Source organism: Elephas maximus, chromosome 13 (genome assembly GCF_024166365.1).
Source record: "Elephas maximus indicus isolate mEleMax1 chromosome 13, mEleMax1 primary haplotype, whole genome shotgun sequence".
In the NCBI taxonomy this organism is placed as follows: Eukaryota; Metazoa; Chordata; class Mammalia; order Proboscidea; family Elephantidae; genus Elephas; species Elephas maximus.
Window position 1 is genome coordinate 66,418,290 of NC_064831.1, and position 883,681 is coordinate 67,301,970.

An 883,681-nucleotide genomic window follows, 5' to 3' on the forward strand; every position below is an offset into this window, starting at 1 on the left:
ATAGTCCTTCCTAGTTGTGAGCACAACGCTTTTCCTTCTGAGAGAAAGGAACCAGACAGAAGTAGGCAGTCGGGGCTGGGAGGTCACAGAGGTGGAGTACATGGGGCTAGGTCACTGTCAAAACCTCTGCTGGCATGAATGGCCAACCTAGGGCCCTGAAAGATTATGGGCCAGTGGATGGTGAGACCAGTTCAGGGTTGCCCTAGCCAGACTCCTGGTGATATGAAGCAAGGCCAGAGAAAGCTTGAGTTTCTGTTCTGCCAGTGGGGTAACTCTGTCCTTTGGTATAACTGGAGAGAAACCAAAAACTAAACTTCTCCGTCAAGTCAGTTCTGACTCATAGCGACCCTATAGGACAGAGTAGAATTGCCCCATAGGGTTTCCAAGGAGGGGCTGGTGGATTCAAACTGGTTAGCAGCCATAACACACGCTATGCCAGCAAGACTCCAACTGGGGAGAAATCACCCTTATTTCCCCTCCAGCCTCTCCTCCAGCTCAGCATGGGGCCCATTTCTGGGAATTCCGTTAGTGAGTCCCAGTGAGACCACCCTTCTCTGTGACTCTGGGTTGTCCATTTGGATGGGCCCTTGGCATCTACATGCCTGCAGACTGACTTCCTTCAGTCCAAGCCACAGATCATCGATTTCTTTCCTATCTGGAATGAACTGGTTCTGGGAGCTCTTGGAGTACCTGGACTGTCAGTGTGTGCCTTGCCCACTCACCAAGGCCCAGTAAATTATGCTGCCTTCTAAGTGAGCTGGCAGGGCTCCCTGCGTGCACAGTGCTCTGCAAGGGAAGGAACTTCATTAGGGCCTCAAGAGCCAAGAACCGCAGTTGGCGAATACAAGTTGTCATTAAGCGGCTCACGGCAATTACAGTTGAATCTTAAAAATTGGATTTCACACTGGGTGGGAGGTGGGAAGAGACTGGTTGCCAAGATCCAATTCTCAAATTTGCAAACCTCTGAGAGGAAACACATTGCCCAAACTTCCTGGAGATCCTAGACAAGCCTCTACACCAGCACACACGTCTCCCCACTATCCATCCCTTGCCTTCTGGATCCCAGATGGTGTATGGAAGAAACCAGAAAGCAGAGCAGTGCTGGGGGCCATCTCGGCTTGAGAACCTGAGGGGCTAGAGGGCTGCTGGGGAATCTACACCAGGGGACCAGATGCTCTGGGGAGAGTGAGCCACCCATGTCCCTCTCAGCACCTGCCTTTATTTTCCACCCTGGGTAGCCATAACCATTCCTGCTTCCAGGGAGCCAGAAGCCTGTTTTAGGGAGATATTGAGCAAAGTTCTTAACCTTTTTGAACTCAACTCACCTCATTATAGAATGGGGCCCTGCCTACTATCCCTGCTCTGCAGGTGGCAGGGAGGTAACATTGGTGCAAATGCTCTGGCCTGAGCTGTTATTTTGAGCAGAGCACACCTGAGGCATTCAGAAGGTGGCTGGGGAGGGAGAAAGGCCTTTTGCCAGGATGTTCTCGGAGGGGTCAAGTGGCCCCATCTCCAGCATGTGCAGACCACTTTCTTGATCTCCAACAAACTCAGGCCAATTCAGCCTACCCTGCCAAGTGGGCGAGGGCCCCACCTGAGCACCTGGAAAGGGTCCCCTCCTTAGAAGGCCTGTGTGCTCTGTGGGCAGGCGCACCAGGGGCCTCTTGGATGAGGCATCAAGGAAGCTGGGGGGTGGACAGTGCTTTAGGTAAGAGAGTGTAGAAGAACAGTCACCTGGCTTCCCCAGGAAGGGAGCAGTGTTGAGCGACCTTGGAGAACTGAGCCACTGGCCCTTTTCTGGGGTACAATAGTCTGACTTCTCCAGAAACCCAGCCTGGGGGTTCTTCCCACAATCTTTTTTTTTTTTTTTTCTTTTTTTTTTGTGCTTTAAGTGAAAGTTTACAAATCAAGTCAGCCTCTCACACAAAAACTTACACCTTGCTACATACTCCCAATTGCTCTCCCCCAATGAGACAGCCAGCTCCCTTCCTCCACTCTCTCTTTTCATGTCCATTTCACCAGCTTCTAACCCCATTTACCCTCTCATCTCCCCTCCAGGGAGGAGATGCCAAAATAGTCTCAAGTGTCAACCTGATCCAAGAAGCTCACTCCTCACCAGCATCCCTCTCCAACCCATTGTCCAGTCCAATCCCTGTCTGAAGAGTTGGCTTTGGGCATGGTTCCTGTCCTGGGCCAACAGAAGGTCTGGAGGCCATGACCACTGGGGTCCATCTAGTCTCAGTCAGACCATTAAGTCTGGTCTTTTTACGAGAATTTGGGGTCTGCATCCCACTGTTCTCCTGCTCCCTCAAGGGTTCTGTGTTGTGTTCCCTGTCAGGGTAGTCATCGGTTGTAGCTGGGCACCATCTAGTTCTTCTGGTCTCAGGCTGGTGTAGTCTCTGGTTTATGTGGCCCTTCCAGTCTCTTGGGCTCATAATTACCTTGTGTCCTTGGTGTTCTTTATTCTCCTTTGGTCCAGGTGGGTTGAGACCAATTGATCCATCTTAGATGGCCACGTGCTAGCATTTAAGACCCCAGACGCCACTCTTCAAAGTGGGATGCAGAATGTTTTCTTAATAGATTTTATTATGCCAATTGACTTAGATGTCCCCTGAAACTATGGTCCCCAAACTCCCGCCCCTCCTACGCTCGTCTTCAAAGCATTCAGTTTATTCCGGAAACTGCTTTTGGTTTAGTCCAGTTGTGCTGAGCTCGCCTGTATTGTGTGTTATCTTTCCCATCACCTAAAGTAGTTCTTATCTACTATCTAATTACTGAATACCCCTCTCCCACCCTCCCTCCTTCCCTCTGGCCGTCCTCTGCCCTCTCGTAACCATCAAAGAATATTTTCTTCTGTGTTTAAACTATTTCTTGAGTTCTTATAATAGTGGTCTTATACAATATTTGTCCTTTTGCAACTAATTTCACTCAGCATAATGCCTTCCAGATTCCTCCATGTTATGAAATGTTTCACAGATTCCTCACTGTTCTTTGTTGATGCGTAGTATTCCATTGTGTGAATATACCATAATTTATTTATCCATTCATCCGTCGATGGGCACCTTGGTTGCTTCCATCTTTTTGCTATTATAAACAGTGCTGCAGTGAACATGGGTGTGCATATATCCCACAGACTATCTTAATTTTATCTTCACAGCAATCCTGTGAGGTAGGTTCTAGAATTATTTCCATTTCACCAATGAGAAAACAAGCCAAAGAAGTGTTGTTTGTCCAAGTGCTTAGTAAGTACCTAACTAGAGTTTGTCCCCAGGCAGGCTGACTACACCTCCCAGCTCCCCAGAAGGTTCATAGTGTCTGCCCTCACTCTCCTGCTGTGCACCTAGGAGCCATCAGTGGCTTCCTGGTTCCCAGAGAAGAAAAGCAATTGCAGAGTCTGTGTCCCTCCTAAACCCCTGGTGGTGCAGTGGTTAAGAGCTTTGCTGCTAACCAAAACGTTGGCAGTTCAAATCCACCAGGCACTCCTTGGAAACCCTATGGGGTAGTTCTACTCTGTCCTATACAGTCACTATGAGTTGGAATCCACTCGACGGCAACGAGTTTGGTTTAGTTTTTTTTTTTTTTGGTGTCCTTCCTTTTCATGTTTATTGCTGATCAAACCCCCCCCCCGACCCACGAGCCTCTACCCTGCCAAACTGGCCTCCTCAGTGGCCCATCATACTCGCCTCGAGATTTTATGCACCCACACTGCTCCTGCTTTGCTCCTCCCCATTCTTTAGGGGCCTCTTCAAACCTCATGCCACCAAGCTTTTGGGGTGACTCCAGCTGGAAATTCTCCCTTAACCCCCTGAAATCACCAACTTGCTCCCCAGATTCTGTTCTTGGTCTGGAGTCTGCAAGGGCAGACCTTTGCTTGGTTGCTCTGCCTGTCTCTCCCCACCTGTCTCTTCCTCAAAGGACTCAAACCAGCAGGAAGAGAAAGGCCTGCTCCTGGCTGCTCCTATGTGTCAGGCCCTGGGCCTCCACTTTCCCATATATTACCTCATTTGATCCTCACTACAGCCTATGAGGGAGCCCTGGTGGTAGAATGGTTAAGCATCTGGCTGCTAACCGAAAGGTTGGCGTTTTGAACCCACCCAGTGGCTCCACCAGGAGAAGACCTGACGATCTGCTTCTGTAAAGATTACAGCATAGGAAGCCCTACGGGGCAGTTTTGCTCTGACCTATAGGACCACTATGAGTCGGTATCAACTCCAGGGCACACACCAATAACAGCCCAATGACCCCCATTCTACAGATGAGGAAATAGAAACTCAGAGTAGTTAAGTAACTTGCTGAAGATTGCACAGCTGATACATGGTAGGGCTGAGATTCAAACCCAGACCAAGCTGACTCAGAAGCCAATTCTCTCCCCACCGCTTCACAGGTCTTCATCTATTGGCCTGTCTTTTGTGCCAATGGATAGGCCTGGGTTTCACTGGCATTCACTCCAACTGTGACAGTGTGACAGACTGGGTAGCCCAGGAAGGCTCCTGACATGGAGAGAGAGTGCAGAGGGAAGGAGGGGAGATCAGAGGGGCCTGCCAGGCCAAGCAGTCAGGTCCTGTAGAGCTTCTCCCTTTCAAGTCAGAACTTCACTGAGCTCCCATGGACAGCCGGGCCTGCACAGGGCATCAGTGGAGGGGAGGTAGGCTTTCTGCGGGCCTCTTTCCCCTCTAGAGACCGCTGAGCAGACTTGCCCCCACCCAGCTCTCCACAGGTGGGGAAGGGCTAAATTTGCAAAGGAAGGAACCCCAGCCACATCCACTCAGCGGGTGACTGCTTATTTTACACCTTCCCTACCAAGGGGACCAACCAGGATGGATTCTGGAGCAAAGAAAAGCAACTGAGTGGCTACCAGCTTCAACAGAGGCAACGGACAGTTTTTCTCTGCCCTCCATTCCCACCCTGCCATGGTAACCAAGGTTGCAAAGCCCACAACACCTCTCTCCATGCTCCTGCACATATACACAAAACACACACATACGCTTGCAGGTTTCCACTGTTTCACGTAAGTGTGGTATTACTAGGCACAAAAATCTGCAAATTGCTTTTCTCAGCCGACAGCACTTCTTAAAAGGTAGCTTCTCTCACTAAAGATGATAAAGATAAAATGCACATATATAAATTTATTCTTATTATTTCTACCTCTCTGGGCATCTAGTCCCATATTCCTGTTGTTAGATGCTGTTGAGTTGGTACCAACTCACAGACCCTATGAACAACAGAACTAAACACTGCTCGGTCCTGCGCCATCCTCACATCACTGCTATGTTTGAGCCCATTGTTGCAGCCACTGTGTCAGTCCATTTCATGGAGGGTCTTCTTTTTCACTAACCCTCTACGTTACCGAGCATGATGTCCTTCTCCAGAGACTGGTCCCTCCTGATAACATGTCCAAAGTATGTGAGACGAAGTCTCGTCATCCTCGCTTCTAAGGCTTCTGGCTGTACTTCCTCCAAGACAGATTTGTTCATTCTTCTGGCGATCCATGGTATATTCAATATTCTTCACCAATACCATAATTCAAGTGCATTAGTTCTTCTTTGGTCCTTCTTATTGTCCAGCTTTCACATGCATATGAGGTGATTGAAAATACCAATATTCCTAGGATGGCTCAATATGAAATATAAGAAACTATAAAACATTCCTGAGAACTATAAAAGAAGATGCATAGGTGGAGAGATGAACCATCACGTTGAGCAGGAAGACCATGTTGTCTTCTCAAATATTTTAATGACATTTGAATCAAAATCTCAGTGGGTTGTTTTTGGGTGATTTTTGAAGATTCTCAAAGTCACTTGGAAGAACGAATATGTGAAAGAAACTCAAATTATTAAAATTGAGAGGCTATTTAAGCATATGATAAAGGTATGACTAATTAAACTGATATGGGTGCAAGAAAAAACAGGACAATGTATCATTATAAGTAGCTTAAAAACAAAACTTAGTATCTATAAAAAATGTAGTACATGATAAATAAGGCATCGCCATGTACAGGGTTGCTCTGAGTCAGAATCAACTCTACGGCAATGGGTATATAACAAGGAAAGGAAGTCTTATTCATAAACTCTGTGGGACAATTGTTTAGCTATTTGGAAAATGATCTACACACTGTAAACAAAATAAATCCAAACAGATCAAGCAAAAAGTTACATTGGTGGCACAAAGGAAAGAAAAGAAAAGGAGCCCTAAGACCTAGAAAGAATGCTAAGTCAATATCTTTTATCTCTTGTTGAAAAGGGCTTTCTAAGCTAAAAAGCAATAGGAGACATCTGAAAGGGAAAGATCAATAGATCTGACTGCACAGAGACGATAAACCTTTGTCCACTGAAAACATTAGAAACAAAATTGAAAAGTAAATAACCAGCCAGGAAAAATATTTTAACAAGTATGACAGACATAGGGTTAACATCCTTCGTTATAAAGACCTTTTACAAATCATTCAGAACATAAAACCCCAGATGTTTTATTCACAGAAGAACTCAAATGTTCAACCTTTCTGGAAATAAGAGGAATGAAAAACTAAGATGGCATGTCTGAGAAGCATTACAGAAACGCTTTCTGATGATAAAAGCAAAGTATGTTTATGGTAGAAAATTTGGAAAATAAAATCAACCCATTAGGTTACCATCCAGAAATCACCACCATTTGTGTTCACCGTAGAGTTGTTTACTCTGCCTTTTTCTGTTTTAATTAGGATCATACTGTTGGAATCCCATTTTCTGCCTATCAAATTAACAAAGCTCTTTTTAAAGGCTTATCAATACTCAGTGCTGGTGACAGTCTACACAGTTCAGTCAACGCTGGTGCAATTGAATTGGATGGAAACGGGCTCGATTCACCCTGCCTGTTTTCTGGAGCCACAGCTGAGCTGCAGGCTTTCGGCCTGGAGTGTCAGGCAAGGGCTGCTCCCAGTAGATGCAGTGGGGTGTGGGGACTTCAGATCCTCAAGGCCAGAGCAGCAGAATAAGTATTTCAGAATCTGTCTAGGGCTCCACCCAAGTTCAGTGACCCAAAAGCCCCCTGTTTCGAGCTTCCTAGAGCTTCTCTGCCCTGAGTTTGGCTGCCAGGGTTTGGATCCAGAACCGCCTCTAGCTAACCACATGCCCTGAGGTGCTCTCTGACCCTTGGTTTCCTGATGGGGAAAGTGGGGACTCCCACCTCACACTGTGAGGATTAAAGGACACAGCCCATCAAACGTGTTTAGCCCACTGCTTGGCAATAGTAAGTGCTCAAATACGTCAGCTCCAAAGAACAAGCCCAAGTGGGTATTTGCTTCCTGTTTTTATAATCAAGAGATTTTTTTGCCGAACAAAGCCACAGTCTCTGCCTTGTGAGAGTCAGAAAACTGCTTGTGGGTTTCCAAATGTCTCCTGGCTGTGCTTCAGAAAGCTCGGGTAACAGTCCTTCCTCTGAACACCCCCTACCTGCCCAAGGTGACACAGCACATCAGAGGCAGCAATGGATCCAGGTCCCCTGAATCCAAGCCTGTCCCTTTCTTCTTGACACAGCTTGATCCTTCAATATGGAGAGCCACGCACAATGATGCGCTGACAGGCGGGGGGCTGCAGCAGGACGTGAAGGTGAGGACGAAGGCACTGCCGGCGCCCTCTAACTCGGTGAGCTTGCTCATTAGAGGGTCCGTGTGGCCAGAAACACACCCACCCTTCCTCAGCGAAGGGCTCCGCCCAGACCCGTACCCTTCCACAAATCTCACTGCCCACGTCAGGGACGTCATTTCTGTCTTCCTCACGACACTGCGCCTCGGCATAATAAATGCTCTGGTTGAATGTACCTTACTTTGGGGAAAGTCATTAAACTTCTCTGGTGGAAACATTTTAATTGAATTAGATTGTTTTGTGATTGTACTAAATGTGAATTAATCGAGTGGGCTGGGTGTCCTTGGATCTAGCTGGCTTCTCTTGGTTTAATTAGGAGGAGAGTGCGGACTTACTCCTTTTTGCCAAGAGTCTGTGGTTTAAATTCATCTTTTGTGTTAATAAAGTGATCAGGCAAGTGCAGGGAACAGATTATTTCTCATATCTGAAATTTAACAGCAGGCTTTGCTCACAGAGCCAAGTGGCAGCTCCACTTGGCATCACCTGGGTGTGACCCACTTCTCCTGGCTTGGCTTAATGAGGCTTCTCCATTTCTCTCGGGAAAAGAAAGAAGTTTCATGTTCTGCAAACATCTCTTAGTCTCCCAAGAATACTAGTCACCTTGAGGGGATGAAGCTGCTGGTTCCCAGGGGCAGGCGGCAGCTCTGAGCCTGGCTAATCTGAGAGGCAGGTGGTCTGTGGGCCAGCCGGGACTCCCAAGCTTCTTGTCCACCCTGGAGCAGGCAGGCAGGCCGTGGACAGTTACTGAAACTCAGAATGGCTGAGAGACACTGGCAGACTCCTCCTTGAAGAGATGTGGGAAGTGCAGCCCAGAGAGAGAAGGGGCATGCCCAAGGCCACACAGCGTGCCCATGGTGCAGTAACACATACAGCCCATGGTACCTTTGACTACAGCACCTTCCGCTAATAACAAATTCAGTCAACACTGACATGAGCCAGGCCCTGGGCTGGGTGTGAGCAGAGATAGGTCCAAGGCAGTTCCTGCCCTCAAGAAGGCTGCACAATAAAAAAAAAAAAAAAAAATAGTGACAGTGAAAGTTGTATAAACAGGGTAACAAATGGAGGGACCCACACAACAGAGGAAGGTAGTGGGAGGGGCCAGGCATTTTTACCTCTGGCTTGTAGGGAAGAAGGGCATTCTGGGGAGCTTCCACAAGGAGGTGTGTCTGCACTGGGCTTTGAAGGATAAATAGGCATTCACCCAGTGGACAGTGTGGAGAGGGCCATTCCAGAGGCAACAGCATATGCAAAGCCAAGTTCACACGGGCATGTTCTGGGAGATACATGAGAGGCAAAAGGCAGGGCTAGAGATGAGGCCCAGGAGGAAGGTAGCACCCAGGTCACTCAAAGTGTGTGTGTCAGCTGGGGAAGTTTGGTTTGTGATTAATAGGAGCCACAGAAGGGTCTCAGCAGAGGCAGGACACGCTCAGATTTCCACTGCTGGAAAAACTCCTCTGGCTGCTGTGATGGAGGAGGGCCCAGGTGGGAACCTAGGGGCAAAGAGAGCCAGGTGAGAGAGCAGAGCACATCTGTCAGGTCAGCTCACCTCATTGCATAGAGATGAGGGCAGAGCCAGATCCTAGAAATACTTTGAGGGAAGAATCAACAGTTCCTGGCTTGGGTGGCTGCCCAGGAGGTCGGAACCTCCAGCGGAGGCTCCTGGGAGCGAGCAGGTGACGCCTCCCCCTTTGGACAAGCTCCTTGGCAACTGAATGGCTTGCTCTTCCTCCAGATAGCACTAGGGTGATAAGACTTGCAACTGCAGCAAAGGCTCATGCCCAGCAGCCTGCTGGGACCAGACTTGGTTCCATGTGCTTTGCCTGTGTTGCTCATTTGATCCTCGTGACAACCCTGTGAGGTGGGTCCCTTTCTGACTCCATTTCACTGACGGGGAAACCCTGGTAGCGTAGTATGTGTGCCTTAAGCCAACCACTTTTTGAGATATAAAAGAGCAGATCAAGCACAGAAGCAAGCAAGCACAGATGGGGAAAGATAGATGCCACATGAAGATCACCAAGGAACCCAGGAACAAAAGCTGAAAAGAGCCAGGCAGGCAAGCCCTGAGCAGTTACTGAAACTCAGAATGACCCTTACCCCAGAATCAACAGAGAGAGCCTCCCCTAGAGCCAGTGCCTTGGATTCGAACCTTTGAGCCTCTTAACTGTGAGAAAATAAAGTTGTTTGTTAGTATAGACAATAGAGCACACCAGGGGCACAGTGAGGGAGACCTCTTAAATAACCAAACAGCTCGCAGGATGAAGTTCCTAGGTTTGAAGGCAGATGACTCGGGGAACATCTATGTCAGCTGGCACAATATAGTTCATAAGGACAATTTTCTGCATCCCACTTTGGTTAGTAGCTTCTGGGGTCTTAAGAGCTTGCAAGTGGCCATCTAAGATACAACTATTGGTCTCTTCCTATCTGGAGCAAAGGAGAGTGAAGAAAACCAAAGACTCAAGGGAGCAATTAGTCCAGAGGACTAATGGCCCACATGAACCACACCCTACACAACAATCGGACCAGAAGAACTAGATGGTGCCTTGCTACCACTATCGACCACTTTGACTGGGATAAAAACAGAGGGTCCTGGACAGAGCCAGAGAAAAATGTAGAAAAAAAAATCAAATTCACAAAAAAGACCAGACTTACTGATCTGACAGAGACCGGAGGAACACCTGAGACTATGGCCCTAAGATGCCCTTCTGACCTGGAACTGAAGCCATTCCTGGAGACCACCTTCCAGCCAAATCATAGACAGGCCCATAAAATAAATGATACTCAGGAAAAACATGCTCCTTAGAACAATCAATTATATGAGATCAAAAGGGCAGTATTTGCCCCAAAGCAAAAAAAAAGTCAGGAAGGGTAGAAAATCAGGATGAAAGGACAGGGAACCCAGGGCAGAAATGGGGAGAGTGCCGACACATTGTGGGGAATGAAACCAAGGCCATGAAACACTTTATGTACAAACTATCGAATGGGAATCTGATTTGCTCTATAACTTTCACCTAATGCACAATAAAAAAAAAAATCAACGTTGGGCCAAAAAAAAATTTTGTTGTTGTTTGTTTGTTAAAGCCACCCACTTGTGGTACTTCTGTTACAGCAGCAGTAGAGAACTTAGACAGCTGAGGTCACTAATCTGGAAGTTCTCCCAGGCTAAACCAGGTCCCCTCTGACCTACCCCAGATAAATGTGTGCTGCACATTTGAATAGGGCCGAATTGACTCTTTACCTAAAATAATCCAGTGTAACAAGCAAAAAGACTCTAGGTTTTCCTTTGAGAAATCGGAAGACCTTCCCGGCACCAAGTATCTTCCCCAGGAGCACCAGGGCACCTGACCTGAGCCTCTACTGTCTGTCTCCTCCCCATCCATGCCCAGGTCCCTCCTGTCCGGTGGGAGGAGATGAGGAGTCCCAGGCTCGGCTTTCTCCTTGAACACCCCACAACATAGCAAGAAGGGCCTCGGCTCAAACTCTTCTGTTCCCTGTATGGCCCTGGGCAAGTCTCTTCCCCTCTCCAAGCCTCCATTACCTTGTCGGCCTCATGGAGAAAATAGTCCCCTGCCAGGGCTGCTGTGGGGGTCCCAGGGAGCACCCTGCGTGCAGGACCCTGGCCCAGGAGATAAGGGGTGTTGTTATTATGTCTGTCCCAGCCTTGGTCCTGGCTCTCTCCAGCCCTAAGGGGTCTGAGGACACAGGGCCACTTCAGCCAAGTGTCCTCCCAGGAGCAGCTACTAACTCCAGAAATAGACTTCCAGGGCTGACACCCAGGAATCAGGCTGTTTTGGGAGACTCTTCCTTTAGTAGGGGAGACCCTGGTTAAGCAAAGGGTACAAATGATTAAGCAGTCAACTACTAACCAAAAGGTTGGTGGTTTTAACCCACCCAGAGGTACCTCAGAAGAAAGGCCTGGAGATCTGCTTCAGAAAGGTCACAGCCATTGAAAACCCTATGAAGTACAGTTCTACTCTGCAACAGGTGGGGTCACCATGAGTGGGAACTGGTCAGCATCAACTCGAAAGCAACTGGTCTGATTTGTTTTTTTAGTAGGTCCCTCCCGGTAGCAAGCCCTGGGTAGCTTCTTTGCTGGAAACCCAGCTGCACATCCCTTCCCCATCCACATGCCTCCCTATCTCCAACTATAGCATTCTGTTCACCCTTTAAGGCCACAGTCTAACCTGCCTCCTCCCCTGTTCCCTGGCACCTTCCCTGCCTGCTCTTCCAGTGCTCCATGAGGGTCCCTGCCTACATCCCCCTACCCACCCTGCCACTGGGCACCTGTGTGATGCTAGAAAGCTGCCAGGGCAGGCCCACCCTCTGAGTCATCCCCAGGGCCCGCCTGGGACCCTTCCCTTGGTGGGCTCCAGCTGAGGATGGTAGACAGATGGTGATGGGATGAAATTCTCCAGGTGCTACTTCTCCTACCTTCCTGTCTCTCCCCCATCCCACACTCATACTCACCCTCTGGTCTCCCATCCCGCTCTGTGGCCAGGGCTGGCCTCTCGGCTCTGCCCCATCTGGCTCTGGGACCACTCTCCGCTCCACCCTGCTCCTCACTGGGCTGTCCTGGTTGCTTGCCTGGCCCCTGGGTCATTCCCATCCTGCCTCTCTCAATGAGACATACTCTGACTTTGGGGCAGGTGCTGGCACTGGGCAAGGTGCCACTATACACCACAGTGGCCCTGTCCCTGGGGAAATAAGAGGAGCATGTCTTGGGAGCTGGGAGTCTACAGGCTCTGGGGGGCTCACACAAAATCCAGGGAGGAAGCAAACCTCAAATCTTCCCAAGGAGGCCAGGAAAGCAGGCCCTGCAAAACAGGATTAAACAGCTTTTTCTTCTCTCTCCCCACTTACTAGAGAGCAAAGCAACATGGTCAACTGGTTCCCAATTGATGGGTTTCCCATCACGTCACCCCACCCGGCTTCTCCTGCAGGACAGACCAGCTGTTGCTGCCAGATTAATGGCCACAATTAAAAGCAAAATGCCCTTGCCGTGGCCCACTGTCCTCCCACACCTGTGAGCCTGGAAGCTGAGCTCTAAGCCCTAGGAACAGGAGATTTGTAATGAAATCAGACAGGCCTCTTAACTGCTGATGGTATCAAGGCCCAGGGGAGATGCAGACTTATTTCCTAATCTCCTGTGGAGCATCTGTCAACCCTGCCACACAGCAATGTCACTCCTGAGTGCAGCAAGGACTTTTCATGGGGAGGACTGTCAACTGCCTGCCTGGCTGCCTGCCACCTCCTCAGCCCCTTCTCAGCCCCTCCCCCCTTCCTGGGCTCATCCTGCACAGGTGTTGGCAAATACTCACACACCTATATCACATTCACACACTCTCATATGTACACACTCACCCTGACTCATCATAAATTGTCTGCTCTGTCCTACTGCAATCTCACTGCACTGACAGACCAAGCCAAAAGCCACTGCTGTTGATTCTGACTCATAGCAACCCTACAGGACAGGGTAGAACTTTCCAATGGAGTTTCCAAGGCTACAAATCTTTACAGAAGCAGACTGCCACATCATAACGTAGAGTGGCTGGTGGGTTTGAACTGCTGACCTTTTGGTTATCAGCTAAGCGCTTAACCACTGTACCACCAGGACTCCTCCTCGCTGACAGAAGAGAAAAATAAAAGCATCTCTTTAGCAGTGTTGGAAAACAGGGCCTCAAGGGTACCGCTGACAGAGCAGTCATTCTGAGGAATTTCCAGAAGCTTAGAAGTAGAAGAAACCAAAAACCCAAACTCGTTGCCATCCAGTCAATCACGACTCATAGCAACCCTGTAGGAGAGAGTAGACCTGCCCCTTAGGGTTTCCAAAGAATGGCTGGTAGATTTGAACTGCTGAACTTTTGGTAAGCAGCTGAGCTCTTAACCACTGTGCCACCAGAGCTCCAGAAGCAGATGGAAACAGGCCAAATGAGAAGCCCACTGGTGCTGCCAAGCCCTTGACAGCTCTGGTGATCAGCTTTTCCCAAAGAACCCAAGGCACTCTCTAACTCTGGGCAGCCTTTGTTCCCAGGCCTCACTGGGCTTGGACTTCATGCTGAGGCAGTGACGGATTTTTGAAGCCTGTACAGCGTGAGGGGATAAGACCCCACAATCACCACAGACAGAAAGCTTGGGAGGGTCTTGGCCCAGCAGTGGCCTCTCCTACCATGCCAGAAACTTCTCCCCTACTACTATTGGTAGTTACATCCCAGCCCCCACATGGACACCCTGAGGCCCTGCAAAAACAGTGTGGTGGCAGTGTTTGACCTCCTCTAACCCCACAAGGGGGAAGGAGAACCCAGACCAAAAGTGCAAGGCTGACTCCCATGAGGTGGAAGCCAGAAAAGTCTCCTCTCTGCTGCATCTCTACCAATTCTGACACCAACTGTCCCTTCCATAGCGCCCTCTACTGGGTTCGATAATTCATTTCAATGGCCACACAGAACTCACAGACCATACTCACAGTTATGGGGTTTATTAGGGAAGTAACAGTTACAATTCAAGTTCAAGAACACTCAGGATACAATTCTTCCATTAGGATAGCCTCTCCCTAGCTGTGCTCGCAGGCACGCCTCTCCCTGGCCCTCAGTCTCTGCCCAAAGGCACTCAGCTTTCTCTCTCCATGGGCCCGGAAGCCCACCATGTCACCTCCTGCTGCCAGGTCTCTCCTGCCACTGCTTCTCGCCGTCTTCTGGGTTACAGCTCGCTCTCTGTCTCCTGGTCCCAGGAGCCTCCCAGGGCTGGCTCCCGGCTGTTCTTTCTAGGTGGTAGTGGGATCCTTCTCTGCTCTGGAATTGGCTCTCTTTTAAGGCAAAACTAACCAATCCCCTTGAGGCCACAATTACCCTACCACACAATCACCTGGGTGGGAGTTACAAGACCACAGCTAGAAAGGCCACACACAAAAGTGATTAATCCGTCACAGCCCCAAGAGCAGAAGCTGAAGGAGTGGGCAGGTGTGGAGCCCATGGCATGGCCTGGACTCTGCTGGAGCAACGCACAGAGATTCACCCCTTCCTAGCTTCAGCCCAGCCTCCAGGGTATGTGGTGGCTGGGAATGGAGGCCCCTTTCATGCCTACTTCCTCCCAGCTCATGCATTTGAATGCGGGCAGTTCCTGCCCACACCCCTTCCAACAAGGGTCAAATAAATTGAGAAAACTCTATGTACTATAACTCTCTCTTAACATTCATAATATGTCTTAGCTTGTTAAAGGCTCTCAGAAGTCCTGCATTAACTTTTTATTGAAGTACAATTTACATTCAGTACACTGTATGGATCTTAAGTTTGCAGTTCAATGAATTTTAACAAATGATTACACCCATATAACCCTCACCTCTGTCAAGATATAGAACATTTTCATCACCCCAGAAAGTTCCTTCACTTTATCACTTCTGTAACAGTAGATTAGTTTTGCCTGTTGTAGAACTTCATATAAATGGACACTCATACAATACGGGCTCTTTTTTGTCTGGCTTCTTCACTCAGTGTAATGTCTATAAAACTCATCCATGTTGTTACATGTGTCAGTAGTTCCTTATTTTTTATTTTATAGGAGTATTCCTTTGGAAAAATATGTTACAGTTTGTTTTTCTGTTTTCCTGCTAATAAATATTTAGGCTTTCCCAATTTTTGCTATGACCAAAGCTGCTATGAATATTTTGGGCACTAGTCTTTTTGTGAACATATGTCTTCATTTTAGGCGGTGAGGGAGTGGAGTTGTCGGCCATAGGTAGGTGTAAGTTCAGCTTTATAAGGAACTGCCAAGCTTTTCCAAAGTACCATTTTACCCTCTCCCCAGTGATATATGCTCCACACCCTCGCCACTATTTGGTGGTGTTTCCAACAGTAAAGTAACTTTTAACTCAGCATTGCCCACATTTATTGAGCTTTTAAAATAATCCTTTTTAACATCCCATGGAACCAGGGTTTCATAGAATTCATTTTGGAAGATGAGGGTCTAGACTTTCATTTAGAAAGATGAGAAATCAAAACAACAGCAACAGATCATCAGACATACTAGGAGAAGGAGAAGCTCAAAAGAGGGGACCAAGCCAAGTAATCAGAAGAAATGACCTCCAATGGAAAGGAGTGAGTACAGTAAATAGGAGGTAAGTTTTTTACACATTCTGATTTGCATTTCTAAGAGATTCAAGAGAATGCTGCATAGATAACACTAGAGCAGGATGCTATGAAAAAGAAAATTTCAAAATGGAAATTACAGAACTACTGCTAAGATGAAAAACTTGAAATTAATAAATCACAGAATTAACTCCTCTCCAAACTAGTGAGACTTCCGGTTAAAGACGGTGGCGCAAAGGTGACTCTGCCCCGTCTCCTCTCTGAAACCAATCAAAAACATGAAGAAGAATGGGAAACAGGGAGAAAAACACTCTCTTCAGTGAAACTAGGGCACTCTTATAAGACCAACACATCATATATAAACCAAACCCAGTGCCGTCGGGTCAATTCCGACTCATAGAGACCCTATAGGACAGAGTAGAACTGCCCCATAGAGCTTCCAAGGAGCACCTGGCGGATTCGAACTTCCAACCCTTTGGTTAGCAGCCGTAGCACTTAACCACTACGCCACCAGGGACATCATATATGAAGTAAGAAATGTCTGCTATAAAAATTGGAGCCAGACAGGGGAGGGCTCTGAGAGACCATGTGCCCTAGACACCAGGAGGGATGAAAACAAAAGACTTCCTCTTGGAACAGTAAGGTCAGAGCCCTTTGGATGGGCTTCAGAAGCTTCCGGACCTCTGCTTGACACTGGCCTGGGGCGGGCGTGGGGGGGGGGGAAGGCGGGGAGGAGTAAGTGGATGTGGAACACTGGACCGCACAGATCGGCCATCTTTGCAGGAAGCCAGATGCTGGTCTGGGGCGACGCTGTGCCCCTGCGGCTGGTGACTTTGCTGATGAAGGAAGGCTGAACCATCACACTCAAGCCTGGACATGACAGGGGCTTGAATGTGGGCGTTCTACTGGTCTGGGGAGAAGTTGCACCTCCAGGGAAGAGTGTGGATTAGAAAGTGTATGACTGCTGTAACAAATTACCACAAACTTGGTGGTTTAAAACAACAGAAATTAGTTCTCTCACAGTTCTGGGGGCCAGAAGTTTGAAATAAGTATCACTGGGCAAAAACGAAGGTGTCAGACTGCAGCACTCCCCTTCAGAGGCTCGGGGGCGGGTGGGGGGGAACCCATTCCTTGCTACTTCAAGGAAAATTCTGGTGGTTGCCAGCATTCCTTCTCTTAAGGCTGTATCACTTAATCTCTGCCTTTGTGTTCACACTGCCCTCTCATCTTCCGTGTGTGTGTCAAAAGTCCCTCTGCCTCTCTTAGAAGGGCATTTGTGATGGCATTTAAGGCCCACTGGATACTCCAAGATAATCTCTTCATCCTCCCAAATCTTTAATTACACCTGGAAAGTCCTTGCCGTGTAAGGTAACATTTACAGGTTCCATGGATTAGGACCTGATCTCTAGAGGCCATTATTTAGCCTACTACAGAAAGTCTTACAAGACACAGACCAAAATGTAAGCTGCCTGCTGCCACCGATCACTTCCTGGCTTCTCCCCCATACCATCCTTCTATAAAAACCTAGTCCACAAAGACTAGGAAAAGCTAGTCAAAGGTGAATGATAACCAAGCAAATAAAAGACCAAATTGGACCTATTCAAAGAATGTTTAAAAGGTGGGGAGGTGGAGAGAGACAATAATAAATAAAAGGAACACAAAGAGCACACAACTCCTCTGAGAACTAGGACTTGAATAGGTAGGAAGGCTGGTTTTGCTGTAAACTTTTTTGCCCTCTTGAATGATTTTTGTATTAAGTAAGTGAATTAGTTTTTAAATAACAAAAGTTAAAATTTTTAAAGCCTAAATTCAAGAATTAGAATCCTCCCAGATTGCAGAGCAAGAAGATACTATGAGAAGAAAACAAGAAAAAATCTGGAACACAGGTCCAAGAAAACTAACAGCTCTATAATAGGAGAAATAAGGAGAAATCACAGTGGATGGAGGAGTGATTTTTAAAATAGTAGAAGAAAACCTCCTTAAGCAAAAAATGATTTTAGCTTTTGAACTAAGAGGACTGATTGAGTGACAATCAGGAATACTGAAAATAGAAAAAAAATTAAGGTCTGGCAATAGTCTGAATTTCAAAGAAAATAGAGAAAACCCTATAAATTTCCAGTCACTAAAAATGTTTTTCCTCCAAAGGAGAGAAGCACACTAACATCAGTCTTCTCATTTGTATTATGAAATGTTAAAAGACAAAGGAGCAATGTTTACAGAATTCTGAGGGAAAAGATCTGTGACACTGGAATTCTATACCCAGCTAAATTCTCACCAGTGTGAGAGGATAAAATGCATTGTCTGATGTGAACACTGCAGAAATTATATTGTCATCATAGCCTTTCTGAAAAATGTTTCAAATAACACTCAAGAAGAAGGAAAATATGGTATTTGGGAAACAGTAGCTAGCAAATGAAACCAATAAAAACAATACCAAAAAACCAAACCAAACCCACTGCTGCCAAGTCGGTTTTGACTCATAGCGACCCTTTTGGATGGAGTAGAACTGCCCTGCAGAGTTTCTGAGGAGTGCCTGGTGGATTCGAACTGCCAACATTTTGGTTAGCAGCTGTAGCTCTTAACCACTATGCCACCAGGGTTTCCAATAAAAGCAATAAGTAAGTATAAATAATTCTTGATAATATGTTTTTGACATTTATTGTTAAAATGAAATTTACAAAATTGATTAGTAGTCAAAGTTTAGGTAATTTCAAAAAAACTTTGGAAGTAGATAACATAAGGAGTAGGGTTGACAGGTAAAGTATGAAAAAGGAGTTTTTTTTTTATTGTACTTTAGATAAAGGTCTACAGAAACTAGTTTCTCATTAAACAGTTAGTACACATATTTTATGACATTGGTTAACAACCCCACAACATGTCAACACTCTCTTCTCAACCTTAGGTTCCCTATTACCAGCTTTCCTGTCCCCTCCTGCCTTCTAGTCCTTGCTTCAGGGCTGGTGTGCCCCTTTAGTCTCATTTTGTTTTATGGGCCTGCCCAATCTTTGGCTGAAGGGTGAACCTCAGGAGTGACTTCATTACTAAGTTGATAGGGTGCCCAGGGGACATATTCTCAGGGTTTCTCCAGTCTCTGTCAGGCCAGCAAGTCTGGTCTTTCTTTTTCAGTTAGAATTTTGTTCTACATTTTTCTCCAGCTCTATCTGGGACCCTCTATTGTGATCCCTGGCAGAGCAGTCAGTGGTGGTAGCCAGGCACCATCTAGTTGTATTGGACTCAGTCTGGTGGAGGTCATGGTAGATGTGGTCCATTAGTCCTTTAGACTAATATTTCCAAACAAGAAGATATTTAGGCAGGCATATGTTGTTTTTCTAACTTCCCTTCCTTTAGTGTACCATCCATGCCCCACTCCAGAGGTCCTACAGGGGCTTTCCCTGTCCCATCACCATAGGTGTAAAAAACCAGGCCAGTCAATCAGAACACCCCATGCCCTGACACAGTGATTGGTGTGGAGGTGGGTTCATGTCCCAAGGTGCTATGGATTGAATTGTGTCCCCCTAAAATGTGTATCAACTTGGCTAGGCCATGATTCCCAGTATTGTGTGATTGTCCTCCATTTTGTGATTATCCTATGTGTTGGAAATCCTAATCTCTGCCTGTGGTTAATAAGGCAATATTAGATTATGTTAAAGAGGATTAGGGTGGGATGTAACACCCTTACTCAGGTCACAGACCTGATCCAATGTAAGGGGAGTTTCCCTGGGGTATGGCCTGCATCACCTTTAACTTACAAGAGATAAAAGGAGAGAGAAGCAAGCAGAGAGAGGGGGACCTCATAACACCAAGAAAGAAGAGCTGAGAGCAGAGCACCTCCTTGGACCTGGGGCCCTTGCACTGAGAAGCTCCTAGACCTAGAAGACTGATGACAAGGATCTTCCCCCAGAGCCAACAGAGAGAGAAAGACTTCCCCTGGAGCTGGTACCCTGAATTCAGACTTCTAGCCTCCTAAACTGTGAGAGAATAAATTTCTCTTCATTAAATACCAAAATACAAGTGGTATTTCTGTTATAGCAGCACTAGGTAACTAAGACACAAGGCAAGCCAATCAAAGTTCTCCTGGAACTTTGCGACTTGCCTGCTATCAGGAAAGAAAGTCTTTCTCTTAAGCTGATGGAATGACAGTCTGGGGCTGCCAAAGGCCATGTTGCTCATCACATGGAGAGTCTGTCCAAGAGATGGAGTGAAAGGCAGTAGTACCCTGGTGACAAGACCTGAAGTTAGCTGGACCTCTGGACTCCTCTGTTATTACGTAAATCACTTTCTTAAGCCAGTTGGAGTTGAATGAATGTCTCTCTCTTAAAACTGAAAATAGTCCGGACTTGTCTTATTCAATGGATAAACTGTATTTAATTCTTAATGTAAATAGGAAATTACATGCTTAAATACATGTGCTAATAATTTAAACACAATCACTGGTAATATGCATATGGGATATGGAACTTAAAAACTGTGAGAGGAAAAACAAACAACACTTTCCTAATTCTACAAAATTCAGGAAAGGGAAAAAAGAAATATTTAGAAATAATAATAATAATAAAGGTGAAATAAAATGGCAGGAAGAAGGCCAAACATTTCATTGTTACAAAGTAACTGTGACTTAGTTAAATTCTTCTATTAAAGATAAAAAGCAAAAAAATCAAGCCCGTTGCAGTCAAGTCAATTCTGACTCATGGTGACCCCATGTGCTATAGAGTAGAACTGCTCTATAGAGTCTTCTGGGCTGTAATCTTTCTCCCACAAAGCCGCTGAGTAGGTTTGAACCACCAACCTTTAGGTTAGTAGTTGAGTGCAAACTGTTTTGCGCTACCCAGGGACCTTCTATTAAAGATAAAGACTCTAATATTGGGCATACACACATACATACTCACACACACACACAAATCCAGCTAAATGCCAGTTACAAAATACTCACTTAAAATGACAAAGATTAATATTAAAGGCTTGGGCAAAGATATTCCAGGCAAATGCTGACAAAAAGAAAGCAGAGTAGGATATACTCATTTCAGACAAAGTAGAATTCAAGGCAAGAAGCATTAAATTAGAGAAAGAACATAATTTTATTCAAATGAAAGATGCTGCCTGCCAAGAAGAAGTGAAATGAAAGGAGGCTTTAAACCAAGCCATAATCATAGTGGGAGGGTTTATCATAACTGTCTCAGAACCAAAGATTGAGTAAAGAGAAGGTTTAAATACCAAATTTTAAAACCTTCATCTATAGCCCAAAAATGTACTGTTTTCTTTTCAAATCCTCATGGAACAATAACAAAAACTGACCACATACCAGGCCACAAAACAAATCTCAATAATCAAAAAGTAGAAATCATACAAGCCACGGTTCCAAGCTGCAGTGTAATAAATCTAGAAATTAAGAACAAAAAGATAATGCCCTCACCCCAAATCTAATCATTTAGAAATTTCCAAACATTCCTCTAAACAGATTGAATCAAATTTAAAAAAATGAAAGTTAGGATTACAAACTGTTCAAAATTAGTAGTAACAATGAAAATACTTCCTTCCCACACCTTGCCAATCTGACTGCAGCCTTCCTCAGAGCAGTGCTGATAGTCTTCAGCTCTGATGGGTGGAGTCAGTCACTGATCCCTTCATTCCACAAATGCTTTCTGAGTGCCTGGTATGGGCCAGCACTGCTCTGGGTGTTGGGGACAGAGTGGTGACCAAAAGAGAAAAGGTTCCTTTTGTGGAACGCACATTCAAATGGATAACTGTAAGAATTATTGAAAAAAAATGTACTGAATATTCAGTTAAGCTGGAAAGATACAATAAAATACCCCGAGAAAAGTAAGAGAGAGGAATAAAGAAAATGCATAAATTAATGCCACCACCTGCCTGTCAATTTGTCATATTGTGGTGGCTTGTGTGTTGCTGTGATGCTGGGAGCTAGGCCACTGGTATTTCCAATACCAGCAGGGTCACCCATGGTAGACAGTTTTCAGTGGAGCTTCTAAGCCAAGACAGAGTAGGAAGAAAAGCCTGGCAATCTACCTCCAAAAATTAGCCAATGGGAAAACCCTATGGATCACAACAGAATACAGTTCAATATAGTGCTGGAAGATGAGCCTCCTGGGTTGGAAGGTATTCGGAATACACAGTGGTCTCAACAACGGACTTGAGCATATCAACAATTGTGAAGATGGCCCAGAACCAGGCAACATTTCTTTCTGGTATACATAAGGTCAAAATAAAAGAGTAGAATTGAGAAAATTAAGATCTGATCAGACTCAATGGAGTCTGACCGAAAACAGAGTAATCATAATTACGTGTTATTAGAAATGGCAAAGGGCATAGAACTGCAGATACCGTACACAGGAGATTGTGTAGATTTTAAGCAAATAATATATATAACACAATGTCAGAAAATTTGAAAAACTAGATAAGATGGAAATATTTATAGAAATGTATAAATACATAAATTACCGAAATTGGCTCAATACGAGGTAGAAAATCTGAATAGTTCAATAATTTCAAGAGAAATTGAAAAGATTGTTCAGGATCTACCCAGCAAAACATAAATATCTGGATGATTTAAAAGTAAATCCTGGCAAGCTTTCCAGACACTGATAATCTTATTTAAACTGTGTAGAAGATAAATAAAAATGGAAGGAGACTCTTTTGCAAGGCTTGCATAACCCGATACCAAAATCTGATCCTCAGAACAAATACTGGAATTATAATTACCAGCATAGATGCAGAAGAGCAGGAGGGCTTGGACATCAACTGTACTGAGGGGAAGTTGCAGCAATTGGAGACATTGGTGTGTTCACGTGGGCACATGGGTAGCCCCAGGCACAGCTATAGAGGCATCTCATATACCGTGGTCCTGCCCTGGAGAAAAGACTGCTGCGGTGTTACTGTCCCACTCAGGGGTAGCCCCCAAAGATGGTTGTTGTTGTTGTTAGTTGACATCAAATTGATTGCAACTGATGACAGCCCCTTTGTGTCAGAGTAGGACTGCTCCATACGGTTTTCAGGGCTATGACCTTTCAGAAACAGATTGCCAGGCCCATCTTCTGAGGCACCTCTGGGTGGGCTCGAACTGCCAATGGCTAGTAATCGAGCCCTTAACCATTTGTACCACCCAGGGGCATTAAAAAGATGATGGGCACAGGGAATCTCCCCAGGGGCAGAATTTAGAGCATTATATCTTGTGGAACACTTTCCCCAAAGGCAGATGGCCTGAGATATAGATCTATGTTAGCTCCTGAGTAGTGGCTAACGGTTTAGCTGGATAATCAGGGGCTTAAAAGAAACAAAATCGGAGCTTAGTAACAAGCTGGTCTGGGGAAGAGGGTGTGAGTAAGCTTCTCAGAGCTGCTGCAGAGGCAGAAACTCTCTGTGTCCTGTGTGGATGCTCTGCAAAATAGCCCCACTGTGGAGGAAGCTCTCAGTAAGCAAGTGGACAAGATGACTCACCTCGTGAGTGAGTGGAAGCCTGTCAACTTCTTTGCCCAGGCACCCCTGGGCTCAGCCAGGAATAAAATGGTTTTAGAGGCAGGGATAGAGGCCACCTCTCCAGGTAAGGATTTAACAGCCACCCCAAAGCAGAATCAGCCACTGCCACTGATGAGAACCTGCCTTCGAGCAGCAGAGACCGGTTCTGCAAATCGACCATATCATTTCCAACTTCTAGCCTCCAAAACTGTAAGACGACGAATTTCTGTTGTTTTAGCCACCCAATTTGTGGTCCTTCATTTCAGCAGCCTCAGGGAACAAGCACAGCTACCACGTTAGGCAGAGCAGGCATGGAACAGTTCTATGATTGCAGAAAGTTTTACTGGACATTCTGATACTATCAAAGGGTGATGGGGAGGTGGCTATAATGGGGACATGAAGAAATGAGGTTGGCATGCAGGGACCCTCTGCTCTGCTCTGCCTGCTAGTATTGCTATGCACAATGGTCAACATGGAAGAAGACTGTAACAAAGTTATTTAGGCAAGACCACCAGGGCTCAGAGCCTAGGAATGACAGTCTAAGCCACCCACCAGGTAGAGAACGCTAGCAGCTGAGGTCTTGGCTGAAGGCGATATAAAGGTGGAGTGGAAGGTGGAGGGGGGAGACAATGCACATCAGCCAAGGCAGGTGCAGAATAGAGTCCTACGTTCTCTGAAAACCAAGAAACCAAACCCATTGTCATCAAGTTGATTCTGACTCACAGCGAAGCTCTACGACAGAGTAGAATTGCCCCATAGTGTTTCCAAGCCCATAATCAAGGTCAGCAGTTCAAATCCATCTTTCTCTTTTGGAGGGGCTGGTGGGTTCAAACTGCGAACCTTTCAGTTAGCAGCCGAGCGCTTAAATCACTGCACCACCAGAGTTCCTTTATGTATTCTACTTACATTTTTTTTCTTGCTGAGCCACCTATGTTGTTGTTAGGTACCACTGAGTGATTCCAACACATAGCCACCCTATAGGTCTGAGAGCAGCTGCCCCATAGAGTTTTCTAGGCTGTAATCTTTAGGGGAGCAGATTGCCAGGTCTTTCTTCCGAGGAGCCCCCAGGCTGGGTCCGAGCCACCAACCTTTAGGTTAGCAGCTGAGCACTTAACCTTTGCGCCACCAGGTCTCGTTGCACCATGTGTATATTTATATATTTCAATGAATTTCTTTTTTCTTGTTTTTCTCTGTAATTAATTATTGCGCACATTGTTTGCAGAGTATTTGAAACAGGATTGGGACAGAAACAGAGCAGGAATGGCCCTCACCCAGAAATCCTGCACCTGGAGTTGTAAAGAGTAGCTGAGAAAAGAGGTGAGGGTGTTTTCAGTTATGTGGAGCTGGAACTTTTTTTTTCTTTTTTGGCACTGTAAGCATGAAAAGGAGGGTAAACTCTAGCAGAAATGTGTTGGTTATGTTGGCTGCCTATATTTGATTCTACCCCTTCTGATGTTAGCTTAAGTAGAGTTAGTTCCTTATTTGCAAACAGAAGCTCTGACTGGTACAGAAGTATAAATGTTGGAGAGGAATAGACCACATTGTTGTTTGCACAACGACATGCTTGTCTTCCTAGAAGTTCCTATAGAATCAACAGAAAAACAAAATTAAAGCATTTACTATGGTGGCCAGATACAAAATTGCTTTTCTAATTACCAGCTTTATTCTGCAAGGAAATTTAACTTAAAAAAAAGTACCATTTTCAATGTAAAATAAAACCAGGCTCAGAAGGGCCTGGAACGCTAGACAATTTTTGCCTTGTAGGTCCCGAGGAGCCAGAGGAACCCTGACGGTAGGAGTGTGTTGGAGGTGGGTGCTCCTGGGGCCGGGCTCCTTCCTCCTGGGCGGTGTCTGCTGTGGTTGCCTGCTGTTCCCAGGGCCAGGACTGGGTGTGGCCTGGAGCTAGACCAGGGCCAGCTGCTGTGCACTCCCGTGGGGGTGCAGGATCTCACTCAAAGGAGGCCGAAGTGGCTGGACAGAGCAAGAGGAATTGGGGTACCAGAGGGGTCTCTTGTGGGGTATAAGTCAGTGCAGCCCCTCAGACAGCAGTGGACCCAAGCTTTGTGGGGCCTTAAGCTTGCACAGGAGTCCCTGGGTGGTACAAATGGTCAAGTGCTCGGCTACTAACCAAAAGGTTGGCAGTTTGAATCCATCCAAAGGTGCCTTGAAAGAAAACCTTGGTCATCCACTTCTGAACAGCCACAGCCACTGAAAACCCCATGGAGCGCAGTTCTGCTATGACATACATGGGGTCTCCATGGTTGGAATCCACTCGATGGCAACTGGTTAAGCTTGTACAATTTGGAAGCCTTTTAAAGGAAAATAATAAAAATTATGAATGCAAAATCAGGTGCAAACATGAATATTTAGAATGAGAAAAGAAAGAAAAACAACTTACAAATAAGAAAAGCTAACAGATACCACAAATATCCTAACTCCCCCCCCACCCCACCCCCGTCAATAGCATATTTTTATAAGTACCTAACATGTTTATAGGGCCATTTTTTTTCCTTCATTTTTGGCTGTATACCCTTTGATTGCCTCTTTATATGACAATGTTTTGGGGATGCTATTCCTTATAGAGAGAATAGAAAGTAATTCAGTGTTCCCTCTGGTGTGGTTAACCAATTTATTTTATAATTGACAGTTTAGAAAAGTTATGTGTTGGTAAAGTATTGTAAATTTTTAGGATTGTTGTCAAACTGGGAGAAACTCCTATCAAATTTCTTTTTATAAATGAGCTGTAAGATTTCAGGGTGTTTAAAGATTTTTTTGTGCAGAGGCCAGTCTTAAATACTCTTTGGGTTAACTAGAGCCACTGAGATGCATTTTTAAATTGCTATTACATTGCTTTGAGCTACATAGTTGTGTAATCAAATTACTCTTATGCTACGTACATTGTATTTATTGATGAGTGTGTGTAGGAATTTTGTCACCGGAGCACTTGTTTCGTCAGGCTGTCTTGCTGTGTTGGGGGTAATGTCGTGTGCCACTTCATCAGGAACTGCCAGGCCTCCTCAGGACCAGATGCACCAGTTACATCAAGAGGTGATTTCATATACCGCGATGCACAAAACGTACAACTGCACACACAGAGGTACTCGCTATAGTACTCAAGCCTGATAAAGTACTCAAGCCTGATAAAACTGCAATTCTGAAATTGTTTATTGTGCATGATTTCCATTCAAAAATGGAACAAGATGTGTGGTGTGTTTATAATTATATATGTGGCATTTCTGAATGTGCCCTTGATAGGAGGGAGCTTCCATCTTGACTGGGCATCGATGAGAAATGAGTCCGATGTCCGGACAGTAGAATTTCCCAAGGATTAGCTTTTGACGGACACTCTGCATTTCAAGCCGTGTTTCTCCTTCACAAACCACCAGCGTTGGGCACGATAGGTCACATTCATATTTCAACAGGGCCTCTGGCCCCACATCTGCATGTAACAATGATGAGTGAGTTGGCACAGTAGGTTCTTATTAAATGCTGTCGAGTGGAGTTTCGACTCATAGCTACCCCATGTGACAAAGCAGAGCTGCCCCACTGATTTTCTAGGCTGTAATATTTAATATTTATGGAAGCAGGTCTCCAGATCTTTCTCCCATTGAGCCGCTGGTTGGGTTTTGAACCACTAACCTTTCAGCTAGCAGATAAGGGCTTAACCATTTGCACCATCAGGGCTCCTTGGCATGGTGGGTGGTAGGACTACCCTCAGAATCCCCCACTTTACTGTGGAAGACAAGTTGTAAGCAAAGATAATCTGAGACCAAGGATTCCATTTTTGGTGAAACTTGATCCCTTTTGGTAATAACTAAGCCGTTTTTGAGCACCTATTCTATGCCAGGCATGGTGCTGGTGCTTCACTTAAAATGTTGGTTTATTTCATCCATGCCATCACCTTAAAAGTTATGTACTGTTAGCCCCACTTTACAGATGAGAAAACTGAGGCCCAGAGAGGTTGAGTAACTTGCACAAGGTCATATAGCAGGTGAAGAGCTAGGATTTGATTCCAGGATGGTCTGACTCCTGAGGCCAGGCTCCTTCCACTGGTAAGTACAGCCTTCTCTTGCTCTGATAGTGAGCAGCTTTCACACTGGTTCCTCACCTACCTCTCTTCTACCCCCAGTGCAGGTTGGGTGTGGTGGACTGAGTTGGGCCCAGAGGAGGGGAGAGAGCTGCACGGGGTGAGGGGTAGGGAGCAATGCCTGACATTCCAGGAGCTACTTGTCTACACATGTGCACAAGGGCATAGCTTGCAGGGGTCAGTGGGTCTTAGAGGAGTAAATGGGGCTGTCTTGCCTTTTCAATGTTCCAGCATGTTCATACGTGTGGAGGCCCTCATGCCATGAGAAGCACATCCAATAGGAGCTCCGAGCCCAGAAAAAGCCACACTGCTCAATCAACAAGCCATACTGAGGCCCTCCCATGAGCTGGGTGTGGGAAGGAGAAATGCGTGAGAAACAGTCCTTTCTCTGAAGGAACTCACAGTTCATCAGAAGCCAGTAGGGTAGGTGCTTTGATTGAAGAACGCATGGGAGGCTGTGGGAGCAGGATTTAACGCAGCTTGAGGGGAGAGATCAGGAGGGCTTCCTGGAGGCAATGTCCAAGGTGAATCTTGAAGGATGAGCAGTCCTCCCAGGTAAAGGGGGCTGAGATAGGGTATTCCAGGCCAACTGGCCAAGGGTGCAACACGTTCAAAGGCACAGCAGTTTTGGGGAACTGTGAGTCATTTTGTATGGCCAGAGACACAGTCAGGAACTTTGTTAAAAAGGGTCTTTCCAGCCAAGCTGGGAGATGGTCTCTATTCAGTAGACAACAAGAATTATTAAAGTCCTTTAAGTGGGGGTATAGCATGGTCAGAGTTGCATTTTAGAAAGGCCATTCTGGGAGATGTGTTATTCTAAATGGTGTCTGGAGAGCAGCCCCTATTACAGCCTTCTGCGCCTCTCACACGGAAAATGCAAAAATTCAATGACAATTCTGAAAATCAAAACTGACAGACAATCAATTACCAGAATCTAAAAAGCAAAATATTCGTTTGCCCATGCTTCAGCTAGGAAAGGGAGCAATCCACTCACCTAAATAAAGATAGAAATACATTCAATTCTCCTGCTGTCCAGGGACCCAAACATCTTCAACAGCTAGAAAATTACACAGCTGCCTGTTTATGGTGTGTGTGCTGCTTTTTGAGGTAGCCAGAGCACCCTTCCCAGATTCACCTCTCTACAACTAAATAAGATTGCAACTCTAAGAAAATGAAAGGAGAGAAAAAAATAGAGGAGCATGGCATTTAGCATTCTGGAAGGTTAAGGACTTCACAGTAAAGCGCTGAAGGTGGTAGGGGAGATGGGAAGAGGAGAACTGGCAATGATGCGGGATGGCAGGCCATAGTTCTTCCCCTACTCCATTGATCCATGACGGCAGAGACCAGGCAATGGGAACAGACGAGAACTCCCACCTCTCTATAAAGCAAGATGGTAAAAAAAAGAACAGCGAATTAAGCCCAAGTGAAGTAGAAGGAAGGAAATCATAAAGACCAGAAATAACGTGTGCAACAATCACCACCATTGCCAAAAGGTTTTCATCATTCTGAACAGAAACTCAGCACTCCTCCAGCTATAAGTCCCCGTTCCTCTTTCCCCCAGCTCTTGGAAACAACCACTAAATTTTTGTCTCTGCATTTGCCTATTTTAGATATTTCCTGTAAGTGGGCCCACGTGGTGTTTGTCCTTCTGTGATTGACTTACTTCACTCAGCACGAGGTTTTTAAGTTCGGCCATGTTGCAGCCCGTGTCAGAACTTCATTTCTCTGTATGGCTGGATAGTATTCCAGTGTGTGTACACATCACACTTTGTTTATCCATTCAGCTGTTAACAGACAGTTGGACTTTTTCCATCTTTTGGCTATTGTGAATAGGGCTGCAGTGAACGTTGGTGTACGAGTTTGGGTCCCTGCTTTCCAATCTTTTGGGTATATGCCTAGGAGTGGAATCATCTGATAATTCTATGTTTAACTTTTTGAGGAACCACCAAACTGTTTTCCACAGTACCTGCACCATTTTACATGCCCATCAGCAATGCTCAGGGGTTCCAATTTCTCCACATCATTGCCAACACTTGTTTTCAGTTTTTCTGGTAACGGTCATCCTAGTGGGTACGTAGTGGTATCTTACTGTGGTTTTGATTTGCATTTTCCTAATGACTAATTATCTGGGGCCCTGGTGGCGCAGTAGTTAAGAGTTTGGCTGCTAACCAAAAGGTCTGCAGTTCAAATCTACCAGGCGTTCCTTAGAAACCCTATGGGGAATTTCTACTCTGTTCTATAGGGTTGCTAGGACTCAGAATCAACTCGATGGCCATGGGTTTTTTTTTTTTTTTTAAATAACTAATGACATTGAGCATCTTTTCATGTGCTTGTTGTCCATTTGTATATCTTCTTTGGAGAAATATCTAGTCAAGTCCTTTGCCCATTTTTTAATTGGATTGTTTGTCTTTTTTATTGTTGAGTTGTAGGAGTTCTATATATATTCTAGATACTAAGCTTTTATTAGGTATATGGTTCCCAAATGTTTTCTCCTATTCTGTAGGTTGTCTCTTCATTGTCTTGATAAAATCCTTCGATGCACAAAAGTTTTTAATTTTAATGAAATTCAATTTATATTTTGTTGTTGTTACTCGAGTTTTTGGTATCATAACTAAGAATCCAGTTTCAAAATTAAGGTCTTGAAACTTTACCCCAATGTTTTCTTCCAAGAGTTTGTTACATTTAGGCTATTGATCCATTTTGAGTTAATTTTTGCATATGGTGTGAGTATGAGTTCAGCTTCATTCTTTTGCAAGTGGAAGTCCAGTTGTCCCAGCACCATTTGTTGAAAAGACTGTTCTTTCCCCCATTGAATGGACTTAGCACCTTTGTTGAAAACCAACTGACCATAAAAGTAATGGTTTTATTTCAGGAGTCTCAATTCTATCACATTGGTTTATATGTATATCCTTATACCAGTGCCACACTGTTTTGATTACTGTAGATTTACAGTAAGTTCTGAAACTGGGACTTGAGTCCTCCTATTTTGTTCATCTTTTTCAAGATTGTTTTGGCTATTCAGGGCCACTTGTAATTCTATATGAGTTTTAGGATTGGCTTTTCCATTTCTGCAAAGAAAGTTGTTAAAATTTTGACAGGAATTGTGTTGAACATATGGACAGATTTGGGTAGTACTGACATCTTAACAATATTAAATCTTCTAATCAAAAACACAAATGCCTTTTCAATTATTTATATCTTCTTTAATTTCTCTCAGCAATATTTTATAGTTTTCACTGTACAAGTCTTCCACCTCCCTGGTTAAATTTATTCCTAGGTTACTGCATTCAGAACAGTGTTACTCTTGGTGGAGGTAATGACTGAGAAAGGCTGTGAGAGAAGATTTCAGAGGTGCTGGTCATGCTCTATTTCTTGACCTGGATGATGGTTTCACAGGTGTGTTTCCTTTGTAACAATCAAGCTGTGCATTTATGATGTGGGAACCTTTTTGAATATTATGTTTTAATTCAATGAATTTTTGAAAGGAACAATTTCGGAATGGAAAGTTGTGATATAAAGGACTTAAAAGGCTTCTCAGACTCAGTGATCCATTTCAATTCTATGTCACGTGTGGATCCTGTGGCTCAGGAGTAGAGCTGGCGTACTTTATGTTTATTTACTTATTTAATTCTAGAGGATTAACTTATTATTATTTACTTATTTAACCCTCTAGGATTAAATGGTACTCTGTGAAACTGATATTATTCTTATCATCACCACCCTTTTCAACATAGATGCAAAAGTTTAAAAGAAAATATTAGTGAACTATTGCTCATTTTACAGGTGAGGAAACTGAGGCCCAGAGAATTTAAAGTAACTTGTCCAAGGTCACAGAACAACTGAAAGGTAAGAGCCCAGAGTGAAACCTCAGCAGTTTGTTGGCAGGACTCACTTCCTTAGCCACTTCACTGAATCACCTCAGCAGCTGTCTCCCTTCTGTTCCACTACTTGCCCAGTTCTTGGAAAAATGTTTCTCAAGCTACAGAACTCTTTCCATAATTCCTGTGGAATCTCTGCATGTTTTATGACACTAAAAACAATAGTGACTCCTGTTGTGTTTCAGCACTTGACAATAATGGACAAACTTTAAGAGCTTGGAACACAGTGCCAGGAAAACAACTGAACAAAAAGCCTTCTGTATTTTTGTCAGTAGAAGAAGAGTTGTGAAGGGAAGGATAATATGCATCTTCATTGCCAAGAAACTTGCAAAATGATCTTTCTTCATCTTCAAAACCCTGAATCTATTAAGGCTTTTTAATTGGTGAAGAGTAATACACCAAGCAAGTGGCAGATAATGTCCATCCCCTTGTATCTCTCCGTATCATCTTTTATTAAGGAGCTGTTGAAGTTTCTCAGTTAACTATGAATAAATATTTGGAATAATCAGTATATTCTCAGCTACGTAGGACTGTGGAAAAACAAAGCAAAGACAATAAGGCAGGCAGGGACAAGAAAATTAGATGAATGGAAACAGAGAACCTGGGGTGGAGAAGGGGAGAGTGTTGACACATGGTTGGATTGGCAACCAATGTCACAAAACAATTTGTGTATTAATTGTTTAATGAGAAACGAATTTGCTCTCTACACTTTCACCTAAATCACAATAAAAAAAAAAAAAAAGAAAGAAAGAAAGAAATATCCATGTTGTTGTTTTTGTTAGGTGCCGTCGAGTCAGTTTCGACTCATAGCGACCCTATGCACAACAGAATGAAACACTGCCTGGTCCTGAGCCATCCTCACAATCATTGTTATGCTTGAGTTCATTGTTGCAGCCACTGTGTCAATCCACCTCGTTGAGGGTCTCCCCCTTTTCCACTGACCGTCTACTCTGCCAAACATGATGTCCTTCTACAGGGACTGATCCCTCCTGACAACATGTCCAAAGTATGTAAGACGCAGTCTTGCCATCCTTGCTTCTAAGGAGCATTCTGGTTGTACTTCTTCTAAGGAAGATTTGTTCGTTCTTTTGGCAGTCCATGGTATATTCAATATTCTTCACCAACACCACAATTCAAAGGCATCAATTCTTCTTCGGTCTTCGTTATTCATTGCCCAGCTTTCACATGCATATGATGTGATTGAAAATACCACGGCTTGGGTCAGGTGCACCTTAGTCTTCAAGGTGACATCTTTGCTCTTCAACACTTTGAAGAGGTTCTTTGCAGCAGACTTATCCAATGCAAGGCGTCTTTTGATTTCTTGACTGCTGCTTCCATGGCTGTTGATTGTGGATCTAAGTAAAATGAAATCCTTGACAACTTCAATCTTTTCTCCATTTATCATGATGTCACTCATTGGTCCAGTTGTGAGGATTTCTGTTTTCTTTATGTTGAGGTGTAATCCATACTGAAGGCTGTGGTCTTTGATCTTCATTAGTAAGTGCTTCAAGTCCTCTTCACTTTCAGCAAGCAAGGTTGTGTTATCTGCATAATGCAGGTTGTTAATGAATCTTCCTCCAATCCTGATGCCCTGTTCTTTTTCATATAGTCCAGCTTCTCGGATTATTTGCTCAGCATACAGACTGAACAGGTATGGTGAAAGAACACAACCCTGATGCACACCTTTCCTGACTTTAAACCAATCAGTATCCCCTTGTTCTGTCCGAACAACTGCCTCTTGATCTATGTAAATGTTCCTCATGAGCACAATTAAGTGTTCTGGAATTCCCATTCTTCACAATGTTGTCCATAATTTGTTATGATCCACACAGTTGAATGCCTTTGCATAGTCAATAAAACACAGGTAAACATCCCTCTGGTATTCTCTGCTTTCAGCCAGGATCCATCTGACACCAGCAATGATATCCCTGGTTCCACGTCCTTGTCTGAAACCGGCCTGAATTTCTGGCAGTTCCCTGTCAATATACTGCTGCAGCCATTTTTGAATGATCTTTAGCAAAATTTTGCTTGCATGTCTGTCAGTTTGTCATACTGTGGGGGCTTGCATGTTGTTGTGATGCTGGAAGCTAGGCCACCAGAATTCAGATACCAGCAGGGTCACCCATGGACGGCAGGTTTCAGCTGAGCTTCCAGACTAAGACAGACTAGGAAGAAGGTCCTGGCAGTCTACTTCTGAAAAGCATTACCCAGTGAAAGAAATATCCAAAGATATGTGAAAAAACAGAATTGAGAACCCAGAGATAAATCCATCCACCTATGGGCAGCTGATCTTCAACAAAAGGCCAAAATCCATTAAATGGGGAATAGACAGTCTCTTTAACAAGTGGTGCTGGCACAACTGGATATCCATTCACAGAAAAATGAAACAGGATTCATACCTCACACCATATGCAAAAACTAACTCAAGATGGATCAAAGATCTAAATGTTAAACCTAAAACTATAAAAATCCTGGAAGAAAAAATAGGGGCAAACCTAGAGGTCCTAATTCATGGCATAAATAGACTATCAAACATATCTAAAAATGCACAAACAGCAGTGAATAAACTAGACAACTGGGACCTCCTAAAAATGAAACAGTTACGTGCATCAAAAGACTTCTCCAAAAAAGAACCTATAGACTGGGGAAAATTTTGGCAATGATATAACTGACAAGAGACTGATATCTAAAATTTATAGAAAACTTCAACGTCTCAACAACAATAAGACAAATAATCCAATTAAAAAATGGGCAAAGGACATGAACAAACACTTCACCAAAGAAGACATTCAGGTGCACAACAAATACATAAAGCGATCATTAGCCATTAAAAAAAAAAAAAAAAAGAGAGAGGTGCAAATCAAAACAATGAGATATCGTCTCACCCCAGCAAAAATGGCAATGATCAGAAAACAGAAAACAATGAATGTTGGTGAGGGTATGGGGAGATTAGAACTCTCATATCCTGCTGGTAGAAATGTAAAATGGTACAACTACTGTGGAAAATGGTATCACGCTTCATTAAAAAAGTTAGAAATAGAGATACCTTATGATCTAACAATCCCACTAGTGGGTATATATCCTAGAGAAATAAGAGCTGTGACATGAATAGATATATGCACATCCATGTTCATCACAGGATTATTCACAATAGCAAAAACATGGAAACAAATACATGGCCATCCATGGATGAATGAATAAACTGTGGTACATATACACAATGGAATACTATGCAATCTTAAAGACTAATGATGAATCCATGAAACACCTCATAACATGGATGAACCTGGAGGACATTATGCTGCATGAAATAAGTCAACCACAAAAGGACAAATATAGTATGAGACCACTATTATAAAAAGTCAAGAAAAGGTTTACACACAGACATTCTTCGATGGTTACCAGGGATGGGAGGCAGGAGGAGGGAAAATCACTAACTAGATAGTTGTCTTAGTTATCTAGTGCTGCTATAACAGAAATACCACAAGTGGACAGCTTCAACAAACAGAAGTTTATTCTCTCACAGTCTAATAGGCTAGAAGTCCAAATTCAGGGCATCAGCTCTAGGGAAAAACTTTCTCTGTCAGCTCTAGAGAAAGGTCCTTGTCATCAATCTTCCCCTGGACTAGGAGCTTCTCCGCGCAGGAACCCTCAGTCCAAAGGACGTGCTCTGCTCCCGGTGCTTCTTCCTTGGTGGTATGAGGTCCTTATGTCTCTCTGCTCGCTTCTCTCTTTTATATCTCAAACGAGACTGGTTTAAGACACTATCTAATCTTATAGATCTCATCAATGTAACTGCCACGAATCCATCTCATTACATCTAGTGATAGGATTTACAATGCATGGGGAAATCATATCAGATGACAAAATGGTAGAAAATCATACAATACTGGGAATCATGACCTAGCCAAGTTGACAGATATTTTGGGGGGACACAATTCAATCCATGACAACAGTAGACATGTACTAACTTGGGTAAAAAGAAAAGGCAATACACAAAGGGATTGTCAGCACAACACGACCAAGGCAAAGGAAGACACTGAGAGGAACACAAGAGTAAAAGGATACGAAGGTAAATACTATTACATAACATAATCCTGCAATAGCAATAATGACAAGCAATAATTTGCAAGTGGATGCATAGGTAGATATGTAAGCTGAACAGGTGTGGGATGGTGTATGGAAGTATACCCATGAGCATATATAGGCTTGGCAGAGGATATTTCTACATACATATTTGTATGTGCTGCAAATATGTCCATATATATAGTAAAGCACACAGGGGACAAAGTTATGGAAACTTCTTAGCCATAACCAAACATCTTGAGGGACTGGGTCACTGGGCTGGAGGGCCTAAGACCATAGTCTCAGGGGACATCTAGGTCAATTGGCATAACATAGTCCATAAAGACAATGTTCTACATCCTGCTTTGGTACATAACGTCTTAAAAGCTTGTGAGTGGACATCTCAGATATAACTATTGGTCTCATCCTGGCCAGAGCAAAGAGTGAAGAAAATCAAAGACTCAAGCAAAAAATTAGTCCAAAGGCCTAATGGACTACAGGAGCCACAGCCTCCTCTAGCCTGAGACCAGAAGAACTAGATGGTACTCAGATACCACTACCAACCACTCCCTTTGGGATCATAACAGAAGGTCCTGGACAGAGTGGAAGAAAAACGTAGGACAAAATTCAAATTCATAAAAAAGACCAGACTTTCACACGACAACTAAGAGCCCAAGAGACAGAAAGGGCCACATGAACCAGAGACCTACATTATCCTGAGACCAGAAGAACTAGTTGGTGCCCGGCCACAATCGATGACTGCCCTCACAGGCAGCACAATAGAGAACCCCTGAGGGAGCAGGAGATCAGTGGGATGCAGACCCCAAATTCTCATAAAAAGACCATACTTTTTTTTAATGGTCTGGATGTGACTAGAGGAATCCCGGCGGTCATGGTCCCCAAACCTTCTGTTGGCACAGGACGGGAACCATCCCCGAAGACAATTCATCAGACATGAAAGGGACTGGACAGTGGGTGGGAGAGAGATGCTGATGAAGAGTGAGCTAATTCTATCAGGTGGACACTTGAGACTGTGTTGGTATCTACTGTCTGGAGGGGGGATGGGAGGATAGAGAGAGTTGGAGGCTGCCAAAGTTTTCACGAAAGGAGAGACTGGAAGGGCTGACTCATTAGGGGGAGAGCAAGTGGGAGTAAGGAGTAAGATGTATATTAACTTATATGTGACAGACTGACTTGATTTGTAAACGTTAACTTGAAGATCAATAAAAGTTAATAAAAAAAAAGACCAGACTTACTGGTCTGATGGAGACTGGCGGAACCGCCAAGATTATGGCCCTTAGACACCCCTCAAACTTGGAACAGAAGCCACTCCCTGAGATGACCTTTCAGCCAAAGAATAGACAAGCCTATAAAGTGAACAATAAAACTTGTGAGGAATGTGCTTCTCAGAACAATCAACCACATGAGAACAAAAAGGCGGCATTTGCCCAAAAACAAAGTTCAGAAGACAGGAAGGGGTAGGAAAGATGGGCGAATGGAAATGGGGAACTCAGAGAGGAAGTGGGTAGAGTGTTGTCACATTGAGGTTATGGCAATTAATGTCACAAAGTAAAATGTGTATAAATCATTGAATAAGAAATGAATTTGCACTGTAAACTTTCACTTAAACCACAATAAAATGTTAAAAAAAAAAAAAAAGAAATGTAGAGAAAAGTTTTTAGAATATATACCAAATTATTAACATTAATTTTCTCTGGGTCATGGCTCCTTTTTTTTTTTTTTTTTGGTGTTTCAATTTTTCTACAATGGATGTATGTAGAAATTTTTAAGCATACAACAATTTTAAAATTAGTTTAGAGTATGTAAATTTTTATATAATCATGTAATTGAAGTTACATCAAAAATATGTGTATAGTAAAAGACTGGAGAAATTGTTCATAGGTTTTTTCTGGATGTAGAACAATGAGTCTTTTTCTTCTACTTTTTGGAATTGTCCAATTTTTCTATAATAAGCATTGTATCAGTCAAGATTTTTGATTATAAACAACAGCAATTGATTCCAGCTACCATGTACAGAAAGGATTTACTGGAAGAACGTTAGGTAGTTCCCAGAATTTTCAGGCAGCCAGGAAGGCTCAGCAGGAGAAGATAGTCAAGGTCAAAGCACAGGAATAGTTTGGTCAGGAGACCGCCACTGGCACTGTCACCTGGGCACTCACTCATGACCTCACTGCTGCCATCACCAACCCTCTCGCTAACTATCCCTGTGTCTTTGTGTCACTTTCTCAAAGTTCAGATTTCTGGGCAGGATCATCTGATTCACCAACATCATGTGTTCACTTTCTATCAGCCAGAGGGCAGGGAGAAGGACTGTTTGGTTCTTGGCTGGGCTTCCCCATAGACTCACATGATGGGGATTCTCCCCCAAAAGTAGGGTATTCAAATGTGGGGCAGCTTGAAAAAGACATATGCCCATTGCAAGCAGGCATTATTATTATAATTATAATTATTATTATTTGCTGTGTCCCAAATCAATCTGTAGAGCTGGTCTAATAAAGACACTAATCAACACAAGCAGGCCTTGCTTTTACAGTGGATAAAAGCCAGAAACAACAAATCTAACTTCCCTCCTTCCTTCCTTTCCTCTCTTCCCCCTCCATTATCTCTGTCTTTATTTGTCACACAATGTGGATCAGAGTGAGCTTTACAGCTTCACAGTATAGGTTAAGAAACAGGGTTTACTAGGGGAAGTTATAAACCAAGAGTCAGTAAGAGAAGGCACAGGTGCCCCATTCTCCCATCAACCCCCAGACAAGTGTGCCAAGGTCAGGTATAGAGAGACATATAGTAGGCCTGCTTTTCTGGAGGGGGACCTTGCCCCACTTTTGCTCTCTTTCTTACAGGACAAGCATAAGAATAACTTTGCCAGTGGGGATAAAATCGACTTCTTGAGCACTAAACCAAAACCAAACCCACTGCCGTCAAGTCGATTCCGACTCATAGCGACTCTGTAGGACGGAGTAGAACTGCCTCATAGAGTTTCCAAGGAGCACATGGCGGATTGAAACTGTCAGCCTCTTGGTTAGCAGCTGTAGCACTTAACCACTATACCACCAGGGTTTCCTAGGTGATAGGAATTTGGGATGCCAGAAGTTATCTGACAAGGCTAAGGGAAGAGAGAGTTTAGCATGGAGAAGTCAATGGAGTCAAATGCAGCCAAGAGGTATCATAGAATGACAAATACCAAAACTTGCAAAGCACTCATGTGCCAGACACTTCTGACGGGTCTAAGTGTACTGCTGTGCTGTTAGCTGCAATTGAGCAGGCCCCCAACTCATGGAGACCCTATGCACAACAAGTTCAGACAGTTGGGATTCATACGGCTTTCATTGTCCAATTTTTGGAAGTAGATCATCAGGGCTTTCTTTTTAATCTTAGTCTGGAAGGTCCACTGAAATAGCAACATGCAAGCCTTCATTGACAGATGGATGGTGGCTGCACCTGAGGTGCATTGGCCAGGAATCGAACCAGGGTCTCCTGCATGGAAGGCGAAAATTCTACCACTGAACCACCAATGTTCCTTAAATGTATTAACTCTCCTAATTCCCACAGCAGTCATGTTAGGCAGGTGTCATGACCATCATCCCCTCTCTAAAATGAGGATACTGATGCACAGAGAGGTTATCCAGTTAGTAACCGGTAGGGCTACATTTTAAAAGCAGGCTGTCAGACTCCAGAGTCTGTGCTCTTAACCATCATATATGCTGCCTCAGAGAAGGGGTAACAGATAGGTCACTGGCAAACTTGGTGAGAGCAATTTTACTGAAACAGTGGGGTGAATCCACAGTGCAGTGAATTAGAACTGAGAAAGTAAGACCAAACATCCAGCCCCTCACTACTTAAAAAGTGGTCCAGCTGCATCAGCATCACCTGGGAGCTAGTTAGAAATGCAGAACCTCCGCTCCAGCCTGACCTTCTGAATCAGACTCTGCATTTTAACAAGATCCCTAGTTGATTCATGTGCACAGCACTGCTTCAAAACAGTTTCAATCGGTTCTGTTACGGCCAGTGAACTGAAATCGGAAGAGTCCTGAATTTTTACAATTTGGGTGATTTGCCACTGTACCTGGAATAGGAAACTCAGTAGAGGCGTAGTGAGCCTTTCCAGGAGCCTGATGCATGAGACTGGATTATTGGCAGAACTGCCAGAATAGCCACACACATTCAAAGCACAGGGGTAAGCCACCATCTTTGAGCAGTTTTTCTGACTGCTCAAAATCAGAAGGGCAAGAGATGTAGTTGCTATGCAATATGTATGCTGTCCTTGATTTCTAAAAGGGGGATTAAGTTTCTAGCAGGGCTTTGACTCGTAATTTTTCCATTCTGGTCATTGTTCAGGTTCACCCCAATTCTTAAAATTCGGGTCTGTCCCAGTGACGCTTCCTTGGCCGTGACTGAACCGGGAAGAATCAGTTCAAAGCCCTGGCGCATAGTGAAATCTGTGAAGCACTAGACAAGATGGCTCTTTCAAGCTTTGGCTGAGAGACAAAGGAGAGAGAGAGAAGCAGTGTTAAGTCAGAGGTTTTTCTGTTTAGGATGCGAGAGACTTGTGCATATGTATGAGCATCCAGTAAATGGTTCAACCCCCTGGCAGCACATTAGAATCACCTGAGATGCTTTGAAAAAACAGCCAATTCCCTGAGGCCCAACCCTAGAGAATATGATGGAATTTGTCTGTGTGGCCTAGGTAATTCTAGTGTACAAGAACTTAAGACCCACCCACTAGTAAGGAGGAACTGATGGAGGTGCAGGCACCAGGGAATGGTAAATGGATGGAGGCCTCCTCAGGGAAATGGGAAGGGATGGAATGAGGAGGAAAAAAAATGGAAAAGAGATGTTTTAGGGAAGTAGGCAAAGCAGTAAGAGTAAAGCAGAGAGAAAAAAATTTGTAGAGGGCGGGGGTCAGCAAGGAGATATAGACACTTGGAGCAAATCGTATCCCATAACCATATTTTCTGTTTCTTAAAAAGTTCAGCTAGTTGCAACAAAAAGAAGCCCTGACCCAGATGGCTTCACGGGAGAATTCTACAAAACTTTCGGAGAAGAGTTAACACCACTACTACTAAAGGTATTTCAGAGCACAGAAAAGGAAGGAATACTTCTAAACTCATTCTATGAAGCCAGTATAACCCTGATACCAAAGCCAGGTAAAGACATTGCAAAAAAAGAAAATTACAAACAAATATCCCTCATGAACATAGACACCAAAATCCTCAACAAAATTCTAGCCAATAGAATTTAGCATCATATCAAAAAAAAATACACCACAACCAAGTGGGATTCATACCAGGTATGCAAGGATGGTTCAATGTTAGGAAATCAATCAACATAATCCACCACATAAATAAAATAATCACATGATCATCTCAATCAACACAGAAAAGGCATTTGACAAAGCCCAATACCAATTCCTGATAAAAACTCTCAATAAAATAGGTATAGAAGGGAAATTCCTCAACATAATAAGGGTCATCTATACAAAACCAATAGCTAACAGCATTCATAATGGAGAGAGACTGAAAACATTCCCCCTGAGAACAGGAACAAGACAGGGATGGCCTTTATCACCACGCCCATTTAACATCATGCTGGAAGTACTAGCTAGAGCAATAAGGCAAGAAACAGAAATAAAGGGCATTCAAATTGGTAAGGAAGAAGTAAAACTATCCCTATCTGCAGATGATATGATGCTATACGTAGAAAACTCAAACACTCCATGAGAAAACTACTGGAAGTAATAGAATGATTCAACAGAGTAACAGCATACAAGATGAACATACAAAAATCAGATGGATTCCTAAACACCAATAAAGAGAACTATGAAAAGGAAATCAGGAAAACAATACCATTTATAATACCCCTAAAAAAATAAAATACTTACAAATAAATCTAACCAGGGATGTAAAAGACCTATACAAAGAAAACTACAAAACACTACTGCAAGAAACCAAAAGAGACCTACATAAATGGAAAAAACTACCAGGCTCATGGACAGGTATATTTAACATTGTAAAAATGACAATTCTACCCAAAGCAATCTACAAATACAATGCAATCCCGATCCAAATACCAACAGCATTTTTTAAAGAGATGGAAAAACTAGTCGTTAACTTTATGTGGAAAGGGAAGAGGCCCTGGATAAGTAAAACACTACTAAAGAAGAATAAAGTAGGAGGACTCACACTACCTGACCCCAGAACCTACTATACAGCTACGGTAGTCAAAACAGTCTGCTACTGGTATGACGACAGACGTGTTGACCAATGGAAAAGATTTGAGAAACCAGAAGTAAATCTATCCATCCTATGGTAACCTGATCTTCGACAAAGGCCCAAAGTCCATCAAATGGGGGAATGACAGGCTTTTTTAAAAAAATCGTATTGACAAAACTTGATGTCCACCTGCAAAAAAGAAAGAAAGAAACAGGACCCATACCTCACATCATATACAGAAACTAATTCAAAATGCATCAAACAGCAGCGAGGCCAAGATAGCGGAGTAGTCAGACACTTCCAGTGAACCCTCTTATAACAAAGACCCGAAAAAATAAGTGAAAAGATGACATTTATGACAAGCTAGAAGCCCTGAACATCAAAGGCAAAGTTAGAAAACAGACTGAGCGGCAGGGGAGGGAGAGACGGTACAGAAGCGGAGAGGAGTTGCCGGACCCGAATCGCCAGGAACCCTCAGGCACCATTCTCGGGAGCAGCTGCGGCAGGCTGGTGGTAGTGTTTGGCCGCAGTTTCCTCAGGGAGAAACATCCAGCCACACAGCCTACTCACACCTCTGGAACCAGAGAAGAACAGTGCTCTCGGCAAAAGGTAAGTACTTGTGTATATTTTACCACACCCCCCACCCTGAAGCCAGCTTCGGTGGCTGTCAATTTCCCTGGGGTTGTGTGTCCTGAGCCATTCTCCCAGCCTTGGAAAAGAAACAAATTCACAATTGGGGAAAAGATAATCTGCCAGCTCCAGTAACCTGGGGAGCTCAGGACAGAGGCGGCTCCTGTCCAGGCATAAATGGTCCACGGACATTGAGTATCTTTCCCCCCTGCATGGACCTGTGTGGGCCTATTTCAGGAGAACAGGCCCTTGCTGTCAGACTACAACTGTTTCAGCTGTGTGGTGGAGAGGTGGGTGTTTGATGTTTGACACCACTTTGCCTATTGAACAGGGCCCTCACCTACCCACATCAGGGGCCTAAGGACTAGTGGCTCCACTCAGGTCACCCAGCCACCTGTGACTGGGTCCAAGGATAAGTGGTACCTCCCAGTCCTTACAACCAAAAGCATTGGGTGCCCAGGGTCCAACTGCAGAACCCACCCACCTGTGAGCTCTACAGAAGAGGGACACGCTTTCCTCACACACTCAGGGGGTGGTTGTCAGCCCCCTGCTTTGTTTAGAGCATTACCCCCTGCTGCAACCAGATACCAGCACCTACGTCAATCACCCCTGCCCCCCTAAGACTGTAGGACAGAGCCTGTACCACACACTTGATGACCAACTACCTGGACACCTAAGGTGAATCCATACAAGAACAGTGAATGGGCTCCTAGGCTTATATACCTGATAATAGCTCTAGCAATCTGGTGACAGGACGTTACAGCTTCAAAGGCAAAAATAATCAAGGTAGCTCACTCAAGTAACCTATCTGGGCATATCAAAACAAAAAAAGCAAGAAGTAACGATACAGTAAGCAAACATAAACTAATACAATAACTTACAGACGGATCAGAGACAATAGTCAATATCAAATCACATAAAAAAGCAGACCATGATCACTTCAATGCGCTCTTCAAAACAAAGAATGAAGGGATCTTCTGGATGAAGGTGCACCCCTGGAATGACCGGATGCAGAATACACAAGATTAATATACAGAACGCTTCAAGACATCCGGAAGGAGATCAGGCAATATGCAGAACAAGCCAAGGAACACACAGATAAAGCAGTTGAAGAAATTAAAAAGGTTATTCAAGTACATAATGCAAATTTCATAAGCTGCAAGAATCCACAGAGAGACATCAATCAGAAATTCAGAAGATTAACAATAAAATTACAGAATCAGACAAGTCAGTAGAAAGTCAGAAGAGCAGAATGGAGGAAGCGGAAGGCAGAATTTGTGAGATTGAAGATAAAGCACTTGCCACCAATATACTTGAAGAAAAATCACATAAAAGAATTTTAAAAAATGAAGAAACCCTAAGAATCATGTGGGACTCTATCAAGAGAAATAACTTAGGAGTGATTGCAGTACCAGAACAGGGAGGGATAACAGAAAATAAAGAAAGAATTATTGAAGACTTGTTGGCAGAAAACTTCCCTGATATTGTGAAAGATGAGAAGATATCTGTCCAAGATGCTCATCGAACTCCACATAAGGCAGACATTAAAAGAAAGTCACCAAGACATATTATAATCAAACTTGCCAAAACCAAAGGTAAAGAGAGAATTTTAAGAGCAGCTAGGGATAAAAAAAAGTCACCTACAAAGGAAAGTCAATAAGAATAAGCTCAGACTACTCAGCAGAAACCGTGCAGGGAAGAAGGTGGTGGGATGATTTATATAAAGTATTGCAGGAAAATAATTACCAGCCAAGAATCATATATCCAGCAAAACTGTCTCTCAAATATGAAGGTGAATTTAGGACATTTTCAGATAAATAGAAGTTTAGGGAATTCGTAAAAACCAAACCGAAACTATAAGGAATACTAAAGGGAGTTCTCTGGTTAGACAATCAATAAAATCAGGTATCAAGCCAAGACTAGAACACTGGACAGGGCAATCAGATGTCAACTCAGACAGGGAAATCACAAAAATAAATCAAGGTAACAAAAATGCTCAAAACAGGAAAAGAGCAATGTTGTTAAGTAAAAGAAGACAACATTAAAACAATAAAGAAGGAATAAGAAATGTAGTCATAGATTTTTCACACAGAGAGGAAGACAAGGCAATATGAAGAAATAAAAGTCAGGTTTAAACTTAGAAAATTAGGGGTAAATATTAAGGTAACCACAAAGGAAACAAACTATCCTACATAGCAAAATAAAATACAAGAAAAAAATCGAGACTCAGCAGAAACAAAATCAACAACGAATAAGAGGAAAAGACAATATCTGAAGATAAACTACTCAGCACAAAAAATTAAGTAGAAAAAAGAAACTGTCAACAACATACAAAAAAAGACATCAAAATGATACCACTAAATTCATACCTATCCATAATTACGCTGAATGTAAATGGACTAAATGCACCAATAAAGAGACAGAGTGGCAGAATGGATTAAAAAAAAAAAAAAGATCCGTCTATATGCTGCCTACAAGAGACACACCTTAGAGACACAAACAAATTAAAACTCAAAGGATGGGAAAAAAATATTTCATGCAAACAACAATCAAAACAGAGCAGGAGTGGCAATATTAATTTCTGACAAAATAGACTTTAAAGTTAAATCCACCACAAAGGAAAAAGAAGGACACTATATAATGATTAAAGGGACAATATACCAGGAGGATAGAGCCATATTAAATATTTATGCACCCAATGACAGGGCTGTGAGATACATGAAACAAAGTCTAACAGCATTGAAAAGTGAGATAGACAGCTCCACAATTACAGTAGGAAACTTCAACACACTACTTTGATTGAAGGACTGAACATCCAGAAAGAAGCTCAATAAAGCCACAGAAGATCTAAATGCCACAATAAACCAACCTGACCTCATAGACGTATACAGAAAAATGCACTCAACAGCAACCAAGTGTACTTTCTTTTCTAGTGCACATGGAACATTTCCTAGAAGAGACCACATATTAGGTCATAATGCAAGCCTTCACAGAATCCAAAATATTACAAAGCATCCTCTCTGACCATTAAGCCATAAAAGTAGAAATCAATAACAGAAAAAGAAGGGAAAAGAAATCAAACACTTGAAAACTGAACAATACCCTGCTCAAAAACTAAGACATCAAGGATGGAATAAAGAAATTCATAGAATCCAGTGAGAATGAAAACACTTCCTATCAGAGCCTTTGGGACACAGCAAAAGCGGTGCTCAGAGGTCAATTTCTATCAATAAACGCACACATACAAAAACAAGAAAGGGCCAAAATCAAAGAATTAACCCTACAATTTGAACAAACAGAAAGAGTGCAACAAAAGAAACCCTCAGGCACCAGAAGAAAGCAAATAATAAAAATTGGAGAATTCAATGAAATAGAGAACAGAAAAACAATTGAAAGAGTTAACAAGACCAAAAGCTGGTTCCCTGAAAAAAATTAACAAAATTGAAAAACCACTGGCCAAACTGACAAAAGAAAAACAGGAGAGGAAGCAAATAACCCAAATAAGAAATGAGAGGGGCGATATTACAACAAACCCAACTGAAATTAAAAGATTCATATCAGATTACTACGAAAAACTATACTCAAATTTGAAAACCTAGAAGAAATGGATGAATTCCTAGAAACACACTACCTACCTAAACTAACACAAACAGAGGTAGAACAACTAAATAGACCCTTAACAAAAGAAGACATTGAAAAGGTAATCAAAACACTCCCAACAAAAAAAAAAGCCCTGGTCCAGACGGCTTCACTGCAGAGTTCTACCAAACTTTCAGAGAAGAGTTAACACCACTACTACTAAACGTATTTCAGAGCATAGAAAAGGACGGAATACTACCAAACTCATTCTATGAAGCCACCATATCCCTGATACCAAAATCAGATAAAGACACCACAAGAAAAGAAAATTATAGACGTATATCCCTCATGAATGTAGATGTAAAAATCCTCAACAAAATTCTAGCCAAGAGAATTCAACAACATATCAGAAAAATAATTCACCATGACCAAGTGCCATTCATACCAGGTATGCAGGGATGGTTTAACATTAGAAAAACAATTAATGTAATTCACCACATAAATAAAACAAAAGACAAGAATCACACTATTTTATCAATTGATGCAGAAAAGGCATTTGACAAAGTTCAACACTCATTCATGTTAAAAACTCTCAGCAAAATAGGAATAAAAGGAAAATTCCTCAACATAATAAAGGGCATTTACACAAAGCCAACAGCCAACATCACCCTAAATGGAGAGAGCCTGAGAGCATTCCACTGAGATCGGGAACCAGGCAAGGATGCCCTTTATCACCACTCTTATTCAACATTGTGCTGGAAGTCCTAGCAAAGCAATTAGGCTAGATAAAGAAATAAAGGGCATCCAGACTGGCAAGGAAGAAGTCAAAGTATCTCTATTTGCAGATGACATGATCTTATATGCAGAAAACCCTAAGGAATCCTCCAGAAAACTACGGAAACTAATAGAAGAGTTCAGCAGAGTATCGGGATACAAGATAAACATACAAAAATCAGTTGGATTCCTCTACACCAACAAAAAGAACATCAAAGAGGAAATCACCAAATCAATGCCTTTTAAAGTAGCCCCCAAGAAGATAAAATACTTAGGAATAAATCTTACCAGAGATGTAAAAGACTTATAAAAAGAAAACTACAGGACACTTCTGCAAGAAACCAAAAGAGAGTTACATAAGTGGAAGAACATACTTGCTCGCGCATAGGAAGACTTAACATTGTGAAAATGTCTATTCTACCAAATCTATACATTTAATGAAATTCTGATCCAAATCCCAACAACATTCTTTAATGAGATGGAGAAACAAATCACCAACTTCATATGGAAGGGAAAGAGGCCCCGGATAAATAAGGCATTACTGAAAAAGAAGAACAAAGTGGGAGGCCTTACTTTACCTGATTTTAGATTATACTACCACAGTAGTCAAAACAGTGTGGTACTGGTGCAACAACAGATACATGGACCAATGCAACAGAATTGAGAAACTAGACATAAATCCATCCACATATGAGCAGTTGCTATTTAACAAAGGCCCCAAAAGAGTTAAATGGGGAAAAGACAATCTTTTTAACAAATGGTGCTGACATAACTGGATATCCATCTGCAAAAAATGAAATAAGACCCAACCTCTCTCCAAGCATGAAAACTAACTCAAAATGGATCAAAGACCTAAATATAAAATCTAAAATAATAAAGATCATGGAAGAAAAAATAGGGACAACTTTAGGAACCCTAATACATGGCAAAAACAGTATACAAAACATTATAAAGAATGCAGAAGAAAAACTAGATAACTGGGGGCTCCCAAAAATCATACACCTACGCTCATCCAAAGACTTCACCAAAAGGGTAAAAAGACTACCTACAGACTGGGGAAAAGTTTTAGCTATGACATTTCTGATCAGCACCTGATCTCTAAAATCTACATGATACTGCGAAAACTCAACTGCAAAAAGACAAATAACCCAATTAAAAAATGGGCAAAAGGTATGAATAGACACTTCACTAAAGAAGACATTCAGGTAGCTAACAGGTATGTGAGGAAATGCTCAGGATCATTAGCCATTAGAGAAACACGGATCAAAACTATAATGAGATTTCATCTCGCTCCAACAAGGCTGGCATTAATCCAAAAAACACAAAATGATAAATGTTGGAGAGGCTGTGGAGAGATTGGAACACTTGTACACTGGTGGTGGGAATCTCAAATGGTACAACCGCTTTGGAAATCGATTTGGCTCTTCCTTAAAAAGCTAGAAATAGAACTACCATACGATCCAGCAATCCCACTCCTTGGAATATATCCTAGAGAAATAAGAGCCTTTACACGAACAGATATATGCACATCCATGTTTATTGCAGCACTGTTTACAATATCAAGAAGATGGAAGCAACCAAGGTGCCCATCAATGGATGAATGGATAAATAAATTATGGTATATTCACACAATGGAATACTACACTTCGATAAAGAACAGTGAGGAATCTGTGAAACATTTCACAACATGGAGGAACCTGGAAGGCATTATGCTGAGTGAAATTGGTCAGTTGCAAAAGGACAAATATTGTATGAGACTACTGTTATAAGAACTTGAGAAATAGTTTAAACTGAGAAGAAAACATTCTTTTGTGGTTACGAGATGCGGGAGAGAGGGACGGTGGGAGAGGGGCATTCACTAATTAGATAGTAGATAAAAACTACTTCAGGTGAAGGGAAACAGCACACAATACAGGGGACCTCAGCACAATTGGACTAAACCAAAAGCAAAGCAGTTTCCTGAATAAACTGAATGCTTCAAAGTCCAGTGTAGCAGGGGCAGGGGTCTGGGGACCATGGTTTCAGGGGACATCTAAGTCAATTGGCATAATAAAATCTATTAAGAAAACATTCTGCATCCCACTTTGAAGAGTGGCATCTGGGGTCTTAAACGCTAGCAAGCAGCCATCTAAGGTGCATCAATTGGCCTGAACCCACCTGGATCAAAGGAGAATGAAGAACACCAAGGACACAAGGCGATTACGAGCCCAAGAGACAGAAGGGCCACATGAACCAGCGACTACATCATCCTGAGACCAGAAGAACTAGATGGTGCCTGGCTACAACCGATGACTGCCCTGACAGGGAACACAACAGAGAACCCTTGAGGGAGCGGGAGGGCAGTGGGATGCAGACCTCAAATTCTCATAAGGCCAGACTTAACGGTCTGACTGAGACTGGAAGGGCCCCAGTGGTCACGGCCCCCAGACCTTCTGTTGGCCCAGGACAGGAACCATTCCCGAAGCCAACTCTTCAGACATGAATTGGACTGGACAATGGGTTGGAGAGGGATCCTGGTGAGGAGTGAGCTTCTTGGATCAGATGGACACTTGAGACTATGTTGGCATCTCCTGCCTGGAGGGGAGATGAGAGGGTGGAGCGGGTTTGAAGCTGGCGAAATGGACATGAAAAGAGAGTGTGATGGGAGAAAGTGGGCTGTCTCATTAGGGGGAGAGTAATTGGGAGTGTGTACCAAGGTGTATCGACTTGACAGCACTGGGTGATAGGGGTGCCAAGGTGTGTATGGGTTTTTGTGTGGGAAACTGACTTGATTTGTAAACTTTCACTTAAAACACAATAAAAATTATTAAAAAAAGAACTATTTTAGGTGAAGGGAAAGACAAGACATAGTACAGGAGAGGTCATCACAGCTGGAATAAATCAAAAGCAAAGAAGTTTCCTGAATAAACTGAATACTTCCAAGGCCAGCATAGCAGGGGCAGGGGTTTGGGGACCATGGTTTCAGGGGACATCTACGTTAATCGGCGTAATAAAATCTATTAAGAAAACATTCTGCAACCCAGTTTGGAGAGTGGCATCTGGGGTTTTAAACACTAGCAAGCAGCCATCTAAGATGAATCAGTTGCTCTCGAATCAGTTGCTCTCAACCCACCTGGAGCAAAGAAGAATGAAGAACACAAGAGACACAAGGTACGTATGAGCCCAAGAGACAGAAAGGGACACATAAACCAGGGACAACATCAGCCTGAGACCAGAAGAACTAGATGGTGCCTGGCTATACCCGATGACTGCCCTGACAGGGAACACAACAGAGAGCCCCTGAGGGAGCAGGAGAGTAGTGGGATGCAGGCCTCAAATTCTTACAAAAAGAACAGACTTAATGGTCTGACTGAGACTAGAAGGACCCCAGAGGTCATGGTCCCCAGACCTTCTGTTAGTCCAAGACAGGAACCATTCCCAAAGCCAACTTTTCAGACAGGGTTTGGACTGGACTATGGGATAGAAAATGATACCGGTAAAGAGTGAGCTCCTTGGATCAAGTAGACACATGAGACTCTGTGGGCAGCTCCTGACTGGAGAAAAGATGAGAGGGCAGAGGAGGGTAGAAGCTGGCTGAATGGACACGAAAATGGAGAGTGGAGGGAAGGAGTGTGCTGTCTCGTTAGAGGGAGAGCAACTAGGAGCATATAAAACCCAGTGCCGTCAAGTCGATTCCGACTCACAGTGACCCTATAGGACAGAGTAAAACTGCCCCATAGAGTTTCCAGGGAGCGCCTGGCAGATTTGGACTGCCAGTCCTTTGGTTAGCAGCCATAGCACTTAACTGCCACACCACCTTGCATATAGCAAGGTGTATACAAGTTTTTGTATGAGAGACTGACTTTTTCTGTAAACTTTCACTTAAAGCACAATAAAAATTAAAAAAAAAAAAAGGATCAAACACCAAAATATAAAACTAAAAACTATAAAGATCATAGGGGAAAAAATAGGGTCAACCCTGGAGGACCTAATTCAAGGCATTAACAGGATACAAACTATAACTAACAACACAGAAACTCCAGAAGATAAGCTAGATAGTTGAGATCTTCTAAAAATTAAACACTTAGGCTCATCAAAAGACTTTACCAAAAGAGTAAAAAGAGAACCTACAGACTGGGGAAAAAAAAATTGGCTACGAAAAAAGGTCTAATCTCTAAAATCTACAGGAAAATCCAATGCCTCTACAATAGAAAGACAAATAATCTAACTAAAAAATGGGTAAAGGATATGAACAGGGACTTCACCGAAAAGACATTCAAGTAGCTAACATATACATGAGGAAATGCTCACAATCACTAGCCATTAGGGGAATGCGAATCAAAACCACAATGAGATACCATCTCACCCCAACATTACTGGCACGAAACAAAAAATAACAAATGTTGGAGAGGCTGAGGTGAGGTTGGCACTCTTATGCGCTGGTGGTGGGGAATCCAAAATGGTACAACCATTTTGGAAAATGATATGGCTCTTCCTTAAAAAGCTAGAAACAGAAATACCATATGATCCAGCAATCCCACTACCAGGAATATATCCTAGAGAAATAAAAGCCATCACACGAATAGACATATGTGTATCCGTATTCACCGTAGCATTGTTCACAATAGCAGAAGGATGGAAACAACCTAGGTGCCCATCAGCAGATGAATGGATAAACAAACTGTGGTACGTACACACAATGGAATACTATGAAACAATAAAGAACAATGACAGATTTGTGAAGCATCTCACAACATGGATGAATCTGGAGGGCATTATGCTGAGTAAAATAAGTCAACCACAAAATGACAAATATTGTATGAGACCACTACTGTAAAAACTTATGATAAGGTTTACACACAAAAAGAAACAATCTTTAATGGTTTGAGAGAGAGGAGAAGTGGGAGGGAAAAACACTAAATAGGCAATAGATAAATGGTTAACTCTGGTGAAGGATAAGACAGTACACAATACTGGGCAAGCCAGTACAACTTGTCCAAGGCAAAGGCATGGAAGCTCCATAGACACATTCAAACTCCCTGAGCAAAAGAATTACTGGGCTGAGGGCCGTGGGAACCGTGATCTCAGGGAATATCTAACTGAATTGGCATAACATAGTTTACAAAGAAAATATTCTACATTTGACTTTGGTGAGTAGCGTCTGGGATCTTAAAAGCTTGTGAGTGGCCATCTAAGATATTCCACTGGTCTCGCCTCGTCTGGAGCAAGGAAGAATGAAGAAAACCAAAGACACAAGGGAAAGATTAGTCCAAAGGACTAATGGACCACAACTACCACAGCCTCCATCAGACTGAGTCCAGCACGACTAGATGGTGCCCTGGCTACCACCACCGACTGTCTGACAGGGATCACAATAGAGGGTCCCACATAGAGCTGGAGATAAATATAGAACAAAATTCTAACTCACACACACACACAAAAAGACCAGACTTACTGGTCTGACAGAGACTGGATAAACCCCAAGAGTATGGCCCCCAACACCCTTTTAACTCAGTGCTGAAGTCACTCCTGAGGTTCACCCTTCACCCAAAGATCAGACAGGCCCATAAAACAAAACAAGACTAAATGGACACACCAGCCCAGGGGCAAGGATGAGAAGGCAGGAGAGGACAGGAAAGCAGGTAATGGGGAACCCAAGGTCGAGAAGGCGGGAGTGTTGACATGTTGTGGGGTTGGCAACCACTGTCACAAAACAAAATAGGCTTTAACTGTTTAAAGAGAAACTCGTTTGCTCTGTAAACCTCCATCTAAAGTACAAAAAAAAAAAAAATTTAACCGGAACATACCTGGTATGGTAAAAACGGTACTTTAAATAAAAATGGTATAGTCACTGTAGAAAACAGTTTGGCAGTTCCTCAAAAAGTTAAACATAGAATTACCATAAGATCCAGCAATTTCACACCTAGGTATATATGCAAAAGACTTGAAACCACAGACTCAAGCAAATATTTGTACACCAGTGTTCACTGCGGCACTGTTTACAATAGTCAGAAAATGGAAATAGTCTAAATGTCCATCAACAAATGAATGGGTAAACAAAAATGTGAGATATACATTCAAAGGAACATTACTCAGCAACAAAGAGAAATGAAATCCTGATACATCCTACAACATGGATGAAACTTGAAAATATTATCCTGAGTGAAGTAACTGGGACAAATATTATATGATTGAACTTACATGAAATATCCAGAATAGGGAAGTATAAACCCATAACCTAAAAAAACAAACCTGTTGCTCCTGAGTCGATTTCGGCTCATAGCGACCCTATAGGACAGAGTAGAACTGCCTCGTAGAGTTTCCAAGGAGCTCCTGGTGGATTCAAACTGCAGACCTTTTGGTTAGCAGCCATAGCACTTAACCACTATGCCACCAGGGTTTCCAGGCAAGTATATGTTGTTGTTGTTAGGTGCCGTCAAGTCAGTTCTGACTCATAATGCACAACAGAACGAAACAACGCCCGGTTCGGCGCCATCCTTACTGTAGCTGTTATGCTTGAGCTCATTGTTGCGGCCACTGTGTCAATCCACCTCGTTGAGGGTCTTCCTCTTTTCCACTGACCCTGTACTCTGCCAAGCATGATGTCCTTCTCCAGGGACTCATCCCTCCTGACAACATGTCCAAAGTATGTAAGACGCAGTCTTGCCATCCTTGCTTCTAAGGAGCGTTCTGGTTGTACTTCTTCTCAGACAGATTTGTTTGTTCTTTGGGCAAAAAAAAAAAAAAAAAAAAATTTGTTCATTCTTTGGGCAGCCCATGCTATATTCAATATTCTTCGCCAACTCCACAATTCAAAGGCGTCAACTCTTCTTCGGTCTTCCTTATTCATTGTCTAGCTTCCACATGCATATGATGTGATTGAAAATACCATGGCTTGGGTCAGGCGCACCTTAGTCTTCAAGGTGACATCTTTGCTCTTCAACACTTTGAAGAGTTCCTTTGCAGCAGATTTGCCCAATGCAATGCGTCTTTTGATTTCTTGAGTGCTGTTTCCGTGGCTGTTGATTGTGGATCCAAGTAAAATGAAATCCTTGACAACTTCAGTCTTTTCTCTGTTTATCATGATGTTGCTCATTGGTCCAGTTGTGAGGATTTTTGTTTCTTTATGTTGAGGTGTAATCCATACTGAAGGCTGTGGTCTTTGATCTTCATTAGTAAGTGCTTCAAGTCCTCTTCACTTTCAGCAAGTAAGGTTGTGTCATCTGCGTAACACAGGTTGTTAATGAGTCTTCCTCCAACCTTGATGCCCCGTTCTTCTTCATATAGAAGATTTTTATCAGCTGCTGCAGTCTGAAATTGATCGAACATGCAATCAGGATGCACTGATTGGAATGCGAAAGTTGGAAACAAAGAAGAAGGATCAGTAGTTGGAAAATATGGCCTTGGTGATAGAAACAATGCCGGAGATCAAATGATAGAATTTCGCAAGACCAACGACTTCTTCACTGCAAATACCTTCTTTCGCCAACATAAACAGCGACTATACACATGGACCTCGCCAGATGGAACACACAGAAATCAAATTGACTACATCTGTGGAAAGAGATGATGGAAAAGCTCAATATCATCAGTCAGAACAAGGCCAGGGGCCGACTGTGGAAAAGACCATCAATTGCTCATAACACAAGTTCAAGCTGAAATTGAAGAAAATCAGAGCAAGTCCACAAGAGCCAAAATATGACCTTGAGTATATCCCACCTGAATTTAGAGACCATCTCAAGAATAGATTTGACGCATTGAACACTAGTGACCGAAGACCAGATGAGTTGTGGAATGACATCAAGGACATCATCCATGAAGAAAGCAAGAGGTCACTGAAAAGGCAGGAAAGAAAGAAAGGTCCAAGGTGGATGTCAGAGGAGACTCTGAAACTTGCTGTTGAGTGTTGAGCAGCTAAAGCAAAAGGAAGAATTGATGAAGTAAAAGAACTGAACAGAAGATTTCAAAGGGCCTCTCGAGAAGACAAAATAAAGTATTATAATGACATGTGCAAAGAGCTGGAGATGGAAAACCAAAAGGGAAGAACACACTCGGCGTTTCTCAAGCTGAAAGAACTGAAGAAAAAATAGTGAAGGATTCTATGGGGAAAATATTAAATGATGCAGGAAGCATCAAAAGAAGATGGAAAGAATGCACAGAGTCATTATACCAAAAAGAATTAGTTGATATTCAACCATTTCAAGAGGTGGCATATGATCAGGAGCCGATGGTACTGAAGGAAGAAGTCCAAGCTGCTCTGAAGGCATTGGCAAAAAACAAGGCTCCAGGAATTGATGGGATATCAATTGAGATGTTTCAACAAACAGATGCAGCACTGGAGGTGCTCACTCGTCTATGCCAAGAAATATGGAAGACAGCTTCCTGGCCAACTGACTGGAAGAGATCGATATTTATGCCTATTCCCAAGAAAGGTGATCCAACCAAATGTGGAAATTATAAAACAATATCATTAATATCACATGCAAGCAAAATTCTGCTGAAGATCATTCAAAAACGGCTGCAGCAGTATATCGACAGGGAACTGCCAGAAATTCAGGCTGGTTTCAGAAGAGGAGGTGGAACCAGGGATATCATTGCTGATGTCAGATGGATCTTGGCTGAAAGCAGAAAATACCAGAAGGATGTTTACCTGTGTTTTATTGACTATGCAAAGGCATTTGACTGTGTGGATCATAACAAACTATGGATAACACTGCGAAGAATGGGAATTCCAGAACATTTAATTGTGCTCCTGAGGAACCTTTACATAGATCAAGAGGCAGTTGTTTGGACAGAACAAGGGGATACTGATGGGTTTAAAGTCAGGAAAGGTGTGCGTCAGGGTTGTATTCTTTCACCTATTTAATGAAGGCAAGTATATACAGATCAAAATTTTGTGGTTATCAGGGACTGGAAAGTCGGAGGAAGAAAGGAGGACTCAATGCTCAGGGGACTCAATTCTTTTATTAAGGGTTATGATGTGATTTGGGAATGGGCAAGGGTGGTGGAAAAAGCCTGAGTGATGCAAACAGTTTTTTAATGGCTGCTAACCTAAAGGTTGGAGGTTTGAACCCACTCAGCAGCTCCACAGAAGAAAGGCCTGGAGAATTGCTTCCATAAATATTATAGCCAAGAAAACCTTATGGAGCAGTTCTACTCTGTAACACATGGGGTTATCATGAGTCAGGGGTTGAGTCAACAGCAGCTAATAACAACAACAAAGGGTGGTGGTTGAAAACATGATGAACATAATTAAAGTTACTAAACTATACATGTAAAGATTATTGAAATATCAAGTGTTTTGTTACAAATATATTTACCACACACACACAAAAATGTTACTTTAAAAATTTAAGTCAGATTGTGTTAGCAGCCTACTCAAAGCCTTGCCAAGTCTTGCCATCACGCTCGGCTTACTCGGCCCTTGGTGATCTGGCCCTACTGACTTCACTCTCTGCCGTCTACTGACCTCCAGTACACCAGGCTCTTTGGTGTTCCTTTTCCTCCAGAACACTGTGCATGTTGCTGCCTCAGGGCCTTCATACTTGCTGCTTCTGCTCCAAATGCTCACAAGGCTTGCTCCCTCACTTCATTCAGGTCCCCTCCAAGGTCCTCCCCTCAGAGAGGCCTTCCCTCATCAATCTATCCCCTTCCTTTGAATTGTGGCCTATCCCAACCCAACATCATGTCATATACCTTCCTACCTATTTGTTTATGATCTGCCTCCTCTACCAGAATGTAAACCCCATGAGGGCAAAAATTTGTCTGGCTCACTGCGGAAACCTAGAAAAGTGAAGCGCAGAGGAGGTGCTTGTTGAAAATTTGATAAATGAGTAAATGGCTACTGTGGTTTGGTGCAAGGAGCCCTGGTGGTGCAGTGGTCAAAGCACTTGGCTACTAACTTAAGGGTGGGCGACTGGAACCCACCATTGGCTCTTTGGGAGAAAGACGTGGCAGTCTCCTTCCGTAAAGATCTACAGCCCTGGAAACCTTATGCAGCACTTCTCCTCTGTCCTGTAGGGTCACTATGAGTCAGAATTGACTCAATGGCAGTGGGTTTGGTTTTGGGGTTTTTTTCGGGTGGCTTGAATAGAATGCGAAGGTCTTGCTGAGAGGCCTCTGGAAGGTGATTAGCTAGGGAGGCTGCAGGAAGTGGCAAAGGTGGGACAGTGAGCTGATTAAGGGGTAATAAGTGGGTCTCTTTAAGAGCCCAGTGGAGGTGGGAATGCAGGATCTGTAATGGCAGGAAAGACAGTGAGCAGTGGCAGTTTAGTATGTTGGTAAGAATGTGGTTTCTGCGGTAGACCACCTCCTCCCTCAGTGAGGCTGATAACCATAGTACCTTCCACCTAAGGTTGTAAAAACAAAACCCAGTACTGTCGAGTCGAATCCGACTCATAGCAACCCCACAGGACAGAGTAGAACTGCCCCCATAGAGTTTCCAAGGAGCTCCTGGCGGGATAAGAGACGGAATGGATGTAAAGAGTTTGGCAAATGATAAGCACTCAGTAAGTGTTTATTATTAAACTGTTGCAAGATAGGGGAAGATTGTGAAATGCTGCAATGTAAAGGGGCGTGTCTGTAATGGGTGTAAATCTTGGTCCAAAATGTACTATCCTGGCGTAGACTTGATGTTCTACATTGCCTCAAACCACACACGCACTCAAACATGTCTCTGCCTTGCTCACCCCATTACCAGTTTTTCCTCCTTTCTGACAAGACTTCTGAGAGGTAGCGTAGTGTCGGGCACAATAAGTTTCCAATAAATACTTGTTGAAGTTCACTGTACTTCTCCCAAACATTGCTGCCTGGGGACGTACCTGGTCAGGAGAGTCTTGACGTGGGGGTGGGAGAGATTACTGTCTCAGACATTCCTAGGGGAGAACGAACCAGGTAGAAAGACAACTCTGTGGGATCTGAATCATCTAAAAGGCTGGTATAGTTAACGTAGCTCAACGGGAGTGGGCCTGGTCCACCTGAACCTCCCCAAGAGACCCTCCCCAACCAAGGGCGGTCAGAGGCCAAGAAAAAGCTCTGACTCTTCGGCCCCTTTAAGGGGCGAGGCCTCGTTGCAGCCACCGCGGGAGCGATTGGCTGAAGCCTCCGGCCGGCCGCGGTGGGCGGGACTCCGTTGCCAGGGGCCGCGCGGGGGCCTTGGGGGAGCTGCTGCGGCTGCGCGGAGGGGGCGGGCGCTGCTGGGCCGGGGGAGCGCGACGGCGCCGGGGGCTGCGGGAGTGCCGCGCAGGCCGTGCAGTTCGCAGCCGGGAGACGCCGTCGCCATTGCCGCCTCGCTCGGTGAGCGCAGCCCCGCTCGCCGAGCAGGGCCTCAGCGGGCCGCCAGCGCCATGGGCCAGTGCGGCATCACCTCCTCCAAGACCGTGCTGGTCTTTCTCAACCTCATCTTCTGGGTGAGCGGGCGCGGCGGGCGCGGGAGGACGGGGCCGGCGGCGCGGCCGGGGAGGCCTTGGCCCAGGCGCCCGGGCGGGCCCGGCGCGGCGGGGGCTGAGGCGCGGGGAGGCGCGTGTAGGCCGGGACGGAGGCCCGGGCGTGGGGGCGGAGGGACGCCGTCGGGGCTGCGTGCGGCCCCACCGTGGAGGCCTCGGCGCTGGGGCCGGTGCCCGGGCCGCTGGCTCCCTGCCCGGGGCTCTGCCAGGCGGCGCTGGGCCGAGGCCCCTGTCTCCCCTCTGGAGCAGCTTGCTGGGAGAGGAGAGAGCTCTCGTTACAGATTCTTTCAGGACAGCGGGCTCGAAACAGGATATTCCCCAAAGGGTCAGGCTCCGCTTTGTGTGTCAAGGCCCGGAGCCCCGCAGGTCCCGTAGCAGCCCCGAGGCCTGTGAGCAAACGCGGCAGATTTGCGGGGACGCTACTGAGTCGGGGGTGAGGGATTTTGACTTAGAGATCTTTGTGCGTAGAGAGCTGGTTGGTCATCAGCCCAGAACACTGAAGGGTTTCGACTTTAGAAGCCCCATCAGTCTGTTTGTTTTGATCATGGGCATGGATAGCCTGAGGTTATAAACGTTGGTTAAATATGATTCTAATGTAACAAGGTTTTGAAAGTGATGAGTTAACTTTCAATAAGAAGTGCCTTATAAATTTTCTTTGGACACGCCCCCAAAGAAAGGGATGTGTGTCACCTTTTCATCTTAGTTCAAGTCCTTATCTAACCAGGTCTTTTGTAATAACCTGTGTTGCTCCTATCTATCAGTCTCTCCACCCTCCAGTCCATCTGGACCTTGAGCCCAGATAAAACTTATGAAGCATTTCCTCCATCACATCACTTTATTAAAAACAAACAAAACCCCCAAAAAACTTAGACAGTAGAATAAGTTTCAACCTCCTGCACCAGGTATTGGAACATAAGTCTTCAGTCTGGTTCCAAATCACCTTTCCTTCCTTGCTATACATCATCTGTTTATACACTATGGACTTCTCTGTCCATAGCCACCAGAACATTCCTTGAGCATTCTCGCACAAAAAAGACCAGACTTACTGGCCTGACAGAGACTGGAGAAACCCCTGAGAGTGTGGCCCTTGGACACCGTTTTAACTCAGTACTGAAGTAACTCTTGAGGTTCCCCCTTCAGCCAAAGATGAGGCCCATAAAACAAAACAAGACTAAAGGGGCACAACAGTCCAGGGGCAAGGACTGGAAGGCAAGAGGGGACAGGAAAGCTGGTAACAGGGTAAAAGGTTGAGAAGAGAGTGTTGATATGTGAGGTTGTTAACCAGCATCATAAAACAATATGTGTACTATTTAATGAGAAACTAGTTTGTTTTGTAAACCTTCATCTAAAGTACAATTAAAACAAAACAAAACTGAGGTCCTTAAGGGGCAGACACTTAGCTTTGTACCTGTACAGTTCCTTGTGATTTTATGGGTATAACTGTGAAGAATAATACAGGTACTGTCAGATGGGTTCTGGGTTTTTCAAGCTGAAGGACTAGAATTATTGTTAATGTAACAAAATACTAGAAATACAGGAATCATTTTCTTTAAATAATTAAATTTTCATTTATTCTAAAATATCAGTTAATTCTGATTACTCTTGAACCTATGGAAGTTGTATAAGAAAATGTATGTACTGGTAGTATTTAACTTCAGCGAAGGTTATGTTGAACTTCAGCTGTGCTTTTCATGGTGAGTTATCAAGACTACAGTCATACTGTGTTGTAAAAACACCTTTTTTCTTGGTTAGTAGATACTAAATCTTTTGTGAGGGATAATAAGGAAGTTAAACAGCTATGGGGGGGATTGTAACATAGAGCAGCATTAGTGAATACAATGTAACTAATGAGGAAACAGTTTTAGATGTGTCTCCTGCCAATGATTAGTTTAGGGACAAACTATTGAAATCTGATGATGATGGTAATGATAGCTAACATTCCAGTGCTTACTACATGCCACACACTACACGCTAAGCACTTTACATGGAGTATCCTGACAGCAGCCTCATCTGGCAGGGAATATTATGCTTATTTTACAGATGAGGGCATTATGGTTTACTGAGTTAAAGTAGCACACTCAAGGTGTGGCAGAGCCAGCGTTCAAACCCAGATTGTCCCATACGCTAGTTTGTGGGGTTAGAACAAGGCATGATTGTAAAAGATTTGGAAAGGGAAGGAACTTGGTAGCTAGGTTAGAGTCACTTTCTCTGGAACACACTGATTTTACCCATGGTTAAAACTTGTACCAGCATTTCAACTACACTATTTAACTTGTCTGTTTAAAAAAATTAGGTCATAATGAGGAAGTACGTAAAACAAATGTTAACCGGTTCTCCCTGAAAATTTGTAATGCTTTGTTCAGTTCTAATAAGTGTATTCTCATATAATGCCCCCCTTGTTAATGCCTTGGGATCTATAAGTGGAAGAAGAAACATTCCCGAGATAGAGCATATCAGAACTTCATCCAGGTTTCCTTGGGCAACTTTAGTAAAGACTTTTTGGCTCTGTTATACAGGCTCTTAACTATCGATGGTAGTGACTGATTTCAGGTAAGTGTTAAAGCTAATTGCTTTGGAAAGATCTTTACACGTTTTTATGTCTTCATCTTCATATTCTGGTTCAGTTGGCATTCTGTGAGCTGCAATGTGGAAATAAGCATATACCTGAAACACCCTGGCTCAGCATTAAATGACCTAATAACAGCCAAAATTGTTAAAGTTGATTGGTCTAGACTGTTTTGACAGTGCAGTCTAAGAAAGCAACTGTGGAAAGGCAAAAACTAAACAAGGAAACAATCGTTTATAAAATCTGAAAGAGGAAACAATCATTTATAAAATCCTGAAGATTGTCATAATGGGAATAGAGAGGTCCTCACCAAATTCCAGAATATTAGGGCTTGTAGCTTAAAAATAATTTTGGACAAATGAAAGAAAGGATATACAATTTGGATCTCTTTACTTTTATGGAGTAGTGTAGCTTTTAAATGTAATTAGCGCTAGACCCATGATGATTTTTTAAAGAAGGTTAGGAGTGTTTGAAGATACATGGCTAAATTTTAAAGACTATTGGAATAAACAGCCACTAGCCCCTTCTATCTATAGGAGTCCCTGGGTGACGCAAATGGTCAAGCACTCAACTGCTAAACCAAACCCATTGCCACTGAGTCAGTTCGGACTCATAGCAAGCCTATAGGACAGAGTAGAACTGCCCCATAGGGTTTCCAAGGAGCAGCTGGTAGATTCAAACTGCTTACCTTTTGGTTGGCAGCCTGAGCTCTTAATCACTGTGCCACCAGGGTTCCTCTGAACTACTGGCACTTATGTATTGTATTTCCATCATTATGAATGATGTTTTGACAAATAATGAGTCATTGGAACATACCTTAAGCTAACAGATTTTTTTTCATAGTTTTTTTTTTTTAGTTCACTAAGAAAAAAGCTAACTTTGTCAATAAGCAAGTTATATTATGGTTGGCGGTTCAGACCCACCCAGAGGTGCCTCAAAGGTAGAGCTGGCAATCTACTTCCAAAAAGTCACAGCCTAGAAAACCCCATGGAGTAGTTCTACTCTGCACACATGGGGCCACCATGAGTCGCAATGGACTTGACAGCAACTAACAACAAGAAGCCTCTTTGTAAACTGTGCCTTTGTACCAAGGCCAGACAGGATTCCAAATTTGATGGGTCATTGATCTGACCCAAGGTCTTGTCTAAAACAAGTTTAAATCAGTACTTTCTAATAATCAGGTTTTTATTCTGGTTAGTTAATTGAGTAATTATACTGTGTTATACAAATTACTTTTTCTACTCCATGAGAAAAACCCGTTGGCTACTACGTGTGTTAAGCTCATCTTTGTTCTGCTCACTGTTTGACTCTTAATGTGTTTTAAGCATAATAAGGACTGGAAGAGAAACAGAAGCTTTGTCCATGCCCTTAGAGTGTACAGTCTGACACATGTATTTAGGCTCTTGCTTTTCATCTGTGTAAGAGGTGATAGTAACACTAGAACACCTGTGGAGTGGGGTGTGCCACAGGAAAGCCAGGCACCCTTTTAACGCCTTTAAAAGCAGCTTCAGAATGTGGCACCTTCACTAATGATCTTTTACTCATATGTGAAAAACCTATACATACAAATCGTGTTTGAAAGCAAAATATAACCTTTAAAATTTATTTCTCCTTAAAAAAAAGAATCATATCGCACTCCCCTCTGTTGAATGCATATAATTAAGGAAAATTGCTTTGTTAAACAAATGTAATGCAAATATGAAACAAATATAATACATCTCCTTTGTGCTTATATTATTGATAAAACGGTGAAAAAAACAGTGAAGATTGAAGATCGCTGTTCTAAGGGAATTTTATGGTGGAGGAAGACAGACAAAAGTAAAGAAAAATACTAGATAGTGACGTGTTAGGTAGAGAATTCAAATAGGGTGATGTGATAGAGTAACTGGGTGGCTGCTTTAGATTGGCAAAGAAGGCTTCTCCAAGGAGGTCAGCTTTTGTTTATTTTTTTAAGAAGGTCAAAATGTAATCTGGAGTATAAGCCCATCTAGGGGTGATTTGGGGGGCATTGGGGAGCATTTTCAAGGCTGAGGGAACATTGCCTCTTCTTGGCATGTTCAAATTACTAAAAGAAGGTTTAACTATGCCTTCACGTTCTTGTTTAAAAAATAAAAGTTTATAACGAAGTATTTCAAGTGTTTTCCTCTTGTTGCGTATTTTGTGTTTTCCAGCACATCCAACACATTTGAGGATACTTTTAAACCCTAATGTTCATGTGACATCCTGGAATTTGTTTTTCTGCCTCCTGTATTTCTACATGATGAATGACTGTTTTGACAAAGAATGTGTCATTGGAACACACCTTAAGCTAACAAGTTTTTTTCCATAGTTGTTTTTCAGTTCACTAGAAAAAAAGCTAACTTTGTCAGTAAACAAGTTATGGTACATACCAGGAAAGGCATCAAGTTTCTATAAGAGACTTGATCTGTAACTTAGCTTTTAATTTGTCTTCAACAAGAAAACGGATGTTTCCAGTCTTATATGTTCTCAGTCATCTCTCCACTGACCAAGTGCCTTGTGGCTCTGAGTAATCATTGACTGAAAGAGCTCATAACATCGGGAACTTGGAATCAGCAGGGTGGCCATTTGCAGGAACACTCTCTTTAGTTGCAGTTTAAGGAATGGGTTATTTCCTGAGCTTTCTAGGGTATTTACCATACTTTGAAATATTTTAATGAATTTTATTTCATAAGACCCAATTCAATTTAGATTTCTTTGCAGAAAATTTATTCTATAAAATTTATGCGTACATCAAACAAGTGTATCGTAAGAATTATTCTTTCATTACGTGCTTGTTGAATATCTACTCTTTACTTGTTTCTGGAAAATATAAAGAATAAAAACATAGTCTCTGCTGTCGGACCCTTAATGGGGGAGGGGGATGGAGAGAGCAGAGACAGTCAAAATCATCCAGTTCTTCATTGAATTTAATTTCTAGGCACATCTTCCCCCCAAAAATCACACTCATGGGCAGCCTCAATTCTTCCTTTAAAAATATTATCCTCATCTCCTCCTCCTCTCTCTCCCCCTTCCCATTTAATAATTTGACAGAATCAATAGTTGAAGAAAAAAGTTGTTTGTGTTTATGTATTTGTTTTTGATCTACTAAAAGGGGGTTAATTGTAGTTGTTGACATATTATATTTTACATTGTTGCTGCTACTGGTTTAAACACATAACCCACACATGGACAGACTCTAACATTATAAAGCTTAATGACCCCAGGCTCCTACAATAATAACTTATTCTTTTTACAGGTAGAATAAGGTCTGAGTAGTAGAAGGTTTAAGTCCACCCAGAGGTGCCTTGGAAGGAAGGCCTGGCGATCTACTTCTGAAAAAATCAGCCATTCAAAACCCTGTGGAGCACAGTTGTACTCTGACACACGCAGTCACCATGAGTCAGAGTTGGCTCACCATCAGCTGTTATATATACTGGTATAGAAGATTGTGGAAACAGAGGGTCTCAAAGAAAATGCATGTCTAAATTCTAGGCTTCTCAGATGATCCCTGAAGCCCTGCTGTCTGAAAATAGCCAGTTTCCATGCTGTTAAAATAATTTGGCTGTAGCTTTGGTTGATCTCCATTTATTGCAACTTGAACTTTTGGGTCTTTCAAATGGTAGGTACAAATTGGATTAAATAGAGGAGCTTTGTTAGGCTGGATAAGCAATGAATATAAAAAGACAAATATAGAACAAGTGAAAATAGGGCAGGATTGAGGAGCATGACTTGGAATATCATCAGAGTAATAGCAATTTAAAAGGATTGAAATATTTCTCCTTTAAGAATAATGGCAGTGATGTTGATGATGGTGGCAGAAGTGGCTTATTATAAAAACTTTACACCCCCAAGAAGGATTTTTTTCTTACTTTGTTGTCTTCTTGAAAGGTGATATTTATGAAAATGATAATGTGCACTGGAAGAATCAGAATTGCTTTAGAAGAGATAATCAGAAAACACCTGGAGAATGAGTCAAAGCCAGAAAGACCCAGGAAAGAGTGATGAATGTGGGAGATTGGCAGAGGTGCCTAAGCCATTCAGGGTTAAAGAGAGGCCTACTTTATGTTGATTTAAGGACAGAGCTGGAGTTAATTCATTTGGAAGAGAGCATCAGAAAGTCTCAGCTTCAGATATAATTTTAAATATTATTTTTCCGATTATGTAACTGTGTGAAACCTGTGAGAGCCAGAACTTGACCAGACTGCCTTGTTTTTCTAGGTCTCGCAAGTTTTCCACTTTTGACAGGGTGCAGTCTTAGCATTTTTCTATTGCTTTTTAATGGAAAATATTTGAGTTTTCCTTCTGACAGGTTTCTGCCTTACACGGGTTCTGGCTTTTGCAGATTTTGCTGTAGTATATTTGCTTTTTTAAAGAAGCCACTAAAAAGTTTTTAAAAACAAAACTGTAACTGATATCACCCATAAACTCACCACCCAGTGGCAACCAATATTAACAGCTTGATATATTTTTAAAATGTCTTATCCCCCTGACTCACCGTGAACATATTTTTAAATTATGCTTTAACAAAATATTTCAGGGCTAAAATACAACCATATGTCTGGATATCAGTGTTTTGTTTTTCTTTTTGCTATTATAATTTTCTTACAGTATTATAACACTATGATGAATATACCTTCTACACACTTTTGTTCCCATCTGACTTTTCTTAAGGATAGGTTTCTAGAAGTAGAATTAGCAGTACAAAAGCGTAAATGGTCAGACTAATACATGTTACTTGATTACTTCCCAGAAAAAGTATTCTGTATTAATTCATACTTCTTACACATGAGGACCCTTTTCTTTGTAGTATCCTCACACATCTTTGAACAATATTGGTTGGTTTTATTATTGACCAATTTGGTAAAAAATGGTATTTTAATAGCTTCAAAAAATCATGGTAGGAATAGGTTTAATTTCTGAAAGAAGGTTTGAATTCTTTGGAATAGTCTTTTATTTTTTTAATTTTTTTCTTTTTGGAAAGTTGATGGTGAATAGACAGTGGACTTGATATAGTCCCTGCAGGCTGCTAACTGAAAGGTTGGAGGTTTGAGTCCACCCAGAAGTGCCTCGGAAGAAAGGCCTGCTGATCTATTTTTGAAAAATTAGCAATCGAAAACGCTGTGGAGCACAATTCTACTTTGACACACATGAGGTCACCATGAGTCAGAGTCAGCTATGTCAGTTGGTGTTTGGACTTGGTAAAGGAATAATCATGTTTAATGAAATGAACCATTTTAGTAGACTAAGTCAGAATTGAAACGGAGCATGGTTGGACTAGAGAATATTATGTTAAGTACAATGCTAAAAGATTATTGTCAGGATGATTTTGAGACCCTCTTTATGACATGAGCTCCTTGGAAACTCTATGGGGTAGTTCTGCTCTGTCCTGTAGGGTCACTTTGAGTCAGAATTGACTCGATGGCAAAGGGTTTTATGGGAATGACATGAGGGTGGAGTTTTGGGAAGCTTTCGGAATTGTATCATGTAGCACTACCAGTGATTCCTAAATCGCAGGAGACAAGTGAGAGACATAAAAACTAATATGATTGTGTAGGGAACCCTTTGAAATAAGTGATAAAAGATGTGTACATAAAATGGATTTCTGCTGCTGTGTTTTTTTTCCTCTCTGCTTTCTAACTTGAAAATTTGCTTTCTTGAAGTCTACCAGAGTACACAATGGTTTTGCCCAGTCTTTTTCTTCTTGACTATTTTTCCTCCCAACATTCCAGTCGCTTCCACTTTACCAATTGTACCAGAGGAGCAGTTCACAAGGCAACAAGAATTTGTCAGGTCCTGTGCCTTTAGCTGAGTGGTGTTCAGATGGACCCTCAGCTCTACACTGTCCTGACTCTTGCCAGTTTTGTCATATGAATCACCCACGTCTATTACATACGACTGCAAGAAAATCACTTCTGGTTTCCGTTATCTTCACCCAAATGTTCTGTGGGATGCTTTCACCTTCACATTTCTAAATTTCCATATAGATACACTTTTGACAATGGAGCTGTTTTGTCTCCCCAGCTGGTAACAAGTGTGTTTCATTTCTAATATTCTAATATTGCCATATGCCAGTGGCAAGTTTCACTGTGGTTGCTGTACCTCCTTTCATTCCATATTCCTTCTTCCTAAGAAAATGAAGGAATTTAGTAGTTTTGAAGATTTTAGTATTTCATCAGCTCATCTGTTTCTTTCATAGAGGATTTGAAAATTACCGCCCCCCCCCCAATTAGTTCAAAACTGTAGAAAAAGCAATCTGATGAAAGAATGAAATTCCTTACTTTAAAAGAGATTTCACATTGTGTGTATGTAGAGGAAGGGTAAAGGGATGAAATGAAGTCTACTTCTGGAAAACATACACTTAAAATTTTACGACAGGATAGCCTTATTTTCTTTTTTGTCATGACAGCTTGGTGTATGACAAAGCACTGGCTCTCCTAGTTTTAAAATTCCATGACTTAATTTGGAACAGGGACTTATTAAAAGATAAAAATCATGGTTTTAAAAAAATTATTTCTATAGTTTCATATCTCAGTCTTTTCCTTAAATTTCCCTTTTCTTTGTAAAAAGAGTGAATATTTTTAGTATACCGTCCTGGCACAAATCATCCTTACTGGCTCAGCTTTTCTCGGTGGTGACTGAAGCAGTTCAGCTGCTTCCAGGTTCTACATTTCATCTCCTGTTCTACCTCCTCCCCCTTCTCCTCCTCCTGCAGCTGCTTTGTTGGCAAAGCCCTGATCTTTTGATAGATCTCAGTTCCATCCTGGCCCTTCAAAAGAGAGATTTAAGCACGCTCAGCTTTTAGCCTTTCTGATAGCCATGACTCCTGTATTAAAAATCTGAGTGACTACAAAGTCCCTATGCCTGCTAGCTGGGAGGTACTTATAAGCTGCCCTCCATTTACCAAACACACTTTACCGTTGTCCATGTTCTTTTGGATGCTCTCCATACTAATTGTTGGATGTCATGAAGGCAGTTGCTTATAGCTGTTTTTAGGTCTTCAGCTGTTGCTAGGGCACATACTTTGTATTTTGAAAGTAACTGGTGTCATTCTATGAATTGTTTATTATGCAATTTAATATATAAGCACCATAGATATAATTCAAAGAAGAAAAATTTGAAGTCTCAATTTAGGACACAGCCACTACTTACAAGTAATTTGGTTTCTGTAGTCTCATACCAGCAATCAGGCAGTTGTTTCTGCTTTGCTGTGTGCTCGAGGCTTGCAACTAATAAGTTACTTCCCACTGTATGTGGCCAAAATAGAGTTCTGTTGGAATCTCAACTCTGCTGTGTGAGCTGAATGTTGACTGGTTTGCAGCCTGGGAAAAGAAATTGCTCTGGAGTCTGTTAGAAAAGAGTAGGCATCAATTAGTAAAAAAAAAAAAATGTCTTGAACATTGTGCTTCTTTAAAGAATTATTTTTATGGGATCAAACTGACAACAGTAACTCTAAAGCATAGATGAGAAGTTTTAGGGGGGCTCTGAGCCTGAGATGATGATGATAAAATAACTTGGGTAGAGATAGCAAGAATGATGACACAATGTGAAGAATGTAACCAGTGTCACTGAATTGTATGTGTGAAAATTGTCAAATGGGTGTGTTTTGCTGTGTATACATTTTCATCAAAAATAAAATAAATATTAAAAAAATAGAATAGGCTGCTTTATAAATGGCATCTCCTCCTTGCTTTGCATCGCATTTGTTACACGTCTGGTGATACCTTCTGTTGGTTTTGTTTTCTCACGGTCTCCATGTCAGATGAGTGCCTTGGTCTGGGTGGAGGGTGACAGCACTAGAAGGCTGTCACGTGGCCCATTCGCAAGGAGCACTAGGTGTGATTCTCGTGGGAATCTCTTTAGGTTGAAAACTAAAATGCAGTAGTTCTTCAGCGTGCTATGCTTCAGATTAGTTATTGAGTACATACTGTATATCTTACAGTTCTATCTTGTTTTCATTCAAATTTGTGTAGGCTAAAACTTCACTTACTAGAAGCACAAAAATGGAATTCGTCTTAATTCATGCCTTTTGGAGTAAAAAAAGCTAAGACTTTAAAGGATGGGAAGATGATTAGTGAAGACAAACTGGGAGAAATTGAATTTACATTTAAGATTTCTGCTAATTCACCTTAAGTGCTGAAATTGTTTACTTTTACAAAATATGTGAGTGTGTATATACAGTAAAACCTGCAAAAGCCAGAACCTTTGTAAGGTAGAAACCTGTCACAGAAGGAAAGCTCAAATACTTTCAACTAATAGAGAGCTATAGAAAAGTAGTAAGACTGCACCCTGTCAAAGGTGGAAAATTTATGAGACCTGCAAAAATAAGGCAGTTCCATTGAGTTGGTTTCACTGTATGTATAAGTATATATGTGTATGTGTGATCGTGTGTATTACATCACATATATACTCAAGGATAAGTAGTATGTGGTAAGAGTACTAAGTAGTCCATGTGTTTCTGTAATAAGAGCACCCAAAGCAGTAAGCTGTTTCTCCTCCTCTTCTCCCTCTCCTGTGCCTCCTTTCATCCCGCAGTAGCGTGCCCATAAAGCATGTCCGTGAACTCTGAGGACCTTTGAACAGACATGGTTGCTGTAATTGTGGCATTTGTAATAATGATAGAGTATTGTTTACAAACTAATGTATTCCAGATGTAATGGCCATCAGGAATTCAGTAAGCTGAATTAAGTTGCCAAATCATGTTTGAATAGTGAACTAAAGGCTATACACTCTGGACTGAGAGAAACAGCAAATAACAAAATCTTTTGATAGAAGGGGGAGGATGATTTCAAGGGAAGGGATAAGATTATGTTGTCTTAGGCTAGGTTCTCTAGAGAAGCAAAACCAGTGATGTGTGTGTGTGTGTTTGTGGAGAGAGAAGGAGACAGATTTATCTCGAGAATGGCTTAATGTGGTTGTAGAGGCTGGCAAGTCCCAAGTCCATGGATCAGATGTCAGGCTGGAGGCTTCTCCTGACTCACGTAGCTGCAGGGGCTGACGAACTCAAGATCAGCAGGTCAGACGCAGGTCGCTGGCTTACAGGCTGTGGAGGCTGATGAATCCCAAGATCAGCAAACAGTATGGCAGGCAGCTGGCTCAGGTCCCGAGAACAGAGGTCAAATGATGACAATCTGGATGCAGGACCTAGAGCAAACAAGCAAGCTTTGCCAGAACATCCATATACATCTATATGATGCAGGTCACACCCCTGAAGAAACTCCCCTTACAACTGATTGGCTGATCACATCAGATCACATCATGGAGGGTGACTGCGTTACTACATAACTGCCAGATTACATCATTACATAACTGCCAAACTACCCATAAAAATCTGTTGCTGTGGAGTCAATTCTAACTCACAATGACCCTATAGGTCACAGTAGAACTGCCCCATAGGGTTTCCAAGGAGCGGCTAGTGGATTAGAACTGGCAACCTTTTGGTTAGCAGCTGAGCTCTTAACCATTGCACCACCAGGGCTATAAGCCCATTGCCATCAAGGTGATTCTGACTCATAGCAACGCTATAGGACAGAGTAGAACTGCCCCGTAGGGTTTCCAGGGAGCGGCTGGTAGATTCGAACTGCTGACATTTTGGTTAGCAGCTGAGTTCTTAACCACTGCACCACCAGCCAAACTATATCATTACATAACTGCCAAACTACTGAGAATCATGGCCCAGCCAAGTTGACACAGAACCTTAACCATCACAGATGTGTACTCAATAAATTTTGATTGATATATAGGGTCACTATGAGTCAGAATCAACTCAATGGCAACAGGTTTTTTTTTTTTTTTTTTGGATACTGCTGTTTGCCAAGCACGGTTTTAAGTGTGGGATGGGGATACAGAGCTGAAAGACAGATGGGCACAGTTTATGCCCTCAAGGCATGTTGAGACATATATAGCTGTAATTGCAGCAGATGTAATAAATGCTCTGTTGGAGCCATGCGAGGTGACATATGAGTGGATGGGGGGCACCTGATCCAGCCTGAAACCGTCAAGAATGAGTTCTAAAAGAGATGACGTATAAACTGCATATTGGCGGGTATCAAGGAGTTCTCAGGCAGATAAAGAAAAGAAAGGGTATTCCAGAGAGAACAGCAGAGGTGGGGAAATTAGAGGGTATGTGGGGAATTTGGGTATAACAGTAGTATGTTGCCCAGGGTGTATGAGGGGTTTTGAAGTCTGAGGTGGAAAACAAGGAGGAACAGCTTCAAGGGCCTTACTTACCCCATCCTGAGGGTGACAGGGAGCTAGAAAGAGTTTTGCCTTGATCTGGTTTGCGTTTTTAACAAAAATAACCCTGGTAGCAATATAAAGAACATATTATTAGGGGATGAGGAGGGGCAGAAGTAAGATTTAGAGTGAACAATGATAAAGCCCAAATTAAGATGTAAACACTGCAGTGGGGTTTAAGAGAAGCTGAGGTATGCAAATAATGTTTTGGAAATAGAGGAAAACTCAAACAGTGATCGATTACATATAGAAATGGGTCAAGGAAGGAGTATAGGGTAACTCTCGTACTGGGTTTTTCTCAAGTGTTTAACTAGAGAAATTAGGTATCTGGTGCCTTTGGCTGAGATAGGAATGTAAAAGGAAGACTAGATGAAGTGGCGACAAAGTCACAGAAGGTTTGAGGCAGGTTGTGGATGGGCTGTTTGTGGAAATTCCAGATGGGGGTGTATGGGTCTTGAGGTAATAGTTTTAGTAGAGAGTGAAGCCACGGCTGATCTAACCCAAAGAGATACTAGCAAATGAGAAAAAAGAACAGGGCCTAAGACAGACCCTGGAGACTACTACCATTTCAGTCTGGTAAAGAAGAGTCCATGAAGAGAGCGAGAAGGTGAGCAGCTGGAGAAGTAGGAAGAAAATCAGTGGGACCTCTTGAAAGCCAAAGGAAAAAGTTTTTCTTTTTTTTCCTGTTTTTATTTTGTTATTTTATTCATCATAGGTTTTTTTGCATAATTTTTTTTTATTGCACTTTAGATGAAGGTTTACAGAACAGACTAGTTTCTCATCAGACAGTACACACATTGTCGTATGATATTGGTTAACAACCCCACAACATGTCAACATTCTCCCTTGCCAACACTGGGTTCCCTATTACCAGCTTTCCTGTTCCCTCCTGGGCTGGTATGCCCTTTTAGTCTTGTTTTGTTCCATGGGCCTGTTCAATCTTTGGCTGAATGGTGAACCTCTGGAGTGGCCTCATTACTGAGCTGAAAGGGTGTCCGGGGTCCATACTCTCAGGGTTTCTCCAGTTTCTGTCAGGCCAGCAAGTCTGGTCTTTCTTTTTGATTTAGAAATTTTGTTCTACATTTTTTTCTCCAGCTCCGTTCGGGACCCTCTATTGTGAGCCCTGTCAGAACAGTCAGTGGTGGTAGCCAGGCACCATCTTGTTGTACTGGACTCAGTCTGGTGGAGGCCATGGTAGTTGTGGTCTTTTAGTCCTTTGGGTTAATCTTTCCCTTATATCTTTAATTTTCTTCATTTTTCCTTGCTCCCGAAGGGGTGAGACCACTGGTGTGTCCTAGATGACCGCTCACAGGCTTTTAAGACCCCAGATGCTACTCACCAAAGTAGAATGTAGAACAACATTTTCTTTATAAACTCCGTTATGCCAATTAAGCTAGATGTTCCCTGAGACCACGATCCCCACAGCCCTCAGCCCAGCAATTTGGTCCCCAAAGCAGGAGAGTTTTAAAAGAATATGTATTTTTTAATTGCCTCCATTATTCTAGCCTTCTCATTTTTTAAAGTCATGTTATAAAAGAAAAGTCAAGTTACTTTCTCAACTTCGCATATAGGGAATCTTTTTCTTGAAGATCTGATAGTGATTGTTATGTCCTAGTGTAAGAAAAAAACTGATGATGCCCAAGCTTCGTTGGTCCCATTGACTTAAGAAATGAACTGAGTTTTCAAGTTCAGAGGAGTAGATGACATTTCCAGTATTGTTGTAGAGGCTGTTTTCCAGTTTGAGGATTAATGATTTGCACGTTAAATTTTAAGGGTGGTGAAGTAGCTCTTTTTCTGTGAAAGTCTCAAAGTGCTCTACAAGTAGCTCATTAAACCAAATGATGTAATACTTAGCCTGACACTGCATTCGCTTATTCGCATGTAAGCAAGTGGCACTGGGTTGTTCGCACAGAGCTGGTACAGTAGGATAGCAAAATGGACCATGATAGAGGAGAATGTGTGATGTGTGTACAGGTCTGCAGCTGGAGAAGGTGCCTGGAGCGGCAGCTGAAATAAGGCGTATCTGTTACATGACTTTTTACGTTCAGTATCCCCTTAGCCTTGTTATTCAAAGTGTGGCCAAGAACCAGCACCATCAGCATCACCTGGAAATTTGTTAGAACTACGGACTCTCAGGCCCCACCCTAAACCTATTCAGTCAGAATCTATAGTTTAATAAGATCGTCAGGTGATTCCTACTTATATTAAAGTTTGAGAAGCATCGTTAGATCTAAGGGTTTGTGATGTTCTGTGGTGACTGAGCCTTCCTGCTTTGCCATTTCAAAGTCTTGAAGAGTAAGACAGCAAGTGGTTCCTACTTAATACTGTATTTTCTTTCCCCCAAGGGAGTAGATACTCAAGAGGTTAAAAATGCAGATTCTGGAGTCAGATTGCCTGGGTTCAAATCTTGGCCCAGCCACTTATACCTAATTCCCCAATCGTTGAGGGCAACTATGATGAGCAAAGGTTGAGCTACAGATAAGCCTTTGTTATGTGTGTGTGTGTTTTTTTTTTTTTTTTTCATTTTTGTCGTCAGTATTGCTTATTGGATTCATGGGTTTTGGTCCTAGCTAAACCATCAATTACTGAGAAGTTGGTGGAGTTTGGGAAGCTTTTCAACTTTATCTGGTAAAGAAATGTTCTTAGTAATGAATCATAGGAGACTTTTCAGCTTACTGGGGAAAAAAAAAGTCTACAAATAGGTTTAAAAGTGATGGGAAATCTCATTAAATTAGAACCTATGAAGAAATAGTAGGAACATTTTACTGGGCAAGGCTTACAGACATTTGCCAATGCTCCGGTCTTGTTTTTTACAGGGAGCAGCAGGCATTTTATGTTACGTGGGAGCCTATGTCTTCATCACTTACGACGACTATGACCACTTCTTTGAAGATGTGTACACTCTCATCCCTGCTGTGGTGATCATAGCTGTAGGAGCCCTGCTCTTCATTATTGGGCTAATTGGCTGCTGCGCCACAATCCGAGAAAGCCACTGTGGACTGGCCACAGTAAGTTAGCATCTGAGTGTGTGAAACGCAGGAGTGTTCAATTTGTATTACACTCTTCTTGAATTGAGCATGAAACTCCATAGACTCCTTGGCTGTTGTAAGAATTGACAGAATTAGCACTTGTCTCAAACTTCTAACAGTCATCTCTCCTAATCGTTTTTTTTTTTTTTTTTTAACTAAGAGAGCATTTAGAGCTATTTTTTCATTTGTATTTAATTTTTGTCAATATTTCTTTACAGTTTGTCATCATCCTACTCTTGGTTTTTGTCACAGAAGTTGTTGTAGTGGTTTTGGGATACGTTTACAGAGCAAAGGTATGTTGCCTGCTGAATTAACAATGCTTTACAAGGTGGTTTAAGTTTTTCAAGTAAAATAGAACAAATATGTTTTATCAAAGTAAACTTTTTTTGGCCTTATTTCAGTTTAGATACTGCTTTAAATATCTAAAGGAGCCCTGATGGTGTAGTGGTTAAGCACTCAGCAGCTAACCAGAAAGTTCAGTGGTTTGAACCCACCAGCCGCTCTGTGGGAGAAAGATATGGCAGTCTGCTTCTCTTAAGACTGTAGCCTTGGAAACCTGATGGGGCAGTTCTGCTCTGTCCTGTAGGGTTGCTGTGAGTTGGAATCAACTTGGCAGGTGGTGGGTTTTTGGTTTTTAAATATCTAACATTAATTAGAAATTTTGTTAAGACTTCTAGTCTCGTTAATGTCCAAACCCGGTTGCTGTTGAGTCGATTCCGACTCATAGCCGCCCTATAGGACAGAGTAGAACTGCCCCATACGGTTTCCAAGGAGCACCTGGTGGATTTGAACTGCTGACCTTTTGGTTAGCAGCCGTAGCTCTTAACCATTACGCCGCCAGGGTTTTGCTCATTAATGTACCAGAGTGTTAATTCTACTGCTGTTGACTATTTAAGTATTTAATGTTCTTTAAAGTATCTCAGAATAAGCTACGAATGAATACTTGCTCAGTTGGGAGGTTTACTCAAATTTCCTCAGCCCATAAACTTCCTACCTGAGAAGGAAGAAATATCAGTTTTCTGATTTAGAAGAATTAAATTGAGTGGTTCATTTTTTGATTGTCTCTTTTAAAAATGCCTTGGCCCTAGACAAAAAAAAAAAAAAAAGATGAATTTGAGTTGTGATCCTACTTTCACCTTAAGGAACACGAGGCCAGCCACTCCCTTCTTCCTCCTCTTTCTTGATTATTCCCTCTTCTTTTCTTTCCCTTTTCCTTTCTGTTTTGCCTGCTTTTACTTTCCACCTCCTAAACCATTTAAAGCTAAACAGGCTGCTTTAAATTGACTATCTTAATTATCTTGTTAATTAATTGCCTAGAACCATGATAAAGGTTTAATAGACTCATTCTTGTTTAACTTACTACTTTAAGTCAAAGGTCTGATGTACCACTTAATATTAAAGCCATTGATACATAAGGTACTATGCAGCTGTGCCAAAAAATGCAATGGTATGTGTCCCTACCTATGATCTGGTTGGAAACCCTGGTGGCGTAGTGGTTAAGTGCTACGGCTGCTAACCAAAAGTCGGCAGTTCGAATCCGCCAGGTGCTCCTTGGAAACTATGGGACAGTTCTACTCTGTCCTATAGGGTCGCTGTGAGTCGGAATCAACTTGACAGCAGTGGGTTTTAGTGGGTATGATCTGGTTATCAATTTTATATTTGTATCAGTTTTATAATTGTATCATATCACTGATACACTTACCAAATAGGTCTAGACATCTTAGAAGGTTAAGGAGAATCGGGGACAAGCAAACATTATGAAATGACCCCTGCTTGCCTCTTTACTCATTGGCAGCAAGAAGTTATAAAAAGTTTATTTTCTGTCTCCTCTTGATATTGAGCTGCAGCTTTCTCATAAAGGGCCACTTCTAAGGACTGATTTTTTTGACCTGCTTTTGCAGGTTTTGCATATTTGGCCAAATCCAAACATCCTGTATGTAAAAGGGACATAATGTTGGCATTTGTCCTAAAAGTATTTTATGGGGCTTTAAGGTTGTTTTATTCTTACCTCCTTTAGGAAAGGAAAAAGAATAGATCTTCTAAGAATATACAGAGAACTTATTGAAAAAGAAAGGTGGTCCATTTGTAATTTAGAACATTAATCCCACGACTCAACTGCTTTCTCCCTCTTGAATACATTGTTAGCCTGCCATCTTGCATACAGCCTTCCCTTTGAATGCTTTAAATCCATGTGGTATAATATGCCCGAATTTTACCTGTCGGTCTGAATCTTAGGGAGGCAGGAAGGAAGAAAATGTTTTTCTTACAAGAAATTCAGGGAGACTGGCACCTTGCAAATAGCCATTTAAGCATTTTAGCTAGAGCCTTGACTGATGTTACTTTTTACCAGTATTTTTGAAGAAATAAATCCTTTGATTTGATTCAGGTGGAAAATGAAGTTGATCGCAGCATTCAGAAAGTGTATAAGACCTACAACGGAACCAACCCTGATGCTGCTAGTCGGGCTATTGATTATGTACAGAGACAGGTGAGCTCTCTTGAGGTGAATTTGTTGTTGAGGGCCAATCATTGTTGTGTCCACATTAAACTAACTCTGTTATTACTGTGTAACTTAGCCATGTACCTTCCCAGCTGTGGTTAGCCTCCTGCTGTGTCTTAATATTTTTCCCCAGCCTTCACCCTTCAAAGGTTTTTTCCATCACCTAGTCAAAGCCAGAGAAGAAGCATCAAACTATTTTTAATCATCTGACATTTTATCCCCTGAAAAATAATAATTAGCCAGAGAGGTGATAGTGGAAAAAGAGGTGTGTATCACAAGAAAGGTGGGAGTCTGGATGGACTCTAGGGCACGTAGAAGGTCTATATCTACCTTCAGAAAGCAAGACCAAAAAAGGTGGCAGACAAAACTGTTTAAAAAAAAAAAATTAAGGACACAAAGGAAGAGAGAATAATATGTAATAGATCTATGTACTGATAACCCAGCTTCCAAAATTATCAACCTTTGTGAATCTTATTTCATCTATTAACCCTTCTCTTTTTTTTTTTTTTGCTAGCTTATCTTAAAGCAAGTCCCAGACATCTCAGATAAAATATTTTAAACATTTTGTCACTGGAAATAATTTTTAACTCAGAACCAATTATTTAACATGTAATATACAAAGATTTTTCTTAGCTAGAAACTACCCCGTACAGGCAGTGTGGTTTTCATGTGGAGGTTCTAGAGCTACACTGCCGAATATAGTAGCCAATCATGGATATTTAAATTAAAATTAAAAATTCAGTTCCTTGGTCGTACTAACCATATTTTAAGTGCTCAATAGTGTCCTATGGCTAGTGGCCTCCGTATTGAATCACACAAATATAGAACATTTCCATCATTGCAGAAAGTTCTATTGAACAGCACTGTTCTAGAGTAGCTTTTTTTTTTTATTGTGTTCTAAGTGAAAGTTTACAATTCAAGTCAGTCTTTCATACGAAAACTTGTACACGTCTTGTACACATCTCCCTAATGTGACAACACACTCCACCTCTCCACCCTGTATTCCCCATGTCCATTCAACCAGCTCCTGACCCCCTCTGCCTTCTCGTCTCACCTCCAGGCAGAAGCTGCCCACATAGTCTTATGTGTCTACTTGAGCCAAGAAGCTCACTCCTCACCTAGAGTAGCTTTTTTTTTTTTTTTATAGTGCGTGGAACTCTAAAGTTCCACCTAGGTGTGTGTTTTGTGAGGAGTAACATCTCCATTCTCTTTCTGTCTCCTTTAGCTGCACTGTTGTGGAATTCACAACTACTCAGACTGGGAAAATACAGACTGGTTCAAAGAAACCAAAAACCAGAGCGTCCCTCTCAGCTGCTGCAGAGAGACCGCCAGCAGCTGTAATGGCAGTTTGGCCCACCCCTCTGACCTCTATGCCGAGGTGAGTTGGTCCCTTGGCCAAGGCTTGAGTCTGGCCTGATAAGCTGCTTTTTTCTGCGTCTTCTCTCTACCCGGCACTTCTTTTCTGCCCTTTAATGCCATTTTATTTTACTGTAAATCATTTCTAGATGCATTATCTTTTGCTTTAATTACACATCTAACTTTTGAAGTAATTTACAAGTCTGCAGCTTTCGCTTTTGAGAAAGACTTGTAATGTGGATGACTTTATGTGTTTCAGGGTTGTGAGGCTCTAGTTGTGAAGAAGTTACAAGAAATTATGATGCATGTTATCTGGGCAGCACTGGCATTTGCAGCTATCCAGGTAGGCACGGCTAGCCAAGGAGTGGTTATCACAGCACACTGGTTCTCGGTGTCAGCCTCAAAGGATTTTAATCACTAAGTGCAGTGAGTCTTTGTCTATATAGATAACTTGGAAATGATTGAGGTACTACCCACCAGTTTCCAGCATCTTCCATTTCATGTCTCTAGACCTAGACTCAGAGTGGTCTAAAGAAATCAGAAATCTGGAAGGGGAGGGGACTCTTCGCCTTATTTTCCTGCCATGCTTAGTGAGTAGCCCTGTTCAAAATACAAACAAACTGTTGTTATAATGGATACTTGGGAAGTATTTTAAAAGAACTTAACAGAATTCTAAAAAATTCAGCTCGGAAATGCAAAAATTTTATTTAAATCTTTCATGTGCTATTTCTACTTCCAGTTCTTGTTTTTCTGTTCTTAAGGGTTTGGTATATGTCATATACAGAAATCAAGTACTGGTACTATAACAATATTAGTCTCTTAGACTTTCGGTAAAAGCTAAGATTCTAGCCTCTTCTCTATTTGTGGGCTTAATTTGTTTTAGACTATCAGCCATCAAGAAACCCATGACATACATCACTTGGTTCCTCTGAAAGTGTGCCACGCCACTTTTTGTAGTTATGGGGAAGTGGTTTCCCAACTCCTACCAGTGAAAACAGTTGTTTTTTCCCCCTAATAATAGCTTATGCAAAGTGGCTGATAATTGCCTAATCGCTTCTCACTTTATCAGCTCCCAGCCTCCCTACCTCCAGAACTCGCTTATCCGCATCCCCACCTAGAAACAATTGAAGGAAAATTGCCATTTTCCCATCCAATACAGCTACCCACATTCCCAGTTTCTCAGATACATACAGTGTATTGTATGGATTCTGTTAGAGAAGTCTTATAACTGAGAATAGCCAAATATTCTAAAATGATTGAAAAGCCTTCTCATCAGATCTGATTCTCAGAGTGTTCTATTAGTTGTGCTTGAAATAGGCTTCAGATCTATTTTGAAGAACGTATAGATACCTTTTAATTGTTAGATAAAGCAAATATAATTGCTAGTTTAAATGTAAATTGCTTGGATTGCCTGGTCTTTGTGTATTTGAACAGAAGGTAGTGTATGTCATGGGAAGTAAAGGGTGATTGTTTACTTTGCTGTTATTCAAACAGCCCTGAAGTGATTCATTAAAAAGTCTAGCTCTTTATTTGCTATGGTCTCTGCCCTTCTAAGCATTTACTTTGTGGCTCAGCATAGCAGTAATCTGGTGATCAGCAGGGATGTATTTCATATTTTGATAGTCTATGCAAATACATTCATTTAGCTAAAAATAATGAAACACGAGGGAGGTCTCTTTTCCCCAGTAAAATCCTGCCTGTGCATTCTTAATGATTTTACTTGTGGTACTCACGCTGCAAGTATTAACATGCAGGAAAAGAGCTTTGTAACTACTACTGTATGGTGCTTATGATCATAAATACACAACATGTACATAGAAGACTGATGGAAATTGTCACTTCAGCTATGCCCCTCATCTAGTTAAGCTTAATAACCACCAGGTATTTATTTACTATTAAATCTTTTTCAGTGGGGTTTAATACTTTATCTAGTCTCTTCAAGTATGCTGGCCATATGTGTTTTATATTTAAGTGGCCCTGGCTTAAGTAATAGCTGGGAAAGGTTTGATATTTCTAGTTCAGCAAGGCCAAGTCAGGGATGTAGAACTTTCAGAGATTCAAAACGTGGTGGTTTTGAAAATAAGAAAATTTTAAGGGAAAAAAAATCCATTTGAAATAATAAAAGAATTTTTTCCTGTTTTCTTTTTTTAAGAATACCTCTAAATGTTCTAAATTTTGATATTCAAAATCTGATGTAGATTGGTGACCTAGGTGTGAAAAGTCTGAAGAAAGGCAGAACTAACTCAGAGCTCAGTGAGCTTTTGTACTTGTACACCAATGCCGAGATGGAAATTGAGAGCTTGAAGGATTCTTGCAGATTCTCCAGTCCTTGTCCCCTTTGTTTTAAATGTCACAAAAATGATTAAGAGTGAGGTAATGTGACTTACGACTGGTACACAAATAGTGGCAAACCCAAAGCTTGGACTCCAGCTCCTTGTGTAATCTTCCTCCAATCACAAAACTGAGTTGAGACTCTCAGAAGATTAATGCCTATATTCTGTTATGAAACCTGGCAGGCAGTTCATGCTTCAGTAGGATAAATGTCACAATGTGATAGCGTCAAAATATATATCATTAAGACTTTCTTTCAGGTTCTAAACCTTGGAAACTCTGAAAGTTATAATAGGAAACAGTTTTAAATATTGTCTAAGATCGAAAGACAATTTCTGGTAGTATTGCGAGTATCAAAACAGTTTTAAGCGTAGTCTCCCTTGGTTTTAAGTTTGATTTGTGGTACTTAATATTAAGCCATAAAGGCGAATTTAATAAGGAATTTTCTCTTAAGCTTAATTTAGCTATAAAAGGCTTTAGTTTGGATATGGACAAACTGTGGGCCTCGTGGGCCAAATCTGACCTGTGTTTGTATGAGCCAAACAAAACTTACTTGTTCGTGTATTATCTGGCCACTTGTGGTGTGCCACCGTGGCAGAGTTACGTAGTTACAACAGAGACCACATTTGTCTCTTGGCTTCTAGAGCCTAGAATATATACTATATGGCCCTTTAAGAAAATATTTGCTCTGGTCTAGTTAAATAATCTGGATTTGGGAAGGACCAAATGACCAAGAAAGAAAAAGCTGAAAAATGTTAGTCAATTACTATTGTAGAATTTTTAGATATAGGAGAATGAGGTCTTTAAAATTTTATTATACCTCTCACCTTAGCTTGTTAAGGTATTTCACTGTCTTTGAGAGTAGCCAGTCTCTTAAATTTACAAATGATCAGTTAAGAATCTTAGATTTAAAGGGTCTGGTCATAATAGACAAAAATCTAGGTTTTGATTTAGCAAGCTCTTAAGTACCTCTTGGGGGCAGGACTCTGCAAAAGCAATATGGGAAAAATAGAAATTGTCAGTTTCTAATTTGGAGTCCCATGAAGTTGGCGTGTCCTCAAGATGGAGTGATCAAAAGCAAGCTTTATAGAGAACTGTTTCCCAAGACCGTGTTGCCTTTTTCTGGTCTATATACCAAATGTGAAAGTGAGATTGCTGTGTCTTTTCTCCTTCTTGGCTATCAGTTATTTATTAAAATGAGTTAAAATACATAAATGAATAGGCACTTCAAATTGGACCCTAAGGTAGGAGTTAAGATCCAGTGGCTTGATTCTGACACTTTTTTTTTTTTTTTTTTTAAAGCCTGAGTAATTCTTCCTTAAAAATGTCAATCAAAGGGTGGAAAACTAATTCTTGATTGGCCCAGATTTTATTAATTTATTTTCGGGGAAGTGGGGGGTTGGGATCCATCTTAATTGTTAAGTTTTTTTTTTTTTAATTGAAAATACCCATTTGATAATAATTTTTCCAAATGACAGAAGAGGGTATTTAGTAAAAGGTAAGTCCCCTTCTCAGTCTTTTTTTTTTTTTTTTCCTTAATCTGCTTTGAAAATATCTTCCTTTTACTTTTTATTGTGCTAAAATAGATATGACAAAACATTTGCCATTTCAAGCATTTTTACATGTACGATTCAGTGGCATTAATTGTGCTCACCAAGTTGTGCAAACACCCATTTCCAATTTTTTTTCATCGCCCTAAACAGAAACTCAGTGCCCCTTAAGCAATACCTACCTCCCACTTGCCCCTAGTATCCACTAATAAACTTTGGTTTATGCATTTGCCTATTTTAGATATTTCATATAAGTAGGATAATGACCTTTTGTATCTGACTTTTTTCACTCAGCATGTCTTCAAGGTTCGTTCATGTCATAGCATGTATCAAAATTTCATTTCTCTTTATATTTCTCTGAATAATATTGTATGCATGTACCACATTTTGTCCGTTCATCCATTGATGGACTTTTGGGTTGTTTCCATCTTTTGACTGTTTGTTGCAGTGAACGCTGAGGTACAAGTATCCTTCTCAGTGCCTGTTTTCACATCTTTTGGGTATGTTCTAGGAGTAGGATTGCTGGGTTATATGGTAATTCTATGTTTAACCTTTTGAGGAACTACCAACCTATTTTCCACAGCAGCTGTACCATTTTACAGTCCCATCAGCAATGAGGTGAGGTTTCCACTTTCCCTGCCTCCTCTCCAACTCGTATTTTCTGGTAATAGCCATCCTAGTGGGGGTGAAGTTTCTCCCAGTCTTGACCCCCGATTCTTGAGTCCCTCCCTGCAGAGGCAACCGCTGTTAGGAGTTTCCATATATCCTTCCCAAAATAGTTTGTGTTTATGAAAGCACGTATTTTTTATGCAAATAGAAACTTACAGGATGCAGTTTTGTGCTTTACTTTGGTTTTTTTATTTTTTGAGATAATTGTATATTCACCTGGAATTGTAAGAAATAATACAGAGATCCCTTGTACACTTAGTCCAGTTTCCCCTGTGTGACATTTTATAAAACTGTAATATAATATCACAGCTAGGATATTGACAGTGATACAATCCACAGATCTCCTTCAGATTTCTCATTTGTGTCTACGTGTATTAAATTCTATTCAGTTTTATCACGTGTAGCTTCCTGTATCCACCACTACAGTCAAGATACTGAACAGTTAAGCCCCACAAGAATCCTGCTTGTTACCCTTTGATAACCACACCTTCCTCCCGCCCATCTTCCCTCCTCTTATTCCTTGTGGTGGTGGTGGTGGTTGTTAGGTGCTGTCGAGTTGGTTCCGATTCATAGTGACACTGTGTACAAAAGAAGGAAACACTGCCCAGTCCTGCGCCATCCTCACAGTCATCGCTAGGTTTGAGCCCATTGTTGTAGCCACTTTGTCAGTCCATCTCGTTGGGGATCTTCTTCTTTTTTGCTGACCCTCTACTTTACCAGGCTTATACCCTGACAATCACTAATCTATCTTCCATTTCTAAAATTTTGTCATTTCAAAATGTTATATAAACGGAATCATAAAGCTTGCACTTTGCTTTTTAAAAACAAGTTAATATCTTTTGGATTTACCTTGATTATTTCATGACTGCGTAGTAGTCCATCTTATGGGCATACTTTATCTAACCTTCACTAATGAGCACTTATTACAAAGATGCAAGCAGTGAATATCCTCTGTATACATGTGCAAAATCTAGTTATAGCAAAAATGTATGGCCGTGAAATTGAGGGTCAGAGTATGTGAATGAATTTTGATAGAATTTCCAAATTTTTCTCAGAAAAGGGTGTTTCTAGTATACAATTCCAATTGCCATATATAAGAATACCTATTTCCACACACCGTCATCTACACAGTGTGTTATAAAACCCTAATCCTTGGTAGTCAGGCTGTTTTAATCACCACTTGTCCCTGTTTTTAGTGATCAGTTTTGCAGTGGCTGAGTGCTGTGTTTGGGCTCAGCAAATATTAGTTCTCATGACTTGAATATTGCGGGAGAAAATGCCATTGCAACAGGTAACATTGGAACTAAAATATTTGTGTAATATCTCCAGGTCTACTGTTAGAACATTTCAATAATCAATGAAATTTCACTTTTGGCAAAGCTTTGGAAATGGGCTTGTAAAATACTTACTAATGAGGGTTGGACTAAGTTATTGTGTGGAACCTAATGTTTTAAACAGACTCATTCCCAAGCATGAGTAGGGTTTTATCAAGCTTATTTAATTGTTTTTTAAATCAATACAAGTTGGCTTAATTGAAATTGAAAAAAAATCAGAAAAGAAATGATACTTCAGACCCCATTTAGAGAATGCTGACTCCTTTAGTAGAAGCTAACCAACTGAAAGGAATGTCGGAAGTGGGGATGGAAGGAGGTATTTTTTCCCCCAACAAATCAGTAATTTCTCAGCTTAGCGTTTTTATTGCTCAATTTAACGTTGCCTGAGAACATAATTGTGTTTGATTTTATAGCTGCTCTAAGAATGTTTTGATATACAAGGAAAAGGAGTGTATTTCTCCAGGAGTTAGATACTAAACACGTCTAGAATTAACAAGATACTTAGTAAACTTTCAACAATATCCACTTTTAAAATGCTTCCAAGGTGCTTTGCAATAGTTAGCACTCAGCACATACTGATATAATGAAGCTGAAGAATTTACGCAGCAACTATAAATCTGGAATGGGTAGAAGATAGGCTGCTGTGAGGGCAGAAATTGAAGCGTGCAACTTTATACCAGCAAAAATTCCGGTCGAGGGCATCCCTATTCTCTGGATGTGTATCTCAGTACTAGTTACCTTCCACTGCAGACTCTCAGTACTAGTTGTCTTCCACTGCAGACTCTCAGCACTAGTTACCTTCCACTGCAGACTCTCAGCACTAGTTACCTTCCACTGCAGACTCTCAGCACTAGTTACCTTCCACTGCAGACTCTCAGCACTAGTTACCTTCCACTGCAGACTCTCAGCACTAGTTACCTTCCACTGCAGACTCTCAGCACTAGTTACCTTCCACTGCAGACTCTCAACACTAGTTACCTTCCACTGCAGACTCTCAGCACTAGTTACCTTCCACTGCAGACTCTCAGCACTAGTTACCTTCCACTGCAGACTCTCAGCACTAGTTACCTTCCACTGCAGACTCTCAGTACTAGTTACCTTCCACTGCAGACTTTGAGAGTCTGTTCATGGCTTGGGTACATTTTGCTGAAATTAGATTGACCCCAGTTGAACTGAGAGCCCTGCCTTTTAAAATCAAGTAACTGAGGCCTTTTGTCTTCAATGAAAAGTTAGAACAAATTACTTACTCTTACTGAGCCCTTTGGTTACTGTTTATATTTTATGAGAGGCCACATCAGGAATTCTAGAACCATTTTCTCTTTAATCCAACTTAATCCTCTTGCTTATCAAAAATAACATGACATGACTTTATTACTATTCCCGTATTCCACCACAGGGAGATTATGACTTATTAAAATAAAATGGTAAAGGAAGAATGACCTTTAAAAAGTAATATGCATACGTAATACCACAGAACCAAACCTAGATTTCAAAAACAGTATTGTAAAGGAACAAAAATAGTAATTCTGAAGAAACAGAAACCTCCAGGCTCACCATTTTTGGGTGTCAGGATTGGTTTTCCACCCTAGGGCTGTTGGTCACTGACAAACTGAATCTCCCCAGAATCCAGATGCCTGAAAAGAGTGCCCTTCCTAAGGAACCCTTCAAGTTCCTCAACACACAGAATCCTGATCATTCCGCTCCCTGGACCTTCTCTGCCTAGTATGGAAGCTCTTTGCCACATTTGTCTGAATTTAAATAAAAAATGCAACTAGGTCGTCTCACTGGTTACATTTCAGGTGGTCAGTAGTCACATGTGGCTAGTCGCCACTGTATTGGACATTGCAGATGTAAAGCAAGGAAGCTGAAACTTGATATTTAGATAATTCCTAAAAAATAACATATCCATAAAAAGTTCCTCCTGTTAGGTCGCTACTGCTGTTTTGATGACCTGAGGTCAGTGAACTTTGAAACCGCTCCAGTACCGACTCGGAAGTACACACTTGCCGTGAGAGGGTTCTCAGCCTTTTTTCCCGTGTCTTTGTCCCCATAGCTGCTGGGTATGCTGTGTGCGTGCATCGTGCTGTGCAGGAGGAGCAGAGACCCTGCTTACGAGCTCCTCATCACCGGTGGGACCTACGCGTAGCAGCAGCAGATTCACACCTGAGCTTTCTAGCCTGGTTCTGATTTTGGAAGGTGAATTGAGCAGGTCTGCTGCTGTTGGCTTCCTGAGTTATTTTAGTTAAAGCACACGCATCCTGGTGTTGGACAGAGCAGCTTGGCTCTTCATTTACCTACCTACCTACCCTCCCACCTATGACTTTCTTTTCCCTTGTTCTAGCTGATTCTCCACATCCCTGAGTTTTTAAGTTCGGTGGTAAATGTTCTAATATCAGAACTATTTGCAAGTTGTATAGTGTGGTAGAATTAAAGGAGGTTGTGGGCCTGCTTTTGTTACCTCCAAGCATAAATGGGACTGATTCTGAAGTATCACCGGACCCTTTCAGTCTTCACAGTCTTGGCCAAAGGTTTTGGGAGGGAGGGGGAGGAAGTCAGCTGTCTGGTTAAAGTTAACACCAGGTGGTGCCCCTCATCAGTGTCCTTTTAAAAAACATATACTGTAGTCCAATAAGATAGCAGTTGTACAAAATGGCTAAAATAGATTTTAGAGTCATAAGGTATATATCTTGGTTCATCTTCAAAATCAGAGACTGATCTTTGAAACTAGTGGTTTTTAATCAAAGCTGACTTTATAGGAGGAGTATAATGTATACACTACTGTTTTAAAACCATTAGTGTGTGTGTTTTTTTTATGATTGAGCCCATTCATCATGTCTTAAACTCATTTGGAAATAATGTACCCACGTAGACTAGCAAAATAGTATGTAGATGTGATCTCAGTTGTAAATAGAGAAATCTAATTCAATAAACTCTGTGTCATCCCCCAACACGTAGTTTTTAATTATTTTGGGACACTTGAATTCCAGAGCAGCAGCGTAATGTTTTAAATGTTGGTGCTGTCTGTAGTCCATTGTGATTTGCATGTGTTTTAATTATATCTGATGCCAAGTTCTAAAGACCTTGGTATTCAAGAAACCATGAATGCTTTTCAGTCATATCCTACAAATATGAGCACCTGCTGTGTTCAAGGCTCTGTGGATACTGTGGTGGTGCTATGCTGTTCTTTGTCTCCAAGGAATTGGAGTCCCAGTATAGGAGATATATACAGAAACAGATAATTTCCATACAGTGCTGTGATTTGTAGTGAGCAAAGAATGGGAGATAGTAAGAGCTGCGCTTAACCACAGCTTCCTGTAAGAGATGCCTGAGCCTGGAGGCTGAATAGGCTTGCGGGAGAGGTTACAAAGGAGTGTAAAATGGGATAAAGCCGGTAGGGAGCTACAAATAGTTCCTTTTGCCTGCGGCTTAAAATACAAAGCTGAGAAAAGAAGGTGAGGAAGTGGCAAAACCAGGTCCCCTGGGGTCCTACATGGCACCCTGAGGAGCTCAGAGTGCACATGGTGGTAATGAGACCTTTTGACAGGTCCCTGTGGCTGCAGTACAGAGGCTGGATTGGAGTGAGTGTGACTAGGCATTGGTTCAGTTGTTACACTCAAGAGAGAGTTTAAGGGCAAGAAGTAGGGCACTGTTGGTAGAGGTGGTGAGGTAGGTAGACTCAGGGACAGTTTAGATTGGGAAAAAATGGCAACATTTGATCATTGATTGGATGTGGGGCAGGGAGAAGAAGGAAGGAATCTAAGATGAGTCCCAGGATCTGGCTTGGTTAACTGTGGACACTGAGTTAGTTGGGACCAGCTACTAACATTAGGAGCAAGTGACAACCAGATCTAGGGTGAGTTCACATTCAGCTTTGGACTATTGATTTTGAGATGTCCGAGTATCATGCAAGTCTGTCCTGCCGGACAATGGAGAAGACACGGGAAAGGCGAGGAGGAAAAACTCCTGTTCAGAAAGTGGAAGTTAACAAAACATTCATGATTTCAGAGAGCTCCAAGGGATTTGATAATGTTACCACTCACCCATCCCACCTCTCGTCCCCCCTACCTGTTGCACAGTTGGCAAGAGTGTTTTGCTTGTCCTGCTGACCTTTCATTACCATCATCATCCCCCTTCCCTAACCCTGCCCCCCTCCCAATTCTATGGCTACCCCATCATGGGTTAGAGCTGAGGTAAACTATGATGTTGGTTACTGTCTTAGTCATCTAGTGCTGCTGTAACAGAAATACCACGGGTGGATGCTTTTAACAAAGAGAAATTTATTTCCTCATGATAAAGTAGGCTAAAAGTCCAAATTCAGGGCATCAGCTCTGGGGGAAGGCTTTTTCTCTCTGTCGGCCTCCTCATCGATCTTCCCCCTCCCCCGGACTAGGAGCGTCTCTCTGCAGGGATCCCAGGTCCAGAGAACACACTGTGCTCCCAGCACTGTTTTCTTGGTGATATGAGGTGTCCCCCTCTGCTGGATTCCTTTTCCTTTATCTCTTGAGAGATAAAATGTGGTGCAGGCGACACCCCAGGGAAACTCCCTTTACGTTGGATCAGGGATGTGACCTGGATAAGGGTATTAGAATCCCACCCTAACCCTCTTTAACATAAAATTACAATCACAAAATGGAGGACAACCACACAATATACAGGGAATCATGGCCTAACCAAGTTGACACATATTTTGGTTGGGGGGCACATAATTCAATTCATGGCAGGTAGCTCTTTCAGCACAACAGAACTGGGCCCCTACAGTAGGAAATTGCTTGAGGGAAGTACACCAATTGGTAGCCCACTTCTTGAACTTACCCAAGAAACTAATTCCACATACTCCTCCCTCATACATTTCCATCTGCTTGCCCTGTGCTCTCTCAGCTGGACCAGATCTGCCATGTTAACAGTGAAGCCAGAAACGCAGGATGACAGCTCCAGGGCCAGGTTAGCCATTCTAGCTCCTGCCAGCTTCAAATTGTGTGTAGTTCCTAGTACAGTACTGGAAATGCCCTTTTTCCTAGCCTGGGAACCCCTAGAAAGGGAAACTGTCCATGTCGGCTAAGGCCATATAAATTCAGCTTCTACCTGCTTACCATCCCCAGGTCTCTGCCACACCGCATGGAGCTGAGACCAAGAGTTTGTGTTATCCTGAGACCCTATTCTTCAGAGGGCAAAAGAGCCACTCCACCTGTCTGTAATGAATGTGCTCTCCCCCTTTCCCAGGGTTTCCCCGACCTTGTCTGCACATTGGAATCACCTGGGGAACTTTGACAACTACAGCTGCCTGGGATCCCAGAGTTTGTGTAGTCTGGGGTGCCAGTGTGCAGCCAAGGCTGAGAACCACTATGATATCCTGTTGCCATTATTGTTTCCTGTTGCCTTTTTTAAAAAACAAACTTTATGTGGAAATAATTTCAAACTTAAAATTGCAGGAATAAAAGTCAAACTTATAAGGCCTGAATATCCTTTGCTTAGATTCACCTACTAACGTTTTAACCATTTGATTTATCATTTGTGTTCTGGCATGTGCCCTGTCTCTCTGCCTCTACACATACGCCCAATACTTCAGTGGGTATTTTCTAAGAGTAAACGCATTCTTGGACATAGCCATAGAATAATAAAATTCAGTAAATTTAACATTAATGATACTTTAATCTACCACTTGTATTCTGCTTGACCTCATAATGTCCTTTATAATGTTTTTTCCTGGTTAGTTCTAGATCCATTCTAGGTTCAAGTATTAACGTTTAGGTGTCATGTCTCTTTGGTCTCTAGAAGTCTTCCATAGTTTTGTCAGTTTTGACATGGACATTTTGGAAGAATAACCCAGTTGCCATCGAGTTGATTCTGACTCATGGCAACCCCACGGGTGTCAGAGTAGACCTGTGCTCCATAGGGTTTTCGATGGCTTATTTTTTGGAAGTAGATTGCCAGGCTTTTCTTGCCAGGTACCTCTGGGTGGGTTCAAACCAACAACCTTTTGGTTAGTAGTCTAACCGTTTGCACCACCCAGGGACTCCAGTCCCTTTATGTAAATGTTGCTGCTCATTTTGGGTTTATCTGCTGTTTCCTCTTTCTTAGATTCAGGGTTTGCATTCCAGGTAGCCAAGATTCTACCTGGTCATGTTGTGTCCTCTCAGAGCAGTGCATCTGGAGGGACACAATGTCCATCTGTCCTGCCTTGATGATCACCTGGTGTATCATTCAGGGTCTGGTGAAGAGAACATTTGAACAGAGCTTGTTTCAGCTTGTCTAAAGTGAGGCTAAAACATCAGCGTCTTAAAATTCTCAGGTGATTGCGTTGAGCAATCAGGGTTAAGAACCACCCCTAGTCCCATACATAAACTATACAAGTAGAACTTGAAATGGAGGGGGTGCCTTGTCTCCTCCCTTTGACCTCTAATGGGCTCTGCTGGGCACAGTTTGAAAGCACATCCCTGTGGTCCTCATGTTTCTGTCAGGATGCCCAGGGCAGTGAGCCCACTTGCTAATGGCCACATTGTTCTGGGCTTGTGCTGCTGTTTCACGTGCCAGGATGGGGAAATAGGCAGACGTCTCCAGTTGCAACCAGGTCTAGCCAAATAGATAAACACCTATGTTGAGGTTGCTTGGCCTAGGAATAGCTATAGAAGGATGGTCAGAATTAGGTGTTGGATACCAGCGGCGCTTGAGTCCAAATGGTGGCTTGCTTCTCCTTGTCACTGTTGGGAAGGACTTGCTGACATAACCACAGCTGTCCCGAGGGCGTGTTAAGTGATGAGGGTTTTGCTCAGCCCAAAGTTTTGCTGTTGATTATAGCCAAGATTCGGAGGTGGTGGGCCTTTTTACTCAAAGCTACCCCTTGCTTTTTATCAGTATGTACCATTATCTAATTTGAATCTTACCAGGGATAGTAACTTGCCCAGAGGCTTATTGTGCCTGTCTTACGGATGATGAAACTGAGGCCCAGAGAAATTGTAATTTGTCAAAGATCATACAATTAAGTATGGGCCTGGATTCAGACTCTGATGTTCTGGCTTCAGGGCCACTGCTCTGTGCTGTCTTTGAGCCACCCTGTGTCAGGAAGAGGGCTGCGGGTATTTATCCACCCCGTTACACACACGCCAACTCCCTCTACCTGGCACCATCTCCTCTGCTGGGAAGGCCGCCTGTCCACGCAGTTGGTTCCCAGCAGCTGAGGTTGTGTGCAGGAGAGCAGAGAAGGCTGCAGAAGGCAGTGGATCTGACTTAGATCCATTGTGTTGGGTTTTTTTTAATGCTGGTATAAACTGCGACCCGAGAGTTGCTTTCAGTTCTCTTTTCTGGCTGCCTGAATGACTGGAGCACAGGCTTTGTTATCCAACACTCCTTGCCCATCATCCTCTGGGGCCAAAGAAACTGCAGCACCTGTCAGAGATGATGATAAATATCTAGGCCAAAGGCTTAAAAAAAAAATCTTTGCAGTAGAATGGAATGCTCAGTAAAGATGACAAGGTATTTTCAGAGAATAAATAAAGCATCGATACAGAGCTTTCTGCTCTTTTCTCTCCTCTTTGCTGCCCACACAGAACCTGAGCCAGTGGGCATCTCCTTGATGTCCTGCCTCTTCTGGTCTCTGTCCCCCTCAGCTGTGTCTTGTAGGCTCCTGCCCCAAGGCTGTCTCAGCTCTGGGTCTTTGCTCAGGCTTTATCTCTGCTGATTCCCATCTTCTCCCCACTTCTCCACCTGGGGAAGGCCTGTCCATCTTTCAAGGCTCAGCTCAGAGTCACTCCTCACCTCCTCCCTTTCCTCTCTTCCCCATCCCTGTCTCATGTCCCATAAGTTACCATGTCCTGTCCTTCTGCTTCCTACATTCCCCCAGAATTGCTTGACTCTCCATCCCAATTGTCACTTCCCAGACAAGCCACTGTCATCAGTGTGTTAGACAGCCTGCATCTGGCCTCACTGCCCCACTCCTGCCCTGCTCACTGTCTGCTCTGTATCATAGGGGTTATAGAGGTGGTACAATGGGTAAAGCCCTTGGCCGTTCATAGAAAAGTCGACAGTTTGAACCACCAGCTGCTCCACAGGAGAAAAGACCTGGCAACTTGCTACCGTAAGAATTTCAGCCTAGGAAACCCTATAGGGCAGTTCTACTCTATCCCGTAGGGTTGCTATGAGTCAGAATCGACTCAACGGCACCTAACAACAACATAGAGTGTCTGCCTACCCCTTTTGGGGTAAGGGAGCTCTTTAAGGGCACCCCTTTATCTTAGCACCACCCCTTATCAAATACAGTGCCAGTCACACAGAAGTCATCAAAATATCGGATGAGTTACTTCTGGGGTTGCCTGACAGTCTGGTACCTGGCTGGGCCTGGTCGGGCTTGACATGCATGTCCCAGACAGTATCTTTGGTCCCAGGTAAGCTTTTTTACAGTCAAGTCTTTATTTATGGACAGCTTTCTCTCTTCTAGGGAGGTGTAAGTCCAACCACTGGGTTATATTTTCCTCTGCAAACAGCTTTGTTTATAGACTCCAGGTGGGTCTGGGACAGGTGTGGGCATTTGGTAAGCTTCTCTCTGAACGTGCTTTAAGAGGGTAAGTGACATTTCAGGAAGGATTTAAGCCTCAGTTTTTGATGATTTTTCCCCCCAAAGGTCCAAAGCCTTTTCCATGCCTGTGGCCCCACAGCCGCCTGGTGGGAAGGGGTGACAGGTGACCCAGGAAGCAGCTATCCTCACCCTCAGCTCTGGAGCCTTGCTTCCTATACCCATCCAGCAGGGCCTGCCTCAGGCCTTAGCACCTCTTCCTGGCACCAGCATGAATAACACTTTGGCATAAACCAACCCTTTCACTGCGTTAGCTTGAGGGACTCACACACCTGAGACTGGGGTGAGAGGCCACAAACCAGAGGCAGTTTCTCCCCCCAAATGTTTGCTGAACCAAACCCATGTTTTTGCTCAAGTGATAAAGGTGAGTGTCTGCACTGAACACTGGAACAGCCCCCTTTGACTGGAGAGACCATTCTCCCGGCCCCTTCCTTGCCTTCTCCCTAGGGCAGAGCTTGGTCAAAGGTCTTGTTTTTGCCACCTGTGGCATCTGATATTTGCCTGGAGGCACATGGAGTAGTCCTTCACATGCCAACTGTCAGTTGTGTGACTGGCCAGGTAGGGCCAGGACCAGTGGGGGAAGCCACAAGCCCACAGTGGGGCTCCATGGGGTATGATGCTCCCTGTCATCAGAGATGTCGAAGCATACTGGGGTGCCCAAGGCTCAGTTCCCCAGGAGTGCCAAGGAGGGTATCACGCAGGAGATTTGATTAGATTCTCTGAGTATCTTCTAAATTCTGGGGAATCCCAGTGATGACCCTCGTTCAACTTCTCTCTGACATATGCCCATTGTGGAGCTGCCAGAGGCAGGAAGGAGCAGCAGGGGATCTCCCTTTCCCAGTCCTGGCACAGCTTCCTCCTGGTCAGGGCCACCTGTTCCCAGAATCCTCTGTGCCTGCTCTGCAGTTGGGACATTTTCTGTACTGTCATTTAACTTCCTGGGCCGTTTGGTGTCCTCAGCCAGGTCAAGAGCTCTTTGAATAGTGTAAGGGACTGAGGCTTTACTCACCTGGTCCTCACTGGGGCCTAGCACAGAGCTGTGACTAAAGGAGGATGGTCCAGAGGTTCAAAGTGAATTAACCAAATAAAGAAGGTCTACAGGGGACGATTAAGACCCTTCAACAAGTGGTTTCGTCACTTAGGACATGGCCAGTGGAGGAGAACAATGTGTCCTTCCAACCGCACCCCCTAGCCCTGCAGCTGCCCTGCAGTCCCCAGGCAGGAGGGGGAGGTCAGCCAGGATGGACTGCTGGCCTATTGTGCTGGCAATGTCAGGGCCCTCTTGTCTTCTCTCCCAGACGTCTCCCCTCACTCCCTTCACCCTCTAATCTGAGCTCTTGGACACTGGGGCAAGAGAAAGAGAAAAGGGCCAAGGAGAAAAAGAAGGCACTTCTTTATTCCCTGTGGGAGAGGCTCCATAGGGAGCAGCCAGCATCCATCCCCAGGGTGAGTAGGCTCGGTTCTGGGGCCGCAGCAAAGCCTGGGCAGTGGTGGGGGCACTGCTGGCTCCACAGGCAAGGGAGGTCCAGGTGGGGGCTCCTGCCCTTCCTCAGAGCTTCTCCAGGTAGGAACCAGGGACAAAGCCACGCTGCCCATTCCGCTCCACTGTCCACCAGCCGTCCTCCCCTTCCAGGATGACCTGCAGGATGTCCCCTGTGGAGATGTCCAGCTCATCGGAATTCTGTGTAAGAGATTCAGAACACACCAGGCTGGAGGGCGTGGCTGGGAGGACTCTGGGCTGTGCTGGGGCCATCCCTTGGAGACATAGGATGTGGGGCACCCCATGGAACTTAGCCTTCACTGCCCCCGCAGTTTGTCACCGTAGGCCCCCACAACCTGGGCTTCTTCCCCTGCTGCTCCCTTCTCTCACAGCTCCAGGCACACAGTGACCACACCCAGTCCACCATGCCCCAAGTCCAAGGGCACACTCCTGCCCCAGGGCTCGCCACATACAGCCCCTTGCTGGTGTCCCCTATCCCCCTGCGAAGGCTTCCTCAGACCTTCCCCGCCCCGGCTAACCCATCATACAAGCCCACCATCATTTGTTCCTGGCCTGTCTCCCCAGCTGGGGACTGGGGTTTGCTGATGTGCACCCCAGAGTCATAGCCTCTGCCAGTGCTGCCCCCACCCAGCCCACCTCGCCCTGTGGGGCTGCTTGGCCTCAAGCCAGATGGGTGCACCCCTCCCCTCCCCTCCCCGCAGGGAGCATGTGGGACTCTGGGGCTCTCTGCCCTGTGACGGCCTTGAATCATCGTCTCCCCATGGACTTCAGAAGATCCACTCCAGCACAGCTGAAGGACTCATGCTGGCCGTGGCCACAGAGAACAAGGTCTTGACCCTGAGCCTGACCCTTAGGTGGCCCGAGCCTCTGCCAGTCTCCCTGCGCGAGTACACGTTTGCACATATGCACGCACACACGGGCACACAATGCCACATCTGCATGGACAGCACACAGTCACACGTGCCCCACGAGTGTGCATGGGTACAAATGCAAGCAGACACAGGCACTTTATTCATCAGCATTTGTCTAGCAGATGCTCACTGAGTCCCTGTAGGTGCTGGCTGTGTTCTGAGTGCACACATCCCAAGCAGACTCCCAGGTGCACATGTCTGTGTACACAGACCCAGGCGCACATGTGCAGTGTTATTCTCATGGATACGCACCCATCTCTGGATAAATGTCGGCCCCCGCTCCTACGATGACCTGTCCCTCCCTGGTCCCTGTGTATGTCCTGGTCCAGGAGGCCCCACTGGGGCCAGGAGGTGGCTCCCCGGTGGGCGAGGGGCTTACCTGCGCTGTGTAGTCATAGAGTGCCTTGTAGCCCTGGGCTGGCAGGCTGGGGGTTCCCGACGTATCATGCACTGCGATGGCAGCGTAGACACTGTTATTCTTCTCGGAGGTGAGGCTCAGGCTCTCTGTGGAGGCTGAGAGCAGAATGAGGTCTAGACCTTGCCCCTTTCCAAGGCCTTTGCCCCCTGGAGTCCCCTCTTCACTGGAGTTTCCCAAGGCCTGGCTCGCTCTCTCCCCTTCCCTTCTCTACTTGCTGTTGGAGGACACACCCTTACCCCTTTGGGGTCTCTGGCCCTATCTGTGCCATGTAGGAATCGTCTCTTCCCGCCCGGGGTCACAGTGTGTTGGCCCCACATCACCCCCAGTTACCGGCAGGAGCTGCAGTCGATGGCATCTTGGGACTTCCATGCAGCAGCTCAGAGAACCTGGCCAGAGGGAGGAAAGAGGGTGGGTCCCGGAAGGGACCGGGCTAGGCAGGGAGCCCGGTCAGAGCCCCTAGGGCTCTCTCCCAGGGCTCAGACATGCAGAGGCTCCCCAAAGGGTGGTCCCAGTACGCTTTGCCTTCCCCACCAGCCCCTTCCCATCCCTTCACTCAATATGCCTGTTCTCAGCACCTGCTCCCTGCGGGGCCCCAGGGTTTGCTCTGGGGGTTCTAAGATCTCCATGCTGCAGCCTTGGGATGATGCCCAGGTCTCCACGCCCACCAGGCCCTATCCAGCGTCCTAACAGTCTGCTCTTCACCGGCCTGGGCCGAGCCAGTTCTCCTCAAAGCCCCACTGCCACCTCCTGACCATGCCAAAGGCAGCCCTCGGTATGTACGTGAGTTCCTGGAGGCAGCGCAGAGCGGATTCACCCCTGTCCTTGCAGCCGGCCTGGCTTGAGCCGGGTCACGAAGGTTTATTGGATAAAACTAGAGATCATGAGGCAGACGCTGGGGCCACCTCATGGGGAGGCAGACATGGGCGCCCCATGAAACAGACTGCAATGAGGGCTATATAAGTAGAGGCTGATGCTACTTCCCTGCCTCAGGGAAGACTTCCTGGAGGAGGTGGGGTTGAGCTAAGTCTTCAAAGATGAGTGAAGCGTTGACAGCCTAGGTGCTGGTGTTGCCGGTGAATGGGAGAGGGGGCCCAAAGGTGCAGAGAGAGACTGCACTGGTGGAGTTTGGGGAGTGGAGCAGGGCAGCTTGGGGTGTGTGGGAGACGCGCCTGGAAGGGATCTAGGTCAGGGGCCCTGAGTGCCCAGGTGAGGGGCTGGGCTCTGGCCCGGGCCTGTGGGAGGCTGCCCTGTAATGGTCCCAGAGTGAGGTGAGGGACGTGAAAAGCCTTTTGCCATGGCCCCTGATCTGAAGGCTAGGGTTCCTAGTCAGAAAAACCCAGGAGATCTGGGGTCCCCAACGGGGGAGCAGCCAGAGTGAGCACCCTCAGCCCAGCCCCCATCCCACCTCCTCTTCGGGATCCTCGTCTACCTGCCCTTCAGTTCTTGTCTTCAGAGGGTTTGAAGGCAGTTAGGGGCAGGGCAGGGCTAGGGAAAGGGAGAGGGATGCCCAGGCTGCCAGGAAGGCCAGGGGCTCAGGCCCCAGAGAGGTGCAGTCAGCTCCTGTAAATGCTATAGGTCATCTACCGAGGTGCCCAGGCCTCGACCAGTCCAGGGGGGTAACCCAGAGAGGACATCTGCCTGCCCACAGGCAGGAGAATCCAGCCCCTGCCGCTGAAGTGGGCTTGTGAGTGGACACACGTGCCCAGGAGGGAAGCTTATGGGCACCGAGCATGGGGCTGCGCCCACATGAGAAGGGTTGACGCTAACACAGGCATGTGAAGATGCAGATACTGGCCCTCCTGGACAGCCAGGGCCGTGGTAAAGCCAGAGGGGCTCTGGATGGGAGGAGCGGTGCAGCCAGTGTGGGGCAGGGTTGGGGCCACAGTCTCTGCTTGCTGAGGCGGTAGTGCTGCCTCCCCCACGGTCCAGGCCCCCACATTCCTCCCCACCTGCCCTGTTTTCCTGGAGTGGTCTCCATTACTGACACCAGCACCTCCCCTCTCCTGACTTGTCAGCTGCTGACCACTCCCTGCAGCTCCTCCAACCCCGCCTTGTTCTGGCTGCCCCATCCAATAGCCTTGACTGTCCCCTGTAGTGGCCGTGCTCAAATACAGCCATGCTCTCTTTTATCCTCATGAGGCACCCCTTTCTGTCTTCTTGGTGCTGCCTCAGGTGAGCTCTTTCATCCAGTTGCTTAAATGACCACCTCTGCTGAGATCCAGGTCCTCACCTGGGGTGCAGGGAGACCTGAGTCCCCAGGTTTTTATAACATTGCAAGGCTGTGAATGTGCCTCCTGGAGTCATCGCTTTCTCAAGATCCTCAAGGGGGTGTTCTGTGTACCCCTGATTCCCATGAGCCTCTGCTTCCCACCAGGCGTCCTTCAGGATGGCTCCAGAGGCTCCTGAGGCCTTGGGAATGAGCCACCCTCAGAGAGCTCCATAAGCCACCTCCCACCATGCCTTACCTCCCAAGGGCAAGGCCTGTCCCAAGGCCCTGGCTCTTCTTTGCTGAGGTTGGTTGGAAAGAGGATGTCATGGAGGCCTTGAGGGTGGGGGCACCGGCACCACATGAAACCCACATCTGTTCATAGATGCCCACAGACAGGGCACATAGCCCCCTCAGAGACCTGGCTGCTGAGGGGCTCCATGAGCAGGCTGTGGAGCAGTCGCCATTGTCACCCAAGGCCTGAACCATGAGAGTTGTTAGGTTCTGAACTAGGCCCGCCACTCATGGGCCCCAGGACAGAGAGAGGATGTGCAAAACCCCTGGCAACAGATGGCGCCATGGCACTAGGACCCTGCCACCTGAGCACAACCAGGCCAGGGCAGGGGCCCTGGAAAAGCCTGGCGAGTTCTCTGCCCCTATGCCCCAGATCCTGTGCCAGCTGCAAAGCATAGCCACCACAACCAGACAGACCAGGGCACCGAGGGTAGGAGCAGGGCCCAAAGGACAAGGAAGTGTCCCCAGAGCTCTGAGCACAGTCGCCAGTGAGTAACTGGGGTGTGGTTATTTGTTTGATGCCTGGGTCCTTAGCCTGAGGGCTCCACGAGACTGGTTTGAGCCTGTCTTGTCCCCACAGAGTGCCCAGGCACACAGTAGGTGCTCAGTAAATATGTGGGATGAGCCAGTTGCAGGTGGAGAGGCGGGACCCACTTCCCAGTCTGCCCTCTGCGGCCCAGCCTCTGCATGTGGCCAGTGGACATCCAATCCGTTGGGTGCTCACCTCTTTATCATGCGGAAGGACGCCTGTGTGTTAGGGCTGCCAGATAGGGTGACTTCTCGATCGTAGTAGTTCATGTAGGGCACTGGGGCTGCGGGCAGCAAGCTGGTGAGGCCCGGGCAGTGGAGGGCAGGGCAGGCAGTATCTCATGCCACCCAGCACCCCAGCCTGTTCCCACCCAGAGACCTAGGCTGGGCCCCCAGTTTCCCGTTCTGGCCCTGGCCCATCCTGGCACCTGGATTTGGGAGAGGCTTACCCACTCCCATGAGAGACCCCACTGTGGTTACCCACCAAGACCAAATTTTCTGGACTTGGGAGTTAGTGGGGCCCACTAATGGGGGTTGACCTGCAAAATGTAGGCTAGGGTGGGGTCTCGGAGGAGGCTCCTCACCCCTAATCTTCATCCTCACCACCCCTGCCCCCGCCGCCCCAAGCCTTAGAGTACTCTGGTTCTGCTTGTCCACTGCCTCTGGGAGGTAGCAGGCAGGGGACCCCAGCCACAGGACTGCCCTGTCCCCTACCCCCACCCCTGGAATGGCCAAGGCTCTTGCACCCAAAGGGAGCTGTGAGCCACCCCAGCTGTGTCCTATACTTGAGGCTCAGAGAACCCAGGGCCAGTCTTCTGGAGATGGTGGGCCTCACCTGGGGGCTCGGTGCCCGTGCTCTTTGCCTGGATGAAGCCATCGATGTCGGCATCCACACTGCAGCCTTCCAGTGTCAGCCGTACCTCCTCGTAGAGCTGGGCAGGAAGGAGGGAGGCTGTGGGCCGGGCCTCACCTCGATGCCCCCCTCAGCCAAAGCCCTGCCTCCATGGGTCTGAACTCCACCCAGGGGCTCCCCACCCCACCTGTCTCCTCCAGGCCTGGAGTACAGCTCAGCACCTGTATCCAGGGACCTCGGCACGTAAGCACCCCAGATCTACCTGAAGGGCCAGAGCCCTGGCTGATAGCTCAGCCTCTCCTGCTTCCTGAACACGTACTGTGCGCAGGACCCTATGCAAGAGACTTAACTAGCCTGTTCTCTGAGGTAGAGACTGTTTTCCCCATTTTACAGGTGAGGAGACTCAGAGAAGGAAAGTGAGTTGCCCAAGGTCACAGAGCAAAAATGGTGAGCAGCAAGTGTTGGATATCAGTAGGAGGGGCTCCAGAGCCTACACTCCCCCTGTGCTGCATGGAGGCCACCAGGGAAGCTCAAGTCATTCGGGAAGAAACCCATGGCCCATGGGCAGGAACGGCAGACAAGAAAGAGCAGCAGGCATCAGGGAGCCAGACCTGCCCTGAGAGAGAGCTCGTGGCTCCGGGGCTGCGTTACCAGAGGCCCCACCCCTAGGTGGGGGTGGCAGCCACTCTGCTGGGGAGGACATGTTGGGCCCAGTCAGGGGAACCAGGACACCCTGGACATGTTTGAGGACAGAGCAGGGACTGGACCTCAGCTCCTATAAGCACCAGGGCTGGAGCAGAGCAGCCAGGGTCCTCCAGCCCATCTGCAAACCTCTGGAGGGGCTGGTGACACATACCCCCCTGCCCCCTCTTGCTCTGTGGCTCCGAGGACAGAGCCAGGTACCTTGGGGTGGGGGACAAAGAATAACAGTCTTCCAGGCACAGAAGCTGGTGGCCCTGTGCGGTGCTGAGCTCCCGCTCATGGAGCAGTGGAAGCAGAGGCTGAGCGGCTGTGGTCCGAGACGAGGGCCCAGAGCCCAGCCACAGAGGACGAGGGGTTTGCTGACTGACTCAGATGGGCCTGACGCCTGACGGCGCTGTGGCCCTCTCTCCACACGCCTCAGCCCCCCACCTCGTCGTCCTTGACGCACTGCATGGACAGCTGGTTGCTGTGCACCCACAGTGCGTTGCGCAGGATGGTCAGCCGGTCGGACTCCTGCAGTTGGAAGGCCTGAGGGGAGTGGCAAAGTGAGACAGGAGGAAAGCTGGGCCCTGCCCACAGCTCATGTAGGGCTGCACAGTCCCTTCCACTGAAAGCCAAGTCTAGAGAAAGACTCTCCCTATCGGCCCCCAGCCCCAGCTCGATGCCAACCCCTGAGGTTTCTGGGAAGGGAGATTGAGCTGCCTGTGGGATTCCTGCCCTCTCCCTCCAGACCCACCACACCCTGGAAAAGGCCCTGGGGGGCAGTGAGAGGAGGACCAGACCCAGGGTCCTGAGGCCTCTCTCCCAGGCGGAGCCCATCAGGAAGCTATGGGTCTTGTCTGAGCCTCCATTTCAGCAAAAAGGGGGTGAAGACTCCCAAGCCCATCTGTGACAAAAGGTCCCAGGGCACAAAGCAGGCAGTAAGCACCACAAGGGCAGGGACCCAGCATGGGGCCTGGTGAGGAGTAGGTGCACCATGAACTGGCTAGTGAGTGGACGAGTGACTGAACGAGGGAGTGAATGAATGATGCCCTCCCCCACCACTGCCTTGTGTGGGAAGCACTAGAGCAGAGTAGACTTTCCCTGTTCTACAGCTGGGAAAGAGGCTCCACACTGGGCTCACTCACCTCACAGGTGGTCCGGTGTTCCTGCTCCCACTCGCCCCGCACCTTCTCCAGCAGCTCAATGTTCTGCCTGTACACCCGATCTGGAAGCACAGGCAGCCCTCAGGGAGGCCATGCCCCAAACATGGGCTCCTTGACACCTCTGAACTCCTCCCAAATCCTTGGAGCCCCACCTCCCTGAGAGACCTTCCCCAGCCCTGGGAGTGCTTCATCTGAATGATGGTGGGCTGCCCCCCGTTCCTGCTCTTTCCAGGGTGACCCAGCTCTTCCACCCGACTCTGAGCTGCTGGGGGCTGCGGTGGAGACGCACCGGACACACGTTCAGGGTCCAGGCCTCTCCATCACCGGCCTACCCCTTACTTTCCGGATGGGAAACTGAGGTTCAGAGAGGGCAGCAGTGCACTGGAAGGGGGGCAATGGGAGCATCAGGACACAGGGCTGGGAGGCAAGCAGGCTTGGGTCATTACCCCCATCCCCAGATCTCTGGGGGTCACCTGCTCGCCACCAGGGGAGTAGTCGCATCCTGGGAGGGGCAGAGTATATACGAAGGAGAGCCTTCCTGGGGGAAGGGAGGAGGGGTGAAATCTCTGTCCCAGGAGGTATGCCAGCAGGGCCAACGGGCACTGGAGGGGGCTCTGACATCAGGTGAAGGGTAGAGGAGACAGAGGCCAGAGAAGGCTGTGCATGTTCAGTTTGAGTTTGTGTGCAAGTTTGTGAGAGTGTGTGCATGTGTGCGTGAGAGAGATATGAGTGGGTCTGCCTCCCATGGATGGCATGAATGTCTCCCAAGTCCTGGGCTCTGGAGCCAGACGGCCTGCGTTCAACTGCAGTCACCACCACTTATTGGCTGTGTGAGCTTGGACAAGTTACTTAACCTCTCTGTTCCTCAATTTCCTCATCTATTAAAAAAAAAGGGGGGGTGATGATAATAGCACCTACCTTACAGAATCATTGTGAGGATTAGTTGAGACATATAACACACCAAGAACAGTCTTGGCAAATGAGAGAACACGTTTTAATTGCAGAAATATGGAAATGAGTATGACATGTGTGTAACTCTGTGTAGTTGGGTGTGTGAATGTAAGTGTCCCCAGGACTAAGAAGTGTGTGGTAGGGAGGACTGTCCAGGCCACAACACCGGGTCTGAGAAGGCAGGCAGGGCCCACGTACCAGCCTCTGTGGCCAAGTCCTTGCACTGCTTGGCTTTGTTCTGGCTCTGAGGAGAGAGAGAAGCAGCTCTGAGCCCCTTACACCCCTCGAGGAACCAGGGCCCACCCACCCCACTCCAAAGTGACTCTGTTACTCTCTCCCCAGCCTCCCAGGGGGACAGACACTCAGGAGCCAACTGCAGACAGATTCCATCATTTACTGCCAGCCTCACTCCACAAAAGACGCGAGGCTAGTTCCAGTAAAAAGGAATAAGAACAGAAACCTCCAACCCATGAAGATCCAGCCTAAAAACTAGATGTCAAGACCTAGAGGGAGAAATGTAGACCAGGGGCCAGGCCTAGTGGCCCCACGTGGCCAGTGCTGAATCCACTGGTCAGGACTTGGGCTCTGAGCCCTGCCTTGAGTACCCCAGCTCACCCTCAGGCCCCTGCCCTCTTTGGGCCTCAGCTTATGGGTCTGTGCAATGGGTGAAATGTGTTCTTGGGACCTGGTGGCTCTGACACCCCTGCCCAGCCTGGGCCAAGGGAGGCTGTCCCTGGCATGCCCTGGAGGTCAGAGCAGTCAAGAGCTCGGGCTCTGAATGGGCCTGAGTTTGGATCCTCTCTCTGCTGCATCCTGGCTCCAAGACCTTGGGCAAGGTGCTCCTGTTTCTGGGCCTCAGAGTCCTCTCTGTGACACGGGCCTACAGAGCCCTCCTCCAAGGCTTGTGTGAGGTTCAGTGAGGTAGCTGGTGGGATTAGGGGAGTGGGATGGGTGGCTCTAGCTTCTGCTTTCTGCCCCGTGAGCTCTGGCCTAGGCCACAGTGGGCCTGCTTTGAGGATTAAGGGCTAGGGTGCAGCCTGAAAGGGGGATGAGGTGACCCCATCTGTCCATGCCTTTAGATTCTAGGCACCCCATTCCACAGATGGGGAGATGGAGGCCCAGAGAGGGTACAGGGTGGTGATCCAAGTGAGAAGCCAGCAGGCCCCAGAAGCAGTCCTCTCCTGGGGTATCTGTAGCACCCTCTCCCAGCCTCCTTGCCCTGCCCCTGCCATAGATGACACCACATGGTCCCAGTGGCCCCACACACCTTCTCCACCTGCTTCTGGTTGCCGCTGGCACTGATGCGCTCAAAGGCCTGCTCGGCATCGTCCGCGTCACGGCACTTCTGCTCATATGTCCTCTTGGACTGGGGGTATGGAGGGAGACACTTAGGGGGCTGCATGGCCCTACCCTTTCCTTCAGAAGAAGGCTGCCTGAGATCAACCTCTTTTCTCCCTCTTGGGGTGCTGTGGGCGGAGTGGTGGCATCCTTGCCAGGGACAGGGATCTGGGGGTCAGGAATGGAGATGGAGAAGGTGTGGGGGCTGCTGGCAAAGTCTCATCCCCAGACCCTTCCCACTGCGGACAGGGCAGCTCTGCCCACGGCCCTGGCCTCTTTGGGGGTGTGGCCATAACAAACCACTGCAGGACCCTGAAAATGGCCTACATCCCCCTGTTGCTGAACCTCTGCCCAGGCCGGTCCCTCTCACAGAGCACTGCTTTCCCTTCTTGACCAGCGTTCTATGGGGCACCGCTCAGGGGGCCTTCCTCCCTCCATCCCAGAGTCCCCAGGTGACAATGAGGATCACCCGTGGACCACTATCTGGGACAGTCTGCCCATCAGTCCCCCAAGGGTAGGGCCTGGCTGATCCACTTGGGGCACTGGTGCTTGGTGCAGCCCCAGCCACCCAGTAGGCCGCAGTGTTGGCTGGACAGAGTGCTGAGGCAAGCCACATCCTGGATCCCAGCCCACCCTGGGGACCACTGCCTGAGCGCTGCCACCCTGGACCAAGGAGGAGCCCACGACCTTCACACTCACGTCCATTGTCTTCTTGTAGAGTGACAGCTTGCTCTTCTGGACACGGTCCATGACGGCCTCGTACTGCAGGGGACACGAGGCTCTGAGCAGGGGACCACGGCCTCAGGACGCTCCCCTAGGCCAAGAGGACGAGTGTCCCTGGGATGAGGCGCAGCACCCCCCTGGATCTGAGGGTCTGGATGCCTTCCCTCTCCCGAGAACTGTTCAGAACAGAGAGCTAAGGAGAAGCCCAGTGATGCCCGCCATGTCCTCTGTGCTGCAGACCCCTAGCAGGACTTGGTCTCTAGCCAGGAAGCATCCAGCCTACACACACGCACACATACACACGCAGTCCTTCCTCACTAGTGCCTGTATACACAAATGCACACGCACAATGATCCACATGTGCACATGAAGTCCCCGTGACACACATGGAAGTGCACACTAACAGGCCCGCACACTTCCAGCTGCTCACACGCACACAGGCCTTCATGCACGCCCGCTTACAGATACGCCCACATGTACACACAAGTCCACTCTCCCATGCTAACACGTGTACAACCAAAAGCTGCTCACAGATGACACACATGCACCAAACATGCTCATGGGCACATGTGGGCACACCAGGCCTTCTGGAGTTATTCCCAGAGGGATGAAACTCAGCCTGGAGAGAGCAGGTGATAAGGTACGAGGAGAACTGGAAATAAAAGAAAAAAAACACCCCTCAAATTGGGGCTGGAGCCAGTTTGTGCCGGGGTCCCAGTGGGGGCCCTGTGCTAGCTGGGGGATCTTGGCAAGCCACCCTGTCACAGACGCAGACACAAAGCCAGACAAGGACACGTGCTCACGGTGTGCCCGTGCTGTCTGCACACACGTATATACATACACACACCAGCCACGCAGGCTCACCACACACCACATCACGGCTCTCGGCTTGCAGGGCCCTGGCTGCTCAGCAGCTCAACAGACATCACAGTTCTCGCCACTGGAGAGCTCAGAATAGCAGGCCCATCACAGCAGGTGCTCTGTGGGCAAGTCCCACCTCAGAGGGTGCTGGCTTCGGGGACCCACTGTCTGCTGTGGGATCCAAATTTAGACTCCTAAAAGCCTGAGGCCCCGGCTGGCCTCATGGACTTTCCATAACCAGAGTCAAAGAATTTCTGTGACCAGAGCCACTAATCGGAGCTGGTGCCCTGCCTGTGCACACTCAAGGATCCTGGCTCTGGCCTGGGCCCCCAAAGCTTGGGACATGAGCATATGAGTCCCATCTTGCAAAAGGGAAACTGAGGCACAGAGGGGATGGGTTTGGCCAGGACACCCAGGCTTAGACTATCTGCCCCACGTAGGGTCTGTCAGGAGGGCCTATCACTTCTTCAGGCTGAGAAGGGCGCCCTCACACTTGGGGCCCTGTGATGGCGAGCTGCTCTCCTTCCCCAGCAGCATCTCACCTTCTTCCTCTGTTCCTTCTGCCTCTCACGGAACTCCTCAAGCCTCCGCAGCTCCTCACGCAGGGCCAGGGCCAGCTGGATGTGCGAGCTGCCCACATTCTCCATTTCTGCAGCAGAATACGGAGACATCAGAACTGAGGGGCTTCAGCCGCCTACACACTCGCCCCTGCCTGGACCCACCCAGCCCCCGCACCTCATCTTCTGTTCATCCTCCCAAATTCTGGTGCAAAGCCGGGCCGCAGCCTGAGCTCACCCCTCACCATGTCTCTCTATGGGGGGGCTGGGGTCCTGGGGGAGGGCTGTCCCCTGCAGCCTGGGGTGGGGACAGTCGGGACTTAGGGACTTACGCTGTTTCAGGGAGTCAAAGGAGGCCCTCAGGGAGCTGCAAAACAGAAAGACTGGGTCAGAGGAGGAGAGCGAAGCGCAGACCTGATGTCCGCTGGCCTCGGGGACTGATTTTGCGGGGAGGGCCCTTGGCACCTCACACGTGCTGTTACAGACCAAAGCGTGCCCTGGCCAGACAGTGACCATCCACATGCTCCAAATGGGGTTTCTGGAAGGCAGACCCCTCCCTCTGGGAATTATAAAGCAACCACAGTTCTCCCTGTGAGAGAAGAGGGAGTCTTCAAAGCCCCCACCTAGGTCTGCTCCCAGCTGCATTCTTAGAGAAGGTGAGACTGTCTTCTGGACCCACCCTCCTTCCTGAGACCCCCTCTCACCCACACACAGACAGCCTCTCCCTGCCTCTTCAGGTTCCCAGGACCCTCAAGACCAGTTTGGAGTAGGGGAGGGCAGTGTTCATAGCTGGCTTTCCACAGGTGGTGTGGAGGCCATTTTGGAGGTGAGCTGAGAGGAAGTGGGATGGGTAGGGTCACAAGGAGAGGAGAGATGTGAGGGGCTTTAGCGGGGTGGCTAATAGGACGGGACAGACAGGATGCACAGGTGAGGGCGGCCAGAGGCGCCTCCCCATCTCTGTTTTGGCAGGTTGAGTGGGGCATAGGAGGGAAATGGGTTTAAGGGACAGGAGGGAAGTGAGGGAGTTTACTTTAGAGCGCACTGAGCTTGGGGTCAGGAGGCAGCAGGGCAAGCCAGTCAGGAGCAGAGATGTGGGCACTGTCAGCTCCAGAGAGGGTTTCAGGAGGGCACCAGTAAGAGCCAGAGGGGAAGAGGCTGCACCAGGCCTGGTGGAGGAGGAAGAGTGTATGCCCTCATAACATTTGGGACATACCCTAAAAAAGTACTTGTTTTTTTCTGAAACTCAGATTTAACTGAGCATTCTGTATTTTATCTGGCAACCCTGCTGAGAGGCCTCTCCCACAGTGCCATGGCTGAGCTGAAGCTTGAGCAAAGGTGCAGGCTGATGAATATGGGGCACCACAGGGCAGGGGAGTCCCAGGGACAGAAACAGGACCAGTGGTGGAGAGTGCCTCTGCCCAGCCTGTTGGCTTTCAGGGGCAGGGGCCTCTCAGAGGGCGGAGCTCCCCATCTCAGGGAGGGAAGGAGGTGTAGAAGCCCAGCCTAGGAAATGAGCAGGACCTCGGCAGGGGCTTCTTTCTGCTCTAGACCCCCTCATGCATTAGAAGCAGACCTGGAGCCAGACAGCATGGGCTTGAATCTCACTCATCGTGTGACCTTGGGTAAGTTACCGAACCTCTCTGTGTCTCAGTTTCCCCTTCTGTAAACCAGGGATAATACTAGTGTGAACAGGGTGGATGTGAGGAGTAAATGAGTTTACACGTATAAAGAACCTCCATCCAAAAAAAAAAAAAAAGAAAACCAGTTGTCTTAGAGTCAATTCCAACTCATAGCAACCCTACAGGACAGGGTAGAACTGCCCCATACTGTTTCCAAGGAGCGCCTGGTGGATTCCAACTGCTAGCCTTTTGGTTAGCAGCCATAGCTCTTAACCACTACGCCACCAGGGTTTCTGAACCTCCATCAGGACCTGTTAAAAAACTAGGTGCTTTACAAGGGTTGTCACTATTATAGAACCATCCTCTGAGCCCACTTCTGCACACCCTGACAGGTCATGGGGGTCCCACAGACCCCTGCAACCTGACCTGATCTGACCTGTCCCCCCAACATGTCCCTTATGGGGAGCCCCCAATAGGACCCAACCTCAGGTGGGGGTCCCCTGCCGGGCAGGTTGGTCTTCCTTCCCACCCCTCAGCGCAGCCTGGGGGCATAAGGAGCAGACTCCTGTTCAGCAGCATGTGTGTGACCGATGCTCACACCTGCCACGTCCAGTCTCCAAGTGCACGAAGAAATGGCGTGTGGCCGATGCAGATTGGGCCCAATGGCGGGGTAAAATTCTCCGCCTGCGTTTGTATTCCCTTAACCTGCGAGGTAGAATACGCTATGGCTTCCTCCCGACCAGGACGCGTGAGGTGCCGCAGTCAATCAAGGAGGATAGGAGAACTGAGGCCAGAGCATGGCCAGGCTTGCTGGGGTCACACAGAGCTGCAGCGAGGTCTCAGGTTGCCGCGCCGAATCCTGCGTCTGCCCCCCAGGCTGCGGGTCTGGGCCAGGGTACGCTTTCTTCTGTGGAGCAGCTCGCCTGCCCCCTAGAGTCCACATGGCCACATGACACAAGGCCGTCTCCACATGGACAACTAGGGAAACTGAGACCATAGGAGGAGCAGCAACCTGGAAGGACTAGCGGCAATACAGGCCTGGGGGAGAACTGTGGGGACCTACTTAATTCCAGGTATCTTACCCTAAACCAGTGGGTCTTGGGAGCTTTTTGGAAATGTAGATTCTCAGGTCCCATGGAGCCGGGCTCTGGGGCCAGCATTCTGATTTAACGCACCTCCAGGTCCTGCTGATGCCACTGGTCTAAATTATTTAATCCTCACAACTCTGCAAGGGGAAGGATGTACCTTAATTATCCCCATTTTACAGATGAGATACACTAGGGTCGGGGAGGTGAAGAAACTGTCCCATGGCCACATGGCTGGTAAGAGATGGAGGAGGGTGAGACCCAGGTGAGGCCAGCCCTCTGCTTCCTACCAGAGGAGTGAGAGGGGTGACTGCCCTGATGACCCCCACCTTCCCTTGGGTGGACTCTTCTCTGACAGAATTTTCTTCTCGCCAGCAAGTACCTCAATCTCTGTCCTTCCCAACACATGCACCTCTTGGTTCAGTCCCACCACTCATGGTTAGAGCCCCTCCAGGCTCTGTGAAGCCCTTCCTCACCCCACCCTGCCCTCATCCACACCATAGCTCCCATACCACCCACTGGCCCCCAACTCATTCATGGCCACACCCTGCCTGAACCCCTCCTGGAGCTCAGGACCCACACATCCACTGCCTGGACTTCACCTCCTTTTGGATCTCACATCTCACAGGTACCTCAGAGTGTCCCAAACGGGCCTCAGTGCCTGCCCCACAAACCTGCTCCTCCTGTAGGGCTCCCTGCTCAGTGAAGGCCCCACTGTTTCCCTACCTGCATTCACCAGAAACCCAGGAGTCGTCCTTTGCTTCGTCCTCTCCCCTCCACCACTTTCTATCTCCTAAATCTCATACCTGTCCACCTGTCACTGCCGTCACCCTAGTCCCTGCCCCCCTTACCTGTACCCCTCCAGCTTTACTTCCCATCCATTAACAACCTTCTCTGCCTTCCAGTCACCTGGCTCCTATCATGCTCCTTCTCACCTCAGGGCCTTTGCATGTGCTAACTCCCCCTTGCCTGGCATCCTTTTCTTTCTCTTCCAGCACTTGTCCCTGTTGTCACCTTGCATTCAATGTCACCCCACTAGACTGTGAGCCTTTGAAGCAGCCCCGATGCCTGGTTCTTCTTCCCTTTGTTCCCAGGCTCATAGCCCAGAGCTACAAACTCAACACTCAGTAAATACTGAGGCCTCATTATTCCTGGTGGTGCAGTGGTTAAGAGCTACAGCTGCTAACCAAAGATTGTCAGTTCAAATCCACCAGCCGCTCCTTGGAAACCCTATAAGGCAGTTCTACTCTGTCCTATACAGTCGCTGTGAGTCAGAATCAACTCGATGGCAACAGGTTGCCTGAGTCAGCTATAAAATCCTTCCTCCTGCCTCCACTGGATGCCAGGAGACCCTCCTGTTGGGGCAGCATGGCCATGTAGATGTTCAGCTTCTGCCCCCTCCCCTGAGAGACTCCAGGTGGTGGAAAATTTCACGCTCACTTCTAGCTCCCATTTGCCCACACGAGCCTGGCTAGGCCCTGAGGGCTGTGCCCACTCACTTTGCCTGGGACAGTTGGGAAGAGATCTCAGGCTCTGACCACTCTAGGTCCCCATCTGCTCCTCTGGGGCTGCAGACTTTCCTGTCCTAGCTCACCTGTTCCCAGCACTGACACCTGCAGGCTAGTGCAGCTTGGCTTGTACAGCAGGTCCCAGGACACTCCCCCGTCTCCTTCTAGACCTCGGGCTTCCAAGAAGGCAACGTCAGCTCTGTGGGCAGGAGCAGGACCCCTGCTTTGCCCAGGACCAGAGGCAGCCCACCATGGGTGGGCAGACTCTCCCCAAGTGAATGATATTAAGGTCTGATCTCATGGAGAGTTTGGAGCCCATCTGAAGTCTCTCTCTGCCCCATGAGATCAGGAAATGATGGTTTCTCTTAGCTTTCTGTCACTCCTGGGTTCCTCCAACTTGCCCCACAGGGAAACTTACCAAGAGCTCCCCAAGCTCTCCTCTATTCTGTCTCCATTGCATGCCTAGGACAGGGACCCCTGTGCAGTCCTCTGTCTTCTGTTACCAGTCACCAGTGCCCTCCTGGGTACCTCATCCCATTGCCCTTTTTGACTTGGCTGTCAGGAAGCTCAGCCTGAAATTCTGTGCTCAAATGCAGTCTAGAATTCCAGTATAAGTATTTCCCCCTTACTCTTTCCACCACATGGCATGTGCTCTTTCCAATCCTGCTTTGGCATCACTATCCCCTGCCCACCTGCCAGCCAGAATGTGCCCACTTCCCAGGTGACAGGTGAGCTGGTGCCAGAGGACACCTGACAGGAATGAAGCCTGCCCATCTCTCCCTCCAGCATCCTCAGTGATGTTTTCTCTGTGTCTGAGCTCAAAAGAAGGGAGACCATGAAAAGATAATCCCTCCCAACAGGAAAACCACAGCACTTCAGGCCTGTAACCAGTGGAGATGGGCACGATGAGGGGATTCAAACCTGCGCCTCTTGGGCTGTTGTCCTTGCTCCTTGGAAACTGCAGAGGGGTTCACAGCAAGCTGGCCCCAGCCCTGCTCACCTTGATTCCCCTGTTTCCTCACCTCCTGCCCTGTGCAGCCGGGGAGCATGCAGGTACCCTTAGCACCCAACTGGGGGCTGAATGAAGAAGAGGGGGACTGGGAGAGGGAGGCGGAGCACATCTGGCTGGGGGAGGGAGAAGAGGTGGCATTTCAGCCGGACCTCCAAGGACAGGCAGGATCGAGCAAGGGAGAAACAAGCAGGAGCCGTCCTAGAGGCAACAGCAGGAGCAAAGGCCAAGAGGCAGGAGACGAGTCAGGTGAACTTTCTGCAGTGCTAGGTGTGTGATTTAAGCCATGGCGATAAGGCCCCCCCGCACATACCTCCTGCTGTCTGTAATATGCATTGAAAGCTCTCGTGGGCATCCCTGGAGTTTGGGGACAAGGTCTTATTTGTGCACCCTACTTACTCACTGCCCAACAGATGTTTGCTGAGTGAATGTGTGAAGGAGGCGAATGCCAAAAATCATTTGAAGGTGGGAATCACCTCCTTTTATTTTATGTGGCCTGAGTGAGGCTCCTGCGTGGTTTGAAGTCCAGGGATGACACAGAAATGCTGCATCTTTCAGGCACTCGCTGGGCTATTTCTAGGGTCATTTAACCTCCTCTGGCTTTTTTCCTGCTCATCTCCCCTCCACCCCCGTGCCCCCCCAGCCTCAACCTTTCCACCTCCCAACTCAGGCCCACCCTTCAGGGGCTGAGAATGAGCATCCCACAAGACCTAGGGGATCAGCTGCAGGCCAAGGGGAGGCTGGGTATGTCGCTCCACCCTAAGATGGGCCCTCCAGGCCACATTTCCTGGGGTGGGCCAACCCCAAGACACACACCCATGAGTCTCAGCCATGAGGAAGTAACCCAAGATGTCATGGCCGTCACTCACACCTCCCTCAAAGAGCCCTCCAAGTTGGCATGGGGATGGGGGGACCTGGTCTAAGAGAGGGTGAAGGAAGACTGGGGTTGTCCCAGAAGGCTTCCTGGGGAAGGTGGGGCATAAGAGCACCCTGAAGGGAGGTTCCGATGCACAGAACTGGGGAGGAGAATGAAGTTTTATTTTCTTTAAATTCTTGGCTCACCCTCACTCAGCCTAGGGCATGGCACACAAATACTTGGCGACTAAATGGGTGGATGACAGACACTCGGCATGCAGAGAATGCAAATGGAATGAGCCAATGACTGAATGGCCTCACCAGGCCCTAGTGTATGCCACTTGGGTCAACAGGAACACTGTGTGTTACTGTGTACAGTGACCTAAGCTGGGAGCTGCAGGGAGCATGGCCCTATGGGAGGCAGCAGGTGAACTGAGATGGGTTCAGCTCCTACTCTTGCTGTTCACTGGCTCTGGATGTACACTGCACTTTCCCACCTCTGAGCTTTTGTCCATGCAGGTGGCCCTGCACCTTCCTCTCCACCTGCCCTCCCTCCCTCCCTTGAAGGAGATGCTCTCCCCAGCCCCCAGCTCTGCCCTGCTCCTCTGGTTACCCCAACCTGATGGTGAGCCCTGGGGAGTGCTGGCTTCTCATGCACCACTCCCCACCTGATCTGGGAATGCTTGTGGCTGGGCTGCAGGGGCAACAGGAGCCGTGGACTTGGGACCCACCGTGGGGTTTGTTCTGCCTTTCCTGCTTCAGGTTTGGCTGAGTGGTGGGACCCAGCATTCCCAGCCCAGGCTGTAGTTCCTCCTCAGTAGGCAGAAAGGCAGAGCCCGGCTCTGCTCCCTACCCCAGCCTGGGCCTCTGCCACTAGAACACCCACTCGGGATTAAAGCCTCCCTTTCCAGGGACTTCCAGCTTCCAGCTTCGCCTGCAGTTTGTCCTGAGGGCCCTTGGCTCTGGGCCAGGAAGGGTTTGGTTCCAAAAAGAAATGGCCAAGGCTGCCCAGTCAGGTTTCTCAGGTCTAAGCCAGGGTGACCCCAATTTACCTGACTAACAAGGGGTGGGGTCTGGAGGTCTGTGAGACTATAAAGACCCTTGTGTTTATTGAGCATTCCCGGTGCATTTGGCACTCTCTGCTCATCATTTCGACTGCCCCCTTTCACAGCTGAGGACCGAGGGCTCAGAGAGGAGGAGTGATCGCCCCAAGGTCACACAGTATATAATTCAGGGCAGACCCTTCCCCACTCAGCCTCCCATGATCATGCAGGGAATCAGGGCTGCCCAGAGCCTCGCCCTGGCCACTTCATATCTCTTCACCTGGGGCAAGATACTGCATCCTCCTCCCCTCACACTGCCCACTGGCTCCCCCGTCTCAGTTTGTTCTCTCTGTTGGTGGTTTCTCCTTCCTTGTTTTAGTTCCCTGTGACTCACAGCCCCCTGAGAATGCCTCAGAGTCCCGCCTGCAACACCCGCTTCCACCCTCCCAGCGTCTGAATCCTCCCCCCTCCTCCCGCCCCATAAGGTCCTCTGTCTTCCTGGGAATGGTCTCATTTCCTGGCTGGCCTGGGAGTCTGGGAGGTCGGCAGGTACTCCTCCTCAGTCATGCTCCCCACCCCACACAGCCAGCACCTTCCCCTGCCTCCACGTCTCCAGTTAGTTCCAGCAGAGAGCGCTAGGCACCAGTTCCCTGGGGAAGACAAAGGCGGTTCCCAGCAGACTTCCACTCATTCCTTAAACATGTCCTGAGCCCTCCTCTGCCCAGCCCGAATCCAGCCCTCCATGCTGCCCTCTTGTTTATCTGCACAACAACTCACCAAGTGGGCAAATGAGAAACAGACACGAAAAGGTTAAGGGACTTGCCCACAGTCACACAGCTCACAAAGTCAGAACAGGGATTCGAGCTCAGGCCTCTCCCTCCTAGGGCTATGTGCATAATCTGGGCCAACATTCAGACCCTTTGGGCATTGGGCTTTAATCTCTCCTGGCTCACACCACTGCCTCCAGTCCTCCTCCTATTTTCTCTGGCTCCCCATGAGAAACAGGATCCAGACAGGATCTTTGGAAAGGCCAAAGAGAGTGTCGTATGTTCCCCGAATGAGGCACCTGGTTCAGGCTTCAGAACTGACAGCTTGGGGCCATCTCCCTTGGGCAAAGTGAGACTTGTCCTCCAGGGGCATAGGTGCTACAGCAGCTACACACTGGGCTTGGCCTAGGGTCCCCAGGAAGGATGCGAATGCTCATCAGAGCTCTTTGGGGACTTGGGGTCCAGCACCCTGTCTGATCCTCTGCCTGGCTCAATCCTCACCCAGAGGGGAGAGCCCATACCCTCCAAGGCAGCTCGTCCACTCCATGTTAGAAAGTTCTTCCTTCAGCTGCCCTGAAACCCATTACCCTATCCCCATCCCCACCCCAGCCCCTGCACACATAGACCCAGACCTCCACGGGTAGAGAACCCCAGCTATTCCATAATAACAACTATGCAGAGCCAGGCTGACCCAAGTCTGGATTTAGCTAATCCTTTGAGGATCAATTCCTCTCACTGACAAGGAAGTGGAAGCACAGACAGTTTTAGTGACCAGCCCAAGTTCATACAGCAGGTGGGTAAGGAGCTGGGACTTGGACCCAGATGTGTCCCCTCCCAGCCCCCATCTCCGACCACATTGCCTCTCCTTGAAGCTCAGGCTGAGTCAACACTGCAGGGGGCTCTGGGTGCCCGATGCTGTCGCCCGCCCCTCAGGACTCTCAGAGATGCACCTGAGGCCCCCCAGGATGCTGAGCGGCAAGCTCCTGTGGCCTGATGGCCTCCTGCCCACGCACCCCCAGCCCATTTCAGGCACTCAGACCCCTGAATTTTCTCCCACACGCAGAGCCTGGTCTCCCAGAGACCCTCACTCAGAATGCTCAATACCCAAGAGAATTGTCCTCCAGGTACCAAAGAGGGTCCTGATGCCCTAGCCCTGTTAGCATAAGTGAGCCCCGCCTGTTGGCTGGGCAGGGGACACAGTGCCTGGCATTGGTGCTCACAGACCCTCCCTGCTCCCCCCATCCCAGCCTACCCCATGCTATGAAGCCTTAAACCCTCCAAAGGGCCCAGAAGCTGCCTGACAAAGGAAAGGGCTGAGCCCCAGGGCTGGGGGACCTCTTACTTGATCTCCGTCTGGCCCCCTGCCTTCCGGGCGATCTGCACCAGCTCCTTCCCGTACCGCTCCTCCGCTTGGGCCCTGCAAGAACCAAGTGTAGACGCTAACTCTCCCAGTTCTGCTGGCTGCGGGGCCCTAAAACCTCTGCAGCAGAACCTGAGCTTCCAACCATTCGGCCTTCCGGAGCAGGCATCACCCTGCAGGCTGAACCTTGCAAAAGGTAAGCCCCTAGCCACATCTCTAAATAAATGTTGGCCAAATACAGGGACATTTGAAGGAACATCAAATTATTTGCCCACTTAGGGCCCCCCCAAACTTGGGGAAGTCTAGGTCTGGAAAAAAAAAGGAGAGTGGGACCCCTGAATTTTTGGAGCCAGGGTGCTTTGACAGCAGCTTGGCTGAGTGAGTAAGGGAGCTTGTCTACTTCCTGAGGTGCTGGTGGGTTCATTTAACAAAACCCAACACCCTTTCATGATAAAGGAGTCCCTGAGTGGTGCAAAAGGTTAACTGAAAAGCTGCAGGTTCAAGTCCACCCAGAAACACCTCAGAAGAAAGGCCTGATGATTTACTTTCTGAAAACCCAGCCACGGAAAACACTGTGGAGGACAGTCCTACTCGGATACACATGGGGTCACCAGGAGTCAGAGCCACGGAAAACACTGTGGAGGACAGTTCTACTCGGATGCACATGGGGTCACCAGGAGTCAGAGCCACGGAAAACACTGTGGAGGACAGTTCTACTCGGATACACATGGGGTCACCAGGAGTCAGAGTCAATGGCAACTGTTTTTTTTTTTTTCCGTGATAAAAAAAAACACTCAGAAAACTAAGAATAGAAGGCCCACTCATCAACATGCTAAAGGGGTTTCATAAAAAATCCACAGCTAACATCATACTCAGTGGAGAAAGACAGAGCGTTCCCCCTAAGACCAGAAATAATACAAGGGTGCCTGCTCTCACCACTGCTGTTTAGCATTGTACTGGAAGTTATAGCCACAGCAGTTAGGCAAGAAAAAGAAATAAATGACATCTAAAACACAAAGGAAGAAGTAAAACTCTCTCTCTTTGCAGGCGACATGATCCTTTATATGGAAAACCACAAAGAATCCACAAGAAAGCCACTGGAGCTAATAAGTGAATTCAGCAAAGGTGCAAGAATGAGGTCATCACACAGAAACCAGTCGGGTTTCTACATACCAGCAGTGAGGCCTCCCTCCTGCCGGAGCAGCCCGAGCTCGAGGCTCACCTCTGCCGTAGAAGGTCCTCCACGTCCTTGCACATCTTCCTGCCGTCCAGCAGCCTCTGCAGCAGCACCTCGTAGCCCACGTGGGCCACAAAGTCCCTGCACTGCAACACAAGGCAGAGGGACAGGTGAGTGCCACGGGCCAGCCAGTGCAGGGCAGGGTGGGCCACAAAGTCCCTGCACTGCAACACAAGGCAGAGGGACAGGTGAGTGCCACGGGCCAGCCAGTGCAGGGCAGGGTGGGCCACAAAGTCCCTGCACTGCAACACAAGGCAGAGGGACAGGTGAGTGCCACGGGCCAGCCAGTGCAGGGCAGGGTGGGCCACAAAGTCCCTGCACTGCAACACAAGGCAGAGGGACAGGTGAGTGCCACGGGCCGGCCAGTGCAGGGCAGGGTGGGCCACAAAGTCCCTGCACTGCAACACAAGGCAGAGGGACAGGTGAGTGCCACGGGCCGGCCAGTGCAGGGCAGGGTGGGCCACAAAGTCCCTGCACTGCAACACAAGGCAGAGGGACAGGTGAGTGCCACGGGCCGGCCAGTGCAGGGCAGGGTGGGCCACAAAGTCCCTGCACTGCAACGTAAGGCAGAGGGACAGGTGAGTGCCACGGGCCAGCCAGTGCAGGGCAGGGTGGGCCACAAAGTCCCTGCACTGCAACACAAGGCAGAGGGACAGGTGAGTGCCACGGGCCGGCCAGTGCAGGGCAGGGTGGGCCACGAAGTCCCTGCACTGCAACACAAGGCAGAGGGACAGGTGAGTGCCACGGGCCGGCCAGTGCAGGGCAGGGTGGGCCACAAAGTCCCTGCACTGCAACGTAAGGCAGAGGGACAGGTGAGTGCCACGGGCCAGCCAGTGCAGGGCAGGGTGGGCCACAAAGTCCCTGCACTGCAACACAAGGCAGAGGGACAAGTGAGTGCCACGGGCCGGCCAGTGCAGGGCAGGGTGGGCCACAAAGTCCCTGCACTGCAACGTAAGGCAGAGGGACAGGTGAGTGCCACGGGCCAGCCAGTGCAGGGCAGGGTGGGCCACAAAGTCCCTGCACTGCAACGTAAGGCAGAGGGACAGGTGAGTGCCACGGGCCAGCCAGTGCAGGGCAGGGTGGGCCACAAAGTCCCTGCACTGCAACACAAGGCAGAGGGACAGGTGAGTGCCACGGGCCAGCCAGTGCAGGGCAGGGTGGGCCACAAAGTCCCTGCACTGCAACGTAAGGCAGAGGGACAGGTGAGTGCCACGGGCCGGCCAGTGCAGGGCAGGGTGGGCCACAAAGTCCCTGCACTGCAACACAAGGCAGAGGGACAGGTGAGTGCCACGGGCCAGCCAGTGCAGGGCAGGGTGGGCCACAAAGTCCCTGCACTGCAACACAAGGCAGAGGGACAGGTGAGTGCCACGGGCCGGCCAGTGCAGGGCAGGGTGGCAGGACCGAGCACAGCCCAGTAAGGACTCCTCTGAGTCTCTCTCCTGTCCCTGGGGCCCAGCCTCCCCGTCTGCCTCCATCTCCCCCGTTCAAGGTCAAGCCCTCGGGTCTCAGGACCTGGGTTCACACAGGCGGGCAGTTTGTGTGTTTGTGCACGAAACATGCGTAAGTGAGCCCTGACTACTGGCTGGGCAGGGGGACAGCGCCCGGCATTGGAGCTCACAGCCCAGCACACTTCAACTCAAACACAGACGGCCAAGAGAAGGAAGGGCTCACCACCAAAGATCTGTGATAACAGCCAGCACCAAAGTATACTTGTCTGGCACTGCTCCCATCACCCTCCCAAACACCCTATCATCTCAACTAAGTGAAGAAACTGAGGCATGGGAGGTGAAGTGTGACCTTGCCCGGGGTCACACTGCTTAAAAATGGCAGGCCTGGCATTGAAACAGGCAATCTGGCCCCAGTCCATGGTCTTCACTGTGACACTATACAGCCTCTGTAATGACAATAGAATGTAGCAGAGCCTGAGGTGGTCTTCTCACACCAACCCTGAGAGGTGGACATTGAGGGTGGCTTCAGTCAGGACCTGGGCACACCCTGGGCCGCCTAGTTAAGAGGCAGACTGAGAAGGGGGGTCTGAGAGGGGTGCTCTGCCAGGCAAAGGAAACCCGGAGCCTGCCCTGAGACTTGGCATCTACTCTCTGTCTTTAGTTCCCCACAGACCCTAAAGAGCCACAGAGACTAGGGATGGAAACCCTGACAGCATGCACCACAGCCCCACTCACAGAGCTCAGAGAATCAGTGGGGCTCCCCAAGGTCACACACACTTGGGGGAGACAGCTTTGAACCTGTCTCAAAGGCAAAAGCTGCTACCCCTGCCCCTGCCCCAGGCCCTTCCTGCCCGCAGGTGCAGTGCTATGTGGGTCTGGGGGTTGGTGTGGGGAATCAAAATCAAGGAAATCTTCCTGCAGGAAGAGGCATTTGAGCCAGGTCCTGGGAAGAGAAGGTATTGTTCTTCAAGGTCTAAGGAGACTCAAACAGGGTAGGGAAGGACAGACACAGCACAAATGGCCCCAAGTGGCCCCATGCTCAGCAAACTCCAAATAGTAGAATCCCCAGGCTGACAGGATGCTTAAGACTCCAAGCTCATACCCTCCTTGATAAGTATCCCTAGAAATTCCTGAGGAGGGCTTGGCCCAGGCTCTGCTGCCTGCAGAGTGACAAGCAGGGTGTCTGGGTCCTAGCTGGCCATCCAGGGCTCCAACAGGCCCATCCTGGGGCAAGCATCGGCCCCAATGTTCAGGACTGGTGCTGCTGGGCCAGGCTTCCCTTTCTGTGGTTCTTGTGTGCAGCCACTTGCCCGCTAACCAGCAGCAGACCCCAGCTTCCTGCCGCCTCGGCCTTTGCCCTCCCCACCCCCAGGTCAGAAGCTGTGAGGCAGCATCTTGTCCAGTGCCCCAGTCCTAGGAGGAAATTGCAGCACAGAGAGGGGAAGGCCTGCCTCAGGCACACGGGGCAGAGTCAGGACAGGAATCTGGACGCACAGGGGACCTGTTATCCATGATGCCTTTGGGGAAGATGGGAGAGCTTGGAGCAGGGAACAGGCTGGAGGGCAGCCTGAAGCAGGATGCTCCACATTCCCGCCCGGCCCCACGCCCAGCCCCAGACCCGTAGGGAGAGAACGAAAGCAAAACCAAACCTACACTGGCCATTCTTGAGGAGGCCTGGTCCTCAGGAGCTCGCGTCCCCAGAGCGCTGGAGGCTGAGTCCTGCCCAGCCCCTGCTTAGACCTAAGCAGTGCTGGGAGGGGCTGCAGCTGAGTGAGCCACAGTCACAAGTGACCTGGCTGTTCCGAGGAAGTGCCTGACTTCCTAGGGGCTGCTCACAAAGCCTCCCTGCACCCCCTCCCCCAGCCTGCATCCTCCCCTTTCCCCTACCAGGTCACCTCCTTAAGGGCATGGGTTCTGACTCATTGCTCAGAGCTGGGCAAAGTCAAGGGGCTCGATATGCTGTTGAGGAAATGAGGGAGGGAGGGAAGGAAGGGATGAACCAACCACTCAATCAATTAATCAGTCCCACAGGTCCACCACTTAAGGCCCAGCACCAGAGTTGCTCCCTCCAGGGGACTGTCTTAGCCTTCCCATCCAGCACCCACCAGCTCCATCTAGGTTCCCAGGTTCCCCTGTTGGTCCTCCTCTTTGGGGGGCTCTGACTGACATTTCCATGGCTGGGCCCCTCACCTCCTCCTGTCTACTTTCAGCCTCTGTCACCTGAAACTCATGTGTGGCCCTGCCCTTTGTGAAACCACCATTTATGGAGTCCACCAGCTACCCTGCACCAGAGCATCACAGTCGTCACCTCACTGAGTCTTCACAGGGAAGAAAAGGTTGGTGATGAGGAGGCACAAAGAGGGGAAGTGAGCGCCCAAGGTCACACAACTGGTAAGGGGCAGAATTTGGATTTGAACCCAGGTTGACCTGTCCCCAAAACCACAGGTCTAAATGCCTTTTCAACATGCTTCACAAGTACAATTCAATGGTATTGTGTTCATCATGTTGTACAACCATCACCATTATCTGTTTCCAGATTTTTCTATCACCTTTAACAGAAGTTCAATGTCCCCTAAGCAATGAATCTCCCACCTGTCCGCCACCCCCCTCCCCAGCCCACTCCTGGTAACCACTAATAAGCTTCGGTCTGTGTACAGTCATCTATTCCAGATATTTCATTAAGTGGGATCATACAATTCTGTCCTTTTGTGACTGATTTATTTTACTCAGCATGATGTTTTCAAGGTTCATCTATGTTGTAGCATGTATCCAGAGCTCATTCCTTTTCATGTCTAAATAATATTTCATTGTATGGATATACCACATTTTGTTTATCCATTTGTCTATTGATGAACATTTAGGTCGTTCTCACCTTTTGGCTATTGTGGATAATACTACAGTGAACGCTGACGTACAAATGTCTGTTTGCATTCTTGATTTCAATTCTTTTGGGCACATACCTAGGAGTGGAATTGCTGGATCAAATAGTAACTCTACATTTTTAACTTTTTGAGGAGTTACCAGACTGTTTTCCACAGTAGCTGTATCATTTTACAATCCCACCAGCAATGGATGAAGGTTCAAATAATGGTTTTTAAAAAGTAATTTTTGAAGATGATTAAAATTCTCTCCACCTCAAATCAGAACTATATTTCGGGTGATACTTGAGTTACCGTGGATTCAGATGCCAGCTCTGGGTCAGACTTACTGCTTCCCTAGAGCAGGGTCATTCTGGACCCTGCACACAGCCAGAAGGCACACCCAGCCATGGGACATGCACCCTGGAGTGGGAGTTCCAGGCAGCGAGCAGATGTAGCCCCTTCCTCTGGGAGGCCCACTCAAGCCAGATGTGGGACCACAGGCCCAAGCCTGGGCCCCAAGTCCTGCCCTTGATATGCTGTGCAGCAACCCTGGGCCTCCCCTTTCCCACTGCGGGGCTGGATCCAGGCCTCTGGCTGCCCCCCAGGGGCCCATGAGGAGGTGCTCAGGAGAGAGCTGGGCAGGAGGAAATACATTCCTATTTCAGCCTCAGAGCAGCACAGAGAAGGGGGCCCTGCTTTACCTGGGACAGCCTGCCCGCTTCCTTCCGTAGGTGTGAGACATTGCCCAGGCCTACGAGGTGGCCTGGCCCACCATGGCCCTACTACTTGGGTACAGAAGCAGCCTTTGTACCCACTGCCACTTCCTCCTTTTTCTGCTCGTATCACTCTCAGTGGCTGCGAGGCTAGGCCACAGAGACCAGGCCCCAAGCAAGCCACTTCCCTTCCTGGGACCTGGTTTCCTCACCAGGGAAGCGGGGGCAGGAGCCTGACCTCTCTCCTGGCCCTGACAGCCCATCTCCTCCAGGGCCAGCCCCATCAGGGCCTGCCCAGTCAGAGGGCTCCCAGGCCCTGTTTGAGAAACTTGAAAGAGTTTGGCCTGGACAGGTCATATAGCTGTTCTGAGTCTCCACTTCACTCCCTGTAAAAATGGGCCTAATAGCTCCCACCACGTAGGGCTGATCTGAGAAGAAATGAAAAAGTGTGCACAGGAGAGAATAGCTAACGGGAGGTCAGTGCTTACCCTGAGGCAGGTACTGGGCTAAGAATTACTGCCTCCATTTTATAGATGGAGAAATGGAGCTCAGAGAGGTTATCTAACCTATCCAGGGACCCATAGGGCAACGCTGGGATTTGAACCTCAGTCTCCCAGGCCAACATCTTGGTTCTTAGCCCCCCATTACCATCTCTTTGTAAAGCACCAAATTCAGGGCCAAGCACCCACTGGGTGTTCAGTAAGTGGTAGCTTTCCATGCCCTACTCCCCTCCCTACCTGGCCCCCCCCCCCCCACCTGACAGACTCTTCCTTCAGCTGTGGTCAGACTGGAAAAAACCACTCCCTGTCCCCCAAATGTCACTGGAGGCCCAGAGTGTATACATAGCATATCAAGGGCTGGGACTTGGGCATACGGTCTCACATTTAAAGGCAGCAGAATCAGTTTTCTAATGCTCCCTTATGTGGAATTCCAGAATATAAAGCACTACATCAGGGGATTTCTGAGAAACTTGGGACAGAGAGAGGTTTTATCGTAGATCCCATCTGCCAGGAATCAGCTGGGCAGCCTTGGTAAAATCTCTTGTCCTCTCTGGGCCTTCCAGACTGTGAAATGGGCACAGGAGAGCAAGTGACCTGCCATTGCCCTGCCAGCAGCGAGGCCCTCTATACCTCAGGAATTCAGCCTGGGAGGTGAGAGGGAAGCACACGGGGGCTGCAGCCACAGCCTCAGAGGGCTGAGTGTGACTCTCAAGGTGGTGTCTGTGGTGTGATGGATTGCTTTTATATGCCCTTTCTCGCCATGGTTTTCTAACTGCCACCAAGTGACTGGGTGAGACTATGCAACTGTGGTGCTTGTGGCCCACCAATGGGATTGGATTGCTCACTAAGAATGCAAATAAGGTGCATGGCACCTTTGTGGGGGTGGGGGTCGTGCAAATAAGGTATATGGAACTCTAACCAGGGGATTCGTCAGTTTTGCCACTCACTATCCTTAAAGGGAGACATGGGAAGAGGGAGAGAGAGAGAGGAGCTGTAACTCAAAAGACAATGACAGACAGCAGCACCACATGGCTGCAGTGGGGCTTGCCAACCCACAGAGCTAAGAGGTATAACACTTGCCCAAGAAGGCCCCAAGCAGGGCCCAAATGCAGGGGCCTCCAGCAGGGCCTGGTGGCAAGGGTGAGAAGAGGCTGTCCCGATCAAGGAACTGCACCCTGAGTTGCTCCTGTTACTTCCAAGTTGATCCCCATCCCAAGTTGTACCCTGTTACTTGCCTGATAAACCACTTAATCTAAATATGGTTCACGAGTCCTGTGAGACGCTGCAGCGAATTACTGAACCCAAAGACGGGAGGGAGAGTACTGAGGGGTGGGGGAGTAGTTGGTGTTAGAGATGATAGAGTGGCTCGGCGGTCTGGGAAAGTTGGACGTTTGGGACATCTTTAACCTCTGCTCCATAGAAACCAGCTTCGTGCTGATTCTGATAAAAGAAAGTATTAATTTATTGTCCTTCCTCCTTGGCCCAGGTCTGCCAGCTCCAGATAGCCCACCTCAAACAAGGTGTGTCTGAGCAGCCTGGATGAGCTAAGGAACAACATCATTCCTTTCCACATCCGCACACTGTGTGCACGTGTGTGGTGTTTACACTTGTCTGTTACCCACAGGCAAATCCGAGCAGAAGGGAGCCACCAGGAACCCACCAAGATGTGACAAGCAGAGCTTATGGGGAAGGCACATTCTGCTCCCTCCACCTGCCACAGCCTGGAGATTTCTAGTTTGTTTCTGGAAAAAAGCATAAGTAGGATGTGACTCCTTTGAGGATCTACCAGTCTTCAATGCCACCAGCCACTAAGCTAACTCATGTTCTTGGGGTAAGTTTCAGATTAGTCCTGCCATTGACCAAAGCTTACTTTTCCCTCTAAGACCAACCCCTCCTGCAAGGTGAAAGAGATGAGAAAAATGCCATTTTCGCCCGAGAGCCCATAGGAAAAAGTTGGGAAGACACTCTTGGCTCTTGTGGGCTGGTAAATTGTTATACTTATTTGCAAGTCTTGTTTAAATGCAACCTGATAGGAGATGGAAGAGATTCTGAAGAGGTAGCCTGAGGCCAGAAACCCAAACGTTGTGGGGAGACAGGTGTGCCCAGATACTGCTAGTAGGAGTAAACACTGAATACAGTCCTTTTGAAGGGCAGTCCAGAAATCTGTCTGCACACTGAAAATATATTCACCTGATGACGCAGCAATCCTACCTACAGGATTCTCTCCTACAAGTGTGCTCTCACAAGTGCACAAAAATAATGACGCAAACTAACCTAAAGGTTGGTGGTTCAAACCCACCTAGTGGCACCGCAAAAGAAAGACAAGAATGAAAACTCCTTGTAATCATGGAAAACAGGAAAGAACCCAAATATTTATCGGTAAGGAAATTGTCAAATAAGTTATCATATTTCCGTACCACAGGACATTTTGCAGACAATTAAAGGGATGATGTCCAGGATATATTGTTGAACAAAAAAAGCAATTTTGGGGACAATATGTATAGAATGATCTTGTTTTTATAAAGTATTACAAAGCAAACAATGTAGAGCATATACCATAGCATGGAAAAAGGGCTGGAAGGTCATACCCCAAGCTGTCACCAGCATGTGCCTCTCACCAAGGCCTGGAGCTAGGTGACAATTTTTATGTCATGTACTTCTTGTCTGTCTAGCTAAAGTTCTGTTAGTTCTGGTGATCCTTTCAAAGAATCAGCTTTTGGTCTCAGTGATTTTCTCTATTGTTTTTCAGTTTTTTATTTTACTTCTTTCTGCTCACATCTTAATTATTTTCTTCCTTCTGCTAGTTATGGGTTTAGTCTGCTTTTCTTTTTCTAGTCTTCTAAAGTGGATGGTAAGCTTTAATTTGAGATCTTTTTAAATGCTGGCATTTATACCTATAAATTTCCCTCTGAGCACTGCTTTTGCTGCATCCCATAATTTTGATATGTTGTGTTTTCCTTTTCATTCATCTCAAAGTATTTTTTAATTTCCCTTGTGATTTTTTTCTTTGACCTATTGGTTATTCAGGAGTATGCTGCTTGATTTCTACATATTTTTGAATTTTCCAAATTTCCTGCCGTTTTGATTTTTAATTTCATTCCATTGTGGTCAGAAAACATACTTTGTGTTATTTCAGTTCTTTTAAATTTATTGAGACTTGTTTCGTGGTCTGCCATATGGTCTATCCTGAAGAATGTTCTATGTGCACTTGATAAGAATGTGTATTCTGCTGTTGTTGGGTGGAGTGTCCTGTAGATGTCTGTTAGGTCTAGTTGGTTTATAGTGTCAGTCAAGTCTTGTATTTCCTTGCTGGTCTTCTCTGCCGAGTTGTTTTATTCATTATTGAAAATGGGGTATTGAAATCTCCAACTATTATTGTTGAATTGTCTATTTCTTCCTTCAATTCTGTCAGTTTTTGCTTCAGGTATTTGGTGCTGTGTTGTTAGGTACCTATATGTTTATAATTGTTATATCTTCTTCACGTATTGACCCTTTAATCATCATAAAATGTCCTTCTTTGTCTTTAGTAACATTTTGTCTTAAAGTCCATTTTGTCTGATATTAGTATAACTACTCCAGCTCTCTTTTGGTTACTTTGGTTACTATATCTTTTTATATCCTTTTATTTTCAACCTATTTGTGTCTTGGGTTTTAAAGCAAGTCTCTTGTAGACAACATATAGTTAGATCATTTGCTTTCATATATATATATAAAACTATATGTTGTCTGGTAGGGTTGCTATGAGTCAGAATTGACTCAACAGCAGTGGGTTTGGTTTTTTGGCTTTCTGTGGATATATATACACATATGGAAACCCTGGTGGCATAGTAGTTAAGAGCTACAACTGCTAACCAAAAGGTCAGCAGTTTGAATCCACCAGGCACTCCTTGGAAACACTGTGGGACAATTCTACTCTGTCCTATAGGGTCATTATGAATCGGAATCAGCTCGATGGCAAAGGGTTTGGTGTTTTTTTGTTAGTTTGTTTTATATATATATATGTATATATATACATCCTGCCAATATTTGCCTTTTAACTGGAGAGTTTAATCTGTTTACATTAACATAATTACTGATAAAGATTTATGTCTTCCATTTGTTTTCTATATGTCTTATGTCTTTTTTTGTTCCTTAATTCCTCCAGTACTGCCTTCTTTTGTGTTAAATAGATGTTTTCTAGCATGTCATTTTAATTCTCTCATCATTTCTCTTACTATATATTTTCGAGTTATTTTCTTAGTGCTTTCCCTGGGAATTACCATTAACATATTAATTTATACAAACCAGTCTGATTAATACCAACTTAATACCAATATTACATGAAAACTTTGTTCCTACAAAGCTCCCTTCCCCTTTCTCCTTTATGCTGTTATTGTCACAAATTACATCTTTATGCGTTGTGTGCCCATCAACATATATTTATAATTATTGCTTTATACAGATGTCTTTTAATGTCATACACTTCTGTGTTGTTTTGAGTTTGTCATCACCATCATGTATGACAGGTTCATGATTTAATGCCTATGGAGCTAGATATGTTTCTGGATTTTTCAGATTTTAGAATGTTTGTACAGAACCGTTGCTGTGTTTTATGGAACACCCACATCGGGGTCTGGAGAAGCCCTGATAATCAAATATAGTCATATTTCTGCAGTAAAACCTATGGATAGTCACCACAAGTAGAGTAAATAAAGGCTGGAACTAGATTCATGTTAGTTCAGGTCAAGTTTTACTGCCAAGAAAGTATTAGTGGCAAACTTACCTAAAAAACTTCCTGGTTTTTTTGGATTTTAAAATTGTTGAACTGAGAAACATTTAAAGTAAAAATAATATATAAAGGAAGTGTGATTAAACTTTTAAAAAATCTTCTGTATGTTGTTTCTCCTTTCTCCAACACCTCACCAAGTTCTCCCATCATAATGAGGCTCATCTCCACCTTACTGGTTAGCAAATTGAGGAAGGTACAGAGCAAACACTCAGGTACGACTTGGCTGGATGAATGAGTGAATGAATGAATGAACGACCGGAGACTTCGGTAAGCAAGTCAGTTGCTTGTCTGGAGCATCCTGGGAAGAGAGGTGGGTATGGAGAGCGTCCCAAGCCAAGACGCTTGAAGAACCTTTCAGGAATATTCTCTCACCTGCAGATCTCTGTGGGGTTGTGGGGAGCAGAGGGAGTGTTTGTAGTCAGCATTCCTAGAGTCCCAAGCCAGGACTCACAGGGACAAAGACAGGGATGCCAACTTCAGCTTAATACCAGGAAGGGCTTCCCAAGAACCAGAGTGGTACCAAACATGGGATGCAGGGTAAACTGCCTCTATAGGTGGATAGCGCCCCATCACTAGCAGTCTGTAAGCAGGACCCAAGCCTCAGATGATACGTTGAACTAGGTCTTTGTGTCTAGAACCCCCCTGACCCAAGGATCCGAGGGGTCCATGTGTAAGCAGATAAATGTGGGGTGATTTACAGCTGTTCTGAGATGGCCCAAGATAGGTGTCAGAGGAAAGACCCAAGAAGGTAAAGATAGATATATTTTTTAAAGAACAAAAGCACATAGAGTGTGGTTAGATGAGATACTCTAACCACACTCTGACAGGAGCTTGATTAGAAATGTTTCCAGAGTGCCCCATCTCTCCATCAAGCCCCAGTCTGACAGCTTCAAGGACTCCCAGTGCTGTCCCTTCTTCCTCCTTCCCCAGGTCTCACAGGGCCCCTCACCCAGGCAGCCTAGCAGCTGAGCAGCTGGGGCCTGAGATGTCTGGGCCCCTGGGCCTGGGTCCTGTGGCTGATGTCTCACCCTGCTGCCTCCCAGGGGCCCATTAGAGTGCTGGGAGTGGCAGGTGCTCCCAGGATCCCACTAAGAGGAGGCAGCATCATAAGCGTTTGAAGAAGATCTGCTATGCCTGCCTGGTGCTGTGCCCTGAGCTTAGCTGTCTTATCTCCAGTTATACTGACCCCAAGGTGGCTATAGTTTGCTCTCAGGAGGATGAGCAACGCGAGGATAACAGAGGTTATGCAACTTGTCCAAGCTCAAACAGCAACTGCACAGCTGACCCAGGCTTTTGACCAAGGTCTGTCTGAAAGCTTTGTTCATCTCAATTATCTGGAAGGAAAAGTCCCCATTACTAGGCCTCCACTCCCCACATGAAGTCTGACCCACTTCTCCTCTGGCTCTCTCAAGTCTTAAAGGCCCAACTCAGTTCCCCACGTCTTCTTCCTTCTTTGTTATGAAACCAAAACGTGTAGAAATGTTAGAGAGGAGGCCCAGGAGTGTGGACGGAGCCCAGGGCCGGGCAGAGGCTGGGAGATGGGAATGAGCCCCTCAGGTTTAGGAGATTGGGAAGTCTGGTGCTGGGGCTGGGGCTGGAAGTTACTATACGGATTTGCAGCCCAATTTAAAGGCAGCAGGGAAAGAGGTGAGTGGAGATGGAGGAGATTCTGAAGAAGTAGCCTGAGACTAGAAGGAACAGAGCCTTGAGGCAGCCCAGTGCAAGAGGCGGGACCAGGGGCAGATTAACCAGTAAGCAAGGCACTCATGGGCTTACATGCGTTTACTTACTAATCTGTAGTGCACAATGTCACATGAGTTTCACTACATTTTTGATGTGGCGAAAAACAGGGGGAATTGTGCACTGCAGATTTGTAAGTAAGCACAAGTAAGCCTGTTCATGCCTTGCTTATTGAGTTATCTGTCCCTTGGGGAGAACTTCCTTCCCCAGGAGGTAATGGGGAACCAGAGCCAGGTTCCAAGTGCAGGGGAGGTTCCAAGTGGGGGTGCCTGGTGAAGTGCAGACAGGCACGAGACCAGCAGTTATACATTATCACCTCTAAGCCTCCTGGGAATCCCGTAAAGTCAGTACTATTACTGGCCCATGTTACAGATGAGGAACTGAGGCTCAACAAGGTTGGTGACTTTCCTTGTCACACAGCTCCTCTGTACGGCCCATCAAGCTGATTTGGCGGTCAGGGGCTCACTGGGATCTAGCAGTGGGTGGGGTAGGAGGCAGATGCCAGGGGCTGAGGATGAGGGCAGGTGGGGAAGGGGGCTAATGGGACGCAGGGAAGGGTCGAGGAAGGGAACTGAGGCGCCCTGGACTCTGAACCCTGGAGGAGACACTGACCCCTTCATCAGGCCAGGAGGGCCCCGTTCCCAGCCAGCCTCACAGGAAGGGCAGGTCCTGTTCTATCCATCCTCTGCCCACGACCAGCCCTGCACAGGGCCCCCAGCCTGTGAGTGACCAGCCAGGGCCGGGGGCAGAAGCCTGGGGACTCAGGGCCAGGCACCAATGGCCCAGACACTGGCCGAGCCACCTCCTCTAAGCAAGTCTAATCATCCCTGAGGCATCCTGAGGACCCTGCAATCCCCTCCCCTTATATCACTCCTCTCATAGCAAGGAATGCCTACACCTGCCAGGGTGTATGCTGCAGGGAACACTCGCCAGAGGAGGGGGTCTAGGCAGGGAGCACGGGAAGAGCTCAGGCATTGGGTTCTGGTTCTGGCCAGTTGCTCCCACCGCACACCGACTGTGTGATCTTGGGCAGGTTAGCCTCCTGACTACCAATACCTTCATCTGTAAAATGGAGATGAACATAGTACCCCTCTCCCAGGGGGCTCTGAGGACTGAATAAAATAGTATACGTAAGAGACTAGCAAAGGACATCTGGACACTTAATAAGTTCCCAGAAAATGGTGGCCATGGGGACTATTTCATAGTAACTGAAAGTAAACCAAGAAAGGAAATAAAACAGGAGAGCTGGGTTTGAATCCTAGCTGTGACCCTTATCTCAATCTTTGGGTCTCAGTGTTTTCACCTTTGAAGTGGGATGAACACTCGGACCCTACACCTTCACAGGCTGACTTGGGGTGTCCTGCCTTGAGGCTGTGAATTGCTTCAGGTGTGAAGACTGGCAGCCTCCCCAAGCTTGGAACTTGCTCAGGAGACAAAACTCAGCCCTGGAGCTGCCGGAGAGTTCCTGTGCCCATTGCCACACCCTTCTCCAAAGCCAGGGACAACCTCCTCCCACCCCGGCAGCCTCTGAAGAAGTCCCCTTGGCCTCCTCTGCCTTCCTCAGCACGCTCTGGGCCTCGGAACTGACCCTGGGCCCTGGGTAAGATGCCCTCCCACCCTGGGTGGTAGCTGGGCTCCTGAGGGCTCTAGGAGGAGAGGGACTGCATCTTTGAGGAGGTGCTCTCATATGGGGCCCCTTGCTCTTGCTGGGCAGTGAACATACACACATCTCCACGTCTCAGTTCTCCAAACCCAGAAGCAGATTTAATATTCCAAAGTTGTTATGGGTTGAATTGTGTCCCCTAGAAAGACAGGTTGAAATCCTAACCCCTGGTAACTGTGAATGTGACCGTATTTGGGAAATAGGGCCTTTTAAGATGTTATCGGAAACCCTGGCGGCATAGTGGTTAACTTCTACAGCTGCTAACCAAAGGGTCAGCAGTTCAAATCTGCCAGGCGCTCCTTGGAAACTTTATGGGGCAGTTCTACTCTGTCCTATAGGGTCCCTGTGAGTCAGAGTCGACTCAACGGCACTAGGTTTGGTTTTTTTTTTTTTTTTGGTTTAAGATGTTATCAGTTAAGATGAGGTCATACCAGAGTAGAGTGAGTCCTAATCTAATCATAATGGTGTCCTTGCAAAAGAGAAGAGGCACAGAAAAACAGCCCTGTGACAATGGAGTTACGATGCAGCTGCAAGCCAAGGAATGCCTGAGGCTACCAGAAGCTGAGGGAGACAAGAACGGATCTTCCCCTAGAGACTTTGGAGAGAACATGACCCTGAATTTGGACTCCTAACCTCCAGAACTGTGAGACAATACATTTCTGTTCTTATAAGCCATTCAATCTGTGGTACTTGGTTATGGCAGCCCTAAAGCTAATACAGATGCTTACAGACAAGAAAACGGAGCTCAGAATTAGGGCCTTGCCGGGCCACACCATGAGTGCAGTGGAATTGAAGCTGGAAGGTGGGTGGCTTCTCAAATCAGCATGTAAGACAAAGATGGTACCCTCCAAACAAAGTGTTCTATGAAGGAGCCTGGGAGACTGCTCTTCGAGCCCAGCACGGCCAGCTTTGCACCTTGCACAGGGCCATGCTGCGTGAAAACACACGCCTATAAATTGAGCAAGATGCCAGCCCCCTGGGCCCCAGGATGCTGGCGCTGCCTAAGGAAAGCTTGTCTAACTTTCTCTCCCAGCCTCTCACACCCACCCACGTGTTGGTAGGACTCAAACCAAGACTGTTGAACCCTGGGTGAAAGCTCCTTTCCTCTAGGATTGAGGGTTATCTGAGGATTCAGATGAGATCTGGCAGCCTCATGGTGGCTCCTATCCTGACCTGAGCCCTAGCCTCAGCCACTGGTCTTACCCTGACCCTGCCATCAGCCACAGCTGTTGCTTTAGTTCCAGGGTTAATTTCCAGCCTATTGTCCAGAGACAACTGCTCCAGACTCCTGTGCCAACCCCCTTGCCCACCACCCCGAGCCCTGCCTGCCTGAACTGTCTCCAGCTGACCTCCTGGGCCTTCCTGCCACCCACAGTCTGGGATCCCCATGCCTGGGAGAATAGGCCTAGAGCAGGTCCAGACAGAAGGGATGATGCCCAAGAGGGCCCCTTCTGCTTCAGCAGCTGTGGGCCAGGAGGTGGGGGCTGAAGTTCTCGTTTCAAGGGCTTCTCCAGTCCAAGCAGGTAGAGGCTACAGCAAGTGACAGTTCCCAGTGGGGCCTTCCCATGCTCCACTGAGGAAGTCCATGACCTGGGGCCTCCCCTCCTGTCCTTCTCAAAGAAGAGAGAGAGAGAGTTGGTGGGGCCTCAAGGAGACTCAGAAGTCAGGGGCCTGCCCAGGGGGCTAGAAGCTAGGCAGTCAGAGGAAGGAGCCCACCGCTCTTGCCAAGGCAGGGTATCTCTCTAACCGTGCCCAGGCTGGGGGAGTTGTGGAGGACACGATCATGAACTGGTGGCCAGTCCAGCCTGGGCAGCCTCAGAAAGGCCCAAACCTCAGTCCCTTACCTATAAAATGAGAACAATAAAAACGCAGCTACTTCCAGGTGAGAGTCAAATGAGGTCACGTAGATCGTAGAAGCCAAATGGTTGCTCATCATCACAACGGCAATTAATTCAGAAACAGCACGTTAGCCTGTACCAGTGATTCTCAACCCTGGCTACGTGTAGGAAACAAGGGGGAACATTATGAAAATACAGAAGATGTCCAGGGCCCACCTCAGAAATTTCGGGGGTAATTTATTTGGGGTGTGGCCTGGTCATTGGATTTTTTAGAACTTGAATCCTGCAAGCTCTGGCTCCCTGCTATGTTTTTGACATTGTTGCCAAACACTCTCCCCTTGGCTCACTCTGCCCCAGCCACACAGGCCTCCTTGTTCCTTGAACACGGAAAGCAGGCTCCTGCCTCAGCCCAGTGTACCTCCCCAACGTGAATCAGCTTTGCGTTTCCCTGTTTCTGCAGCCAGCCAGGAAGCTCTGAGTTTCATATGGTAACCCCATCCCCATCTGGGCTGCTAGTCTCTGGCGCTCCGGCTGGCACTTCCTGTTGCCCAATAGTGGGTGGCTTGTCAACACCAGCGGAAGAGATTGTCACCCACTTGCCTGCTCCGTCACCCACTTGCTCAAGGTGCCAGGCGTCAGGGAACTGCCACATCCTCCTGCTAACATCAAAGAACTCTCTGGCCCAGGCCTGGGAAGGCCCAGGGCAGCCCCAAAGTCCATCTGTGTGGATCCCCAGGCTCACTTGCCCTCTGTGTGCTTCTGTTTTCTCTCTGGGAAACAGGAATAAGAATACCAACCTCACAGGACTTTGTTGGAATTAAATGAGATAACTTGGTGCATTTTATTACTTGAAATCAAAGAAATGATCTCTAGTGGTGGAATTTATGTGCGATGGTGAGCAGAGTTGGGGAGTCATTCTGGGAAGAGGAGGATCCCCATATAAGATTCACCCTGTAGGGGACTCAGCACAAATTCAGCTACAATCCTGGGCCCCTCAGGACCCATTCCTGGTCTGCGAAACGCCCTGTGGTGAGCAGCAGGAGCTGGGTCCCTTAGCACCTCCCTTCTTCAAAGCCTTTATCTGAGAGGAGCCTGGTTTGGGGTGTTATGGACTGAGTTGTGTCCCTCAAACGTATCTGGCAACTTGGCTAGGCCACGATTCCCAGTATTGTGTGACTGTCCACTGTTTTGTCATCTGATGTGATTTTCCTGTGTGTTGTAAATCCTACCTCTATGATGTTGTTGAGGTGGAATTAGTGGCAGTTATGGTAATGAGGCCGGACTCAATCTACAAGAATGGGTTGCATCTTAAGCCAATCTCTTTGAGATATAAAAGAGAGTTGAGCAGGGAGACATGGGAATCTCATACCACCAAGAAAGCAGTCCCAGGAGCAGAGCGCATGCTTTGAACCTGAGGTTCCTGCGCAGAGAAGCTCCTAGACCATGGGAAGATTGATGAAAAAAAGGGACCTTCCTCCAGAGCCGACGGGGAGAGAAAGACTTGCCCTGGAGCTGGTGCCCTGAATTTGGACTTGTAGCCTACTAGACTGAGAGAGAATAAGTTTCTCTTTGTTAAAGCGATCCGTTTGTGCTGTTTCTGTTATTGCAGCACTAGGTAACTAAGACAGGGGGCATCACCCCTGACATCCTACACATGAGGAAACTGAGGTTCAGGAAGGGGAAATGACTCCCCAAGTCCACCCAGCAAGTGAGGGAGGGTGCATGTAAGGCTTCAAATAAGCCTATTTCCTTCTGAGCCTGGAGGACTGAGAGTGACTGGCTTGTGTGGAAGAGGCTTTCCAGGGCCAGCCCCTGGGGGAGCCCTGTGTGGGAGGCCCCAGGGCACAGGGCACCACTCTCACTTGAAGCAGAAGCAGTTTCGGTTTCCACATCAAGTTCCCTCTAGCGTGTGGTTTGCAGCGTCAGCCAGGCCATGGGTGAGGAAGGAGGGCATCCCACCCACAGCCTGCAGCCTCCAGGTCCTTTTGCACAAGAGGAAACAGCTTGGGCCTTCCCTTGCGACCGGTCATGCTCCTTGTTGCCAGTCACCCTGCATAATCTCTGGGCCAGAAAACTGTCTTCCAGCCCTACTGTGTCCACCCCCTCACACACCTTCACCTATGCCATTCCTTCCGCCTGAAGTGCCATTTTCCCTCCTGCCATCTCCCAAATTCTCACCCACCATTCAAGGCCCAAGTGAGGCCCTCCTTCTCCATTCCAGGGGGTATCTCTGGGATGTGTAGGTGCCAGAAGCAGTCAGGAAAAGCACACAAGCTCCTGGGAACTCGAGTGCAAACAGGTCATCAAAAAGGAGATCTGGCTTTTTGCCAAGAGTAAAATCAAAGGTTGGGGGTTGCATTCAGGGCCTAGGACATTGCAGCTAGGAGATCTTAGAGGTGACCACCCACAGGTATGGCAGCAGCAGAGAGAGCATGGCCACAAACCTCTGCAATCTTCTAACACCATCGGGTGCTGGCCACGTCCTGTGTACGGGCCCAGAGGATCCTCACTCTCAGAAGCCCGGGGGCCGGGCACCACGAAGCGAGCGCCGAGTCTATGGAGGGCAATGCTGTCAAACCACAGATTCTAGCCTGAGGACACCATCTTGGCTGTGAAGACAGAAATTGCTTCATTTTGTTTTTAAACACTTTCCTTTTAATGACATATGTCACCTGTGTTCACTTGGAGAAAATTAAGGGGGGAAAAGGGAAAGAAAAACCATCCTGCTTCCAAATCCAAAGAAACCAATGTTAACACTGTGGGCGCCACCATTTCCTTCTATCTGCACTTCAAAAACACAAATTATAATTGAACCAAGAACAAACTGGCTGATCTCCTTAGAATTTAGGAGCAGCACGTGCTGGAGTTTGACAGACCAGGTGGGAGGCCCTGCTCTGCCATGTTCTGTGTGAACTTGGGGTAGGTCCTTGGCCTTCAGTGCCTCAGTTTCCACCACAGATACAGGGGACATTGAAAGCCCTTCCCTGCATGGTGGTTTGGGGACACATGTGGAGTGGCTGGCACAGTGCCTGGCACACAGTAGGCATTCAGCCAATGGGCACTGCTACCACTTCTCTGCATTTGATTTAAGTTGCTGGGACTCAGAGAAAGAAATCTTCATGAAACTTGAAATAAATTTTAAAGTTTTAGAGTAAGTAATACACTTACATGGTTCAAAAAACCCGTAAAAAAAGATCAAACAGTATTTTAAAAAAGTATATGATGAAAATGCTCACTGCTCCCACTCCTCAGCCCCCATTAATCTCTTTTCTCTCACTTCCCCAACAGGTAACACTTTAATTCATTTCCTGTGTTTCCTCCCAGAGAGCCTTTCTGGTAGTACAAGCCTATGCCAACATAAATGCTTATTTTTCTCACTTTTCACAACAGGCTGCATACCAGACACACTGTTCGGCTCCATGGTTTTCACACTTAACACCACGTCTTGAAGAGCTTGCCCAGTTCAGACAGAGTGTTCTCATTTTTTCGGACAGCCGTGGCCAGGGAGGCATCAGAAAGGCAGGTAGGACAGCCAGCACCTTCTCTTACCTCCTGCACCATCAACAAACCCATGTTTTTCCAGAGAGCTAACTCCTCAGCCCCCTCTCAGACACTCTGGCCACTCCTTCCTACATAAACATGTTCCTTCCCAACCAGAGTGCTACGAGGGATCCCAAGGTGGCTGCAAGTGCCAAGAGCTACACAATTCCCCCTCTTCTGGGAATGTACCCAAGGAAATAATCCTCAAGTAAGAAACCTTTATACTCAAAGATCTACCCATTACATCCCTATCCAGAATAGTAAATAATTGGTAGTAACCTTCATGTCCAACCATAGGGGATTGGATAAATAAATCATAGCATGTTCACCAAATTCACAAACTCTGGAACTATCTAACCATTAACAATGGCGATGTTGAAGATGAGGAAATCATACCCACCCCCACAAACCTTCCCAATGAAGTTACATTTAAAAAAAAAAAAAAAATACAAAATGGTATTCACAATATGCCCACACCCATGTAAAACAAACTTCTGGAAACACACCAAAATATTACCAGTTGTCTCTGTGTGATGAGACTAAGGATACTTTTTTCCTATTTTTCTGTGTTTTCCCACTTTCCTTTTAGGATCTTATGTTAACTCATTTTATTTCTTTAGAAGGCATGTGCATAGTTTTAAGCATCCGGGACAGAACAGAAGCTCGGTGAATGTCAGCCGCTCCTGCTTCCTCATGATGCCCCTGGGGCAGGGGACAGGCAGTTTTAGGACAAGCCAATGTGGGACCCCTTAGCCTACTTCTCTGTAGCCTCCTAAACAGGGAACCTCCAAATCTCAGAAGTGGGAAAGGGAATAGCAGCAAAGTAGGAGAGGGGCAGGTCTAGCCCAGCCTCAGTCCCCGGCCCTTGGTGAGTCACTCCCCCCACCCAGCTGTGGAATCTTCACCTGACAAATGATGAGGTTTGGCATAGAGGCTTCCAGACGAAGATTAAGAGATAGGACCCCATGTCACAGGGGCAAATTCAAGCCTGTTCTCCCCGCACCCCCTCAGTGAAACTGGGGAGTAAAGGGGTCACTGCGTGTGTATGTGGTCCAACCTCCTTGGGCCCTTACTTTTCTTTCTAACTGCCCCCAAAAGTGGTCCTGGTGGTGCAGTAGTTAAAGTGCTCCGTTGCTAACCGAAAGGTCAGTGATTCAAACCCACCAGCTGCTCTGCGGGAGAAAGAGGTGACAGTCTGCTTCCATGAAGATTTACGGACAGTTCTACTCTGTCATACAGGGTCGCTAGGAATCAGAATTGACTTGAAGGCAACAGGTTACTCCTAGATTTCTACTCTTAAAACAATATACAATGATGTCTTTCCAAAGGCCATTGGATATACAGGTCTGGAGGGAGTTGGAGTGGGGGGCAGGCACAGCTCAGAGCACTGATTTGGGTAGGACTTGAAAACCACAGGTTGATTGGATATGGGGGTGAACTCAAGGGTGACCTGGTAAAGCAGGTAGATCCCACTCAAAAAATGTCCATAGAATATAACTCAAGTGAAACCAAGGAGGAAATGGGTTCATAGAAAGGCTGGGTGGACCATATGAACATTCACTAGTCATTCACTTCTACAGGCATTTACTTAGCATGTACCCCACTTGCCAACCCTGTATTGAGGATACAGACAAACGTTGGGTTCTCAGCACAGCTTGGTGCCCTCTGGGAGCACAGGTATGGGCAAGCGTGTGTGTGGGCAGGGGGTCTGCCTTCTCTGGGCATTCGTGCGCCTTTGACTCAGTGCTGGGTTAACATATGTGAGATCTAAGGCCCTCTCAGCTCAGATGCCTGGGATTCTCAGGCTCAGCCTTGTCTCACTAGCTGCCTTGCTCTGAGCTCAGCCACAAACTTCCTGCAAAACGGTGATGCTCTTTATCACCATGTGTGTACAACAGAAATCAAATTATTCCTTCCCTCCCCCTGCTGCTAGCTCACCCCTGCCTCACTCCCACACTGGCCCACATCTGAATACTCTGCTGCAGATAAAAGCAGGCTATAAATAAAGGTTGTGTGGTCACACAAACAAGATAGCAAATGCAGGCCTACCGAGGGCCCGGCCTGTGGCTGCTACCACACTGAAAGGCCCTACCACTTCTGAGCCGTTACATCTGCTTTTCGTAAGTTTTCCATCCCTTTCCTATCAAGCTACTAGCCATCTGAGTTCAGACCCACCAACATTTACCCTGACTAATTGCTGCATCTATAGGTTAAACCACCACCCATCAGCTTGTCCTACTGTGGTTTTCAATGGCTGTTTTTTTGGAAGAAGATCACCAGGCCTTTCTTCCAAGGCACCTCTGGGTGGAATTGAAACTCCAGCCTTTTGGTTAGCAGCTGAGCATGTTAACCATTTATACCACCCCACCACTACCCACTGCCATCGAGTCGATTCCGACTCACAGCGACCCTCTAAGACAGAGTAGAACTGCCCCATAGAGTTTCTAAGGAGCCCCTGGCAGAATCGAACTGCCAACCCAGGGATCACCTAAATACTAGCAGCCACTTAGTGAGTCCACCATTCATCTGTCAGTTTGTCGTACTGTGGTGGTTTGCAAGTTACTACGATGCTGGAAGCTATGCCACTGGTATTTCAAATACCAGCAGGGTCACCCATGGTGGACAGGTTTCAGCAGAGCTTCCAGATTAAGACAGACTAGGAGGAAAGCCCTGGCAATCTACTTTCGAAAATTAGCTGACGAGAACCTTATGGATCTCAACAGAATATTGTCCGCCTTGCTTGCTTTGGACACGTCATCAGAATGGATCAGTCACTGGAGGAGGACATCGTGTTCGGTGAAGCAGAGGACCAGCGAGCGTGAGGACAGCCTTGGCGAGACAGATTGGCATAAAAGCCACAACAATAGACTCGAACATGCTGCTGATGGTGAGGATGACACAGAACCAGAAAATGTTTTGTTCTGTTATACATGAGTTGGAGGTGACCTGACAGCAGCTGTCTATCCATAGGTTAAAAGACCATCTATCTGACTAAGCTGGTTAAAATTGTGGGCAAAATCAGAGTTCATAGGCCCTGACTGAAAGCTACAGCACTTCTCCCATGAGTAAAGTACATGAGCTTTAATGCCAGCTATTAGTCACATCACCTCAGGCTCCTCAGAAGCCACTTTTGCATCCCTCCCTGCCCAGGGTATACTGCGAGCTAGTGCCAGAGTAGGGCTTGTTCTCACTTGTGTTCTGGATGGGTGAGGTGGCTAGGTAACTGAAGACTGTAGTATTAGACAAGATCCTTCCAGTTTAGGGGTTTCCTTCCACTTTTGAAAGACTGGAGCCCTGGTGGCGCAGTGGTTAAGAGCTACCAAAAGGTCAGCACTTCAAATCTACCAGCTGCTCCTTGGAAACCCTATGGGGCAGTTCTATTCGGTCATGTAGGGTTGTTATGAGACCAACTCCTGGGCAATGGGTTTACTTAAAGACTAGTGGTTTTCAGACAGTGCGCTGCTGCCAGGCTGGGTGTAGTGGGAAAGTGGGGGTGGGGGTGGGGACAAACAGACCAGGTCTGTCCCTAAAATGCCCACTTCAGTCAGAGCTGTGTGTTTTTGTCTGTTTTGCAGATTCGTCTATAAATTGACCCTCTTACCCCTCTGGGAAGTAGAAAGAACAGAATTTTCCCCATCATTTCACGAATGTAGACTCAGAGGCCCAAAGATCCAGTGATCAGCTGAATGAATAAAGAAAAAATGTAGCACAACCAGCCTGTTGCCTTAACCCCAGCTATGTGACCTTGGGCAAGTTGCTTAAATTCACTGTGTCTCTATTTCTTCATCTGAACAACAGGGATGACAATAGCATCTACTTCCTGGGTTGCTGTGAGGATTGTTTTTAGCTCCCATAGAGTCAGCCCTTGACTCATGGCAACCCAATGCACTATGGAACGAAACACTGTCCAGTCCTTCAACAGCCCCATAATTACCAAGGGACAGATTACCCAACAAACAAGGTATGCACGGGCTTGCTTGTGCTTACTCGCCAATCTGTAGTGCACAATTTCACCTCTTTTTCACCAGATCTTTGCTGTGGTGAAGCCTATGTGAAATTGTGCACTGGAGATTAGTAAGTAAACACAAGTAAGCCTGTGTGTACCTTGCTTATTGGGTAATCTATCCCCTGGTTTCAGACCAGATAGTTGTGATCAATAGGGCTTTCATTGGCTTATTTTTGGAAGTAGCTTGCCAGGCCTTTCTTCCTAGTTCATCTTAGTTTGGACTTAGTTTGGAAGCTCCTCTGAAACCTGTTCAGCATCATAGCAGCACACAAGGCTCCACTGACAGACGGTTCATTGTACTTGAGGTTCATTGGCCAGGATTTGAACCCCGGTCTCCCAATGGAAGGTGAGAATCCTACTGCTAAAGCACCACTGCCTGGCCGTGCAGGTTAGATGAATTAATACATACACAGGCCTGAGAACAGCGCCTGACACATCGTTGGTGCTCAGTGAATGTTAGTTGTCGTCATGGCTGGGCTGGGCTGAACATCACCAGGGCTGTTAGAATTCAGAGCTCTTGGGGCAAGTGATACTGACAGTGACTTTGGGGCGTCTGCCCAGGCTGAATCTGAGAGGCTCTTGCTGGCCTCTTCTCTCCCCTTCTCCGTCTGGCCTTCCCTGGGAAAGCTTCAGCCTCACCCAGCCCAGGGAGCAGCCATGGAGGAGAGAGGTACCTGGAGGCCACGAGGTACACAGCCACTCGGACATGGGGTAAGCACTCAGCATGGATGGGATGCCACTGCTCAGGAGGAACCCACCGCTGATGGGCTGGGTTCTCGCCACTGCTGCTGCTTTTGCTTCTGCTGCTGCCACACCCTGTTTCTTTAAGTCCCCTCCCCCTCCTTCCTCCCACCCAGATCCTGTCATGGGGGCTGCTCCTTGCCTCAGTTCTATCCCAGGGAAGATGAGCCCAGGGTCTCTGGGCAGGGACAGAACAGTGAGGGTCTCCTAGCCTGGCCTGGGCTGGCGGCCTGCATTTCCAGGCTCTACCCCTTCCCCTAACTTTAGACTCCAAGTCAGGGCAATGACGTGGTGACTCTCTGCCCCCACCCCCAGCCCCCAACTTGGGGCTCCAGCTGCCAGTCCAGCAGAGAACACCCTGGTGTTCAAAATGAGCCCAACCAGCTCCTCTGGGCTGGTCCCAGCCCCTCTTTGTGAAGAAGGGGCAACAGAGGCCCCGAGAGGGGCAGAGTGCCCTCCTCAGCCTAAGCTTTTGCCCACTGTGCAGTTAACGAAGGTGGGATCAGGCCACTTACACAATGGCCACCGGCCCTGAGCAGAGTGTGGTCCAAAAGAGAAGGAAGGCAGGCCTGGCTCATTATTAGCTCTCATCTCTCTGGCTCCTGGCCCCAAGAAAGGACCTGGGGAGGGCCAGGCTGTTGGCTGGGGCTGAGCCTGCTGAACACAACAAGACCAGAGAGCCCTCTGCAGGGTTGGAAGGAGCACCCTGGGGACAGCCAGGCTTAAGGAGCAGAGGGGATGGTTAAAGGACAGCTGGAAAAAAGCTGAGGGGATCTGTGATCCAAACTGGGCTTACTAGCCCTGTGACCTGGGCCAAGCCATTTTACCTCCATGAGCCAGCCAGCTATTTCCCAGGGAGGGAAGGAGGACTCTTCAGGCCTGTGCTGGATTTAATACTGCGAGCAAGGAATTGCCCAGCCCATCCTGCTACCTTGAAAGACCCCCAAGGTCTCCAAACGAAAAGGTGTTGGGTGAGGGAAGGAGAATTACCATTTGGTGTGCCAGCAACATTCTGGGGGCATTATTACATTAGTTCACCTTGTTTAATCCTCCCGTTCATTTGATATATTTATTATTATTATCTATCTTCACTAAAAAAAAAAAAAAAAATTTTTTTTTTTCAATCTTCACTGTATAGATGGGGAAGGTGGGGCTCAGACACCTACAATTGCAGAGCCAAGGTATGAACCAAGTTTTTCTGGTGCCCGAACCTGACACCCTCTCCTCCACCCCACATGGCCTCCTCAAGCCCCCACCTGCATGCTAAAAAAAAAAAAAACGCATGCTAGACTCTCCTAAAAAGGTCCTGCTGTGGGGGAGGGGTCTCTCAGAGGAAAAACCAGTCCTGGAAGTGCAGAGGACATCCCTTGCCCATGGTGGTGAAGTTGCAGGGAAGTCAGTACCCCCTTCGCCTTCCAGCTCAGAAGGGAAAGTAGCCTAGACCACCTCCATGACAAAGTTGTATATCAATCACTACTTTTATGAGACAGCCTGCATCTGGGAGCTATATCCCCCTCCAACTTCCATGGAAAATTTCAGCTTCCCCAGAGCCTATTCCACTCTCTCAATGCCCTCCCCCGCGCCCCCAGCCTTCACTCACCCAAAAGGCATCTCTGAAGTGCAGCTGGGGCATCATCCTTGGGCTCTACTGTGGCAAATCAAGCTCTCCTGCCCCAGGCAGGGCCGTCTGAGGGCCAAGAGCAAGGAGCACTGTCCAGTGCCCAGTGTCGGCAGGGCTGGCCCAAGCCCCTCTCCCCGGCTGTCACCGTCTGCAGCAGCTCAGAAGGCAGCTGCAAGCCAGAACTGCTGAAGGGAGGGAAAGGGCTCAACCTGTTTTGTTTGGGGCTAGAATCCGCAGCAAAATGAGGAAGGAGCAATGCCCAGTGATGAGAGGGCGGGCCCCGGTGTCCGGCCCAGCCCCTCTCCAGCCCAGCGGGTGATAGAGAACACAGCCCAGTTCCAGGGCAGGGAGAGGAGATGCCAGCCCCAGGCAGGAGGCAGCGGCTCTTGAGAGAGGCAGGCTGGGACTCAGGCCAGGGAGGCAGGCAGCCTGAGGCCTGCACAGGAAGGTTTGTGCAACCTCCCCTGGGGCAGGCACTAGGGCCTTCATTCACAGGAAGTGGAGCCGCTGTGCTCTTCTATGCAGCCCTGCCTGCCACCTGCCACTCTCCCTGCTTGCCTCTGCTTGCCCTTTAGTGGCGGCCCCCTGCTGGGGTGTCTCAACCTGAGAAGGGGCAGGGACATTCTCAGAAGCCATACATTTAGGGAGCTTGTTGTTGTTGTTAGGTGCCATTGAATCAATTTTTAACTCATAGTAAACCCAAGTGACAGAGTAGAGCTGCCCCAGAGGGTTTTCTAATCTTTACAGGGGCAGATTGCCAGGTCTTTCTCCCGAGGAGCCTCTGGGTGAATTCAAACTGCGAATCTTTTGGTTAGCAGCTGAGTGCTTAACCATTGCTCCACCAGGACTCCTTTTAGAGCTTGGGGCCCACTAAAGGCGTGGGCAAGAAGAGCCCAGGAACTTCAGGTTCTGTCTCCCACCAGTCCAGCCAGATCCACTCCCTGCCAGGCCAGCACAAAAATGCTAGACTCTTTACTCCTCAGCAGGAATCTATTCAGGAGGGTGTCATCTAGGCCTGGACATCTATCCTTCATCAAACTTTGCTCTGTGCCCCAGACCAGGTCCTGCCCTCAAGGAGCTCACATTCTCAGGGCAGACACAGCTGTACTCTGGGGGGCTGTAGGAACATAGAGGTGGGGATGAGTGGGCATCTAGCCAAGGAAGAACAGCCTGCGACCTCACAGGCACTGCCCCCAAGTCTCCAGATTAGACACTGTGGGCCAGGGAGGCCCACTCTGGAGGTGGAGCCTTAAGGCTTCGTGAACATGGTTGAACTGAGAGAGAGACGGAGGCGGGAGTTTGAAAACTGAGGTTGAGGCTCCGGGTTTTGTTTGGCTTGGGCACTACACACTTCAGTGGCTGAGGGACTTCAATAAACCCTCCAACTCTCTGAGTCTCAGTTTCCCCATCTGCCACCCCCAGCCTTTGGAAAGGGGATGGCATTGAGAACACTTGTGGAATTTCTGGTTCGGTTGGGCAGGTGTTGGAGGCACTGTCTGGTACCACCTTGGAAAGAGCCCTGGGCTAGAGCCCTGAGGAGCCAGGTGCCCACTCAGCAGAAGATGCCAGCAGGGCAGCCTGGCAAAAAGGGATGAGTCAGGGACCATCCACAAATCACTACCTTGCTGGTATCTCCCTTACAATTGGCGGGAATGATAAGATAGATGAGAGCTGAAGCAGAAGCAGGCTCGCCAAGCTCCCAAGTGCCAGTTATGCGTGCCTGGGGTTTAGGGAGATGGGCCCACCCAGGCTTCTGAAACAGCCACCGGGGAGAGAACACATGATTCCTCAAGTGTTTTTCTGAACATAAGTAATTTTAATTCAAAGAGAGAGAGAGAAGACGTGGGGGAGAATTGCAGAGCAGGGGGGCTGGCGCTGCTGCACTGCTCCTAGAAGCCCCCCGCCGCCCCACCTCCAGACTCCTTCTGGTTTGAGCTAATGAAAGAAAGTCTTTAGCGGTGAAGGCTCCTCAAGTCAGGTTTTCTGTTGCTTTCAGCTGAAGACAGCTAATGGGGCAAAATATCACCTTAAACCCCCAAGGCTATATACTATGGCTGTATTTCTCAATCCAGTGGTTTCACCACCTCTAACATCACTGACTCAGCCCAGTGGCAACATTAGGGGGGCCCAGGTGGCATGGACCACACCCAGTGACACTGTCAGAGGAGGTGACACCAAAATAACTGTTTATAAAATTTTTGTGCTGCGTCTCAACAGAAATTTGTTATTTTTTATAACAATATCCCTGTAGTTAGCTATAACAGCAAAAACATTTTTTGTAAGCCCAGCTTACATGTATCAATATACCTACAAGGCTAAAGCTCTATGCTAATTATTCACTTTTTGAACCTTCTAATGTCTTTTGGTCAGAGCGGTCATTATTACCCAATTACAATGATCCTTCGAGTCACATGGTTTCATCTGCACATGCTACAAGCACGTGCTGGTTTTTTCATTGCTGCTGGTATTTTTCTAGTTGCTGATTTGGCCAAATTTCCTGGTGTTTTAGCTACAACATTGTTGTAATTAGCATCTGTAAACCTGTATCGTAACTTTTTTTGAAAATGAAGTAGTAATTAAAGGAAAAGGAGTGATATACAAGAATTATGATTTACTAGGAGCATTAGTACAAAAAACGTTACTAGGGATTTTGTATGGTCTGGCACAGGAAGAAATCCATGGCGGTGGGGGTGGGTATTACACCATGAGTTACTGCACTGGGTGACACTAACTCTGTGAAGCCACTGACTCAGCATCCCTGGGCTCAGTGTTTCCATCTGTCAAATGGGGTGATGTCTCTAGTTCTGGAAGCAGACTAGAGCCCTTTTGTACCCTCTTATTGGCAGAAAACTTGACTACCAGGCTCCCTTCCATGACTCTCCAGGTGTTGCTCCCTTAACCTTTTATGACAAATTTCTACTCCAAACAGGCTTCCTCCCTCTCACCAAAACCCCCTTCCCACTCCTACCTCCAAAATGTTGCTGCATTTTTTGTGCCTCCCTTCTGGCATGCCTTCCTTGAACTTCTTTACCTGGACAAGTTCTCCCCTCTCTCAAGCCCAGCTCAAGTCTACCACACAGGAGGTCTTCCTTTCCCAATTGCTCTGGTCCACCCAGGGCAGCCCTGGGCAGATGGCCATGCTGGCTGTGGGCTGGAGAAATTGGGGAAGGAAGTGATGGGAGGAACTCCAAAGTTCTCTGCTAAAAGGAAGTCTTCCTCCTTCCCTCCCCCCACACCCTTCTGCTGGTCCCAAGGCTTTGTGACTAGAACAGCTAATTCCAGCTTTGGAGTGCATCATTAAGCTTTTCACACACCCTCACCCGCTTCTATGGGATACATACTATTATTATTCTCATTTTACAGGTGAGAAAACTAGTCATTAAAGAGTCTATGTGGAACTCTTATGCACTGCTAGTGGGAATGTAAAATGATATAACCACTATGGAAAACAATATGGTGCCTCCTTAAAAAGTTAGAAATAGAAATACCGTATGATCCAGCAATCCCATTACTAGGAATATATCCTAAAGAAATAAGAGCCATCACACAATTAGACATATGCACACCCCCATGTTCATTGCAACATTATTCACAATAGCAAAAAAATGGAAACAACCTAAGTGTCCTTCAACAGTTGAATGGATAAACAAACTATGGTGCATATACAATAGAATACTATGCAACGATAAAGAACAGTGATGAATCTGCAAAACATTTCATAACGTGGATGAATCTGGAGGGCATTATGTTGAGTGAAATAAGTAAATCACAAAAGGACAAATAGTGTATGAGACCACTATTATAAAACTCAAAGAAAGGTTTACACGCAGAAAAAAACAAACTTTGATGGTTACGAGGGAGAGAAAGGGTAGGGAGGGGAAATTGCTAACTAGATAGTAGACAAGAGTCAACTTTGATAAAGGGAAAGACAATACACAATATAGGGAAAGTCAATACAGCTTGACTAAGGCAAAGTCCTAGAAGCTCCCTAGACACATCCAAACACATTGAGAGACTGAGTTACTGGGGCTGAGGGCCGGGGGCCACGGTCTCAGGGGATATCTGGATCAATTGACATAACATAGTTCATAAAGAAAATGCTCTACATCCTACTTTGGTGAGTAGCATCTGGGGTCTTAAAAACTTGTGAGCGACCATCTAAGATACATCCATTGATCCCATCCCATTTGGAGCAAAGGAGAATGAAGAAAACCAAAGACGCAAGTGTTACGGATTGAATTGTGTCCCCCCAAAATTGTGTCAGCTTGACTAGGCCATGATTCCCAGTATTGTGTGATTGTCCACTGTTTTGTCATCTGATGTGATTTTCCTGTGTGTTGTAAATCCCACCTCTACGATGTTAATGAGGCAGTACTCAATCTACAAGATTACGTTGTATCTTAAGCCAATCTCTTTTGAGGTATAAAAGAGAGAAGCGAGGAGAGAGACATGGGGACCTGATACCACCAAGAAAGTAGTGCCAGGAGCAAAGTGCGTATTTTGGACCCAGGGTTCCTGCACTGAGAAGCTCCTTGACCAGAGAAGATGGATGACAAGGACCTTCCCCCACAGAAAGAGAAGGCCATTCCCTGGAGCTGGCACCCTGAACTCGAATTTTTAGCCTCCTAGACTGTGAGAGAATAAATTTGTCTTTGTTAAAGACACCCACTTGTGGTATTTCTGTTATAACAGCACTAGATAGTGTTTTTTTAGACTGTGAGAGAATAAATTTGTCTTTGTTAAAGCCACCCACTTGTGGTATTTCTGTTATAACAGCACTAGATAGTGTTTCTTAGTTCAATTTAGTGTGTGAGACCAAATGGGGAATGCCTGCCCAAAAGTGAAGGCAAGAAAGCAGGAAGGGGCTTGAAAACTGGACAAATGGGCATGGGGAACCCGGGTATAAAGGGAAAGGGGGAGAATGCTGACACATTGCAACCAATGTCACAAAACAATTTGTGTATAAATGTTTGAATGAGAAACTAATTTGCACTGTAAACTTTCACTTAAAGCACAATACAATTAAAAAAAAAGGGTCTATGCAACTCATTCAAGGCCTCATGGACAGTAAGCAGGAGAGCTGGGTTTTGGACCCAAGTCTGCCTGACACCAAATCACATGATCTTAACCAGCACAGTTATCTTTTTACCCTCTTGCAAAGGATTTACCCTTACCCCTGTTGCAAAGGGTTTCATTCTTCCTTTCTCTAGTTCTACCTGTGGAACCTCTCACCCCAGGTATATGGGAAAACTGAGCCCAGGGAGGCTGTTGAGATTGGTGGTGCTATTGGGATGACAGTCCAACCTTGGCACAAGCGCTTCTGAGTTCACTGTGAAATTTGCATCAGTTGAGGATGCCTTTGACTATAAGAAACATAAAACCAGAAGGTCTGAGGCTGAGGGTCTGACACTGAGGAAGGGTATGATCTCTCACATGAGGGGTCTGGAGGCAGGATGACCTCCAGATGTGGTGAGTTAGGGCTTTAGCTCAGTTTCCCTGCAGTTCCCCTCCATTTGCTATCTCCCTCCCTGGCTGTACCCAAGGAGCTGCAGCAGCTCCAATTCCAGGCACAGTCAGATCTATAGGAAGAAAAGGTGGATCTACCCTTGGGTCTCATTTTCTCCAGAGCCCCTGGGAAACTCCCCGGAGACCTCCCCTCATGTCTCATTGGCCATAAGTGAGTCACATACTTCTCCCTCATTGGCTGTGGTAATGAGATCCCCTGATGGAAGTGTTGTAAATGTTGAGAGTCAACCACTGTGACCACCACATCCTTTTCTTCAACTCAAGTCCATGAACACTGCTGGGCACCAACTCATGCCAAGTCCTGCTGGGCCTGGGGCCCAGAAAGGGGCTGACATGGTCTCTGCCCTGAGGGGTCCACAGACTGACAGATTCTAGAAAGATCTCTCCAAGTGTGGAATGGCTTAAAGAAGGGAGAGCAAAGGAAGGTGTTGTGATAACTCTGAGAGAGGCTTCCATGGGACAATTGGTCGGGGGCGGCAGTGTATGGATAAGTGGGATGTCAGTGAGGTGAAGGCGCAGGAACAAGATGTCTGAGTGCCTCCTCAGAAAAGGCAACTGTTCTCAAGCCTCCTTTCCTCCCTCGCCAGCTGCCCACCCTCCACCCTAGGCTGCCTAAGCCTCTAAAAAAAAAAAAAAAAAACCGGTCCTGAAAATCACTGCTTTTTAGTGATTGTTCCAGATGCTTCAAAACACAATTTGCCTTGAAGTCTGGGCAGCTGTGCCACAGGCCAGGCTGTGGCTCTGATTTGTAAATGGGGGGGGGGGCAGTTCCCCAAGCAGACAGGGGCCCATCCTGTTTTGCATGGCATTTGAACATATCTGCTTGAATAATTCAAGAAGCAGTAGGTCCAAGGATTCAGAATCAAATGCAAAACCAGTTGTTACAACATCCAACGCCATAGCCAGCTGCCTGGCAGGGATTAGCCAGCTGCCTAGAGCTATTCCACCCATCCTTTCCAGCCACATCCACAACAACAAGAATAATACCAAACCAATTGCCATGGAGTCAACCCCGACTCATGGGGACCCCATGTGTGTCAAATTAGAGCTGTGTTCCACAGTTTTCAATGGCTGATTTTGTTTGGAAGAAGATAACCAGGCCTTTCTTCCAAGGCAACTCTGAGTGGAATTGAAACTCTAACCTTTCTGTTAGCAGCTGAGCATATTAACTGTTTGCGCCACCTGGGATCCCTAAATACTAGCTACCATTCATCTGTCAGTTCGTCATACTGTGGTGGCTTGCGTGTTTCTGTGATGCTAGAAGCTATGCCACCAGTATTTTAAATACCAGCAGGGTGACAAACGGTGGACAGGTTTCAGTGGAGCTCCCAGACTAAGACACACTGGCAGCCTACTTCTTAAAAAATTAGCCAGTGAAAACCTTATGAATAGCAGCAGAACATTGTCTGATGTAGTGCTGGAAGATGAGGCCCTCAGGTTGGAAGGTACTCAAAATACAACCGAGGAACAGCTGCCTCCTCAAAGTAGAGTTGGTCTTAATGACGTGGATGGAGTCAAACTTTCAGGACCTTCATTTGCTGATGTGGCACAACTCAAAACGGGAAGAAATAGTTGCAAACATCCATTAATAATCAGAACCTGGAATGTACGAAGTATGGATCTAGGAAAATTAGAAGTTGTTAAAAATTAAATGGAATGCATAAAGATAGATATCCTAGTCATTAGCAAGCTGGAATGGACTGGCATTGGCCATTCTGAATCAGGCAATCATAGGGTCTACTATGTGGGGAATGACAAATTGAAGTGGAGTATTCATCGTCAAAAAGAACATTTCAAGATCTATCTTGAAGTACAACACTGTCAGTGATAGGATAATATCCATAAGCCTGCAAGGAAGATCAGTTAATACGACCGTTATTCAAATTTACTCAGCAACTGCTAAGGCCAAAGATGAAAAAATTGAAGATTTTTACCAACTTCTGCAGTCTGAAATTGATCAAACATGCAATCAAGATGCATTGATAATTACTGGTGATTGGAATGCAAAAGCTGGAAACAAAGAAGAATCAATAGTTGGAAAATATGGCCTTGGTGATAGAAAAGGTGCCTGAGATGGTATGATAGAATTTTGCAAGACCAATGAATCCTTCACTGGAAAAACCTTTTTTCAACAACATAAATGGTGACTATACAATGGGCCTCACCAGATGGAGTACACAGGAATCAAATTGACTACATCTGTGGAAAGAGAAGATGGAGAAGCTAAATATCATCAGTCAGAACAAGGCCAGGAGCCGACTGCAGAACAGGCCATCAATTGCTCATACACAAGTTAAAGCTGAAGCTGAAGAAAATTAAAACAAGTCCGCTAGAGCCAAAGTACAACCTTAAGTATATCTCAAGAATAGATTTGACACATTGAACACTAATGACAGAAGATCAGATGAGCTGTGGAATGACATCTAGGGCATAATACATGAAGAAAGCAAAAGGTCATCAAAAAGATAGGGGAAAAAAGAAAAGAAAAGAAAAGACCAAAATGGATATCAGAAGAGACTCTGAAACTTGCTCTTGAATGTTGAGTAGCAACAGCAAACAAAGAAATGATGAAGTAAAATAGCTGAACAGAAGATTTCAAAGGCAGCTGAAGCAGACAAAGTATTATAATGAAATGTGCAAAGACCTGGAGTTAAAAAATCAAAAGGGAAAAACACACTCAGCATTTCTCAAGCTGAAAGAATTAAAGAAAAAATTCAAGCCTGGAGTTGCAATACTGAAGGATTCTATGCGGAAAATATTAAATGACACAGGACACATCAAAGAAGATGGAAGGAATACACAGAGTCGTTGTAACAAAAAGAATTGATCAACATTTAACCATTTCAGGAGATAGCATGTGATCAAGAACTAATGGTACTGAAGGAAGAAGTCCAAGCTATACTGAAGGCATTGGCAAAAAACAAGACTCCAGGAATTGATGGAATACCAATTAAGATGTTTCAACAAACAGATGCAATGATAAAGGCGCTCACTTGACTATGCCAAGAAATTTGGAAGACAGCTATCTGGCCAACTGACTGGAAGAGATCCATGTTTGTGCCCATTCCAAAGAAAGGTGATCCAAAGGAATGCAGAAATTAATGAATAATACCATTAATATCACACACAAGTAAAATTTTGCTACAGGTAATTCAAAAGTGGCTGCAGCAGTACATCGACAGGGTACTTCCAGAAATTCAAGCTGGATTCAGAAGAGAATGTGGAACAAAGGATATTATTGCTGATGTCAGATGGATCCTGGCTGAAAGCAGAGAATACCAGAAAGATATTTGCCTGTGTTTTATTGACTATGCAAAGTCATTCGACTGTGTGGATCATAGCAAATTATGGATAACATTGCAAAGAATGGGAATTCTGGAACACTTAATTGTGCTCATTTGGAACCTGTACATAGACCAAGAGGCAGTCGTTCAAACAGAAGAAGGGGTGCTGTGTTGTGTAAAGTCAGGAAAGGTGAGCGTCAGAGTTGTATCCTTTCACCATAGTTCTTCAATCTGTATGCTCAGCAAATAATCCAAGAAGCTGGACTATATGAAGAACAGGACATTAGGATTGGAGAAAGACTCGTTAACAACCTGAGTTATGCAGATAACACCGACCTTGCTTGCTGAAACTGAAGAGAACTTGAAGCACTTACTGATGAAGATCAAAGACTACAGCTTTCAGCATGGATTGCACCTCAACATAAAGAAAACAAATATCCTCACAACTGGACCAATAAGCAACGTCAAGATAAATGGAGAAAAGATTGAAAATGTCAAGGATTTCATTTTACTTGGATCCACAATCAACATCTATGGAAGCAGCAGTGAAGAAATCAAACAACACGTTGCATTGGGCAAATCTGCTGTAAAGGACCTCTTTAAAATGTTGAAAAACAAAGATGTCACCTTGAAGACTAAGGTGCATCTGACCCAAGCCACAGTATTTTCAATTACCTAATATGCATGGAAAAGCTGGACAATGAATAAGGAAGACTGAGGAAGAATTGATGTTTTTGAATTTTGGTATTGTCTAAAAATATTGAATATACCATGGACTGCCAGAAAAATGAATAAATCTGTCTTGGAAGTAGTACAGCCAGAATGGTCCTTAGAGGCAAGGATGGTGAGACTTCGTCCCAGGTACTTTGGACATGTTATCAGTCCCTGGAGAAGGACATCATGCTTGGTAGAGGGTCAGTGAAAGACAGGAGGACCCTCTATGAGATGGATTGACACAGTGGCTGCAACAATGGGCTCAAGCATAACAACAATTGTAAGGATGGAGCAGAACTAGGCAGTGTTTCATTCTGTTTTACATAGTGTCGCTATGAGTCAGAGCCAACTCAACAGCACCTAACAACAACTTTGTGAGTATCAGTATCTGCTGGGCCTGGAGGTATTCTACGTGCTTGATCTCATTGATTGCTTACTACCAGGACCAGCTGATATTTTCCAGGAGCTCAGTGCAAAGCGAAAATGTGGAGCCTCGTATTCAAAAAGCAGGGAGAAAATTGTCATTAAAGGTGTTAAATAAAAAAACGTTTTCCTTTTTTCCATGGTCCTCTTGACCTGTCATGGTGTTTTTTTTTGTTGTTTTGTTTTTTGCTATTTAAAGTCGTGCTTCCTTGGGCGTGGGAATAGTTGGGCACCCACCTCTCGCCGCCCCCAACCCCTGAGACTAGGGGCATGCACAACCCACCAGCTGCTGGCTCACCTCCTACCAGCCACCAGGGGAAGGCATTTCCCCATTCCATGGGCCTGTCTGCCCATGGATGGCGGTCCCCAAGGGTATGGTAACCTCCACACCAGGAGTGCTAGGTACCTGGGTTGGGAGTGGGAAAGAGGCTCCCTCTACAGGTCACCTGCTGCATGTACCATGGCACTGGCAGCCTGGAGCACAGACAGCTACCACCATGTCCAGACCTGAGATGCTGAAGAGCACTTGTAGCTAACCCTGACCTTTCCCTCAGCCGCCTCCATGTCAATGCTGGGGGCAGAAGTGGCAGTAGTTGAATGGCAGGGGCAGGGAGGGGAAGACTGGGTGGGGCCAGGAGTGGGTGCTGAGAACCTGCCTGAGGAAGCAGTGGGAGGAGGAACCGAACATGAGCCGAGGCTCCAAGCCTCTGATGTAGTCTCCATTGTCCCATTGGACTTCACTTACAAAATCCAAAGATAAAATTATGACATATTTCAAGACATGACCTCAGAGTATTAACCCAATTATGGGGCCCTTCTGAGCAACTGCATTCATTGCACATGCGTGAAGCCAGCACCTTGCTATGACTTCCCATTGTTTTCAGGACAATGGTCATTGTCCTTACACAGCCTATAGACCTGCATGATTTGGTCCCAGCCTACTCTTCAACTTCAACTCAGACTACTGCCCTCTCAGTTTCTGGCACTGCTTCTGAGTCTTCCTTCAATTCCTCCATCTTGCCTCAGTCTGTTCTACCTCAGGGCCTTGGCATGTGCTCTTCCCACTGCCTGGAAGGTATTTCCTACCCCCACCCCTACCCCCAACCCAACCAGCCCCTGTGTTGGTCTCCTAACTTCCCGTCATCACTCAGTTCTCTTACCAAATGTCACCTTTTCAGGAAAGCCTTCCCTGATCTCTCAGACTAGACCAAGGGCCCTGCCACACACACTTAGCATTGTTTTTTCCCATGATGGCACCTATTACTCTTTGTAAGTACATGTTTCAGTTTTTATTGGTCAAGGTCTGCCCTCTATTATACTTTAAGATCCACAAGAGCAAAGACTGAGTTTGCTTTTGCTAAATCTAAGTATACCCCCAGCTTCCAGCACAGTTCTTGACATATAGTTAGTGTTCAAGTGAGGTAACTGGCTCCATTTTACAGAAGAGGAATCTGAGGCTCAGAGACAGCATCACCCAGCTAGCTAGGGCTCTGACCTACAGGGCCACATGCCCCTCCATCTCCCTTTCTGTGCCTTGTCTCCACTACATGCCCCTGCTATCCCATTCAAGACATTCTCCTTCCTCAGTCCTACTCTCTAACCTTAACATTTGAGGCCAGACTGTAGCCATGTGTCTTGCTTAATCCTCACAACAGCCATGTGAGACGTTATGATCTCCATTTAACAAAAAAGGAAACTGAGACTCAGAAAGGTCAGTTAACCTGTCAGAGCTAAGCGGGATCTTTCCTTCCCAGAGTGTGGGGCTGGAGGTGAGGTGGCCAGGCAGGGCCTGGGGCAGATGCAGAGATGGAAAAGGAAGGAAGGGAAACCCCACGCTGAGGAGAAAATGCAGAGACCAGGGGCCATGCGGGTGTAGGGCACTATCAGAATGAGACTCCTCTCCTACGTCTGCAACCAGGAAACATCCTTGCCCAGAGTCCTCTGTGGGGACCAAGGGCAACACCCTAAACCCCTCAGGAAGTGATTTAGACTCTGTTTTTCAGTTTGCCCCAGGAAAAAAAAAAAGCAGTAGCAAAAAATAAGGCTTCTTCCCACTCACACAGAACTTCTGAGTTGACAAGGAGCTTTCGGATTTACTCGTTTGCAGCCTCAAGTGTGCCACTCTGAATTTCCAAGCACTTTTGGTCTTTAGAAGCTGGGGTGCTGGCCAGTGCAACACAGGAACCAAGGAAGGCCAAACAATGAGATGGGTGGGGCTCCCCACCACCCCCGGCAGTTCGCCAGTCAGTTTTCAAATGGGCAGAAGGTGTTCATCAGAATCTCTAGTGGAACTTTGTTTAAAAAAAAAACAGAGCTACTGGCCTGGTGGCCCAGTAGTTAAGCGTTTGGCTGCTAACCAAAAGGTTGGCAGTTCGAATTCACCAGCCACTCCTTGGAAACCCTATGGGGCAGTTCTACTCAACTCGATGACAACAGGTTTTTTGGTTACCGACTTAGAAAGTTGGGTCAGGACCAGATTCCCTGGCCCAACCCCTTTTTTAAGTTTCATCAGTGAGTCAGATATGCACACCTGGATCAGAACTTTTATTATCTTAAACCAAAAACAAAAAAACAAAAACAAAAAAACCCAAACCCGCTGCTGTTGAATCATTTTTGACTCATAGTGACCCGATAGGAGAGAGTAGAACTGCCCCATAGGGCTTCCAAGGCTGTGATCTCCACAGAAGTAGACTGCCACATCTTTCTCCCTCGAAGCTGCTGGTGGGCTTGAACCGCCAACCTTTCAGTTAGCAACCTAGTGCTTAACCACTGTGCCACCAGGGCTCCTTTATAAGCCATTATTATTATTCATTTATTTTGTTGCTCATATCTTCCCAGATGTGGCCAGTATGAGCCCTTCCAAGGGGGCTTCTGCTTCCTTTTGACCTGGCCCCGTTATTTTTTGAACACTTCCTTAATTTCTAGCTCGAGAGGTTTCAGGCTCATCTTGTACTTTTCCTGCCCCTGCTCTGAAATCAACATTTCTCCAAGGATCCCTGGGTGCTCTCAGTGGTGACTCCAGAGCTTTTGCTCTGAACTCATTCCTTCTCATCTCCCAGAAATTGTTGAAGTAGACTGAGGGGAGAGCCAAGGTTTTGTATGAGCAGGTAAATGAAGAAAGCTAAGGTTATTGCTGATATTGAGCCCCTGTGAGTACCCATGCTTTGATGGAAACTAGAGAAACACAAATCCTATACTGTTATAATAAGTATTTTCATTCATTCATCAGACATTCGCTAAGTCCCCATTCTGATTCCAGGCTGAGAGGAAGCAGGGCCAGCTCAGGGAAGCATTGCATCTCAGGCTAAGGGTTTGGACTTCAACGGCACTAGGGAGCCATTGAAGTCTTGGGAGCCAGAGGGTCTCATCTGCTCCCTTCCCTCGAAGACTCAGGTCATGTCACTTTCTCGGGTTGCCTTCTCACTTCCTGACTTCAAGGCCTTCTGGCCAAATCACACAGAAGTGGGAAAAGAAGGGAAACGATGTTCTTTCTCTTAGACTCAACTCAAGAATGATCTGACACTCTCACCCAGCAGAAAGCATATTACCAGGCCCAAGAACTAGTGCAGGGGGAGAGGAAGGAAGTGGTGGGATGTGACGAGGCGAACATTTCCAAACTGTCAGGCCAGAAAATCAGGAACCAGCAGGCTCAAAGGATCCAACTCTCCTGATGAGGGCTCCCTTGGTATAAACATAATTACCTGTTATTCGATTTTTTTTTTTCTCCCTATCCACATTTTCCAAACCATCTGGACAAGGCATACATTTATGTCCTCTAGAGTTTCTCTCCTGCACGGCTGTCATGTACAGTTGAACACGTGACTCATTGCCCAAGGTGTGGCAGACACAGATGCATTGCCCAGACCACCCTTCTTGGGAGGCCCGCCTCCCAGGTGCAGGGAGTGTGGTCAGCAGACTGCCTCCAGCTGCTAATTCCTTCAGGTTCTGCCTCAGCTGCCGTTTCAGGGTCAGCCCACAGCTGGTGACTGAGCAAGGTAGGGGGACAAAGGCCTAGCTGTTTAGGCCTGATGCTGGACAACTCTGATGGGCACTTCTTACTCCAGAGTGGCCTGCTGGATTAGTCAAGACTTCTGGGCCTGCAGCACAGATTGGGTTTCCCTCTGCCCAATTCTGCCCTCCCTTCCTTTCACAGATGTCAATCCCTAATAAACCTCTTGCACCCCAAACTCTGTCTCAGTGTCTGCTTCTACAGGACCCAACTTACAAAACAATGATATCTTGCTGAGTAGGTTAACAGAGGCTGGAAACCAGACCTCACTTCTCTAGCCAAGTATGATCCAGGACCTTCATCCGCCAAGTGGGCACCATTTTCTAATCTTTGCTAAATCACAGTGTGGGCCAGCAACAGCCCCACGGCTCTCCTCAGACAGTCTCAGGCTGCCCACCTCCAAACTCCAATCCCCTTTGTTCCCCCACCTCCCCAGCCCACTCTGCTCTGGCTGTGGTCACTCCCTCTCTCTAAGCAAGCCCCTTCCCTCTGACTTTTGCTCTTCCCCTTTCCAATAATCTTCCAGAGAAGTTTTCCCACTACTCCAAGAGCAGTTCTTGTCTCCCGTCTCCAGCAGAGAAACTACTTGGTGGGTATTTAAACTTACTCAGAGGGACTGATGGGGGGTCATTCACGTTTTTGGTGCCCCAGAATTTCTTCAGGGCATTGCCAGGTCAGAGGGTGTCTGACAAAGAAAAGATACTCAGAGGCTTCTGCAGATGGGTAAACCAGTGCCCAGCAAGGGCAAAGCTCTTGTCCAAGGTCACTTTCTAAGCTAGTCACAGAACCGAGTGCTGGGTGACCCATTGGAGATCCCTGGTGCCCACTCCTGTCCTCCAGCACCTAGATTCACCCTCCATTCTGGTACTGGACTAGCCCCTCCACTTGGATCTTGTACCCCTGGTCTTGACCTTTCCTGTGGACCTCTCGATCCCCTTCCTCTACTCTTCCCTCTTCTTCCCAGCACCCTTTCTTTCTTCCTCTCCCAGGCAGCCTGATGATCTCTCCCCTTGTTCTGCCCCCAGAGGCCTTTGTTCACTTTCTCTGGCCCCTGTTCAGAGGTCCTGGGAGCTCTAGCATGGTTGGAGTAGCAGCACACACTCCTGGCTCTGTAGGAGCTGGGGCCGAGACATCGCCCTGCAGCATCAGGTTGAATTTACACCAGTCTCAACTGGGGAGTTGTCATACTGTAGCAGTAAACAATTATTGTGCTCCTATTCTGTGCAAAAAAAAAAAAAAATTTTTTTTTTTTTTTATTGTGTGCCAGGCACCGAGCTTTGTGCTTTATATTCACTGTCTCTAGTCATCGCAAAACTGCTCAAGGATAGAATTATCACCCCCATCATGCAGATGAGGAAATGAGTCTCAGGAGGGAGAACTGACGAGCTGGGGCTGGAAGGCAAGTCTGTGTGATTCAAACTGCCCATCTGCACCCTTTGTTTCTAATAATAACCCCACCTCTATATAGTCTTAAGGACTGGCCATAACTATACAGGGTGTACCAGGAAAATCATTTCAGAAAGTTACTTGGCAGTAAGTGTTGAGACATTATTGAGGGATTTAAAAATATTGTTATACTTTACCCAGGAATTCCATGACTAGAAATCTAGCCCGAGGAAATAGTAAGAAACTTGGGAAGTGATTTATGTACAAAGATGTTCATAACGGTATTATTTATTTAAAAAAAAAAACCCAAACACGTTGCAGTCGAGTCAGTTCTGACTCACAATGGCCCTATAGTACAGAGTAGAGCTGCTTCATAGGGTTTCCAAGGAGCAGCTGGTGGATTCAAACTGCTGACCTTTTGGTTAGCAGCCAAGCTCTTAACCACTGTGCCACCAGTGCTCCTTATTTATAATAGGAAAAAAAAAAAAAGAAAACAACCTAAATGCCCAAGCCTAATTAAATCATAGCATTGATCTCCTGAAAATACATTGCAGCTATTGAAATTATTTACAAAGAGTTTAGAAATAACACGGGGGAATTACGACATAATGCCAAATAAAAATAGCAAGTCATAAAACTGTGCTACAGCTTGATCTCAATCATAACAACGTACTCTGCAATTAAGACAAACAAAAAGGAAGCCTTTTCAAAGAAGAAGCGAGTCTTCAGCAGCTCCGCTTCCTCAGTGCTCCTCTGCTTTGCGCACATAACTCCATCAGCGTGGTCCATGCTAACGCGTCCCTCTGCTCTGTCTCCCCGTTGGACTGTAGGCATTTTGGGCAGGGAGGAGCTGGTCTTAGTCTTCTCTGATTGAGCAGCATCTGGACAGAATCTGGCCCTGAGTAGGTGCTCATTACACACCTGTGGAATAAATAAGCAAATGAACGAAAGGAAGGGGCCAGAAGGCTGGGCCCAAGCTACAAGCCATTCACTTCCTTAGAGTGAGGGCCTGCTGACTGGCAGGATCTTTGAGCTTCCCACCTCCTGCCCTAGGACCAAAACTGACCCGATTCTTCCCCTTTCCCCCCACGATTCTCTCCCAAAGCCTCTGGCAGATCTCTCACCTGAGGCACAGGCTGGCCTGTCCCCTGTGCAGTTTAGGATGTCTCTAAGGTGGTGGAGGAAACCCTGGTTGCATAGTGGTTAAGTGTTACGGCTGCTAACCAAGACATCGGCAGTTTGAATCCACCAGGCGCTCCTTGGAAACTCTATGGGGCAGTTCTACTCTGTCCTATAGGGTTGCTATGAGTTAGAATCGGCTCAACGGCAGTGGGTTTGTTTTTTTTTTTTTTTTTGGTAAGGTGGCGGATTATCCCCATCGGTCTGTGGCCAGAGCATGGAGCGGGATACCTGAGCAGCCACTCGGAGACAGGCACTTACTACACACCGCTCTAAAATATTATATTGTAACCCTCCGTTAATGCTTGCAGTTAGAGGGTGTAATTTGCCTACACTCTTATATCTAGCAAGTGGCAGACCTGGGACTCAAACCTCTGCTTCCAAAACCCACACTCTTGTCTCTGCTGAACTGTGTAAGTGCCCTTGGACAAATCTTGTCCCCTTGTGTAAGTTTTGGTTTTCCTATCTGGACAATGAGCTGCTGGACTCAGACAGTTCAGCTGCCCCTTTCAGGCCCCGGCTCAAACAGCTTCCTCCCTTTCCTGAGTCCCTGGAGGCAGCCTGAAGCCTTGGGAATGTAGGCCTGCAAGCTGGACGAGTAAGACCACATCCACCCAAGCCCTCACAGGCAGCCATGGGCTGGAAAAGAGCCCCCTGGCCCTCCTCGACACTGGGAGAAAGCCCAACGGCATGTGGGCACCTCACCCATTCTCAGAGACGGTCTGTGCACCATTTCTCCCCGTCTCAGCTCCCCTGAGCTGGCGTCTGAGGTTCCAGGGAGGGACTTCATGCTGGCTGTAGAGGGAAGGGAGGATGCTGAACAAGAAGAAGGAGGGGGATGCTGGTCAGGGGAAAACCAACCACAATTCATTGTGTGGGCCTCAGCAGAAATATCTTCTCACTGCTTCCTTTCCCGGTAGCCTTCTCTAAAGTAGCTCCTACCCCCATTATTCTCTGTCTCAGCACCCTCCTTGTTTCCCTCAGCATTCTCATTGCAATTTGAAGGCATGCATTTGAAGTTCCTGGATGGTGTAAATGGTTGAGTACTCGACTACCAACCAAAACCGTCAGCAGTTCCAACCCCCCCCCCACAAAGAACCCTCAGAGAAAGGCCTGGTGATCTCCTTCTGAAAGGTCACAGCCTTGAAAACTCTTTGGAGTGCAGTTCTACTCTGCACATTTGCTTGCTTGCTGTTTGTTTGCCTCCTCTCCTTCCATGACAATGGGAACTGCAGTTCATTTGTTCATGATTGTATCCTACACCTAGCCCAGAGTCTGACACAGATGCTCAAAGGATAGCTATTGAATGAATGAGTGTTACCCTTATACTGGATACCCTTTCCCCATGGAGGGGCCATGCTTATTTCTTAAGGGTTTGCCAGCCACCCCCATTTTAGGCTGCCCCAGAGGTTCTGACATCTCCATGGGCTCCTACTTACCTCCCTACATCCCCATGCCCCCATTCTCACTGGCCTTTCCCAGGGTTGTCACTTAAATGTCAGTCATCCCCATGGGACAAGGGCCAGAAGACAAAGAAAATCTTTCCCCAACCTCACTCATCCACTATGTTACCACATGGTCATGGTTGCATCTATGATTACACAGAAGTTGTGGTTGCATCCTCCTGAGATAGGGCCATCTTGGGGTCTACTAGGGAAGGCCCCGATCCCTGGTGGGAAGAAGAGGCAGGAAACGGGAACTGAAGGGTCAGGCAGGGTGAGAGGAGAAGTCAGCCTCTTTTGGTTTACATTTGGAAGAGTCTGGATGAATAGGAGGGTCTCCTAGAGCAAGGGGAGAAAGATGGTATTACTGGAACAAGGCAGGAGAAAACAAAGCTATAGCCCAAAGAAGGCTGTCCAGATTTAGATTCTCCCTAGGCCAGTTTCCCTTCATCTTCCCAAAGCATTTATCTCTGCTAGTCCCCAAGGAGCTGTCACCTGGAGCTGCCCTTGCTTCTGGCTCAGACTTTCCGATGTTGGAGAAGCATTGCCCCCTGGAGGCCAGCATAAATCAGCATGAGCCCTCTACATGCCCTCTTTGGACTTGAGGAGACTCATGGCAGAGCCAATCTGGACATTTCTGGATTTTATTTAATGCAAGAAGCCTGTGCTTCCTATGGCGGCAGCTTTAGTTCCACAGTTAGTGATACTGTTCCCCACAGGCCAGCCCTGGGTGCTGGGGCAGGTGCAGGGACACGGGAGGAGCTACCTGACCCCAGGTGTCCCAGCTCAGGGCTTCTGCGAGCCCTGCCCTGCCCCCAAGGTCTCCTCCCCTTTGGGGTGAGAAGTGGCTGCCCCTCTACCTTGAGCTATGTGCTGAAGGGACAGGCTCAGTTTCTCGCACTTTCCAGCAAAGTACATTCCAAACATGTTGGGCTTCTTAACTGGACCCCAGGATGTCTTCTCTGGGGGAAGAGGAAGGGGACTTGCTGATCCTCAAGCCCAATCTTCCTACTCCAAATCCTATAGTTTGTGGGGTTAAGCCTGGTGCTACAGGGAGGATGGGAGGCATTGTGGCTCTTCAGCCTTCCAGAACGACTCTTCCAGGCACCAAACCAAACCAAAACCCACTGCCATTGTGTCGATTCTGACTCATAGCAACCCCATAGGAAAGAGTAGAACTGCCCCATTGGATTTCCAAGGAGGGACTGTGTATTCAAACTGCCGACCTTTTGGTTAGCAGCTGAGCTCTTAACCACTGTGCCCCCAGGGCTCCCCTTCCAGGCACAGGAGAGGGGTTTTAGTATTTGGTGTGCTTTGGAAACCTTGGTGGCATAGTGGTTAAATGCTATGGCTACCAGTCAAAAGGTTGGCAGCTCAAATCCAGCAGGCACTCCTTGCAAATTCTGTGGGGCAGTTCTACTCTGTCCTTTAGGATCTCTAGGATCAACTCAATGGCAGTGGGTTTGTTTGTTTGGTGCTAGCAGGTTTCCAGACGAAATCCTGCACGTCAGTCCAAAGACCTGGAGATTCTGTTCCTGTGCCTGAGAGTCCACCAGCAGGAGAGTGGATGAGCAAAATGTGGCAGACGTACACTGCAGAACACGTACATACAGCAACGTGAGTGCATCTGAAAATCAAACTTCTTAGTGGAAAAAGTAGAAAACCAAGATTTTATAGCACAATATCATTTATATACTTCAAAAGTACATGCATAAACCAATGTCACTGAATTGCACATATAGAAACGGTTGAATGAGTGTATGTTTTGCTGCGTATGTTCTCAACAACAAAAAAATAAAAATTTTTTAAAAACACATGCATAGATGCAGGCTTACTTTCAGCATTGGGTTATTGCCTCTGGTGTTAACAAATGAACACATGACTATCTGGTCTCTGTTGCCATGGAGTCAATTCTAACTCATGCTGACCCAATGTATGTCAGAGGAGAACTGTGTTCCATAGGGGTTTTAATGGCTGATTTCTTAGGTTGTCAGGCTTTTCTTCTCAGATGCCTCTGGGTGGACTCACACCTCCAAACTTTTGGTTAGTAGTAAACTACGTTAACTGATTATACCACTCAAGGACTCCAAGAGGAAAATAAACTTCCCTAAAATATCTCATCCAATCCAACTTCCACACAGCTGTCACAGAGATCCTCCCTTTCTTCCTCTTTTTAAAACTTCTTCCTGTTCATATTTTTAAAGACTTTATTGTGGAAAATCTCAAACACATCCGAAAGTAGAATAGGAAGTAAAATAGTATAATGTACTTCCACACCCCCATTACCCAGCTTCAGTGTTTAACAACTGAAAGCCAAACTTGTTTCCTCTCTACCCCACCCACTTCCTCCTCCTTGTCTATTACTTTGAAGCAACCTTAAGACATTATTTCATTTTACCTGTAAATACTTCCGTATACACTTCTAAATGATTAGGACTCTTGGAAAAACCATAACCACAACATCACACCTAAAAACACTTAGCAATTTTCAATGTCATTGAATATACAGCCGGAGTTCACATTTCAAATTTTACGTTAGCACCTGCTAAAGATCAGTGCCAATAATTATGAATTAAAAAAAAAAAACAAAAACCCACTGCCATTCAGTCAGTTCAGACTCACAGTGACCCTCTAAGACAGGGTAGAACTGCCCCATAGGGTTTCCAAGGCTGTAAACTTTTATGAAAGCAGACTGCCACATCTTTCTCCTGTGGAGCGGCGAGCGGGTTCAAGCTGCCAAGGTTTCGGTTAGCAGCCAAGCGCTTTAACCACTGCATCAATGATGATATTCCAGTTCTATCATTCCTTCTTCGTTTGTTAGCTGAATCACTTATATAAAGAGAAACTTCCTCTCATCTGCTGTTTGGTTACCCGGTAGTACAGTTTGTATAGGGAAGGTAGGGTAAATGCTCCACTATTTCTCTTTGCCAGTTTTCAAAATAATGAATTTGTTTGCTAGCGTCCTCCAGAGGTGACCAATTAGATTTGTTTTAGTATCATTATGAACTCATAGAGTTAAACATACATTGCATGTACTTCAATCCACTGCAGTTTTACCTTTATTGATGCTAAAATTGTCTCATCTTTGGCCAGAGTGAGCCTCTTTAAGTTGACTCATGAGCCCTTTTGACACTATCCTCAGAGCCTTAGAGGACTTCCTTGCCATCTGGCGAAACCCTGGTGGCACAGTGATTAAGAGCTTGGGCTGCTAACCAAAAGGTCAGCAGTTTGAATCCACCAAGTGCTCCTTGAAAACTTTATGGGGCAGTTGTACTCTGTCCTACAGAGTCACTATGAGTCAGAATCAACTCAACGGCAATGGGTTTGGTTTTTGGGAGGTTTTGCCAACTGGTATGACGGATGTTCCGGGCTCATCTTGTCCATTTCCTGCCCCAGACCTGGAATCAACCATTTTTTTGTTTGTTTTGTTTTGTTTCCCCTGGAGCCCTAGTTCTTTTACGGGGAAATGGCATTTCAAGATCACAGTCTGGGCACTGGGGTTGTTCACTGCTACTGGAGTGGTTACTGTTCCTACATCTTTTCAGAGGTCAGAGCTAGGAAATGTGCTTTTTGTTTGTTTTAAAGATAAGATACATCCTAAGTCCGTCAGTTTGTTTTACTTCAGGGGCTTGCGTGTTGCTGTGATGCTGGAAACTATGCCACTGGTATTCAAATACCAGCCGGGTCACCCACGGAGGACAGGTTTCAGCTAGGCTTCCCGACTAAGACAGGCTAGGAAGAAGGACCCAGCAGTCTACTTCTGAAAAGAATTAGCCAGTGAAAACTTTATGAATAACATCAAAATATTGTCCGATATAATGCAGGAAGATGAGCCCATCAGGTTGGAAGACACTCAAAATAGGACTTGGGAAGGGACATCATGCTTGGTAAAGTGGAGGGCCAGCAAAAAAGAGGAAGACCCTCAACAAGATGGATTGACACTGTGGCTGCAACAATGGACTCAAGCATAACAACAATTATGAGGATGACGCAAGACCAGGCAGTGTTTCACTCTGTGGTAGATAGGGTCACTATGAGTCGGAACCAACTAGACGGCACCTAACAACAACAAGTTTGTATTGATATTTTCAATTAAAAGTCACGGCTACACGGTTTTTGCATCACCTCTTTGTTCTTCTACCTACTTGTACATCTCCATTCTCCCGTGCCAAGAATCTCATTTCTCAAAGACACTAGGAACTATAGAATTAGAACTTCACATAATTTCTCATTTGCTTCATCCCACGTTCCACACACAATAGTCTCAGAATACTAATACCAATGCCCTGACCAGCAAAACGATTGCTGAAATCTGTTTGCTCCAAGTTCATTTTGTCCTTAGCTTATATCCCACTTGGGATGTACAGTCAAATTACTGTGTTTGGACAGTTTCTCTCTGTTCACTTACGCCACCACCTAATACACATTTATGTTCATTTGTTTAATTTTATTGTCATATTTTCAGGGATTTATTTTTAAGTTAATTTTGTTTTTTAATTATATGAAATATTTATTTGGTTCCAAAGTCAAATATACAAAACATCCAAAAACCTGTTGAGCTGATTCTGACTCATGTCGGCCCCATGTAGAATTGTGCTCCAGAGGGTTTCCTTGGCTGTAATCTTTATGGAAGCAGATCACCCGGCCTATCTTCCATGGTGCCTCTGGGTGGGCTTGAACTGCCAAGCTTTCAGCTAGTAGACAAGTACAAAACGTTTATGCCACCCCAAGGACCTTATACAAAACAAGATATATTCAAATAAGCCCAGCCTCTATCCCCATTTCCTACACCCTATTTTGCAGGAATTCCCTCATCTAATAAAAAAAAAAAAAAAACATTGCTGTCAAGTTGATTCCAACTCATAGTGACTACATAGGGCAGAGTAGAACTGTACCATAGGGTTTCCAAGGCTGTAATCTTTACAGAAGCAGACTGCCACATCTTTCCCCCACGGTGCTGCTGGGTATTTTCCAACCACCAAGATTTTGCTTAGCAGCCAAGTGCTTAAACGTTTCGTCACCCGGGCTCTTTCCTTGCCTTATAAACCAAAAAAAAAATCCATTGCCGTGAAGTCGATTCCGACTAATAGTGACCCTATAAGACAGAGTAGAACTGCCCCATAGGGTTTCCAAGGAGCACCTGGTGGATTTGAACTGCCAACCTTTTGGTTAGCAACCGTAGCTCTTAACCACTACACCACCGGGATTTCCTTTTTAAAAGACCATTTTTCGTTGGTTTGTCCAACCATTGCTTGTCTGTTTTTGATAAAAGCAGATGAGTTTATAAATTTATGTATTTATATCCTGCCTTTCTTAGATAAACATTATATACACATTCCTTTTTCCACTTAATAATATATTGTATTTGGAGATATTCCTTATTCATTTTTACAGCTGCCTGGTACTTCTTTAGGAGCCCTGGTGACTCAACAGTTAAGCGCTCGGCTGCTACCCAGAATGGCGGTTGGAACCTACCCCACGGCTCCGTGGGAGAAAGACCTGGCAGTCTGCTCCCATAAAGATTACGGCCTATGAAACCCAATGGGGCAGTTCTACTCCGTCACATGGGGTCGCGATGAGTGGATTTTGACTCAATGACACCCCACAACAACAGTACTTGTCTGCATGAATGTACCATCGTTCATTCAACCAGCCTATGGATAGACATTTGGGTTGTTTCCTATTACGAATAGTTCCACAATTACTAGCTTTTTGTATTTTACCTGAGTTTATTTGGATGGAAATCCCAGACATAGTATCATTTCACAGAGGATTCTTTCTAAAGTATAGGTGTGGTCATAACTCTCCCCTGCTTAAAACCCATCAGTCATAAGAAAAAGTCCAAACTCCTTAGCTCAGCACACAGGGCCTTACCAGATGCTGCCCACCTAGCTTCCCAGCGCACTTCTGCCGCTCTGTCCCCAGCACCTCTCATGCCCTACTCCAACCAGGAGGACTGGTCCACACTTCCCAGACTTCATGCTACTTGTGCATGTGCTAATCTCTTTTTAGAAGGCTTTTTGTCCTTTACCTCATCTGGCTAACTTCTTTGCCAGTTGGCCTGGGCCCCTCCTCTGTCTGGTGGTGGCTGCCTGTATAACCAATCACTGTCCACACATGGATGCCTGGACTGTGATGGTCAGTGCCCCTGTCTGTCTTCCCCTAAACTGACGGCTCCTTAGGAGCTGGCTGACACTATATCCCCAGCGCCCAGCAGAAGCCCAGCACCTCCAGATGCTCGGTAAATGTTTGTTGAATGAACAAATAAGTGTCTTTCCTTTTAAATAAATAAAAACAGCTCCAGGTCGCAGCTATTCCCGTTACCAACCAGAGAAATCAGCTACACTATAGTGAAGTCTCTTTGGTGTTATGTTTTTTGTTACTCTTTTGATGGGAAAAAATTTTTCCTCCTGTTAGATGTTTATGAGAGAGATTAGAGCTATCATCACTATGGAAAAAAAGATTATAATCCAGACGCTCAAGTAGTCCAAGAATTTTCTGACAGAAATTCTGGTTCTGTTGGGAAAAAAATACAGCCAGCAAGTGTTGGGGCAGATAAGGGAGGGTCCTGACTGCTGGCCATCCGCAGTAGGCCCGTGGGCCATCTCTCCTCCTAGTGGGAGAAGCCCCTCTTATTCACTTCTGAGATCCCTTCAGAGCTGGCCTTGATAGCCTTCTGGGCTTCCTTGAAGGTGGGCTTGCTGGAGCCATGAAAAAACCAACTCTACCCACGCCCCACGTGTTGGCTCAGGCTTAGGGGCCTGCCTACCTTTTGTCCCATCTGTACCAAAGGTGGCTAAGACTGGCACATCCTTCTCAGCTGAGCTCAAATCACAGCCCCTTCCCTCTCCTTCTACCACAACTCTGGGACTTAGCATGAAAAGCCCTCACCCTGCACCAGCCCCTGGAGAGGGCCATGAGGGGTGTACGGCTGTAGCGGAACACTCCTTGGTTTTTCCCGTCTTCCTAATCATTGCTATCTTGGTGACACCAGGTCCACGGGATCTCGGGGGCAGCTCTGGGGGAAGCCTGGGAAGGAAGGAAAGCAGAAGTTCCTGTTTGTGAGTCTGTAAAAGATCCAGAGTCAAAGAAGCGCTTGTTGGAAGGGACCTTGGTATCATGTAGGATTTCCAAAGAGGTGTCATAGGGATAGGGAGAGCCCACATGGGTGGGCTCCAGGCTCCCTACCCCGGGGGATCACCAAAGAGGTGCCTCTTTTATCTGTTTTATACATCAAGAAAGGAGCCCTGGTGGCACAAAACAGTTAAGCTCTCAGCTGCTAACCAAAAAGTTGGTAGTTAGAATCCACCCAGCAGCTCTGAGGGAGAAAGACCTGGCCATCTGCTCTCACAAAGATTGTAGCCTAGAAAACCCCATGGGGCAGTTCTACTCTGTCACATGGGATGGCCATGAGTTGACTGAGGGCACCTAACAACAACATAAACTGAGGTGCCATGGTATACATATATTATCTTGCTTAAAGAAAAAATTCTGCTTTATAAAAAAAGTCTGTAAAACATTGACCCTAGTGCAGTTTCTTGCCTGATACAGGAATTCCTTTTACTGTGGCATCCCTGTCACATGGCCATCGGGCTTACATACTCACAGCGGAAGAGGCTTCCTATTGCTCCTAAGAGGCCATCCCATTGTTGGGTGGCTTTAAATATCAAAAGGGGCCCCCAACAATCAGCGTGATTCGCTGCCTTGGTCCCATTCCTGTTCCTCTTCCCCATGACAGGGCTGTGGCCAAGAGAAGCTCTGAGGCGCTCACGGCAGCCTCCCCTCTTCCCGCCTCACCTCTTCTCCGTATTAAATGTCCTGCCCGAGAGGGATTCTCTTGCCAGAAGTAAAAATGTTTTGGCTATCACCTCAATTTGCTGTGCTACTGATTCAAAATAGCAATTGTTTTTCTCTTTAACTTTATTTTTCCATGTTGTCAGTTCTCGACCTTCTTAAAGGTGTGAAGATTCAAGACAGGTCCCAGCAGGTTTAAGGTTTCCTCCCTGAGGCTCTGTACAGCCCTATCTCCTCCATCCTCCCCTCCTGTCATGACAACAAATGACCCAGGTTGTTGTTGACATGGTAACGGCAGCCTTACAACCAGGCAATTGTAGGTGTGCAGAATTAGGAAGCAAAGACTTTCCACACTGCAAGAAAAGCTATGTGATAAACCACACCAAGAGAAACAGACATGCAAATAGATGCTTCTCACATCAGAGCATGCATTAGAATCCCCCAGAGGGTTTGTTAAAACACAGATTACCGGGCTGATCCCCGAGTTTCTGTTTCAGGAAATCTGGGGTTGGATTTGGGAATTTTCATCTCTAACCAATTCCTGGTGATGCTGATGCTGCTGGTCTCAGGACCATTCTTTGAGATCCCTGGTGGTGTAGTGGTTAAGTGCTACGGCTGCTAACCAAAAGGTCGGCAGGTCGAATCCGCCAGGCGCTCCTTGGAAACTCTATGGGGCAGTTCTACTCCATCCTATAGGGTCGCTATGAGTCAGAATCGACTCGCAGGCACTGGTTCTGGTATTAAACAACCATGGAGAAATGCCCCCAAAGAAAGCAAGGTTTCAAAGAATAGAAGTGTTTCTACGTGCCCAGCAGGAAAGCGTGTGGTTGGACCTGCGCCCTCTGTAGCACCTCTGGAGGTGGTGGCCTCACCTGTGCTTCTTCTTGAGGCACCTCCTTCCCTCACCTGGATGCCCCACCCCTGGGTCAAAGGCTCCCACCCTGACTGCTCAGCTGTATTCACTCCAAGCGTGGTATCGCCCCTAAATGGCATCTCACAGGGCTGGAAGCAAAGTCTCTGACACATTCTAGCCTTGCCTTGCTGACTCTTTCATCTTAGAGAGCAAAGGAAACTGCTTCTCTGGACCGAGTTTTGGCCGCTAAGAAAGAACTGGCAAGAAAAGCAACCATTTTGTCTTGAGGCTGGCAATAATCAGAGAAAGGCCGTCAGCAGTCATGATCTGGACAAGCACCTAAACAACACCTCTGTGTGCCGAAGTGTCCTTCAAGACATGTCCCCAGACCTCAAAAGGGCAGATTTCAAATTCTGAGAAATACACTTCTCAGACGTGGCTCCTAAGAGGTGAGAAACACTTTCAAATAACAATAACAACAACCTGACTTTGCAATCCTAGAGGGTACTAATAAGGAAGACAAGCCAAGAAGGAAACCAGAACATGGAGCTGTTCGAGTTTGGGGTTTTTGTTGGTTTTTAAGATAACTTAACACCACCTGAGCATCAAAGATGACAGACCATGAAAACTCCTAAGAAGGGCAATTAGGCTTAATGGGGGGGAGCTGTCACTTGGTGGCCAACATATGTAGAAAAGGTGCCTTCATTTCAGGCATCTTAGCTGCCTAATTCATCTCACCTCACAGCCTTATCAAAGGTTTGCCCTTTTGTTGCTTAGCAAGTCATTTTAGTGAGATCTTGAAATGCCAAAGTTTTCAAGCCATCGTAAGCTCCTATCAAAACATACATGGATTTTAATTAGAACACGTGTATTCCTGTTTTAACCTTTAAGAGAAAACTGCTGCAGTACCCACTGAGGTTTGACAAAACCCGTTTTATGACAGCAAGTTCCAGAGCTTTTCTTCACATTGTATTTTGACCATGTTTGCTTCATCTCTTTATTATTACCTAGCAAGGAAAGAATTTCCTTTTTTTTTTTTTCCTAGTCTAACCATTCTCCCACAAGAAAAACAGTCTGCTTTTCTATTGAATAATAGGCAAAAGAGCATGTTTGTAAAAGTCCACTCGGAAATTAATGGTAGGTAAGGTTTTTAAGAATCTGTATAATTCATGTTAATCGTATTTTTGCTGCCTGACACAGCATAAAATGAAGATTGGTTTCCTGGACTTGCTTTGAAGGAACTGATACAGAGTTTGCTTTTTTAATGATACATGTCAGACCAGTTCTGTTGATTCTACCCCAAAATGTCTCTACCATCTGTTCCAACAGTTGCCCTAGCCAAACGCTCATTATTCCTTTCCTGATGAGTCCACAGCCTCCACTCTTTTTCTCTTCTGATCTTGCTTAATAATCCAAAACACAGATCCAATCATTCGATTCATCTATAGCCCACAGGATCAAGTCCAAACTTCTTCTCAGGGGGGCGCCACAGAGCCTCCGTCCTGGCAGCTTGACCTGCCTTCAGGCTTCATCTCATCTAGTCTCACAGTTCAACATGCCAGACTGTGCTGTTCCCCAACTACACTCAGTGCCTTAGAGCCATTGTGTTGTTAGTCATGAAGGCAGGAGTTCATTCATTCATTCAATCATTCACTCAACACTCCCTAAACCAAGTAATAACAATAACAATAGCTAATATCTGTACCGTGATGGCTTGTGTGTTGCTATAATGCTGAAAGCTATGTGTGGCGTGATGGATCACTTTTGTGTGGACTTCTATGAGTCGGAATCAACTTGACGGCACTGGGTTTTTCTGGGTTTTCCTTGCCATGGTCTTGTAATTCCTACCAAATGCCTGGGTGGGGCATGCTAATAAGGTATATGGAACCCTAACAAGTAGATTGGTCAGCTTTGCCATCTTGCTAGGCTTAAAATGAACCATCCCAGAAGTGAGAGGAAGAGGATCTCACCACCACCAAGAAAGAAAAGCCAAGAATGGAGCGCATCTTTTGGGCCCGGGATCCCTATTCTGAGAAGCTTCTGGAGCCAGAAGACTGAAAGAGAGAGAGCTATAATACTGAAGACAGCGAGAAGTGGAGGAAGAGAAACAGTGGCAGGAGAGACAGGCAAGGAGAGACCGGCAAGAGATGGTGCAGTGGGTTTCCCAGCCCACAGAGCGAGAAAACTGAATGCCTTTGGGCCGAGGCTTATTGGTGGAGTGGGGTGCCTCTGGGTGTTTACTGGCAGAGTTAAAAGACCCTTGTGACACTTGCCTGAGCATGGCAGAGGCCGAGAGGTGTGCCTGTTGCACAGCTGGCAAGAGGCTGTCCTGATGGAAGAACTGTATCCTGAGTGTTCCTGAACTTGAACTGTAACCTGTTACTTCCCTAATAAACCCCATAATTTTGAATATTGTCTGTGAGTTCTGTGTGGCCATTGCAATGAATTATTGAACTCAGCAAAGAAGTAGGGAGTGCTGTGGGAGGGATGGTTGGTGTCAGAATTGGTAAAGACGGTAGGAAGAGGAGGTATGTCTGATCTCTGCCTCAAAGGAATCACCCTTGAGCAGTTGATATTGATTTTCCTTATCCCTGGTGAGGTTAGAGGAGGTCAGATACCACCCTCACACCATTTTTACAGTTGGCGTCAGAAAAGGGATTCGTTGCAATGGTTCCAAACTCATAGATGCATGGGACTTTTGTAAGAGAAAGAATGAAGGGGCTTGGGAAGGGAAACTTTGGATTCTTAGATGGTTACTTTGGTTGTTCTTACCTGTAATGGCTGAAAGTAAGAAATGTTATGTTGCAGTTGATGGGGGAAAAGCCTCATCTGGAGTGGCTTGGGGCAAGGGCCAGGCGAGTTAAATGGGAAGATTGATAGGAGGCCAGCATCTTCTGGTTCCACTAGCCAGAGGTCCAAGGCCATATGCATATGAATGGGAAGACAGTCAAGGAGTGGAATGGAAAAGGTGAAACTGGAATGTTTTTAAAAGGGTTACGTGTTTAAGATTACGTGTTTAATTGAATGTAGTATAAGGTCACTATGAGTTGGAATCGACTCAAGGGCAATGGGTTTGGTTTTTGTTTTTCACGAGGGATATTGAATATTTCTCCTATGGAGTGTTGTGAAGCAGACCTAAATGTATGATAGAAATGAATATTGGGCATTATAGATTACAGAGAGTATATAACTCTGCCTTCAGCCAATACTTGATTGGATATGATAAAAGGGGAACTAGAATCTGGCTGAAAGAAACACAGGCTGGTTTGAATGCAGTAGCCCTGTGCATACCTGAGCCCCACTGCAACCCTTTGAGAGACAGGAGATTTGCATTTGAAGGAAGGATCTACAGAAAAAAAAGTGACTTTTGTTTTTCTGAATTTCAAGCAAGCAAATGGTTTGCTATGGGATGCATCAAGGCAGGAAAAGTCAGTGCCCATCAGAAACCTCTTCTAGGACTGCAAGTTAAAGGGAGCTGATAAGTAGACAGTTTGGTATACTCACTTGTGGTGACCACCTGGGTCCATTCATTAGTGGAAGTGAGGGAAGTGCAGCAATGAAGAGAGAGGCTGAGTTTGGACATGTTCCATTGGCACCCATTGACCTAACCCACAGGGGCTAGGGAGGGGCTGGCTGGTATGAGGTGCCAGGAGGTGCGTTGTGTGTAAGCTCCCCTACAAGCCAGTGTGGCCTAGCTTGGATGGCTAGGGGTGAGCTGACCAGAACCTGGCCAAATGAAGCTAGAGATATTTGACACTGTGAGCTGGTGTAGGTTGCTGCAACTTGATGGCTTGTTCTGGACTGGACTTTGCTTATGGATGCAGATGCTCAAAGTTCCAACGAGAACAGAAGAGTCTTCAGATCAAGGAACATGCTTGTCTCCTCAGAGTACTGGTTTCATAGGGACAGGCAACACTGGTATTTCAAAAACCAGCAGCGTCGCCCATGGTGGACAGGTTTTAGTGAAGCTTTCAGGCTAAGACAGACTAGGATGAAAGGTCTGGTGATCTTCTGCTAAAAAATTAACCAAAGAAAACCATATGACTCACAATAGAGTATTGTCCAATATAGTGCTGGAAGATGAGTCCCCTAGGTTGGAAGACACTCAAAATACACAATGGCTGCACCAATGAACTCAAGCATACCAACGATCGTGAAGATGGCACAGGACCAGACAATATTTTGTTCTGTTGTATACGGAGTCACCATGAGTTGGAGCTAACTCTGTGGCAACTACAACAACAACCATGTTTACTGAGGACTTTCTATGTGTCAGGCACTGGGCCAAGTCCCTTTAGGTAATAACTCTTTTAATCCACACAATGACCCTGTTAGATAAATATAGCTAACTCATCAACCCCGTTTAACTGTAATGAGACTCTGAGAAGCTAATCAGCTAGCCCAAAGTCAGGTCAGGCTTCACAGTTTAGAAGTAAACCAGATGATCAAGTGATTAAGGGCCATGGTACAGGTACAAAAGTATGGTGGGAGGCCAGAGGCTGCAGCAACCATTCATTCATTCATTGTGTTCCAGGCATTGTTCTAGGTACTTGGAAAACATGAGAGAAGAAAACAAAGAATCTTGCCCTCATGGAGCTTACATTCTAGGGGAAAAAAAATGGACAAAAAAGAACAGACATTATAAGCAAATTAGTATGTTCAAAGGTGATGAATACTATGGGAAGAAAAGAAGAGCAGGATTCAGGGGGCTGGGGAGTCAGTGTGTGGGTGGCAGGTTGTGATATTAAGTAGGGTGGTCACGGCAGCTGCATTAAGGAGATGACATTTTACATGGACCCAAAGGCTATAAAGGAATTGTCTTTTGGCTGCCTGGGGAAGAGCATCCTTGGCAGAGGGAACAGCTAGTACAAAAGCCCTGAGACAGGAACACATCTGATGTGTTTGAGAACTATAATGGTGTCTAGTGTAGAAGAGGAACGAATAGGGGAAAATAGTAGGAGATTGGACCCCTGCTGGTGCAGTGGTTAAGAGCTCAGCAGCTAACCAAAATGTCAGCAGTTCGAATCTACCAGCCGCTCCTTGGAAACCCTATGGGGCAGTTCTACTTTGCCTATAGGGTCCTTATGAGTCAGAACCAACTCGATGGCAATGCTTTTTTTTTTTTTTAAATATATATAAAGACTTTGGTTGTCACTCTGAGTGAAATGGGGCTGGGGGCATTCTATGCTGTGGTGCCTCATGTGGTGAATAGATTATGGAGGTGAGGAAGGGCAGGGGAAGGGGGGACAAAGAAGGAGGAAAGGAATTAAGAGGCGATTGCATTAATCCAGGCAGGAGATGACCGAGGCAGTAGAAGTGGTGAGAAGTGGATTGAAGTGTTGTAAGAGAAAGAGGAGTCAGTGACTCCAAGGTTTTTGATTTGGGAGAGTGGGGAAGGTTTCACGGAGCTTGACTTAGAGGCCTAAGTGCGTTGTCCCTAGCCCTACCTCCTTCTGACTCTATTCTGCCTCCATTACAGGTCTGTTCTTCTGCTTTGTTAGCTCTTAAAGGGCAAGGCACCAGTCTTAGCCATTTTTGTATCTCCAGTGCCTAGCAGGGCCGCCATTTGCATAGTCCCAGCATAATCCATTCATATTGTAATCTATGGGCAGTGCAGTGGCCTATCATAATGTTTCACACAACGAAGAGCTCAATAAGTGATTGTTGGAGTGAAGGACAGAAGGAAGGGAGGGAGAGAGGAAGGAAGGGAGGAAGAAAGGAAAGAAGCCATCTTTTTGGATTATCACAGGTTTATTTGAAATCACATGTCCCAAACTGAAGCTACCAAAACCAAACCACACCCATTGGCATCCAACAAGTCAATTATGACTCATAGCAGCCCTATAGGCCACAGGAGAACTGCCCCACAGGGTTTCCAAAGAGCAGCTGGTGGATTTGGACTGTTGGCCTTTTGGTTAGCAGCCGAACACTGAACCACTTCACCACCAGGGCAGTTCATTTAATATTAGCATGACACTTTTAAAATATAACAACTACATTTTGAAATTCCTACATTTTTAAATAATTTATTTTCATTGTTGAGAATATACCCAGCAGAACATACACCAATTCAAGTTCCTACATGTACAATTCAGTGACATTGATTACATTCTTCACATCGTACAACCATTCTCATCCTCCTTTTCTAAGTTGTTCCTCCCCCATTAATATAAACTCACTGCCTCCTAAGTTTCCTATCTAATCTTTTAAGTTGTTATTGTCAGTTTGATCCCAAATGGATAGATCTTAAAAGAGCACAATGCTCAAGGCAGGCGTTCTTTACTAGTTAAGCAAAACTGTTGTTTGGTTTTAAGAAGATTTCAGGGGTATTTTTGGTTTAAGGTTTAAAAATTATCTCAGGGCAATAGTTTCTGGGGTTTATCCAGCTCCCGTGGCTCCAGAAAGTCTAGAGTCCATGAGAATTTTAAATTCTGTTCTGCATTTTCCTCCTTTTGATCAGCGTTCTTCTATAAAATCTTTGATCAAAATGTTCAATAATGGTAGCTGGGCACCATCCAGTTCTTCTGGTCTCGTGGAAACTCCTACATATTTGTCTTTGAAAGTTAAATTGTTAAATCCATCGTCTTCACTTTTAAATTCCTCTCATAAAAAGGCAGTGTTTCTTCTTGTCTGTTTAAATCATATTCCGTACTAAAATGGGTTATGTAACTTAGGAATGCCTCTAGTTTGTCCCAGGGGAGGTGGGGGCTGGAGAGAGGGTACAGGAAATTTATTTATTAAGGTGGGGGTGGGAAATCAATAGTCACAATCATAAAACAATTTCATTAACTTCTTAGTTAAATGTGAACTAGAAAATTCTGCTCAATAAACGTATCAAATATAAAACGCACTCCAATTCCTACTGGTTGCCAGGTAAAGGCGGCAAAGAAAAAATATTAGAGCTGGAAGGAAATTTAAAGCTCCACTAGTTTGATCTCTTTTAAGCCCTTTGAGGAGGAAAACAGAGTCAGGGAAAGTAAAAGAGCTGCTGGGATCACTCCACCATTGAACGGCAGGAGCCAGCCGTCTGTGGAGCCTTCTGACACCAGCCTAGTGCTTTTCCCAGACACTCTTCTGCAGTTTCCTGTCAGAACATGCACAGAAAACAAAACTATGGGCTTCCAAAACCAGGCTCTCAAAGCAATACTCAGAGCAACTAGACCAGTAGTTTTCAACTGGGGGTAGTTTTGCCTCCCAGGAGACATTGGTCAATGCCTGGAGACATTTTTGGTTGTCACAGCTGCTACTGGCATCTCATTGGTAGAGGCCAGGGATGCTATTCAACATGCTACAAGGCATAGGACAGCACCCCACAACTGAGAATTATACGCCCAAAATGTCAACAATGCCAAGGTTGAGCAGCCCTGTACTAGACCTAGCTCCATATTAGAATCACCTGGGCCACCTCAGACCAATTGAATTAGAATCTCTAGGGGTGAGGGGTGGAGCATCAGTGTTTCTAAAAAGCTCTTCTGCTGATTTTAATGTGCAGCAAGGTTGAGAATCACTGGTTCAATCCCCACAAGTCGGAAGATGAAACAATCAGCTGAAGACGTTGGCACAGTGGTTAAGCGTTAGGCTGCTAACTAAACCGTCAGCAGTTTGAATCCACCGGTTGCTCCTTGGAAACTCTATGGGGCAGCTCTACTCTGTCCTATAGGATTGCTATGAGTTAACTGGGTTTTCTGGTTTTTGTTTGTTTGTTTGTTTTTTTGGAGGGAGGGGGCAACAGTCAAACACTCAGCTGCTAACCAAAAGGTTGGAAGTTCAAGTCCACCCAGAGGTGCCTTGTAAGAGAAGCCTGGTGATCTACTTCTAAAATATCAGCCATTAAAAATGCTATGGATAGAAAATGATACTGGTGAACAGTGAGCTCCTTGGATCAAGTAGACACGTTAGGCTATGTGGGCAGCTCCTGTCTGGAGAAGAGATGAGAGGGCAGAGGAGGGCAGAAGCTGGCCGAATGGACACGAAAATAGAGAGTGGAGGGAAGGAGTGTGCTGTCTCATTAGAGGGAGAGCAACTAGGAGTATATAGGAAGATGTATATAAGTTTTTGTATGAAAGACTGACTTAGTTTGTAAACTTTCACTTAAAGCACAATAAAAATTATTAAAAAAAAAAAAAAAACGCTATGGATCACAGTTCTACTCTGACATGCACTGGGTCTCCGTGAGTTGGAATCGACTCATGGCAACTGGTTTAGATTTTTGGTTTATGTGTCTGCCAGAAAGTAAATATAAAGATGTTAACAACACAGTCCTTGCCTCAGGGAGCTTACAATATGGATGAGAACTAAGCCAAGAAAAACTGTCATTCACTGTGGGTTAGTCAGGTAACAAATGAATGCGAGGGTAGGAAGTGCTGTAGGAAAGAAGGGGCAGCAAATGAGAGCAGTGAGCAATAAGAAGAGGACTCCTGGGGTCTTGGCCAAGGCTGAGCTTATTGGTGGAGACTACTTCATTCATCTTTGTATTTTTTTATAAGGTTACTTCTATGATCCAGAAAAAAGCATTCATTTTTCAGTCTGCTAGAATTCAGTTAGCCTCTTAAGAAATGTTATCACTCCCTTCAAGCTATAACTATACATGATTTAATAATATTAAATATAATGTATGCATACTGCTAAGTCCAGAGAGACTTTTTTTTTTTTTTTTTTTTATCATATGAGCAATTATATGTAGCTGATACATTGAGAAAATAATTGCCCCAACAGTGATTTTGTCAAACACATCTTTCCCACTGGGAAGTGGGTCTTTTAAGGATATCTCAGTCAGATTCCTTAACTTGCCTGTCGTTTTTGTGGTTGCAAATCCCTCATTTCATTATCTAGGGCACGGTATTTAAGACTTGGTCTTTTTCACTTTAAACTAGCCTCTATCCAAAGCCTATTTCCCTTCCTCCCTGGAAGCACTGGTGGGTAAACAGACTCAATGCTCCCTCGCTGTGACAGTCACGCTGTAACACCTCCTTTGCTATCTTGAAATAAAATTCATAGATAGTATAACTTCTCAACTGCTAACTGGAAGATTGGCGGTTAGAACCCGCCAGCCACTCTGTGGGAGAACAGACTTGGCTATCTGCTCCCGTAGAGATTTACAGCCTAGGAAATCCTATGGAGCAGTTCTACTCTGTCCTATAGGGTCGCTAGGACCTGGAATTGACTCAACAGCACACAACAAAACTTCCCAACATATAGAAATTTTAAAAAAATCAGCATGAACTGATCCTCTCCCCTCCCCCATCATTCTCCATTCTTCTATGGGCTGCTCTGTGTCCAGGAGGCTAACCTCTATAGACTGCACCATTCAGGCTCCTGAGCTCTGGCTTCCAATGAGAAGCACGGCCAGGAGATGGCAACAGCAGGAGGATTGAGGTCAGGGTATTTACTTTTTTTCTCACCAAGGTACTGACTGTAGGGGCATATCTCCACAGTTCGTGTGTGTGTGTGTGTGTGTGTGTGTGTGTGTGAGAGAGAGAGAGAGAGAGAAACTGGGTGTCACTAACACCTCAATTTTCCCTGACCTCTTCCTGCTGTTGCTTGCCCTGGGGTGCCTGTTATGGGTTGAACTGAGTCTCCCCAAAATATATGTTGAAGTCCTAAACCCTATACTTGTGAATGTGATCCTGTTTGGAAACAGGGTTGTTCTTTTGTTATGTTAATGGGGTCCTTAGTAACTAATCCGTTCAGAGTAGTGTCTTATAAAGGGGAGTACAGACAGACACACACACACAAGGGAAGACGCCATGTGACGACGGAGGCAGATGTATCTGTAAGCAGCAAAGGAACGCCAAGGATTGCTGGCAGTCACCAATAACTAGGAGAGAGTCCCACAGGAGGAATCAACACGGCTGAGACTGGTTTGGACTTCTAGCCTCCAGAAATGTGAGAAAATAAATTCCTGTTCTTTAAAGTCACCCACTTTGTGGTATTTTGTTATGGCAGCCATGGTAGACTAAGATACTCACCCAACCTGTGATGGTTAAGATTGTGTGTTAACTCGCTTGGCTGGGCCATGACTGTCAAATACGTGACCACTCCCATGATGGGATCTGCTGTGAGTAGCCCATCAGTTGGAGGGGCATTCCCTTGGGGGCGTGGCCTGCATTCGAGTACAAGCAGATGTTCTGGCTTTTTGCTCACTCTGGATCCTGGGACTGCCTCCTGTTCATCTGACCTCCAGTTCTTGGGACCTCAGCTATCAGCTCATCTGTCGATCTTGGGATCTGTCGATCTTCACAGCCTGTGAGTGGGAACCCTGCCCTCCCACCCACCAATCTTGGATTCACCAGCCCCTGCAGCTACGTGAATTGAGAGAAGCCTCTATCCTGATCCACAGACTTCAGACCTTCCAGTATCTACAACTGCATGAGCCATTTCCTTGATATAAATTTCTCTCTATATATATTTATACGCTTTACTGGTTTTGCTTTTCTAGAGAACCCGGTCTAAGATACAGCTCCTGTTGGTTTCCTAAAACCTGCCCTCCCCTCTGCAAATCGTAAGCCACCTGTTTCCTGGTGGGCCCTGACTCTGTAATGGCCTCTCCTGAAATAGGTAGGAGAAACAAAAAGAAATTTATATTAAAAGGGTATGTCATTCAGTATGTAAATACTCAGGCATGACTACACCAGAAGACATACTGAAGTACTATAGTCAGATGTTTGCACCGTGAATGGGCCAGGTACAAATTCAGACAGGTACAGATGTTTTCATTGGGGAAACAAATACCACTACTGGTGATGCCATCTGTGGCCATGTTTTCTGAAATAGTAAACAACTCCTAGAAAAGTTCTGAGGAAAACAAAGCACAATCTTTCTTTGACTCGCACAATACTTGAATTCCTGGAAATGCAGTATACACTAAAACTGTGTAAAAAACTTTGTTTACAATGGCATTTGATTCTGGGTTCAGATGATCATATGTAGGCTTTTCACCTACATGAATGTCCCCTGGGACATTCTAAAACTCTGCAGAAGTGTGCTTCCATTGAGCACGAAGTTCCAGGCGACTGCAGTGGGGGTGAGGTAGTATAGTCTGCTGGTCTCGCTTCCCCCTCCTTCTGCCCTGGGCTCCTTCCTGATGTTGGGGTCTGGGAAAGGGGGATGGGATAAGAGGGAGGAGGAGGGGATGAAGTTTGCCATCTTGGGTGAGGATGCGGTTCTCTCTCAGGTGGTTGTCTGTACTTCTGTGGTTCACAGACTGATTATTGAAGCCTTCTGTGCACCAGCTCTCTGGTGGGCAACACAAGTTCTTTTTTTCTTTTTAAAATGGGCTTATTGGGATAAAATTCAGATGCCATAAAATTCACCCATTCAAAGTGTACAATTGAAAACCTCCTAGTACATTCACAGGATTGTGCAACTATTGTGAGTCTGATTTTAGTACACTTTCATCACCCTGAAAAGAAAGCAGGTACTCATTACCAGTCACTCATACTCGCCTCCAGCCCCTGGCAACCACTAATCAATCTACTCTGTCTTTATGGAATTGCCTATTCTGTACAGTTCGTAAAAATGAATATGTGTGGCCTTTTTTCACTTAGTATGTTTTCAAGGTTCATCCATGTTGTAGCATGTATCGGAACTTCATTCCTTTTTATAGCTGAATAATATTCTATTGTATGAAGACACAATTTGTTCATCCATTCATCAGTTGATGGACATTTGGGTTGTTTTCACTTTTTGGCTATTATGAATAACATCAACACTCATTTGCAAGTTTTTGTGTAGACATGTTTTCATTTCTCCTGGGTACATACCTATGAGTGGAATTGGTATATAAGTCCACATATAACATTTTGGGGAATGCCAGGCTGTTTTCCACAGTGACTACACCATTTTACATTCCTACCACAAAGGGATGAGGGTCCAGTTTCTCCACATCCTCACCAAAACTTGCTATTTTTTTTTTTTTTGATAACAGCTACCCTAGTGGGTATGAAATGGTATCTCATTCTGGGCTTGATTTCCATTTTGCTGATAATAATGTTCTTCATCTTTTCATGTGTTTGTTGGTCATTTGTATTTCTCCTTTGCAAAAAGGTCTATTCGGATCTATTGCCCATTTTTTATTTAGGTGATTTTTTTTTTTAAGAGTTCTTTATTTGTGCTAGATACAAGTCCCTTATCAAGTATATGATTTGCAAATATTTTCTCCTGTTCTGGGGCTTATGTAGATGGCCTCAGAGAACAGAGGATTATTTTCAAGCCTTCAGAAAACAAAAACAGCTAATTGTAAATTGTCCTGCTGGATTTTGGACTTGCTTGGTGCCCATTATCCCTTCTTTCCCTGCAATTTCTCCCATTGGTAATGGAAATGTCCACCTTGTACCTGTTCCGCCATTGTACTTTGGACACAGATAACTTGTAGTCAAATTTCACAGGTTCACAGATGAAGAGGAATTTTGCCTCAGGGTGGAATATGTTTGAAGTCTCACCCATATTTGATTTAGAAGATGAGATTTTGGAGTTTCAGTCAATTTAAGACTTTTGAGATGATATGATGAGGTGAATGTGTTTTACATGTGGCAAGGACATGAATTTTTGGGACCCAAAGGGCAGAACGTCATGGATTGAATTGTGTCTCCCCAACATATGTGTCAACTTGGCTAGGTCATGATTTCCAGTGTTGCATAATTGTCTTCCATTTTGTGATCTAATGTAATTATCCTGCATTTTGTGGTATTGTTTAATTATGTGTTGTAAATTCTAACAGGATTAGCGTGGGGAGTATCTTGAGCCATGCCCTTAAAAGTCACAGCCTTACTCAAGTCATGCGCTTGCTTGAGTCATACCTTTTATCTTACAAAAGATAAAAGGAAAAGTGAGCAGAGGGGAGAGGAAACTCACTACCACCAAGAAAGAAGAGCCGAGAGCGAAGCACATCCTTTGGACACCGGGTCCCTGTGCTGAGAACCTCCTAGACCCAGGGGATGATTGATGCCAAGGCACATTAAGATCTCCAAGGAATGCTGGGTCCACAGATGTTGAAAGGAGACAAGGAGTTTCCCCAAGGCCAAAAGAGAAAGTCATCCCCCCTGGAGCCGGTGCCCTGAATTCAGACTTCTAGCCTCCTAAATTGTGAAAGAATAAAATTGTTTGTTAAAGCCATCCACTTTTGGTATTTTTTTTATAGCAGCACTAGATAACTAAGACACATGGCATCATGAAAACCAAAAGAAAGCATTTTCAGAAGGCTGCAGTCAGAAGCCATTCTTTCCACAAACATCATGTAAACTCCACACTTGAGCTTGTTTGATTGTGTTCCCAAGGGAAAGCTAGCCCAGGTAAGCAAGTAGGCAAGGGGGTACTAGCTCCCAGAACCCCAGTACCATAGTTATAGCAAGTTCTGATACATATAGGGGACCAGTTTCTCTGGTAGGAGTCAGCAATGGCTTAGATTCAAGGCTTCTGTCATCAAGGTTAGATGTTTCTTCTTCAGAGGTCCTGATTGCCTGGGTGGATCCTAGAATGGTAAGCTCATACTATCCCATTCTTATTATTGGTGAGCTCTATTTTCTCTTGGGAGTTTTGAATAAGGTACCAAAAGTATACCAAATTATCTCTGGCCACTTCCTCTTCTGTCAAACGTTGTAGTTATAATATAAATTTAATATGATACAAATATAAATGAAAGAAAAGTGTGTTTCTGTTTTAAAAGGTCTCAAGAGGATGAAGACAGAGTCAGAACTAGGGTGATATTGATGGATGTGGGAATTTATGAGGCAAGGTCAATGGTGGGAAATAAGGGGTTAAGGGCATCAGAGGTCATCAGAATACTGGGTATCTGGAGGAGGGTAGAACAGGGGACTGGAGTTCAGAAAGGCGGATACACACTCTTGTGTTTCTACATTTTTGCTACACTTGCCTATTCCAGATTATTTTATTCCTAGAACCAGAAATAATTTTACCAAAGTCAACCTAATAATCTCATCAAGTCAAATTCACTTGGTGGAGTTTTCTAATAAACTCTGAAATCCTTTACCTTAAATCCATCAGCAGAATCAACAACTTTAATCAAGGCTCTAAGATCAATCCTGTCAAAATGAAATTCTTGACAACTTCAATATTTTCACCATTTGTCATGATGTTGCTTATTGGTCCAGCTGTCAGGATTTTTGTTTTCTCTATGTCGAGGTATAATCCATGCTGAAGGCAGTGATCTTTGATCTTCACTAGTAAGTGCTTCAAGTCCTCTTCACTTTTACCAAGCACAGGTTGAGTCATCTGCATATCACAGGTCGTCAGTGAGTATTCTACCAATCCTGATGTCACGTTCTTCATACAGTCCAGCTTTTCAGATTAGTTGCTCAGCATACAGATTGAATTAGTATGGTGAAATGATATAACCCTGACCCACACCTTTCCTGATTTTAAACCATGCAATATCTCCTTGTTCTGTTTGAATGACAACTTCTCTGTCTACATACATGTTCCTCAAGAGCACAATTTAAGTGTTCTGAAATTCCCGTTCTTAGCAATGTTATTCATGATTTGCTATGACCACATAGCTGAATGCCTTTGCATAGTCAATAAAACACAGGTAAACATCTTTCTGGTATTCTCTGCTTTCACCCAAGATCCATCTGACATCAGCAGTGATATCCCTCATTCCACGTCCTCTTCTGAACCCAGCTTGAATTTCTGGCAGTTCCCTATTGATGTGCAGCTACAACCACTTTTGAATGGTCTTCAGCAAAATTTTACTTATGTGTGATATTAATGATATTGTTTGATAATTTCTGCATTCTTTTGAATTACCTTTCTTTGGAATGGGCACAAATATGGATCTCTTACAGTCTGTTGGCCAGGTAGCTGTTTTCCAAATTTCTTGGTTTAGACGAGCGAGCACTTATAGCACTGCATCCATTTGTTGAAACACCTCAATTGGTATTCCATCAATTCCTAGAGCCTTGTTTTCTCAATGCCGTCAGTGCAGCTTGGACTTCTTCCTTCAGTACCATTTGTTCTTGATCATATGCTACCTCCTGAAATGATTGAACATTGACCAATTCTTTTGTTAGCTTTGATCATTGGTTAAGGTAGTGTACACTAGGTTTCTTAGCTGTAAAGTTATTATTTTTCTCTTTGTAGTGAATAAGTAATTTGTGGGAAGATGCTTTGAAACTATAAGTATCATGTTCCCCATCAAACTTTCACTTCCCAGTTTTAGCATCCATTGATTTTCTAATTCCATTGTACTTTCTACACTTATTAGCCGGCATTCTGTTGTATGGAAGAGTGTTCCCTACTCCTTACTTATTTTTTAATTCATTTATTTATATCAGTATGTACTCATGGACTCTTATTTTATTCAATAGATTTATATAATATGTTATCAGCATAGTTTACTTTGATGTTCAAATTAAACCCGATTTGGCCTGTGAGAACCCCTTTTAAGCTGACTCCTGTGTCCTTTTTACATGTCTTCATCATTCTCTGAGTACTTCTTTTGAGGAATCTTAAGAATTCCAGTTTAGTTATATAGTTTACTCAACTGGCCCCTGGTTTGTTCTGACCTCATAGTTAAGTCTAAGTAATAAAATCCAAATAGGTCTGTAACTAGCAGTGGGACTTTTCTCCATCTACACACTGCATTTTTATTTTAAAAATATGTAAGATCACATTATGTAGTTTGTATATTTTTATATTATTAGATGCTACTATCTTGTGGTTACAAAAAACCTCCAACTCTTTTTCAAGTAAATTGACACTGAGACTTTTACTCATCATGGTTGATTGAGATTCTGCCATCAACACATGGAAATGCTGGACCAAACAAACATTTCATAACACAGAGCAGAGTGCAAGAGCGAGAAAGAGAAATTCCCAGGTGGTAGAAATAAAGAAGGAAGGGACAGGCACAATGGCTCACAAAGGAATCAGATAAGGCCCCTGGATATGGCCCTTACCCACTGGGACTGGGGTCTTAATGCCAAAGAAAGTAAAGGGAGATGATGCCTTAGGCCTGTGCATACAGGGAGATGGCTAGGACAATAAAGGAAGATCTCTTTGAAATGGACACTAGAAAAAATTCCACACATTGGTCTCAGAGAAGGAGCAAGGAAGTATACTATCTGCTGGAGTCATGGGTGGGTAAAATCATCTGAGAAATTAGAACCCAAAACCGTGCCAATGCAGATATTTGGGAGGCTCCAACTAATACTACTATGAAGTATGGAAACTTCCGGTTAAGAAATTTAAAATAAAAACTTATCCATAGAGCTTAATAGGGCAAACTGGAAATCACACTCTGTAAGGACTCAACAACCTTGGACTTACCAGACTCCTATGGAAAACAACTCTCACTAAAGATAGATTCACAGTCAAAATTGCAAACCACAAATATCAGTCCAAAGGACTAATGAACCATAGCCTCCATCAGCCTGAGCCCAGAACTAGATGGACACTGGTTACCACCACTAACCACTCTGACAGGGATCACATTAGAGGGCCTGGATTGAATGGGAGAAAAATGTAGAACAAAACTTAAATTCACAAAAAACAACCAGACCTACTGTCTAACAAAGACTGGAGGAACCCCCAAAACTACGGTCCCCTGACACCTGAACACACGGCTAATTCAGAACTGAAGGCACTCCCAAGGTCCACCTTTCAGCCAAAGATCAGACAGGCCTATAAACCAATAACACATGTGAAGAACATGCTTCTTAGTTCAATCAAGTATATGAGACCAAATGGGCAACATCTGCCCAAAAGCAAGGATGAGAAGGCAGGCATGGACAGGAAAACTGGACGAATGGACACAGGAAACCCAGGGTGGAAACGGAAAGGGGGAGAATGCTGACATATTGCAGAGATTGCAATCAATGTCACAAAACAATTTGTGTATAAATTTTTGAATGAGAAACTAATTTGCACTGTAAACTTTCACCTAAGGCACAATAAATTATAAAATGGAAAAAAAATGCAAACCACCATGAGGGAGAGTCAGAATAACAAATGGGATTAGAACTAGAACTGACAGAATAATCACAAAGATACTTTGAAATAAACAAGTTTAAATATCCAGAGATAAAGAGACCACAAAGCAAGAACAAGCCATGAGACATAAAAATTAAGTACAGTCACTGAAATAAACTGTTATGCCAGGTCTCTCTCATCTGTACCATCTCATTAGTATATCGATTCAATATCTACTATGCACTGATCACATACTGGGCATGCTGGAGATACAATGGCAAAGACATAGTTGCAGCCCTCAAAGAGCTTACACTCTGTTTTTTAAATTTAATGTAGGATAATACAACTCTAATTGCTTTCCAGATGAGCTTTTATACTTCTTTTTGCCACATATCGAATTTTATAAATTAGATAGTCGTCATGTCTTTAAATGTAGCAGGAGTGTGGTATTTAATACAAACCTTCTTTTCCTTCTCCAGGCTCCCATTTGGAAACCCTGGTGGCACAGCGGTTAAGTGCTAGGGCTGCTACCCAAGAGGTCGGCAGTTTGAATCTGCTAGGCGCTCCTTGGAAACTTTGGGGCAGTTCTACTCTGTCCTATAGGGTCGCTATGAGTCGGAATTGACTCAGTGGCAGTGGGTTTGGGTTTTTTTTGGTTTAGGCTCCCATTAATAGTTGTTTTGCTTTGGTGGGTTGTTTGGGAGTGTAAGTGAATTTTACTTAGGTGTTTGAAATATCTGAAGTGGAAGGGCTGAAGGAGCTGAGACTGAAAACTAATTGGTATTATGACAATAACTATCAGCAGCTTACAGTCATAGCTCAAACTAAGCTTAGCCTACCTTCCCCTTCCTTACCACCATGAAGGCAGCCCATAATTAACCTTAATCAAGTTTTTAATTATAGAGTGCTGTTACAAAATAAATCCCTTGTATGAAGTCATTTGTTGCAGATGGGATAACAAAGCATCAATTCAGACAGGCCGGCACCTGGCACAGGAAAAGACCTTTGTTTATGCTTTGATCGCTGTTAATAGGACAGTCTCTTTACCTGTTACCAACCACTGCTAAAGATGCAACAAGAGCAAAATAGTGATGCCTTCTGCTCACTGGAAGGACCGGAAAATACCTTCTGTAGGACAAAACACAAAACTAGTTTTTTTTTTTTTTTTTTAAAGGTGTTTTTGAGTAATCTCGAGTAAAATCAAGATTAAAAGTTGCATGATTTAAAAAATTCCTTCAACCACTTTACAATAGTTTTGTAAACTCAAATGGTTGGTTTTCTTTCTACAGTTCATGAACTATCTTCTGTTAACTTCACAGTACTTGATTTTCTTTATACTTAGTCTTTTTTTCCAAATAAAACTAAGACATTTTAGTAGCTGTTCTGCAGGTCCTTAGGTAGTTGAGCTACTCACCACCATGAGTTGTCAAAGATTTTATAGCAACCAGGAAATTTGGCCAAATATTTATTCAACAAAAACTTAAATGTGGTAATTAAGCAAATTAGAATTACACTTGTTTCAAAATTTGACTGACTTTCCTAAACCATTTTCCAAATTGTAAATGGTTTCGTATAATCTTGCATAGAAATTTCTCACTTAAAAGGAAATATTGTAACAAAAACCCTACAGCTGTAATAAAACAATTGCATAAATAAATGTTTCTTCACTTTTAAAACTGCAAAGGAAGAACTAAGTAAGGCAAACGTGACATGCTGGCTTTTACTGAGAATCTCCTGGCTTCCTTGAATTTTATATCACGGAGTAGTCATTTTCTGTCCTATAATTTGCCCAATCAGAACCACATATAACTGATTTGTGCAAATCCTGCCAGCTTTTCCATTTTGAAGCAGTACCTGAGGTCAAATAATGCAAGCGATGAACTCCTTCAGCCAGAGGCAGCCGGTAATTCAGAGAGCTGCATTCTGTTCTTACTGACGATACAAGGATAAGTTCAAATTACCTGTTAAAAGCAAAATACTTCAAAAGATCTACGTAAAATTAAAATACCAAATAAAAACCTTTCAAAAGGAGGTTTTCTATTTTGATTTTGCAGAAGACACAGAAACTCTGCTCAAAGAGATGATTCTTTTTCTCCACATGCTTAGAAAAGACAATTGTTCTAATGCTAAATCCTCATTAAAGATAAATACTAGTGGTTTTAGAACAGTGGCTTAACATAATAAAATTTTATCTTTGGATTATGCAAAGTCACTCTGGGCCCAGCTGAGCTCTATGTGGTCACTCAGCAATTTAAGGCCACTTTGATCTTGTGGCTCCACCATTTCAACTGGAGGCCTCTTCCACGATGCCAAGGCAGAGGAGTTTGTCACTGGTCTGATCTGGAAGCGGCACACACTATTTCCACTCACGTCTATGTGGTCAGAAGTAGCCCTGCCTACTTGCAAGGGTACTTGTGCCACAAAAGAAAGGACAGATATTGGTTAAGCACTCATAACGTCTACCACAATTCTTGTATTTACATGATATCAAGGCTGATTGTGGAATGCTCTCAACTCAGAGCAATTCTGCTAAGGATCTCTGAGGACTGAAATAAAATCCCTATCTGATGGACTAACAATTCTGCCATAGATTTTGGAGAATCTGGTAAGAAAAACAAATAGTTAACACATTAACCAACCTAGTTATTTCAAATATCCCAACTTCAGTAGGCTGATAAGTGACAGAGGAACGATAATGGCGTGTGTCTTTAATTCTCTAACAGCCACAGCTGAACAGTTGTTGTAGGTTAGAATGCAAACCATGTACTTCAGATGCCAGGGTGAGCAAGCTATCTTTGTGGTGTGAGAGTTTACTATGTGCATCACACCTCTCATCAGCAAAGATGGGGGCGGCAGCAATTCTCCCAGAAAAGAGCTCCAGGTCTTATCAAATACTCCTAAGTACTTGTTGAGATTCTACAGCTGAGCCGTACGAGAAAATTTTAGCCTGGAAAAACAACAGCATGAGTAGCTGACTTCTTCACTCACAAATAAAAATAATCTTTAAAAAAGAAAACCTGTCTTACATCAGAGATACATAAAAATGACTTCCTTACCCCCTCATTTATTCCTAACCAAACAGCTGCAGTCAAGTGGATTCCAACTCATGGTGAATCCATGTGTGTCATAGTAGAACTGCGCTCCATGAGGTTTTCAATGGCTATAACGTTATGCAGGAGCCATGGTAGTGCAGTGGTTAAGCGTTTGGCTGCTAACTAAAAAGTCAGTAGTTCGAATACACCAGCCACTTCTTGGGAACCCTGTGGGGCAGTTCTACTCCATCCTATAGGATCACTATGAGTCAGAATCAACGTGACGGCAGAGGGTTTGGTTTTTTGGTCTTTATTTTATGGAAGTAGATCACCAGGCCTTTCTTCCATGGCGCCATGGGTGGATTCAAACGGACACCCATTCGGTTAGTAGCTGAGCACTATTTGCACCACCCAGGGACCTCATTTTTCCTTTAAAACAAAACAAAAAAAGTCACTGCCATCGAATCGATTCTGACTTATGGCAACCCCATGTGTTAACACAGTAGGACTACTCCACAGGGTTTTCTTGGCTATAATTTTTATGGAAGTAGAATGCCAGGCTTTTCTTCTGCAATGCAGCTGGCTGGGTTCAAACCATCAATCTTTAGGTTAGTGGTCAAGTGCAAACCAGTTGTGCCTCCCAGGGACCTTTCACTTTTTCCACACTTAAAAGGTGAATAAGTTGATCTCCTGAATGAGATTAAAATTGACCATTTGGGTGTGGACAAATGCTTCTCAAGTATGATTTTAATTTCAGTTATAACTGATATTGAGCTCTACTGGTGATAACTAATCAGATCACTGGTAGTATCTAATATGTCTATTCTTAAGATTATTTCTAGCCCCAAACAGCAAAACCAGATCACATTTGCTACAAAAGCAATTAAAATGTGTCAAGTATACATTCAATCTTGATTTTTTTATCAGAAAAAAAAAAAAGGGCAAAATAAGGATATGCAGCAAGAATAATTTAAACAGTTTTGAAAACATTTACTACAGAAAAGAATTAGGCAAGATAATATACAAAATGACCAAGCCTGTGCTAAACTCAAGGTTTATCTGGAAGGCTAGGAAAACAAATATATAAAAAGACAGGACATTTCATTTTTAATCAGTCAAAAATGAAAACAGTTCTGGACAATGTCAAATTCCACACACCATAATGCTATTGTTATACATTAAATAGTTACTATCTATACGTATGCAAAAATATAAAGTTCTATTCATACCATAAAATCCTTTATAGAAACCATTTTAAAACTAAGCAGAACTTCTCAACATTCACATGGGAGGTATAAGTCCTTCTAAAGGTTCCTTTAAAGGTTTTAAAACAAGATGCTAAATTTAAAAACACTGTCCTTTCTGTCCGTTCCCAAATTAAATCTACTTACAACAAAACAAAACTTGATAGCTCAGTCACGTACTACTTAAATAATATTGTTGAGGCATCTCTAAAAGTCTCCATTTTTTTCAAGTATGGAAATACCACTCGAATATTCCACAACACAGTCCTAAACAGATGGAGTATTTAGGAAAGAATTTATTGTCATATGGCACAACATTCATGTTTATCTCTTCAAAGACGTTTTGAAATAAGTATCAGGTTTTTGTTTTTCTTCTAAAAGGCCAAAATTATAATTTACAGTAAGACAATTTCAACTGTGGTAAGACTTAGTGTGTAAAATATAACGTCAATATTTTATCACAAAGGTAAAGCTGGTAACAAATGATAAAAGGAGTCAGTACTCTGCTCAAACACACTCAGGGATTACAGCTCATCATGATAGAAATATTCATCATGGAGCTGTCTGCCATAATCTGTGGCTTCACTGCTAAGAAACAAGTCCCGATTTTCTAGGATCTCTTCTTCAGAGAGCTTTCTGTCACCATTCAAATCCATTTCGTCAATTAGATGAAGAGCCTTTAAAACAAAACAAAGCAAAAAGGTGTCAAATGTAATAAGTATTGTCAGCAAGATGTTCACATGTTAATGTTCACATGATTTGTCAAAACCATTCAGGTGTGACAAGTACTCATTATTGTCTAAGTATCTCAAAATCTTACACATTGTAACTGGGTCTGTCCTACTGCTTCCCTCATTACCTCCTGCTTTAATTTCTGCTGGGTTCTGCTTCCTAACCACTCAAATCCAATCCAGGCTATCGCAAGGATAAGCAAAATTAATACAATCCACTTTAAGCCTCTTAGAAGACACGGTAGATAAATTCAACCTTCCATTATTCTACTCACTGTACTATCAAATTAATACATGACAGTCTTAATTTCCTTGTTTCCCTGACGGTCTAAAACAATTCAGAGATTTAAATCAAAATGGAGGAAGCCATCAACCTTAAATAAATAACTCCATTACTTCCTTACTTTGGTTTAAGATTCTTTTTGGTTTAACTTCCTTTCCTATCCATAGAAACCAAAATGAAAACAAACAAAAAAGGACAGTTATTCTGTCACTCTTACCTCCTCTTGCGCAATGCCCTGATTATTGGGCACTACCCAAGATAACAGCTCTAGGGGATCAAGCCTACCATCGCTATCTTTGTCATAATCATTCACGAATCTGTCTTTCTCAACAAGTATCCATTCTGGATCTTCAGTTGCAGCTTAATATAAAGAAAAAACAAATATACGTATATAAGAACATCACATGTATCCAACAAGAAGTTTGGTATATTCCTAAAATTAAGTTAAATTTAAAGCTTACTATAAAAAGGACGCCTAATGAAAAAGAACTACTTAATTGAAAAGTCCTGAAATAAGCACAAATAAATAGGAATTTTTTTAAAGTGACACATGCTGAACAACTCATAGTTTTCAAACGGTCGTATATTGTCACCAACTAGTAATCTTGTTAACTGCTGCTACTTGTCCAGATATCTAGTTTTTCCAAATTTGAGTTGAATAATGTATACCATGTGACTATATAGTTTCCAACATCTTCTTATAAACTAATGCCATGTATAATTTTAAATGACATTCACATTAAGTAAAACTGGTGACCAATTTTAAAATGGCATCGTTTGATGGTTTTAAGCAACACTTTTGAAAAAAAAAATAGCTACTGATAAAAAGGCTGCATGCACAAACTCCTCTAATTTCAAACACTCACTCACTTTCTACATTCTACACGAGTGTTCTTAGTATTTTATGTTTCCTTCTCTTTTAAGACTGGATTTTGTTTACAAACAATCTTTACTTCCTTCCTCATTTGAACTGATAATTACATTTGTCTGAAAAGAAAAAAAAAGTTTGAATCTAGATATAGAACTAAAAGCATTCTCAGATAAGCTTTAAATTCCTTTGTGTCACTTATATTACAGTTCACTTGGCAGAACAAGTAGAAATCGGGCACAATTCCTCTTGTTCATTTTTCTCTGTCAAACACAGCACTCAACATGCAAGGCTGTCTTCAATTTCTTTCTTCTTTAATTCCACCTTTTTTTTCTCCTTCCACATTCTCCGGGGCAACTTACTTGGATCCCGCCTGTAATCACCAAGAAATTCTTCCAAACTAACAAATCCATCACCATTTTTGTCATGTTCTTCTAAAGCCTCTTGAATGACAAATTCCTATGACATGTTCATAACAAAAATAAATCCATCAGTCACAAAACTTTCAATTCCAGCACTATCTGAATCAATCCTATCATGGAACTTCTTTAGGAATAATCATTTCGGTTGTTGATACTTGCAGGACAATCTTTCCTAAACGTTGGAATTCAGAGGCAAGAATAAAACTCCTACTACTAAGTAGCATTAAGTCCAACGCCCTAAGCTCGTGAAAAACTCCGCTTTCATCCTCCTGAACAACCTCGGCCCTAAACTCATGTTATTTTCTGCACATCGTTCTCCCTCTCAAGAATGACATTTGTTACTGACTGACCTTGTAGTCTTTACCTCCAATCCATCAACGACCCAGAAAGAACCTTTATCTTAGGCCTCTTTGCATAAAACTGTTTTAGCTACAAATCTGAAATTTGTAATCCTTCAGAAAACCTCAATCTCCTTGCTTTTTCTCTTTCACCAAATGTACCTCCAACCATCCCAAACTTCTCCCAAACCTGTTCCTCATTCGTATCAAGGCTTATCAACCAATCCTTCTCCCTGACTCAAGGATTAGACTCTTTCTAGTAACCCTTGACCTGGTTTCCTGCTTCAGTAACCCCCTTCATTACCTTCCTATCCTGGACCCTTTTGTTATGCTAATTCCTACCCTGCCGGCACAGCAAACCCATTTCACTTTTCCCTTTTCCATTTCAGAGCCATAAAGTCTGGAAAAAGAGGTAAGACTATAAACCTAATCCCTACAAATTAATTTTTGCAGTGTCAGCGGGCCCTCACTGCAACTTAAAAGTTTGTCTCTGCCTCAGTTTCCTTAGCATACTCTCTACAGCTGTTTTTTTGAAACCTCCACTTTCTTTGAGCCTTGCTGCAACATTCCCCGACACTCTCTTGGCAAAGATCCTATTTTTTCAAATATGACAGAAGTCTCCTGAAATGCTTTCTTGTGTACCAGCTCTTAACTCCTGGCTCTCCCAAGCCTTCAATCTCTTCTATGTTGGCTCCTTCTTCTGTGCCTTTAAACACACTCAGTCCCCGAGTTTTTGTTTAACTAGCATCCTGGCTTTTCTTCCCTGCTTAGCTTTTCATAGGCTATATCTACTATTCTCATTTCCTCATTACCCACTGCCTTGCTAACACCCTTCAATCTGGATTCCAGCATCACAACTCTAGTGAAAAGAGACCTTCAAAAGTCTCCATTGCCTTCATTCTTGCCAAATCCAGGCGTTTTATCTACATCTATATAAAATATCCCTAATTTTTTTCTTTTAAATCAAATATTGCAGATTTTATATATAGAAACCCAGCCCAAGCTCATTGCCGTCAAGTCGATTGCGACTCATAGCGACCCTATAGGAGAGAGTAGAAATGGTTTCTAAGGAGCAGGGGTGGATTAGAACTGCCCATCTTTTGGTTAGCAGCCGAGCTCTTAACTACTTTGCCACCAGAGCTCTACAGAAATCAGGAGATCTTAATATAGAAATCACAAGGTTACTTTTAGATGGGGGAAATCTGAGAATCTCCTGAAATTATAACCCAGTATTTTGTGGTAGGAGCATTATGTGATTTTTCTGAGACACAGTTGATAGTGTGCATTAGATTCTTAAGGGCGTCTGTGATTGGAAAAAAGTTAACCAGTGATCAAAATGATTATTCCTCCACTCAAAATAATCCTCTTGAGGGACAACAGACATATTTCAATAGTGCTACCATGGTTACAAGAATTTTTGGAAGTATATCAATGACTAACTTTTAAGGTTAAATTCTGACTTGTAATCCAAAGTAGAATCACTTAGCTTGTTCTTATACCCTTGATCTTTTCCTATATGAAAACAGGCCCTTAAAGGGCAAAAGAAACACACAAAAACAATTACGGTTAATTAACAAAGCTGCTCTGAAACCAGACACCACTTATATGCTGCCGTCATAATGAAGATCAAAGATAAGTGATTATCTTCCACCCATCCTGTCAACGGTACTACCTGTATCACTGTCATACAAGCTCAAAGCCTCACCAGGTCATCTCTCTTTCCTTTCCATCACAGTTACTTAGTCATGTTTATGCTTTCTTCAAGATGTTGCTCAAGTCTATGTCATTACATTGCCAAATCGTATGCCAGGGCTCTAGCACATAATGTCTACATTATTTCATTGTTTCCAATGGTCATTCCCTTCTCAAAGTCTTCAATTGTTCCTTATTCCCCAGAGTATAAAGGCCCAGCATCCTCTGACTGCCATTCTTAGGCTCAATAATCTTGCCCCAAATTAATTTTGGTACTTAAACAATTTGTGCCCTACGCTGTTCTTAAAGTAGGTCATGTATTTTGTGCCAAGTGAGAAATCAGAAGGCTCACAATGGCAAGAGAAGTGGTACTGACGGCGGTGTCTTGCCACTGAGCTATAGGGAAAAACGTATCTGCAGCCCAGGTACTCAAGGCAGGAACTTTTGACTGTGCCCCTTCAACAAAGAGGCTGCATCTTCCTTCCCTGAAATATCCAGGGAACCAAGCCACACAGCTGAAGCTGATACCATGAAAAAGACTCAATATAAATGGTTACCCTACCTTTTAAACACTATTTCTTACATTAGGAGCCCTGGTGGCACAGTGGTTAAGTGCTCAGCTGCTAACTGAAAGGACAGCGGTTTGAACACACCAGTCACTTGGCAGGAGAGAGATATGGCAGTCTGCTTCTGTAAAGATTAAGCCCTTGAAAACACTATGGGGCAGTTCTACTCTGACCTATAGAGGGTTGGAATCAACTCAATGGCAACAGGTCTGGTTTTGGTTTATTTGTTAATTATTCTTTATTCCTAATATGATGGTTTCTGCCTGCAAGAAGCTTAGCAAGTCACAGTAGTGACTCAGTATTTGTTGAGTTAACAAAAATTTTGAAGAACTGGTACTTCTTTTAAGGGCTAACAGATGTGAGGACTCGTTATGCCCAAAGTTGCAAAAACATTAATAGTCATTAGCAGCTGCACCCCCGCCACCAGCCTATAAAAAGTGATCCAATCATGATACAGTTTTTTCCAGAGCAAAAGATTTCATAAGTGATGTTGTAAGTGTGATAAAACTAAATAGAAAGTTCTGTTTTTAAATATTAAAATTCTATTATTGAAAAAAGATCAGAGAAGTCTGAAAACTACAAAAGAACAAGGCACTGAAGGTAATACAGTTGTGAGAGAAAACAGAAGACTGATGCTCATATACAGGAAAGAGATAACAAAAAAACCAAAAACCTCAGTCCTTTACTTTCTCCCTCAAAAGTATTCCCTACTGCCACCCGTGGTGGCACAGTGGTTAAGTGCTGGATGCTAACCAAAAGGTTGGTAGTTGGAACCCACCAGCAGTTCAGTAGGAAAAAGACCTGGTGATCTGCTCCCATAATGATTACAGCCTTGGAAACCCTATGGCAAAGTTTTACTCTGTCCTATAGGGCCACTATGAGTCAGAATTGACTGGACGGCAACAGGTTTTTGGTTTTTCACTGCCACCTCAACCGTCCTTCCCACATGTAATCTTAGATGGGGAGAATTTTGGACCTTCCTGTCTCTTAAAATTCTAGTAGCTATATAATTCATTTTAATGACGTAGTAAACACAGGTCTTTGTTGGTCACTCAACAATTCTCTGAAAATTTTTCTTCCTTACCGTCATATAATCTACTTCTTCAGGATGCTCAAAAGCAATAAATTCTTCAAGACTCAAACCAGGGCCTGAATCCTGGTTAGCTTTTTCAAATCGCATCTTGTCCTTTAAATGAAGCTTTGAAAATTAAAAAAATGTATTTTTAAATAGGTTTAAAGGTCTCGTCAGTAGCATAACATCATTAAAAGTACTTTGAAAAATACAAACCACATAAAATCTGAAGTACATTCTACCTTTCCATCATCCCTTTGAAGGCAGGTTGAGCGAATAACAGCAAACGTTTATTAGAGGCAAGTAAACCCAGGTCTGAACCTAGGAATGCCATTTACTAGCTGTGTTCATCGGGACAAACTGCTTAACCTCTCTGGTTTCCTTATCTATAAAATTGAGATGAAAATCCCTATTAAGCAACTGGGATGAGGATCCCTATCAAGCAACTACCAAACCCTAAATATTAAGTATTTAACGTATGTTAGCTATTACTATTATTGATTAAAAAATTATAATTACTGATCAACCACTGATCAATAATCAATCTAATCACTGAGATTAAGTGACTTGATCAAGGTCATAAATATAGCTAAAATATACAGAACTTGGATCCTCCCCGTACTTTCTACTGTACTGTACTATTTCATTTTAACAATCTCCATACTTTTTTGGATGTCCAAAAAGCAATAAATTTAAATCATGTACTAAATCTTGGCAGGGTCTTTTCAAATTGTTTCTGGAATTCTGAATGACTTTTAAAAAACGTGGTTAACAGGTTTCAAAAAAAATAGTTCTCTTATCTTGAGGATCTCATACTATTAGTAAATGTACATAATATTTGGAAGTCTATTCTTAGTAGTTATTATCAGGAGGGATCAGTCCCTGGAGAAGGACATCATGCTTGGTAAAATACATGGTCAGTGAAAAAGTGGAAGACCCTCAACAAGATGAAATGACACAGTGGATGCAACAATGGGCTCAAGTGTAACAACAACTGTGAACCTGGCACAGGACCGGACAGTGTTTCATTCTGTAGTACACAGGGTCACTGTGAGTTGGCGCTGACTCGATGGCACCTAATAACAATTCTTAGTAGGCTCTTTATAGTGCTAATTCTCTATCTTCAGAAACAAATATATCAAAAGTCTAAATGGGTCTATTTTGAGGTTAAATAAACACACATTCTTTTCTATTTTCTCTCCGATCTTCGTTTTTTGCTCAAGCAGTAAAATGATTCAGCAGCTATTAGGGACAAAGCTTCATTTGATAATTTTTCAAAGTTACTTCTGTAACTAAGAGCCTTGGAAACCAATGATGCCATATTGCTAATCCTACATAATTTCAATTTTCCGAATTCTAGGAACACCTTTCCTTGTTATAAACTGATGTGTTTTATTTTAGCAGCTTTTATGTGTTTCATTGCTGAAAAGAAATGTTCCTTTCAATTTCCTAGAATAATTGAGAAAAATAGGTAGTTATTTACCTAAATACTAGTTCTTTTACAATGACTGATTTAGAGAGGCTCATCTTTTTGCCGAAAGAATTTAGTCTTTTAAACATTTAGACTCCACGAGCCAGTTACACTCACCCAATAATGACAGAAATTTAAATTAAAAAAAAAAAAAAAAACCAATGTATCTTCAAGTAACTGCCTTTACCTTGAACATTTCACAAAGTTAAATAACTAGACCAAATAATTTGCATTTTACATTAGAGTTTAACATGGGGAAAAACAGAGAAACAAGAACTTGGGGTACTTTCAGTCAATCAAGCTCTTTTTTTAATAAGCCACTATTCAAAACACCAAGTGCTTGGATTCCTCGTGAAAGAACTCTTCCATTTGGAGCAAAAAAGTCCATGTTTCAGCAGAGGGAGCTGAATTTGGCCATATTTGCCTATGGAAAGAAAGGATCTCTTTCAACAGGCTGAGATTTCTTTAAAAAAAAAAAAAAGAAAAGTAGTTTTTTGGTTCACATTTCTCAAATTTTAAAAATAAAATGAAGTAATGTGTTTTAAATGCTTTTATTCATGATCATTTGAAGAACACAATTGTAGACTAGCTCATTATTAAAGAAGCCAGTAAACAGAGGCTTTTTCTTTAAAAATGGCAAATTTTTAAAAGGTAACAAGGGATGGACAGTTTCATAAAACCTCATTTTTTCCCTTCTGGATAAAAACCCTATATTCTCATTAAGGGTAGAAAGTGCTAGGTACAGCAGTAAAAAGAGACTACCATAATTTCTATTTTTATAGCGTAACAAAAACTTGTGAGGAACAAAACTGCCATCTTTTGGTAGACTAATGATTTTGCATGAGGAAATACATAAACTGTGATACTAAAAGTCTTGGTCTTAAAAATTCTGATTAGTCACATGTAAGGTTATAGCTTACATAAGTAAATATTGCTTGTACAGGCATATCTGAAAGCTGACTTTAAAAGTTAGTGCAATTGAGCTTTTGCCAGGTAAATCCCCAAATTTTAATTAACCTGCTTAAAAGTGCTGACTGTAATGGTTCGCAATACCATAAAGACATGCTCTTTTAGGCATTTCACAGCCTGAAAAAGTCATTACTCCAGGTTCTCTATATGGAAACTTATTAAAAATAAAATTCAGGTACCAAATTGATTTTTGTTTCTTAGTAAGTTTCCATATAGGAAAATTGTATTTTATTCAGATACCCAATTACTTTTTATGATTTTATTTATGGCATAAGTTTATTCTGTAACTTTGATTGAGACTGATTCGTTCTTCATCCTTTATTTTTTCATTTTGAAGAATACACACATGCTTCTGGTTCATCTTTACATCCCGTATCGATATTTAGGAGGTTATTTACATCAAATCCTAAACAAGTGTGATTAGAACTTCTTGAAGAAGATAGAGACAGATTCTTGGGAATGTCAGAATATAATAAATATGACTCCCATTGGAGAAGTGTTCCCTTTAGGGATCCGCATCAATTCATTCAAGCTATTATGGTCCATCTAGCTGATTAACTCTTAAAACAGTAGAGTCTTATCATCAGTATCTTCTAAGTTCCCCAGTGAGGAACACGGCATTAAAACAAAACACGATTTAAAAGAAAAACCATACATAACCAGTTATAGTAATAAGTCAAGTATCTCTTTAGAGCGATGATTTTCTTCTCAATAGCATTATTACGTCACCACCACGCCCAAGAATGTAGATTTACAAAAAAAACCTAAAACCACATTTATTTTTTTTTGATGAGGTACTATTTTCAGTGCCCGCCCCCCCCCCCCCGCAAAAAAAGACAATTAGAATCTGACTTTGGTAAGATTTTAAAATACGGTAGTTAACTTCTCTGTTATTCCCTAGCAGGGAAGTTATGATATCATGCCGTGGTTTGGTTTTAGAAAAGTCCCAAAACTCTAAAGATGCTTCTGAGATATGTTAATTTCAGTAATAAAGGAGGACGCCTAGTAGATGACAATCCCAAATCTCATTATCACCATTCATTTCCCTTTTTTCACTAACGACTGATTTATACACTCTTTAGTCTGCTCTAAGATGAAGACCCAAATAGGGAGAAAAAGATGAACAAAAAGTACATTTTCCCCAACAAATTCCTAAGCAATTTTGAAAATGATTAAAGATAAACTTACGAACGATTGTCTATGCTTTCTTCAATAATATTCTTTTTCATCAAAATGGAACTGCTCACCAGTTCAACTGCTACTGTGTAGGAATGTTTCTCCCTATTACTATTCCCATTTTTAGAGATGGGAACTCTGAGGCACAGAGAGGTTAATAACTTACCCACGGCTACATAGCTGCTAAGTGACAGAACTGGATGCGAAGTCAGGCAGACTGGGTGGAAAACAGGACCCTTAACCTCTACACTGGTGTCATACGCATAATATACAAGCAATCATTAGCAGCAAAACAACCAACTTTAAGTCAGTGGCAGCCTAAAGAGCCCTTCTGAGTGATTAATACTAAAGTAAACAGCACGTGCATACAATGATTAAAAACGGGCACAATAAATATTAAAAGTACATACCAATAATGGGATGTGTTAATATGGAGGTACCAATGTTTTCCATGCACCCTTGACAGTTTGCGACAAAGTGTTTGATTTTATTTTTTCTGCATATAAAAAGCTACCTATTAAAAAAAATGCTTTAAAATTATCTTTAAGATACAGAAGTATTTGAAATGGCAAATTTTTGGAACTTATAGTAATCTGAGTTGATGTACTTTTTAACGGACTTCTTAAAAGTCTTAAAAAGTTCCTACTAATTCCTAACTAAAAAATCTTGAAACATTTTTACTAACTCCTAAATAAAAATTGTCTTCCTCAGTTCTGCTTGGTTAAGAAACATATATTTTTACAAATTAAACTAAGGGAAACAATAGAACTCAGTTACACTGAGTTTTCAAAAATGAGCTATTTTATATAAAACTATCCACTTAAAAATGTGAATGGGCCGCTATAGCCTTCTTAGTAAACGTGATATGAAACTGTTTAATAATGACGTTAAAAATAAAACACTACAATGCATATCTAGAATACATAAAGAAGCTACTCTGGCAATGAGGGCCAACGATGCAGCTGAGACAAAGAGATGCATGGATATTTAAGTAGCACAGCGTAAGAGTTCTAAATCTGGCTAGAAAGGAAGGAAACCATCAAAATGACCACTGAAATGGAACAGGTGATGGCCCAGAGAACAAGGCAATCCAGTCTATGATCTCAGGCCCTCTTATGCTCATTCATGTGGGAAGGGAAAGTGAACCGGTATGATCAAAAAGAATAGCCTGTGCACCTGTACTCACCTGCCTAAAAGACTCCTCTTCTGCATCATCTAGAGCAGTGTTCTCATCAAAATCGATCACACGATCATACATTTGAATGTTGTATTCATCCCAAGTCACAACGCCATCACTGTTTTTATCGTATTCGACAAACTGCTGTTTTGCTTCTTGCATAGCATAATGTTTAAAAGACATCTGAATCCAAGAACTGAGTTCACCTATGAGAATAACAAGATACTATGAATGTAACAGCAATTCTGATACTGAGGGGATTTCTAAATCTTCTTTAAAAGATAATTGCAAATACTGAGTGAGCAGTTAGCCTAGCTGTATGGATACAAATAGGGTCAATGGGTAGGGAGAGCTGTTTGCAGTCTAAGAATATTACGTTATCACCAGAATGCAAGCTCCATGAGTGCAGAGTTTGGGTCTGTTTGTTCAGTGACATATACCAAGTGCCTAGGAAGTGCCTGGCTCAATAAATATTTGTTGAATCAATTACCAACTGGTCAAAAGACCACTTCACTTTTTTTAATATTATCCAACAACTTGCAGGTAACTTTTGCAAACTACCAAAAATCTCTCAGGAAGCACTACTGTTTTCTACTTCAGTAACTTATTTTAATATGTATTAGAAAATACAGTGCTTTTCATTTATGAAAGTGATGTAAAGTTTTCTTTTAAAGTAAATTTTACTTAAATTATTTGAATCAAAACTATATTAAGGAAATAATAGATGGTGTGTAGATTTGGTCTAAATTGTGAGAAGTTATTCAAGTGACTAAGTCTGGGAAACAGTTTCAGTACATTCCCTTTTAACCATGTCATAAACCATCTGGGAGGAAATTGTAACAAAATTATGAGTAGCAATTATAACTTATGCCCTCTTGCAGCAGTTGTCTTGACTTTGTACTTAAAGACATGGGAAAGTTTCTAAATCTCAAATATTCACTTTGAGATATCTGCTATATTGCATTTAAAAAAGGAGGGGAGGGAGAAAACATGAATATTTGCAAGGACATTTGTAGGAGTATACCATTTGGTTAAAGGTAATGGACCATTTGAATTAAAGAATGGTACCCCTCAACTGTTTGGAGGAGATCTGGTGAATAGCAGAGCCACTGTATCTTTCCTGAAGCTCAGCTAAGAATAATAATTATTATGGAAAGCAGGTATCGAACAATTACTATGTATCAATTCCTATATATACATTGTCTCTAGCCTTCCAAACAGGTAATTCTTATCATCACTGTAAAACTGACATTCAGAAGTCTCAAGACCAGATTCAAATCTGTTTGGCTTCAAAGCCCAAATCCTCCCACTGACTTTTGAATCTTCTCAGGAATCTCTGATCTAGACCTGGAGAGCAAAGTACAAGTTAGCAAAATTATATGAAGGGGCCACAAGTAGAATGAGGGCTTAAGTGTCAAGAGTCTTCTAGCTTATTTAAAGAGGGATAAAGTGGCATCAAAAATACGGGCTCTAGCTTCAGCTCTGCCACATGGGGGAAGTTTACCCTCTCAGAGCCTGTTTTCTCGTCTGTAAAATGAAGATCTGGACAAGGTTCCTTTCCGATTTAAAATTTTTTAATGTTTCTGATTAAATATTTAAACATTATCTAGGCCCGGACAGGTACGTACCACATCGTCTTCCAAATCAATTTATTCTGTGTGCATTCTAACATAAACAAATATGGACTTTTTCTTATTGGATAGTTAAGAGTCCCAAAGATTTTTTGTTTGTTATCAAGTAGAATGAACCAAAACCTTAATATTCTTGAGGGCATCAGTGTGAATACTTCATTGGCAGCATGTTTTAAATTTACCAATCAGTTTGCAATTCAATCTCCAGCAACTTCATCATTGGGTGCTGTGCAAAATTTAAATGAGTGTTATAGCAAAATAACTCACTTACGGTCACAGTAATTACCTTCTGAATCTTTTTTGAGAATCAACTTGGAAAGCTGAAAGGGTTCATCACTTGAATTAAGCAATGGGGAGAGACAGTTGTACAGGCATTTATTTAGAGCATTCTTTTAATAATCTGTGCATTTTATTTGACTAGAGAACCTACCTAAGAGCACTCAGATTTTTTTTAAGTGAAGGATATTAAAAACTGAATTAGGAGTATGAGCCCTGGATTCCAGTCCTGGGTTTGTCAATTATTTGAAAAAGTTACTTATCCCTCTAGGTTTCAGTTTCTTCACCTCTGTAATCAGAGAGATGGACAAGATGATTCTCAAGCCCTTACCGGCTCTCACATTTTGTGAAAAACATAATTCACATGCAACAGGTCTTTTTCTACTTGCTTTTAAAACGAAGTTAAGGATTAAAATTCTAATGAAGCATATATAAAAAAACAACAAATCACTTAATGCCTTCAGAAGATTTTTTGCATATTTCTCTAAAATGAGTCATACTATTGACACTGATTTAAGAAAAAAGGCATCTGAAGAATAAGATCCCTTCAAGACATGAATTCACAAACCGTGCAGGGTTTGTACCTTACTGGGGAAAGCACAGAGTTGTGCTTGGTACCCTATGTCTAAAGATTTCCAGGTATGAAGGTATTCTCATGCTTTTTTCCCTCTCACAGAACCTTCAATCTGTTACACCACCAGCGATCTACGTTCAACAAATACCCGTGTTTAAAGTGTTTGCGTTTCTGTCTCCCACAAAAGGAATTCTCCATTGTTAGTTGTGTAGGGCTGTTCTTACTTTCGGTGAGAAAGCCATCTGAGTCCAAGTCAATTTTCTTTATGATTGACTTCAGTCTTTGCTGCTGTTCTTCGGGGTTGAGTTTAACATATTCATCGACTTCATCCTTTGGGGGGAAGCGATACACAGGGGGCAAGTATTACTATCAATGGAGCAAAACGGTGGGGGGAAATGGTTACCAGAAGCCTTTCTCTGCCGAGGAGTTTCGGGGTGAACCCACTTGTTCTCCGAGGCCCCCGCCCCCTACGCCCACCCTCCGTGATCCTGCCCCAAGCCCGGAGGGTAGGAGGGGGTCTCTTAGGCGGACCCGGCCCCCCGGCCGCGCCATTTCCTCAGGCTGCGAGAGGCCCAGCGCTTCCCTGGAGCGCGAGCAGCGAGAACCGAGGACATCGCTGCGCCCCGCCGGGCCCCCATTGTCAGGCCGCCCCGCCAGGCCTCGGCCGGCCGTCCCCCTTTGTCCCGGGGAAAAGTCCGCAGCGGCAGCGGTGTCGGTGCGAGGCCCGGCCCCCCAGCCCCGGCCTGGCCGCCTCACCTGGCCGCCCAGCAGCACCTCGCGGTCGTAGTCGGTGCGGTGCTCGCCCTGCGGGTAGTGCAGCTCCTCGGCGTGGCCGGCGCCGGCCGCCGCGACGCACACAAGCAGCAGCCCCAGCGCCGCGGGCCTCGGGCCCAGCCTCATCGCGCCGGCCCGTCGCGGACACAAAAAGAAGCGAGGGAGAGGCGGGCGGGGGCCCGGTCCGCCGGCGGCGCTCCGCGGGCGGCGTAGGCGGAGGGCACGGAACGCGGGGGCGGGGGCGGCGGCCGTTGCTCGCCCAGGCCTCACTCGCTCAGGCCCAGGCTACACCGGCGCCGCGGTGTGCCGAGGCCGAGGCCGAGGCCTATATGGCCGCCACGAGGGGGCGGGGCTCCAGGTTGCGACGCCGATTGGACCGCGCGGCTCTGGGGGCGGGCCTCGGCGATGTGGCGGGCTGCGGCCGGCCCACGAGCGCTCGCTCGGAGGCTGACCCGGCGCAGGCTGGGGCACCTGGGCGGCGCCTTCCTCCTCCTGCCCTGCCCTGCCTCCCTGCTCTCCGCCTCCTTCCTGCCAGAAACCCCCTGTCCACTGGGTGTAGAAAGGAGATGTGGCTGAAAACAGCAGTACGGAGAAAACCTTCGGCCTGAGGAACCTACCAGCAGTGTTCATTCCCCAGCCTTCAGTGATCTCCACTGGTTTATTGGCCCCTGAAAACCTGTTTGCTCATTTGTAAATGGTCACAGTAATGAGACCACCTCAGAGTTGTTGTGCAGATTAAATTCAGCAATGTAATGCGTTTAGAACAGTAGCTGGCACGTAGAGTAAAATGCTCATGAGAGCGTCTATTATCACATATATTGACTTTTATACATTTATACGTTAGTTGCCATTGAGTAAGCCCCGACTCATGGTGACCCCGTGTATAACAGAATGAAATCTTGCTGCATCCCGCGCCGTCTTCATAATCATTTGTGGTTTGAGTCTGTTGCTGCAGACATCGTGTCAGTTCATCTCATGGAGGATTTTCCTTCGCCTTTGCTAGCCCTCCACCTTACTAAACATCACGACCTTCTCCAGCGATCAGACCCTCCTGATGACACGTCCAAAATAAGCTAGTCAAAATCTCGGAATGGGGTTTTCTTTGGCAATTTGTCGTACTGTGGGGACTTGCGTTTTACTGTGATGCTGGAAGCTATGCCACCAGATACCAGCAGGGTCACCTATGGAGCACAGGTTTCAGCTGAGCTTCCAGACTAAGACAGACTAGGAAGAAGGACCCGGAGGTCTGCTTCTGAGAAGAATTAGCCAGTGAAAACCTTGTGCATAGCAGCGGAACATTGTTTGATGTTGTCAGGAGGGATCAGTCCCTGGAAGAGGACATCCTGCTTGGTAAAGTACAGGTTCAGTGGAAAAGAGGAAGACCCTAGACAAGATGGATTGACACAGTGGCTGCAACAATGGGCTCAAGCATAACAACGATCGTAAGAATAGCGCAGGACCGGGCAGTGTTCTGTGGTACATAGGGTCGCTACGAGTCGTAACCGACTCGATGGCACCTAACAACAACAATTCTCAGCAGTAGATTGCCAGACCTTTCATCTTAGTCTGGAAGGTCCACCATGGGTGACCCTGCTGGTATTTGAGATACCAGTGGCATAGTTTCTAGCATCGAAACAACACCCCAGCCACCACAAAAGGACAAACTGAGAAACAGGTGGTGGACATTTTTACATGTACTTGACTTTTATCCATGCAGGTAGAAAAGTAAAAAAGATGACTGCACAGAAGGAATAGCTTAGCAAATACCTAACAAAACTTTTACAGACAGAATGCATGTACACATGGCTTCTGTTCCATATCCATCTACTGCTCCATGTCATCTCTCCACCTCATCCCAAGGCACGCTGTTGTTGTTGTTAGTGGCTGTTGAGAGGCCCAGAGAAATTTGGAGGCTGCAGCTTGAGCCTTTCCTTTATTGATTTGCTCCACTTACCATCAGGCCTTTTCACACAGAAGAAAAGGTTTTCTGGATCCTCTTTCATTTCTTACTGCCTCTATTTGAATTGGGAGCAAGAATCCTGTTCCAAACTGAAAAACTGAGTAGGCATAAATCACACGATTTCCTGGGTCAGGCTGAAATTTCATTGTTTTTGGTCAGAGACCATTGAGAGGTTTATAGAGCAAAAAGTATGTTCAATGTGATCTTTCCAGTGTTATAAAACTCAATACAGAACAGAATTGTAAGTTACAGAGTGTAAATATTGGCAATATTTTAGAGCTGATATCCTTAAAACAACCTTCCCTCCCCCCCCAATTTTTTTTTATTAGCAGGTCATTTTAATTTTACTTACGTTCTGAATTTTGAGGCAGTCTTCAGAGATGAATGTCCTCATTTAATATAAAGGAATCAGCCAATGAGTACAAGGTAAACCCTGAGCAGCTTCTGATGTGATCACAGATATAAAGAGTAGAATAAAAGGTATTATGAGAAGTTATTCTAAGCTCAAGGGCTCCACGGATGTATGTTCTGGGGCAAAGGGAATCTAACGGTATCTAAGGAGGCAGTGGGGTAAAAAAAAAAATAGACAGCATAAATACTGAGGCATCAGAAGGCTTGGGATCTTCCTTTTTGGACTCCTAAATTGGTTACTTTCCCTCCTTGGGACCTTAAATGGAGCCTATTTCTTCATCTATAGGAAAAGGATTGAGTCAGTTCAGGGGTCTTAATTTGAGATCTTTGGGCTCCTAAGTGAGACCCTGGATGGGTTTCAATGTATGTTAATCGCCAATTCTTATGCAAAATTTTGTACTTATGTATATTTCTTGGGAGGAAGCCTATAGCTCTGCTTTCATCAGAGTCTCAAAAGAATCCATGTGGCAGAAACGGTTAGGAGACCCTAAATAAGTTTCTAAGCAACTCTTCACCTCTTAGAATCCATGATATTATGATTGTGGCAGGTAGAATTGTTTGGAAGCAGATACAGTAAAGACCTACCCTGAAAAGAAGCAAGACTGATCAATTGTCATCACTTGTAATTAATTCATTCTAGTCTATGAGTCGGAATCAACTTGACGGCAACGGGTTTGGTTTTTTTTTGTTTTTTTTTTAGTCAAGGAAAAATAAGGAGCCTATCAATAAAAGCATTTTGAGAATCCAGAGATCAATTTTCTGGACCTGTAAAAATCCATAGCACACAGCAAACTTGTTCTTATTTACATTTTTATTGAGGTATAATTTATATACAGTAAAATACACAAATCTTAAGTATAAAAAAAATTTTTTTAGATATATGCACCTGTATAATCTGCCCAACACCTCAAAATCTCCCTCCTGCTCCCCAGCCATCACCCCTGCCAGAGGTAAACTAGTCCGACCTCTCTCACCATTGATACATTTTGCCTTTTCTTTGACCCAAATGACATCATACAGCATTTAAACCTATGGGTCACACCAAGAAGCCCTGGCAGCATGGTGGTTAAGCCATTGAGTGCTAACTGAAAGGTTGGCGGTTTGAAACCACCAGTGGCTCCCTCCATGGGAGAAAGATGTTACCGCAGGGGTCGGGTGGCAGTGGTCATACTGGGAAGCTGTACGGTATCGTGGAAAGAACACAGACAATTTGGGAATCCAACACACCTGGGTTTGCATCCCGTCTCTATAGCTCATCTACTATGGAACCTGAACAAATGACTTAGGATTTTTTTTCTTTTTTACTTTGTAAAAAAATGGAAGGATACAAATCTAAGTTTGGTGTGAAGAATCTGTTAAATACTGTCTGCAAACTACCTGACTCATAGAAGGGGTTCGATCTTTTTTTTTTTCTTTCTTTTCTACTAGCAAATGTCTATTCAACCTTCCCGATCCAGCGCAAGTGTTTCCTAAGGGAGGTCTCCCTCACTCCCTGTTAACCAAAATTGTGGATCTTTTATATCTCTTTGTTCCTTCATTGCAGTTTGTATGTACCTCTGTTACAAAAGCTGACACTGTCTACTGTGATTACCTGTTGCCATTCCTACAAGGCTGTGGGAGCCTGGAGATCGGGAGCTATGTGATTTCACTAATGCCCCTACTAATAAGAGAAACTCAATACGTTTTCGTGGAATGAATTAACTTTTAGAAGTGTGTACAGTAGGCCATAGAGGTAGGTTTGAAGCTATTTAAAGAGGAAATTTGTAGATTTCTTTGTCTTTGTTTTGAATTTGGTAAAATGTGTGTTAAAATGAACAGTGGCTTAAGAAACAGAGCAATTCTAACTTATATAGTGTAGACGCTTGTGTTACAAGTAGATTTCCACTGAATGAATGGGATTTGGCGCAATAAACAACTTAAGTGGAAAAGCCAACAGGCTCAATGAGTTTGCAGCTTTTACACAGATGGAAAACACAAGACAAAGGAACAGACTATAGGGCAGTGAATGGGGAAACAACTGAGACTGAATGATCACACAATTAGAGGGATTTTGTTGGTTGTTTTATCTTTTGGCAGTCTTTTGAGGAGAGAAGGAGATGGGAGAATTCCAGGGTTATGGTGGAGTTGACAGAAAATACGTAGGTGAGTGGGGATATTGTAATACCTAGAAATAGTCTCATTTTTAAAGACTATCTAAAAGTGTGTAAGTAGTCACAAAATCTTAATAACCTGTTAGAAGAACTTTCAAGAAATTTAGTTTAACTTTCTCACTAAAATGAGACATTCCTAAATTAAACATGGATTTGTCCCAATGATCAAATGTAACGATAGCTCCGTCCTCAAATAGAAGCCATCCTCTACTTCCGGCAATTCACATTTATGGCCCTTGGCCAGCTACACCCACCTCTCACCCTAAAGGCAACCCAAGTGAACAGATATTAGTCTGAGTGCCTTCTCTGACTTGTTCCCTAAACCCACATCCTGGTTGACCTGACATAGTTATTAATTGTGTCCCATTTTCACAGAATGGGGTGATAAATTATATGGTCACCTACATTTGGGCCTCACACTCAAACTGTCTAATACCCTCCTGTCCCCCTCCTCAGTTCCCAGGAGTTACTAAGCGTCAGAACTCTTTCCCACACCCCTTTCCCCAGGTGCTCAACAATAGGTCTTTGAAGTCTTAGTCAAACACATTAGCAGTAAAAATGAAGAATAGAAAGAAGGAGGGGATGAAACTTAAAGAAGGCAACCAGAGAAGGAGAAGGGAGAGGAGTAAGACAGTGAAAGAAGATAGAGTTTCTTATGAATTATAGAACAATGAAATTAACTGTCTTTGACGTTATTAACCAACTCTGAAGACAATTTCATAACACAGGATACTCTCCCTATCTGTCTTTACAATACTCTATTCCTGATTGTTTACATGTCTGCCTTTTCTACCTGAATAAAGCCACTTAAGGGCAGATATCTCTTTTTCACTATTCTTCCTTCACTGATTAGCACAGTGCCTGACATATAGTAGATACTGTCATAGATTGAATTGTGTCCCCCTAAACTATCTGCCAACTTGGCTAGGCCATGATTCTCAGTATTGTGTGAATGTCCACCATTTTGTCATCTGATGTGATTTTCATATGTGTTGTAAATCCTATCTCTTTGATGTTTACTGAGATGGGATTAGTGGCAGTTATGTTAATGAGACAGGACTCAGTCTACAAGATTAGGTTGTGTCTTAAGCCAATCTCTTTTGAGACAAAAAAGAGAAAAGCAAGCGGACAGACACGGGGACCTCACACGACCAAGAAAGCATTACTAGAAGCAGAGCACGTCCTTTGGACCCAAAGTTCCTATGGAGAGGAACTCCTAGACCAAGGGAAGATTGATGACAAGGACCCTCCTCCAGAGTCGACGGAGAGAGAAGGCCTTTCTCTGAAGTTGGCACCCTGAATTTGTACTTCTAACCTACTAGACTGTGAGAGAATAAACTTCGGTTTGTTGAAGTCATCCACTTGTGGTATTTCTGTTGTAGCAGCGCTGGATAACCAAGACACTCACCACGTATTTGTTGAATAATTGCATCTGCACACTTAAGTGGCAATTTAAATGAAACGAGTTCTAAGTTGAACTATTCCCTGTTTCAGTTGAAGGCTATTTCAGTCCAGGCTCAATGCCGAAAATAGAAACCATTAGGTATTTTTATACAGGGAGGGATTTGTTGCAGGAAACTAATGGTTATAGAAGTCCATGGGTGGTGCAAATGGTTAAACCACTCAGCTGCTAACCAAAAGGCTGGAAGTTTGAGCACACCCAAAGGCACCTTGGAGGAAAGGTCTGGCGCTCCACTTCTAAAAAATCAGCCATTGAAAATCCTGTGGAGCACAGTTCTACTCTGACACACATGGGGTCGCCATAAGTCAGAGTCAACTCAGTGGTAACTGGTAATGCTTATAAGGGCTATAAGAGTGAGATCTAGGCTGGGTCACTAGAAATTACTCCCCCCAAAACACAGAACTGGACCAACAGAGACACTCCTACCTCCCAGGTTATCATTGGAACTATTCAAGACATACCTACGTAGCTTTGATCCAGGGGTCTGGGGATGTAATGAAGAAGCCACTGCCACCATGTATGACCGATATGTCTCTTGACACTTAGAAAGCTGGAAAATGACAGCTGGAATCCCATTGCAGAAAAAAGTTCACATTTCCACAACTTTTCTTGACTGTATAAAACACAAAAATGTGGCTTTTGCTTTCACTTCCCTTCTGCCTGTCATATTTCATGAGTTCATCCCATTATTAAAAACTAATGAGCTTTCAGAAACTTAGTTGCAAAGGAACCTGGAAAACATGGTTTTCAGCTCTCCAGCCTTTCCTTCCAGTCCAGGAAGACACCTGTGGATTGGAGGTTAAATCGAGTTATTCTACGGTTCCTGGGTGGTACAAACAGTTAATGTGCTCTGCTGCTAACTGATAGGTTGGCTGTTTGAACCTACCCAGAGGCACCTCAGAAGAAAGACCTGGCAATCTACTTCCAAAAAAATGATCCATTGAAAACCCTGTGGAGCACAGTTCTACTCTGACACATATAGGGTCTCCATGAGTCGGAATAGACTTGATGGCAACTCTTATGCGCCATAGTGGCATTCTCATTCAGGTAGTTGCTGAAGCTCAGCAACAACAACAACAACAAAATCTATTGCCATTGAGTCAATTCTTACTCAAGGTGATCCCATGTGTTACAGGGTAGAGCTGCTCCATAGGGATTTCTTGGCTGTAATCTTTACGGAAGCAGATCACCAGGTGCGTTCAGATAGCCAATCTTTAGGTTAGCAGCCACTTGCTCCCCCCAGGAACCTGAAGCTTGACCCCTGTTTCTAATTCTTGACTCCTCCTTGACACCAAGAGGTTCCTCAAGAACGGATGTGGTAGCATCTCTTTTCCACCAGATTAAATTTAGAGAATACTTATAGCTAGTTAGTGCTCCCAGGAGGTGGGGTGAAGTCCACCTTGATCTACTACTCCAGAATCATGGATTCCCTGAGCAATTTTCTACATGAGAAAATGTCAGTTACATAGCCAACTTGGACCTTGCCTCCCTCGGAAGTGGCAGTAGCATACTGACTCATTTTCCCAGGTACCTTTTTGCCCTCCAGAACCAGCACAGTGGAAGGAAAGTGGTGAAATCAAAGACCAGAGAGATGAGGAGAGTCATGTGGCATAATGAAAACAGTATGGGCTTTGTAGTCAGATGGTTCCAGATTTGAATCCAGGCCCCGCTTATAAGCTAAGAGTGTCACCTGGTTTCCTTAGTTTCTCTATGTCTTGGTTTTCTCATCTCTAAAATACTCACCTCATAGGATTATTATGAGGATAAAATTAGATAGCACATGTGTGATGGTTAAGGTTGTGTGTCAACTTGGCTGGGCCATGATTCTCAGTGGTTTGACAGTTATGTAATGATACAGTTTGACAGTTATGTAATGATGTAGTTATCCTCCATCTTGTGATATAATGTAATCAACTTTGTAATGTGATCTAATGTGATCAGCCAGTCAGTTGTAAGGAAGGAGAGTTTTTTCAGGGGTATGGCCTGCATGTAGTATATATGGACTGTCATGGATTGAATTACGTCCTCCCAAAACTGTGTGTATCTATTTGGCTAGGTCATGATTCCTGGTATTGTATGATTTTCGTATATGTTATAAATCCTGCCACTATGATGTTAACGAGGGGGGATGGGTGGCAGTTGTGTTAGTGAGGCAGGACTCAATCTACAAGATTGGATTGTGTCTTGAGGCAATCTCTTGAGATATAAAAGAAAGAAGTGAGCAGAGAGATGGGGTACTTCATACTACCAAGAAAGCAGCACTGGGAGCAGAGCATATCCTTTGGACCTGAGGTTCCTGCACTGAGATGCTCCCAGACCAAGGGAAGACTGATGATAAGGACCTTCCTCCAAAGCCAACTGAGACAGAAAGTGTTCCCCTAGAGCTGAGGACCTGAATTTGGACTTGTAACCTACTAGACAGTGAAAGAATAAGTTTCTTTTTGTTAAAGCCATTCAGTTGTGTTATTTCTGTTATGGCAGCACTAGAAGACTAAGACAGACTTTGGTACCAGGAGTGGGGTGCTGCTCTAACAGATACCTAAAATGTGGAAGTGGTTTTGAAACTGTGAGTGGATAGAGAAGTGGCATCAGCAGAGAACCATCAGTCGCAGAACCAGGAGACCAGTATGAGATGGCACTGGAGTCAACCCATGAAGTGAGAGAGCTGAGTACCTGTGTGCAGGAGGCTTCCTGGTGGAGTAGAGTGCCTCTAGGCCCTTATTGGTGGAGTTACAGAGCTTTGGAATACATGCCCCAGCAGGGCAGATGCGGGCCTGAGACCAGAGGAGCCAAGAGGCCAAGAAACCAGGAAACAGGAGCCGAAGAGATAAGGAACACAAGAAGCTAGAGCTGCCTCAGTCTCAAAAGGTATGGCCATGGCCTCAAGGGTTTCAAAGGTTAGAGCCATGGCTTCTGGTGTTTCTAAGGGTGGAGTCGCCACTCAGATGGACTAGAAGAATGGTGCACCTAAAGCCAAGGAAGCAGAGTTGCTGTCCTAGTAGGCCTGGAAGGTGGAGCTGAAGCTCAGGGCTTAGAGGCCTCCTCTCAGAATCCAGAGAGTGTAGCCAATACCTAGAGTTTGGAGGGCAGGGCCATTGTGCAAATTGTCTCAGAGAACAGATTATTTTCAAAGCCTTGAGAGCTAAGGTAATGTGTTCTGCTGACTTACTTGGTGCCTGTTATCCCTTCTTTTCCTCTAGTTTCTTCCATGTGTAGTGGAAATGTGTAGCTTGTGCCTGTTCTGCCATTGTACCTTTGGGAGCAGATAAATTTCATTTTAGATTTCACAGATGAAGAGAAATTTTTGGATTTTGGACTTGGAGTTAAGACTTTTGGTACAATATGATGGAATGAATGTTTTGCATGTTGTAGGAATGTGATTTCTTGGGGGCCAAAGGGTGGAAGGTCATGGATTGAATTATATCTCCCCAAAAATGTGAGTATTAATTTGGTTAGGCCATGATGTCAAGTATCCTGTGGTTGTCCTCCATTTTGTGATTGTAATTTTATGTTAAAGAGGATTAAGGTGGGATTGTAACACCACCCTTACCCAGGTCACATCCCTGATCCAATGTAAAGGGAGTTTCCCTGGGGTGTGGCCTGCACCACTTTTATCTCTCAAGAGATAAAGAGGAAAGGGAAGCAAGCAGAGAGGGGAACCTCATACCACCAAGAAAGAAGCACCCTTTGGACCCAAGGTTCCTGTGCAGAGAAGCTTGTAGTCCAGGGGAAGATTGACAAGAAAGACCTTCCTCCAGAGCCAACAGAGAAAGAAAACCTTCCCCTGGAGCTGATTCCCTGAATTTGGAATTCTAGCCTACTAAACTGTGAGAAAGTAAATTTCTCTTTGTTAAAGCCATGTACTTGTGGTATTTCTGTTATAGCAGCACTAGATGACTAAGAGATGGACGTTCTGGCAGAGCTCTCTGGCTTTGCTTGCTCTGTAACCTTCAACTCGCTCATCATCATCTGGCCTCCAGTTCTTGGGACTTGAGCCAGTGACCTGCCATATTGCCTACCAATTTCAGGATTTGTCAGTCTCCATAGCCTGTGAGCCAGCAGCCTGTCATCCTACCTGCTAGCTTTGGTTTGTTCCGCCTCTGCAGCCCATGAGCCAGCAGCCTTCTGTCTGACCCGCCAATCCTGGGTTTGTCAGCCCCTGCAGCTATGTGAGTCTGGAGAAGCATCCATCCTAAAGCCTAACCCACAGACTTGGAACTTGCTAGCCTCTACAACCTTGTCAGTCATTTCCTTGAGATAAATCTCTCTCTTTCTATGTATATACATATATATATGCACATATATGTGTGTGTGTGCCTGTATGTCTATATATACATAAAAAAAACACTGACCCCATTGCTGTTAAGTTGATTCCAACTCCTAGTGACCCTGTAGGACAGAGTAGACCTGCCCCATAGGGTTTCCAAGGAGCGGCTGGTGGGTTCGAACCACCAACCTTTTGGTTAGCAGCCATAGCTCTTAACCACTGCACCACCAGGGCTCTCTCTCTCTCTCTCTCTCTCTCTCTCTCTCTCTATATATATATATATACACACACATATATATCCCATATATACACACACACTTCAATGATTTTGCTTCCCTAGAGAACCCAGCCTAAGACAGCATGTAAAGTGCCAGTACATAAAAGTGCACAAAGAAATATTGGTTCCTGTATTAGTTTCCTATGCCTGCTGTAAAAAACCACCACGGGCTTGGTGACTTAAAATAATACATTTCTTCTCCTACAGTTCTGGAGCTCAGAAGTCCAAAATCAGTTTCACTGGGTTGAAATCAAGGCTAAAACCTCTAGGGGAGAATCCATCTCCTTGCCTTTTCCAGCTTCCCCTTGGCATTCCTTGCCTAATGGCCCTTTCCTACATCTTCAGAAACAGCAGTGTAGTCTTTGCTTCAGTGGTCACATTGCCTTCTTCTTCTGTGTCAAATCTCCCTCTGCCTCTCTCTCATAAGGATACTTGTGATTGCATTTAGGGCCCATCCAGATAATCCAGGATAATCTTCCCATCTCAAAAGCCTTAATTTAAACACATTTGCCAAGTCCTTTTTTGCGTATAAGGTAATAGTCACGGGTTCCAGGAATTAAAACAAAAATCCATGGCTGTCAAGTTGATTCCAACACATAGTGACCCTCTAGGACAGAGTAGAACTGCCCCATAGAGTTTCCAAGGCTGTGATCTTTACAGAAGCAGGCTGCCACTTCTTTCTGCCATGGAGAGGCTGGCGGGTTCAAACTGCGGACCTTCTAGTTAGCGGCTGCCACCGCACCAACAGAGCCTGGATATTTTAGGGAGCCATTATTCAGCCTACCACATTTCCTTTCATCATCAACCTTTATTACTTTTTCAGGTCATCTGGTCTCTAGTGTAGTGCTGCCTAATAGAAATATATTGTGAGCTACATATGTAGTTTTAATGTAGTCACATTAAAAAAAAACTAAAAACAGGTAAAATTAATTTTAATGGTATATTTCATTTAAACCAACATATTCAAAATACTATAATTTTAACATGTATTCGGTGTGGGCAGAATTTTAAACTCTCATTCTGGAGCCATTGAGGTTAAAATGATTCACCTGAAATCATTACTCAGAAATAACCTTCAAACCCTAAACTTTACGCCTTAAACCAAAACTCTTCCTTGAAAGTCATCTTTAAATGAAACAATAAAAACCAAGACCGAACCTATTGCTGTCAAACTGATTGTGACTCATAGCGACCCTACGGGGCAGAGTAGTATAGCCCCACAGGGAAGCAGGCTGCCACGTCTTTGTCCCGTGGAGCGTGGAGCGGCTAGTGGGTTCAAACCACCAGCCTTGCAGTTAGCACCTGAGTGCTTAACAATTGTTGAGTTTAATTAATGAAGACCATTTGCCCTGGGCATTGTGCTCTTTTAAAGAATTATCTATGTGCACTCAGTTTGACAATAGCAGTTCCACAGGTTAGACTAGAAGCTATGTTTTAAGGTCAGTCAGCGATTATGTGAATTATTCTAAGAAAATGTTGTATAGAGTCCTGTATATCCACAAGTTATTTTGTACTTCCTATTCTGGCCTGGTTTCCATGGAAATGTATGATTTCTGGTGATAAACTGGGGTATAAAGCCTGGGAAGGATTTTTCTTCTCTGGAACATTTTTGATTCTTTACCAAAAAATGCTCTCCTGATTTGGAAATCGTATATTAAATAAACTTTAATCAATTTCTATGACTGGCTGAATATTGATTTTATCTTACTATCAGTATACAACTAATGCAATACCTTACATTCTTTTTTTCATACTGTTTGAAATCTGGTATGTAATTTACGCTTACTGCACATCTCAATTTGGACATATTTCAGCTGCTCAATGATCACATGTAGCTAATGACTACTGTATTGTATAGTGCACATCTAGAAGTTTATGAAATTAGAAGAGCCAAGGTAGGTTGGACCATGCATTCCTCACATCAAACTCATATTTTAGCAGCTATAGCTTTCACCTCTGATACTTTATTCTGCCTACATTCATTACTGAGATGGTGACTACCGGCTCAAAACCTTTGTCAGTATGTCAAGGCTGACACCATTGGGTTATAAACTCCGCACGGAACCAAGCTGGGCATAGGATTAACATCAGGTTATATAGGTCCCAATCAAGAAAACATAAAACACTTTAAGTCTTAAAACCAGAGGGATTTTAATTCAGGAAATTGCTTATAGCAGTTGATGGAAGAGCTGAGAAGGCAAATAGATAGTGTCGTGGATTGAATTGTGTCCCCCAAAATATGGGTCAACTTGGTTAGGCCAAATTGTGTGGTTGTCCTGCATTTTGTGATTGTAGTTTTATATTAAAGAGGATTATGGTGGGATTGTAACACCCTTACTAAGGTCACATCCCTGATCCAATGTAAAGGGAGTTTCCTGGGGGTGTGGCCTGCACCACCTTTTATCTTACAAGAGATAAAAGGAAAGGGAAGCAAGCAGAGACTTGGGGACCTCATATCACCAAGAAAGAAGCACCGGGAGCAGAGCATGTCCTTTAGATACAGGGTTCCCTTGCCGAGAAGCTCCTAGTCTAGGGGAGGATTGATGAGAAAGACCTTCCCCCAGAGCCGAAAGAGAGAGAAAGCCTTTCCCTGGAGCTGATGCCCTGAATTTGGACTTTTAGGCAATGTTACTGTGAGAAAATAAACTTCTCCTTGTTAAAGCCATCCACTTGTGGTATTCCTGTTACAGCAGCACTAGATGACCAAGACAGATGGCAGGACAAACCACAGATTAGTAACATCGGACAGCTACTACCACTTCTAACGTTGGAGGGATAAGGGAGGAGTAGTGTTGCCAGAGCCTGAGTTGGCACTGTCTGAGAACTAGAACCATAGTAGGGAGCTTGGCTCATGAAGGAAGGGACTGTTTGGTGAGAGCTGGAGACATGGAGGAAACATGACCACTATTGGAGAAGAAGAAAGAGTAAGAGAAATACCCTGATTGTCCCCTTCTTCATCTTCTAGTATTCTATCAGGGCCTCCCATTGGCCAAACCTACCTGGAAGCCATTTGTCAAGGAATCCTGGGAAATGTAGTTCTCTGAGATTCAAAGGTGAGCAGGGAATGGATCCAAGAGTAAACAGGCAAATAAGTGGCATAAATATTCAGAACATTTACCTCCTATACTACAATAATTTCATGCTTCTGCCTAACAGAATGCAACTATCCTTCACACAAATGAAGGTGGCTTTATCATCTTCTCAGCTAGGATGAGATCAGTCATCATTGCCATCTTAAAGTCCATGATCTCTAGGAAATTTGCAGTCTTTCCCCACCAGGCCATGGATCCTCTTGGTCTGGTGACATATAAATTAAATGGTAAACCTATATACCAGTGATCTTCTTCATAAAAAATAGTAGGGGAAAGGGACTATGGTTGATATTAATATACATTTACATAAAACAAAAATATGCATAGCTATTATAGTCACTTCTGTAACTGGTCATAAGGCCACAGTTGATATTTATCACGTTCTTCTTTCCTGCTCATTCCATGTTCCTCTCGTCCTTGCTCAACACTTCGGCTGGTTGTGGTCCTTTACCTTGGCAGTGACCCAAACCTTCATTCCTGAAGGATTTGAGTCCTTAGTGGTCTTATTGGGGATGGAGAAGCTCTACTGGTACAGTGGTTAATAGCTCGGCTGCTAACCAAAACGTTGGCAGTTTGAATCCACCAGCTGCTCCTTAGAAACCCTATGGGGCAGTTCTACTCTGTCTTGTAGGGATGCTATGAGTTGAAATTGACTCAATGGCAACAGGTTTGATTTCAGTCTTTTTTTTTTGGTATTGGAGATGGACGAACAAAGTGAGATCCCAATGATTCCTCTGAGTTTCAGATATGGCCCTCCCTGCCTTCATTGTGCAGCACAACCCAAATTCCCCTTGTTATTGTATTGTAACTCCTTCTCTGGGTGTTGGTTCACTGTCAAGAGGACCCCAAAATAGCCAGGTAGCAGTTTTAATTTCTTATTCATTGGAACCATCATTGTGTGCCCAGATGAAAGCGTATCTCTCTTGGGAACTATGGTAGATGTGGTTGGTGCCTTGTTCTGTATGCCTTCAGCCCACCTGAGTTCACCTACAGCTACACTAGAGAGTTTCTTGCACCATGAAAGTTTTCTCCCTTCTCTCTTCTCTTCCTGTGAGCTTTCTCTGGCACTACAAAAGCTAGCTTTGCCAAAGACAAGTGAGAAATATGACAGAGTTAATGCCCTTTGGGATTGGAGTTGGTAGATACGTGCCTAGCCTTTCTGTCCTCCAAGAGGACTATTCTGAGGCTTGTTCCATATTGTTTCTCAGGGATTCTTGGTGAGACTGAGCTTCAGTTTCCCACTGTGGTCACTTGCTTATCAACACATAATTTATTGGCTTTTCTTCCTTCTCTGATTCACTTTTCTCACTTTTCCGCTTTTGCTTCCTGGAATCACCTCCTAGATACACTACGTGCACCCAAGACCTTGTCTTAGATAAGAATCCAAACTGAGACAGGAACCAAGACCTTTAAACCAGAGAGCCTAAGATTATGGAGAAGGGAAACTGAATTTTGTAGGTGGGTCATTAGGTGACCAGGGCTAATACCTCTTGTTTCAGGAACATGGGAGTTTTGGCTATAAGAGAAACAGCACCATCTGTTGGTCATAGCTTCAAAGAATATTCTTCATTTGTAGGACAGCACTTAATCTCATGTTGTCTCACAGATGGTGCTGTAATTATGACTTCAGTAGAAAATTCCACCAATATTCCAGGGCAGTTGCTCCTTGAAGATGGCATGTGATAAGACCAGTGAATTCCAAGTACATCAGCTCATGTCTCTTGTTGTAAAATGAGATCCTTGGTGAGAACCAACCATGTGTAGGATACCATGATGATGAATCTTGTAATCCTGACATTCCATAAATTCACAGATGGTGATTTGGATAGGAAAAGTAAAAAAAAAGTGTCTTCTCCAGGGAAGACAAATATCTGCCCCTCCATGGAAGAGGTCAAACGTAATTAATATGCTCCCAGTGTCCCCAAGGAATGGTGCCATATCAGGGGCTCAATGTTGACCTGCTGTTGGCCAGCTGAGCTTTCTGCCTGGGAGAGAGAAGTCCGTGTAGTCCAGCCTTCATCCCTGCTTCCATGACAACTAGTACATGGGCCCACTAAAAAAAGGATTGGGGTAGTTGAATAAAGAAGTTGACCAACGTCAATAGAATGAGTCATCTTGTTCATCTGATTATTCAGAGTTTCTTATTTAGTGGATGTCCTTTGACATTCACCTGGGACATAAAAATGCTCATATGTAGATTTTGAGATGTCTATCCATATACTTCTTCCCCAGATTTCTTTACCAATATTCCAGTATTATGCTTCTCAAGTCTTTGATCAACAGGCAAAAGCAGTAGCCACTACCCCTGAGTCAGAGTTGATTTGTACCTCAGACCATCTCTCCTTCAAGGTAAAGTGGACAGCCAGATGTACTGCTCAAAACTCTCCCCACTGGGTGGATTGCCTTTCGTCATTTTCTTTCAGGGTCACTGCTGAATGGAATGATAATATCACAGCAAACTGTTTCAGCTGGTGCCAAATATTGTACAGACCCATCACTAAATCAGGCCTATGTTTTTTTTCTTCTCCCACCAAATGGTATGAGATGATACCTCATGAGGCTCTAGAGTCTGAGCCACCTACCCATCAACTTACTTTTGTCCTCCTGACTTGCTCAAGCCTAATCTTTTATATGCCACTTTCGATGATGGATTGTTGCTATGCTTGCCCAATCTTGTAGCATGTGGTTAGTTCATGATGGTCAGCTCAGATCACATAGTCCTTCTGATGTTTTCAAGATCCAGTCTCTACCAGAATCCAATACAAGCCAGGTGTTCTTTCAGCAGAAGAGGGCATGGCTCACCTAAATCACAATTAAAAAAAAAAAAAAAAAAACAGAAGAAGGCATAGCTTTGTGTAAAAACCCCTGGGGTTCTGTGTTTTGAATCTCCCATTGAGGCCTGCTAGGGGCTTCATCACACCCTTCCTTGCCACAGATACTTCTGGATTATTAAGCTTGAGTAGCAAGGTAGCTTCCATGGCAGTCTAGACCTGCTGTAGAGCCTTTTCTTTTTCTGGGCACACTCAAATATTGTACTTTTACAGATTTCTCAGTAAATGGGTCAGAGAAGTACATGCAAACATGGTATATGTTTCCTTGAAAACCCAAAGGAACTATTAAAATGGCATGGTGGGGGGCGTCTGACTGCCTCTAATTCACAAGAAGGAAGGAGAATCAAGATCAGCAGCCCAAGGCTGATTCCTGTCAGGCAGAGGTCAGTCATGCCTCCGCCCTCCAACCTTTTTATCAGTTCTGACACTAACCATCCCTCCCATGTACTCTGTACTTCTCTGTTGAGTTCAATAATTCATTGCAATGGCCACACAGAACTCACAGACAATACCCATGATTATGGTGTTTATTAGGGAAGTAGCAGGTTACAATTCAGGTTCAGAAACACTCAGGATACAGTTTTTTGATCAGGACAGCCTCTTAGCTGTGCCTGCAGGTACAACTCTTTCTGGTCCCTTGGCCTCTGCCCTGCTCAGGCAAGTGTGTCAAAGCTCTTTGAGCTCTGGCACCCCACTCCACCAGGAAGCCTTCTGTCCAAAGGAGCTCAGCTCTAGCTCCATAGGTCAGCAAACCCAGTTCCATCAAGTGCCTGGAGGCACTGTACTCCTCCAGCAAGCCTCCTGTCCGAAGAAACTCAGCTTTCTCATTCCATAGGCTGGGAAGTCCACTGTGCTGTCTCCTGCCGGTCTCCTACCGGTCTCCTGCCTCTGCTGCTGTGGTTTTTCTGTCTCTGCTTCTCACCATCTTCAGTGTTATAGCTCTCCCTCCATCTCCCGATTCCAGGCGCTTCTCAGTGCAGGGATTCTGGGTCCATAGGATGTGCTGCACTCCTGACTTTTCTTTCTTGGTGGTAGTGAGGCCCTCTCTTCCCCTCTCTGGAATGGCTCATTTTAAGCCTAGTGGGATGGCAAAACTGACCGCTACCCTTACTAGGGTTCCATACACCTTATTTGCATGGTCTCACTGCCACAAGCGTGCCATGCACCTTAGTTACATTATTAGCAAGCTATGCAATCCCCTTGGTGGATCACAAGCACCTCATCTGCATAGTCCCATCCAGTCATTTGGAGGGAGTTACAAAGACTATGGCTAGAATGGCCATATTAAGTAACTCACTGCACCACAGGGACCTACTAAGATTGTGCCTTTCTGAGTGTTAGTATACTCAAGTGCAGAACCTTGTCTTTCACTACGAGGCAGGGCTTCTCAACCTCGGCACTACTGATATTTTGGGCCGGATAATTCTTGGTTGTGGAGAACTGGCGTGTGTATTTCAAGATATTTAACAGCATCCTTGACCTCTACCCACTAGAGGTCAGTAGCAACCAACTTCGCCACTCCAAGTTGTGATAACCACAAATATCTCCAGACATTGTTAGATGTCCCCAAGGGAGCAAAATAGCCTCTGGTTGGGAATCACTGCTATATGGGGATATGTCAGCTTCCCTTTCACTGAATTTTTTGTGAGACTCTGGCATAAAAAAAAATACATGCGTCTTACTAATGCATCTAGAATATTTTCTACCACCTATTCACCAAACAAATCAGCATGATGTTAGTGATGTAGTGGATCAGAGTGATATTCCATGGGATGTACAGTTGATCAAGGTCCCTGTGGACTACACTGTGACACAGAATTTCAGAGGTGACATGGCCCTGAAGTAAGACTGTAAAGGTATATTTCTGTTTCTGACAGGTGGAAATTTCCTGTTTCCAATTTTCCTTGCTAACTGATATGTGGGAAAAATGATCTGTCAGGTCAATAGCTGCATGCTAGATGCCAGGATTGTGTTGATTTGTTCCAGCAAAGATGTTATGTCTGGATCAGAAGCTGCAAGTGGAGCAGTTTGGCCATTAGTCAAACACAGGAATTAAACATGGACTTGCTGAGAATCATCACTCCTGCCTCTATCAGATCTTTGTTGGTGGCACTAATCTCTGTCCCCCATACATATGTCAGTTTGTTGTACCTTGAGTATATCCCACCTGAATTTAGAGACCATCTCAAGAATAGATTTGACGCATTGAACGCTAATGACTGATGATCAGACAAATTGTGAAATGACATCAAGGACATCATGCATGACTAAAGCAAGAGGTCATCAAAAAGACAGGAGATAAAGGAAAGACCTAAACTGATGTCAGAAGAGACTCAAACTTGTTCTTGAATGTTGAGCAGCTAAAGCAAAAGGAAAAAAATGAAGTAAAAGAGCTGAACAGAAGATTTCAAAGGGCAGCTCGAGGAGACAAAGTATTATGATGACGTGTGCAAAGGGCTGGAGATAGAAAACCAAAAGGGAAGAAGAACACGCTCAGCATTTCTCAAGCTGAAAGAATCGAAGTGAAAATTCAAGCCTCGCATTGCGATACTGAAGGATTCTATGGGGCAAATATTAAATGACGCAGGAAGTATCAAAAGAAGATGGAAGGAATACACAAAGTCACTGTACCAAAAAGAATTGGTCAACATTCAACCATTTCAGGAGGTAGCATATGATCAGGAACTGATGGCACTGAAGGAAGAAATCCAAGCTACACTGAAGACATTGGCGAAAAACAAGGCTCCAGGAATTGACAGAATACCAGTTGAGATGTTTCAACAAACAGATGCAGCGCTATAAATGCTCACTTGTCTATGCCAAAAAATTTGGAAGACAGCTACCTTGCCAACTGACTGAAAGAGATCCATATTTATGCCTATTCCCAAGAAAGGTGATCCAACCGAATGTGGAAATTATTGAACAAGATCATTAATATCACACTCAACCAAAATTTTGCTGAAGACCGTTCAAAAGTGGCAGCAGCAGCATATTGACAGGGAACTACCAGAAATTCAAGCCAGATTTAGAAGAGGATGTGGAACCAGCGATATCATTGCTGATGTCAAATGGATCCTGGCTGAAAGCAGAGAATACTAGAAAGATGTTTACCTGTGTTTTATTGACTATGCTAAGGCATTCGACTGTGTGGATCATAACAAATTATGGATAACGTTGCGAAGAAGGGGAATTCCAGAACACTTAATTGTGCTCATGAGGAACCTTTACATAGATCAACAGACAGCTGTTCGGACAGAACAAGGGCATACTGCATGGTTTAAAGTCAGGAAAGGTGTGTATCAGGGTTATATCCTTTCACCATACCTATTCAAACTGTATGCTGAGCAAATAATATTAGAAGCTGGACAATATGAGAAAAAATGGGGCATCAGGATTGAAGGAAGACTTATTAACAATCTGTGTTATGCAGATGACACAATCTTGCTTGCTGAAAGTGAAGAGGACTTGAAGCACCTACTGACGAAAATCAAAGACCACAGCCTTCAGTATGGATTACACCTCAACATAAAGAAGACAAAAATCCTGACAACTGGATCAATAAGCAACATTATGATAAACAGAGAAAAGGTTGAGGTTGCCAAGGATTTCGTTTTACTTGGATCCACAATCAACACCCACGGAAACAGCAGTCAAGAAATCAAAAGATGCATTGAGTTGGGGAAGTCTGCTGCAAAAGACCTCTTTAAAGTGTTGAAAAGCAAAGATGCCATCTTGAAGACTAAGGTGCACCTGACCTAAGGCATGGTGTTTTCAATTGCCTCATATGCGTGGAAAAGCTGGGTAATGAATCAGGAAGATGGAAGAAGGATTGATGCCTTTTAATTGTGGTGTTGGCGAAGAATATCGAATATACCATGGACTGCCAAAAGAACAAACAAATCTGTCTTTGAAGAAGTACAACCAGGATGTTCCTTAGAAGCAAGGATGGGAAGACTACATCTCACACACTTTGGACATGTTATCAGGAGGGATCAGTCCCTGGAGAAGGACATCATATTTGGTAAAATAGATGGTCAGCGAAAAAGAGGAAGACCCTCAATGAAATGGATTGACACAGTGGCTGCAACAATGGACTTAAGCATAGCAACAATTGTCAGGATTAAGCAGGACTGGGCAGTGTTTTGTTCTATTGTGGCTAGGGTTACTATGAGTTGGAACTGACTTGATTGCACCTAACAAAAACAACAACAATCTCTGTAGGTCCCACATGGATGTGGTATTTCTTCTGGTTTACTATTTTTTTAGGAGGGGCAGTTCCAGGGGCTTCCACTTGGCTCTTCCTATCATAATAGCCCTCATTTGATGGGTCAAGGAACTGGTGTAGGGATTCTGTTTGTTGCCAGGTATGTATGGGTAAATAACCTCAAGGTGGGTTACAGAATCTGTTGAGCCCTCTGTGTGATGAAGTTAAGTACAAATTTCATTTGTCTCATGACCATCTAAAGACCTGTCTATTTAGGGATTCTCAAGGATTAGCATAAACTCAGAGCCATGTCTAATAATCTCCCAAAAGTTGGCGTATATCCCTTTCCTCAGTGCCTACTCACCCTGTTAATAGCCACAAATTATTTTGGGAAAGACTTGGAAAAATATTTTGTAGTATATAGTTGTAACAGTGTTGCATTGTCCTTCTTCAAGAGGACCCAGCCCCTGTTTCAATCACTGGGCCCTGGGTATGTGAAGTAATTTAGGTCTGGGAACTAGGTGAGTGGCTATGACTTTCTTTTGTGGTAATTCAAGTATCTGTTCATTAGACCTATAGTTTTCCCAGTTGCATGTATCAAGTAACACTTTAGCAGGCTGTCCATCTATTTCATTCCTAGGCACTCTGTCATCAGTGAGCACCCCCATGGATCCCTGAAGGTTAAAGTAGTCTTCTTGCCATTCTACCCCTGCTGCCTATTGTGGTAATTGTACTCCCTTGACTCTAATGGTTAAGTATTGACACCTGGCCTCTGCCATTCCAGTATCCCGGCCAAACCAAAAACCAAAGAAGTTGCTGTCAAGTTGATTCCGACTCATGGTGACCCCTATGAGGGTCACCCCGCACTGTAGGGTTTTCAATTTTTGTGATCTTTCAAAGAAGTAGATCACAGGGTCTTCTGAGATGCTTCTGGGTGGATTCAAATTGCCAACCTTTCAGTTAGTAGCCTAACTGCTACCACCTGGGGACTCCTCTAGGCTCCCAACATTCTCACTGATTTATCAGAAAACCCATTTCAATCAGCCTAGAAAGGATAGCTATCACAGAGCTTTCAAGGATTTTATGCTTCTCTCACTCATGTTTTCTCCATGGCTTAGGGCCCTCTGGGGCCCTTTCAGGAAACATAGTCAGGAGAAGGGTGAGCAGGTTACACATACTAAATCCACTCCAACATTCTCAGTGCCTTGATCCTTTTGTATATGACTCTTTGGATTAACCCTTTGGTATAAGAATCTTTGGATCCCTTCTTCCACATTATGAAAGAGAAATTCTGGCATCTCAGCTTCTTTGAACGTAGATAACTATTGAATCCTAGTTTCTGTCAACCAACCAATCATAAGAGTTCTGCTTAGCTGCTCGATTTAGCAGATGAAAATCAGAATCTCCAGTAAGAACACCTGTATTGTAAATTTAGCCTGATCCATCATTACGGTTTATCTTTCCTGATCTCACACCCTTAGAATCTACTCCCAGATGTGTTTCCCAGGATACTGCTGATGTAAATGAACAAGATATTGCAATTGTTTTGGCATATAATTTTTTTTTTTTTTTTTTCCTGGAATAGGCCTTGTGATTCTTTCCTGGTCTACTGGATTTGACTTTAGAAATAGGCCTGGAGATAATGAGGAATGGTTTTGGGGAAAATAGACATCCCTTTGCAAAGCAACTGCTGCATACAGGATCATTACATAATTTTTTTTTTTTAATAACTTTTATTAAGCTTCAAGTGAACGTTTACAAATCCAATCAGTCTGTCACATATAAGTTTACATACATCTCACTCCCTACTCCCACTTGCTCTCCCCCTCTTGAGTCAGCCCTTTCAGTCTCTCCTTTCTTGACAATTTTGCCGGCTTCCCTCTCTCTCTATCCTCCCATCCCCCCTCCAGACAAGAGTTGCCAACACAATCTCAAGTGTCCACCTGATATAATTAGCTCACTCTTCATCAGCGTCTCTCTCCCACCCGCTGACCAGTCCCTTTCATTTCTGATGAGTTGTCTTCGGGGATGGTTCCTGTCCTGTGTCAACTGAAGGTCTGGGGAGCATGGCCGCCGGGATTCCTCCAGTCTCAGTCAGACCATTAAGTTTGGTCTTTTTATGAGAATTTGGGGTCTGCATCCCACTGATCTCCTGCTCCCCCAGGGGTCCTCTGCTGTGCTCCCTGTCAGGGCAGTCATCGATTGTGGCCGGGCACCAACTAGTTCTTCTGGTCTCAGGATGATGTAGGTCTCTGGTTCATGTGGCCCTTTCTGTCTCTTGGGCTCTTAGTTGTCGTGTGGCCTTGGTGTTCTTCATTTTCCTTTGCTCCAGGTGGGTTGAGACCAATTGCTGCATCTTAGATGGCCGCTTGTTAGCATTTAAGACCCCAGACGCCACATTTCAAAGTGGGATGCAGAATGTTTTCATGATAGAATTATTTTGCCAATTGACTTAGAAGTCCCCGCAAACCATGTTCCCCAGACCCCCGCCCTTGCTCCGCTGACCTTTGAAGCATTCATTTTATCCCGGAAACTTCTTTGCTTTTGGTCCAGTCCAATTGAGCTGACCTTCCATGTATTGAGTGTTGTCTTTCCCTTCACCTAAAGCAGTTCTTATCTACTGATTAATCAATAAAAAACCCTCTCCCACCCTCCCTCCCTCCCCGCCTCGTAACCACAAAAGTATGTATTCTTCTCAGGTTTACTATTTCTCAAGATCTTATAATAGTGGTCTTATACAATATTTGTCCTTTTGCCTCTGACTCATTTCGCTCAGCATAATGCCTTCCAGGTTCCTCCATGTTATGAAATGTTTCAGAGATTCGTCACTGTTCTTTATCGATGCGTAGTATTCCATTGTGTGAATATACCACAATTTATTTACCCATTCATCCGTTGATGGACACCTTGGTTGCTTCCAACTTTTTGCTATTGTAAACAGAGCTGCAATAAACATGGGTGTGCATATATCTGTTTGTATGAAGGCTCTTGTATCTCTAGGGTATATTCCCAGGAGTGGGATTTCTGGGTTGTATGGTAGTTCTATTTCTAACTGTTTAAGATAACGCCAGATAGATTTCCAAAGTGGTTGTACCATTTTACATTCCCACCAGCAGTGTATGAGAGTTCCAATCTCTCCGCAGCCTCTCCAACATTTATTATTTTGTGTTTTTTGGATTAATGCCAGCCTTGCTGGTGTGAGATGGAATCTCATCGTAGTTTTAATTTGCATTTCTCTAATGGCTAATGATCGAGAGCATTTTCTCATGTATCTGTTGGCTGCCTGAATATCTTCTTTAGTGAAATGTGTGTTCATATCCTTTGCCCACTTCTTGATTGGGTTGTTTGTCTTTTTGTGGTTGAGTTTTGACAGAATCATGTAGATTTTAGAGATCAGGCACTGGTCGGAGATGTCATAGCTGAAAATTCTTTCCCAGTCTGTAGGTGGTCTTTTTACTCTTTTGCAGAAGTCTTTAGATGAGCATAGGTGTTTGATTTTTAGGACCTCCCAGTTATCGGGTTTCTCTTCATCATTTTTGGTAATGTTTTGTATTCTGTTTATACCTTGTATTAGGGTTCCTAGGGTTGTCCCAATTTTTTCTTCCATGATCTTTATCGTTTTAGTCTTTATGTTTAGGTCTTTGGTTCACTTGGAGTTAGTTTTTGTGCATGGTATGAGGTATGGGTCCTGTTTCATTTTTTTGCAAAGGGATATCCAGTTATGCCAGCACCATTTGTTAAAAAGGCTATCTTTTCCCCAGTTAATTGACACTGGTCCTTTGTCAAATATCAGCTGCTCATACGTGGATGGATCTATCATTACATAATTTTTAAGCAAGGGAAGGTTAACCTCGGTACAAGAGGAGGCATTGGCAAGGGAGTTTCAGGGATATTTAGAGTCTTGTCTGAAGTCACCTTGAACGTCTCCACCCTAAGTCTCAGGGCCCTACTGCTTTCCAACTGGTGTCCTAACCTTAAACACAAGTGATTTGGAGAGGCTACGAATTCCATTTGCGTTATAATCCTGCAATTTGCGCAAGTAAATTTAGTTCTAATCCTCAATCATAGTCTGTCCTTCCAAAACCAAATCTGTTGTTGTACAGGCAATTCCAACTCATAGCGACACTATAGGACAGAGTAGAACTGCCCCATAGGGTATCTAAGGAGCAGCTGGTGGATATGAACTGCCGACCTTTTGGCTAGCATCCAAACTCTTAACTACTCTGCCACAAGGGCTAAGAAATAAGAGATTAGAGATACCTTGGGCTACTGTAGAAACTTTACGGTTCTCTGACCATGTTTTCAGATGAGAGTTTAAAGATCTGAGCTTAAACGTTTTTTTCCTCTAAACCCTCTAATGCTTCTGAAGCTGTCAGAATTATCATTACTACTACATTGTAGAGTACAGCAGCTCTGAAATTTCCAATTTACTTGCCTTCGACTGGTACTTCATTTCAAGTAAACACAGTTACTACTTTTAGGAATTATAGCACCATTGCCTGCCATGAACTACTAGCATTCCATTTTCCTGCCACCTGCCAGGAGGTCATCACTACATTCAAGCTAAACAAGTGAGCAAATTAATCCTCAGGTACAAGGGAAAGAGATGTTGTTACCAGAATGCCAAAGCCAAGGCTGTCAGGCAGAATCTAGAACCATGGCAGGAGCTGCACCGTGGGAACTGGAGCCATGGAGGAGATACAGCAGCTACTGGATACGGCAAGAGAAGAAAAATCACTAGCATCTTTCATTGGCTGAATCTACACAGAAACCATGTGACAAAGGGATGTAATTCCCTGAAATTCAGAGCGGAAAAGAACAAGGAATGGACATGAGAGCTGACAGGCAAATGACCAGCACAGGTTAATCTTCCAACACCTCCATTTCATGCAAATGTCAGGTATTACTGCATTTTCTCAGAACTGACTCAACAGCAATGGGATTGGTTTTTGGTTTTTGGAATCACATCTTTTGGGGCCCTGATGGGAGAGTGGTTAAGAGTTTGACTGTTAACCAAAAGGTCAGCAGTTTGAATCCACCAGCTGCTCCTTGGAAAACCTATGGGGCAGTTCTATCCTGTCCTATAGGGTCTCTATGAGTCGGAATTGACTCAAAGGCAATGGGTTTATTTTTTTTTGGTTTTAATCACATCTTTTATTCTCCACCTCTGAGCCTTTGTTAAACTACTGCTCCTCCTAGACAGCCCTTCGCTTTGTTCTTTGTATATCTGAAACTGGTATTTATCAATGCATCTTGACTGCACTTATGATCAATTTCACACTGCAGCAGTTTATAAAAATCCTTAATTTCTTCATCTTTGGTATTAGTGGTTGGTGTGTAAATTTGAATAACAGTTGTCTTAACTGGTCTTCCTTGTAGACGTATGAATATTATCCTATCACTTACAGTGTTAGAAACAGAGAAGAAGGATGTTGTTGGAAAATATAGCATTGGTGATAAAAACAATCCCAGAGACTGCATGATAGAATTTGTCAAGACTAATGATTTATTTACTAACATACCTTGTTTTCAACAACACAAATGACGACTATACACATGGACCTCATCAGATGGAATACAAAGGAATCAAGTTGGCTACATCTTTGTATAGAGATGGTGGAGAAGCTCAGTATCAGTCAGGACCGACTGTGGAACAGACCATCAATTGCTCATATGCAAGTTCAAGTTGAAGCTGAAGACAATTAAAACAAGTCCATGAGAGCCGAAGTATGAACTTGAATATATCCTACCTGAATTTAAAGACCACCTCAGGAACAAATTTGATGCACTGAACACTGATGACTGAGGACCAGACGAGTTGTGGGATGACAATAAGGACATCATACATGAAGAAGCAAAAGTTCGTTGAAAAGACGGAAAGAAAGAAACTACCAAAATGATCAGAAGAGGTTCCGAAACTTGCTCTTGAGCACAGAGTAGCTAAAGTAAATGGAAGAAATGATGAAGTAAAAGAGCTGAACAAAACTTTTCAAAGTGTGGCTCAAGAAGACAAAGTAAAGTATTATAATGAAATGTGCAAAGACCTGGAGTTAGAAAACCAAAAAGGAAGACTACATTCAGCATTTCTCAAGCTGAAAGAGCTGAAGAAAAAATTCAAGCCTTGAGTTGCAATACTGAAAGATTCTATAGGCAAAAAATTGAATGGTTCAGGAAGTATCAGAAGAAAATGGGAGGAATACACAGAGTCACTGTACCAAAAATAATTCATCAGTTTTAACCACTTCAGGAGGGAGCATATGATCAAGAACCGACGGTACTGAAGGAAGACGTCAAAGCTGCGCTGAAGGCACTGGCAATAAATAAGGCTTCAGGAATTGATGGAACACCAGTTGAGATGCTTCAATGAACGAATGTAATGCTGAAAGCATTCACTGATCAGTGCCAAGACATTTGGCAGAGAGCTATCTGGCCAACTGACTGGAGGAGATTCATATTCAAGGCCATTTCAAAGAAAGATGATCTAGCAGAGTGTGGAAATTATCTAACAATATTAATATCACATACAAGCAAAATTTTGTTGAATTAAAAAATGACTACAGCCATGCATCGACAGGGAACTGCCAGAAATTTAAGCCAGATTCAGAAGAGGATACAAAATGAGGGTTATCATGGCTGTAGTCATGGACCTTGGTTAAATGCAGAGAATATCAGAAAGACGTTTACCTGTGTTTTATTGACTATGCAAAGGCATTCAACTGTGTGGATTCTAACAAATTATGGACAACATTGCGAAGAATGGGAATTCCAGAACACTTAATTGTGCTCATATGGAACTTGTACATAGATCAAGAAGCAGTCATTCAAACAGAAAAGGGGGACACTGTGTAGTTTAAAAGGAGCCCTTGTGGTGCAGTGGTTAAAGTGCTCAGCTACTAACCGAAATGTTGGTGATTTGAACCTACCAGCCACTGCTCAGGAGAAAGATGTGGCACGCTGCTTCTTTACAGATTTACAGCCTTGAAAACCTTATGGGGGCAGTTCTACACTGTCTTATAGGGTTGCTATGAGTCAGAATCAACTGCAATGGGTTCGGGATTCTGGCGTGTAGTTTAAAATTGGAAAATGTGTGAGGCAGGGTTATATCTTTTCACCATACTTATTCAATCTGTTTGCTGAACAAATAATCTGAGAAGCTGGAATATGTGAAGAAGACCATTGCGTCAGGATTAGAGGAAGACTCATTAACAGCCTCCGACATGCAGATGACAAACCTTGCTTGCCCAAATTGAAGATGATTGGAAGCACTTACCGATGAAGACAAAAAAACGCAGCTTTCAGTATGGATTACACCTAAACATAAAGAAAACAAAAATCCTCACAACTGGACCAAAAAGCAACATCATGATAAAGGGAGAAAATACTGATGTTGTCAAGGACTTTATTTTACTTGGATCCACAATCAATGCCCAGTCAAGCAGCATTCAGGAAATCAAACAACGTAGTGCATTGAGCAAATCTGCTGCAAAAGACCTCCTTAAAATCTTAAAAAGCAAAGATGTCACTTTGATGACTAAGGTGCGCTTGACCCAAGCCACGGTATTTTCAATCACTTTATATGCATATGAAACGGATACCATAAAAAAGGGAGACCGAAGAAGAATTGATGCATTTGAATTGTGGTGTTGGCAAAGAATATCAAATATATCATGGACTGCTAGAAGACCAAACAAATCTGTCTTGGAAGAAGTACAGACAGAATGCTCCTTCGAAACAAGGATGGCAAGACTTCATCTCACATGCTTTGGACACGTTATCTGGAGGGACCAGTCCTTGGAGAAGGACATCATGCTTGGTAAAGTAGAGGGTCAGCAAAAAAGAGGAAGACCTTCGAGGAGATGGATTGACACAGTGGCTGCATCAATGGGCTCAAATATTGCAATGATTGTAAGGATGGCGCAGGACCAGTCAACATTTCCTCCTGTTATACATAGGGTCACTCTGAGTCTGAGATGACTTAACAGTGCCTAACAACAACAACAACATATCTAAAACCAGTCTTTATTTATGTATTTAAAATTTTTTTATTTTTATTTTTTGTGGTTAGGGATATACAGAGCAAAACACACACCAATTCAATAGTTTCTACACGTACAATTCAGTGACACTGATTACATTCTTCAAGTTGTGTAACCATTCTCACATTCGTTTTCTGAGCTTTCCTCCCCAATTAACATAAATTCATTGACCCCTAAGGCTCCTATCTAATCTTTAGAGTTGCTGTTGTCAATTTGATCCTATATAGATCCTAAAAGAGCCTAACGCCCAAGGCAGACATTTTTAACAAGTTAAGCTAAACTATTGTTTGGTTTTAAGAAGACTTCAGGGGATATTTTTGGTTTAAGGCTCAAATCTTATTTCAGGGCAGTAGTTTTGGGGGTACATCCAGGAATTCTGGAGTCTATGAGTATCTGAAGTTCTGTTCTGCATTTCCCCCCTGCATTTCTCCCCTTTTGATCAGAATTCTTCTATAGAATCTTTGATCAAAATGTTCAGTAATGGTAGCTAGGTACCGTCCAGTTTTTCTGGTCACATGGCAAAGGAGGCAGTTGTTCATGTAGACAATTAGCCACACATTCCTTTTCCTCCTCTTATTCCTGACTCTTCTTCCTCTGTTGTTCCATGCAGATAGAGACCAATTGTGGTGCCTTGGATAGCTGCTTGCAAACTTTTAAGGCCCCAGAATTATGCAATGTACTAGGTAAAACAGAAGCAGTAAACACATTATTAGGCCAATTAGCTGGGACATCCCATGAAACCATGACCCTTATAGTCTTTATTTTTTAAATTCTGATAAAATTCCATATGTGCTATTGTCTTTCCTAAATCTGGGAGTTGGATCAACTCGACGGCAACTGGTTTAATTTTTGTTTTGTTTCCTAAATCTATCCAAACTAAAGTCCTCTCTAACCTCTAAACTTCTAAAGTGTTAATTTACACGATAAACCCTTTTTGGGGTCCCTAACTTTTACTATGTGGCAGGTACTGTGTTAAGCATTGAGGATAGGCACTAGACATTCTTTGCCCTCAGAACTAATAATGGGAGTGGGTGGTGATGATGGAAGGACCTGCGTTCATAAATAATTACAATACAGCATGATTCTACTGAGCAGGCCAAGGTTCAGCATTTCTGTCACCCATACCTTCCATGGGACATGTTTCCACGCATAGGCAGCCTTATTTTTGTATCATGTGAACAATATCCCCATGTCATCCAGCTGCTGAACACTGTTACCACAGCTGACTGGGCTAGGGCTGGGCATCTGAATCAAGGGCAGCCAATCCATGGAATGTCTGATAACTTACCACAGTGTTTGATTGAATCAAGCTCCCTTTCTTGGAAATATGACATAGGTATCTCTCGAATGGTACTGTTTGATAGAACCTTCTGTGATAATGTTGTTAGGTGCTGTTGAGTTGATTTTCAACTTATAGTGATCCCATGTGACAGAATAGAACTGCCCCCATGGAGGTTTCTTGGCTATAATCTTTATGGGCACAGGCTGCCAGGTCTTTCTCCAGTGGAGCTGCTGGATGGGTTTGAACCACCAACCTTTTAGTTAGCCGAGCGCTTAACTATAGCGCCACTAGGGCTCCTTCTGTGATGATAAAGCCAAAAATAAAACCAAACTTGTTGCCACCAGGTCGAGTCCAACTCAGAGACCTTATAGGACATAGTAGAACTGCCTCATAAAGTTTCCAAGGAGTAGATGGTGGATTCTAACGCTGACCTTTTGGTTACCAGCCGAACTCTTAACCACTGCACCACCTGGGTTCCTCTGTGATGATAGAACTGTTATAAATCTGTGCTGCCTGCTATAGCGGTCACTAGCCACATGTGGCTGCTGAGTACTTGTAATTTGGCTAGTACAACTGAGGAACTAAATTTAAACTGTAATTTTAATTAATTTAAATTTTAAATAGCCACACATGGCCAATGGTTTCCTTATTGGCCAGTGCAGTTGTCCAGAAAGGGTCAGAACTGAAAAGCATTTATGGGAAAGGCAATCTGGGTGGCCATGGTGGGCTGTATGCAAAGTGAAACTGTGAGAGGGCTGACTCTGTGAAAGCGCAGAGGAAGCTGATGGCTGGGAGAGGAGAATGGAGCTGAAAGGAGAGAAGGGCAGAGAGGCCAGGGGATCTACCTGAGAGGGGCAAGAGCAGCTTATCCAAAAAGCATCTCCATTTTGGTTTCAGCCTTAAAGTAAATTCCACTTTTTACTTGAGTGAGCTCTTGTTTCTTGCTTTTAAAGGGGTCTTTTTAATTGTCAGAGTTTGTATGAAGTGTTTTGAAAGCCCACAGGCAGGAGCAACCAGACGTCCTGTGGAATTGCAGGAAGGACTATTTGAGGCAGGTCCTGAAGGCCAGTAGGCGTTTGCTAGATGGAAAAGGGGAGCAGAGGCATTCTGGATGGACTAGTGTGTTGGAAATCAAGAGGAGGGAAAGGACAGGACAGCCGAAGGAAACGGGGCAGTTATCTATTAGTACCTACCTCATATGCTTTTTTGTAAGATTAGATGACAAAATAAACATAGCTGGTACAGTTTGAGCTCTTACTATGTGCTAAGCTGCTCTGTTTTCTAAAAATTAACTCATTTAATACTCACAAAAATTTGATGAAGTACATCTTATTGCTCCATTTTAGAGATGAGAAAAATAGAGCTTAGAGGGATTTCATAATTTGCTCAAGATCACACGGTTACCTGACTCCAAAGTCAGAGTCTTAACTGCTGTAGGATACTGCTTTTCTATACTTCTATTGCATATAATTCCTTTATATGGATTAAATATAACCCAAGTAATGTGCTTTAGCACAATGGCTGCCACATAGTAAATGCTCAATAAAAGTTAACTGCTGTTAGCTGTTATTATAACATAATGATTCAAAGAAGCACTTTGGAGTCAAATGGACCTGCGTTCAAATCCTGCCTCTAACCCTTCCTAGCTCCTAGCTCCAGGACAAGTAAATCCAGGATCTTTGTTAATTTATAAAATGTGGATGCATTATCAAGTTTTCAGGATTGTTGTCAGACAAAATGAGATCATATCTATATAAATTGTCTTGAACACAGGAAATAGGCAAAAAGAGCCATTATTATTTTCCCAGTAATAAGCAACCACTTGGGCAAAGGCCTACTGCTAACCAAAGGTTGGTGGTTCAAAACCACCAGCAGCTCTGTGGGAGGAAGATGTGGCAGTCTGCTTCTGTAGAGATTTATAGCCTCGGAAACCCCAATAGGTCACTGTGAGTCAGAATCAACTCGACAGCAGTGATTTTATTTTTGCAACCATTAGGAGCCCTGGTGGAGCAGTGGTTAAGAGGCTCAGCTGCTAACCAAAAGGTTGGCAGTTCGAATCCATCAGCTGTACCTTGGAAATCCTATGGGACAGTTCTACTCTGTCCTATAGGGTTGGTATGAGTTAGAATTGACTTAACTGCAATGATTTTTGTTTTTTTTTGGGCAAAGGCCTAGAGTAGGGAGAAAGAGACAGAGCGAGAGAAGTAAATTCCAGGCCCCGAAAATATTTTGATTTGATTGGAGCAGAGGGTGGTTGAGGAAATGGCCTAGAAATGAGGCTGGAGGCGTCAACATGCCTGATCTCAAAACCCTGTTGGCCATCTCAAGAAGACTGGAGGGCTAGTAGAGCCAGTCACACAGCACATAGGACAAACATATCCTTTAGGACAGTCTAGGTTATACTGCAGCAACATGTTCCCAAGCTTCTCAGTGGCTTACAAAAACCCATGCTATGTATCTGTTGGGGACCAGATGTGGTTCTGCTCCATGCCATCTTCACTCTTTTTTGACATGTCGTTTTTCAGAGGTTCAAGTATGGTTGTTGTTGTGTGCCACTGAGTCGATTAATAGTGACCCTATATGACAGAGTAGAAGCACCCCTTAGGGCTTCCTAGGCTGTAATGTTTAGGGGAGCATATTTCCAGGTCTTTTCTCCCCAGGAGCGGCTGGTGGGTTTGAACTACCAACCTTTGAATTAGCAGCTGAGTGATTAACCATTGCGCCATCAGGGCTCCTTAGATGATGTCTAGTAAGCAGTTAGTTATATAAACCTGGAGCTCAGGAGAAGGAATCTAGGCTGGAGATATACATTGGCAAATCAAGAACACAGATGCTAACTAAAGTTATGTAAAGGGAAGCGATCACTCAGAGGCAGTGTGTCCAGTAGGATAAGAAAGGGCTTGCACCCATCCTTGAGGGACACCAACATTTAAGGAATGGGAACAGTAAGAGGAACCTTTAAAAGAAATGGAGAGGGATTGGCTAGAGACAGAAGAGGAAGATCAGGTAAGTGGGGAAAAAGAATGCTTCCAGAAAGGACTGTCAACTCAGGCAGAGAAATTAAGTTAGGTCATGATGATAAGTGTCCTCTGGATCTGCAGTAGAGAGATTCCTAGTAACTGTGGAAAGAAGGAATGGTTTCCATGGAGTGGTGAAGACAGAAACCAGAGTAGTTGAGGAAGTGGAGATAATTGGAGAAATGTAGCTGCAAAGGGCAGAAAGAAAAAGAGAGCAGAGGTAGAAATGAGTTCTGGGGAGTTAGGTGAGAGATTTTAAGACAGAAAAGACTTGAGGTTGTTTAAATGCTTATGGAAATGAGACAGATATAGGAGAGGGGATAGTTGATAAGAGCAATAAAGTCCTGACTAACTTTTATGAAATTATAATATGTTCTCTACTTCACCCCCCTTATCCTACTCCTTTTGTTTTCTGTACGTATCATATAACTGATATATGTTTACTACTTTTTATGTCTCCACTCTGCTCTCAGAATGCAGGGACTTTTGTCTATTTTCTCCATTTATTGATTCCAAGCATCTAGAATAGCATCTGACACATGGTAGGTGCTCAGTAAACATTTATTGAATAAATGAACAAAAGAGAAAAACTTTTAAGAAGGCAGGAAGGAAGAAGATCCAGAACACAGCCAACAATATGGTCCTTGCCCTCTAAGCGCTTATATTCATTCTGATTGTGAGGTAAACTTCTTTGGATTCTAGGAATTTCTGCCTATTACGGGTAACGAGGAAGAGAAAGGTAAAGCGTCTGAATTTTCCACCTGATGTTCAATATAAATTGATGGAAAATACTTGGAGTCTCTGCCACTCCTTTGGTAATTACGGTCTGCGTTCAGTCTCTTCTATTTTGCTCACAATAAATAAACTGTTTATTTCATCATGTGTTTACCTTTGAAGTAGTTTAAAAATATTTTTAGGTCTTTGTAGTTTGAGTCATAGCTAGCTCTCCAAGCCTGCACACAAGAAGGGCGGAATAAAGCTTTACAGCGGAGGGTAAAGGGTGCTTTTGCGAACGGGCTTTTTTGAAGCACTTTTTTTACTTATACAGATGGTTGGAAGGCGGGCCTCTAGGTCCTTAATCTGTGGGACTGACTGTAGTGACCAAGCGGGCAGAGGGAAGGGACTGAATCTCAGCGGAGACCGTGGGACGAAACTCGGCGGTGCTAGCCCAACCTAGTAAACGGAACAGCTATCCGCGGGCAGCCGCGCGCGACAACGAACGCAAACCCACGCCCCAGACTCCCGCCTAGGCAGCCCGTCGGCGCGAACCGCGCTGCGCCTGCGCGGGCGGCCGGGAGCCAGGGCGGCGCGGCTGCGGCTGGGAGTCACGTGCTACGGCGGAGAGCCGCCCCGCCCCTCGGAGCCGCCCCGCCCCGCCCCTTTCCCGGCGGGACGCTCGGAGCTGCCCCGAACTGCGCGGGGAGGCCGAAGGTGAGTGTCCGCGCGGGGCGCGCGTTGCGCAGACCCGGGCGGGCCTGGGTCGGGGCGCGGGTTCGGCTGCCTGCGTCGCGGGGGCCAGGGTGACAAAATGGCGGCGGGGTACGCCCTTCCACCACCCCCCCTCACCTGGCCGTGTGGACGGTGGGGGAGCCGGGATCGTTGCTGGGGGAGGGGAGCTGCGGCCGCGCGGGAGGGCACGGGGGTCGGTGAGGGAGGCCCAGGGTCCGGGCTGGGCAGGCTCCCGGCCTGGCCTGGGGGGCAGCTGACGGCCTTGCGGGCTCAGCGGGGGTGTGAGGGGCGTGAGACCCCGGCGCCCCCACGGAGGCCGAGGGATGCACGGGGGGCTGCCTCGCAGGGAGCGGCCGGGACAGCGCGTGTCGAGGTTTCTGGAATGTCAGGGGAGCCTCCCTGTCAGCCCGTCATTTGACAGGTGATCGCCATCGTTATCTCATTCTCAGCTGGGTTTACTGTGTTTTCCGTGCATGGTCTCAGCTTTGCCCGAGAACAAATATGTAAACTGAGTCCTGGAGGGGTGAAGAGCTCCACCAGGGCCCCACAGCTGGGAGTAGCAGGACTAGCCTTCTGCCTCCGTAGTGCTCTTTTCGCGGCACTTCATTCATGCCTTCTCCGCACACATTTTCCAGCGGCATTCACGCACAGGCTGGAGTAGGGAACAGGCTCCCGTGAGTGATGGGGTTGTTAGAAAGCAAGCAGAAAATCGGTCCTCGGGCCAGCACCTGCTGCTGCTGTCGAGTAGCTTCCGTTGAGGTGGGACCCTTTGCCCGAGAGCAGCTTCTTGTTGCTGCTACAGTACCCCTCATTCAATTCGTGCCTAGTTATTGTCATGAAAATAATCATTCAGTAGTTTTCTTACTAAATAAGTAGTAATTATTTATATGTTCAGTTTGTTGATTTCACCAGCATTAACTATTTCATCTTCAATCTGTGAGGTAAAAGGGTAAGATAGGCATTATGCCCATAATAAGGTTGGGGAAAGTGAGGCTCAGAGAGGTTATTATTTGCCCCGGATCACTGGCTGGTGAGCGGTCATCAGGGACTAAGCTCCTGACCTAAGGTTGGTAGTCTGACTACTGTTTCCCACTCTTACCTATCTCCTCAGTTAATTATGGCTTTTCCTCAAAATGCGTTGGGTGCAGATTGATATGTACCACTTATTGAAATGATTTGAATAATAGCCACTAAGTAATATTTTTAGTTAATTGAAGGGTCAGTTTTTAATATGATTTGAAAAGTTGTGTTTGTGGGATGTGTGGTATCCCACATATTGGTACTATGACTGCTTTGAAGATTGACCTGAATTTGAATCCCAGTTCCACCACTTGTCCTTTGAGAAATTACTTAGTTTTTCTGTGCCTTGGTTTCCTCATCTGCAAATTAGATATAATATCCACCTGATAAATTTGTTGAAAACAATAGATGAGTGTAAAGCATTTTGAACTGCTCCTGGTTCACAGTAAAACCAAAACCTGTTGCTGTTGAGTCAATTCTGACTCATACTGATCCTATAGGACAGAGTAGAACTGCCCCATAGGGTTTCCAAGGAGTGGCTGGTAGATTTGAACTGCTGACCTTTTGGTTTGCAGCCAAGCTCTTAACCACAGTGCCACCAGGGCTCTGGTCTTTCTCTCTTTTTTTTTTTTTTCCTTAACCACGGTGCCACCAGAGCTCTGGTCCATAGTAGGCCCTCAACAAATGCTGTTCCTTTCCATCTTTCCCCCATCTCCTTGAGGTACGTTTTTATTTTCTATGATTCATCACATAGTGGTTTAAGTCAAACAACCTTGGTAGCATAATCAGTGTTACTATACAAAAGTGTTTATAAATAAAATGTTTTCATGACTGGAAACATAGATTTTATAATATTTTGCCCTTAGGGCTTCATGGGGATTTAAGAGTCACTGTAAGATTGATTTGATATTGAGACTTTAATACCTTCATTTAACTACAGGCATGTTTTAAAGATAAACAAGATGAAGGGGCTTGTGATTCTCTCTTTCACCTTCAGACCTTACCACAACTCAACCTATTTTTGAAGAAGCAGAAATTCTCTGGGAATCACGTGTGGTGGTGTTATTTAGTGGAAAGTTGAACAGAATTCTCTCTGATGGTGTAAGTAAGCTGATAACCCATTCTGAAATTGGCAGTTCTGACATTTGTAGAAGTAAAAGCTGCAGTTGGCTAGTGTAACAAAAATTAAAACAAATCATTAATAAAAATGTGTCCTTATATGTGGCATTTGAAAACTTTTTAATACGAAAAATTTCAAAACATGCGAAAGTAGAGAGTAGGAGAAAATGGCATAATGGACTGTTAAGAGTCAGTCTCTCTATTTCAGTAAGTGCCTACACATAGACAAATCTTGTCAGTAAAGGCTTACTCTCCACACAAATTGTTTTGAGGAAAATATCAAGCATCATGTCATTTCATTAGTAAAGATATCAATATGTGTTAGACCTGCTTTTGTTATAGTATTGGGAAAGAGAGGTAGTTTTTGTATTTTCAGTGGGGCATTCCAGGTTCGTGGGAGAGAATAAATGCTTCTTGCTTGATATATTTATGGCACTATAGATAGGAGGGATCAGAATTGAAAACATCACTAAGCAACTTGCAGCTATAAAATATCTGTATTGTGTGTCAGAACACTCGTTTTTTACCATGATACATTTACTTTCTACCTAGCAGATATGTGAAAATTTTTTGAGTATTAAGTACCAGGCTTGGAAAGGCAAATACTCAGATTTTCCTAAACTTCAGAAAAGGCAAAAACCTGGGTTATAGATACTGTGAATGTGGGAGAGGAACTGGGGTTGTATATTCCAGTTTTTCTACAATTTATTGGCAAACATGAGAACAATTCATAGATGTACTGTCCTACCATCAGCTGAGTGCAAAAGCCAAACCTGTTGCCATCAGGTCAATTCCGACTCAGCGACTCTGTAGGACAGAGTAGAATTGCCCCATAGGATTTCCAAGGCTGTAAATCTTTACAGAAGCAGATTGCCACATCCTTCTCCCTTGGAGCCGCAAGTGGGTTTGAACGTCTGACCTTTTACTTAGCAGCTGAGCGCTTACCCTCTGCAGCATTTTGCTACTAGCAGGCTTCTCACTTTGGGCCTGCTTGCACTTTTAGAACATGTGTACCCAAACTTGGATAAAGGAAAAGAGAGAGAGGCCTCTCCTGGCACTTGAGCTAATCTTCACATTCCCATTTCTGGGACTCTTAGGTGCCTCCACAGACATCCTGGGACCACAGGGCAGGGTAAGACAAGCGAGAATTCAGTTCATCACAGGCAGCAGCCTGTTCAGAAACTTTGGGCCCAGGCAGTCCTAGTATTCATTTCCTCCTTTTTTTTTGTGCTCCATTTTCTTCTTGGCCTTTATTTTGCTCTAGCCCAGAGTTTTCCAGCTTTCATCTATTTGAGTACCAAATTGACTTGACGGCAGGCAATTAGCAATATCACTATTTTGGAATATATATATATATGTTATATTAACTGATTTTTCATTTATGATAATGTCAAAATTTCCTTTAAATGAAAAGGTGTTTCTATTTAAAGAAAAATATTTTATAAATAATGATATGCATGGTACTTAGTTATAGCAAATATAACAATAGTGACTCAGTGGTTGAGATTTTGGAAATTTTGGATTAGAATATAGCCTTTTCTTAGAGAACAGCTTTATTGAGATATATTTCACATATCATAAAATTCACTCACTGAAAGCATACCATTCAGGGCGTTTGTATTGTTTTGAACGTATATAACAAACAGTTGCCGTTCCAAGCCTTTTTACATGTACAGTTGGTGACATTAATTAGGTTCCTTGTGTCGTGCGACCATCATCACTATCTGTTTCCAAGTTTTCCGTTGCCATTAATAGAAACTCACTGCCCCCTAGGCAGTGACTCCCCTCTTTCCCTCCCTCCCGCCCCTGGTAACCACTAATAAACTTTGGTCTCTTTACATTTGCCAGTCCTAGATATTTCATATAATTGGGGTTAGTGGTTTGTGTAGTCACAGAGTTGTGAATCAACACCATCTAATTTTAGAACATTTTTCAACACCTCAGAAGAAATCCTCATACCTATTAAGCAGTCAGTCCCCATTCCTGGTCTCCCACTCCTCTCCCCAGCCCCCAAACCAAAACCAAAGCAGTTACCCAGGAGTCAGTTCCGACTCACGGCAATTCCATGTGTGCAGAGTAGAACCGCACCCCAGAGGGTTTTGAAGGCTGTGACGCTTTGTAATCAGGTCACCAGGCCATTCTTCAAAGGCACCTCAGGGTAAGTTTGAACCTCCAATCCTTCAGTTAGTAGGTGAGTGCTTAAGCATTTACACCACCCAGGGACTCCTTCCCCAGCTCCAGGCAACCACTAATCTATTTTCTTTCTCTCTGGATTTGCCTGTTCTGAACATTTCACATCAGTGTAATCAGACAATTTCTGGTCTTTTGTGCCTGGTTTCTTTCATAATGTTTTTAAGGTTCATCCATGTTACAGCCTGTATCAGTACCTCATTCCCTTTTATGGTGAAATAATATTCCATTGATGGACATTTGGATTGTTTCTGCTTTTTGGCTATTGTGAATAATGCTGCTATGAACCCTTATGTACAAGTTTTAGTGTGGACATATGTTTTCATTTTTCATGGGTTATTTACCTAGGAGTAGAATTTCTGGGTTATATGGTAATTCTATGTTTAACTTTTTTTTTAATATAATTTTATTTTGTTGTTATTGTTGAGAATATACACAGCAAAACAAACACCATTTCAACAGTTTATACATGTACCATTTGATGACATTGATTACTTTCTTTGAGTTGTACAACCATTCTCACTCTTTTTTTAAAAAATTGTATTTTAGATGAGGGTTTACAGAGCAAATTAGTTTCTCATTGAACGACTGATACACATTATTTTGTGACATTGGTTGCCACCCCTATGACATGTCGACATTCTCCCTTTCTCGACCTTGGGTTCATGGTTTCCAGCTTTTCTTTCCCCTCCTTCTTGTCCTTGCCCCTGGGCTGATGTGCCCATTTAGTCCCGTTTTTTATATGCCTGTCTAATCTTTGGCTGAAGGGTAAATTTCAGGAATTTCTTCAGTACTGAGTTAAAAGCGAAGTCCAGTGACTGTACTGTCTGGGTTTCTCCAGTCTGTCAGACCAGTAAGTCTGGTCTTTTTTTTTGTGTGTGTGTGTGTGAGTTAGAATTTTGCTCTGTGTTTTTTTCCAGCTCTGTCCGGGATCCTCTTTTGTGACCCCTGTCAGAACAATCAGTCTCACCCTCCTTTCCTGAGTTGTTATCCCCCATTAACATAAATTCACTACTCCCTAAGGTTCCTATCTAATCTTTCGAGTTGCTTTTGTCAGTTTGATCCCATATAAATAGTTCTTAAAAGAGTGTAATACTTAAGGCAGAACTTTTTTACTACTTAAGCTAAACTGTTGTTTGGTTTTAAAGAAGACTGCAAAGAATATTTTGGTTCAAGTTTTAAAGATTATCTAACGGTAATAATTTCAGGGGTTTGTCCAACGTCATGGCTGCAGGAAGTCTGGAGTCCATGAGAATTTGAAATTTTGTTCTGCATTTTCCCCATTTTGATCAGGATTCTTCTATGGAATCTTTGATCAAAATGTTCAGTAATGGTAGCGGGGCACCATCTAGCTCTTCTGGTCTCATGGGAAACGAGGCAGTTGTTTATGGAAGCAATTAGCCACACATTTCATATCGTTTTCCTATTCCTGACTCTCCTTCTTCCTCTATTGTTCTGGGTGAACAGAGACCAATTGTTGTGCTTTGGATGGCCAGTCGAAAGCTTTTAGGACTCTAGGTACTACACATCAAACTGGAAGGTAGACCAGAGGCACTAAACATGTTATTAGGCTAATTAACTGGGTGTCCCATGAAGTCAAGACCCTAAACCTCCAATCCAAGAAACCAAATCCCATGAGAATTTTGGTTGTACATAAGCAGCTTCTGCAGCTATCCTTTTTGTTGTTATTGTAAATATAGCTATCACACAACTTTTGCCAGCTCAGCTTTTTACAGGTGTACGACTTACTGACAGCCGTTAGAGTAATCAGCTGTGTAGCCCTACCCTTAATCAATGCAATATTTCCATCATCCTTAACCCCCCCATTCCACGTCCCTGGTAACCACTAATAAACTTTGTTCTCTATATATTTGCCTTTTATTGTCTTTTTATGTAAGTGAGATTTTGATTATGTAAGTATGGTTTTGATTTACATCTCTCTGGTGGCTAATATTTGTCCTTTTTGATTGATTTCTTTTACTCAGCGTAATCCCTTCTAGCTCCAACCATATTGTAGCATTAGGTTATGCATTCATTATGTTATGCATTCATCTATTGATAGGCATTTCAGGAAACCCTGGTGGCGTAGTGGTTAAGAGCTACATCTGCTAACTAAAAGGTCAGCAGTTCGAATCTACCAGGTGCTCCTTGGAAGCTCCATGGGGCAGTTCTGCTCTGTCCTACAGGGTCGCTATGAGTTGAATTGACTTGGTGGCAATGGGCCTGATTTGGTTTGGTTTACTGATAGGCATTTAGGTTGTTTCTACATTTTCTGCTATCGTGAATAGTGCTGCGATGAGCTTTGGTGTAAAAGTCCCTGAGTCTTAGCTTTCAAGTCTTTTGGGTATATACCTAGGAGTGGAATTGCTGGGTTATTTGGGTTTTTATGGTGATAGTTCTGTTTTTCCTTTGTTGAGGAACCACCACACTCTTTTCCACAATGACTGTACCATTTTTCATTCCCACCAGGAATAGGTAAGAGTTTGAATTTTGCCACACCCTGGTCAACATTTGTTGTCTTCTTTATTTTAGCCATCTTAAGAACTAAAAAAACCAAGCCAATTGCTGTTGAGTTGATTCTGACTCATAGCAACCCTATAGGACAGAGTAGAACTGCCCCTATAGGGTTTCTTAGGCTATAATTTTTATGGAAGCAGACCATCACATCTTTGTCCCAGAGAGTGGCTGGTGGATTCGAACTGCCAACTTTTCGGTTATCAGTCGAGTGTTTAACCACTGTGTCACCAGGGCTTATTTAAATCGTTTCTGGTATTTAAATATTTTACTGTGAAACATACATCGCCTACATATGTTAATTAATTTACACATTGTGTGGTACCTGTTTGCCAAAGTGTCCAGAGAACTATCTTGAATTTAATTTTAAAAGCTTCATTTTAAGTACAACTGACTTTAGCTCAGAGACGGACAGTAATCTGTTTGGTGCTAAATTGAGGAGTAATACCCAAGACACAAAATGATGTAAGGATTTGGACTAAATCACTATCTGGTAGGACTTAAGAGGTAATTCACTCTCGAACCTTTCTCTTTTTCCCTTGAAAGTCGTGGTAATTAGAATTTGTGATATCTGGGTTAAATTTTTTGAAGTCAAAACCTAGTTTAGACTGTAATTAGAAATATGTTTAAATTTAAGTCATAATTTTTTAAAGCTATAATTGCAATACAACCATATTACAGAAAGCCTGAAAAATAGCATAGAAAAAATTACAATCCTAGTGGTATGCAGTTACCAGTTATTGAGTGCTTGTTCTGTAACATTCGGTGTTTCATACATAATTTCTTTTAATTTTCAAAATAACCCTACAAGGAAGATATTTTTTACCCCCATTTTACAGTTGTGCAAGGTGAGGCTCAAATATGTTAAATAGCTTGCCTCAGGTTGCATAGCTACTTAGTGGCAGCCTTGGGGCATCAATTTGGGTCTCTGTGACCTCAGAGCTTATGTTCTTTACCCCACATTGCTCCCGGTATATTTCCCAGTGAATGTGGTATCCCTCCCCCCTCCTTTATAGCTTTAATTATATGGTATATAATTTTTTTTGTCTGCCTTAAGAATGTTTTTATCTTTTTAATGATGATTCTTATCTGAATAAATTATTAGTATGATGGCTACCAGATGGTGATTTTATAATTCTGTCAAAATGTCCTTGGTATCTAGCCTACAACTGTCTTTATTGGAAAGTAATAGAGTACACAAGTCCTTGGGTGGTGCAGACAGTTTGCACTCAGCTACTGACTTAAAGGTTGGTAGTTCAAAGCTACCTAGGGATACTGCAAAAGAAAGGCCTGGGGGTCTGCTTCTATAAAGGCTACAGCCAAGAAAACCCTGTGGAGCAGTTGTACTTTGTAACACCTGGGGTTGCAATGAGTCGGAATTGACTTGAAGGCAACAGACTTGGATTTTTGTAGTTCAAAAAAGTATACAGTTTCCCTGATTCAGAGATGACCAAAAAGAGGGAACCCTGCTTAACTGACCATCTAGTAAACTAACCGTTCAACTTTCTTTCTTCTTTTTCTTCAGAATCTATGTTGAGTGTCTGTCATTTGTAAGAGGCTGTGTTTCGTGGGGGAAAGTGAAGATGATTCAGATACTGATCTTGTCCGTAAAATGTTGTAGAGAAGACGACCTCATAAAAGGGAAAGAGGGAAAAGAGAATAATATTTACTGAGCATCTTCTAGATGCCAGTTTTTATACATTCTTTTAAAAATTATTTGGGTAACTTCTATGTCAGATGAGGAGCCCTGGTGGTGCAGTGGTTAGCTTGATTGCTAACGAAAAGGTTGGCAGTTTGAATCCACGAACTGCTCCTTGGAAACCCTATGGGGCAGTTCTGCTCTGTCCTATAGGGTTGCCATGAGTCGGAATCTACTTGACGTCAACGGGTTTGGTTTTGGTTTATTCTCACATTACAGAAGAGAAACTGGGTTCTGAGGGATTAAATTACTTGCCCAAGGATATATATCTAGTAATTGCAGTAAGTGACTAATTTGGGATTCAGTCTCATCAGTATATACTCCTTCCCACTGTACCATGCCAATTTCAGTATACATGCATTTTCCTTAACCCTCCTAATAACCTTGTAAGTTTGAACGTCATTTTTATGGATAAGCATACTGATACTCAAAGGTTAAATGACTTCTCAAGGTGACAAAGCCAGTGATTTGGCTGACTCTAATGCTGCTATGGGGCCCTGGTGGCACTGTGGTTAGGAGCTCAGCTGCTAACTAACCATCTCTTGCAGTTCAAATCCACCAGCCACTCATTGGAAACTGTATGGGGGCAGTTCTGCTCTGCCATCATAGGCTTGCTATGAGTCAGAATTGACTCCATGGCAGTAGGTTTGGCTTGTAACGGGAATGCCTCTATCTACTCTTCTCACTATATAAGTGTAAAAGATTTCCGCTATGTAAGTGTAAAAGTTTGTTACACTTTTTAGAGGTGAAGGATACAGATCAGGTGGTCTCAAATTTCAGATGAATAAGATCTCTGTCAACTGGGAATGTCAGTAGGCTTCATGAAGATGACTTGAGCTAGCCTCGAAGAATAGGTAAGCATTGAATATGTACAAGTAGAAGGAAAGGAACAAGATGAGCAAAAGTTCTTTAGTAAGGGTTGTACTCATCAGTAAATAAATATTGAATTAATGCTTATTCAGCACAGGGGCCCTCATGGTGCGGTAGATAAAGCCTTGGCTGCTAACCAGAAGGTCAGCAATTTGAACCTATCAGCTGCTCCACAGGAGAAAAATGTGGCATTCTGCTTCCATGAGGATTTCTTGTTGTTAGGTCCTGTCGAATCAGTTCCGACAAGTAGCAACACTGTGTACAACAGAATGAAACACTGCCCGGTCCTGTACCATCCTCACAGTCATTGTTATGCTCGAGCCCATTGTTGCTACCACTGTGTCAGTCCACCTCACTGACCGTCTTCCTATGTTTGGTTGACCACCCACTTTACCAAGCATGATGTCTGTCTCCAGGGACTGATCCCTCCCGATAACATGTCCAAAGTACGTGAGACAAAGTTTCGCCATCCTTGCTTCTACGGAGCATTCTGGCTGTACTTCCAAGACAGATTTGTTCGTTCTTCTGGCAGCTCATGGTATGTTCAATATTCTTTGCCATTTCCATAGTTCAAAGGCGTCAGTTCTTCTCTGGTCTTCCTTATTCATTGTCCAGCTTTTGTATGCATATGAGGCGATTGAAAATATGGCTTGGGTCAGGTGTACCTTAGTCCTCAAAGTGGCGTCTTTGCTTCTTAACCCTTTAAAGAGGGCTTTTATGGCAGATTTGCTCAATGTAATGCATTGCTTGATTTCTTGACTGCTGCTTCCATGGGCATTGATTGTGGATCCAAGTAAAATGAAATCTTTGACAACTTCAGTATTTTCTCTGTTTATCATGATGTTGCACATTGGTCCAGTTGTGAGGATTTTTGTTTTCTTTATGTTAAGGTGCAATCCATACTGAAGGCCTTGGTCTTTGGTCTTCATTAGTAAGTGCTTCAAGTCCTCTTCACTTTCAGCAAGCAAGGTTGTGTCATCTGCATAATGCAGGTTGTTAGTGAATCTCCCTCCGATCCTGATGCTGTGGTTCTTCATAACATGTCTTCCAAATTCCTTGACGTGGACGAGTGCTTACAGTGTTGCATCTGTTTGTTGAAACATCTCAGTTGGTATTCTGTCAATTCCTGGAGCCTTGTTTTTTGGCACTGCCTTCAGTGCACCTTGGACTTCTTCCTTTAGTATCATTGGTTCTTGATCATACGCTACCTCTTGAAATGGTTGAATGTCGACAAGTTCTTTTTGGCTCAGGGACTCTGCATGTTCTTCCATCTTCTTTTGATGTATCCTGTGTTGTTCAATATTTTGTCCGTAGAATCTTTCAGAATTGTAATTCGAGGCTTGAATTTTTCTTCAGTTCTTTCAGCTTGAAAAAATGCTAAGTGTGTTTTCTTTTATTTTTCTAACTGCAGTTCTTCACACATTTTATTAAAAAACTTTATTTTGTATTTTTGAGCCACCCTTCGAAATCTTTTGTTTAGCTCTTTTCATCATGTCTTCCGTTCCCTTTAGCTACTCTGTGTTCGAGAGCAAGTTTTGAAGTCTCTTCTGACATCCTTTTGGGGCTACAGAGGTAGGTAATAAAACCAACAAAAATCCCTGCTCTTATGGAGTTTACCTTGTTGTTGGTGGAGACAGATATTATTCCAAGGAAATAAAAAATATAATAGAAGGCGATATGTGTTCTAGAGGAGAAGACAGCTAGGGAGTGCTGGTAGCGGGAGTGAGGATTGATAGGCTGCAATTTTGAATAAGGTGCTTGGGAAGGCCTCACCCGAGAAAGTGACATTTGAGCATCACAGATTCACTTGACAAAGGATAAATGACCTAAGGTCTCATTCCAGAAGAGAGTTTAGTTCCAGTTAACTGCTTTCTTTTCTGTGTTCATTGGCTCTTCTTACAGGGCAAGGCCATTCTTTTTAGCAGTTTCCCTGTGCCTTTGTGTTCTATCTAGTTTTCTCTGCTTTGGATATCTTTGAGTAAAGATTTGGCTATATTAAATAGATTTCCTAAAAGTAAGATCTGTTCTATGCAGAACCTTAGGTAAATTGGTACCTAAGATATTCTAATGAAATATCAGTTTATTCAAGTTCTTAAGGAAAGGCTAGACAGTGTTTTTCGTACTGAGTTAAGACTTAATGCGTCATAAATCAATTCAGTGAGAACAGCACTTAAAGAAATATCACAGTACGTTAAACACAGTAGGGATAAATATTATTTCATGAAACTTGTTTCATTTAAACAGATACTATGAACTTGGTCAAGATATAAAATGTGTGTGTGTGCGTGTCTGTGTCTTTATGGGTTATAGTAAAAAAAATTGGAAGCCTCTGGGTTAGGATATGCTGAACTTTTCATGTAGCTTTAGATTTTTTTGCCATGAATAATTAGCACTGTTTCTCCTCCATTTTATTTTTTTGGAGAGCATTGAGGTATTGTTTAGCAAGAGGTATATAAAACAAACTATTATATCAAACGGGCAATATAAAGGAATAATTTCATTTTTTTTGGTGTTTATAATGTAGTGAAGAACTTGTAGGGATGAGATTTGTGTATTTTTATGAGTAAATATGATTTCATAATGGTGTTAATTATTTATCAAATATATTTTTTTCTATAGGAGTCACACCCCATGGGTTCATGTGGCAAAAGAGCTCCTTGACACAGGATTGTAGAATGATGGTAAGTGATCCATCCACTTTGAACACTAACCTTAGTTTTTTTGGTCTGCATCCTTTCCTCCCTTTCTTATACTTATTTTAATTTATTATCTTTTTTAGATTTTTGATTTATTTAGTTGCTGTTGGGAATATACACAGCAAAACATGTACCAATTCAACCGTTTCTACATGTGCCATTAGTGACATTGATTACATTCTTCGAGTTGTACAACCATTCTCACCCCCCTTTCCTTAGTTGTTCTTCCTCCATTAACATAAATTCACTGCCCCCTAAGGTTCCTACTTAATGTTTTGAGTTGCTGTTGTCAATTTGATCCCATATAGAAAGTTCTTAAAAGAGTATAATGCTTAAGGTAGAACTTCTTTACTAGTGAAGCAAAACTATTTTTTGGTTTTAAGAAGACTTCAGGGGATATTTTTGGTTTAAGGTTTGAGGATTATCTCAGGGCAGTAGTTTCAGGTGTTCAGCCAAACTGCATTGCTTCAGGAAGTCTGGATTCTATAAGAATTTGAAATTCTGTTCTGCAGTTTTCTTCTTTTGATTGGAATTCTTCTTTAGAGTCTTTGATCAAGATGTTCAGTAATGGTAGCCGGGCACCATCCAATTCTTCTGATCTCATGGCAAAGGAGGCAGTTGTTCATGGAGGCAATTAGCCACACATTCCATATCCTCCTCCTATTCCTGAAGCTCCTTCTTGCACTGTTGCACCACGTGAATAGAGACTAATTGTTGTGCCTTAGATGGCTGCTTGTAAACTTTTAAGACCCCAGGCACTGCGCACTGAACTCGGAGGTAGAAAAGAAGCACTAAAAACATTATTAGGCCAGTTAACTGGGATTTCCCATGTGACCATGACCCTAAACCTCCAAACCCAGAAACCAAGTCCCAAAAGCTTTTTGGTTGTAGATAAGCAGCCTCAGCAGCTACTCTTTATTTTTGTTATCTTTGTAAATACATCTATGATATAGCTTTTGCCAATTCAACTTTTTACAGGTGTGCAACTTATTGTCAGCAATTAAAATAATTGCCTGTGCACCTCTACCCTTAATCAGCACGATGTTTCCAACACCATTAACCACCCCTTTCTCCTGGCCCTGATAACCACTAATAAACTTTATTCTCTATATATTTGCCTTTTCTTATCTTTTCGTATAAGTGAGGTCATACAATATTTGTCCTTTTACGATTGACTTATTTCACTCAGCATAATGTCTTTCAGCTCCATCCATATTGTAGCATGTATAAAGACTTCATTTTTCTCCTGTTGGCTGAGAAGTATTCCGTTGTATGTATGTACCACATTTTGTTTATCTGTTTATCTGTTGTCGGGCATTTAGGTTGTTTCCATCTTTTGGCTATTGTGAATAATGCTGCAGTGAACACTGGTGTATAAGTCTCTGTTGCAGTCTCTCATTTCAAGTCTTTTGGGTACATACCTGTGAGTGGAATTGCTGGGTCATATGGTAGTTCTATTTTTAGTTTGTTGAGGAACCGCTACACTGTTTTCCACAACGGCTGTACTATTTTGCATTCCCACCAACAGTAGGTTGTTGTTAGGTGCTGTCGAGTTGGTTCTGACTCGTGGCAATTTCCCTACATCCTTGCCGACATTTGTGTTCTGTTTTTTTTTTTTTGTGTCTTAGCTATCCTAGTGGGAGTGAAATGTTATCACATTGTGATTTTGATTTGCATCTTCTCTGAGGGCTAAGGATGCTGAGCATCTTCTTACGTGTTTGGTGGCCATTGCACGTCCTCTTTGGTGAAATATCTATTCTTTTTATGATTTAGTTATTTGTCTTTTTGTTGTTAAGTTGTAGAAATTTTCATTTATTGTCTTTTTTAATGTAATATTTGTTACATACAAGAGACTCTATGGAACACATTTGTTATAAAGCTCAACAAGAGAGTGAAGAGCCGTGAATGAACTATTCAACTTGAGCACCCAGGAATTGTTGCCACTACTCAAGCTAACCTTTGTGGACCAAGGGCAAGAGTACAAGTAGAAGCCAGTTTCTTTTATGCTGTAATATTAAAAAGTTATAACTCAATCCATGCCAACAACCTTGTCTATTTTTGTACCTAGGGGCCATCCAGCTCTTAAAGGAGCCGTGGTCTCTGGAGGCAAGCAGGGTGGAAGCTGGGGCAGCGCTGTGTTTTGAGTCTGGGATGGGGACTGATTTGGTCAAACTTCCCAGAGAGCCTGGGCAGGCAGATTCCCCTCCTGCACACTTCACTTTTTCTAACTCAAGATTTTCAGGTAGTTCTAAGTATTTTTCTGAATTACCCCTTAAACAGAGGGGAAGGAGGGAATGCAGTTATGTAGGGGAATCCAATGTGCCTAAACACCTGGTTAGAGTGATTTGGGGTGGGCGGTCTTAAACAAAAGCAGCTCTTAACTCTGGTTTCCAAGACAGAAACTGTGATTTGCACTCTTCTCTCCCCATTGTTTGGCCTGAGAGGACCCAGTTCAGTTTGTGAATCCCTCTCTTAATTCCTGTTCACTCAGTTTTTGTTGGTGTTACGTGCTGTTGAGTCAGTTTCAACTCATGGTAAAACCCTGTGTAAAACAGAATGAACTGCTGCCTGGACCTTCACCATCCTCATGATTGTTGTTACGCTTGAGCCCATTGTTAAAGCCACTGTGTAAATCCATCTCAACAAGGGTCTTCCTCTTTTTCACTGACCCTCTAATTTACCAAGCATGATGTCCTTCTCCAGGGACTGATCCCTCCTGATAACATGTCCAAAGTATATGAGACATAGTCTCGCCATCCTTGCTTCTAAGGAGCATTCTGGTTGTACTTCTTCAAAGATAGAATTATTCACTTTTTTAGTGGTCCATGGTATATTCAATAGTCCTCACCAACACCATAATCAAAAGGCATCAGTTCTTCTTCAGTCTTCCTTATTCATTGTCCAGCTTTCGCATGCACATGAGGCAGTTGAAAACACCATGGCTTGGGTCAGGTGCACCTTAGTCCTTAAAGTGACATCTTTGCTTTTTAACACTTTAAAGAAGTCTTTTGCAGCAGATTTGCCCAATGCAGTGTGTCGTTTGATTTCTTGACTGCCGCTTCCATGAGCGTTGGCTGTGGATCCAAGTAAAATGAAATCCCTGACAGCTTCAATATTTTCTTCATTTATCATGATGCTGTTTATTGGTCCAGTTGTGAGTATTTTTGTTTTCTTTATGTTGAGGCGCAATCCATACTGAAGGCTGAAGTCTTTCATCTTTATCAGTAAGTACTTCAGGTCCTCTTCACTTTGACTCAGGTACCTATTATCTTTAGGATTTGCTCTTTTTGGTAGGTGGGACTTTCTGAAGTGTGAGGCCCATGGCAGGGGCCCTTCTCATTGGGATATTAGGGCAGCAGTGCATCTACTCATGTATTTCTTCCCTATCCCATCCTTCCCACACTCTGCACCCATCCTCAGTTTATGATTTTTCATATCTGTCATTTAAGATCATTTTCCTTCTGTCTGCTATATCCATAGAATTTCCTACAGTGGTGGTCTTTTGCTCATAGATTTTGTTTTTGTTTTCCTGAAGGTGTCTTTTTTTTTTTTTTAATTGTGTTTTAGGTAAAAGTTTAGAGCAAATCAGTTTTTCATTCAAAAATTTCATACACAAATTGTTTTGTGACATTCATTGCAATTCCTGCAATGTGTTAGCACTCTCCGCCTTTCCCTTTCCACCCTGGGTTCTCTGTGTCCATTAGTCTAGTTTTCCTCTCCCTTCCTACCTTCTTGTCTTTGCTTTTGGGCAGGTGTTGCCTGTTTGGTCTTGTACACTTGATCAAACTAAGAAGCAGTTCCTCACATGTGTTATATTGTTTGTTTCATAGGTCAGTCTAATCTTTTGCTGAAAGGTGGAATTTGGGAGTGGCTTCAGTTCTGAGTTGGCAGGGTGTCTGGGGGCCATATTCTTGGGGATTCCTTGAGTCTCTGTCAGACCAGTAAGTCTGGTCTTTTTTTGTGAATTTGAATTTTGTTCTACATTTTTCTCCTACTCTGCCTAAGACCCCCTGTTATGGTCCCTGTCAGAGTGGTCGGGGTAGTAGCCGGGCACTGTCTAGTTCTTCTGGTCTCAGGCTGGTGGATGCTGCGGTTCACATGGTCCATTAGTTCTTTGGACCAGTCTTTCCCTTGTGTCTTTGGTTTTCTTCATTCTCCTTTGCTCTGAACGTAATGGGACCAATCGACGTTATCTTAGATGGCCTCTCACAAGCTTTTAAGATCCCAGACACTACTCACCAAAGTAGGATGTAGAACATTTTTTTAAAAAATAATTTTTATTGTGCTTTAAGTGAAAGTTTACAAGTCAAGTCAATCTCTCACATATAAACTTATATGCACCTTACTGGATACTCCCAATTACTCTCCCTCTAATGAGACAGCCCGCTCCCTCCTTCCAGTCTCTTTTCGTGACCGTTTTGCCAGCTTTTTTTAACCCACTCTATCTTCCCATCTCCCCCCCAGACAGGAGATACCAACATAGTCTCAAGTGTCCACCTGATGCAAGTAACTCACTCCTTATCAGCATCTCTCTCCACATTGTCTAGTCCAATCCATGTCTGACGAGTTGCCTTTGGGAATGGTTCCTGTCCTGGGCCTATGGAAGGTTTGGGGACCATGACCGCCGGGATCCTTCTAGTCTCAGTCAGACCATTAAGTCTGGTCTTTTTATGAGAATTTGGGGCCTGCATCCCACTGTTCTGTTCCTTCAGGGGTTCTCTGTTGTGTTCCCTGTCAGATCAGTCATCGGTTGTGGCCAGGCACCATCTAGTTCTTCTGGTCTCAGGATGACGTAGTCTCTAGTTAATGTGGCCCTTTCTGTCTCTTGGGCTCATAATTACCTTGTGTGCTTGGTGTTCTTCATTCTCCTTTGATCCAGGTGGGTTGAGACTCATTGATGCATCTTAGATGGCTGCTTCCCAGTGTTTAAGACTCCAGATGCCACACTTCAAAGTGGGATGCAGAATGTTTTCTTAATAGATTTTATTTTGACAATTGACTTAGATGTCCGCTGAAACCATGGTCCCCAAACCCTTGCCCCAGCTTTGCTGACCTTCGAAGCATTCAGTTTATTCAGGAAACTTCTTTGCTTTTGATGTAGTCCAGTTGTGCTGACCTTCCCTGTATTGAGTGTTGTCCTTCCCTTCACCTAAAGTAGTTCTTGTCTACTATCTAATTAATAAATACCCCTCTCCCACCCCGCCCCTCGTAACCACAAAAGAATGTGTTCTTCTCAGTTTAAACTATTTCTCAAGATCTTATAATAGTGGTCTTATACAATATTTGACCTTTTGCAACTGACTAATTTCACTCAGCATAATGCCTTCCAGGTTTCTCCATATTGTGAAATGTTTCACAGATTCCTCACTGTTCTTTATCAATCCGTAATATTCCATTGTGTGAATATACCATAATTTATTTATCCATTCATCGGTTGATGGGCACCTTGGTTGCTTCCATCTTTTTGCTATTGTAAACAGTGCTGCAGTAAACATGGGTATGCATGTATCTGTTCGTGTAAAGGCTCTTATTTCTCTAGGATATATTCCAAGGAGTGGGATTGCTGGGTCGTATGGTAGTTCTATTTCTAGCTTTTTAAGGAAGCGCCAAATCTATTTCCAAAGTGGTTGTACCATTTTACATTCCCAGCAGCAGTGTATAAGTGGATGTAGAACATTTTTTTAATGAACTCTGTAATGCTAGTTAACCTAGATGTCCTCTGAGACCACAATCTCCAGCCCTCAGCCCCAGTAACTCAGTCCCTCAAGGTGTTTGGTTGTGTCTAGGAAGCTTCTATGACTTTGATTTAGTCAAATTGTGCTGACTTCCCCTATACTGTGTGTTGTGTTTGTCTTCACCAAAGTTAACACTTGTCTACTATCTAGGTAGTGATTTCCCTTCCCTACATCTCTCCTCCCTCATAACCATCAAAGATTGTTTTTTTCTCTATGTAAACCTTTTCTTGGGTTTTTTAAAGTAGTGGTCTCATACAGTATTTTCCCTTTTGTGATTGACTTACTTCAGTCAGCATAATGTCCTCCAGATGCGTCCGTGTTGTGAGATGTTTCACAGGTTCATCATTGTTTTTTATCATTGCTTAGTATTCCATCGTGTGTATGTACCATAATTTGTTTATTCATTCTTCTGTCGATGGGCACTTAGGTTGTTTTCATCTTTTTGCTGTAATGAAAATGGATGTGCCTATGTCTTTTGGTGTGACAGCTCTTATTCCTCTAGGATATATTCCTAGTAGTGGGGTTGCTGGATCGTATGCTATTTCTGGCTTTTTAAGGAGGAGCCATATCGTTTTCCATAATGGTTGTACCATTTTACATTCCCACCAGTAGTGCATAAGACTTTCAGTCTCCCTGTTTCCTCTGTAACATTTGTTGTTTTCTGTTTTTTTTGATCAGCCCCAGTAACACTGGGGTGAGATAGTATCTCATTGTAGTTTTGATTTGCATTTCTCTAATGGGTAGTGATTGAGAGTATTTCCTTACGTCTCTGTTAGCCACCTGTATGTCTTTCTTGGTGAAGTGTCTGTTCATATCCTTTGCTCATTTTTTTTTTTAAATAATTTTTATTGAGCTTTAAGTGAACGTTTACAAATCAAGTCAGTCTGTCACATATAAGCTTATATACACCTTACTGCATACTCCCACTTACTCTCCCCCTAATGAGTCAGCCCTTCCAGTCTATCCTTTCGTGACAATTTTGCCAGTTTCTAACCCTCTCTACCCTCCTATCTCCCTTCCAGACAGGAGATGTCAACACAGTCTGAAGTGCCCACCTGATACAAGTAGCTCACTCATCATCAGCATCTCTCTCCAACCCATTGTCCAGTCCCTTCCATGTCTGATGTCCTTTGCTCATTTTTTAATTGGATTATTTGTCTGTTTATTGTAACCAAAAAAAAAAAAAAAAAACCAAACCCAGTGCTGTTGAGTCGATTCCGACTCATAGTGACCCTAGAGGACAGAGTAGAACTGACCCGAAGAGTTTCTAAGGAGTGCCTGGTGGATTCGAATTGCCGACCCTTTGACTAGCAGCTGTAGCATTTAACCACTATGCCACCAGCGTTTCCATTTATTGTAAAGGTGTTGGATTTTCCTATAGGTTTTAAAGATAAGACCTTTGTTGGATGTGTCATAGGCAAAAATTTTTTCCCAGTCTGTAAGTTCTCTTTATTTTTTGGTGGAGTTTTTTGATAAGCAGAAATGTTTAATTTGTAGAAGATTCCATTTATCTAGCTTATCTTCTGGTGTTTGTGTATTGTTAATTGTGGTTTGTATCCTGTTTATTTCTGGATTTGATTTGCAAATATATACATACAATAAGTAGATAGGATTTTCACATTTTTATTCTTGAAAGAGATTGAACTGTAACTTTCTTGTATTATCCTTTTTAGGTTTATTCAGGCCTCATAAAATGAGCTGCGATGTGTTCCTTCTTGTTTATTCTCTCAAGTTGGATCCAACTCAGGGTGACCTTCTGTATAATAGAGCAAAATGTTGCCTGGTCCTTCTTCATGTGATTACTAGTTCATTGTTCTGGCTATAGTATTAGTCCATCTCTTTGAGGATTTCCCTTGTTTTTGCGGACCCTCTACTTTACCAGACATGATGTCCTTTTCTAGTAGTGAGCCAACATCTTGCCATCCTTGCTCCAGGAATCATTCTGGTTGTATTTTTTCTAAGACTGGTTTGTTTGTTTTTCTCACAGTCAGTGGTATTTTCATTATTCTTCACCAACACCACAATTCAAGTGCTTCAGTTCTTCTATCTCATGGGTCATTAAAAAGACAGGATAAAAGAAAAAAGACCAAAATGGGTGTCAGAAGAGACTCTGATGCTTGCTCTTAGTGCAGAGTAGCTGAACAGAAGAAATGAAGTAAAAGAATGAACAGAAATTTCAAGAGGGTGGCTTGGGAACACAAGGTAAAGTATTATGAAATGTGCAAAAGACCTGGAGTTAGGAAAACCAAAAGGAAGGACATGATGAATGTTTCTCAAGCTAAAACTGAAGAGAAAATTCAAGCCTCGAGTTGCATTACTGAAAGATTGTATGGGCAAAAAATTGAATAACAGGAAGCATCAAAGAAAGATGCAAGGAATACACAGAGTACCAAAAAGAGTTGGTTGACATTCAACCTTTTTTATTTCCTGGAAGAATTAAATGTAATTTGCATTCTTAATTAGGAGAATTCACTAATGAAGCTCATTGGGTCTGGATTTTCTTCTTTGGGTTTCATTTTTTTTTAATAGATACTTAGTTTTTGGTTTCTTTATATGTCAAGATCTGCTAAGTTGTGTTTTTCAAGGAATGTGTTTCATCTAAATTTGAAAATTCATTGATAAATAACATTATTTATAATATTCCTTTAACTTTTTAATGTCTGTAGATTCTAGAATCTGTAGTAATATCTGTTTCCTCCCCTTGCCTCCCCCATATTAGTTATTTTTGCCTGTCTCTTTTTTTCTTGCCATCAGCCAAATCATTTGCCATTGTGTGGATTCCAACACATGGTGACCCCATATGTGGAGAGCAGTATTGCACTCTATAGGGTTTTCAAGACTGTGACCTTTCGGAAGCAGATGGTCAGGGCTTTCTTCCAAGGAGCCTCTGGGTAGGTTCAAGCTGCCAACCTTTTGGTTAGTAGTTGAACGCTTAGCTGATTTTGCCACCCAGGTTCCTTTTATCATCAATGGGTTTATAAATTTTATTGTTGTTGTTGTTAGGTGCTGTTGAGTTGGTTCCAAATCATAGTTACCCTATGTACAACAGAATGAAACACTACCTGGCCCTGCACCACTCTCACAATAATTACTTTTGAGCCCATTGCTGCAACCCTCTTGTTGAGGGTCTTCCTTTTTTTCGCTGACCTACTATACCAGCCATCATGTCTTTCTCCAGGAACTGGTCCCTTGGGATAACATGTCCAAAATATGTAAACAAATAAGTTTTCTTAGTGTATACAAATAACCAACCTTTGGTTTTATTGATTTTTCCCTATCATACATTTGTCTTGTATTTTATTGATTTTTTTTCCCCGTGTTTATTATTGCTTTTCTTCTTTCTTTGGATTTAATATGCCACTCTCTTTGTAGCCTTTTGAAATAGAGACTTAGACTATTGCTTTTCAGCCTGTTTTCTTTCTAATATGTTATTTAAGGTTATTCATTTCCCCTTACACATGGCTTTAGCCATATCCTGAAAGTATTAATATGTGATATTTTTATTATCATACGTTTAAAAGATTTTCTAATTTCCATTATAACTTCTTTGATCTATGGTTATTTAAAAATGCGTTGCTTAATATCCAAACCTATGAGGATTATTCTGGGTAGCTCTCTTTGTGCTTCCTATACTTTGAAATTTAGTATAATTGACAGTTTTGGAAAATTCTGTGTGCATTTGGAAAGAATATGTATTCTGCCATTGTTGAGTGCTGAGCTTTTCGGTTATATTAAACTTATTAACTATGTTGTTCAAATCTTCTATGCTGTTACTTTTTTTTTTTTTTTGGGTAACTTATTCTGCCAGCTTCTGAAAGAGCTTGTTAAAGTTTTTCACAGTGATTTTGATTGTTCTTTATTTCTCCTTGTAGGTCTGTCAGTTTTTTGCTTGATATGCTATGAGATGCATACATACATAGAATTATTATATTTTCCTGGTTGTTGAGCCTTTTATCACTATGAAATATCCATATCTCTAGCAGTATTTCTTAAGGACTACTTAGTTTGATGTTGGTATAGCTACTCCATATTCTTTTGGTTGTTTGCCTGCTCCATTTTTTTCCCTATCCTTTTATTTTTTTGTATTGATATATTTTTATTGAGGTGAAATTCACATAGCATACAATTAACCATTTTAAATTGTACAATTTGATGGCACTTAGTACATTCAGATGTCATGTAGCCATCACCTCTGTCTAGTTCCAAAACTTTTCATTATCCCAAAAGGAGTCCCTGTACCCATTAAGTAGTCACTCTTCATTCCCTCTTCCCCTCAGCCTTAATCTGCTTGCTGTCTCTGTTGATTCACCTGTTCTTCATATTTCATGTAAATGGAATCACACAAGTGGATGCTTTGTGTCTGGCTTTTTTCACTCCATGTCTTATTTTTAAAGTTTGTCTATGCTGCATCATGCATTAGTATTTCATTCCCTTCTATGGCTGAATAATATTCCATTGTATGGACATAGGAAACCCTGGTGGTGTTGTGGTTAAGTTCTATGGCTGGTATCCAAAAGGTCAGCAGTTTGAATCCACTAGGCACTCCTTGGAAACTATGGGGCAGTTCTGCTCTGTCCTGTACGGTTGTTATGAGTCAGAATCAACTTGATGGCAATGGTTTTGGTTTGATATGGATGTAGCACATCTTGTTTACCCATTTATCTGGTCAGTGATATTTGGGCCACTTCCCACTTTGGCTATTGTGAATAGTACTTCTGTGAGCATTCATGTGTACAAGTATTTGTTTGAATACTTGTTTTCAGTTCTTTTGGGTATATAGCTAGGAATTAAACTGTTGGGTCATATGGTAACTTTATGTTTAACTTTTTGAGGAACCACTAAATTGTTTCCCAAAGCAGCTCCCTTCCTTGTAGTTTTAAGGAGTGTCTCTTTCAAACTATGTATTTAGATATTTAATTGAGTCTGATAACTTTTATCTTTTAATTTCTTTTGTTGTTCATGCTTTTGATGTCATATTTAAGAATCTATTGTCAAAAACTAGGTCCAGAAGTATCACTCCTATGTTTTTTCCTTGGAGTTTTATGGTTTTAGTTCTTATATTTAGGTCTTTGATCCATTTTGAGTTGATTTTTATATATGGCATAAGGTATGGGTTCCAACTTCATTCTTTTGTTTGTGGAGATCCAGTGGTACCAGTTGTTTATTGAAAAGGTTATTCTTTCTCCACTGAATGGATTTGACATGCTTGTCAAAAATCAACTGGCCATAGATGTATGGGTTTATTTCTGGATTCTAAATCCTATTCCGTTGTCCCATATGTGTATTCTTATACCAATACCACACTGTTTTTTTTTTTTTTTTAATTGTAGCTTTATAGTACATTTTGAAATTGAGACATCTGAGTGCTCCTGCTTTGTTCTTGTTTTTCACAATTGTTTTCGCCTTTTGGAGGACCTTGTAGTTCCATAAAAATTTGAGCATTGGCTTTTCCATTTTTCCACATAAGTATGTTGGAATTTTAATGAGAATTGTGTTGATTCTTTGGATAGTTTTGGGTAGTATTGCCATCTTAAAAATATTGTCTTCTAGCCCTTGTATACAGATGGCTTTCCTTTTATTTAGGTTTTCTTTTCTTTTTTTTAGAAATGTTTTGTAGTTTTTAGTGTACAGCTCTTTCACTTCCCTGGTTAAATTTATTCCTACGTATTTTATTTACTTATTTATTTTTTAATTTTTATTGTGCTTTAAATGAAAGTTTACAAATCAAGTCAGTCTCTCATAAAGATATTTATATACACCTTGGTACTTACCAAAACCCACTGCTGTGGAGTCAGTTCTGACTCATAGTGACCCTATGGGACAGAGTAGAACTGCCCCATAGAGTTTCCAAGCAGCACCTGGCAGATTTGAACTGCTGACCTCTTGGTTAGCAGCCGTAGCACTTAACTACTACGCCACCAGGATTTCCAATACACCTTGGTATATACTCCTAATAGCTCTCCCTCTAATGAGACTGCACAGTCTCTATTTTCGTGTCCATTTGGCCAGCTTCTGACCCCCTCTGCCCTCTCATCTCCTCTCCAGAAAGGAACTACCCACGTAGCCTCATGCGTCTACTTGATCCAAGAAGCTCACTCTTCAACAGCAGCATTTTCTATGCCATAGTCCAGTCCAGTCCAATCCTTGTATGAAGAGTTGGCTTTGGGAATGGTTTCTGTCTTGGGCTAACAGAAGGTCTGGGAACCATGACCTCCGGGGTCCTTGCAGCCTCAGTCAGACCATTAAGTCTGGTCTTTTTATGAGAATTTGGGGTCTGCATCCCACTGCTCTCCTGCTCCCTCAGGGGTTCTCTGTTGAGTTCTCTGTCAGAGTAGGCATCGGTTGTAGCCAGGCACCATCTAGTTCTTCTGGTCTCAGGATGATGTAGTCTTTGATTTATGTGGCCCTTTCTGTCTCCTGGACTTATAATTACCTTGTGTCTTTGGCGTTCTTCATTCTCCTTAGCTCCAGGTGGGTTGAGACCAATTGATGCATCTTAGATGGCTGCTTGCTAGTGTTTAAGACCCTAGACGCCACTCTCCAAAGTGGGATGCAGAACGTTATCTTCATTGATTTTATTATGCCAAGTGACTTAGATGTCCACTGAAACCATGGTCCCCAAGCCCCCACCCCTGCTATGCTGGCCTTTGAAGTGTTCAGTTTATTCAGGAGACTTCTTTACTTTTGGTTTAGTCTAGTTGTGCTGACCTCTGTATTGTGTGTTGCCTTTCCCTTCACCTAAAATGGTTCCTATTTACTATCTAATTAGTGAAAGCCCCTCTCCCTCCTTCCCTCCGCCCTCTCATAACCATCAAAGACTATTTTCTTCTTTTGTTTAAACTATTACTTGAGTTCTTGTAATAGTGGTCTCATACAATATATGTCCTTTTGCAACTGACTAATTTCACTCAGCATAATGCCTTCCAGATTCCTCCATGTTATGAAATGTGTCATGGATTCATCATTGTTCTTCATCGATGTGTAGTATTCCATTGTGTGAATATACCATAATTTATCCATTCATTGGTGGATGGGCACCTTGGTTGCTTCCATCTTTTTGCTATTGTAAACAGTGCTGCAGTGAACATGCGTGTGCATATAGCTGTTCGTTTAAAGGCTCTCATTTCTCTGGGATATATTCCAGGGAGTGGGATTACTGGATCGCATGGTAGTTCTATTTCTAGCCTTTTAAGGAAGCGCCAAATTGATTTCCAAAGTGGTTGTACTGTTCTGCGTTCCCAGCAGCAGTGTCAAAGTGTTCCAGTCTCTCCACAACCTCTCCAACATTTATTATGTTTTTTGGATTAATGCTAACCTTATTGGAGTGAGATGGAATCTCATTGTAGTTTTGATTTGCATTTCTCCAATGGCTAATGATCGTGAGCATTTCCTCATGTATCTGTTAGCTAGCTGAGTGTCTTCTTTGGTGAAATGTCTCTTCATATCTTTTGCCCATTTTTTAATTGGGTTATTTGTCTTTTTGTAGTTGAGTTTTTGCAGTATCATGTGGATTTTAGAGATCAGGCGCTGATCAGAAATGTCATAGCTAAAAACTTTTTCCTAGTCTGTAGGTAATCTTTTACTCTTTTGGTGAGCATAGGTGTTTGATTTTTAGGAGCTCCCAGTCACCTAGTTTTTCTTCTGCATTGTTAGTAATGTTTTATATACTGTTTATGCCATGTATTAGGGCTCCTAGCATTGTGCCTATTTTTTCTTCCGTGACCTTTATCATTTTAGAGTTTCTATTTAGGCCTTTGATCCATTTTGAGTTAGTTTTTGTATATGGTGTAAGGTCTTTCATTTTTTTGCAGATGGATATCCAGGTATGCCAGCACTGTTTGTTAAAGAGACTGTCTTTTCCCTATTTAACTGACTTTGCGCCTTTGTCAAATATCAGCGACTCATACGTGGATGGATTTATGTCTGGATTCTCAGTTCTGTTCCATCGGTGTATGTATCTGTTGTTGTACCAGTACCAGGCAGTTCAATAGGTTCTGAAATCAGGTAGAGTGAGGCCTCCCACTTTGTTCTTCTTTTTCAGTAATGCTTTACTTATCTGGGGCCTCTTTCTGTTCCATATGAAGTTGGTGATTTGTTTCTCCATCTCATTAAAAAATGTTGGAATTTGGATTGGAATTGCATTGTAACTGTAGATGGTTTTTGGTAGAGTAGACATTTTTACAGTGTTAAGTCTTCTTATGCATGAGCAAGTTATGTTTTTCTACTTACGTAGGCCTCTTTTGGTTTCTCGCAGTTTTCTTTGTATAGGTCCTTCACGTCTCTGGTAAAATTCATTCCTAAGTATTTAATCTTCTTGGTGGCTACTGTAAATGGTATTGATTTGGTGATTTCCTCTTTGATGTTCTTTTGGTGGTGTAGAGGAATCCAACTGGTTTTTGTATGTTTATCTTATATACTGATGCTCTGCTGAACTCTTCTATTAGTTTCAGTAGTTTTCTTGAGGATTCTTTAGGGTTTTCTGTGTATAAGATCATGTCATCTGCAAATAGAGATACTTTTACTTCTTCCTTACCAGTCTGGATGCCCTTTATTTCTTTATCTAGCCTAATTGCTCTGGCTAGGACCTCTCCAGCACAGTATTGAATAAGCGTGGTGATAAAGGGCATCGTTGTGTGGTTCTTGATCTCAAGGGAAATGCTTTCACTCTGCCATTTAGGATGATGTTGGCTGTTGGCTTTGTATAACCAAAGAAACCAAACCCAGTGCCGTCCAGTCGATTCCTACTCAATACTCCTTATTATGTTGAGGAATTTGCCTTCTATTCCTATTTTGCTGAGAGTTTTTATTATGAATGGGTGTTGAACTTGTGTCAAATGCCTTTTCTACATCAATTGATAAGATCTTGTCTTTTGTTTTATTTATATGATGGATTACATTAATTGTTTTTCTAATGTTGAACCATCCCTGCATACCTGGTATGAATGCCACTTGGTCATGGTGAATTATTTTTTTGATATATTGTTGAACTCTCTTGGCTAGAATTTTGTTGAGGATTTTTTCATCTAAGTTCATGAGGGATATATGTCTGTAATTTTCTTTTTTTGTTGTGTCTTTATCTGGTTTTGGCATCAGGGATATGGTGACTTCATAGAATGAATTCGGTAGTATTCCATCCTTTTCTATGCTGAAATACCTTCAGTAGTAGTGGTGTTAACTCTTCTCTGAATGTTTGGTAGTACTTTGCAGTGAGCCTGTCCAGGCCAGGGCTTTTTTTTTCTTGGGAGTTTTTTGATTACCTTTTCAATCTCTTCTTTTGTTATGGGTTTATTCAGTTGTTCTACCTCTGTTTGTGTTAGGTAGGTAGGTAGTATGTTTCTAGAAATTCATCCATTTCTTCTAGGTTTTCAGATTTGTTAGAGTGCAATTTTTCATAGTAATCTGATATGATTCTTTTAATTTCAGTTGGGTCTGTTGTAATATCGCCCATCTCATTTCTCATTCAGGTTATTTGCTTCCTCTCCTGTTTTTCTTTTGTCAGTTTGGCCAGTGGTTTATCCATTTGGTTAATTTTTTTAAAGAATCAGCTTTTGGTCTTGTTAACTCTTTCAATTGTTTTTTTCTGTTTTCTATTTCATTTAATTCTGCTCTAATTTTTATGATTTGCTTTCTTCTGGTGCCTGAGGTTTTCTTTTGTTCCTCTCTATTTGTTCAAGTTGTAGGGATCATTCTTTGATTTTGGCCCTTTCTTCTTTTTGTATGTGTGCATTTATTGATATAAATTGACCTCTGAGCACAGCTTTTGCTGTGTCCCAAAGGTTCTGATAGGAAGTGTTTTCATTCTCTTTGGATTCTATGAATTCTCTTTTCCTTAATGTCATCTATAACCCAGTCGTTTTTGAGCAGGGTATTATTCAGTTTCCAAGTGTTTGATTTCTTTTCCCTGCTTTTTCTGTTATTGATTTTTACTTCTATGGCCTTATGGTCAGAGAAGATGCTTTGTAATATTTCAGTGTTTGGATTCTGCTAAGACTTGCTTTATGACCTAGTATTTGGTCTATTCTAGAGAATGTTCCATGCGCATTGGAAAAGAAAGTATACTTGGCTGCTGTTGGGTGGGGTGTTCTGTATATGTCTGTGAGGGCAGGTTGGTTGATTGTGGCATTTAGATCTTCTGTGTCTTTCGTGAACTTCTTTCTGGATGTTCTGTCCTTCACCGAAAGTGATGGGTTGAAGTCTCCTACTATAATCATGGTGCTGTCTATCTCACTTTTCAGTGCTGTTAGAGTTTGTTTTATGTATCTTGCAGCCCTGTCATTGGGTGCATAAATACTTAATATGGTTATATCCTCCTGGTATATTGGGTATTTTATTCTTTTCAATATTATTATAAATGGAATTCTTTTTTATTTTTTTCCCCAAATTGTGCATTGCTTGTGTATAGAAGCCCACATGATTTTTGTTTGTTGATCTTGTATTCTGTGCTGAATTTATTTCTTAGCTCTGTTAGCTTTCTTGTGGAATCTGAGATTTCTATACATTGTAAGATCATGTCATCTGAATTTTTTGCCTATATTTTGTTGTGTAGAACTCAGCCACGTGACCATCTATCTACAGGAGAGTCTAGGAAATATCTAGCTTTGTACTAGGAGGAAAAGCAAGTGGTTTTGGTGAACGTATGATAGCCTCTGTCACAGGAGGCTCTTACAGTGATTTAGGCTTGAGATAGTAATGACTTAAAACAGGATGGTAGTGAGTTTGTGGTTTCAAATTATATTTAGCAAATTTAAGGCTCGATATATTATTTAGATTGTGGGCTAATCTAAAAAACGCAAATCCATTGCCACTGAGTCGATTCTGACTCATAATGACCCTATAGGACAGAGTAGTACTGCCCCATAGGGTTTCCAAGGCTGTAAATCTTTATGGAGGCAGACTGCCACATCTCTCTCCCTTGGAGTGGCTGGTGGGTTTGAACCACCCACCTTTTGGTTAGCAGCTGAACGTTTAATCACTGCGCTACAAGGGCTCTTCTACCTATAACAGAGACCCCAAAATATATTAACTCATACAAGATAGAAGTTTTATCCCTGCTCTCTCCACCTTGTAGTAATAGTACAGACAGCATCAGATCAACTAGGGCTTTACTTTTAGAAACGTGTGAAATATCAGTAAGAACTGACAGCTATCATACCTTACTGAACAGGCTTCTAGCCCATTGTTCTGTGATGTTAGGGAAATTATACCGGTTACATGGCTTCTCATGTAAGTTTCATGATTTGTAAAAATATATGTGAGGACTACCATTCTTAGAATTTTTATGTATTCTTGGTGTTCACTATTAATTTCTCCTTCATACTATCAAGGTCTGTAATAATGGGAACCGAAGAGAAACATTCTTTATTGAATTATTCAGAGAACTGAAAACCCATTTTAAATAAGATACGAGAATTCCATTTTGTGGAAACTTAGTTTGGATGAATTTTGAAGAGCTTGTGTAAAGTGGGAAATGCTGTGGAGGTGCAGATATAAATATTTAATAACTGATGCTTGTAAGTATTTCAAGATTATGAGCAAAGGTAAAAGTAGAAGCTATTTAGATTTTTTTAACCTAGGAGAGAGAGAAGAATTTCTTTTCCCAATCTAGGAACAAGTCTCAGAAATACATAGATAATTTGGCGAACATTCTGAACACTTGCTTTCTTAGATTTACATGCTGCAAAGAGTCAGATATAAAAACTTTTCATTGAAGACGGATGTTCATGTCCTTTACTGAAACGTTTAGTATTTGAATAAGCTCCTGTAAAATCTCCATACAGCACTAGGTGGCACACTGTGACTTTGAATGAAAAAATATATATATATATATTTTAAGTCTCCTGGAAGACAAGAACCTAGGTAAAAATGCTGTTGGAGATAGACATTTATAATGGAATGTAGTATCTCAGACTCATTTATTACATTTTGAACCCTGATACTTAGATGACGATGTTTAAAATTATTGTGCATAAGTTACCACTGGTATTTTTTTAAAAATTAGAATTGGATTATTAAAAATGATTAGAATTACGGGTTTTTACTGAAAGAAGTTCCTTTAGCGTATTACAGAAAAGCATCCGTGCTTTGAATTGGAAATGGTTTTTAGTCAGATGTTGTAGTTAGGTGAGTAGTTATAATGTATTTGTATATGAAAAAATTTGGAATGTGTGTGTGCATGTGTGTATGTGTGTGCTAAGTACAAAAGAACTAGCTTGGTAAAATTTATGGTAGGACTGAAATGTTTATAGAAGAAAAGAATACTACGTTTGCAGTTTTCTGGTCTAGCATGACTGATATGCTATCACTTGGTAATCCATTTTAATTTCTGGAAACTCATTACTACATGGTGCTTCTTGAATTAGGATATAATTTATGAGATAGTGAATTTTATGATGTGATGTATAACTATATGTATACCTGTAAGATTTTAAAATACAAGTTGTATAAGGGAATTATCTGATAAAGAGCTGAAAGTAGGCTATGTATTTAAACTTGTCCATCTGGCCTGCAATAGAGAGAAAGGTTGATACTTCTTGGTTAAAACAATGCTTAGCTAAATGATAAATGCCAGCATAAATTAGAATTGATTTATAATCTTGGGAGATACTGTTAAGCTAAAGAAGGTTTCACGGTGTTACAGTTTGGAAAGTGTGGGAGTACACAGAGAAGAGATAATTCAAGACTTTTTCAAATCTGGAGGGTACAGGATGGACCTGGGAGAGTGCACAGATAAAATGAGTTCCAGTGAAAGCTTAATGACTCAGGTAAGCAGATGCCATGTGGATATCCAGGATAAGGTCAGAGGAGTGAAGGAATGTGGGCGTAGGTGTGTTATGCTGTAGATGTAAAAACAAAGTTCTGGAGAGGAAAATTTGGGTTAGCCTCTCAGTACGGGGTATTAGAGTAGAAGATAGCAGTCTTTGTTTTCCCAATAGTTTGGGCTAGTTGATTGGTTTACTCATCGTTTGTGTACGGAAACCCAATCCCTGTCACTCATGTATTTAGCTGCTATGGTTATTCCCTTTTTACTACATAATAAAATTTCTCTTTCTATTGAATCACTCCCATCAGCATAAAAATATGACATGCTATCATTCATCTTAACCCTCTCAACTCATTTCCAGCTTCTCCTTTTCTCTGTTCTCTGTCATGGGAAAACCCCCAAAATGTTTTATACTTACAGCCTCTTCTTTCTCACTTCATCATTCTCTGTTGAGCCCACTGCAGTCAGGCTTTTGACCCTACTCTTCTACTGAATAAGTACTAATAAGTTATTGATTTATTAGAGTTTATTATAAATTACTTTATCACTTCAGGGATGGTATAGAGCTGTCCATCTTACTGTTTCTTCTTTGAAGGTAAGGAGATTTTCCCCTTCTGAATGCTCTCAAGATTTTAGCTTTGTTTCAGGTTTTCATCAGTGTTTCTATGATATGCTTAGTTATGTGTGTGTGTGCTTTGGGATTTGTCCTGCTTAGGATTTGTAGAGCTTCTGGTAGACTTGGGCTGATATCTTTTGTTAATTTATCTTATACTACCAAAGACATTAGTGGGACATTTGGTGAAATTTAAATAATTGCTGTAATTTAGGTAAAAGTTTTTTTTTTTTTTAAATCAGTGATAATGTCCTCATTTTCATAGTTGTAGTGTAGTTAGTTATATAACAGTATCCTTTAATATAACCAAAACCAAAACCAAACCCTTGCCGTCGGGTTAATTCTGACTCATAGCAACCCTATAGGACAGAGCAGAACTGCCCCATAGAGTTTTACGTACTAAACTAGGGGCAGTGAGCATCATGACAGCACTTTATTCTCAAATGTTTTAGAAAATACGTTTAAGGACATTTTGAGTATTCTTGGTACTAATTTGTAACTCTTCTGTAATTTTGAATTTATTTCAAAATAAAAAATAGTGTCTTTCTTATCTACAAACCTGTCTATCTGCCTAGCTCCCAGTTGGCTTTTTGCCATTCCTCTTGTTACTACCACCGTCAAAGCCACTGTCATCTCTTGCCTAGACTGTTGTATTAACTGAATAATTTGTCTTTCTGCTTGCGCTTTTGTAGCACTACTATCTCTGCACAGCAGCTCAAGTGATTTTTAAAAAAATGTGAAGCAGAAAAACGGCACACTCCTACTGCAAACCTTCCACTGACTACCCATATCAATAAAATCTCAAGTTCTTAATGTGACCTCCTAGGTGTTGCATCCACTGGTCCCTGGATGCTCCTCTTCCTTTTCCCACTCCAGCAGTAAAGTCTTTCATTCTGTCCCTGGGACACATCAAGCGTGCCTGGCAGGGTTGCAGTTCCGGTTCCTTGGCCGGGGACGCTCTTTCCCTAGATGTCTGCACATAATTCGATTTTTTATTAGCATGTTGCCTCCCCAGAGAGTACATCCTCGATAATTTTTATTGCTCTATCCCACTTTTCCTGCTTTCTTTTTCTTCGTAATCACTGCCTGAAATTTATATTTTTTCATTATTAGTTTTCTTGTTTAACTTGTCTACTGGATTTTAAACTGTGTAAGGGGAGGAACTTTGTCTTGGTTACAGTTTTATTTCCAGTCCTTCTAATAAAGTGTCTGCCATATGGTAGACATTTCAAAAATATTTGTTGAGTGAATGCATTATGCAGTTATTCACTCCTCCCATTTGTTGTTGTTGTTAGGTGCTGTCAAGTTGATTCCCACTCATAGTGACCCTATGTGCAACAGAACGAATCACTGCCCGGTCCTGTGCCATCTTCACAACTGTTGTTATGCTTGAGCCCATTGTTGCAGCCACTGTGTCAGTCCATCTCATTGAGGGTCTTCCTCTGTTTGACTGACGCTCTGCTTTACCAAGCATGATGTCCTTCTTTGGGGACTGATCGTTTCTGATAACACGGCCAAAGTATGTGAGACGTAGTCTCGCCATCCTTGCTTCTAAGGAGCATTCTGGTTGTACTTCTTCTAAGACAGATTTGTTCATTCTTTTGGCAGTCCATGGTATATTCAGTATTCTTTGCCAACATCACAATTCAAAGGCGTCAGTTCTTCAGTCTTCCTTATTCATTGTCCAGCTTTTGCATGCCTATGGGGTGATTGAAAACACCATGGCTTGAGTCGGGCGCACCTTAGCCCTTAAAGTGTCAACTTTGTTTCTTAACGCTTTAGAGAGGTCTTTTGCAGCAGATTTACCCAGTGCAATGCGTCATTTGATTTCTTGACTGCTGCTTCCATTGGCGTTGATTGTGTGGATCCAAGTAAAATGAAATCTTTGACAGCTTCAATATTTTCTCTGTTTATCTTGATGTTGCTTATTGGTCCAGTTGTGAGGAATTTTGGTTTCTTTATGTTGAGATGTGACCTTTATTGAAGGCTGTAGTCCTTGATCTTCATCAGTAAGTGCTGTTAAGTCCTCTTCGCTTTCAGCAAGCAAGGTTGTGTCATCTGCCTATTGCAGGTTGTTAATGAGTCTTCCTCCAGTCCTGATGCTGCAGTCTTCTTCATGTAGTCCAGCTTCTTGGGTTATTTGTTCAGTACAAAGATTGAATAAATATGGTGAAAGGATACAGCCCTGACACACACCTTTCCTGGTTTTAAACCATGCTGTATCTCCTTGTTCTGTTCAAATGACTCCCTCTTGGTCTATGTACAGGTTCCTCATGAGCACAATTAAGTGTTCTGGAATTCTCATTCTTCACAATGTTATGCACACACTTGAATGCCTTAGCATAGTCAATAAAATACAGGTAAACATCTTTCTAGTATTCTCTGCTCTCAGCCAATATCCATCTGACATCAGCAATGATATCCCTCTTTCTGCATCCTCTTCTGAATCCAGCTTGAACTTCTGACAGTTCTCTGTCAGTGTATTGCTGCGACTGCTTTCGAATGATCTTCAGCAAAATTTTACTTGCGTGTAATGTTAATGATACCGTTTGATAATTTCTGCATTGCGTTGGATCCCCTTTCTTTGGAGTGGGTACAAATAAGAATGTCTTCCAGTTGGTTGGCCTGGTAGCTGTCTTCCAAATTTATTGTCAGAGGTGAGTGAGCACCTCCAGTGCTGCATCCAATTGTTGAAACATCTCAATTGGTATTCCGTCAGTTCCTGGAGCCTTGTTTTTCACCAGTGTCTTCAGTGCAGCTTGGACTTCTTCCTTCAGTACCATCCGTTCTTGATCATGTGCTGCCTCCTGAAATGGTTGAACGTAGACCCCTTCTTTTTGGTATAGTGACTCTGTGTATTCCTTCCATCTAAATAGATCTCTGTATTTCTTCTTTAATTTTGGATGGAATACACATTGTATGTGTATTCCATGCAGTAGTAACATGTTATGAGTAAATAACATAACCACACTAAAGGAATTGAGGATGAAAAGAACTAACTTAAGTAACTTTGGAAAACGGTACTCTGGCTAAAGACAAACTATGTAAATGCTGTAGTCTGGTTCGTAAATGTGTGTGAGAGTATGGGTTAGCAATTCTGAAATTACTTTATGTGTATCTTAGAACTGAACAGGTTAAGTAAATATATTGTAGATAATGAGACCCTGGTTTCTTACTGTTGGAGAAAGAAGTTACAAGTGATGCAAGAGAAAGGCTAAAGTGAATCCTGTGGTGTAGGATTGAAACCAGAAATATCAGTATAAACTCATGGTATTTTATACATGAGCACACACATACACAGATACAGATGTGTGTGTGTGTGGGTTAGTATGTATACATATGTTGTTGTTAGTTGTCATTGACTTGGCTCAATTTACAGTAACCCCATGTATGTACCAGAATAAAACGTTGCCTGATCTTGAGCCATCTTCATGATCACTGGTTTGTTTGAGTCCATTGTTGTGGCTATCGTGTCAGTCCATCTCGTTGCGGGTTTCCCTTGTTTTTGCTGACCCTCTACTTTACCAGTGCATATGTATCGCTCATAGTATTTCTACTGATTCTGTGGGTTGAATGGGTGGCTCTTCTCCTGTGGTGTAGGCTGGGGTGCTGCAGCAGTTTTCTGGGTATTTGATCGGGCTGGAATGTCTAAGATGGCTCACTCGTACTGTGGCAGTAGATGCTGTCTGTCAGCTGGGAGTTCATCTAGGGCGTCAACCAGCGTGCCTATATGTGGTCCGACTACTGTGGCTTGGGCTTCTCACCTCTGGGTTTTATGAATGGCTATCCTGAATGAACATTCCAAGAGACCTGGGTGGAAGCTGAAAAAGTTCTTATGACCTGGTCTCAGATGTCATGCATTTTCATTTCTACCTCATTTATTGGTGAAAAAGCAAGTCACAGAGCCATATTCAAGGGGAAGGGATTACACAAGGGCATGAATATCAGCAGGGAGATGGAAATTTTTGTATATTAGCCACCACACTAGTTAATTCTTATATTTTTTGCTCTGCTACGTTTGCTTCACTCATCTGGATTAACACTTTGAGGACAAGTATAATACCCTATATTTCTTTGTGCTCTCCTGAGTGTCTTACTTATGCTGTGCACATAGTAATTACCCAGCAAATTTTTTGTTACCTAAGGATTCCAGGAATGCTAAAAGTTCAGGCTGGCAAGAACAAGAAGAGGGGGTGAAGGCATCCACTAATTGGACTGGGATTTTGGGCCTGGGGCAGTGGTGAACTTGATTTAGAAAGAGGTATATTGCCCACGTGTAGTTAAGTGTTAGGTGTATCTTTGTACTTATATGAATGCTTTAAGATCTCTTTCTTCTCGTACATACTTGGCTTATAAAAACAGACTATTTTCATACAGCATTGATTAGTGGGGAGGTAGTTTCCTTAATGTTACTGGACCTGGCTCCACTGGCCCAGAGCCTTGGTGGGGCTGAACCTGTAGGCTAGAGCTGTTTTCAGGCCGGGTGGGACTAGAACAGACAAAAATAAGATATATTCATTATGTACAGAGTTTGATTATATTTATTCTTGAAATAATTTATTTATAAAGTTGTAAAATTTAGTCTTTTTAGACCTAAAAAAGACCAGTGACTTACTGTCTTTGTTTAACCTTGCTCCCAATCTCAAATTAGTTTTAAGTATTTTATCTCAAATTAGTTTTAGGTTTTTTCTTCCTGAGAAAATATGAGAAACAATGAATTCGTTCATCATATATGTTCTATATGTTGACTTAAGTTGATCTAATAAATCTTCTCTTTTCTGTCCATAGGCTTCATTCCAGCGCTCCAACAGTCACGACAAAGTAAGGAGAATAGTTGCAGAGGAGGGTCGGACAGCAAGAAACCTAATAGCTTGGAGTGTTCCACTAGAAAGTAAAGATGATGATGGTATGTATTAAAAAAATTAGTTTTGCTTTTAAGTCATTGTTGTTGTTGTTAGGTGCCATTGAATCGGTTCTGACTTATAGCGACCCTGTGTACAATAGAACAAAACACTGCCTGGTCCTGTGCTTTCCTCATAATCGTTGTTATACTTGATCCCATTATTGCAGCCACTGTGTCAGTCCATCTCGTTGAGGATCTTAGGATCTATTTAATCCTAAACAGTAAGATATATTGTAAAAACTGTTCGCAATTAGAACTCTTGGGAAATTCATATATGTTAAATAAGATAAATAATCTTTTGTTGCTTTCCTATTTTACCTAATATACAAATGGTTTCATAAAAGTGTTACTGTTAGGTTGGCTGTTTTGGTAGGAATGAAGTTGGATTTGTTATGTTATTATGACTGGCAGATAATTCTTTTTTTAACTCACAGGAGATTTAGATTTTTTTCTTTCATTAAATTCTTAGTATAAAAATGAAAAAATAAGTTCTTAAAAAATTCACTGTACTTACCATGGTTAGGCATAATTTAATGATTTAGAAAATAAAAGATAATTATATTTCTTTAGTTCTCATTATTATTTGGACCAGAAGAAAAAATCGTCTCTCAAGTCCCCTTCCTTTGATTACCAGGGGCAGTGTGATTCCACTATTCCTGGGATCTAGAAGATTGGAGGGATAAAGGAAACAGGAGATTGGAGTATGCCAAAAGAGACCTATCTTTGAAATTTTCCAAGGGCTTGTAGAGTATTCCTCACAGGGGGTTGTTTGATGTTTTTTCATGATTAGATTCAGGTATGCATTTTTAGCACAGATTCTATAGAAGTGATATATTCTTTCCATTGTACCATAGGAAGCATATGACCTCAGTTTATCTTGTTAGTGATGTCAATTTTAATCATTTGGTTAAGGTGTCTGCCTAGTTTCTCTACTGTGAAGTAAAATTTTTTTTCCTTTATAATGAATGAGTAATTTGTGGGAAGATAGTTTGAGACTATGTAAATATCCTTTTTCTCTGATCCACCCATGACTTTTAGCTACCATTGATAATTCTTGGCTGAGTAAATTATGACTCTCATGGTTGTTGAATGGCGATTTGCTAACTCCATCTATTCTTCTACATTTATTAGTTGACATTCTAATGTAAGGAAGAGCTTTCGCTTCTCTGTGTATTTATGTATGTAAGTATTTATTTAAATTTGTATGGACTCATGGCTTATTTAATGAGTTATAATCCAGTACTGTATTACGATGCTCAAATTGTTCCAGAGTTTTCTAGTGGGAACCCCTTCAAACTGGCTCCTTTTTCCTTTTTTCATGTCATCGTTCTTTGGAGACATCCTTATACAACAGAATACTCAAGCTCTACAAGAATTCCCTTTATTTTTTTATTTTTATTGTCCTTTAAGTGAAGGTTTACAAATCAAGTCGGACTCTCATACAAAAACTTACAAACACCTTGCTATATGCTCCTAATTGCTCTCCCCCTAATGAAACAGCACACTCCTTCCCTCCACTCTATTCGTGTCCATTTGGCCAGCTTCTGACCCCCTCTACCCTCTCATCTTCTCTTTAGACAGGAGATGCCAACATAGTCTCATGTGTCTGCTTGATCCAAGAAGCTCGTTCTTCACCAGTATCATTTTCTATCCCATAGTCCAGTCCAATCCCTGTCTGAAGAGTTGGCTTTGGGAATGGTTCCTGTCTTGGGCTAACAGAAGGTCTGGGGACCATGACCTCCAGGGTTGTTCTAGTCTCAGTCAGACCATTAAGTCTGGTCTTTTTATGAGAATTTGGGGTCTGCATCCCATTGCTGTCCTGCTCCCTGAGGGGTTCTCTGTTGTGTTCCTGTCAGAGCAGTCTTCAGTTCTAGCCAGGTACCATCTAGTTCTTCTGGTCTCAGGCTAATGTAGCCTCTGGTTTATGTGCCCCTTTCTGTCTCTTGGGCTCATAATTACGTTGTGTCTTTGATGTTCTTCATTCTCCTTAGCTCCAGGTGGGTTGAGACCAATTGATGCATCTTTTATTTATTTATTTATTTATGTATTTTACAACCATAAAACTGCAGTAGCAAATAATGTTGACATTTATTATTAGCACAAAATGAAATAGTAATAAGCTCCTTATGATCCCATCTGCGTTTCTGAATTCCTCAAAGTTCTTGGCATAATGATGGTACCCTTTTTCTTTTCCAGTACTGTTATGATTTTACTTTTTAAAAAATAAATTGTGTGTTTGCGAGTGTGTATTTTCTTCCCCCATCTCAGTGGCCTTCAGGTGAAGGCAATGTGTGCTAAGCCAGCCGTCAGAAAATTAGGATAAAACATGCGTAGAACACCAGAATCATTTCAGCTTCACACTAAACATAGTTCAGTCTCCTTTTGGTTTTGAAGGCACGTTCGAATTTTTTAGGGTCTTTTTTTTTTTTTATAAAGTACATTGTCGTTCGGTGCTATCTAGTTGGTTCCAACTCATAGTGACGCTGCGTACAACAGAACGAAACACTGCCTGGTCCTGCGCCATGCTCACAGTCATTGGTATGCTTGAGCCCATTGTTGCAGCCACTGTGTCAGTCCATCTATTTGAGGGTCTTCCTCTTTTTTGCTTACACTGTAACTTTACCAAGCATGGTATCCTTTTCTAGGGACTGATCCTTCCTGATAATATGTTCAAGGTATGTGAGACATAGCCTCACCATTCTTGTTTCTAAGGAGCAGTCTGGTTGTACCTCTTCCAAGACAGATTTGTTTGTTCTTTTGGCAGTCCATGGTATATTCAATATTCTTCACCAATACCACAATAAAGTACATTAGGATCACTATAATGAATCTCAGTCCCTAGTGTAGTTTCCAAAACCAAAACCAAACCCAGTGCCGTTGAGTTGATTCCGACTCATAGCAACCCTATAGGACAGAGTAGAACTGCCCCATAGAGTTTCCAGGGAGCGCCTGGTGGATTCTAACCGCCGACCCTTTGTTTAGCAGCCATAGCACTTAACCACTACGCCACCAGGGTTTCCTAGTGTAGTTTACTACAGGAATAATTCTTGTAACTTAAGTTTATTAGATGTTTGCGTTCTAGAAAAGTGGGATGCTACAGTATGCTTTATATAAAAACCCTGAATAAATCTGTTCCTAAATTTTTATTTTATTTTATTGTGTTTTAGGTGAAAGTTTACAGTGCAAATCAGTTTCTCATTCAAAAATTTATACACAAATTTTTTTTGTGACATTGGTTGCGTTTTCTGCAGTGTGTCAGCACTCTCCCCCTTTCCCTTTCCACCTTGGGTTCTCTGTGTCCATTTGTCCAGTTTTCTTGTTCCTTCCTGCCTTCTTGTCCCTGCTTCTGGACAGGTGTTGCCCATTTGGTTTCATATACTTGATTGAACTGCGAAGCAAATTCCTCATGTGTGTTATTGTTTGTTTTATAGGCCTGATTGATCTTTGGCTGAAAGGTGGACTTTGGATGTGGCTCTTATTTCTCTAGGATATCTTCCTAGTAGTGGGATTGCCAGATCATATGGTATCTCTATTTTTAGCATTTTAAGAAGGAGCCGTATTATTTTCCATAGTAGTTGTACTATTTTGCATTCCCACCAGCAGTGCATAAGAGTTGAGTCTCCCCACAACCTTTCCGACATTTGTTGTTTTCTGTATTTTTGAGTATTGCCAGTGATGTTGGAGTGAGATGGTATCTCATTATAGTTTAGATTTGCATTTCTGTAATGCATAATTATTGCAAACATTTCCTCATGTGTCTGTTAGCCGCCTGAATGTCTTCTTTGGTGAAGTGTCTGTTCATATCCTGTGCCCATTTTTTGGTTGTATTATTTGTCTTTTTGTGATTTAAGTATCAAAGTATTCTATAGATTTTAGAGATTAGATCCTTGTTGGTTATGTCATAGCCAAGAATTTTTTCCCAGTCTGTGGGCTCCCGTTTTGCTCTTTTGGTGAAGTCTTTTGATGAGCATTTAAGTGTTTAATTTTTAGGAGCTCCCAGTTATCTAGTTTATCTTCTGGTGTTTGTGTATTGTTAGTTATGGTTTTATATTCTCTTTGTGCCATCTATTAGGGCCCCTAATATCGTCCCTATTTTTTTTTCCATAATCTTTATTGTTTTAGGTTTTATATTTAGGTTTTTGATCCATTTTGAGTTAGTTTTTGTGTGTGGTTTGAGATATGGGTCCTTCTTCATTTTTTACAGATGGGCGTCCAGTTTTGCCAGCACCATTTGTTAAAAGGACTGTCTTTTCCCCATTTAATGGACTTTGGTCCTTTGTCAAAGATAGCTGACCATAGGTGGATGGATTTACATCTCAGGTCTTGATTCTGTTCTGTTGATCTGTATAATAGGTTCTTAGATAGGTGGTGTGAGGCCTCCTACTTTGTCCTTTATCTTTAGTAATGCTTTGCTTATCTGAGGCCTCTTTCCTTTCCATTTAAGGTTGGAAATTAGTTTTTCCATCTGGTTAAGGAATGCTGTTGGTATTTGCATTGGGATTGCATTATATCTGTAGATTACTTTGGATGGAATCGGTATATTCGCAATTTTGAATCTTCTTATCCATGTGCATGGTATGGTTTTCCATTGATGTGGGTCTCTTTAGGTCTTTCTTTCTCTCTTTTTTATTGTGCTTTAGGTGAAGGTTTACAGAACAAATTAGTTTCTCATTAGACATTAATACGCATACTGTTTTGTGACATTGGTTGCCACCCCCGTGATGTATCAACACCCTCCCCTTCTTGACCTTGGGCTCCACATTTCCATTTGGCCCGCTTTCCTGTCCCTTCCTGCCTTCTTGTCCTTGCCCCTGGGCTGGTGTGCCCATTTAATCTTGTATACATGGTTGAACTATGTATGTTATTATTTGTTTTATGCTTCTGTCTAATCTTTGTCTGAAGGGTAAACCTCAGGAGTGACTTTAGTACTGAGTTAAAAGGGTGCCCAGAGGCCATACTCTCGGGGTTTCTCCAGTCTCTTTCAGACCTGTAAGTCTGATCTCTTTTTGTGAGTTTGCATTTTGTTCTACATTTTTCTCCAGCTCTGTCCGGGACCCTCTTGTGATCCCTGTCAGAGCGGTCAGTGATGGTAGCTGGGCACCATCTAGTTATGCTAGACTCAGTCTGGTGGAGGCTATGGTAGTTGTGGTCTGTTAGTCCTTTGGGCTAATCTTTCCCTTGTGTCTTTGGTTTTTTTCATTCTCCCTTGCTTCAGGCAGGGTGGGACCAGTAGATGTATCTTAGATGGCTGCTCACAAGCTTTTAAGACCTCGGATGGTACTCACCAAAGTGGAATGTAGAACATTTTTGTTATAAACTATATTACGCTAGTTGAGGTAGATGTTCCCTGATACCATGGTCTTCCACCTAGTAACTTGATCCCTGTGGGAGTTTGGATGGTCTAGGAAGCTTCTGTGACTTGGCCTTGCTCAAGTTTTGCTGGCTTCCCCAGTATTATGTACTGTCTTACCTTTCACCAAAGTTACCACTTATCTGTTGTCTAGTTAGTATTGTTGCCTGTCAGCCTCTCCACTGCCTCACATACTCCATTGCTGTCTAGTCAATTCTGACCCTTTGTGACCCTATAGGACAGTGTAGAACTTCCCCACAGGGCTTCCAGTGAACGGCTGGTGAAGTCAAACTGCCAACCTTTTGGTTAGCAGCTGTGTATCACTTAACCCCTGTGCCACCAGGATTAGACTGTTTTCTTTTCTGTGTTGAAACCTTTCCATGAGTTTTTATACTAGTGGTCTTATACCATATTTGTCCTTTTGTGATTGACTTATTTCACTCAGCATAATGCTTTCCATATTCATCCATGTTGTGAGATGTTTTGCAGAGTTATCATTGTTCTTTATTGTTGGGTAGTATTCCATTATGTTTATGTACCGTAGTTTATTTATTCATCTGTTGATAGCCACCTAGGTTGTTTCCATCTTTTTACTATTGTGAATAATGCTGCAGTGAACATGGGTGTGCATCTGTCTGTTCATGTGTCGGCTCTTATTTCTGTAGGACATATTCCTTGGAGTGGAATAGCTGGATTGTATGGTATTTCTGTTTCTAGTTTTTTAAGGAAGCGCCATATTGTTTTCCAAAATTGTACCATTTTGCATTCCTACCAGCAGGGCATAAAAGTTCCAATCTCCCTGCAACCTCCCCAACATTTGTTATTTTCTGTTTTTTTGATTCATGCCAGTAATGTCAGGTGAGATGATATCACATTGTAGTTTTGATTTGCACTTCTCTAATGGCTCGTGGGAAACCCTGGTGTCATAGTGGTTAAGTACTGTGGCTGCTAACCAAGAGGTCAGCAGTTCGAATCCTCCAGGCGCTCCTTGGAAACTCTATGGGGCAGTTCTACTCTGTCCTATAGGGTTGCTATGAGTCAGAATCGACTCGATGGCAGTGGGTTTGGTTTTCGGAATGGCTAGTGATTGCGAGCATTCACGTATATGTCTGGTCGCCTCATGAATGTCTTCTTTGGTGAAGTGTTTGTTCATATCCTTTACCCATTTTTTATTTGAATTATTTGTTTGTTGTAGAAATATTGGATTTTTCTATATATTTTAGAGATTAGACCTTTGTGGGATATGCCATAGCCAAAAAATTTTTCCAGTCTGTAGGTTCTCTTTTTACTCGTTTGATGAAGTCTTTTGATGAGCACAAGTGTTTAATTTTTAGAAGATCTAGCTTATCTTCTGGTGTTTGTGTATTGTTAGTTATGGGTTGTATCCTATTTATGTTGGTTGCTCTGAGTTGGAGTTGACTCGATAGCAATGAGTTGGTATAGGTATTAGGACCTCTAACACTGACCTTATTTTTTCTTCCATAATCTTTGTAGTCTTTGATTTTATGTTTAGGTCTTTGATCCATTTTGAATTAGTTTCTGTGTATGATGTGAAGTATGGGTTCTGTTGCATTTTTTGACAGATGGGCATCCAGTTTTGCTACCACCATTTTTTAAAAAGACCGTCTTTTTCTCAGACTTTGGGCCTTTGTCAAAGATCAGGTGACCATAGGTGGATGACTTTACTCTGGGTTCTCAGTTTTGTTCCATTGGTCAATGTATCTGGCATTGTACCAGTATCAGGCTGTTTTGACTACCATAGCTGTATAGTACGTTCTGTCAGGTAGTGTGAGGCCTCTTACTTCTTTGTCTTCAATAATGCTTTACTTATCTGGGGCCTCTTTCCTTCCATATGAAGTTAATTATTAGTTTTTCCATCTTGTTAAAGAATGCTGTTTGTATTTGGATCTGGATTGTATTGTATTTGTAAATTGCTTTGAGTAGAATTGAGATTTTCACAATATTGAGTCTACTTATCCATGAGCATGGTATGTTTTTCCATTTATGTAGATCTGTCTTGGTTTCTTGCGGTGGTGTTTTTTAATTTCTTTATATGTCTTTTACATCCCTGGTTAGATTTATTCCTAAGTATTTTATTTTTTTAGGGGCTATTGTAAATGGTATTGCTTTCCTGATTTCCTTTTCATAGTTCTCGTTATTGATGTATAGGAATCCAACTGATTTTTGTGTATTTCTCTTGTATCCTGCTATTCTTCTGAATCTTTCTATTCTAGTAGTTTTCTTGTAGAGTATTTTGTGTTCTCTACATATAGTATCATAGCATCTGTGGATAGGGATAGTTTTACTTCTTCTTTACCAATTTAGAAGCCCTTTGTTTCTTTTTCTTGCCTTATTACTCTAGCTAGGACTTCCAGCACAATGTTAAATAGGTGATAAAGAGCATCCTTGTCTTGTTCCTGTTTTCAGGCGGAGTGTTTTTAGCCTCTCTCCATTGAGAATGATGTTGGCTGTTGGTTTTGTATAAACCCAGGTTTTGTATAGATGCCCTTTATTATGTTGAGGAATTTTCCTTCTATTCCTATTTTATTGAGAGTTTTTATCAGGAATGGGTGTTGGATTTTATCAAATGTATTTTCTGTGTCATTCAAGGTGATCATGTGATTCTTTTGTTTTATTTATGTTGGTTGACTTTATAATGTTGAACCATCCTTATATACCTGATATGAATCCCACTTGGTCCTGATGTATTATTAACATGATGCTGAATTCTTTTGGGTAGAATTCTATTGAAAATTTTTGTATCAATATTCAGGAGAGATATACATGTGTTATTTTCTTTTTTCATGGTGTCTTTGCCTGGCTTTGGTATCAGGGTTATACTGGCTTGATAGAATGAATTCTGGATTATTCCTTTTCTGTGTTCTGAAATAGTTCGAGTAGTACTGATGTGAGCTCTTCTCTGAATGTATGGTAGAATTCTCCGGGGAAGCTGTCTAGGCCAGGGATTTTTTTTCCTTGGGACTTTATTTTTTAGAACAGTTTGAGATTTACTGAAAAATTGAGAAGGTAGTACAGAGTTCCCGTATACTTGACACCCAGTTTCTCTTATTAATATTATCCTACATTATTATGATAAATTTGTCACAATTAATGAATCAGAATTATTATTAACAAAAGTCCATAGCCATTCTAACAGGCATAGTGGTATTGCATTGTTGTTTTAATTTACATTTCTGCTGCTAATCTAAAGGTCAGTGTTTCAAACCCACCAGCAGCTCTGTGGGAGAAGAGACCTGACAGTCTGCTCCTATAAGGATTGCAGGCTAGGAAACTCTATTAGGCAGTTCTGCCTTGTCCTATAGAGTCGCTATGAGTCAGAATGTACTTGATGGCACACGACAACAACAAATGACAAGTACTGTTGAGCATCTTTTCATAGGTGTATTTACCATCTGTATTTCTTCTTCAGTGAGATGTCTTCAGATCTTTTGCTCATATTTTAATTGGATTGTTTGGTTTTGTATAGTTGAGTTTGAAGAGTTTTTGTATATTTTGGACTCAAGTCCTTTATCAGAGATGTGTTTTGCAAACACTTTCTCCTAATCTGTGACTTATCTTTTCATTCTCTTAACAGTGTCTTTTGCAGAGCAGAAGTTTTTAATTTTAATGAAGTCAGACTTATTACTTTCTTTCATGGATCATGCTTTTGACATTGTATCTGAAAACTGAAGGTCATTAGATTTTCTCCTAGAAGGTTTATAGTATTGTGCTTTATATTTAGGTCTGTGATCCATTTTGAGTTAATTTTTGTGAAAGATGTAAGGTCTGTGTTGAGATTCATTTTTTTTTTTTTGGCCTATGGACATTCAATTGTTCCAGCATTATTTTTTGAAAACACTAAATATCCTTTCTCCATTGAATTACCTTTGCTTCTTTGTCACAGCACTACATCTATCTGGGTCTGTTTCTGGCCCTCTCTTCTAAAAACTTTGAGAACCTTGGGTAAAATCTATTATTTTCAATCTAAGCCTTCGATATTACAGTCTTAAAAATAGGGTTTGTGTTGTTCAGGGACCAGATTTGTCTGTTAAAACTGTTCACAAATGTCTTTCACTTGTATCTCTCACTCAATCAAGTGCTTAAAACTTAGTGCCTTGTTTGTATGTTTTATCTATTTGGAAAAAAAAATCTTAATACCTTCTTTGATGCAGTTTTAGAGACCCTTGTGGAAAGAGATACTGGCATGTATTTATTCTGGAGATAGTAATAAATAGCAACTTAAAATTGTGGTACGTTAGAGCTAGAAGAGTCTTTAGAGTCATTCATTTCGTTTTGCAGATTGGGACATTGAGGACAAAGTGGGTTAAGAGGTTGACCCAGAATCACATTTCAGAAAGAAATCAACTCTTTGACAATAGATTATTAAGGATCCTTGAGAAGTAGAGAAGGGAATTGCAGAAAGGTACCAGGAGACCACTGAACAGATGAAAGCCATGCTCTTGTGATTCCAGATTGTAAACCCTGTATCAACAAAGGGTTTCCAGTATTTTTTGTCTTTGGGGCCCTTTTTCATTAGATATTCTTGTTGAACACTTAGAAATAGTTTCTATTTCTGTCTCCCCTCCCCCCCAGCTTAGTACTTGCAAAAGATTGGTTTTCTTACAATGTAAATAGTTTAAAAACTCACGTGGTATTCTGATACCTCCTTTACTCCCCCTACTCAATGATCTGATCTTCTAGGTCTAGTTTATATGCCCTCATTGCATCAAGTAATTGTGAGGTCATTAAGTCACATTTTGAGAATTCTAGAAGGACTGTGCCAGGAGTCTTACTTTTTGCATCTTTTGAAATTTACATTTTAATGGGCTTTGCTGCTGTAGTGTGTTCCTACTTCTCCAGAATTAATGAGGAAGTGTCTGTACTGTAATTTCTACATACAAAACGTATGGTGAAGTCCTACCCACTGTACTTGTGAATGTGACTCTGTTTGGAAATAGGGGGTTTATTTTGTTATGTTAATGAGGATTGACTGGAACAGAGTGGGTCCTAAACCTAACCCCTTCTTATGGTGTCTTATAAAAAGACCAGAATAGACACGAGAAACACACCGGGGGACAACAGACACCGTATGAAGATCCCTCTACAAGCCGAGAAATGCCGAAGACATCTGGGGCTATTGAAACTAGCCTCCAAAACTGTGGGACAATACATTTTTGTCCTTCAAAGCCACCCACTTGTGGCATTTGTGTTATGGCAGCCCTAGGTATATGTGGGTAACTTATTTTCCATGGAAAATCCTGAAACTCAGAGGTAAATATATTCTATGTGCTGTAGAAAAGGTTAGGCCCGATTTAACTCCTTTGATAACCAGTGTTATCATCATCCACGCAACTTTATGCACTGGATTTTATGGGAATCATTTTTAGTGATTAAATAATTAAAAAAAATACTTGTTTTTGCCTATGTATGTCTGCAGGCTTTGGGGACCAATTTGAAAGCACAAGCTTGTATCTCTGTATGTAGTACAAAATTTAGTTTGTCCATTCATTTTCACCAGATAAACACTTATTAGTAGGCACTGTGCTTAGGCAGTATGTGGAAAACAGATACTTGACCGAGCTTCTATCCTCTAGGAGGTTTATAATCTAGTTTATGGGATAAGCCACACACACACACTCACACTCTTGATCCTCCTTCTCCGCTCTTCCATCCTCACACCACCAACACACACGCATACAGAGTAAAATCTCAGTAGAAATCAGTGACAGCTTTTGGCCCAAGTGCTTAGGTTGGATTGTAAGGCATAGTTGGGCTTACAGTTCTCGGCGATGATTCATTTGAGGGTTTCTGAATATCGCAGAACGTATTTTCCTTTCATTGGGCTGTGACATTGAAAGAAATACCTCTCTTTGAGCTTAAACAAATGCCAAACCAGAATTTCTTTCAGGATGGTGATAATTGGGAAAATAACTCTCCACCTCGGACATGTGTTGGGCTTGGAGGAGGGCTTTGCTGGAGTGGACCAGAACTGCCTGCCAACTGAGGGGAGGGTCCTTGGGGAGCTGGGAGAAGCAAGGGGGTGTTTCTTGTGTGAGCCGACACTGGTAGGAGGAGAGGCATAAGGGAGTGACGTGGAAACCTGTCTCTAGCTTTTTAATCATTTCCGAGTTATGCTGAAATGGAGCCCCTGGGTGGGGCAAACAGTTAAACCCTCAACTGCTAACTGGAAGGTTGGTGGTTCGAAGCCACCCAGAGTTCCGTGTGGGTGTGGTGTGTGTACGTGGGTGCGGTGCATTTGCATGTGGTGCCTGTGCGAGTGTGTGTGTGTTACCGGGCATGTCTGTGTGTTTGATACTCTGTGTGTGTGTGTGCCCATGGGCCTGGCTACACCCCAGACTGTGGGGTGCTGCAGAGTCTGCTGGGGGTGGCTGCCTGTGCTCATCCGTCCACCTTGTTCTAGGCCAGCGAGTGCCCCTGCCTGGCCCCTTCTCAGTATCTCCCCTGCAGCCTTGTCTGGTTGCTGGGCTGCCCTCTCGGGGACCTCACGCTCCAGGGCTGTCCTTGGGCCCCGGCACTGGCCTCCTGGAGCACGCACCCTCAGGGCCCTGACCTTGTCTCAGGGCAGCCCCACTCCCGGTGCTTCTTGAGGGATGGAGGCTAAGGGGAGTCCGGGAGGGTAGTGGCAGTGGCAGCTCTGCAGAGGCACCTGATCCAGAAGGAAGGGACCTGGGTGAGATGGCTGCCAGGCTTAGCGCCATCCACGTCACCTCATTTCACAGTGGCAGCCTCCTGAGTGGCCCCGTAAACAAGCTGCGGGGGGGGGGGGGTGGGGGGGAGTGCCGTGCACATCCCCAGTGCTGTGCTGGTTCTCAGGCCCAGGGAGGCGTCCCTGACACTTGGACCCTCTGCATCTGCCTCTCCGAAGACCCTGGCCTCCATGATGCAGACCCAACAGCGGGGACAGTGGACAGGTTTATAGGTGTCCACTGGTCGGTCACCCAGGGTTGCCCACCTGCTCGGAATTACAAGTTTATTTTTCTGATTAAAGGAAATCAAGAGTGCCGTGCTGTTATTTAAAAAAAAAAAAGTTAAGAGAAAAATACATGTGGATAAAAAACAACTTGGCTCATAAAATGATTCATTCAGCATAATATCTATTGAGTACTTCTGCATGCCAGGCACTATTGGGATAGTCAATGATCAAAAAGGACAAGAATCCCTGCCCTCGTGGAGTGTATATTCTAGTGGTCAACACTCTGTGCTATATGTTGTTTTGTGCCATCTACTGCATTCCAACTCACAGTAACCATGTAGGGCAGGGTAGAACTGCCCCATTGGGTTTCCTAGGCTGTAATTTTTAATGTGAGCAGATTGCCGGGTCTTTTCTCCTGTGGAGCGGTTGATGGGCTCAAACCACGGATGCTTTGGTTAGCAGCTGAGCATTTAACCATTGTGCAACCAGGGCTCCTTAATTACAGGCTTAAGATTTCAACACATATTTTGGGGGGACAAAATTGAATCTGTACTATACATTGTGAATTTTATTCCTGTTCTGAACTGCTCCCAAGAATAGAATGATTACAAAACAACTTAAGAAAGATGTATCTGTTAATTGCAAAAATACAAAGAGTTGAAAACCTCCCTTTTCAAAATGAAGCTATATATTTCATAAATCAGATAATTAAAACAAAATATTTGGGTTTTATATGGCAAAAATGTATTCTTAATTATTTTGCTGAAATAAAATTTGAATTCAAAGAAATATTTTCCAGACTTGCATATATGTTGAGAATTTCAGCAACTTGACTATTTTTAAATTGCCAGAGCACCTGACATTTTTAAGAAGCTGATTTCGTCTTGTTTTGAGGAAGCCATTCAAGAAAAGCAGTGTCTGGGACTTTGGAAATTTGTTTTTTACTACCCATGGTTCAATTTTATTTTATTTGTTGATCCGTCTCTATTTATTTACTTTTTATTTTTGCCTTGAAGGAAAGCCTAAGTGTCAAACTGGTGGGAAATCGAAGAGAACAATTCAAGGCACTCATAAAACTGCTAAACAGGTATAGCATATATAATTTTTCACTTACTAACTTTTAATTTTACTTCCTGAATATATTATGTTATAACATCTAATTCTTTTATGGTTTGAGTATTGTATATTTTCATGTAAAAATTTAATGTAATATTTTGTACTTAACACATGTGGACCTAGTACTTACTATGTGCCTAGTTTGTACTACATGTTTTACAACTGTTAATTCGTTTGGTTTTAATAACAACTCTTTGATGTAGGCATTATTATCCTCATTTACAGATGAGGAAACTGAGGCAGAGAAAGGTTACTGGACTTGGTAGTAAGTGACACAGCCAGGGTTTGAACCCAGGTTGTCAGTTTCTGCTCTTAACCCTTCTGCCACACATTCCACATTTGTGAATTATTTCATGATTTTCTTTTTTGGTAGAACGATGCCTTTAGGTTGTAGGACAGTAAAGCTGTATGGGCTCTTAACATTTTCCAAATTGCTCTACTAAAATTTTAGAGAAAACAAACTTACATTATTTTTAAAAAAGTTTTTTTTTTTTAGTTAATTATAGTTAGCGTCTTAATCCATAGTTATTTTCTGTGAACTTTTCACGTAGTTTTAGTTTGCTGCCATTGTGTACTAGTATGTATTGTTGTTGTGGTATGCCATGGAGTTGATTCTGACACGTAATGATCTTATAGGACAGAGTAGAACTGTCCCATAGGGTTTCCAAGGCTGTAAGCTTTGCAGAAGCAGACTGCCACATCTTTCTTCCACTGAGCGGCTGGTGGATTTGAACTGCTGACCTTTGGGTTGGCAGCAGAGCTCTTAACTACAGCGCCACCAGGGCTCCTTTAGCATGTATTATGTATACCAAAAATTTCATATAAGGAAAGCAAAGACTTTAGTCAAGATATGGGTGTGAGTGAGTTCACAAAGAAGCTCCTTTCCCCATACACAGGAGCATCGGGGATAAAATGTTTTTTTTAAAAAATAAAAAAAGACAATGTTTTAAAAAATAGAGTAAACACCCCCTGGGTCAGATATAAAACAGAAACATACAGTGACAGGTAAATGGTGCTTGGGATCCCAAACTTAGCGGACAGAAGCATCACAGAAGATCAGTTGCTGTGGGATAAAAGAGGCTGAAATGCCCTTTTTGTGGTGGGGAAGCAGATCCAGGCTCATGGTGTGAAACTGGAGAATTATACAGGGCTCTGCACCAGGAGACAGAAAAAGCTACATTCTGCCTGGGATTATGGTCTGGGATATCCGATGCCTGAAGAGAGAGAAGGGAATGGAGACAGCCACTGAAGAATGGCCTTCTAGTTTGGGACTGAATCTGCCATACTCTTGAAGGGTGAGAATTATAAGGTCCCAATAAAAGACCTTGAAAAGTGGCACCATGGTAGGCCAGATGGTGGTAACCATAAAACTAGTAAATAATGAGGTTTGAACTTAGGGTGAGAACAGGAAAAAACGAAAATACAAGAAACTTGAACTCAAAATAATCTTGCAAAGTAAAATAACAAAGCACATGGGAAAAATAATGTCATAAAATATTGAAAACATATTCTGCAAATGAAAGAATTTACTCCTTAGGTAATGAAAAAAAAAGTAACATTTTTCTAAAGAGAACTGTCAAATAAATGAGTTTAAATTTCTCAAAGGAAAGAATAACAACTTTAAAACAAAACGATTACAAAAAATAGGTATTAATTTTGAACATTTATAGATAAAAGTGAATCAGTTAGAAACCTTAGAAATTAGAATGTTGCCAGTGAATTTTTAAAAACCTTCAATTATTGGAACAAAGAAATTAGAGGAAGAATTTGTGAATTGGAAGACACTATTGAGAAGGATTTAGAACATATCTCAGAAAACTTAAGAGATGGAAAATACTACAGAATTTAAGATTTAGAAATTCTAATATATGTTTTGTTAGACTTCTGAAAGTAAAGAATAAATGGTGGGCATGCAATATGTAAAGAAATAACACTGAAAATTTTCCTTACTTTCTGTGTTCTCAAGAGCTCAGAAGCTGAGTTTAAAAACTGAGCAGGATGAATAAAAATGGGTCCATTCTTAGATTCATTCTAGGGAATCTGCAGACCATCAGGGTTAAGAAAAAAATCTTTAAAATGTTATTGTTTTCCATCAAGTTGATTCTGACTCATAGTGACCAATATGGCAGAGTAGAATTGCCCCATAGGCTTTTCTTGGCTATGATCTTTACAGGAGCAGATTGCCAGATCTTTTCTTAAACGGAATGGCTGGTAGGTTCGAAGTGAGGAACTTTGGTTAGCAGCTGAGTGCTTAACCTTTTGTGCTACCAGGACTCCTTTCTTTAAAACTATCAGGGAGTTAACAAAGCCACAGAAGAGTGACACATAAATAGCAAACTTGTTATCCACAAAAGAACAATGGAGCAATATCTTTGAGTTATGAGGCAAAATAACTTTTAACCCAGAATTCTGTGCCCAGCCAAATGATCATTTAAGTGCAAGAGAAAATGAAGCCATTTTTAGATATACAAAGACTAAGTGATTTTTACCTGCAGATTCTTAATGAAAGTACTATTAAAGATGTTCTTCAGCAAGAAGAAAAGGAAACCTGGAGGGAAAGAGTTTGATTGAAAAAGATACCTGTAAAATATGTTAGTAAATCTCATTAATTATTAATAACCCATTGCCATTGAGTCCATTTGGATGCATAATGACCCTATAGGACAGAGTTGAACTGCTTGACAGGGTTTCCAAGGAACCACTGGTGGGCTCGAGCTGCTGACCTTTTGATTAGCAGCCAGAGCTCTTAACTCCACTATGCCACCAAGGCTCCAATTATTAGTAGTTTCTTTCTTTTTTTTTTTTTTTAAAACAACTAAATTTATTGTGGTTTTTAGAAAGGTGGGACTACAATTTTAGTTGGTATTAACATGGAAGATGTAGGGAGATTGGAAGGGAGTTAGAGTGATAAAATCCTTGTCTGACTTGGGAAGAAGTCTTTGCTTGGAAAACATGAATGGTGTGTGTGTGTGTGTGGTAAAAATTTAAGACTAGCCACTAAAAAAATAAAAATACCATTCCTGTAAAAAATTGGATTGGCAAAAGTTGTGTGATAGACATATTTACAACAATGACTTAAAAAAAAAAAAAAGCAGCTGCAGAAGTTGCTTATGTATAACCAAATACATGGTTCCTTGGTTTGGAGGATTAGGGTCATGGTTTCAGGTAAGTGGCCTAATAATGTGTTTAGTGCTTCTGTTTTATCTCCTAGTTCGTTGCGTAATTCCTGGGGTCTTAAAAGCTTGCAAGCAGACGTCCAGGGCACAGTTCGCCTGGAGCAACAGAAAAAGGAGAGTCTGGAATAGGAGGAAGGAATGGAATGTGTGGCTAATGATTTCCAAGAACAACGGCCTCCTGTGCCATGAGACCGGAAGAACTGGATGGTGCCCTCCTACCATTACTGAACAGTTTGATCAAAGATTCTGTAGAAGAATCCTGATCAAAAGGGGGCAAATACAGACCAGAATTTTAAATTCTTCTAGACTCCAGACTTCCTGGAGCCATGGAGGCTGGACAAACCCCTAAAACTACTGCCCTGAGATAATCTTTAAACCTTAAATCAAAAATATCCCCTGACGTCTTCTTAAAACCAAACTATAGTTTAGCTTAGCTAATAAAAAATGTCTGCAATGAACATTGTGCCCTTTTAAGAACTATCCGTATGGGATCAAACTGACAACAGCAACTTGAAAGATTAGATGAAACCTTAGAGGGCAGTGAGTTTATGTTAATGGGGGAGAACAACTCAGAAAAGGAGTGTGAGAATGGTTGACAACTCCAAGAATGTAATCAGTGTCACTGAATTGTACATGTAGAAACTGTTGAATTAGTGTGTGTTTTGCTGTGTATATTTTCAACAACAACAGCAAAATCAAAAAAGGATAAAAATACTGCATAAGCAGAGGAAAAGAGAAAGTGAACAAGCAAAAGTTTTTCAGTTCAGCAAAAGGCAGGAGAAGGAAGAAAAATAGCCAAGAAAAATCATGGTAAGTCAAAAACACAAAGGAAGATGATAGATACAAGCATGGTAGGCCAGATGGTGGTAACCATAAAACTAGTAAATAATGAGGTTTGAACTTAGGGTGAGAACAGGAAAAAACGAAAATACAAGAAACTTGAACTCAAAATAATCTTGCAAAGTAAAATAACAAAGCACATGGGAAAAATAATATCATAAAATATTGACAACATATTCTGCAAATGAAAGAATTTACTCCTTAGATAATGAAAAAAAAAAAGTAACATTTTTCTAAAGAGAACTGTCAAATAAATGAGTTTAAATTTCTCAAAGGAAAGAATAACAACTTTAAAACAAAATGATTACAAAAAATAGGTATTAATTTTGAACATTTATAGATGTTCAAAAATATATGGAATTTATATTGTTACATATGGAATGTATCTAACTCCACATAAATGTAAATTATATATAATATTGTAGATGAAATATATCTAAATGGATTAAATTATTAAAAGGCAGATGATTGGATTGAAACTCTTACCTCCAAATCGAATGATATACTTGCTTACTAGAGACACACTTAAAATGAAACCTTAAGGAAAGGTTTACAACAAAGAAAAATCCAGGCAAATACTTGGTATTCTAGAAGTACTTCAAAGCTGGTATAGCAATTTTCATATTAAATCAGATGGAATTCAACCTGGAAAGTATTGGTAAGGATAAAGATGGAAATTACATGATGATAAAAAGAATAGTTTTCCAAGAAGTGTAACAGACTTAAATTTTTATATAACTAACAGCATAGGCTTGAAATTTTTAAAGCTGAAACTAACAGAATTACACAGGAAAAGTACATTTATAATCATTTTGGGAAATATTAATTATCTGTCACTCAGGAACTGAGATCAGCAGAAAAAAAATTAAGATCTAGTGGAATTAAGAATACAGTTACACTTGATCTAATATAAATGTATGTGTACATATCTGTGTGCGTGTTTGTATTTTTGTTCAATGACTGGCACTCAAGAAATATATTCTTTTCAAGGGTACACAGAACATGTGTAAAAGTAGGCCACAACTAGGTCGTAAAGGAAATTTCAGACAAATGATATTCTCTGAGTGTAATAGTGTAGTAACAATTAAACTAGAAATAACATATAGAAGTGTTCCACGTATTACAAAAATTAAAGACCAAATGTGAAAGCCAAATGTGAAACCCTATGGGGCAGTTCTGCTCTGTTCTCTAGGGTCATTATGAGTCAGAATCAACTCCATGCCAGTGGGTTTGGTTTTTGATTCCACAGACAAGACAAAAAGCACAACTCAGAAAAGAAAATATGAATAAAAGTGGTACTATATCAAAATTGAATTTATACACTAAAATCCCAGCACCTGCAAAGTTAAAGACAAGACGGACTGGGAGAAGACACTATGTATATTGTATCAAGAATTTATAATGAACTAATATTAATGAGAAAAAGACTGCAATGTCACCTTATTCACAAGTTCTTAGTGAAGGACCGTTTGGAGTGGAGCACAGACCAGACACTTTGAAGGACATGATCAACAGGTGTTTATACTTCAGAGTCAACAGGACAGGGCTGAGTAGGTTCCCCGAAGTTAGGCTCCCATCCACAGGATGATGGTAGATCACATCCAAGCATGCCACAGTTCATGTCTTGGGAGGAGAATGTCTAAATTTCCCCCCCTCCCCAGGATTAAATGCTAATTGGACAGCCATATCTTTCTTCCAAATAGCATGTACAGAGAGCAGGTAGGGGAAAGAATAATGAAAAGGGGCAATAAAAGGTAAAAAGGGAGTAGTGAAAGTGGAAGGCCCCCTGTAGGCAGTGGGCTGGCCTACAATTTACTGGCACCAGAGAACAGCCCTTCTCCCTTTACCCCACTAAGATAGAGTTTTGGGTTTCTCCAGAGGGCAGTCGTCTCCCCTTAAAGCATATACTTTATGTCCACTAGTAGCTATTATGTCCATTAGCGGCTAGGAAGATGAGGAGGGGGCAATTATACCACACTTGTGCATCCAGCAAAGACAAATAATTCGATTAAAAATGGGGGGCACCTGAATGACCTATAAACCTGTGGAAAGATACTCAGTTTCAGTAGTTACCAGGAAAACGTCTCTTGACTACTAGTGAAAACCTACTACGGTCATGTACCGCATAACATTTGTTCAGACACCATCTGACTGCATTGCATACATGCCTGTGGCCCCATAAGGTTGTAATAGAGTTTAGCAGTCTCCATTGGAGATGGAATGTAACGGATGTAACCAGACATAGTGGATGCAACAGCTTCCCGCACACAATATGTGTTATCTCATGTCTCTTCTATACAAAGTGATTGCACTGCCAGGCGTATGCATAATGGTACAGTACATATATAATCTGTAATGCATATGTCTTGATAGTGATAATAAACATCTACGTTACTGGCTTATGTATGTACTATATTATACTTTCTATCATTATTGTGAACTTTCCTTACGAATAAAAAGGTTTACCATATAACAGTTGTTGTTAGGTGCCGTCGAGTTGGTTCTGACTCAGAGCAACCCTGTGCACAACAGGACGAAACACTGCCTGTGTAACAGCGTATGTTTCCACTCATAGCAGCATTCAGTCTCTTGTATCACACATCTCTTTGAGTGTGTAGCATTATCTCTGTTTAATTTTATTTAAAAAATGTTACCGTGAAATGGATCTATATGGTCCCAAATGCAGCAAAACCAGTGCTAGTGATAGCAGAAGCAAGAGGCAAAGAAGTATCAATTTGGAAGTGAAACAAAAGGTTATTAAACAACATGAAGGTGGAAAACAACTGAAGGTGATTGCTCCTGATTTAGGGATGTTCACATAATGTCAAATCATATAATGTCCTATTTCACAGACCTTATCGTGGACATTAAGGGATACATCACTGTGCTTTGCCCTCTAGAATTAGGTCTGTCATCAGCAAAATCTCCTGTATCCTCACTCTTCTCTGGGCATTCCCTTTACCTTTTTGTTCACACTAAATCCCAACTCATCTCTGAGGACATTGCTTCTCCCATAGCCTTTTTAAGTAGTGGTGGCTTTTACTGCCACAACACTCCTACCTCTGGTCCTAGAGGTTGGTTTGGTTCCTTGCTTGTTCCTAACAGGCATTTCAGACATTTTTTCCTTCCTTCCTTCTCCTAAAACTCAGCGGATTTGATGCACTGGACACCTCTTCCTCTTCTTGCTGCGGGCACTTAATAGACTTTCAGAACACTTTCCCTCATCCCTTGAATATATTATTCCCAGGCTCATAGCACGCTCTTCAGCATGACTGCTGTCCTCTCACTTCTTTGAATTTCTCTCCAATGATATTGTCTTCTACTCATTCCTGTGGTAAGATCCTTACCTTGTCTTTACTAATAACTGCTCCCCCTCCATAATAAATCAGTGTCAGCAATTCCTCATCCACTGTCACCTCTTCTTTCCACTCTACTTTCTCTGATGTTCTGACTCCACAGATTTTTCAAACCCTACGGAATCTATAGCTTGTTGATCCTACTTCCTTCTCACTCTGCCTCACCCTGCTTTTGTGTCTGTACTTCCCTGGAAATCTACCTGAGATCCTGTGCCTTGTCTGTCGTGATCATCACTTCCATGCATACTCTCACCTTTCTTGCCTCCCTGCCTTTTGGTAGTGAATGCTTGACAGAGCTGTCCTGATTAAATCTGCCTTTCTCCCTGTTCTGCTTTGTACCGCATGCAGTTGAACATGGCTGGAGAAAAGTATTGATCATGTTGTCTAGACCTTTTTACATTCATGAGCACTAACCTTAGTTGGACAGTATTGTCCCAAAGTTCTGTATTTCCCTAGCCATTCACTCTCCCATTTTTCTAGAGTTATTTCACCTCTTACCTCTTTTCAAACTTTTAACACCAGCCCCTGGTAACCACTAATAAACTATTGTCTCTATGCATTTGCCTATTCTAGATATTTCAAATAAGCGGGGTCATATAATATCTGTTCTTTCCTGTCTGACTTCACTCAGCAGCTTTGCTGAATTCATTTCTTATCTCTAGTAGCTTTCTTGTGGATTCTTTGGGATTTTCTCTGTATAGGATCATGTCATCTGGAAATAGAGATATTTCTTTCTGATTTGGATGCCTCATTTCTTTTTCTTTCCTAATTGCCCTGGATAGAACTTTCAGCACAGTGTTGACTAGCAGTGGTGAAAGCAGGCAGCCTTGTCTTGTTCCATGATCTTATTAGGGAAAGCATTTCACCGTTGAGCATGATGTTTGCTGCGGGTTTTTCATAAATATCCTTTACCATGTTGAGAAATTTGTATTCTTGGTTTAGTGAGTATTTTTAATCATGAAAGGGGAGAGAAGATTTCTTAACCTGGGGATCAAGGTGTGGTTGGTGTACATCAAGAAATGGTATATTCAACTTTATACTGACATGCACTTTCATCAGATTCTCAGAGGAGTCAAGGTGCCTCTCTGAGAGGGATGAGTCAGAAATCTCGATCTCTTTTTCCTTCCCTCCTTCCCTTTCTTTCTCTCTTTCTTCCATTAGCTTTCTTAAAAGTCATTAATTAAAACAAGATCACCTTATAGAATTCAGTTGCATCTAACTTTCCCTGTAAGTTTAGATTGCTTTGTCTTCTATTGAGTGTCTTGGGAAACAGACATAATAAGTAGTAGCAGCTGGGTAGTTACATGATTTAGAATCCTGGCTTTGCCACTTACTTAGTATGAAACCTTGAACTCATCATTTTTTTTTTTTTAAACTTCAGTGTCTTCCTTTGTAAAAATGGAGATAATAATAGTACTTATGTAAAGTTGTTTCAAAGATTAAATGAAGTATGACTGTATGACAAGCACTTACTATAGTGCCTGGCTCACAGCAAGTATGCCATGAAAGCATAAGTACACTGTGAATGTTAGATGCTGCTGCTGCACTTATTATTGTTGCTACTTTTATTTTCTTCAGTAGTAACAGCCCTGTCTTGGTATAGTGCTGCTGTAAGAAATACCACAAGTGGATGGCTTTAACAAAGGGAAGTTTATTCTCTTACAGGCCAGTAGGCTAGAAGTCTGAATTCAGGGCTCCGGCTCCAGGGGAAGGCTTTCTCTGTCAGCTCTGGAGGAAGGTCCTTGTCATCACTCTTCCTGTGGTCTAGGAGCTTCTCTGCACAGGAACCTTGGGTCCAAAGGATGCACTCTGTTCCCAGTGCTGCTTTCTTGATGGTATGAGGCCCCCCTGTCTCTCTGCTCTCTTATATCTCAAATAGATTGGCTTAAGACAGTATCTAATCTTAGAGATCTCATCAGTATAACTGCTGCTAATCCATCTCATTATATCACAGTGATAGGATTTACAACACATAGGAGAGTCACATCAGATGAGAAAATGGTAGACAATCATACGATACTGGGAAATCATGACCTGGACAAGTTGACACATATTTTTGGAGGACACAGTTCCATCCATGACAATACCTGTTCTACACTTTGAAATTCTCTCCTGGGTTTAACATCCTCTACAATTTGATGTGCCTCTTTCACCTTTCTTCACAAATTTGATGGTTATTGCCATTAGTTTACTCACATTTTTTTCCTATGAGCATATTTCTTTTGTCTTTATCTTTCTCATGACAATAATACCTGACATTATTTGAGCATTTACTGTGTGCTAGATGCTGTACCAAATGCTTTATGAACATTGGGGGAGAAGTTGAAAGACAGGTTCCAGTCTTGTCACTCTTCAGCATTTTGATTTTGTCAAGAAATTCAACCTCTTAACTTCAGTTTTGTCATCTATAGAATAGGAATAATATTTGTCCTGTATTTACATATTTTCATGGAGATTAAATATTTTTCAAAAGCCCTTCTTAAAATATAAATAAGCATGCAAATATAAAATATTTTTTGTCAAACTTGCATAGCACAATGCTTTGCAGGTGGAATTACCCAGCTGTCACTTCTGTCTTTCTAGAATCTTGGGTAATAAAAGCCTGAGTTAGTGCAGAGACACAGCGAAACATCTTAACCCCAAAGCAGTATTGCTTATTCTGCATTATAGGAAATAATGGTAAAATATTTGAGCCATATAAACATTTCATGGATGCACAGGGAAAATACGTAAGTGGGTGAAGATGGGTGAAGATATTTTTGAGAATTCTGTGGTAAGATTAGAGTCTTTCTTGGATTCACAGGAAGTTACTAGTCCTCTGCTGGTTGATGTAGAAAAAACTTTGTGAAGGAGGTCTACTTTAGGACACTTCCAAAGTTAGTTTTAATTTTAGATGATGTATAGAAAGAGAAATGAGGTGGTAAAGCATCTGGTAAAGGGCTGCCAGCACAGGGTCTTGGCTGATGATATAATAGGAAGATGAAAGAATTGTAGATCTCTGGACTTTGACATTGGTCAAATCACTTAGCCTCAATTTTCAAATCTGTAAAGTGGAGCTAATATTCCTAGTTTACCAAGTGTGTGGAGGGGGTCAGGAGATTATGTGAAGTTGATTTATGATATGTGGTACTGTATACATTGGTAATTATTATTGTCATAGTTATCAGCACAGCAGTGGACAGAAGTAACCTTTGCTTCTGGGGCAGAAGATAGTTGAATGGAGTTTTGAGTTTGGTTTAGTCTAAGGTGGGGAATATTTTCCATAGTTATTAAATCATTTACTATTAGAGCTAGAAAGAACTTAAGGGCAACCGAGGTACAGATTTTGTGGGCTGTTGAAAATTATTTTAAATTTTATTGCTTGATTGTTGGTGAGGTGTTGGTCATTTCTACCTGGATTGAATTTGACTCTGGACTAGGGCTGTCAGATAAAATATTTGCTAATTTTTATCTTCTAAATCTAGCATCCTTAGTCTGGATGAGGGGCTGTAGAAATAGGATGAGTGGCTCCATCCCAACCTCTTAGTGGCGTTTCTGTGTGTGTGTGTGTGTGTATGTGAGAGAGAGAGTGAGAGTGAGAGGTTGTTTTATTTGCTCGTTTTTTGGTGATGATGGCTCTGCATAAACCAAAGATTGACTAGTTACAAAGATTTATGAAGTATGAGACTCAGTGTTATATTGAAAACCAAGGCCTAAAACAAAACGATGATGGTATTAGTCTCCATTTTAGATGTTCACCACTTTGAGGCTCTTCCATTAAAAAAAAAAAAAAAATCAACAAACAACAATGACAAAACTCCAGACAAACCTAGGATTGTTTGTTGCTCTAACTGTAGTAGTGGGTTAGTATTTTCACTGTTTTTTAATTTTTCCTTTCATTTTAAGATAAGCAGCTCCTTTGTGCTTCTAGTAAGAAGTTTCAGGTTTGTGTTTTGAATTTACCTCTTTATATCAGTAAACTGCATACTCATGTTTTTGCTGGAATGGTTCTGTGGTAGTGTATAAAGCTATAGAATATAGTTTTGTATTTTCAGAGTCTGCCTAAGTAAAGAAAGAATAGGTCGTGTTATTTTATTTGATGAGTCTATTTTGTGATTGGTTGTCCAAGAGTAAAACTCAGACTCTGGAAAATTCAAATTAAAGAGATTTATTGAGAGTACAAACAAATTGGGGAGACAGTGAATCCTACTGGTAGACTGCTCCATCGAGGCATGGAGTGACAAGGGTTTATGAAGGTAAAAACTACAGGCAGCTGGGGTGCATCTAAAGCTATTTTCATTGGTTAGAGTTGCTGCAGGCAGCTGGGCTGCAGAGAGGTTACAGCTAAAACATTTCTGATTGGTTGACACTTGAGTTGGTTAGAGCAAAGGCATGACAAATTATGATAAGGGTAAGGGGGTCATAATAACGTTTTTAGAGGGAGTCGGGGGGGGATATCTTCTGAGAATTGGCTGATCACTAATGTCACATGTTTCCTGGAGCGTTAGATCATTTAGACACCTGCAGCCTGAGTTAAACTAGGTTACTTTAGAGAAATTGTCAAGGGAGCAAAAACAGGAGTTAGATCTGCATTATACAGGAGATTCTGCTAAAATATAAACGCAAAGAGTTTGTTGAAGGAATAGAACAACTGCAAGTGGAAAAACTCTGTTGGAATGCTTAAGGGAAGAAAAAGGGTTTTGATACAGAAAAGCCATAAGTATGTCTCTATTTAACATCACCTTACTCTAACCATATCTTTCTACATATTTAAGCTTAACCACAATTTGTTCTCTTTCTGTGACACCTGTACAAGCAAGGCAAGCAAAACCACATTTCAGAAAGAGAGCAGTGGTGCCTCTTAAAAATTTCCACTTCATCTGTACTAAAGCAGAAGTAGAATTTAGGGATATATGGATGAAGATGGAGTCCCTCTTTCTCCCGTAACATGAGTCCAGCCTAGGCCAAGAGCCCTTTTATGTTTTGTTTTGGATTATTCACTTTATCATGACTTCCTTTTGATCAGGAATTTGATTGGATATCCTTTGATCACTATTGTCTTCTGTACGGACTTACTTTCCTTGAATTGGTTCGTTGGTTGCCTATTTATGATAGTTCATTAAGGCCCCAGATACTACCCTTAAGGGGGTTAGCTGGGCACTTTTTGTTTATTGTTTCCTTGCCATATGTGAGGTCTGATCTTCAGGGTGAGCTGGTCTCATGTCACCCACAAAGGAGTAACCTGTCTTATGCAAGGGCTTTGGTGGCTTTGTGGGTGGCTGCTTACCATTCTAAGCCACTTAAGACCCTGGATGCTATCCAACAAATGATAGGGCTCAGATGTCACCAGATGGATAGCTGAGTACTACTGAAGATGTCTTCACCGTGCTATCTAAATTTTAGAGGGCCGATTGGGAGGAAGGCCAAGTTAAAAGAAAGGAGAAAACAGTTGATCTAGGTAAGGACCCAAGTTAGGAAGCAGATGAGTCTATAGGAGTCACAGTAGTTTCTTCAAAGACATGATACACTGTCTGTTAGTGGGGGTGAAAGTTTCGGTACAGAACTGGGTGATGCAAGAAAAAGAAAAACAAAAAACACTTGACGAGGCAAAAGAAAATGACAGCAAAAAGGAGTATAACTAGCCAAGATTTTACCAGAGAGCTAACCCAAGATTTCATGTTGGGTAACCAACTGAAAATGTCAAACCAATCATTAGAGCTGCTGGTATCTTCTGTATGGAGTTAGGTAGCTTTCTGGCAAATTTTCTTGATGCCTTGTTCTACTTTTCCAGTAGTATTTATCTAGGTGCAACAAGAGGAGTTAACAATGGCACATACTCCACCTTTTTGCACTAACAAAGTCAAGGGCCATTCTGTTGTGCAAAATTATTTTAGCTAAAGACAGCAGGGATTCTTCTTGTACTGCAAGGTTATCTGCATTGTCATTAACTAGCTGTTCCATAGAAGCTGACATGTTTTGGAGACCTCTCTCATAATTGAGCTACTCCGACAAAGGAGAAGAATGATCTAAGAAATCTGTACCCAAAGCCAGGGTATTTTTTTATTGAGTTGTACCATCCTTGATGAAAACAAACAGATACACCCATTGCTGTTGAGTCTGTTAATTCCCCTGTGATTCCTGACTAAGCTATTTAAATCATTAGTGCAGTGTTTGCTTTCATCATAAGAATAAATGTCTAAAGGAACTCCTAGAAGGCCTAGGGTACATTGGCCCTTCATGCTCCATCCGTCTAAACGAGGTAATGCCCAAGCATAAAGTTAATTGCTTGGTTTTGGTTTCTTTTCTGTGGTATAATTTGATCTTCTACATAAAAATAAATGTTCATAAGGAGTACAAATTATGCCTTTCCTGGTATGGGTGTCTGGGATGGGAACATTTTGATCGGCTTGTTTGAGTTAGTGTTCAATTAGAGAATTATCATAAATGTACAATGGTCCCATCTTCAGTGTTTTTTTAAGTCTAATGCAAAAAGGAACTTTTGAACTACCATTTCTTAGGCAATGAGGAAAGTCATAGTATCTAGGAATTTCTCTGTGGGTGGAACCCCCATAATTCAGCTTGCTAAATAAGGCCACCACTTCAAATGCATCTCATAGTGCATGTTAAGGTTAAGAGTTGGGTCAAATTGAAGCGTGGCACTTAAAGTTTGGCTGTTAATCCAAAGGGATGCCGCAGTTTGACACGAATGGCTTGCTTAAAGATGATATTAAGGTTAATGGTAGCTTGGGGTACAGAACTGTAGTTTAGTACAGGGAATGCTAATGGATCTACATTTTCATGTACAGCTGTTGGGGTGGGATGGCTGATCCAACATTCGGTCATGTTACCAGCACTGGCTACTGTTGGTGCTAACCTCACAAAAGTGTTATCTTTCCATGTGCTAGTTGAAATCATCAAGGACAGAAAAATGAAACTTAAGAATTTCATAGTATAAAACTTGGTTACCAAGTAAGGAAACCTAATTGATACAACAAAACTAACTGAAAGGCAGTAAATATTATTTAAAGAGTAAATTACTTCAATAACTTGCATAAAAAACCAGGGGTTTAGGTGCACAAGGAAACAATAAAATGTTAAAGCAAGGTATAATACCAAAATGATATGGTAAGACAATAAAAAGCAGAATGATTATAACTGCGAAGCAGATTGCAAAAATATCAGTTGTCTGATATTTTTGAACATCATGAGAATGAGTACTAATGCAATTCGTTTAAGCAAAGCCCAGCTTGGTTAGGAGCCATGTATTATATACATGGATGGGAAGAGCAATTACCTTTATCACTGGTGTTTGGTTTTATTCTTTCAGTATTCTTTTCTAGTAAATTGTTTCCTATCTACATGTTAATTTTTACTCTTAGCAGAAAAATGGTCTAAGATAAGATTAAGTAACTGAATATTATTATATATGGTTTTTCTAAATGAAAAGAATATATAAATAATTTCAAAATGTTAGAATTGGTATTTATTACTTGCGAATGTATATAAGTGTGTCTTATATGTGTTGCAGTAAATCTGGAGGGACTTTAGTGCTTCTTTTTTAGCTAAGGGTCTGTCACTATTGAAGTCATCCTAATCTTCAGTAAAATGTGCCTGAACTAACAATTGATCTTATGAACCGCCCCTTTTGTTTAAGGTGAGAAGCTTTGTTTTGATGAATTCAGTGTGATATAATATAAGCTGGAAGGAAGAATGTCTTGTTTGAAAGTACTTATGTTGAGAAAAATGTGCTTTATAAAAAAATCCAATCCCTTGAGGGTTTTTTATTTATATTTTTTCATGTTTTATTTTATTCCAGCAGAACACTGCAGTAGACTGTAAAATAACGTTGTCTGCAGCTGGAGATAAACACTTTGATAAAAGTCCCACTAAAACAAGGCATCCTCGGAAAATTGATCTAAGAGCTCGATACTGGGCATTTCTTTTTGACAATCTTCGTCGAGCAGTTGATGAAATCTATGTAACTTGTGAATCAGATCAGAGTGTGGTGGAATGTAAGGTAAGAGTTTCTTTGAGCCTTGAAATCCATTTTAAGTCAAATTTTCCAATTTTTGCTACACTTGAGTTATTTACCATACTTTTACTAGTGTTAATAAATTCTCTATACTTTTTATGTCATTACCTCCTGTAGAAACTGCTTTTGATCAGGATGCTGAGGTCAGCACTATGTTTCAGACTTTTCTTGAAGGGTCGTCCTGTTTTTTTTTTTTTTTTAATTACCTAATTATGTGCTTTTATATTCAGTGAAAGATATGATGGAATGCTGTCTTTATTCATCTTGATACATAGCACTGGACAAGGAACCGAAGGGATGTGTATGTATAATTATAGTTATATTGTCTTAGTTAACTAGTGCTGCTGTAACAGAAATACCACAAGTGGATGGCTTTAACAAAGAGAAGTTTATTTCCTCACAGTAAAGTAGGCTAAAAGTCCAAATTCGGGGTGTCAGCCCCAGGACAAGGGTTTCTCTTTCTGTTGGCCTTCTCACCAACGTTCCCCCGGACTAGGAGCTTCTCCTTAAAGGGACTATGAGTCCAAAAGACGCACTCTGCTCCCAGCACTGCTTTCTTGGTGGTGTGAGGTCTGCCTCTTTGCTTGCTTCCCTTTCCTTTTATCTCTCATAAGATAAAAGGTAGTTCAGGCCACGCTCCAGGGAAATTCTCTTTACATTGGATCAGGGATGTGGCCTTAGTATGGGTGTTAGAATCTTACCCTAATCCTCTTTAACATAAAATTACAATCACAAAATGGAGGACAATCACACAATACTGGGAATCATGGCCTAACCAAGTTGACACATATTTTTAGGGGACACAGTTCAATCCATGACATATACGTATATGTATACCAAATCCCTTGCTGTTGAGTCAATTCCAACTCATAGCGACCCTATAGGACAGATTAGAACTGTTCCATAGGGTTTCCAGGGAGCAGCTGGTGGACTTGAAATGCTGACCTTTTGGTTAGTAGCTGAGCTCTTTCACCACTGAGCCACCAGGGCTCCCTGTATGTATACACACATTTATGTAATTATTTTTTAAATGTCTTTTATCTACATTCTCCATTGGTGCTGTAGGTGGCCCTAGTGAGATTTTCACGTTCTTTGGTTTCATGTTTAATGTCTTTAACTGGACGTTACTCTCTTTCCATAGAGATAGTTATCACTCTCCTAATTCACTCTGGTCAGGGAAAAGTGAGATTGATTGCCAACCATAAACAGTCTTGGGTGGGATTGCGATGTCATTGTAAGGTGTGTTTTCTAATTTTAGATAACCTTGTGTTTGAAATACGATATTAAACAGACATAGCATAGCCTGTCTCTGAAATTTCACTGAAAAGTCTGACCTTTTAGTAAATACTAATTGTATACTATGCTACTTTCTACTGAATAAAATTATTTTGAGACTAACCAGAGTGGTATATCTTCATAGAAATATTAAAGAGGTGACTTCTGTTTCTACATTGAACATGGTTCAGAACCCTGGAAATGATTATTTACCCTTTGAAATATGTAAAAGTTCACAGAAATCTTACATACTGAGACAGCGGTTGCATTTCCTTTTGAACTGGAACCAGCCAAATTAGGTTTAGACTACAGTTTTCAGAATGAACAGGAATTGAAATCATCCAAATTCATGGTTTGGTTGTCACAGTTATTATTGTTATTATCAGCATGTAAAAACTTTTTTTGTTTTAAGAAAAACTTTTTGCTTTTTAAAATAATTTTTATTGTGCTTTAAGTGAAAGTTTACAAATCAAGTCAGTCTCTCACATATAAACCTTATATACACCTTACTACATACTCCCACTTACTCTCCGCCTAATGAGTCAGCCCCCTCCCTCCTTTCAGTCTCCTTTCGTGACCGTTTTGCCAGTTTCTAACCCCCTGTACCCTCCCATCTCCCCTCTAGACAGGAGATGCCAATGTAGTCTCAAGTGTCCACCTAATACAAGTAGCTCACTCCTCATCAGCATCTCTCTCCAGCCCGTTGTCCAGTCTGATCCATGTCTGATGAGTTGTCTTCAGGAATGGTTCCTGTCCTGGGCCAACAGGGGGTTTGGGGACCATGACTGTTGGGATTCTTCTAGTCTTAGTCAGACCATTAAGTCGGGTCTTTTTATGAGAATTTGGGGCTTGCATCCCACTGTTTTCCTGCTCCCTCAGGGGTTCTCTGTTGTGTTCCCTGTCAGGGCAGTCATCGGTTGTAGCCAGGCACCATCTAGTTCTTCTGGTCTCAGGATGATGTAGTCTCTAGTCCATGTGCCCCTTTCTGTCTCTTGGGTTCATAATTGCCTTGTGACCTTGGTGTTCTTCATTCTCCTTTGATCCAGGTGGGTTGAGACTCATTGATGCATCTTAGATGGCCGGTTGTTAGCATTTAAGACTCCAGACGCCACACTTCAAAGTGGGATGCAGAATGTTTTCTGAATAGATTTTATTATGCCAGTTAACTTAGATGTCCCCTGAAGCCGTAGTCCCCAAACCCCCGCCCTTGCTCTGCTGACCTTCAAAGCATTCAGTTTATTCAGGAAACTTCTTTGCTTTTGGTCCAGTCCAGTTGAGCTGACCTTCCCTATATTGAGTGTTGTCCTTCCCTTCACCTAAAGTAGTTCTCATATACTATCTAATCAGTAAATAACCCTCTCCCACCCCCTCCCTCCCCCCTTTCATAACCTCAAAAGAATGTGTTCTTCTCAGTTTAAACTATTTCTCAAGATCTTATAATAGTGGTCTTATACAATATTTGTCCTTTTGCATCTGACTAATTTCACTCAGCATAATGCCTTCCAGGTTTCTCCATATTGTGAAATGTTTCACAGATTCCTCACTGTTCTTTATCGATGCGTAGTATTCCATTGTGTGAATATACCATAATTTATTTATCCATTCATCCGTTGATGGACACCTTGGTTGCTGCCATCTTTTTGCTATTGTAAACAGTGCTGCAATGAACATGGGTGTGGATATATCTGTTCGTGTAAAGGCTCTTATTTCTCTAGGATATATTCTGAGGAGTGGGATTTCTGGGTTCTATGATAGTTCTATTTCTAACTTTTTAAGGAAACGCCAGATAGATTTCCAAAGTGGTTGTACCATTTTACATTCCCACCAGCAGTGTATAAGAGTTCCAATCTCTCCACAGCCTCTCCAACTTTTATTATTTTGTGTTTTTTTGGATTAATGCCAGCCTTGTTGGAGTGAGATGGAATGTCATTGTAGTTTTAATTTGCATTTCTCTAATGGCTAACGATCAAGAGCATTTTCTCATGTATCTGTTAGCCACCTAAATATCTTCTTTAGTGAAGTACATGTTCATATCCTTTGCCCAATTTTTAATTGGGTTGTTTGTCTTTTTGTGGTTGAGTTTAAACAGAATCATATAGATTTTAGAGATCAGGCGTTGGTCGGAAATATCATAGCTGAGAATTTTTTTCCAATCTGTAGATGGTCTTTACTCTTTCGGTGAGGTCAAGAAAAACATTTTTAAGCAAAATCAGATCCTTGGAGTATAATGATTAGCTTGTTATGGTAGAAACTGCTACTGGGCTTAATTTGGGGTTAAAGTTTCTTCTGTAAAGTGAGCATGCAGGAAAATCTCTGGGTCAGCCTTGTGGAATCCTCGAGATTGTGGCTAAAAGTAGAAAAAGACTGGTTGAAGAAATGAATCTTATTTGTAAAATGTGTACTTCTTCATAGCTGAGAAACTGGCCAATTGCAGTCTTGTCTCTGTGGTGACGAGAAATGATTGTACCTGTCTCTGCCACGGCATTTCCAGCAAGTCAAAATTGGTATAACGCAGTGTGGCTTTTATTTCTGCCTCTCTCACTCATTCAACCAAAGATGTGTGAAAGCTTAGTTGCAGAAGTTTGGTGTATAAGTTGTAATTAGAAGGATAGAGAAGGTTTTGACAGAGTTGGTGGAGTAGAAAATGTTCTCCTTTCTTTGTACTATGCCGAAATGCTAAAAGACTTATGCTGAAATATAAAATTGGGAGCTTAAAATTTATTTTTATACTAAACTCTCCCCTTCACCATCTCCAGGACTCACAGGTGGAAATGCAGAAAGATTTAGCAATTGGTCCAGGCACATTCCAGGCACATATTTAGAGTTCCTTTTTGTTTCTCTATTCTCTTCTCTATTCCAGTCATCAAAGCACTTCCATCCATTGTCTCATTTGGCGATTACTTTCGTGAGATATATAACCCAGGGAAATTTCCTCGTTTTGCAGGTTGATTCAACCCTTGTTTTGAGGATGCACTGACAGGATTTATCACTACTTTATTTTAGCCTTAGTTAAATGATCACAGTTTAGTTCTGTGCCTCATCTGTAAAATGTAGTGACACCTGCATTATGTAACTCACATGGTACGAGTAACGTGATAATGGAAAGTACCTTTCCTGTTTGCCTAGAATTGCTGACCAGAGCCCACCTCTTTGATCAAAAGAGGCTAAATTCCTCATTTTTTGAGATTGAAGAAGTGCCTGTTATGACATCAGCTACTTCACTGCATCCCTTGCCAAGACGTGGCACTCTAGCCAACTATAACCTTTACCTCTACACTTCCCCGGTCCCTTATAAGGTGGGCAAGAGGGTAAGCTAGGGGGAGATTGATTTTTTTTTTCACTTTTTTTTTTTTATTGTGCTTTAACTGAAAGTTTACAAATCAAATCAGTCTCTCATACAAAAACTTTATATACATCTTGCTTATGTACTCCTAGTTGCTCCCTAATGAGATAGCACACTCCTCCTCTCCCCCTGTATTCCCTGTGTCCATTCAGCCAGCTACTGTCTCCCTCTGCCTTCTCATCTTGCCTCCAGATATAGACCAGTCTAGTCTTTGTCTGAAGAGTTGGCTTCGGGAATGGGTTCAGTTCTGGGCTAACAGAGAGTCCGGGGGCCATGTCTTCCGGGGTCTCTCCAGTCTCAGTCAGACCATTAAGTCTGGTCATTTTACTAGAATTTGAGTTCTGCACCCTGTTTTTCTCCTGCTGCATCAAGGACTCTGTCATGTTCCCTGTCAGGGTGGTCTTTGGTGGTAGCCAGGCACCATCTAGTTCTTCTGGTCTCTGACTGATGGAGTTTCTGGTTTATATAGCTCTTTCTGCCTCTTGGGCTCATATTTTCCTTGTGTCTTTGGTGTTCTTCATTCCCTTTTGCTCCAGGCACGTTGGGACCAATTGATACATCTTAGATGGACACCCCAGACGCCACTCACCAAAGTGGGATGCAGAACATTTTCTTAATAAACTTTATTTAGGCCAGTTGACCTAAATGTCCCCTGAAACCATGGTCTCCAGACCTCTGCCCCTGCTACTAAGTCCCTCAAAGTGTTTGGTTGTGTTCAGGAAACTTCGTAACTTTTGGTTTAGTCCAGTTGTGCTGACTTCCCCTGTATTGTGTGTTGTCCTTTCCTTCACCTAAGATAATTCTCATCTACTACCTAGTTAGTGAATATCCCTCTCCCTCTTGCTCCACTCTCATAACCATCAAAGAATGTTTTCTTCTGTGTTTAAACCATTTCTTGAGTTCTTATAATAGTAGTCTCAATTTTTCTCCTTTTGCAACTCACTAATTTCACTCAGCATATAACGCCTTCCAGATTCATCCATGTTCTGAGATGTTTTGCAGATTCATCCTTGTTCTTTATTGTTGCATAATATTCCATTGTGTGAATATACAATAATTTGTTTATGCATTCATTGGTCGATGGGCAACTAGGTTGTTTCTGTCGTTTTGTTATTGTAAACAGTGATGTAGTGAATGTGAGTGCATGAATCTATTCATGTGAGGGCTCTTATTTTTCTAGGATACATTCCAAGGAGTGGGATTGCTGGATTGTATGGTAGTTCTGTTTCTAGCTTTTTAAGGAAGCACCAAATCCATTTCCAAAGTGGTTGTACCATTTTACATACACACCAGCAGTGTGTATGTGTTCCAGTCTCTCTACAACCTCTCCAACATTTTTTATTTTGTGTTTTTTGGATTAATGCTAGCCTTGTTGGAGTGAGATGGTATCTCATTGTAGTTTTGATTTGCATTTCACTAACGGCTAATGATTGTGAGCATTTCTCATGTATCTGGTAGCCGCCTGAATGTCTTCTTTGATGAAGTGCCTGCTCATATCCTTTGCCCATTTTTTAATTGAGTTATTTGTCTTTTTATTGTTGAGGTTTTGCAGCATCTTGTAGATTTTAGAGATTAGATGTTGGTCGGATTTGTTGTAGCCAAAATTTTTTTCCCAGTCTGTAGGTTATCTTTTTACTCTTTTGATGAATGTGTTTGACTTTTAGGAACTCTAAATAGTCTAGTTTCTCTTCTGGTGTTTGTGCATTGTTAGTAATGTTTTGTATTCTGTTTATGCCACGTATTAGGGCTCCTAGCATTGTCCCTGTTTTTCTTCCATGATCTTTATAGTTTTAGATTTTATATTTATGTCTTTGATTCATTTTGAGTTTTCATGCATGGTGTGAAATACGGGTCTTGTTTTCATTTTTTTGGCAGATGGTTATCCAGTTATGCCAGCACTGTTTATTAAAGAGACTTTGGGACTTTGTCAAATATTAGCTGTTCATAAGTGGATGAATTGACCTCTGGATTCTCAATTCTTTTGCATGGGATTATGTATCTGTTGTTGTACCAGTACCATGCTGTTTTGACTACCATGGTGGTATGATAGGTTCTAAAATCGGGTCGTGTGAGGCCTCCTACTTTGTTGTGTGCTCCAGTGATGCTTTACTTATCAGGGACCACTTCTCTTTCCATATGAAGTTGGTGATTTGTTTCTCCGTCTCTTTAAAAAATGACATTGGAGTTTGGATTGGGATTGCATTTTATCTGTAGATCACATTGGGAAGAATAGACATTTTCAAAATGTTGAGTCTTCCTATCCATGAGCAAGGTATGTTTTTTGCACTTATGTAGGTCTCTTTTGGTTTCTTGCAGTAGCGTCTTGTAGTTTTCTTTGTGTATGTCTTTTTCGTCTCTGGTTAGATTTATCCCTAAATATTTTATCTTCTTGGGGCTAGTGTAAACGACATTGATTTGATTTCGTCTTTGAAGTTCTCTTTGTTGGTGTAGGGGAATCCAAGTGATTTTTGTATGTTTGTCTTGTATCCTGATACTTTGCTGAACTTTTCTGTTAGTTCCAGTATTTTTCTTGTGGATTCTTTGGGGTTTCCTGTGTATAAGATCGTATCAGCTGCAAATATAGATACTTTTACTTCTTCCTTACCAATTTGACTGCCTTTTATTTCTTTTTCTAGCCTAATTTCTCTGGATAGGACCTCCAGCACAATGTTGAATGAGAATGGTGATAAAAGGCATCCTTGTCCTGTTCCCATTCTCGAGGGGAATGCTTTCAAACTCTCTCCATTTGGGATGAAGTTGGCTCTTGGCTTTGTATAAATGCTCTTTATTATGGTGAGGAATTTCCCTTCTATTCCTATTTTGCTGGTAGTTTTTATCATGAATGTGTATTGAACTTTGTCAAATGCCATTTCTACATCAATTGATAAGATCATGTGTTCCTTTTGTTTTATTTATGTGAGGGACTGCGTTGATTGTTTTTCTTTCTTTTTTATTGTACTTTATATTTATTTATTTTTTCCTTAATTTTTTTTGTAATTTTCATCGTGCTTTAAGTGTAAGTTTACAAATCAAGTCAGTCTCTCACACAAAAACTTATATACACCTTACTAAAACCTGTAAAACCATACTCCCAATTACTCTCCCTCTAATGAGACAGCCCACTCTTTCCCTCCACTCTTTCTTTTTGTGTCCATTTCCCCAGCTTCTAACCCCCTCTACCCTCTCATCTCCCCTCCAGGCAGGAGATGCCAACATAGACTCAAGTGTCCACCTGATCCAAGAAGTTCACTCCTCACCAACATCCCTCTCCTACCCATTGTCCAGTCCAATCTATGTCTGAAGAGATGGTTTCGGGAAAGGCTCCTGTCCTGGGCCAACAGAAGGTCTGGGAGCCATGACCACGGGGGTCCTTCTAGTCTCAGTCAGACCATTAAGTCTGGTCCTTTTATGAGAATTTGGCGTCTGCATCCCACTGCTCTCCTGCTCCCTCAGGGATTCTCTGTTGTATTCCCTGTCAGCGCAGTCATCGGTTGTAGCCGGGCACCATCTAGACATTTTTATAATGTTAAGCCTTCCTATCCATGAGCAAGGTATTTTTTTTCTAGTTATGTACGTCTTACTTGGTTTCTTGCAGAAGTGTCTTGTAGTTTTCTTTGTATAAGCCTTTTACATCTCCGGTAAGATTTATTGCTAAGTTTTTTATCTTCTTGGGGGCTACTGTACATGGTATTGATTTGGTGATTTCCTCTTCGATGTTCTTTTTGTTGGTGTAGAGGAATCCAACTGATTTTTGTATGTTTATCTTGTATCCCGATACTCTGCTGAACTCTTTTATTAGTTTCCGTAGTTTCCTTGAGGATTCCTTAGGGTTTTCTTTGTATAAGATCATGTCATCTGCAAACAGATAATTTTACTTCTTCCTTGCCAATCAGGATGCCCTTTATTTCTTTATCTAGCCTAATTGCTTTGACTAGGACGTCCAGCACAATGTTGAATGAAAGCGGTGATAAAGGGCATCCTTGTCTTGTTCCTGTTCTCAGGGGGAATGCTTTTAGGCTCTCTCCATTTAGGATGATGTTTGCTGTTGACTTTGTATAAATGCCCTTTATTATGGTGAGGAATTTTCCTTCTATTCCTGTATTGCTGAGAGCTTTTATCATGAATGGGTGTTGAACTTTGTCAAATGCCTTTACTGTATCAATTGATAAAATCATGTGATTCTTCTGTTTTATTTATGAGATGGATTACTTTAATTGTTTTTCTAATGTGGAACCATCCCTGCATACCTGGTATGAATCCCACTTGGTCGCGGTGAATTATTTTTTTGATATGGTGTTGAATTCTATTGGCTAGAATTTTGTTGAGGATTTCTGCATCTAAGTTCATGAGGGATATAGGTCTGTAGTTTTCTTTTTTTGTGGAGTCTTTACCTGGTTTTGGTATCAGGGATATGCTGGCTTCATGGAATGAATTTGGTAGTATTCTGTCCTTTTCTATGCACTGAAATACCTTTAGTAGTAGTGGTGTTAACTCTTCTCTGAAAGTTTGGTAGAACTCTGCAGTGACGCCGTCTGGGCCAGGGCTTTTTTTTTTGTTGGGAGTTTTTTGATTACCTTTTCAATCTCTTCTTTTGTTATGGGTCTGTTTAGTTGTTCTGTTTCTGTTTGTGTTAGTTTAGGTAGGTAATGTGTTTCCAGAAAATCTTTCTTCTATGTTTTCAAATTTGTTAGAGTACAGTTTTTCATAGTAATCTGATATGATTTTAATTTCAGTTGGGTCTGTTATAAAATCGCCTATTTCATTTCTTATTTGGGTTATTTGCTTTCACTCCTGTTTTTCTTTTGTCAGTTTGGCCAACGGTTTATCAATTTTGTTGATTTTTTCAAAGAAGGAGCTTTTGGTCTTGATAATTCTTTCAATTGTTTTTCTGTTTTCTATTTCATTTAGTTCAGCTCTAATTTTTATTGTTTGTTTTCTTCTGGTGCCTGAATGTTTCTTTTGTTGCTCTCTTTCTGTTTGTTCAAGTTGTAGGGATAATTGTTTGATTTTGGCCCTTTATTCTTTTTGTATATGTGCATTTATTGGTATAAGTTGACTTCTGACCACTGCTTTCGCTGCGTCCCAAAGGTTCTGATAGAAAGTATTTTCATTGTCATTGGATTCTCTGAATTTCTTTATTCCATACTTAATGCCTTGTATAATCCAGTCTTTTTTGAGCAGTGTATTGTTCAGTTTCCAAGTGTTTGATTTCTTTCCCTGTTTTTTCTGGTATTGATTTCTACTTTTATGGCTTCATGGTCAGAGTAGATGCTTTGTAATATTTCAGTGTTTTGGATTCTGCTAAGGCTTGCTTTATGACCTATTATGTGGTCTATTCTAGAGAATGTTTCATGTGCACTAGAAAAGAGAGTATACTTGGTTTCTGTTGGGTGGAGTGTTCTGTATATGTGTATGAGGTCAAGTTGGTTGGTTGTGGCATTTAGATCTTCCGTGTCTTTATTGAGCTTCTTTCTGGATGTCCTGTCCTACACTGAAAGTGGTGTGTTGAAGTCTCCTACTATTATTGTGGAGCTGTCTCTCTGACTTTTCAATGCTGGTAGAGTTTGTTTTATGTATCTTGCAGCCCTGTCATTGGGTGCATAAATATTTAATATGGTTATATCTACTTGGTGTACTGTCCCTTTAATCATTGTATAGTATCCTTCCTTATCCTTTGTGGTAGATTTTACTTTAAAGTCTTTTTTTTTCAGAAATTAATATTGCCACTCCTGCTGTGTTTTGATTTTTGTTTGCACGGTATGTATTTTTTTCCATCCTTTGAGTTTTAGTTTGTGTGTCTAAGTCTGAGGTGTGTCTCTTGTAGGCACCATATAGACGGATCTTGTTTTTTAATCCATTCTGCCACTTTCTGTCTCTTTATTGGTGCATTTAGTCTGTTTACATTCAGCATAATTATGGCTAGGTATGAATTTAGTGCTATCATTTTGATGTCTTTTTTTGTGTGTTGTTGACAGTTTCTTTTTGCCACTTAATTTTATGCACTGAGTAGATTATGTATTGTCCCTTCCTCTTATTTGTTATTGTTGATTTTGTTTCTGCTGAGTCTGTGTCTTTTTCTTGTGTTTTATATTGAGTAGGGTAGTTTGTCTCCTTTGTGGTTACCTTATCATTTATCCCTGTTTTTAAAAGTTAAACCTAACTTTTATTTATTTGTATCGCCGTATCTTCCTCTCCATATGGAAGGTGTATTATTACATTTCTTAGTCCCTCTTTATTGTTTTAATGTTGTCTTCTTTTATATAATAACATCGCTGTTACCCTGTTTTCAGCTTTTTTTTTTTATAATCTGGCTTTGTTTTTTGATTTCCCTGTCTGGGTTGACTTCTGGTTGCTCTGCCCAGTTTTCTAGTCTTTAGTTGATATCTGATATTATTGATTTTCTAACCAAAGAACTCCCTTTAGTGTTTCTTATAGTTTTGGTTTGGTTTTTATGAATTCCCTAAACTTCTGTTTATCTTGAAATGTCTGAATATCACCTTCATATTTAAGAGACAGTTTTGCTGGATATATGATTCTTGGCTGGCAATTTTTATCCTTCAATTTTTTAAATATGTCATCCCATTGCCCTCTTGCCCGCATGGTTTCTGCCGAGTAGTCCGAGCTTATTCTTACTGGATCTCCTTTGTAGGTGACTTTTCGTTTATCTCTAGCTGCTCTTAAAGTCTCTCTTTATCTTTGGTTTTGGCAAGCTTGATTATAATATGTCTTGGTGACTTTTCAGATCTACCTTATGTGGAGTTTGATGAGCATCTTGGATAGATATCTTCTTATCTTTCACGATATCAGGGAAGTTTTCTACCAACAAATGTTCAGCAATTTTCTCTGTATTTTCTGTTATCCCTGCCTGTTCTGGTACTCCAATCACTCGTAGGTTATTTCTCTTGATAGAGTCCCATATGATTCTTAAGGGTTTTTTTTATTTCTTTTAATTCTTTTATCTGATTTTTCTTCAAATATATTAGTGCCAAGCGATTTATCTTCAAGTTCAGAAATTCTGGCTTCTACTTGCTCAGTTCTTCCAGTTCTTCTCCTCTGACTTACTGTTGAGTTTCCTAATTCTGTAATTTTTTTGTTAATCTTCTGAATTTCTTATTGCTATCTGTCTATGCATTTTTCCAGCTTATGAAATTTTTCATTATGTTCCTCAGTAATCTTTCTGATTTCTTCATTTGCTCTATCTGTGTGTTCATTGTCTTGTTCTGCGTATTGCCTCATTTCCTTCCTGATGCCTTGAAGGGTTCTGCATATTAAACTTTTGTATTCTGCCTCTGGTAATTCTGGGAATGCACTTTAGATTCATCTAGAGGACCCTGGATTCTTTGTTTTGAAAGCTTGTTGAGGTGATCAGGGTATGTTTCTTTATGTGACTGGATATTGCCTGTTGTCTTCAAGCCATCTATAAGTTATTGTATTAGTTTATGCTTGCTTACTGTGTCATAGCTTCTTGCTTTGTTTTGATACACCCAAATGGGCAGCTTGAATGAGGTAGGTGGATTATTTTTGCCTTTGGAGCTCTGGCTTCCTGTCCCCAGCTGGCTAGAGCTGTTATCAGGTATGTCAGTCTAGGAGTCCATTCACGTTTCTTGTGTGAATTCAGCTCAGGTGTCCAGGTAGCTCGTCATCAAGTGTGTGGCATAGGCTCTGTCCTACAATCTTAGAGGGGCAGGGGTGATTGGTGTATGTACTGGTATCTGATTGCAACAGGGGGTCATGCTCTGAACAAGGCAGGGGGCTGAAAACCTACCCCCGAGTGCCTCTGAGGAGAGCGTGTCCCTGTTCCCTAGAGCTTGCAGGTGGGTGGGTTCTGCAGAGGGATCATGGATGCCCAAAGTTTTTCATTGTAAGGATTGGGAGGTCCCAGTTATCCTTGGACCCCTGTTGTGGGTGGCTGGGTGACCTGAGTGGAGCTACCAGTCTTTAGGTTCCTGATGTGGGTAGGCGAGGACCTTGTTTAAAAGGCAAAGTAGTGTCAAACATCAAACACCCACCTTTTCACTGCACAGCTGAAATGGTTGGAGTATGCCAACAAGGGACTAGTCTTCCGAAATAGGCCCCCACAGGTCCATGAAGAAGGGAAGGGTGCTGTATGTCCACGGACCCTTTATGCTGGGACAGGAGCTGCTTTCGTCCTGAGCTCCCCCAGTAAGTGAAGTTGGCAAATTATCTTTTTCTCTAAATGCAATTTTTTTTCCTTTTCCAATGCTGGGAGGATGGCTCTAGGTGCTCAACAGTGCCTATCTCAGGCCCAGGGAATTCAGACGCTGAAGCTGGCTTGGGGGTGGGGTGGCACGGTAAAATATATGCAAGTACTTAGCTTTTGCTGAGAGCGCCGTTTTTCTCAGGTTCTGGAGGTGTGAGTAGGCTGTGCGGCTGTCTGCTCCTCCCTGAGGAAACTGCCGCCGAACGCTAGTACCAGCCTGCCACGGACACTCCGGGAATGGTGCTTGAGGGCTCCTCATGATTCAGGTGCAGTAACTCCTGTCCGCTTGTGAATGTTCTCTTCCTCCCCTGCCCATTAGTTCATTTTCTAAGCTTGCCTTTAAAACTTAGGGCTCCCAGCTTGTCACAGATATACTCATTTCACTTGTTTCTTTGGGTCTTTGTTGTAAAGAGGGCTCGCTGGAAGCCTGTCTATTCCACCATCTTGGCTCTGCCTCCCCTTTTAATGTACTTTAGATGAGGGTTTGCAGAACAAACTAGCTTCTCATTAAACAGTTAGTACACATATTGTTTTATGACACTGGTTAACAACCCCACGACATGACAACACTCTCCCTTCTGAACCTTGGTTTCGCTATTACCAGCTCCCCTGTCCCCTCCTGCTTTCAAGTCCTTGCTCCTGGGATGATGTGCCCCTTTAGTTTCATTTTGTTTTATGGGTCTGTGTAATGTTTGGATGAAGGGTAAACCTTAGGAGTGACTTCATTACTGAGGTAAAAGCGTGTCCAGGAGCCATACTCTCAGGTCTCTCCAGTGTCTGTCAGACCAGTAAGTCTGGTCTTTTTTGGGGAGTTATAATTTTGTTCTACATTTTTCTCAAACTCTCTCTGGGACCCTCTATTGTGATCCTGGTCAGAGCAGTTGGTGGTGGTAGTCTTGTACCATCTAGTTATACTGGACTCAGTCTGGTGGAGGCTTTGGTAGTTGTGGTCTGTTAGTCCTTTGGACTAATCTTTCCCTTGTGTCTTTAGTTTTCTTCATTCTCCCTTGCTCCTGAAGGGGTGAGACCAGTGGAGTATTCTAGATGGCTGCTCACAGACTTTTAAGACCCTGGACGCTACTTACCAAAGTAGAATGTGGAATAATTTCTTTATAAACCTTGTTACGCCAGTAGAGTTTGATGTTCCCCAAGACCATGGTCCCCACAGCCCTCAGCCCAAAAATTCAGTCATTCAGGGAGTTTGGATGTGTCTATGTCATTTCCTTGACCTTGCCTTGTATAAGTTCTGCTGGCTTCTCCAGTGTTAGGTACTGTCTTACCCTTCACCAAAGTTACCACTTATCTATTGTCTATTTAGTGTTTTTCCATCCCACCTCTCCCCTCCCTCCTAACCATCAAAGACTGTTTCTTTCTGTGTGTAAACCTTTTCATGAGTTTTTATAGTAGTGGTCTTATGCAACATTTGTTCATTTGTGGCTGAGTTACTTCACTCAGCCTAATGCCCTCCAGATTCATCGGTGTTGTGAAATGCTTCTCAGATTCATCATTGTTCTTTATCACTGCATAGTAGTCCATCGTGTGTATGTACCATAGTTGGTTCATCCATTCATTCTGTTCATAGACATCTAGGTTGTTTCCATCTTTTTGCTATTGTGAACAATGCTGTAATGAACATGGATGTGTATATGTCTATTCGTGTAATGGCTCTTATTTCTCTAGGAGTGGGATTGCTGGATGTTATGGTATTTCTAGTTCAAGTTTTCTGAGGAAGCACCATATTGTTTTCCAGAATGGTGGTACCGTTTTGCATTCCCACCAACAGTGCTTAACAGTTCCATCCTCCCCTCAGCCTCTGCAACATTTGTTATTTTCTGTTTTTTTTTGGTTTGTGCCAATAATGCTGGGGTGAGATGATATCTCGTTGTGGCTTTGATTGGCATTCTTCTAATGGCTAGCAATTGTGAGCATTTCCTCAAGTGCCTGCTAGCCAATTGAGTGTCTACTTTGTAAAGTGTCGGTTATTTCCTTTGCCCATTTTTAATTGGATCATTTGTCTTTTTGTTGTAGAGGTGTTGGATTTTCCTGTAGGTTTTAGAGATTAGACACTTGTCAGATTTGTGATAGCCAAAATTTTTTTTCCCAGTCTGTAGATTCTCTTTTTCGTCTTTTGGTGAAGTCTTTTGATGAGCATAAGTGTTTAATTTTTAGAAGATCCCAGTTATCTAGCTTATCTTCTGGAGTTTGTATGTTGTTAGTTGTGGTTTGTATCCTGTTAATGCCATGCATTGCCGCCTCTATTGTTGATCCTATTTTTTCTTCTATGATCTTTATAGTTTTATATTTGGGTGTTTGATCCATTTTGAATTAGTTTTTGTGTGTGGTGTGAGATATGGGCCCTGTTTTGTTTTTTTGCAGTTGGACATCCAGTTTTCCCAGGAACATTTGTTAAAAAGATGCATTTCCTCAGCTGATGAACTTTGGGCCCTCGTCAAAGATCAGGTGACCATAGGTGGTTGGATTTACACCTGGGTTCTCAGTTCTCTTCCATTGGTCAATGTATCTGTTGTGGTATCATTACCAGGCTGTTTTGACTACTGCAGCTGTATAGTAGGTTCTGAGGTCAGGTAGTGTGAGTCCTCCTACTTTATTCTTCTTCTTCAATAGTGCTTTACTTGTCCGAGGCTTCTTCCCTTTCCATATAAAGTAAATAATAAGTTTTTCCATCTCTTTAAAACATGTTGTTGGTATTCGGATTAGTTTTGCATTGTATTTGTAAATTGCTTTGGGTAGAATTGTTATCTTCCCAATGTTGAGTCTACTTATCCATGACCGTGGTATGTTTTTCCATTTATGTAGATCTCTTTTGGCTTCTTGCAGTAGTGTTTTGTAGTTTTCTTTGTATAGGTCTCTTACGTATCTGGTTAGATTTATTCCCAATATTTTATTTTTTAGGGAGTGTTATAAATCATATTGTTCTTGTGATTTCCTTTTCGTTGTTCTCTTTGTTGTTGTATAGGAATCCAACTGAGTTTTGTATGTTTATCTGCTGTGCTGCTACTGTGCTGAATATTTCTGTTAATCCTGGTAGTTTTCTCATGGAGTGTTTTGTGTTTTATAAGTATAGTATCATATCTTCTGCAAATAGGGAGAGTTTAGCTTCTTCATTACCAATTTGGGATGCACTTTATTTCTGTTTCTTGCCTTACTGCTCTGGCTAGGACTGTGAACACACTATTAAATAGGAGTGGTAATAAAGGGCATCCTTGTCTTGTTCCTCTTCTCAAGGGGAATGATTTCAGCCTGTATCCTGATTGTTTTTCTAATGTTGAACCATCCCTGCATACCTGGTATGAATCCCATTTGGTCATGGTGAATTTTTTTTAATATATATATTATTGAATTGTGTTGGGTAGAATTTTGTAGAGGATTTTTACGTCTATGTTCTGAGAGATATTAGTCTGTAATTTTCTTTTTTTGTGGTGTCTTTACCTGGTTTTGGTATCAGGGTTATGCTGGCTTTATAGAATGAGTTTGGGAGTATTCCGTCTCTCTCTATGCTCTAAAATACCTTTAGTAGAAGTGGTGTTAACTCTTCTCTGAAAGTTTGGTAGACTTCTCCAGTGACCGCCAGGGCCTGGGCTTTTTTGTGTTGGGAGTTTTTAATTGTCTTTTCAATCTCTTCTTTTGTTCTAGGTTTATTTAGTTCTGCCTCTGTTTGTGTTAGTTTAGGTAGGCAGTGTGTTGCTAGAAATTTGTCCATTTTACTCTAGGTTTTCAAATTTGTTAGAGTATAGTTTTTCATAGTATTCTGTTATGATTGTTTTAATTTCATTTAGTCTGTTGGGATATCGGCCATCTCATTTTTTATTCGGGTTATTTGCTTCCACTCCTGTTTTTCTTTTGTCAGTTTGGCCAGTGGTTTGTTGAGTTTGTTGATCTTTTCAAAGAACCAGCTTTTGGTCTTGTTAACTCTTTTCAGTTATTTTCCTGTATTTATTTAATTCTGCTCTATTTTTTATTATTTGCTTTCTTTTGGTGCCTGAGAGGTTCTTTTCCTGTTCTCTTGTTTGTTCGAGTTGTAGGGTTAATGTTTTGATATTGGTCCTTTCTTTTTGGACATGTGCATTTATTGCTGTAAATTTACCTCTGAGCACTGCTTTTGCTGTGTCCCAAAGGTTCTGAGAGGATGTGTTTTCATTCTCATTTGATTCTGTGAATGTCTTTATTTTGTGCTTAATTTCTTCTATAACCCAGTAGTTTTTGAGCAAGGTGTTCAGTTTCCATGTGTTTGATTTTTTTTTGCTTGCTTTGTCTGTTACTGATTTCTACTTTTATGGCTTTATGGTCAGAAAAGATGCTTTGTAATATTTTGATGTTTTGGATTATGTTAAGGATTGCTTTATGGCCTAATATGTGGTCTATTCTAGAGAAGGTTCCATGTGTGTTGGAAAAGAAAGTATACTTGGCTGCTGTTGGGTGAGGTGTTCTGTGTATGTCTTTGAGGTCAAGCTGGCTGATTGTGACATTTAGATCTTCTGTGTCTTTCGTGAACTTCTTTCTGGATGTTCTGTCCTTCACCGAAAGTGGTGTGTTGAAGTCTCCTACTATCATTGTGGATCTGTCTGTCTCTGTTTTCAGTGCCGTTAGAGTTTGTTTTATGTATTTTGGAGCCCTGTCGTTGGGTGCATAAATATTTAATATGGTTATATCCTTCTGGTTTATTGTCCCTTTAATTATTGTATAGTGTCCTTATCGTTTGTGGTGGATTTTACTTTAAAGTCTATTTCGTGAGAGATTAATATTGCCACATCTGCTCTTTTGTGATTGTTGTTTGCTTGATATATTTTTTTTCCATCCTTTGAGTTTTAGTTTGTGTCTTTAAGTGCAAGGTGTGTCTCTTGTGGGCAGCATATAGACGGATCATGTTTTTTAATCCACTCTGCCACTTTCTGTCTCTTTATTGGTGCACTTAGTCCATTTACTTTCAGTGTAATTATTGATAGGTATGAGTTTATTGTTGTCATTTTGATGTCTTATTTTTGTGTGTTGTCGACAGTTTCCTTGTGCCCCTTAATTTTCTATGCTCAGTCATTTTTCTTTATGTATTTTTTTTTTCATCTTTTTCATTGTTGATTTTGTATTTGCTGAGTCTTTATGTTTTTCTTGTTTTTTATTTTGATGTGTAGGATTGTTAGTTTCCTTTGTGGTTACGTTAACGTTTACCCCTGTTTTTCTAAGTTTAAACCAATCTCTTATTTCTTTATATCGCCTTGACTTTCTCTTCATATGAAAGATCTATGACTACATTTTTTAGTCCATCTTTTTTGTTTTAATGTTGTCATGTTTTACATATTGACGTCTCTGTTCCCCTAGTTTCAGTATTTTCACTTTGATTTATTTTTGTGACTTCCCTATCTGGTTTGATGTCTGATTGCTCTGTCCTATGTTCAAGTCTTGGGTTGTTATCTGATGTTATTGATTTTCTAACCAGAGGATTCTCTTAAGTATTTTTTGTAGCTTTGGTTTGGTTTTTTGCAAATTCCCTAAACTTCTGTTTATCTGTAAATGGCCTAATAGCACCATCATATTTGAGAGACAGTTTTGCTGGATATATAATTCTTGGCTGGGGATTTTTTTCCTTCAAGGCTTTATATATGTCATCCCATTGCCTTCTTGCCTGTGTGGTTTCTGGTGAGTAGTCCGAGCTTAGTCTTATTGACTATCCTTTATCTTTGATTTTGGCAAGTTTGATTATAATATGTCTTGGTTATATTATAATTATAAAGGTAATCCTTTTGGGATCTACCTTGTGTGGGGTTCAATGATCATCTTGGATAGATATCTTTTCATCTTTCATGATATCAGGGAAGTTTTCTGCCAACAAATCTTTAACAGTTCTCTCTGTATTTCTGTCACCCCCCTCTTCTGGTACTACCATCACTAGTAGTTTGTTCCTTTTGGTAGAGTCTCACGTAATTCTTAGGGTTTCATTATTATAAGAATACTAAAAGGAATCCTCTGGTTAGAAAATCAGTAACATCACATAACAACCCAAGACTAGAACACAGGACAGAGCAACCAGATATCAACCCAGGTAGGGAAATCACAGAAATAAATCAAAGATAAAGCGCGGAAAACAGGGAAACAGAGATGTTATTATGTAAAAGATGACAACATTAGAACAAAAAAGAGAGACTAAATAATGTAGTCATAGATCGTTCATATGTAGAGGAAGTCAAGGCGATATAAAGAAATAAATGATTGGTTTAAACTTTTAGAAACGTTCAAGAAGAAAAATTCTGTAGCAGCAAAGGTGGATTGTGTAGAAATCACGTCTAAAAGATGTTTCCCTCTGAGTGAGCATTCCCTTTTTGAGAATGGCAACCAGATAAGGATACCCTTTATCACCACTTTTACTAAGCATTTTGCTGGCGGTCCTGACCAGAGCAGTTAGGCTAGAAAAAGAAATAAAGGGCATCCAAATTGGTAAGGAAGAAGTAAAAGTGTCTCTGTTTGCAGATGATATGATCTTATACACAGAAAAACTTGAAGAATCTAGAAGAAAACCACTGGAATTAAGAGAAGAGTTCAGCAGTATAACCAGATACAAGATAAACATACAAATACAAAGATCAGTTGGATTCCTCTACACCAACAAAGAGAACTTTGAAGAGGAAATCACAAAATCAACACCGTTTATAGTAGCCCCCAAGAAGATAAAATATTTAGGAAGAAATCTAAGCAGAGACGTAAAAGACCTATACAAAGAAAACTACACGACACTACTACAAGAAACTAAAAGAGACCTGCGTAAGTGGAAAAACACACCTTGCTCATGGATAGGAAGACTCAACAGTGTGTAAATGTCTATTCTACCTGAAACGATCTATAGATACAGTACAATCCCGATCCAGATTCCAAAGGCATTTTTTAATGAGCCGGAGAAACAAATAACCACCTTCTTGTGGAAAGGGACGAGGCCCCGGATAAGTGAAGCATTATTGAGGAAGAAGAACAAAGTAGGAGGCCTCACACTACCTGATTTTAGAACCTGTCATACTCTCACAGTAGTCAGAACAGCCTGGTACTGATACAACAACGGATACATAGACCTATGCAAAAGAATTGAGAATCCAGAGGTCAGCTCATCCACTTATGAGCAGCAGATATTTGACAAAAGCCCAAAGTCTGGGGAAAAAATAGTCTCTTTAACAAATGGTGCTGGCATAACTGGTTATCTATCTGTGAAAAAATAAAAGATGACCTGTACCTCACACCATGCACAAAAAATAACTCAAAATGTGTCAAAGACCTAAATATAAAATCTAAAACGATAAAGATCATGGAAGAAAAAATAGGCACAACACCAGGAGCCCTAATATATTGCATAAACGGTATACAGAACAGTACTAACAATGCACAAACACTAGAAAAGAAGCTAGATAACTGGAAGCTCCTAAATATCAAAAACTTATGCTCATCCAAAGACTTCACCAAGAGAATAGAACAACAACCTACAGACTGGGAAAAAATTTTGGCTATGACAAATCCAATCAGTGTCTAATCTCTAAAATCTACAAGATAGTGCAAAACCTCAACAACAAAAAGACAACCAAATTAAAAAATAGGCAAAGGATGTGAACAGTCACTTCACCAGAGAAGCCATTCAGGCAGCTACCAGATACATCAGGAAATGCCCATGATATTAGCCACTAACCCACCACCCACTGTTGTCGAGTCGATACTGACTCATAGCGACCCTATAGGACAGAGTAGAGCTGCCTTGTAGGGTTTCCAAGGAGCGCCTGGCGGATTCGAACTGCTGACCTCTTGGTTAGCAGCTGTAGTACTTAACTACTACGCCACCAGGGTTTCCATTAGCCATTAGAGAAATGCAAATCAAAACTACGGTGAGATACCATCTCACCCCAACAAGGCTAGCATTAATTCAAAAAAACACAATAAATTTTGGAGAGGTTGTGGAGAGACTGGATCACTTTTACACTGCTGGTGGGCATGTAAAATGGTATAACCATCTTGTAAATTGATTTGGCACTCACTTAAAAAGCTAGAAACAGAACTACCATATAATCCAGCAGTCCCACTCCCTGGACTATATCCTAGAGAAATAAGAGCTCTCGCATGAGAAGATATATGCACACCCATGTTCATTGCAGCACTGTTTACAATAGGAAGAAGATAGAAACAACCTAGGTGCCCATCAGTGGACGAATGGGTAAACAAATTATGGTATATTCACACAATGGAATACTACATAATGATAAACAACAACGATGAAGTCGTGAAACATCTCAGAACATGGATGAATCTGGAAGGCATTATGCTGAGTGAAATGAGTGAGTCGCAAAGAGAGAAATATTGTATGAGACCACTATAAGAACTCAAGAAATGGTTTAAACACATAAGAAAACATTGCCTGATTGCTATGAGGGTGGGGAGTGAGAGAGAGAGGGGTATTCACTAACTAGACCTAGAGAAGAATTATTTTAGGTGAAGGGATGGACAACACACAATACAGGGGAAGTCAACAAAACTGGACTAAACCAAAAGCTAAGAAGTTTCCTGAACACAACCAAACACTTCGAGGGACAGAGTAGCAGGGGTAGGGGTCTGGGGACCATGGTTTCAGGGGACATCTAGGTCAATTGGCATAACAAAGTTTATTAAGAAAATGTTCTGCATCCCACTTTGGTGAGTGGCGTCTGGGGTCTTAAAAGGTAGTGAGTGGCCATCTAAGATATATCAATTGGTCCCAACTCACCTGGAGCAAAGGGAATGAAGAATAGCAAAGACACAAGGAAAGTATGAGCCTAAGAGACACAAAGGGCCACATAAACCAGAGGCTCCTTCAGCCTGAGACCGAAGAACTAGATGTGGCCTGGGGGCCACCAAAAGTGCCCTGACAGGGAACACAACAGAGAGTTCCTGGTGGAGCAGGAGAAAAGCAGGGTGCAGAACTCAAATTCCAGTAAAAAGACCAGACTCAATGGACTGACTAAGACTGGAGGGACCTCAGAGGACATGGCTCCTGGAATCTCTGTTACCCCAAAACTAAAACCATTCCAGAAGGCAACTCTTGAGACAAAGATTAGACTAGTGTAGAAGACATAAAATGATACTGGTGAGGTGTGTGCTTCTTAGCTTATATAAGCACATGAAAATAAGTGGGCAGCTCCTGTCCGGAGGTGAGATGAGAAGCAAGAGGGGGACAAGAGCTTGTTGAATGGACACGGGAGATACAGAGTGGAGAGGAGGAGTGTGCTGTCACGTTATAGGCAGAGCAACTAGGGTCACGTAACAGTGTGTGTATAAATTTTATATGAGAAACTGACTTGAATCTTAAACTTTTACTTAAAGCACAATTAAAAAATTAAAAAAAAAAAAAGTATTTCTCATTTGGGAACTGGGATAATGCAACAGGGTGAAATAACTTCTGTCCTGACGCTTTGTTGGCTTTGGTCTCAGCAGCAGGCATAGGTTATCTGTAGCTTTTAGATGAAGAGAGGAAAGTGGGTAGGATATTGGAAAGTGGGTGTTTGTTCAGATCAATTTGGGGCAAGAGTAGTAAATGGAGAGTGAAATTCAGCACCACCTGATTTTTTTTTTGTCAAATCCAGGGTGGCGTTTTTGTATTTTGGGGGCCTCTTTTTTTTTTTTTTTTCTGAGCAGGCCTTTTCATCCATTTCATTCTTAGACCTGAGTTTTGGAGAAGTCCAGATAAATACAATTTGGACACTGTTGTCTTAAACATTGTGATATCTTCATATTAAGATTAAATAACTGTGCATCTGAGGAAACTGCCATTTCAGTTTTCTGAAACCTCTGTTTCAATTTGTATTTCTTGTTATTGTGGACAAAGCAATTGTTTGGGATTTCAAAGGTATAAGGGTTTTAGGTATAGGTATGTCATATGTCAGGACAACTGTTTCTGTAGTGTAGCTGTTTTTGTCCTTTTGATGGGATATGTATTTGAGGGATTGAGAAACTTCTTAGAAGCAAATACGGGAAAAAAAATAGGTCTGAAGAAAAAATCTAAATAGGATGTTTGTTACTCAGTCTCTAGAGCTGGGATTCTTAACCTGGAGTTCTTGGACCAGTGTGTATCCTGATTCAGTGTGAACCATCTGAAGATACTGCAGAATTATTTTATTGTTGTATATTATTTTGGATAGAGGGTCCATAAACCAAAGGAAACCAAATCCTTTGCTGTCCAGTTGATTCCGACTCATAGCGACTGTAAAGGACAGAGTAGAACTGCCCCATAAGGTTTCCAAGGAGTGGCTGGTGGGTTCGAACTGCTCACGTTTTGGTTAGCAACCGAGCTCTTAACCAGTGAGCTGGCAGGGTTCCAGAGACTCCATAATGTTTAGAAAATTCTTAAAGATGACTGTGATCTGAAAAAGATATTTCACATAAACTTTTCTGCTTTAACATGGATGACAAAGACCATAGAAGGATGATGATATAGACTGGGAAATTTCACTTCCTCCCTGAAAAGTTAGAAAGGGCTGTCCTAGATATCCATCCCAGGCCAAAGGCTTAGTTGGCCAGTCTCCTTTCAAGGTGATGAGGCCCAGTAGAAGTGCCTTTGTCACAAAAAAGAAAGAGGAAACTAAAATGCTAAGTGAGATTAAATAATGCATTAACAACAGAGCTAAGGACTGGAGCTCGGATGAATTTGTCTTTCATTCAACCACAGTTTATTGAGTATATATTACAGCACACACTGTTTTGGGTGCTATTCACGAACCTGAAAAAAGTATAATAAAAATGCTTTGAATCAAGCACATCAAGTATTTTTCTTTTTTATTTATTTAAAGGCTTTCTTTTAGGCGGGAACATCCATGCTGTTCCTTCTCTGGATATTGTCTTGAGTTTTTTACACTTTTTATTGAGGAATTCTGTTTTTAAATATTTTTAGTTCTTTACTGTTAATTTGAAAATGATAGAAATTGACCAGATAATGACTGTAACACAGAACATAGAACTTCTTGGTTCTCAGATCACTAGGCATAGTAGCAATGGTTATAATTCTGTTATATTACTCCTCTGGATTAGTAAAACAATTTGATATTTAAATGCGGAGGAAAAAGGACAATCCACTTAAGTGTTTGGCATAAGTTTCATCTTCCACGCATGGTGCCTGTCAGTGAAGGTTAAGATTTTAAGGAAAATATCTTATTGTTTTTCTTAGCAGTAAATTCGAAAGTGAGATATCTTATTACAAATATAAATGGTTTGAGAGAGAAAAGGCTTTCATTTATATAGTACTTGTGAGTTTTGAATATGCGTAAACATTGGTTATTACACTTCATAATGTTTGGCTGTTTACTGAAGGAGAGATAATTTCTGACTGTAGGATCATGGAAGAGTTTGTGTATGTGGTATTAGTGCTGTCCCTTGAAGGGAGAATAGGGATTATAATGGGAAGGAACCATTCTAGTACTTCCTCTAAGCTAGTTGTGTGACTTTGGAAAAAGAAAAATCACTAAACCTTACTGAACTTTTGTGTTCATAAATGAAGAAATTGGATTAGATAAGGGCCTAGGACCCTAAGGCCTGAATATAAGCATATAATTTGGTATTGGGAGAATATTCCAGGCACAAGAAATGCCTTAAATTGTTATTTGGAGGTAAGCATGCAGGCATCTCTAGGGAATTAGAATGTGACATGCTTATTTTGAGTCTTTTAAAATTTTATTTGTTGTGGCTTTGACTACTTATTCTTAGTTGCAGTAGGTCTCCAATTTTTCTCTGAGTGGGAAATACCAGAAAAGCATCTAGTCAAGCCAACTTGCAAATGAGTTAAGATTAAGAAAAGGAAAAAAATTAGGATGTGGATGAAGTTAGCCATTGCAGTAAAATATTTGTATCGCTACCCAGGCAAGTGCAAATTTTATTTGCCCACAGAGATAGTGGTAATAGATTAAAATGTAGATGAATGGTTTGCATTAGTGATTATCATTTATATGTTTTTTAGTTGGTGAATATATTCTGCATCCCTTTTCCAGGTAGCTTGTATTGAAAATAAGGGGAGACATTTGAAAGAAAATGAGTGATTGAGGGTTCAAGATGACGAGGAACGATACTATTAGCTAGACAGTCTTGAAAACGGTTTATTTGCCATTTTGTTTTCAAATGATTTCTTTTTGAACTATTTATCCAGTAGTAGCTAAAAAAAAACTAGGTAACGTTCTTTAAAAATTAAGCTGTTTAAAATCTGTTTCTAGTTTGGTAAAGCTCTTTCATAAAGATCCCCTTTTGTCACCAACTTCTCTACTTTTTTCTCATGTGATGCAAGTTTCCACCCCTTTAACACTACAGGGGTCCACCACTGTACTTATTCCTGTAGCTGCACTGGAGAGCTGTATTGATGTCCTGGGCTCAAGGGCCTGTGCACTAGTATTATGTGTCAGGAGGACAAAGGGATGGCGCCAACCATCCTGCTCTCTGCGCCAGTAACTAGAATTAATTACAAACCAATCGAATCCGTTGCAGCCAATTGGTAAACTAATTGGTAATTTTAGCTGTACATCTATCTGTAGTTATCTGAATGCCTATAACATTACTTTCAGAGCCACTTTTGTTCTGTTTCATCCTGCTTGACAAAATGGCCTTCATAGCTTTAGGGAGAAAGATGTGCATCAGTGACTGTGAGGCTGCTCCAGCTGCTTGTCTTGTTTGTATTCCCTTGTTCATAAAACAGGACTCAGATTACAGCTGCGTGGTACCACTCTGATCATTTCTGATAACGTCGAGCTACACATTCCTGAAAATAGGTTGTTTAAGCCATCAAAAGTACTTTCTCGGAGCCAACTAGTATCAGAAATACAGCTGCTTATATTCTTGTCCTTTAGAAAGTTTTCCCCCAGCAAAAAGGGAAATCAGTAGAAAACTTCTGAAGTAAATTATTCTGAATTAAATCTTTCTGTGCCCTAATGTTGGTGATTTAAGTTGAATGAATTTAATTAAAGAATTTGAATTATATTAGTAGAATTGAGAGAAGGAAACCAACTAAATTTTTAAATTTTTTCTTTTCCTGATTGCAGAAGACTTTTATTACCAATGATTTGGCACCGAGGATTACCTTTGAAGGGAAATAAACAATACTTCTTTGTTCAGAAGAGGCTTTTAAAGTAGAATATAACTTTTGTGACTGATGTAAGGCTGGTACTGTATTTCACTGGTGAATAATTTGGCATACATTTATTATTAGTCTTGGGTCTGATTTCCAAAGTGTATCTATAACTTTTAAAACACTTATAAGTGAAAAATGTTTTTGAGGTCTTTGACAATGATACTGAAAAGTCAACTAAAATTTAGTTATGGAAAAGCAATGTATTTATAATGCAAACAATCATTTTTATAACTGGTTGGCATTTTCTGGGATCATTGGAAAGTAGCCTTTCTAGTAAGATGAGACTGGTGTGAGTGACTTTTTTCTAGTGAATACACTTTTCAGTTCTTTGCCTTATTCAGTAGATTACAACTTTGGCCGATGTGCTGATACTTAAACTCACAGTCACACTTGAGGTCAGTTTCCTCTTTCTGAGCAGTGGACTAGATCTCTGTGGGTTCTTTTACACTCTTTTCTTACTCAAAATTTTCGTTGCTATTTAGATACCCAGCTAATCAGTGCCAAGAAAATAATCTTTGCCAGATGTGTGGAATGTAGTGTCACAGTAATGTAATTTTGAATTATCTAAAGAAGAAAATCAGAGTGTAATAATGGTAATTATGATAAATGTGTACTCTGGGGCACAGATGATATATTCATCCTTGTTAAGCTGATTTGAAAATGATTTCCTGTCAAATTACAGTCAATTTAAAATTTATTTTATCTTTGGAAGCTTAGTGTCAGTGGAAATGTGGCATTTGATAACAGAAGGCAAGCAACCCATTATTGAAAACTGGTTTTAAATCATGCAGAGTTGCTGTTCATATGTTTAGCTTTGTATCAGCTGCATAAGAAATGTTGGTAAAATCTTAAGCATTTGTTTTCCAAATATGTATTTTTTTAAACTGATGATAATTTCACATAAATGTTAGTAGTATTGAAGATGGAGTATTTAGAAGGGACTAAACCCATTGCCATCGAGTTGATTCTGACTCATAGTGACTCTATAGGATGGGGTAGAACTGCCCCATAGAGTTTCCAAGGAGCGCCTGGCGTATTTGAATTGCCGACCTTTTGGTTAGTAGCCGTAGCACTTAACCACTGCACCACCACTAAGCAGCATTATTATTGATGTTTGAATTTGCATTGCAGATTAATTTCAGTTTTCAAGTAAATGTTAAAAATGTTGAGAAAAACACTAAGGAGAAGCATACTGTAGGCAGTAGATTTATTAGTAATCTTTAAATTTCTATCATCCTTTTTTTATTACTGCCAGTATTGGCAGTCTTGGAGATGTGACTTAGCAGAAAGGACAGCGGGCCAGGTGTCAGTGGGCTTGTGTTCATTGCCATCATGAAAATAAAAAGGCGTCACTAAACCTCAGTATTCTCATCTTTAAGATGAAGTGGCTTGTACTGAAAACTTACATTGCTGAAAGTAAATAAAGAAGACCTAAATAAATGGAAGGACATGTCATACTCATGGGTTGAAAGACTTAGTGTTGTTAATATTGCTCCCCAAACTGATGTACATATTCAGTGCAACCCCTTTGCCTTTTTTTTTTTTTTTTTTTAAATAGAATGGAAAAGCTGATCCTCAGATTCACAGGGAAATGAAAGGGGTCCTGAATAGCTAAAATGATCTCGAAAAGAACAAGGTTTGGAGGGTTCACACTTGTCAATACTTACTACACAGCTACAGTTATCAAGACAATGTTGTACTTTCATAAGGATGGACATATAGACCATTTCATAAGGATGGACATACAGACCAATGGCATAGAATTAAGAGTCCAGAATTAAAACTATACACCTGTGGCCAGTTTATTTTTGACAAGGGTGTTAAGACCATTCAGTGGGGAAAAATTAGTCTTTTTAACAGGTTGTGTTGAGGTAGCTGGATATCCACATGCAAAAGAATGACATTGACCCTTATGCTACGTACAAATATTAACTAAAGATGGATCAACGGACCTAAATGTAAGAGCTAAAACCTTAAAACTCAGAAGAAAACATAGCGGTAAATCTTCATGGCCTTGGATTTGGTGATGGAGTTTTAGATATGACACCAAACTCTTGAGCAACAGAAGACAACATAGATAAATTGAACTTTATCAAAATTAAAAACTTTTGTGAATCAAAGGACTTTGTCAACAAAGAGATAACCTACAGAATGGGAGAAAATATTTGGGAACCATATAACTGATAAAAGGTTTAATAATCAGAATATATAAAGAACTCTTACAACTCAGCAATAAAAAGGCAATCCAATTAAAAAAGGGCAAAGGACTTGAATAGACATTTTTCTAAAGAAGGTATACAAATAGACAACAAGCACATAAAAAGGTGCTCCAATTATTAGTCACCAGAGCCATGCAAATCAAAAGCACATCATCTTCAAAGATGATATTATACTTGTATTGATGCAGTGTAAGATCATATTTACTTTTTTCAGTTGAAGCAGCAAACTATTTACCCAACCTGAGTTTAGTGTCAACTAAAATTCATAAGTCTTTTTTATCTGTGCCCTGTGCTGTTCAGATCAACTTTCCCCCGGTCCTGTAATTATACAGTTAGTTTTTTGGATTATCTTTTTAAATTTATCTGTTTAAATCTCATCTTTTTTGATTTGTCTAATTACCAAAGACAGCCTAGAGCAGTGCTGGCCAATGTACTTTTTTTTTTTTTTAAAAAAAAGATTGATTTGATTTTATTTTTTTTAGAACAGTTTAGGTGTACAGGGAAATTGAGCAGAAAGTACAGAGTTCCCACATTTCCCACCCCATCCCCCAGTGTTCCTATTATTAACATGTTGCGTTAGTGTGGTCCATTTATTACAGTTGATGAACTGATATTATTGTTAATTGCCATCCAGTGGATTCCAACTCATGGTGACCCCATGCGTGCAGAGTAGAACTGCTCCATAGGGATTTCAAGCCCTGTCCTTTTGGAAGAGATCATCAGGCCTGCCTTCTGGGACACCTCTGAGTGGGTTTAACCACCAAGCTTTCGACTAGTAGTCAAGTACTTAACTGTGCCACCCAGGGACTCTGAGTTGATATTAATATATTAACTAAAGTTCATAGTTGGCATTAAGGCTCACTCTGTATTGTACAGTTCTGTGGATATTGACAAATGTCATGTATCCACTATAATAGTATCATACAAAAATAGTTTCACTGCCCTAAAAATCCCCCGTGCTAGCCTATTCATCTTTTCTTTCCTCCCTCCTCTTTTCCCCCAAGCCCTTGGCAACCACTGACATGTTTACTGTCTCTGTAGTTTTGCCTTTTCCAGAATGTCATATAGTTGGAATCATAAAATATGTATTCTTTTCAGACTGGCTTCTTCCACATAGCAATATGCATTTAAATTTCCGCTTTGTCTTTTTGTGGCTTGATAGTTCGTTCTTTTTATCACTGAATAGTAATCCATTGTATAGATGCACCAGAGTTCGTTTATTCATTTACCTGTTAAAGGACATTTTGGTTGCTTCTGATTTTTGGTATTTATAAATAAAGCTGCTGTAATCATTCATGTGTAAGTTTTTGTGTGGACATACATTTTCAACTCATTTGAATTGACTGCTTTGTAAGAAACTGCCAGACTGTCTTTCAAAATGGTTGTACCATTTTGATTCCCACCAGCAATGAACGATAGTTTCTGTTGTTCCACATCCTTGTCAGCATTTGTTGGTGTCAGTGTTTTGGATTTTAGCCACTCTAATAAGTGTATGGTGGTATCTCATTGTTGTTCTAATTGGTGGTGCAAACCACTAATATGCTCTGCTGCTAACCAAAAGGTGTGAGGTTCGAGTCCGTTCAAATATACCTGAGAAGAAAGACCTAGCAATCTACCTTTGAAAAAATCAGCCGTTGAAAACCCTATGAAGCACAGCTCTGCTCTGACACATATGAAGTTACCATGAGTTGAACTCCACTAAGCAACTGGTTGTTGTTTTTAATAACATAGGATGTTCATCATCTTTTCATATGTTTATTTGCCATCTGTGTATATTCTTTAATGAAATGTCTATTCAGGTCTGTTGGCCGTTTTTCTTTTGGGTGGTTTGTTTTCTTATTGTTGACTTTTAAGAATTCTTTGTTTATTTTGGATACAAGTTCTTTATCAGAGATGTATTTTGTAAATATTTTCTCCCAGTCTATGGCTTATCTTTTCATTCTCATCATGGTGTCTTTCGAAGAGCCAGAAGTTTTTAATTTTTTTTTTTTTGCATTATTGTACTTTCCATGAAGGTTTACAGAACAGACTAGCTTCTCATTAAACAATTAGTGCACATATTGTTTTGTGACATTGGTTACCAACCCCATGACGTGTCAACACTCTCCCCTCTCGACCTTGGATTCCCAATCACCAGCTTTCCTGTCCCCTCCTGCCTTCTAGTCCTTGCTTCCGGGCTGGTGTGCCCCTTTAGTTTCATTTTGTTTTATGGGTCAGTCTGATCTTTGGCTGAAGGGTGAACCTCAGGAATAACTTCAGTATTGAGTTAAAAGGGTGTCCAGGGGCCGTACTCTTGGGGTTTCTCCAGTCTCTGTCAGGCCAGTAAGTCTGGTCTTTTTTTGTGAGTTAGAATTTCGTTCTACATTTTTCTCCAGCTGTGTCTGGGACCTTCTGTTGTGATCCCTGTCAGAGCAGTCAGTAGTGGTAGTCAGTCACTATCTAGTTTTACTGGATTCATTTTGGTGAAGACTGTGGTAGTTGTGGTCCATTAGTCTTTTGGACTAATCTTTCCCTTGTGTCTTTGGTTTTGTTAATTTTCACTTGCTCCTGAAAGGGTGAGACCAGTGATTGTCTTAGATGGCCGTTCACAGGCTTTTAATACCCCAGATGCTACTCAACAAAGTAGAATGTAGAACATTTTCTTTATAAACTATATTATGTCAGTTGAGCTAGATGTTCCCCGAGGTCATGGTCTCCACAGCCCTCAGCCCAGCAATTCAGTCCCTTAGGGAGTTTGGATGTGTCTATGGAGCTTCCATGACCTTGCCTTGTACCAGTTGTGCTGGTTTCCCCAGTATTTGTATACTGTTTTACCTTTCACCAAAGTTACCACTTACCTATTGTCTGTTGAGTGTTTTTCCATTCTCGCCCCTCCCCTCCCTCATAACCATCAAAGATTGTTTCTTTTTGTGTGTAAACCTTTTCATGAGTTTTTATAGTAGTGATCTCATTCAATATTTGTCATTCTGTGATTGACTTATTTCACTCAGCATAATGTTCTCCAGATTCATCCATGTTACGAGATGCTTCGCAGATTCATCATTGTTCTTTATTGTTGCATAGTACTCCATTGTGTGTATCATAGTTTGTTTATCCATTCATCTGTTGATGGGCACCTATCCGTTCATCTCTTTTTGCTTTTGTGAACAATGCTGCAGTGAGCATGGGTATGCATGTCTATTTATGTGACAGCTCTCATTCTCTAGGATATATTCCTAAGAGTGGAATTGCTGGATCATATGGTATTTCTATTTCTAGCTTTGTAAGGAAGTGCCATATCATTTTCCAGAACGGCTGTACCATTTTATATTCCCACCAGCAGTGCATGAAAGTTTGAATTTTCCCGCAGCCTCTCCAGCATTTGTTATTTTCTTGATTTGTGCTAGTAATGCTGGATCAAGATGGTATCTCACTGTAGTTTTTATTTGCATTTCTCTAATGGCTAGTGAATGTGAGCATTTCCTCATGTGTCTGTTAGCCGCTCGAATGTCTTTGGTGAAGTGTCTGTTTGTTTCCTTTGCTCGTTTTTTTATTGAGTTATTTATCTTTTTGTTGTAGAAGTGCTGGATTTTCCTGTAGATTTTAGAGATTAGAACTTTGTTGGATTTGTAATAGCCAGAATTTTTTTTCCCAGTCTGTAGGTTCTCTTTTTAATCTTTTGGTGAAATCTTTTGATGAGAGTAAGTGTTGAATTTTTAGAAGATCCCAGTTATCTAGCTTATCTTCCGGAGTTTGTATGTTGTTAGTTATGGTTTGTATCCTCTTAATGCTGTGTATTACGGCCTCTAGCATTGATCCTGTCTTTTCTTCTATGATCTTTATAGTTTTTGGTTTTATATTTAGGTGTTTGATCCATTTTGAATTAGTTTTTGTATATGCTGTGAGGTATGGGTCCTGTTTCATTTTTTTGCAGATGGACATCCAGTTTTGCCAGTACCATTTGTTAAAAAGATTATCTTTTCCCCATATGATGGATTTTGGGCCCTTGTTGAAGATCAGATGACAGTAGGTGGATGGATTTAAAGCTGAGTTCTCAGTTCCATTCCATTCCACTGGTCAACGTATCTGTCGTACCAGTACCAACCAGGCTGTTTCGACTACTGTAGCTGTATAGTAGGTTCTGACGTCAGGTAGTGTGAGTCCTCCTGCTTTATTCTTTTTCTTCAGTAGTGCTTTACTTATCCGGGGCCTCGTATAAAGTTAATGATAAGTTTTTCCATCTCTTTAAAGAATGCTATTGGTATTTGGATCAGGCTTGCGTCGTATTTGTAGATTGCTTTGGGTAGAATTGATATTTTCACAATGTTGAGTCTTCCTATCCATGAGCATGGTATGTTTTTCCATTTATGTAGATCTCTTTTGGTTTCTTGCAGTAGTGTTTTGTAGTTTTCTTTGTATAGGTTTTTTGCATCCCTGGTTAGATTTATTCTGAAGTACTTTATTTTTTTAGGGGCTAATATAAATGGTATTGCTTCCCTGATTTCTTTTTTGCAGTTCTTTTTAGTGATGTAGAGGAATCCAACTGATTTTAATATGTTTATCTTGTATCCTGCTACTCTGCTGAATCTTTCTATTAATTTCAGTGGTTTTCTCGTGGAGTCTTCTGGGTTTTTCTATGTATAGTACCTTATCATTCACAAATGGGGGCAGTTTAACTTCTTCATTACTAATTTGGATGCCCTTTCTTTTTCTTGCCTTACTGCGCTAGCTAGGACTTCCAGCACAATGTTAAATAGGAACGGTGATAAAGGGCATCCTTGTCTTGTTCCTGTTCTCAGGGGGAATGTTTTCAGCCTCTCTTCTTTATGGTAATGTTGGCTGTTGGTTTTGTGTAGATGCTCTTTATTATGTTTAGGAATTTCCCTTCTATACTTATTTTATTGATAGTTTTTATCAGGAATAGGGTTGGACTTTGTCAAATGCCTTTTCTGTGTTGATTGAGATGATCATGTGATACTTTATTTATGTGGTGGATTACGTTCATTGATTTTCTAGTCAAACCATCCTTGCATACCTGGTATGAATCCCACTTGATCGTGGTGTATTATCTTTTTGATACGATGCTGAATTCTGTTGGCTAGAATTTTGTTGAGAAGTTTTGCATCTGTATTCATGAGAGATATTGGTCTGTAATTTTCTTTTTTTGCGGTGTCTTTGGCTGGTTTTGGTATTAGGTTATGCTGACTTCATAGAATGAATTTGGAAGTATCCCTTTCTTTTCTGTGTTCTGAAATAGTTTGAGTAGTACTGGTGTAAGCTCTTTTCTGAATGTCTAGTAGAATTCTTCAGTGAAGCCATATGGGCCAGGGCTTTTTTTATTGGGAGTTTTTTTTTTTTTTTTATTACTTCTTCAGTCTCTCCTCTTGTTATGTGTCTGTTCAGATTTTCAACTTCAGTTTGTGTTAGTTTGGGTAGATAGTGTGTTTCTAGAAATTTGCCTATTTCCTCTAGGTTTTCAAAACTTTGTTAGAGTATAGGTTTTCATAGTACTCTGTTACAGTCCTTTTTATTTCAGTTGGGTCTGTTGTAATGTTGCCCATTTTGTTTCTTATTTGGGTTACTTGCGTCCTTTTCTGTTTTTCTTTCATCAGTTTGGCCAGTGGTTTGTTGATTTTGTTGATGCTTTCAAAGAACCAACCTTTGGTTTTGTTGATTGTTTCCATTGTTTTTCTACTTCATTTATTTCTGCTCTAATCTTTATTATTTCCTTTCTTCTGGTGGCTGCGGGCTTCTTTTAATATCCTCTTTCTATTTGTTCAAGTTGTGTAGCTACTCTTGATTTTGTACCTTCTCTTTTGGTGTGTGCATCTATTGCTATAAATGGACCTCTGAGCACTGCTTTTGCTGTTTCACAAAAGTTTTATGCTGTGTTAGGAATGATTTGATTCCATCTTTGATTTATTCTGTTACCCAGTGGTTTTTAAGCAAGGTGTTACTCAGTTTCCACGTACTGATTTTTTTTCCCTTGCTCTTCTTCTTGTTAATTTCTATTTTGATGGCTTTGTGATCAGAGAAGATACTTCGTATTATCTCAGTGTTTTGGATTTTGTTGATGGTTGCTTTTTAGCCTAAGATGTGGTCTATTCTGGAAATGTTCCACCTGCATCAAAAAGAATGTGTACTTTGCAGCTGTTGCATGTTTTATATATGTCTGTGAGGTCAGGTTGACTGATTGTGGCCTTTAGAACTTCTGTATCTTTGTTGAGTTTCTTTCTAGATGTTCTGTTCTTTACCGAGAGTGGTGTGTTGAAATCTCCTACTATTATTGTGGAACTGTCAGTTTCTCTTTTCAGTGCTGTTAGAGTTCGTTTTATGTATTTTGGAGCCCTGTCATTGAGTGTGTAGATATTTATTTTGGTTGTGTCTTCATGATGCGATTGTCCCTTTAATCAGGATTTAATGCCCTTCTTTTTCTTTTATGGTGGATTTTATTTTAAAGTCTGTTTTATCTGAGGGTAGTATTGCCACTCCTGCTCTTTTTTGGTAGCTGTTTGCTTGGTATATTTTTTTCCATCCTTTGATTCTTAATAAATTTGTGACTTTGTTTCTAAGGTGTGTCTCCTGTAGACAGCATATTGGTGGATCCTGTTTTTTTTTTTGAAATCCATTCCGTATCTCTCCGTCCCTGTATGGTTGCATTTAGGCCATTTACGTTCAGTGTAATTATTGATATGTGTGAGTTTGTTGCTGACATTTTGTAGTTCTTCTTCTTCTTCTTTTTTTTGTCATGCTGATGTTTTCTGTGTTGTTCTTACTCTCCTGTGCTGAATTGCTTTTTTTGTTGTTGTTGTGGATTTTTTTCCATTTCTTTTTTTTTGGTAGATTTTATGTTTATTGAGCCTTTATGTTCTTCTTCATTTCGATGAGTCAGTTTGTTAACTTTCTTTGTGATTACCTTTAAATTTACCCTTCCTAAATTTGAACGAGGCTTTTATCATTTGATATTGCCTTGCGTTCCTCTCCATTTGAAAGTTCTATATCTACACTGTTTATTCCCTCTTTTATTGTTCTCACGTTGTTGTCATTTACGGATTAACCTCTCTGATTCACTGTTGTAAATGTTTTTAATTTTGATTAGTCCTTGAGAGTTCATTACTTAGGTTGGTACCTGGCTGATGCAGTCTTGTGTCCTGGGTTCAGGCTGTCATCTGATGTTGTTTGTTCTCAAACCAAATGACTCCCTTTAATACTTCTTGTAAATTTGGTTTGGTTTTTACATAGTCCCTTAATTTTTGTTTATGTGAAAGTGTACTGATTTCACCATTGTATTTGAGCGAGAGTTTTGCAGTATATATTCTTGGTTGGCAATTTTTTTCTTTAAAGGTTTCATATATGTCATCCCATTGCCTTCTTCCCTGCATAGTTTCTGCCGAGTAGTCAGCTTAGTCTTATGGTTTCCCATCTGTATGTGACTTTTCATTTTTCTCAAGCTGGCCTCAGAATTCTTTGTCCTGGGTTTTAGCGAGTGTGGTTATGATATGCCTTGGTGGTTTTCTTTTGGGGTCAATTCTCTATGGGGTTTGAGCTTCTTGACTGGTCAACTTTTCATCTTTCATGATTTTAAGGAAGTTTACTGTGAGCAATTCTTCAATGATCCTCTCTGTGTTTTCCGTTTTCTCCCCATTCTGGAACTCCGATCACTCACAAATTTTTTATTTTGATTCTGTGCCCTGTCATTCTTAGTGTTTCTTCATTTTTATTTCTTTTCTCTGATTTTTCCTCAAAGTGGTATCCATGTATTTGTCTTCAATTTTGCTGATCCTATCTTTCATTGTTTCAGACTTCCTCAGACTGTCTGTGATACTGTCCAATTTTGAAACCTTGTTGTTTATCTTTTGGATTTCTAGGTGTGGTTTTTGTATGATTTCTAGTTGTGAGTTTATTTTGACATTTTGTTCCTGTATTATTTTCCTGAATTCTTCCATTGTTTTGTCTGTGTTTTCCATGATTTTGCTGTCTTTTCCATAATTTTGTCTATTTTCCTTATTTTTGTCAGCCTTTTCCTTCAACTCTTAGATAGTTCTGAATATTAAATATTTGAATTCCATATCACGTAGGTCAAGTGCCTTTTCTTCTGCTGGAAAGTCATCTGGTGTTTTATTTTGGATGCTGTCTTATTTATCTAGTGCTGCCATAACAGAAATACCACAAGTGGATGGCTTTAACAAGAGAAATTTATTCTCTCACAAGTCTAATAGGTTACAAGTCTAAATTTAGGGTGTCAGCTCCAGGGAAAGGCTTTCTCTCTTTGTTGGCTCTGGAGGAAGGTCCTTGTCCTCAATCTTCCCCTGGTCGAGGAGCTTCTCAGGTGCAGGGACCCTGGGTCCAGAGTATGCAGTCTGTTCCTGGTGCAGCTTTATTGGTGGTATGAGGCACTCAGCTCTCTGCTAGCTTCCCTTTCCTTTTATCTCTTGAGAGGTAAAAGATGGTGTAGGCCACACCCCAGGGAAACTCCCTTTACATTGGATCAAGGATGCGACCTGGTAAGGGTGTTAACAATCCCAGCCTAATCCTCTTTAACATAAAATTACAATTACAAAATGGAGGGCAACCACAGAATACTGGGAGTCATGGCCTAACCAAGTTGACACATTTTTTGGGGGACACAATTCAATTCATTACAGATGCCTATTGGAACCATCCTGTCCTGTTTTTTCATATATGTTTTGATATTGTCTGCTGTCTTTGGGGCATTTAGTAGTTATTTTCTTTGTTTATTGATTGTAGATTTGTTTGTTTCTTCCTGCTTTTTTTGTTTTATCTGGTTATGTCTGAGCAGGTGGGCTGGGTGTTCTTTGTTGTGTGTTTGTGTGTGGACACAAACTTCTTACCCCTTGTCCAATGGGCACGGCCAGTTGCTCAGCTGTGGTGCAACAGGGCAGGTCCAGTGGAAGGGGAGGGGCTGGGATGGGTTGTTTGTGGCACGTACTGGGGCTGACAGGGCGGAGCCAGGGTTGATGCCAGGCAGGCTCTGGTAGACCGTGCCTGTGCTTTCTGGGGGCGCAGTGTTCAGTGCATGGTGCGCATAGGCAGGAGAGAGGAGGAAGGTTTTGATATGTGGAGCCAAGTGTGTGTGGGAAAGAAGAGAAAGAGGAGAGAGAAACAGGAGACAAAAAAATGGTGAGGGAGCCTGCTGTTGGAGTGGTGCAGACCCGGGGAAGTCGTGTGCCAGTGGCTTTCTAGCTAGTTGGTGAGGCACAGCTAGATGGGCGGGAGAAAAGAAAGGAAGGAAGGGAAAGAGAAGAAACTAGATTAAAAGGCAAACACAGCTGTGTGGTTGGGAGAAAGGAATGGAAGGAATGTAGAGAGAGACAAGAAACTGAGAAAAAAAAGAAAAAGAAAGAAAAAGACGCCAGGTGGTTGGGAGGAAGGAAAGGAAGTGAGGTAGAGAGAGATAAGAAACTGAGAAAAAAAAAAAAAAAGAGGAAAGAGGGAAAGAAAGAAAGATGCTCCAAGGGAGTGCACCAGAAGCGGGTACCCAACTGAGCGGTGCTGCGCAGCCTATCAGAATCTAGTAGAGACGGTACACAGCTTCAGGTGTTCAGGAGAAGGGTGAGTAAAGACGGTAGAGTCAAGAAACCGAGAAAAAAAGAAGAAAAAGAAAAAAATGCCCCAAGGGAGCCCACCAGAAGCAAGTCCCCAGCTGAGTGACATTGCACAGCCTGTCAAGCAAGAGTGGAGATGGCACATGTTGCCAGGTGTTCAGGAGAAGGGTGAGGAAGGAAGGTAGAGAGAGCCAAGAAACCGAGACAAAAATAAGAAAGTAAAGAAAGAAGAAAAAAATGCCCCAAGGGAGCCCACCGGAAGTGGGTCCCCAGCCAAGTGTTACCGCATAGCCTGTGAAGCAGGAGCAGAGATGACATATATCGCCAGGTGTTCAGGAGAAGGGGAAGGAAGGAAGGTAGAGGGAGACAAGAAATCAAGTAATGAAGAGAAAAAGGGAGAAAAAAAATGCCCCTAGGGAGTCCACTGCTATGGTGGCATGGATCACTTGGCACTGCACAGCCCGTCTAGAAGAAGCACAGGTGGCACACGTTGCCAGATGTTCAGGGTAAAAGAAGGGAAAGATGGTAGAGAAAGACAAGAAATTGAGAAAAGAAAAAAAAAAAAAAAATTCCCAAGGAGTCCACTGGCTTTGGTGGCATGGACTGGGGAAGTGGCTCCCAAGTTACTAGGTACTTGCACAGCCCATCTAGATGGGGTGGACATGGCACACAGGGCCAGGTATTTAGTAGACAGGGAAAGAAGGAAAATAAACACAAGAAACTGAGAAAAGAAGAAAAAGATAAATGAAATTAAATAATTAAAAAAAAACGCCCCAGGGATCCCAAGAGCATGGCGGAGCAGGCCTGGGAAGTGGCTCCCAAGCCAAGCAGCACAGCCTATCTAGAATGTGTAGAGATGGCATATAGCGCCAGGTTTTCAGGAGACAGGAAAAGAAGGAACGTAGAGAGAGACAAGAAATCAAAAAATGAAAAACAAAAAGGAAAAAACAAAGAGAAAAAAGAAAAAAGTACCCCTAGGGATCCCACTGGCATGGCAGTGTGGATTGGGGAAGCGATTCCCCAGCCAAGCTGCACTTCACAGCCTGTCAAGAAGAAGCAAAGATGGCACATGGAGCCAGGTGTTTGAGAGAAAGGAAGGGAAAAAGGTGAGAGAGAAAGAGAAGAAGCAGCAATAGCATTAAAAAAATGGCACTGCAGGAGCTTGCTGGTGTGGGTGGGGTGAATCCACGTAGCACAGACAGTGCCTCCCTGGCCAAGCGACCGCTGTCCACCAGGAAGCTGCGGAGGCCAAGCAGGGGGAAGAAGGGTGGGGAGGTGGGAAAGCATGTATCACTGGTTACAAGGTTCTCTGTCTTCTGCTGGGGGCTCCATGAAGCTGCCTTCCCGTACTCCCTGTCCACCAATCTGGGTGGCTGAGGAGTCCAAGATGGCGAATCCAGGCCATGTTAGCTGATAGGGGACTTCCATTCCATATCTCTCCTTGCTCTCTGTTCTCTGTCAGTTTCTTATTCCATTTGGTGCTTGGTTGAGTTCTTTATCTCTTCTTTTGACACTTCCCTAACCCATTGCTGTCAAGTCAGTTCCAACTCATAGTGACCCTATAGGACAGAGTAGATCTGCACCCATGGGGTTTCCAGGGAGCACCTAGGGGATTCAAGCCGTTAGGGTTCTAGAATTGATGTTTTTCTCTGTTTTACTTAGTTTTTCAGGTCTTTGCTCTGGAGGGACAGCATGGTGTTTCTGTCTATAGTGCCATGTTGTCTCTGTGTCCAGAAATTTTTAATTTTAATGAAGTCCAATTTATCAATTTTTTCTTTTATAGATTGTACTTTTGTTGTTGTATCTGAGGAGTCATGGCCAAATCCAAGATCACCTAGATTTTTTCTAAAAGTTGTATAGTTTTGCATTTTATATTTAGATCTATGATCCATTTTGAATTATTTTTTGTGAAAGGTGGAGGATCTGTCTCTAGGTTCGTTTTTTTTGCTTGTGGGTGTCCAGTTGTTCAATTTGTTGAAAAGACAATCTTCATTGAGTTGTTTGCTTCTTTGTCAAGGATTAGTTGACTATATTTGTATAGACCTGTTTCTGGGCTTTCTGTTCTATTCCATTGATCTTTTTGTTCTTTCAGCAATACCACACTCTCTTGATTACTTTTATATATGTCTTGATGTTGGGTGGTATCAGTCCTTGTAAATTGCTGATGGGAATGTAAAATGGAGCAGCCTCTGTAGAAAACAGTTCGCTGATTCATAAAAAAGTGAAGCATAGAAATACCATACAGCACAGCAGTTCTAATCCCAGGTATATACCCACTAGAAATGAAAATACGTTCACACAAAAACTTATGTATGAATGTTCATAGCAGCATTATTCATAACAACTGAAACTGGAAACAAACCAAATGTTTATCAATTTATGAATAACCAAAAACCAAACCCGTTGCTGTCGAGTCAGTTCTGACTCATAGCGACCCTATAGGACAGAGTAGAACTGCTCCATAGAATTTCTAAGGAGTGCCTGGTAGATTCGAACTGCAGACCTTTTGGTTAGCAGTTGTAGCTCTTAACCACTACACCACCAGGGTTTCCATAACTTATGAATAAAATAGATGGAACAAAATTTGGCATATTTATGCAATTATTCAGCCATTAAAAGGAATGAAGCACTGATACCTGGTACTTTCCTGTTGAAGTGGCTCAGGTTAAAAAGCAGAACAAAACACACACCTACAAATGGATAATATAGCAAATGTAGGTGAGAATGTGGTGCAAGAGGAACTTGTATAAAACTGCTGGTAGGAATGGCAGCCACCCTGGAAAACAATTTGGCATTATGCACTATAGTTGAATGTATGCTTACCCTATGACTCAGCAGTTCTACTTAACAGAGATGGCTACATATGTTCAGAGGACAAGTACGTGATTATTCATAACAGCATAATTTGTAATGTCAAAAAATGGAAATCACCCAAATGTCTGCCATCAAGAGGTTAAGGAAATAAATATCGGTGTATACGTACGATGGAATACTGTTTATTAATGACAGTGACTGAATTACAAGTTTACTCACTTTGTGATATGGATGAATCTATTTAACAAAACTATGAAAGAAGCCACAAAATAATGTGTACTATATAAGTTTATTTACATAAAGTTGAGAAATGGACAAAATTAAATGATTAGAAGTCAAGTAGTGGCTACCTTGAAGGAAGGATGAGGTAGTAATTGGGAGGGGTGCCTGAGGAGCTGGAAGGGACTGGCATTGTTGTATTTTTCGTCTTAGGTGGTGGTTTCATAGGACTTCACTTTGCAGTAATTTATTTGTACATATATGTTTTGTGTACTTTCTATATTAGATGTCACAATAAAAAAAGTTAAAATGATGACCTTTTGAGGACATCTTGAGAAGAAATATCAGTACCATCTCTGGGTCTTTAGACTTTCAACTGCAGTAATTTTTTATTATCTTATTAAACAGTGAGGATAAAAAAAAAAATAGATCAGTAGATTGTGCAGCTTTCTCCACGAGAATATAATGTAAAAATTATGAATTCGTAAGTCATTCACCTCTAATAGTTTCTTCTTGGCACTTTTAGCCTCAGAATAGAATTTAATATTTTTGTTTACTTTAAATTAGGAGGTGCTAATGATGCTGGATAACTATGTAAGGGATTTCAAAGCATTGATTGACTGGATTCAGCTTCAGGAAAAGCTAGAGAAGACAGATGCTCAAAGCAGGTAATGAATTTCTGGTCTTTGTAGCAGCCAGCTGGTTTTGGTAGCATGCACTGAGACTGAACAATAAACTTGACCTTGTAACTTGAAATATAAAAATTGCATGTTGCATTTCTCATTCAGTTCAGTAACAAATATTTATTGGGCACCTCAGTAAGAGGAAACCCTGCTGGCGTAGTGGTGAGTGCTACTGCTGCTAACCAAAAGGTCGGCAGTGCGAATCCACCAGGCAGTCCTTGGAGACCCTATGGGGCAGTTCTACTCTGTCCTATAGGGTCGCTGTGGGTCAGAATCAACTGGACGGCAGTGAGTTTGTTTTTTTTTTTTAGTTTTATCAGTGCAAGGTACTTTTATCCATTTAATTGCTGAATATAACACATTTACTACTCTCATGGAATTTACAGTCTATGAAAGTGAGGTAAAATAGAACTTGTTGAACAAAAACCTGTTATGGGTGTTGAGAGAAGGACAGGGTCATAGCCTGCTTAGGTGATCAGTTGGAAAGATTTCATAGTGGATGCAGGGGTAGTGTTTAAAGGATGGGGTGGATATTAACAAGTGATTGGCTTTTAGGACGGGAGTAGCATTAAATATACAGCTGTGGAAGTACAGGGCATATGTGAGATGATATAGGGAAAGATGATACTTCTTTTTTAATACAGTATTCAGTGAGGAACATTGATGATTTTTTATTAGGCGGGTAATGAGAGATCTAAATTCCTTTTGAAAGCTTCATTTGGAATCAGCACGCAGCATCTGAGTGCTCTGTGCCTGTCAACTGATTGGTTGTGGGGCTAGTGAAAAGAAGGAAGAGTAGAAGTGAAGTTACATTGCGTAGCTTGCCAACAGAGAGCAATGAAATCTGTACGCTACCACTTCTGTGGGGGATTAAGAGATGGAGGGAGACTTCCTATTTCCCTGTATAATCTTTATTTAACCCTCACCATTGTCTTTATGTCTTGATGCCTATTCAACAAACTTGTTTCTCAAGGAGATGAGACATAGGCAGCCCAAAATAGTACTATTGCCTTTTAAATTTTTTTTTTAACCTGGTGGTGTGGAGGCTTGTAATTTATAAGTAGTGTGTCTCAATGTTTTTATGACCTTTAGATCAGCAGAGTTATGCTGCTGTGCTGCAATGGGTAGAAAAACATGGACAACAGATCGTCTATGACCTTGACTGGTAACAAGGTAACTTTCTGTTAAGCAGCACTCTAGGGAAAATCATGACATGATTGTTTTCACCCACTAACAACCAAGAGAAAAGATGATCTTGTTTTCCTGTTTATTAATGAATCAATTATATGTTTTCATTTGGCAGACCAACTTCATTGGCATGGGAAGTAAAGAAGATGTCTCCAGGACGTCACGTGATTCCAAGTCCATCAACAGATCGAATAAGTGTAACATCAAATGCTCGAAGAAGTTTAAATTTTGGGTGAGATGAACTCAAAAAAGCCTACTAAGTCTTATATTACAATTAAATATTCTTTGCTGGTAATGTACTTGTGTTAGTATAAAACTGATATTCCACTATAAAAATACCCATGGAAACGTTTGAAATTGTCTGAAGAAAAAATTTAAAAAATGCAAGAGAGTAAAGTTTAACTTTGAGAAAATGTAATATATGCAAATATAGTTAGTAATCCAAAGATTAAAACCAATGAATGTATTTCTTGCCAAATGATTCATGACATGAACTGTCAATTTCTTTCACAACAAAGATCTAAATATATATATCATACACTCTGTTATTTGGAATTGCTGACATAATTGCATTCACATACATATTTATTACAATTGATTATACAATACAAATAATTAACTTTGTCTATCAAAGCTTGGAGTAGTTAGTCCAGTAATTAATATAAAGGATTTGCAGTTTACGTTGAGGGCATAACCAAATCCGAGAACTTCTTTAAATTTTTAAATTATGTCTTAAAATTATGAATAATAACATATTGGAAAGGTCATAAAATATACTCATGGTAAAAAATAATTATATAACAGCCCCTCACATAATAGTAATAGTAAAAATAAACTCCCTAGTCAAGAAATAGAATGTTGTCAGCACCCCTGAAGCCCTGTGTGTGTTCCTTCTCAATAATCTCCCGTGTGCCCACTAAGGTAACTGATAACTTTTTTGGTACCCATTCGCTTTTCTCTCTAGTTTTTACTGCCTGTGTATATATTCTTCAACAAGATGGTTTAGTTTTGCCTATTTTGAACTTTTTATGAACAAGATAATTCTTTATGTAAGCTTTTTTGTGTGATTTATTTCTCTCATTATTATATATAAAATTTGTTATATATGGCTGTATTTCATTTTCATTTCTGCATAGCATTTCATTTTATGAATATTTATTCATTCAATTGTTGATATATTTTGAAGTGTTTCCAGTTTTTGGCTATTATGAACAGTGTTGCTATGAATATCCTTACGCATGCGTCTAGTACATACGCAAGAGTTTTTGTAGTGTATACAGTTAGGAAGGGGGAGGATTAGGTCATAGGGTTTGTGTCTGTTCAGCTTTACTAAATAACGTCAAACTGTTTTCCTAAGGTTTGTACTAATTTGCCACTTCTACCAGTACAATATATGAGACTATTCATTATCCCACATCCTTGACAGTATTGTCAGATTATTTTTAACAGCTTTGTTGACATACAAGAAGTTGTATATATTTAAAGCATGCAGTGTGATAAGTTTTGACATAATATGCTCTCATGAAACCATCACCACTATCAAATTTGAACACATGTATTACACCCAAAATTTTCTTATAACCCTTTGTAATACCTCCTCACTTCTCCACTCAAGATTCTTACACAACCAGCCCTCATGCTATCACCGATTTGCTTTGTCACTGTACTTCAGTTTGCATTTCTAAGAATTTTATGTAAACGTGATCATAGAGTGTTTATTCTTTTTTTGTCTGGCTTCTTTCACTTAGTGTAATTATTTTGTGATTCATCCATGTTGTAATGTGCATTAATAGTTTCCTTCCTTTTCATTTCTGAGTAGTATTCCATTGTATGGATATACAGCAATTTGTTTATCAGTGGACATTTGGATTGTTTCCACATTTTGACTATTAAACAAATAAAGCTGCTTTGAACATTCATGTACAAGTCTTTGTATAAATATATTTTTTTATTTATCTTGGGCAAATACGTAGGAGTGGAATGGCTGGATCATATGGTAGGTGTATATTTAACTTTGTAAGAAACTGCCAAACTGTTTTCTAAAGTGGCTATTCTGTTTTAGGTTCCCACCAACAGTGTATGAGAGATTTAGTTCCTTCACATCCTCAGCAAACTTGGAATGGCCATTCTTTTTCATTTTAGCCATTCTAATAGATTTGTGGAGTCCTTGAGTGGTTCAAACGGTTAACAGTTCAGCTGCTAACTGAAAGGTTGGAGGTTCAGGTCCACCCAGAGGTACCTCAGAAGAAAGGCCTGCTGATCTACTTCCAAAACACCAGCTATTGAAAACCCTTTGGAGCACAGTTCAACTCTTGACGCACATGGGATCACCATGAGTCCAAATCAATTCGACAGCAACTGGTTCTTGGAAGAAAGGCCTGGCAATTTACTTCCAAAAATTAGCCAATGAAAACCCTATAGATCAGTGATCCATATCAGCCAGTCATGGGGATGGTGCAGGAGTGGGCATTGTTTCATTCTGTTGTGTTTGGGGTTGCTGTGAGTTGGGAGCCTACACACTGGCAGCTAGCAACAGTAGATGTTTAGTGTTATCTCATTGTGGTTTTAATTTGCATTTCCCTACTGATGAATAATGTTGTGTACCTTTTCGTATGCTTCTTTCCTATCCATATATCTTCTTTGGTGTAGTATCTGTTCAAACTTTTTGCCCATTTTTTTAAAACTGGGCTGTTTGTTTTCTTATTGTTGAGTGTTGACAGTTCTTCATATGTTCTGGATACAAGGCATTTATCAGGTATATGATTTGCAAATATTTCCTTTTAGTTTCTGGCTTATCTTTTCATTTTTTAAACATTGTCTTTCAAAAGAGTGGGAGTTTTTTTTTTTTTTTAATTGTGTCTCAGGTGAAAGTTTACAGTGCAAATTAGTTTCGCGTTCAAAATTTTATACACACATTGTCTCGTGACATTGATTGCAAGCACCACAATGTGTCACTGTCCTCCTTTCCACCCGGAGTTCCCCATGGCCATTTGTCCAGCTTTGTTGTCCTTCCTGCCTTCTCATCCATGTTTCTGGACAGGTGTTGCCTATTTGGTATCTATACTTAATTGAACTAAGAGTGAGAAGCACATTCTCGTGTGTGTTATTGTTTGTTTTATAGCCTGTCTGATCTTTAGTTGAAAGGCAGACTTCAGGAGTGGCTTCAGTTCTGAGTCAGCAAGGTGCCCAGGGGCCCTAGTCTGGGGGATTCCTCCAGTCTCTGTCAGACCAGTAAGTCTGGGCTTTTTTTGTGAATTTGGATTTTGTTCTACATTTTTCTCCTGCACTACTCTGGACCTTCTGTTGTGATCCCTGTCAGAATGGTCAGTGGTGGTAGCCAGGCACCATCTAGTTCTTCTGGGCTCAGGCTTGTGGAGGCTGTGGTTTGTATAGTCCATTAGTCCTTTGGATTAATATTTTCCTTGTGTCTTTGATTTTCTTCATTCTCCTTTGCTTCAAATGCGATGGGACCAATCGATGTATCTTAGATGGCAGCTTGCAAGCTTTTAAGACCCCAGATGCTACTCACCAAAGTAGGTTTTGGAACATTTTCTTTATGAACTCTGTTATGCCAGTTGACCTAGTTGTCCCCTGAGACTATGGTCCCTAGCCCTCAGCCCTGGTAAGTTGGTCCCTTAAGATGTTTGGATGTGCCTAGGAAGCTTCTGTGACTTTGCCTTAGTCAAGTTTTTCTGACTTCCCCTATATCGTGTGTTGCCTTTGCGTTCACCAAAGTTAACAACTGTCTACTATCTAGTGAGTGATTTTCCCTCCCCTCCCTTGTAACCATCAGATTGTTTTTATTCTGCATGTAGATGTTTTCTTGGGTTTTTAAAATAGTGGTCTCATACAATATTTGTGATTGACTTATTTCACTCAGCATAATGTCCTCCAGATTCATCTATGTTGTGAGATGTTTCACGTATTCATCATTGTTCTTTATTGTTGCATAGTATTCCGTTGTATGTATGTACCATAATTTGTTTATCCATTCTCCTGTTGATGTGCACTTAGGTTGTTTCTGTCTTTTTGCTATTGTGAATAATGCCACAGTGAACATGGGTGTGCATATGTCTGTTCATGTGATAGCTGTTATATCTTGAGGATATATTCCTATAGTGGGATTGCTGGATTTTATGATGTTTCTATTTCTAGATTTTTAAGAAGATGCCATATAGTTTTCCATAGTGGTTGTACCTTTTTACACTGTCACCAGCAGTGCATAAGAGTTCCTATCTCCCCGCAACCTCTCCAACAGTTACTAGTTTTTGGTTTTTTGATTAGTGCCAGTAATGTGGTGAGATGGTATCTCATTGTAGTTTTGATTTGCATTTCTCTAATGGCTAATGATTGTCAGCATTTCCTCATGTGTCTGTTTGCTGCCTGAATGTCTTCTTTGGTAAAGTGGCTGTTTGTATCCTTCGCCCATTTTTAATTGCATTTTTTTTTGAGGTGTTGACGTATTTTATAGATTTTATAGATTAGACTCTTATTGGATACATTATAGCTAAAAAATTTTTTCCCCACCTGTAGGTTCTCTTTCGGTGAAGTCTTTGGATGAGCATAAGTATTTAATTTTTAGGAGCTCCTAGTTACTTAGTTCATCTTCGGTGTTTGTGCATTGTTAGTTATTGTTCGTACCGTATTTATGCCACGTATTAGGGCACCTAGTGTTGTCCCTATTTTTTCTTCCATGATCTTTATTGTTTTAGGTTTCATGTTTAGGTTGTTGGAGCTTTATAAAGCCCCTTATGGACATCTCAGAGCCCTGGTGGTGCAGTAATTGTTTGGCTGTTTATTAAAAGGTTAGCAATTTGAATTCACCAGCCAGTCCTTGGAAACCCTATGGGGCAGTTCTCCTCCGTCCTATAGGGTCACTATGAGTTGAAATCTACTCACTGGCAGTGGGGGTGGGTTTTTACAGACATGTCATCCTGCAGCTTTTTCTTTTAAGTTTTTTGGTCAGCTTCTTGTTTGTTCCAAATGTTATTGCCACCCAGGCAGCTGCAGTGTTAAACGGTATTCACTAATTGTTTTTGACAAATGCCTCTGGGGAAATTTGTTTTTAAGAGAGAAGTTTGACTCTAATTCTTCAGAGTGAGTCTTAACATTTGATGTATAATAGATGGATCAGTAAGTACTTTGCTAGGTCAGTTCTCTTATCTCTCTGAAAACCTACTCTTTCTTAGATGCTTTTCTTATTTTCCTCTCATGTCACAGTTAATCACTTGTACCTCTTGTTAATGCCGAACCTTGTATATTAGTGTATTACTATTACATTTATAATATGTTGTGATTTTTTTAATGTTTATTTTTCCACTTATGCTATGACCTTCTTTGAGGCAAGATCTTTGTCATGTCTCTATATCCCAAGCAGTTAGCATTGTACCTGGGACTTGGTAAAAGCTCATTGAATGTTTATTCAGTAGAATCAGATTTCTGCTTTCAGATTTCTTTATGGAATTATTGGATAGTTTTGCCTTTGGTAGAGACTTAGTGAATTTCAGAACCATAAAATAATTGGGCCTCAGTGGAGTGGGGGAAGAATGCATAAGCAAACAAAGTATTGTATATTGAATCAACATTTTACAGGGACTTCATTTTGTTGGACTGTGATTCAGAGTATTGTATAGTATGTGGTTTATTTTAACACTGGAAGCATTTAGTGCATGTATGGTAAAAGTTCTTTTACTGATCTCCACCTAACCATGTTGTTGGGTTAACTGACACTCTTCGTTATCATTGTAAAACTGTTTATTACAGCTTGGGCTGTCTTTAATGTATCTCCTCACTTCTCCTTTTGGTTGAGTTATGTCCTTACTCAGAATATGTTGTTTGTTATCAAACTTATTTATGCATATTATCTTCATTTTAACTCATAATTTAAATATTAAATAAACCAGTGAAATGTAAGTGTGAAAAGTGCAAAAGGAACCATTGTTTCTATGAAAACTCAGATAAGTTTTTGGAAAGCTTTGATAAAGGTGAAATATTAAAATAAACCTTCTGTCAAATGAGGAATGAATAGGACAACTGTGAAAGATTGAGGATTGTTTCACAGGTGTCACTAAATTCTCATTCCACTTCAAAGAAACAACAAGGCATTTGTCAACAGGCTTTATGCTTGTCAGGAGCCCTGGTGGCGCTAGTGGTTCGTGTGAGAAATGTACACAAAGGAAAAAGCCTGTTTTAATGTACCTATGTCAACAAATTGGCACATCAACAAACATTCATGTTATTAAAACATAATTTTTAAATGAAAAGGAAAAGCTAAAGGTATATATAATTTTTTAAGATTCTGCACTTAACTGAATTTTTCTTTTTAAAAACACTAATGAGGGCTTCTTCTGTATTATCCTTATTCTTTTCTATTTATTCCCTGTACTTTCTAATGTTATGCTATATAAAATCAATGAAGTATATTTAACTAGGATAAATTTATATTTGCCTTAAATTGCTATGATTATGTGTAACTCTATGTGGCTGTGCACACACACACACACACACACTTCATTTAAAATTCAAGTATATATTAAGTACATATTTAAAATTGCAACTTTCATATATAATTTATTAATACAGTCATTTTCTCCATAGGGGTTCAACTGGCACAGTGGCTGCCCCTCGTCTGGCTCCCACAGGTGTCAGTTGGGCTGATAAGGTAAAGGCTCATCATACAGGCTCTCCTGCTTCTTCAGATATAGCACCTGCTCAGTCTTGCCCACCGATGACAGTACAGAAGAGTTCCCGCAAAAATGGCAAGTGACTTTAAATTAATCTTTTTTTATTGTACATAGATAGATGTAAAGAGAGGTACACATATTACTTTGTTTGAAATTGATCTTATTGGAATTATGTATTTATCTTTTTACATCATCTATGTGATATTAATTTTAAGATCATCTTAAAAGCCGAGCATAACTACTTTCAAGCAGGTGTGAAAGCGTATGGAGATCATTCTGATCTCAGATTTGCCCTGAGTAAGCTTTAAATAGAATGATTTTTTTTTCAGTTTATTTATAAGATTCTTAGAATTCTTTTGACTTAAAAACAAAACAAAGGATTAGACCACTCTCTAGGCAGTATCTTTTAAGTACCATCTTATTACTTTAGTTAGATTTTGGTACTGCAAAATAATGTTCTGTGTTTATCTTTGCTCACACATCTATTGTTTATATGTCTTGGTCATATAGTGCTGCCATAATAGAAATACCACCAGTGGATGGCTTTAACAAGGAGAAATTTATTTTCTCAAAGTTTAGTAGGTTATAAGTCCAAATTCAGGGTGTCGGCTCCAGGCAAAGTCTTTCTCTCTCTGTAGACTCTGGAGGATGGCTTCCCCTGGTGGAGGAGCTTCTCAGGCACAGGGACCCTGTGTCTAAAGGATGTGCTCTGCTCCCGGTGCTGCTTTCTTGGTGGTATGAGGTCCCCAACTCTCTGCTTGCTTCCCTTTCCCTTTATCTCTTGAGATGAAAGGTGGTGCAGGCCACACCCCAGGGAAAATCCCTTTCTATTGGATCGGGGATGTGGCCTGAGCAAGAGTGTTATATCCCACCTTATCCTTTTAACCACAGGTAGAGACTGTAATTTATAACACATAGGAAAATCACAAAATGGAGGACAACCACACATGGCCTAACCAAGTTGACACATATTTTTGGGGAGACACAATTCAGTCCATTACACTATGCTATCATAACTAATTAAGGAGCACAAATAAATAGGAGGGCTATTATTCTAAGGGTCTACCTGGAATAAGTAACTTGTCCCATGAGAATGTCCTTCATAAAATGGTTGTGTATAGAAATCCAGAGAGAATTTTTGCACATATGTAGAGGCTTGGATTTTAGAATGAAATTAGTGCTGATGAGTTTGTGGTACTTCTCAGGAACTTAAGAAAACTGCATTCTTTTATCTACAATGAAAGATCCCATCAGAGCTTTTTGGTTCAAAAAAGTGTTTTATTGGAAATAACGAAGGCATTGCCACCTTTGAATTGTTGATGTGTTTTGTTTTGCCACTTCAGTCTCCGAAAGTTGTACTGATTTATTTTAAATAATATTCCTTACTTCTATTTACTATATGCCCTTGTTTCTTTATGCAGACTTGCTAGTAGAAAACCTCAGTTACTTCTTTCAGGAAGAGGTAGGAAATGTGGGACCACAAAGCTTAGTTTTTGTATCTTGAAAAAGTCTGAGAAATGAGTTATAAAATTTAAATTGCAAAAATCTTAAACATGGTATTACACATCATCATGGTTTTATTTAAAGCAGTACTCTGATTATTCATGAGTGACCCATTTACCTGAGATGAAATGATAAACTTTGGTTACAACTAGGCTTAAAAAATAAAACACTCATTAATGGGAAATTTTGTTTAGTACCACTTTGGTCTTTATTTTCGGAGTTTGAGCAGAGTGTTATGTCACAGTTAGTTATGTATATTTCAAGTAATTTATAGTAATAGTAGCTGTAGCACTGAAGTTGTAGCAGTGTGCTATAAAAATAATTCTAGTTAAAGGTGACATTGAGCACATGTATTTGCTTTGCTCTTTGTCCAAGCCCAACTAAAATGGTATAAATAGATTTAAAATAAGACTTAAGAAAAAAGAGACAGGAGAAGGTATGATATGAACAAATTTTTGGAAACTGGAAAGGAAACAGATTAGTGGTAAGTGACATTTGAGTAAGCAAGTTGAATCCTAAGCTAAAAAAAAGCTAGAAGAGGGGGCAAAATTGAAAAACAATTCAATTTGCTCTACAGAACTCCCTAAAGGTACGAAAATTGGCGGGAGCAGGTACTTTTAGAAGTTAGAATGAAGATGTAGGTGATATGTTAACTATTTAGTTTCCTCCATCCCCTCAACTACTCTGAATAGTAGGATAGCTGCACCTCTCTCGTCTCAGCAGGAGATTAGAGGTTTCCACTCGAGAGAAGGTAAAAAAGATTAGGGATACCAGGCACATTGGATGATGGGAGTACTGTGTTGAAAACAAGAAAACTAAGTGAAAGGCTATCTGTAAAAATAATATTCAGGCCTCCCATTCCCACCCCCACTCTAAGCCCTTTTCCCCCACTGAACTCCCAAGTTTCTAGATCAAGAAAAACCGTACCTTTGAAACCCTGTCCACATCCAGATCTGATACATATCACAAGATAATGGTCTTCAAGGCTGATACTGTGATTGAATGAGAATTTGGCAGTCTTAGGAGGCATGTGCATTATGGAAGTCAGATTACAGACTATGGTAGATTGTCTGCAAAAATAGCTGTCAACACTTTCTTCCATCCCTGTACATGCATGCCATGCCCACTGTCTGTTTCCTCTCCCTTGAATCTTGGCTGGGCCTGTGACTCCATATGGTAAATAGAATGTGACAAAAGTTATGTTTCGTAACTTCCTAGCCTAAGCCTTAAGAGGCCTTGCCGCTTCCATTTTCTCCTTTTTGAAAGCCAGATGCCATGTAAAGAAGCCTGGGCTAGACCATAGAATAGTAAGAGACCATGTGAAGAGTAGGAGGCCATGCAGAGGAGAACCTAGGTATTCTAGCCAGTAGCTGTGTTACCAAGACTTCAGACATGTGAGTGAAGTCATCACAGATACTCTAGCCTTAAATGAACCACCTAATACCGTGTGGAGAAGAGACGGAGCCCCCCACTAAACGCAATTCAAATTCCTGACCCAAAAGAATTGTAAGGAAATAAAATGGTTGCTGGTTTTTTTTTTTTTAATAGACTTTGTTTTTTTAGAGCAGTTTTTTGTTTACAGAGAAGTTGTGTAGAAAGTACATAAGAGTTCCCATGTGTCTTCTCTTTTCCCCCTGCACACTGTTTCTCCTCTTTTTATTACCTTGCATTTGTAGGATCCATTTGTTACAATTGCTGAAACAGTATTATTTATTATTAAATAAAGTTTAGCCTTACATTGGGGTTCCTCTTTGTGTTGTATGGGTTTTGACAAATGCACAATATCATGTATCTAACTTTACAGTATCATACAGAATAGTTTCACTGCCCTGAAAATCCCTTGTGTTCCACCTAGTCATCCCTCTCTTCCCCTGAACTCTTGGCAACCACTGATCTTTTTACTATCTTTATAGTTTTGCCTTTTCCAGAAAGTCATATAATTGGAATCATACAGTATGCAGTTCACTTTGTTCACTTAAACCAAAAACCACTAGCTGTCAAGTCGACTCTTATTCACAGTAACCCTCTTATTCATGTGTGTCAGAGTATAACTGTGCTCCACAGGATTTTCAATGGCTGATTTTTTGGAAGTAGATCACCGGGCCTTTCTTCCAACATGTCTCTGGGTGGACTCAAACTTCTAACTTTCAGTTAGCAACCGAGTATGTTAACTGTTTACACTACTGAGGGACTCCTTTCACTGAGCGATATGTATTTATGGTTCCTCTATATCTTTTCATGACTTGATAGTTCATGTATTTTTATCACTGAATAATACTCTGTTGTATGGGTGCACCACAGTTTTTCTATTCACCTATTGAAGGACATCTTATTTGCTTCCAAATTTTGGCGTTTATGAATAAATAACTGCTATAAACACTCTGTGCAAGTTTTTATGTGGACATATATTTCCGTTTGTTTGGGTAGAAATCAAGGGATGTGGTTGCTGGATTATATGGTAAGCATATGTTTAGCTTTGTATGAAACTGCCAGATTGTCTTCCAAAGTCACTATACCATTGCATCTCATTGTTTTAATTTCCAATTCCCCAGTGACATGATATTGAGCATCTTTTCATACGTTTATATGCCACCTGTATTTATTTATTCTTTGGTGAAGTGTCTGTTCAGATCTTTTGCCCATTTTCAAATTGGGTTGTTTTCTTATTGTTGAGTTTTAAGAGTTCTTTGTATATTTTGGATTGTTGTTGTTAGCTGCCATTAAGTACACTGACTCTGTACAACAGAGCAAAATGTTGCCTGGCCCTGCACCATCTTCATACTTACTGGTATGCTATAGCCCATTGTTGCAGCCACTGTGTCTTCTGAGTGCTTTCCAACCTGGGGGACTCATCTTCTAGCAGTACATCGGACAGTTAGTCATGGTGAAACCTAATGTTACTTAGATTTTCTTCTATGCTTTCTTCTAGAAGTTGTATAGCTTTGTGTCTTATATTTAGGTCTCTGATCTGTTTTCAGCTCATTTTTTTTGAAAGCTGTGGGGCCTGTGTCTAGATCAACTTTTTTGCATGTAGATGTCCAGTTGTTGCAGCACCATTTGTTGAAAGACTTTTTTTTCTCCATCGAATTGCCTTTGCTCCTTTATCAGAGACCATTTGACAATATTCGTGCAACTCTATTTCTGACCTTTATTCTGTTCTGCTAATTGATTTATCCATTCTTTTGTCGGTACCTCACTGGCTCCATCACTGTAGCTTTATAGTAAATGGTTGATAAATTTTGAGCTTGTTATTTAGAAATAGATAATGGGAAATATCCAATATCTGAATAAATATAGTTATGTAAAGAGTTATAGAAAGAGAGAGAAAGGAAGGGAAGAAATCATGAATGAATATTTAAAAATTTCTCTTAATGGAAGGATATAAAATTCTAGACCAAAAGAGCCCATTAAGTGCCTAGTACAATGGATAAAAATAGAGTGACACCAAAACAGTTGGGGAATTTCTGAATAGATAAAGAGAAGGCTCTAAAAGATTACAGAAAGAAAAGTCAGTTTATATACAAATGACCAGGAATCAGAATGGCATCTGCCTTTGCAAAAGTAACACTAGAAGCCACAAGAAAATTGAGCAGTGTCTTAAATATTCTGAAGGAAAATAATTTCTAATCTAAAATTCAGTGTCTAGCCCATTTATCAATTGAGTATGAGAGCAGATTAAAGACATTTTCAAACAGGCGTGGTATCATTTTTTTTTTTTCAATCTGCCATGGACTCAGTCACTACTGGCAGGAACCAACTCAGGAAAGAGTCAAAGATAATCACCTTATGATAGTTAACTGAGGTTCCCAGAATGATAGCTGTGAACCATGCCTAGATGGGAATGGTCACAGTGCTCTGGAAGAGAAAAATTCAAGAAAGTGAATGAAATTCTTAAAATGTCCTGTGTGTTTACGGGAAACCCTGGTGGCATAGTGGTTAAGAGTTTGGCTGCTAACTAAAAGGTTAGAAGTGTGGATCTACCAGATGCTCCTTGGAAACCCTATGGAGTAGTTCTCCTCTGTCCTGTAGGGTCACTGTGAGTTGGAATCAACTCGACAACAATGGGTTTGGTTTTTTTTTTTTCCCCAATGTGTTTACATATAAAGAGAAGTTTTTGAATTTGGGAGAGTTGGGGATTTAATTAATTCTAAGTACAGTAGAAAATATTGAGGTTAAATCATGGAGGGAAAAAAGATAGCAAAATGCAAAGAAGAGCATTAGAGGAATACCTGTAAATGGAGTCCACGAAGGCATAGAGTGAATGGAGCAAGAAAAATATTTGAGGAAGTAATCATTGAGAATATCTCCAAGCCGTTGAAGGACGTCAAGTCTCAAATTGAAGAAGCACTATAAACCCCAAGCAAGTGCAATACAAAACAGGTCCCCCTAGCTATGACATAATAAAAATACAGAAAATCAAAGAAAGAGAAAATCTTTGAAAGTAATCAGAGGAGAAGAAGACACTTTATTTTCAAAGGAGAAAGAATTAACTGATAGCTGACTTCACAACACTAACTATGGAAGCCAGAATACATCGGAATGACATATTTAAGATGGTGAGAAAACAAGTAACTGCAAAGCTAGGATTCTATATCAAGTCAAAATATTTTTCAAAATGAAGATAAGATAAAGATAATTCCACACAAATAAGTATTGAGATAAATTGTCATCAGTAGGCCTTCATTAAAAAGTAGAACAGAGAATTTTTCAGATTTAAGGAAAATTAGCACAGATGGAAACATAGAAATGTATAAAGAAATGAACACTAGACTGTGTAAACATGTTGGTAACACTAAATGAGCATTGACTATGAAATAGTTAATTTTGACTGTATGAAACATAATGATGTTAATGTCTTGCATGGCTTGAAATATATGTAGAATATAAATTTATGACAGTAACCCAAGTAGCAGAAGAGGAGTAAGTAGAGTTTAAATTTTCTGGGGTTCTAGCATTGTATGGGAGGTGATAGAATTTCTGACTTGTATTGTTGTTGTTATTAGGTGCTGTCGAGTTGGTTCCAACTCATAGAGACCCTGTGTACCACAGAACGAAACTCTGCCCAATCCTGTGCTATGCTCATAATCGTTGTTATGCCTGAGCCCATTGCTGCAGCCACTGTGTCAGTCCATCTGTTATATTAAAAAAAAAAAAAAAAAAAAATTTTTTTTTTTTTTTAGGCTGTACTAAATCAAGAACACGTTTATAAACTCCAGGAAACTCTTATAAGACTAAAAGAATATATAACTGGTAACCTAATAGAAAAAAAAAAACCCAAACTTGATGGCAGTGGGTTTGGTTTTTTAATAGGAGGGAAGGAGCTCTGGTGGCGCAGTGGTTAAGAGCTGTGACTGCTAACCAAAAGGTTGCCAGTTCAAATCCATCAGCTGCTCCTTGGAGACCCTTTGGGGCAGTTCTACTCTGTCCTGTAGGGTCTCTATAAATTGAAATCGACTCAACAGCAGTGGGTTTGATAGAAGGGAAAATAGAATAATAAAAATATTTTATAAATCCAAAAGAAGGCAAGAAAGGAGAAGAAGAAACTTGGGACAAATAAAAATCAAATTATAACATGGTAGATAGAAATACAAATATATCAGTGATCAAATATAGTCTAAATATTCAATTAAAAATAGTCTAGCAACACACAAGCTACCACAGTATGACAAACTATATACTGCTTAAGCAATACATCTTAAATACAAAGGTTTGAATGAAAAGGATGGGAAAAAAAGTTCCATGTGTATTCTATTCAAATCAAAGCTGGTATTGCTCTAATATTAGACAAAATAGACGAAGTAGGCATGGAGCATTTTAAAGAAGGAAATTTCTTAATGATTAAAGGTTTAGTTCAACAACAGATAGTCTAAATTTAAGGTAAGTATTTGATAGAGCTGAAAGGAAAAACTGACAAATATACATTTATACTGGGAAAATTCAAGACACCTCTCTTAACAACTGATAGAACAAGTAGCAAAAATCAATAAAAACGTAGATTTTATGAACAAAATTCTGATCAGTGAATTTGACGTATTTGATATATCGTAACAATGATAATACATATTTTTTTCATCATATTTTCTTGCTGTGCTTCAGTGTGGATACTTTTTATTGATATGTCTTCAAGTCCACTAATCCTCTATTCTTCTGTGTCTAAACTGCTGTTAAACCCATCTATTAAATTCTTAATTTCATCTGTATATGTGGCAGTTCTAGAATCTCCATTTGATCGTTAAAAAAATCGATTCCAGGTGTCTATTGGAATTCTTTATCTTTTCTGTATTTTCTTGAATGTAATAATCATAACTACTTTTAAAGTCTATGTCCAAAAAATTAAATATCTGAATTTACAGTGGGTTTGTTACTTAAAAAAAATTTTTCTTTTGTTTTCAGTCATTTGACCCTGTTTTTTCATACACGTCACAATTTTTTATTGGATGTTTAACTCTGTGTTAGAAATTATAGAGGTTCCTCCTAGAAGGATCACTTTTTCTTCTGGCAAACACTTAGAGTACAAGCAGATCACCTTAATCCTGTTAAGGTTTGGTTTGAGGCTTTATTAAAGTGATGTGTTTCAGTTTGTCCTTATTCCTTCTGGGGTCTTAACTGAGGCCTGGGGTGTTTGCCAAGGCCACTCCATTCCTGAGTTCCAATGTTTGTTTCCTGAGCGCTGCTTAGTTGCTACAATATCTGCTTAGCTCATTAGCTTCCTGGCTGCTGCTTTCTTCTGGGTTTCTTGGAATCTTTATCCATATATGCAAAATTCAGGAGTTGTGAATGTGAAACTTCTTAAAGGGAGATTAAATGTAGATTTTTTTGGCTCACTTCCCTGCAGTTCCCTCCTCTCTGAGATTTTTTTTTTGTCCCTTAGTCTCAGTTGCTTTAGATCCCCTGAACTGTTTCTCTTTCCTCGCTTGGCTGAACTGCTGGTTTCTGCACAGTGAATTGGTGAAAGGTCCTCAGGGAAAAAGCCAGGATAAATATGGATCTCCCCTTTTTGTCTTTCCCTTTTCTCAAGAATTGTAGTTCATCAGATCTTGCCTGCATGGTTACTTTCCAGTGCCTTTAAACAATTGATTTATATATTTTGTCTAGCTTTTATAGTTGTTTTTGTTAAGAGGAGGGTTAATTTTGAAAAACTACATTGCCATGGCCAGAAATATAAGCCCACATACATATTTAAGCAAACAGGGAACATTTACTAGAAGTGACATGTGCTGGGCCATTAAACAAGGCTAAATAAATTTTGGAGGATTGAAATCATTCTTTCTCTAATCACAGTGGCATTAAATTAGAAATCAATTACAAAAAGATAGCCATAAAAAATTTCCAAATTTTTGAAAATTTGAAATATACTTCTAAATAACCCATAAGTCAGAGAAGAAATCACAATGAAAGTTAGAAAATATGAATTGAATACAAATGAAAACAGAGCATTCAAAAAATTGTGGGATTAAGCTAAAGCTACACTTTGAGGAAAACTTCTAGCCTCAAATGCACATATTAGAAAAGAAGAAAATCTAAAATCCATGATATGTCCATCTTAAGAAGCTAGAAAAGAATACCAAGTTGAACCTAAGGAACATAGAAGGAAGGAGAATATATAGGTGAGAGTAGAGAAAATCAACAAAGCCAAAGATAGTTCTTCAAAAGACTGTTGAAGTTAGTAAATCTCTAGAAATACTGATAAGATAAAGAAAAGAGAAGGCCTAATACCAGGAATGAAATAGGAAATATTGCTAGAAATCCCACAGATACTAAAAAGATAATGAAAGGTTATTGTTAACAATGTTATTAAGAGAAATGGACAAATCCCTTGAAAAATACAACTTAACAAAAGTTCAGCCAGGCGAGGGAACCAGAACAGTTCAGGGGAGCTAAAGCAACTGGGACTGAGGGATAACCGAAAGACTTAGAAAATTTGAAACATTCTGTAAATATTTTTAAAAAGTGATCTATGGCTTAAAATCTTTCCCCCAAGAAAATTCCAGGCCAAGATGAGTTTACTAGTGAGTTCTTCCATATATTTAAGGTAAAATTAAGATTAGCTTTATAGAAACTTCCAGAGAATTAAAAAAAGTGAGAACTCTCTTTCCTTTACAAAGAACTTGATTTGGACTTTGTCTTTGGTTCCTGAAAAATAGCCCTTGGAATTCTCTAGCAGTAGAGGTGCCTCATTCATGTAAAACCTATAGATAGCACTTGAGAATGTGTGCAGATGAGTGGGGGCTATATAGACCCCACCCAGTCAGCTAACCTCAGGAAGGGAAAATGGCATAATCTAATCATACGTATTCAATGATTCAATCCATCATGACTGTGGACTGAGACCCCAATCAGGACTATGGAATGAAGTCAATAAAATACTTCAAACTCAGAAGTATCAGAGGCTTCCTGGATTGGAGACAATAAATACACAGGTCCAGGAGTGGGGTGCACATCCCTGAGGACAATGGAAGTCTTCCACAGATACCCGTCCCAGAACTTGCCTGGTGTGTCTCTTCGTTTGTATCCTTTCTGATTATATTAAATGGGTAACTGTAAGTATAGATACTTTCCGTGGATTCTGTGAGCCAGTTCAGTGGATTAACGAACCTCAGGGGCAATGAGAGCTGGCAGGAGTGGTGTCTGCCAATTTGGCAGTCTGAAGAACAGAGTCTTTCTAACTTGTGTGCTCTGACTTAGCTCAGGGTGGCTGGGTCAGAGAAAGGCTGCACAGGCAGTAGATCTGAAGGACAGAATCTTTCTAACTTGTGTGCTCTGACTTAGCTCAGGGTGGCTGGGTCAGAGAAAGGCTGCATGGGCAGTAGATCCGAAGGACGAGGTCCTTCTAACTTGTGTGTTCTGACCTGGCTTGGGGTGGCTAGGATCAGAGAAGGGCTGCATGGGCAGTAGACATCTGCAGCCAGAGCTCCAAACCAGCTGTGGGCGGCTGGAGGTTGGAGAGAGTATGCCCCTAGGGCAGCTGGTGACAAGGACAAAGAAGTTAGTTCTGGATCTGTTTCCAGGTAGAAATTAGATTCATGCTGATCCTTACCATGCAGTTAGCAATACAGGTGAGATTTGCCCACTGTGCCCCTAGCTTGTTAGCGTACCTCCCCCTGCTTATTTCATGATGCTGGCATGACCTTAATATTAAAACCTAACAAGGAAATTGCAATAAAGTAGAATGTTATCTCTTAAATGTTGATCTTAAAAATATTAAATCAGCAATAAAAATGATAATACATCACAATCAGGTTGGGATCATTCAAGGTTCTCTTGAGTTATTAGCTGAATTGACTTGAATTTTTTTAGGGTTGCTGTCAGTTGGAATTATCTCGATGGCAGTAGATTTTTTTTTTTTTTTCTCGGTTTAGTAATGACATTTGTAAATTAAAAAAAATGTTCTGGAGGGTAAAAATCAAAATATGAAATATAATTTTGTCCTTTGTGTTCTTCTTAAGATTATCATAGTATTTAGATTGACAATTTAATTGTATGATTTGCTGTCCTCAACAAATATTTTTTATTATGGGAATAATTTTTCAACATAGTTTTCACTGAAGGTACGTTAAAAATATTCTTTGTCCATAACTAACTTCTAAGAAACCTAAGTTATAGTTTCTGCTTCTTTTTTGACTTGCTTCAGTTATTATTTTGATTTTTTTTCTTATGTGATAGTGTTTGCGTTGGCCATCTCATTGGGTAGTGGAGTAGGTCCAAGTTTTAAGCAGTATTTCTTTCTATAAGAAGGCTTTCAAAAAAGAGTGTTTTTCTTTCCTTTTGAAAAAGTAGAGTGCTTAATCATAGTGCTCCTAAGGGTGAGCCAGCTAAATCAACTGGAAACTAAAATTTTCTGTTAAACTTTCTCAATTTTAAAATTTAGTTATTATTATTACCTTTTTTGTATGTGTGGTTTTTTTAAGTGTTATTTTTATGAATTTTCTCTTAACCGACATTTTATGTGTAATATTTAAAGGATAATAAAGTAGGAATATATAAAATTATGTACTCAGCTTCTAAAAAGTTAAACATGGAGGAAAACTGAACGTTGACTGGATATTATATGATGTTAAGGCATTATCATTAGTTTTGTTTTCCTTCCTAATGGTATGGTGGTTGTATTTTTAAAAAAATTCCTATCTTTTAAGGATATGTACTGAAGAATTTACAGGTGAAATGGTATGATGTCTAGTATTTGCTTTAAAATATTTCCAGAAAAACAATGGGGAAGGGGAAATAGATGACATGAGAGTGGCAGAATGTTGATAATTGTTGGAGCTAGGTGATGATGGGAGCATGGAGTTCTATTTTGTGTATTTGAAAAATTGTCATACTAGTTAAAAAAAATTAAACATACTATCCCCTTAGAGATTTCAAAGTCCACATTGGTCAGGTAAAAGATTACAGGTATTTTCTAATAGTCTTTACTTAAAATAAATATAAAATATATGAGCATATCAAAAACCCAAATGCTTTGCTGCTGAGTAGATTCTGACTCATAGTGACCCTGTAGGACACAGTAGAACTTCTTCATAGGGTTTCTAAAGAGCGGCTGGTAGATTCAAACCGCAGACTTTTTGGTAAGCAGCCCAGCTCTTAACCACTGTGCCACCAGGGCACTATATGACCATAGCCATTATGTTTTTTAAAATAGCATAATCAGTTTGATTTGAATTGTGGTGTTGGCGAAGAATGTTGAATATACCATGGACTGCCAAAGGAATGAACACATCTGTTTTGGAAGAAGTACAACCAGAATGCTGCTTAGAAGCAAGGATTGTGAGACTGCATCTTACGTACTTTGGCCATGTTGTCAGGAGAGATCGGTCCCTGGAGAAGAACATCATGCTTGGTAAAGTATAGGGTCAGTGGAAAAGAGGAAGACCCTCAACAAGATGGATTGACACAGTGGCTGCAGCAGTGGGCTCAAGCATGGCGCAGGACTGGGCAGTGTTTTGTTCTGTGGTACACAGGGTTGCTATGAGTCAGAACCAACTCAACAGCACCTAACAACAACAGCAACAACATAGATTTGCCTATTCTACAAATTTCATAAAAATGGAATCACATGATACATGGTCTTTTGTGATTGACTTCTTCAACTTAGTGTAATATTTTTAAGCTTTATCTGTGTTGTAGCATGTTTCAGTAATTCATTTCTTTTTATTGCCAAATAGTCCATTGTATAGATATACCACATTTTATTTATCTGTTAATCAGTTGAGGGACATTTGGTTGGTTTACATATTGATCGTGTGTCTTGTAACCTCGATGGGCTCATTTACCAGTTCAAATATATTTTTAGTGGATTCCTTAGAATTTTTTTATGTATAACGCCATGTCATCTGTGAATAAAGATAGTTTCACTTTTTCCTTTCCCATATGAATGACTTTTATTTCTTTTTCTTGCCTAATTGCCCTGACTGCAACCTCTAATATAATACTGACTAGAAGTGGTCAGAGCGAAAATTCTTGTTGTCTTCCAGATCTTAGTGGGAAGGCATGGCGCGTTTCACCATTAAGTATGATGTTAGTTAGCTCTTTGTTTTTCATAGATGTTATAATGGTTAGTTTTATGCGTCAGGTTGACGAGACTGTCGTACCCAGTTTGTTCAAACACTAGTTTAGATGTTGCTATGAAGGTATTACATGTGATTAACATTTACATCAGTTGACTTTAAGTAAAAAAAGGATTACCTCCTTAACGTGGTTGGGCCTTATTCAACTAGTTGAAGGCCTTAAGAGCAAAAACTGAAGTTTCCTGAAGGAGGAAGATTCTACCTCAAGACTTACATAGATAACCAGCTGGAGTTTTCAGATTTAAGACTGCCAGAGTTTCTAACCTGTTGCCCGACCTATGGATTTTGTACTTACCAGCCTCCACAATCACTTGAATCAATTCCATAAAGTCAGTCAATCAGTCAGTCTCTTTCTACACACCCACACATGAACCCACCCACCCCACACACTTTATTGGTTCTATTTTTCTGGAGAGCCCTAATACAGATTTTGGTACTAAAGGCGGAGAGTTGCTGTAATAAATACCTAAGAGTATAGAAGTGGCTTTGAGATTGGGTAATGGGTGGAGGCTGGGAAAGTTTTGAGGTGTGTGTTAGTAAAAGGCTAGGTTGCCTTAAAGAGGCTGTTGGTAGAATTATGGGTATTAAAGGCAATTCAGTGAGGACTCAGAAAGAAATGAGGAGAGCTGTAGAGAAAGCTTCTGCTGTTGTGAACAGAAGGGTGCTAGAAATTCGGACCTTAAATTTGCTTCTGGAGAGGCCTTAAAAGGAAATGATGAACATGTTATTGTACCCTGGAGGAAAGGCAATTCTTGTTGTAAAGCAGCAAAGAACTTGACTGAATTATGTTCAAATGTTTGTGGAAAGTATAACTTGTAAATGATGAACTTGGATATTTGCCCATTAAAAATACCCTTGCCTTTGAGTCTATTCCAGCTCATAGTGATCCTGTATTGGATATTTAGCTGAGGAGATTTCTAAGCAAAATTTAGAAGGTGCAGCCTGGCTTCTTCTTGCTGCTTATAGGAAAATGCAAGGGGAAAGTGATAAATTGAGGAATGAACTGTACAAAAAGGAACCAGAATTTGAAGATTTGGTAAATTCTCAGTCTATTGATAGTCTAAAAATTAAGAAAGTGTTCTGGTGAGAACAACAACAGTGTGGCTGGACAACTGTTTGCCAACAAGATTAGGTCTGTGACTTAGGGGCCCAGTCATCCATCCCAACAGAAATGCTGCCAGTTTAGACTGAAGGGGATGAAATCTCTATGGATTGAAATGAAGGAAAACTTTGTGACTCCTGGGATTTGATGGTCAGGAAATGGGCCTATGTAACTGACTACAAACAGCTGTTGTCCTTCAAGAAAAAGAAAGGATGATTCCCAGAGCGATTCATAGGCCAGCAAAGCTGCTGGCATGGGTCTGGAGGGGTGGGGACTCCATGTCCTTGGTTCCAGGGTGTGAGGCTATCCACCCTCCCTTCCTGGCCCAGGACGGGAGGCATATAGCACTGCTGCCCAGGTCAGAGGGGACAGGGCTGCTACTCGGCTGGCCCTGGAGGACAGAGGATTATTTTCAAGCCTTGAAATCTAGTGAATTGTGCTGGGTTTCAGATGTGTTTGTGACCCTTGACCCCTTTTTTTTGTCTTCAATTTCTGCCTTTTGGAATGGGAATGTCTGTCCTATGCCTGTTTTGCCATTGTTTTTGGAAGCAGATAACTTGTATTCTAGGTTTGTCTTGATGCTAATTTTCCTGTACCTGCTAGTGTTCCTGGGGTGGAGGTTTCTGCAGCTCCTGTGTGGGATATATGGGAGGCAATAAGGAAACTCAGGGAACTCACTGCTGTGCTATTCAAGTCCCAGGGTCGATAGGGAGTCTGCCTTCTTTCTGTGTCTCAGAATCTTCCTATGGTTGTTTGTTGTGTTTTGTCCAGTGGACTCAGAGAGGGAGATGAGGCTACTCCACCTAGGCCAGAACTGGAAGTCTTCATATTGATTTTGGAAGACTACAATTAACTAGTAAAATTTGACATTGTGGCTATATACATCACTATATAAAAATATACACCAAGATGTGACATTTTGAAACATTTTAGAAGATAAATTTATTTTGTGCTTTTTTGCTGTGTGTCTTTGGACGTGGACCCTTAGTTTCTCTGTATGTCTGGTGAAATGTTGGACTAGGTCCTATAGAATTTCTTCAATTAATATTCTGTAATTTTATGATCATTGAAATAGTTTGTTTAAGGCAAGTTATATTTTTAGAACTGAGATAGAGGAAAGACATTGGATTTCAGAGTTAGGATTCTGAAAGATGGCAAGGCAGTTTTACGTAACCATTTGGTGCATATATTACCAGAGCCAGTTTGTCTGGATTTACTTCTTGGCTTTATTTTTACTAGTAAGGTTTGTGATAGTTTCCTCATCTATAATATGATAGTGTTGGCACCTAGTATACACTATAGCTATTGCCATCGAGTTGATTCTGACTCACAGCAGCCCTATAGGATAGAGTAGAACTGTCCTGTACATACGGTTTCCAAGGCTGTAAATCTTTTTCTTTTTTAATTTTTATTGTGCTTTAAGTGAAAGTTTACAAATCAAGTCAGCCTTTCATACAAAGCCTTAAATACACCTTGCTATATGCTCCTAGTTGCTCTCCCTCTAATGAGACAGCACACTCCTTCTCTCCACCCTGTATTTCTGTGTCCATTCAGCCAGCTTCTGTCCCCCTTGGCTTTCACATCTCCCTGCCAGATAGGAGCTGCACACATAGCCTCATATGTCTGCTTGATCCAAGAAGCTCATTCCTCACCAGCATCATTTTCTGTCTTATATTTCAGTCCAATCCCTGTCTGAAGAGTTGGCTTTGGGAATGGTTTCTGTCTTGGGCTAACAGAAGGTCTGGGGACCATGACCTCTGGCGTCTTTCTAGTCTCAGTCAGACCATTAACTCTGGTCTTTTTATGAGAATTTGAGGTCTGCATCCCACTGCTCTCCTCCTTCAGGGATTCTTCATTGCGTACCCTGTCATGGCAGTCATTGGTTGTAGCCAGGCACCATCTAGTTCTTCTGGTCTCAGGCTGATGTAGTCTCTGATTCACGTGGCCCATGCTGACCCTTAGGCTCGTACTTACCTTGTGTCTCTTGTGTTCTTCATTATTCTTTGCTCCAGGTGGGTTGAGACCAATTGATGCATCTTAGATGGCCACTTGCTAGCGTTTAAGACCCCAGATGCCACTACCCAAGATGGGATGCAGAATGTTTTCTTAACAGGTTTTATTATGCCACTTGTCCTAGATGTCCCCTGAAACCATGGTCTCCAAACCCCCACCCCGCTACACTGGTCTTCAAAGCATTTGGTTTATTCAGGAGACTTCTTTACTTTTGGTTTAGTCCAGTTGTGCTGCCCTCTCCTGTATTGCGTGTTGTCCTTCCCTTCACCTAAATTAGTCCTTGTCTACTATCTAATTAGTGAATCCTCCTCTTCCTCCCTCCCTCCTCCCCTTCTTATAACCATCAAAAAATATTTTCTTCTCTGTTTAAACTATTTCTTGAGTTCTTATAATAGTGGTCTCATACAATAGCTGTCCTTCTGCAACTAATTTCACTCAGCATAATGCCTTCCAGATTCCTGTATGTTATGAAATGTCTCACAGATTCACCGTTGTTTTTTATGGATTGGTAGTATTCCATTGTGTGAATATACCATAATGTATTTATCCATTTATCTGTTGATGGGCACCTTGGTTGCTTCCATCTTTTTGCTATTGTAAACAGTGCTGCACTGAATATGGGTGTGCATATATCTGTTTGTGTGTCGGCTCTTACTTCTCTAGGATATATTCCAAGGAGTGAGATTGCTGAATCATGTGGTAGTTCTATCTCCAGCAATTTAAGGAAGCGCCAAATCGATTTCCGAAGTGGTTGTACCATTTTACATTCCCACCAGCAGTGTCTAAGTGTTCAGTCTCTCCACAACCTCTCCAACAGTTATTATTTTGTGTGTTTTGGCTTAATGCCAGCCTCGTTGGAGTGAGATGGAATCTCATTGTAGTCTTGATTTGCATTTCTCTAATGGCTAATGATCCTGAGCATTTCCTCACGTATCTGTTAGCTACCTGAATATCTTCTTTTGTGAAATGTCTGTTCATATCCTTTGCCCATTTTTTAATTGGGTTATTTGTCTTTTTGTTGTTGAGTTTTTGCAGTAACATGTAGATTTTAGAGGTCAAGGGCTGTAAATCTTTACAGGAGCAGACTGCCACGTCTTTCTCCCGAGAGCAGCTAGTGGGTTCAAACTGCCTACCTTTCAGTTTGAAGTTGAGCACTTAACCACTGTGTCACCAGGGCTCCTGTACACACTATATAAACCTTAATTATTATACTGTTATTACTTACCAGGAGCCCTAGTGGCATAGTGGTTAAGAGCTTGGCTGCTAACCAGGTGGTCGGTTGTTTGGATCTACCAGATGTTCCTTGGGTCAGTTCTACTCTGTCTTATAGAATCGCTATGAGTTGGAATTGACTCAATGGCAATGGTTTTTTTTTTTTTTTAACATGGTAATTATAGGAATCAGAGATAATATATATAATATAGCTTGCACAAACACGACTGATTAGTGCCATGTTTGTATATTATATTTAATAGGAATTAAAGTAGAAGATGGTTTTCTTTGATGGATTTCAGAAAATTTTCATCTTCTAAAGAAATCTTGATTCCCTCCCGCCCCCAATTGCATAGAACGGAAAGATGCTGAAGGATGGGAGACTGTTCAGAGAGGAAGGCCTGTTCGTTCACGATCGACAGCAGTGATGCCAAAAGTTTCATTAGCAACAGAAGCTTTAATGTCCAAGGATGACAGTGATAAAGAAAATGTACGTCTTTTATCTGATGAAAGCATACAGGAAGGTGAATTTGTTGGAGATGGACCTCCTAATACTGTCGAGTCTCGGCCCAAAGACTCTTTACACTCTTGTGAGCATCCTCTTGCTGAAAGAACCCAGGTAGGTAGTACCCTTTGAAAATAACTCCTTTTACTGCCCTTTTAAAAAAGGTGTGTGTGTTTGCCGAAATGCCATATTTTTTGTCTTTGTTTTCAGCTTTTTATTTTGAAAAATTTTAAATCTACAGAAAAGTTGCAAGGATAGAATGAGCCTGCATATACCCTTCATCTAGATTCAGCAGTTGTTAACATTTTGCTTTATTTTTTTTTCTTTTCTCTCTTTCTTTCTGTCACATACACGTACTGTAGGCTGATTTTAGGTAGTATTTTGCAGACATCATAACCATTCACCTTTAAATATGTATAACCAGAGAACAAGGAAATTTGTTTACATAACCACAATATAATTATCAACTTCAGGGAATTTAACATTTTTATAGTATTGTCTAATACTGACAATACTACAAATACTCAAAATTTTCCATCTGCCCCAGTTATTTCTTCATAAAAATTTTTCTCCTGATCCAAGATTCAATCTAGAATCATACATTGTATTTAGTTTTTTTTTTTTTGAATTGTCTTTCATCTGTGACAGTTCTTTAGCCTATCTTTGTCTTCCATGACATTAATATTTTTGAAGAATACTGGCTATGTTTTGGAGTAGAATGTCCTTCAGTTTGTGTACTCATTGTTCATGATTGAGTTTGGGCAGGAATAAAGTGATCGTTCTTAGGTGTCACAGTTCAGAGGCATATGGTATCAGTTTACCCAAGTTTGTTGGTAACTTTGATCAGTTGGTTAAGTGGTATTCTCCTCCTTCATTTGGAGTGTTATTAAAAATAATTATGGATGGATGATTTTGAAATTGTTCTACTTGTCCTTTTTGCAAATGAAGTGTAGAGTAATTTGCTAGTATTTACTATATATTCTTTAAAGTTAATGTTCCCAATATTGGTTCTGTTAATCTACTTGAAATTTATTTTATTTAATTGGTGAAGGAATGTATCTTTTTTAGGTATTTGTAAATATAAAGATTCATGTTCAATTCGTGTATTTTTATATAAAATGACTAATGAAATATAGGAGATATTCTTTGATATTGTAGTATGGGAATTAGATAAGTAAGTTGTAAAATAGTAATATTTTTCAGTCTAGAATCATATCTGCCTTTTTAAAATTCTGTCTCTTTACTTTTAGGGTATTTATTTTTACTGGAACTCTTGATGTTCTTGTTTTCCTCCTTAATTAATGGCTCTTAATCCTACACTGCCCCAATGTTCTGTAACTCTTTAGTGTGTACTTTTTACACCTGCCTGAGATTGGAAGCTTCTTGCAGGCAGTCTGTTATGTTGCTTTTTGATTTCTCATGATATGAAGCAGAGTCCTAAACACATAGGAAGTAATCAGTACATATTTGTTGAGTATAACTTTAAAATTTTAAGTAAACCAAAGCTTGGTGAAGAAATAACTTTTTATATTACTTAGCAAACATTTAGCATTTTTGTTAACATATATTTTAGCTAAAAACTATAATGTAAAAGTTACGCTGGTTTTGTATAGTGAGTAAATTTATGTGATATTGGGATTTCAGGAATAAACCGTACATACGACTTTTGAGAAATTACGCTATTGCTAAAATGTTCAGTATAAAAGTTCAGTACTGATGATGGCCAAGCTCATGACAGTATTTGTTTTCTCCACTGTCCTTTTAAGAAGGGAATTAGCATATTTATATATTTTCTCAACATCACTTTAGAGTTTTAGCATTTATTTTGTTATATAAATAATATTTTTTAACAAACAGGGTTTACTGTATCGTAAACATCAGTAATGCTAATATAAATATTGCCAAGAAGATTATAAACCACGGTGACTGACATATAAATAATGTTGATAGCAATATAAACAATGTGATAAAATTTAAATAATGCTTATGCTAAAATCAACACTTTGGGGCCCTCTAAGTCCTGACCAATAGTAGAACTTTAAAAGTAGTTTATAAGACTTGGCCAAGTTTAATATTTATATAAATAATTAATCAAACTGGGGTTTTTGTGGCCCCACAAAGTTTATCTAATGTTTGTTTAAGAAGTGATGTCAGTGAATTCTAAATTCACAAGTTTAGATTTTGGTTCTTCAACTTGGAGCTCATCACTCTGAGTATAATTGGAAAACATGGCACTGTTTTTTCTGTACCCTGTTAGAAAGTGAAAGTAAAAGCTTGGTTCTGTTTGCTATTTTTGTAAATGCTGCTGTGTCAAATTTTTTTTTACATGTTGCTGTGAAAAAAATTAGTATAGCACACTTATGGAAGTACTTCACGGTGGGGGGAGGGCGCGGTTGGCAAACAAGCCTAGAAAGCGTGCATTATTTGTATAAAAATATGGTAACTCCCCCTTTATGGTGCATTTCTCTTTTATATCTGAGAGTTGGTACCATGTATTGGGTGGGTCTTCATCAATGGTACTTTGAGGTTGTGTTAATTTTACCAGAGGAGAACAAGTTTCATGTTTTTGAGTAGAATGTCCTCAAATATATTTTGATGAAAAATGTCTTCAGGGTGTTTTTCAAAAGCACTGAATACTCTCTCTTCATATTAGACATTCTTCTCAAGAGACCATGTAAATATCTGTAGTTGTAAGAGTATAAGACAAAGTGTTATACTTGTGACTAGATTTATTTTGTGAGGCATGTAAAATGCTCATCAGAAATTAGCATACTAAAAGAAAATGTAATTACAATATACCGCAGATATTGGTTAATCCCTTAGAGCACTTCAGACAGTGCCTGGATGTATAATAGGCATGCAAATAAAATTTGTGGCCACCTAATGTTGGTTTTTTTTTTTTCCTCTGTTCTTAAAATTGAAACATGACAGAAAAGAGATGACTTGATAATAAGCGAGATGTCTGTCAGATAGTCAACTGCTACTTCAGAGTTGGTAGATTAAGCAGCATCAGCTTTTCTAGAGTGAAATATTTGGTGAGTGTTTTTTATGATCTCTGATTCATTCTATAAATGTGTTTTGTTAGTTCACAGTGAGTACATTGGATGATATTAGAAGCTCTGGCAGTGGTTTCTTACAAGATGATTCTGTGTGCGCTTCTGAGATACCTGCTGTTCACGTTGATACAGAGTGTGTTTCAATTACTCAGCAAGCTGACACACCTCCTTTGCAAACAAATGAAGACAAATTTCCAGCAGAGAAAGCAAGGATAGAAAATGAAATGGACCCGTCAGATATTTCAAATGTGAGTGCTGCTAACTTGGTAAGAACAACTTATCAGAATTCTGGGTAAATATTTTGAAGAGGCATAAACCCCAATAATAATAATAACTTGCATTGTGTGTTACTTTACACTTTACAGTGATTTTATGTATACTATTTTATTTTAATGTTTTATTCTTACAGTAACCTTTTGATATAATTAAGATTCTTGTTTTGTAGAGAAAGAAAGTGAGACTTTCAGAGTTAAATAACTTGTTGAAAATCATACAGTTTGCATGTGATTTGATCAAATATTCTTTAGGATTAACAAACCAAACCAATAACAAAATCTTTTGTACAATGTCTAGCACTCTGATAGATGGGAAATGGTGCCTACTGGACTTAGTTTTGTAATTCTTAACAAAGTGCTTTATGCAGCTACTGTAATTTGCTTGGAGTTGAACTTTAAGATGAAATTTATTTACCATTCCTACTCCAGAGTTTTTGAAAATGCATCGATTTTTCTAAGTTTATGTTTTTGCTTGACTACTCATTTCTGCTCATCTCTTTCTATTTCTCATTTTAGTATTGAGAAAATTGCCCTGAGGATAATTCATAATAGGTCATGCTAGTTGTGTTTAAAAAGTACCTTTCCAAAGAAAAAGGCATATAAAAAAAATTGTTGAGAAAAATTATTCAAATTTTATTTTTTAAAGGCCACGGTACACTATAGTTTCTTTCAACACTTTAATGCCTTATAATGTTGAAAGATCTACAGATAGCATTAGATCAAATTATAGACCGTTTAGAGAAAGAGTAACAGTAGGTACAGATGAAACTTGATATGGGTTGCTTAAGGAGGAAAAAAGAAAATAATGGGTTACAGTAATAAAAACAAATGTTTAGATTCTTATAATAAGATAGAGCCATATGTTCTATAACTTGGGTCTTGCAGTAATAGACTTTTTAAAGGTTGAACATAATTATGGTTACATAATTATCGTCAGAAGTAATGGGCTTATTGTAGGGGGTAGAAATTGACCATATTAATGTTTTTTGTTTACATACTAAGTATCATATTAAATTATTTATTTTGCAATTTGATTCTGTGAGAAAGTAACATTTCAGAAGAGGAAAAAGGCCCTATACCTTAATAAGCATAAAGCAATTATTTATGAAGTTCTTTCCTCATCATTTTTAATTTGATCATATATGTACGATTGTGGTAGAGTCAAAAACCTTTGATTATTTTGAGGGTTAAATTTATATACTTGAAAGAAACTTAGTTCTGCTTTAAAATATGAATATTAGTGTATTTTTAGTTTCTAGAGGAGTTTTAACTAAACCAAGATTTGAAAAATAACTGGCTTTTATGGCAGACACTCTCTGGGTAGATCTAGACATTCACCTCGTTTAGTTTCCGTGTGCTGGGTTATAAAGAATTGCTGGGAAGATGAGAGAACTGTTTTTTCTTTTTTTCCACAGTACAGCATTTTTACGTAACTGGTACAGGTAAAAAAGAAAAAAAGGGCAAAACATTATCAGTAATTCTCTTATTTAACAGAACTTTTTAGCACAAAATGACTGAGAACCTTTCTATTTAAGGTCAACTTTTGCCAGCATTGTAAAAATCAATCAATATAATACTCTTTCTTACATTTCACTTTTTTCTCTGTCTTCAGTATATACTCTTGCATTCCATTTTTTTATGTGTATCTTACAGCTTTTTTTGTCCTTTGTCAAATACTGTCCTTTTTTGCACATTTAGTCAATTTTTTCCTGTGGTGAATCATTTCGTTTTATGTCTGTTTTAAAAGAAATTTTCTTTGTGGTTACCATGGTTATTACATTTATTATCCTAAATTTATAGCAGCCTAGTTTAAATTGATAATGTAACTTCAGTAACATACAAAAACTCTATTCCTGTGCCACTCCTTCCTCCCCCTGCCCTTCTCCCCCCAAAAACACCACACCTGTTGCCATCAGTTTGATTCTGACACTTAGTAACTATATAGGACAGAGTGGAGCGGCCTCATAGGGTTTCCAAGGCTGTAATCTTTATGGAAGCAGACTGCTACATAGATGGGTTCAAACTGAGGACCTTTTGGTTAGCAACTGAACACTTAAGCATTGCATCACCAGGGCTCCTATTAAAAGGCCAGTGTCATTTTTTGTCATATATTTATAATTATTATTTATACTTTTGTCCTTTATAGCATGCAAAACATAACAAACGTAGTTAAAAGCCAGAAATACAGCAAAATTGGCCTATATATTTTTTCTTGAAATTACCTTTACCGAAGGTCTTTATTTCCTCATACAGCTTTGAGTTATCATATACTGTCTTCCCCTTTCAAACTGGAAGACTTTCTTTAGCATTTCTTGTAGAGCAGGTCTGGTAGTAACTAACTCCATATTTTGTTTATCTGGGAATGTCTTAATTTCTCCCTCATTTTTAAAAGACACTCTTGCTGGGTATAGGATTCTTGGATGGCAGATTTTTTTCTTTCAGCACTTTGAATATATCATCCCACTGCCTTCAGGCTACCATGGTTTCTGAGGAGAAATTGACGTGTAGTATTATTGGGATTCCCTTATACTTAACTGTTTTTCTTTCCTCTTGCTGCTTTTAATATCCTCTCTCTAGCTTTGGTTTTTGACAGTTTGGTTATAATGTGTCTTGGCATAGATCGCTTTGGGTTAATTCTATTTGCAGTTTGTTGAGCTTTCTGAATGTGCAAATTTATGTCCTTTGTCAAATTTGGAAAGTTTTCAGCCGTTGTTTCTTAAAATATTTTCTCTGCTCCTCTGTCTTCTCTCCTAGGACTTGTGATGTGTATATTGCCCACTTATTGGTGTTCCATGGGTCTCTTATGGTCTGTTCATTTTTTTTCATTCCTTTTTCTTTTTATTCCTCAGACTGACCCGTTTTAATTGTTCTGTCTTCAAATTTTCAGATTCTTCTGCCAGCTTAAATCTGCTTTTGAACTCCTCTAGTGAATTTTTCACTTCATTCATTGTACTTTTCAGCTCCAGAGGTTTTTTAATTTAAATAATTTTCATCTGTTAATATTCCCAATTGGTTTACACATTCTTGTTTTCCTTTAGACCTTTGTCCGTGTTTTCCTTTATTTCTTTGAGCATATTTAAAGCAGTTCTTTTAAAATCTGTATCTAGTAGGTACAATGTCTGGTCTTCCAGTGATTTCTCTTGGTTTTTGTTCCTTTAAATGGACTATTCTTCCCTGTTTATCTGACTCGTGAATTTTTGTTGAAAATGGAACATTTGAATAGTATAACAATGCAGCTCTAGGACACAGTTTCTCCCCTTTCTTAAGGTTTGTTGGCAAGAGTTTGCAAACCTTAGGGTTTGCTTTTTATTTCTTTCTTTCACTTCCTTTTTCCTTTCTTCTCTTTTACTATTGTTGGAGGCTGTGGTAGTTCATTAGATTAGTGACTTTTACAAACTATTTTTGCAGAAACAAATGGAAGAAAAACCACTGAGGGGGAAAAAACCTCTTGCACTCTTTACAGAATAGCTCTATGCTGGAACAGTCCTTAACCAGACTTGCACTGATCGGAGAGATCCGCCTGAGGAGAAAGTTTAGGGTTACTTCAGGTCTTTCGGGGTATGTGCCTTGCCCTGGGCATGCGTATGCTCTCTATATTACACAAACTTGGGTACCTTTAAGTGCTCCAATTTCCCAAGAAGATTCTCTTTCTAGGGTTTTGACCCTGACCTCTCATCGCCCACTTTTGCCCGGGCAGTCAGTGGCTTCTTAGTTATCTCAGTGCGTCAGGCTGTGCCTGCTACTCCTGTGTCCTGAACAACCTCCAAGGTAGGCACAACAGAGACAGATGCTTTGTTTTAGTCTTTTAGGTAGTCACTAGACTGATTCAAGCAGGCAGATACCATATTTTGTCAATAAGGTGCACTTAGCTCACTCCAGAACCGGGGACCAAGATCCGGAGCTGGAAACACAGTGGCCACTTTAAGCTGGCTGCTGAGTAAGGGTGGAGTAGGTACTCACGCAGTATCAAAAAAATTCTTAGAGTTTTCCTACCCTTCTGACAGGTCTTCACCTGGCTTCTGTGGCCCCCCGACTGTTTACCAGAATTCCGAGAAGGCCAGTACTGTCATTTTCTGCATTTTCAAAAATTTTCTATGTAGGGTCAGGAGCAAAGAGCTTCTTACTCTGCCATTTTTGTTCTGGCATCTCCTGTTTTGTCATTTCGGCTATTATGAATAATGCTGCCATGGATACTCCATGTGAGAGTTTTTTTTTTTTTAATTAATTTTTATTGTGCTTTAAGTGAAAGTTTACAAATCAGGTCAGCCTCTCATACAAAAATTTACATGCACCTTGCTATACACTTCTAATTGCTCTCCCTCCAATGACACAGCACAGTTCTTCCCTCCACTCTCTCCCCTCATGTCCATTCGGGTAGCTTCTGGTACCTCTGCCCTCTCATCTCCCCTCCAGACAGGAGATGCCAACATAGTCCCATGGGTTTACTTGATCCAAGAATCTCGTTCTTCACCAGTATCATTTTCCATCCCATATTCCAGTCCAATCCCTGTCTGAAGAGTTGGCTTTGGGAATGGTTCCTGTCTTGGGCTAACAGAAGGTCTGGGGACCATGGCCTCTGGGGCCCTTCTTAGCCCCAGTCTGATCATTAAGTTTGGTCTTTTTATAAGAATTTGAGGTCTGCATTCCACTGCTTTCCTGCTCCCCATGTGAGAGTTTTTGTGTGGACATATGTTTTTTTATTTTTCCTTGGTATATGCCTTACAGTGGAATTGCTGGGCCATATGGTAACTTTATGTTTAACCTTTTTGAGGAATGGTCAGAGTGTTTTCTACCGTGGCTGCATCATTTTACATTTTGACCGGGTTTATTTCTTTTTACAGTTATACCAGGTTTTGCTTCATGTATTTTGAAGCTTTCTTACTAAGTTTATAAATGTTTAGGATTTTCTTGATGAATTGACCTTTTTCAATCATTATGAGATGATGTTCTTTATCACTAGTAATAATTTTTGCTCTGAAGTTGACTGTGTTTGATATTAATATAGTCGCTTCAGCTTATTTTGATGATTGCTAGCATGGTATATGGTATATCTTTTACCTTTAATCCTTTTGTATCTTTATATTTAAATTAGGTGTCTTACAGGCAGCCTATGGCTTGGTCTTGCTTTTTTATCTAGTTCTACAATCTCTGTCTGTTAGTTGGGGTGTTGAAACTACTTAAAAATAATGTGATTATTCATATACTTTGTTTTAAATTGACCGTCTTACTATTTGTTTTCCCTTTGACTTATTGTTTTTCTGCCTTTATCTTTTTTTTCTCTTTTTGGGTTAATCGAGTATATTTTATAATTCCATTTTATCTTCTTCGTTGGTTTATTAGCTATAACTTTTTGTTTTATTATTTCATTGGTTGCTTTTGGGTTTATCTTTAGCTTATCCCAGTGGTTTTTTAATTAATGGTTCTGATGCATATTATCTGTATTACTTCCAATTATATTTTAAAGTTAGGTATATATGTTTAAAAAGTGTTGTCATCATTACAGGATAAATTCTTTCCATGTTCCCATTATAGCATATTTTTTTTCTTTTGTTATTCAGTGGGCGTATTTGATCTGTGTTATTAATTTAGGCGCTCAAATGAAATTCACAGTTTGTCACTAATACAACAATTACATTTATAGCTTTACTGTTTCTCATATGCAGCAGTCTTATAAAGAAGGTAGATTATGGATTATTGTCCCATTTCATGGAATATGAAACAGGCTCTTGGTTTTAAGAAACTGGTAACTCACACAACTAACAAATGGTTGAGCCTATACTGGGCCCCAGGTTGTATGATTTTAGATCAGTGCTGTTTTTTATTTTTTAATACTGTTGAGCTGATGATTAGAGCATGAAGAAAAAAGCGATGACTTAACTTTCCAGGCCAGAGATGATTCTTGTTTTTGTTTGTTTTTAACTTTATAGTCTATGGCAGAAGTTCTTGCTAAAAAAGAAGAGTTAGCAGATCGTTTAGAAAAGGCCAATGAAGAAGCCATTGCTAGTGCCATTGCTGAAGAAGAACAGTTAACTAGAGAAATTGAAGCTGAAGAAAACAATGAGATTAACATTGAAACTGACAACGACAGTGATTTTTCAGTGAGAATTTTTAACATAATTGCTCAAACATTATGTTCAGAAGAGAAATAATTAGGCCAGAAATATTTAGAGGTTATGTAGCCTTAGTTATAATTTATTTATTTAAAAATTGTCTTCAATAGTAATAATAATCAGTGCGATCGAGAACTTACAGCCAACATTTTTTTAGCGTTATGATGATTGTTTTTATATATGACGTAGTCGCCAAGTTGGAAGCTGTGTTATTTCATTTTTCAAAACAAGATATTGAATTCCAGAGAAAGTAAGAACTCAACATTAGATGGTAATTTGTAGAGATAGAAGAAAAATTTTAAGATAATTTATACACTGCCTTGCTTTGACTAGGTCCTCAGGAAATACATGTTCATGAGGGTGATTTGTTGAAAATTAAAAATAACTGTAATGGTTTCACTTATTTCCCTGTTAAATTTTAATGCCCAGCAAATAATCTGGAACTCTTCAAATGTATGTTCTGCATATGTCAATATTTATGTAGTAATAATATAAGACCATTTCGTTTCTTATTTAAATTTACTTGATTTGTCTCTGCTATTAAAAGCTAGTAAGTGTGTCTTCCTCTTAAAATCCATGCTAGAGAATTTTGACTTGGTGATTATTGTGACTACAAGAGGTATGTAGCTTTATCCTAGTTTTAAACTGTTGGTTGAATGAAATATAATAGAGAAAAGTAGGAAAATTTCATATGTAGTTCATTTTTTTAAGGTTATAATTGTGTTCAAAGATTTGTTTTCAATTTTCCTTATTACATTCTAGGCCGGCATGAGCAGCGGAAGTGTAACTTTCTGTGGTTTGTCTATGGACTGGAATGATGTCCTTGCAGATTATGAAGGTATCGTTCATGCGTGTGTATATCTGTGAGTGTAGGTAAACACCAGTTGTCATTGGGTTGATTCTGACTTATAGCGACCCTGTGTGTGTGTGTGTGTGTGTGTGTGTGTGTGTGTAGCTTTACTTCATAGGCTTTCCAGTGATTTTCCAGAATTTGATTGCCAGGCCTTTATTCTGAGGCACCTCTGGGTAGACTTGAACCTCCATCCTTTTGGTTAGCTGCCAAGGGTGTTAACCATTCGCACCACCCAGGGACTCCCCTATGTGTAGAGGAGTATAAAATAGATTATTTTATTAAAGGAGTTTCTGTGTAAATAATTTGGAATGGGAATGTTGATGTCCTCTCAACAGTCTTTTCTCAAATATTGGTTTTATAGAACTCTGTGGATAAACAATAACAGTGGTTTTCTTTTTTCCTGACAGCTCGTGAATCTTGGCGCCAAAATACATCCTGGGGGGATATTGTAGAGGAGGAACCTGCTAGACCTCCAGGGCATGGAATTCACATGCATGAAAAACTTTCCTCCCCATCTCGCAAAAGGTCCGGCCTTTGAGCATTAATATGAAAATGTTACACAAGAGGGAAACCAGTCACTCTTCACTATTAAATAGAGTTGCTACAGAAGTCCTTAAGGCATATTACCCTTCAGGAGAGTTTGAGATCCATTGAAAAGTGACAATGTTTTCCTGAGATGTTTGGCCAAAATTAGTTTTGTATGTTTTTATCTTAAGTACTTTGAAGACTAAACAACAGTATTTTTGGGTTTATCATGTAAACATTTGTGTCTCCTGTCCATTTGTTTGTGTTAATAGAACAATAGCAGAATCTAAGAAGAAACATGAAGAAAAACAAATGAAAGCGCAGCAGCTAAGGGAAAAGTTACGTGAAGAGAAAACATTAAAGCTTCAGAAATTGTTAGAAAGGGTATGTTTCAGCGAAAAAAAATTTTTTCTAAATTGTGCTTTACGTGAAAGTTTACAGTTTAAGTTAGTTTCTCATACAAAGATTTATGCACACATTGTTATGTGACCCTAGTTGCTCTCCCTGTAATGTGACAGCACACTCCTCTTTTTCACTTTGGATTTCCCATGTCCATTCAACCAACTCCTGTCCCTTTTTGCCGTCTTGTTTTTTGTTTTTTAAGGAAATTGTGATAGTCTTAAATTGATGGGCGTACTTTCAACTTGACTTTTTCTTCTGGCCTGAGAGAAGCTAAAAGAACCATAAAAATAATTAAATTTTCTAGGGGAAAAAAAAAAAAAGTTTTTTTAGGAAATAAAGACATTTCTAGTACTGAATCCTAGAACTACTGTTGAATCCTAGATGGTTAAATCTTAAGAATCTGCCATTCTTAAATTAGTTAGTGAGTTGATTTTTTTCAGTTTTGGCATGGATTATTGAAGCTACTTTTTGTCCTTTGCCATTTTCAATTGGGGAAGCTTTATCCAAAGTGTAGAATAACTTGGTAGGATGATTTGGAACCTCAGATTATCAAGTTTTAATAAATATGGCAGCAATTACATTTTCAGGAAAGATTCTTGGAGCATTTGTACCAGTGTAACTACTAATTGGTATGTTGTATAGGGGAAAGAGCATGGGCTCTGGAGATGGCTGACCTGGTTTAAATCCTGGTTTTACCACACAACAAGGTAGAAGGCCCTGGGCAAGTTACTTAATATTATTGCATTTCAGTTTCTTTATCTGTAAAATGAGCATTATAATTATTAACCTTGTATGGTTGTTGTGGTGATGAAGTAAGTGTGAAACAGTCGCATAGTAATAGGATAGCTGTCGCTCCGTCTGATGGTCACTCTTATTGCTGCTTAAACACATGGCAGATGTAGATGAGCGCTACACTAGTTATCTATGTCATGTAGTAAATGACCTCAACCATAGCAGCTTAAAGCAGAAACATTTATTTTCTCCCCGTTTCTCTGGGCAAGGAAACCAGGAATGGCTTGCCCCGGTGGTTCTTGCTCAGGGTCTCTCATGAGGCTGCAGTCAAGCTATTGGCTGGGCCGGGGCAGTAGTCATTTGGAGCTTTAGGATTCACTTCTAGACTCGCTCATGTGGTTGTTGACAGGCCTCAGTTCCTGTCCGGCTGTTGACTAGAGACCCCAGTTTCTTGCCATTTGAGCCTGTTTATTTTTTTTATAGCCCAAATGTCCTCATGACATGGCTGCTGGTTTCCCCAAAGCAAATAATACAAAAGAGACAGTAAGAGTGAGCAAGAGAGTTGCCAAGATGGAAGCTGCAAAGTCCTTTATAGCTTAATCTTGGAAGAGACATACCATCACTTTTGCTGTATTCTGTTGGTAACATCCCTGATACAGTGTGGAAGGGGATTACACAGGATCCAAATACTAGGAGGCTGGGATCATTGTGAGCCACCTTGGAGGCTGCCTATCACAAAGTCCTCACACAGCATGACGAAAGATACATGACCATTATATTATACGTGAATGCCTTTGTTACCTTATGGTACTAGAAAAGAGTATTAGACACACAGGTGAAGCATATTATTTCTGTTACTTATCATATGTGTTTTTAAGTTTAGGAAAGATAATTAGACCAAATAATCCTAATATTTGTGATAATGAATTATGTAACATAAGATTCTCTTTAATACAGTGTAGTAAAGTTGACTAAGACAGGAAGAAAATCTGTGGTTTTTTCCATTTACCTGAATCTCAGGAATTTGTCACTATTTTTATTTTAATAATTTAAGATGCATGGATCAAATATGAACAGCAGTCTCCATGTTTTTGGGTTTTATGAGAGTTAGTATATTATTTCATTTACAGCTTCAAAGAAGTGCTGTAATACAACTGCACTTTCTCCCTTACTGTGTTTTTTTTAAATGCAAATAAAATTAATACAATACATTTTCTCAGTGTGTAATATAGTCTCTCAGTATTCATGCATACAAAGTCATAGACCCTTGAACTTGTACAAGACTTCAGAGATTCTCTGGTTTAATTTTCCCATCAATGCAGGTATCCCTTCAAATAATTAAAGTGGTAAATTCCACCTTCCATTTGTCTGATGGGTTATCATTTTAAATAAGGGTCTACGTACGTGGTTTCATCTGATAACTGCAATGAATCAGAGGCAACAGGGAAGATGTTGTTGCTAAGTGCTGTTGAGTCAGTTCCGACTCGTAGCGACCCCACGTGACACAGTAGAACTGCCCCATAGGGTTTTCTAGGCTGTAATCTTTATGGAAGCAGAGCGCCTGGTCTTTCCCCCATGGAGCCTGTTGGTGGGTTCAAACTGCCAACCTTTCTGTTAGCAACTGAGCACTTGACCATTGCACCTGACACACCCATTTAAGGATGTGAAAACTGAATCTAGGAAAGACTTGAGTTCTGTGTTCAGTGTCAATAATTTACTGAGCTCAGGTTTTAAGGATCTGTCCTCTGGCTCCTATTCCAGCGCTGTTTGTTTCTACAGCTTACTTTTTCAGATGGTTCTTTACATGAATATTTAACTAAAAGGTTACGATTTTTTCCCCTCATGTTGAGCCCACATCTGATTTTCTGTGATTTATTTTCTCTGGTGCTGGATTTGATTTTCTGGAGCAGCACAGAGCAAGTCTGTTACTTCTCCTGTTTGATATTGTTTTAAGGAAGTAAAGTTATCTCTCATATCTTTATTCTACTGTAGGCTAAACCCTCTGTGTTCCTTCAGGAAATGTTTCTTATGCAAATAATATTATATTTTTTAAACTTCTCACCATTTTCAAGTCTCTAAGATCAAATTATTTGTCTTGAAGTTGGGTTGTAGAGACTTTAAGCTTGATAAAGAAATGTACACTTCTGTTCACTTTAGGTGTACTCCTAGTGCAGTGCAATGAGAATAACAGTAAATACTTCTATAGAACCATGTCTAGTGTATTTCTAATCTAAGTGCTTTACGTATATTAACTTAATCCTCAAAACAAACCCTCTAATTTAGGTACTATAAATATAAGGAAATTGAGGTATAAGCTAAAAATCTTGCCCAGGTTACACAGCTGATAAGTGGCCAAGTTAGATTGTAAACTCAGGCAGTCCAGCTTCAGTTTTATCTCTCTGTGTTCTTAATCATTAGTCACACTGCTTTAGAACTGACTTCCAGCTCCTAGGTTTTATGTATTCATAAGCCATTTGCCTATTCGCACTTCTGTTAAATGACTGTGTATATTGAAATTAATGATGGAATAATTCACTATATATATAGGAGAAGGATGTCCGGAAGTGGAAGGAAGAATTACTAGATCAACGACGTAGGATGATGGAAGAGAAATTACTTCATGCTGAATTTAAACGAGAGGTACAATTACAAGCAATTGTGAAAAAAGCACAAGAGGAAGAAGCTAAGGTATACGGTAGATGCTTTAAACATTGGATTAGTTACCCAAGTACTTTTCTCAATTGTTATGTAATAGTAATAGCAGCAATTGTTTATCAAGTATTTATTCTGTGCCAGAAGAAGAGTATTTTATAGACTCATTTAAAACTTACCAGGTGTAATATTTTATTCATAAATAATCCTATAAACTGTATATTTTTTAATAGCTTTATTGAAGTGTAATTGACAGACAGTAAACGGTACGTATGTATTCAACGTGATGAGTTTAGACACGTATATACCCCTGAAACTATCAGTACAATGAAGATAATGAAAAATTCCCTCAAAAGTTTCTTCATGCCCCTTTGTAATTCATTCTTTCCTCTAACTTTGTCCCCAGGCAATTGCTGATCTGCTTTCTGTCACTATAAATGTTTGCATTCTCTAGGATTTTATATGAATGGAATCATACAGTGTATATTCCTTCATCTGGCTTCTTTCACTCAGCAGAGTTATTTTGAGATTCATACATGCTATTGTGTGTATCGAGAATTCCTTCCTTTTCATTGGTGAGAAGTACACCATTGTACTATGTGGAAGTACCATAATTTATGAATCCGTTCACGTGTTCACGGGCATTTGCTTTTTTTCCAGTTTTTGGCTGTTTCAAACAAAGCTGTTGTGAACATTCATGTACGAGCCTTTGTGTATAAGCCAAGGGCTTATAATAAGTTCATGTTTAACTTTTCAACAGTTCTCCAAAGTGGATATACTATTTTACATTCCTACCAGCAAAGAATGACTAGTTATGCTGTATCCTCACCAATATTTGACACAGTTACACATTTAAATTTTAGTCATTTTAGTAGGTATGTATAATGTCTTATAAAAAATTGTGTTATCCAATCCCTCAAAGTAAATCCCTTTATGTATAGTATCTCCCTGGTTCTTTTTCTCTAGAGAACCCTGACTAAGGCACCAATATTTCCTAATCTTGCCTGATTGTAACCTCTGGCCCGTTGTTAAAAAGACAGATTCCCCAGCTCTTTCTCTGCAGGGTCTTATTCCGTAATGCTGGCATGGAACCTGTGGGTCTTTATTTGTCACAAGCCCTTCAGGTGATTTTTACAATCAGAAAATTTGGATTCCACATATATCAAAGGGTCCTGCTTCTTCAAAAATAATTGTTTATTTTAATAGTGAAGACTGAAGTGTCTGATGTTTGATAAACTTGGATTCAAGTCCTGACTCTGTCACTCAGAGCAGAATGACCTTAAGCATAGTTTTACCTCTCTGAGCCTATTTGTTCACCTATAAAATAGAGGTAATAGTACCCACATGTAAAAAAATTGCTGAAAGGATTAAATGAGATTATACATGTTGTAAAGCAATTAATGCCATCGCTGGCATGCAGTACCCACTGCCTTGAGTTGATTGACTCCTAGCAATCCTATAGGGCAGAATAGAACTGCCCAATAGGGTTTCTAAGGCTATAAATCTTTACAGAAGCAGCCTGCTACATCTTTCTCCAGTGGAGCAGCTGGTGGGCTCGAACTGCCGACCTTTTGGTTAGCAGCCGAGCACTTAACACATTTAAATTTTAGTCATTTTAGTAGGGATGTATAATGTCTTGTAAACAATTGTGTTATCCAGTTCCTCAAAGTAGATCTCTATATAGGATCTCACTGGTTCTTTTTTTGACCACTACGCCATCAGGGCTCCTGGAATACTATAAACATTCATTAAAATGCTCGCTTCTGTTGTAAAACCTATCTCAAATTGTGCAGTGATATATTTGTGCTCTGTGACTTATTTTTTCTTAATGCATTTCTTGTGTTCTATTACCAATCAAAAAGTACTAATAACCCGGTGATGTTGTTTTGGTTTAAAAAAAATCTTTTAATTTCAGCTAGGACTGTACCTCATTTAGGGCATGTGACAAATATATTATTTACAATCAAGATATGATTTCTACATATACTTTTTGTGAGTCCTTATAATAAATTAATAAAAACCAAACCCAAACCTGTTGCCATTGAGTCGATTCCGACTCTTTAGTTTGTTCCTGGGGGGACTGATGGTTGAAAAGAGGTCATTTAGCATTTTGTTGATGGTGATTAATATTGCAGCCAGAGCAGTTCAGAACTTGACTTTATCTTGGATCATAGTCTTTTATTTAATAGTATGAAATTGACTTTTATTTTCAGGTTTTAATGGTTTCATTGATTCATTTTCAGTTGTAACATATTAGTTTGATATTTCTCTTCTTTCTTAGAAGAAAAAACATCATTTCTCTTATTTATGCCAGCAGCCCTTCTCCTGTGGGCCCAGTGTCTATGTCCTCTTGCCTCGTCTTGGGATTTGCATTAATTATCTTCTTGTGCTTGTACCTTTGCTCTCTTCCCCTAGATTACCTACTTTCTTCCTCTTTATAAATAAGATCATGTCTTCTTAACTTCTAGACACTTGTTTTTAGCCATAGTACTCCTAGGCAATTACGCTTTCCTTTTGTAAATTCCTTAAAAAGCGTGTTCTGAGCCCATTTCCACTATCTCGTCATTCATGTCTTCTTTAATTCCTTGTAATATCATTTTCTCCTATATTTTCAGTTTGCTACTCCCTCTATCTCAAACTATTTCTACTTTTCCTGAATTCTGTATTTTGGATAATGATATCACTAGTCTCATGTTAACCTTGGCTCGGTAAACTTGAGATAATTTATTTCACTTCAGTGTTCTTTTTTTTGACCACTTTTTGTGTACAAGGCACAAAGATAAGCTAGTCTTTGCTAACCCCTTTTCCCCAGTCCAGTGTATACATTTAGCTGTAGATTCTGTAACTCTGTAGTCTCTTGTGTGTTTTCCTTTCCATTGCAGCTGTCACCAGTTTTTTTTTTTTCTTTTTATCTTCCTCCTAATACTTGCAGTTGATATTCTTGCCCTTTTCCCTAGCTCGCTCCAAATTAATCTTTCTGAAGGGCATTATTATATTACTTCACAGCTTAAAAACGTTCAAGGACCTTCCACTGGCTTCAAGGCTTAATATAAATGCATTACTTTGTCTTTCTTTAGTATTATTTTATGTTTAGAATAATGGCATAGTCTAGTGAAAATGGTTCATTCTCATTTTAGAGGACATAATCGCCATTAACGTTAGGCAAACAGCCTACCAGACAGCTCTCCAGAATTATGTTCAGATTATATGAATAGATAACTTTATAAAGTAGAATTATGCTATCTATGATATTATTAAAAAGTCTTAATCTGAGTTGTAGTTGAATTTTAAGAGAAGGAGAAGAAACTGAAATCGAGGGAATTGTTGAATTTGTAATAAATTTGTTTCTTTATTGCAAGAGGCATTATTTTCTATAAGATCTTTCTAAAGTCATGAAAAACATGAAGAGTTTGGAGTCATTACATTTATTAAACTCCATTTCAGTTTTTAACATTTCTTTTTACCCCGCTAGAGATGAGAAAATTAGCACCCACACTTCTTCCCATCATCCTAATCTCCCCCAACAATTTTTCATAATTTTGCTATTTTTACATTGTTAAAATTTATAACATTTTGCCATGTAACTATAAACCGTTCAGTTCAGTTTTTATTGTATATGTAAATGGACTTGGTGCTCACTGATTCTCTATTTTGTTCTGTTTTGATTTTTTTTTTTTTAGGCTGAATTTTATTAGCAAGTACTTTTTTTTCAGGAAGTGGTCATATGTGTTGTATTCCTTGAATTCTTGCATATTTAAGGCCTGTGGTATTTATGCTCGAATTATATATATCTTGGCTAGAGGTCAGATTCATGATCCACAATATCTTGAGAACTTTTCAACATTATTCCATTTTCTTTCAGCATTAACCATTGCTGTGGAGCAGCCTGAGGACAGCCTGATTTTTTTCCCCTTTCTTGTAGGTGACTTGCATTTACCACTTGGAAACCTAAAAACCCAAAAATCCAAACCGATTGCCGTCGAGTCAATTCCAACTCCTAGGGACCCTATAAAGCAGAGTGGAACTGTTCCATGGAGTTTCCAAGGAGTACCTGGTGGACTCTAACTGCTGAGCTTTTGGTTAGCAGCCTTAGATCTTAACCACTATGCCAGCAGGGTTTCCTGGAAACCTAAAGAATTTGTTTTACTTCTTAACCTTTTATAATTTAATAAGAATATTCTTGGTGTTGATATTCTGAATCAGTTTTTCATGAAGTAGACTTTTTCAGTATTCGTTTCTTCCTTTTGGGGAAAATTTCTTGTATTATATGTTAGAGTATTTTCTCTCCTCTATCTTAACTTGATAGATATTATTTATCCTTATATTAGATTATATTGATTTGTTCTCCATATTCAAAGGTTATTATTTTAGACATTTAAAAAATCTGCATTAACTGTGATTGCTACAAGCGTTTCCTCTAACAGTAAATTGATTTTCACTATCTTTATTCTGTTTCTAATTAATTCTATAATAGTGTTATTTTTGACCTCTGTTTCCTTAGCTTTCTAAACTTCATTTATTTTATCAATGTGTTGTTTTATCCTCTGTCCTTCGCAACTTTAAAATTAGGTGCTTATTTGTTTTATATTAAAAGGTTTGCCTAGGGAGCTTTCTGCCGTTTCTCGGGTTATGTTTTCTTCCAGATTAGAATTTTTATCTGGCTTTTTCACATTCTCTTCCCTCTGAGTTTTGTTTCTTTCACTTAGTGTATTAAATGCCATTCCTTTTCCTTCATCTTGCTTGTGCTTAACATGTTTGTCCTGATATAGTAAAGTTTTCCTTGAACATTCCTATTTGTCTTCTACTTTGAGTACAGTTTGAAAGATATGTATATGATTGGTCTACCTTTATGTCACCTTATGGCGTGGAGAATGGGATAGCCTAGTTAGAATTGTATTCGTACTTTCTCATCTGAGACTTATAAAATCTATTGTGATAGGTTTTATTCTCTCCAACATGGGTTCCCAGGGCCTATGCTTCTGTCAGTGTTCACTTCCCCTGTTTTATTCCAACGTTTTTACTGTAGCCTTCTCTCCCTCTGGCTTTCAGGAATGAGAAATTTGACCCCAACTAACTTTTCCAGCTTTATTTATCATTAAGTATACTCTCATAAAAACTGTACTCTCTAGCAAAACATGGGTGTTATGAATCAATTCACGTGAGGTTGATGATACAGTGTCACTCAGTGTATGTTAGAGAAAAATGCTTCGTTGTTTTCTTTAAAGTCTTGTTCTTTTGAATTCACTAGAACTAAAATGTACATACATGTTTAAACATTAATGTGATTTGTATAGTTGTAAATTATAATGATACTAGATGAATTTGGTAAGATGACTATATCACAATCTTAAATTCTTTCTTGACTTATATATATTTTAAGTGACAGAACTTCAACTTAGTTCTTATTAAGGCCTGTGAATTTGTTATGTACACTGGATTATTATCTATTTTAAGGTAAATATTATAAGAAAAGACCCATAAGTCATTAATTTTTATTCTATGCCTTACCACTCGTTTTCATTATTTATATAAACTATTATTAAATTTCTTATTTTTATGATGTTTCTTAAAGTTAGCTTGATTTGAAAATCACTTTGTTTTTATTGAAGGTAAATGAGATTGCCTTTATAAATACCCTTGAAGCCCAGAATAAACGCCATGATGTTTTATCAAAATTGAAGGAATATGAGCAGAGGCTTAACGAGCTACAGGAAGAGCGTCAGAGAAGACAAGAAGAAAAGCAAGCCCGTGATGAAGCTGTGCAGGTAGAATTTTACTTAGCAAGCATTTATTGAGCTCCTGCCATATCCAAGGCCCTGAGCTTAGGTGCTGTGGATCCAAAACAGAGTAAAATCTGGTACCTATTCCCATGGGTGCATGGTTTAGTATAGCTCTGTTTGGACACATGACGTCTGATTGCCAAAAGAAAGTGCGTACTCCTTCAAATGAGGTGATTCGGTGCTTGCATCAGTGGGCTGCAGTCATACAACTAGAATCTCTAGCCTCAACCAGATGAAGGACTAAACTGCCCTGGACTGCAGTTAGTATCTATTCCTCTCTAATCAGGTTGGGGAAAAATACACTCCTCTTCTCTAATAAAAAAAAAAGATTGTTTTTAAACCAATTGTATGTATGTACATGGCTGTCTTAGTTATCTGTTGCTGATATAACAGAAATACCACAGATTGGTGGCTTTAACAAACAAATGTATTTTCTCACAGTTTATGAGGCTAGAAGTCTGAATTCTGGGTGCCAGCTCTAAGGGAATGCCTTCTGTCTGTCGGCTTTGGGGGAAGGTCCTCGTCTCTTTGAGCTTCTGCTCCTGGTTGATCTTCATGTGGCTTGACATCTCTTCCCCAGTCTCTCCTCTGCTTGTTTGTGGGTTTAATCTCTTTAATATCTCAAAAGAGGTTGACTCAAGACATACTTTACACTAATCCTGCCTCATTAACATAACAAATGGGATTATAACCATAGGTGTACCAAACCTGTTGCTGAGTCAGTTCTGACTCATAGTGACCCTGTAGGACAGAGTAGAACTGCCTTGTCCAAGGAGCAGCTGGTGGATTCGAACTGCTGACGTTTTGGTTAGCAGCCAAGCTCTTAACCACTGTATCCTCAGGGTTCCAGCCACAGGCATAGAGGTTAGGATTTACAACATATATTCTTGGAGGACACAATTCGATCTGTAACAGTGACCTTAAAGAACTGAGCAGTCTTTGTTACTTATAGTATTATCCAATCCACCAAATGAAACCTTCTGTTAATTGTGACTCATTGTGACCCTATAAAAAACCAGAAAACCAAACGTGTTGCCGTCGAGTTGATTCCAACCCATAGTGACCGTATAGGACAGAGTAGAACTGCTCCATAGGGTTCCCAAGGAGCACCTGGTGGATTTGAACTGCTGACCCTTTTGGTTGGTAACCTTAGCATTTAACTACAACGCCACCAGGGTTTCCAGTGATCCCATAGGACAGAGTAAAACTGCATAGGACAGACTAGAACTGCCCCATAGAGTTTCCAAGGCTGTAAGTCATCACAGAAGCAGACTGCAACATCTTTTCTTCTATATAGCAGGTTGTGGATTCGAACCACCAACGTTTTGGTTGGTAGCTGAGTGCTTTAACCACTGTGCCACTAAGACTCCCTGTAGTATCATCAGATAACTTAATTGTTTAGGTTTTACTCTCTATAATAAACCCTAAGTTGGCTCCCATTTTCAGATTGGGGAGAATGGTTAAGTCATGAACTGCTCTGCTGTTCATAATCTATTTAAATATTTTTCCCCAGTACAAACCTTTCCCATGGACTCTTTGTGGACCTGACATTTTTGATGTAGACAAATTTTTTTGTAATATCCAAATATAAATACGAATATACTTTATTGTAATTAATATTTATTAATTTGTTCATCATTAAGTTATCATTTAGTGAATTACTATTATAAGCCATATACTGCCCTAGCCTAAGGACAGGTGAAAGATATATCCTCACTCTTGATGAGGAACACATATTGTTGTTGTCGTTAGGTGCCGTTGAGTCGGTTCTGACTCGTAGCGACCCTATGACCACAGAACGAAATACTGCCGGGTCCTGCGCCATCCTCACAATCGTTGCTGTGCTTGAGCCCATTGTTGCAGCCACTGTGTCAGTCCATCTCATTGAGGGTCGTCCTCTTTTCCACTGACCCTGTACTTTACCAAACATGATGTCCTTCTCCAGGGACTGATCCCTCTTGACAGCATGTCCAAAGTATGTAAGATGCAGTCTCACCATCCTTGCTTCTAAGGAGCATTCTGGTTGTGCTTCTCCCAAGACAGATTTGTTCGTTCTTTTGACAGTCCATGGTATATTCAGTATTTTTCGGCAGCACAATTCAAAGGCGTCAATTCTTCTTCGGTCTTCCTTATTCATTGTGCAGCTTTTGCATGCATATGAGGCAATTGAAAATACCGTGGCTTGCGTCAGGTGCACCATAGTCTTCAAGGTGACATCTTTGCTTTTCAGTACTTTAAAGAGATCCTTTGCCGCAGATTTGCCCAATGCAATGCATCTTTTGATTTGATTTCTTGACTGCTGCTTCCATGGGTGTTGATTGTGGTTCCAAATAAAATGAAATCCTTGACAACTTCAGTCTTTTCCCCATTTATCACAATGTCACTTATTGGTCTAGTTGTGAGGATTTTTGTTTTCTTTATGTTGAGGTGTAATCCATACTGAAGGCTGTGGTCTTTGATCTTCATCAGTAAGTACATCAAGTCCTCTTCACTTGTAGCAAGCAGGGTTGTGTCATCTGCATAATGCAGGTTGTTAATGAGTCTTCCTCCAACCCTGATGCCCTGTTCTTCTAAAATTTTAACCCATTATGATGAGTGATATAACAGAGGCATTCTGCATAGCACAAAGAGAACAGCTTACTCATATTGGGAGGAGAGAGGGCGTGGAGAAGTCAGATAAAGCTTCTCGGAGGAGGTGATACCTCAACTAAGTGTTGACAAATGTAACGGGTGCAAATGAGAAGTGATGTGGGAGAGCATTCCATACAAAAGGAGATGCGAGAGCCCTACAGGCAGTTAGTGGAAAGATTATGCAGAGCTTTTTTATTATGTTAATATTAGAAATGTTAGTAATATTTCATGCTCCTTCATTTTACTGGTGGTTTTAGGAAATTATATCAATATATTTTCTGAATGTATTAATTCTTGCTCTTTGTGGGCATTAATAGGCATTCCCATCTTCATCCCTGATCTCTAGTTGATTAGAGTCCAATGTCTTATTTTATTCTGAGTGCCAAGCTAACTGAAGTATAAAAATACAGAGCGCTCCTATTACAGAAGGTCTAGCTTTTCCTCTCCACATGATCCCTACCTTTATGGCAAATATTAAATTATAATGTGATGTGAAATAGCATGATAGAAGTTAGTTACCTGGGGAATGGCATGGATTGTACAGCTAGCAAAATGGTGAAAATTAGCAGAGTGCTATTACTAGGCAAAAACACACACCAAAACGCAAATCAAACCCATTGCTGTCCAGTCACTTCTGACTCATAGTGACCCCATAGGACAGGTTGAACTGCCCCATATGGTTTCCAAGGAGTGCCTACTAGATTTGAACTGCAGACCTTCATAGTTAGCAGCCTTAGCTCTTAACCACTATGCCACCAGGGTTTCCAAAATATACAAAGGATGTAATATTTGACATTGAAGTTTGCTCTATTTTAATGAAGTATCTTCTGTCTTGATGACGATGGTGGTGATAATGATTGTGATGATAAATAATTATTGAACATTTACTATGTGACAGGTCCTGTGGTAAGTGCTTTCCATGTATTATCTCACCTGATCTCATTATTGTTATTTATCTTTCAGAAAACTAACCCACAGAGTCTATAACTTGACTAGAGCCACCTAGCCAGTGAATAATAAGGTCAGGAAACCAAACCAGGAAATCTGATCCAGTGCCCATTCTCTTACCCACTATGCTATATTATATTGCTTCTTTCTTCTTTCCACAAGCTGTATAATTCCTTTATAAAAGCTTAGTTTGGAAATAAAAACTGTTAACTATTTTTTTTTTATCATATTCAGATATTTTTATTGTTCTCTGCTAACACAAGGCTTTAGAAATCATTAACCGGAATATAGATATAAGATTCCCACAGAATATGTATAACATAGTACCTGCTTAAACGAAAAAATCAAACCCACTGCCGTCTAGTCGATTTTGACTCATAGCGACCCTATAGGATAGAGTAGAACTGCCCCACAGAGTTTCTGAGGAGCGCCTGGTAGATTCGAACTGCTGACCTCTTGGTTAGCAGCTCTCGTATCTGCTTAAATAGCATTTATTCTTATAATTATATGTAACATGGGTAAATGACATATGAAAACCAGGTATCACTGAAATTTGGTCTTTGAATTTTGAGAAGAATTATAGGGTAGCAAAGCAGGCATCTACTTGGCTTGAACATGTGAAGTTTGTTTCAGTGGCATGTTCTTTTAATCATTTTCATTTTACACATAATTCTAATATCTTTTAAAAATTTCTTACATTAGGAACGTAAGAGAGCTCTAGAGGCAGAACGGCAGGCCCGTGTAGAAGAATTACTGATGAAGAGGAAAGAACAGGAAGCCCGAATTGAACAGCAGAGGCAAGAAAAGGAAAAAGCTCGTGAGGATGCAGCCCGGGAAAGAGCTAGGTACCTCATTTGCTATCTTGATTTTCATCCTGGTGAACATTTTTCACTGAATGAATATTGAGATCAGGCCATAAAACAATGCCATTGCTGTCATACATGAAAGAAAATTTAGAAATTTAAAATTAAAAAAAAAAAAAAAATAGTCACAAATACCAGAGATGCACTACAGTTCCATTTCCAGGAATTGTGACATCATACTCAATATGTAAATCTTGTGAAAATTTCTGTTGGTTGAGAGACTTGGTATTTCAGGATGTTTCTGATTGCAAGAAATAGAATTTGACTCTTGCTAGCTTGAGCCAAGGAAATTTCTTTGGAAGATATTGGTGTATAAATGATAGGAGGTTAGAGGGTCAGGTTTGGAAATTGTTATGTATCAAAGGCTAAGTCACAAGAGCCACAGCACTGGTGTTTTGATGGGAACAGTCTGGTGAGCATGTTACCATTTTGATTATGATTAATTATCATCAGTTCTCCACATTTTTAAATCATTTGCACAAGATGCAGTGTTCTGCATCCTTGCTGACGTGACATTTTCTGACCTTTTAATTTTAGCAGATTTGGTGGCTGTGAAATGATAGTTCCTTGTGCTTTTAATGTGCTTTTCTACGTGTCACCAAGGCTGAGCAACTTTTCATACATTTTGGAGCTGCTCATAGTTTTTCTTGTGAAGTACCTGTTCAAGTTTTGTGTCCATTTCTCTATTGGGATCTTTTTTTTCATACTGATATTTAGGAATTATCTTTATTAGATACTAGCCCTTTGTCACTAACATATTATAAATATCTTTATAGATTGTGGCTTGCCTTTTCACTCACTTTATGATGTCTTTTAATTAACATAATTCTTGATTACAATGTAGTAGAATTGAACTACTGTTCTTTGTAATTTGTGCTTTTTGTTTATGAAATCCTTTTCTGCCCTGAGTCATGTTGTAGATGTTGTTGTTAGGTGCCGTTGAGTTGTTTTTATTCTCATAGTGACCCAATGTGATGGAGTAGAACTGCCCCATAGGGTTTTTCTAGGCTGTAATCTTTATGAGAGCAGATTGCCGAATCTTTTCTCCTGCACAGTCACTGGGTAGGTTTGAACCACCAACGTTTTTGTTAGCATCTAAGCACTTAACCACTGTGCCACCAGGGCTCCTTCCCTGAGTCATAAAATATTCTTAAAAATTCTATAGTTTTGAGTCGGAGTTGATAGCAGTGGGTTTGGTTTTTGATTCGGGATCTTTCATAGTCAAGTCTTTATCTACCGAGAATTGATTTTATTGGATTTTTTTTTTTTTGATGTAGTAATCCAGTTTTTTTTTTCCATGTGATTGCGCAGTTGTTTTAGTGCACTTTATTGAAAAATCTGCTTTTCCTCTCCTGATCTGCAAAACTTTCTAACATAAATTAAGTTTCCATGTACGTCTTTGTCTCCTTTGCAGCTCTGTTATCTGGTTCAGTGGTAATTTTTTTTTTATCCTCTGCCTTAATTTTCAAGGCTTTATTAGAATTCTTGGTTTCTGATAATATCCCTCTTCATTAGGACTGTTTTAGCTATTCTTGACCCTTCTGTGCTTTTATATTAGTTTTAGAATCAGCTTGCTCAGTTCTGCATTACAAAAGAAACTATCAGAATTTTAAAGCTGCGTTGAATCTACACATTAATGTAGGGAGAGTTGATATTTTTGATACTGAGTCTCTGAGTTTATGAACCTTCCTTCTAAATGTTTTTACACTTACTTAGGTCTGTAAAAACGTGTTTACTTTATTTTGTTTCTAAAATTTATTGAAAAATAAAAATAAAAAAACTTTACATAAAAATATATTAGTTTCAGATTCCACATTGTTGTCCATGCAAAACTATTGAAACATAGTATTTTTTTGTTAACCTTGTTAAGTACGCAACCACAATGGTAAAAAAAAAAGGCAGGCTAATTCATTTGGTTCACCGTGTCTGAAATGAAAAAAAAAAACTATTATCCATGAATGAGCTTTAAAATATGTACCATGTAGAACAGGGCTTTGGACCAGTTCATTCTGGTTCGAGCCCCTGCTGAGATTTTGCATTTCTGACAAATTCCCACTGCCGCCAGGTCTGTTCTGATTTACAGCTACCTCATAGGGTTTTCAAGGCAGTAAATCTCTATGGAAGCAGACTGCCACATCTTTCTCCTGTGGAGCCGCTGGTGGTTTTGAACCGCCAGCCCTTTGGTTAGCAATCAGTAGCTTTAACCACTGTGCAGCCAGGGCTCACTGCTAGTGCAGTGGTTCTCAAATTTGATTATACATAAGAAATACCTGAGGATCTTGTTAAAATGTAGATTCTGATTCAGTATATCTGGGGGTGGAAATGCCAATTCTCAGTGGGGTTTCTAACCAGAACGAACCATTTCAAAGTCCTGATGTAGACCCTAGTGTCACTGTAGTGGTTTACTTAATGTAGTCTTACATTCAGTATTGCTAATTGGTGGAAATTAGTACAGGCCTACATATCACTTTTTATAAGTAGTACTTTATCAGTAGGATCACAGCTATACTTTCATTTTCATCCGATTTGTGTCTTTGTATCTAAAGTGTGTCTCTTGTCTACTGCATATAGTTGGGTTTTGCTTGTTTATACAGTAGAATAATTTTTGCCTTTTGGTTGAAGTATTTAGTCTGTTGTCATTTAATGTAATTATTGATATGATTGGAATTTTGTCTGTCATTTTGAAAATTTGGAAACCCTGGTGGTGTAGTGGTTAAGTGCTACCGCTGCAAATCAAAAGGCTGGCAGTTCGAATCCTCCAGGTGCTCCTTGGAAACTCTACCGGGCAGTTCTACTCTGTCCTGTAGGGTCGCTGTGAGTCGGAATCGACTTGATAGCAGTGGGTTTGGTTTTGGTTTTGAAAATTTGTTTTGTTTATGACTTAAGTCTTTTTTGTTATCCCTCACTGCTTTCTTTTTTGTTAAGCAAATACTTTTTTGGTGTATCATTTTAATTTCTCTACTGATTTTTTAACTGTATTATTTTAGTTATTTGCATAGTGGTTGCTTTCTGGATTATGATATGCACCTTGACTCACCACAACCCATTTCAGGTTAATGCTAACTTAATTTCAGTAAGATATAGCAACTTCGTTCATATAACTCTATTTCCTTCCCTTTTGTCCTATTATTGTCACATATATTACATCTACCTATGTCATACACTCAGCAATTATAATGTTATGATTATTTTTTATACAATCTTGTATTTATTGAAAGTAGAAAAAAGAGAAAATATATACATTCAGCAATGTTTTTTTTTAATATATTTACCATTTCTGGTGTACTTTGTTTCTTTCTATGGATTTGAAGTACCCTTCTGGCACCATTACCTTTTAGCCTAAGAGCTTCCCTTAGTATTTCTCATAAGGGAGTTTTGCTTTCAGTGGATTATCTTGGTATTTGCTTTTCTGGGAATGTCTCTATATTACCTTCATTTTTGAAGGATAGTTTTGCTATGTATAGAGTTCTTGGTGCAGTTTTTTTTTTCCTTCAGCATTTTGAATCATGACTTCTCTTGTTTCTGATGAAAAGTCAGCCATTCATCATATTGTTTTTTTCCCTGTACATACTAAAGTTATGCTTTTCTTTCTGCTTTCAAGATTTTCTCTTTGTCTTTCGCCACTTTGACTATGACTTGGTGTTGGTTCTCTTTGTGTTTATTCTACTTGAAGTTCATTGAGCTTCTTATATCTCTATGTTAATGTTTTCATCAAATTTGGGAAGCATTGGGCATTTATTTCCTCAGATATTTAATTGTCATGTCTCTTTGTATTTCTCTGGGCTGTGACAGTTTCTCAGATTTTCCTTGTTTTTGATGACTTTGTCAGTTTTGAGGAGCTGTATGCAGGTATTTTGTAGAATGTTCCTCAATTAGGATTTGTCTGGTGTTTTTCTCATTGTTAGACTGCAGTTATGGGTTTCGGGGAGGAAGACCACAGAGGTGAAGTGCCATTCTTAACCTGTGTCAAGGGTACATGCTATCAGTTGGACTTACCACTGATGTTTACCTTGATCATCTAGCTAAGGTAGTGTTTGCCAGGTTTCTCCACTGTGAAATTACTTTTTTTTATTTCTCCCTTTTCCATACTAAATGCTTTGGAAACAAGCCACTAAGCATAGGCCAAACCTAAGGAGTGAAGAGTTATGCTCTACCCCCTTGAAAGTGGAGTACCAACATAAATTATTTGGAACTGTTTTGTGCAGGACATTTGTCTATTCTCCCCAGTTGATTTATTTATGTCAGTATGGTCTCATTTGTTTCATACTTTCGGTTATAATCTAATACTGTATTATTTATTTCATTGCTCCCATTGCTCCTCCTGTGTCCCTTTGGCATACCTCCATCGTTTTGTTTTTTGAGCACTTCCTTGTGTTCTGGCACTACAAGATGCTCCAGATTTATCCTGCATCTCCCCTAGGGTCAACCATTTCTTCGTGGAGTCTTGGCTCCTTTTATTACAATTTTAAAAAAATTGTTTCTACTCTTCTGTTCAGATTCCTTGTTTGTTGAATCGTTGTTATCATAATTTTCTTTAATTATTTTGACAAATGGACCCATTTAGAGCCAGTCTCAATTGACTGCTTTGTTTCCTAAGCATGGGCATACTTCTTTGTATGTCTCTTAATTTTTTTATTGAAAAATGGAGATTTTGGATAACATATTTTAGCAAATTGTTGTGTATTCTTGCCTTGACTTAAACTGCAGAACCTGTCTACCCCATGGCATGTAGCTGTTCATGTCTCTGCTTTATTTTTTGTCTTTATTATTTTGCCTGACATTCTGGGGACTTTTCCAGCATCTACATAATTTGGTCATCAGCCAGTGATTTGGGCAGAGGTTGTGCTCAAATACCTTCAGCCTATAAGACTTCCACCCTCTGCCGATAGATCTGTGTGTGGGCTGGAGAGTATATTTGAAGTGCAGCCAGTTCTCAAATCTGCTTGGCATTCATTTTTCACTGGGTTCAGTCTGATCTTTCTTGTGTATACGTTAGTTTTTCAGTCAGTCTGGGATATGTGGAAATTACGTAGCTTACCTGTGGCTCTCTTGTTTTCAGGTCTTTCTTTTAAATTTCTGGCTAGTCTGCTGCTCTTCCCAACTGGGAGTTTAACCTCAGGCAAGGAGAGCTCTTGGTTTCCCCATTTGTTTCTCTGCAAGAAAGAGTTAACATTGTAGTCCTCATCTGGCCATTGATTGATAGTTGCCTAGGAACTTGGCTTTTGAAATGGTCCCTCTGTTACTAGCTGATGAGGGTGTTGTACTGTGCGCAGACCATTTGTACGTACCAGTGATTTGTGGTGAACACTTGCTTTTCCTTTGGGAGTATGGAATTTTGGTAGTTGTGGATAGGTAGAAAGTTCTATTTGACCAGCCTCCAAAAAAACCTTTGTTTCTGAGTTTCATTGGGCTTCCCAGGGCAGAAACACTATACATGTGTTACTTCATTTCACTACTGGAGGGAGATGCACTATGTGTGGACACTTTGGGAGAGTATAGTAAGCCTGCACATGGGTTCCTCCAGGCTCCATCTGATGTTTCTTTTTCCTTACTGATCTGTCTGTGTAACCTGACTCTGTCACTGTAATAAATGTCAAGTCATTTTTTTTCCTTCTAGTCACTGATTCATTCCCAAACATTTAAAGAGAACTGAAAATCTCCGACCACACTTAAACATATCTGACATCTTTCAGTCTAATCTTATTGGAGACAACCCTCTGAATCCTTCTGTCCTTTTACTTCAGGCTGAATTGGTTGTTCTTCAGGTCTGTTGCACAGTTGTTATTTTAGAACTTCGTTTCACTTTTCTCATGTGTTGAAATGTTTGGTTTTGTGGGTCTATTTATTTCTTTTCCTTAATAAACACTCATTTTGCTGGGGCATATTCTTGAATAGCTCGCAGAGAAACCATTCATGGGAGCTAATTTTTTTCATACAGAGAAAATGAGCTGAAAATACCCTCGCTGTGGTGTTTTTATTTGTGTCATATGCATGTGAAAGCTGTACGATGATTAAGAGAGACTGAAGAAGAATTGATGCCTTTGAATTATGGTGTTGGAGAGGAGTATGGAATATGCCATGAACTGCCAAAAGAATGAACAGACCTGTCTTGGAAGAAGTATGAACAGAATGCTCTATAGAAGCAAGGATGGCGAGACCACGTCTCACATACTTTGGCCATGTTATTGAGAGGGGTTAGTCCCAGGAGAAGGACATCATGCTTGGTAGAGTAGAGGGTCAGCAAAAAAGAGGAAGACCTTCAATGAGATGGATTGATGCAGTGGGTGCAACAGGGGGCTCAAGCATAGCAATGATTGTGAGAATGGTGCAGGACCGGGCAGTGTTTCGTTCTGTTGTACATACAGTCACTATGATTTGGAACCAACTCGATGGCACCTAACAACATCAACAATGTGATGAGGCACAGAATTCTAGGTGGGAAATCATTTCCCTTAAAATTTCAAAGGCATTCTTCTCTTATCTTCTGGCTTCTATTGTTAGCTGTTGAGAAGTCCAATTTTGTAATTCTTGATTCCTTATGTACAACTTGTTTTTCATCTTTCGTAACCTCTTTATTCTAGGTGTTTTATAATTTCATGATGATATATCTTTATGTTTATATTCACTGTCTTGACGGTGGGCCCTTTTCAACCTGGAAGCTCAAGCCCTTTAGTTCCATGAAATATTTTTGAACACTTTTTTTTTTTTAAGCAGTTGTTGGACCTCCTGAATTAATCTTCTAATTTTCTTGCCCTTTCACTTTCTATTTTACACTTTCATGTATTTTCATTTTACTTTCTAGAAGACTTTCTCAGCTTTACTTTTCAATCCTTCTGTTGATTTTTTGAAATTTCTCTTTACGTATTTAAATTAATGTTCTTTGATTTTTTTTTTTTTTAAATAGCATTCTGTGTTTGTTTCATGGTGCAATATTAATATCCCGAAGGGTATTAATTACAGTAGTTTTGAAATTTCCTTCTACTTCTTACATTTTCTTTCCTTTGTATCACTTTTATGTGTTCATTTTAGTCTCTGCCTTCATGTTACAAATTTTTCTCAAATATCTGATCATTGGCACTCAAAAGCTGATAGCTCTGATTTTGTGGGCAAGACTTGTTGGATAAAATGACTCACTCTAGAGTGATCTGTGGGGAACTGGCTGTTTTTAGGGAGATTCCCAAATGCCTTTCAGTAGGTCTTTTATCATAGACTACCCAAGAGAGGAGTTTTCTATGATGGTCTTTGGGGGACTGGTATATAAATCTGACTACTGTATTTTTATGCAAATAATGTGCTACTTCTACCTTTGTTTGCCAACCACACCCCCCTCCTGTGAGGTATTTTTATAAACACTGCTGTGCCAATTTTTGTAACATGTTGCTTTAAAAAATTAGCATAATGTGCCCCTGATTGCATTTCTTAACCTCATGAGAATTCTGCTCTGTTTGTTACTCCAAGCAGTTGAGTTTGTAAGTTTCACTGTCTTCTTACAGGGACAGGGAAGAACGCTTGGCAGCACTCACAGCTGCCCAACAGGAAGCTATGGAAGAGCTGCAAAAAAAAATTCAGCTGAAGGTAGGGATATTATATACTTTTATTTGAAATTTTAGAGCTTGCAGTGGTGCATGAGATTAAAATTTTATGTATAGGATAAAAATTGAATGAATTTGTGTTCCTAATCTTTGGACAATAAGACTCATATGATTTGGCCATGACCATTTATAACTCAACTTCTTAAAAACTAAATTGCTTCATTTTCAAAAGATAAAGCCATTGAGGAGAAACAAAGGAAATTAAACATTTCCTGTTTTTACTGAGCAACTCATTAATAAACTGAAGGCATTACTGCTAGACTTCTGGTATTCGTAGATTTTAATCATTTAGAAATAAACTAAAAAATATTATTATTTGTCTTGCTTTAATTTGAATGCTGTGGCAGCAAAGAGGAGGGGAGATCAGAGATCAGGGAAAAAATTTTAGTGAATAATTCTTGAGCTGAATCTTGAACGGAGTTGCAGTTAATCAGGGGAATGGGTAGGTGGGTTGGTATTCCAGCCATATGAGGTTGTATGAGCACGAGGGCAAAAGTGTGAAATAGCATTTTGTTTTTATGGGACAGTCACCAGAGGTCACTAAAAAAGGGAGTAGAGGTGGGAAGAGAGCTTTGTCATAGTGAGCCTTTTCTGCCATGTGTATAATCTTGGATTTTACTTATGGGTTGGCATTTCCCATATTGTGTTCCAAGAAATATTTCTCAAAGGTAAGTTGTAGTAAAATAAGTTTATAAAATGCTGCTTACTATAAGTTAGGTTTATTGAATCAGAATGCACAGTGACATAGTAGAGGCTCTATAAAGTTCCATGTTAAAAACCTGTTTAGCTTTAACTTACTGTTTTTTAAATTTATTTCACCATGGAACTTATTTCATACCTGCTACTGTATTTTTATGCAAATAACATGTGCCTTTGCCAACCATGCCCTCGCCACACCTAAGGTATTTTCCTAAGGGTACTATGCTATTTTGTTTTATAAAAACATGTAAAAAAAAACAAAAAAAAAAAACTGGTATAGCGACATTTATGAACATACCTCACAGGGGGAGGGTGTCAAAGGTAGAAGGTGCATGTTATTTGGTAAAAATACAGTAATATTAATGTCCTGCAGAGCAGTTTCATGGAGATACTTTAGGAAGCATTACTGTGCACGTGGGAGATATTAAAGGGCTTTACATAAATTCTTGTCCTCAGTGTGCAAATTAACATTGAAATACGAGTAGCCTATTATTTTAGAAAACTTAATAGAAATAGTATTTTTCTAGATGTTCAATATAATTTGAATAATTGAAAAAATTTTTTTATTGTGCTTTAAGTGAAAGTTTACAAATCAAGGCAGTCTCTCATACAAAAATTTATATACACCTTGCTATATATGCCTCGTTGCTCTCCCCCTAATGAGACAGCACACTCCTTCCCTCCATTCTCCATTTTCGTGTCCATTCGGCCAGCTTCTGACCCCCTCCACCCTCTCACCTCCCCTCCAGACAGGAGATGCCCACACAGCCTCGTGTGTCTGTGATGCAAAGAGCTCATTCTTCACCACTATCATTTTCTATCCCATAGTCCAGTCCAATCCCTGTCTGAAGAGTCGGCTTTGGGAATGGTTCCTGTCCTGGGCTAACAGAAGGTCTGGGGATCATGACCTCTGGAGTCCTTCTAGTCTCAGTCAGACCAATAACTCCGGTCTTCTTATGAGAATTTGAGGTCTGCATCCCACTGCTCTCCTGCTCCCTCAGGAGTTCTCTGTTGTGTCCCCTGTCAGGGCAGTCATCGGTTGTAGCCGGGCACCATCTATTTCTTCTGGTCCCAGGATGATGTAGTCTCTGGTTTATGTGGTCCTTTCTCTCTCTTGGGCTCATAATTACCTTGTGTCTTTGGTGTTCTTCACTCTTCTTTGCTCCAGGTGGGTTGAGACCCATTGATGCTTCTTAGATGGCCACTTGCTAGCCCAGATGCCACTCTCTAAAGTGGGATGCAGAATGTTTTCTTTATAGATTTTATTATGCCAGTTGACTTAGATGTCCCCTGAAACCATGGTCGCCAAACCCCCGCCCCTCCTATGCTGGCCTTCGAACTGTTCAGTTTATTCAGGAAACTTCTTTGCTTTTTGGAATAGCCCAGTTATACTGACCTCTCCTGTATTGTGCGTTGTCTTTCCCTTCACCTAAAATAGTTATCTTCTATCTAATTAGTGAAAACCTCTTTCCTTCCCTCCCTCCCCCTGTTCTCATAACCATCAAAGAATATTTTCTTCTCAGTTTACACTATTTCTCCAGTTCTTATAATAGAGGTCTTAGAGAATATTTATCCTTTTGCGACTAATTTCACTCAGCATAATGCCTTCCAGATTCCTCCATGTTAGGAAATGTTTCAGGGATTCATCATTGTTCTTCATTGATGTGTAGTGTTCAATTGTGTGAATATACCATAATTTTTTTATCTATTCATCCGTTGATGGGCACTTTGGGTGCTTCCATCTTTTTGCTATTGTAAACAGTGCTGCAGTGAACATGGGTGTGCATATATTTGTTCGTGTAAAGGCTCTTACTTCTCTAGGATATATTCCTAGAAGTGGGATTGCTGGATCATATGGTAGTTCTATTTCTAGCTTTTTAAGGAAGTGCCAAATCGATTTCCAAAGTGGTTGTACCATTTTACATTCCCATCAGCAGTGTATAAGTGTTCCAGTCTCTCCACAGCCTCTCCAACATTTATTGTTTTTTGGATTAATGCCAGCCTTGTTGGAGTGAGATGGAATCTCATTGTAGTTTTGTTTTGCATTTATCTAATGGCTAATGATTGTGAGCGTTTCCTCATGTATCTCTTAGCTACCTGAATGTCTTCTTCAGTGAAGTGTGCCTATTCGTATCATTTACCCATTTTTTAATTGGGTTATTTATCTTTTTGTTGCTGAGTGTTTGCAGTGTCATGTAGATTTTAGAGATGAGGTGCTGATTGGAAATGTCATAGCTAAAAACTTTTTCTCAGTCTGTAGGTGATCTTTTTACTCTTTGGATGAGCATAGGTGTTTGATTTTTAGGAGCTCCCAGTTACCTGGTTTCTCTTCTGCATTGTTAGTAACGTTTCATATACTGTTTATGCCATGTATTAGGGCTCCTAGCGTTGTCCTTCTTTTTTCTTCCATGATCTTTATCATTTTAGATTTTATATTTAGGGCTTTGATCCATTTGGAGTTAGTTTTTGTGTATGGTGTGAGGTATGGATCTTGTTTCATTTTTTTGCAAATGGATCCAGTTATGCCAGCACTTTTTGTTAAACAGACTGTCTTTTCCCCATTTAACTGGCCTTGGGCCTTTGTCAAAAATCAACTACTCATATGTGGATGGATTTATGTCTGGAATCTCAATTCTGTTCCATTGGTCTGTGTATCTTTTGTTCTACCAGTTCCAGGCTGTTTTGACTACCATAGCGGTATAATAGGTTCTAAAATCACGTAGGGTGAGGCCTCCCACTTTGCTCTTCATTTTCAGTGATGCTTTACTTATCTGGGGCCTCTTTCCCTTCCATGTGAAGTTGGTGAATTGTTTCTCCATCTCATTAAGAAATGTCGTTGGAATTTGGATTGGAATTGCATTGTATCTGTAGATGCTTTTGGTAGAATAGATATTTTTACAATGTTAAGTTTTCCTATCCCTGAGCAAGGTATGTTTTTCCACTTATAGGTCTGTTTTGGTTTCTTGCAGTAGTGTCTTGTAGTTTTCTTTGTATAGGTGTTTTACACCTCTGGTAAGATTTGTTCCTAAGTATTTAATCTTCTTGGGGGCTACTGTAAATGGTATTGATTTGGTGATTTCCTCTTCGCTGTTCTTATCGTTGTTGCAGAGGAATCCAAGTGATTTTTGTATGTTTATCTCGTATCCTGATACTCTGCTGAATGCTTCTGTTAGTTTCAGTAGTTTTCTTGAGGATTCCTTAGGGTTTTCTGTGTATAAGATCATGTCATCTGCAAATAGAGATACTTTTACTTCTTCCTTACTGGTCTGGATGCCGTTTATTTCTTTACCTAGCCTGATTGCTCTGGCTAGGACCTCCAGCACTATGTTGAATACAAGGGAAATGCTTTCATGCTCTCTCCATTTAGGAAGATGTTGGCTGTTGGCTTTGCATAAATGCCCTTTATTGTGTTGAAGAATTTTCCTTATGTTCCTATTTTGCTGAGAGTTTTTATCATGAATGGGTGTTGGACTTTGTCAAATGCCTTTTCTGCATCAATTGATAAAATCATGTGGTTCTTTTGTTTTATTTACATGATGCCTTACATTAATTGTTTTTCTAGTGTTGAACCATCCCTGCCTACCTGGTATGAATCCCACTTGGTCGTGGTGAATTATTTTTTTGATACATTGTTGAATTCTCTTGGCTAGAATTTTGTTGAGGATTTTTGCATCTAAGTTCATGAGGGATATAGGTCTGTAGTTTTCTTTTTTTGTGGAGTCTTTACCTGGTTTTGGTATCAGGGATATGGTGGCTTCATAGAATGAGTTTGGTAGTATTCCATCCTTTTCTATGCTCTGAAATACCTTTAGTAGTACTAGTGTTAACTCTTCTCTGAAAGTTTGGTAAAACTCTGCGGTGAGGCCATCTGGGCCAGGGTTTTTATTGTTGGGAGTTTTTTGATTACCTTTTCAATGCCTTCTTTTGTTATGGGTCTATTCAGTTGTTCTACCTCTGTTTGTGTCAGTTTAGGTAGGTAGTGTGTTTCTAGGAATTCATCCATTTCTTCTAGGTTTTCAAATTTGTTGTTAGAGTGCAATTTTTCATAGTAATCTGATGTAATTCTTTTAATTTCAGTTGGGTCTGTTGTAATATCACCCCTCTCATTTCTTATTCAGGTTATTATTTCCTCTCTTATTTTTCTTTTGTCAGTTTGGCCAATTTTGTTAATTTTTACAAAGAACCAGCTTTCGGTCTTGTTAACTGTCTCAATTGTTTTTCTGTTTTCTATTTCATTTAATTCTGGTCTATTTTTTATGATTTGCTTTCTTCTTGTGCCTGAGGGTTTCATTTGTTGCTCTATGTCTATTTGTTCCAGTTATAGGGGTAATTCTTTGAATTTTGCCCTTTCTTCTTTTTGTACGTGTGCATTTACTGTTTTAAATTGACCTCTGAGCATTGCGTTAGCTGTGTCCCAAAGGTTCTGTTAGGAATTGTTTTTATTCTCATTGGATTCTATGAATTTCTTTATTCCATCCTTAATGTCTTCTATAACCCAGTCTTTTCTGAGCAGGGTATTGTTCAGTTTTCAAGTGTTTGATTTCTTTTCCCTGCTTTTTCTATTACAGGTTTCTACTTTTATGGCCTTATGGTCAGAGAAGATGCTTTGCAATATTTCAGTGTTTTGGATTCTGCTAAGGCTTCCTTTATGACCTAATATGTGGTCTGTGCTAGAGAATGTTTCATGTACACTAGAAAGGAAAGTATACTTGGCTGCTGTTGGGTAGAGTGTTCTGTGTATGTGTGTAAGGTCATGTTGGTTTATTGTGGCATTTAGATCTTCCATGTCTTTATTGAGCTTCTCTTTGGATTTTGTGTCTTTCATCAAAAGTGGTCTGTCGAAGTCTCCTAGTATAATTGTGGAGCTGTCTATCTCACTTTTCAATGCTGTTAGAGTTTGTTTTATGTATCTTGCAGCCCTGTCATTGGGTGCGTAAATATTTCATATGGTCATATTCTCATGGTTTATTGTCCCTTTAATTATTATATAATGTCCTTCCTTATCCTTTGTGGTAGATTTAACTTTAAAATCTGTCTTGTCTGAAATTAATATTGCCACTCCTGCTCTTTTTTGATTTTTGTTTGCTTGATATTTTTGTTTCCATCCTTTGAGTTTGTTTGTGTCTTTAAGGTGTGTCTCTTGTAGGCAGTATATAGATAGATCTGTTTTTTTAATCCATTCTGCCACTCCCTGTCTCTTTATTGATGTATTTAGCCCCTTTACGTTCAGCGTAATTATGGATAGCTGCAAGTTTAGTGCTGTTATTTTGATGTCTTTTTTTGTGTGTTGTTGACAGTTTCTTTTTCCCACTTAATTTTTTGTGCTGAGTACTTTATCTTTTTATATTGTCTTTTCTTCTTATTTGTTGTTGATTTCGTTTCTGCTGAGTCTCGATTTTTTTCTAGTATTTTATTTTGATGAGTAGAATTGTTAGTCTCCTTTGTGGATACCTTAATGCTTACCCCTTTTTTTCTAAGTTTAAACCTAACTTCTTTATATTGCCTTGTCTTCCTCTACGTATGAAAGACCTATGACTACATTTCTTAATCCCCCTTCATTATTTTAATGTTGTCTTCTTTTACATAATAACATTGCTGTTTCCCTGTTGGAGTGTTTTTTTATCTTGATTTATTTTTGTGATTTCCCTGTCTGGGTTGACATCTGATTGCTCTGTCCAGTGTTGTCTTCTTTGGTTGATACCTGATATTATTGATTTTCTAACCACAGAATTCTCTTTAGTATTTCTTATAGTTTTGGTTTTATGAATTCTATAAACTTCTGTGTATCTGAAAATGTCCTAATTTCATCTTCATATTTGAGATAGTTTTGCTGGATATACGATTCTTGGGTGGCAATATTTTTCCTTCAGTGCTTTATAGAAGTCATTCGTTGCCTTTTTGTCTGCATGGTTTCTGCCACGTAAAGAAAAAAAAAATTTTTTTTTTTTTTTTTTTGCCACATAGTCCGAGCTTATTCTTATTGACTCTTCTTTGTAGGTGATTTTTTGTTTATCCCTAAAAAAAAACCTTATCCCTAGGAGCTCTTAAAATTCTCTCTTTATCTTTGGTTTTGATTATAATATGTCTTGGTGACTTTCTTTTCAAATCTACCTTATGTGGAGTTCGATGAGCATCTTGGATAGATACCTTCTCATCTTTCACGATATCAGGGAAGTTTTCTGCCTACAAATCTTCAACATTTCTCTCTGTGTTTTCTGTTATCCCTCCCTGTCCTGGTATTCCAGTCAGTAGTAGGTTATTTCTCATGATAGAGTCCCACATGATTCTTAAGTTTTCTTCATTTGTTTTAATTCTTTTATCTGATTTTTCTTCGAATATATTGGTGCCAATTGCCTTATGTTCAAGCTCACCAATTCTGCCTTCTACTTGCTCAGTTCTGCTCTTTTGACTTTCTGTTGAGTTGTCTAATTCTGTAATTTTATTGTTAATCTTCTGAATTTCTGATTGCTGTCTTTCTATGGATTCTTGCAGCTTTTTATTTTTGCAGCTTATTAAATTTTTTCATTATGTTCTTAAGTAACCTTTTTCATTTCTTCAACTTCTTTATGTTTGTGTTCCTTGGCTTGTTCTGCGTATTGCCTAATCTCCTTCCTGATGTCTTGAAGAGTTCTGTATATTAATCTTTTATATTCTGCCTCTGGTGATTCCAGGAAGGCACCTTCATCCAGAAGATTCATTAATTCTTTGTTTTGATAGCTTGTTGAAGCGATCATGGTCTGCTTCTTTATGAGATTTGATACTGACTGTTGTCTCCGTGCCATCTGTAAGTTATTGTATTAGTTTATTTTATGTTTGCTTACTGTATTGTAGCTTCTTGCTTTGTTTTGTTTTGATATATCCAAATAGGTTGCTTTAGTCAGCTAGCTCGATTATTTACGGCTTTGGAGCTCTAACGCCCTCTCACCAGATGGCTAGAGCTGTTACCAGGTATATGAGCCTTGGAGTCCATTCACTTTTCTTGTATGGATTCAGCTCAGGTGTCCAGGTAGTTGGTCATCAAGTGTGTGGTACAGGCTCTGTCCTACAGTCTTAGAGGGGCAGGGGGCATTGGTGTAGGCACCAGTATCTGTTTTCAGCAGGAGGTCACGCTCTCAACAAGGCAGGTGCCTGAGAACTGTCTCCCGAGTGTCTGGGAGGAAAGCGTGTCCCTGTTCTGTAGAGCGCACAGGTGGTTGAGTTCTACAGATGGACCTTGGGCACCCAGTGTTTTTGGTTGTAAGGACTGGGAGGTACCAGTTATCCTTGTGCCCCTGCCGCATGTGGGTGGGTGACCTGAGTGAAGCCACCTGTCCTTAGGCCCCTGATGTGGGAAGGTGAGGACCGTGTTTAATAGGCAAGGCGGTGTCAAACATTAAACTCCCATCTCTCCATGGCACAGCTGAAACAGTTACAGTCTGCTAACAAGGTCTTATTCTTCAGAGATAGGCTCACACAGGTCCATGCAGTGGGTAAACGTATTCAAAGTCCATGGACCATTTATGCCCAGACAGTAGCTGCTTCTGTCCTGAGCTCCCCAGGTTAGTGGAGGTGGCATTTTATCTTTTCCCCAAGTGTGAATTTTTTCCTTTTCCACTGCCGGGAGAAAGCCTAGGGCACGCATCCAGATGTATCTGAGGCCCAGGGAAATTGACAGCCAGTGATGTCCGCTTCACAACTGGAGGCGCAGTAAAATACACACGAGTTCTTAGCTTTTGCCAAGGGCGCCATTCTTCTCTGGTTCCGAAGGTGTGTGTAGGCTGTGCAGCTGGCTGTTTCTCCCCGAGGAAACTGCAGCCGAAAGCTACCAGCAGCCCTCCACTTCCACTCCCGATAACGGTGCCTGAGGGATCCTGGCAATTCAGGTCTTCTAACTCCTCTCTGCTTCTGAATAGTCTGTCCTTCCACCTGCCGCTCAGTCTGTTTCCTAACTTTGACTTTGATGTTCAGGGCTTCTAGCTTATCATAAATGTAATTGTTTCACCTGTTTTTTTTGGTCTTTGTTTTAAGAGGGTTCACTGGAAGCATCTGACTACTCCGCCATCTTGGCCTCATCTCTCTTTAGTAATTTTTAATATTCTTGCACTGTGACTCTATATACAGCATGATGAGAGCATCCGAAGGCACATGGAACAGATTGAACAAAGAAAAGAGAAAGCTGCCGAGTTAAGCAGTGGACGACATGCAAATACTGATTATGCCCCCAAACTGACCCCTTATGAAAGAAAGAAACAGTGTTCTCTCTGCAGCGTCCTGGTAGGTTGTCATTATCAATATTGTGATGATTTAATTTATTCTAAATTTTATTCAATCATGGAAATATATTCTTCCAGTCTTTATAAACTCATGCTAAGACATCTCTTGAGCAGCATGGAAAATAGTACATTTAAAATATGTCAGCATTTAGGAACAGTAGTTCAAAGTGCCAAAGCATGGAGTTGGTACTAAAATGGATGTGTACCTGCTTAATGATAGTCCAAGTCAACATTTTTTGGTATTGGGACCAAAAAAGAAAAGCAACATTCTCAGTACTGAAACTTGAACCACTTATAGGAAATGATTTCCTGTTAAAGTTGGCTATGATGGTATACTTTTTTTTTTTTTATCATGTGTCTTCTGGAAGATTTTCAGAATTATATTGTAAAGAAAACATTTTTAAGTATTATACTTAAATACTAAAGTGAGTTCAACTTGGATAAAGTATTCCCAAACCAAACCAAACCAAACCCACTGCCATCGAGTCAATTCCAACTCATAGTGACCCTATAGGACAGAGTAGAACTGCCCCATAGAGTTTCCAAGGAGCATCTGGCAGATTTGAACTGCCAACCTCTTGGTTAGCAGCTGTAGCACTTAACCACTACTTGCCACCAGGGTTTACAGATAAAGTATACTGGATTAATATTTAAATTAGGTATAATTATAAGTTGATTATATTGTTTTAATTATTTATGTATTTTTAAATAATTGTGTTTTTGGTGAGAGTTTACACAGCAAATTATGTTCCCATTTGACAATTTCTACACAAGTTGTTCAGTGACATTTCTTACATTTTTCACAATGTGTCAGCATCCTCATTAGTTGTGTTCTGGTTGTTCGGTTTTTGATTATAATTTAAACAATTTTATGCTTTTAGATCTCATCAGAGGTGTATCTTTTTAGCCACATTAAAGGGAAAAAACACCAGCAAGCTGTGAGAGAGAACAGCAGCATCCAAGGGCGAGAGCTTTCAGATGAAGAAGTGGTAAGCTTTACTTTCGCTTCTTTGTAGGTATTTATTGAGTCCGAGTGTGTGCAGGGAAACCCTGGTGGTATAGTGGTTAAGTGCTATGACTGCTAACCAAAAGGTTGGCAGTTCAAATCTGCCAGGTGCTCCTTGGAAACTCTATGGGGCAGTTCTACCTTGTCCTATAGGGTCGCTATGAGATGGAATCAACTTGACGGCACTGGGTTTGGTTTTGGTTTTGGTTTTAGTATGTGCAGAGCTCTTTTATTATTAAAAAACTCCATGTTTTTACATATTTATGTGATTATTTAAAACTATTTTTAATGTTTAGTAACCACTGCAATGTAATACACAAATGTGTTATTATTTTTGTGTAGTCAGGCACTGTATAACGTCCATTCGGGCAATGTCCAACTACATATATGTCCTTGGTCCCATAAGGTTATAATTGAATTCAGAAATCCCAATCGGAGAATGGAACATAGCAGACATAACCAGATGCAGCGAATGCAGCAGCTTCCCACAGGCAACACGTGTATCTCATGTCTCTTGTATACAAAGCAATTGCACTGCCAGGTGTATAATGGTACATTACATTTACAATCTAGAATCCATATGTCTTGATAGTCATAATAAACACCTATGTTACTGCCTTATGTATGTACTGTACGTTCTGTCGATATTTTAATGTGAACTTTTCCTAGTTACAAATAAAAAGTTTACCATATAACAATGTATGCTTTGACTTGTAGGCAGCAGCATCCAGTCTTGTGTATTGCACGTCTCTTGAGTGTTGTAGCGTTATCTTTCTGTTTAATTTTCTTTCAAAAATATTACCATAAAGTGCATCGGTGGCTCCCAAATACAGCAAAACCTGTGCTAGTGATAGCAGCAGCAAGAGGCCAAGAAGTATCAATTTGGAAGTGAAACAAAAGGTCATTATATAACACAAAGGTCATTATATAACATTATAAATCACTGAATGTGATTTTTTGCGATTTAGGCATGTTTGCACAATGTCCAAATCGTGTAAAGCAGAATGTCTGGTGGACGTTAAACAATACAAGACTGTATATGTGTTAGTTAATAAGAAATGTAGAAACAAGTTAATACTGTTGTTTATATGATTTTAGTGCAAAAAAAAGTTAATGCTATTTTGATGTTTTAATATTATAAGGAAAGAATTATTCAGTGATGCTCCAGATTTCTTGGAAGACATTTAGCAATGTGAATTTCCTATAATGGATCATTTTGTATCATTAAACCATTTGGGAATTTTTGGATATGCATTATTTGTTCATCTGTAATTTGTTTACATGAAATTAGACTTGTATAAATATTTTTCATTCAACCGTTAATTGAGACTTGGATGACCAGTTAGGTAATCTGTATATTTGTTGGCTCTATTCATAATAGCAATTTCTAAAGCTACCCAAGGGTGAGAAATTCATGTTTGTCAGAAATCTGTTAAGATTCTTTATTGAATGCCTAGGAAAGATTATTGGGGGTTCATTGATGGCAGTGCCTATGTGTAGATACATGTGTGTTTAACTTTTTTTTTAGGTATAACACACAGATCGCAAGTGTATAGCTCAATTAATTTTTATATATGTAGAGACAAATAAAACACTACCCAGAGCAAGATGTAAATCATTTTTTGTATCCCAGTAGGCTCCTTCATGCCCCCTTGCATACATGCTCCCAAAAGGTAACTACTCTTCTGACCTCTAGCACCATCAATTAATCTTGCATATTCTTGAACGTCGTATAAGTGGTATCATACAGTATGTACTCTTTTGTGTCTAGCTTCTTTCATTCATCCTTCAGTCTGTGAGATCCCTGTTGTTCACATGAAGCTGTGGTTTATTCTTTTTATTTTTGTCATTGCCCTCCAGTGACATTGGAGGAATACACCTGTAGTTGAATAAAATTGCATTTATTGTTGCAAAAAAGAAAACATATACCATGGGAAGGTGTGGGGGCTTCTCAGTAAGAGTGTGGTAGAAAGAACATATTATAGGATTTGAGTTTGTGTTAGGTGATTTTGAAGAAGGTTCAAGGGTATGGGACTGTGTTCTGGATTGGGTGCTGTCAGAAAGCAGAACATCTTAGTTACTTAGTGCTGCTATAACAGAAATACCACAAGTCGGTGGTTTTAAACAACAGAAATTTATTGTCTTATAATTCTGGAGGCTAAAAGTCCAGATCAGGGTCTCAGCTGTGTTGATTCCTTCCTTGTTAGGTAGTCCTGAGCATTCCTTTCTTCCTTGGCTTGTAGAGGATCCTCATATGGCATCTTTCGTCCCCCTTGTGCATGTGTGTGTCTCTTTAAATAACTCAGAAGTGATTAGGTTTAGAGTCCACTCTACATAGGCATCACCTCAACTGATTGATTACATTGCATTGGATTACATTGTAGAAGGTGATTCTACTACCTTAGATTAAATTACATTCACAGGTATAGGGATTAGGATTCTAACACATATTTGTAGGGGCGCACAATTTAATCTGTAACACAGCGGTAATTATGTGGTTGGTTCTAGAACACAAGAGAAACAAAACTACTGTTTTCTCCCCGGTTTCTGGATATGACAAATTCTTCAGGGGAAATTGTACACCATTGTTTTGGCTCACCTCTCTGTGATTTCCTCTTCTTGGTGGTTTCTGTCCTTCAAATTTCAATCACTTTGACAGTTCTGAACTCCAAATTCTTCAAGACTACCACTTTCAGACTTGAATTCTATTCTTCCATGCCAAAAATTGGCATAAGCCTTTAAGGAAAAAGTCAAGGTGAATGTGAAGCTTACCCTGTGTGCTTCCCTCTTTTTAGGGATCATAGAGTCTTAACTGTCTTTTAATGCTTTCCAGTAAAATTTAGTAGTTTTGTGTATTTTGTCCAGCTTTCAGAGCTAGATTAGCCCAATACAAGCCACTTCATTATGGCTGGAATTAAAAGGTTCCCAGTGTTTAATTCCTGTATATGTATTGTTTGATGTAATTCTTGGCTCATAAACCCAAAACCCACTGCCATTGAGTTGATTCTGAGTCACAGCAAGCCTTAGAACTGCCCCGTAAGTTTTCCAAGGCTGTAAATCTTTAAGGAAGCAGACTGCCGTATCTTTCTCCTGTGGAGTGGGTGGTGGATTTGAACTGCCTGCTTTTCGGTTAGCAGGCAAGTGCTTAACCACTGCACCCCAGGGCTCCTGCTAATAAATATTCATTGACTTGAGTTCAGTTGAATTGAAAGGTTATACAGAATGGCTTAAAGATATCATTGAAATGGACCTCTGAATTTCTCCTTTGTAAGTACCTTTATTTTTAAATACCAGGTAATGTTAATAGAAATGAAAATTGAACCATCTGCTTTGCCTCAAATTTTTTTTTTCCTTTTTAGTTAAATTATATGGATATTTTGAGAGTGGTATGGATTTTTTTTTTTTTACTTGAATCACCCATATACTTACCCCATTTTATTGCTGTTTAGAACTAAAGTCACATGTATGTGCTCCACTTTAAGAAACTCCTAAATTGCCTTAACTAATTAGAATCTAATTATTCCTATTATAAAGGCAGTTCTTCCATTTATAGAAATTATTTGTGCAGAGGTCCCCTAATAAAAGAGCTAAATATATTATTTAATTTACAGAAAACATTATTGAGAATATTTCTGGAGCGCTGCCATTATGTAAACTGAAATATAAATTTTATGTGTTTTTATTTCAATGAGAAAAGGTAAGGAAAGGATGTTGAACTCATGGGATTTGGAAGAAAAATACACAGTATCTTCAGTTACGAATCATCTACTTTTTGTACCTGTGGAGCCTGATATTTAGCTGTTGTGGTTTGAGATTTGGTTGATGCGATCATTATGTGTACTGATTCAGTTTAAAAGGATTATATATTTTCTTTAAGTTCTCACTTAACTAATGTAGTTATTTTTGGTTATAGCCCCTTCTTCCTGAAAACAAGTGTGTAATATAGCGTATGAGTTATGTGATACAGAAAGGCAATTTTATATTTACTCGCTTTGAAGTTTCGTTTTTAATCAGCGAAGGTATCTATAGTAAAACATACTTGTTCTACTTAAAGTTATTACATGTCATCTGTGATGTCTTTATATTATATACACCTTGTATGTGACCCTTCTTCTTTGACATATAACATTTTATTTATACCACCTCTGACCTAATAAAATTGTACCTTTGACCTTACGCACTTGACATCTCAGATAACTTACTCTTGATCTTTGGCACATTTTGTTTTAAGCCTGTTAAACATAATAGGCAGCTGCCCAGCAAGAAAGCTTTATTGTTTTGTTTTTATTGTAATTTGACTGGCAAATTTTTCTGTTTCTTGAGACTTCACAAAAAGAACTGTTATGTGTCTGATTTTTTTCTCTCTCATAGTATCCACATGTTAAAAGTATGTGATTTTTAAAGGTCAAAAATTGGTACTAGTTTTAAATGTATTCCAAAATTTAATTTTTTATATGAATTGTCAGAGAAACAATAAAATACTAGTTTTAGTTAAAACTCTGATTTCTTTGTAGTCTTGTTTTCATGCTATAAAAGAAGCCAATGGTAATTTTTCTCTGATTTGTACAAATTGCATAAAGTACAGTTAATCCTATATGGAGAATGAATTCAAAAAATTTTTTTTTCCATTTTCATGTCCATATATTTCTATTTGAAATTCCTTGGCTTTACAAAGCATGTAAATTATACAAGCTCTGTTTGTTACCATGTGTACTTAAATATAGAGAAAATTAATTTTCATTTGATTTTTTGACAAATATGGGAAGTCCCTTCGTGAATGGTCTTAAATTAACTATAATTTAATGCATGTTTACAACTGAAGTTGGTTTCACAAAATCCAACTTAGTGTTTCTCCCTGGAAAAATTAAGCTAATTAGGTGATTGAAGAAAAAACTGAATTTTAAATTAGCAGAAACTTAAAGACATTACTGTGTTTAATGAAATGATTTATAAGCTGACCTCTTTGGCCTTAGGGTGGAAACCCTGGTGGCATATTGGTTAAGTGCTCTGGCTGCAAACCAAAAAGTCTGTAGTTCGAATCTCCCAGGTGCTCGTTGGAAACTCTGGGGGGGGGGGCAGTTCTGCTCTGCCCTATACGGTCGCTATGAGTCAGAATCAACTCGATAGCAATGGGTTTGGTTTCTTTTCTTTTTTTTTTTTGGGCCAGGGTATACCTGAAGTTAAAGTAGAATGTTGTTTCTCAGAATTGATGCTGTTCTTGTTGGGTACCATCGGGTTGATTCTGACTCATAGCAACCCAGTGCTCAACAGAACAAAACACTGCCTGGTTATGGGCCATCCTCATATTCATCACTGTGTTTGAGCCCATTGGTACTGCCACTGTGTCAGGCCATCTCGGTGAGGGTGTTCTTCTCTTTACTGACTCTCTACCAAGTGTGATATCCTTCTCCAGGGATTGGTCTGTCCTGATAACATGTCTAAAGTACATGAGACTAAGTCTCGCCATCCCAGCTTCTAAGGAGCATTCTGGCTGTACTTCTTCCAAGAGAAGTTTGTTCATTCTTCTGGCAGTCCATAAACCAAAAAAACCAAACCTGTTGCCATCAAGTCAATTCTGACTCATAGTGACCCTATAGGGCAGAGTAGAACTACCCCATAGAGTTTCTAAGGAGCACCTGGTGGATTCGAAATGCCAACCTTTTGGTTAGCAGCCATAGCGCTTAACCACTATGCCACCCGGGTTTCTGGCAGTCTATGTTATTATGTTCAATATTCTTCACCAACTCCATAATTCAAATGCATCGGTTCTTTAGTCTTATTCACTGTCCAGCTTTTGCATGCATATGAGGAGATGGAAAATATCATAGCTTAGGTCAGGCATGCCTCAGTTCTCAAAGTGACATCTTTGCTTTTTAACACTTTGAAGAGGTTTTTTGCAGCAGATTTGCCCAGTGCAATATGTTGTTTGATTTCTTGATTCCTGCTTCCATGGCCACTGATTATGAATCCAAGTAAAATGAAATTCTTGACAACTTCAATATTTTCTCCTTTTATCATGATGTTGCTTACTGGTCCAGTTGTGAGTATTTTTGTTTTGTTTATGTTGAGGCATAATCAATACTGAAGGCTGTAGTCCTTGATCTTCTCCCATAAGTGCTTCAAGTTCTCTTCATTTTCCACAAGCAAGGTTGTGTCATCTGTATATCACAGCTTGTTAATGAGTCTTCCTCCAATCCTGATGCCCGTACTTCTTCATATAGTCCAGCTTCTCGGGTTATTTGTTTAGCATACAGAATGAAGAAGCATGGTGAAAGGATACAATTCTGACACACCTTTCCTGATTCTAAACCACACAGAGTCCTCTTGTTCTGTTTGAACGACTGCCTCTTGGTCTATGTGCAGGTTCCTCATGAACACAAGTAAGTGTTCTGGAATTCCCATTCTTCGCAATGTTATCCATAATTTGTTATGATCCACACAGTTGAGTGCCTTTGTATAGTCAATAAAGCACAGATAAACATCTTTCTGGTATTCTCTGCTTTTGGCCAGGATCCATCTGACATCAGCAATGATATCCCTTGTTCCACACCCTCTTCTGATTGTGGCTTGAATTTCTGGCAGTTCCTTATTGATGTATTTCTGCAACTGCTTTTGAATTACGTTCAGCAAAATTTTACTTGTGTGTGATATTGGTGATACTGTTTGATAATTTCCACATTTTGTTGGATCACCTTTCTTTGGAATGGGCACAAGTATGCATTTCTTCCAGTTTGTTGGCCAGGTAGTTGTCTTCCAAATTTCTTTGTATAGATGAATGAGTGCCTCTGGTGCTGCAACCGTTTGTTGATACATCTCAGTTGGTATTCTGTCTATTCCTGGAGGCTTGTTTTTCACCAGTGCCTTCAGTGCAGCTTGGACTTCCTTCTTCAATACCATAGGCTTTTAATCATATGCTACCTGCTGAGATGGTTGAATGTCCATCAGTTCCTTTTGGTAAGTGACTTCTTTTGATGCTTCCTACATTGTTCAATATTTTGCCCATAGAATCCTTCAGTATTGCAACTCGAGGCTTGAATATTTTCTTCAGTTCTTTCAGCCTGAGAAATGCTGAGCATGTTCCTCCCTTTTGGTTTTCTAACTCCAGGTCTTTGCACATTTTCATTATAATACTTTTTCTTCTCGAGATGCCCTTTGAAATCTTCTGTTCAGCTCTTTTCCTTCATCATTCATTCACTTTAGCTGCTGCACATTCAAGAGCAAGTTTCAGAGTCTCTTCTGACATCCATTTTGGTCTTTTCTTTCTTTCTTATCTTTTTAATGAACTTTAGCTTTCTTCATATGTAATGTCCTTGATGTCATCCCACAACTTGTCTGGTCTTCAGTCATTAATGTTCAGTGCGTCAAATCTGCTCTTGAGATGTTCTCTAAATTCAGGTGGGATATACTCAGGGTCGTGTTTTGACTCTTGTGGCCTAGAGACGAGCTGTGATTTTCATCAGCTTCAAACTGAACTTGCATACGAGCAACAGAATTGATAGCCTGTTTCGCAGTCAGCCTCAGCCTTTTTCTTTTTTAATTGTGCTTTAGGTGATGCTTTACAGAGCAGATTAGTTTCTCACTAAACAATTAATACACATACTGCTTTGTGACATCGGTTGCCAACCCCATGATGTGTCAACACTCTCCACTTCTCAATCTCAAGTTACCCATTTCCGTTCTTGCAGCGTTTCTGTCCCCTCCTGCCTTCTCATCCTTTTCTTGGACTGGTGTCCCCATCTAGGCTTGGATGCATCCTTGAGCTTTGTTTATTATTGTTTGTTTCATAGGCCTGTCTAATCTTTGGCTGAAGGGTGAACTTCAGGAATGACTTCAGTACTGAGTTAATAGGGTGCCTGGGGGCCATACGCTGGGGGTTAGCCCTGGCCTTTTCTGACTGATGATACTGAGCTTCTCCATCATCTCTTTCCATAAGTGTAGTCAACTTGATTTCTTTGTATTCCATCTGGTGAGATCTGTATGTATAGTCGCCATTTATGTTTTTCAAAAAAGGTATTTTCAGTGAGGTCATTGATGTTGCAAAATTCTATCATACCGTCCCCAGTGTTGTTTCTGTTGCCAAGGCCATATTTTCCCCCTACCATTCCTTCTTCTTTGTTTCCAGCTTTCACAGTCCAATCACTAGTAATTATCAAGGCATCTTGATTCATGTTTGATCAATCAAACTGCAGAAGTTGATAAAAATCTGCGATTTCTTCATCTTTGTCATTAGTGGTTGGTGGATAAATTTGAATAATAGCTGTATTAACTGGTCTTCCTTGTAGGTGTATGGATATTATCCTATCACTGACAGCATTGTATTTCAATTTTGATAATGAATGTGACACCAGTTGTCTTCAATTTGTCGTTCCCAGCAGAGTAGACCATATGATTGTCCAATTCAGAATGGCCAGTACTACTCCATTTCACCTCACTAATGCCTAGGATATCAATCTTTATGCCTTACATTTCATTTTTGATGACTTCCAATTTTCCTAGATCCATACTTCATACATTCCATGTTCTGATTATTAATGGCTGTTTGCAGGTGTTTCTTCTTATCTTGAGTCATGCCACATCAGCAAATGAAGGCCTTCATTTGCTTCAGAATTGATGACAGTCTGGAAAATAATAAATAATTCCTTATAGAATCATTTCATTCCCTTACCTTGCTTGTGTTTATTTGTGGCAGCCTAAGTGTTTATTCTCTTCTTCTTATGCTAGGAAAACATCTCGTTTGCCTTTGAACAGAAAATCAAGTCAAATTAATAAGCTGGAAGTCAGTTAGTGTAAATCTTTTGATTTCCCTCCAAGTACAATAAGGTTAATAAGTTTTAAGTTAATATTTTGGCAGCAGTTAGGGATGATGGTTGTACAACATGATTAATGTACTTGATATTACTAAATCATGCACCTGAAAAATGTTGAATTGGCAAACCAAAACAAAAAACCAAACCCACTGCCATCAAGTTGATTCCGACTCATAGCGACCCTATAGGACAGAGTAGAACTGCCCCATAGAGTTTCCAAGGAGTGCCTGGTGGATTCAAACTTCCAACCTTTGGTTAGCAGCCGTAGCACTTAACCACTACACCACCAGGGTTTCCGTTGAATTGGCAACTGTTGTATTATATATATTTTGCAAGAATTAAAAAAAAAGAAAAAAATTAATTTTAAGTCAATTTGAGAAATGATCTAAAAGCTTCTTACCCTTTCTTATAGGGTACCTCTTTCCTAGCCTTCATTTCCTCTTTAGTAGTCTGGGAAAATTTTTGTAGTTTGTGTGTGGGTGTGTCTGTGCTTGTGTATGTATTTAGTATATAATACATACACATATAGCTGACCCCTAATGTATATATTTCCTTTAAGTTTTGGGATTTCTTGGATGGTACACGTTTACTCCCTTTGTATCTAGGATGTGGAGGGAATATGTAGCTATGTATCCACAGCTGACTTCATCTTAATGGGACCCTGCTCATTGGCTCAAAGAAAATTTTAACCAAATAACAGGTTTTTTTTTAATACTTCAGTTCGATCCAGTAATTAAACAATTCCATTAGTTAGTACCCAGCCTCTTTTAAATAAAAATGCTTGGTCCCCATATACTGGCTTGCCACCTTAAGATGACATCTGTGTGTATCAGAGGAAGACTATGGCTTACATGACTCTGTGGTGAGTATGAAAAGTTGGGGTCTTAGTTCAGAATGTCTTGTCTTCTGATTTCCAACGTGCGTCCCTTGTTTGCCTGTTCACTTAGTATTCTCCTGCTCATCAATCCTGCAGAGTGGTTGGTGTATTCTTAATCTAGTCTTTCTGCGTGGACAGTGCTCCAGTGGAGCATCGGCCGTTTGTTTACCTCTTGCGAACCTGTCCTTCCCTTAGTCCTCTTTACCCGCATATCTCTGAGTCTTTGCCGTGTCTTTAATTCTGGCCCCTGGTAGGCCTGCTGACTCCCGCCACAGTATCCATACCACATAGAACTAAGGATTTCTTGAGAGAGCTAAACCTGAGGGTCTGTTCCTGATCACATAGCATGACCATACTAATGTGGTTCCAGAGGCAGCTGCAGATGGTCTCTTTTAAGAATCAAGAAAAGGTAGCACTTTTGGCATTAGGAAACCCTGGTGGCATACTGGTTAAGAGCTACGGCTGCTAACCAAAAGGTTATCAGTTTGAATCCACCAGGCACTCCTTGGAAACCCTTTAGGGTTGTTATGAGTTGGAATCGACTCGATTACAATGGATTTTGGGTTTTTTTTTTTTTTTGCCTTACTCTCATGTAGCTAATATACCTAGTTCTTTTGAGACCCGTGTCTTTTTCTTACTTTCTTCCCTTCGTTTCTAGTATTTTTTGGCCAGAAAGGGATGACATTTACTTTAACCATGCCTAAATATTCTTCTCCTGTACTTTAGCTGTGTAACTAACTCTTAAGGTTGGAAAAGGGAACCTTCACACTCTGAAGTAAACACTAAAATTTGAATCCTCTAGGCTTGATTATTAACATACTAAATGATAAGAGAAATAAATTTATTAAATCTCATCAGGATAATAGGTTGGCTTATTAGACTCTTGTCTTGCTGTATATATCTGTTTTGCATATCTAAAGCTGATTATTATAGAGTGTTTTTTCTTGCATTTGTTTTATAATAAATTCTAACACCTAACTGGGCTGAGTTGGGCAAAGGCAAAATAGAATAATTTTTGAAATATTACTCCACTTATACCTGTTTGTCATGAGTCTTCTGATGTTACACAACTGTTGCATGTTCATTACTAATTATTTTAGTCACTTTCTGTGTTTGCTATCTTTTAATAAACATTTAGTTTTGGAGATACCGTTCATTAATCAGTGATTTAAAGCTAGAAACCTAAAGAACTATAATAATCTTATTGTCTTTGCGAATGGATTGGTAAGTTACAACTACATAGAGTTCCGTTCCATGAATCTTTTCTTTTAAACACTTCCTTTATTGTAAAATAGGTAATGAATACCTGAAGTTCAGAAACTTTTGCAAAACTGTTTTTCCGTGACTCCTAGCCAGCTCTCATAATACGTTATGCATATTATACAAATGGTCCCTGGGTGGTGCAAATGATTTGTTCTCAACTACTAACCTAAAGGTTGGTGGTTTGAACCCATCTAGCAGCGCTGCAGGAGAAAGGCCTGGCGATCTGCTTCTGTAAAGATTACAGCCAAGTAAACCTTGTAAAGCAGTTCTACTCTGTAACACATGGGGTCACCATGAGTCCAGATCAGCTCCACAGCTACAAGTTTTTATTACACAAATAATACAAATGTGAAAAGCCCTTTTATCCGTAGTTTGTGTGTGAGCCATTGGAGCATGTACAGTCATACTTTGGAGATATTGCAGATTCAGTTCTTGGCCACTGCAATAAAGCAAATATCACAATAAAGTGAGTCAGTCACATGAATTATTTGGTTTCCCAGCTCTTACAAAAGTTATGTTTACACTATACTGTGGTCTAGTAAGTGTGCAATTAGATTATGTCTAAAAAAATGTGCATGCCTTAATTAAAAAATACTGCTAAAAAATGCAAACTGTCATCTGAGTCTTCAGCGAGTTGTAACCCTTTTGCTGTTAGAGGGTCTTGCCTTGATATTGATGGCTGCTGACTGATCAGGATGGTGTTTGCTGAAGGTTAGGGTGGCTGTGGCAATTTCTTAAAATAAGACGCCAGTGAAGCTTGCTGCATTGATTGACTCTTTGTTTCATGAAAGAGTTCTCTGTAGCATGCAGTGGTATTTGATAGCATTTTACCTGCAGTAGAACTTTCAGAACTGGGAGTCAGTCCTCTCAAACCCTGTAATATTCTAAACCTTTTAATAACTCTGTAATATTCTAAACCATTTCCACAGTGTTCACATCATCTTTACCAGAAGTAGATTACATCTCAAGAAACTGCTTTCTTTGCTCATCCATAAGAAGCAACTCCTCATCAATGTTTTATCATGAGATTGCAGCATTCAGTCAGAACTTCAGGCTCCACTTCTAATTCTGGTTCTCTTGCTATTTGCACTGCATCTGCAGGTACTTCCTCTACCGAAGTTTTGAATTTCTCAAAGTTATCCATGAGGGTTGGACTCAACTTCTTCCAAACTCCTGTTAATGTTGGATTTGACCTATCCCATGAGTCACGAATGTTCTTAATGGCATCTAGAATGGTGAATCCTTTTCAGAAGGTTTTTATTTTACTTCGCCCAGATCCATCAGAGGAATCACTGTCCATGGCAGCTATAGCCTTACTAAATGTGTTTCTTAAATTATAACACGTGAAAGTCAAAATTACTCCTTCATCCATGGGCTGCAAAATGGATGTTGTGTTAGCAGGCATGAAAACAGCATTAATCTTGTACATCTCCATCAGAGCTCTTGGGTGACCAAGTGCATTGTCAATGAGCAGTAATGTTTTGAAAGGAGTCTTTTTTTCTGAGCAGCAGGTCTCAACAGTGGGCTAAAAATATTCAGTAAACCATGTTAGAAACAGATGTGCTGTCATCCCGCATTTGTTGTTCTATTTATAAAGCACAGGTAGAGTAGATTTAGCATAATCCTTAAGGGCCCTAGGATTTTCAGAATGGTAGATGAGCACTGGCTTCAGCTTAAAGTCCTCAGGCACATTAGCTTCTAACAAGAGTGAGCCTGTCCTTTGAATCTTTGAAGCCAGGCGTTGACTTCTCCTCTCTAGCTATGAAAGTCCTAGATGGCATCTTCTTCTAATACAAGACTGTTTCATCTACACTGAAAATGTGATGTTTAGTGTAGCCAGCTTCATCAATTAGATACATCTTCTGGATAACTTGCTGCAACTTCTACATCAGCATTTGCTGCTTTACCTTGTACTTTTATGTTGTGGAGACGGCTTCTTTCCTTAAATCTCATGAACCAACCTCTGTTAGCTTCAAGCTTTTCTTCTGCAGCTTCTTCACCTTCTCTCAGCCTTCATAGAATTGAAGAGATTAGGGCCTTGCTGTGGATTAGGCTTTGGCTCAAGGAAATGTTATGGCTGGATTGATCTTCTATCCAGATCACTAAAACTTTCTCCATATTGGCAATAAAGCTGTTTCACTTTCTTGTCATTTGTGTGTTCACTGGAGTAGCACTTTTAATTTCCTTCAAGAACTTGCCCTTGGCATTCACAACTTGGCTAACTGTTTGGCACAAGAGGGCTAGCTTTTGGCCTGTCTTAACCTTAATCATTTCTAGCTTTTGATTAAAAGTGAGAGACCAGCGACTCCTCCTCCCACTTGAACACTTGGAGGCCATTGTAGGGTTGTTAATTGGCCCAGTTTCAATATTGTCGTCGTGTCTCAGGGAATGGGAAGGTCCAAGGAGAGGGAGAGAGACAGGGGAACAGCTGGTCGATAGAGCAGTCAGGACACATACAACAATAAGTGAATAAGTTTGTCTTCTTATGTACACGTGGTTCATGGCACCCCAAAACAATTGCAATAGTACCGTCAAAGATCACTGATCACAGATCATAACAGATCTAATAATGAAAAAGTTTGAAATATTGCAAGAATTACCAAAATGTGACACAGAGACACAAAGTGAGCACATGCTGTTAGAAAAATGATGCCGATAGACTTGCTTGATGCTGGGTTGTGACAGTCAATTTGTAAAAAAACGCAATAGCTGCAAAGTGCGATAAAAGCACAATAAAATGAGGTATGTCTGTATAATACTTAATATCCTTTTCTCAAAAATGGAAATACTACTAATATGCTATTATTTATTCATGTCTTATATTTTTAAGTCAATTCTTTTGCTTTATACATATTCCAGAATTTATAATCATATTTGTAAATATTTTCATCTCTTTTATTTGTGAATTTTATCTTTTAATAATATGTTATATCCTCTTTCCCATTTAATGACCTTCTCCTTGGATCTTATTTTTGTCAGGCATTAATATTGTAAATCTAGTTTTGGTTAGTGTCTGCCTGATATGTCTTTTCAGATTTCCTTTTATGATTAAAAATTCACAATTTTTACATAGTCAAATTTATCATCATGAAATGGCTTTCTTTATCTCTGATGATGTTCTTTGCTTTGAAATCTACTTTGTCTGATATTAATATAGCCACTCCAGCTTTCTTTTGTCTAGTATTAGAATGGTGCATATTTTTCTATGCTCTTACTTTTAACCTATTTATATCTTTATATTTAAAATGTTCCTTCTAGGCAGATTATATTCAGGTCTTGCTTTTTTTTTTTATCGATTCTGACAATTTTGGCCTTTTAATTGGAATATTTAAACCATTTATATTTGATGTGATGTTGCTATGGTTAAATTTGTTTTCTATTTGTCATGTCTGTTCTTTGTTCATTTTTCCTTCTTTCTGCCTTCTCTTGGGTGTATGGTTTTTTATGATTCTGTTTTTTTCACCTTTGTTATCTGATTAGCTATAACTCTTTGATTTGTTATTTTAGTGGTTCTTTGGGGTTTATCATATATATCCTTAACTTACTCAGTCTACTTTCAAGTGATATACTATTTCCTTTAAAGTATAAGAATCTTACAGTAATATACATTCATTTACCCCCCTCCCAGCCTTTATGCTGTCGTCTTCATGCATTTTGCTTTTACATATGCTGTAAACGCCACCATACATTTTGTTCAGTCAGTTGTCTTTTAAAGAGATATAAATAATGATATAAAATTTTGTATATTTATGCATATAGTTTCAGGTGTTCTTCATTCCCTTTTGTAGATCCAGATTTATGTGAAATATTTTTTTCCTTCTGCCAAAAGGACACCCTTTAACATTTTTTGTTGTATGAGTTTGTTGGTTATGAATTTTTTTTTTTTTTTTAGCTTTTGTTCATCTTAAAAAGTCTTAATTTTCCTTTTATTTTTGAAAGACATTTTTGCTGGGTATAGAATTTAAGCTGGCAATTCTTTGAGCACTTTAAGGAAGATGCAAGTTTTTGTCAGTTGCATTGTTTCTAATGAGAAATCTGTTGTCATTTCTATTTTTGTCTCTCTGTTCGTAGTTAATGGTGGAAAGAGGATAATTTTCATGGCATAGGCAGTTCTGTGGAAGATAGGATTCAGAGTACAACTGGAAGGACTGGGAAGGACTTTCTCCATGAAGTGGGAAGAGAAAGGGAATAGGTGGCAGATTTGTTAATTGGTATATTTGAGAAGAAGAGGCTAAAAGGGCATACTCTTTTCATGGCTCATACGTTTTCCTAGTAAACTGGAAAACACATTTAAGAAGAATGGACATGATTTGAAATAGTTATTGTGTAAATTGTGGGAATGAACTAACTAAAAACCACTGTCAGATGGCTGGGCAGAGTTGAGGGAGCAGCTGAAGATGGTAACCATGAATTTACAGTGGCACTGGCCCCATTTGTGATTTTTCTCACAGCACTTATCTACCTGACTCAAATGTGGAATTTTTTCAAGAAGGTATGAGAACAGAGACTCTAGAAAGTTCAGAGTATTGATGAGTATAATCGAAAAGGTGTCCCATAGGCTCTAACTCTGAAATGTGAGGGAATTGGATGGGAGGTAGCTAGATAGGAGTAGAATAGTAGGGTTGGTGGATTCAAGGTCATTCTTTTCAAAGTACCAAAAGAAATCTTAAACGTATTAGCGTAATACCATGAAACCTTAGTATGTGTGTTATTTTTAGCATAATAATTTTCACATGTATGTTTTTCTTAAATATTTAAAAGTTAATGGAGTTAGAATGTTGTTCTAGTGCTGTTGAGTATGATACGAAGCTGCTGACTCCCTCAAGCCCTTGTCATTTAGGGCCATCAAAGCCAGTCACCATTGATGCCATCTGGCTCTGCCTCTGAGTGTTATCTTCCCTTTGATCTTGGATTAAAAGGTTAATGTTATTTGTGACATATGTGACATATTATTATTATTGTGACATTATTGAAATGATTTCTGAGAATGAAGTTTGATAGTAATCTAAGTTGCTGTATTTGAAATCTGAGAATTCAGAGAGAACACTCTCCACTACAAGGCTTTTTTCAGTATCACTGAACCAATATCTGTTGCAGTATTGTACTCAAGCCTTTCTCAGTCTTCATAGCATGATAAATTAGTAAGCTTGTTGAACTCTGGGCTTCCTTTTGAGTCATCTGTTAAACCTCAGATTAGATCAGAAAGGAACATCGGAATCTACAAAAGACGTTACCTCATTCATCATCTCCACCTACCAGAAAACGGATGGAGGATTTGTAATTGTCGCTGAGTGGCAGAAGGACAGATGGTAGACTGTTATCCTTATCAGAAGATGGCCTTTTCTCTTTTGCATGGTGTCTGTTTCACGGTATTTCATTATCTACATTTTTCTCATCTGTCACTTTAAAAATACAATACTCAGATTGTAACTGATAAAAACATAAGTTTATCCCATACCTGTAGGAAGGATCTTGGCTGAGTTAATCTTTTCTATAATTAAAATATCCTATCTGATATAAAAAGTTGTCATTGACATATATATTTAATTTTTTTAAATGATACTGCTACAAAGGGCATTGTTTTGGTAAAAGGCATTGCATTTGAGATTTTCTTAAGCTTATGGTTTAACAACATTTTAAATTTTATTGAAATATAATGGCACTTTCAAAGTTGCTGTTTTATTTTTTCAAATATTTCTTGAGCACCTGCTGGTGTACTGTGCATTTAAGTTAGGTACAAGGGAAATAAAGGTAAATAAAATAATGTCATATGAACCTACCTCTTCATTTTATGCTATCTCTTTGATAAATTTCATTTTCTTGAATTTCCAAACACATTCATTGTAATATGAATTAGACTGACTTTTATACGTGATACTTTCATTTTGAAGTCACATTTAGATAGTATGTGTAGACACTTTGTTTGATCTGGCTAATGGCATCCAAGAAATCAGTAATTTACGCATCAGCTTTCCTGTGAACTCTTTCTGAAGGATAATCTGCTGGACAGTTTTATGGAGGAGTAATATTCATCAAAATAATAATTTTCTACCTATACATTGACTGGATTCTTTTGGTAAAAAGAGTAAACTCTGAGTAAAACTCTTGACACCTGCAGAATTGTATTTCTTTAACTTAAGCAGTTAGCATAAGCCTTGGCACATATAGGTGTTGAGTTAAATGTTAAGGAATTGAGCTAAAGCTGTAATTTACCGTTTTCAATATAATATGTCTGTGAGTATGGTATCCAAACTATGTGGTAAAGTGTTGTCTAAAAATGCCATGCTGTTTTTGTAGCATTTTCCTTTCCTTCTTTGATCTGCTTCTCCCTGTTTTTTTCTTAGTTTCCCCTTCTTTCCTTCCCAGATACCCCCCTCACTCTTTCCTGCCATTCAGCTTTTTCCTCACCTCTCACATTTTAGCTGTCATCCTCACCCAGAGAAACAAGAAATACAAGTTACAAGCTCCCTTCCCCTCAGCTTTTCACCTCTTCCCAGTTTTTGTAGAAGGCATTGAAGGAGTATTATAAATCCTTCCTATTTATCTTACTTGTTGTTATAGTCTACCTTATTTAATGATTATATTCTTTTTACTACCAGGCATGTTTGAAAGATTGGAATGTATAATAATATTTTAAGAATTTAAGAGAAACAATATTTGATTCTTAAGTAGACTAATATCATTGGGTTTTAGATTCCAAAGTAGAGAAAATACAGGAGGAGGTTGAGAAAAAAGTGTTGTTTTCTAAACAAAATGTGAAAATCCTTGCATTACTTTCTGATCTATCTAGATTAGTAACTTGGCATCCACCCTGCCCTTGAGAATACATTTTTTGTTACAGAGAAATAACCCTCTTAAACAAGACATTGTATTCCTCTTTAAAAAAAAAAAAAACCTTAATTTGTTCAAATAAAGGAGCTTTTTCGAAAGGAGACATATTTAAACCTAATTGATAAGGAAGAGTAATTTCCTTGGAAATTCTCAGTTCTGTGTTATAATATTTTTAAATAATGGAAAGTAGATTATCTCCATCAATGTACTACATTATATGAAATGTGTTTTCCTTAGGCAAGGCTTGGGAGACTTCTAAAAATGGCAGCTTAATTAAGTCCTACATTGTATCATTTATATTTTTCTGCTTTATCCTATCCATAGAGCTTTTAAATTCTTTCCCAAAGATTATGAACCTATGTATGTTTAATTTTTTTCATGTCTCTTTTAAAAAATAAGGAAATATGAGAACCTTTAGGAGGAGTCTGATAGAATATCAAGGTCGTAAACCTCAGCATGAATTATTTCATTTAATACAGTAAATTATGTTAGAAAGGCCAGAGCTTTGGTCTAGTATGTCATAAAAAGTAATTAAAAGAATAAGAAGGGTATAAACTTTGATGAGATCATGTCTGCATAGGTATTAGTTTCCTTATATGCATTGTTAGTATTCCGTATTGTAGCAGTGTTGTTTAAATAAGGATTCACAATTGTGGCCTAAAAACTAGACTTAAAATATTTGTGTGTATATGGAATTAACCATCATAAAACCGGAAAAACCTCAGTGAGAAGAATTTTGACACGGTAGTCACAACAGTGGACTCAAACATAGCAACGATCATGAAGATGACATAAGATTGGACAGCGTTTCTGTTGTCCATAAAGTCACCATGAGTCAGCAGACTCGATGGCAGCTCACAACATCAGCAGCAAAAATTAGCTTTTGGGCTTGCTGCATTGACTTTTAGAATGTTAGAAAAGGGGAGGGACTTGAGAGTTTATTGTGTAATTCCTTTATTTTACTAATGAGGAAAGCGAGGCCCAGAGAAGTCACTCAGTCATGAGTTGCAGAATTTATCCTGGTATAGATCTCTCGACTCACAGTTTTGTACTATTCTGACTGCATCATCCTGCTTTTCCAGGCCTGAAGGAAAAACGGTTTCCTATCAGTGCTCATTTAGAATCAACAGTGTCAAACAGAATAGCAAACTTAAACTCATTTCTAACTCGTTAGAAGAGTAAGACTTGCATTGGATTGAGTGAGACTAGAAATTGTATTTTTTAAATTAGGAAGGAAAGGGGGCCCAGGAACCTTTGAAGTATATTTTCAGCCCTAATTGATTTACATTTTGAAAATGAGTAAGTAAATCATAGACAGTGTGTCTCAAAGAGTATATCTTGCTTTTTTACTTATGCCAGGGACATAATAATTAGAGTTGAGTAGATACCAAAAGGATGAATGTGTTTTTACACAGTGATGCTCATTCTTCTACAGAACAAATAATCCTCAGCAACTGTAACCTTATGCAGATTGATCCATTTCCTTTAAAGAGCTTATTTTCTAAGGTAATATAAAAATCCCCAATTTCTTGATTTCTTTAGAGCATTAATTTTATAATAATTAAAATATTCATATACATTGTAGAATATGTCCAAAACAAAAATAAAGTAATACCCACTGTTAAAATTTTGGTCCATTTTCTGCTCTTTATATGTTGTAGTTAGGTGCCGTCGAGTCAGTTCCGACTCATAGTGACCCTATGCACAACAGAACGAAATACCGCCCGGTCCTGAGCCATCCTTACAATCGTTGTTATGGCTGAGCTCACTGTTGCAGCCACTGTGTCAGTCCACCTCGTTGAGGGTCTTCCTCTTTTCCGCTGACGCTGTACTCTGCCAAGCATGATATCCTTCTCCAGGGACTGACCCCTCTTGACAACATGTCCAAAGTATATAAGACACAGTCTCGCCATGCTTGCTTCTAAGGAGCATTCTGGTTGTACTTCTTCCAAGACAGAATTATTTGTTCTTCTGGCAGTCCATGGTATATTCAATATTCTTTGCCAACACCACCATTCAAAGGCATCAATTCATCTTCGGTCTTCCTTATTCATTGACCAGCTTTCACATGCATATGATGGCATTGAAAATACCAAGGCTTGGGCCAGGCGCACCTTAGTCTTCAAGATGACATCTTTGCTCTTCAACACTTTAAAGAGGTCCTTTGCAGCAGATTTGCCCAATGCAATACGTCTTTTGATTTCTTCACTGGTGCTTCCATGGCTGTTGATTGTGGATCCAAGTAAAATGAAATCCTTGACAACTTCAATCTTTACTCCGTTTATTATGATGTCGCTCATTGGTCCAGTTGTGAGGATTTTTGTTTTCTTTATGTTGAGGTGCAATCCCTACTGAAGGCTGTGGTCTTTGATCTTCATGAGTAAGTGCTTCAAGTCCTCTTCACTTTCAGCAAGCAGGGTTGTGTCATCTGCATAGCGCAGATTGTTAATGAGTCTTCCTCAAATCCTGATGCCCCGTTCTTCTTCATGCAGTCTACCTTCTTGGATTATTTGCTCAGCATACAGACTGAATAAAAAAAAAAAAAAAAAAAAGTATGGTAAAAGAACACAACCCTGGCGCACACCTTTCTTGACTTTAAACCAGTCAGTATCCCCTTATTCTGTTCAAATAACTGCCTCTTGATCTATGTAAAGGTTCCTCATGGGCACAATTAAGTGTTCTGGAATTCACATTCTTCACAACGTTATCCATAATTTGTTGTGATCCACACAGTCGAATGCCTTTGTATAGTCAATAAAACACAGGTAAACATCCTTCTGGTTTTCTCTGCTTTCAGCCAGGATCCATCTGACATCAGCAACGGTATTCCTGGTTCCACGTCCTCTTTTGAAACTGGCCTGAATTTCTGGCAGTTCCCTGTCGATACGCTGCTATAGCCGGTTTTGAATGATCTTCAGCAAAAATTTGCTTGCATGTGATATTGATGATATTGTTCTATAATTTCCACATTCGGTTGGATCACCTTTCTTGGGAATAGGCATAAATATTGATCTCTTCCAGTCAGTTGGCGAGGAAGCTGTCTTTCCTATTTCTTGGCATAGATGAGTGAGCACCTCCAGTGCTGCATCTGTTTGTTGAAACACCTCAATTGATATTCCATCAATTCCTGGAGCCTTGTTTTTCATCAACGCCTTCAGAGCAGCTTGGACTTCTTCCTTCAGTACCATGGTTCCTGATCATATGGTACTTCTTGAAATGGTTGAATATCGACTAATTCTTTTTGGTATAATGACTCTGTGAATTCCTTCCATCTTCTTTTGATGCTTCCTGTGTCGTTTAATATTTTCTCCATAGAATCCTTCACTATTGCAACTCGAGGCTTGAATTTTTTCTTCAGTTCTTTCAGCTTGAGAAACACCGAGCATGTTCTTCCCTTTTGGTTTTCCATTTCCAGCTCTTTGCACATGTCATTATAATACTTAACTTTGTGTTCTCAAGCTGCCCTTTGAAATCTTCTGTTCAGTTCTTTTTTTTTTTTTTTAATAACTTTTATTAAGCTTCAAGTGAACGTTTACGAATCCAATCAGTCTGTCACATATACGTTTACATACATCTCACTCCCTACTCCCACTTGCTCTCCCCCTCTTGAGTCAGCCCTTTCAGTCTCTCCTTTCTTGACAATTTTGCCTGCTTCCCTCTCTCTCTCTATCCTCCCATCCCCCCTCCAGACAAGAGTTGCCAACACAATCTCAAGTGTCCACCTGATATAATTATTAGCTCAGTCTTCATCAGCGTCTCTCTCCCACCCGCTGACCAGTCCCTTTCATTTCTGATGAGTTGTCTTCGAGGATGGTTCCTGTCCTGTGTCAACAGAAGGTCTGGGGAGCATGGCCGCCGGGATTCCTCCAGTCTCAGTCAGACCATTAAGTTTGGTCTTTTTATGAGAATTTGGGGTCTGCATCCCACTGATCTCCTGCTCCCTCAGGGGTCCTCTGCTGTGCTCCCTGTCAGGGCAGTCATCGATTGTGGCCGGGCACCAACTAGTTCTTCTGGTCTCAGGATGATGTAGGTCTCTGGTTCATGTGGCCCTTTCTGTCTCTTGGGCTCTTAGTTGTCGTGTGGCCTTGGTGTTCTTCATTTTCCTTTGCTCCAGGTGGGTTGAGACCAATTGCTGCATCTTAGATGGCCGCTTGTTAGCATTTAAGACCCCAGACGCCACATTTCAAAGTGGGATGCAGAATGATTTCATAATAGAATTATTTTGCCAATTGACTTAGAAGTCCCCGCAAACCATGTTCCCCAGACCCCCGCCCTTGCTCCGCTGACCTTTGAAGCATTCATTTTATCCCGGAAACTTCTTTGCTTTTGGTCCAGTCCAATTGAGCTGACCTTCCATGTATTGAGTGTTGTCTTTCCCTTCACCTAAAGCAGTTCTTATCTACTGATTAATCAATAAAAAACCCTCTCCCACCCTCCCTCCCTCCCCCCCTCGTAACCACAAAAGTATGTGTTCTTCTCAGGTTTACTATTTCTCAAGATCTTATAATAGTGGTCTTATACAATATTTGTCCTTTTGCCTCTGACTCATTTCACTCAGCATAATGCCTTCCAGGTTCCTCCATGTTATGAAATGTTTCAGAGATTCGTCACTGTTCTTTATCGATGCGTAGTATTCCATTGTGTGAATATACCACAATTTATTTACCCATTCATCCGTTGATGGACACCTTGGTTGCTTCCAACTTTTTGCTATTGTAAACAGAGCTGCAATAAACATGGGTGTGCATATATCTGTTTGTATGAAGGCTCTTGTATCTCTAGGGTATATTCCTAGGAGTGGGATTTCTGGGTTGTATGGTAGTTCTATTTCTAACAGTTTAAGATAACGCCAGATAGATTTCCAAAGCGGTTGTACCATTTTACATTCCCACCAGCAGTGTATGAGAGTTCCAATCTCTCCGCAGCCTCTCCAACATTTATTATTTTGTGTTTTTTGGATTAATGCCAGCCTTGCTGGTGTGAGATGGAATCTCATCGTAGTTTTAATTTGCATTTCTCTAATGGCTAATGATCGAGAGCATTTTCTCATGTATCTGTTGGCTGCCTGAATATCTTCTTTAGTGAAATGTGTGTTCATATCCTTTGCCCACTTCTTGATTGGGTTGTTTGTCTTTCTGTGGTTGAGTTTTGACAGAATCATGTAGATTTTAGAGATCAGGCGCTGGTCGGAGATGTCATAGCTGAAAATTCTTTCCCAATCTGTAGGTGGTCTTTTTACTCTTTTGGTGAAGTCTTTAGATGAGCATAGGTGTTTGATTTTTAGGAGCTCCCAGTTATCGGGTTTCTCTTCATCATTTTTGGTAATGTTTTGTATTCTGTTTATGCCTTGTATTAGGGCTCCTAGGGTTGTCCCAATTTTTTCTTCCATGATCTTTATCGTTTTAGTCTTTATGTTTAGGTCTTTGATCCACTTGGAGTTAGTTTTTGTGCATGGTGTGAGGTATGGGTCCTGTTTCATTTTTTTGCAAAGGGATATCCAGTTATGCCAGCACCATTTGTTAAAAAGGCTATCTTTTCCCCAGTTAATTGACACTGGTCCTTTGTCAAATATCAGCTGCTCATACTTGGATGGATCTATGTCTGGGTTCTCAATTCTGTTCCATTGGTCTATGTGTTTGTTGTTGTACCAATACCAGGCTGTTTTGACTACTGTGGCTGTATAATAGGTTCTGAAGTCAGGTAAGGTGAGGCCTCCCACTTTCTTCTTCTTTTTCAGTAGTGCTTTGCTTATCCAGGGCTTCTTTCCCTTCCATATGAAATTGGTGATTTGTTTCTCTATCCCCTTAAAATATGACATTGGAATTTGGATCAGAAGTGCGTTAAATGTATAGATGGCTTTTGGTAGAATAGACATTTTTACTATGTTAAGTCTTCCTATCCATGAGCAGGGTATGTTTTTCCACTTAAGCATGTCCTTTTGAATTTCTTGTAGTAGAGCTTTTTAGTTTTCTTTGTATAGGTCTTTTTCATCCTTGGTAAGATTTATTCCTAAGTATCTTATCTTCTTGGGGGCTACTGTGAATGGTATTGATTTGGTTATTTCCTCTTCGGTGTTCTTTTTGTTGATGTAGAGGAATCCAAGTGATTTTTGTATGTTTATTTTATAACCTGAGACTCTTCCAAACTCTTCTATTAGTTTCAGTAGTGTTCTGGAGGATTCGTTAGGGTTTTCTGTCTGTGTATATAATCATGTCATCTGCAAATAGTGATAACTTTATTTCTTCCTTGCCAATGCGGATACCTTTTATTTCTTTGTCTAGCCTAATTGCCCTGGCTAAGACTTCCAACACGATGTCGAATAAGAGCGGTGATAAAGGGCATCCTTGTCTGGTTCCCGTTCTCAAGGGAAATGCTTTCAGGTTCTCTCCATTTAGAGTGATCTTGGCTGTTGGCTTTGCATAGATGCCCTTTATTATGTTGAGGAATTTTCCTTCAATTCCTATTTTGGTAAGAGTTTTTATCATGAATGGGTGTTGGACTTTGTCAAATGCCTTTTCTGCATCAATTGATAAGATCATGTGGTTTTTGTCTTTTGTTTTATTTATGTGATGGATTACATTAATGGTTTTTCTGATATTAAACCAGCCTTGCATACCTGGTATAAATCCCACTTGATCAGGGTGAATTATTTTTTTGATGTGTTGTTGGATTCTATTGGCTAGAATTTTGTTGAGGATTTTTGCATCAATGTTCATGAGGGATATAGGTCTATAATTTTCTTTTTTTGTAATGTCTTTACCTGGTTTTGGTATCAGGGAGATGGTGGCTTCATAGAATGAGTTGGGTAGTATTCCGTCATTTTCTATGCTTTGGAATACCTTTAGTAGTAGTGGTGTTAACTCTTCTCTGAAAGTTTGGTAGAACTCTGCAGTGAAGCCGTCCGGGCCAGGGCTTTTTTTTGTTGGGAGTTTTTTGATTACCGTTTCAATCTCTTTTTTTGTTATGGGTCTATTTAGTTGTTCTACTTCTGAATGTGTTAGTTTAGGTAGGTAGTGTTTTTCCAGGAATTCATCCATTTCTTCTAGGTTTTCAAATTTGTTAGAGTACAATTTTTCATAATAATCTGAAATGATTCTTTTAATTTCATTTGGTTCTGTTGTGATGTGGTCCTTCTCATTTCTTATTCGGGTTATTTGTTTCCTTTCCTGTATTTCTTTAGTCAGTCTAGCCAATGGTTTATCAATTTTGTTAATTTTTTCAAAGAACCAGCTTTTGGCTTTGTTAATTCTTTCAATTGTTTTTCTGTTCTCTAATTCATTTAGTTCAGCTCTAATTTTTATTATTTGTTTTCTTCTGGTGCCTGATGGATTCTTTTGTTGCTCAGTTTCTATTTGTTCAAGTTGTAGGGACAGTTCTCTGATTTTGGCTCTTTCTTCTTTTTGTATGTGTGCATTTATTGATATAAATTGGCCTCTGAGCACTGCTTTTGCTGTGTCCCAGAGGTTTTGATAGGAAGTATTTTCATTCTCGTTGCTTTCTATGAATTTCCTTATTCCCTCCTTGATGTCTTCTATAACCCAGTCTTTTTTCAGGAGGGTATTGTTCATTTTCCAAGTATTTGATTTCTTTTCCCTAGTTTTTCTGTTATTGATCTCTAGTTTTATTGCCTTGTGGTCTGAGAAGATGCTTTGTAATATTTCGATGTTTTGGACTCTGCAAAGGTTTGTTTTATGACCTAATATGTGGTCTATTCTAGAGAATGTTCCATGTGCGCTAGAAAAAAAAGTATATTTTGCAGCAGTTGGGTGGAGAGTTCTGTATAAGTCAATGAGGTCAAGTTGGTTGATTGTTGTAATTAGATCTTCCGTGTCTCTGTTGAGCTTCTTACTGGATGTCCTGTCCTTCTCCGAAAGTGGTGTGTTGAAATCTCCTACTATAATTGTGGAGGTATCTATCTCACTTTTCAATTCTGTTAAAATTTGATTTATGTATCTTGCAGCCCTGTCATTGGGTGCATAAATATTTAATATGGTTATGTCTTCCTGATCAGTTGTCCCTTTTATCATTATATAGTGTCCTTCTTTATCCTTTGTGGTGGATTTAAGTCTAAAGTCTATTTTGTCAGAAATTAATATTGCTACTCCTCTTCTTTTTTGCTTATTGTTTGCTTGATATACTTTTTTCCATCCTTTGAGTTTTAGTTTGTTTGTGTCTCTAAGTCTAAGGTGTGTCTCTTGTAGGCAGCATATAGATGGATCGTGTTTCTTTATCCAGTCTGTGACTCTCTGTCTCTTTATTGGTGCATTTTTTTTAGTCCATTTACATTCAGGGTAGTTATAGATAAATAAGTTTTTAGTGCTGTCATTTTGATGCCTTTTTATGTGTGTTGTTGACAATTTCATTTTTCCACATACTTTTTTGTGCTGAGGCGTTTTTCTTAGTAAATTGTGAGATCCTCATTTTCATAGTGCTTGACTTTATGTTAGTTGAGTCGTTACGTTTTTCTTGGTTTTTGTCTTGAGTTATAGCGTTGTTATACCTTTTTGTGGTTACCTTATTATTTACCCCTATTTTTCTAAGTAAAAACCTAACTTGTATTGTTCTATATCGCGTTGTATCACTCTCCATATGGCAGTTCAATGCCTCCTGTATTTAGTCCCTCTTTTTGATTATTGTGATCTTTTACCTATTGACTTCCATGATTCCCTATTATGTGTATTTTTTTTTTTAATTAATCTTAATTTGTTTGTTTTTGTGATTTCCCTATTTGAGTTGATTTCAGGACATTCTGTTTTGTGACCTTGTGTTGTGCTGATATCTGATATTATTGGTTCTCTGACCAAACAATATCCTTTAGTATTTCTTGTAGCTTTGGTTTGGTTTTTGCAAATTCTCTAAACTTGTGTTTGTCTGTAAATATATTAATTTCGCCTTCATATTTCAGAGAGAGTTTTGCTGGATATATGATCCTTGGCTGGCAGTTTTTCTCCTTCAGTGTTCTGTATATGTCGTCCCATTCCCTTCTTGCCTGCATGGTTTCTGCTGAGCAGTCAGAACATATTCTTATTGATTCTCCCTTGAAGGAAACCTTTCTTTTCTCCCTGGCTGTTTTTAAAATTTTCTGTTTATCTTTGGTTTTGGTGAGTTTGATGATAATATGTCTTGGTGTTTTTCTTTTTGAATCAATCTTAAATGGGGTTCGATGAGCATCTTGGATAGATATCCTTTCGTCTTTCATGATGTCAGGGAAGTTTTCTGTCAGGAGTTCTTCAACTATTTTCTCTGTGTTTTCTGTCCCCCCTCCCTGTTCTGGGACTCCAGTCACCCGCAGGTTATCCTTCTTGATCGAGTCCCACATAATTCTTAGGGTTTCTTCATTTTTTTAAATTCTTTTATCTAATTTTTTTTCAGCTATGTTGGTGTTGATTCCCTGGTTCTCCAGATGTCCCAGTCTGCATTCTAATTGCTCCAATCTGCTCCTCTGACTTCCTAGTGCGTTGTCTAATTCTGTTATTTTATTGTTAATCTTTTGGATTTCTACATGTTGTCTCTCTATGGATTCTTGCAACTTATTAATTTTTCCGGTATGTTCTTGAATAATCTTTTTGTGTTCTTCAACAGTTTTATCAGTGTGTTCCTTGGCTTTTTCTGCAGTTATCCTAATTTCATTTGTGATATCATTAAGCATTCTGTAAATTAGTTTTTTATATTCTGTATCTGATAATTCCAAGATTGTATCTTCATTTGGGAAAGATTTTGATTCTTTTGTTTGGGGGGTTGAAGAAGCTGTCACGGTCTGCTTCTTTAAGTGGTTTGATATGGATTGTTGTCTCCAAGCCATCACTGGGAAACTAGTTTTTCCAGAAAATCCACTAAAAAAAAATGCAGTCAGACCCCTATCAGAGTTCTCTCTCTGGCTCAGGCTATTTGGATGTTAATGAAGCCACCTTGGGAGGGTGGGGGAGGGAACAGAGAGATAGGAGAGTAGCACCTCAGAATATAGCCAGAGTTGCTTGTCTTGCTTGGAATGACTATTATATCTGAGATTCCCGCGGGCGCGTCGCCTATGTGTGCTGGCTGTGTGGAGATTGCCCCCGGGGGGTCTGGCCCGCTGGAGTCACCGTCAGATGCTGCGCTTCCAGCCCCACGCCCAGCGTCAAGGCTCCCCTACTGGGACGGTGCACTCTCGACTCCAAAATCAGTCGCTGCCTCCCGGGGACTTCTCGTCCCTCTAGCCGCGTGGCCGTGCCACCTCCGAGAACCAGTTGGGCCTCCTCCCGGGGTTAGTTCAGATGGGTGGAGCAGCTCCCCGTGCTTGTGCCGTGACCGAGTGTCCCGGCTGGGACGCTGTTCTCCCCGCTCCAATACCAGTCGCTGCCTCCCGGGGAGTTCTCCTACCGGCTGAGTCCCACGCCGCCCGCGCGACCCGGCTGGTCCCCTTCCCGGGGTTAGTTCAGGGGGGTGGAGCAACTCTCCGTGTTTATGCCGTACCTGCGTCCAGTCCAAATCCCTGCGTGATGGTTCCCCGGCTCGGACGCTGCTCTTTCTGCTCCAAGACCAGTCACTGTCTCCCGGGGACTTCTCCTACCGGCTGCGTCCCACGCCTCCCGTGGAACTGGCTGGTCCCCCTCCCGGGGTTAGTTCAGGGGGGTGGAGCAGCTCTCTGTGCTTGTGCCGTACCTGACTGGTACGCTGGCTCCAGGCTCTGGAAACAATCGCTGCTTCCCCGTATTAGTTCGTTCTCCGTCTCTAAATCTGTTGTTCAGGGATCGTAGATTGTTACGTGTGTGATCGATTCACTTGTTTTTCCGTGTCTTTGTTGTAAGAGGGATCCGAGGTAGCGTCTGCCTAGTCTGCCATCTTGGCTCCGCCCTGTTCAGTTCTTTTACTTCATCAATTCTTCCTTTTGCTTTAGCTGCTTGACACTCAAGAGCAAGTTTCAGAGTCTCCTCTGACATCCATCTTGGTCTTTTCTTTCTTTCCCATCTTTTCAGTGACCTCTTGCTTTCTTCATGGGTGATGTCCTTGATGTCATTCCACAACTCGTCCAGTCTTCGGTCACCAGTGTTCAATGCGTCAAATCTATTACTTAGATGATCTCTAAATTCAGGTGGGATATACTCAAGGTCATATTTTGGCTCTTGTGGACTTGGTCTGATTTTCTTCAGTTTCAGCTTGAAGTTGTATATGAGCAAGTGATGGTCTGTTCCACAGTCAGCCCCTGGCCTTGTTCTGACTGATGATATTGAGCTTTTCCAGTGTCTCTTTCCACAGATACAGTGTATTTGATTTCTTTGTGTTCCGTCTGGTGAGGTCCATGTGTATAGTTGCCTTTGATGTTGGTGAAAGAAGATATTGCAATGAAGAAGTTGGTGGTCTTTCAAAATTTTATCATTCGATCTCCAGCATTGCTTCTATCACCAAGGCCGTATTCCAACTACTGATCCTTCTTTGTTTCCAACTTTCGCATTCCAATCACCAGTAATTATCAATGCATCTTGATTGCATGTTCGATCAATTTCAGACTGCAGCAACTGATAAAAATCTTCTATTTCTTCATCTGTGGCCCTAGTGGTTGGTGCGTATATTTGAATAATAGTCGTATTAACTGGTCTTCCTTGTAGGCGTATGGGTATTATCCTATCACTGACAGCATCGTACTTCAGGATAGTTCTTGAAATGTTCTTTTTGATGATGCATGCAACACCATTCCTCTTCAAGTTGTCATTCCCAGCATAGTAGATTATATGATTGTTCCATTCAAAATGGCCAATACCAGTCCATTTCAGTTCACTAATGCCTAGGTTATCAATGTTTATGCATTCCATTTCATTTTTGACAATTTCTAATTTTCCTAGATTCATACTTCATACATTCCAGGTTCCGATTATTAATGGATGTTTGCAGCTGTTTCTTCTCATTTTGAGTCATGCCACATCAGCAAATGAAGGTCCCAAAAGCTTTACTCCATCTACGTCATTAAGGTCAACTCTACTTTGAGGAGGCAGCTCTTCCCCAGTCATCCTTTGAGTGCCTTCCAACCTGGGGGGGCTCATCTTCCAGCACTGTATCAGACAATGTTCTGCTGCTGTTCATAAGGTTTTCACTGGCTACTACTTTTCAAAAGTAGACTGCCGAGTCCGTCTTCCTAGTCTGTCTTAGTCTGGAAGCTCATCTGAAATCTGTCCTCCATGGGTGACCCTGCTGGTATCTGAATACCGGTGATATAGCTTCCAGCATCACAGCAACACACAAGCCCCCACAGTACGACAAACTGACAGACACATGGGGGGCTCTTTATATATGAATATATAAATCTTACGCACTTATTTAAGGAAGCCTGATATTGCAGTGGTTAAGCGCTCAGCTGCTCACTGAAAGGTCGGTAGTTCAAACCCATCAGCCACTCCATGGGAGAAAGATTTGGCAGTCTGCTTCCCTAAAGATTAGAGCCTTGGAAACCCTGTGGGGCAGTTCTGCCCTGTCCTGTAGAGCTGCCTTGAGTCGTAATCAGTTCGACGGCAGTGGTTTTTTGGGGCACACTTATTTATGTATAAATTGCATTTGCATAGATTTGAATCCTGACTTTATTTAACATTATACAAATAAAAAAATTTAATGACATTTTAATATTGATATTGTTAAAAATTATTCATAACTACGTAACATTCATCTTAATGTGCGTGCTATAATTTAGGCAATCAGTTGCCTACTGCTGATATTTTGTTGTAAACCACAGTGCAGCAAATACCTTTACAGAGGAATCTCTTCATATTTCTCTATTTCCTTATCATGATTTTGCAGAAGTAAAATTATTCTGTTCAATTAACTTTTTTTTTTTTTTTACTGAACTTTTTAATATTAAGTAGAATGGGTTGTGAGACTAGTGAGACTGTTAGGAAATGTGCAGCCCCCACTTGAGTCATCTTAGTAGCATAATTGGCCAGGTAGGTGTGGTCTGGAGCTCTTACAGATAGCAAATACACTTCAATCTCTGGGGAAATGCCAAAGTTTTAGAGGTTACCTTTCAGGAACCAAGTACAAAAACTAATTCTTTGGGTAAAATTAATAGTGAACCCCACAAAAAGCCTTCACAATTTTAATGGAAGTAGGACTATCCCATATCACACCCAACGATGCATCTTTTTTACCCTCAAGAGGTGTTATATCTCTTACAAAAAGCAAAAACATAATGCAAACCACAAGGAGCAAATAAATAAAAAATGGAAATGTGTTTATAGAAAGGTGCATAAGACATATTCTAAGTCACAGAAGACAAAATACAAGAAATACCAGTTTCTCAGACAACAAATAGATTTAAAAACAGAAGAAGCAGTCGGTAATGGCAAACCACTTGTGAGGACATAAGTTAATTCCCTTTTTGGTTGTTCATTTTAGAGATACTTATCCAAAGTCTGAAAAATATTTGTAATCTGTGACTTGGTATTTCATTTTTATGATTTGACCCTGAGGAAATAATTGACTGTTTTTAAAAGCATTTACTATAGAAACATTTGGTATACTGATATTTATTATATTGAAAACAGAGACATTTCTCAAATGTGTAATAATAAGGTGTTGGTATAATTAGGTATATTCATGAAATGGAATACCTTACAGCTACTAGATTCTGTTGTAGAGTATTATTTAATGGTATCGGTATATACTTACAATATTAATTTAAAAAAGCAGATTATGAAATACAGTATTATAAATTGTGTATCCCATTTTTATGAAAATATATATGCAAAGGTAAATGTCTGAGAGAATATACTCCAAAATATTGTTATTTCTAAATGCTAGAACTATAAACCAAAAAAAAACCCAACCCAGTGCCGTTGAGTCGATTCCAACTCATAGTGACCCTATAGGACACAGTAGACCTGCCCCATAGAGTTTCCAAGGAGCGCCTGGTGGATCGAACTGCTGACCCTTTGGTTAGCAGATCTAGCACCTAACCATTAGGCCACCAGGGTTTTCATTAGAATGATAGCTGATTTTTTTAATTTTGTTTACATTTTTTAATAATAAGCATGTATTGATTATGTATTAAAAAAATTACTCTTAAGTCAGACCAAAATATAAATATATTTCCTCTTGTTTTTAGTTTTGAGATTTTTAAAATGTTAACATTAGTGTGAGTGCATGATGTATGTGTGTGTCCATGTCTGTGTCAATGCATTGTTTTTTTAGAAGATATGATTCTTGATAGTTCTGAATAGAGTCCAGATTTTGTGTATGTTGTTGTTAGTTGCCATAGAGTCAGTTCTGACTCATGGCAACCCTGTGTATAAAAAAATAAATGTCGCCTGGTGCTGTGCTGTCTTCATGATCTTGGAATATTCGAGTCTATCACTTTGGCTGTTTTGTCAAGCCATCTTGTCGAGGATTTCCATGTTTTCACTGACCCTCTACTTTATCAAACATGATGTCCTTTTCTAGCCATTGGTCTTTCCTGATGACATATCCAAAATGTTGTTGTTAGGTGCTGTCGAGTCGATTCCAACCCGTAGCGACCCTGTGTACCACGGAACTAAACACTGCCCGGTCCTCACAGTCATTGTTGTGCTTGAGCCCATTGTTGCAGCCACTGTGTCAGTTCATCTTGTTGAGGGCCTTCCTATTTTTTGCTGACCCTCTACTTTACCAAGCATGATATCCTTCTCCGGAGACTGATCCTTCCTGACAACATGTCCAAAGTGTGTAAGACGCAGTCTCGCTATCCATGCTTCTAAGGAGCATTTTGGGTGTTCTGTTTCTAAGACAGATTTGTTCATTCTTTTGGCAGTCCATAGTATATTCAGTATTCTTAGCCAACATGACAATTCAAAGGTGTCAATTCTTCTTCGGTCTTCCTTATTCATTGTTCAGCTTTTGCCTGCATATGATGCAATTGAAAATACCATGTCTTGGGTCAGGTGCACCTTAGTCTTCAGGGTGACACCTTTGTTTTTCAACACTTTAAAGAGGTCTTTTGCAGCAGATTTGCCTAATGGAACGTGTCTTTTGATTTCTTGACTGCTGCTTCCACGGGTGTTGATTATGGATCCAAATAAAATGAAATCCTTGACAACTTCAGTCTTTTCCCTGTTTATCATAATGTTGCTTATTGGTCTAGTTGTGAGGATTTTTGTTTTCTTTATGTTGAGGTGTAATCTATACTGAAGGCTATGGTCTTTGATCTTCAGTATCCAATGTAAGCAAGCCAACATCTCACCATTCTTGTCTGAATAACATTCTGGTTGTATTTCTTCTAAGACAGATTTGTTCGTTCTTCTAGCATTCCACTGTATATTCAGTGTTCTTCACCAGCACCACAATTTGAATGAATCAATTCTTCTGTCTTCATGCACGTGTATGAGGCAATTGGTAAGACCATGGCTCGGGTCTGGCAGTCATGTATAAGTATCCTTACTGGATTTGATTTGATAAAATATAAGTGATATTTTCATACAACTGAAAATAGTATAATTGGTCCTTTCAGAAAGTTGAAGATGATAGCTTAGAAAGTTCCTTTTCCTTAGTGTAGCGATAGTAATTACATACCAGAGTCTCTGCCTACATGAGCAGTACAGGAGGAGGGAATGTGGAGTAGTGAAAAAGCTTGGTCTTATGAAGTCACCCAATTGTGGTTTTGACCTTGGGCTGTATAACATTGGGCATAATACCAAACCTCTTTGAGCCTTCATTAAGCATCTTTAAAATGTAAACATACTGCCACCTGTTCTATCTGGTTGTGAAGACTGTAAGAAATAATGTATGCAGCTTATCTAGTCCTTTGCTAATCAAATAATAAGTTTTTGATAGATGGTAATGAGGATGATGATTTCACACATGTTTTGCTTTGCACCTTAAGAAATTTGGGGAAAGCGTTTTCTTTATTTTTATTACTGCTTTTATATGACTTGAGACCTGGGTTATTTTTTCAAGTTGCATTTATGTATATATGTACTTACCACTTAAAACATTGCTTTTGGTTAGTGACAAAGTGTGTCATTGTGAAGTGCTGTCAAGGTGATTTTGACTCATGGTGACCTCATGTGACAGAATAGAACTGACCCATAGGGTTTTCTAGGATGAAATCTTTATGAGAGCAGATTGCCAGATCTTTTTTCTCACAGAGCCACTGGTGGGTTTGAACCAGCAACCTGTCAGTTAGGAGCTGAGCACTTAACCCATTGCGCCACCACACTCCTTTGCTAAAATATAGAAGTATCTTATATATACCCACTCCTCACATATCAACATGGTTAGGTTCCAAAGACCAGGTTGTTAACATGAAATTTGGAATTATGTGACAATGGAGGATGGCCACATCAGAACACAAAATGGAAGATAACTACATCATTACATAACTGCGAAACCACAGAGAATCATGGCGGAACCAAGGTGACGCATAATCTTAACCATCATAGCCAGTGTTACTCTTTACTCTTGCCTTACACCTCAGCATTCGTTACTATCAGATGTATGTTGTTAGCGTGCAAAGTAGTTGGACTGTAGACTTTTTAATTTTATTGTAAATGTAAAATGTCAGATAACAAGATAGCTGATAAGTGAGGAATAGGTGTAATAGGCCTCATTTATCAAAGAAAATACAATAATTACTTTTTCTTGCCAGAGAATATTTTCCTTTTACTCTGAAAAAAAAATTTTTTTTTTTTTTTTTTGCTTTTATTTGTTTATTGTTTTGTAGGTTTGTGATTTGAAAACACAATTTTCTGGCCCAAATCCATTTTCCAACCATGTCTGTATTGTAGTGGTCATGAGTGTGGATTCAGTAACCAAATTGTATGGGTTTCAGTTTGGGCCTTGTCACTTTATTAGCAGTGAAGTTACCCAGTCATGGCTTTGACCTTATAACTTTGAGCAAGTTGTGTGACTGTCTGTCCCTGTTTTCTCATATGTAAAATAAAACCGCCTAATTATGTTCTAAGTATAGTTCTAAGGACTAAATGAGTGAATATATGTAGTTAAATTAATGTATGTTGTATAATAAGCCTTCATAAATACTCTCATTAACTATTATTGACAGTACTGTCTTCATTCATTCATTTGGTGAATACTTACTGAGTGCCTGCCTACCATATGCCAGACACCGAGAAACATCAGTAAACAAAACAGAGAAAGTCATTGCCCTTTTCAAACGTACATTCTACTGCAGGAAACAGCAAATGAATATAGGAAGTCAGGCGATGATAAGTCCCATGAAGAAAAATAAACAGAATAAGAAGATGGCAAATAATACCCATTACTGTCTAGTCAATTTTGACTCACAGCAACCCTATAGGACAGAGTAGAACTACCCCCATAGGGTTTCCCAGGCTGTAAATCTTTACAGAAGTAGACTGCTGCACCTTTCTCACATGGAGTGGCTGGTGGGTTCGAACTGCTGACCTTTCAGTTATCAGCTGAGTGCTTAACCACTATACTACCAGGGTTCATTTACCAAATAATAGAGGGTGTGCTATTTAAGATAGAGCATTCATTTTATTTAAGATTATACAAGTATCTGGAGATTGGGATGAATTTTGGGATGTATTTTGAAAGTAGGATTGATAGGATTTGCCGATGTATTGGATGTGAGCAATTATGCAATTGATGGTACCATTTACTGAAATGGGGAACACTCTGGGGAGAGTAAATTTACCTGTATGAGGAGCATAAGAATTTTGTTTTGGACTATCATGTTGGAAATGCTTATTGAACACCCATTTGGAGATATTAGGGAGGCAGTTTGATATATGGATTTCAAAGAGAAGTCAGGACTAGAGATAAAAATTTGAGAGCTGCCTGTGCATAAATAATATTTTGAGTCACTGCACTTGATGAATGAGTTTCGATAAAGAAGAGGAAATGTCTAAGGATAGCCTGGGGATTCTCTTAACATTTAGGGATCAGAAAGAGGAAGAGGACCCAGCAAAGAATACTTCGAAGAAACACCCAGTGAGTTAGGAGGACAAAGTGGTGTCTGGAAGCCTAGTGAAGAAAGAGTCTCAGGGAGTGAAAATGATTCACAGAGCTAAGGCTGTGAGAACCAGGTGAGGGCTGAGAGTTGACCATTGATGTTGGCGACTTTGACAAGAACAGTTCATTGAAGTTGTAAGGGCAGAAGCTGAACTAAAATGGGTTCAAGAGATCATGAGAGTTCATGAGGAAGTATAGACAGAGAGGATATACCTCCTTTCAACAAATTCTGATATAAATATGTAGTTAGAGGGAGACATAAGGTAAAAGGAGAATTATTTTGAGATGATTTAAGTAGAAAGGGAAAAAAAATTGGTGATGCAAAATAGGAGAAATAAGTATATGAATGGAAGAGAAGGCATGGGATCCAGTGTACAATTGGAGGGGTTGGCCCTAGATAGGAACATGAGTGTTCACACCTTGTAGCAGGAAGGAAGACAGAGTATATGGCCCACTTGGCAAATTTGGACATAGGAGAGTATGGAAGTTCTCTTCGAATGATGCTGCATTCCTCAGGGAAATAAGCGTGATCATGAACTGAGGGGCAATGAAGGATGTTGGAGATTTGAGGAGAAGGTCTGAAAGAATTCCCTAGGTAGGTGTGTGAATTAACTAGTGTGTAAGGTAGCTTGATTGCTTGGCAATAAGGTGTAATGTCATAAATTTAAAGTGAGAGCTGTCAGCAAGGTTGTAATTGTCTATAACTGCATTAATCTGTTTATTAATCTGCTTAGGTAGAGAGTATAATTTAGGGTTGAAATTTCCATGCAGGATGAAAGAAAAAGAGAGGGGCAAGGGAGCTGAGTGTATGCGAGGGAGTGATTATAGTGATGGGCCATAAAATCTAGGACGGATAAGTAGGGAATTTTGTGTGCTTCAGCTAAACCAAACCTCTCTTGCCACTAGCTACATTCAGTTTCTTATCTCTGTGTTCTCTGGAATTCCCTTCTTGTTCTCCTTTCTGCCTCACCTTCCTAAACAAACACAAACATACCCAATACCCACATGTCCAAATTTGATCCATTCTTCGAGGGACAGCAGGCATGACATGGTATGTCTTTCTTGAAGTCTTCTGCCATCACCCCCAGTGATCAGTAATCTTCTTTCCCCTTTTGAGCTCCTGTAGCATTTTCTCTCTAACTCTCTAAGTGGCACTTATAGCTTGGTATTATAGGTTTTTGTATGTATTTTACCTCTTCTGCTACACTGTTTTGTTCCCAGGGACAGGGATTATGTCCTTGTGTCTTTATCACTTAGCACAACTGATGAGCAGTGAAGGCTTGGCAAGTCAGTGAAAATCTCAAGTAAAACAATTTCTTCAGCATTCCAAAGCAGTTGTGGAAACTAATATTTCATGGAGATTACTTTTCGTTCCAGCTATATAGTCTTTTATACTCATTGTAGTGTATAGCAGGAGCCCTGCTGGTGCAGTGGCTAAGTGCTTGGCTGCTAACTGAGAGGTTGGCGATTTGCAACCGCCAGCGCCTCCACAGGAAAAAGATGTGTCGGCCTGCTTCCGTAAAGATATACAGCCTTGGAAATCCTATGGGGTAGTTCTTGTCTGTCCTATAGGGTTGCTATGGTTTGGAATCAACTCAGTGGCAGTGGATTTGGTTTATAATCCTGTATCATTTTTATCATCATCATCATCATTTCATTTATTTATCTTGCAGGAACATCTTTCCTTAAAGAAGTATATCATTGACATTGTGGTTGAAAATGCAGCTCCACCAGAGCCTGTGAAAGATGGAGAAGAGCGGCAAAAAAATAAAAAAAAGGCCAAAAAGATAAAAGCACGGATGAACTCCAGGTACCTTAACTATCCTTATGAACAAAACAGAACAAAAGAAAAACTTTCACTGATGTTTCTTTAATGTAAATCCAAAGGAGACCAGAAAAAAAGTTTAAAGTTGTTTGCTTCAAGAAAGCCTTGAAAATAACACCGATGAGCCTAATTTATAGCCACTTTCTTTGATTGAGAAAGAAAACTGCGCATCGATCTAAAGCCCTTGCTTTCACCTGTTAAGAGCTCTTCTCATAATTGGATGCCAGGGCCCTGCCAAACTTATGCCTCCTCCAGCATACAGTAGCATGTTTAAGTATGTGTAAACTAAGCCGATTTTTCTGTCCAACTATTGATTTTTAAATGAAGTATCAAAGAAAATCAATAGCAATCAACAAATAGAAGTCTGCTGGCTGTAGCGTCAAATCCCATGACTAAGTTTAATCAATTTGGTTGCCTGTCACAACAAGAAAAAGTTCGAGAAATATCTTGAAATGGAAAGTGTGTTGTCAGACCTGTAGTTTATCACCAGCCCCCAAAGTGATACCTGAAGATCAGACAGCTGTGTCGTACATCATTACTGCACAAGCTTCGAGCGTCACTGATGACCAATGAGTCTTGTTGGAAGAGACAGGCGTAGCTCCTCCTGAGTGGATAATTCTTTGCTATTTGAGGGAAGGTAGTCTGAGTAAGTCATTATACTTTTATTCCTAAATGTCTCAATAGATAGGGAAGCTTGACCAATGCGATTACAGGACTAGAATAACGGCAAATGTTGCACTTATTTCTCTGTGGTTGCCACGTTCATACTGTGATCATGTAGGGGGTCCAAACTGGGTACTGAGAGTGCTCATTCAAGCAAAGACTAGAAGAGGCGTTTTTTTATTTCAGTTTTTGAGTTCCCTGCAAATTTATGTCAAAGAGTAGTTCCACAGCACATTGCAGGGTGTATTGACTTTTACTTCTAGTTCATGCTGAGATTTTGCTGATCTCCTGACACTGGAGTGCAATAAAGCAATTTCCTCGGACCTCTTTTCTTCTCTGTGTACACATTGCCGTGGTGAGCTCACCCAGTCCTATGACTTTGAATACCCTCTACTTGCCAGTGGCTGCCATTTTCTTGATGATAGCTTTTGATAAGCAATTTTTTTTTTTAATTTTAATGACATCTATTTTATCAGTTTTTTTCTTTTATGTTTAGTACATCTGCATTATATCTAAGAAATCTTATGCCTGCCCCAAGGTTAAAAAGATAGCCTCTTTTTTTTTTAAGTGTGTGTCTGTTTATAGACTGTTCTATTCCTTTGATCTGGTTGTCTCTTTTGGCACCTTGATTAAAATAAAATGAATCAACAATAACTGTGGACCTATTTCTGGACTATTCAGTTCCATTGCATTGATGTCTTCAAACTGTCCTTATTTATAGCTTTATAATAAGTCTTGAAATAAATAATAGAAATCCTCCAACTTTGTTTTACTTTTTCAAAATTGTTTTGGTTATCCAAGAGCCTTTGCACTTTCATGTGTATTAGGATCAGTTTGTCAGTTTCTTAAAAAAGAAAAAAGGAAAGGTTATTGGGACCTTTATTAGAATCGTATCAGACCTATAGATCAAATTGGGAAGAATTAACATCCTGGTAGTATTGAGTCTCTAATCATGATAATGATGTATCTGCATTTGTTTAGAGCTTCTTCGGTTTCTCGCAGTGATATTTTGCAAGTTTTGGTTTATAAATCTTACAAACATTTCATTAAATTTACCCCTAGTGTTTTCTGGTTTTTGAGGCTATTGGAGGTGAGAGTATATAGAAATACAATTGATTTTTGCATATTAACGTTGTGTGTGTATGTGTGTGTTTTGAAGTTAGGAATTAGAGAAACCTTTTTCTTTTATATATAGTCATATTTTCCTCAATTTAACTGTGTTACTTTCGTAACAAAAATAATAAAGTAGAACAAAGGAATTAGAAAAGTTTAAAGGAGATTATCCTTAGATGCAAGTAAGTAGTTTAGGTTTTATTCTGAGGACTGTGGGGAACCATTGAAAGTTTTTTGGGCAGGAAATGGTAAGCTCTGATAACATGTATAAATTGACTCATACTATCTACTGAAGCAGTTCTCAAACTTTTTGGTTGTAAGACCTATTTTACATTAAAAAATCATTGAGGATCCCAAAGATATTTTGTTTATCTACAGTATATCTATCAATATTTATCATATTAGAAATTAAAACTGAGAAATTCTTAAAATATTTATTAACTCATTTTAAAATAACAGTAAAATCATCACTAGTTCATATGAATAAAAATTTTTTGGTGAAAAATAACTATTTTTCACAAAACAAAAAAAATTAGTGAAAAGACTGACATTATTTTACATTTTTGCAACTTCCTTTAATGTCTGGTTTAATAAAGAGAGCTAGATTCTTGTATCTGCTTCTGTATTCAGTCTTGTGTGATATCACATGCCATGTAGCTTCAACTCTATTGTTTGCCTGTAAAGAAGGACAGTGAAGAAGCCCTGACTTCGTGGATCTCCTGAAAAGCTCTCTCAGATGCCCAGGGTACTCCAGATCGCACCCTAGGAACCGATGGCCTACCTCATAAGAAAGAACTTAATAATGATAGCAATTAATCAGTTGCCTTATTAATATGAATCAAATCATGAAGCAAGACGTTGACGTTCAAACTGTAGTCCTTAGACCACCTGCATCGGAATCATCTGGATCCTTGTTAAAAGTAGATTTCTGGATTTCAGCCTTTGGATTCAAGGAATCTATGTTTTAACAAGCTCCCAGGTAATTCTAGTGTACCCAACAATTTGATACCAAGTGTTTATAGGAATTTAGAATCATGGAAACTTAGAGCTAGAAAAGACTTTTAGGAGATTAGCTAGTTCTACCCCCTCATCTTAGGAGCCTTGGTGGCTCAGTGGTTAAAGCGCCTAACGGCTAACCAAAAGGTTGGCGGTTTGAACCCACTGCAGGAGAGATGTGGCAGTCAGCTTCCATAAAGATCACACCCTTGGAAACCCTATGGAGCAGTTCTCCTCTGACCTAGAGGATCACTATGAGTCGAAATCAACTTGATGGCAGTGGGTGGGTGGAAGGTACTCCCGCATATTACCAGTGAGTACAACAAAGGCTCACAAAGGACAATGACTTTCTAAAAGCCACACTTATTTAAAAAAAAAAAAAAGTTCTCATGTGAAATAATTAGACACTGGTTCAGTAAGGATCAAAATTAAATGCCAAAATGTTTATGACATAGACATGTGGAGAAGGGCATGGATTGGAGAAACAAATACGAGATAAATTTTATGAGTGTTCCTGTGTGAGAGAGGGAGACAAACCAATTCTGATGGTCCTAGAGCATCCCTCTAGATGCTGATGTCCTTAATTGAAATAAGGGGCATAGATGGAAATGGTATGGCTGAGGCTACGGTGAGTGGATTTGAGCCCTCTGAGGGATATCACGGAGGAGCTAGTAGATGGTGTGTCCATTTTTAAGCCTGTTCCATGTCTATTTACCCATTTTCATTGAAATTTATTTTTGTAAAAGAAATCATTTCCTTCTAACTTTGCCTTGTCCATGAGTCTGTGTTGGTATAGACCAAGCTCTGCTGCCCCCTGACAGAAGTATCCCAAGTGGTGAAAAATCACCCCCCCGCCCCCCCCCCCCCAAATAAAAAAACCCCAAAAGAAAAGCCTCTAAATGTTTCTGAACTGGAGCCTGCAAATCCAAGCTTATAAAATTAAGATGATAATGTTAAAGAATATAAAGTTGAAAAAGTAGGGCAGGGTGAAATTATGACCCTGGAAAGGAGCCACTATAGATAACCCAGGGAATGACATCAGGAAATTGGCGATTTGGGAAGATTTCTTACCTGTGGTAGCCTGGTAAGATTGGAACATTGAGAACATAGGTGCGTAGGAGGTTATTTTACAAATCCAAGCATGAAATGATAAGGACTTACATTAGAGTATAATTTGGAAGAAATTAAGAGGAAAGAAAGTAATCAAGAAGCATTTTAATGTAATATTAAAATTTATGATATATCAATTATTTGAAAAAAGAAATTTAAAAAAATTTGGAAATTTCAGACCAAGGTACCATTGACAGATACACAATGACGGCGGACATAAAAAGGGAAGAATGAGTTTGGTTTTAAAGATCGATAAGATGACATGAAGCTTGAACTTTCTAGTGAAGAGCTTGAAGAGTTTGAAATTTAGACTGAAAGCTAGAATTATATATTTAGCATTTGTTATTATAATATTAAAATTGTCACAGTGATAGGAAATGGAAATCAAAAGAGAAGAGGACTTGAAAAAGGAAGTAATGGCTGTAAAATATAGAGGCAGAAAGGTCAAGGAGAATGCATACAGAGAAAGAGCCATTGTGTTTGGCACTAACAAATCAACAGTGGATTTACAGGAAAAGCATTTTTAATGGAGTAGCAGGTGTATATAATAAGCATAATTCTGTACCCATTTCTCCATGGCTGCCCTTCGCATATACCTCAGTGTGTTTGCAGTTGATGTTTCCTCTACCCATCCTGAGCTTCTCCAGATTTTCCAGGACTGGCTCCTTCACTTTGTTTAGGTTTCATCTTAACAAGGTTTACTTCTCTGAGACCTCCCTTCGTTATGCTCTCTATAACTCCCCCAACCCCTCAAAATTCATTCTCTCCACAGTAATTGCTCTTTATACCCTCTGTTTTTCTCAGATAGTATCTCATTTATTTATTATTTATTTCACTCACTGTAAACTCTCACGTGAAAGTAGTAACCTTGTCATCCTTGTTATATACTATATGCTTAATGCGTGGAGTAATTCTTGACACATTGTAGATACTCAGTAAATATTTGTTGGATGAATGAATGAATAGATAGGAAGCCCATTTAAGAAGGAATAATAGAACTAAATCAGATTTCATTTGGTTTTCAATGTGTCTGTTTTGGTATTTTAGTTATACTTTTATTGAACTTTCTACTAGATTTAAGTGGCTAAGTATCATCTCCACTGAAGCTATATTGAAGTTACGGAAAAGTAATATCAGTAAATTTTTAAAATAATCATTTTTAAAAGTCATAAATGTAATGAGTAGGAAGATTTGAAATGGGTTAGAAGATGAATACATCAAGAAAAAATGTGAATAATCAAGACACCAAGTATAACTGTCTTTGTATGATGTTTGTATATTTACATGTGAACGTAGATTTCATTGGTCTGGGACTTGATAAAACTTCGAGGGGAAAGAGAGCTAATATTTATTTGGTTGTTCTCTGGGCAACATATTTTAAACATTATCTCATTTATTCCTTATAATAATTCTGTGAGGTTAACATCCTACTGCTTGTCTTAGAGTTGACAAAACTGAGGCTCAGAGAAGTAACCTTACTAAGGCATCATAGCAGTTAAGTGATCAAGTCAAATTCAGATCTGTCTGTTCATCTCTAACGTCTGTATTCTCTAACACCATTTTGTTCTCCTTTAAGACAAAGTAATTTAAAATGATGATGATGAGGAGGAGGACGATTGCCATCTCAGAAGGGACTTTCCATTTCCCTGGTCTTTCTTGCTGATCTGACTCCCCGGTTTTATCATGCTACAGCTTTGTCTTATTCCACTTGGTGTTGCCAAAAGGCAGATGTTCTCCTGTGCTGGAACACAATCACTTTGACCCCAAAGTCTTCTTTTCTGGTTTCTGCTCGGTGCCTAACTAAGACCTTGTTTATGTTGAGAGAGTATTTAAACAAGAATTTGAAAGGAAAACTTGTCCTTAGACAATCTGCTTGTAGGTAATTCGAGTTGACTCAATTCTGTTGAAAATGGAATTCTGTTCCAGTATGTGATCAGTCTTTTTATTGTTGCATATAAAAAAGCCTCTTTCTAGCAAAAGAGACCTGCTTTTCTTCCTATTTTTTCTTTTCTTTTTTAAAACAAGACAGGTGTTTTCTAATTAAATTCTGGATCTAAATAGGCTGGGTTTGAATCCTTCTATGTCTTATAGCCTTGAGAAAGCTTCTTAATCTCTTAGTGCCTCAGTTTCCTCATCTATAATATGGTTACCTCCCTTATAGATTTATTATGAGGACTAAGTGAATTCATTTCACTGGAGTGCTCTTCACATAGTAAGTACTTAGAAGAAATTAGAATCACCCTAAGTATGTTTTTAAAGTAAATCACCAAATTAATGAATGTCTATATTTTTAAAAATAGAGCAGTAGCCTTTAATTTCTCATTTTTAACGTTGTTCACATCATTGAAAAAATCCCAGGATAGGGTTATTCCAGGAATGTAAGATCGGTTGGATGTTTGAAAATGAATCATATAATTTACCATATTAATAGACTAAGGTGAAAAACTATGACTTAGTATATTTAGAAAAAGCATTATACCCATTCAAGCGAAAAATGCTTAGCAAAGTAAAATTATTGACGAGAACTACTGTGTTAAAAAGTATAAACCAAAACAAATACTATACCTAGAGATGAACTATTGAAAATGTTCCCTTTCAAGACAAGACAAAGATGCATCTACCATTGAACTTCTATTTGATATTATACTGGAGATTGTAGTCAGTTCAGTAAGATTGGTAAGGGGGGGGGGCAGTATAAGTACCATAAAAGGGAAAATAAAATTGTCATTATTTACACTTGTTATGAATGTGAACTCTTGGTTGAAAACAACTGATTTAGATGAAGAAAAAAGACCATGGAAGGTTTGATCAATAAATGAAATTATAGAAAAAGAAAAAGAGATGGCCTTATTGAACAGAAACCATAAATAAAGTGACAGATGACAAAAGAGACATAGATCAATTGTACTACATCAAAATTAATAACATTCGTGCTGTAAAAATACCATCAAGAAAATAAAAAGACAGTCCATAGAATGGGAGAAGGTATTTGCAAATCATACTCCTGATAAGGGTCTAGTGTCCACAGTATATAAAGAGCTCTTACAGCTCAGCTACAAAAAGACAAACAACCAAATTAAAAATGGGCAATGGACTTGAATAGACATTACTCCAAGGAAGATATACAGATGTCTAACAAACACATTAAAAGATACTCAACATCATTACTCATCAGAGAAATGCAGATCAAAACCTTAGTGAGAGAGCACTTCACACTCACTAGGATGACTATAATCAAAAAATGGAAAATAGCAAGAATTGGCAAGTATGTGGAGAAATTGGAACCCTCACGCATGGTTGGGGTGAATGTAAAAATTATGCAGCCACTGTGGAAAAGTTTGGTGGTTCCTCAAAAAGTTAAACATAGGATTACCATGTTGTGGTTGTTATTAGGTGCTTTTGAGTTGATTCTGACTCATAGCGACCCTACATACACACAATGAAATACTCCCCAGTCCTGCACTATCTTTACAATTGTTGCTGTGTTTGAGCCCATTGTTGCAGCCTTCCAACTTGAGAGACCCATCCTCTGGCTCTATTATCAGACACAGTCTTGCTGCTATTTATAAGGTTTTTAGTGGCCAGTTTTTTCACAACTAGACCACCAGATCCTTCTTCCTAGTCTGTCTTAGTCTGAAAGCGCTGCTGAAACCTGTCCATAATGGGTGATCCCGCTGGTACTTGAAATACTGGTGGCATAGCTTCCAGGATCACAATGACACGCACATCACCCAAGTACAACAAACTGTCAGACCCGAGAATTACCATATGACCTAGCAATTCCACTCCTAAGTATGTACTCAGGAGAATTGAAAACATGTTCATATGCAAACTTGAACAAAAATACTTATAGCAGCATTATTAATAGTACTCAGAAAGTGGAAGCCACCCAGATGCCCATCGACAGATGAATGGGTGAAGAAAATGTAGTATATTCAGACACTGGAAAATTATTGAGCCACGAAAAGGAGTGAAGCATATGCTGCAAAGTGCTTGAACCTTGAAAACACTGTGCTAAGTGAAAAAAGCCAGACAAAAATGTCACATATTGTATGATTCTGTTTATTTTAAGTGTCCAGGATTGGCAAATCTCTAGAGATAGAAAGCAGATTAATAGCTGTTAGAGGCTGGAGGCTAGGAGGAATGCAGAGTGAAATTAGTGGTGATGGCTGTACAGCATTGTGAATTTACTAAAAACTACTGAATTGTACACGTTAAAATGATTAAAATGATGAATTCTATGTGTATGTTACCTCAAAAAAAAAAAATATATATATGTAGTAGCCCTGGTGATGCAATGGTAAAGTCCTCAGCTGCTAATGGAAAGGTTGGCAATTTGAGACCACCAGGGGCTCTGCAGGAGAAAGATGTGGCAGTCAGCTTCTGTAAAGATTACAGCTTGGAAACCTTATGGGACAGTTCTACTCTGTTCTGTAGGGTTGCTATGGATTGTGATCAACTTGATGGCGTGGGTTTGGATTTTTGTTTTGGAGATTATGTGTGTGTGTGTGTGTATATATGTATCTATGTATTTATAGATATATATATGTTATATATATATAATTGCCATTTAAAAAAAATCCCTAGTTTAATCAAACTATTAAAAATCTAGCTTTATTTGTAAAAAAAAAAAAAACCCTAAAACAGAATGGCATAATAAAACAACAAGCATAGCTATATCAAGTAATTATAAACAAAATAAACAAAAAACAGCCAAGGGGCACTGTTAGTATACAAGTACAATTTCAGTATATAAAAACATAAGTGAAGAAACTGAGCATTTGAATAGTAGTCACAAGTTGAATTTATACATAAATGTCAAGTTTGATGTCTTCAAATAGAGAATACACATTCTTTTTTTAAAATATTTCTGGAACATGTATAAAAATTTTACATATACTAAGTCACAAAAACTCAAATTCTAGAAAAGTAGAGATGATATATTCTCTGTGCACTCAGTAAAATTCAAAATTTATAACAAAAGGTAAATCAAAACTCTGCCTTACTCCCCACCCTCTGGAAAGAAAAACTAACTTATTTTAAAATTGGCAAAAGGTTTGAACAGACACTTCACCAGAGAATATATATGAGCAACAAATAAGCACATAAAAAGCTGCTTAATATCATTAGTCACTAGTTAAGTGCAAATTAAAACCACTGTGAAATACCATCACACTCCCAATGGAATGGCTAATGAAAAAGACTGACCATACCAAATATTGGCAAGAACATGAAGCCACTGGAACTCTCATACTTTGCTGGTATGAATGCAAAGTGGAATGCTCATTTTTAAAAAATATTTTGATAATTCCTCTTAAAGTTAAGCATATCCTTGTCGTATGACCCAGCAATCTTACTCATAGGTATTTATCCAAGAGAAATGAAGATATTTGCCTTACACAGAGACTTGTATGCCAGTGTTCATAGTAGCTTTATTCATAAGAGCCCCAAGCTGGAAAAAAAACTGAAATGCCCAACTGCTGAACGAATCAACAAATTGTGGTATAGCTAAACAATGGATATACTAAACAGTAAAAGGGGATGAACTAATGATATATATAAAACCATAGGAAAGAATTTGAAAATATACTAAGTGAATGCATTCAGATACAATAATGTAGGTATGATTCCAGCTATTTGATATTCTAGAAATCTGTAGTGGTAGAACGCAGATCAGTGGTTGCTAGAGGAAAGAGGGTACGGGGAAGGAGTTGCCTGCAGAGTCAGGAGAGAGCTTTGTGGGGAGGTGGAAATGCGCTATAACGTGATTGTGGTTTCGTTGTTATTGATGTACACAGTTGTGAAAATTCATGGAATTATACACTTCAAATTGAAAATTTTTGTATGTAAATTTTAACTCAACAGGACCATAAATGAGGGAAAAAAGGTTTAAATTATAAAAACAAAAAATTAGCCCTTCACAATCAAGGAGAAAAAAAGAAAACATTGTTTAAAATAAGAATTGTTCAGGAATAGATCAAAATGGAAATTACAGTGCATTTGAAATTTGTAACAAGTAAAGCATGACGCTTATGGGAGGTGTTAAAAGTTTTGCTCAGAATGGAATTTTAGCTTTAAATGATTTTGATATTCATTGAAATAGAAATGATATAAACAACTCAGGAGCTAGACAATATTCACATATCCCTCATGGAAACTAGGATAGGTATATTTATTTTTATTTAACAAAGATACATATGCCACTTAGTGTGTACTATATCTTGTAAACATAAAAAGAGAAAATAAGCAATTAGAAGTTGATAAGATGTAATTCTCTAAGAAGTTTGGTAAAATAGCCTGTGACAAAGCTAATGAACAATAAAAAGGAATAATAAGCAAGTATTCCACATTATGGCTGAGAAGTATAGCCAAGATGGTATGGCATTAAAAATGAAGGACTACAGTGGTACAGCACTATATTAATAAACTTTAAGATATTAATAAATTGGATTATTATCTAAAAAATCATCAAAATTGAATTTTGATATATTTGACTAGACTATTTTTAGCTTTATCTCTCATTCTCATATTTTTAATCTTTTGCTGCAGTCAAATGGGTCTTTGCGCTGTTTCCAAAACATAATTTGTATTTTTCCTCATATTAGCATTGTTTGCTCACGTTTCTCTGATAGTAATGGCATTTCCTCTCTTTTCTGTATATTCAGATGCTACCTATCTTTCCAGCAAGTGCGCATTCCATTTCCTTCAGGAAACTTACCTTGGGATCTTAGCTGGAAGTTAATAGCTTTCACAATACTTATTTGTAACTTAGTCTGCTCTGTAGAGTTATGTGTCTTTTAATGCTCTCATGTCACCTTCCCCCTTCTGGAGAATAAGCTCCTTGAATATTCCCACTATGTATATTCTTTATCCCCATTAAGTATATGCGTCTTGAAATTCCCCACGGTTTAGTTTGTACAGAATAGGGACTCTGGGAATGAATATTTAATTGATTACTTAAAATGAGTCAAGACAGGAGTCAAATAAGGAAAAAGTGGGAAACTACTACATCAAGTAAGGTGAAAATTTTTTGGATGACAGAGTTCTAGTTAAATGTTACTATTATAGGATTTAGAGAATGGATTCAGTCCCTTCCACCTCAAAACCCCAAAACCCAAACCCACTGCCGTTGAGTTGATTCCGACTCATAGCGACCCTATAGGATACAGTAGAACTGCCCCATAGAGTTTCCAAGGAGTGCCTGGCAGATTTGAACTGCCGACCTCTTGGTTAGCAGCTGTAGCACTTAACCACTATGCCACCAGGGTCTTCCTAAGGCTCAGTTTTTTCTTTGTAAAATGGGAATAATACCATATTGAGTTTTTAGGACTGAATGAGACATTGTAAAGCATCTTGCACAATGCCTGGAGCATAGTCAGCTCTGGGTAAACATAATTTTTCCCACCCTTCAGATGAGGTCCCCGTTACTTGCATCTACCAAGTGATTGGAGGCGGTGGTAGTTCCAAGGTAGAATTGTCTTCTGTGCAGTAGACGTGGGTTTGATTCCCAGCCAGTGCACCTCTAGGAAGAAAGGCCCAGCAATCTGCTTCTGAAAACCACAACAAAACCAGCCACTGAAAATTCATGGATCAAAAAGAACCATTGTGCATGTGGTCACCGTGAGTAGGGAGCCAACTCGACCACAGCTAACGACAACCAAGTGGTTATTTCTCCATTTGACATGCTTTAATGTTACGGCTGACAGCAATGAGCATACATCGTTTGCAACAATATGTAATTTAATGTTTTATTCTAATGTAGATTTTTTGCTGTTCTCAATCATAACCTGTGTTAGTTTGCTTTTTCCTCATTGGGGCTGTTAAAATTTGCATCTTTCAGACTCTCATGAAGCAGTGTTTATTTTTTCACCTGTCGTTGTTTGGATTGGTATACCTTGTGGCTAATTCTTTTATATATATCTGTATATAAAATTTTATTTACTTGTTGTTGAGATAGCAAAACGTACACCAATTCAACAATTTCTACATGTACAATTCATTGACATTGATGACATTCTTTGAGTTGTGTAACCATTCTTGCCTCCCTTTTCTGAGTTGTTCCTCCCTCATTAACATAAATTCACTGCTCCCTAAGGTTCCTATCTAATCTTTCGAGTTGCTGTTGTTAATTAGATCCCATAAAGATAATACTTTAAAAAAGCATAATACTCAAGGCAGACATTTTTTACTAGCTAAGCTGAATTATTGTTTGGTTTTAAGAAGACTGCGGGAATATTTTTGGTTTAAAGATTATCGCAGGGCGGTACTTTCAGGGGTTCATCCAACCTTCATGGCTTCAGAAAGTCTTGAATCCATGAGAATTTGAAATTCTGTTTTGTAATTTCCCCCTCTTGATCGGAATTCTTCTGTGGAATCTTTGATCAAAATGTTCATTAGTGGTAGCTGGGTACCATCCAGTTCTCCTGGTCTCACGGCAAAAGAGGCAGTTGCTCATTGAGGCAATTAGCCCCTTGTGGCTAACTCTTTCCTAGCGTACTAGACTAATTCTTTGAGACAAGGACCCTTTGGGTGAGCAGTTAAAATTTAAATTGGTATTTTCCCCCCTTCAAAGAGAGAAAATGACAAATTATGTCAATGTTAATGCATTGCTATAATGAAACCTGCCTTAAGATGATGGTCTGTTGATGGCTGTCGCATACTAGTTCAGGCAAACTGGAGCCAAATTAGACAGTGGCAGAGAAGTGTTTTCTTAGATTTTCTAGACCTTTGGTATTTAGCCAATATAAATAGCAAAAACAAAACAAAAAAGTCTTGGAAGTTCTGATAAAATTTCTTTTGCTGTCTTTTTAATTGTTTGTAATAATAAATGACTATTTTTTACCTGCATTTATTTTTACATTGTATGTATCTCTTGAAATACATAGGTATTCAGCCACCTCAGCTACCATACAGAAATTTAATAACCTTTCAAATTTAATTATCTTGATTCTAACATTTTTGAAAAACAAACATCATTCTGAACCAGGTTTGTAAATTCAGAAGTATTTTTGTAAATCTGTTATATATTATCCTATGAGGAAATATGCCATTTTTCAGTCATCTGTGAGAATATTTTGGTAATTTTAAAGAATCCATTTTAGAAATCAAAATATTAAAATTAATGTTGTAATGTTGCTGATTTATTACTTCAACAGCACAACTTTTATACTGTAATAATAAAATTGTAGCCAAGACTTTGGCGTATTGTAAAAATTATCAACAAAGTAACTAACAGTAATAAAACTTTTTTCTCTTCAGGGCGAAGGAATATGAGAGTTTAATGGAAACAAAAAATTCTGGCTCTGACTCACCTTATAAAGCAAAGTGAGTATTCCACCCGACCTTTTAGTTCTCCTTCTCTTTTCTGCCTGCAGCAGAAGTGTGTCTGAACCATCATTTTGATCATGGGCTTTGTATAGGATGCCTGGAATATCATTCTCCTAACACAGTGGTTCTCAACCACAGAACATTTGGCCATGTCTAGGGAAATTTCTGTTTGTCACAACTTGGGGGAAAGGTGCTCCTAGCATCTAGTGGGCACAGACCAGTGACGCTGCTAAACATCCTGCAGTGTACAAGATAGCTTTCCATAACAGAATTACCCGACCAAAATGTCAGTAGTGCTGAGATTGAACAACTCTCTTTTAATACAGTCAGGTTCTGGCAAGGCAAGGCTGTGCTGGTGCTTGTTCTGAGGAGGTCTCTTTCAGGATTGTTCCTAGTGCCACAAGAGAGATCAAAATTTAGATTTCACCATTGGGGTGATAGTGTAATTGCATAATAGCTTAGTAAACCAAAACATCCTCATTTTCCTTCTCTCAAAAATATTCTTAGTGGAGGTGCAGTGAGACAGTTATTCACATATGTGCTGATGGGAGTACAGATTGGTGTAATCTTGTTTAAAGAAAATGTGAATCAGGAGCTCAGGAAGTTCACTTCAGACCTCATGCTGTTCAATAAAATAATGTAAACTGTGCCCAGATATTTACACATAAAGATGACTATTTTACTGTTAGTTTTAATAATGAAAAAAATCAAACAAATGGCCCAAATTGAGGAATATCTGTAATTAGTTCTTGGTACAATAAATATGTATATCCCATAGATATGCTATAGGATGTTATGGTTGCCATTATTAACATTTACAGTAGAAATATTCTTGCCTGTCAGGACTCTATAATGATTAAAGGGACAGTCTATCATGAAGACATAACTATAATAAATATCTACACATCCAATGACAGGGCTCCAAAATACATAAAACAAACTCTTAACAGCACTGAAAAGAGAAATTGATAGTTCAGCAGTAATAGGAGGCTTCAACACACCACTGTCAGTAATGGACAGAACATCTAGAAAGAAACTCAACAAAGATACAGAAGATTTAAGGACACAATCAGCCAACTTGAACTTATAGACATATATAGAACTATTCCACCCAACAACTGCAAACATTTTTTTCCAACACACATGGAACGTTCTGCAGAATAGACCTTCGAGCACAAAGCAGCCCTCAGCAGAATCCAAAACACTGAGATTATACAAAGTATCTTCTCTGATCACATTACCATCAAAGTAGAAATTAACAGGAAGTGCAAGGAAAAAAATCAGTTACATGGAAACTGAATAACACCCTACTTAAAAACCACTGGGTAATAGAAGAAATCAAAGATGGAATAAAAAAAGTTCCTAGAGTCAAACAAGAATGGAAACGCATCATACCAAAACCTTTGGGACACAGCAGTTTTGCTCAGAGGTCGATTTATAGCAACAGATATATACATCAAAAAAGAAGAAAGGGATAAAATCAAAGCATTAGCTACACAACTCAAGGAACAGCAAAAGAAGCCCACAGCCACCAGAAAAAAGGAAATAATAAAGATCAGAGTAGAAATAAATGAAATAGAGATTAGAGAAACAGTAGAAAGAATCAACAAAACTAAAAGTTGGTTCTTTGAAAGTATCAACAAAATTGACAAACCACTGGCTAAATTGACAAAATAAAAACAATAGAGGGTGCAAATAACCCAGATAAGAAATGAAATGGGTGACATTACAACAGACCCAACTGAAATAAAAAGGATCATAATAGTGTTATGAAAACTATACTCCAACAAATTTGAAAACCTGGAGGAAATGGACAAATTTCTAGAAACACACTACCTACCCAAACTAATATAAAATGATGTTGGAAATCTGAACAGATCCATAACAACAGAAGAGATTGAAAAGGTAACAAAAAAAACTCCCCCTCAAAAAAGCCTTGGCCCAGATGGCTTCACTGGAGAACTCTACCAAACATTCAGAGAAGAGCTTACACCACTACTACTCAAGCTATTTCAAGACATAGAAAAGGAAGGGATACTTCTGAATTCGTACTATGAAGCCAGCATAACCTTGATACCAGAACCAGGCAAAGACACCACACACACACACACACACACACACACACACACACACACATTACAGACCAGTGTCTCTTATGAATAAAAAAAAATTTTTTTTGATAGATGCAGAAATTCTCAACAAAATTCTAGCCCATAGAATTCAGCATCATATCAAAAAAATAATACACTATAATCAAGTAGGATTCATACCAGTTATGCAAGGATGGTTCAACATTAAAAAATCAATCGGCATAATCCACCACATAAATAAAAGAATTACATGATCATCTCAATCAATGCAGGAAATCCAAAACATTGAGATTGTACAAAACATCTTCTCTGATCATAATGCCATCAAAGTAGAAATTAACAGGAAGAGCAAGGAAAAAAAAAAAAATCAGTTACATGGAAACTGAATAACACCCTGTTTAAAAACAACTGGTTAATAGAAGAAATCAAAGATGGAATTTAAAAAAATGAGTTCACTATCATATCAAAGTCCAACACCCATTCCTGAGAAAAACTCTCAATAAAATAGGTAAAAAATAGGTATAGAAGAGAAATTCCTCAACATAATACAGGGCATCTATACAACACCAACAGCCAACATCATTTGTAATGGAGAGAGCTGAAAACATTCCCCTTGAGAACAGGAAAAAGACAAGGATGCCCTTTATCAGCACTCCTATTTAACATTGTTCTGGAAGCCCTAGCTAGAGCAGTGAGGCAAGAAAAAGAAATAAAGAGCATCCAAATTGGCAATGAAGAAGCAATGCTGTCCCTATTTGCGAATGATAAGATACTATACATAGAAACCCCAAAAGACTGCATGAGAAGACTACTGGAACTAACAGAAAGATTCAGCAGAGAAGCAGGATACAATGTAAACATAGAAAAATCAATTGGATTCCTATACACCAGTAAAGAGAACAATGAAAAGGAAATCAGGAAAACAATATCATTTATAATGGCCCCTAAAAAAAAAATAAAATACTTAGGAATAAATCTAACCAGGGATGCAAAAGACCTATACAAAGAAGCCTACAAAACACTACTGCAGGAAAACAAAAGAGATCTACATAAATGGAAAAAACATACCATGCTCATGGATAGGTAGACCCAACAATGGGAAAATTACAGTTCTACCCAAAGCGATTTACAAATACAATGCAATCCTGATTCAAATACCAACAACATTCTTTAGAGAGATGAAGAAAGTTAATCATTAACTTTATATGGAAAGGGAAGAGGCCCCAGATAAGTAAAGCACTATTGAAGAAGAAGAATAAAGTAGGAGGACTTGGACTACCTGACCTTAGAACTTGCTATACAGCTACAGTAGTCAGAACAGCCTGGTACTGGTATAACAACAGATACATTGACCACTGGAACAGAATTGAGAACCCAGATGTAAATCCATCGACCTGTGGTCACTGATCTTTGACAAGGGCCCAAAGACCATGAAATGGGGAAAAGAGTCTTTTTAACAAATAGTGCTGGCAAAACTGGATGTCCACCTGCAAAAAAAATGAAACAGGACCAATACCTCACACCATACACAAAAACTAGTTCAAAGTGGATCAGACACCTAAATATAAAACCGTAAACTATAAAGATCATAGAAGAGGTTTAAGCTGAGAGGTTTGTACATTGGTGTGGTTTTGAGATATTTTCTTGATCAGTTTTGATTACATTTGTGTAATTTACTGGAGTAGTGAAGATTCCCCCACACTGGTATCCAGCTTATGTAGTCATTATGCCATCCTCAGGTAGCTCCCTTCCTCTGAACCTGTGGACAGTGGCTAGTGCCAGTGGGGAAAAAAAAAAAAAAGTCTTATAACTCTGGGCCATACAGATAAATACCCTTCTTTCTTGCTCCTTATATATATATTCTTCATAATTTTATTCTTTATTGTTCAGAATATACACAGCAGAACATACACATACCCAACAGTTTCTGCATATACAGTTCACACTGATTACATTCTTCAAGTTGTGAACCATTCTCATCATCCTTTTCCAGATTGTTCCTCTTCCATTAACATAAACTCACTGTCCCCTACATTTCCTAACTAATCTTTTGAGTTGCTTTTATCTATTTGATCCCATATAAAATTCTTAAAAGAGCACAGTGCCCAAGGCAGACATTCTTTACTAGTTAAACTAAACAGTAGTTTGGTTTTAAGAACACTTCAGGGTATATTTTTAGTTTAACATTTAAAGAGTATCTCAGGGCACTAGTTTTGGGAATGCATCCAGGCTCCACAGCTGCAGATAGTCTGGAGTCTCTATATTTTCCCCCTTTTGATCAGGATTCTCCTACAGAATATTTGATGAAAATGCTGAGTGATGGTAGCCGGGCACCATCCGGTTCTGCTGGTCACATGGCAAAGGAGGCATTTGTTCATGAAGCAAGTTAGTTGCACATTCCATCTCCTTCTCCTATTCCTGACTCTCCCTCTGTTGCTGCAGGCAAATAGAGACCAATTGTTGTACCTTCGATGGCCACTGGCAAGCTTTTAAGACCGTAAGCACTACACAACAAACTAGGAGGTGGAACAAAAGCGCTAAACACAACATTAGCCCAGTTAAATGAGATGTCCCATGAAACCATGACCCTAAACCTCCAAATCCAGAAACCAAATCCCATGAGGTGTTTGGTTGTATGTAAACAGCCTCAGCAGCTGCTTTTTGTTGTTGCAGTAAATGTATCTATCACATATTGGCCAATTCAGCTTTTTACAGGCATACAACTTATTGACATCACTTATTCCTTACATTTTTAAAACAATTTTGTCTTACATAACATTGTCTTACATACTTCGAATCTCTTTTATTATGTACATACCTTCAAAATGTATTTGAAATTTGACCACCATTCACAACCTCCGTCATAAATGCTGTAGCCTAATTCACCATCATCTCTCATTTGAATTATTGTAGCAGCCTCCTAATTGTTCTCACTGCTCTGGTTTTTGTCTCCTACAGTCTGTTGCTATTGTGGTGCTTTCCTAATGTAGTGTCTTGCCTGCTGTAGTCACAGGGAAACTAGGATGTTCTTCTAAACTGTAAGTCTGAAAAAACGGCAGTAGCGGCAGAAGCATCATTTTCCAGCATCTTCGCATTGTCACATAAAAAACAAAACTGGTTAACAAAATAAACCCATGGCAACATTTACAACAAAAACACATTGCCAAGTATCTCATGAAATCCAGAATACAAGCGGATGGGAACAAACACCAACATGAAGTGTGCGGTTTAAACGTGTTACGGAAAGCAGCTGGATTTAACAGATAAGGAAAGGAAAACTCCAAAATAACAGGGTTTCACTGGAAAATACAGGGCATCAATTTGAGGAAAGCAGCTGAATCTCATTCTCCAGTAAATTCCTCAGGAAAGGATCCTATGAACAACATTCCCTTAGTTTTGTTGGTTTTTTTTTTTTTTTTTGAACATTTTGTGGTTTGTGTGAAAGTTGACAGAGCAAATTAGTTTCCCACTCAACAATTCATACCCATTTTTCTCCATGGCATAGTTGCAGTCCCCTCAGTGTGATGGCACTCTACCTACTTCCTCCCTCAGTTCCCTGTTTCCATTTGCAGATCCTCCCTGCCCCATCCTCCTTTCTAAACTTTGTTTTTGGGCAAATGCTTCCCCTTTGGTCTCGCATGGTTGATTGTTTTGAGGAGCACATTCTTCATAGGTATTACTGTTCGCTTTATAGGCTTGTCTCTTGTTTGTGATCCCTGGGAGTGGTTTCAGTTCCAGGTTTGAAGGCTGTCTAAGGGCCATAGTCTTGGGGGTTCCACCAGTCTCTATCAGACCAGTGAGTCTGGTCTTTTTTATGAATTTGAATGTTATTCTGCCTTTTTCTCCCGCTCTGTCCAGGACCTTCTGTTGTGATCCTGATTAGAGCAATTGGTAGTGGTAGCCAGGCACCATCTAGTTCTTCTGGTCTCAGGCTAGTGGAAGCTGTGGTACCTATGTTCCCTTAGTCCTTCGGGCTAATTGCTTCCTTGAGATTCTGATTCTTTTTGCTCTTCTTTGCTCCGGATGGGAAGAGACCAATAGTTGTATCTTAGATGGCCACTCTCAAGCTTTTAAGACCCCAGTTGCTACTTACTAAAGTAGGATGTCCAACATTGTCTTTATGGACTATGTTAGTCAGTGGACTTAGATGTCCTTCAGGGCTATGGTCCTAAACTCTCAAGCCAAATCACTCAGTTCCTTGAGGTGTTTGGTTATGGCTAAGAAGTTTTTATAACTGTGCCCCTGTGTGCTGTACTATATATATGAATGTATTTACAGCACATGCAAATGGGTAGGTAGAAATATCCTTTTCCAAACCTATATATGCTTGTGGATGCACTCCCATATGCCATCCCACACCTGTTCAGCTTACATATCTACCTGTGTATCCACTCATAAGTTATTGTTTATTACTGTTATTGAGGATTATGTTTGTGATAGTATTTGCCATTGTTGCCTTTTACCCTTGCATACCTCCCAGCATTTTCCTTTGCCTTAATCATGTTTTGCTGACTTCCCCCATATTGTATTTTGTCTTTCCCTTCACTCAACACCTGTCTACTCTCTAGTTAGTGATTTCTCCCTCTTCTCCCTCCCATCCCTGGTAGCCATCAAAGAATGTTTCTTTCTGGGTGTAAACCTTTTCTTGACATTTTAGAATTCTCGTCTTATTTGTCAATATTTATCTTTTTGTGATTGACTTATTTTGCTCAGCATAATGTCCTCCAGGTTTATCCATGTTGTGAGATATTTCTCAGATTCATCGTTATTCTTTAAATTTGCATAGTATTCCATTGCATGTATGCGCTACAGTTTATCCATTCATCTGTTCATGGGCCCTTAGGTTGTTTCTATCTTTTTGCTATTGTGAATAATGCTGCAGGAAACATGGGTGTGCATATATCTATAAGTGTCACAGCTCTTATTTCCTCTAATATATATACCTTGTAGAGGGATTGCTGGATCATATGGTATTTCTGGAAACCCTGGTGACGTAGTGGTTAAGTGCTATAGCTGTTAACCAAAGGGTTGGCAGTTTGAATCCACCAGGTGCTCCTTGGAAACTCTATGGGGCAGTTCTGCTCTGTCCTATAGGGTCGCTATGAGTCGGAATCCACTCGACGGCACTGGGTTTGGTTTTTTGTTTTATGGTATTTCTAACTTTTTGAGGAAGTGTCATACCATTTTCCACAGTGGTTGTGCTGTTTTACATTCCCACCAGCCCCGTATGAGAGTTCTAGTCTCCCCACACTGTAGCCAGTATTTTTTGTTTCCTGTTTATTATTATTGCCAGTGTGAGGTAATATCACATGGTTGTTTTGATTTCCATCTCTATAGCGAATGATTATGAGTATCTCATGTATTTCTTGTCCGCCGGAATGTATCTTTTGGTGAAGACATTTTGGTGAAGTGTCTGTTGTGTTCTTTGCCAATTTTTTAATTGGATTGTTTGCTTTTTGTTGTTGAGCTTTTGAAGTTTTCTGTAAATTTTAGAGATTAGTTACTTGTCAGATATGTTATTGCTAAATTTTTTTCTGAGTCTGTAGTTTCTCTTTTTTGAAAAAGTCTTTTGATATGCATATGTATGTAATTTTTAGGAGATCCTAGTTATCTAGTTTATCTTCTGCTCTTTGTGCATTTTAGTTATGTTTGATAGTCTATTTATGCTATAACTTAGGACCTCTGGGTTTCCCCTTATTTTTCTTCCGTGATCTTTATAGTTTTGTGTTTAGGTCTTTGATCCATCTTGAGTTCTTTTTTGTATGTGGTGTGAGGTATGGATCCTGTTTCATTTATCTGCAAATGGATATCAAGTCTTGCTAGCACCATTTGTTAAAGAGACTATCTCTTTCCTACTTAATGGATTTCTGCCCTTTGTCAAAGATCAGCTGTCCACAGGTGGATGAATTTACTTCTGGGCTCTCTGTTCTGTTCCATCAGTCTATGTATCTATCGTTGTACCAGTACCAGGCTGTTGAGACTACCATGGCGACATAGAAGGTTCTGAGATTGGGAAGTGTTAGGCCTCCTACTTTGTTCTTTTTCTTCAGTAGTGCTTTGCTTATCTGGGACCTCTTTCCTTTCCGTATAAATTTGGTGATTATTTTTCCACCTCATTGAAGAATGTTGATGGAATCTGTATCAGGATTGCATTATATTTATAGATCACTTTGGGTGGTATTGACATTTTCGCAATGTTAAGTTTTCCTATCCATGAGCGTAGTATGTTTTTCCATTTACCTAAGTCACTTTTGGTTTTTTGCTGTAATGTTTTCTAGTTTTCTTTGTATAAGTCTTTTATATCCTTGGTGTCATGGATTGAATTATGTCCCCCCAAAATAGTGTATCAATTTGGTTGGGCCACGATTCCCAGTATTTTGTGTTTGTCTACAATTTGTCATCTGATATGATTTTCTTATGTGTTGTAAATCCTATCACTATGATGTTAATGAGATGGTTTAGCGCAGTTACATTGATGAGATCTATTAGATTAGATTGTGTCTTAAGTCAGTCTCTTTTGAGATATAAAAGAGAAGCAAGCAGCGAGACAGGGGGACCTCATACCACCAAGAAAGCAGCACCGGGAGGAGAATGCGTCCTGTGGACCTGGAGTTCCGTGTGGAGAAGCCCATAGACCAAGGGAAGATTGATGACAAGGACATTCCTCCAGGACTGACAGAGAGAAAGCCTTCTCCTGGAGCTGGTACCCTGAATTTGGACTTGTAGCCTATTAGACTGTGAGAGAATAAATTTCTCTTTGTTAAAGCCATCCACTTGTGGTATTTCTGTTATAGCAGCACTAGATAACTAAGACAGTCTGCTTTGTCTTGATACCATCTTGACTTCCTCTCCATATATAAATTCTGTAACTACACCTTTTTTTCTACCTTTTTATTTAGGAGTCGTTGTTTACAGACTGACATCTCTGGTTCTGTTGTCAATCTTGTACCTTTATTTTTGAAAATTCTTTATCTGGGTTGGTACGTGGGTGATGTTGACATGTGTCTTAATCTCTGCTTGTTGTCTGACGTCACTGGTTCTCTGTCTGAAGGACTCCCTTTAGTATTTCTTGTCAGGTAGGTCTGATTTTTACAAACTCCCTTAATTTCTGTTTATCTGGAAATCTCCTAATTTTGTATTGTATTTGAGAGACTCTTGCTGCATATATATTCTTGGATGGCAATTTTTTTCTTTCAGAGTTTTATATATGTTATCACATTGCCTTCTTGCCTGCGTGGTTTCTGTGAAGAAATCAGAGCTTAATTTTATTCGCTTCTCCTTCTAGATAATATTTTGTTTTTCCTGAGGTGTTCTCAACATTCTTTCTTTGTCTTTGGTTTTGGAAAGTTTGATTATGGTATGTCTTGGTGATTTTCTTTTGGGGTCCATTCTGTATGGGCTTTGATGGGCTTCTTGAATGAGTATCTTCTTGTCTTTCACGTATTAGGGAAGTTCTGCCATCAAATCTTGGAAAATTTTCTCTGTGGGTTTTTTTTGCCTCTTCCTGTGCTGGAATTCTGATCACATGTAAATTTTTCCTCTTGATAATATCCTACATCACTCTTATGCTTTCTTCATTCTTTTTTGATTGTCCCTCAAACAGATTGGTGTCAAAGGATTTGTCCTCTATTTTGCTGATTCTGTCTTTCATTGATTCAGTTCTACTCCTGGGTCCTTCCAGTGTGTTAATCTGTTTTTGAAATTTTAGTGTTAATCTTTTGGATTTCTTGTTGCCGTGTTTGTATGGTTTCTAAGTATCTAGTTTGTCATTTTGTTCTTGTGCCTTCCTGAATTCTTCTAGAGTTTTGTCTCTTTTCCCGTTATTCTCCTTGATTTCTTTGAGGATCCTATATATAAGTCTTTTGAATTCCTTATCGGGTAGTTCAATTACCATTTCTTCCTCAGGAAGGTTTTCTGGCTCTTAATTTGGTCATTTGCTTTAGCCGTCTTGTTCTGTTTCTTTATGTGATTTGATATTGTCTGTTGTCTTTGTGGTTTTAAGGTGTTATTTATTTAGTAATTGTATTTTTGTTTGCTTCCTTCTGATTTTTTATTTTGTTTTGTTTTCTAATATCTGGGCTTGGAGCCTTATGCGGTTCACTGGTCTGAGGTCTGGCGGCACTGGAGTGCTCACCACCTGTCTCTGGGTGAGCCGGGCAGCAGCTGATTGGGTGATTGCAGGTCTCTGTTTGTTGGTGATGCTGGGTGGCTGTAGGCAGTCTGGGTGGGCTTTGGCTGCCATCTGTTGTCTGTCCACTGGCTTGGGAGTGGGCAGTTACACTCGTTGAGTGTGTGGTATGTGACAGGTGAGTGGGGATGTAGTCACTGTTGATTGCCAGGTGGGACGGGGAGGAGGGCAGGGAGAGGGAGGGAAGGGTTGGGTGGTAGATGGATGAGCTTGTGGGAATGCGATCGCCACCACTGACTGGGTAGGGGGGCAGGGGAATGGGCAAGGGATGGGCATGTGGGCAAGCACATGGTTACCACCACTTGCCAGATGGTGGCAGGTGGGTCACAGGCATTTGAGTGTGTGGATACGTGGGCACTGCTTCTTAGCTGGTTGGGAGTGGTCAGCGCCACTCTGGAATGCCCTGCTGTCGGTGGGCAAGAGGGGTAGGGGAGCACTCACAGCTGCTCCAGAATGGCATGCTGTCACCCAGCGGGGTCAGCAGGTGGGGGGTGGCATTTGGGGCTGCAAAGATAGGGGGGTCGTACCACTAATCACCATGAGGATGGGTAGAGAGGGGTGTGCTCTTCTATTCAGCTGCACTCCTCCTGTTGGCTGCAGCCTGCAATCAGGACCTTATTTCATTCCGGGTATGTCTGCACAATTACTCTGTGTCTTGTTTAGAATTCTATGAAATTGCCTTCTGTGCTCTTCATTCGGGATTGTTGCTGTCTTTGTCTAAAGATAACCACACTGTACTGGGCCAGTTGTCACGGCCTTCCACTCTGTCTCTTCTGGTTCACTGTTTTCATTTAGTTTCTTCTTCCATTCAGTGTTTGACCTAGTTCTTTATCCTTTCATTTGATGCTCAGAGTTCCAGGATGGTCATGTGTATCTGTTTCACTTGGTTTCTTGGGTCTCTGCCATAGAGGGTTGGCATGGTGTTTGTGACTAAGCCACCTCATTGGCCAAAACTCCTCTATTTCTTTAGTTCTTGCTTGTGCACATTGATAGTTTTGTGCCCTCAAAAATAAGTTTCACTAGTTACAAAATCATTGACTTTCATCTTCTCTTCTTGAGGACCTTAAATACTACTAGAGAATGAGCTTCAGACAATCAAAATGATTAAAGAGACATCAACATAACACTAAAGTTATAGTTTCTTGTAAAAGTGAAACTAACTGATAGCTAAAAGGGAGTGACTATGTAACGGATGTGTCTCAGTTAATCATACAGTGTAACTCTAAGAGAAATGTCAGAGAAAATGAAAAAATATCCAAAAGATTTTTAAAACTTTCTCTAATTACAGTGGTGATGAAATTATTAATAATGTTATTCTGAAACTGTTGTGCATGTAATGTGGGATAAAGGAGATTATGGGTGCCAGAATTCTTTCATCCCTTGTATCTCTGAGAGCCTAGATTTTTGATCTGGAAGAAAGCAGATAGGTGTAATATGGTAGAGATCAGGTAAAATCCCTGTAGGGCTGAATTTGAATTATGTGAACTTAATTATATGAACTTATAAGTTATTTTGGAAACCCTGGTGGCATAGTGGTTCAGAAATATGGCTTCTAACCAAAACGTGGGCAGTTCGAATCCACCAAGTGCTCCTTGGAAACCTTATGGGGCAGTTCTACTCTGTTCGGTAAGGTCGCTATGAGTCGGAATCGACTCAATGGCAATGGGTTTGGTTTTTTGGTTTTTATGAGTTATTTTATCTTTGAGAAAGTGATGTGTGTGTATGTACATATGTGTGTATATAAGTTTTATGTATGTATGTATGTGTTTCCTAACTTTGTCCATTGAAGAGGCCTAGAAACAATGACCAACTCAGTAGCAACGAGCATCCAAAGTACTCACTGATTTGGGGCTAGAAATACCATTTCTCACTTAAAAGAAACAAGGACTTCTTGGAGAAATACCTAAATCCAGATCTGAATGTCTTATCATACCAGATAGCAAGGAAGTGCTCAAAGACTGCTAGTGCCTTGACAAGGGACTCAGGGGGCAATGGGCTGAAGATGGGACAATTTGAGTTTCAAAAAGGATAATAATTACCACTGATCAAAACCTATGAAAAAAATTAAAGCCATAGGTTCATAGTGATATTTAAAAAAAATTATTTGGTGACCGTTAGAGGGTGATAGGAAACCAGTTATTTTGGAAATGAGTAAATGATTTTTTTCCTTTCCTATATGAACTCAGTCACCAAATAATGGATGCAAAGAAATGTCTCCTCATAAAATTATCCCAGCTAATAAATCAAAACAACCCCATCTCTCTCTCTCCAGTTACCCCTCAGCCTTCTAGTAAAATTCAGTCTTGCAGCCATTAGGTGGGTCAGCACCAAATAGGCACCTGCCTTGGGTGGGGATGTCTAGCAGTGGCACAGTGAGGGTATCAAAGTCCAGCAGGGTGAGGAGGGCATTTATTCATATAGGGGAGTGGCCTGATGGAGACTCAGAGCCCAAGCAGGGTGAGGGCAGCTTCCATGTCGGGTGGAGCACTGTGGACTCATGGGAGGAGTCAGAGCAGGGCGAGGAAGACATCTCTATGTAAGATCAGCCTGACAGAATCTGTCAGAGCCCACGTGAAGGGGAGCCTGGCAAAGGGTGTTGAAACCTAAGGTGGGTGGGAGAACCAAAAATGGGGAACTGGAGCTGGGAGATGACAGTGCACACACAGCAACAAAGATGGATGATTGGTTACATATAAGCAGATTGGTCAATTAAGTAAATATACTGAGGATGATAGAAGGCAGGTTGTTCACTGCTGGAGAAGAGAGTTACAAATATAGTAAGGGAGAATAGAAAAGCCCTGTGGTGATGAGTTGGAATTGGAGACATCAGTGTTAACTCATGTTTTTCAGTGTGTATAGATAAATGTGTATAGATAGATATACAAATAAAAAGTAGATGTAAATGTGTAGTTATGTTTATAGTATTATAAATATTTTGTATTTATTTATTCAGTAATACTGCACACATTCCCTAGCTCCGTCCCCTGAGAGCAGTGATACCCTAATAGCATTGAGCACACCCAGCACGCACATCTATGAATAGGGTTGGGTTAGTTCCCTAAAAGGGAAAGATGGGTTCTGTTTCCAAAAGAAGGGACACTGGCAGGCAGAAACAAAAGTGTCCATTGTAGGAGGCAATATATGTACGCTGATTTTTTTTGTCTTATATAGGGAATGTCAAAAGGTAATACTTGATTTAAGTTTATATGTCTAGAAATATAGGCATAAGCATACCTATATAAAAGTAAATAGAGGGAACTAATAGTAGTCCTAAATTTAAACCACGTACCTTGCAAATAGAGGCGATGATGGGAAAAAAAGTTAACGTATTTATGTCTTTCTGAAGTGAAGTCTGTCCACACTAAACAGTAGTTATTTCCTAAACCTGACCCAGCCTCCTTTCTTACACTTTTACAAATATTCCCATTGATCCTAGGGGACTCCCCAAACTTTGCTGTGATATAAGTTAGGGTCCCTTTAAAAGGTACTTTTACATTTTACATTTACCAGTGACAGATATGAGCTTAGCGTTGTTGGAATTTGTTCGAGTATTGAAAAGAAAGTATCTGATGTTAAAACATTCTCATAGCAACAATGATGAGGATGGCTCAGGACTGGGCAGTGTTTCATTCTGTTGTACAAAGAGTCGCTATGAGTCAGAACTGACTCAATGGCACCTAACAACAAACAACATTCTCCACAAAGCCGTTTACCTGACAGACTTCTCATATTCTAGGATAGGAGTTATGAAACCTTCACTTTTTCTTTTCCTACTGGAAAAATTATCTGCTAGAAGTAACCCAAATAACCATTTCTTTGTTAAACACTGTACTCTCTAAGCAGCTCCTGTTCTTGCATGGTATATAGCTTTCAGGGCATGTCTTCTGCCGACATTCTGTAATTATAGTATGAATCAAAGTCTGATGCTTTTTTTCTTGAGAGGGGCTATGTTATTTGTGGTACTTCTGTGGAGGCAGGGAATGGGACAGAGGTTTAGCTCATGTTACCACAGCATCCCCTTGATTTGGCATTCTTCCTTGAAGGGTGGGTTCATATGAATCCCAGATTTGATTTACCTCAGGATGAAATACAAGCCTCTTGCATGCTGTGAGTTAAAATGGTCCTGTGCCTCCCTAAGTACCCCTGGTTTCAGTGGAATGTCAGCATTCTTGGTAAGAACACTGCTAGATTCGTATGCATCCATTGCTATGGCTAAGATATTTAGTTACATAACGTGCAGGCTTTATTCAGCCAAAAGCTGAAGTGGCTACTTATCTGTCACACAATGAAGTTCGCTGCCAATATTCTTCCACATGATAAGGTCAGTAACTTTAATCGGATGGGACTCCAGCCCATATTCGATTAGAAGGGAAAAGAAGGATGTTGCTATTATTCTATTTTTGTATTTTTTAATTTTCCTTTTGTTAGATTGAGACTTTCTGTCAATGAAGAGTAAATAGTTGACCATTTATTAAATGTCTATTTTAATGCACGGTGTTAGATACATTACACTGATTATTTCTAATCTCTACAAGTTCTGAAAGGAAAAAAAAAAATTATCCACACTCATATGATGAAAAAACTAAGATTCAGGGAAGTTAAAAAACCTTCCCAGTACTTACACATATGGTGTGTTTTGGAGCGTGGATTCACGTGTAGGTACTTCTGATTTTAGGGCTTGTACTTATTCTTCTGACTTATCAAAGTAAATGTCGTGGGTAGCTTAGGTTTAAACTGGAGTTTAGTAGTGTCTTTCGAGCTGCATTGTTGTTGTAGTCTTTGAGAAATTCTTTAATTTTACATAAATAAAATTTTCAATTAAGTTGTGTTCTAGAAAATTATTCACTTATGAGTAAAATTTCTTTATCTGAATTGATTAGTATGATATGGAGACAAAAGCACGAGATCTGAAGATCAAAGGCCTGGGTCTTGAGTCCCAGTAATACTTTTTACCAACCATGTGACTTTGGGAAAGTCACCAGTTTCCCAGAGCCTTAGTTTCTTCATCTTTCAAATAGGAATAGTACTAATTGACAGTGTTGAGAGGATAAATAAAATAATGTACATGAAAGTACTTTGTAATCTGTGAGGTTATAGATACTAATATTAATATAAAAAAGAAATTTCTTTAGTAGACTATTCATTTATTAAATATATGATGAGTGCTGTTATGTATAGTTGCAAGCTAGGTGCTTGGAATAAGGTGGTGAACAAGGTAGACAAGCACTCTTTCTCATACTGTGCGGCTGCGTTGTCCAGTATGGTAGTCACCAGCCACGTGTGGCTATTTAAATTATCAAAATTAAATACAATTTAAAATTCAGTCCCTCAGTCACCCTATATTTCAAGTGCCGGAAGCCACATGTGGCCAGCAGCTACCATGTTGAACAGTGAAGATATAGAGCATTTCCATCATTGCAGAAATTTCTCTTAAAAAGCTCTGTGTGGGAGAAGCAGACAAGTAATTACATAAGTATTTAATTCACTTATCGTGAGTGCTTTGAAGGAATAAGCAAATCAGGGAAAAAGTTTAAGTTAGGAGCTGAAGGATAAGTAGGCATTTTCTAGGTAATGTGGGGGTAGAGAAAGCATTTTAGAAGGAAGGAGTAGCATATGCAAAGACACTGAAGCCAGAAGCAGAGAGGGGTTGAGGTCCAGAAAGGGAATGACATACTGAGCCCGTGTGGAGGGATTAGCTGTACATAGGGGGAATGAGCCTTTCTCCATTGTGGCAGGAGAAACAGGAGGGGAGGGGTCAATATGCAGATGGGCTTGTAGATTTCTTGGTGAAAAGGGAGAGTTTTCTTGTTCCATTTTTCTCTCTGAAACGCAGGACCTTCTGAGAGCAAAAGGGCAGAGTGGGATTTTGATGACAGTGGGGAAGGTGTGAAACAAGCCTTTATGGAGAGTGCACAGAGAAGAGAGATTTAGTAAGATTGTGAATCTGTAGTCATACCAATCTTTTGCATGGTATAATTTTTTTTTCTAGATACAGACATGGAAAAGGCTGATGGTTGTTCATTAATCCAGCTAAATAAATAAATGCATGCAAGGTACTGATAATGGTGCCTGGCCCATAGTAAGGACTAAACAAACATGAGTGATTATTAACCACTGCTGGGATTTGGCTAGTAAGAAAAGCAAATAGAACAACAGTGGAGGAATTAGACCATTTGCAAGAATGGAAATAAAACACCAGGGGGATGATGTATAGGGAAAAGGTGGGGAAACCCACTGACTGGAGAGCTTGGTGAGTATCTGTGGATTATGTGTCAGTGGGGCACTCAAGCAAGTGAGTAGAAAGTATAGGAAGATTGTTCAGAAAGTGCGGTGTATGAAACAGAAGTAGGAGTTACAAAGAACTATTTATTACACGTTTCCCTCACTAAAGAATCCTACTATCTAGGTAGTATGTGGTATTTCCCTGTGAAAAACAAACCTGTTGTAATTGCTTAATTGACTAAGTAAATGACATCAGCAGTGACAGGTAATCCCCAAACTGCCTGTAAATTGGAACATGGGGCATTTGACATTCTAAGCATTTACAATGCGTATAGTATACAAGCCTTTCTTGAAGATTTAAATAAATGTAGAAATCTGTTCAGGTTATTATTCTGTTTCTCTGCCGTCATCCTCTCACTTCTGCACTCCTTCTATCCCCAGTCCTGTTCTGGTTTAAGCGTCTCACAGAAATTGATGGCAGCAGTTGTCCCAGCTAATCCTATGAATGGGTAAATTCTGCCCTCTGATTCTGTTTTGAGCCATGAGGTATGGGTTGGTGGTTTTGAATATAAATACCAGCCTTAAGAATTACCTGGTTTTCCCTCCTTTCAGGTATGCTGTGAAGCAGTTTCAAATTCAATACTGAAAGTAATTTGTGTTTTGAAATGTTTAGGCAAATGAAGTATCATAGTCTAATTCATTAATGTCATTCTTCCCTTTAATTTTGTATTGAAGACTTCAGCGATTAGCCAAAGATCTTCTAAAACAACTACAAGTACAAGACAGTGGCTCATGGGCAAACAATAAGGTTTCTGCCTTGGATCGGACCCTAGGCGAGATCGCTAGAATACTGGAAAAGGAGGTATGTGATTAGCCTCTGGCCTTTGAACCTTAAATCTTTGTGGTCCTTTCCCACTGTGACAGGACATAGGGTTGTATTGCATTCTCTCCACATACACATTTTGTCTGTGTTCCCAAAAGTCAGTCAGCAGTTGATGGATGTTTTTTACTTTTGTTTTTAATGAGATTGTTTTCAGTTTTAACTGAAGCCCTCAGTAGAAAAAATATGTTCTTTAAGTCATAGTTTTCTCGGTACCCCACACAAACAAAATGAAATTATATAATCAAGAATAATAGTAATAAAATATATTGTACAATTTTATGACAGAAAACATAGAACTTTGAATTCTTTTCAAGCTCATAAGACACAACTCAGAGGAGCCCACAAAACATCAATTTCTTTCCTGTTTCCAAATAGAAGATTTGACAGTTTTCATTAATGTCCTAGAGACATTAAATGTCTCAATGACAGTTTAAAAATCTTTAATGATTTCAAAAGTATTTATTATTCACTATAGAAAAATTTTAAACATAAAGAGAAGAAATAAACATTCTGTAACATCTACCGTTAACGTTTTATTGTTTTTTTTTTCTAATGCTTTTATTGTATATTTTTTATATTATTTTATCTGGCTAATTTTATCATAAATATTTTTTATGACTTTAAAAATTCTTTGTGAATGAATAAACATACCACAATTTACATAATTTATAACATTTAGGTGGTTTTTAATTTCTTACTGTTTTAAATGATAGTCATTTCTGTTCTTAGGTGCAGTTTTGTTTATTTGTTTGCTTTTTGTTTTCTGGGCTTTAAATTTACTGTGTAAGATTTGATACACTATATCTTTACACAAATAACGTGTGCCTTCTACGTTTGTTTGCTAACTTCCCCCTGCGAGGTACTTTCATAAGTGCCCCTATGCCATTTTTTTTTTACATGGTACTGTAAAAAATTAGGATGATGCACTTACAAAAATACCTCATGGAGGAGCATGCAGTTGGCAAACAGACAGACACAGAAGGTGCATGTTATCTGAGTAAATACAGTATACAAAAGGATACAGTGATAAAAAATGCATAAGACCAGCAAACTCACTGAACAGTGAACTCATAGTGAACAGCTGTGAACTCACTACCCACCTTAAGAACTAGACCATTACCAGTGTGATCCTTCCTTAGCCCATCCCCTACCTCTGCTCCCTCAGAGGTCAATACTGTACAGAATTAAAGGTGTATCATTTTCTTGTTTTTAAATAATAGCTCTATTGTTTTATCACATATTGCTAAATAATATCACATATTGCTAAATAATGTATTACTTAGTTTTGGTTGTTTGACCTTTTAAAATATAGAATCCTGAGTTTTTTTTTTAGTCAGAATTATTGTTTTATTTGTTTATAAATGTAGCTTTTTTAAAAATTCATTTTCTCTGTTGTACAGTAAATATTTCATGTGTTAATACTACAATATTTTTATCCATTCTCTTGACAAGGATGTTGTTTTCAGGATCATTGTGTGTGTGTGTGTGTGTGTGTGTGTGTGTGTCTGTGCACATGTATAGTGTGTGAGAGAGAGATTACAAATAGCACTTTTCAAACATCCTTGTATCGGAGCAAATGAACAATAATTTCCCTGAAAGTGGGGAGTCTCAGGCTTTCGCCTACATCAGAGTCACCTAGAGGACTTGTTAAAACACGGATTACTGGGCCTCACCTTGGATTTCTGATTCAGTGGGTTCTGGAGTGGGTCCCAAGAATGTATATTTCTAATAAGTAACCCAGTGATGCTGTTGCTGCTGATCCAGGGACCACACTTTGAGAACAACTGCTCTAGCCTGGGGCAGATGCCTCAGAGGTGAAATTGCTGGGTTCTCAAGCAAATGAATGACCAGCTTTACAAGATAACGTCCACCTACATTTTAACATCAGGTAACATCAGACAATACAGTTCTCAGTAGGAACTGAGAGCAACTATTCAGTGTGCTTTGCAGCAGGGCCATATAGAGTCCCTTCGCCTGTATAATAGGTCCATTTTGGAGTGTTGGCAAGTTCAGAAACTGGTAATTGTCAAACATGTGCTAAGTGGAGTGTTTTAGATTTGGTATACCTTGAGAAAAATATCTAATCGTTTTATAATTAGCACATACTGATTATTTTTGTCTTTAGAGAGGATACTTATACTTTAAGAGGCACTTGCTTGAAATCACCATATGCACATTGATTTTAATCTCATTGAATATTGTTTTAGATTGAAGTAATCACAATCAAAGTAAAATGGTCTTTATATAAGAAAGGTATTCAGTATGAGAATACAAGTAAAGTTATTTCATTCACAGAGGAGCAATTTACTGAAATACCGTTGATTCCTTATAATTTGGGGGAGAAAAATGTAGTCTGGCTCCCAGTCTAAATGGCCTGTGTCAGGAACTTTGCTGTAAAGCTGTCCTCAGAGTATACACTGTAGGACCACCTAAGAGTCTAAACTTACCTACAATAAGATCCTTTTGCTACTTTTATAACTAAAATCCTTTTTACCTAGCCAAGACAGACTTACTTTATGTAGAATCCTGTTCTGTAGAGTTTTACTGACATTTCAGTGTAATTCAGCTGATGATATTTATGATTTCAGACTAGGAATTGTAAATAACCATTTGTTTTTGTTTGGAAAATTGCCTGGAGTAACAAAATCATTAGACCCAAAGGCAAATACCCAGTGAAGGATTTGAAGACAGCCTAGAAGTGACAAGCGTGGGGCTGGTGGAACTTGGGCAAGCTGTCACTGAGGAATGGTGAAAGATGAATCTTGAGGTCTTTGCTTGCTTAATTTAGACCTTAGCACACTGATACTTTCTATTATTGCTTTGACAGTTTTTCCTTAGTTTTTCTGAATTTCTAAAAACTAATTTAGAGCTAAAGGGTTAAATTTGTGATAACACAAAAGTGCCCTTGTAATGAGAGGGATTAGAAAACTTAGAAGGACCTGGGTTTAGTGGTGCTAAACTGTGTGGTCATTGTGTGGCCTATGATAAGCTCTTCAACCTCTGTGTGTCTCAGGTCCCCTCTGCCTTTTTGGATTCTCTGCTTCTGTTCAGAAATTAAAGCTTGTAAGCTTTGTTTGCATGTGTTACACTTTTAAAAGATTTCATCCACTTCTGTGTACAGAAATACGGTAATGTTTGCACCAGCTCTCCCAACAAAAAAATCTAAAAATGCTGGATAAAATAAAAATTAAATTTTCTTAAAAGCATCAAAGAGCTGAGAATGAATTAAAGAACTACCAGGCAAAAGGAAGAATTCAGAAAGTATGCGTATAATGAGAGCATTTGCTATGCTGATGAATGTGAGTTATGGTTTTGCCAGCTTCATGGAGTGAGGGGACAAAAAATAAAAGCCTATGGGCTCCCCAGAATATGAAGTCTTATAGGGTATTTCCCCTCCACAGATACAAGACCATAACCACCTAGTCTTTCACATAATCATGAATCCTCTCACCTCTCCCTTGGGGACTACAAAGAAGACAACTTCGCACAGTGTAGAAGTTTTAACTGCACTCCAGTCCTGGAGTAGATTTGCAGCTAAATTCACATCACCTGTATTATTTCAAATGGTGAATTGAGTCTAACATGGTCCCATATTGATTAGTGGTGTCTCTAGGCACCTGACAGAAGGAAATACAGACCTTCATTGGAGGAAGACATATTTATCCTAGGCCTTAGATAATTTCTGTGAAATGTTACAAGAACAAGTAGCCATAGTCAAAATATTAACCACAAAAGTTAATAAATCATGATGAATGAGAACAAGCACAAACTAGAACCGTAAGGCTTTGTGATTACAAGTCACAGATACTTAAACTGTATGTGTTGTATTTTAAGGAAATAAAAGACAAGCTTGAAAATATCTGTAGGAGTAGACCTAGCTGAATAAGTAATTCAGAACAGTTCTCCTGCTCAAAACAACAAATAGAGCTGGACAAAAGACGAACTGTATAACTGAATTGTTAGCAAGGTAGTGAGGAGTAATGAGCCAAGATCCTGGGAATGTGGTATTTGGGGCTGCTTTTTTTTTTTTTTTTTTTGCTCTGACTACAATTGGTGAACTGAAAGAGGTGGATAAGAGGCTAAGTAGTACTTTTGAATCATTGCAGAGCTGGTGGAAAAAAATGTTGAGTCTAGGACTTACAATGATAGGGGCTGTGGCGACAATCCCATGTTTTGTGTTGAGATTTTAAAGGACTGCACTAGGAGAGAAGGTAGACAGGAAATATACCAGTCGCTGCAGAAACTGCAGCCCAGCTTCAGATCACCTGGGTGGCTGGGAAATCACACTCACTGAAAAAACATTAAAGTGATCTTGAATTGCTAATACCCCAGGTCCCTAAACAGAAGCAAATGGAAAATCTACTCTGGAGGAAGGTAGTATCAACCTAAGTCTCCAATTATTTTGACATAATAATTTTCAAATGCATCATCTGGCACAGGAAAGGAATTAGTTATACAGAGAAGCGAGTAATATGAATAAGCATTAACAGAAACAGTGGTTGAAACAAAACCTACAGGGGCTTCAGAATTGTGCTTACTATGTTCAAGGATATAAGTGTAAATTATTATTATTTTTTTTTACAAAAAAAGTATAGCAAGCTTGAAAGAAAATAGAAATTCTAGAACTGAAAAATTTGGTAATCAAAATTAAGAAAATACTAGATGAGCTAATAGTGGAATAAATGAGCTAAAGAGAGAGTCAGTGCACTGGGAGATAGGTCATAAGAAAGAATACATGTTGAAGCACCAAGAGAAGATACAGAAAATAAAGAGTATAGTAAGAGACATATAATATGCAGTAAAAATGTCTTATGTATACTTAGAGCACCAGAGGGAGAAGAGAATAGGGAAGAAGCAATATGTGAAGTAATTTTTGATGACACTGTAAATGGTAACAGAAACCCTGGTGGCATAATGGTTAAGAGTTCAGCTGCTAACCAAAAGGTCAGCAGTTCAAATCTATCAGGCACTCCTTGGAAACCCTATGGGGCAGCTCTACTCTGTCCTATAGTGTCGCTAAGCGTTGGAATCAACTCGACAGCAATGGGTTTTTTAGTTTTGGTTCATCAAAAGACAAGCAACAGAATGGGAGAAGATTTCTATATGGATAATCAACAAAGGAGTGGTTTCCAGAGTATATAATGAAAAAGATTGATAAATCGATAAAGAAAAAGATAGACAACCCAGAAAAATGGTCAAGAGAATAGGCATTCCAAAAGAAGAAATCCAAGTAGCCAATAAATAAATCCAAAGGTAGCCAACCTTACTAATAATCAGAAAAACGCAAATTAAAAACTCGACATGCTACTGTGATTCACCTATCAGAATGGCAAAAATTAAAAAGACTGAAAATACCAAGTATTGGCAAAAGTCTGGAACAATGAGTGTGCTCACACACTGTGAAAGTATAAGTTGGTACTGCCACTTTAGAAAACAGTTTGATATTACCAAGTAAAGTCACAGGCATGCATCTCATATGACCCAGCACTTCCATTTCTAGGTATATACCCCAGAGAAATCAATTCATACATACACCAGGAGACCAGTATACAAATGTTGAATGGCAGCATTGTTTATAATCTCCAAATGTGGAAAGCAACCCACATATCCATCAACAGCTGAGTATATAAGTTATTTATATGTTGTTGTTGATGGATGCTGTTGAGTCGATTCCAACGCATAGCAAACCTGTAGGACAGAGTAGAACTGCCCCTAGGGTTTCCTAGACTGTAATCTTTATGGGAACAATCGCCAGGTCTTTTCTTCTGCAGAGTCGCTGGTAGGTTCGAACTGCCAACCTTTTGGTTAGCAGCCAAGAGCTTAACCATTGCACCACCAGGTATATATAATGGGATATCATTCAACAATGAAAATGCGTGAACTATATCTATGGATAACAACATGGGTGGATCTCACAGTGTTTAGAGAGAGAAGCAAGTTGTCAAAAACATGTATACTATACAGTTTTAGTTATATAAAATTCAAGAATAGACAGAAGCACCTGTATTGTTTTTGAGTTGGTAAAACTACAAAGAAGATAAATGTTTCTCACAAAAATCAGAATAATGATTCCTTGTGGAGGAGGATGTGAGGTGTGGTTCCAAAGAGTCACCTGAATGGTTTCGTGAATGCTACTAGTCTTCTTTTTCCTGACCATGTGGTGGTTAAACAATGTTCAAATTATAGTTATTCTGTAAATTGTACTTACATGTTTTCTAACATGTGCAAAGAGCTAGAGATGGGAAACCAAAAGGGAAGAACACGCTCGGCATTTCTCAAGCTGAAAGAACTGAAGAAAAAATTCAAGCCTTGAGTTGCAATAGTGAAGGATTCCATGGGTAAAATATTAAACGACACAGGAAGCATCAAAAGAAGATGGAAGGAATTCACAGAGTCATTATACCAAAAAGAATTAGTTGATGTTCAACCATTTCAAGAGGTGGCATATGATCAGGAACTGATGGTACTGAAGGAAGAGGTCCAAGCTGCTCTGAAGGCATTGGAGAAAAACAAGGCTCCAGGAATTGATGGACTATCAATTGAGATGTTTCAACAAACAGATGCAGCACTGGAGGTGCTCACTCATCTATGCCAAGAAATATGGAAGACAGCTTCCTGGCCAACTGACTGGAAGAGATCCATATTTATGCCTATTCCCAAGAAAGGTGATCCAGCCGAAATTTTAGAACAATATCATTAATATCACATGCAAGCAAAATTTTGCTGAAGATCATTGAAAGCCGGCTGTAGCAGTATATCGACAGGGAACTGCCAGAAATTATGGGTGGTTTCAGAAGAGGACGTGGAACCAGGGATATCATTGCTGATGTCAGATGGATCCTGGCTGAAAGCAGAGAATACCAGAAGGATGTTTACCTGTGTTTTATTCACTGTGCAAAGGTATTTGACTGTGTGGATCGTAACAAATTACGGATAACATTGCAAAGAATGAGAATTCCAGAACACTTAATTGTGCCCATGAGGAACCTTTACATAGATCAAGAGGCAGTTGTTCGGACAGAACAAGGGGATACTGATTGGTTTAAAGTCAGGAAAGGTGTGTGTCAGGGTTGTATTCTTTCACCATACCTATTCAATTTGTATGCTGAGCAAATTATCCAAGAAGCTGGACTATATGAAGAAGAACGGGGCATCAGGATTGCAGATGACACAACCTTGCTTGCTGAAAGTGAAGAGGACTTGAAGCACTTACTCATGAAGATCAAAGACCACAGCCTTCAGTATGGATTGCACCTCAACATAAAGAAAACAAAAATCCTTACATCTGGACCAATGAGCAACATCATGATAAACGGAGAAAAGATTGAAGTTGTCAAGGATTTCATTTTACTTGGATCCACAATGAACAGCCATGGAAGCAGCAGTCAGGAAATCAAAAGACGCATTGCTTTGGGTAAATCTGCAAAGGACCTCTTCAAAGTGTTGAAGAGCAAAGATGTCACCCTGAAGACTAAGGTGCATCTGACCCAAGCCATGGTATTTTCAATCACATCATATGCATGTGAAAGCTGGACAATGAATAAGGAAGACCAAAGAAGAGTTGACACCTTTGAATTGTGGTATTGAAAAAGAATATTGAATGTACCATGGACTGCCAAAAGAATGAACAAATCTGTCTTAGAAGAAGTACAACCAAGAATGCTCCTTAGAAGCAAGGATGGTGAGACTGCGTCTTACATACTTTGGACACATTGTCAGGAGGGATCAGTCCCTGGGGAAGGACATCAGCTTAGCAGAGTACAGGGTCAGTGGAAAAAAGGAAGACGCTCAACGAGGTAGATTGACACAGTGGCTACAACAGTGAGCTCAAGTATAACAAGGATTGTAAGGATGGCTCAGGACCGGGCAGTGTTGCGTTCTGTTGTGCGTGGGGTTGCTATGAGTCGGAACCGACTCGACGGCACCTAACAACAACAACAACACGTTTTCTCATTTTTCTGTGTATTTATATTTCACCATAAAATTACATTAAAAACTGAAGTTAGAGTAAATTGTTCCAAAGACCCTTTTGTTGCAGAAATGTTTATTTCAAATAAAAGATTCTAAAAATTCATATATGCAAAAACACTTTCCTTATTCTTGCTGTTGTATTAAATTAAGGCCAAGTGAGTGTGATTTGTATTTGCGTTGATGAACATTGCTTTTAAATTTGTGTATTAACTACATCCCAGAAGTTCTCTGTGGTTTATCACTAACATGAGACATGTGTATGCTGTTACCATAAGTAAACAGTTTAAGCAGATGGATGGAACGTGGAGTTTGTCCAGTTGCCTTTCCTGGCTTTTTTAGAATCCTGCCAAATTCAAATAGAGATTCAGCTGTGAATCTCTTGAACCTGAATAAGCAAACCACATAGCTAGCAGAATTCGTAATTTGAACTAAATTAAAAGATGTCAAATCATAATTTACCGTGTGATACCTGTAGCAAACCATGTCATGCTTTGGTGTTTTTTGCAATTTTTCTTGCAAAATTCCAACAACAGTTACCTGTGAAAGGTAGAAAGGTAGAAACTCTCCCCCATACCCCCCTTTTTTCCTGCTTTTTGCCAACTGAAGCTTGTAACTGTTTAACAGATGCCTAGGCTGGGAGGAGATAAACCACTAAGCCCTAAGGATTAGCTTTTTCATCCTAATTGTGTTCAGAAGCAGGTTCTGCTAGACAGTGCCTATCCCCCAAACATCACGATTTGTTTGGTTTTTGCTTCTCATTTTCAGCTGGAATTCTTCAGTTGAGAGGAACTGGAAAGCATTCAATACTATGAACTTCTTATTTTGATTTCTTTCACTACTTACGTTCTCAACTTACGTAGTTGTTTCCTCATAGCAGCTGATATATAATTGTATACAGCCCATATGACACCCATATTTTGTCATATTTTGTCAAGTGGCCCAAAGTAAAGTGAAAATGTTTCTCAGACCTTCAGCTAGCTTGCGTTTGAAGACTGGTGTAAAGAAAAATAGAATTGTAATTTCAAAAATCTGACAGAGGTTTAATTTGGTTTGTATTTTTTAAAAAGAAAAGAGATTAGCTAGGAACCTTAGGGGCCAGTGAATTTATGTTAAAGAGGCAAGAACAACTCAGAAAAGGAGGGTGAGAATTGTTGTACAACTCGAAGAATGTAATCATTGTCACTAAATGGTACATGTAAAAACTGTTGAATTGGTGTATGTTTTGCTGTGTATATTCACAACAACAATAGCAAAATAAATTAAAAAGAAAAAGTGGAGTAAAACCTGTGAAAGCTGAAACCTGTCAGAGAAGGAAAACTCAAATATTTTCCACTAAATAGAGAGCAATAGAAAAGTGGTGACTGCTTCCTGTCCAAGGCAGCAAACTTGTGAGACCTGGAAAAAGAACGCAGCCTCACAGGTTTCACTGTATTTGGATGGAGATGAATTGACTGAAAAGGGACATGAGGAACTTTCTGGGGTTATAGACCAACTGCTGTCAAGTCAGTTCCAACTCATGGCGAACCCATGTGTGTCCAGAGTAGAACTATACTCCTCCACAGGGTTTCAGTGGCAGATTTTTTGAAAGTAGATTTTCTTCCAAGACACCTCTGGGTGGACTTGAACCTCCAGCCTTTTGGTTGGCAGTGGAGCGCGTTAACTGCACCACCCAGGGACTAGGCAGTGATAGAAATGGTCTGTATTTTCTTTTAAGTGGTAGCAATTGAATACCTAAATCAGTGCATTTTGTTATATGTTTATTACACTCAATAAAAAAAAAATGCAACTAGATAATGATGATTATAAAAGCTTATATTATTTTTCAGATTCACAAGGTAAGGCTCATCCTGCTATAAACATTCTTTTAATCATCTCATCTGGAATTACTTATGGTGGCTTACTTATGAAAAGCACCCTTTTAAAAGCAAATAAATTTGTTATAAAAACTCTCTGATGTGTCTTGATGGTGCTAGTTTATAGGAACATCCTTCACACAATGTTTTGATATTTTCTATTATTACACTTGTACCACCTAGGCTCCTCTAGATAATATGTTAGTTTTAAACATGCCTACTTTTGAACTTTATATAAATGGAATCCTACTCTGTATTTTGGTGTCTTGCTTCAATCAACATGATGTTTTAAAGGATCTGTGTTGTAGAAGCAGCCTGATGCCCAATGGTTAAGCACTTAGCTGGTAACCAAAAGGTCAGCAGTTGGAACACACCAACCACTCTGCTGGAGAAAAGACCTGAGACTCTGCCTCCTTAGAGATTACATCCTAGGAAACCTTATTGGGCAGTTACATAAGGTCACTGTGAGTCGAAAATGACTCAACAGCACACAACAACGTGTTGTTGTAGGAGTCCCTGGGTGGTGGAAGTAGTTAAGTGCTTGACTACTAACCAAAAGGTTGGCAGTTCGAAACTACCAGAGGCGCCTCGTAAGAGAAGCCTGGCATTCTGATTCTGAAAGGTCACAGCCTTGAACAACCTGTGGAGTGCAGTTCTACTCTGTACACATGAGGTTGCCATGAGTTGGAATCACTTCAACAGCAGTGGTTTTGGGCTTTTTTTTGTTGTTGTTGTCATGGTATTGTAGGGTTTTTTTTTTTCCCCCATTACTGTATAGTATATGCCATTGTATAAATTTACTACAATTTATGTATCCATTCCACTGTTGAACATGTGTTTTTATGAAAAATGTGCTTATAAACATGTATCCTGGTGCTCATGTGCAAGAATTTCACTATGGGGTGGGATTCCTGGGTCATAGGATATGTATATCTTTAACTTTTCTTGATTATGTTAAATTGTTTTCCAAAGAAGTTGTACCAGTGTGCACTCCTGCCCGCAGTGTATGAGGGTTGTTCTCTTCGTTTCCAACACTTGGGGTGTTATCAGACTTCTCGATTTTTGCTACTCTGGTGGGTCTGTAGTGCTATCTTGCTGTAATTGTAATGTGCATTTCTCTATTGACTAATAGATTCGGGCATCTTTTCATATTTATTAGCCCCTTGGATTTCTTCCTTTGTGACGTGCCCATTCAGGTCTTTTGTTCATTTTTCTGCTGATTTGTAGGAGTTCTTTGTATATTGTAGACACCAGTTCTAGGTTATTCAAATGTATTAAAAATATCTACTCTCATTTTTTAGCTGTCTTTTTACTCTCTTTTGGTTGTTTTGATGAACAGAAGTTCTTAATTTTAATGTCAAATTTATCAGTATTTTCTTTTATGGTTAATACACCTTAATCTTCTTTATACAATATTGTCCCATCCAAAAGTCAACAGCACCTAACAGCAACAACAAAGTCATTAAGATAACTCGTTGCCATTGAGTCGATTCCGACTCCTAGCAACCCTATAGGACAGAGTAGAACTGCCCCATAGGGTTTCCAAGACTGTAAATCTTTAGGGAAACAGACTGCCACATCTTTCTCCCTCAGAGCAGCTGGTGGGCTTGAACCACCAACCTTTTAGTTAGCAGCCAAGTGCTTAATGACTGAGCCCTCACAGCTCCCAAAGTCATTAAGGTAGTTTCCTATATCATCTTGAGGTTTTATCATTTTTACTTTTAGTCTGTTACTGCAAGTCTCTTACTTATGTCTTTACTTTTAGTCTCTTACCCATCTGGAATTACTTTTTCTGTTTAATATGAAGCAGAGGTATAATTTCATTTTTTTCCCCATTGGGATAGTTAATTTTTTGAGCACCGCTTACTGAAAAGATCAGTTTTCCGCACTGTTCTTCAGTGCATCCTCTGTCATAAGTACGTGGGTTTCTTCTAGCGTCTCTAGTCTTTCCATTTTTGGTGTTCGCCTTTCTGTTTGCCAATGTTTATACACTTCATTTTCTGAGTATTATAACTTTGTAATTAGTCCTAATTACTTCTAATTTAATAATTCTCTCTAATATATTCTTAAAACTGTTCATTGAGTTTCTACTTTTAATCACACTTTTATTTTCCATGTCTAGAAAGCCTGTCTGGTTCTTTTTCAACTCTGCTATGGCCCTTTTTATAAATTCTTGTTCTTTGCAGATATTTTCAAGTTTATTTTTGATTTATTTAAAAACAGAAAATACAGTTTTTTTAGGCTCTGCATCTAGTAATTCCAGTATATCAAGTCTTTGAGTATGTGTTTATATTGTCTGTTGTTTTTATAAGTTCTCTCTTACGGTCTCTTATTTTTTTTTTACATGGTAATTTTTCACTACGTGGTGGTTATTGTATTGTTGAGAATTTCAAAAAATTTATATACGGTATATTAAGGAAGCCCTGTTGGCACAACAGTTGAGCACTTGGCTGTTAACCAAAAGGTTGACAGTTTGAATCCATCCAGTGGCTCCATGGGAGAAAGACCTGGTAATCTGCTCCTTAAAGATTACAGCCTAGAGAACCCTACAGGGCAGTTCTCTGCTGTTAACTGGGGTCACTGTGAGTTAGAACCCGCTCGACAGCACCCAGCAACAACACAAAGGTATATTGGTCTGTAGTTTTCTTTTCTTGTGGTGTTTTGACTGGCTTTGGTATCAGGGTAATGCTGCCTTATAGCATGAGTCAGGAAGGGTTCCCTCCTCTACTCTTTTTTGAAAGAGTTTGAGAAGTATTAATATTCTCTTTAAATGTTTGGTAGAATTCATCAGTGAAGCCATCTAGTTCTGGGTGTTCCCCCCCGCCCCTCGGGAAGTTTTTGATTGCTGATTCAATCTCTTTACTTGTGATACATCTATTTAGGTTTTGTACTTCTGTTTGAGTTATTTTTGGTAGTTCGAGTGTTTCTAGGAATTTGTCCATTTCATCGAGGCAGTCTGATTTGTTGGCATATAGTATTCTCTTGTGATTATTTTTTGTTTCTGTAAGGTAGTAATGTCGCCATTCTCATTTCTGATTTTAGTGATTTGAGTCTTCTCTTTTTTTTTTTAGTCAGTCTAGCTAAAGGTTTGTTAATTTTGTTGACCTTTCCAAAGAATCAACTTTTAGTTTTGTAGATTTTCTCTGTTTTGTTTATCTCTACTTTAACTTTTATTATTTTATTCCTTCTGCCAGCTGTCAGTTTGATTTGCTTTTCTTTTTCTAGTTCTTAACGTATACAGTTAGCTTACTGATGCAGGCATTCACAGCTTTAAATTTCCTCCTGAGCCCTGCTTTTGCCTGCATTCCTTAAGTTTTGGTATGTCGTATTTTCATTCTCATTAATCTCAAAGCATTTTCTAATTTCCCTTTGTGATTTTTTCCATTGACTCATTGGTTGTTTGCATACAATTGTTTAATTTTCACATTTTTGTGAAATTTCCAGGTTTCCTTCTGTTACTGATTCCTGGTTTCATTCCATTGTGGTTGGAGAAGATACGTTGTATGGTTTCAATCTTTTTAAATTTATTGAAAGTTGTTTTTTGACTTGTGGTTATTGCATTTGAACAAATTTTAGGAATAATTTGAGGCCTAATATAATGGTACTTTCCTATGGAAATATTTTCATAGACTTTTGGTAGATACAGAGAATGCTACTATTTCTGGGACCATCTTCATCTAAGTTTAAGACCTATGTTTCCCTAGACCAGTGGGATGTCCTGCACACAGGCCAAAAGTGTGTGGATTGGCTGATTACTTCCATTTCATGCTGTCCTAACTATGACGTTTTTCAGAGCCATCATGGGAAAGATCCACCTTGAATCGGTTTTATAAATGTTTCTCATGAATCAGGAAAAGCATCTTTGTGTGCTGTGCTTCTTCTCTGGATTTTTAGCTTCTTGACTTTTGGCTGGCAGTTTGTTTCTATCGTGTAGCTTTTTGGTTCTTTTAAGAATATTAAAAAATAAGTTCTTTCAGCTTTTGTTTTGTTTTGTGTTTGGCTGTAATCTTTATGTGTGTATGTATATATATAAACATATGTAGTTTTATTTATTTTGTCGTTGAGAATATACACAGCAAAACATGTATCAACTCAATAGTTTCTACATACACAATGCACTGACATTGATGACATTCTCTGAGTTGTATAACCATCCCGCCCTCCTTTTCTGAGTTGTTCTCCCCCATTAACATAAACTCACTGTCCCCTAAGGTTCCTATTGAATCTTTTGAGTTGCTGTTGCCAATTTGATCCCATATAGATAGTTCTTCGAGGAGCATAATGCTCAAAGCAGAACGTCTTTACTGGTTAAGCTAAACTACTTTTGGTTTTAAGAAGACTTCAGGGGATATTTTTGATTTAAGATTTAAAGATTATCTCAGGACAGTAGTTTTAGGGGTTCATCCATCCTCCATGGCTTCAGGAAGTCTGGAGTCCATAAGAATTTAAAATTATGGTCTGCATTTTCCCCCTTTTGATCACGATTCTTCTGTAGGACCTTGGATCAAAATGTTCAGTAATGGTAGCTGGGCACCATCCAGTTCTTCTGGTCTCAAGGCAAAGGAGGCAGTTGTTCATGGAGGCAATTAGCCATGCATTCCATATCCTCATTCTATTTCTGACACTCCTCCTTTCTCTGTTGCTGCAAGCAAATAGAGATGAATTGTCATGCCTTGGATGGCCGCTTCCAAGGTTTTAGGACCCCGGGAATTATGCACCAAACTAGGAGGTAGAACAGAAGCACTTAACATGTTATTAGGCCAATTAGCTGGGATGTCTCATGAAACCAGGACCCTAAACCTGCAAACCAAGGAACCGAATCCCATGAGGTGTTTGGTTGTGCATAAGCAGCCTCAGCAGCTACTCTTTGTTGTTGCTGTAAATATATCTATCACACAACTTGTGCCAATTTAATTTTTTACAGGTGTGCAACTTATTTACCGCAATTACAGTAATCGGCTGTGCAAGCCTATAGTTAATCAGTGTGATATTTCCATCACCTTTAACGCTCCTTTCCCTCTCCCTCTGTCCTCTGGTAATCACTAATAAACTTTGTTCTCTCAACATTTGTCTTTTCTTGTCTTTTTATATAAGTGAGGTCATACAATATTTGTCCTCTTGTAATTGACTTATTTTTCTCAGCCTAATGTCTTCCAGCTCTATCCACATTGTAGCATGTATCATTTCTCCCACTGGCTAAGTAGTATTTCATTGTATGTATGTACCACATTTTTTTTTATCCATTCATCTGTTGATGGGCATTTAGGTTGTTTCCACCAGTTGCTATTGTGAATATACTGCGATGACCATTTGGTATGCGAACCTCTGTTTGAGTCTCTGCTTTCAAGTCTTTTGGGTATATACCTAGGAGTGGATTTGCTGGTTCATACAGTAGTTTTATTTTTAGTTTTTTGAAGAACTGCCACATGGTTTTCCGCAACAGCTGTGCCATTCTGCATTCCAACCAGCAAAGGGTAAGAGTTCCAATTTCCTCACGTCCTCACCAACATTTGTTATTTTCTGTTGTTGCTATTTTTTTAACCTTAGCCATCCTACAAGTTGCTGTCCAGTTGATTCCGACTCATAGCGACCGTATAAGACAGAGTAGAACTGCCCCAAAAGGTTTCCAAGGAGCAGCTGGTGGATTCAAATTGCCAGCCTTTACGTTAGCTGCCGAGCTCTTAACCACTCATTAGCCATCAGAGAGATGCAAATCAAAACCAAAATGAGATACCATTTCACTCCTGCTAGGAGGAGCCCTGGTGGCACAGTGGTTAAGAGCTCGGCTGCTAACCAAAAGGTTGTCAGTTCGAATCCAGTAGCCACTCCTTGGAAACCCTCTGGGGCAGTTCTGCTCTGTCCCATAGGGTTGCTATGAGCTGGAATGATTCGATGGCAACAGGTTTGGTTTTTGTTTTTTTAGGAGCCCCGGTGGCGCAGTGGTTAAGAGGTTGGCAGCTAACCAAAAGGTCAGCATTTTGAATCCACCAGGTGCTCCTTGAAAACCATATGGAGCAGTTCTGCTGTGTCCTATAGGGTTGCTATAAGTTGGAACCAACTCAATGGCAAGGGTTTGGTTTGGTATTAGTTTTGATGGCTGATGACACTGAGCATCTTTTCATGTGTTTGGTGGCCATTTGAATGTTCCTTTTGGCTTTTTTAATTGTTTTCAACAGGAGGACGTATCTTAAATACAGGAAGTCCCCAGGTTATTGAGATCCATTTCTAAATGTGTCTTAAAGAATTTATAGGTAAATCAGAACAGGTACACATGGTTCTTGTTTAGCCTTACTTTAGTGCAAAGTGGTGCAGTGGTTAAGAGCTAGGCTATAACCAAAAGGATCAGCAGTTCAAATCCACCAGCCACTCCTTGGAAGCTCTATGGGGCAGTTCTACTCTGTCATATAGGATCACCATTAGTCAGAATTGACTCAATAGCAATGTTTTTTTGTTGCTGTTAGTGCAAGAAAAGTCTCGAAGCCTTTTCAATGCTTTAAAAGCTGCACGTGCAGCAAGTGAAGTTGATTGATTGTGATGAAGAATTTGTTGCTGGTAGGGGTTGGTTCAGTCATTTCAAAGTGAGGGCAGATTTACGTAGCATTAAAGGGACAAGTAGGAGCTTTCCTGCAAAAGTTGGACGTTTGTTTGTAACCCAGGTACTTAATGTACCCAATTTTCGAATGTGAAAGTCCCTCTATTGACACTTTTAACCATCTTTTCATAATAAAATATGCAACAGAATGGAAGAGTATGGCAATAATATCTATTTCAGAATTTTGGGAAATAGCTGTTCCAGTTAAGTTAGCTGTTTCATATCAAGCCATGTCGCAGACCCTGGAGAACAGCTATATACCATCTTCTACTTAGAAAAATATCACACATAGAAGAGAATGAGGTCTGTCTTTGCTGACTGAGTCCAGTACAGGTTGTCACTCAGGAAAAAAATGCTCATTGACTAGGACTATAGAACATTAGACTAGAGTTGACTTTTCAACTAAATCCCAGTTACACACATTTTTTTGTGGTTATTTGTTTATTCCTCCTTAAAAGTAGAGAGATTATGAGCAATACTTGTAACCATGATGAATCAAAGCCAAATTCAGTACTCGTCTAGCTAGGTGAATGCTTACCTACACACTGTGCTTAATTGCCTTTCTCTAGAGCAGTGCTAAGGGGTGTTACTGAAAGATATAAGATAAAATAGCACACTTCCCTAGTGTCAGTTTTATTTAAACATTTGATGGAAAAAAATAAAAGATTTTTACATTATTAAGTTTTTGTCCATACCCATGCAAGCAAAATATAATTGGCCTTTGCTGTTTTAATTATGTCTCTTATAAAATACTTACTGGTAAAATAATTGATAAACAAAGATTCAAAACGGCATGTCAGTGTTTTTATTGCATGTGCTAAGAAGTATCATGAAAATTATGTTTGAGAGCTAGAAGTGAGACTATGATTTTATTTAATCCTAATTTATTTACAGTCATGTATAGCCACCATTTATGGTGTAGAAGAAAGGTATTTCCAATGAAGAAGTTATTGCTCCTGCAAAATTCTGTCATGCAATCTGCAACGTCATTTTTTTTTTCACCAAAGCCATATTTTCCTTCTCCTTTAAAACTTTGTAATTTATTCATCTTTGGCATTAGTGATTGGTACATAAATATGAATACTAGTCGTATTAACTGATCTTCCTTGTAGGTGTGTGGATATTACTCTATCACTGACAGTGTTGCCTTTCAGAATAGGTATTAAAATGTTCTTCTTGAACTAGATGTTGCCCGGCCACAACCGATGACTGCCCTGACAGGGAGCACAACAGAGAACCCCTGAGGGAGCAGGAGAGCAGTGGGATGCAGACCCCAAATTCTCATAAAAAGACCATACTTAATGGTCTGACTGAGACTAGAAGAATCCCGGTGGTCGTGGTCCCCAAACCTGTTGGCCCAGGACAGGAACCATCCCAGAAGACAACTCATCAGACGTGGATTAGACTAGACAGTGGGTTGGAGAGAGATGCTGATGAGGAGTGCGCTTCCTGTATTAGGTGGACACTTGAAACTATGTTGGTATCTCCTGTCTAGAGAGGAGATGGGAGGGTAGAGGGGGTTAGAAACTGGCAAAATGGTCACAAAAGGAGTGACTAGAATGAGGGAGCGGGCTGACTCATTAGGGGGAGAATAAGTGGGAGTATGTAGTAAGGTGTATATAAGTTTATATGTGAGAGACTGACTTGATTTGTAAACTTTCACTTAAAGCACAATAAAAATTATTTTAAAAAATGTTCTTCTTGACGATGAATGCAACGCCATTCCTCTTCAATTTGTCATTCCTGATTGGAAATTGAGATGTTTCAGCAAACAGATGGAACACTGAAAGTGCTCATGTGTCTATGCCAAGAAATTTGGAAGACAGCTACCTGGTCAGCCAACTGGAAGAAATTCATGTACATGCCCATTTCAAAGGAAGATGATTGTTATGGATTGAATCGTGTCCCCCCAAAATGGATAGGCACTTGGCTAGGCCATGATTCCCAGTATTATGTGGTTGCCCACCATTTTATGATTTGCTGTGATTATGCTATGTGTTGTAAATCCTAAACTTCCATTATGTTAATGAGGCAGAGCTTTATCTACAGGATTAGCTTGTTTCTTGAGTCAGTCTCTTTTGAGATATAAAAGGCAGAATCTAGCAGAGAGGAGAGGGACCTCCTTACCACCAAACAAGAAGAGCCAGGAGCAGAGCACGTCCTTTAGACCTGGGGTCGCTGCACTGAGATGCTCCTAGACCAGGGGAAGATTGATGGCAAGGGCTTTTCCCCAGAGCTAACAGAGAGAGAAAGCCTCCGCCTGGAGCTGGCACCCTGAATTAGGACTTCCAGCCTCCTAGACTGTGAGAGGATAGATTTGTATATGTTAAAGCCATCCACTTGGGCTATTTCTGTTATAACAGCACTAAATAACTAAGTGATCCAAAGGAATGTGAAAGTTATCAAACAATATCTTTAATATAACATGCTAGTAAAATTATGCAGAAGATAATTCAAAAATGTTTGCACCAATACATCAGCAGGGAACTGCCAGAAATTCAAGCCGAATTCAGAAGAGCACATGGAACGAGGGATATCGCTGCTGATGTCAAATGGATCTTGGCTGAAGGCAGAGAATTCCAGAAAGATGTTTACCTGTGTTTTGTTGACTGTGCAAAGGCACTCAACTGTGTGGGTCATAACAAATTATGGTTAACATTGAGAAGAATGGGGGTATCAGAGCACTTAATTGTGGTCATGCAGAACCTGTACATAGATCAAGAGGCAGTTGTTTGAACAGAACAAGGGGATACTGAGTGGTTTAAAATCAGGAAAGGTACATATCAGGGTAGTATCCTTTCACCATACTTATCCAGTCTGTATGATGAGAAAGTAACCCGAGAAGCTGGACTATGTGAAAATGAACATGCCTCAGGATCGGAGGAAGACTCATTAACTACCTGCGATATGCAGATGACACAACTTTGCTTGCTTAAAGCAAAGAGGACTTGAAGCACTTACTCATGAAGATCAAAGACTACAGCCTTCAGTATGGATTAATTACACCTAACATAATAAAATAAAAATCCTCACAACTGGATCAAATAAGCAATATTATAATAAATGGAGAAAATACTGAAGTTTTCAAGGATTTTATTTTACGTGAATCCAGCCATGGAAGCAGCAGTCAAGAAATCAAATAGTGGATGCGTTGGGCAAATCTGCTGCAAAAGACTTCTTTAAAGTGTTGAAGAGCAAAGATGACACCTTGAGGACTAAGGCGCACCTGACCCAGGCTATGATATTTTTATTCGCCTCATATGTATACAAAAGCTGGACAATGAATAAGGAAGACCAGAGAAGAATTGATGCATTTGAGTTATGGTGCTGGCAAAGAATATCGAGTATACCATGGACTGCCAGAAGAATGAACAGATCTGTCTTGGAAGAAGTACAACCAGTGTGCTCCTTAGAGGTGAGGATGGTGAGACTTCATCTCAGGTACTTTGGACATGTTATCAGGAGAGACCAGACCCTGGAAAGAGACATCATGCTTGGTAAAGTAAAGAGTTAGCAAAAAGAGAGGAAGACCTTCAACAAGAAAGATTGACACAGTGGCTGCAACATGGGCGCAAATGTAGCAAGGATTGTGAGGATGGTGCAAGACCCAGCAATGTTTCATTGTCTTGTACATAGGATTGCTATGAGTCGGAACCAGCTAGACGGCACCTTACCAAAACAGTTTATTTACATTGCTGAAAATGTCAGTGATACTGCTAAAATTAAGAACGAATCATTAGAGTTCTTTACTAATAATGTCCTTTGTTGGGTATATCATTTATAGTTAAAACTAAATGATTAATAAGTAAATAACTTAAGAGTCCCTTTCAGGCCAACATATTGACATGAGTGATTGCAAGATGTGCTTATTGAAATTTCTGCCTGTAGCATCCTGACAGTATTCTGTCTTGCTACCTCTCTGGCAGTATTCTGCTCTTGGGCTCACCTTAGTGATTGATTGCCTGATGCGGTGAGTAAACACTTACTGTTTTTTTACCACATTTATATAAGTCTGGGTTCTCGGAAACTGTGACACTAAGAAACGGGAAATTGCCTGTTCACGGAACTTGATGTTAACTGTCTTCGGTTCAACTCAGCTATTTTAAATTAGCAGGCTTGATGTAAAATACCTTGTGTGTGTGTATTAACTAAGGCAGATAGAAAACTTTTTCTCCTCAATAGTTGTTAGTTGCCATGGAGTCAGTTCCAACTTATGACAACCCCATGTGTGCAAAGTAGAACTGCTCCATAGGGTTTTAAAGACTGTGACCTTTCAGAAACAGATCATCAGACCTGTCTTCCAAGGCACCCCTGGGTGGGTTTGAACCGCCAACCCTTTGGCTGGTAGTCGAGTGCTTAACTGTTCACAACTCCTAGGGACTCCTTCCTTAATAGCATATAATTTAAAATGTTTTCTGAGTTAAAATGACATAGATTATATCATAGGAAAAAATGCCAAAATTTTGTGTTTTTGAAATAAAATGGTCCCAGAACTTTAAAGATGTTTCTTGCTTTTACTAGGTGTGTTCCCCCCAAATTCCTGGGAATTCATCCTTTTCTGACATTAGAGATTTCTTAAATGGACAGTTGGAGAAACTCTGCCCTAGTGCAAAATAAGTCATCTAGTTTGTTGTGTATTCCCTTCCCAGGAATCTTGAAGAAGCAAAGGATCCTTGAAAGTTACATACGATGTGGGTCAGAATTGAACCAGCACTAGGAAGGTATTCAAGGAAGCAGATGAGAGTACTGTTAAAATCATGGACCCTAGAACCTCTTCCCTTGCTATCTTGTCACCCTGGACAAGTTAATCTGTCTGGGCTTCAGTGCCCTTATTTGTAAAATATAAGTTAATGACACGTATGAAAGGATTATGTGACTATTAAATGAAATAATGTACATTAAACTCCTGTCAGTGAGTAGGCAGTCAGCATACAGTGATACATTATAATGCGCCTGTTAAGAATATAGGCTTTGTAGTTAGGGACTTCGATTCAAATTCCAAATCAGCCGTGTAGTAGCTCCCTGAGCTCAGCCAGGTTATATAACCTTCGTAATCTTCAGTTTCCTCCTTTGAAAAGTAAGAATACGATTACATATCTAACTCATTGATTTGTAAGAATTAAAATTTAGTAACAACATAATCAAATAGTATTTATTATAGGAATGGAAAGATGACAAAACATTTAAATATAAATTCATATAAATAACCATTTTAACTAAAGGAGAAAAACTAGGTATAGAAATGGAAAGACGACAAAACATTTAAATATAAATTCATATAAATAACCATTTTAACTAAAGGAGAAAAACTAAGTATATGATCAATAAATACAGAAAAGTCATAAATTAAAATTCAGCGCTTGTTCCTAATATTTAGCAAATTAAGAAGAGCCTGGTAAAGGGTAGTCACCGAAAACCAGCAATGAGCATCGTGTTTAACAGTGCAGTGTTGATACACTGTCCTGGAGGTCTTAGCCAGCTCAATATAGCAAGGAAAAGCAGTGCTGGTGTTTAGCTGGTAGGTATCAGCATAGCCATGTGGATTATTTAAAGCCAGTGCTCTATCCTGATGGGTTGGTATCTATGAGGTTTGATTGCAAACTATTTTGAACACCATGCCTGAATAAATGATAAGCCAGAAAGAAAGAGTTCTTATCATGTGCTGAGAATGTACTAGTCTGCATTGAAAATGCAAGAAAATACACAGATTCTTCAAACCGAAAGAGTACAGGAAAGAGTCCTGGTTATAGGATCCATTGATCAAAATAAACTCTGTTGCTAGACACCAAAAAAACACCCAGCAACCAACAATTAGAAATGTAAAAAAGAAAAAAAATATTAACATTCTTAATAGCAAGAAAAATGATTACTTGCCTAGGGATAAGCTTTAAAAAGAGATAAACAAGACTTTTGTGGACAAAATTATAAAACTTTATTGAAAGAATATTTAAACAAATGAAGGTATATCATATTCATGGTTGGGAACACTCAATACCATAAAGATATCAGGTCTCCACAAATTAAACCATAAGTAAAATTCAGTTAAACCTCCAATAGACTTTTTCATGGAATATTACAAGATGATCCTAAAAGTCCTATAGAAGTAAACAAGACTTTTTATAAAGCTGTAGTAATTAAAAGTATTTTGTTGGTAACAGAAGGACAAATGATAAGTAGAATATATTAGCTCAGAAACTGTTTTATATATATATGTAAATATATGTGCGTGTGTTTACATATGTACTGAAACTATTTACATATACACACACCTATAAGAAAAAAAACACCTATACATATGTGTAAAACACATACACATATATATGTTTAGGTAGGTAGATTGGAAGGTTAGGATCTTGGTATATGATTTGTATATTTAATAGTGGGGAAGGAGTGGACCCTTCAGTAAATGGGACCGGGACAATTGTTTTTCCATACCAGTCAGTCAGTCAATGAGTATATGAAGGAGTAAGTGGAGTAAGTGAGTAAATTTGTAAGATCCCTATCGCAAGCCATACACAAAAATTAATTCCAGGATGAGTTAAAGACCTACATGTGAAAAAGCAGAACTTTTAAATTTAGAATAAATAAGTAGTATATGTTTGTGAGCTCATAAAGGAAGAATTTAAGATCCCAAAAGTGTAAATAATTAGGAGAATATGATTGATCACGTTAAATTTAAAAATAAAATTCTTCAAGAAATAATACCTCATAAAAAATGCCAAAGAGTGAAAAGACAATATTTACAACACATGTCACTGATAAAAGGGATAATAAAGAATATGTATAAATTATCTTACAAATCAGTAAGAGATGGTCAGCCCATTAGAAAACTGGGCAAAATCCTAGAAAAAGGAATCAAATGACCAATAAGTATTTGGAAAGTTGTTCAACCTTACCAATAACCAGAGATCTGTAAGTATAATCAGAGGGTTGTGTGGTAATTCTGTGTTTAACTTTCTGAGAACTGCCAAGCTGTTTTCTAAAGTGGTTGCCTCATTTTACATTCCCACTAGCAATATTTGAGGGGTCCAGTTTTTCTACATCTTTGTTATTATCTGTCCATTTTAGTATTACCATCCCAGCAGGTGCAAAGTGGTATCTGAGTGTGGTTTTTATTTGCATTTCCTTAATGACTAATGATGAGCACCTTTTCATGTGCTTATTGGTCATTTGCATATCATCTTGGAAGAAATGTCTGTTCCAATCTTTTGCCCATTTTTTTTGTTAATTGTCTTTTATTATTGAATTATAAGAATTCTATATATATTCTGAGTGTAAGTCTCTTATCAGATACATGATTTACAAATATTTTCTCCTATTTTGTGGCATGTCTTTTCACTTTCTTGATGGTTTTGTTTGAGCTTCAAATTTTTTAATTTTGATGAAGTACAATTTACCTATTTATTCTTTCATTGCTCATGCTTTTGGTATATCTATAAAACTACTCTTAATCCAAGACCGAGATCTCAGTGTTTGCAGCATTCATGACACTTAGGGGAGTTAGGTAGAGAGTGTTTTAACAATGGGTACCTTCAAGTAATTCATAATTTAATAGCATAAACAGTATAGTACAAGAGATAATGCATTTTAGTATTTGATTGTTTCCTTTTATTGATAAACTCTGTCATGAAGAGGAATCAAGAAATTTTAAATATTATAGGAAAAATTAAAATGTTAAGTTCGGATTCTTTTTAAAAGACGCTGAAATAGTTAGCTCTGGGTTTACTTGTAATAATTGGAGATACATAAAAATTAAATTTAAAAATCTACCCCAAATTTCTTTGATAACTTCTCAATTGCTGAAGGGATGCTCAAATAATATTTATAGAATAAATGCTAGGCTGTTCACATTATGGCTCCCAGCCTACTGACCCAGCCTTATTTCTCAGCAATCTTCCCAGTGCTTCACTTACTATTGGGGGGGTGGTAGGATTACTCTAATTGTATAAAAAACATTCAGGATTCAACTTGGACTTGGAGGAAAGCCAGCCTACCCCTCTCTCTCTCACACACACACACAAACATGTAGCAGATATGTAATGGGAGTAGTGGGGTAGGGGTAAAAGGGTTCCTGGGGAGAGGACCACAGTGCCCACTACATCTCTTGAACACAATCATCTGTCACACTTTTTCTGTTGCTGCTTCCCTCGCTGAGAATGGCCTTATTCCTCTTGCCTCCCCCTTGCTAATGAAAGTAGGTGACCTGACTTCAAAGCCATTGCTTTATCTATGTTGCTGTTGTTAGGTGCCGTTGAGTTGGCTCAAATTTGTAGCGACCCTCTGTACAACAGAATGAAACACTGCCCGGTTGTGTGCCATGCCCACAATCGTTGTTATGCTTGAGCCCGTTGTTGCAGCCACTGTGTCAGCTCTACTTTGAGGAAGCAGGTCTTCCCCAGTCATCTTTTGAGTACCTTCCGAACTGGGGGGCTTATCTTCTGACACTATATCAGACAGTGTTCCACTGCTATTTATAAGGTTTCCACTAGCTAATTCTTTTCAGAAGTAGACTGCTGGGTCCTTCTTCCTAGCCTGTCTTAGTCTGGAAGCTCAGCCGAAACCTGTCTGCCATGGGTGACCCTGCTGGTATCTGAATACCAGTGGCATAGCTTCCAGTATCACAGCAACACGCAAGCTCCCACAGTATGACAAACTGACAGACAAATGGGGGTTATTTAGGAAGAAGTAAAGTATAGGATAATCATTAAGAGCATGGGTTCTGGAGTCAGTCTGCCAGATTTGAACCCTGCTATACTGTTTAATCATCTGTGACCTTGGGCAACTTATTTAACCATTTTATGCCTGTTTCTTCATCTGTAAAATGGAACTGATGATAACAGTACCAATTTTACAATTAAATGAAATGATGCACGCAAAGTGCCTATAAATGTACATGGCATTTGGTAAGATGTGTATTAATTGCTACTAATTTTGTTACTATATTATTCCAGGTAATAATTTTTCCCATACTTTGATCTGTTAGCATAGTTGCTATGTGACATAAATTTCTGCTGTCTAGAGTAATCCTCCTATTGCCATAGAACTTTATAGTATTTGAAAACTTTATGGATATTATATAACCTTCACCTTGCTTTCAAAATAAATGTCGCTTGATGATATGGTAGATAATTGTTTTTTTTTTTTTTTTTCACTTCTCAGCACCATCGTATACCTTTCTTGTGATTAGGGAATTCCTTATCTTATGAGTACAGCCTCCCCAAGGTTTGTTGTTGTTGTTGTTAGGTGCCATCGAGTCAGTTCCGACTCATAGCGACCCTATGCACAACAGAACGAAACACTGCCCGGTCCTGTGCCGCCCTTACAATTGTTGTTATGCTTGAGCTCATCGTTGGCAGCCACTGTGTCAATCCACCTCGTTGAGGGTCTTCCTCTTTTCCGCTGACCCTGTACTCTGCCAAGCATGATGTCCTTCTCCAGGGACTGATCCCTCCTGACAACACGTCCAAAGTATGTAAGATGCAGTCTCATCATCCTTGCCTCTAAGGAGCATTCTGGTTGCACTTCTTCCAAGACAGATTTGTTTGTTCTTTTGGCAGTCCATGGTATATTCGATATTCTTCTCCAACACCACAATTCAAAAGCATCAACTCTTCTTTGGTCTTCCTTACTCATTGTCCAGGTTTTGCATGCATATGATGTGATTGAAAATACCATGGCTTGCCAAAAATCTATTTTTCCAGACTACCTTGCAGCTATGGCACAGACATATGACCTAGAGTATTCCAGTTAGAAGCACTCATGCCAGATTTTGAATCAGAGACTAAGGAGGCAAGGAAGAAAGATAACTGTGGAGAATCCATTCCAGTAGGAGCGGCAGCAGATACATCCAGTTGCCAGATGCTAACACTGGCAGGAGTTTGAGGTAGCACACAGCTCCCCGTGTCCACAGTACAAACTACAGTGCTGTGCCCAGCAGTTACAAGCAGTGTCTGCACTGAAAATCTCCCTCTTAACATGAATAATTCATTCTTCAAATAAATCCTTTCTGTGAGAATGCTAACTGGGAGCCTACTTCCCATCATTTTAAATGAGAAAAAAATGTGCATTATATGTCAACCTAAAACCCCCCACCAATTGCCTAAACTGTACAAGGCCACAGTAAAATGCCTATATAAGTTAAAGACTGTCAGGATGTAAAATGTTTAAAACATCAAAATATAATAAATTGTTAATATTTTGCTTTGTATGCAATAGCATACTGCACGTCTCCTTTTGTTGATAATTTGCTTTTTAAAAAATGTTTGTGGTTCTGACATTCTATGAATTACATTTAGAATGTAGCTTAGCTTGCACATCATTGTGTTTAAAATATTATACCGAGTTTGGGGTATCTAAGTATAAATTTCTCTCTGCACATCAACCGAAAAACTTTGTTTTGAAAGATAATTGTATTTTAGCAAGAGGAATTCTACCAGAAAAATGTTAACTGTGGAAATGTTCTGTGGAGGTATCCTGTATTTATTGAGTGCCTATAAAATCCCAGCACTGTATAGTGATGAGATTTATGTTCACAAACCCCTATTTTAAATAAAACATGGGCCTGTTTCCTAACCCTGTCCTAGATACTCTAAGACTTACGTAGAAAGCGAAAGAAACCAAATTCTTCTTCCTTTTTCTTTAACCAGCTAAGTTCTACTGCATGTCTCACTTTAAAACCATTGTAAAAAAGGGAAAGAGCACTCATCTGGGAGTTGTGGATGCTAACCCTAGCTCTGTTCAGATAGGACCTTAGAGAAATCACTCCCCTTCTCTGGGCTACAATTTCTTTATCTATAATATGAGAAGATTTAATTAGAAGATATATATAGGGTTCTGCGTTACTCTAAAATTTTTATGTTATGCTTCAAAATACAATCACATAAGCTGAAAATACTCAGATGACTGTAACAGTTTTCAAAGTTTCTTCCTTCTAGAATGTTCAGCTTTTTCCTGAATAGCATTTACCTGTGGTTCCTCTTTTAAAAAGCCAGATATTCCCCTCATTTGGAAATTATATCCTGATCTGTGAGTTCAGAAGACAGTGATCAAAAATTGCTTTCATATCTATTTATTTTGTTAATTTTAAAAATGTTACTGTAAGTAATACAAAAAAGTACATAAACCCCAAAATTGATTATTAACTTTTTTATCATACATGTTTCTAAGTGAATGTCTATAATGGGAAAAGGGCAATGGGAAGATAAATTTGGCAGTGTTAATAGGCAAGCCCTCACTGGAGTATTTTTTTCTTTTTCCTAGCATTATTCTGCCACCAGTGAAGTCTCATTATTTCTAAGTGTCCTAATCAATAAGGTCATGAAAGATTGATTTCAGGAGCTGTCAGTGTGTTTATGACAAGAAGCATATAGAGTCATTTATAGAAGTGGGCAGTAATTCTCCTGTTAACTAGCAAGTCAAGGAATCAGCAAGCCCATCTTACATGTCTTTAGGTGATGAGGAGAATCTTGATGCTGTCCATCATTGACTGAGAGAAGGAGACTAATATTGTTAATTGAATTTCCCCAAAGAGAACAAAAATATACTGTCACGTAGGGGGAGGGGAGAAGGAGCAAATCCATACAAGTCTCCAATATGTATGAGTTGGTTGCATTGATTTTCCTCTGCTAATGGCCTCGGTTGGATAGAGAATTGTCCTCAGAAAACATAAAGTTGATTATAGTAACTCCTTTCCACTTAAGACTTTGAGAATTGCAGTTTATACTTTATATTTAACTCACACGTATATATCGTTAAATATATATAATTACAAAATAAAACATTTTAGTTTATCCTATTAATGTGTATTGTAGAAAATGTATAACCTATAAACATTTCCTTATTTACAAATAGGATTTTAAGGACCTCATGGTATTCTCTCATAACCAAAAAAAAAAAAAAAAACCCATTACCATCAAGTCAGTTCTGACTCATAGCGATCTATGGGGCAGGGTAGAGCTGCCCCATAGCATTTCCAAGGAGTGGCTGGTGGATTCAAACTGTAGACCTTTTGGTTAGCAGCTGAGCTCTTAACCATTGCGCCACCAGGGTTCCATTCTGTCATAAGTGCACTATAATTTATTTGGCTGTGCTCTGTTTCAGGGACATTTAAGTTAACAAAGCCTTTTAAAAAGAAAAATTATATTTATTACCATAATACATGGTCATTGTAAGAAAAAAAAATGCAATATAGAAACGTATAAAGTAAGTGAAAATCCCTCGTATTCCCTTCCCAGCCCCTCTCCTCAGACAAACCAGTGTAAATAGTTTGGAATGTATTCTCCCAGACTTTTTTCTATGCACACTCCTGTGCATACACACACACACAGACACACACACACACAAAATACATTTTTTCGTTTTAAAAAGTATCAATCTATAGATACTGTTTCTCCATTCTTTTCACTTTCCATCCTGTCTGTTGCAATCAAGTTGATTCTGACTCACAGCGACCCTGTGGGACAGAGTAGAACTGTCCCATAGGGTTCTACGGCTGTAATCCTTATGGAAGCAGGCTGCCACATCTTTCTTCTGCGGAACAGCTGGTGGGTTCCAACAACTGACCTATCGATTAGCAGCCAAGCACTTAACCACTGCATCACCAGGGCTCCTTTCTTTTCACTTAGCAGCATGTTATAAACATTATTTCATGTCAGAATATGAAAATCTACCGAATTCTTTTTTTAATTAGCTAGATTTTTTTTTATTATTAAAAAAAAATGGCCGTTGTTGTTGTTAGGTGCCGTCTAGTCAGTTCTGACTCATAGCGACCATATGCAGAACAGAACAAAACACTGCCCAGTCCCGAGCCATCCTCACAGTTGTTGTTATATTTGAACTCGTTGTTGTGGCCACTGTGTCAATCCACCTCGATGAGGGTCGTACCCTTTTTCATGGACCCTCTACTCTTGCCAAGCGCGATGTCCTTCTCCAGGGACTGATCCCTCCTGACAACATGTCCAAAGTATGTAAGATGCAGTCTTGCCATCGTTGCTTCTAAGGAGCATTCTGGTTGTACTTCTTCTAAGACAGATTTGTTCGATCTTTTGGCAGTCCGTGGTATATTCAATATGCTTTGCCAACATCACAATTCAACGGCATTGATTCTTCTTCGGTCTTCCTTATTCATTGTCCAGCTTTTGCATGCATATGATGCGATTGAAAATACCATGGCTTGGGTCAGGCACACCTTAGTCTTCAAGGTGACATCTTTGCTCTTCAGCACTTTAAAGAGGTCCTTTGCCACAGATGTATCCAGTGCAGTGCGTCTTTTGATCTGTTGACTGCTGCTTCCATGGCTGTTGATTGTGGATCCAAGTAAAGTGAAATCCTTGACTTCAGTCTTTTCTCCATTTATCATGATGTTGCTCTTTGGTCCAGTTGTGAGGATTTTTGTTTTCTTTATGCTGAGGTACAATCCATGCTGAAGGCTGTGGTCTTTGGTCTTTATTAGTAAGTGCTTCAAGTCCTCTTCACTCTCAGCAAGCAAGGTTGTGTCATCTGCATAACACAGGTTGTTAATGAGTCTTCCTCCAATCCTGATTCCCCATTCTTCTTCATATAGTCCAGCTTCTCGTATTATTTGCTCAGCATACAGATTCAATAGGTATGGTGAAAGGATACAACCTTGATGCACAACTTTCCTGACTTTAAACCAATCACTACCCCCTTGTTCCGTCCGAACAACTGCCTCTTGGTCTATGTAAAGGTTCCTCATGAGCACAGTTAAGTGTTCTGGAATTCCCATTCTTCTCAAAGTTATCCATAATTTGTTATGATCCACACAGTCAAATGCCTTTGTATAGTCAATAAAACACAGGTAAACATCTCTCTGGTAGTCTCTGCTTTCAGCCAGGATCCATCTGACATCAGCATTGATATCCCTGGTTCCACGTCCTCTTCTGAAACCGGCCTGAATTTCTGGCGGTTCCCTGTTGATATACTGCTGCAGCCGTTTTGAATGATCTTCAGCAAAATTTTGCTTGTGTGTGATATTAATGATATTGTTCTATAATTTCCACATTCGGTTGGATCACCTGTCTTGGGAATAGGCATAAATAGGCAAAAAAAAATGGCTACACATGGTAAAAAAAAGAAAAAATAAATAAAACCACACAAAAGGGAATAGAATAAAAAGGAAATTCCTCTTTTACTTTACCCTGGGAATTCCTTTTAAAGACTGCCTAGTTTTTCATGTAATCTATTTCCATATTAATGGACATTTGTTTGGATTCTTTTGGGGGATTTTGCTTTTTCAAACCTGTACATAATACTATTGTGGAACTGGACATATTCTCCAGGGGATTAATATTATATGTGGAGCTGAAATCTTGATTTATAGAGGGAGGGGAAAAAAAAAAAGCCAGATTGTCATTCGGAAGTGTTGAAGAGTAGTAATATTCTTAGCAAATATAATTGGGTTCAGTAGTTGGTCGGTTAAGCCTAAAAGTCAAAGCAAGGAAATCATGATAAATGAAACTTAAATACCTCAAATTTTGTTTTAACTTAAAACATTTAAGTGTACATTCTTTCACCAATCTTCTAATGTGGGAGCAAGGCTTCTCTTTGTGAATGGCTCTTATTTGGAGTTTCATTTTGTTTTTCTTATACAAACTATACCCATAGTACAGTGTCCACAAATTACAGTTTCAGTTTTTTTTTAGGTGAAATATGCACTTGTAAAGCAATTCTAGTTCGTGATCCTCAAGATTTTTACATTTTTTTCCCCAGTCTCACCTGTACCTAATGTGCTGGCTGTTTCGTGTAACAGTGGCTATTATTGGATCTCTCCACAGCATTCAACTTAGCTTTCATAGAAACAACTTTTTTCACCAACAGTATGGCATTAGTTCACTTGACATTTAATTATATTGCATAATAACAGTAAAGAGTCAATTGATAAACACTTGTTTGAAAACATACAGAACCTACTCTTGATTAGTGTAACACTCAACTGAAGGCAAGAACATTCCCTGGGATGTAGGCATCAGTCTGCATGTTTTGCAGGAAATGCAGAGGGTCTGTTAGCCCAGCATTTTGGCTAAATGAAGATCAGAACTTCATGCTAAACTAACTTACATGCCTATCCATGGTTCACAAGGGTCCGTTTCTACTCATCCTTGCCCAAACTAGACATTTTTAACCCAAAAGGCAGTTTAAAGCCTGGAAATGTTTTCAGTGAACAACAACAAAATAACATTTATTGTGTCTACTCTTCTAATACTTTCTAATATCCTCATTAACGCGTTACAGTAACTTTATAATGTTATCAACATTTAAAAAACATTCTGGCAAAATATAGAAGTAGTCTCTGTAACGTAACAAATGTAGTTTCCTTTCATGACATACTTGCAAAATGGTTTATAAAATTTATTCAGTAAATATATGTTGAACTCCTAGTGTCTAAAGCTACTTTGCTGTTTTTACAAATTACTGGAAGAGAACCAGCTCTCTCATTTTAGCATGCAGGTTAACAAAACTGAAGTGACCCTATGGTTACTGAGACTAAAACCCAGATCTCTTAACTCCTCCCTTATACTTGTCTTGAGATGATTCGTAAACTGTTAGACTGGTGGCCACTCTATAAATAATTCATCTACTCTAACAAAACAAGACACCTACAGCCCATGCAGACTATACAGAACCTAGAGCCTGAAAGAAGAGTGGACCTCATGGTGCATTTCTGCAGTCAGCAGTACCTTTAAGTTTAGAGACTGGTCCAGGCAGAATAAGTTCTCTATAAATGTTTGTGGAATGTGTAAATGGACTGTGTTGATGCTTTAAGTTTAGAAAGGCCTTAACAGTATAGAATAAAATTATAGCAGAAGATAATGTGGTCATGGCATGGGCATAATAGAACCAATTAATCTATAATCATAAATGTTAAATCACTTCTGCAGACCTACCTAGTGTCTCTAACTCCATGTTTTCATGGCACAAAGACCTGTGTTTTCTCTTGTACCATTGCATTGAGTTATACCTTTTATTATAGGTAGTATCTACATGTAAATGAGGGAAACAGACAAAGAGACACATACTAACTCTAAGAAACAGTTTTTGAGAAATGTTTTTGTTTGATAATCCTCTTAATTATGGGTTACCTTGGATTCTTATATACCTCACCTCCAAGATGATGTTCTTGACATTACAATTCCAAAGGAGGAGGAGCTATTCTTCGTTTTTCCTAATGTGTCTAACCATTTTCTAGAAGGAAAAAATGTTAGCCAATGGCAAAGTTGGTTTAGTGAAATTAGTATTTACAGATCTTGCTGGGTACTCGTGTGAGTTATTTCTGTAGGATACATTTCTAGAAGTGGAATTATACCAATGGATGTTTTGTGAGAGACTCTTCTTTCCTTGTCTTTTGAGATCTGCAAGTTGGGGTAAAGCCCTAAGGTAGTCAAATGTCATTCAAAAGAAAGGAAGAAGAGGGCTGTAGTCCCTTCTCTGCTGGGAATCCTAGCCAACCCAAGGAAAGCATGACTACAGTAGCTGCAGTAGCTGTAGTAGTGATAACAGCGAGTTTGGATTGCCCATAGTATATCCCAGTTCTGCTGACTGGAAAACTCTGTGGCAAAATAAAAGATTGAAAATTCTATTATCAGAAAACCAGGTTATGTGTTATGTCCTTTAGAAGCGTTTCCTGATAGAATGCCCCTTCTACACCCATACACACACTCTGTCATCATTCCAGATGAAATGTCCTTCCTGTGTAATCCCATGCAGCCATGCTTATCTTTTCTTATGTATTGTTGTTAGTTGTTCTCTAGTCAGTTCCCACACATGACTACCCCATATGTACAGAGTAGAACTGATGGAAGGGTTTTCAAGGCTGTGACCTTTCTGAAGCAGATCACTAGACCTCTGTTATGAAATACCTCTGGGTGGGTTTGAACCCCTAACCTTTAGGCTAGTAGTCTAGCATTTAACCATTTGCGCCACCCAGGGACTCATCTAGTGTATTGCAATGGTTCTCTCACTCTGTACCTCAGAATTAGTGTGGAATTTTTAAGAAATTAGTACAGATGACTGGGTGATTCTCTCCTTTTGTTGTATGTGAAAAATGTTTATCATAGAACTTATAAAGAAAAAGACAGCTTGGATCCACCAAAGACTTACTAAATAAAAATATCCACTGATAATTCTGAGACACAGCCAGGTGGAGAATCACTGCTATCCCAGGATAGTTCATTTTCTTATTTGTGTTCTTATAGGATTGTAGGGTCCTTAAGGATCCTTTTGTCTCTTTGTCCCTAGAACTTAGTCTAGCATCTGAGTAAAGACTTGCTGAAGAAACTACAAAATTAATGAATGGATGAGATTATTCAGTTAACTAGTAAAAGGCTATAGTGTAAGCTAATAGAGCTTATGTACATAAAAACTTCAAACATAGGACAATTGCGAGGATAGTGCAAACCGGGTAGGGTTTCATTCTGTTATACATAGGGTCACTATGAGTTGGAACTGACTCAGTGGCACCTAACAACACCAACATAAAAAGATTTAAGATACGCTAGTCCAGTTGTTTGGGGATAGCATGAGAACCAGGCCAAAATGCACAAGTTCATAGACAATACATTAGGAAGACTTTCTTGCCTATAAAGACTACTAAGCTACATCACAGATAATTCATGAAGGGAGTGAACTTTCTTTCATACTATGGGTAGTGTAGGGATCCTGTCCTGAACACTCAGGATTTAAGCTAAAACCAAGTTTGGGGTCAGGGCAAACTTGGTGAAAGAAGCTAGAATAATAGCCTCTCAGGGTGAACCAAACTGGTGCTATAGAGTACTTACCTGAGGCTATTCTAAGTAGCCAGGTCTTAGGTGAGAAAATGGGGCTGAGCATCTTGACTGGTGCAAAGGGCAAGCGAAGGGTAGAAATAGAAGAAAAAGCCAGGCTGTACCCAGGAAGAACAGAAGCAGATGGATACTAGCATGCAGATTGAATTGATAAATAAGTTAGAACTGGGTTGTGACTGGAGATTGTCAGTGAGCTCCCTCTTTACCTGGTGGTTGGTATGTTCGGGGACAGGAGTGGCAGTTTGAAAGAAACCGTAGAGGACTTAACATGTAATTAATATTCTATGAAAAACAAGACTAAGCTAAGCAGTGGGAAGGACTAGACTAGGTAAGTGAATTAATGTTCTTGTCTCTGATTTTATAATTGCATGTTTCACAAAATGAATCCAGTTGTTTTGATTTAAAATATAATGATACAGTATGAATAAAGCTGTGTCAGTTTTTATTTCAGCTGATATGATCAAGGTAAAAGTTACAGATTCTTTTGTTTGCATTTGCATAACAGGAATGTGTGCGTTCTCAGTCTTTCAAAAGAAAGAGGTCTAATGCATTTTACATACTCAATGTTGGCAGTGACTAAAGAAGATTAATTATAATAAATCCATTAGGAAAAATTAAGATGTTAATTTTTCATGCAGTGGCAGTGTCAATTGCCTTATAAAAAATATATAAAATAATTTAATTGATGTTTACTGTGAACTAGACGAAGCCAAGTTAAAATATTCAGTTTTGTACCCTGACCTAATAGGTATGTGACCATGTGTTGATGTGATCTCCATTCCATTTTTTAATGTATTTAGAAATAAACATTTTTATTACATTTTCCTGCATGTTAAAAGTCATCATTAAGTGAGAATTAAGTAAGGAATAAAAACATAGGAATCGTAAACATTCATAGACTCAAATAAAAATTCAGTCAGCAGTATTCTAACCTTTTATTTTTTATTACCGTTATTTTGTCTTTTCTAAAGCTAAAATAATAGACTTTGGTTTGCAGCATGACTTTAAGTAAAGAGGGAACTTAGAAGTCCTCGAAAAACCTGCTTGTTCCTCTGAACTTACATAACCCTTCAGGAAAGCTGTACAAAGGAATTAACAAACATCTCCTGTATAACTGAGGGCATGAAAGAATAGGATTCATTGAATTTTATAGAAAATTAGAGTTGTAAGTTTTACTCCATACTCTTCCCCTTAAAATCATTGAAAACCCAGAAATTAAGGCGAATAGGTGTTTTTAAATTCTGCTCTCCCTTAAATTGCGTTTCAGAGAACAGAAAATATTTTCCCCTTTTTCTACTAGTTTCTAATGATTTTGTCTCTCATAGTACTTATTCTTGCCTCAACTAGGTTGTGACAGTATCTTTGGTGCGTATTTTTTGAAGACTGATGCACAACACTTATGACCTCCCAAAGCTGCTCCCTTGGTGACCACTAATGGTTTATCTAGTGTCAAACAAGATCTTTGTTTTCTTGATTTTAGATAAATTCGCAGCCCACTGCTTCACCAGTCATGATGTCAGTTGTTTACATTTCAGCAAAATGTTTGTCGTAACTTTTAAATACAGGGGAACTGTAGACAGACGGTGTTTATCACGTTGTAGAGACTGTCAGAAATGGTCGGCCTCAGCATAACTGAGTCAAGCCCAGTGTTTACATTTTAATCTGCAAACTGTCAGGCCTGCTCACCATAGTGACCAATTGTAGCAAGAGAAGATGAATAGCACAGAATTTTTATACTTGTTGCCATCTATTGCTCTGAATTAGTCTTTTCAAAACATGTGTTTTACAGTGACGATGGCTGAAAGATGAGAAGAAGCCATTCCAGCAATAGAAGTAGTAGTATTACTGTTCTGGTTCACAACCTCACAGCCATATTCCAAAAGTAATGTGAAAACTCATGTATAGTATGTGTTTCCCGTGCTTATATTTTTTCCTGTCTGCTTCAAGTTAAGTCAGAAAAAAATGTGCCGACAGGTAGACAGAGGAGGAGGAGTTCTTAGAAAGGAGGAGTGGCCCTTTGCTTATACAGTGACCAAGTCAACTGTTACAACCATTTACTCATTTTCAGTCATTTACTCATTTATTTAGCCTAAGAGGTGTCTATAGATCATATATATGTACATAAATATTGATATATTGAATTTTTAACAGTAAACTTCCTTCCTGACTCCCTATTTGCAGTTTCCTCCTCTGAAATACATACTTTCTGAAACCAGGCCATACTGATTCTTCAGAATTTATATCAGTATTCTCCACCTCAGGAAGGCTTCCTCAAGTCCACCATTTGACTTAACATCCTGTGCCCAGTTTTGTCATAGCATGCTTTCTACTGTATAATTACTGATTTTCTTGTTTTTCCTCCCTACTAAACCTGAAAGGTAAGGACTGTTTTATTTAACCATGTGTCACTAGTGCAACGCTGAGTGTTTGGCATATGGTCGGTGTTAAATACTGAATTATTTACTTTAGGACATTATTCTCCCACTCTAGAACGCTAGCATTCATGGCCCTCCCTCATTTGTTCTTTCGTTCCCTGCCTCCCCAAGGGCATCATTACTTACTTGTTGATTCAGTCAGCATCCTCTGCATTGTGCCTGCACCGTCCTTCCTTTCTGCATTTCCTTGTGATGTTGCTTCTCTCTGTAATAGGCCTGCATTTCCTCTGGTCAACCATGTCTACTCTTTTCTTCAAGACCATTCAAGAATAGAAAAAACAGAGAAGAACACATACTTATGTGCTTACAAAGGGGGGAGGGAGGGAGGGAGGGAGAGGGCTTTTTATTGATCAATCTGTAGATAAGAACTGCTTTGGGTGAAGGGAAAGACAACACTCAATACAAGGAAGGTCAGCCTAATTGGACTGGATTAAAAGCAAAGAGGTTTCCGGGATAAAATGAAAGCTTCAAAGGTCAGCGGAGCAGGGGCTGGGGTCTGGGGAACTTGGTTTGAGGGGACTTCTAAGTCAATGGGCAAAATAATTCTATTATGAAAACACTCTGCATCCCACTTTGAATTGTGGCGCCTGGGGTCCTAAATGCCAACAAGCGGCCATGTAAGATACATCAATTGGTCTCAACCCACCTGGAGCAAAGGCAAAGGAAGAACACCAAGGTCACACGACAACTAAGAACCCAAGAAACAGAAAGGGCCACATGAACCAGAGACCTACATTATCCTGAGACCAGAAGAACTAGTTGGTGCCCGGCCACAATCGATGTCTGCCCTGTCAGAGAGCACAACAGACAACTCCTGAGGGAGCAGGAGACCAATGGAATACAGACCCCAAATTCTCATTAAAAGACCACACCTAATGGTATGATTGCGACTAGAGGAATCCCAGAGACAATGCTCCCCAGAACTTTTGATGGCACAGGACAGGAACCATCCCCGAAGACAAATCATCAGGCATGAAAAGGACTGGTCAGTGGCGGGGAGAGAGATGCTGATGAAGAGTGAGCTAATTAAATCAGGTGGACTCGGGAGAGTGTGTTGGCAACTCTTGACTGGAGGGGGGATGGGAAGATAGAGAGAGAGGGAAGAGGGCAAAATTGGCACGAAACGAGAGACTGTAAGGGCTGACTCAATAGGGGGAGAGCAAGTGGGAGAAGGGAGTAAGATGTATGTAAACCTACATGTGACAGACTGATTGGAATGGTAAATGTTCACTTGAAGCTTAATAAAAATTAAAAAAAAAAAAGACCGTTCAAGATAAATTTCCTTCTGAAAACTTACAATTAACTTAATTCCTTGATGCCTAACAGAGTGTTGTGGGCAGTATAGACCCTTAGGATACTTACCAAAGAAATTAATAAGTGATAGAGAAATTGATGAATAATAAGTCAGTATTGGCCTTCAGACTTTCAACAGGAAAATATGATGAACAAAGAAGAAAGTAAGTAACGGGTAAAATAATTTTCATGGAACTTGAATCTTGGTGATGTATTTCATCTTACTGTCCGTAGAGCCGTTTCTATGGCAAGGTAGAACAGTGCCTCAGAAATGATAAGCCTCAGCAGCTTCTTACCCCAGATGTGCCATTACCTGAATGTGTGCCCTTTGGAATAACAAAACCTTGCAGCCACAGTTTCCTTATCAGTGAAGCAGTAGTTTCTAGGATTCTACCAACCCTACAATCTTAGACTCTTATGTATAGGTGAGAGTGGCAACACTGCTTTCTTGATGGGGCTATTTGGAAGGCAGATTTACACTAAATTAGCATGTCTCTCTGTGATGGTCTTTGGAATCACACTGTGGAAGCTCCCTTCCTGCTGAAAAAGTTATACAGTCATGGCAAGTGGGGAGTTTTAAGTAGCACTTGGCTAAAGAGAAACATTGTAAGATTTGAAGGTCATAGTTAGATCCTTCAAAGAGACTTTTATGCCCCCTCTCCCCCACCCGCTTCTGATCACTTCTAAGCATAAATACAGAAAAGTAGAATATGGGTTAGAAGGTTTTCAGCAAGCAGAATCAGAAGTTGTTGGAATCTCAGAGTAGATGCAGCATTTCTCCAGCCCAATAATATTAATAATGTGTATATTTGCAGGATATGTCGTGGTTTCCAGAGAAAGTTTTCAGCCTATTGGTTATATGAACCGATCCTCTTACAGATGTTAGACTAAAGCTGGTGGGCCAATAACACTTGGGATGGAGACAAGGAAACCAAGGTTACCTGGTAGCAATTTGAGGAGAGCTTATGTTGTGGTCTCCTCCATCACCAAGAAGACATATATTCTTGCTGGGGCAGTATCTTGATGATCTGTGCTTCTCTATCATGCCCTGCTGAGCAAAAGAGCATGGATACACCAAGCCATCCAGTTCATTGACTTTACCGAAGATTGGAAGATAGGCCTCTAGCTCTCTGTGGAATGTTAGAGGCCACCTTTACTTAGATCATGAAGATACTGGGAAAGAAAAAGAAAACATCTTTGAGCAATTTGATTAAATAAATGCAGACAGTCATAACTAACACTGTGTGCCAGGCACCATTCTAAGTTTTTAACATATTAACACAATTCTCGTAGCAACCCTGTCTTTTTCATTACCCTCATTTTGCAAATGAAGAGACAGAGATACTTGTCCAAGGTTCCACAGCAAAAAAAGTGGTGAACCATGGTTTGAAAATATAGCTTGCTATGAGTCCATGCTATTAATCCCTACGATGCACTAACTAAAGCAAGTTGATGTTTACCGTGCTGCCTCTTGCTTAACCATGCATCTGGATATGACCATCCCCAGCTCCCTTGTCAAAGAACATTGGGACTGTCTTCACACATTCTCATAGGCCACAACTTAATGAGTCATGTTCAGTCTCAGGAAGATGTCTTTTTATAGGGAATCTTTCCTTTCCAGCCTAGAAAGGAAAACAGACATCACTTTCTAAGCAGTTTGATCCTCTGATTTCCTCTACTAACTTTAGTAGATTCTTCTAACAGGTTTTACTGTGGATCTATATTCCCTTAACTTTTACTAATACATTCAGGAGAAGTCTCAGTATTCTTGAAGATTAACTTATTTATAATCAATTTTTTCATTCTGAGATTTAAAAACTTCTACTTTAAATTTTTATTATATTCAATTATATAATTGTCTTTATCTACATAGTCCAAAAGTTATTCCAAAACTGATTTTCTATTATTCTCCTCGTGGTTTGGGTTAAATGTAGATGCACACATAAATTTAAAGCTTTTCCGGTACCGGAAATATGTCTTCTGAATCTTTTATCCCCTCCTTCTTTCTCTCCCTTCCTTCCTTTTCCCCTTTTCCTTCCTCAGCACTGTAAATTGTTCTGTGAACCATGGTACGTAATTGATATATAATGGTAATGATTTCCAGAGACATAACCCACTTACAGGAAACAGATGCTCTCTAGTTTCCCTGGTACAAACTCAGAAACTGTGTGCAGGTGCACTTATAATAGGAAGAACCATAGGTAGAACAAGATCATCTTAAGTAAGTAGAACTACAAAACAGTTTATAAATTGGCCATAATGCCTTTGGAACAGATTGTTCTGGGCAATGGAACCCACCCAGTACATGATGCCTTTAAATTTTTCTCATCCTCAGGCCACACTTAGATCATTTGGGTTTGAAAAGTTTAGAACAAGGATTATAAGGTGGCTGTGCCAAGCACTCTTTCAAAAGGGGACAATGACCAGAAAATAAATGGAATGCCTGAGAGCAGAGTTCACTTGGTCATTGAAAACCATCTTTATGTTTGAATGGCCACTGAAATATAAAGATAAGTTATAACATGTTGATGATTTAGTTGATGGATTCTGACTTTATTGTGATATATCCTGCCTTTAATTTTAGAAGGACCTGTTTCTACCAAAAGGCATGATAATCTTTACTGTGCAATATGTTCTTGTTAGGGCAAGTTCCTGCATTCCTGAAAACTGTGTCTAGAAACAGATCCTTTAGGAAGTGGATCATGTCTTCAACAAACATGAGTGCCTAAACTATGTGTCGGACTCTGTACTGGGATACATTAATAAATAAGAGAGAGTCCCTGCCCATAAGATGCATCAGTCTAATAGCTGAGTACAGATAAGTAAACAGGCAGTTAAAATTCAGTATTATAAATTGTACAGTAACAGGTCTCCCTGCTTCCACCCTTGCTACTTTCAGTCTGCTCTCTACACAACTTCTAGAGTGATCCATAAGTCAGAACACATCTCTTTCCCACTCAGTACCGTCTAATGGCTTCCCAGCTTATTCAGAGTAAAAGCCAAAGTACTAACAGTTGCCTACAAAGCTCTAGATTTGCCCTGCTAGTCACATCTCTGACCCTGTCTCTTACTACTCTTCCCCCTTGTTCACTCTGTGCCAGCCTCATGAGCCTTGTATTCCTCAAACATACCAGCACAATTCTGCCTTAAGCCCTTTGTGCTTACTCTTTTCTCTGCCTGAAAAGCTCTTCCTCCAGTTAGCCACTTGGGTTACTCCTCTCTTCCTTGAGATCTTTACTCAAATGTAATCTTCTCAGGAGGCTTTCTCTTGCCTTCCCATTTAAAATTGTAACCTCCTTGTACCTCCACTGTTCCCAAGCCCTCTTCTCTGCTTTATTTTTTTTTTCCTAGTACTTACCACCGTCTAACGTACTTGTTTATATTGTTAATGGCTTTCTACCCCAACTGGGATATAACTTTTATGAAAGTAGGGATTTTTGACTATGCGTGAGGCTGGAGCAGAGTGAATGGGGGGAAGAATAGTAAGAGATGAGGTCAGAGATATAGAGTGGTACAAACCTCAAGCTTTGTAGCCCATTTTAAGTCCTTTACCTTTACTCTGAATGTGTTTTGAATCAATGAATGAAAGTTAAATGCACAATAAGAACACAATCCAGTAATGAGTATCAGAGAAGACTTTTAAATTATGTTAAGGCTGAGATTTGGTGGATGAGTAGGATGTTTATAACAGAGTGTTGCAGGCAGAGAGAACAGCACTTGCAAAGACCCAGAGAAACACAGCAAGAGCGCAAGTACTCTAGTCATTCATAATGGCTAGAGTGTAGCAAGGATGGGGAGTAATAAGAGATGATACGGTGCAGTGAATTGCTTTTAAGTGGCTCTTCTAGCCATGTAACTCTCAGGAAATGCTTGGCTGGGACTATGTAAATAAAGTGAGTGGAACCCTTGTGAGGAATGGACAGTCTACTAATGCAAATAAGACGCATGGAACACTTGCAGGGGTGGGAATATATAAGTAAGGTGCATGTAGCCCATCAAGGGGATTGATCAGTTTTGCCATCCTGCTAGGCTTAAAATGAACCAATCCCAGAGGTTGAGGGGAATCTCACCCATCAAGAAGAGGAGCCAGAAGCAGAGCACATCCTTTGGACCCAGGGTCCCTGTGCCAAGAATCCCTAGACTTAGGAGACAGAACTGTAACACTGGAGACTGCACAAGACAGCAAGAAGTGGCAGCAAGCATGGTAGAGTTGAATGGCAGAGAAACAGTGGCAGCAGAACCAGGAGACAGGCATGAGATGGTCTGGTGGGCTTCCTGGGCTATGGAGCAAGGCAGCTACGGTGGGCTTGCAGACCTGTGGAGCAAGAGAGCTGAGCGCCTTCAGGCAGGAGGCTTGCTGGCAGTAGGGTGCCTCCAGGCACTTGTGAGCAGAGCTAAAGAGCTTTGTAACACTTGCACGAGCAGGGCAGAAACCAGCCCCAAGCAGAGGCCTGGAGCGAGTCCTGTCTGCCTGAAGGCATGGGAAAGGAGGAGCTTGGAGGTTAGAATCTGCCCTGATTGATGAACTAATTCCTGTCTCCTGAGTTGTTCTTTTTACTTCCAAGTTGACCCTGATCCTGAGTGGTAGGGATGAAAAATGGGTGCATTTGAAAAGTATTTAAGAGACAGAATCAGTGTTAGCTGTGAGGAATAAGGGGAAGGAAGAAACTAAGAATGAGTGGATGGTGGTGCCATTTAGGATCAAGTTCGTAAGGGAGAAAAATAACAAATTGCATTTTGGATATGTTGAAGTGCTGGTGGGACGTCCAAATAGTGGTATCCAGTGGACAGTTGGCTGTACAAATATGGTATTTGGAGGAGAGACCTGAACTAGAGATAAAGATTTGAGATCATCAGCTTAGTGAAGGAGACAATAGACATGGATGATAATATATGGAGTGGGGGAAGAGTAGGACAAAAGAGAGAACCCTGAAGAACACTATCATGTAAGGCAGAGGTCAGCAAACTACAGCCCATAGGCCAAATGTGGTCTGCTGCCAGTTTTTTTTGTTGTTTGTTTTTAATGATCTGAAACTAAGAATGGCTTTTACATTTATTAATGGTTACATTTTAAATGGTACATAAGAATAGCCTCAGTTTTACCTTTTGGCCCACAAAACATAAATTATTTACTATCTGGTCTTTTAAGAAAAAGTTTGCCAACTCTTGACTTAAAGAAGAGCCTTCAAAGACAAAGGTAATTGTTAGTCATAGTGGTGGGGAAAAAACAAAGATGAAGTGTCATGTTAGTCAAGGGAAAAAACAGGGTTTCTAGATAGTCGGGGAAAACTTTGGGTCATATTGACATAATAGATTTATGCACTGACACATCCCATCTAGTTCAAATACATAATAATAAGAAAAACAGTATTTTAAAAGGAAGCTATGAGGACATGGCCAGGTTTAAAAAAGGGGGGGAGGGTGAGATTTTCGTGGGCCACAAATGGTATGAATAGAAACATAAAGTAGGAAAAAAGGCAAAAGCCACCGTCCTGTTGGGTTGCCTGTCCAGAGGCAGACTGTGGTGACCACGATTTGGGATTTGTAGATTGACTCAACAGCAATGGGTTGGGGAACTTAAAGGGCACTGAATGCCCCACCCAGCTGAGGTAGAAGCTTTTCTACTCATGAAAGGAGATTAGAAAGAAAGCTGCTGCTGACTACTCCCTGTTTAACTGCTTATAGGAAGCTTCAGGCTAAGGGAGGAAGAGAACACATAACTTTACTACCAAGAATTTAACCAAGACTCCCGCTGGCTTAGTGACTGGATCTGCAGTATCTCCGGTAATCACTGCTAGAACTCCAGCCTCTGAATCCAACCTCTGAATTGCCATGTATGTGACCTGGAACCCTGGGTGCCCAGGAGAAGCAACTACAAACCTACCAGATAAGGAAGGGAGAAGATAGAGGGAGAGACATAATAAAGCATAAAGACCTCATTCAAAATATGTTTGAAAAACAACTACAAACATGAATAAATCAAATTTTAGGAGATACAGCCATGAAATATTTTTTTAAATGAACAAGAATATGTAACAGATGAAATTAAATTGGCAGAATTATTTGATAAATATTTTTAAATAAATATATTTAGTATGCTCAAAAGATGAATGAAAGCATTAATTTTAAAACAAAAAAATGTGGAAAAAATAGGCAGAAATGAAATAACAGGCAATTTGAAAGAGAACCAAAAGAAATCTAGGAAATAAGAATATAGTTTTTTAAATGAAAAATCTGGATAAAATATAGACTGAACACAGACAGTGAGAGAACTGGTAATTTCAGAGATAGTATAAACAAGTACACACAAAAGACAGTAGACAAAGATAAGTATAAAAGAATGGTTAGTAGGTATAAGTTTAGACTGAGGAGCTCTGTAGACATTTTTTTGGCTTTCCAAAAGCAGAGATGGAGAGAAAACTGGAATTAGCAGTATTTGATATTAATATCTGAGAATGTGAATTGAAGAAAGGCACAGATTCACATCGAATTGAAACTACAGAAAATCAAAAAGAAGAAGAAAATATTAAAAGCTACCAAAGTAGAGACAGATTATCTAAAAAGGACAGTTAGACCAATAGCAAACTTCCTGTCAGCAGTAAGAGGTGCCAGAAGAGAATAGAGTAATGTCTTTAAAATGCATAACTGTTAACCTACAATTTTATGCCCAGAGAAACATGATTCAAGAGTAAAGGCAAAATGAAGACATTGTCAAACATTCAAAGACAGGGAAACTTAACTATCACAGGTCCTTACTAAAAGAACAAAAAACATACCTCAGCAAGAAGAAAATGAACTCAGAGGGAAGGCACAGGATACGTAAAAGTGGTGAGCCCCCAAATTGTAAAAATATATCAGTTTATTTTATTGACAGTTTTTAAAGATCTTTTTTTTATTTACAAAAGAAGGAAGAGAGGAAGCTAGAGAGGAAACTAACACTTTGGTCCATAGTAACAAAATGGAAGGAAGATACGTAATTGGGAGTTAAAGTATGTTAAAGGCCTTTTGATAGAAGTACTTATGATAGAATTACTATTATAGCCATTACTAGAAACATTTCTAATTAGTACATATGTTAAAAACTCTAGGCTAATGACTGAAAGAATAGAAATATAATCTATACTGTAACTTCCAAACCAGCAAGAGAACAGGTGGGATGCAGAAAACTGTCATTCCAACAGAAGGCAGGAACAAGGGAGAAAATGTAAAGGAAAGGTAAAGAGAAAACACAGAAAGGATTGAGGGGATAAGTCCAAATAAATGAGTAATCGCAGATATAAACAGACTAATCTCACCAATTAAAAGATGCATGTGGTTTATTTGGGTGTTTAAAAAGTCAGCTATCTTGCTACTTACAAGTGACATACCAAAAATTAAACCCCCTGGCCAAAATGAAATGATTGCTAAAAGAGATTACAAACAAATAATAACCAAAGGAATGCCGGTATAGTTAGGTTAATATCAGACAAAATTGAGTTGCAGGCAAAAAATTAATAGAGATGAAGAGGGATACTACGTAAGAATAAAAGAAAGGGTCTAACAAAAGCATACAACCGTCATAGACTTGTTTGGTGCTAACTACATAGTCTCAAAACTCATAAGCAGAAACTGTCAGGATTACAAGAAACAATTAACAAATTCACAATCCTAGTGGGAGATTTTAAAGCATTGCTATGTGATAGTGACATCAGACAATCAAAAAGTTAGAAGAATATAGAAGACTTTTAACTGCAATAGTTCTAAAATCAATCTAATAATGATTTAACAGTGTTTTAGGAATAGGTGGGTAGATGAATGGATGGATGGATGGATAGGTAGGTAGATTGACATAGATAGAACTTGATCCAGTGAACAGAGAATATATATTATTTTCAAATACATTTAGAACTGTTTTTAAAAAAAGAACTGTATTCTTGGTCATGAAAGGAAGTCTCAACAAGTTTAGGGAATTCACATCATCATAACCAAACTTTTCTGATCACAATTCAGGTTAGTTGGAAATCAGCAGTTTCTTTAAAAAAAAAGTCTATAGAAATACCATATCATACTTGGAAGTAAACCAAGTATTTTTAAATAACTCTTGGATCAAGGAAAAAATAAAAAAGGAAGTTATAAGAGAATAAAAAAAGAACCTGAAAAATACTGCATATAAATACCACTCTTGACATGCACCTTGTGACATTTTGAGGAAAATTTATAGTCTTAATTTCACTTGTTAAAAAAAAGAATTGAAAATAAATGAACTCTCTAATGTGTGTGTGTGTATAAAATATTTAACTTAAGAAGTTAAATAAAAACAAATAGGAACTAATGTTAAGACCAGAAGCGGATGAATTGCAAAAACAAATATCGTAGAAAAGATCAATGACATTAAGAGTAGGAGGTTTGGCAATATCAAGAAAAATAGGAATAAAAAATGGCTATTAGTCAATTACATCATTGGTGATTTTATGAAAGGAGTTTTTTTTTGTTTTTAATAATTTTTATTGCTCATTAAGTGAAAGTTTACAAATCAAATCAGTCTCTCACACAAAAACCCATATACACCTTGCTACATATTCCCAATTACTCTCCCCCTAATGAGATAGCCCACTCTCTCCCTCCGCTCTCTCTTTTCATGTCCATTTTGCCAGCTTCTAATCCCCTCCACCCTCTCATCTCCCCTCCAGGCAGGAGATGCCAACATAGTCTCAAGTGTCCACCTGATCCAAGAAGCTCACTCCTCACCAGCCTCTCTCTCCAGCCGATTGTCCAGCCCAATCCATGTCTGAAGAATTGGCTTTGGGCATGGTTCCAGTCCTGGGCCAACAGAAGGTCTGGGGGCCATGACCACCGGGGTCCGTCCAGTCTCATTCAGACCATTAGGTCTGGTTTTTTTATGAGAATTTGGGGTGTACACCCCACTGCTCCCCTACTCCCTCAGGGGTTCTCTGTTTTCCCTGTCAGGGCAGTCATCGGTTGTGGCCAGGCACCATCTAGTTCTTCTGGTCTCAGGATGACGTAGTCTCTGGTTCATGTGGCCCTTTCTGTCTCTTGGGCTCGTAATCGCCTTGTGTCCTTGGTGTTCTTCATTCTCGTTTGATCCAGGTGGGTTGAGACCAATCGATGCATCTTAGATGGCTGCTTGCTAGCGTTTAAGACCCCAGATGCCACTCTTCAAAGTGGGATGCAGAATGTTTTCTTAATAGATTTTATTATGCCAGTTGACTTAGATGTCCCCTGAAACCATGGTCCCCAGATCCCTGCCTCTGCTACGCTGCCCTTCAAAGCATTCAGTCTATTCAGGAAACTTCTTTGCTTTTGGTTTAGTCCAGTTGTCCTGACCTCCCTGTATTGTGTGTTGTCTTTCCCTTCACCTAAAGTAGTTCTTACCTACTATCTAATTAGTGAATGCCCTTCTTCCATCCTCTCTCCTTCCCCCTTCTCGTAACCACAAAAGAATGTTTTCTTCTCAGTTTAAACTATTTCTCAAGTTCTTATAATAGCGGTCTTACACAATATTTGTCCTTTTGCAGCTGACTAATTTCACTCAGCATAATGCCTTCCAGCTTCCTCCATGTTATGAAATGTTTCACAGATTCCTCACTGTTCTTTATCAATGCATAGTATTCCATTGTGTGGATATACCACAATTTATTTATCCATTCATCCGTTGATGGGCACTTCGGTTGCTTCCATCTTTTTGCTATTGTAAACAGTGCTGCAGTAAACATGGTGTGCATGTATCTGTTCATGTAAAGGCTCTTATTTCTCTAGGATATATCCCAAGGAGTGGAATTGCTGGATCGTATGGTAGTTCTATTTCTAGCTTTTTAAGGAAGCGCCAAATCGATTTCCAAAGTGGTTGTGCCATTTGACATTCCCACCAGCAGTGTAAAAGTGTTCCAATCTCTCCCCAGCCTCTCCAACATCTGTTATTTTCTGTTTTTTGGATTAATGCCAGCCTTGTTGGAGTGAGGTGAAATCTCATTGTAGTTTTGATCTGCATTTCTCTAATGGCTAATGATCGTGAACATTTCCTCATATATCTGTTAGCTACCTGAGTGTCTTCTTTAGTGAAGTGTCTATTCATATCCTTTACCCATTTTTTAATTGGGTTACTTGTCTTTTTGCAGTAGAGTTTTTGCAGTATCATGTAGATTTTAGAGATCAGGTGCTGATCAGAAATGTCATAGCTAAAAACTTTTTCGCAGTCTGTAGGTAGTCTTTTTACTCTTTTGGTGAAGTCTTTTTTTTTTTTGGGTGAGCTTAAGTGTTTGATTTTTAGGAGCTCCCGGTTATCTAGTTTTTCTTCTACATTTATAATAATGTTTTGTATACTGTTTATGCCATGTATTAGGGCTCTTAACGTTGTTCTTATTTTTTCTTCCATGATCTTTATCATTTTAGATTTTATATTTAGGTCTTTGATCCATTTTGAGTTTTTGTGCATGGAGTGAGGTATGGGTCTTATTTCATTTTTTTGCAGATGGATATCCAGTTATGCCACCACCATTTGTTAAAAAGACTGTCTTTTCCCCCATTTAACTGTTTTGGGGCCTTTGTCAAATATCAGCTGCTCATATGTGGATGGATTTATGTCTGGATTCTCAGTTCTGTTCCATTGGTCCACGTATCTGTTGTTGTACCAGTACCAGGTTGTTTTGACTACTGTGGCGGTATAATAGGTTCTAAAATCAGGTAAAGTAAGACCTCCCACTTTGTTCTTTTTCAGTAATGCCTTATTTATCCGGGGCCTCTTTCCCTTCCATATGAAGTTGGTGATTTGTTTCTCCATCTCATTAAAGAATGTCCTTGGGATTTGGATCGGAATTGCATTAAATGTGTAGATTGCTTTTGGTAGAATAGACATTTTTATAATGTTAAGTCTTCCTATCCATGAGCAAGGTATGTTCTTCCACTCGAATGTAAGTCTCTTTTGGTTTCTTGCAGAAGCGTACTGTAGTTTTCTTTGTATAAGTCATGAAAGGCGTTTCAGTGGATTCATGTGGGCAGAGTCTACACAGTAGTGAGTTGAAGAGTTACTGAGAGGTGAAAAAATAGAGATATCAAGTGTAGATGAAACTTCTAAAAAGTTTGTGAATGAGATAAGAGATATGGCATAATAAATAAAAGAAATAGGAGGATGGAGCTTTCAATGTTAAAGGTGGTAAACAGTTATTGTTAGTTACTGTCTAGTAGGGCTCTACTCACGGCAACCTTATGGTGACAGAATGAAATGTAGGTGGTCCTGCACCATCTTCATGATCAGTGGTATGTTTGAGTCCATTATTGTGGCTAACATGTTAGCCATCTCATGGAGGGTTTCCCTCATTTTCTCTGACCCCCCTGCTTTACTAAACATCGTGTCCTTTTCTCTCTATTGGTCTTTCTGTTGACCTATACAAAGTAAGAGTCAAAAACCCACCATTCTCCTTCTAAGGAACGTTCTGGTTGTATTTTTTCTAAGACTGATGTGTTTGCTCTTTTGGCAATTCTTGGATAGCCAGTATTCTTCACCAATACCACAATTCGAATGTATCAATTCTTCTGTTTTCCTCTTTCATTATCCAGCTTTTGCAAGCATGTGTGGTGATTGAAAAGACCATGGCTTAGGTCAGACACACCTTAGTCATCAGAATGACATCTTTGCTTTTTAAAACTTTAAAGAGATCTTTTGCCACAGATATGCCCAATGCAGTACATCGTTTGATCTCTTGACTGTTGCTTCCGTGGACATTGTGTTGATACAAGTAGAATGAGATCTTTGACAACTTCAATTTTTTCTCCATTTATCATGATGTTTAGTTTTTTGTTTTCTTCACATTCAGGTGTAATCCATATTGAATGCTTTAGTCTTTGACTAGTCTTTGACTAGTTGTTGTTGTTGTTAGGTGCCGTCGAGTCAGTTCCGACTCATAGCGACCCTGTGCACAACAGAGCGAAACACTGCCCAGTCCTGCATCATCCTTAAAATCGTTGTTATGCTTGAGCTCATTGTTGCAGCCACTGTGTCAATCTACCTCATTGAGGGTCTTCCTCTTTTCCGCTGACCCTGTACTCTGCCAAGCATGATGTCCTTCTCCAGGGGCTTATCCATCCTGACAACATGTCCAAAGTATGTAAGACACAGTCTTGCCATCCTTGCTTCTAAGGAGCATTCTGGCTGCACTTCTTCCAAGACAGATTTGTTTGTTCTTTTGGCAGTCCATGGTGTATTCAATATTCTTCGCCAATACCACAATTCAAAGGCGTCAGCTCTTCTTTGGCCTTGCTTATTCGTTGTCCAGCTTTCACATGCATATGATGCGATTGAAAATACCATGGCTTGGGTCAGGCACACCTTAGTCTTCAAGGTGACAGCTTTGCTCTTCAACACTTTGAAGAGGTCCTTTGCAGCAGATTTACCCAATGCGATGCGTCTTTTGATTTCTTGACTGCTGCTTCCATGGCTGTTGATTGTGGATCCAAGTAAAATGAAATCCTTGACAATGTCAATCTCTTCTCCGCTTATCATGATGTTGCTCATTGGTCCATTTGTGAGGATTTTTGTTTTCTTTATGTTGTGCAATCCATATTGAAGGCTGTGGTCTTTGATCTTCATGAGTAAATGCTTCAAGTCCTCTTCACTTTCAGCAGGCAAGGTTGTGTCATCTGCATAACGCAGATTGTTAATGAGTCTTCCTCCAATCCTGATGCCCCGTTCTTCTTCATATAGTCCAGCTTCTCGTATTATTTGCTCAGCATACAGATTGAATAGGCATGGTGAAAGGATACAACCCTGACGCACACCTTTCCTAACTTTAAACCAATCAGTATCCTCTTGTTCTGTCCCGACAGCTGCCTCTTGATCTATGTAAAGGTTCCTCATGAGCACAATTATGCGTTCTGGAATTCCCATTCTTAGCAACGTTATCCATAATTTGTTATGACCCATACAGTCGAATGCCTTTGCATAGTCAATAAAACACAGGTAAACATCCTTCTGGTATCCTCTGCTTTCAGCCAGGATCCATCTGACATCAGCATTGATATCCTGGTTCCACGTCCTCTTCTGAAACTGGCCTGAATTTCTGGCAGTTCCCTGTTGATATACTGCTGTAGCCATTTTTGAATGATCTTCCGCAAAATTTTGCTTGTGTGTGATATTAATGATATTGTTTTATAGTTTCCACATTCGGTTGGATCACTTTTCTTGGGAATAGGCATAAATACGGATCTCTTCCAGTCAGTTGGCCAGGAAGCTGTCTTCCATATTTCTTGGCATAGACGAGTGAACACCTCCAGCGATGCATCTGTTTGTTGAAACATCTTAATTGGTATTCCATGAATTCCTGGAGCTTTGTTTTTCACCGTTACCATCAGAGCATCTTGGACTTCTTCTTTCAGTACCATTAGTTCCTGATCATATGCCACCTCTTGAAATGGTTGAACATCGACTAATTCTTTTTGGTATAATGACTCTGTGTATTTCTTCCATCTTTGACTAGTAAGTGTCTTTAAATGGTGACGGTAAAAGGCTGGTTGAGACAGAAAGATTGAAGCTCCTGTAAATTGCATTGTTGTTATAGGTATGAGGTCCTTAAGGAGCTCTAAGGGTATGCATTAACTTTAGATAGAAGAAAATACCTTTTCCATTTTAATGAAAAATGAGAGAAAGATAAGGTACAGATGCAGTTAACTGTAATTTCATGGAAGGAAGTTTAGATTTCTGACCAATGTGTTTTATGCAGTAGAAGATGTCTGCTATGTAAAGGAAGAACTGATAAATAAAGATTTAGGAGAGTTGAGATTTTCAATAGGATACTACTGCTACAAATCAAAATTACTACACAGGAATAATGTCATAATTATATGGTTATGTTATAGACCAAGAATTGAAAATCAGATATAGATGAGGCCAATGATGTCAGAAAAGCAAAGATAAAATTACTTCATCTACTCTTGAAAATCATTAAAGGTGAAATTAACAGGGTTAAAAAAATTGTTGTTGTTAGGTGCCATCGAGTCAATTCCTACTCATAGCGACCCTGTGTACAACACAACAAAACACAACCCAGTCCAGCACCATCTTCACAGTCATTGCTTTGCTGGAACCCATTCTTACAGCCACTGTGTCCATCCATCTCCTTTAAGGTCTTTCTCCCTTTCACTGACCGTCTAATTACCAGGCATGCTATCCTTCTCTAGGAACTGGTCCCTCCTGATAACATGTCCAAAGTATGGGAGACAAAGTCTCACCATCCTTGGTTCTAAGGAGCATTCTGGCTGTGCTTCTTCCAAGACAGACTTGTTCATTCTTCTGGCGCTCCATGGTATATTCAGTATTCTTTGCCAGTACCGTAATTCAAAGCCATCAGTTCTTCTGCGGTCTTTCTTATTCATTGTCCAGCTTCCACGTGCGTATGAGGCTGTTGAAAATATCATGGCTTGGGTCAGGCACACCTCAGTCCTCAAAGTGACACCTTTATACAAAATAGTGGTTACTTAAATAGGCACCACCCATCTGTCAATTGGTTGTACCGTAGTGGCTTACATGTTGCTACGATGCTGGAAGCTATACCACCAGTATTTCAAATACCGGCTGGGTCATACATGGTGGACAGGTTATTGTAGAGCTTCCAGATTAAGACAGACTAGGAAGAAAGGCCTCTTGATCTACTTCTGAAAATTATCCAAAGAAAATCTCATGGATCTCAACAGATACAATGAAAGAAGATCAGCCCCCTAGGTTGGAAAGCGCTCAAAATACAAAGTGGCCACGACAATCGATTTGAGCATACGAACAATTGTGAAGATGGCATGTGGGGTTGCCATGAATTGGAGCCAACTGGAAGGCAACTATCAACTACAACAAATGGGCATGTAGACGAGGGATACTTATTTATGTTTTAAGTACACACATAATATGTAAACATCTAGCTTTACTGAAAAATAAATTCTGATGGCCATATAGTCAATATGGCCAGTAATTATGTTTAATTTTTCATAATTTAAGAAGCCTATGATGAAATATTAGAATGGCCCAGATCTCTTAGGAGATCCTCTCTCCATGTAAACCTGTAGTTAGCAAAGGCATTCATATTTCTTCCTGAAACCTTTCAATTCTCATTTTATTTCACAGATATATTCTCATGTATTGGTAAGTCTTTACATGAATGGGAAAAGATTCCAGAAACTGTAACAGCTGTCTAAACATCTCCAAAACTACTGGATGAACATTTCTGAAGAGTGTGGCACTGTTCTTATTTTCTGAGTGTCATAAAAATAATACAGAGGCAAAATAACCATGTAGAAAATTGTAAGTAATAAGTGAATGTATTTTAAAATATTCACTTAAATATTTGTTGATCTTGTTTCTTAATGGAATCCATCAACGCTTAGTAACCCAAATAAACTCCCTAGGGTGATGATATCTCGTGTTTGAACACTAAAACACTTAGTCTGCACCTCTCTTAGGACAAGTACCAATTTGTGTCTTAGCTTATGGCTACTTGTTGTGACTTTTATCTCCTTTTATACATCCTGTTCTTCTTAAGGGATCATATCATGGCTGTCCGTCCTCTATAGGGCAGACGAGTATGGCCCATGCACACAGCGCACAAATGTTACATGAGCAACCATTTCATATATCTGAGGGTTTTTTTTCTGTAACAGCAGAGCATTTTATAGTATGTTACTGCATATTGTCCTGCAAAGCTATGAAAACGTTACAAATTGCTGGTAAAGTTTCTATTTGAGCAACTTGGTCATTATATAAGAAAGGTTTGTGTAAGGCTGATGGTGTTGATGTTTTGAAGGAACTTCAAACCACAGTTTAACATAAAAGAGTCTTATTTTAGTACTGACAGTCATTTCAGCCTTGTGTCAGGAATTGATGGCATATGCGAGGAAACCAAGGTGGGAAAGGTTAAGTGAATTCATCAAGGTCAAACACAACAATTGAGCCATTGAGGTTTTTTATTGTTGATTTATGCTTTTTTTTTTTTTTTTTAACTAAGACACTGAAGTGGAAAGTATATCATCCTCTCCATCGTGCATGACAACACACTGTAACAGTTTTATATATATAAAGCATTATTTTCTTTTAAAAAAAAAAAAAAAGGTAGATAGCAGTTGCTCCTCTTCTGTGCTCTCAGAGCCCTCTGATCACACTTCTGGTGCAGCACCTCCAATGGGATTACAGTAAACTATCCTAGCACAGACCCACCTTAGTACCTGGTATTTGGTGGAAAAAAATAATTTTAATTAATTAATTAATTAATTTTTATTTGGTAGATGTCCAAAAATATTCATCGAATGAATGAGGATGATTGGATTCCTGAATTGGTTCAATTGCCTTTGAGATTGGGGTCCTTAAGGTTGTTTATACTATCACATTTTCTAAAGCATACATTTTCTCACTGTCTATGTTGATTGTTGGATCTATCAGCTTCCCATAAAGGGTAATCAGTGACTGGCCTAGGAATCAGTAGATCAGTACATCTTGGTCCTGGAAATGTACTGGCTACTCAGAGAGAAAAGCATCTCAGTCCGTATCTGAACCTAGAATCAGGGGCTTCCATCTAATTTCAAGTGTTCCTCATTTTGTCCAATATATTTCTGATCTGTTATCTAAGACTTTATAACTCCAATCAGGTCAACTGGGTTGAAGCCTTTTGTAAAGTGAAAAATATTTTTATAAAATACTGTTCTTCTAATTGGACTATAAATGACATAGATATAAGTTGTGTGTTTTTTAATTAGACCATTTTGTTAACATTTTTAATACATTTATTGAGAGTTAATTCACATACCATTTAAAAATGTACAATTCAATGGCTTTTAATATATTCACAGAGTTGAACAACCTTTACCACAACCAATTTTAGAACATTTTTACCACTCTGAAAACAAAGCCTACACCCCTCGTCAGCGCTCATTTCCCTCACCTCCACCGCCAGCGTTTTGTTAAAGTTTTTACTTAAGGTTGAAATATTTTTTTCTGCCCTGTCTTTGCATAAAAATCATAGGTTAACATTTTGCGAGAACATGTCTCTGTGTGTGTGTGTGTGTGTGTGTGTGTAACTTCAGCAGTCTGTTTCCCTGCACAGTGCAGGCTTTGACATCTTGCCACAAGTTATATGTGTAAATGAGCTCCAGTTTTCATCATTTGAATACTATTGTTTTACTCTTTTTCTTTCAAAGTATAAAACTTAAAAATGAGTGTATTGTTTGAAGAGGAACCATTGCTTCATTGACAGAATTGGAACCAGTAGTCTTTTAACTGACTCACTACCAGTGAATCAGTCATTGTACAGTGATTAAAGACATAGCCTGCTACCAGATTCAAGCTGGAATAAATCACACCGGGTAGATCTCTCTCTCTCATAGTTTGAATTAGGTGTATGCATTCACATTACTTGTTTGTTATTTTTCATAGATTTAAGAGAATTATAAGAAAAGTGCTTACTTACAAAACATTTTGGATTCTTTAGAATAGAAAGAAAGCCCCATATAAATGATAGGTAATGCTATACACTCAATAGTCTATTTTGATGAATAGAAATGGTATGTAAATCACTTGTCTAAAACACATTACGTGATTTTTTATCTGTGTAATTTACACTAAATTCATGCTGGCACAAAGCATTCTCTGAATTAAATTCCCTGTATACAAGCAGTAAAATGTATAATGTACTTATGAATAATACATTAAGGGCCTTATAGTCAAGATCAGCGATAAACAAATTGGTAGCCTAGTATCTGGGGACACATTTCGATTAGACTGCTGAGTCCATTTGATAGAGGACGTTTTAGACCTATCTACTATCTTTGTATCAAGTGCCATAGAAACAAAATTTAGTAAATTCCTTATCTAGTTCAAATGGGGACTTAGGTAAGTCCATGGTGACTCTGTGCAGCCTCTCCGAGGTCTTCTTTGTGTACCTTTTGTATGTACTTTGCATAAAGTATATCTTTTATGTGTTTTTGTGGTACCTAATTGTAATTTCAGGAACGTAAATAAATGACTACAGTACAATTATAACTATGAGAAATGCATGCTTCTACACATGCAAACAGGACCCCTGGTGGCACAATGGTTAAGCACTCAGCTGCTAACTGAAAGGTTGGCTGTTGAGACTTAGCCAGCAGTTCTGCAGGACCGAGACATGGTGATCTGTTCCCATAAAGATTACAGCCTAGAAAACTCTTTGGGTAAGTTCTGCCCTGTCACATGGGGTTGCTATGAGTCAAAAACAACTCTGTGGCACCTAACAACAAAACACATTCAAACACATAATGTAATCCTCAGGAAGAGTTGACTTTTTTTTTTTTATCACTTCCGTTTATTAATAAACAAATAGTACCTTTTATAGCTTGATTAACTTAAATCAATAAATTTCACAGGTCCTTTCTAATTAAAGGACCCTGGTGGCGCAGTGGTTAAGAGCTCAGCTGCTAACCGTAAGGTCAGAGTTCAAATCTACCAGCCGCTCCTTGGAAACCCTATGGGGCAGCTCTGTTCTGTCCGGTAGGGTCACCATGAGTCAGAATCAACTTGATGGCAACGGGTTTGGTTTTTGGTTTCTGATGAAAACATTCAGATTCATGAGAATTGAGCTAGTACTTCATGATCTTACTGTCATCAAGCTTATAATTCTTACATAATCATGAATAGAAACTCATCATACCAGTCTGAATGCTAGACTGTAAACTGTATAAAGGTATGGACATGTCTGTCTTGTCTGTTCCCAGCACCTAACATAGGAACATAATCGTTGCTTGATAAATGTTTAAGTAAATGAATGAAAATGTTAAGGGACAGTGGGCCTTAAGACAGTAGGCAGTAAAGTGACAGGAGAGATAATTAGCACCTGGGACAGTATCCAGTCAGGAAAATAATAACTTTGTTACAGAAATTATTGTACAGGCTGAAGGACCAAAGAGAAGAGGGTGATGGTACCCAGGGATTAATAACTTCAGGAAGCTGTTCCCACCCACCAGCATCCCCACTAAGCGCTAGAGGATTGAAAATTAAAATGTGGTGTTACCTAGAACCTATAAGTCCACACTGCACACTGACAGTGCTGAAACTCTGCCCCTATTTTTTATATACTAATCTTTCTGATGTATATATGGTATGTATCTATTGTACATTGCAACTTTAAATTCTGATACATGTATTGAGCTGAGCAATCTGTATAGAATATAGTTCAACTCTGCAGCTTGTCTGTTTTGGTATTTAATACATTTAGGGATATAGTCTAAAGGTTTATTCCTTTATAGGCTAGGAGGTGTTTTTATTAGGGCAAAAATAGGCATTTATTAGTAACTGTTTAATTAAGTAACTACTCAATGCCAGGTACTGTGTTAGCTATTGGGATCATAAGGATGAATAAGGAACATTTTCTTCCCTCCCATCTCTAGAAGGAAACCCAATTAGCTAAGATAAATTAGATTTTGTGAATAAAATGCAAAATTAATTTTTAAAGTACAACTTGTAAAAATAATAAGTAAATTTACCTAATTTACATTCACATTTTCATGAAAATATATTCTATGTGTAAAAGGTATCTAAGTTTATATAGAAAATTGTAGTTTGTTTTGATCCTCTAGTTTACCTTAAAATAGCCTTAGTTCTTCCTATCAAGCTGTTCCTGTGTGCAGTTAGAGAGTAACAGAGTGGCAGTGCCCCTGACAGGCCATCTGAAATATGATGACTGTATCTCTTGGCAGTTCAGAGAAACGGTGACTTGTCAAAAATAGATTTACTTAATAAAATGCACATTGTGAGAAGTGACACAGTCATCTCTGTGGGTAGCTAATAGCCTACAGAGCTTAAATATGCACTGCCTCTGAGCTTATGGGTGCCAGCTAGCACCTGGAAACATGGGCGCAAGGGCATGCAAAAATCATTATTAGCTCCAGCCTCTTCTTTGAACTGTTCCGTGTATTCTGTGCTTTGGAACAGTTCATAGTGGACTGTAATGTAGCCCCCACTGGAGTCTTCAAAGAAGAGATACCGAACCAATACAAAACCCTTAGAGAAGAACAACAGCACCTATGTGGTAATGCCACAGGAATCCTTGTAAGTACAGATTAAGGAGAATTAGAAGTAGGCCTTTTGGTTTGGAGTAAATGGCAACCAATACATGACAGTCATTGGAAGAAAAGTTACGTTCTCTAGAAAAAGCAGTATACCTTCTGTTTCTTCCTCCTCCCTCCCCCATTATATTTTACTCCTGTATCTTTCCCATGGAATTAATATGGGACAGTGATAACTAATTAATGACAAATGTTGTAAGCTTTGCCAGTTTACAGCCCTATGTACCAATACCTAATCTGAGCTGCTGTTCCACTCACCAAGATTATATATGAAGAATAAAGTGGCTTTTAAAGTATTTTCAACCTGGCTTTATGAAAAGGAGCCATGAGAGCTCTCCATCTCCTGCGCTGTGTGAGTCCTGGGTTTTGTGACTGTCTCATACTCACTTAGCATTTAGACACTACCTTGAAAATTAGTGCCTGGTTTACCCAACTGAATGGTAAACTTCTTCAAGGAGGAGAGCCTTAATCCTGTATCAGACCAGTTTATATCCTTTATACAGAGTCTTATACATAAAAGATACTTGGTAAATGTTTCTCCTTTGTGCCTCATATTCAGTCAGTACCCTATTGGTTTTACTCCTTAATATAGCTTTTGGCCAGCCAGCCTTGTTCTCTGTTTGAATTGTCACTGCTGGTGTTGGGACCTTAATTATTTCTCATTTAAAATACAGTAACCACCTATTTGGTCCCCCTGTTTTTTGTCTTGACCCTCTGTGGTCTATTCTCCATTCCATATAGCTTCTAGAACATGATTTCAAAAACAAAAATCTGGATCTCTCACCCCCCTGCTTTAAAATCTTTTGGTGGTTCCCTGTTGCTTTAGCATAAGTTTTGGATTATCTTTGTATACGAGATCCCCTGCACAATCTGTTCTCTGCCTATCCCTCCAGCATTGTGTCGCAACATTTTCCCCCTGACACGTCACACTCCAACAGTTTTCAATGGCTTATAGTCCCTTGAATGGGCCCTACATCCTCTTATCTCCGTATAGCTCATCCCCTAGAACACCTAGCTCATTCCCACCCAATCCAACTGCCTCCTTCCCTGTCACCCACACCCTTGCCCCATAAACAAATACTTCTGCCTGGATGATTTCTTATCTTTTGAGGCTCAATTCTTGGGTCCCCTTCTCCTCACCTAACCTGGTTAGGTCTCTCCTAGCATCTCCCAAGGAGTACCTCTGTCATACAAAGGGCTTATTGTACTATGTTGCAGTAACCTAAAAATAACCTGTATCTCTGAAGACTTTCATATGTAAACATCAAGTGGCACACAACACTGGAGGCCTTTTTGGCAGCATGGCAGGGGAAGGGCAAGATCTGAGAAAGATAGACAGAAATGATGTACTGTGTGAAAGGGGTGGGAGAAATCAGCTAGAAAGATTAGGGTCCCAACACCTGTTTTCAGATCTTTTTTCCTCAGTAGAATGTAAAGTTCTTGAGGGCAGGTCCTGGCCCTATATGCTTCTATATTTCTACCACTTAGCAAGTGTCAGGAGCCCTGGGTGGCACAGTAGTTAAGCGTTTGGCTGCCAGCCAAAAGGTCAGCAGTTCATATCCAGCAGCTGCTCCTTGGAATCCCTATGGGGCAGTTCTACTGTGTTCTGAAGGGCTGCTATGAGTCAGAATCAACTCAAAGGCAATGAGTACAGGTAGCAAGTGCCAGGCACATAGTTGGCAGGCAATTAATATTTGTTAAATTAAATTGAATGGTTTTTCTGGCTTATCCTCCTGTCCATTCCTTGCCTTAAGGCAAAAAAAGGTCTAAACATTTAAGACAGATGCTTGTCTGGGCCAAATAGCTTACTTATAAAAGTGGCCAACTTGGCAGATTTAGTGATACCAGGAAAGAAAGAGTAGTTCTGGGAATTACATCACAAAGTCAGTCTATTCAGAGGAAGAAACTGGTGTTACCTTGAAGTGTTGCAGTACTAACAGTGACTCACTGTCTTATTGTGTTTGTTTTCACTTCCATATCCCAAGTTTAATGTGCCTATATCAAAGACTAGAGTAATCTGGGAAAGAGATTTTTACCTCAAAAGCCTATAATTTATATCATTTATTTCCTGACTACAAAATTCAAAGTACAGATATTAGTTATGTGATTTTGTTTGCCATACTTAGATTTAGTCTCTAAAGCACTCACTGCAGCTCTTCATATAATCTAGGATAGGTTATTTGCTGAATTGATGGATGGCGAGACTTTGCCCTGATAACATGTACTTTGGACATGTTATCAGAAGGGGCCAGTCCCTGGAGAGGGACATCATGCTTGGCCAAGTAGAGGGTCAGCGAAAAAGAGGAAGACCCTCAATGAGATGGGTTGACACAGTGGCTGTAACAATGAGCTCAAACATAGCAACAATTGTGAGGATGGCATAGGACTGGGCAGTGTTTCATTCTGTTGTACATAGGGTGACTATAAGCCAACACCTAGCAACAACAATAATAAGCCTGTACATATATGAGTCCAAGAGAATGAGTTGTAAAACATACCATAAAAATATAACAAGACTACAGGACATATACATTTGCTGAACTACCCAAAATGGCCACCTAAGTATATTCTGTGGTGCATCTTTGCCTCATCTAATAGTATTTCATTTTAATAAGGGATTTAGATAATTTTTGAAATTCCTTCTGACTCTAAGCTTCTTGGGTCCTGTAACTACTTTGGCTCTTACCATTTATCCTTGGCCTGTTGAATAATGATGGTTTTTTGAAGCTTCAGTAGCCCCTCTCAGGACCAGTATAGAGCCATCTCTAGTCTAGAAGTTTGTGGTTCATTGTGCCTGTAGTGCAGTCATCCTGTCTAGGGAAACTTCTGAAGAGTAACTCTTAACATCATTACTAACTCGCCTTCCAGACATTTTAGTTCAATGAAACAATTTTGTGTTTCAGTGCATACTATGCAGAGAGGCAGTATAGTGTGGTGGTTAAAAGCTTAGATTTTAGATCAGATACACCTGAGTTTGATTCCCAGCTCTGCACTTACTATATATAATCTTAAGCAAGTTGCTTGTTTTCTCTGAGTTTTAGTTTTTCCCTTGGAAGTAGAGATAGTAATTATCATCAGCGTCACAGTTAACATCTTGTTGTGTATACTGTATGAGACAGTACATGTAAGGCAGCACTTAGTGTGTGTGTATTCAATAAATGTTGTTTTTTATGTGCCAGGCACATGGGAAACAGCAGTGAATGAGATACTTATAGGCCTTGCTCTTCCAGATAATTTAACAAGTAATGAATAAAGAACAATGAGTGTTATGATTAAGGAAATACAGTGTGTTGTCCAAGAATATAGTAAGACTGAATGTACCCTAGAAGTCAGAGAACACCCCTTTGAGGAAGTAACATTGAAGCTGAGACTGATTGGGTGAGTAGGTTGGCTCTTATTTATGGGAGAAATGATACTCTATTTATGGAAAAAATCATACTGTAGTGCAATTTTGAGATATCACAAAGATCCCAGGACCTGTCTAGGCCGTATTCCCTTGCCCTGTATCCGAAAGTCACTAAGTGTCTACTTTTATGGGTATTATGTAGCATTGAATGAATTAAAGTGAAATGTGAAGCCTAAAAAAAGTCGTGAACCCTCAGGAGGTGGGAACTAAAATTTATTTGATGACAGTATGCTAGATAGTTGGAAAAGGGGGGCAATACGAAGGTGATGATGATGATCACCAACATTTACCTGGATTAATTTATTTAATCCTCTCAGGAACAACTTGAGGTGGGAATTATGAGCTTTATTTTATGAATAAGAACACTGAGGCATCAAGAGGATCAGTAACTTGGCTGACATTATATGGCTCTTAAGTGGGAGAGTTGAGATTCAAACTATGGCAGAATCACTCCATAGGCCATGCTCTCAGCCCCTGTGCTAACATAACAGCCTCTGAATGGTGAATAAGACAGTCTGTGCCCACAGGGGGCTCACAGTCTAGAGGAGGGCACTTATGGTACCGGGCTATAGCTGGTAGGGCAAGGGACTTTCTACCTGTCCCCCCCACCCTCCCGCCCCCAGTACATCATTTCTGCTTATCCTTCTCGGATCTTAGCCGCCTCCCCCATGCTGCCAAAAAGGCCTCCTGGAATTGTGTGCCATTAATGTTTACATATGAAAGTCTTCAGAGATACAGGGTCTTTTTAGGATTTTTACGTTTCTTTTCCATATGATTTTTTTTTTTTTTTTTTTAAATTTCCATATGATAACTGTACTTCTCCCCTATTGTGAAGATATGAACTTGCATGCTGATTTAAAGCTAGAACCTATTTCAGACTCCAGACTAAAGGCTTTATATAAATATAGATTAATCATCACATTTCTAACGGACTTGAGTGTTTCTTATAAAGAGAAGGGAATTTATATTTGCCTTCTCATAAAGATGTAAGATTCTGTAACAGTCCACTGTTCTTTAGACTTAACAATTCCTCAGAACTTTGTTTGCCTTGAATAAGCAGACGTTTAAACATTCTCATTCACCTTTAGTAAAGGCCTTGTTATATCCTCACCATTTTTTTATCTAAAAGTAGTAGCATAGAGCAACTCTGCTGGCAGAATCCAGTGGGGCAGTATTAACTCTGCAGGAAACATTTGATCACGTTTGCTTTGGCAAAATGAAGAAGAAGGACCAGATATCCTGAAAAAGCCCTTCACACTTTTTTCCACATAAAAAGGTATCGTTCGAGGTATTTTAACGGAGAACAGAAACTCTACATCGTTTAGCAGTTTTCATCCATGATCAAAGTGTCAGTTAGTATGGGTATCTTGAAGTCCCCCAGATCTGCAAAGCTGCTCGTTTTTGCCTCCTTACTTGAATCAGGCAGCCTCATAAATAACGGTTTGTACTGATTCTTTTCTTCTTTTAGATGCTAGAGAACAGGAGAGCCTAAAGCAGAGAGCAGGCTCCAGATAATCCACCTGAAAAAACTCTGACATTGCCTGTCACTAGCCATTTCCCTCTTTCATTTCCTCTGCACTAAATTAAGCAGGCCCAGTGCTTTCTAGCAGAACCATTTCTAAAATAAGTTGTGCTTGACTTTTTAGTGCCCTATCACAAGGCTTTTAACCTAGCTGCTTCTTGAAAAAGTCTTGCAATAAATATTCTACCATGGGCACGAGCTGGGAAAGGTATACTCTAAAGACTTGGAGGCAGACTATGTGCTGAAGTTGGTAGCAGAGCCTACAGAAATGACTTCCAATTCGCTAACATTCAGAAAGGAAAGGGTTTTCAAAGACTGCCCTAGCTGAGAACAGTATTGAAGGCCAGTTGGGGTGAGAGCTGCAGGGAGTCCATTTTGGGCCACCTGGGGTCTCTTCTAACCCTCGTCCCACATTCCCTCCCGCCTCACCCAAGGCCTGCTTCCCTCCTGCTGTGTACACATTTCTTCCCATTTCCTGACAGTCTCAAGAACTGCACCACCAGGTAAAGGAGCTACTCATATTTCAGTCCCTTAGAATCTAGTTAGTTCTTTCATTTCCTTTTTTATTTACTTGTGATGGTCAAACTTGGCATTCCTTTACATTCTCTGAGTCTGGATTATTTCAAGAATTTTTTTTTTTTTTTTGCCCTGCTAGTGAATACTAATACGAAAGAGCTCAGGATTCCTCTTTTAACGCAAAAAGTAAAAAGCTAAGAGTAGCTTCACCTTGTCTTCAAAATAGGGTTAAGCTAAATGCATCATGGCATCCTAAATTTGATCCTGGAGCAGAGAAGAGCCTTCAGTGGAAAAACTATGGAAATCCAAATAAAGGCTATCGTTTGGTTAATAGTATAGTAACAATGTAATTTCTTAGTTTTGATGAACATAACGTGGTTATGTAAGATGTTAAATTAGAGAAAGCTGGGTTAAGGCATATAGGAACTCTCTTGAGAGTTTTCTATAAATCTAAAATTATTTCAAAATCAAAAGTTTTTAGATTGTTATAAATTTAAGATGTCAAGTGTAATCCCCATGTTAGCCGCGAGGAAAATATCTTTAAAATTTACACAAAAGGAAAGGAAAAAAGTATCAAAATTGTTTAATAAAAAAAAAAAAATTAAACTCAAAAGAAAGCAGTATGGGAGGAAAAGAGGGGCAAAAAAGGTATAAGATACTCAGAAAACAAATAGCAAAATGACAGAAGTCCTTTCTTATCACTAATTAAACCCATTGCCATCTAGTCCATACCGACTCATAGTGACCCTATAGGACAGAGTAGAACTGCCTCAGGATTTCCAAGGCTATAGGGTCACTATGAGTCGGAATCAACTCGATGGCAATGAATTGAACTTGATGGAAGCAGACTGCCACATCTTTCTCCCTTGGAGTTGCTGGTGGGTTTGAACTGCTGACCTTTTGGTTGGCAGCCGTGTGCTTAATCACTATACATAAAAGGGAATGTTATTCAGCCATAAAGAGAAATGAAGTTCTGATACATGCTATGACATGAATGAAGCTTGAAAACATAGTACTAAGTGAAATAAGTCAGACAGAAAAGGACAAATATTATGTGATCTCCCTTATAGGAAGTGTCTAGAATAGGCATATGCATAGAGGCAAAAGCAGATCCATAGTTACGAGGGGCTTGGGTGGGAGGGAGGAACGAGGAGTTAGTTATTCCTTAATAGATGACTGAGTTTGTATTTGGGTGATGAAAAAGCTTGGAGGTGGTTAGTGGTAGTGGTTGTACAATGTTGTGAATGTAATTAATATCACTGATTTGTATGCTTTAAATTGGTTAGAGTGGCAAGTTTTGTGTTACGTATGTTTTGCCACGATAAAATTAGTTTTAAAAATTTTAAGTTAAAAAATTTTTTAAATAGTATTGAGTCCAGAATTTTACAAAATTGGTATATTTAGTGAGAAGTGTGTCAAAAGTCAAAACACATACCTACTGCCACACACTAAATTTTCCACTACATTCTTGGTGTAGACTCATCACACACTCAGAAGTCAGATAAACCTGGACACAGTCCCCAGCTCTGCCACTTTGGGCTCTATAAACTTGAGCAGTGACCTGACTCCCATTATCTACATAGAGGGGATAATGATTTCCTGCCTCACTGGTTGTTGTGAGAGTTTATATGAGATAATAACCCCAGACTTGCCACATGGTAAGCACTCAGTAAGTTGCTCAGTAAGGTCGCTCTCAGTAGCTGTCCAGGGTGGTGCTTTGAGAAAAGTTTGGGTTCCTTTACTTCTTAAAGTTGCTCTCCCTTCCTCCTCCTTAAGGGCATAGAAGAATCTGGTTACTATTTTCCCCAAGAATAGGGCAAAAAAATGATGCCAAAATGAGCAGAGCAAGATGTAAGCAAAGTTGGTTGGTAAAAGTCCTGTAGTTGGCCCTCATGTCATGTCTCTGGCCTCTCCTTTCTGGGTTTGTCTCTTTTAGGCAGGCCTGAAACCCAGGTCTGCCTTCCCTTGTCAGCACAGGTAGCCTCTTCCACGGTTTTTAGTTTACTCATAGTCTTACCTTGACTTTTCCAGGCACATAGGTATTCCTAAGCCTCTTCTTTTTCATGATGATTGATAGGTTCTCTCTCCACTTAAGGACATTTCTAGTGCGTAAGGAGGGCCCCCAGAAATTGGATTATACCCTTATTCTTTGATTCAGCAAACATTTATTGAACAACTACCTTTTGCTAGGCACAATATTAACATAACCCCAGTCATCAGAGAACTCAGACTAATTTGTGATTAAGTAAATATACTATAATTGATGCAGTCTAACTTAATATTAAATAACTAGAAAATCAGTGAAGAACCACAGGCATTATGATAGAGAACAGCAGGCTGCAGGAATATTCCTCTCCCTTTTCTTGACATCCCAGAGGAGAAAAGCCTCTGAGCTGTAACGTCCTGGCCCCTGAGAGCTGCTAGACCTAGAGGAGTTTGTCGGTGTTACTGGTTCATGATTCGTATCACCCCCTTGCCCAAAGCAGATTTTCCTTGGTCTGATGGTCCTGAGTTTCTTTGCCTCCAAATCTTAGAACTCTTGAGATGCAAGAACAAAGACAGGAACTGCTGTGGTTAAGAATCTTCCGGTCCTGCTATAAACTAACCCTAGCAGTTGGGAAAGGTGGGAGTATAAAGGAGTTGCGCAAAGAGCTTTATACAGAGGTCCTTGGCTTTGGGTCCTTTGTCTTTTACTTTGATAGCATGATAGCTCAGGAAACTGTCCACATTGGCATCCATGTGTCCTTGAGAAGTGAAAGGAATCACTTCTTCACTGCTCATAGAGCTCTTGTACATCTTCTCATTACAACATTTATCTCACTGTGTTATGTTTACGTATTTTTATGTCTGTGTCTCACTAGACTGCAAATACTGGGCCTGGCCCAGTGCCTGCCACTTGGCAGCTTTGGAGAGCTTGAGGATGAGGGATATCAAAATAACTTTATTATGAGTTTTGTTGGATTGTGATAGTGAACTCTATACACAAATCTTTGATCTTTGGTCATCTGTCTCGTAACATGTTTTAAAAAAGAAAGAAAATGAGCGCACGAGTCTTGTGTTCTGCTTTCATTCTTTCGTTCCTGCATGCATCATCCCCTCGCACTCACCCTGCCCCCACTTCTCTTAGTCCAAACGGGTCAGAAATGCCACAATTCAGCTCTCCCTGAGGGAGAGCCTTCCAAAGGGTCCAAGTTCTGATTAGCATTGCAAAGAATAGTTCCTCTGATCTTGAGAAAGCTTTTCCAGACTCTCTCAGCCCCACTTACCTTATTACCTAAGTCTCTCAAACTGTAGGTTATGATTTCACTCCTTTTTGGCACCACATTCCCACAGGTTTATAATTTCACCCTTGCGATACCCTTGACTCCAGAACCTGAGTCCTTTCAAGTATTAGTGCCTACAGCTGCAAAGCTTAGCGCAGACATTTATGTAGGTTATAGGGATAGGAAGAAGCTAGCCGTTAGAAAGCTTAGAAAGAAAAAAATATACAATAGTAAAAGGAGTATCAGTTCATTATGCGTGCTTCTTTTAAGCTAACAGTAAGGATAGAGGAGAAGAGATGGTATCCTTTAAGTGTTTGAAGTTTTCCATGAGGGTGAAACAGCCATTAAGAAATTCACTTCAAGATCTTCTCATCTTTATAAATTGGGCTACTGAGTTCTGAATTTATGGACTTGCCAAAACCTACTTGTATTATCTCTAAATAGGTCTTAAGGTACCACAGATGCTCAGAACAAATCTAGCCTCTCCTGCTAATGAACATGCACACAGTTTTCCCCATCTGCCACCTCTGTCTAAAAGGCTGGGAAGGCCTTCTTCCCTGATCACAAAGAACATAATTACTGTCTACGGAGAAGTCAAGTACAAAGGCCACCAGCCTTTGCAAACCACCAAAGATTAACAGCTGCCTCTCCTTTGATTGCGAGAGGTAATAACAGTTACTCTAGTTAATAATTGGATGGATTCCCAGGCCATGTACTTCAGATTGAGGCTCTTATTTATTTATTTATTTATGCCGGCCTTTAGCTAAGCTGGGTTATTAGAATGGAGCTGCTAATCCTGTTAGTCAGGTGTCAGTCTCACAGTGGGAGAGATCAGGGGAAGGCAGAGCTGTCAAGGTGTTATGCCAGGTACATAAGTAAAGCCACACATTTCAACTTTAGAGGTATTTTTTTCTTTCAACTAAATTAGAATGATAAAGCTCTTTATGAAAAAAAAATTTTTTTTCTCCAATTTCATGTGGCTGATTTCAGAGTATTTGGAAAAGGGGTAAAAGGGAAAAAGAAAAGTACCTAGTTCACCTTTCTAGAAAGGAAGAGAAATTTTTAAATCATTCAGCAAACCCTTGCTCGGTGCCTACAGTATGTGCATCCTATACTTGACCGTAGATGGGAATGCAGAGAGAGGAGAGTTTGGGCTTAACAGTCTAGTACATGAACACAGATAACTCTGGAATAAAGTCGAAAGTTACAAAGGCCACAAGAGAATTACAGTTAAATCCACAGAGAGCTTTGACTTTAGTTGAGGAGATCAGGAAAGGCTTCATGGAAGAAGCAACATTTGATCTGGGTCTTGAAGGATTGATAGATAGCATTTGAACATTAGATACAAATTGAGAAGGTGGCAGTTTGAATGGAGAGGATAATTACGGTTAAATATTTTTAGTGTGGAGCCCTGGTGGTGTAGTGGTTAAGACCTCAGCTGCTAACTAAAAGATCAATCAACTGCTAACCAAAAAGTCGGCAGTTCAAATCCACCAGGTGCTCCTTGGAAACTCTATGGGGCAGTTCTACTCTGTCCTATAGGGTCACTATGAGTCGAAATCGACTTGATGGCAATTTTTTTTTTTTTTTTAGTGTACTTTTTTCTAGACTCTGAGAAGAATAGGAACAAGTATAAGCAATGTCCTTGAGGAGCATCCAGTTAGATTGTGGTGGTAAGGCATCCAGGAATGAAAAGAGAGCAGTGTAGAAGAAGTGCCAGGTGATTGGTGTAGGAAGTTAGTGTGGTGGGAGTGGAGGGAAAGAGAAGATGGGAGACTTTTTGCATCCTTTAAGTCTCCCTGGAGTGTTGTGTAAATGTGATTGCCTTTTTTGATTTGCATATAAAGCGTTTCGTGTCACACACCTCCAAAGGTTTTCTTCTTCTTAATTTTTGCGTTTTAGAAGCCCATCATTGAGGCAGCTTGACTTTTTTCGTTTTCCCCCAATGAAGTGAATAAGTCATTTTGAATATCATAGAATTGTTTCATCTGCCTTTATTTATAGACGGGGAAGAGCTGTTGATTTGCACTGTGTTAGGGAGTGGGATCCATTGGGATACTCTTCCTTATTATGCTCAAATACTTCTATTGTGCTAATCTCTCGTATCTCACAAGGACATTTTTGTTGTCTGAGAAAAGTCTTTCCTTTTATTTATTTAGTCATTCACCCAACAGGACTGGGACTGCTTCACTCTTGAGGAGCACACAGACAAGAGAGGATGGGGCCCTGAGGTAGAACAGAGATGCTGGAATGAATAGGAGTTCATGCGGGGCATGAAAGAGAAGTTGAGGAAGTTACTGAACAATGTTTCCATCACCCATGCTCTTTGAAAGAGATCCCAAAGGTGACTTGTTGTGTCTCTACCCTGAAGTACACGTAGCCAGAACCCTCTTTGACCTTAAGGGGAGGTTTGTGAGATTATTTCACAGTTGCTTTTGCTTTTTGCTTTTATTTCCTTGAAAAGCTGCAAATGATAAATTAAAAACTTCAACTTTCAATAATACATTAGTAAAAAATTGGCTTTCAATGGCCTTTATCTTCCTAAAATTGGCATATTTTTTCCTGCTTAATGTCTATTAGAGCCTATGTCTTAAGTTTTTCAAGAGGTCACATGTTGTTGGCACTGCATTAAAGACTTTGAGGTTTGTTTTATTTTTTTTAGGCATAGATGTATACATTAAAATGGTCTGCTTTTACTCAGTCATTTTTCCCTCCACTTCTGCAATGTTGCTCCAGTTCCCTCTCGTTGTGGAAAGATCTACAGGAACAGCAGCCATTCTTCTTTCTCTGGGGACAACTGGTGCATCTGCTTGGCTTGAGATGTGATATCTTTGTTTTTGAGTTGAGAGATGTCAATATATAAAGACTTCATACCAAAATGGAGTGCAAGTGAAGAGTTTACTTCCTCCCTTGATGGTTGTTAAGGAGGTTCAAGCTGAACATGTCCTTCAATCTTGAACAACTGAATCTCATTTTTTGGTCATGAAGCTATCAGTTCTGGTGAAAAACTATCCTGTGAGGCAAACACAATAACAGGGATGGGGGATTTTATCCTGGGATCATACAGAAAAATTATTGACTACCTATGTTTCCAGAGTTAAAATCATGTAAAAGGATCTTTGTCAGCCTGCCTTCTTCAAAACCATTATTCACCCATTGATTGAACTGCTTACTGACTACAATCCCCTGTGCTAAGGGTTGAGGATGTGGTAATGAAGCAGACATGGACCACGATCTCAGGAAGCTCAGAGTTTAATGGGGTTACGCAGGTGCAAAGCCAGAGGATCATCCCTTCTGGAAAAGAACAGTATGTGCAGAAGCATGGAGGCATGAAGGAACATGGGCCACTGGGGAATTGGTCAAGCGAGAGACAGGGCTATAGCAGAGAAGGAGACTGTTAGAGAAGGACTGAATTCAGAATATCATGCTAAGGAATTTGGGTCTCATTCTGTGGACTATGAGGAAGAAGCCACTGAAGTGCTTTAAGGGAGGCAGTGACATGGTTAGATTTACTCTTTAGAATATAATCCTCATTGCATATGCAGACTTCGAGAGCAGGACTCCTTAACATGGGGTCCACACTCCAGTATCTGTAGATATACTTTTACCAGAACATGATGAATAAGTACACAAATCAAGAGTAAGCTTTACAAAATTGACAGAGTAACTTTGTTTTGTTATATATTAAAATGTGTTATATATTAAAATATTTAATATACCTTTTCCCCCATTTTTTCCAGTGTCTCATTTGTATTGTATTTCACAAAAGTCTTAGTCTAGCAAAAAGTGGAAACTAGAAAACCCTGAGCTTTTATTTAAGAGAGTTTGGGAAGCACCACTCTAGAGAATGGAATGGTGTGGGGTGATTCTGAACCCAGGGATGCTAATTAGGAGGCTGCTGCAGTACCTCAGGCAAAAAAGCCTGAGAGCCTGTACTGACACTGTAGCAGTGGGCGTGGATAGAAGAAGCAAGAGTCAAGAGTTATAAAAGAAGTAGAATCATCAGAACTCGGAGCCTGAATCAGTGTGAAAGTTGAGGGAAAGGGAAGACTCTAGAAGGGTTAATGAACTTTTGAGAATCTGCTAAAAATTGGACTCTTGCTTTGTGTGTTACTATGAGGTTCTTCTCTCTCCTTGCCTTACAGAGATTTTCCGTTTATTTTTTTAATAATTGTTATTGTGCTTTAAGTGAAAGTTTACAAATCAAGTCAGCCTCTCACACAAAAACCCATATACACCTTGCTACACACTCCCAATTACTCTCCCCCTAATGAGACAGCCCGCTCTCTCCCTCCACTCTCTCTTTTCATGTCCATTTCGCCAGCTTCTAATCCCCTCCACCCTCTCATCTGCCCTCCAGGCAGGAGATGCCAACATAGTCTCAAGTGTCCACCTGATCCAAGAAGCTCACTCCTCACCAGCATCCCTCTCCAACCCATTGTCCAGTCCAATTCATGTCTGAAGAGTTGGCTTCGGGAATGGTTCCTGTCCTGGGCCAACAGAAGGTCTGGGGGCCATGACCACTGGGGTCCTTCTAGTCTCAGTCAGACCATTTAGTCTGGTCTTATGAGAATTTGGGGTCTGCATCCCACTGCTCTCCTGCTTCCTCAGGGGTTCTCTGTTGTGTTCCCTGTCAGGGCAGTCATCGGTTATAGCCGGGCACCATCTAGTTCTTCTGGTCTCAGGATGATGTAGTCGCTGGTTCATGTGGCCCTTTCTGTCTCTTGGGCTCGTAATCACCTTGTGTCCTTGGTGTTCTTCATTCTCCTTTGATCCAGGTGGGTTGAGACCAATTGATGCATCTTAAATGGCTGCTTGCTAGCATTTAAGACTCCAGACGCCACTCTTCAAAGTGGGATGCAGAATGTTTTCTTAATAGATTTTATTATGCCAATTGACTGAGATGTCCCCTGAAACCATGGTCGCCAGACCCCTGCCCCTACTACACTGGCCTCCGAAGCATTCAGTTTATTCAGGAAACTTCTTTCCTTTTGGTTTAGTCCCTCCATTTATTTTTTAATGTGGCTATGTATTTTTTAAGATTTTAAAGTATTTTATCTATAATTCCTTTTTTTAGTATAAGAAGAAAGAAGGTATGTGTGTGTGTGTGTGTGTGTGCTCATTTGTCCATCTTGACACAGAGTCCTTCTGCCATTTCCCTAGGCTTCAGAGGCTTCAGCAGTATGCAAGGCCTGGCACTAGTAGAACTGCTGATGGCATAACCACTTAAACCAGTCGAACCAAATTAAATCCAGAAAGTATTCCTAAATTCAGAAAATATTGATACATACTCTATGATCTCATATATATGAAATTCTAGAATAGACAAAACTAGCCTGTGGTATTGTAAATCACATCAGTGTTCGTTTTCAGGAGGAGGGATTGACTAGGAAAGGTACATGAAGGAACTTTCTGGAATGATGGAAATGTTCAGGACTTGATAAACATTCTTCAGATTTGATTGACCATATATTTAAAATCCGAGCCTTTCACCCAATTGTAAATTATACCTCAGTTTACAAAACAAATACACACAAATAGTAAGCTCTTCTACATCATTAGTCATCAGGAGAAAGCAAGTAAAAACCGCAGTAAAATACCAGCACACACCCATTAGAATGGCTAAAGTTAAAGAGAGTGAAAGACTGATAAATTAAGTTTTGGTGAGGATGTGGAATTATCATACACTGCAGTGTGTACACAAATTGTTACAAACACGTTAGAAAATTGTCTTACCATATCTAATAGAGTTGATTATTCAACAAACGGTGTCAAGAAATTTGGAAGACAGCTTCCTGGCCAACTGACTGGAAGAGATCCATATTTATGCCTATCCCCAAGAAAGGTGATCCAACCGAATACAGAAATTATTGAACGATATCATTAATATCGCACACAAGTAAAATTTTGCTGAAGATCATTCAAAAATAGCTGTAGCAGTACATCGACAGGGAACTGCCAGAGATTCAGCCTAGATTCAGAAGAGAATGTGGAACCAGGGATATCATTGCTGATGTCAGATGGATCCTGGCTGAAAGCAGAGGATACCAGAAGGATGTTTACCTGTGTTTTATTGACTATGCAAAGGAATTCGACTGTGTAGATCATAACAAATTATGGATAAAATTGTGAAAAAAGGAAATTCCAGAACACTTAATTGTGCTCATGAGGACCTGTACATAGATCAAGAGGCAGTTGTTCGAACAGAGTAAGGGGGCACTGTGTGATTTAAAGTCAAGAAAGGTTTGCGTCAGGGTTGTATTCTTTCACCATACCTCTTTAGTCTGTATGCTGAGCAAATAACCTGAGAAACTGGACTGTATGAAGAAGAACAGGGCGTCAGGATTGGAGGAAGACTCATTAACAACCTGCAATATGCAGATAATACAACCTTGCTTGTTGAAAGTGAAGAGGACTTGAAGCACTTACTAATGAAGACCAAAGACCACAGCCTTCTGTACGGATTACACCTCAACACAAAGAAAACAGTCTTCACAACTGGATCAATAAGCAACACCATGATAAATGGAGAAATGATTGAAGTTGTCCAGCATTTCATTTTACTTGGACCCACAGTGAACACCCATGGAAGCAGCAGTCAGGAATCAAAAGACACCTTGTGTTGCACAAATCTGCTGTGAAAGACCCCTTTAAAGTGTTGAAAAGCAAAGATGTCACCTTGAAGACTAAGGTGCACCTGACCCAAACCATTGTATTTTCAGTCGCATCTTTTGCATGCGAAAACTGGATAATGAATAAGAAAGAAGGAAGAAGAATTGATGCCTTTGAATTGTGGTGTTAGCAAAGAATATTGAGCATACCGTGGACTGCCAAGAGAACAAACATCTGTCTTAGAAGAAGTACAACCAGAACGCTCCTTGGAAGCAAGGATGGCGAGACTGCATCTTACATACTTTGGACGTGTTGTCAGGAGGGATCAGTCCCTGGAGAAGGGCATCATGCTTGATAAAGTACAGGGTCAGCGGAAAAGAGGATGACCCTCAGTGAGATGGATTGACACAGTGGCTGCAACAATGGGCTCAAGCATAACAATTGTGAGCATGACGCAGGACTGGGCAGTGTTTCATTCTGTGGTACATAGGGTCGCTATGAGTCGGAACCTACCTGAAGGCACCTAACAACAGAACAACAATAGAGCTGAACCTGTGCACGCTCTGTAATCCAGCAGTTCCACTCCTAAACATGTACCCAATGTAACTGTATATCACATGTACCCAAAGTACATGTACAGAATGTTTTAAAGCAGCGTTGCCCAGAGCTTCAAAGTGAAAACAGCCCAAATGTCAGTAAGCAGTGAAACATTTAAATAAGTTGGGATATAATAAGACAAGAGAATACTATACAGCCAGGAAATGAATAAAATATCACTGTAGGCAGTAATGTGGATAAATTTAGAAACAGTTGAGCAAAAGAAGCAGATTACAATAGAATATATAAAGTATGATGTTATTTTTATAAATTTTAAAAGACAAAATGAATCTATGATTTTAAAAGTCAGGATAGCCTTTATATTTAGGCAAGAGGTAGAGAGAGTGAATGGGTTTTGGGTATAGGGAATTGTGTCATGTTATAAGACTTTATTTTTTTTAATCTTGGATTTGTTACACAGTTGTGTTCAGTTTGTCATAACTCAGACAGCTGTATGGCTATGATTAGTACAATTTTCTCTGCGTATATTGCATGGTAATATAAAGGTTATTATTTTTTTGAATTATGTTTACATACTAGCATAAGAAGAAAGTAGTAACAGCATTATAACAGCAAATTATTGAGCACCTGGGTTTTGCAATTTTTGGATTGTTAGTTTTAGTGCAAAGAAACAATCTTTGTTATTAATAACAAATTATTGACATTATTAATATTAAAACTGAACTCTCACCTGGCTTTCACTATGAACTTATTGTAGTCTCAAAATATATTTTATTGCACATAAGGAATGAGCAGTTGAGCATTTAAGATATGCACTTGATTATACTACCAAACACAGTACATATACAGGAGGCAGGCAGAGCATTGTGCTGAGAGCATCAGAAGAATCAGGCAAACATGTCTGCCACGGCAAAGCCTACGTATGCTCACATCCCCTTCACCTCCGTCCCACCACCCAACAAAAACAATATTTCAGGGAAGTTTCAAAATTGAGCAAACTGTAGAATACTACAAGAAGAAATGTAAGGTACTGTTGTAATGGAGGCAGTTGCCTTTTTTTCCTCCCCCCCAAAGGTATGATGCAGTGATTCCATGTAGGCTTAAAAAAGAAGTACAGTGTAGCATAGGCTCATCCTTGCCCTCCTGTGCTGGAAGGCTGCAAAGGACTTGCAAGATTCCTTCCCATAAGAATTGTACACAATTCAGAAATTATATAGAAATTATCATAGTTTGAGATCTAAGATTATCATAGTTGAGACTTAAAACACTTCCTAAAATACCTGAAATAGCATTTAAAAAAGGGAGTATAACTAAATGCTTGAATATCAGATTATCTTGTGTTGCTGAAGAAAAAAGTTGTAGCAGAGGAAATGCTTTGTGGAAGTCAATTTATCTTGTTAAGTGATAATTAAGATTACAAAATAATCTGGTTTTTAAAAGTATTGCTAAGTTTTTTTTTTTTTTTTTACATAAAATGGTTTTTCCCTCTGTCTTTCCCCTTTCTCTGAGTTGTCTTGACATCTCAACTTTTTCACAGAAGCCTATCCTGACTTTGCCCCATATATAATTGGTTCCACCATTATTCTCAGAGCATCTTTTGCTTTTCTACAAGACACTTGTCATAATTGAAATCATTTTATTTGTAATCACCTGATTAGCATTGGCCTCATCCACTAGTCTTTATTTAAGCTTCATGGAGGACAGCAATCATGTCTGTTATGTTCACTACTATTGGCCTGGAAACTCTGGTGGCATAGTGGTTAAGAGCTATAGCTGCTAAGCAAAAGGTTGGCAGTTTGAATCCACCAGGTGCTCCTTGGAAACCCTGTGGGGCAGTTTTACTCTGCCCTGTAGGGTCACTATGAGTCAAAATCAACTTGACGGCAATGGGTTTTTTACTGTTGACCTACAGTACTAGCGCTGAGGAAGCATTCAGTAAATATTTGTAGAATAATTGAATAAACAGAATGTCTCGAACTACAACTACATATTTTATTTAGCTATAATTTTATGCCTGGGGAGTTGGGCTAATTTCTATTTGTCTTTCTGTCTAGAATGTGGCAGATCAGATTGCATTTCAAGTTGCTGGTGGATTAACAGCTCTTGAACACATCCTTCAAGTAGTGGTCCCAGTCACAAATGTGAACACAGTTTCACGAATTCCTCCTAAGTAAGTATAGTTTTTTAATCTGTCTTTCACGTTTCATTTGTGAGTCGTTTCTGCCCTATGGTTTCCATATGGGGGACCACAAGAAAATTGTATGTTTATTCAGGCTTGAATAGCAAAAGCTTACACTTCCCATTAGGGAGAAAAACAGAGGTGCTTGACTTCCCTTACAAAATTCAAATTGAGCCTAAAGAACCTTATAAAGGAAATCTCTTTGGTCTATGACCTGCTCTAATCCTACATCAAGAATTGATGAACTCCTGGGCAATTCTAACGGCTTCCAGAAATTGAACAAAAATGAATAGTAGTAACAGAAAGCTAACTTTTTGTGTTGCATGCAAAAAAAGAGGTGAGTAAGTACATTAACAAAGGCCTGAGCTATGAGATTTGACGAAGTCCCTTGCATACAGGAAGAGCAGTCTGAGGTCAAAATTACCCTAGTCTAGAGTCCCAGCCAGATTGCTGGGAACTGAATTACAACTTGGTCTTTAACTGTAAATTGCTCTTTGTCATAGGATCCTATATTGCATTTAGACCTGCAGTCTGCTTTCTTATTCTCTTAAGTCATTCTTTGGTCCCTGGCTGCCTGGGATATAGTGGCATATAGCAATATTTCAGAAGTATTATATTCCTGAGTTGTAACAGGCATAATTTCTGGATATTATATAGAGACTTATTTGAATAGTTTAAATGAGAGGTGTTGATAAAAGTTATAATACTTGTTTAGCCCAGTAAAAATGAATGCTTCGTTTGTCCATTAGATACAACTGAAAAAAAAAAAAAAAATCCAAGCATTTTTTCCTGAGAGATATTTTGGTAAAATAGAAATAACACTGGCTTTGGATTCAGACAAACTTGGGATCCAGTTTAACTCTGGCATTGACTTAGCTGCGACAATGTGGGGAAGTGCCTTAATTTCATTGCAGCTGTTTTCTCATTTGGAAAAATGAGAGTGATCATATTCATCTCACACTGCTACCGTGGAAATCAGTTGAAATAATGTATATGAGAGCTCTTTCTATACTGTAAAGTGTTATATAAATGAGACAGTTTTAATAATAGTGGTAGTCTTGCCCAGCTTAAGAGAGTGTTAACTTGACATGAGGTATTTTTAAGTACAGACTCTTTGATACCGAAGTTAGTGTGGGTTCCTGTACTGACAAAGCAGAGATTAATTAAGGAAGGTACAAATATCCTTTAAGTCAGGGTCTCTTTCTATGTAGTTAGAGCGTGCAGAGAGGTTTGTCTAACTCTGGAGAGTTGATATTTTTCATCAAAATAGTCTTTATTTATAGTGTGTGGTCTGGCATGCCATCCTCACTCCGTGTATATTAATTGACAGGAAAGAAGGAAGGATAATAAATATTTGAGATAGGAAAGGAAATGGCATTTGATTCTTAGCAGCACTGCTTTGATAACTGTTAATAATATTAATATTGTTCATCTTAAATGTTTTTTGTTAGTTTTCTGGTAGCCTTCAGCACGCGTGACACTAAGCTAGCTGCTGGTAAGCTAGATGCCTATTTCTCAAAAAGCTACTTTTGTCCATGTAGCAAAGGACATGTTGTTATTGTGCTCATCTGTTCCTTTCTTTTAGGGAACACAAGAGGTTTCCACAGCTCCTAAAAAGACCTAAGCAAGAATTGTTGCTGTGTGACATTGAATCAATTCCAACTCATGGCAACCCTATAGGAGAGAGTAGAACTGCCCCATAGGGTCTCCAAGGCTATAATCTTTACTGAACATAGATTGCCATTCTTTCTCCCACAGTTCAGCTGGTGGGTTCGAACTGCCAACCTTTCAATTAGCAACCAAGCACATAACCACTGTGCCACCAGCACTCCTTCTAAGCAAGAATTAGCACACCCTTTTTGGAAAGGCCCTGGAATCTGAGAGTCCAGAATGGTGCCCTTTTGATGAGCACTAGCTGACCACAGTGCCAAGTTTGTTTCTTCCTCTCACCTTAGGCCACAAAATGTGTGTTTTCTACCAGGCATTGTTTACTGGGGGAGGCCAGCCCTGTGGGCATCTGGCATTCACTCTAAGATTCTCCTGTCATGAGCACAGCCTCAAGATGATGACTGTAATTCCTAAACCAGCCTCACTTCTCAAGGCTAGAGGATTAAAGCTGTGAGAGCATTATGCTGCTTACTCAGCGACAGGCAAGAGAAATTCCGTAACTGTTTTAAGTTTAGATATAGAATCAGAGCACACTGATTTCCATCCAACCGCTGTCCTGCATAGACCCTTGCTGTGGCCTCAGCCCTTCCAGAATCCCTGGGCATACCGTGTTACTTCCTTTGCTCTCATCAGGCCCAGATTCTCTCCTTCTATCCTTGATGAGCTCTCACCTCTCGACTCCATGAACCTCTTCCGTCTTAACTCATGCTGACCTCTGCCTTCTGTGGCATTTCTTGGCTCTTCCATACAGAGGCTGGTTTTGAATATCCTGCATTAGTTAATTTTTCACAGTGATAAGCAACAGAAGATTTGAGAAGCTTAAACCGTTGTGTAGTAACAGATACCATCCTCTTGAGAACAGGAACTAGACAAGGATGCTCTTTATCACCACTCTTATTTAACATTGTACTGGCAGTCCTAGCTAGAGCAATAAAGCAAGAAAAAGAAATAAAAGACAGTCAGCTTGGTAAGGGAGAAGAAAACTATCCCTATTCGCAGATATCATCCTGTAAACATAGAAAATCCCAAAGATTCCACAAGAAAGCTACTGAAACACAGTAGAAAAATTCATCAAGGTAGCAGGATACAAGGTCAACACACAAAAATCTGTTGGATTCCCTATAGAATAGGAAAAAATTTTTTGGCTACGTCATATCCGACAAGAGTCTAATCTCTAAAATCTATAGAATACTTCAGCAACTCAACAACAAAAAGACAAATAATCCAATTAAAAAATGGGTAAAGGTTATGAACAGACACTTCACCAAAGACATTCAGACACACAATGGAATACTTCGCAACAATAAAGAATAATGACGAATTGGCAGAACAGCTCACTGCATGGATGAGTTTGAAGGACGTTATGCTGAGTGAAATAAGTCAATCACAAAAGGACAAATCTTGTACGAGACCATTATTATAAAAAAACAAGAAAAGGTTTACACACAGAAAAAAAAAGTTCTTTTTTGATAGTTACCAGGGACAGGAGTGGGAGGAAGGAAAATTGCTAACTAGATAGATATGTGTTAATATTAGTGAAGGGAAAGGCAATACACAATATGGAGGAGGTAAGCACAACATGACCAAGGCAAAGGAAGACACTGAGAGGAATACAGAAATAAAGAGCAACTTATGGTAATTACTGTAACATAGACAATCTGCAACAGTAGTATTCACAAACAGTAATTCCTAATGGATAGGTACATGCTAAAGAGGTGTGGGAGAGTGTAAGGAAGCACACCCATCTGCAGATATAGGTTTGGTTGTGGATTTTTCTACATACATAATTGTAGGTGCTGTATGTCTATTAATACAGACAATAGAGCACACAAGGGGCACAGTCATGAAAAGTTCTTAGACGTAACCAAACACCTCGCAGGCTGAAGTTCCTAGGCTTGAAGACGAAGCACCATAGAGGCTGGGGTCTGCAGATCACGGAAACAATTAAGACAAAATCTGGCCCACCTGACATGATGACAGTCTCGCCATCCTTGCTTCTAAGGTGCATTCTGGTTGTACTTCTTCCAAGCAGATTTGTTCATTCTTTTGGCAGTCCATAGTATATTCAGTATTCTTCGCCAGCACCACAATTCGGAGGCATCAATTCTTCTTCAGTCTTCCTTATTCATTGTCCAGCTTTCACATGCATATGATGTGATTGAAAATACCATGGCTTGGGTCGGGTGCACCTTAGTCTTCAAGGTGACATCTTTGCTCTTCAACACTTTAAAGAGGTCCTTTGCAGCAGATTTGCCCAATGCAATGCATCTTTTGATTTCTTGGCTGCTGCTTCCACAGGTGTGATTGTGGATCCAAGTAAAATGAAATCCTTGACAACTTCAATCTTTTCTCCATTTAGCATGATGTTAATTATGGGTCCAGTTGTGAGAATTTTTGTTTTCTTTATGTTGAGGTACAATCCATACTGAACGCTGTGGTCTTTGATCTTCATCAGTAAGTGCTTCAAGTCCTCTTCACTTTTCAGCAAGCAAGGTTGTGTCATCTGCATAACACAGGCTATTAGTCAGTCTTCTTCCAATCCTGATGCCCCGCTCTTCTTCGTATAGTCCAGCTTCTTGGACTATTTGCTCAGCATACAGATTGAATAGGTATGGTGAAAGGACACAACCCTCATGCATACCTTCCCTGTCTTTAAACCACTCAGTATCCCCTTGTTCTGTCTGAACAACTGCCTCTTGATCTAGGTACAGGTTCCTCATGAGCACACTTAAGTGTTTCGGAATTCCCATTCTTCTCAATGTTATCCATAATTTGTTATGATCCACAAAGTTGAATGCCTTTCCATAGTCGATAAAACACAAATAAACATCCTTCTGGTATTCTCTGCTTTCAGCCGTGATCCACCTGACATCAACAATGATGTCCCTGGTTTCACGCAACATAGTTCATAAAGACAATGTTCTGCATCCTACTTTGGTGAGTAGTGTCTGAAGTCTTAAAAAGCTTGCAAGCAACCATCTAAGATACATCTACTGGTCCCATCCCGTCTGGACCAAAGGTGAATGAAGAAAGCCAAAGACGCAAAGAAGATAATTAGTCGAAAGGACTAATGGACCACATGAATCACAGCCTGTACAACTCCCAAGACCAGAAAAACTAAATGATGCCTATCTACCACTACCGACTGCTCTGCCTGGAATCACAAGAGAGGGCCCTGGAGAGTGTGGGAGAAAAATGTAGAACAAAAAATCAGATTCACAAAAAAGGCCAGACTTACTGGTCTGACAGACACTGGAGGAACCCCCGAGGCTATGGCCCTAAGACACCCTTCTGACAGAACTGAAGCCGTTCCAGAAGACCACCTTTCACCAAACAATAGACAGGCCCGTAAAATAAACAGTAACACCTGAGAAGAACGTGCTCCTTAGAACCATCAGTTGTATAAGATAAAAAAGACAAAAGATGAGAAGGCGGGAAGGAATAGAAACAGGGAACCCAGGGTAGAAATGGGGAGAGTGCTAACACATTGTGGGACATGTAACCAGTGTATGAAACACTTTATGTACAAACTATGAAGTAGGAAACTGATTTGCTCTGTAAACTTTTGCCTAAAGCATAATAAAAACAAACAAACAAACAAAATTACCCTGCGGATCATCTGGAATCCTGTGGTTTTACGCCTGATGTGTCACCGCCCTTGCCTCTCTGGGCTCCCTGTGAGTGGATTAACCGTCTTCCTGCTCCTTCTGTCTTACCACCCTGCCAGCCTGCCTTGTCACTCTAGTAGTACCTCAGCGTGCCCTATAATTACTGCTAGGTAACTTCCTGAGAGTGAATTTTTCTTTCCGTAGCTTTAAAAAACAAAACAAAACGTGAAATTGAGAATTGAGTCAGAATGTAGTATTCCAAAGTCAACCTTCTTAACAAACGTGTCCAATAAAATTGACTTCATTGCCAAGAAAGATCACCCCGAAGCAAGACAATTTATTTCATTTCATGTTGTATCTATTTTTGGGAAGACTCGTGTCATTCTGCCTCCAAACTTTAATCGCAGAATGCAAGTACAAAAGAATGAGTGACATATTCTAGCTTTTTCTTTAATTTAGGCTTTTAAAACTTGTTTAACATAGTTTTTAATGTGTGAAAATAAACCGTGGCTTGTCATTTTCTCTGGGCATAGAGAACTCCCCATGTTATGTAAATAAGATGCATCTGTTGTGACTAGAGGCTGTGACAAAAACTTTGTGTTGTGTTTTTATAGCATGTTTACATAGTAGTGATGATAATAAAATGAGAGTTGGCACTCACTGGGACTCCATATCCTCGAGTCATTTTCAGACAGCAGTAGGTGTCATAATTCACAGAGAAGCTGGCAGACCATACAGGCCATCAAAAATGGTCTCTGGGCAAAGTCATCCCCAGATTGCCTTTTACTCACTTGTGTTCCTAATTCTTGACAGACACTCAAGGACAACAAAGGGACCAATGGTTAAATTTCCAAGCTACCTTATATTGTTCTCTTGGAACTAATCAGGCATGTTTTCTTCTCTCTCAGCCTTGCTTCCCTTCCTTCGTTGTCCTTCTAAACATAATTTTTTATACAGAAGTAGTATCATAAACACAGAGCAAAGCGGAGAGCATGATATAGTTGAAAATGTATAGGCTCTGGAGTCAGACAGATGTGAGCTTAAATCCCCAGTTTTCATTTATTACCTATATAACCTTGGGCCAAGTTACTTGTTATATCAGTGCCTCAATTAAATGACTACCTTGCAGGGGTGCTGTGAGAATTAAAAAGACATGTTTATGTTCCCTGAACAAAGAAAGCACTTAGTTAATATCAGTGGTTTTTGTTGGTGGTGGTATTATTTTGCTGCTCCATTAATACTGCTTAAAAAACCTGTTACCAGGGCATCCGGATTGGCAAGGAGGAAGTAAAATTATCTTTATTTGCAGATGACATGATCTTATACACAGAAAACCCTAAGGAATCCTCCAGAAAACTACTGAAACTAATAGAAGAGTTTGGCAGAGTCTCAGGTTATAAGATAAACATACAAAAATCACTTGGATTCCTCTACATCAACAAAAAGAACATGGGAGAGGAAATCACCAAATCAATACCATTCACAGTAGCCCCCAAGAAGATAAAATACTTAGGAATAAATCTTAACAAAGATGTAAAAGACCTACACAAAGAAAACTACAAAGTACTACTGCAAGAAACTAAAAAGGACCTACTTAAGTGGAAAAACATACCTTGCTCGTGGATAGGGAGACTTAACATAGTAAAAATGTCTGTTCTACCAAAAGCCATCTATACATACAATGCACTTCCGATCCAAATTCCAATGACATTTTTTAATGTGATGGAGAAACAAATCACCAACTTCATATGGAAGGGAAAGAAGCCTCGGATAAGTAAAGCCATTACTGAAAAAGAAGAAAGTGGGAGGCCTCACTCTTGTGATTTTAGAACATATTATACAGCCACAGTAGTCAAAACAGCCTGGTACTGGTACAACAGGCACATAGACCAATGGAACAGAATTGAGAACCCAGATATAAATCCATCCACATATGAGCAGCTGATATTTGACAAAGGCCCAGTGTCAGTTAATTGGGGAAAAGATAGTCTTTTTAACAAATGGTGCTGGCATAACTGGATATCCATTTGCAAAAAAATGAAACAGGACCCATACCTCACACCATGCACAAAAAACTAACTCCAAGTGGATCAAAGACCTAAACATAAAGACTAAAACGATAAAGATCATGGAAGAAAAAATAGGGACAACCTTAGGAGCCCTAATACAAGGCACAAACAGAATACAAAATATTACCAAAAATGACAAAGAGAAACCAGATAACTGGGAGCTCCTAAAAATCAAACACCTATGCTCATCTAAAGACTTCACCAAAAGAGTAAAAAGACCACCTACAGATTGGGAAAGAATTTTCAGCTATGACATCTCCGACCAGCGCCTGATCTCTAAAATCTATATGATTCTGTTAAAACTCAACCACAAAAAGACAAACAACCCAATCAAGAAGTGGGTAAAGGATATGAACATGCACTTCACTAAAGAAGATATTCAGGCAGCTAACAGATACATGAGAAAATGCTCTCGATCATTAGCCATTAGAGAAATGCAAATTAAAACTACGATGAGATTCCATCTCACTCCAGCAAGGCTGGCATTAATCCAAAAAACACAAAATAATAAATGTTGGAGAGGCTGTGGAGAGACTGGAATTCTTATACACTGCTGGTGGGAATGTCAAATGGTACAACCACTTTGGAAATCTATCTGGCGTTTTCTTAAAAAGTTAGAAATAGAACTACCATACAACCCAGAAATCCCACTCCTTGGAATATACCCTAGAGAAATAAGAGCCTTCACACAAACAGATATATGCACACCCATCTTTATTGCAGCTCTGTTTACAATAGCAAAAAACTGGAAGCAACCAAGGTGTCCAATAACGGATGGATGGTTAAATAAATTATGGTATATTCACACAATGGAATACTACTACGCATCGATAAAGAACAGTGATGAATCTGTGAAACATTTCATAATATGGAGGAACCTGGAAGGCATTATGCTGAGTGAAATTAGTCAGAGGCAAAAGGATAAATATTGTATAAGACCACTATTATAAGATCTTAAGAAATAGTATAAACTGGGAAGAACACATACTTTTGTGGTTACGAGGAGGGCAGGGAGGGTGGGAGAGGGTTATTTACTGATTAGTTAGTAGATAAGAACTGCTTTAGGTGAAGGGAAGGACAAAATACATGGAAGGTCAGCTCAACTGGACTGGACCAAAAGCAAAGAAGTTTCCGGGATAAACTGAATGCTTCAAAGGTCAGCGGAGCAAGGGCAGGGGTTTGGGCACTATGGCTCAAGGGGACTTCTAAGTCAATTGGCAAAATAATTCTATTATGAAAACATTCTGCATCCCACTTTGAAATGTGGCGTCTGGAGTCTTAAATGCTAACAAGTGGCCATGTAAGATGCATCAATTGGTCTCAACCCACCTGGATCCAAGGAGAATGAAGAACACCAAGGTCACACGATAACTAAGAGCCCAAGAGACAGAAAGGGCCACATGAACCAGAGACTTACATCGTCCTGAGACCAGAAGAACTAGATGGTGCCCGGCCACAACCAACGACTGCCCTGACAGGGAACACAACAGAGAACCCCTGAGGGAGCAGGAGATCAGTGGGATGCAGACCCCAAATTCTCACAAAAAGACCAGACTTAATGGTCTGACTGAGACTAGAGGAATCCCGGCGGTCACGGTCCCCAAACCTTCTGTTGGCCCAGGACAGGAACCATTCCCGAAGATAACTCATCAGACATGGAAGGGACTGGACAATGGGTTGGAGAGAGATGCTGATGAAGAATGAGCTACTTGTATCAGGTGGACACTTGAGACTGTGTTGGCATCTCCTGTCTGGAGGGGAGATAGGAGGGTAGAGAGGGTTAGAAACTGGCAAAATTGTCACGAAAGGAGAGACTGGAAGGGCTGACTCATTAGGGGGAGAGTAAGTGGGAGTATGGAGTAAGGTGTATATAAGCTTATATGTGACAGACTGACTTGATTTGTAAACGTTCACTTAAAGCTCAACAAAAATTATTAAAAAAAAAAAAAAAAACCTGTTACCATCAAGTCGATTCCAACACATAGCAACCCTATAGGAGAGAGTAAAACTGCCCCATGGGATTTCCTAGGCTGTAATCTTTACAGAAGCAGACTGCCGCATCTTTCTCCCTGGAGCAGCTGGTGGGTTCGAACCACCAACCTTTTGGTTAGCAGCTGAGTGCTTAACCGCTGTGCCACCAGCCTCCTTTATATTGCTTAATTACTGAGGTTTGTTTTTGTTTTTTAATTTTACTGAGTTAAAAGGGTATTTGGGGACCGTACTCACAGGGTTTCTCCAGTCTCTATCAGATCGGTAAGTCTGGCCTTTTTTTGTGAGTTAAGATTTTGTTCTACATTTTTCTCCAGCTATGTCTGGGCCGCTGTATTGTGATCCCTGTCAGAGAGCAGTCAGTGGTGGTAGGAAGGCACCATCTAGTTGTGCTGGTGGAGGTTGTGGTACTTGTGGTCCATTAGTCCTTTGGACTAATATTCCTTTTGTGTCTTTGGTTTTCTTCATTCTCCCTCACCCCCGACAGGAATATCTTAGATGGACACTCACAAGCTTTTAAGACCCCAGATGCTACTCACCAAAGTAGAATGTAGAACATTTCTTTATAAACTGTGTATGCCAGCCGGGTTAGAATTTCCACGAGACCATGGTCCCCACAGCCATCAGCCCAGTATTTTGGTCCCTCAGGGAGTCTGGATTTGTCTATGGAGCTTTCATGCCCTTGCCTTGGACAAATTGTGCTGGCCTCCCCAGTAATGTGTACTGTTCATACCCTTTACCAAAGTTAGCACTTATCTATTATCTATTTAGTGTTTTTCTGTTCCCCACTCCTTCCTTCCCTCTAATTATGGAGTTTTAGATCCCTAACTCTTTGTCACTTGGGCTTCTAAGAAGCTACAATCTACTAATTTTACTTGCACATTTGTTTTTTCACCCTGAATCCAAACTTCCACCTGGTAAATTTTAGCCCAGCGTGTCAAGTTCCTTTTTAAATCCTGATTTAAGCCTCTAGTTTAGTTTTGTTTTTTCTAACTTTGTGCCAGCCCTGAAGTTGATCTGTATAACGTAAGTATCTATCTAAATCAACGAAAAAGCATCAAGCAGATCAGAGAACAGTTCAGTTTAGCACTTCATTGTACGCTGTCTTGCCAAGTTCTCCATTTGTAGTAGTGTCATCTGTCCAACTAGATTGTAATTCCTTGGGTTCAAAGACCATAGTAAATACATTATTTGTAAACTGTATGGCATCTTAGTAAATATTGTTTGAATACATGAATGAATTCTTTCTCTAAGGGATTAAAGTAAAATCATACTGCATCAAAGATTTGACTCTGTGGACTTAATAACGTGATCATATCTCAGCCAAATAGGGTCCTCCTGATTTTAACCACTCTGTTAGCTGGATTTTAGGTGATTTTTTAAAAAAAAAATCTTTCTTTACAATGATACTGGTGAGGAAGGAGCTTCTTGGCTCATGTAGACACTTGAGACTATGTAGGCAACTCCTGTCTGATGGCGAGATGAGAAGGAAGAGGGGGACAGGAGTTGGTTGAATGGACATGGGGAATACAGGGTGGAGAGGAGGAATGTGCTGTCTTATTAAGAGGAGAGCAGCTAGGAGTACATAGCAAGGTGTGTATAACTTTTTGTATGAGAGAATGACTTGATTTGTAAACTTTCACCTAAAGTACAACAAAAAAAAATTGTCTTTAAATTTTGGTGAATTCGTGAGTATATCGTTCATCAGTAACTGCTACTTACTCGAAAGACCAAAGGCAGCGGTAGAACTATATTCTTGGTCTTTGCCCATATCAGAGTTTTAGAATCAGAACACACTGGTAGGTATAAGTCTGTTACCGTTTTAATCTGTGGTGAAAAATAGATCTTCCCACTACTGTGTCACTTATGAAATATACCTGTTTATATCAAACAAATTATTAGAATTTTTTACTTCTTTATAGGGCATGCATTTATCTGTCTGTAGTAAATCAGCACTACTCAGGTAAAACAATAGCCATTGGCTGTAATAAAAAATGAATTTAGGGTGGTGTGAGGTGGAGTTTTGCTTGTAGAAAGGTCATTTACGACAAGATATCATAAGTTTATTCTCCAGAGTAAAGTAAAATTTGTGACTTTATATAGGTTATTCACATGGCAGAATTGCATTTACTTGTCCTTTCAGTTGATGAGGAGACAGAAGCTAACGTTTATTGTTTGTGTCCTCAGTGCTAGGTACTGTGTTGGATTCTCTGCCTATATTACCTCATTTACTCTTCACAGTCACTGGCAACCATGTATGTGGCCCACTGCCAAAATGAGGGTTGAAAATCCTAGGGAAATCATTTTTGGGACATGACTGCAACCTGAGAGAGCCATGACATTCATTTTGAGAGAGTGTTTCTTCTTTCCAAGTATCAGAGAGGATGTTCAGAATTGCTCTTCCATGTCTATTGAGGTTTTGTTCCCTACTTTTGGCAACAGGGTTTTTTTTTTTTGGCTCTGGGACACTCACAGGGTAGAGGATGATACAGTTACTCTGCTAGTGGAAAAGATTTTCTGTTGTGTTCCAGAGCAGGTAAATAATCTAGGGCTTCTACTCCTGATGCCCAGACGGCTATCTTCTAGGGTTTCCATTCTTAGGAACAGTTGTATGCATGCATGGCCGTGGAAATGTGATTGCCAGATCTAGGAACCATTCAAAGTAAACCCTGCCCTTGGGGAACCTACACTCATGCAGAGTGAAATAAGCGTGAAAGCCACTGTGGTGGCATACGCAAGACTTTTCATGAAGGAATCAATGTTTTGCTACATAACAATGTGTGCAAACTTAGTTTCCTGAGCCTCCTGCTGCCTGACCTCGTCTGCTCTATAGTTTGCTTCTGATTCTGGTTTCTTCACTCCCTTGACTGTTCACTTTGGGGCTCATCTACTCCTAAGTCTTTGCCTTTCTCTTCAATGTGCAACATACTCCAGACTCTGCCAGTGTTGACCTTGAGCTTCTTTCCTTAACCAAAACACCAAAACCAAACCCATTGCCATCAAGTCAATTCCAACTCATAGTGACCCTATAAACCCACTGCTGTTGAGTCGATTCTGACTCTTAGCAACCTGATAGGACAGAGTAGAACTGCCCCATAGAGTTTCCAAGGAGCACCTGGCGGATTCAAACTGCCAACCTTTTGGTTAGCAGCCACAGCACTTACCCACTACACCACCGGGGTTTCCAGTGACCGTATAGGACAGAATAAAACTGCCCCATAGGGTTTTTCCAAGGAGCGACTGGTGAATTCAAACTGCCAACTTTTTGGTTAGCAGCCAGACGCTTAACTGCTGCGCCACCAAGGCTCCCTTCTTTCTCTGTTACCCTATAAAAGCTTGGCTTGGCATTTTCACCTCAGCTCCCTTCCTATTTGTTCTGTATTTTTTTTTTTAAGAATGTTGTAAGTACTACTTGTTCTAGTCATTGCACTCGTGCCTCTTCTGAGCCTCTGTATTTTATGCCGTGTGATGCTTCCCTCAGTAGTCACAGCTGATTAAAGCAAGAGTGAACGTTTGATTTCAGAGCCGCCAATTGGTAGACTGACCACCAATACAGCACTTAGAGCCCAGCCCAAGAAGTTAAGCGAGGCCATTCAAGTTTTTCTCTCAAGAATTTGCAAAACTCTTTGAAGTCATTTTTTCTTAGACATTTGAATTTGGAAAACCATGTAATTTCTGGTGTGGCCATGACAGGGCTACTTATGCTCAAGTGTAGCAGGACTTGAAGGCTGTTTGGAAAAAAAGAGGAGACCAGTGCTGCGTCATGAGAGAAAGGGGCTGGAAGTGAGAGAGGGACCCGTCCACAGAGCTGGTATTGTTTCTGTTCCTCCTGAGACCTGGCTGTTCATTTTCTCCTGGATTCATATGAAAGTTCCCAATAGCCTTATAATAAACAGTTCTTTCTACTTGAAATATTTTGACTGAATTTCTGTCCCTTTAAAACAAAAGAGTCTGATATTTTTAAATACAGCAATTAAAGATCTGTTTAACTCTAGATTGAATTGAAACAATTTGACTGTGCTCTAGAGCCTTCTTTGTAACCTCCTAGTTGTTTTTCTAAATTCTTTTCTATCCAGGAGGAATGAATGAATGTCCACATTTTAAGGCAGGAGTGAAGAAAGAAAGCATGCTCCATAAGTTCTCTAGGGTATAGTTCTTTATTAACATTAAATGCAGTTCCTACAAGCTGGGACTAGCTGAACTTTCCTTTTTTCTACTCACCCCATTTTGGGGAGTCTGTGTAGAAAGAGTCTGTGTACTTTAAACTTGCTGTCCCTGGATACTAAAGTAAAAGAACTTAAAAGTAACATACTATAGAGTGAAGTGCTTATTTTCATAATCAGAGATAGGAAAATGCATTATGTATAGTTATGTATAGTTCTCTAGGAGCCTTGGTGGCGTGGTGGTTAAGAGCTTGGCTGCTAACCAAAAAGTTGGCAGTTCAGATCCACCAGCCACTCCTTGGAAACCCTATGGGGCAGTTCCACTCTGTCCTGTAGGGTCGCTGTGAGTTGGACTTGACTCGATGGCAATGGGTTATAGTACATAAATTCTTAAAGAACAAATAAGTGTACTACTCATATTCTTTGTAGCTTTGCTTGTATAGCCGCCCTCAAGTGTCACTCTATTGGGAGCCTTGTAGTCCCGGATAGTTACGTCATAATTAACTTTATAATTAGGGCTTAGTTTGAAACCCAGACAGCAGTGGGGTTTTTGAGTGTTTTTTTTTTTTTTTCTGTCTACAAACAACTGAAAAGTATATTTCCTTAGATCTTGAGGCCTCAGACTTGAAACCATAGTTTAGCTTTTTAAAAGAAAATAAGCTTGTTCATGGGCAACTTAATCATTTCATCAATTATTTTTCTGAAAGTTGAGGTCTGTTGTGTATTTCAAAGGTGAGTTTAAGATGTTTAGAAGGTGAGAAGATTAACTGCTTTGTCAACAGGGCTTCTCCTCCCCCCCCCGCCCCCTGCCCCCTGAAATCCTGGCAGCATGCTGCAGCTCAGACCTTTAATCCTGCAGCTACAAGATGAAGCTTTGTTGTATTTTTAAAAATTGAATAATGTGCTTTTTTTTTTTCTATCCAGATAATTAGATTTAATGGCACAGTTAGAACTGCTAGGAGAAAGCGTTTGTAAAAGACAAATTATCCTTTGTTAGTTAGGTCATGTTTAGTGCTTCACAGAAGGAAGAAAAGCATTGGTCTGTACCATATCAGGGCAGGCTTTTTTAGAATTAACAGTTTTGTTCCTCCTTTTTTTTTTTTTTTTAGTGAAACCAAACAGTATCTCCATAATATTAAATGTCTATCCCTAAGCATTTTTTTTTTTTTTTTTTTTTTTTGAAGCATGGCATTCTCAAGTACCAGATGCAGGTTTCAGAGCATCGCATCATCGCTTATCCCTCTCTTCCTCACCTAATAAGAAATGCTAAACTTTATTCAAGATGGGGTTGTTGTTTTACTGGTGGTGCCAATACTACTGCTAAAGAGAGAACTTAATACAGGAAAAAGTGGCGCTAGAATATCATGGGTTCTTGTTTTCTGATACAGTTAGCAGTGTTGAGACCTTACTCTTACCCCAGTCTACGTTAAGGCATTTGCTTTCCATTTAGAAATCTCTCAAGTAATATTTTGTTGACCAAACATTTTTGGCTACTTTAGAAAATCTTTAAGTTGGAGTATCATTGTTAAATCACTCCTGGGATGTTACAGCTTATCTGGGGCTTGCTTGCCATTTCCTTTGCACTCGTGCCTTCTCCAGAGAATCGTTCTCATCGTGCCTAGCTATTGATTCAGAGATCAGCTTATTGCCTTATTGAAAATAAAAATTATTTTACAAACAGAATAGTTTCCTGCATTGCCATTTGAGTTCATGTAAATATAAATGTCACTTTTTCAAATTGTGGTATTCCAGCAAAGAGAGTTACAAAGCTAATTTCCCCTAGGTGAATCCAATTTTCTTATTAGTTTCCTTTCTAAAAATCAGTAGAGTATTTCTATGGGGAAAGTGTCAATAGATGTAGAGCTGGTGGCCAAGTCCTTTGGTGTGCTAGACATCATAATGCAAGAGAGTCTTATTGAAAACACTCCATAGCACTTTCAGAATTATGGAGCACCTTCCTGATTTGGGAACCTCTATTCTTTTGTTGCCTTGGGACTTTGATTCTTCAGAAACACCTACTTAGGATGGGGATTATAATATCACATTTTACACATACATATCAAAGTCTAACATTTAATGTATTCACTTCCCTCCTTGGTTAGTTATAAAGTTCAAGCCAGAAACACCTGTATTTAGAATTAGAGAAAAGGGAATATAATGCACTAATGGATTGGACTAAGAATTAGAGTTCAAATACCAGCTTTGCCAGTATTTGATATGAGACACATATCTTAAGACCTTATTGGACCATAGTTTTATTCATGTGGAAAATGGGGAAAGATTTCTATCATAGAGTTGTTGTGAGGGTGAAATGAAAATGTGGATGAAGGAGCTTTGTGAAAGGTCATGTTCTAGCATAATCTAGGAACCCCGTATTTCTCAGTGCAGAACAAAGGGCACTTGGGGCAGAATGTGAGATTGTCCCCACCCATTGCAAGATGTATAGCATCCCTTGACCCACCCACTGAATACCAGCAGAGGCCACCAGTCATTTTTTTACAACCAAATTTGTATGCCATTACACATTTCCACATGCCACCTAGGGGCCTGTATGACCCTTGTTGTGAACTGTGTGCTGGGCAGTAGAGTTGTGGAGATAAATAAAACATCCTCCATACCCTCAGGAGGGCTTATTCTTTAGGAGGTGTGCTAAACAGGGAAAGTAGTAATCATTACAGTGTACTCAGCTGAAGAAGTATGTACCAGTACAGAAGTAGCACAAAGGATAAAGTAACTGTCAGAAAAGGACACAGATTCTTTCCTAGAGGATGTAACATCTAAACTGGGTTTTAAAGAATAAGTTCAGAGTTTGCCTGACTAACAAAGGGGGGCGACCCTCCTCCTAGACAGACATGTGAGAACATGGAGGCCTGAAACGATAGGATGTGCTTGGAGAACGAAGCATTTTGGCGCCACTAGAACATAAAATGTAAGAAGAAGAAAAAATATTAGAACACTGTCAGAACAATACCAGAAATATTTAGATATGAGTGAATTGGACAAGATGATTAACTCAGGTGAAAGATTGTTCTTTATTTCGTATTTTGAGGGGAAAGTTCATATCCATCTCATTTATTCATCTTTCTATTATTGTTGACACTATCATGACTTAAGCCATATTGCTTATCCTATTTTAATCAAATACAAAGAGCAGTTCAGCCCTTTAACAAACTCTTATTGCCGAGTGCTTAGCACTTTGTTTAGTATTATGGGCAAAAGATGAATAAGAAAGGGAACCTTTTCCAAGAAGGTGTTCTGAATCCCTGCAAAACATTTAGGCGCTATCAGAAATACAAAAAACAGATTCGCTATTTTATATATATATTACGTTTATTTAACATTCAGAGCCTTTGATGTATCTTCACCAAATTATCTCATTATATAAATGAAGTAACTAAACTTTAAAGAGCCTGAATGATTTACTTATAGTCATCAGATTAGCAGAGCTAGGACTGAGTGTCCTATTCTGGTGTTCTTACTTTTATACCTATTGCTGGCACAGTATCATCGGAGAGGGGTATTATCAGTCTGCAAATATTTGTTGAATTTCTTCTGTGCTGCAAGATGTATGATTTTTGTCTTCAGAGAATTTATATCATGGTTGGGAAGATAAGACTAATCAATAAAATATTCTATACTACACAGTAAAACAAAATTAAATTATTTAAGATGTAAGCAAAAAGTGCTATTTAGTCCAGAGTTTGAGTCTGTGGGGGTCCTCATTTGCGTCACTTACAAGTCTGGTATTTAAGAGTAATGGTGGCTATACTTTCTAGTATGTGAACATTTAACTTTCATTATTTTAATATAAATAAAATATCTTGATATCTTATAAAAATTACTTTCATTCTGGTGAGTTGCTCAGTTTTTTCTTATTTTAGTTTTTACCTTTTGGTGGAGGAGGTATTTGGTTGATTGTTTCTTGGTTTTCAGTTTAGGGCTTTTTGTAGTAGTTTATTGGTGTGCCTACAGGAAATGATCCATGGAGTCATTTTTACCACCTAGAAGGCTAGAGACCAAATATGAGCAAGAGGACCTGATCTAACAGAAATTTGGAAAGGCAGGCCAAAAAACACTTGTAATTAAACATTTAGTAAAGATCTAACAGTGTTTCGGTGTTCTTACCTTAAACACTCTTTTCAAGACCCAAAACAAGGTGGCAAAAGTGGAGTAAATTTATCATAGAATTTACTGTAGGGTATAGCATCCCATCAGTAACAGATGTAGACATCATGAAGTTGAAATCATGGACCACCTCATGTGTCTGCTACATCATAGGTCCTCAGCAGACATTAATAAAATGGGATAACATTTAGAACACAATACATTGTTAATAGACAACTGCTTATTTCTAGGCAGAATTATTTTAGTGTAAGTCTGAATATCTATTTTTAGATCAAGGTTTGCTAAAAGTAACTTTCTCCAAGACAGTAAAAGTAAAAAATTGTCTTGCAAGCTAATTAGTCGTAGTGATTGATAAGTAGCCTTTTCCATTTGACATATTGAGGCATTTTGTTTATGTCTCAGAGCCTTTACAGAGATAGTTACAGTTGACAGCTGTTGTACCACTAATAAGATTAAAGTAAAGAAATTAGCTGTGTCAACTTTAATCTGCTATTTAACACTGCAAACCACCTGGGGTCTCCTCCAGAGCCAATGAGTGTAATTGTGAATTTAAAATTACATAACCAGATCCTATTTAAGAACATACCTAAAGGCTTGCTATTCATAACTGTCTTGTTATTAACAAATTTATGTTAGTAGTAACAGTAATGCTTTAGCACTAAAGCTTCAAATTAATTCATTGTATTAATTTGGTACTCACCCTACATTTTTAAATGTATTATTATAATCTTTGAAACATAACACTTTCTCAGCGGGAGGTTAATTTGAGGAAATGCAGAACATCTAATTAGGTTGGTGCTTAAAATATATATGGTTCCCCATCTAAAATTAGAATACGTCCCTATGGAATAATTAAGTTGCCTATTTAGTTTGAACCAAATTTACCAACTAAACAATAACTTTTGAAATTAACACATGTAGTTGAAGATTGTTTTATGCCTTGCTTGGAAGCATCATTATAATTATCAAAAGAGTTTAATGTTAAAATTCGTCTTGGTAGTATTAAAATGTTGCATTGCAGAATATGATATGCAATGTAATCATCGCTTGTAATGATTACATCGAGTTTTGATCCAAACTGAAGTGTAGGGTGCATGTGATTTATATTCTCCCAGTGAGGATTAGTTGGCCAGCCAGCATTACTAGCAACCCTTGATGACCCTGTCTTGAGCTAAGATTTGCCATTCCAGGATGTTGGGTCTCCCCACTCTCTCTGCCCCCTCAAAATGTTCCTAGCATCAGAAAGGATGGAGCAGAGTGGGGACAGGGAAGGCCATGTGGGTTTACCCTAGTTGTTGCCATGCCATCAGGAGAAACAAAAAGGAGGGGCCGTGCTTACGATGCTCTTACATCCACAGGCCTGTTGTATTTCCCACTTCATCCACAACGCACACTCTTATCCAAGTATCACATTGTCCATTGCAAAAAGCAAAAAATTCCACCTTCTCTGTCATCACAAAAATGGCAAAACTGAATAATGTCTTCTTTAAATTTTCTGCATTGCTCTTCTGTCCCCAAGTTACTTGCTGACAAGGTATTCTCTTATTAACCAAGATTTGTTTATCAAAATAATAACATTAAAAATATTTTCTATGTATACAAGACCACGACTTCTTACAAATACATTTTTCATGTCAAATATTATTTTTCTCTACTTTTATTCAATATATTTTATTATCAGCACTATACATCTAAAATCTATTTGAAAAATGAATAAATAAAATCTGTCTGGTACAACAGACCAAGGAACATTATTAAAATGAGACCTCATTGGAATATGTCTCCCTTGCCACAGTCAGTAACATTATAAGCATAACCAGATACCTTTATTTTTTTAACAGCCTATAAGCAGTCCATATCGTTTTATCATTTGAAGCGCATTGTTTCAATAATATACACTAGAGTCATTTTACTTTCCACAGAGATGAAGTAGGAGGTAGAGCTGATGCTATAATCTGTGTTTGTAAATGAGAGCTGTTTTTGCTTGTTTTTAAATTTTAAAAGTCATGGACTTTCCACATGCATTCTAAGCTGAGTAATGTGACTTCTTTAGCTCTTTTGAGGAGGAAAGCATTATATCCATTCATTCTGTCAGTGTATATTTCTGAGTTCCTACTATGAACCAAGGAGCCCTGGTGGCGCAGTGGTTAAGAGCTCAGCTGCAAACCAAAAAGTCAGCAGTTCGAATCTACCACTTGCTCCTTGGAAACTCTATAGGGCAGTTCTGCTCTGTCCTATAAGATGGCTATGAGTCAAAATTGACTCAGCAGCAACAGGTTTGGTTTGGGTTTTACTGTGAACCAAGAGTTGGTGTTTTCAGTTACTTCACATACATGTGAAAGCTGGACACTGAATAAGGAAGACAGAAGAATTGATGCCTTCGAAGTATAGAGTTGGTGAAGAATGTTGTATATACCATGGACTGCCAGAAGAACAAACAAATCTGTCTTGGAAGAAGTACAGCCAGCATGCTCAATAGAAGCAAGGATGGGGAGACTTTGCCTCACATAGTTTGAACAAGTTATCAGGAGAGACTGGTCCCTAGAGAAAGACATCATACTTGGTAGAGGGTCAGTGAAAAAGTAGAAAACCCTCAACGAAATGGATTGACACAGTGGCTGTAACAATGGGCTGAAGCATAACAGCGATGTTGAGGATGGCAAAGGACTGGGCAGTGTTTCGTTCTGTTGTACATGAGGCTGCTGTGAGTCAAAACCAACTTAGCAGCACCTAGCAAAAACATAACAAAGAAAAGTGAACCAAAAGTGTTTTAGGTGCTAGGGTTATACCACTGAAGAAAACAGACAGTTAATAAACAAATGTGCAAAAGACTTTAATGGACGCTTCACCAAAGAAGATCTATAAGTGACAGGTAAACACATGAAGAGATGCTCAACATCATTGGGAAATGCAGATTAAAACCACAATATTTCTTCACACCTATTAGAATGGCTTTAAAAAAGGAAACCGACCTGACAACACCAACTGTTGGTGCCCATACAGAGCAGCTGGAACTCTCATACACTGCTGGTGGGAAAGCAGAATGGTTACAGCTAATTTGGAAAACAGTTTGGCAGTTTCTCATAAAGTTAAACGAACACTTATTGTATAACCCAGAAATTTTATTCCTAGGTAGTTACCCAGAGAAATTAAAAACATACATTCTCACAAAAACTTGTAAATGAATGTTTAAAAAAAAACAGCAGCTTTATTCATCATTGCCAAAAACTAGAAACAGTCCAAGTGTCATTCAACTGATGAATGAATAAACAAGCTATGGTACATCCACACAATGAAATACTACCCAGCAGTAAAAAACAGCAGACTACTGGTGCATGCAGCAACATGGGTAGTTCTCAAATGCATATGCTCGGCAAAAGAAGCCAGGCTCAAAAGGCCACATATGGCATGATTCTATCTATATGACTTTCTGAAAAAGGCAAAACTTTAGGAACAGAAAATAGATATATGATTGCCAGGGATTGGAAGAGGGGTTGACTTGAAAAGCACCACACGTTGGATCTTTGGGGGGTGATGGAACTGTTCTGTATCTTCACCATGATGGTGGTTTCATGACGAAATGCATTTGTCAAAACCCTTCAAACTGTACACTAAAAAGGGTGAATGTTAGCTGTGTATAAATTGTACCTCAATAAAAAATACCATATTGAAAGAGCACATCACTTACAAGGGAAAGAAAATTAATTTATCGTTGAACTTTTTAATTTCAATGCTTTATTCCAGAAGAAAATGGAGAAACATTTTCAGTACACTCTAAAAGAGAAGATGTGTGCCAAGGACTTCATATCCAACAAAACTGACCTTTCCTTATGAAAGATGCAGACACACTGCTGTCAACATGCAAGAACTTGGAATATTATCCCCACAAGCTCTTCCTAAGGAATCTACTAGAGAACAAGTTTCAGACAAGCAAGTGACTACAGACACATTGACATAAAGATGCGTAGTGAGCACTAAGTATATAACTATTTATAGCACTGAAACTAAAGAGGATTAAAAGAGATAGGATATAGCATGAAATGACTGTATGTTCTGACAATGTGGATAGTACAGTTATAAAAAATTAAGAGTGCGAAATGAGTATAGCATATGCCAAAAAATTTCTAGCTGTTTTTAGTAATCATTATAGATGATACTATTAACATTGTTATTCTGAAACTGTTGTGTGTTATAGCATAAAACAGATGAGTAATTGTGCCTATTCTAGCCACCTTATGTGCAGCCACCACCCATCTATCACTGGAGGTTTGCATGTTACTATGATGTTGAACAGGTTTCAACAGAGCTTCCAGACTAAGATGGACTAGAAAGAAAGGCCAGGTGGCCTATTTCCAAAAATCAGCCAATAAAAACCTTATAGATCACAACAGGGCTATGTCTGATTCACAGCCAATCATGGGGATGGCACAGGACCGGGCAGCATTTCATTCCACTGTGCATGGATTCCTGAACCAACTTGATGGCAGCTAGCAATAACAATTCTGTCATCTTCTGTACCCTTGAGAACCAGCATGTGCAGTGTGAAAGAAGGGAGAGAGAGGTTATATAGAAGAGAGTAGTGAGGGGAGGAGGGACTACTCTGTCCTGAATTTGAATCTGAAATCTCAGTATGAACTCAAAAGGTATTCTGTCTCTGTGTATGTGTATGTGTGTCCTAACTCTGTTCATTCCAAAGCCCTGGAAACCATGACCACCCCAGTAGCACTGAGAGTTCCTAGGGCTAGATTATGGTTTTGAAGTATTATTTCCCATTGTAATAAGCCAGTGCCTTTTGGATTACTGACTGATTCCAGGTCCAGGGCACAAAATGTAGATGATAAGTCTTCAATCTCTTGTCATCCCAGGTAGGTGGAAGTCATGAAAAACTATTACAGTCCAATCAAAGGACTCAGTTCAAGGCCCCAAGATGGGGCAAATTGAGTTTTAATATGGATAAGAATGCAGTAAATTAAAACCCATTAAATATGTTTAGATCTGTGAGTTTTCACTGGTATTTAAAAGAAAACTAATTGGTCACTTTCTGAGCATGCCAGGGAGCCAATTATGTTGAAAACTGTGTAAATAAAAGGAAAGAATCAAACATGTATATGAAACTCTGCCATTAGGCAACCAAACAGATAAGAAGTATCTTCTTGTAAATTTATTTTATAAATAAAAACAAAATGATGGAATATTACAGCTTTGCAAGTCTCAGTGAGTTAATGAATCTGGACATTTATGGTCGTCCACTGCTAACATTAAAAATGAGTGACAGCCGTCATGTGGCTCCTGATTAAAGAGCTCCATGTCCATAGTCTTGCCAAAAGGGGTCAAACCTGAGTCGCATCAACCTGCTGGATCCAGCTACCAGTGCTCTGGAAATACTGAGGACAGAGGAACATGTTGAACTTCACCAGGAGTATGTAGTCAGCAAAATTGTAAGGAAAAGAGAGGGATGGAGGGCTATTTAGATTAAAAACACCTAAAAGATGTATCAAGTCATATTAAAAAAAAATAAAAGACATCTTAAAAAGTAGATAAGACTAAACTATAGTGCTAGGAACACACATTTGGATGATAAAACCATAATGAAATGCAGGGAAGTAATCACTATAAACATTGGAATAGTGGTTACTTTTGGGGGAGGGGACTATAATTGGAATGAGAAAAAATGGGTAGGGGGGCTTCTTGCTAGCAAAGCTCTGGATCTGAGTGGTGGCTGCAAGGGTGTTTTTCTTATGATAAATTCACTAAGCATACATTTGTTTTATATGGTTTTCTGTATCTGTGTTTTTCTTTATAATTAAAAAAAAAAGGTTTAAAAAAAATCTGTATGACTCTTGAGGTCAAGACTAATAGCTGATATTTTTCTTTGTTGCCTACCACACCCAGCATAGGACCTGGACATAAGTAGATGCCCAAAACAATGATTGAATGAACCATTACATAATACCATTATAATTCAAGTCTTACATAGAATCAGCAAGTTAAATTATGCTTCTCCCAAAACTGCTAACAATGAAAGGCTTCATATAATAGCTTTTATGAGTATTAATCTTGTTTCCCAGCATAATTTATAAAGCAGTTCAGTCACAATTTAATTTTCAATTTCTAAAATAATTTTCTTTCGTTATGAATTCACTTCAACACTTTTGAATACAGTTTTTTTTTCCTGGGTCAGAAATTTATTCCTAATAGCTATGGAAAATAACACATTTCTTTCGTACTGAGGATAAGCCTAGATTGGTTGAGAATAAATCTTTACGATCCAGTTCAAATGAGTGTTAGGTAGAATAGTAGAGAATATGGATAATTAATATATTAAGCTATTCCACAGTAGCACACTCTGGTATATTCTGCTTGAAACGAGCACGTTTGTTCCTTCATTAACCACCTACCATGAGTTTAACTTCGTGCTGCACACTGTGAGGGCTCCAAAACGGATGAATCAGGCAAGGACCTTGCCCAAGGAGTAATTTAGTCTGGTTATGTAACAGAAGAGATTTGAGTGGTTTGATGCAACAGGTCTCAGCCCCTAGAATTTTCACATGCAGCCTCTAGAATTGATACATGCAGCTTTCAGGTGGGCCACATTCTCTGAGGGGACCACTCACTTGACGGGTCCATTTATGGCATTAGAATTCCAACAGCAGTTGGATCTCCCTAGTTTTAGATCATTCTTTTTAATATCTAAAGAAGTTATTTTGGTTTGTAGCTTTGTAAAGACAACTAAAGCATAATTTTGAGAATGACTGGATGCATGTATATATTTATATACATATATATATTTATTAAGTGCTTAATGCAGTCCAAAAGCATTTGTTAAATTATACTTTGGGGCTCTGGTTTTAATATTCAGTACTGCAGGCCTGATGTTCTGGTTCAGTCTAGGTAATCTTCTTTCGTCAAACTAATTCTACATCAATTGCTAACCATCCCCTGTGTTTTGTGAGGATCTGTCCCTTTTCTACTTTTATCCACATCAGGCCAATCCCTTTCTTATATGAGAGCCCAAACAGTCATCGATGAAATTTCCGAGTTTCTCTTTGCAGCTGTATTGCTGTAACTCCAGTACTTGTCCCTGCTTGGCACAGATTTTTGCTCTGCAGAAATGTAAGGCCATTCACTTTTTCCTATGCATATTTTGTGAGATTGCCTATGGCAGCTGTTTTTAAATGGCTCGATACTGATACAAGACAATAGATTTTGATGAATATTGTTTTCTGAAAAGCCTTAACTACTGCAAAGTGCATAAGGATATAAACTGTGTACTTTGAGTTATATTATCAAGCCCTCCCAGGCTGCAGCCACCTGGGGCTTTTCTATTTAACGATTTCATAGGTGTGTGGAACACGTGTATTCTAATACTGTCCTTTTTGTATGTAACTGTAATTTCGTACTTATTGCCAAGAGACCCGGTTTTCTGATGCTTTTTCTGCCCTCCATTTTTCAAAGGGAACATTTTCAGTGAGCAGACTTAATGACACACGATGCACTCGTGGACTTGTGATCATTTGGGGCAGAAAGCCTTTATCTCAAACCAAACCACAGCGTACTTTTGACAGAACGGACAGTGAGATTTCAGTGTCTCCTCAGAAGATACTTTTAAATATAGGCCTTTCTGTTTGATGTTAAAAAGTGCTTCTAGTCATTTGAGTTTTAAATTACAGGGAAAGCTGCTTGGGCGGACCACCCAGGCTGGGTTCAAAAAAGCGAACTTTCTAAGACAGGTGCTCTTCAAATAGGGGTTGTCTTTCAAACAAGTTTTACTGAGTGGACAGGCTTTTCCTGACCCTGAGACTTTTTGCCCCCCCCCCCGCCCTTTTTTTTTTCCTTTCATCAGAAGGTAGTTTCTTTGTGAAAGTTTCTTGGGAAAGTTTTGTGAGCATAAGATTAATAGATGCACATTCCACACTTTAACAGTAAACAAGTCTTCTTTCATGGAGAACATAGAGTGCATTAGAACAAAATCCCATTCCATGTATTTGCTTTTTTTAATCTGCATATTTATTTATAGCTCATGATAGTCCACAAAAGGTTTTAAGACAAGTTGGAGGAATTATATTGAATAAAATGAAAAAATAGAAATTAAAAATCAAAACCATAGAAAATATAGATCAGAATAGTAAACCAAGACAGGAGGACAAATAGGCTACATTAAAGAAGCTGTAAGATTCCAAACATCCTAAATACAGTCCCTCCATATTATTTAAAAAAAAAAAAAAAAAACTTTTAGGAATCTACAATTTTATTTATTAAAACGTATTATGAAGTTACAGTGAATAAAACAATGTGATATTGGCCCAAAGCTAGAGAGAGTTGTCAGTTAAACAGACTATAAAATCAGGGAAAACACCGTGTGTGTAGTTAGGGTAAAGGGAGCATTTTGAATCTGTGGCAAAAGGATGGATTATTGAATAGCCTCTTTGAGGGGAAAATGAATTTAGGCACCCACCTCATGCCATACACTAAAATCAATTCTAAATTAATTGATAGTGAAATGTAAAACTATAAAATTATCACACACACCTCATCTTATAGGGAGAAAGAACTTTTTAGCCATAAAAGGAAAGAATGGAAAAACAAAAACCAAAGAAAAAATTGCTGGGCTACATAAAAGTGTGTTTCATTTCAGTACATCAGAAATACCCAATACTCAGCCATAAAGAGAAATGAAGTCCTAACACATGGATGAACTTCGAATATATTATGCTAGGTGAAGTAAATCAGTTGTAAAAAAGATACATATTGTATGATCTCAATATGAAAATCTAGAATGGGCAAATATGTAGAGACCAAAGTTTATTAGTGGTTACTAGGGGCAAGAGTCGACACCCATGGAAGCAGCAGTCAAGAAGTCCAACAATGTATTGCATTGGGCAAGTGTGTTGCAGAAGACCTCTTCAAAGTTTTAAAATGCAAAGATGTCACTTTGAGGACTAAGGTATGCCTGATCCAAGCCATGGTATCTTCAGTTGCCTCATATACATGCAAAAGCTGGACAATAAATAAGGAAAACCAAAGAAGAATTGACACCTTTGAATTATGGTGCTAGTGAAGAATATTGAATATACCATGGACTGCCAGAAGAATGAACAAATCTACCTTGGAAGAAGTACAGCCAGAATGCCCCTTAGAAAGGAGTGTGATGAGGCTTTGTCTTAGGTACTTTGGACATCATATCAGAAGGGACCAGTCCCTGCAGAAGGACCTCATGCTTGTAAAGTAGAAGATCAGTGAAAAAGAAGACCCTCGGTGAGATGAAGTGACACAGTACCTGCAACAGTGGGCTCACACATAGTCACAATTGTGAGGATGGCACAGGATCGGGCCGTGTTTCGTTCTGTTCTACATAGGGTCACTATAAGTCAGAACTGACTGGATGGCACCTAATAACAAGGGGCAGTAGTGGGGGGGGGGTGAGGGTTGAAGAGGGAGCCGTTATTTAGGTGCTGAGTTTCTGTTAATGGTGTTGGGAAATTTGTAAACAGGTGGTGATGGTTGCACAACATGCTGAGCATAGTCAGTTTTACATGTAAAAATGCTGGATTGGCAGATGGTATATATTTTTACTACAATAAAAAAGTTAATACCCTAAAAATAACATAAACAAAATGAAAGGTAGAAGGTAAACTAGAAAAATGTTTACGACATGTGTTAACCCTTTGTTATATTTATAATCTGTGAGAATCCTTATAAATCGTTAAGAAAAAGATGAAACGAAAACCTCCAATAAAAATTTTTTATAAAGACAACAAAAAGGCACGTTTATACTTTCCTAGTATATGCTACATGCTTGCATACTATACATTTATGTGACAACTTTACTTTGGAAAAAAAATCTAAATACCTACTTTACGCCTTATTCCAAAATTAATTTTACATTGCGGGTTTAAATGTACCATATAAATCTATTAAAGTACCAGAAGTATATTTAAAGGAATGTTTTTATAATCTTAAAGTGGGAAGGCCCTTCTGAGTCTGACATAAAACCCAGACGCCTTAAAGGAAAAGTGACAGGTTTTACCACGTAAAAATGAAGAACTTCTTGAACTCGATGGTGCCCGGCTACAACCAATGACTGTCCTGACAGGGAACACAACAGAGAACCCCTGAGGGAGCAGGAGAGCAGTGGGATGCACACCCCAAATTCTCATAAAAAGACCAGACCTAATGGTCTGACTGAGACTGGAAGGAACCCGGTGGTCATGGCCCCCAGACCTTCTGTTGGCCCAGGACAGGAACCATTCCCGAAGCCAACTCTTCAGACATGGATTGGACTGGACAGTGGGTTGGAGAGGGAGGCTGGTGAGGAGTGAACTTCTCGGATGAGGTGGACACTTGGGACTTGGTTGGCATCTCCTGCCTGGAGGGGAGATGAGAGGGTGGAGGGGGTTAGAAGCTGACGAAATGGTCATGAAAAGAGAGAGTGGAGGGAGAGAGTGGGTTGTCTGATTAGGGGGAGGGTAATTGGGAGTATGTAGCAAAGTGTATATAAGTTTTTATGTGAGAGACTGACTTGATTTGTAAACTTTCACTTAAAGCACAATAAAAATTTTTTTTAAAAATGAATAACTTCTTTATGACAAAAACCACTTTTAAAAAGTTTAGATAAGTAACAAGCAGGAAAAGTTATTTGCAACATGTGGTGATCAAAGGATTAACATTCTTGTTATTGGTAAAGAACCTTATGAATCAATAAGACAAACACCCCAGTAGAAAAATGGATAAAAGAAACAGTGATAATTCAAGAAAATATTAATACACATGACCAATAAACACAAGAAAAGATCTTTAATAACACTAGTTATAAAAGAAACACAACCTTTAAAAATACCATTTTCAGCTGTCAAATTGATAAAGATTTTTTAAATGAGATTGTCTGGTGTTGGTAAAATCATGAAGAAGCTCTTTCTGTGAGAATAATTGGTTTAAAAAAATTTTTTTATGGAGGACAATTTGAATTTGACACTGCCTCAGAAGCCTTAAAAATGTTCAGATCCTTTGACCCAAATTATCGTTACTGGAAATGTATCCTAAGGAAGCAGGCAGTTGTACAAATGATGTGTTCAGCACAGCTGTAGTGAACATGGACTGGGCTGTTGAGTTGCCCAGTGTCTGAGTCACCATCCTATGTTTGGGCAGTGCACCAGCACATAAGGTGGCCCACTCACTACAGAACCTCAGACTGCCATGTATTTGCTTTCCCAGGCTTCATTGTGTCTAGGATGCAGGCGTGTGATGTAGGTTTTACAATCCAACATGCTCATTCCAGACTTTGGCTCTAAAACTAATGAAATAAAGTAGGAGTATCCCAAGCAATTCTGGTGACAGTTGATGTCAGCTACATCTAATGTCCAGAGTCACCATATCAGAGTTCAAGCCATGACATATGGCACCCAGTGTTGTTTTTTTTTTTTTTTTTTTTCAGCAGACCAGGTCTGTTGTATGATTTGATTAGTGGTCCTGGCCATGTCACTTTTACTCCCAGGTTTTCCCTATTATATGATAAACCCAATCACCTTTCAGTTAATTCCCGTTCTGTTTAAATCATTCAGAACTTTTTCCTGTAGTTTGCAACTAAGAACCCTGCCTGTTTCCAACAGCATTATTTATAACATTGAAAATTAGAAGCAACAGTACATAAGGGATTGTTTGAAATAAATGTTTATATCCATAGGATGAGACACTATTCAGTCTTTAAAAATCATGTGGTATTTATCAGTCTTAGTATTCTAAGTTCAAAAGGAATATAGAATAAGACATCAGATCCTTACAAAATTGTTGGCGTAGGTGAAGGAGCAGGCTGTAGATCTCTCCTGATTGACTCAAAAAACACCACCAAACAGATCCACTGGGGGCGCTGCTCCCTCTGAGGCAAACACAGAGTTGGGAAGGAAATAAGTTAATGCCACACACACCCAGCTCTCTTTCACCCAGGAAATCACTTGAAGCTGCAGTGCAGAGATTAGGAAAGCAAATCAAGTAACACAGCTTACTCCACAGCTTTGTCACACTCAGGAAGCTCGAAAACGAACACTGGAATGCTGCTGCAGCAAAGCTTCACATTTCCAAGCCTTGCTTGATAGCAGCAAGAGCAAGAGCCAAAGGCAGAGGGCCTTGACTCACTTTCAGCCTCTAAATCTTATATGAGATATTTGTGTAGGGGGAAAAAAATGCTTGTATATGCGTAGTCTGTCTCTGGAAGGAGGGTAAACCAGTAACCATCATGGCTTCTAAGGTAGGGGATTGAGCAACTGGTAGACATGAGTAAAGGGGAGATGCTTTCACTGCACCGTTTTGTTTTGCATGTGGTACTATGGTCATCATCACCTATTCCAAAAGTCACCAAGTTAAATTTTAATTGCTTGGTAGTTTCACTGTATTCCAGAGATACTCACCCTCTTAGGAACCCTTCACGGCTTTGAAGGGAAGGAGTATTGTAGGGCCCTGGTTCCTTCACTTCTGCTTCAGCCAGACCAACTCTGACTTTATCTGTTCTATTTTTTCATGGTTGCAGCTTCTGAATAAAATTTTGTTTAATGAAAGTGTTCTGCTGCCTTTTTTAAAAGATTGCAGATCAGTGTTTCAGAAGAATATTAAATGTCATGGGGAAATGTTTATGTAATTATTAAAAATACATGTGTATTTTAAGAATAGAAAAATGACTGGAAGTATAAATACCAAATTATCCCTTGATAGTTTTTTACTACTTCTTGGTGCTTCTCTTTTCCAAATTTATTACAATTTTTTTTTCATTGTGCTTTAGGTGAAAGTTTACAGCTCAAGTTAGTTTCTCATACAAAAATTTATACACATACTGTTTTGTGACCCTAGTTGCTATTCCTATAATGTGACAACACACTCCACCTTTCCACTCCAGATTTCCCATGTCCATTCAACCAGCTTCTGTCCCTTTCTGCCTTCTCATCTCACCTCCAGACAGGAGCTGCCCATTTAGTCTTGTTTTTTTTTTTTTATCTACTTGAACTAAGAAGCACACTCTTCACAGGTATTATTTTATGTTTTATAGTCCTTGGCTTCAGGAATGATTTTAGTTCTGGGTTAATAGAGAGTCCAGGGGCCATGTCTTCCGGGGTTCCTCTAGTCTCAGTCAGACCATTAAGTCTGGTCTTTTTATGTGAATTTGAGTTCTGCACCCCACTTTTCTCCTGGTCTGTCAGCAACTCTCTGTTGTGTACCCTGTCAGGGCCGTCATTGATGGTAGCCAGGCACCATCTAGTTCTTCTGGTCTCAGACTGTGGAGTCTCTGGTTTATGTGGCCCTTTCTGTCTCATTGGCTCCTATTTTCCTTATGGCTTTGGTGTTCTTCATTCTCCTTTGCCCCAGGTGGGTTGGGGCCAATTGAAGTGTCTTAGATGGCTGCTCGCTAGCTTTGAAGACCTCAAATGCCAGTCACCAAAATGGGTTGCAGAACATCTTCTTAATAAACTTTGTTATGCCAGTTGACCTAGATGTCCCCTGAAACCATGGTCCCCAGGCCCCCACCCCTGCTCCTCTGTCCCTTGAAGTGTTTGGTTGTATTCAGGAGACTTCTTAGCTTTTGGTTTAGTCCAGTTGTGCTGACTTCCCCTGTATTGTGTGTTGTCCTTCCCTTCAGCTAAGATAATTCTTGTCCACTATCTAGTTAGTGAATTCCCTTCCCTCTCCCTCTCCACCCTCGTAACCATCAAGGAATGTTCTCTTCTGTGTTTAAACCTTTTCTTGAGTTCTTATAATAGTGATCTCATACAGTTCTTTCGCGACTCACTAGTTTCACTCAGCATAATGCCTTCCAGATTCATCCATGTTGCGAGATGTTTTGAGGATTCATCATTGTTCTTTATTCTTGTGTAATATTCCATTGTGTGATTATACCGTAATTTGTTTATCCATTCATCCGTTATGGGCACCTGTAATGTGACAACACACTCTCCCTTTCCACCCCAGATTTCTCATCTTTTTGTTACTGTGAATAGTGCTGCAGTGAACATGGGTGTGCGTGTCTCTATTTGTGTGACAGTTCTTATTTCTGTAAGATACATTCCAAGGAGTGGGATTGCTGGATCGTATGGTTCTCCTATTTCTAGCTTTCTAAGGAAGCGCCGATTCAATTTCCAAAGTGGTTGTTCCATTTTACATTCCCACCAGCAGTGTGTAAGTGTTTCAGTCTCTGCACAACCTCTCTAACATTTATTATTTTGTGTTTTTTGGACTAATGCCAGCCTTGTTGGGGTGGGATGGTATCTCATTGTAGTTTTGATTTGTATTTCTCCTGAATGCCTTCTTTGGTGAAGGGCTTGTTCGTATCCTTAGCCCATTTTTTAGTTATTTGTCTTTTTGTTGTTGAGGTTTTGCAGTATCTTGTAGATTTTAGAATATTAGACCCTGATCAGATTTGTCATAGCCAAGAATTTTTTCCCAGTCTGTAGGTTGCCTTTTTACTCTTTGGTGAAGACTTTTGATTAGCATTTAAGTGTTTGATTTTTAGGAGCTCCCAGCTATCTAGTTTCTCTTCTGGTGTTTGTGTATTGTTAGTTAAGTTTTATATTCTGTTCATGACATGTATTAGGACTCCCAGCATTGTCCTTATTTTTTCTTTCATGGATATTTATCATTTTAGATTTTATATTTAGGTCTTTGATCCATTTTGAGTTAGTTTTTGTGCATGGTATGAGGTATGGGTCTTGTTTCATTTTTTTGCAGATGGATATCCAGTTATGCCAGCACCATTTGTTAAAGAGACTGTCTTTTCCCCTTTGTCAAATATCAGCTGCTCATAGGTGGATGAATTTACATCTGGATTCTCAATTCTGTTCCATTGGTCTATGTATCTGTTGTTGTACCGATACCAGCCTGTTTTGACTTCTGTGGCAGTATAATAGATTCTAAAATCAGATAGTGTAAGGCCTCCCACTTTGTTCTTCTTTAGTAATGCTTTACTTATCCAGGGCCTCGTCCCTTTCCATATGAAGTTGGTGATTTGTTTTTCTATCTCTCCAAATTTATTACAATTATTTTTAAAATTCTTTTTATAATCATAAAAATGCATGTTTTTAAAATTAAAAAAGAAAAGCACTCTTTTCAAAATTCTAGACATGTAATCAAATAAATGAAATAATGCTCATTTGCATTTTTGAAGGATTTGCTGGTGTTAACATGTAGACCAAAGTTTTTCTGTTCAGTCCTTAGGGAGTTTGGTGAGACTGGGACAGCTAAGCCTCTTCTGGCTTCCTCCAGCTTAAAGTTATTTCATCATTTATGCCAGAATAACATGGAAAAAGTTGGGAACCACTGTGCTTTATTATCCTGGAAGTAATAGCTTCCATGGTACACTTTGATTCACTTTATTAACATTTCACTTATACCTTATGCATAGCAAGAATAATAAGATTAATAACCCTAGTAATGGTTACCATTTATTAAATACTTAACCATGTGCCAGACACTGTCCTAAGTACTTTACATCTATTATCTCATTTAATTCTTGTGACAACCATGTAAAGCTTAGGTATTATTATCTCAGTTTTATATGTGAGAAAATGGATGCTAAGATGTTAAATTATTAGCTTGCTAAAATCCTAAATGGCAGAGCTCAAATTCTAACCTAGGTGTGTATTATTTCAGTGTCTATACTCCTAATGAATGTACTCCACTGTGCCTAGTTTTTAGAAATGTATCAATTATATATGAAGTAGGGTACAACAATAACAGACAAGTAGATGATTACGGCAGAAACTCTTGTCACCATCTCTCTCCCACTAGAGCATCTGCTCTGTGAGGGCAGAGAGCCTGTCTGTCTTGTTCAGCCAGTGCAGTGTCTGAAGCATGACAGGCACTTAGATACTTATTGAATGAATGAACGCCCACGCGGTGGTTCTTAGACATGTGGCTCTCCGGCTGCACATCAGAATCGCCGCAATGCATTAGAAACATGCAGATGTCTACAAGCCAACCCTTTCCCCCAACTGGCATTGATAGGAGAGGACCTCAGGCAAGCATACACAGTAAAACCTGTGCAAGCGGGAACCTGTGTCAGGCAGAAACCTGTCAGAGAGGGAAAACTCAAATATTTTCAACTAAAAGGGGGAATAGAAAAGTGCTAAGACTGCATCCTGTCAAGGGCGGAAGACTTTCAAGACCTGGAAGAACAAGGCAGTCCTGTGGAGTTCTGGCTGACACAGGTTGCACTGCATTTTTAAGGACGGACAGGTGATTCTTATGCTCATGTGAGGGTCACTATGAGTTAGAATCACTCGAAGGCAACGGATTTGGTTTGGGTTTTATTTATAGGCAATTTTAATGCTCAGTCACAGTATAGAACCCTTGTCCCAAAGGAGAAGAAGCCTTGGTGGCATAGTGGTTAAGCACTCAGCTGTTAACCAAAAGGTCAGTGGTTCGAATCCACCAGCCACTCTGTGGGACGAGGATGTGGCAGTCTGCTTCTATAATTACAGCCTAGGAAACCTTATGGGACGATCCTGCTCTGTCCTGTAGGATCTCTATGAGTTGAAATCGATTCAGTGGCATCCTAGAGGCGTGGTTCTTAGACTTGAACGTGCATCAGAATTACCTGCAGCAATTTTTCAACCAGATTGCTAGGCCCCACCCCCAGAGTTTCTAATTCAGTAGGTCTGGGGTATAGCCCAAGAATGTGCATTTCTCCTACGTTCCCAGGTGATACCGATGCTGCTGGTCCGATGATCACACTTTCAGAAGCACCATTTCTACGGGCTTGGTTGTAAGGGATTGAATCAAAACATCTGTACACAGTGTCTAAGCAAGAGATTTAGTCAGACAGGCCAGAGTCAACATTGCTCACTCAGGCAATGCAGGTTTTAGTGGCGGTCTTCAAAGTACCCAGGACAGTGCCCATTTAGCTTGTTGCTCCAAAACTTTCTTTGGACAATGGCATATTGTCCCTTAGAAAAAAGCACATCCCTGATCAGTTTGATTTAGACTGTCTGGGCCTACAAAGGGAAACCCTGGTGGTGTAGTGGTTAAGTGCTACGGCTGCTAACCAAAGGGTCGGCAGTTCGAATCCGCCAGGCACTCCTTGGAAACTCTGTGGGGCAGTTCTACCCTGTCCTATAGAGTCGCTATGAGTCGGAATCAACTCGACGGCACTGGGTTTGGTTTTTTGTTTTTTTTGGGGCCTACAGAGGCCAATTTGTGCCCTCTAGGAAAGATGTCCTCATCTGCTCAGGTGCTCCGGGTCTGCGTCCACACAGCCTCCAGGCAGGCCTGGGGTTCGTTCCCCAGAATTTTGCAGATATTGTCTCCCAGGCAAAACCTACAGTTTCTCCTCATGGTCACTTCCTTCTTCTATCATCTGCTCTTATCCTGGGCCAGGAGATCTGGCAATAGGAGCTTTGGCAGACCCTTTTTTTCGGATATCATTCGAAGAATCTAGATCCCAAAGTTCCTGGGTAATAATATGAAATCTGAGATTATGAAGAAGTTATCAGATTGACTGGCAGGTATGTTTCCATTGTGTGCTGCCACAACTATTCAAGATAAATAAGAGGTACTCATGAACATTGTGTTTTGAATGAAAAATACAAGCTTTTTTATCTAGCTGATGGGCCTTGCACCTAATAGTTTTTGGCCTGGTTTTTTGGAGTGACTTCCATCCCATGCCTGTTGCTTTTATACCATTCATTTTATATATTTCAAAATGTTTGGAGAAGAGCTGCTCAGGTTTTATAAATGCTGTTTTTCTCCTTCTGTTAGGTCTCTCTGCAATGCAATCAATGTTTACAACCTCACCTGCAATAACTGTTCAGAAAACTGCACCGATGTTCTGTTTAGTAACAAGATTACCTTCTTAATGGACCTCCTGATACACCAGTTGACGGTATGTAATATTATTGCTTTGAGTTAGAAGCAGTTAAGGTTTGAGACATATTCCCTGCAGAGAAAAGCTAAAGGAATTCAGTTTATTTACTCTCCAGATGAAAAGAAGTGAAGATTGGGACGGTAAAGTACTCCCTGGCAGTAAAAGGAACCTCTAAATAATTTGAAAATTTATATTGGATTCTTCTAAATTCCAATATTTAATGAATAATAGGCTTGTACCACTTGCCAAGATTACAAATTTACAGGGTTAGATTGGGGCTTTGGAATCAGTTGAACCCAAAGCCAAACCTCTGAGGCCACAGGAATTCCTGAGTACTCTGGAAGGGAAAAAAGCTGTTGCCAGCTTAGTTGAAAGGGTCGATTTTAAAAGGAATTTTCGATGGTCATTGAGATTTAAAAAAAAAAAAAAAAAAGGCGAGAAACTCCCCAGTCAGAAAGGGGCAAACCTGTTAGACTTTTAAAATGGGAACAAGCAGCCAATTGTAGCCTTAAATTTTACTTCAGCTCACAGATGTTGAAAGAGGTAATCTCGGGATAACAACCAAAGGTTTAAGTCTGACAGCATCGGTCCAGAACAGAGCCCTGGGGCCAGAAGTTTTCCGGTGAAGTTTCTGAGCCCCTGAGGTATTGATGCAAAGTTGTTCCCAATCTGCAAGTTTACATCTCAGGAGATTTATTCTTCAGAACCTGTTTACCTTTATTCAACACACGGTTCTAACAGCCCTTCCTAAATTCAATGCTTTTTGCTCTCTTCCCTTCTCCATATGGTTAATTTCTACGCATTCTACAAACCTTAACTCTGGCATAATGGTACCTTCTTCATAAACCTTCCCTAACTTAACCCTTTCCCCGAGTCCAGATTAGGTAGTCTTATGTGCTCATAGGCATCTTAATGCTTATACCTTTCATAGAATTGACCACTTTGAATTATAATTGACTATTGATGCATCCGTTTCCCCCAAAATCCAAAAAAACTAAACCCGTTGCTGTCAAGTCAATCCCAACTCATATAATGACTGCCAGTGGTAAAATCAAAGGGACAGGTGCTAACTTATAACTGTCTCCAAGGTCTTAACACAGGGCCTGATACTTAACAGATCCATTAAGTCCTTGATTGAATGTATGAGTGAATAAATGAATCCCAACACATCACAAGCTGAAAATCAGAAAGGGAATTATGAAGCCCTTATAGGCTAGCACACTGACAATGAAAGGGAGCAGCAGTGAGGGAGGACAAAGCTAGACACAGACCTACAATGGCTGTTTATACTGATGATGCTGAATCATCAGTAGAAGGCTGAATTTTATGTGGTTTTATCTACAAAAGAAGGCGTTAAGATATAGGTAAGACATTTAGCAAAAAAAAATCTATCAGAAATAGTTGGAAGGCAAAACAAGAAAAGACTTAACATTTTTTGTATAGTCTTATTTTTTTTATATCCTAGGTATTTTATTTTATTTTTTTAGGTATTTTATTATGTATTAGTCAATACTATTATTCTTATTTTAGAGATGAGGAAACTTGAGTTCCAGTGAGGTTAACTTGGCCTCAGCTACACAGATAGTAAGTCAGAGAGCCAAGAGTCAAACCTAGGTCTGTAAAACCCAAGCTGAGGAACAGTCTACAGATAAGTGAACTCCACACTATTTTTGTAATATTTCTGTTTAAATTATTTCAAAATAAGAAGCGAAAAACCAATCCCACACTCCCCCATCACTCCATGCTGAATCATCTGGAAGAATTTGCTCTGGGAAACTTATTTTCTGCTGGTACTGGAAGAAGAGACATTAATGTACTCTGAACAGAACCAGTAATGGAAGAGAACCCTATGTGAAATGTGACGGAATGAGGGAGAAAACTTAAACACGTGACCTCCATCCTGGCTCTTCACTCCCTTCTGGTCACAAATTATTCTCATTTAGAGAAACCTGTGCTACATATGAGGCAGTTCATTTATTCTCTCACCCAGTAACGGTTTAGTGCCTACTATGTTCCAATTCCAGAGAAGTAGAGAATATGACTCCTATGTTCTAGAAGCTCTCTGCTTAAGGGTGGGAACAGACCCATAGACAACAGATAGTAAAGGCCGTGAGGGCAGCCTGTACTGAGTGCTGTGGAAGCAGAGGAAGGAGTTCAGTAGCTCTGCCTGGGATGTCACAAAAGAGGAACGTTTGAGCTAGACCTTAACTACTCATAATAGCTATCATTTATTGTCTACCATGTGCCAGGAGCTTGTAAGGTGCTTGATCCTCTCCCCAATTTCCTCTCAATAACATTCTCTTGCTTGTGACCTCAAGGTTTCCTGACGCCTAGAAAAGCTTTTAATCAACCGATTTTGCCATATTCTATGTTTATTCTGCTTTGTGAATTTTGCTGTTTGGAACTCGGATCCTGGGACAGTTGTTTGCTAAATACATTTTATCCCTCCCCTTCTTATGTGTGGCACTTCTGGATTTGTCAGTATGTTTTATTCTCTAGTTGTCAATTCCGATGCTGCTGTGACTATGTTTGTGGCCATAGGAAGAGGAAGGTGTGTTTCCCAGGTTATTTTTATTTTTTGTGGGAGGTGGGGTGGGTATAGTTGGCAATGGTGACTTTTACATTTCTAGAAATCTTTTGAATACATTTCTATTTTTCTTGTTAACTTAGGTATATCCCTGGTTTTAATGTACGTGTAACTGAAATATGGATCCCTAACTTGATTATTGTTATTGTTAACAGCGTTCAAGTCAACCCCCGACTTATGGCAGCCACATACACAATGGAATGAAACGCCGTGCCATACCCTTGATTGGTTGCAGGCTTGATACCCAAAAACAAACCCATTGCCATTGGGTCAATTCCAACTCGTGGCAGCCCTGTAGGACAGAGTACAACTGCTCCATAGGGTTTCCAAGGTTGTAAATCTTCACTTAAGCAGACTGCCACATCTTTCTCCCAAAAAGCAGCTGGTGGGTTCATACATGGACCTTTCAGTTAGCAGCTGAGTGCTTAACCACTGTGCCACCAGGGCTGCTCATAGTAAACCAAACCCATTGCCAATTCATAGCAACCTCGTAGGACAGAGAGTAGAACTGCCCCATAGGGTTTCTAAGTTGCAGCTGGTGGATTTGAACTGCTGACCTTTTGGTTAGCAGCCAAACACTTAACCACAGCCCCACCAGGGCCCCATAGTTCTTGATAGTACCATTTAAATAAAAAAAAAAAAAACCAGGATAGGAAATATTTGTCAGCACATATTCCAACTCGTTTTCTTTAGAAAGAAGCATGAAATAATTAATCGAGGTCTGGTGGAATGTATAAGACACCTGATTATCAGGCCTCTCAACCCTCCTGACTCTGTAGCAGACCAACCAACTTAGAAGAATTTTTTCTTCCAGTCTAACCACTTGGAATTTGTTCTTGCACTCTTGTATTTCATTTCAGTAGGTATGAACAAAGCACTGTACAGATGTCAGGATTATAGAAGTGAACTGGACATAGTTCCTTTACCCTAGAAGCCCACAGTTGAGGAAAGAAATTGCATACATAAATATTAAAAACAGACTGTAAAGAGTCCATAATGTTATCAGAGCTACAGAGTAGCCCAAGCAACCTGGAAGAGTGCCTGGCACTTAATAGGTGCTTGTTAAATATTTGATGAATGTATGAATGAATTCTAGCTTGGGACATTGGAGAGGCTTTTCAGGAGACATTGGATTTGACTATGCCTTGAGGATGGGTAGAGCTTATGCAAATCTGGATTTATCATTTTTACAAAAGATAAGTTAGCACATTATTCATAACGTTTTCACGGGCTAATGCTTTTCAGAAGTAGACTGCAGGGTCCTTCTTCCTAAAGTGTTGAAGAGCAAAGATGTCACCTTGAAGACTAAGGTGCACCTGACCCAAGCCATGGTATTTTCAATCACATCATATGCATGTGAAAGCTGGACAGTGAATAAGGAAGACCGAAGATGAGTTGACGCCTTTGAATTGTGATGTTGGCAAAGAATATTGAATATACCATGGACTGCCAAAAGAACGAACAAATCTGTCTTAGAAGAAGTACAACCAGAATGCTCCTCAGAAGCAAGTATGGTGAGACTGTGTCTTACATACTTTGCGCATGTTGTCAGGAGGGATCAGTCCCTGGAGAAGGACATCATGCTTGTCAAAGCACAGGATCAGCAGAAAAGAGGAAGACCCTCAACAAGGTGGATTGACACAGTGGCTGCAACAATGAGCTCAAGCACAACAACAATTGTAAAGATTGCTCAGGACTGGGCAATGTTTCATTCTGTTGTGCGTAGGGTCGCTATGAGTCAGAACCAACTCGACGGCACCTAACAACAACACAACAACAAGTTAGCACGTGGCACTGTAAAGGCACATGGCCCTTCTTAGAACACTTTTTCTGCAGTGTAGATACTAAGTAAGATTTTTAGGATAAGCTCTTGGGGAATTTATTTGGAGCCCTGCAAAACAGTTCATTTAAACAGGCTTCCTCTAGGCATTATGGTTAAACAGATGTTTTATCTTCCAAGACACGTGAAAGCTTAAAATATGCTAAAGCAAATTTCTTCCTTTGTTCAATAAATTATTGTCAAGCATCTTCTCTGTGTCTAGATAGTTCCAGTGCACAAAATAGTGAGTCTCTGGCCTCAGTATATCTCCTTCAGAAGACCAGACATGTACATTGGAAGGTAGTAAAAAGACCAGTCAAAGTAATACTGAGTACAGTGAAAATAGATTTATAGGTTTTTAATGTTGGATAATATCTAACTAGTCCATATACAGTTGAGCAAATTGAGATATGGAAAAAGGATCATGCAGCTACCTAATGGCACAGTCATGACCTAGACTCTAGTCCCCTGAGTCCCTGTCCAGGACTTCCCTTCCTATAAGCTAAACCGATTTGTCCCCACTTAATTGAGTTGACAAATAAAACAGAGCATTATTTTTGTGTCTTTAATTTCTATATGTGTTTAATATTGTTACCTAGGAAGAATATATTGAAAAGGCATTTAATTAAAAGATTTATAATTTCTTGACGTTTCATTGCATTTTGAAAAACATTAACTATTTCATTAGCAGCCTTATTTTTAATTCATAGTGACCTGTTCTTCATGAAATATTTAAAGAATATGCTTATAAATTGTGTGTATGTATTTTCTGGAGCCAAGGAGATTGTTAATTGAAAAGGGATGTACGAGCCTTAAATAATTGATATGATATTGTTGGATCAAAGAGGCTGTTGGTGAGCTCTTCAAAAGGTGACAAGAAAGCCCTGAATACAAACAAAGAAAATCTAAGTGCAACCTGTGGCAGCAAGGGGATTGTTTTTCACTGAGTCATATGCTGCACCATCCAGATGCCTGTTCGATTTTCATTATAGCAGCAGAGGATTGGGACACCCAGTCACCACATTGTTTTCTTTGTACAAAGGAGCCAGAACATTGACCCCTTAGTTAATTACAAGAGAACAGAAATCCTTCAACATTCTACAGGTGACAGTGCTCTTCCTGGTGCCAGCTGCGTCTTGCTTCCATCGTCCCTCACTATGTGGCACTTGTTCAGCCTGTCAAGGCCACTTTGCCCTTTCCTTCCTCAAAATGTGTACTGTCTGTCCAATACATGTGTCTTATTGACACAGAATATCAGAACCAGAGAGGAGGCCTTCAGAGTGTCTGGTCTAGTTCAGTCCACTTATTTTGTAAATGAAGACAGCAGAACTCAAAAGAGGAAAGGGATGGCAGATACATGGGGCAGAGGTACATGCCAAAAGTTTCAAAGGTTGTTAACAGTAAAACTGGGATTCAAATTTAAGTCTTCTTTAAATCCCAACCATGATTTTTCCACTATATTCCAAGTTACACTGCTAATTTAAATTTGGTGAGAACAGTTAAGAGGTGTGGTGATTACTGTGGAGTTTTATTCTCAGAGCTACCTTTAGAATTCAACTAATAAAAGAATATGGGTCATATTATAACTCTAAATACCCTTTCATTGCAGTCATATGAAATGGTATCATCACTACCATCATCACTATCACTTTAAGTCATGAAGACTACTTGAGGGAGAGATTGACACATCCACCATCAGTGGAAATTTCAGCTTACAGCTTTTCAATATCAATAGGTAAAGCAAACAAAAAAATTGGTAAAGATGCAAAAGGTTTGAAGAAACAATTAACAAACTTGGTTTAATGCCCATAGATAGAACCCGATGTGCAACGTTAGAGAACACACATTTTTTATAAGAAGTCTTGACAAATTTGAAAGAATCAGTACCATACAGATAATTCAGTTCTGCTTCCTGTATGTTGAATAAATGCTTGTCAGACCAACCCTCCTACAGATAACATGTACAATCTCTGGATAAAGTATAAAGAAACAAATACCTGAATTTACTGATAATTCTGGATAGGAATAGCACTTGCATGAAGGGAATAGCATTGGATGAGATTTCCAGTTTTATGGCTTTTAGCCTGAAAGCAGGCCACAGTTGGTGCCGCATGGAGTGTCAAGAACTCCGGTAGAAAATCCACAGTCTTTGTGGCTTGAGGACAGACCTGAAGACAAAGATGGCTGCTAGAAAGTGAGGGGGATATTCAGAAACAAGAAAGCCAGAAAGGGAGAGCTTCTAATTGTTTATAAACATGTGATTAATCCTTGAGCCATGCATGTGTAGGATAGACTCTTAAGTACCTCCGCTGAAGATAAAAGAACTGAACTGAGATTTGAGATACTATCTGTCTTAGGCTGAGTTCTCTAGAGAAACAAAACCAGTGAAACATGTATATAATCCATGGGTCAGGCATCAGGCTGGAGGCTTCACCTGACTAACATAACTGCAGGGGTTGATGAACCTAAGATTAGCAGGTAAACTGGCTGGCTGCTGGCTTAAGTCCCTAGAACTAGAGCTCAGATAATGAGATGACAAGGCAAATGCAAGGTCTAGAGCAGAGCAAAAGCCAGAAAGTCCATATATATATATTGGATGCAGGCCACACCCCAAGGAGACTCTCTTTCAGCTGATTGGCTGTTCATAGCAGATCTCATCAAGGAGGTGATTACATTATATCAGATCTCATCATGGAAGTGATTACATCGTTACGTAACTGCCAAACTACATCATAACTGCCAAGCCACTAAGAATCATGGCCTAGCCAACTTGATGCGCATCCTTAACCATCACACCGACCAAGAATAGACTTTTGCAGTTTCAGTCTAACGAAGTCAAGTGCCTGTTAAAAAAGGAAAAAAATTGAAAAACACTCGTCAGAGGAATATAACAGAAGCCAGAGTCTCCACAGCATAATATTCACAATATCCGGAATTGTTCAGCAAACAAAGAAAACAAAAATATGACCCATTCTCAAGAGGAAAGGCAATGAATGGAGACCAACCCTGAGATGACAGAGATGTTAGAAATAGCAGACAATGATATTAAAACAACTATTATGACTAAGCTCAGTGACAGAAAGGAAAATATACTCTTAATGAATGAAAGATGTGACATATCAGCAGAGAAGAAACATAACAAAAAAGCTCTCTAGAACAGAAAAATATAACTGAAAGAAAAAAGTCACTGGCTATTTATTACATGAGAAGAAATGATGAAAACAAAATTTCTACTAGACAGCACAGTAATTTGTAAGAGAGAGTCACTGATAGATGCAAAAAGTACTGGCCAAAAGTATGATGAGAAACAGTATATTTGCATAGTCTCAAAATAACTCCAAAATACTTTTAATTACAAAGGGGAAAGGGGTAATTTTACAATAAAGAAAGTGGGTAGACTCCACCTTAACCAAATAAACAAAGTTAACGTCACCAATAACAGGACATATTGGTATAATTTAGCCTCTGATATGTTCCTCTTAGAAGCTCACAACATCACTTCTGTGGTATTCTTGGCAAAAATGCAATCCAATTGTAAGAAAACATCAGACAAACCTAAACTAAGGGACATTCACAAAATAATTGACCAAAACTCTTTAAAAAATACAAAGACAAAGAAATTGTCACAGATTTGAGGAGACTAAAGAGGCATGAAAACTAAATTCAATATGGGATCCTGCATTGAATTCTGGGTTTAAAAAAAAAAAAAAGCAAAATTCTAATAAGATCTATAGGTTAGTTCACCATTTTGTATCAGTATTACTTTTCTGGTTTTGGTAATTGTACTGTAACTTTATAGGATGTAAACATTAGGGGTGGCTGAGAGAAGTTTAAAATTATTTCCAAAAAAAGAAAAGTTTGAATTTTTTTTTTTAATTTTTATTGTACTTTAAGTGAAAGTTTACAAATCAAGCCAGTCTCTCACATAAAAACTTATATACACCTTGCTACATACTCCCAGTTACTCTCCCCCCAATGAGACAGCCCGCTCCCTCCTTCCACTCTCTCTTTTCATCTCCATTTTGCCAGCTTCTAAACCCCTCTACCCTCCCATCTCCCCTCCAGACAGGAGATGCCAACATAGTCTCAAGCATCCACCAGATCCAAGTAGCTCACTCCTCACCAGCATCCCTCTCCTACCCATTGTCCAGTCCAATCCATGTCCAACGAGTTGGCTTCGGGAATGGTTCCTGTCCTGGGCCAACAGAAGGTCTGGAGGCCATGACCACTGGGTTCCTTCTAGTCTCAGTCAGACCATTTAAGTCTGGTCTTTTTATGAGAATTTGGGGTCTGCATCCCACTGTTCCCCTGCTCCCTCAGGGGTCCTCCACTGTGTTCCCTGTCAGGGGAGTCATCAGTTGTGGCCAGGCACCATCTAGATCTTCTGGTCTCAGGATAATGTAGCCTCTGGTTCATGTGGCCTTTTCTGTCTCTTGGGCTCGTAATTACCTTCCGTCCTTAGCGTTCTTCATTCTCCTTTGATCCAGGTGGGTTGAGACTCATTGATGCATCTTAGATGGCCACTTGCTAGCATTTAAGACACCAGACGCCACTCTTCAAAGTGGGATGCAGAGTGTTTTCTTAATAGATTTTATTATGCCAGTTGACTTAGATGTCCTGTGAAACCATGGTCCCAAACCCCTGCTCCTGCTCGCTAACCTTCAAAGCATTCAGTCTGTTCAGGAAACTTCTTTGCTTTTGGTTTAGTCCAGTTGTGCTGACCTCACCTGTATTGTGTGCTGTCCTTCCCTTCACCTAAAGTAGTTCTTATCTACTATCTAATTAGTAAATATCCCTCTCCCACCCTGCCTCCCTCCCCCCTCTCGTAACCACAAAAGAATGTGTTCTTCTCAGTTTAAACTATTTCTCGAGATCTTATAATAGTGGTCTTATACAATATTTGTCCTTTTGCAGCTGACTGATTTCACTCAGCATAATGTCTTCCAGGTTCCTCCATGTTATGAAATGTTTCACAGATTTATCACTGTTCTTTATCGATGCGTAGTATTCCGTTGTGTGAATATACCATAATTTATTTATACATTCATCCATTGAATGGCACCTTGGTGGCTTCCATCTTTTTGCTATTGTAAACAGTGCCGCAGTAAACATGGGTGTGCATATATCTGTTCGTGTAAAGACTCTTATTTCTCTAGGATATATTCCAAGGAGTGGGATTACTGGGTCATATGGTAGTTCTATTTCTAGCTTTTTAAGGAAGCACCAAATCAATTTCCACAGTGGTTGTACCATTTTACATTCCCACCAGCAGTGTAAAAGTGTTCCAGTCTCTCCACAGCCTCTCCAACATTTATTATTTTGTGTTTTTTGGATTAACGCCAGCCTTGTTGGAGTGAGATTGAATCTCATTATACTTTTGATTTGCATTTCTCTAATGGCTAATGATCGAGAACATTTCCTCATGTATCTGTTAGCCACCTGAATGTCTTCTTTAGTGAAGTGTCTGTTCATATCCTTTGCCCATTTTTTAATTGGGTTGTTTGTCTTCTTGTGTTTGAGTTTTAGCAGAATCATGTAGATTTTAGAGATCAGACACTGGTTGGAGATGTCGTAGCTGAAATTTTTTTCCCAGTCTGTAGATGATCTTTTTACTGTTTTGGTGAAGTCTTTAGATGAGCGTAGGTGTTTGATTTTTAATAGCTCTTATTTATCTGGTTTCTCTTTGGCATTTTCAGTAATGTTTCGTATTCTGTTTATGCCATGTATCAGGGCTCCTAACATTGTCCCTATTTTTTCTTCCATGATCTTTATTGTTTTAGACTTTGTATTTAGGTCTTTGATCCATTTGGAGTTAGTTTTTGTGCATGGTGTGAGGTATGGGTCCTGTTCATTTTTTTGCAGATGGATATCCAGTTATGCCAGCACTATTTGTTAAAAAGACTGTCTTTTCCCCAGTTAACTGACACTAGGCCTTTGTCAAATATCAGCTGCACATATGTGGATGGATTTATATCTGGATTCTCAATTCTGTTCCATTGGTCTATGTGTCTGTTGTTGTACCAGTACCAGGCTGTTTTAACTATTGTGGCGGTATAATAGGTTCTAAAATCAGGAAGAGTGAGGCCTCCCACTTTGTTCTTTTTTTTTTTCAGTAATGCTTTATTTATCCGGGGGTTCTTTCCCTTCCATATGAAGTTGGTGATTTGTTTCTCTATCTCATTAAAAAATGTCATTGAAATTTGGATTGGAATTGCATTGTATATATAGATGGCTTTTGGTAGGATAGACATTTTTACTATGTTAAGTCTTCCTATCCATGAGCAAGGTATGTTTTTCCACTTATCTAGGTACCTTTTGGTTTCTTACAGTAGTACCTTGCAGTTTTCTTTTTATAGGTCTTTTATGTCTCTGGTTAGATTTATTCCTAAGGATTTTATCTTCTTCGGGGCTACTGTGAATGATATTGATTTGGTGATTTCCTCTTGGATGTTCTTTTTGTTGGCGTAGAGGAATCCAACTGATTTTTGTATGTTTATCTTGAAACCTGATACTCTGCTGAACTCTTCTTTTAGTTTCAGTAGTTTTTTTTTTTTTTTTTGAGGATTCTTCAGAGTTTTCTGTGTATAAGATCATGTCATCTGCAAACAGAGATACTTTTACTTCTTCCTGGCCAATCTGGATGCCCTTTATTTCTTTATCCAGCCTAATTGCTCTGGCGAGGATCTCCAGCACAATGTTGAATAAGAGTGGTGATAAGGGGCATCCTTGTCTGGTTCCTGTTCTTAAGGGGAATGTTTTTAGAATCTCTCCATTTAGGATGATGTTGTCTCTTGGCTTTGTATAAATGCCCTTTATTATGTTGAGGAATTTTCCTTCTATTCTATTTTGCTGAGAGTTTTTATCATGAATGGGTGTTGGAGAAAAGTTCGAATTTTTAAAAAACATTTCATTGAATGGGCATAATAGTAGAATGGAGATGACAGAGGAATGGATCATTGAACTTAAAAAGCTATATCAATAGAAATTATCTAATCTGAAGAACAAAAGGGGGAAAAAAGGAGTAAGAGTCTCAGGGGACTTGTGGGATAATATCAAGCAGTCTACAACACGTCATTGGATATACAGAAGGAGAGCAGAGATACAATGGGACACACCTATACCATTATCAAAAGAATGTTGCTGTTATTGTTGTTAGGTGCTGTTGAGTTGGTTCCAACTCATAGCAACCCTGTATACAACAGAATGAAACACTGCCCGGTCCTGCATCACCTTCACAATCGTTGTTATGCTTGAGCCCATCGTTGCAGCCACTATGTCAGTCCAACTCATTGAGGGTCTCCCTATTTTTCGCTGATCCTCTGCTTTACCAAGCATGGTTTCCTTCTCCCGGGACTGGCCCCTCCTGACAACATGTCCAAAGTATGTGATATGAAGTCTCGCCATCCTTGTTTCCAAGGAGCATTCTGGATGTATTTCTTCCAAGAAATACTTTACCTCTACCGATCCTTTTTTGTTTCCAACTTTGCATTTCAGTCACCAGTAATTATCAATGTATCTTGACTGCATATTTGATCTATTTCAGACTGCAGAAGTTAATAAAAATCTTCGATTTTCCCATCTTTGGCATTAGTGGTTGGTGCGTAAATTTGAATAATAGCTTAACTTTCCAACTTCTCACGAGAGGTCAGAAGAAAGTGATCATCTTTAAAATGCTGAAAGAGAAAAAAAACTATCAACCTAGAAGTCTGTATTGAGCAAAAATTAGTCACCAAGAACGAAAGTAAAATAAATGCATTTTCATATTTAAAAATTATACACCTAAGAGAATTTGTCAGCAACAGACCTGCATTACAAGAATTGGTAAAGGAATTTCTTAAGGGTGAAGCAAGTGATACCAATTGGAAATTGGTTTCTTCAAGAAAGAATAAAGAACAATGAAAATGGAAATATTCTCCCATTAGTATCTTTTAAGGTTATGTGTGTGTGTGTGTGTGTGTGTGTGTGTATGGAGCTCTAGTGTTGCAGTGGTTAAGAACTCAGCTGCTAACCAAAAGGATGGCAGTTCAGATCTACCACCTGCTCCTTGGAAACCCTATGGGGCAGTTCTACTCTGCCCTATAAGGTCGCTGTGAGTCAGAATCAACTTGATGGTGATGTTTTTTGTTCTTTTTTTAATGATTAAAACAAAAATTTTAACATTGTCTTTTAGAGTTATAACGTATTTCAGTGTACTGTATATGATAACTATAGCATAAAGGGTGGAGAGGATATAAAATGAAAAGGTTACAAGCTTTCTACATTTTACATAAAGTGGTACAATATCAATTCTAAGTAGACCGTGAAAAGATAGGACTGTATATTTTAATCCATGGATCAGTCACTAACAAAATACCATAAAATCCAACAGGTAAATTAAAGTGATTTTCTAAAATATATGCAGATAGTCCCAAGAAGGAAGGAAAGGAGCAAGAGTGGAACGAAACACAGAAGAGACAGACAATAAAACAATAGGCCTAAATCCAACATATCGATAATTACATTAAGTGAAACATACAAAATACTGTAGTTAAAAGGCAGAGATTATCAGAATGGCCAAAAAGGCCCAACTATATTCCATCTACATGAGATGCATTGTAAATATAGACACACAACCTATATAAATATAGGTTGAAAGTAAATGGATGGAAAAGATACATCATGCAAATTGTACACGTAAGAAGGCTGGTGCTCCAATATTAATATCAGATAAATTGGGCCTTAATATACAGTATATTAATAGCAATAAAGACAGTGCATAATGATCAAACCAAAACCATAGTCAAGTCGATTCCAACTCATAGTGATCCCATAGGACAGAGTACAACTGCCCCATAGGGTTTCCAAGAAGCAGCTGGTGGATTCAAACTGCCAGCCTTTTGGTTAGCAGCCGTAGCTCTTAACCACTGTGCTGCCAGGGCTCCCTTTGCGTAATGATAAAAGGGTCAAATTAATCAGAAGATATAACAATAACAAATGTGTATGTGCCTGATAACAGAGCTTCAAAGTATATGAAGCAAAAATTGGTAGAATTAAAGGAAGAAATAAACAGTTCTTTTCTCATAGATGGGTATCTTAACTTCCCTCCCTTAGCAAATGATAGAACAGCTACCCCCCCCCGCAAAAAAAAAGTGAAGACATAGATGACATGAACAGTGTAGCACTATCAACCGCCTTGACTTAATTGATATTTATAGGTCACTACACCCAACAACTGTAGAATATACATATTCTTTCCTAGCATACACAGTATGTTCAGCAAGACAGACTATGCTGGGCCATAAAACAATCTCAGTAAACTTAAAGAAATTTCGGATCATACGAAGCGTGTTCTCTGACGACAGTGGCATGGATTTAGAAATCAGTAACATAGCTACAAAATCACAAGGAACATTAGAAAATGTTTTGAACTAAATGTTAATGAGCATATTTTTGAAAAGCAGTGCTTAGAGGGAAGTTTGTACCTTTAAATAAAAGTATAATACAGTCAGTTTCTCTGAATATAATGCAGTTAAGGTAGAAGTCAGTAACAAAAAAGGAATTTTAAAAATCCCTGTATGTTTGGAGATATAGAGATAACTAATGAACTCAGGGTTCGTAAAATAAATCATACAGTTTTAAAAAGCAAAGTAGAAAAATAATGCAAATACTAACATATTGACATTTTGGGGATGCATCTAAAGAAAAACCATAAGAAAAACTTACACCCTTAAATACTTATCTTAGGAAAGAATAAGGTTGAGCATTAATTTAAGAATCTTAGGTGAAGAATTATTAATTACTAAGTGAAAGAACGAGAGGAGCGCTGGTGGTACAGTGGTTAAGCATTCAGCTGCTAACTGAAAGGTCAGTGGTTCGAACCTACGAGCTGCTCCAAGGGAAAAAGATGAGGCATTCTGCTTCTGTAAAGATTACAGCCTTGGAAACCCTATGGAGCAGTTCTGCTCTATACTGTAGGGTCGCTAGGAGTTGGAATCAGCTGGACAGCAATGGGTTTGCTTTGGTTTTTTCCATGAAAGAGTAACTTTATAGTGAGAAAATCTGGCACACACCACCTTATCAAGTGGTCCAAGTGAACATTATCTGTAATGCAACAAATCAAAATTTTCAGCCATCCTGAGAGACTACAATGAGGAGAACACAACATCACTTCTGTGATATTCCTGCAAAAAACAGATAATCTGAATCTCATCATGAGGAAACATCAGACCTACTCAAATTGTCCAACATTCTTCAAAATTATACCCTATAATCTTCAAAAGCCTCAAAATCATGAAAGCTCAAAGAGTCGCTGAGGAATTTTCAAGACTGGAAGATACTAAAGGCATATGACAACTAGACACAGCATGATTCTTAACTGGATCCTTTTGGTGTAAAAGACATTATTGGAACAATTGGCATATCTCGTGTGGGGTCTGAGAATTAGATAGTAATAAAGAATCTATGTTAATTTCTTGAATTTGATGGATATACTGTGGTTATGTAGGAGAGTGCCCCTGTGTGTTGGAAATACATAACAAAAGTAGCCGGTAATAGGGCATCATGTAAGCAACTTACTCTCACAAGGTTCAGGAAGAACGTTTTTTGAACTATATTTGCAATTTTTCTAAAGCTTGAGATTATTTATACACACACACATACACACATATGTAGATATTTTAAAGAAGTACAGAAATAAGTTCTAAAAATCTGGAAGGAGTTGATAAAGAGTTATGTATTTTCCATCAGCAGCATTCATTGACCATAGTAGCCCAAACACTCAGAATAATTTAAATGTTAGGGCTTAAATATGGTCTTGAACTTAAAAAGGTTTCTTTATTGAGGAAATTATTATTCTTTTGAAAATAAAGTGAAAGCTTTCATTGTAGGCTATATATCTCTAGCTGTGTAATTGAAGGTAAGAACATGCTTGGCATTTTTCAAGCTGAAAGAACTGAAGAAAAAAATCAAGCCTCGAGTTGTAATATTGAAGAATTCTATGGGCAAAATATTGAATGGCACAGGAAACATCAAAAGAAGATGGAAGGAGTACACAGAGTCACTGTACCAGAAAGAATTGGTCAATGTTCAGTCATTTCAGGAGGTAGCATATGATTAAGAACCAATGGCATTGAAGGAAGAAGTCCAAGCTGCACTGAAGGCATTGGTGAAAAACAAGGTTCTAGGAATTGATGGAATATCAACTGAGATGTTTCAACAGATGGATGCAGTGCTGGAGGTGCTGACTCGTCTATGCCAAGAAATTTGAAAGACACCTACCTGGCCAACTGACTGGAAGAGATCTATATTTGTCCCATTCCAAAAAAAGGTGATCCCAACGGAATGCAGGAATTATCTAACTGTATCATTAATATCACACACGAGTAAAACTTTGCTGAAGATCACTCAGAAGCAGTTGCAGCAGTACATCAACAAAGAGCTTCCAGAAATTCAAGCCAGATTCTGAACAGGATGTGGAACAAGGGATGTCATTGTAGATGTCAGATGGATCTTGGCTGAAAGCAGTGAGTACCAGAAAGATGGTTTACTTGTGTTTTACTGGCTATGCAAAGGCACTCAACTGTGTGGATCATAACAAATTATGGATAACATTGTGAAGAAAGGGAATTCCAGAACACTTAATTGTGCTCATGAGGAGCCTGTACATAGACCAAGAGGCAGTCTTTTGAATAGAAGAAGGGAATACTGCGTGGTTTAGAATCAGGAAAGGTCTGAGTCACGGTGGTATCCTTTCATCATACTTATTCGATCTGTATGCTGAGCAAATAATCGGAGAAGCTGGGCTGTATAAAGAAGAATGAGGCATTAGGATTGGTCTTTTGCAGACCTCTTTAAAGTGTTAAAAATCAAAGATGTCACCTTGAGGACTAAGGTGCGCTTGACCCAACCCATGGTATTTTCAGTAGCCTCATATGCATTTGAAAGCTGGACAATGAATAGGAAGACCAAAGAAGAATTGATGCCTTTGAATTATGGTGTTGATGAAGAATATTGAATATACCATGGACTGCCAGAAGGATGAACAAATCTGTTTCGGAAGACCAGCCAGAATGCTCCTGAGAAGCAAGGGTGGCAAGACTTCATCTCACATACTTTGGATATTTTATCAGTAAGGACCAGTCCCTAGAGAAGGACATCACGCTTGATAAAGTAGAGGGTCATTGAGGAAGAGGCTCAATGAGATGGATTGACGTAGTGGCTTCAACAGTGGGCTCAAATATAGCAACATTTGTGAGGATTGTGCAGGACTGGGCAGTGTTTCGTTCTGTTGAACATAGTGTTACTATGATTTGGAACCAACTCAGCAGCACCTAACAACAACAACAACATATAATTGAAACACATTTAGAATCCTTGCGAAAGGGATTTAAAAACATTTCTTTAACTCATTTTATAAAAATTCCTCAAAGGGCATGACAGCTGTTCATTGTACAATGTGTGACAATTTGTCGACAACACTGTGTAGTCATTTAATGTAGAAGTTCAGGAAAATGGGCAAGCCCAATCCCCAGGTGGGAAACCTGTATTATCCTTGGCTTCCTTTGATAGACAGTTCACGTTCTGGCTGCAAGTAGAGTACTAACTGTAAATGAAAAGCACAAAGACCATCATCAGCAATGCAAGAGAATAGTTCTATTCCTTTATGTCTAACAAGTCTGCACGTACAGGGCTTGATAGCTACTGTTTCGGAGAAGGAAGAGAGAATGGGAATAGAAGTCTGAGATAAACCTCACGAGGGTAAGAGTCATACACATGTACATGTGTGTACAGACTCAGAAAGTACAAAGATGAGGGAGAGAATGCAAGAGTGAGACTAAAAGGAAGACAGGAGTGAGGCCCAGAAGGAGAAAGAGACAAGGAGGGGTGCTGAGGAAGGAGAGAGAATGTAAAGGAAAATAGAAGAGGGTCGGGTATGGGATGGGGGTAGAAATTGGCAAGGTGAATACAGAGAAACCCTGTTCAAGGCCTTTCCCAGGACCCTATAATAATTCAGTTTCTCTGCCTGTCCTCTGAAGCTTGTATCCCAATATCATCATACTGAGAATTTGAGTATAGCAGGGCATCAAGCAGAAGGCCTTCTGGCTTTTCCAGTAAATGAAAGAAAACAGTAATACCAGACATTAAAATGGTCATACACACAGCTAAGTTCCTGTTTCGATGGCCTTTCCCACTCTTCGAGGGGTTTTATGAGATGGGGGAAATGGACTGAAAGCATTCTTTATGGTTGGCCTCTGCTCTTGCTCAGTTCATTCTCACCTGTGAAAGCAGTCTGTTTAGAGAGGAAAAGGCAGCAATATTAGGTCTCATTAACACCTCTGACTGCAACGAATGAAAGTCTTAACGTAGACCACACTTTTTAGTTCATGGTTGTGTTCCTTGAAAGATAACTTGCTTTCTGTTGAATTTTGACAATATAGTTTAACATTCCTGTGTTTTAAAGTGTGCTTTAAATTTCTTACAAACACACACTTAACCCTACAGCCCAGCAATCCCATTCCTAGGTATTTACCCAAGAAAAATGAGAACATTTCTCCATAAAAAGACTTGTACAGGAGTAATCTTAACAGTCTTATTCATAAGTAACTGAAATCCCCTAACAATACGCATGTCCATCAACACATGAATTAATAAACAAATTGTGGTATATCCATACAAAGGAATAATGTTTAGCAATAAAAAGGAATGAACTACTGATACACTCAACAACATGAATGAGTCTTAAAAACATTTTTTAGAGTGAAAAAAAACTAGATTCAAAAGTCTATCTAGTGTATGATTCTAGTTATTTGTAATTCTAGAAAATGGAAAATAATCCATAATGACAGAAAGTACATGACTGGCTGGAGCCAGGGGTGGAGGAAAACACTGACTTCAAAGGAGACAAGGGAACTTTTAGGGGTGATGAAAATGTTCTGTATCTTGATTGTGATAGTTGTTATATAGGGGTGCATATTTGTCAAAAGTCGTTGAAGTGCACACTTATAATGGGTACAGTCTACAATTTCTCTTTAAAATGTGTTTTTGCAAATGTAGCAAAATGTTCTTAATTGGTGAATCTAGGTGAAGATTCATTGTATACCATTGTTGGTCTTTTCTGAACGTTTGACTTTTTTTCAAAATAAAAAGTTAAAGAAAATGTGCCTTTGTTTACATGTAGGAGGGTACTTTGGCTTTTGGCATTGTAAGCTGATAGTAGTTTTTTTCACCCTGTATTTAGAGGTAAAAATACTCCTTCCAGAAAGAAACAATATAAAATGCTGATTGAATTATTGAGGGGAGAAATAACCCAGGGGGTCAGGAACTGCACCACATTCATATGCTTTTATATCTATTCTTTCAAGCTACGCTCCTGCCTTTCTAACTCTGTGTCCTGATGTAGATAACATTGAGGGAAGGGGTATTGATTTTCTTTCCTCATATTTTAAGCAAACATAATTTATTCCTTTTTTTTTTTTTAGTTCCTTGAGGCAAGAATGTATTTTATTAGTTATCACAAGGAATATAGAGATAATACAATGTGGCACTTGGCCTCAAGAACCTTGTAATCTAATGCATGGGTCAGCAAACTACAACCTGCAGGCCAAACAGACCGTGGCCCGCAGGCCAAACCATCACTTGTTTGTAAATAAAGTTTTATTGGAACACAGCCATGCTCATTCATTTATGTATGGCTGCCTTTTTGCTACAAGGGGAAGGTTGAGTAGTGTGCCAGAGACCATTTGGCCTGCGAAGCACATTTACCATCTGGCCCTTTGCAGAAAAAATTTGCCAACCTCTGGTCTGGTGGAATAGATAAGACATGGGTACCAAAGCAGGGAATGACATAAGCAAAGTGAAAATCAAGTGTTCTGAGCAGCCAGGGGAAGAGATTTCTTCCTAATAGGAAGATTGGAGAAGGCTTCATTGAGGAAGTGGTATTGGAAGCCAAGCCAAAGTAGGAATTAGGCAGGTGGAAATTTGAGGGAACGGCATGGTAAGTGGCTAGAGCAGGAGGCATAGAAGTAAAACTCTCCACATGCTCTTGAAAATAACCAAGTAGAGGGAAAAGCAGTGCTAATTCAGTAAGCACCCTTTAACCCACTTGTCATAGAATCACAGAATATCAAGACTGTGCAGAAATAAAGATTCTCGCAGACAACCCTTAGATTACAGGTGAAGAAATGGACAAGGAGAGGCTAAATGACTCATGCAAGGCTGCATACCAAGTGAAGAGGGAGCCATACTGGAAACCCAGTGCTTTTGCCTCCACACCTTCTGTTGGACACATTTGAGGCCCTTAAACCAGCATTTACTGAACTGGGTTGCCTCCCTACAGTGGCTTTCTAGGGCGGGGAGTCTCATCTAAGATGCGAGAATACAGATCAGAATCTGTAAAAGACTATTTCCAATCACACATGCTCTCACCTCATTTGAGATCTTACCGTGTACAGTGAGAAATGTCACTGCTAGAAATATTTTCCCTAAATGAATGTTGTGGAGGAGGAAGACCAAAACTTTTTTTTTAATCCTACATTTCACATACAGTTTAAATGATATTTGATAAGTCATTTTAGGCAAACAAATAGATGACATGATTTTGAAAACTAAATATTGCTGATTTATGACTACCTTGATGAATTCTGACTTCTGTGTTGGATCAGATTACCCTTCCTGAGACTAGCACTTTCATATTTTTCTCTTTAACAGTTTCATTTCTGGCTGTGTTTTTTGTCTAAACTTTGCCAGGAATTAAGCTATCATTTGTGAAATGCCAGCACCATCAAGCTTTATTGTGTTACCATCACTAGGAACTGTCCAATAGAAATAACAGCTCATTGGATTCTGTCCATATGTACCATCCTTTCCTGTTATAATCAAGGATCTAAAAGAACTGTCTGCATCCAGTCTTTTACTTTCACGCTACACATTCACTCTCTACTCAGTTTAATTTGGTCTTTTCTCCCACCGTGCCACTCAGAGTGTTCTCACCAAGACTACCAGTGAAAGTCTCCCCTCCCTTGGTTTGTGTCAAACCTCCCTGCAGACTTTCTCTGCTCTGGGCTGTCCTGCAACTGTTAGTGTTTCCCAGCATTCCTGTTTGAGTTTCCCTTTCTTCCCCCTTCTGCTGTATAATCTTCATGAACAGTTTTATGTTTATGGCTTTAACTATTGAGCATACACTGATGATCCCAAGTCAGCATCTCCATACTTAGTACCTGGAGCTTAAAACTAGCATTCCCAAAACTGACCCATTCTCCCCCTCAAAATCTACTTCTCCTCCTGTGTTCCTCATCCTGACAAATGACAGTACCGCCTAAGCCAGAAACTAAGGAAGTATTTTAAAACCTTCCCTCCCCTCATTGCTCTTTTATCCCATATACCAAATATGCAGTTAATAAGATTATTTTCCATTGCTCATCATCTCTCATTTGTAACAATATAGTAGGCTCCTTCCCTGCCTTTACTTTTAACTCCTTCCATAATAGCCTTCATATTTTGACAAGAGCCATTTTTCTAAAATGGAAACTCTTCATATTATCCCCTTGCTTAAAACTCTTCATTGGCTTAAAATCCCTCATTGGCTCAGCCATCTCAAGATCGAGAGCCCCAAACTCAATGAAACATACCAGGCCTTTTGTGATCTGATAGCCTGGTTCCCCACTGCACTGGCTATACCCTCCAACTTGTAGCTCCCTCAGTGTTCACTCACTTTCATGCCTTCCTTCACGCTGTTTCCTCTTGTAGACTCCTCACTGCCCCACATCACCACTACCCTGCCAGACTGGTTCTCTTCCTGTGAAGCTTACGTCAGGGGCTACCTCCTCCAGGCAGTATTTGTTCCTTGTGCCAGTACTCTCGCACTGCTGTGAGTTTACTTCTAGCTAGGGCTGTAATGATCACATGGATTTCTAATTATGCAGGACTGCAACTTTCATCTTCACCCCTTGAGTTTAGGACATAGTTGTATTCAAAAAATATTTGATAAATGAGTGAATTTAATGTGTTTTGTGGATCAGAGAATTATACTGTCATTTCAAGTACAGGTGAAATGTAACAGTACATTTCCTTTTTCATATGAATTTATCTACTTCATCATGTACATATAACTACTTCTTTAAACTGAAGGGATTTTTCCAGAATGTCCATCTCCTTTCTATAAAGTAGATGGCATGGCTCAGTGATTATCCATAACACATCTCCTCTCTTGGCTTTCTACTCATAGGTGTTTTTACAGTTTTTCTAAATAGAAATGGGAGTGAATTTTGCATTGATCTCTTTCTATTTAGAAAAACTGTAAAAACACCTATGAGAAAATAATATACACTTGTTTTTCCTGAAGTTCTGCCTTTAAAACTTTCAGAGATTCTTTTGCATTTTTTGCTGAATATGAAACACATTCTTTGGGGTAGCTATTGCAATGGGAAACAATGTTTAAGTGATTGATTAGCACTGGATAAAGCCTGGATCTTCATTTACTTAATCACGGTTACTTGTTGAAGTGCTCTGGAAAGTGGTAATAAAAATTCCCTCACATTTGTTTAGTGCTTTATAATTTTCTAGCACTTTCACATGTCATCTTGATGAATCCTCACTACACTATAGCATAGTAGTTAAGGACACAGGCCCTGGAGTAGATTGCCTGCATTGAAATCCTAACTGTTTCATAATTTAACCCTTCTAAACGTTAGTTTTCTTATCTGAAAATAGGAATAACAATACCACTGTCGTGAGAGTATGGTATGGGTTAAGTGAGATGAACTGGGTGAAGCTGTTACCATAGTATCTCACATTGTTAAATGCTCACTAAATGTTAGTTATTATTATTAATTCCTCTTCTACCACTACTGTTATTACTACAAGAAAAATTGCTGTGCAGTGGCAGTGGCTATTACTTCCTGGAAGAATCAGAGACCTTAAGAAGGGGTTAAGTGTTCGTGCGACACCACCACCACCATGGTGGTGTCAGAGAAGCCAAGTGGGGATAATATGAAGAGTTTCCATTTTAGAAACCATCCAGCAGTTAATGAGGCCCCTACTCGGGGGTAATGAGATTCTCCTCCCCTTCTTACCAGGATGGTGTCAGAGAGTCTTAAGTTGGATGCCAGGACTTTCACCATGTTCAAATAGTAACTAATTCCCTGCCCTGGTTCTGGGTGCAGTGTCAGTGGAGGCCACATGGGAAGCTGTGACAAGGCACCTCCTCCTCTCCAAGCCAGGATGGTGTCAGCAGAGGACTACTGAGGAACTTGAATGTCCTACTCATTAATAACAAGGGACCATCCCCATCCCAGGGTGTCTATGAAGGCTAAGTAGGGAACCTGAACTTCCACCCCGACCTGATAGTAATTGAAGTGGCATCAACACAATATCAGAGATCCAAACCAGTTGCCATCGAGTCAGTTCTGACTCATAGTAACCTCATGTGTTGCAGGGTAGAACTATACTCCATAGGATTTTCAAGGCTGTGACCTTTTGGAAGTAAATCACCAGTCCTTTCTTCTAAGACACATGCTATTAATAAATTAATAAAACCCAGAGTCTCATAACATATACCCAAAATGTCTAGGATACAATTGAAAATCACTTGTAATACCAAGAACCAGGAAAGTCTCAACTTGGATGAGGAAAGCCTGTCAGTGTATGTTGCAGTTATCTCATATGGATCTCAAAGCAGCCATCATGAAACTGCTTCAATGTGTAATTACAAATATGCTTGAAACAAATGTAAAATAAAGTCTTAGCAAGTAAATAGAAGATACAAATAAGAATCAAATGGAAATATTAGAAGTAAAAACCACAATAACCAAAATTTTAAAGCTCAGTGGATGTGCTTAACAGCAGAATGGAATGGAAAGAATCAATGAACTGGAAGATAAAACAAGAGAAATTACCCAGTCTATAAAACAAAAAGAAAACAGACTGGAAAAAACACGTGAACAGAGCTCCAGGGCACGTGGGACTGTAACAAAAGACTTAATTTTCTTATCATCGGAATCATAGAAGGAAGAAAGGAAGAGGTCAGGGCTGAAAAGGTCTTTGAAGAAATAATGGCTGAAATTTCCCCAAATTTTGCCAAAGATAAAAATTTACAGGTTCAAGAAACAGAGCAAACCATAAACAGGATAATCCCAAGGAAATTATATATATTATAGTCAAACTTCTGAAACCTGAAGACAACATCTTGAAATCAGTGAGAGAAAAATGACATCTTTCCTATAGAAGAAAAGCAATTCAAATGACAGGAGATTTCTCATCAGAAATCATGAAAGCCAGGAGGAAGTGACAGAAAATTTTTCAAGTGCCGAAAGAAAAGTGTTGTCTACCCAAAATTCTGTATTCATTGGAACTATCCGTCAGGAATAAAGGTGAAAACAAGACATTCTCAGATGAAGGAAAACTAAGAGAATTTGTTGCCAACAGTGTACCCTGAAAGAATGGCTAAACGAAGTTCATGAAATAGAAATGATAAAAGAAGCAATCTTGAAACGTCAGGAAAGAAGAGAGAACAATGGAAAGAATAAAAATATGGTCCATTTCCTCTTGGATTGTCTAAATTGTATTTGATGGTTAGAGCAAAAATTATAACATTGTTTGACATGGTTCTCAGTGTATGTAGAGGAAATATTTAAGACGATCGTATTATAAATGGAGGAGGGTAGAGGAACTTAAAGTAGGATAAGGTTTCTATACTTCACTTGAACTGGTAAGACGGCAATACCAGCAGACCATGGTAAGTTATGTATGCATAATATAAAACTTAAAGCAACCACTAAAAAATCCGTACAAAGAGATACAGTCAAAAACACTACAGAGATGGCTGATCAGCAAAATGGTAGAGTAAGAAGCTCTCTGCACCCATCCCCTAAAGAACTATCAAAAGACAAGTAGAAACTGTCAGACCTAACTTTTGTCAGAACTCTGGTAAACAGAAGTTCACAGCAACTAAGCAAAACTGGAATCAAGAAAAAAAGTAACATCAAGAAAACAGTAGGAAAGCTTTGAGGTTTTTTGTTACTGGACCATGTGTCTCCCCCAGCCCAGCAGCTGGCTTGAAGCGCCAGTCCACATTTCCAACTTGGAACCGTGTTCATTGGTTCTGAAGGGAACATACCACACCTTATCCATTATTTTGACTGTCTGTACAAACCTGCCAGTTAGCTACCTAAAGAACTGAAACAAAGCGCCCATCTCTGTTTTATCTGTATTGGAGGTAGCACAGGGCAGAGGAGCTGTGGTGTAGTATGGACTGAAAGGCTTGTAGCTGCCTGGGGCAAGAGAGGGCAATTGAGACACACAATAGAAAGCTTAGGGTTAAGGTCAAGGAGCTAGAAGAGAGTTTCTCTGGGAAATTGGGGCATTCAAAAGTGTCTGTACACTGGAGAGTTCAGAAAGCCACATGCATCCCAGGATAAGACTCATCCCTAGGACAAGTTACATGGCCAGAAAAGACCTGAGAAAATCATAAACTTTCATTAAATGTTGAAGTAGTGCCCCAGAACAAAGCCAATCTGCAAAGACTGCAAGAGGTGCTGCTTTTTTCCTACTGTTTTGCTTTTGTTTGCTTGCTTTTCTTTTTTCTTTTTAACTCCTGGTGTTTAAGGAAACCTTCTTTGGAACAATAGCTGAACTACAACCTAAATGAACCAAGACTTCAGTGAATACACACATCAAGTAATCCAGTCTTTGCTAAAATAGTTTGGAAAACTCACTAAACTAGCAGACTACTATAAACCCACTATAGCCTGCAATCATAAATGAGAAGGAAGAAGGGAAGGACAAAGGAGCAAACCCTAAGAAAGAAAAAAATCTGATTTCCATAGTTATCATATTATATTACTCCAATGTCCCATTTTCAGCAAAAGATATACAGAGAAACAGGAAAGGATGGTCCATTGAAAGGAACAAAATAAAGTGACAAGTACCATCCCTGAGAAAGCCAAGACATTGGATTTACTAAATAAAGACTTAAAACAACTGTCTTAAATATGCTCAGAGAGCTAAAGGAGAATACAAAGAACTAAAGAAATCATGTACAACATGAGAATATCAGTAAAGGGATAGAAATTATAAAAAGGAACAAACAGAACTTCTGAAGCTGAAAAGTACAATGACTGAAATGAGAAATTTACTAAAGGGGCTCAATAACAGCTTTGAACTAGCAGAAGAAAGAATCGGCAAACCTAAAGATAGGACAATTGAAATGACCCAGTCTCAGAAATGGAAAAAAAAAAAAAGAATAAAGAAAAATAAACAGAGCCTTAGGAGCCTGTGAGACACCATCAAGCCAACCAACATACACATTATGGAAGTCCCAGAGAAGGAGAAAGGGGCAGAAAGAATATTTGAAGAAGTACTAGCTGAAATCTTCCTAAATTTGTTGCAAGACATGAATGTACACATCCAGTATCAACTTCAAGGAAGATAAAACCGAAGAGATCCACATTGAGACACATTATAATCAAATTATCGAAAACAAAAATAAAGAGAATACCAAAACCAGCAAGAGAGAAGTGAATTGTCACATAAAGGGGTCTTCAATAAGATTAACTTCCACGGTCACCTAAGAAACCATGGAGGCCAGAAGGCAGTGGGTGATATATTTAAAGTGCTGGAAAAAAAAAAAAACATTATCAACCAAGAATTATGTATCTAGCAAAACTGTTCTTTAAAAATGAGGATGAAATTTAGACATTCCTAGATAAACAAAAGCTGAAACTGTAAAGGGGTAAGACAAGGGACATTTTTGTGGTAAAGCAATAGTTCTATATCTCAGTTGCAGTAGTGGTTACACCAATTTACGTATATGCTAATTTGGGGTAGAACTATACACTTACACTGTACCAATGTCAATTTCCTGGGTTTTATATAAGGAGCTCTGGTAGTGCAGTGGTTAAGAGCTCAGCTGCTAACAAGAAGGTCAGCAGTTCAAATCCACCAGCCACTCCTTGGAAACCCTGTGGGACAGTTCTCCTCTGTCCTATAGGATCGCTATGAGTCAGAATCGACTTCACAGCAAAGGGTTTGGTTTTATAGTTATGTAAAATGTAACCATTAGGGGAAACCTAGGCTAAGGGTACACTGAACTATTGTGTACTTTTTTTTTTTTTTTTGCTAATTTCCTGAGAGAAGGAGCCCTGGTGTGCACAGTGGTTAAGTGATTGGCTGGTAACCGAAAGGTCAGCGGTACGAACCCACCAGCAGCTCCACGGTAGAAAGATGCGCGTGGTTCTCTGCTTCCATCAAGATTACAGCCTTGGAAACTGTATGGGGCAGTTCTACTCTATTCTACAGGGTTGCTGTGATTCAGAATCAACTCAGTGGTGGGGGGTTAATTTCCTGTGAATCTATAATTATTTTTAAATAAAAAGTTTCAAAATAAAACTCTTGCAAGTTCACCCAGTAGAACTCAGATCTTCTTGCCTCATAGTCCAGTGTTCTTTCAACATCTTACCTTGCTTCTCTGCACTGCCTTAGGAGTTATCTTGGGACCTGATTTAATAAGCAGGCATGTGCAGGCCAGCATTCCATACATAAAACCCAAGGCCAAACCTGTTGCTGTCGAGTTAATTCCAACTCATCGTGACCCTTTAGGACAGAGTAAAACTGCCCCATAGGGTTTCGAACTGCTGACCTTTTGGTTAGCAGCCTGAGCTCTTAACCACTGCACCACCAGGGCTCCATTCCGTATGTAATGCACATTAATTTTCTTCATTGTACTTCATTCCTTTCTCTCCTGACACCTGGCACAGCAAATGAACTATGCTATTCTGTTGTGTACAACTTTTATTTAGGCTGTGTCGGTCTCTTCCCGCTCACTCAGGCTGTATTCTAGAAAAGTCCTTTAAATGTCAGCTAGAAATTAAATGATTTGAAAAATACATAATTCCCCAAAAATGGATCAAGAGGGGAGATGCATCCTGAAAAGCACCTCGTATTCCTTACATGGCAGTATAGCTCAGGTCCAGGAATCAGACTACCTGGGTTCAAATTCTAACTCCATAGCTAACTAACTTCTAATTTTGAACAAATCACCTCAGGTTCCTCAAACTAAGTTTCCTCACCTATAAAATGGGGTCAATTGATAGTATCATTTTCATAAACCTGTTGCCGTCGAGTTGACCCTGACTCATAGCAATCCTATAGGACAGAGCAGAACTGCCCCATTCGGTTTCCAAGGAGCACCTGGTGGATTCAAACTGCCAACCTTTTGGTTAGCAGATGTAGCTCTTAGCCACTACGCGACAGGGTTTCATAGGATTGTTTATTCTTTCAAAAAAGATAGAAACAACTAACAACAACACTACATGCCGAGTGTTGTTCTAGGTGCCGGCAACATAGCAGTGAACAAACTAAGTCTTCCCCTCATAGAGCTTATATACTTGTTGGCAGAGAGGGGAAATAAATAAATGTATAATATGTCAGGAGGTAACCATTGCAATGGGAAAAAAAATAAAGTTGGGTAAAGAGGAAAGGGAGGATGAGTTTGAAGGAGAGGCATGTTACTTTGAACTGGATAGTCTAGAAGAGCTTTGTGGGTAAGGTGGCATTTGAATAGAGACCTAGAGGAAGTGAGTCAAGAGGATTCCTGGGGGAAGAGTTTTCCAGGCAGAAGGAACAGCAGAGAGAAGACAGAGAGACAGTAAACTGTATTAAATCTAGAGAGCTAATAGGGACAGGGAATAGATCAGGGGGACCTCCTTGGTCATTGCCAGGTTTTGGGTTTTTACTTTGCACAAGATTTTGTGTGGAGGAATGATGTGATCTGGCATTTATAACAAAGACTTTTCCAAGCATCTTGTCTACTAAAATATTGTCTTGATCATCTAGTACTGCTATAATAGAAATATCACAAGTGGATGGCTTTAACAAAGAGAAATTTGTTCTCTCACAGTCTGGTAGGCTACAAGACCAAATTCAGGACTTGAGCTCCAGGGGAAGGCTTTCTCTCTCTGTTGGCTCTGGAGGAAGGTACTTATCATCAGCCTTCTCTTTCTTGGTCTGGGAACATCTCAACACAGGAACCTCAGGTCCAAAGAACACGCTCTGCTCCCAACGCTACTTTCTTAGTGGTATGAGGTCCTCATGTCTCTCTGCTCGCTTCTCTCTTTTATATCTCAAAAGAGGTTGGCTTAAGACACTATCTAATCTTGTATACCTTATCAATATAACTGCCACTAATCCATCTCATTACCTCATAGTGATAGGATTTACAACAGATATGGAAATCACATCAGATGACAAAATGGTAGACAATCATACAATACTGGAAATCATGACCCAGCCAAGTTGACAGACATTTTTGGGGGACACAATTCAATCCATGACAGATATGTACTGTAAAGTTTGCTGAAGATTATATTTTGCTAGGATTTTGGTTGCATAAAATATATAAACAGAGCCTCAAAAGTAGAAATATGTTAGATAAGATAATGATATCTGGGATAAATTATAATGTCCTCTTTAATATTGTTGTTGTATTGTTTATGAGATAAAAAGAAAGGGAAAAATAAGAAAGATTAGCTTGAGAAACTATTAGCCATTCCTATGGCTAATCTATGGCTAATCACCAGGGTAAATATATTTCGTCAGTTCTGTTTTTATGCATAATACAACATGGGCGTAGATGTTCTATGAAATATCAGTGGCAAAGAGAGTGTTTGTCTAAATGACAGTTTAGCTTTAGGAAATAAAATGATGCCAACAATGCAGGAACCTGTACCTGCTGTGGGAGCCCTTCCACATTTTTTGTCTTCTTTTTCTGTACTCTGAAACCGTCTTAACAGGAGTTTTCTAAAAAATATCCTATAACCACTACCGCTGCCGTCGAGTCGATTCCGACTCATAGTGACACTATAGGTGAACTTAATTCATATTCTTAGTGAATTTGATTCATATCCTGAACAGTGTGAATACATGGCATAACCTGAAAATATGTAAACCCAACTTGAGAATACTAAAAATTAGTTGTACATAATTACCGCTGATTACCAATTTAACTTTCTCTCTCATGAGATTATGTTTTGGAAGGATGGATTTATACTAGTAATAAAAGCATCTTTCTGTATTGCAAAAAGAATGCAGAAAGTATTTGAAACCACTTTGATGGTGGGAGGTAGTAGGGGAGAAAAGAATATGAGCTTGACTTTTAAAAGTGATAATAACTTTTAATTTAATTTTGCTAAAAGCACTTTGCTTCAGGGCTTGGTTTTGTTAATACTGGGTTTCTCCTTAGAATGGGTTTAGAGAATCAGCATAGTACTTCTCTAGCTCTGGCAGTTTGTATATCTAGTCTCTTTCTCCTGTGGACCTTGGTTTTCCTAAAAGTAAAATGAAAAGATTTGACGCTAAGATTCTTTCTAGATCTAAAACTATATGAAATTTCTACAAATTTTAAGGTCAAATATATTTTGAAAGGATGGGAAAGTTTTACAATGAGACTACGTACATGGAATCACCATGAAATTTGCTTCCACTATAAGGGTAAAATAGTGACTATACCAGTGTATTCATTCTGAAGAAGTACATTAAAGATACCCATTGATGAGAAATTGTAGTTTTAGATTTCTGCCCCAGGGGTGACAGACTCAAAAGAGCCATGTTGCCTAGCTCTATCTTTTCCCATGTTGGGCATGGTACACACCAGCAGCTCGTAGTTACACTGCTGCATGATGGGAAGGTAACCTTCCCCTGCCCTCCATAGACCACCTACCCGGGATGGAATGTGTTCAAGACTTGCATGGACACCCCTCCTAAAGGACAGGCCCTTCAACTTGCAGTTTGCCGTTAGCCCACAGCTGTGCTGGAAGGAAGTTCAAACTCATGTGTTGGTCTATAAGCAGATACCAGAACTCTAGGTGTGTATTTCATCTATTAAGTACCCTGAAAGAGCAGGCTGCTCACGAGTTATTTTACCTCTGGCAAGTAACAGTGATATCCAGCTAGACAAAAGACAAGAGTACAGAGTACTACTTTGAATAGAATATCCTTTACAGTATAGATGTCTTCTCCTTAAAGTTTCTTTTTATCTCATTTTTAAAGACTAGAAAGAACCTTTTTGTCTCACTGAAGGTAAGTCCTTCCTTAATTCTGGCAATTTTGAAATTCTCTCATAGGTGAAGCATTGGTTTTCTACTATAAATCATTGCTGTAAAATAGTTTCAAACCACAAAAGACAAATCTATACAAAGGAACAAGGAGAATTTCTGTATATATTCATTAGAATAAAATGATGTCCTGATAAGACAGACCAAAAAAAAGACTTCACCAAAGGTTACAAGCAAAAAAACATTCTCTTCTCAGCAGTGAAACAGCCAATACTAAATAAGGGAATTATAGAGAAGGGGAGGGAAAACACTATGAATAAATATGATGAGGTGATTTAATTGAATTTGAGGTCCATTTAGACTGTTGGAAAATAGGAGAGAAATCATGATGAGAAAGTAAGTCTATTCAGTACAGTGAGGGCCTTTAGACCCAGGTACAAGGTCCCATCACAGGCAGCCTAACAAGGGAGTCTTGCCTCCTGCAGGCCAGAGAGTTCTTTGTATAATTGCTAAATTGTCACAAATTTTTTAGTATGTGTTTACTTCATGAAAAACTGACAAAATGGTGTTTCTAAAATGAAGCACAAAGTCTCAAAAGCTCTCAGCTATGTTGTTGTTGTTAGGTGCCATCGAGTCTGTTCCAACTCATAGCTACCCCTCGTACAACAGAACAAAACACTGTCTGGTCCTGCGCCATCCTCACAGTCATTGTTATGTTTGAACCTATTATTGCAGCCACTGTGTCAATCCATCTTGTTGAGGGTCTTCCTCTTTTTCGCTGACTCTCTGCTTTACCAAGCATAATGTCCTTCTCCAGGGACTGCTCCCTCCTGATAACATGTCCAAAGTAGAAGAGACAAAATCTCACCATCCTCGCTTCCAAGGACCACTCTGGCTGTACTTCTTCTGAGACAGACTTGTTTATTCTTCTGGCAGACCATGGTATATTCCGTATTCTTTACCAACACCGTAATTCAAAGGCATCGATTCTTTAGTCTTCCTTATTTATTGTCTGCCTTTCACATGCATATGAGGCGGTTGAAAATATCATGGCTTAGGTCAGGGACGCTTTAGTCCTCAAAGTGACATCTTTGCTTTTCAACACTTTAAAGAGGTCTTTTGCAGCAGATTTGCCCAATGCAATACATCATTTTGTTTCTTGACTGCTACTTCTATAAGCGTTGATTGTCGATCCAAGTAAAATGAAATCTTTGACAGTTCTGATATTTTCTCTGTTTATAGTGATGTTGCTTATTGGTCCAGTTGTAAGGATTTTTATTGTCTTTATGTTATACCGGTGGCAGAGCTTCCAGCATGACAGCAACACACAAGTCACCACAGTACTACAAGTGACAGATGTGTGGTGGCTCTCAACTATAGGCAGAGAATATAAGGACAGTGAAATGTATCTGGTTTACTTTGGTTTTATTTTCTTGAGGCAGATAAAGAAGTGACATTTGATCCCCAAACTACTTTTACAGTTTCTGAATAATAAGATCAGAGTATTTCACCCAGAGTTAGCACGACAACCCTTAAATATTTGCTTACTCTTCAGGTCAAAATAAAGCAGAGCCTATAGGAGAACAGAATATAAAAGAGCTTTTGTGGAGTTCATGTTGTTTTTTAAAGGAAAGAACACCAGAAAGGGAGTGTTTGGCCCATGACCGATTTTCAGCTCCCTCTACCTGAGACAGGAGCTCTCCAAAATCCTCAGTGAAAGAGATGCCCTATGGGAGGAGGCAGCCTGGGATATGGGAAAGCACACGGGCTTAAATTCCAGCTCCTCCATTAACTTCAAGCTATCAGACTTGGGCGTATTGCTATATATTCTTAACTTTGATTTCTTCATCTATAAAAAGTAAATAAGATGATATAAGGAAAAATTTTAAGAGCACCTGGCATAGTGGAAAAACCTAAGAAATGTTCATTTCATTCTCCCCTCTATTAGTCCTCCATAAGTGAGGCTTATAATTTAATCTTCTTGTGCTACCATAAGGTTGTCATTTTGAACATAAGCAATTACACTGATTTGTAGTAAATAATAATTTTATAAGAAATAAAAATGAGTGCGTCAAACTATCCCCACATTGCAATGCCTTTTGAGTTCTTACATCTCTCTTTTCTTGTGCTTCCAGAATCAGTATCACATTTTGCTACTGTCAATGTGCCTACTGCTAAAAATGGCCACCACTTTGCTCTTTTATATTGTTCTTTCTGTTTTCCTATAAGCCAAGAAACCACAGCTTAGTACAATTATAAACATTTAGAAGAGTCAGTAGGGTCTGAATAAAAACCTGAAGGTGTTCAGAGCATCACTGTGTCCCCTTGGCCAGGTGTGTGGTAGATACTTAAATGTTAGATAAATAAGTGAATAAATAAATGACATCAAGTCCTTTTGATTTCTTGATTCTCAAATGTATTCTTAAAAGATGCAGTTACTGGATAAAATACTCCTAGATAAATGAAAGATTGCAAGATACACAGATACATGAATACGTGTTTTATTGGAAATCCTTCGTGACGAAAAGCAGTACAAGATTGTTGAAAAGAAAGGAATATGAAAATTAGTGATGAATGAAGAACACTGACATTACCCAGAAATGCATTACTTAAATCCTTTCTGTAATGACCAAAAGAAAAACAAATTTCTATCTTTAGGGGATTTATTGAGATAATTTTTAAGTGCGGCAGATTGAACACATGAATTTGCGTTCTCCATGTCCTGAGGCCCCATTAATATTGCAGTAAATAGATAAAGTCATAAACCCACAAAGACTGAGAGAATGGGGAACAAAGTATAGCAAATATTTCTTAATTGGAAAACAGAGGATTGAGAGGCAGTTGCCTGAAAGCTAAAACCTCCTAGCAGGAGGAAGAATGCCAGAAGAAGGTTTGTACCACAGGACCCCAGAAGACTCAAGAATTAGAGTTACCAGGTATTTCAGAAAGTAGGGTGCAGGTACTGTGCTGAAAAGAGAAAGATTGCTTGAAAGTCTAAATCGGAAGTAGTTTAGACCCTTTTACCTGTACAGCCAGGAGGTTGAACAAAAGTTACTTAGGGCATGGGAACATCAGGCACAGCCGAAGATTAGGAATACTATATAAAAACAACATAATTAAGTGAAAATCTGTTCCCTGAACAGTAAGATCCTCAGCCCCCTTCTGTGAACCTCTAAGAAAACTAGCAGGCTTGGAAAGTAAATGAGTCTACATTTGTGAAACCAATAGTCCCAGGAGAACAGAATGATAGTGACCTTTGGGATCCCTAGTGGTAAAGCTGGATCTCTGCCTTTACTGTTTTCCTTGGAGTGCCATAACAAAATACCACAAACTAAGTGGCTCATAGGAATAGAAATTTATTGCCCCACAGTTCTGAAGGCAACTAGTCCAAATTTAGATGTTAGCAGGACCGTGTTCTTTCCAAAAGAAGAGAAGGGGAAGACCATTTTTGTCTCTTCTAGCTTCTGATAGCCTCAAGCATTCCTGGACTTGCAACTGCAACAAGTTGTCACTTCTCTGCCTTCCCTTTGTCTCTCTGTGTCTCTCTTCCTCTTTTATAAGACACCACTCAGATTGGGTTAGAACCCAACCTACTCCGGTAGATTCTAGCTCCAACCAGGGTCACATTCACAAATAATAGGACTTCAACATAAATCTTGGGGGGATACAATTCAGTCCATATTGTTGCTGCTGTTGTAGTTGTTTTTGTTGTTATTAAGTGCCATCAAGTTGGTTTTCGACTCTTAGTGACCCAATGTGACAGAACAGAACTGTCCAGTAGAGTTTTCTAGGCTACAATTTTTACGGAAGCAGATGGTCACATCTTTTCTCCCACAGAGCCACTGGGTGGGTTTGAATCACCAACCTTTCAAATAGCAGCCATGTACTTAATCACTGTCCATCCAGGAAACAAAACAAGTCACTGTAAAAGCAAAACATACAGGGAACCACAATGAACTCTTAAAAATTAAAAATAAAGTTGATGAAATTAAAAACTCAGTAGGAGGACGGGAAAATAAAGTTAAGAGAATCTTCAAAGAAGTAGGACAAAAGAAAAAAAGATGAAAAATAGGAGAAAAAAATGTAAGAAAATCCAGGTCCAAAAAATTCAGTAGAGAAAATGAATGGGAAGAAATTAGCAAAGAAATTTTCCCAGCAATGAAACACATGACATTTATATTGAAAAGGCCACTGAATTTTAGCATAGTAAATGCAGATCTATACCAAGACACAAGAAATCAGAGATCAGACGTTTCTAAAAGTTGCCAGAGAGAACGAAATAGATCATGTACGAAAACATTGGAAATTAGCTCGGACTTTGCAACAGCAGTACTTGAAGTAGAAAATAATGGAGCAATCCTTCAAAACTCTGAAGGAAAATGAGTTCCAACCAAGAATTTTATATGCAGCCAAACCATTAGTCAAATGTAAGGATGGAATAAAGATATCTCAGACACGCAAGGTCTCTCTTTTTTTTCCCCATGCATCCTTTTGTAGGAAATTGCTAGAATATATCCTGCAACAAAATTAGGGAATTATATGGGGTGAAAGAGAAGACTTGGGATCTAAGAAATAGGAAATTTAACCCAGGAGTGAGATGAAAGGAATCCTTAGGATGAAGATGAAGGGCAAGCTCAAGATGAGACCGTGTAGCAGCTTTAGAAAGCATCCAGTCCAAATTAGAGCAAGAGGATGGTGGGTTTCAGGAAGAATGTCTCCACTGAGAGGAAGAAAGAGTTAACAATCCCTGATACGTTTGAAGGAGTCCCTGGGTGGTGCAAATGGCTAATACTCTCAGCTGCTTAACTGAAAGAGGTTCAAGTCCACTGAGAGGTGCCTCGGAAGAAAGTCCTGGTGATCTGCTTCCAAAAGATCACAGCCACTGAAAACCCTATGGAGCACAATTCTACTCTGACACACATGGAGTCGCCATGAGTCATAGTTGACTTAATGGCACTTGGTTGTTGCTGATGTATTTGAACTTGATATGATTTTACTTTAACCAAAAAGATTGAGGATAAATTAATAATACATGAATAGGAAGTTCAGTAAATGAAAAAACAGTTTTTATCTCAAAGCCCTGGTGGTGCCGTGGTTAAGAACTCAGCTGCTAACCGGACGGTTAGCAGTTTGAACCCACCAGCCACTCCATGGGAGAAGGATGTGGCAGTCTGCTTCAATAAAGATTACAGCCTTGGACACACTACAGGGCAGCTCTGCTCTCTCCTGTAAGGTCACCATGAGTTGGAATCAACTCTACAGTAATGGGGTTTTTTTACAGGTATCTCAGTGAAGCCAGAAATTTGTACAGGAAAGTAAATATAGTCATCACTTATTATAGTAATAGCTTAGCTATGAAAAATATTTGCAGTGTTAAAAGTGAAAGAAACAATGGCTATGACTATAGAATCATAATAGAATCCATACTCTATACAATATTGATTACTGCAGAATCAACAGTACTGTGAACCAGATGTTCTGATCTCTCCCCACCCCCCCCGCCCCCCACCTTCTAAATATGTGGTAGAATAGCACTTTCTGGCTCCCTTATGGTTGGGGTCGAACTATGTGACTAGTTCTGACCAGTAAGTTGTGAGCAAAAAATAGTGTGTGTCACTTTCAGATGGAATATTTAATGCTGACGTAATACCCTCCAGAGATCTTTTTTCCCTTCTGACACTGTCACCAAAAATACTCTGTATTATCCAGTACAGTTGCCACTAGCCATATGTGGCTATTTAAATTGAATTAAAATTAAATTGAAAATTCAGTCCCTTAGGCACACTGTCCGCATTTTAAGTGCTTAGTTGCCACATGAGCAGATTCAGGACATTGCAGATTAAGACGTTTTGATCATCATAGTGGTGCTTTGACACCTCAGTTTCAGAGTAGGGAAAACAATGGTGCTGAGCAGAGCCCCAGCCAGCCTGTGATGGGCATGTCATTTGAATGAGAAAGCTTTATTGCTAGAAGTCACTGAAATTTTTGAGGGATATATCACTGCAGCATAATCTAGCTCACCCTGACATATAGAAATCCTGGAGTTCAAACCCCACTCCTGATATCACTTTCTGTATTGGGATAGGCTAGGTTGTGCTAGTCACAATCTGAAGAAGCTTCTGTAACTGTTTTATAACTATTGTAAAGTTTCAAAGAAAACTTTTTTCAATTAACTGGAGCACACACTGCAAAAACATTCTACTATATACCAACTCCTCACCTACTGACATGATTAGGTTCCAAATGGCAGGTCATTATGCAAAAGTGGAGGATGATCACATCAGATCATAAGATAGAGGGTGACTACATTATTACATAATTGCCAAATGACATCATTACATAACTGCCGAACCACTGAGAATCATGGCCCAGGCAAGATGACACATAACCTTAACCATCACAGCCAATGTTAGTCTCACCTTGCACCTGGGTATTCATTACTGCCAGATGTACATTGTTAGTGCACAAAATCAGTCCAAAAGTAGATTTTTTGCTTTTGTCATAAATGCGAAATGTCGGATAATGGGATAGTCGGTAAGTGAGGAGTAGGTGTAGTTACACTGATGTAGGAATGACTGCACCTGCGGTGGTCAGAGACAACTTACACACAATCAACAGTCAGCAAGGTTATTCTCAGAAAAATGACATTTATGAAGGGACTATTTGCGTATGTTTATAAATACCCTCTTTCTGGATCCAAGTGACCATTTATTTCTCTACCTTTTGATTGAACTGGTGCAGGTAAAGAGTGAGATTGAGGCACAGCTCATTCTCACTGAGTAAGCACATTTGTGGAATGTAATGGTGTACCAAGTATTTTCCCATCCATTTTCTTATTTGAACTTCTTGTAATAGTCCCAGGAGGTAGACAGATAAAGAAATGAGAGCTCAGAAATGTGAAGTTGTTACTTAAAGTCATACCACCTGCTAGATAAAGAAGTGGAACTTGAACACAGTGCTGTCTGACTACAAGTCCAAACTTCTTACCTCCCACCATTGGCTTACTATTTCTGCCCCTTTCTTGGTAGTAAGGTCTTTAGGAGGCAGCTCCTTCTCTCCCTAGGGAGAATGAATGACCTCTTATGGAGCCAGCATCACATGGCGAGACCAGAGCTCCCAGCCGGATAATTCCATACCTAGTCACTGTACTTCTAATCATCCTTCGGTGTAAGAACCAGTGTTCATGCCCAGCAGCATTTACTCCTGGTAGTACAGGTAGTCCCCAACTTACCACGTATTCCAGTTACAATGAACTGCACCTATGACTGCCTTTTTTTTTTTTTTTTTGGTACATCTTATCACCAGTAATGTGAAGTACATACAGTGTTACAGAACGTAATTTGCAGATGTGATCATTCTTAGATGTTCACTCACAGACACTCAATGTTATGATTTATAAAGATACTGATAATAAAAGGCAATAATAGTGAAAACTAAAAAAAAAGGAGATTTGACTTATGTCAGAACCAACTTACAATGGAGTACTCGGAAGGGAACCCAGTCATAAGTCAGGACTGACTGTAGTAGTAGCCATAGTAAGAGTAGCAATTGTAGTAGTGATGTGATGTTTAGCTATGTTGCAGACACCGTTCTAAGTGTTTTATATATATTGATTTATTTTAAACTCCCTGCAATCCTATGAGAGATCATGTTTTTATGCAAATAATGGACACTTTCTATGTTTGTTCGCCAACCTCTCCCTCCCCCCACCAAGGTATTTTCACAAGTGGGCTATGCTAATTTTTTTACAGCAGCTGTAAAAAAAAATTGGCCTGGCAGCACTTACGAAAATACCTCACTGGGGAAGGAGTGGCTGGCAAACAAACATAGAAGGTGTGTATTATTTGCATAAAAATTACAGTAGATATTATGATTACATCTGACAGATGAGGAAACTAAAGTATACAGAGGTTAAGGAACTTGTCTCAGGTCATCTAGCTGCAGGGCCAGAACCCACACCCAGGTTCTAACTCCAAGTCCTAACTTTTAACAACTACATTTACTTCCTGTAAAACATACACAAAGAGGGCCGAATGTGATCCTATGTACTGGGAAAAGAACTGTTTTGCCATGTTGCGATAAATGCAGATTTCATCCTAATAGAGAAATTTATATTGTGCTTTCAGTGCAAGTTTACAGTTCAAGTTAGTTTCTCATGCAAAAATTTATATACACATTGTTATGTGACCCTAGTTGCTCTCCCTACAATGTGATGGCACACTCCTCCTTTCCAACCCAGATTTCCCAGATCCATTCAACCAGCTCCTGTCCCTTTTTGCCTTCTCATCTCACCTCCGGATAGGAGCTGTCCATTTAGTCTCATGTATCTACTTGAGCTAAGAAGCACTTTCTTCACGGGTATCATTTCATGTCTTATAGTCTAGTCTATTTTTAATCTTTGTCTGAAGAGTTGGCTTCAGCAATAGTTTTAGTTTTGGGCTAACACAGAGTCCAGGGGCCATGTCTTCTGGGGTCCCTCCAGTCTCAATCAGAGCATTAAGCCTGGTATTTTTACTAGAATTTGAGTTCTGCACCCCATTTTTCCCCAGCTCTGTCTGGGACTCTGTTGTGTTCCCTGTCAGGGTGATCACTGGTGGTAGCTGGGCACCAAATAGTTCTTCTGGTCTCAGGCTGATGTAGTCTCTGGTTTATGTGGCCCTTTTTGTCTCTTGGGTTCATATTTTCCTTATGTCTTTAGTGTTCTTCATTCTCCTTTGCTCCAGGTGGGCTGGGACCAATTGATGCATCTTAGATGACCACTCACTAGCTTTTAAGACCCCAGATGCCACTCACCAAAGTGGGATGCAGAACATTTTCTTCATAAACTTTGTTATGCCAGTTGACCTAGATGTCCCCTGAAACCATGGTCCCCAGACCCCCACCCCTTCTACTGTGTGCATCGAAGTGTTTGGTTGTATTCAGGAAGCCTCTTAGCTTTTGGTTAAGTTTAGTTGTACTGACTTCCCCTGTATTGTCAGTTGTTCTTCCCTTCACCTAAGATAATTCTTGTCTACTATCTAGTTAGTGAATACCCTTCTCCCTCCCTCCCCACCCTCGTAACCATCAAAGAATGTTTTCTTCTGGGTTTAAACCTTTTCTTGAGTTCTTATAATAGTGCTCTCATACAATATTTGCCCTTTTGTGACTGACTAATATCGCTCCGCATAATGCCTTCTAGATTCACATGTTATGAGGTGTTTCACAGATTCATCGTTATTCTTTATCATTGCATAGTATTCCACTGTGTGAATATACCATAATTTGTTTATCCATTCATCCATCGATGGGCATCTAGGTTGTTTCCATCTTTTTCTATTGTGAACAGTATGGAAGTTAACATGCGTGAGCATACATCTATTCATGTGATGCCTCTTATTTCTCTAAGATATATTTCAAGAAGTGGGATTGCTGGGTTGAATGGTAGTTCTATTTCTAGCTTTTTAAGGAAGTGCCAAATTGATTTTCAAAGTGGTTGTACCATTTTAGATTCCCACCAGCAGTGTATAAGTGTTCCAGTCTCTCCACAACCTCTCCAACGTTTATTATTTTGTGTATTTTGGATTAATGATAGCCTTGTTGGGGTGAAATGGTATCTCAGTGTAGTTTTGATTTGCATTTCTCTAATGGCTAATGATGGTGAGCATTTCCTTATGTATCTGTTAGCTGCCTGAATGTCTTCTTTGGTGAAGTACCTGTTCATATCCTTTGCCCATTTTTTAATTGGCTATTTTGTCTTTTAGTTGTTGAGGTTTTGAAGTATCTTGTAGATTTTAGAGATTAGACTCTGATGGAATTGTCTTAGCCAAAATTTTTTTCCCTGTCTGTTGGAAATGTTTTGACTCTTTTGGTGAAGTTTTTGGATGAGCATAAGTGTTTAATTTTTAGGAACTCCCAGGTATCTAGTCTCTCTTCTGTTGTTTGTGCATTTTTAGTAATATTTTGTATTCTATTGATGCTATGTATTAGGGCTCCTGTCAGTGTCGCTGTTTTTTCTTCCGTGATCTTTATCATTTAAGATTTTATGTTTAGGTCTTTGATCCATTTTGAGTTAGTTTTTGTGTGTGGTGTGAGGTGTGGGTTTTGTTTCCTTTTTTTGCAGACGGATATACAATATGCTAGCACCATTTGTTAAAGAGACTGTCTTTTCCCCACTTAACAAACTTTGGGCCTTTGTCAAATATCAGCTGCTTCTGGATGGATGAGTTTACATCTGGATTCTCAATTCTGTTCCATTGGTCTATGTATCTGTTGTCGCACTAATACCAGGTTGTTTTGACTACCGTGGCAGTATAATAGGTTCTAAAATCAGGTACTGTGAGGCCTCCCACTTTGTTCTTCTTCAGTAATGCTTTGCTTATCCAGGGCCTTTTCTCTTTCCCATATGAATTTGGTGCTTTGTTTCTTCACCTCATTAAAAGATGCCATTGGCATTTGGATAGGGATTGCATTGTATGCGTGGATCACTTTGGGTAGAATTGACATTTACACAATGTTGAGTCTTCCTATCCGTGAGCAAGTTGTGTTTTTCCACTTATGTATGTTCTTTAGATTTCTCGTAGCGTTCAGTGTCTTGTAGTTTTCTTTGTATAGGTCTTTTACGTCTCTAGTTAGATTTATTCCTAAGTATTTTATTTTCTTGGGGGCTGTTGTAAATGGTACTGATTTGGTGATTTCCTCTTCGAAGTTCTCTTCGTTGATGTGGAGGAATCCAACAGATTTTTATATGTTTATCTTATATCCTGATACCTTGCTGAACTCTTCTATTAGATTCAGTAATTTTTTTTTTTAGGGTTCCTTAGGGTTTTCTGTGTATTAGATCATGTCATCTGCAAATAGAGATACTTTTTACTTCTTCCTTACCAGTTGAGATGCTCTTTATTTCTTTTTCTAGCCTTATTGCTCTGACTAGGACCTCCAGCACGATGTTGAATAAGAGTGATGATAAAGGACATCCTTGTCTGGTTCCCATTCTCAAGGGTAATGCTTTCAGACTCTCTCCCTTTAGGGTGATGTTGGCTGTTGGCTTTGTATAAATGCCCTTTATTATGTTGAGGAATTTTCCTTCTATTCCAAGTTTGCTAAGAGTTTTTATCACAAATGGGTGTTGGACTTTGTCAGATGCCTTTTCTGCATCAATTGATAAGATCATATGGGTCTTGTCTTTTGTTTTATTTATATGATGAATTACATTGACTGTTTTTCTAATGTTGAACCATCTCTGCATACCTGGTATGAATCCCACTTGGTCATGGTGAATTATTTTTTTTGATATGTTGTTGAATTCTATTGGCTAGAATTTTGTTGAGGATTTTTGCATCTATGTTCATGAGGGATATAGGTCTAATTTTCTTTTTTTGTGGTGTTTTTACCTGGTTTTGGTATCAGGGATATGCTAGCTTCATAGAATGAGTTTGGGAGTATACCATCCTTTTCTGTGCTCCAGAATACCTTAACTAGTAGTGGTGTTAACTCTTCTCTGAAAGTTTGGTAGAATTCTCCAGTGACCGTCAGGGCCAGGACTTTTTTTGTTGTTGTTGTTGGGAGTGTTCTAATTACCCTTTCAGTCTCTTGTTTTGCTACAGGTTTATTTAGTTGTTCTTTTTGTGTTAGTTTAGGTAGGTATGTGTTTCTAGAAATTTGTCCATTTGTTAGAGTACAATTTTTCATAGTATTCTGTTATGATTCTTTTAATTTCAGTTGGGTCTGTTGTGATATCGCGCATCTCATTTTTTATTCAGTTTGTTTGCTTCCTCTCCTGTTTTTCTTTTGTCCGTTTGGCCAGTGGTTTATAGATTTTGTTAATCTTTTCAGAGAACCAGCTTTTGGTCTTGTTAACTCTTTCAATTGTTTTTCTATTTTCTGTTTCATATAATTCTGCTCTAATTTTTATTATTTGCTTTCTTCTGGTGCCTGAGGGCTTCTTTTGCTGCTCTCTTGCTATTTGTTTGAGTTCTTGGACTAATTCTTTGATTTTGGCCCTTTCTTCTTTTTGGATGCATGCATTTATTGCTTCAAATTGACCTCCAAGCACTGCTTTAGCTGTGTCCCAAAGGTTCTGGTAGGATGTGTTTTCATTGTCGTTTGAGTCTGTGAATTTCTTTATTCCATCCTTAATTTCAGTGCTTTGGATTGTGTTAAGGCTTGCTTTATGGCCTAATATGTGGTTTGTTCTGGCGAATGTTCCACGTGCGTTGGAAAAGAAAGTATACTTGGCTGCTATTGGGTAGAATGTTCTGTATATGTCTATGAGATCAAGTTGGTTGATAGTGACAATTAGATCTTCCGTGTCCTTTTTGAGCTTCTTTCTGGATGTTCTGTTCTTCAGCAAATTGGTGCATTGAAGTCTCCTACGATTATTGTGGAGCTGTCTATCTCTCTTTTCAATGCTGTTAGAGTTTGTTTTATGTATTTTGGTGCCCTGTCATTGGGTGCACAAATATTTATTTTGGTTATGTCGTCCTGGTGCATTGACCCTTTAATCGTTATTTAGTGTCCTTTGTTATCCTTTGTGGTGGATTTTTCTTTAAAGTCTATTTTGTCAGAGATTAATATTGCCACTTCTGCTCTTTTTTGGTTGTTGTTTGCTTGATATACTTTTTTCCATCCTTTGAGTTTTAATAAGTTTGCATCTTTAAGTCTAAGGTGTGTCTCCTGTAGGCAGTGTATAGACGGATCATGTTTTTTTAATCCATTGTGCCACTCCCTGTCTCTTTATTAGTGCATTTAGTCCATTTATATTCAGCGTAATTATTGATGGGTATGAGTTTAGTGCTGTCATTTGAAGCCTTTTTGTGTGTGTGTTGTTGACAGTTTCTTTGTTCCCCTTAATTTTCTGTGCTGAGTTGTTTTTCTTTATGTTTTTTCATCTTTTTCATTGTTGTTGATTTTGTATTTGCTGAGTCTTTGTTTTCCTTGTTGTTTATTTTGATGTGTAAGATTGTTAGTTTCCTTTATGGTTACCTTAATATTAATCCCTATTTTTCTATGTTTAAGCCAATCTTTGATTTCTTTATATTGCCTTGTCTTCCTTTCCATATGAAAGATCTATGACTACATTATTTAGTCCCTCTTTTTTGTTTTAATGTTGTCATCTTTTACATATTGACATCTGTTTCCCTGTTTTCAGTGTTTTAGCTTTGATTTATTTTTGTGACTTCCCTGTATGTATTGATACCTGGTTGCCCTGTCCTGTCTTGGGTCATTATCTGATATTATTGATTTTCTAGCCAGAGGACTCCCTTTGGTATTTCTTGTAATTTTGGTTTGGTTTTTGAAAATTTCCTAAATTTCTTTTTATCTGGGAATGCCCTAATTTCACCATTATATTTGAGAGACAGTTTTGCTGTATATATAATTCCCGACTGGCAGTTTTTTTCCTTCAAGGCTTTATATATGTCATCCCCTTGCCTTTTTGCCTGCATGGTTTCTGCTGAGTAGTCCAAGTTTAGTCTTACTGACTCTCCTTTTTAGATGACTTTTCATATATCCCTACCCACTCTTAAAATTCTCTATCTTTGGTTTTGGTGAGTTTGATTATGTCTTGGTGACTTTCTCTTGGGATCTACCTTGTGTGGGGTTCAGTGAGCATCTTGGATAGATATTGTCTCATCTTTCACAAAATCAGGGAAGTTTTCTGTTGACAAATCTTCAGCAGCTTTCTCTGTATCTTCTGTTATCCGCCCCTGTTCTGTCATTCCAATCACTTGTACATTATTCTGTTTGATAGAGTCCCACAAAATTCTTAGGGCTTCTTCATTTTTTTTTAATTCTTTTCTCTGATTTTTCCTCAAGTATGTTGGTGTCAAGTGCTTTTTCTTCAATCTCAGTAATTCTGACTTCCATTGCCTCAATTCTGCTTCTATGGCTTTCTACTAAGTTGTCTGATTCTGAAATTTTATTGTTAATTTTCTGGATTTCTGTTTGCTATCTCTCTATGGATTCTTGCAGCCTGTTAAATTTGTCATTATACTTTTCTATAATCTTCTTAAGTTCTTCTATTGCTTTGTGTGTTCCTTGGCATGTTCTGAGTTTTGCCTGATATCCTTCCTAATCTCTTAAAGAGTTCTGTATATTAATCTTTTGTTTTCTACCTCTGGTAATTCCAAGAAGTTCTTTTCCTCTGGAGGATTTCTTGATTCTTTGTTTTGGGAGCTTGTTGGAGCCATCATAGTCTGCCTCTTTGTGTGATTTGATATTGACTCTTGTCTCCGAACCATCAATAAGGTATTATATTTATTTATTTTATGTTTGCTTACTGTGTCCTTGCTTCTTGTTTTGTTTTGTTTTCATATGTCTAAATAGCTGCTTGTGTGAGCTAGTTTGATTATTGGCACCTTTGAAGCTCTAATGTTCTGTCAACAGGTGGTTAGAGTTGTTACTAGGTATATGAGCCCAGGAGTCTGTTTACTCTTCTTGTATGGATTCAGCTCAGGTGTCCAGGTAGTCAGTCACCAAGTGTGTGGTTCAGGCTCTCACCTAGTGTCTTAGATGAGCAGGGGTGATTGGAGTAGGCACACGTATCTGGCTGCAGTAGGGGGTCATGTGCTAAGCAACGCAGGGGGCTGACAGCTGCCCCTGAGAGTCTGGGAGGAAAGCGTGTCCCTGTTCCCTGGAGTGCGTAGGTGGGTGGGTTTTACAGCCAGACTATGGGAACCCAATGCTGTTGGCTCTAAGGACTGGGAGGCGCCACTTATTCTTGTACCCCTGTCACAGGTGACGTAAGTGGTGTGGGTGGCCCCTGATGTGGGCTGGTGAAGACCTTGCTTAATGGGCAGAGTGGTGTCAGATGTCACGAACCTGTCACTCCACCATATAACTGATACAGTTGAAGTTAGGTTTCAGGTATGTTCCCTGTTGTACTGTGCTAATGAGGGCCTATGCTGTTGAAATGGGCTCACATAGGTCTATGCCGGGGTAAAAGGCAAAGTTCTTGGACCCCTTATGCCTGTGCCTAGGCAAAGGAGATGTGCTTTCCCTGAGTTCCTGGGTTAGGGAAGCTGGCAGATTATTTTTTCCTGTATGTTAATTTGTTCCCTCTCCAGGGCTGGGAAAATGGCTTAAGGTGCATGGCAGGTTCTACTTCCAGCCCAGATGACGTGGCAATCACTGAACCCAGCCCGGGACCCAGTGCAGAGTGAGAGGGGGTGGGTAAATGGGAAAAAGGTTCTTCCCGAAGTGGGTGTTTTTTCTTCTGCACGGTAGGTTAGGCGCATGTACTTATCTTTTGCCAATTGATTGCTGCTTTTGACTGGTTCTGGATTCTTGAGTAGACTCTCCGCCACTAGGTCTCTCCTGATGTGGAAAACACGTTCCAAGCATACTGCTTGTCTCACCCGATCTTGGCCTGCAGAGTGCCAGTTCCCACCAGGTCAGGTCTGTCAACTCCTCGCTGCTTCTGAACCATCTCTTCCTCCCCCTGCCACTCAGTCCCATTCTTCACTTTTGCCTTTCATGTTCAGGGCTCCTTGATCATAATGTATAATCAATTCACTTGTTTTTGTAGGGTCTTTGTGGTAAGGAGGACCACAGGAAGTGTCTGACTATTCCACCATCTTGACCCTGCCTCCTCCTAATAGAGGAATTTAGATTAGCTATTTTAAAAATTCACTTTAACGAGAAACAGTGGTGTCAGTTTACCAGTTGGTTTGTTTTGAGTTCATATAAATTATTTAATATAATTTATTCAATTGAATAAATAGTATTTACTGAGCACTTACTATGTGCCTAGGCAAGTCCTAAGCATTTTATGAGCATTGTCTCATTTAATCCTCAAAAGAACCTTACGATATAGGTACTGTCATTATCCCTGTTTTATAGATGAGAAAATTGAAATTTAGGGAGTAATAACCTGGTGCCCAAGGTCCCCCAGCTCATGAAGGCAAAGCTTAGATTTAAACTCAGCAGTCTGACTTCAGAGGCCATGCTCTTGAACATTTCAGATTGCCACCTATAGAATTTCAAAAGTATTTATGATTGCAGGAATTTTCCAAAGCTTCTCTGTCCATTTTTGGTGGTTTTATAAAAATACATTTACTATATTTTTTTTTAATCTAGGTGTATGTTCCAGATGAAAATAATGCTATTTCAGGAAGAAATACAAATAAGCAAGTATTTGAAGGCTTGACCACGGGACTTCTCAAAGTCAGCTCTGTGGTTTTTGGCTGCCTGATTGCCAATCGACCAGATGGAACCAGCCGGCCAGCTACACCAAAAATATCAACACAGGAAATGAAAAACAGGCCCTCACAAGGTGATGCTTTTAACAGTCGAGTTCAGGACCTCATCAGGTAAAATTGGTAGACTTCTTAAAACTTTCTTCTTTGTTAAAACGAATTATTTTAAAATAATTTAAGTCTTAGTGCCTGTATGATGGCCGTGGTTCTCACAACCCCATCCACAAATTCCTGGTAGAGAATGCACCTCATTTTGTAGAAAGAAGGAAAATTCTATTAATGAAAACCAACATAGTTAGATCTCAGCTGTCATTCTTGACATTTAGGTATTTGATATTAGAATATGTAGTGTCCAGGCTTTTACGACTTTCTTGGTATTAACTCTTTGCAACTGAAGGGACTTCTGAGAATTCACCCATCTCAGATCATCTCTGTTTGTGAATTTCATTCAGGATTAAAACAATAATAATAGCTGCCATTTATGGAGCACCCATTATGTGCCAGGTATTAATAGAGGCTTTACAGATACAGTCTGTTTAATCCTGTATCAGCCCTTTGTATGTACTCTTGTAATTCAGACTTTGTAGGTGAGGAAATTGAAGTTCAGAAAGGTTAAGTGCTTTGTCCAAGTTTATGTAATAAATAAGTTAAAAAAGTAGGTAGGAGAGGTGAGACTGGAACTCAGGTGTAGCTAGAGTCCCAACACCTGTATGCTCTCCACTGTGCATATGTGATAGTTTCTGACACCTGTTCAAGGTCAGACTTACTTCCTTCTAAGGCCATCTTTTCTCCAGGGAAATTTACTAGTACCCTGGCATCTGAACTTTTTCCCTCATGAATTTTGAGTCAGGTAGGACATTTAATTTCCTAACAGGGTTCCATCTGGTGTTAATCAATTACCTGTCCCACCTTTCAACAATTCTTCTTTAGTCTGCACTGATTTCTGGCTCCCAAAATTCACTCAGTTTTTTGTTCTCTGAAGCTTATGGTAGGCTAATAGGAGGAAGAGGATTCCCTCCTCTGCATTGCTTCTTTCACACTTCATAAATTTCCCCTGGTTTCTTGTAGTGCTTTCTTGGGAACAGTTGTTTTCATTCAGTGTCTTTCGTACCCTTGATTACTGCGCTCACTTATCCCTTCCATCTGCCTAACCCTCTTTCCCCAAGCATATTTATTGCTGGAGAGCACTGGGCCCTTTGGGTCTACAACCATTTATCTTATAGCACTTGACTTTTACCCTCCCTGGCCTTTCTCTCAGTTGCTTGATCCCATTCAATTTCCCCATGTCCTTTAGGTCACTGTAGAACCTAACCTTCTCTGCTGATGAATGCCATTCTGTCCTAGCATTCTCCCTTGGGCTATACCCTGTGATGCAGCAGCCCTGCACTCTTGTCCAGACAACTCAGCCACATGCCTCAGCTGTGATGAGGCGGAAGATCCAGCAAAATGCTTCACTGCAATTCCAATGGGCCTTCTGGGGGAAAATACATACATTTTCACATATATTATTACAGTTCTCAGATCCTTCTTAAAGAATGAGGGTATTAGAAATTTTTTTAAAAAATTAACAGTGGTATTCTGCGAGTGGTGAAAGGATATAACACTGACATGTACCTTTCCTGATTTTAAACCACAGAATATCCACTTGTTCTGTTCGAACAACTGCTCTTGGCCTGTATACAGGTGCCACGTGAGCACAGTTAAGTGTTCGGGAATTGACGTTCTTCGCAGTGTTATCCATAATTTGCTGTGATCCACATAGTCCAGTACCTTTGCATAGTTAGTAAAATACAAGTGAACATCTCTCTTGTATTCTCTGCTCTCAGCCAAGATCCATCTGACATCAGCAATGATATCCATCGTTCCATGTCCTCTTTTTAAATCTGGCTTGAATTTCTGGCAGTTCCTTGTCAATGTACTGCTGCAACCGTTTTTGAATTATCTTCACCAAAATTTTACTTGTGCGTGATATTAGTTATATTGTTTGATAATTTTTACATTCTGTTGGATCACCTTTCATTGGAATGGGCATGAATGTGAATCTCATCCAGTTGGTTGGCTAAGTAGCTGTCTTGTATCCTTTCATCATACTTATTCAGTCGGTATGCCAAGTAGATAATCCAAGAAACTGGACTGTATGAAGAAGAATGCAGCCTCAGGATTGGAGGAAGACTCATTAACAACCTGGGATATGCAGATGACATAACCTTGCTTGCTGAGAGTGGAGAGGACTTGAAGTACTTACTGACGAAGATCAAAGACTACAGCCTTCAGTATGGATTACACCTCAACATAAAGAAAGCAAAAATCCTCACAACTGGACCAGTAAGCAACATCATGATAAGTGGAGAAAAGACTGAAGTTGTCAAGGATCTCATTTTACTTGGATCCACAATCAATGCCTATGGAAGCAGCAGTCAAGAAATCAAATGATGTATTGCATTGGGCAAATGTGCTGCAAAGACCTCTTTATATTGTTAGATGTCACTTTGAGGACTGAGGTGTGCCTGATCCAAACTGTGGTATTTTCAGTCACCTCATATGCATGCAAAAGCTGGAAAACGAATAAGGAAGAGCAAAGAAGAATTGATGCCTTTGAGTTATGATGTTGGTGAAGAATATTGAATGTTCCATGGACTGCCAGAAGAACAAACAAATCTGTCTTGGAGGAAGCACAGTCAGAATGCTCCTTGGAAGTGAAGATGGTGAGATTCCTCTCACATATACTTTGGACATGTTATCAGGAAGGACCAGTCCCTGGAGAAGGACATCATGCTTGGTAAAGTAGAGCATTGGTAAAAAAGAGAAATACCCTCAATTAGATGAATTGACACAGTGGCTGCAACAGTGGGCTCAAACATGGCAACGATTATGAGGATGGCATGCAGGATTGGGCAGGGTTTTGTTCTTTTGTACATATGGTTGCTATGAGTCAGAACCGACTTGAGGGCATCTAACAACATAACAGTCTGCTATGCCAGATAACTTACTTGGCTTGACAAGGATGATTGACAACCACAGTACCTGAGAACAAGCCCATGTCACTCTCTGACTTGAAGCACTTTTGATAAATATTGTTTTCTTAGAGATAATGGATTGTAAGTTGGCTTGATGATGCCTGTATTTAGAACCACAAACCACATCTCGAACTGTATGACAGTGAAAATCCAACATACCAGTATTTGTGGGATGGTGTTAAAGTAGTGCTTGGAGAAAATAATGTGTAGTTTCCAATGCTTATATTTTAAAAATGGGAAGGCTTCAAATCAATTATTTAAGTTTCCACCTTAACAAGCTAGAAAAAGAAGAGTAAATAAAACCCAAAATGAAAAGGAAGAAAATAAATATAAAACAAACAATAAGGAAAATTAACAAACTCAAAAATTATTTCTTTGAAAAGATTAATAAAATTGATAAGCCCCTAACAAGACTAATTAAGGCTAATATCATGAATGAAAAGAGGAAATAAATATCACTACAGATCTTACAAACCAGATATTAAAATGATAAGGCAATATTCCAACAACTTTATGACAATAAATTTGACAACTTAGATGAAATGGGCAAATACAAGAAGAAATAGGAAAAAAAATAGCCCTACAGCTAATAAAGAAATTGAATTTGTAATTAAAAATCTGTCTGCAACACATGTATTTTTTTTTGCTCTGTCAGCTGGGAAGGCTTAGAAGCAATGACTTCCCAGTAACAATGAGCACACCTAATGACCAGATCTTAGTTTATAATACCATTGTCCAATAAAATGAATTAGGGCTCCTTGGAGAAATAGGTGGTTCTAGGAATGGGGCAAGAAATATACAAGATGAGTCTGTAACATCTTGCAGTGCCTCATAGAAAGTAAAGTACTTAAAACACACAAACGCACAATGATGGGTTTATGTCAGGGGGACATGGGAGCCAACAGAAAGAGCTCCTGATGGCCAAAGTTGGAACAATGTTAAAAACAAAATAAAGAAAGTAGTATTGGATTTGGAGCCCTGGTGGCGCAGTGGTTAAGTGCTCAGCTGCTAACCAAAAGTGTGGCAGTTCGAACCCTCCAGCTGCTCTGTGAGAGAAAGATGTGGTGGTCTGCTTCCATAAAAATTAAAGCCTTGAAATCCCGTCTCGTGCAAGGGAGAAGGAAGGAAACCGAAGATACAAGGGAAAGATTAGTCCAAAAGGTTGATGGACCACAACTACCACAGCCTCCACCAGACTGAGTCCAGCACAACTAGATGGTGCCCACTTACCACCACAGACTGCTCCGACAGGGATTACAATAGAGGTTCCCAGACAGAGATAGAAAAAAATATAGAACAAAATTCAAACTCACAAAAAAAAAAAAAGACCAGACTTACCGGCCTGACAGACTGGAGAAACACCAAGAGTATGGCCCTGGATACTCTTTTAACTCAGCACTGAGGTCACTCCTGAGGTTCACCCTTCAGCCAAAGATTAGATAGGCCCATAAAACAAACAGTAATACACGTAGTTCAACCATGTATACAAACTAAATGGTCACACCAGTGCAGAGACAAGGATGGCAAGGCAGGAGGGGATAGGAAAGGTGGACAAATGGAAATGGGGAACCCAAAGTCAAAAAGGGTAGAGTGTTGACACGTCAGAGGGTTGGCAACCAATGTCACAAAACAATATGTGTATTAATTGTGCAGTGAAAGACTATATATATTTTCTTTTATAGAAATATATATGCGTATATATATAAAAAAGATTACAGCCTTGTAAACACTATGGGGTAGTTCTGCTGTGTCCTACAGGGTCACTATGAGTCAGAATCACCTTGACAGCAATCATTTTTGTTATTATTATTATTACAGTTTTAGTATTAGATTATAACCCTACATCTAAAATAAATACCCATGAATTCATATTGATATAAATAGATGATTGAATACGTATAGGGGGGAGAATAGACAAAGCTGCCATGCAGGAGAATTCCAAATAATTTATGTAGATACTCTGCCCTCGGGGAAGTGAGGCATAACCTAAGCAGTTTTCTCAAAATTGTCAAAGTCGAGGTGGAGCCAAGATGGCGGAATAGACAGACGCTTCTGGCGAGCCCTCTTTACAACAAAAACCTGGGAAACCAAGTGAAATGAGTATATTTATGACAAGCTAGGAGCCCTGAACATCAAAGGCAAGCTTAGAAAATGAACTGTGGGGCACGGGGAGGAAGAGACGGTTCAGAAGTAGAGAGGAGTTACTGGACCTGAATCGTGGGGAGCCCTCAGGCACCATTTCCAGGAGCAGCGGCGGTGGGCTGCTACTAGCATTCAGCTGCAGTTTCCTCAGGGAGAAGCAGCCAGCCACACAGCCCACTCACACCTCCGGAACCAGAGAAGAACGGCGCTCTCTGCAAAAGCTAAGTACTTGCATATATTTTACTGTGCTCCCCCTCCTACCCCCAAGCCGGCTTCAGCAACTGAATTCCTTGGGCCTGAGATAGGCCTTGCTGAGCACCTAGTGCCATCCTCCCGGCCTTGGTGAAGGAATAAATTTGCAGTTAGGGGAAAAGATAATTTGCCAGCTCCACTAACCAGGGGAGCTCATGACAGAAGCGGCTCCTGTCCAGGCATAAACAGTCTGTGGACTTTGAGTACCTTTCCCCTCTGCATGGACCTGTGTGAGCCTATTTCAGGAGGATAGGCCCTTGTTGGTAGACTCCAACATTTTAGCTGTCTGGCGGAGAGGTGGGTGTTTGATATTTGACATTGCTTTACCTATTAAACAGGGTCCTCACCTACCCACATCAGGGGCCTAAGGACTGGTAGCTCTACTCAGGTCACCCAGCCACCCAAAACAGGAGTCCAAGAATAACTGGTATCTCCAAGTCCTTACAGCCAGAAACATTGGGTACCCATGGTCCATCTGCAGAACACACCCACCTGTACACTCTAGGGAACAGGGACATGCTTTCCTCAGAGACACTTGGGGGATGATTCTTCGTCCCCTGCCTTGTTCAGAGTGTGACACCCTGCTTCAACCAGATACTGGTGCCTACACCAATCACCCTTGTCCCTCTAAGACTGTAGGACAGAGCCTGTACCACACAGTTGATGATCAGCTACCTGGACACCTGACCTGAATTCATACAAGAAAAGTGAATGGACTCCTAGACTGATATACCTGATAACAGCTCTAGCCATCTGGGGACAGGATGTCAGAGCTCCAAAGGCGAAAGTAATCAAGTTAGCTCACTCAAGCAACCCATTTGGGCATATCAAAACAAAACAAAGCAGGAAGCTACAACACATTAAGCAAACATAAAATAAGCTAATACAATAACTTACATATGCTTCAGAGACAATAGTCAATATCAAGTCACATAAAGAAGTGGACCATGATTGCCTAAACAAGATCTCAAAACAAAGAATCCAGGGATCTTCTAGATGAAAGTGCATTCCTGGAATTACCAGAGGCAGAATACAAAAGATTAATATACAGAACCCTTCAAGACATCAAGAAGGAAATGAGGCAATACGCAGAACAAGCCAAGGAACACACGGATAAAGTAATTGAAGAAATTAAAAAGATTATTCAGGAATATAATGAAAAACTTAATAAGCTGGAGAAATCCATACACAGACAGCAATCAGAAATTCAGAAGATTAACAATAAAGTTACAGAAGTAGACAACTCAATAGAAAGTCAGAGAAGCAGATTTGACCAAGTGGAAGGCAGAATTTCTGAACTTGAAGATAAAGCATTTGGCATTAATATATTTGAAGAAAAATCAGATAAAAGAAGAAAACAAACCTTAAGAATCATGTGGGACTCAATCGAGAGAAATAACCTAGGATTGACTGGAGTACCAGAACGGGGAAGGATAACAGAAAATACAGAGAGAATTGTTGAAGATTTGTTGGCAGAAAACTTCCCTGATATCGTGAAAGATGAGAAGATATCTATCCAAGATGCTCATTGAACTCCACATAAAGTAGATGTTAAAAGAAAGTCACCAAGACATATTATAATCAAACTTTTGAAAACCAAAGATAAAGAGAGAATTTTAAAAAGCAGGTAGGGATAAACGAAAAGTCACCTACAAAGGAGAGCCAATAAGAATAAGCTCAGACTACTCGGCAGAAACCATGCAGGCAAGAAGGCAATGGGATGACTTATATAAGAAATTGAAGGAAAAAAATTGCCAGCCAAGAATCATATATCCAGCAAAACTGTCTCTCAAATATGAAGGTGTAATTAGGACAGTTCCAGAGGAACAGAAGTTTAGAGAATTCATAAAAATGAAACCAAAACTACAAGAAACACTAAAGGGAGTTCTTTGGTTAGAAAATCAATAATATCAGGAATAAACCCAAAACTAGAACACTGGGCAGAGCAATCAGAAGTCAACCCAGACAGGGGAATCAAAAAAATAAATCAAGCTTTAAGAAAACGCTCGAAACATGGTAACAGCACTGTTATTACGTAAGAGAAGACAATATCAAAACAATAAAGAGGGACTAAGAAATGTAGTCATAGATCTTACATATGGAGAGGCACATAAGGTGATACAAAGAAATAAAGTTAGGTTTAAATTTAGAAAAATAGGGGTAAATAATTAGGTAACCACAAAGGAGACAAACTATCCTACACATCAAAAGAAAATACAAGAAAAAAATAGAGACTCAGCAGAAATGAAATCAACAACAATGAATATGAGGAAAGGACAATATATAATCTACTCAGCACATAAAATTAAGTGGGAAAAAGAAACTGTCAGAAACACACAAAAAAACACATCAAAATTATAGCACTAAATTCATACCTTTCCATAATTACGCTGAAGGTAAATGGACTAAATGCACCAATAAAGAAACAGAGAGTGGCAGAATGGATTAAAAAAACAAGACCCATCTATATGCTGCCTACAAGAGACACACCTTAGACTTTGAGAAAAAACAAATTAAAACTCAAAGGATGGAAAGAAATATATCAAGCAAAAAACAATCAAAAAAAAGAGCAGGAATAGCAGTATTAATTTCTGACAAAATAGACTTTAAAGTTAAATCTATCATAAAGGATAATGAAGGACACTATATAATGATTAAAGGGACAATACACCAAGAAGATATAACTATATTAAATATTTATGCACCCAATGACAGGGCTGCGAGATACATAAAACAAACTCTGTCAGCATTGAAAAGTGAGATAGGTACCTCCACAATAATAGTAGGAGACTTCAACACACCACTTGCGGTGAGGGACATGACATCCAGAAAGAAGCTCAGTAAAGACACGGAAGATCTAAATGCCGCAGTCAACCAACTTGACCTCGTAGTCATATACAGAACACTCCACCCAACAGCAACCAAGTATACTTTCTTTTCTAGTGCACATGGAACATTCTCTAGAATAGACCACATATTAGGTCATAATGCAAGCCTTCACAGAATCCAAAATATTAAAATATTGTAAAGCATCCTCTCTGACCATTAAGCCATAAAAGTGGAAATCAATAACAGAAAAGAAATCAAACACTTGGAAAATGAACAATGCCCTGCTCAAAAAAGACTGGATTATATAAGACATTAAGGATGGAGTAAAGAAATTCATAGAATCCGATGAGAATGAAAATACTTCCTATCCGAACCTTTGGGACACAGCGAAAGCAGTGCTCAGAGGTCAATTTATATCAATAAATGCACACATACAAAAAGAAGAAAGAGCTAAAATCAAAGAATGATCCCTACAACTTGAACAAATCGAAAGAGAACAACAAAAGAAACCTTCAGGCACCGGAAGAAAACAAATAATAAAAATTAGAGCTGAACTGAATGAAATAGAAAACAGAAAAAACAATTGAAAGAATTAACAAGACCAAAAGCTGGTTCCTGGAAAAAATTGACAAACCATTGGCCAGACTGACAAAAGAAAAACAGTAGAGGAAGCAAATAACCCAAATAAGAAATGGGATGGGCAATATTACAACACACCCAACTGAAATTAAAAGAATCATATGAGATTACTATGAAAAACTGTACTCTAACAAATTTGAAAATACAGAAGAAATGGATGAATTTCTAGAAACACACTACCTACCTAAGCTGACACACACAGAGGTAGGATAACTAAATAGACCCATAACAAAAGAGATTGAAAAGGTAATCAAAAAACTCCCCCCCAAAAAAAGCCCTGGCCTGGATGACTTCACTCCAGAGTTCTACCAAACTATCAGAGAACAGTTAACACCGCTACTACTAAAGGTATTTCAGACCATAGAACAGGACGGAATACTCCCAAACTCATTCTATGAAGCCACCATATCCCTGATACCAAAACCAGGTAAAGACACCACAAAAATAGAAAATTACAGACCCATATCCCTCATGAACTTAGATGCAAAAATCCTCAAGAAAATTCTAGCCAATAGCATTCAACAACATATCATAAAAATAATTCACCATGACCAAGTGGGATTCATACCAGGTATGCAGGGATGGTTCAACATTAGAAAAACAATTAATGTAATCCATCATATAAATAAAAGACAAAAATCACATGATTTTATCAATTCATGCAGAAAAGGCATTTGACAAAGTTCAACACCCATTCATGATAAAAACTCTCAGCAAAATAGGAATACAAGGAAGATTCCTCAACATAGTAAAGGGCGTCTATACAAAGCCAATAGCCAACATCATCTTAAATGGAGAGAGCCTGAAAGCATTCCCCTTGAGATCAGGAACCAGACAAGGATGCCCTTTAATTACCACTCTTATTCAACATTGTGCTGGAGTTCCTAACCAGAGCAATTAGGCAAGATAAAGAAATAAAGGGCATCCAGATTGGAAAGGAAGAAGTAAAATTATCTCTATTTGTAGATGACATGATCTTATACACAGAAAACCCTAAGGAATCCTCCAGAAAACTACTAAAACTAATAGAAGAGTTCAGCAGAGTATCGGGATACAAGATAAACATACAAACATCAGTTGGATTCCTCTACACCAACAAAAGGAACTTTGAAGAGGAAATCACCAAATCAATACCATTTACAGTAGCCCCCAAGAAGATAAAATACTTAGGGATAAATGTTACCAGAGATGTAAAAGTCTTATACAGAGAAAACTACAAAACACTTCTGCAAAAAACCAAAAGAGACCTACATAAGTGGAAAAACATACCTTGCTCATGGATAGAAAGACATTATAAAATTATAAAACATTATAAAAATGTTCTACCAAAAACAATCTACAGATTTAATGCAATTCTGATCCAAATTCCAAGGACGTTTTTTAACGAGATGGAGAAACAAATCACCAACTTCATATGGAAGGGAAAGAGGCCCCTGATAAGTAAAGCATTACCGAAAAGGCAGAACAACGTGAGAGGCCTTACTCTACCTGATTTTAGAACCTATTATACTGGCACAGTAGTCAAAACAGCCTGGTACTGGTACAACAACAGATAGATAGACCAATGGAACAGAATTAAGAATCCAAACATAAATCCATCCACATATGAGCAGTTGATATTTGACAAAGACCCCAGAACAGTTAAATGGGGAAAAGACAGGCTTTTTAGCAAATGGTACTGGCATAACTGGATATCCCTCTGCAAAAAATTGAAACAAGACCCATACCTCACTCCCTGCACAAAAACAAGCTCAAAATGGATCAAAGACCTAAACATAAAATCTAAAACGATAAAGATCATGAAGAAAAAATAGGGCAACATTAGTACCCCTAATACATGGCATAAACAGTATACAAAATATTATTAACAATGCAGGAGAAAAACTAGATAACTGGGAGCTCCTAAAAATCAAACACCTGCGCTCATCCAAAGACTTCACCAAAAGAATAAAAAGACTACCTACAGACTGGGAAAAAGTTTTTAGCTATGACATTTCTGATCAGCGCCTGATCTCTAAAATCTACATGATTCTCCAAAAACTCAACTGCAGAAAGACAAATAACCCAATTAAAAAATGGGTAAAAGATATGAACAGACACTTCACTAAAGAAGACATTCAAGTAGCTAACAGATATGTGAGGAAATACTCTTGATCATGAGCCATTAGATAAATGCAAATCAGAACTACAGTGAGATTTCATCTCACTCCAACAAGGCTGGCATTAATCCAAAAAACACAAAATAGTAAATGTTGGAGAGGCTGTGGAGAGATTGGAACACTTATACACTGCTGGTGGGAATGTAAAATGGTACAACCAATTTGGAAATCAATTTGGTGCTTCTTTAAATAACTAGAAATAGAACTACCGTATAATCCAGCAATCCCACTCCTTGGAATATGTCTTTGGGAAATAAAGAGTCTTTACACGAAGAAGTATATGCACACCCATGTTCATTGCAGCACTGTTTACAATAGCAAAAAGATGGAAGCAACCAAGATGCCCATCAACGGATGAATGGATAAATAAATTATGGTATATTCACACAATGGAATACTGCACATCGATAAAGAACAGTGATGAATCTGTTAAACATCTCATAACATGGAGGAATCTGGAAGGCATTATGCTTAGTGAAATTAGTTGCAAAAGGACAAATATTGTATAAGACCACTATTATGAGAACTTGAGAAATAGTTTAAACTGAGAAGAAAACATTCTTTTGTGGTTACGAGAGGAGGGAGGGTGGGAGAGGGGTATTCACTAATTAGTTGGTAGATAAGAACTACTTTAGGTGAAGGGAAAGACAACACACAATACAGGGGAGGTCAGCACAATTGGACTAAACCAAAAGCAAAGAAGTTTCCAGAATAAACTGAATGTTTCGAAGGCCAGTGTAGCAGGGGAAGGTGTTTGGGGTCCATGATTTCAGGGGACATCTAAGTCAATTGGCATAATAAAATCTATTAAGAAAACATTCTGCGTCCAAGTGGTGCGTGGGGTCTTAAACACTAGCAAGCAGCCATCTAAGATGCATCAATTGGTCTCAACCCACCTGGATCAAAGGAGAATGAAGAACACCAAGGACACAAGGTAATTACGAGCCCAGGAGAGAGAAAGGGCCACGTAAACCAGAGACAACATCAGCCTGAGACCAGAAGAGCTAGATTGCCCTGACAGAGAACACAACAGACAACCCCTGAGGGAGTAGGAGAGCAGTGGGATGCAGACCCCAGATTCTTATAAAAACACCAGACTTAATGGTCTGACTGAGACTAGAAGTCCCCCAGTGGTCATGGCCTCCAGACCTCCTGTAGGCCCCGAATAGGAACCATTCCCAAAGCCAACTCTTCAGACATGGATTGGACTGGACAGTTGGTTGGAGAGGAATGCTGGAGAGGAGTGAGCTTCTTGAATCAGGTGGACACTTGAGACTATGTTGGCATCTCCTGCCTGGAAGGGAGATGAGAGGGTAGAGAGGGTTGGAAGCTGGCAAAATGGACACGAAAAGAGAGAGTGGAGGGAGGGAGCGGGCTGTCTTATTAGGGGGAGAGTAATTGGAAGTATGTCGCAAGGAGTATGTAAGTTTTTGTGTGAGAGACTGACTGGATTTGTAAACTTCCGCTTAAAGCACAATAAAAATTATTTTTAAAAAATTGCCAAAGTCATCAAAAACAAGAAAAGTCTGAGAAACTGTTCACAGGCAAGAGTAGGCAAGGTGAGCAGAACCTAAACCACATCTAAGGAGGGCAAGTACAGGAAGGAGGGCGAGAGCCCCAGGGATCCTAGGGTCCACAAAGTAGGGAGAGAGCCATGATCATGAAAGATGAGAAAGTTTCCACGCAAGAAGCTCAACGAATTCCATACTGGATAGACCACCAAAAAAAAGTCACAAAGACATATAATCAAACTTTCCAAAACCAGAGACAGAGAATTCAGAGAGCAGCTCAGGAAAAGCAAAATATTACCTAAAAGAAGGCACCAATAAAACTAAGCTCTGATTTATCAGCAGAAACCATGCAGGCAAGAAAGAAATGGGATAACATAAATAAAACCGTGAAATGAAAGAATTGCCAACCAAAAATCAGATATCCAGCAAAATTGTCTCTCAAATATGATTGCAAAACCAGGACATTCCCAGAGAAACAAAAATTAAGAGAATTTGTAAAAACCAGACCAACCTCACAAAAAATATTAAAAGGGAGTCCTTCAGACAGAGATGTAATGACATTAGACAACAACCTGACACATGACAGCATCACCCAGATAAAGAATTCTCAAAAGTTCATTAAAGCTGCAAAACTGAAAATAGGGAACCAAGGTGCCAATTTGTAAATGATGACAATTTCAAAACAAAAAGGAGGAATAAATGTTGTGGTTATAGAACTTCTATATAAAGAAGTCAAGGCGATTATCAATAAATCACAGACTGTTTTAAATTTAGGGAGATAAAGATAAATTTCAGAGTAAGCACAAAAAAAAGTAATAAACCTACCCGCTAAAATAAAAAAAGAAAATCGTAAAGACTCAGGAAATACAAAATCAACAACATGAAGGAAATGAAAGGAAAATCCATGAACAAAAAGATAGCACAAAACATTAAGTGGAACAAAGGAACTGTCGACACCAAAAAAAAAAATAACAAAATGACAGCAGTAAATTCATATCTATTGATAATCACACTGAATGTAAACAGTTTAAATGCACCAGTCAAGGGACAGAGAGTGGCAGAATGGATTTGAAAAAAAGAAAAATGACACATCAATGTGTTACCTAAAAGAGACACAGCATAGACAAAGGCATAAATAGGTTAAAAATGAAAGGATGGAAAAAATATCAAGCAAACAGTAACCAAAAAAGAGCAAGAGTGTCAATATTAATCTCTGATAAAACAGACTTTAAGTCAAAAATCCATCATATGACACAAGGAAGGACATTATATAATGACTAAAAGGTCAGTTCACCAAGAGGATAATCATAATAAATATCTACACACCCAATGACAGAGCTCCCAAATACATAAAACTCTTAACAGTATTAAAAAGAGAGGTAGACAGTTCCACAATAATAGGAGACTTTAACACACCACTTCCAATGAAGAACAGAACAACTAGAAAGAAATTCTGAACGAAGATACAGAAGATCTAAACACAATCAACCAACTTAACCTCATAGATACACAAAACACTCTTCCCAACAACAGCAAAGTACACATTCTCCTCCAACACACATGCCTCATTCTCTAGAATAGAGCATATTTTCAGCAACAAAGCAAGTCAAAATAAATTCAAAAAACACTGAAATAATACAAAGCATCATCTCTGATCACACCATAAAAGTAGAAATCAATAATAGGAGGAACAAGGAAAAAAACTGAAATACACAGAAACTGAACAATACCTTTAATAGAAAAAATTAAAAATTAAATTAAAAAATTCTTAGAATCAAATGAGAATGAAAACAAAACATACCAAAACCTTCGGGACAAAGCAAAAGCAGTGCTCAGAAGATAATTTGTAGCAATAAATGCACACACCAAAAAAAAAAAAAAAGACAAAATCAGTAGCTTAACCCTACAACGCAAGTACAGAAAGAGCAGCAAAAGAAGCCCACAATAACCAAAAGAAAGAAAATAATAAAGATTAGAGCAGAAATAAATGAAACGAAAAACAGAAAAGTAGAATCAATAAGACAAGGAGTTGGTTCTTTGAGAGGATCAATAAAATTGATAAACCACTGGCCAAATTGACAAAGGAAAAAATGAGAATATGCAAATAACCAAAACAAGAAATGAAATGGGTGACCTTATAGCAGAACCAACTGAAACAAAAAGGGCTGTAACAGAATATTATGAAAAATTGTACTCCAACAAATTTGAAAGCCTAGAAGAAATGGACAATTTCTAGAAAAACGTTGCCTACATACACTAACACAAAATGAGGTAGAAAATTTGAACAGACCCATAATAAAAAAAAAGAAGAAATTGCTGAGGTCATAAAAAAAACTGAACAACAACAAAAAAACCTGGCTCAGACAGCTTCACAGGAGAGTTCTACCAAACATTCAGAGAAGAGTTAACACCAATTCTACTTAAACTATTCCAGAACATAGAAAAGGAAGGAATATTCTCCAGTTCATTCTATGAAGCGAGCATAACCCTGATACCAAAGCCATACAAAGACACTACTAAAAAAGAAAATTACAGACCAATATCCCTCATGAATATAGCTGCAAAAATTCTTGCAACTAGAATTCAACAGCATGTAAAAAAAAATAATACATCTTGGTCAAGTGGGATTCATATAAGGGATGCAAGGATGGTTCAACATTAGAAAATCAATCAATGTAATTCACCACATAAATAAAGGAAAAGGATCAAATGATCATATCAATGCAGAAAAAGCATTTGATAAAATCCAACACCCTGTTCTGACAAAAACTCATCTAAATAGGAATAGAAGGAAAATTCCTCAGCATAATTAAGGGCATATATACAAAACCAACAGCCAACATTATTCGCAGTGGAAGGAGACTGAAAGTATTCCTCTTGAGAGCAGGAACCAGACAAGGATGCCCTTATCACCACTCTTATTCACTGTTGTACTGGAAGCCCTAGATAGAGCAATAAGGCAAGAAAGGGAAATAAAGGATATCCAAATTGGTAAGGAAGAAGTAAAACTATTCCTATTTCCAGATGACATGATCCTATACATGGAAAACCCCAGAGACTCCAAGAAAAGTATTGGAACTAATAGAAGGGTTCAGCAAAGTGGCAGGGTATAAGATCACCATACAAAAATCAGTTGGGTTCCTCTACACTAACAAAGAGAGCTCCGAAAAGGGAATCAAGAAAACAATACCATTTACCATAGCCCCCAAAAGGATAAAATACCTCGGACTAAATCTAACTAGGGACGTAAAAAAACTTTATACAAAGAAAACTACAAAACACCAAGAAACCAAAAGAGGCCTACATAAAGGGAAAACCATACCATGCTCACAAATAGGAGGAATTAACATTGTGAAAATGTCAGTAATACTCAAAGCGATCTAAAGATGTAATGCAATCCCAATCCAAATCCCATTCTTTAATGAAATGGAAAAACTAATCTCCAACTTTATATGGAAAGGAAATAGGCCCCAAATAGCTAAAGCATTATTAAAGAAGAACAAAGTAGGAGGCCTCACACTTCCTGATCTCAGAATCTACTATACAGCCACAGTAGTCAAACAGCCTGGTACAGGTACAATGACAGACACAGACCAATGAAACAGAAATGAGAATCCAGAAATAAATCTGTCCAACTATAGACAGCTAATCCTCGACTAAGGGTCAAAGTTCATTAAAGGGGGAAGGGATAGTCTCTAACAAATGGTGCTGGCAAACTGGATATCTATCTGCGGAATGATGAAACAGGATCCATACCTCACACCATACACAAAAACTGTCTCAAAATGGATCACAGACCTAAATGTTAAAACTATAAAGTTAATGGAAGAAAACATAAGGACAAAGCCAGGGGCCCTAATTTATGGCATAGACTATCAAACATAACTAAAAATGCACATAAAGAAGATAAACTAGATAACTGGAACCTCCTAAAAACTAAATACTTATGCTCATCAAAAGACTTCACCTAAAGGGTAGAAAGAGAGTGTATAGACTAGGAAAAAAAATTGGCAACAACATAACTGACAAGGTTCTCATATCTAAAATTTATGGAAAACTTCAATACCTCAACAACAAAAGACAAACAGTCCAATTAAAAGAGTGGGCAAATGAACAGACACTTCACCCCAAAAGACATTCAGGCAGTTGACAAACACATGAAAAGATGCCCATGATCATTAACCATTACAAAACCAAAAAACCAAACCCATTCCTGTCAAGTCGATTCCGACTCATAGCAACCCTATAGGTCAGAGTAGAACTGCCCTATAGAGTTTCCAAGGAGTGCCTGGTGGATTTGAACTGCCAACCTTTTGGTTAGCAGCCATAGCACTTAACCACTACGCCACCAGGGCTTCCCATTAACCATTAAAAAAAAAAAAAAAAAACCCAGTGCCATCAAGTCGATTCCGACTCATAGCGACCCTGTAGGACAGAGCAGAACTGCCCCATAGGGTTTGCAAGGCTGTAAATCTTGACGGAAAGAGACTGCCACATCTTTCTCCCGTGGAACGGCTGGTGGGTTCAAACTGTCGACCTTTTGGTTAGCAGGCAAGTGCTGCTGAACCACTGCACCACCAGGGCTCCTTAAAGCATGATAAAATGTTCAAAAAAAAAAAAGACCTACAGTTAAATCATATGTAATGATAAAACTTTGAACACTTTTCCCGTAAGATTAAGGACCATTCATTCTCGTCACTTCTACTCAGCATTGTACTGAAAGTTCTAACTGGTATAATGGGGAGAAAAGATATAAAAGGTATAAAATTTGTGAAGAAAAAATTAAACCACTGTTATTTACAGCGTCATGATTGTATATGTAGAAAAGTATGTAATCTACCCCCACCACAAATAAAAACTACCACAACTAATAAGTGAATTTAGCAAAGTTGAAGGGTATAAGGTCCCTTTATGCAAAAGTCAGTTGTATTTCCAAGTGCTAGGAACAAATAGTTAAAAATTGTAATTTTAAAAACAATACCAGTTATAATAGCATCAGAAAATATCAAATACTTCCAAGTAAATCTATTGAAAGAGATGAAACACCTCTACGAAGCATTACTGAAAGAAATTAAGACCTATATAAATTGAGAGAGCTATATCGTGTTCATGAGTCAGAAGATTGAGTATGCTTAAGATGTCAATTCTCCACAAAATATTTTATAGATTCAGTACAATCTCAATCAAAATACCAGTAGGCTTTTTAAAGAAATTTACAAGTTGGTTCTAAAATTTATATGGAAATGCTAATGGTCTAAAACAGCCAAAAACTATTTAGAAGAATAATTAAATTGGTGGACTGATTTCAGGGTTTACTATATAATTACAATAATCAAGACAGTGTGGTATTAGTATAAGGATGGAACAATAGATCAAAACAGAATTGACAGTCCAGGAATGTTGTTGTTGTTAGATGCCATCGAGTTGGTTCCGACTCATAACAACCCTATGTACTACAGAACGAAACATTGTTCTGTGCCATCCTTGCAGTCGTTGTTATGCTTGAGCCCATTGTTGCAGCCACTGTGTCAGTCCATCTTGTTGACGGTCTTCCTCTTTTTTGCTGACCTTTTACTTTACCAAACATGATGTCCTTCTTCAGGGACTGATCCCTCCTGATAACATGTCCAAAATATGTGAGATGCAGTCTTGCCATACTTGCCTCTAAGGAGCACTCTGGTTGCACTTCTTCTAAGACAAGTTTGTTCATTCTCTTGGCAGTCCATGGTATATTCAATATTCTTTGCCAGCACCACAATTCAGAGGTTTCAATTCTTCTTCAGTCTTCCTTATTCATTGTCCAGCTTTCATGTGCATATGAGGCGATTGAAAACACCATGGCTTGGGTCAGGCCCACCTTAGTCTTCAAGGTGACATCTTTGCTTTTTAACACTTTAAAGAGATCTCTTGCAGCCGATTTGCCCAATGCAATGCACCTTTTGGTTTCTTGGCTGCTGCTTCCATGGGTGTTGATTGTGGATCCAAGTAAAATGAAATCCTTGACAACCTCAATCTTTTCTCCATTTATCATGATGTTGCTTATTGGTCCAGTTGTGAGGATTTCCATTTTCTTTATGTTGAGGTGTAATCTATACTGAAAGCTGTGGTCTTTGATCTTCATCAGTAAATGCTTTAAATCCTCTTCACGTTCAGCAAGCAAGGTTGTGTCATATGCATAACACAGGTTGTTGATGAGCCTTCCTCCAATCCTGATGCCCTGTTCTTCGTATAGTCCAGCGTCTCGGATTATTTGGTCAGCATACAGATTGAATAGGTAAGGTGAAAAGATACAGCTCTGACGCATACCTTTCCTGACTTTAAACCATGCAGTACCCACTTGTTCTGTTTGAACAACTACCTCCTGATCCATGTACAGATTCCTCATGAGCACAATTAAGTGTTCTAAAATTCCCATTCTTCACAATGTTATCCATAATTTGTCATGATCCTCACACCTGTGCATATACAGTCAATTGATTTTTGATCGAAGGTTGAAGTTAATTTAGTGGAAAAAGGAAAGTATTTTTAATGAATGGTGCTGGAAAAAACTGGATATCGATATGGAAGAAATTAACCACTGCCCAGACATAAAATTAATTGAAGATGGATTATAAGCCCAAACACAAAAACTATAACCATAAGACTTCGAGCAGAAAATGTGGAGAATATCTTTGCTGCATGGGGATAGGGAAAGATATCTTAGGATGCAAATAATTCACAAAAGAAGATATACAAATAGCCAATAAGTGCTTGAAAAGGCATTCAATATAATTAATCATCAGAGAAATGCAGGATAAAATGACAAGATACCTCTTTAGATCCACTAGAATGGCTGAAGTCTAACAGATTGAAAATACCGAATGTTGGCAAGAATGTCAAACACCTGGAGCTCTGATGCATTGCTCCTGGGACTATAAAATGGTATATTTGAAGAACTGTTGACCAGTTTATAAAATTAAACACATCTATCCTATGACCCAACCATTCTACTCCTAGGTATTTACCCAAGAGAAATGAAAACACATGTCTACAAAAAGACTTGCCCATGAATTTTTATAGAAACCTTATTTATAATAACCAAAAACTTTAACTAACCCAGATGTCTATCAATGAGAAGGAATAAACAAATCATGGTATATTCATACAACGGCATACTAATCAACAACAAAAGGGAGGAACTACTGATATACATGCACCAACATGAATTAATCTCAAAAGCGTTATGTTTAGCAGGAGCCAGACACAAAAGAGAACATTTATATGAAGTTCAAAAACAGACCACTGAAGATGTTGCCTCTGTTGGAGGTAGGGGATTGAGTGGAAAGCAAGAGAACTTTCTGGGATAATGAATATGTTCTATATGTTGTTTTGATTGCTGGTTACATGGGTGTATGCAGTTGTCAGAACTCTTCAAATCAAACATTTAAAGTTTATTATTTGTAATTTATATCTCAATAGAAAACAGTTTATTGTAAAAAAAAAATAACAGAAAGAACAAAGATTATCATAAAAGTGCTTAGCGAGAAGACAGGAGATATGGAGGATGTTGTTATTAGGTGCCGTCGAGTAGTTTCCGACTCAGAGAGACCCTTTGTACAACAGAATGAAACACTGCATGTGTCATGCACCACTGTCACGATGCTTGAGCCTGTTGTTGCAGCCACTGTGTCAATCCATCTCGTTCAGTGTCTTCCTCTTTTTCACTGACCCTTTACTTTACCAAGTATCTTAGTTATCTACTGCTGCTATAACAGAAATACCACAAGTGGATGGCTTTAACAAACAGAAATTTATTCTCTCACAGTCTAGGAGGCTAGAAGTCCAAATTCAGGGCACCAGCTCCCAGGGAAGGCTTTCTCTCTTTGTTTGCATTGGGGGAAGGTCAGTCTTCCCTTGGGTCTAGGAGTTTCTCAGTGCTGGGACCTTGGGTCCAAAGGACACACTGTTGTCCTGGCTCTTCTTTCTTGGTGGTACGAGGTCCGTCCTCCCCCCCGCCCCCAATATCTCTGCTTGGTATCTGTCTTATATCTCAAAAGAGATTGACTCAAGATACAACCTAATCTTGTAGATTGAGTCCTGCCTCATTAGCATAACTGCCTGTAATCTTGCTTCATTAACATCACAGAGGTAGGATTTACAGCACATAGAAAAATCACATTAGATAACAAAATGGTAAACAATCACACAGTACTGGGAATCAAACCCTAGCCAAGTTGACACACATTTTAGGGGGACACAATTCAATCCATAACACTAAGCATGTTGTCCTTCTCCAGGGACTGGTCCCTACTGATAACATATCCAAAGTACATAAAATGAAGTCTCTCCATCCTCCCTTCTGAGGAGCATTCTGGCTGTACTTCTTCTAAGACAGATTTGTTGGTTCTTTTAGCAGTCCATGGTATATTTGGTATTCGTTACCAACGCCATAATTCAAAGGCATCAATTGTTCTTTGGTCTTCCTTATTCATTGTCCAACTTTCTCATGCATATGAGGCAATTGAAAATACCAGGGCTTGGGTCAGGTGCACCTTAGTCTTCAAGGTGACATCTTTGCTTTTTAACACTTTAAAGAGGTCTTTTGCAGCAGATTTGCCTAATGCAGTACATTGTTTGATTTCTTAACTGCTGCTTCCATGGGCATTGATTATGGATCTAAGTAAAATGAAACCCTTGACAACTTCAGTCTTTTCTCCATTTATCATGATGTTGCTTATTGGTCTAGTTGTGAGGATTTTTCTTTTCTTTATGTTGAGACGTAATCCCTACTGAAGGTTGTATTCTTTGATCTTCATAAGTGAGTCCTTTAAGTCCTCTTCATTTTCAGTAGGCAAGGTTGTGTCATTTCCATAATGCAGATTGTTGATGAGTCTTCCTCCAGTCTTAATGCTGTGTTCATCTCCATATAGTCCACCTTCTTGGATTATTTGCTCAGCATACAGATTGAATCAGTATGGTAAAAGGAGACAACCCTGACGTACACCTTCTCTGATTTTAAACTGCCCAGTATCCCCTTGTTCTTTTGGGACAACTGTCTCTTGATCTATGTACAGATTGCTCGTAAGCACAATTAAGTGTTCTGGAATCCCATTCTTGGCAGTGTTATCCATAATTTGTTATGATCCACACAGTCAAATGCCTTTGCATATTCAATAAAACACAGGTAAACATCTTTCTGGTACTCTGCTTTTAGCCAAGATCCATCTGATGTCAGCAGTGATATTCCTCCTTCTACTTCCTCTTCTGAATCCAGCTTGAATTTCTGGTAATTCCTTGTCGACGTACTGCTGAAACCATTTTTTTAAATTTTCTTTAGCGAAATTTTACTTCCATGTAATATTAATGATATTCTTCAATAATTTCCACATTCTGTTGGATCACTTTTCATTGGAATAGGCACAAGTATGGATCTTTTCCAGTCTGTTGCCCGTGTAGCTGCCTTCCAGATTTCTTGGCATAGACAAGTGAGCACCTCCAGCATTGTATCCATTTGTTGAAACATCTCAATTGGTATTCCATCAATTCCTGGAGACTTGTTTTTCACCAATGCCTTCAGTGCAGCTGGAACTTCTTCCTTCAGTACCATCAGTTCTTGACCATATCCTACCTCCTGAAATAGTTGAACATCGACCCCTTCTTTTTGTTACAGTGACTCTGTGTATTCCTTCCATCTTCTTTTGATGCTTCCTGCATCGTTTAATATTTTCCTCATAGACTCCTTCAGTATCGCAACTCAGTTTTTAAATTTTTCTTCTGTTCTTTCAGCTTGAGAAATGCTGAGCATATTCTTCCCTTTTGGTTTTCTAACTCGAGGGCTTTGCACATTTCAGTGCAATACTTTACTCTGCCATCTCATGCTACCCTTTGAAGTCTTCTGTACAGGAGATGCTGTCTATGTGGAGGATAAACAACAACATACAAATGTTGAATAATTGGTCTGCCCGAATAAGGAGACAGGAGAAGTGAAACAGAAAATATACAAAAATGGAATGGAAGAATCCTTTATAATGAAAGAAAACATGAATTAGCCAGGTATTTGAAGGGACTGTTTTCATTGTGTGAGATAGGTATTATTATACCTATTTCAAAAATGAGGAGGCTGAGACTCAGATAGGGCAGGTTGTTTTTCCAGGACCACACAGTAACATAACTTGGTAAGACACGACCTTGACCAAACTACAGCAATAATAATTAGAGTGGTAACAAGAAAGATTCAGGGCTGTTTTATAGGTAGGATTAATGTCTACCTTCAACCTTGGGCCTTGTCTACCTGGTGAGTTCATTTGAAGATTTAAAGGTGCCATCTCCTCCAAGGAGCTCTCCCTGATCCATTCAACCAAAATTAGAGATTCCCACTGTTTTTACTATACAGTAGTAATATCGTGAATGTATATGTAATACAGAACTAATCACATCATGTTGATATTACCATGTGTCAGCTTCTACCTTAAGAGGAACTTGAGGGCAGCATTGGAGTCAGAAATAATGATTACATTATTATTATTATTATTACATGATTACAAATAGTTATCCCCAAACTTTTTACATCACTTATGGGATGAATGGTGACATTCATTTAGACAAGAATATTGGGAGTAGGAGATATTGAGAGAAGAAGATAATCAGTTTGTTGGTTTCCCTTTCCCCTCACCCCTTCAGAAGATATAGACATATGGTATATTAGGCGCCTTTAAAGGGAAACGTCCAGAAACTGGAAAGAATTTAATGAAAGAAGTTCAGAAAAGATATAGACCTGGAGATAGAGAATTGGGGGTTATTAGGATCTTGAAGATAGTTGAAATCATGGAATTACATGAGTTTACTAAACCTAGATCAAGGATAGAACCTTGGTGGACAGCAGTATTGAAGCAGGGGTGAGAGTGGGTGGCTGGACAAGAGTGGACATTAACTGTTTATATATATCCCTAGATATCCCTTCCAGTTTGTAAATTCCATCAAGAGAAAGCTACCCTTTACCCATTGCTGTCGAGTCGATTCCGACTCATTGTGACACTGTGTATAAATGGAATGAAACACTGCCCAGTCCTGCGCCACCCTCACAATCATTGCTGTGTTTGAGCCCATTGTTGCAGCCACTGTGTCAGTCCATCTTATCAAGGGTCTTGCTCTTTTTCACTGACCCTCTACCTTACCAAGTAATGATATCCTTCTCCAGGGACTGGTTCCTCCTGATAACATGTCCAAAGTACATGAGATGAAGTCTTGCTGTCCTCCCTTCCAAGGAGCACTCTGGCTGTACTTCTTCCAAGACAGACTTGTTCATTTTTCTGGCAGTCCATGTTATATTCAGTATTCTTCACCGACACTGTAGTTCAAAGTCATCAGTTCTTTGGTCTTCCTTATTCATTGTCCAGCTTTTGCATGCATATAAGGCAATAAAGCAAATGGGGAGGCCCAATTTCTGGGGTGCATACCCCCCAAAAAAAAACCCACTGCCGTTGAGTCAATTCTGACTCATAGTGACCTTATACAGCAACATGTTTCCCAGAATTCCTGTGCTGAGAAGACTGAGAGATTCTGTACAATAAAGCTTTTTGTCCTGAGTATGCTAACAGTCTCAATATTATAATTTTAACTTAACAGTTGCATTACAAAAGATATAATGGCCTTGATGCCAGTATCCGTTAGAAGATTCTATACTCTTCCCTCAAAACTATCAAGTAGGCAAAATGAATTTCCCTGCACTGACCCTTTAGAGCCATTTAGTTTCAGTATCTTCTTAGACAGTCGTCTTAAGATTTCCCATGCCATGACTCATGACCCAGGCAGTTTAGAAAAATATCAGTCCGACTCATTAGTAGGCACTGTAGATAGCCACCAGGTAAACAAAGGAGATGACACTCAGAAAGGACTGCCTGCTCAACAGTGGTTGTTTTGGTTTGGTTGACTTTTTATGCTTTTTATCTCTTCACTCATTTTGAAGTATTTCCTCCTTTCTGGCTTTTTCAAGGCCGATATAGGAAATCCATCTAAACCATTTTTATCTTGAGACTGGGTGGTTTTAAGACTGTGTGTGGTTGCTATTAGTTTTCAGAAATAGTCTCTGAAATAATTTTGCATCCTTTTTTAAGTGATCCAAACTTCAATTAATGTCATTGACTTGTACATGTAAAAAAATGTTGAAATGCCAAATGTGTATATACCCACTTCCTCACTTAACAACATGGTTAGGCTCCAAACACCCAGTTGTTAGGTGAAAATGGCATTATATGAAAATGGAGGATGACCACATCAGATCACAAAATGGAAGATAACTACATCATTACATAACTGCCAAACCACTGATTTACCCAGCCAAGTTGACACATTTTTACTATAGTCATAAATGCAAAGTGTCAGATAACGAGACAGTTGAAAAGTGAGGAGTAGGAGTATATCTTCATATATACATATAAAAAAATGTGTGCGTATATATATAACAATAAAAAGTATTCAAATGTCAGTAAGGACCAAAAAAAATGCCTCAGAGAAGCAGTAGATTTAGCAAAAAGGACTCTTATCAGGGGTCGGAAGACCTTAGGACTTTCCAACTCTCTTCCTTGGGCAAGTGCTTTGCCCTCCCTGAGCCTCAGTTTGTTCATCTATCAACGAGGATAGTAATACCAATCTCCACATAGTGAAATGGATTTTCTCATATCCAGCTAGTGGAAATGTAAATTGATTTAAAGTTTTTTGAAGTGTAATATGGCTATACATATTAAGAACCTTGTAAAAGTGTGCATATCCTTTGACTCATTAATTCCACTTCTGGGAAGTAATCTGAAATTCTGACAATGATTTGTACACAAAATGTTCATCACAACATGGTTTACAATGGTGAATATTAAAAATTACTGAGTGTTCAAGAACTATTACACTGTTAGTATATTATGTAGCCATTCTAAAAATATTTTTGTATTCATTCAGACATCTAGAATCTAGATTATTTTACAGAAAATATGTTCAAAGAAATGTGTTAAATGACACCACAGGAATGTAATGAGCAAAATCCAGATTCTGGAAAACTGTATAGAATAAACAACCAGGTTCATCCACAAATAAGTGGCAAGGGAGAAAAAGAGGTATGGAGGGCCAACCTATAGACTAAGAGATTTTAAAAGATATATCAGTCAGCCACAATGTATAGCTCTTGTTTGCATCCTCAATTTCTTAAGTTATTTAAAACCTTTATGAGACATTTGGAAATTTGAACTCTAGTTATTTGATGATGATAAGGAATTATTATTTTTCAGATATTGGGACAGTGGTATTGTGGTTATGCTTTTTAAGACCTTATTTTCTAGAGATAAAAACTGAAACATTTATGAATGAAATTATATGATGTTTTGGATTTGCTTTAAACACTATGCAAGATGGGTGTGGATGCGGGTAGGATTGCCCATGGGTTGATGGTGGTCTGTGTGATGGGTGCGTGGAGATTTATTATTCTATTCTGTTTTTAGTGTGTGTTAAAAATTTCAGTAATAAGCTTTTTTCCAAAAGTTTATTTTGTTGTTGAGAATATACACCAATTCAACAGTTTCTACTTGTACAATTTAGTAACACTGATTACATTCTTCAAGTTATGCACCAATTCTCATCCTCCTTTTCTGAGTTGTTCCTCTCTCATTAACATAAACTCAGTGCCCCTTAAGGTTTCTACCTAATCTTTTAAGTAGCTGTTGTTAGTTTGATCCCATATAGATAGTTCTTAAAAGAGCATAATGCTCACAGCAGACATTTTTCTAGTTAAGCTAGAGTATTATTTGGTTTTAAAAAGAATTCAGGGGGTATTTTTAGTTTACGGTTTAAAAATTATCTCAGGGCAAAAGTTTCAGGAGTTCATCCCTCCATGGTTCCAGAAAGTCCATGAGAATTTGAATTCTGTTCTACATTTTCCCCCTTTCGATCAAAGATTCTCCTGTAGAATCTTTGATCAAAATGTTCAGTAATGTTAGCCAAATAATAATTTTTTTTTAATTTGAAATACAGCTCTTACAAAGATATTTTAACATCGAAATGGCTTAGTCAGTTGAGTGAAAATCAGTATAATATCAATCATGTAGGGGGAAAAAATGAAATAGAAAAACATAAAAGGAAACATTAACCTGTGTTGTCTTTAGATGGTGTAATCATTGGCAATTTTTTCTGCTTTTCCATACTATATAAATTTCCATAATAAGCCTATATTAATTGCACAATCAGAAAAAAATAATTTTCTACTTTGTATAGTTCATTTTACATGGATCCATAATCAATGCCCATGAAAACAGCAGTCAAATCAAACAATGTATTGCATTGGACAAATCTGCTGCAAAAGACCTGTTTAAAGTATTAAAAATCAAAGGTGTGACTTTGAGGACTAAGATGCACGTGACCCCAGCCATGGTATTTTCAGTTGCCTCATATGCATCCAAAAGCTGGACAATGAATAAGGAAGACCCAAGAAGAATTGATGCCTTTGAATTATGGTGTTGGCAAAGAATATTGAATATACCATGGCCTTCCAGAAGAATGAACAAAATCTGTCTTGGAAGAGGCAGCCAGAATGAACCAGTCATTATGACCAGGGTGATGAGTTAACATATGTTGATTTTCAGAATTCCATATTCACAGTTCCTCCCTTTTCATGTATGTAAATGTAGTAGCACTGATGAGTCAGTATAAAATCTTTGAGCTAGGACTGATTTATCTACAAGGTCATTTATTGTCTTAAAATACTATTTTCAATGATCACTGCTTTGTGAACTAATGAAAAAGCTCCTTCCTACTGTCAGTCCAGTTTAATAAACAGCTCTAGAGAGCTGTCTAATGGACTAAAAAGATGAAAGTGACTTCTTAAAATGTCATCGTCGACTCTCAGGACTGGTACTTTTCATAACAGCAATTACATTCTCACTGTTTGTTATTTTCTTAATGGTGATGGAGTTTTTAATAATGGTGAACCTGTAGTTGGTATTAGAAGTTTAAATTGTAACAAGATTGTGTCTGGGTAGCATCATCTTATTTTCTGAATCCCTACGTTCTTGTGAATTTGGCTCCCTAGCACTTTTAAAAATACCATGAAAAAAGAAAAAAATTGCTATGATAAGAGGGTAGAGGCCATTATAAATCATTTCAACTTTTGTCAGACTCTTTAGACAAGTGAGAAGAATAATCAGATAATCATTTTCATCCCTCTTTCTTGAAAAATAACATCAAAGTAGCCAAAAGAGAGAAGAAAGAATTGCTTCACAGAAATAGCTGATATTCAGAACTAAATCTAAGGAAATTGTTACTTGAGATGCTTTACTCAAACGTGCGTTTGATTGTTTGAGGGGTCCAGGCCTGTGTTTGGTAAGATGTATCATTAAAGGTGAAGATGTTGGCAGCCTACACAGATTGATAACACACATTTTTCCCCACATCTAGCTACGTGGTGAACATGGGTCTGATCGACAAGCTGTGTGGCTGCTTCCTCTCGGTGCAAGGCCCAGTGGATGAGAATCCCAAGATGGCCACGTTTCTGCAGCATGCCGCAGGACTTTTACATGCAATGTGCACCCTCTGCTTTGCTGTCACTGGAAGGTAAGGCTCTTACTTAGTCTCAATCTAGACTCAACTTTTGAAACACCTCTTGAATTGTGTCCATCTTGGGGTCAGTTCATAGGGGTGCAGGTGGTCATCTTGGACCCCTTTCCTCTTTGTCCTTCTTAGCTTTTTATATTGAGACCTGCCTGACGTTTCTCATTTTTCCTAACAACATGCTCCTGCCAAAGTATATTTTTCTTGTTGGTGTCATAAACTTGACTATTATTGCTGGAAGAGACCTTAGAGGCCATCCAGTCCCTCTCCCACTGAAGTCCAGAGGAATCAAGTGATTCTCTCCTTGAGTCAGCGACAAAGCCCAGACTGGATCAAGCCAGGCCCTCGGCATGACACTGCATAACATCACCGTGCCCACAACCAGTGTTCACATGTTTTCAATTTCACTGTCTACTGGGTTATTTTTTCCCCCTTTTGCCCTTCTTCAAAGGTACCTCCTTGAATAAGGGAAGGCGGAGCTGTTCAAAAACAAGAGCTCCCTGAAATCACACATCACCGTTACCCATGGGCATGGTTAAACCAGTGTGTCAGGGACTACTTCTGGTGTGGTTGGCCCTTTAGACCCCTCACTCCTCCCTGTGGACTGCCCATAAAAACAATAACTCTCTAAGAAGGGCAGGGAAGACCCTCTTAGGTGTTTTATTCCCTCCTCTCCCCACCAAGTAGAGAATCATTGTAATACTGACTCAGTGTTTCTCAAAGGAATATGATATATATCCCTCAGGCATGCTGAAGATGTCCAGTAAAATATTTTTCTTAAATTAATTCTAAACAGTGCTGCATACAAATAATGTATTTTTTAGGGATTCGTCAAGAAGAAAATGAATTATTTGAAACTCGTAGAATCTAGACGCTTAAAAAAGTATTATCCATCCGTATTCAATGCACACAGGTTGCATATGACTATACTCAAAATTTTCAAGAGAGGGAATTTGTTTTCTAAGATGAACATTCTCAACATTTTTTAATCTGTTATGCAAAAGCCCCTAAACTCACCTCTTTTTCCTTACTCTTACCCAGTCCCTTCAATATCAGTCCCATTTCTAGGAAGATTAAGACTGTCTGAGGTGTCAGGGACACGAAGCATGGCCCGTAATCAGTGTTCCAAATTGGCCTGTTCCCTATCTAGAATAGGCAGAGCCCACCCTCCAGGGATTAGATGAAAATTCAGAAAGTGGCTATTTGTGGGGAGCCCTGGTGGTGCAGTGGTTAAAACAATAGATTGCTAACCAAAGTTTGGCAGTTTGAAACCACCAGTGGCTCTGTGGGTGAAAGATGTGGCAGTTTGCTTCCATGGAGATTTTTTTGGAAACCCTGTGGGGTCACTATGAGTCAGAATCGACTTGATGGTAATGGGTTTGGTTTTGGCCTAAGTAGAATCATTGGTACCATACTATACATAGCCTGGCAGCAATAATAGGGCTCCTTCTGGGGAAGCAGCAACAGTTGCCAGGCTTCTCCCTAGGAGGTGTCCTCTTACCCAGGACAATCCAGCACTGGCTGTTTTGTGTACACAACATTACAAGCCTGCCAGCAGCATCTCAAGTCTGCATCACCTGTGCTCTCTGATTCCAGATGAATATCACAGACTTATAAGCATTTCCGTATGTGGTTGCAGTACAGTTTCTGGGCTTCAGCTTTCACCAACACACAGATTCAGTGACTTGAAATCTAGAACTTGAAAGAAACTTAAAGGTCATTCACACCCCCCCTTGTTTTATAGGAAGAGCCAAACTGACTTGAATTAGGACCTAAGATTCACAGCTTGGTGCTCTGTCCTACACATTTGACTTTATAGTATTCAAAATGTGGGAACATGTATTTCATCCCTTTGAAGATGTTCTAAATTACGTATACGGAAGACAAGATCCTCCTCCCGTTAATGCTACAGCCATGCCCTTGTTCAGTAGACATTCACTGAGCACCTGCCAGCCACCAAGCTGGGTATAGTGACATTGCCCTCAGGGAGCCCAGAGTCTGAAGTGGAGTCAGACTTGTAAACAAATAGCTGCAACATAGCAGCTGCAGCAGAAGAGAATATGCACAGAGGAAGAAGTAAAGCTCTCCCAGAGGAGGTTAGGGAAAGCTCCAGTGGGCTGGACCTTAAAGGATGAGGCAAATTAACCAGGAAGACAAGTGGAATGAAAAAGTTGATTGAGGAAAAGAGCATAATATGTGCACCGTATGATGTAGCAGATGTCCCTGGTGCTTTACCCATATCCTTTTGGCCCCCTCTGGAGATTACCTGCCAACGGCTTGCTGTGTTTCTCTGCCTGAGGACATTCTCTGGACAAAGAGCTGCTTGCCAGAAGCACAGGGTGGGGGGCTAACACTTGCAAGAGTGACCTACCAACAGTAAATTGATGCTTAAGACCCCAGCTTCTCTAACCCTCAGTGGGACAATTCTGAGACATATTCTATACAGACTCTCAGAGAGTCCTCAGTGGTAACTTGTTCATTAATACATCCTTTATTGGCTTTCTTTACTTCCCTGTTTCCCTTTGCTATTTCCTCACAAATTAACTACTTGTGCCCATTTCCTTATTTCAAGGTCTGCTCTTGGAACAACCCAAATGAATTAGATATGGATATATAAGACATTGTGTTGTGGTGACTGTGGGAGAGGGAAGGGAAATGAGGTGTTAAATGAGCTCAATTAAATGTTAGCTCTTGGGAGCCTCAGAGAGAGGCAAGAGCTTGATGTGGTAGATTAGAGCTGTGGAAGGCTACTGAAGTTTTTTAAGAGGGAGTAACAAGGCCAAATATCTGTTATAGAATGTTCGCTCCTGAAAAGTGTAGAGATGGCCAGAGTGCAGGGGCGGATTAACCATAAACAAGGTATGCACAGACTTACAGTAAGCATAAATAAGCAAGGTACACACAGGCTTACTTGTTTACTTACTAATCTATAGTGTACAATTTCACCTGCTTTTCACCACATCAAAGATGAAGCCCATGTGAAATTGTGCACAAGTAAGCCCATGTGTACCTTGCTTATTGGGTAATCCATCCCTGTTGGAATGGGATGAGCCTAGAGGCAGAAGGAATAGTAAAGAGGCTCTTGCATGATACAAGTGCTAAATGCTGAGAGCCTGTAGGGGCAGTGGAAATAGAGACTGAGCAAATACATTTAAGAGGAGGTAGAACAAATATAGGGTCACTATGAGTTGGAGTCAATTCGACGGCAACCGGTTTGGTTTTGGGGTTTAGAACAGATGTAGGGGAGGTAGCACAGGACTAGGTGGTGTGGAAGGTGAAAGGGAGAAATCTAGAATGACTCCCAGGATTCTGACTTTAGAATTTTGAGTGGTAGGTGGTAATCTCTGAATTAGGGGATATAAGGAGTAGTTTTCCATAGGGGAAATAGGAGTTTGGTCCTAGACACACCTAAGGATGATCCAAGTAGACCAAAGTCTAGCATGTGTATAGATACATAGATAATGTGTATTATATGTGTGTAATTATGAAATATAATTGTTTCTATGTACATACAACTAGATTTTAAATAAATCAGTGATTTACTTTTAGTGTTTTTTTTTTTTTAACAATTCTTAATTGATTTTTTCTTAATATAACTTCCTCCCCAACCTCAATTGCTCAACAAATTTCTATTAATAGAACTTGCTACAAAAGCAGATTATTCTATAAAAAAGGTCCAGGTGGTTTCCTGCCTTGACCTACCTAGGAAATCCTTAGCTGCATCAGTGTAAGCTGCTTATCTGAAAGAGGTGAGAACATGGCTCTTGATTGCTGTTCTTCCTCTCAGCCTTCAGTCACCCATCATTTCCTGAACACCCCCAGACGATGGGAATAGAGGTAGTTTTTCCTACCTCATCAGACTTGTTCACCTATGATATTTACAGACCATTTCGTACTACATCCCATTTCTTCACGGAAATTATATTTCTAAACCATAAGCTATAGTCACCTGTTGAAGCTCTTTGGTACGTGCATTTAACAGAGTTTCTGCACTAGGTCACAGCCATGTCCAGAAGGGAAGGTAGTGTGATTGTTGGAGTGAGCCACAGAATGCCTGTTTTGGCTACTAGGAGAAGCCAGCAAGAGTCAGAGAGTTAAGGAAGGCTTGTCCTCAAAGCCCTTTTGTGACCAGCAGGAATAAAAGACACAGAGGAGCCAGAGGGACCTTCAAAAATTGGCCTCTTGTGCTGGCAGACTCTGAGTTAATTAAGCGGACTAATTGGTAGCACAGGGCTTTGAGTAAACACTGTGCGCTCTGCCGGTGGCCCAGCCTTTGTGGTGGTGATTACAGCAGGTCCGCCTTTGCACTGCTCCTCTATTGTGCCCTTAATCTCCTCGTTTTTACCTAGATTTTCTGGAATACAATTTGTGTGTCAGAATTTGTGCTGTTAATCTTTGCTTCATCATGGGAGGGGAAAGCGCTGATGATTTTTGTACCAGGCTTGGTTTTGAACAATGAAATGGCATTTGTTTAAGTTAAAATTGAATTTGGGATCCTCTGGTGAAAGGATTGATCTTGTGTTAGGATTAGCCCGGAGTTTTAACTGGGGAACTGTACACAAGCTGTAATTCTTAATCATGTAAACAAAATTCAACCATCTTTTTTATAAGACTTTCAGAAATGCCTGTTTCTTTGGCCCGTTTTCCATTCTTGGTCCTATAGGAAGTATAGAGAAAAGAGTGGTTTTCAGATCTCAGAGCATCAACTCAACTACCATAATTGGCTGAGGCTCTGAGGCCCTGAAAAGGTGCTGACTGCTCAGAGCTAATAGGAAAAAAACATTAAAAATTATGATTATTATTGCAAGCAACACAGGCCCTTCAGTCAATCAGCATTCATTTACTATATTCATAACTGTGCTAGGCAGCACAGTAAGAGAGCCAGGGAGCAATGGACCCACATAGCTTACAATCCTTATTACCGCAGGAAAGAAGGAGAGGAGCATGTAAAACCTTGCTAACTCTGATTGGTTGGAGGAGACTAGTTTTGAATTCTAAAGTATTTTTATACAAAAAGGAAGTTTGTTGTTTTATGTGTTTGTTTTTCATTTCCATGCCCATAAACTACACTAACAAAATGTGTTCTAGCCAAGATCCCTGGAAACCTGTGTAAGAAAAGGATAAAAGAATGATGTATAATTTAGCCCATTAATTATGTGGATATAAATGAGTGCTTCTCAAGTGTTTAAGGGTGCTTGAAAATCGTTTGTGTTCAAGCAAAGGTAAACTTTAACTCTGCCTGCCTGAACTGTTCCTTCATTCATTGAACAAATATTTATGTAGCACTTGCTCTGTGCCAGTCCCTGTGCTGGGCCTGGGAGAAAGCAGAGATGACTCAGACACAGATTGTGTCCTTAAGGACTTTGTAAACTAGTAAGGGAAAGAAGATGCATATACAAATATCCCTGGTATAAGCCAGAGAGTGATAAAAGAGGATAATACATGAAAAATACTTAGCATGCTGCATGACACATAGTAAGTGCTCAATAATTGTTGGAAAAAAAATTTTTTTTTACCATTATCATCATCATCGTTGATGGCGTTCAGAGGAGGGAGAAATCACTCCTAGTTGTAGGGACTTAACCTGGACTTTGAAAGATGGGAAGGGTCAGAATGTTTAGAGTTGAGAAAAAGGTAGACAAAGAAATAGCACAAGCAAAGGCAAGGCAACAAAAAAATAAGAAGAATGAATAGGGTACTGTAGCTGGATTTTGAAACATATATGGTGGTATTTTAGTGCATCCCAGGTTCTTATGAGGTTCAAATGAGATAATAAATGTAAAAATACTTCATGAACTATATAAAATGATTTGCTGAGATATGGCAGTGCCAGTAATGTTATTAAAGCTTCTGAACAGGGAAGTGACATGCTGAGAGCCATATTTTGTGAGCACTAATCAGGCATCAAATGAAGAATGTATTAGAAAGGAGGAAGAAAGTGGGAGGGGCAATTAACAGTCCTCTGGGCAAGAGGGAAAAGAAGATATTGAAATATTCTCTCATAGTCTCTTTTTGTGTGTGGTATCACCAGTGTCCCAGGCACCAGACTCCAGTACTCATCATCTCTATCTCCCCTCTCTTCAATGTACCCCAGATCTAATCTGCTGTCAGATTGTATTGATTGGAAGGGACCCTAAAGTCACCTAATCCTGTCTTCCATTCAGACTTGAATCTATAGGGTCAACTCGATTGCAGCGGGTTTGGTTTTTTGGTTTTAGTGGCAGGGAACTTGTTACCAACTGATGGAGACTGTTCTGTCCCTGGCCAGTTTTGATGCTTAGAAAGTCTCTCCAAAATCTGTCTCCATAGTCCTACCTATTAATACTGCTTGCTCCTTGGTGACATGCAGAATAATCTAGCTCCACTCTTCTCCCTGAACTCCCCTGGTTCTCACATTACCTTATGCCCTCGTTCTTTGTTTTTTTTATTTTTTCTCCTTGTTCTGGCTACTATGGCTGTGAAACAAATGACCCAAAAATTTAGAAGCATAAAACAACCATCTATTAATCTCACAGATTCTTTGGGTCAGGAATTCTGTCAAGGCATAGGACGGACAGCTTATCCTTGTTTATCCCACAATGTCTGGGGCCTCAGTCAGAGGACTTGAAGGCTAAGGGTTGGAATCATCTGAATCCATGTTCACTGAAGTCCCTGATTGATGCTGTCAGCTGGAGATCCTTCCATGTGGTTTGTCTGTGTGGGTTAAATTGGGCTACCTCACAGCGTGGTGGCAGGGTTCCAAGAGTGAGCATCCTGACAGAGTGTCAGGTAGAAACCATATCATCTTTTTATGACCTAGCCTCAGAAGTCATGCGGTAGTATTTCCACTGCATTCTGCTCATCAAGGCAGTCACCAAGTCCCACCCAGATTCAAGGAGAGGAGAAACAGACCTTGCCTCTTGATGCAGAATGTGAAGTTTCCAGAAGAGCATGTGAGACCAGAAATATCTCTGTGACTGTGTTTGAAAATTTTAATCTGCCACATTCTAACCTATTCTAAAGGTAAACTTACTCCCCAGTCTCATACTTGGTACTTTCCTGCTATTTCTTGTTAGCTCTTCATTACTGTTAACTCCTAAATCTCTTGTTGTCATTAGCCACTGCCCTTGGGCAAAAAGTTTTCTGGGGTCAGGAGATGGGAAATGAAGTTAGTATATTAGGACCGACAAGTGAAACTAAGGGAAAAGTATTTATTGAGTACCTTCTATGTGCCAGGCCCCAAGTGCTCTGCATGGGTTATCTCCCCAGTAGCATTCAGCAGTGCTGCTCACTCTGTCTAAGGGGGCATAACAGCCTTAGAACTGATAAGGAGGAGTGACTGTCCACATCCTTCCTATCTGAAAAGTGAGAAGAATACAGGAACAGGAACCCCTGGGCTGTCTCTGTTCACAACTGGGCAAGTACTAATATAGAGATTTCTGAAAGATCCATCCCAGCTGATATAAAGCCCCAGATGACTTACATGGACGGAAGGATGAGTACTTCAATGGTACAATTCAGACTGAGTGCCCACTATGTGCTAGGTGTTGTACCAGAGAAAGGGAGCTAGCAGGGCTCCAGCCCACAGAGCCAAGGTTTAGAAGCAGCCTTCACTGGCTCACCACTCCCAGAATGACTAGGGTGTGGTGAAGGAAGTCCATCAATACATGGGCAGGCTCACCAGCCTTAGGGCAGCAGAATTGTCCAGGATACACTTGCAGTTGAAGTTCCATTGACTTGAGGACTTTGGAGGCAGAAACTGAAGAAGAAAACTCTTGTGGTCTGTTATGTTGAAGAGCACAGGTTTGAGAGTCAGAAAGATACGCGTTCAGTTCCTGTTGTCCTACCTCTGTGACCTTGAGCAGGTTCCTTAGCTTCTCAATGCCTATTTCCTCACATGTAAAAGTGAATTTGATAATTCCTCCTTCACAGGGTTGGACAGGTCAGAGGCAAATGTTGACTAACACATCTGTTGCCCTGATCTCTTGCTTGTGGTACTATTTTTTATATATATTTATTATACCTTACCTTGTTCCAAAAATATCTGAGATGACTTATAAAAGTATATACTTTTTTCTTAATGAGAAAATTAGAATGAAAGAAAATAGGTAGGATAAGTGAATCAGTTATTCAGCTGTAAAGAGAAATGAAGGTCTGATACCCGTTAAGTCATAGATGAACCTTAAAAACGTTAGGCTGAGAAAAATAAGTCAGACACAAAAGGGCAAATACTATATGATCTCACTTATATGAAATATCTAGAATTGGCAGATACATAGAGACCACAGTTTATTAGTGGTTCCAGAGTGAGTGGGGGGCGGATGGGGAGTTACTGCTAAGGGGCCCTTAGTTTCTTTCAAGGGTGATGAAAAAATTTGGAAACAGTGGTGGTGGTTGTACAACATGGTGACCATAATTTATGTCCCTGAATTATGTATGTAAAAATGGCTAAAATGACAGATGTTTTGCTATATATATTTTACCACACTAATAATAATAATAAAAGGTCAATCAAGCCAGAGGTAAGTAAGGTTAAGGCACAAACTGCATGCATAACAAGGCCCTGATAGACATTTCTCTTGGAATTCCTAAATTTCGACCAGGACATTGTATTTCATATATCAGATCCTGAACTCACTGGCTTTTACCCAAAGTTGGCTGTTTCTCCCAACTACCTTATTCTGCTCATGATTGTAGTCATCTGACCAGATTTTAAGGTCCAGAACCTTAGCCATCTTTGACTTCTCTCAGAATCATGTCTAACCCTATCCACTTCAATCAAAGGAACGCTTGCCTCAGAAATCTGAGATGGCACCTACTATTCATGCCTTTTATTTGATACTTGCCCTATATGTATGGTTTATGTCTTCAATTTAAGAGATTTCCCTAAAGAAAAAAAAAAAGAGAGACTAAATATCCTACCCTCTCTTTCTTCTGGCACCTAGCACCAAGCCAGAAACAAAATAAAAGCTCAGGAAATAACTGTTTTCGGCAGAGCCATCAAATACTAGTGTGCACCACTGGCATGTGCCAGGACCCCATTTCCTGGGCTTATTCTTCATATAGGAAGAAAGGCTGCCTACATCTCATGTTCTTCTTCCTCTAAGGTATGAAGGAGACATCTGAGGCCCTCGTTTCCTTGGCATGCCTTGTGAAGATCAACTCTTTCCTCCCTTCCTAACATTTCTTGGCAAATCTCTATTCATTACTATTTATTAAGCATTTGTATGCCAGGCACTTGTCAAGGTACTGGGAATTCAGTGGCAAATAAGACACCTGCTCTTATGGAGCTTGCAGTCTAACAGGGTGAAAAAAAGACAATAAAGCAAATAATGTAACTTTTAGCTAATGATAAATAATACAAGAAAATAAAGCAAGGTAACATAGCCGAGTGACTTGAGCAAGGGCTTCTGCAGATTAGGTGGCCAGGGAAGGCTTCTCTGGAGAGGTGACACTGAAGCTAAGAAGGAGGCAACCATGTGAAGCTCCAGAGGAAGAGTATTCCAGTTGGGAAGAATGGGAAGGCCCTGAGATGGATATATTCCAGAAACAGCCGGCGGTATACTGGAATGTGATGAGCAAGAAAAGACAGTGGTAGGACATGAAGTCAGAGAAGTAAAAACCAGGAGATGAGGACAGAGAGATTAAAAGTTTGGATTTATTCCAAGTGTGATGGGAAGCCATTGGAGGATTTTCAATAGGAGACTGGCATGATCTGATTTACTTAAAAGGAAAAAGAAAATGGATTAGAGGGGCAAAAATGGAAGCAGGTAGACCAGTTAGTTAGGAGGGTACTGCAATCATCACGCAGCCGCTGATCTGACAAGTTTTTTTCCATTCCAGTTACTCACCTTCACTTGGTAACACATCAGGGTCTCTGGCAGAGCCCCTGCAGCCCAATTGCCAAATCCTAAAGATAAGAGGGACCCAAAAGATCAGCTAGACAAGCCAGGCGCAGTACAGCAGCACAGGGCCCTTTCTGTTTACAGTGAGAGGAAACGGAAGGTAGAGAGGGCAAAAATGTCTCATCTGAGGGGTGTTACTGGACAACAGCCCGAGCCTACAATTTCAAGATCTAGGACCGCATCCTGTTGTCAGTCCTGCTTGCATTCTCACCTTGTGGGCCCTTCTCTGCCCTTTCACCCATTCACCTTTAGTTTTCCCAAGACCATCCTGAGCCTATCACCTCTTCACTCCTCCACTTTCTCAGGTCTCCATTCAGATGTTTGCCAGAACCCAGAGTTTCTTCTTAATGGCCTCACCCTTTACCTTCCATCCCCACCCATATCCTCTTGGTCTTCTCCTTTCTCTACCTTCTTCCAGGATGTTGACCCCAAGTAGTAAGAATGTTCGTGCCATTTTCATTATTTATTATTTTTCAGGACAGTTCCTCTGAGTTCAGCTGAAACTCCTAATTATGTATTTTGGAAATCCCCCCAGATATCTAAGCCTCTCCCTACCCAATGTTGTCACCCTTTAACTGTCCCAGTATTTTTCTTCTTCTCTAACCAGATGTCTCGACATTTGTTGTTTATGTACTATTATTATATTTGTTTCATCTATTATTGTATTTATATGTTATTATTTATTTTTAGTGTTTGTAGATACATTTATTCCACTTTAACTTTTCTCTTGCCCTTACATCTCCACTAAGTCATCCCCGTTCCCTTTGACAGAACTTCAAATTAGGTTTGCATTACATAGGTTTGAACATCAACCACGTCGTTGTTGTTGTTAGGTGCCCTCGAGTCGTTTCCAATTATTAATGGATGTTTGCAGCAGTTTCTTCTCATTTTGAGTCGTGCCACATCAGCAAAGGAAGGTCCCAAAAGCTTTAGTCCATTGACGTCATTAAGGTCAACTCTACTTTGAGGAAGCAGCTCTTCCCCAGTCGTCTTTTGAGTGCCTTCCAACCTGGGGGGCTCATCTTCCAGCACTATATCAGACAGTGTTCCTCTGCTTTTCATAAGGTTTTCACTGGCTAAGTCTTTTCAGAAGTAGACTGCCGGATCCTTCTTCCTAGTCTGTCTTAGTCTGGAAGCTCAGCTGAAACCTGTCCTCCATGGGTGACCCTGCTGGTATCTGAATACCGGTGGCATAGCTTCCAGCATCACAGCAACACACAAGCCCCCACAGTATGACAAACTGACAGACACGTGGGGGAAACATCAACCATATACATAACATATAGGGTCACGAATGGGGGGAGTTGGTATTGTTTATATATGTTTGCATGTTTGTGGGTACATAGGCGATTCACATCTGTTACAATATTTCAGTACTGGACAGAATTTTAGACATCCCCAGTCCCGTGCCCAGCTGGGTTTTGAGTGACCTCAGCCACATTAATGGTATGTGATCTTCTGCCTCTTCCAAGATGGGAAAGAATATCTCACCAAACATCCCATTTCACTTTTGGAGGTTCTAATTGTTAGAAAATTTTCCATAAGTTTATCTAATGTCTACTTTCTGATTACTTTGCTCCTCTGGGGCCATAAATGACAAGTATATTACCTCTTCAGTCTGAAAATGCCCTTTGTGTCCTACAGTTCTGAGTTAGATATGCCAACTCCTTCGAATGTTCCTCAGGTAACGTTGTTCCCAGATACTTTCACTACACCATTTCCCTTCCTTGGGAACATTCTGGCATATCCGTGACTCTAATGTAGTACAGCACCCAGTGCTGGACCCAGTACTTCCAGAGTAGTCGAACAGTACAGTGGAGCAGAGCTAAACCTTCCTTGTTTTGTACATTGTATTCCTACTAATTCATGGATAATCTAGCAACACTGTTTGCTCCTCTGAACTGGTAAGCAGCTAGTTTGCTAACTCTTCTTCCCACTTATTTTTGATAAGCCACGTTCCAGTCCCCTGCCACTCGCCCTCTTCCCATCCTGTGAGTCATCTTCTGTCCTATGCATATGCAATTAGGTTTTATAATCTAAAAATAGGACTTAACAGCCATTTCTATAAATTTTATTCTCTTTTTAGTCTTCGTATTTATTTTTAAGTAAACTTTTTTATTGGTCACTCATCCTCCCTGAAACCGTCTTCATTTCACTTCAAAGACACTGCACTCTCCTGGTTTTATTCGTACCCCACTAGATGCCACGTTTCAGTTTCTTCTGCTGTTTTTTTTTCTTCATCACCCAGTTCCTAAACATCGGAATGCTCCCAGGCTCAATCCTCAGACTGCTACCTATGCTCACTCACTAGATGAGCTCCTGGCTTTAAATACCATCCATGTGTCAGTGACTCCCAAATATCTCCAGCCCAGACCACTCTTCTGAACTCAGGCTTGTATATTTATTAAGTCATTGAACAAATGTTTATTTTATTGAGTGGCTACTATGTGTCAGACACTGTTCTGAGCCCTGGGGATATGTTGTTGTTAACTGCCATCCAGTTGACCTCTGACTCATGGCATTCTCATGCATAATGGGAAGATGCTACCCAGTCTTGTGTCATCCCCATGATTGGTTAAGACTGTTACGATCCATAGGGTCTTCATTGACTGATTTTTGGAAGTAGATTGCAGGCCTTTCTTCCTAGTCCATCTTAGTCTGGAAGCTCCACTGAAACGTGTTCAGCATCCTAGCAACATACCAGCCTCCACTGACAGGCAGATGGTGGCTGCACGTGAAGTATATTGGCCGGGAATCACAATGAACAAAACAGACTAAAACCCCTACCCTTGGGAAGCTTATTTTATCCACCTTCTAATTCAGTATCCCCACTTAGATGTCTAATAGACATCTGGAATTTAGCAAGTTTTCCCCCCAGACTGAGCTGGTTTTCCCCCAGACATGCTCTATCCACTGTCATCCGCATTTCTGTAAATGGCAACCACATTCTTCTAATTACTCGAGCCAAAAACTTGGGAACCATTTTTTACTTCTCTTTCTCTCATGTGCACATCCAATCTATCAGGAAATCCTGTTGGCTTTCCCTTTTGAATATTTTCAGAATCCAACCACTTCTTACCGTGTCCATGACTACCATCCTGGTCCACCCACCATCATCTTTCACCTGGATGGTTGAAATGGCCTAATTGGTCTCCCTGCTTCTGCCTTGGCTCTTCTGAAGATCTTTTTCAACTCAGTAGCTATAATGATCATTTTAAAACCTAAGTCAGATTACATTACTCCTCTGCTCAAAATCTTGCAATGGCTTCCTATCTCATTCAGTAGAATCCTTAAAGTGGCCCACAAGGCCCTACCTGATATTCTCCCTGTTCCCTCTCTGACCTCATCTCCTATTACTCTTGTACTAACTCACCCTGCTCTAGCAACTGGCTGCCCTTTTTTTTTTCTTTGTAAAAATATAGATAATGTGATATTTGCCAATTCAACATTTTTCACATGTATAATTCAATAAAACCAATTACATCAATCATGGTGTGTAACCATCACCAATATCCTTTGCACACTGGCCTTCTTGCTGTTTCTTACATATGTCATGCATGTTCCTGGCTCTAAGCCGAGGGACCGGCTGCTCCTCTGCCTGGAGCACCCTTCCCACAGATCCTTACATGGCTTACTTCCTCACTTCCTCCAGAATTCTGCTTAAATAACACCTTACAAAGGGCTTCCCCAACTACACTCTATAAAATAGCGTCACACACACACACACACCTATGTTTCATTTTCTAGCTGTGTCCCCTGCTCTTCTATAGCACTTACCACATTTCACGTATTATGTATTACATAGTATATATTTACTTGTTTATTCATCTGTCTTCCTGCACTGAAGTTTTGAGTAAGTAGACCTTCCGTAAGTATTTGTTGACCAAATGAATTATGAATGAATGAATGAATGGGCCCACTGTAGTAGGCAGAATAATGACTCCTCCCCCCACCCCAGATGTCCGTATCTAATCCCCAGACCCTGTGAATGTTACTTTACATGGTAAAAGCGACTTTGCAGGTGTTGTAAAGTTAAGGATCTTGAGACTGGGCTAGTAGCCTGGATTAGCAAGGTGGGCCCAATATAATCACAAGGGTTCTTATAAATAAAAGAGGGAAGCAGGTGAGTCAGAGTTTTGAATGTGCTATGCTGCTGGCTTTGAGGGTGGAGAATGGATCATGAGCCAAGAAATGCAGGAAGCCTGTAAAAGCTGGAAAAGGCAAGGAAACAGATTCTCCTCAAGAGCTTCCAGAAGGAACACAGCTCAGCTGACACCTTGATTTTAACCTAGTGAGACCATTTCAGGCTTTTGACCTCCATAATTTGTATTATTTTAAGCCTCTAGCTCATGGTAATTTGTTACATCAGCCAATAGGAAGGAGTCCCGGTGACACAGTGCTTAAGAAATTGACTGCTAACCAAAAAGTCAGCAGTTCGAATCCACCAGCCACTCCTTGAAAATCCTGTGGAGCAGTTCTACTCTGTCCTATCAGGTCACTATGAGTCAGAATTGACACGAGGGTAATGGATTTAGTTTTGGTTTTGGTTAAGCCACTAGCTCATAGTAATTTGTTACAACAGCCAATAGGAGACAAATACACTCACCTTCACCCATTAGACTGTAACCATCTCTAGGACAGGTCTGGTCTTTGTTGACTTTGCACATTATAGATGCTCAGTGTTTCTGAAGAACAGGCTTTTTAAATAGAGAGTACCTGTCAGAGCATCGGGCTCCTTTGAGCTCATCCCAAAGTCTGTTTAATGATGATATTTCTAGGTGCAGATTGGCTTGCCCAGAGTATCCCAGAAAGCAAGAACCCAAAGTTAGAATAACCCTAAGAAATAACTCACCTCACATCACCCTTCATCCAAAGATTAGAGAGGCCCATAAAACAAAATGAGACTAAAGAGGCACACTAGCCCAGGGGCAAGGACTAGAAGGCAGGAGGGACAGGAAAGCTGGTAGAAGGGAACCCGAGGTCAAGAAGGGAGAGTGTTAACATGTAGTGGGGTTGTTAACCAATCTCATAAAACAGTATGTAACTGAGCATCTATAATGTGCAAAGTCAACAAAGACCATAAAACTAACTGTTCAATGAGAAGTTTGTTTGTTCTGTAAACCTTCATCTAAAGTTCAATAAAAATAATAAAGATTTTTAAAAATTAAAGAAAAGAAAGAATTCACCTCTCCTTGAACAGTGAAGTTTTCTTCCATCATTGGGGGAGACAATGACTTAATCCTACTCACTGCCAACAGGATGGTGACCTTGGAATGGAGTTACCTGGGGTCAGGGACTAAAATGGGACTTTCTCACAAGAGACCTCAGGGATTCCAGAAGTAAAGAAATGAACAAAGCCGGGAGAGCAGTCTAGAGGATCACTAGCACTAAAGGAGTTCGGAGTGGATATTACCAAGCCAGAAATCAAGGGATCAGGGAGATGACAGCAAACCAGCCAGGAACAAATGGAAGAGGGGATTGTAGTATCTGGACCATCACAGCTGCTTTTTTTTGCCAAATAAGCCTGGTACAAGGGGCCTCGGTAGTGCAACGGTGTACCACATGACTGCTAACTGAAAGGCTGGCAGTTTGAACTCACCCAGTGTCTCTCTGGGAGAAAGGCCTGGCGATCTGCTTCAGTAAGGATTACAACCAAGAAAACCCTACGGAGCAGTTCTGCTCTGTCACGTGGGGTCACTATGAGTCAGAATTGACTCAGTGGCATTCAACAATAACAACAACAACAAATCTTGGTGCATAATTGATTTAAGATACCAAAGATGGACTGGATGGTACCTGATTCATGCCCTCACAAATCACTGCTTTTTTTTGCCCAGCTGTCTTCTCCTTGGAAACCCTGGTGGTGTAGTGGTTAAGCGCTACGGCTGCTAACCAAAGGGTCGGCAGTTCGAATCCACCGGGCGCTTCTCGGGAACTGTCCTAAAGGGTCGCTATGAGTCGGAATCGACTCAACGGCACTGGGTTTGGTTTTGGGTTTTATCCTCTCCTTTAAGCAAGAGTAGGGTTTCCAGGCCCTGTACAGGGGTATTGGGGGCCCAGTTACAGCTTTTCCTAATTGAATCTAGCTTCAAAAAAAAAAAAAAATTTTTTTTTTTTTTTAATGAACAGAAATGAGTATACCACAAAGATTTCTGGTCCTGGAGGCCAAACAAAAGCACTTTAAAATGAGGTAAAATTGAGATCTCAAAGTGCAGTATACAAAATTTCAGATCTGATTTTTCACATCGTTCACGTATTTTTTAAAAAGAAAACTTTATATCCCATGCCTGATATGAATAAGGCCTTTTACATTTTTATTATAAACATTTAGGCTTAAAGTGATTATGACTGACAGTTAAGACCAACAGGAGCCAGTGGCCTGTTCCTGAACAAATTATCTGTATTTCAGGGTAAATCAAAAGTAAACATTCTCTGAAGTCCCTTCAGGTCTCCATTAGCCCCGTGGAAGCCAAAGGCAGCCGACAAAGCTCCCACCTCCCCGGATGTGTTCTGTGGTCTCACTTGAAAACGAATAGTCTTTTCCATAAAGCGGCAGTATATTCATTTGGAATCATTTCTGCATCTGAGATTTTGAATATGTATTTATTTTTCCTCAGTGAACATTTTTATTTCATCAGGAGAATATTGCAAAAGATCCAGGGATATGTTGTTTTATAGTCTATCAAATTAATGTTAGGACCTGTTCTGATGACCTTCACTCGCTTTTTTTTTGTTTGTTTTTTTAAGATTTTTTGCATTTATGCTTTAGATGAGTAATAGTGAATTCACATCTTCCACCTCATCTCATTTTTACTAGATTTTCATGGTTGATAGTGAAGGTATTATTCTTCCCATTGTACACATGAGGCAACTGAGTCCTAGAGAGATTAGGTGATACATTTAAAGCCAGACAGATTTTTTTAGTGGCAAAGACAGGGGTACCACCTAGGACTTTGGATTCTGTAAGGGCAGTACTTCACCAAGTATCAAAACAGCCAGGCCAAACAGGAGGTGACATCTTTTCTCTCAGTGCATCTTCTTGAGTCAAATTTTGGGATTAACTGGACGTTGTTAAAGTACATAGAGAATGTAATGTACTCTTGTATCATTAAAAAAAAAAAAAAAAAAGGTCGTTGCCTTCGAGATTCTGACTCATCACGACCCTATAGGACAGAGTAGAACAGCCCCATATGTTTCTAAGGAGCGGCTGGTAGATTTGAACTGCCAAGCTTTTGATTAGCAGCCAAATGCTTAACCATTGCGCCACCAGGGCTCCTGTATCGCCATAGAGACACTTTTTGTCTTATAGGATCCAAAAACAAAAGGGTAAGAAATAATATTTATTCGTTTACAGGCCCACCTGAACCTTTTCACAAACTGCTGCTAGCTAATGTCGATTGGCCCTTCCTTCCATTATAGCCATGATAGTTAGGGGTCAGACCCTGACTAGAGACGTGAGTGGAGATTAATGTGTCTGAGTTTATTATATAGATTCCAAAAAGGAGCCTGTGTTTGTTTAACACTGACTGGCTTTTAGAACCAATGACAAGTCAGAAAGCATTTCTCCCTAAAGCTAATTTCTAGGAGGCGTTCAGAGCCTTGGAGATGAGTGACACCATTGCTGGCGATAACAGTTTTACTGCTGTGTGATTCGTATGCTGACCTCCCCCTTACTGCTTGGTTGTTTTTAAACTGGTCGTTAATATATCCTCATGCAGATGTTCAGGAATACAGCTTTATCAGTTAAAATTCTGTGTAATACTTTATCTCTCCCAGTATTTAGTAAAAAAAAAAAAGTAGTATTTAGTAAGTGACAAGAATTCATGTGTCCCATGAGAGAAGGTAGCTGGCCCTCTTGAAACAGCACTGAAAGGCTTGTGGATTCGTGCAGTGGTTAGGGCAGGTAGCTACAGCAGCTCCAGACCTTATATCCACTCGGAAAAAGTGAGGGCTTCTTCCCAAGCATCTCGGCAGAGTGTCAGTCCATCTCACTAGCTCTGACTGCAACGAGTGCAGTCCCTGAACTATGCTGAACAGTCAGAGAAATAAACTGCGGCTCTCCTTAGGTCTGGGTGACATGCTTCACCCTTGAGTCGGGAAATAGAGGGCGGCCCCACCTGAAGCACATTGACTATGAGTTAGGGAGAGCTCAGAGAGAAAAATCTGGGTACACTTTCTAGAAAAAAATGAATGAATGAATGCTTGGCAGCAAAAGCAATCAATGTCAGTTATAACTGCCTGCTTTTGGTCACTGGAAACCCTGGTGGTGTAGTGGTTAAGCGCTACGGCTGCTAACCAAAGGGTCAGCAGTTCGAATCCACCAGGTGCTCCTTGGGAACTCTGTGGGGCAGTTCTACTCTGTCCTATAGGGTCGCTATGAGTCGGAATCGACTCGACGCACTGGGTTTTCTGGGTTTTGGCCACCAGATGCCTTATGTATACCTAAGTTCAGGGATGAGGCAGATTTAGCAAACTCTTGCTGGCATTACTATCGGTTTTAGGAATTCACCACTGCCATTTGCCTCTTCTTGCTCATCCATAACACTGCCTGCCATAGCTACAAAGCTGACTCCATCATGATTTTTATAAAACTAATCCAGCACTTGCTTGTTATTGGGAGTCTGGCCCCCACCACCTACCCCAACAGCACTCTTTGATGATGGAACAGTGCCCTCAAAAGCAATTGAAGGGTCTCCCTACTGCAGTGTACCAACACACTGCTGGGTTTTTGAAGCCTGATGTTTTCCTGGTAGTTGCCTCCCCCAAGAAGATTGACTTCCTGTATCCAGAAGGGAAGATGTGGTGTTTTTGGTCTGAGTTTCAAGAGTTCTCATGGGCTCTCTCCATTTTGCCCAAACCTAGAAACTGAACAAAGTTGGGCCCCTGGGGCTTCAGAGGGTACGGAGGGTGGTGGCAGCCTCAGCACCGGCTGTGGCGTGTTCAGGTGCCACTGCTGCAGCAGCCTAGTCTCCCAGCAGGAGAAAAGGGCAAGCCACGGTGCACTTGCGGGGGAAGGGCTGCATTTCTTCCTTGAGGTTTCTTGTTACCTTATTACACAACTCAGATGGTTTGCTTTTAACGGTCTGCTTGTCTTGTTCCGTTTGACCTATAAAAATGTTAACATCCTTTAAGTAGCTCTCTCTTAAAGAGCTGAATGTTTCTTTGTCAGGTCGTACAGCATATTTGACAATAATCATCAGGATCCCACGGGGCTGACAGCTGCTCTTCAGGCCACGGACCTGGCTGGAGTCCTGCACATGCTCTACTGTGTCCTCTTCCATGGCACCATCTCAGACCCCAGCACTGCCAGTCCCAAGGAGAGTTATGCCCAGAACACAGTCCACGTGGCCATTCAGAGTATACGTTTCTTCAACAGCTTTGCGGCGCTCCATCTGCCTGCTTTTCAGGTACCAAACCTTGGTTTGTATTGGTGTTAACCAACCAAGAGTTAATATGTTAATGTAGATATGATGTGAGATTCTTCTCCTGGATTGGGGCGTATGGAATAAACTATACTAATATAGTATCTATATTTAATAATATAAATAATATAATAATTAAATATATTTAATAATATAAATAATATCTACCATTTCTTAAGCTCCTACTTCTGGGCACTGTAGTTCTCATTTATTCTCATAACTGCCCTCCAAAAGAATTATTATACCCATTTTACAGACGGATAAACTGGTAGTTAAGTAATTTACCCATGATTACGTGGGGCTGAGCCAGGACTGGTACCCATGGCTCTCTGACCCCAAAGCCTATACTCATTTCATGCTATTTATAAATCTGCTGTCATGAATTCTTTAGATAAAGACATTATCATCCCATCAACTTTTAAATATTAGGGGAAGTAATGGTTTCTTATATAAACAGAACCAAAATTAGATAAATTGTTTTGATTGATAAGGCTTTCTATGGAAGATTTAACTGACTTGTGTCCAGTGTAAAGTGCATGTATAGTTAAAGGTGCACACCCCTATAAATTAAGTTTTTATAGCTAAAGAAAGAAAAATTGCTTTATGCTATAACACTAGATTGTCAGCTTAGAAAAAGATTTTTTTTTCATGTAGGAAATTTAATTTTCAAAAACACTGAACCTTTGGAACAGAGCAAGCCCCAAGGAGTACACTTTCTCTTTCAGTTTATTAACTGTCAAGTGATTTCATTAAAAAAGGAACAAACTTGGCAGATGATGAACCCATAATTTAGATGAATTGCTTTGCTTAGAAGGAAAAAGGTTATAGAACTACAAATGTATGAAAATGGTGGTCTTTGGCCGTTCCAAAATGGAGGAAATACTTCTGTTTTGTAGTTGATGACAAACGTGCAGTTCTTTAATTGATGCCTTCCTGTCAGCCTGTTCACCAAAGGAAATTAGTAAGTTGTAGCATTGGATCCAGCATCATTCAACCTTACAAAGTTAGTTTATTTATCAAGAGAACAGAAATCCCTCCCTAGGGTAATGCTTTTCACTTCCGGGTTAATGATTTGAACTAGCCTTGGGTACTAACTACACAATTGCAAGAGTCCTGAGAGTTTACATCCACACCCAGAACAGGAGATACCACCTCCAGAAAATGCCAAATGGTTCTTGCCTCTGAGTTAAACATCACATCTGTATTTTATGAAGACCCAAGCCCATTGTGTTCTGTCTAGAAGCAGCTTGAAAATCAGGGGACCTCAACTTTATGCCCTCAGAATATGGAGTCCAGCAACCTACCCATCAGCTAAATCCTTTGTTACCAGAGATTATGAAAAAGCAAATACCTAAAAACTGTCTATTAGCTTCTAGTTCCATAGATCTTCTGACCAGGATTTATACGGCTGCAGGGTACTCCACATCATAAATAAGCATCTATATTAAGTCAGTGGTTCCATCAGTCACTCTGAGTGTCAGAGAGCCCCAGGTCCCTGCGACCCTGGTCTCCTGTGCAACCTCACTCACAAAGGAGCACCACTGAACCTCCAACCAGCCCTGCTCCCTAGTGGCCTTTAGGCAAAATGGCTGATAATGTTAGAAAAATCAAAAGCTTATATTCTTGAGCCCTTCATGCCAAACCAAGATTTCTCCTCTCCACATCCTTGCCATACCCAGCATGTAGTGTATCCCCTACTTGAGGCACTTTTGCCAGAAACAGCATCCCAGGGTGACTCAAGAGTGTTGAAACTGAACACCCAGTATCCTTTCTTAGCTGATTCTCACAGTGCTTCTTTCTGTCCCTCAGACAATTCCATGGTTCTTTCCTTCCTGTTTTTTTTTTTTTTTCCTTTTGTATCATTGTTAACACCTCTCCTGCTTTCTTTCATTTTAGTCCATCTTGCCATCCCTGTTTCTCATTCCCTCCTCAGCCATTGTTCCAGGTATCCTTTTCCCCTTAAGTAGAGCATGGGCCAGGAAAGCCTACAGGAACCTTCCTCTTCTTCCTGTTCCTCTGACATGACAAGTTTCTGGCTGCCTTCCTTCTGGGGCCCAAAATCCAGCATATGTTACCCTCTGGCCCCTCATCAGCATCTGCAGAACCCAGATACCCATGGTTTCCAGCATCAGGGCCTTTAATACATTTACTGCTGATTACCTTATTGTTCCAGTTATTATGCATTTAAAAAACAAATCCATACTTAGCATGGTAAAACAACAACCATCTTATCGTGATTATGGATTCTGTGGGTCCAGAATTCAGACAGGGCTCATCACAGTGGGTATGGCGTGTCTCTGCTCCATGATATCAGGGCTTCAGCTGAGAGACTCAGATGATTGGCAAGGGTGGGCTGGAGCGCTGACTCAAAACAGCTGGGAGCTGGGATGACCCAAAGGCTAGGTTCACCTAAGACTGTGAGTCAGAGCATCTATATACAGCTACTCCATGTGATTTGGTCTTGTCAAAACATCATAATGTCTGAGTTCCGAGTGGGAGTGTCCTGAGAGGAAACTTCTGGAAAGCAACTGTTCCAAGAAAACCAGACAGAAGCTGCATGGCTTTTTATGACCTAGCCCCAGAAGTCACATAGTGACTTATCTACCATACTCTATTGTTTGAGTCAGTCATAAGCCTTCCCAGATTCAAAGGAAGAGGACATAGGACCTAGCTTTTGAAGAGAGAACTGTCAAAGATTTGTGGCCATTTTTACTGAATCACCACACTCTGTTCAGCAAGCTGAAGTGACACATCTCATATCCACACAGACCTCATTGATGGAGATGGCCATCTGAGCAAGTGTGTTATACTCATGTTAATTATATATAAAATATTTGTATTGTATAACAGCAGTGAGTGAGTTTTGGAGAAAAGTACTATTTTTATGGATAGATATGATCAGAGAAATTTATCTTCTAGCTCATCCAATCAACTCACATGTCAAAAGTGAGATATCAGGAGCTATGTTTATAAAGGGCAGGAAAAGAGACTTTAGGTGGAAAGAAGAAGGTATACATCTCATCATGGGTCTGATCTCAGAAAAATCTGGAAGACAATTTGTGAATTTCTTGGGAGGATCGAAGGAACTGAAGAAGGAAACTGAAATAAGTGGCTTGACCTGCCGAAGAGCTAGACAAGACAACGTAAAACATGTTGACGGTTTGGGCCCCAGTGCGTCACAGGAGTGCAGAGCTGTTATAGGGAGGCATCCTTGTCAAAGTCCTGGATCTAGAGTCAGGCTGGACCGACTGCCACTTCAAATTGTGTGGCCTTAGACAAGTCACTTGAACCCTTAAGACTAGGTTTCCTCATCTGTAAAATAGAGATTAAAAACGCCTACTCTACAAGACTGTATGAGGATTAAATGAGATTACATAAAGACACTGTGCTAGGTAGCACATAGTAAGCACTCGGGAAAGTCAGCTTCTGAAGATGAAAACTTTCCGCAAATTCTCTTGCAGATGTTGAGTCAAGAAGTCAGGAGCTCAATGCAGCATTTCCGGTGCTCCTCCACCCTTTTTTGAAGCCGCAAACCTATATGCTTGTTTTGTGTGAGAACCCATAGTGTAGTAGTAGTGACAAAAAGTTAGCCATTCGAAGATTTTCTTAGCTGGCTCAATTTCATTATATGCTAATAAGGCTGTCAAAATATTTTTCTCCCTTCAGCAAAGAGCCTGATTTCACTCTGAATTCATATTGGCCCAGATGGCCTTGAGATCAGGGATACTGTATATTGCCTACACTTTGACAGTTTTTACAATTGAAGGTGGTCTCAAGAAACAAATCAATGTACTGACTTGGCAATTAATTCTGGCTAAAAAGGAAATATAGTTTCCTTGAAAAATTGGTTTAATTTTTATATTCAAACTTACATGCCCCTTGACCTGCTCTTATCAGTGAAGGTTAAACAGAGGGCACTGGGTCATGGCTTGCTGGACGCGACTAATTAAATAAGGGCTGAGCTGAGAAGGTGTCACCACTTGATTTAAAGGAGCAAAGCCCTCCTGAAGTCTCTTTGGGGCTTAAAAATATAAATGTGTTTGTTTTGTTTTGCCTCGAGACTGTGAGACAGAAGGTACCCTTAAAATTGTACGGTAATTCCGTTTCAGCAATACTCAGTAAAATACTCACCCGCTGTTAGGCAGAGTGAATTTATTAGAACTTGCAAGCTGCAGTGTATCTAACCTGGTTGAAGCCCGCCGCCAAGATCTCAAATCAGGAGATGAGTTTGAAACGCCTTTTCCCACAGGCCAGCAGCGGTGCTTCATTCCAGCATGGGGCTGCGATTGTATTCTGTGGGCTTCACCTCTCCCCTTTGCCCTCCTGTCGCTCTGTCTGTTTGACATGTTTATTAAATAGAAGCTTCAGCCTGCGCAGACAGACTCAGACTCTCCTCCCGAGTCGCCCACCGCCGACAGCCCTTTGCCTGTCTGGAGAAAGGATCCCAGAAGCCTGATAACTGAGGGGGTTTCATGGGTTTTCTGAGGCTTTTGGGGGGTTTTTTATACCTTGAGAGCCTTGAGTTTCTTGTGCTGTTTACTTGAATAATAACTAGTTGTTATTTATATTTTCTGTTTGAACATAGGTAACTAATTAGAAATGTGTTTTTATTCCCTGTGTACAAGAAAATATTTTCAACTTTAGAAAAAAAATAAAATAAAGTATTGGAAGTTAGCTAAGTGGTAGACTTATGAAAAATATCTTAATCCTCGTGTGCAGGCATTTGATGCAGGCTCTATTTCCTGTCCCTTTTCTGGTTAAACTTTGCATTCGTTATGACCATTTGTTAGAGCAAGACGCCCTGAACCGAACTGTTAAGCATAGTGCTCTAGAAACTTCATATGTTTTGCCAGTGCTGTGACAGAAAGCACACAAGGTCCAGTCTTGGTTTGTGGTTTGCAGTCCTGGCTCTCCCTGGGCTGGGAAGTTCTAACTGCTCTTTGTCTTTGTCAGTCTATTGTAGGGGCAGAGGGCTTGTCCCTTGCATTCCGTCACATCGCCAGCTCCCTGCTAGGCCACTGCAGCCAAGTCTCCTGTGAAAGCCTCCTCCATGAGGTCATCGTCTGTGTGGGCTACTTCACTGTCAACCACCCAGATAACCAGGTAAGAGGCCCCAGAAAGTTCCTTAGACCGCTCCCCCATCACTGAGAGTGTGAGGTATTGGAGTGAGAAAAGGCAGGCTAGCCTGCTGGAACCCATCTGTCCTGTGTGAGGCCCTTTACCAGGCTCCAGGGCTGTGCCTCTGGCTTCCTCTCTCCAAAGAGATTTGATCAGCACTAGATTTTGGATAGATTAGAGCTAGAGGTTCCCCTTAGAGCTATAAAATATTTTTTAATAAAGTATCCTTCTTGGGCCATACAGAAGCACCTACTCCCTTACTACTTGGATTCTGTAGCACATACTCTGAGGCCTTTGCATATATTTTTTGTTGCAATACGGTAGCTTGTATTGTTCAACTTGGGTCACTTTGCAGATAACATTAGAGTCTCATGCTTTATGAAACTGTGGATCCTCTAAGTTCTTGGCTTCTGTCTATGTGCTTAGAGGCTGCCAGATGGTGTGGAAGGGAGGCTGAGGGCAAGGGTCTGGGCCTCTCCCACTTGAGTCACCCAGAGCAGTTTTGCTTTTACTATTTTAACTATTTGGTTTCTGAGCAAGATTTCATTTGTAAATAGGGTTTTGCTTCTTTAAGAAGTTGGGAGATGTTACAGATCTTGTAGAAAATAAAGCACCTTATTTCTCTTTATTTTCGAAACCAGAGTTATGGAATAACACACAAATTATAATTCCTGACAATCTCATTTACCTAGAGTCTCCTAGTCAGCAGCCTTAATTGCATGATTATAGCTGAGAAGGTGTCTGAACAACTCCCTAAACCTTACTCAAAGCCTACTAATTTTTATTTTAGACAGATTTCTAAAAAGGGTGCTTATTAGCCTTATCAACCTATAGCAAACTAGTCCAGAGCAGAAGGACAGAAGATAGCTGTAGAGCCAAATACAAGGTGAGAAGCTGTACACAGAGCTGGAATTGCCTGCCTGACAAGGAGATAGCATATAGCAAAAATAGGACAAACCCAAGAACTCAAAAATCATAGCCACCTGGGCTCAAAGAGACATAAAGCCCTATATTCTCTTTCCAGGTGATTGTTGATGCCTCTAATGCTGACTGTGAGTGAGCATGCAGGCTAAATAGATGTTCAGTGCATTCTCTTTAAGAAGGTTGAGGAGTATGCAGTCCATCTTAGAAAGATTCCCATGGTTAAAATGTAGAAAATAAGGACCCTTACCAGAATAAGTATCATACATAGAGAAGTTCTCCTTTCGCAGACCCTGGAGCCAAGAGGGTAGGTCATTCTTACCTCCTGACGCAGGAGCATTCATGCAGTAGTCCCACCTTCACCAACACCTCCAGGTAGTGGTGCTTTGACCTTTTCGTGGACCAGACCCTGCAGGTTCTTAGAAGATGTTCGGGGAAAGAAAGTTGAGGGGAATCCCCCATGTGGTTTTCTTTTCTTCATCTGCATCCCATTCAGCCTACTCAATTTACTAAATTACATTTTATTTTCCTTTAAAAGTTTGTTTCTATTTTTCTGATTACAAAAGTATTCCATGTTCACCCTGAAAAAGGCAAAAGTAAAAGAAGGCAATGGAATCACAGTTATCCCTCATCTCACCATTTCAAGATAACCACTGTTCACATTTTGGCAGGTCCCCTTCCGGTCTCTTTTTTGTGCATGTTCGTACAAAGATCATACTGCATATACACCCAAGTCCTGCATCATACATTTAATATCCGAGTCACTCTTTGTGAATCATTTTTAATGGCTGCATGGTTTTAGGATGTGGACATCCTAACAACTTCCTGTTTGATACTTAAGTTCTTTATATATATCATGACATTATCTACTCTGCTTGTAGAGAGGTGAGTAATCTGTATGTCTGATAATAGAGATAGACCCAAACGATATGTTCGAGTTACGACAAACCGCACTCACAACCGTCTTTTTTTTTTTTGTACATCTTATCGTTAGTAATATGTGCTGCATACAGTTGCAGAATGTAAGTTGCTGATGTTATCATTCTCAGATGTTCACTCATAGATGTTCAGTGTTACAATTTACTCCTCAAAAGATTGCCGTATAGGAGGCTATGGCCTGGACTACAGTGAAGTTGGTCTCAGTGTTGGGAGTCGTAATAGATAGAAAGTTAGGCAATATTCAACTCTAATGACATATGACAATTGAACTGTGCACCTGCCCGACAACTGTTCCAACTCTGACTTCATTATTAGGACTGACGCCAACTTCCTTGTAGACCAGGCCTGTAAAAAAATATAAAAAACCAGACCCATTGCCATCAAGTCAATTCCAACTCATAGCAACCCTATAGTACAGAGTAGAACTGCTCCATACATTTCCAGGGAGCACCTGGTGGATTCGAACTGCTGACCTTTTGGTTAGCAGCCATAGCTCTTAACCACCAGGGTTTCCAGACAAGGCCTATAGTGTAATCTTATTCAGCATTTTGTACCATCAGAAGCATCAGTTAATTTCATTGTTGGAGTAATTTTTATGATTTTATGATTGTGTATTTTTTTGTGTATGTATGTATTAAAATATATCTGTAAGTTTATAATGTTTCCAACCCGCAAAGGCAAAGATCAGATTTATAAAGATACTGATAGTAAAAGGCAATAATAATGAAAACTGAAAAAAATAACGAGTTATTTGACTTCTGTCAGAAACAACTCACGTCAGAACCAACTTACGACAGAGTCATTGGAATGGAACCCTGTCGAAAGTCGAGGACTGTCTGTATTTTGCTGTGTAAAGCTTTGCAGCAAAACGTTTAATTCTCTCAGCTCATCCTAGGCTCAGGGATGGTTTGAAACTGTTTTCTTAAACCAACTTTGTTGTGAAGAGCTCACGGAATTCAGAATTGCATGAGGATTCTGAAGAGTTTTTCTGCCGATGCTAGGCAACATACTTACTGATCCTGTCCTATAGGTAAAACGCAGGCTTTCTGGACCTCTGGGCTCTCCAGAGCGAATGGGGAATGGGGCCAGGGAAACTCACAGTTGAAGATGGCATGTTTGAATTGACCTGAACCTGATACAGAAAGTGATGACTGGGCATGTAGGGAAATGGAAAAAAAAAAAGACCAGATCAACTGGGTGGAGCAAGCATTAGGTAATATGCAGAGGAGGAGACAGAGACCCTATGGCTTGTCAGGTGGGGAAGAAGTAGATGCAGTGGGACTTGAAGACAGTTGTGGAGAGGGGTGAGCTCACTATCAGGAAGAAATTAGAAAAGTGAAAAAAGCCAGACCTTGTATTTCAACACCTTGCCACTGAGCAGGACTGAATACGAAACTCAAACTATGTATCTTGCAGCCCTGTCATTGATTGGGTTCATAAATATTTAATATGGTTATATCCTCCTGGTATATTGTCCTTTTAGTCATTATATAGTGTCCTTCCTTATCCTTTGTGGTAGATTTAACTTTAAAGTCTATTTTGTCAAATTAATATTGCCACTCCTGCTCTTTTTTGATTGTTGTTTGCTTGATATATTTTTTCTCATTCTTTGAGTTTTATTAGTTTGTGTCTCAAAGTCAAAGCTATGTCTTTTGTAGGCAGCATATAGACTGATCGTGTTTTTTTATCCATTCTGCCACTCTCTGTCTCTTTATTGGTGCATTTAGTCCATTTACATTCAGTGTAATTATGGATAGGTATGAGTTTAGTGCTGTCATTTTGATGTCTTTTTTTGCGTGTTGTTGGCAGTTTCTTTTTCTCCTTAATTTTCTGTGCTGAGTAGTTTATGTATTGTCTTTTCCTCTTATTCATTGTTGTTGATTTTGTTTCTGCTCAGTCTCTATTTTTTTTCTTGTATTTTATTTTGATGAGTAGGATTATTAGTCTCCTTAGTGGTTACCTTAGTATTTACCCCTATTTTTCTAAGTTTAAACCTAACTCTTATTTCTTTATATAGCCTTGTCTGCCTCTCCATATGAAGGATCTATGACTACATTCTTTATTGTTTTAATGTTGCCATCTGTTACATAATGAGATCTTTTTTTCCCTGTTTTGAGTGTTTTTTTAATCTTGATTTATTTTTGTTATTTCTGTATCTGGGCTGATATCTGATTGCTCTGTCCAGTGTTCTAGTCTTGGGTTGATGTCTGATGTTACTGATTTTCTAACCAGAGAACTCCCTTTAGTATTTCTTGTAGTTTTGGTTTGGTTTGTACAAATTCCCTCAACTTCCGTTTACCTGGAAATGTCCCAATTTTGCCTTCATTATTTATTTGAGACAGTTTAGCTGAATATATGATTCTTGGCTAGCAATTTTTTTCCTTCAATGTTTTATGTTAAGTACGAAATTCAAACTAATATTCACTTCTGATTCGGGGGAAGAACAGAGAAGTCATTTTAGCCCCAGGACAGTTGCTGAAATGCAGCAATCTATGAGAAGGAAGAATGTAATAAAAAGTAGAAAAGAAATTAGAAATTATAGTTGTTGTAAAAAGCTGAGAACTCCACCTTATGAAATTGTTATTTCTAAGCATAACCCTAATATGTATAGAGTTATTTATACTATCCTTTCCGTTATCTCTTGGACCTCATTAGCAGTTCAGTGAGGCTCTAAGTACTGAAATTATTCTTGCCTCACAGACTGGTTAGGAATTACAGTTTAGAAGAGTGAAGTGTTGTTCTTAGGTGCCCTGAGTCTGTTACAACTCATAGTGACCCCACATACTACAGAACAAAACACTGTCCTGTCCTGTACCATCCTCACAATTGTTGTTATGCTTGAGCCCATTGTTGCACTCACTGTGTCAATCTCATTGAGGACCTTCCTCTTTTTCACTAACCCCCTACTTTACCAAGCATAATGTCCTTGTCTAGGAATTGTTCCCTCCTGATAACGTGTCCAGAGTATGTGAGACGAAGTCTTACCATCCTTGCTTCTAAAGAGCATTCTTGTCTGGCTGTATTTCTTCCAAGACAGATTTATTTGTTCTTCTGGCAGTCCGTGGTGTATTCAGTATTCTTCGCCATCACTATAATTCAAAGGCATCAGTTCTTCTTCTGTCTTCCTTATTCATTGTCTAGCTGTCACATGCATATGAGGCAACTGAAAACACCATGGCTTGGGTCAAGCACACCTTAGTCCTTAAAGTGACATTTTTGCTTTTTAACACTTTAAAGATACTTTGCAGCAGATTTTCCCAATACAATGCGTCATTTAATTTCCTGACTGCTGCTTCCATGGGCTTTTATTATGGACCCAAGTAAAATGAAATCCTTGACAACTTCAATCTTTTCTCCATTTATCATGATACTGCTTATTGGTCCAGTTGTGAGGGTTTTTCATGTCTTTATATTGAAGTGTGATCCATACTGAAGGCTGTAGTCATTGATCTTCATCAATAAGTATTTCAAGTCCTCTTCACTTTCAGCAAGCAAGGTTTTGTCATCTGTATATTGCAGGTTGTTAATGAGCCTTCCTCCAATTCTGATGCCACGTCCTTCATATAGTCCAGCCTCTCAAATTATTTATTTAGCATACAGGTTGAATAGGTATGGTGAAAGAATACAACCCTAATGCACACCATTCTTGACTTTAAACCACACAGTATCCCCTTGTTCTGTTCAAAGGACTGCCTCTTTGTCTATGTACAGGTTCTACATGAGCACAATTAAGTGTTCGAGAATTCCCATTCTTCACAATGTTATCCATAATTTGTTATGATCCACACAGTCAAATGCCTTTGTGTGGTTAATAAAACACAGACAAACATCTTTCTTGTATTCCCTGCTTTCAGCCAGGATCCATTTGACATTAGCAGTGATATTCCTTATTCCACATCCTCTTCTGAATTTCTGGCAGTTCCCTGTTGATGTACTGCTGCAACCACTTTTGAATGATTCTCAGCATAATTTTACTTGTGTGTGATATTAATAACACTGTTCAATAATTTCCACATTCAGTTGGATCCTTTCCTTAGAATGAGAATAAATACGGATCTCTTCCAGCCAGTTGGCCAGGTAGCTGTTTTCGAAATTTCTCGGCATAGACGAGGGAGCACTTCCAGTGCTGTATCCGTTTGTTGAAAACATCTCAGTTGGTATTCCCTCAATTCCTGGAGCCTTGTTTTTCGCCAGTGCCTTCAATGCAGCTGAGGCGTCTTCTTTCAGTACCATAGGTTCTTAATCATATGCTACCTCCTGAAATGGTTGAAATCAACCAATTATTTTTGATACAATGACTCCGTATATTCCTTCCATCTTCTTTTGACGTTTCCTGTGTCATTTAATATTTTCTCCGTAGAATCCTTCAGTATTGCAGCTTGAGGCTTGAATTTTTTCTTCAGTTCTTTCAGCTTGAGAAATGCCAAGCGCATTGTTCCCTTTTGGTTTTCTAACACCAGGCCTTTGCGTCTTTACTTCGTGTTCTCCAGCTGCCCTTTGGAATCTTCTGTTCAGCTCTTCTACTTCATCATTTCTTCCTTTCGCTTTAGCCACTCGACATTCAAGAGCAAGTTTCAGAGTCTTTTCTGACACCCATTTTGGTCTTTTCTGTCTTTTTAATAACCTCTTGCTTTCTTCATATATGATATCCTTGATGTCATTCCACAACTCATCTGGTCTTCAGTCATTAGCGTTCAATGCATCAAATCTATTCTTGAGATGGTCTCTAAATTCAGGCGGGATATACTCAAGGTCATATTTTGGTTCTCGTGGACTTGTTCTAATTTTCTTCAACTTCAACTTGAACTTGCATATGAGCAAGTTGACTGTTCCACAGTCGGCCCCTGGCCTTGTTCTGAACTGATAATGTTGAGCTTTTCCATTGCCTCTTTTCACAGATGTAGTCAGTTTGATTCCTGTGTATTCCATCTGACGAGGTCTGCGTGTATAGTCACAACTTATGTTGTCGAAAAAGGTATTTGCAATGAAGAAGTCATTGATCTTAGAAAATTCTATCATGTGATCTCCAGCATCATTTCTGTCACTGTCATGGGTTGAATTGTGTCCCTCAAAAATATCTGTCTACTTAGCTGGGCCATAAGTCCCAGTATTGTGTGATTGTCTGCCATTTTATGTGATTTCCCTATGTGTTGTAAATCCTATCACTGTGATGAAATGAGATGGATTAGTGGAAATTATATTGATGAGATATACAAGATTAGGTTATGTCTTAAGCCAATCTCTTTTGAGATATAAAAGAGAGAAGTGAGCAGAGAGACATGGGGACCTCATACCATCAAGAATGAAGAGCAGCTCGATCATTAGCCATTAGAGAAATGCAAATTAAAACTACGATGAGATTCCATCTCACACCAGCAAGGCTGGCATTAATCCAAAAAACACAAAAGAATAAATGTTGGAGAGGCTGTGGAGAGATTGGAACTCTCATACACTGCTGGTGGGAATGTAAAATGGTACAACCACTTTGGAAATCTATCTGGCGTTATCTTAAACAGTTAGAAATAGAACTACCATACAACCCAGAAATCCCACTCCTCGGAATATACCCTAGAGATACAAGAGCCTTCATACAAACAGATATATGCACACCCATGTTTATTGCAGCTCTGTTTACAATAGCAAAAAGTTGGAAGCAACCAAGGTGTCCATCAACGGATGAATGGGTAAATAAATTGTGGTATATTCACACAATGGAATACTACGCATCGATAAAGAACAGTGACGAATCTCTGAAACATTTCATAACATGGAGGAACCTGGAAGGCATTATGCTGAGCGAAATGAGTCAGAGGCAAAAGGACAAATACTGTATAAGACCACTATTATAAGATCTTGAGAAATAGTAAACCTGAGAAGAACACATACTTTTGTGGTTACGAGGGGGGGAGGGAGGGAGGGTGGGAGAGGGTTTTTTATTGATTAATCAGTAGATAAGAACTGCTTTAGGTGAAGGGAAAGACAACACTCAATACATGGAAGGTCAGCTCAATTGGACTGGACCAAAAGCAAAGAAGTTTCCGGGATAAAATGAATGCTTCAAAGCTCAGCGGAGCAAGCGCGGGGGTCTGGGGAACATGGTTTGCGGGGACTTCTAAGTCAATTGGCAAAATAATTCTATTATGAAATCATTCTGCATCCCACTTTGAAATGTGGCGTCTGGGGTCTTAAATGCTAACAAGCAGCCATCTAAGATGCAGCAATTGGTCTCAACCCACCTGGAGCAAAGGAAAATGAAGAACACCAAGCCCACATGACAACTAAGAGCCCAAGAGACAGAAAGGGCCACATGAACCAGAGACCTACATCATCCTGAGACCAGAAGAACTAGTTGGTGCCCGGCCACAATCGATGACTGCCCTGACAGGGAGCTCAGCAGAGGACCCCTGAGGGAGCAGGAGAGCAGTGGGATGCAGACCCCAAATTCTCATAAGAAGACCAAACTTAATGGTCTGACTGAGACTGGAGGAATCCCGGCGGTCATGCTCTCCAGACCTTCTGTTGACACAGGACAGGAACCATCCCTGAAGACAACTCATCAGACATGAAAGGGACTGGTCAGCGGGTGGGAGAGAGACGCTGATGAAGAGTGAGCTAATTATATCAGGTGTACACTTGAGATCGTGTTGGCAACTCTTGTCTGGAGGGGGGATGGGAGGATAGAGAGAGAGGGAAGCCGGCAAAATTGTCAAGAAAGGAGAGACTGAAAGGGCTGACTCAAGACGGGGAGAGTAAGTGGGAGTAGGGAGTGAGATGTATGTAAACTTATATGTGACAGACTGATTGGATTTGTAAACGTTCACTTGAAGCTTAATAAAAGTTATTATAAAAAAAAAAAAAAAAGAATGAAGAGCAGGAGCACAAGTCCTTTCGACCTGGGGTCCCTCCACTGAGAAGCTCCTCAACCAGGGGAAAATTGATGACAAAGACCTTCCTTCAGAGCTGAGAAGAGAAAACCTTCCCCTGGAGCCAGTGTCCTGAATTTGGACTTGTAGCCAAATACACTGTGAGAGAATAAATTTCTCTTTTTTGAAGCTATCCACTTATGGTATTTCTGTTATAGCAGCACTAGATGACTAAGACAATCACCAAGACCACATCTTCCAACTACCAGTCCTTCTTTGTTTCCAACTTTCACATTCCAATCACCAGTCATTATCAACGCATCTTGATTGACCATATGTACAACAGAACAAAACACTGCCCAGTCCTGCATCGTTGTCACAATCATTGCTATGTATGAGCCCATCGTTGCAGCCACTGTGTAAATTCATTGAGGGTGCTACTCTTTTTCATTGATGCTCTACCTTACCAAGCATGATGTCCTTCTCTAGGGACTGTTGCCTCCTGATAACAACCCTGATGCACACCTTTCTTGACTTTCTTGATTTTGCTTTCAGCCAAGATCCATCTGACATCAGCAATGATATCCTAGTTTTTAAAACTAGCTTTATTAAATTCCCTTTCTGCTCCCACCAAAACCCAGGAATTTGCTAAGTTAGCATTTGCTGAAGGGATGTGGTAAGTGCAGTTTTGTGCCACAATCACAGATTTGGGGAGCATTCCCCTGGCAGGGCCCTGATATAGCTAACCCAGCTCCTTCATATACAGATAGAGAAACTGAGGCTCAGAGAAAGAAAAAGGAATTGCCAAGCAAGAACTGTCAGAGCTCTACCTCATGACTGGCAGTTTAGTTAGAGCCCTTTCCACCATACTTCTGTTCTTCTAAAAAGTGGATTTATTAAACCCGATGCCACTTTCTGTAAATCAGAGAGATTTCAGAAGAGAAATTATGATGCTCAATTCCTTTAATGCTTCCGTATCGTTAGACAGAAGTCATGTTAATTTGTGGGGCCTGTTTGTCCACAGAGGATCCTTTATTTCCTTCTGGAGAAACAGCTTGTGTCGTTATAAGACAGGGAATCCTGAAATCTGCTGTAGACAAAGGCTGTTTTATTAGGCAACTGCTTTGCATAAAGGATTGGCACTTTTTATTTGTTCCCATTTAGTCTATTAACTGGAAGGACTGGGTCCCATGGTACCAGGGATAACTTCAGAAGAGAAACCTGGATAATAAAAGTAATGCCCTATCCTTGATGGAACCAATCATCTGTTTCCTATAGGGTTGCAGTTGCTAATTAAAATGTTGTTGTTTTAATCAAAAGCTTCCCTGCATTTTATGGCACTTTTATGACTCCTTCTAAATTCCTTCCCATTCAATTATTATAATGAATATAATTAGTATGTGCTGTCAGCCCTTCACTTTATTTACATTTTATATTGGATAATTAAATGTGGTCTGATAATTAAATTAACTCCAATGACAGATGATTTGACTGCCTGCATATTACTGTATTGGGAGTAAGCACCTTTGCGTATTCCTGTTAGTTAGTGACTGACCCTTTCATTTGGAAAGGTCCCACAGATTCAGCTACTGGAGCAGAATCTTTTGTGATAGTTGAAAGGAAGGATTCCTTTAGCTCACCCTCCCTCCACCCAGCTTCTCTGTAGAGATGTCCATGCAGGTCATATAATCTTCGGTTCTGCAGTGTACCAAAGGCTACTGGGTGCTTCTGGGGAGATCAGACAGGCAAGTAAACTGAATAGGAGACTCGTGATACTAGACTCTGCCTGAGCTGTATGCATTGAAGTTTCCAGTTGTTTTGTAACTTGATGACTCAGTAAGAAAACCCAAAGCTTAATTTCACCAAAATTTCCTAAAATTAATCTGTGTTGCACTCACCTGAGATGGTTCCCCAACCTTAGAAACAGGAGCAGTTTCCTAGTTGGATACCATCTGCAGATGAGGGGAGCAGAGTGTTGTTGTGTTCCAAGAGTGGCAGGTTTCCAAAACCTCATTCCAGTTTTTAAAACTTTCGGAGGTGACCTAATTCCTGCTCAAACATTTTTACTTTACTCTTCATTTTTCTCAAAGGCAGATCATCCTAGGTCACACCCATTTGGTAAACTCCCCAACTCATCCAAATCCGTGAACAGTCTTCTGTGTTGAGCTCAAAGTGGAGACTCCAGCATTAAAGGCTGTTCTCTCCTCCCACTGTTGGCAGCCTGGTCCTTAGCCGTCACACAAGCATTCTGTTTTCTGCATTTTCTTTCTTTGTGTGACACATACAGTTTCTCTCATAAAATAAAAATGTATTGTGTCGGAGACAGCCCAAGATAGTGGCTTAGTCAGACACACCATGCTGTCCCCCTACAGCAAGGCCCTGAGAAACCAAGTGGAACAGATAACAGATGACAATCCTGGAACCCTGAGCATCAAACAGAAGGATAAAGACTTAGATCAAACACCGACTGAAAGGAAAAATTGAACAAAAACAGCGAACGAGGAAAGAGATGAAGTGGAAGTACCCGGCCACCTGGCCTGGCACAGCATGGCCATCTTGAAACAAAGCCAGCAGCAACCCTGGATGAGAAACACAGGAAGACACTTCATGGAATCTCCAGTAGGAGACAGAGAAACTGTGAAGACATACCTGGAGTGAAGCAAGGTGAGCAGAACATAAAGTGGATCTAGGGAGGACAAGTACAGGAAAGAGGGCAGGAGCTCCATGGATCCAGGTGACAACAGAGCAGGGAGGGAACAAGGATCCAAAGTGAGGACTACTTACCAACAACATTCCCTGACCATTAGAGTGAGTAATAGATGGATAGAGTGCAGCAGTAGCTCTCCCACCTAGCCACACACCTGGCAGCCACCCCCTACTAGTGCCCCCCCCCCCCCACTGAAGTGGCAGAGAATGCCTGCATACTGCCTCACCTGCTGCCCCCACCTTTATCCCAGCCAAGCAGCAGGGAGCCACCCATGCACTCCTAGTCCCCTGCCCTCCCAGCCAAGTGTCAGGCAGAGCCATACATGCTCCCGGTCGCCCGTGACCACCTCCCCCCTGCACATCCCTGAGCCAAACCTTATTGAACACCCCGCACACTCCCAGCCACCTGTCACCTCTGGCTAAGCAGCAGGCAGCACCCATTCATTCTCAGTCACTCACTGCTCCCACCCTCCCACCTGGCCAATGGCAGAGAGTACCCTACCTGCCCACCTGGCAAGTGACAGTGAGTGCTCACATGTTGCCAGCCGCCACATCCCCCTGGATGGGCAGGGCAGTGGGTGTGGGGGGTGATGGGCGGAGGGGTGTGGTGGGTGACCAGTGGCATGGTTGTGTTTCCCACTTACCATACCCTCCACCCACCATCCCTCCCACCCAGTGAGCTGCAGAGAGCACTCTCACACCCCCAGTTGTCTGCCACACACCACTGCCCCGCCACCCAGCAAGCAGCAATTAATGCACCTGTGCCACAAGTCATTTGTCACCTCCCCCACTGCCCACTCCCCTATCCACTTGGCAAGTGGCAGAAAGCGCTCCCACATCCCTGGTAGCCTACCACACCCCCTCATCTAGCAAGCGCCATCATGCACTCTCACACCACTGGACCGACAACAGGTGGTGCCTTGCCCCCACCCAGCCCACATGCCCGGTTAACAGTGATGCACTCATTCTGTCCACTGCTGCCCCACCCACCCAAAAACAGATGATGAGCAGTTCTGTGCCACCAGGCCAGTGGTCAGTGAAGCAAACGCACTCCACCAACCCTGATATATCAAGACAAAACAAAGAATCAGGACAAAACAAACAAATATACAATCAATCAATAAATAAAATAACATCTTAATGCCTCAGAGACAACAGACAATAACAAATCATATTAGAAAAAGAGGATAAGATGGTTCAATCTAGTAAGCAAAATAAAGGGAAAGAATGCCTTCTTTGGGAGAAAACGATAATAGAACTACCTTAGAAGGAATTCGAAAGACTTATATTTAGGATCCTCAAAGAGATCAAGGAAAACACAGAAGAAAAAAACCCTAGAAGAATTCAGGAAAACAATACAAGAACAGAATGACAGACTTAAAAGACAATGAGAAAACATGTAAAAAACAACAACTAGAAATCTAGAACATCAGCAATAAAATATTAGAAATGTATAACTCAATGTAAGGACACAAAAGTAGAATTGAATCAACAGAAGAAAGAATCAGCAAAATAGAAGATAAATCCATTGAAACTAATTTGTTTGAGGAACAATCAGAAAAAAGAATGAATAAAAATGAAGAAAGCCTAAGGGTTCTTTGGGACACCATCAAGAGAAATAAATTACATGTAATAGGAATTCCAGAAGAGGAGAGGGGAAAAGTTCAGAGAGAATTTTTAAAGATACATTGGTTGAAAATTTCCTAAATATCATGAAAGATGAGAAGGTTACCATCCAGGAAGCTCAGCGAACCTCATATAGGAGAGACCTCCCAAAAAAATTCACCAAGACATATCATAAACTTACCAAAACCAAAGACAAAGAATTCTGAAAGCAGCTCATGAAAAACAAAATATCACTTACAAAGGGGCACCAATAAGACTAAGCACTAATTTCTTGTCAGAAACCACACAGGCAAGAAGACAGTGAGACGACAAATATAAAATCCTGAAGGAAAAAAATTGCCAACCAAGAATAACATATCCAGCAAAATTCCCTTTCATAAACAATGGCAAAACATAGACATTCCCAGATAAGGAGAAACTAAGGGAATTTGTAAAAACCAGACTAGCTTTACAAGAAATATTAAAGGGAGTTCTTTCAGCTAGAGAACCAACAACATCAGACAACAAGCTGAGATAAAGACACACAACAAATCACCCAGATACCAACACAGATAAAGACTTCCCAAAAGCTAAATAAAGCTAAAAAGAGAGAGAGACTAAAGGGGACCAGGGGAATTAAGCTATAAATGATGACAACTACAAAACAAAAAGGGGAACTAAAAGATGCAGTTATAGAACTTCCTGTGGGAAGGAAGTCAAGGCAATTTCAAGGTATAACAACTGTATTAATTTTAAGAGGATTAAGGTAAACTTCAGGGTAACCACAAGGAAAAGTAATAAATCTACTCATCAGAGAAGAAAACCAAAAAGACTCAGTAAACACAAAAACAACAATTGATTAAAAAAAAAAAATTGATAGGAAAAGAAAATCCATATACAAAAAGAACTCAGTACAGAAAATTAAGAGGAACAAGGAAACCATTAACACCACAAAAAAAAAAAAAAACTACAGCAATGAAGCCATACCTGTTGTTAATCACACTGAATGTAAATGGATTAAATGCACCAACCAAGAGACATAGAGTGGTAAAATGGATTAAAAAAAAAAAATGTTGCCTACAAGAAACACACTTTAGACACAAAGACATAAGTTAAAAATTAAAGGATAGGAAAAAATATAGCAAGCAAACAGAATCCAAAATAAAGTTGGAGTAACAATAGTAATTTCAGATTAATTAGATTTTAAGTCAAAATCCATTATAAGAGACAAAGAAGGGCATTATGTAATGCTTAAAGGGTCAGTCCACCAAGTAGACATAACAATAATAAATATCTATGCACCCAATGACAGAGCTCCAAAATACATAAAACAAACTCTAATAATTGAAAAGAGAAATAGACAGTACTACAATGACAATAGGAGACTTTAACACACCACTTTCAATGATGGACAGAACAACTAGAAAGAAACCCAGTAAAGATACAAAAGATCCTAATAACACACAAAAAAAACTTAACCTCATAGACATATACAGAACATACCACCCAATAGCAGCACAGTACGCATTTTTCTTCAACGCACATGGATCATTCTCCAGGACAGACCATATTCTAGGCCACAAAAGCGTCAGTAAATTCAAAAACATCAACATAATACAAGCATCTTCTCTGACCATAACGCTATAAAACTAGAAATCAGTACAAAAAGAGCAAGGAAATAAAATTAAATAAATGGAAACTGAGTAACACCTTACTTAAAAACTACTGGGTCATCTCAACCCCCCTGGAGCAAAGGAGAATGAAGAACACCAAAGACACAAGGTAATTATGAACCCAAGAGACAGGACCACATAAACCAGAGACTGCATCAGCCTGAGACCAGAAAAGCTAGATGGTGCCCGGCTATAACTGATGACTGCCCTGACAGGGAGCTCAAGGAAGAGCCCCTGAGGGAGCAAGAGAGCAGTGGGATGCAGACCTCAAATTCTCATATAGAGACCAGACTTAATGGTCTGACTGAGACTAGAAGGACCCCCAGAGGTCATGGTCCCCAAACTTCTGTTAGCCCAAGACAGGAGCCATTCCCAAAGCCAACTCTTCAGACAGGGATTGGACTGGACTATGGGATAGAAAATGATACTGGTGAAGAATGAGCTTCTTGCTTCAAATAGACACATGAGACTACGTCAGCATCCCCTGTCTGGAGGGGAGATGAGAGGGCAGAGGGGGTTGGAAGCTGGCCTAATGGACATGAAAAGAGAGAGTGGAGGGAAGGAGTGTGCAGTCTCATTAGGGGGAGAGCAATTAGGAGTATATAGCAAGGTGCATATAAATTTTTATATGAGAGACTGACTTGATTTGTAAAGTTTCACTTAAAGCACAATTAAAAAAAACTACTGGGTCATAGAAGAAATTAAAAATGAAATTTAAAAATTTTTAGAATCAAATGAGAATGAAGACACAACATACCAAAACTTCTGGGACACAGCAAAAGGAGCACTCAGAGGAAAATTTATAGCAATAAATGAACATATCAAAAACAAAGAAAGTTCCAAAAATCATTAACTTAACCCAACAACTTGAACAAATAGAAAATGAACAGCAGAAGAACTCCATAGTCACCGAAAAAAAAGAAATAATGAACATCAGGACAGAAATAAATAAAATAGAAAAACAATAGAATCAACAAAACTAGAAGTTTGTTCTTTGAGAGGCTCAATAGAATTGACAAACCATTGGCCAAATTGACAAAGGAAAAAATTAGAAGACACAAATAACAAAAATAAGAAATGAAATGAGCAACATTACAACAGAACCAACTGGGATAAAGAGGATCGTAATAGAATATTATGAAAAATTGTACTCTAACAAATATGAAAACCTACAAAAAAAATGGAGAAACTTCTGGAAACACACTACCTAAACTAACACAGAGGTAGAAACCCTAAATAGACCCATAACAAAAGAAGAAATTGAAGATGTCTTTTAAAAAAAAGAACTCCCAGCAAAAAAAAAAAAAAAGCCCCAACCCAGATGGCTTCACTAGAGTTCTACCCAAACATTAAGAGAAGAGTTGATATCAATTCTACTTAAACTATTCGAGAACGTAGAAAAGGAAAGAATATTCCCTAATTCATTCCGTGAAGCCAGCATAACCCTGATACGAAAGCCAGGCAAAAATACCACACAAAAAAATAAAATAAACCAATATCCCTCATGAATATAGATGCAAAAGTTCTCAACAAAATTCTAGCCAAATGCATAGCATAGCATATTGAAATAATAATACATCACAATCAGGTAGAATTCATACCATAAGGGTGGTTCAGCATTAGAAAATCAATCAATGTAATTCATCGCATTAAAAAAAAAGGAAAAGAATTACATGATCTAGACTCTAGCTTTCTGGAGCCATGAAAAGCAGATGAACCCCTAAAACTTGCCTGGAGATAATCTTTAAACCTTAAGCCAAAATACCCTTGATATCATCTTAAAATCTTAATATCATCTTAAAATGTTCTTTTAAAAACTATATGAGACCAGATTGATAACAGCAACTCAAAAGATTAGATAGGAACCTTAGGGGGCAGTGAGTTTATGTGAATGAGGGAGGAACAACTGAGAAAAGGAGAGTGACACTCAAAGAATGTAATCAGAGTTACTAAATTACACTTGTAGAAACTGTTGAATTCATATGTGTTTTGCTGTGTGTATTCCCAATAACAAAACAAATAAAATTTAGAGAATAAAAAAGAATTACACGATCCTCTCAATCAATGCAGAAAAGGCGTTTGACGAAATCCAATACTCTTTCCTGATAAAAACTATCAGCAGAATAGGGGTAGAAGGAAAATTCCTCAACATAATTAAGGGCATATATAAAAAACCAAAAGCCCTGTTGGTGAGGTGGTTAAGAGCTTGGCTACTAACCAGAAGGTCAACAGTTTGAATCCACCAGCTGCTCTTTGGAAACCCTATGGGGGCAGTTCTGCTCTGTCCTATAGGGGTCACTGTGAGTCAGAATTGACTCAACAGCAACGGGTTTGGTTCTGTTGATTTTTTATGCAAAACCTACAGCCAACATCATTCTCAGCGGAGAGGGATTGAAAGCACTCTGCTTAGGAACAGGAATAAGATAAGGATGCCTTTATCACCACTCTTATTCAATATTGTACTGGAAGTCCTAGCTAGATGAATAAAGGCAAGAAAGGGAAATAAAGGACATCCAAATTGGTAAGGAAGAAGTAAAAAATCCCTATTCACAGATAACATAATCCTATACATAAAAAATCCCAGAGATTCCACAAGAAAAGTTTCTGGAACCAACAGAAGAGTTTAGCAGAGTGGCAGGGTACAAGATCAACATATAAAAATCAGGTGGATTTCTTACACTAACAAGGAGAACCCTAAAAAGGAAATCAAGGAAGCAATGCCGTTTACAGTAACCCCCAAAAGGATAAAATATCAAGGAATAAATCTAACCAAGGACATAAAAGGCATATACAAGGAAAACTATAAAACACTACTGCGAGAAACCAAAAGAGACCTAAAAAAAAAAAAAAAAAAAAAACCTGTTGCCATGAAGAGAGACCTACATAAACGGAAAAACATGCCATGCTCATTGACCAGAAGACTTAACATTGTGGATATGTCAATACTACCCGAAGCAATCTGTAGATACAGTACAATTCCAATTCAAATCCCAACAACGTTCTTTAACAAAATAGAAAAACTAGCCTTCAACTTTATATGGAAAGGAAAGAAGCCCTGAATAGCTAGCTAAAGCATTATTGAAGAAGAACAAAGTAGAAGGCTTCACACTTTCCAATCTCAGAACTTTTGATACAGCCATGCTAATCAACACAGCCTAGTACTGGTACAATGACAAAACAAAGACCAATGGAACAGAATTGAGAACCCAGAGTTAAATTTACCCAGCTATGGACTTGGATTAAGGGTCAAAGTCCATTCAATGGAGAAGAGATAATCTCTTTAACAAATGGTACTGGCAGAACTAGATATCCATCTGCAGAAAAATGAAACAGGTTCCATACCTCACAGCATACACAAAAACTAACTCAGAATGGATCACAGACCTACATGTTAAACCTAAAACTATAAAGTTCCTGGAAGATAACATAGAGACAAAGCCGTTGTTATTGTTAGGCACCACTGAGTCAGTTCCAACTCATAGCAACCCTATAGGATGGAGTAGAATTGCCCCATAGGGTTTCCAAGGAGTGGCCGGTGGATTTGAACTGCTGATCTTTTGGTTAGCCGCTGAGCTCATAACCACTAGGGGTCCTAATTTATGGCATAAATACACTACTAAACATAACTAAAAATGCACAAACATCAGAAGATAAACTAGATACCTGGGACCTCCTTATGCTCATCAAAACACTTTTACCAAAAGAGTAAAAAGAGAACCTACAGACTGGGAAAAAAAATTGGCAATGACATATCTGACAAGGGCCTAATCTCTAAAATATATCAGCTATCCTGTGTCACTTGAAAATCCTTCTTTTGATATGTCAAACATAAATAAGAAAATGATGCCAGAGGAATCTTTTGTCAAAGTTTAACTCATGACCAATGATAAACCTGTTTTTTTTCTGGGCTTGCCTTAGTCTTCAGTCATAGAGGGACGTTTTTAATAATTCATGGAGAAAGACTAAAGAATTAATCTGTAATCCAGAGATAGCACCTCTCCTGAGACAGAAAATTTTATATAAGACCTTCATCAATTGCAGAAAGCCTGTCATCTTGGAACAGATACTGGTTTTCCAGCTGTCAGGATTGCTGGGCCCTTTGGCAGCTCTAAAGCCATGTGATCCTGAGCACATTACTGCTCTTCCCTGGGCTTTAGTTTCCTAGCTGTAAAAGAGTTAGGCTGGGTGCTCTAAAGGGCCCTTCTGGCTCCGACAGGATGAATATAGAACCCTAAGATGAACTAAGAGGTCATGGCCAGACCAGCATAATTAGGTAAATGTAATCATTTTCATTTCTTAGTAATCAAAATCCTTCACTTTCATCACAGAGATCTCCTTGCTGTTCCTCAAATATGCGTTACACACCTTCCCCTCAGGCCTTTGGCCTTGCTGCCTTCTACCTAGAATACTCTCCCCTCAGAAATCAGCTTGACTTGGGGACTTACTTCCAAAGGTATCTTCTCAAATGTCATGTTAACCGCGAGGCCTTCCCTGACCACAGTATCTAAAATAGAGCATCTACACCATGGTCATTGTTTCTCTTTACCCTGCATTATTTTCCTTCATACACTTATTCCCTTACATACATATTTTATATATTGTATGTCTCCCCACCTAGAATGTAAGCCCTTCAGGGCAAGGTCTGTTTTGTTTCATTGCCCTATTCCAGTGCCTGCAACAGTGCCTGGCACATAGTGTTGCCAGATAAGTATTTGTTGGCTAAATGAATAGATAAGTGAATGAATATTGAGATGATACATGTCTCTCCTTAGGTATAATATTACAGAAAAAGTTAAAATGGTCCCACATTTTGAAGGATGCAGAACTTTCATTTCACTGACCAAATCTCCTGAAATTATTTTTGGACTAAAAATTTAAGAGCCATTTCTTTGGCAGTATAAGTTATTTATCTTTGAATCTATTCTAAAAGAAACTTCATAGTTTTACTTTTGCTGGAGCCAGTAACTCTGAGATCCAAAGAAACTACTATGTTCATGGTTTGGCAAATTCTATACTTGAGAAAAGAGTGAGGTGTGAGGGAAGGCTCTGGAGGCAGATGAGGGTTCAGATTCAAGCTTCTTCTATCATTTAGGGGAGGTGACATGTTTGGCCTTGGGTAGGTTATGCTGAAGGAGCCCTGGTGGTTCAATGGTTAAACAGTCAGTTGTTAAACAAAAGGTCCGTGGTTCGAACCTGTCAGCGGCTCTGCAAGAGAAAAGACCTGGTGATCTATTCAGCCTCGGAAACCCTGTGGGGAAGTTCTACCTCTTATAAGAACAATGAATAAGGAAGACCAAAGAAAAATTGATGCCTTTGAATCATGATGTTGGCAAAGAATATTGAATATACCATGGACTGCCAGAAGAACAAACAAATCTATCTTGGAAGAAGTACAACCAGAATGCTCCTTAGAAGCGAGTATAGAAGAAGACATTCAAGCAGCCAACAAACACATGAGGAAATGCTCGTGATCACTAGCCATTAGAGAAATGCAAATCAAAACCACAATGAGATACCATCTCACCCCGGCATTACTGGCACGAATCAAAAAACCAGGAAATAACAAATGTTGGAGAGTCTGCAGAGAGATTGGAACTCTTATGCACTGCTGGTGGGAATGCAAAAGAATACAACCATTTTGGAAAACGATATGGCCCTTCCTTAGAAAGCTAGAAATACAAATACTATATGATCCAGCAATCCCACTCCTAGGAATATATCCTAGAGAAATAAGAGTCATGTGAATAGACATATGCACACCCATGTTCACTGCAGCATTGTTCACAATAGCAAAAAGATGGAAACAACCTAGATGCCCATCAACAGATGAATGGATGAACAAACTGCCGTACATACGCACAATGGAGTATTACACAATGGTAAAGAATAACAATGAATCTGTGAAGCATTTCATAACATGAATGAACTTGGAGGGCATTATGCTGAGTGAAATAAGTCAACCACAGAAGAACAAATATTGTATGAGACCACTGCAGTAAAAACTCATGAAAAGATTTACACACAAAAAGAAACAATCTTTGATGGTTACAAGGGAGGGCAGGAGTAGGAATGGAAAAATACTAAATAGACAATAGATAAGTGGTAACTTTGGTGAAGGGGAAGACAGTACACAGTACTAGGGAAGCTAGCAGAACTTATACAAGGCAAGGTCATGGAAGCTCCATAGACACATTCAGACTCCCTGAGGGACCAAATTGCTAGACTGAGGGCTGTGGAGACCATGGTCTCGGGGAACATCTAGCTCAATTGGCATAACATAGTTTATAAAAAAACGTTCTACATTCTACTTTTGTGAGTAGCATCTAGGGTCTTAAAAGCCTGTGAGCAGCCATCTAGGATACTCCACTAGTCTTACCCCTCCAGGAGCAAGGAAGAATGAAGAAACTAAAGATACAAGGAAAAGATTAGTCCAAAAGACTAATGAACCACATCTACCACAGTCTCCACCAGCCTGAGTCCAGAACAATGAGGTGGTGCCTGGCTACCACCACTGACTGCTCTGACAGGAATCACAGTGGAGGGTCCCGGATAGAGCTGGAGAAAACATGTAGAACAAAATTCTAACTCGAAAAGAAAGACCAGACTTACTGGCCTGACAGAGACTGGAGAAATCCTGAGGGTATGGCCCCCGGACACCCTTTGAGCTCAGTAATGAAGTCACTCCTCAGGTTTACCCTTCAGCCAAAGATTGGACAGGCCCATAAAACAAAATGAGACTCAAGGGGCAAGGATTAGAAGGCAGGAGGGGACAGGAAAGCTGGTAATAGGGAACCCAAGGTTGAGAAGGTAGAGTGCTGACATGTCATAGGGTTGTTAACCAGTGTCATAAAACAATATGTGTACTGCTTTATGATAAAGAAGTTTGTTCTGTAAACCTTCATCTAAAGTACAATAAGAAAAAAAAACGAAGTAAGGATGGCAAGAGTTTTGTCTCATGTGCTTTGGATATGTTATCAGGAAGGATAAGTCCCTGCAGAATGACATCATATTTGGTAAGGTAGAGAGAGGGTCGGCAAAAAAGAGGAAGATTGACACAGTGACTGCAACAATGGGCTGAAGCATAGCAATGGTTGCAAGGATGGTACAGGACCAGGCAGTGTTTTGTTCGGTTGTTCATAGGGTCGCTGTAAGTCAGAATCGACTCCAGGGCAGCACTTAACAACAACAACATGAGTAGGAATCAACTCGACAGCAAACATCCACAGGTTATGCTGAGCATAGGTTTCCCCAGCTACTAAAGAGGGACATGAAGTCTTAGCTCATAATTGTGAAGATTCAGTGCAGCCATTATTAGGCAGGTCTCAAGTTTATCTGACTTTTGGCTATGAGGGTAGATCCCTTTGTGGTCTTTGCTCCCCAAATTGGTGGCATTACCACAGCATATCTACTGTGACTTAGTATGAGTTGGTTAAAAAAAAAAAAAGTTTTTTGTTCAGTTTGCCCCATTCTAAGAAAGCACACTATAAGAAAATCTACACTTAAAGACTCCAGAGTCACCGTATCATTCATTTTAATGACAGTTTTCCTGCGGGGGCATTTGTCTTAGGCTGAGTTCTCTAGAAGAGCAAAACCAGTGATATATATACATATATACATGCATACATACATACATATATATATATATGTATATATATGGGTCAGGCGCCAAGTCTATGGGTCAGGCACCAAGCTGGAGGCTTTTCCTGACTCACGTGGTTGCAGGAGCTGACAAACCCAAAATCAGCAGGTCAGGCAAAAGGCTGCAGACTTACATCCCAAGAACCAGAGGTCATAAGATGACAAGTCAGATGCAGGATCCAGAGCGAGAGAGCCTTGCCAAAAAAACATCCATATATATTGGGTGCAGTCCACACCCCCAAGGAAACTCCCCTTACATCAGATCACAAAATGGAGGATAATTACGTAATACTGAGAGTCATGACCTAGCCAAGATGACACATAATAATAACCATCACAGCATTTTAAAATATTTTTCTCAAATCTCTTCACATGTAGTTTCTTGGGAACTTTAGACCTCTAGACCTTTAGTCTACCATCAGACGCTGTACATCTAGTCAGAGAAAGTTACCTGGTGTGTTAGAGTCAGGTTGAGGCAGCCACCCACAGCTAGTCAATGAGGAGGTCTCTGCTTTAAGGATGTTTGTTCAACTTGATGAGGAGCATGAGCTCTGGAGCCAGGCAGACCTAAGTTCTGGTCCCGCTGCCACACTTACTAGCTCTGTGATCCTGGGTAAACTGCTTACCTTCTTGGAGACCGTTTCCTCATCTATAAAATTAACATAATATTAATAATACCTTATGGGGTTATTGTGCAAATTAGACCGTGTATGTAGTGACTCGCACTTGTCTGGCCCAGAGCAAATGTTAACTCCTGATGTTGAAATTATCATTGTCTGCCTCCAGAGGTCCTGCTCTTAATGGGAAAAGCCCTGGAGAATCCACTCCAGTCAGCCCTGACACTTGATATCACTTTAAATAGGCCATCTCTGCTATCGGAGTGTGTTTTCCTATTTGTTGAGAAACCAGAGAAACTCCTGTGTGTCCCCTGCCAACAGGGCTCCTCTGTGGACCCAAAGGATATAGAAGCAACAGGGGTCCTCCCATTGGGGTCTGGGCTGCTACTCAACCTGCTGCTCTGACAGACACCAGTGGTCTTGGGGGGCCAGCTGCCAACTCCCCATCCCCAGGGGCATACCTGGTTCACCTGGACATACCTGACTGGTGATAAGCACATGCTTGTCTGTAAGGGAGTGAAGAGAATCTCCACTCACCATCTTGGGCTGCAGAAGTAAGAGGGAGGGAGACCTCACACCCAAATAATTCTCTTCTGCATGGGCAACAGCTAAACTGAAAACACACCACAGAGATAACTCAGAGGTGCATTGAGACCGTGTTAGGAAGAGAAACTAGAAAATGGCTCACATGAATCAATATGAACATTTAATGGGCCTTAATTGGAACCTTATCCTACTGTACTTAGAGCAGAGAGATGAAAGCAGAAGAAATCCGAGAGACCATTTATTTCACTTGAGAAAGCAGTAAACTGAAACTACAAAAAGATTTGACTACTATTATATTTTTATGATTAAATAAAATTGTCATAGACTAGTGCTGGCGAGCCCGTAAATGCTCATGGAATGTATCCATGCTCTCTAGCTGCTGCTGGGTTGTGACCAGAAAATCTGTCATCCTGTGTCGGGCATTTATTAACCCTGCCATTCTTATACCACCCAAAGGCTCTGTGGTGAGGAAGGTTTGTCCCAGTTCTCCTCACAGGGCTTGTCCAACCCCATTTGGAATATTTGCGTGTTAAGGCTTTATTAAATGCTGTCTATCTACCTACCCAGCTCCCTACCCCCCGCCCAACACACACACACACATTCATAGCCTGTTAGACCTATAGCGGACATAATCTTTTCAATATGCAATTGTGGGGGGGGGGGTGGGCAGCAGGGTAGGTGATCAGTTCTCTTTTCTTAAAGAAGCTGGATTAGGAAATTAAAATTTTCTAATTAGTTGAGAATTTTGGGTCAACGAAAAGTCATGTGATGACTCTTTTCATCCATTCTTAAGAGAAAAAAAATCTAAGCCTTTTTTAATTACCACATTTAGACATCATGTCTTTGAAGGCATGGGCAACATAGGGTGTATGTGTACGTGAATGCTCATAACACAGGATTATATTATGTCTGCAAGTTCACAGGCCTTCAGGGCTCATCTCGTCTAACTCCTCTCCCTGCCAGAGAGGAGAAGGACTTGCCCCAGGTTACTGGAACCAGGCTTCCTGTCCTGTTGTTCAGGCCTTCAGTGACCAGCCTCCTTCCCTCTTCTGGTGGTAGATAGGACACAGGTAATGCAGATTAAAAAATCCGTAAAAAAAACTAGTCCCTCAAATTTGTGGTGATATGGTGATTCTGTGTAATTTCCAATTTTTGTTCTCTTTAGCCAGGTTCTTTCTCAAACGAAAATTCAAATGGAAACAGTGCTTTTAGGGATAGTCCCTGATGAATTAGAGAATTCGTGACTTCTAGGTTTAGTCCCAAGTGTTTGAGATAATCCAGTGCAACCTTCTTGTGCTGCAAGATGTGTTTGAAAGGAATTTAAAACATGCTTCATTTAAAAGATAGACTCTCCTCCTCACAAAATAGAGAACATAAAAGAAGGAAAAAGAGGCTCTAACACAGATCAGAAGGCTTGAGACTGACTTATTCTTGGGGTAATGCCAGCATCATGGGCTTTGTATCCATATGGGCATTCATCACTCATTTCTTCTCTCATTTATCAACTTTTACTGAATCTCCGCCCTGTGTCAAACCATGTGCTGGCAGATGCAGAAATGAATACGGCCCAGACCTGGTCCTTGTGGAGTCTACAGCCTAGGGGCAGGGCTGCTGGTGCTGAGACTCATTCCTTCCTTCAGCAGACATCTAACAAGGGCCTGCAGTGTGCCAGGCACTGCCCTAGACCCCTGGGATACAGTGGGAAACAGAATAGACAAAGTCCCTCAAGTTGCTGGTATTTGGGAGTAGGGGGTAGGGGGCAGATAATAAAAAAACCTGGATATACCATGTCAAAGGTTATTCTTGGAAATATTTCACAGTGGAGGTGGTGCACAAGCTGAAAGCTGATTAGGTGCTTAAAAAAAATAGGTGCTTACCAGGTAGCAAAATAAGAAAGAAGGTGAACAAGAGTACAGAGATGTAAAGTAGCCTGGCAGGTTCAGGGAACTGCAAGCTGAAGGAACAAGAACTAAGACTAAGGAGGCCCAGGTCATGAAGGGACCTGTGCTCTGGGCCACGAACTTGGGATTTACTCTAGAAGGTGATAAGGAGCCCCTAAGCGTTACTGGCAGGAGGGTGATATGCTCAAACGATGTATCGAAGTCCACTCCAGTGTGTGAAGAATGGGTAGATGACACCAGGATTTCCACACTAGAGCCCCATGGCTGTGAACAGGTGCCCTGGTTGTGAAGCTTTATTCTCCCCTGCAGGAGCAGGTGACGTTTGAGGAGGGGGCCTTCCCAGAAGCCTCTTCTGCAGCCCTTTACCAGTGGCCCCCAGCACACAGCCTATTTCCCTGGAGGCAGAGAACAGCAGGTCAGGGCTCTTCTCACACTATTTCCCTGGAAGAAGGACAGAGGACAGCCACTCCCTGCTCACTGCATGAGGAAAAACATTGCTTCCCTGGGATCACCTGATTTCCAACACCTGTAAAAAGCCAAGCCCTCGCCTACTGGCTCTAGCCAACTCTCCCGATGAGCCTGGCTGCTTTTCCCCCTTCTTCCCTCACTCATCCTTCCTCCTTGACACTCTGCTGCTGCTGGACAGCCATGAATCCCAGGGACCACCAGGAAGAAGGCTAGTGCTTAAAGGGCCTACCTCCCACGCAGTTAGCCAAGATCTCTGCATTTAATCTCAGCCTAGAAATCCTCTATGGCAGAAGCAAGCTTGGGAAGAGAGGACTTTGTTTGCAGTGCTAGCCAAGGGAATCTTTGTTTCTCTCCTATGAATTTGATTATGTGGACAGACTTTTCAAATTCTTCTTCTGAGATATTTATAAAGCCACTTCTGTATACTCCCTACCATACCCCTTCCCCAAGGTATCGGAGAAACAAGGTGTGTGTGTCAGGGGAGTGCCATTTTTTTTTTTTATGTGGTACCTAGAAATCACAGGCCTGTAGAGCCTTCTGTCACATTGCCCCAGAAGTGATGAGGCTGGGCAAGAGCCATGTGGACAGAGGCGTGGCCTGTGCACTGGGTGCCCTAGCGCTCCAGCAGGGCCAGTTTTGCAGAGAGGAATGCAGCAACTACTTTGTTTCTGCTCTGCTAGAAAAATATCCTTTGTTCCAATGATTTACAGACTCTCCTCGCTGTCTCTTTTAATGAATTTAGATGTCTAGACACCTATTTTTGCCCCTCCGTTGAGGACAGCTTGTCTCTGACAAGAAAAGGAAAAAAACAAAACAAGAATTCTTAGCCATGAAGAATTTGCCCTGGTGAGATTTAACCATTTGTATGTATTCTGTCTGACTCAACACCCCACTCTCGCCACCATACTGACGGATAGGACTGGTTCAGCCTTAGGTTTGACAGGCCAGTTCACAGGCAGTCGTCACCAGGGGTGTGTGGACCACACTGGGTGACAGTGTCAGAGGGATGACACCAAAATGCCTATAAAATTTTTGTGTGTTGATTCAGCAGAAATTGATTATTTTTTATAAAAATATTCTTTTAGTTAGTTTTAATAACAAAAACATTTTTTGTAAGCCCGTTTACATATACCACCATACCTAGGCTAAAACTCTATGCTCATTTACCTCTGATGTGCTCAGGTCAGGGCTGTCACTATTACCTAATTACAGTGACGCTTTGAATCACGTGGTTTTGTCCGCATTCGCTACAAGCACACACTGTTTGCATCGCTGACAGTGTTTTTATTTAAAAAAAAAAAAACACCATTGCTGTTGAGTCAATTCCGACTCATACAGCCCTATTGGACAGAGTAGAATTGCCCTGTAGGGTTTCGAAGGAGCGGCTGGTGGATTCGAACTGCAGAACTTTTGACTAGCAGCCGATCTCTTAACCACAGGGCTCTGGTGTTTTTTATCGTCACTGATTTTGTCACATTATCTAATGTTTTGTCTACAGTATTGTGGTAATTAGTATTCGTGAATCTATATCAATACCTTTTTTGAGAATAAAGTAGTAATTAAAGGAAAAAAACTAAACAAGGCTTCTGCTCAGTTACTAATCGTGTTGTAACTAATAAATATAATGTAGAAAGATTTTACAAAACAATTGTTAGTATTGATATAATTTAAGAAATATTACATTTAAGCAATTTACAACTATATCACATATTCTGTGATTAAAATTGATAATAAGCTCACATGTATGTCCATGGGGGGTGACATCATGAGTTACTGGACTGGGTGACACCAACCCTAGTGAAGCCACTGCTCACGGGGCTTGCCCCCACCGCACCCCATTCCCATCATCTTTACCTTTGTGCCAAGAGGCTGTTGGACTAGACGGTGCTAGCCGAAGTACCTGGACAGCTGCTTTTGCAAATCCAAAGGTGGTTTCACCTGAGAACCTTGAAGACCCTGGGATGAGTCAGTCCAGGGCACTGGTGTGGTAGGTACAGCCTCCATCCCCGGGAGTCAGGTTTACGTACCAAAGCTCAGTCCTCATTCATTTATTCACCAGATAGTTATCGATAGCCTATTATTTGCCAGGCACTTTGCTGGGCAGTATGCCAGACACTGGGGAGACAGCAGTAAATAAAAAGGATATAGCCCTGCCTTCACAGAGCTTACAGCCTTGGGACTGGGGCCGGTGCCACCTAATCCTTGACCGAGCAGGGCCAGTGGTACTGTCTTCCATTCCGACACAGACACAGGGGCTGGGTTCCCAGTGACATGAGTATTTAAACACTTGCCAGAGGGCTTTCTGGGGGGAAAAAAATGAACAAACAAAATGCAGAGCTTTTTAAAACCATTGATGGAGTTCCTCCTAGATAAGGGGAAAATCTAGGATCACTCTTAGATCTTAGCAAAATCAGCAGGATTCACAGAGTGTAAGTCGGCAAAACAGAACTTGACCATTTTCTGTGTTGTTTCCATGAATGTAGGTAAATTCTAGAAAGCTAGTGATTTTACTATAGGACACCATGATTGCATCCATTAAATATATATATATAGCAAGAAACTGCTACAGAACCTTTTCCTATTTTATTTTTATTATTCAGTGTCAGGGTTTTGGCATGGGATAGAATTGCTGTTCCCACATAAGTGAATTTTGCAGATGACCAAACTTACCTTTAAAACATAATATTTTACTATTTCTGATCATATTTTAAAAATATTACAGTTTTCTGCCTTCTTAAATTATACCAAAATTATTGCGATTTTTTTTTTATCTTGGTAAATATATATGTAACAAAACATTTGCCATTTCAACAATCTTCACGAGTACAGTTCAGTGACATTAATTATGTTCGGCATTTTCAATCATCACCCTTACCTGTTCCCAAAGTATGCCATCACCCTAAACAGAAGCTCAGAGTCCCCTAAGCACTGAGTCCTCCTTTCCCCCTCCCTCCCACCTGCCCCTGGTTAACCACTAATAAACTTTGGTCTCTATACACTTGCCTAGTCTAGATGAAGAAAATGTGGTACATATATGCAATGGAGTATTACCCTTCCATAAAGGGAAATGAAGTCCTGATACATGCTACAACATGAATGACCCTTGAAAACATTATGCCGAGTGAAATAAGTCAGTCACAAAAGGATAAATATTGTATGATCTCACTCACATGAAATATCTAGAATATAATTTTTTTTGATGCCTTAAGAAATGAGTTAACTACTTTGGTGTTAGGCACATGAGGATTATCACATATGTGGAAACAAATTTTAAAAGTGTAGAGTACTAAGTACTAAAGATGATGGGTGATAATAAGATATTTTATTATAATACAATAATGCTCTCAAGACCAGCTGAGAATAGTAGAGGTATTTACTCTTACACCAAATGCTTCCAGGTAACTTTTTGAATTCTTTCTTATTCTTGAAAAATTTTCATTCCTACCCCTTCACTTATTAGTGTTAGCTGATGCTTCTTCCTGTTGTCATTTGACCTTTCTAATTTGCTGACTCCCAATCTTCTGTAGCCCAGAAAGCCCACTTTTGTTAGACTTGCTTCAGAAATGTACGACACAAAACCCGCTTTTGTTAGACTTACTTCTGAAAAGTGAAATGTCAGTTGGTAGACTGAGTTGGAGTTCCTGTGAGTGCCGACATGGGTTTCATGGACAGACTAAGTACTCTGAGGGCAGCGATGTCTGTGACTGGCTCTCTACTCCCTTCCCAGTGCCTAGCCCACGCTTGGCCAGCTAGATGCTCAGTAAATATTCGGTGAATGGACTAATCTGTCTGCTCAGAAGCCTGTTTGCTCACTTCCTGGTTCTTGGCTTCATTCCAGGTGGTCACAGTTGGAGGAAAGGGGCCCTCGGGGTGAGGAGAGTCAGGCTGTTTTCCGTTTACATAACATGATAGACTCTCCTCAGGCCTCCCTATCCACTCTCCTTGGGATCCTATGAAGTGAGTACAGTTGTCGTTTTACAGATGGGAAGTCTGCAAACTCTCATCAGGCCTATTGCGTTTCTAGACCCAGACTTAGGACCACTCAGTACCCTACCTCCCATTTCCTTTTTTCAGTTTTAAATTTAACTTTTGAGCAAAACTGTCCTACCAAGTATTAATATGATGAATATATTATGCATGATAGCATTTGTTTCAAAAATATAAGACCAAGTTTGCAGGCACTTGAAACCTGTCAAGGCTGCTCCAGAAGGCAGCTGACACTGTGTGGCCATCACAAGACAGTGCTCTTTTCAGAGTCATGCGTTCCAACAGTTCACTCCTGAGAGTCTAGCCCTGTCACCAACCGTTCCTCTATTTCAAGTTTTTAAGTCTGGTATTTTGAGACAAACCCTTGGCACAGCCCAGCACATAAGCCAAGAACTGGTTATTTGATACCTAGCCAAGAAGAATTTAGTTTTTTGAAGAAAGGCCTATTGTGTTGGTTCAGTCTGTGTATGTCGGTTGGTTTAGTCTGTTTAGAGTGGCAGTATGTCATCTTCATCTTCATCTGGGCTGGCAAAGTCATGCAAGAAGCTGGCTGGTGGCCAGCCATGAGAGTGAGCTCAGGCCCAGCAACAGAGAGCACCTCTGTCCAGGAAGGGGCGGGCTTGTGGATGAGCATGGGAGACAGGGAAGTGAGAGAGCAGCCAGTGCTGAGAGTCATAGAGTCTTCCGGGCCCAGCTCCACCACTGACTAGCTAGGGCACACAGGACAAGGCTCTTAACTTTGAGTATTAGTTTTGTTACAAGAGGATAGTCAGCCCTGTCTGCCCACCTTAGGGGGTACTTAGAGACTCAGATAATGAAGGTAGAGGGGCTTTATAGATGACTGGGTACTGTCTTTGCCAGCAACAAGCTTTCTGCTGTGTTGGGTGGTGCTGATGTTCTGGTCGTACGGTGTTCTACAAGATCTTGGAGTCCTTGATACCAAGTGAGAGACCAGTATCACCCATACCCACAAAAGGGGAAGGATCTTTCCCAGAGCTCTCCTTATAACCTATACCTCTGAGGCCAGAGATCCCAGAAGTGTCGTTCAAAACTCTGGGGACGATCCCCAAGTCCAACTTCCTTCTAGGTAAAAAAAAAAAAAAAAAACTCAGGGTAGGGGACAGCTTATCAAAAAAAGTCCATTCTTTAGGGACTAGATAAGTAGACCCTACGGCAACATGATGTGGACACCACTGAGATTTCAGGGTCAGGAAATTATATCTCATGAGAAGAGATGTGTGATTCTCCCCCAGGCAAGGCACCAAAGAGTTTAGCTAGGGGCCTTTCATCACCTGTATTCATTCATTCCAGTAACTTTGAGGACCTGACTAGCCCTCCAGCACAGCAGTAGAGAACACAATAATAAAAGACACAGTTTCTGTCCTTCTGGAAGGACATATGTGATAGCTGCTGCCATATCTTTGAGTTGAAGAGGAAAGGCTGTCTCTGGCTGTGCTGCCTGGAAAGACTTCCTGGACCGGAGGATTTCCTTAAGTACTTCGAGGAAAGCTCATCCTGGGTCTGAATCAGGAGCCCACAACACCAGCCTATTAGCTTTGGCCCTCCCTAGTCTGTTTTCAGATTGACAAGTCTAAAACAACAGCCTCAGCGCACGCACACACACACACACACACACTCTGCAAGCTAAGCCTTTGCTTCTGCGTACCACTTACCTGTGTTTCTTGGATCGTGCTCATGCTGGGATTTTCTTTTCAGAGCTGTCAGAATGTATTTCCTACCCTGCCACCACAAGATCCTGGCTGGCATCTCCACACTGTTTGCATAGCTCTCTCCTGTGCAGGCAGGCCAGGGAGAGGCCACAGCAGTGATTTCTCAGGTGGCATGATGCTGGTTGATGAGTCCCAGCCAGAGAGCAGTGCCTGCTGCTGCCAGACCCCCTACTCTACTCAGCAGCCCTAGGGATGGGGATGGGATGGTGGAAAGCATTAGGCTTCACACCACGGGATGCTTCTAGTCCTGCAAGTGTGTGGAAGCTGGTTCCGGCAAAAGAAAATTCAGAGCTGCAGAGCCAACTGTTGGTGTTAGGTGTCATCAAGTCTATTTTGACCTAGTGACCCCATGTGACAGAGTAGAGCTGCCCCACAGGGTTTTCTTGGCTGTAGTCTTTACAGAAACAGATCACCAGGTCTTTCTCCAGCAGAGCTGCTGGGTAGGTTTGAACTGCCAGCCTTTCAGTTGGCAACCAAGTGCTTAACCTTTTCAACTACCAGGGAGAGCCAACTAAACAGTCACAAATAACATCATTTTGTATTTTGTAGTCATAGACACTGTTTCACTGGATTCCCACCTAAACCCTAAAGGTTGCCATCTACCCAATTTTATAGAAAGGACCCTGCAGCTGAAATTGGTTAAGTGATCGTAGCACATCATGAGCAGAGCAGGCTAGAACCCAGGGCCACCTAACACCTGCATTCTTGAGCCTGCAGTCTCATGGCTTATGGCTACAGAGAGATGGTTGACCTAGGAAAAGCACCGAACTCTGAAAAGCAGCTGAGAGTAGCAAGATTAGCCTTTTTAATGGAATGTCATTCTGGCTAAGGGTGATTAGGTAGGAGGGAATAAGTTAGGACTGGCATTGAATCTATAAGCTACTTCTCTCCACCTAAAATTCTCCCACTATTTCCAGGTATCCGGATCTGATCCAACTTTCAAGGTCCAACACACCTTCTCAGGGCAGCTTTCCACATTCACCTAAGTGAGGAGCCATCTCTCTCCCTCCTGTGGGGTTCCCGAGGACCTTATCCCTCCCTCTGTCTTGGTCCAGGCTCTTTGTATTATTATCATTTGTTGTGTACTTCATCTCCCTGAATATTGCATCTCCACTTGTGAAGGCTGCAGGAAGAGGCCGCCTTTATTCCTCCTCGTGTCCCTGTAGCACTTAATATAGTCCTTGGCACAGAAGGCACTCAGTAATTGTCGGCTGAATTTAGAGCTCTCTTCTGGCTCTCTTCTCTTGGTGTGCCCAAGTTATACTCCATTTGGTGGGAGGCACAAAGTTGGAACCACAAGGCCTAATAAGTGGCCAGGGGTCAGCAGATAGTAGAATCAGTGTATCTGCTTGTCTACTGCAGATTTCTTTTCTTTTTTTTTTCCTTGCGAGATTCCTTTTTAATCCTAGCATTCAGACCCTCCTGGTCCTCCCTTTCTACCAGGCCATAGCATGCATTGCCAGCATGCAACTTTCCTTTTTCTAAAGCCTCCCCAGAACTGCTGATACTTCTAAAAACAAGAGGGAGTGGCCACAGGGGTCTACCTTACCTGCATGGGGAGCGTAATGGACTGGGCTTTCTCACTCACTTGCTCCCCTCTCTTCCCTGTGATACTAAAGAAAAAAGCAATGATCACCAGGGCATGCCAATAAAAAGATGCCTTCTTCAGTGACTGAATTATAGCCATTGTCCTCTAGTTAGAAGACCAGAGGAGGTACTTGTGCTGCTCACAGTTCTCTCTCCAGATAATGATCAAGAGTGGCTCCAAGAAGCCCTGGAAGTACTCTCTCTTGTGTTCTACTAGTCAAATAGTTTCAGTGTGATTTTTCTCAAATTCAAAATACAGGAATCTGATTTTTGGTGAGAAATAATTAGAGGTCCAACACCTTTGGTCATGTTCTGTTTCTTGGTTTGGATACTGGTGACAGAAGGATATTCACTTTGTAAAAATTAAATGACCTATCCATTTAAGGTGGATTTGTGTGTTCAATAAAAAATTTACTTAAAAAAAAATTCACCACCCTAAAGCCCATAGTAATTTAGCAGTTTGCCCACGGCCACAAAGGTCATTGATGAAGGCAGGAATTCAAATCTCCTAGCTCTTTATCGTCATCATTTTTAGGACATATTTTAAAATCGCACCCAACACATTTAAAAACAAGTAGAATGGCCAATTTCAATCTCTTTTGATCTGAATTTTGCTGAAAATTCCCTTGGTTTTTTTGAAGCCCTGCTCTTCATCTGAAAGTGGACATCGCATTTGAGAAGCGTTTTTTATTATTATTATTATTAGTGAGGCCATAGCTGCTCCCTACTTTAGTAACTGCCAAAGAAATTCACAGCCAGACCACTCCATTCCCTACCTGCAGTGGTCTGGAAGGTGGGGCAGGTGGCCTGACCAGTCTCAAGACCCACCATAGTGCATACCTTAGGACTCATTGGCAGCCTTGTGTCTGGACAAAGGTCACCAACCAGCAGTTATCGATTTAGTTACAGCTCTGTCAGGAGGGCAAATAGAGAATACTGTATTATAAATCTGAGAAGAGATGTTCCTTGATTATGCATATTTCTTTCATTAAGAAAAACTCTGATGTCCCATGATGACTTTCTCCTGACTTTAGAAAACTTGAGCAGTCCAAGGTGACATTTAGCCACGCTAAGGCCTAGAAATGAGTCCCTTGATGAAATAAAATTGAGTCTTCCCTGCGCCAGATGTGTCAGAAGGCTCTCAGACAACTCTGTCCCAGTGTCCAAGGCCCTGCCTGTCAGGCCGGGCTATTTGCATTCCCAGTCTTGCTTCTCTGCCTGAAAAAGAAGTGCTTCGCTTCCTGTTCAGCTGTGCTCATGACATGGAGCTGCCACCACTTTGTGCCACAAGCCCACCTGAGTTACCCGGCAGGGTCTTACCCACCGAGTCTCAGTGCTACAGGTCCCCTTCTACGACCTCCTGGTCCCATCTGCCCACAATGCCTGATATGTGGTTCACAGGACAGTGCCAACTAGCTTGTCCTACTCTGGCTCTTAGCCAAGCCGGGAGGTGTGGCTCTCACCACTGTCGTGGGCCTCTTACCTGTAACCTGGTTCTTAAGTCCTATTATAGGTAGCCTAAAAATTTTTTTTTTTTTTTTTTTTAATGGGTAGAACTCCTTGCCCCAGGGTAACCCAGCTGCCTACATCCATTTGTGTCATCTGCAGTCTAGGGACTTACAAGCAGTGACCTCTGGCAGGTCATTTCACTACACTAGTGGTGACCTTTGTAGACTGATAACCAGCTCTGTTCCCTCAGGGAACTCACAGGCCCCTAAGGGGGTCCGCTTTTGGCCCATGAGGTTCAGGAGTCCAGGTGGAGTGAGTTCTGGTGAAGTGCCCAAGTCCTGAGCTAATTCACCAGGAACCAGGAGTTGTTGTCTTTGAGTTAACATTGTGTCTGTGCCAGGCCGAATGGCCAGTTTAATACCTTTTCAATTAGTGAGTCTTCCAGTAATAGCATTTTAACAACGAAGTTCCAAGGAAAAAATTTGTTCTTAATTTTTGTCCGAAGGGGGAAAAAAGACTTCTAATAATGGTATCAGTATAAATTCTAAAGTGGCGACCATTTGGCTGGGTTACAGAATTTGTAGCTAATAATTAAAATAAAGATTTAAGCAAATGCTTGATGAGTAAAGTAGATGATAGGGCATATTTTTCTCAGCCAGCATCAGAAATGGCAGCTCATAGCCATGTGCTGGATTGTCACACAGTGTGAGTCTTTAAAATTCCTTCTGGATTTGAAGGTATTAACAAGTCCCTATCAACATTCTCTAAAGGTTTTTGATGTCATTTTAGCTATTGAACTAAAATATGTGAACTATTACTTTGTTGATTTTGTTCTTAAACCAAACTGCATTATCATCTGAGAGTGTGTCCTTAAAGTATTGTTAAAAGTACTTTGAAAACTTGTAAATCCCTGTAATTTATGTTTTTCCTGCCTCTGCTGTTTCATTCTGTCCTTCTGGTTTTAATTTGAATGCAGTTCTGTCTGGGTGTGTACCTGTAAAATTGTGTTTTTCCAAGTACAATTTACAGTCCTGACCTTAGGTTTTACAGTGTTCCCAGCCTTCTAGGAGCTTCCTCCTATACTGAAAAGTGGGCTTTGGGTCACCCAGCTCTTTCATATTAGAACTGTCTAATCAAGGTTACTTGAAACAGATCTGATTTTGGCGTTTCTTAGTTTATCATGTAGGCCGAAAGAGTAAATTAGGAGGACTTCCCTGCAGCCCCATTAATTGCATTGCCCCATTTCTTAAAATGTACACAGTTGTAAACCTAGACTGCTTCAAGACAACAGTCTCATTTATCTAAACAATTCCCCTTTTAGACTCAGTGGCACGATGGAAACTCAGATAAGGAGTGTGGATCGGAGGAAAGATCTCTTGGAGCCTGTACTTGCTGAAACTATTTCCATTCCCCTTACAATCCCCTTTTCTTTCCAGGGCTTGCCTCCATACGAGCTAGATACATCTGCGTTCAGTGTATTCAGTGAGCTAGGTTAGAGGAAGACTGCAGTGGGCAGGGCCACAGAAGAGAGTATATGAGATCTTTGCAGTCTTTAGGAATATGGCTACTCTGTTTGGGGGGAGGGGTGGTGCTTTGTTCAGTCGATGCATATCCTAAATCCGTCCACAGCTGCACCTTTCATCATGGGTTCTGATAATTTTTAAATGGCTGTAATGCTTTTGGAATCTTTTCCTTAAGTTAGGAAATGAGATGTCTGTATTTTTTGCTCATTTCAAATGTCACTTAAATTAAGGAGTTAGGAGGCTGTTTTGCTATACTCCTTCGGCGTGTTCTCCATGGTTCGTACCGACACTGTGCCACAGGGCAAGGGGTAGACCCAGCCTTTTGGCAGGTGACCTGGGGCTCCTCCTCTGTTTCAGGTAATCGTACAGTCGGGCCGCCACCCCACGGTGCTGCAGAAGCTCTGCCAGTTGCCCTTCCAGTATTTCAGTGACCCACGGCTGATCAAAGTGCTGTTCCCTTCACTTATCGCTGCTTGTTACAACAACCGTCAGAACAAGATCATTCTGGAGCAAGAGATGAGCTGTGTCTTACTGGCCACGTTTATTCAGGTATCTTCAAACATTACACCTAGCGTTCTGGCTTTTGTAATGCATTTGAAAAGGAAAAGTAAACCAGTTGGTTATTCTTGCCCTCCACACCACCTTTTTAAACTGCCAGATATTTCTGTGCTTGAAAATTAATTTCTAAAATATCAGATAATAGAACTGAGGTTAGGTGCTGTATAATTTCTACCTGGAAGATTTCAAAAGAAGATTATTTTTCCAGTTAACAGAATGGTAAGCCCACACTCAGGAAATGTTTTTAAATGACTGCCAGACGTCCTTAAGGCTTAACTGTTATATTTGCCTTTTTTTTTTTTCCAGTCTAACTATAAAGAATAAATAACAATTGTTAAAGATAGATCTATTAAAACTTCGGCTTATTCCATAAACTTTTTAATAAATATGATTTGTAAATATAAGCCTTAGCTGTTACATTCGTCTTGTTTTTAGTCTAGCTGGAGGAAATAGAAAGAGGCCGCAGTGGTGCAATGGTTAAAGCACTCAGCTGCTAACCAAAAGGCTGGCAATTCAAACCCACCAAGCCACTTTTCTAGAGAAAGTGGCAGTCTACTTCGCTAAAGATTTATAGCCTTGGAAGCCCTATGGGGCAGTTCTGCCCTGTCCTATAGGGTCGCTGTGAGTCGGAATCAACTCGACAGCAGTGGATTTGGTTTTGGGTTAGAGGGAATAGACAATAATTGCTGAAGGTAGACCAGCTAAAACTAGTTTATTTGTACATCTCTAAGTAAATGTTTTATATATATATACCGGCCTCATATTTTTCTGATTCAGTTAAATTCTGTACAACTCAAATCAGAGTTCATGCTGTACCAAAGCAGTATCTCCACATCAGAAATAATAGCGGACCACAGAATAATGAAATTGGCTCTTCTTTAACGTTTGCTAAATAATCCTGTGATTTTTTTTTTTTCTGTAATTGTAGGTAATGATTTGCTGAAAATCTTCCATTTTCTTTCAGACGTTCCACCATAAAATCACTGTGTTTGCTCCATGCCACACATGTGATCAGTAGACAATGCTTCCCGTTCTCTATAATAATGAAACAGAAAGCAGAGCTCTCTATTCTTATTGTGCCTTGGTCTGCTCATATCCATATATCACTGCCTTACGGGTGTGACAGCGCCCAGCTGGTTTGGAACCACGGAGAGTTTCCCCAAGCCTTCTTCACCTTAGACAACAATTAGTGGTTTACAGGTTCTAAACTGTCCTCTTAAGATGATCAATTAGTAAACACAGTTTTATCAATTATGTTTAGAAATATTTTATTTTCAGCTCAGTTATTCTCTTTGAGTCTGGGATCCATTTTCTGAAAATATTTTCAAGTCAGATATTCAGATCTATAGGTAAAGTATGGATTTTCAAAAAGTGTCTTATGGTTAAATTTAAATCTTAATAAATTCTTATAACCATCATGTCAACATTTGGGGTTCTTCAAAAGTTCTTACAGCCTTAGAATTAATGGAAGAGAAAATACATCATAGAGAATTTTAAGACTGTGATCTCTTAAAATTCATATTAGTCATTCTGCCGCTCAACAGGAAATTTTTGAGTGCCTGCGGCGTGCTGAGTACTGCCGTGGGCACTGGGGATACAGCAGTGAATAAAACAGACAAAAGATTCCTGCCTTCATGGATCTTTCATTAAAGTGGTTATTGTGTGTGGTCGAGTCGATTTTTGACTCATAGCAAATGGGGGCGAGTCAAACAAAAAACAAAACAAATAGTGTATCAGATGGTGGTCCGTGCTGCAGAGAACGTTGGCGGGAAACGGGGACAGGGACTACCAGGGAATGGGGAGGTGATGTGTGGTTTTTATTGCGTGAGCAGAGAGGCCTCATCTGAGATAGTAATATTTAAGCAAAGATAATTTTGCATCTGTACCAGTTTAGATCCCTTCATTTTCAACTGCTTGGGAAACAGTTTATAAAAATACAAATAATATCAGAAGCTAAAGATCAGATATATTTGTTATTATCTGATATTGATCTCAATATACTTCTAAATCTACCTTTGTCTATTACAAGAAAACCCATATTTAATAAAAATTCTATAATTACTACAGGGATTTCATATAATGCTTATTTGGGATAGGATGTTAAGAGTAGTGGAGTTAATGTTTTTTTCTATAAATAATTCTCCTGAAGGGAATATCTACCAGGTTTTCATTTACAAAAAGGTCTCCATGTATTTCAGATTATTAACACACACTAGAAAATACTTTTAAAATAGGAGCTGGTGGTTTGTCATAGGTTTCTGAAGATTTACATATTATATACTACATTGTTCATTCTCCAGCTAAAAGGAAAATTTCCAGACTTTGAAATTTAGCTCCAAAATACATAAATGCATTTATATTTGTGATTTTTAAAAATCTGTCAGCACTTTAAGGGAGTAAATTTGGATAAGTTTTTAGTTTGTTTAGATATAAAGTAAAATTGTCATTTCCACAGGAGGCAGCAACCTGGCTCCTGGTGATAGCAAAATTTAATAGTCATCACTATTTGACTTCAATTGATTAGAATCCAGACTATATAACATAAGTTTCTTTAGTGTTTTTATTTGTGCTCCAAAGTAATCGTACAAAAGAGATAGCAAAGGGGTTGTCTCAAATTCAGAAGCATTTTCAGAGCCACTTGTAGTGCAATTCTCTGCTCATAGCATTGGTATAAAGCACTTCTCTTGTCTCATGCAGGATTTTGCACAGGCTCCAGGTCAGGCAGATAACCAGTCTTACCAGCCCAAAGGTATGTCTCTATTGAAATTAAATTTTATGTGTTTGTTAGCCAACGGATATGTTTCTCACCCCCACTCTGGAACTGTTACATCACCTAAAAGATTTGAGATTCAGATACCAAGTGTATTTTCAGTGAGTAAATAAATGGATTTTGTCATCAAGCCTGAGTGCATCAGAATATACAGGGAAATCTATGGAGGAAAAAGAAAAGCACAAAACATGTTTCTGCAATTTATACCCACCTCATTTTTTTTTTTCATGCAAGACAGGAAACCCTGGTGGCATAGTGGTTAAGTGCTAGCACTGCTAACCAAAAGGTCAGCAATTCAGATCTACCAGTCAGTCCTTGGAAACTCCACCGGGCAGTTCTACTCTGTTCTGTAGGGTCGCTACGAGTCAGAATTGACTCAATGCAATGGGTTTGGTTTTTTGGTTTCATGCAAGATAAAGGAGCCCTGGTGGCACAGTGGTTAAGCACCCAGCTGCTAACCAAAAGGTCGGTGATTCAAACCCACCAGACGCTCCACGGGAGAAGAGACTTGGTGATCTGCTCTTGTAAAAATTACAGCCTAGAAAACCCTGCAGGGCAGTTCTACTCTGACTCGATGGCACACAACAACATCGTGCAAGATATAACAAATGGTGAATAATTACTACTAAAGAGCCACTTTGTAGCACAGCAATCAGATCATTAATGTTGACCTTAATTACTCATAGAAATACTGAAGTCACATAGATTTGGTTCCCTATCCATGTCCAGAATAAAGTTATCAATGATAGTAACTCATATTTTCCCCTAAAGTATTTGAACTTTTTTATTTGTTAGCAAAGTTCAGGGGCCAGAAGATTTATAGTTTTGTTTTCTATAGTGTTCCTACTGGGGTGTTTCCTCTGACCAGAGTTGGAGATTTAGAATGTTAAAGTACATTTTTTTTTTTTAATATTCTGCCACCCAGACTGTAATTGAGAAGTACAAGTTCCATCTCTCATTGAGGCCTTAATCCATATTTTCAAAAGTCTTCCATTAGTTTGGTAGTCTTGAAAGTGTCCAGTTCATGGCCCACTCCCGGCAGGACCCTCTGGGGCACCCACCAATAAGCGCTTACTTGGAGGGGGACTACTTGTACTCTGTCACAAAAGAAAAAATCATCTACTGTGAATGGAAGTGTATGGAAGACAATACAACTAAAGCTGTTACAATGTTATGAAAAAATGTCATATTTTATTGACCCAGGTACCCAGAGAAGTAAACAAAAAGCTATGCAACTTTTCGGAAATTCATTTCAACGTCACAGTACCACTTGTCTAAGCCAGAATTTGTGTGCAAGTTCAGCTCTGCCCTGACTCACTCAGCCACAGCCTGTTTCTGGTTTTTTTTCGTTTTTTGTTTTGCTTTAAAAAAAAAAAAAAACCTACACAGGCTACTTGGGAGAAATCAGTTATATTTCTTACAAACCAGTTTTTTTTTTTAATTCTGAATAAATAAAAAATACTTAGAAAAATCTTTCAGTACATGTATTTTTAATTTGTACAGCAATTTTTTTTTTTTGCCAGTAAAAAATGTAGACATTCTTTTTTCTTACTCTTTCTCCTAACCACAAAGAGTGAGTCACTATTTGCTGCCTATCTGGAAGGCAGAGTCCCAAGGGCTGCCTCTGCCTGTTTGGTGGGCTGAGGCCTGTGGGAGCCTCATCCATTTTTCTTTTCCAAGGGACCAGCTTCTCTGACTTTCATTCTTTCCCCAATTAAATGGGCTTAGTCCACACAACAGAAAATGGGGAATTGGTCTCTGCTTTGCTCAGAAGGGTCGTCAATGTTGGTGACTGCTCATGATGCCAGTTTGCACCTTGGACATCTGTCCTTCGTTGGACTTCTCAGTCCCCACAAAATGTTTCAAGAACGTTTTGAGTTCATTGCTCAGATGAACCCTTACGTGTAAAACAACTCCTGGTGGCACCGATTTCTTATTTGCTGAGGAAGAATTCTCATTTTCAAATACCCACTGCTCACTGACTGCCCAGCCATGCGATTGTTTCCTTTGCCAGCATTACTAGCCACTAAAGCCCCTGTTTCCTTTGCTTTGTTACACAGGCAGCTGAATGCTAAATTTGAACATTTTTTAAAGTTATATTTAAGCTAAAAATAATGTTTTAAGTTAAATAGACTATATTAGAAAACGTATGTCACAGTTTATATACAGATTTACCCTTTCAAGGCTAACTTAAGGATAGAATATATGACCATTTTATTTTGTTCACTGTAACTTATTTTCCCCTTCAGTATTTTCTTTTCTCCTTCATTTATTTTACTCTAGAGTCCAAAAATAATTTTTTGGTAATGGTTTACATAGAATATGTAAAATTCTGATTAAAATATATATGTCTATGCTAGATAGCTAAACTGGTTTACAAAAAAAATGTATCATGGTTTATTTGAAATATATGTCTCCATTTAGTACTCAGATATCAAAGTAAATTTAATTTCTTAAGCTCCAAAGAATTTAACTCTTAACTTTTTTTCTTTTTTTCTCTCAGGAAAATGCCTTGGTTCCCAAGACTATCTTGAGCTGGCTAACCGATTTCCTCAGCAGGCTTGGGAAGAAGCTCGACAGTTTTTCTTGAAAAAAGAGAAAAAATAAATGTTTTATTTGGGTCCGCATTTGAGTACCCTCGTTAATATTTTAAATTGTTCAAACAAACTTTCTCACTGTTCCTTAAGAAATTCATTTTCCCATGTTTATACTGTCCCCTGCACTGTAGATATGGTATATACTTTGTGCTGTTTATAATGACTGTAGATACTTTAATGTTCTACTTTCTAATTTTACAAGTCGAGTTTGTTTCATTGATGCATAATATTTTGGATTTTGGTAACTTCCATCCAATCATAATATATAACTTGCATTTGTAATATGGGTGAAATTAGACACCAAATTAGAAAGTCTGTTTTGTTCTTGTAATAAAATAACTTATTCTGTTTGCAATGTGACTTTATTTCACATTTAGTCTTTTCAAACTTTTGTTGAGGCAATACAAATTTGGGGGAAAAAAACTCCAATGCCTAAGGTATCTTTAATTAAAGACTTAATTAAAGTTTACTCTCTCTGAATTTCCCTTTTTAATGTTTGGAGTAAGGATGTTTCTAACACTTTCACATTCTAACTGCATAGTGTGTTTTGAGGGCTTCTTAAAGTGAGTTTAGAGCACTGTATTCATTGGTCTGCCCAAAGTTTCGTAGCAGGCAAGACTGAGAATGTCCTCTAGTATTGCTGAACCCAAGTATTCTCCGGAAAAAAAGATTAGTGATGTAAAAAAGATCAATCATAATGAACTATCCTAAAGAATTTTCTCAAATAATTGTGAGTTGAAGCAACACTGAAGTAAAAATAAAGCAGAAGGTCACAGTGACTCTGAATAAGTTTCCAACTACCCCGATGCACTGCACTGCACACAGTTGAACGTGTGAAGTGTCAGCCTGGGAGATGTTGACCTTTTCATGTCTTGTTCTCACCATTTCTCCACAGTAAGCCCACGGTCAGTGCTAAGCCGTTAACTGAGTGACATCAGCAATAATTTCTGTCAGATAAGAATCAGACAACTACCAAGAAAAAAGATCTGGTGGGGAGGGGGAGTTGATCTGAAAATTCATCAGACCCAAGATCATCAGATCGGAAACTGGAAAACACAGAAGTTTCGACTGTTTTTAAAAGCAGACTTCTACCTAATGCTCGAGAGATTTCTTTTTGGAGCCTCATAAAGCTGCCGAATTATGTATATTCTGTTTTTACTTCTTTGCAAATTGAGAGAAAATGAAGTCCAATTAAAAAAAAAAAAAAAAAAGACAAACATCCCTGTGGGCTCCATGCTCCCGCCGCCGCGAGACCCTGGCGTCCTCCCACGCTCTGGGCTGCAGAAGCCACAGGCTGGCCGGGACCCCCACCCCCAAGTCTCGAACACTGCGCCCCGACCGCCTGGCCTCGAGGGCGGGGGGTCCGCCAGCTACAAAAGCAGCTGGACAGGCTCTCTGGAAGCCCCTCCAGCCTCGACAGAGTCCGCACCCAGAGCTCGGGCGGCGACTTCGCCTTGAGGCGCGGGAGCAGGACCCAGGGCTCCCGCCCGGCCCCGGGGCAGTGCGCGCAGACGCTCAGGCTGCCTGGCCCGGCTGTGCGCCGCTCTCCGGAGGGGAGGCCTGGGCCTGGCGCCCGCGTCCTCCTCTTCGACGGCCGGGTCTCCTCCGCGGCCAGCGGCCCAAGAGGCGGAGGCAGGTGTCTGTAGCAGGCTCATTCTGCGACTAGCAGCCGCCCCAAGTGCCCCAACCCGGAGAGGAGTTACCGAATCCCGCTTGGCCCGTGCGTCTCGGGGCGTCGATGCAGAATCTTTGTGGCTGAAAGGAATAATCAAATATTTATAAGATTTCCTGCAAGACATTTCATAATAGAAAATACTTCTTATCTGGTCGGAAATTTGCCAAAAACTCATAAATAATTGAGACAGCTGTGATTAACCTCCCAGAAACCATAGGAGGATTCGCAATTAAACGTTTAATTAAATGGTCTCATTGCCCCCTTCGTCCTGGAGGAAAAGGGGCTTGATAGAGACAAACCCCGGCCCTCACCAGCTAGGGAGCCCCCACCCAGCCGGGGAACCCCCACCGAGCCAGGGAGCGCCCACCCAGCCGGGGAGCCCCCAGGCGCGTGGCTGCGGGGCTCCGGCCTGGGATCGACTGATGGCTGTGGGACACCCTGTGCCTACCGACCAGGGCAGTTTCTGTAGGTCTCAAGTTCCGCTTCTGAGTGCGCGTTCCGGCCGGGCCAGCGTGATTTAAGCCCTAACTCTCCCGGGTTTTACGACTTCTAAACTCTCCAGGCAAGGAGGAGAGCGCGGCGCCCAGGTGAGCGCGGGCACATTTTGTTCCAGTCTGCGGGGGCGCAGTGCCACCCACAGGCTTTCTCCTGGGGCGGAGACCCGCATCCCGAGTGTCCCGAGGCTGAGGCAGACCCACGCGGGGCAGAGAAGAACGGCCCCTGCTGGGTCCAGCCTGTGAAGCTGACAATGCCACTGGGCACAGCCTGAGCAAAAGCCATGATTTCGCCTGGACTTCAAAACCCAGAATTTGAGTCAAATAGTAAAAGCCGCCTGAAGCCCGGGAGCAGTGACATTTGAATGCCCGATGCCGTTGCCCAACAGAATTTCCCTCTCCCGGCGACAGGCAGCTGCCCTCCCCGGTAGCTCTCGGCAGGGGCTCGTCACGCCAGACACCCAACAGGATATCGGAGCCTCTCCTCTTTCCTTGCACTGTCATTCCGGGGCGCTGTGACCTGGACCCATGAACCTGGCCCGTGAGCCTAGGTCAGGACCTGCCTCCCCTAATACTCCTCCCTTCTTTTCTTTCCCAGCACAGCTGGCAAAACCTCCCGAGTCAATTCTTCCCGGGCTTTGTGCCAAGCTTTCAAAATTCTTGGGTTTCAGTAAACTGGGAAGGGATTACTCCTCACGATCCCCATTCTACCATTTCCCTGTCCTCCCTAGTCCCTACTGCCACAACCCCAACATAGGGGTCTTCTGTAGTCAAACCGCCCCTTCAAATGTTGTTTCCCAGCGAGAAACCTCACCTTTAGTGAGCTCCTGCCCACCTCTGCCTTACTCCTTGACCCACTCTCCCATCAGCTGCTGACCTTCTTGACCATGGGGGTTGGACTGGAGCCTGGCTCACCTAACACTCTGGCCCTTCAGGCATGATTGCTGCTGGGGCCCCAAAAGTGCTTTAGAAATTGAACCCCCCTCCCCCCCATCTGAATCCTAATTGAGTATTTCCTTGTTCTCTTTCTCCCATTATTACTGTCTAGCTCCATTTCTCTGTATCCTCCATGCGTAGTCCCCATCAGCAAGGTGCTAGTCTCTAATTGGTCATGAACTCCTCATTTCACTGAATCCCAGTATCTTCAAGAAAGTTTACATCAGTCAGACCCATATTTAAAAGCCTCTAATCTTCCTTACATCAGCTTAATAAACTCCTTCCAAATTTCCTGCTTTTATCACAACTCCACTGGGAACTTCTCTGTAAATAGTTATTATTCGTTCATTGTTTCCTCTCTCCAGTGTCATGTTATTCAGCTAATTCTCTTGCTCTTTTTTGGTGAACACCCTTATGGGAAAACACAGCTAACTCAAAGTATGGAAGTTTATACTCTCCCCTGGGCAGCCAAGGCAGAATCTCAAAATTTTCTAGAGAACAATCTTAGACAATGTGTCATTTAAGCCCAGTATTTGTAGCTCTGACAAAACTGAGCTTTAAGCTATTCTATATTCAAAATTAATACTGGTTTCTGTTCCACAATCCATTAAATATTAAAGTTCGTTAATAATATGGCCACAGGGACTCTGAATTTCCCAGAATTAGGCAGTCTTTCAATATGTATTAAATTTTGTGGTATAATAGCTATAAACTTTTCCATCTCTGGGAATCCCTTTCCTGCCTCAATTACATAGAGCTATCCAAATTATTCCAATTATTAGATAAAATCTTCTGAGAAAATCTTATTCTCAAGTGATTCTAACTAAATAACTCCTATTTTCCACCTATGGCCTCTTTTATTAAACTGAGTTTTTAGCATGCAACCAGGGGACCTCACTTTAAAAGTTCAGTAAGCATAAAGTACTACACTCGTAATTGTTACAGGTAATTTAATTTACAGGGAAATCCCTACCGTATTACAGAAGATGTTTAAAGATGACCTGGGAACCAGTAAAGCTGATGTTTATTAATGTAACTAACCAACCGTTGACCTGGCACTTCACCAGGGACCCTTGTAATAAGGATTCAGAGTCAAACCCTTTCCCTAAAAACCCACATGGAAAATGATATGCCCTTTTGCATGGCTAGAGACAAACTACAGGAGAGAAAAGCTTGTGATGTTTTATACAGTACAGATGCAGTCACCCCAATACACGATAACCACCTTTTACTTGGGAAATTTCCCATTATTCAAAAACAGACACACTCATCATATAAACATCAATAAGAGGAATTAGATTTTTGATCTATAAAGACATAATTATGTAAGCAGATGTTCCCATTGGTAGCATTACTGTGCTCAACAGTGTGTCAAAAGGGAAAATCCAGAGCTAATTAACAGCAACTATTAATAAAATTCTTTATTCAAGAACTTATTTCTCCTTTAAAAGAAAAACAAGACTCACTATCCTGGATAAATCAAAAGAACTCAAAAGTAAGATTTCTTGAGAGTTCAGCCCCCATCCAATGGCCAGCCACAAGGTAAAGGGGGATGTGTGGATTTCTTTTTGGGAGGGAGTGGTCTAAGAGAAGGAAGCCTCACAGAACCCAGCCCTGCTTATTAAAACCGTTTCTGGGCACTTGAGAGGTAAAGCTGGTCCTCATTAGCCCTGCATATATCTCTTCCCTTATCTCTGAGTTTGCAGCACCATTTCCTAAATCCTGAAGAAGGGGAATGCTCCCTTTAATGTTTTTGCTACCATCACTTTGACTTGCAGGAAGTAAAATATAAATGTGGCTCTATTTTCCCACCTCCTCCCATTTTCTTTCAATAATTGCCAGCAAACCTTCCATCTCTAAAGGGGAAGAGGGCACGGAATCCTGCCATTAGCTCTACTGGAAAACCTGTGGCTTTCTAACAGAAGGTACCTACTCCTCTCTCCAGAGACCGCAGCTGCCCGTCAGACACATTTTCCTCACCAGCCACTACCTGAGCTAAGCTGACAACTATCCCTACCCAGTCAGGGCGTTGCCCTCTTTCAATATAAACCCTGGACAAAGAAGGATGCATTTATGGGTCATTTAACTCAGGGGACAAGGAAACGGAAACTCATCGTCAGAGATTGGGGAGGAGTAGGTGGATAGGCCGGTGGGCTGCCCGCTAGCTTCCTGAGTCCCACCAAGTGAGGACTGGTCTTGGAAAAGAACTGTCCCAGGCTGCCAAAGGGTTAAATACTTGTGAAGGGTAAAACCTGAGCCTCGCGTTTTTTGTGCTTGCCCGGGGGCCTGCTGGAGAGATTCAGTATCTCTCGGTTATTTCCTGCGATCACTAAAGCCAGTTTTCAAGAAAACAAGTCGCAGGGGTTTGAAATGTCACACCAAGTGACCTGGGCACGGCATATCCAGAGGCCATTCCCAGCCCCCTCCCACCCGGACCATCCCCGCCCCCTCCATTTCGGGTCTGGAAAGAAAATAAACCAAGGACACGCCAGACTGGTTCTGGGTGGACTTATTTTCCCCAGCAGCCGCGATCCTAGCGGGGGCTTGTTGTGGCTCCTTCAGCGTATCGCTTGCAGGTGATGCCAAATGCAGATAAGGAGCCGCCGCCCGGCCTTCTCCTCTGTCTAGACGGGAGAATTAATAATGCAGCGAGATTGATCACGTCGCGTGTCCACTCAGGGGACAACACGGAGGACGAGCCGTCACGGCTGCCGGGTCTAGCCGGGGTCGGCCCCTTGGTTCGCCCCGGGCCCGTGGGCCGGCCTCGCTGCTCGACGGCGGGGCCGGGGGTGGCCTAGGCGCCCGGGAATGCGAGTCCGGGCTCCGGACAGGCGGGAAAAGCAGCGCTGGGAGGCCCCGAGTGCTCCGGGGCGAAAGTGGGGCGAGGGGCCGGGGCCGCGGCCTGGAGACAGGGGACCACCAGGCAGGCGCCGGCTCCAGGAACCGGGCGAGCAGCGACAAGGCGAAGCTGAGAGAGTGGGTCCCGTCCCTGGCGAGCTTGACCACTGGCCAGAGTCCGCCGCGGGGCTGCGACCGGGGCGCAGCGGGCTTCCCGCCAGAACCGGCTTGCCCCACTCGCCCCGACGGCCTCTACCGCGCGGCGCCAGGAAGCCGCGCGCAGGGACGGCGCGCCCAGCCTCCGGAACGGTTCGAGGCTCACGCGCAAGGCGGTGCCGCGGGCGCACGGACCTAGCCCCGCCCCGCGCGACGCCCAATCCCCGCCGGGCCTGCCTCCTGCCCGGGAGCGAGCACGCGGACCCCAGGCGCGCGAGGCGCGAGTTGCAGCGGGTTGGGCGCCGAGACCCAGACGCCCGCTCCGTGGTGACTAATTTTCGTTGAAACGAACTCAACTCCCGAATTTACGTTGGCCCAGCCCTCCCGCTGCGCCCACCGTACACAGGAGCAGCAGCGCACGATTAGTATTTTTTATTAAGATCAAAATATTCGTCCCACTGTGAACTGGCTGTTCTGACAATAAATAACAATAACTTACGTTTGTTTGTTCGGCAAAGGCTCACACACTCTGTCCTCCGTCGACTGATAATTTAAAACATTTTCAAGGAAAGTCTCCTTTCTACTTTTTTTTTTTTTTTCCAGCAATCATGCGCTTTGGGGGTTTGAGTGTCTGTTCTTTGGGGTTTTCCCCTTTCCTCCATCCCCTCTAAGGCCCGGGCGGAGCCGCCTGGGAGTGCGGGGCGGGTGTGAGGAAGGAGCCCCTGTGGGCGAGCTCAGAGCCGGCGCGGCGCGGCGCCGGAAGGGCCCTGCGTGTTCTCCACGCTCAGGGTGGGTAGGTGGGTGGGGGGCGAGGAGAGACAGAGCGGCAGCGGCCACGGTGCGTGGGGGAGGCGAGAGCAGACCTAACCCTGGTAAATCTCAAATTCTGGTCGTGAAAAAATAAAGTCTTCGGAGCAGGGGTCTCCAGTCTGGCGAAAGCAGGTTGCGTCCTGGCGCTTATGGCTGTCCTGACCGTTTCTCTCGGCCCTCTCTCTTTAAATAGCAATAATGAGAATTTAAAAGGCGAGAGAGTTTTCGGAGCTGGAATGGCCTGAGCATGGGTGAGTCTCATGCAGGGAGCATGCGAGGTCCGCCGGCTGACGGGGAGGGGTCCCCCTCACGTCTCCACCGGACTTGGCACCATGCTGTTGGGGGTGTCGGGGAGCTGCGAGGACAGGGAGGTCACGTCGCTGCCGGAGGAGTTACCCAGGGAGCCGGACTCGGAGAAGGAGACCTGGGGCGGCGGATACACCAAGGATGAGTGAATGAAGACATGCCCGAGCTGGTGCTCAGGGGCCTCTTGCTTCGGGGGTGGGGGCAGTGTCCCTTGGGGACTGGCCACCAACTGGCCACAAGCCTGGTTGAGAAGGCGGCCAGGTTCCCAGGCGATTAGGGTTGGGGCACAGGCTGGTTTACCCTGCGACCTCTCCTGCGCACACTTTAATCCGGGAGACCCAGGTCAGGGCGAGCTGTGGGCTGGGATGCTGTTGCAGCTACTCCCTTTCCCCACTAGTCCCCCACTGCCGAGAGTTGTCCCCTAGCCTCCCATCTCATCTCAGCCTCTTCCTTCCCGCCTCGGCGACGTCCCGACTGTGCCAGGCTATTCCATCCCCACCCTCCCGCAGGGTCTGTGGGAGTCCGAAGCCGGGGCGGGTCGGGGAGGACCTCACCAGCTGCTGGAAGGCAGGTTGGTCCAGGTCACTCTGGAGGGCGAACTCGCTGAGTGCTTTCCACGGCGGCTGGTACGTCTGCACCTCGACTGCGCTGCCCTGCACCGCGCTTTCGTGGCGGATAGGGCTGCCCGCCACGAGGGGCGTCCCGGTCAGTCCCTGGAGGCTCTGCGGGGCAAGGCAGGGGGAGGTCGCTCGAGTTAGATCTTGCTTTTTCCACCACCATAGAGGCTGAGACCGGAGACAATGCAGGTTGTTTTGGAACCTGCAATGATTTGGGTGTGGGAGAGGAGCACTTGACCGGTATTGGGTTGAGCCCTCTTTCCGCACTCGGGATACTCCGGGGCCCGCAGACCCGCCACCACTGCTCTGCCCCAGTGCTAGGAGCCAACCACACGGGAAGGACACTCGAGGTCTGCGCTCGCGTCCCTAGTCAGGTGTGCAGAGGAGAGGGGTTCAAACTGAGCCAGGCCAAGGGAAAGACCCAACTTGCTAGCCTGACTTGTGGGTGCTGCGTACAATCATACCGCCTTCGGCCCTTCGCTGCGCCCCCAGCCCCCAACTCCGGGTTGCTGGCGGGCCAGAGAGAAGGCCCCACCTCAGATGCAGTAATTACAGGACCTTAAACGCCAAGGCAAGCCTTCCTCAGAAAGCACAAACACACATGGTTTGGAAAGTACAGTTCCCCGGGATCTCCCCAAAGGGAGAGCCGGCCCAGAAAAGGGCTCACGGACGCCGCGGGCGAACCCAATGTCCCTCCCGTCCGGCTCCTCGGGCCTCGGAGTCCCTCACCGTCTTGTCGTTGTGCTGCTGCTGCTGCAGCTGCTTCATGAGAATGGATTTCTTCTTGTCTTTGCATCGTTTGTTCTGGAACCAGACGCGGATAACCCGCGGGCTCAGACCGGTCATCTCCACCAGCTGCTCCTTCATAAGCGCGTCGGGCCGCGGGTTGGCCGCGTAGCACGTTCGCAGTGTGTGCAGCTGCTTCTCGTTGAGCACCGTCCGCACGCGGGTTGTCTTCTCCGTCTGCTTGTGCACGTGCGGGCGCAGCGAGGGCTGCCGGCCCGCCCCAGGGTCTGGAGAACAAGGGGGCGAGAAGTGAGCAAGAGGCCGCGACCCACCCGCCTGGCGCCCCGTCTCGGGGCGACCCGAGCCCTTTGGGGCTCAATTTCGTTTTGTTTTTTAATTCTGTTTCTTTTTGTTGTTGGTCTCCCTTTACCATCGGATCTCCTTACCCCGAGGGAGCGGAGCATTTCGTCCCTTCACCTAGCTCCTTGGCCGGGCTGCCCCGCTGCGTTCTCCCCGGAGCGTAAGCGGGGCCCGGGAGCTTCGCACTAGGCCGCTGAGGGCCGGGAGTGGCCGCCCCCGGCTGTGCCCCCTGCACTCACCCGACCCTGGGAGAGCCGGTTTGGGCCCCGGTGAAGAGTGAAGCCCTCCGGAAGAAGCCCGAGTGTGTGAGGAAGAGGAAGGAGGCGAGCACCCGGGCCCGCCGCTGCGGTGGGGAAGCGGCGCTGCTGCGGGGTGGGGGTGCGGGGCTTCTCCAGCTTCCTGGGCTTCCCCCTCGTTCGGAGGCCGCTCAGGCCCCACCAGCCTGCGGCACCGGCAGGCCTCCAGGGCCAGGACGGGTTTCTTCCTGCCCGCCCTCGGACCTCGGCCCCGCGGTCTCCTGCCTCCGGGCTCCACATTCCCTGGCCCAGCAGCCGCCCACCCTCCGGCCGGCGCGCAGCCGCTCGCAGTCTCCTCCCTTGGCCTCGGGTTCTCTCAGTCCCGGGGAACCAGGGCCTGATTCTGGTAGCCCGCAACCCGCAACAAACAGCAAGGAGCCTCTCAGAGAAGCCCCTCCGAGATCGCGGGTGGAGGTGCACTCGTTTTCATCTTCATCCTGCTTCACGAATACATCCCGACCGACTGTATCTACACACCCACGCACATATGCCGCACTGTTTCGATTTTGAGCCCCTCCAGGCATTTCTAGATCTGGATAAACATTTACAAATAGCCCATCCCGCCCAATTTCCTCATTCTATAGAGGAAGAAACAGAGGTCCAGAGAAGGAGTGCTGCAAAGCTACACAGCACTCGGAGGCCCCGCCTGATCTAGAGATCGCTTCAGGCTATGGCTATCTACTGGCAGCTGCCCCTGCCTGGGCCCAGCGTGCCGCTGTTTCCCACCACCCCTACCTGCCTAACCACACAGTCAGACCCCATCCCTGGGAGCTCCTGATTAGGACACAGAACATACCCTGCTGTACTTTTATCAGATCCCCGATTCCACCGTGCCTTTATACTCCCTCTCCACCAAGAAGCATTTGGCTAAGTTGTCCATCAAGTCGGGCCTCAAAAAACAAACAACAGACGCCCCCTCTTTGTCAGGTGGGTGGCCTTCAGAGCCTACGTTACCGGTGGGCCCCTGGCTGGCTGAGCCCAGGCCCAGCTCCGGGGTTGGGAGCTGTATGCCTTGCACACATTCCCCAGGGCACACTTATCTTTCTTCTCCGACAATAACACAGATTCCTGGAAGAAATTCCGAAGGCAAATCCCTCAGACAGGCACCCCTTAAGATTCCCTGTTGTCATACGCCCTCCTGCTCCCAGCACCCTGTCCCACATGTCATGGAGAACACAATTCCTCGCACTCACACATTCACACACACACACAATTCCAACTCACGCTGACGTACACACAATTTCTCCCGATACACACGAACACACACACCGGTGTTCCCAGCACACAGTTCTGCATTCACACAGAAAAACACAATCCTGGCAAACGGAACCACACATAAGCGACAATTTTCCGTCAGCAGCACAAGCAACGGCCCTACACCTACTCACCTACCTACCTACACACACACACCCCTCTTACTCCACTCACAGCAGCGCAGGAGCCGGAGGGCCTGGCGCGCGCGGCTTACCTGGCAAATGCAGGCCCCGGGCGCCGGGCAGTGGGCCGGGGCTCCGCGGGCTGCCGGCCGCGGCGCGCTCGAGCAGGAGGCCGTGGTCGGCGCGGCAGAGCAGCTCGTGCTCCCGCAGCGAGAACTCGTCGCCCGGCAGCAGCTGGCGGCTGCACACTGAGCAGCGGAAGCACTCGATGTGGTATACGCTGTCCCGCGCCCGCATCACCAGATCGCTGCTGCTGAAGCCCACCTGGCACTTAGCGCACTTGATCCCGAACAGCCTGCGGACCCAGGGCGCGGGCGGCCTAAGTGCGGGGCCGCCGCCCAGCCGACCGCCTGCGGCCGCCCTCGCCTCTGGGACTGCTCATCGCTCGGGGCACGCGCGCCCAGAACGCTTTGGGACCCACGGGGAGGCCGCGGGAACCCCCCTACATGTGGGTTTCTTGACCCGGAGGCGCGCGGCAGCGCGTTGGGGGTGGGGCACGCGGGCGGGCCGCCATCCCTGAGCCCCGGCCCCTGCAGGCGGTGGCGGAGCCCGGGTTCCCGCGGGCCTCACCTGACGTAGTCCCGTTTGCAGTAGGTTTTCCCGTCTCTCACGAAGCACGTGCACGTCTCGTCCAGGTACTGGCTGCACTCGGCGCACTTCAGGCAAGCGGCGTGCCACTCGAGGTCGGGCGATACCCGCAGGATAAACTGGTCGTGGATCTGACTCCCGCAGCCCACGCACATGGCCGTCCCGGGCTTCTCTGGCGGGGAAGGGAGCGGGGCTCGCGTCAGGCCTGGCTGCCCGGACCCCGGCCGGCCTCGGCCACTCCAGCCCCAATCCAACCCGCTCGCTCCCTCTTTAAAGAATCCCAACCACAAGGAAAAGGAAAGAGATGCGCTGTCTAGAAGTCCAGACAATTGGGAAACGAAAAACCAAAATCTGCTGAATTTGCGAAGGGTTTTTGCCTCCCACCGAAATATTTTCGTTATTACATTCACTAGGACGCACAATCGTTTTTATCCATCTATGTTGTAACTAAATACTAATGTGAAGGTGAGAAGAAAGTAAATAGATACGTAGGCACTGCGGACGCTACCACACCATTACAGAACGGTGATGTCCCGGCATTTCCGCCCTCATACTCCCTCTCCCTGCGACTCCCTCCTATCCCAGCCCAGACACCTCAGCTTTCAGCGGAGTCTGCGCTTGTCCTCTCTGACATTTCTTAGTTTAAATATCCCAGGTCAAACTAGAGAAGCCTTCCTTATTTGAAAGACCCACACAAACAAAAAAACCCACATCCCTAAATCAAACCTAATTGCCTTAGCGCAAAACAGAGGCAGATTTCACAGCCCAGGGTCAGCCTCGCCAGCTTGAGAAATGTTTAATTACAAAATGAAAACAACGGAATTCCAAAGGATAAGCAGTCCTGCAGGAGAAATGCATTTATTTTTTCTCTCCCAAAGTGTCCTGTCAAATAGAAGCCACTTGTAGAATCCGTTAAACATCCTTCTGCATTACAAACACTGCATATTAAGCACACGCATACACACCCACAGACACACACAGAGAAAGACTTACTCTTGGAATGATCCCCCATAGCACCCAGAAAAGGATAATGAAAAATAATATCCACCATGCAGAAAAGAGATGTGCGCAAAGTGTGCGGCCAGGGGCAGAAGGACGAGGGTCGTGCGCCCAGCCTCGGCTCTTTGCTAACTAACTCCTCCTGCCCCGCGGAGTTGAAGGAGCGATTCCGCACCGGCCCGCACGCAGCATGACGTCAGCACGCACTCGCCCCGGGCCGGAGCTGGGGGCGGGACCTGTGGCGTCACGAAGCTTCCCCAGAACTGCTAGGGAAGCCGGGGAGGTGATGGGGACCTGGGGGCTGATGGGCGGGGAAGGTTGGGTGGAAGGCGGGGGTGAAGTGGGATTGGCTGGGAGGAAGTGGGCAAACCCTGATTGGCACGGAGTGAACAATGGAGCGCAGCCCCCTCCCCCGAAATCTACAAGAATCGTCTCTCCCGCCTGGGGTCGGGCAATCCCGGTTGGACCCTGCGTCATACCGCCGAGTGGCTCCGCGGCCGCCGCAGCTCTGAGCTTCCTCTTGGGCTTTCGGGGCGGTCTCCCCAGGTGTGCCTGAGCAGGGTGATGGATACTTAGGGTGGGGTGAGGGAGTCTCCTTTAAAAGCTTCCTTCTTGGGACGAAGGAGCTAGGGGAGAGGGGCTTCCGTTTGGACGTGACCAGCGCTGTCCAGCTGGTCACCTTTCTCCTCTCGTGCGCCTTTGTTCTCAGGGTCCAGGCTAGAGGAAGAGGCTAAGGAACGATCACCTGGGTTTGGGTCAACTCTTTTTAGACTTTTTAGACTTACCCTCACCGACTCTGGAAAACTTCTCCAAGCGGTAGCATTGGAGGGGTAGCGCCGGAACGCAGAATCCGAAGACGCTCTAGAACATGGGTCCTGATCCGGTCCTGGACTTGCTTTTTTTTTAAAACTCGACATGGACTCTCCCCTCGAATAGCGTAACTCCTTCCAGGAACACTGCTGGGTCGAGTGCGTACCCCACATCCAGGATAAGCGTTTTTTACAAATTGTCCTGTTTCATTTCACAAACCAACTACAACGCGAATGATCAGAAATAAATGTGGCAAGCGGGGTAATTTACTATCTGTGCAGTGGTTAGTCAGTCCTTAGAAAACCCGCGACTTCTGAGCATGGTCCAGGCATTTCTTTCTTTCAAAGAAATCGCTGTGGGTTTCGTTTGAAAGGGTTCAAAGATGGGAACATGAATTATAAATAACATTTATCCGAACACGGTGGCTGTTGTTTTCCCATTAAAAGGCGTACCAAGAACATGGTGCGGCGCCGATGAGGACCTGGGGACAAAGTGTCTCCACTGGGTTCTCAGACCCGGGCCCAGGTCCCCGCGGGCACGTCAGCCCGAGGGCGTGGCGACTCTTCTTCTAAAACCCCGAGGTTGCTTAGTTTCTTGCTCCGAGCTGCCGGCCAGGAAAGGGACGCAGCCAAGGGCGCAGGGAGAGGCTTTGCCGAGAGTCAGGGCGAGGTCCTGAGTGCACGCTAAAAATCAGTTCTGGGTGATGGCCCACTGCCCAGCGCCCAGCCGGTGAGTGCTCATCGCCCGCCCAGCGCTTCACACCGGTGGTGCCCATTGCATGCGATGTTGACCGCTGCCTCCATCTTTGGAACGTCGAAGGAGCCCTGGTGGCGCAGTGGTTAAAGACCTCCTCGGCTACTAACTGAAAGGTCGGCCGCTTGAACCCACCAGCCGCTCCGTCCGCGGGAGAAAGATGTGGCAGTCTGTTTTCCTAAAGATTACAGCCTTGGAAACCTATGGGCGGCTCTACCCTGTCCTATAGGGTCGCTATGAGTCAGAATCGACTCTGTGGCAGGCGGCAGGCAGTGGGTTTGGTTGGGTTTGGTTTCCTCTCCACATCTGTCCCGGTTCTTCATCACAGCTTAACAACTGCTTCTGCCAAAACGCCATTTCTTGCGTCTTCGCCCACTAACTCCCCAAAGAACGCTCACCCTGAGTGTGTGCGGAGCCTGTCCCAGGTGGGGAGAATGCTGCGTTGGAATGAATGTGTTTATGTAAATAAATGGGGGAGAGGAAGGAGGGGTGGTTATCTGTGCACTGTGTATGTGAAAGCCACTAGTGTGATCTCAGCCAACTTATTTTACTTCTCTGTCCCTCAGTTTCCTCATCTGTAAAATGAGGGGTAAAAACAGTAACTACTTCCACTATTATGAGAATTAAATAAACTATGTAAAAGGCTTACCTGGCACATAGTGATTTCTCAATGCCTGTTTACTATGATACCTACCATTGTGTATGGATCTTTGGGTGGAAGCCTGTATATACACGTCTTTCCTGTGTGTGGTGCCTGGATGTGTATGGGTGCGCAGGGGAGGCCTAAGGATCTCCCCATGTGTGTCATCTAATGATTTGTGTATTTCAATGTGTACTTGCTGTGTGTGCATGCTTGCTCTGTGTGTGTGTGTGTGTGTGCTTTGAGGATGGGGTTTGGAAAGAGTGCTCTGTGTGCTCTGGGTGGTTTGTGTAAAGATGATGTCTGTGTATCTGGGTGTGCAGTCTAGGAATGAGGGAGAAAGTTCTGTGTGGTGTGTATGTTTGGGTGTTAAACGAGGAGGTGCCTTAACCAGGAGCAAGCACATCAATAATTCAGGGGGGCAGCTGGTCAGGAATCCTAGGCCTGGCTTTTAACCCTCTCCTTTGGTGGGAGCAGCCCCCCTTCCTGCCAGAAAAACCTGTCCTTTGAGACCATTAGGGGGTCAGGGGACAGGAGAAGGTCACCTCTCCTGAGAAGGGGAAAGGAGCTAGCAGTTCCTTCTCCCACCACATCAAGAGCTGATATTTGTTCAGCACTCACCATGTGCAAAGCTTCTGTTAGGCATTAGCCTATTGGGCCTTTATAGCAATGTTGTAAGGTGGGTAACAGCAGATCTATTTAATCCCTGAGAAAGTGGAGGCTTAGAGAGAGGTGAAGTAATTGCCCAGGTCTGTCTGGCTACATCTCCCTTGCTTTTTTCACTGTGCCATTCATTGAAGCTCCACATGGGTGTGGGCATCACCACTCAGCAGCTTCACTTCTCCTGAGCTGTAAAACCAGGGATCCATCTCAAAATCCTTCCATGTGGGTCTCCTGGATCACAGCCTCTCCCAAAGGACCTGTTGGGAGACCAGCCCTGGTGTGGGAGAAGAGAAAACCTCTTATCTCGGTAGAGCTTCAAGAAGCCATTGATCTGGCCCTGCCCTGGTTCTTCGCCTTCTCACTGCTCCCAGGGTCCCGTTCTGGGAGAGGGAGGGACCACACTGCTCTCATGTCTCAGGCTATAGCACACAGATGCCTCCTTTCCTGGGCTTTAGAGCATTTTTTGCCCTCACTGGAAGTAGCAACCTTAGACCCATAGATTAATTCTGCATCATCCTGTAAAACCAGCCCCAACATGACCCTCCCTTCTGGAAAGATTTTAGAGCACAGAGAATTCTCTTTGGATTCCTTCTCCCCAATCTCCCCTATTCCCCAGTCACTGTTGCCTAAAACTCTGCTCACAATTCCCCTAAAAGATAGGCTTACTGTGTAAGGATCTTTGGGAGAAGGAACAGAAGAACAAGTGGTCACTCACACTTTAGTGATGGCAGCTCCTACCCTGAGAATAAGACCAAGAGAAAGAGCAGGAAAGTACTAGGCTTGTGGGCCTGGGAGGGGGTCATTAAACCAGTCCAGCTACCAAAACCAAACTGGACTTTATTATTTGACTGTTTTGCTGAGTCAGTCCTCCCATTCTTCTTTTTTCCATCCTTCCTTCTACAATTCTAGGACCAGAAAGCTAGAAGCGCCTTTGGAGACTATCTATTCCAGGCCCTTATTTGACAGATAAGTAACTGCAGCCCAGAGAGTGGAAGAGGCTTGCTCAGGGTCACACGGCAAGTTTGTGATGGAGATGAGGCCAGGCTGGAGACCATGGACTTGAAGGCCCAATAGGCTAATGCCTAACAGGAGCTTTGCACATGGTGGGTGCTGAACAAATATCAGCTCTTGATGTGGTGGGAGAAGGAACTGCCAGCTCCTTTCCCCTTTTCAGGAGAGGTGACCTTCTTCTGTCCCCTGCCCCTCTAATGGTCTCTCCACCCACTCCTGCCTGCCTCAGTCACCAAAAGAGAATCTTTTGGCTCGGGTGTGTCTCCCAGCCTGAACTTTGTCCCCCTCCCTCCCTCTGGGGCCCAGTACAGCTGAAGTCCTCTGTGCCAGTGGGATTCAAGGAAGCAGCCACCATCCCTTCCAGCCCAGAGGGCCAGGCTTTGGAGGGGTGGGTGTCACTGGGTGTTCTGGCTAAGAGGAAACAGGAATGGGCCATTTCCAACCTGTCAGGCTGTACAGATTAAGAGAAGTGCCTTCGTAAGGGCAGGGCACTGAGCAGGGTTAAAAAACCCATTGCTGTCAAGTTTGTTCCAACTCATAGGGACCCTACAGGACAGAGTAGAACTGCCCCATAGGATTTCCAAGGAGCGCCTAGTAGATTCAAACTGCCGACCTTTTGGTTAGCAGCCAAATGCTTACCCACCGAGCCATCAGAGCCCCAGAGTTAGCAGTTACTTAATCGCACCAGTTATACTGAGAATATTTTTCATAAACTGGGCTTTCCTTTCTTTAGCACAGTCTAAGAGAAGATCACAAGACAAAGACGTTCTCATGGGGGGTGGGGGCAGGAGCAAGCACACACATCTGCTTGGGGAGTCCAGACTGCTGCTACAGGCTCACATGGGCACAGGCACACGCAAGCAGACACATGTGCCTACCTTCCCCACTCAATTGCCTTTCCATGCTTACCCACTAGGGAGGCCTTCACCTGGCTGAAGATGTTTTGTCTCCTATTCTTCTTGGAATCACAGGCGAGGGAGGGGATGCAGGGCCTAGCCCATCTTCAGTATCGTCATCATAACGGCTCACATACTGGACTCTTACTCGGGCCATGACCTTCACATTCCATTACTGTCTTTATTCTCCCAACAGTTCTAGGAAGAAGTAACTATTGTTGAAATGATTCCTATCTTATAGACAAGGAAACAGAAGCTTGAAGAGGTTAAGTGATTTGTCCCAGGTTACACAGCTTGGTGGTACCAGGATTTGAACCAGGCTCTTTGCCTCCAGAGCCTGTGTATGTAATCATGGCACCATGTTGCCTCCCAATCTCTCACAAAGGTGGAGCTAGAAGCACAATGCACAGCTAACAGAGGAAGCTGCTGTTAGTGACAGGAATATTAATCCTCACCATGAATATCGGAAAGGAAGCTGAGGTCCAATGATCTGTTACCCAACGTTCATGTTAGTGACAGAGATGGAGCCTAGATCTTTTGAGGGGCGGGGGCCACAGGAAAGAGCAGTACCTGGTATCTTTTGGGGAAACTGCACTTCTCTTGTGTTTCCCCAAGTGGGAGCCCCAGGTGTGGCCGGAACAGTTTGGCCAAGGGCACTGGTATTCCAGCCTGCAGCCTCACAGGGCATACCTTCTGGTGGCCAGTTTTCTAGAACAACCCCTTGCCTTGCCAAGATCTGTGGACTGGGTAAAATGAGAAAGAAAGGAGGAAGGGAGGGAGGGAGAGACTGAGCTCCACAGGGAACAGATTCACTAAACCAGGGCTGGCTGGCTGTTCTGCAGAGAGCCCAGCCTCCTGCCAAATGGGCAGGTTTCAGGCTGGGCCCTGGACAGACAGGGTGCCCTTCAATGAAACAGTAGAGAGGGGAGGAAGATGCAGGTGGGGACAGTGGGAGGGTCAATACTGTGAAGAGGCCTACAGTAGAGCTGTGACCTAGAGCTGTCACAGGAGCACACAGGGGGGCTGGAAGGTTTTGCAGAGCGTTGAAGTCTCATTTGAATCTTGTAGGATGAGTTGGATCCTTCCAGGCAGAGAAGGAGCAGGAGGAGGGTCTGCTAGGAGGTGAAAGCATCCTGGGCAGCCTGAGGGAGACACGTGAGTCATCCGCATTTCTGGGGAAATGTGAGCAGCTCAGAGAAGCTAGAGTCAGGGACAAGTGTGGGCAGGGGCCAAGCAAAGCCACTGGGACAGGGAGGACCCTGGAGCCACCAAAGCAGGCCCATGGGACTGGACCACCATGGAGGAAGCAGCCAGAACAAAAGATGGCAAGGGAAGCGTGGGTCAGAACATGGGAATCCTCAAATGCCAGGCCGAGGAGTACCGGGGGGCTTCTCTCAGCAAAGGGGAACCTCCGTGATCTAGTTATAGTGATGAAGAGATTCTGGTGGGAAAATGGCCTGAACATGGCTGGGCTGTGGAAAGATTAACACACAGCTGAATCAAGAGAGGCAACAGGTAACAAGGATATGGATCAGAAGGGTAGGAGGAGACAAGGCAAGGGATGACAGTATGGATGTGGAATTTATGATTGGGTCCTGTCTCCTCCCTAGAAATGGGCATGGCGGAACGGCAGGAAGAGGCTGGTGGGGGTCAGGGTGGTAGAGGGGGAAAGATGGTAAATTAACGCCAACCACTTACACGGGGTGAAGGGACGAATTTCCATCTATAATTCGAGGAAAGATAAAAAGAATCTTATTCGCTTGTACCTTACTAATTAAAGATATTGAAAATATAAATACCTGGGTTGAGATATAGACACTGATATTGAAGGGAACGATCCTGCCCCATGAACTGGATCATCCTGGGTCGGGGGATGATTTGGGGTTCGTTTTGCTGCGTGGCAGTGATCCAGTGCCCACAAGTCAGTGAACACGGGCACAGAATCAGAATTGCCATGACTCGGGTGGTCCACGTATTTCCCCTTAGTAGTATTTCTAGATTCATATTAGAGGGCCTGTCAGCTGTCAAAGTTTAGTTTGACTTGAGCATTACGATGCCTATTTTCAATTTATTTCCTCTACAGGAAAACTGAATACTGTAATACGCTTCTGCATCTGACACAGACGTGTGTGGATTTGGGCTTTGCAGAGTCTAAGACTTTTAGGGCCAATCATAGATGCTTACCCTTCTGATATTAAAACAAATGGCAAACAATTTGTCATATATCCTTAAATACAAGGATGCATCTTCATACAGTTATTGTCACAGTCTTTCAAAGACCTTAAAGTATATCTTTTATTCTTTCCAACACCCATTCATCCACAGCTAAGTATGTGGTTGTTTTTTCATAACGAGGATCACAGACTTGTGTCCTGTTTTGTCTATTCATCACCCAGATGAAACAAAATAGGAAATGCAAATATAAAACAACACCAAATGTTTGATTCTAGTCAAAGCACATCAGCAAAAACTTCTCCAAAGAACCTACAAAGGACCCTCTTCTGCTGGAAAACATCTCCTGGAGGTTAGAGTTACCGGCAAATTCCAAAAGTAGATAGTAAAATGGCGTAATAGAATCTGGGTTGCCACGTCTTGTCCAGTGGGGTTATCCGATGGCTACTCATGGACAGATTGTGATTAATGTGATTATGGGTGGGGCGTTAATCCGATTCGGGGGGAATCGAGTCAGATTTGCATCTGCTCCAGATATGTAATTGGTTTGGAGGCAGCAGAAAAGTAGCTTGTACCAGATTTTGCCGCATCACTGTGATGAGGTCTGTTTTGATCAGCTTGAGTTATGGACAGTATAAATTATTTATAGCCACTTTAGACATGCCTGACACTTGTAAAGACCTTCAGAACAAAATAACCACACTCCTCTTGCTGTGGGAGGAATCTTGCTCAGCTGAATGCTGGCGACCCCCGCTTGTAAAAAGCAAGGGGGAGGAGAGATTAATGGCTGGCCAGTTCATCACCAAATACCTACTGAACATTACAAGAGGCAAGAGGTTGAGCAATGCCTGGTAGGGGAGGCTTACTGTGCACAAGGAACAGACACGCAGGAAAGAGGGCCATGTGAAGACGGAAGCGGAGATTGGTGATGCATCTACAAGCCCAGGAATGCCAAGAACTGCCCTCAACCACCAGGAGCTAGGAGAGAGGCATGAAACAGATTCTCCCTCAGAGCCTCCAGAAGGAGCCAACGCTGCTGATATCTTGATTTTGGATGTCTAGCCTCCATAACTGTGAGACAATAAATTTCTTTGGTATTAAGGCATTCCTAGGAAACAAACGCAGGGCCCTCTGGGCTAATAGAAAGCCCAGTTAAAATAGGCACAAATAGGAATTGGGCTGGCTCAAATAACACCAAGTACAGAGGTAGAAGAGACCCTTGAAGTGGATGACCCAGTGCCACAAAGATGTCATTAATAGGTTGTTTTTGTTTCTCTGATCTACTGTCCAAAGACTTGGCTTCATTCTAAGGATGGTTCTTCTTATGGTCACATTTAAACAAACAAAACAACAACAACAACAAAATCCATTGCTGTCCAGTTGATTCCGACTCATAGCGACCCTATAGGACAGGTTAAAATGGCCCCATAGGGTTTCTAAGGCTGCAGTCTTTACAGAAGCAGAGGGCCACATCTTTCTCCCGTGAAGTGATGGGGCCAAAATACTCAGAATCATATGTGCCCTGCTTTGTGACCAGTGGGAGAAACTGACTTCCTGGGGGTCTCACCAAAGAACAAGGAAGGCTCTTTTCAGAATCCTCTGGAAAACCTTTCTCCTGTTCCATTGGTCCAAACTGGTTTAGATCTTCTCATTCCTGAACCAATCACTGCAAGGAATTTGAGATTCCCTCATTGGCTTAGACTAATCAGCACAGGCACATCCCTTAACTGTTTAGTTAAGTGCTCAGCTACTAACTGAAAGGTCTGTGGTTTGAATCCAGCCAGAGGTGCCTCAGAAGATAGACCTGGCAATCTGCTTCCGAAAGCTCACAGCCTTTTAAACCCTATGGAGCGGTTCTACTCTGCACATGTGGGGTCACCATGAGTCAGAGTCGAATCAACTGTAATTGGTTTTGTTTTGTTATGAAAATCCGTTGCAGTTGAGTTGATTCTGACTCATAGCAACCCTATACACACACACACACATATATATATGTATATATATGTATTACGTATATACATGTTTGGGGCCCTGGTGGCTCAGTGGTTAAGCGTTTGGCTGCTAACCAAAAAGGTTGGCTCTTCGAATCCACCAGCTGCTCCTTGGAAACCCTATGGGGCAGCTCTACTTTGTCCTATAGGGTCACAATGAGTCAGAATTGACAGGAAGGAAATAAGTTTGCTTTTTTTGGTTTTATACATATATATGTTGTTGTCATGTGCCATTGAGTCAATTCCAACATATGCATTTATGTATATATAAATTTTACTAATATAAAAGAGGTTTAGCAGATAATTTACAAATAATAATAAAATATGCAATACTGTATATTGTAAATTTCACTAATTTTTGCCAAACTCTTGTATCTGTAGCCACCTTATGGTTGCAATCGAATAATGAAGTTAGTTTGGACATAAATATTGGTTGATATTTTCCAGTAAGACAAAAATAAAACAAAGCAAATGTATGCCAGAACTTCACTCATGTCAATAACATGAAGAGCTTCTTTGCTAAGTAGGATAATAGTTTTTAAATACCAAAAGAATATTTCCTCATTTTTTTTTGTGTGGTATTCACAATGTAAGGACTACAGCAATATTCTTTTTTTTGTCTTGAGTTTCTACTCATTAGTATAATTTGAAAATAAGACTTCAAGGTGCTTTAATAAAACACTTTATTTTGTGTACAGGCCATTGGTAACTTCACTAGGACTGGAACTGGAAATCATACAAATGTAGATTGGGAAAAAAATTCAAGCATCTCTGACGTTGGCAAAGTGGAAACTCCTGGGTTTCTGTTACTGGCTTGTGTTAAAGATGCGTAACTGTAACAGTGGCTTTTGTCTTGGCATTCTCTTTGCTGAACACTTTTCAGGTTATCAGTTTTTATGGTCTCTGTATTGTAGTTGGATTCTGATTCCATCACTGCTAACCATGGAGCTGGTGGCCAGGAGATCTTCAGAAGTGCTGTCGCTGAGTCTTGGCAGGTTTTCAAAGGCCAAGATGTACATCAATAACAATTTTAAAAAATTATTTTATTTTGTTATTGTTGTTGAGAACATAAACAACAGAATATACACCAATTCAATAGTTTCTACATGTACGATTAGGTGACACTGATTACATTCTTCTAGTTTTGCAACCATTCTCACACTCCTTTTCTGAGTTGTTTCTCTCCATTAGCATAAATTTGCTTCCCCCCTTAAGTTTCTTATCTAATCTTTCCAGTTGCTGTTGTCCATTTGATTCCACATAGATGATCTTAAAGGAGCACAATGCTCCAGGCGGATATTCTTTACTGTTGTTGTTAAGTGACTTTGGCCCTATGTACAACAGAACAAAACACTGCCAGGTCCTGTACCATCCTCACAAGCATTGTTATGTTTAAGCCCAGTGTTGCAGCCATTGTGTCAATACATCTCGCTGATCTCAACTGATCCTCTACATTACCAAGCATGATGTCCTTCTCCAGAGACCGGTCCCTCATAATAACATGCCCAAAGTATATAAGATGAAATCTCTATACTCACTTCTAAGGAGCATTCTAGCTGTACTTCTTCCATGACATATTTGTTCTTTCATCTGGCAGTCCATTTGTATACTCAATATTCTTTGCCAACACCATAATTCAAAGGCATCAATTCTCTTTTGGTCTTCCTTATTCATTGTCCAGCTTTTGCATGCATATGTAGTGATTGAAAATACCACGGCTTGGGTGAGGCACAACTTAGTCCTCAAAGTGGACATCTTTGCTTTTAAACCTTTAAAGAGTTCTTTTGCAGTAGATTTGCCCAGTGCAATACGTCGTTTGATTTCTTCACTGCTGCTTCCATTGGCATTGACTGGGGATCCAAGTAAAATGAAATCCTTGACAACTTCAATCTTTTCTCCATTTATCATGATGTTGCTTATTGGTCCAGTTGTGAGGATTTTTGTTTTCTTTATATTGGGGTGCAACCCATACTGAAGGCTGTAGTCTTTGATCTTCATCCATAAGTGCTTCAAGTCCTCTTCACTTTCAGCAAGCAAGGTTGTGTCATCTGCATAACACAGGTTGTTAATGAGTCTTCCTCCAATCCTGATGCCCCGTTCTTCTTCATATCGTCCAGCTTCTCATGCTATTTGCTCAGCATACAGATTGAATAAGTATGGTGAAAAGATACAACCCCGATGCACACCCTTCTTGTCTTTAACCCACACAGTATCCCCTTGTTCTGTTTGATCGACTACCTCTTGCTCTATGTAACGGTTCCTCATGAGGACAATTAAGTGTTCTGGAATTCCTATTCTTTGCAATGTTATCCATAATTTGTTAAGATCCATACAGTCAAATGCCTTTGCATAGTCAATAAAACACAGGTAAACATCTTCCTGGTATTCTCTGCTTTTAGCCAAGGTCCATCTGACATCAGTAATGATAACCCTGACTCCTTGTCCTGTTCTGAATCTGGCTTGAATTTCTGGCAATTCCCTGTGCATGTGCTGCTGCAACTACTTTTGAATTATCTTCAGCAAAATTTTACTTGTTTGTTATATTAATGATATTGTTCAACAATTTCCACATTCTGTTGGATCATCTTTGTTTGAAATGGTCACAAATACGGATCTCTTCTGGTTGGTTGGCCAGATAGCTGTCTTCCAAATTTCTTGGCATAGGCGAGTGAGCACCTCCAGCAAAAACTGCATCTGTTTGTTGGAACATCTCATCTGATACTCCGTCAATTCCTGGAGCCTCGTTTTTCACCAATGCCTTCAGTGCGGCTGGTATTTTCCCTTCAATACCATCAGTTCTTGATCATATGCTACCTCCTGAAATGGTTGAACATCAACCAATTCTTTTTGGTACAGTGGCTCTCTGTATTCCTTCCATCTTCTTTTGATGCTTCCTGCATTGTTTAATATTTTGCCCATAGGATTCTTCAATATTGCAACTCGAGGCTTGAATTTTTTCAGCTTGAGAAATGCCAAGTGTGTTGTTCCCTTTTGGTTTTCTAACTCCAGGTCTTTGCACATCTCGTTATAATACTTTTCTTTGTCTTCTCGGGGTGCCCTTTGAAATCCACTTTTCAGCTCTTTTACTTCCTCATTTCTTCCTTTCACTTTAGCTACTCAATGTTGAAGAGCAAGTTTCAGAGCCTCTTCTGAGATCCATTTAGGTCTTTCTTTCCTGTCTTTTTAATGACATTTTGTTTTCTTCATGTATGATATCTTTGATATCATCCTACAACCCATCTGGTCTTCAGTCATTAGTGTTTAATATGTCAAATCTATTCTTGAGATGGTCTCTAAATTCAGGTGGGATATACTCAAAGTCGTACCTTGGCTCTTATGGACATGTTTTAATTTTCTTCAGCTTCAACTTGAACTTGTATATGAGCAATTGATAATCTGTTCCACAGCTGACCCCTGGCCTTGTTCTGACTGATTATATTGAGCTTCTCCATGATCTCTTTTCACAGATGTAGTCGATTTGATTCTTGTGTATTCCATCTAGTGAGGTCCATGTGTATAGTTGTTGTTTATGTTGTTGAAAAAAGGTGTTTCTAATGAATAAGATGTTGGTCTTGCAAAATTCCATCATGTGATCTCCAGCATCATTTCAATCACCAAGACCATGTTTTCCAGCTTCTGAGCCTTCTTCTTTGTTTCCAGCTTTCACACAACAATCACCAGTAACTATCAATGCATCTTGACTGCATGTTTTTTCAATTTCAGATTGTGGAAGGTGGTCAAAATCTTCAATTTCTCCATCTTTGGCATTAGCGCTTGGTGTGTAAATTTGAATAATATTCATATTAAATTGGTCTTCCTTGTTCAACTGAAGGAAGTATTGACTCCATTGTACTGCAGGATAGGTCTTGAAATGTTCTTTTTTGACGATGAATGTGATGCTCTTCCTCTTCAATTTGTCATTCCCGGCAAAAAAAAAAAAAATTTTTTTTTTTTTGGCATAGTAGACCATGTAATTGTCCAATTCAAAATGACCAATACCAGTTCATTTCAGCTCACTAATGCCTGGTATATCAATCTTCAAGGGTTCCATTTCGTTTTTGACAACTTCCAATTTTCCTACATTCATACTTTGTACATTCAATGTTCTGATTATTAATGGATGTTCGCAGCTGTTTCTTCTCATCTTGAGTAATGCCACATCAGCAAATGAAGGTCCCAGAAAGCTCTGCTGCATCCATGACATTAATGTTGACTCCAATTTGAGGAGTGTGCTCTTCCCTAGTCATATTTTGAGCGTCTTCCCACCTGAGGGTCTCATCTTCCAGCACTATATCAGCCAATACTCCACTGCTATTTATAAGGTTTTCACTGGCCTGTTTTTTTAGAAGTAGGTCAACAGGTCCTTCTTCCTAGTTTGTCTCAGCCTGGAAGTTCTGCTGAAACCTGTCCACCACGGTTGACCCTACTGGTATTAGAAATATTGACGTCAGGGCTTCTAGCATCACAGCAACACACAAGGCACTACCCTGTGTATGACAAACTGACAGTTGAATGGTGGTTTCCTTACTAAACCCAAAACCAAACCCATTGCCATTCGGTCAGTCCTGACTCATAACTACCCTATAGGACAGACTAGAAATGCCCCATAGGGTTTCCAAGGAGTGGCCGGTGGATTCGAACTGCTGATCTTTTCATTAGCAGCAATGGCTCTTAGCCACTGTGCCACCAGGGCTCCAGGGCTCTTTACTAGTTAAGCTAAACTATTGTTTGATTTTAAGAAGACTTCGGGGAATATTATTGTTTAAGTTTTAAAGGTTATCTCAGGGTAATAATTTGGGGGGACATCAACATTCTTTTAAGTTTAATTCACATTATTTACATTTTTTCCATCATGTTCATAAGTTTAGACCAGTGATTGGCAGACTTTTTCTGTAAACAGCCAGAAAATAAATATATAGTCTCTGTTACTACTACTCAACTTAGACATTGTAGAAAGAAAGCAACCATAGACAATACACAAATGAATGAGTGTGACTGTCCCAATGAAACTTTATTTATAAAAACAGGCCATTGGCCAGATATGGCCCAAAGGTCTGTTTGCCAATCTTATCACTGGTCTAGAAAAGCAATAAAACAACAAATTAATTCCTGATTTGTAGCATTTGCAGATATCCATGGTATTAATTCCCATGCTATAACCAATCTGTGGTCACAGCACAGCAATTTGTTTAATTGTAAGCTTGTCTAATTTAATCTTAAATAATGGCTGTGCTTAACAACTGACTTGAAAAATTCTTAGAAGTTTAACAACTGTCTGTCAAGAGCTGACACTAGCCAAGTCTGGCACACCACTGCCCCTGCTCCAGGTTGAGAGTTGAATGGATGTGGGGGAGTTAATCACATGACTTCTACACCTCACAGCAAATCTGCGAGATGGTCATTGTATTATCATTTTACAGATGAGAAACTGAGGGTTTGGGAAGATAGGTGGGATTCCCTTAATCTAATCATTATCATTTACAGAAGAAATACTTTTCTTCCTGGAAAAGCCAAAAGAAGTGATTTTAAAAAACTGTCAGAATTAATAGAAGGTTTAGTAAAATAAATAAGTAAACACATGCATACATATATAAACATGTTTGCTATAATCTAGTAATGAACAATTATAAAATATGTTAGAGTTGTAACACAATGGTTAAGCACTTGCCTGCTAACAGAAATGCTGGTGATTTGAGCCCATCCATTGTCTCTGCATAAGAAAGACTTGGTGAGCTGCTCCCATAAAGATTAAAACCTAGAAAATCCTATAGGGCAGCATGATGTGATGAATTGCTTTGATATGGCCCTTTTCACCATGGTCTCGAAACTCTCACCAAATGACTGGGTGGGAAATATGCAAATAAGGTGCTTTGGCCCACCAAGAGAATTGGACAATTTGCTAATAATGCAAATGAGGTTCATGGCACACTTGTGGAGGTGAGACCATGCAAATAAGGTGTAAGAAACCTTAACAAGGGAATTGGTCAGTTTTGCCATCCTGCCTGACTTAAAATGAGCCATCCCAGAGGCAGACAGGGGAGGGAGTGGAGTACCTCACTATCACCAAGAAAGAAGAGCTAGGAGTGGAGTGTGTCCTTTGGACCCAGGGACCTTGCACTGAGAACCTCCTAGACCTAGGAGACAGAGAGAGAGAGCTGTAACACCGGAGACAGCACTAGGGTGCAAGAAGCAGTGGCAGAGAAATGGTGGCAGTAGAAGTAGCAGAACCAGGAGACCAGCAGGAAATGGCGCAACAGGCTACCCAGACCACAGAGTGAGAAAACTGAGTACCTTCGGGCAGGATGCTTGCTGGCAGAGTGGGGTGCCTCCGGGCAGCTGGCAGAACTAGGCTTACTGACCCACTGAGCTAGAGAGCTGAGCACCTTCCAGCCAAGGCTTAATGGCAGAGTAGGGTGCTTCTGGGCGCTTACTTACTGGTGGAGGTAAAGAGCTTTGTAACCCTTGCCTGAGCAAGGCAGAGGCCAGGCTGAGGGGCCAAGGGCCACAGAGAGCTTGCCTGTGTGCATAGCTGAGAAGAGGCTGTCCTGATTGAAGAACTGTATTCTGAGTTGTTTCTGATCCTGAATTGTAACCTGTTACTTCCCTAATAAACCCATAACTGTGAGTATGGTCTGTGAGTTCTGTGTGGCCATTGCAATGAATTATCGAACCCAGCAGAGAAGTAGAGAGTGCAATGGGAGGAATGGCTGGTGTCAGAATTGGTAAAAAGGTTAGAGAGAAGAGGTGTGCCTGACCTTTGCCTCATAGGAATCAGCCTTGGGCTGTTGATCTTAATTCTCCTTCCCATGCCACGCCATCTTTACAGTCACGTAGGGTTCCTATGAGTCGAAATCGACTGGTGGCACAGAACAACAAACACCTATTTTAAATGAAAATATTTAAAACCCTGTCATTAATTCAACAAGAAATGTGTCGTCTATGTGAAGAAAATTACTACCTTTCCTAGGGCCGTGTCATGGAGCTAATTATGTTCCCCAAAAACGTGTGTATCAAATTTGGCTGGGCCATGATTTTGGGGATTGTGTGATTTTCCTACGTGTTGCAAATCCTGCCTCTGTGATGTTAATGAGGGAGGGTGGGCAGCAGTTGTGTGAGGCAGGACTCAGTCTACCAGATTGGATTGTTTCTTGAGGCAATCTCTTGAGATATAAAAGAAAGAAGCTAGCAGAGAGACAGGGGACCTCATACCACCAATAAAGAAGCACCGGAAGAAGAGCCAGTCCTTTGGACCCGGAGTTCCTGTACAGAGAAGTTCTTAGTCTGGGGGAACATTGATGAGAAGGTCAACAGAGAGAGAAGCCTTTCCCCTAGAGCTGACGTCCTGAATTTGGACTTTCAGCTTACTTTACTGTGAGGAAGTAAATTTCTGTTTGTTAAAGCCGTCTACTTGTGGTATTTCTGTTATAGCAGCACTGGATAACTAAGAAAGACCATGAAATGGAAAACAAATATATGGAGAGCTAAAACATGTTCCGGGATGAATTTATGGAATGTTAACTTCTCCCCCAACTAATCTATAAATGGACAACTTTCATGCAGTATAACACAAATATAATTAAATTAGCTGTGGAACTTGACAAAATAATTCTAAAGATAAAATGAAAGAAGAAATGTGTGAAAATACTGAGGAAATTCCAAAACAAAAGAGAAATGTAAGGTGATTTTCCCTTCTAGATACTCAAATGCATTATAAAGTTGTAATGATAAAAACATTTTGGTACTAAAGCAGAACTTGGCAGATTTAATGTAACAGACTGAAAAAGGCCAAAATTAGGTGTTTGATCTGATATTAATCCAATGGGAAAGCAAATGATTATTCAATAGATGTCATTGGTCTAACTGAAAACAATTAAAGTTGGACCTCTCTGTACCACACGATTTACCAAAACCTTCTTCAGATGGACTAAAGATTTAAATGAAATGATAGAAACACAAAAGTACTCGACGAAATGTAGGTGACTTCCTACAACCTAGAGATGTAGTGAGTCTTCCAAGTGGCACAACAAAGGCAGACTCCAAATGGAAAAGACTGATGGATTTGACCACATAAAAATGCAATGACTGTGTATATTTTCACACACACACACACATAAATATAAATAAATATGCAATGACTGTTAATTATTTATGACCGACAAAAGGATTGATACTCTTTAAAAAATAGCCTTAATATATTAAGAGCTGAAATATTAACAAGAAAATGATGAAAGCTAACAGGAAAGTCAGCTGGAAGAAGAAATAAATATGGTCAATAAGCACATAGAAAAATGTAGACCCGTTAGTGACTGGCATTAATTATCTATGCTGTATAACAAATTACCACAAACTTAGTGGCTTAAAACAACATCCACTTATCTCACAGTTTCTATAAGTCAGAAATCCAGGTATTGCTTAGCTGGGTTCTCTGCACAAGGTCTCACGAGGCTGAAATCCAAGTGTCTATCGAGCTGCGTTCTCATGTAGAGGCTTTACCAGGGAAGGATCTGCTCCCAAGATCCCTCAATTGTTGGTAGATTTCATTTCCATGTGGCTAGAGAATTGTTGGCAGCTTGTTTCTTCAAAGTTAGCAGTGGACAAAGAAAAATCTTTGCTGCCTACAGTCTCTAAATTCAGGGAAGGCCTGGCCTGTCTTTTCAAGGGCTCACCCTATTAGGTAAGGCCCAGCTAGGATAATCTTCCTTTTGATTAACTCAAAGTCAGCTGATTAGGGACCTTCACCTTTGCCATGTTTCATCGGTTAGAAGCAAGTCAGAGGTTCTACCCATGCTCAAGGGGATTGGATTATACAAGGTCATGATTCATTGGAATTTTAATTTAGTGTGTTTTCCTTCTCCAAAAGAAAGCAAATTAATGCATCAATGAATTGCCATTTTTGGCCTCTCACATTGGCAAAGATTAAAAAAAAAAAAAAGCCCTTCAAATTTCTCAGCGCTGGCAAAGTATGGGAAAATTGGCCCTCTCATACCCTGCAGAGGGAGTGTCAATTGGTGCAACATTTTGAAAAGCAGTTTGGCAAAATTCATCAAAGCCTTAAAACACTGTAATCTCTTTGACTGAGCAATCCTTCTAGAAATTATTCTGTGGAAATCATTATGGACAGTGTACACAAAGGCTTAACCACGAGGTTGTACACAGAGGCTGTATTTATAATACCAAAAAATGGGAAATAAAAATGAACAAAAATAGGAGACTGGTTGGATAAATTTTGGTAAATCCTTGTAATGGAATTGTACCGGATCACACTGTATTAGAGTTTGGACTCCAGTGTCAGGCATACCTGGTCAGGATTCAGGCTCTATTATGTAGTAGCTCCGTGAAATGGGTCTGTTTCTTAACCTCTCTGAGCCTCAATTAAAAAGAAAGAATAACAACAGCACCTACCTCATAGGATTGCTGTGAGGATTCAGTGGCTCACACAGGTAAATGCTTAGGGTAGTGGCTGCTCTGATTCAGAGCTTAATCATTGTGGATGATGACAGTTACCACAACATGATACCATAAAGTCATAAAATAGCTGCATCACCTGGTCTCAACCCACCTAGATCAAAGGAGAATGAAGAACACCAAAGACAGAAGGTAATTATGAGCCCAGGAGACAGACAGGGCCACATAAACCAGAGACACAAACATCAGCCTGAGACCAGAAGAACTGGGTGGTGCCCGGCTACAACCGATGACTGACCTGACAGGGAACACAACAGAGAACCCCTGAGGAAACAGGAGAGCAGTGGGATGCAGACCTCAAATTCTCGTAAAAAGACCAGGCTTAATGGTCTGAGTGAGACTAGAAGGACCCGGAGGTCATGGTCCCCAGACCTTCTGTTAGTCCCAGACAGGAACCATTCCCAAAGCCAACTCTTCAGCAGGGATTGGAGTGGACTGTGGGATAGAAAATGATACTGGTGAGGAGTGAGCTTCTTGGATCAAGTAGGCACATGAGACTATGTGGGCAGCTCCTGTCTGGATGGGAGATGAGAGGGCAGAGGGGGTCAGAAGCTGGCTGAATAGACAAGAAAATAGAGTGGAAAGAAGGAGTGTGCTGTCTCATTGGGGGGAGAGAAACTAGGAGTATATAGCAAGGCGTATAGAAATTTTTGTATGAGAGACTGACTTGATTTGTGAACTTTCACTTAAAGCACAATTAAAAAAAAACTTATAAAATAGCTTGCAGAAAATACCTCCGTTTTTGTTAAATAGTTAAATGATAAGCTCAGAAAATGGAATAGAAGACCATTACCCAGGCTTAAGTTTATTTGCTCTGAGAGGCAAGATCACAGGAGATTTTTATTTTCTGCTTTGTGAGTTTTTGTAGTTACCAAAGTTCTACACCATATAATGATTGCTTTGGGGGGAGATACACAAACCGACTTTTTTTTTTTTTTTTGGCGAACATTACCGTTATCTATTTACAAAATGTTTTTGTGATTCTAAATAGAAGCTCTGTACCCATCAAGCAATAACTCCCCATTCCTCCCTCTCCCAGGCCCTGGTAACCACTAATAAACTTTCGTCTTTCTGCATTTGCCTATTCCAGGTATTTTATAGCAGTGGGATCATGCAATGTTTGTCCATTTGTGTCTGGCTTATTTCACTCAGCATGTTTTCAAGGTTCATCCATGTTGTAGCATGTATCAGAACTTCATTTCTCTTTATGACTGAGTAATGTTCCAGTGCGTGCATGTACCACATTTTGTTTATCCATTCATCTGTTGATGGACATTTGGGTTGTTTCCACCTTTTGGCTATTGTGAATAATGCTGCAATGAACACTGTGTACAGTATTTGTTTGAACCCCTACTTTCAACTCTACCATTTTTTTAAAAAAAAGAAAAATAAGCCCTGAATAATTGGGGAAGGCCTGAGAGTGAGGTGGGAATTGAACCAGACTTGTATGACAGTGGTTCTCAGACTCTTGGAATTCAAGAACCAAGAAAAAAAGTGAAGACATCACATGCATGGGACTGCCACTATTTTATGATGCCAAGTGAGAACATTAAAGCAATAATAATTAATGTTTACTACCATTATCGTCTCATACAAGAAGAAACACTTTCACAACAAAAAAGAAATGTCTGCTCTTGGAATACATAGTTCTTTCCACCGAATTAATTGAGCTTTGTGAAAAACTCATCACGTTGTTCTTATTTTTCCTATTTGGCTGCAAAATGGAAAAATCTTCATCTTAGACATAGACTTGGGAAGCACTGGGGTGGAGTCTTGAAAGTGAGGAGGGTGCACCAACCAGCTGGCACCCAGTGAGCAAAGGCAGGGTGGCAGGTATGAGCACAATATGTGGGTACATGGACAGTGTAGCCACTAGCTCAGCCCCAAGGCTCTCATTACAGTTTCACAGGAGGTAGGTGTCGAGTCCCTGGGTGGTGCAAATGTTTAATGTGCCTGACTGCTAACAGGAAGGTTGAAGTTCAAGGCCACCCAGAGGTGCCTCAGAAGGAAGGGACTGGTGACCTTCTGAAAAATCAGCCACTGAAAACTCTGTGGAGCACAGTACTACTCTGACACCCATGGGGGTTGTCATGAGTCAGAGTGGACTTGATGGTGCCCCCCCCCCTTTTTTTTTAAGTGTGGAGACTCTGGAGGGAGCCAAGTAAAGATTTAGTTCTCAGGGACTCCTAAAGAAGATTCTTTGAAATCTTTTTTCTAAGCACTGGGGATATCGCCATGAATAAGACAGACATAATTCCTGCCCTTTCTCATGGAGGAGAAGCATCTGAGACAAGTGTCTCTTATTAAATCTACGAGATGAGAGATGGTACACTCCTCTGTCCTGCATCCTCCATAAGACTAACAGAGGAGAGTGAGCTCAGCAAAGAGATACGGAACCACAAAGTCTTCAGGTGCCCTGAAAAGGCTGGTCGAGGGCATTAGAGGGCAGCCATCCAATGGAACTTCGGTTGGTATCTCTTGGGCACCTGCAGGCTTCTGCGCAGGCTCCTCTGCATCTGAGAAAGTTCTGATGTCCACTTCTCTCCACGGGCATATTGGAAACATGTATGTTTTATTAAGCTCAGAATAAGCCTTCAATATTTATATATAAATTTCAAGCTTCACTTCAGCATTATGAGGGCCAGGGAGATGCAAGGCTAACTTGATGATGTAGGCAAATCCCTTTGCCGTTAATCCCATGAATCATACATGTCTCCTCTAAGAGCTCAAAATATGAATATTTCAGCACAAGTAACATATCAGGAAAAAAAAATCTCACTAATTAGGACAAAGCTGTAGAGGCTCAGAGTGCAGTCTAGAAGATTTCAAACTCAAGGTCACCTTATCATATAATACGTGCATGCTTATATACACATTATAGTAAACATCAACAACATCGACAATGGTTGGAAAAAAAAAAAGAGGTCTCACCTTAATTGCTTTTACAGAGAGATAAGAATCCCAGTGCTCTAAAGCTTTATTTCTTGGTATGCATATAGATGCAGCAAATGTCTGAAAGAACAGTTTTGGAAAATAAGTAAAGTCATGCTTATGGGACTGTGGGTACCATCAATTTGATTAGTACACATTTCCTTGCAGACAATTACAATGGCAGTTTTTACTTTAGCTGGGATTCTTAATGTAAATTCTCAGCCTATCAACCAAAAATTGCATATTTATTGAGATCCAGTATGGGCTTTTAGAATATAAGCCCGTGAGGGCATAGACTGTGTCTGTCTCACACTTTTTGTGCCTAAAACAGAACCTCTGCTAAACCTGCTGCCGTCGAGTTGATTCCTACACATAGTAAATACATTCTCAATAAATGGCTATTGAATTAATGGGTAAAAGCCAGGTGTCCCTGCTAGGTACTTTACATATATGTGGTAGGCAGCTTCCAAGATGACCCCAATGATCCCTATGTCCTGTTATTTCTACCCTTCTGTAATCTCCTCCCACATCGCACCAAAATTGGTCAATGTGACCAATAGAATACAGCCATCATGATAGAATGGCCCCTCCAAGTTTAGGTTATAAAATCGCAGCTTCCATCTTACTCCATCTCTCTCTCTCTTTCTCATCACTTGCTCTTGGAGGAAGCCATATGGAGAGGCCAATATGGCAATGAACTGAAGCCTCCTGCCAACAGCCACGTGAGTGAGCTTGGGAGCAAATCCACTCAGTCAATTCAAGTCTCCAGAGACTATAGACATGGCCAGCAATTTAAATGCAACCTCATCAGAGACCCTGAGCCAAAACCACCCAGCTAAACTGCCCCATCATTCCAGACCCTCAGAAACTGTGTGAGATAATAAACATTTGTTGCTAACTTCAGGGGTAACATGCTACACAGTAATAGATAACTAAAGCAACACGTAATCCCATACACGTCTCACCAAATCCTATGCGGAAGGCACTATCATTTGCTCTTATACCAATGAGGACACAGAAGATCGGAAAGATTAAGTAACTTGTCCAAGACATCTCGGCTAAAATTGGAAAAAGCTGGATACAAACCCAGGTCAGACCCTTGCTCCCTCTCAGGGTTTTTCAGTAAAAGTTACATCAACAACAAAAACATCACGTTTATCTTGCCCGAATAATATTACCCTTAAAGCCTGTCATTATGTTATCATGTGGAATTTCAACATCTGGTAATAATAAGTGCAGTGATTATTAAAAATATACCAAGAAAAGCTGTTTGCATAACCCGTAAATGTCCGAGGTTTCACGGTCATGATTTTCAAGTAGAGTAATGACAACACATGGGAAGGAACAGATAAACTGAAAGGAGAATCCGAAAGTCACACAGTTAAAATAATCTGTTGGTGTTTTCAGTGAGAAGAAAGAAGTCCTGCTGGCAGACTTTGCTAAAAAAAAAAAAAAAGGTAGGTGAATTTTCACGGGCTGTATTTAGAAAGGCAGAATGTCATCGCAAAATAATTGCTTGTGAGAAATGACTGAGTCTTGAATATACGAAGCAGGTTTTAAGAACACAAGGCCCATTTCTATGGTTCATATTGAAGCAGAGAGAAGGGGGCCACCTAGAAACAGTACTTACAGGTCCAATCTCCGTCAGTCCCCAAATGTAAGTGAAAACAGTGGGGCTGCTGTGCCAATGCAGACTCAAGACAAATCCCCGAGCTTCCTATTCCTGCCAGACTGCTGCCCCTAAGACACTCTTATACAGAAATTCTGGAGCTGCTATAGAATGTAGTGAATCTGTACCATGCAGACAGGTAATAGACGAATCGAAGGGTATTAAACATTAGATTTGGAGCCCTAGTGGCACTGTGGTTAAGAGTTTAGCTGCTAACGGGTAGGAATTCCTTGGAAACCCTATGGGGAGTTCTACTCTGTCCTATAGGGTCGCTATGAGTTGGAATTGACTTGAGGGCAAAGAGTTTTGTTTTTTTTTCTTTTCCTAAAAACACATTTAATTAGGTGTAAAGCAGCAGTTCTTATCATGGAGTTCTGAAACACTGCTAGGCCAAGGCTGGTGTATGAGATGTGTTGCAAGACTTTTTTTTTTTTTTTTTTTTTAATATTTATTGTGCTTTAAGTGAAAGTTTACAAATCAAGTCAGTCTCTCATACAAAAACTTATATACACCTTGCTACATATTCCCAATTGCTCTCCCCCTAATGAGACGGCCCACTTCCTCCCTCCACTTTCTCTTTTCGTGTCCATTTCACCAGCTTCTAAACCCCTCTACCCTCTCATCTCCCCTCCAGGCAGGAGATGACAACATAGTCTCAAGTGTCCACCTGATCCAAGAAGCTCACTCCTCACCAGCATCCCTCACCAACCCATTGTCCAGTCCAATCCCTGTTTGAAGAGTTGGCTTTGGGAATGGTTCCTATCCTGGGCCAACAGAAGGTTTGGGGGCCATGACCACCACGGTCCTTCTAGTCTCAGTCAGACCATTAAGTCTGGTCTTTTTATCAGAATTTGGGGTCTGCATCCCACTGCTCTCCTGCTCCCTCAGGGGTTCTCTGTTGTGTTCCCTGTCAGGTCAGTCGTCGGTTGTAGCCAGGCACCATCTAGCTCTTCTGGTCTCAGGATGATGTAGTCTCTGGTTGATGTGGCCCTTTCTGTCTCTTGGGCTCGTAATTACCTTGTGTCCTTGGTGTTCTTCATTCTCCTTTGATCCAGGTGGGTCGAGACCAATTAATGCTTCTTAGATGGCCGCTTGCTAGTGTTTAAGACCCCGATGCCACTCTCCAAAGTGGGATGCAGAATGTTTTCTTAATAGATTTTATTATGCCAGTTGATTTAGATGTCCCCCCTGAAACCCTGGTCCCCAACCCCCCGCGCCTGCTACACTGGCCTTTGAAGAATTCGGTTTATTCAGGAAACTTCTTTGCTTTTGGTTTAGTCCAGTTGTGCTGACCTCACTTGTATCGTGCGTTGTCTTTCCTTTCACCTAAAGTAGTTCTTATCTACCATCTAATTAGTGAATTCCCCTCTGCCACCCTCCCTCACTCCCTCCCCTCTCTCGTAACCATCAAAGAATATTTTCTTCTCTGTTTAAACTATTTCTTGAGTTCTTATGATAGTGGTCTTATACAATATTTGTCCTTTTGCAACTGACTAATTTCACTCAGCATAATGCCTTCCAGGTTCCTCCACGTTATGAAATGTTTCACAGATTCATCACTGTTCTTTATCAATGCATAGTATTCCATTGTGTGAATATACCATAATTTATTTATCCATTCATCCGTTGATGGGCACCTTGGTTGCTTCCATCTTTTTGCTATTGTAAACAGTGCTGCAACGAACATGGGTGTGCATATATCTGTTTCTTGTAAAGCCGCTTATCTCTTTAGGATATATTCCAAGGAGTGGGATTGCTGGATCGTATGGTAGTTCTATTTCTAGCTTTTTAAGGAAGCGCCAAATTGATTTCCAAAGTGGCTGTACCATTTTACATTCCCACCAGCAGTGTATAGTGTTCCAATCTCTCCACAGCCTCACCAACATTTATTGTTTTGAGTTTTTTGGATTACTGCCAGCCTTGCTGGAGTGAGATGAAATCTCATTGTAGCTTTGATCTGCATTTCTCTAATGGCTAATGATTGTGAGCATTTCCTCATGTATCTGTTAGCTACCTGAATGTCTTCTTTGGTGGAGCGTCTGTTCATATCTTTTGCCCATTTTTTAATTGGGTTATTTGTCTTTTTGTAGTTGAGTTTTTGCAGTGTCATGTAGATTTTAGAGATCAGGCGCTGATCAGAAATGTAATAGCTAAAAACTTTTTCCCAGTCTGTAGGTAGTCTTTTTACTCTTTTGGTGAAGTCTTTGGATAAGCATAAATATTTGATTTTTAGGAACTCCCAGTTATCTAGTTTTTCTTCTGCATTCTTTATAATGTTTTGTATACTCTTTATGCCATGTATTAGGGCTCCTAACGCTGTCCCTATTTTTTCTTCCATGATCTTTATCGTTTTAGATTTTATATTTAGGTCTTTGATCCATTTTGAGCTTGTTTTTGTGCAGAGAGTGAGGTATGAGTCTTGTTTCATTTTTTTGCAGATGGATATCCAGTTATGCCAGCACCATTTGTTAAAAAGACTGTCTTTTCCCCGTTTAACTGTTTGGAGACCTTTGTCAAATATCAGCTGTTCACATGTGGATGAATTTATGTCCCGATTCTCAGTTCAGTTCCATTGGTCTATGTATCTGTTGTTGTACCAGTACCAGGCTGTTTTGACTACTGTGGTGGTATAATAGGTTCTAAAATCAGGTAGAGTGAGTCCTTGCACTTTGTTCTTTGTTTGTTACTTATCTGGGGCCTCTTTCCCTTCAAATGTGAAGTTGGTGATTTGTTTCTCTATCTCATTAAAGAATGTCATTGGAATTTGGATTAGAATTGCTTTAAAACTACAGATCGCTTTGGTAGAATAGACGTTTTTATAATGTTAAGTATTCCTATCCATGAGCAAGGTATGTTTTTCCGCTTATGTAGGTCTCTTTTGGTTTCTAGCAAAAGTGTTTTGTAGTTTTCTTTGTAAGTCTTTTACGTCTCCGCTAAGATTTATTCCTAAGTATTTTATCTTCTTGGGGGCTACTGTAAATGGTATTGATTTGGTGATTTCCTCTTCGATGTTCTTTTTGTTGGTGTAGAGGAATCCAACTGATTTTTGTATGTTTATCTTGTATCCCGATATTCTGCTGAACTCTTCTACTAGTTTCAGTAGTTTTCTGGAGGATTTCTTAGGGTTTTCTGTGTATAAGATCAGGTCATCTGCTAATAGAGATAACTTTACTTCTTCCTTGCCAATCTGGATGCCCTTTATTTCTTTATTTAGCCTAATTGCTCTGGCTAGGACCTCCAGCACAATGTTGAATAAGAGCGGTGATAAAGGGCATCCTTGTCTTGTTGCCAGTCTCAAGGGGAATGCTTTCAGGCTCTCTCCATTTAGGATGATGTTGGCTATTGGCTTAGTATAAATGCCCTTTATTATACTGAGGAATTTTCCTTGTATTCCTATTTTGCTGAGAGTGTTGAACTTTTTCAAATGCCTTTTCTGCATCAATGGATAAAATCATGCGATTCTTGTCTTTTGTTTTATTTATATATGATGGATTACTTTAGTTGTTTTTCTAATGTTGAACCATCCCTACATACCTGGTATGAATCCCACTTGGTTATGGTGAATTATTTTTTTGATAAGTTGTTGAATTCCATTGGCTACAATTTTGTTGAGGATTTTTGCATCCGTGTTCAGGAGCAATATAGGTCTGTAATTTTCATTTTTTGTGGAGTCTTTACCTGGTTTTGGTATCAGGGATGTGCTGGCTTCATAGAATGAATTTGATAGTATTCCGTCCTTGTCTATGCTCTGAAATACTTTTAGCAACAGTGGTGTTAACTCTTCTCTGAAGGTTTGGTAGAACTTGCAGTGAAGCCGTCCGGGCCGGGGCTATTTTTTGTTGGGAGATTTTTAATTGCCTCTTCAATCTCTTCTTTTGTTATGGGTCTATTTAGTTGTTCTACATCTGTTTGTGTTAGTTTAGGTAGGTAGCGTGTTTCTAGGAATTCATCCATTTCTTCTAGGTTTTCGAATTTCTTAGAGTACAATTTTTCATAGTAACCTGATATGATTCTTTCAATTTCAGTTGGGTCTATGTAATATCACACATTTCATTTCTTATTTGGGTTATTTGCTTCCTCTCCTGTTTTTCTTTTGTCAGTTTGGCCAATGGTTTGTCAATTGTTTTTTTTTTCAAAGAACCAGCTTTTGGTCTTGTTAAATTTCTGTATTCTATTTCATTTAGTTCTGCTCTAATTTTTATTATTTGTTTTCTTCTTGTGCCTGAGGGTTTCATTTTTTGCTCTCTTTCTATTTGTTCAAGTTGTAGGGATCATTCTTTGATTTTGGCTCTTTCTTCTTTTTGTATCTGTGCATTTATTGATATAAATTGACCTCTGAGCACTGCTTTCGCTGTGTCCCAAAGGTTCTGATAGGAAGTGTTTTCGTTCTCATTGGATTCTCTGAATTTCTTTGTTCCATCCTGAATGTCTTCTATAATCCAGTCTTTTTTGAGCAGGGTATTGTTCAGTTCCCAAGTGTTTGATTTCTTTTCCCTGCTTTACCTGTTATTGATTTCCACTTTTATGGCCTTATGGTCAGAGACGATGCTTTGTAATATTTCAGTGCTTTCGATTCTACTAAGACTTGCTTTATGACCTAATATGTGGTCTATTCTAGGGAATGTTCCATGTGCACTAGAAAAGAAAGTATACTTGGTTGCTGTTGGGTGGAGTGTTCTCTATGTCTATGAGGTCAAGTTGGTTGATTGTGGCATTTAGATCTTCCGTGTCTTTATTGAGCTGCTTTCTGGATGTTGTGTCCTTCTCCGAAAGTGGTGTGTTGAAGTCTCCTACTATTATTGTGGAGCTGTCTATCTCACGTTTCAATGCTGATAGAGTTTGCTTCATGTATCTTGCAGCCCTGTCATTGGGTGCATAAATATTTAATATGGTTATATCTGCTTGGTATATTGTCCCTTTAATCATTATATAGTGTCCTTCCTTTTCTTTTATGATGGATTTAATATTAAAGTCTATTTTGTCAGAAATTAATATTGCCACTCCTGCTCTTTTTTGATTGTTTACTTCATATATTTTTTTTCCATCTTTTGAGTTTTAGTTTATATCTCAAAGTCTAAGGTGTGTCTCTTGTAGGCAGCAAATAGATGGATCTTGTTTTTTAATCCATTCTGCCGCTCTCTGTCTCTTTATTGGTGCATTTAGTCCATTGAGATTCAGCGTCATTATGGATAGGTTTTTGGTTTTTATGAATTGATTGCTACATTTTGATGTCCTTTTTTGTGGGTTGTTGACAGTTTCTTTTTGCCACTTAATTTTATGTGCTGAATAGATTATCTTTATATATTGTCCTTTCCTCATATTCGTTGTTGTTGACTTTGTTTCTGCTGAGTCTCTATTTTTTTCTTGTATTTTCTTTTGATGTGCAGGGTAGTTTGTCTCCTTCATGGTTACCGTATTATTTACCCCTATTTTTCTAAATTTAAACCTAGCTTTTATTTCTTTGTATCGTCTTATCTTCCTGTCCATATGGAAGATCTATGACTACATTTCTTAGTCCCTCTTTATTGTTTTAATGTTGTCTTCTTTTACATAATAACATCACTGTTACCCTCTTTTGAAAGACTTTTGTAGTGCACTTACGAACAGTTAAATTACTGGCCTTTTCAAATGATTTACCTTTTTTTTTTTTAAAGAAAATAAATGAGAGCATTTATAATAACACCTTTCATCCTTGCAGCAGGAGTCAATATATTGTATCTCAATAAAGCTGTTTATATATATTTTTATTATATTAAAAAAAAACCAAACCCAGTGCCATCGAGTTGATTCCAACTCATAGTGACCCTATAGGACAGAGTAGAACTGCCCTATGGAGTTTCCAAGGAGCCCCTGGCAGATTCGAACTGCCGACCCTTTGGTTAGCAGCCGTAGCACTTAACCACTATGCCACCAGGGTTTATATATATATACAAATATATTTTATTGAGATACAATTCACATATGAAACGATTCAACCATTTAGGGTGCATAATTCAATGGTTTTTAGTATATTCACAGATTTGTTAAGCTATTACCACAATCTGAGTTTATAACATTTTTATAACCCCAAAAAGAAACTCTACGTCCCTTATCAGTCACTCCACATTTTTCCCTTAACCCCCCAATCCTCGGCAACCACTAATCTACTTTCTGTCTCTATGCATTTACCTATTCTGAACTTTTCGTATAAATAGCATCATGCACTATATGGTCTTTTGTGACAGGCTTCTTTTACTTAGCACGTTTTCCAGTTTCATCCACATTGTAACATGTATCAACACTTCATTCTTTTTTTTTTTTTTTGTAGTTTATATTACTTTTTTTTTATTAACTTTTATTGAGCTTCAAGTGAACGTTTACAAATCAAGTCAGACTGTCACAAAAAAGTTTATATACACCTTACTCCGTTCTCTCACTTGCTCTCCCCCTAATGAGTGACCCCTTCCAGTCTCTCCTTTCATGACAATTTTGTCAGCTTCCAACTCTCTCTATCCTCCCATCCCCCCTGCAGACAGGAGATGCCAACACTGTCTCAAGTGTCCACCTGATATCATTAGCTCACTCTTCATCAGCATCTCTCTCCTACCCACTGTCCAGTCCCTTTCATGTCTGCTGAGTTGTCTTCGGGAATGGGTCCTGTCCTGGGCCAACAGAAGGTTTGGGGACCGTGACCGCTGGGATTCCTCTAGTCTCAGTCAGACCTAGTATGGTCTTTTTATGAGAATTTGGGGTCTGCATCCCACTGATCTCCCGCTCCCTCAGGGGTTCTCCGTTGTGCTCCCTGCCAGGGCAGCCATCGGTTGTAGCCAGGCACCATCTAGTTCTTCTGGTCTCAGGATGAAGTAAGTCTCTAGTTCATGTCAACACTTATTCTTTTAATTGCTGAATGATATCCTATTGATTGGATATACCATATTTTATTCATTAATTGACAGACTAGTATTGTTTCTACTTTTTGGCTATTATGAGTAAAGCTGCAATGAGCATTTGTGTACAAGTTTTTGCGTGGACATATGTTTTTATTTCTTTTGGGTATATATCTAGGAGGGGAATTGCTGGGCTATATGAAAACTCCATGTTTAACATTTATAGGACCTGTCAAATTGTTTGCCAAAGCAGCCGTGCAACATTTTACATTCCCATCAGCAATGCACAAAGGGTTCAATTTCTCAACCTCCTTGTTAACTTTCTGTCTATTATTATTATTATTATTATATTATTATTATTATAATATCTCCCTCAGTGGGTGTAAAGTGATACCTTATTGTGGTTTCAGTTTTCGTTTTCCTGATCGGTAATGATGTTGAAGGTGCCCTGGTGACGCACTGGTTAAAGCGATCGACTGCTAACCAAAAGCTTGATGGTTGGAAACCACCAGCAACTCCATGGGGGCAAGATGTGGCAGTCTGCTTCCATAGAGATTATAGCCTTGGAAACCCTAAGGGGTCTCTATGAGTCGGAATTGACTTGATAGCAGTGGATTTGGTTTCTGGGTGGAATGATGTTGAGCATCTTTTTATGTGCTTATTTTTCATTTGTGTATCTTCTTTGGAGAAGTATCTGTTCAAATTCTTTTCCCATTTTTTAATTGGGTTGTTTGTCTTTTTATTATTGGGTTCTAAGTGTTCTTTATATATTTTGGGTACAAGTTCCTTATCAGATATATGATTTGCTAATATTTTCTCCTATTATGTGGTTGTCTTTTAACTTTTTTGATGGTGTTCTTTGAAATACAAAATATTTTAATTTGAATGGAGTCCAGTTTATCTATTTTTTGTTGTTGTTGCTTGTGCTTTTGGTGACATATGTAAAACTTTCCCTAAATCACAGTCACAAAGGTTTACTCTTATATTTTATTTGATGAGTTTTATAGTTTTTGTTCTTACATTTATGTCTGTGCTCTACTTCTTAATCTGGATTCTCTACAGGAGGAAAACCAGTGAGTGAAGTGCATATAAATATACACAAAGAGAAATTTACTTCAAGGAAATGGCTTAAGTAATTGTGAAGAAATGGCTTATGCAATTGTAAGGGCTGGAAAATCCAAAATCTGTGGGTCAGGCAACAGGCTGAATGCTTCTGCTGGGTCATGTGTTTGCAGGGTCTGGTGAACCCAAAATCTGCAGGTCAAGCAGCAGGCTAGAGGCCTCTGCTTGCTCACAGGGTTGCAGGGGCTGGCCTGTCCAAAATCTGCTGGTTAGATGGCAGGCCAGAGACTTCTGTAGGCCTACATCCCAAGAATCAGAGGCCAGGCGATGTGAAGAGTTCAGGGTGGAGAAAGAAACATCCATTTGTATAGTGGAGGCAGGCCACGCCCTCAAGGAAACTTCCCTTTCAACTGATGGGCTACTCACATTACAGCACAAAATGGAAGGTGATCACATAGTGTCTGTCAAGCTTCTGAGAATCATAGCCTAGTCAAGTTGACACATAATATTAACCATTACACTCCATTTTGAGTTAATTTTTATGTATGGTGTAAGAACAGGGTTCAACTTCATTCTTTTATATATGATCCATATATACCATAGTCTGTGAGGCCATCACAGGTTCTGAGGGGAACAAAAAGATGGAGAATAACTGTTATCACAGCATCCTGCTTCACAAATAGGTTTTACCTTTCTCCTTTATACTAACGCAATGGTTGTCAGACGGATATCATCAATCATCAAGAGGGCTTTCTAAAACACAGATTTCTGTGTCCTGTTCTCAGAGTTTCGCGTTCGGTAGGTCTAGGTGGGGCCTGAGAATTTGCATTTCGACTAAGTGCTCAGATGATGCTGATGTTGCTGGTCTGGGAACCCACCTTAACTGCCTTTGTACTAACGTGAATCTTTGCTAAATACAGTGGCCTGCCACTTCACAATGAGAAAGTTACTTTTTTTTTTTGGGAAGGAGCTAGTTATATTTATTTTTTCAAGTGAGCATTTTTTAAAAATAATATTTATTGTGCTTAAGTGAAAGTTTACAAATCAAGTCAGTCTCTCACACAAAAACCCATACACAACTTGCTACATACTCCCAATTACTTCCCCCGCCATGAGACGGCCCGCCCCTCCTTCCACTCTCTCTTTTTGTGACCATTTTGCCAGCTTCTAAACCTCTCTATCCTCGCATCTCCCCTCCAGGCAGAAGATGCCAACATTGTCTCAAGTGTCCACCTGAACCAAGTAGCTCACGCCTCACCAACATCCCTCTCCAACCCATTGTCCAGCCCAATCCATGTCTGATGAGCTGGCTTCAGGGATGGTTCCTGTAGTGGGCCAACAGAAGGTCTGGGGGCCATGATCACCAGGGTCCTTCCAGTCTTAGTCAGACCTTTAAGTCTGGTCTTTTTATGAGAATTTGGGGTCTGCATCCCACTGTTCCCCTGCTCCCTCAGGGATTCTCTGTTGTGTTCCCTGTCAGGTCAGTCATCGGTTGTGGCCGGGCACCATCTCGCTCTTCTGGTCTCAGGATGATGCAGTCTCTGGTTCATGTAGCCCTTTCTGTCTCTTGGGCTTGTTATTATTTTGTGTTCTTGGTGTTCTACATTCTCCTTTGATCCAGGTGGGTTGAGACTCATTGATGCATCATAGATGGTGGCTTGCTAGCATTTAAGACCTCAGACACCACTCTTCAAAGTGGGATGCAGGATTTTTTTTTAATAGATTTTATTATGCCAATTGACTTAGATGTCCCCTGAAACTCTGGTCCCCAAACCCCTGCCACTGCTTCACTGACCTTTGAAGCATTCAGTTTATTCAGGAAACTGCTTTGCTTTGGTTTAGTCCAGTTGTGCTGACCTCCACTGTGTTGAGTGTTGTCCTTCCCTTCACCCAAAGTAGCTCTTGTCTACTATCTAATTAGTAAATACCCCTCTCCCACCAGCCCTCCCTCCCCACTCTTGTAACCACAAAACAGTGTGTTCTTCTCAGTTTAAACTATTTCTCAAGTTCTTATAATAGTGGTCTTATACAATATTTGTCCTTTTGCAACTGACTAATTTCACTCAGCATAATGCCTTCCAGGTTTCTCCATGTTATGAAATGTTTCACCGATTCATCTCTGTTCTTTATCGATGCGTAGTATTTCATTGTGTGAATATACCATAATTTATTTATCTATTCATCCATTGATGGGCACCTTGGTTGGTTCCATCTGTTTGCTATTGTAAACAGTGCTGCAATAAACATGAGTGTGCATATATCTGTTTGTGTAAAGGCTCTTATTTCTCTAGGATATATTCTGAGGAGTGGGATTGCTGGGTCGTATGGTAGTTCTATTTCTAGCTTTTTAAGGAAGCGCCAAATTGATTTCTGAAGTGGTTATACCATTTGACGTTTCCACCAGCAGTGTATAAGTGTTCCAATCTCTCCACAGTCTCTCCAACATTTATTATTTTGTGTTTTTTTGACAACTGCCAGCCTTGTTGGAGTGAGATGGAATCTCATTGTAGTTTTGATTTGCATTTCTCTAACGGCTAATGATTTGAGAGCATTTCCTCATGTATCTGATAGCCGCCTGAATGTCTTCTTTAGTGAAGTGCCTGTTCATATCCTTTGTCCATTTTTTTAATTGGGTTGTTTGTCTTTTTGTGGTTGAGTTTTAGCAGAGTCATGTAAATTTTAGAGATTAGGCACTGGTTGGAGATGTCGTAGCTGAAAATTTTTTCCCAGTCTGTAGGTGGTCTTCTTACTCTTTTGATGGAGTCTTTAGATGAGCATAGGTGTTTGGTTTTAGGAGCTCCCAGTTATCTGGGAGAAAGTTACTTTTTAAAGGAGAAGCAAAAGAACGAGCTTTTACACTCCTGGCCATTCATTATAAAATTTAAAATTCAAATGATTATGTGTGTTAGTTCTAACTTTGCCTGTTTCCCAAAATTCCTTCTTCTTCCTTTCTTTTTCCTTTCATGATTATTACCAATTTCTACCACTCTTCATTCGAACAGTCAACAAATATTTATTTAGTACACACTACATGCCTGGTACATTGCCAAGTGATGAAGGGAATAAAAATACGTACACAACAGGGACTCTGACCTAAGAGAGTGTCAGTTCAGTTGGGGTAATAAGTGTCATGCATGTTAAATGTCAAACAATAAAATAAAGTGAATAACAACCTAAGACTCAAGCTGGCCCCTGGGATACAATGAAATGTTTGTATTGTGACACAAACGGCAAAGACCAGAGGGATGAGGAGGAGGGAGAGATCAGTGCAGGCCAAGGGCCCTGTGAAGTCTGCATACATAGGCAAATATGTTCATCCATCCATGCATTCATTCATTTATTCATTCACAAAGTACATACAGAGTTCTGATATGGACCAGACATTGTTCTAGGTAGCAGGGATACAATAGTGAACAGTACAAAGTCCCTGCTCTGAAAAATAAAACAGGGTAAGGGGATGGAAAAAGGAGGAAGGGGATAGCTGTGGTGGTAGGGGAAAGCTTCTACGAGGTGGTGGTATTTGAGCTGAGACCTGACTGAAGACTAGGAGCAAACCATATAGAGGATCTGGTGGAAAAGCTTTCCACATAGTGGGAACAGCAAGTGCAAAGGCCCTGAGGCAAGATCAGGCTTCTATATTTGAGGACTAGTAGGACACGGAAGGCCCCTAGGTGGCACAAACAGTTTGTGCTCAATGTCTAAGCTAAAGATTGGGAGTTTGAACCCACCCAACAGCACTATGGAAGAAAGACCTGGAGATGATCTGCTTCTGTTAAGATTATAGCCAAGAAATGTTCTACATTCGACTTTGGTGAGTAGCATCTGGGGTCTTAAAATCCTGTGAGTGGCCATCTAGGATACTCCACTGGTCTCGCCCCTTTGGGAGCAAGTAAGAATGAAGAAAACTAAAGATACAAGGGAAAGGTTAGTCCAAAGGATTAATGGGCCACGACTACCATGGCTTCGACCAGACTGAGTCCAGTACAACTAGATGGTGCTCAGCTACCACCACTGACTGCTCTGACAGGGATCACAATAGAGGGTCCCAGACAGAGCTGGAGAAAAATGTAGGAAAAGATTGTAACTCAAAAAGAAAGTCCAGACTTGCTGGCCTGACAGAGACTGGAGAAACCCTGAGAATATGGCCACTGGACACCCTTTCAGCTCAGCAATGAAGTCACTCCTGAGGTTCACCCTTCAGCCAAAGACTGGACAGGCCCATGGAACAAAACGAGACTAAAGGGGCAAGCCAGCCTTGGGGCAAGGACTAGAAGGCAGGAGAGGACAGGAAAGCTGGTAGTAGGGAGCCCAGGATTGAGAAGGGAAAGTGTCGACATGTCATGGGATTATTAACCAACGTCATAAAACAATATGTGTACTAACTGTTTAATGAGAAACTAGTTTGTTCTGTAAACCTTCTTCTAAAGGACAAAAAAAAAAAAAAAAAAGATTATAGCCAAGAAAACCCTATGGAGCAGTTCTACTCTGTAACACAGTGAGAACCAACAACAACAACAGGAGTTGAAGAAAAAGGAAGGAAAGAGGAAATGAATTGGAGTGCTAGGCAGGGGCCAGAGCAAGGTGAGCTTTGAAGCCATGCCAAGAGCTTTGACTTTCTTTTTTCCCAACGTAACGAGGGGGTTTTGAGCAGGAAATGATGAGGTATGATTTATGTATTCAGAACATCACTGGTTGCTCTGAGGCGCATAGACTGTAGAGACAAATGTGGAAGCTAAGATACCAGCTAAGAGGCTGTTGCAATAATTCCCGCGAGAGATGATGGCATCTTGGACTAGGGTTGAAGCAGCAAAAAGTGGCAAGAGGAGGTCAAATTTGAGGTATTTTTGGAGGTAGAGCCAACAGGATTTTTTTTTTTTTTTAATTCAACAAGATTTGCTGGTGGATTTACTGTAGTGTATTTTGGTTTATGTGGCAACGGGTTGGCCACTGTGGTCATCAGAGCTGCCGGCTGAGGCTGAGGAGAATTTAGAATAGATAAGGAGAAAGGAGGAGTCCCTGGGTGGTACAAATGGTTAACATGCTCTTGGCAGTTCGAATTCACCCACAGACACCTCGGAAAGAAAGCCTGGCAATCTACTTCTGAAAAATCAGCCATGGAAAACCCTATGGAGCACAGTTCTACTCCGACACACATGTGGTTGCCATGAGTCAGAATCCACTCAATGGCAACAGATAAGGAGGAAGGAGACAATGAGTATCAGTAGTTGCAGCAGCCTGGGGGTTATAGTTTATTCCACTAACCCTTCCTCTTCTAAGTTTCCACTAGAAAGAGAGGCCTGCCAGAATCCTGGGAGCTGCTCCTGAAACTGGCCTGTAAAGACAAAAGAGGACAGTGAGGTGTTTTTCCAAATAGGCTGAAGTCAGTCTTCAAGGGGTGACTACTTCCTCCCACCCTCTCTTCCTTCCTTTCCAATTTCATCAAAGTTTCACACTCACTCACTGAACATCCACAAACATAAACCAGATATTTAACACCAGGGTTCCTGCCACGAAGCAGCTAGTACCTGAGAGGTAGAGACAGATCACAAAATACGTACAGGGAAAATAATAGCAATGTTGTAGTCTGCACTTCTCTGGCACTTTCCCCACTTGTAACATCCCTGGGGTGCATCTCTTGTGTGCCCAAGAAACAGATCTGGTCAGTTGTCACAGGCTTTCCAATTTTTGGGCTCTTTGTCTACCCTGGCCCTGTTCTGCTAGAAACCACCATGTCCTATGGGCAACGGGCCTCTGCTGGCCACAGCTGCTGCTGATTCACTGGAACCTCTGGGGTGCCAAAGCTGCCCAGCGTGGGTGGGGGAGCTTCTCTCCCCTTTCGTGTTTTGCTTTGTCATAGGTGTGGGGGCAGGGAAGGAGGTTAGCTTGTATCCCAATTTTTAGCATGTTTTTTAGTAAAATATCCCTTTCAGTTTTTACTTAAAGTACTCTTTCTTCTTCCTTGCACTTATAGGACTCAAATTTGAGTTCAGTGGGGAGCTGGGTTGGGAGGCAAATGCAGTGATAAACATAATACTGAATTGCCCCTCCCGGTATCCCACATACAGATTTACTGGTGGGTCCCAAAGCCCTCGACCACCACACGAGCGCCAACATGTCTGAAGTGGATACAACTTATGCTCAAGTTGGGTTCCCAACTCCTTAGTCATTTCATGGTCCTCCCCTCTTTTTGACTACGCACGCAGTTCCTTGTTCCAGAATCCAGCTCAAATATCACCAACTCTGTGAACCCTCATCTCTTTTTCTTACTCCTCTTCCTCACATAATAGAAATTATATACTTATTTGTATTTTTCCTCCAGAGTCTGTGAAGTCCCCAAGGGCAGGACAACACCTTATGCATCCTTTTATTATATTCCTCTCACCTAGATGTCCCTGGAGAAGGACACCATGCTTGGGAGAGGTCAGCGAAAAAGAGGGAGACCCATGGATTGACACAGGTGGTTGCAACAATGGGCTCCAGTATAACAACGATCATGAGGATGACGCAGGACTGTGCAGTGTTTTGTTCTGTTGCATATAGGGTCGCTGCGGGTCAGAACCCACTCGACGGCACTACCACCACCACCACCTAGAAAACTGCTTAGCACATTACAGCCACAGAGTCGATAACTGTGAATAAATGAATGAGAGAATGAATGAATAGAGTGAGTGGGGTGGACTTCATCCTGAGGCCTGGGAACCCAGGAGAGTAACATCATCAGTTCAGTAGTAAAGTTCGCTGGAACAAGGCTGCCCACAGTGGGGCTGCGAGGCAGACCGCGCCGGCTTCCCTCCGCCGTTCAGCCGCCTCGCAGAGCCTCCCAGCCAACGGCCTCACCTTTACCCTACTCCCGAGTCCCGCCCCACCTTTCCGCCGTCCCCATTGGCTGCGCACCGCCCAATGGGCGCTCGCTCGCAATCGCTCGTCTCGCGAGACTTGGAGTGACTGGCGGCGGCGGCGGTGCTGTGGCTGCCAGGCGGGGGGCTGCCGTGAGGCCGAGGCTGCGGCGGGGAGGACGGTCGCAGACACCATGTTCCGAGCGGCAGCTCCTGGGCAGCTCCGGCGGGCGGTGAGTGCAGTCGTGGAGGCCGAGCTCGGTGACGATCCCACCAAAACCTGTCGTCCCAGTGAGGGTCTTGGAGAAGGTCACCGGCTCCGACAGGCCCGACTGGCCCTGTGGCAGGCAGGCCTATCCTGACCTGGAGCTCGGTGCCGAGGCCCAAGGCTCTGGGACTGGGGCTGGCCCCTGATCCTTAGGGGCCGCTAGCTCGGGCACAGGTCAGAGGTCGGGGGTCAGGGTGACCCCGAGTAGTGAACTTGCGCTCCTGCTGCCCCTCCTCCTTCCGTCCCGCCCTCTCCCCAGTCCCCCTTTCCACCCTTAGGTCTCTCTCCCTTCTGCCAGGCGTCCTGGGTGCTCCACGCTCGGCGGGGTGCGGGCAGCGATGCCCCTAGAAAATCTTTCCCCGAAGGAACAAAACGTCGCTGCGGGGAGGCCCTCCTGGGAGAGTTTAAAGCCTGGACTCGGCCTGGAAGCTGACACGTCTGGAAGAATTAAAATGTCTCCACTGGGCGCATTGTGGCTGCTGGGTCAGGTGCGGGGGGAGGGGGCGTGGACGCGCGCTCCGGCCAGTGGGGCAGGGCTGGTTTTGGGTGATTGGATGTGCAAAACCAATAATCCACTTCAACGGCTTTAGCCAATTTTGAAAGGGGGAGCGTCCTTTTTGTACTGCAGGCTGACCTGCTTTTAAACTAGTAGATTGTTGGTTAAACAGCCAGGGAACTTGGTAGTGGTAGGTTTTGGGTGCTTTGAATAGTGAACATTTCTCCCTGCATTCTGTGAGAGGGGCTGAGAGAAAATATATTTTTGTCCTTATCTTACGAGAGGACAGTATTGGAGATTGACCAATTACAAGTAACAATAGTTTATATTGTGGATTCTGTAGAGTTTCTCATTGACGCTTAGGTTAAATGAGAAACTAGATGGCTAAACTTAGGTCAGAAACTTCCCTGATGTTTTTTATTTTTTGGAGGGTTCGGGGAAGGGGAGCATATTTTCCCTGAGACATAGCTAGTGATCTTTCTAGATGTCTGTAAACTCTTTTCTAGTAGTTAATCTTTGCTCCTTAAAAAGATCCTAACTCCCTTTCTTCTAAAAAGTTCAAACTTACATCCTTCAGGTTAGTGTCCTCTCTTTCCCTGAGGGGATTTTTTTTTTTTTCCCCTCAGAGGATATAAACATAAACAAGTTAAAGTCGTGGATTTGGGAAAATTCCAGGAATCATAGACTCTTGGAAGCAGTAATTGGAAGGTGGTTTTGTGGACAGGTTGGAAGTCTGGTATATGTGAACTGATACTTTTGGTGGAGAGAATTTAGGACTCAGTGATCTTGTAGAGCTAACAGAATAAATGGAATCATTAGTTTATGTAATTATCTTATTATGTACACAGTTTCCCAATATGCATAGATAGTATTTCCACATTTTTATTGTTGTTTTCTAAAGACTTTGACCTTGACTTATTTTTAAAATTTGAAGTCAGGCTAAGGTGGCTGCTGTAAAGTCATTAAGTACTGATGAATGATTTGGATAAGTGTATGAAGAATGACGAGAACGTTTCCAAAACAGGACACACAAATACACATACACATATTTAGCTTTTTTGTTTTGATATAGTTTCAAACTTACAGAAAAGTTGCAAGAATAGTACAAAGACTTCTTAAAACTCTTCATAGGGTTTCACCAGTTAACAGTGTGACACATTTGCTTTATACATGTATACATTTTTTTTCTGAACCATTTGAGGGTATGTTACAGACGTGCCCCTTTACTCCCCAAAATTTTTTAGTATGTATTTTGTAAGAACAAGGAGGTTCATTTACTACAATTTAATGATCAACATCAGGAAGTGTTTAACAATGATACAATATTATCTAATCTACAGTCATTTAAAAATTATGTCCATTGTCTCAATATGGGTTTGTCTTATGTTCCTTCTGATTAGATTCAGGTTATGTATTTTTGGCAGGACTATCACAGAAGTGATGTTATGCTCTCAATGCATCATGTTAGGAGGCACAATATGTTGGGTTTATCCTATCTTTGGTGAAGTTAACTTTAGTCACTTGACTAAAGTGGAGTTCACCAGGTTTCACCACTGTAAAGTTAGTATTCTTCCTTTGTTACTTTTAAGTAATTTGTAGGCAATCCTTGGGTGGTACAAATGGTAAATGTACTAGACTGCTAAGGTTGGCGGTTTGTGTCCACCCAGAGGTGCCTCGGAAGAAAGCCCTGGCAGTCTACTTCAGAAAAACCAGCCGTTGAAAACCCTGAGGAGCACAGTTCTACTCTGACACCATGGGGTTGCTGTAAGTTGGGATGGCCTGGACTACTGGATAGCAACTGGTTTATCCTGAAACTACGTAACTATCGGAGCCGTGGTGCCACAATGGTTAAGCACTCAGCTGCTAACTGAAAAGTCGGCAGTTCAAACCCACCTACCAGTGGCTGTGTTGGAGAAAAGACCTTTCAATCTGCTCCTGTAAAGATTTCAGCCTAGGAAACCCTATGGGACAGTTCTACTCTGTCCTACAGGGTTGCTATGAGTTGGAATCAACTCGATGGCGCACTACAACATGTAGCTATCCTGTTTCTTATCATACTTTCACCCACTAGTGTTAGCATCAGTTGATCATTCTTGCCTGAGAAATCATTACTATGATGGCCGTAAGATGGCGACTTTCTAACCCCATTTTTCTTTCTACATTTATTAATTAGCATTGTACTATAAAGAAGAATATCCCCTTCTCTCTGTTATTCATTCATTCATAGATCCTTATTTTGTTTAGTAGGTTATCCTCCATGCTCAAATTGTCCCGTATTTGTAAAGTGGGAGCTCTTTCAATTTGGCTCCTGCTTTATATATTTATGATGTCATAAAGTCGAAATAGTCAGAATATCAGTTGCCATTGAGTTGATTCCAACTCATGGCGACCCCGTGTGTATCAGAGTAGAACTCTGCTCCGTAGGGATTTCAGTGGCTGATTCTTTGAAAGTAGGTCTCCAGGCCTTTCTTCCAAGGTGCCTGTGGGTGAGCTTGAACCACCAATCTTTCAGTTAGTAGCCAAGTGCACTAACCATTTGCACCTCTCAAATCTGCATTGTAAAAAATTTTTTTAAATTGCTATGTAGCTAACTATGAGTAAATTTAGGAAGAAATATTTCTAGAAAACGGTTTTTAATAATAAAGTTAGAAACATATTTAAAAGATTACTGTAAGTTTTTAGAAGGTAAGTTGAATGACTTGCATTTGGTATCTAAGACCCATTTTCGGTTTTGACTGATTTGTGCCATTGAACAAAGTCATCTTTGGGAGTCCCTCAGTGTCACCTGTTAACCCAGGTGGTATTTTATACTTACAATAAAGAGCTGGAGAACCCCCTGAGAGGAAAACAGAGAGATAGGCATTTGCATTTAGTTAGCATTCTTGCAGGGATATTAATCTGAATTATTATTTTATTAATTTGCATTTGAAATTGATTTGTTGACTAATAAGCAGATGCCAAAGAATTATTTTATGTGGAGAGTGAAGCAACACTTTCAAGGTCATTTGAGAGCTCCTGTTAATGTGGCCATTTCTAGATGGGAAGGAATATCAATCATGATTCAGAAGCTGTGAAACTGGCATGAAGGAACATGACATTTTTCAGAGTCCATGGTCTAGCATTGATAAATGAGCTTGAACTCTGTAATTCACATGCAAATTTTAATTTCTTTTGAAAGAAGAAAGAGAGCCAATTTTGGTATGGGTCTAAAAGAAAATTTATTGCATAAGGTGAATTTAGTAGAATTATGCTGTCTGCCAGTGTGTCTACTAAGGGTCTTGTCTGTTTTTAAAGTAAAGTAAATTGACTGTGTTTTTAATATTATAATCAATGTCATATGACATTTCTAGTCATGATTAAAAAGTGCCATATTTTATTACTAAAGAGGTTAAAGTAAGTTATTTAGTTTAAGTACAGAAATGTAATATACATTTTATTATTACAAATGTATATTAAAATAGGGATAGGTGACTTTAATTATATATTACTTGTCTTTTTGAGTAGAACTTGGAAAGATTTTATGGCCTATTCCTACTGGTTTTTTTTTTTTTTTTTTTTTTGGTTAAGATGCCAAAAGGCCCTCTCCCTTCCCCTGTACCCTCATCTTATTTAGTTTCCAAAGGTGATGGGGGTAGGGGGAAGTAAGTTTAAATTATTCTTACTACTTTATGTTATGGGTGGGTTTGTAAGGGTGGAATAGGGAGTTAGATTCCACCTTTTTTCTTCTTCTAATGCCTGTAGGGGGCCCTAGTGGCACAGTGGCTAAGCATTTGGCTTCTAACCAAAAGCTCAGCAGTTCGAATCCACCAGCCGCTCCTTGGAAACCCTATTGGGTAGTTCTGCTCTGTCCTATAGGGTCACTGTGAGTTGGAATCAACTCGATGGCAATGGGTGTGTTTTGTTTTGTTTTTTGGTGTGGGGCCTGTAAACTTGTCATATTTTACTTTTTGGAACTGAATCTAAAACCAAACCCACTGCCATTGGGTCAGTTCCAACTCAAACAACCCTATAGGTAGTAAATTCTTTAAAAGCATGTTGGGGTATCTGTTTTAGTGACTTAACAAGTTTATGTACTATTGGTAGATAGAAACAGTTGCTTTTTAGTTTTTGATCCATTTGGGGATACTTTCTAACTAGTCGTTAAACCTTCATCAAGTACCAGCTATGTGTCAGGCACAGAGGCAGGTAGTGAGTTTGCAGAGAAGTCAGTCTAGTCCTTGCCCCTGTGGTGTGAATAGACTGTGAAAGACAGACATTGACCACTTATTTTAAGTGTTAGAATGTTAGAGAAAAGGATATAGGGTGTTTGGAGAGTATATAATGGGAGAGGGGGTTAACCTAGTTAGAGGGCTGGGGAAATTCTGAAAGGATATCTGAAATTATTTTGTAAAGTGCCTTACAACTTGTTACTGGGTGATGAAGTAGTAATAAGAGTGAAGGATTTAATTTAGATAAAGTTACTTCATTTTTGAGTTTTGTCTAAAATCAACTAGTTATCATTGTTTTGATTTTTTTATATCATATGTGTTCTTATTAGATGACATATTTTGCTTTTTTAGTATGACATTATTTCCAGGGTGAAACTGGAATCAGAAATGAAGCATCAATCACAATAGTTCATTGAGTATTCAAAACCAGTAGTCTGGAAGTTCATGCGGATTCTGTCTGTTTTAAGGTGGAACAAGCTGAAAGGACCTCAGAATTAACAAAAAGTAGCCCTGGAGTAACTTGACACAATGTCAGAAGGAAGCTCTACAGCCCCTTTGCTTCAATTCAGGAACGACTCTGAGGGGCCATCCCAGCTATGCGATCAGCTGAGATCTTTGTTGTGACCCGAGTGCAGTATTGCAGTTCAGCTTCTCCCATTGCCCAGTCCTGCTTCCTTGATCCCTGTACTGCAGTGAGTTTATGTGACGTTTTGCCTTCGTTCTTTAGAAAAACAGCTTGGGAGATTTTCCTCTAATCCCTGAGGAGTTACCTTTGCACTAGTTCGTGGAGAACCAATTTGGGGAGACGCTCCCAGGTTGTTTTCTACCCCTTCATCCAGTTTATTAACATTTCCTGGGTAAGTTGTAAACAACTTGATGGTTTGATACTTTTGTCTGGTAATTAACAAGACCTAAGTTGATTGGCATCTGTGAGTTGATTGGTGCTTTAGGATCGGTTTAACTCTGGTCTGATGAGGGAGGCCCACCTTGTAACTGATGAGGATCAGGATATATAAACAGTTGAAAGAGAGAGAGAGATGCTGGCTAAGAGCTGGGCTGGCAGAGAAGTAGAGCCACATGGGAGCCAAGTGGTCCCGAAGCTGTTATACTGGCTATGAGCTAGGCCATTTAGCGATGGAGAGGCCAGTGACAGAAAGTCCTGCCAGCACAGAGGCCTGCTGGCAGAGAGCAGCAGAGAAAGCAAGCTACACTGGCCATGAGCTGGGCCAGTTAGTGGCAGAGAGGCCAGGGGCAGAGAGCCAGTGGCAAAGAGGCCTGATGGTAGAGAGCAGCTGAGATAGCTGAGTGGGCTGCTATACTGGCTATGAACTGGGCCGGTTAGTGGCAAAGAGACCGACAGCAGAGGGACTGAGACAGATAGTAACAGCAGAGCATCCAATAACAGAGGTCCAAAGACAGAGACACCTGATGGTGGAAAGCTGCCATTAGGAGAGCAATAGCTGAGAGAACTGCTACAGTGGCTTGGAGCTGGGCCAGTTTGCAGTGGAGAGGCCTACAGCAAAGAGGCCGATGAATGAGCTCCCGATGGTGGAAAGGCCTGCATAGCAGAGAAGTCAGCCACCCAGAAGAGAAGGCAGCTACCCAGCTGTGCCCCCTGATCACTGGAGACCTGTGCGTTTTCTGCTGCTGATCCGAGTTGTTCCTGTTACTTCCAAGTTGATCCTGATCCTGAGTTGTAGACTGTTACTTCCCTAATAAACCATATAACTGTGAGTATGGTCTGTGAGTTCTGTGTGGCTGCTGCAGTGAATTATCAAACCCTGCAGAGCTAAGTAGAGAGTGTCATGGGGGAGCAACTGGTGTCAGAAATTATGGAGCAGTGGGAAGGAGGAGATATACCTGACTTCTGCCTCAAAGAAACCAGCTTTGCACTGGTCCTGATTCTTAACCCTCATGTAATGAGTAATTTCTATTATAAGAATCAGCACAAAGCTGGTTCCCTTAAGGTAGAGGTTAAAGATGTCCCAAATGTCCAATATCTCCAAACTGCTGTATCCATCCATCATCTCTGACACCAACTATTCCCCCTCCCCTCAGTACTTTTCCTCCTATTTTCGAGTTTGGTAATTTTGCTGCAGTGTCTCACAGAACTCATGAACTGTACTAACAGTTAAGTGGTTGTCGTGGATTGAATTGTGTCCCCCCCAAAATATGTGTATCAACTTGGCTAGGCCATGATTCTCAGTATCATATGATTGTCTACCATTTTGTCATCTGATGTGATTTCCCTATGTGTTGTAAATCCATGTTAATGAGATGGATTAGTGGCAATTATATTGATGAGATCTACAAGATTAGATGTGTCTTAAGCCACTCTCTTGAGATATAAAAGAGAGAAGCGAGCAGAGAGACAAGGAAACCTCATACCACCAAGAAAGTAGCGCCAGGAGCAGAGCACGTCCTTTGGACCCAGGGTTCCTGCACAGAGGAGCTCGTAGTCCAGGGAAAGATTGACGTCAAGGACCTTGCTCCAGAGCCAACAGAGAAAGCCTTCCCCTGGAGCTGATGCCCTGAATTTGGACTTGTAGCCTCCTAGACTATGAGAGGGTAAATTTCTCTTTGTTAAAGCCATCCACTTGTGGTATTTCTGTTATAGTAGCACTAGATGACTAAAACAGTGGTTTATTGGGGAAGTAACAGGGTAAAATTCCGGATCAGGAAAAACTCAGGATACAGTTCTTTGATCAGGACAGCTTATTCTTTTTATTGAACTTTAGGTGAAGGTTTATAGAACAAACTAGTTTCTCATCAAACAGTACACACACTGTTGTATGACGTTGGTTAACAACCCCAGGACAAGTCAGCACTCTCCCTTCTCAACCCTGAGTTCACTATTACCAGCTGTCCTGTTCCCTCCTACCTTCCAGTCCCTGCCCCAGGGCTGGTGCGCCCCTTTAGTCTTGTTTTGTTCCGTGGGACTGTTCAGTCTTTGGCTGAAAGGTGAACCTCAGGAGTGACCTCATTACTGATCTGAAATGGTGTCTGGGGGCCACGCTCTTAGGGTTTCTCCAGTCTCTGTCAGGCCAGGAAGTCTGGTCTTTCTTTTTGAGTTGGAATTTTGTTCTACATTTTTCTCCAGCTCTGTCTGGGACCCTTTATTGTGATCCCTGTCAGAGCAGTCAGTGGTGGTAGCCGAGCACCATCTAGTTGTACTGGACTCAGTCTGGTGGAGGCCATGCAGTGAAGTCAGTCTAGATTAGTCCTTTGGACTAATCTTTCCCTTATGTCTTTAGTTTTCTTCATTCTTCCTTGCTCCTGAAGGGGTGAGACCAGTGGAGTATCCTAGATGGCTGCTCACAGGCTTTTAAGACCCCAGACACTACTCACCAAAGTAGAATGTAGAACATATTCTTTATAAACTCTATGCCAGTTGAGCTATAGGTTCTCTGAGACCATGGTCCCCGCAGCCCTCAGCCCAGCAATTCGGTTCCTCAGGTTCATGTGTCTGTGGAGCTACCATGGGCTTGCCTTGTACAGGTTGTGCTGGCTTCTCCAGTAGTGTGTACTGTCTTACCGTTCACCAAAGTTACCATTTATTTATTGTCTATTAAGTGTTTTTCCATCCCCACCCCCCCCACCCACGTAACCATCAAATATGGTTTTTTTTTTGTATGTAAACCTTTTCATGAGTTTTTACAGCAGTGGTCTCATACAATATTTGTCCTTTTGTAACTGACTTATTTCACTCAGCATAATGTCCTCCAGATGCATCCATCGTTGTTCTTTAGCATCACGTAATACTCTATTGTATGTATGTACCACAGTTTGTTTATCCATTCATCTGTTGATGGGCATCTATGTTGTTTCCATATTTTTGCTATTGTGAACAATGCTGCAGTGAACATGGGTGTACATATATCTATTCATGTGACGATTCTTATTTCTCTAGGTTATATTCCTAGGAGTGGGATTGCTGGATCAAATGGTATTTCTTTTTCTAGCTTTCTAAGGAAACGCCATATTGTTTTCCAAAAAGGTTGTATCATTTTGCATTCCCACCAGCAGTGCATAAGAGTTCCAATCTCCCTGCAGCCTCTCCAACATTTGTTATTTCCTGTTTTTTGATTTGTGCCAGTAATGCCGGGGTGAGATGGTATCTCGTTGTGGTTTTGATTTGCATTTCTCTGATGGCTAGAGATGGTGAGCATTTCCTCATGTGTCTTTTGGCTGCTTGAATGTCTTCTTTGGTGAAGTGTCTGTTCATTTCCTTTGTCCATTTTTTAATCAGATTATTTGTCTTTTTGTTGTAGAGGTGTTAATTTTCTTGTAAATTTTAGAGATTAGACCTTTGTCTGATTTGTAATAGCCAAAAACTTTTTCCCAGTCAGTAGGTTCTCTTTTTACTCTTTTGGTGAAGTCTTTTGATGAACATAAGTGTTTAATTTTTAGAAGATCCCAGTTATCTAGCTTATCCTCTGGAGCTTGTGTGTTGTTGGTTGTGATTTGTATCCTGTTAATGCTATGTATTAGGACCTCTAGTGTTGATCGTATTCTTTCTTCTATGAACTTCATGGTTTTAGGCTTTATATTTAGGTCTTTGATCCACTTTGAGTTAGCTTTTGTATATAGTGTGAGGTATGGGTCCTGTTTCATTTTTTTGCAGATGGACATCCAGTTTTGCCAGAATCATTTGTTAAAAAGACTGTTTCCTCCATTTGATGGACTTCGGCCCCTTGTCAAAGATCAGGTGACCATAGGTGGATGGATTCGCATCTGGGTTCTCAATTCTATACCATTTGTCAATATATCTGTGTTTATACCAGTACCAGGCTGTTTTGACTACCATAGCTGTATAGTAGGTTCTGAGGTCAGGCAGTGGGAGTCCTACTTTATTCTTCTTCTTCAGTAGTGCTTTACTTATCAAGGGCTTCTTCCCTTTCCATATAAAGTTAATGATAAGTTTTTCCATCTCTGTACAGAATGTTGTTGGTATTTGGATCGGTATTGCATTGTATTTGTAAATCGCTTTGGTAGAATTGTCATTTTCACAATGTTGAGTGTACCTATCCATGAACATGTATGTTTTTCCATTTATGTAGATCTGTTTTGGTTTCTTGCAGTAGTGTTTTGTAGTTTTCTTTGTATAGGTCTTTTACATCCTTGGTTAGATTTATTCCGAAGTATTTTTTTTTTTTCACTGAATATTTTAACTTTTTTTTTTTATTAACTTTTATTAAGCTTCAAGTGAACGTTTACAAATCCAATCAGTCTGTCACATATAAGTTTACATATATCTTACTCTGTACTCCCACTTGCTCTCCCCCTATTGAGTCAGGCCTTTCAGTCTCTTGTTTCGTGCCAATTTTGCCAGCTTCCCTCTCTCTCTATCCTCCCATCTGCCCTCCAGACAAGAGTTGCCAACACACTCTCCAGTGTCCACCTGATATAATTAGCTCACTCTTCATCAGCATCTCTCTCCCACCCGCTGACCAGTCCTTTTCATGTCTGATGAGTTGTCTTCGGGGATGGTTCCTGTCCTGTGCCAACAGAAGGTCTGGGGAGCATGGCCGCCGGGATTCCTCTAGTCTCAGTCAGACCATTAAGTATGGTCTTTTTATGAGAATTTGGGGTCTGCATCCCACTGATCTCCTGTTCCCTCAGGAGTTCTCTGTTGTGCTCCCTGTCAGGGCCGTCATCGATTGTGGCCGGGCACCACCTAGTTCTTCTGGTCTCAGGATGATGTAGGTCTCTGGTTCATGTGGCCCTTTCTGTCTCTTGGGCTCTTAGTTGTCGCGTGACCTTGGTGTTCTTCCTTTGCCTTTGCTCCAGGTGGGTTGAGACCAATTGATGCATCGTAGATGGCCGCTTGTTAGCATTTAAGACCCCAGACGCCACATTTCAAAGTGGGATGCAGAATGTTTTCATGATAGAATTATTTTGCCAATTGACTTAGAAGTCCCCTCAAACCATGTTCCCCAGACCCCCGCCCCTGCTCCGCTGACCTTTGAAGCAAAAACTTCTTTGCTTTTGGTCCAGTCCAATTGAGCTGACCTTCCATGTATTGAGTGTTGTCTTTCCCTTCACCCAAAGCAGTTCTTATCTACTGATTGATCAATAAAAAACACTCTCCCTCCTTCCCTCCCTCCCTGCTTTGTAACCACAAAAGTATGTGTTCTTCTCAGTTTTTACTATTTCTCAAGATCTTATAATAGTGGTCTTATACAATATTTGTCCTTTTGCCTCTGACTAATTTCGCTCAGCATAATGCCTTCCAGGTTCCTCCATGTTTTGAAATGTTTCACGGATTTGTCACTGTTCTTTATCGATGCGTAGTATTCCATTGTGTGAATATACCACAATTTATTTACCCATTCATCCATTGATGGACACCTTGGTTGCTTCCAGCTTTTTGCTATTGTAAACAGAGCTGCAATAAACATGGGTGTGCATATATCTGTTTGTGTGAAGGCTCTTGTATCTCTAGGGTATATTCCGAGGAGTGGGATTTCTGGGTTGTATGGTAGTTCTATTTCTAACTGTTTAAGATAACGCCAGATAGATTTCCAAAGTGGTTGTACCATTTTACATTCCCACCAGCAGTGTATGAGAGTTCCAATCTCTCCGCAGCCTCTCCAACATTTATTATTTTGTGTTTTTTGGATTAATGCCAGCCTTGTTGGTGTGAGATGGAATCTCATCGTAGTTTTAATTTGCATTTCTCTAATGGCTAATGATCGAGAGCATTTTCTCATGTATCTGTTGGCTGCCTGAATATCTTCTTTAGTGAAATGTGTGTTCATATCCTTTGCCCACTTCTTAATTGGGTTGTTTGTCTTTTTGTGGTTGAGTTTTGACAGAATCATGTAGATTTTAGAGATCAGGCGCTGGTCGGAGATGTCATAGCTGAAAATCCTTTCCCAGTCTGTAGGTGGTCTTTTTACTCTTTTGGTGAAGTCTTTAGATGAGCATAGGTGTTTGATTTTTAGGAGCTCCCAGCTATCTGGTTTCTCTTCATCATTTTTGGTAATGTTTTGTATTCTGTTTATGCCTTGTATTAGGGCTCCTAGGGTTGTCCCTATTTTTTCTTCCATGATCTTTATCGTTTTAGTCTTTATGTTTAGGTCTTTGATCCACTTGGAGTTAGTTTTTGTGCATGGTGTGAGGTATGGGTCCGGTTTCATTCTTTTGCAAATGGATATCCAGTTATGCCAGTGCCATTTGTTAAAAAGACTATCTTTTCCCCAATTAACTGACACTGGTCCTTTGTCAAATATCAGCTGCTCATACGTGGATGGATTTATATCTGGGTTCTCAATTCTGTTCCATTGGTCTATGTGCCTGTTGTTGTACCAGTACCAGGCTGTTTTGACTACTGTAGCTGTATAATAGGTTCTGAAATCAGGTAGAGTGAGGCCTCCCACTTTCTTCTTCTTTTTCAGTAATGCTTTGCTTCTCCGGGGGTTCTTTCCCTTCCATATGAAATTAGTGATTTGTTTCTCTATCCCCTTAAAATATGACATTGGTATTTGGATTGGAAGTGCGTTATATGTATAGATGGCTTTTGGTAGAATAGACATTTTTACTATGTTAAGTCTTCCTATCCATGAGCAGGGTATGTTCTTCCACTTAAGTATGTCCTTTTGAATTTCTTGTAGCAGAGTTTTATAGTTTTCTTTGTATAGGTCTTTTACATCCTTGGTAAGATTTATTCCTAAGTATTTTATCTTCTTGGGGGCTACTGTGAATGGTATTGATTTGGTTATTTCCTCTTCGGTGTTCTTTTTGTTGATGTAGAGGAATCCAAGTGATTTTTGTATGTTTATTTTATAACCTGAGACTCTTTCAAACTCTTCTATTAGTTTCAGTAGTTTTCTGGAGGATTCCTTAGGGTTTTCTGTGTATACGATCATGTCATCTGCAAATAGTGATAGCTTTACTTCCTCCTTGCCAATCTGGATACCCTTTATTTCTTTGTCTAGCCTAATTGCCCTGGCTAGGACTTCAAGTACGATGTTGAATAAGAGCGGTGATAAAGGGCATCCTTGTCTGGTTCCCGTTCTCAAGGGAAATGCTTTCAGGTTCTCTCCATTTAGAGTGATATTGGCTGTTGGCTTTGCATAGATGCCCTTTATTATGTTGAGGAATTTTCCTTCAATTCCTATTTTGGTAAGAGTTTTTATCATAAATGGGTGTTGAACTTTGTCAAATGCCTTTTCTGCATCAATTGATAAGATCATGTGGTTTTTATCTTTTATTTGTGTGATGGATTACATTAATGGTTTTTCTAATATTAAACCAGCCTTGCATACCTGGTATAAATCCCACTTGATCAGGGTGAATTATTTTTTTGGTGTGTTGTTGGATTCTACTGGCTAGAATTTTGTTGAGGATTTTTGCATCTATGTTCATGAGGGGTATAGGTCTATAATTTTCTTTTTTTGTAATGTCTTTACCTGGTTTTGGTATCAGGGAGATGGTAGCTTCATAGAATGAGTTGGGTAGTATTCCATCCTTTTCTATGCTTTGAAATACCTTTAGTAGTAGTGGTGTTAACTCTTCTCTGAAAGTTTGGTAGAACTCTGCAGTGAAGCCGTCTGGGCCAGGACTTTTTTTTGTTGGAAGTTTTTTGATTACCGTTTCAATCTCTTTTTTTGTTATGGGTCTATTTAGTTGTTCTACTTCTGAATGTGTTAGTTTAGGTAGGTAGTATTTTTCTAAGAATTTATCCATTTCTTCTAGGTTTTCAAATTTGTTAGAGTACAATTTTACGTAGTAATCTGAAATGATTCTTTTAATTTCATTTGGCTCTGTTGTGATGTGGTCCTTCTCGTTTCTTATTTGGGTTATTTGTTTCCTTTCCTGTTTTTCTTTAGTCAGTCTAGCCAATGGTTTATCAATTTTGTTAATTTTTTCAAAGAACCAGCTTTTGGCTTTGTTAATTTTTTCAATTGTTTTTCTGTTCTCTAATTCATTTAGTTCAGCTCTAATTTTTATTATTTGTTTTCTTCTGGTGCCTGATGGGTTCTTTTGTTGCTCACTTTCTATTTGTTCAAGTTGTAGGGACAGTTCTCTGCTTTTGGCTCTTCTTTTTGTATGTGTGCATTTATCGATATAAATTGGCCTCTGAGCGCTGCTTTTGCTGTGTCCCAGAGGTTTTGATAGGAAGTATTTTCATTCTCGTTGCTTTCTATGAATTTCCTTATTCCCTCCTTGATGTCTTCTATAACCCAGTCTTTTTTCAGGAGGGTATTGTTCATTTTCCAGGTATTTGATTTCTTTTCCCTAGTTTTTCTGTTATTGATTTCTAGTTTTATTGCCTTGTGATCTGAGAAGATGCTTTGTAATATTTCGATGTTTTGGACTCTGCAAAGGTTTGTTTTATTACCTAATATGTGGTCTATTCTAGAGAATGTTCCATGTGCGCTAGAAAAAAAAGTGTACTTTGCAGCAGTTGGGTGGAGAGTCCTGTATAAGTCAGTGAGGTCAAGTTGGTTGATTGTTGTAAGTAGGTCTTCCGTGTCTCTATTGAGCTTCTTACTGGATGTCCTGTCCTTCTCCGAAAGTGGTGTGTTGAAGTCTCCTACTATAATTGTGGAGGTATCTATCTCACTTTTCAATTCTGTTAAAATTTGATTTATGTATCTTGCAGCCCTGTCATTGGGTGCATAAATATTTAATATGGTTATGTCTTCCTGATCAGTTGTCCCTTTTATCATTATATAGTGTCCTTCTTTATCCTTTGTGGTGGATTTAAGTCTAAAGTCTATTTTGTCAGAAATTAATATTGCTACTCCTCTTCTTTTTTGCTTATTGTTTGCTTGATATATTTTTTTCCATCCTTTGAGTTTTAGTTTGTTTGTGTCTCTAAGTCTAAGGTGTGTCTCTCGTAGGCAGCCTATAGGTGGATCGTGTTTCTTTATCCAGTCCGTGACTCTCTGTCTCTTTATTGGTGCATTTAGTCCATTTACATTCAGCATAATTATAGATAAATAAGTTTTTAGTGCTGTCATTTTGATGCCTTTTCATGTGTGTTGTTGGCCATTTCATTTTTCCACATACTTTTTTGTGCTGAGACGTTTTTCTTAGTAAATTGTGAGATCCTCATTTTCATAGTGTTTGACTTTATGTTAGTTGAGTCGTTACATTTTTCTTGGCTTTTATCTTGAGTTATGGAGTTGTTATACCTTTTTGTGGTTACCTTATTATTTACCCCTATTTTTCTAAGTAAAAACCTAACTGGTATCGTTCTATATCGCCTTGTATCACTCTCCATCTGGCAGTTCAATGCCTCCTATATTTAGTCCCTCTTATTGATTATTGTGATCTTTTACCTATTGACTTCCATGATTCCCTGTTATGCGTATTATTTATTTATTTATTTTTAATTAATCTTAATTTGTTTGTTTTTGTGATTTCCCTATTAGAGTTGATATCAGGACGTTCTGTTTTGTGACCTTGTATTGTGCTGGTATCTGATATTATTGGTTTTCTGACCAAACAATATCCTTTAGTATTTCTTGTAGCTTTGGTTTGGTTTTTGCAAATTCTCTAAACTTGTGTTTATCTGTAAATATCTTAATTTCGCCTTCATATTTCAGAGAGAGTTTTGCTGGATATATGATCCTTGGCTGGCAGTTTTTCTCCTTCAGTGCTCTGTATATGTCGTCCCATTCCCTTCTTGCCTGCATGGTTTCTGCTGAGTAGTCTGAGCTTATTCTTATTGATTCTCTCTTGAAGGAAACCTTTCTTTTCTCCCTGGCTGCTTTTAAAATTTTCTGTTTATCTTTGGTTTTGGCAAGTTTGATGATAATATGTCTTGGTGTTTTTCTTTTTGGATCAATCTTAAATGGGGTTCGATGAGCGTCTTGGATAGATATCCTTTCGTCTTTCATGATGTCAGGGAAGTTTTGTGTCAGGAGTTTTTCAACTATGTTCTCTGTGTTTTCTGTCCCCCCTCCCTGTTCTGGGACTCCAATCACCCGGAAGTTATCCTTCTTGATAGAGTCCCACATGATTCTTAGGGTTTCTTCATTTTTTAAAAATCTTTTATCTGATTTTTTTTCAGCTATGTTGGTGTTGATTTCCTGGTCCTCCAGATGTCCCAGTCTGCATTCTAATTGCTCGAGTCTGCTCCTCTGACTTCCTATTGCGTTGTCTAATTCTGTAATTTTATTGTTAATCTTTTGGATTTCTACATGCTGTCTCTCTATGGATTCTTGCAACTTATTAATTTTTCCACTATGTTCTTGAGTAATCTTTTTGAGTTCTTCAACAGTTTTATCAGTGTGTTCCTTGGCTTTTTCTGCAGTTTTCCTTATTTCGTTTGTGATGTCTTGAAGCATTCTGTAGATTAGTTTTTTATATTCTGTATCTGATAATTCCAGGATTGTATCTTCATTTGGGAAAGATTTTGATTCTTTTGTTTGGGGGGTTGGAGAAGCTGTCATGTTCTGCTTCTTTATGTGGTTTGATATGGACTGCTGTCTCCGAGCCATCACTGGAAAACTAGTTTTCCCAGAAAATCCGCTAAAAAAAAAATACAGTCAGATCCCTATCAGAGTTCTCCCTCTGGCTCAGGCTATTCGGCTGTTAATGAAGCCGCCTGGGGCGGGTGGGGGAGGGATCAGAGAGATAGGAGAGTAGCACCTCAGAACATAGCCAGAGTTGCTTGTCTTGCTTGGAATGACTATTATATCTGAGATTTCCGCGGGGCGCGTTGCCTATGTGTGGTGGCTATGTGGAGATTGCCCCCGGGGGGTCTGGCCCGCTGGAGTCATGGTCAGATCCTCAGCTGCCAGCCCCACGCCCAACGTCAAGGTTCCCCTACTGGGACGGTGCACTCCCGACTCCAAAATCAGTCGCTGCCTCCCGGGGATTCCCCGTCCCGCCAGCCTCGTCACCGCGCCCCCGCGCTCTCCCCGCTCCAAGACCAGTCGCTGCCCCCCGGGGGCCTCCCCCACCGGCCGCGTCGCCACGCCGCCCTTGCGAACCGGCTGGGCCCCCCGCCCTGGGGCTAGTTCAGGGGGTGGAGCTGCTCCCCTCGCTTATGCCGTGCCCGCGCCCCGCCAAAATCCCGGTGGGACGGTTCCCTGGCTGGGACGCTGCTCTCCCCGCTCCAAGACCAGTCACTGTCTCCCGGAGACTTCTCCCACCGGCTGCGCCGCCACTCCGCCTGCACGAACCGGCTGGGCCCCCTCCCGGGATGAGTTCGGGGGCCAGGGCTGGGCCCCTTGTTTGTGCCGTCTGCCCCCCAGGCTCTGCCCCAAATCGGGCGCCGAAGGTCACCTGACTGGTATGCTGGCTCCAGGCTCTGAAAACAATCGCTGCCTCCCCGTATTTGTTCGTTCTCCGTCTCTAAATCTGTGGTTGTTGTTCAGGGTTCGTAGATTGTTATGTATGTGATCGATTCACTTGTTTTTCTGAGTCTTTGTTGCAAGAGGGATCCGTGGTAGCGTCCACCTAGGCTGCCATCTTGGCCCCGCCTCCGTATTTTTTTTGGGGGGGGCTATTATAAATGGTGTTCTTTTCCTGATTTCCTTTTTGTCATTTTCTTTATTGGTGTATAGGAATCCAACTGATTTTTGTATGTTTATCTCATATCTTGCAACTCTGCTGAATCTTTCTATTAGTTCCAGTAGTTTTCTCTTGGAGTCTTTTGGATTTTCTAAGTGTGGTATCATTTAGGGACAGTTTAACTTCTTCATTACCAATTTGGATGCCCTTTATTTCTGTTTCTTGCCTTATTGCTCCAGCTAAGACTTCTAATACAATGTTAAAAAGGAGTGGTGATAAAGGGCATCCTCGTTTTGTTCCTGTTCTCAGCCTCTCTTCCTTAAGAATGATGTTGGCCGTTGGTTTTGCATAGATACCCCTTATTATGTTGAGAAGTTTCCCTTCTATAACTATTTTATTGAGAGGTTTTATCAGGAATGAGTGTTGGACTTTGTCGAATGCCTTTTCTGTGTTGATTGAGATGATCATATGATTCTTTCCTTATCTTTTATTTATGTGGTGGATTACACTGATTGATTTTCAGGACAGCTTATTTTTGACCATTACCGCAGGCAGAACTCACTCTTGGCCTCCTGCTGCAGGGTTCTGCTTGGGCCTGGCCTCTTCCCAGCTTTGGCAAGTGTTACAGCTCTTTAGCTCCATGAGTCTAGGAGGTTCTCAGCTCAGGGAGCCTGAGTCCAAAGGACACGCTCTGCTCCTCGCTCTTCTTAATGGTAGTGAGGTCCCCCTCAACCTCTGTGGGATCACCCCTGATAGGCCTAGCAGAATGGCAGAACTGACCAGTCCCTTTAGTGGGCCACAAGCACTTTATTTGCATGGCCCCACCCAGTCATTTTGTGGGAGTTATAAGACCATGGCCAGAAAGGCCATATAAAAAGAGAAACCCATTGCCCTGTACCTTCTGAATTTAGACAAGCCATTTTGCTACATTACAATCCCTCATGGTTATTGTTCCCAAGAACACTCCCCAGTAAGCTTCCTGCACATACATGTACCAATACACACAAAAAGAAGATATAAGTGTAAGGTGGCCATAGCATTTATAACCTTAAGGCATCTACCGTATGCTATGAATTAACTTCTCATCTGTGTATCTAGAATGGTGCTAGTTATGTTCATTCTTGGGAGAATTAAAAATAATTTTCAAATAGTTTTCTGGGTGCAAATAATAAAGTTTGGTTGAGAATGGCTGACCTAGTCTTTTTTTTTTAAACTTGTTATAAAATATATATAGCATAAATTTTGCCATTTTAACCATTTTTAAGTGTATAGTTCAGTGGCATTAATTATTTTTAGAATTTGTGCAACCATCACCATTTGTTTCTAAAACTTTTTCGTTGACCAAACAGAAACTCTCTACCCATGAAGCATTAACTTTCCATATCCTTTTTCTTCAGCCCATGTAAATACTATTCTACTTTCTGTGGCTCTGCATTTGCCTATTCTAGTTTTTTCATATAAGTGGGATCATGCAGTATTTGTCCTTCTGTGCCTGGTTTCCCTTAGCGTAACATTGTTAGGGTTCATCCATGTCATAGCATGTATCAGAACTTCATTCCTTTTTATGGTGGAATAATAGTCCATTGTATGGATATACCACATTTTGTTTATCCATTCATCTGTTGACGGACATTTGGGTTCTTTCTCCCTTTTGGCCATTGTGGATAATGCTGCTATGAATATTCTTGTACAAGTATCTGTTTGAGTCCCTGCTTTCAATTCTTTTGGGTATATACGTAGGAGTGGAATTGCGGGGTCGTATGGTAAGTGCTACAGCTGCTAACCAAAAGGCTGGCAGTTTGAGTCCACCAGGAGCTCCTTGGAAGCTCTATGAGGTAGTTCTGTGGGGTTGCTATGAGTCAGAATCGACTTGATGAAAGTGGGTTTGGTGTTTTTTTTTTTTTAATGGTAACACTATATTTAATTTTTTGAGGAACTCCCAAATTGTTTTCCATGGCAGCCGCACCACTTACATTTGCATCAGCAATGTGCGAGGGTTCCAATTTCTCCATATCCTTGATAAGACTGTTATTTTCTTTTTTTAAAAATACTAGCCATCCTAGTGGGTGTGAAGTGGTATCTCATTGTGGTTTTGATTTGCATTTTCCTAATGACTAATGAGGAAACTTTGGTGGCATAGCGGTTAAGAGCTATGGCTGCTAATCAAAAGGTTGGCATTTTGAATCCACCAGGCACTCCTTGGAAACCCTATGGGGCAGTTCTGTTTTGTCCTATAGAACTGCTATGAGTTGGATTCAACTCAAGGGCAGTGAGTTTGGTTTTTTTGGAATGACTAAAGAAGTCTATTATCCTTTCATGTGCTTTTTGGCCATTTGTTTCTCTTCTTTGGAGAAATGTCTATTCAAATCATTTGCCCGTTTTTTAATTGGCTTGTTTATCTTATTGTCCTTGAGTTGTAGGAGTTCCTTATATATTCTAATATTAAACCCTTAGCAGGTATATGATTTACAAATATTTTCTCCCATTCTGTGGTTGTCTTCTCTTTCTTGATACTGTCCTTTGATGAATGCACAACAGTTTTTAATTTTGAGGAAGCCCAATTTATCCTTTTTTTTTTTTTCTGTTAAAAGTACAGTGCTTTATTTCCATATGTTTGTGAATTTTCCAGGTTTCCTTCTGTTATTGATTTCTAATTTTATTCCATTGTGCTCAGAGAAGATACCTTATATGATTTTAATCTTTTTAAACTTCCTGAAATTTGATTTGTAGCCTGTGGCTATTGTATTTGGATACATTTTAAGAATAATTTGGGGCCTAATATGATGGCACTTTCCTCTGGAAATATTTTCATTTACTTTTGGTAGATACCAAAATGGTAGCACTATTTTAAATTTACTGAGACTTGTTTTGTGACCTAACATATGGTCTGTGTTAGAGAATGACTCCTGTGTACCGGAGAAGAATGTGTATTCTGCAGTTATTAGATGGCATGTTCTATATATGTCTGTTAGGTCTAGTTGTTTTATAGTGTTGTTCAAGTCCTCTTGTTTCCTTGTTGGTCTTCTGTCTACTTGTTCTATCCATTACTGAAAGTGGTGTATTGAAGTCTCCAGCTATTATTGTAGAACTGTTTGTTTCTCCCTTTAATTCTGTCAATGTTTGTGGCATATATTTTGGGTCTCTGTTATAGGTGCATATGTATTTATAATTGTTATATATATTGAACTGACCCTTTTATCATTATATAACATTCTTCTTTGTCTCTTTAACAGATTTTGACTTAAAGTCTATTTGGTCTGGGATTAAAACCACTACCCCAGCTCTTTTGGCTACTGTTTGCATGGAATTTTTTTTTTCTATCCTTTCTCTTTCAACCTGTTTGTGTCTTTGGATCTAAAGTGGGTCCCTTATAGATAGCATATGGTTGGATCATGTTTTCCTCCTCACTTTGCCAGTTTCTGCCATTTGGAGAGTTTAATCTATTCACATATAAAGTAATTACTGATGAGGAAGAATTTCTGCCTTTTTGTTTTTTTCCTTCATTTCCTCCGGTACTGCCTACTTTTGTGTTGATTTTTTTGTAGTGAACCATTTTTATTCCCTTCACATTTCCTTTTGTAGGGAACCATTTTAGTCGTGTCTTGTTTCCTTTTGTATAAATATTTATGTATTTTCTTTGTGGTTACCACGTGGATTACATTTTAATCCCCTAAATTTACAACAACTGGTTTAAGTTGAAAAGAGCCCTAGTGGCACAACAATTCAGCGCCCGGCTGCTAACCAGAAGATTGCTAATTCGAACCCACCTAGTGGCTCCATGGAAGAAAGACCTGGTAATCTGCTCCCATAAAGATTTATAGCCTTGGAAACCCTATGGGGGCAATTCTACTGTGCCCTATAGTGTTGTTATGAGTCGGAATCAACTCATCGGCAGAGGGTGAATTGCATGCCTTAATTGTGCTCCTTAGCCCTAGTGGCTATGGATGGTTACAACCTTTGGGCATTGCCCACTGCCTCTTAGCCCTGGTTTCAGTCCTTCAGACAGCCCCCAGGCAAGTTAGAACAGACACACACAGTAATTTGAAAATGAAGTCTGCTCTGCTCTGACTAGTGACAGAGACCAGGCTCTCTCCCTGGAAGTGTGGACTGCTGCCCCTCTAAAATGGCTGCACTTAGACGTGGAGGGGGTGGGATGCAGGTGAGTAGAAAATAAAAGCTTTCCTACTGTATAATAGTTGACTTTTTCTTGATTCAGCATTGGCTTAGTTGCTGTAACGCTTTGACTGGTTTCCAGAATTCTGACAAAGTTGGTTCTGCAAGTTTCTGCTTATTTATTTTTCGTGTTTTGGAGGATGAATGGGAACATGCTGTTATCTTGCTGCAGCCCCTTTTCATTTCCTTTTGACCAGTGCTTTTTTTCTTTTGTGAAGAGGAGAATTTTTGCTAAGTGAAATCTTACAGGAATGACCCATTTGTAAAACAGCTGAAAATGGTGGTGCTTTGAGGTGAGCTGGTAATTAAGAACCCGACTCTGGAGTCAGATTACTTGGGCTCATAACCTGGCTCTGCTTCCTAGCTACATGACCACCAAGCTCCTCATCTGTAAAGTCAGGATAATGATAGCATCTACATCATAGAGTTTAAAATAAGATATTGTAGATAAAAATGCTAGTACAGTGCTTTATAAATGTTATTTTGATTAATTTGGTTAAAGCAAAACTGGGGGGCCAATCTGGCAGTCCTACTTGCTTCCTGGCCCTCACTTTTTCCTATGGGGTAGCTCCTGAGGTACCTACCTGGAACCCCTAGCCTTCTTTTGATGTAGTTTGGAAACCTCTGATCTAGTTCATCTCCCTCAATTTGCATATGAGGAAACTGCTCCGGATTGAGGGATAACATTTTAGAAGGTCACAGACTGGTTCCACCTGGCCTAGGCTTTGCACACAATCATTATTGCTGAATGAAGCCACACAAGCATGCCTAGGTGCTTCACATTCCTTTTAGGTGGTAGCTGAGAAATGGAAGGTAGAACACTGAGTTAGAAGAAAACATTAAAAAATTATAAAGGAGTCAATTGACAAGTACCTTTATAACGTATATACCAAAAATCCATTGCCGTCGTGTCAATTCTGACTTACAGTGACCCTTATAGATGAAGTAGAACTGCCCCATGAGGTTTCTCAGACTGTAATCTTTACGGAAGCAGAATGCCTGACACATCTTTCTCCCGTGGAGCACCTGGTGGGTTCAAACTGCTGACCTTTTGGTTAGCAGCAGAGTGTTTTCCATAACCACTGTGCCACCAGTGCTTCTTATGGTGTATATAATGCTCAGTAAAAATTGATCAGATACATGAACTGAATGGGTCTTAAATGTATTCTTTTGTTGTTTACTTTTATGCATCTCCTATTTTTGAAGAGTCTTTTAAAAAGAATATACGGTCTTTCCCTGGCCGTTCCAAAAACCTCAACAATTCCTTAGGAGAACTGCCTAATTTATGTTATGATAGAACTATAATTTACAGCAGATATGGGCCTTCTGCCACCAAATCTTGGATTTATTCTTCAAGCGGTGATAGAAATCTCATAATTTTTATGGTAAATGATGTACGAAACATAATCAAAAATATGGTGTCTGATATATATTGGTAATAAATAGTTTGTTACGGGCAATTCTTGTGAAATGTGATTTAAATCATAAATTATGTCATTGGGTCTTAATTACAAAGTCCTTTATCAGATATTGTGCTCTTCTGATTAAAAAAGCAAAAGCACCATGTAATTAATTCTATAGATGTAATATTGAAGAAAGCATTAGACTCTGGAGATACGAAATGAACAGGCATGGTACTTGCCTTTCAAGAACTTTCCTTCCATCCCAGAAATTGTCAATTGTTACAAATTTTCTGGAAAACAGTTTGTGGCAGTTCGTATCAAGCCTTAAAAATATGCCTGCCTCTTGATTTAGCACTTCTGCTTCTAGGAGTTTGTCGTAAGAGAATCTAAGATGTGCGTAAAGACTGTTAGCCTTAAATTTAACACCCTTCCTTCTTAGTGGAAGTTTGTTATTGTGAAAAAGAAAAAATTATACAGATATTTGATTTGGCAGCAGCGAAGGTCTCATTCTGTTCTCTTACTTGCACTGAGTAAATGAAAAAGGGAGGAAGTTTACCTGCTCATCTACAATGCATTGATTCCTTCCTCTGGCATATCCTGCTCGTGGTGCCCTTCTCATCCTCCCCACCCTCAGCTTCATGTGGCTTTGGAAGTATTCCTACGTCTGGAAATATTGCCTACTAAGGAGTAGAGCCTCTGGCTCCCTGCTCTGGGATTGGGTTCAGCAAGGGTTGAGGCGGTTTAGAGAGCTGGGAGAAGATTGGGAATGAAGTGGTAAAGGTAGGTACCTTAGGGCTAAGAAGGGTCCCCATCCTGTTGAGTGTTGGGCAGAATCTGGGGTAGTCTCCTAGGGAAGCAGAGCAGTTAGAGTAAATGCTGGTCAGCTTCCAATCAGAAGGGCTTTGGAAGGGACTCTCATCTATTGTTGAGTGCAAAGATTCAGCTACAAGGATGGTCTTCTCTGCGTTCTTTATAATAATAACAAAATGCTAATAACCCAAATTTCTATAAAAACTGGTTAAGCTGGTATGCCTATGTACTATGCCAATAAAAAAGTAAAGAATATTAAAAAATAGCAATTGGCGTTTACAATATAGTAAATGAAAAGAATGTATTTTGTAAAATCTGCACATTAGTTGTGTAATCAGTGTTACAGTCCCATGCCTTTTCGTCTTCAGTCACAATTTGGGTAAATTTCATTCTATGCTTTCTTCACTTCAGCTTTAGAGCTAAAGATTATTATTATTGTACTTTAGATGAAGGTTTACAGAACAAACTAGTTTCTCATATTGTTTCATGACATTGGTTAACAACCCCACGACATGTCAACACTCTCCCTTCTCGTCTTGGGTTCCTTATTACCAGCTTTCCTGTCCCCTCCTGCCGTCTAGTCCTTGCCCCTGGGCTGGTGTGCCCCTTTAGTCTTGTTTTGTTTTATGGTTGAAGGGTGACCCTCAGGAGTGACTTCATTGCTGAACTGAAAGTGTCCAGGGGCCACGCTCTTAGGGTTTCTCCAGTCTCTGTCAGGCCAGCAAGTCTGGTCTTTCTTTTTGAGTTAGAATTTTGTTCTACATTTTTCTCCAGCTCTGTCTGGGACCCTCTATTGTATAGAGCTGAAGATTATTGCTGAATTAAGCCACACAACCATGCCTTTTGATCTTCAGTGCCTTTCTTTTTCACTTCTCATTGCCATTTCTGACAAGGATCACTAAAAACCTGTTGCTCTCGAGCTGATTCTGACTCATAGCAACTCTATAGGATAGAAGAGAACTGCCCGATAGGGTTTCCAAGGCTATAATCTTAATGGAAGCAGGCTGCCACGTCTTCCTCCTGCGGAGCGGCTGGTGGATTCGAACCACCAACTTTTCAATGAGCAGCCGAGTGCTTTAACCACGGCACCACCAGGGTTCATTCCGACAAGGATAGTTCCAAAACTTTCTTCTTTCCTTGTGTTTTTGCACGGCAGGAACACCTAAGCTTCCCTCCTCTCCACCTCCACTTGACGGTACACTTCACGCTCTGCAGCTGCCAACGTGCTGGAACTCTGCATCATTTGGAAACTGTTCTGTCTTTCATAATAATAGTTTGTACGCGAACAAGCCTTATTTTCTGTAAAATCTTTGAGTGTGGGAATCATTCTATTTCATCTTTGTGTTCCTGGTGTTTGAAATTATTCCAGATGACCATGAACTTGCTGGTTTCTTGATAGTCTGCAGTAAATACGGCCACCATTTATTGGTTGGTTCCAAGATACTGTCTGCAAGCTTTTTTTTTTTTTTCAGAAGCGTATATGAACAGTTGAAACCCTAGCAAAATTGCTGCTTCACGTTACATTTCAAAAACAGTCTTTTTTGTCAGTCATTTTGGTTTTGAATACATTTTGCCTGAAACAGTGGAAATCAGTTTTAGTAATTGATTTCAAGCCCATTATTTCTGGATAATACTCTTTAGCAGTATTGCTGTAACTGAATGTAATTGATAGTAGAATTCAACCAGTTCCTAGTTTAATAGTTAATATGCTCTTTTGAAGGATTTTAAATTTAGGTATATTTAGCAGTCGCTCATTGGACATAGATTAGTGAGAAAGTTGCCTTGAAATAATTTTTAAACATTCCTAAGAGAGGAAGACTAATTTGCTTTTTCCGTTTTTACTGGGTAAGAATATTAGCAGTAGAGTGATGGATAAAAATAGCCCAGTTTTTGTTATTGAGCAAGTATTTTATAAATACATTTATAGAACTGAGTGTTGTGTAAAAAATAGTTTTCTTTAAAGCACCTCTACCTAACAAGTATAATAAAAAAACCTATTTGTATGACAATATTCTTATTTTTCCTTCTTTTTAGGCCTCATTGCTACGATTTCAGAGTACCCTGGTAATAGTTGAGCATGCAAACGATACCCTAGTACCCATTACGTTAAACACCATCACTGCCGCCAAATGTCTTGGAGGTGAAGTATCCTGCTTAGTAGCTGGAACCAAATGTGACAAGGTGAGAAATTTTTAAGGTCAGCCATAGCAAATATAATCTCTATCAAGAGACAGGGAAAGATGGCAACAGAGAATTATGCTGAGGATGTAACCCAAATTGGGCTCTAATCCTCTTTAAGTGGCCAGTGTCACAGCTATTACTCTGTGTGAGAAAGGAACTAAAAGGTTTGCTCACTTAGCATTTTATCTTTTGGGATGAAGTAGAATTCTTGGTTTAGTTTCCCTGGCACCGTCATATGTACCACCAGGTACCAAGTAGAATGATAATATTTGAGTCCCCTTAGGGGTTAATAGTCGATACCTTTTTTGTACTGATGAATATACTTGCTAATTGCATTTAATTCCTGGAAGTGGTAAATCTGGGCAAAGTATCACAGGTGTTAATTTTTAACTGGTAGGGGAATTCCAATGTAAGTACTATTCTTTCCAAACTAAGCTGGTGCTAAGAGATACTCTTTTTTTTTTTTTTTTCCTGGTGTTTTTGGAATAAGATAATGGCAAACCACTAACCACCTAGGAAGATGTTATAATAACCACCTAGAAAGATGTTATAATATTGTCTGCAGGGTCTGTGCCACTGGGCTGCAGAAATCATGCTTTGGTTAAGTTTACACAGCTTGAGCTACCAAGTCCTTCTCAGTCCGTACAGAAGCTGCTGAGTGTGTAATTGGGAGTTTGGAACTCAGAGGGAGAAATCTGGAGAGAGCATGTTTCTTTCTAGAGCATTTTCTTTATGTATTTTTTATTAAATGGCACTGATGCAGAGCATGTAATAATGCAGGTTCAGAATGTTGGGGGTCACTTCTGTTTAATTTCTTACATGAATTGATATCTTGAAAGAATGGATTCTAGCAGGTTTAGGGTTGTTTTAAGTAGATTTTTTTTTAACTTAAATCCTACTAACAACTATTAAATCTTATATAGTTGATACAAACCACAATGCATGATAAAATATAAAAAATAAAAAAATAAATTGTCTATTTTAGTTGCCCTGCTTTCAGATATACAAGTTCTAGTTTTTTTCCTCTGTTATTTTAAATAATTATTATTACTTTAAAATACTTGAAATGATATTTTATTTATACTGTTTTGAGAAAAAGCAAAACAGAAACCATCTTTTCTACTCAGTTCCATCTTATCATGCCATGGTCTACCTTAAAGAAAAATAATCACTACTTGTATAAAAGACTGTATTAATAGCGTAGGCAAAGTTCAGTACTATACTGTTTTCTCTAGCTATTTATCATAAGCACTAAGTTCTTCTATACAGTGCCAGAAGTTTTTAACAGGTAAAAAAAAAAAAAAGGTAATTTTGATGGAAAATTTTGTTCCATTTTATATCACAGTCTGCTGTATAGCTCCTTTGGAGTTAATTGTTGTTAGGTGCCGTTGAGTCAGTTCCAGCTTATAGTGACCCTATGTAAAACAGAACAAAACACTGCCCTGTCCTGTGCCATCCTCAGAATTGTTGTTAAGCTTGAGCCCATTGTTGCAGCCATGGGGTCAGTCCATCTTGTTCAGAGTCTTCCTCTTGTTTGCCAACCCTCACTTTACCAAGCATGATGTCCTTCTCCAGGAACTGGTCCCTCCTGATAACATGTCCAAAGTATGTGAGATGAAGTTTTGCCATCCTTGCCTCTAAGGAGCATTCTGGTTGTACTTCTTCCAACACAGATTTGGAGTTGATTAGAATATCTTGATTAGACATTCTTTTAAAGTTAGAGAAGCCAGATATACAGCCATCCATAATAAAGTGGTGATGGTCAGTGAGGGACTCTGTGGTATGACCTAGTCTGCCAGCAAATACTTGGTTTATATCTTATGTTGTTTAGCAGAGGTACTTTTGCACTGTCTTCTCTTTATTGAATATTGTTGCAACTTCACAATCCAGCTCCCAGTGAGTTTTTTTAATGCCAGTCATCAGTGAATCAGAATGGAGGTAGACAAGCAGAAGATAGTAATATGACTGGCATGACCCTGCTGAAGCAGAAACCAGTATGCTGTAGTTAAAGATACTTAAAAAAGGGAATTCTAATGCCTTTTGTATAGAGCAAATTTGAGTGATCAGAAAGCTTTTTCGGAACACTATCCTGATTCCAAACAAGAAAAATGAGAAATTAAAATAAAAATTTTGCTTTTTCATGGATAAATATATGTACAGGGACAGGAAATCAGTGATTGACGATGGGCTAGTATATAAAATTTTTTCTGTTGCCCACGTGCACTAATTTAAATATCAGCAGAAATTATTATTGCCCAATAAAGTGCAGCAGCTTATAAAGTAGCATGGTTAAGTCTTGTTCTTCATCTCTAGGAAACCCTAAGTCTAAAATACATTGGATCTGTTGTTGTGTGGGAGAGAACCTAACCATTGCCTCTTTTTTACCATTTCTAAAATGATGAACTTAACAGTTGCATTAAGCCAAAAGTAAAGAGCACAATTTACAATTAAATTTGAGTAGAGCTGCGTTCATTTTGGCAGGAATTTTTGCTGAAAAAATCCCCTGTAGTAAACCTGTGTAAGGTAAATTAGTACTACAATCAACTGGCCTAAGATTTTCTTTGTTAAAGATTTATTTATTTATTTAGTATTCTTAAGTAGCCCTTTTTCTAATAAGACTGTTTTTAAAAGTTGGCCATCATATTTGCGATGGTTGGCTGTATTCATATATTTCTCTTAGATGGATAATTAAAAACTCTTTTAATCACAGGTGGCACAGGATCTTTGCAAAGTAGCAGGTGTAGCAAAAGTTCTGGTGGCCCAGCATGATGCCTACAAAGGCTTCCTGCCAGGTGAGATTTTCCAGTGGAAAAAATGTCTAAATTATGCTTGAATGGATGAATATGAGGATATTATGAAATGTGTTTATCAAATGTGCTTCATTCTCAGAGGAACTGACGCCATTGATCCTGGCAACCCAGAACCAGTTCAATTACACACACATCTGTGCTGGAGCATCTGCCTTTGGAAAGGTGAGAAGACTGAGCATGTGGGATCTGGTGTCACTACTCTGAAAGGCTAGATTTCACTGTGCCAGAAATGTACAACCGACTTTGTTTAGATAGCTGACCCTGAGTCTGCTGATTTAATGTGATAGTCTTGCCAAAATTTACTCTTTCAAGATTTTGTCATAATGTGTTAAAATGCTGCTTCCAGGTTTTCGCATTTTGTAGTGGAGAAAACTCTATTTAGACTGTTTTAAAATGATGTTTGTTTAAAAACGATGTTGAGCTCTGTGTGTGTGTGTGTGTTTGTGATTTGTATAAGTAACCCTTTTTAAGAGATGCCTTGTTTGTGTGGCTGATGAATATTTAGAAAGGCTAAATCATCTCTACTTGGGGGATTTGGGAAGGGCTGAGTGGTGGCTGAAGTTACCCTCAGGGTAAAGAAAGCTGTAATCTGATCCTGTGCATTGTGATGTCTGAGGGAAGAATGTGCCAGCAGATGGGTGCCCTGGTAGTCTGCAGGAAGTTTTAACGGGGGTGGAGGGTAGAAGGAGCCCAAGAGAAGGAATTTGTTAGTGGACTTTTCTTGCTATCTCTGTAGCCAAGGGTATTATCCTAACTCCCTTTTTCTTTTATTCTATTTGTAATAAGCTGCATCTTCAGGCTTTATTTTTACTTTTTAAAATTATAAAGTGAGATGTACACAGATGCCTTCTTATTGTGAAGGCTGCATGCAGTGTATAAGTATGCAGAGCAAGGTATCAAAGGCCCTTTTTTATTCCCAACTCACTCTTCCCTCCTCAGAGGTATAACTCTTAACAATTGTACATTCTTTTAGGTCTCTTTCTACGGATCTTAAAATTGTAATGCACGTACAAGTATTTCTTTTATTTCTAAAATGCAATTGTATGACATGAATTGTTTTATGACTAGTGGATTTGACCATGTCTTGAAGATATTAGCTCATAATGTGTCTGTCTCATTTTTTATAGCTGTATAATGTTCCATACTTAACCAAGGATGGGCAGTTAGGTTGTTTCAAGTTTTTTTACATTTGTAAACATTGCTGCATACATCTTTGTATACATGTGCTGATATTTAGTTACAATAGATTTCTAGAAGTGAAATAACTGTGCTAAAACTATGTGCAGTTAAAATTTTGATATATTTTGCTAAATTGCTCTCTTAAGAGGATGCCAAAATTTACACTCCACCAGTTGCACGTGAGAGTACCTTGTGAACGCTTGGTGTTATATATTTCAACATTCTCCCTTCCCCTGATCTGATGGGTAGAAATTTATATCTTGCTTAATTTTGCATTTCTCTGATTGCTAGTGAGACCAAACATCTTTTCACACATTTACCAGTCATTTTAATTTCTCCTGTAAGTTTTCTTGATTTGACTTTTTTTCCCTTTTAAATTCATAATTCTGTTACAGTTGATTTTTAAATATGAGTTTGGGAAATAAGATATGAGCTCTTCCATCAGGTACCCGTTGAGTGGCAACAACATTTAGGTTCCAGTATATTGATCTCTTTTCTTGCAAAATGAATAGAATTTGGTGAATATTTTCCTGTGGTCCAGTATTGCTTCTAGGCCTGAGGAATCATGGCAAACTGTGCAGGGACTTTGTACAGTTACCCATGTAAATGGCATGGAGGTGGGAAAGGAAATAGATGATGCCAATATGACTGACGTGACGCTGCTAAAGCAGAAACTAGTATGTTGTAATTAAAGATTTGATAAGTTTGTTATTAACCCCTAGAATTCTCAGTTTAAACTCGTTAAAATTTTTCACTTAAGGCTAATATAAATGAATGACTTAAGGTGACTTTTTAGGCAACAACAGAATTTTCAACCTACAGTATAAACAAACGTTTAATGGACAATTCTTTATCAGGTCACATTGCAGACTCATAAATTACTCAATTTTTGCATGGAGTTTAGTAATTGATAGGTAAGATGGTTCCATAGACATGTATGGCGTTCGGCTGGATATTTACCTTCCTGAAGCCTGTTTTTCTTATATGTAAAGTAATGGAGTTCAGCCAGGTGATCTACCAGTTTGAGAAGTTAAAAAATGGAGTGGGTTTTCTCTATGGTAGATTTCTCTTTCCCTGGAGATGGTTAAATCAGAGACTTGACACCCAGCTACTTACTATACTGTGGGATATTGTAAAAGGACTTACTGCAGTAGATGAACATTGAACCAGAAGATCTTTGTGGACCATTTGATCTCTGAGAATTTTTATTCTAATCTTGGATGACTTAAACAATTTCATGAGCCTGAAGCTTCTGTGGTGACAGTTGACCTGAAAGATTGTTAGACAAAGGAAAGGTGTTTGTTGTGTTTTATTAGCCAGATTTTAACAATCTGGCCTTGATTGCTGTGTTGTAATATTTGGGTCACATAATAATAAATGATGCTGCAGCCCCTGAATGGGTTTGGAATGAGACCCCATCAGATGAAGCTAAACAACTTGCTCTGCCACAGTCCTTCGCCAACAGTGGTATTGATATAATACACATTTATATTGGTATGCCAGGGTTTTTAATTTTGTGAAGATGAAAAGAACATGACAGTTATTGCTTCCCCTTCAGTGTGGTCAAGTCTGTTAGAGAGTGTAGCGATATATTCGTTTACCGTCCACCCTTTTAGAGTAGTTGGATGGAAGAACAGATGTAGAAAAACATATATATGCCTTTAAGCACCACAGTAATTTTTTTTTCAAGATGTGCTAAAGTCAAACAAGGGGTAATGAAATGTCAAGACATTAAATTCGAGGCATTTTAGAAAGTTCTAAAACTTTAAAAAAGTCAGTCTGCAGAACATAAAATCTGTGAGAGAAATCTGCTTAGCCAGATAACAATATTCCAGTGGTATTTCTTTTCTTTTCTTTTTTTTTTTATTAACTTTTATTGAACTTCAAGTGAACGTTTACAAATCAAGTCAGACTGTCACAAAAAAGTTTATATACACCTTACTCCGTTCTCTCACTTGCTCTCCCCCTAATGAGTCAGCCCTTCCAGTCTCTCCTTTGGTGACAATTTTGCCAGCTTCCAACTCTTTTTTTTTTTACTCCGTTCTCTCACTTGCTCTCCCCCTAATGAGTCAGCCCTTCCAGTCTCTCCTTTGGTGACAATTTTGCCAGCTTCCAACTCTCTCTATCCTCCCATCCCCACTCCAGACAGGAGATGCCAACACAGTCTCAAGTGTCCACCTGATATCATTAGCTCACTCTTCATCAGCATCTCTCTCCTACCCACTGTCCAGTCCCTTTCATGTCTGCTGAGTTGTCTTCGGGAATGGGTCCTGTCCTGGGCCAACAGAAGGTTTGGGGACCATGACCGCCGGGATTCCTCTAGTCTCAGTCAGACCATTAAGTATGGTCTTTTTGTGAGAATTTGGGGTCTGCATCCCACTGATCGCCCGCTCCCTCAGGGGTTCTCCGTTGTGCTCCCTGCCAGGGCAGCCATCGGTTGTAGCCAGGCACCATCTAGTTCTTCTGGTCTCAGGATGATGTAAGTCTCTAGTTCATGTGGCCCTTTCTGTCTCTTGGGCTCATAGTTATCGTGTGACCTTGGTGTTCTTCATTCTCCTTTGCTCCAGGTGGGTTGAGACCAATTGATGCATCTTAGATGGCCGCTTGTTAGCATTTAAGACCCCAGACGTCCAGTGGTATTTCTTGAACAGCTCAAGAAGGTGGTTCAGGAAGAGGGTTACTCACAGAAGCAGGCTTTCAATACTGACAAATCTGGTTTGTTTTGGAAGTAGATGTCTTTCAAACCAATTAAGTTCCAACCGTTTTTTACCCCAAACCCTTTTTTCTGTTGGTTCTCAATTTTTTTCTAATTTTGGTTTTACAAAACTGGTACTTTTCAATAGCTTCTCTACTATGGTTGACAAAGGATTACTACATAATGTAAGTAACGATAAACTGGAAATTAGAAAACCTCTCTCTCCTGTTAGAAATATGACAGGAGAGAAATTGACTCAGGCTTCCAGCACTTGTTAGCATTGATTTATGTAGAACTACTTATTTTTTTTTTTTACTTATTAGATATAGTTTGGAGATAGGGACACAAAAGAAAAAGCAAAACTTTTGCCTTCAGGATGCTCATAAATCTAGTTGAGGGTTATATAACGTGTATTAAAAATTATTGTAAAACAAGATAACATGTTAGTACCAATTCATATAGTGTAATTGTACATATATGTGGGAGGATGTAGAATAAATGGGAAATTAGAGGATAATCTGAGGTAATTCTTGGAGAGCAGAGAAGGTTTGGGGTTGGAAGGGAGAGAGATTTGAGACTGTGCCCATAGGAGGCAGTGTCATGTACCAAGTTCAGGAATGAGATGGAGTAAGCTTTATATAGAAATCAGTATAGAATTCAGCTTTTCTATTCATGTGATAAAAGCAGCACCTCACTTTTTTTGTGATCATATAGTGTTAAGATTAAGATCCAAGAGCACCTTTGAACCTGGAAAGCATGGATATATCAGTCTTCACTGACTGTCCTCTGTTTCAGAGCCCTCGAGTCATAGAATTTTAGATGAGAGGGGTAGGGATTCTCCTCCCCACATTGTTAGGTGCAGTAGCTGAGACCTGGGGAGAGAATGACTTTCCCTAGGGTCCCAGCTAGTGAGAGCAAAGCTGTCCAATGTATCTATTTCAGAGATGTTATATGCTTCTATAAGGAAAAGCATGTAAATATATTCTTGCCACACTCTTTAGACATACCATACAGGCTGTTCTTCACCTTCCTCATTCTCTTTTTTTTTTTTTGCGGGGCGGGGGTGTGGGTTTACATAGAGTTTGTTGTGTAGGTAAACTATAATTTATATAACTCATCTCCTGCTGATGGGCATTTAGGTAATTTTGATCTTTTACAACATCAGTTTTAAAAAAGGTGAAAAGATCTGCTTCGAAATTGTTTTCTTTCATATAGAGTAAATATAACTAAAAACCAAACCTGTTGCTGTCCTGTTGATTCTGACTCATAGCAACTCTATAGGACAGAGTAGAACTCCCCTATAGGGTTTCCAAGGCTATAACCTTTATGGAAGCAGACTGCCACATTTTTCTCCCACAGAGCGGCTGGTGGGTTTGAACTGCCAACCTTTGGTTAGCAGCCGAGCGCTTAACCACCGTACCACCAAGGCTTCTTAAGTAATTATGCACAAGTATAATCTTTTTTTTTTTTCAGTATTTGAGAATACTGAAATTGCTACTCTTCTAAATAGTTTTCTATATTCATTTATTTAAATCAGTCATCCATAACTGTCATACTTTTTAAGTGGCATTCACTAAAGCAAACATTATATCTCATAATTCAATGTATTGAACTAAAGGAGTTTACTTACTGTTGCTAGGTGCCACTGAGTTGTTTTCAATTCATAGTGACTACATGTGACAGGATGGAACTACCCCATAGGGTTTCTTGGCTATAACCTTCATGTAGAACTCATAAAACTCCTAATATAGTTAGAATACTAATAGACTCCCACTTAATCTCAAAGGCTGTTAAAAAAGCTGTGCTTGAAGTCATGGTATGTCTGAGGGTGAATGTGAAATATAAAATATTTAAATTAACGTCTTTACGGAATATGCGTTTAGAGAATGACATTGCTGATAGTTTATAGACATCAAATCAGCATGTATGTGTGTAACTGCTTCTTTTGCTTTTAGAACCTTTTGCCCAGAGTAGCAGCCAAACTGGATGTTGCCCCAATTTCTGACATCATTGCCATCAAGTCACCTGACACGTTCGTGAGACCCATTTATGCAGGTGAGTACACAAAGAAGATAATTAACATGTTAAATCTTAGTAAATTTTAAAAGCAGAACTTAACCTTGGAGATAGGATTTTAAAACAAGCTACCCGGTTGCTTTAGATGGACCATCTTAAAGGTTTCTGGGAAAAATCTTAGCCATAGAATTGCTGCCAAACAGTGACTTGGCATTCTCAACAATAGACCCAGAGCACAGTCCTTTCCTACCTGGCCGTTCAGTTTGTATTGAGATTTTTCCAATGGTCAATAAAATTAGATTCACTGTTTCAATATATTCTATAAGTGGCACCTGGAAAAGCAAATCTTTTTTTAAGTAGTATTCTCAATCTTCTTTGCTTCTCCTATTCTATTTCTGTCTGCGTTAAGAAATTCATTTCAGCGTCACTTGATTGATCTCTTGCTAAGCCTACTGATCTCCAGTGGGACTGGAGAAGGCAGTGAACTCTTTGTTCTTTCTGATTAAAGTTGTGCATTTCAGTGTAAATGTGAACGGTCAATTCTCAAACCAAACCTTTTATCTTCAGTAATGTTTGAGGCGAAATATTTGGTCACAGTTTAGGTCACTCTTAATGTGATTGCTAAGCCATAAGAAATGCCTCAAACCTTTTAAAATCTTGGCTCATCCACACTTCCTGTCCTTTATGCCCTATCATGTTATCACATATTTTCCTCCCATAGGATGCATAGTAGCTTTATTCTTATTAACTTATTGCAGTTCATACTGTTATGAGTTACTGAATGTGGCTTTTTCTTTGTTTGGATAGGGAAGCTTTGCTGTTTTCCTTTTAGGGAAGGTATACCTTACTAGTATGTCTCTCTGTTTCAGTTTTTTAACTTCCAGGAAGGTCAGCACCTGTCCTGTTTTTAAAGACGTCCTAGGCTGTACACATATCCACTGATACCCTTCTTCACTGTTAATGGTCCTCTTTTTTCCTGTATTTGGTAAAGGTAGAAAACAACTAGTCCACAGTTATTTTCTTACCTGGTCTTTGTGAAGTAAATTCTGCCTCAAAGGAGTACTTGTTTTGTTGCTTTTTGAAGGATTCTGTTTTTTAAAAGCCAATCTTTGTGTTATAGGAAATGCCCTATGCACAGTGAAGTGTGATGAGAAAGTGAAGGTGTTTTCTGTCCGAGGAACGTCTTTTGAAGCTGCAGCAACAAGCGGAGGTAGTGCCAGTTTGGAGAAGGGTGTGTGTTAATTTTTTCTTTTTAAATTCAGATTATATTAGATTAGAGATGACCTCTGGTTGAATTTCTGATTCAGAGCATTTTGAAGTACAATTTAAACGATGTTCCCAAGTTGAGTCCGTTCCAACTCAGTGACCCTATAGGACATCAGTATTACTTGGGAGAGTCAATATAATAGAAGAATGTAATATAGTAAATGCATAAAGGGTGTTATACTTTAACATATACAGTATCTTATTTTAACTCAATAGAGAAGGGAGTATTGTAGTTTTACAGCTAGACTCAGAGAATTCAATAACTTCTCAAAAGTCATGCAGCTAATAGGTAATATAACTCTTTAACTCTTTCCAAATCTGAGAAACTGAGATTAGGAGCACAGAAATTCAAAGTAACTACTAACAAACTTAAATTCATAGAAATAAGTATTTGTGTGTTTCTCTTAAAAGTGATTGCTATCATAGAACTTAAAATCACAGGCGTTGTTTGCTTTGTATCAATGTGTGCAGCATCAAGTGCTTCGCCAGTGGGGATATCAGAATGGCTTGACCAGAAGTTAACAAAAAGTGATCGGCCTGAGCTAACTGGTGCCAAAGTGGTGGTATCTGGTGGTAAGTGAAATATTGTAATTTCTAAATTTTAAAAGATGTTGTAAACTTGTAATACTTTGATCTTGTTAGTATTTATTTCAGAGGAGCATAGATTTTTTTTCAAATATAAGAAGTAGTTACGTGGCAATATTATTCCTATTTTACCAATAAGGAAAATGAAGTCAAAATTATGAGCTTAATATACAGTTTGGACTTTCTGTTGCAAATCTGTGTCACTGGCACCAGGGGGAGCATGGTACAAATCTCATCTTAATAGGTTTGCTCTTGTGCACTTGTGTCATTGTCTTATTGACTTGCTTCCATGTTAATCTGCAGAGTACGGTTGGCTTCCGAATCATAGAAAAACTAATTGGAATCTTAGGGCCATGTTGTATGATTCCCATTGTTCACTTCCAAGGTTGTCCAGGTCTCTGTGGATATCTTTGAAAGTTTCTTCACATTTAATATCTGGAGTGTTAATATTGCACAAGTCTTCTTTTTTTTTTTTTTTTAAGCTTGTTTGTCCATGCCATTGGTAATGCTGCACATGCCTGATTAATTCTTTTTCCTAAATGTTATTTATTTTATTGTTGCTGTTGTTAAGATTATACACAGCAAAACATAAACAACAATTCAGCAGTTTCTACAGGTACAATTTAGTGACATTGGTTACATTCTCTGAATCGTGCAGCCATTCTCACCCTTCTTTTCTGAGCTGTTCCTCCCTCATTAACATAAACTCACTGCCCCCTAAGGTTCCGGTCTGATCTTTGGAGTTGCCATTGTCAATTTGATCCCATAGCATAATGCTCAAGACAGACATTTTTTACTTGTTAAGCTAAACTATTGTTTAGTTTTAAGATGACTTCAGGGAATATTTTTGGCTTAAGCTTTAAAGATTATCTCGGGCCAATAGTTTCGGGGGTTCATCCACTCTCCATGGCTCCAGAAAGCCTGGAGTCCATGAGAATTTGAAAATTTGTTCTGCATTTCCCCCCTTTTGATCAGGATTGTTCTATGGCATCTTTAATCAAAATGTTCAGTAATGGTAGACAGGTACCATCTGGTTCTCCTGGGCTCATGGCAAAGGAGGCAGTTGTTCATGGAGGCAATTAGCCACACATTCCATATTCTCCTATTCCTCACTCTCCTTTTTCCTTTTTCAAGTGCCTTGGATGGCTGCTTGCAAGCTTTTAAGACCCCAGGCACTACACAAAAAACTAGGAGGTAGAACAGAAGTACTGAACATGTTATTAGGCTAATCAACTGGGATGTCCCATGAAACCATGACCCTAAACCTCCAAACCAAGGAACAAAATTCCATGAGGTGTTTGGTTGTATATAAGCAGTCTCAGCAGTTAATCTTTTGTTGTTGTTGTTGTAAATATATCTATCAGACAACTTTTGTCAATTCAACTTTTTACAGGTGTGCAAGTTATTGACAGCAATTGCAATGATCGGTTGTGCAACTCTACTGTTAATCAATGCGATTTTTCCAGCACTGTTAGCCCACTTTTCCCCCCGCCCTCCTGTCCTTTGTAACCACTGATAAACTTTGGTTTCTGTGCATTTACCTTATCTTTTTATGTAAGTGAGATCATATAATATTTGTCCTTTTGTGATTGGCTTATTTCACTCAGCATAGTGTCTTCAAGTTCTAGGCGTACTGTAGCGGGTATCAAGACCTCATTTCTCCTATTGCTGAGTAGTATTCCATTGTATGTATGTACCACATTTTGTTTATCTGTTCATCTGTCAGTGGACATTTAGGCTGTTTCCATCTTTTGGCTGTTGTGAATAGCGCTGCAACGAACAAATTTCTTTTTGAGTCTCTGCTTTCAAGTCTTTTGGGTACATACCTAGGAGTGGAATTGCTGGGTCATATGGTAGTTGTATTTTTAGTTTCTTGGGGGAACTGCTGCACTGTTTTTTACAATGGCTGTACCATTTTGTATTTCTGCCAGCAATGGGTTAGGGTTCCAGTTTCTCCACATCCTCACCAACGTTTGTTATTTTCTGTTTTTTTTTTTTTTTTTAATCAGAGCCAACCTAGTGACAGTGAAATGGTATCTCATTGTAGTTTTGATTTGCATCTCTTTGATGGCTAATGACACTGAGTATCTTTTCATGTGTCTGGTGACCATTTGAATATCCTCTTTGGTGAAATGTCTTTTCAGGTCCTTTGCCCATTTTATGATTGGGTTTTTTCTCTTTTTTTTTTTTTGTCAAAGCTTTATATATATATCGGTTATTAGATTCTTATCAGATATATGGTTTCTGAAGATATTCTCCCAGTTGGTAGCTTGTCTTTTTCACTTTTTTCATAAAGTCTTTTGATGAACAAAATTCAAAATTTTTATGAGGTCCCATTTATTTTGCCATTTGCTATTTGTGCTTTTGTTATTATATTATCCATTTTCTTCTAAGGATTTTTTTATTTTAGTTTAAACATTTAGGTCCTTAATCTATTTTGAATTTGTTTTTATGTATAGCATGAGGCACGGCTCCTATATTATTTTTCTGCATGTCAAATCCAATTTTCCCAGCACCATTATTGAAGAGGTTCTTCTTTCTCTATTGAATGGACTTAGCACCCTTGTCAAAATTAGTTGAACATAGATGTGTGGATTTATTTCTCAACTCTCGATTCTATCCCATTGGTCTGTGTGTATTGTTATGCCAGGCTGTTTTGCTTACTGTGGCTGTATAATATGTTTCAAAATCAGAAAGTGTGAGTCTGTCGACTTTGTTCTTTTTCAATGTTGCTTTAGCTATTTGGAGCCTCTTGCGATTTTGTAGAAAGCGGAGGATTGGTTTTTCGATTTCTGTAAAGAAGGCTATTGGAATTTTGATCAGATTGCATTGATTCTGTAGATCATTTGGGGTAATATTGACATCTTAACAACATTAAGTCTTCCAGTCCATGAACATAGAATATCTTTCCATTTATTTAAGTCTTCTTTAATCTCTTTCAGCAGTGTTTTATAGTTTTCGTTGTGTAAGTTCATCACATCTCTGGTTAGGATTGTTCTTAGGTATTTTATTCTCTTAGATGCTATTGTAAATGGAATTGTTTCTCTAATTTCCCCTTCATGTTTCTCATTGCTGGTGTATAGATACCCAACTGATTTTTGTTTGTTGGCCTTGTACCTTGCTAAATTCCTCTATTAGCTCAGAAGTTTTCTTGTGGATTCTTTTGGAGTTTCTGTATATAGGATCCTATCATCCGTGAAAAGTGATAATTTTACTTCTTTTCTGATCTGGATACCTTTTATTTCTTTTTCTTGTCTTATTTCTCTGGCTTAGACTTCTAATATGATGTTGAATAGAAGTGGTAAGAGTGGGCACCCTTGTCTTGTTCCCGATTTCAAAGGGAATGCTCTCAGTCTTTCTCCATTAAGTATAATACTGGCTGTTGGCTTTTCATATATGCCCTGAATCATACTGAGGAATTTCCCATCTATTTCAGTCTTCTTTGGGGTTTTCATCAAGAAAGGGTGTTGGATTTTATCAAATGTTTTTTGTATATCCGTAGAGATGATCATGTGATTCTCTTCCTTTGTTCTGTTGATGTGGTGCATTATGTTGATTGATTTTTCTAATGTTGAACTATTCCTGCATTTCTAGAATAAAGCCCCCTTGGTCATGGTGCCTAACTCTTTCAATATGCTGTTGAATTCTGTTCACTAGTATCTTATTGAGGATTTTTGCATCTATATTCATAAGAGCTATTGGCTTATAGTTTTGTTTTCTTGTGGCATGTTTGTCTGGTTTTGGTATCAAGGTTATGTTTGTTTCATAGAATGAATTAGGGAGTATTCCTTCCTCCTCTATCTTTTGAAAGAGTTTAAACAATATTGGTGTCAATTCTTTTCTAAATGTTTGGTAGAATTCCCCAATGAAGCCATCTGGTTCAGGACTTTTTTTTTTTTGTTGGGAGGTTTTTAATCACTAATTCAGTCTCTTCACTTGTTATGGGTCTGTTGAGACTTTCTATTGCCTCATGAGTCAATTTGGGTAGGTTGTGTGCTTCTAAGAATTCTTTCATTTCATCTAGGTTATCCAGTTTGTTATACAGCTGTTCATAATATTCTGTCATAATTTATTTCTATCAGATCAGTTGTGATGTTCCCCCTTTCATTTCTTATTTTGGTTATTTGCATCTTTTTTCTTTGTTAGCTAAAGATTTGTCAATTTTATTCATCTTTTCAAAGAACCAATTTCTGGTTTTATTGGTTTTTCTGTTTTTTTTTCTGTTTGACTTGTTTCTTTTGAATCATGCTCATTACCACAATTTTACACAAATAACACACACCTTCCAAATTCATTTACCACCCGCACCATCCCCTGCAAGGTATTTTTGGAAGCACTGCTATGCCATTTTTTTATGTATTGCTGTAAAAAAAAAAAAAAATTAGCCAACACACTTACAAAAATACTTTTGAGGGGAGGGCACAGTTGGCAAATGTAGAAGGCATGCATTATTTGCATAAAAATATACAAAATAATTGAGAGGACCACTTATTGAAATTATTTTAAAACCTGTCCAAATTAAACATAAGCACACCATACAGAAAATAATTAAGTTTCCAAATAGCCTTGGAATGCAAGGGGCATTGAAAAAAAATAATTACAGTATTTAAAAAAAAAAAAAGGATCTGACTCGTTTATTTATTCATTCATTTGATAAATGTTTATTGTATGTTTGTTCTGTCCAGGCCCTGTGAAAAGTCCCAGAGAAACAAAGGTGAAAAGGCAGGCTGTTCTTGCTCTTAAGAAGTTTAAAGTTTGGTGGGGTGACTTCCACTCAAATAGTAGCTTCAGTCAGTTATTGAGCTAATATTTATTGAGCATCTACTTTGTCTAAGGAATTTTGCTGAGTACTATGGTTAAAAAAAATAAAGCGGTCACCAAGATAGATGTGGACTCTGGTGTTAAAGAGTGTGCATTCTAATGTTCATTCTAATGATGGTAAAGACTAATTACACAGTTAGTTTATTAATGAGTTAATTACAGCAGAGTTGAATGTTCTGTAGAAGTACAGGAGTAAGGACAAGCACGGGGTGGCTGTACAGTACCATATCATACCCGTGGCCGCAGAGTCGATTCCAACTCATAGGGACCCAACAGGACAGAATAGAACTGCTCCCATAGAGTTTCCAAGGAGTGCCTGGTGGATTTGAACTGCTGACCTTTGGGTTAGCAGCCATAGTGCTTAACCACTCCGCCACCAGGGTTTCCGGCGGGGGGTAGCATAGGAGAAAAAAGACTTTATAGAAGGGGTGGTATGCTTAATATGGCAGTTGTGCAATATGAACATTCAGTCAGGTATACAGAGTAACACTTTATAGAAAAATGGAATTTATATTTGCTTAATTTTTTTTTTTTTTTCAATTTTTTAAATAAGGTCGGGGTTTGAAGAGCGGAGAGAACTTTAAGTTGTTATATGACTTGGCAGATCAACTACATGCTGCAGGTAAAGTTATTTTCTTTAATAGAAGAATGTTCCCTTTTTATTGAAAATATTTTTTCTTCATTATTTATGTATAAGTCAATCAAAGCTGTAAATTAATTAATTTTCTGCTTTTCTCTTTGAAAAGAACCCTCCAAGTAAATGGTATTGGATTTATCCAATCAAAGAGATGATGTCCTTGTTCTCTTTTTTAACATTTGTGTGACAGTCTTATATTTGACAAATCTTAGTAGTTTTTTTTTTTTTCATTTTTAAAGAATGTAAATGTCAGCTTCAGTGCCCACTTCTGATCCAGGAGTGCCCTGATTTTTCTCTTTATTGGTGGTCTAATATAAATCTCATACAAATAGGCATTTAAAATTATTTTTAAAATGTAGTTAACCATTTATAAGAGAGGTGGAACCTGTTATTAAAAGTGCATTGATGAGAATGGAATGTTTTTTGAAAAACTTTAAATATTTTAGGTTAATTTTTAATCACATGAATACATAAATATTTCTTTTATAAAACTGAAACACTGTAGTCGATGCTAAAATCATCCCTGACCACTAGTCTTAAATCTGTCTCTTCTCCCCTTTTTAAGAGTTTTGTGTATAACTCCCAGGCTTTTTCTTTGCTTTTACATTACATAATATATGTAACTACAGAAAGAATAATGGTTTTGTCTGAATGAAGGTATAATACTGATTATAATCAGTTGCCAGTATTTGACTTAGGATGCTTATTTCATTAATTCATTCAACAAATATTTACTGAGCAGGTACTATATTAGGTGCTGGGGAAATAACAGTGAGCAAAATAAGCAGGAAAGTTCTGCCTGTGTAGAACTTATGTTTCTAGCTGTGTGGGACAGACGTTGTATTTGTTTCCAGTGGCTGCTGCAACAAATTACCATAAACTTGGTGGCTTAAAACAACAGAAATTTATTCTTGCAGTTTTGAAGGCCAGAGGTCTGAAATCATGGTATTGGCAGGACCGTATTCCATCCAGGGGCTCTCAGGGAGAATCCGTTCCGTGATGCTTCTAGCTTCTGGTGGCTGCCCTGGCATTTGTTCCTGAGTTTGCGCGTGCATTACTCTAATCTCCGCCTGTTTTCACATCGCCTTTTTCTCTGTGTCTAATCTCTCCCTGCTTCCCTCTTATAAGAATGCATGTAACTGCATTTAGAGCCCACCGGATAATCCAGGATAAGCTCTTCCTCTCAAGATCTTTAACTCCATCACATCTTCTGCTATACAGTGTAATATTTACTTTTTTCAACATAAGGTAATGTTCGTAGATCCTGGAGATTAAGAAGTGAATATTTCTTTGGGGTCCCATTTTTCTGCTTATTGCATACATTGAACATAATAAGTTAGTGAATATTGTAGTGTATTAGAGAGTGGTAAATGCTCTGGAGAAAAATAGAGCAGGATAAGGAGGAGTTTTGGGGAGGGAGCACTGTAATTTTAGATAAAATGGTCAGTGTAGGCCGTAACGACAATGAGACATTTGAGCAAAGGTTTGAAGGAGGTGAAGGAGCAAGCCATGAGGCGATCTCAGGGAAGAGTGTTCCAGACAAAGAGAACAGTAAACTGCAAAGGGCCTGTCTAAGGCAGGAGCATTTCTGGCATGTTTATTGAATAGCAAGGAAGCTAGTGTCTTAGTTATCTAGTGCTACTATAACAGAAATACCAGAAGTGGATAGCTTTAACAAACAAGTTTATTCTCTTACTGCCTAGGAGGCTAGAAGTGCGAATTCAGGGCGCCAGCTCCTGGGGAAACCTTCCTCTTTCTGTCGGCTCTGAGAGAAGGTCCTTGTCATTACTCTTTCCCCTGGTCTAGGAGCTTCTCAGCACAGGGACCCCAGGTCCGAAGGACGGGCTCTGTTCCTTGCTCTGCTTTCTGGGTAGTCTGAAGTCCCTATTTTTCTTTTTGCTTCTCTCTCCTTCTATCTCTTGTAAGACAAAAGGTAATGCAGGCCACACCCTAGGGAGACTCTCCTTACATTGAATCAGAGCTGTGACCTGAGTAAGGCTGTTTGTCTTAGTCATCTAGTGCTGCTATAACAAAAATACCACAAGTGGATGGCTTTAACAAAGAGAAATTTACTCTCTCACAGTCTAGTAGGCTATAAGTCCAAATTCAAGGCATTGGCTCCAGGGGAAGGCTCTCTCTCTCTGACAGCTCTGGAGGAAGGTCCTTGCCATCAATCTTCCCTGGTCGAGGAGCCTCTCAGGTGCAGGGACCGTGGGTCCAAAGGACATGCTTTGCTCCCGGCACTGCCCCTCTGGTAGCATGAGGTCCCCAACTCTTTGCTTGCTTCCCTTTCCTTTTATCTCTTGTAAGATAAAAGGCGGTTCAGGCCATACCTCAGGGAAACTCCCTTTGCATTGGATCAAGGATGTGACCTGAGCCAGTGTGTTACATCCCACCCTAATCCTCTTTAACATAATCTAATCTTGCCTCATTAGCCACAGGCAGAGGTTAGGATTTACAACCATAGAAAAATCACATCAGTCACAAAATGGAGGACAACCACAGAACACTGGAAATCATGGCCTAACCAAGTTGACACACATTTTTTTGGGGACACAATTCAATGCATGACAGTGTTGCATCCCACCCTAGTCCTCTTTTACATAACCTGATTTTACTTATTAACCACAGGCAGAGATTAGATTTATAGCACAGGAAAATTATATCAAATCACAAAATGGTGGACAGCCACACAATATGGGGAATCATGGCCTAACCAAGTTGACACACATTTTTGGGGTACACAATTCTATCTATGAGAGCTAGTATTACTGGAATGGAGAGTGTGAAAAGGAAAGTAGTAAGAGATAAAACTGGGGGTAGAGCCTTGTAGACCCCTGTAAAGAGATTGCTTTTCTCTGAGTGAAATGGGGAACCATTGGAAGGTTTGAGCAGAAGAGTGAGTGACATGATTTGATTAATATTAGAAGGCTCACTTGGCTGCAGTGCTGAGGGTAGACTGTAGGGGATAAGTGCAGTAACAGGGAGATCAAGTAGGAGGCTATTTCTGGCATCTAGGTGAGACGTGATGATGGCTTGGATCAGGATAGCAGTAGATGTAGGAGAAATGGTCAGTTTCCAGATATGTATTTGAAGGTAGAACCATCAGGATTTTATGGCGGATTGGATATGGATTATGAGAGAAAGTTTTTGTCCTGGCTACAGGTAGGAAGAAGTTGCCATTAGCTGAAATGAAGAAGACCTCAGATGGAGCAGTTTTCAGGGAAAGATCAGGAGTTCATTCTGGGACATGTTAAGTTTTGAGGTATCTAACAGAAATCCAAGTAGAGGTGTCAGTTTGGCAGGTGGTATTGGGATGTGGAGTTCGTTGAGAAGTTTTGGCTGGAGATAAAAATTTGGGAGTCAGTTGCATTTAAATGGTGTTTGAAGGCATGAGATGATAAAATCACCAAGGGTATGGGGGTAGGGAAAAAACTGGTGCCAGGACTAAACTCTAGACACTGTAACCTTAATTGGTAAGGGAGAAGAAGTAAAAGAAGACCAAAAAGAAATGGTAAGTAAGCCAGGTGAAGTATTTCAGTGAGGGAAGGTGTGATCAACTTTGTGAAATGGTGCTAATAGGTCAGGGAAGATTAGAACTGAAACATGACTATTGGATTTAGCTACTCAGAGGCCATTGATGACTTTGACGAACAGTGTCAGTGGAGTAGTGGGGGCAAAAGTCTGATTAGAGTGGATTTAAAAAAGAATGATCCTGGATGGTGGTTACATGATTGTGTTGACTTTATAATAAGCCATTGAGCAGCACATTAGTGATTTGTGTGATTTTGTATGTGTGATTGATACAACCCTTTGCCATCGAATCGCTTCCAACTCATAGTGACCCCATAGGACAGAGTAGAACTGCCCCATAGGGTTTCCAAAGCTGTAATCTTTATGGAAGCAGACTGCCACATCTCTCTCCTGAGGAGCTGCTGGTGGGTTTGAACTGCTGACCTTTCGGTTAACCGCTGTGCCACCAAGGCTCCAGCTGATATATATACTGGGAGTAAAAGAAGAGAGGACATAATGGGAAGGAAGGACATTGAATATAATTGTAGATCCCAGTAGGGTCAGAGGATTGTTAGAGTTGGCAACTACAGGGAGTCATCTAGAAAGAGGAGCTGAGAGATAAATGTTGGAGATTATTAAGAATTGTAGATATTGGTAATGGCAAGGTTTGGGATAGGAGCATGGGTGTGGCTGTGGTAGGATGGAGGACAGGATGACTGGAACAGAGTTGTTTAAGGAACTGAGAAGCCAGGCTGTTGAAATCTCCAAGAAGTAAGATAAGAGTAGTGTAACAGTGACCCAGAAGCTAAAGATCTTTGAGGAATGAAGGAGATTGACACAGGGCTTGATAGATGACCATAGCAATGAGTGAGTGACGTAATCTGATGACATAAGATTTAAATCTGAAAGCTTTTAGGGAGGAAGGAGGAAAAACTTCCTGAGCGTGGCAATGAGGAGCTCCTCCTCCAGGCACAGTGGTATGAGGATGGTGGGAGACAAAGCAGCCACCACTGGAGAGGGCTGTGGGCAGTAGGTGTCCTCAGGGACATCTGGGTTTTGGTTAGAGCAAGACAATAGAGGTGGAAGATACAGAGGATTTTTGTGTGCTGATACTGGGCTATGGGTTTCAGAAATCACAGTGTAAGGGTTCAGGAGTTGGCGAGGAGTAGGGGATGGGTACAGATTGGGGAGTATGCAGAACATTATGGGAATTAGTGTGCAGATCGTGAAGGGTAACCTCTGAGTCTGGGGCTTCTTATAGTGACTGATATAAATAAAGGCCAGGTGCTATTAGTCCTGGCTGACTCAAAGTAGATGGTGATGGTGAAGAGTATTTGTCTAGGGTTCCCCCTTGTTCTCTCTAGATGGAGACAAAGGGGCCTAAGGCTCACTCTTTTATTTTTTGTTGTTGTGAAGCATGTACACAGCAGAACATACACCACTTCATGAGTTTCTACATGTACAATTCAGTGACATTGATTACATTCTTCAGGTTGTGCAGCCATTCTCATCTGCCTTTTCCAGATTTTTCTTCATTAACATGAACACACTACCTCTTAAGTTCCCTATCTAACCTTTTGAGTTGCTTTGTCACTTTGATCCCATATAGATAGTTCTTAAAAGAACACAACGCTCAAGGCAGACGTTCTTTACTAATTAAGCTAAACTATTGTTTGGTTTAAACACCACAGCCTTGTGGACCCAGCATCCTCAGCTACCCACTGCTTCCCACCCACATATCCATGCCCCGCTTTGCAGTAAGACTCCCTGGAATTCAAGTTGTCTTTTCTGGCAGCCTCGACTTCCTGAGGTCCACTCTTGATCCCTGCTGGAAGAGGGTGGTTTTACTCCCGAGTATGGGGCTCCTTGTTGACTTCTGTTAAATGAGATTAGGAGGTCAGTTAGATTTTATTTATTTGTTTTAGATTGGCAAATATCGGCTAAACCTTTGTCTTAAACACATTGGCTAAACCTTTATCTTGTTTATATACAACTCATTTCTTTATCCGGTCACAAGAGGTAATGATTTTATGGTACCTGTCTTCAGAAGCTGTGACGTTATTGGGTAAAGGAGCATTATAATGACATCCTGAACAGATTGTAGTGTATGTTTTATGAATAAGTTTTTGATACAGAAAGCAGAGGAATTAAGATAAATTTAAAATCTAAAACCTTGGGTATACATAGAAGGCATTTTAAGTTGTTTATAAAATGCATAGAAACTTAGTATTTAGAATTCTCAATCAGTGATAGGGATTTTTTTTTTTTTTTTAAGTAAGGCCTTTGTAAAAGAAATTGCTAATGTATCAGGATATATATATATATATATATATTACAGTTATCAGTGAATATCCCAACTAACTCAACAATGGAGCTTGAAAAAATGATGGATATTTTTCTCCCTAGTTGGTGCTTCCCGTGCTGCTGTTGATGCTGGCTTTGTTCCCAATGACATGCAAGTTGGACAGACAGGAAAAATAGTAGCACCAGTAAGTATTGCAGTAAAATATACCATGCAACATTCTATGGAGATAAGTACTATATGTATTTATTAAACAATAATCTGAGTGATTTATGTCCCATTCAGTGCTCATTCTCACAAGCAGTCCATACTCTTTTTTTGAATGTCTGCAGATTTCTTGGTCTCAATAAAATACTTAGCAGCTCTTAAATCCAGTTTTTTCCCCCCAGTTTTTATCAAATGAGGTCATATCACAACACCAAATATAAAACTGATAAAAGCAGCATTTTTTTATTAAATGAATTTAGTAAGTTCACATCGATAACGTTCATTTGCTGTGAAACCTTGATATTAACAAAATCAGTCAGAACAATGAACCTATTTTAATTAACACAGAATTTTGAAATTGGGAGTTACGAATGACAGTTGCATTCTTATGTCTTCCTGAACATACAGTTTATTTTTGTGTTTTGTTTAGTTGCATTATAGTCAGAAAATTCTGATCCATACGGGTAAGTAATATTAGAATAGTCTTCAGTTAAACCTATCCAAAACTTAAAGAGGAGTAGTGGGAAATTCTGGTTTCAAAATTGAATCACTAAGAATATCTAATGACTGTTCACATTTCTTAGTTGATATAAGTTTTCAGTGAATAGGATTCTCAGCCATTTTAACTCTATCGTGTGATGGAAAATGTTCTTACATATTTCAAAACAAGATATTAAGTCATGCCCATTTAAAAAAAATCTCGTATCTCAGTGCCCTGTTGTATCAGATCTTCACTCAAATTTCAAAATTGTCACCTTTTTAAAGGCTTGTCTTTGAGGTTTGTTTTGATATAGCTGTTCAAGTCTTATTGTTTCCTTGTAGTGCTTTATATAACCTCCACACAAATTCTTTGTCAGATGTACATACTGTGAATGTTTTTTTTTTCCTATTCTATTGCTTACCTATTCATTTTCTTTTTATGACCAGAAGTTTTTAATTTTGATAAAATTAAGAGTATTAGCCTTTCCACTTATGGTTAGTACTTTCATATTCAGCTTATATAAAGTCAGATAAGATCTCAAAACTTAAAATAGTAAAATTATTTATAATGTAGAATGACAACACTGTGTGACTTGGTTTGCTTATGATGCCACATTAGTTAGGCTGTGAGAGCATTTACTGAGCAGATGAGTGTGAGCCTTCCCTGGCATTTAATTAGGTCAGACACACATGCATTTTTATAGAAATCTTACTTGTCCCATTTTACAAGAGTAGACATCTTCAGGTCTCAATTGACAAAAGGTCAGCAGGTCTACAACCTTCCTAATTAATAATATTTCTACAAGAAATCCAGGAATATGCACAGAGGTAGCAAATAAACATTTATTTGTTTTGACTGAAGGGGAGCACTTGTGGTTATTATTTTTGTTTTTAAATAATATTTTACTGAGTTTTTGGTGAAAGTTTACACGGCAAGTTAGGTTCCCATTTGACAATTTCTGCATAAATTGTTCAGAGACATTAGTTATATTTTATCACATGTGTCAACATTCTATTTAATTATAGTCTGTTAACAAACATTTTTTTGTTTGTATTTTGTATTCCATTTCCAGTATTGTGGTTTCCCTGCCCCCTTATTTTCTCATCTTTACTTTCCAGTAATTGTTGACCTTTTGGCCTCATACAGATTGTTTTTAAGTAGAGCACTGATCTAACGGGTAATATCCTTTATTTTGTGTGCCACTCTGGTGTTTGGCTAAAAGGTGGTCTTGGGATAGGCTCAGTTCTGGGTTTAAAGAGTGCCTCAGGGAGTCTTCTGTTCTCTACTGTTCCAATTTGTCTGCCTTTTTTTTTTTTTTTTTTAAGAATTTAACTTCTCCACATATCTCCCATTCTGTCTGGGACCATCTGTTATGACCCTAATCAGAACACTCAGTGGTGGTAGCCAGGCACCATCTAGTTCTGGTCTCAGGGTAGAAGAGGTCATGGCTCGTGTAGACTTGTTTCTTCTCTGTGCTTTTGGTTACCTTCTTACTGTTTTGCTCCTGGCAAGAACACTAAATAAATACTCACATGTATACAACATTATTAAACATATGAACAACAGTTAGCATACAACTTTCACACAATAAATCTATTCCTGATATGCTCCTCCTGCCCACATATGTGTTGGTGTATCTCCATTAACCTTAATATATGACCTATATTTGATAAGTTTACTTTGTACTTATTTCTTCCAAACTTGATGTTGTATTACTTGCGGGATTTAATTATTGAGTTTATTCCCTGGAAATATCATGTTCTTGATCCTTATGATTGCCTGTGTTGTTGTGTTTTTTTTGAAGATCTCTCTCTCTCCTATTATTTTTTCCCCGTGTATATATATAAGTATTTATTTAATGCTCTTGCTTTTCAATTTGGAGTACTCACTTGAGTAATACTTGCAAAGCTGGTCTGGTAGTGGCAAATTCCCAGAGCTTCTGTTTGTTTGGGAATGTCTTGATTTCTCCCCCTACAGGTCTGAGAAATTTTCTCTGATTATCTCTTGGAAAATTGTTTCTGTGCCTTTCTTGTTGTCATGGCTCTGAGATCCAGTAATTCTATTTCCATTCGGGCTAGTTTTTCTTTGTTCTTTTCTCTTGAGACTTGATAAATTCAGCTATTTTGTCTTCCAGTTCATTTAGTCTATCTTCTATATGTTCAACTCTTGTTGAGTGTTTCTCTTGCTTTTTCTAATTCAGTTGCTTTATTTTTCTGTTCCAGTAGTTCTTTGGTTTTTTTTGTGTGTGTGTGGATTTTTTCGATTTCATTGTTGAGTCTCTCATTTTATGCCTCCATTTTTTGATTTGGCACATAGTATGAAAATTATCAATTCCTTCCGTTAGTCTGACCTCCATACAGATACCTTTCTCACCCTACTTGAACTCTGACACCCATCTCTGGGCCATTTTTTCCCAAAGTGGTTGTACAATTTCATACTTATACCAACTATGTATGTTGGTTCCAGTTATTCTCATCTTTGCCAACATTTGGTGTTTTAGCCATTCTGGTAGATGGGTAGTGGTATCTCATTGTGGTTTTAATTTATGTTTCCCTGATAGCTAATAATAACAACCACTTTCAAATGTGCTTCTTGGCCATTGAGGTATTTTCCTTCGTGAAATGTCTGTTCAAATCTTTTGCCCCTTTTATTGAATTACTTGTCTTTTTATTATTGAGTTGTAGAAGTTTTTTGTATATTCTGGATACCAGTTCCTTATCAGATATATGTTTTGTAAATATTTTCTCTCAATCTATGGCTTACCTATTTATTTTCTTAACGATATCAACTTGAGGAACTTCCCTTTTATTCCTAATTTGTTGAGAGTTTTTATGAATGGCTGTTGAATTTTGTCTAATGCTATTTATGTATCCATTGAAATTATCAGAACCCTGGTGGCCCAGTGGTGAAGAGCTTGGCTGATAAACAAAAGATCGGCAGTACGAATCCACCAGCAGCTCCTTGGAAATGCTGTGGGGGCAGTTCTACTCTGTCATGTAGGGTCGCTGTGAGTCAGAATTGACTCAAAGGCAGTGGGCATTGAAATTATCATATGTTTTTTCTCCTCTATTCTGTTAATATGGTGAATTACATTGTTTGATTTTTTAAATGTTAAACCAACCTAGAATTACTAGAATAAACCCTAGCTGGTTATGATCTGTTATCCTTTTAATATATTGCTACTTTTGGTTTGCTAATATTTTGTTAAGGATTTTTGGATCTGTCTTCGCCAGGATATTTTCTAATTTTCTTTATTGTAATATCCTTGTCTAGTTTGGTATCAGCATTATGATAGCTTTATAAAATGAGTTGGAAGGCATTCCCTCCTGTTCTTGTTTTCTGAATGAGTTTGTGTAAGATTAGTGTTACTTCTTTTTCTTAAAAAATGCTTGATAGAATTCACCAGTGAGATCATCTGGGCCTCGGATTTTCTTTGTTGGAGTATTTGATAATGAGCTCAGTTTCTTTAATAGATTTAGGGTTATTCAGATTTCCTATTTTATTTTGAGTCAGTTTTGCTAAGTGGTATGTTTTAAGAAATTGGTCTAATTCTTCTAAGTTGTCAGATTTATTGGATAAAAACTTTTATGGTATTACCTTTGTCATGGATTAAATTGTTTCCCCCCAAAATATGTGTCAACTTGGTTAGGCCATGATTCCCAGTGTTGTGTGGTTGTCCTCCATTTTGTGATTTTTTGATGTGTTATAAATCATAACCTCTGCCTCTGGTTAAAGAGGATTAGGATGTAACACCCTCACTCAGGTCACGTCCCTGATCCAACATAAAGGGGGTTTCCCTGGGATGTGGCCTACACCACCTTTTATCGTACAAGAGATCAAAGGAAAGGGAAGTAAGCAGAGAGTTGGGGACCTCATACCACCAAGAAAGCAGTGCTGAGAGCAGAGCACATCCTTTGGTCCCAGGGTTCCTGTGCGGAGAAGCTCCTGGTCCAGGGGAAGGTTGATGACAAGGACCTCTGGAGCTGACAGAGAAAGCCTTCCCCTGGAGCTGATGCCCTAAATTTGGACTTTTAGCCTACATGACTGTGAGAAAATAAATTTTTCTTTGTTAAAGCCATCCACGTGTATTCCTATTATAGATGACTAAGACAACCTTATTTTCCTTTTATTGTCTGTAAGATCTGGCGTGACAGGACCTCATCTGTTCCTTGTATTGGTAATTTGTCATAAACATTTAAAAAACAATCTTTTCTATGATCCAGCTTTACAGCTGTATACCATATAATTCACCCATTTAAAGTATCTAGTTCAATGGTTTTGAATATATTCACAGTTATGTAACTACCACCTGAGTCAATTTTAGGCATTTTCATCACCTCAAAAACAAAATCTTGTACCCATTAGCAATCACTCTCCATTTCCCCCCAACACCCAACAGCCCCATGCAGCCACCCGTCTGCATTCTGTGTCTATGAATTTATCTATCCTGGACATTTCATATAAATGGAATTATACAATATGTGGTCTTTGTGATGGACTTCTTAGTATAACTGAAAACTACAAAACATTGCTGAAAGAATTAGAGAAGGCCTAAATACAAATACATACAGAATTTCTGGATTGCAAATACATACAGAATTTCTGGATTGGAAGACTTAATATTGTTAAGATCACAATACTACCCAAAGTGATCTATAGATTTCATGCAATCTCTATCAAAATCCCAGTGACTTTTTTGTAGAAATAGAAAAATCTATCCTTAAATTCACATGGAATTTCAAGGGACCCTGAATAGCAAAAAAAAAAAAAAATCATGAGAAAGAATAATCAGGGGGATTCTCACTTCCTGATTTCAAAATTTACTATAAAGCTACAGTAATCAAGACAGTTGGAATTGCAACTGAATGCAAAAGAATATAAAAGGATGAAATTGGATCATTATCTTACTGTTAATTAACAGAAAATGGATTATAGACTTAAATGTGAGAACTACAACTTTAAAACTCTTTGAAGAAAACAGGGGCAAATCTCCATGACCGTGGGTTTGGCAATGTTTTCTTAAATATGACACCAAAAGCACAGGCAACAAAAGGAAAAGTAGACAAATTAGGTTTTATCAAAATTAAAAATTTGTGCATCAAACAAGGAGCCCTGGTAGCATAGTGTTTAAAGCATTTGGCTGTTAACTGAAAGGTTGGTGGTTCGAACCCACTAGTCACTCTGTGGGAGAAAGATTTAACAGTCTGCTTCCATAAAGATTTGCAACCTTGGAAACCCTATGGGACAGTTCTACCATGTCTTATAGGGTCACTGTGAGTCAAAATCAACTCTAGCAGTGGACTTGGTTTGGGTTTGGCACATGAAACAACACTATGAAGATAGTGAAAAGACAACGCTACAGAATGGAAGAAAATATTTGCAAATCATTTATCTGATAAGAGTTTAATATTCAAAATATATAAAGAACTTGTACAACTCAACATCAGAAAGACAGACAACCCAGTCAAAAATTGGGCAAATGATTTGAATAGACATTTCTGCAAAGAAGGTATACAAGTGGACATTAAACACATGAGAAGATAGATGCTCAACATCATTAGCCATTAGGGAAATGCATATCAAAAACACAGCGAGGTACCACTTCACATCCACTGGGATGACTGTTATTAAAAAAAAACAGAACATTAGTGTTGGTGAGGATATGGAGAAATGGAACTCTCATGTGTTGTTGATGGCAGTGTAAGATGGCGGCTCCTCAAAAAATTGAACATAGAATTACCATGTGACCCAGCAATTTCATTTCTAAATATATACCCAAGAAAGTTGAAAACAGATAGTACACCAATGTTCATCGCAGCATTATTCACAGTAGCCAAAGGTGGAAACCACCCAAATGTCCATCAACAGATGAATAGATTATTAAAATGTGATCTATATATACAATGGGTTATTACTCAGCCATAGAAAGGAATGAAGTTCTGATACGTGCTGTGACATGGGTGAACCTTGACAACATTATGCTAAGTGAACTAAGCCAGACACAAAAGGACAAAGATTATATGGTTCTGTTTATGTGAAGAACCTGGAACAGTCCAATTCATGGAGACAGAAAGTAGATTAGGTTACCGAAGGCTGGGGTGAGCAGGGAGTGGGAACTTAATGTTTAAGGGATATAATGTTTCTGTTTGGGGTGAGGAAAAAGCCTGAAAATAATGATAATGGCTGTACAACATTGTGAATATACTTACTGCCATTGAATTGTATGTTTAAAAGTAAGATGGTAAATTTATGTTATGTATATTTTACCACATACCCACACAAAATCCTGTCTACTAATTCCAAAATCTGGGTCTTGTCAGGGTTGGTCTCCTTTGATAGTGTTTTCATGTTTTATCATATATGTAGTACAGTGGTTCTCACATTTTTTTGCTTTACTCTTAAAAGCTATTGAGGACTCGAAAGATCTTTTATGTGGGTCATATCTATCAATATTTGTGTATTGGAAATCCAAAGTGAGAAAATTTAGAAGTATTAATTTATTTAAAAAAAAACAATTTCATGTTAATATAAATGAAATTCTTATGAAAATAACTATCTTCCAAAACAAAAGGGAATTAAATGAGCATAGTAGCATTGTTTACATTTTTGGCTTGATGTTTGGCTTAATAGAAGACAGCTTGATTCTCATTTCTTCTTCCAGTGTGGTGGTCTCTATAGATTTAACTAAAGTGTATGAAGAAGTACAGCATCACACGGATACATAGTTGGAAGAGAAAGGAGTACTTTAATATCCTTTTCAGATAACGGTGAATATTCTTCTCTTACACTGTACCAAAACTTGGCAAGAGTCTCTTAAAGGTTAGTTGTGTGGAATTCGAAACCGTAGCAGTGACAACCAGTACAATTCGTTGCCACTGCCTGATGCACGGGAAAGCAGCAGCAGTTTTACGCACTGTGGTTTTTGTATCATCAGTGCAAATACTAACACAGTTTTCCAGGATAAACTGTGAGATTCAGAAAAGTTATTTAACACTTGGAATATTTCAGCACCACTTTGGTTGTTGCCAAACATTCACGTAACAGAATTCTTCAGTGATCAGTTGGTGTAGATACTGGACAAATACAAGTTAACAGCAAGCCCAACCATGTCTATAGATTTGTCCATTTATCAGGCAAAAGTGCAGTTCTGAAAATGCAGTATTAACTTAGTATTCATGCTTACAGCTAAACCTTTTATTCAGCAAGTTACTGTATCATTGGAATGTGGCAGTGCCATAATTTCTGTTGACTGACTTCCACCCAGCAGACGTTTAGCAACATCACCTTTATTAGTTTTTCACCAACTGTGCTTCTCTCTCCAAGGCATTTCAATGACTTACCTATAAGACACTTCAGTGACTTTTTCCTTTCTAGTTTGGAAAGCTAAAACAAACAATTTTAGGGTTTTAAATTCCTGATTACATCTATGTTTAAAATATCCAATTTATTTTTCTTTAAACTCTGAATGATTGTTTTTAAAATGGCCATCATTTAGAGTTAATGTGCTTGGCTGCTCACCAAAAGGTTGGATGTTTGAGTCCAGCCGGAGCATACCTCAGAAGAAAGTCCTGGCAATTTGCTTCCCCCAAATCAGCCACTGAAAACCCTGTGGAGCACAATTCCACTCTGACACACTCGGGGCTGCCAGGAGTTACAGTTGACTTAATGGCAAGTGGTTTTGGTTCAGTGGTATAATACACAATAAGGTAAATTATTAACACCTGTAAAGTCAAGAGAAAGACAGCTTTCATCATATTTTTACCTCTTATTTGAAGTTTTACACAGTATTTTTTGGAGTAGATTCCCTTCTGCCATAAGTCAGAGAACTCTTTTCTTCCAGTTTCATCTTTTTTTAGCATCTTTGGATGTAGATGTTGTAGCTCTGGGTTGAGAAAGTGAGTCTTCTGTATTTTAATATAAATATTATTAAAATCTAAAATAAGTTTTAGATATATTTAAAAATGTATAGAAGTTTTAAAATGTTGTTACCATAGAAGACAACAAAGCGTATTTCTTGTTTCCTTGTAGGCCCAAGGGAATTTTTTGGGATTTCGCAACAATGATTTATTAGACAATAATGAAGTTACAGAGATTGTAACAGGTATAACTGTAGGAGCACAAACTACTGTATTGCATTGAAAACAAACTCACTTAAGCTCTGTAAACACACATGCCTAAAACCTACTACCCTAAAATTTTTTGGGAAACACAAAATTACACATGCATACATCCATTAGCCGTCAGAGTGATGATGTCCTCAAAAGTCGTGTATCCTTTGGAAAACTTTACTATACATTTAAGAGAGAACAAGAGTAAAAAAGGCAAATAACATCTCAGTATTTACTATGAAAATAGTTTTGACCTCACAGACCCGCTAAAAGGGTCTTGGGGCCCCCAGGAATCTACAGGCCATATTTCGAGAGTCATTGGTCTGGTACTTTTGTATTATGTTGTAGACACTGAATAATATGCTGTAGATATTATGGATTCTGCTATATTCCTATGACTAGTATTATTTTTTTGGTTTAGTAAGTAGTTACTTGGCTGAACTCAAATTTCAAATTTTGTCTCCTCTGTTCACTTCTTTTAGCCTTAGCCAGGTGGCTTGGAGTCTGTCTCGCCCAGCTTAATGTGCAAGGGTCGGCAGAGTTTTGAGCAGTTTGTGGTTCTCTCCTCTCTGGAATTTTCCCTTTACTTCCCAGCTGATGTGGCACCCACATACTGTCTTCTGTGTTTTCCCTTAACCAGTAGGACTGCAGATGTCTTTCAGAAGTAGCTGCTTTCTGCTTGGCTCTTACCCCTCAAGGGGGGAATCTATAACTGTGTGAAAAAGTGGCGATGTGTACCAGGGTCGCCTCATCGTGCTTCTCTGCACTTCAGAATTCTGCCTTCTCAAATGCTGCTTGTCTTGGTTGGTTCCCAATGTATTTAAACAGTTGCTTTCTGTATTTTAACCAGGTTTTATGGTTGTCCTAGGCAGGAGGGTTAGTCTGTTACAAGTTATCCCCTTGTGGCCATAAGCAAAAGTCCTGAGGCCCAGAATTTAATGCACTACATCAGATGTGCTGTGACTAGTGTAGGTTTGGATTGTTATCTCCCTAAATAATATTTTAATTAATGTTACTTAATACCGCATTAGGTTTTTGGCAGCCATATCCTACTGTTGGCACATATTACACTTGTGAACATCCAAAATCTGTCTCCCGCTTCTTCTCCTTCCGCCATTTGAATTGCTGGCTATTAAACCACATCTCCCTTATCTAGTAATAATGCAGTGCTTCTTTGTTTTTAAAGCTCAACGCAGTACTTTCATTTATCCTTATTAAACGTGGGCCTCTTGCCCCCACCACTGAAGCCAATTGATTTTTTTTAAAGCTTGATTTTTTTTTCCATTCACTTTCCTCCAACTTTGTGTTATTTGAAGATCCTATGTTTTATTTAAGGAGCCATGGTGGCACATTGATTAAAGTACTTGCCTGCTAACCAAAAGGTCAGCAATTCGAACCCAGCAGCTGCTCTGTGAGGAAAGATGTGGCAGCCTGCTTCCATAAAGATTACAGCCTTGGAAACTCTGTGGGGCAGTTCCACTCTGTCCTATAGGGTCGTTATGAGTCAAAATCAACTCGACGCCGATGTGTTTGGTTTTTGGTTTGGTTGTGTTTTGTTTGTTGCCAGTTTTGTAAATACTACAGAAAACATCACCCTGTCCTGTCTGCCGAGCGGTAGTCAGTGGTTCCTTACTTCTTCACCTAAGAGGACACATAAAGGCAAATTTTGTTATCCTCACAAAATAATGATTTTACTTTTATTGTCAGTTATTTGAGGAAATATGTTAATAATAAACAAAAGATGCTATCAATTCAGTTATACTTTTAAATAAGTTTTGTTTTATTATTCACAGTAGCTTATATGTATGTGTGAGAAATTACTGAGCATGTATATGTGGAGCAGTCCCTGGTATGAGTATAGATTCATGGGCCCCGCCGGAATTCATGGCCCAGTGATGGGGAGCCACTAGACTACCACCTACTGCTGCAATAAAGACTTCTATTTCCCTTTATTTTTTAATTAACTTTTTATTTGGAAATAATTTCAAACTTAAAAAAGCTGAAAGTTAAAAATAGAACTGTGTGTGTATACGCATATGTACATAAAATTTTTCTCTAAGCTATGATAATAAGTAACATCGCGGCACTTTTACCCCTAAATACTTCAATATGTATCTCCTAAGAATAGATATATTCTTTTATATAACCAAAGTACAGTTATAGTCCATATATCAATTTTGAGTTCATATTCCAATCGAATATTCCAATTTTATCAGTTACTCTAATGATGTCTGTTATAGTACTTTTCCCTCTCAGTACAGAATCCAGTTTAGGATAAGGTACTGGATTTAGTTGTCGTGTCTCAGTCTTCAGTTTCGTGGTGCTGGTAAAAGTGGTTCTTGGTTCTTATTTAGCCTGTTTTAGGCATATCCTCTATACCTGGGCCTCAGGAATGGGGCTTTCTCAGTTCTCCTGCCTCTACTCCCCACTCACCTGTGGCAGCCAAACTCCCCTGTAGCTCTTGGAGGGGTGGGGCAGTTGGAGTAGTTTTGAGAAAATTCAGGTGGAGGGTAAACAGAGGTTGGAAACATGTTGAAACTGGGGGAGAGTTTTTACATAAAATCAGTTCTGTCTGATTCTGTCCATTTGCTAGATGTGGGCTGCAAATTTGGCACTAGATTTTCTAGAAACTAATTCATATTGGGAAAGAAGATTGTTGTTCATATTGGGAAACAAGATTGTTGTTGTTGTTAGGTGCGGTCGAGTTGGTTCCGACTCATAGCGACTCTGTGCACAACAGAACGAAACACTGCCCGGTCCTGCACCATCCTTACAATTGTTGTTATGCTTGAGCTCAAGAAACAAGATCAGTGCCCTAATTTACAGTGCCCCTAAGGTAAAAACAAAGTAATTGCACATGGGAAGCATAACTTGGGCTGGCATAAAGAATAAACTCATGGCGGTCGAGGTGATTCAAACTCATAGCAACCCTATAGGACGGAGTAGAACTGCCACATAGGGTTTCCAAGGAGCAGCTGGTGAATTTGAACTCAGGGCCTTTTGGTCGCTCTTAACCACTGTGCCACGAGGGCTCTGGATCAAGATTAGAGAGATACATATCCCTTGAGTCCTTATAGAGGACACTATTGAATGAAATCCTGAGCAGTATCTTTACTATAAATAGGACAGTGGTTTCATAGGGCTGTTTCTTATAATGTCCCCCAACATAGACCATTTGCCTAATATTAAGTGCATTTCCTTAAAAATAGTTAAAATGGCAAAAACCAAAACCTGTTGCCGTCAAGTCGATTCCAACTCATAGCATCCCCATAGGACAGAGTAGAACTGCTCCATAGCGTTTCCAAGGAGTGGCTGGTGGATTTGAACTGCCCACCTTTTGGTTAACAGCTGTAGCACACCCTAGCTCTTAACCACTGTGCCACCAAGGCTCCAAAATGGCAAAAGGTAACCATTATCCTAATTTGATTATTATCTCAGTATATTTCTTTTTGCTTCAGTTGCCTATCTGCAGATCTCTAAATAGTATGTAGCAGAACTTCTCAACTTGAGTACCATGAATGATTTACAAGTGTGCCTTTGGAACCATAGGCATCCATGTACCATGCAGATAATATCATTTTCTGTGTGTTGTGATATAAAAAAAAATTGGGAATTGCTGATATATAATACTATTTTGTATATTTTAAAAAACTTTATATCAACAGTAGCGTACTATATGTGTTCTTCATCCTTTTTTTTTTTTTTTTTGCAGTCATTCTTATGCTTGTGCAATTCATCACTGTTGGTGCAGGAAGCTTTTTTTCATTTGTGTTTCATTGATGTGTGGTAGTCTACAATATGAATATATCACACTTTATCCATTTTCCTATTGATGGATGTTTATTTAGGTATAGTTTTTTTGCTATTATCAGTAATGTTACTATGAATATTCTCATGTATGTCTCCCGGTATATTAGCGTTTCTCCACAGAAATGTACCTGGGAGTGAAATTGCTCAGTTATAGGTAATTTGTAATCTTAGCTTTACGAAATATCGACCCCCCTCCCCAGGTGTCTGTCAGTTTCTCATACTGTGGGGGCTTGTGTGTTGCTGTGATGCTGGAAACTATGCCACTGGTATTCAAATACCAGCAGGGTTACCCATGGAGGACAGGTTTCAGCTGAGCTTCCAAACTAAGACAGACTAGGAAGAAGAATAACATTGTGAAGCGTAGGAATTCCAGAACACTTCATTGTGTTCATGAGGAACCTTTACATAGATCAAGAGGCAGTTGTTTGGACAGAACAAGGGGATACCAAGTGGTTTAAAGTCAGGAAAGGTGTGTGTCAGGGTTGTGTCCTTTCACCATACCTATTCAGTCTGTATGCTGAGCAAATAATCCGAGAAGCTGGACTGTATGAAGAAGAACGGGGCATCAGGATTGGAGGAAGACTCATTAACAACCTGTGTTATGCAGGTGATACAACCTTGCTTGCTGAAAGTGAAGAGGACTTGAAGCACTTACTGATGAAGATCAAAGACCATAGCCTTCATTATAGATTATGCCTCAGCGAAAGAATTTGAACAAAATCCTCAAAACTGAATGAATAAGCTACATTATGATAAATGGAGAAAAGATTGATGTTGTCAAGGATTTCATTTTACTTGGATCCACAATCAACACCAATGGAAGCAGCAGTCAGGAAATCAAAAGAAGCATTGCATTGGGCAAACATGCTGCAAAGGACTTCTTTCAAGTGTTGAAAAAGCAAAGATGTCACCTTGGAGACTAAGGTGCACCTGACCCAAACCTTGATATTTTTGGTCGCATAATATGCATGTGAAAGCTGAACAACGAATAAGGAAGACCAAAGAAGAATTGACACCTTTGAATTGTGGTGCTGACGAAGACTACTGAATATACCATGGATTGCCAAAAGAATGAACAAACCTGTGTTGGAAGAAGCATAACCAGAATGCTCCTTAGAAGCAAGGATGGCAAGACTGCGTCTTACACACCTTGGACATGTCAGGTGGGGTCAGTCCCTGGAGAAGGATGTCATGCTTGGTAAAGTGTGGGGTCAGCGGAAAAGAGGAAGACCCTCAACAAGATGGATTAACACAGTGGCTACAATAATGGTCTCAAGCATAACAACGATTGTAAGGATGGCTCAGGACCGGGCAGTGTTTCGTTCTGTGATCGCTATGAGTCAGAACCCACTCGACAGCACCTAACAACAACAACAAATATTGAAAAATGGTTTTCCAAAGTGGTTATACCAATTTACATTTACCAACAGTGTATATAGGCTAACTTTGTTCCCATTCTTTCTGAGCTTTGGTATTTTTAGATTTTTCAAAAGTTTTGCTGTCTCACAGGCATGAAATAGTATCTCACTGTGCTTTTGTGGAATTGCCTGTTTATATTGAATTGTCTTTTTCTTATTAGTTCTTGGAAGTTCTTTATATATTCTGGATATGAATGCTTTCTTGATTATCTGTGTTGCACACATTCTCTCCCAGTTTATACTTCATCTTTTCAATTTTTTTAAAGCATGTCTTTTTTTTAAATAATATTTTATTGTGTTTTTGGAGAAGTTTACACAGCAGTTTAGGTTCCCATTCAACAGTTTCTACACAAGTGGTTCAGTGACGTTGGTTATATTCTTCACAATGCAAGAACATTCTCATTATTTCCATTCTGGTTGTTCTGTTTCCATTAATCTAGTTTCTCTGCCCACTTACATTCTCATCTTTATTTAAAAGTAATTGTTGACCATTTGGTCTCATATAGGAGCCCTGGTGGTGCAGGGGTTAAGAGTTTGGCTGTTAACCAAAAGGCCAGCAGTTCGAATCTCCCAGCTGCTCCTTAGAAACCCTACAGGGCAGTTCTGCTCATCCCATAGGGTTGTTATGCGTTAGAAGCTACTTGGCAGTAATGGGTTTTTTTGTTTGTTTTTTTCTGTCTCATATAGGTGATTTTTTAAAGGAGCACTGTACTTACAGGTGATGTTGTTGTTGTTAGGTGCCATCAAGTCAGTTCTGACTCACAGTGACCCTATGTACAATGTACAACAGCATGAAATACTGCCCAGTCCTGCACCATCCTCACAATCATTATTATGCTTAAGCCCATTGTTGCAGCCACTGTGTCAGTCAGTTTTGTTGAGGGTCTTCCTCTTTTTCGCTCACCCTCTGCTTTACCAAGTTTGATATTCTTCTCCAGGGACTGACCCTCCTGATAACATGTCCAAAGTATATGAGACATAGTCTAGCCATGCTTGGTTCTAAGGAGCATTCTGGATGTTCTTCCAAGAGAGATTTGTTTGTCCTTTTAGTAGTCCATGTTATATTCAATATTCTTTGCCAACACGACAATTTGAAGGCATCAATCCTTCTTTGGTCTTCCTTATTCATCATCTAGCTTTCGTATGCATACGAGGCGATTAAAAACACCATAGCTCAATCAGGTGCACCTTAGCCTTCAAGGTGACATCTTTGCTTTTCAACACTTTAAAGGGGTCTTTCGCAGCAGATTTGCCCAATGCAATGTGTCGTTTCGTTTCTTGACTGCTGCTTCCGTGGTTGTTGATTGTGGATCAAAGTAAAACGAAATCCTTGACATCTTCAATATTTTCTAAATTAAATAAAGCACTTAAAACAGCAATTACTTAATTATTTAACATTTACTAAACTCATTGGTTGGTGTCATGGATTGAATTACATCCACCAAAAAATGTGTGTTCAACTTGGTTAGGCCATGATTCCCAGTATTGTATGGTTGTCCTCTAATTTGTGATTGTAGTTTTACGTTGAGGATTAGGGTAGGATTGTAACACCACCCTCACTCAGGCCACCTCCCTGATCTAAGGTAAAGGAAGTTTCCCTGGGGTGTGGTCTGCACCACCTTTTATCTGTCAAGAGGTAAAAGAAAAGGGAAGCAAGCAGAGAGTTGGGGACCTTATACCACCAAGAAAGCAGCACCAGGAGCAGAGCGTGTCCTTTGGACCTGGGGTCCCTGCACCCGAGAAGCTCCTCGACCATGGGAAGATTGAGGACAAGGACTTTCTTCCAGAGCCAACAGAGAGAGAAAGTGTTCCCCTGGAGCTAGCGCCTTGAATTTAGACTTTTAGGCTACTTTACTGTGAGGAAATAAATTTCTCTTGTTAAAGCCATCCACTTGTGGTATTTCTGTTATGGCAGGGCTAGGTGACTAAGACAATTGGTATATTTCTGGACAGAATGCAGTGATACTGGACAGTATCAGATATTTCTTCTATACTGCTCCAAACATGTACTATAATGTATATAAACAATGAAAAGTATGTTAAAGATACATGATGATTGAAAATAACTCTTAGCTGGTAATCAAGGCCATTTTTTAAATAGACTTTTTTTTTTTTTTTTTAATTGTGCTTTTGGTGAAAGTTTATAGTTCAGGTTAGTTTCTCATACAGAAATTTATACACGCATTGTTATGTGACCCTAGCTGCTACTATCCCTATAATGTGACAGCACACTCTTCCCTTCCACCCTGGATTTCCCGTGCCCATTCAACCAACTCCTATCTCTTTCTATCTTCTTATCCTGCCTCTGGACAGGAGCTACCCATTTAGTGTCAGGTATCTACCTGAACTAAGAAGCACACTCTTTACGAGGATCATTTTATGTCTTATAGTCCAGCCTAACCTTTGTCTGAAGAGTTGGCCTCAGGAATGGTTTTAGTTCTGTGTTAACAGAGTCCGGAGGCCATGTCTTCTAGGGATCCTCCAGTCTCAGTCAGACCATTAAGTCTGGTCTTTTTACTAGAATTTGAGTTCTACATCCCACTTTTCTCCTGCTCCTAGACTTTGTTTTGTAGAGCAGTTTCTGGTTTACAGAAGAATTGTATATAAAGTACAGATACGCCCACCTTCTCCTGCTAACATCTTGCATTCCTGTGATACATTTGTAACAATTGATGAACCAATATTAATACATTGTTATTAACTAAGTACATGGTTTACATTAGAGTTCACTCTGTGTTGTACAGTCCCATGGGCTTTGACAAATGTATAACGTCATATTCCACTATTACGTTATCTTACCAAGTAGATTGCCTGCCCTAAAAATGCCTTGTGCTCCATCTATTCATCCCACTCTCCTCCCCCCAATCCTCTGGCAACCACTAATCTTTTCACTGTCTGTATTGTTTTGCCTTTTTCAGGATATTATATAGTTGGAATCATATAGCATGTAACTTTTTTGAACTGACTTCTTTCACTTCCAAACAAAAAAAACTCAGTGCTGCCAAGTTGATTCTGACTCATAGCGACCCTATAGGACAGAGTAGAACTGCCCCATAGAGCTTCCAAGGAGCACCTGGCAGATTTGAACTGCCAACCCTTTGGTTAGCAGCTGTAGCACTTAACTACTACGCCACCAGGGTTTCCTCTTTTCGCTTAGCGATATCCATTTAAGGTTTTTGTATTTGTGGTTTGATAGCTCTTTTTTTTTTTTTTTAATTACCAAATAATATTCTGTTGTATGGATGTACCACAGTTTATCCAATTCATGTACTGAAGGACATCTTAGTTGCTTCCAATTTTTGGCAGTTATAAATTAAAAAGCTGCTATATATGTTCACGTGTAGGTTTTTATATAGACAAATGTTTTCAGCTCCATTGGGTAAATACCTAGGAGTGCTAATCAAGGCCATTTTAAAAATGACAATTTACTGATTAGAGTGTTGCCCAGGTGAGATTTGGTGGGGAGAGGTGGAAGGAGGAGGCTGCAGTCTAGTTGCTGTTCAGTGTGAGTTACAGTGTGTGGGAGGGAGCTGATGAAAGGGTTCATATCCAAATCCAAAGAACTGATGGACAGCTTTCTTTTCTTAGCACCTGGGACTCCAGAAATAGATGACTGTAAACTATTGTTGGAATCTTTAGATCAAGCAGTGAGATGAAAAAAATCTCAAAATGGATGTCTCTTAATGTTCTCTTTGCTCACATTTATGCAATATGAGCATAAGATATGATTCTGTCAGGAAAATAGCTGAGCTATGATTGCAGTGGGCTGGATAGTGTCAGGTTTGCAAGCACCTGAAATGTGCATTCATGCAAATTCATTATAGTTGTTTTTTTATTTGAGTAATGAGTTCATGGTTAAGGAAAAAAAAGTACAAGTTATAACTAATATTTAGAAGTGGAAATTTTTCAAATGAGGAACTTTGGGAGGGTTGACATCTTTGCAATATTTGGTCTTATATCCCTGACTATGACTTTACTTTTCCGTTTATTTATTTGGTTTTATAGTTCTCTTCATAAAAGTATATGGGAATGCCACTGATATTTATATATTGCTCTTACAAATTTATCTGTAGATTCTCTTGGGTGTTGTACATTACAGTCATGTCTGTGAATAATGAAATTGTGTTTCATCCTTTTGTTTAATTTCCTTATTATATCAGCTAAGGGGTCCTGGACAGTGTTGGACAGAAGGTGATGATGGTAAATATCATGGTCCTTAGTTGTTCTAGCGTTTCACCACTAGGTATTGCTGTCTGGTTTTGATGGACCCCCTTCATCAGATTAAATACGTTCCCTATAAGAGACAGTGTCATGTAATGGTTAAGAAATGGTTAGGAGTCCAGATTTTCAAGTCAGATTGCTTGGATTCAGGTCCTAGTGTTGCCACTTGCTTACCATGTGGTATTGGACAAGCCATCTAACCTCTCTGTGTCAGTTTTCTCAACTGTGAAGTAGTGATGTTAATAGCCCCTACTTCATTTGGTAGTTTTGTAAGGACTAAATGATTTAATGTATGTAAAACAGGATTAAATGAATTAGTATATGTAAAACTCCTAAAACCGTGCTTGGCACACACAAATGCTATGTGTTAAGCTGTTTTTCACAGCTACTATTACAAATCCTAGTTTGCTAAGAGCTTGTTTTGAAATCATGAACAGGTATTGAATTATTTCTCTAACTGATGTCTGACAGGCTCACTGGATTTTTTTTAGCACATTAATTGACATTTGTTAAGCTTAATAGGGTGTCAGATCTTATAACTAGAACTTAATTAGTATGGCTTTTTAATCCTTGGCATATTTGGTGGTGGTTCTCATTTTACCTTATTTCTGGATTACCTTTTAGTAGTTCTATTGTTGATGCTGACTTTACCATCCTAATCATCCAAACATATAAGAGTATGTTGCAGCCATTAAAGAATCTGTTATCTGCTGCCAGGGAAATATGTTCTCAGGCTTAGTGCAGCTTCTTAGTGGGAATAGATTGCTTTGCCTGCATGCCGGTATTTTACTAACAGCCAGCAGGTCCATTTGTAATTCTGAGGCCAGGTAAATAGAGGTCAGTTTGGAGTTACTAGGTGGAGAAATAGCTTGGGAGAATTCACCAAGACAAGAAAATTTCTTTCTGCGTTTCTCTTGAAAATTCACTGGTGTTGAAAAGTCTCTTTAGGAACAAACTTTACAGAGTTATTTGTATACAGCTGGGACTGAATTTATGGACTGCCTTTCTGACTTGCTAAAAAGCTGAAGATTGACAACCCCTTTCATACTGCATTATCTAGCTTGGCTTTTAACTCCAAGAGAATTGTGTTCACAAATTGATGCTGTGTTCCTCTGGGGCTTGTATGGAAGCATTAAATTGTACTAAAATATTCATATGTGAGTGCATTTAGCTGAAAGCAATTGATGTTCTATTCCCAAGAGGACAAAGAGAAATGCTGTATGGACCTGCAGTCCAGAAAACACCCTAAGCATGCTTCTTAAAGGTAATTACATGGCCTGGATGATCCAAGCCTTTATGGTGAAGCTTAAAGTGACAAAGGAGAAGTTGTAGAATTCATAAGCTATGGTCTGGATGTTTAAATTGTTCAGTTGTATATATAAATAGTGGAAAACATATTTCCTAAAAATTAAGAGTTCTAATTACATCTTTATTTTCTCATCTGATTTTCATTAGACTGATTTCTCTAAATATTTATTTCAGAGGACCAATATCAGTGAAATTTTTTATCCATTACCATTTTATTATATAAAGTTAAACATTTTCAGTTTTGGAGAGTATGTTGAATTCTTTTTACATATACATTGTATCTATTAAAAGCATGCCACTGGTATGATAAATTGACATGTCTTACAGATAGTCAATCTAATTTAACAGCTGGCATGAAAATCAATAAGAGTAGGCAGCAAATCTTTGTTGTAGCCATCTTGATAACTTAGAAGGAATAAAACTATTCTAAATATTTATTCTTATTCTAACTGTGCTGTTTTGGTTCTTATAAAACTATTTTTGTTTGTATAGCTTCAGGCAGGATAAATGTGCACATGAAAATCAAAGAATATAAGATACTGTACTAGAAGGAAATGTTTCTTCAATGAATAATTGGTCATTTAGCAAATGTCATCTCAGGGGGAAAGATATGCTTAACTACACATTAATATTAACCAAACATAGTCTGAAAAAGAGTTTTAGAATTGGTATGGGGTGGTGGTTGTGTATCCCAATTCCTTCAAGTGAGATTACTTAGAGGTCCTCCAGTTAGGCTGGATTCATAGTGAAGTTATTATTTTCTTACAGGTATTACCTTTTCCCACATCATTAATTCTATCCCAATTCGTATAAGTTTAGAAGGTGCTTCAAGGAATCTTTGTGTAACTTGGACTGAATTTTCACAGCACTGGCTTCTTTTTGGCTGTCATGAACTCACCTTGGCATAGATGTTATCTAAATAATTATTAGATTAAACATCAAGAAGAGCTAGCTATACAGTGAACAGTGGCCTAACTCTGACTCTTCTTAATAGTTCTGGGAAAGAGGCAGCTTGATAAGTGGAAAGAATACTACTTAGAAGTCAGGATACTTGGGTTCTAGTGCCAGCTCTGTTTCCTGGGGTCTTGAATTTTTTCGTAATGAAAAGATTGCGTAGGTAACCTCAGAGGTCCTTACAACTCTGAAATTCTACATTTGAATCATTTAAAGAACATCGCTCATAAAAATTTTAACAGTGAAATAAAAAGATTGATTGTATATCCAAGTATTTCAATGTCATATACCCAGAGATTTCAATGCAAACTAATTCTTTGAATAATTTTACCAATGTATATATGAATGTATTTGGCTTTCTATCATTCCCGGGATACTTGAAGCCTGTTTTCCCACAATGGAAAAATCTGTGAATTAGAATAGAAACTAATTAGATAAATGCAAAGCATTTAATTGTGTTGTTGTTGTTGTTAGGTGCCGTGAAGTCGATTCTGACTCACAGCAACCCTGCGTACAACAGAACAAAACACCGCCAGCTCCTGTGCCACCACAGTTGTTGCTGTGCTTGGGCCCATTGTTGCAGCCGCTGTGTCAGTCCATCTCTTTGAGGGTCTTCCTCTTTTTCACTGACCCTCTACTTTACCAAGTATGGTGTCGTTCCCCAGGGACTGACCCCCTTGACAACATGTCCAAAGTATGTGAGACATAGTCTCGCCGTCCTTGCTTCTAAGGAGCATTCTGGGTGTACTTCTCCTAAGACAAATTTGTTCGTTCTTTGGGCAGCCCATGGTATATTCAATATTCTTCACCAACACCACAATTCAGAGGTGTCAATTCTTCTATGGTCTTCCTTATTCATTGTCCAGCTTTCGGATGCATATCAGGCTGTCGAAAACACTATGGCCTGGGTCAGGCATACTTTAGTCCTCAAGGTGACATCTTTGCTTTTCAGTACTTTAAAGAGGTCTTTTACAGCAGTTTTTCACAACGCAGTGCGTCTTTTGATTTCTCGACTGCTGTTTCGATGAGTATTGATTGTGGATCCAAGTAAAATGAAATCCTTGACAACCTCAATCTTTTCTCTGTTTCTCATGATGTTGCTTATTGGTCCAGTTGTGAGAATATTTGTTTTCTTTATGTTGAAGTGGAATCCCTACTGAAGGCTATGGTCTTTGATCTTCATTAGTAAGTGCTTCAAGTCGTCTTCACTTTCACCAAGCAAGGTTGTGTCATCTGCATAATGCAGTTTGTTAATGAGTCTTCCTCCAATTCTGATGCCCTGTTCTTCATCATATAGTCCAGCTTCTCAGATTATTTGTAAAATTATTTAATTGTAAAATAATTAAATATTAAAGTTATATTTTGGTGCAAAATACTCTCTTACAAATTTTTTTATTTATTGTATTTCAGGTCCTATAGATCCTATGTAATTGAAACATAGTACTAAAATGTCAGGGGCTCACATTTCACTTTTTCTGGTTTACATTTAAGCTTTTGAGTTGTGAGTCATAGTGTCTTTGTTTAAAAAAATCTTTTGACTTTGTATCTGTGCAACTAGTTTATTAAATTTATCCTTTGGACAAAAATGTGAGGCAAATGTACTGTGACATGGATGAACCTTGAAAACATATGCTGAGTGAAATAAGTCAGACACAAAAGAACAAATATTGTATTATCCCACTTCTATGAAATATCCAGAATAGGCATACCCATAGAGACAAAAGTTTATTTGTGGTTACTAGGGGCTGGGGGAGGGGGCAGTGGGGAGTTACTGTGTAAGGGGTATGAAGTTTCTACTTGAGGTGATGAAAAACTTTTAGAAATAATGGCGATGGCTGCACACATGGTGAGTATACTAATGTCACTGAATTGTACACTTAAAAATGATTAAAATGATAATTTTTTGATTGTATATATTTTACCACAATAAATGTTTTCGAAATGGTCCACTTAAAATGAGGCACATAATGAAGCATATGCTGGTGGTGTAAATTGCCATCTGCTTTGGGCATATTAGTTGTGAAGAAGATGTTTACTTGCCTACCCAGACCCTCTAGGAGAAAAAGGGCTGGTAGAGAGAATATGGAGGAACTTTTATCTAAAGGTGAATTTAGGATTTCAGGGACTCTTTGACTAAATTACATATTCTCTGACTAATAAGCCCTAAGTCCATCTGCTGAGCTGTGAAATGTACAGTCATTTGAAAAACCTTCAGAGGCTGGGTGAGGATCGCTGCTGTTGCTTCCAAATGCACTTTCCGGCTTTCCTTCTGGACATTTCCCTCTGATGGTTATTTGGAACCAGATACTGACTTGTTGTAAGCCAGGTCAAGATCTTTAGCCAATAAGTGTCAGGTAGTTTTCGGTTCAGGCTGCATAAATTCAAACAAACAAACAAACAAGTAAGAAGTGATTTCAGTCTTGAGTGAGTCAGCCTCCTTGACGGTTTGAGTTAGTGCATGTGTGTAGAGGGTCTGCATTAGAGGCATTCCAGTTGACATGCAAGTGGTTGTCAGAGCAATAAATCGAAAGGGTGTAGCTTATGTCATTATTCACGATAGGGAGCCCAGAGCTAATGCATAAACTGATATTTCTACTAACATGGGGCAAAAGCTAATGTTAGCTTAAAATGATGGCATTTTTCATGTAGGAACTTAAGTTGGCTATATCCATCTCGTTTTAGGGATTTTTCTGTAAGATAAAGTATTTACTGAAGTTTCAATAGACTAGTTACTTCAGTTAACACATGTTGCCATACTGTGGTATAGCAGAAAAAGTACTGACTTCAGAGTGAAAGGACTTGGCTTAAGAAGTCTGTCTTTCATAGGTTTGTGTAACCTTGGACAACTCACCAAGCTTGTCCTGAAGCTCTGTTTTCTCTTCTATAGAATGAGAGTAATTTCCACCCCACAGAGTTACTGTTATCATTAGGGGAGGTAATACATACAAAGTACAGCATAGTTACTGGCATAGTAGACACTCGGTACATGCAGTTGTGATGATTCACATGCAGTCTTAAATCCTGTTAAACTTGGGCTAGTCTTACCATAGGAGCATTGTCTGATGGACGGGGCATGCCTTCAGCTTTAAACCAAGAGGGTCGGTAAAGTCTTACATTCATCTAAAGCTGACTTTAGTTAGAATCCTGCCTGAGAATTTCATAATACACACAGAGCTGTTCGAGAAAAGAGCCACAGATAGTTATGCTTTGTGTTTTGGGGCCTCTTCCAAAAAGAGAAGAGACTTAAACACAATTTGGCAAACAGAGGAAATAGTTTGGCCTTTTAAATGAGCAGCAAGATGAAATATAGCAATATTAATGCACAGGAGGCCTTCAGTAATTAGAAAATATAGTTCAGTTAATCTGCTTCTCGAAGAGGTATTCATTATTTGCTATGATAAATTACAGCATTTAACTCCTAACCTGGCATTTGTCCTGTGTATGTGTATTATGTTTTATCTGTAACAGTTGCTCTTTAAGGTATGCCTCTGTAGTCTCCTGGGTAAAGAAGATTGAGAGAGCATTTGCCATTCTGTGAAACTCTTCTTGTGGCAGAGGCTAAAGTCCTAGGGACGTTGTTTCTGAGCACATAACGTTGGATTTCTGAATTCTACTTTAGTTAGGACGCCTTATGTGATGCGTTTTTTAAAGGCTATCTTTGAAGAAACGTAGCTTTCCATGTTCCTTTCCCAACTCTACCTGAAAAGGGAGATTGTTGGTAGAGAAAAACTTTGTAAAATCTGACTTTTAAAGAGAAGAAGCAACATAAGCTTGTTTTTTTTTTAACTCTGAATGCTCCAGATTTAACCACTCTGTTCATATTCGTATTTCAAGAAAACAAAAAGTAAATGTTTAAATCTCTCCTTTCCACTGTGTTTAAAGTAAAGCGGATCTGAAGTTGCTGCAGGCAGAATACTGTCCTAATTCTAGAAAACAAGTGAATTTATGAGTTTATATCAAGCTCATGTAATTTCAATTTCATATATATATATTTTTTTAATATGCCTAACTTAGTATGTCTTGGTACCTGTGTCTGAAATAGCTATCCCTGCAGTGTATAGGAAGTTGAATAAAAATTCTGACCTTGTAGCTAATGCTGAGGCGGGGGTCATCATGAGTCGGGGCTGACTCAACAGCGACTAACACCAATAACTACAAAGGAGAAACTAACAGGTATCAATGAAAAGAAAGTTTCACAATACCGTATCCCAGAATTATATCAAGAATAACTTCCCTAGACTATAGATAGTAATAGTTACCATTTTAATATTTGGCTTCTTCTATGTAGAATGACAATACATTAGAAATACCTTGTAGTTCAAAGATTTAGTGGCAATTTTAGTAATAATGATAAAAACAATAATAGTACTATCTACCACATTTGAGCACTTCACGTGCAGTGTGTTATTTAATAACGTTTATAGCAATTCTGTTAGCTATTTAGTTATAATAGTGATTGAATAAATGCAGTGGTTTTTTTATACTTTCTCATTTTTAAATTTCTTGAGCTGAAGTCTTAGCTCATTAATTTTCTGTCATCCTTGTTTTCTGATAATGCATTTAAGGTTATAAACCTATCCTTATTTACCGATTATCTCGTTATCCGACATTTTGCATTTACGACAATAGTAAAAAATCTACCTGATGATCTTACACATTAATGAGGTGGTGGGCATGGTGGCAATGGCTGCAGAGTATCCCCTACCTTGAGGAGGGTCTCCCAGCGGCCTCCAGGAAACTGGGTCATGATGCCCTGCACCCTCCACGCTCTTCTGTTGCTTAGGGCACCACATCCAGCTGCCTCTGCTGGTGGGTTCGCCAAGTCCAGCTGCCTTGTGGACAGATGGAGGGTCTGAAAACAGGAAAAATAAAATGCTCCATTTTCACATAACACTGATTTTTACATAACAACCTGGTCTTTGGAACCTAACCATGTCCATAAGTGAGGAGTAGGTGTGTATCTTTTTAAGTATCACTTTAGCCGCATCTCAGAGGTTCTGATATACTCTGCCATTTTTGTGTTTTGTTCCAACTATTTTCATTTTAATTTCTTTGATTCACGGATTATTTACTCTCTTTTTCTTTTGAGAACTGTGAGTTTTTGAAGATAGATCTTTCAGGTCCTTCTAGTTTGAGAAGAAAAACAAATACTAGGGAACAAAAATTGATAATTGGAGAGTTTCTTTTCAGAATATAAATGTATTAAATCGGTAGCTTTCATTTGCTTTTGGCTTTTGTGTAATGGTCCATACCACCTGAAATTTGATGGGGTTTATATCATAAACTCATGTAATTTCAACTTCAAACGTATTTTTTTACATGACTGACTTGGTATGTCTCGGTACCTGCACCTGAGCTATGTATGCCATCAGTTTATGACTCTCTAGTAGCTGTTCTTTTGTTTAATCTTGCCATCTGTCATGATCGTCTTCAGTGCTGCTGACTTGCCATTTTGGTTCTCTCTCTCACTAAGTTTAAAACAACCTATAACTGATCTTGTTCTGAGCCAGTACAAACAAAGCAGTCATGCAAGACTGACGTTATTCTGTCTCTAGGTCTACCATCAGACCGTGCCGCACAGTACCTAGAAGGGCTTATGATAAGGCTCTCTTCTTTAGCTTGTTCTATGATTATCTTGGATCTGTGCAGTCCAACGCAGTAACCACTAACTACATACGGCTATTGAGCACTAGAATTGAGATTATATAATTAAAATTAGTTTTACCTGTTTCTTCTTATTTTATTTAATGTGGCTACTAGAAATTTTTTAATTGAATATGTGGCTCACATTCTATTCCTTTACATAGATCAAAAGGCAGTTGTTCGGCCAGAACGAGGGGATACTGATTGGCTTAAAGTCAGGAAAGGTGTGCGTCAGGGTTGTATTCTTTCACCATACCTATTCAATCTGTATGCTGAGCAAATAATCCGAGAAGCTGGACTATATAAAGAAGAACAGGGCATCAGGATTGGAGGAAGACTCATTAACAACCTGTGTTATGCAGATGACACAATCTTGCTTGCTGAAAGCGAAGAGGACTTGAAGTACTTACTAATGAAGATGAAAGACCACAGCCCTCAGTATGGATTGCACCCCAACATAAAGGAAACAAAAATCTTCACAACTGGACCAATGAGCAACATCATTATAAACGGAGAAAAGATTGAAGTTGTCAAGGGTTTCGTTTTACTTGGATCCACAATCAACAGCCACAGAAGCAGCAGTCAAGAAATCAATCAAAAGACGCATTGCATTGGGTAAATCTGTAGCAAAGGACCTCTTTAAAGTGTTGAAGAGCAAAGGTGTCACCTTGAAGACTAAGGTGCACCTGACCCAAGCCATGGTATTTTTAATATGCATGTGAAAGCTGGGCAATGAATAAGGAAGACCGAAGAAGAATTGATGCCTTTGAATTGTGGTGTTGGAGAAGAGTATTGAATATAGCATGGACTGCCCAAAGAACGAACAAATCTGTCTTAGAAGAAGTACAACCCGAATGCTCCTTAGAAGAAAGGATGGTGAGACTGCGTCTTACATACTTTGGATATGTTGTCAGGAGGGATCAGTCCCTGGAGAAGGACATCATGCTTGGCAAATTACAGGGTCAGCGGAAAAGAGGAGGACCCTCAACAAGGTGGATTGACACAGTGGGTGCAACAATGGGCTCAAGCATAACAATGATTGTAAGGATGGCACAGGACCGGGCAGTGTTTTGTTCTGTTGTGCGTAGGGTCACTATGAGTTGGAACTGACTCGACGGCACCTAACAACAGCAACAAATCTTTGTTTTGCGTTTAACAAAAGCATTAGGCTAATATCACAATGTACAACTGGAGGAAAGCTTTCTCCTTAGCTTCTGCACTAAAATCCTCTGGAGAAGCAAGGCCCAGATAATACTTCTTGGTTTGTAGTGTCCAGGTATCCTGCACAAGGTTTTGGTAAAGCAGGAGCGATGCTGGTACATGTTTTCTGGCTGAAGAAAGCAGCCAAAACCCAGATCACCCACAGAGAATACTCTTATCACTCTTGATTCCACAGGTCGGTTCGATATATGTGAAAGTTTTAAGATTTCATCCTAATCATCTTCCTGCTTCTTAGACATACAGTTTTTTCATAAAGCTAGAACCAGGAAAACCTGCTTAAAAAGTTCATTTTGTCCGAAGGGACCAAGGGAACAGGAACAGATGGGATAGACTGCTTGGCAGAGGGTAAGGATGGCAACACAGGAGTTAGCTTCCCCTGATCTGCTTCCTGCTCCAAAAGGCCTTTCCACTTCTCAATGGCAGGTACAGGAAGTGAGGAGTTGCACAAGAAATCAGAGTTCTATCACACTTCTTGTATATTGGATTTATTCTGTATTGGATTTCAGATTCTTATGTTTTTGCCTAACCTGTTGTAAAAATGGTAGCGCAGCATCGTCTGACCTCCAGCTGCAGAGGGGGAGGACGAGCATCATCAGCGTCAGCCCAAAGCTGATTCCTATGACGTGGAGGTCAGACGTACTACCTTCTAACCTCTTTACCAGCTCTGACACCAGCCGTCCCTACCACAGCACTCTCTGCTTCTCTGCTGGGTTCCATATTTTGTTGCAGTGGCCACACAGAACTCATAGACCATACTCACAGTTGCGGACTTTATTCGGGAAGTAGCAGGTTACAATTCAGGATCAGTTCTTCGGTCAGGACAGCCTCTTCTCAGCAGTGCCTGCAAGCAGGCCCCTCTCTGGCTCTTGGCCCATCAACCCCTTGGTCCTTTGGCCTGGCCTCAGCCCTGCTCGGGTAAGTGTTTCAAAGCTCTTTAGCTCTACCAGTAAGTGCCCAGAGGCACCCCATTCTGCCAATAAGCTGCAGCCCGAAGGTGCTCGGCTCTCTGGCTCTGTGGGTTGGCAAGCCGAGCTCTGCCGACAGGTGCCCTGGAGGTACTCCACTCCACTCCGCCAGCAAGCCTCCTGCCTGAGGGTGCTCAGCTTTCTTGCTCTGTGAACTGGGAAGCCCGCCATGCTGTCTCCTGCCAGTATTCTGGTTCTGCTGTCTCTGCTGCCGCTGTTTCCCTGTCACTGCTTCTTGCCGTCTTGCGCCATCTCCAGTGTTACAACTCTCTTTCTCTGTCTTCTGGATCTAGGAGGTTCTCAGCACAGAAATCCTGGGTCCAAAGGACACATTCCACTCCTTGCTCTTCTTTCTTGGTGATAGTGAGGTACCCGCTTTCTGCTTTCTGGCTCTGGGATGGCTCATTTTAAGCTTAGCAGGATGGCAAAACTGACCAATCTCCTCATTAGGGTTCCATATGCCTTATTTGCATGGCCCCACCTCTATATGGGTGCCATTCACCTTATTTACATTATTATTATTAGCAAGCTGTCCAGTCCCCTTGGTAAGCCACAACACCTTGTTTGCATAGCCCCACCCAATCATTTGGTGGGAGTTACAAGACCATGGCAAGAAAGGTCATATAAAAATGCTCCATCACACCACATGTGTGTTATTAGACTTCGAGCTTCTTGAGGACAGGACAAAGCATTAGACATCTTTATATTACCTGGAAGGTACAACAACCTCAACAACAATAAAATTGTAGTTAACCTGTGCTGCTCAACCTTTTTGCTATTACATTTAGAAAACACTAATGTTTATATCAGAAGGAATTCTAGCTACCAAATAATTATGTTATTCCATATGACTCTTTTGTACAAATTACAAAATTAGTGTCCCTTTCTGAAGATACTTTACTGCCATCTGTTGGAAAATTGTTATAACAAAAATACAGACCTGTAACAAAAACTTGGAGATGAATGGTGTGCCCACCCCACATTGTTCAGTGTACAGTCTGCTCAGCTGTACATGTAGCTCTGAGACCACCCCAACAGTCCACTTGGCGACCCTGTGAGCTGAGGGAATCAATATTTCGGTAAACCTCAGCTCATGAAGGCACGTCAGTGTGTCTTGGGAAACCGCGTTCCACGCTAAGGACTGAAGCCTCACGGCACCAGTAACTCAGTGAAGTGGAATTCTTATACGCCCAGTTTTTCAGGGGACCAAACTGAGGCCTAGAGGTTTGAACAGCTGGTCCAGGATCATACATCTATCGGGTGTCAGAGTTTACAACAACCTATAAGTGACTTTGACTTTAGGCAGTGAGACTGCTGTTAAAAAAATCATACTAAGTCAATAACAGAAATTGAAGTTTACTTAATATAAGATTTGCATTGGGTAACATTTCTACTAGAGTCAAAAATGTTCTGAAGGGGAGAAGGACATCCAAAATGCTAATACCACATCTTATCAGCATTTCCATGAAAAAAGGGCAGGAAGAGAACTGGTAAACAACTTGTGGTCAGGAAGAATTTCATACCGCCTTCATTGCCTTGAACAGTTGAGTAATCACTGGTTTACCCTGAACCATAGCTCCCAGTCTGACCTCTGGAGCCTCTCTTCCCTGAAACTGACTGAATTCTTTAAAAAACACAATGCCCAAGGCAAAAAGGTCTTACTAGTTTATCTAGACCACTGTTTGACTCAAAGCTAACTTAGAAAACCATTTTCTTCAAGGCTCAAGGTTCAAAAGGACAACTAAGGGCAAGTGGCCTGGGTGGGTCACCCCACTCCACATATCCAGAAATCTCAATTCCGGGAGAATTAAAATGGTTTCTCACTATAGAGCCTGGGATCTAAACCACAGCAGTATACGCCTCTGACAAAAAATAAACCCGTTGCTGTTGAGTTGATTCCAACTCACGGTGGCCTCGTATGTGTCTGCCCACACATAGGTAGAACTGCTCCATAACGGTTTTCAGTGGCTGGCGTTTCCGAAGTAGACCTTTCTTCCAAGGTGCCTGTGGGTGGACTCTTAACTGCTAACCTTTTGGTTAGCAGCCTAGCACGTAACAGTTTGTGCCACCCAGGTGTGTCTCTCCTCTTACAAACTTCTGTTAAACCATATAGGTTGCTGCAGTTTCCAAGCCCTTTTGCTATTCCCATCCCAGCCCACTAAATTGATTCCGACTCATAGCGACCCTAAGAGAACTGCCCCATAGGGTTTCTAAGGCTGTAATCTTCATGGCAGCAGACTGCCCACATCTTTCTCCTGCGGAGCAGCTAGTGGGTGGGTTCAAACTGCTGACCTTTCGGTTAGTAGCAGAGTGCTTAGCCACTGCACCACCAGGACTCCTATGAGAATCTATAGCTATAGTCTTTTAGGTTTTAGCAAAGGAAAAGGAATTTGCGCTTTCTTTGGCCAGTCCTTGTTTCTGTTGAGTGCTGTCCCTTCTCTGTATTTCAGAATTACCTCCTGTCCTCCCACCACCTCTACTGAACTGCTACCAGCTTGGTGGCTTGTCTGGGCTCTCACTCATCTAGGTCCCCTCCCTCGGCTAAGGCTACTAGGACTACCCGCCTTCCTTCTGTGCCCATTCCTTTCTATAACCCCACCTCTTTTTGAACCCTTAATTGCTGTTCTCCCCTCCAACATTTTCTCTCCAAATTATCTTACTTACTATCCCATTTAGAAGGAAAGTACCTCAGGGCAGGGATTGCCTTGTTATGTTGTGAGGCAGTATCTAAAGTGCTCTATAAATTAGCATCTGTAGGGAGTTTTCTACATACTAATTATTATTATTGAAATACAAAAATGCTTTCTGAGCCATGAGGAAGCATCCTAGGAGATTAGTCTAATTGCCTGTACATGTTTTTTAAAAAAGAAGAAAAGCCTTTCCTCCTGCCTAAGTGAGCTATCAGAGGCTCAGAACTGTAGCCAAAATCCCTGGACTCAGTCCGAACTGTTGTTTCAATGCTTTTATATTAATTCAGAGAGCCATATTTGAAAGACAGTGAAATAGGGTCCTGTTGGTCACTGGAGCTATTTATGCTGGTCAGAAAGGCAGGGATGGCCCCAGAGCCTGCCTTTGGTTTGCTTTGGCCCAGAATCTTTTTTTTTTTTTTTTTTCTTAGTGGCATTTATGGTTAAAGTCCACAGGATTCATTTCTAAGGGAGATTTAAAGTAAATTTCTTTTATGTTAAGTTTATGTAGATGTTTACTGCCAGAGTGAATCAATATTTTTATTAGCATTTTATGATGCAAATGGGGAGGCTTTTAAGACCTGTTGAATTTTAATGTAGACATATATGTCAGAAGGACTCATTTATGAAACTATTGATCCTTTTCCAATGCTTGCTTTGAGCATATACCTACAAAAGTAGTTAGTGAGACAGTTTCTGTCTATATAAATAACTTGCTTTAAAAATCTTTACATTAGAACTTGTTGATCTGATTTAAATATTTCTGGTTTTCCTGAATGTGAGATGTAATAGCTTGATTAATAATTTAATGAATGTCCCTTTATGAAAGAAATGCTAGTCAAAATAAACTGAAATGACTTTAAATGATCAATCGAAGTTACTTGTAAATCTAAAACAGTGGAAATTTTTCAAAGAAAAGAAGCCTGTTTATCACTCACGTGAGTGTCTGTCCGTGACTGAGGAGACAGTATAAGGACACGGCCTTGTTGTGTTGTCCCGCCGTGTGTAATCTAATTGACTGGGCATGTTCAAGATGGAGCCACTGACCCTTTGCTTTCTGCAGTACACCCTGCTCAGCCGAGGACACGGTCTCTCTGAGCCATGTGGCTCTTACTGACACTTGGCTTTTGATGATAAATACAGAGTCAGCTGAATCTGAAAAGAAGCCCTGCTCATTTTTAGATGATTAACTCACTTTGGAGACCTGATTATTTTCTTTCCCCGGGGTACACAGTGATATCTTGTTGTTCTGGTGGACACTTTGTGCCTTTATAGAGCTTAGCCTTCTAGAGATAAAGCCCAGGTATACACCTCCCATATGCTGGATACAGTTATAGGATTCAAGCTGCAGAAGAGCTGGGGGATCATCTAGTCCAGTGGTCCTCAAATCTGGCTGCACATTGGAGTATCCTGGGGAGGTTTTCCAAAAAAACACCAGTCCCAGCCAGGGCTATACCTCCTCTGTTTACAACTGGGAAAACTGAGGCCCAGGAGGGAAATTGTGCCAACACACAAAGAGGTGCTGTGTAAAATCATAGCATAAGGTGGCAATGACATTATTGCCAGATCCCAGTTGAAATGCTCTTGTTTTGAAAGGAGCAGTTTTTAAATTAGCCCAGGTGCAGTGCAGAAAACAAGGTGGGGCCAGCTGACACTGTCATTGGCTTTGATGTATCTTCCCTGTAATAAAACAGCATGACACAGCCACCTTCAATGCCTTCCATGTGTTGTTCATATTAAGGAGGGACTTTACTGTCAGTTGTGACAAAACCAAAGTGTCAATCTGGCTACATGGTAAGGGCACTCCCTACCCAAGCCAGGGCTTAGTTCATTTTGTGTGTGGGTAAAGCTTTTTAATTGAAGCTTTAATTTTACCTAGTAAACAGAAAGGAGTGGCTAAGCTCTTTTAATTAAGTCCTTATTAAATCAGTTTTCCGTGAAGATAGTGAGTTTTAATTTTTAAACACAGATACTCTAAAAATTTTAGTTAAGGGGATAGAGAGCAGCAGTCAGTCGTCATTTCTTCGACATTCTGATTTTTGGGAGTAGGGGAAGGAAGAGGTCTAAACATCATCACCAGCATTTGCTTAGAAACTAGTGTGTGGGGGCTGCTTTCTGTTAGGCTTTGGAAATACAAAGGTTCAGCCCATGCCTTGGAAAAGTTTGCTATTTATTTAGAGAGTGTGTGTGTGTATCTGTCTATTATGTGTATATAATATGAAGTTTAATAAATATACCCTAATCATAATTGCCATTTTAATAAATGTCCTTCTGTGAGAAAGCAAACAACTAAGTCAAAATATATGTGAGTATGTGTGTTTCTATGTTAATATGCAGCGTGTATATTGTGGATGGGTATATATAGCCTGTGTGAGTTGGGGAGTGATATCCAAATGAGTGGCACAGACAAGAAGCACTACCTCACAGATCGTTGTGAGATTAGGTGAGACAGCTGGTGTAAAGTGCTTAGCACAGTGGCGGGTACATAGTGAACGCTCAGTGTTCCCAGCTACATACGTATAAGCATTAGGTGGCAGTGAAGTCAGAGGAAAAAGAGGACTGTGGGTAGGGAGGATCAGGGAATGAGAAAAGTATAATTTAAATAATACATATTGCTTCTCTCTTTTTTTAATTTAAAATCTCTTTTTTTAAAAAAAAGACTTGAATTGCTAATAGCTTTGGAAAGTGTTATATAAATACATATTAATGGTATGGTATCTTTTGTTTTAGGAACTTTATATTGCCGTAGGAATATCCGGAGCCATCCAACATTTAGCTGGGATGAAAGACAGCAAGGTAACTATATACAACAGTAACGAGGGTTAAGAGGAAATGTTTTCATTTTAAAAGATTTGGGTTTCACTGTGTGTTTTCCGCGTAGTTACATAGTATGTAGTTGGACCATTGACCTTAACACAGATCTGGGAACCGAAAGAAATAGAGGCCACTGTTCACTGCCTGAAAATGTACCGTTGGTAGGAGAGGCAGTGCTGTGTCATGGAAAGAGGCCTGACCCTGAATCCCAGCGTCACCTCTAGCTAACTGCATGGCGTGTTCTATCTGCACCTCAGTTTCTTCACCTGCCTGGTGGGAGTGTGCAGTCATGATCTCTAAAGTCCCTTTCAGCTCTGATAATCTGTGGGTAAAACACGTGGGCCATATACAACTTTGATGAGGTTCTGACCACCTAATTGGTTTATGAGGTCGTGCTTCCTGCTTATCTCTCTGTCTGCTTCACCCGGTCTCCTCACACTTCCACCCTCATACAGCAGTAGGATTGTTCTTCTTGGATTGGCACCAAAGTGTGACCAGCACATTTTGGGTTGGAACATCAAGACATCTTAATATCTTAGTAATTGTCAAAAATACAGCGTATAGAGGAAACACTCGATTTTAACGTGCTACTTGGACTATATCTAGAAGTCCTGTGTAATGACTCTGAACATATATTACAGAATATGACACATTAATTCATGCATAACAGTGTACAGTTTGAATTATGAACTTAGTCTTTCATGAAGTCAGGGATGCCTCTGACACTCCTGCATTTATCCATTCAGGTGGAAGCTTGCTGTAAAGGGTAATAAAACTTTTAACAGGTTTAACTTCTAACTTGAAGAAATGCATGCACTACCCCCTTGTAGCCTCTAAATGAACTGGCCCGAAACTAGTCAGATTTCACAGTTGGATGGCAGGTTTCTTTACTGAGCTATGAAAACAGCAGTGCCAAAAGGGAAAATGTTATTGCTGCATTAAAGCGAAAAAAAAAAAAAAAAAAAAAAAACACCCTCCAACACCAGCAGCCTTAAAATATATTTTTTAGCAGGACCAGTTCAGACATATCTAGAATTCTGCTTCTCTAAGATAGAAGATTCTGCCTGCCAAGAAGATCCTGGTGAAAAGTTGTATCCCAGGCCAACAGGGATAGATTGGGGGAGGGAAGGACTAGACAGTATATGCTAAAGCAAATAGGGGATGTTGAAGTGAGGAGACCAGTGTTGGGGGACAATCCATTAGAATAAGCTTGAGCCAAGACTTTGTCCCTCCATCCCCTCAACAAACATTTATTAAGCGTGGTCCTTGTACTAGATGCTCAGGATACTTAAATGAAAAAGACATTGCCCCTCCCCTTGCCATTTTATGTGGGTCACAGGATAATCTCCAACTGTAATTTTGGTTAAGCTCTAAAATGGGTTATTAGGATCATTGCTTTAAGTCTGATAGTTGCATTACTTACAAGCTACAATTTTAATTAACATTGTGGCATAGTGGAAGGAATATAAGAAAGAATTGTATCAAATGAGTCGATGTAAATGAAAGCACTTTTTGAACTATATACATATTAATATGGTTGAATACAACCTGTGAGTTTAAAAACTCTAAAAAGAGGAAGCATATGAGCCATAATGAGATATTAGGAGAGCTCTAGGGTATAAGCAAGACTCGATCATAGTTATTTACAGTTGAGAATCAGGAATATTATTTTAGTAATCTGAAAAACAAGTACCTTAGTGATTCTTTGCCCCTACTGTTAATGTGCTGTTTCTTTAAAATTAACTTTTATATAGTGGGTGAGAAAGCTTTCAGATGGCTGTACTGAAGATGTTTGGCTGGGGGGGGGCTCCAGAAGAATCATTAACCATCATTAATTAAATAAAGCTCTGCTAGTAGCCGTGAAGCAGGCTGTACATTCCCAGAAGAGAAGTACCTCAGTGCAGATCAGTGCCTGTGATTCGAAATGTTTGTTCTTGTGACTTTGGATTTGAGGCTTATATTTGAAACCATTGTTTATTGTCTCTGTCCATGGTGTCATATACATATGGCTTGTTTCTTGGATTGACAGTTAATCACTGTGCCCCAGTCTCAGATATTCTGGAATATTCTGCCCCTGCAAGAAAAGTACGCATATGTCGTGCAGCCTATATTTTAAGTCAGTGTATCAAAATACTTTGCAAATGTGTTTCAGCTGTTTTCATGAGATACAGTAACAAGCAGGTAGAAACTTAATTTTACTTCTAGAGATTTCAATTATTATGTTCTGTTATCTATTGAGATAAATTAATACACATTAAAGTCAAAACTCTTAATTTTACTTTAATTAAAATGGTGTTAGAAGCATCTATGGGGAATGCCAAACTATATGTAATATATAAATAAGTCCTATGTCAATAAAAGAATGATTGGTAAACACAGCACCTTTTTTTTTGTAATTGTGCTTTAAGTGAAAGTTCATAGTTCAAGTCAGTTTCTCATATAAAAACTCATACACATACCCATATGACCGTAGCTGTTCTCCTTATAATGTGACAGCACACTCCTTCTCTCTGCCCTGTATTCCCCATGTCCACTCAACCGGCTCCTGTCCCCTTCTGCCTTCTCATCTCAACTCTGGACAGGAGCTGCCCATTTAATCTCATATATCTACTTGAGCCGAGAAGCACCCTCTTCACCAGTATCATAGTCCAGTCTAATCTTTGAAGAGTTGGCTTCAGGAATGGTTTTAGTTCTGGGCTAACAGTCCAGGGGCCATGTCTTCTGCGATCCCTCCAGTCTAAGACCATCAAGTCTGTTTGTTTTTTTTTTTTTTTTAACTAGAATTTGAGTTCTGCACCCCAGTTTTCTGCTGCTCCATCAGGGACTCTCTGTTGTGTTCCCTGTCAGGGTGGTATTGGTGGTAGCCAGGCACCATCTTCTGGTCTCAGGCTGATGGAGCCTCTGGTTTATGTGGCCCTTTCTGTCTTTTGGAAACCCTGGTGGTGTAGTGGTTAAGTGCTATGGGTGCTAACCAAAGGGTCAGCAGTTCAAATCCACCAGGTGCTCCTTGGAAACTCTATGGGGCAGTTCTGCACTGTCCTATAGGATTACTATGAGTCGGACTCGACGCTACGGCAACGGGTTTGGTTTTTTTTTCTTTCTTTCTGGTTTTTCTGTCTTTTGGGCTCATATTTTCTTTATGTTTTTTTGGTGTTTTTCATTCTCCTTTGCCACAGGTGGGTTGGGACCAATTGATGCATCTTAGATGGCCGCTTGCTAGCTTTTAAGATCCCAGATGCCACTCGCCAAAGTGAGATGCAGAATATTTTCTTCATAAATTTTGTTATGCCAGTTGACCTAGATGTCTCCTGAAACCACGATTCCCAGACCCCTGCTTCTGCTATTCTGTCCCTCCAAGTGTTTGGTTGTATTCAGGAAACTTATTAGTTTTTGATTTAGTCCAATTGTGTTGACTTCACCTGTATCACACAGCACCTTTTTGAGTGATTATTTCTCCTTATGCTTTTAATAAGCTGTTGTTATACCTTTAACATTAAAAAAAAATTAGATAAGAGAAACTTTTGCTTGTTTTATTACATATGTTTGTCGCATACATAAAGACGTAAAATCTTTTATTTTAAGGTTCTCTTTTATGAACAGGTTGACTAGTTAGCCTTTATATTCTTAGAACAGACAAAAGATAATAATTTTAAAACAACAAGCAATATGGAGTATGTGGAGATGGAAGTAGTTGGAGGTACAAAGGTTGTGAATTAGGGTGGAATTGTTACTTTTTTATCTAAGATCAAACTTTTTTTCATAAGTCAAAAAAGAACTTTTAGAAAAAATAACGATTTTAGAAAACAGTTTGGCAGTTCCTAAAAAAGTTAAATATAGAATTACCATATGACCCAGCACTTCCACTCATAGATGTATACCCAAAAGAATGGAAAGCAGGGACTCAAACAGATGCTTTTACACCAGAGTTGCAGTACTAGTCATGTTAGCCAAAAGGTGGAAATAACCTAAATGTCTCTTAACAAATGTATGGATAAACAAAACATGGTATATGCACACAATGGGCTGTTATTCAACCAAACAAGGGAACGAAGTTCTAAACATCTATGACATGCATGTACCTTGAAAACATTATGCTAAATAAAATAAGCCAGACACAAAAGGGCAAGTATTAGTCATTAAGAGCTCAGTTGCTAACCAAAAATGTCAGCAGTTCGAACCCATCAGCCGCTACTTGGAAACCCTATGGGGCAGTTCTACTCTGTCCCGTAGGATCACTATGAGTCAGAATCAACTCGAAGGCAACAAGTTTGTTTTTTTTTGTTGTTGTTGCCGTTCTTGTTAGGAAACCCTGGTGGCGTAGTGGTTAAGTGCTATGGCTGTTAACCAAGAGGTCGGCAGTTCGAATCCACCAGGCACTCCTTGGAAACTCTATGGGGCAGTTCTACTCTGTCCTATAGGGTCGCTATGAGTCAGAATCGACTCGATGGCAGTGGGTTTGGTTTTTAGGTTTTGTTCTTGTTATAGTAAATATCTAGAATAGGCAAATGCATAGAGAAAAAGTAAATTAGAGATTGCATGGGTTGGGGAAGGGAAGATAGGAAGTTATTGCTAAAGGGGTAGGGAGTTTGTGGTAATGAAAAGGTTTTGGAAATAAATAGTGATGGTTGTACAACACTGTGAATATAATTAATATCACTGAATTATACACTTAAAAATGGTTAAAATGGAAAATTCTATGCTATATGTATTTTGTCATAATAAAAAAAATAATGATTTTAAAACCTTTTTAATACTGAGATGAGCTGGGGGTGGGGGTGGGAGATAATTTTGTTATGTTCCAACCCAGAAATTTCTAATAAATTTAGAATATTGGCACAGATGCACCAAATGAATCTTACTTGGTAGATATTTTTAAGAATATCAATTTGTTGTAAGAAGAGTTAAAATAGAACCGTTAATCTATGTGGTGTGTGATTTCTTGATAAAGGCTAACTCCTTTTATTTATTTATTTTTTATTTCACAGACCATTGTAGCCATTAACAAAGACCCAGAAGCTCCAATTTTCCAAGTGGCAGATTATGGAATAGTTGCAGATTTATTTAAGGTAAGCTGGCCTTGAGAGAGATGGCAGTTATCTAGATTGTCATCCAAGAACCACTCAGAGTTGGTCAGGAATGAAACTATTATAGTAAATCATTTTGTGTGTGTGTGTATGTGTCTGCCGGTATATGTATACACACTATTAATGTATGTACACAATTTTGACCTGCTTAAAATGAAGTTACCCTAGTAGATACATGCTGTTTATAGAGTAGTCTAATTTTCTTCTTCAGCAAGAGTTCAAATTGCTTTTAAAAGATCCAAATGGCTCTTGGTATCACCTGTACTCTGCTAGTATTACAATGTGAAGTGACTCAATTAAGTATAACCTAGAATTGTATTTGGCAGGTACCTTAAAGAAATTCACATCAAACCCCCTCATCCAGGAATCTGCCGAGGATGCTGTAGCTTCTCAGGGCAAGAGTGGGGTCTCGAGTCCAGCTGATTTGACTCAGCAGGTTTGCTTGCTTGCTGTGTTTAAGAGTTAAGGACTTCCTAACATGATGAATGTAGGGAAGAACACTTATTTCCTACTCCTTAAACTCTCCACTTTTTAGGTATTCTTTCTATCCTGCCGCTGCCCTTGTATTTCTCCACGGGAGAAATGGCTTATTTGATTAGTGATATTGATGAGCACTTTATAGTATTTGGCCCCATTTAAAGGTCACAGCTCATGCGCAGCTTGGCCTATTTCCCACCCCCCCCCATCCCACCCCCCGGCCTGCCTATGAGCTTCTTGATTACCTTGTGCAGAAATCACTTACACAGGAACTGACTCTCTGAAAGTATACAATCCTGAGAGAAGTGGGTTTGCTGGAGTGAGGATCTCCTCACATAAAACCACTACAAGGGCCTGCGGGCCTCAGTGGAAAGGCTTCAGCCTGAGAACAGAGCTGGGGTGGTCCCCCCAGCAAGAGTATTGGCCCATTACTGTGCCTTCACCAGCACTGTACATACATGATCCAGATGAACTCGTGAGCTGTACCTTAAGAGCACATCTGTACTCTGAAGGCTGTCTTCATGCCCAGTGAAGGGTGGAAGGAGGACCCTTCAGCAGCTCAGCAATGGCCCAGCCTGCAGGCAAGGACTAGGGTAGGCTGGTACTCTGGGTCAGTGTGGACCATCCTTCGCTTCAGGAGGCTAGATCTTGCCTTGGGAAGAAGATTGCCCCTTTTCAGTGAACCTAAAATCTTATAATCTGAAATTTGGGGTTCAGGTAGGTCAGGTACTCCTGTTGCCTGACTAAAGTGTATAAGAACAAACAGTAATGGCAATCATTTGGCTACTAAGATGTCCCAGTGTGAGGGGAAGCTGGTGTGAAAAAGAGAAATTTTTGTGTCTCTATACAAGGATAACTTTGTTCAAGTAGGAAGCATTTAGTTCCAGTGAGGTGAGGATAGAGGGGTAAAGATTCTTTTTATCTAAAAGTAAAATGAAATACTTGTTTAACAGCAACAGTGTACCATGTTAACATGTTTGTAGGCAGGCATCTACTGTAGTTGCCTTTTTTCCCTCAAGAATATATTAATAATTTATAAGTAATTTTGTTTATTTTAAGGAATGTTTGTCTACTTCGCCTTGTGTCCTGTGTATTCCAGCTCATGTGGGGGTTTACAAATAAAATGATGGAACCGTGAACAGTTGGAAATTTGTAATGTGTCTCCAGTGGACTACCTGCCTTGGGGCAGGAGCATCTCTAGAAATTACTGATGGGATGGTATCCCACAGCACACACAATGCCACCTGCTGTAAGGACAGCTCCCAGGTTTGGCGTGTGTGTGTGTGTGTGTGTGTGTGTACTTAAACAGGTATCTCGGTGAGAGCCCTAAGAGAGCAAAAGTGGAAAGGGACCTCAAAACTCACCCAACCAGCTGATTTCCAGCCTGAGGCTCTCAAGCTATTTTTGGCGTTTTAAGAAGCCCGGTGTTGAGAGACTGTAGACTGTAGAAAGACCTTTTGGACTAAGACATCGCATTTCTTTGCTTTAGCTAGAATTAAATGAAGGCAGTGACTATCTCATGCTGCTTAGAAGTTATATATGTCTTTGATTAATATGGTAGGAGAAAAGTTAATTAATGCAGTTTGTGAAAAAACTAATTAAAAATTGTGAAAATTTTATTTAAAGTACTGGTAATGTTGCAGCTTCCCATTTGTTACTACGTGAGTAACAACAAGCCATATGCATCCTTTGTCTACGTTGTCTGCGTCCCAGAGAAATGTGATCTAAGGAAATTACTCTGCAGGTTATCAGCACAACTGTTCTCTATCTCATCACCCTGCCTTTCTAGCTGGTCAGGTCCTACAGCCACGTCGTTCACCACTACTCTTATCCCTAGATGAAGTGCAGCAAAAAGAACCGCACCTTTTGACAGACTTTAGGAAACTAGACAGTACCCATCAGACCATTTTCTCAGCTGAAATCAGAATTAGGGTGTTGTTACTCTGACACACATGGAGTCGCCTTGAGTAGGAATCGACTCGACAGCAAATGGTGAAAGATGAATGTTACAGTAATTCAGACTGACAGGGTTGCTTAATGAGTATGCTTCTCGCTGGGGCCACTCTTGTCTTTTAAAATCCAATGCTTATAGGTATAACAACATTTTAAAATACAATTATATTTGTGACAAATAATGAGAATTAGCATTATCTATTTTGGATTAAGATCTTAAATAAAGAAAATATAAGTCAGATAATAACTGCAAAGAGGACATTTTTTACACTAAATTTTTGTGTAAACAAATTATAAGCTGTATTACACATCACAAGTATGTATAGTTATAGGCTAATAATTCCCTAGGGGATGCTTTACTCACCAAATTTAATCATGTCTGGAGTAAAAATATAGGCATTTTGTTCTTTAATATTTATTTTGTTTCACTTCACCTTTCAACAATTGTATGAACTAGTTTGAACAAATTTTTTTGTTTTTGTTTTTTTTCCTTATATAACAAATAAACCAAAAAAACCAAACCCATTGTCATTAAGTTGATTCCGGCTTATAGTGGACCTATAGGACAGAGTAGAACTGCCCCATAGGGTTTCCAAGGAGTGGTTGGTGAGTTTGAACTGCCGACCTTTTGGTTAGCAGCCGTAGCTCTTAACCACTGCACCACCAGGGCTCCATGTAGCAAATAAGTACAGCAAATAAGTGCTTTAGTTCAAATCCTGCCTTAGCTGCATACTAGTTAAATTATCTTGGTTATTTACTCTCTGAACATCAACTTCCTCGTAAGTAATACAAATATACTTCCTACCTTACGAGGTTGTAAGGAAGATTAAATGAGATTATACTGTACATAGTACAGTTCGTGACAAATATTAGCCTCCCTGTTTGTCTATGTACCTTCCATAGAGGCTGCTCAATAAATGGTTACTGGAGTTGAAGCAATAGGGCACCACTTGTCTTTTTTTTAAATAGCTTTACTGAGATATAATTTACATACCATAAAATTCACTCTCTTAAAAATGTGCAATTCAGTGTTTTTTAGAATACTCAGAGACTTGTGCAACTAATCACGATCTAATTCTAGAACATTTTCATCACACCAAAAACCATACCGGTTAGCCATCGCTCTCCATTCCTTTCTCCCCCCAGCCCGTGGCAGACTAATCTGCATTCTGTCTCCAGATTTGCCTGCTCCTGACATTTCATGTAACTGTCCCCTTTCACTTATTGTAGTGTTTTCAAGCTTCATGTTGTAGCCTGTATCAGTATTTCATTCCTTTTTATTGTAATAATATCCCATTGTAGGCATATGCCACATTTTATTGATTGATTGATCAGTTGATGGGCATTGGGTTATTTCCACCTTTTGGCTATTACAAATAATGCTGCTATGAAAATTCACATCCACATTTTTGTGTGAATATGTTTTCATTTCTCTTGGGTTTAGAAATTGGAGTGTAATTGTTGGGTCACATGGTAACTCAATGTCCAACATTTTGTAGAACTGCCAGATTGTTTTCCAAAGTGGCTGTACCATTTTACATTCCCACCAACCATATCTGAGGGCTTCAATTTCTCCACGTCCTCTCCAACCCTTGTTACTGTCTGTCTTTTTGATTATATCTATCCTAGTAGGGATGAAGTGGTATCTCATTGTGGTTTTAATTTGCATTTCCCTAATGGCTAATGATGTTGAGCATCTTTTCATGTTCTTATTGGCCATTTGTATCTTCTTTAGGGAAATGTCTATTCAAATCATTTGCCCATTTTTTTTTTAACAGAGTTTCTTTTTATTTTTAAGTTCTAAGAGTTCTTTATATATTCTGGACACATGTTCCTTATCAGGTATATTGCAAATATTTTTCTCTCATTTTGTGGATTGTCGTTTCATTTTCTTGGTAGTGTCATTTGAATCAGAAAAAAAATTAATTTTGATGAAGCCAAATTGATCTGTTTTCTTTCATTTCTTGTGCTTTAGGTGCCATATCTAAGAAACCACTGCCAAATCCAAGGTCACAGAAACTTACTCCTATTTTTCCTTCTAAGAGTTTTATGGTTTTATCTCTTACATTTAGGTCTATGATCCATTTTGAGCTAATGTTTGTTTATAGTGTGAGGCGTAAGGGTCCAACTAATCTCTTCCAGGCCATGAACGTGTACTGTCTTTCCATTTATTTAGCTCTTCTTTAATTTCTTTCAGTGATCTCTTATAGTTTACAGTGTACAAACCTTGGACTTCTTTTAGATGGTATTATAAATGAAATTGTGTACTTAATTTCATTTTTGAATTGTTCATTGGTAGTATATAGAAATACAGTTGAATTTTTATTTTGATCTTGTATCCTGTAACCTTACTGAATTTGTTTATTATTTTATTGTGTGTGCGTGTGTGTATTCCTTAGGATTTTCTATATGCAAAACCATCTCATCTGTGAATAGAGATAGTTGTACTTCTTTTCCAATCTGGATCTCTTCTATATGTTTTTCTTTCCTAATTGCCCTAACTAAAACCTCCAGTACCATGTTGAATAGACATGGTGTGAGTTGACATCCTTGTTTCTGATCTTAGGGGGGCAACATTCAGTGCTTTACTATTAAGTATGTTGTTAGCTGTTTTTCATAGATGCCCTCTATCAGGTTGAGGAAGTTCTTTCCCTTCTATTCTTAGTTTGTTGAGTGTTTTTACCACTTGCCTTTTTAAACCCTCTTTTTCATCTCTCCCCAACACAGCTGTTCTCTAGAGTCCTTCTAATTTCATTGCTATGTCTAAAAACCTGCGTTGTGTATCTCTGCCGCCTGAGTTTTCGTCCAGAATCCTTTTCTTCTCCATGTTGATGATCCAGATTTTACTAATCCACACTTAACCCTCCTTCCTTAGAACTTCTGAATCTGAAGCATTTAATTTCTTCTACTCAACACATAAGATGAGCAAGTTTCTGATTGGGTGATTCATAGGCCTGTGTCCCTGCTCCACAGTTAGGGTAGGAAACTCCGTGGGTGAGAATCAGGCTTGAACTCTGTCTCCCACAGTGCTTAACCTGGGGAAGTACTAAGTAAATCAGTGAAAAATACTAATAATTGTATTGTGATTTATATCACAGTGTGCCTGTTTTTAAACTTACATTCACTCTCATTTGGTCTTACTGAGTAGGAAGCTGCCTTTGCTCTCCGTTATATCTAAAATAGAACAGAAACGTGGCTCTTTCAGTATGCTAAGGCCATCATGTACTCTGTGAACCTGAGTTGATTTTTTCTCCTCCCCAAGAAGACATTGTGTAGGGTGCTTGGAAAGTCTGAGACTGGTCTAGTGGAAAGGATATAGATGATGGAGAGAGCCCCTTAAACTCTTTTTTTTTTTTTTTGGTAATGTGGCAGGGGGATATTCTGTAAGGGCTTTGAAAAATTATATGTTTTAATTTTGATTAAAGATTCTATAGAAGAATCTCTATCAAATGGGAAATGCAAGACAGAATTTCAAATTCTCATGGACTTTCTGGAGCCATGGAAGCTGGATGAATCCCTGAAACCATGGCCCTAAGATAATTTTTAAATCTTAAACCAAAAATATCCCCTGAAGTCTTAAAACGAAACAATAGCTTAGCTTAACTAGTAAAAAAAGTCTGCCTTGAGCATTATGCTCTTTTAAGAACTAGCTATATGAAATCATATTCTTAACAGTAACTCAAAAGATTATATGGAACCTTGGGGGGCAGTGAGTTTCTGTCAGTGAGGGAGGACAACTCAGAAAAGGCGGGTGAGAGTGGTTGCACAACTCGGAGAATGCAATCAGTGCCACTAAACTTTACATACAGAAACTGTTGAACTGGCATATGTTTTGCTGTGACTGTTCTCAACAACAACAATAAAATAAATAAAAAACTTTTTAAAAATTGTATGTTCTAAACCAAACTAATGTTGGACTTCCTGGGGAAGGAAGTTGGGCTCTAGCCTATTTTTCACGAGCCGCGCAGGTCCCACGTGAGGCTCGTTTAGCATGTCACCCTCGTGGCTGGCATGAGCTCATGGCCTCTCCACCGAGGAAAGCTGGGGAAGTGGGGCCAGCACTTACTGCTGCCCCTGAGCTAATGCCTGCTGGCTCCATGGTAAACATGGGCTTTTTAATAAGCTGGAGACAAAGTGACATTCGGAAGAAACAACATGTCAACAATTTCCTTAATAAATTTTGTACGAACACATTATTTCCACCTAATGGAAATGTAGCTCTCTTAAATAATTGAGAGGCTGTACTCATCAGTGGTGAGTTCAGCTGGGATCTCTGTGAGCTAGTGCAGCCGACAGCCCCTTGAAAGACTGGGTAATTGATATTTTACACAAGTGGCTGGGCTAGTTTTCAGGTGGGCTCTGTGTGATGTCACCCTGCAGTCGCAAAGCAGCTCCACACTGGAAGCTGCGGTTGCAGCCAGTCAGCAGTGCCAGCTCGGTCAGTTTCCCCTTTCTGTGGTTTCATACTGTGCTCACTGACCAACCACTGCATCAGCACTGAAGCCCTTGATTTTAATAAGGGGTGATGGCCGTGAATGTTCAGCGTGCAGCTCAGTTTTATGTCCATATGATAGTAACGTGTGCTGAGGAAACAACCAAAATGTTTGTGAAATGAATGAATGGTGAATGAATGAACAGTCAGTGACAGAAGAAGTGTTAGAGGAGGTTGACGGGAGGCATGCCTAAGTGAGAGACTTTGGTGTGGACTTAGAAGAAAAGATATGTGTGAAGTAAGGGAAGGAATGCTGGGGAAAACATGAAGATAAAAAACACATGTTACTCTCAACACAGACAAGAAGAATTAGACTTCTGTTTTCTCTGATGCCTTCCTAAGGTTTGTTGTTGTGTCAAAAAAAAGGCCTCATAGGCAGTGAGTGGGCTCTTGGCCCTGCCAGCCCTCTGTCCAGGGTGGTCGCTCCCTCAGAACGTTTGCAGTCTCCCCATGGGTGGGAGGAGGAGAGCAAGAGTTCCCTGGCAGGGGCGCTTTGTGCTTCAGCAGTGACGTGCACTGTGTTTTGGCCTCTGTGTACTTGTTAAGGAGCCCTGGTGACACAGTGGTTAAGAGCTTGGCTGCTAACCAAAAGGTCAGGAGTTCGAATCCACCAGCTGTTCTTTGGAAATCCTATGGGGCAGTTCTACTCTGTCCTATAGGTCCGCTGTGAGTCAGAATCGACTCAGTGGGTTAGGGTTTTGATTTGGTGCTTGTTAAGGAGCTACGACCATGACCACAGTGAAGGCTCAAGTTGTTTACTTTTTTTTTTTTTTTTTTTAATTTGCAGGTGGTTCCTGAAATGACTGAGCTGTTGAAGAAAAAATGAATCATGATCATGTCTTAAGAAGGAAAACTGTCGAAGTATTCAGCTGGAATCATGGAAATTCAAGGATATTCTAACACTCATTGGAAAGCTTGGAGAGCTAAATTCTCATCATTTTGGAAAAAAAAAATCTAAGAGATACCAGGATGCTTTTTCTATGGGACTGTTATATTTCTTTTTAATTATTTTTGGTTCCAAACAATTATTTTTTGAAATTTTCTAATTCTATAATAAAATATATAATAAAGCCTTTCCACAGCTTTAAAATTATTATCAGAAATATGCCTGTCTTCTTAAAAAGAATGGGAGTAAAAATTATTCTTTTTGCCTCCCTTGTTCATGGAGAGCTCTGTGTTTTAGGAGAAATTGTAAAGATGCATGTTCCCGCCAGCCTGGTCAACCTAATCTGATTGTGGAAGGGCCTATATCAGAAAAGAATGGAAGTGTGTCGGCAAATTCAGAGTTAAAAATGCATGACCACAGGCGTGGCCATACTCCAGTTTTCATATTCCCATTTAAACATACTCTGGTTTTCAGAAAGCCATGGCTAATGTGACAGAAGCAGACCTGACTTGAACCTAAACCTGCAGAATTTACTTAGTTGGCTAAAGTGAAGTTTAATTTTCCATTCAATTTTAAGGTTTTGTCAGTTTGTAAGAATTTGTGTCAGTAAAGAAGAAGGCGTGGGGACAGAGTGCATGTTTTGGGACAGTATAGTCTCTTTGCAAACAGATAGTTTGTTATAAATGTTTAAAATCCCACTCAGCGAATGCTGTGGTTGTCCTCGCCCTCCTGATCTATTCTTTGTCTCCCTTTGGGCTCCCTTGGAAAAGCAACTGGGCATGTGAGTCAGCGCACGCTGTGGTTACTCTGGCACGCACGCTGCCGCTCTAGGGCACGGCGGAGGTCCGGGCGTCACAGGGACAGAGGGCTGGGGTGGTGCAGGCCCAAGAGCAGAGGCTGCGGCCAGGCCTGTGGGAAGGCATGGGCAGGTGTCTGGGGTCACAGAAGGCCAGGAGTCAGAAGGTAGAATGGAGAGAACTTCCATGATGGACCAGATCTGCAGAATTGGAGTAGCGACCAGGACAAGGAGAATGGCAGGGAAGAGATGGGAGGTGACAGTGATACCTTAGGGATGGTGGTAGAGGGGACCAGCCAGTCCCTTGGTGTAGCCGGCCTGGGGCCCTTCCTCTGCATCTGCTGATGAATTGATCACGTTTTGGTTTGTGTCACAATCAGTTGCTGTGAAACACTTCTAGAAGTGAAGCGTCTCTGGTGTTCCAACCTTCTTTTAATGACGTGAAAGGAGAGCAGTAAAACGATGTCCCTTCACAAGTAGTGTCATTTTACCACGTTCTGTTAGAATCCTGGAATGTCAGAGTTCAGAAATAATCTGGGCCAGTCCCTTGTTGTACAGACAGAGCTACTGAGGCACAGAGATAAGGAAGGTAAACCGACTTCCAAAGCCCTGTGGCTTGAATCACCCTGTGAAACTTCCATATCTTGTGTCTTTGAGGCTCTTCCTAAGGGGCTTCACCTTGCTCAGGGTATAGTCGATATACTTCGCCAACACCATAATTCAAAGGCATCAGTTCTTCAGTCTTCTTTATTCATTGTTCCACTTTCACACACACATAAGGCCTGAAAATACCATGGCTTGGGTCTGGCGTGCCTTAGTCCTCAAACTGACATCTTTGCTTTTTAACACTTTAAGGAGATCTGTTGCAGCAGATTTACCAAAGCAATATGTCGTTTGATTTCTTGATTGCTGCTTCCATGGGCATTGATTGTAGATCTAAGTAAAATGAAACTCTTGAGAACTTCATTATTTTCTCCATTTATCGTGATGTCACTTGCTGGTCCAGTTGTGAGGATTTTTGTTTTCTCTATGTTGAGATGTAATCCATACTGAAGGCTGAAGTCTTTGGTCTTCATCAGTAAGTGCTTCAAGTCCTCTTTACCTTCAGCAAGCGAAGTTATGTCATCTGCATATCAAGGTTGTTAATAAGTCTTTCTCCAATCCTGATGCCACCTCTTCTTGTAGTCCAGCTTCTCAGATTATTTGCACAGCATACAGACTGAATAAATATGATGAAAGAGTACAATGACCCACATCTTTCCTGATGTTAAATCACACAGTATCCCCTTGCACTGTTCGAACAATTAATTGCCTCTTGGTTCAGGTTCCACATGAGCACGATTAAGTGTTCTGAAATTCCCATTCTTCGAAATGTTATCCGTAATTTGTTATGATCTATACAGTCGAATGTCTTTGCATAGTCAATAAAACACAAGTGAACATCTTTTTGGTATTCTCTGCTTTCAGCCAGGATCCATCTGACATCAGCAATGATATCCCTGGTTCCACATCCTCTTCTGAATCCTGCTTGAATTTCTGGCAGTTTCTTGTTGATGTACTGCTGCAACAGTTTTTTAACTATTTTCAGCAAAATTTTACTTGCATGTGATATTAATGATACTGTCCAATAATTTCCACATCCTGTTGGATCACCTTTCTTTGGAATGGGTACAAATATGGATCTCTTCCATCCAGATGGCCAGGTAGCTGTCTTCCAAGTTTCTTTTTTTTTTTTTTTTGCATGTACTTTATTTATTTTTAATTTTTACTGTGCTTTAAGTGAAAGTTTACAAATCAAGTCAGTCTCTTACACAAAAATTCATATACACCTTGCTATATACTCCTAGTTTCTCTCCCTAATAAGACAGCACCCTCCTTCTTTCCACTCTCTATTTTCGTGTCCATTCAGCCAGCTCCTGACCCCCTCTGCCCTCTCATCTCCCATCCAGACAGGAGCTGCCCACATAGTCTCACATGCCTACTTGATCCAAGAAGCTCACTCCTCACCAGTATCATTTTCTATCCCATAGTCCAGTCCAATCCCTCCTGAAGAGTTGGCTTTGGGAATGGTTCCTGTCTTGAGCTAACAGAAGGTCTGGGGACCATGACCTCCAGGGTCCTTCTAGTCTCAGTCAGACCATTAAGCCTGGTCTTTTTATGAGAATTTGGGGTCTGCATCTTTTTTTTTTTTTATCCCACTGCTCTCCTGTTTCCTCAGGAGTTCTCTGTTGTGTTCCCTGTCAGGGCAGTCATCGGTTGTAGCCAGGTACCACCCAGCTCTTTTGGTCTCAGGCTGTTGTAGTCTCTGTTTTATGTGGCCCTTTCTGTCTCTTGGGCTCCTAATTACCTTGTGTCTTTGGTGTTCCTCATTCTCCTTTGCTCCAGGTGGGCTGAGACCAATTGATGCATCTTAGATGGCCGCTTGCTAGTGTTTAAGACCCCAGAAGCCACTCTCCAAAGTGGGATCCAGAATGTTTTCTTAATAGATTTTATTATGCCAATTGATCTAGATGTCCTCTGAAACCATGGTCCCCAAACTCCTGCACCTGCCACGCTTGACTGCGAAGCTTTCAGTTTATTCAGGAAACTTCTTTGCTTTTGGTTTAGTCCAGTTGTGCTGACCTCTCCTATATTGTGTATTCTCTTTCCTTTCACCTAAAATAGTTCTTGTCTGCTATCCTATTAGTGAATATCCCTCTCCCTCCCTCCCTCCCCACTCTTATAAGCATCAAAGAATATTTTCTTCTCTGTTTAAACTATTTCTTGACTTCTTATAACACTGGTCTTATACAATATTTGTCCTTTTGCAACTGACTAATCTCACTCAGCATAATGCCTTCCAAATTCCTCTATGTAATGAAATGTTTCACAGATTGATCATTGTTCTTTATCGATACGTAGTATTCCATTGTGTGTGAATATACCATAATTTATTTATCCATTCATCTGTTGATGGGCACCTTGTTTGCTTCCATCTTTTTACTGTTGTAAACAGTGCTGCAGTGAACATGGGTGTGCATATATCTGTTCGTGTAAAGACTCTTATTTCTCTAGGATATAGTCCAAGGAGTGGGATTGCTGGATCATATGGTAGTTCTATTTCTAGCTTTTTAAGGAAGCGCCGAATCAATTTCCAAAGTGGTTGTACCATTTTATATTCCCACAAACAGTGTATAAGTGTTCCAGTCTCTCCACAGCCTCTCCGACATTTACTATTTTGTGTTTTTTGGATTAATGCCAGCCTTGTTGGAGTGAGATGGAATCTCATTGCAGTTTTGATTTGCATTTCTCTAATGGATAATGCCTGGTGGCGTAGTGGTTAAGTACTATGGCTGCTAACCAAGAGGTCAGCAGTTCAAGTCCGCCAGGCACCCCTTGGAAACTATGGGGCAGTTCTACTCTGTCCTGTAGGGTCGCTATGATTTGGAATCGACTTGACGGCACTGGGTTTGGTTTTGGGTTTTAATGGCTAATGATCATGAGCATTTCCTCATGCATCTGTTAGCTACCTGAATGTCTTCTTTAGTGAAGTACCTGTTCATATCCTTTGCCCATTTTTTAATTGAGTTATATCTTTTTGTAGTTGAGTTTTTGCAGCATCATGTAGATTTTAGAGATCAGATGCTGATTGGAAATGACACAGCTAAAAACTTTTTCCCAGTCTGTAGGTAATCTTGTCTTCCAAATTTCTTGGCATAGATGAATGAGTGTTCCCAGTGTTGCATCTGTTTACTGAAACAGCTGGTATTCCGTCAATTCCTGAAGCCTTGTTTTTCAGCAGTGCCTTTAGTACAGCTTGGACCTCTTCCTTCAGTACCATCAGTTCTTGATCATATGTTACCTCCTGAAATGTTTGAACATCAACTGTTTTTGGTACAGTGACTCTGTGTATTCCTTCCATCTTCTTTTGATGCTTCCTGTGTCATACAGTATCATCCCTCTAGAATCTTTCAATATTGCAACTTGAAGTTTGATTTTTTTCTTCAGTTTGAGAAATGCCAAGCGTGTTCTTCTCTTTTGGTTTTCTAACTCCAGGTCTTTTCACATTTCATCATAATACTTTGTCTTCTTGAGCTGCCCTGTGAAATCTTCTGTTCAGCTCTTTTACTTCATCATTTCTTCCATTCATTTTTAGCTACTCTACATTCAAAAGCAAGTTTCAGAGTCTCTTCTGACATCCATTTTGCTCTATTCTTTTTAATGATCTTTTGCTTTCTTCATGTATTATGTTCTTGGTCATTCCAGAACTCATCTGGTCTTCGGTCATTAGTGTTCAATGCATCAAATCTGTTCTTGAGATGGTCTCTAAATTCAGGTGGGATATACTCAAGGTTATTCTTTGGCTCTCATGGATTTGTTTTAATTTTCTTTAGCTTCAACTTTAACTTGAATGCGAGCAATTGATGGTGTGTTCCGCAGTCGGTCTCTGGCCTTGTTCTGACTGATGATATTGAGCTGCTCCATTGTCTCTTTTCACAGATGTAGTTGATTTGATTCCTTTGTTTTCCATTCAGCAATATGTACATGTATAGTCACCATTTATCTTGTTGAAAAAAGGTATTTGCGATGATGAAGTCATTGGTCTTGCAAAATTCTATCATGTGATCTCCGGCGTTGTTTCTATCATCAAGGCCATATTTTCCAAACTATCAATCCTTCTTGTTTCTGACCTTTGAATTCCGATCACCAGTAATTATCAAATCATCTTGATTGCCATTTTGACCAATTTCAGACAGAGGGAGTTGGTAAAAATCTTTAGTTTCTTCATCTTTGGCATTAGTGGTTGGTGTATAAATTTGAATAATAGTCATATTAATTGGTCCTCCTTGGATATTATCCTACCACTGACAGCATTTGTACTTCAGGATAGATCTTGAAATGTTCTTTCTGACAATGAATGCTACACCATTCCTCTTCTATTTGTCATTCTCAACATAGTAGACCATATGATTGTTCCATTAAAAATGCCAATACTAATCCATTTTGCCCCTAAGTAACACTGCCATTTCAGGAGCTGGACTAGCATGGCACCATGAAAATCATATCATAGAGGTCTTTTCCTGATTTTCAGAAAAAAATTAGTAAATAGACTTTCCCCAGTCTTAAGTTTTTATCACATACTTTCCCTTAAAACTTTGGTAGCTGCTACCCCTTTCAGTCTTGGGAATGTGAACAGGTTCCAAAGTGAACGGATGAGTAGCAAGTGGATATTAACAAAAGAGCCACTGGCCATTCACAGTTTTTGTTTTATGAACATAGGGAGCTGAGACTTGTTGAATACTTACAAACACTTTCTGCTGGTTGATAAATTCTTCCTTGTTTGTATTGTTTGTATGGGAGTTAAATATGTCAGTGTATGGAGAGTGTTCCACAAAGAGCAGCAGGCCCTCTGGGGCCCTGCCACCTGAACATGTTGTGAGAAGCACTCTCCTGGCAACAGGGAGTAATTGACAGTTTTTGAGGAAGGCAGGTAACCTAACCTGAAGGAATGACCTAACCTGGTGGAGTGTTCAGGTCAGATGGAGGGAGGAGGAGAAGATGGAAATGATTAGGAGGCTGTTGCAGGAATCCTCTGGCCTGATGCCCTGGATGGGTTTGGCTGAAAGCTCTTTGGTTATCAAATGGGCCCTTGGGGACTGTGGAAATGAGTCCAGTGCTGTGGGTGAGTCTGGCTGGGAGTAGGGTTTTTCCTCCCAGGACAGTGAGGGAGCCACGCTGTCGGTGGAGCCTGGGTGTGTCTGTACTGAGTTGGAGAGCTTGCAACCCCAGCCGTAAGTGCTCTCTTTCTGAAAGGGATGGTCAGCTTGGCTGCATTTCACA

General features: G+C 40.6%; 6 protein-coding genes and 2 long non-coding RNA genes across 26 annotated transcripts; 4 read left to right on the plus strand and 4 right to left on the minus strand.

Moving 5' to 3' along the window:
• Positions 1–57,572: 57,572 nt before the first annotated feature.
• On the plus strand, positions 57,573–86,349 carry TSPAN3 (tetraspanin 3). Its single transcript, XM_049905509.1, has 7 exons — positions 57,573–57,797; positions 73,449–73,640; positions 73,880–73,954; positions 76,048–76,149; positions 77,387–77,539; positions 77,777–77,860; positions 85,455–86,349. Exons 1-7 carry the CDS (start codon positions 57,735–57,737, stop codon positions 85,545–85,547), a joined length of 762 nt encoding a protein of 253 aa, XP_049761466.1. The 5' UTR covers positions 57,573–57,734; the 3' UTR covers positions 85,548–86,349.
• On the minus strand, positions 84,277–84,527 carry LOC126087775 (uncharacterized). Its single transcript, XR_007519863.1, has 3 exons — positions 84,500–84,527; positions 84,380–84,469; positions 84,277–84,349 (listed from the first exon to the last, which is right to left on the minus strand). It is a non-coding gene; the product is annotated as an uncharacterized LOC126087775 (long non-coding RNA).
• A 6,994-nt stretch (positions 86,350–93,343) lies between the features above and the next one.
• PSTPIP1 (proline-serine-threonine phosphatase interacting protein 1) lies at positions 93,344–141,351 on the minus strand. Of its 2 annotated transcripts, XM_049905507.1 has the most exons (15): positions 140,857–141,349; positions 115,424–115,524; positions 114,184–114,258; positions 105,288–105,322; positions 104,941–105,047; positions 103,514–103,576; positions 102,744–102,842; positions 101,675–101,720; positions 100,508–100,587; positions 99,810–99,908; positions 98,661–98,757; positions 98,022–98,109; positions 95,128–95,183; positions 94,759–94,892; positions 93,344–93,648 (listed from the first exon to the last, which is right to left on the minus strand). In XM_049905507.1, the coding sequence occupies exons 1-15, from the start codon at positions 140,890–140,892 to the stop codon at positions 93,517–93,519; spliced, it is 1,248 nt and encodes a 415-aa protein (XP_049761464.1). In that variant the 5' UTR covers positions 140,893–141,349; the 3' UTR covers positions 93,344–93,516. The 2 variants fall into 2 exon arrangements, with proteins under 2 accessions (XP_049761464.1, XP_049761465.1); XM_049905508.1 differs by lacking the exons at positions 114,184–114,258; positions 115,424–115,524 and having other exon boundaries at positions 140,857–141,351.
• On the plus strand, positions 115,778–116,710 carry LOC126087774 (uncharacterized). Of its 5 annotated transcripts, none has more exons than XR_007519859.1 (3): positions 115,778–115,860; positions 116,017–116,094; positions 116,641–116,710. It is a non-coding gene; the product is annotated as an uncharacterized LOC126087774 (long non-coding RNA). The 5 variants fall into 5 exon arrangements; XR_007519862.1 differs by lacking the exon at positions 116,017–116,094 and adding an exon at positions 116,485–116,562; XR_007519857.1 differs by having other exon boundaries at positions 115,850–115,938.
• A 47,024-nt stretch (positions 141,352–188,375) lies between the features above and the next one.
• RCN2 (reticulocalbin 2) lies at positions 188,376–203,041 on the minus strand. Its single transcript, XM_049906099.1, has 7 exons — positions 202,692–203,041; positions 202,160–202,265; positions 199,464–199,660; positions 194,674–194,787; positions 190,934–191,030; positions 189,921–190,063; positions 188,376–189,366 (listed from the first exon to the last, which is right to left on the minus strand). Exons 1-7 carry the CDS (start codon positions 202,833–202,835, stop codon positions 189,214–189,216), a joined length of 954 nt encoding a protein of 317 aa, XP_049762056.1. The 5' UTR covers positions 202,836–203,041; the 3' UTR covers positions 188,376–189,213.
• Positions 203,042–237,025: 33,984 nt separating this feature from the next.
• SCAPER (S-phase cyclin A associated protein in the ER) lies at positions 237,026–732,722 on the plus strand. Of its 13 annotated transcripts, none has more exons than XM_049852837.1 (35): positions 237,045–237,129; positions 239,165–239,268; positions 246,976–247,097; positions 248,071–248,131; positions 249,179–249,240; positions 273,152–273,269; positions 286,567–286,637; positions 301,834–302,034; positions 343,373–343,473; positions 344,792–344,908; positions 351,274–351,434; positions 369,110–369,372; positions 372,344–372,580; positions 378,517–378,687; positions 379,462–379,537; positions 379,960–380,077; positions 380,350–380,461; positions 383,759–383,899; positions 389,473–389,628; positions 393,925–394,067; positions 401,579–401,660; positions 410,477–410,629; positions 411,510–411,617; positions 449,014–449,150; positions 462,306–462,371; positions 479,610–479,736; positions 555,698–555,813; positions 591,178–591,301; positions 637,764–637,996; positions 665,843–665,998; positions 685,049–685,286; positions 690,255–690,404; positions 726,930–727,121; positions 729,828–729,879; positions 732,404–732,721. In XM_049852837.1, the coding sequence occupies exons 3-35, from the start codon at positions 247,095–247,097 to the stop codon at positions 732,505–732,507; spliced, it is 4,350 nt and encodes a 1,449-aa protein (XP_049708794.1). In that variant the 5' UTR covers positions 237,045–237,129; positions 239,165–239,268; positions 246,976–247,094; the 3' UTR covers positions 732,508–732,721. The 13 variants fall into 13 exon arrangements, with proteins under 13 accessions (XP_049708798.1, XP_049708800.1, XP_049708794.1 ...); XM_049852836.1 differs by having other exon boundaries at positions 237,046–237,129; positions 239,108–239,268; XM_049852838.1 differs by having other exon boundaries at positions 237,046–237,129; positions 239,108–239,268; positions 301,837–302,034.
• Positions 732,723–739,623: 6,901 nt separating this feature from the next.
• On the minus strand, positions 739,624–744,786 carry ISL2 (ISL LIM homeobox 2). Its single transcript, XM_049852871.1, has 6 exons — positions 744,729–744,786; positions 743,718–743,907; positions 743,180–743,442; positions 741,059–741,342; positions 740,267–740,434; positions 739,624–739,830 (listed from the first exon to the last, which is right to left on the minus strand). The coding sequence occupies exons 1-6, from the start codon at positions 744,784–744,786 to the stop codon at positions 739,714–739,716; spliced, it is 1,080 nt and encodes a 359-aa protein (XP_049708828.1). The 3' UTR covers positions 739,624–739,713.
• Positions 744,787–782,604: 37,818 nt separating this feature from the next.
• On the plus strand, positions 782,605–877,256 carry ETFA (electron transfer flavoprotein subunit alpha). Of its 2 annotated transcripts, XM_049852868.1 has the most exons (13): positions 782,648–782,732; positions 783,066–783,255; positions 808,366–808,512; positions 811,223–811,304; positions 811,402–811,484; positions 817,152–817,251; positions 818,333–818,443; positions 818,950–819,051; positions 824,438–824,506; positions 830,441–830,523; positions 864,090–864,155; positions 869,159–869,239; positions 876,967–877,256. In XM_049852868.1, the coding sequence occupies exons 2-13, from the start codon at positions 783,106–783,108 to the stop codon at positions 877,003–877,005; spliced, it is 1,113 nt and encodes a 370-aa protein (XP_049708825.1). In that variant the 5' UTR covers positions 782,648–782,732; positions 783,066–783,105; the 3' UTR covers positions 877,006–877,256. The 2 variants fall into 2 exon arrangements, with proteins under 2 accessions (XP_049708826.1, XP_049708825.1); XM_049852869.1 differs by lacking the exon at positions 783,066–783,255 and having other exon boundaries at positions 782,605–782,732.
• Positions 877,257–883,681: the final 6,425 nt, after the last annotated feature.

What these genes read in the sequence shown, in the direction of transcription:
- TSPAN3 (XM_049905509.1), top strand. Translation starts at nt 57,735, where the DNA reads ATGGGCCAGTGCGGCATCACCTCCTCCAAGACCGTGCTGGTCTTTCTC. An exon ending in GATACGTTTACAGAGCAAAG is followed by an intron (nt 73,955 to 76,047) that starts GTATGTTGCCTG and finishes GATTTGATTCAG; the next exon opens with GTGGAAAATGAAGTTGATCG. An exon ending in TTGATTATGTACAGAGACAG is followed by an intron (nt 76,150 to 77,386) that starts GTGAGCTCTCTT and finishes TGTCTCCTTTAG; the next exon opens with CTGCACTGTTGTGGAATTCA.
- PSTPIP1 (XM_049905507.1), bottom strand. Translation starts at nt 140,892, where the DNA reads ATGATGCCCCAGCTGCACTTCAGAGATGCCTTTTGG. An exon ending in GGGGGCCAGACGGAGATCAA is followed by an intron (nt 105,323 to 114,183) that starts GTAAGAGGTCCC and finishes TCTGTTTTGCAG; the next exon opens with CTCCCTGAGGGCCTCCTTTG. An exon ending in AGTGCGTCAAGGACGACGAG is followed by an intron (nt 98,758 to 99,809) that starts GTGGGGGGCTGA and finishes CTTCCTGCCCAG; the next exon opens with CTCTACGAGGAGGTACGGCT.
- RCN2 (XM_049906099.1), bottom strand. Translation starts at nt 202,835, where the DNA reads ATGAGGCTGGGCCCGAGGCCCGCGGCGCTGGGGCTGCTGCTTGTGTGC. An exon ending in AAGAGGAGTCTTTTAGGCAG is followed by an intron (nt 194,788 to 199,463) that starts GTGAGTACAGGT and finishes TAATTTTCAAAG; the next exon opens with CTTCATTTAAAGGACAAGAT. An exon ending in AGGGCATTGCGCAAGAGGAG is followed by an intron (nt 189,367 to 189,920) that starts GTAAGAGTGACA and finishes TTTGTTTTAAAG; the next exon opens with GCTCTTCATCTAATTGACGA.
- SCAPER (XM_049852837.1), top strand. An exon ending in TGTCCTTGCAGATTATGAAG is followed by an intron (nt 379,538 to 379,959) that starts GTATCGTTCATG and finishes TTTTCCTGACAG; the next exon opens with CTCGTGAATCTTGGCGCCAA. An exon ending in TCCTCCCCATCTCGCAAAAG is followed by an intron (nt 380,078 to 380,349) that starts GTCCGGCCTTTG and finishes TTGTGTTAATAG; the next exon opens with AACAATAGCAGAATCTAAGA.
- ISL2 (XM_049852871.1), bottom strand. Translation starts at nt 744,786, where the DNA reads ATGGTGGATATTATTTTTCATTATCCTTTTCTGGGTGCTATGGGGGAT. An exon ending in TATGGGGGATCATTCCAAGA is followed by an intron (nt 743,908 to 744,728) that starts GTAAGTCTTTCT and finishes CTTCCCCGCCAG; the next exon opens with AGAAGCCCGGGACGGCCATG. An exon ending in AGCAGCACAACGACAAGACG is followed by an intron (nt 740,435 to 741,058) that starts GTGAGGGACTCC and finishes CTTGCCCCGCAG; the next exon opens with AGCCTCCAGGGACTGACCGG.
- ETFA (XM_049852868.1), top strand. Translation starts at nt 783,106, where the DNA reads ATGCCCCTAGAAAATCTTTCCCCGAAGGAACAAAACGTCGCTGCGGGG. An exon ending in CTGGAACCAAATGTGACAAG is followed by an intron (nt 808,513 to 811,222) that starts GTGAGAAATTTT and finishes TTTTAATCACAG; the next exon opens with GTGGCACAGGATCTTTGCAA. An exon ending in CAGGAAAAATAGTAGCACCA is followed by an intron (nt 830,524 to 864,089) that starts GTAAGTATTGCA and finishes CTTTTGTTTTAG; the next exon opens with GAACTTTATATTGCCGTAGG.